The sequence below is a fragment of the Marmota flaviventris genome, chromosome 4 (assembly GCF_047511675.1).
Source record: "Marmota flaviventris isolate mMarFla1 chromosome 4, mMarFla1.hap1, whole genome shotgun sequence".
NCBI lineage: Eukaryota > Metazoa > Chordata > Mammalia > Rodentia > Sciuridae > Marmota > Marmota flaviventris.
In genome coordinates this window covers 83,196,111-84,349,543 of record NC_092501.1, presented here as the reverse complement: position 1 = coordinate 84,349,543, position 1,153,433 = coordinate 83,196,111, and the positions used below count along the sequence as shown (strand labels likewise).

The following is a 1,153,433-nucleotide window of genomic DNA, read 5'->3' as shown; positions in this document are numbered from 1 at the left end:
CAAGCCTGGCACCTCCCTTGAATCCCTCTTCTGCATGCACTGGTCAACAATCTGGCACACACTCCTGCCAAGTGATGCCATTTGCTATGAAGTCCTCACCAGAGCCAAGCACATACTGACAACATGCTCTCAGACCTCCAGAGCTAAAAAGCCTCTTTAAAAGTTCCCAGCACCCAGTATTTTGCTATAATACCACAAAACAATCTAATACACTTAGGCTCTTTTTACCACAACTTATTTCTTCAAAGACTTTATAGCAAGTTTCTTAGCATCTGTGAACTTTAGTTTCTTCACTGCCTCATTGAAGAGAGGTTGGGTTAAGTTATCTCAAAGTGCTTTCCATGTTAATTCAAGGAATAGAGAAGAAGAAGAGGGAGAAAAAGGGCTTGGAGGAAGGGGAGGGCAACAGAAAGGCTTCATCAACTTCCTGGCTCACTATCTGTGGTTCTACTGGTGTATATTTAATGCGATTATTTACTGTGACTAATCAGATCTCCCTTTGAAAGTATTTTTTCATCATGTTCTGCAGATAAATATAAATTTTCTTGGTATTCAAGAGAAGTGTAAGCATCTGTGGTGTGAACAAATCTATTTTAAGGGTGATATACTTCAAAACAATTTAGGCTTTAATTTTTATTTTTAAAAACAAAATGGCACAATCTTATTAGTAATCATATTGAGTCTCAAAATATTGTGGATTTGAACCTATTCAACATAAGAAGTGAAAACCTATCACCAAAACCAAAATAAACAAAAAACCAGGAAATAGCCTTTTAGAAAGACTCCAGTGACCTTAATTTGGCTGCTACCTAATGGTTACAGCAGATTAGCTGGCTTCAGGAGGGATGGCAGGCATGGAAGTTTTCCAAGTAAAGGGCTCAGAAATCAGATCAGAGCCAGAACAGCAAACACGCCTTTCAAAAGGCAGAGGCCCAAATTAAACAATAATTTTTCATTTGTTTACAAAGTGCGACAAAAAATATGGATCTCCCATTGGTCTTTCTCACAGCCTCCCCCAGTCCACACATACACATACAGACACACACACACACACACACACACACATATACACACATCACATCATGGTCATCACCATCAGTATAATTTCTAAAAATTGAAAAAGCCAGAAATGAAACTGATCCTGGAGAAATAACAGAATTCTTTTTAAATGCAAAGGAGCAACAAATTTTATTGACTGAATTAAACACAACAGTTAAAAATTAAACACAACAGTTAAGATGGCAGCATTGTATTTTCATTTTAAGATGGTTGAATGAAACAAGGAAAGTGCTATTAGTCCAAGCTTCTTACATTCATTGGAAGTGTGACTATCAAAAACAGCAACATGCACAATGGTATATATGCACAAAATGGAATTATATCAACAAATATACAAAATACCCAAAATAAAATATTTACAGGTTTAAAAATATAAACATTGATTCATCTATCCCATGAAACCACTGGAGTGGAGAAGGAAGAAAAGATCCTATTGCTATTTAGAATCCTTTTTTAAAACAAGTTTTGAAAACATAGAGTTAGTTCTAGGAGACAACTTTTGATGTTTTTCAGGGGATTAACATTCTATTATAAAAATAATATCTATAAACCTACTAACAATTTTCCTCCTGTGCACAAAAATAATACAGCCAACAGCTTGTCCTCAAAGACATGCCTGACTTTCAGGGAAACTAATTATAGAAATGGGGTCTCTCATTTAGGTTCTCTTTGTCACCATTTTCAAATAATCTGCTATTCCTTCTGTTACACTGAGATGCTTCATATAAACGAGTTGGGCAAAACCTGAAGTTCACAGTGAGCTTACTAGGTAGCTGGTGACAAGTAAAAACGACACAAATTTACTTTGCTTATAACATCAACACCATTTTCCCTGATATTCTTGATAGTTCTACCACTATCAGATCCTCCATGTTTAATTAAATTTATCCTGGAAGCAATAAAAATATTAAATAGTCTTTGTTGGAGTTTTTCCACCTTTATTTAGAAATAAGTGCCTAGAGAAGGAATAAATGGTTCTCACGTAGGTATTTGAGAAGGTTTGTTAATTCCTTCAGGCTAACTGGGGTCATGAAATGAAGTATTAAGTATTAACTGTGTATCTGCTCCATGCCCCATGTTACCTGACTGGATATTTTTAGTATTTCTGCTGTAGTTTATTAAGTGATCCAGGTCTGAAAGTATCTGAGAAAGTTTAATGTGCCTCAAATAATGGGAACCCAGGCTGCATTTTATTTAAAATGTGTCTTCTCACAAAGTTACTCTACCCAACTATTGAATAATTTCCAAAAATTGTCCCAGTTTTCAAATCAATAGAATAACCATTGTTGTTGAACTCTTCAACTGCATCTCATTAAGATCTAAAAGTCAGAAAAATTGGACCAAATGTAGGTAACTTGTATGTCAGTAAAATAATCTCATGAGTTGTGACAGCAGTGTAATTTCAAACTGATTTTCCCTAAATACAGAGAGAGGCATCTTAATAGAATCAGAGGGAAAGAAAACTCAGGTTGCAACCTGATGAATTCACTATGGAAATTACTTTGCTGGTTTTATTATTGTCAAAGTATCTATCAGATTTTAGACCAGTTAATATATAGCTCAAAAATAACTGGTGACTAGGGCCCAATTTTTTGGTGAGAAAAAAAGTCTGCTAGACTCTGAGATATACCTTTTAGACTTGTAGGTAATTTAGATTATTGAAAGGCCATCAACTAACATTTTAAAAACCAAGTTCACTTTTAACTAAAAGTAGTCATTGTTTTAATGAGGTGCACCATCATAAAAATCTTGTTTGACACTGGCAGTTCAAAACTTTGATCAATTTCTTATTTAAAACAAGTAATACAAAAATTGATTCTCATGGCTAAAAAATATTTACAGTTAAAGCATCAGCTGTAGAGTTAGATTTCTGGTTCAAATGCTGCCCCTATTACTTACTAAATGAATGACTTTGGTCAAGATGGTTTTTATCCTTTCCAAACATTATTTTCTTCCTCTGGAGAATGGAGTCAATATATACTTTACATGGTTCTTGTGAACAGTAAAGATAGCAATGTAAAATACAGCACAGAGCTCCACTCCTGGCACTGTAGTAAACACACAGCCCATGTTAGTTATTAGAATTAAATACAAAATACGTTCATGGTGATTGACTTAGAGGAGCTGAATGACTACTTGTTGAGCAAATTAATGAATCAGAAAATAAAGGTCAGTATTATTCAAAGGCCACAGACAGAACATAGGATGCACTATTTCTGAAAGAACCAGGTGCTTATATCTGGACTTCAGAACTGCATCAAGGCAAAGGATAACTCAATTGGCTACCATTTCAACAAACACCACAGATAATAAGTGTTGGTGAAGATGTGGAGAAAGTGGCCCTACTGTTGGCAGGAATGTCAACTGGTGCAGCGTCTGTGGAAAACTCAATGGAAAGTTCTCAGAAATTCAAAGATAAAATGACCATATGAGCCAGTGATCCCACTTCTGGATATTTAACAAAAAGAACTGAAATCAGGACCTTGAAGAAATATTATCATTCCTATGTTCATTCCAGCATTTTGCACAATAGCCATGATGTTGACAAAATGGATGCGTTATCTACATATAATGGAATATTATTCGGCTTTCAAAAAAGAAGGAAATCCTAGCATCTGACAACAGGGATAAATCTGGAGGACATGATACTCAGTGAAATAAGCCAGTCACAGAAAGACAAATGCTGCATGATTCCATTTACATGAGGTATCAAAATAGTCAGACTCCATAGGATCAGAGAGTAGAATGGTGGTTGCCAGGGACTGAGGGAGAGAGGAATGGGGGAGTTGCTGATCAATAGGGATAAAGTTTCAGTTACATCAAGATGAGTAAGTTCTAACAATCTGCTGTACAACAATGTGTCTGTAGTTAACAATACTGTATTATACACTTAAAAATTTCTAATAGGGTAGATCTTATGTTAAATGCTTACTATAATTAAAAAATAAATGAAATAAAAGCACGCAACAGCCAGAACAAGCCTAGATTGGGCTTAAGCAAACAAGTGAAGCGTGCTTGGAATTCGGAAATCCTACCAGGGAAGAAGTATTACTATGACAGCAGAAGAGCTCTCTGTCTGTACTTTCCTTGTTCATCCCTGAAAGGACAAGACAGCTCTGAAGGAAGGCCCATGTTCTCCTACTCACTAACGAAGCGTGGCAGGGATCCCTGTGAGTGACTGTGAGCACCATCATCTTAGACGTAAAGCTGCATGGACATGGGTGAGCTTTTCCTGGTGAAAGTGAACTGTTTAATGACTTCAGCAGTTCTTACTTAGCTCTTGTATTACCCTAGGACACTAAAGTATTTATAACCCTTGTCCCAGGAAGGAAAAAGAGAGACAGAGACACCGAAACAGAGAGTGACAGAGACAGGGACACAGAGCAGGACAGAGGTGGAAAGGGATTAGAAACAAACAAAAAGGATGAATTAAAGGTGTCATACTAGGAAGACAATGTTGCCTCTCCCCTATGGCCATAAGAGGACTAAGTAAATATTCATAAAGCTGCTATAAGTGCCTGGAGCATAGTAAGTAGTCAACACACATTATATTGTTATTACTGTTATTATTGTTAGAAGAATTTGCTTAACTCATCTCACTCTGCTCCATCCCACAAACTATAAGCAACAAACACAAATACAAAAAAAAAAGTATAATAAAAGAAAAGTCTTTTAATGAATATTAAGAAAATCCAATTACAGCAGAATGAATAAAACCCCAAATGGAAGGGGTTATTATTAAGTATTATATATGGTATCTGTCCCATAAATATGTGTTGCACTCAGTTCAAGTAAACACCAATCATAAAAACCGCCCATTTTCAGCTCTGGACGCTTAGTGACTACTTTCATCTTTCCTTTTTCAGTTTGAGCAGGAACTCTTTTCCATGATCATGAAACTAGCATTGGGAATCACCCGTTAAAAACATCTGCAGAAGGATAATTTATCCTTTCTAAGTGGCTCTCATTGCAACAGTCTGTCTCCTTTAAGCCATTATCACAGTGGAAAGGCTTCTAAGGAGCAATCTGTGACAGCCAGGAGAGGGTCTTCAGAGCCAGACAAGGGGCCAACTCCACTACCAACATGGGGGAGGAGCCACACCTCACAGATTCAGAGACAGTGGGGACTTCTCCTTTTTATGAAGTCAGCAAAGGCCTTTTGCTTTCCCACACCAGCTGTCTAAGACCTTGGTCTCCCCTAGTAGCCCTTTGGTCCTAACCTGTTTTATAAATATTTTGGGGTAATGGATTGAAAGTCTAAGTGTGACTTTGCACAAATAACCGAGTCATCCATTCCTTGCTCTGCCTGGAGGAGGAGAAAAAGAGAGGTGTGAGCTGAGGTACTTGGGTTTCTCTAATTCCATCCAGATGTTTAAAACAGCCATGCTGTTTAAAAGAAGAAGCAAATGGGGTGCCTTTTCCTCAATCATTTAAAGTTCTTGATTTCTTAGTAATGAAAAAAAAAAAAAAAAAAGAGCTGTATGAAGTGAAAAAAAAAGTACCTGTGAATGTACTAAGACATATCTCAGTACAAACAGGGAAGCCAAGTCCATCTATTTGTAATTCAAGACAGAAATTTAGAATAACTAAACCAAGAATGAGTTCCAACATGTTAACATGGTCCAGACATGCTAACTCAACGTCATGCAAAGTGCCCCGTTTCTGATAAGGGTACTAAACAACTATGGTGTGAACAAAGGGACAGACAAAATGCTACAGGAGTCAGTCTCTTTATACAGAACTCACAGTAAAGAGTCACCTAGGAAAATTAATCTGACAAAGAGGTAAATAATGGAAACTCTTAGAAGGTTCAGTAAAAGCAATGTTGACAACTGATATAATCTTTCTACCTTGATAATTGGTCAGGAAAGGGCTCTTGGCATATTCATCTAAATGCAAAACTTGAAAACTACTGTGATGAATGCATGAAACCTTTAAATTCTGTCAGCCATTATCTTCATAGATTAAAACCTGTATTTAAAGAGTCAGATAATTGATGGGAAGTGTATCCAAAGGAAGTCCTTAATGCTCTATATCCCATTGTTGTTATTAGGTGAAATGACAAAAATTTTCTTTCATCTTGTGATTATTTAAAATGCTGTAGTAAATAAAATTTCTCCCACTTGGTATTAATGGAAGGGTAAAAGCACCAACCATCAAATAGGATGTTTCAAGTCACATTGTAAGTATAATATAGATAATAAAAGTCAGGATGTCTTTGTGCCAAGCTATTAAACTGGTAAATTCCGTTCCAACGATTGATTTGTCTTTCCCCCCTCTAATTTGGGTAGCTCTTAGTCCAAAGGGCATTAATCCATAAGTATGTTTAAATCATACACCCCAGGAAAGGTGTTATTCACCCATATCTAACCTTTCCCTTTAAAAAAATCAACAACTATGGGCCTAAATAATCTTTACAGGGTTATTAGAAAGTGCATTAATAAAAATTGACATGGAATTCAAGAGAAAAATATTAAAAAATCATCTCCATTAATTCAAATGAGACAAAGTAGCCCTTGGCACAAGAAAGCAACTATGATTCCTCTCCTGTGGTTGGAAAAAGTTGGCCACCCATTCCTCCCACCACTGCAGTGATCCCCACCAAGTGATCGAGGCCATTTAATTCATTGCCCAAATCCTTCATTTGACTAGTGTGGGTGCAATTCGTAGAGATATCAGGTTTTAAAAGTTTTAAAAATATGGGGAAAATAACTTTTAAAATATTTTAAATCTTTTATAATCAATTGATTGACAGGAGAACTTAAAACTTTACTGTACATTGCAGAAATAAGTCCCCAAATTATAAAAACACAAATTGTTTCTTCTAATCTTTTAGAAATAGATTGACTTTACAATTTCTCGGTTCTTCAGGTACTGTTAACTTTTACTGCACAATTGAACAGATGAGGAAATAAAACTTGGCCCTGGAGTCATGCAAAGGACAATATAATTCTTGCCAGAAAATGCACAAGAAGGAAATAAAAACAGAGCCTTTGTTTTGCAGCTAGAAATAAAATTTATGTTTTCTCTGATTCACTGGGGGAAAATGAATGTATTTTGAGTCTAAATAGTACTATCAGCATTAAATCAAATTTAAAGCCCTTTCTCAAGAACAGAAATAATTTCCAAGATATTTCTAAAGCTAAATATTTCTAGATGTCTTTTGTCTGTTAGTTTGTACGCAGTTGAGTGTGCGAACACGTGCAGGATGCTTGTATGAATTTGTTGTAGTTTGTGTTCAGTACCCTGAAAGCTATGTCTGAAGGAAGATCCTTATCTAGAGATATAAGGATATTAAATATTAAAATACTGTTTTGAAATAACATTAAGGATCTGAAACAACACAATAATAGCCAGTAATAAATAAAGAAATTCAGCAAGCTTCTACCTCTTTTTCTAATTCAATCCTTCTGAATTTAAAATGGGAAACAAGCTGCTCACATCACTGACTCAGATTTGTTTTCTTTTGATTTCAATTTCATTTATCAAAATAGGTTTTCATATTTTAACTTGCCTTCTTTTTTCACAAAACAGAAAACAAATTTAAAAACAAAATAACAGTCCACTACTTAGTAATCTCTGGCAAATGAGAGTTATAGAAGCGTTCATGTCATTTACATGGTGGTTTTTCACTTGAATATGTATAATCCTCCTGATATGATGAATCACCTCCACTAGAAGTTCTGGCCTTTTGATTGAATACACTGAAGCACATTTCAAAATGATATTAATTTAGTCACTAGACACTAATAGCATTCTAGGAACTGCTTCACTTTATCTTTCAAATACCAAGGCATGTAATAATCCTTTCTGGAATAAAAGTCTTGGCTGAAATATTAGAAAACATACATATAATTAAACTGCTTCTCAAAAAAAATCTTAGAATAATGTGTTTATGATGCATAAGCTTGCCAATTTCATTCCAAACACACCTGTCTCAGCCATGATCTATAAAGCAAAAGTCAGATGGCAGGAAACACTACTTTCTATGGTTTTTTGTTGTGTCCTTCATTTTGGACTCACCACCATTGATGAAATGTTGGATTTAAAATTTTATAACTAAGATAAAATCTTTGAAAACAAGGGTTTGAGGTGAAAAACAAATGGACTCTTAATCAAGACAAGCTAAAACCATTCCTCTGGGACACCAACACAATAGATCTTTTTTTGAGGACCAGAGAGCCCTTATAAACCCAAACCAGCTCTGTTTCAGGTTACAGTACATAAAAGAACCTAATGGTTTGGGGATAGTCATCATATCCAGCTATAAGACCAGATTTTAAATTCTAGGGTATTGACAGATTATAAAATATTAACAGTGGGATGAGCTGTAAAATATGCATTATCTACATGAGAAGGTTAAATTTTAAATGCTAAAATACTGTATCTATTGGCATTTAGTGAAATCTTTCCCTGATCTGGATTTTTGTACTGGGTAGATAGGGGCAGGTGATCCCCCCCAAACAAACAAACAAAAAGTGAAAAACTACTCTGTAAGCCTTTTATTTCTCCCCAAATGATCTAAACCAACCAAACCAAAACTTTTCTTTATTTTCCAAGATATAAATCTATACCTATTGGCACACCTAGCCAACGAAAGTAGGGAAGTTTTCTGTCAACCAAAATCCCTTTTGATCAGGTAGAACTCCCTGGTTCTTTCAGCTTTGTTAGATGTTTTCCACACAGTGACACAGAAATGGGTCTTCCCCCCACCCATCTCTGAAAAGGAAAAGGAAAGAAAGAAAGGGAAGTGTCCTCTGGTCTGCAGTGACTCCTCCAGGCCCTCTGACTCTAGCACAGCCCAATATCCTGGCATGAGCTAACTTAGGTTTGGTTAAGTCTTGTTTTCTGCAAAGGCAAGTAAAGGTGACTTCCAAGGGTTCAGTGTATTAAAGAAAAAGGAACAAAAAATATTTTTTAAAGGTAAAAAAAGAAAAGAAAAAAAAGTACTTGAAAATAATTCTCAGGGACTTATCTTGAGAGGAGAATCCCAGGTGTAGCATCCCCCTCTCCGCTGTATCCTGCCCCTGTTCCCAGCACAAAGACCTAATAAGTCCAGGCTCCAGAGAAGGGGGCTGTACTAAATGACTTTCTTTAGGGGAAGCAAATATCCTTTAATGGTTTCCGGGGGGAAAGTTGTATTCCTTGATATGTGGCCCATCCACCTTGGCATCGGAGACCTCACAACTTTTTGGCACTATCGTGGCAAGCTGCTGCCCGGATGGTGGTTCCAGCCAAGCCCCGGTTGCTGACCCTGCGAACCAGCACTTTGGAGACCGGAATTTTTGTTCTGGGCATCTCACTCCTGGTTGGTTGCTGGTGCACAACTGGATGGCTGGATGGAAGGTTCGTGAGATGCTTGATGCTAATAGGGATTTTGGAGTCCTTCAGTAAACTGCCTGGTGTTCGCAGTGGACAGGTGATGGTTCCTGGAGACACAGGCTTTAACCGAGACAAGCAAGACGTCTCCTCGTTGGCAGGAGGGACTGCTGGGCTTCCATCCGGGTCAGCATAGAGATCATAGAGCGCATCACCACTGTAGCTATCCCGGGGGATGCCAGCCTTTTTACCACTGCTTGCGCTTTCTTCCTCTGGACCCGGAGTGGTCGAGTCCCAATAGCCCTCGTCACTGTTGGGGACGCCTTCTTGTTGCTCCTTCTCTTTCTCTGGGTGTTTGGGCTGTTCCTTCGGATGGGACTCAATGGGGATCCTGTTGAGCCTCCTGCGTTTGACCAAGGACACGTCCTTGGACGCTTCTACACTTCTGGCATCTTTGGAGGTCTCTGGCACCACTTTGGTCTCCAGTGCAGCTGCCACCTTAGCCGCTCCCTCTTGGGGCCCTTGTCCTTGATCCTCAGTCTGGGAGAGCATGTCCCAGAATTCCTGGAGATAGGTGTCGTCCACCTCATCCGGGCTGGCCATCTCTTCCCCTCCTCCTTGGTAGGCCACCACGCTGGGGTTCTTTTTAGAGAGAACTGGCTTGCCTGGCCCGGGGGCATGCTTGTCACAGCTGGGACCTGCCTCTTCCTCTTGGTCTGCAATAATATCTCCACAGCCTGTAAGAGAGTCAAAGCTTTTCAGTGAAGTCACGTCAGAAAACATCAAACAAATACGATCTGCCGATGGGTCTGAGGGTGGATCGACAGAGGAAGGGTCAGGGACGGCAGACGCCCGGCCGCTGCCACATTCAGAGTCGACAAGGGGGACAGTCTTTATCGGAACGTCACCTGTCCTGGAAGCATCCTCGGCAGTGTGGACCTCACCAGCTCCCGACTCAGGGGGTGCCCGGGGCTTCTCGGCGCGCCGATGCCCCGCGGCGTCCTCTCCCCGGGCGCTTTTGTCGTTAGGGCACCCGGGGCTCTCGGCCTCGCGGCAGGTCCGCGCTGGGGCGCGATCAGCGGAGGCAGGCACCTCCTCTCCCCCTCCGAGCTCACCTGCTGGGTCTCTAGGGGCGTCCTGGCTGGGGGTCTCCGGCTCGCACGCGGCTCTGGGCGTTTCCTCCTTGACGCACTCCAAGCTGGCGGTGAGCGAACCCGGCAAGATCAGGCTGCCCTGGCCGGCCGCGTGCGCCTCCTTCTCCTCCTCCTTGCCGCGTTTGTCCTTCTTGTGCCAGCGCATACTGCTGAAGATCCCTTTCAGCCCCCTCTTTTGTTTGCCGCCAGCCTTGCTCGCATCTGTAGGGTCTCCTTTGCCGTTTTCCGATCTCCCGTTCTTTTTCAAAAGGGAGAAGAAGCTGTGAGACTTAGCCACCGAGCTGTTGGCTAGGGAGCCCACGCCGGTCCCCGCGGCTCTGGGGGGCCCAGGGTTCGGCCGACCGCCGCCACGGCCCCCGCCACTGTCGCCCCCGGCGCGCGGCTCCTCCTTTTTGCTGCCCTCCAGCACCACCACCTCGGCTAATCCGTCGTGGGTCCTGCTCCTCACCATCCCCGTCGGACCTGAGCTTTTCCCATCCCCTTTGTTTTTGACCCCAAAAATGCTGGGCATGGTGCCACCCGATTTCCTCTTCTTGAATAATTTGAAAGCAGCTTTATTAATCTTCCCCGACGGCTGCTCGGCGGCCGGCGTTTCAGCGGCACAATCACAATGCAAGTCCATGTCTGCCGCGAGGGTCCCAGCCCCGGCCTCCTCCTTCCTCCTGCAGACCCCCGCGGACGCGCGATAGCAGCCGAGCTCCCTGACAGCCTCGCTGCTGCTGCCGCTGCCGCCGCTGCTCCTGCTCGTCTCCATGGAAACCGAGCGGGATAAGCAGCTTTCGTCAGTCGTGGGCTCGCGCCAGGCCACTGTCATCCGTATTCTAAATCAACCTGAGCCGCTCTTGCTGCTGCGCTACTGCTGCAGTAGCAGCAGCCGCAAAAGAGCACACATAAAAGACCATCTCCCCTCCCGCAAAGAGCTTATATAATATCCTAACCCACTTCCATCCCACTTGGCTTGCTTTTTTTTTTTTTTTTTTTTTTTTTTTTTGTAGCAAGAGCCTGCAACACAGCTTCCAGCCGATTGCAGAAATTAAAGTCGTAATTATGGAGTTCAGATATCATCGACCCTCTCTCCCCCCTTCAGATTGCTCCTCCAGACTTGCTTTCTGGAAGCCCAATCATGGATCAAGAAATGCCAATAAAAAGGCAAAGCAAGTAAGCCCAACCCAAAAATGCTTATTCTTTTTTTTTTTTCTTTTTAAATGTATACTAGACGGAGCATGCTTGTGTCTTTCCCAAGTCCTTCATGTCTGTCCTTAACATGTGAGTACTAAGCCCAGCAGGCATGAAATGTGTCTGTTTACATCTATGTCTAGTCCAAATGCTAAGTACAATTTCCAGGTCAGTGCTGCATCCTTATTATTGTGGTTCTGATTCTTGTTACGAAAGCACCAACCATCAGTTGAAGACCAATTAGCAGCTCTCAGCAATGAAAGTGCAACAGTTCCATTGGAGGGAGGTTGACCAGTCCATTGGGACAACCATGGGTTTTATCCCGGACTGAGCAATTGGGAGCTGAAGTCACAGAAGCCACTACTCAAACCACAGTTGGCAACAATAAATGAGGTGACAGAGAATATACTTTGGGATCCTCAGGTCCCCACCACAAGTGAGCCTTGAAGTTCTTTGATCTGCTCTTTACTTTTCCATTCAGCAGGGTGCTGGTGTTATTCCTGCTCCTTCTGCTGCCATTCCTGGCCCTGGTCCTTGAACTTCCCCAGGGCTAACCTGCAGCCTCTTTCCCCTCTAGGGCAGGAAAAGCCTGGCAGGAGTCTCTGAGTGCCCAGGGGCCTCTACAAATGCTCTGACTCACCTGATCTGGAGAAAAGGAAAAACCTCATCCCAGGGAATATCCCAGACAGGGGATATTTTCTGTGCTCTGACTTCAAAGGTGACTGCTAATATTGTAACCTTGATATGTGCTTTTATGATCCCAGCTGAGGGCTTATTTGCTTAAAGGCTTAAGCTCTACCCACCCACCTCCTTTTTTTTTCCTAAAAAAAAAAAAAAAGACATATATATGATTTATATTTTTCATTATTTAATTTATTCTATTTTAAAATATTATTTAATTATATGTAATATTTACATATATACACAAATATTCATCTCTTTCCTACTCATCTCATGCTTAATTTTCTTCTATGTGTTACCCAATTCAAGTTGGAGTTTTGCTAATAACATATATTGCCCATTACCACTTCTGTAGTTTTGAAATGTATTTCATTTACATTTAGGCCTTAATAATTGTATTTTGCTGTTTTCTGTTATTATTATTTTTTTTTTTTTGAAATACTGTTTGTAGAATTAAGAAATCAATGAGTTTAGGTTTATTCCCAGAATTCTAATCCCATCAGCTAATCCTACTATTGACCTGTATCTCTCCCTGAATAGGATGTAAAACTGAGACCAGAGAGGCTCTTCCCAATTCTAAATGACCTCTTGGCAAAATGAATCAAAGTCCTCATTGCTTTGCAGATAGACCAGTTATGAGGAACTATAAAGAGAAACTCATTTGTTATTTTTTCACAACCTTTTGGTTCTTTTTCAGACCCACATGGAGATGCTTAGATATGTGGGTTACTATATAAGTAACTGTGTCAGTCTGAAAGCTTTTGTAGCTTGGATCAGGGAAGAATGAAGCAGTCTATAATAAAAAAAAAAAAAACTCCCCTCCTCTGTCCCTGACCCTAAGGGTTAGGAGAAGGTAGATGCTTCCACTGGGTGCTCTCACCTGTCAGGCCAAATGCTCCTCTAATTTACATGAGAATCCTTGGGCCCCCTGGGAGAAAATTGGCAGAGAACTTTGGGATGGATATCATTCCTTTGGGACATAGATACTCAAACAAAGAGAAAGGGACAAAGCCATCTTTAGTCCCTTAAGTCAGAGAAAGGTGACCTAAAAGTAGAAGGATGCAAGGACATTCAACACCATCTACAGGCATTGGGCAAGTCCTTGTTATGGGACTCTCAGAAAAAGAAGAGTGAGGCCAGTTTACAAGGAACTTAACAGAAGAACCACAGGTGAAGACAGAGCCTGCAGTGGAAGGGGGTGTTGAACAGGATGGTTTGATGGTTAGAGTTGCAGTCAAACAGTTGGGTGGCAGATTGAAGTCAACAACCATTGTAATGAAACATCACAAAGACTTATCTAGACCTGAGATTGCTCTTCACAGTCAAGGGAGTGGGGAGGTAGATACAACATTTGCACAAAATGGAAACATTTCCCCACTCAATCCCAATTTAAAGAGTAAGCAGGAAATTAAAGTGGAAGGGAATAGAGAATGGGGCTGAGGGAAAGTGTTTCAGGACAAAGCAATTCCAAAGCAAGACAATGCTTCACAACTGTAAGCAGCCCATGGAAGATAGAAGATAAGTGTGCTAGAAGATAAGTGTGAGCGTTTCTTTTTGGAGTGTTTGTCATAGAGTCAAGACTTTTCTTTCTGAGCAGCAAGCGCCTCTAGAGGAGGATATGCAAAACAGGAAAAATGCAAGAGAAACACAAGGGCTTGATGACTTCATCATCATCATCATCATCATCATCATCATCATCATCATCATCATCATTTCCTATTTTGGAGTATCTCCTAAAAGCCGAGCCTCTGCCTCTGTCCTAAGCTTACCAAGTGGAATTTTCTACCTTCAATGAATCGCTCAAAACACAATGTGGGAAGGGCTGGGTGGGGAGCCTGCCTTGGAACTATTGTGTGGCTGCTTGCCATGGGACTCTCCAAGTCACAGCATCTCTGATTAAAGAGATCACTGGCTTTACTTTTTGACTTAAGTCTTTAAAGGGATAGTGTTTAATCAAGGAGATTTTGAAATGATACCTGAATTGGAACAAATACCTCCCATCTGCAGAGTACTTTCGTCATTCTAGACCCCAACCCAGTCTGAAATGTCTAGCTCCTTCCTTTTGTCTGTTCCCACCTGTGATTGTTTTTCCCCCAAGGTAAGCTCTAGAAGCTGTGATGCTAGTGAGGACTCTCAAGTGTACAGCCCAAAATCCTTATATAAGACTATCAGCAAAGGCCCTAGTTTGGGCAGCCTTGATCCTCCCCTGCTGTCAACTCTATATATATGAGGACTGCCCTTGCCCTCACATAAGCAGAGATCACAATATGAAGTGCCCAGGCGTCAGGAGAGAAACATGGGTGTTCCTTGCAGGAAGCCTGGCTCAAAGAAGGATGCAGCTGGCACTTTCCTGTGCCCTCCTTGCCTGAAAAGGGTACAGGCCAAGGCAGGCAGGATGGAGACTAGAGATGTTTGAGAGATTCCTGAACTACACAGAAACATTAATTATTATTATTATTATTATTATTAGTGCATAATAATTATAGGCTATAGTGGGTGTCATTGTGGCACACTTGTACATGAGCATATAGATTGAAGTTCTTATGTCTTTCTTAAGTGTATTTTGATTCCTGCTTTTTCCCCAAACTTCAGTTTTTACTGGGAATTCATAGCTGTTCTATATATATGTTTATTCAAAGGAGAAATTAATTTCTAATTAGTAACATGCAAGTGTAAAATCCCAGTGCAATTCATAATTTTCCACATTAACCTTGGTGTACAGTGGAGGTCATGGAGGAGAAAGTCCTCATCTCAGGGGAGACCTTATCCCATGCTGGCTCTGGAGTCATCAAGAGCCCAGGAAGTGAGGTGTTCTGGTTCATCAATGCCAGTTGGGTCCAGACCCCCTAGATTTGTATCTGAATCCTAGGCATAGAAGACAAAATAAAAGCAAAGTGAGCACTTCTTTGTAATGCTGGGAGGTCCCCAGAGTACACAAAGCATGCATCAACTGAGAGTGCTGGCACTTGGGGGAAGCACCATTGTATCATTTTCCTGGGCTGCTGTAACAAAGGTGCCTTAAAACAACAGAAATTTTATGTGTCATAGTTCTGGGACTGGAAGTTCAAGATGAAGAAGACAGCAGGGCTGGTTACTAGGATAGTCCCTGAGGGAGAATCTGTCCCATGCCTGTCTGCCAGCTTCTGGTTGTTGTCAACAAACCTTTGCATCCCTTGGCTTTCAGACACTTCTTTCCAGCAGCTGCCTCCATCTTCACAGGATATTCTCCCCTGTGCATTTCTCCATGTCCCTTATTTTTGTAAAAGGACACCAGTAATATTGGAATAAGGGTCCATCCTAATCTGTCCAATCTCATCTTCTATCTTAGTTGCATTTTCAATGAACCTATTTCCAAATAAATGCCAGGGATTAGGACTTCAATATATCTTTTGGAACACATAAGTCAACCCCCAGCCATCATTATCACCAGCAATGGTTACATGTCTCACCTTCAGTCCACAACATGGTCATCAGTGACTTTGACAGAGATCATGACTGTCCTTGGATTCAGACATCGGTGAGTTCTAAGAATATGGGCTGCTCCAGCAGGTATGGTCCCTTGGCAAATTTCAGGGTCATGGGTGGACCTTCCAGAGTTGTCAGAATGTGGGACAGAACCACTCTGCCAGCCAGAGGAAACAAATAGGAAAATGGTGTTGTCAGAGAAAAGCTGATATTAGTTTATGCCATGAGAACTTTGGGAATCCCAGACTATCCAGGAGGAATGTAAGAGAGGATCGGAGTTTGACATCATGGGGAGGGCAGAACAAGAGAAACTTTGTCTGTGACTCCTGCACCTAAGATGGAGTTGTCTGAGAAATACCTAATAGCACATCCACCAGTCTGCTCCTAACAATCATCCCCTTCATTCCCTCTCATTCATTTAGCTAGAACCACTCCTAGAAAATATTCTATCTCGATTGCAGAGTGGGATGGGGCCTCTTCAGCTGTCATCACCAACACAGGCCAAAAACAGGGCAGAATGAGGTCAAATAGCAGAGGGTGCGTGGACAGGATGCCAGGGCTTTGGGCATAGATAAATGTAGCATTAGAGGGCAGCCAAACTAGCAGTGGGAGTCATCTAATCCTGGCAGGGATGCAAGAGTGAAACAGGGTACAAGAGAAGGCCTTGTGGTGAGGTCCAGAAAAGGTCCAGGAATTCAAGTCTGTGAGGCTGGAAAGGGACTGCAGGATGGATCTATGTCACAGTGGAACATGCATCCAAAAGCTAAATTCCCACATCTTGGGCGTACTTTTGCTCATCTTAAAGAGCCTCTGCTCTGTATCTGCTTCTGATACAAAGTCAAACCTTGGTTCAGCCCACTGAGCAAATAAGTGCTATGCACAAACCACCCTGGGTAGCTAAGGAAGGCCCTTTGCCCAGGCTCCTCACCTCCTATTTCCAGCCATTGGATCAAGCTGTTTTCTATCATGATATTCCCTTATCACAACCTTGAGATAAGGATGCATGGTCCACTGTGACATAGATCCATCCTGTAGCCCCTTTCCAGCCTCACAGACTTGAATTCCTGGACCTTACCTCCTCACTCACAATCATGAGGCCTTCTCTTGTACCCTGCTTCACTCTTGCAACCTCCTACAATAACTGACCTCTGTCCCAGCTACTTTTATTTCTAAGAGACATGGAAATGTTGTCTTGCTTTCTCATGCCATTCTGAGTCTGCCCCTGTCCTTGTTGCAAGATCCTCTCCTGCTCCTGCCACATTGGCATGGGGGACACCCACAAGGGTTCCAGATAGTAACAGGGCCCTTTCTACTCCAACATCCCTAAGCTCATGGAAAGAGAGGTGTCTCCTGCTGACTCCTTTGTAGCTAAGCAGGGTAAAGGATACAGGGAGCATAGTCTCTTCCTAAGGACCCCCGTAAGTTCTCACTTTCTGTGTACCCGGTTCACTGCTCAGGAATCAATTCTAGGGGAGGACTGTAAACACTTCACCGAGACCATGCATCAGTATCAATCCACTTGCATGTGTGCTGTGAGACAGAACACTTACAGAGCAAATTAAGTGAAACAACTTTATTACTCACTTAATAAAGTTGCAGCCAGGGAAAACAGAAGCTTAGGATTTATGATGAGTCCATCCTCCAAGGCTCAGGAAAGCTGCCCAGGACAGGTAGAGTCTCATCTTTGTGTGTTTTCCATTGCATTAAAGTTGAAGGACACTGAAAGTGCAATGTACCCTGGGTTTTATACCCAGGAGCTAAAGGAATCACTGGACTAAAGCATTACTGGATATATGTTCTAGGAGGAACAAGAACAGAGGCTAGGATCTTCCAATTACTTACCTGAGATTATTGCACTACCAGCACCCTTTACAGTTATTTTTAGAACTATGAGTGAGAAATATGAGAACAGCTGGGTCACCGGGGCCATCTGGGGGACTTACGCACTCCTTAGGCACCCTTTTGGCCACCTTGTGAATAAAGTCTCTTTTGCAAAACTCCACTGAACTAAATACCTGACTGTGGTTATTGCCAGCTCCAGAGTATTTTAGGGAGGTCCATTCAATTCAGCAAGCACTTGTGGTGTCTATTCTGTACTAGGTGCTGCCAGGAATACAAGGTGATGCCTGCCCTTGACAGGGACGGGAATGCCCGTGTGAGACCTTCCAGCTCGTTAGGCTGTCGGTGCCTTTGTTCCTTCCCAGGGGCTAGGCCAATATGGTCAGGCCTCAGCAGCTTGGATGTTACTTTTTCCTCCTTTGAAAAAAAAAGAGAAAGAAAGAAATCTCTTGTTTTCCTTCATGATGGGTTAATCCCCAAATAGCCAGGCTTACTTCTGTCCCAGATCCTAACCACCTACTGGGTTTTCTTCGCAGGCTTTAAGGTTAAGACCCTGATCCGGCTTCACGTGGCTTCCATTTATGTTTCATTTGCCATCCACCCCAGCAAGGTTACTTTTTTTTTTTTTTTCAAGAGAGAAATCTCAGCAGATGTTTTCATTCTGGGATGTTTCCTGGACTCACACCAGTGAGCTCATTAGCCCAAGCTAACTATGGGTTTGGGGGCTTGAGGCTTTTTTTTTTTTTTTTTAATTTGTAGCAAAGAGCAGGATCATGTGATTTACCCCTAGCAGCTCTCATTCCTGTATGTTCATGGAGCAATGACTCAAATTACTCCCAAAAAGAAGGCTATGCTTTCTAAACATGCTTTCTTCTTATGAGTGTCTGCTTTCATTTAGCCTAAGACTGAAGCGCAAGCAGGAAATTTCTAGGTCAGCTATACTTTGCTCTAAGAAAAGAAAGTCTAGCCAAAAAGAACAGCAGAGCTATAGTCTCAGCTTCTTCGAGTGTCTTGTCTGATTACCCAATTATTACAGCTCAGATTAGGAAGGGATTAACCCCTGAGGTTGGACAGATGGGGAACACTATTAAAATACCCCATGTGGGGCTTCAGAGTGAGTAGCAGTGACCACCTGTCCCTGTTTCTTGGTCTGTCTTCATTTAGAGCCTAGAGTTGCTGTCATTGATGCCCATGTCTGGAGAAACTGCCCAGTATGGGAAGCAAGGGGGTAGCCCTGTCAGGCCCAGGACTTCTGCTCTTCTGGTTCTCTACCCATATTTTGTATCTTACTGAGACCGACGTGATAAAGAAACATTTGGTTGAATTGCAAGTAACTTTGGGGTTATCTTCTGGGCTCTTGGGAAAAGGCCTAGGAACATTTTTATGAGACCATAACAGACAGAAAGTTTCTAATTCCAAAACTTCTTTTTCTTCATTAACTACTAAAGAAATAGATAATGCCTCCTTTCTTGGGCCTCTGTAATTGGGGTACTGTATCAGAGATGATTCTTTGTGTTTTCAGAAGTTGTAAAGGAAGAGGTGGTCTCTGTGCCATTTCACCCCAACATTTTGCAGACTTGGGGCAGTCCTTGTATCACCTTGCTGAGCAGATAGTCTTGGTGTCACGAAAGGTCCTAAAAGTGATCTATTCAATAATTGCTAAGCCACAGGGTTCTTCTTCAAATCCTTTGTCTTTTATAAGTTATACTTCTGCCTTAAGCATCATGAATGCTCCTGAACACATTTTTCTTAAGAAAAATGTGTTCAGGAGCATTCATGATTGATGAAGAAACATTGTGGCAAACAAACTATGTTGGGTCATTGCAAAACTGTAATGCTTTAGCTGGATGAGCACTTCTTTCATATATATGACTTAAGTCAATTCAAGAAAAACATATTGAGTACATTGGGTATCTGCTCCATCACAGACATGGCCTCAGTGGCAGGGAAACATGGAATGCCAAAGTTGATGGGACTGTCGATCCCCAGTTTCACAAGCAGTAACCTATTCATGATTGGAGTGCTTCAAGGAAAGGAGACCTCTCAACATTCAAAGGCAGCTTACTCCATGTCTGCACAATTTTACTAGAATTTTTTTTAACTGAGCTTATCTTTTAAAATCTTCATAGCATCTATCCCTTAGTCCTAGTTGTACCCTGTATTGAGCAGTTTCTGTGGACCAGGTACTGTTCTAAGTGATTCTCCTGCATTCAGTTATTTAATCCCCATAATAATAACATGAGGCTGGGCCTCTCCATTTTACAGATCAGGAAATTTAGCATAAAGAAGTGAAATCATTTGCTCAAAATAAAATAGTTAAATGGTAAAGTAGTCTGACTCCATAGTCCACCTTCTTCTTTTTATTTGTTCTTTTTAGTTATACATGACAGTAGAAGGTATTTGGTTATATCAAACATACATGGAGTACAATTTCCCATTCTTCTGGTTGTATATGATGTGGAGTTATACGGGTTGTGTATTCACATAGGAACACAGGAAAGCTATGTCTGATTCATTCTACTATCTTTCCCAATCCCATCCCTTCGTCCTTCCCCCCATTCCCCCTTGTCCAATCTAGTGAACCTCCACTCCTCCTTCCCCGCAACCCTACCTATTGTGAGTCAGCATCCACATATCAGAGAGAATATTTGGGCTTTGGTTTTGGGGGATTGGCTTATTTCACTAAGCATGATATCTCTAGTTCTATCCATTTACAGGCAAATACCATAATTTCATTCTTCTTTGTGGCTGAGAAATATTCCTTTTGTATATATACCACATTTTTTATCCATTCATCTATTGAAGGGCATCTAGGTTGGTTCCACAGTTTAGCTATTGTGAACTGAGCTGCTATGAACATTGTCATGGCTGTGTCACTATAGTATGCTGATTTTAAGTCCTTTGGGTATAGTCCAAGGAGAGGGATAGCTGTGTCAAATGGTGGTTCCATTCAAAGTTTTCTGAGGAATCTCCACACTGCTTTCCAGAGTGGTTGCACCCATTTTCCGTCCTACCAGCAATGAATGAGTGTACCTTTTCCCCCACATCCTTAACAACATTTATTGACACTTTTATTCTTGATAATTGCCATTCTTCATAGAATTTAACTCAGGGACACTTGACCACTAAGCCACACACTCCCAGCCCTATTTTTATTTTATTTATAGATAGGATCTCACTGAGTTAGTTGTTTAGTGCCTTGCTGTTGCTGGGGCTGGCTTTGAACTTGAGATCCTCCTGTCTCCTTTCCTCCTGAGTTGCTAGGACTACAGGCATGTGCCACTGCACCTGGCTGGTTTGCTTCTTTATTGTTAAATTACACTTCTAAAATTTCATGGTTTAAAACAATGCATATAAGAGGATTGCAAGTTCAAAGCCAACATTAGCAATTTAGTGAGGCACTAAGCAACTCAGCAAGATCTTGTCTCTAAATTTTTTTTTTTTTTAATGCTGGGGACTGGCTTCGTGGTTAAGGGCCTCTGGTTTCAATCCCTAGTACCAAAAACAAAAAACAAAACAATAAAAACAATGCCTATTATGTGTCTCACAGTACTGGGGTCAGATACTTCAGCATGGCTCAGCTGGGAAGATCTGCTCCACACAACATCAAATGGGGTCTCTCATGGTAGCTAAGATTAGGATTCTCTGGGTGCCTTTACTCATACATCTAAACCATAGCAAGGACATCTGGAAGGTTCCATGGAGCTCTGACCAAAGGACCAACTTGAGCTTCTTTGCATGACAACTATACTCTTAAAAACAAGCATTCCAATCAGCAAAGGTCAATGGTGTATATCTGTTGAGACCTTCTCAGAAGCAATGCAGCATCTTATCCACCAAATACCATTGGTCAAAACAAGTCATGGGGCTATCTCAGATTCAAGGGAAGATAAATAAACTCCATGTCTTAACTGGAGAGCATCAAGGTCATAACAAAAAACTCATGAGATGAGCAATATTATGTGGCCATCTGTGGAAACACCATCTATTACCATACCTCTAGAAAACAAATTCAACACATTTCCAAATGACAACTCTCCAGATATTTGAAACTACCTATCAAGTATCTCTGAGTCTTTTGTTTCTCACATTACCTCTTCTTGCTTCAACTGTTCCTCATGAAATATGGAGCCACCCGATCCCACTTCCCTGATGAGCTCCAGAACTAAATGTCATATTTCATGGAGTACCAGGGCTGCTGTGGACCAGAAGGACCAATATCTCCTGTCTTCTAGAGGCAGAGATTGAATCAACAAGATTTTCTGCCTGCCACATAGTATCTCATCTGAAACTCATACCCCATCCTATATTTATGTAATAGGGTTGAGGGATCTTAGTTAAATTCTATTTTATGAAGTTAAGCTTAGCTCTCTTGGTCCATTTTCTGTTGTTCTAACATAAATACCTGAGACCAGGTAATTTATAAAGATCAGAAGTTTATTTGGCTCACAGATCTGGAAGCTGGGAGTTCATGAGGGTGGTGTCAAGCATCTGCTTGGCGTCTAGTGAGGTTTTTCTTGGGGCAGCATAACATGGTGAGAGAGACAGAGCAAACTGGCTAACTAGGGTCTCTCTTCCTCTTCTGAAAAAGCCACTAAGCCCACTCTCATGTTCTCATCTATTTCTAATTATCTCTCAAAGGCTCCATGATATAATACCATCAACATAAGATTTTGGGGTGTAAGTTTTAAACACATGAACTTTGGGAGTCATGCTCAAGCCACAGACACACTCTTGCTCATCCTCCTTTGCATTCACAGCCCCCTCAGCTCTCAGTCAGACCTACCCTGTTGAGAGCCACAGCCAAAGGGGCCCCAGCAAACTTCCAGCTGCTGGCTGATGATTGGCTCACAGCGGCCCCAGCAACATCTAGTTGATTGGCTCCTCTGCAGTGATGCTCATTGGGCTGTTTCCCTGCCCTTTCAGACCACGGAGCTGCTCATTGGGGGACTTTTTTGGCTCCGCCCACGTGACCCAGCCAATGGGCCTGAAGAGCAGGAGGATTGTGGGAGGTGGAGAGAGGCTGGTGTTGGAGGGAGAGGCTTGTGGGAAGCCGGTGGTGGCAGTTGGGGCTCTGAGGGTTTTTCCTGAGGAGCTGTTTTGTTTGGCCTGTGTGGTTCTAAAAATATAGTTAGTTTCTTTTCACAAGTGGCTCCTGATTGTGCCCAGCCAGACTGCAATTGGGAGGTTGAGAGGCTTGTGGGAAGCCGGTGGTGGCAGTTGGGCTCTGAAGGTTTTCCTGAGGAGCTGTTTTGTTTGGCGTGTGTGGTTCTAAAAATAAAGTTAGTTTCTTTTGACAAGTGGCTCCTGATTGTGCCCAGCCAGGCTGCGGCACTACCCTTGACTCATGACTTAAACTTCTCTGTCTACAACTTCTTCTAGAACCTGTAAAATCATTAGCCCATTCAGACACACAAAAGAAGCTCTGGGGAACACCACTTAAAACCTCTCTTCATATGAAAATTCAATTTATCCCATCCATCTGCCTCTTTTGCAGACTAATAGGGCAGAGTTTTTCGGACAGTTCTGGATCCACTAACTTGTCTGAACATCCAACCTACATTTTTACACCAATACTGTGCTAAAGTGTCCGAGGCTCCTGTTCTCTGTTTTTTCTCTATGTTCCACACCCATGATTCTAGCTGCAAAAGGAATTGGGCCAATGTGAAGGTTCTTCTTGAGCCCCTGTTGTCCCGGTGATGACAACTTCCTCTTTAGCACTCCATGGTAGAATCTCACCCCACCTCCAGTGTCTTCTGCTACAACCCTGTTCACTCCTTTCCAGCCTTCCCTGTTCTCCAGCATTCTACAGATACAGAGATGGGCTCCAGGGTGTCGACACTGAATCAATCACTGCACCTCTTTGAACTTGATCTTATGAATCTGGGTCAAGAGACACAAAGACAGAGCAGCAGGGACTCCCCACAATTTTCAATAAGCGTGGACTTCTGTCCCCTCCTCTAATATTGTACAGCAAGCCTAAAATGGCTCAGGCCTCCCTTCTAGCTGCTTACAGTAGAGTTTAAGGAATACTAGTATCCATGCTAGTATTGGGAACAAAAACAACATGTTCAGTACCGTTAGGAGGTGATAGCAAAAGTGAGACATTCCTTAAGGACTTATAGAAAAAGATTATTTCCACTGGGAAGATAACAAAAGGCTACTGGCAGATGGACTGGATCTTAGATAGCTGGGAGCAGGAACGGGGTTGCCGGTGAGGACACTGAGAAATGTCCTCAACCACAGGTGCCTGTAGGGCTCTATGCTCACAAACACTCTTCAGTACCACTAAGTGATCATGTAGCAAATTCCTTCAAAATGCTCCTGCCATTTGACCTCATGATTTCAAAGTTCAAGGAAATAATGCAAACACAAAGTTGTTCAAAGAGTTACTTAAATGATACTGGTGTTGAATGGCACCCTGAACAAACATCAAACCATGTTTGTGAATGTTGACCTGATAAGCTGAAGCACCCGAGAGGCCCTTCCCTTAGTCTCTCAGATGTCTGATTAACATGCCCTAATTCTCCACTCTACAATTTATGAAAAATGCAAATCTTCCTATTAATTTTGTATATTACTGAGAGCTTCCTTTCAAGGGCTTTTTCTGGCCAGCCCCTGCCCTGGGCTGCCTAATTCAGCTTCTGTTTCTCTCAAGTCTTTCATGACTTTGGTGATTTATTAAGGGCCTGGAATTGTGCACATCAGCTCCATCTCTAACTCACCCTCTCGCCCTCTCAGCTCTCTGGAGATACTGACAAATTGTTCTCCATGCTTCATCCCAGAGCTTTTTTTTCTCAAAAACAGCACATTTTCCCCTAAAAGGAATTCTTGTATCAGTTGCTAATAATATACATTTCCCCCTCACATTGTTGTATAAAGAATTTTCTGTGACATGGGAAAATGCTTATGATAACATAAGCTAAGGAGAACAAAAGCAAGACAGTCCTAAAACTCTACCCAACAGAGTCTCAACCATAAACAATATGCATCTAGGGAAATTCAATCAAACAGTAGTAGTGGCCAGACCTATTACTATTCTAGTAATAGGTCTCTGGGTGATTTTTGTTGTTCTATACAGACATAGCTATTTTCCAAGTCTTCAGAGATAATGTAAATATTTAGAGCCACTCTGCATTACTATTCAAAAAAATTTAAATATCGAGAAGTGGGGTGCAGCCAGTGTGGGAAAGCAAAGTGCAGGTTCCTTGCCCTTTCTAGGCGCGGGTAGCCTGCTTCCAGCTGACACTCCTGCCCTACTTGACTTGTGCTGATAACCCGCAGCCTCAAAGCAGAAGCTTGGCAGTTTTGAAGGCAGATAGATCTAGCTTTCTGAATTCTCCTTAACCTGCTGCCAGACTGCCTGCAGACACACTGACAAGATTTCTAGGAGGATAGGGGAGGCACATGCCGGTGAGTAGGAGAGGACCCTGTTGCTGGGGAATGCATGGAGGGTACGCCTTCTGATTTCAGGATGCTCTGAGCAGGTGGCCACTCACCTGCAGAGTGCTGCACCTTGAAATGCAGTTTGAAGTATAGAAGGGAGATGAGTGGAGGGTGGGAAGGGGATTGAGGAGGAGAGAGGAGGGACAGGAAAAGGGAGGAACTGCAAAATGAAATTGACAAAATTATGCTGTCACGGGAGAAGAGACGTCTCCAGAGAAGGGTCTGAGGAGTTCCCAGAGGAGAAGAAACTCAACTCAGTACCTGCAGGATTTCCGGTGTACATGATGGGAAAGAATTTCAGCACAAGCCAGACAGGGGTATAGACAAAGGTTTATTTAGGAAGGTAAAAACATATTCAAGGGAGAATGTGGGCTATCTCAAGAGTGAGAAGGCCTGCCTTGGGTTGGGGGCCCAATATTTAAAGAAGGGCTATTATCAGGGGGCCTGGCTGGAGGTGGATCCATGGTGGAGCTGCACAATTTCCGGACAGTTTTCCTGAGCTTATGTATATCTCTTATTTTACAAGGGCAGGGGCCAAAGGCCTGGGCCACATATGTTTTCTGCATCTCAGTACCTTGATTTTGCATTTCAATGGCTTAAGGATGTTTTCCTCTCTCTTTATCCATTGTTATGTGCATTTATGAATATACCATAGTGAATTCCACCTTTATGTATATCTATTAAGCACCAATTTTTTAAAAAATACAATAAATAAGTACAAGGAAGACTAGTAGGAAGGGGATCTGGGTAAAGGAGGAGGAGAGGGAGAGAGGAAGTACTGAGAATTGAAATGGAGCATATCATATTCCATGCATGTATGATTATGTCAAAATGAGGTCCAGTATTATGTATAACTATAATGCACTAATAAAGACATTTTTAAAAATATAAGTGTGTTCCCCTCTTAGGCTAAAAGAACTAAGGGAGTCAACTGGGAAATTGGTTCATCTTACTACCTCTGTTAAATATTTAATTTCTGACTAATTCAAAACCATTGCCCCAGATGTAAACAACACACGCTGTTGTGCACTTCTCAGGCCTGAATTCATAAGAGGGTGGAAGGTGTGCTAATTTTTCCACATGAAGCAATTTCCCTGAATTTTTATAGACATGTCTTGGAGTCATACAAAAACCTCAGTGATTTGGGTATCTCAGAAGCACACCAGTTTGTAGGAGGGTAGCACTTGAATGGGGCTCTTTCTTCTCTTCCTCCCTCCAGCAACATGAAGTGCTGGAAGAAAATGTTTTTCCCTGTTAATGATATGCAAGACATTTCTTGTAGGTGGTGTGTGCAGACATTTGTCTTTAAATCAGTGCTCTGTGTATGTTGGGATGAATTTCTTCTTGCACCTGTGAAAAACGACATTGTTCCTTCCCTCCAGCTGAATGGAATCCCCCTCATTCATGTGTCATGCATCTTATTCACATGGGTATAATCCCTCCAAGCCTCTCATTTTATGCACAGGAGGATGAAGACACAGACATCCTAAGTGCTATTTTCTGTTTCTCCCCATTCTGCTCTCAGGTAGGAACAAAGCCCAGGGAAGGGAGACAAGAGTTGAGGAAAGGTTTTCCTGAAAAAGAATGGGCCATGGATTCACTTAGACATGCATCTCCAGGGAGGAAGAGGGAGAAAGGCTGAGCGGGATCAAGGGATCTTAGAGTACAGAGCAGATGATGCAAAAGAGGGAAGAGGCAGGAGCAAGAGAGAGGATCTGCTGTCTGGCAGATTCCAAACCAAAGTAGAACCCAGAACGCATGGTCTTCACCTCCTTTCTAATTCTTCCCTGTAAACACACTCTAGGAGGGAACAAATGCCAGCAGCCAGGGTTCACATTAGCTTACTCTTCAGCAATCCCAAAGAAATCCCAACTTTTTGTACATTCAATTAAAATGCAGTGTTCTTAGAGTGCAAATACAGTGTCAAATCAATTATCCTAATCTTCCTTTCCAACCAGACTGACTCTGAGCTCTTCCTCTACGGAAATTCTAGAAGTTTCTAACAGAGAAGTGACCAGAACTGACTTACCTTTTAAGAATGCCAATGTGGAGATTGCAATTGGGGCACAAGATGGTCATGGGGAGACCATTTAGGTCTCCCATTTAGGGGACTGTTTTGGGAATCCAAGGAGAGCTCATGTTAGTTTGGACCAAGATGGTGATAACAAAGTCAGAGATGTGCTCATGGACCTAATTCTCAGACCCCACTGTTAGTCCCTCCTAAATCCTAAATCCCTCCTAAATCAGTGCTAAACACGATGTTGAGAGAGCTGCTTATCAAACTGAATATGAAATCTGTGATAGCACCATCTACATTTATTTATTAATATTCAAAACTGTTTATCAATCTCAGTAAAACAAAACAAGATACACACCCTAAGCTGGGTGTGGTGATATAGCCATGTGGGAGGTTAAGGTAGGAGGATCACCATCCAGGAGTCAGTCCAAGGTCAACCTGGTAAATACAGCAAGGTAAGAAAGGAAGGGAGGGAAGAAGGGAGGGAGGGAGGGAGGTAAAGGGAGGAAGAGGGAGGGAGAGGGAGGGAGAAGAAGGAGAGTATACTTTGAATATAGCCCTTACTGCTCTGCTACTGTAACTTATTTTTAAAACTTTATTTTCCTTCTCTCCCCCTGCTCCTCCCTAATCTCTCCCCATCCCTAATCTCAGGGGAAACAGGATTACCTTTCTTCCCCAGAATAGACAGAGTAAATATTTGTCCTTGAGCACTCACCCACGGTAACAATGAAGTAATCCAGACTTTGGGGATGGCATCAGATCTCAGAAATGACTATCTCCCAAATTAACAAGTGAATTACAACTCCAACAGAGAACAAGAACACGTGGAACATAGCCTTTGAATCTTCTTTTTAAAAGCTCGGGGTCCCTGCTAATGGGCAGAATTACAGCCTCTGGGACAGGAGTCCCATGTGTTTCTCATTTGCTAGCAAAGCAATAAACTTTCTTTTTCCTTTTTCTCAAAACCGTGTCCTCATTATGGGAATGGCATTGGGGATAAGGACTGAGCTTTCTGCAACAGGAGGAGGGAAAGAGAGAGGGAGGAAGTGAGGGAGGGAAGAAGAAAGAGGGAAAGGAAGGAAGAGAGGGAAAGGGAAGGATAGGGAAAAGGAAAAGGAAAGAAAGAAGGAAGGAGGCAGGGAGAAGGGGAGGAGAGAAAAAGAAAGGTAAATTATGTGTCCTATCCTCAAGTAGCTTATAAAATCTAGAATGGAAAGTTCTATCTATGAAAAAAGGGGACAAATGTCCTGTGAGAGATATAAAACAGAAGGGTTCAGCCCCTCCAAAGGGAGAAAATGACCACGGCCGGGGATGACCTACTGGTGCTTACAGGGAACAGGGCTCACTGTATTGGTCCATAAAGAACCAGCAGGTCTTGGTGAGCAAATGCGGGCTTCTAGGCTCAGGAGTGGCATGTAGGACAGAGCAGGGCAGCAGGAGGACAGGGACAAGAAGTGTACCATGTACCCTGAAGTTGTGAGTGCTGGTTTTAGCTGGAGGGGGGAGATTCACACAAAGTAGTAGTTCCTGGAAGGGAAAACTTGAAGGTTGATCAAGATAAGTGTATACAAAGATCCAAATGCTAGATTAAAGGGTTTGTTCATGGGTGGAGGGAAATGTTGAAGGGTTTTGAGCAAGAGAGGGTTGGAATTTAAGAGTGGTTACAACTGCCTGTATGCAGGTGGATTGAAGAGGACGAAACTGGGACTTGGAGGTGGGCCACCCATCTGGCACTAAACATGAAGACAGACTACATTCTAGAAATACCATAGGTACAGAGGCACATGTGAATGGTGAGGGGGAGAAAAAAGGGGAGCTAAAGGATACTGAAGCTTAGTGACTAGGAGAGTTTGGAGTTGCTTTTTATTTCTAATTAAATTTCAAAAGCATCTGGCACAAAGGGGGTAAATGTGCTCAGCAGGCACGTGGAGACACTCATCCAGCACTGAAGAAGACTCCTATCTCAGCCTTCTCCTTAAAGACAGCAGTCAGAGCGATGGGAGTGCATGAAATTGCCAAGAGACAATAATGAAGAACCCTAGAGGAGGGAGGGAAAGGCAGCAAAGGACTAATCTTGACAAAACCCCCAGCAAGGAGGCTAGAAGAAGACGAAGCAGGAAGATTGTCAAGGGAGTAGTTCATATCTGCTCTGCAGACCTTTAACTTTTAAAACCTGATGCCACCCTGACCCCATAGCTGGCTTGCAAATGTTCCAGATGACCTCTGGCTTGCTTGTCTGGACATTCTGTCTCTACTTCATTGGACACCATGAGGCACAAGTAACAGAACTTACTGCTGCCTTTTGACAGAATGTCTTTTGTAGAATCTGGTTTATGAGCGAGTGTTTCATCAGACCACTATTCTGTATTTTTAGGTTTCCAGAACTCTATAAATAGTATTTATGGATGAGTATCTCAAAGAAATTTTATGATATTCGAATCCTAAGCTGCTGTGCCTTTTGCTACGCTTTGCTTAGTAATAGTACATTTCCTTGTATAAAAAGACAATTCTTTTTATGAGCATGATAGTTATACATAGTAATTGGGTTCATTTTGACAAAATCACACGTGCATGGACTTTGGTTTTTTTTTTTTTTTTACTTTTTTTTATTGGTTGTTCAAAACATTACAAAACTCTTGACATATCATATTTCATACATTCGATTCAAGTGGGTTATGAACTCCCATTTTTACCCCAAATACAGATTGCAGAATCACATCAATTACACATCCACATTTTTACATAATGCCATATTAGTAACTGTTGTATTCTGCTACCTTTCCTATCCTCTACTATCCCCCCTCCCCTCCCCTCCCATCTTCTCTCTCTACCCCATCTGTTGTAATTTAATTCTTTCCCTTGTTTTTTTCCCTTCCCCCTCACAACCTCTTATATGTAATTTTGTATAACAATGAGGGTCTCCTTCCATTTCCATGGAATTTCCCTTTTCTCTCCCTTTCCCTCCCACCTCATGTCTCTGTTTAATGTTAATCTTTTCCTCCTGCTCTTCCTCCCTGCTCTGTTCTTAGTTGCTCTCATTATATCAAAGAAGACATTTGGCATTTGTTTTTTAGGGATTGGCTAGCTTCACTTAGCATAATCTGCTCTAATGCCATCCATTTCCCTGCAAATTCCATGATTTTGTCAATTTTTAGTGCTGCGTAATACTCCATTGTATATAAATGCCACATTTTTTTTATCCATTCATCTATTGAAGGGCATCTGGGTTGGTTCCACAGTCTAGCTATTGTGAATTGTGCTGCTATGAACATCGATGTGGCAGTATCCCTGTAGTACGCTCTTTTAAGGTCTTCAGGGAATAGTCCGAGAAGGGCAATAGCTGGGTCAAATGGTGGTTCCATTCCCAGGTTTCCCAGGAATCTCCATACTGCTTTCCAAATTGGCCACACCAATTTGCAGTCCCACCAGCAATGTACAAGAGTACTCTTTTCCCCACATCCTCTCCAGCACTTGTTGTTGTTTGACTTTATAATGGCTGCCAATCTTACTGGAGTGAGATGGTATCTTAGGGTGGTTTTGATTTGCATTTCTCTGACTGCTAGAGATGGTGAGCATTTTTTCATGTATTTGTTGATTGATTGTATGTCCTCCTCTGAGAAGTGTCTGTTCAGGTCTTTGGCCCATTTGTTGATTGGGTTATTTGTTATCTTATTGTTTAATTTTTTTGAGTTCTTTGTATACTCTGGATATTAGGGCTCCATCTGAAGTGTGAGGAGTAAAAATTTGTTCCCAGGATGTAGGCTCCCTATTTACCTCTCTTATTGTTTCTCTTGCTGAGAAAAAACTTTTTAGTTTAAGTAAGTCCCATTTGTTGATTCTTGTTTTTAACTCTTGTGCTATGGGTGTCCTATTAAGGAATTTGGAGCCCGACCCCACAATATGTAGATCGAAGCCAACTTTTTCTTCTATCAGGCGCAGAGTCTCTGATTTGATATCAAGCTCTTTGATCCATTTTGAGTTAACTTTTGTGCATGGCGAGAGAAAGGGATTCAGTTTCATTTTGTTGCATATGGATTTCCAGTTTTCCCAGCACCATTTGTTGAAGATGCTATCATTCCTCCATTGCATGCTTTTAACCCCTTTATCAAATATAAGAAAGTTGTAATTTTGTGGATTGGTCTCTGTGTCCTCTATTCTGTACCATTGGTCCACCCGCCTGTTTTGGAACCAGTACCATGCTGTTTTTGTTACTATTGCTCTGTACGTTCATGGACTTTGATTTCAATCCCCATCCCCCCACACTTTTTCCTCCCTAAACTTATTTCCTTCTACTCATTCTCCTTCTACTTATTTTCCTTTTTTTTCCCAGAATTTTGAATTTGTTCTAATTAGTTATACATGACAGTAGAATGCATTTGGATACATCATACATAAATGGAGAATAACTTTCATTCTTCTGGTTGTATATGATGTAGAATCACACCTGTCATATATGAACATAAGGTAATAATGTCCGATTCATTCTATTGTTCTTCTTACCCCTATACCCCTCCTCCTATTTCATTCCCCTCTACCTAATCCAAAGTACCTCTATTTTTCCCTAGCCCCCACCCTCTTATTGTGAATTAGTATCCACATATTAGAGAAAACATTCAGCCTTTGGTTTTGGGGTATTGGTTTATTTCACTTTGTATGATATTCTCCAGCTCCATCCATTTACTAGAAAATGCCATATTTCATTCTTCTTTAAGCCTGAGAAATATTCCATTACGCATATTTACCACATTTTCTTTATCCATTCATCTGCTGAAGGGCATCCAGGTTGGTTCCATAGTTTGGCTATTGCAAATTGTGCTGTATAAACATTGATATGGTTGCATCACTGTAGTATGCTGATTTTAAAGTCCTTTGGGAATAAACGAGGAGTGGGATAGCTGGGTCTAATGATGGTTCCATTCCAAGTTTCTTAGGAATCTCCATACTGCTTTCCATATTGGCTGCACCAATTTGCTGTCCCACCAGCAGTGAAGGAGTGTACTTTTTCCCCCTCATCCTCGCCAACATTTACTGTTGCTTGTATTCTTGATAATTGCCATTCTAACTGAAGTGAGATGAAATCTTAGAGTAGTTTTGGTTTGCATTTCTTTAACTGTAGAGATATTGAGCATTTTTTCATTTATTTGTTGCTGCTCTTCCTTTTTGATTGGTGTTTTCTACATATCCATAAAGGCGAAATTCTCTGTGATATGTTTTATATGCACACATGCATGTGATTTTATATACACATGATCTTGTTAAATTCATTTTGCATTTCCTTCCCTTTCCTGTCCTTCCTTCCTCCTTCTTGATCTCCTTTTTCTACTCCACTGATCTTCCCTATATCTTTATGATATTGTTTTAGTCAGCTTTTGCGCTGCTGTGACAAGGATCTTATCAGCACAACTGTAAGGGTGGAAAAGTTTATTTGAGGACTCATGGTTTCAGAGATCCAGAGAAGGCCGGCTCCATTCCTCAGGGCTCGAGGTGAGGATGAGCATCATGGTGGGAAAGTTGGTAGATGGAAGCAGCTCATATCAAGAAGCAGAGAGAGAGAGAGACTCCAGCTCCAGATACAAAATATATATACCACATAGTCATGCCCCCAGTTAACCACTCCCTCCAGCCACACCCCACCTGCCTCTAGTTACCACTCAGTTAATCTCATCAGGGATTAACTCACCGATTGGGTTAAGACTCCCACAATCCAATCATTTCTCCTTTGAACCTTCTTGCAGTGTCTCACACATGAGCTTTTGGGGGACACCTCATATCCAAACCAAAACAGCAATCCACAGACCCCCCCACAGCAGCCTTCTTTCCCTTATTTCTCTCTAGCTTCCACATATAAGAGCAAACATTAGATCTTTGACTGTCCTGAGTCTGGTTTATTTCAGCATGATGTTCTTCATTTCCATTTCTCCAATGCCATAATCTCATTCTTCCTTATGGCTGAGTAAAACTCCATTGTGAATATATATCACATTTCCTTGATCCACTTATATATTGACAGGCATCTGGGCCAATTCTATAATTTGACTACTGTAAATTGTGCTGCTATAAACATTGAAGTTAACTTCAATGTTTATAGCAGCATTATATATGTGTGTGTGCATATTGAAGTTATACATATATAATACATATAGAAGTTATATACATGCATATACATATTGAAGTTTTATATACAGTCTGCTGATTTACTTCTTTTGGATAAATATCAAAAGTAGGATGGCTGGGTCTTCTGGTGGTTGCATTCCTAGTTTTTTGAGGAGCCTATAAGTAGCTATTTCTACATAAATCATATTGTATTTATGTACATCCAGATAAGTAAATAGATCCTTTATCTGGTAAATAATCATTTCATTAACCATAGCTAGATGGAAATTATGGTTCAGACTGCAAAGCTGGGCTGGCTTCATGGCTTATGATGTCCGGTTTCACAAGGCTTAAGCTGGGCTAATGGCCCACTGTCATGTTTTGAAATTCTTTTTTTTTTTTAATACTTTTGAACAGGGAGTCTTGCATTTTTATTTTGCTTTAGACCCCGCAAATTATGTAGCTGGTCCCTGGAGCTTAACATATGTCCAAGTAATAACAGAAAAGGTCAGCAGGGTTTCTCCTGGAAATAACGTTTGAAGTGGCTCTGTAGGTCAACACAAGCTGGGACAGCAGGATGTGGCCCCATGGGCTTCCCACAGTCCTGATGGAGGTCAGCCTGGGGCGGGCTGGGGGCTTTCAGATGGCGGCACTACCTTTGAGGCCCACGTTGGGGCAACAGCTGCTCGCCCTGTTTGGCCAAAGAATTTAGCTGCAAAAATCTAATTTGGAGCTTCCTAATTAAGCTAATGAAGTAGATCATTTTAATCTGTCCTTGGTCAAGCTCTATATCTAATCCTAGAATAAATAGATAATTGCAACTTTGTGGCATATGTATCCCTTTTTTGGTATATATAAGCCTGGTAACATGTTTATATGATTTAAAAAAAAAACAACTCAGGAAAGGAACTGATTTTTCTTAGCCAAACTCAATGTTTGAAATAAGGCAAAATCCTAACACTTTTAAAATAAATAAATCATGCTCCCATTCTACAACCTTGCATTACCATAAACAAGTTATGCCTAATAGTTCCTTATTCCTGAAGGCCCTATTTGACTTTCAGATTTTTCATGTGTGTGTGTGTGTGTGTGTGTTTTGTTTTTGTACTGGGGATTGAACCCCAGGGTTCCCCAGCCTTTTTTTTTTAATTTTATTTAGAGATAGGGTCTCGCTGTGTTACTTAGGGCCTTGCTAAGTTGCTGAGGCTGGCCTTTGAACTCGAAATCCTCCTGCCTCAGCCTCCTGAGCCACTGGGATTTCAGGTGTGTGCCAGAATGCCTATATTAAAGAACACCTATGAATACAAAGTTTCTTTTTTTTTTCTTGTATTAAAGAACACCTATGAATACTAAGTTCTACCACACAGAGACGTCTCCTGGTATAGGCTGCAGTTTCCCAAGTACATGTCAAGTTGTGTCTCTCTCCTTTGTTCCCTCATCCTATAAATTAGGAAAAAATCACTAATTAACCTTTAAGCTATACTAAATTATTTCCTTGAAACTCATACATCTTCATAATGTTGGGAAAATTTATAAAATCCAAAGACTAAATGGATTATTCTGTTTGCTCCTTCCATCATCCTGCCAATTCAGGTTGTTCTTTATGAAAGATTTTCAGTCTTTTCAAAAACTAAAATGAAGTTGCCTTCCCCCTTGAAATTTATTGATTCATCACTAAATCTTAAAAATACTAATCCAAATATTAGGCTATTCTCTAGTATTATCTTCCCTTCTCTTTATGGGGCTTTGTTTCCACCTCCCCTCCTGTAATTTATTTTGTAAACATTTCTATAAATATTTACGAATATTACAGTTGGATAATAATATAATAGCTAATATTTAAAATGTTTAATTGACATTAGTAATGGTACATATTTGGAGGTACAGTGTGATGTTTCAATACATGTACACATTGTTAATGATCAATAATAGATCATGTTGATTGATGTCAGGCACCATGCAAATGCTTCATATGTATTATCATTTAATCCTCCCACCATCATAAGAAAAGGGGCTCCCACTAGTACATATGAGAATATCAAGGCACAGTCTGGCTTGGCTCTTACCAGGAGTGTTGGTCTGAGCACTTGGTCTCTACAACTACAGACAGAGCTCAGACGCTTTTGTATAGGGAAGATTTCTGCCCTACAGCCTCCAACTATACCCTTAGTTCAGCTAATTCCTAAATGTGAGGTTTTCATTTCAGAGCCATCACTCTGTGTGTGTGTGTGTGTGTGTGTGTGTGTGGTGTGGTCAGCACACTTCATCTTCACTACCAGAGGGAGAAGGGCTCTCCAACCATGGTTGAGCACCTGTTTCTTGTGGCAGGGATAGCTGCTCCATCCAGGGGCAAAATGCAGACCCTGCCCTCAGAGAACATGTGGACATTGTATAAATTCTCTTGATGGGTACATTCCCAACCATCCATGTTCACTGAGATTGAGGGTTTGCCAGGGCATGGGACTTTTAGTTTTAAAATCAGGAAAGTCCTTAGGAAATCAGAGTGGACTATCATTCTACTAACAGAAAAGTAAGTAGTACCATTGTGTATTTGAAGAAGTAAATACAGACAGTCCCCGGCTTAGGCTGGCTTAAACTACCACGTTTCAACTTTTGGATGGTGTGAAAACAATACATGTTCAGTAGACCTAGTGCTTGGAGTTTTGCTTTTGGTTTGTAGTGCTGCGGACCAGACAAGGTCTTGCAGTATGCTAGGCAAGTGCTCTCCACTGAGCTACACCCTCAGGCTCAAGGAAGTTGGAATTCAGCTCTTTCCTGAGGTCAGTGCTGTGAAGTCAGATTCTCTCTCAGGTTGCTGGGCAGTGACAGAGACCACAGCTCCCAGTCAGCCCATGATACCAGAAGAAATCCCGACAGGCACAGTGTGCCATGCTGCACAGCCAGGATACTCAGCAGATTAGGTGGATTACATATGTTTTCAACCTGAGGTAGATATTTCAACTTATTATGGGTTGATCAGGATGGAACCCCATGGTAAATTAAGAAGCATCTGTACATGCTTTACTGTCTGTGAGGCCTCCATCTGAACACACACATTTTTTTTTAATTGCTTTTATTTTTTAAATACATGTCAGCGGAATGCATTACAATTCTTATTACACATAGAGAACACAGTTTTTCATATCTCTGTTTGTATATAAAGTATGTTCACACCAATTCATGTCTTCATACATGTACTTTGGATAATGATGTCCATCACATTCCACCATCATTGCTAACCTCTGCCCCCTCCCTTCCCCTCCCACCCCTCTGCCCTATCTAGAGTTCCTCTATTCCTCCCATGCTCGCTCTCCCTACCCCACTATGAGTCAGTCACCTTATATCAGAGAAAACATTTGCCATTTTTGGGGGGGATTGGCTAACTTCACTTAGCATTACCTTCTCCAACTACATCCATTTACCTGAAAATGCCATGATTTTATTCTCTTTTATTGAACACACACATTTTGCTGACCCTTCTTGGAGGTGAAGTGAGTCATCTGTTTAAGCAAAGTGCTCAAGACTAACACCTTGATAACTGACATCTTAATAGTGAAACTTCTTATCTATGATCATAGGTTAAATTACCACTGATATACATTCTATTCATTTATTTATTTTTCCAGAAATCTGTATATGTTGTTATACTGATCTTTGTCAGATTCATATTTTTCCATCTGTTATGTCTTGGTTCTAGTAAGTGGTATTGTGCTTTATGTTTCAAATCCAAGTATTAATTTTTTATACAGAAATAAAATTGACTTGAATATTTAAAAAATTAACACCTTGACATTTATGAATCCATGATACCATCTTAGAGAACATCTTAGACCAGCTCTAAGGACCATTTCAGGGAAAAACAGTCTCTAAGAAAGAGTCTGTGGGTAGGAAGAGAGAACCTGTAACAGCCACCTGTATGGGTATGAGTGCTCTGAGAAAAGCCCTTGGGATCACCACTTGGGATCACCATTTGCCACTTCTCTCCTCTCTCTCTCTCTCAATTTGGACTGCCCTCCACCATCCCATAATATTCCCAATAACACTTGACTCAACAGCAAGTATCAGGGACCACAACTGTCCTTGATCTTCCACTGCAGCCATCCCTGAACCACACCAAATGTGGTGACCCAGCAGCAATGTCCTAAGAGTCTTGGGCCATCTATCTACATCCTTCTATTCCACATCTGGGGCAGGTGGTCAAAGCTCACTAGGACAGACATACTGGAGGGAGTATATTTTCTTCCAAGACAGACACTATGGCCCCTCTCCAGAGAAGCCTTCTCACACTGAGGTGGAAGACACTATAGGGGATGGAAGGGGAGAGTTTTCATGAAGCCCATGAAGGAATCCTGAGGGACTAGAAAGAACAGAGAAAAGAGAAACATTGTTTTTATTTTGATATTTGTTGTTGAACAGGTCCCTTGTTTATAATCCTTTGGGCATGTGTTCAGTACTCATGATGGTGCCCATGGCAGAGCCAAAATGTGAAATGAGACTCATTGTCCACCGCAGATGTGCTGCTGGGGACCGGGCGGGGCCACGGTGAATGAGGGAGGTACGTCAGCTGAGCTGCAACAATGCTACGCTGTGTGTGCTGTTTACCACCATCGTCACAATAGTCCAGATGGGAAGCCTTTCATTTGAGGTTTCAATCCCTCAATCTCTCTAGGGAGAGAAGAAGAGAAAGCAGTTGCATTTGGATAGATGAACTGGGTTTGAGTTCAAAGAGAGACACTTCACTGTCGTCAGCATCATTGGTCAGCAAGTACTTGCTGCTCCCGCTGTTAACATAAAACAGGGTCTCCGGGAGAAAACAGATACCCAAATCATATAAATCCTAAAGCTGATTTAAGTTTATCTTAGCTCGACGTATCACTAGAATGACATTTTTTACTTCTGTCTTAATTTTGAAGTTGAATTGGGAGCAATTGCAAAAACAAGCATGAATTTAAGTTCCCTACAATCTCTCATAAGAAACATGACATCAACATCAGCACTCACACTGAAGAGCTATTTAAAAACTTAAAAAAAAAAAAAATTCAGGCACTATGCTGTTACTTGTGTGGAATTAACATAGGAATCTCCCAGTAATTTACAAGGAATCTCCTAGTTAAATGAGCATTCCATTTCACTTTTATTCCCTATTTAGTCATCTGTACTTGTGACTTAACTGAAAATTTCAAGAGAGATCGAATCTGTCTGTATCACTTACAGTGCCCGACAAGCATAAAATAGCCGCTCAATAAATGTTTGGAATGTATGAATAAATGAATGAATATAATTTATATAAGATGGGATCTCTGCCCTTAAATTGTGCAGATAAAGCAAATAATTTCTTTAAAAAAATTTATACATGGAAGACTAAACTAACTGACAATAAATGTATCCACTTTCACTCTTTTATTCAATCAATAAGTCATCTTACAGTATGTATGGGGAATTGGTTTCAGTACCCACCTTAGACACCAAAATCTTTGGACTGAAGTCCCTTATAAAATGGCTTAGTATTCACATATAACCTACACACATCTTCCCATAGACTTTAATCTCTAGATGAGTTATAATACCAAATGCTATGTCAGCAGTTTTTTTGTTTGTTTGGTTTTGTTTTTACTGTATTGTTTAGGGACTAATGGCAAGAAAAAAGTCTGTATATGTTCATTACATGTGAATTTCTTTTTTAAAATATTTTTTTTAGTTGTAGTTGGACAAAATACCTTTATTTCACTTATTTATTTTTATGTCGTGCTGAGATCGAACCCAGGGTCTCGCACGTGTGAGGCGAGCACTCTACCGCTGATCCACAACACCAGCCCCAACAGGAGTAATTTCTTAAAAATATTTTTTATCTGCTGTTGGTTGAATCCGTGGATGCAGAACAAATACAGAGGACTATACTAGTTGAGAGCAATTCAGAGCAAAGCACTGTCATGGATGCTATGGATGGAACAACAAGGAGACCCTAAGTCTCCCTGCCTCTGCAGAGCTTCCATTCTGGTTGAGGAGGTGAACAGTGGCAAATAAATAAGGAGAACAGAGCATGTCGGGTCATGCCACAGGAAAAGAGAAACCAAAGAAGGGAAAAGGAGGTGCTGGGTAAAGACGGGAAGGGATGCCATTTTTAAGGGAGAGCTAGGTGTGGAGCAATTTGATCTTGGGTGGTTGGGGGAGGGCTAAGGAAGGTGAGTGCACTGGACGTTGCCATAAAGGGTAGTGGGGCTTGGGAATGGGGGTGGGGATATTGCATCATCTCTCCCTGTGGAAAAGTGGGCTCTAGTTGAAGCAGAGCGAGGCTACAGGGCAAGGGGGGTGTGCCTGGTAGGACTTACCTTCCTCTCTCTCCCCCATGACCTACAGTATGACTCCATCTTTTCCCAAGATCTTGGTCCCAGCAGTGTCTAGCCTGCCCTCTATCAGGCCCCTCACAGCCCCTGTCACCCACATTTCTTGTGAGTTTACATCAGGAATGGTGCCCAAGGAAGGACCCAGAAAGGAGAATAGTCATCGTGTTTCTACCTAGAAGGTGTTTGTGTGTCTCAGAGGGTCAGCAAGAGCAGCTCTCCAGCTAGGGCTCTCAGCAGTGGGAAGGCCAGGGGCAGTCCCACAACCAGAGCCCTTTCCACTGCCCATGACAACTGAACACTTCCTACCACGCAACCCGATTTCATGCACCACATTCTGCCACCATGGCACCCCCAGGAAATGCCAACCTCATGCTCTTATATTTCCTATATTCATTTGGAGAACTACACAATGGCACGACTCACAATAAAGATAAACTAATCAAGGCTTCGAGGTTGGCAAAGAACAGACATGTGTAGAGTAGACAGGCCAGAAATAGAGCCACATAAATACAGTCAACCGAGCTTTGACAAGGTAAAGGCAGCACAGTGAAACAAAGATAGTATTTTTACCAACTGGTGCTGGAATAAGTGGACACCCACTTGCAAAAAAAATTAGACACAGACTTTGTACCTTTCACAAAAAAATAACTCAACTCATGAAAATCAAAGGGAGATTAGTAGAAGAAACAGACCAAGAGGCAGGAGGTGGGGAAAGAGGGGGAAAAGGCTGGGGAGCGACATTGTGATATTGGCCAAATCACATTGTTACATTGTGTATTGTGTACATGTACAAATATGTTAACAACAAATCCCATCTGTGTGTACAACTATAATGCACTAATTTTTTAAATGAGAAAAAAAGGAAAAATAAAACTTAAAGTGAATCACAGATCTCAATGTAAAATTCTTAGAAAATAACAAAGTAGAAAATCTAAATAACCTTGACTATGATAGTGACTTTATAGGTACAATACTAAAGGCATGATTCATGAGAGAAAAAATTACTAAGTTGGACTTAATAATTAAAAGTCAAGCCACAGAAAATATGTGCAAAAGGCTATGTATATAGATCAGTGGTAGAGCATTTTTCTAGCATGTGCAAGGTCCTGGGTTTAATCTTCAACACACACACACACACACACACACACACACACACAGGCATATTCAATTAAGAACTATTATCTAAAACACAAAAACCTCTTAAAGCTGAAACAACCTAATTTTAAAAATGCCCCAAAGACCTTAATAGACCTCACTAAAGAAGACATATAGATGACAAATAATCATAAGAAAAGTTGCTGTACACCATATGTCATTAGGGAAATGCCAATTAAAACAACAATGAGATATCACTATATATTTATTAGAATGGTCAAAATCAAGAGCACTGATAATTCCAAGTGCTGTCAAGGAAGTAGAGCAACAGAAACTCTCATACATTGCTGGTGGGAATCCAAAACAGTACAGCTACTTTGGATGACAATCTTACAAAACTAGACACACTCTTACCATATGGTCCAGCAATTGCACTCCTTGGTTATTTACCCAATGAGCTGAAAACTCACAGCCACACAAAAACCTGAATATGAATATTTATGTAAACTTTATTCATAATTGCCCAAACTTGGAGACAACCAAGATATTCTTTGGGAGATGACTTCAGACAGTGGATATTATTCAGGGAAAACAAGAAATGAGCTCTCACACCATAAAAAGACATGGAAGATTCTTAAATCCATATTGCTAAGTGAAAGGAGCCAATCTGAACAGGCTGTATGATATTCTGGAAAAGTCAAAATTATGAAGACAATAAAAAGATCAGTAGTTGCCGGAGCATGGGGGTGGGGGAAGGATGAACGAACACAGGGAGCACAGAGGATTTTGTAGGGAAGTGAAACTGTTCTGTATGATACTAATGTAATAGTATTCACACATAATAGTAGATAATGCCATTAAAGATTTTTCCAAACACAGAGCATTTACACAATCAAAAACGAACCTTAAATTATTGGCTCTGGGGCTGGGGATGTGGCTCAAGCGGTAGCGCGCTCGCCTGGCATGTGTGCGGCCCGGGTTCGATCCTCAGCACCACATACAAACAAAGATGTTGTGTCTGCCAAAAACTAAAAAACTAAATATATATAAAAAAATAATTTAAAAAAAATTATTGGCTCTGGGTGACAATGATGTGTCAGTGTTGGTTCATCGACCAATGAATGTACCCCTTCCAGAGAGGGATATCCGGAATGAGGGAGGCTGTGGGTATGTGGAGAACTCTGTACCTTCTGCTCAATTTTTCTGAGCCTAAAAATGCTCTCAAAAATAAAGTCTATTTAAACAGTGCATAGAGGAAAGGAAGAGATTCATAAGTTCAGTTACACAAAAATTAATAATTTCTGATTAGACATTATTACCAAAAAGTAAAGTGAAATTTGTAAATTTAGTATTTTAAAATAAAATTACATTTTGGACATTTAAAAATTGAAATGTAATAAGATAACATTAGAACAAGTTGTGGGTGCCCCAAGCTCACCAGGACACCAACACAACTTTTTTCCAAACCACCACTGTCATCTGTCCCTCATATTCTGCAGAGACAGCAGCTAAGAAAACTCAGCAGGATTCACATTCTGCCCACGCTGTCTCCTCAACCCTGCAGAGCCTGATTACCCACAGGGTTTCCAATCCTCACTGGAAGGGCCTTTTACAAAATGCCTCCTTAGTCCTCCCGCACTTGTGAACTTTCTGGGCATTTCTTATTTTGAGACAACAGAGACAGGTGTAGCTTCTCACTGTAGATGACTAATGAGTTCACCTGCTTCCCGTCTGCCGTCATCACACTGAATCTGAACTTCTTACTGATGGAAAGACAGTCAGGAAATCCTAGGTTTTCCATGGGGAAGACAGCTTATTGGCTGTGGTTGCAGTGGATCAGTCAATAACCAGACGCTGGTTTACTTTCCTCCCCAGTTCTTTGTACCTGGGCTCCAGACTCCCAAAGCCATAACCCACCAGGAGCATGAGATTCAATCAGAACATCTTTGTTTTCATCCCTCCCTGGTTCATCAAAGCTCCCAGTTCCAACTACTCACAGACCCCTGGGGCTTGGTGAGCTCTACTCTCATTTCTTCCCCACAGGATGCCACCAAAGTTACCCATGCCTCCCACATGACAAACAGCCCTCTATCAGCAGCTCTGAAAGCTACAACTCCAGGGGTGCTTTCCAAGCCCACAGTCAGAAAATTGCATCCAGCTAAGGCAAAGATGAGATTCTGTCCAGCACTCAGAAACTTTTGGGCCACCAAATCAATCTATATTTCTCCAATTACTCCATTCTTTCTTATTCTTTGCACAGTTTATATCAAAGTAAACCACAAGTGCATCATTTCTTTGCATTGAAACTTTACTGCCCTTTGTCTTATGAAGGCGAAATGTTTTCCTGAATAAATATCTTTAATCTGGCCACTGGTCATTCTGCACTCTAAATTCCTGTTTCAAAGACCTATTGCTGCAGAAGATAGTCACCTAGAACAACACTTTATTATTTCTCATGGTGCTGTAGCCTGACAGGGCAACTTGTCTACTTGTCCTACCACAGGCTGCTTACACATACACATCCATCTGGGCCGTGGGCCACCCTTGGAGCCCCCTAACATTTCTTGCCTTCGATGTTCTTAAAGTATGGCAGCTGGGTTCCAAAAGCATATACATATAGCTTCAGGACTTTCCCAAAAATTGGTACAGTGATACTTTGGCTGCATTCTATCAGCCAATCAAGTCACAAGGTCATTGCAGAATCAAGGGGAGGGGAACTTGCTGTCACCTTTCAGCGAGGAGTGGCAAAGAATCTGTGGCCCTCCTTAAACTACCACAGTGTGCCATAGTCCTATCTTCAAACTTGCTAGCCTGGGGAGAATGGTAACCAATCCATCCCCTTTCCAGCACCCTGTATTTCTTCACCGCCCCCTCCTCTTGTTTCCTCATGCCCTTGTGTTCAGGTCGGTGGCAGCTCTAAGGACTAGGGTAGAGTTCACTGCATGGGTCTTCTTTACAGACCAGGGCAGAAGCATCTCGGTCCTGGTGAATTCCCAACTTTTTCCAAGGCTGATCTGGAGGCTGATTCCATTTGCTTCTTCAGGTGACTGACAAGTCCACTTTATTTAAGTCCCAGTTCACCTCCAGCTCAGACTTTCTTCAGCTCTGAGAAGCACTGGGTGTTATTATTTAGATATCAGGTGACCCCCAAAAGCTCATGTGTAAGTGAAAATGCAAGAAGGATTAGATATGAAATGATTTGGTTACAAGATGTTTAACGTAATCAGTGCATTAATCTCCTGGTGGAGATTAACTGGGTGGTGACTGTAAGCAGGTAGGATGTGGCCGATGGGGTGGGCCCTTGGGGTTTATATTTTATTTGTGCTGGGAAGCTGTCTCTCTTTTTCTGCATCCTGGTGCTGTGTTCCCAGCTGCTTTCCTGCACCACACTCTTCCACCATGATGTTCTGCCTCATACCAGGCTCCAATGATTAGAGTTGGCCGTCTATGAGTTAAAGCTCTGAAACTATGAGCCCCTAAATAAAATTTTTCTCCTTAAAATTGTTCTTGTTGGGTCTTTTTGGTCTTGGCAGCAAAAAAGCTGACTAAAACACTGGGTTAGTATTTGTTCCAGGTGTTCACAGGCAGTACAGTAATCTTCACTATGGATACCACTTTTAGTCTTTTGGCTGCCTCCTTGTTAGGAGAAGGTCTTTTGGTGGTTATATTTTATATGTCAGAACACAGAACACAGATACAGTCATCCCCCTTATCCAAGGTTTCGTTTTCCAAGGGTTCAGTTATCCTCCATTGACCATGGTCCAAAAATATTAAAAGGAAAATTCCAGTTTAAATCCTAAGTTTTAAAGTGTACCCCATTCTGAGTAATGTGATGAAATCTTCTAATATCCTATTCTATCCCACCTGAGATGTGAACCATTCCTTTGTCCAGTGTATCCACACTGTATATGCTACCTTCTTGCTAGTCACTTAGTAGCTATCTCTGAGCAGATCAACTGTTATAGTATCATAGGGGGTTGTGTTCAAGTAACCCTTACTTGACTTAATAATGGTTCCATAGCACAAGTGATACTGGCAATTTTATTACAGTATACTGTCATGATTTCCCTGTACTATTCATTTTTATTGTTATTAATCTTTTACTGTGCCTAATTTATGAGTTAAAATTTATCATAGGTATGTACAGGGGAAAACATAGTGTATCTGTAAGACTCAGTGTGATCCACAATTTCAGGCTTCCACAGAGTGTCTTGGAACTACATCTCCCCTGTATACAAAGGGGAACTACTGAATTTTGTCAAACACTGGTCTGAATGTTGTTCATCTTATAGATGAGTTTAACATTTATTTAGTATATTTTGCTGAAGCATATTACTCTTCATAATGTGGCTGGGCCTTATCTAATCAATGGAAGGCCTTAAGAGAAAACACTGAGGTTCCCTGAAGAGGAGAGAATTCTGCCAGCAATCTGCTTTCAGACTTGAGCTGTATTTTGTTGGCTTTTCATGGCTGTAACAAAAATATTCAATAAGAACTTAGAGGAGGGAACAGTTATTTGGAGCTCACAGTTTCAGAGGTCTCAGTCCATAGATGGCCAATTTCATTGCTCTAAGCCCAAGGTAAGGGGGCATATCATGGGGACAGAGCCCAGCAAAGGAAAACTGCTGAACTCATAGTGGGGTCAGGAATGAGGGAGAGAAGAGAGAGAGAGGGAGAGGGAGAGAAAGGGAGAGAAGAGAGAGAGGGAGAGAAAGGGAGAGAAGAGAGAGAGAGGGAGAGGGAGAGAGAGAGAGGGAGAGAAAGGGAGAGAGAGAGAGGGAGAGAGAGGGAGAGAAAGGGGGAGAGAGAGAGAGAGAGAGGAAGAAGAAGAAAGAGGAAGAGGAGGAGGGCTGGGGGGGAGGGGCTCCAGGGGCTTCAGTCCATTCAAACTAAGATGGGTGAATTAGGTTATAGCTCTCATAATCTAATCATTCTTACCTCAAGATATTCCAGCATTAAAAAGAGCCCTTGGGGGACACCTCATAACCAAATCATATCCAAAAGCCTGGGTGTTCTGCCTGCCTGCCTACCTGGCAAATTTTGAATTTGCCAGTCCCCACAGTCATATGAGCCAGCTTCTTAAAATAAATAAATATCTGCATCTATATGCAGGAGTGAAAAATAGTCCTGATGGGAAATAGTAATACATGTAGAGAAATGTGTAGAGATGTAGATGCTTTATCTGGGACGAGAAGCTAAGAGCTAAAAGGAGGGCAGATCCCAACTCTGTCTAGACTTCAGCCTCCCAGCCCACTCCTGCCCTGAACATTCTGCCTTCACCTCTCATTCAATGCTCAGAGGACCTATATGGACAAGAAGATAATTTTTTAAAGTGAAGAGAGTTTAGCAGAAGGAAGGAAGGAAAGGGAAGGGAAGGAGAAAGAGGGGGGGAAATAAAAAGGGAGGGAAGGAGAAAGGAAATTTTTGCATATCTGTCAAAATATGAAAATTGTGTGGGTAGAGAAAGAGCATAGTTTGGCATCCATACTCTGTGCTATTGTTGTTGTTAACTAAATGATGGGAAAGTTGTAGGAAATCAAAATGGAGTCACTGTGTCAAACCCTAACAAAAATAAATAAGTAGAGCTGGGAGGTCTCGAATGAGTGGAACTCATTTAAATGCATGGATATCTCGTAATAAGAACCATCACAAGAGACATTGTCAGAAGCATAACCTTGCACAACAGCTACTGTGACCTTACACCAAAAGTGTTTCTTCAAAAACATCTGCCCAGCAACAACCCTGACATGGTGCACCCTTGTTATTGACCCCTCTAGCCAAGGGGAATTATTTCAAAACAACTGGCATAACCCTCCTCGTTTTACCTTTAAAACCTCTTATCTCCCTTTGCCTCCCTAACCATACATACAATTTTTTATGGCATGAATATTTGTATTGAAATATTTACTTTCAAATAAATTCATTATCTTAGAAGAATACTCTGTGTTATTTATCTAGGTTAACAATATCACTGTTCATTTTTCTCACCATTAACCGCCAGGCACTGTTCTGCAACACCGACTTGTATCCGTGAGCTTTTGCTACAATAGTGCTTAGTAACAAACAAACGCAAACCTCAATAAACCACAATCAAAACCATGTCTCCCTCATAGCCCTGCTCCTTTTAAATGTAGTTCTCCATCTGAAAATATTTCTGGTACTCATAACTACACTACCTGCCTAGTGAACTCCCTTAATAAAAGCCAGGAATTTGGCTTCATTTTGTCATGTGAAGATCTGTTTCCCGAAGGTCATCTGACCAGCCATAGGCAGCAGCATCTCAAACCTCCAAATGAGTCCAGACATGTGGCCTTTTCTTACACTACCCAATGCAATCATGTGTTCTTTATTCCAAAGTGCTGGTTGCTAACCAGGAATTCTCAGGACAATAGTAGCAGCTCCTATGCTGGGTTTCTGTGCGATCACTGCAATTACCATTAATGACAGCCCTCTCATCTGAATGCCTGATGAGCTATCTCATATGGCTGTCTGCCCCACAATGTGGGTGTGCCGCAGTTCTACAGCATAGAACTTTTTGCGCATACACATGTGTTTCTACACTTCAGCATGTATACACGGCCAGCCCTTGGTCAGCTGTGCAATGGTTTGAGCCCCCATCTGGCCATCCTTTTTGAACCCCCTAGCCTGTACCCCAGACCTTGGTACCCCAGCATGGTCGGCCTCCCTTCTGCATCTCAGAGATGAAAACTATCCCTACTACCTATTGAGTGAACATGTGTCAGAAGGAGATTTCCATTTGTGAGCTCTCTTACCTCATTCTCATCATATAGCCCTTCAAGGCAGGTGTTCCTATTCTCATTTACAAATGAGAAAACCTGAGGCTACAATTTAATTTACTTGCCCAGAGCTAAATGTGGGAGTTAGGGCAGGTCCCGTGACTCTCATCAGCCTCAGAAAATAGAAGTGTTTTCTTCCATTTTAGTACAGTATCATTTCTGTAATTAAAAATGTCCAATTTCACATAATATTCAAAGCTCCAAATTCATTTAAAGTGAAATGCTTCTCCATACAGATTTGGCCTTTAAATACCATTTTCCTCTAAGAGGAACCAGGGCTCCTTGGAGAAATAACTGACATCTTATTTGGGACAGGAAATGTTATAAATGTATGAAAAGGCTAGGAGGTTGTCAGACCAGGGTACTTCTAATATAAAGCACCCTGAAGGTGCACTGGGGTCCTAAAGAGAGCACAATTTGAGCATCTTAAAAAGAAGATTGATGGCAATCAAATATATGAAAACTCAAGCATTTTATAATAACGCTAAATGGAACAAACAAAAACTCACTGCAAACTTACTAGGTAACTTTGGAGGTTGCTAGGACATCAAAACATTATTCTGAAATTGAATATGTCAAGGGGAAGAGTCTAGCACTATTCCACCAGTAAACGGGGGGGGGGGGGGGGGCAGATTCCTCTTAATAGAAGAATCCAGATAATTAATGGTGAAGTAATTATACTGATAGAAAAATCATAATTTTACAACCCCTGATGAAACAGTGGAACTTAACAGAAATTATCTGTGGCTGTTAAAAACCATCAGGAGAAAAAGAAAGAGCTACGAGAGGCTTTTGACCCGAATGGAAGGAAGGATCCTGTGTTGGTCCCAATTTGAAAGAATGCCTGGAAAATTCATTTTTAAGTCAAAGAGGAAAAATTGAACACGGACTACTTATTAGATAGTAGACATTATAGGAATAGTGTTAGTTTGGTTGGGCATGATAAGGGAATTGTAGTTTTATTTTGTTAGTGTTCTTATCTGTTAGAGACACAAACTAAAGTTCATACCAGTAAAATGATACAATGTCTAGGGTCTGCTCTAAAATACTCTGGGAAAAACAGTATTGGGGAGGAACAGATAAAGTATTAAAGGCAGAATACCCATAATTATTGAAAGCAGGGAGTGAGTGAATGGGGTTCATTATTGTATTTTTGTGCCTCTGTAGAATTTTCCACAATAACTAAAAAAAAATTTTTTTTCTTTTTTTAGTAAGTGAAAATGTCTCTCCAGCTTGGTTCTTCTTTGGGCTGGAAGATGTGAAGGGCAGAGAGGATTTACCATTTCTCCATGACTTCTCCTGCTCATTTTGTGATGTGGTGCCCTTCAGATGTCCAAAGCCAATTTTTCTACGAGGTGGGGTGGGTTTTATTTTGTAGAGACTTTTCTTTGCAGGGGCTCTCCCACCCACAGGTAACTCAATGTGGGCCATGTCACTGGTGGAGTATGTCACTTGTCAGACACTTGTCATAGGCCCAGGTTTCTAGCCATGCATCCCACCCTGCACACACACACAGACTCTCTGTTGCTGTCCCAATGTTCCTCTCTGCAGACTTCTCAAATGAAGTCCTTTTAAGATGGCTCCAGATGGTTCTCTTGCCCATGTTGCTATAGTTTGGATCTTGAATGTCTCAAAGGCCCACGTGTTAAAGGCTTCATCTCCAGGTTGGCACTGTTGGGAGGTGGTGGAGCCTAGTGGGAGGTCTTCAGTCACTGGGGGGTGTTCCCTTGAAGGGGATGGTGGGACTCCAGCTCCTCCTCTTCCTCTCTTTCACCTCCAGGTCATGAGGTGAGTGGGTTTTGTCCCACTGTGCCCTGCCTGTCCAGTGTGATGTGCTACCTTGCCAGAGGCCCAGAGAAATAGGGCCAACTTATCATGGCCTAAAACCTCCAAATCTGGGAGCCAAATTAAGCCTTTTCTCTTTATAAGTGGATTATGTCAAGTATTTGCCACAGTCCTAGAGAACTAACTCACACGTAGACCTCACCTCATCCCATCCCAATGACCCAGCAAAAGGACGGACGGACTTCTGGGTCTCTTTATTGTTTCCTTCTCAAAATTTTCCTGAGAGATACAAATCAGTACACTTGACTGAAGTAGCATCTGGCACAGGGGCAAAGAGAGCATCCCAGAGGACACCCCCCGGTAGTAGTACTATTTCGTGGCTAAAGTTATCAGTAAGGAAACCCGTCCATCACCCATCCATCCTTCCTGTTTGCCTTGAATGAAACAAGCTTCTCTAGACTCAATTCACCAATCTGGGCCTCTCCTAGAAGGTCCTAAGGAGACTTTGGTGTATGATACACAAGTCAGAGAGCTTTCATCGGCAAATAGCACATCTCTAAAAGTGGCTTAACAATGGGAGTTTATTATTACTTACAAGAAACACAGAGGAAGAAAATTCCACATTAATCTAATGGTTTCATGATATTGGGGCTCTGAGTCAGTTTCTCTGCTTTCTCTTGTTTTTTTTTTTTTTTTTTTTCCTTCTTGGTTATGAGGTGGCTGCCAGCAGTTTGGGGCATCACATATTCATACGATAATATTCAAAAGCAGAAGGAAAAGTCTTACCAGATCTCCCTGGCCCCTCCATTGGGCAATGCTGCCAACCTGTTTCACTGTTGACTTGACTTCCCCACTGGAAGCCTGGGTTCGCTCAACCCAGGTGGAGAGAACACAGCTAAGAACTAACATGGTTGTGGTACAAAACAGAACCAAGCCATGTTTAGGATATGTACAGGAGAGAACAGGAAGTGGGAAGAGGGCTGGGAAAGGCTGTGAAAATCAGCCAGAACAATGAGAGTAGTACCAGAACACAAGGTAGAAACAGCTGCTCCCATGGCCGTAGGAAAAGAATATGTCACCTTTACCCCCAGTGGAAGAGAAAAGGCAGAGTGAATGGAGGTGGAGAATAGGAGGGAAATAGGAGAATGGGGAAGGAGAGAGAAAAAAAGTCATTCCTGTGGGTATGAAGGTTAGCTTTAGCAATTGTACTTCTGTTTTCTGCTAGTTTCTGGGTTTTAGTTAACACTTTTATCAGGTTATTTTATCAGGTTTATTTTAATTGGTTTAAATACCCATGCTCTGGGCTTGGGGGTTAGTTTAATTTTTCACCACTGTAATAGGCGAATAAGATCCTCCTCTTGGGGAGTTCAAAGGTGAAATACAGAGAATTAGATAAAGTGGAAGCAAAGCTCAGGAGAATGCAGGCCACAGAGAGCAGAAGGCAGCAGAGCCTGAGAGAACCATGGGAGAAGAAGCAGTGGCCACAAGCATCCTTGGAAAATGAAGTTGTTCTCCAGTAGACATGGAGCCCTAATACTGGGGACTAGGGTGTCGTTCACAGGACACAGGCATCAGAGGAAGCTCCGCCAGTGCCTGCTACACTGGGGGAGGTGGGGGGTGGTGGGAGGAATGACACAGTACTGTCCTGGGGGTTGCTCTGCATTTAGAGAGAGGCACTCAATTTCCCACTCTATCCTTTTAAGGTCCAGACCATGTGACACATTCCTCACTTCTCTATTTCCTTATGTGTCCCTTTAAGCGGCTCTCCCTTACTTAAAGTCACCAGATAAGCCTCTTCTTTAGCACTAAAAGAGCTCATTAAGATCATCTTTGGGTACTTACTATTTGTTAACCTTCTTTGGTTTATCACGTCTCAGTTTTGATCCTGAATCAATACGAACGTGTTTCCAATGGTGAAATATGTTCCAATTCTCTATCCGTGAATGATGTGCCTGCTGGCATTTTGGTGTGTGTGGGTGGTGTGTGCCAAGCTGGTCAAAATGTATTCATTCATGAGTTGATTCATTCATGCACACACATTCAATATACACCAAGCACCAGGTGATGAGGTCCCAAAGATGAACGAGATGGCATTAAAGTGCTTCAGTTCTACCCAGGAAAGATCGTGAAAAACTGAAACTGAGGACAAGAAAACTGTGGAGGACAACAGACTAAAAAGATATTCTCTGACATAAGGGAGGAAGAAAGGAAACAGGAGCACAAGCCATTCTGTCTCCCACTGGGGACGAGAGGAAGATGGAGAGACCATCCAGGCATGCACAGTGAGTTCCCTCTGGCACACGACAGTGCCATCCCTCAATGCCACTTGGTCTTCTCCAGGCCTGCAACTTGTCCTTGGGGATGACACGATGAAACTCCCCTGCCAGCAACCCTGAATCAGAGGCCCCTTGGCTCTGGATGCTTCTGTCATCAGAGGTCAACCTGAGGCCCAGCTCTGTCTGCCCTGGGGGAGTCTAATGATGCATAAGCAGATCACTGTCCACACTCTGGACAACAGCCACTGTGTGTTTGGATTTTAAAACTGATAAATAATGAAGGTGTGTGAGGCCAAGTGTGACTATAACAGTGTTGCAAATGACTCATCCCAGTGAGCCATCTAGTTGTGTGAGCTTTTGTGGGTCAGGAATTCAGCTCATTTCCAGGGAGAGGAAACGGAACTTCCATGTCAGATGCCAGCTTTCCTCAAAGGAGTGAGTGAGCCAAAGCATTCGATGGGTGTATTTTGACCATCAAGGAGAAGGATCTGCTGCAGCTAATTGGCTGGCTGATTTGAGGCCAAAATCAAAGGCTGTATGCCAAGTTCATTGCGTGTCACTTAAATGTTTTTTAATTCACAAAGAAGCATCATGCAGAAGTCTAGTTGATTTGTGTGCCTTCTCAGAATCCTGTACATGACAGATGTATTCCAAATTTAACCGTGAATGGACTTAACGATGATTTTCCTACTTCCTGCAGAAGTAGCTGGACTTCACAATCAGAGAAATACTCTAAGGTCATAGTTACTATTTTCCTATTGCCAGTTGATGCTTGCTTGCTCATTGCGTGGGAACTGCTCAAAGACAGTGGCAAACCACTGGAATAATGTGTGAAATCCTTTATTCCACATTTCCCTCAACAACGCCCTTCATAGCACAAATGAAAACAATGACCCCAGATTGAACCTACCCATGAAGAAACAGCCCAGGTTAGAATAGTCCTGGTAAGAAACAGAGTCTCAACTTTTGACTCACAGGCCAAAGGTTTAGAAATAACACAGCCTAAAATCTTAATAAAATAAAGCCCCCCCCCCCAAAAAAAAGGAAAACTTTTGGATAAAGGCTTTGTGAAGTATTTTAACTTTCTATGCTGACAAAATGATCCCCACTCTGGCTGAGTTAACCCTTTATGTCCCCTCATCCTAAAGGTTGAACACCTATTTAAAAAAAAATTAAAAAATAAATATACCACTTATGGTCACTTTGAAATAAATAATGTTTTTAGGGTTCTATTCTTTTGAGAAAAAATAAGAGTATTTGAAAATAAATATATAGCATGCTTGAGCTTTAGGTTATGATTTCCAACCTATTTTAATGACCTGCGTCAATTTTGTTGGAATATTCACAGAATTGAAAACTTTTGAGGTTTATTGGGTTAACCTGACTCACACAAACTGCATAGCTTTGTTTCACTTCCTTCTAGAACATTGTGCATGTGGAAAAGGGTGCTTTGGGTGGGAAAACTGGCCTGCTCCTGTTTTTTTTTTTTTTATATATATTCTTTATGTTGACACCAGATAGTTCTGTCAGGTGGGAAAAGTTGTTGGTCTGCAGGGACAGCAGTCCCCTTTACCTCCCTGGAAGCTCTATCGATGCTCATGAGCACCTCACATAAGTCCTCAGCCATGTGTACACGGGGGGGTCATCAAGTTTCTGGAAAACAAGTTGCAGGAAAAGCAACCCACAGCCCACCAAACAGATATTCCAACTGATTCTACAAAAGCTTTTACCAGGCTTAGCTCCGTGGTAGAATGCTGCTGAGCATCAGCAAGGTCTTGGGTTCCATCCCCAGCACCACAAAACAATCAAACAAAAAACCTCTTGTCCTTTGCCTCACACCACCACCTCCCAGTGCATGGTCCAGAGAGCCTGGCCTCAGGAGGGACTCGGTAAGTGTTGAAAGAGAGACTGCCAACCACATGGCCTCATTCACAGGTGCCACCCTGGCCCATTTTTCCCTTCATCATCCACCTCTAAGGGAGACTAAAGTGCTACGGGCAGGGGGTGTCTCAGGACACTGGCCCATCTGCAGGAGTCATGGGAGAAGAAGGAAGAGAAGAGAGAGGAGTGGAAGAAGGAAGGCAGAGAGGAGAGCAGGAAGGGAGGAACGGGGAAAGAGGAATGGCCTGGAGGAGAGGCAAGGCTCCTCACTCCAAGGTGGGGCCCCTCTCCTACTCACTGACCACAGGTATCACAGGGAAGGCAGGGAAGCATTCACCATAAACAGCCTTCCACAGATAACTCATTTCATTACATCCCATCCCTATAAAGAAATAGTCATTTTAGGAATCTATCTCACAAAGCTGCACTGGTTTTACCATCTTAACAGCATTTTAACATTAGTCTGTTTCATTAAAAATGAATTTTCTCAAAGTCTCCCCACCAGAAGAGAGCCCTAGTATGCCAGCATTGTGTTACGCCTCTTAAAAAATCCATTTCTATAAGATCAATTGTTCCCACATACTGATGTATATCCTCTGACAGAGACTGAAACCCAGACCTATTGGAGCCTTTTTTTTTTTTTCCTGGTTTTTGTTGAGAGGCCACCTCCCACGTGGGCTGGCCAGGAACACAATCAGAATCTCCTGATTCAGTGCAAAGGGTAAAGGCTACAGAGAGTAAAACTATCTCCTGAGCCCTCATCAGGGGCCAGGCACCAGGAGAAGCAGAACATGTGGGTTGGAAGCTCTGGCGTCAGTGTTCTCCCCAGACCCACCCACACCCCCAAACCCCAGCTCTGTCCCTCCTAAAGCAAGACTCAGGCTGGGCACAGCAGCACACACCTGTAAACCCAGAGACTTGGGCAGCTGTGGCAGGAGGATGGCGAGTTCAAAACCAGCCCCAGCAATTAGCGAGGTGCTAAGCAACTGAAATCTTGTCTCAAAATAAAAAATGAAAAGGGCTGGGGATGTGGCTCAGAGGTTAAGCACACCTGGGTTCAATCCCTGGTACGAAAAAAAAAAAAAAAAAGGCTCTAATACTTGTTGCAGAAGGCAGCTACCAGGACAAGGTTCAGAGTGCCAGCCGAGTGCTTAGCCAAGGAGAAGCCTTCACTGGGTCTGAGTTCACCAAATGCTCACAGACCCAGGGGTGAGTATGAGCATGCGCGTGCTCATGTTTATTTGTTTCTTTGCTATCTTCATTGTACAGAGCAGGAAACTTAGGCTGTGGGGGGATTAGTAAACATCAGGTCCTCAGGGAGGTTAGGATTCTCACCAGATTCATTTGTCCTTTAAGCCTATGCTATCCCACACATTGTGATCTGGAAGGAGAAAAGAAAGCAGTGCGGGTCTGTATTTCCACACCAGGATTTTCTCAGCCCACATGGTGACTGGGGTATGAGGTGCCAGCAGAGCTCCTGGGCCAGACTCTCCCATAACCAGGTGGTGCTTCACTTTCTCCAGAAATTAGCATCAGCTCTATTGCTTCACACTTGGAGAACATTGTGTCATCTCTCTGAGCTTCTGACTCCTTACCTGTTAAGTGCTAGAAGTTCCCTTTAACTGTGGAGGATGCCTGCAGCTACAGATAGTACTGAATCCTGTACATCTTGGTTTTTTTTCCTGTACATACATATGATAAAGTTTAATTTATAAATTAGGTACGGTCAGAAATCAACAATGACTTACAATAAAAGAGAGTAATTATGATGATATACTGTAATAACATTCATTTAACTTATGAGTTGTTTATTTCTGGAATTTTCCATTTAGTATTTTCAGACCTCAGTCGACTATAGAAAGTGAAACCGTGGATAATAAGGGACTATTCCTCTACTCCCTGCTGTATATCATCTATAGTATTAAGGTGAAGATCAAAAGAGATAATAAATAGAAGAATCCCTTATAAAATTTGAGGTGTTGCACAAAGGAAGAGGAGCTTAGTTTTGCCCAGAAATCTCTCAGGATACTAGAAGAAGCATTTACACCCCTGATTGGCCATAGAATCTCGGATCAAATCCTCAGCACTTCCCAGGCTTCCTTCTGTATTTGGATCCTAGGCACAAGCACGCCCTCCCTGGGCTATCACAAGGGTTAAATGAGAAGGACTGTGAGGGGGTCTGTAAGCCAGAAAACTCTACCCAAATATAAGATGTTATTATTCCCTTTAAGAGGAAAGTGTTCAGTTTTTCTCCTTCATCTGACTCTTATTAGTTGACTCACTCTATGTCCTTAGGGCAGGATCTCTTATCCAGAGATCTCACATGAATTTCAGACTCTCTCTGACTTCCTCTCTCCCATGCACAAAGAAGGAAAGCAGTGGCTCTCAATGGAGTCTTAGTTGCACATCAAGCCCCTGGAATGCCTGTGTCCTATGTGATCGCACATATCACTCTGACTTCCTGAGAGCCCTTTTGGAGATAAAATATTTCTGATAAAATATTTCTGGAAGAGTGATTCTGAAATTTTTGATATAAAATAATATTTATGAAGTATTCTAGGCTTTTGGTTGAAAGTGAAACATGAAGGTCATAAATATACCATGGAGCTCATTAGGCAAGCAAGCCCCAGTCCTGGTGCCCACATCAAGTAGGTCTGTAGCTCTGGGCTCCATTCATCACACTGTCCTGTGATTATCGTGAAACCAGTGGAGAGTCCCTTTTGTGGGAGAGATGATTAAAGATGACATTTATAACTTGGAAGTACAGAAGTCCAGCCATGCTGTCAATACATAAAAAGAGCTGGGTGTATGAAAACTTAGAAAATGGTATATGACATGGGATAAAAACTATATTTGGAAAACATAGCATGTTGGCATCGGGTCCCACATTTACCATTTCCCCCAAATAAGCGGAGAAAAAGTCTTCTGCTTCCTCCATGTGAGTTGCTTGTCCTCAGGAGCCCCCAGCACTACAGAAAGGAAAGGCAGAGAGCAAAATTGATCCGGGTTTAGTCAGTTCAATCTGATGGAATCACCTCAGCATTACTACTAGTTATGTGCTCAGTTGAATTAAAATACTGGGTCTATCAGAGATGTCCTTTCTTCTGGACCTTTTCCAAGACAGAAAAAATGAGAGTATGTATTAGTCAGCTTTCCCTGACTGTAACAAAATATCTGAGATAATCAACCTAAAAGGAGGAAAGGATTATTTTTGGCTCATGGACTCAGAGGTTCGGTCCAAGGTTGGTTGGCTCCATTGCTTTTGGGCCCATGGCAAGGCAGAACACCATAGCAGGAGCATGATGAGAGTGAGCTGCTCACCACAAGGTGGTCTAGAAGCCAAAAAAAAAAAAAACAAAAACAAAAAACCAAAGTGGGGGAATGGGGTACTATTATCTCCTTCAAGGGCATAACTCCTATGACCTATCTTCCTCCTGCTAGGTCCTACCTCCTGAAGGTTCCACCACCTCCCAACAGGGCCATGGGCTGGTTTATCTGTTTTCAATAAAGGCCTTGAGAGACATTCCAGATCCAAAATATAGCAGGTGGCTTATGACAGCACGTGGTATTAGGGAACTCCATCTCCCCTGGTGTCTTCCAGAGACCCCCTTGGCCATGACAGTAGAGTGGCTGATCTGATCAGAGTTACTTCTGATTTGGTGAGAAATAAATGACCGGGCCTGGCTAGATTGGGGGTAACGGGAAGATGTGCCTTCTGCAGGATTCCTCATTATTGCCTTAGTCTCTGCCATCCATGTCCCCCCCCCCAAGTTATAAGGACATGTCTGGGTGCCCTGCACACAGCTGAGGGGCCAGCACTCCCCCAGGGATGCCGTAAGAAATCATATTTGGAATTGGTAAAAACACAAAAGAGCCTTCAAAAGACCCTTCAAAAAAGAGCATCTGTGTCTTAGCAACTGTGCTGGGGAGACTGATTAGAAAGATAACATCTACAACAGACAATATCTAATCAAAGGTAGTGCCACAAGATAAGCAATGGGTGCTGAGAAGCCCTGTCCCAAATCACATTTGTGGTCCCTTTCAATCACGAGAGAGATGAAACATGGATTTACCATCAAAGAACACAGCAAAATGAAGACACCAGATATCAGCTGCCATAATTTGTGTCTGAAATATCCCCCCATAGGCCCATGTGCTAAAAGCTTGGTCACCAGCCTCTGGTGCTATTGGAAGATGAAGGAACCTTTAGAATGCAGGACCCTAGTGAGAGGAAGATAGGTCATTAGGGGTATATCCTTGAAGGGGATGGGATCCCAGTTCCTTCCTGTGTCTCTCTTTATTTCCTGGACACCATGAGGTGAACAGGCCTCCTCTATCATGCACTCCTGCCTAGATATACTGTGCTGCAACAGGCCCAAAACAATGAGGCCAAAGGACCGAGGACTGAAACCTCTGAAACCAGAAGGCAAAAATAAACCTTTTCTCCTTTTAAGTTGATTTGCTTTTGGTATTTGTTACAGTGACAGAAAACTGACTAACACACCAGACCTTCTAGGAAGCTTTCCTCAGCAGGCTGTAGGAAGGCTCACTCCCTCCTCTCCACTTTCACAGCATTGCACTCATTCTTTTTTTTTTTTTTTTGTCTTTTTTTGTTTGTTCATTCTAATTAGTTATAATACATGACAATAGAATGCATTTTGACACACCATACATAAATAGAGTATAACTTCTCATTTGTCTGGTTGTACATGATGTATATAGTTACACAGGTTGTGTAATCATATATGTACATAGGGTAATAATGTCCAATTCATTCTATTATCCTTCCTACCCCCATACCCTCTTCCCTCCCTTTACTCCCCTGTCTAATCCAAAGTACCTCTATTCTTCCTTAGCTGTTCCCCCTCCCCATTGTGAATTAACATCTGTGTATCAGAGAAAACATTCGGCCTCTGGTTCTTTGGGATTGACTTATTTCACTTAGCATGATCTTCTCTAGCTCCATCCACTTACCAGAAAATGCCATAGTTTCATCCTTCTTTAAGGTTGAGTGATATTCCATTGTGTATATATACAATTTCTTTATCCATTCATCTATTGAAGAGAATCTAGGTTGGCTCCATATCTTAGCTTTTGTGAATTGTGCTCCTATAAACATTGATGTGTCTGTGTCACTGTAATATGCTGTTTTTAAGTCCTTTGGGTATAAACAGAGGAGTGGGATAATTGGGTCAATGGTGGTTCCACTCCAAGTTTTCTTAGGAATCTCCATACTGCTTTCCAGAGGGGTTGTACCAATTTGCCATCCCACCAGCAATGTATGAGTGTATACCTTTTTCCCTACCTCCTCACCAGCATTTATTGTTACTTGTATTATTGATAATTGCCATTCTGACTAGAGTGAGATGAAATCTTAGAGTAGTTTTTGATTTGCATTTCTCTAATTGCTAGAGATGTTGAACATGTTTTCATATATTTGTTGTTCAATTGTATTTCTTCTTCTGTGAAGTGTCTGTTCAGTTCCTTAGCCCATTTATTATTTAGGTTATTTGTTTTTTGGGTGTTGATATTTTTTAGTTCTTCATATATCCTGAAGATTAATGCTCTGAGTTGCGAGTGGTAAAGATTTTCTCCCATTCTTTAGGCTCTCTCTTCACATTATTGTTTCCTTTACTGTGAAGAAGCTTTTTAGTTTGATGCCATCCATTTATTGATTCTTGGGTTTTATTTCTTGCACTTTAGAAGTCTTGTTAAGGAAGTCAGTTCCTAAGCTGACCTGGTGACGATTTGGGCCTACTTTTGTTCTAATAGGCACAGTGTCTCTGGTTTAATTCCTAGGTCCTTGATTCAGTTTAAACTGGATTTTTGTGCATGGTGAGAGAGGGGTTTAATTTCATTTTGCTACATATGAATTTCCAGTTTTCCCAGCACCATTTGTTGAAAAGGCTATTTTTTCTCCAGTGTATGTTTTTGGTGCCTTTGGCTGGTATGAGATAACTTTACTTATGTGGGTTGTCTCTGTATCTTCTATTCTGTACCACTGGTCTACGAAACTATTTTGGTGCCAATACCGGGCTCGTTCTTTCAGTACCAATACTCATGTGCCCCCAGGCACCACATACCCAGCTAAAGCAGTTTATACAAGTGATCACTGTTATTACTTTATTGAAATTATAAATTATTTCTGAGTAGAGAATCCTCCCAGGACCAGAGGAAGGAAACCCACTCCCCCAGCAATTGCTGAGTCAGGGAACAGCCAGGCTAAGAGTTCTTGTCTACCCACTGCTGTTCATGCTGGCCACCTTCATGTCTTTCCTCTGGTTATCTATTGCAGTGTAAGCACAAAGACTTCCTCCTGGAGAGAATTTTAGTGACCTCCTCTAGGCCTTGTTTTTAGTGAGGCCTTGTCCTGGACTCTATCACTGGCCTGTCAATTATAGCAAAGCATTCTGCTAAGCTAGTTCTCCTTTTTTTTTTTCTTTTTACTTTTCTCTTTCTTTTTTCTTTTCTTTCTTTTTGTGCTAGAGATCAAACCCAGGGCCTCATGCATGCTAAATGTTGCAGTCTTTCACTGAGCTATATTCCTGCCCTTCTAAGCTACTTTATTGAGAATTTACTGTCTTTGATATACAATCAAGCTCCTTTTCCTCCTCACCTTGTTAGCCTTGTTAGCTAACCTAGTTTCTCTTGATAATTGCCCATTCATCCTATAGGTTGGCCATAAATCCCCACTTGTCCCTGCTGTATTCAAAATTAAGTTCAATCCCTCCACTCAATTTCAAGATCCTTGACCTCAAATCCAAGAACGTTAAATAAAGACTTTCTTGACATTTTTAACAAATGTCAGAATAATTTCTCCTTAACAGTTTCAAGACTATCCTGAAACTCAGTCACTGGAAACCACAGTTTGATTTTGCTCAGAGTTGCGAGGGGTCCAATGAGCAGTCTATCTCTGACTCATGGATGTCAGCTAGGAACTGGGACTAGAGGAGCCACTCCTACAATGGCCTCTTCCCTCCCAGGCTTCCCTGCCTATCCCTGTCTACCTGGCAGCTCACCTCAGGTCCTCTCCTTGTATTGGGGCTTCTGCAGCATGGTGGGCTCAGGCATTCTCTAAACTTCTTCCATGGCAGCTGGCATTTCTGAGTGAGTGACCCAGGAAAGCCTGAAGAAGCTATCGAGTTTCTAGTGACCTAGACCTGGAAGTTCCGCATGTCATTTCTGCCATATGCTATAGGTCAAGCAAGACACTAAGGTCAGCCCAGACTCAAGGAAATGAGATGAATGTACTCTGCTCTCAAAAGGGAAGCGGTTGGCTTGCCCAGGAAAGTAAGGGATTGATGGGAACATCGTAGGGACCAGCTACCCTGCCACTCTGAGAACCTTGCCTTCTTTCTGACTTACAGTCTAAACTTCACAGACATTTTATATTTTTTATAGTAGATGAATTTCTGTCTTAATCTGTTCAATATTGCTAAAACAAAATACCAGAGCCTCGGCAATTTATAAAAACAGAATTAGCTGAGCAACTGCATGCCTATAATCCCGGAACTCAGAAGGCTGAGGCAGGATGATCACAAATTTAAGTACAGCCCCAGCAACTTAGCAAGACCCTGTCTCAAAAAAAAAAAAAAAAAAAATGAGGATGTAGCTCTGTGGTAGAGTGCCCCAAGTTCAATCCCCAGTACCACAAAAGCCTGAAGAAGCTATCGAGTTTCATAATAAACACATAAATAAACACATTTATTTAGCTCATAGGTCTACTAGGAAGCCCAAGAGCACGGTACTAGGTTGCTGCATCACAACATGGCAGAAGGCATCCTATGGTGAGACAAAGCAAGCATGCCAGTTTATGGCTCTTCCATGACTTTTTAGGAAGCCACTAATGCCATCATAGGGGCCCCACTCTCATGACCTCATCTGGGATGGATTCAGTAACTTACCTACAAAAGGCAGAATTTGAAAAGGAGAGAAAAAGCAACTGAACAGTGGAGAAACCTGAGGAGCACTACCTCAGCCAGGTGATCAAGGTCCAAAAGCATAAGTCATGTTGATAGAGGTACTATTTGGGTTTTTTAAAATTATAAATAGACACAATACCTTTATTTTATTTGTTTATTTTTTTAATGTGGTGCTGAGGATCAAACCCAGTGCCTCACGTGTCCTAAACAAGCGCTCTACCGCTGAGCTACAACCCCAGCCCAGCATGTAGTTTTGACATGGTGAGAGGTCTTCCCCACAAGAACTCATAACCCCAGTTGTATCACAACACAAACATCAGACAAATCCAATGGAGAGAGAGTCTTCAAAATTCCTGACCAGTACTCCTCAAAGCTGTCAAGGTCATTTGAAGCAAGGAAAGATTGAGAAATACTCAGCCCAAAGGAGGACATGATGCTTACAAATGGGATCTTGGAATGGAAAAAGAACAGTAGTAAAAAACTAATGAGATGTGATTTAAAGTATATATTTTAGTTAATAACAGTGCACCAATGTTAGTTGTGACAAATGTGCCATAATAATGTAAGATGATAACAGTAAGGGAAATGAGGTATGAAGTATACGGAATTCTCTAAGGCATCTTTGCAACCCTTGGTAAACCTAACACTATTCTAGAATTTAAAAATTACTTAGAAGCAGGGAATATAGTTCAGTGGACTATATCCACTGAACACTTGTCTAGTATGGAGGATGCTCTGGGTCTCATGTTCAGCACCACTCCAAAAAAAAAAAAAAATTATCTAAAATGTCAGATAAGTCTAAGCTAAAACAATATTAAGTCATTTATAGAAGACTAACGAATAGAAAATGGGGGTGGGGTGGAGACTAAGCCTAATGACACCTGAATCTTAATGCTTCAAACAGCAGTTAAGATGACAAATGGAATCAAAAGCAGATAATGACTTTTACCAAATTGTAATTACCTCTGACTTGGGATTTAGGATTTTGAAATAATCAGTGACTATACTGGAGTCATTAATTATAAAAGATTAACTAGACAGTGATTCAATTTACATGTGGAGTTTCAAATTTTACTCCCTTTTCTTCTGGGTAATCCCAGTTGAATACGTTTCTGAATTGTAAATTGCATTGGCAATGATAGTAAAGGAGTTTGAATCAGATTGTCCTCCGGTACAACACCACATTCGTGAAAGGATGATAAGTCAGTAGAGTCTTCTGTTTTGCATTCGGGCTGCCTGATGAACCCACCGCCAGCAGCAACTAATCCCAGATGCTGAGAGCTTTGCAGGGGATTTAGAGTTCTAGAGCTTAACTCCCAATGTGCTGGTGAAGATGATGCTGATACTGGTGAGCAGCGGCCACATTTTCCCACAGCTGTTTCTCAGTGGAGATGGCCCTTGGAGGCTCACTTGACCTGGCAACGGGGTTGTCAGCTTCCAATTATGCTGCCATCTGAGTGGCAGCTCAGTGGGAAACCCAGAGGAGCACAATGCAGGCCCCCGTCTTCAAGGCCGACTCAGTAATAATTGTAGCTCTTTTCCCAGACCACGGGACGGGTACTGTGAAATGGCCCTTATTTCCTGCATCCTACTGTTTCATTTCCCATTGCTGTCCTTTTCAATAAGCCAGCATTCATACATGCAAAGTGGTAATGGCATGGTCTCGATGGCGTATTTGATTTTGTCTTTCTAAGGGAGACAAATGTCCCTTTCATCACATTCTAGTGCTACACTCGAGAAAGAAGCTGGCAAGGAAGGTTACATATGTGGTAAGGGGGTGAAGTTTTATTCTGAGGGCTCTGGGAAGTTGTTGAAAGGTGCAGCCATGCAAACAAAGACGGTGTGCTGGGGAATTCAAGAGACCTGCCTAGAATAGTGGGGGTAGGGGAAGGAGTTTAGTGCCTCTGTCAGTGCCCTCATAATTTTTAATGACATAGCCGAACACTGGGATCAAAAGAAACAATTTCCCAAAGTCTTGGTCTCCAAAGAAGGTTATTTTCTTGGGAATCCCACCATATGATGGAACTGAATTTGGGGCAGGAAATCTTGGACTTCTGAGACATGGGGAAGCGTTTTGTCATTTAATCAAATAATAAATATTTATTCTGTACTAGCAATGTGCTAGGTAGGCACTGTGCTGGGTACCAGGAGTCATATGATGAGTAAGAATCAGCCCCCACCCTCCAGACGCTTACAGCCCAATGCTGCAGAGAGGCAGTGGATAAATGGACACTGGCTAAGAAAATCAGCTGCAATTGCATAAGGCTTTTTGTAAGTTTTAAATACTCACCCCAAGTTTAAATATCAAAGAATTTGATACCAAGTTCTCTCTGGATTGAGATCTTTTCAACATCTGTAAAGTGTATATGATTTAAGAACTACTTTTTCTATTGACATGAATGAATTTACAAAGTTCAATTAACATCCACTCAGAGGCCTGAAAAGTTGGGACATTGACAAAGTTGCATTTGGTGGCCTCCTGCTCATCTTTCTATATCATTTCTGCTCATTAGAATTCCCAAATCACTCATTCTCTCTCTCCCACTCCATACTCTCAAGAAAGAATCTGAAACTTACCTACACTGAGATCTAAGGAACTAATGAATCTCAAAGTGTGTTCTGATGAGGGCAAGTTTCTGTCTTGGTTTTGGCCTAAGTACCACTATATTCCATTGTAGATTGTTTTAATATATATATATATATATAAGAATTCATGAGTCAGACACAGTGGCACATACATGTAATCTCAGCTACTCAGGAGGCTGAGGCAGAAGGATACCAAGTTCAAGGCCAGCACTAGTGATTCTGTGAGATCTTGCCTCAAAATAAAAAATAAAAAGGGTTGGAAATGTAGCTCACTGGTAGAGTACTTCTGGATTCAATCCCCAGTATCACCATAAATAAAGTAAGATTGCCCAAAGGAAAAGAACAAGTGGATTTAGGCAGACTGAACAGAAGCATTCTGCTACTGCAAGTTAAGTTCATTAAGTAATCAACAAACAAACTAAAAAAAAAGATATTATAATAACAAAAATGTAATATGGCATGCTCTCAGGAACAAGGATCATCCATTCTGAGAGGATACCTTGCAACCTGATCGCCTCACACTGGAACTCACTGCACTGTACTTCTTTTCATTTTACCAGAGACTGGGAGAGCTTTACCTTGACCTGAGGCCAACAGAGACTCACATGGACTACTGAGACATTGCGAAGCATTTTGTCATTTAATCAAATAATAAATATTTATTCTGTACTAGCAATCTGAAATCTGAACCATGGAGCTGGAAAGTTGACCCTAGTGACAGAAGCCCTCTCTCTTTCACTGGAAATATAGAAAGTGTGAGGTGGAAGCAATGGAACTTTGCATCTGTGTATGTGTTTCTCTTTTCTTCTCTGATCTGCAATGCCTGTTCCTATAAAGATAAGGACTATCAAACCCATAATCTCCTAGCTGCCTTTGCTCAGAAAGAGGGTGGTGGCACCTCTCTGTACTTTTTCCTTCCATTGCCTCATATGATGCATCTCTTGCCAGTGATCAATAAACTCTTGATTTCTTTTTTCAAAAAGGAACACTTAAAGGTCTTAAATTATTCAACTTGCACCAATTAACATTGACTCCTTAGGTAATTCTTTTCTCAGGCAACCCTTCAAACAGCATAAAGATTGTGCTGCAGGCTTCTTACTCACACATGCCCAACCCCATTCACACACCTGCTCTTCAGCCCTCCCAGACCCTCCATGGGTAGGTTTTGTGTGATACTTTCCAGAGTGGGGAAGAAGACAAAGGCACAGTCAATGGCAATAATAGTATTTTCTTACAGTTCCACCTCTTAATTATGAAAAGCTCATTGTTTCAGACCAAGTAAAATATGCAGCAGTTTGCTGATAGAGTAATAAGGGAGCAATTTTTTGATATTTGTCTTGAATTCACTTTGCTGATTATCAAATGAAATTCTTTTCCCATTGATTATCTGATGTTTTTTAGGTATACAAAAATATTGGACATTTTCATCTTTCAATTTCTTTTTTATTTTAAATAAATTGTTTCTTTTAAATAATTATGCTTTTTATTTCAAGTTGGCATTCAATTGCATCTTGTAGAACTTCCAGCCAACAGTAAATAGTAATAGTGATAGCAGACATCTTTGGGTTTTCCCTCCAATTTTATAGAACTACATCTATGATTTCACACTAAGTGATTTGTTTAATAGCATTATATATTTTGTTCCAAATGTGCACCTTCATATCCTTAGAATTTTAAAGATTTTTCTGATCCTGATAGTCTTGACAAGAGCCCTAAACTTCATAAATACCTCTTTAGGCTCTACTAAAATGAATTTTACACTTTTTATTAATTTGATCTGTTAACATATTTTAAACCAGTATTCTTACATTCCTGTAAAAGGTCCTACATGACTATAGTCAATTATTCTTTAAAAGTACTGTTAAGGGGCTGAGGTTGTGGCTCAGCTAGCACACACGAGGCCCCGGGTTCAATCCTCAGCACCACATAAAAATAAATAAATAAAGGTATTGTGTAAAAAAAAAAAAAAAAGTACTGTTAAATTTAAATTGTAACTTACATAAGATTTTACCTCTGTGTTAAATGATGAGGCTGAAGACAGTGTTCTATCCTAGAATTTTGTGGAAAAAAGTCTATCAAAAATTTAAAATTTGTTTATTACTTGTCTACTCAAGTTTCTCATGTCAGTTAATGTTTTTCTATTTATTAGCATTATTTGTTTTGTAATCTTTTAAAACTATTCTATACTTATTCATTTCTCCCTTTGTTCAATCAATATTGAGTGTGTTTGACTTTTTGGTTTCCACTCATAATAAAGTATCTGTATAGAAATGTCACATTTTAGGGGCTTAATCACTGTGCCTGGGGCTGATTTTGCTGCTGGCAGCAGAGTCATGAATATGGCTGGAAAAGTCCAATTCTAATAGAGTTTATTTACATCCTAGTTGTGGAGGGTGCCATAGAAGAAGTAAACAAATTGATTGTTAAAATTTAAATTGAGACCAGTGAGTGTGGCTGCCTGAGATGAGGTAGTCAGAGGTAAGTTCTCCAAGAAGACAAGAGCTGATCTTTGCAGGGAAACAGGCTGGCCATGATTGGGGACCAACATTCTCAGATTGGGAGAGCAGTCAGTGCCATTGCTCCAAAGCCAATGCAAGCATGGCAGGTTACAGAACAAAAAAGGCAGGAAGAAAGGGGAGGAAGGTGTCATGGTTTGGATATGAGGTGTATCCACAAAGTGCTGTGTTAATGCAAGAACTTTCAGAGGTGAAAGGACTGGATGAGAGTTGTAACCTTATTAGTGCATTCTAGTTTGACTGTACTAACTGTAGGTAGGTGAGACGTGGCTGGAGAAAGTAGGTCACTGGGGATGTGCACAGGAAAGAGGTTCATGTTCCCTGTGGTCCCTTTCTCTCTCCTTCCATCCTTCTCTCTCCCTCCCTCTCCTCCTTCTTTGCTACCATGAGGTGGGCACCTTTTTTTCCACCACACACTCACCATGATATTTTTGCCTTACTTCAGGCCCAAACCAATGGAACTGGCCAACCATGGGCTGAACCTCTGAAACTGTATGTTCTAATTAAACTTGTCTCCTCTAGTTGTTTTTGTCAGGTGTTTTGGTCACAGCAACACAAAGCTGACTTATACAGAATGCCATAAAGGAAACCAGGAAGGAAGGCACAAGAAAAATCACAAATGCCTTCAGGCTACGGTTAGATGCTGGGTGTTTTCAAAAGGTAATAGGAAAATACTGGAGAATTTTATGCAAGGAGAGGAAGGATCCAAAGTCCACTATATGTTGAGTCTGGCTACTACATGAAGTCTTAGTCCATTTGGGCTGCTAAACAGAGTACCTTAGATGGGTGATTTATAAACAAAAGAAATGTATTGCTCATAATTCTGGAGGCTGGGAAGACCAGTAGGTCTGATAAAGGTTTTTCTCCATGGATGGTGGTTTCCTTGTGTCTTCACATGGTGGCAGTGTTGGAACTCATTCAGGCCTCTTTTATAAGGGCACTAATCCCATTCATGGGGTTAGAGCCCACACGACATAATCACTTCTCAAAGGTAGCGCCTCTTAATACTGTCACAGCAGGTATTTGGTTCCATCATATAGCTCTGGAGGGGATATCAACACTCAGACCAGCAGGCAAGGAACAGGACAGGCAGCTGGGAGACTACTTTAAGAGGTTCTGTGGGGGCTGGGGATATGGCTCAAGCAGTAATGCGCTTGCCTGGCATGTGCAGGGCGCTGGGTTTGATCCTCAGCACCACATAAAAATAAAATAAAGATATTGTGTCCACCGAAAACTGAAAAATGAATATTAAAAAAATTCTCCTCTCTTTAAAGAAAAAAAAAAAAAAGAGGTTCTGTGGTCACCTGGGCAAGAGATGACAGTGCTGCCACATCACTTTTCTCATTTTGTTTCCATTGTCTTTCTCCCCATTGAGTAGGTACTCTGAAAGTTTGCCTATTTGATTAATTTTTATCTGAGAAACAGGTTTTGAGTTCTTGATTTATTCTTCTAATGTTTTTCTTGCAATAATTTAGTAGTGGTGTTTTACCTCTACAGTTACTTCCTGTCTATTCTTTGCTTTTTGTTGGTTATGCTTATTTCTGATTCTTTTTTTTAATACCTTTATTTATTTATTTATTTTTATGTGGTGTTGAGAATCGAACCCAGGGCCTTGTACATGCAAGGTGAGCGCTCTACCGTTGAGCCATAACCCCAGCTCCTAATTCTTTTTTTTAAGTATTTATTTTTCAGTTGTAGTTAGTGACAATAACTTTTTTTATTTATATGTGGTGATGAGGATCAAACCCAGGGTCTCGCATGTGCTAGGCGAGCACTGTACCACTGAGCACAACCCCAGCCCCTTATTTATGATTCTTATGTTTAGCCCATTTGTTTGATGCTTTCTTTAAAATAAAAATAATTAGATATCTTAATATATCCTATAAATCCGATAAGTAGCAAAACCTTAGTTTCACCAGACATCAACAGTTGGAGTGCTAATTGCCTCATACCAATGACCCAAATCTTGCTGAGTCCACCAGGTCCCACAGGGACAATTAAAATTCTTAAAAATCCTTTGTTTGAGGAACTTCCCACAATAAAAGCAGAACTTTCTTACCCTATGTTAAATGAAAATCTCAGATAATTTACCAACTCCCTTTGTGCTGGGTTATGGACCCTTGACCTTCAGTTAGAGGCCAGGGACAATAACAGCCAGTGGCCATCCACAATCCTCCTGGAACGGGAAGCAGAAGAGGGCCAAAGCTACACATAGTAGCAAAGGAGTTTGTAATACTTGGAGGTCAAAAGCAGAGAAAGTTCCACGAAAGAGGGGCAGCTACATATGTCACACTTTCTAAATTCCAGATAAGTGGAGCAATGAAAACTGGCCATAGGAAGTAACACAGGAAGAGGATGAAGGTGCTTTTTCCAATGGCATCTCTATCTTCTTAGTGGACAGTGAAAGAAGGCCATCACTTGGGAGGAAGGAGGCAGGAGGCAGGAGAGAGGTTGAAGGTTGGAGATAAAGAATGCCCACCAGCTACTGAGTCGGAGGCCTTTTGAGATTTCTTGAACATTTACAAACTTTTCCAACATTTAAAAAATTTTACAGCAGTAAAATCCTTGCATGCATATTTGTTTCAGAGAATGCAAGAATAAATGTTAGAAAAACTGCATCCTACTCTGGAGCCAGTAATAGCAGGTAGAAGACCTAGATGGCTGGAAAGAATCACCACAGCCCAGAGTCTGCAGAGTGAAATACAGGATTTGCTCAGGTAGACATGCTGAGCAGGTGACAAGTGCTGAGCATTGACAGTCCAGCAGGGATTGTGTGAACCTTGTATCTTATGTTCTCTGTGTGTGGCTTTATTTCTATGAGGAAAACTGGACTTAATGTTTGAAATTCACTAATGTGGGATATAGAGATATCTCTCCCCCCTCTACACACACACACACACACACACATCCTCCAATATATCCCTATAATTGCAAAAGACTACTGAACTAGTGGAGACTGTAATACTTTTGCTTTCACTGAATAAAACATGTCTTCTGCCTTCTGCCTAGTGAGTACATTTGTAGTGTTCTTCATCAGGGACCTCCACTTCACCCTGTGGTCTAAATGCTTATCTTTAATATACTCCTATTCTAGTGGGTGAATTGGAAGAAGTGCATAAATATTTGACATCGCTAAAAGCAGGCTTTTCCTGTCCAAACAACTGCACTTTACCACCAAAAATGAGTCTCAGACTCTAGAAAGCTTCCGTTTTAGCCAATACCTCCCTGACAACGGCTTTTTGATGACATTCACCTTTAAAAAAATGATGGGCTGGGGATGTGGCTCAAGCGGTAGCGCACTTGCCTGGCATGCGTGAGGCCTGGGTTCGATCCTCAGCACCACATACAAACAAAGATGTTGTGTCCGCCGAAAACTAAAAAAATAAATATTAAAAAAAATTCTCTCTCTCTAAAAAAAAAAAAAATGAGAGATCTTCCACACATGTTCTCTATGATACTAGGCAGAAAACTGATTGCAAAATGAATCTATCAAGATCCAATTACGAGTATAATTATGAATTAAGTTATAATTATGAAATATAAACAAAATCTAAAAAGTATAAATTGAATCTATAAATTAAAATCTACAAAAGTTATAAATTGAGTACTAAACACTACAACCCTAAATTAGAGAATCTGCATGCTATTTCTGTTTACAAAAGAATATTTGAGTATCCAGTCCTCATTTGTTTTCATGCCAATGTTCAAGATGAGTTATAGACCTATGAAGAAATAGACACGCTCAGTCCACATTCCAAGAGTGAAGGCTCTATTTGATTTGGGATGTGAAGCTACACTTCCAAGTGGGGATGTTTTCACTGGCTGCATTTGACCCCTGGAATAGGAATCTAAGATAATCCTCTGAATAGCTTGTTTTATCTATTTTCCAAAGACGCTAGTAAAACCACTGTGAAGAATAACCAAACCTTGTACAGGTCATACTTTGAAATCAGAAAAAAATAAAAGATAATAAAACAGATATTCAAATAATTAAGAATCAAGTATTTTGTTTTTGTGGTTTTTGCAATACTGGGGATTGAACCCAGGTGCACTCTACCTGAGCTACATCCCAGCCCTCATTATTTTTTACTTTGAGATAGCTTCTTTACTTCTTTATACAGTTACTCAGGCTGGCTTTGACCTTGTAATCCTCCTGCCTCAGCTTCCCAAGTCACTGGGATTACTGGTGTGCAACATGGCACCTGGTAGAATATTTATAGTTTTTAGTTTAATAGGTCTCATATAAACTCTGTGGGCAGAAGCCTGAAAATATAACCTTTCATAAGTAAATGAAGTGACCAGTGGAAGCTAAACCACTACACAGAAAATTCCATTACATAGAAAATTAACCTCCTATTCAGAAGTTGTCTTTTTTATAGTGACCTGTCACCATAGAGAGGTTCCCAAAGTTGCGGTTCTTTTAGGTGCTTATTTTCCTTTACATTTACATGGCAGATCATTCTTGTTCCCAGTCTTCCCTCTTAACTTCCTGTATTCTTGCATTTGTTCAACAGATCTTCATTGAGCATCTACTGTGCCCTAAGATAACGAGTTACATTATAGTATAACTATGTATCTCTTGTTTTCTTGGAGCATATGTTCAGGATAGATGGCTAGTAGTTTAAAAGGCTCACTTCTGACCTATTTTGGAAATAGACTAGAAAGGTGGATAAGAGAAAAGACACACAGAAGCCAGTGTCTCTCAGCCCACTCAGTTTCTCAGGCATTCCTGGCAGCTCCTGCCCTCCAGCCTTTCAACCCAATGCTAACTTCTCACTTCCTTCCTGTCTTTGCTCCCATATTACCCTCTCAGTTAGGCCACCATCACCTGCCGTCCTCCTAAGCCCTATTACTCTCATTTTTTTCATAATAACTAGCACTTTCTACCATTCAATATAAATTTATAACACAAGTATAAATTTAGTTTATTATCTGTCTTCTATTTCCCTTACAGCTCCTTCTGAGATTCTTCAGTGGCTCTTGTCCTACCCATAAATAAATTATAAACTCCCCTGAGTGTGTTAAGTTTGGTCTGGACCTGCCTCTGTACAGAATAAATTGTAACCAAACTTGATGTGTTACAGATGATAACCCATTCTGGAACAAGTAGCTGAGTCTCAGTCAATCACAAGAGACATTTAACTGTTCAGCCAATCACAAGTGATCAGCTGTTCAAACTATGTTCAAACAAGACAGCTAGGAGCTATAACCAACTGGGATGTCTGCTTCACTTCCATTTTCTATACATTACTTCCTATTCCCAGCTATAAATATATCCTGCCAATTTGATCATTCAGGCATTTTGGTCTAGGCTGCTGACCTATTCTAGAATCTTAATTAAAATCTGTAAAACTAGAGTTGTTGTAATTTTGTCTTTTAGTAGGTGTCACATTCAGTTCTTTTCAGCAATGATTATTATAATTCTATAGGCCACCAAGGCTATAACGAGTAACTAAGCCTCAATACCTCAAGGAGCTTATATTGTATTTGAGAAGGAAAATATCTTCAGTACTCTGTCCAATGCTATATTATTCAGTTTCTGTTGATGTGACAAAATGCTGGAGATAAACAACTTAAAAGGAGGAAAGGTTTATTTGGGCTCACAAAGTTTGAGGGTTTCATCCATGGTCAGTTGGCTCTGTGGTTTGGGGGCCTGTAATGAAGCAGAACATCATAATAAGGAGTACATAACAAAGAAGGTTACTCACTTCATGGCAACCAGGAAGCAAAGACAGAGACAGAGAGAGGGATGGGTATAGTACACTACAGACACACAGGCTTATTTGAATTCCTAGGAGTCTATCACAAATGGACTGCCCAGTTCTTACTGAGTATTCAGGTTAGTTCTCCTGAGTTCAAGTATTCATTGGCCTAAGATAAAACTTGAAGGATAAGTAAAAGTTGGCTAAAAGGAGGGACAAGGGGGATAGTTAAGGATATGGATAACACTGGAAAAGCTAATAAATTCCCCCAATGCCAGCAGGGCTCCTCAGTCTTCTAGTTCACACTGCTCTGTACCTTCTGATGGCTTCCCACTGCCCACAGAATAAAACCCAAGAACCTAACCTGTGAGCATGCTTGTGTGTCTGCCTCATCTTGCTGTTTGTACTGCTCTCAAAGGTGAAGATTTCAGTCTTCACTGTGAGATTTAACTCTCACAGGGAGGGATGAAGTCTGAAGTTAAATAAATGATTCAGAGAAGCTATGTTAATCAGCTTTTCATCACTATAACAAATACCTGGGATGATCAACTTATAAGTCAAAAAGATTTATTTTGACTCAGTTTTAGGAGTTCTAGTCCATGACCAGACAAACCCATTGCTTTTAGGTCTTTAGTGGTGGTGAGGTAGCACCTGATGACAGAAGCAATGGCAGAGCAAAACCACTCACTTCATAGTCAGGAAGTGAAAGAAAAAGAGATAGAGGTCCCGGTCCCACAATCTCCATCAAAAATATGTCCCAATCATCTAGACCGCCCACTACACCCTACCACCTCCCAATACAGGCCTTTAGGGGCTATTCAAGAACTAAACTATAGCAAAGGCAACCTGTACATACCTAAGAAGGTCCCAGTTGGGATCAAGGCCCAGTTTCCCAGATGTGATCTTAGTAACTCGCCCTTATATTGGGTTTTGCTCCTTCCTGAATGTTTATGAATCATAAAACTGCCAGGCATATAGCTTTTTTCTATACCTCTTGCACCCCTCCCTGCAAATATTAAATCCCCTCCACTTCTAAGCTGAGCATGTTCTATGTAGAACACCCAGGGCAGAGAGTCACATCCTTGAAACAAAAGCTTCAGTGGCTGAGTACATCAAAGGCACATGAAGTGCTCACTGCAAACAAGGTTAAGGGGTGCCAGACAAGGCACCAGAGGCAACTGATACTTGCTCAATCCAATTCATCCTCCTTCCTCTAATATATAAATCTGATTATGTAACATACACATACAATTTAAAATCCTCCAGCTCACCAAGACTTTCAACCCAAATAAAACAGAATAAAATCTGGAGGGTCTGGCCACCATCCCCTCCTGACCTGTGTTCCACACCACACCCATGGATGTGCTGGGCTCCTGCTCTATCCAAGAACCTGCAGCACCTGGTTTGGTCATAATTTATCTCATTCCTTTGTGCTTGACCATCTCTCCATCTTAAATGTTCCTTCTCCATCTTGAAACTGGTGAATTTCTACCCATTGTTTTAAAGCTCAACCTAACACTGCTTCTCCTATTTCCTACATGTTCCTACTTGGCCCATAGGAAAGAGCTAAATCTTGCATCCTGTGATCCTATGATGCTCATTACAAGCAAATGTTACAGGTGGAATAATGTACACAGTCTATCAATTTTCAAGTATTATATGCCTGTCTAGCATTATATGCCCCACTATCTTATGAGACTCTCCAAGTCAGGAACTACTATATCTGATTATATCTGTAGTGCCTTAAGCAATGTTTGACCCACAGATCATTTATTAAATATTTCTTGAAGGATAATAATGTGAATTGGTCACTTGGTTCATAAATTAGCCACTTTGCTATTAATTAATGCACATGTCACTTAACTGCAGAGAGAAACCAAAAATTTGTCCAAATAAAGTACACCTGAAACAAGCATGTAGTCAGGCAAAGGGGTTAAATGAAGAAAGAATCAGATATAAATTGCTGGATGTGTGTGTCTTTCCCGTCACCCCCTGTCCCGAAACCCCATGCTGGGGATGTAACCCAGGGCTTTGTGAACATGCACATGCTGCCAAGCACTCTACCAGTGACCTACCCCAGCCCCCCAGGTTCCATTCTTCTACCACTGATCCTTTTCTATCAAACAAAGCCTACTCTCTTTTCTTTTATGATTTACCCATTAAAATATAGACCTGGGAGGGCTACTGCCATCAATTTTATTAGTTCAAATCAAAATCCCCGGGAACTCAAAAATGAATGCTGAAATTGGAGAATTTAGAGTGAGAGGCATTGGGAAAGGGTAAATGGAGATAATGACAATGCAGAGTAGAAACTGGGTCACAACGTTCAGTGGGAATAATCAAGGAGAACAGAACCAAACACAAGGTCTTCCAAAGGGGAAATCACGGCTCTAGCAGCTGCATAGGAAGGAGACCCATCAAACATTTATTAACATTGTGCATTTTCAGAAACCATTTGGCAGAGTGCCACCTGGCCTGACTCCTGGAGCCTTGGCCCAAGCACCCCCACTCAGTGCTGGGAGACTGCTACAGAACACAGAGATTGCTAAAGTAGAATCTTTTCTGTTGAAGGACACAGAGGCCCTCAACAATGTTATGAATCCCCACTAAGGTCCTATGGTCTTATTATCTAGAATCGACAAATTTACAAATCCTAACTCACTTCCAACTCTAAAGGCCCCTAAAGTATTTAAATATGGAAGAGAAAGCATTGTATCAATATTTTAACATGGTTCTTTTAATTTCTCTTTTAACTTCACATGGTATTAGGAAAAAACAAATCCCTGAAAAGTATGGACCTATATATCCATCCATCCATCCAGTCTATCTATTAAGTTACTGCAAGGTACTAGGTATGTGCTAAACATTAAAAAAAAAAATTAAAAGCTTTCTGTCATCAAAAGATTTCTAGTTCAGGACAAAGGAAAAAAAAAAAAAACCTGTATATTTCTCTATCCATATGCAGGCTCCAGATATACTTATTCAGTTTTTCAAATTTAATGACCTTTAATTCCTTTTTTTTTTTTTTTTGGTAGCAGGGATAAACCCAGAGGAACTTAACCAGTGATCCAACATCCCCCACCTTTTTATTATTTTTGACAGGGCCTCACTAAGTTGCTGAGGTTGACTTTGAACTTGCAATCCTCCTGTCTTAGCCTCCTTAGGGTGCTGGGATTACAGGCATGAGCCACTGCACACCTGGCTTCATTATTTTAATGAAATAAAATAATTATAAAACTAAAATAATAGTTACTGGTCTTTATCAACAATTTTAGACACTCCATGAGCTTGGCTACAGACAGCCCTCTGATGTATGGGTCAAGATGCTAATGGTTACCTAAACAGTTTTTCAGGAACTTGGAGGCTGCTTCTGTTTATCTCAAGCCAGCTGAAACACATCCCTTCACTTGGGCCTGCCAGGTCTGATAGGTGACCTTTTGAGATCAGAGGGTTGAAAACTCTGCTCTCAGAACACGCTAGCACAGCCACTTTCTGAACAGGCATCCTATGAAGAGTCAGGAAGTTTGGTTATGCTCAGATCACCAATCACTTCCAGTCACCTTTCCTAACATCTCCCTGCTTCTTTGACTCATAAACACCCCTAAACCCAACCCTAAGGGAGATAGATTTGAGACTAAGTACTTCCGGCTCCTCATGTTTAGTTGCCTTATGAAGAAATTTTTGCACAGCAGGTAAAAAGGGCCTCATCCAATGACATTTCTACCTTCTTTAATATAACATCCAACCATCAACTCTTAGTACTCTCTAGTCACACCTTCATTATGACCACATTTTGAACTACTTAGAGTTCTACCCCAAAGTCATATACTCCTGTACTACTATTCCTTCATATATATCCTAACTGAATAACTTTCCACTTTTATTTACCTGGCTAAAGCCTACCCATTCATTCAAAGCTAACTTAGTCATACAAAAATAAAAAGGAAGCTTTTCATGAGCCTCCTCTAGCTGGCTTAGGACTTCCTTATGCCAGAACAGCAATAATTTTTCAGCCACCACAGCAGCGAAAAATGACAAAAAACAAAATATTTTATTGAAGATTGACCAGTCACAGTGGTTCTCAAACTGAAATATGCCTAAGAACTACCCAGGAACCTGCTGAAATGCTGAAATGCAGTACCTACTCCAATATTCAGATTCATGCAATTTGGAATTGGGCTCAAGAATCTACATTTTAACAAGTACACTAAGTGATTCTGACACACTTGATAGGGGAACTATCTTTTGTGAAACACTGAAGTACAGGCTCTCCTCCAAGCCCTGAATACACTGCTACCAAATTAACGTTCATGAAATAGCTCTCATAATTTTTCAATAACAAGTACTTGGCACCAAACATGATTCTGTGCTTCACACAAGACACCTAACTTGAATCCAGTAGGGCTGATATTATCTTCAGGCAAAGAAAGAGAAAATGATGGGGGTTAACTCTGTTAATTGCTAACAACAAAATTTAAACTTCAGCCTCCTTCCAGAAAACTATGTCCTGTGTCATTCTCTGCTCTACAAAGGCAATAACCAGAAGTTTCACTGGTATCTCCATGATGGTCAACTGGCTCAGATCCCTGATCTGGACTGAAAAGCTCTCAGCTTATTCCCCTACCTAATTTCCAATATACCCCCATGATCTGATAATTTTTTATTTATTACTCCATTTCCTCTTATATTTTAAATATCCCTCCTACCTAATGTTCCTGCCAGTGCTGTAGATACTTAGATCTTCATTTAATAAAATCATAAGCAACATTTCATCCAGTCAACAGCAACTTCTCCTCTCTCTCTTCCCATGTTACCAATTGATGGGGGAGTCAGATTTGAGCTCCTTTTTATCCCCAGGACTCTTTATCCATTAGGTATGCAATAAAGCTTTTTCTTGAAGCAAAAGCTCAGTCCCATAGGATTGGCTTCTACAGGGAAGCAGGCCCTTGCTCAATAACAGTTCCCCAACTTGATATTGACTAAAAATCATTGGATTGTACACTTAAAATGGGTGAGGTTTAAAAGATATAAATTATACCTCAATAAAGATTTTTTTTAAATAAAATCTTATCCTTAAACAATTGAACAATAAAGTTAGTCAGAAACAGACTCTAAGACTCAACAGAGAGCAGGGCATCATGGCAGTTTTCCTCAAGGGAAGATCACATGCCTTCTTCCCAGTTAGCTTCTTACTTGCTGGCCATTACAAGGTAAGCCTGCTGAGGACAAGGATATTTTGTATTTTGTTCTCTTTTATATCCCCAGCTCCTAGAATAATAACTGATAGTAGGCATAAAATAAATGTTAAATGAATTAATTTTAAAACTTCTATTTTTTTTTTTTTTTCCTATTCCCTCACTCTTCCACATAGAATCCAACTTCTTTCTCCAGGGAGGGGTTGGCCAACTTCCCAAAAGCCACAGATGCCTCAAAGCAGAGCTGACATTGGCTGGTCTCCAGAGTCTATACTCAACTACTCCTCAGTGCTGCTCCCCAAAGCACTGAACAAATGCTAGCTGGGATTACCATCAAATCTGCAAAGAGCTAGACTACATAGATCCTAAGAAACGGTCAAACTGATTTGTATAGTTTCTTCACTTAAAAAGAGGATGAGTAAATAAAAAAGACGGATTTTTGGGCTGGGGATGTGGCTCGAGTGGTAGCGCGCTCACCTGGCATGCGTGCGGCCTGGGTTCAATCCTCAGCACCACATACAAACAAAGATGTTATGTCCGCCGAAAACTGAAAAATAAATATTAAAAAAATTCTCTCTCTTAAAAGAAAAAAAAAAATGGCTTTTGAAACAGCAGGAAGAGTGCGGATTTTAGAATCCAAAAAGTTAAGTCTGAATTCAGATTCCTGGCTGTGTGACAGTGGGCACAATACCTAACTGCTCTGAGTTGGTTTCTTTACAAAAATAGCAAAATACTGTTATCCTTGTAGGGTTACTGTGAGACTTGATCAAAATGTCTGTTACATACCCACCTAGGCTGCATGAGACGCTCAATAAATGCCAAACAACTAAAAGAAATGGGAGGTCGAAACCAAAGTGGATAAAGCCATACAGGAAAGAACAAGTAGAAGATAGGAGGAGTAATACAAGGACAGAAAAAAAACAGGCAGAAAGGGGCTCAATGACATCTATGTAAAATTAAAACACACCCAAAGCACAGGTACTTCTAAGGGCATACATTCAATACATTAAATGAATGTTTTGGAAGGAGTAAAGGGGAATACAGACAAGGAAAGGGCTTGTGTGAGTTGCCACTGCTAATGGGAACACCTGAGATCCCAGACACTGGCCCTGCACCCCCACTCTCACTAACACACTCCTGCCTGTACTCAAGCAAGGACAGGCAAAGGGGAAGAAAGGCCAGCGTCTGTTTGTTCCCAAACTCCTTGATGTTTTGTTCTCCTATCTACCAACTGCTCAAAAAATCTACCCCCTGCTGGCTCCACTGAGCCTAAAATCCTGCACAATTCCCCTAGGTCCCCACCTGCCACAACTACTTTACCATCAGAGTTCTCCTTCCCCTCCTCAAATGCCAAGATGGCTTGCCAAGGACTCAGTTTTTGACAATCTGTCTAATGTCTGCTATCTCTAAAGAATACATTATTAGATAAATTAAAAATATTAGGATTTAAATTTTCTTATACGAACTGTACATAGTACACAGCTGGATTAGTTTTAAAAGAGCTCAAAAAAGTTGACAATGTCATCTGATAAGCTCAAAAATTGAAGTAAGGAACAGAGCTGGAAAGGTGAGGTCCAACTGCCTCCCCCCATGCTGCCCAGGAGCAGAGACACATGTACCTGTTGAGCACTTAAAGAGTGGTGACTCCAAATTGAGATGTGCTGTCAGTATAAAATATACCAGATTTTGAAGACCCACTACTAAAAACGAATATCACAAATAGTTTTATGTTGATAACTTGTGGGAATAATATTTTGGACATAATGTCTTAAGTAAAATTTACCATTAAAATCAATTTGACCAGTTTTCTTATACTTTTAAAATGTGGTTTTCAGAAAATTTTACACTGCAGATGTGGTTGCTTTATATTTCTATTAAAGAGAAAAATGGAGTAACTTTGGGCAAAGGGGAGGGAGGGTGGGGAGGGTGCATGGAGGCTGGAAAGACGGTGGAATGATATGGACATCATTATCCTAGATACATGTAATACTGCACATAGGGTGTGATGCTATATAGTGTACAGCCAGAGAAATGAAAAGTTGTGCTGCAATTGTGTACAATGGATCAAAATGCATTTTGCTGTCATATATACCTAATTAAATTAAAAAAAAAAATAGAGTACTGGTCTGGACTTTTTTAGTCAATGGCTTTATCACAGGAACATCCTCTGATGATATCTGATGATCTGGCAATCTTAATAAGTTTCTCACTCAGCTAGTTTCACACTCAAGTGAAACATATCTCCAACTTCATTTCTTTTATAATATTGCATGCTTGCTTTTGAATGGTAGAATGAGTCTAAAACTTCTCATAAAGCCTGTTTAAGTTTCAAACTTTTGGCAACCATATCAAAAGATGAATTGAAAATGAACTGAAAGGTAATGATTTAGTCAAGGAAGCCGAGAGCTTCCCCTTTTCCTTGCAGAAATGTCAGGTTTTCATGGTGGTCACCTCTCCTCCAGTTTGCCAACCTATAGCATGCCAACATGAAAGAATAGTAGGCCCAAACCAAACAAAGACATAAGAAAACTACAGATCAATATCCCTTTGGAATGCTACGCAAGAATCCTTAACAAAATTTAGCAAACTGAATTTAATAATACATTAAATGGACTACACACTATGATCAAGTGGGATTTAATCCTGAAATGCAAGGGTGATTCACATATGAAAATCAACTTTATATACCACATTAAAAGAAAGGACAGAAAAGAACTGCACTTGATCATCTCAATGTAGAAAAAGCATGTGACAAAATTCAATGTCCTTTCAAGATAAAAACATTCAGGGGCTGGGGCTGGGGCTCAGCGGTAGAGTGCTTGCCTAGCACATGCAAGGCACTGAGTTCGATCCTCAGGACCACATAAAATAAATAAATAAAATGAAGGTATTGTGTCCAACTACAACTAAAATATAAATATTAAAAAAAGATAAAAACATCCAACAAACTAAGCATAGAAGGAAACTACCTCAACATAATAAAGACCACATATGAAAACTCCATAGCTAACACCATGGTAAACGACTGATTAAGAACAAGACAAGGGAGCTGGGGTTATGGCTCAGTGGTAGAGCACTTGCCTAGCACAAGTGAGGCACTGGGTTCACCACATAAAAATAAATAAAGGTATTGTGTCTTATCTACAACTAAAAATTTTTTAAAAAATAAATTTTAAAAAAAGAACAAGGCAAGGATGCCCTACCCTCTTTTACCACTTTAATTTTATACTAGAAGATCTGGTAAGAGCAATTAATAAGCAAGAAGAGAAATAAAAGGTATCCAAACGAGAAAAAAAAAGTAAAATTATCTCTGTTCACAGATGATATGCTCTTATATACAGGAAATTTTAAAGGTTCTAAAACACTGTCATAGCTAATGCATTGAATTTAGCAAAGTTACAGGTACAAAATGAAAACAGAAAAATCAGTGGTGCATCTATAAACTAGAAATGGACAATCTGAAAAAGAAACTTAAAATTAAGAATTTCATTTTAAAAAGCATCAAAAAGAATACTTAAGAACAGATTTAATCAAGGGGACTAAAGATTTGTACACTAAATGCTACAAAATTTTGCTCAAAGACATTAAAAATGACACAAATGAAAGACACTGTATATTTGTGGAATGGAAGATAATTTAGTTAATATGTCAATACTAAAATGAATCCCTGGTGAAGAGGATGAAGAGGTAGAGTTAAGAAGCAGGGTGGAAGGGAAAGTAATAAAAGCAAGACATCTACATATAACTTTCTATGTACATTTGAATTTTGAACTGTGTAACTGTTTAACCTATTTAAGAAATGCACTAAATGAAAAAGAAAATAGGCAAATATTAAAATTGAAAACAAAATATGTTGCAAATCAATAATGTTAAAAAATTATTTAAGTAACTTTTGAATATAATATTCTAACTGCACTTCCTTATTTATGGTATATGTAAAGACAAGGAGAACTGCAAGGAAATATAAATTCTATCCTATTTCTATTATTAGTGATACTGATTGTAACTTTAAAACCATATTTTGTATGCTGAAAAACAAAGAAAACAATGTCAATGTTTCAGGCTATGAGAAACCAAGATTTTCAATATAAGGAAAAAGATAAAGCTCAAAGAATATACTGTGTTAATAATGTGAATTAATACTGCATAAACTTGTGATTTTTAAAAATATTATCGTCCCTAGCTCTATATATTGCAGACCTAGAAACCATGGCACCCCAATAGCAATGAGCACATTTAGTGCCCAGAGTTTGGTTTTCCAATAAAAGGAACTAAGTTTCCTTGGGAAAATGACTGATTCCGAAACCAGGCAGAAGAGTACAAGATGAATCTAAAACATCAGAAAACAGACATGCTCAAAACTAACATCAAGGGGCATATCAAAAAGTCATGAAATGAACTGAAGGGGATCTGTTGATCAGGATTAGAATACTTTGAGCACTAAGAGCATTTTCTGTAACTGATTATGAAAATCTCACTAAGTTTTTGAAGATGACTATGAGACCTCTTTACTCTGAAAATTAGTCATTCAAAAGGAAGAACTAAGCATTTGCCATGATTTTTTCAAGAGGAATTTTCCCAATTGACAAGTGAAAGCACTTAAAAAAAAAAAAAAAAAAAGGCTGGTGATGTAACACGGTAGTAAAGCATCCTAGGGTTCGATTCCCAGTGCCAAAAAAAAAAAAGACAAAATTAAAGAAACACTATTTTGTAATACCTCATGAAATAACTGATTATTAATGAATGCATTGTTAGGAAATGAGAATATTCAATTTGATGCCCCCAAATCACCTGACAGTATCTGCTAAGCACAAAGGGAAAAAATGTACCTTTATCGAGGAAAGATAATTCACATAATTAAATTGAGAATCACTCACAATGGAACAACTTAGCATTATACCCTCTTCCAATTCTTCAAGATCAAGTAGTCAGGAACTTTCCTAAAATACTTGATCTGAATCTAATGCCTCCTTGACAAAAGGCACAGCAGATAGAGGACCAAATTACACTATAAAGAAGCATCAGACAAATGTGGAAAGTATCTACGGCAGGTCTAGTTCAGTCAATGCAGAGGTGAAAAGGTGAGAGCACTGTCCAACAAAGGGACTGAAGGGTTATAAGCAAATGCAATACATGACCCTCAGCTGGACACCAATGCAAAATGGCAAGTCAAAAATCATTTGGGTGGGCACTGGGGTTGTGGCTCAGCAGCAGAATGCTCGCCTAGCACATGCGAGGCACTGAGTTCGATCCTCAGGACCACATAAAATAAATAAATAAAGTGAAGGTATTGTATCCAACTACAACTTAAAAAAAAAAACAACATGGGGGTGCTGGGATTGTGGCTCAGAGGTAGAACACTCGACTAGCATAAGTGAGGCACTGGGTTCGATCCTTAGCACTATACAAAAATAAAATAAAGGTATTGTGCCCACCTATAACTAAAAAATTAAAAATTGAAAAAAAATTGGGGAACCAGAAGTTACCCTTTTCTCAACTAGTCACTTTCTTCTTCATACTGACATCAGATCTGCCTTTGGAGACAGTTCAACTGGATGTGCTAACCCCTTCGATCTTGTTCATCTTTGAGAACAGGATGCCTATAGAGCAGATCCTCTTCCAGTGAGCCGCTGAAATTGATTGCATCTAAGATCGCTGCCAGAGTAACCCCCCAAAAAACCTCTGACTTCATTATAATCCATCTACATGCTATAGCGCCATGACAGTTGATATGACAGCACAAGAATGAACCATAAAAGGAACAAAAAGAGGTGGCATCTGAATTCCTGGAAAATCTCCACTTCTTCACAGAAAGACATGAATATTCCTACCTTTTATTGGCCTATCCTTCCCCTCATTTCTTTTACTCCATTAATACCCTCCCCAAACCCCAACAGATTGAGAAATTGATTTGAGAGTTTATCTCCTACTTCTCCTATTTTTGGCCAAGAATAAACAACCTTCCTTCTCTGCTCAGAGTTAGGCCTTATTATTGATTCCACAATTCCGAGCAGGGAAGAGAAGGGCCCAGTTTAGGGTCAAAACCTGGCAACAGAATGTTTGTACTCACTGGACCTTGCCTTCCATTAACAAGATGGTAATGGCATAATAGGTTCTAGTAAGACCGGCAAGTGACAGGAGACAAAGGAAAATTTTATAAGTTATTAACTCTTGTCTACTAAGTCTTTGAGCTCATTATGCCTCTTTTAAATATTGTGGGAATTACTTTTGTATATAACAGTAATTATTTACCTACAATCTTTTGGGAAATGAATTGCTAAAAATTTATACTGTTATATTACTATAATGTAAAGGACCATTTGCCTAGGTGAGAAAAAATACAAACACACACAACTTAATCCCACTTGTTTTTTCCAAAAGAAAAACATTCAAAGTAAAACATGGACATTTAATAACCTTTAAATAATACATGAAATAATTTACATGCTATATATTCCCAAATGCAATGAACATAAATCCAATTGTATAAGACATATACACAATCTACTTTTTGCCAACATATACCCTTATACTCAGGATGTTATCTGATTTCTCAGTCCATGTGTGAGTACACGTGTACACACACACACACACACACACACACACGTGTCTAAATTGAAAATTAAGATAATAAACCAAAGAGTGCAATATAAGAACTCTGCCCATGGAAGATTCTAAAACCATAATATGACTAGAACCAAGGCACAAAAGCTTCCCTTTGTGGTCATAAAGTTTCCTTTCCCAGTGCTTGCATATGTAAGTAGGATTGGTTAATCACATAAGTTATATTTCCGTTTAAAAACCAGTATTTTTCTTATACAGTATTACAGAACTACATTTGAAAAATAAACAGGATTAGATAAGCTCACATACAATAAAACTTTCTTTCACTTGAAAAAGATGCTTACATTCAAAGCTAACAATAGATATAGGTGTAATAAAAAGATGCATGAGGAATCCTATGCAAATTTCCTAGTACCCTTGAGTTGTATGTACCTCATGCCACCCAGGTAATTTAAATTTTTTATTTTAAAGCCAGATGTGTGATATTGCCAATGGCAATTGATTTGTTGTTGTTGTTGTTTGCTTGCTTATTAAAGATACGTACTAATACATAGAATAAACAGTTAACAAGGCAAAATGAAACACTTCCAGAGTTTTAGCTGCTTTTGTTAAATATTACCTAGGCTCCCCTTGGTGTCCCTTTTTTCCTTTAACATGGGGGGAAAAAAAAAGTTCCACATAGAAATGACTGTTTTAGAATTCATGCAGCCAAGCATAATCTAAAACTATCTGTCTACTTCCATTTTTACTTACCCCAAAGTTTTTGGGTACACTGAAAGTTAAATATTCTAGGAATAGCAACTCATTGGAAGGTAAGGCAGTTTAAAAAAATATATATATATGTGTACTATTCATTGTTTCTAAGAACAATTTTAGGGTTTAGCTCTTTACACTTACACAGTTATCAAAGGATTAAAGCCAACCACAAAATAAGAATCAATAGAATGCAGTAATCCATATATAAAAGACGGTAAAATGTGTTTGTATGTATTCAAGAAATCAATAATCTAAGCTACAAGTAATAAATCACCAAATGTAGCACTAAACAAATTACAATCAGTATAAGACCTTCAATTTCATTAATTTTGAATATGGAAATGGGACTGGCTAAACATGAATTAAACAGTACTTCTGCAACTGTTTATCAGGAGTATTGATGCATGCAACCCCTGCAGTAATGAGAGTGCAATTCTTTACAAACTAAATGAGGTTGATCAATAGAAAAACAAAGCAAACCCCATCTTGTTCTAGGCTATAAAACTTAAAGGTAAATAATAAACTGAGAATTTATTTTAAGGCTCTCTTAGAAATATTTTTCATGGCACTTCAATATTAAACACCACTAAAAGGCAGAATATGTAAATATTCATAGTTGCACAGTTACATAATTAAAAGTACATGCCATGTTAATTATTAAAGGATCATTTTGTTGAATTTTCTTACCTCACAGTTACAATTAAGGAAAGCTATTCATGTTTTGCTGTAATTAACATATAAACCATACAGAAATTTCAATTCACTAGTGTACAGTGCAAATTGTGTTTTGAGTAAATATGGCAAATACCACTCATTTCTTACAGAACTGAATGTCATTCCTTGCTAGAAATCCAATTAAACTGACTTATTTTTCTTACAAGAGCAGTTAATTTCCTTTCTTCCACCATTCATGTACTGTTAAACCCCATTCTAACTCCCCTTTGGTCATGGCACATAGACCATCCTCACCATAATTCATTTCTTGTTCTATGTTCAGTCCAGAAAAACACTTGGAAAGTCTAACAGGTCATTCTTGCCACACCATATTCTAAGCTGACCACACCAGGTTCCGATTTGGAAAACTCTTCTGTATAATCACTGTAACGATTATCTGCTGGGTTGCTGCCCTCTATAGTTCGAAGCGCATCATTCACTGGTAGTAGAGTCTGTTCTTTAAGACACAGAGAAGTTTTGAGGGTAGGTGATTCTGGATGAACGGAATGTAACAATTCCTTGGTGAGGATACCATCTGATTGCTTATTTTTACACTGCTTAATTTTCTAGAATAAATAAAATTTGAAAAAAAATTACACACCTCATGGTCAATATATGTTGGATAAAAAAACGTGCTTTTGCAAATGTTCTCCTTATATATAATACAAAATTACATCTTGAAAAATAAAATCTAGGGCACATGATACAACTTAAAATTCTGTTTACAATTTTTACTGTGGAAAATGCTTTTGTAAGTTTTTATATTTATTAAACAACAATCCAGCCACACTTGACTGCAGATCACTAGGCCTACATTTGAAAAAGACATATATTACCTAGAAAATATAACAAGTAAACATTTTATAATGAAAGAAATGTATATGAGACACTGTCTTTGAAATTGAAACTATATTAACAACCATACACTTATGACTAAAGGTCATACTGACTGTGAAAAATTTTTCTTACAGAGTCTTCCTACAATGGTTAGATGGGTGTACATGATAGGCTTTAGAATAGCAATAGAACTTATTATTTTAAATACAAAGGTGTCCTGTGGCAGAGTATTATGCTCTCTAAACCCTTGGGCTGATCTCCAGATAATCTTGTACTACCCATATTTTGGACTTCCTCTCTTTTCCATATTCTCCTACAATTTACTCAAGCAGTCACTACACCTTGTTATAAAAAAGATGACTAAGGGACATCTGCCTGAGAGGCAGATGAGACAGCCTTTCTAAGTTAAAAACAACTGTCTAGTATTTTTTAAAAATGCACATGCATTTTCTGATCCTTTCTGGTTATAAATGACAACAAAGAAAATATTAAAGGAAATTCTTAGAAGAGAGGGATTTCTTTTCTTTTTTTTTTTTTTGTCGAGGGTGGTAACAGGGATCGAAGCCAAGGGTTCAATCTTTATCACTGAACACATTTTCAGCCCTTTTTTATATTTTATTTAGAGACAGGGTCTCGCTGAGTTACTTAGAGCCTTGCTAAATTGCTGAGGCTGGCTTTGAACTCATGATCCTCCTGCCTTAGCCTTCCAAGCCGCTGGGTTTACAGGCATGTGACCCCCATGCCCAGCAAGAAGACAGGGATTTCTCAATACACACTCAAAAAACAAAATGTAAGGATCGATCAGTTTAACTAATATGAAAATCAAAACATCTAAATAAAACATACACTATATAAAGTAGAAAATATAAGAATAAGCTGAACAAAGCTGTTTGTTAACACACATTTGTATTATGCACAACCAGACAACTAGTGTCTTGTATGTAAAGAGCTCTTATAAATAAATCAATAAGAAAAAGGCAAATGAGCCAACAGAAAAATGTGCATAAGTTTGAACAGTTCATTCACAGAAAACAAAAACCAAATGAGTAATAAACACATGAAAAGTCACCCAACTTCATTTCTAATCATGGAAATTCAAAAGTGAAACAACTTAAACAGAGCAAGTTAACTAATTTTACATTTTAAATATATTATTTTAGACACTTCAGAATACTTACAGATTCTAGGTCTTGAATATCCTTCTCTAACTGCTTATTTTGTTCATTCATGTTCATAATTATATTGAATATAGACTGCCTCGGATGCAATGTTCGATCAAATTGGTGGTACATGTTTCTCCAAAACCTTTATGAAAAAATAAAGTTTTTACCAAAACTCAGAAAGAATAAGCTCTAGTGTTCTATAGTATAGCAGGGTGATAATACTTTATAATAACCTATTATAATATTTTATAATAACCTATTATTATTTATTATGAATAATTAGAAGAGAGAAGCTTGAAGGCTCTAAACCCAAAGTAATGATGAGAAGATACAAACATTAATTATTTGTTCAGTACACATTGCATCACATTGTACTTCATAAATATGTACAATTATTATATATATATATATATATATATTTTGGGGGGGGGTACTAGGGATTGAACTTAGGGGCACTTGACCACTGAGCCACATCCCTAGCCCTACACTGTATTTTATTTAGAGACACAGTCTCACTGAGTTGCTTAGTGCCTCGCTGTTGCTGAGGGTAGCTTTGAACTCCTGATCCTCCTGCCTCAGCCTCCTGAGCCACTGGGATCACAGGTGTGCGCTACTGTGCCCAGCCAATTATTATATGTTAATCAAAAAATTTAAAGTAATTGTTTAAAGACATGGAAATGCTTACTGTTCTGATTTGATCATTACACATGTATTATGCTATACTCCCTAAATATGTACACTTAGATAATAAATTAAAGAATTAAAATAAACTGTGTTTGAGAAAAAGTAAATATAAACACTTCAATGATGCGAACTTACTTAAAATTGAAAGATACTGTATTTGGTTCCAAAACTGTAAACCTCTGAGATTTGGAACTGTAGAGAGGATTTAAGTACTTCTTTTGGTCATCCAAAAGAAATGGCCACAGGGAGTAAGTTTTCTCCTTCAACCTTAAGGTAATAAGAAAAATATAAAGATCTTTCTTAGAGATGCAAATTATTACTGCTAATATCATTTTCATAAAGCAAATAATTGTTTCCAAAGTAGATTTAAGTTTTAGTTTTTCTATTCAGTGTGATGTCTTGTCTCTTTCATTCATAATCATGCAAATAAATCCATGTCTCTAAAACATAACACAGGTATACCATTTTCTCTATACTATACACTTTAAACAATTCCTCTCAAGTCACAACTTCGAAAACTTGGGTCTCTCTTATACCTATTTTAAATCTCTGCACACATATATGTGGAACAAGGCACTACTAGAGCTATCTGTTTGGCCTTATTCTCTTAATCCCATATCTAGACCCCACTGATGTCAGTGCAGAGAAATAGGCAAAATTATGACATTATGCAAGAGTTTTTAAAACCAGTTATATTGAAAATCTAAAGGAGATGGTAAAGGCAAAACAGTATACACTAGAATCCAGGAGGCAAAGGGAAAATCTTCTATTTTTCCATAAGAAGATGAGCCATAGGCATGTTCTTAAAGAAAGACTACTATTAAATATACCCTTTATTTCTATTTTTTCATTTCTGAATATGTTTGGTACTAATTGAGAATAGATATTTCCTAGCTTTGTACTCCAAGTCACCTGCTTCAAATTATGATTAACTCTTATGAATGACTATAACGCAGAGTGAAAGTCTTAATGTTTTTGACATGTTTGTCTCTGACATTTTATTTGTTATTGCCTTTATATATCTTTTTTAAAATTTATTTATTTATTTTTTTAAGAGAGAGAGAGAGAGGGAACTTTTTTTAATATTTATTTTTTTAGTTTTCGGCAGACACAACATCTTTGTTTGTATGTGGTGCTGAGGATCGAACCCGGGCCTCACGCATGCCAGGCAAGCACGCTACCGCTTGAGCCACATCCCCAGCCCGCCTTTATACATCTTTAGAATTTTCTACATCCTCAGTTCTGCCATCAACTGTATTAGGAGCATGTGGCTATCTTCAAACTATTACCAGATTTAGCTTCTCTAATATATCATTCAGATGTTCAAGAATCTAGAACTGTTCTTTACTGCTACTGAAAATAATGTAAATTCAGAAGCCAAACCTAAAAATATATATAGGACCTTTCGGTCTTACCCCAGATCTCACCTGCATCAAAATACCACCTGGTTGGGAAAGAACAGGTGAGTTAGGGTCATACAGTGTTTCAGAGGTTATGGGGGACCCCACACAGGAACAGACACACTACAGCCAACACAGGTAGACTTAATTTCTCCAAAGAACTATCTCTTCAGAAATGTGAGGAGAGCTATAAGGCTCCATATTATCTTAAAACAAACCAAATCTTAAACATTCTACCACACTTTTAAACTAGTGACCACTGTTTTGTGGAAAACAAATTAATCTAAAGACTTCTCTATTCTAAAATATATATTTGAACTAAAAAGGAGAATGAGGGAAGTTTCTAGGGTATAAGCAGTGTTTCTTTTTTTCTCAGTGCTGGATATATAGGCAAGTAAGATAAGATTTAATGAGCTGCACACTTAACGCTAAATGTACTTTTTTGTATCTACATTATACTTCAAAATATACTTAAAGATATATTTTAACTATTAACCTGGGGGGTGGGGACACTAGGAGGGTATTTAGCTTTAGAAATATAGACAATAAAATCTTCACAATAAAATTTAGTTCTATTTCATACTGTTGAGCCATTTAATTAAGTCCACCATAATTTATGGCTGTGTGACTTCAGCTGTGTAGGAAAAAAAAAAAGAGCCCATTTTCATGAAATCATCTTACTTGAGTTCTTCTCTTTCCTTCTGACAATTTCCAAGGAAGTTTCCAAATTGGCATGAATGAATGTGTTCATGGATCTGAAGAAGAAATGCTTCATTGAATTCAAATGCTTGTGGAAACTGTTCCGTCAAATGCCACACACACTCCAAGAATTGAGTAAACACTGGTGAAACTTCCTTTGGGTCACCATCCAAATGGCCACACCTAACCACCCCGACAAGAAAGCAAAAACTTTAAAAAATGCCTCTGAAAATAGTCCATTGTTCAAGTACCGTTAAACATACAAACTATAATTCTAAAATGCACATTAACACAAAAATTATCATTTTTTATTGAAACCATTTATATGTATGAGTTTTGTAACAACAATTTTAAAGGATGTGTTACCTTCAAAATACTACAATTCAGCCAAAAAGGAAGGTGATAGTCATGAAAATAACACAGATATTAGAATAAAAAGCAAAGACAAAAATTAAATCTGTCTTCAAATACAATACTATGTAAAACCATACCTCTCTCTCCTCCCACTAGACGTAAGTGTTAAACACAGAAACACTGTAGTACCCTATTTTACAAAAGACATAAATGTACAACTGCCACTCACCTCTCTGAAAATTTATGTCCAAATGAGATCCAATCTTTTTCTATTAAAACCTTAATGAGAAAAAGTAAAATATACTTTGTAACTATTTGTAACTTTTTTCAAAATGGTTTAAATTCTATTAGCTTAAAAACAGCATTTATACTTTTGGATTATGGTTGAGAACAGAACAACAACAACAACAACAAAAAAAATACTACAGGCAAAGATGTCTAGAACCTGCACTAGTGGTGGGATTAAAGAGTGAAAGTACATAAAATGAAAGGTCTCATGAAAAATTTGTTTATTATATTTTAAGTGAAAAGTGCATGTTATAAAACAATATTACACTTAAATTTTTGTATGTAGGAAGATGACATAGAAAAGGCTGGGAAGATCAGGCCGCAGGCCTATACTCCCATCTACTCGGTAAACTGAGGCAGGAAGAATACAATTTCAAGGCAAGCCTGGGCAATTTAGTGAGAACCTGTCTCAAAATAAAAAACAAAAAGGGCTGGGGATGTGGCTCAGTGGTAGAATGTCCCTGGATTCAATCGCCAGTACCAAAAAAAAAGTAAACTAAAATGCTAACAATGGTGAACTCTGGGTAGCAGACTGAGGTGTGAACATTAAACCTTTTGGGCTTACTTTTACATTACTTATAACAACTTTTTTGTGAGAAAAAATAAATGATCAAAAAGAGCAATGAAAATCACTGTTTAGAATCAAATCCAAATGTTAATATTTATCCTCCTGAATGGATTATCTTTATTTATCTTTCTTCTCTGTCATAGGCTTCTTTATTTATCAACTCCACTGAAATGCAGACTTCTAATGTTTTCAGTCTAATTTAAACATATCTTCTTAGTATTTACTATACCTTATAATTTCACTATATAATTGGCAAGCAAATTCTCTTCACAGTGTCAACATTGCCACTTTCACTTCTCCAATTTTGTCTTAAATCTATATCATTTAGGCAAAAGGCCATATGTCATAATAGTTAAGGATGAAGTTTCTGAAGTACAGGCTTGGGCTCAAACCCTGGTTTCACTACTTCTTCTCTTGTGTGACCTTGGGACAAGTTATCTTTGGGCTGGAATCACTGATTTCATTCTAGGTCCTCTGCATCCATTTAGACACATCCACACCTAAATCTTAACTAGATTATTTCACTGAACCTGTTCCTTTGTTATGTTCAGTGAGTAGCAGGAGAGGGGCACCACCCATGCTAGAAACCAGTTCAGGAGACTAAAGGAGGGCTCTTCTACCACACACTCAATTCTGATTCTAAGTCCTTTACATTTCTGAAACCCAGTGCCTCCCTATCCACTATGTGTTGCTACCTTAGTTCTGGTCCTTTTTTTTCTCTTCACTTATTTATCATGAATGGTTTCTACCCTGGACTCCCAGTCTCTATTTCTTCTCCCCTCTGCTTTCAAGACACCAAACCATCTTTCAAGAACATAAATCTAATCAAATTACTTGAAGTTACTGTTTTTTAAAGGCTAATGTTCAATGCCCAAAGAGGGAAAAGTCTGGGCTGGGGTTGTGGCTCAGTGGTAGAGTGCTTGCCTAGCATGCATGAGGCACTCGGTTCAATCTTCAGCACCACATAAAAATAAATAATAAAGACACTGAGTCCACCTAAAACTAAAAAATAAATATAAAAAAAAAGAGGGTAAAGTCCAACTCTAGCCCCTTTTCTTCTTCAGGACCCCACTCTAACACCCTAATCTCCATGTTTCAACATCATCTGCAGTCACCTAAAGGGGCAATGCTGTAGTTCACATTGCTCCTGTTCCGAGACACTCTCAGTACCCCGGTCGTTCATTACATTACTTCATTTGACGCCCAGCAAACAATTAAAGCCAAACATGCCAAAGAAAATATTCTTCATTTCTAGCAGGGTGCAATGGGTACAGTATACCCTGAAATTCCAGCTCCAGGAGGCTAAAACAAGAGCCTCAGCAACTTAATAAGACCCTGTCTCAAGAATAAAAAACAAGACAGGCACAGTGGCACATGCCTGTAATCCCAGCTGCTCAGAAGGCTGAGACAGGAGGATCACAAATTTAAAGCTTCAGCAATGGCAAGGTGCTGAGTAACTCAGTGAGACCCTGTTTCTAACTAAAACACAAAATAGGGCTGGGGATGTAGCTCAGTGGTTGAGTGCCCCTGAGTTCAATCCCTGGTTTCCGCAAATTAATAAATTTATTTAAAAATTTAAAAAAGAAAAGAACAGGGTTCCCCTGGGTTCAGTATCCAGTACTGGTAAAATAATTTTTTTTTTCCTTATTTCCATATGTCCTATCGCAGACTGAATATGTTAGCAGCACAAAACAATAGTGCTGAAAAGGGTTTGGTGATTTTAAATCTTTAAGATGTCACTATTAAAAATATCTATGGGGTTGGTGATACAGCTTAGTAGTAGAGCACTTGTCTAGCATGTGTAAGGCCCTAGGTTCAATCTCCAAAACCATTATCAAAAATAAATAAATAAAAAGTAAAAAATCTAGGGCTAGAAGCATAGCTCAGTAGTACAGCACCTGCCTAGCATGACTGAATCGTGGGTTCAATTTTTAGCACAGGGGGGAAAAAAATCTAAATTTATGAAAAATTTCTAGTATTTCTTCATTTATTAAATATACCAAAAGATGTGAAATTTGAAAGTTAATCTGATCATATATTAAAAAGCAAAAAACAAGGGCTGGGGTTGTGGCTCAGTGGTAGAGCACTTGCTTAGCATATGTGAAGCACTGGGTTTAATCCTCAGCACCACGTAAAAATAATGTTAAAAAAAAAAAAAAAAGCAAAAAACAAAAGTCCAGAGCCATTTTTTCAACCAGGGATTGAACTCAGGGGCACTCAATCACTGAGCCACATTCCCCAGCCCTATTTTGTGTTTTATTTAGAGACAGGGTCTCACTGAGTTGCTCAGTACCTTGCCATTGCTGAGGCTTTGAACTTTCGATATTCCTGGCTCAGCCTCCTGAGTTGTTGGGATTACAGGCGTGTGCCACCACGCCCACTAGTGCTTTATTTTCACAAGACATGAAATGTGTTCAATGGAAACTTAATCTTCACATATAAACATGCCTAATATGTTACTCACCTAACAAATAAAGGTGTTTTAAACAGAAAGTTTGCTTCAGAATCTAATTTTTAAGTATTTTTATATGTGCATTGTTTTACATTAATTTTTTAGACAAAATGTTACAATTTTATTTTCACTGTAACATTTAAGATGGGAAAACAAATCTCTAAATCTAAAGTTTTTGCCAAAGATATAGCATGAGTGGAAATCTGTCTAACTGGCTCGAGATTTCTCAACCTTAGCAGTATTGACATGGGGCCAGATAGTTCCTTGTTATGAATTTGTCCTGCATAAGGATATTTAACAATATTTCTGGCTTCTACCTGCTAGATACTTGCGCACCATTGCCTTTCCACACAAAACTGTCTTCTAACATTGCCACTGTTCCCTGGGGAGACAAAACCACTTCTATTTGAGAACCACTAACTGAATAAATCCTTACCATGAATCCTTTGATCGTCCTGTAGTAGGAATCCAATAAAAGTGAACCAAGGGAACACACCTGTGAAGTTCTATCCCACCCATCAGAACAATGTACTAATACACTTGCATTTTCGACCATTATTGCCTGAAAAGAAATATCACATACTTAGATTCTAGCAGAATGCCTTTTATATATATCTGAAGTTTATTTACTTGAAAACCATACTAGCAGCTATCACACTACAAAGGAGAGCTATATCTGCAATGATGTTGGCATAGCATACTTAAAAACAAAAACAAAGCAAATAAACAACAACAACAAAAAGAAATGTTGTCTCAAAGTATCTAGGGATTTATTTAAAGTATCTGTATTGAATGCTACATGATATTTTCAAAGCTCAAATTAAAGTGAACCTTATTAAAGAGCTAAGTAATAAAAAGTCACCTGACCAGACTACGTACCAGTACCTAATAGGATAAATCATCCTTCCTAACCATTATATATGCAAAGTTCAACATGAAAGATAATTACTTTGGCTAGGAAGATTGCGGCATCCATAACAGCTTTGATATGGCGAAGCCATCCTGAGCTTTCCAATCCAGAGTAGAAATCATTGACAGAAAGCCCTCTGGTACCATTGACTGAAAAAAAGGGAGAAATTTTTTTCAGTTAGAATGGAGCTAGAATTTCTACTGATCCTTCTAAAGATTTTTCTAGGTAAGTAAGTTGAAAAAGAAAGGACAAAATAAAAAATTAAAAGATTCAATTAGAACCTTAATAATACATTTTGAAATACATTTTTCTATCATTCCTGTACTTAAAAGAAATTGATACAAAATCCCTTTTAAATCTTTTTTAGGATCCAGGTGCGTGGTGCACACCTGTAATCCCAGTTGCTGGGGAGGCTGAGACAGAAGAACTGTGAGTTCAAAGCCAGCCTCAGCAACTGTGAGACGCTAGGCAAATTCAGTAAGACCCTGTCTCTAAATAAAATACAAAATAGGGCTGGGGATGTGGTTCAGTGGTCGAATACCCCTGAGTTTGATCCCTAGTACCAATAAATAAATAAATAACTAGATAGATAAATAAATAAATAGATAGATAGATAGATAGATAGATTTTTTAGGGCAGATGTTTAACTAAAACTAGTCTTCTATTTTAAATTTTAAAAACATCATGACTGGAAAGATCTTAATATTTAAAAGAAACAGTATCATAAATTAATCTTTATTGCACTGACTATTCAAAAATAACTATCTAACAATAGCAATTTTTGCAAAACCATTAAAATTATATTAACAGAGACACCACAACCCAGACAGGACTACTGAGTACTTGAAATGTGGCTAGTCCAAACATAGCTGTGTTCTATGTGTAAAATACACACTTGATTTCTAAGACTTAATATTTCATTACCAATTTTTATATCAACATTAAACAAGTTTTTAACATTAAGCAAATTTTTAAAATACTACTTGTTTCTTTTTACTTTAAATGTGACTAACAGAAAATTTTATAATACATGCAACTAGCATTATATTTTATCTATAAGCAAGAAAAATCATACCTTCCAATAATTTCTGAAGGCTGGACCTCATGACATGAATATTTTCTATTCCAACAAACTGAAATCTAATATTAGAATAGTTGTCTTCATTTTCATAACCTTTTCCAGCTGCTCTGTTGGCCATCGCATTCAGCTAAAATTTAAAATTTTAGAAATTTAAAAACAAATTACTTTTATCTTTTGATTTACTAAAATGTCATAAAAACATTAAATAAGTCATTATCTGGAAGAGATTTTGAAGGAACCCATCAAAACTAAATAAGCTATCATTTTTTGGTAAGCAAAATGTCACATTATCAACAATAAAGAATTGTTACTATAAAGTAACAATATATATGATTATCATATAAAGGAAAGGACTGAACAGGAAATACCCACAAGTTCATGAAGCCAATTCAGCTATCTGCAATACTTCAAAATTAAAAATAAAGGCATATTTCCTATCTAAATCTTAAATGACTGCAGAGCTAGCAAGCTTTTCTTTTACAGAATGAAACTGTGAGATTCACTTCAGAAGAAGCCTAGAGTAAATGATCATTCAGAAATCCACAAGGCTCATGAAAATCAGATCTGAAACATGCCTCCAACTTATTGGAGATCCTTCACATTAGAGATTACTGGAGACCCATACACTGTGTAATACAGCATCTGACCTGCTAGCCTGATACAGCTCTAAGAATTAGGCCCAAAATAAACTAGTCTCTAAAGAGAAAACAGACTGCCCATAGGTACATAAGCCTATGGTCTTTGGTTATTACAGCAAATGTTATCACAGGTACACTTAGGATTTGAATACTTACTTCTTTCAGACTAGGATTTCATATGAAATGTTACTTTACTATTCTTTGCTTATGAACTTGGATGAAAAGGAATCTAAAACGGAAGTAAAAGTAGCTTTTCATTGGGCCTCAGGGTGATAACAAGTATATTTAAATGACATCTACTGACTCGCTAATTATAAGTAAAATTAAGAGTTAGATGTTAAAAATGTTTCCATTATCACTCCTTGATTTTATTAAGTTTAACTAGCAAAGCAATTAAAGATATATTCTCTGTGTAGAAGACAATTATATAAATAAGAGCTATTAGAATTCTTGAATACAAAGTTAAGACATAAATCTTCAAAGTCTTTTTATATCTTAGATGTGAACTCCTTAGACTTTCTTAGTCTGTTTTTAACAAAATATTATCCAATTGCCAATTTCTAATACTTCCTAATTGACTCAAATTAATCTCATTTTCTGCATTCTCCATTATTTTTGCGAGACTGCATAAAGATGAGAATTACTCTAAAACAGCTAATGATTCCTTTTACAAAGCTGCCTAAAATTGCTTGTTTTATGTTGCTCACTCGCTGTTTCTCATCGCTTTCTCTTATTTTCTCATCATTCCAGACTTTTGAAGAAATTCTCACTATAATTCTGCCAATGTCCTTTTGTGTAGCCCACCAGCTCTGCATTCGATGCTATAATAAAAATTAAAAGTAAAGTTAGCTGTTACCACTGAAGAATTTAATTACTTTAATTTCAGGGTCCTATGTGAATTGGCTATTAAACTGAGCTCATAAAAAGAAAACTGGATTCTGACTCTATCCCAATGATAAAAATTTAGCCTCATACCATAGATGCCTAACAGAACAATAATTTCCTATTCACCATAATTCTCCAGTCAATGTTAAATTAACTCACTGTTTTTCCTTTTTTAAAAAAAAATTTCAGAATAAGGTTCACTATTTTAACAAAAAAGTGTTAATTAAAAATTTCAATATTAAATATAAATCCAGGATTAACTCCAGAAAAAAAAAAATTTCATAAAAACAAGTTAAGAATTTGTAACTTTTGATATGTTACACACTATTTAGTATTTCTTAACAATATAAGACCTATATACTACCAAGAACACTATAAAATTCAGCTTTCCTAAATTAATTAGTGTGTGTATATATATGTATCAGATGCATGTGTCACATATCAGAAGACATAAGAAATCACCATCCAGGTTACTGAGAACAATCCATCTAAGTTGATATTCCAAAAAAGAATTGATTTCCTTTGTATTATTAGCCTTGGTTAATTTAAAACCAGGACTCAGATATTTTAAATATGGACAATTTATTACCTCCCCCCATTAATTAAAGTAACAGAGATAAGTAAAGTAACAGATTGTACTGTATTTACGTTACATACTTTGGGCCGGGTATCCACAACATACATGTAGCGATTGACTGGATTGGCTTTACTAATTGCTTGAAGCAAATGTTCATCCTCAAGGCACCTGGCACTGAATCCTGACAGTGGTTGACTACATCGACAAATGGCAGCCTAATTTTAACAAGACAGAAAACAGATTATGCAAAAAAAAAAAAGCTTAAGAGAAAAAAACTCAAAAGTTAAAATCAAATATGCAATTGTTTAAAAGATTGATGTAATCGAATACATTAATGTTGAAATCCGATTTGAATTAAATATTCTTTCAACATCCCGATGTTCCCTAAGTTTTCCCAGTATTCTCCTAAGACAACTAAATGCTTCCTTAACTAGTCTAATAGAAACAAAACTTAGGTCTTAAGAAAAATCACTTAGTCAATTCTCTATAGAGTTAAGATATCTGCATCCTATGCTCTACTTTAATTATAGGATACTTTCAATTCCGGTTAAGTAAAGGAATAGTCAATTGTGTAAAACATGAATTTTTAAAGTAGAAACATTTAAACATTTGAAAGTCCCAAAGACTTTCAGAATCTCTAATTGAAACAGCAATCTTTTTATAAAGTGAGATATAAAATAACAAAAATGACATTCAATTCAAATTTGGATTAAAATATAGTTAAACTAGGAGGGCAAGAATATCTGTTGAGAACTAGGGAATGGCTGAATTCCCTATTAAATTTACTATATTTTAAAGTCCTGAATAAAATGTAAAATTTAGACACAGACACTTATTTTCCAATCTCATCCATTCCAACTCCAACTTAATTTTACCCAAATATTCTATATACAATCTCATTAAAGGAACAAAAGTAAACACAAAAATATATTTGTGCATATTTTAAATTCATATATAAAACAAAACCATGAAAACATAAAACAAAAAAATGAAGACTGTCTTATTTTTTCATATCTACTTTCTGATTTTATTAAGTTGGCCACTAAATATCTATTTTCAGCCCAGCTTTCCAATAAACAACATACGTAAACATAGGTATATCAAACAGGCCATATCCGGATAACCTCCTCACAATTTAATAATGAAAAGCAAATTAGAAACTTTTGTTTAAACATTTACCTTTATCTCTGCTCCCTTCCAAAATCCAATCAAAATTCTAAAAAAATAAGTTTAAGATTATAAAATCACAAGGACAAAAAGAATAGAAAAGGAAACAACAATAGAGATGTCAATAAAATTTGGGGAAATGAAGCCAGGTATGGTGGAGACTGAAGCAGGAGGATCACAAATTTTAGGCCAGCCAGAAAAACTCAGTTAAACACTGTCTTAAAATTTAAAAAAGGGTTGGGGGATGTAACTCCGTGGTAGAGTGCTTGCCTAACCATACATGAAGCCCTGAGTTCAATCTCCAATACTGAAAAAAGGGGTGATAGCAGATTGTCAAGTGATAAATGACTTGTGGCAGAAGAAAGCTGCTAACTCCCCTAGGTTGAAAAGAAACAAAGTATTTTGAGCATCAAAATCCCAGAAAAGCTCAGGGGCTGAGTTGGGGTATGACTAAACACAGGATAACTGGCTGAATTCCTATATAAGGACTAGTTAAGATTTCCAAAAATTTCCTTACCCTGAAGACAAAGTTAATTCTATATACAGGATTAACCTGAAGACTCTGGACAACAGGTACAGCTATGGATGGGAGTGAAGCCATATATCCCCCAAAACAGGAGAATGAAATAAAAGTCTTCACAAAAAATATGAGATCCTACCATCCCTGTTACCATAGTGTGGGTCACAGCCAGAGTTACTATACACACTGGCAAAACTTAAAGATTCCTCTTTAAGGATACCAATTAGATATCAAAAAGAAGCCAATGATATAGAACTTTATGTACACAGCTGAGAAACCAGTTAAAAATCCAGATGTATGAAAGACAAAAAAATTTAAAAAAAGAAACTCTGGGGAAAAGATAACTTACGTGGAAACACAACATTCTTTTTATTAAAAAAAAAATCCTTTTTCTCAGAGAACTAAGACACTATATCCAACAATAGAAAACTGAGTAAAAATTTTTGGAAAATAGGAAAAGAGCTCAAATATTCAAAAAAAGAGCTTCAATATTCAATACTGAAATATTAAAAAATGATCCATAAAAATAAAGAATCTAAGAGGCAGGCTAAAATAAAGATACGGCTGAGGAAATCTAGAAAATAGAGATTGAAGGAAAGAAGCCTAAGAAAAATGGAGATGCTAGAAAGCCCAATTGTCAATTAACATAAGTTAAAAAAAGATGAGGAGGAAGAAAACAGAGGAAAGAAAATTAAAATTACCAAACAAACAGAAAAAGCAACTTGCCAAAACTGAGATCTGAGCAATGAACAATTCCTATTACAGCAACCCATTATAAAGATACTTCCTCTACCTCTTCATTTTGCAAAATCCTTATGATTTGAAGAGTTTGCTATTAAAATGGAAGCCTTAAATGTCCTTGGTTCTCTTTCTTCTCTCAGTGGTTGTTGGCTTGTCAAAGTATCCTGTTTCCCCAAATAAGCAGAATTAAGAGAGAATAGCAAAAAGGAAAAACCTATCTGCTTACAAGTCACTGAATAGAAGGAAGAAAGGGATGGTAAAGGAGGATGACAGCTATGAAATTTTCTATATTGGGGGTAGTTGTAAAATTTAAAAATTTTAATTAAATGAAAAGCCAGCATTTTTCTATTATCAACATTATAATAATGGCCTTCTGAATTAAAAATTAGTGTTCTTTTGGATATTTAAACCTAAAGGGGAGTTATAAAATCTTAAAAAAAAAAAACAAAACAAAACCTTCTTACCTCCTTTTCTTCATGATAGTAGGAAAGAACTGGGAATCTTCCTTTGCTCCGGAACTTGGAACTACCAACAATTATTGGTTTGCTTGCTATCCGGGGAACATAAAGTTCTCTGGGGTAAGTTTCACAAATCTGTAAATATCAAACAAAACATAACTACTCTACTCACAATTCAAAAACCATAAGGTTAAAAATCCTTTAAAAACCTGCAATCTTATGAAATCAAAGAACAGCCATCAAACTGTAATACATTGAAAACTTGCTACTATGACACACTCTGCCCCTCTGGTACTAACATTTTCTGAAGTCCTCTAAAAGGTTGCTAAGTTACCTTGTATTCTCGGTTGGCATCAGATAACTGCCAGTGTGAATTTGGCACTCCCATCCTCTTATATTCCTCAGCAAGGTCAATGAGTTGCCAACCTTGTAATCGTTCTGAATCATTTTGTTTTGGATTATAAGAGAATGCATACAGATCTTCATATTTTGCTATAGAATATGAAATACAAAAATGTTAAGATGTAATTTGTAAGACTTAATACCCTTTAAATAAAAATTATTTTTCAGTCTTTTCCTTCATTTTTTTCTTTGAAATCTTCAAAAAGATGGCAATACATGAACATAACTGAACTTAATATATTTTTTTCAACTTCTGTAATGCAAATGACTATATCTAAAGGCACACATAAATTGGATCTAAGATTCAATTTATGTCTTTTATAAAAATTAATAACAACTATAGATTTTTAAAGTCAAATATAAAAAACACAAATAGATACTTCCTACTCATCACTTTTCCCAAATGACATGTAAAACAAAACTAATGTTGCAATGAAAAACTAGAGATGGCATGGAGACCTTGGAATTGCATTATATAGTCTTATAAAACAGTTGGACCAAAAATAACAACAGAGTTCAGGAGAGCACTTACTTCTGAATAATAAGCATGAAGTCACAGAACCACCTTTACTATAAGTTCTGGCTTACCTGGGGACAATGAATGTTACAGGTTCTATGTGCTGGGACAAATGAGTAAACATAGACCTGCTCCTAGTCACTAATCCAGGATGCTCAACTAAAACCCAGTTCAACATGTAATTGAAGTAATGTGGGGGAAGGAAGCCTCCAGATCCCTGGGGCATAGCAATGATACGATGTTTCTTTAGGGTCTATATTCCTCCCAATCTTAAAACTACTAAAGTAGGATTCACACTCTCATCCCTCTCTTTTGTCTTTTCTTCCATCCCAATATTAAGTATTTTAGACCAACTACTATTAGAAGACCTTGACCTTCCTTAACTTCTCATTTAGTAATACTGTCTTCAAGTAGGTCTTCTTGGTTGTGAAATACCCAATTTTAAAAATACAAAAGGTAGGGGCTGGGGATACAGCTAAATTGGTAGAGTGCTTACCTTGCATGCATAACGCCCTGGGTTCTATTCCCAGTACCACACACACACACACACACAAAAAAAAAAAAAAAAAACCGTAGCCAGGCACAATGGCACACGCCTATAATCCCAGCAACTTAGGAGGCTGAGGCAGGAGGATTGTTGAGTTCAAAACCAGCCTCAGCAACTTAGCAAGGCCCTAAGCAACCCAGAGAACCTGTCTCTAAATACAATATAAAAAAGGGCTAGGGATATGGTTCCGTGGTAAAGCACCCTTAGAGTCAATTCTCATTACCAAAACTATTTTTAAAAAATACAAAATGTGCTACCTGCTATGAAGAGACTTTATGTATGTGTGTGTGTGTGTGTGTGTGTGTGTGTGTGTGTGTGTGTGTGTATATATATATATATATATATATATATATATATATATCTTCTTCAGTTTATGCTATACACACTTTACTTTTTCCTCACTATTACCTCCTCTTTGAATTCCATTTTTGCAACTCACACCAGTTATTTCTAGACTATTTTGAGGAGTTAGCATGCATAAGTACCCAAATGATAAGAGTAACTCAAAAGTATTTAAAAAAAGAGAGAGAGATCCATTAAATTATCTTGGCTAAACCCATATTATGATTTGAATATAAGGTGTCCAAAAAGGCTCTTATGTTAATGCAGAAATGTTCAGAGGTGAAATGATTAGATTACAAATGCTGTGACCTGATCAGTGGATTAATCCATTTGATGGATTAATTTGAAAGGACTACTTTTACTGGGTGATAACTGTTTGGCAGATGGGGTGTGGCTAGAAGAAGTAGTTCCCTGGGGACATGCCCTTGGGGATTATACTTAGTCCCCCTGGCTTCTCCTTTACTCTTTCTCTGATTTCCAGCCACCATGAGCTGTGCCATTCTGCCATGATGCTCTGCCTCACCTCCAGAGTCAGCCAACCATAAATTGATTCTCTAAAATAAACTTTTTCTCCTTATGTTGTTTTGGTCAGGTATTTTTGTCACAGTGATGAAAAGCTGACTAACACAACCTATCTCAAATTGAGCATGTAAGCTTTGGTCTCTAAGAACAATACCTTGTTTTGATAGTTGTAGCAAAGAGTTATAAATATCATGGCAATCTCTTTCTCTGGGAACAATAAAATGCACGATCCTGAAGTTCTTGCACTGAATCACAAGTGGGCATCCAGAAGTAGTCAAGGCAAGTTTCTCTACTGAGGCAATATGGTGGTGTAATATCTATGGCATGAAAAAAGATTCAATTCATCAATACAGGAAACACTAAGTACTTATTCTCTTCCATAAATGTTAGGAATGTCCTTCTCAAATAAAATATCAAATATGCTACACATCAAACAAAATTTTAAAATGACTGAATACCCAAGTCAGGAATATATGTGTCTTCCTGATACCTTCTCATCTATCACAATAAATGTTTACTGAGTGAATGAATATAAGACCCACTATAAACTCAATACTTGATGGCATTTTGAACATATGATCATCATTCTCACCTGCAAACAATATTTTGTTTGCTTCTAAAAAGTCTTTTTTTCAATATCATTTCTATTAACTTAAAATATTTATAGAAAATCCTTCTGAAGAACAAAAGTCTTAAGTTCCAAAATTCAATTATGGCAAGAGATCAATTTATCCAAAATTATCAATTTATCCCAAAAAATTCCACCCTGTTTTTATGTGTGTATTACAAGGTAAAGGACAAAAAAATTATTTATATGTTTATTTACTAATTATTTATTAAATCTAAAGTTGACATGTAAGATTAAATGAATATAAGTAATCAAGAAAAGCCTAAGTATAAAAATTAAAACTACATATAGTAAGGGTTATTAATATATGTAGCCCATACTTGGAGCTAAGATTAAGCACATTAACATTTATATTATTATACGTTACTTGAAATGATCTAACAATAACAGAATCTAAACAGAAAATAAAGGAAAATAAACTTAATATCATACCACTATTATGACTGCAATAAAGATGCAAATGTATTTGCAGAATTATGAGGACCAGGCTCTACCACTATCTAGTTATGTAACTTTGAAAACAATCATCATCTGTAAAATGATAACAAGGAAAAAAGGCTGATAAGACTCCTTCTAGAATTAAAATAATCATTTACATGAATATAGCATACTAACAGACTTCACTTCAGAGAAACAGCATTTTTAAGACAATAGTAGAAAGAAAACAACAATCTTTTTGCTGCCCCCTAAACTACATTCCCAACATCTGAAGAAACAGCTGCAGGAACAACGTATCGATACTGTGTAGGAATTACCTTTCCATATTTCATTTATTTCTCTAGGAGATGGAGTACATATACAGAAGATATTGAGACAGGTGAATAAAGAGGAGGTAGAGTGGATAATATAAGAAATGATTTTACAAGGCTCTGTGAGGCAAAATTCCTGGCAGTTCTTGTTCAAGTAACAGGTAGGGAAGGGATCCAGTGCTTCTAGGGAATATAACTTCTCTGGGGTAAGCACCTTAACTTGATACAATCATATGTCAACTGGATGGCCTTCCTGGGAATATAAAGAATATATATAGAGAGAAGCCAACATGTGCTATAAGGGATGCACCCCAGGGCAACATGGTGCCCTGCACTGGGAGACAAAATCAGCCTCTAATCTTGATGCTATTGCTTAAAAAAATAAGAAAAGCAGCTACAATTTCCTGAGGCCCTTCTATGCTTTAGGCCAGAAGCTTTTCCTGTTTTCTCTCATACAAGATTCACAAAGCCCTACATGATATCTGATGGTATATCTATTTTATGGGGTATACTAAACTTGAAGTCACATTTTGGCAGATACTATGGGTCTGTCATTCCTCTCAACCAACCTTCCTTACTGGCAATACCCATCTTCCTCAGGAGATTAAAAATGCCAGAAATCTGTGTTCTCTACCTTCTATGCAAGCAGCACTCTCCAAGTGTTCCAATTTTCTAACAATTTGTTAGGAAAAGTCAGCAGGGGAGCATCCCTGGGGAGCAGGGGGGGAGAGCCCAGATAAAGGGAGGGGAAGGTACTGAGGAGTCTCCCTTCTGCTTTGAAAGGTTTGGTGCCACTTCAGCCTTACAGTCATGGACTTAAATAGAAACCCCTTGATATACTAACCCAAGCAGTAAGCAGTACAATTGAGATTTGAACCCAAAGTTCCCTGACTGCATTGCCTAAGTTCCATTTACAATTTTGAGTTGCCTATGTGACACTGAACAAATCACTGCTTCCCTGAGATTCTTCATTTATAAAATCGAGAGTTTAAAATCTGGCATAGCCATTGTGGCACAGAAACATACCCAAGTCTCTCCCTGTGAAGCACACAGACACAAAACCACACCTTATTTCTCTTTCTTTCTTATGTCTTGTTTAGTACTACTTATCACTATACATAGTACTTATTTATCCTATTTATTATTTGTTTCTCCCAATTAGAAAGTGAGCTCTTTCAGGACAGAATTTATATCTGTTATTACTGGCTATTCTTTCCATAATACCTAGAATAGTGATATAAAAACATATAGTAAGTGTTTAATAAATGTGTGCTAAATGAGTGAATAAATAAAGGGAAAAACAAAACAGTCATAACAAACATGGAGAATAGTTGAGAAGATGTGCTTTACTACATCTCAAAACTTATTATTAAGAAGCAAGTCAACAAACCAGTATGGTACTGGTATAGTTGTAGTCAATATGCCAAAAAAATAGAAGAGAACAAACCTTCACAGCTTTATTTATGACTGTTTACTTTAAAGACCAAGGGAAGGAAATGGTCAATAAATGATGTCAGTTGTTCATATGAAGAAATGAAAATCCCTATGTCATACCATAAACCAAAATATTTCCCAGATATACTACAACTTGTATGTAAAGTTTTTAGAAGAATTTAAGGCTGGGGTTGTGGCCTAGTGGTAGAGTACTATGAGGCACTGTGTTCGATTCTCAGAACCACATATGAATAAAATAAAGGTCCATCAACAATTAAAAAAATATTTTAAAAAAAGCTTTTAGAAGAAATTATTAAGGAATCTTTACAACCATTTAAAAAATGGAAAACCTGTAACATTCCAAATTGAAACTTTAATTCAAAGACATACACAAAAAAAAAAACACATAAAAGACAAGCCACACACTGGGAGAAGCTAAGGATGATGATTCATGTATCTGACAAAGCATTAAAATCCAGGACTCCTTTAAAATAAAAGACAAACAATCCAACAGAAAAAAAGAAAACCCAATGACCAAAATATTTGAAAAGATAATTTTTTCCAATCAGCAATTTAACATCACAATGGCATACCGAACAGGACAGGAAAAAATCTTTGAGTTGACAATATCAAATGTAGGATGCAGAAAATGTGTAATACTATACTGAGAATATAAACTGGAACAGCCATATTGAAGAGGTGACATTCTTAAATATGTGCTTATCCAAGATCCAGCAATGTTACTCCCAGGCAAATACCCCAAGGAAACTCTGGCACATATAAAAGGAAGAAATACACACAAGATGTTTGTACAGTTGACCCTTCAATAACACTGAAGTTGGGGGCACTGACACCCCCTTCCTAGTCAAAAGCCCATAATTAACTTTTGACTCCCCCCAAACTTTGCTAATAGCCTGCTGCTGACCAGAGCCTTACATACAACATAAAATGTTGACTAATACCTATTTATATATTATACATTATATACAGTAAAAACATGAGAACCATGAGAGATCAATAATATAATGCAATTTCCTAAAAAGAAACCACAACTGTTTATGATCAGTGTCCCAGAGTTTTAAGTGGATACTAACTACACTTGAGCAACAGGAGGTAGCTATGAAATTACTACAGTATTACGGTATACACCACCTTAATTTCATACAGTTATGATTTAATACTGAATCTTTATATTTTTCTTGAATGTAAGTGGTGCCATGTATGGCCTATAAGTGTTTGCAGTGTAAGTTTTGATAAGTGTTAACGTTTTGTAACAGAATTTGTGTTAAGAGAGAGAGACAGAGAATTTTTAAATATTTATTTTTTAGTTTTCGGTGGACACATCTTTATTTTATTTTTATGTGGCGCTGAGGATTGAACCCAGCGACCCAAGCATGCCAGGCAAGTGCGCTTCGGCTTGAGCCACATTCCCAGCCCCATTGTGTAATTATTTTTTTTCCTTGGGAATTGAATTCAGGGCCACTCTACCACTGAGCAACATCCCCAGCCCTTTTTAATATTTATTTTCAGTCAGAGTTGGGCTAAGTAGCCAAAGCTGGCCTTGAATTTGCAATCCACCTGCCTCAGCCTCTAGGATTATAGGTGTGTGCCACTGTGCCTGAAGAATTTGTGTATATTTGTAGTAGTAAATGACAGACTATTATCTACATATATTTTATGCATCCATGACATATCTAATTTTTCTTAATTTTTATGCTACATAGCTTGAATATTTTCTCAGAATGTTGCAAAAGGAAGAATAGGCATAGGAATGGACCTGCAAAGTTCAAACCCAACATGTTGTTCAAGGGTCAACTGCACATTATATGCATATACACATTTTCAAGTATATATTTTTTGAAAGTATACGTGCTACATATAAACATATACTTGAAAACGTACATACTTATATAAATATATGTATACTACAATATTTATACTAACAAAACAAAATTAAATACCCTAATTGTAATATGGTATAAAAATACTGTGGAATATACCTAATAATTCATTTGATCTGTTAACATATACATACATTATTTAGATTTTTTAAAATTAAAAGGAACAAATAGATATTTTAAAATTATTTATGGAGGTAGAGAGTTTGGTATTCTACAGATAAAATAGATACATGATATCTATATACCTGATATAGATAGGAGCATAGGATAAAAACACCAAAATTCCTGGTTAAGTAACCAATAATTAAAAATTATATGTATTCAAAACAACACAGTAATAGCCATAGTTCATGGTTCTTGCTGTGGTCCTTCTTACCCAGGTTTCTTTTTGATGAGAGTCTATAAATAATAGATGTGTGGCCGTAAGATAGAGTGTTCCTGTTAATGACTTGTTGCCGGTACTGAATCGATCAAGCAATTTTACTTGTTCAACCTAAAAAAAGAAAAGGATGTTATTTTCACATCAAAAAGTAGTATAGGGGCTGGGGATGTGGCTCAGCAGTACAGCACTTGCCTCAGCACCACATAAAAATAAATAAATAAACAAAATAAAGGTATTATGTCCATCTACAACTAAAAAATATATATTTTAAAAAGTAGTATAAATAATTTTTTTTGTTCCAGGGACTAACAAGCATCATTTTCAATTGTTTCCTCCTTCTGTCCAAAAACAAAAGAGTTCATTTAATATTAAGTTTCATCAATGTTAAGTTTCATCAATCTTTTGGAGGAAAACACATACACCACAAACCACATTAAGTATTATCTGGTTGCAAATGTAACCAACAGGGAATAGGTTATAAAAAAACATTAACATTTATATTGAGAGGAACAAGAAAAAGGAGTGCAGTATGAATAAGCAAGAATATTTTTCATAATCAAGGGTCCATTTTTATATGAAATAGAAAAAAATCAATCACGTAATAAGTATATAAAATATTATATCTAGAATTCTAGAAGTAAACTCATAGGGAAATTAAATCAGGAAACAATTAAATGTTTACAAACTCTAGCTTAGTCTCTCTGTTCCCCCCATACCAGAACAATGGTGGTTTTGTGTCCAGCTCTTAGTTTTTTACTCAGACTGTGTCCTTTCCTATATGGGTCTCCTCTTAGCTGAATACTAAGCATTATTCAAGGTTCACTGATACTGATGCTCTGCCTCCTAACAAGAGTTCTCCTTAAAAAACTAATGTGTTACTGATGTCTTAGCTTTTCTCCTTTATAGCTCTGAATTCCCTTGCACAGATTATGTCCTGTGCTGTGTCAGGCTCCTGTACTACCTAAGACAGTCAGGAATACAGTATGACAGTATGTCTTAAGTACACACATACAATTGTCACCATAGGGGAAAGTGGGATTAAGATAAGTTAGGAATTCTACAGGAGACTACTGCTGCTTTGAAATTTAAAGTTATCTACCCTTATGGGGAAAAAAAAGTGAAATAATCATTCAACTTAAAAACTTCAATCTATAGCTAAAGCAGTAGTTTATAGATATTCCTTTAAATTGTGTAGATCTTCAAAACCAGACAGTTAATCATTATCTCAAATGAAATTATTTATTTCCAAGGTAATCAATAACCAGCACTTAAAAGGCTAATTAGCTTCAGCCTTTCTTCCTTATTTCCAGAATTTTGTTTCCATGGAGAGCCTGCTTTAACAGCATTTGTTCAAATAAGTTAAAATTTAAACTTGAAGATTATTAAATTTGTTTTTGATGCAAAATTTTATTTACACAGTTAAGGTAATAAATTCAGTTTGAATATTCTCCTCTGAAAACTTAGATATATGATCTAATTTATAAAACTCAGGTCTGACAGTTGATTTGATATACAAAAACTGTCAACCTGATTTGATATACAAAAACTGTCAACCTGATTTGATATACAAAAACTGTCTAATTATTATACACTGATATTTAGGAAAACAGAAAGATCTGTCAAGTCCTGGGTTCAATCCCCAGAAATGCAAAAAAAAAAAAAGGGGGGGGGGGGCTGGGGTCGTGGCTTAGTGGTAGTGAGCTTGCCTTGCATGTGTGAGGCACTGGGTTCATTCAATTCTCAGTGCCACATATAAATAAATGAATAAAATAAAGGTCCATCAACACCTAAACATATATACATATTTTAATACAAAATTAAATTTTAAAAAATTTTTAAATAAAATAAATTTTTAAAAACTACAACAAAAAGGAAAGCTTCCTACTAACCTGAATAAAGATTTCTTCTCTTCGAGGTTAAGACTTATTTCATTGTTTAGGGACCATTTTTCCATAAAGTAAATATCTAACATCACTATGTCATATATTGTGAATCAAAACTTAAACATCTTTTAACACAAATGGGATCAACAACTATATGTTCTTCTCCAACTGTGCTAGACTTGGCTGGAAAGGGCACTTAGGCAAACAATAGCAATTATAATTCCACAACATAACTCTCAACCTTATTTCCTTAAGCTAAAAAAAAAAAAAAAAAAGTGTTATGGGCTATATAAAGGGAAATTATGAACAAACATGAAAATAACAGTTACCATAAAGTATTGACGCTCCTCAAGCTAACAATGTGTGCCAAGCATTTTTTAGCACTTCAAATAGGTACCCAACTTAGACAAAATAAAAAAGTATATTGGAGGGCTAGGGTTGTGGCTCAGTAGTAGAGTGCTTGCCTTGCATGTGAGACACTAGGTTCAATTCTCGGCACCACATTTAAATAAATGAATAAAATAAAGGTCCATCAACAACTAAAAAAATTTTTTTAAAGTATATTGGCAACTAGTTTTAAAAGGGATTTTACTAAAAATAAATAAATTTAAAAGAAAGTTTATTAATGAAACAGGAAAGTTTACTTTAAAAATAAATACATGTCGGGCTGGGGCTGAGGCTCAGAGGCAGAGCACTCACCTAGCATGCGTGAGGCACTAGGTTTGATCCTCAGCACCACATAAAGTAACATAAAGACATGTGTCCACCTATAACTAAAAAGTAAATATTGAAAAACCAAAAAAAGAAGTACATGTGAACCGGGCGCAGTGGTGCAGTGGCTGGAGAGGCTGAGGCAAGAGGATTCCAAGTTCAAAGCCAGTCTCGGCAATTTAGCAAGGCTCTAAGCAACTTGGTGAGACCCTGTCTCAAAATTTAAAAAAAAAAAAAGGGGCTGAGGATGTGGCTCAGTGGTTGAGCAAACCTGGGTTCAAATCCTGGTACAAAAAAAAAATCTATGTGAAGTTTTTCGTTTTTGGATTTTTTAAAAGACGATAACATTTCTCCAATCAGAAGCCTAAAATGGAAGACAATCATACTACTTTTCACCTGGATTTTTTAACCCTCCCTGTCCATTCCCTATTTATTACTATTTTCCCTCAATGATCATTCTCCATAATGTCACTGACATTATTTTAGCCATCTAGGAGTTAATGACTCCCAAACTATATGTCAAACTGATCTCTCCTGAATTTACGCTGTCTCCCTACACATGTAATAGCAATTCCTGACATTATTGAGAGCTTATTATGTGCCCAGAATCCTAATAGGAATTTCATGTACATTATTTCTTTTCTTTTTCACAAATTCTATGTGGTGGGTACCATTAGTACTCCCATTCAGCTAGTAGAAGCTAGGAACTGGGATAGCAATTACAACCTTGTGTAGTCTAATTCCTGAGCTGGACCGCCTTTCCTGGGGCTATACTGCCTCCACTTGGATGTCTCAAGAATAACATTAAACACACTAAAAACAGAACTGATTTCCCCTCTCACCCCTCAAAAATATGATCCTAATTCTGTATTTGGGTGTAAGTTATGTTACTCTATCCTTATCAAGTCACCCACACTGGAAATCTGGAAAGCATCCTGAGTTCTTGACTCATGATATTCACTAATTCCTACCAATTCCATCACCTAAATATTTCAAAATCAGCTCCTTCCACTACTATTAAAATAAGTGCTAAGTTAGAATGAAAGCATCTGTTCATAGGTCTGTCCTTCCCACTAAAAACTGTAATATATTACAGGGTGAGGACTGTCTCTTTCTTATTTCTAAATATCTCTTAATGGCTAGAATAGTGTTTGACATAGTAAGTGTTGAACCAAGATGAACTGCCTCAGAGGAAATATTTCCCAAAGGGAAAAAAAAATGGAAGGTACCCACAATTCAAGTGGTGCCCTTTGTTGAAGCCATTCATGGTATTCATTAAATAGGATTTTTCTTTATCCCACTGTACATTCCTTATTTCTCTCAGCTGCCATTTCCCTCCCTATAAAGTGGGTAAACAGCGGGTATTAATTCATGAATAAATGAACAAAAAATGTTTAAAAAGTAGAAAAACTATTAGTAGAACACAGTTATTATTCAACTTGCTTCATCTGCATAGTTATTTATTTTGGCAATACATGTTTGGGCTGTCAGTTCTATTCCTACCCTATCACCCAATTAGGGAAAAATCACTCTTCCTTTGAAATTGTATAGTATAATTGTATAGTACAGAGTTCTTTTCTACTGGATCTTTATCAAGATGGAAAATTCAGACAGAAAATATTATTTCCAACACTAACCCTATTTCCTGATTCCCTCTAGTTTTACATTAAATATTATCTGAAATCCCCTTTGTTAATTTTGATCCATTGTATTCAAGAGTCAAACCTCAACTGAATCATCTCCAAAACTTGGCAGAAGTGCAAATTCCAAGCCTCACTTGAACTCCATTCAGTCATCTGAGGAGACAGAGATAAAGACTCTGTATTTAAAAAGTTCACTTGCTCATTCTTTTTTCACAATACTGAGGATTGAACTAAGGGTCACTTGTCACTGAGCTACACTGCAACCTATTTATTTATGAAAAGGTCTTAATAAGTTGCTGAGGCTGATTTCAAACTTGCAATCCTCCTGCCTCAGCCTTCCAAGTAGCTGGGATTATAGGCATGCATCACTGTGCTCAGCTCTCATTCTTACAGAACTGATTCTTTTTTTTTTTTTAACATTTTTTTTAAATTTTTTATTTGTAGTTAGCACCACATAAAAATAAACAAATAAAGGTATTGTGTCCGAGGATCAAACTCAGGGTCTTGCACTTGTTAGGTGTGTGCTCTACTGCTGAGCCACAACGCCAGCCCCAGAACTGATTCTCCTTTAATTCCAAATTAATCCCTCATGCTCTGAACTCACATGAGCTACCTTCTCTCTCTAGGTTCTTTTTCCTAATATTTAAGGCCCTGACATGTCTAATTCTCTCACTTTTTAAAGGAACTTAATATAACTTGAAGGCTTAAAATATACAACTGCATTACATGCACACATACACTCACATTCACAAAATGGTGTGTGTGTGTGTGTGTGTAATACCAGTAAAGAAAGTTTACTAATTCACTCAATAAAAATTTACTGACTATCAACTAAAGGACAACTTGACTGGATCTCATGCTCACATCTGTAAAATATGGGCAATAAACTTTCCCTCAGAGGGCTGTAGTAAGGTTGGATAATAAATGTCTGATATTTTACCCTTATTTGTCTGATAAATATAAGCAATAAAATGCTCAAAGAAGTATCTGCAAAATTACTTCAGTTAGTAATCTGGTATGGTAGGTTGTACTATTCAGTTAGGTTTGAAAGGAGAAATGAAGGATGTGTATTTAAGTTTAAAAAGCAAATTCAATATTCCAATGTACTCTATAATTAGAAAAATAACTACTGTTTCCCTAATACAAATTGCTGAAAGCAAGAATCAACAATACTTCCTTTGGGGGGAAAGGAAGGACAGCAGAATGAAATAGACATTATTATTGCTGTATGTATATACGTGACTGCATGACCAATGTGATTCTGCAACCTGTACACTCAGAAAAATGAGAAATTATATCCCATCTGATTCAAATGTATGATATGTCAAGATCATTGTACTGTCATGTGTAACTAATTAAAACAAATTAAAAAATCAAAATTTAAAAAAATAAAATAAATTATATTCCATGCATATATGTTTATGTCAAAATGAACCCCAATTAAATGAACCCCAATATTATGTATAACTATAATGCACTAATAAAAAACAAAAAAATAAAAAATAAACAATACTTCCTTCACTAATAGAAACAGAAAGAAAATACAAAATTCTCAATAGAGATAAAGCATTTATATTTCAATATGTGAGGAATAGCATTTTACCTGATGAGCGAAAAGTATTAATGTAGAGCCTGTGCTGTAGATAAAAGGATACAAATAGAGGTCATTAAGCACTATACTACATGACAGATATGGGGTTTTTTTTTAATATTTATTTATTTATTTATTTTAGTTTTCGGCAACATCTTTGTTTGTATGTGGTGCTGAGGATCGAACCCGGGCCGCACGCATGCCAGGCGAGTGCGCTACCGCTTGAGCCACATCCCCAGCCCGACAGATATGGTTTTGAAAATCATTCCAGAATCACTGTGGAGAAAATGCTGGATTGGGTAGGCGTAACCAGGTAAGAGGTTAATGAAGCAATCTAGGGGTGGCTAGGAGAAATATTAGGGTTCTGGAGTAAGCTGTGACAAGAAAAGAACAGTCTCAGACTAATAATGTAACAAAACAAATGTGAAAAGGAGGAAGGAGATAAAGGAGAGATAAAGATATAAAGACTTTAAGCTTATCAGCTTGGTTACCATTCATTAATATCAGGCACAGAGAAATAAAAATAAGTCTGAGTGAAAAGTATATCTGACTAATAAGCTAAGGATTATTTATAACCTTACTAAATGCAAAATCAAACTCAAATTAATAAAATAGTAGAAATTCATTACATGTAACTGCTTCAGTATAGCAATAGGCAAATGGATGTTACAGATACTAAAATTAATCTGAAATTATTCCAAAACATTTATTTAGTATTTAAGTTCTGAAGAAAATAAGTTTTGAGAAAATATGCTAATTATTCTGCTATTTGCTGCAAACCCTCCTCCAAAAGAGAGAAACTTGGATCTTTTTCATTGCTAAAATATCAGCATACAAATTTCAGCCTATAGATTTAGTCAATTTTTAAAACAACTGCTTTTTTATATTTCTCCTTTTCACCAAAGAATGAAATGGAGGTCCTGGAATATGAATTAGAACAAGATATATTCCATGCTTGTGTAATTTGTCAAAATGGATTCTACTGTCATGTATAACTAAAGAAGAAACAATTAAAAAAAAAAAAAGGAAATGGGCTGGGGATGTGGCTCAAGCGGTAGCGCGCTCGCCTGGCATGCGTGCGGCCCGGGTTGGATCCTCAGCACCACATACAAACAAAGATGTTGTGTCCGCCGAAAACTAAAAAATAAATATTAAAAAATTCTCTCTCTCTCTCTGAAAAAAAAAAAAAAAAAAGGAAATGTATTTTACAGATGTGGCTGTAGATTTCCCCCAGGCTTTTCTTAGAAATGTTTTAAGGGACATGTTTAAGAAGCAACTACAATTCCTTCAGGTCACCACCACTGAGGCACTAGGAAAATAGTGTTAGGATCCTTAAAAAGGCAAAACATAAATGGGGAAGGTAGAAAAGACTTTTGGGGAAAGAGTAAATGAAAAACAATGGGGCAAGAAGAAAGATTTTATACTGGAACTGGAGGATGTGGTCACTTTAGTGAGGGATAATAAATGCCAACATGCATTACTTTAAGGATTACTTAGTTCAAACTATATAGGCTTTCACTAAAAGATCTTCACTGAATAGTCTATATAGGAACTTCAAATTTCAGCTGTTTACAAAGCTGGAAATAGAAAACATCTGAAATCATACATATACAAAATCACATCAAAAATTCAGATACCTGGTTATCTCTACTGGGACAGGAAGCGATCGATGGCTTTCTTTTATCTAACTTCTCTGATCAACAGCTGCTAACTCTACAACTACATGATATGTGGAGTGAATCCCAAGCAGAAAATACATCTTCACACCTTCTGATGCTTGTTGTACTTCTTCCTTATTGCCAGAACACCCACTTGAAATCTGTATACAGAATCAGTATTCCACACCGATATCCTACAAGAATTAGCTATTAAAAAGAAAGTAGCTGGGAGTGGCAGCACATGCCTGCAATCCCAGGGACTTGGAAGGCTGAGGCAGAAAGATCAAAAGTTCAAGGCCAGCCTGGGTTATTTAGTGAGACCCTGTCTCAAAACAAAAAATAAAAATAAAAGGTCTGGGGATGTAGCTCAGTAGTAGAGTGGCCCTGGGTTCAGCCTGGGTTCAATCCCCAGTATCAAAAAGAAAGAGTAAATCAAATTGGCATTTATGAAGTAGATGTTAAGTGGAGGGCAGAGATCATCTTTTTTTTTTCAATCATGTATCCCCAGTTCTTAGAATAATGTCTGACTGAATAAATTATCAATGAAACAGTTATGGACTTAAGAGAGGAAAGAATAACCTCAAATCACAAATCCAGTGGGAACTTTCTAGCTTACGTTGCCCTTCTGCAGTGTTAAAAACAGCTGACCCTCCATCAATGGCTTTCTAGCTCACAGTAAAAAGTAAGATTTTACATTGGCCTTCAAACGTCTACAGTAATGTACCCCTGATCTTCAACTTCAATCTTCTACTCAGCTTTTCCTCACTTACTCTGTTCAAGCCTTCTTGGTGGTCCTTAGCTTCAAGCATGCCTTACAAAGAGTTTCTGCCCCTGCTGTAGGACTCTCTCTCCTTTCCCTCAAGTGAGAATGGCACACTCCCTCACCAGTTTCAGATCTGAACTACCCAATTTACAACTGACATCCCTCTAACCCCACCTTGGTACTCTACAATCTTGCTGGCTTTATTTTTATCCACAGCATATTTTTATACCACCATACAACATCTTATCTACTTAACTTATTTTGTTAATAATTGTGTCTTCTCCAACTAGGAAATATGTTTTTATTAGGGCAGGACTTTTGTCTGACTTTCTCATCACCATTTTCCTAGTACCTAGAACAGTGACTGTTCCAAGAAGGATGAAGAAGTAAGAGCAGAGAAGGGCATGGAGAAGGAAATTAGAAGAGCAAAGATGGCTCCCTTCCCATCTGCAATTTCACCTCTTCCAATTTTATCTGTACTACTCTTTTGCAGTTGCCCCTTTTTAAGGGTTCCTAGGCCCTTACTTTCCCACTCTTCTCTACAGAATCTCCACATATTTTTGTATACACTCACCCACAGTGAAAAATTTTAATGATTACAGACAACTCACAAATCTGCTTGACCGTTTTCAGAGCTCCAGTCGCTCATAATCAGCTAATTACTAGAAAAAAAAAAAAATCTTACCTTTAGTTTTCACATTCCTCTCCATTCCTACTCACACTGCCCTATCTCACCACTCAAATCTCGACTAGGTAATTATTCTGTATGGTAGGAGAGTATAATGGTTAAAAATAGGCCTGATATCAGAAAGACCTGAATTTAAGAACCAAACTCCAGTAATCTCCCTGGCTAGCTAGCTCCCAGATAGCTATGTGAGCCAGGACAACTTATTTTATGTTATTCAATCTCTATAAACTTTCAGTTTTCTCACCTGTAAAATGAGATAATGTTAGTGACAGTCAAAATAGCACACCACTTGGAGAAATGTGTTCAGGTACTCCTCAAAACTTTTGCTCTTATTACAACAATAATTTAAATAATGATAGTTTTTCCTTATTTTAGTTTTGTATCTCCTTCACTCTTTGTAACAGATAACATATATTTCTACACATATACACGTATGCTCTCACATTCTAATGACAATAAGAAGGATCGAGCTAAAGAACAAGTTGGGCATTACTTTTGGAATTTGAGCCCCAGTAAGATCAGATTTGGAGGGACAAATCTGAATTCTATAACAAGCCCTACAAAGCCCTACTTTCATTGAGTTCTTATTCACAGACAGTATAATATCATTCAAAATCAATATATGTCAGCCAAAGTATTGGAGCCTAGCAGGCAAAGGATACCACCTTTGCATATTTTTCATTATGTATTAGCAGAACCACCTGATTACGGCAAAATTAGAGCTCAAAGCCAGTGACAGGCAGTAGCTACAGTGTTCCTAAGTATAACTTGGAAATGCCCTTTTGGAAATTCAAATTCAGGGACTTAACATATTTATTGACCTCATAAAATCAGTAAACTAAATTTGACCAAAACAGAATGATATATCTGTTCCTGAGAAAGCCATTTAATTAGTACTCAGCTAAAATACTAATCTCTAGTTAATGGTACATAAAAAATTGATTCTAAACAATAAAAAATAATATATAAATATTACTTATGATAAGAACAGATTTGGAAAAGAAAACTTTTAGAATTATAATCTGTATTTACTTCTAAATTAATACAAATTTAACAATTGGCTTCAAACTAAAGAGACAATAAAAAAAGCATACATAGTCTTTGGAGTTAACAAAATTTAGTTTAAAACTACTCCTCATGAGCTAATTGGGCAGGTTATGCAAACTCTCTAAGACTATTTCTTCCTCCTCTGTAAACGGAGATAATGAAATCCAATGGACAGGGTTATACGCTATCTAAACAAAATAAATTACTAAGTAGTTATATAGTACCACAGTTATAGTGACTAATCTATATAAGGATTTTTTTTTAAAAAAAAAAAAAAGCTAATAAACCTAATACAATCAATTTTTCATTGTGAAATACTTACAATTATTTTGCAGCAAATTAACTATGTCCATGTGGAGGCTATGCATAATGGAAACAAAAAGTTGGCTATGTTCAAATCAATTTTTAAGAACAAGTTATTTTCACAATAGGCTAATGATTTAAAAAAACAGTCTATACAATAGTTATCAGAACGTATTAGGAGGTCCAATCTATCTTGCTACTATATGTCCAGTATCTGTGCAGTGCCTGACACAAAATAGGTGTTTAACAAATATTTGTTTAATTGAAGTCTACCACGCCCACTTAATTCTACGGTAATAATCCAATGCTATAAAAATGATATAATGTAGGGCTGGGGTTATAGCTCAGTGGTAGAGTGCTTGCCCAGCATGTGTGAGGCACTGTGTTCAATCCTCAGCACCACGTATAAATAAATAACATAAAGGTCCATCAACAACTAAAAAATATATGTATTTATATATACATATATATACATAAATATATATAAATTTCTTAAATGGCACAATGTAGTAAAGGAATACATGAGAAGTAATTTTAATAGAAAATTAGTCAGAAATCTCTCCATATTTAAAAAACATAAAGGAGCTTTACTAAACTACCAGCATGGACACCCTGTGAAAAGATAAAACTAAATCAGAACATAAATTGGAGAACGGTCCATCAATGGTAAAAATGAAACATGAGGCTCAATGAAAGTCACTAGCAATAATCTTCAAGGAGATAATAAAACTGGTTATAGCAATACAAATAAAAACAGAGATATATATTCATCATAAATTGAAGGAGAAAAAAATTAAAAATAACAAAGGGTCCTAAAGATTTTTCAACAGTGTTTACTCTTATCATTCACTTAAAAGTAGGGTTTGTGGGCTGGGGATGTGGTTTAAGTGCTAGCGCGCTCGCTTGGCATGTGTGCGGCCCGGGTTTGATCCTCAGCACCACATACAAAGATATTGTGTCCGCCGGAAACTAAAAAATAAATATTAAAAAAATCTCTCTCTCTCTCTCTCTCAAAAAAAAAGTAGGGTTTGTTTTAGTTGATTAGACTCAGTTCACTTTGACTGGTTTTCTATTGTGTGCTATGCACTGTGGTAAGTATCTAAAACATGCAAAGAGGAGGTTCAAATTAGTGTAGAAAGAAGTCACATGCCAAAAGCCCACATTAGCTCACATCTGGAACCCTCTAACCAGGCAGGACAAGATCCTGATCCCATGTCTACTCTAATCCCCTTTTCCACGGGTACATCTTCTGTAAGTTTGGTTATTTACTCTGTCACCCTTCTACTTTCAAACTTTAACTGCCAGCAACTTGAATTTTTTAGCTACTATATCTTTCTTCTCTTTAAAAAAAATTTTTAAAATCTATGTGCACCTTTAAAAGGGCTGTGAAACATTTTAAAGATAAAGATCTCAAATTCTCCTTATCCCAGTAATGATAACACAGATTTACTTGTTCCTAAATGAGCTGTAACTTTTTAAGATGAGCAGCTACTGACTGATGATTTCTGCTCTGGCAAACATAGAGTCTGCTTTCACAAAAGGTCCTTCTAATAAATAATTTAAAAAATGACAGACTGCCCATGATCTTAATTTGTTACTCGGTTCTGATCTCAGTCTGTTTTTCCCCCTCCAGAAGCTGAAGTTTGCTTTAAATGTTGTTGAAAAAATGATTTGGTAATATTCTGATGCCATTTCCTTTCAGCTTTATTCTTGTAACAGAATCATAAAAATACTTACTCATGCACAAATCTCTTGCAAATAAAAATGAAGTATAGGATTTAATAAACAATAATCTCAATTGAAGAAAGTTCCATCCAACCTTTTGAAATATTATACAACACTTTAACCTTCTGTATAATTTCTCGTTAAACTGACTATTGACCCTAAATAAGAACAATGCCTACAATTTGAAGCAGACACAAAAACACTGGAGACAGACAAGAAAGTAAGGCGGAAAGCAGAGCTGATCTGGACTCTTCCAAACTTGCATCATGAATCTGTGACACGGGACAATGAAACGTTAAGGGCTATACCTTACAAAGCATAGTAATGTTAATTTGGGAACTCACCAGTTTTTCGGTACATAAGGGGGAGAATGGCTGAATACCCCAAAGTTAGAGCAGCCCCAATTTTGCCCAAGAAAATATAGAGCTAAGGGGGCGGCAACCAATTTTCCAGGACTTAGCCCCCCACCAAAACACCCGGAGCTCCTAAAAGATCCTGCGTCCAAAAGTACAGGCCTCCACGAAGCGCCCACTTAGCCGAAACTGACCCTGCAGTGGCAGACCAGGCCCCGCCAAGCCCTCCCGCCCAAGACAGGCCCCCCGCCCCTCCGGTCCCCAGCCCTGCTAGGGCCAACAGAGCCTTCGTCGCCTTCCGCCTCCGCTAAGTGAGACCTAGGCCAGTGGCTAATGGCTTTCCCGCGCCAGACTACCTTGGTCGTACGGATGTGCTCCATTCTGAGGAACGTCTGTCGGCAGCCGGCCTCACAGGCGTACCATGTAGCGGAAGGCACCGGACGGCAACAGAGACTCTGAGCCAGGAGGAACTCCCTCAACCGGCCAGCGCCTATGTCCGTCAGGCCGCCCCGAGAACGCCAACCGCGCAGGCGCAGTCGGCAAGCTCGGTCTCCTAGAAACACTTCCCAAACGCCGAGGCCACCGAGAGGGCACAGCGGGATGGGTAGAGCGTCCACCGACGGAGAGCAGCATCTTGGCCCTTCCTGGGCCGCTGTTAATTCCACAGCGCCCTCAGACAGTGGATGACACCAAGCCCTTTGGGGCAGTCCTTTGACAGGCAGCTAGACTAGAACCCGCAGGGTCTCAGCGCTGGGCGGTGAGAAGACTCATCTCGATTTAAAAATGGATCCTGAGTAAAGGGCACTTGGCGCGTGAGGTCACATGCTGGATGTCTATGAAGTTCTTCACCATGCCAGTGGACAGCGTCAGATTAAGATAATTTTACTTTAGTTTAGAAATTTATTCTAAAGAAATAAATTTACTGTAACCTTATTTAAAACAATTATATTCTCTAATACTACAGGATTCATTTGTAAAACATGGTGCATTCATTCAGTGTCAGGACATTACATAACAAAAATGTTGATGTTGTATTAGCGAGGGAAAAGAGGCAGCTATGGTATAGTAAGTTCAATGTGACACGTTTTATAATTTTTATTTATGTTAAGCAAAAAGTTTATATTTCTAGATGGTAGAATTAGAGGAGTTTTTGTAATTCCTTTAATGCAATAGTTGGTCTGGAGCATTTTCTCATTTTATCCCCGAGGATCTTGGTGAGATCTGAAGATATTTTTAGTTTTCCTGGCTATGGATAAGGAAAAATGCTACTAGTATCTAGTGGGTCCTGGTCAGATCTGCTGCTGAACATCCTACAATACCCCAGACCAGCCTACACAACAGAGGTATCTGCCCAAAATGTCAACAGTGCAGAGGCAAAGAATTTCTGCTCCATATTTTTTTAGTGTTCTGTTCTGAACAGCTTCACATTTGTAATTAGAAAAAAAAAAATTTAAGGTTAGGTAGGAGCTAGGGGTGTAACCCAATAGTAGAAATATGTGCCTAGCCTTGTGAAGCCCTTGTTCAATTCCCAGCATCAAAAGGGAAGGGGTTAGGGAGAAAAATAAACAATCTTTCTTACTGTAATTGGTACGATAAGAGCCTAACATCTAACTATTCTTTTCTAAGTAAAAATTTTGTTTTTTTTATTCAAGTTATCATGGTGATTTGAGTGCCTAGTATTTTTCAAATACATTGACAATGCAACAGAAATGCTTATTTTTCACAACAGTATTTGTGGTGGAGTTGCTGACCCCTGCAAGGTGAATCTGTAATAAGATCAAACCACCTAAACCAACCTTGGTATAGTTTCACATCCAAAACATGCACAATTCCTTCTCTGAAAAAAAAAAATGTTCGAAAACAATGTAGGTCTTTACACAAGATCATTTGAGAAAACAGAGGTAAATTATATCATATAACAAACAAGACTTTCTTAACATAACCACTTTTTATATCATTTTCCCTCAAAATCTTATCTCACCCTTTCCCTATTCCCATACAACTCATCCAACCCCTTCTCATTTCTTGACATTTGTCATTTCCTCTCTTACCAAATCTCACAGAGTGAAAATCATAAGGATGTTAGCTACCATTTACCAAGAGATGGTCTGGTGACACAGTACTAAAGGCTTTACCTATATTACAAGGAAAATAGTATTATTTGCCTCATTTCAAAGAAGAGAAAAATGAAACATGATGATGTAACCTACTCATTATCGCACAGCAGATAATAAATCTCGTTAATAAAGCCAGACAGTCTGACTCCAGAGTATGTATTCTTAACAACTATTTTATATCGATTCACTTTTCAAAATCCATATTAAAGTACCATTTATGGTAATATGATACAGTAGAAAATATCCTGATTTTTTAAAAAAATAATGAATATAAAATCAAATTCTATAAAGCATCAGGTAACTGGCAAGATAGTGAGAACTTAGAAATGCAAAATATAGAGAGCATGTGTCCCCAGAAAGGTAAGCAGAACACTGAAGTTAATGCTGCAAGAGGGCCACTGCAAAGTCAGACCAATTTTTATCTGTTTCATTGTCCTCTCAACACAAAGTTCAGAACGCAAAGCCTATAGCCCATTTCAGATGGGGAACCCAATGGGAGACATTCCCTACATAAATTCAGAGCCAGAAGGGAAAAAACAATCCAATCCCCAAGACTGTGAGAAAATTTGCTTTGATTTTGAGAAAAAAGTCCTGGAATTACTCACTGTCTTGGAAATATTATAGCCACGAGGAGGTCATTGGACATATCTATACCTTAGATTCATATCACCTATGTGATCCAAAAGCCTCTGGGAATATACTTTAAAGGGGTTGAAATTAGTAATGCCTGGAACTTTATTATTACAAACACAAAACCCTGGGAGGGGAGGGGGGATAGTAGAGGATAGGAAAGGCAGCAGAACACAACAGACACTAGTATGGCAATATGTAAATCAATGGATGTGTAACTGATGTGATTCTGCAAACTGTATATGGGGTAAAAATGGGAGCTCATAACCCACTTGAATCAAAGTGTGAAATATGATATATCAAGAACTATGTAATGTTTTGAACAGCCAACAATAAAAAATTAAAAAAAAAAAAAACACAAAACCCTTTAAGTAGATCATACTCCTATAATAGGCCCCAAACAATTCCCGCAATTAGTTTCCCATGGAAAATTAAAATAAAGTCACAATAAAAATAACTAGCACACAAAGAAATAATTGTCAAGATAGCTGGCAGGGACAATATAATGACAATCAGAGATTTTGTAATTATGAGATTTAATTTAGAAAACAACAATGTTCCTGGGCGCCGTGGCACATGTCTGTAATTCCAGCAGCACAGTAGGCTGAGGCAGGAGGATCGCAAATTCAAAGCCAGCCTCAGCAATTTAGCAACTCAACATATTCCCAATCAGTGTCCTAATAGGCCCAACAAATGTGTATACTATAGTGAGGGAAGTTAGCAGTTACATGTGTGTTATATTTGTCTGATAAGCTAATTCTATTGATTATAATTCTAATATATAGTTGAGGAAGAAAAGAAGGCAAGTTTTGTTGAAAGCAATATCAAGATTCATTATAAATATAATTTAGGTAGTATGTTACAAGGATAGGCAAATAGGCTTCCAGGAATGGGTTGATATATAAGAAATATCATATTTTGGATCAATGAGATGGGGATACTATTTTCAATAAATGGTGCTGAGACAATTTGTAATCTATGTGTGGAAAAAAATTAAATATGATCTTTACCCCCAACTATGCATTTCTATTTGAGAAAAGACCCAAATATGAAAAGTAGCACAATAAAAATTTTGGCAGATATGTGAGAATATACTTGTCACTATTCTAGAGAAGAATATTTAAAACAGGGCATAAAAATTAGAGATAGTAAATTGAATTTTAGGTCATAAGTTTCTGTCCCTCAAAAAAAAAAAGAATATAACAGTAAAGCAGTTATAAGGTAAAACATTTTTAGCATAAATAATATACAAACTATCCATTTCAGAATATATAAATTCCTATCTACCAATCAATTAGAAAAAGACAAAGACTCAACAGAAAAATAGGTAAAACACCCAAACAGGGGCTTCACAAAAAAAGATATCCAAAACTCCAATATATGTAATCTAAAAGTATTTAACTTTATTATGAATCAGGAAATTAAAAAAAAAAGTTTGACTGTAAGGGTATTGGCAAGGGTAAGTAACAATATGGACTACCAGACATTGCCATTGGGAGTATATACTGTTACAATGCCTTTAGAAAATTTATCATCATATAATAAAGTTGAACATGCACACAGCCTAAGAGCTAGCAACCCATTCATAAATGTGTATACTAGAGAATTTTACCCATATATGCAACAGAATACGTGTAAAAAAATGTACATAGCAGCCTTGCTTGGAATTGTCCAAAACAAAATATTAAATACCAGCTATAGAATGGATAGACCGTGATATTGATAAAGTGGAATATTATGCAGCAATGAAAATAAAAATCTTCAATTACATGTAACAACAGATAAACCTTATAAACATAATGCTAAGCAAAAGACACAAAACAGGGCTGAAGTTGTAGCTCAGGAGTAGAGTGCTCATCTCAGAAGTGGAAAGCACTGGGTTGGATCCTCAGCACCACATAAAAAATAAAGGTATTGGGTCTATCTCTGACTAAAAAAATATTTTTTTAAAAGACACAAAACAGTACATACAGCATGATTCTGTTTATATTGACTTCTGAATAATTCCATTTATAACATAAACAATATCATCCACCAACAAATCAACAAAAGATGTAGTTTCTTAACAGAAATCTCACACTATGAGAAACAAGTGGAAACAAATGGCTTACCAGAGAATTTAGAATCTGAATAATTTGCTTTATCCTTGGAAAATAGCAATTCACATAGAGTTCAAGTCCTATATCTGAGTAATAACTGGAAGATCTTTTGTAAACAGAATTTTCTATTTGTGCTACACTAGATAAGGAAGGTGAAGTCAAATTCCAGTGCCTTGGTTTTGCATGGCTGGGCAATTGGTTTTAGGCTAATTTTAAGCAGGCATGATACTCAGGTGATTGTTATACTACTGTCAAGTTTTCAGTTGACTAACCAAACAATTGAGCTTATTGAAACTGCTTTCTTGGAGTTGTGTTTCTGTAGCACATAAGAATGTAAAGTCTTGTCCTTGCTAACAAGTCAAACAGGGAAATGTATATGAAATAAGAAAGTGTCTTTGAGATCCAGTCTCACCTTTGGTGCAGCTAGAGGCATGTGGTAGACTGTAATATTGCTTATAATATATTCCAGTTTCTGTCTCTGCAGTGCTCCTCCCTGTGGGATTTAGGGGTCAATTGCTACTTTAGCATAACTTCACTCTGCCAAATACAAGACAGAAATACCATGCTAAAATTTTACTAAAATAAAGCTGAAAGAATGGTTTTTCAATTTAAATATCTTCCCCCAAAGCCCAAACTATTATCTTTTGAGTCGTATTTTCTTGCTTTAGTTCTATAAATTTATTTTAAAAGTTACAGATTTGCATCATTATTATAGAGTTCCCATACACCCACAGCCAGTTTTTCCTATTATGAATATTTTATGTTAGTCCCTACAATATTTTTACATGCTCTTTCCTTCTAGCTGTTATGTCTTGTTAATTAACATATTTCTTAAATGAGAAGCATTTTTCTCTTGCTAATTTTATGTAGGTATTCTTCAAAAGTTTTGGAAAGGATACATTAGAGAATTAAAAGACCTACAGAGATGTTTTCTGTCTTCCCACAAAAATAACCTGGATTTATCTTTTTAAAAATCTTCAGTCAAAAGGAAATATGTTAGATTTTACAACCGTTCTCTTCTGTATCATTCTACAGCCCTCACTGAAAACAGCATTCTTTAAATTGTCAGTTTTAAGCACACAATAATCTTTTATTTTCTCCTGTTCAGTAACTATGAATTTTTTCTTTATAACTGAAGTTCAACTGTGTCTCTTTCCTTTTTTATCATTCCCACTGTGACTTCAATAATGTTTAGTTTTATTTTTAATTATACAAACACATGTTGGCGTGTTCGTATGCCATTCTACTGTCAAGTTTTCAGTTGACTGACCAAACAATTGAGCTTATTAAAACTGCTTACTTGGAGTCGTGTTTCTGTAGCACATAAGAATATAAAGTCTATTTTCTACTTTTGCTACTCAAGATAAGGAAGGTCAAGTCAAATTCCAGTACCTTGGTTTTGCTAGGGTGGTTGAAAACAGACATTTATTTCTCAGTTCTGGAGGCTGGGAAGATCAAGGCTAAAGTGCTTGGAGATTGGGTTCCTGCTAGGGACCTTCTTGGCTTTCAGAAGGCTCCCTTTTGCTGTGTATTTATGTGGTGAAGAAAGGAGAGCAAGCTCTGTTTTGTCTTTTATAAGGGTACTAATCCCATCATGGGACCCGATTTGGTGATTTAATTTAAATTTAGTAACCTCCAAAGGACCCATAGGAGGCAGGACTTCAACATTTGAATTTGAAGGGGATAGGGCTTTAACATATGGATTTGGAGGAGGGTAGCGTTTCAACATATGAATTCGGAGGGGAGCATAAGGTTTCAACATATGAATCTTTGGGGTGTGTGTGGCATAATTCAGTTTTTAACAGATGGTAAATATCAAACTCAATGCTGCAGAAAGTGTTGAATTAAGGGTGGCTGTGAGACAAGAGGTTGGAAAGACTGGTCCTTTGGAGGACTTTGAGTGCCAGACTTAGAAGACACTGGGCTTTTGACCAAGGTACTGTCATGGTGAGAATTATGCTTTAGGAGAACAAATCCAAGGGGTGCTTTTGGGATTGATTTTTTTTTTCGGAAGAGACTGCAGTAGGCAAACCATTTGGAGGAGTAACAATACCTGGTGGAAAAATAAAGACCAATATTCTGATGGCTGCCTACACACGCACAACTGCCAGGAAATTTTCCTGATGCTCCCGCTGAAGGAGGATTTCATCTCTAATCCCACATATTTTGTATGCTGCTCAAGGAAGATTTTGCCTTATATGGTATTTGTTTCTGTACTTTTCTCATAGCTCCCATTCGGCAGTTCCTCTAGTATATTGCACCATACAGCCACGAAGCAGCTGTCTGGGAAGGACCCACACGCATTCCTACCCACTAGAACGCTGACATGATTATTGTTATTGTTGTTGTTATTACTTGGGTACCAGGATTGAACCCAGGAGCACTTAACCACTGAGGTCACAACCCTAGCCCCGTCACTCTTTAATTTTTTTTTTTTAAATTGTAGATGAACACAATGAAAGGAAAGCAGGAACGGGGAGACAGGCGACAGAGACAGAGACCAGGTAGAGCTACACAGGAGAGTAAGTCAGTTTACAAATTAAGGCACATCTCTCTATAGACGGAGAGAGACAAAGTAAGCTTGGAATTAGGGACTTTTATGGGTCAGGCTCAGGGATTGGGGGGGAGGGAGTCTAATGCAGGCGGTTAAGGGTGGAGTAGGTATGAGGGAGTGATGAACCTTTCTCATTTAATGCCCTTGGACGGGAAAGCGACATTTTTCTTAAAATGGTGGCTGTCACTTAAGATGGCAGTCCTTATGCTAGGCAAGGACATTACCCACAAGACCTTTATTTTATTTTTTTATTTTTGTGTGGTGCTGAGAATCCAACCCAATGCCTCACATATGCTAGGCAAGCGCTCTACACTGAGCTACTACCGCAGCCAGCCCCATCCCCAGCCCTTTGTTATTTTGAGACAAGGATTTGCTAAGTTGCTGAGGCTGGCTTTTAACTTGGGAACCTCCTGCCTCAGCCTCCGAAGCCGCTGGGATCCCAGGCATGCTTCACCGAGCCAGGCCGCAGACATTATTCTTCCACTTGCGCACACCACACAGGAGACCTGGGAGCTTGGCCAAGTCAGCCTGGGGGCTCCACTGGGCCGTTCAACCACCGAAGGCCCCTCGTCCCACCGACTTGGCCAAACGAACTCTGCATGGCCTGGAGCTCCCAGGTGGAGCTCTCGTCGGGGGACCAGTAAATTATTATAGTCTGATTTCTGAATCCTCGAGGAGCTGCTGCGCTGCCTTCCCTTCCTGGGATTGGGTCGGCTGCCTACCAAAGCCGGACTCCTCCTGTTTCTGTACGGGAGGTTTAGGGATGTTCACTAGAGCCCTCCCCACCTCTGGGGTTCTTGGCATGCTTTTTAGTGGGAGGTAGGATAGAAATTCATCAGTCACAAAGTACTGAAGGAGGAGAACTACAAAAGGAAGAAATGGTTGTTTAAAAACTCGGGGCCCCTACCCTTTTAAGAGAGTAGGCGGGGAGCCAACTCCACCGCGTTCCAGGGTGCCTTGCGCGGCACGTCGATCCCACTCCGGTCCCAGAGTTCCCTGCGCTACCGGTTCGCTTCCGGCGTGCTAGGAGCTCGCGGCGGCCGTTGGGCGTGCTTTGGTTTAGTGGCTCCATCCATTTTGGCCGTGGTTCGCGGTCGCCTCTAGGGCTTGAAGTGCCCGCCAAGTCGGAATTGGCCAAGAACAATGCTGCCCGGTCCACTTCGACTTTAAGGCTAGAGGAGGGTCTCCGACCTTTTTCTGGTTGCTGACAGCGTCCAGCCCGAGGCAGCCATGGCCACGGGCTTCTCCTTCGGGTCCGGGACGCTGGGTTCCACCACCGTGGCGGCCGGTGGGACCAGCACTGGCGGCGGTTTTTCTTTCGGGACTGGAGCATCTAGGTAATCACACTTCTTCGCTTTCGTGGTCCTATCTTTCCTCGCGACGCTCTTGGTGCCCCATCTTATCTCCCGCTGATTTCTTTCCGCTGGGCTTGGGGGAAAGCACCTGACCAGACACCAGCGACATGGACCTCCCGCTCGCTTCGGTGCCGGGGCCCTACCGGCGTCCTGGTAGGGAAAACGGGGGCGGAATATCCCTTTGCTGTGAGGTCTCGGATTTCACAGATGGTTCAGGTATTGTTACTGCCCAGCGGGGTCTGACTAGGTGAAGGGGCTTGGGGTTTCACTCCTAAAGTTTAATCTTGTGTTAATCTTAGGCATAGGTGAAAATCGAGCGAATGAATGAAATTACAGCTTCTTTAGGGCTTTAGAAAGGGACGAATAATAGAAGATGTTGAGGAGGACAATCATGGTTTCTCCTTGTTAATTAAGATTCCTTCGCAGCTTTACATACTAGCGGTGTTTTTATGATTTCGTGATTCTTTTTTTCTCGAGCCTTGCAGACCTTTGTGTCTCATGGGACCCAGTTTATTGGTAATAATTTTCTGTAGCATGTGCATATTAGTATCTCTCTGATAATAATGTAATTGTTCATTTTGTCGTTTACTAATTTACAAAACAACTTACTAGTTCAGGTGGAAACATAAAAAAAGGAAGTTCAGAAAGAATGGGAAGAGAATATAGAAAACTTTAATCTTTAGAACTCAGTATTAAGAAATGTGTACTCTGTTGACTTGACAAGCTGTGGATGTGAATGGCTTAAAGGACATGGTGGTAGATTGAAAAGGCAAAAACACCTTCAGCATTACCTGTATTTTAAAAAAGGAAGGAGAGGGCTGGGGTTGTAGCTTAGTGGTAAAGTGCTTCCCTAGTATGTGTCAGGCACTGGGATAGATTATCAGCAGTGCATATAAATAAATAAAGGTCCATCTGCAACTAAAATTTTTTTTAAAAATATATTTTCTAAGCTGTAGATGGATACAATATGTTCATTTATTTTTATGTGGTGCTGAGGATTGAACCCAGTGCCTCAGGCATGTGAGGCAGGCGCCTAACCACTGAGCCACAACCCCAGCCCTAAAAAAAAAAAAAAAAAAAAAAGGAAGGGGAGAGGAACCACATACTATACACGCAAGCCAGAAAAAATCTGGGAGCTTTTCTCCATACCTCTGCTACTCTATGCTTTTAATGTAAGTCCTGATAACTTTGCTTCTGCAGGTTTCATTTGTTTGCATTCCAGTGCACAAGCTATTATCCTTCATGGCACAGATACTTGTTAAACAAATTTTTGTGTTAGGATCTATTTTGGATGGTAAGACAAATAAGAGTTGTCTTTGGCGCTCAAATTCTAAATAAAAATTCCTGGTTCCTGTCAGGTTTTCAGCCAGCCCTCTTACTTGTGTTGATTGAGAACTGCTATCAGCTCCTGCATGGATTAGTTCAATGGAATCCCAATTGCTGTCCCCAAATCTCCTTTTACATCAGTGATTGGCTCCTCCTTTAGTTACTTCCCACTATCCCTAGAAGGAAGTAAACAAAAAAAAAAAAAAAGAGGAAAGAAAAGATATTCCTTTGGGTTTCAAGGCCCCAAATAATCTGCAATCTCTCCAGATTTCATCTTGGGCCCATTTTATCATTTCAGTGATCCAGACCCACTGTAGAAAAATAACATTTAAGTTATCACCCAGTATATTTGCACAAATAAGAAATTGAACATTTCATTGGAACTGTTCATATTTACTTATATTTCATGGGATGCATTTTGCTGTTTTCTATGCTAGTCCATTTCATTTTTTAGAATGTTGTGACCTGCAAAATTAATTTTTTAATTAATCTTTTCTAGTGGTCCTGATCTTAGTTTGAAGAATTCTGTCCTAGCAATACAGGCTTTTCTCAGTTCCTCAGAGGGATGAAGCTAAACATTCCTACTTCCAAGTAGTTCCCTCTATTTAGAGTGCCACAACTTCCTCTCTACCAAACCAATCCCTGTTTATCTTTTGGTACTGAAATGATCTTTTCCTAAGAGGCCTTTTCTGACATGTCAGTCTAAGGGAGATATCCATTTTCATAGTATTTTGTATGAGATATCCATTATCATACTATCTTAATATATTAAGTGTGTATATAAATCGTAATTGTTAATATTTATTATTTTGCTTGTAGTATGACCCCCACAGTAGATTGTAAGCTCTATGATGCTAGAGACCTTTTCATTCTGTTTTCTCAGCAGATACTGTACTTGGACCTCAACCCATATTTAGTAAATGAATGAACAGTTAGTATCTATGTCTCCCACTGTCGGGAAATTTCTTTCTTTCTTTCTTTATTTTTTTGTTGTAGATGGAAAAAATATGTTTATTTTATTTGTTTATTTTTAATGTGGTGCTGAGGATCGAACTCAGTGACTTACCAGTGTTAGGCAAATGCTCTACCACTGAGCCACAACCCTAGCCCACTGTCGCGAAATTTCTGAGGTCAGAGTCAGAGTATATGCCACTCTATCCTCAGTTCCTAGAACATACCTGGCATAGAAAAAGGTCTTTAATAAATCCTTATTGGGCTGGGGATGTGGCTCAAGCGGTAGCGCGCTCGCCTGGCATGCTTGCGGCCGGGTTCGATCCTCAGCACCACATACAAACAAAGATGTTGTGTCCGCCGATAACTAAAAAAAATAAAATATTAAAAATTCTCTCTCAGGATAGGAAAGGCAGCAGAATACAACAGACACTAGTATGGCAATATGTAAATCAATGGATGTGTAACTGATGTGATTCTGCAATCTGTATATGGGGTAAAAATGGGAGCTCATAACCCACTTGAATCAAATTGTGAAATATGATATATCAAGAACTATGTAATGTTTTGAACAGCCAACAATAAAAAATTAAAAAAAAAAAAAAGAAGTAGTACAGGTAAGAGATGATATACAAAAATGATCACATAATTAAAAAAATTAATTCCCCCCAAACATTGATATGCTTAGATATACTGTATTTTGAATATTTAAAATGTATATTTGTAACCCAAACTGGTATTTTGTAGAAAAGATAGACAAAGTAAACCACTTTAACATATATTTTCTTTGCTTAAATTTATGAAGCTACTTAATATTTACATGCACATTGAGTTCAAGTTTATGTATTTACTCTTTTTAATGCTTCAGACTCAATAAAGACTATCAGTGACCGAGAATTACATACAAACAAAACAGAAAAAAAAAAAAAATATTACTTAAAGCATTAAAGAATAAATATTCACCATAAAACCAAAAAAAAAAAAAAAAAATTCTCTCTCTCTCTCTCTCTCTCTCCCTCTCTCCCTCTCTCTTAAAAAAATAAATCCTTATTGAATTGGTAAATGAATTATTAGTAATAAATTAGAAAAATTTACTCAGATTTTAGAAAGATTAGGATAAAGTAATGAAAGACAGTCAGCGTGTCAGCCAAGATGTTGTTCAGGAGGCCTGACTTTTTTAGTATCACCTGGTGATTTGAAGTAAGTCATTTTTAGAGAGTTCCTACATAAGGAAAAGGGATATGATAGTATATTTATCTTGGAGATGTTAGTTGAAGCATGTCAGTTTAGCATCATATCTGGCACTTGCTAAATGCTTAGTAAATTAACTATTATGTTAGCTCCCAAATCTACTAGAGGCAGACTAAGAAGGTAAAATCACATGCCTGACTTGATGGAGGTTTTTTTTTTTTAAAGAGAGAACTTTTTAATATTTATTTTATAGTTTTTTTTTCCGGTGGACACAACATCTTTATTTTACTTTTATGTGGTGCTGAGGATCGAACCCAGTGCCCCGCCCACATATGCCAAGCAAGCGCGCTACCGCTTGAGCCACATCCCCAGCCCAATGGAGTTTTATTTTATCACAGCACATTCTATCAAGTCCTTGGCAGATAGCCCTGGATTGAGTCAATAATTTGTTGGATCTAGGGTAGATTTTGGTTTTTTTTTTTAAAGAAAATTTTTCTGCCACATGGAATTTTTTCTTTTAAGAAATTTTTCTTTTACTTCTTTTCTTTTAAGATTTTACTTTGATATGTTTCTATGGCAATATTTTTAATTTTAGTTATGTAACACTTGGTAGTACCTTCAGTTATCAAGAAATTTTACATATTTTGATTAATTTTTTGAAAACATTTTCACCATGCATCTATTACCACCACCACCCCACCCTCTGTGGTAATTAGGGATTGAACCCAAGGGCACTTTACTACTACATCCCCAATCCACCTTCTTTAAAATTCTATCTATTTATTTATTTATTTTTCAGGCAGGTCTAAGGTGGTGAGTGTCTAAGTTGCTGAGGCTAGTCTTGAACATGTGATCCTCCTGCCTTAGCTTCTTGAGTTATTGGGATTACAGGAGTATTCCGCAATGCCCAACTCCTTTTTATTTTTTATTTAAAACAAGAGTCTCACAAAGTTGCCCAGACTGTTTTTGACTTAAGATCCTCCTGCTTCTTTTTAAAAAAACTTCTGTGAATTTTCTAGCCCATGTTATATACACATAGTAGATCCAAAATAACAATATCATTAGACTACCATCAGTGAAACCATGTGTTCATGCATTCTTTTTAGTTGTACTTCCTATGCTTTCTGAATGTATAGTCATTGAATACTGTAATATCTTCTTTTTAACTTACACCTAGCTTTTTTGTTTGCATTTTTTAGTTTTTATTGTAGTCAATACTATTTCTTAAAATACTTTTCTTTTTTAATTTTTTTTTTAGTTACCAAAGGCTTTATTTATTTATATGTGGTGCTGAGAATCGAACCCAGTGCCTCACACATGCTAGGCAAGTGCTCTACCACTGAACCACAACCCCAGCCCTCTTAAAATACTTTTAAAATTCATTCAATAAGCGTTCAGAGATCTTTACAATTGTCACTGAATCATTGCAGCCTAATTTGGCCTCCTTCCTGCTCTTCAGACATCCAGGGGTGCATGTATGTATGGTAAACTAATACATAACAGGGTACTCTTTCTTTTTTCTTTTTTTTTTTTTTTTAATTGTAGATGGACACAATACCTTTATTTATTTATTTATTTTTAATGTGGTGCTGTGGATCGAACCCAGTGCCTCACACATGCTAGGCAAGCATTCTACCACTGAGCCACAACCCCAGCCCCCACTCCTCCTTTTTTCTACTGAGCATTGATGTCCTATCTCAAGGCCTAGCTCTTTAACAGGTTCCTCTGTCTCCATGCCCTATATACTGATAAGTCTTTTATCTCAAACTACTGCAATAATTTTTTTTGCCATAATTTGGCACTTGATTATAATCTGCTTTATTGAAGGTATATATTTCTACTGCTTGAATCATAACACTACCCTTTCACTAGGCCCCCTAATGTGTGCAGAAAACCAAATTAATTTTTGGGTAATTATGGAATTGGTGATGCCTGCACCTAAGTAACTTGGAGAACTGTTTTGACTTGGATTACAGTTATTTGTGTTATTTTATCCCCCTGAGGAACAACATGTTCTTTGAGTAGGAATTATCTTAGTTATCTTTGTATCCTTTGCAATTTCAGGCACACTATCTTGCACATAATGTTGTTTAGTTCAATTTATAAGCATTCCTAATGATAACAGTAACAACATTTATTGAAGTGAATTTGCCATGCACAATTTCTTAACCAGAATAAATAAACGTACTTAGTGGCTACTATTATGCCTGTTTTGCAGATGAAGAAGAAATAAAAGTTCAATGAAGTTAAGTGTTGTCACACAAATACCAGCACATGGGGAAGCTGGTATTGGAACCCAACCTCTACTGCCTCTCCTTACATTGAAACATCCTAAGGATATTAAGATTTTTTAGAAAGATAATGGGTTCTGTCATGGTGATTAGTCTTTATGGAGGAGCAGAGAGGGAAGTAGTAATAAAGATAAGTGGGATTTCCCATTATGCTATGCATGTTATAATCTATTAACTTTCCCACTTTGTTTTTGGTTCTGGGGATTGAAACCAGGGCCTTTTTCATGTTAAGCAAATACTTTACCACCCCTGCTCCTCCTACATAATTCTTGAAGTATCAAATTGTGAAACTTTCTTGCTTATTTTCATAATATGCTCTCCTACCTATAGATAGCAAATTTGCACCTCTGAGGCTTGATAATAGCAGTTGAAAAGTTGTAAATTTTGTTATACCATTTGTTTTTATCCTTTCTTTAAGCATTCAAGAAACTCACTAAAGAGAGCTTTTGCTGCTGAGCACATAATCTTGATAAATGTCAATTTAGCTTTGCATTTAATTTTTGGCAGGACATGCTCACTCCAGCACGCCTCCAGCCCCTAGTGTCTCAGTTTTGGTGACAAGATTCATTCCCCCCACCCCCATGAATATGTACTATAGCAATAGAGAGATGGCTAAGGTACCTTAGAATAACTTGTGTATTTTTCTTTGTGCTTTCTAATTTTTTTGATTCAATTTGGAAATGTGAACTCTATTTGAGTAGTTCCAAAGGAAAATAATACACATTTATAAGATTTATTATGGCCATTTTCAAATAAAAACTATTAAGTAGAATGTGTTCCTTGCTTATGATTATCTTGAGGTCTGAAATCCTGATTGCTCTACTGTGCTTTTCTTAAAAGCTTGGTATTATATTTTTGTAAGACTAATTTTACATTTGGAGAACAGAAGGATATTTGAACTTGGTTAAAGTTGAATTTATTAGTTTTCTTTTGAACATTAGGTGTATATTAGATGTATAATAAAAAAGAAAATAACCCAGAAGAATTAATTTTTATTTTTCTTAAGTAAACATTGACTGTAACAGATTTTTTTTTTTTTTAATTGTGTGTATGTTTTAATAAACAAGCAACCCTTCTGTGGGGCTCAATTTTGGAACTCTTGGAAGCACTGCAACTCCAGCAACTACGTCTACTTCTTCTGGTGGTTTTGGAACTGTACTCTTTGGATCTAAGCCTGCCACTGGGTTCACTCTAGGAGGAACAAACACAGGTAAGGAGGATTTTCATATTTTCAGGGAGTAAGCTTGGGATATTCCTTTTCCAATGGGATATTTATTTTTCAATTTTCATCTTCTGTCTCCGTTTAGAGGTTGTTATTGGTAGTGGAACTTAAAATAAGGCTAAATACCAAGATGAATATGGAATACAGGGATTTGGAAATAGGGTGATAGGCTGAGTTATTGGCTATGATTATAAGGAAGGCCTTCTCAAAAAATATAAGATTTCTTTAAATATAATGAACTAAGGTGATTTAAAATTTTATGTTAGATTATATAATACATATTTTTCCTTAATAAAGAGTATTGTTTAAGCCAAGTTTACCAGTTTGGAACATTAATTAACTTAGCATGTATGGGACGGCCAGCGTTGAAGAATGTTTTACTGGAGCTGACCATTTAAAAAGTTTTTGCATCCTTACTTACTTTCTCTGTCCTCAAAGCCTTTTGGTTTTCGCCACCTTTGTGTTGACCTTCAGACTTGGAGTGCAGCACATTTTACAGCCATACCCAGAAAATGAAAGGACAACTGGGGTACCAACCAGTGAGTTTCCTAAGATAGTTTTGTGTGCCTGCATTTTGTCTGGAGTAGTTTTTTTTTTCCCCTCTGTTTTATTTTGTTATAAGCAATAGTTTGCATTTTATAAACTTTATTTCCTTATTAATCAAATTATATAGCCTGTAATATGAAAACCAGTGCCATAGGAAAAATTCTTGTGTTAGTGGTTATGGTGGCAGATATCATGATCTATTAGTCTTAATAGACTAATGTATTTATTAGTCTATTATCTATTTGCCTCCATGGAGGCGACACCTGAGGGTTTTTTTCCCTTATGAATGCCATCTTCCTTGTTTAAATTTTATTTCTCTTTTTGTTCTCAGGAATAGCAACAACTATAACTACAGGACTAACTCTGGGTAAGAATTTTTGAGGAAAGATCTCAGATCTGTGGTTTCCTAAAAATTTAAATGAATTAAGTGATCTTTCTACTCTTTTATCTCACAGTACTGGGATATAGAAGAAAGTATGCAAAGAAAACCTTGAGTATAGATCCTAAGTACTCCTTTCAATATTTGAGTACTTAAAAAGTGATTTATACATGATTTTAAAAATTCAGGTAAATATTTTAAATACAGAATTGGTTTTTAACACAGAGTTTATTTTATATTACTTTTTCAGCATTTTGACTAAATATTAGGAAAAGAGCCAAGCTGCACACCAGAAGTCTTAATCTCTGGAGGCCTTAGACAGTCTTATAAAGTATGTAGTGACAAAGCTCTTAGCTGTCTATAAAATATTGTAGGGCTGGGGTGTAGCATAGTGGAAGATTGCTTCCCTAGCATGTATGGAGTCCTGGGTTTGGTCCCCAGTACTGAAAAAGAAAATAATAATGATACTGGACTAAAAAGTTCTTTGATTCCCTTGTCACTCAGAAACATAATAGTTTCTGTAGTGGTATGCTTACGAGAATGTAAATAACTAGGTTTCATCCTGCTTTGACTCTTAACCATTATTCACAATGGGTGACAGTAAAGTGAAAGGAAAAAATGAAAGGATGTTGAAAAGCTCTTAAATTGGTTAAGGATTGACTATTCACTTGAATGCTGTTAGCTTGTCATCAATGGAAAACACATCTGTTTGTCACCAGAGCTTTGGACAGGATTGGCTGAGGGCAAGTAATTGATTCCTCTTACTATCTGAGGTTATAAAACCCATCCATACATAATTTTGGAGTACTGTGCTCTCGCAGGAACTTGTAATCAGGGCAATCCAGAAGCATAGTTTCTGACTTCTTTTTTCTCAGTGGTTTCAGGAGAAGCCCAAATGTGGGTCATTTATGCATTTCTTGTTTGAATAGTTACTGTTTTCTGTGTGATTATGAGTATGCATGATGCCTTGAAAGTCAATATTAGCTTGTATTTGCAATGGTGTTGGTGAGAATGGTATTGATGGTGAAGTCAGGAAATTTGGGGTGTACATGCAAGACATTGATCTAATATGAGATGACAGGGGTAAGCAGGTATATAATATGGTCTTGTGTAATTTGATAAATATCTCATAGACATAGGACGATACAATGAAAGGAAAAGCAAGAAGAGAATAGGGTTATTTTGGGACAGAAAATATTCCAGACAGAAGTAGAATGCAGTGTTTGCTCAATCATAAAACTTATTCCATTGGAATAAGAAAAACATTTTGTTCATGGGGCTTAGGATTCAAAAGTGGAAATGGTAGGAAGAATTGAGATTTGAGAGCAGGTTGGAACCAGATTAGAAGGTCACTTATGTGCCTGATTTTTAGACTATTGTAGAACAATCTAGAGTTAATTGGAACCATAAGTTGGTAGGGTCACCAGGATGTTGTTTTTAAGGTAACTGGGATAATTCCAAAAATAGAGTTCAGAAGAGATTGGCAGAGAAATTAAGTCTGTTGTTGTAGTTCTTGAGAGGTGGTTTAATTTAAGATTTTTGAGAATGCCTGTAATCCAGGGATATTTCTGAAATAGAATTAGCAGGATTTATAGCCAGTGGAATTCAGAGGAAGGAAGGACTGTGAAAAAAAATCGTGGCTTTTTTGGCTTTAATAATTGAATTGACCTTGGTGGGCCTGGGGCTTTAGCAAAATTAGATTTATTTGGAGTTTTTTTGGAAAGGTAGAGCCAGCTAACGGGCATTCAGGTAGATGCACATTTTAGTCTCATGTACCCATAGTGGGTGACATTAAGGGAACCCTAGGGAATATCAAGACATCAACAGACGAAGGAAATCTACAAAAGAATATGGGAAAGGAATAGCACAGAAACTAGTAGTAAGATATCTGAGAGCTGACAGGACCCAGAAAGAAGAGTATTTTAAGGATTAGAGAATGTTTGCATAGTCTTGGAGGAGAGGGACTGTTTTTCTTTTGAGAGTAAAGGGGAAAAAGGATAAATACTGTTTTATATAAATCTAGGTATTGAATTTATTGATTACAATATTATATTGATTGGGGTGTTTTCACCTTTCTTAATCTAAAGGACCTTTTTCTTTTCTGAATTCACCATGATTTGGTTCTAACCTCTGTTTTAATTTTCATGCATACACATGTATTCTTATTCTGTTGACACAAAATAGGATCACAAACTTATAGGGATCCTGATTGAAACCAATATGATATGTATACACTTAAGGTAAAATTGGATTTTATCTATTAAAACAGGAACACCAGCCACTACATCTGCATCTACAACTGGCTTCAGTTTAGGATTCAATAAACCTGCAGCATCTGCCACACCATTTGCTCTTCCTATTACTTCTACCTCAGCAAGCGGTCTCACTCTTTCATCTGCTCTGACATCAACTCCAGCAGGTGAGTAGAGAACATAGATACCCACTTTTCCTTCTTTATTTATTTGGTACCTGGGATTGAACCCAGGGACACTTAATCACTGAGCCACATCCCAGTCCTTTTTTTTGTTTGTAAAGACAAGTCAGTGTTGGCCATTACTACAACAGGGAACGTCTTGGAATGTCTTCTTTATTTACAGAGTAGAGCAAAGGACAGGATTAGAAAGGTAAAATGTAAAGCTTTTAATATCTGCTTTGTTTTCAAGGAGCCATTTTATGACAAGGAAGGATAAAAATGTTATATAAACCTTACTTAGCTTAGAATTTGTTTAATTGTAAAAGTGGAATTGGAAGCCTGGGTTGGAAACACTTGTATGGAATCAGTTACCTGGTACTGTTCTAATATTACCTGAAGCCCTTATTTCTCTCAGTTTATGCTTTATAGCTACTATTCTTTTCTAAAGTGTATATAATTTTTATCTTTAGCGAGTAGATTTTGCAAAGAGCCAATTTTATCATGAAAATCAACTTAAAATTTTTTTACTTGTATTTTTCTATGGTGTACATAAGTAATGTTGCCATTTGAAGGCTTAGTATCTCATTTTTCATTAGCATCCACTGGATTTACTCTAAATAATCTGGGAGGAACAACAGCCACAACTACAGCTGCATCAACAGGCCTTTCTTTAGGGGGAGCCTTAGCTGGTTTGGGAGGTTCACTTTTCCAGAGTACAAACACAGCAGCATCAGGTAATTGATGATATTTACTCTACAGAATAGTAAGTATTTGTATTTAAATTATTTAATCTTTATTTTTGCCTTTTAACCAGTTTGCTTTTCCTCTTTAATCTGTATGTTTTCCTTTAATGTAAAATTGGTTTTCGTACATAATTGGACCTTTTAGTCATATTTAGAGATACATTTTTCTCTTTCTCAATATTGACAAATTAGATAAAGAAGCAAGCCTATTTAAGGAGTCAGAAAGCCAGGTGCATTTGCACATGCTTGTAATCCCAGTGGTTTTGGAGGCTGAGATAGGAGGATCGCAAGTTCAAAGCCAGCCTCAGCAACAGAGGGGCGCTAAGCAACTCAGGGAGACCCTATCTCTAAATACAACACAAAAGAAGGCTGGGGATTTGGCTCAGTGACCGAGTAACCCTGAGTTCAATCCCCATCCTTCTTTCCTCCACAAAAAAGGAGTCAGAAAACTTAAAATAAGTGGCATTTAAGTAGTTTGGGGTTAATTGGAGGTCTAGTTCAGTGGTAGAATTGCTTATCTAGCATGCACAAAGGCTTGGGTGGATTCCCAAGCTAGAAAAAAAAATTTGTTTTGAGTCATTTATAGCTTACTTCACTGTAAGGCAACTTGTAAAGTCTTAGTTCTAGGAATGACTTTCCATTATGGAATTTCAGGAAAGGGTATTAGAAAACCATGTGCCTCTTCTTTCTGTTATTTTTTTTTTTTTTTCATTTTACTTTTATATCAGTCTTTATGAGAGATGTTTAAATATTTATCCTGTAAAAATTGCATGTTACAGTCATCTCATGATTTGGATATTACAAGATATTGTGAATATCTACAAAATTAGACAATAACAAAAGATTAGTATTTGAGATATCAATACAAACTAGAACACTATAATTTTCTTTAGATTATTTTGACCATCCTTACCCTCCCATTCCACTGACCTGAAAATCCTCTTTATCAAATTGTTATCTGAAGAAAGGACAAAAAAGAAATAGTGTCTTTAATAGAAAAAGTCAAGTCATTTTCCTTTCTTTTCTCCTGTTCAACCAAGTGAAGTATTAGGCACATATTAGGGGCCCTGCAAAACTTCTGAAAGTGAAATAGTCATTATAAATCAAGTGTAACTGGAAATTCTGAGTTTGATAGATTAGCATTTCCTAATTTGTGCATTTTTAAACAGAAATTCTTTTTATTTTATTTTATTTTTCTTGTAGTTGAGGTCTCATTATGTTGCCCAGGTCTTGAACTTACAAACTCAAGTGATCTTCCTACCTTTGCCTCCCAAATAGCTGGGACTACAGGAGTGCTCTGCTACGCCTAGCTAAATAGAAATTCCTGATGTTACACTGCTATGTGAAATAATTATACAATTTCTTCAAATAATAGAAAAGCTTTTCTCACTCCCACAATGCCCTCATTGACTTTTCAAAATATTCATTTCTTTATACAGTCATTAGCTATAACCAATATTTAAAAGATCTATAGAGGGGCTGGGGCTGTAGCTCAGTGGTAGAGCGCCCGCCTCGCACGTGTGAGGCACTGGGTTTGATCCTCAGCACCACATAAAAATAAATAAAGATATTGTGTCCAACTACAACTAAAAAAAAAAAAACAAACTATAGAATCCTTAATATGAGGCAAATTTCATAATAAGCAAGAAAATAGAAATTAACCTGATATATAAAATACTAATTCAGTATTTTCTGCCACATGAATTGATATTTTAGTATTTTGCCAATGACTATGTTGAAATTATTTAATATCTGTGTAATAAGAGAGGGGTGGGGAGGTAGTACTCCATGACGGAGTGCTTCCTAGCATGCGTGAAACCTGGGGTTTGACTCCCAATAACCGCAAGTAGTAGTATGAGTAATAGTAGCAGAAGTAGTAGTAATAAGAGAGAGAGAGGGTTGTTTTATGTTTCTTACCCAGTTTTTAGATGTGCTTTGATTCTTCTCAAACTCTTAATATTTAATGCTTATACTTAATCTAAATGTGTTGTTGAATTTTTAAAAAATTATCATAGGTTAAGTATCCATTTTTTGAAATGTTTAGGCCAGAAGTGTTTCAGATTTTGGAATTTTTTGGATTTTAAAATATTTACATAGACTTCACCAGTCAAACATCAACACAATGCTCAAAAAGTTTTAGATTTTTAGAGCATTTCAGATTTTGAATTTTTGGATTAGGGATGCTTGTCTGGTATATAGTAATTCTTTGTTTAGCTGTTTTCTGACACATAGCCAGAATTTAAATCAAAATTTTAGTTATATTTATTAAATATTTTCTCTTTTTAAAAAATAGATGGTATTATCTTAGGAATGCATGGATTTTAGAAATATATGTTTATCAACACAGGACTTTTTTTAATAGTTATTTTTTAGAAGTAGCTGGACACAATGCCTTTATTATTTATTTATTTATTTTTTATGTGGTGCTGAGGATCGAACCCAGGACCTCGCATGTGCTAGACGAGCGCTCTACCGCTGAGCCACGATCCCAGTCCCTCAACATAGGACCTTTGAAATTTTGCTACTTGGCTCAAATATAAATTAATGACTTAGAATTAACTGTCGTCATTTTGATTCCTTTTGCCAGGTTTTCTAGTAGCTATATCAGTTAGCTTAGGAGCTATACTATTGGTGGAATTTAACCAGATGGAGAGTGATAGGAAACAGTAAAAAAAGAGGGGGAAGCCTGTAGTGGACTAGAATCAAGAAAGTCTTCTCTTTTGTAGAACTAATTGAAGGCTAGTATAGCCAGGTAAATTAAAGCATTTCTTTTTAAATAGGTAAATTAAAGCATTTCTTTTTAAAATAACTTTTCTGAAAAGAACTTGGAAGTATGCAGTTATACTTAATATATATTATGCTCAAAGTTTATAAATTAACACTGGATTATTTTTAAAGTGTGTAGTTCCAAAATATGTTTGGAAGATAGGACTGACTTCTCTGAAAATAATACAACTTAAACTGTTTTTGTAGAAAAGGTTCAAAAGTAACAAACATTGAATGCCCACATATATTGAATTAACACATATTCTGATCTTTTTAATAATGAAACATCACATTATCCAAACTACATATACCATCTTTGCCCAAAGCATGCTCCAGACTTGTTCCTTGATATTTTCCTAAATCAATTATTTTTTTAAATACTTATTTATTTATGTATCTTTAGTTTTTTTAGGTGGATACATTAGTTTGTTTTTATGTGGTGCCGAGGTTTGAACCCAGTTCCTCGTGCATGCTAGGCGCGCACTCTACCACTGAGCCACCACTCCAGCCCTCCTAAATCAATTATGAAAAAAATCTTAAAAGCATTTGAGTACTTTGGTTAGTAAGAGGAAATTCTGGTAAAGTCTTTCAGTAAAATTGTATGTAATATTTGGTTTATTTGTAGGACTTGGACAAAATGCTTTAGGCCTGACTTTGGGAACTACAGCAGCTACTTCAGCTGCAGGCAATGAAGGCCTTGGTGGTATAGATTTTAGTAGCTCATCAGATAAAAAGAGTAAGTAATGTTACTGTAATTTTGTCTTCTAACACTACTGTTAAGCAACTTCCACGTTATTCAAAATTCCTATGTCTGAAAAATCTCTACTTATGTATTCAGTAGTATAGTTTTTACTTTTAAGTTTGTTTTACATTAGCATTAGCATTGTGCAAATTTTGTGTATTGATTAAGGTTTAATTTTTGTAGATCACTTAAATGTATATGTGTATCTCTTATTTATCCAACTTAATATTTTTGTTAATTTTTTTTATATTGGCGTCATCATAGTATATATTTTGTAATATGTTGTTACTCATATCAAAAGCATTTGGCAGTGTAATTCAGCTAGGTGCTTTAGAGAGGAGTATGAGAAATATAAGGACTTAATTTCCCCTTTCTACCTCTATCCACACCATCCTGTACTCATAGTGTGCTTAAGCTTGAGTTGAGCAAAGAGAATACATAAAAATAAATGCATATGATCACATGTACCACATCTCAGTTCCCTTTAATCTGTTATATTGGTCAAAGGATTTTTTTGTTGTTGTTGTGCTAATCTACAGAATTTTTTCTTTTTCTAGTAGCTATATCAGTTAGCTTAGGAGCTCTACTATTGGTGGGATTTAACCAGATGGAGAGTGATAGGAAACAGTAATTGGTAAAGAGGGGGAGGCCTGGTGTGGACTAGAATCAAGAAAGTCTTCTCTTTTGAAGAACTAATTGAAGGCTAGTATAGCCAGAGAGCAGAAAGGTCAGATACCAGCTGTCTTGAAGAACTTTCTGTGCAACATTGAATTTTGTCACTATACTGATGACCACTAGACTCTACTAAAGGATATTGATGAGATTTGTATTTTAAGAGTAAGAGCATTCTGGCAGCCAAGTAGAAAATAATTGTAGGAAGGAGAGAGAAGCAGCATGGAGAAGTGTTGGGAAGTTATATAGTAGTCTGGGTATATTACTGAGGCAAAGCAAGGTAGACCAGTAAGGTGTCCTTGGCAGTCTAGAAATAGGCCCAAGTTCTAGTTTTTTGTATGTACATAAATAAAATGAAATACCAATGAAATAGCATATTAGTAGAAAATAATTGATGAATTATTTGGCAAAACAAAATTAAAGCCCTATTTTTATTACCATTATTAAGGCATTTATAGAAGAAATGTGCCAGTTTCAGAAATGTTAAAATGAAAAAATTTTTATAATTAATGAAATATTCCAAATATTTATGGAAAAATAAACTAGTCAGATGAAAGATGAAAAAAGTGAAATCTTGCATATAAAGATGAAAGGCAAATAATACATTAAAAATAAAATACTTGATTTTTAGATGCTTACTTTCTCACATTTTAATATCTGAAATTCAGATTGTTTATAGATTCAATTTTAGGAACATATAAATATTTGTGAGATAAATAATTAATATACTAAGTGTTGAAATAGCTCTTAGAAATTAATAAGAGAAATATCATAAGAGAAATGTGCAAAAAAATGAAGAATGTAGAAATTACACAGGTATGCAATTCACAAAAAATAAACCTGTCAGATGAAGATTTGAAAAATATATTATGTTTCACTAGTCTAAGAAATACAAGCTAAGATAAAAATAAATGGCACCATTTAGCTACATGATTAGCAAAGATTTAAAAAACTGATGTTCATTGTTTTTTGAGAGTGTGATCCAAAAAGTGCTCTCAATGTACTTGTTTTAAGGGATTGACAGATTGTTTTAAAGAATTGGAGAAATTCAGGATGCTAATCTGACTTAGTGTTCAATCCTGATAGGGCCTTAAAAAGTGTCAGATAAAGTTACCCAGAGTTAACTTGGTAGAGAATATAAACTATTCATACTGGATATTTTTTATGGAACAATTGAGAAAATTTTTAGTTGAGAAAAGAAAACTATGTCCTTGAAAGAAGCAGGTGCAGATCAGCTGTGGAACACGTTGGCTTTGTACACATCTCCTTGATAACACTGCGTTCATAACAAGTCATTTCATTGAGCAATGTTTAAGAGGCAAGCTAAGAAATGTTTCCATTTATATTTATACCTTAATTTGTGTTCATTTAAAACGTTTGGAATATGTTGTTACATTACCTATTTTTACATGAAGCTTCTTGAATTTTCTAGGTGACAAAACAGGAACAAGACCAGAGTAAGTTTATAATTTAAAATATTTTAATCAAGAGTTTTATTTATTAAATTTGTAGGCAGATGGTATAGTTGGAAATACATAGAACCAGGTACACATTTAGAAGGAAGAGACACTTTTAACAAGCATTCGTCAAAAATAAGATAATAAATGTATGTTCTAGAAAGATTGTGATAGGTCACATCACATCTTCAATTTTTAGTTATTAAAAAACTTTAAAACATTTCTTTTTAGAAAGGTGATTGACATTTTCCCCAGATAATGTAAATAAGCATATAAGTTTGTCAGTTTTTGTTGTTTTTGTTTCTGGTGCTGGGTTTTGAACCAAAGGCCTTGGTGCATGCTAATTAAGCACAAGCTTAATAGTATGTAATCTGCAGCCCTTAAAACATCTTGAACCATGGATTATATGGTGCAGCCCTTAAAACATCTTGCTTACATATGTAAATTATTATGCCAGGACTATTTTTTATTTATTGGTATCTTCATTAAAGAAAATAGTTTTCATATACATCATATATATATATATATACACACACACATACATACATACATTTGAAATATATATTTGAACTTGGTCATTATTTTTATTGCAAATTATGTTTTCTCACACAATTTGTATTAAATAAGCTATTTATAAATAAATGATCAAATTTGCTGTTCTACAAACTTCTTGTGTATATTTTAGCCTAATACAGATTGAGTATCCCTTATACAAAATGTTTAGGACAAGAAGTGTTTCAGATTTTGGACTTTTTCAGATGTGGGGATATTTGTATGGAATATACACATTGAGTGTCCCTAATCTCAAAATACAAAATGCTCTAGAATCTGAAACTTTAAAAAATTGAAATGAAGGAACAGACTGAGATCTGTCTAAGGTTATAAAATCTAACTCATGATTTCATTATAGCATGCCAAATTTTAGTTGTTCTGCCTTCATTAATTATTTGTATTTCCCTTAAACTGTCCCTTGCTTTTATTTTCCCATTTCAATGCATGTTGAAGAACAAACTGAAGTTATAATAAAGTATTTAGAGCATCTCATGAGAAGTTATATAGACTTTGTGTTATTATTGCTTTAATTATTCAAACTGAATAAAATGTCAGTCATAGAATCTTTTAGCCAGAGGGAATTTAGTTCAGCATCTCATCCAGTCATTAGTATTTTCTTTTTTCCTTAGAATTTAGTTAAAAGCTTTTAAGTATATTTATAGTAGCTGCCACTCTTCTTAATTAAGAAATGTCAATTTCAAATAAATTGCTGGAACTAGGTCAGGAAATTTTTTTTTTTATTTTGAAATCATCCAAGGAAGCTCTAAGTAGAGAACATTTGCAATATTTTCTTGAATCTTAACATATAGTATAGTAAAATTTAATGTCAACTTTCTAAAATCTGAATGGTATTAATACATTTGTGGCTTTTTTTCTTAGGGATAGTAAGGCACTGAAGGATGAAAATCTACCTCCTGTCATCTGCCAGGATGTTGAAAATCTCCAGTGAGTGTCAAATATATTTAAATAAATAATGCTCAAAGAATTCTAGAATACATTTTAGGGGGAACATCTTTTCTTTCTAAACATTTTAACTTGGCTTAAATTGTTAATGTTTTTAAAAGTAAGAGAAAGTTGAAAAGCAATTAAAATTAATGTAACTGCCATTCTATAAACTAGTGTGTAAATTATGGATGAATTTTTTACTTTTGTTTCTTTCTGACAAACTTATTTTTTAATTGATTAGTCTTTTAATTGGTGCATTATAATTTTACATATTGAATTAATTCATTGCAACATATTTGTACGTGCATATAATTTAATCAGTTTCATTCCCGGTACCTCCCCTTTCCAGCTTTACCTTCTGTTTTCATGAGATTTGCCCTCCTCCCTCCTTTTTCCCCCCTTTTTTCTCTGTAGCTTCCATGTATAAGAGAAAGCATAACAATCCTTGACTTTCTGAATCTGGCTTATTTTGCTTAACATAATGCTTTTACGTTCGTTCCATCCATCCATTTTCCTGCAGATGACAGAATTTCATTCTTTACAATCGAATAAAACTCCATTCCATGTGTATGCCACATTTTCTTTATCCATTCATCTCTTGATGGACACATAAGCTGGTTTCTTAACTTGGCTACTGTGAATTGCACTGTTAGCAACATAGGATGCATGTATTGCTGACTTTAATTATTTAGGATAAATACTGAGGCACGATATAGCTTGGTCATATGGTGAATCCATGTTTAGTCGGTGGAGGAATCTTTATACTGATTTCCAAAGTGGTTGTACTAATTTGCAGTTCTGCCAAGAGTGTATGAGTGTTCTTTTTCCACCAACATTCTTCGCAGTATTTATTATTTGTATTTTTGATGGTGATTGTTCTAACTGGAGTGAGATGAAATCTCAGAGTAGTTTTGATCTGCATTTCTCTGATTGCTAAAGAAGCTGAATACTTTTTATAAGTTTGTTGGTCATTTGTGTGTCTTCTTTGAGATATGTCTGTTTAGTTCAATTGTCCATTTATTGATTTTCTAAAATTTTTTGATTTCTTTATATTCTTGATATCAATACAATCAGAACAATGGCTGGAAAAGATTTTTCTCCCATTTTGTGGGTTTTCTCTTCATGCTCTTTTGTTTCCTTTGCTTGGCAGAAGCTTTTTAATTTGATGCCACTCTATTTGTTGATTCTTGGTATTATTTCCAGAGCTTTAGGGGTCCTTCTAAGGAAGTTTGTGTCTGTGCCTTTATGTTGGAGTGCCCCAGCATTTTTTTGTAGGGGTTGCAAAGTTTGTGGTCTAATTCCTAAATCTTTTTTTTTTTTTTTGTACCAGGCATTGAGCTAAGGGGCACTGGACCACTGAGCCACATCCCAGTCCTATTTTGTATTTTATTTAGAGACAGGGTCTCATTGTTTAGTGCTTCACTTTTGCTGAGGCTAGCTTTGAACTTGCAATCCTCCTGCCTCTTCCCGAACCACTGGGATTACAGGTGGATCTATTTTGAATTGACTTTTTTGTAGTATGAGAGAGATTTAGGTTCATTCTTCTACATATGCATATATAATTTTCCCAGCACCATTTGTTAAAAACCCTATATTTTCTCCAGTGTAAGTTTTTGGTGCCTTTGTCAAGGATCAAATGACTGTATTTCTATGGGTTTGTCTTTTTTTTGGGTCTTCTATTCCATTGATCCTAAGTGTTTTGTTTTTTTGCCAGTACCACAGTTTTTAAATTCTCAGTTTTATTTATTTATTTATCTATCTATTATTTATTTTTTGTAAAGGAAATTTGTGAAGGAACAAAAACAGGTCCAAGAAGAAATTAGTAGAATGTCTTCAAAAGCAATGCTTAAAGTACAAGAAGATATTAAAGCTCTGAAGCAACTTCTATCATTGGCTGCCAGTGGATTACAGAGAAACACTCTTAATATTGATAAATTGAAAGTAGAAACTGCTCAGGTATACTAAATTACAGCCATTTTACCATAGAATGTTTTGCTTTGTTTTTTTTCCAAAATGGAAATAATGATTTATTTAAAGTTGATACATACATACTGTGAGAAAACCAGGTAGATCATATTTTTTCTTTAAAAAATGTTTTTTTGTGATGCTAGAAATTGAACCCAGGGTCTCATGTTTGCCAAACTAGTGCTCTACTACTGAGAAATATCCCCAGCCTATCATATATTTTTAAATTACTTTAATAAATAATAGTAGTTACTAGTTTTTATTAATGCTCGCTCTATATAACACTGTATCCTAAGCAATTTATTGATATTTGTTAATCTGCTTTCATTTTCATGGTAGTCCTTTGAAGTAAGGTACTGTTATTATGTAAATAAGACAAGAGGCAGAGAACTTTGTTAATAAGTTGAACAGCCTGAATTCAGTTTGCTGATCTAGTTTGAGTTTATGCCCTTAACTAATTTGTTTACATAAGTGCCTGCTGACTAAATTGGTCTGTTCATAAGAGAAAGAATACCTAGTCAGAAAATGTTTTTAACATATCATTTATTAAATTAAAATTATATCATGCTTTATAGATTCATTTCACTGAACACTTGTTAGTCTTGGTTATATCTTAGTTAATAAAAATCATAATGAGGTTAGTATTTTCTGTCATTCTTGTCTAATTGCTTTTATCCCATGGCCTAATATATAATACATACTAAATAAAATATATAATTCTTTTCTATTGCAGTGAAGAAGAATGATGGTTGATGATTTACTTGGATTTTATATGTCATAATTATAAAACATACTTGATATCATTGTGGCAATCTGGACAACATTCCCTTTAAGTTGTTCCTATCTGTTGATAAACTGCATAGGATATGCCTTTACTGTGAGCTTATCAATGAGTGCTATGCTCATAGGTGATATTGTTTTTTGGTGGGGATACTGGGGATTGAGCTTAGTCACTTGACCACTAAGCCACTCTCCAGCCCTATTTTGTATTTTATTTAGAGACAGGGTCTCATTGATTTGCTTAGTGTCTCATTTTTGCTGAGGTTGGCTTTGAACTCTTGCCTCAGACTCCCAAGCCTCTGGGATTATAGGCATGTGCCATTGTGCCCGTCTAGTGATGTTGATATATGTAAAATTTTAAAACATGTCTTCAAGTCAACTATTAGAGAATACCTTTGCTTTTTAAATACCATGTTACTCAAGTAACTAAACTATTATGTTTAAAGAGAATTTTAAGACTTTTGTCTTTTCTCAGATTTCCTGGTCATTTGGAAAATCTCAGATTAAATGTTACATAAATTACATGAAATCATAAATTTTGTATGCAAAATATATGAAATCATGTAAGTTATAAGTAGAAAAATAATGGAACAAACGCAGAGTGAGATGGACTCTGATGGGACCCATTGTAATTCTAAAACTGGATAATTCCATTCACAAATATATGTGGGACACCTGTTATATAAGACTTGTTGATCATCTCTAGTAGTAAAAAGACAGTGGGGGATAAATGGAATGGTAAAAGATTTAAGAAGAGCAAAAAGGTTTGCAAAGAAAGATAGGAGTCAAAGTTTCCTTAAGGATAAATGAACTGAATTTAGAAAACGTAGGCTATATCAACGAAATTTGATTTATGATTACTATTATTTCCATTATAAAGGAACCTAGTACTCTATGCAGTGTCTAGAGATTTACCAGTTGAAAAACAGTGTTCTGAATCCCTCATGACGTAGTTATCAATCTTATTTAACCCCAAAACGTTTTCATCAAAGGCAGCCTTTTGGGTAATAGAAGCATTCTGTGGTTAGGCATGATGTGAACCAAAATCTTATGGAAGTGAATTCTTTTAATACCTCATTTTTTGGCAAATAACTTGAGTTTAAATAAATGGGGGGGGGGCATAGGGATATGAAAGACAGTGGAATGCAATGGTCATCAAATGGGTACCATTTAAGTCAAATTGCTGAGTTTAGCTGTCCAGTCACTTAGTGAATTTTTTTTTTTTTTTAAATCTGTGTGTGCCAAGCAGTGAGGATCAAGAGAACTGGGAGAGAATTAAATCAGTCATGTTTAAATAATAGGTATAGTTACAGAGGGCTTAAGTGGAGACCTTTATGTTGAGTCTTAAAATGTATGTATTTTACACGCTGGTAGGTAGGAATGAGCAAGGCCAAAGAGGCATGGCATAGGCATGTTTGATTATTTGCAAGCAGTTTAGTATTACAGATGTCTGGGCCTGACAAGAGTCAGTACTTAGAGAGGTGGGTAGGCGTCAGTCTTGAATGGTCCAGAACTGTCCAGGGCTTCTAGGAATAGTAGAAGGTAATACAAGAATTGTGCAGTGAATAACATTTAAAAGAATTGAGCTGCCAACATTCAGTTCTCAAGTGTCGTGGCCACATGGCATTGAACAAATTATGTCTCTAACTCCATTTCTGCATCTATAAAAAGAAAAGCATTTCCTACTTTTACTTTTTAAAAGTAACCAAGGTGGTATAAGTGAACCCTTCAGCATAGATTTTTGTACATAATAAGCATTGGATGTTAATTGTTGCCCATGTCAGCTTCAAATAGTAGTAGCCCAATCTTTTCACTACAGATGAATTTACGAATTGTTCAGAAACCTTAAAATAGATCAGTTCATTATAATCTTTTGTTTTTAAATTGTCTATCAGACAAAATCAGGTGGGACTGGATTTACCAGTGACATTTTTTTTAAATAGTTGTAGATGGATAGCATGCCTGTATTTATTTAGTTAGTTAGTTTTTTATACGGTGCCAAGGATTGGAACCCAGTGCCTCACACATGCTAGGCAAGTGCTCTTGCCACTGAGCTACAGCCCTAGCCCAGTTCACTATAATCTTATAAACCTTGTTAAGTTTAATTGTCTGCTCTCAAGAGGTTTTAGAATTTTCTTATAAAATAACTTCATCCGTGGTGTTATTAAAACATGAACTGGTATTATTTGAAATCTTAGCTCAGAAATAGTTCGTATTTTTAGCTTAACTCTAAAATGGCTTTTTTTGTTTTTTAAACCTTTGACATATTAGGAGTTAAAGAATGCTGAAATAGCTTTAAGAACCCAAAAAACACCACCTGGACTTCAGCATGAAAATACAGCTCCTGCTGAGTAAGTTATTGGTTTTTTAAAAAACAAATGTTTCCCATTTTAAGAAAGTGTATCAGTAGTAATAATATGATAAGCTAAGACCGTTTCATTTATTATGTGCATATACTGAGTTAATCAACACTTCACATGGACTTTTAAATTGATTTCTAATAACCTTTAAGAGGGTAGTTTAGTGTTTCCTTTTTACTTCAGGATGAGTGAAGGCTAAGATCTGAACTTTTAAACAGTTTTATGCAGTTATACTTTAATGTCATGGAATTTGTATTCTACTTTATTAAGTTTGCAGGTAAAAGAAATTTTAATTTTTTCTATTAGAACTTTTAAATTAAAATTAATTTTATGATAGTCCTATCCTTAAACAGGGCATAATAATTATACTTTAACTCTTTTACTTATTTGCATAAATTTTATTTATTTACATAGCTAATGACATTGAGGATGAAAAATTAGAAAACACAGATAAGTTAGAGAAAAAATTCCACTGCTAATTGAATCACTTCATGTTGTATATCCACCTAGTTCCATACATGTGGTATAGATTTTTGTCTCTATTTTTCTATCCTACTATGTTACTACAGATAATAGCTGATGCATACCAGGTGTCTCCTATTTGCCAAGCAGTGTGCTCAGCACTGTCTGTGCTTTATCTTATTTCTCACAAAACCTATTATAACTTTTTTACTCCAGTGAGGAGCCAGAGGTGAGTTTTCATTGGTAGTCTATTTGACTCCTGCTCTTCACTTTTTTTTTCTTCTAATTTTTATTATGGTATTATTTCAAACTTACAGAAAAATTTATAGAGTGGAGCAAAATTTCTTGTATACCTATAATCTAGGCCCCCCGCATCTCAACACTTTTGCCATATTGGATTTATTCCTCATTCTCTTGCTGTATATATGTTTTATTTCCTTGAACAGTTTGAGTTATTTGCAAACATAATACTCGTTTTGCAAAAATACTTTCGTGTATACTACTACTTTTTCTTTTAGTTGCTGATGGACTTTATTGTCTTATTTTTATGTGGTGCTGAGGATTGAACCCAGTGCCTCATACATGCTACCACTGAGCCACAACCCCAGCCCTCGTGTATACTTCTTAAAAATTAAGGATAGTCTTTTTTTTATTAGAGCATTATAGTTATACAAAATTGGATTTATTTTGAAAAAATCAGATATGCATGGAATTTGATATCAATCTCTGGATAATCTTCTGTACAATAGTATAATTATTAAAATCAGGAACCAATGACAATGTTACATCTGTTGTGTTACTCAGATTAGCATTGGGTATGCTTTCTTGCTGGACTTCTGATATTTTATCCCTCTATGCTGTTTTTCACACTGCTAATAGGGCTTATTTTGCAAAAAGTTTCATTATGGCCTTTTTTTTTTTTAATAGAAAAACATTCAGATTCCTTATATTACTATAATAGCTTTTAAGTACTGATTGTAAAGTCTGGTTGACAGTTCAGGTTTGGGATTTTTTGTTGTTGTTTTAAGAAATCTTTTTATTTTAAACTTGTAGAAAACTTGTGAAAATAGTATTGTAAATAATTTTCTTATATCTCTTATTTTGCTTCCTCTAATGTTAACCTACTATATATGTACTATTATCAACAATAGGGAAACTGGCATTGATACAGTATTATTTATAAAACCACAGAACATGTTGGAATTGTACTGTTTTTTTTCCCCCATTAAATGTAACTTTTTTTTTCAGGATCTTATTGGGAGTTCACATTGCATTTATTTGCAATTTCTCCTTAATTATTTTCTGTAATAGTTATTCAGTCTTGTCTTGTATGACCTTGTTACTTCTAAAGATCATTAACTTATTCCATAGGTGATTATTTGGATTTGTCTCCCCTAATTAGTAATGATACCTCGATAATTTACAGTTTTTGGGCATTTATTTTAGTGATTGTATCTGTGACATTATTAAACTAATTGAAGAAGTCCTGTTAAAAAGAGAACATTTATTTGGTATTTTAAATATAAAGAAAATAATTTTTAAAAATTTGATCTGTTTTAACACTTTTTTAATAGCTACTTCAGAATCTTGGTTCAGCAATTTGAGGTACAGCTCCAACAATACAGACAGCAGATTGAAGAACTAGAAAACCATCTTGCCACCCAAGCAAATAATTCACATATAACCCCTCAAGGTAAAATGCTTACTTTGGTGATTTTTTTTGACAGTACTATTACTTTATTTGTAGGAGAAGGAGTAAACCTTGGTTGTATAGTAGATAAACTACTAATAGTTATTTTAAAGGGCTGTAAGAAAATTTCCTTAAGTCATTAAATAGATCTTTATTCCTGCAAATATGAAAGACTTTATTATGAATTGTTACTGTGCTGACAAGGGCAGAAATCCTAGAGTCTTCCCACTTCAACTCACATTACTGATGTCCTTTCTTCAGTCTACTCAATTTGCTCTCCTCTCTAGCCATGGGATCATTGATGAACTTTTTTTTTCTTTAACACAGTAATTGTACCAAAAATTGGTCTCAAATAGTAGAAAAATAAAATTGATTGTTTTATTGTATGGTAACATAATTTTCTTTTATAGATTTGTCAATGGCTATGCAGAAAATTTATCAAACATTTGTAGCTTTAGCTGCACAACTTCAGTCTATTCATGAAAATGTAAAGGTAAGTTTTCAGTGCCAATTTATCTGTCCATATACCTAGATCCAAGTATTTATTCACTGGGAACACATGGCCATGCTTATTACAGAAATGGCTCAGGCTACATAAAATAACTATATACTAATATAATCATTGATGAAATCTGTTTACATTGATAAAAATCTTTCACCAGAGTCAATTATCCTCTTAACGTTTTTCAGCAATATATTGGAAATAATTATTAGTACACATATTTCCTCAAAATCATTTTTTGTAGTTATGTAGGTCATTGTATGTGCATTCTTTGTTTAACCCATTCTTGGTGATGGACATTTAGATTGTTCCATCTCTTTACCACTGTAAATAATACTATAGAAAGTAAACATTCTCAATAGAAAAATTATTTTACACTGACTTAATGTTATGTGTTTAAAAAAAATTTTTTTGCATTATTTCTCCTACTTACAGGGAACACTTTGTGTTTATTCAATAATATAAATAATTCATCAATGAATATCCCTCATGTAATGGTAATTTTTAAAATTTATTTAAGTGAAATATTAAATATGGGTGCACTTTTTCTCAGTAACCAATCCAAGTGTAATTAAATTCTTTAAGAGTCATACATAGTCCAAAAGTACCTTTAATATTCAAAGCATTGAAAGCTGAGTCTAAATAAATTGTGTACAAAAGTTTGAGATTACTAGTATTTTTATGCTTAATCTAATGTGTGGTAACAGAATGTTTTAAAAAGTTAATCCCTTAAATTATGTCATTTTTAAATGATAGCATCTTTAGACCCTTTCTCTTTAACATTTTAAACTAAATCAAAATTTTTACATGAAGAATTTTATCAAATTTTCTTGAAAATTTTATCAGTCTATAATGTTACTTTTAATCTTTTAAATTACTGAACATGATTCTATTTTGGCACTTTGAAGTCTCTGTTGTGCTGATTTTTTTAAGTACAGCCCAAATGTATACATGCATGTCTTTCTCCTCTCTAGTTTCAAAAACAAGCCTTTTTTGTAATGTGACTATAAACCAGTGAGAATGATATTTGCGTAAAATAGTCCACCTCATGTCGAATAAACTTAACATGAAAGTTTGAACTATTCTTCTTCTTTAATAATATATTTTTAATATATTACTAAGAACCAAAGACTGTTCTGTGAGCAGGCTTGGTATGTTAGCAGTTGTTTTTAGCTTAGTTTAGTGAGCTGGCTAACTATAAATTTGACTAGTTTATATCTTACAGAACTCTCCCAAGGCTTTTTTTTTCCTTCCTCTTTTTTATTAGATAATCTGTTGAAATCAAACGCAAACTGCTTTATCCAGCCAGGACTTAGAGGCATTAGCAAATTTGGAAGTTTTAGAAATTAGTTACATAACTCATGGCTGATGTCTGGTTTTTAAAAATTAATTGCCTTTTTCAGGTCTCCAAAGCAATCATTATATTATTATCTGAAGTAGAAGTAAAATTTATGTGATACTAATGCCATACTTTGGGAATTACCTGGAATTGCACAAGAAAAGGAAGGCTGGATTTGGGGGAGAACAATAATAATGTCTGTTTTTCTTATATTACACGTTCCGCTTCTGACTTCACATTTTGCCCAGTTGTTGGTTCTTAGCAGGTCCATTTTATAATCCATTATAAAGGTAGCAAAGTTTGGAACTGGAGTTTTAAGTACAGACTTCCACACAAAAGGATGATGATAATTTTTAAATACTATTAATAGCAATAAGATTTCAATATGTTGTAGCCTTTCAGTTATTTCTATTAAGAAAAGTAAGAAATGTGAAATTTCTGTCCAAAAAGTGGTAAATAACTATCTAAATTAGACTGTATCTTTAGTGATTTAATAATTCTCATGTAAATTAGAATTATTCCTATTAATGGTCTTAGTATTACTCTGGAGTTATGAACTGTAAGAACTTGAGTCAAGTTTGGATATATCAGCCATCATCATTGTATACTAGTCAAACAATATCGATAAAGTGGAAATCTTGGTTATACCTTCCAACATTTCTCTACTTGAGGTGTGACATCTTAGTATGTATCACTCAGGGCTTTTTAAAAAATGTACTTAAAAAGTACATATTTAGTGCTGGCTTTTAATAAAGGTTATGGAAAGGTTGGACATTTGAGGAAAAATTTTTATGAAAAATGATTAAAAATATTTATTTTGAGTGGGTATACTGGGGATTGTACTTAGGAGTGCTTCACCATTAACTCGACACCACCTCCCACCCCGTTTTTAAATTGTGAGACAGGGTCTTGCTAAATGGCTGAGGATCTCACTAAATTGCTCAGGCTGCCCTTGAATTTGTAATCCTTCTGCCTGAGCCTCCCAGGTTAATAAGATTACAAGTGTGCACCACCATTCTAGGCATTAATATTAATTTAAATATTATTCTGCTTACCTAAAATGTAGTAGATTCATTTCGAAATAACAGTCTGATGAAGCCAGAATGTTTTATGTGGCCTATTGTAAAAAGATATGGCAGTGTACAACCAGAGATATGAAAAATTGTACTCTGTGTAATATGAATTGTAACGCATTCTGTTGTCATATAACAAAATTTTTAAAAAATAAAGTAAAACAGCCTTCTTGCATTAAAAAAAAAAAAAAAAAGACATGGCAAAATGGGGAATAAAGTATTCAAAGGAAAAATAGAACCGAAATTCACCAATTCCCACATCAATGTGCATTACAGTTTAGGTGGAAATTATAGGCAGTTTCTTAGATCTTTAGTAACTTACTTTGTAGTTATAATCATTTACATATTATCATAGTCAACCTGGAACTTGATTATCCCCCCCTCCCCCATTTCTTTAGGTACTCAAAGAACAGTACCTTGGCTACAGAAAAATGTTCTTGGGAGATGCTGTAGATGTATTTGAAGCCAGGCGAGCAGAAGCTAAGAAGTGGCAGAATGCACCCAGAGTTACTACTGGACCAACCCCTTTCAGCACCATGCCAAATGCAGCAGCCGTTGCCATGGCTGCAACACTTACGCAGCAGCAACAGCCTGCTACAGGTCTGAATGCATTCAAGTTATAGCTTCTTACTGTTAAAATGCTGAACATTTATGTGCATTTTTATAAGTCTTCCTTTTGTGTGAGCCCTGAAAAAATTTCTATGAACAGCTGTTTCAGTACAGTCTAAAAATTGTGATCGACACAATTATAAACACACCTGACAAAAAATGCAGGGTAGTCTAGCAATAATTATACATCAGATATTGACTATTGTGAATTAACTCAATGTTATTTGCTGTATTGCTATAAATACCCTTTAGACTATGGTGTTTCACTACTGAATTACATTTAAGAATACCATTAGGTTCTAAAATCGTGATTGTATCATTTTTTGTTTCAAAGTCAGATATAATCCATCCATACGTTGCATTTTTCATGTATGATACTGATAGATGGTGCATTCTGACCTTTTTCATACATAATGATTGCAAAGTACCCACATTCAGGATGCAGTGTGATTTTATTGACTGAAGATGTGTTGAAGATCAGTAGATTTGCTTTATGTACTTTGACAAAAAACAGAATACAGGTCCTGTAAGCCAAATTTTGAAGACTATACATCCGAGAATTATTTGTTCCTTTTCAAAATAAGGGCTCATGGACATAAAAGAAAGTAGCAAGAACAGGAAGAGGACGTTTTGAGGTTTGGATTGCATGTTAAGTAGGAAGTGGGGAGTTGAGCAGATGAAAATAGTGAAATATTAGATCTTTTTAGTCCTTGGTTTAATTCCACTTCTAATCAGAGAAAAAATTTTGTGGTGTAGTTCTACAATGTTTCATTTGGTCCTTGGAAAGTAGGGAAACTTTCCTTATTCATTTTTGTCAGGCTTTAACTTAGGAAACTATACTCTTAATGGATATTGAATTTTTTTCTTTAATCATTAATTTTTGAGGCTTGTTTATTCTACAGCATGTGTCTTCTGAGAATTCCATATAATCTGGCAGTAAATTACAATACAAAAATAGTTTTAAAAATACATATTTAGGTTGCATTCAAGCTGCCTGTACCAGAGAAGCATTTTATGGTAACTTTTGGCAGTTTAACAAATTCTTCTTCACATTTGGAGAAAACAGATAATGACTAGATATCAGTAAAAAGTTGATGATGCATCTATGCCAAATCCTCCACATTCCATGGCTGGACACATGTGAATAGTGGCTCACATAGCACTATCTAGTAGCTCTCTAGCTGGCTGGAGTATAGGATTGTGTTCTCTCAAGTTATGGAGAGGAAAAATCATAATGGGATTGATTGCTTTGAAGAATCAACCCCCAAATTACAACCATTAGTTCTTAATGATTATTTAACCAGCTAATCAAATCAACCATAGTACCAGTTTACTTTTTAGAGCCAGTATTTAATTCTAAAGAAGATCAGATAAGCATGGCTGTGGTTAAGTATTCATTAAATATAATTGATTTCCAATATAATAAAGCTTGAGAAAAGTCAGTTATCTAAAATTACTGTATTCTATGGTAAATAAGTAAACTTGAAGCAAAATTACCTGTCGAGGTTGTTTTGGTTTTTTTTTTTTTTTTTTTTTACTTTTTTGAATGTAAACTAATTTAGAGGAATTGATAGGCTTTCACTCATACATTTTGGGTTCATGGACATAACATGTATGTTCATTCTATAAATATGAGTTCCTCCTATATGCTAGTTTTGGGGGACATAAAAGTAGATGTAGAAATACGATCTTTGCTCTCTGTGGTAGTAGAGAATAATAGCTTAATTTGGATTAATCATTCTGAGGAGCTTTTTGCTTTTATACTTAAATTTTATCTGTGAGTTTTGCCAAGTTGGTAAGTTTTTTTGTTTTTTCTTTTGCCAGGGGAAATCTTAAGACTTTAGTGTTCTTGCAATTTTAGAGCCTTTAGGAGCTTTCTGATAACGTGGCAGCAATCAGAATGTTTTAGCCTTAACAGTCTTACAGTATTATTACTTTTGAGTTGTTTGAATTTCTAGAACTGAAAATTTACAGAAGTGACAATAATCTTGTATTATGTCTTTCCCTTTTGTTTCTCTAAAGGTCTCCCGGGCTCTGTAGTTCATTCCTTTATACCTTCCCATTCAGAATGCCAGTGGTTTTAGTCACCAGTCATGTCATCCTGATTATGACATAAGCTCTGTTGGTTAAATAACAGTTTTATGAGTTACAGCCCACTTAGTAATGTCCCTGTTTATTGCATTTATATTTTGTGTCCAAGGAGTTATTCCTTGTGCCTTGATACTTTCATGAAATCTTTTAAGTGCCAATAACAAATTCTAGACCATCTAGATGAAGTGAGATAGAACTTGTGCACTGTTTTTATACATCACTGTTGATTAAGGTTTGAGTTATCAGAAGATTTGGTTTTATTTGCATATAGATTCTTGATTTCATTAGAAAGATGGCACAGAACAGATAGCTTTTCTTAAACTACTGGTTTCTGAATGTTTCTGTTGTCTTAGAGTCAGGGGTTGGACTTAAAATGACTTATTGATTCTTCAGCTTTTTTTTTTTTTTTTTAATGTTGTTGGGGATTATATTCAGGTTCTCATTCATATTAAACACACACTTTACCACTGAGCTACACTCCCAGAGTCCAATTTTTTTTTTTTTTTTAATGAAACAATGTACAATAGGACTTAGGCATGTGTGATTTATGGTGGTTTGTTCTGAAGCCTGAAGAAAATTGCTGAAAAACCAGCAGGCTATTTAAGTACGAAATGAGTATCCGTACATGAATAAGTTACATGTTGGCAGATCTTTAGTATACTTGTTCACAAATGCCTCAAGCCTCCTACAAAGACATTTACATTAGGCTGTTCAGTAAAATTTTAATTTAGGATGGATTTTTAAAGCATTGTACTAGGATTGGATTTTGCCATTGTGTTTTGACCAACGTTCTTGATGCTTACCTCATGATTTTTCTCATGTGACTTAACTGCTGTTTTTAAGGAGAGCTGAGACATTTATTAGAAATTCCTACTTTCTAGCTTTTAGTGACAGTCTGGATATTTAAGGTATAGTGTTAAATAGGGAACTTTAAGTATTTTATCCTAGTTTCTTGTGGTTTTGTGATTTTGTTGTATTTAATAACCAAAGGAATGTTCCCCATCAAATAAGTAAGTAAAGTTTTCAAACTGGGGAAAAGGCATTTTTGGTTTTTTTAAGAAAAATTATTATTTAAAAAAATGACTTAGGAATTAACTATACTAACTACGTTAGGTATTTTTAGTGACCATAGAAAATTATTAAAAAAAAAAAAAAGTTTTAGCACTTTAGTCCTTTTCCTGTGAATGCAGTTTTACTTTTAAGAAAGAAAGTAGAATTTATTCTGGAAAATATGAATGACAGTGCTAAATCTCATTTTGTTGTGTGTGAATATATCTTATGGTAACTTTTGTAAAATGTTACTCTACATAAAGATTTCACTTTGGGCAGTCATTGGTATATATTACTATTAACTTGGTTTTATTTATGGAACTAAGAGCCTCTCATTAAATGATTATTCAGATTTTAAAGCAGACTTGAATTGTTTACGTAACTTTTGCCTGAAAGATTTTGATTCTGCTTTCTAATAGTGAAACTAATATATATGGTGGCCAGAGTGTAATATATGCTAATACTTTGGCATGGGAGATATTTATGATGAGTTTTTACTATTAAAAAATGTTATACATTTGCCTACTAGTTTTATAAATGATGTTGCCTTCAAAATTTGTATGAAGGTCCAAAACTCAAACTATCATGTATCTGTTGTGCAATGGAAAGTCTTGTCATTGTTAGCTATATGAGTTCTTCATATCCTGAATATTGATGATTAGAGAAACTATGTTCTGTTGCTCTTAAAAACAGACCCACACACAACAACAAAAACATGCTATTTGAGTAACTCTTATGACTTATAAGGCTGAGGACTGTGGTGTGCATTGTTCTTTAGGGTCTTCCACCAGCAGTGCCTCCTTTTAACATGTGACACTTAAGTCTCTCTATGTTAAAGAAACTGGACATGTGTTTTCTACATATTATTTTTGTTAGGAATAAAAAAAGGTAATATGCTTCTTTTCTTTTTTCTATAGTAACATTTTACAAAAGAGCTGCTAGGCAGGTATTATATTCTCAAATTGATCTCAAACTGGATGTAAAAGCTTAAATCCTTTTTTATTTATTTTTTTAATAGTAGTATAAGAACTCTGGCCGCTATTAGTTATTAATCTTTATTTTCTGGATAGAAGCTATTTGAAAAGTCCAGTTTCTGTCCCAGTGTGTAGCAAAATGTAGTTCCTCATTTTTTTGTTTTGTTTTTTAATACTTTATAGTTTTACACTACCTTTTGAATATACAAACCTCATTCATCATTGAACAACTTGAAGGCTTTGATTTCTTTAAAAATTTAAATTTTAAGATGTATTACTTTGGCATTCCCTCAACTTTTGAGATGCACTGATCACTGTGCTTGAAAAAGACAAGACTGAAGATTGTACTATGAAATCTATTGAGTAATTTTCATAAATTATTTATCAAATGAGATTTTTAGATTTTTGTATTCTGCTTAGCTTAAAAAAAAAAATAGTAGTTAAAAAGAGAGGCTAGTAAGTTTGATGCTATTTTTGCCAGACAAACTCAGCCGAAATCTTTAAAGTAACAGATGGGAAAAGGATGACTAATCGTTCTGTATCTGAGTACATTTCCCAAAATGTTGGAAAGAAGCTTCTGAATTGAAATCTTGAATGTATTGAATTTGTCAAGGTACACAGCGGTGCCTTTGTAAATGTTCATTATCTTATTTAATCAGGTGATAAGTGGTGTAATGTAGCTGAGCTGAAGAATAGAACTCAATTATCACTTTTTGTGAACAAGTTGGAATTGTCATGTTACTGTGTAATTGGTTTGCTTTAAAATGAACAATAAATTTAATAAAATAAATCATTGTCTTGTTTTTTATCTACTTATTGTATATATCATTTATATCATAACAAATCATGCCTAGTTTTTTGGGTACTTTTATGAAGTAACATGATAGTTTTGCCATGTTAGTGTCAGTCTCTTTTGATCAATTGAGACTTGACTCTAACACTAAGGAACTTGTTTGAAAAAAAAAAAAGAATAAAAGCCTTTACTGATTACACCAGTTTTATCAGAGAACAAGTGGGGAGATCTAAAATAATTCTATAAGTAAATCTAAACTATAATTTATGATATATTAAAAACAAATTATTTCATCTATTAAACTAATATTTTTCATTTTGGTTAGCCTTTTAATAGTTATAGTTCCGAGCAGGTTAATTAAAAAGATTTTTTTTTTGATAGATAAATCACTTTGGACAGATAAGTTAGGTCAGAAAGACATCTTGAAAACAAAGTTTTAACAAATGGAATTGTTAAAAGTAATCACTGTTCAGTTTTAAAATAATTTCATAAAGGAACTTTAATCTTGAAAGAGTAAGGCAAATTTGTTTTCCCCCCCCATTTTTTTTTTTATACCAGGGCCACAGCCATCTCTGGGAGTTAGTTTTGGAACGCCATTCGGCTCAGGTATTGGCACTGGCTTGCAATCAAGTGGCTTAGGTTCTTCAAACCTTGGAGGTACACTTTAACTTTTCTAATATTTCATTGAAGTATTATACATTTGAATTTATACTAGCCTGTAAAATAGTTTCTAAGAAGATCCTCTGCTGTTTTGGAAGTTAAGTTTCCATCTGGCAAAAATGATTCTCCAAACATAATCATTGCTTTCTAGTATTAGATTTAGAACTTAAAAAATCATTCCATCTTCTGTGATTAGTAAATATTAAAAAGTATTAAAATTAAGTGGTAGGGATGTTTATATTTTCAAATCACTATGCTGATATGAACTTGACTTACTTAGTTTTAATTTTAAAATTTAAAAATTTGTCTTAATTTTTGGAATCCAATCAACTTCTAGATGTCATAACAGTCTCTAATCATTATCTTTTTTTCTGGAGCACTTTAAAAATGGGGAATTAATTTTATTATAAATTAAACAGCTTGACTTCTTCCATTTCTAAACAGTTTTGGCATACTTGTATACATACGCAGTTGAACTTATGGTAGTTTCATAAGTTAATTAGGTAAGTTCTCTGCAAAAGCATCATGCTGAATACAGATACATTCACAGTTCTTTGGATAATTGAAAGTTGATTGTATTTTGACAAAAGCATTGTAATGTAATGAATAAGGTTCCCTTATTTCCACTAAAATAGAACAGAGAAGACTTATAAATTATTTATTATTATTTAATATAGACTTTTCTATATTAGGAATTACTAGAATCATGATAGGCATCATAATTTATATGATTTATAATCCAGTTCGCTATTCTATTTCTTAAGATTCATAGGTAGTGATAACTGTCAGTCTCAGTAGTTTAGATAAGATATAGCGTAGCCTTAAAAGAATTTGAATTTTATTTACATAGAGCATCTGGGAAACTGTTCTTCAAATACATAGAATCTCTTCATGAACTTTGTGATAAGTTATTTTAAGTTTTGAAAACTATTAAGAGGAAAAATATGCTGCTCTCTCTTCCAGTTTCTCACTGTTAACATTGACAATAGATGGCACAAATCTGTTATGGAGTAGATTTAAAGTGATAGACTGTTATGTAGTTAGTTTTTCAATGTAAAGATTTTTTAATTAACCAAAAATGTTTGGTAAAGGGCTGAGTAAAATTATCTTGTGGTATACATTATTATGTATGTCATGAATATTTGTGAATTTAGTCAGTCCCCCCCCCCCCAAAAAAAAGTAACCCTCAAGTAGATATGTTCATAACTGTTTAAAAAATCATATTTGAATGATCGATAAAAATTTCTGGGACATTTAGAAGAAAAAATAATCTTTCTTAATAAAGCCATGTTTTTCAACGGTGTTTTTGATAGACCTTTGATAATTTTTGGTTTTATTGTGTGTAACCTTTAACCTGTGTTTTATGTACCATTGTATATTTCTCTATTACCCTTCCATTAGGATTTGGAACTAGCTCTGGTTTTGGATGCAGCACCACAGGGGCCTCCACATTTGGATTTGGAGCAACAAATAAACCCTCAGGAAGTCTTAGTGCAGGTTTGTGTGTTTCTACCTGAATTCCAGGTGAATTTAAAGGTAGAAATTATTTAACTTAAAAGTATAAGTGTTGTTATTTCCAGTAATCCAAAAAGATCCCTGATTCTTTTTTTTTTTACTCCCTGGATGAAGCATGCAAGCCTGACTAATTATGTAGCTGTCTTTTTTATGAACTAAAGGACAGGTATATGAAATATTTCTGACAAATCTTCATAGTTTGATTTATATATAAATGTATCTTCTTTACCTAAATATAGTTTCATGGTTAAGCAGTTTTCTTCATTATTGCAGAAATGAACCTATCAGTGTGAAAGTTTAACCTGGTTTTTGTTTTGTTTTTAATCATTGTTCATCTGGGAAAGCCATTTAGAATAAGAGTTGTTCTTTAGAATAAGAGTTTTTCTTTAAATCCCTCCAATTTTAAGAATGCCACAGTCTTACAAAAAGGATTAATTTTATTCTTTGTTTCTAAAATAGATAAAATCTTTTGACTTTTCCAGTGGAAAATTCCAAATTTCATCTATTTTACATTTACTCTTTATTTAAAAATAATGGCTTGTTTGAATGTGCAGTACTTGGGGATAAATATGTCCAAAATAATGACATAACACTGTTAAACACGTGTTTAATTTCAGGGAATTTGAAGGAAGTTCTGCTTATGTTAAGTAGTGTTTAAAATTAGTAGTTCCAGTTGTGTTAAGATGTATACGTCAGTGGTATTAAAACTGTAATCTAAATATTGTTTTAGTTAACTAGTTAGTAATAGTACTTGATCTCAATTATACAGGGTCTTGTCTAAAATGAAAACAATAAGTATTGCTCTTTGATGTGTCCTCTGTCTTGAACATTGTGAGTTGAGGCTTTCTTGGAGAGTTTGGGATTGCAGATGTTGCTCTACTTGATGACAAAGTGGTTTTGGTGGGGCCGAGGAGGAAGACGCCTTGACTTATTTATTAGTGGAAAAGTTTTTTGGCAGCTTGAAGTATTCTATAGATTTCAGTCATTCGTGCTAATGTTTCACCTTGGGCCTGTATCACTAAACCTCTGGCTTTCAAGATGCCACTTAGTTGTTAGCTAAGTTATTTTCCTATGAAATTCCATGTTAGAAATTCAGGGGCCTAAGATATTTGCTGTTCTTACAAATTATGTATTCTTTCAGATAGAAGTTTACTGCTCATCCCCAGTTTCTATATTTGTGTTTTATGATTTGACTTCTGATATGAATATTTTCTTCCCTAAACATAAGGCTTTGGCAGCTCAAGTACATCTGGGTTTAACTTCAGCAATCCTGGCATCACGGCATCAGCTGGTTTGACATTTGGGGTGTCCAATCCTGCCTCTGCAGGTTTTGGAACAGGAGGACAACTCCTTCAATTGAAGAAACCTCCAGCTGGAAACAAAAGAGGAAAAAGATAAACATATGGGTTGATGTATTAAGAGAATCCTCAGCAGCACCGTTCATTCTGAATCTATTTTTCTAATGTTGCATTAATTAAATTGCATCCCAGGAGATTTATAAAGTTTTGATATTTTTCCCTACTCTGGAATTTGAACTTTGTTTGCCATACTGAACATCTCTTTCTTGTGAATTTGAACTCCAGTTGTGGTGGGTTTTGTTTTGTTTTTTTGTCCCCCCTCCCCATTATTTTTGATTCTCCGTGTAAGAAATGTTGTGATTACATCACTAATAGTAGTTTTAAAAAATTAACCTAATGCCTATTATTTAACCTAGTATTAATAGCAATGTTTTTGTTGATAAGGTTTACATTATGTGAATATATGCACATTGGTTTCTTATACCGGTGGTATGAATTCTAGGGCCTATAATAGAAGTAGTTTGTTAAAGGCCTTTTGAACTACACTGCAGGGCATCTTGTGAATATGTATGTAAATATACAGAATAAAACACACAATTGTGTGTGCATATGAAATATATATTTACAGATCTACAACTTTTGCCTCAGACTGTTCCCCTTTTTTAAGGGTATTCAATTTTTCACCTAAAAGCTTCAAATCCTCACTGCTTATAGAATGATGAGCTACAGGTACCCTGTCATTTCATTTGTTTGCTTAAAGATTTATTAAATGGTTACTGATATAGTTTGACCAACTCAATTTCATTGTCCCAGTCTTATCCATTTTGTTTCCTCCTATCCTTTAGCAGCTACTCTGAATGAGGAATGCTGTAAGAATCATCAAACAAAATTTAACAATTTTTATTATCCTATAATAGTCTCATATTGCTTCTATGAGATCTTTTTTCATATAAGATGGACGGACCTTCAGGAGCATATTTGAACTCCAGACTAGTGTTCTGGGGGCAAAGAGCTATTAAGCCAAATTGACTCTATGCAGGTGAAGGATGCACTATTATTTTAATGAGAACTTTTCTAGCTATTCCAATACAGAGTTCTTTCTTATAGGGCTAATGATATTGACACCAAATGGAGTGGCTTTGTAGCCTCTTAATGTCTTAAGTAAGTGCTTAACTTGGAATAGAGAAACAATATATTTTAAGAAAGAAAAATATTCTTTATAGCAACTATATACAATCCCCAGTTTTAACAGTGAACACAGCTCCAGGTAATAATGCATAGGCATGTTAAGTTGCATCTGTGTAATACTGTCTATATTAGTATTAGTGGTGTCAAGTAGATAAAAAGAGAACATTGGAAAGAGAACTGCCTTAGCCATGATTTCAGAGAGAAAACATTAGGTAGACCTATTTATCTTTCAAGTACAGTTTTCAGATGGGCTGTAAACATGGAATTTCATTGAAAATAGTTTAATTTTTTATATAGAAGTTTTTGTACATAAATGTGCATCAGTGAATATTTTCAGAATCATTTTCACCAACGCACCTTTTTTCTAAAATAGTATTGCATATATAAATATATATATATACACACACACACACATATATATTTTAGTATAATGTTAGTTGGGTTTGATTATAAAACTGTTGTCAAATCTGTTTTATTTATCTGCATATAGCAATGATTAGCTTTTTTGAATTGATCTTTTATTTTTCTGTGTCTTGCATTAAAATTAGGAAAATTATTTTGTCTCTGAGCACTAAACATGTTTTTATTCTTGCATATTTCTCTATTATTGCAATCCCCAGATCCAGATCATGGGGGAGCTTAGGAAAAAAAGGTGTGATTTTGTTTGAATTACTGTCAGAGTTACATACAGTTCTCTGTAACTTTTTTTTTTTTAAGGACCTTGCATTGTGCTGCAAAAATCTGAATATTTATATTTCTTGGTTTTTTTCCTCATACATTTTACATTTTAATATGTGGAACCACTGGAAATTTGTAACAGAATAATTTGTGATGGCAGTTTTAAGTGTGTTGTCATTGTCTCCATTGTCTTCACTTTGTCTAGAGCCTATTATGGAAACAATAAAATTTATTGTGTCGGTTGCTTTGAATCTTTATAGGTGTCAATAATTGTTCTTACTATGTAATTTTATTATTTCTTTTTTAAGTAGTTTTTAGTATGTTTCTTATCATACACATCTCTCTTTAACAGGTCTAAACACAAGATAGTAAGTTCTTTTCACTTACTTTTGTCTTCTCAAAATTACAAAAACATTAACATTTTAGTTACATCGAAGAATATTAAGCAGCAAGGACTCCTTCCTGGTCCTTCCCCAGAATGTCAACTCTAAAGGTTTGGTGTATATCCTTGCAAATCCTTCTAAAAAAAATGCCTTTTTCAACATATATGTATAAACACTCTTTTCTCCTTTCTCCCCTTTTTAAAAGATTTTTTTTTTCTTATATTGTATCATTTTTTTTCAGATCCTCCTTTAATCAGTGGATTTAAAAAACCTATACATAGTCTGTGACTTGCTTGTTTCCCCTTAGTGGTGTATGATGAATATCTTTCCATGTCACCCATGTAGATTTATGTTTTACATACTATCCCACAGTGGATGTCCAATGATCTCTTCAGCTATTCCCTGTTATGGACAGTTAGGTTCTTTCCACTTTCACAGAAGTTGAAGTGAGTGTACTTGTTTGTGGCTTTTTGTGCTCATGTTAATGTTTCTTTGGGATGATTCTGAAAGAGGAATTGCTGAAAGAGCATATAAATTGTATGCTTTCATGTCAGACTGCCTTCCAAAGGTACTATATAAATATACACTGCTACCATTATGTATCCTAGCATTTGCAGTATTCCAAGTTCTCAATCCTATTAATATTTTCTAATCTAATAATCCTAATAAATACTTGTGAGGTTGAACTTTTAAATGTGTGTATATACATGTACATAAGCTAATTGCATGTTAATATAATTGCATATTATAGCCTTTGTCTAGGTTATTTAGGGATTTTTGTTTCTTAGTTATTCGTAGGAGTACTGTTAATGGATATTGTTATTTTTCCTGTGAGATATCTGCAGTCAGCTGGGTTCAGAACCCTCCCTTGTCCCCACATGATACTGGGCAAGTTTACTTTTTTAGTCAAACTTTAATATACCATTTTGTCAAGTTTGATTTTTCTTTAAAAATAATTTTGTGTAAATTCAATAAACGTTTATTGAATTTACACAAAATTATTATTATTATGATCTGGGGGAGAATTGACATTTTAGTATAACATATATGCACTAATGAAGCTTTTTATTCTTTTTTTTTTTTTTTTAAATATTCCTTCAGTAAGATTTTGCAGTTTTTCTAGATCCTTGGTTGGTTGTTTTCCCTGACACCTTGATTTCATTCGAGGTGGGTTTTTATCCTGCAGGAGGTACAACAAGTTATTTGAATTATAAGACCCTCTACCTCAGATTTTCTTGAACGCTTGCCTTGTATAGAGAGGGTCTTGTTACCTAATAATTAGCCTGTTTTGGTATACTTCAGAAAGTGCAGTGCAGCTCAGCTTAATGTCCTCCTAGTCTCAAGTGGTGTATTTTTGTTTTATTTTTTCAAGAAGTGAATTTAAATAGTAACTTTAGAAATATTATGTTGGGATATTTGTTTTGTGAAGCATTTGGTGTTAGTAGTCTAGCAGAAGGTATTTTGCTTTGACATCCTTTTTCCTGTATGCCTTTCCCTATAAGTAAGCCTGCCTGTACTGCACTATTGAGTTGGAGGTCCTAATTTCAATCTCATTCACAAAGTCTTCCTTGCCTTTTACAGCATATTCTCGTTATTCTGAATGCATAATCTGCTTTATTTATTTATTCTTAAATAAGTTTTAGTTGTCAGTGGATCTTTTGTTTATTTATATGTGGTGCTGAGGATCAAACCCAGGGCCTCACACATGCCCAGCAAGTGCTCTACCACTGAGCCACAACTCCAGCCCTAATCTCTGCTTTATACACTTGACCTTATTTAATCTCAACATTGCCTTATGTAGTTGAGGTCTCCAATTTATAGAAGAAGGAACCAAGGCTTAGATTAAGCAACTTATCAGATCATATATCTATTATGGAACCAGAGTTTGAACCCAGATTTATTTCATTTCAAAGCACAATATTATATTGCCCTTTTGTGGTCAGCCATAGCACACTGGTGTTTATGCCTAACCTCTGCAAAAGCACTGAGGGTATTGTCATCACACAATTTATATGTGAAATTACAGGTACATTGCAGATTACAGATGAGGCAAAATATGGTAAGTACTAAGGGTTATAGGTTTTTAAAGGAGGATGAATAATATTTGGGGTGTAAAGATTGTTAGGAAGAAGCAAGAGATGGATTATGCATCCCATCTCCTGACGTTTTTCCACTTTCCTATGAAGAACATGGAGAAAAACCATTTGTCCCAGCAAGCAGGTCTGGAGGGTCTGCTCACTTTGGAAAGGTTGATTATTTAAGTATTAAGAACTGTCAAAAAGAAATTAATGGGAAGCATTTCGAGATTCCTGTAACCCCAGAAGAATGCCCCTATGTGCCTTGACCAGCTAAGGCTAAGGTCTTTCACTTGCCTGTACAGAGAAAGAAAGATCAGTGGGACTTTAAGCAGCCCAAAGGACCATGAAAATTGGCAAGAATCTTTAGGTGCTACAAGAACAGCAAATACAGGGAAGAGTTAGGAATCCTAGAGAAATTGGTCCTGGTTCAGAATGGTTTTTGCCTTTTCCTACTCATTCACTCTGATGATTTTTTTTTTCTTCTTATTTGTCAATTAGAACAACCCTAGCAGGCTTACAAAGATCATAATGCTAAAGAGTGTTAAAATTTGGGAGAACTCCTTTCTTGCCATACTCATCCTCTTTGGTAGCAAAACTGTTGAATTCAGTAAACATTTCTTCATTTGCTGTGTGTGAAGCTCTGCTAGAAAGTTAGAGGAATATAAATATCAATTGGATATTGTATAATAAGTAATGTTAGCTAATCAGTAAGTTTTTGTTTTGTTTGTTTTTATGCCAGGAATTGAACCCAGGGGTGCTTAACCACTGATCCACTTCCCCTACCCTTATTTTTTATTTTGAGTAGAGTCTCCCTAAGTTACTTAGGGCCTTGCTAAGTTGCTGAGGCTGACTTTGAACTTGTGATCCTCCTGCCTCAGCCTCTTGAGCAGCTGGGATTACAGGTGCCTGCCACCATGCTCAACTCTATGGCTTACTCCTGAGAACTTTTCATATATTAATTCATTTGGTCCTAAATCCTATGACATCTATTATTCCCTTTTAACAGATGAGGAAATTGGGAAATTAAATGAGGAAATGAGAAGTTATTTAACTTATATCACTCAGCTCTCAGATGGATGGTCCACAATTCAAAATCACAGGTGTGCGCCACCAAGCCTGACTCTAACTTTCTTTGTATCGTGATAATTTTTTTTCAGTCTTTTCAATAGCTTAATAGCAGATCTGTCCATATTCTAACTAGTTCCTTTTGATGAATGTTTCAATTGTTTACATATATAAACAATTTATAATATATATGTTTATAAAATAAATTTTTATATTATATATATAAAATATATATTTGTTTATAATATATATATTTGCTATTAGAAGTAATTCTGCTAGGATAGATGATACTGGCATCTAGTTTTATTAACTTTTTTGGTGAGGGAGTTTCTCATGTGGGTATTGGCATCTTAATTACTTTTGAGAGTTCGAAATACAATTATTTTCTATCCATAGAAGATGTTTGAAAAGACTAACAGTTTTATACTCTTTAGTCTTGCACTTATGTGATCTTTTTCAATGAAAATTACATTCCATATAAAGTTGCTCAAAACATTTTTTTCTTTAAAAAAAGCTTTCAGTATATTTATTCTAAAAAATTAAATGGACATTATAATTGCACATATTTATGGGATACAATGTGATATTTCTTTTTTTTATTAAAACATTTTTAGTACTTGAGGTATTTATCTTTTGTGTTGCAAAATGTTTCACAGTTAATCCTTTACCTCCGTTTATGTTTTTTTTTTTTGTTTTGTTTTATGTAGAAGTTTTAATTTTTTTTTATGTAGTCAAAAATGTGTCTTTAAATGACTTGGGAATGAGTGAAAGCTTGATGGGAGGAGAAGAGAGTTAAGACATTTGAGGTTTTTACAGTTTGTAAAATGTTTTATATTTTTCATTAAAACTCCATAACTATGTGAGGAAATGCTTTTAAAAGGCTCAGCCAGGTGGCTAGGGACAGACTAATCAGAGTGGAGTGGCAAGACTTTACAAAAACATGCCACTTTACAGAGCCCTTGACAGTTGGAAAGGTTCCAGGAGCATCGGGTTAAAGCACCACAGTAACTCTAAGGTAGGTGGTGTGATCCTTTCCCCTATACAGATGAGTGAAGCAGCCAAGGAATTTGCCCAGAGTCGTGTAAGTACTAAGTGATGATGATAAAACACCCAGATCCCAGGTGATGTTCTCACAAAACATTTTTTTAAATCAGTTATCAAAATGGGTAACACGCTTTCCACTTGATGTGGTTTTCCACATTTAATAGCACCTTTTATGCAATTGTATTTTAAGAAGGCAGGGGCCCGGGATGTAGCTCAGTGGTAGAGCACTTGCCAAGCATGCCTGAGGCCCTGGGTTTCATCCCCATTACTGCAAAAATACAAAAAAAAATCTTGGCAGAAGAAAAATTATAGATTTAGATCTGGCCAATTAACCTTTTTTTCCCCCCCTCTTTTACAATTTTGATAGCATAGATAGATGTGATGATTAGATTCAAGGACACAAGATAAACAACATGAATAATAAATTCTGCTAATCTCATCTTAATTGGCTATAATCTATGGGTACTACTTTGAAAATGGAAATAAACTCTTCTTAAAAGTGAACCTTTTAGATCAGTCCTTGTTAGCTGTAATTTATAACTACTTTGCCCCCAAATTGATTTTAGTCCAGTAAATTTATTACTTTTGAAAACTAACAATTTATTTCCATTTTTTAAATTGAAGGTTAGTTTTAAATTTTTCTTTTTGTCGAAATTGCACTGGTTAAAGAGTCAAACAGTTCTATAAGATTTGTTTAAAAGGTAGCACTTTCATCCCTGTCCTTTCTATTTTGAAATGACTGTTTTCACCTCTTCAGGCTTTCAGTCCTGCCTTTATCCCTCCCTATTAGCAGACATACAAATGGCTTTCTCCTTAGGCTTAATATTTAGCTCTCTTGATCTGCTAAATTAGTTCCCTTTCCCTTCTGATTTCTTTGCTCTTTATTCATTTTTGTGGTTTTAAACCATATTTTGATACTTACACCTGTAATACTAGCGGCTCAGGAGGCTGACACAGGAGGATCCCAAATTCTCAGCCCGCCATAGCAAGTTAGTGAGATCCTGTCTCAAAAAAAGGCTGGGATGTGGCTCTGTGAGTGGTTAAGTGTCCCTGGGTTCAATACCTGGTAACAAAAAAATAAAACTTAAAACCTACACTTTGTTTTCTCTAAGCATATTCAACATATTTGTCATTGATGATTCCAGTATGTTAAAAGTGATCAAAGGTCCAATTTTGTTTAGGTTTGCTTTGCTTTGGTTTTGCTTTGCTTTGCTTTTGCTTCCCCTTCCCCTCCCCTTTCCTTTTCCCTCCCTCCCTCCCTCCCTCCCTTCCTCCCTTCCTCCCTTCCTTCCTTCCTTCCTTCCTTCCCATCTCTCTCTCCCCCTCCCTCCCTCCTTCCCACATTTATTCAGGGTGATTCAGGGTGTTTTCTGGTTATTGTTTGTAAATTTGTGTGTGTGTGTTGGAATTGAATCTGGTATGTGTGTGTATGTGTGTGTGTGTGTGACGGGATTGAATCTGGGGCCACCCTACCACTGAACTACATTCCCTGCCTTTTTTATTTTTCAATTGGAGACAGGGTCTTGATAAATTGCCGAAGCTGGTCTTGAATTTGTGATCCTCTTGCCTTAGCCTCTGGAGTTGCCGGGATTGTGGGCCCAGCAGTGCACCCAGCATGAGCTCATTTTATTAGGAACTTATCTTTAGAAATTCTTTGCATTAGAAGATATGTTCCTCCACAGAGAATTTGTATGTTTGTTTCAGGAACCTGAAAGCACTACCAACCCAGGACCATGTTAAAATAAAAATCAAGGGTTTTTTTTGGTAATGTGAATTCATTCCACAGCCTCTTTTGAGAGTCAGCTAAAAGTAATGACTTTACAGTGTGTAATTATCTTTCCCTTCAGAGTGCTAAGGCCACAATTGGCAAGTTTTCTTTGTGAGACACTATTTTTTTTTGGTAATGGTGTTGACAAAGGATTGGCAAACTATGGCCCATGAGTTAGATTGAGACCTTTTCCCTGTTTTTCTATGTATACTTTATTATAACTTAGCCATACCCATATGTTTATGTTATCTATGGTGCTTCTGCAAAGCAAATTAATAGTCTGAATTCAACAGCACTGAAATATCTTCTGTGGTAAAAGGGTTTCAAATTATGACAATACCCCAGGGGTTCCTGGAGTATTGCTAGGGTTTCTTAAAAAGAAGAAGAAGAAGAAAGGGTAGTCAATCGTAGGCGTGTTTGCTTTTTTGTCTGCACCATTGTTCCCAGACTCAGAGTACTTAAACGCATCACTGTTGCCTGGCTATGACAAAAAAATATTTGCTCAATCCTAGAGAAGACCTTTGGTATCCCTATTTTTTGGGGGTTCTTTATTACCTTGTATGGCTTAAATTATGTCAGATACAAAGCTGCTTCATTAAGAGATTCAAACAGTGCTTAAAGCAAGATCATTTATTTCTTTTCACATGATGATCCAAGAACAGTCCAGAGTTGATGTTGCTGCTCAGTGGAGTCAGGCCCAGACTCCTGATAGCATTTGTTCTGCCAATCTGAGGGCAATGCCCTTGTCTGAATGGTGGAGTGTATTTGCCTTCCAGCTCATGGGAAAAAGGAAAGAGTGAAGAAAACATCCTTCTTTCCTCTTCTTTTTATTTTAGACAGTGTTAAGTTGCCCAGGGTATCCTCAAACTTGGTATCCTTCAGCCTCAATTTTCCAAGTAACTGAGGTCATAGGCTTTTACTACCATGTTGGCCTCATCCCTTCAAGAGTATGGTCCAGAAGTTGCATACTTCACTTCTGCTCACATCCCATTGGCAAGAACCTCATCATACTCTGAGTGCCTTTGATAGGTTTCACACACTCAGCTAAATCTCCTCCCAGTAAAGCAGAAAAGACTTTTGGGGTGGGGGCGGATAATGCCAAGGTTGCCTAGGCCTTGGCTTGTCTCCTAAACAGCCACTAAAACCTTACTATTGGTGGCCACCAGTCTAGGTACGCTGCCTTCTTCACCTTTACTTCATTTTTGTCTTCCAACAGTTTACCTTATTCTTTTGCTAATTCAGCTGTGTGTTTAAAAGGTGTTTTTAAAGAATTAGAATCGTAATTTTCAGGTGCCTTGTGGTAAATCTGCATTTTAGGGTGTCTGATCTAAACAAAAGGCCTTATTTTATGACTTAAAATTCTATTATGATACTTATTTTTTGTGGTTTTTATGAGTTTGTTAATAAAGAGTGACTGAGGTCATGGTTTACATCTCTATTGGCTAAACAAAGAATTGACCTAGTTCTTTCAGATAATTTAGCAAAAAACAGCCTGTCGTTTTTTTTTTTAAATTCTGGACTCTTCCTTCTAGAAGTTTCTATATACTGTTTTATTTCCAATTGTTGAAAATTAGTGATTCTCTGCTTTTTGAGTTCTCTGCTCTCTGAAAATAATGGGTATAGTTAGTGGGCATCTATTATAAACTAACCAGGAGAGTTTGGCAAGTCATTCTTTCATGGGTGAAAAGTATACTATCTGCATTGTTTAAAATGGTAGCCACCAACCATATATATAGCTCCTGAGCATTGGAAATATGGCAAGTACAACTAGGAGCTGAACTTTTTATCTTTAATCAATTTAAATTTAAAACCATTCAGTTCAAATACTGGACAACATTTAAGTGTGTTTATTATAGTAGGTCACATTTTCAATTATAAATGTTATAAAATCTAAATGCAGATCAGTAGTTTCCAGGAAAATGGTGTTCAAATAAAAATTATTTAGTTATAAAATTCACATTGGATTTCACAGAAGTATGAAAAAAAGAATTCAAACACTTGTTAATATCTTTATGTTGATGTCACGTTGAATGGATACTATATTGGATTAAATAAAATTAAAATTAATTTCATATGTTTTAATGTTAGAGTAAAATTTAAAATTGTACAAGTGGATCACATTATATTTCTGTTGGATATTACTGCTTTAGATGGTACTAACCATGGTCCTATGGTTTAGGTACCTGAAAGAAAAATAAACTGTAGATTATTAAATTTGCTTTTTTTTTTAAAGAATCTCTTAGAACAATTGTTAAAACAGCCTCCAACCTGGAATCCCTGCTTTCAGTGTCTGTACCCTTATTCATCAGAGTTCTTAACAGTTGTTTTTCAAAACTCCTTAGCATAATATACAAGGCCCCTCACTGCCTGGTCTTTACTTCTTTTGCCAACACCTTCATCCGACACTCATACAAAGGCCATTTGGGAATACTGGACTCTTTCATACCACTTTGCAGTTCATTTTATATTACAGGTTTGCTCATTCTCCCCTCTCCTTTTTCTCCCTTTCTTTATCTCTTTATCTCCCAACATTCCCTCCTTTCTTTTTTAATATGTAGTCTTGCTATGATTTTCCCACCTCAGGTTTCCAAGTACTTGGGATTTTAGATGTGCACTACCATGTTTTCTTTTGTCTGAAATAAATGTGAATCCTTTCAGTACCATCTTTCCTTGTCCTCCAACTCCTCCAGAAAAGTTAGCTTGTATGTGCTTCCCTCCAGTTGGGCTTTGACCTTTGGGTACAGGCTTACCACATGATTTTTTTTTTTTAATTACTATTAGTGTACTTGCTTCCCACATTAAACTATCTAATCCCAGGAGCTCTGTCTTGATTTTATTTGGATTTGTTTTTGTATCATCAAAACTTAGCATCTAGTTGAATTCTGTATTTATTAATTGGATAATGCAGTAGCAAAGGGGTAATCTAGTGACACCCTGCTGACCTTTCTCCACAAATGCATTGGAACCAGGTTGCTGGGGTTAGAATCTCAGCTTCACCACTTGGTAGTTGTTTGACATTAGGCAGGTTATTTAACATCTTTGTGCCTCGTTAGCAAAATCCAGATAATATCAAAATGAGGTGTTTAAATTTAATGTTCCTGTGCAAACTAAGATGTAATAAATATTAACTTTTATGTCATAATGCATTCTAAACTATTTTTCTCTTTCTCTCAGGCCACAAATCACAGGTTTTAACTGGATTTCGAAAACCTAGTGTTACAGAAACCAATGAAGTAGGAAGAAAAATCCAGTTCTGAACAGTCATTGAATCACCAAATATCTACTTTTGCAAGGAACTTCTGACACTCATTTTGTGAATCTCATTGTTTAAGAAGAGTACTATAAGACTTAGAGTGAGTTTGGTCAAGCTGCTTAGAATTCAGGAAAGAAAACTTGACCTTGATATTTAAGTATCAAGTATTTAAGGATATGAATCTAATGGATCATATAACTAGATTCTGGGAGGGCTTAAAGAATTGAGAAGCAGGCCACTAGTTCAGTATGTGTAATGGATGGTAGAAAATTCACCAAGTATAGTGAATTCATAAAATAAAATTGACCAAATATAGTGAAATAAGTATTTGGTAATTTTAATTATGTAACTCACTCTCTTTAAAAACTTGCACTATAATTCTCATTTATAGTTCACTCATTTGAACTGTACAATTCAATGGTTTTTAGTGTATTCATGAAGTTGTTGAATATTGCCACAGTCTAGTTTTAGAACATTTTGTCACTATAAAAACAAAACCCCTTACATGTTAGCAATCATTCCCCATTCCTTACCACCACCACCCTAAGTCCTAGGTAACCATATATTTATTCTCTGCCTCTCTATATATGCGTATCCTGGATATTTCATATAACTATGACTGAATTCTTAGCATAATGGTTTTAAGAGTCACCCTTGTGGCATATGTCAGTACTTCATTTCTATTGTCAAATCTTCAGTTGTATGAGTATTACACATTTATCCATTCATCAGTTGATGCACATTGTGTTTCCTATTTTTGACTATGATGAGTAATGTTGCTCTGAAATTCATGTCCAGGTTTTTGGGTGGACAAATGATTTCAGTTTTCTTGAGGAATATACCTTGGAGTAGAATTGCTAGGTCAAATGATAACTATATTACGTTTTGAGGAACTGCCAAACTTTTCAAAAGTGTCTACACCATTTTACATTCTTACAGCAACGTATGAGGTTTCCAATTTCTCTATCTTGTTATCACTCTTTTTTATTATAGCTTTCTGCCTTGTGTGAAGTGATATTTCATTGTGGTTTTGATTTGCATTTTCCTGGTAAGTAATCACGTTGATCATCTTTTCATGTACTTATTGGTCATTTGCACATTAATGAAACTATATATACCATTCCTATGGTCATTTTATTAGTCAACAGACATTTGTTGAACAACTACTATGTGCCAGACACTTAGAAGTATTACAGAAGGTAAGTGAACACATCAAACCAAAATACCAGCCCTCATGGAACTTATATTCCACTTGGGGAACATAAAGTTAAATATTAGAATGTTAAGTGATAAGAAATGCAACAATAAAAAGAAAGTAAGGAAGAAAACTAGAAATGCTAGGAGTGAAATTTGCATATTTAAACAAAGTACTTAGGCCTTATAGAAGAAGATGATGTTCAGATGAAGACAGGCAATAAGAGAGGGAGACAAGGAGAAAAAAGGCTGAAGAAATAATCAGCTCAAAAGCTGCAAAGCAAGAGGATCCACTGTCCCATTCAAAGAGGATCAGTATGGCTGAAATGGAGAGAAGAGCAGAAAAGATAAGATTGTGTAGGTTCTTGTGGGCCATGATGAGGCTTTAATCCAAGATCCTAAAGTTCTAGAGGGTTTATATAAAGAAGTGACATGATCTGACCTCTATCTTAACAGGATGTTTAGAGATTCATGTGTGTGAGGGGGTATTGCCACAATGACTGGGGACCAGAAATACTAAATATTTCGCAGCACACAAAATGTTAGTAAAAGCCTATCTAGGAAACACTGGCAAAGAAAAATAGGCATGCCTTGGAGATAAATTTAAGTTGACCCCTGCAATAAAGCAAGTCACAAGAGTTTTTTCCCAGTGTATACAAAAGTAATGTTTATACTGTAGTCAATAAAGTATGCAGTAGGATATATAGCTGAGTGGTATATATAGCTGGCTTTGCTCAATATTTAAGGAACTGTGTTCAATATCCAGCACTAACAAAAACCAAACCAAAATAAAAAACTTCAGCTAAAGTGTGCACCAGCATTATATCTTAAAAAAAAAATGCACACCTTAATGAAAAATACTTCATTGCTTAAAAATGCTAATGGTCATATGAGGTTTCAGAAAGTCATCCTTTTTTGCTGGTGGAGGATCTTGATTTGAGATTGATGGCTATTGACTGATTGGGGTTGCTGAAGGGTGGGGTGGCTTTGGCAATTCAATATCCCAATAATAAATCACGAAGTTTGCTCTATCCATTGACTCTTCCTTTCATGAATGATTTCTCTGTAGTGTGTGATGCTGTTTTACCCACAGTAGTACTTCTTTCAAAACTGGAATCAGTTCTCTCAGACCCTAACACTGCTTTTCAACTAAGTTTATGTCATATTCTAAATCCCTTAGGATCGTTTCAACAATTTTCATAGCATCTGCACCAGGGGATGTTTTTGGCTCAAGAAACCATTTTCTCATCCATAAGAAGCAACTCATCATCCATTAAAGTTTTATCCAGAGATGGCAGCAATTCAGTCACATCTTTAGGCTTCACCTCCAACTCCAATGCTATTTCCACTGCATCTACAGTTACTTCCTCCACTGAAGTCTTGAACCCTTAAAGACATTTAATCAACTTCCAAACTCCTGTTAATACTGATATTGAGACAATCTCCCATGAATCATGAACATTCTTAATGGCATCTAGAATGATGAATCCTTACAAAAAGGTTTTTTATTTACTTTGCCCAGATCCACCTGAGGAATCATTATGAAGCTGTAGCCTTACAAAATGTATTTCTTAAATAAGACGATTTGGGAGTTGAAATTACTCCTTGATCTATATGGTAAAGAATGGATATTGTGTTAGCAGGCATGAAAACAACATTAATCTCGTTGGACATCTCCAACAGCTCTTGGGTGATCAGGTGCATTGTTAATCAGCAGTAATATTTTGAAATATTAATGAGCAGTATGTAAATTGGCTTAAAATATTCAGTTGTCATACAAGCCTTGTTATTGCATTTATAGGGCACTAACAAAGTAGGTTTAGTTTCACAGGACTCAAGGACCTAGAACTTTTAGAGCTAAATAAGCATTGACTTCATCTTAAAGTCACCAGGGGCATTATCTCTAACAAGACAGTCTGTGCTTCCAAGTTTTGAAGCCAAACACTGACTTCTCTCTTGCTATCCACATCCTAAATGGCATCTTCCAGTAGAAACTGGACAAATCTACATTGAAAAGATATAGTTTATAGAGTGGCTACCTCTATCAGTTCACCTTGCACTTTAATGCCATGGCTATTGCTTCTTTCCTCAACTCTCATCAGCTAACCTCTGCTGGTTGCAAACTTTTCTTTGACTTCTTCCTCACCTTTCTCAACCTTCATAGAATTAAGAGTTAGGTGGGCTGGGGATGTGGCTCAAGTGGTAGCGCGCTCGCCTGGCATGCGTGCGGCCCGGGTTCGATCCTCAGCACCACATACAGACAAAGATGTTGTGTCTGCCAATAAATAAATAAATAAATATTAAAATTCTCTCTCTCTCTCTCTCTCCCTCCCCCCCTCCCTGTCTCACTCTCTTTAAAAAAAAAAAAAAAAAAGAGTTAGGACCTTGCCCTGGATTAGATTTGGCTTAAGGGAATGTTATAACTGATTTGATCTTCTGTACAGACCACTAAAACTTTCTCCACATATCAGGGTTCTCTGCTTTTTTATCATTCATGTATTCACTGGAGTAGCATTTTTAGTTTCCTTCAGAACTTTCTCATTTCATTCACAACTTGGATAACTCTTGGTCCATAAGTACTAGATTTGGACCTGTCTCTGTTTTTGATGTCTTCCTCTCTGAGCTTAACCATTTATAGCCTTTGGTTCCAAATAGAAAAGATGTAACTTCATTTCATTTAGAGGCCATTATAGAGTTATTAATTGACCTAATTTCAATATTGTGCCTCAGGAAATTGGGAGACCTGAAAGATTAGTGGAGCTATCAGAACATGGCATTTATCAATTAAGTTAGCCATTTGATTTGGGAATGTTTTGTGATGCCTAAAACAATTAGTGATAACATGAAGAGTTATTGATCACAGATCACCATAACAAATATAATAACAGTGGAAAAGTTTGAAATATTGTGATAATTACTGAAACAACATAGACATTGGATGAATATGTGCTGTTAGAAAAATAGTACTGACGAACTTGCTGAATGCAGAGTTGCCCCAAACCTTCCATTTGTAAAAACCATGATATTTGTGAAGTACAATAAAGCCAAGCACAATAAACACAAAGTATGCCTGCAACAGACAAGTAGAGAGTATTCCTACAATCCAGGTGAGAAATACAGATGGCATGGATCAGGCAAGGGCAGTGTACAGAAATCAGAGGAATCTGGACATATTTTGAAGGTGAAATTGACAGGACTTTCTTACAAATGGAATGTAGGATAAGAATAGGAGAACTTTGGTCTGAGCATTGGGAAAAATGGAGCTGGAACTGATTGAAAAGGGAAGGACTGAAGGACACATCAGTGGGGAGAAGACTGCAGAATCATAGGAATAGACAAAAAAGTTTGAGGTGTGTTTAGACTCACAAGTGGGCATACTTAGTAGGCAATTGGAAGTACAATTGTGCAGTTCAGAAGAGAGACTTAAGTGGTGATTTAAACTTGGGACTCCCATCAGCCCAGATTCAACAAAGAATGATTTAGAACTAAGAGACAGGATCTAGGTTTTTCCAATAATAGGAAAACCGTAATGGGTAGGAAGGAGCAAGGAGATTTAGCATGTCCACTGAGATAGAAGGAGAAAGGATTAACTGTTAGGAGAAATCTCTGGTCACATTATGAAGCATAGTTGGGTGGAGCATTGAGGAGAAAGCCTGACTGGAATGGGATCACAGGGTAGAGGGAGTCTGGCTATTATGATTTATGTCTGCAATAATCCATCCTATTTGTTACAAACAAATCACAAAAACAATGACTTGAAGATTGTAAAAATTACAGAATGGAAGGCAGATTGGGGTAAGAAGTCAAAACTTGAAGAACACTGCAGGGGCCATTGCCCGGAGTTGTTTCCTCCAACCCTTGGTGTGTGTTTGTTTTATTTGTTTTTTATTTATTTTTTCTCCCTCAGTTTTTTGCCTCAGTGACTGACTGATACAATTTGATTGAAACTCCCATAGAAACTTTTCAGTCTTTCTTTCCAGAGGGCTGGGTAAAGGAGCCCTTCTGGACTAGAAAGTGTGTGTGTGTGTGTGTGTGTGTAGAAGACCTGAGGAGGGAAAATTACAGAAGGAAATTCAATAATTCTGTATATGAACCTGCTTAAGTCTCAGATTAACCAAACCATGCATTGTGCAGAGAAGACCCAAGTTAGGTAGCAAACACAAAAATGAACCTAAACAATGGATTAATTTATTCTAATTATACATGACAGTAGAATGCACTTTGATACATCATACATAAATGGAATATAATTTCTCATTCTGGTCATACATGAAGTAGAATCACACCGGTTGTGTAATCATGTATGTACACAGGTTAATAATGTCTGACTTATTCTATTATTCCTACCCAACCCCCTCCCTTCCATTCACTCCTCTCTACCTAATCCAAAGGAAACAATATTGTAAAGAGAGGGCCTAGAGAATGGGAGAAAAATCTTTACCACATGCACCTCAAATAGAGCATTAATGTCTAGGATATATAAAGAACTCAAAAACTAAATATTAAAAGCAAATAACACAATCAATAAACAGACTAGATGATAGATTCTTAGTCAAGTTCTACCAGAAGAGCTAATGCCAATACTCCTCAAAATTATTTCAAAAAATAGAAAAGGAAGAAACACTGCCAAATTCATTGTATGAACCCAGTATCACCCAGCTACCAAAACAAAGACATTAAGGAAAGAGAATTTCAGACCAATATCCAATATTAACATAGGAGAAAAAATTTTAAGAAATATTGGCCAACTGCATTTTGAAACACATTAAAAAGAGTGCACCACAATCAACTGGGTTTCATTCGAGGGATGCAAGTTTGGTTCAACATGGAAATCAAATATAATTAACCACATGGAGTTAAGAATCACATGATTAGGGACTGGGGATGTGGCTCAAGTGGTAGCATGCTCGCCTGGCATGCGTGTGGCCCGGGTTCAATCCTCAGCACCACATACAAACAAAGATGTTGTGTCCACCGAAAACTAAAAAAATAAATATTTAAAAATTCTCTCTCTCTCTCTCTCTCTCTCTCTCTCTCTCTCTCTCTCTCACTCTCTCTTAAAAAAAAAAGAATCACATGATTATTTTAATAGATGTAGAAAAACTATTTGACAAAGTACAGTACCCACCCATTCACATTTAAAACACTAGAAACTAGAGATAGATAGAACTTACCTCAACATTGTAAAGGCCACATATGAGAAACCCAAGATCAGCATAATACTGAGTGTGGGGGGAAGCATTTTCTCTAAAAACAGGAACAAAAAAAGGATGTCCATTTTCACCACTCCTATTCAACATAGTCCTTGAAACCCTAGTCAGAGCTGTAAAGCAAGACAAAAGAAAGGGATACATATAGGAAAAGAAGAAGTCCAATTTTCTTTGTTGTTGATATGATCTTATATTTAGAAGACCCAAAAACACACCAGAAGACTTCTAGAGCTGATAAACAAATTTAGGAAAATAGCAGAATACAAGAGCAACATACATAAATTCATCAATTTCCTGTATTCTGATAATGAATCCACTGAAAGAAATTAGGAAAACCATTCCATTCACAATAACCCCCCAAAATAAAACACTTGGGAATTAAGCTAACAAAGGAGGTGAAGGACCTCTACAAAATCTATAGAACATTAAAGAAATTAAAAAATAAGACCTTAGAAGATAAAAGGTTTGCCCCCAACACACACATACTCATGTTTTTGACTAGGCAGAATTAATATTGTCAGAATGGTTATACTACCAAAAGCAATATACAGATTTGATGCAATCCCCATCAAAATACCAATGACATTCATGGAAGTAGAAACAGCAAGATTCATTTGGAAAATCAAAAGACTCAGAATAGCCAAAACAATATTTCTGATCAAAATGAGTGATTCTGGAGTCATCACAATACCAGACCTCAAATTATACTACAAAGTTACAGTAACAAAAATAGCATGGTATGGCACCAAAACAGATATGAAGACCAATGGAATAGAATACAAGACATGGAGACAAACTCACATATTCAGTTATCTGATATTAGACAAAGGTGCCAAAAACATATTGGAGAAAAGGTAGCCTTTATAACAAATGGTGCTGGGAAACGTGGACATTCATATAAAAAAGAAGAAAACTTGACCCTTATCTCTCACTCTTTGCACAAAAGTCAAACTGGATCAAGACCTAGGAATTATACAGAAACTCTTCAACAGCTAGAAGAAAATGTAAGCCCAACACTCCAACACATTTTATTCCACAGAGTCAATTCAACAGGAATCAACTTCCTTAACAAGATTCCTAAGTACAAAAAATGAAACCAAAAATCAACAAATAGAATGGGAACAAATTAAAAAGCTGCTACACAGCAAGGGAAACGAGCATGAAGAGAGAGCCTACAGAGTTGGAGAAGATCTTTGCCACCTGCTTCTCGAGTAGAGCATTAATATTTTGCATACATAAAGAAATCAAAAAACAACAAAACAAATAATAATCCAATTAATAAATGGGCAAAAGAACTAAACAGATATTTGTTAAAAGAAGAAATAAAATAGATTGGGCTGAGGTTGCGGCTCCATGGTAGAGCACTTGCCTAGCAAGTGTGAGGCACTGAGTTTGATTCTCAGTACCACATATAAATAAATGAATAAAATAAAGGCCAATCAACAACTAAAAATGTATTTATATAAAATAATTTTTTAAAAAAGAATGCAACAGATCAACAAATATATGAAAAAATGTACATCTGTAGCAGATAGAGAAATGCAAATCAAAACCAAGTTTTAATCTCACTCCAGTCAGAATGACAATTATCAAGAAGACAAAAAAATAAATGTTGGCAAGGATGTAGGGGAAAATGGACATTCATGCATTGCTGGTGGAACAGCAATTTGGTGCCATCACCCTGGAAAGCAGTATGGAGATTCCTCAGAAAACTTGGAATGGAACCACCATTTGACCCAGCTATCCCACTCCTCAGTTTATACCCAACGGACTTAAAATCAGCATGTTATAGAGACATAGCCACATTAATATTTATAGCCACTCAACTCACAATTGCTAAACTATGGAACCAACCTAGAGGCCCTTCAACCGATGAATGAGTAAAAAAAATGTGATATATAACTGGAATATTTCTCAGTCTTAAAAAAATAATAAAATTATGGTATTTGCTGGTAAATGGATGGAGCTGGAAAATATAATGCTAAGTGAAATAAGCCAAACCCAAAAAACCAAAGTCCAAATGTTTTTTCTGATATGCAGATGCTAATTCACAATAAGGGTGGTGGGGGGGGTGACTAGAAAAGAAAAGAGTTACTTTAGATTAGGCAGAGGGGAGTGAAGTGAGGGAAGGGGGTATGGGAGTAGGGAGGATAGTAGAATGAATTAGACACTATTATTCTATGTACATATATGATCACATGACCAGTGGGAATCTACATCATATACAACCAAAAAAATGAGAAATTATACTCCATATATATTGATATATAATAGTGCAGTATACTATCATGTACAACTAATTAAACAAATAAGAAAAGAAAAATAAAAGGAACTATTATCTTTCACTTTAAATGCCCAGGTATGGGCTGGGGTTGTGGCTCAGTAGTAGAGCGCTTGCCTAGCACACGTGAGGCACTGGGTTTGATTCTCGGCACCATATATAAATAAATATATATAAAGGTCCATCAAGTCTAAGCTGGTCAAATTGCCTTGTTCCTATCGTGAAAAGTCAGCTGAGTTTCCTCAGGTATCACTCTTGGGAACTTGTGAGCAGCCTCTCTTCTGGAAGGATGGGTTAGGGTCTTGTTGACCATGTGGCTTCCCTTAGAAGCATCAGTGACATCTCCCTCTCCAATGACCCTCCATTTTGAAGCAGGTGCACTGGTCAGCTTTCTATTTTTTTAGGATCTCATTAATCCCCCTGATTGGGAGATCATGTGGCCCACAGTTGCAAAGCCCTTAAAGAAGTCACCTTGTTCCCTGGGTTTGAGCTGACCAAATATTGGCTATTTTCTTCTTGGCCCTTTTACTTCCTTAACTTTAGTCTCTAAGTTTTGGTTTTAAACATCTAGCAAGCCAGTTTCACCAGTCTTAAAGTAGGAGTACTGGGTTTTAACTTTAGCATCTATAACTTTACAGTCATTATCCCTTCCATTTAATTAGGGTCAGTATTAGTACTGAAAGTTAGCCTTATATCCTGTCTGTCCTGTGGGTGATGGCCTGTTATCTCAAATTAATTCAGGTTGTTATACTAGAAGTTGTACTTTTGTAAGGCACTAACAGACCATAGTTATAAAGTTTACAAGGAAAATACAAAATGAAATTAACAAGAGTAATAACATTTAGTTCATGTAATAACTATGAATCAAGAAATGTATTTTTTTTTTTTTGGTACCAAAGATTGAACTATTACCACTGAGCCATATCCCCAGCCCTTTTTAATTTATTTGGTTTTGGAACCAGAAATTGAAGACAGGGGCACTCAACCACTGAGCCACACCTCCAGCCCTTTTTGTATTTTATTTAGAGACAGGGTCTCACTGAGTTGCTTAGTGCCTTGCTGTAGATCAAAGGTTCAGGTGGCCACCTATCCTTAATGGCTATCAGATTTATTTCCAACATCACCATGTCTATGTCCTTCTTAGGATTTTGTGAAAGGAGATTTTTTCCAATGTATTTGAGAGCTAGCCTTTGAAAAATTGGCCTCTGAACAAAAACCTCTATATTTAGATAAAATAAGACTGATTAGAAAAACATATTAATTTACATGCACAGAATAAAATGTGAATTCAACCTAAAATCATAAGTTCAAAAATATAGAAATTTAGCCTGGTGTGTATGCCTGTAATCCCAGCGGCTCAGGAGGCTGAGACATCAGGATCACAAGTTCAAAACCAGCCTTAGCAATGGCAAGGCACTAAGCAAATCAGTGAGATCCTGTTTCTAAATAAAATACAAAATAGGGCTGGGGATGTGGCTCAGTGGTCAAATGCTCCTGAGTTCATTCCTCACACACACACACACACACAAAAAAAAAAAAAAAACAAGAGTTGTAAAAAATGATGCAGCCATAAATCATGCAGAACATCTCCATCGGATCAGAGTGCACTTTGGGGTCAGATTAGGCTCAGTCCAGATATTTAAAGAAATTGAGAGTCCTGAAATCTTCAGGTAAAGATTCTCAAGGTAAAGAAGACTTAAGTATATGAAATCATTCTATTTTTCCTCTCTGTGCTGTAGTGTTTACGGAGAAACTTGTTAAGAAAGCAGGTGGTAGAATGAAAACAGCAGATAAGCCATTTAGGTCCCATAGCAGCTTGAATTTAAAAGAGACACCTTTTTCCTTCCCTTTGGTCTCAAACTGATTTTGGATAATTGCCTCTGTAGCTTATATTTCAGATGCAAGTTTCGAAGAGAGAGAGAGAGATCTGGCAGAAGGCTAACAAGGAAAACTGCTGTTTTTGAGCATGAGAGGCAAAACCTCATGCATAGGGAATTTTAACCATTGTTTTATTTTGTAAAAATCAGTCTCTTAAGCTGTGGTGTTATAGTTTGTTTCCTCTGGAAACCATTTTCTATTCCCCCAGTCGGTAATGAGTCAGATTGGATGCATAAAATTCTCAGACATCTCTTTTTTTCTAATCATGATTATGTCATTTCCCAGACCTGGCAGCAGAAGAAAATTAGGTGCTTTATTGAGCATGTGGGGGTCAAACTTATCCCAGTTTTTCAGTATTCAGGCTAGTGGTGGACCTGGCATAATTGTTGAAAATGAAGCTTCCATTCTTTTTGTTAGGGACATCTCCCTAGATGAACTTCTGATGACCAGCAAACCCTTCTCTGACTACTTGGTTCTGCCAGATTTATTGCTATCTCACCAGGGACAATGAACAAGGTTCCTGATTGTCGAATGACAAAGATCCTCTAGGATTCAGGAGTGTTCTCCAGCACTGCTTTGATCAACCAGTCACTTAAGATACCCTATTAGGGCTGATGGGAGAGGTGGTGGCAGGGGAAAAACCTTTGAGATTCACTAAGGAGTCACCCAGGACAGAATGTTACAGTTGTTTTGATACTTTGTTCATCTTTCCAGAATCTCAAGGCAAACTGGGATTAGGAACACAATGTACTGATGCCAGACATGCTCTGAGCCTGGATAGAACAGTGAAAATGGCTTTGGCAAAACCCAACATGCCTGACCTGCAGGATGTGTAATTAGAAGCTGCCAAGACTGACAATCCCCTCAACCAAGTCTTGTAGAATGGCAGCTTGCACTAACTGCTTTTGATTAGCTGGCAGGTACCCATTATTGTCCTCCAGAATGAAATACACAGGAAGGTGCACCTCAGAAAGATATGAAGTGTGGAGGAGCTTACCTCCGTAATGTTCCTGGTTGAGCCCCAAGCTGATAATCTGTCTTGAAAATCAGGATCAGGTCTTCATTCCCCTGGTGTTTAAGATTAAACACACAAGAAATGCAAGCCAAGAACAAAAAGTAGATTTTATTGCAGCTGTTGGAGACTCATTGGAGACTCCAGAGTACTGTATGGCTTTATCTTTATAATTCCATTAGCAGGGAAGTGAGATCTTGACCAGTGGGCAGGGCCTCCCCACCCATAAGCTCCTCCTGATTTGGGGAGCAGAGATATGAAATTTCAGTCTATGCCAACTGATTGTTTTCGTTGGGTGTTTTAGTTTAATCCTTTTTTTTTTTTTTTTAGTATTAATGGTTTTTAATGTAACATAAAGTTACACTTTATCACTTTATGTCACAAACAACCCCTGCTCCTGTTACATCAGGTGGAGAACCAAATGAGAGAGTCCTCCAGAAAGAAAGGGACCCAGAACTGGTACCTATGGGAATGGCTTGCCCCTTTACAGATTTTAGGTTTAGTTTCTTCTCATGCCTACATGACCAAAAGGCAGGAAAAGAGCCTTCCAGAAAGCGATTGCTTGTGTTGGAAAGTGTCATCCTTCCCCTCCCCTTCACAGAGGTATTAGCAACAAGTTCCTGTTCTTTGATAATCAGCTATCTATCTTATGCCCCTATTTCAGTTAGTTGGGAGACTGGAAGGATAAATGGATGGATGGATGGGAGGATGTGAAATGTTTAGAGAACTGTGTGATACATATAATAAATTACAACTGTATACCTCAGTTGTCTTTAGAGCATTTAAATACAATATTTTCATATACTGAAACAATACTGTACATGGAATACTCTTTTTCTTATGATAGAAAAATTATAAACATTGTTTCACATGGGTTTTGTTTGAGCAGAGAAAAACACTGCAAATGCATTCTGCTCAAAATCTGCCATTTTATGTTACATTGCAAACCATTAATACTCAAAAAAAAAAAAAGATTAAGCTAAAGCACCCAACTAAAACAATCAGTTGACATGGACTGAAATTTCATATCTCTGCTCCCCAAATCAGGAGGAGCTGATGGGTGGGGAGGCCCTGCCCACTGGTCAAGATCTCACTTCCCTGCTAATGGAATTATAAAGATAAAGCCATACATTACTCTGGAGTCTCCAACAGCTGCAACCCACCCTCCTCACACACTTCACAGAGGGGCCTGAAGACAGGAAAAGTATTCCTTCTGGCTAAAGTGACCAGCTCAAAGTAAATCAAGTCTACACTGGCTCAAGGGGAGAATCTCCATCTGTACTACATCAGGAGGAGAAGTCCCCATCTACATTGGCTTAAGGCAAGTGAGTCCCCATCTACACTGGCTCAAAGTGAATATATACAGTGAGCAGGAGAGGGGAGCACAGTGGTCCAAGCCTTGGAAAGGATGGCTGCTGGGCTCTGGCCCTTGCCCTATGGCCTTCTTCTAAAAACAAAACCCTGATTTTTGTTCTTTAATCCTTGAAACATCAATTTTATTATACAATTTGTGGGGGGAAAAAGAACCTAAGAATAAATTTCTCCCAAAGCATGGGAGAAAGGACAAAGAGCAGAATAGGGGAAGTGTCCCAGGTAAAAGTCTCTATGATGTGTCTTTGCAGGTGGGGGCAGAGGAGACCCCTGGTGGATGCAGATGCGCTGCTGCCTGGAATCCATGCAGAGAAGTCGACACCCACACCACCATGTCAGTATCCACAGAGTTCAGGGTCTTCTGCCTGTCCATTAGTTCTCTCTGTTTGGGCTGGGCATTCCCAGTGGAGCCACTCTGTTTCTGGACACTGCCGACAGAAGCAGGGTATGCAGCATAGATGTCCAATACATTTGATGATCCTCCTCCTCAGCCTCTTCCAACCCCTGCTCCTGTGGGGGGGGATTGCCCTGTGGAGATACCTTGGAGGATGTGCTGCTGGGCATAGGGTCATGCAGGGAGGCTAGGCTGGGAGGGGGTGTGTCCAATGTGGAGGAAGCCGAGAGGGATGGAGGCATGTTGGCACTTCTAACACCCTTCTGCTGGGATTGCATGGCCTCCTCAGGCTGCGGCTGCTCACAGGACAAGGGAAGGGCAGGCTCACTGGAACACTTCTTGGGGTGGACCCTGGGAGGATCCACAGGGCCTGCTCCCTGGGCTCTCTGGTGCTCAAGGATGAGGTAGGTAGTCGTGGCATCGTCAAATCTTTGGCCACGGACACCCAGGTATTTATTACAGGGGTGGTAACCCATGTCGATCATGGTTTTTATAATGGGATCCAGGAGTTTGGGCAGTGCCTCACTAGAAGGACTGGGTGAAGCTTCCTCGCCCTGGCTCTGCCATGGATGTCCCATTACCTGCTCTATGGTGGGCCTCTGCGTGGGGTCCACAGTTAGCATCTCACTGATGGGGCTCTGTGTACCCTCGGAAACGTGGGGGAATGTCATACGTTCCCTGCGTGATCACCTTCTTCACCTGCTAATTGCTGATTGCCACAAATGGACATCTCTCTGTTAGCATAAAATAGAGAATGACACCCCCCCCCCAGGGCTCCAGCTGCCAGGGGCCCCTTGTATTACTTACCATGGACAACTTCAGGGGCAACATATAGGAGAGTACCCCAGAACCTGTTCAGCTTCTGCCCAGCTGTGAATCTGGTGCTCAGGCCAAAGTCGATGAGTTTGACGTTGCCGCTGGTATCCACCACCACATTCTATGGCTTCAGGTCTAGGTGCACGATACGCTGCTTGTGGCAGTACTGCATGGCTCTCACGATATGCCTGAAATCTGTTGGCCTCCTCCTCCTGCATGCCATCAGGTTGCGGGATAAGGTCCTATAGCTATCCCCCACATGCATGCTCCATGACAAGATAGATACATTCGATGGTCTCAATGACTTGGAAGACCTGGATCACATTTTGGTGGTCTAAGGCCACCATCATCTCTGGTTCAGAGAGGAAGGGGAAGTTCCAGTCCTATTTGGCCAAGACCTTCACCACAACCTCTGTCCTGGGGAGGAGATGGTAGCAAGCTTCACCTGGGCAAAGCCCACCTCCCCAATATCCTGCAGGACCTTATAATGGTCCATGAGGGCGGGCTCATTGCAGGAGCCTGGTTCTTGCAGCACTACACTGCTCTGACTACTCTCACTGCCAAACCACATCCTAAACCAGAACAAGGATGCTATCTAAAAATAAATAAATAAACCAAAACAAAACCCCAAAAAACAAAAGGAAAAAAACCCCCAAATCAAAGAACCAATATCCAAAGACTACAACCACCAGCCACCATCCACCAACCACCACCAAACATGCTAACTATCTGGGAGTCTGTCAGGTCACCGCCAAGAGCTTCCTGTACATACAGTCAAAAACCCAGCTATAGGCACTTGCTTATATACATACTGCTTGAAATTCCCTCACAATGGCAAGAAATAATTCAGTCTCATCTGGCCATAACCCCCAATGGGCATCTCACTTTTAGGCCTCCAGGACCTTTTCTACTTTTCTATAATAAGAAAGGACTCTGAAAGTTTTTTTGCTATGGTGGGTTTTGGACACTGATATTTATTTGTTTAGAAATGAAAATTTGTAGGATACATCAGTGGTCTTTTCATTTCAAGTCTGAAAATCTGCAATAACTTTGTGGCTCAAAGTTGTATATGTCATCATGTGTACACTCTAGTTTTCTACTTCTTTGCTGCCCTGAACTGAGCAGCTTTCCTCCACTGGGTCCTTCCTCCATGATGGAGTGTTTCACTTTGAGCAGAGCAATGGAGTCAGCTGTCTATGAATTGAGACTTCTGGAACTGTTAGCCCCAGAGAAGGTTTTCCTCCTCCAAGTTCTTTCTTTCTTTCTTTCTTTCTTTCTTTCTTTCTTTCTTTCTTTCTTTCTCTCTCTCTCTCTCTCTCTCTCTCTCTCTTTCTTTCTTTTTATGGTGCTGGGGATTGAACTGAGGGCCTTGTGCATGCAAGGAAAGCACTCTACCATCTACATCTGAGCTATATCCCCAGCCCCTTTAAATTGTTCTTGCTGAGTGTTTTGGTCATGGAGGCAAAAAACAAAACAAAACAAAAACCTAAAACTCAGCCATGATTCAATGCGTCCAGTTTCATATGTACTTGTGTATGTGTGTGTGTGTGGGGGGGGGCAGGGTGCAGTGCTGGGAACATAACCAGGTCCTTGCACATGCTGGAGAAGTTCTCTTAATGTGCATATCCCATCCCTGGGGCTGCAGATTCCTGGCCTAACCATATCTCAGTACTATTACATGGAGGCTTAACTGTCAATAGGAATTTGGTAGAGATACACACATTCAAACCACAGCATGGGGTAAACAAAAGCCCAGAGAATTGGTCCCCACTTAGATGTGCCTGTGTGAGGGGAGTCCTTCAGGTTGCACTGAAGGACATTAGATAGGAACTCAGATCTTTTTGAAGACAGAAAGATCTCTGGTAAAGCAAATTCATGAGAACTATAACAGCTAGTGCTACATTTGTTTTCAACAAGATGTAAGAGAATAAAATATCAAAACACCCCAATTTTATTCTATAGTATTGAATAAATTGCATATGTAACACTGTAACAACAGTAAATGAGGGGGAGGGGTTGGAGAGGTACAGCAGCCACATCTGTACACTACTGAAGTCATAGTCTGATTCACATCAGAGCAGCATCTCTTTCTCATGTTAAATGGAACCCCATGGGAATCACAAAGAAATACTTGTGAAGCATACCCAAAATGAGAGATAAGGGAATTAAAATGTTACACTACAATCATCAACTAAATAGGAGGAAAATAATCATATGAGGAAGAAAGTCACATTGAATCAAACTTGTGCTGCTCTCCTACATGAACACATGAACACAAGGCATGCTGAACCGCACCCTGATCTCCTTATAGGGACACAAAGCACACTGAACCAAAGGCCCCGGGTAAACATCAAAGTCTAGCATGTGTGAAAACTTCTGTACTATAAGCATTTCTCCTACCCTATGAACTATCTTAAGTGAGAATAGGGACTGGATCTTATTTAATTTTGAATGCCTAACACCTAGTACAGACTTAACACCTGGGAGTTTTTTTAATTGGTTTTTTGCTAATTGGCTGGAGAAATGGTGGATGGATGGACAAATAGAGGAATGGACAGATAAGCAAATAGTTGGAGGCATGGATGGATGGAAAGAAGGAAGGCTGAATAATTAGATGTATGGTCTTGAAAATCAGGATCGGGTCCTCATTCCCCTGGTGTTATAGATTAAACACTTGAGAAATGCTGAGGCAAGAGCAAAAATAAATTTTTATGTAAGAGACATTACAGAGAAAAGAGGGGATGGATAGAGAGAGAGAGAGATACTCCTCTGGAGAAAAGTCAGAACCAAGAGCTGGTGCCCATGGGTGTGGGGGTGTCTTGCCCCTTTATAGATTTTAGGTTTACCTTCTTCTCATGACTACATGCCCAAAAGGCAGGAAAAGACCAAAAGGCAAGAAAAGAGCCATGGGGGTGATTGCTTGTGTTGGAAATTGTGATCTTTCCCCATCCCCCGGAGGCTATTAGCAATTGGTTGAATGTAAAGTGCTATCTATCCATTACCTTTTCTTCGATAATCAGCTATCCTTTCCTTTGCCCCTTTTCACTATCAAAGGAAGAAAGTCAGTAGAGTATAGATAAGAGACTGAGGATACTGGGGACTTTCCTAAAGACTGTCCCTGTGTTGTAAAGGACAAGATTTACAATTGATAATGGATTGGAGATGTGATTAGATTGGTCCAGGTACAAAAGGATTATGGAGTGTGAATATGGAAAATGAGTGTACAATTGGGGATTATGGTGTTATTGGGTTTAACATAAAGGCAAAGGGCATAATTAGCCTAGTTCTGATGGTGTTAGGGCTGTGAAATTGAGTGGTAGGGTGTTGGGAATCTTGTCTGCAGCATGCAGAATTCTAGTGCCTCTTTGTAGGAACTGCTAATGAAGATCTGAGCCTGGGGCAAAGTTATTCTGGCTTCAAGGAAGTGGGGTTCCCTTGTGGGAACTTGGACCAAATCTACAGTTTCTTTCATTTAAAAAATAAATGGAGGAAAGAGCTGTAGTTTAATGGTAGAGCACTTGCCTAGAATGTATGAGGCCCTGGGTTTGATCTCTAGCACAACCCCCCTAAAAGTGTTATATGATATCGGATATGTATTAAAAAAGGAAGTATAAGTTATATGCGATAATAATAAAATAAGCACAGGCATACTGAGTAATTATAGCAAATATATACAATAAGAACCTTATAAGTATAAGAAATAAGTATAAGCATAATACAATAATTATAAATTATGAGGAATAATGATAAATACTTACGAAATCACTACTCAATTTAGAAGCTAAAACACGTATATTGTTGTTGAAGCTCCCTTTGCCTTCTTATCCAATCCCCTACCTCTGGCTCCCCACAGAAGTAGCCACTATCCTAAATTTTGTTCTCATCTTTTCTTTGTGTTTGAGTCATGTTTCTTGCTGCTGTCACCCAAACTCCTGATAAGAATAACGTAGAGAAAAAAAAGTTCTTTGGGCTCAAGAAAAGTTCATGGTCTCAGTTCATAGATGGCCTGATGGGTCTGGGTCCTGGGGTGAGGCATCATGAACATCATGGCAGAAGGGCATGGCAGAAGAAAGCTCTCAGGATGTGGCAATCAGGAAGAGAGAGAGCATTTCCTAGCTGTGCTCACCAGGGCAAAATATAAACCTCAAAGGCACACTCCCAGTAACCCATCTCCTTCAGTCACACCCTACCTGCCTACAGTTATAATCCATATCAGTGGATTAATAACTGATTAGGTCACACCTTTCATAATTTAATCATTTCACCTCTGAAAATCCTTGCATTGTCTATTTATGAGCTTTGGGGGACACCACATATCCAAACTATAACACCTTGCCATTTTAAAAATAGCTGTATCACATATGCATATTTCCCTAAACATTTCATTTTATTTGTTTTTTAGCCTTATAAAAATGATATATTAATGGGCTGGGATTGTGGCTCAGTGGTAGAGTGTTTGCCTCGCACATGTGAGGCACTGGGTTCAATCCTCAGCACCACATAAAAATAAATAAATAAATAAATAAATAAAAATATTGTGCCCATCTACAACTAAGAAAATATTTTTTTAAAATGGTATATTAGGGGCTGGGGTTGTGGCTCAGTGACAGAGTGCTTGCCTCTCACATGTGAGGCACTGGGTTCCATCCTCAGCACCACATAAAAATGAATAAACAAAATAAAGATATTATATCCATCTATGACTAAAAAATATTTTTTTAAATGGTATATTATACACAGTCTTTTTACATATTACCTATAGTCTCACTCAATATTATATTTTCAATATTCACCTATGCTGTTGTATATGTATAGCTCATTGATTTTCACTGCCATGTAAATCATCCATTATGTGAATACTTAATTATCCCTTCTCCCGAAGGTGGACACTATTGATTCTACATTGTTTTCTATTATGGACAAATAGTTGTCATGAACTTTTTTTTTTTTAAGAGAGAGAGAGAGAATTTTTTAATATTTATTTTTTAGTTCTCGGCGGACACAACATCTTTGTTTGTATGTGGTGCTGAGGATCGAACCCGGGCCGCACGCATGCCAGGGGAGCGCGCTACCACTTGAGCCACATCCCCAGCCTGTCATGAACATTTTTGCATGCGCTTCCTGACACATCATATAAGAAGTTCTTTTGGGAAAGGTTTTTTCAAAACGTCATTCACAATTCATAAGTAAGTCGTGAAAATAAAGTCAGTAAAAGGCATATAGATGTAACAGATGCAGAGGAGGTAGAAGAGGTAGAGGAGGGTGGGAGGGGGAGAGAGATTTCAACCAGACTAGTCATCACCAGAGTGGAGAAAAGAGACACTGTAGAGTTCCCTAGGCCTTTGTGGAAACATGGAACTGCTTCTTTAGCTGCATATTGGAAATCCACAAGTAGGACATTAAGGGAGTGAATATCATTCTGAAAGGAAGAATATGAATATGTCACATATGTTACTGTGGCAAAACTGCAAAGAATCTAGAATTTCAATCACCACACTGCCGAACCTGTTGGATCAAGGAGCTATTTGCCAAGAGAATTAGTGTCCAGTGGGAACTATCATGAACTGAGAACATAAGAACTAAAACATGAGGAAAAAAAATGATAGGAACAAAATGGAAGTCAAGAAAGAATGGTACCATGTAATTATTATAATTATATATAAAATTACAAATATTAACTCATATTAATCCTAACAATATTGGGTTTCACTGTGACATTTTCATACATGCATATATCACCCTACTACCCACTCTTCCCCTCCCCTCCCCTCCACCCAGTTCCCTTTCCCTTCCCTAATGGTCCTTCTTCTATTTTCAATTCATATTTCATTATTTTTTAGTTTCCACAGATGAGAGAAAACATGAAAATACTTATTTCACTTAACATGATGACCTTCAGTTTCATCTATTTTCCTGCAAATGACATGATTTCATTCTTCTTTATGGCTGATTAATATTCCATTGGTTATATATATCACATTTTCCTTATCCATTCATCTGTTGATAGGTACCTAGGCCAATTGCATTACTTACCTATTGTGAATAATGTCACAATAAAGATAGGTATGCAGGTATCTCTTTTGTATGCTATTTTAGTCAGCTTTGTGTTATTGTGACTAAAAGATGTGACAAAAACAACTTAGAGGAGAAAAAGTTTGTTTTGCCTCACAGTTTCAGAGGTTTAGTCCATGGTCTGCCAACTCCATAGTTCTACATCTGGGGTGAAGCAGAGCATCATGACAGAAGGATGTGGCAGAGGAGAGTTCAGGACAGCTAGGAAGTTCATGACAGCCAGGAAGCAGAAAGAGAGAGAGCTCTGTTCACCGGGGACAAAATATAAACCCTCAAAGGCACACCCCAGTGACCTACTTCCTTCAGCTAAACTTTACTTGCTTACAGTTACCACCCACTTATTCTACATCAGTGGATTAATCTACTGGTTAGGCCACACTCTCATGGTCTGATCATTTCACCCCTGAACTTTGCTGCATTGTCTCACATATAAGCTTTTGAGACAAGCTTATTGTCTCACATATAAGCATATCCAAATTATAACAATGACTTCATTTTCTTTGAATGTGGAGTGGCATTGCTGGGTCATATAGTTTTTTAAGGAACCTCCATACTGTTTTCCATAGTGGCTCACTAATTTACATCATAACCAACAGTAAATAAAGATTTCTTTTTCTCCAAACCATCACCAGCATTTTAAAAAAATAATAGCCATTCTGACTGGAATGAGGTGAAATTTGAATGTAGTTTTGATTTGCACTTCCCTGTAGCTGAAGATGTTCAGGATTTTTTTTCCTGTCTATTTGTTGGTCATTTGTACCTCTTTTGAAAGGTGTCTGTTCAAATCATTTGATCATTTTTTATCAGATTATTAGTTCTTTTGATATTAAGTTTTTAGAGTTCTTTATATATTCTAGATATTTATTCTCTGTCAGATGAATAATTAGCAAAGTTTTTTCCTTCTCTTTTGTAGGTTGCTTCTTTGTTCTGTTGATAGTTTCCTGGGCTATGCAGGAACTTTTTGATTTGATACAGTTCCATTTATCAATCCTTGATTTATTTTCTGAGCTATTAGAGACCTATTCAGGAAATCTTTGCCTGTGCCTATATCTTTTTTTAAAAAAAATATATTTTTTAGTTGTTGATGGACCTTTATTTTATTTATTTATATGTAATGCTGAGACTCGAATCCAGTGCCTCACACGCTAGGCGAGTGCTCTTCCACTGAGCTAAAACTGCAGCCTCTGTGCCTATATCTTGAAGTGTTTCCCTTACATTTTACTCTACTAATTTCAAGGCTATAGAACTTACATTAAGGTCTTTGATCAATTTTTTATTTAATTTTTGTACAGGATGAGAGATGGAGATCTAGTTTCAGTCTCCTATGTATGGTTACCTAGTTTTGCCAGCACCCTTTGCTGAAAAGGCTGTCTTTTCTCCAACGTGCTTTTTCTCCAATGGTACCTTTATTGAAAATCCGATGACTGTAGATGCATTGGGTTTATTTCTGGCTCCTCCTATCCTATCTTATTCATCCTATCCAATTCTGTGTCTGTTTTTATGCCAGTACCATGCTGATTGTATTCCTATAACTCTGTAGTTTTTTTTGTTGTTGTTTCATTTTGGTTTTGCAATATTGGGAACTGAACTCAGTTTTGCTTTACGTTGTTCTTTTGATTTTTTATTTTGAGACAGGATGTGGATATGTTGCAGAATTTAGACTTGAATTTGCCATTCTCCTGCATTGCTGGGATTATAGGAAGGTGACATTACACCTGGCAAAAGTAGTATATTTTGAAAGCAGTGTTGAGATATCTCCAGCATTGCCCTTCTTGTTCAGGACTGATTTGACTATACGGGGTCTTTTGTGATTCCAAATGAATTTTAAGGCTTTTTATCTTTTCCTAGTTCTGTGGAGAATGTCATTGGTATTTTGATGGGGATTGCTTTGAATCTGTAGATTGCTTTTGGTACTATGGCAATGTAACAAAATTAATTTTCCCAATTATTGAATATGGGAAGGTCTTTTCATCTTCTAGACTCTTCTTCAATTTCTTTCTTCAGTATTTTATAACTTTCATTGTAGTTATTTCACCTCCTTGGTTAGGTTTATTCCTAGGTATTTTATTTTATTTTGAAACTATTATGATTGGAATTATTTTTCTAATTTCTTTCACAGCGAGTTTTAGTGTATAGAAAAGCTACTGATATTCATATGTTGATTTTGCATCCTGCTACTTCGCTGAATTTGTTTATCAGTTTTAAGAGTCTTTTGGTAAAATCTTTAGGTTTTTGTTTTTGTTTTTGTTTTGTACTGAAGATGAATTCAGGGGTGCTTTACCACATACATTCCTGGCCCTTCTTTCTCCCCCGCCCCCTTTCTTTTTTTTTCCCTGAGGTAGAGTCTTATCAAGTTGCTTAGGGCCTCACTAAATTGCTGAGGCTGGCCTCAAATTTGCAATCCTTCCACCTTAGTCTCCCAGGATTATAGGCCTGCACCATCATGCCTGGCTCTTTAGGATCTTTTAAGTATAGAATCATATCATCTGCAAACAGTGACTTTCCCCCCCTATTTGTATCCCTTTAATTACTTTCTCTTGCCCAATTGCTCTAAAATTTACTATATTGAATAAGAGTAGTAAGAGTGGAGACCCTTGTCTCCTTTCTGACTTTAGAGGAAATGCTTTCAGTTTTTCTCCATTCAGTATGATGTTGGCTATAGGTTTGTCTTATATATCTTTTTTAATGTTCTATATCTAGTTTCTTCAGGACTTTTATCATGAAGGGATGTTGAATTTTATCAAAGGTTTTTAATGCATATATTGAGATGAGCATGTGATTTTTATCAGATTCTATTTATGTGCTATGTTTATTGATTTGTATATCATCATTTGTGGTCATCATAATGGTTTGTCTATTTTGCTTGTCTTTTCAAAAAAAGAAACTCTTTTTCCACTTTTTTTACTGGTGTATTATAGTTGTACATAATGATGGGATTTGTTGTTATGTATTTATACATGCACATAATATAACAATATAATTTGGCCAATATCACTCCCCAGCACTTCCCCCCTTCCTCCCTGCCTCCCATTCCCTGGTCTCTTTCCTCTATTGATTTCTATGAGAGCCACCACCACCTTTCTTTCCCTTTTTCCTTTCTAGTTTCTGCACATAAGAGAAATAACATAAGTCCCTTGACCTTCTGAGTTTGACTTATTTTGCTTAGCATATTGTTCTCTAGTTCCATCCATTTTCCTACAAATGACATAATTTCATTTTTCTTTATGGCTGAATATTGTGAATATATAACGCATTTTCTTTATCCATTTACCCATTGATGGTGACCTAGGCTGGTTCCATAGTTTGGCTATTGCGAATTGTGCTACTATAAACATAGGTATGCATGCATGTACCACTGTAGTATGAATACTTTAATTCTTCATTTTTATTTATTTATTTTTGGTACTAGAGAATGAACCCAGGACACTCAACCACTGAGACAAATCACTAGCCTCTATTTTTGTATTTTATTTAGAGACAGGGTCTTTAAATAAGTTGCTTAGGGCCTTGCTAAATTTCTGAGGCTGGCTTTAAACTCACGATATTTCTGCCTTAGCCTCCGGAACCACTGGGATTACAGGTGTGTGCCACCAGGCCTGGCAACTTTAATTCTTCAGGATAAATACTGAGGAGTGGTATAACTGGGTCATGTGGTGGTTCCATGCTATTCTTTTGAGGAGCCTCCATTCTGATTTCCACAGTGGTTGTTCTAATTTACTGTCCTGCCAACAGTGTAAAAGTGGTCCTTTCTTCTACAACCTCTCTAGCATTTATTATTATTTGTATTCTTGGTTTTTTTTTTTGGGGGGGGGGCAGGGTACCAGAGATTAAACTCAGGGGCCACATCCCCAGCCCTATTTTGTATTTTATTTACAGACAGGGTCTCACTGAGTTGCTTAGCACCTCCCTTTTGCTAAGGCTGGCTTTCAACTTGCAATCCTCCTGCCTCAGTCTCCCAAGCTACTGGGATTACAGGCATGCACCACCATGCCCAGTTTATTATTTGTATTCTTTGATACTCCCATTCTGACTGGTGTGAGATGAAATCTCAGTGTAGTTTTGATTTGCTTTTCCCTAATTGCTAATGATGTTGAACATTTTTTTCTTATATTTGTTGGCCATTTTTCATATATTTGTTGGCCATTTGTATTTCTTAAAAGAAGAAACTTTTGACTTTGTTGAACCTCTGTAATATATCTTTTATCCATTTAATTAATTTTTATCTTCATATTTATTATTTTCTATCTCTTTAAGGTTTATTCTGTTATTCTTTTCCTAATATCTAAAATGGACATTTATTTAATTATTTTGGGGGGTTTCTTTTTCTTTTTTTTTTCTAGCATAAACACAGGTCTTTACATTTACTTCCTTGTATCAATTTAGCATTATACCACTAGTTTTGATAATTACTTTTATTTTTTTAAGTTCTGAATGTTAATTTACATCATAATTTCTTCTTTGGTTCATGAGTTTAGAAAGGGAATCTCTACATTACCAACCATATTCTTTTTTTTTTTATATTTTTTAGTTCTCGGTGGACACAACATCTTTATTTTATTTTTATGTGGTGCTGGGGATCGAACCCAGTGCCCTGCGCATGCCAGGTGAGCGCGCTACTGCTTGAGCCACATCCCTAGCCCCCCAACCATATTCTTTAATTTCCTATATTTAATTTTGTTATTGATTTCTAACTTAGGTAAATTGTCTGAGAATATGTTCTATTACTTTTTAGAAGTTTTTGAGAGTTATTTTTTGATCAAGAACTTGTTCCATTTTTATAATGTGCTGTATATGCTTAAAAATCATAGTTATTCTCTAATTATTCAGCTTTAAAGAAGAATGAAATTATGGTTTGCAGGTAAATGGATGGAGCTGGAGAATGTCAGGCTAAGCAAAATAAGCCAAACCCAAAAAAGGCTGAATATTTTCTCTGAGAATCGGATGCTGATCTGTAATTGGAGGGAGGGGAGAGAAGAACTTTGGATTGGGCTGAGGAGAGTGAGGAGAGGGGAGAGGGTGTGGGGGTGGAAGGGATGGTGGAATGAGACGGGTATTATTACCCTATGTATACATACGATTACAAAACCGGTATGACTCTGCACCAGGTACAGCCAGAGGTGGGTGAAGTTGTGCTCCATTTGTGTACAATGTGTCAAAATGCATTCTACTGTCCTGTACAACTAATTAGAATAAATTATAAAAGTATATTTATTCTCTGTCGAGTGCATGTATTGATCCCTATTAAAACTCAAATTTGGAATGGGGTTGTGGTTCAGTGTTAGTGTTTTGTTTAACAAGGGCAAGATCCTGGGTTTGATCCTCAGCATTGCAAGGAAAAAAAAAAGACCAGCCCTCAGGAGGCTGAGGTAGGAGGATCAAGAGTTCATAGCCAGCCTCAGCAACTTAGCAAGGCCCTAAACAACTCAGTGAGACCCTGCTCTAAATCAAATACAAAAAAGGGCTGGGGATGTGGCTTGGTGGTTAAGTGCCCTTGAGTACCTCAAGTTTCAGTCTCTGGTACCAAAAAAAAAAAAAAAAAAAAAAAAGAGAGAGAGAGAGAAAAGGAAAGAAAGATAGAAAGAAATGCAAACTTTAAACTGTTTTGTTCAAATCATTTACATCTTCACCAGCTGAGTTTGGTTTGGTTTGGTTTTTGGTTCTCTTATCCTATCAACAATGAAATAGCTGACAGTTCTTTAGCACTTCCTATGTGTTCATTTCAGACTGTTTACATTAATTATTAGGTAATTATCATAACTATCGAATGAGGTGAATACTATGATTATCACTGTTTTTCAGATGAGAAATCAGAATGAATTAATCTTTCCAAGATCACAATGCAAGTAAGTAACAAAATAAAAACTTTTACCTGGCATTCTGTCTGCAGAGAAAAGGTCTTAACTGCTGCATTGTGCTGTCAATAATTGAGGCAGGTGCTTTGATACGATATTGATGTATCTGTCAATTTCATACGGAATTAATTTCAATTTTTAGTTTTACATATGAAGGCTAGTTAGTTAGCTGAACAAATCTTTTTTATCAATAGGGAAAACCCTATTTTTTCCTAGTACTACTTTTTATTTATTTTTGTCTCATTAACATAGTAGTTCCTGTTTTTTGTTGTTGTTGTTAATATCCGCATAGTATGACTTTTCCATTTTTTTTTTTTTTTTTGTACCAGGGATTGAACTCAGGGGCACTTGACAACTGAACCACATCCCTAGCCCTTTTTTATATTTTATTTAGAGACATAGTCTCACTGAGTTGCTTAGCACCTTGCTTTTTCCCCGAGGCTGGCTTTGAACTCATGAACCTCCTGCCTCAGCCTCCCGAGCCACCAGGATATTACAGGGGTGTGCTACTGGGCCCGGTGTGACTTTTCTATTCTTTTGCTTTTCATTTTTATAGCCTTATATTTTTGGTCTGTCTCATATATGACACTTGACTAGACAGTTTCTTTTAATTATTTCATTTTTATTGATACAATTATATAAGAATATAAATTTTAACATTATCTTTAAAAGTACCTCATAGATGTTTCATATTTTTTATTACTTTTATTCTTTAGAAGTCTTGTAATTTAAACAATTTTTTTCACCCAAAAGTTGTTAAATATAAAGTTTTAAATTTCTAAAGGAAGGGTCTTTTTAAAAATACAACCTGCCAAGACTTTTTAAAGAAGAAATACACACATGCACACTCACACACACACTTTCTCCCAAGCACACTATCTGATTGCAGTTTATTGGCTGTGCCAGGTTAGTTCAATTTCATGAAATTTCTTGATAAAGCTTTCAAAGGAAACACATTCATGTTTCGATCCCAGCAGGCCTGATGAATGTCATCTCCACAATTTCACTGAGATCTGATAATCAAACTGCCAGCTTGTTCTGTGGACTAGCCCAAAACAATGGAAAGATCTTTTTAGGGACTCATCAAGTTTTCAATGTAAATTAGAACATTGTGAGTGGCCGGCCATGCAAATTCTAAACTTCATAGACTTTAGTTTTAGTTTGAGTTCTGTTTTTCAGAATAAAATGTTCCTATACCTATAAAAAGTGTCTAACTCTTGATCATATCAAATCTATAATTTTCAATACGTATAAACTAGAATTTATAACTAATGATTGGGTATCCTCAATAAGCAAGCATGCATTCCATGATTTAATTTAATACTATTTACTTTCCTTTGGTGTTACAGATGAGGAAAAAGTTGAGCAATTGCCTCAGTTCACAGAGCTGATAAGGGGGTGGGGGGATCCTGTGCTTTTAACCTCTGTGCATTTGGCATCACAGGTAATAAAAAGATTCTCCTTGTGTATGTTAGCTTTCAGAGTCATTTTTAGTACTACAATTAAACTGCAGTGTTTTTCTTTTTAAAAAGTGTGTTACTGTGTTCATTGGCTTTCTATTACTGTGAAAAACAAACAGATAAAGCAGAGGAGGAAAGGTTTATTTTGGCTCATGGTTTCAGAGTTCTCAGTCCAAGGTTGCTTGGCTGCATTGCTTTGGGGCTGTGGTGAAGTAGTACATCACAGTCAGAATATGTGATGGACCAAAGCTGCTTACCTTGTAGCAGCCAGGAAGCAAAAAGAGAGAAGGGTCAGGGTTCCAATATCCCCATCAAGGGCATGCCTCCAAAGACCTACCTTCCTTCATATACTTCAGGTGTTGCCATTAACATTTACCATGATATTTATTTTAACCAAAATGTTATTTACATTAAATGCTTATTCTTAAAAATGAATGTATTGTTTTTAACCCATAAATACATAATTAGTCTATGCCCATATTTCAATAATACTGTAATATGGACTTCTTTTGGGAAGTACTTTTATTTTGTTATGCATTAAATAAACATACAAAAAGATTCTGTTACTGGCTTTTAAAATTTTACAACATCCTAATATAAATATTAAAAAGAAGACCTACCTTCCACTTAGGAGGCCTGACCTCCTAAAGACCACACCATCTCTTAATAGTGCCACTAGCTGGGAACTAACCCTTGAACACATGGACTTCTGGGGGTCACTTAAGATCCACATGATAGTATTAATAGTTTTTTTACATTGTGATCAGAATGTTGTTTTTAATATTTTGTGGAATTTACTGATGCTCTTGTGTTGTGTGTGGGAGTACTGAGGATTATTGAACCCTAGACTTGTGCATACTAGGCAAGTACTCTACCACTGAACTGCATTCCCAACCCTCTGATGCTTTCTTTGTTACCTAGTATGTGATCACTTTTTATGACTGTTGCATGAGTAGTTGAAAAGAAGGTATAGTCTTTATTTTCAATGTGTTAGGTCTACAAGTCCTACTTTACAATTATGGTCTTTAAATTCTTATTATCATTACTTTTTGTTCACTTTGAAAGGAAAGTGACCACAACACTCGGAGCGACCAAGAGATCTTTATTGCAGCAGTGAGAAAGAGGAGAAGAGAGAGAAGAGAGAGCAAGAGAGAGCAAAGCAAGAGAGGGAGAAAGAGAGAGCAAGAGAGGGGGGCCCGGCAGGAGGGGGTTTTTATAGCCAAAATCTAATGGGGTCTTTGGGCCGGCAAGCTGCCTTGTTGGCATACAGTGATTGGATCATACAGCAGTGTCATACAGGATCATACAGGGTGTCATCTTCTGCCTTCAGCAGACGGGGCAGGGGTCAGATGTGGCTTTCCGTTTGCACCAGACAGGTGGGGGTCAAGTGTTCAGCCTTGAGTGGGGTTGAATGTTCAGACTTGACGCAAACAGGTGATAAAGGACCAGACAGAGAGGGGTTTGAGTGCCCAGGTTATCCTGCAGCTAACATTCGTCTAGCTTGCGCTGCTGACAACTTAGTTCAGCTTGCCTGCACCTAACACACTTCACCTAACCTGTAGTAAGAATGGTATCTGAAAATCTATGATTAATGTGGTTGAATCTATATCCTGACATCTCCTATAGTTTTCTGCTTTATAAAGGTGATTAATGTTACCTGGTAGCTAATTTAATCTTCATTTCTGTTATGATTTTGTATTTTGCTCTAATTTCCCCTCATTTTAATAAAATTTTCATTTCATTTCTTTCTATTGGGGGTCATTTTGTAACTATTTTATTAAAGTTTTTTTTTAATACCTAAAGACTTATTTAAGGATATTTAATTTTGTTTGAAGTATAATATTAGAATTTTCTTCTGCTGCTTATTGAGGTGGGGGCAGTTCATCAAGTATCAGTTGAAATACTCTCTTATTTTCTATTTTTTAGGAGTTTTGTATAGAAGACTGTTTATGCATCTTATTTATTTACTTTTTATTTGTTCTAATTAGTTTGTTTATGAATTTTAAAGGCAGGGTTATTTGGTTATGGTGTGCTATCAGTTATCTATTTTAGTACAATAAACCATCATACAAATTATTGGCTTAAAACAAAAACTAGTGGCTTATACATGTGTTTTGGCTGGGTGGATGTTTAGTTGTCTTACCGGGATTCATCAATGCAGCTGTGTATAGCAGGCGGGTGGCTGGGAACTGGGCTACACTGGATTGCCCAGCTTGGCCTCTCATGGCTTCTTAGTCTAAATAGTCTTGCATGTTCAAGGTGGTGTCCTAGGAAGTGGAAACAGTGAGAACTGCTGTTTCACATCACACAGAATCACTTCCATTGCATATTATTAATCAAAGGAAATCATGTAATTAGTTCAAATTGAAGTGTAGGAAAGTGCTTAAATCACATTATTAGAGGGCATGTGCAGATGCTAAGAGGGACTGTTGTATCCATCTTTGTGAATGACCAAGTATAGAAGTTCTTAGTTCAAGAGAATACTCTGCTGTTGAAGTAGCACATGAATATGTAAGAAATGGTTGTCTTTTATTGGATGACTTTATTTTTTTTTACTTTATTTTTAAGGTTGAAAGGGAGGCTTGGGCCCTGTGTCAGCTGTTGGCTCTCCTTTGTCTTTAAGGATTCTAAGTTCCTTCTTTAGTTTATTTGTTCTTCATCACAAAGTCTCCACAAAGGACCTTGTTTGCCTTTTAAGCCTCTTTACTTCCAGCCCTCTCCCCAGAGCTGATGCTTTTCTGTGACTGTTACACATTTTTTTAAGAGAGAGAGAGAGAGAGAGAAAGAATTTTAATATTTATTTTTTAGTTTTCAGCGGACACAACATCTTTGTTTGTATGTGGTGCTGAGGATCGAACCTGGGCCGCACGCATGCCAGGCGAGCGCGCTACCACTTGAGCCACATCCCAGCCCACTGTTACACATTTTAAAATCTCTTTTCTACAGTCAGTACTCTGAGGCACTATGAGTGTTTTCTAGTATTCTCACTCTTGGGACAGAATTTTCTTTCTTATGGTGCTTTTAGGTAAATCCTAAGCCCTCTCTTCCTTTCTTTCCTCTTCCATGTAGACCTCCCTAGCTTCCCACAAAGGCTGGTCGTGGGAATTTGAGATATGTCTTTCCTGGAAATTGCCTATTATTTTTCTACATAGAGGTAATTCAAAGTTTATAAGATTCTGACTTATAGTTCAGCTGATAGAATAAGCTATTTTAATTGTCCTTGTTGAACTTCACCATTTGCTAAAGGACATGTAGGAGATTCAGCTGTAGGTGGCCACCATTGTCTAAGTCACCTGGAAGTCTACTCTTAGAATGATTATTCCCATAGCTCTCTGTGTTGTACTTCTGGATTTTTTTTTTTCAGATTTGTTCATGAATTATTTTTTTCAGGTGGAATTTCCTTTTATACTTCAATTATAATTTTCCCTTTGAGATTCTCTCTCATTGAGGAAGTTCAAAGTTTAATTCTTTTACTTTCTGTTGGGTTTCAGGAGGCAATGCTGCCTCCAGGGCAAAATCTATCTTACAACTTTGGTTGTTGCTTACTATTCCCATTTCAGCTCATTGTTCTTTTTTATTTTCTTCAATCTCTCTCCTGCCTACTCTACTCCAATTTTTTTTTTTTTCCAAAGCTGGGGATGGAACCTAGGGCTTACACATGCTGGACCAGTGAACTTTCACTGTGTTACATCCTTAGCACTTGCTCCACATTTCTATTTATTTATTTGTTTGTTTGTTTGTTTGTTTATAGTTGTAGATGGACACACAATATCTTTGTTTATTAATCTATTTTTTATGTGGTGCTGAGAATCGAACCCAATGCCTCACACATTCAAGGCAAGTGCGCCACCAGTGAGCCACAACCCCAGTCCATGCCCCACATTTTTTGATACCTTTTATGCTTCCTTGTGAATGCTAATACTTTAAAAGGTATGATGAGACCATTTACACAGTACCTAACTATTTCTTATGGAAGCCCTAAGTTCCCATGATTTATTTTTCATTGAATCTTCTTCAGTACCACCAGACATCTCCAATGTCTCTAGCCTGATCACATAATGATATTCAGAAGAGCAAAAGGAATTGATTGGGAAATATAGAATTATTTGAAGTAGCAAAAAGATATAATATAAGCATCACCTGTGACATAGTCTCCAACAGGGCTTTGAATTAGAACTAGAATAGACACTATGTGAAATTGTCTCTGAGGAAAGCAGCAAAGCTTAATTAACATTTCACATTAAAATCTGATCTGGGAACAACAAAGGGTTTTCTTTAATACATTCATTTGTTTTCCCAATAAGTAAGCCTGATGACAAGCATAAAGGCTCACCATCCATTTAAAACTTCTATTTAGCAGTGATTGTGACTTTTGTTGTTCCAACTCATAGGGCAAGAAGTTTTCAAATTCCTTTGAATTCTCACTCGAGGTCCCAGGAGCTTGTTCTTTGGACTTGAGCCATTTTGTTGAGTGATATTTATAAGCCGCCAGCTTCCTCCTGGGCTGCCTAAGTACCAAGTATTCTGATTTTCCATATTCCCAAGTCATGGTGAAAATAATTTTCCTTATACAGGGTCAGACAAATGCCCTTGACTTACAGTTTTACCCACTCTTTTGCGGACATAATTTGTCTTTTTAATACTATTATATCCATGATTTAAACCTTCCAATTTCCTTTTAGGGTGGAATGATTATCATCCTTGTTTGGATGAAGAAGAATTAAATGACTGGTCTCAGTTTGCATCTGGAAGGAGCCCTTCGAGGGAGATTCATACCTCTCACAATATTGCTCTAGTAGTGAGACTCACTGTCCTACCACACTGAAAAAACTAGAGAAATGTCTCAGGTGGGGCGTTTGTAATTGGCGGGGGGCTCCTCTTTTATAAATCTGTTTTTCCCAAAAGGTCTTTAGGTAATTTGGCTATCTGTGCCTTTGTAATGATTCTGAGGGTTTGCAAAAATCTATTTTCTGTGGTGTAGTGGGTAGAAGGGGGAAAAAGATCTTGAAAATGCAAAACAGGCTCCATTATAGAAATCATCCTAGTAAAAAGAACAACTGAAAATGCAGAATCAAAATTGTCAAGCTGCCCATGAAGCATTTTCATGCATATGGCCAACATGTAATGAATATTCCCTGCTTTCTATCTGCTTAACTAACCTCTAGCCAGAGGAGTATACATTTGGGTAAAAAATAGCACTTTGCGTGGAGTGAGTTGCCATAATTCATTCTGCAGTGGCAGCTGTCTTGTTGAGCTTGTCACTTCAGTCTTAGTTTAAGAATGAAAGAGGAAGTGTCAATGGTCTGTGCTGGATTATTTTCAAGGAAGGCCAGATGCATGGGCCCCTGAAAAGGCCAAACATTTCATTATTCCAGACAAGATCATGATTGCCATTGATAGATACCCAGGTGGTAAAGACAGATCTGGCTTTTCACTGAGTTCTTTTCAGTGGTTATATCAGGTCCCAAAGCACCTGACCTTATGTTAATTTGGTGGATCCATATCTACTCCCTGCAAACAGGGTGTTATTAAACACCACATCTTTATAGTACTCAGTTTGGCCTCTATGTTTATATAAATCCATAATATTTCTTTAGCATACTTCAGAACATTTTCAGGCATATTTTACTGGTCCTTGTTTCATTTGTCCTTTCAACATTCCTGGGAGAAAGGAGCAGCTCCCTTTTGCAAGTGGATTTATTTAATAAGTGAAGGAAAGTGTTCTAAATAATTTGTACACTAGTGACCTGGGTCCAGAATATGCATCATTATTTTTAGAAAGAGTAGTTATTCCCCAAAATTTCAATGAAGCATTTTACCCTCTCTTAGTTCCTGCTTATAAAGGAATTATATGCCTATTGTGAGGATTTGAAAAACACAAAAGAAAGTCCATCACTCAGAGATAGTACAATTAAAATATATTTTCCTCTATTTAATTCAGCATGGCAGATCTCTCTGCTTTCTGAATTATATTTAGAAAGATAACTAAATGAGATGCAAATGAATAATTAAGGTAAAATTTGGAAATTTATGCTACAAAATCCAAAGAATGTGTCAGACAAAATGTGATTTGATTATTTTGAAAAAGGATGTGGATCCAACAGACATTTTTTTTTAAATCTCTAGAGCACAGTACAGTCAGAAAAATATAAGACACATAAGAAATTTTAAGAGGGGATATAATATGGGAATTGATCACAGTATTAATCAGTTTTGTGTCATTGTGACAAAATACTTGAAATAAATAAACTTTTAAGTAATAAAGGTTTATTTTGGCTCATGTTTCAGAGGTTCCACTCTATGTTCACTTGGCCCTTCTGCTTTGGGTCTCTGGTGGCACAGTGCATCATGGTGGGAACACGTGGAGGCCTGTTCACCTCATGGCAGGTGGGAAGCAAAATACCCAATGATCTAACTTCCTTTCACGAGGCCCCACTTCTTAAAGGTTCTGTCTGCTCCCCATAGAACCAAACCTAGGACCAAGCCTTTCATACACAGGCATTTTAGGGACATTCCAGATCCAAACTATAGTAGTTACACAGGTGTTGAGGGCCAAAAGAGCAAAACCCAAAGTAGTAACTCAGGTAACTCTAGCTACTATGCCTAGATTAGGGAAGATCAAAAAACAGATTATTCTCATCAAACATAGGAACTTGTCAGAGGGCTCCAGTGCCCAGACCTCCAAGCAGGACACAGACAGCTGCAACTATATTTCAGGAACATGGAGATGAGAGTGAAGGAAAGTATAGTATCCATGTGCTTTTCTTGAAAAATTTACCTGTAAACCCAATTCAGTCAACTAAGAAATAAAACATGGGTCATGATCATGGTGAATTCTGGAATGTAATCATAAAACAATGAATTCAAGAACTTGAAAGGAAAAATGATAAAGTATATGCAAACAGGAGTTAGCAAAGACAAACACATGTATAGAGAATTATAAAATAAAACAAAAACAAAAGTAACACTTTGAGAAGAATTTGGAACTATCTGCTTAAGAACAATTTAAATCCTAGGTCTGGACCCTGGAAAAACTCTCAAAATATGCATTAAGAAGGATATAATGTTAATGTAACATTACAATGACAAATTCTGGAAAAATCCTGAATGCCCTTCACGATAAATGGGTAAATAGTAGCAGTATAATCACATAATGTCACATAGCATTTCCATCTATATGTGTCACTAGTTATAAATAAAAAAGCTACAAGGAGATACATTCCCACAAAGTACTCAGCCAGACAATTTCATGGATGCATTCTTAAACTTTCAGAACATAAACAAATAAGAGCAAATTCTTTGAAATCTTTATGAAAGCTTATGTGCTTTACGTGAATTCTCACAATAGTACTATGAAATCATATCATCATCATCGACATCATCATATTTTATAGATGAGGACGCAGTGGCACAAAATGCTTAATTTGTCTAATGTCACACCAATAGGAAGTAACAGATTTGGGTTCAAGTTCAGACAGTCTGCCTCTAAAGCCTGCACTTAAGCATTGCATCACCCTGCCTTATCCCTGTGCTATCAAACCCTTCCAAAACTGGCATTTTCCAAGTGTTTTTAAAGACATAAAAAATTTTAGTTAAAATAGCACTCAAAAATTGAACACAGAGGGCTGGGATTGTGGCTCAGTGGCAGAGCCCTTGCCTCACAAGAATGAGGCACTGGGTTCGATCCTCAGTACCACATGAAAATAAATAAATTAATTAAATAAAGATGAAAAAAAGAGAGAGAGAACACAGAACAGCGTCAACCATAACATTAGTGCAAATGTCCTAGTAAAATATTAGCAAATATAATTTGATATTTGTATGCATTCCATAGGAACATTCAATGGTGCAGATTATTCACTGTTAGAAAATCTATTTAACAATCTTATCAGATAAATAAATTAAAAGGACAAAACCAGACATGCTGCTTATTCCAGAATTTTTTCAGGTAATATAGAAAGACAATTCTAGTATAAACAATTTAATATAGAAAATACATGGAATAAAAAAGAAAACAAATGTCCCTCTTCTGCTTCTTTCCATTTTTAATTCCTTTCTCCTCTACAGAAGTAACACCTTTAATGAATATCATTTCAGAACTTACTTATTCACATAATTCCCTCTCTTTTCTTTTTCGCATTTACATAGAAGCACACTTGAACTTAATTAACTAATTAATTTTGGTACCAGGGGGGCTTAACCACATCCCCAGCTCTCTCCCTTTTAAAAATTTTTAAAAATTATTTTAAAAAATTTATTTATTTATTCTAATTTATTATACATGACAGCAGAATGCATTTCAATTCATAGTACACATTTAGAGCACAGTTTTTCTTTTTTTTTAATTTTTAGAAAATATTTCCAGGGCTGGGATTGTAGCTTAGTGGTAGAGCGTTTGCTTAGCACGTGTGAGGCACTGGGTTTGATCTTCAGCACCACATAAAGAAAATAAATAAAATAAAGATATTTTTTAAAAAAGTATTTCCACCTGTTAATTTTCTCTTCCTGGAACTCCTACTAATAATCACATTAATTTTCTAATTTTTAAAATTCTTTCTTATTTCCCTAAATGCCTGGCTGCCAGAATTTTTGCGCATTAACTAGTCTGGATGTGTGACTGACCTTTGTCTGAGTTCGTATCTATGTTTGTGTGTACATATGCATGCCTGTGCATGCACACGTGTGTACCCCATGTGTGCTTGTGTGTGTGCCATGCAGGTGCATGCCCCATGAATGTGTTTGTGTAGGCATTTGTGTGCATACACCTCTTGATTACTCAGGGTTCCACTGACTCCCCTGTTTGCAGTTCTTCTTCATCAATCCTCCCTGAGTGTCACATTGCTGAGCTGTGAACCTGCTTTGGGTTCTGGCAGGCAGTCAAGCTCTGTCCTTGACCTGTCTCTTCTCTGCTCCCCCAGAGGCAGCAGCTTCCTCCACCTTGAAGAGGAGACTTGTTCATAAAGGTCCACATTAAAGGTGACATTTCAAGTGAGGAAGAAATGAATAGTTCAATAAACAGTGTGAACTTCCCTGCTTGGCTTGGAGAAAACAATAAAATTGGACTCCTGCGTCTTTTTCTAAAACAAAATTGATTCCAGATGGGATAAAGATTCAGATGTGAAGTGGGAGAACACAAAAATGCCCAAGTAAATGGATCATTGTTTAAGAATGCAACCTTGAGACAAAAGAGGCTTTCCAACGCACCATGAAATCCAGAAAGGTTGAAGGTAAGGGTCAGAACCAACTGTACAGCCTCAACACTAGGCACCTGGTTGTTGGTGGGCTTTGCTCTCCAGCATCCTTTCTTGGGAAGCACATTACCTGTGATTATCTGTGTGAACTAGGCTTTTTCAATCCTCCCTACTCCTGTCACCTGCCCATGCAGGCTTGGCAGCTAACACAGTGTTGGCCACTCTGACTCTGTCCTAGAAGCGTGACTCTGGGGCACAGTCAGAGCAACTGTCTAGTACCTGCACTTTGGAATATCATAGGGCCTTCCCCTCCCCCGGCTCTGTTGTTCCATTTTGCCATTGGTTATCTGAGGGCCTGTGTGTCCTTTCATAAATTCCGTGACTGCCTAAGCTAGCCATAATCAGTGTCTGTTGCTTGTACTCATAGAATTATAATGAATAATCTGTACAGGGGAATAACAGCCCCTGCTTCTCCTCCAAGAAAAAAAAAAAACATTATAAACAAATTGAAAGAAAAAGAACAAAATGGAAAAACATTTACAGTAAGAAAAACAACTAAAAATTTCAGTGGCTAGTTAGCAAAAGAAAAATACTAACTATCAAATGAATGTATGAAATGATGCATAATCTTTTCTTCTTCCTTTCTTCCTTCCTTCATTTTTTCATACTAGAGATTGAACTCAGGGCACTTTATTACTGAGCTACATCCCCAGTCCTTTTTATTTTATGTTGAGACAGGCTCAGGCTGGCCTCAAACTTGTGATCCTCCTGCCTTCCAAGTAGCTGGGTTTATAGGTGTGTACCACTGTGTCCTGTGATATATAATCATTCAAACTAGAAAAGCTACCTATACCTTAAAAGATAGAAATTTAACACCTACTAATTTGCCGCATTGATATAGTGAGCCACAAGCTAGATTTTGCAAGATCCAGCTGTCAGCTCTCAGGAATTTTTCTCAGGTAAAGATCTCTTCTTTTAACCCTTCTGAACGTGCTGTTCTGTTTTCCAACTCCTATCATCAGGCCCTTCTGACTTCTCTGAGTTTCCTCTTATCTCTAAGTTGTGACATACTACACTGACAAGATCTACTGAAAGGCTGCACTGACCCTGAGTTGGGAACAATGTGTATCAGGGTAACTCTGGGATCACTGTGTCTGTGCTCTGGGTCCACAGGTCAGCAAGCCAGAAACCATCCCCATAGCTCCTCAGCACAGCAACACCAATCCTCAGCTGAGCCAGACACTTTGACCAGTCTACCTTCTAGAACCACAACCCTCCTCCTAGAGCTGCTGACACATGTTAACCTCTGAAACAATTGCCAGCTAGAGAGAAAGGGAGTTGGGGTTCAGGACCCTGCAGCCATTAGATGTTACAACAGGTAAGGGGCTAATTCCTAGAAGAAAAGTTTGTGTGTGCAGGTAGAGGTGTGCATTCTTCTATGCACATGTTTGTACACTCAAGGAGGAGAGTGTGGGTTTGCCAGGGAGTCCAGATGAGTGCAAGTAATGGCTGAGCTGGCCTGGGCATCCTTAGGGGATGCCTCTGTGGCAGTACAGAGACCCTGATTCCTATTGCAGTTGAAGAGAAAGGCAGAGGTGGGGTCAAGGGTCCTGCAGGATTGTTGACCAGAAGGGATAGTGCTTGGTGCCTTTGGCCTAACTGCTGCCATTTCATTCCTTCTCTTTTCCTTCCCTCCTCACTTGTTCTTTCTCTTCTGCATGGATCCTTCCATGTCTTCATTTCCTCTTCTGATTCAGACTGTTAGTGTAGGCAGGAAAAAGCTGGGTCACCACTACATGTATGCATAAGGACCCCAAGCCTGGTGACCTTGTAGAACACCAGGGAACTATTTCTGGGAAATTTTCCTGGAGAGACTATTGTAGCATGTATGGGGAGGTGCCTGCGGGGTGCCTCTCAGATCTGCAGACCTCTCATCAGTCTCTGATAACCTGGATAATGTCTACTTAGAATTAAGTTTCTATTTTTTGATTCATAAGATGGGCACTTCATTCTCCTTAATCTGGGGGGAGAGTTTTGCTAGGTGAATTTAATAGATTTGTTTTTTAAAATTCAATCATAAATGAAATGGTGTACATTGCCACTGTCCTTTAGGAGGACATAACTGGATTCATACTGGCAAATATTCAAATCTGTTAAGAAAACAGGGTTGCTCCAAATCACAGAGGTAGGTGTGGTTGTACTGTACCATGATCAGGGGACATGTGGCCTCCACTGGCTGAGGTACTGGTTCTTGGGAGGACTGTAGCCAGGCAGGGTGGATGGGCAGTGGAAAGAGCCAGATCATGCCTCACCTTAGGGAGCTTGGAGGGTGCTCTCTCTCCCAACTTTTCTCCTTGACCCTATCTAGAGAAGGACTGATGAGAACAGACTCCTGTCTCCTTCCTGAGTGGGCAGTATGCTAGGAACATCCTGAGTGCACTTTTGATACTCTGCCAAAATGTAACCTAAAGCATTTTGGTTGTTAAATAATTCAGGAGTAGCCTCATCTGAAATATTTCATCTCCCTTTGCTGCTGCTCTTAAAACTCAGAGGAAAGTAGATAGTGAGAAAGTAGAATAGTGAGAAAACGACATCGACAGTTCATGTTACAGGGGCATTAATGTGTCTAAAATATTTTTAGCCCATAGAATTGATGGAGCAGACAGCGAAACAAATATTAAATGTAAATTTCTCTAAATTTTGCCTTCAGGTTATGCTCTTTTATGTAATTATCCATATTCAGGAGCCAAGAGAGGGTGCTTTGGCTTATTTGAATTCCATTCCCTTTTGTGGGGGCCTCAAGGGTTGAAGAGGATGTGAGTGCAAGCCTTTATATTTTTCATAACATGCTGATTGTTTTCCTTCGGATTGCTCCATTAGGGAAGGGTGTCCAAACCTTATTTTTTTTTTCCCCAAGTGATGAGATACCTAAATAAAGCTCCAGGCTAGATAATGGAGAGAGGAGAGAGAACAGAGAAACCAGCTTAACTCCCAGCTTCAAGCTAAATCAACAAAGAGAAAGAACAAAACAAAACAAACAAAAAAACTTCTCCCCATTCCTTTCCTGTGTGCTGGACATCAGCCATCACTTTGACATTCTACTTTTAGAACAAAGAAGCAACAGCAACTCCTCTTTATGGACTCACCCCATCCCAGGACTTCTCTGACTTTGCATTGTCCTGCCCTTCTTGTCCAAAGCCCATATAGATTCAGTGTAGCAATTTATGTTTTTTCTCCCCACAAAGTTCATTAAAACACGCCCTGGCCCTTAGTTCCAGGGACATTTTTCTGACTGCTGTCTGGCTATGGTGCTTTCCACTTAACGGAATGTATCTCAGGACTGGTCCTTCTACCCTTTGGCTTGTATCTATATCAATTAGCCCTTCATTTCAGACACTTCTTAGTCTCAAAAGTTTGATTTGATTTTACACAAGTAAATAGTGTCTTTTGCATACTGTATATATCAGGGGTGCTATTTCAGTCCTTCATAGAATTGGCCCCCCTGTACTTTGGAACATGTGAACAAATAAGCATTCATCTTCATCAGTTAAAGAAGGGTCATTTAAATCCACTGGTTTTAGAAAAGAAATAATAATCTATCAATCATAAAGCTAAAGGTCCATCATTCATAACAAATAAGACAGTTTTAAAAATGGTTCTTGACTGCATGAATGAAGTCAGCCATGCCATGCTTCCCATGCAGTGGAAACTCCACCTGTCGGAGCCCCCCTGCCTTTCTTCTATTGTCTCTGGCACCTCAAGTCTGAGCTGGAGGAACTTCTACATGTGGCTACTCTGGTGGTGTCCAGTCAGGAGAGCAGGAGAGAGAGACCCTCACAGGATCAGGACACCTAGACCCTATCCCTAAAGCTTGTTATCTCTTGTTCCAGAAGGAATCTTCTGTCCCAGCTTCCAGGGTACATGGAGAGGGAAGAGATGCATATGGTTCTCAACACATGAGTAGGAGTGAAATTGTTTATGCAATAATAGTGCTCTATCACCTTTTTTTTTAAAGTTGGGAAAAAATACAATTGGCCCTTGGTATTCATGGGTTCTGAATCCATGGATGAAAAATATGTGGAAAAAATATATCTGTACTGATTTATGTACACTTTTAAAAATCTTTATTTCCTAAATAATATGGTATAATAATTTTACAAAGCATTTACATTGTTTTAGGTATGATAAGTTATCTAGGTATAATTTACCGAGGAGGCCCTGTATAGGTTCTATGTAAATGCTCTTTTATATAAGGGGCTTGAGAATCTATCAATTTTGTGGGGGTCTTAGAACCAATCATCTGAGAATACCATGTCTTACCATGCCACGTGGGCAACACAAGCTGGGGAACCCACTATGATGTAACAGTCTATGATCTGTTTTGAGTTCACTTCCAAATGAGAGATGGAAGAGTCTAAATTCACCTATTTTTTGCATACGGTTTCCAATTGTTCTAGCCTCATTTGCTAACAATTATTCTTTTAAAAAATGTGCAAAGTAAAAGCACTCATAATTACCGTCTGTATTTAGTACACAGCGTCCTTGCTCTGTTTGCACAACATGTCGCTCAAGCGGCATGCCATGCAGTCTCCTATGCACTCCAGGCATCCCCTGTTCTAGACAGGAGGGGTGGCCACACAGGCCTTCTTCCCTTGTTCATCTTAGACAAATTATGATAGAGTGCAGTCTATGAGCACCTGGTTATGGAAAGGTGCCGATTACATTCTCTAACCACAATGCCTCTCACAAAGTTAATAAGTTGCACTAAAACTGAGTGAAGATCAGGGAACAGCAGTTGCCTATGGGTGGAGTGAGTGATCAAAGTACAGATGAAGCTAGATACCTGAGGAATTTTCAGGAAGCAGGTTTATTTAGCAGCTGCAGCCCAGAGGGGCTAATGCCTAAAAATCTCTGGACCTTGAGTCTGGAAATTCTTTTAGATTTATACTCAGTGGGGTTGGTACATGTCAGTGGGTGGGTACAAAACAGTTGCTCTTTGTCCCACATTCTTAGGTTAGACAGAAGTTTCACAAGTTTAGTCTGCAAACCTGGCATTTACAAGAAAGAGGAAGTTACAAACCACAATTTCAGCCCTCTGCAGAAATTTTTCCTGATATCTTGTCAACACCCTTTGTAAAAATCTTAAGTTTAATTATGGCAAGGGTCTTTTTTTGGGGGGGGCGGGGACACCTGGTCTGCTTCAGTATGAGTAAACTGCCGATGTTTCTACAAACTCTGCATTAATTACCTAATTCACACCACTGTCCATCCAAGACATTGTCTCTTTTCTGCTGGACATTCAGGCTTTCCTTTGCATTCCATTGACTCGAAGTCAGAAAGGACATATTGTGCCAAAAATGCCTTCCCCCCATTCCCCTTTAACCAGAAATAAAAAGTTGTGCTGCAGTTGTGTACAATGATTCAAAATTCATTCGGCTGTCATATATACCTAATTTAAATAAATAAATAAAATGCCTTTCAGGTTGTGATTATAGGTAGAGGAGGAAAGATGGCCCAGGATGACAGCTTTATTTCCAAGTCAGAGAATGGGCATTCAAAACCAACTCCTAGGTGGTCACTGGGGCCTGAGGTCCTGGAATGAGTGCTCTATCCAAGCCAGCTTGCCTCCCTGCTCTGCCACCTCCCAGCTCATGAGAGGAATGCCATGCTTGAAGTGGGCCCAGGCTAAAGATGTCCCCAGTTCTTGTGCATACAATCACATCTTGCCCGTATCCCCACTTCCACATATAAACACACTTCTTTCTCTGGATCTCTACACATCTCGCCCAGGCGCCATTCTCTCAGAATCTTTCTATCTTCGCCCATAAGTGGCAATTCTAACTCTTGGGTGGTTGGACAGTGGCCATTGTTGGCCGTCCAATGCTCAGGGGGCCATTCTAGGTGGATCAATGACATGAAAGTTTCCTCTGCTTTCTATTTATATAAAATGTAGAAAGTAGGATTGACTCTAAAGTAGTTTTTTTTTTCAGAAGGAGGCATAGATCATACATATATAAATTTAAATTCATATATATATATTCATAAATATAAAATGCTTATAAGAGGCTGCGGTTGTGGCTCAGAGATAGAGCACTTGCCTACCACGTGCGTGGCGCTGAGTTCAATCCTCAGCACCATAATAAAAATAAATAAATAAAATAAAAGTATTGTGTCCAACTATAACTAAAAAAATTTTTTTAAATGCTTATAAAAATTCATATACAACTGGCTTATATAAATAAAGATTTATTGAATTAGGAGAGGATAGGAAGTGGGGTATCTGCAGTTCAATATTTAATTAGTGGCAAAATTTCCCTTACATGTGAAAGTCTGATATCTATTGGCTCAAGGGATGGCAAGGAAAGGTTTGGTGTATCCGTTCATGGTTGACTGCTGTTAATGCTATTGTGACACTACGTTTTTTTTTTTTTTTTTTCCTATGTACTGGGGATTGAATCCAGAATTGCTTAACCATTGAGTCACATCCCCAGTACTTTTTAATATTTTATTTAGAGACAGGGTCTCACTGAGTTGTTTAGGGCCTCACTAAGTTGCTGAGGCTGGCTTTGAATTTGCAATCCTCCTGCCTCAGCCTCCCCAGCTGCTGAGATTACAGGCATGCCCCACTGTGTCCAGCAATACTAGATATTTTATACCACATGGAATTTACTATCTTTTTTTATCATTGAATTTCAGAGCTTACAGGGATCTGCTTGCTAATTCATGTACAGGGAAAAGAAGGTCAGTAGACACAATATTGATTTGGTCAAAAAATTCCATTTCTTTGTTTCATGGTTTCTTTAATGAGATTTCCATTCAAACTACCCAAATGAGAACCCTAAGGGCAATAAACTTTTTACAATGACAGAGTGTAAGTCAGAGAAAGAGGGACTGAATGAAACTGAATAGAACAAGGGAGAGGGGAAAGAATTATATATCAGTTATCTTTCAAATTCATCTAAAAATGGAAGATCAACTTCCTCTGATGATAAGTAATATTCTAGGATTAATATAAATGCTGATGTAAAAATTTATCTATGAAAATTGTCTCCCATGGCATTGTAACCATGCTTAAGTTGTGTAATTTGTTACTAAGAGAACCAAGTATTTAAAAGTTTTTATAATTCTCTGAAATTCCTCCCTTAGATATTTTAAAATTTATAAGTGGAAGTCCACTGTTTATATTCTTAGAATCCTAAGCTTTCTCTAAGAAAAGAAAATAATTGAGAACACGTTTGAGGAATGGAAATTAGAAAGTAGTTTATTTCTGGAAAATTATGTAAATGAAAGGAAGACACTGATGGGGCAATTTTTGACTGATGGGCTCTGTATTCATCATGGTCTCAATTACTCTTCTAGCATCACATATATGGAAATAAGAAGGTACAAATAAATGTAGAATATAAGATTACAGATTTTTCTTTTTTTGTGATAGGACATGACAGCATGGTACCCTGGGAAGCTCTTTTTTAGAATGATCCTAATCTGTGCCCATTCAAGTAGATCAGTGTTTTCTGGGAATAAAGGTTTGAAAGCCGACATACCAGCTGAGCTCATGAGCACATGTTATTTTTGAAGTCAGCAGTGTTGAAAAACATTTTGAGAAGTAATGCTGTTGCTTCATTTTGATGGTGATATTCTTTCATCTACACACAGCACTTTTTTATAATAGCATGTTCCAGGTAAATTTGATGATAAAGAGGAGAAGAGGAGCAGAAAGGATGAAGAGACTTGTACTAGTCCACACTGTTTTGCTTACAAGTGATATAATAACTAGCATTTGCTCCTGGGAGTGGCTCAGGGATTTAGTTTCCATTCCCATTAATCTCCATTATCCCCAAACTGTGAAAGCAGTGCTTGCCACAGCTTTAAGATATGTTTTCTAGCTTTTTTCCTTCCCTAAGTCCTTTCTAGGTAAACATTCTAGAGTTATATATAATCTCAAGTAAAAAATGGAATTTATTCTGTCATAAAAAGTCCAGCAAGTAGCCTGAGCTTCAGAAATGGCTAGACTAACCAGAGCAAACAACGTGATCAGGAAATGAATCTTGTGGCTAGATAATAAGGTCTTTCCTGAATGATGCCAAGAGAGCTTCTGGAACCCCCTCAAATCACAGACTCCCTAGAGCTCAAGCTTGGGGTGTGTGGAGGGGGCTTATGTGACTGACTCTGCCTCTCTAAAGTCCTCTGGTTGCTTCTATTGAGATCACATGATCACTTCCAGATTTCTAGAGAGACTTGCCCTAATTGGTTGGGAAGCTCCCAGCCCACTCCTTGGATGAAGAGTTGTATTTGTGATATTGTTAGTTCTATTCCCCAAATCACAGAGAGTGAGGAGAGAACATTCATAAACCCTGAAAAAGCAACAGATGTTCAGTGACTAGAGGGTTGATGAGAAATTTCAGAATTTAGTAAAATATGAGTTTTTAATTCATTTTGTGTAGGAGAGTGCATGTGCTCATGTGGTCAAAATAGTAACTGCCTTTGTTGGTCTTTGGTCAGCAGAAGTGACAGACAATACAGATGCTCAATTAAAGCCCTTTACGCAGTTTATACAAAAGTCCGATTTTCGGTTTGTGCTACTGTCACTGTTGAGAAATACTTTTTATTTTTTATTTTTAACCTCTTCTCTGTTGAAAGACTTCTTTGGAGAAGGAGGGGAATGCAATAGTCACAACATCATGAGTGTGACCATGAGACACACTCTGACAAGAGCTTAATTCTATCTCCACTGACTACTTACCTGTTTGATCTTAAGCAAATTTGTAACTTCTCTAACTCCAAGCTGTTATCACCTACAGAACAGAGGTGATAATGTACTCGTCTTTGTATTATTTTGAAAAATTAAAAGGGAAAACCCAAGTAATTCATTTAGCTAGAGTAAATGACCAATGTATGCACTTAACATTCTAGCTGTGATAATCATTATTATTAAGCTAGTTAATTTGTCATCAAGTTGTGGTGTTAGCTATTGAATTACCCGGTGCTCTGCAGCTGTGTGGCATCTGCTACAGAGGTGCTTTACTCTTATTATCATGTCCCTTCTGTCCCCTGGGTTTGGCTTGGCAACTGTATTAACCCATTCTTTGTTGCTAATAACACATTACCACAGATCAGATAAATTACAAAGGAAAGAGAGTTCTAGTGGCTTACAACTCTGATCCAAGGTCAGAGGGCTGCATCCTGGTGATGGCCTTCTTGCTTGAAGGGCATGACATGGCAAGAGGTGGGACGTAAGCATGTGTTTCCTCTGTTGTCTCTTCTCTCTTTTTATAAAGCTACCAGCATTCAATCATGGGGGCTCTACCCTGATGACCTTTCTGATCCCAATCTCCTTAAGGTCCCATATCTAAAAACCATAGTTAGATTACATTTTCACCCTCTTAATATCAATGGGGATTAAATTCCAACAGGAGCAGAGGGAACAACCATATTCAAACCATAGCAGCAAGCAGAACTTACTTTGATCCTGCGCATTCATCCTAGAAACATGTTCAGCCCTGCTTTAGATGGAAGCCATAACTTTGGGCTGGTAGACTCACTGTACTTCCACACTTCATTTAAGAAGACACCATTTCTTTTTGTAAAAAGTTTGAAATATACTGAGAGGTATAAAAAAGAAAATAAAGACCACCATTCAGAGATGATTACGGTTAACTTTTTTTTTTTTTTTTTGGTACCAGGATTGAACCCAGGGGTGCTTAACCACTGGGTTACATCCCCAGCCCTTTTTATTTTTTATTTTGAGACAGGATCTCACTAAGTTGCTTAGGGCCTCGCTAAGTTGCTGAGGCTGATCCTGAACTTTCTATCCTCCTGTCTTAGCCTCCCGAGTTCCTGGGATTGCAGGTGTGTACCACCATTTCCAATTTACTGTTAGTATTTTAATACTTCATATACAGATATATGGTATATATCAATAAAGATAAATTGTACAGAATTTACTTAATTGTGATCTATTGAAAAATGGATTACAAAATACACACAGCTTTGCATTTGCACTTTCTTCATTATTAATCACTATAAATATTTTCTCTATTCATTAAATAGCCTTCCAAATTTGTTGATTTCAAGAGAATTAGGGGTTTTAAAGGAAAAATTTTTAACTTATTCTCATCTCATGGGCCTAATTTCCAGATTTTTTGCTATTATAAATAACATTATTGTATTGTAGTTCAAGCATTTTAAAAACTAATTTCCTATTAGCATTTTAAAAATTGAGTTTTAATTTCCAGTGAAATGTATAAATCTTAACTGTACAGTTTGATAGTCTTAACAAACATATACACCCAATATTCACTTCTTTGTCAAAAAATAGAAAATTTCCATCATCTCCAAAAGTGCCTTCGAATTCCTTCCCAGTAAATCTCTATAACCTAACTCATAGAGTTTATTTTTGCTTTTCCTTAAACCTCATTTCATTGAACCCTACTATATAAACTTTCATATTTTGCTTTTGCTAAGAGGGTGGAAATTTAATTCAACTATGGTCTTTAGAAGTAGACCCTTTGTCAGGAGATCAGGATTAGAAAAGGTCATCAGGATGTTGTGCACATGACAGAATACTGGTGGCTTTATAAGAAGAGAGAGAGACATACACACAAGTGTAGACACACATACACACAATGTGTACTTGTTAATTTGTTCCTTTTTATTGCTAAGTCATATTCCATTATAGGAATAGACCAGTTCGTTACCTGTTGATGGGTATTTGGATGGTTTCCAATTTGTGTCTATTATGAATAATGCAACTATTAACATTACATTTTGAATATTTTTATAGAATATGTGTTCATTTCTTTTGCGGAAATATCAGATGTGGAATTTATGAGTCATAGAGAAGGTGTATATTTAATTTTATGAGAAACTACAAGTTTAAAAAAATGTATACAGCAAGATGGGAATGGTGGTGCATGCCTGTAATCCCACAGACTCTGGAGGCTAATGCAGGAGACTGTAAGTTCAAGGCCAGCCTCAGCAACTTAGTGAGGTCCTAAGCAACTTAGCAAGACCCTGTCTCAAAATAAAATATAAAAAAATGCAGGGAATGTGGCTCAGTGGTTAAGCACATCTGGGTTCTATCCTCAGTACCAACAATTTACATTTCTACCAATAACATGAGTTCTGGTGTTCAATATCCTTTGTAATATTTGAGTCAATCTTTTTATTTTGACCTTCTAGTGAGTGTGTATAGAATATTGTTTTAATTTGCCTATTCATGACAACTAATGATTTTGAGCACTTTTTCATGTACTGGTTAAACTTTTGTATATCTCATCTATAATATGTTCCAGTTTTCTGACCACTTTTATTAAATTAGATGTCTTTTAATATTGAGTTGCAGGAATTATTTATATATTCTAAATATGGGTCCTTTGTCAGATGAATGTATTGTGAACATCTTCTCTCAGTCTGTGGCTTACCTATCTACTTTCTTGGTGGTCTCTTTTCTTGAATAGAAGTTTTTTTTTTGATGATGTCCAATTATATAAATGTTTTCTTTTATGGTTAGTGTTTTTTCTACGTCCTGTGTGAAATATATTCTCAATGCTTTCTTCCAGAAGATTTGCATGTTGCTTTTTTTTTCACTTGTAAGTTTATGATCCATTTTGAATTTTTTTTGTGGTTAGCGAGTCAAAGCTCCCCACCCCAACATGGTTATTAAGTTGTTATAGTATCACTTATTGAAAAGACTGTCTTCCTTATTGAATAGTCTTAGTGTCTCTGTCAAAATTAGCCAACCATATGTGCTTGGATATACTTTAAAAACCTCTCTATTATTTCAATAACCTACTTGTCTTGATTAGTATTAGTACTATAGAAAGATCTGGAATCAAATAGTATAAGTCCCTCAATTTTGTTCTCTAGGATCCCAAATGCCTTGTTTTCAGCATGTAGGTCTTGCACATCTTTCAAGAATTTCTCCATGACTACTACTTGATTATGATGTAATTATAAATAATATTTTATTAACATTAATCTTGCATGTTGCTAGTTCTGACAGACTGCAATTCCAAAAGTGGTTGCAACGATGTTTCCAACTCTGTGCTTTTCCAGAATCTTGCCACTTTTTCCATCAGAAAGTCAAGTCTACTTCTTCCTCCCTTGAACTGACAGGGCCTTTGTAACTGCCTTGACAAACAGGGTAAGGTGAAAGTGATGCTGCATACTTCCAAGGCCATGCTTTCCAATACCAGCTTCCACCTGATACTCTCTTGGGAACTCACACTTGAACTCCAACCAACATGTTGTAAGGAATCCCAGGTGGAGAGGCCATGTATAAGTACACCAGTTTCCAGCCCCATCTAAAATCCCAGCTGCCAGCCACCAAATGCCAGACATGACTGTGAATGAATGAATGAAATGATTGATAGAGGAGGAAGGATCTGGGACAATTGCCCTTTTTGTCATTGGGAAAACAGAGATTTACAGTTCTTCTGAATATTTCTTCTATGCACAGTTTGGGACACTGCTCTCTAATAACAATGTGTAAAAATGAGAAGAATTCAGAAAAGATTTAAGTAATCAAAATATATTTATATAACCCATTTTACCCCATCACCCCAGAAGTGAAATGCCTATAAAAATATAGTATATAATATAATTATATGATATAATTATATAATAATTATATTAATATTAGTATCAGTCAATAATATATAAGCTCTAGATTATGGTTTCCAACCTATTTTAATGCACCTATGTTAATTTTATTGAAATTGAAATAATTGCAGAATTTAAAACTTAGGACTTAATGGGTTAGTAAGAACCTCATAGAAAAAAGATTTCAACGAAATGGTCCACCTTGGACCCTTGCCTATTACTATCAGGATTGACTTTTAGTTCATTAGTCTGTAAATAATAACAAGGAAAGAAAAAAGACACTCAATGAAGAAAGGATAAAAGGAAGTTGGTCTGGGGAACAGAAAGAAAAGAAAGGGATTAGGGGAAGGTAAATAGTCTCCCATTGGGCCTGTACTGTAATGTTTCCTAAACTGGGGAGTGGATATATGGATGAGTAATATATTTTTAATATGCCAAATATATATGCCATTTTCTTTTAAAAGTGTGTATGTGTGTATATATATATATATATATATATATATATATATAAAGAAACACACAAATTTTTAAAAGAAACAGGGCTAGGACTAAGGTATAGTTCAGTAGTTGTGCCCTTGCATAGTAGAGTATGCCTGAGCCCCTGGGTTCAATCTCCAGAACTGCAGAAACTAACAGACAAAAGAAACAGAACTTTTTCAGTTTGAAGAAAGGGGGCTTAAGAAGTGGCTTGAAGCTTTTTTTATTCTTTTTTTAAATGCTGTTGTACTGGGGATTGAACCCAGGAGTGCTTTACTTGTGAACAATATACCCAACCCTTTTTATTTTTTATTTTGAGACAAGGTCTTGCTAAATTACTGAGACTAACCTTGAACTTGCAAGCCTCCTGCTTTAGCCTCCCCAGTTGCTAGGATTACAGACATGTGCCACTACAATCAGCTTCATTTGTGTAAAATAGCTTCTTGAAAGAAGGATCCCAGCTGATTGTTTTTAGGACCATGCAGCCAAAATAAGAAAGAATGGGCTCATGTTACTGATGTTCAAAGTGTGCCAACTGAACTGCCTTAAACTCCCACAAAGTTGTCAGGACAGTTTTTGTTATTTTTTTTGCAATATAAACATGGAAATAAAAGCAGTAATGGGGTTGTGTGAAATCAGGGTAGGACACTGGGTAGGTCTGTAAATGTTCTATATTTAACAACAAAAGTTTTCTACTGATCTTAAAGTTTGGGGCTGAAAAAATCTTATTCTTTCAAGTCCTTTTCAAAAATTTGCTTAGCCTTCAAGGGGTTATTATAAACGGAAAATGTGCTAAATCACTAGGGGCAAAGTTTTGACAAATTCAGTGCTAGGATTAACTCCAGCTTTACATTCTCAGCGGGTAGAAAAACTCAAAGAAAACACATCCACCCTGAAATTCAGCTGAATGCTTAAGAATTTTTATTTTTTGTCTTCAACTCTCCCTATAGATTAATTTATAATGGGAAACACTTTGAATAGACAGACAAGAAATCGAACTTGAAACTAAAATTTAGTCCAGTCTGTTGATAGCCTACACTTTTCAGTACAAGTTTCCCATCCCTTCTGGATTTTCCTAAGAAAAATCCTTAGCAGAGGCTAGACAGGAGGAGCTGGGGTGGGGGTGGGGGCGGCACTTAGTCTTGTCTATCCCTAGTATTATGGTTTAGATATGAGGTGTCCCGTAAAAGTGCGTGTGTGAGACAAGGCAAGAAAGTTTAGAGGTGAACTGATTGGGTTATGAGAGTCAACCTAATCAGTGCATTAATCCTCCGATAGGGATTAATTGAGTATTAACTAGGATGTGCCGTTGGAGTATATATATATATATATATATATTTTGTCCATGGTGAGGGCAATTTCTCTCTCTCTCGTTCCTTGTTCCAAGTCCTGGGCTGCTTTCCTCTACCACACCCTTCCACCATGATGCTCTGCCTTACCTGGGGCACAAAGCAATGGAGCTGGCTATCTGTGGACAGAAAGCCGTGAGCCACAATAAATTTTTCCTCTTCTAAAATTGTTCTTGTCAGGTCTTTTGGTGACAGCAGTGAAAAAGCTGACTGAAACAGCCATTGATTCTTTCTGAACTTTGTTCTCCTTGTCCGTCCCTGGTGTTTACTTTATGTAAAATGAAATGATCATATCGGTATACACATGATTAGACTCTTACCTGAATTTTTAACTTAGGTCAGAATTTCATCAGATATTCTCAATTTGCCCAGAGGACCAAGCAGTTTAAACATCCACTGACAAAAGAAAACAAAAATTGATCGAGTGACCTTGGACAAGTCACCTTACCTCTCAATAATTTTGTTTCTATGCAAGAAGGTGCTGGTGTGCGTGTGGTTAGGTGCACTATTCTTATAGCTCTAACATGCCACTATTTAGAATTCTAGACAGGCTGTGATGGGTGGGAGCCAGGGGGCTGCAGATCCAGGACTTCTCTGAGTTTCGAGGCCATACATCAGATATCTTGGAAATATCTGTTTCATGAAGAAACTACGCAGTTAACACCAGGCCAGACTCAGAAACTGCGAAAAAGTAGAAGGTCAGGAGTTACACTGCCTCCGCTTGCATCATATGGCAACTGACAAGCAGGCAAATAGGTAGCAAACAGGCTCAGACCCCGAGTCCCCCCGGGCTGCCACCTTCTAGAACAGCCTCCCTAAAGCACCAATCCAATCCCCCATCAGCTCACTGTACTGCATTCCCCGCCACCTGAAAGCCCCCGGTCCTGCGTAGTGCTGCGGTCCTTCCCAGCCTCCCCAGCCCGCTCCTCCTCCCGCGGGGTTCTCCGCAGCACTGCCGGTCCCCCACCCCCCGCGCCGCAGCCCGGGCCAGCGGGGCCCGCAGCGGTGGCGTTCGCGGGCGCTGCCGCATTGGCCGTTGCGGCACGAACCGCGCAGCCTCCGCGGCGGTGGGGCACGGGCGCCGGCGATCCCCGCCAGTCCGTAGCCCAGAGAGTCGCCGGCTCTCCCATGGCCCTCGCGCCGCGGCCCCTGTGCCCAGCCTTGCGCTCAGCCTTCTCCGCTCACCCGGGGCGGCCGAGTCAGCGACACGGGCGCGATGCTGAAGGGTGCAGGCCTGGACAAAGCTCTTAAGATGTCCCTGCAGCGGAGGGCGAGGATCGGCTCGTCTGTGGGTGAGCCGGGAGGGGCGCGGCGGGGAGGGTGGGCCCGGGCTGGGGGCGGGGGCGGCGCGCCCGCTGTTATGTGACACTGCCCCGCCCTGTGCTTGGCCCCCCTCCTCCCAGGGCTGCTGGGGCTGCAGGACCCGCTCACTCCACGCTCTTTCTGTACTGGGGATGGGGTGGCGCCAATGCACCTAGGAGGCTAAACGGACCAATGCTCGGGCAAAGGGGGCGGCGGGCGTCAGAGACCCCAGATCCGCCTGGTACAGGTGTGTGTGTATGTGTGTGTGTACGTGTGTGCGCATTGCGCGCATGCCCGTGCGCCCCACGCGTTGCTGCGACTGATGGACGTTACTAGAGCCGCAGTTGCCGGCAGTGTTCCCAGCGGCGGTGCGCGCGGTTGGTCGGCTCTGGGGACTTTTGGCCTAACCTGCTGGCGGCCGCGTCGCGTTGTGCAGTGTCTTTTGCAGAGTTCTAAGAGCCAGAGCAGTGGAGTGTTTTCTATCACCTGGGGCCCGGGTCCTCGCGCGCACAGTAGCGACGTATACTAGCTCACCATAACCGGTGCAAACACTGTGTCCAGAAGCTCACACAGATAAGACAGGCAGGCAGGCAGACAGACTCACATTCAGGCTCCACATATTGATTGCGACTGAAATCCTTGAAAACAGTAGCATTCTTGGGTACTTCAAATACAGCTTCCCCAACCACTCACCTGGTTTGAGTCCTTTGTTATGTTATATAACATATTTAGAAACCATGATCTTGTGGAATTGGCTGATCTGTGGTTATGACACATGATGGGTTAGCTAGACGCTAGGTAATGCAAGATTGAAAAAGGACCTTCTAAAGATTTGGTTTCTTACTGTTTCAGGACTCTCGGCAAGTGGGAGACAAGAGAAAGGTTCAGGGTTTAGAGCTGGGGTCACTTGCCCTCTTCCTGTTTTGAGAAAATAGGCATAGAAAAATAAGCGACTTTCATATTTCAGTAGTTGAGTAATGTGAGAGGGAAACAAGCTTCTTAGGTAATTTTGATGAAGGTTTGTTAAACTTGAGCAAAGTCAGGGCACTTTCAAATTCATTTTGGGGAGACCTCCCTCTTGAAAGGACCATCAGCTTCAGGGTCTAGACAAGGGAGAAAGAGTGGAAACAGGGAGACAATTGGGAGGGGCTGCAGTAATCTATTAGGGGTGTGTTGTACCAATGTGAAATCAGAGTGGGGAAAGGTGGGGACAACCTTTCTGTTTTGGAAGGTACAGCCAAGGGTATTTGCTTATGCTTTGGATGAGGGCCTTGTAAAGAGGGCGAATCAAAGGTGTCTCCAAGGCGATTGGTCTGAGAAGCTGCAAGAATACTGCCACTTGCTAAGATGAGGAGACTGCAGAGGAACAGGTTCTCCTTTGGAGGTGGGAGGGTTGGGGGAATTTGGTTTTGACCATATCACACCTGAGATGCCCATTAGAGAGTATAGTGGGTATGCTTAGTAGGTAGCTGGGTTTATAAATCTGGGGTGTAGGGGTGTGTTCAAGGTCAGAAATACAAATTCAACAATTGTCTTAGTAGGACTGGTTCCAGGCATTCTTGCTTGAAGATGGGCAGGGCCCAGCTCTTGGAAGAGCCTTGCACTTGCCTTAATGTTTTACTGCTGCTGTTTTGAATTCTTAATAATTTCTAAAGAAGGTACCCACAATTTATTTTGCACCGGGCCCTATAAATTACATAACCGTACCCAGATGTCAGTGTGTACAGATGTAGCTTGGAAAAGAAGCGTCCGAGGAGATTCTGAGCATTCCAGTGTTTCAAGGTTGGGGAAATTGGGGGCAACAGAGGTGTTTGAGAGAATGGCCAGAACGCTTGGAAGCCCAGAGAGGCAGGAATGCTACTGAGAGCTCAAGAAAGAGGAGGCTTGGGCACTGGTGCTTGATTTAGCCTTGTGGAGGTCACAGTTGACCTTGAAAGAGCTGCTGTTGTGTAATCATAGGAAAGAATGTCTGATAGAATAGGTGCGAGAGATAACAAGAGAACAAGAATTGGAAACAGCAAGTCCAGAAAACTCTTTTGGATACATTTTTTTCAGAAAAGCGAGTGGAGAGGAATCAAATTGAGTAGTAGCAGGAAGAAGATGTGAGTTCAAGAGAGCATGTTTTAAGACTGATCCTCTAGCAGGACAGTGTGATGGCACACATGTCAAATTAAGGGACTTTTGGTGGGGAACAGTGGTCCGAGAGCCACAGTGAGGAGCAGGGTCCTCAAAGCAGAGTAATTAAGGTAAGAGGGTTCAGGAGTATTTGGAGAGATGGGGGTCTGGGAATCTCATTATTGAGAGGTGGATATTCTAGAAGACAAATGAAAGATTTTATGGGATGGGGTCTATTTAGAGCATTTCTATGATAAATGTGCAAGAAGAGGACCTGAGTAGTATGGGCTTCCACGATTGACTCATAAAAACTTGGGTAAAGGGCCTGACAGTGTGTAATCCCATAAAAATATTAAAGATATGTGATTTTTCAGTGAAGTCTGCTGCTTCTCATTTTGTACAGTCTTTCCATAAGAGGATCACAGGTCACAGTCAGCTTCAAGTTCTGCTAAGCAGAGTACTATTTAGTAAAGCAATTCTGAGATGACTATCTCTTTGGAGACATCTTTGACTTCTCTCTTTATCTGGATTATTCTATTGCACTTCTATCAGTTCTATCTTTGCAAAGATCTATTTTGTGCTAGTGTGTCTTAGATATTTTGCTCAATGATAGGAATCCAAAGACTAGTAAGAACGGGGTTTTCTTGTCCTTATGGAGCTTGCAGTTGCTCAAGGTAGATCCTTTTAATCTAGTAAGGGAGACAGAATGGAAACAAAGCCATTGATTTCACAAATATATATTGATCATCTACTCTGTGCCAGGCACCATTCTGAGTGCTGGAGATGGAGCCGTGAATTGAGCAGGTGCGTACTCATAGAGCTCATGGTCTAGGGGTTGATTACAAGGCATGTGGTAAGGGCTGGCAACTCCTATCCAACCTTGAGTTTATGCTTGCCATAACCCGCACAGCTAACCCTAAAGACTGGCGAGGGGTGATGGGGGATTAATAAAGACTCACAAACATTTACAAAGAGAAAACTGGGACTGGGTGGGACACCGATCTCTGGGAGGAACAGTGACCCAGTGCTAGCACAGCATGTTTATTATATAGGTGTTATCATCCAAAAGTTATTTGTGGGAAAATTTCTCCAAAGTAGGCAGGCTTAAAGGTCTCAGCACTTGCAAGATATTGTGGTTATTTTGTTATGCTCAGAATTCTCTATCCCCAGCAGCTGATGTCTGAGCTCAAGGTCAAGACTGTTATGGTTCCATGCCTTTGCATGAAACACTCCGCATATTTGCTTGGAACTTCCTCAATCAGGGCACTGCCATAGCTCCTGGGAAATCACATCCTGTACCTTTGCACAGAATATTCCCTTGGCAAAGTGCAGCCACAGCTTTAAGTTAGTTAAAGACCATGGTCCAAATCACCGCTCTCCACATACACTCACAGGTGATACACACACGCATGAATAGGGAAGTTAGGCAAGTGTGTGGGGGCAGTGGGGAGTGGAAATAGGAAAGGAGAGTTGTTTTCTGTGGACTACAACTTCAGTACTGTCCAGGGCAGAAGTTTCCAACCTATCTTATTGAATTTCTGGATTTGGCTAAATAAAAGATTATCATAAAGAGCAGGTGGGCAGCAAGTGCACAGACCAAATACCAAACCCAATGATTGCAGATCTTCCAGAAACTGTCCTGGGAGTTCTGCTGTAAATCTCACACCTAATCTATCTCTCCTGCCCTCTCCTGGTCATGAAAGATGTCTTTTTTTAAAAACATGAATTCCTATATGGACTTTGCTTTCCCATAACATCTTGCCCCAAGTTTTGAGGAGAAGAATCAGGGCAGCTGAAAATACAAGGAGCTGTAATGTTATAACGTAAGAGCTGGAAGATATCCCAGAGATCATTTAATCCCTTCATTTCACAGGATGAAAAAAAAATACAGAGAAATTCTTTGCTTAGTGGTTAATCTCCAGCAGAACCAGCTAATTCCCAAGTCTAGTGAACATTCTGCAGTCTCCAATCAGCCTAGTTCTATATCACATGTGAGGTGAACAGAACGAATTCATTCATTCCACATTGTTTGCTCTTCCTTCATAAGAAATAAAGACAGACATGGGTCTAATTTCTCTGGGTTCCATTTTCTCCACCATCTAGAAACTACTCAATAAAGATTTGACTGAGTTGTGTCCTGGGTAATTTTTGGGCTTATTCTAAAGGTCTAGATTTTGTTTGGAAGTATATGTGTGTGGGGGTCAAGATGCCAAATTTTTGGGCTGGGGCTGTGGCTCAGCAGTAGGACACTTGCCTGAAATGTGTGAGGCCTTGAGTTCGATTCTCAGCACCACATATAAATAAATGAAATAAAGATCCATTGATAACTAAAAAAAAAAATTTTTAAAAATGCCAAATTTTAGGTTTGGAGGGAATTGGATTCAAGTTTTACACTTTTTGTTACCCTGATGGTTAAACATATTCTTTTACTTCTCTTATAGACAAGGATATTTTTGCCTCACAAGGTTTGTAGTGGTATGTGTGATGTGCACACAAATGCATGTGTTAATTATTTCATGTGTGATGAAGCTTATATAGGCAATATGTTATATTTCTAATGCTGTCATCAACTAAGACAAACTCCTTCACCTAGACATTTACCCTACAGAATAGCAGAAAAGGCAAGAACTTCAGTTGTCCCTTCCCCCTAAATCTAATGGTGGAGGCTTAACTAGGAAATAACTGCATAGTCATGATAGAGGAATTTGAGTGTTCTTTCAGCATCGTTATCCAGGCATATGTGATTGCAGAAATGAACACTCACCAGCCACTCTGATTTTTAGAATGTTCGTCCCCTGGTGCCTCTGAAGGTTATCACCTCCTGTTGGAAGTAGTATGCCTTGTGCCTCCAGGTGGCCAATATGCACCTCACTTGATAGCTTCAGTTGTTTAATAATTGATTTTACATTTACAACAGACGTTTTATCTTAAACCCTTATCTGAGAGAGGTGCCGGCTAGACAATTGGATTAAATTAAAATTATTCTCTAAAATGTTTTTAGACATTTATGAGAGGATGTGTGTACAGTGCCTCTAAGGATGGGTCTCTACCCTCACTCTTTGGATCTTTACAGTTACTAAATATGCGTCTCGTCAATATGACACTGATATAAGATGTTATTTACATCCTTTTAGTCCGGTAAAAACCCTCAGAGCAAATGTTAACAACCATTAAGAAAGGCTAAAAATAAAAGTGATGTCACATTCATAACCTGGGAGTTTCTCCTTATCATTGTCAAGGGCAAACAGAAAACAGGACCTGCTCCAGACCAGGAGAGGGCTCTTATGGGGATAGAGAGGCACTGAAGTGGGGAATAGTCATGTCCTCGTGGCTCTCTGGGTCTATGTGTCCATAGAATGTGTGTGAAGCCATGTGGGGTGCTTGTAGTCCCAGTTACTCTGGACCAGGCTGAGACAGAAGATCACTTGAGCCCAGGGGGTTCAGAACCAGCAACCAATTCTGTCAGTATAGTGAGACCCATCAAAAAAAAAATTAAAAACAAAATAAAAAAGAAAGAGAAAAAGAAGTGCATGCATAGGGATGATGTTTATTCACCAGCCATTGTTGGAGGACTTACTGCATCAACCTGTTACCATACATGTGTGTCTTATTTTTGTGCGTGTCTCTTGCTTTGATGGTTCATCTCTTACCTTCCTCCCACCTCTCTGTAAGAACCACCATCTGATATGTCATCATATTTCATCCTAAAAAGTGACCTAATCCTGCCCAATTCATGAATTGTTCTTTGCTCAAATAAACTCAGTTAAAATTTTTTAAAGTGGTCTCATTCTCATTCATTTTGATTCAGAGAGTTTGCATTTGGAAGTACGTTTTCCACCCTTGTGTAATCTTATGCCAGATTATCAGCATGTGTATATTTCATGTTTCAGAGATGTATTTGAGTGCACTTCCCCTTTTTGTATCTCCAGAGATTCTGTGTTAGCTGCACATAGCACCAAGGATCCCAGGATTACTGTAAATATTTTAAGCACATTACTGAGACTGATTATACGGGGAACTAGGGTAAGAAAACTACTCCATGGAATGAGGAATTCCCTATTCTGACATTGAAATCTCATTGCAAATACTAAGTTCAAAGACACCTTTTTTTTTTTTTTTTCATGGTCATGATGCCCTTGTAGAGTGGAGCAGATCATTTGTATTCAATGGAGAAAACAGTAGATTGCCTGCTGGTATATTCCCTTGGTATGCCAGGGGATCAGGCCTCTTACCAGCTATCTTTAGCTACATAATGATTATCTTTATTTAAGACTCTTTTCAATTTGCCCTTTCTTTTCCTCATTCTACTGTGTCAAGGAAGCATAACTTTGCCTTTAAAACTACAGAATTTTTGCTTTTAGAGCCCACAGCAGTTGTTACTGTATATATATAGCAAACAAGGTGATCCTCTTTCCTCAGGAATCTAAGGAGACTCGTTCAGCAGCTGGGGTTCAGCTGAACCTATTGCTAAGCTCTAAGAGAGTGTACTGTTTCTGTAGTATCCCCAGCCCCACATGCCACTTCCCCAAGTTGTCCTGCTTCTTGTGCATGCTGGAGAGAATAATAGAAATACACTTGCTGGGTCTACTCTAAGTTCATTTTCATGTTGCCCTTTCTGGATGTTTGGAAATATATTTCCTTAACTCTATTTAACTATTGTACCGTATGCTTTTCTGATGGGACTGGGCAGGTTTTCTGAAAGGGCAGATACCAACACTGGCAGGCCCCTGAGAAGGGTTCTCCAGTAACAAGAAATTGGGCTGGACACAAACTGAAAGGAAGATTGTAAATGAAGTGCAGAGTCAGGGCCTGTCATCATATATCAATTGGGAAATAATGAGGCTTGAATCAGGGCAACATCAGAGAAGAGAGAGGGCTTATGGGAAACAGCTGAGTTGAAATCTATACTCCATAGAGATGGAAACCAGGAAGTGAGAGATGAGGGAGGAACTCTCCTGATCGTGGGCAAGTAGAAAAGTGGTATTGTTTGTCTTTGGCGGAGCCTAAGATCTTTTATACAGAGTTGGCAAAACTTAACAAAGTTAGAGGTTATCAAAGTTGAAACGTAAATTTTATAGAACTGTGCCACCCAGTATAGTGGCCACTAGCCACATGTGGCTTGAGGAAAGGTGAGTCAGAACAGAGCTGTGCTGTTATTGTAAAATACACACTGGATTTCCAGGGCCTAGTAGTACAAAAGAGAAATTTAAAATATGTTATAAGGAATCAGTAATAGGTTTTACGTTTACTACATATTGAAAAAATATATTTTCGATATGTCAGGCAAAATAAAATGTTATTAAAATTATTTTCTGGATTTCTTTTTACTTTTTTCATGTGGCTACTAGAAAATTTTAAATTGTCACTATGTGGCTTGCAGTATATTTCTGTTAGAGAACAGTATTACAAATCATCTAGTCCAAACATCTTTTATCGACTATTCATGGAGTTTCAGGCTTTCAGAAATAAAATCATCGGACCACCAGCACTCCTATTTGTAGGTGGGGACACCAAAGACACAAAAGGGTTCCAGGGACTTGCCCAATGATCCAAGAACAGTGTCAGAGGGAAAGACCCTAGAGACAGTGTCTTTGGATTCCTGCAGTAGTCTTTTCAGGATTGTTTTGTCTTCCTCTTACCATGTTCAAAAACATGCCTTGGGCATAATCTAAGATTTTCACCTTAAATTAATTTTGAAAATGAACTGGGTCATAGTACAGTGAAATGCTATTATTTCTCTGAACATGATCTCTAATAAAATCCAGTTAGTTGAGTCTTTGACTGTTGACTGATGTTATCAGTCAATGTTTGAAGAGAAGATCTTTAAATATTATGCACTCTTCACTTATGAGTAAAGGAGCCCCTGCCTGTGTGTTGCCCAGTCTGGGGAGAACAGTGGCAAATCCCTGGAACTCCCACACCAGCAGCCTTCAAGACCAGAGGCATCTCAGCGTTTTTTTTTTTTTTTTCTCCTCAGAGACCAGTCACTAGAGTTGGATTTATTATTTTTTTCTTTTTCCCTCCCCATTCCCATCCTCCCTCCCTCCCCCTCATTCCCTTTTGTCTAGTCCAGTGAACTTCTAATCTTCCCCTCCCTTGTGGAGGGTTAGCATCCACATATCAGGGAGAACATTTCTGCCTTTGGTTTTTTGGAACTGGCTTATTTCACTTAGCATGATGTCCTCCAGTTAGAAATGTCTCCTTCACATGTATCTTCTCCATAATTTATTGCTTTCTCAAATAAGTTTGCCAGGAAAATGGAGGAAGTAAATACAGAAGAAAAAAAAAAGACTTTTCTAGGTGTCGTTTGCAAGGTTTGGTCCCCCACAGGTTCATGTCATGGAAGCTCATTCCTCCGTGTGTGTTTTAAGAGGTGGGGCCTAGTGGAGGCCTTTAGGTGACCTACTGGGGTTTGGCCCTCAGAAGGGATTATGGTAGTTCCTGTGGGACTCTGAGTTGTTTCTCTTAAGAGTGATTTTATAAAGGATCCAGCCTGGCCAGTCAAGTCACCATGGCTGGCTTCTGCTCTCACTATGTGATCTCTCTCCCTCACACACACTCCTACCATTGTGATGCTATCTAGCGTGAGATCCTCACCAGAACTGAGCTAATCCTGGCACTATGGCCTGGAACCCTCAGCACCATGAGATAAACAAACCTCTTCTCTTTATAAAGTTAGGCAGCTTCAGGTATTTCATTATGGCAGCAGAAAATGAACTATCATAGTATTCAAACACCATTGGGTTGTTAGCATCCCTGGGTCTTGCTGAGAAGACAAAGATAAATTTTATTTCTAGGAGATAATGTTAGACTTTTTTTTTTTTTTAATTGTTCAGGACTTTGAATTTTTAGGAATTTCTTTTAAACTGTACTGAAGAAATTATGTGCTGTGATAATAAATATAGTGATGATAACCAAGACAATGCTTGTGTGATTATTAGTAGTCTGATATCTTGTATCAATAGTATATGGTTAGGGTGCTTTGGCTCCCAATCTGTGAGTCTGTAAAATAAAGAGTTAAGCCTAGGATATTTTCCAAAGGAGATCTTGGCTTTATTTATTTATTTTGTGGTGCTGGGAATTGAACCAGGGCCTCACGCACTTTAGGCAGGTGCGGTACCATCGAGCTACACCCCCTCATCTGAGACCTTGGATTTGTGAACATGGGCATAGAGTATGACTGAAGGTACCCAGGGTAAGAGAGCTATTTCATAGGAGGCCCAAGTCCATCATCCGAGCTTTTATGCAGATGATACATTGATAAGATGTACCAGGGTAAGGCAGGCAGTACTGTGCTGAGGTGGTGGACGTGACATTTGGGGATGGTGAAGTCTGTGTTAACACTGAATTGAGCATGGAAGCATCACACCATAACATCAGCACCATGATGTCAGCACTGAAGTGTCATATGTTAATGTTAATGACATGTATCCTCCAGTGAAGTATCATACAGAATGGCTCCCCTGCCCTGAGAATCCCCTGTCCTTGCCCATTCATCCATCCCTAGAAACCACTGCTCCTTTTACTGTCTCTGTAGTTTTGTCTTCCCCAGAATGTCACGTAGTTGGAATCATGTACTCAAGATTCTTCCATGAATTTTCATGACTTGATAGCTCATTTCTTTCTATCCCTGTACCGTATCCATCATCTGGATATACCAGTTTATTTACCCAGTCACTTACTGAAGTACGTTTTGGTTGCTTCCAGTTTTAGGGAATTATGAATAAAGCTGCTTTAAACACTTGTGTGAAGGTTTTTTGGTGGACTTAAGTTTTCAACTTCTCTGGATAAATACCAAGGAGGGCAATTGCTGGACCATATGGTAAGAATATGTTTAGTTTTATAAGAGACTGCCAGACTGTGTAAAGTAGCTGTATAATTTTGTATTCCCATCAGCAGTGAGCGAGAGTTTCTGTTTCTCCACATCCTCACCAGCATTTGGTGTCATTATTTTGGATTTTAGACATTTAATAGGTGAGTAGTGGTATCTCGTTATTGTTGGAATTTGCAATTCTCTGATGACATATGATATGGAGCATCTTTTCATGCTTAATTGCCATCTGTATTCCTTCTTTGGTAAAACATCTGTCCAGATCTTTTACCCATTTATAAATTATTTATTTTCCTATTGTTGAATTTTAGGAGATCTTTGTATGTTTAGGGTTTTGGTCCGGTAGTTTGCCACTGTGCCCAAAAGACCTGATGAGAACAATTTTAAAGGAGGAAAAGTTTATTAGGGACTCAGAGATCACAGTACACTGGTGGCCTACACCATTGATCTGGGTCAGAGGTGAGGCAGAACATACTGGCAGAAGAGTGTGGTAGAGGAAAGTGTCTCAGGGCATGGCCACAGGAAGCAGATAGGGCTCTGGTTCACCAGAAACAAAATATATACTCCAAAGTCATGCTCCCTGTGACCTCTCTCCTCCAGCCACACTGTACCTGCCTACAATTACCACCCAGGTAATCCCTGTCAAGGGATTAATGCACTGATTAGGTTAAGGATCTCATGACTCACCATTTTTGCATTGTCTCACATATGAGCTTTGGGGGAATAGCTCATATCTAAATCATAAAATTTAGGATGGAAAGATACGTTTTCCAAACATTTTCTCCCAGTCCATGGCTTTTCTTTTCATTCACCTGACAGTGGTTTTTGCTGAGAAGTTTTAATTTTTGCAAAATGCAACATTTTTTCTTTCATGAATTATGCTTTCAGTGTTCAAGTTTTCTTCAACAATATTTTTTCTTAGCATTTTTAAGTTCATACACATACACTCATTCTTCCAGATGACACTTGTAAGTGATGAAGACACATATTTACTTATTTTTGTTCCTAATTATAGCTAGAGTTAATTAGCATATATCTCCTTTCTTGTCCACAGTGACCTCCCCCAAACAAAGAGAAGACAGAAAACTTCGCAAAGTCTTATTCCATGCTGTCTTATCCCCTTTCTTGTCAAAATCACCAGAGAGTAATTCATCCCACCACCCCACACAGTTAACAGGGATTTATGGATCTACTCACCAGTGCTTTCTTGAGTTTCATTCTTTTTGGTGAGCAGATCCCTGGGGATCTTTCAGTGAGCATCCGTGAGTGGTAAACAGTCGGATTATTTGTGTTCCTGAAAATGCATCCATAACATCATCCCAATTAAACAACCATGTGCTGAATATGGAATTCTAGGCCATATATTCCTTTCTGTCAGCCCTTTGTTATCTTTCGGTTGCCAGATTTGCTGATAAGAATCTGTTAATCTGATTCTTGTTCTTTTACAGCTTTTTTCATTTTGATTTTTTTTTTTTTACTGATGTAGTCATTCTTTTTTTTTAAGTTTTTTTGTTCTTTTTAGTTATATGTAACAGTAGAATATATTTTGATGTATTATACATACATGGAGTACACTTCCCATTCTTGTGGTTGTACCTGATGTGGAGTTACACTGGTGGTCATGTATTCATATATGAACATAGGAAAGTTACGTCTGATTCATTCTGCTATCTTTCCTATTCCCATTCCCTCTCCCTTCCCTTCCTTGCTCTTTGTCTAATCCAGTGAACTTCTATTCTTCCTCCTTCACCCTGCCTTATTGTGTGTTAGCATCTGTGTATCAGAGAGAACATTTGGCCTTATTTCATTTAGCATGATATTATCTCCAGTTCCATCCATTTACTGGCAAATGCCATAATTACACTTACACTCATCTTTATGGCTGAATAATATTCCATTGTGTGTATATATATACCACATTTTATTTATCCATTCATCTGTTGAAGGGCACCTAGGTTGATACTATACCTTAGCTATTGTGAATTGAGCTGCTGTAAACATTGATGTGGCCACATCACTATAGTCTTTTGGAAGTGGGATAACTGGGTCAAATGGTGGTTCCATTCTAAGCTTTCTGAGGAATTCCTACTGCTTTCCAGAGTGGTTGCACCAATTTGCAGTTGATATAGTCATTCTTGATGTTCTGAAATTTCAGCATAATGTGTTTTCCCCCACTAGTTATCTTCTCAGTGCTGGAAAGCCTTTTCAGTCTGAGACTTGTATCTTTCTCTCTCTCTCTCTCTCTCTCTCTCTCTCTCTCTCTCTCTCTCTCTCGGTACTGGGGATTGAACTCAGGGGTGCTCAACCACTGAGCCCCATCCCCAGCCCTATTTTGAAGTTTTTTTTTTTTGAGACAGGGTCTCACTGTGTTGCTTAGCCCCTCACTTTTGCTGAGGCTGGCTTTGAACTCATGATCCTTCTGCCTCAGCCTCCTGAGCTGCTGGGATTACAGGCATGCGCCACTGCACCCACCTCATTGGACTAGGAATTCTCACATCTTCATTCTTCAAGTCTGCTCTTCCCTGAGTCTCCCCATTCTTCATTCCACTTTAGAATTGTACTGCTCTCACTGCCTCTGTCTCTCCCCCAGCTTTCTGAATTTTTCTTTCACATTCTTAGTCCCCTTGTGCCCCATTTTGAACAAATTTCTTGGCTTTGTCTAATAGTTCAGTAATTCACTCTTCAGCTTTGATTTATTTTTTTCTCTTTCAGTTATTAGTATCTATTGAGTTTTTATTTCAACAGTTATATATATTTTTTATTTTAAAGACTTCTAATTCTTTTTTCTTCATAATAGTCTAGTATTGTCTCATGCATTGACAACTCATTTATTTCCTGGAGGATGTGAATTATAGTTACTTAAAAGACTTTTTCTGATTGCTTTAGTTTGTGAGTTCTGTTGTGCTTTGTCTTTTTTATCGCGTTAATATGTCTTAATTGCCCGTGATTTCAGAACTCTCTGTCTCTCTCTCTTTTTTTTACAGCTGGGCATCCATGGAAGGAGTAAAGAAAAGGGCCAGGGTTCATGCACTGTCTTTAGTGAGCTCAGGGTTGGATGGAATGTGCCACTCACTGGCCTACACTGAAAATGGCCAGTCATTGCTTGTCTTTCCTTCTGCATGATCAGCTCAATGTCCTGTGAACAGAGGAGAACCCTCTCCAAAAGAAAACTGTCAGGCTTTCCATTTCTAAAAGGCCAATGTTGTAGTGGTTTAGCCCTCACCCAGGGTGGTTTGGGACCATGTGAGCCATAGGATGCATTGATTTGCTCTCTCCTTTTTGTGTTGAAATGTGTACTTGCTGGTAGAGGAGGGCAAGCAAACAAGCTATGCTATTTTTGTGTGATTTAGGGTGCAGTTAGGCTGTATCCAATATCCTTTCTTTAGGAGAGGATATCTTCCAGACAACTCCAGATAGACTTGTTTTGAGTGTGACACTGACATTTACTACCTAGGTATCCACAGGGAAGTTACCTAATTCTCTCAGCTTCATTGTCTCTGTCTATAAAATTTGGCTCATAATACCTCCCCTCTGAATTATTGAGAAACTTAAACAAGATAACATATATAAAGCACAGAACATTACCTGAAACTTAATAAGTATTATTTATCATTATAAAATTAATTACTAAAGCAACAACTATTAATGTGACATAATTATTTCCAGAATAGTATACTAGGGATACAGGGACCTGGACTATCTCCATTTTATTTTGTCTTGTAACTAGATTGTTCACTTCTCTCCAGATCATTTGATCTTTATATGGAGATGATGTCTTGGAGGGTCTAATGACTACCATGATTAGCCTAATGTTTAAATAGCATTAGAAATGTCATTTGTGGAAACGTGCAAGAATTTCTCTTTTCTTGAGAAACAAAACCAGTTTTCTGTATGGTGATGGTGCTTTGTGAAACTTAGAGGAGGTCAGTGGTTATGCAGAGTCCTGTCGACCAACCTTGATGCTTCCACTCCTGAGTTGATATGGCCGTAGACTGAGATGACACCCATTGAAACTTGCACTTCAGCAAAACTGTGCGAAGGGATGTGGTGGGTGATCCGCGAGTAGGGATGGATGTTTTTTTGCTTTGGAAAATATCCTGTCCTTTCTTTTCTGAAGCAATTTAGTGATGTCATTTTTCCTTCTCCTCTGATTTCCCCTTAGAACACACCATTGAGGGACCTTCCTAACTGGTCCTGTAAATACAGGAATTAATTGCTGTCCTGGTCTGTTAAGGGGATAATTTCCCCTTCTTTTTTTTTTAATTATTCTAATTTGCTATATATGTCAGCAGAATGCATTTCAATTAATATTACACATATGTAGCACAGTTTCTCATATCTCTGGTTGTATACAACCTAGAGTTATACCATTCGTGTCTTTATACATGTACTTAGAGTAATGATGTCCATCTCATTCCACTGCCTTTCCTACTCCCATGCTCACTCTCTTCCCCTCCTTCCCCTTTTCCCTATCTAGAGTTCGTATGTTTCTCCCATCCCCATTATGAATCAGCCTCCTTATATCAGAGAAGACATTTGGCATTTGGTTTTTGGGGATTGGCTTACTTCACTTAGCATTATGTTCCAACTCCATCCATTTACCTGCAAATGCCATGATTTTATTCTATTTTATTGCTGAGTAATATTCTATTGTGTGTATATACCACAGTTTCTTTATCCATTCATCTACTTTGGGGCATCTAGGTTGGTTCCACAGTTTAGCTCTTGTGAATTGTGCTGCTATAAACATTGATGTGGCTGCAACCCTGTAGTATGCTGTTTTTAAGTCCTTTGGATATAGACCGAGGAGTGGGATAGCTGGGTAAAATCGTGGTTCCATTTCCAGTTTTCCAAGAAATCTCCATACTGCTTTTCATATTGGCTGCACCAATTTGCAGTCTTACCAGCAGTATAAGAGTGTGCCCTTTTCCCCCACATCCTGGCCAACACTTATGGTTGTTTGTATTCTTGATAGCTGCCATTCTGACTGGAGTGAGATGAAATCTTAGAATAGTTTTGATTTGTATTTTTCTAATTGCTAGAGATGTTGAACATTTTTTCATATATTTGTTGATTGATTGTTGATCATCTTCTGAGAAGTGTCTGTTCAGTTCCTTGGCCCATTTATTAATTGGGTTATTTGTTTTTTTTGGTGTTAAGATTTTTGAGTTCTCAATATATCTTAGAGATTAGTGCTCTGATACCCCACTTCTTTAGCTTTTGAAAAATAAAGAGAACAGGCTGATTCTGTGCTTGGAATTCTGCTCCTAAATGACCCGATAAATTTTGCTCAGGTGGCTGTGCTAGAGAGCAATTGAGGATTCCCAGGGCAGTGGTGACAGCCATGTGCCTCAGACCCCATGTATTAGCAGAAACTAAGATAGTGCAAATGGGTCTGAGCAGCGGGGTCTAAATGGACCTCTTTCCACGTTCCAAACTTTTGTCTCCTCTCATTTGTGTGTGCACATTGATCTCTAAACTCTTCCTCCAGCTTTTTAGGTCACTCTTGGGTGGCTGAGTCCTGGGCACATCCTGGGTCATTGTTAGCACATCCTAGTTATTGAAGGTGTTGGGCTTAACTCTTGGTGGTGTCTACCTACTTGAGCCCATGTTTAGTAGCAGTTTGCATCATCACTGGGATGTGCATAGCTACACGGCCTCGGATACCTCACTGGTCCCCCTTCATCAACTCACCTCAGTGTACCTCTAGAAAAATGGGAGAATGATTGAAGTCATTGAAACATTACCTAGAGCCATAACTTCCTAAAACTCAATGATAATTTTGTAATCTTAAGGGATTTTGATAGGTGTCTAAGCTTACAGTTTTATTCTTTAATCTGTAAATATATTTCTATCCATTAATTAAAACCTTTTATCTTTACTAATTGTGTTAGCTTTTTGTCACAATAAAAATATCTGAGATAATCAACTTATAAAGAGAAAAGGTTAAATTTGGGCTCGCACTATTGGAGGTTCCAGTCGGTGACTCGTTGGCCCCATTGTTTGGGTTTCTGCTGAGGCAGCACATCACGGTGGGGGCACGGCAGAGGAAGCCTTCTTATCTCATGGCCAGGAAGGAAAAAGAGAGAGGCAGTTGCGGCGTCCCACTGTCCCCTTCAAGGGCATACCCCTAATGTCAAAAAGACATCCCACCAGGCCTCACCACTGAGAGGTCCCACCAGCTCCCAATAGTTACCCTCGTGGGGGCCAAGCCTTCAACACATGGGCCTTTGAAGGACATTCAAGATTCAAACCATAGTACTGTTTTCAGACATTTTTGCTGTCAAGATTGTTTTTGTGGAGCTATTTTGTGATTTTTCTCATTTAGTGTCAGGATTAAGAAGGGAAGGCCAACCCACTTGAATCAAAGTGTGGAATATGATATGTCAAGAAATTTGTAATGTTTTGAACAACCCACAATAAAAATTTAAAAAAAAAAAAAAAAGAAGGGAAGGCCAGAAGGGGCGGGGGAAGGAAGAAAGGAGGGAAAGCAAGAAGGAATATTACTCAGCAATAAAAGAGAATAAGATCATGGCATTTGCAGGTAAATGGATGGGGTTGGAGAAGATAATGCTAAGTGGAGTTAGCCAATCCCCAAAAACCCAAATGCCAAATGTTTTCTCTGATATAAGGAGGCTGATTCATAGTGGGGTAGGGAGGGGGAGCATGGGAGGAATAGACGAACTCTAGATAGGGCAGAGGGGTTGGAGGGGAAGGGAGGGGCCATGGGGTTATTAATGATGGTGAAATGTGACCATCACATTTCACCATCATTATCCAAAGTACTTATATAAAGACACAAATTGGTGTGAATATACTTTGTATACAACCAGAGATATGAAAAATTGTTCTGCGTATCTGTAATATGAATTGTAATGTATACTGGTGTCATATAGAAATTTAAAAAATTAATAAAAATTTAAAAAATAGATTCACCAAAGAGGTTAAGAAACACCCAATAGGAAACCAACTAAAGGGCCTCAGGCACAGCTCTGTGATACACAAGGACCATCACTCTGCAGCTACGAGGGTGGGGGTGGTATTCTGTGAGCACAGGACAAACTGCTTGCTCCCTACCAGAGACTAATAAAGATTAAATTCCTCTTAGAAAGATGCAATAATGCTAGGCATGGTGGTGTATACTTGTAATCCCAGCAACTACAGGGGCCGAGACAGGAGAATTGCAAGTTTGAAACCAGCCTTAGCAGCTTCCAGAGACTCTGTCTTAAAACAACAAAAGAAAAACAAAGGTTGGTAGCCCAGTGGTAGAGAGCCCCTGGGTTTAATACCCAGTACAAAAAAAAATAAGTACAATAAGACAAACAAAAACTAAACAATAGCGGCACTTAATAAAATTTGGGGGAATACAGGGATGGAAGTAGCCATTGTTTTAGGAACTGAAAAGAGATGAGTTTGAAATTAAGAAAACCCAGCATTTTAGATGTAAAAAGGATAAAATAGAAATTGTTAGGCTTTATAATGTTAAAGCAGATATGTGATTTTATTGAGTCTGATAAATTCTTTCTATAATATTTCCCCCCCCCAAACTATGTTAAATGTGGCCAGTAATTATCTGCCAAGGAAACAGGACTGAGAGGGAGGGATCAGCGCAGTCCCAACACTTTCACTGAGGCATATTCAGCTGGTCCAGGGTTACTTGAAGTTCTTTAAAGTCAAATTATTATTTTTTCCCTTGTGGTATGGAGAATCACACCCAGGGGTTCTTTACCACTGAGTTACATCCCTAGCATCCCTCCTAGGCTTTTAAATTTTGAGACAGTGTCTCCCTAAGTTGCTGAGGCTGGCCTTAAACACAACCCTCCTGCTTCAGCCTTCCAAGTGGCTGGGATTATAAGCATGTGCTGCCAGAATAGGCTCATCTTTTATCTCATTGATAGATTAACCAGAGAAATGTATGATTTAGACATTTGGGCATTTGAGAAAAGTTGTGTTTTTGATTAATGGAGAAATGCACTTGTGAACCTGTTTATCATACTCAACTTTGCATTGAAACAGTATCCAAAATATCCTCACACAGTGAGTCTGATTCAAATCAATAAATATTTATGGGCCATCTCTCCTGTCTAATGTGTCGATCAGTGAGCTGGATACAGAAGGTGGATAAAGGATGTATTATACTATCCATTTTCTGTTTCCAAGGAATATACCATCTGGTTGGGGAGATAAGACCTGGACATGGGAAAAGGAAATAATAGAAAATAAATGTTATTCCAAGACAATTATAAAAGTGCCTGCAAAGCATAATTAATTGCTAAAGGAGTTATGAGGATGATAAACGAACATTTACCATCAGAAGGATAGATGAAAAGTTTGTCCAGGTGGCTTGTTCTGGGCATAGAGACCTTTTGTCTCTTCCTTCTCCATGGTTGGTCTTTCCTAGTTAATGGTATTTCATAACAACTGCATTCTTTGTAAGAGAACTTCAGAGGAAGTCTGTGTGCTTTGGGAGTGAAAAAGGATTCAGACAGGCTGCAGGTGAGGGAGGGAAGGTCAGAGATAAAAATTTGAGTTTTTTCCTTTTAATCCAATTCACTATACCCTGGAGTTTGGGGGTATTATTTTCTGAGCCCCAACAGTGAAATGAGAGAATGGAATGAGTCATGGAGATAATGTTCTGACTTTGACAGAACCTGTAAATCAGAGAGGAAGACTCTGATCTGAGGATTTATTTTAATTTTATTATGGAAAAATCCATATGAATAAATCCTGCCTCCTCCTTTACACTCCAGTGTGTGATAATTTCTCCCTACCTGAACTCTTATGTCCATCTCTTCATCTGCCCATTCATCCTGTATTTATACACCCATTCTTCCATCATCTATTTATTGGTTGAAGGCCTCTGGTGTGCTAGGCACTGAGCTATGATCAAGTTAAACAAATTAAAAGTCCTAATCCCTGTCCCTAAAAAGTTCTTTTGGGTCTTGTGGAAGGAATAGCAAGAAAGTTGATAATGAATGAAAGCAGTTGTCATATATGGTAATACCTACTTTACATTATTATTCACTTCCCATGTAGGTTCTGGGGGCAGGAATTTCACCTTGACTTGAATATCATTAAGATTTCAATGAGTGCAAATATCAGTCTGAGTTGAATCCCTTTACATACCTTTAGGCATTTGGGAAAGAAAAAACAATTCTTGTTAAGTATGCCTCTTGAAGTTCTTGCACTTGCAGGTTGCCATTCAGAGGTCATGGAGAAGGAATGTTGGTCATTGTGGGGACCGCTGCACAAGCTCTCTTAAGGGTATGCAGGGCTCAGGAGAAATGACAGCATGTAACAGTCATATTGTCCCAGTTGAGTGTTTGTTGTTAAGAAAATGGTTTGGAAAATACCAGCAGGCATCAATCTGTCATAATGTACAATAAGCAAGTATATGAATTTAAAAATAAAGCTATCAAATTCAATTGCACAAAGATGGATGGTCAAAGGTGGCCTGGATGTCCCTGGGTGCACCCCATTAGTGCTGAGCCCATGTAATATGAGTGCAGCATTCCTGGGTCCCCTCCCTGGTGAGTAAAGTGTTCATCTCTGACCTCACAGACTTGATGCAGGCCAGTAACTGAGAGTGAGCACCATCCTGGCAGGTTCTTGATACTGCAGTCAGAAGAAGATTCTACTTTTACTGCTTTTACACACACCATGCCTTTGCTTTGAACACTGCACATTTCCATCTTGGACCAATGTCCCTTCCTCTTTGGGACCTTCTATGGCTGATAAAGATGGAGGAGCTTTGCTTTCTTTGAGCACTGTGTGGCACTTGATCTGTACCACATTTTTGTTTGTGGTTACTTTTTTAAACTTATGAAAATTATTTATATAATTTTTAACACCTCTATTGAATTTCATTGTTTTGAGGGAAGAACCTGAGATTCATTTCATTGTACACATGTTAGTTGCTCAGTGCACAATTACTGACAATTTAAATAAGGTAACAAGGTTAATTGGTAGAAGTCCAGTCTTTTACATCAGGCAAACTAGGTTGCATTTCCAGATACTGGTTTTAGTTTTTTGGGAAAAAACTAAAAAAACTTCTCAAAGACTGTCCATCAACCTATAAAACAGGAATCATGGAGAGGAACTAGACAATCTGCAAACTTCCTAGATTTTGATAGTTCTTCCATAAATTCAGTTCTTTTTGCTTGGGTTGTTAAATAACTAAGGTGATCAGTATAACTATCACCACCTTATAAATGCATCTTAAAACCAGTTTGCAGAGGCTAAGGGTATAGCCCAAGAACAGCATGCACAGGGTCTTGGGATCAATTTCCAGCACAAAACAGACAAACACCTACCACCAGAATACAAAGGTTCTGATGGATAGTTTCTGTTTTCTAGGTCTGCTTCATGGGCTGTAGATGTATTGGGTTGTCCTTCATTGTGTGATTAAATATAATGTCTTCCTATTCTGACCTTCAGCAGGCCAAGATAGAGGTGGGACTATCCCAGGGAAAAGAAGAGCTCATTACAGGTCGTCAGTGATAAAGAGAAGTTGGACTCAGGCAGGAATAATCAAGGATGTTGCTTTAGGATGATTCATTAAGCCATACATTTGCTGTGTGGCTTTCCTTTCGTGTTTGCATTTTATTTTACAATAGAAAAAAAAAGTGAAAATAGAAAGAGTAAACTAAAACCCAAGACAAAAGAAAAATCCAGGTCTGATCAGAATGTAGCAAGCTTAATGCAAACCGTGCCCCCTGAGCCTGAGAAACAGCCAGTCAGAATAGGCAGGTAAAGAAAAGATGACCACTGGCCAGTCTGGTGATGCAGGTCAGGTCTAGGCTTGCCAGACATGTGAAGGGGACCAAAATACATCACTCTACAATATGCCTCTTTGACATGAAGATAATTTTGAACTGAAAGCAATTAAGAAACAGCAGACGCAGGAAAAAATGCTGCTCGCTATCTAGCTAAAAGCAGAACATAAATGTCCATTTGTAAAGATGCCTCCCTTTTGTATAGTGGAGAGGAGCCACTCTTAATCACCTGGGACAACTGTGGACTTTTATCAGCCCAGAGCACTGAGGGAGTCTGATGACAAACCTTACTAAACAGCCCTTATCTTCCATTGGTCTCCCCATATATTTACCATCCTACAGTTTACTTCTCCTAGAAATGCTCCCTTTCCCTTTGTCTAGTAGAAAGATCCTCAATCTATCTTTTTTATTGTTGTTGTTGTTGTTGAAATGGTGTATAACCTTTCTGGCATATGTGCTTTTGGGGGATCTTCTTTGTCTTATGTATATATGAAAGCCTCTGTGTAAAATTATTAACATCAGCTGTGTGTGGTGGTGCACGCCTGCAATCCCAGCAGGAGGATTGCAAGTTCAAAGTCAGCCTGAGCTACTTAGGGAGATCCTGCCTCAAAATAAATAAGAAGGGGCTGTGGATGTGGCTCACTGGTTGAGAGCCTCTTGGTCCATCCCTGGCCAAAAAAAAGTAACATCAAGTAAAATTTGCATTCTTTCCTTCTTTTAATTTGTCTTTTTTGTCAGTTTAGTTGGCAGGGCTCCAACTTGAACCTAGGACACTAGAGGAAAAGTCCTTGGCATTCTTCTGGTTGCCCTTCAGAAGGCCCCTGAGCCATCTGTGATGTGTCTGCTCCAGAAGCTTGTTACCAAAGCCAGGGACTTTGCCTTGGGTCTCTGAGGGGTGCAGTCTTTTAGGAAAAGGATCTTGGTGGTCTGCCTGGCAATCCTCACTTCTGGCTCTGTGACATTTGCCTCTAGTATCATGGGATAATTTGCTCTTGAGCCCAGGGAGCCTTCAATCATGCAGGTGCCTTGGACCCATTATTACTTTCATGTTTCCAATGTTTTACTCTTTTTTGTAGCTAAAAATTTGATGTTTTTAATACTGACTCTGAGCTGTAGGTGAAAGCCTGCCATTAGCAAATCTGCATTTCTTTTCCTTTCTACTTTCCATCTAGGTGACCTTGAAGTAGGTCCACTGTGTACCAGACTCTTGGGCAATGTTATGCACTTGGGCAATGTTATGCAGTGATACCAATCCATTTGTACCAGTTTGTTGAGATAATGATCACAAAGCAGGTTGAACAACAGCAACTTTATTACTCATGGATAGGCAGCAAGAGTCAATCGATGATGTCTGAGATCCAAGGTGAGCCAGTCCCCAAGGCTCAGGAACACTGCCTGGGCTAATGGGGTCTTGTCTGTACCTGTCCCCTTTGCACTAAAGCTGACAGATTATGAAAAGGTGCTGTACCCTGGGTTTTATACCCAGAGGCAACAGGGATCCCTGGGCAAAACATTGCTCAACATCCTATCTCAGGGTGGAGAAGAGAGCCTATCTTGTTCCAGGCAGTTCCTCCTTATCACTGGACATTGCATTCCCAACACTTTTTTTTTTTTTTTACTTTTTAATTTTTTTAGTTGTAGATGAACACAATTTATTTATTCATTTTTTAATTTATTTTTATGTGGTGCCTCACATATGTTAGACAAGCTTTCTACCACTGAGCTACAACCCTAGCACCCCAACACATTCTTATCTTTGAGAACTACCAGCCAGAAAGGGAAGAAGAGCTCATCTCCAAGGCTACCCAGAGATGTGTCCTGCAGTAACTTTGGAAATGGCTTGTTTCTTTCATACAAGACCTTATGGAAGCCCACTTAAGTTACCTAAACCACCAGGATCCTGATACTTTAGATGGGGTCCTAAAACCCATCCTATGGGTGGACAACATAACAATATGCAGAGGTCCCTTTTAGCTTGCCTGTTGTGCTGCCATTAAATGATAATTATGACTTCCTTATCAGGCATAGGAATGGGGGGCTCTCTCTGCTTCTCATGCATCTTGGCTCAGTACATGTTCACATGGCAGGGTTAGCAACTTGCAATATCCCACTTCTGGAAACATATATTTTTTTCATCAGGAATCTTTTTTATATAGCTTCCTGGAATTTTCCATTACAATTCACCATTACACTTCTCTGTGTACAATTACCTGATTGTTACCACTGTTGGGCATCAAGTGGATGAAGCAGCTCATGCACCCTCTGCCTTACTACTTGGCATCCAGTAGATGTTCAATAAACATTGCTGATTGAATGTCCTTTACTAAAATTCCCAGAGATACACATTTGAATGACACTTGCTTCCTGTCCTTAAAGAATTCAGGAGGGAAGAGTATGTTATATAATCACTTCTAGTACAATGTGATAAATTCTCTCAAAGGCTATGGATAAGGTTGAGAGGTGACAGGGAAGAGGAGATTTTCCATTCTGCTTGGGGTGGGAGTGACCACGAAATACACAAAAGCAAGTAATGCTATCTGTCATGAAATCATGGATCTGAAAAGAAATGACAGGTGACAGATATTATAAAACTTAAACTTTGTACATCACACACACACACACACACACAAATTACTTTTCTTAGTCTTTTATTTTGCTTGAAAAAGTTGCTGCAGTTCATAGCAGTGATCACCAAATGCCAATTTGCAGACTGACTGAGGCACAACCCTGGCATATGGGACCTGGGCATCTAATCTGCACATTTAACCAATTCCTTGGGGGATCTGATACAACACCTAGCATGGGGACTGATGGCTCACAGTGATGGAAGCTTAATAAATGCAGATGGCTGGGTTCCACCCTCAGGGGGTTCTAAGTCAAGGAAATCTGGGATGAGACTAAGGATTTGGATTATTAATAAATTCCCAGGTGCTTCTGCTGCTGCTGGCCTGCGACCACATTTTGAGTATCACTGGCATCTAAGAAAAACTCAATTGCCTGGCACTTCTGAGGAATGCAGTGTTCCACATAAATGACTTATTCAGATGAATGAAGCTTATCTCTCCAAATGTCAAACCTTTATTTCTTTAAATCATATTTAGAGAACCCTTTCTAGAATAAATGTTCCTTTCTTTGCCTTCTTAAACAGAGTATTCTGAACATCATTAAGCCCTTTCTTGATGACTCAGTATTATCATAATGAGCATCCATTATGGCTTCATATAGAAATGCACTTGGGGGTGATATTCAAACCCTTTAACCTCAGACAGTCTGAGGCCACAGCAGTCAGGCAGACTCCTCTTCTAAGGGAGCAGGAAGGTTCTGATGGCTCCTGTGCTTTGACAGGCATTAGCCTAGTATTTGCTGGCTTATGAGAAAGCCTTGGGGGTCCTGGGGAGGGGTCTGAGGAGACTGAGTCATGAAGGGCCACCAAAGTGCTTGGGACAGTGACTGTTTACTAGTTAATACAGAGGCATTTCAATACTTCAGCAATAGTAAAGCCATACTGTGTTAGCCAGGTTTTTGTTCCTGCAACAAAATACTTGAGGTGATCAACTTGTAAAGAAGAAAGTTCTCTTTTGGTTCACAATTTTGGAGACTGCAGTTCATGACCAAGTAGCCCTGTTGCTTTTGGGCCTACGTCGAGGCAGCATATCATGGTGGGAGTGTGTGGTAGAGCAAAGCTGTTCGCTTCATGGTGGCTGGGAAGTGAAAGAGAGGAAGAGACTAGAGTCCCATAGTCCCTTCAAGAGCACAACCTCAATGACCTAAAATTTCTGACTGGATTCCACTTCTTAAAGTTTCCACATTCTCCCAATAGTGCCAAGCTGGGAAGGAAGCCTTTAAACATGGGCCTTTGGGGAACGTTTTAGATCCCGACTATCGCACACACATTGGTTCTGAAACTGCTCAGCTGAATAACAGGTAGTTTTTGTTGTTTTGTAATTTCTTTCTTTCTCTTTAGAAAGCCCTGAGCTGTAATTTATTGTTAACTCTTATTAATCCATCAATTTACTGCCAGGCACTCTGGGCTTCCACAGAGGTGGAGCAGGCGTGCAGCAAGCCTGCTGGTCCACTGGGAAACTACGCAGGGCCCTTGACTTTGCTGAGACTCTACTCTCTTGTTCAAATCTGAATGCATTCTCGCCTTACAATATTATAGAATAGGGAGGATAGAAAGGACAAAGTATGCAAAAGCTCTTTACAGTCATCAAATGTTACACAAATGAAAGGGATTATTATTCTTTTTACTGAAAAGTGTTAAAAAGAAGTGACATTTTTCAAATATTTTCTTCATGGTATGTGATAAGAAATGCTTACTGCTAGTAAGTTTCAAATTCAACCTGAAGAAAGGGCCAGCGGCAATCCCAATAAATGCTTGCTCAGAACGTAGTTAGGTGGCTCTCCTTTCCTTGAAGTGGCAGACAAAAGCATTTTTTCCTACAAAAATAACCATTTTTCATTACTATTCTCTTGATTCAAGCTGTTCATTTTTTTTAAGGTAATGAATAAAATTTAGGTTAGATTGTGAGTGACAGAAAGGAGCTGAGAAGCAGTAATGAGAGCAAGGTGTCAGCCACAATTAGGCTTTGTGATCATTAGCCCTCTGTGTGTTAGAGAGCACATGTCTTTCTGCATGGATGAAAGGACAGAATCGATTCAAAGGTCCTTTAAAAATAACTTGTGTGCTGGTTTGCCCTGGCTCTGGCTCCTAGGTCAGCACCAGAATGTGTATATAACTTTTGGTTCTGTCTCTTTCTTTCTTTGCCTATTCAGTAGGGAGCAGCTGAGTCAGGCTGGTCGCCAATTAAAAAGACCCATGGGAAACACAGCAGCTATGGTGTGAATGTTTGTGTCCCTCCAAACTCAGGTTGAAGCTTAATCCCCGATGCAACAGTGTTAAGAAGTGGGCCCTATAGGAGGTAACGAAGTCATTAGGGTGGAGAGTTTACCATCTATCTCAGTGTCTTTAGGCTTCCATGACAGGGTAGTTGGTAAATGATTTCTCATAGTTCTGGAATCTGAGAAGTTCAAGATCAAGGTGCTAGAAGATTCCAATAGCCTATTTTCCTGCCAATTTGATTCCAGATATTTGTGGAACAATGATCAGGATAGCCTAGCCTCTTCCCCTGAGGGAGAGTAGAACCACCCAGTAACAGTTCTGGCAAAATAGTAAGGATCATGCGCTTGAGCAACATAGCCCAAGCCCACAGTGATTTCTAAAGAGAGGGCACAGATGCTTGTGACTAGCCATAGGAAACTGCAGTTGGAATATCAGGAAAAATCCCGGTAGTGCCCAAAGACATTTTAAATCCTGGGTTCTTCCCCCTTTCCTTCCTACTGCAGTGACTACCTAAAAATGTGTTATTGAGACACGACTCATTCATCCATTCACTCATTCACTCCCCCCCTCACCCCCCAAAAATTGAGGACTTAGCTTCCAGGACAAGACTTCACTAAGAAACCAAAGGTGAACTAAATGGGAGTTTGGTTCTGTGGGGACAGTATGGCATATGCTACAACAGAACCAGGTCCACACATCAGGTGAGCTCTAAAGAAGAACAAATACAACAAGGACAGAAAAGGCTCTCAGAGGAGGTAGCATTTGAGTCCAGCCTGTAATTGACTTTCTCTAAGGTGGTTAACAATGAGACCACAATGAGAATCTCCTTCTGTCTCTCCCATATTGTCTCCTCCTCTGAATTCATCTTGTTCTTCAGGGGCCAGGTTCTGCGGTAAAGAGTTCATGAACTAGTTTTGTCACCTTTCTCAGAAAATATACTATCTCTTCCAAGCATTATATATTTATTTAAACAATGCCATTGTATAGTTAATGCTTCAACTCAAGCAGTGACTTTAAGGGGAGGTCTGCCAGATGGTCATGCCATCAAGATGGTTACCCTCTCTATTGGCTCTGCTCTTTTGCCCCAGTTTCCAGATTCTGGCCACAGCCACAGCATTGTTATGAAAGGACACTTGCAAGATCCACCCACACCAGCCTTTCTGGGCCCAGGCACACAACGGGCTGGGTCCACCCCTTTCCTGGTGGGGCAAACATAGAGCCTAGCCTCTGACCAGTGGACTACCCAGGGAGCCGAGATCCGGCCCAGATGGCCCACACCAGCCCACGCGGGTTCCAGGCTCTCAGTAGCCCTGGTTCACCCCTCCCCTAGCAGGGCAGACACTGACAGAGCCTAGCCTCTGGTGCAGGACTGCCCCTTCTGACCAGCAGACTACCTCAGGAGGCCAAGCCCAGCGGCCCAGATCCACCCACTCCAACTTACGATGGTCCCAGATCCAAGATGCAGTAGCATCCATTGAGGGACACCAGCAGGGTCTGGAAGCCCAACATCAAGGTGAGGTACAGACAATCTGCACAGGTACTACAATAATACAGGGAAGAAACTGTAATATCTCAGATCCACACTGCAAGAAAGGGAGACACATAGACAACATGAAAAAACAAGGGAGGAAAGTGCCGCAAACACACCAGGACAGTATAATAATAGAACCCATGGACAGCAAAGTTGATGAAATGTCAGAGAAAAAGTTCAGAAGGTTCATAATTAAAATGATCTATGAATTAAAGAATGACATAAATGAGCAAATACAAGCAGAAATTGATCACTCCAACAATGAGATAAGAGAGCAAAAACAGGTAGCAAAAGATTACTTCAAGAGAGAGATAGACCCTGAAAAAAAAAAAGCAGTCAGAAATCCTTGAAATGAAAGATACAATAAATCAAATAAAAAAACTCCATAGAAAGCATAACCAACAGACTAGATCACTTGGAAGAAAGAACATCAGATAATGAAGAAAAAGTATACAATCTGGAAAATAAAGTTTATCACACAGTGAAGAAAGTTAGAAACCATGAACAGAACATCCAGGAATTATGGGACAGAATCAAAAGACCAAATCTAAGAGTTCTTGGGACGAGGAAGGCACAGAGTTTCATACCAAAGGAATGCACAATCTCTTCAATGAGATAATATCAGAAAATTTCCCAAACATGAAAAACAAATTGAAAAACCAAATACAAGAGACTTACAGGACAACAAATGTACAAAAAGCTCTGAAAGAAAATGGATGCCAACCAAGAATCTTATATCCAGCAAAATTAAGCTTTAGATTTGATGATGAAAGAAAAACCTTCCATGATAAACAAAAGTTAAAAGAATTTACAACTAGAAAGCCTGCATTACAGAACATCATCAGCAAAATATTCCAAGAAGAGGACATGAAAAAAAAAAAAGGATGAAAATATAGGAAAATATAATCAGTGGAGAAACCAAGTCACGTTAAATACCAAAAATAAACAAATATGCCTGGGAATACAAATCATGTCTCAATAATAACCCTGAATGTTAATGGCCTAAACTCACCAGTCAAAAGACATAGACTAGCCAATTGGTTAAAAAAAAAAAAAAAAGACCCAATAATATGCTGCCTTCAAGAGACTCATCTCATAGAAAAAGACATTCACAGACTGATGGTGAAAGGTTGGGAAAAATCAAACCACTCACATGGACTGCAGAAGCAAGCAGGGGTTTCCATCCTCATATCAAATAAAGTAGACTTCAAGCTAAAGTCAATCAAAAAGGATAAAGAAGGACACTACATACTGTTCAAGGGAACCATACAGCAACAAGACTTAACACTTATATGTGCCCCAAACAACGGAGCAGCTATGTTCATCAGACAAACTCTTCTCAAGTCCAACAGTCAAATAGACCACAACATAATAATTTTGGGTGATGTTAACACACCTCTTTCATCACTAGATAGATCTTCAAACAAAAGTTGAACAAAGAAACTATGGAACTCAATAATACAATCAATAACTTAGACTTAACTGACATATATAGAATATACCAACCTTCAATGAGAGAATATACTTTTTTCTCAGCAGAACATGGTTCCTTCTCTACACTTGATCTTAGCCAAAAGGCCGAGAAGCGATGGTTCCTTCTCTAAAGTAGACCATATACTATGCCACAAAGAAATTCTTAGCAAATATAAAAAAGTAGAGATACTACCCTGCATTCTATCAGATCATAATGGAATGAATTAGAAATCAAGATAAAATAAGAAATAAAAATCCACTCCAACACCTGGAGACTAAATAATATACTACCGAATGAACAATGGGTTAAAGAAAACATCAAGGAGGAGATTAAAAAGTTTTTAAAGGTGAATGAGAACACAAAAACAACATATCGAAATCTCTGGGATACTGTGAAAGCAGTTCTAAGAGGAAAGTTTGTTGCGTGGAGTTCATTCCTTAAAAGAAGAAAAAGTCAACAAATAAATGACTTAATACTACATCTCAAAGCCCTAGAAAAAGAAGAACAAATCAATACCAAAAGCAGCAGAAGACAGGTAATAATTAAAATCAGAGCTGAAATCAATGAAACTGAAACAAAAGAAAAAATTGAAAAAATTGACAGAACAAAAAGTTGGTTCTTTGAAAAAAAAAATAAAATTGACAAACCCTTAGCCATGCTAACAAAGAGAAGGAGAGAGAAAACTCAAATCACTAACATACATGATGAAAAAGAAAATATCACAACAGACACTACAGAAATACAGAAGATAATTAGAAATTATTTTGAAAACCTGTACTCCAATAAATAAAAAATATCGAAGGCATCAACAAATTTCTAGAGACATATAATTTACCCAAATTGAATCAGGATGATATACACAATTTAAACACATCAATTTCAAGTGACAAGATAGCAGACACCATCAAAAGTCTACCAACCAAGAAAAGCCCAGGATCGGAAAGATACATAGCCGAGTTCTACAAGACCTTTAAAGAATAACTAATACCAATACTCTATAATTTATTTCAGGAAATAGAAAAAGAGGCAGCACTTCCAAACTCATTCTATGAGGCCAATGTCACTCTGATTCCAAAACCAGGCAAAGACACATCAAAGAAAGAATACTTCAGACCAATATCTCTAATGAACATAGATGTAAAAATTCTCAATAAAATTCTGGCAAATCGAATACAAAAACATATCAAAAAGATCATGCACCATGATCAAGTGGGATTCATCCAGGGATGCAAGGTTGGCTCAACATATGGAAATCAATAAATGTAATTAATCACGCACGTCAATAGATTTAAAGATAAGAATCATATGATCATCTCAATAGACACAGAAAAAGCATTTGAGAAAATACAGCACCCTTTATATATAAGAAAAACTAGGGATAACAGGAACATATCACAACATAATAAAGGCTATCTATGCTAAGCCCCAGGCCACCATCATTCTAAATTGAGAAAAATTGAAAGCATTCCCTATAAAACCTGGAGAAAGACAGGAATGCCGTCTTTCAACACTTCTATTTAATATAGTTCTTTTTTTTTTTTGAGGGAGAGAGAGAGAGAGAGAGAGAGAGAGAGAAGGAGAGAATTTTTTTAATATTTATTTTTTAGTTTTCGGCGGACACAACATCTTTGCTTGTATGTGGTGCTGAGGACCGAACCAGGGCCGCACACATGCCAGGTGAGCGAGCTACCGCTTGAGCCACATCCCCAGCCTTTAATATAGTTCTTGAAACACTGGCCAGCGCAATTAGACAGACGAAAGAAATTAAAGAGATACACATAGGAAAAGAAAAACTCAAATTGGCACTATTTGCTGATGATATGATTCTATACCTGGAAGACCCTAAAAGTTCCACCAGAAAACTCCTAGAACTAGTAAATGAATTCAGCAAAGTAGCAGGATATAAAATCAGCACCCATAAATCAAAGGCATATCTGTATATCAGTGATAAATCCTCAGAAAGGGAAACAAGGAAAACTAACCCATTCTCAATAGCCTCAAACAAACAAACAAACAAAAAAAACAACACAAAAAACCTTGGGAATCAACCTAACAAAAGGTGAAAGATCTATATAATGAAAATTATAGAACCCTAAAGAAAGAAATCAAAGAAGACCTTAGAAGATGGAGAGATCTACCTTGCTCTTGGATAGGCAGAATTAATATTATCAAAATGACCAGAAATGACCATATTACCAAAAGCACTATATAGATTTAATGCAATTCCGATCAAAATTCCAATGACATTCCTCATAGAAATAGAAAAAGCAATTGTGAAATTCATCTGGAAAAATAAGAGACCCAGAATAGCTAAAGCAATCCTTAGCAGGAAGAGTGAATCAGGTGGCATCAATGTACCAGACCTTAAACTATACTACAGAGAAATAGTAACAAAAACAGCATGGTATTGGCAGCAAAACAGACTGGTAGACCAATGGTACAGAATAGAGGACACAGAGACTAACCCACAAAACTACAATTATCTTATATTAGACAAAGGTGCCAAGAACATGCACTGGAGAAAAGATAACCTCTTCAACAAATGGTGCTGGGAAAACTGGAAATCCATATGCAACAAAATGAGATTAAACCCCTATCTCTCACCATGCACAACCTCAACTCAAAATGGATCAAGGACCTAGGAATAAAACCAGAGACCCTGCATCTAACAGAAGAAAAAGTAGGCCATAATCTCCTTCATGTGGGATTAGGCCCCAACTTTCTTAATAAGACTCCTGTGGCACAAGAATTAAAATCAATAAATGGGATAGATTCAAACTAAAAAGTTTCTTCTTAGCAAAAACAAACAAACAAACAAACAAAAAAACAAACAAAAAAAAACCAATCTGTGAGGTGAATAGAGAGCCTACAACTTGAGAACAAATCTTTACCCCTCACACATCAGATAGAGCACTAATCTCTAGGGTGTATAAAGAACTCAAAAAGCTAAACCCCAAAAAGCAGATAACCCAATCAATAAATGGACCAGGGACCTGAAGAGACACTTCTCAGAAGATGAGGTACAATCAATCAATAAATACATGAAAAAATGTTCGTCATTACTAGTAATTAGAGAAATGCAAATCAAAGCCACTCTAAGATTTCATCTCACTCCAGTCAGAATGGCAGCTATCATGCATACAAACAACAATAAGTGTTGGCGAGGATGTGGGGAAAAGGTACACTCATACATTGCTGGTGAGACTGCAAATTGGTGCAGCCAATATGGAAAGCAGTATGGAGATTCCTTGGAAAATTGGGAATGGAACCACCATTTGACCCAGCTATCCCTCTATACCCAAAGGACTTAAAAACAGCATACTACAGGGACACAGCCACATGAATGTTTATAGCAGCACAATTCACAATAGCTAAACTGTGGAACCAACCTAGATGCCCTTCAGTGGATGAATGGATAAAAAAATGTGAGATATATATATATATATATATATATATATATATATATATATATATATATATATATATATATATATTTACACACACATACATACATATACATACATGCATACACACACAGGAATATTACTCAGCAATAAAAGAGAATAAAATCATGGCATTTGCAGGTAAATGGATGGAGTTAGAGAAGATAATGCTAAGTGAAGTTAGCCAATCCCAAAAAACCAAGTGTCAAATGTTTTCTTTGATATAAAGAGGCTGATTCATAGTGGGATAGGTAGTGGGAGCATGGGAGGAACAGATGAACTCTAGATAGGGCAGAGGGGTTGGAGGGAAAGGGAGTGGTCAGGCGTTATTAATGATGGTGGAATCTGATGATAATTATTATTTAAAGTACAGGTATGAAGACACGAATTGGTGTGAATATACTATGTATACAATCAGAGATATGAAAAATTGTGCTCTATATGTATAATAAGAATTGTAATGCATCCTGCTGTCATATATAAATAAAAAGAAAAAATAGAATGTCCAATTAAGTTATGAAGAGTAAGAGGAAAAGGATTTTAGGGCCACTTAAAGATGCCATATTGGGTTGGATTAGGATCTTCAAAAGGGACCCCATGAGTCTGTTTCATACTGATATTGTCAGTATCAAGGTAAGGTGACATTAAGAAAGATTGTATCACTTAAATCTAACTCAACTAAGAAAACTGATGATTTGAGAAGAGAATGGATGTCCCATCATCCTGGATGTATAATATTTTTTTACAAGGCAATCTAAAAGAAAAACAAAACTGGCCCGGTACAGTGGTGCACACCTGTAATCCTAGCACCTTGGGGAGGTGAGGCAAGAGGATCAGGAGTCCAAACCAGCCTCAGCAAAAGCGGGGTGCTAAGCAACTCAGTGAGACTCTGTCTCTAAATAAAATACAAAATAGGGCTTGGGATGTTGCTTAGTGGTTGAGTGCCCCTGAGTTCCATTCCTGTGACCCCCCCTAAAAAAGGAAAATAAAACTTACGTAACTCTTTCTGGAAGTCCTACTTCATTTAAAAGAAGGTTTCTTTTGAATTCTGATATAAGATTTTATTTCTAGACTGTATTTTGAACAAGTTAATTTCAATGAAATGAGAAAGAAGTTTCTGTAGAGAGTAATTTGTAAGCCATGGTATTTGCTCAGGCCTGTATGGATTCCAGAACATAAAGGCACACAGTAAATATGTGTTAAACAAATAAATGAGAGTGCATGAATAGAAGTTTCCCTATGATTGCATAATCAAGTTCAAAGTTACAGTGGCAGTAACAGTTCTCTGATTTTGAATTAAAAGCTGGGGACTGTCTTGCCCAGTCTGTACTTACAGAAGCACAAACAATAAAATCAAGCAGCATCTGCAGATTTCCCCTCTTAAATTCTAACTATTCTTAGATATAGTAGAATCTGTCTTTGGAGGTAAGATTTATAACTTTCATTACCTAGAACAATCCAGAAATCATACATCTTCAAGTAAATGAGTAATCCAGAGTATTTTTGTGCCTACCTACAGATGCAACTCAGGCTCTTTCCTGCAGACTTTATTTGCCTGGTTAATCCTAGGAAGAGAGAAAGCACCCTTTTTTTCCAAAGAGTTTTGCTGAGCTCTGATGGCCAAAGGCTAACATCATGATCAGGTGGTAGTGGAGGGGAGGGGATGGGGTTTATTCCATCATCCTTTTAGATCCAAGGTTCCCCATGGAACCTTGAAAGAATAGTCTCACTTCAGCAGAGATCAGTTGACTCTAAGTTGGAGGACTCTGGGATTGTGTCACTGATAAATACTTGGGGTTGCATGCAGGGGAAGGCAAAAAAGATGATTTCCTTAAGCCTTGATACTTTGCTTCTTTCCCAGTCTGTCCCCAGGATCTTGAGGAAGAAGAAGCCTAATTTGAGTTTATGTTTCCTAGGAAGACCCTTCCCATCATTACTAAGAGTTTAATCCCAGCTAACAAGGAAACATTTGTTAAAAGCCAAATCTTTCAACTGGAAAATACAATTTACTTTAGTTATGGTAATACTGAAACGATCTAAATGAGAAACTTGAATCCCGAATATCCAATGAAGTTATGAAGAGTAGGAGAAAAAGCTGTGTTATCACTGCCTATAGAATGTTCTTTTATATGGACACTAAGGAAATGGCTCTGTGCTGGCAAATTGGCAAATAGGACTTATTAATTTAATTGTTCTTTTTTTTTTAAAGAATTTAACCTTTATTTATTTGTTGTTGTTCATTTGTTTTTATGTGGTGCTGAGGATAGAACCCAGGGCCTCACCTGTTCTAGACAAGAGCTCTTCCACGGAGCCTCAACCCCAGCCCAGGACTTATTAGAGAAGGGTTATACAAGCACATTATGAGGAAAAAAGGAAGTAGCTCCTAAGGAGTTTCACAGGCCTGGGTGTAGCTCCATGGCAGAGAACTTGCCTATCAGGTGGGTGTGCAAGGCCCTGGGTCCATCTCCAGCACTGAGAATGAAGGAAAGAAAAAGAAATTTCACAGAGAGGAAATGATGGAAAATCCTAGAAGAAATGAGTTAAAATGAAAGAAGAGTGCCATCAAGAAAACTTCCTGCTTGGATTTTGCTGGAAAGTTCTACATAGGTTCCCAAAGGAGCTTGCAGCCTCTCTTCCTGGAAATAACATAAATGTCAGTCGACATGCAATGGCAGGTTGGAAGATAACACAGTGGTTCCAAGGGGCCCTAGGTGGATAGGACAGGGACTTTTACTCCATGACCTCTCAAAGTCATTCACTCAAGAGAATGAATAATTTTTTTTAACGGTTTTCAAAAATAAATGTGTTAAGGATACTCTACCTTCACACTTTGTAATTGGCCTGCTGACATTCACTAACATCAGTCTTCATTCCTCCTGGCCATTTACATCACCTTTTCCTGAACTCTTTGTCTCTGGAACCGAGACTTATACCAGTGTCTTCTTTTAAGTTTTTATTTTTTGTATTGGGGATTGAACCCAGAGGTGCTTCACCACTGAACTATATCCTCAGTCTTTTTTTTTTTTTTTTAATTTTGAGAAAGGGCCTTGTTAAGTTGCTTAGGACCTTACTGAAACTGGCCTCAAACTTGCAATCCTCTTGCCTCAGCCCCTCAAGTCCCCTGGAATCATAGGCATGCACCACTGTATCTGGCTCTATGTCTTCTTAAAAAAAAAGTCCCTACAGAGACAAAACCACATAAATACAGTTATTGCAAAGGTGCCAAAAATATACATTGGAGAAAAGATAGCCTCTTCAACAAATGGTTCTGGGAGAACTGGAAATCTATATGCAGCAAAGTGAAAATAAACCCCTCTCACCATGCACAAAACTCAACTCAAAGTGGATCAAGGACCTAGACCAGAGACCCTGTACCTAAATAGAGGAAAAAGTAGGCCCATCATGTCAGATTAGGCCCCAACTTCCTTAACAAGACTCCTAAAGTGCAAGAAATAAAATCAAGAATTAATAAAAGGAAAAGAAAACTTCTGCAGATCTTCTGTGATGACATATTTTTAAGTGACTGGCAATTAAATGGAATATAATGTCTTTCTATGGTAGAAGAGCTTAAATTTGGAGAATATATAATTTTAAAATTCATAAAACTGTCATGTTTTATAAGCTAAAAAAAAGAATTAATAAAAGGGATGGACTCAAACTAAAAAGTTTCTTCTCAGCAAAAGAAACAATGAGGTGAAGAGAGAGCCTATATCTTGGGCAAATTTTTGCCACATGCACATCAGATAGAGCACTAATCTCCAGGATATATAAAGAACTCAACAAACTTAACACCAAAAAACCAAACAACCCAATCAAAATGGGCTAAGGAGCTGAACAGACACTTTTCAGAAGAAGAAATACATTGATCAACAAATATATGAAAAAATGTTCAATATCTTTAGTAATTAGAGAAATGGAAATCAAAACTACTCTAAGATTTTATCTCATGCCAGTCAGAATGGCAGTTATTAAGAATACATACAACAATAAATGTGTGTTGGGGAAAGACACACTCATACATTCCTGGTGGGACTGCAAATTGGTGCAACCAATATGGAAAGCGGTATGGAGATTCCTTAGAAAACTTGGCAAAGAACCACCATTTGACCCATCTATCCCACTACTCAGTCTATACCCAAAGGACTTAAAAATAGCATACTACAGGGATGCAGCCATATCAATGTTTATAGCAGCACAATTCACAATAGCTAAACTGTGGAACCAACCTAGATGCCCTTCAGTAGATGAATGGATAAAGAAACTGTGGCATATATACACAATGGAATACTAGTCAGCATTAAAAGAGAATAAAATCATGGCATTTGCAGGTAAATGGATGGAGTTGGAGGATATCATGCTAAGAGAAGTTAGCCAATCCCCCCCAAAACAAAGGCTGAATATTCTCTAAGTGGATGCTGATCCATAATGGGGGTTACATGGGAAAAATGGAGGAGCTTTGATGGAGCAAAGGAGAGGGAGGGGTGGGTAGAAGCATGGGGGCAGGAAAGATGGTGGAATGAGATAGACATCTTTACCCTAGGTACATGTATGATTGCACATATGGTGCAATGCTGCATTGTATACAACCAGAGAAATTGAAAGTTGTGCTGCAATTGTGTACAATGAATCAAAATGCATTCTGCTGCCATATATATCTAATTATAATAAATAAATTAATTAATTAATTAAAAAAGAAAACAGCAGCGAGGGAAAAAAGTCTCCATTTTAGAGTATTTTAAAGTACACAACAAAATTGAGTAGAAAGTGCAGCCTACCCATCTCTTGCGTCCTAGTCTCCCTGACAATTAATATTCCAAACCAGAGTGGTACATATTTATTGCAAAGAACTGAGAATCTCATATTATCATCACTTGAGCCCCGTGGTTATCTCTTAGTTTTTGTACATTCTATGGCTTTTGACAAATGGAAGAGGTCATGTATCCACCATTACATCATATACAACAGTTTCACTGACCAAAAAATTGCCTGTGCTTCACCAATTCATTCCTTTTTCCCTTTCTATAAATCCCAACAACCACTGATTGTATTACTGTTTCCATAGTTTTGCCTTTTCTAGAAAGTCAGTGTTGGAATCCTACAGTTATCAGACTTTACAGATTGGTTTCTCTCACACAGAATAGACATTTAACGTTCCTCCATGTCTTCTCATGACTTAATGGCCCATTTCTTTTTAGTGTCATATAATATTCCAGTCCCTCTTTCAGACCCTTCTCAGCTCTCAGGTTGCCTTCTGGTACAGAGACAGAAGCACAGGAGATATAGTTGTCTGGAGGGCCAGTGTCCCCTGGGCACTGAATTTGAGAAAGGTCATCCATGAAAAGCCTGGTGTGGTGGTACACGCCTGTCATCTCAGCTACTTAGGATGCTGAGCAGTAGGATCACAATTTCGAGGCCAGCCTCAGCAACGTAGCAAGACCTGTCTCAAAATAAAAGATAAAAAGGGCTGGGAATGTAGCTCAGTAGTAGAGTACCCTGGTTTCAATCCCCTCTGAACTGAACAAAGAAAGAAAGAAAGAAAAAAATACCCATGTTAAAAAGGCCCATCCCTTTAAAACTTCGCCCATGAAGACATTTTAAAGTTTTTTTATCCTGTTATATATACTAGATAGATGAAAACCTACTTTATTTTCATGATAGATTGTCCTGCCTTTGAGACAGCCTGGAACAGTCTCCTGGTTTTAGACTGAACTCACAGAAGCAGAAGGACTTGAAATTATATACTCTCTTGCCTCTTCCCACAACTCCTCCTCTTGCTGGCCTCCGCTTTCTCTCATTGCTAGCATTCTCCTGTTGTCACTGCCACCGTCAGGCTCCCCATGATGTGGCCTCTGTCCCAGGAGCTATGCTCTTGGTTGGGGTGATGTGGGCAGGCATGGGTGTGGGCTGGTTTTGCAGCTGTTGGGCTGGTACAGTTGGTTTAATTTTATTGATGGGCAGCTGGTGTCCTTCCTGTCCAAAGCAAGAATGCTCCACTGAAGTGAGAGAGTCTTTCTCCTTCAAGGTTAACATCTTGACTCATGATCTCAAGTAAATTGGCTGTACCCTCTCAGGCTCCTGCGGGACAGGATGGAAGGCAGCCAGGACTTCTACATGGTTTGCTACTGCAGGGTCACCCACATTGACATATTCCTTTTGCTGAAAGGCATTTTTATTCTGTCTTCCATCACTGACCATCCACTAGGTTTTAATATAGCAAAGTAAAAATTTGCAAAACGTTGTATGAGTGTCTTATCAATAAGTGCTATTTATAGGTTATGTATAATAAACTATTGCCTTAAACGTTTTTCCTTTTCCCAAATAATCTTGACCTTATTTTAAAAAGCTGTTTAATTAGAGAATACTCCTATCACTTATGCTTTGGAAGTTCTCTCTTGATTCCTTGATTGGATAGTTCCAGGAAACTAATTTTATATCTAATAATTTAAATTTCTGATTATAGATGCAGAACAACACTATGATCCTCTTGGAATGCTGTAAAAAGATTAGCTTAAATGTAGGAATAATGAGCTTTCTGCAACTATGTGAAGAATTATAATAATACTTTGAGAAATAATTGTTATGATGCTTGATTTTAGTACCTTCAATTATAGGTTGCAAATTCATATATTGTTTCATGGAATCATAATTTGAAAGTCTTTCTTCTTTATTTCCCTGTACTAGTGTATGTCCTTTTCTATTTTGATCTTCCCATAAAGTTCTCTTTTTCTGCAAACAATTTCTGGAAATAACACTACTGGCTCGGCCAGCAGGCCAGCTTTCATCTCTTCTTGGCTGTGACACACACTATCTACTGAAGTGTTGACAAAGTTTGCAGGCTTAGTAATGATGTCTATTGTGTCTATTTACAGAAAAGGAATTTGCCGGGTCTCATTTCCTTTGGGCGGGGGAAGGGGATGATTATATATATGACCTTGAGCATATTTGTGTTGAAGCATGAAAAATATAAAACAAAAAGACAAGATCTGGGACATCCGGGACTCAAGATCTAAGATTGAAAATTCCAAATACCATAACAAATAGCCAAACTGAAATAAGAAAAATATGGTAAAATAGATAGTCTGGAAGGGTCTATGGAAAAATTGATTCAAGAGAATGATAATTCTCATTTCAGGTTCTTGAATGGATTCATCATGTGCTGCAGAGAGAAAATGTTATAATAGGCACCATGAAACTTGACCAAATATGGTCCCTTTCCTAAACAGAGAGGGTAACTGGGGAGAAAATGGGAAAAAATTAATGTACATCAATGAAATAGGATGTACTGTGTGGGCTCTCTCTAGTCTAGAGAGGAGGTCTACAGAACAGGGTAGAGGAGAGTGTGGCCGTGGAGTCGCTAATCAAGACCTCCGGAGACCAAGCAGGTAGCAGGTCTGATTTTTTTTAATATTCTTATTTTTTTGTAGTTGTACACATTAACATTTTTATTTATTTTTATGTGGTGCTGAGGATCGAACCCAGGGCCTTGCACATGTGAGGGGAGTGCTCTACCGCTGAGCCATAACCCCAGCCCCAGCAGGTCTGATTTTATTGCACAATTACCATGTATATATACTCAGGCAGTAGCTAGGCAAACTACAGGCAGCCACCAATACAATTTCTTGCTAACTGTCCTTGCAGCGACCAATCGAGGGGTGGGTTATGGAGCAAGCGCTGGGATTGCAACACACGGCCTCATGCCCAGGGCTGTGCCTCGGGGTTAAGTGGTCTGCTGCTCACATGCTTAGCATGAACGGAGTGGCCTGCCACTCAGATGCCCTTAACGTATACCATGTATGCAGTACTCCATGCATCTGTCCCCACAGTCCTGACTTACAGTCAGGAAGAACTATATGCCATATAAGTTTTGCCAACGGAGGTAACGGAATGTTTGCATGGTACCAACTGATAATTACTTTATGGCACACACAGATATTAAGATGTAGTCTGACTCCAGTTGGCCAAAGAGACTGGCCTCATTAGTACAGTGGTTTTCCAAAATAAATGGAATGCAATGTGGTCTCACCCTTTTGTGCAGCTCTTGCTATAGTAGTTTGGTTCACAACACAGGAACCATTAGCTTCTCCACTCAGCCAAGCCTCTTACAAGTGTAAATGAATTTGTGCAGCAGTTCTTGATGGGGGTTTTTCCCTTAGTGTAAATGATCTCCCTCTAGTTTCTGATTATTAAATTCATGTTTATCTTCAAGACCTTGGTCAAATGCTGTTTGATCTGTGAAGTTTTTCCTCATTGGTCCTGCAGAATGAATTTAACTTTTCCTAAAAGCCCTAAAGCACAGTTGTGTATATTTCTACATAGTGGCCAACTCATTGCCTTATATTATCACTCACCCTCCTCTTTCCCCTGGATTTTAAGTTATTTGAACTCAATGATTATATTTGATTCTTATTTGTCATCTCAGTGCTCAACAGTGGGACATACAAATTTGTCCTGAAGAAAGTAGAGACCTCTTGTGAGTAGAGCCCTGTAGGGTCAGATTTCCTGCTAAGCCCTTTAGGAAGGGATGGAAGGACATACCCAGTGCATTTCTTCATCTGTTAAGTGGGGTGGTGCTGGGTTGCTCTGAAGATCCAGGCACCTGTGGGTTTAATGTCTGATACAAGAGATAACCATTGTTGCCACTTGGGAATTCTCTCTGCAGTTGAATTGAGTTAGCATCATCCCAGCAATTCCACTTTGGGAATTTCTCTTAACTGGATCAACTCCCTTGTGGGCCTACAGCTTGCTTCCAAGTTCTCCTGGGTATTCCTTTCATCATTTCCCCTAGTCCTTGATACTAATACTTTCATCTATCCAATCCTACTGGATTCATCTAACTGTTCTGCTGAGTTCTTAGTGTCTCTGTTTACTGATTGTCCTCTAGAAATTCTGGGCTCTTCGACTCCCACTTAGGGTCTTCTCTTTTCCTTTCTCTCTAAAGAAATCCAATAAAACAACATTAGCAAAAAAGACTCTGGCTTAGATATAAAATGTCATCAAATTTATGTATGTTTACACCCTTTCTTATTAGTGTAACCTAGAGATATGCCATCAACTTCAAGAAGAACAATTTCTTTTGCAAAGACTTTAGTAGTTTCCCCTGGCGTAGCTTGTGCTACATCCTAGTCAGCTTAAAAGGAGTAGATCACATGTGTTTCCACATGGCCACTGGTTATGGGGAGGCTGCCAACAGTCTGAGAGAAGACCTGGATGAGGGTAGAGGAACTGGTGTCAGCCTTGTAGCCCCCACTCACCATGCACACAAGTGTTCACAAATTACTTCTCAGAGTTTTTCCTGTAAAGCAGAGTAAGAGTCCCTATCTATATCAGAAAATTGTTATCTGTCTTGTCAACAAAGATTTTCTATTCTGTTGTGAGTAGACCGAGAATAGTGGTTTAACAAATTAGATGTATCCATATAATGGAATGGCATACCTTGATATAGTTTAATTTATAAATTAGACACAGTTAGAGATTAACAACAACTAATAGTAAAGAATAACAATACACTTTATGATTGATTAGTGTGTTTAGGAAAAGCATAGCACACATAGAACTCAGTACTGTCTGCAGTTTCAGGCACCTATGGGGGTTCTTAGAATGCATCCCCTGTGCATAAAGAAGGGTGACTATATTAGAGCTGGAGGAACCTTGATAATCACGGAGTCTGATGTTCCCTCTCTAATTGGTAAACTGAGACCCAGAGAGATCAAATGCTTTGTTAAAAATCAGAGCTGTGTGGGAATGGAACCACTATTTGACTCAGCTATTCCCCTTCTCGGACTAAACCCAAAAGACCTAAAAAGAGCATACTAGAGGGACACAGCCACATCAATGTTTATAGCAACACAATTCACAGTAGCTAGACTGTGGAACCAACCTAGATGCCCTTCAATAGATGAATGGATTAAAAATGTGGCATTTATACACAATGGAATATTATTTGGCACTAAAAAATATCAAGATCATGGTATTTGCAGGGAAATGGATGGCATTAGAGCAGATTATGCTAAGTGAAGTCAGCCAATCCCTAAAAAACAAATGCCGAATGTCTTCTCTGATGTAAGGGGGTGGGTGACTCAAAATGGGATAAGGAGGAAGAGCATGAGAAGAAGATTACCACTAAATAGGGAAGAGAAGTGGGAAGGAAAAAGAGGGAGAAGGGGAGTTGCACGGAAGATGGCAGGAGAAGCTCATTGTTATACAGAATACATATATGAGGTTGTAATGAGAAAAAGAAAAAAAAGTATGTCACATTAGATTGGATAGAGAGAAAGGATGGGAGAGGAGGGGAGGAGTAGGGGGGATAGGAAGGGCAGCAGAATAGAACAGACAATATGATTGCTGTATGTATATAGGTGACTCTATGACCAGTGTGATTCTGCAATCTGTACAATTAGAAAAATGAGAAATTATACCCCAATGATTCAAATGTATGAATTGCCAAGATCATTGTAATGTCATAAATAGCTAATTAAAAAAATTAGAGCTGTGATTGGAACCTGACACTCTTAACTTTGTGACTATCTTACCAAAGAACTGTTTCTTTTTTTTTTTTTTAACTTTATTTATTTATATATGGTGCTGGGGATCGAATCCGAGGCCTTGCATGTGCTAGACCAGTGCTGTACCACTGAGCCACAACCCCAGCCCCACCAAAGAACTATTTCTAAACACATAGTGGTCAATGCAATAAAACAAGTTATCAGCTACTCTGGCTGTTCTTAACTCCAAGAAGCCAGTCCTTTGACTGGTCGTATGTACACCATTTCCCCATAAACTGAGGGCCTCCCTACCTAATTCAGCCTTCCCACATACCAATACCTAGTCATAATAGAATCTCAGAACACAAATGACACTGCATTTTATTGTTCAACTTGTGGCTCATGACCTAATGGATACTTGGTTCTAGAGAATTGCCCTGTTAACTGTTTTTACATTACCCTCCTCTTGTGCTCTCACCACTACACAGCTGTTATTTTGTGCCTTCTTCTTTAGTTCTTTATCAGTGGCTAAGTGGCCAGACTCCTGCAGCGCAGGGCTTGTGTAAATAATTAACTAGGAGAACAGACATATTTCAAATGTGTGCAGCAGAAGAACATGGCACTTATGTAGGTCAAAATGATGAAAAAGAGAGGTGGTTTCTGAGAAAACTGTCACTGTAGGCAAAGAAACTGTGTGATGATTTCTAAGCTTCTCATTAGATGTACATTTCCACCACTATAGACCCTATAGTGAAGAATGTTATTCCAGTTTATATATTTGACCGTGATTGTATTGGATTCAGTGGATGTCTCATGGATAGATTCAATTTACTTTATGTATTTTATGGATGGAACCCAGGGCTTTGTACATGCTAGGCAAGTGCTCTACCAGTGAGCCACATCTCCAGGGATATTGTAGATTTAGCATACACCCTTCTCCATGTGCCTTTTTTCTTGATAGATGGTATGACCATGCATCCCAGTGTGAAGCCCAACATCTCAGAGCAATGCTTGACTACCCTTCATCACACCCACATCTAGTCCATCTTTTCTATCTTTATTCATAGTGCTGACTCCACCTTTGAAATGTATCCCTGGTAGAACTGCATCTCAACACCTGCATAGCTAAGGCTCTGGGCCAAGGCACCATCATCAATCATCTGGGGTCTTTTCTGACCCTCTGACTCATTTTCTTCTACAAACACTTATTCTTTTTTTGGGAGGAGGGTACCAGGGATTGAACTCAGGGGCACTTGACCACTGAGCCACATCCCCAGCCTTATTTTTGTATTTTACTTAGAGACAGGGTCTCACTGAGTTGCTTAGCGCCTTGCTTTTGCTGAGGATGGCTTTGAACTCATGATCCTCCTGCCTCAGCTTCCTGAGCTGCTGGGATTAGAGGCATGGGCCACTGCACCTGGGCACTGCTCTTTAGCTTGCAGTGAGATTGCATCATTTATGATTTCATCAGATAAAATTGTACTCCTGCTCAAATTCTCAAGTTCTTTAGTCCCGCCAAGATATAATCCAAAGCTTGTCCTAGGTAAGGGGCCTTTGTGACCTGGGGCCTAATTGTCTTCTTCCTCCTACTCTCCTCCTCTTGAGATGTACCCCAGAATGCTGGCTTCCTGGCTGGTCTCACACACGCCAACCCACCTGTCTTGGCCCTTTCAGTGGTTTGCTGCCCCATCTTGAATGCCCCTCTCTCACTGGACTTCTTCAGTTTAGTCAATTATCAGTGTAAATGTTACCTCTTCAGAAAGGCCCCTTGGCCTCCCCATCTACCACTGAACTCCTCGGTCCCCCTCCCTCCCCTAGTCTTTATTTTTCTAATATCTATAATGCATGCATCTAATTTTTATGTGTCCTCTGACTAGATTCCAGGCTCCACGAGACAGGATTTGGTTCATTATTTTCTACTAGAGAAAACAAATATTTGTCAAAGGAATTGTTGGGATGATCTGAGAATGGTATTTCAGTGATTAAAATTCCTATGAAAGTCAAAAGACTTGCTGTGCAGGAGGACTGAAAGGGCCCTGGCTCCATGCAAAGGCACAGTTCTAGAACGTTCCACCCCATTGTCATTGGATATATGTGATGTCATTTCGTCCTTCCCCACATTATTTTATGAAATTGAATCTATAGATTTCGCGTGAAAAGTCTTTGGGAAAACTCTAGGGTGAGTCCTGGCGCCAGGGTGGGAAGGTGAAAGTTCTGTGGGTGTCTTACTGTTTTCAGACAGTGAGCTAGACAGTATGTGTTGATTCTGGGCAGCTTTGACTTCGTAGTGATTATCTCCTTTACAGAAATTAAAGAATCTATGTTACTCTCCCTTAGTCCTCTTAAAATATACAGATTCTTAAGCCCTCAGGAAACATTAGCTGTGGGCCGTTCCTGACGTTATTTGGTTGATTTTTTTGTATCACACAACCTATAAGTTGCTCAGGAGAAGCATAAATTGTCAATCGTTCTTCCAGAATGACTTTCTATATTAATATTTATGATATTATAATAGGTCTTTAATTGGTTTCTTTTATCTTGTCTATTTACATTCGTGAGAGATTACTAAAAGTAACTTTTCAGATTGAATATATTGATGCATGAACAAATCGAAGATATTTGAATAAAGCAATAAACTAAACTGTATTTTGTGCTTGTAACCTGTGCTCCTTGATGATGATGTGAGGACTTGTGGTCTTTGCTGTCTTGAGGTTTAAAACATGGATCACTATAGGGAAAAGATTAGGAAACTGGATTACAGGTTAGTAAAGCTATTCATCAGAACTTTAATCGTGAACTGTTAAGTTTTTGTTTCTTGTCTGAAGACTGTCTTTGCTTCCTGGGATCTTCTTTTATCTCCAGTTTTCCATAAACTCATGGCCTTTTGTGATGCTGGGTGTAGTTCAGTTTCCCCTCAGTTTAGGCTGAATCTGGCATTTCCTGCATCTTGTTGGTCTAACCATCTCCTTCCTTCACAAAGCTGTATCACAATAACTTTGACTACAATTTACACGATTTTTTTCCCTTTCTTCCTAATTATTGGCTCCTAAGTCCTGCCTCCTTGCTCTGGGCAAGACTTTATCACAATCCTCCCTCTCAGATCTTGGCCAGGTCACTTTTACCATTTGTTACTTAGTTTCTTCAACTACAAGAAGAGAGATTTGTTCTGGACATCTATAAGTACACATTCATTAGCCGACAAATATATATGGATTGCCATCTTCTCAGACACTGGATAACTTTCATTCATTGATTCGTATATTTTTATTTGTTTCAGAAATAATTTAAGGCAATATGATAATAATTGGTATTTGCTTTCATGAGCATACAAAGCACTTTCACATGTACCCATCCAATTATGTGAATCCCCTGAGGCAAGTAATATGGCTATTATTAACTCTATGATACAGAAGAGCTAGAAGCCCCTTCCAACACTTTCAAATAATGAAGAAGTTTTTCAGGTGGTGGATTGGGCTGAGGAGGAAAGATGATCAAAATCGCTTGTTGGGCTGTGTATATGTGCGTGTGCACATGTTGGAAAAACTCCCCACATCCTTGTTGATACAATATGACTGTTTAATGTGCAGTTGTTCAATTTAGATTAGTCAGTTTAATTATTCTACTTCAATGATTCTCAAACTTCAGAGCGTATTAATAAGACATTGGTTTAAAGTGCTGATTTCGGATTCACCGTATTTGGGGTGCAGTCTAAGAATCTGCATTTCTAACAAGCAATGGCAATGACTCAGATCAGGGGTCTGCTGACTGCATTTTGAGAAATGGTGCTTTCAGTGCTAACCCAGTGCTTGTAGTATAGATGTTCACCAAATATTTATTCTCTTAATTTATGGACAACAAATCTCAAGTCTGTAAAAGCCAATAGAAATAGAATGAAAACTTTTAAGCATAGAAAAATAAGTGATGGCCTATAGAGTAGATGCAGTGGGCAGTTTATTGTGGTGTCAGTTAATTGGCCCTTTGAGTGTGAAGGTAAAAATAGCTGGTGCTCTGTGAACTAGGTTCCCAGGTCTTCTTAATGCCCTAGGCCTTCAAATTTTACCTTCTAATACTGAGTAGCCACATCACTTCTCCGTTAACAGACTCTCTTTTTCCCTTAGATTGACTGCTTCAGGAAGCCCATGGTTCTTCCCCAGCAACTAGGGAGTCAAAAGTTTCCTTGCCAGGACATATCTGCCAGTGACTTCAAATCCTCAAATGTGCAACACTGGGGAACTGCATAAAATACCTCTGACATTTGCCCAGAACCAAGACAGGCTCTGTGTTAGGGCGACATCAAATGATGTTTCCTTAAAGTCTTTCAAAGTCTATGCATAAATGACAGTCGCTTTCAAAAATTGATGAACAGGGTTGTAAATTTTACAGCTGTCGGACTTCCCTGAGGAACTGTGGTCTCCTTGGGACCCAGGCAACGGTGCCAGTTCTTGATCTGGTACCATACCATGTTACAGAATAATTTTTATTAAGTTGAACTGAGGATGTAGTTCACTGGTAGCATTTACCTAGCATGCGTGAGGTCCTGGGTTTGATCTTCAGCACTGTAAAATGAAGAGAAAATTAAATCACGACTCTCATAGAGATGGTATTAAGAGGGAACTCTTAAGATGCTACCATCAGTTCATAGCAGAATTCAAAGAACAGAAACATTTATAGGTCATGAATATGGAAATGAATGTGCAGAGGCCAAGCTAACACCTTCCATAGTCTGGGGGACGGGGGTGATAAATGGAACTGAGCTCTGACCACATTTCCATGTCTACAGATAAGAATGATTTTGCTTTGCCTTCTGTTATCTTTAGCTCACAGAGCTTAAAGACAATTAAACACTAGAATCAAATAACACAGAAGGGTGTGAGCTCAACAAGTCATGTAGCAGGATCCCCTGTAGTGCTGTGTGTGTACGTGTGCACACCTATTACTGCTCTGAAGCATTAGGTTCCTACCTATCAGTCAATGTTGTGACTCCGGCCACTTGTCCCCAGAGACTTTAGTCTTGGTCAAAGACTTGCACCTCTTGGAGCTCTGGTCTTACTATCTCTCTCCAGATACCTTCATTGAAAACATGGAGAAAAATACGCCTAACTGTGGTAAAGCAAAAGATTTCTTTTCCTAACCTATCTCTAGGGTCATGGCTGAGGCCCCTATAAAAACAGACACATTTGCTTAATAAAAGTTTTTAGGACACAGGAGCCTTCGAAGATGAAGACCCAAAGAAACTGGTAAAGCTGCATGTTTTTATGCTAGATTTGATATAGTGTGATTGGTCGTAAGCTGGGGGACTTAGCAAGCCCTGTTTGTTCAGGTTCTTTTAGATGTCCCAGCATTTTCAGAGGTAAGGATGCTGCTTTTTTTCTGGGAATTAGGTAGGGCATCTCTCCCATGGGGGGAGAAGGGCAGGAGAAGGTCAGTGGCCTTCTTGTTCTCCTGTTTTCCCAAATGTTGAAGTACCATTTTTTTTTTTTTGAGATACCATGTTCTGTCCTCCACCACTATCTTATGAGGTTTGAGGATCAGCTCAGATAAAGTATGAGAAAACATTTCACATTATAACGTGCACCACATGTGTACAGTGTTCTTATTTTCATTAATGTGGGTTGCTGAGTTCCATCTGGACTGCCTTTGTCATTGCTATTGATTTTCGTCTTTCGTCTTATCTCTTCACTCTATGGAGGGGAGTCAGACATCACCATGCAAGAGATATACACTCCTTTCTACTAGCCATTTAGCTTGGACAGATGATGGAGCTTCAGGGATAAAAGTATTTCCCTCCTAGGATCTTGTAAAGCTTAAATGAGATGATGTGTGAAGTAGTTGGCACTCGGCAGGTCCCTCTCAAAGGTGGGTTTGCTTCCTTTCCATTGTCCATTTCTCCTGGGTCTACTGGCTTTCCGTTCATCTCTCATGGAGTTGGAGACTTAAGTGAGAGGCACATACAGCCAAATCACAAACCACCATAAAGTTGAACTAACTCCCAGTGCACCCTCTCCCTAAGCAATCTGTTCTAAGGAATAGAAGTGCTGTGATTTAAACAGGGAATGACAAGTAATGCTTTTGTTTGTTTGTATTATGTATAATGTATTTAGTCCACATATTAATCCTGTGCAAGTCTCGAGAGAATTATCAGATGTAATCCTTTGCTTTGGGAAACTTAACCCTTAATTGGAGATATAACATTAACAGGTAGGAAAGAGTAAATGGAAAAGTGAAATGTAATCGACTGCCGTGGAGAAGTGTAATGTGAAAAACGATAAATGCTGTGGGCAGGCAGGAAAGTGTGTTCTGTGAAGAGCCTTGGGCCTCTATTTCTATTTTCTAACAGTCTAAATAAAATAATCTTGACTGAATTTCTGCTGACCGTTAAAGGAGCAAAGAATTAAACAGGCATGAGGATAGTTCTAAAAGGACTCAAGGAAAAGGGTACGTGTGGGTCATGAGTAAACGATCTTTGCAGCTCTCTAGGTTTTTGTTTGTGTTTTAACTGAAGGGTGTGAGGAAAAACCATTCCTAGAAACATCCTTCTAACTGTGGAACGCCCTAGAATCTGATACCATTTTGAAGGATGGGAGAGGACTGAAGGAGAGTCCTCCTTTTCTTTCAAGACCACTCCTTTCTCTCTGAATTGTTGCATTTGTCTTTAAACCTATTTGAAAAGAACCCATTTGGAATTAATTAGCCTCAAGAGGTTGACTAGGGAGGAAGGTGGCACAGCGGGGCTGACTGGCAACAGAGACCAGAGGCAAGTGAAACTGGTGGCAGGAGGGGTTTCGCTGGAGCAGAGACACAGCCTTGGAAGAGGGTTGTGCCTCTCTGGTTAGCATTTTTAACCCTGTTTTTACAAAAATGTGACAGCCTTCAGTGATTACATTGTATGGAGAATATGCTTTTAGATGCAATCTTGGGAATACAAAATAAAATTTTTGGTGATAATCGAAATAGGCTTAGTTCAATGTTCTAACATAATTGCTGATAGTTTTCAGCAAATCTTGTGGAATACTGATGATGGGAATTGGTACATAAGCCGATGACTTGAGACACTTTAAATTGTCTTCTTGCAGTAATCCTTAAGCTTCAACTGACATTTAAGTTTTAAAATATAGCCAGCACAGGTATGAACAGCTTTTGCTGGCTGTGGTGGTGCACACCTGTAATCCCAGAGGCACAGAAGGCTGAAGCAGGAGGATCATGAGTTCAAAGCCAGCCTCAACAACTACCCTTGAGGCCCTAAGCAACTCAGCAAGACCCTGTCTCTAAATGAAATATATGTAAAAAAGGGCTGGGGATGTGGTTCAACGGTAAAACACCCCTGAGTTCAAGCCCTGGTACCAAAAAAACAACAATAGCAAAAAAACAAATCCCCAAACAAAAAACACCACTTGTTTATTTTTCATGGGATGCCTTCCAGTTCCAATCATGCCTTCCTTTATTTATAAAACTTTGATTCCAGTTCCAAGATTATTTATGAAATATTTAGTATTTTTTGTTGATTATGTAAAATGGGACACAACTGTAGATCAACAGAGAGCTCAGACTTTTTAGAAACATTATTATTAATCATGCTGGCATGGAAATGACAGATCACATGGAGTATTCCCTTAATGTTTCTGGCATTGTGGTGGATGACTAGATAATTACTTAAAAGTATATTTGGTTTTGGGGTCCCTCTAGGACTTGTTCTGTGTGTTTGAGACATAGCAACTGTCCTTTTTACACTTCTTTAAAACATGTTTCTCCATATCTGTGATCACTTTTCCTTCTAAGAGAGGAGACTATAGGGTACATAGTTTGAAAATTGCACAATTATTACTTTTTTACTTGAGCATGCCTGTAATCACAAGTTCAATGCCAGCCTGAGCAACTTAGCAGGCCCTAAGTAACTTAGTGAGACCCTGTCTCTAAATAAAATACACAAAAAAGTCTGGGGATGTGACTCAGTGGTTAAACGCCTCTGGGTTCAATCTCCAGTACCAAAAAAGGTGATGAAAACAGGTATATGACTCAACCTTTGAGTTCTGGTTTTCAGAAAGACAAAGCAATATTGCAATTGTCTATTTTGTTACTATAATGAACTACAATGAGGTAAGGTGAGGTACAAAGAAAGAGGTCTATTTAACTCATATTTTTGGAGGGTGAAAGTTTAAATAGCATGGGGCTAGCTCTAGGTAGGACTGCCCTGACTCTGTTACCTCATGGTAGATGGCATCATAATGGCAGGAAGATGTTCAAGAGTAATAGTTTACATGGTAAGGCAGGAAGCTGGAGAGACTAGGGTTCCATTGAGAAGTACATGAATCTCTTCCTTCCAAGGGCATGTTCCCAGACCTAATGACCTCTCACTAGACCCCGCTTCTTAAAGGTCTCACCCCCTCTCAACATCATCACACTGGGAATCGAGCTTCTAATATATAAACCTCTGGGGGACAAATCACATCCAACCATAGCAAATCTTGTTCTTTTACTATAGTATTACTTAAACTGACAAAACACTTATGAATTGAGAACATTGAGATAAAGAATTCCTTAAGGGCTTAATAAATACATACAGAGGCATATTGATCTCAGTAATGTATTTTGGCATAAGCATTTGCTTAGTAGAGTAAGTGATGTTTATTTTTAAAGCATTGACTTGGGCTGGGGGTGCAACTCAATGGTGGAGAGCTTGGTTCTATCCCTTGCACCGGAGGCCCTGGGTTCCATCCCCAGCGCCTCTAAATAAATTAATTAATTAATAAGCATATTGATTAATTTTACAAAAGCATTGACTTGTATGTAATGACTCACATGAAGGTATACACAACGTTTGGCAGTGCACACTTAGTAGGGTATACCAACTTGGCTCTAAGCCAATTTAAAAAAATATTTCCAGTGAGTTACAGTCCTCATTGTTACTGTAGCTCTCAGTCAATATACATTCTTGACTTTCCTGTTTTGCTGTTGGTATGATTTTTTTTAAATACTAAGAGAGACTTGAATATGTTGCTATAAAATTCCATTAGCGTTCATAAATAATATATATGTCTACTTATTTTTAAATGGTATAATATATTCCATAGTATGTATATACAAAGATAATGAAATGATTTCTCCATGGATAATCTTTTAGGATATTTAACTTTTACAATGCTTGCTTAGGGATCCTTAGATAGATGTGTTTTTTTTGTGTGTGTATATTTTAAAATATTTTCTGCATGATAGAGTCCTAAGGGTGGAATTGAGTTTTTAATTTTGTTGTATACTTCTATAAAATTTTTCTAAAGGTGGTACCAGTGTATATCTCTATGACAAACTGTGAGATTACTCATCTCCACTTAGTCGTAGCAAAACTGATACCATCAGTCTTAGGTTATTCCACTTAAAATATGTCATTCTCGTTATAGTTTGTGTATTACTGATACTATTAGAGCTCCTTTTTATATATTCATGGGCTGGTTGTGTTAGTGAGAGATCAGCTGTTTGGCATAGATATTTCCTTTCAGCAAGGTAGGTAATTTAAAGTCTACTGGTGGCTCACTTGCAAACAAGTTTTGATGCCCCAGGGTCCTTCTGAGGTTACTATATTTTTCTGCTTCAACTTGGAAGGGAGGAAGAGAAGCAGAATTGATGGCTTCAACCCACCTGAACACATGTCACTTCTCTTCACATACCCTTAGAAAGACCTTATCACACAACCTGCCAGCAAGCCTGGGAGACATCCCTAACTAGATAGCAGATGACAACTTCAGGATGAGGCGTAGGAAGAACAAAGTAGCTTTTTGTTTTGTTTTGCAGTACTGAGGATTAAACCCAGGGATGCTCTACCATTTGAGGCACATCCCCAGCCCTTTTCATTTTCAAACAGAGTTTTGCTAAGTTTCCTAGGCTGGCCTTACACTTGTGATCCCTGCCAAGTAGTTAGGATTACAGATGTTGCCACCATGGCCAGCTAGTGCAAGGTTGTTGGTAGACAGTGAGCTTTCCCTGCCAGACTAGGGTAAAAAGAGTGTTATAGCCTAGGGAAGGCATCTAGTGTACTCATTTTTGGGGAGGAGTCCCCCAAATCTGAGAAAATTTGCCCATTTGCGTTCCTTGAATATTTCTCTTATAGTGTATTAATTATTCAAGAAGGGAGGAACATTAATATATGCCAGACAACACGTGTGAAGCCCTGTGGTTGTGCAGGCATGCCATGTACTTAGGGACGCACACATTCTGCACATGCTTGGGTGAGGTTGTTATCTGATGAGATGGGAGATGTCACTTTGAGCTCAAACAGAAGGGCCTTGTTTGCTGAAGCATTATGTTTTCTTCTTGTCAATCAGAAGCCCAAGGTGTTCAGGGAGCATTCCAGGGCCTGGAGGGGTGAGTCAGGCCCTGAGTGAGGTGAGTGTTTGGGGAGGCAAGTGTGAGTAGGAGCCAGCCGGCCAGTGATGGTCCAGGCTGTGAGGACAAGGCCCTGAGGGAGAGGGATGGTTATGGGGACAATGAGGAGGGACCAGGTTCTGCAAGAGTTTGGAGCTGAAACCAGGAAGTCCTAGGAGGAACCTGTTCATCCCAGATGAGCAAAGTTAGTGATGGCTCTGACGATCATGGTTTAGATAGGTCAAAACACAAAGTTATCACATTGAGTTAAACTTAAGGATTGAGTTGGCTTTTGCTTGTGATTCTACTTGTGATTTTGTTCAGGCAACAAACACTTCATGTTCTGTTGAGCTGATCAGAGGAAGTTGGCTTTATTAACAGGAAAGAATGGAAGACAGCAAGAACAGACAAAAACAAAAACTAGATTGGTCGTTTTGAAGTTACTTTCCACAGACAGTTAAAACCAAGTGGACTTCCTTAGTAGGCTGACCTAAGTAGATTGCAGTCTCCTGTTTTGTTTTGGTGTTTTGAAAACTGTCCTGTTTTCAAAGTTTGTTTTACTCTGTGTGCAACATGAGTGATTCCATTCTGCTTTCATCTGATCTTCTGGGGCCTAGTGCAGAGGCCAAAGCAAAACAGTGGCCTCCCATAAACTCTGACAGAAAAGAAAAGCAGATCTGATGAGCAAAGGTAACAATTCAGTGATTGATTTAGAGAGTTGGAGAAGCTCGTAGGATGTCCAGGAAGAGAAGTCCAATAAAATGCTAAAAATGTGGGTCCATGTCCATGAGAAAGGGTCCAGGACCAGACCTAACTTGGGAAAAGAGGCTGTAACCTCAGGAAATGTGCAGCATGAGAAAGGAGTTGAAGCTCAGCTATGGGAATCTCCATGAGAGAGATGGAGAAGGGAACCTGTGTGAAAGAAAAGGAAGAAAATATCAGCCATAAGGAGAATTCCTAGACACACACATCAATCACATCACACACGTATATGGAGATTGTTGTAAGAATAGGGATGCTATACACTGCGGAGGGGTTTTGTAGGAATGGGAGTAGTTGTGCAGTGTTGAATTTGGTAAATACTTGTCATTGATTTTAGAAGACAGTAGCAGAAAATCATGGTGGTGAGTCAAGGAATGACTACTTGTCAGTCTTGAGGATGGTTTGAGATGTTGTGAGAGACAAACATGGTACTAGCTTGTGGTAGAGATTTGAGCATGCTTCTAGGTTAAAGGAAGGAGCCACTCAGTGTTGCCTCTCCTTACTGAAGTAGATATTCCTTCCTGAAATGTAATTTTTTTTTTTATACTGGGGATGGAACCCAGGGTCTCACACATGGTAGGCAAGCACTCTACCACTGAGTCACATTCCCAGCCCTGAAATGTGTTTTTAAAAGTAGGATACACACACACACGCACACACACACACACCACATGCATACACATACACGTTGCTGTACTTTGGATTTTGAATGTCTCTCAAGAGCCCATTTGTTAAAGGCTTGGTCCTCAGCTTGGTGTGGTTGGAAGTAGTAGAAACCTTTAAGAGGCAGGGCCTTTTGGGAGGTTTTAGATCACTGGGGGTGTGTCTTCAAAGGGAATTGTGGGACACCATTTTCCTTTTTTCCCTCTCTTTTCACACTCCATCCATGAGAGCATGGTTTCACTGTATGCTTCTGCCATGATGTGCTGCCTTGCCACAGGCCCAATCAGCAGGGTTAATTAATTATGAACTGAAAACTCTGAAACTGTGAGTGAAAATAAACCTTTCCTCTTTTTATTTTTCCCCCTCCCCATTACTGGGGGTGGAACCTAGGGGTGCTCTATCACTGAGCTACATTCTCAAGTTATTTCTTTTTCTTTCTTTCTCTTATTTTTGACATGACAAGACAGTAGCAGAAAATAAAATGGTGGTTCTCCATACTGCCTTTAAACTTGGGGTCCTACTGCCTCAACCTCCTGAATTGTTGGGATTTCAGGAATGTGCCCTTTCACCCAGCTAACCTTTCCTCTTTATAGGTTGACTATCTCAGGCATCTTGTTGTAGTTGCTAGAAGGTTGACTGTGTGTGTGTGTGTGTGTGTTCAGTAATCACTTTGGAGGCTGTAATGCACAAAAGAGCTGTATTTGGAATCTTAGGAAATGCAATTCAGGAGATACAGATTTGGGTAAAACCTTTAGTGTCTCTTGAAGAGAGAACAAAGAGCTTGAGTTTAAGAAGAAAAATCCTGCAATGATTGATGCAGGCAAGTGTCAAAGTCTATGAGTTTGTGGCTGATTGATCAGCCTAAGTTACAGCTCTGGTGTATCCATGGGTAGCTCTGAGTCAGCTTCAGTATGGCCTCTAGGATAATCTCTAGGCTTTGTTGTTGTCTCTGTGGCCAAAGTGATTCTATCCTAGGCATGATTTTCCATGATTTTATGGTATATAGTCTGTCTCCTGGATAGCTGGATAACATGCTTGTGGGATGGTCAGGGATCTTGGAGGAAGGAGCTGCTCAGAAGAAATGTGCCTCTGTGAGCAGGACTCTTGGGAACCTAGTTGATGTCTCCCAAAAGGCAGCCAGTGACCCACTTGCTTATTTTCTTCCTGTCAGCTTTTGCTGCAGATGACACGACCATGCTTACATTTCTCAAAAGGAAATACTCCCATCCCACTAGGCAGACTTCTGGGAAACTACATGTTCTTGGGTGGTTGAGATTCTTCCATGAAGTGTAGCTTTAAAAAAAATGTACACATTTTATTTCTTACTTTTTTTTTTCAATGTGCACATATATTTCTACTAGAACAGACTTCATGGCAGAGGCAACTTGCAACTGAGGCTTTTCAGCATTCGTGTTATTTAAAGAGACACAGGCAGACATGGGGTTTTCTTGCCTCACTGGAATAGTCAGCTTTTCAGTTAGGCTCCTTGGTACTTTTCCACAGTTTTGGGGAAAGCCAAGTTGGTCTGGGAATGACTTCTCTTTTTCCTTTTAATCTGATCTGTGGGGATGAGCTACTGGAAGGTCTGTCCGAGTTTCTAAATCTTGGCCCTTTGTCTTTCTGTGATCTTGGGGAAAGGTTGAGAGCCACATGTTCCTTCCTTGACTTGACTGAGAAGTGGGGGAAGAGAGGAGGAAGCAGAATGGACTTTCTCTGGAAATCTCAGGTGCATCCCACAGTTCACATGCATTCAGGTCTGTTTTCCCAGTGTTGTGTTTGTTTCTTGTGTTTGGACTGAAATGCTTCATTATAAACTGTGAGCTCGTCCACAGTGGAAGGGGAAGGTGACCAAACCTGTTGTGTGCAAGGACTTTGTTGAGATGGTTAAGGCGGGGGCCCTGGGTGCCCCTGGACTGCTTATGGGACACTTACCCATGGCATGTGGGTTATTCAGGATTCACTAGCTGATAGCTATGGTCTGGATGTAGTTTGTCCTTCAGAGGTTCATATCCTGGCAGCTTTGTCCCCAGCAGGCTGATGTTGAGGTGGTAGAACCTTTTGAAAGTGGGACCTAGTGGAAAGGACTGGGCCATTGGGAATGCTGCCATCACAGGGGATTAGTGTTCTTTTGGGACCCAGGTTATGTCTCACGAGAGAAGGTTGGTTATAAAGCAAGGGTACCCTATGTGGTTGGCCCTTATGCATATAGCCTTTTCCTTCCCTGCTTCTCTGTCATGTTGAAATGTAGCCACTTGGGTCCTCAAGAGCATCACCATATGGGGCCATCCAACCTTATACTTTCAGCCTCAAAACCTCTTTTTTTAAAGTACTCACCCTAGGCATTTTGTTAGAGAAACAGAAAATGGACTAATGTACTGTCCAAGTTGCGATAAGAACCCAAAGCATCTAGTCCCTTTCATTTTGTTGATGACTTGTCTCTCACTCTTATATCTTTTATTCCTTTACCAAAATCCTGCAGTACAGAAGGCAAAAAGTACACCTGGGCTTGCTGCTCATACATGTAATTTTGTCCAACATGGATGTGTTTTATTGGTATGGACGTGTCCCTGCATTGTTGATGCAAGGAGGGCTTGTGTAGCATTTTATGTCTCATCTCATCTCATCCCTGAATGATGATGGCAGATTAAGGAGAAGCAGTCACACAAACCTTTCTTGAACCATAACTATTCTTCTTGGGACCTATGCAGATGTTCCATGCTGGGCCACCTTGAATTCTTGTGTGCTCATCTGCCAAAGCCTGGTGGACAAGTATTGTTTCTTCAAAGTGAAAATTAAAGGACGACATTAGAACTGTAGGAGTTTCTCGGTATAGGGAATCTTTGATTCTACAATCAATTAAATAATGTGTGCTCTATCTATGGGGAGAGAAAACCAGTAAAGTTTAAGTTTTGTTGTTATCAACATAGTATTTGTAGGATCTTACTTCTGGAAGCACCTAGCCTCAAGCTTGGTGTAGCTCTTCTTTGGTGCTAGTGTCAATAAGTTGATATTCTGGAATCTTTATAATTGATGAGAAAGGTTGCTCCTTGTTTTTTTGTTGGGATAGACTTTCTGTTCCTTTTGAGCCTTATTTGCACAGTTAATGGACTTGTGGGTTCCTCACCACTGGAACATACACTTATTGTATCATATTGATTTGTATCTCTGTTCTTCTTTAAGAGGTCTGCATTAGGAAAATATAATGTAGACTATTAATTCTAGGAACTATCATTGAAAACAAGTATCTTATTTATTCTTCCCCTAAACTATAGGATAAAATGACTTCATGAAAACTCTTGCAGTAAAAAGAAAGAAAGAAAGCTTGGTGTGGGTGTGTGCATGAATTTTTGTGACTAACTCTAACATGTTGGTGATGTTTTATTGAGTTGTGTCCAAAAAACTTGATCTTAGTACTGGAGATTTCAAATTTGTTGTAAGTCAAGTTGTGGTAACTTTGCTTGAAAGGTGTACCTATAACTTTTCCAGTCAGGTTCAGAATTAGTTCACTGATGGATTCAGAACAATATTCGGATAGTCTTGACATAGTTGCTAATAACTGCCTCAACTTTAACAGAAACCTAGATGTTTACATATTTGTCTTCTCCCTACCCTGAGGATATGTCCATGCTAAGAAATCTGATGGCTTTTCAACAGATCAAAGCCTGATAAAATCAGTTGTCCAAGCTTGTGAAACAGTAGTACATTCAGGGAATTCATGAACATACACTCAATATAACTACTTTAAAATAGCTTAGTTTTTTTCCTGGTAATGTTGGAGATATAGTAAGCATTTTTAAAAGATTCTTGATGGTAAAAAACTTACAACCAAGCAGGATTGGAGAGACATGTTCCTTTTTTATTAAAGTCAGCATTACAAATGGAATTTAAAAAAAATACATAAGGGAAATTCTTCTTTTACCTGAAGTCCAAAAAATAAAAGGGTAAGAGAATGTGTACTCTGCTTTGGAGAGGCAATGTGATATGCTTTAGCCAATTTGCTATCCTGGAAGTTTCATAATTCCCAACAGGATTCTTTGCCATTGAGTGACCTCCAATTTGGATATAGAATACTGTATGATGATGATGATTAGACAATTGTACTTTAATAACCAAATAAGGAAGGAATTTTGTATAAAGTAAGATTAAATATAAAACACACTCCATCTTAGTCTTTTTCTAATAATGAAGTATGTTCATTTTAAAAACAATGAGAACAGGAGCAGGAATAAAGAAGAAATAAATCATTGATATTATTAATGCATCCACTCCTGATGAAGTAGCTACTATGGACATTTTATTCTATGTCCTCTTTAGAAGAAATGAAAATTTTCATTTTTTGTTTTTACCACTGTGCTCTATTTGTTATTTTTTGGAGTCACAATGTAGTTTCAGAAATCTCAAGTCAGTGATGGTCTTTAGGGCATTCTGAGATCCTTAGTTTTCTTTCAACTGTGGGATAATTTAACTTTGAGGACAGGGTGAAAAACGAGGGAGAGTTTGGGTAGGAAATTGACACCCTAGGAATGTCCAATAAATATCGAAGACAAGAGCTCACCTCTGATAACCACCTTCTCTTATTTTTTAAAGGGCTTTTCAGTGTGTTGTTGACCTTCATGATAATTTTCATAGAAGGGTTTTCACTTTCCCCAAATAATCAAAAACAGTAAAAGTGGGCTGGGGTTGTGTCTCAGCAGTAGAGCCTAGCATGTGTGAGGCCCTGGGTTCGATCTTCAGCATCACATAAAAATAAATAAATAAAGGTATTGTTTCCAACCACAACTAAAAAATAATTACTAAAAAAAAAACAGTGAAAGATGAAAATTAGAAAATACAATCTCTATCTTTCATTTCTGAACCAAACTTGCTGGCTAATCCAGCCTACTGTATGCCAGGTTTTTTTTTTTTCTATGTTGTTAATTATTTTTATTGTTTTATTCTAGTCCTTCTGGGGGAAGAATTATTTATCCCACAGGTCAATATGGCAAGGCATGTGACAAATGAAAGTGAGAAAATAGGGGTTAAGGGAAAATAGGAGCAAGGAAAAGTAAGACCAGATCAGAGGTCAAAGAAGAAAATATATTTGGCTCCGTCTTCAAGCCATCAGAGCCAAGAGAAGGCATGATCCGTCATGAGACTTAGTGTCCATTAGAGAAGAAGAAGTCTGCTCCAAGGTGCAGAGCTATTTCTGATACTGAATCCAGAATTGAATTTCTCCCTTAGCAATCCAAAAAAGGTGCTGTGATAGAGAACTACCCCCCACCCCACTACATCCCTGAAGTAAACATAATGACAGGTTGCCTGGGGGCGTGAGGGCAGTCAGCTCCCCAGCCCTCTTGGGCCATGCAGGGGCAATTCCAGGGCAATTCTGCAAACGTTTCCACTTGGGGGCTGCTGGAAAGGCTGTAGTCTGGGGACACTGTGAGGGTCCCAAAGAGGAAAGAGGCCTGAAATCTTCCCAGGAAGCAGGAGATGCTTCAGGATGGAAAAACTGACAAAAGGAACTCTGCTCACTTCTGTTGATCTTTCAAAGTATCTACAGGACTCTCTGAGGCCATATCATATAAGGAAGAGTCTTAATTATTTTGCCAGCATGTTCAAGGATAATGTTCGTCATCTCCTGCTACTGCAGGCTGTGAAAATGTCACATGATTCTAACTTTCTACAGCTTGTTTTTAGGTTTTCACCAGACATGTTTCCCACATATGGTCTTGTTAAATATATTGAGTTTGAAGAATTATATGTTTTCTGTATAAATGTCAACCCAAAATGATCACACTGAGATATCTTTGTAGTTCATGCAGCTTGACTATTAAAGTCCGAGGGCCATTTTATGAGAGAAGCTTAACAAGGGAGATGGTCTATGGGGTGCACGGGTCACCTGCTCTTGCCCCTTCTTAAATGATGTGATGCTGTTGCTTGCCTTTGGTGTAACCTGATTCTACACGAGGATGCAGTCAGAAGGTGCTCTATAGAGATTCTGGGGAAGCCTGGGTCTGGGTGGTGGTTCTCCCTCTAATTTGCTCATGGGTTCTAGGAATGAATCAATGACCTTAGTGGGAAACTAAGCAAGCTTAGGAAGGTTTCTCATTCATTTAGAAATTTTATCATGATATGCCAGACTATATCACTTGTGTTTTTCTTTTCCTTTGCTAATTTGGTAGGTAAAAGGTTTTGTTTTTATGTTTTTGTTAAAATAGCATAGTTGTCACCAGAGGCCAGGAAAGGGAGGGGAAAAGGGGCATCACTGATTTAAGATTTTAAAGCAATATTGGGATTCTGAAAAATAACGAACAGAGCACACTGGTGAAAACAAAAAATTAAAACTCATATTCCTTTCTAAGAGGACATATACCAAAAAGTTAATAATAGTTGCCTTTTATTAATAAGTTGACAGGAGGAATAAATCCTAATGTTCTGTAACTCAGTAGGGTGACTATAGGTTACAATTTATTAATGTTTATAAAGAACTAGAAGGAAGGAGTTTAAAGCTTCCTAACACAAAGAAATTATCAACATTTAAGGAGAGGGAAATGCTAATTATCTTGATTTGAACATTACACAGTGTGTCAAATTATCACACTGTACTCCACAAATATGTGCAATTATTATATGCCAATTAAAATATTGAATTCAGTTTTGAAAGTTGTTCCCTTTGATCCTGCATAACACTGGACCCTCCATCCTAAGTTTCTTGTGCTCAAGAACTGTTTTAGGCCAGGTGAATTAGAACAGGACAGTTACAGAGCGTGATATAATTCTCCCAGATTATTATGGGATCAACCTTGAGCCCTCCTAATACATAGAATCCTGGGAACATTCCATCTGCGTTTGTCCTCAGGTAAAGATGTAAAGGACTGAGAGCCAGGCCTCTCCACTGCGGCTGGAGAAGATGCTCTATAGGTAATGGACACAATATACATAGATTTAAAAACACACAGGTAGCCTCCGCCAGGCCTGGGGAAGCAGGATGATGAGAAAAGCAGAAGTGTTTGTGGCAGATGGTCAGCTGGTAGTGAACGATTCTTTCAGCTGTGGATTGTCGGTCCTAAAATGTAAAATGAAGCAAAAATAGCCTCGATGATTTATTTAGGGAATTCTTCATTTGTAAATTTTAGCCAGGTGTATTTTAAATATGTTGAAGCCCTTGAAATAGCATTTTGAATTAAAATTATGGAGATGATGATGAAGATGAATTACTTCCTGTGTAGAGAGTAAGAAATCTGGCAGTTATATGTGAAAATGGTTTAATAATAGTCTGTGGTCTTGAAATTGGTTATTTACCTGAGTGGTCACCAAAAGGAAAACCAGAAGGTTAGAATTATGAGCTCCTAGTTGGGAACATGATGATCATATTACTTTAAAATTACTTTTTCTTGGTGTTGGGGGGTATAGCTCAGACAGGAATGCTGGTCTGTCATGTGCATAGCCCTGGGTTTGATACCCAGCATACTGAAAATAATAATTATAATAATTAACTTTTTCTTCCTCCAAATTTGTTTTGCAACTGTTTCTTTTAATGAAATAGGATGTTGAATTATTGTTAGGTATTTAATCTGCTCTTGCAGTTTAGAACAGTGGTGTGATGGCTAAAATAGAAAAATCCAAAGAACATGAATTGACTGCCGGATTTCTGGGTATCTTTTAAGTGGTAAAAGTTATAAGTGATGAAAACTTAAGCAGGGGAATGACCTAAAGCATCATCAGAATAGATTACCTTTCGCAATTTGGTGATTTTTGTCCTTACCTTACAATTGGAAGAGCATTGTCAGGAACTTGAGCACAGAATAATCAACAATGATCTTTGCCACATCCATGTCAGGAGAGATTAGCTTGAGGAAGTCAACACAGCATATACATGAGATATTCAAGGAGATCGCCCTTTTAGCCTGCCTTCTCTGCCCTATTGATTCACTCAATCAACCTACGTATAACTTGGGACTCTAGGTTTCTGAATCTAACTATGATTCTTTCAGACAGATTTTTATAAGTATTATGGGATTACCAAGAAAATTGCCATAGTAAATAGTCAATACTATGATGTCCTGCTTTGTAGACATACTTTTTGTTCCCAGCAATGAGAGTAAGCTTGATCCCCCACCACAATTTTTAAAAATTCTAGTAAAATACACATAACATTTACTACCTTAGCCATTTTGAGTGTGCAATTCAGTGTTATTAAGTACATTCACAGTGTTGTGTAACCACCACCGTCTCCCATCTCCAGAACTTTTTTTTGTCTTGTGAACTTGACATTCTATATACTCATCACTTACTCGCCCCTCTTCCTTCAGCCTCTGGTAACCACCATTAATCTTCTGTCTATATGATTTTGATTATTCTAAGTACCTCATGTAAGTGAAATCATGTATTTTTCTTTGACTAACTTATTTCTTTTTTAAAATTTTTTTTAGTGGTAGATACCTTTATTTTGTTTATTTATTTTTATATTGTGTTGAGGATTGAACTCAGTGCCTCACATGTGCAAGGCAAGCACTCAACCACTAAGCCACAACCCCAGCCCCTAACTAGCTTATTTCACTAAGCATAATATCCTCAAGTTTTATCCACATTGCAGCAAGGGACAGAATGCTCTTCCTTTTTAAGGGTGCATAATATTCTATTATCACATTTTGCTTATCCATTCATTTATCAGTGGACACTTGAGTTGCTTCTATACTTTAGTTATTGTGAATTAGGCTGCTGTGAACACAGGTGTACAGTATCTCTTCAAGACCTTGCATTCTGTTCTTTTCGGTGTATACTTAGAGTGGAATTGCCAGATCATATGATAATCCATTTTTAATTTTTGAGGAACTGCCTTACTGTTTTCTAGAGCAGCTGATATGTTTTATATTCCCACCAACAGTTCACAAAATTTCCAGTTTTTCTACCTCCTTGCCAGCACTTGTTATTTTCTGTTTTTTTGATAGCAGAATTCCTAATGGGTTTGAGTAATTGCAGTTTTGGTATGCTGTGCCCTAATGATTAATGAGGGTGAATGTCTTTTCATATGCTTATTAGTCATTTGCATATCTTCTTTGGAGTCCTCTGCCCATTTTGAATTGTTTTTGTTGCTGTTGGGTTTTAGGAGTTCTCTGGATATTCTAAATAGTAATCCTTTATTAGGTATTTGATTTGCAAATATTTTCTCTCATTTTGTGGGTTGCCTTTTTGCTCAGTCAATAGTGTCTTTTAATGCACACAAATGTTTACTTTTCACAAAATCCAATTCGTCTATTTTTTCTTTTGTTGCCTGAGCCTTTGGTGTCATAGCCAAGAAATCATTGTGACTCTAGTAAACCAAGTTCAATTTTTTTTACAATTTAATTTTACCTTCTAACTGAGGTAGATATGCATTTTTCTTATGAAGTCCAGTGAATCAAAATTTAGTTTCAAGTTCTGACAACTATAATTGATCTTAACTTCAGATGAAATTTTATATATATTTTAATACAAAAGTCTTTTAGGAAGAAACACTGCCATTTCCTTAAGATATATTGAAAGGCAAATATAAGCTTTATTGGCTATCTTCCCCTTTGAGGACTTTATAGATAACAGAAGCTCTACCTTACGAAGTTAAAAAGAAAGAAAGAGTAAATTCTAACTAAAGGTAGTATAGAAGAATTAGCTGTTAGTTTTCATATGTCTTATGAATGAATCCTACTTCACAATGATCAAATGGAAATGCAATTTAAAAAACAAGCTATAGTTGAAATTCATTTTATGTGACTATCATGATTTCATTTAAACAGCAATTTATGAGGTGTTTTAGTCAACTTTTTTACTGCTGTGACTAAAAGACCTGTCAAGCACAATTTTAGAGGAGGAAGAGTTTATTTGGGGGCTCATAGTTTCAGAAGTCTCAGTCCCTAGACAGCCAGCTCTGTTCTTCAGGGCTCGAGGTGAGGCAGAACATCATGGCAGAAGAGTGTGGCTGAGGGAAGAGGCTCACATGCTCACATAATGATAAGGAAGCAGAGAGAGAGAGAGAGAGAGAGAGAGAGAGAGAGAGAGAGAGAGAGCGCTCTGCTCAACAAGGACAAAATATATACCCCAAAGGCACGCCCTTCAATGACCCACCTACTCCAAAGGCCCTACTTGCTTATAGTTACTACTCAGTTAATCTCTATCAGGGCATTAATTCACTGATTAAGGCTCTCATAACCCAATCATTTTACCTCCAAACCTTTTTGCATCATTTCACACATGAGCTTTTGGGGGACACCTAATATCTAAACCATAACAGTGGGGTCTGTGCTGAAATGGTAATCCACACTTGCCATCCCCATTTCCTTTTAAATTTTTTATTACCTTAGTTTTCTCCTTATAAAATGCTATGTAAATTATTAATTTCTTTTGTTTATTGTCTCTCTTTTCTCCCTGGAACATAAGCTCCAAGAGGGCAGGGACTTCTGTCCATTTTTCCCATTGCTATAGCTCTAGTGCCCAGAAGTGTGCCAGGCATATAGTAGATGACCAATCAATATCTGTTGGCTGATAGAATACTATAATTAAAATCAGCCACTAAAATGAGAGATGCATTTGGGATATTTTATTTTTTTTTTTTCATTTGGGATATTTTAAATTTAATATATTTTAATTTTGATATTCCCACGTAAAGCATACAAATCCAAAGTACAGAAGTCAACAAATTTTTATATAAATAACACCCAAATAAAAATTAGATTCTTTTCATCACCCTAGAAGATCCCTCATGCCCTTCCCACACCACCCCCTCCTTGACAGATGCAATCATTCTTCTGATTTGTATCACCTATAGATTGCTTTTGGGCTTCATATAAATGGAGTTTTTCTGTTCATATATTTTGGTCAGGCTCTGAGATCCAGCTGCACCCGCGCGGTGTTCTATTTATGATAAGATGATCATCTGTTCATCAACTCCCCTGTTGATGGACATCTGGGTTATTTCCCTGTTTTGCCATTATGAAAAAAATTTCTATGACTATTTTTGTGGACATAATTTGTAATTTGTCCAGAATAAAAGCTAGAAGTAGAATTAACTCAGTCATAGGATAGAATGTATACCTGATTCTTAGAAGCTGCCAAAATATTTTCTAAAATGGTTGAACTAATTTATATTCCACCAGCAATTGTTTCTTATTCTGGTGAATATAAGGAGGGCTGCCTACTTGTCTTCCTTTCCCCACCTTCTACCCATTCTTGTAGGAAATATAGTAATAACTGTAGGTATGTAGGAGGATTTCCTTGGTTTCAGTTTGCATTCCTCTGGTGAGTGGGGATGTTGAACATCTTTTTCTTGCTTATTGGACAGTTGGGTGTCTTCTTGTGAAATACCTATTGAAGTCTTCGGCTAATTTTAGTTGTACATTGAGTTATTGTTTCATATGCATTCTTTATTTGGGATGTAAGCCCTTTTTTCAGATATATGCATTGCAAATATCTTTTTTGCCAGTATATGATTTGCTGGGTCCTTTTTCTAACATCTTTCAATAATGAGTCATTCTTAATTTTAATGAAGTCAAATTTATTGAGTTTTTTTTTAAAGCCTATTGCTTTTTGTGTCCTGTTTTAGAAAACTTTGCCTATCTTGAAATGATTTTAAAGTCATGATAAAGCAATTAGCCTGATAAAATAAGATTGCATTAGATGCATGTGGAAGAAAAAAAGAGTCATGTTTAAATAACTGCAAAATTGAAACATTCTTCCTTTATTAAGGATAAGAGGAAAGGATAAGCCTCGTTTTCTACAACCTTTCGCATACATAGTTTTAAAATTTTTTTAAAGTGAAACTGTGTCTTTCTCAATGTTAAGAGAGAATATGATCTGTTGGCTACAGGAAGGAATAATGATTTGAGAGATAACAGGTCATTTAAGTTTGAGGTAGAAACTTTGCCCCCTTTCTCCTTCTTAAATTGCTGCACATTATGTCTCTCATCTGCCTTTGTGAGCTTTTTCTTCTAAGTTCTTGTTATAGAGTTTTCCCAATATAATAACTCAACAGCCAAAGCAAGTAGCAGCTGTAGTCTTATAAATCAAAGTGCATTGAATATTTGAATGTAGCACCTGTTGAGTTCTTGTAATAGACTGGAAAATGTGAGGTTCCTGAACATTGGAGTTATGTTAAAGCAGTTTCTCAAGCTGTGGATTTTTTAATTTTTAAGGGGTGTGGTAAGGAAGCTGCCTTGAAATTGGGCCAGTGCCCTTTCTGGGATGCATATTTCTCCTTTTAATGTGTTGTCAAGTGAATTATCTGCTATGAAGAGATTTTTGAACAGTCAGATGGGGAAAGCTGTTTTCCTAGGCAGTATTTTATTTTTATTTATTATGTTCAGGTACATAAAAAGAACTAGAATATAAAAGAACTAGCCCATTAGCATTTTTCTTCTTTTTATTATTTCTTTTTAGCCACTTTTCCTCCTGTATTCAAGTATTCAGGTACATGGAGTGCCAATAAATTTTTGGCTAGTTATTGTTGGTTTTCCATTTCTGTCATTGATTTTCCTTCGTGTCTTTTTCACTTTGCCCTGTTTAATTTGCTCTTCTTGCTTTAGTTTCTGAAGATAAAAGCTTAGCTCGTTTATTTTAGATCTGTGTTCTTTTGCAGGCATTTAAAGATATAAATGTCCCTCTGAGTAAGGACATATCCAGCAGCAGCCCTGTAACCCTGTTTTGCAAGCTCCTCTTGAACTACCTGGCTTCACACACCCTTTCCACAGTTGTTCTGCAACCCATATCTGTCCCCAGCTTCTCTATACAAATTCCTAAATGCAACACTGAGTCTTTTCCTCAAAGGCTTCACGGCAACTGCAAACTAGAAATGTCCCAAGATGAGACCTCTTCTCTCTCCAGTATCTCTTCTCCCTCAGCCCCACCCAAATGTCATCCTTTCTATTGTAGTTAATGGCGCTGCCATCTTTTGCTCATTCCCTAAGCCATAATATTGGTTCCCAACTCTGTTTTTTTTTTCTCTCTAGGGATTGCCCTGATTCCAGTGAATTAACATTTTTTTTCCCCAAAATTTTCTGCTTCTGCCCGTCCTGCCACCACCTAGAATGTAGGACACCGTCTCTCACCTGTCTCACCCCATGATGTTTTAAGCTGTCCATTGCCCTCATGGCTCCCCAGGCTTTACTCTTCTCTCTCTTTAATCCAACCAGTGAGACTGATCACATCTCTTTTTGACCTTCCCATTCTTCAGTGACTCTCAGATCGTTTACACAGTCTAGATTGCTTCCCATGTTCTATTCGTCACCCTCATCTTCTTTCACACAGGATGCATACCTAGTCTTCTAGCCACAAGCAGAATTTAATGTTGCAGATTCATTATTGCCTGAAGGACTTAGCATCCTTTACATGCATTATTGCTTTTATCCAGAATATAATTTTGCAGCCATTACATTTATTCTTTATTCTTAAAATAGGGGACTTGGCCATTTATCTCTTCTGGACATCCCCCTCCTTTTTTTTTTTCCTTTGGTATTGGGGATTGAACATAGGGGCTCTCTACCACCAAACTGCATCCCCAGCCCTTTTACTTTTCATTTTGAGTCAGGGTCTTGCTGAGTTGCTTATAGCCTTGCTAAATTGCTGAGGCTGGCCTTGAACTTCTGATCTTCCTGTCTTACCCTCAGGGGTTGCTGAGATTAAAGGTGTGTGCCACCATGCCCAGCCATCCCCTCTGACTGGCTTGGAGGCCACCCTTTGTGTCTTATGGACTTTAGTGCCAAACTCCTGGTAGCACTTGACATTCTTTTTGAACATTTCTTGTCTCCTTGTCTCCTTTACCCTTGCATGGGGGAACCCATGAAGGGCAACAGCCGTCTTATTCATCTTTGTCCTAAGTGCATAACTATTTCTGGCACAAAGTGGACGCTGGTTTTATTGACTGAATTGAGGTATGCTGACTTCAGTTAAGCATTGATTTTTTAATTTTAGCCAAAATCTACATCTTCATGTTCTGGTATAAACTCATACTCTGTTTCTTAAACAAAAACTGTATAAGCAAAAGACAATTTGAATTCTAAAGGGGCTGCATAGAAGGTGAGAGAGGACACACTGGTCTCAATCAATGAGTGAGATTCATGGAGAACGACTGGGCTGGATATGGGAGGAGCATGGGGCAGAGTTAGGAGCAGCAAAATAAAAGTGTAGATTAGTGGAGAGAAACTTGATGGGCAAGATTGTGTGTGCCTGGAGACGAGAACTCATTGATGGTCATTTTGTGAGATTACAAGATAAATAGTGATGGATGAGGAGCTTGGATTCTGCCTTCCTATCCCAACTCTCCCACTCTACACTTTGGTGTGAACTTGAACTATACAGTTAAGTTACAAGGTTCCCATCTGTAGAATGAAATTAACACATGCCTTGTGGGATTGCATAAATGAGAGAGAGAGAGAGAAGAGAAGGAGAGAGAAGAAGGAGGGGAGGAGAGGAGAGGGGAGGGAAGGGGGGAAGAGAAGCAGAAGGAGGGAGGAGGGGAGAGAGAGAAGAAGAGGAGGAGGAGGAGGAAGAAGAGGAAGAAGAAGAAGGAGGAGGAGGAGGAGGAAAGGAAGGAAGGAAGGAAGGAAGGAAAGAAGGAAGGAAGGAAGGAAGGAAGGAAGGAAGGAAGGAACATGTCCCTAGATCACAGGAAGTGTTCCATGATGGTGGCTGCTGTTCTTCCCACTGGGCTGCCCTCTTGGTCACTTTCCTCCCTTGTTCCTGTGTCCAGGCAAGTCTTTATCTTTTACACCCCACTCACGGGAACACCAGTTGTACTAGTTAAAAAGCACTGTGTGTAACTTTTGTGGCACTTGTGACTCAACACAGAATGTCCATTAATTGGTATTGTTCACCTTTCACTCCCATAACCCCAAGAAAAATGAGGGCAGAATTCATTTTAAATATCTATGTATCTACTCAGATCATTGTCTTGTTCTGTCTCCACCCCTAAATTAGAGCATTGCTTGACTAACTGCAGTTGCATTCAAATAAGTTAAGCAAGTGAATTTGTTACCTCTGTAAATGGTCAGAACAACATAGTTTTCTAGGGCTCTAAAGCCCAGAACCACATTAGGTGTTGTTTGTTCTGTTTTCTTTTAATGGAATAAATCACTCTGCAACCTCATGTCTTCTGAGGAGACTACAGTATTGAATGATTTGGTGTTTTTATGAAGTTTCTCATTGAGTGAAATATATATCATGGGAAGAACATTACAAATGCAAAATTTATCTAAAATTAATCTGACTAAAATTGAACAAATGTTTTTGCTAAACAGAAAAGAATAATAAAAATTGCCCCTTAGATGTGATGAAGAAATCTTAGAGGTTCATATAACATAAATTTTATTTTCTGGTTCTAAAGAACAGTGGGATGGTTAGAAAGTTCCTAGGTAGTTATATAAAATGTTAATTTCAAATTGCTTTTCCAAAAATTGAACAAACTAAAATTTTGATTTATTTTTTCTAAATAGCATCCTTCCTTCTTGTTAAAAATAGCAGGCATATTTAGATTTTAACAAGTAACAAACAATTTTTTTTTTAGATTAATCCAGTATTTGTTTTCTAGATCACCTTACCTTGTTAACTAAAAGGTATTTACTTTATAGGGCCTGGGGTTATGGCTCAGTGGTAGAGCGCTTTCCTTGCACGTGCAAGGCCCTGGGTTTGATCCTCAGCACCACAGAAAAATAAATAAATAAATAAAATAAAGTTATTAAAAAATACTTTTTAGAGAGAATTTTAGAGAGTCTTTTTCCCATTAAAAAACATGACACAGAGGGTTGAGATTGTGGTTCAGTGGTAGAATGCTTGCCTAGCATGTGTGAGGCACTCGGTTTGATTTTCAGCACCACATATAATAAATAAATAAAATAAAGTCGATTGACAACTAAAAAAATTTTTTTAAAAAATTGACACAGAAATTGTATATTTTTGGAGGGTACATCAATTCATGTATAGCGTATGTGATGATAAGATTGGGGTAATTGGCATATTATAGAAGGAAATTTGAAGTTTAGTTTCTGTTTGAAGGTCTTTGACTAACAGGTTAAAATGATTAGTTTTGCAATCTAAAAAGCATGTAAAGTCACAAGAGGAAAATTGGAGGATTCAGCATGTAAGGAAAACAAATCACTCCTAATACCTTGCTACCCAGTACCAGTGTGGGCCTTACCTCTTTCTGGTATTTAATCTACCTAAAATAACATTAGTTCAAAACTGGAGGAAAGGACATCATGATTTATAGCCTGCTTTGATTGTCTAATATATCTCAAATATTTTCCAGGTTACTACATAACCATTTGTAACAGTTTAAATAGCTCCATATTGGTCTCATGCAGACAAACATAATTGAAAGCATTCTCTCAGAATAATAACAGTAAAAAGTATGTTATGAACAATATTGTGTAAAGAAAAAATCCTTATGACTTTCATAATATAAATCTGTAAGCAAAGAATGTTGATCTTTTCACAGAATGAATTTTTACTTTAGTTTTCTCTATTGTTTGTCCCATTTCTTTTTTTTTTTTTGGTTGGGGGCAGGTACTGGGGATTGAACTCAGGGGCAGTCAACCACTGAGCCACATCCCCAGCCCTATTTTGTATTTTATTTAGAGACAGGGTCTCACTGAGTTGCTTAGCCTCTAGCTTTTGCTGAGGTTGGCTTTGAACTCACAATCCTCCTGCCTTAACCTCCCTGCTGCTAGGATTACAGGCGTGTGCCACGCACCTAGCTGTCCTCTCTTTCTTTTTATATTTATTTTTTAGTTGTAGTTGGGCACAATACCCTTATTTTATTTATTTATTTTTATGTGGTGCTGAGGATCGAACCCAGGGCCTCATGCGTGCTAGGCGAGTGCTCTACTGCTGAGCCACAACCTCAACCCTGTCCCATTTCTTTTTAATGGTTTTCTTTCTCATCTCTATTTTTCCACTTTTTACTCTACTTTGTGTTTAATTTGCTCTTTTCTAGTTTTTTTTTTTTTAAAGAAAGCCCACTTATTTTGGACCTTTCTCTTTTTCTAACATAAGCATTTAAACCATCAATTTCCCTCTTAATCAGCACCACACAAAATTTGATATTTATTTTTTATTTAGTTGAAAATATTCCCTGATTTCTTCTTTTACTCTACAGTTTAGAAATGCATTGTCTGATTTTCATTTATCTCTGGATTTCCAAAAAAGCTTTCCTTGATTGATTTCTAATTGTAGTCAGAGAATATATTTTACATCATTTCAATCCTTTTAAATGCATTCGGACTTATATGATATAGAAGATATTATTGTGTAATACAGGTTTATCTTGTTGAGTGGTGCATATGTATCTTTATTTGTGGGGTAGCTTGTTCTGTAAGTGTCAAGCTGTATCTAGTTGCTTTATGTATTCATGTCTTGTTCATTGCTATTGATTTTTTTCTCCTTGTGTTACTAACTGAGAAAGAAGAACAGTATCAAAGTCTCCAATTATAGCTGTGGCTTTGTGTATCTCTACTTGTGGATCTATTAGTTTTTTTTTTTCATGTATTTGTTAATAGATGCCAAAATATTTGGGGTTGTTAATTCCTTTTGGTAACACCTTTATCATTATGAAATGTACCTTTTTACTGTGGTTATATTTCTTATTCTAAAATTTAACTCTTCTAATGTTGCTTTATTTTCCAGCTTTCTTTTGGTAGCTTGTGTGGTGTTTTATAATTTTATTTTACTTTTAACTGACCCATATTTTATATTTAAGGTGGGTTTCTTGTAGATAGCTTGGGTCATACTTTTTAAAATCCAATCTGACAGTCTCTGCCTTTTATTTGGCATATTTGGACTGTTTATTATTAATGTGGCGTTATTAGTGTGGTTGGACTTAAATTACCATCTTACTGCTTGATTTCCACTTGTCCAGTCTATCCTTTTACCCTTTCTTTTTTTCTTGTCTTTTAAAAAGAACTAATTGTATATTTTAGGTGTCCTATTTTTTTTCCACCCTAGGTTTATTAACTGTAGCTTTTGCTGTTTTTTGTTCCTGCTTTCTTTTTTGTGGTTGTTCCAGGATTTCCTATGTGCATCTTTTCTTTTGTTTCTCTATGCCTTTATATACAGTACATCTAATTTAATGAATAGACATAGGATCTTATATCTATTATGAGAAACTTATTATAGTATTTTTTTATTCATTCCCCTTTTATTCTTTGCCCTATTCTTCTTACTTTCAGGTACTTTGTAAGTTTCATAGTATACTATTATATTAGCTTATCTTTTTAAATAAAATTTTAAAAATTTTTAAAGGAAATGTCTCATTTACTTACATATTTCCTATTGTAGGTATTCTTTATGGAGTGTATGTGCTCTAAGTTTCTATCTGATATTCTTTTCCTTCAGCCTGAAGCACTTCCATTAATTTCTCTTATAGTTCTCCTGTCAGCATTTGTGTGAAATGCAATCTTTACTTCACCTTAATTTTTGAAAGATATTATTATTGCTTGGTATAGAATTCTAAATGGACAGCATTTTCACAGTGTGTTAGAGATGTTGTTCCATTGTCTTACATAGATTTTGGTAATTCTGATATAGTTCTTTTTTATATTTGAAATTATTACAATTTTATTTTACATTTTAAAATTATTTCTCATATGTTTGAGTCATAGAATCTAAGTCATGAATATGAATACAAAGATGAATATAGGTGCTTTCACAACTGACAAAATCTGTAACAATATATATTTTCAAATCAAATTTCCTGTTTTTACAATATAGTGAAAAACTAAGTTCATAGAAAGATCACATAGGAAAATATAATAGTAAATGACTTCAGTATTCTCTTTACAAATGTATGGCTCTGAAGGTAGGTTAAAGTGTTCACTTGAAAAAATCCAGGCACTACATGGCGTATAGATTTAAACTAAGTATAGTCTTCCTTTTGTTAACAGTTTATTCAGTGTGACTCAGAAGGTCCATGAAGAGTCATCGCTTAAGAAACTATCCAGGTTAGAATCACAACCAAAATTTGAAAGCCTGGTTGAAGAAGCATGGAAACGCCTTGACACAATGAGTATAGCCAGATTCTGCAAGGTGGCACCACTTCTCTTAATTAAGCTCCTCAGTGACCTTGGGCTAAGTAGGACCTCCCTGATCAGAGAGAAGTCATTATTGCTCAGGACACTGGGTCTCTGGAGTGGATTTGGAAGACACACACAGAAGAGGGTGTGATTTCTTACAAGGTCCCTTTTCCAATTTGCTTGCAGGTTCTTTCCCTTCATTAACGTCTGTTTGAAGCCTTGACTCCAGCCTCTAACCTGAGAGAGCTGGGCGTGTTCCCGCTATTTTCACTTAAGGCTTCTTCAGCGTCAGCTGGGCTCCCTGCGAGCTTCACACATTTCTTCTTCTTTGGCTGCATATCTATGGGCAGAATTTTTGTGAGGAGAGACAGGGACCACAGGAGTGTTTGCAGATGCTGATTTTTCTAACTGCAAGTCACCTCCTGAATGGTTAGGGACAGGACTGTGTCTTCTCCTTCTGGGGTACCAATGTACAAATTCCTTCCCTGACAGCACAGCGGGCACATTCATCTCAGGGGTGGTTACATCCAGAGGTAGCACCTTCCGTCAGGCACTTCAGTTTTCTCTTCAGGTTCATACTTTAGCTTTAATTCATCTAACTCAGCTCTTAGTTTCATATGGTCACTTTCTGAAAGGTGAAGGCATCTTTCATTTGCAAAAAGATTTTTTCAAGTGAACACTTTAACCTACCTTCAGAGCCATATATTTGTAAAGAGAACACTGATACTTAATACTTAATATCCAGGGTCCGCTTTCAATCCCTGTATGGACAGTTTGCCTTTGCTGCTTTCATTTTCTTGGTCTAAGTTCTCAAGTTTTGCTGAAGTAAAGCTGTACTAATAATAGGTGTTATCTTTCAGAGCACCAGAGGGGGGCTGAAGGCTTTGAATCCATATTTTCATATAAACTCATAGATTTCCTCCAGATTTTTAATTTCACCTAAAAGATGTTTTGTTTCATCGTTCTTCTGCTCCAGCATGGCAAACAACTGTTCCTGCGGCTCACATTCAGTTTGAGGTTTTTCATCTGTAGCAATCTATAACTTCACTCTTTGCATTTGCTCTCTATTAAATGAATTTTGCTTTCTTTAGTGACTGATACTTGACTTTCGTACTGATAAGGCTGGCGTTCCATTGCTGCCCTTCCATCTTCTAACTCTGCAAACAAAAAGTTGCCCTTACTATTGGGATCCAAGGCTTGCTGAAGGGCCTGGCCCAACTGCACCTAGAGATCTTGATTTGGTACATGAGCTTTCTCTAAGGTATTATAGTAAGAAACTGCTTCTTTTCTCCTGCTCTAATTTATGAGAGAGGAGTTCCTTCTGGTGGTCTACTTTGTGCTTCAACTGCTTTTCACTAAGCCTTGCTTCATCTAACTCTGCTTTCAGTTCTTCTTTCTTGTTTTCTAGTTCTTTCACTTCCTGTCCATGGCTTCTGCTTAGTTGCTCTTCTAATTGTTCTAGCTGGATTTTTTGTTGTTGTTCAATAGCTTCACAGTCACTGCTCAAACTTTCTAACGTGACTCTTGAGATCAACTTCTCTCTGAAGAGTATATTTTTCTTGTTCATAATTCTCACTCATGGTCATCATTTCATTATGACATTTATCTAATTGATTTTGCAGTTCATCTTGGGTCTCTAGTAGCTGTAAACCATACTATACAGCTTTTAGTTGCTCTTTTTCCACCTCTTTGAGCTTACTTGGAAGATCTGCAGTATCTGCCTCCATGTGCTTTTCTTGTTTTTAGCTCACTGTATCTCCTTTCCCCAGCTGCAGTGGCTGGTGGCAAGAGCTGAGAGCTATCCCGGAGTCCAGATCCCTGATGTTAACTCCACCCTATCACAGAGTCCTCCTCCCATTCATTTACTTAGTCCTCCTGTAAGCCCCAGGGCTTTTTGAATGCAGTTCCCCAGATATAGTTCATTCCCCCACCCCCACCCCCGCCTTTTTATTTTTTTGGTACCTAGGATTGAACTCAGGGGCACTTGACCACTGAGCCACATCCACAACCCTATTTTGTATTTCATAAGAGACAGGGTCTCACTGAATTGCTTAGCGCCTAGCTTTTGTTGAGGTTGGCTTTGAACTTGAGATCCTCCTGCCTGGGATTACAGGTGTGTGCCACTGCGCCTGGCCAACACATTATTATTAACTATATTCACCATGTTGTGCAATAGACCACTAAAATTTATTCCTCCTAACTGAGAAGTCGATATAGTGCTTCTCTTTGTTCCTCAGTGTGTAATATGTCTTCTCTAGTTACTATTAAAATACTTTTATTTACTGCTGGTTTTGCCCATTGGAATATGATGTGACTTGATGTGTTTATATATTTTTAAAAATATTTTTTAGTTGTAGATGAACACAATATCTTTTTTTATTTATTTTTACGTGGTTCTGAGGATGGAACCCAGTACCTCACATGTGTGAGGCAAGCGCTCTACCACTGAGCTACACCCCCAGCCCAATGTGTTTATATTTATCCTGTTAGATGTTCATTGTATTTGTAGACATTTGAATTTGTAGTTTTCCTTATATCTGGAAATATTTTTCCATGTTACTTCTAAAATATTTATGTACTGTCCCCCCACCTTATATTTTCCCTATAATTCCAATAATATATACATTAGATCCCCTTTGAGATCATCTCATAGGTCCTTGGTACTTATTTTATATTTTCCCCCCATGTTTTTTTAAAAATATTTATTTTTTAGTTGTAATTGGACACAATACATTTATTTATTTATTTATTTGTTTATTTTTTATGTGGTGCTAAGGCTCGAACCCAGGACCTTACATGTGCTAGGTGAGTGTTCTACTGCTGAGCCATAATCCCAGCCCCCTCCCCATGTTTTATTTTGGATAATTTCTATGGTTATGTTTTCGAATTCACAAATCATCTTCTTTGCAGTGTGTAATCTACAATTAATTATATCCAGTGTCATTTTCATTTTAGATATTCTAGTTTTCTTTTTTTTTTAAATTTTTTATTGTTGGTTGTTCAAAACATTACAAATTTCTTTTTTTTTTTTTTTTTTTTTTTTAATTTTTTATTGTTGGCTGTTCAAAACATTACAAATTTCTTGACATATCATATTCCACACTTTGATTCAAGTGGGTTATGAACTCCCCCCTTCACCCCATACACAGATTGCAGAATCACATCAGTTACACATCCATTGATTTACATATTGCCATTCTAGTTTTCTTTCTAGAAATTTTGTTTCTTACATGTATCTCACCTATTTCTTCCTTACTATGTTCTTTTTTCTCCAAATCCTTGACCATATTGAATTAGCCTTTATTAGCTATTTTAATGTCCTTTTGGTGGTAATTTCACATTTCTTTCACTTATAAACCTATGCCTGTTGTAGAATTCTCTCCTAATTATGGATCATATGTTTCATATAGATTTTCTACTAATTTCCATGTCTAGTGACTTCTGATTGAATACTAGCCATTGTAAATTGAGTGCTGGATTTTGTTGATTTCTAATAGTCGTCTTGGACTTTGTTTTGACCTAGTTACTTGTAGATTAGTTGCAGCTAGTTCTTAAGCTATAATACAGTGGGTCTAGAGTAGTCGTCCATTTAGATCCATTTGTAGCTCCATAGCTAAGGTGTGATTCCAAATGAATACAAGGAGGTCTCTCTGCTCTGATTCATGAGAATTTCCTGGCTTTGTGTGATCCATAAAAATTGTTTCCTGGATAGTATCTTGATAATTATTCAATACCTGGCCTTGAGGAATATGCTGTATATATGTGGAGATTGAAATTTAGCCAAAAATGCAAGTAAACCTCTATAAAAATTCTGGAACTTCTGTTTTCATAGCTTCTTCATCTCCAGTTCTCTACTTTGTAAATCCTCAGCATTTTGGTCTCCCTAAATGGTGATCTCTATCTCTTTAATTCAGCAATACTGCTAGGCTTTTGTTTAGGTCCCTCTTCTATTGAACTTAGCCAAGAAACTGTTTTCAGATGGAAGGATGGTGTGCTCATAATTCTCATTTTGTTTCTTTTCTCTCAAAGATTACTTTCCTGCCGCAGTCTGGCTGGGCACAATCAGGAGCCACTTGTCAAAAGAAACTAACTTTATTTTTAGAACCAAACACGCCAAACAAACAGCCTCTCAGGAAAAACCCCTCAGAGCCTCAACTGCCACCACAGGCTTTCCACAAGCCTGTCTCTCCCCCCACCAGCTTCTCTCCACCTCCCACAATCCTCCTGCTCTTGAGGCCGATTGGCTGGGTCACGTGGGCAGAGCCAAAAAGTCCCCCAATGAGCAGCTCCGTGGTCTGAAAGGGCAGGGAAACAGTCCAATGAGCATCACCGCAGAGGAGCCAATCAGCTAGATGTTGCTGGGGCCGAGGAGCCAATCAGCTAGATGTTGCTGGGGCCGCTGTGAGCCAATCATCAGCCGGCAGCTGGATTGCTGGCAGCTGGAAGTTTGCTGGGGCCCCTTCGGCTGTGGCTCTCAACATCTCCCCCTCTCTGTTTAAACAACAAGCATGTGGCTTAGGGACCGTGCCTGTTAGGCAGTCCAATTCAACATATGGTCCTTACCCGTCATCGGATGAACTGACCTCTAGGCGTCAGCCTCCTGTCTTAGGTTGGTACCACTGCAATTGGATCATACCCGTCACTGACTACCGGTCCAGCATACAGCTATACTTGTGGATAGGCCTTTGCACCAGTGGGGGGGTGAGGTTCTTTGCCTCACCTCTGTTGGCCCCCAAATTTTAGACCATCACTAGTAGAGGAGGATGCAAAATGCCATGACATTAAGCCAATTGAGGGCTCCTTTGAAAAATTGTACCACCGGTGACATCATCAGCAAAAATACCCCAACACTACCACAAGTCGCTGCACCAACAGATAGTTCAAAATGCATACAGGTGAGCTCACAATGTGTCCAGGCAAGTTCTGCAAGCAGTTCAGTGATGGCTATTGTAGAAGGTGTAGATTGGTTTTATCTTTGACTTCACCAGCACTGGGATGAAGATAGGAATTCTGGCAATAATGGCTAAAGAAAAAATTATGTAACATTACAGAAGGCACTAAAAGAAAACAATTTTCTTAACAATTTACATTGTCTTCAAGAGAATTATTAAATATAATGAAAAGGAAAGGTGAAAGTAAACAAACAGATCTGTTAACCTTTTTTTTTGTTTACATATTAAAACAATCCTCAACAGTTGTTTACCCAATTTAAATTAAACCATATAAATCACGTGAAAAAAAAATATTTGGATCCATTTTATCATGAGCGCTCATCATATATGATATATGGACATTCAAACATATAACACAAAACACAAGTGTGCACACATAACATAATACATACAACACATAACATTATAGTAAAGGCCTTATAACTTTTTACAGGTGAAATCTCCATTGCAATGTTTAAAAACTCTATAGTCAAAAAATAGAACTGATCAGCAAAACATTAACCTAGGTCTGTATGAGCTCAAAAAACAAAATAGAACTTCATGATATGGCAAAGGGCAATAATAAAATAGATATTGAAAAAAGCATCCTGGTTCTGTTGCAGATGTAAGAATAGCCAAACTGGAGTTTTGGATATCAGTTGTTATGGATTTGAGCCAAATCATCTTCTTTTTGGTCTGTAGAAATCGCTTTAGTTAATCTTTCTGGAATCCAAATCGGCTGCTGTTCTCCCTGTGGAAACACATAAACAGACCCCCGACTCCAGACAATCACTGGGTCAGGACCTTGGTTAATCTCTCTGGAATCCAAATCGGCTGCTGTTCTCCCTGTGGAAACACACAAACAGACCCCCGACTCCAGACAATTACTGGGTCAGGACCTTTCCATTGTCCTGTTAGAATATCCTTCCAAAGTACCTTGGGCTTATGTACATTTTTTGGACACATATGCCTTTCCGCAGCACTAAGTCCTGATGAATCCAAATTTAAAAAGTTTAGAGTAAAAAGGGTTATTTTAAGTTTATCTTTGGGGAATATATACCCCTTCCCAATTCCTTCTTTTTGCTTTAATAAGTACATTTTAATAGTTTGATGAGCTCTTTCAACTATGCCTTGTCCCTGTGGATTGTATGGGATTCCTGTTATATGAGTAATGCCAAATGTTGAGCAAAATTGTTTAAAAGAGGTAGAAGTATAACCAGGGGCATTATCTGTTTTTAACTGTTTTGGAACACCCACAGTGGCAAAATTTTGTAAGCAATGAGCTATAACATCTTTAGTTTTTTCTCCGGCATGAAGGGAGCCCATCAAAAATCCAGAAGAAGTATCAACTGTAACATGCAAATATTTTAATTTTCCAAATTCTGGCAAGTGTGTGACGTCCATCTGCCAAATATGGTTAGGTATCAATCCTCTAGGATTGACTCCAAGATTAACTTGTGGTAAAAAGGTCACACAATTTTGACATTGTTTTATTATTTGTCTAGCTTGTTCCTTAGTTATTTTAAAACGCTTTTGTAAAGTATTAGCATTGACATGGAACTTTTTATGAAAATTTATAGCTTCTTCTAGTGTAGAGAAAATATGTATGTCATGTGTAGTTTTATCTGCTAAATCATTGCCCAAACTAAGGGCTCCAGGCAATCCTGTATGTGCCCTGATATGTCCTATAAAGAATGGATCTTTTCTGTCCCAGATTAGACTTTGTATAGTGGAAAGCAAAGAGAAAACAGTAGAAGAAGGGGAAATCCTACCAGCATCTTCAAGAGATACTATAGCATTAACTACATACTGACTATCAGAAAATAAATTAAATACAGAATCTTTAAACATCACAAAAGCTTGTAAAACTGCATTAAGCTCTACCTTTTGAGCTGATTGTTTGGGTACTAAAAATGTAAAAGTTTGATCAGGGGTAACTACTGCTGCTGTACCATTATTTGACCCATCAGTGAATATATTTGGAGCATTCATGATAGGTGTTTTTCTTGTCATTTTTGGAAAAATTACAGGATGCAATGCCCAAAAAGACAATAAAGGATTAGATGGTAAGTGGTTATCAAATGAAACATTAGATTTGCACATGATTATTGCCCAAGTATTTAACTCATTAGCTAACTCATCAATTTGATTCATAGTATATGGAGTAATAATTTTATTGGGAGAAATTCCAAACACTCCCTTTGCTGCTTTTATTCCTTTGAGTATTAATTGTCCTACAGCCTCAGGATACCTAGTAAGAATAGTGTTAGGAGAATAAGATAAATGTATCCATAATAATGGACCTTCTTGCCAAAATACTCCTGTAGGAATATTTTTTGTTGGTAGTACAATAAATAATAAAGGCAAACTTATATCAATTCTATCCAAATGCATATTTTCCATATATGTTTCAATGATTTTTAATGCCTTTCTTGCTTCAGGCGTTAACATTCGGGGTGAATTTGGATCTGATGGACCTTTTAGGATATCAAATAAAGGTCCCAACTCTCCTGTTGGTATACCTAAATAAGGCCTTATCCAATTTATGTCTCCTAATAACTTTTGAAAGTCATTAAGTGATTTGAGTTGATCTACTCGTATTTGAATTTTTGGTGGACGGACCATGGTTGAGGATAATAGAACTCCTAAATAATTAATTGGAAAATTTAATTGTACTTTATCTATTGCTATCTCTAGATTATAATTTTTTAATAAGTTTGTAAGTGTGGCATAACATTCTAGCAATGTGTTTTTATCTTTGTGTGCTAATAATACATCATCCATATAGTGAAATATTTGTAGTTCAGAATTTTGATTTCTAAGTGGCTGGATTGCTTTGTTAACATAAATTTGACACATAGTTGGGCTGTTAGCCATCCCTTGAGGGAGTACTTTCCATTCATATCTCTGATCAGGACCTTCATGATTCAGTGCAGGGATAGTAAATGCAAAACGTGGACTATCCTCAGGATGAATTGGAATTGAAAAAAAACAATCTTTAATATCTATAACTAAAACATACCAGGTTTTTGGCAAAGCAGACAATTGAGGAATCCCTGATTGAGCAGGTCCCATAATAACCATCTCATTATTAATGGCTCTTAAATCTTGCAATAATCTCCATTTACCAGATTTCTTTTTGATGACAAAAATGGGAGTATTATGGGGAGATACAGAAGGTTGTATATGTCCTTCTGCTAATTGTTGTTTGACCAGGTCATGGGCTGCTTGTATCTTTTCTTTAGTCAGGGGCCACTGAGGAACCCATACTGGTCTTTCTGATTTCCAAGTAATTTTTATTGTCTCAGTGGCCCTTTCTGAAAATCCAACCCATGTCTGTCTGTTCCTTGATCTATTTGTATTGGTGCTGCTATACCTTGTTCTTGTTTTTCTAATCTTTTTCCTTTCCTAAAACCTTGTCTAGTCATAATAGTGGGTGCATTTTGGTTGATGTTATTTGTTAATGTCAAACCTAATTGATCTAGGACATCTCGTCCCCATAAATTTACGGGAAGATGATCCAATACATATGGCTGTATAGTTCCTTCACATCCTTCAGGATCCTTCCAATCTAATACCATTGCACTTCTATGGGGATTAGTCGCCACTCCTAGGCCTCGAAGCGTTTGAGTGGCTTGTTGTAATGGCCAATGTTTTGGCCATTCTTGACGAGAGATGATGCTAAGATCTGCACCTGTATCCAGTAGCCCATTAAATTCATGTCCTTGAATATTTAGTTTTAGCATGGGGCGAGAATCTAAATTTAAAGAAAGCATAGCCCAATCTACACCTGTGGAACCTAATCCCTTGGAACCTCTTTCTACAGTACGACTGGAAAATTTATCATGTAGGCTGGGTATTATTAGTAACTGTGCTATTCTATCTCCTGGTGAAATTACTGATATACCCTTTGGAGAACTGGCTATAATTTTTATTTCACCTTCATAATCGGGATCAATTACCCCAGGACTTATCATAAGTCCTTTTAGAGTAGAAGAGCTGCGTCCCAATAATAAGCCTACTGTTCCTTTGGGAAGAGGTCCTTTCACCCCTGTGGGAATGATTTGAACTCCCATCTCTGGAGTTAGTACTGCTCTGGCGGAAGCGCAGATGTCCAACCCTGCGCTCCCTCTGGTTTGTCTGATGAGGGATCTGATGGACAATGTGTCCTGGGCACTACCCTGATGGGGTTGCTGGGTTCCTCCAGTGCTCCGTATATTTGTGGTTTTGGGCCCCGGAGCATTGGGCCCCCTTGTCCATTTTTTGGCAATGGAGCCTGATGCCTTTCTCCACGATATCGTGGATAAACACCTGGTCCTTGTTCGTTTTTTGATAATGGAGTACCCTCTATGGTGGTTTGAGAATGGCATTCATTAGCCCAATGTCTCCCTCTACGGCATCGTGGGCAAATACCTGGTATTCTACTCCTTGGATACCTAGTTTTGTTAAACCCTCCTCCAATGGGGCAATTCCTTTTAAAATGTCCTGTTTGTTCACAATTGTAGCATGTTCTTGGCCTGGCATCTAAAGCCTGTTTTACTGCAGCTGCCACAATTTGCCCTTGTTCATTAATGTCTCTGGCATCTAAAGCCTGTTTTACTGCAGCTGCCATGACTTGCTCTTGTTCATTAATGTCTCTACATAATTTAATATATGTGTTTAAATCTTCATGTTTCCATGGTCTAATGATATCTCTGCACCAACGATTCGCTTGCTCATAAGCCAGGTGTTTTAGTAATTGCATTGCTTGTTCTGTATTCCCAAAAACTCTGGTAGCTGTTTGAATAAGCCTATCTACAAATTCAGCATAAGGTTCATTAGCTCCTTGTATTACCTTAGATAATTGACCTTGTAAACCTCCATGTCCTTGTAAAGTCTTCCATGCCTTAATTGCATCTGCAGCAATTTGTGCGTATACGCCAGGATCATATGCAATTTGTTGCTGCTGATCCTCATAAGGTCCCTTTCCTAACAACATATCTAGATTTCTCTGAGGATAACCAGCTGCTGCATTTCGCCTAGCCGTCTCCTTGCAAAATTCCTCATTGGCAACCTTCCATAACAGGTATTGTCCTCCATTTAGCACAGCTTTACACATATTAGCCCAATCTGCTGGCGTCATGTTCAAGTTGTTAATGGATTCGACCAAGCTTACAGTGAAGGGTGCTTGAGGACCATAGGTTGTTACAGCCTCTTTTAGCTGCTTCACTGTTTTGAAATTTAAAACTTGGTAAAATCGCTGCCCTCCTGCCTCAAATACAGGGCATGTTAATATTTGAGATCTTGTCTCAGGATCCCAACTATCAACTGCGGGGGTTGGGGACCTCCCAGCATATGGAGGTGGCCTTGTTAGTTGGACACTTACGTCCTCTGGTGATAGAAAGGTGTTAGTAGCAGTCTCCTGTAGAGGTGGTGCTGTTGGTTGGACACTTACACCCTCTGGTGATAGAAAGGTGTTAGTAGCAATCTTCTGTTGTAACTTTCCCCCTGATGGCTTTTTCTGTTTTACACTTTCTTTCTCTGTCTGACTAACTTGAGAGGCCTTCTCTTTTACTTGAATCTTTTCCTCTGTCTGACTAACTTGAGAGACCTTCTTTTTTACTTGAATCTTTTCCTCTGTCTGACTAACTTGAGAGACCTTCTCTTTTACTTGAATCATTATGTCTTCTCCTTCCTCTACCATTGTCTGAACTGAAGGCTTTGGACTAAGCAAACAAGATACGAACGTCCACAATGGCAATGTGCCAACTGGCAGAGTCCCTGGGCTTTTCTTTTCTATTCTTTTTAAATCTTCACCATGATGGTTCCATTGTGATATATTTAACAACTCCTCCTTAAAAAGCCATGGGCTACATTTTTGTATTGTATCAACGTATGCCCTGACTGCTCTTGATTTTACTGGGATGCCTCCTTCCTCTAACAATTTACTTAACACTCTTTCAGTTTGTTTTTTACTAATTTCTGATCCCGTATTTCTACTATAATACAACCCAACAAGATGACGCCAAACAAAACAGAGACAGAATGAAATAAAAAGGGAACAACAAAAAGTCATTATAGCCTTTCTATCCTCCTGACATGTGCATCCGTCCTTTCTCCCTATCTGTTCCTCAGACGTAAATAGTTTTTCCTCAGATGTGAGCGGTTTTTCTTCCGTCTCACTCATCTCCAGGGACAGGCAACTTAAAACAAAAGTGAAACAAAATAACAAAAGAAGAATCTTAAAATGGCTACCCATCCTCTCGCCCTGCCCTCAGGGGCGAGCAGTTCACTTACCCTCAGTCGCTCCCCGTGCGAGCCACCAGATGCCGCAGTCTGGCTGGGCACAATCAGGAGCCACTTGTCAAAAGAAACTAACTTTATTTTTAGAACCAAACACGCCAAACAAACAGCCTCTCAGGAAAAACCCCTCAGAGCCTCAACTGCCACCACAGGCTTTCCACAAGCCTGTCTCTCCCCCCACCAGCTTCTCTCCACCTCCCACAATCCTCCTGCTCTTGAGGCCGATTGGCTGGGTCACGTGGGCAGAGCCAAAAAGTCCCCCAATGAGCAGCTCCGTGGTCTGAAAGGGCAGGGAAACAGTCCAATGAGCATCACCGCAGAGGAGCCAATCAGCTAGATGTTGCTGGGGCCGAGGAGCCAATCAGCTAGATGTTGCTGGGGCCGCTGTGAGCCAATCATCAGCCGGCAGCTGGATTGCTGGCAGCTGGAAGTTTGCTGGGGCCCCTTCGGCTGTGGCTCTCAACACTTTCCTACACTGCCTATTGTTTGGTGTGAGAAAATTTATTGTTTTCAAATATTTTGTCCAGCTTTTGTTATAGTGGAAGGACTAGTTGGGACCTCCTTATATCTTCATAATCAGAAACAGAAATCCCAATTAATGTCTTTTAAACTTTGTCACTTTGTAGGTTAAGATAACCTCATTTTAATTTACATTTCCTGGTTACTGATGCATATTTTTTTTCCTTTTAAATTAGGTTAGATTTTCTAGACTTATCCTGGTAAAGTTTGAGGGGACCAGTTGCTTGGATATCATCTAACTTGGGTTGTTTACACAGTAGTGGAAAATCACTCCATATCAAAACACCGGTATCATGCTGTGCTTTGTTTTCAAAATCTCAACGTAAAGTTTAAATCTTGGAGTGGTATCCCTTTCTGTAAGCAAATCTATTCCTCAAGAATTTAAAGAAGTTCACGAGCTTTAGTTAGAGAACTTAAGGGCAGTATTTCTCTCAATGTAGCTCAAATGTTAGCCACATGAGAGGCTCTTGTGACATAGGAATAGAAAATATACATTTCCCTCTGGCATCTTCCTCACCGTCAAGGGCTACCTGTACAATAAGTAGATGCTATATACAATTCTTTAGGTGTAAGTTTCATCTCAATCTTTACTTCACTAAAATAATTCTATAATTTTATTTGTGTGTTTTGCTTTCCTTATACATTTGTGACTGGTTTTTTTGTCCACAGGCTATTATGTTTTGTGTAAGTCATATGCCAATATAATGTGCTTGAGAAAGGTGCCATTAAAGATTGATATCCTATTTAAGTTTATATTGAGTATTTGGTTGTAATTTATTGGCTACAAGAGCATTTATAGACACAGATGTATTTAAGATACACTACTTTAAATTGTTTTATAGTTCCAGGAAGATTTCAAATATTTAAAACAGCAAATATCTTCTTTGGCTTGATCAATAGATATGAATTAGGTATGTAAAACTGATGCTCAAAAATGTAGTCTTGATAAATTAATCATTTCGTTTAGAAAATTTTGAATTAAAAACATCAGGTCCCTTAGGAAGGTATTATATGAACTTTTTTTTAGTGATTTAAAATCATTTTGTGAACATAAAGTGATTACATTGGGTCTAATTAGGGTTCTCTTTGTGGTTAAGGTTTTAGGGCCATGTACTGCCTCTAGCTTATGGCCCCAAGGGTAGCCGTGTTTGGCAAGCTTGTGTGTTTACTATTCAGTGACTGTTTTTACTATGAACTGTCATTTACAACTAGTGTGCCTCCCTGTAGCGTTTCCCCCCCCTCTATTTGCCCTGTTTATTCGTCTTACTAGAAACTAGAGTAAACTTAATACAGTGGTTCCTCCTTATCCATGGGGGATACAATTTAAAACCTCCAGTGGATTCCTGAAACTGCAATATATAATATGTTTTTTTTCTATTTATACAGACCTATTATAAGATTTAATTCACAAATCGGGCTCAATAAGGGATTAACAACAATAACAATAAAATAGAACAATTACAATAGTTTATTATAATAAAAGTTATTTAAGAATTTTGAATTGTTTATTGATGATATTTTCCATACAGTATTTTTAAACCATGGGTGACCACATATAACTGAAACCATGGAAAATGAAACCATGGAAAAGGGGGGCTGTTGCATGTGCTTACCTCTAAAGAAACACTAACATTCTAGAAGAAAAAGGTTTTGATTTTAGTGAAAACATTTCCAACATCAACTTGGATTTTTCTACAGGGTTTTTAATGCCTAAATCACAGATGAGTAGGGAGTTTGCCAAGGCTGTTACAGCTTGGTGAGGTACAGGCACTTAGCTTTAGGATGCAGTGAATTGGGTTCATTCAGTTTTATCTTCTCTGTCAGGGTTTCCTTAAGCTGGTAATGAAATTATTTCCTCCTTTAGATAAAAAAATGTAGGTTTGAGGAGTGGGGAAGCCTCTGGAAGGAAGAGATGGACTGATTTACAGTTGACATGTGAGAAGCAGATGAAGGGTAAGATAATTATTAATAATGAATTTGTAAGCCAGGCCTGGTCACACACACCTGTAATTTCAGCTGTTTGGTAGACTGAGGCACAGGATTGCAAGTTTGAGGCAGCCAGGGCAAATTAACCAGACCCTGTCTCAAAATAAGAGATAAAAGGACTGGGGTATGTAGCCCAGTGGAGAGCATCCTAGGTTCAGTCCCTAGTATGACACACATACACAAGCACACACAGACACACAGACACACACACACTTTGTAACTGCTACACTAGTGCAGATGAATAGAAATATAATGTGAGCATATTTTAAATTTGGTAGTATGTTTTATTTAAATCAATATATCTCCAATGTTATTTTGTATTGCAATCAATTTAAAACTTATTAAGTCATTTTACATTTTTATACTGTCTTCAAAGTCTAGTGTGTATTCTACATTTACAACATACTTAAATTTAGATTAGCCACATTCTACACGCTTAATAGTCACCGGTGGTTATTGGCTGCTACCATATTAGACAGTGTAGAGTTAGTCTATTACATAGTGTGATCAGTTTTTAAAATCTGATCAGCTTTATTCTTAATATTCAAAATCTACATATTAACACACAAATTGCATTATGAGTAATATGTTTATAGTCCACAATTACCCATTTTAATGCACTTTGGATGGCTAAAATGAAATGACATTTTACAAGTTTTGGCTTCTGATAACTCACAACTATGTTTCCAATACTCTAGGTATTTATAACTGGTTGGGTAATTGACACATAATCTTTGTGATTCAGTATCTTCTATTGATAAAAATTTAATGGCAACCTTAAATATAGTAAATATTTTCAACATGAACTGTGCATACACAACAGGAAAACAAGACTTTGTTGAGTTAATGTTATTTGAAAGTAAGATTTTGTGTGTATGCAAGAAAAATACAGGAGTCAATTTATAATCCTAAACAACAGGAGTATATTGCTACATACTAGAAGACAATGGTGCACATAGGGATGCCCCTTATAGCCTGACACACAAATTGAGGTTCATAAGTGGGCTGGGTAGAAAAATACTTTGTTGGAATACAAAGAAAACTGCACACAGAGAAATTCTTAGGAAAAATAACCCTGACAAAAAAAGATTATGTAAACTCTGGGGCAACGTGGTAGCTGAGTTGTAGATATTTAGCAAGTAACTTTATGGTATTATTATTTTTGCACTTGACAACTATAATCATATCAGTTATAAGTTTTAATTTTAAAACTTTGTACTTAAAAATATAACTTACGTAAATTCTGTAAGTTAGCTATTTTGATTTCCTCCCAGGGGTCAAGAGGATTAAGAAATTTATTCTTAGGTTCCCTCAAGTGGTAGGATTCTGACATTAGATTAGGCTTGAGTTTATTATAATGTCTAGTATAGTAGCTGTGATGAACTCATTGTGTATAACAATGTCAATGTCAGGTGTACAAACTTTTCCACAGAGTTTAGGACATTTATTGTAAGGCTGAGTTTTTAACCTACATGTGCAGCCATTTGGCAGATGTGTATCTTCCTAAAGAGGACTGTGAGAGAACTGAATTAGGCAAATGCATTACCTATCATTAGGTTTTATGGAAGATGAGTTGTTATACATGCCCTATAATTATAATTTATGTTGTCTTCAAGAAATTCCTTGGAGGAATTGGCTTTGGGTTCAGAGACCCAAACAATAAAGAACAGAGATGTGAAGTTGTAGAAGAAAGCCGTTCCAGCTGGGATTCCTGTAAGCAGGAGGAATAGTAAGAGCTAATGCTCTGAGGTGGGAAGGAGCTAAACCCTTATGAGGGTCAGAAGAGAAGGCAGTATGTCTAGAATAGGGCCTTGTAGCCCAGATGGTTTCAGTGTGTTCTCAAAGTTCATGTGTTGTTCAAGTTCAAGTTCATGTTGATTAAGTTCATGACTTAAGTGTTGAGGGTTAGGACCTTTGAGAGGTGATTAGGTTGAGGGCTCTGTCCTCATGAATGGATTGCAGGAGTGGGTTTGTTTTCCTGAGAGCAAGATCCTTGTAAAGGAGAGGTTTGGCCCCTCACTTATTCTCTTTTTTCCATGTGATGCCCTCTACCATGTTATGATATAATCAGAAGACCCTCACCAGATTCAGGTCCTTGTTCTTGAACTTCCTGGCCTCTAGAACTATGAGCCAAATACCTTTCTGTCCATTATAAATTGCCCAGTTCTCTGGTAATTCTACATCAGCATAAAACTTACCAAGACAATGGGGGTTAGCTCTCCACTCAAAGTGTAATGGAAAGCTGTGATTGCCAGTGAAGATGCTAAGTATCTCTAATAAAGGCCAATCATTATTGGGGAGGACTCCCCCATAGTATAAGAACAGTAATCTATTTGTTCAACTTCAGCACATAGTAAATACCTGGGATTGTAGGAAATGAGGGAGTTTTTTACTTCAAGGACCCTAGAAAAAGGAATTGTTGAAAGAAATTTAGTCAATCTGCCTAGTTGTGGGATGAAGAGAACACCAAAGCCAATAGATGAAAAATTTATAAAATGTAATATATAAAATAGATTAAAATATATTTTAATAGAAACGTTTTAATTGTACATGTTTATGGGATACAGTATAATATTTCAATGTGATATTTTATCTTATAAACATTGAAATTTCACATTGTATACTATAAAAATGTATAATTAATGTGTCAATTAAAATACAAATATATTAATATGTCAGGTAAAATATACACATATACACATAAAATGTTATGTAATAAACATATTACAATGTGATCAGATATGTAATGATCAGACGAGGTAGTTTGCAGTTCCTATCACCTCAGGCATTTATCATTTCTTTGCTCTGGGAACATTTTAAATTCTCTGTACTAGCTATTTTGAAATAAGCAATTGTTGTTAACCACGGTTTTCCTACTGTGTGATAAAACAGTAGAAATCATCCCTCCTATCCAACTGCATCTGGTGCACCGTTAGCCACCCTCTTTTTGTGCCCACTTCCCACCCACCTTGATGGAAAAATTTAACAGAGGAAAATACTCAGAGGGGTTGGAAAATAGGAACCATAGTAGGCGTTAATGATTTTGTGAATTTCTGTCCCTTATGTCCATAGAGTGAAGAATGAAGTTTTTTCATAGCTATCATCATCATTATCATCACCATCATTGTTACCTATTTGAATGATATGTCATCAAATAAGATATCACCCCAGCCCTGAATTACTATAGTTTGGATCTGGAATGTCCTCCAAAGGCCCATGTATTAAAGACTTGTTCTCCAAGATGGCACTACGGGCTGGCAGTGGAACCTTAAGAGGTGGTACCAAATAATAGGCCTGTTGGTCATTGAGATGTGCCTTGAAGGGGATTGTGGGATGCTGGTCTGTCCCTTTCTCTCTTTTTTCAATTCCTATATGAGATGAGAAGTTTTGTTCTATTATGTGTTACTATCATGTGTTGGAAACATTGCCAAGGGCCCAAAGCAGTGGGGCCAAAGCAATGGGTCATAGACTAAAACCTCCCAAACCCATAAGCCAAAACACCCCTTTTCTATTTATAAATTGATTATCTTGGGAATTTATTATAGCAACAAAAGCTGACTAACATAGTTGGAATAATCCTAAAGTTATCATATTCTAAGATTATCAACCCTAAGATTACCAGCGTGTGAGAGGCACTACCACCCACAGCAGGATTTCTGTATATAAGCTGCAGTCAAAGTGATGTTTCTAGTCATCTGAAAGGAGAGATGTTGAATCTAAATAATGCCTTACATATTCTGGGAGTTAATGATCTTTAAATAAACTGTCTCTACTTATGAAGATTTAGAGGCAACACATATAAAACCATGCGCTTGAAAAGCATTTGTACTTTATTTACATTTTGCTTAAAGAATGTGTCTTAACCAAATAAATTCAAATTATCTCATCCCTCACATTGTCAACCTACTTTGGTAATGTAGGTGGAGGAAGGGCACTGAATCCAATATGGGGATGTAGGTGGAGGAAGGGCATTGAACCAATCATGGGGATGTGTGGCAAGGGCAGGCGTCTTGGGGAGAGAAAACCCAAGCTGTGTCTTAAAGGATGAGTTGTAGGCAGGCAGAGAACAGGCGGGAAGGAAGGAGCTGCAGGTAGAAGGAAGCACTTCACATTCTATGCTGTGTGAGTTATTTCTGCACTGGTCTGTTTCCCACCAGATTATAAACTCTTCACATGCAAGGAAAGGATTTTTGACGTCTGCCTTGTGTACATAGAATGCCTGGAATTTCTGGTGAATGGATAACTTGACTTACTGATTTCTTCTGCCTGGTCTTGATTCTGGGAGAGTTTAAACTCTAGTGATGGGGATTTGGCTTTCCTGGTTTGAGCTTTGGGTATGCTTACCACTTCTACCATTCTTGCCTGAGATCCTGGAGTAGCCATTGGAATTTTTTCCTCTTCTATTCTTTTTTTTTTTTTTCTAATGCATAGACTTTGGAAATATACTTCTATTTTTAGAAAAAAATATCCAAAAGGACAAAGGATTCAGTTAGTCAACAGATATTTGTCTGTTTTAGGAAGCTTCTTGAGACCCTCCTCTCCTGAATTATTTATAACAATTATGTATATCACTCTTATATTAACAAAAAAAATTCAACTTGGATTTTGAGCTGGTTATTTAATTACTCTTTGTCTCATTTTTGTTATCTCTAAAATGAGGATGTTCCTCATATGACTGTCATAAGGATTAGATGGGCTATTACAAACAGAATGCTTAGGATACTAGTAGGTTCAAAGACAGATGGTCGTACTTCCCATAATTATTTAGGACCTGTAAAGTGATATGGCCAAGACAACTAATTGATCTGGAAGCACTGAATTGGTTGAGAATGTCAGGGATTCAACATGATTCTATTTGCATTCCCTTTGTAAAGATTTTTTTTTCCATATTTTAGATTTTTCTCACTTCTGTGTCTGAGAAGAAAATGTGATACACAAAATGTCAAATCAGCTAGAAAGTCAGGAAGAGCACTGTACTGGGAAAACTGTATTTCATCCCAATGGATTTAGGAATAAAGGTGAATGGATTGTCCTCTGCAATGAATTGCTTAAATCTGACTAACATATTTTGATGTTTATGTAAATATTGTTGATGGAAGCAGAATGTGGGTTCCTATGACCAGTGATGATAAGTAAACATGTCAGGCTGCTATGCATGTGAAACTGGGGTGGCAGTTGAAGCAAGTGAATGTGCCTTCCTCTTGTACAAAACATTTGACTCTCATAGGCTCAGACTTCCCACCTCCCTGGGAAAGATGAGAAGGGATGTCAAGAGAAATATCAAGGCATTTGCATTGGGTGCATTTCAAAAATAGCAGAAATAGGCAGGCTAGGCTTTTGTTTATGAGGAGACTGGATTAATTTCTCCGTCCTCCTTTCACCATATTTATAACAGAGCTTGGATGGCTTTGCTTCAGAGGTTTTTTTTTTTTTTTTTTTAAGCATTGTTTGGGATCTGGAAAGAGAGTGGTGCTAGGGAAGTACATTAAAAAGCTTGCCTCTGCTTTTGATCTTCAGGAGGTGAAAAGGAGAGGAGCAGGAGAGAAGAAAGCAATGTGGCATGTCTTGATTATTTTTTCTCTCTGGGGAAGATTTCCCCAACAAGATACAAGGCGTATGGGATAAGTGAGGATAATACTGAGGGACAACAGGTTTTGTTTTCCTAGACTTCCCACCTGTATCTTTTAGATAGTCTGGAAGCTGATTTGAAAGCCACTGGGCCTTCCAGAGGTCCACCCAGTAGGGCTCTGGGTGGATGGCTGACGATCAGGCAGATTGCACAGGCAGATATGGTCTCTGCACAGGTGAGGCAGGAGCCCGGGTGAAGCAGAGCCATTAAAGGAACACTAATGCCCTTTCATAAAGCCAAAGCAGAACAGGCACAGACTGTAGTCATGAATCCTGGCAGGGTCATCTGGAAGATCACTTTGTAGAAAAGAAGAGGCAGAAGGCATTTATATCAAGGACTCCAACTCTTCCCCTGTCACCATCCCTACCCTCCATTTCCCCAGCACCATTTAGAGGAGAGAAGCAAGAGGACGATGACGTGATCTGGGAGCTAAAGTATCCTTATTCAAGAGAGACTGAAAATCATATACATGAACTTTTTCAACAGAACTAAGTTCCAAGCAAAACTGGATATTTCTATTTTTCCCCCCAGGTACCTATTAGGTAATGCCTTAGGAGGTGGTTCAGATTAGTTGCAGATTAAATTTAGGGATTTGCTTCTTCCTCTGTCTACCTAAAGCAGAATGTGAAATTTTGTGTCCACTTGATTCATGCATTGAATTTAGTGCTTTCCACATTCTGTGCCCTGGGGATGCAGAGGTGGTTAATGTGAGCATAATCCCTGCGCTTTTGGAGCTTATGTTGAGTGTTGGAAGACATAAAATGAATAACAACAAAAGAAATCCATGGAGTGATAAATGTAATGAAAGAAAGGATGCACAATGTTAGGGAATAATTGAGGGGGATGCCTTAGATAGGTGGTGGTTAGGGGTGCTTTTGTGGAGAAGTGAGATTGAAGCTGGGGCCTGAGTGACAGGAAGGAGTTGGCAAAAGAAAGAGAAGGGAAGAGTACTCTGGGCAGAGAGAGGGAACAGAGGTGATGTCTTTGAGGAATGGAGAGAAGGCCATTAAAGGTGGAACTTCCAGAACAAGGGGGAAAGGCCAAATAATGACGCAGGGTATTCCGCCAGATGCCATGAGCCCATGTGTCATTGGACAGGGAATCATAGGTCTACAAAGTGCTTGAGATAGGCAAACCATAACTTCAGAAAACAAAAAACAAAACAAAACACCTGTACTGCTCATGGGATTAACTGTTAAAGAATGTATGGTCGGACCTCCATGTGCAATATGAACAGGTTTTACATCTCCAGATTCAAACCAATCCTGGACGGAAAATATTGGACAAAAGAAAGTAAATGATTATACAATGGTAAAAATCATAAAACAATATACTATAACTATTTACACACAATTTAGATTATATTAGGTATTATAAATAATTTAGTGATGATTTGAAGTTGATGGAGGATGTGTGCAAATGACACAATTTTATATGCAAGCAGATAAACCGTTTATTTGCAAATGCTACACCATTTTATATAAATTTTATATAAAGGACTTGAGCATTTGCAGATTTTGATATCTGCAGTGTGTTGGGGCATGTCCTAGTCCCCTGCAGATGATTGTATTCATACATATTATGTTAACAATGGGATTTTAATGATGGTATTCCCACCTTGAGCCCAGATTCAAGATCCTAGGGACAGTGGAGAATATCCATCCTCACAGAAAGAGCTGCTATGAGAAGTCACTGGACTTGTATTTTAAGCCTTGGCCAATCCCATCTATATTGAAAAGTCCTTGGATTTGAGTAATTGAAACACAGCTTTTATATTTTGTAGCTTTGGTTTTATATATGAAAAATATGTCCTTAAAAGCATCTTTGTTTTTACTTAATTTACATGATGAGCTTTAATATAAGGAATAGAAATGGGTTTCGAGGAACAGAAGTCCAGTCTATACAGCTGTACTTATTGGAAACAAGGCTTCAAATTACTATGGCTCAGCTTTCACCCAAAGTGCAGGAGCCAACTATATTTAAATAAAGTATCTCTGGCATGTGTCTCTGCTCACATACAGTTCTACCTGGAATATCCTACTCTTTCTCTGCACAGCCAAATCATATTCATTCTTAGAAGCCCAGTTCAAATCCTTCCTTCATGAAAGTGTCCTGTTTGATGGGCCCTTTCTGAAACAGGTAGTCATCCTGGTGCTTTGAATTTCCATATTTCTGGTCTCTCTTGTTATTGAAACATAGGCTGATACCTTCAACTATGTACCTCCCCTTTTACAGATGCTTTGTGTCTAGGAAGCATTTAATAACTGAATGAATTCAGATTAATAATAACTGAATTATATATTTTAAATAATAAATAGTCTGTGGCCTATTACTTTCTTTGCATCTTTTCTATCCCTGTTAAAAAAAAGAGAGAAACTAAGAGTTTATAAAAATAAGAAATCCTGACCCATCAGAGCCTTTTTTCCTTTGTGTCCCATTCTTTTGAATTCTTGGATAGAAGTGGATCACAGATGCTATATTTGGAAAGACGTGTTTTGTGCAATGTGAGGTCTTGAAAGGGCCTTCAAAACGTGTCTGCCAAGGCTAGAATGATCACATTTTGTGTTTGCACAGCATTTTCATTGTGTCTGTTTGATTAGGAGAAATAATCAGCCCAAGTGCTTCCCCAGCAGCTGGACTGCTTTTGATGTGTCTGTGTTCCGAACAATTATGAAACATCTTGTAAATATGGGGTAGAGGCCAGGGTTGAACTCTTTGAGGAGGGGAGTGTGTGTGTGTGTGTGTGTGTGTGTGTGTCTGTGCGTGTGCGCATGCGCACGTGTCCATGTGCATGCCTCTTGTTAAAAAGCTCTATAATTATTGCACTCTCCTCCTAGAGATATACCTGGAGGCAAAGAAAAAACAACCTTTACATACTTTTCAAGCACAGTACATAAAAAATGGGGGAAAAACATAACCAACTTCTTAACTCATGCAATAAAATTTTGAATACCTATGCATGCTAGGAAATGTAACCTAATTGAAATTTAAACTGTTATTTCTTTGAAGTGGGAGTTGGAACCAAATCAGATCATTAACTGTAAGAGAACTTTGTTTATATAAGGGCCCAGAAAACTCTAGCCTGAGGGCCAAGTCAGGCCTGTGAGGGAAGAAAGATGTGTTAGTCAGATTTCTGTCACTGTAACAAAATACCAGTTTAAAAGGAGGAAACATTTATTTTGGCTCACGGTTTTGGGTCACTTTTCCCTCTGGGCCTGTGGCAAGGCAGCACATCATAGTGGGAGTGTGTGATGGAGGAAATTGCTTATTTCATGACAGCCAGCAATCAAAGAGAGAGGGGAAGGAGCCAGGGTCTCAATAGCCCCTTCAAGTGAATGCTCCCAATAATTTTTTCCCCTGGGCTTCACCTTCTAAAGGTTCCATCACCTCCCAAAAGCACCATTGGCTGGCAACCAGCTTTCAACACAGGATCTTTGGACAGCATTTAAGATCCAAACCTCAGAAAAAGGTTTTTACATTTTTAAATATATTTATGTTAAGAAAGAAGGAGGAGGAGGATTTGGAGGAGGAAAAGAAGAGGATGAAGAAGGAGAGGGAGAAGATTATGAGACAGAGACCAGATGTGTCCCATGAAGCCTAAAATATTCACTAACTCACACTACAAAAAAATGTACCAGCCCTTGATATTAATAATGAAATCTGTTTTGTGGAAGAAGAAACCAAGGCTCAAATAGTAGCTGCTTATCTAAGTTCATAAGAATCAACCTGATCAAGTGCAGATGTGGCTTCTAATTTTTTTCCCATGAGCCAGTTAGTTCGGTGATTGTTAATAAGGTTTCCCTTTGACTCTGTCATTTAAGATTTCATAGAGTAATGTTTGCCATGTAATTTTAACACTAACTGGCCAAAGTCAGATCAATTTCGTAGAATGAGGACATAATCCTCCATTAGATTTCATTCCTTTCAGACGTCAGCCACAGACTCACCGATGGCCAGGTCATCTGTACTTCTGACCAACTGGAAATAAATTAGGAGTTCTCACTACCCCTCAGAGAGTTAAAAAAAAAAAAAAAGCTATACTTATAATTAGTTTTATTCTAAAGGGTTAATCAGGACCAACCAAATGAAAAGACACATATAACAAGGTCTGAGAGGGTCTCAAACATGCAGCTTCTATGACCTCAGGAGATGTCATCTTCTCAGCACATCAGTGTCACTCATCAACCTGGATAGCCCCCTGAGCTTTGGGGCCCATAGTTAGCCCCCTCACCCCCCACCCGTTCACTATGCAAGCATTATCAGTGGGATCATTGGCAACATAATTGAACTCAATCTCCAGCTGCCCTGATGTTGGGTTGGTTCACCTGATTCAAAGACCTGACATTCTAATCACATTGTTGTTTTTTTCCGGCAATTTCAAACCCCACCTGAAGATAGGTAGGGATGCACCATGAGTCACCTTTGCAGCATATACTCAGGTGGGGACCAAGATGCCCACCATGAATGACAAAGATGCTCCTGTGACTGCAGAAATTTCAAGGGCTTATTTAGAGGCTTTCTCCCAGGGGCCCAGGACAAGGAGCAGAGAAATTCTTTATTATACAATATCCAAGCAAGGTCTGACTTTACCTCTACTTCTCTTTCCATTGCTTAAGGAGCATAGAGCTAGTTATAGGCTCTTTTAGAACAGTCTGTCTGAGTTAGAAACAGTTAGAAACTCTCTGCTCCTTCATGCATTCTCTTATTCATGATCTCTACCATCTCTCTCTCTCATTACATTCTGTTCTTCCTCCAACTGTGACAGAAACTCCGAATGGAGGAGAACAGGTGTGCTTATTTCTTTAGCCATTCACCTTTCAGCCACTTCTAGGTTTTATCTCAACACACCAGCCCTGATGTTGCCATGGAGACTTTCCTCTGTGGGATCGAGCCTCTCTGGGTCTGGGTTGTGGCATCTGTTGCAACGGTGCCAGAGATATCTAAAACCTTGCTGCCCCAGCGTGATCTCTAAGTGAAGAGCAATTTGTCTCTTCTCTTTAATCTTACTTGCTCTTCTATCTTATAGGACAAAATAGGTTCTCTGTGTGCTCCTTTGTTGTGTTAATAGGAATAACTAATTCTAAGTGATTTACCCAATGATGAAGGGATGGTTCATTTAAACCAAAGACTCCAACACTGTTGGGGGTCAAGGAGGGGACTTGACTCTGGATCCAAAAGCTGTTGAGACTTTGTGAGTTTCTCCACAGCTGCTTCAAGTTATTTCAGAAGAAATTCTTCCTCTGCCTCCTGGTCTACTCTGTAAGAGGAAGAAGGTCCTCCACGGACCTGGAGAGTGTATGTTTATAGGTCAGCCACGTGCAGAGATGGTCCTAGAAGAGAGATTCTTAGTGAAACAACTTGAACCAAGAATCACTGCTGATCCAAGTAGCTGTGATGAGCAAGTGGGATTGCATAGTAAAGACCTGGATACTGGGCTCCCTGGCTTTTAGGTCAGAAAGAAAGAGTTCAGTAACTAGACAAGGGAGAATCCATTGGTCCAGCAGCTGGGTAATTACCTTCAAAAGGCACCTACTATGTTAGCTTTTTATTTATTCATTTGATATATACTTCCAGACTGCCTGTGGCATGCTAGTCATTATTCAATGTATAAGTGATAGAGCTGTGAGTAAGACAAAGTCCCTTCCCTTTCTCTCATGATCTTGGCCATCAACTCTCTTATTTGCATTTCCACTGTTATGATTTCCATCCTAAATGTCCCCTGAAGACTCATGTATAGAAGGCTTGGTCCCTAGGTATTTTAGTCAGTTTTTCTCACTGTGACCAGAAGACTTGACAAGAACAATGTAGAGGAGGGAAAGTTTACTTGGGGCTCATGGTTTTAGAGGCCTCAGTCTGCAGATGGCTGACTCCATTGCTGTGGGCCCAAGCGGAGGAAGGGCTGGTGGAGGAAAGTGGCTCAGGATATGGCAACAGGAAGCAAAATAACTTACCTCCTCTATCCCCTACAGCCTGCAGTTATCATCCAGTTAATTTGCATCAGTGAAATCACTCACTGATTAGGTTATACCTCTCATAATCTAACCATTTAACTTCTGAAAGTTTTTGCATTGTCTCACATATGAACTTTTGGGGGACATGGTTCTATTGGGAAGTGGTGGAAGCTTCAGGAGATGGGGTCTGGTTGGAGGAAGTATGTCATTGGGGCTATGCCCTTCAAGGGCATATTGGGACCCCCACCTCTTCTCTTCTTCTTTGTTTGCTGTCTGCCATGAGATGAACAGTTTCCTCTACTATGTGCTCCCTGCCATGATATTCTGCCTCAGCACAGCAGAAACAATGGAGCCAAATGACCATGAACCTCCGGAACTGTGAGCCAAAATTAAATTTTCTTCTGATAAGTTGATCTTTCTCAGGTATTGTATCACAGTGACAGAAATCTGACTAAAGCATCAACTCTGCAGGGAACAAACAGTATTTATTAGCCTACTCTTGTTCTCTTGATTCTTTCTCTTCACTTATTTCTCAACTAATAGATATTTATTGAACTCCCACTGTTTGCTGACACTGTGCCTATTTATATGGGGGAGTTGTAAGTACATACTCTTATTTTGTGTGGTGGTATTTGCAAAATGCATTAACTCAGGATTGTCTCATGAGTCTGAATTTGAAACCTTAGTCATTATGTACTTCTTTTCTGCACTTTTCCAATTTGGATCCTCAATACTGATTTTTTTTTAATTGGCCCCTGATACAATTTTGTCTATTTGACAAAATTTGCTTAAGCTCTCCTTGCCCTTATCTACAATGCCTTTCTCTTTACTAATACAAATCGTACCCATTCAGTAAGGCTCATATCTGTCAACAATGTCTGTTTTATCCACCTCTCCATCCCAAGCACAATGTTGTTGATGACCTATGATCCTCATTAGCACCTTTTAGCCAGCTCTCAGTTACTTGGTCATAAACTGTCACTCACTGGTAAACAGGTAATTGTGGTTATGACTTTGTGCCTTAAACTAGTTACCATTTTGGAGGGCAAGAGCTAGAACTCTTATTTTTGTGACCCTGGCAGCATTTGACAAGTGATTCTCAATTGTGGCTGCCCATTAGTATCACTTACAGAATATAAAAAACAAGAACAGGAAGAATCTGAACAGTAAGGAAGGCAGGAATCTGTGAAAGCTCCCTTGATGATACTGATGCACCCTGAGTTGGGAGCCACTGAGTAAATGCAATTCAGGCAATGAACTATTTTGGTTCAAACTAGTGTGTGTATCTGTGCATGTCCCTGCATCTCTGCTTGGGGAATTCAAAGGCACCCTTTATACAACTTGGATAAAAATGATTTATTCCACCAGCAAATATGAGTGTTCATTATGTGCCAGGCACTGTTGTGGGTGCTGAGGTCACTGCACTGAACAAAGCATGTCCTTGGTGTCCTGGAACTTATGCTCTGGGGCGCAGGAGAAGACCATAAATAAATAATGTCAGGTAATGGGGATAAAAAAGCTGTGGAGGAAAACAAAATAGGGTAAGTGGCAGAGAGAAAAACAGTGCTTTTACATGGGCTAGTTGCAAAAATATTCTCTATCCGTCTTAAATCAGTGAATGCTTTAAAACCCAGCCTGGGCTGGGAGGGTAACTCAGTGGTAGAGCACTAGCCTAGCAAGTGTGAAGCCCTGGGTTCAATCCCAGCACATGCATATACATACATAAAACAAAACCCTCAAACAAAGTCAAATCCCCCATACAAAACCTCGGCCTTCTCTGATTGAAGTCTAGGAGCCAGACCTGGTAGAGCAGCCAGTTTTGAAATACAGACTCTTGCTCTCTGCTGCCCCTTACTGATAATAAGGAGAGGGCCCAGCAGTGTCCAGTGGCACAAGGAAGGATCTCAGACAGAGGGAGGTCGGTGGGAAGGTGAGGGAATCAGTTCCTCACTGAAACAGCCAGGAGGCTATGGTCCCCTGCTAGACGATGGGAACAAAAATGGAGTGTACCTGATCTGTGACCAGGGACCCCACTCTGAGCCCCAAAGCCTGCATACCTGGTGGGTGCCTTAGTTCACTTCAGAATTAACCCTTACTTAGTATTCATTATATTATGTTAGCTCTCAATAACTTCATGTTTTGCCCCGTCTGTTAAGGATTACAATCCTTATGCTCACTTTAAAAGATAACTTTGCCAAAACTTTATTTTTCAAATTTTCTCCATGACAATAACAGCATTCTTTGTTGCTGGGAAGTGGAAATTTACTCCACTAAGATGAGCTTTAAAAATGATACCCAACATGCACGTCTGTGATATGGTGAACAGATGGCAGGTGTGAACATATATTTAAAGGAAACAATGTAAGGCTCCATCTGTAGGGCATTTATTTTTCCATGACCCTTTATCTCAGGCATTTCTCTCTAAAGGTTCATTCTCAAGGTGGGTGGCCCTTTCCCATGAGGGATACTGACTTGTAGTTGAAGTGGTAATGAATTCTCTCTCTCTCTCTCTCTCTCTCTCTCTGTGTGTGTGTGTGTGTGTGTTGTAAGGGTTTTATCCTTCTGTATACTCATAACTTACTCAAAGGAAGGTTAGTAGGGAGTTTAGCTCACCCGGGGAGGTTTGGCTATAGGACTGAAATAAAAATTTCAGTAGGGAATAAAATAAAATGAGATAAAAAAATTCAGTAGGGAGTCAGGCTGGTTCGTGTGGTAACCAGAGAAACAGTAACTTAAGCAATGAAATGCAAGCTCAAACTGAGGTCCATAGCTGGGGTTGGTAAAGCTACTGCCCTCAGGTGACTAGACACATACATGGAGGAAAGCAGCAGATCCTTTTCCATCGTAGACCATCTTGGGAGCAGGTCCTTCACACCGGGGTGCGGGACTTTCATTTTAGAGTGCAGAGGTGTGCTTTCACTATCCCCTTCCGTGGGGACTGCATCCAGGGACGTCTTTCCAGGCTGTTTGCCACCCAGTACCTAAGTAGCAACAAAGAAGCCCAGAAAATCCAGTTCCAAAGCGCAATCCTTGGGACGGCAGGTGGCTCTCAGCAAGAGAGTTTTGCCACCCGATCCCTCACCCCCATTGTCCTCACGATCCCGGTTGCAACCGGAAGAGGCGCGCCCCCACGGTGCACTCACACCCGGCTTCGCGGACTTTGCACGCGGCTGCTACGCTCCTCCCCGCCCAGCCTCAGGCGCGCCCCAGGCTGCCCAGGGAAGCGCTGGAGCCCTGGCTGCAGCCCCCGGGGAGGGCAGGCGTGGCTGGCTCCACAGCCCCTGGGGGTGGGGCGGAGGCAGGGGCGGGGCGGGGCCAGCCGCAGTGGCCGCGGCGGCGGCGGCGGCGGCGGCGTCTCCACCCGGAGCCAAGGTACATAGGCGGCCCTGGCCTTTCCAGAGCATCCTTTCCCTGCTGGCCCCGCGGGTCAGCCTGCAGCCGGTGCTGGCCGCCTCTCGCCTGGAGGCTGACTTCTTTGTTTGTTTTCTGCCCCCTGCCTCGTCTCTGCAGGACCTGTTCGTTCTTCTGCGGGCTATAAGAAAGCAGAGGATGAGATGTCCCGGACCACGTCTATTGGAGATCAGCTGGAGGCAACGGCCCGCACCATTTACCTCAACCAACCGCATCTCAACAAATTCTGCGACAACCAGATCAGGTAGGGGAAGGCGGCTGAGAGATGCCAGAGGCAGTGGATTTAGCTGGGGAGGGGCTCCCTTCCCGGTCGGTAGCTTTTCTCTCACCTAGCTGGACCTCCTCATCTGCTTCCTCCTGCACCTTGCTCCCCAATTCCCTCCACCCACCCAGAGCCTAGTGGTGTATACCGAAGGAGTCGTGTGAATACATCTTCAGCCTTCCTCCCCTTTGCTTCTATGCTGTGTCCAGCCTTTCTGCGGGCCCTGAGGAAGTTTTATTCTAATGTCACTCACAAAGTGAGGTCTCTTCTCTTTTCATCCCTGGGCTGCCTTTCAAGAATCCCCCATAATCTCTTTTTAACCTGATTAGTAGTTCTCTTTAGTAATTTGCAGATCTTAATGTAGGGAAATGCTTTATAAGGGAATCCCACAGATCTCAAAGATTCTTGGGTCTTCGTTAAGAGGTCTGTTTGCTGGGAAACTTTGCCCAGAGTTATCAGAAAGATGGATGGAAGGTAACATTTAAGTGCCTGCTTTTTGCTGGCTGCTGTGTTATATGCCTTAGCCATACTAGCTTCATGATTCTCCATCACCTCATGTGGCAGACATTATTACCTTCAGATCAGAAAATTGAAGTATAAAGATGCTAAGTAATGTACCTGTGGTTATGTAGCTACTAAATGGTAAAACTGGAAATTGAACCTGCTCCTCTGACTAGCAAACAGTTTCTTTCTGCTGTGCAAGGCTAGTTTTGTTTTGTTTTTTAGCATGGGTGTTAGTACATTTTCAAATTTAACTCAACTTTCAGGCTTAGAAAATTTTTGGTCTTGGAGTGACTTTAAGAGGATGTAGTTTTGTGAGCTGCTCAGAAAACCATCCTCAGGCATAGAGAACTTAAGTGATTGATCAGATTACACGTAGATTATTGACAAACCTGAATTTCAGTCCAGTGTTATTTCTCGAAAGTTTTGGCTTCAACTTTGTTGTTGTTATATGGTTAAGTATTCCACTGCTGTGGCAGTGCTTATACAGGGTGCTTAGCCTGACACCTTCATTTAGAAAGGTCTGGCTACTGGACATTATTGTAGCTTGATAGGATTTGGAGTAGAATAATAGTGCATATTATAGGAGGTGATATCTTCATTTATTAAGGGAGTATTAGGTTGTGCCAGACTTGTTTTGGGTATTAAGATTGAACATATTTTTATACGTATAAAAGTGCAACTTAAAAGAATAGCTGAGCTCTCATTCTAGAATGTATGGGCTTACTTTAAGACAACAAATCACCATTTCACAAACTAGAGTGAAATCAAAAAAGATAACAAGCATAGGCAAGGATGTAGAGAAAATGGAACCCTCATACATTGCTGATGAGAAGGAAAAATGGTGCAGTGGCTGTGGAGAGCAGGTTGGCAGTTCTTCAAAAGATTCCATGTAAAGTTACCATATGACCCAGCAATTCTGTTCCTAGGTATATACAACCAGGAGAAATGAAAACATATGTCCACATAAAAACTTATGTATAAACGTTCATAGCAGAATTATTTATAATGGCCAATAAGTGATCACAGTCAAATGTCTTTCAACTGATGAATGATGACTGAATAGATAAGTGTGGTATATCCATACAATGAAATATTATTTGGCTATCAAAAGGAATGAAATACACCTACTACACCATGGGTTAACTTTGGAAACATTATGCTAAGTGAAAGAAGCCAGTTATAAAAGACCTCATGTTGTCTGAGTTTATTTATATGAAATATCCAAAAGAGGCAATCTATAGAGACAGAGTGTTAGATCAATGTTTCCTAGGACAGGGGAAGGGGGAAGAGATTGGAGGAAACTACTATTAATGGGCATGGACTTTCATTTGTTAATGATGGTTGCACAAATCTTAATATACTTAAAACCATTTGGAATCTATCTAGCACTGCTAATATCGTTCCACTTTTCACACCTTCTCATACATTTCTATTTAATTGCTTTTATAAAGACAAAGATTATTTTTAAAAAGATAAATGCTCTATAAGGGTATGGAACTGAAGAATTACTTTTTTTCAAACTTTATAGTATGTTTTCAAAGGTATTTTACTTAATTCCTATTAATTTCTTTTATTTTTGTGTCTATTGTGCTTGTATGAAGCTGGGAGAATAAATCAGGAGTCTCGAGCTTGGTCTAAATTTCCTAGTTTCCATGGGAGGTGAGGATTTCTAAGAACTTAGGTAATGGACTCTCAATACTGTTCTGAAATGAAGATTGAAAACTGACTTTTGAGACTGATTTTATTATTAGATTCCAAGTGGCTACTTATTGTATGGTTTCATTTGTGCTTTTTTTATAAGGTAGCAGAGAAGACTAAGTATGGGAATGTAGAATGGGCTGGCTAGATGTAAAGTAAGCAGATAGCAACTATTCTATTTAAAAACCTCATATAAGTATATAATTGAACTTGTTAAAATATATCATGTTAAGTATGAAATTTTAAAAAAATTTCTGAGTGCATGGCTTATCCTGTGAGCATAAGTTTCTGAATGCACTGGGTGGTGTCTAAGAAATTAAAAAGTGATCTTTGAGATTCTATAAAATGGCCTTTGAGTATGTGATTCACCTCTACTCTGTGTTTAAATAGGAATCACTGATGGTTATCAGTAACTTGTAGTTCATTAGGAATTAATTACAAAACTTCTTAGCATTAGAGTTTAAGGATTTTACAAAACATGGGGCCATGATGTTTTAGCATTTTAAATTATGCTGAAATCCAGTTTAAAAAAATATTGATTTTTAAAAATAAGGATTTTTTTTTTTATCCTGGCCATGAATGTTTGCTGAAAGTTGATAAAGCTATCCAAGGGAATCTTTCTATAAAAGGAAATTGATAAAAGATTTCTTTTTTAAATATAATTTTTCATGAGAAAAGGTTACCAGTATTTTTTCTTAGAGGTAGGGCCATGAAAGTTTCATCTCAGTTTTCTGTGTGTGTATGTGTGTGTGTGTGTGTGTGTGTGTGTAGTTTTTTGCAGGGTTGGGGATTGAACCTAGGGCCTCATGCGTGCTAAGCACATGTTCTACCACTGAACTGTATCCTCCAGCCCTGTTTACTTCTATATTGAGGTTTTTGAAAAGAAGGGACATGTGGGACAGCTGAGGCTCACACTAGTATACTGGATCAGGGGTGTCTGATTATACACCTCAGGAATGCTCCGCTGTAGGACAGAGTTCTCTTATTTCCCTCCTCCCCAAGCCCTTTCTGGCATGGAACCTTACAGTCTTGGCAGATGCTCTGTGCTTGTCTCTGTGGGAAATTCATGTTTTGACTTCTAGACAGGGATGGGGCTCAGAATTTGATGCTAAGGGAGGGAGGTTGCTGTTGGGCATAGGGAAAGTAAGTGAGGGGTGATATACTTCAGGACAGGTATTATGTAGTCAAAGGTTAACATTTGGAACTGGTGTGATTCAACAGAGGCGGGGCCTGGGGAAAACTCTAAAGAGCAGAAGTGAATAGGTCACTTCTGGGGTTGACTGGCCTTGGTAACCCTGTAGGAGTGCACTCTATGGGAAGTCTAAATTCTGAGAAATTTCTTGAATTTCTGGGAGAGCTTGTACCTTGTATGTGGTTGTCCCTCCAAATCTTGGTCTTGTGCTTGACACTGAAAGTAACACCAGTGCCCGGTCTGAAGCCAATGACTTTGCATTACCTTCATGGTAGAGAATTATGATTGATCTTTTTCCTAGGCATTGATTCTCTAAGACTTTACGAGGATAGTAAATTCCTTTACCCCCAAAAAGAAATAGTAATTAATGGGTTATTTTCAGTGTGTGTGTGTGTGTGTGTGTGTGTGTGTGTGTATATATATATATATATATATATATATATATATATATATATATATATAATAATTGTATATGTGTCTACCTAACAAGGTCCCGTTTTCCCCCAAATACATAGTCCTGTTTCCTTTAAAATGTTTAAGTGCATAATTCAGCCACCTAAAGTTGTAATCATTGGTTTTTTAGTATATTCAGAGTTGTACAATTTTAGAATATTTTGACCACCTTGAGAAGAACTCCTTACCCTTTAAAAAGCTGTCATCCTCTTATCCTTGCTTCTCCCCAGACCCATGCAACCACTAATCTGCTTTATATCTCTATAAATTTCCCTATACTGGATATTTTATGTGAATGGCACCATATCCTTTCATGTGTTGTAAGTTACATATTAAATGCTTACAAAAAGTTTGCTGTGTAGAGGAATCTGGTAGGTCAATCTTTAATTTTGTATTTCTAAATGTTTAAAACCATTTAAAGTTAAAATGCTTCCCCCACCAAAATATACTTGAAGTAGTTGACTGATCAAAGGAATGAACAATATTTATGTCATCATGATCAGACATATGTAATCTTTCTATGTAATTATCAGCATGTCATTTGAAATAGTGAATTTCAAAGCTATAAGGAGGTTTTTTTTTCCAATTTTGAAATGAGATCTTCAGAGCAAGTTAGAAATGTTTATAGATATTCAGTTTTGAGTGACTCATTCATTTCAGGTGGGCGTTTTAGCTAGCAAAAAATCTTCATTAAAGCAATAACTTGAGCTTTGTTAAGTTACTGAATTTCTTTAGATTGTTTATCTTAAAAGGAAAATTGCTTTTTATAAATATTTTATTGACTTTTCCAAGGCAAGTTTAAAATAGAATATTACCTTTTAAGCAAAGGTAATTAAGCACTTTGCATTAAGTTTGTATAGGAATTGAGCACTGTGTGTTAAGTTTTATGCATGTTAAGCATCCCTAAAATCTGAAACTTTTTGAACCACACATGATGCCACAGGTAGAAAATTCCACACCTACTAGCATGTGGTGGATTGTAGTTATGCACATTAAAAATATTATATAAAATTACCTTTAGGCTGTGTGTATGAGATACATAGGTACAAGAAAATTCGATGTTTAGACTGGGATCCTCTTTCCAGGATGTTTTATTATGTGTCTGGAGACATTCCTAAGTCCAAAACCTAAACAAAACAAAAGCAAATGAAATTGGAAACACTTCTTATCCCAAGCATTTTGGTTAAGGGATATTCAACCTGTAATAATATGCTGGGATTCTAAAATAGGAGAATTTTTTTTTCTTAAAGAATGGAGAGAACAAAATAATCTTCACTAGCCTGTTTATATATGAATGTGGATAATAGGTGTATATGGTTCTAGATCCAATGTCTTTGAGTGATACAAAAATGAAGGAGTCTTTTCCAAATGTTTTAAAGCTACAGAATTTAGATGGGACCTTGTCTCAATGCATAAGCTGCTTATAATTTAACAAAGAAACAATACCAAGATTCTATCAAGAATCATTTTCTTTTGAGTCACAAAATGATCATTGTCTTAAAAAGTAAGATTTACATACGTCTGGTTTAAGACATCTGTCCTTGTCCAGTTTGGCAAAGGTAAGTATTTTTCTCATTCAGAGTTATTGCTGATGTTCAAAGCATTTTACCTTTCAGCCTTCAAACAGTCTCAAGATTTCCCTTCTGTCTATGCTATTTTTATATTAGAGGCAGATAGATATGTTTGGTTATACTCCAAACCAGGCACTGTGTTTTCTGACATGAATGTTACAATAGATCATGAGTCATTATTTCATAAATACCAATAACAATTAATGCCATAGAAGAGTCTGGTAATTAGAAGTGTTCTCCTGGATAGGTTTTTGAGGCATCCTGAAAATAAAACTGGAAATTGGGGGAGCCTTGGCACCATATATTTCAGTTGATCATTGAATCTGTGAGCTTTCTTGAACTCTATTTTTAGAAATAGAAAAGCATGTCAACCTTGAACCAGTTTTGTATTTGATGTTTCTAAGGAAACAGCAAATGTCTAGGAGAATAGACTTTCCTGGTGATTTTTCTTTGTCAAGTTGACCTTTGTGTGGGTGGATAATGAAACCCAGTTTGAATTTGACCAAAGAAACAACTTTGCCATTTGTGTTAGTTAGCTTTCCCTTGTTGTGACAAAATACTTGAGAAAATCAACTTAAGGGAGGAAAGGTTTATTTTGGCTCATGGTTTCAGAGGTTTCAGTCCATAGTTACTTTGCCCCATCACTGTGGACCTGTGGTGAGGTAGAACATCATAGAGGGATCACTTGGTGGAGCAAAATTGCTTACCTCATATGGCCTGGAAGCAAATAGAGAGGAGAAAAGGGGTTGGGGGACAAGATATACCTTTGAAAGGCACATCTGCTGTGATGTACTTCCTCCATCTATGCCTCATCTCCTAGGTTTCTACCACCTCCCAATAGCTTTACCAGCTTGGAACCAAGCCTTCAACAAAAGGGCCTTTGGGAGACATTCTAGATACAAGATGTAACACCGTTCTCATTTTTACAAATAAGTGAAGGCGTTTGGTTTAAGAATTTGGATCAGCAATTTATTTCCCTATGAACTCTTTTATTTTTATTTTTGTTGGTGCTGGGGATTGAACCTAGGCCCTTGTACATGCTAGGCAAATGCTCTACCACTGACTTATGTCCCCAGCCACACTGTTAACTCTTACTGCTTTCTGTGAACTTGGGTGCATTTCTGATTCTAAATAAATTAAACATCAAGGATTAATTAGTGAGATAGAAGTTAAAACTTAACCAAAATTAGAGAAAACTAAGGAGATAGGACAACTAAATGCCATGTGAGTCCCTAAATCAGATCCCAGAAAAGAAAAAGTACATTGGTTGAAAAATGCTGGTGAACCCTGAATAGAGTCAGTACTTGGGTTAGCTCTGTGCCAAGTGTTATTTTCTTAATTTTGATCATTGTATTAGGATGTAAGATGTTAACTGTACAGAGAAACTATGTGAAAGCTATATGGCAACTCTATTCTATTTTTGCAGCTCTCCTATAAATATATAGTTTTCTAAAGGCAAAAAAAAAAAAAAAATCTTAAAATTAACTACAAGTACCTGGGAGAGTAGGAAAATGCTAAACTCTCATCTTTTTTTTTTGATAAACATTGGATGTTTTATTGGAAACAGATATGATTTTGAAGGCATGGTGATTAGAGAGAAAAGAGTCAGTGTCCTTAGATGATTGTTGTGTTAAGATTTGAGAACATTCCATTCCTGGTGTCAAAGAAAATTCCCTAAACTCACCAGCAACACAGAGAGAATTTGTTTGCATGATAGCTAGTCCAGTTGTATAGAAATTTTAAGAGTTGGTAGTCATGTGACCTGCAGATAATCCTGTTTCTGCTCAGCATTCAGTCCTGGGAGCTTCTAGGTCACCATCTAGAAAGTAGGGTCTAAGTATTTGTTCCACCACTTATGACTGAGCCACTCAACAGAAGCAAAAGCTTACTCAGAAAAGCCAATCAGCAACTCTTTCAAGAGGGACAATGCTTAGAGAGAACAAAAGGAGAGGACCCACCATTGTTGGGATGCAGGATGTTTTACAAAGAAATTTCCAGAAATTCATGAGGTTGGGTTTGATCATTTAAATGCTGATCCATTCTTTTTTCTTAAATGAAAGCCAGCTCTTCAAAACTTAAATCAGAGGTTTTTAGCCACTCTTACTATTTTATGCTAGATGCAATTAAAAAGTGATTTGAAGTTGAGTTTGGGATATTGTTGGGCATTCTGTTAGATTATTCTGTGTGTTTTCGGTATTGGTTAGAGATACCATCACTTGAAAGGCTACTGGAGAGTGTTGATAGGTTTCAACTTTCAGGCCTGCTTGAGAAAGGACATCAGCCCAAGAATGGATGTGTTGCTCTTTTCCTTCCAAAAGTTTGATGATTTTAATCTGTGAAATAAACCTAGAGCAAACAAATTCACAGGGGGAAAAAAAACCATAACAAATACATTCAATTGTAGAAACATGGGGGCTATACACATAGCACAAGACTCAAGGGAGGGGCACAGATAACCAAGCCTTATATACAGCTGAACAAAGGGATAAGGACTTAAGGGTTCTTGGGGTAAGAGAGGTTGAGGGGAGGAGGTGTGTGGCCTGGAAAGGTTATCCTGTGATGCAGATGAAGTCTCCCAGGTAACTGCCAGCTGTGGTCATTCTTTCAGACCCCCAACCTCTTCTTCCTGTGAAAAGATCTTTCCTTGGCAAAAACTGGGTATCAGAGAAACCTGTTTATATATCATGCCTGCTGCTTACTTCACCAGTGTAAATTTCCTTTACAGATGTACATTTCTTTTACAAAAGGGCAGCCTCTCAGAGTTAATTCTGGCAGCAGTTTCTCAGAATACTCATCTTGAAATATGCCAAAGGAACAGATTAGGAGGGGCCATATTTTGGGGTCCGACATGTTCATCATTTAAGTTTTCTTTCTATGTCAGTGGTCTCCAAACTTTACAGATTGTATGTTCCTTCACTAAAACTTCTTAGCATAACCTTCAATATAGGCATTTAAATATCTGTAGACATAGTATCATCATTAGTTATTATCTAAAGATATACTATGCGTTCACCAATGTTCTCAGTTAAACTTTGTAGTTAAGTACATTTGTTAAAGATGTTCATTATTTTGAATATTTTTGGCTGATTCATCAGGTTTGGTTAGATTTTCCTAATGCTTAACCTAGTAAAATTGTTTTGAAGAACTTTTATTAGGAAAGGAAGAGATAATTCTGCTGCTTTATAAAATTTGCCTTTAGTTGCAATATTAACATAATTTTCAAAAAGGTATCATTCCAGATTCTAAAGCCACTTTTTCATTTGGGAGGGTTAGTTTAGTGAAATTAGATAAAGTAAACCAGAAATCCATTTAGCTGGGAGATATAAACTGAAACATATAGTAGTAATAAGCAGAGAGACAGACAGGGGAGGGTACCACTGTTACCATGTATTAGTCAGCCAGACTGTCATGGCAAAATGCCATAGTCTGGGCGGGTGGTTTAGACAGCAGAAATTTATTTTCACACCGTCCTGGAGTTTGGGAGTCCAAGATTAGGTTGATAATCAGAGTAGTCGGTTTCTGGTAGGATGGTAAAGTCACGCTTCCTGCCTTGCATAGAGAAAGAAGACCGAAAAAGCTCCACCAGAAAACTTCTAGAACTAGTAAATGAATTCAGGAAAGTAGCAGGATATAGAATCAACACCCATAAATTAAAGGCATTTCTGTATATCAGTGACAAATCCTCTGAGAAGGAAATGAAGAAAACTACCCCATTTACCATAACCTAAAAAAAAAAAAAAATACTTGTCAACTTAAAGAAAGAGGTGAAAAATCTATACAATGAAAACTACAGAACCCTAAAGAGAAAAATCAAAGAGGACCTTAGAAGATATAAAGATCTACCTTACTCTTGGATAGGCAGAATTAATATTATCAAAATGACCATACTACCAAAAGCACTATACAGATTTAATGCAATTCTGATCAAAATCCCAATGGCATTCCTCATAGAAATAGAAAAAGCAATCATGAAATTCATCTGGAAAAATAAGAGACCCAGAGTAGCTAAAGCAATCCTTAGCAGGAAGAGTGAAGCAGGTAGCATCAATATACCAGACTTTAAACTATACTACAGAGCAATAGTAACAAAAATAGCATGGTATTGGCAGCAAAACAGACTGGTAGACCAATGGTACAGAATAGAGGACACAGAGACTAACCCACAAAACTACAATTATCTTATATTAGACAAAGGTGCCAATAACATGCACTGGAGAAAAGATAGCCTCTTCAACAAATGGTGCTGGGAAAACTGGAAATCCATATGCAACAAAATGAGATTAAACCCCTATCTCTCACCATTTACAAAACTCAACTCAAAAGTGGATCAAGGACCTAGGAATTAAACCAGAGACTCTGCATCTAATAGAAGAAAAAGTAGGCCCTATTCTTCATCATGTGGGATTAGGCCCCAACTTTCTTAATAAGATTCCTGTAGCACAAGAATTAAAACCAAGAATCAATAAATGGGATGGACTCAAACTAAAAAGTTTTTTTCTCAGCAAAAGAAACAATCTGTGAGATGAACAGAGAGCCTACATACTGGAAGCAAATTTTTACCCCTCACACATCAGATAGAGCACTAATCTCTAGGGTATATAAAGAACTCAAAAAGCTAAGCACCAAAAAAACAAATAATCCAATCAACAAATGGGCCAAGGACCTGAACAGACACTTCACAGAAGAGGATATACAATCAATCAACAAATATATGAAAAAATGTTCATCATCTCTAGCAATTAGAGAAATGAAAATCAAAACTAATCTAAGATATCATCTCACTCCAGTCAGAATGGCAGCTATTATGAAGACAAACAACAATAAGTGTTGGCCAGGATGTGGGAAAAAGGTACACTCATACATTGCTGGTGGGACTGCAAATTGGTGCAGCCAATATGGAAAGCAGTATGGAGAATCCTTGGAAATCTGGGAATGGAACCACTATTTAATCCAGCTATCCCTCTCCTTGTTCTATACCCAAAGGACTTAAAAACAACATACTACAGATACAGCCACATAAATGTTTATAGCAGTACAATTCACAATAGCTAAAATATAGAGCCAGTCTAGATTCCCTTCAGTGGATGAATGGATTAAAAAAATGTGGTATATATACCCAATGGAATTTTACTCAGCAATAAAGAGAACAAAATTATGGCATTTGCAAGTAAATGGATGGCGTTGGAGAAGATAATGCTAAGTGAAGTTGGACGATCCCAAATAACCAAATGCCAAATGTTTTCTCTGATATTAGGAGGCTGACTCATAGTGGGGTAGGGAGGGGGAGCATGGGAGGAATAGATGAATTCTAGATAGGGAAGAGGGGTGGGAGGGACAGGAAGGGGGCAGGGGATTAGCAAGGATGGTGGAATGTGATAGATATCATTATCCAAAGTACATGTATGAAGACACGAATTAGTGTCAACATACTTTATATACAACCAGAGGTATGAAAAATTGTGCTGTATGCGTGTAATAAGAATTGTAATGCATTCTGCTGTCATTTATTTTTATTATTATTTTTTTTACAATTTTATTTTTATTTTTTTATTGGTTGTTCAAAACATTACAAAGCTCATTAGATTCAAGTGGGTTATGAACTCCCATTTTTACCCCAAATACAGATTGCAGAATCACATCGGTTACACATCCACATTTTTACATAATGCCATATTAGTAACTGTTGTATTCTGCTTGTCATTTATTTTTTAAAAATCAATGAAAAAAAAGAGAGAGAACGGGGTGGGGGAAGTGACAAAGAGAATAGTGGTATTTCACATAAGGTATCAGTCTTTAATAAGGGCACTAATCCCATCCTGAGAGCCTCCACCCTCATGACTTCATCTAATCCTTTCTTTTCCAAAGATCTTGATTCCAAATACCATCAGATTAGGGGTTAAGGCTTCTATGTATTAATTTGGGGATGATGATACTGTTCATTCCATAGCACACCCCCCTAACCCTCAAATCAGGGAACTTCCCCTCCAGGCACATTCCATAGGACCATGTGGGGGCACCGGTATCATTATATTCAATAAATGTTATCAAACCTTAATTTTTGGAAATACATGTAAATGTAAACTCTGGTAACTTTCTTTCATACCCCACTTTGGAGCTATGTCTGTAGATTCCTGTTGAGTGGGGCTCCTCCTTTTTCTTGGAGAAGATCAAGCTCAGTCTAACTTCTGCTTTTGACTTCAGCAACCCTGAGACTGGTCATAATGAGGAAAGTTAAGCCCAATTTGTAATCCTACATTTGGTATTTGCAAGGCAAGCATTTTAATCCCCCTCTATCATGGGGAATCTGGAGTGGTTTTTTTTTTTTTTTTTTGTAATGCTTCAGAGCTAGGACAGAACAGAGTTACAGTTGGGTTTGAAAGCTGAGTAGAAGTCAGTCTGAAAGCTCAGGTGGCGTTTGTGGAGGGAGGACATGCCAGCCATGGGGAAAAGCATATGCAAAGGTACAGAGGTACAGAGCCTTTTGCTTTCTGGAAAAGATGTGGAAGAAGGAGCAATGACAGCTGTGCTCAGAAAATCCCAGTTACTGACAAGGGGTCAGCTGTAGCCCAAAGAAGCTCTTACAGGGGCAAGTGACAAAGTTATCCTTGGGTTTGGGATGCTTTGGCTGTGGCATGTGTGTGAACCCACATGCTCTGTATTTTGAAATGCACTGGGATGCTGTCATTGCCCAGGGAGAGACGTGAGGCTTGGCTTTGGGGATAGATGGAAATAGGCTTGTAAGTAGGTGGAGGAATATACAAAGATGTTGCCAGAATTCCAGTTTTAGTTATATGGAAGGTATTTTGATACTTTCTCTTATGAGTTTTGTTTTATTTGGAACTACTTTAAACAGTGGATTGGGGGCAAGGTTATTGACCTCAGAATGGCAAAAACCCTGTCACCTAAGTGTTGGATCAACCCAAGGGGTCAGGTGCATGGGGTTACCTCCATCAGCTGTGTCACAAAGGAGATATCTTCCTGTGAACTGTCTCCAGCAAGGCGGGGATTTCACAAGCTTTACTAGGAGAGACATTCAGTGTTTCCCTACCTCTAGGTGTGCCTGATTTCAAGATATTCCACTTAGTGAATAGGAACTAGAGTAAGGTTATGCCTTATGGCATGCCCAAGAGTTAGAATAGTGTCTGTTACCCCATATGAAGAATTGGTCCTGTTGGTCTAAGAGAGCAAATGGTGCCTGCTCATCCATACTGTTGTCACTCTTTTTTGCCACTCATGTTGTTCTCTGTCTTCTCTTTGATAACCCAGACAGTCAGTTGATAAGCTGGGGGAGAAAAGCAAAGTGGAGTTGAGTAAGGTAATATAGGAGAATAAATATTCAGGCTAAAGAATAACAATAATCTTTGGGTGCTAGGATTATGTAAAGAAATAAAATTTAGCCTGAATTTGTGACATTACAGGCAGGCTGCATTGAGAGCATAAAGGCAGGTCTAAGATGTATTTAGTGTGTCTATGTGCATGGTTGTTAAATCAAGAAGTTGGTTCCTCCTTCTGATATTCTGAGAGAACAGAGAAGCACAAAAGGTCACATTAAATTCACTGTCACCTTCTCTTGCAAGCAAATACCAACTAAGATTCTTTACCAAAGAATGATTAAAATCTTAAACTAGGTACAAATGGAGAACTAGATTTGTATTGAATCATGAATATCAAGTCTTTCTCTTTCTCTTCCTCTCTCCTCACTTTTCCCCTTTATTTCTTACTTGGACCATTGGCTTTTTGACCACTTGCCTGTGCTTTGAGTCTTCCTGTGTACCTCGAAACTGTGCATCATATTTAACCTGAATACTTAATTGGAGGCTCAAATTATATAAGGAATGTTCTTTAAATTACTGAATAAAAATACTACACCTTTTTTTAATTTCAGTTAAGGGTAGAAGTTTTGAAAGTATTACTGGCTAGTATATGTGTTCCCAAGCTCTCATAATTTAAGAATAGAGCTCTTAATTTTAAAACAGCAAGGCTATTTGCTGAGTAGTATCATAAGTACCTCCCCAGTATTCTATCTTTGTTAGAACTGCCTCATGTTAATTTTTAATGATGTCTTTACAAATTAGAGTTCATTAATCATTCTAGAGTCAATGTACCATAGTAAGTTACATTATTTTGTAGAAGGAGGATGCCTCAGGGAGGCAGAAACATTAACTTCTCTCAATTTCACTGTTTTGCCTGACAGCTGTCTCGTGGTTTCATCTCCACACCTGTTTCAATAAAGACCTATTTCAATAATATTTTCTTCACTGTATAGGCTCAGACGTTGCAGGAAAAGCAAATTTCCGTCTTCATTTCTTTCCTCCTCCTCCTTCTACTTATTTTTTTTTTCAGTGTTACAGGTCAAGTACTCTACCACTGAACCACATCCTCAGCCCACAGAAATAATTTTTAAGTATAAGATGGAGAGGGGTGGGGAGGGAGAGGGAGAGGAAAGAGGAGAACCACTGTTATTCTGTATATATGGAGGTCTTGACATGGATTAGTCATATTTGTAAGCCAAACACTGTGAATGTTATAATAAGGGAACTCCAAAGTGTTGAGTAAATGTATATATGCATATGCACATGCTGTAGCTCTAACTTAATGCTTTTAATTCTTACAGCCTGTAATTCTTACATCTGTGTCCATGGGTGTATTAGTCAGATTTCATTGTTGTGACAAAATGACTGAGAAAAACAATTTAGAGGAGGAAACTTAGTTTCAAAGATTTCTGTCTGTGGTTGGCTCGCTCCAGCTTTGAGCCCAAGGTGAAGCAGAATGTCATAGTGGAAGGGCATGGTGGAGGATAGCTTCTCAGCTCACGGCAGACAGGAAGCAGAGAAGGGGAGCTGGGGGGAGAGAAGATATATCTTCAAGGGAACATCCTCAGGTACCCACATCCTTCAACTTGATCTTACCTCCAGTGGTTTCTAACACTATCCAATAGTCCATTCAGATTATGAATCCATCTGTGGATTAATCTGTTGATGAGGTCAGAGCCCTCACGATCCTATCATTTCCACCTGAACAATTAATTATTCCATCCTGAACAATGCTATACTGGGGATTAAATCTTCAACACATGGGCCTTTGGGGAACATTCCAGATCCAAAATCTAGCAACAGGGAACATTTTAATTCATTTGGCAAATTATTTTGGTCCATGGTTAGCTGGTTTTTCCTTAATGCTGAGGCTTCCTGTAGCTCCCAGACATTGGTTCTAGGTTGTGGCCTACACATAAAATGCAGGAGTTAGCCCATAGGCAACACAGATATTTTATATTTCTATAGCCAAATACTCGTTCTAATATCACATTTGAATTATGATTCATGAACTGTTATTTTAACAGTGCTCTTAATGTTCAGACCCATTTATAGAGACATTGTCTCAGAGAGGAAATGTGGGTTCCTCCAATGTTTGGTCTTGTAGCGCATCTTTGTGCTAAAGTAAGTTTTTTTATTTTCTTATTTCACCAAATTAATGAGTGGCTACTTACATTTACATTGCTCCTATACTCAACAAAAATTTAAAGAGGGATTGGAAGTGCTTCCAGATTTTTTATCCTTAAAATCATACCTCAAAACTCCAACTATGTTAACGTGTAAACTTTGAGGGAATGCCAACGAAGCTGCAGATTGTCACCTACTGACAGTAATTCATGTGCTTCTGTTTCACCTTCTGAGGGACATTTCTAATTTCACAGTCCTGGAAGTTATACAGGGCCACTGTCATCCTGTCCCCAGCTTGCTGCCCCATCTTCCCCACGTTTTCTTCCTCTGGTCTGGCTGCAGTCTTTAATCTTGGGATTACAATGCTATTTCCTTCCCTCTACAGTGTTTCCTCCTGGTGAACTCTGTATTTTAAGGCTCAGGTCACATATTTCTTAAGCATTTTCGTCCTTGTCCCATGTCCTCACTCTTTGCAGGCTGAGGTGCCTCCCTCTGTGCATCAGTGTTTTTCAGGCTTTTTTTTTTTTTTGCTGTGGATCCCAGCAGGTTGCCTTATGTCTATTTACATGTGTCTCTGACTCTCTTTGCTCTGCTGCGTCATTCTTGAGGATGAAGTCTGTTTCCCCTTGCATCTTCCCCAGCACGAAGCACCATTTCTGGTCAAAGAGAAGTGCAAACCCTTTGCTGTTCTACCAGCAAAGGTCAGAACTGTACAGAGAATGGGAATTGATTTCATGCATGTACATATTTGTCAAAATGAACCCAATTACTATGTGTAACTGGAATGCTCTAATTAAAAAAAAAAAAGGAAAGAAAATAGGAACTGGCTTAACACCTTGTTCTAAGATTTTTCTTCATATTTTATTGCTTACTGAACAAATTAGAACTCCCACAGTGAGATAGAGCTGCCCAAGCCTTGGAAATTGATGCATTTTGAGGTTTTGATGTTGCTTTCTTATATAAACTATTCCTAAAAGAGGGCTGCCAAGTTAAATGCTCTTAATGCCATTTCTTCAGACTTAGATTGATGTTTACCCTCAAATGAAAGTTTATTTGGGATTTAATGTGATAGTTGGCATCCTTAAGCCATTTATATAAGTTGAGATTTAGAATTTGTTCATTCAACAAATTTATTTTTAGTGTCAAGTATATGGCAGTACACATCAGTGATTGATGTTGGGGACATGGTGATGGAAAGAAAAAAAAGAGGCCTCACTCAACCTTGATAGTCCTGATCTACTCATTACCGATTAACTTTTTGGGTGGGTTTAAGTGAGGAAGATGAGACAGAACATGCACATTGGATCAGTCATTTCTGTTTGTTGCCCTCTGTTATGCTTTGGACGTGAGGTGTAATCTAATCTGTTTCTTCTAATTTGAATGGACTAACTGCAGGTGGGGCGTGGTTGGAGGATCACTGTGGGGTTGGATGCAGTGGGGATGTGGGAGGTGTGCCATTGGGGATTATATCTTGTTCTCCTGATTCCTTCCTCTCTTTGCTTCCTGACCATCATGAGCAGAGCAGCACCCCTCTATCATGGTGAGCTGCCTCACCTTAGGGACAGAGCAATGGAGTTGGCTGATCATGGACTGAACTGCTGAAACCGCGAGCCAAAATGAATGTTTTCTCCTCTAAATTGCTCTTGTCAGGTATTTTGGTTACAGTAATGAAAAGCTAATTAACCCCCCCTTTTTCCCCCTCTGTTCTTCTGGGGGGAGCAAACCACATATAGACCAGGACAGGGTTTCCACACCTATCCTCCGTCTTTAAGGAGCTATCTGAAGGAGGCAGAAGCACTCCCAACTTGTGTCCTCATTGCACAGATAAGGAAACACACCAGATAAAGTAATACAAGTAGCCCAAGTTCCCAGAACCCAAGGAGTACAAAAGGTAGTTGAGGGTGTTGGGGGAGCAATCCATTTGAAGTGCAGGCAAGAGGAGGGTACAAAAAATAAAGCCCGCTGAAAGTCCTTCTGTTCTATTATTCCCATACACCAGCAGTTCTGCATAATGTCAGCAATAAAATGTTCATCAAAAAGGTCTTCAATTGGATTAAATTCTAAACAGTTTCTGTGATTATTATTTACTATTAAAGACCGTATGTGTGTGTATATATAGTATGCGTGCAAAATAGACACACATCTATGCTTCCAGTTAGTACATTTTAGTTTCTTTCAAGTGAAAAGACTCCCTGGAATCCAATTAGGAGCACTCCTGGGTATTTTCCAGCCTGGGTGCCCATGACTGAGCTGTATGCATGCATTTTGAGGGCAAGGGTCTAAGAATTGGGCAGGGATGGAACTCATTTGCACAAGACCCAAGATACTGTATACTCCTGAGTTTAAACAGCAGTTATCAAACAAGTAGTAGCTCTGTAATATTTATAAATGCTAAGAAAATAGAACCTGTGCTATTTTAATTCTGTCATTATTCTTTTCTCCTGATGCTGGGGATGGAACCCAGGTCTTATGCATGCGAGACAATGCTCTACCACTGAGTTACACATAGCCTAAATTCTGTCATTTTATGAGCCTACTTGGCTGTTTTTCTGTTTAAAATTTAAAACATGGGAACAGTTTGATTTGTGAAGTACAATGTTTTTGTTTGGTAATTGCAAATTTTAGTTTACATAAAACTTTGTTAGATTTAATAATCTTTTGAAAATTGAAATTTATTGAGAAGTTATTATTTTAAAGTTGATGTCCAAATCAAGAAAATAAAATGTAACAGTAGTATGATTTATTAGTTGATCAAATTATACCCTTTGTAGACATTGCTTTTGTTAAAATTCAATTAGTGAACAATTATTGACATAAATATTCTATCAGTCCTAAACCAAAGATCAAAGTACAAATTATTACATGGATATAAAAACTGTTGAATAAATAGTGTTATTTTTTTCCCTTTTTTGTACTATAATAACTTTTTAAATTTTATTTACTGGCATCATATATAATTTAATAACAATAGTGTTTTGGGGATGTGTATGTGGGGGGACTGAACTTGGACACATGCTAGGTAAGTGATCTATCACTGAGCTATATCCCCAGCCCTAATAAAGATAATTTTTGTTTTCTGTTTCTTTTCTGGTGAATTTCATATTTTTATTTTATAATTGTTCTTGAAAAAATTTTGCCACATAGAGAAGGGACTTTTTTTTTTTTTAAATCTCTGGGTGGCAAAAACACTTGTTATGTTACCACCTGTGGCCACCATCTCAGAGGAGCTCAACCTGAGTCCCTAACCATTGAGGGCAGATCTCTGTAGATGCCTGCCTCTAGTAGGTAGTGCTTTATCTTTCAGGGTATCAGTTTCCTCCTGTGTAAGATGAACAGTGCAACTTATATTTTTCAAAGTTTCTCCCAGTTCTCAAATCCTCTGTTGAATGGTCCTGAGCCATGACTTGGCAGTGTGATCTGACATATGAACTATTGGTCAGCTGTTGCAGCGACTACCATTCCCGCTGGTCTGAGGCAAGTGAGACCCTTTGGAGTTTGCCTCCGGGTTCAATTGACAAACTCCAGGTTCTCTTGGCAAAACTGGGAGGTGGTTTGTGGTTATGGTTATCTCTTCTCTATAGCTTCAGTGACTGCAGTTAGGAACTTATTTCAGGTTTCCTGTTATAGTAGGGATGAAGGAGTATTCTTGACAGGCTTCAAAGTTCATTTGTTTGGATTTTTTATTTTTAATTTTGGAGACAGGGTGACCTTGAATTTCATCTACCGGCACCAGCCTCCCAAGTAGCTGTGTTCAGATTTTTTAATTACAATTTTTGAATCTATATTTTTAGTGTATTCAATTAGCCAGTTGGATAATAGCATTAGTCTCCTATTACAACTTTTTAGATAGTCCACTTGTGATTTTTATTTTACATGTTTTCATGTAAAATAATTTATTTCATATAGAATTTAATTTTGCATGAAATAGAATTTACCATAGAGGTGGTAATATAGCTACATTTTTTATTCTTACCTATGCTTATTTTGGCCTTAATTTAATTTTGGCCTTAAACTTGATGTTACTATTTTAGGCTCTATTTTCTTTTTGTTTATGTTTGTGTTACTTTTCTTATAAATTTGTTTCTATTTTTTTGAAGTTAAATTACAAAATCCCTTCAGAGATCCTTTTCCATTCCATAAGGGCACTTAGTCAATTTGTTGTCATAGCTTTTTGATAGTGTGATCTTTTGTTTTATGGTTTTTATTTTTACTTCCTTGCCTTTTCTCAACTCTTTGGCTTGATTGATGAAACTCATTGTGGGATTACTAAGGAAATAGGGGCAGGTGGAGGTGAAGACATCAGTTCTAGTCATGTAGACTTGTGGAGTCTGTGGGACACTCAGGTAGGTGTACCCTGTGAAGTTAGAACAATTATGTGCCACATAATGACATTTCAGCTAATGATGGACTGTACATACAATGACAGTCCCATGGCATCATAATGGAGCTCAAAAATCCCTATCATCTAGGGGCTGGGGTTGTGGCTCAGCGGTAGAGTGCTCACCTAGCATGTGCAGCACTGAGTTCGATCCTCAGCACTGCATAAAAATAAATTAATAAAAATAAAGGTATTGTGTCCAACTACAACTAAAAATATTTTTAAAATCCCTATCATCTAGTAATATCACAGTCCTCCTAACATTGTGTTTCAAAGCATTCTTCACGCATGTGTGATGATGCTGGTGTAAACAAACCCCTACTATCAGTCATATAAAAGTATATCACATGCAGGTATGTACATATCTTGTACATGTGTACATGTTCCTAGGTGACATCAGAAGATACACTTGGGCTGGGTACAGTGGCACATGCCTAATCCTGGCTACTCCGGAGGCCAAGGCAACAGGCTTGCAAATTCAAGGCCAGCCTGGCCAGTTTTGGGACAGCCTGGCCTGTCCCCAAATAAATAAATAAATAAATAAAATTAAAAAAAGGTTGGGGAAGTAGCTCAGTGGTAGAGCATCTTTGGATTCAATCCCCTGTACTGTAGGAAACACACACACACACACACGCGCGCATGGGTTAATACAAAAGACTTTAATTAGCCTTTTAATATGTGATAATAATAATAAATGGCTGTTATTGGATTATGCATTTGCTATAATGTACTTTTATTTTTACTTGAGAGGATATTCCTACTTAGGAAAAAAGTTTACTGTAAACAGTATGCCATGTTGTGTCAGTGACAGCCTCATGTATCTTGTGTTTACTGCTGTCTTGATTTAATCTTGTGTTGTGTTGTTCATAGCCCTAGGAAAAATCGGCTAAGATATTAAATACTATTGTGTATAGATAGCTGTCTTACACAGCCTAGGTGTGCAGTAGATTATCCAGGTTTATGTAAATGTACTTGATGATTTTTTCCCCCAAGATGAAATTGCCTAATGATGCATGTCTTAGGATGTGGCCCTGTCATTAAGTAACACATGATGGCATATTGATCCAGACAGAAGTGTGGTGTAGGGCAAGGCTGTGATTGGATATGATGACTACTTGATGAGCATGCTTGTGGCAGCTGGACTGATGAGTAGAAAAGATGGTTCAGTACAGTGAATAAAAATCAAGGGTGGAGCCTCAGGGATGATCCCCATTTGAAGGTCATGTAAAGGAACCTGCAGGGGAGATTATAGAGGAGCCATAGAGGTGGAGTGCCAACCAGGAAAGGAGGATTGCCAAAAATCAAAAATAGCCCTTTGAGGAGGGAAGTAAACAACAGCAGATACAGAAAGAATTGCTTTACTGTGGTTAGACAGGTAGCAGGAGGTTAAAAGGTAAATGAGCAGTGGGGAGGTAGGCACAGTAGAACTGTTCTCTTGAATGCAGTTGGCAGTGAAGGAGATGAAGAGAGGCAGGCAGGTCAGGGACTCCTGAGGACATTTATAGGCTGAGAGTAAAGCTGTGGAGAAGGGAGACGGACAGGTTAGGCACAGGGTAACAGAGGATCCTAGACCTGAACTCAGGTGCAGTTTATATACTTGGGCAGCACGAAGAGAGTCCTTTTTCTAAGATAGTGGGGGAAGAGCTTAGGACAGGCCCCTGGAACCAAAAAACTTCTGTTTACCCCAGAGCGCTTAAAGTGAGGTGTTGGAAGAGGGTGGAGGGTTTGAGGAGAGAGGAGGCTTGCAGCAGCCTGCATATTGCTTGAGGGAGGGAGCTGTCCAAGGTCTGTAGTGCAGACAACCTAGGTGATAACAGAAAACATGTGAATTGCTGCATATTCAGGGACCCACTTAACATTTCTGAGTTGAATAATATACCTTAGCTTCTTTAATACTTTGGTGATTAAAACAAAAAACAAACAGTCAAGAGATCAGCCTGGGTCTGCTGCATTTACTCTGGTGTGTAGTAGATAGAATCTCTAAGGGGTAGCTGGGAGGGTGGATGGTATTGAGGATAGCTTTGACCTTTCTATTACTGTGCAGGACTCTTGTTGCTAATATCAAAGCATTCATAAATATTTTATTAGGTTCCCTGGGAGCAAATCCGTGCTGCAAAGGGAAGGAAAGTGTTTGGCAGGGATGAATGTAAGGAGGATTATACGATGAGAGGAGACTGTAGGGAAGACAGCCTGTTTTTTTACTGTTATTTGTTTTGTCTTTTGACAGGGAAGGATCCTTGGTGTCTGCTTCCGTAGTTTAAAGGAGCTTTGCTATTTTTATATTTACAGGACCTTTATCTGTATTTAAAACAACTGAAAACATAAGCATAAAAATTTGTGTGAGGTTTTTGACATATTGTTTTCCAGCTCCATTAACACCATCTTCCTATTTATTGCTGTAGATGAGTTTAGTTTGAGACCTTCTTGTTGTGTTTGACATTGTAATTTTTTTTTTTTCACAGAGATGTCACATAATCAAGGGTTTAGTTCATATATTGCACCATGCTCTTCCAATTCCCCACAGGCCCTTCTGCATTTAGCACCTCTTAGATTACAGTCTTCTTTCTTTACTCAGCCCTTTTAACATTCTTCTTAAACTGTCTGAATTAGGTGAAATCTCTTTAGATTTCTCCTAGGCTACCTTTCTCTCAACCGGTACGGTGCCCACCTTTGGTGGGATTTGTGAGAATTTGAAGGAACACATTTGGGCAAACACAAGAATAGAAAGTTGAATATATACTCCAGTCATAATACTCCTCTTCTGCCCTTATGGGTGGGATTATCTAACTAATTTTACCCATCATTGTCAGGAAAGGCCAAAAAATGTCATCAGCTCATAAATGGCTTAAGATGTGGGAAGGAGATTTTAATTGGTCCTGAGAAACAGTGTGTTTTAGTCAGCTTTTTTGCCACTGTGACCAAAAGACCTGACAAGAACAATTATAGGAGGAAAAGTTTATTTGGGGGCTCACAGTTTCAGAGGTCTCAGTCCATAGATGGCTGATGCTATTGGTCTGGGCCCCAGATGAGGCAGAAGTGTGTGGTGGAGGAAAGCAGCTCAGGACATTACTAGGAAGCAGAGAGAGAGCCCCACTCCATGAGGACAAAATATATACCCCAAAGGGCATGTCCCCCATGCCCCTCCACCTCCAGCCACACCCTACCTGCCTATAATTACCATCTAGTTAATCCCTATCAGGGCATTAATGCACTGATTAGCTTAAGATTCTTATAACCTAATCATTTCACCTCTAAACTTTCCTGCATCGTCTGACACATGAGATTTTGGAGGACACTTCATATGTAAACGATGACAAAGTACAATTGGCTTTTGGAAGGGTGGATGAGTATAGGACTAGGTATGGGCGGAGTCTCAGTGTGGGGAGGAGCTGGGAAGATGGATGGGGCTGAGGGAGCCTTCCCTGTCTCCTCCTCCCGGCTCTTCTCATCCTGTTTTTATAGCTTGAAGTCATTTTTTTGTTTCCCATCACAGGTTTTAACACAGTTTCCTATGGAGTGTCCCTTAATCTGAGCTGCACAGCTCGAACCTCTTGGTTTGCGTGTGTTTTGTCTTCTCATCTTTGAACACGAGAGTACGATTCTTGTCCATTTTTACCTAGAAAATAATAGCTGAGCAGTTTATCCACCAGAACCCTGTTTGCCAGGGCTCATGCACATTTACCCTCAGTCTGATTGCCCCTATCATCAGGTGCTCTGTGAATTGCATTAACCTCTGTGAATCACCCAGGTTAACCTTGCTGCCTGGTTTGATTTCTTTGAAAAGTGCTACCCTGTGGAGGGAGTGAAGAGGTGGACTTTAACATTTTTAAAAATTAGGCTGATGTATCCAGTTATATTGTGGGGGGCAATCTTACAATTAATAATTTGTGTGATTAAAATGAACCATTGTTGAAGAGGAAACTGGGTGAGGGAAAAAGGACTGAAAGCATCTTGGACAGGGAAAGCAGCTGCTGCACATTCAAATACCCACCTCCTGGGTCTGCCCCTCATTTATTGCTTCTGCTTATTTTGAACTTCTGCATGAAATTTGCATTGAAGTGGGGTTTTTTTTTTTTTTTTTTTTTTTTTTACATGAACTCCTGACAGGGACAGTTTTTCGTTAAGGAGGATTAAAAAATGTAAATAGTGACCTAATCTCAATAGGCCTCAACTTCTCCATAGAGAAAATGAGGAATTAGATACCTCCTGGGAAGGGATATTTGAAGGCTAAATAAATGATGCAAAGAAAAGAAAAGCATATGCACAAGCACACACAGAGTGTGGTGCCTAAAAACTTTGGATTTTTCGGAAATGTTCTTATTATCAATAAGTGGGGAAGGGACTTGACTTGGCAATTGTCAGATGAAATGATCTCTAAAGTCTCTTTCCACAAAATTCTATTTTTGAGAAGCGTATTTCTCCTTAAAATAAACGAGATGAGGTTTAATAAGCCCCACTTTCCTTAGAGGAACAGTTTGTTCTCATAGGCAGGCATGGGTAGAGTTGAGCTTTGTAGGCAAGTTACTGTTGGATCATTTAAAAAGCATTTCTGTGCTTTTGTAACTGAATATTTAATATTCTCATTGGTTGCAGGCCCCTCAGATTCCCAAGTCAAGATGGCATTGTATATTACATAAAACCTATGCACATCCTTCTGTACATACAGTACCTAAATTACATTGCAGAGTCTAGATCTCTCGATCACCTATAACACCTAATACAATGTAAATGTTATACAAATAGTTGTTACAGTGTATTGCCTAGGGAATAATCACAACAAAAAAGTCTGTACATGTTCAGTTCCGATGAAATTTTTTTCCAAATATCTTTGATTTTTAGTTGGTTGTATTCAAGGATGCAGAACCCAAGGACAGAGAAGGTGGACTCTATTATAATCTGCTTGTGTGAATTGATGTGTTATTTTGTTCTTTGATATAAAAAACCTATCTGGAACATTGATTAAGTTTGGTTGGTGTGGTGTTGAGAGTGTAGTGTTAATGAGAACAAGGTGTAGGTCTGACCTCCCTATCCTCACTCCCTTAGCAAACTGTGGATCCCTCAGAGGGACTAGGCCCTTTCTGCAGGTGCATGTTCTGTATGAAAGGAAGGTGGAGATAATACATGATGGAGCAACAGAGAAGTTGCCTATTTTGAAGAATTCTTTGAAGATCCAGATAAACCAAAAACAAAAGAGATAGGGGGAAGATATTTATGTGATTTCCGTCATGGGAATAAATTTTATTTTCGTGAAGCTGTAGTCATCACATTTCACTTTAATAGTTATTTATTTTATTGATTAAAAAAATAAATGCCAGTGGAATGCATTATAATTCTTATTACATGTATATAGCTCAATTTTTCATATCTCTGGTTGTATATAAAATATGTTGACACCAATTCATGTCTTCATCCATGTACTTTCGGTGATGATGTAAACACATTATCCATTCTACCATCCTTGCTAATCCCCTGCCCCCTCCCTTTCCCTCCCACCCCTCTTCCCTATCTAGAATTCATCTATTCCTCCCATGCTTCCCCTCCCTACCCCACTATGAGTCAGCCTCCTTATATCAGAGAAAACATTTGGCATTTGTTTTTTTTGAGATTGGCTAACTTCACTTAGCATTAGGTAAAGGTACTAATTTAGGTTTGATTTAATCACTCAGAAGAATGGTTTGTTTTAGGATTAATCATTGCCTAATGAACATCCTAATTATTTTGGGAAATAAAAGGCTGGATATTGAATGAGAATTGAATTTGTAATATTAAATTATGTTAAGATAAAACATTTTTGGATTTGAGAGGAAAATAATGTTTTTTTGCATATGGATTCTTTTTAAAATTTAATTTAATTTAAATTTATTTGAATCTACAATGTTAGTTCACTTTTCCTTTACATGGGAGAATTTGTGGGTATGTTAAGCCAACAAGCAAATACCAGTAATTTAGACTATTGCTTTTTCCTAGTCTCCCTTTCCTCTTGAAGATAACAATATAAAAATAAAATTTCTATTCTCTAAGGCTTGTTCATCATAACTGATGCCCATTCTACCTTGTTCATGTGTTGTACACCCAGGCATATGAACACACGTACTGGATACAGGTAGATGATTTTGGGTGCCCACTGTCTGGCAGAAATCATGCTCTGTGTTGGATCCAGAGGTTAAAAAGGATTGGACGTACAGTGTGGGAAAGATAAACAGATGCTCATACTATGATGTGATGTATGTTTGGGAGAAAAGTATTAATGTCAAGGCAGCATGTGTAATAGTAGTATTTGTGCACCTGCCTGGGTTTTCAGATGGTGGGCTCTTGTTAATAAAATTGAAATTTTACCTTTAAAATTTCTCACTGAAGAAGGAAATCAGTTAGCTGTGCAGTTTGTAGAGGGACTCTAATTCTTCAGTGTTCACATATCCCAGGTGCTTTTTATAAATATGTGTCTATTTCTGGTTTTCACAGATTCTCTAGTGATAGGACAAATTCACTCTCCAATACAGGCTCTGCATTTTTGTGTACTCATGATGTACTTGACAGTTAAGCTTTCAGTTAAGCTGTAGTATTGATTGATGTGGCTAATCCTGGCTTTGTTAATACCATACCTTGGGCTTGGCTAAGCTCAGAGGATGATGTTAGGATCTAGTTTAAGTTTTTTTTTTTTCAATTAGCAATAATCGCGCCTCGGATAAACCTCATTGGCTACGATACTGCCACTGCGCAAAGCTAAGTTTTTTTTTTTTTTTAATCCTACTAATGTGTTGAGGTGAAAATTGGGAGCTGGAGGTGTAGTCTAGTGATAAAGAACTTATTTAGCATGTGTGAAGCCCTGGGTTTGATACCCAGTGCTGAAAAAAAAAGATGGAGTTTAAATAAAATTAGTAAGCACTAATGTTTACTGAGAATTTACTGTATCCCAACTGCCATTTGTAAGTCATTTTATTTTATTAATTCATGACTACCATTTTACAGATGTAGAAACTGTGGCACAGAGTGTTAAATAATTAGCCCAGTATCTTGGAGCCAAGCCAAAGTCTAGTTCCAGAGCTCAGCCACTGTATTGCATCTGTTAGTGGCATGATACTGAGTCCTGAACTCAGAGATGATTCAGTTACAGTGCTAAGTTCTATTCAAATTGACACTTAAGAGGAAATAACACTTTGCCTAAGGGAAACACGAGTAAGATGCCTGATGTTTGATGATAAAATAGAATCTCAACTTGGCAGGGATAACTGTCCCTCAAGATTCATTCCCTGTCCCTGTGCTATATGTTGACCTTGTATTTGACAGACTCTAATGTATAGTAAACTTCATTAGATTGAGTTTCCACATTTTACAAATTCTTGGCCAAGGTCAGTGTATTATAGTACAGAAACAAATGCAGAAGAATATGAATCTTGAATAAGCTTTATGAACCTACTAAAGTCATAGCTCCTAATTCTTAACCTGTGTCCAGGGGAATTGTTTAGAATATGATATTTGTAGCCAAATACACTTGGGTTTGAACCTTAGTTTAGCTAATATGAGCTATGTGGTCCCTGCAAGTCAGGTACCGTCTTTGGGAATATGTCTATCTTTGCAAGTTGGCAGCCTCTTAATAAACTTATTTCAAAGGTCAGTTGCCTGGCATGCATTATATATTAGATGGCAATAATCCCTTACCAAGGGCACCATCTTCTCCCCCACCCTACCATTGAGGAATTATATGACTATCTTCTCTGCCAAGAAACTCCTCTCCAGTGCATTCTTTGATTTAATATATGTTGAGAATGCACTTGAACTTCTGCTTTGGTTAGAAAGAATAGACAGTAAACTAAAGACCTAGGAAACTTCTGATTACAATAGGGCTATTGAGAAAATCACAGGAGACATAAGAAAAAATTCAGTCAGAGAAGATCTGCTTCTCTGTGGAATGCCTGTGTTAAGACATGAGAAATAGAAGGAGCCAGGTGTTCAGAGCAGGGAGGATATCAGGCAGAGAAAACAGCAAGGCAAGAGAACGTGACAGAAGAACCTGGTGGAAGTAGGCAGAGTGGGGAGCTGAGGATGGTTAAGGAAGCAGGGGCCAGACTTGGGCTCTCACCTGTAGCCTGCCTCCTTAGTTTTTAGGACCTATCCCTCAGAGGGACATCAGGGTTGTCAGGAATCTTCTGAGGTGACCTCAGGGGCTGTCACAGCTGTTCAGGGCAGCATGCTTACCCCTCAGCCCTGGGATAGAATCACTGACATTCCCAAACAAGAGAGTCCCACCATCCAGGAAGGTGTCATAGCGGGGAAGAGTCGATAACCTCCTCATAAATGCTTTACTTTAAAAATATCAGAGGGGCTGGGGATGTGGCTCAAGCAGTAACGCGCTCGCCTGGCATGCATGGGGCACTGGGTTTGATCCTCAGCACCACATAAAAATAAAAAAAATAAAATAAAGATGTTGTGTCCACTGAAAACTGAAAAATAAATATTAAAAATTCTCTCTCTCACTCTTCTCTCTCTCAATCTTAAAAAAAAAATCAGAGTGTTCTCAAAAAGGTACAGTCTAATCCTTTTTTAAACCCAAGTAGAGTGAAGATAAATAGGATTTCTGTTTCTCTGACTTTTTAAGGAAGGAGGGTATCATCCAGGGTGGATGAGATGCCACCCAAGTTATTAGAAGTTCCTAGGGACTGAATCTGAGGCCTTTGTTTGCCCCGGAGGATTCAAGTGAATTCAATTTTGTTGTGATAGAGCTTTTCCAAAGGTATACCTGAGATATTCCAGTGTAACATCAGCGGTCATGTATGTAAGATTTATCTCATTACTGCAAATTGGTGCAGCCAATATGGAAAGCAGTATGGAGATTCCTTGGAAAGCCGGGAATGGAACCACCATTTGACCCAGCTATTCCTCTTCTCGGTCTATACCCAAAGGACTTAAAAACAGCATACTGCAGGGACACAGCCACATCAATGTTTATAGCAGCACAATTCACAATAGCTAGACTGTGGAGCCAACCTAGATGCCCTTCAGTGGATGAATGGATAAAAAAAATGTGGCATTTATACACAATGGAATATTACTTAGCAATAAAAAAATAACAAGATCATGGCATTTGTAGGGAAATGTACGGCATTAGAGCAGATTATGCTAAGTGAAGTTAGCCAATCCCTAAAAAACAAATGCCGAATATCTTCTCTGATATAACGGGAGTGACTCAAAATGGGGTAGGGAGGAAGAGCATGAGAAGAAGATTACCACTAGATAGGGAAGAGAGGTAGGAGGGAAAGGGAGGGAGAAGGGGAATTGCATGGAAGATGGAAGGAGACCGTCATCGTTATACAGAATACATGTATGAAGATATGAGAAAAAAAAAAGAAGTGTGTCACATTAGATTTGGTAGAGAGAAGTGATGGGAGGGGAGGGAAGGGAAAGCGCGGAATGGAAGGACAGTAGAATAAAATAGACATTATTATTGCTGTGGGTATATATGTGACTTGAATGACCAATGTGATTTTGCAACCTGTATACTCAGAATAATGAGAAATTATATCCCATCTGATTCAAATGTATGATATGTCAAGGTCATTGTACTGTCATGTGTAACTAATTAAAACAAATTAAAAAAAGATGAGATATATAAATGTGTATTGAGATATATAAATGTACCCCCTGATTTTTTTATTTGTCTGTTTCATGTATTTACTTATTTCTGAAAAACTAAACCTTAATGTCTCTTTGCTTTGTTTATGTATTTCTTTGACATATTTGGTCACTCACTACTCTATGTATGACTCTGCATTCAAGTGTATCTGGGCAGAAGAGGAGTCATGAAGGAGATTGTGTAATGTACCTGCTATTTGTTTCAATCATGTGTGGTGAGACATGCAGACAAGGAATGACTGTCACCAAGGAAAACAATTTTTTATTCACATCTCCTTAGAAACAAGAGGCACCCTGCAGGGCTACTGGAAGCACCAGGTCAGCAGGGAGGCAGAGGGAGCCAGAGAAAGCTTGGATAACAACTTTTACTGTGATTTCCATTGAAAAAGCAAGACAAGGCTGGGTGAGCAAACTTAGGATTACTAGTTAAGTTATTAATAATGACTAATTATTAATTGCTTATTAAATTAGTGATTACTAATTGTTCACTAGTGTGTGAATAATTCCAGAGGGCTCAGGAGCATAAGGATTGCCCTTAGTTGCCTGCTGTCTGGTTCTGGAGTGATCAGGGCAGACCTAAGGTGTGGGAACTGGATAAAGGAGGTAGGCTTTGGATTGGTTGGTTTGCATATGAAAGACACTTCCAGGCAAAGTTGTTTTCTGTTTCTAGGAATTATCTAACCTGGAGGGCTCAGGTAGGTTTCAGATGCTAGAGCATCCAGGATACAGTAAACAAGAAATCATAGTTATTCTGTTGTGCAAAAGCTCTCAGTTAGCTGTAATACAGTTGAGGCAAACACACACACACACACACACACACACACACACATATATATATATATATATATATATATATATATATATATATATATGTAACTTGTAATGGAAGGTGGCTTAAGACTCAACAGGGAAGGGCTGCTTGTCCCCTGGGACTACAGTATGGTGGAACAGCCAAGGTTTTTCTAGAGGGGGACAAAAAGGGGGAGAAAGGAACATGGTGAATTCAGGGAACAAGGACCAAGTGTGTCTGAAGCTTGAACTGGAGAGGGGACAGTTTTAAGAAAAATGCCTGGGAACAGAATGTTGGACCTTTTAATCACAGGCTGGGAGCTCAGATAGGCAGTGCACGCTTATTAGTGGTGAAGTCCAGATCTGTGCCTAGATTTATTTTCTGATTCTGTTGCTCAAATAGAGCCTCTTGGGTTGGGGGTGCAGCTCGGTGGTAGAGTGCTTGCCTCACGTGTTCCAGGTCCTGGGTTCAATCCCCAGCTCTGTAGAACAAAACAAAACCAACCCTTTGATACAGATAATATTTGGTTGAGTGCCTAGCACATACTAAGTTTTCAAATTCTAGCTGTTATTTGGGTCATGGTATTTTTGAATATGACATGCTGCATGTCAAAAAAGTGATCAGGTGTCATTGAATGAGATCAATTCAGGGGTTGAATTAGGAGGTGTGTGGTGATAAGGACTTTCAGGAGGCCATGATGGCATTGGGATGGAAAGGGAAGAAATGTATGAGAGAATTGTCTGTAACTCTAGAGAAATCTTCAGCCTTTTGAGTCTCATTGTAATATTATCATAATGTGATTGGAAAAATGAATTTAATATCAAATATTGAAGCCAAGAATGCTTTCAATGGGCATTGTGTTAATTTTCCTGATTCTCAAAGGGGACTAGATCTCAACAAAGGCGATTCAGAGCCTGGGTGGAGCTGAGGTGAGCGGAAGCATGCCTATCTCACCAGCATTTTGGGTGACACTGGACAAGTTAACAATAGTTAACTTTTTAAGCTAACAATAGTGTTACTGCTGTTTACCAGTGACGAGTCCTTGCTTCCCCAAATGCTGAAGTATAACACCAGAGAAGCACGCCGAGGCAAGTGTAGAGTGAGAAGTGGAAGGCTATTAAAGGACAGCAGAAAAGACTTCTCCCCTGAGGAAGAAGGGGGGACCCAGGAAGAAGGGGACCCAAAGGTGGAATCCAATCTGTGGAAGAGGGAGGTCTTCCCTTTTTTATAGCTAAGGTCTTAGTCCTCCCGCATTCCTGGTCTTTGTTTCCCTCTATCCTGCAGTGATAGAATGTAGGTGGGAAGAAAGGTGGGAGATAGGTGGACTGGAGGAGTAATCTGGGCAGGAAGGGCCTGGGGTGGTTTGATTAGCACCTCCCTGTTTGCTGGGAGCTGCTTCATTAACAGTTCCTTGGGATGGGTTCCAGGCCTTGGGGACATTAACATTTCAATTTCCCCAAGTGCTGCTCTGGTTTCTTGGACTCCATTCTCCGATAATGGTCTTTATCTTGCTCCATAGAGTGACAACTTAATCCGATTTACCTAACTACACTAAGTACCTGTCTTTAAATCTGGCTTTAATAGAAGCTACGGATAGTAACAATTTATATTACTATCACGAGAGGGCAATTGGAATTCTGTGTGTGTGTATGTGTGTGTGTGTGTGTATGTGTGCATGTTCGAGCACCCACATACTCCTCTACCTTAGATGTTGACTAATTCAGTCCCACTTATCCTGTGGACTCAAACGTCACTTTCTCCAGGTTCATGTTGTATTGTATGCTTGTTGTGGTGGTAGCCCTGGTCATTGTATGGTGTAGCTGCCTGTCTGCAGCTCTCTAGACTCTACGTGTCTTGATATCAACGTCATGTGTGTTCTTGGCATCTAGCATGGTAGTGTGTGGAAACAGTGATATTTCATGGATTCGATTCTGCTATTACATTTAAGAGGCATTGTTGACAAGGTTTTTGTTTATTAGTTTGAGACTACCCAGGAAGACTTGACTGAACCTTTGGGCAGTGAGATGTTTCCAGGGGAGAGCACTGTCATGGAGGTATCCATGTGGGGACAGGACAATGTGATGGGATCCATATGCCTCTAGGTGGACGTGCCTCTCTGATAGTAGGTCTATAAGAGACATGAGATGCCATATGGCTCTTTACCCTACAACTCTGTGTATAGTTTAAATGGAGGATGTGACAGTTTTTGACGTAGCTCAACCAGACTCCAACTGGTTGCTGTGAGTCAGAAACCCCCTCTATGGAACTGAGCACTGGAGATGTGTCCAAGCAGAGTGCCCTCTTGGAAACTAAATGAAGTGCAAAATGACTTTATTGGATGAGTAATGTTGGAGAGGGGTCAGCATGGTGGTGAAGAATGAAGCTATGACGCAGTATTCATATAGAAGCCTTCCAGTTTTCAGAGTTGTGCTGAGGTGGAAATTTGCTTTTTGGCATTGGGACATTCAGAGGATTCACATCTATAGAAACTAAGCATCCTTTTGCACATGATTCAGGTCAAAGCCTCATTTGCTCTGTAGAAAGAAATAACTTCCTCTTGGAAGTAGTAACATGTTGAAAAAACAAACACTGAATAAATTCTCTTGTGAATCTTTCAGAATTTGAATATACATTATATACCCCAATGCTGAAAAGAATAGCAAGACTGTGAAGAAAATTAAGGTCTTTGGGTTACAAAAATAGGCCACAAGGATGAAGTCTGAATACAATAGTTAATTACAAGTTTAGAGTACAATGTAACTGTAAACCTGTTTCTAGGTTTCAGCAGACCATGGGCATGAAGATGTGCATGCCCACACATTGGGTGCAATGTAACAGTTCATAGTCAAATCTTTAAGATCTTTAAAAGAAGAAACTTCTTAAGTAGAATATTGAGATTGTCCCTTACTAATGATTACAAATGTTTAAAAGCACTATGAATATATGAATCCTTTTAGCTGTAAGACCATATGATTATATTGTATACATGAGTATATAATGTGCCCCAAAGCAGGTTAGAAGGAATCTGATGGGAATTTGCAATATACTTGCCTCTTCCTCATTCCAATGGAAAGTTGTTCATTGGTGGGTTTTGTATCTCTAACACACACACATACACCCATACCATGCCCCCATCAGGTTTTACACTGAATACTATCAGTAATGTGTATTAAAATGTATAATGATTAGATATTTTATATTGGTTGATTTTTTTTGTGGATTGTTATAAAAAGTAGAACTGAATGCCACCCTATGTTTAAAAAAATTCCTTATCTGACATCTATTCCATGTTTTTTTTTTTGAGTTATTGTTGCAAGGGATTATTTGTCTACAACTAATTTCTTTTTATTTTTTTTTCCTTTTCTTTTTAAAATATATGACATTCAGGCTGAGTCACTTTATAGTCTGAATGAAAAGGTCTTATATAATAACCTCTGCTTTCCTCATTAGTAGTTGCTTGCTCATAAACCCAACTATCGTTCTCATTACATCTCACATCCTTGCTAGGGGTTAGTGGACCTGAAGCCATCTGAAGCTATTAATCTCTCTATTGACCTATTGAGAAAATATATATATATGCATATATATAATTTATATATGATATAATATATAATTAAATATTTATTTTATATTATATATTACATATAAATATATGTTATATATAAATGAATATGGTATACACACACCTTTTCCTCCAGTTTCTTTTCTCAAAACCACATAAAGCTCCTTGATTTATTTTTTCTTACAAGGTCATTGTTTTCCTCCTTGATTTTTATATGATCTTAATGTCTGGCATTAGTAATAAAGTCTGAATAGGTGAAGCCATTGGTGTTTGTGTAACTGTTTATCCATGTTAAAAACACTTTCACACACACAGTTTTACCCTAGCCTCACAGACTTCTTAAAACACAATCTGATATCAATACCTTAATGTTTAATAGATTCACACCTCCTTATATTTTGTTGTTTTCAGTGTATCTGACGTAGTGACGCTTTATTTCCAACATATGCTTTCCTACTTTAGCTCTTGAGGTCTGGGGAAACACAGTGTTGAGAGCCTGCCTGCTTATGTCCCTTTGGATAGTGTTGCCAGGTTCCATGGCACTGGTGCTACATGGGTTAAATTAGTATTGTATATAATTTATTATATGTAATTTATGATAATGTTATTAAAGTGTCATTAAAGTATTATCATAATGCCAGACATATTCTTGTTTTTTTCATATTCTCCTGTACTGGCATTCTTTCTTGCCCTAGAATGATAAATGAGCATAACTTTGCAAGACCTGTGATACAGAAAAGAGAAAAAGTGGTCTGTGCTTACAAATGTAGAAATAGAGGCACAGGAAGTTCAGCTGGCTCTTACAATAGGAGCTAGGAATAGAAACAGGCTTTTAATTCTCCCTGATCAGGCCTTTTTCTCTTTTATTATTCCCTGGAAACTAGATCTACCAAATTCTCTGCTTAATATGAAGAACAATTACTTTTAGCATTGTTGAGACTTTAATTTTGTAGTGACGATGTCCAGGTTGTTTCTGCTGAATGTTGGTTATTTTCTAGCTCAGTGAAGCTCATGGGAGGGGCACTGGCAGAGCTCCCTGCCCTCCAATTTTAGGTATTTATTGTATGGATTCTTCTGTTCTTTCCTAATCTATGCAGTTCAACTGGGAGCCTCACTTCTCACTGACTCCCTCATGGACATGGACTGGGGCTACACACTACCTATGCTACCTCCCATACATAAAACAAGAGGCCATATCTAGGACATTGGTTACTTCAGAAAAAGGCATTAAGGCAGATACTGCTCACTAATTTTATTCCACCTGTGCTTAGTTCTAAACACTTGAAAGTAGAAGTGGCCATGAGATAGGATATGGTCAATGAGATGTGAGCTGGGGCTGCCTGGGGGAGCTCTACTTCTCCGATAGATGTGTGCAGTCTTCTGTTTTCCTTCCTCCTGTGTGGATCATGGTCATAACCTTGAAGGAGGAACAGCCATTCTAGAATAATAGTGTCGAAAAGCCCAATAGTAAGGCTGGTGGAGTAAAGGGAAGATGCCCAGGATATCACATTTGTGGCTCTGTGCATTAGTACTGGGTGGTCCATCTCTGCAAATCTCATTCTGAGTGAAAAATAATCCTCCAATGGGTTAGATGAGAGCTTTTTGTTGCTGTGACTAAATTTCTGAGAAAAATGACTTAAAGGAGAAAAGATTTATTTTGGCTCATAATTTCAGAGGTTTTATTCCATGGTTGCTGGGCCCCATTGCTGTGGGCTTGAGGTGGTGGAGCAAAGCTGTTCACCTGATGGTGCCCAGGAAGCAGAAAGAGAGAGAAAGTAAGAGAAAGGGGCCAGAGACAAGATATATACCCTTCCAGGGCATTTCCCCAGTGACCTACTTCCTCTAACCAGGCCCTACCTCTTACAGTTTCTACTGCCTCCCAGTAATGTCATCAAATTATGAATCCTTCAGTGGATTAATCCACTGATGAGGTCAGAGTTTTCATTATACAGTTACTTTCTTGAAGTTTCCACCTCTAAATACTGCTGTACTGGGGACCAAACTTTCAATACACAAACCTTTGGAGAACATTCCAGATCCAAACCATAACAGTGACTCCAGATAAGTTTGTTACAGGAAGACAATTCTATTTCTAATTAAGAACATTTTTTATTTGTTATTATTAGTTATACATGACAGTAAAATGCATTTTGACTTATAATACATAAATGGAGTATAACTTCTCATTCTTCTGGTTGTACATGATATAAAATTACATTGGTCATGTGATAATATGTGTACATAGGAAATCAATTCCCAATTCATTCTACTATCTTTCCTATTTCCATTCTCCCTCCCTTCCCTTCATTCCCTTTGTCTAGTCCAAAGTACTTCTGTTCTTCCATATCCCTGCCCCCTTATTGTGAGTTAGCATCCACATATTAGAGAGAACATTTGGCCTTTGGTTTTTTGGGATTGGTTTGTTTTGCTTAACATGATATTCTCCAGTAAGTGTCATAATTTCATTCTTCTTTATGGCTGAGTAATATTTCATTGTGTATATATACCATATTTTCTTTATACATTCATCTGTTAAAGGGCACCTAGATTGGTTTTATAGCTTAGCTATTATGGATTGAATATAAATATTGATGTGGCTGCATCACTGTATATGCTGATTTTAAGTCATTTGTGTATAAAGCTAGGAATGGGGATAACTGGGTCAAATGGTGGTTCCATTCCAAGATTTCTGAGGAATGTCCATACTGTTTTCCAGAGTGGTCCCAGCAATTTGCAGTTCCACTAGCAAGGTGTAATTGTAGCTTTTTCTCCACATCCTTGCCAACATTTATTGTTACTTGTATTTTTGATAATTGCCATTCTGACTGGAGAGAGATGGAATCTCAGTGCAGTTTTAGTTGCATTTCTCTAATAGCTAGAGATGTTGAACATTTTTTCATATATTTGTTATTCTATTGTATTTCTTCTTCTCTGAAGTATCTGTTCAGTTCCTTAGCCCATTTATCAACTGGGTTATTTGGTTTTTGGTATTAAGTTTTTTGAGTTTTTTTATATATCCTGGAGATTAATGGTCTATTTGAGGTGCAGGTGGCAAAGATTTCCTCCCATTCTGTAGGCTCTCTCTCATGTTATTGTTTCCTTTTCTGAGAAGGAGCTTTTAAGTTTGAATCCATCCAATTTATTGATTCTTGACTTTACTTATTGTGCGTTAGGAGTATTGTTAAGGAAGTCAGATGCTAAGCTGACATGGGAGAGATTTGGACCTACTTTTACTTTTATTAGGCGTAGAGGGTCTAGTGCTAGGTCCTTTGAGTATTGTGCAGGGTGAGAGATAGAGGTTTAATTTCATTTTGCTACATATGGATTTCCCATTTTCCTAGCACCATTTGTTGAGTGATGGGAAAAAAGAGGCTATCATTTTTCCAGTAAATGTTTTTGACACTTTTATTTAGTTTGAGACTGTATTTATGTGGGTTTGTCTCTGTGTCTTCTGTGCTGCACCATTGGCCTACAGGTCTATTTTGGTGCCAGTACCATGCTGTTTTTGTTACTATTGCTCTGTAGTGTAGTTTAAGGTTTGGTATAGTGATGTCACCTGCTTCACTCTTCTTGTTAAGGATTGCTTTAGCTATTCTGGGTCTCTTATTTTTCCAAATGAATTTCATGATTGCCTTTTCTATTTCTATGAAGAATATCATTGGGATTTTTATAGGAGTTACATTAACTCTATATAATGCTTTTGGTAGTATGGCCATTTTGACAATGTTAATTCTGCTTATTTGAGAGCATGAGAGATCTTTCCATCTTCTAAGGTCTCTTTCAATTTCCTTATTTAGTGTTCTATAATTTTCATTGTAAAGATCTTTCATTTCTTTTGTTAGGTTGATTCCTAAGGATTTTACTTTTTTGAGGCCATTGTACTTGAGGTAGTTTTCCTAATTTCTGTTTTAGCAGATTCATCACTGATGTATAGAAATGCATTTGATTTATGAGTGTTAATTTTGTATCCTGCTACTTTTCCAAATTCATTTATTAGTTCTAGAAGTTTCCTATGGAATTTTTTTGATCTTCTAAATATAGAATCATGTCATTGGCAAATAGTGATAGTTTGAGTTCTTCTTTTCCTATTCGTACTCCTTTAATTTCTTTCTTCTGTCTGATTGCTCTGGCTAGAATTTCAAGGACAATGTTGAATAAATGTTTGTGAAAGAGGCATCCTTGTCTTGTTCTAATTATTAGAGGGAATGCTTTCAATTTTTCTCTATTTAGAATGATGTTGGCCTTGAGTTTAGCATATATAGCTTTTACAATGTTGAGCTATGTTCCTGTTATCCCTAGTTTTTCCATTGATTTGAACATGAAGAAATGCAGTATTTTGTCAAATGCTTTTTCTGCATCTATTGAGTTAATCATATGATTCTTGTTTTTAAGTCTTATCGATGTGGTAAATTATGTGATAAATTATTGAATTCTATATGTTGAACCACCCTTTCATCCTTGGATGAACCCTTCTTGATCATTGTGCACTGTCTTTTATATATGTTTTTGTATGTGATTTGACAGAATTTTATTGAGAATTTTTGTGTCTATATTCATCAAGGATATTGATCTGAAGTTTTATTTCCTTGATGTGTCTTTTTTTGGGTATCAGAGTGATACTAGCTTCATAGAATGAGCTCCCTCCTTTTCTATTTCATGGAATAATTTGAGGGGTATGGGTGTTAATTTTTCTTTGAAGGTCTTGTAGAACTCAGCTGAGAATCTGGTCCTGGGCTTTTCTTAGTTGGTAGGCTTTTAATGGTACCTTTTATTTCATTGCTTGAAATTGATGTGTTTAAATTGTGTTTGTCCTTCAGTTTGGGTAGTTCATATGTCTGTAGCAATTTGTTGATATTTTCAAGATTTTCTATTTTATTGAAGTATACATTTTCAAAATATTTTCTGATTATCTTGTGTATTTTCAGTAGTGTCCATTGTGTGATATTTTCTTTTTCATCATAGAATTGTAGTAATTTGAGTTTTCTCTCACATTCTTTTTGTTAGTGTGGCTAAGGGTTTATCAATTTAATTTATTTTGAAAAGAACCAATTTTTTGTTTTGTTTTGTCAAATTTTGGATTTTTTTGTTTCAATTTTATTGATTTCAGCTTAATTATTTCCTGTCTTCTACTGCTTTTGGTGTTGATATGTTCTGTTTTTAGGGCTTTGTGATGTAATGTTAGGTCATTTACTCGTTGAATTTTATTCTTTTAATGAATTAGCTCAATGCAATGAATTATCCTGTTAGCACTGCCTTCATAGTGTCCCAGAGATTTTGATATGTTTTATCACTAGTCTCATTTACCTCTAAGTATTTTTTAATTTCCTCTCTGATTTCTTATGCTATCCATTCATCATTCAATAGTGTATTATTTAGTCTCAGATGTTAGAGTAACTTTTACTTTTTATTCTATCATTGATTTTTAATTTTATTTCTTTATAATCTGATAGAATGTAGGGTATTATCTCTATTTTTTTGTATTTGCTAAGAGTTGTTTTGTGGCATAAGATATGGTCTGTTTTAGAGGAGGATCTGTGTGTTGCTGAGAAGAAAGTGTATTCACTTATTGATGGATGAAATATTCTAATTTTGTCTGTTAAGTCTAAATTATCCATTGTATCATTTAGTTCTATAGTTTCTTTGCTTAGTTTTTGTTTGGAAGATCTATCCCGTGGTAAGAGAGGTGTGTTAAAGTCACCCAGTATTATTTTGTTGTGGCCTATTTGATTCTTGAAATCAAGAAGGGCTTGTTTAACGTGTGTAGATACGCCATTTTTTGGGACAAATATATATGATTGTTATGTTTTATTGATGTCTGATTTCCTTAAGTAGTATGAAATATATTTCTTTATCCCTTTTTTTGTTTGAAGTTCACTAATTTTATTTGAAGTTAAACTAATTTTGGTTTGAAGTTCACTTTGTCTGATATGAAGATGGAAATCTCTGCTTGTTTATGCAGTCCATGTGAGTGATATGTTTTTTCCCAACCTTTTATCATCAGTCTGTGGATGTCTTTTCCTAGGAGGTATCTTGAAGATAGCATATTCTTGGTCTTTTTTTTTTTTTTTTTTAACTCCATCTGCCAGTCTGTGTCTTTTGGTTGATGAGTTTCGTCTTCAAATCTGAAGCTTAGTTTTGCTGGATATAAAATCTTTAATTGGCATCTATTTTCTTTTAGCACTTAATATGTGTTATTCCAGGACCTCTTGGCATTAAAGGCCTGGGTTGAAAAATCAGCTGAAATTCAAATTGGTTTCCCCCTATATTTAATTTGACTTTTTTCTCTCGTAGCCTTTAAAATTCTATTCTTATTCTGTAAGTTAGTTACTCTCATTATAATATGCCATGGTGTGGGTCTATTATAATTTTGTATATTTGAGGTCCTGTAAGCCTCTTGTAGGTGATTTTCCATTTCATTCTTTATATTTGGGAAATTTTCTGATATTATGTCATTGAAAAGGTTGTGCATTCCTTTGGTTTATATCTCCATGCCTTCATCTATCCCAATAAAACTTAAATTTGGTCTTTTTATGTTATACCATATTTTTTGGAAGTTCTGTTCATGGTTTCTTACCATCTTCTCTGTGTGTGGATTTTATTTTCAAGAGTATATATTTTGTCTTCATTGCCTGACGTTCTGTCTTCTAAGTGTAGTCTAGTCTGTTGGTGATACTTTTCGTTGTATTTTTATTTTGGTTTATTGTTTCCTTCATTTTGAGGATTTCCTTTTTATAATCTCTGTCTCTTTACTGGGGTGATCTTTCACTTCCTGTATTTTCTCTTTGATACCATCCTTTATTTTGAAGATCAGCCTAACCATGTATCTTCTAAACTCCTTCTCTGACATTTCTTCTACTGTGTTGTCTGTGGATTCTTTTGTTGCAAGATCTTGGTTTATTTGAGGTGCTTTGTTCCCTTGTTTTTACATGTTGTTTATATAGTGTCCCTAAAGGTTTACAGTACTGTACCTCTAAGAGGAAGATCAATATCAACAGCACCCAATGCAAACAAAATACACCTTTAAACCAAATAGCTCCTATTAAGGCATCTACAGTTTTGTTGGAATAAACAGAAATGATGTGTTTGATTATTGTCTACAATATAAATAGTAAGTTTGCTAAAAGGGTTTACTATTTCAAATGATGGACAATGAGGGAATAGAAATAATATAAGATATGATGTTTATGAAGGAGAAGGAGAGAAGATAGAGGTAAAATGTAATCGTAAAATATAGCAAGGGAGGAATTAATAGAGGTTGGCTGTTACTATGAGAGAAATGAGAAAGAGAATCCAGAACCACTTTTTTTTTTTTTTTTTTTGTGGTGCTGGGGATTGAACCCAGGGCCATGTGCATGCGAGGCAAGCACTCTACCAACTGAGTAATAGATACTAGTATTGCTGTATATATATATATATGTGTGTCTATATAACCAATGTGATTCTGCAACCTGTACACTCAGAAAAATGATAAATTATACCCCATTTGATTCAAATGTATGATATGTCAAGATCATTGTATTGTCATGTGTAACTAATAAAAAAAAAAGAGAGAATCCAGGGAGGCAGATAGGTGAGAGAAAAAATATATGCAGATTAAAAAATATGAAAATACACAACAAAACTGTAATGCACTATTCAGACATCCCATTCCGCAATAAAGTGATGTATGAAAAATATTTAGATTCAAAGATAGTAGAAATGTGTGAGAGAAGGCAAAACAAAACAACAAAACAAAAAGGAAACTCTCAATGGAAAATTGAACAATTGCTTCTGTTGGATTTCAAAAATTTTGTCAACTTCCCTTTTCCACCAATAGGTGGGTTTCTCTAAGGTTTGATGGTAGCTCCAGTTTGGTGGGTGCTAGACCCGTTGGGTGGGCGAGTTGATAGCAAGATGCCCCCACACCCTCTTTCAGTCTTCCCACCTGTTGTAGCCTGCCCCTTGTGTCCCTGTGTATTTTAGGACTCACTGAGCTGGAGAGAGCCCAGTTTTCTCCTACTTGTAGCTCCCCTCAGGGAACTGCTCCCAGTCTCTGGCTTTCCATAGGATTACCAGACCCAGGCTGGCCCACGCAAACCCAGCTACAAGCTGATGGACCTGGGCTTCAGCTTCCCCAGGCTCTCCCCTTGCTGCAGTCCCAAGATGTCAATGCCGGTTCACCTTGCAAAGAGACCACCAGGGATACGCTCACACAAAGGAGCAACCCTGCAAAGAGGTAGCCAGATGGTGGCCACTAGCACAACCAGCAGAAGGACCTCAGGTGCAACTAGACCTTCAGGTACCTCAACAATATATCTCCAGGCCCCGGCCGGTGTCCCCAGACTAAAGTAGCCATGCCCTGAGATGGTGGTGGTGGCGGTATTTGCTCTGCTTGAATCCCAAGTCACAGAGTGACAAGGAATTCAGCCTCCCTCTAGATTGTCATCTTATATCAGGTTTGGGTCTTGTTTTTAATCCAATCTGCCAATCTATGTCTTTCGATTGCTGAGTTTCGGCCATTAACATTCAATGTTACTGTTGAGATATGATTTATATTGAGTTTATTTCTAATTTTTAATTTGACTTAGTTTGTCCTTTGATTGGCTATTCCTTTAGTGTAGTTCCTCCCTTTGCTGGTTTTCACTTTTTTTTTTTTTTTCATTTCATCTTCATGGGATATTTTGTTGAGAATGTTCTGTAGTGCAAGCTTTCTCATTGTGAATTCTTTTAACTTTTGTTTATAATGGAAGGTTTTGATTTCGTCTTCAAATTTGAAGCTTAATTTTGCTGGATAGAGGATTCTTGGTTGGCATCAATTTTCTTTCAGAGCTTGGTGTATGTTATTCTGGGACTTCCTAGCTTTGAGGGTCTGGATTGAGAAATAAACTGATATCTATACATGATCTGATATTTTTCTCTTGCAGGCTTTAAAATTCTATCCTTATTGTGTATGCCAGACATTTTCATTATAATGTGCCTTGATGTGGGTCTGTTGTAATTTTGTACATTTGGAGTCCTGTAAGCCTCTTGTATTTGATTTTCCATTTCATTCTTTAGATTTGGGAAATTTTCTGATATTATGTCATTGAATATTTTGTATTACATTGGTTTATATCTCCACACCTTCATCTATCCTAATAAATCTTAAATTTGGTCTTTCTATGTTATCCCATAAATCTTGGAAGTTCTGTTCATGGTTTTTAAACATCTTCTCTCTGTGGTCAACTCTATTTTCAAGAGTATATATTTTGTCTTCATTGCCTGAGGTTCTGTCTTCCAAGTGGTCTAGTCTGTTGGTGATGCTTTCTATTGAATTTTTAATTTGGTTTATTGTTTCTTTCATTTCAAGGATTTCTGCTTGTTTTTTTTTTTTTTCAGAATCTCTGCCTCTTTACTGAAGTGATCTTTCACTTCCTGTATTTTTTTCTCTGATTTCATTCCTATACTGTCCTTTACTTTGCTGATCAGTTTAACTATGCATACTCTAAACTCCTTCTCTGAATTTCTTCCACTATGGTGTTGATGGATGTTGTTATTGGAGTATCTTGGTTTGGGGTGATTGTTCCTTTGCTTTTTCATGTTATCTGTGTGTCTACCCATCTAACAGTATGGATCCGAGGCAGTAGAGTTTCTACCCTGTGGACTTCTAGTGTCCCTGAAGGTTTCTGGTACTTGTTTAGGGGGAGACAAATAATAACAACAACCAATGCAAGCAATATACAGCTTTAAACCAAATAGTTTCTACTATGATGTGTACAATTTTAATTATCACAATAAGCAGAAGTGATATGATCAGTTATTGTCTACAATAAAGACAGTAAGTTTGCCAAAGGGTTTACAGTTTCACATGGTGGACAGGTAAAAACAAATGATATTGGATGTGATGATTATGAGGGAGGAGGAGAGAAGACAGAAGTAAAAGATTAAAGGAAGAATGAAAGAAAAAAATAGAGATTGGCTGTTAATGGAAGAAAAGGGAGAATCAAGGGAAACAGGTAGGTAGGAGAATATATATATATATATATATATATATATATATATATATATATATATATGAAGTAAAAATCAAAAAAATAAAAAATAAAGTAAAATATGCAAATCAAACATCCTAGTTCACAAAAAACTAATCCGTGAAAAGAAACTGGCTTCAAAAATGCTAGAAATGAGAAAAAAATATGAAAATGTTTAAATGTCCATGTATCAAGATCACAATTAAACAGAGTAAAAGAATTAAAAAAAAAAAAAAAACCAGAAAAATCTTGATGAAAAGTTAAAGAATTCTTTTTGTTGGAATTAAAAATATTCTCAGCTTCTCTTCTTAGCAGTTTTAAGTGGCGTCATCTGGAGCATGATGCTCCACCTTTGGATTGCTGGAATGAGAGAGAGAATCCTGTAGGCCAATTCCTGGAGGCTTAGGTGGGTTCCAGGCTCTTTGCTGAATGCCAGTTGGGTTAGAGATTTTAAAGTGCTGTACCTTCAGCACCCAGTACTTGCTGGTCCACACTGGAAGACTGTACCCCAGGAATCTCCCCTGGGTTCCACTCGTGTGGTTAGTCCCCTACATCACCGCAGACCCCATGTTTCCTGGTCTTGGGTTCAGACTCCAGTCTCTCCTGCCCCACCCTTCTGAGTTCCTGGCCAGATGAGCCTCTCCAGGCTGATCCTGCATGCAGTTGGATTGGAGGGGGAGAGGTAGAGCTGGGTGGATTTCAGTGACCAGTTGTCCTCTGTGTTAACCTCTCTCAGCGTTTGATTTTCTCCTGGTCACTTGAGCACACTTTGTCATGCAGTGTATGTTTACTGGACCTTTATTTTGAGTCAAACTCGGGTTTGCCAGGGATCAGCTTCTTCAGTTGCGGCCCCTGTGCCACAACTGCAAAATGGTTCCTTCCTTTGTCCTCCGCCTGGTGCTTATAGAGTTGGTGGCTTCTTTTGCTGTTCATGAATATCGTTCAGCATGTCCTTCAGATTTGTTGGGCAATGTCCTTGGTCTCTAAATGCTCTGTACCCAGACATGCCTTGGGCCTTCCAAAATGTGAGTTTCTTTAATTCCTTTATCCCTTTACTATGCTCATGGAAGGACCTCTCTGGCTGGGACTTCTGCCCCTGCCAAGGCAGAGGCTGTGCTGCTGGGGAGTTTTTCCTTATTTTATTATATCCAACCTCCTATGTCCCTGGTCTGCTTTGAATGTCCAGTTTTAAATTTCAGTAAAGTTCTCCCCTTCTTTGGTTCATCCACCTTGTAGAGAAGCTGCCTGTCTGCTTTCTGGGTTTCACACCAGGGAGCAGCCAGGAACTCAGCCTCCTCTATTCTGCCATCTTGAAAATCTCCCTGATTTCTCTTTCAGTAGATTAATCACTGATGTATAGGAATACAATTGATTGTTGGGTGTTAATTTTATATCCTGCTACTTTGCTGAATTCATTTATGAGTTCTAGAAGTTTTCTGGTGGAGTTTTTGGGGTCCTGTAAATATAGAATCATGTTGTTGCAAATAGGGATAGTTTGTGTTCTTCTTTTCCACATGACTTACCTGAACTGAATCAGGTGATTTAAGCTGAGAAATAGAAGGCACCATCAAAAACCTACCAACTAAGAAAAGCCCAGGACCAGGCAGATTCTCAGCTGAGTTCTACCAGACCTTCAAAGAAGAATTAACACCCATACTCCTCAAATTATTCCATGAAATAGAAAAGAAGGGAACCCTTCCAAACTCATTCTATGAAACTAGTATCACCCTGATACCCCCCCACCCCCTGCCAAAAAAAAAGAAAAGAAAAAAAAAACACAAGGAAATGAAACTTCAGACCAATATCCCTGATGAACATAGGACACAAAAATTCTCAATAAAATTCTGGCAAATAATATGCAAAAACATTAAAAAGATAGTGCACCATGATCAAGTGGGTTCATCCCAGGGATGAAGGTTGGTTCAACATCAGTATATTTAAAGAAAAGAATCATATGATTATTTCAATAGGTGCAGAAAAAGCATTTGATAAAATACAGCACCTCTTTATGTTGAAAACACTAGAAAAACTAGGGATAATAGGAACATAGCTCAACACTGTAAAAGCTATATATGCTAAGCCTCAGGCCAACATCATTCTAAATGGAGAAAAATTGAAAGCAACTGGAACAAGACAAGGATGCCTTCTTTCACCACTTTTATTCAACATTGTCCTTGAAACTCTAGCCAGAACAATTAGGAGAAAGAAAGGAATATCATTGAGGACATTTAAAAAAAAATTCTATCTAGAATGTCTGGTCATTTGTCTAATTGACATATATTTTGAGTTGTTTGCTTTCAAAAAATATTTTTTTTTTGCAGCAGTTATATTCTAACTGGCTTTTAATCAGCAAGGAATTTCTTATTTATGACAACACTGTTTATGTTTCATTGGAAAATCTAGAATATTGAAAAATTGACCAAAAATGGTGTAAAAGTATTGTTGATCAGTTTTGTTTGAATGCCTCTGTCCCTCGCCTGCCTCCCCTTTGCTGGGAATGGACCTCAGGTTCTTGAGCAGGTTAGACAAGCAGTACCACTGTGCTGTACCTCCAGCCCCAATGACTTTTTGTTTTAAGTATTACCACAGCCACTTTGACACTACATTAAGATGTCTTATAATGTCAACCCCCCCAAAATATATTATGTTTTCAAAGCATTAGTAGTAATTAGTATTATTAATAATAATATAAAACATTCTAGAAGAATTGCAGGAGTAATTCCAATAATGATGACTTCACAGTTCATAAACCAGATCTTCATCTCAGAATTTATACATTAGTATAAACCATGTAGTGTATAATTTCAAAAAAACATCTTTAGAGGAACTTAGGATGGAACCACTTTTTCTGTATTATTTCATCAAGTGATCATGTCTGAATCTGAAATAGCTTTTTTTAGGTTTAGGAACTAATCTCTTCCTTTGGTATTCCTTTTTATTTGTGGTCTTAGTTTTCTGGGGAGAACTTGGGCTAAAATATACACACACATGCACACACACTTATACATAATACAACATGCAAAAGTTATCATAGATACAAACCTATAAACAAATAATGTATATATCTACATGAAAATTTTGGAAAAGAATAATATATATATAGAGAGAGGTGCTACCATACCAAGAATCAGAAGAAATATAAAGCTTCTAAGAACATTTTTTTTTGGATAGAAATTGACAAAGCTATCCATGGAACTAAATACATGCTAATATATTAACTCAGTTAAGTGGAATGAGTAATTGTTTATTAAACATTGTAGCTATCTGTCAGGATGAAGATAAAAATGGACTTCATCCTATAATATATGTGAAAATCTTTTAGCAGAGATTAAAAACCAATATCAAAAATATCTGTAAATCTTGGAGTTTATATATGTAATTGAGGGATGGGAGAGAATTTTGTAATACTAAATGAAGGTGCTTTAAGTTTTTTTTTTTAATATTTACATTGTCCAATACCTCTCTGTATGTCGAAAGTACCATTATAAAATACGTGTTCGAAGACTTCTTAATGCAAAATAGAATTAATAGACAATGCCAAGAGTTCTTGATATTGATTAAAAAAAAAAGCAGTGGGAAAATGTTTACAGTGTGCTAGAAGGCGATATTGCAGCAAAGCCATATGTCCCATGTGCATGACAATATGTCCAAGAAAACATGTTAATGTAACAGTGATGCATTATTTGACATAAGACTGGTCATTAACATCAATGACTGACATAAGTACCGATCATTAACATCAATGGCTTGCAGGGATTTGGATAATAAAGAATGTTCTTACTCATTGCTGGTAGAAATGGGAAGTTTAAAAATCCTTTTGGGAAGTTATCTACTATCTATTAAAATGATTCTCTTGGAAGAGAAAAAGACTTTAGGTGGAAACTTAGGAAAGAAGAATGAAGTGTGATTTTTAATACTTAACTAGTGTTCAAGGAAAGATGCTCATGGATGTTTATTGTGATAAGGAAATAAGTAAATGCTCTTGATGGAAGAATGGCTGAATAAATGGCCGAATATTATGTATAACAGCTGTTAAAAGAATGAATTAGAGGGGCTGGGGTGGTGGCTCAGTGGTAGAGTGCTTGCCTAGCATGCATGAGGCACTGGGTTCGATCCTCGGCACCATATAAAAACAAACTAATGTATCCACCTAAAACTAAAAAGATACATACATAAATAAATAAATATTTGAAAAAATGAATTAGAACTATATCATTGACATGTAAGGATTTTTTTGTACTATTGTTGAGTAAATAAGCTAAATTCAGAAAATGGCATACTGTCTCATGTTTATGGAATACTGGCAAATACGTATGTAAGTCTGTGTAAGATTATGCAAGTTTGGAAAAAAGAATGGGAGGGCATATAGGTTGATATTAAAATAACCATGTGTATATCACTGTGGGTTTTTAAAATTAGATTCTGCATATATTCCACAGAAGCAAATCTGTTTCAAACTAATGAAGCTTAAATTCAGGATATCTGCCATTCCAAGGTCTTAGGAGGGATGATGTAGTAAGTTTACATGGCCATCTCAGTGTAATTTATGTGGCTATAATAAAATACTACAGGCTGGGTAATTTGTAATGAATAGAGATTTCTTTGACTTGTGGTTCTGGAGACTGGGAAGTCCAGGATGGAGGGGCTACATCTATGAGGACTTTCTTGCTGTGTGATAACATGGTGGAAGGCATCGCTTACTACAGTAGTCTATCCATGAGGACAGAGCTCTCATGGCATAATCACCTCTTAATTGTCCATATCTCAACACTGTTGCTTTAGGGATCAAATTTCTAGCACATGAAATTTGGGGGGACACAGTCAAATCGTAGCAATGGCCAATTGTTTTTCTTCAGATTAATAGAGTTGAACCTGGATTGGGTAAGCATGTTGTCTCTGTTGATGTAGACTCACCTTCTATCAACTTTCTGGTCCTGTTAGGGGACTTGGGAGTGGTGCATTTTGGAGATTTGAGTAAGGAAAAGTTGAGTTGGATATAAGATTTAATTTGGATGTAGGGATGTTTTATGTAGTGTGCTCTTTTGTGAACAAGTACATCGTTAAATGTCCCAAGAGTAAGCAGCAGCAGTGCGCCTCCTTCCCACCAAACCTTGCCTAGAAATGTGATTCAAAGGTATAGTAGCATTGCTAGAAATCTCAGAACATCAGTGTGGCATCTTACACTGAAAGTATGTGAGTCATATTAGAGAAACAGTGTTGAAATGTATGGGACCAGAAGCTAGTCTGCAAAAAAACCTTCCATATTTTATGTTTCATTTATGAAAGAAATTTAAGAGACATTTCTCTGAATTTGACAGCTTTCATAAACATTTAAATGATATTTTTATTGACAAGTTGTGGAGCTGAAAGAAACTTTACCAAAAGATCAGTGAAAAATAATCTATCAATCATAGCTAGAGGAAAGAATGAATTTTCTATTTTTTTCAATAAAAACTTTACAAAATTGTCATTTAAGAAGCTACTTAAGCAAATAAAAGTGAAAATGCGTGTGTGTGTGTGTGTGTGTTGTAGGGGGAAGTATTATAGTTTATAAAAATATTGTTTTCTGGGGTTTGCAATGTGGTGTTTTTCAGCTTCATGAATTTGTCTTATGTTGTGATTTTTTTCATTCTAAATAAACACTCACTTTTGTGCCTAATTTTGCTTTTGTAATTCTATATTTTTCTCAAGGCCAGATTTTCAAATTTTATGCATATTTTAAGCAAATTACATCCAGTACCCTCAAATCTCAATATAACTTTGGATACACACACACACACACACACACACACACACACACATATACATACATACATACACCCACACACACCCCCACACACACATATAGAGAGTAGTAAATTAAAAGATCAAAAAACATTTTAGAATTTCTCCATATCATCTATAGTACTTTGTTTTCATATGAAATGACCACGAGTGAATATACAAGAAACAAGTGCAATAAAGCACCAAATTCTGTGCATGTTAGATTTCATTGGGATGAATATTTATATATTAATGAAATAAATATATAAATAAATAAGCACCAGTTCTCTGAGGATTTGTATTAAATAATTACTGAAGACCTTGTCCTGGCTCTGATACCTGAAGCTCCAATGTTGTTCACTTCGAAGAAAGCGCTGCTATTCTGTCTGGCCAGCAGAGGGCACTGTGCTGCTGATCTGGGGTGTGCAGTGAGTTTGAGAGAGTTAAAGAGAACAAATATTTGATGTGATCAGATTAGAGCTCAAAACTTTCTTTTGCAGTCTGTCTGATTCTCTGATTCTGCCTTCCTTTATGTCACACACACGCAAAGTTGAAATGGATGTACACTTCTGGCAGACATAAATAGGGAAAAGCTTGCTAGAGAAGATGACCCCTTGGGCTGTTGGCTCAAAAGAGGCGAAGGATGTGGTTTGAAGAAAGGAAGAAAGAGAAGTTCTAGGAATTTGGCGAAGGATAAAAGGAAGCCAGAGAACTTAATAAAAGGGACTACTCTTCAGAATACAGTGATTTCCATTTAAAGGGCAAGAGCTCTGCTCTCAATTTCCCTGTGGGTTGAGTTATAGGGCAAAGACTCCTGTGCTGAAAGCCATATTGCTCATCTCAAAGGAAAATCTCAAAGGAATTCATTAAAATTATGTACCCTGAGTGCTGTACTAACGTTGCTTCTTATTAGACTCTTACGGGGCAAATTAGAACTTTGCCTCCTTTTATCCACAACCTGGGACTCAGTTGTTTCTGTACAAAGAAAGTGATTGTGGGGAGTAACATCAGATATGGTAGTTACAAGATGTTTTTGTGGTGGGAAGTAGTGGAAGAACAAATTGGGTATTTAGCCTATATTTCATGTTCTAATAAACAGTTCCTTATGTGTAACCGCTCCTAAAATTAGCTAAAAGAACAGACTGTCCCTTAATAGTTATATTTGGATAGTAATTTTTATTTATAACATTAAATTATTATTAAAATAACTCATGTTGGTAGTTAAAATTTCAAGTATTTAGAAGGGCTTATTGTTAGAAATCAACAATCTGTAGCCCCGCCTCTCCCATCCTGGTCCTGTTCTCCAAAGGCAACCACTTTGAACTCTTTCTGTGTAACTTTTTAATCCCTCTCTTTGTTTTTTGTAGGAACATTTAATGGTTTGATGTTGATTCTCACATCGGTATTGTTAAGTCTCTTTTAATTTTTAGCTTTTTTTGTTTTGTTTTACTTTCTGTGAGTTTTTCTCACCTATATTTCCCATCCCTTTTATTGCCTTCTTTTAGTTAGGCGAGAATGCTTCAAATTCCCAGTAGCTCTGTTATTGTTTCTTTTAAGAAGTAGTGTATTGCGCTTGTTTTATATGATGTGTCATCGCCTTATAACTGAGGATATTAGCATTTTTAAAAGTATTCCAGAGGAAGGACTCATACACATGGGCATGTAGAGAGCTGTTTTCTGTCCTCCATGGGTTTGTGCATTTGCCCTTGGGAACACCCCACTCCCTGGGCGAGCAGCCTGGCGGGTGAGTTTCCCTGCAGCCAGCAGAAGGGGACCTGTGGGAGAGCTGCTGAGCTTCTTTTATTAGTCTTTTGCTTTTAGCCCTTTCTAGTTTGTCCCATGTAGTTTCTCCAGACTCTCCCCTGATCTCCTGGGTCAGCTCCCTATGTGTAGATTTTAAATACTTCCCTTATGCTTTCTGTCCTTGCCTGAGACTCTATCTATCTTGTCTCCAGTTTGAGGGTCTCCTCAGCTCTGTAGTCTGAGCCCCCCAGCCCCCATACTTATCCCTTACCCTCAGCACACTGAGATTGGCCCCTCCTCTGTCCTGCCTGATATGTGACTATGGTGGTTAATTTTATTTTTAAGATTTTATGTATTTATTTTTGTGGTGTGGGAAACAAACCTAGGGCCTGCATGCGAAGCAAGTACTCTATATCCCCAGAGTATAGGCTGGGCTATATCCCCAGCCCTACCTATTTATTTATTTTTGTGGTACTAGGGATGGAACCCAGGGCCTAGCGCATGCTAGCTCTACCTTGGAGCCACACCCCCTACCTCTGAGCTATCCACTCCCTACCTGTGAGTCATACCTTCAGCCTTGAGGTGGCTAATTTCATGGGTTAACCTGAATCATGGGGTTTCCAGATATCTGGTCAAACATTTTTCTTTGTTTCTCTGAGAATAATTCTGAATGAGATTAACATATGAAATGGTAGACATAGTGGGGCTGGGGTTGTGGCTCAGAGGCAGAGCGCTTGCCTACCATGCATGAGCACCACATAAAAATAAAGATATTGTGTCCACCTATAACTAAAAAATAAATATTAAAAAAATTAAGAAATGGTAGACATAGTAAGGCAAATCACCTTTTGCCCAAAGTCTGAGCAGAACAAAAAAGGCTGATCCTTCACCAAGTAAGAGAGAATTCCTCCTACCCATTAGCCTTCAAACTGGACTGCTGGTGTTTTTCCTGTCTTCACACTTCAACTGAAACTTTGGTTCTTCTGCATTTTGAGCCTGTTAGCCTTTGGACTAGAGCTGTACAGTTGAGTCTTCTAGGTCTATGGCTTGCTAGTTCATCCTGCAGGTGTTAGGACTTATCATGCTTTTTAACTGTGTGAGCCAATTCTTTATACTAAACCTCTTTGTGTGTTTCTCTTATAGACACATATACACACATACAAATAATCTATATATCATCCCTATATAGAATATATATGTGTGTGTATATATGAGGTGTGTGTATGTGTGTGTGTGTGTGTACGCGCGTGAGTGTGTGTGTGTGTGTGTGTGTGTGTGTACATATATGAACAGTTCCTATTGGTTCTATGTCTCTGGAGGACCCTGAACTAATACAATGATGCTCTTGTTAGAACTGAATTCCTCTTTTAAAGTGGATCAGCATATCTTCTCAGAAAACAGTTGTGAAGGTAGAGCTTGTTCTTCCTGATGGTCAGACTGTGGCTCCTTTTCAAGCTACAGCCCCTCTGTGAGCTCCTCTCCTGTCGCAGCCCACACTGAGACAGCATCTAGGAGGCATGCTCAATTTTTTTGGCAAAAAGCAGAAAGGAGTCTATTTTAGAAATAAAAAAAATCTCTTGCTGATAATTTCATTTCCAGCTTTTAAAACTGTGGCTATATGTTCTTACTTTCCTTTGTGCTATTTTCTGGTGTCCCAGTGGCCAGAAGTAGTAAATGTGTGTCATTTTGCAACCGTGAATCTTAGGCTAGCTGGACCTTTATGCCATCAGAATCCCACACGTAAAGACTTAGTTGCCTCATGTTTCTATGTTGACTTTCAGCTAGATGATTACACGGATATTTTTGCTTTATTAAATTTTGAGCTATGGGTTTTCCTATGCATTTTCCTATATTTGCATGATAAACTAACAGGAACACTTCAATTAGAACTATATACGTTTGAATGAAATTTGATTATTATGTGTGAAATTCAGAAAAATAAATAACAGCTTACCTCAGATTTTGCCATCTTTATAAACTCGTTTGACTCCTTGAAACATGGAGGACTCACAGATCTTGCTTTCTGCCTAGCCCTCAAGTAAACATTTGTGCTTTCCATACTGGATATCACTATGTGCCAGTCTCCTTCCCTCCTGCTCTCCTCCAACTTGTGTGCACCCCTTTCTTGCTTTTCCATCAGGATTTGTTCTGTGTTGCAGTCCCTTAACCCTGTATGCTTGGGAAGTGCCAGTTCTGGGTCACTAGTTCCCCTCCTCATAACTAGTGCTGCTCAACCTTTCTGACTGGGAGCAGAGAGGTATGGAGCCCTAGCAAGAGGTGAAAGCACTTCTGCTTCGATAACCAGTTTCAGAGTTCTGTCCCACCTTATCTGATTGGTAGCGTGTCAGCACCTATGACATCCTGAAACCATTCTTTCTGGTAGGATATACCTCTCTCTCCTTGGAAAGAATATATTAAAGTTTTGAATGAAGGGCCAAAGGTTATGTAATTAAATGCAGTATATCATGGTTCAGGTTGAGTATCCCTTATTCAAATGCTTGAGATGGAGTTGTTTCCAATTTCAAAGTTTTTTTGATTTTGGAATATTTGCATTAACTTTATCAGTTGTTTATCCCTGATCTAAAAATCTGAAATCCAAAATCCTTCAAAATCCAAAACTTTTTGAGGGTTATGTTGATGCTCAAAAAGTTTCAGATTTTGCAGCATTTCTGAATTTGGGTCTTCCTGTTAGGGATGCTCAATTTGTTAGGATTCGATCCCTTGGTCTGTTTGCTCTTTTTTTGACACATGGGCAAAATTGAGCCTGAACTGGGATGACCCTTGTCCTTGTTGACCTTTAGCCAGATATTTTTATAACAAATATATGTTGTTTCTTTTTTTTGAAAATAGATTCCTTATTGAAAACGATCCTCATTTGTAATGATCCTCTGAACCTGCAGAGCAAAATAAAGTAAATCTCATGACTCATTTCTATTCAATTTTATATCATAAAGTTCTCATTTTTCTTGTAAAGCATTTGAGTAAAACCCACTTTTCAGTGCTGTCACATTTAAAGATATTAGCTATAAATAGCCAACGTCTCGCATTTAGAATTGGTTATCCAAGACTTATCCACACTCTATTTGCCTGGCAGAATTCTCAGTGATCAAGATGTTATCTTCTTCTGAGCTCATATTTCTACAGAAGTGTTGAGGTAAAGCATTTCACATCCAGAGTTGTTTCTTGATTAATGCATTGAGTAATAGAACAGATTAGGAAATCAATTGCAACAGGGCACTCACACTATGTAACAGGAATTAGAGGGGTAATCTCTGCTTTAGGATCTTATGATCAAAGATGCATTTTAAGATAATTAATCAGTAATAAACCCCCTTTTTCTCAATGGATGTGTTTTATAATGAATAGACTAATGGAGCCTATGCGAGCTGTATTAAAGAGCTATAAAAATTTACAGAGTTTATAGTACTGGCCCTGGTTTAATTAGTACATTCTGGAAAACAGACTATGAGATAAGGCAGTAGCTGGCATTGTGTCCTACTGTGAACTAAGAAATAGGAATATAACAGGAGGGAGGAAGAAGGTGCTGGGGAGTGGCTTTGGCCAAATTATATTGCTAGATTGTGTACATGTATGTAACAACAGATCCCATTATTGTGTATAGCTACAATCACCAATAAAAAATGTGGGGAAAAAAAAGCCCACAGTTTTCTGGTTACTTGAACAACAACAACAACAACAAAAAGTTGGAAAATAAAATCTTAATGTTCTCAAATGAATTTATTGCCCTTTTATTTATAACTGATGAGATGTCAGGAGTTTAATTAAATCATGTGAAAATTTCTGGAATGGTGATCATATTCTAACATTCTAACATTGATGGACCCTGTTTATTGGTGGGAATTCGTATATTTGAAGAGATTTACAAAATATGATTTGGGAGGGATGTTTGCCAAAGGAGTCAGTGCTAGATGGGGAAGACCATGGACTTTTCTGTCCACTGAGATGTCCTCTTGGGTGACTCCCAGAGGTGCAGGTGACATTGTCATTCTTAGATGCGGCAGAGGAACACAGAGGAGGACCTTTGCTTTTAGCGGTCTTGCTCTCCTTCTCAATTGTGGTTTTGGTTTAATGCACTTCTAAGGGCTAAATGAATTAAGCTATTTATAAAGACATGAGCAACCTTCTTAGGATATTTAATGTAAATCTTCTTATCTTCAACTTGCAGCAATTCAAAATTCCTTGTAGAGTGAATATTTGAGAGGAGAAGAAGAATGGTATCTTAACAGGGACCTGGGAAGAATGCAGGCCTTCCAGAACATGAAGTCAGCATCTGTGGAGAGGCTTAAAAGGGTCATTTTGCTCTTTCAGCAAATATTGAATATTTCCTGTCTGTTGGGCAGATACAAGAAGTGTTCTTCTGCATGTAGCACAGGAGAATGGGGTGGGGGGTGGCTTCTGGCTGTATTCACATGCGGATGTGGATTTACTATTCACATTTTGAAGATAAGTATTAAGCCCGTTTAGTTCCGTGTTCCTGGATGCTTGTATTAAGGGGAACTTACACTTTGAGCAGTTACTAAAATCTAGATTTGCCTCTACTTGTTGCTGACAACAACAACTTCAGTTTTTCTCATTGCTGGAAAATCAGACTCCAGGATTATGGGTGGTTCTTGCTTTCTGCTGCATTCTGGAGTTCAGACTCCTGCAGTTCTTTGTGATTTGTGAAGTCGGGTAGGCCCAGACCCATATTTTTGCCAGGCCCTATTTTCTAATCAGTTGTTTCCCATACTTGCCAAATCCTGAGGGTTGCCAGGAGGAGCATGTGCAACATAGACATAAATGATCCAGCCCTGATGAGCAAGACCTCATGGGAGGGGTTTGCAGAATTGATGTAATTGCTAAATCTAGTCCTCTCCTTAGAACCTTCCAGAGGCTTACTGTGCCTGGAGGTAAAAAGGCTGCATGGGGACATGAGCTACTAGGACCTTTGTGTTGCCCTTGTCTCTTCAATTCCAGTGCTCTTCATGCTCTTCCACATGTGTTCACCTAAATTGGACCAGCCCTCCAACAGGAGGAACATGGGAACTCTCCCTTCTAAGCATTTGGGTACTTGCTGTTCCCTCCCTCTGCAAGCTCTTCCTTGCAACCATGTGGATCATTCCTGCTTCTTTGCCTCCCTCAGGGTTTAGCTCCAGGACACTTTCTCAGTGAAACTCCCTGATCAGGGTATTGAAAGTGCACCCTGGCCCCCAGCTATATTTTAATCCAAGCTGTGCTTCATTCCATGCTACTTATTGCTCTCTATCCTCTCCTGTGCTTTATTCATTTAAAAGAATCAACCTTCTCATTCCTGATGCAGTCTTACTAGGGTGTGATTTTTGACTACTCAGTTCCCTGTAGCATCTCAGAGTCCAACACAGTGCTTAGTGCACATTTGGGGCTCAGCATATATCTGCTGAATGGGGGCCTAGAGTGTAGCTCAGTGGAACAGCACTTGCCTAGTATGTTGAAGTCTTGGGTGCAGCCCCAGCATGCCTCTCCTCCAAAGCAAAAAAAAAAAAAAAAAAAATCTGTGGGATGGATGGATGGATGGGTAAATAGATGGGTTAATGGATTTGTGATGAGTACCACCATTCTTCCTGTCACCTGGTGGTCTAACAGACATTTAGGGGGAAACTGAGTAAACCACAGGAAGTGTTCTATTTCCACAGGGTCATTTCTCCCCAATTTCCAGGCCCTAGCACTTGCCCAATGCGTCGCCCTCACATGTAGCCGTGTGTTCCTTGCTGTGAATAGCTGTGCAGGAGTGAGGAGTCTGACTTGTGCATGGGTGGGAATGTTTTTGGGGGTGACTTATTAATGATTCATCAGGGTGAACAAACCAGCCTGGTAGGCAGCGCCTTCATTCTGCAGTTTAACACTCCCATCTTGTTACATTTCCCACCTTATTATCTCTTACAGTGTAAGATCTTGTAGTGTAAGATTCAACTGCTGTACTGAATTCAAACAGGAAATTTTTACCTCTCCAGGAACTGCTCTAAACTCTCAGTACTAAAACTGGGGTCCTTGCACCTTCAGCCTTGTCCTTGCTGGGGAGCTGGTTCATGGTATTCTGCAGAGGTTCCTAGAACCAACACCCTTCTGTATACTGAGGGACAAATGTATATTTGGGTAATTATTTTATTTTAATGCTACACAGTAACCCTCTCTTGCATGAGTTTTCTCTCAATTATATCTATACTTTTTAATTTTTAAAAATATAAAAAATATTTTTTGTAGTTATAGATGGACAGAATGCCTTTATGTTATTTGTTTATTTTTATGCAGTGCTAAGGAGTGAACCCAGTGCCTCACACATGCTAGGCAAGCACTCTGCCACTGAGCTACAGCCCCAGCCCTTCTCTCAATTATTGATCATGATGATTCTATCTCAGATGAAAACATTTTGTACTTCTAGTAGAGTGAAAGTAAGTGTGTACTTCCCTTCCCCACTTTTGTTTTCCTGTCTCTCCTTCCTCACCAGCTCTCCACCTTCATAATGTTCAGAGACATGTGGGTCTCTTAAGCATGCTGAGCCTTTGACTAAAGAGGAAAATGTTCACACCTAGAAGGAGCCATGTGCCAACTGTATGTGTGCATATAGGTGCACATGTTTGTGTGTGTGTGTGTGTGTGTGTGTGTGCTGTGCAAATGGAGTCTCAAGTTCAAGTGTTGTATTCAAATTATCTTGCAAAACACTTTCTGTTGTCTTATCTAAGAGTGTGTAAACTTTCCTGCTTCCTTTCCTGCTGATGTTAGTTGCTTTATTTCAATGGTCAGAATGGCCATCAAGAATGGAGGGTGTTCCATTTGACTTTGTCCTCTAAGTGTTAGTTAAGAAGACTTCCTGTACTGTGAGCTCTCTCATGTTTAGCATGTTTTCTCTACTCTTTGATGTGCATAATGTTAGCTAGTTTATTCTGTCTGGCAGAATTTTTCAGTAACATCCCAGTATACTGTTGGGAAGAGGGACTCCATCCATGTAAGCACTTATAGCTAATAAAGTGATATCTCTTTAAGGGTCGGATTTTTAAAGTTTGACTTGTTTTGAAAATGATCTTCATATATTTTATCATACATCTCGAGCACCTAGGCAGAAGGCCAACAATGATTTTTTTTTTTTAAGGACAACTGTGATCACTGTGAATCGTGAAATGCCAGGCAGTTGTATCATGGGAAGATCTTCTCTGAGGTGGTGGCATTAAATGTGACAGGAGGCCATTTCTTGATACATTATATGGCCTCAGGCGTTTGTGTTTCTTGAGTTGTCAGCTTTGGTTTTATTTTGTCTTTCTGGGACCAGTTGATGTCAGGTATTAATAATAGTACACGTGCCCCTGGTATATGCTGTCTCCTGAGCCCTTTGTCCTTCTCTTTTGATGCTTCTAATTTGTTGTGCATTTGGAACCTGCTAGATAATCTTGCTAGAATGTATTTCAATTAAGGATGGGCTCAGAGTCATGCTTTTAGACAGTGATCTAGGCATCAAATAAGTACTTGACTCTCTTTCTTTTAATTTTTAAGTAGGTACTTGAATAAACCTGTAGGTAGTTTATATACTTATGGTTTATTTTACCTCTTAGGGTCTCAGTTTATAACTTTGGTTTATTTCATTGTTTATTGACCGTATTGTGCTCTGTGTCAGGAACATATTGAGATGAAGTGAACATTCTTACTGTTTCCATAATCTGTTCTGGAGCTAGAGAAATAGATGTAGCCATTTCTCAGTATCTGTGGAGGATTGCTTTCAGGGTCCCCCTCAGATACCAATATCTGTGGATGTCTAAGTCCTTCATATAACATGGCATAGTATTTGCATTGAACCTACATAACATTTTCCCTTATACTTTAAATCATTTCTAGATGACTTATAATATCTAATACAATGAAAATGCTATGTAAATAACTGTTATACTGTAATATTTAGGGAACAATGACAAGGAAAAATGGCATGTTCTGTACAGATGTAACTTTCTTTTTTTTGGATGTTTTCAATCTGTGGTTGGTTGAATCCATGGATTCAGAACCCGAGGATGCAGAGGTGTACCTTATGAATCAAAGCAGACTTTACATGACAAAGGGATAAACACCATATTGTGGGCTTGAAGAATAAAGAGTCATTATGACTTTGGTCATATTTAAGGAGTATATAAGACATGGGAGGATAAGATGGGAAAGACTTTTTAACCATGGAGAGGCTTGTAAGGTGGAAGGGAGAGGATGGCTCAACTGAAGCAAAATGTGAGCAAAGGTGGACAACTAATGGGTGCATAGAAGGAATGGAATTTGTTTAGGTGTGGTTGCAGCACACAATATCAGTGGTGTGTATCCAGACAGACACGTTGAACTGTTAGGTACATGTGTGTACCTAACGTGGCTCATGGCTTCTAGATGAGGGGGGGCAGATGTCCCTGCTTATACTATGTGAAAACTAAACAAGCATGTATGTATCAAAGTTTGAACACAAAGATCACCTTGGGAAATTTTCTGATCAGGTGTCCCCTTCTATAAAATATAGGTCTGTAGGAGAACGTCTAAACTGCAACTTCCTTGTCCTGAGTTTTTTTTAAGCAGCAAAGAGGTGTTTATTGCGAGCTAGCTCGGTCCGCGTGCACACAGCAACTGGTGACGCTGAGAGGCCCCGAGCCCAGGGTTTGCAGCAGTTTTATACACTCTTTGGGGAAGGCAGGGACTTCACATACATCATAGCATCTCTTAGCAAATCATCACACACCGCAGGAAAATCAAACAACAACTCTAAAACATGATTAGAACTTTCACTGGCGGGAACAAGTTGGGGGGTGATTGGTTACTACAAGAGGGGGATTCGTTTGAACTGATTGGTTTAAGCCAAGTTTTGAAACATTATGTTTTTACAAACTGGTTGTAAAGTTTTAAAAACTTTTTGTTTTGTTCTTTTTTTAAAAGGCTTTTCATGTGTAACTAATGGTAGGATTTTTCTTTGCATTTACAGTACAGCCAAGTACAGCGTGTTGACATTTCTACCTCGATTCTTGTATGAGCAGATTAGAAGAGCTGCTAATGCCTTCTTCCTCTTCATTGCCTTATTGCAGGTAATGCCTTTTAAAAAGTACTTAAAATTTGCATACTTAATTACATGCAAAAAGGAGATTTTGATAACAGGTTCCTTAACTTGAAAAAGTGTTACAATAGTTGCCTATAGTTTGTTTCCCTAATCTAATCATTGATGGTATCAACAAATGTGATTTTTGTAGAAGGAGAGACTTCTTTTGGTATTGCCTTAAGGATAATTGAGTTAGTAAAAGAGGCATGGAAAAAATGGTTCTTGAGGGGATATATTTTTAACTCTTGTGTTTTAAACACATTAGCAATTGAGTAAAATTTAAAAAAAATATCCAAAATGCATAGCTAGTTTTAAAAATAAAGCAATCTTTTTTTTGTGTGTGTGTGTGTGTAACAGAAATGGAGTGGCACTGTGAAAGAGTGAGCTGTAAGTGCCATATTTTCTTTTATCATGGAGGATTTTAATGTGCTAACTTCCCTTTTGTGGTCTTTTACAGCAAATTCCAGATGTATCTCCAACAGGAAGATATACCACCCTGGTGCCATTTATCATTATTTTAACAATTGCCGGCATCAAAGAGATTGTAGAAGATTTTGTAAGTGTTTGCTTTTTGGATTACAACTGATAATGTATGTGCTGCTTTGGATGATATGTCCGATACAGGGAATTAGGCAATAGTTTAACCAGCCTTTAGACTGGTGATAGTATTTTTTGGGGAGATAACTTGTACTCAATGTCTTAGATACACAAAGTGATCCTGGAGCAGTTTCTAGACCGCTTTTGATGTTTATCACTATTGTTTCTTAACTCCTGCTTTAAAGCTTGTTAATTTGGATAGCAAAGAAAACGTTATAGTGTTGTTCAGGAAAGCAGCATTATGTTTGATACACCTGAGGGAATTTTACAAGAATCTTTCTTCTCACACTTTTAACCTGTGGCATCTCCAAGTTCCTTGGCTATAGCCATGTTTCTGTTCTCACTCTTTCTTCTTTTCTTTCTCTGTCTCCCTCTCTCTTCCTCACATGCTCACATGCACACACTTGGCCTCCTAGACACATGTACATCTTTTGAGGAATAGGTAAATCAATTAATGTAAATTGAGATTGAAACCAGCTGTCTGTTGTTGGGTTTATTTTATTGAATTGTTCTTCTAGTCTGTTTGCAAACAAATGAAAAGTAAGGAGCTTGTTGACTGTTAAGAACCAAAACATCATCATTTATACCAGAATAGACCACATCTAAATTTAGTAAATGATACTAGATCACAAAATAATTAAGCTGACTTTTATAGCATTAGAATTATTAGTTTCTGGGGGCAGTTAATTTCTTTGACTCCAGTTCCAAACCTCTTACTTTGCTCTTCTTTTTGTCCTTTGGAACATTAAACCCAGGGCCTCATACATGCTAGGCAAGTGTTCTACCTCTGAGCCACATCCCCAACCCTTTTTATTGTTTATTTTGAGACAAAGTCTCATTAAATTGCTTAGGGTCTCTCTAAGTTGCTGAGGCTGAACTGGGACTTGTGATCCTCCTGCTTCAGCCTCCTGAGTTGCTGGGATTACAAATATGTCCTGCCAGCTTGGCAACCAAAGCTGATCTTGAAATTGGGATCCTGCCTTAGCCTCCTAAGTACCTGGAATTACAGACATGCACCACTGCACCTGGTTCTGCCCTTATTGTTTGTTATTTCAGTTTTTCATTTAGAACTTTTGAATCTAAGAATCATTTGTTTCTTTCTGTAACAGAAACGACACAAGGCAGACAATGCAGTTAACAAGAAGAAAGCAATAGGTAAGATACCAGAGACTATCATTTTTTTCCTACATTGTTGTATGACTAAGACCTGCATTTAAGTAAGTAGTTAATGATACTGAGATAAATTAGAAAAATAATATTAGTCCTGATAATTAATATTTGAAAAGGACTGTGTATTTTAGGATTTTAGAAAAGGTTGTAATTATCATGAACTAGACTGTGTTTATATCCATTGAAGTATTCATGTCCCTGGTTTATACTCTCTCCCTACCTCCCTTTTTCTACTTTTTATTGTCTTGCTATTTTAGCTGCGGTTATTTTTATTGTTGTTGTAATTGTGTGTTTGACATCTGTTTTTTTCCTGCTTCTGGGAGGAATATAAGTAGATTTTTTTTTTTTTGGTGAGGAGTGAGGGTAGGTACCGGGGATTAAACCAGGGGTGCTTACCTACTGAGCCACATTCCTGGCCCATTTTTGTTTTGGAGACAGCTTCTCCCTAAGTTGCTCAGAACCTCACTAAGTTGTTGAGGCTGGCTTTGAACTTGCACTTTTCCTGCTTCAGCCTCCTGAGCTGCTGGAATTACAGGCATGTGCCACTGCACCTGGCATAAATAGATTTTACTTACATATAAACATAAATATTTATGTGTTTGCAGAAATGTATGTATGTTACAGAGTATATAGATTGGGGCTCCATTTTTGTGGATAATGATGTTATGTTTTTCTGTCAAAGGATACGATATGTTAGAATTAATAAATAGAAGTTTAAAAGGAGCCTTTTGGATTTTTAGGAATCTGCTTTTATTTGATTGTCACCAATCTTAACTGACTCAGTGTTTATTTTTTCTTTTCCAGTGCTAAGAAATGGTATGTGGCATACCATTGTATGGAAAGAGGTAAAAACTAATTTTAAAGATAATACTGGAAGGTGTTGATTTAGAGATTTGTAGTGAATTGTTCGTATTACACAATATAAAGTTTTCATTGAGGTCAGGTCATCTCCATTTTATATAAGTTTTTCCATTAGGTCTGCTGAGAGCTGATGAGGGTTTCCTCTGTTTCTGGCCACTTCTAGAATGTACTTGTGAACTTCATTTCTCAAATTTCAAAGCATTTCTAAACCCAATGTGAGAAACATTTTCTGTTGTTCTCTTGACCTAAATTCAGATGTTTAGAGTTGTTTTTTTTTTAAACTTTGAGATTCTCATTTCTAATAATTATTGGTGAAAGAGTTATCACTAAATACAGAGTTTGAGTAGGACATCCTGTGTTTTGGTTCTGAGGTGGGAGTAGATGAACATGAACAATAGTTGCTGCTCTTAACTTCATGGTAGCAAGAAATGATTTTTGACCATATTCCTGGAAGCATGACATGGGGAAGGTTCGAGAATGGTGGTCTTTGGTTGTTTGAAATAATGAACAGGAAATATAGAAGAAATCTGGTCTGTTATCTTGATATTTTGTAACTGATAAAATTAGCTTTTTAAGTGATAAAATTTAGCTTCTTAATGGATCAGAGATGTTTTTCAGGGATGCTTCTCATTAGTCCTCTCAATTAGTCTCATCAAAGCGGATGATTTCAAGAGAAAACAGCTTTTTAGAAGGGCAACTAAAAATAGTTTTTATTGCTAAACAATTAGCAAACAATGTTTTAAATATGTCCTATGGTCTTACGTATCTGAAAAGAGTGACCAGGATATGGTTATTGCAGCCTTCACTTTGGTTTTGTTTACTTTTGCTTACTTTTACAAGATCCACCACCTTTTAAAGAAATTTCCCCTTTATAGTGTTTTTCATAACACCTTAACCTTTATAGCCTATCTAGAGGTCCTGTGCTGCCCACATTCATTGGTCTCCCCGTCATGTGCAAGTGAAGTGTGGTAGTTCTTGGTCAAGACATTAGAAATTGTTGACTTTGGGGAGAGAAATGCTGCTAGTGCTTAGGAAGTCAAGGGTCCCCACGGCCCTGAGGAATTGCCCCTTTATTTTTCTTCCCCAGAAAAGGCTCTGTGTTAGTCAGCTTTCTATCACTGTGACCAAAGTACCTAACAAGAATAACTTAAAAGAGGAAACATTTATTTTAGCTCATGGTTTCAGAGATTTCAGTCCAGAGTTGGCTGAGTCCATTGCTCTGTGAGGCAGGACATCATGGCACAAAGAGTGTGGTGGAGGCCAGCTGCTCCATTCACCATAGCCAGAAATCAGAGAGAGGGAAGGGGTGAGGGGCTGCGTGGAAGAGGACTGTTCCAGGGCACAACCTCGGTGACCTACCTTCTCCAGACGTATCCCACCTGCCTACAATTACTACCCAGTTAGTTCATTTAAATTAGGGTGGATCGATTAGATTACAGCTGTCATGATCCAATCCTTTCACCTCTGAGCATTCCTTCATTAACGCAGGAGCTTTTGGGGGACACTTCATATACAAATCCTAACAGGGGCCAGAGTGAAGAGGAATTTGGATCTGGATTGTCTGATGTTACTTAAAACAGTGGGAGATGGAGTGATGGTCACAGATTTTTGGGTTCAGAAGTTGATGGCCTCAAAATTTCCTTAAAGCTCATTTCTATTTCCCCACATACTTTTGGGAGAAAAATACCAACAGCAACAACACACCTGTTGAATACCTTGCTACATGCATCTTTATTTTAAATTTAAAATGCATTTTATTTGTTTATAGATCCATTTGCCCAGGAAGAATAGAGCATGGCCCCTGCCCTTGTTGTGCAGTGGTCCACAACACTTGGCCAGCATTCCATCACCTCAAAATCTGATCAAACACAGATCTGGCCCCCCTCCAAGATTTTGTGATACACTAGGTTCTAGAATTTGCATTTTTAACAAGTTTATGGGAAGAGGTTGATGAGGATGAAGTGGGGTGCACACTCAAGAACTGGTATAGTGGAGAGACAGTTGGCATGCTGAATTCTCCAGGGCGTGTGCGGGTGCCTTGGGAACATCTTCAGGGGGCAGTTAATCTGGAGTGATTGGTTCTAGTCAGGCAAGGATTTTCTCAAGAGATGTTCAAGGAAGAGGGTGTGAAATTGAGTTGTTTGGGAGGACCAGGTACAGCTGTACAACTTAGTATAGTTCAGAGTGAGCACAGGGATATGGGAGAGAACAATGGTGTCCAAAGCAATAACTCTAATCCAAAATGTGTTGAGGCTCAAGCAGCAAGCTCCTGGGGTGGAACTGGACAGGCAGCCTTCAGCTATATCTCAACAGCTCTGGTCACTACTGAGAGCGTTTTTTGCCTCCTTCATCAGTAAGAGACTTGAAGAATCCTGTGAGGCTAGAATGAACTCAGGGGCCTGGAATGGTTTCTTTTCCACTGTGTTAATTCTTTTAGATAGTATCACATATGCAAGGGGCAATCATGTATAAGAATATCAAATAGAAAATCATTTTGAAGCAGATTCCCAGGTAAGTAGTTTCTCATGAACATGAAACTTCTCTCTCTCTCTTTTTTTTGTGGTGCTAGGGATTGAACCCATGGCCTTGTGCGTGCAAGGCAAGCACTCTACCAACTGAGCTAAATCCCCAGCCCTGAAACTTCTTAATACTTGATTACTAGAAAAAAAAATATATATATATCTATATTTAAATTTAGAAATAAAGGTGAGAGAAAGCCGTAATTTCCCTTGTCTTCCCCCTTTGAATTAGGGAAAAAAAAGTCTTTTTAAAAATTTTTTTTGAAATAAGGACTAATTTTTCTTTCTAGTGTTTTCTCAAGTTAATTGCTGCTTCTGATTTTTCTGTGTAATTAAACTGAATAGATTATTTTTAGTTTTAAATAGTACTTTAAATTTACATAAATATCCCTTGCTTTTTGTGCTGATGATTGTTAAAATAGCTCTGTAGCAGCGATTCTTTAACTTCTCTTTATCTTGGAATATACTTTAATTATATGCCTTTCTTTTGCCTTTAAGTTGAATACTAATTTATGTCTTTGAATTTGGTACTAACTGTAAATGCACAGGGTTCTAAAAATTAATTTTTACCATCCTTGTCTATGTTGAACCCAATTAGACTTCCCCCCACACTTTGATAGCAGTTCACAGCACTAATAGAATACCTTTCAGAAAACTGTTTCTTCTCTCAATAGTAGTTTTTGTTTTTGCAGTGTTTGGGATTACACCCAGTCTTTGTACAAGCTAGGAAAATGCTCTACCACTGTGTCACCCCCTACCTCCCTGAAAGAAAATAGAACGGGTACCTGCTAGTTTTTATAATCTAGTAATTTTTCACAAGTATTATATAAGTTTCTAAAAGAATAATGATATGGTTAGAATAGGAAACAGGAAACATTAAGTACCCATTTTGCATTTTGCAATTTTGTAATACTTGGTCTTCTTTTTAGATGTCATAGAGAATTCTAATTCCCTTGACTTTGTCACTGACGATGTCCATTCAGTGACACACATGCTGAGTAGGACTACACTCATATACCAATTTTGTGCCAGATGCTGTATATGCCACCTTAAGAGCCAGTGGTATTCTTTTCCCATTTTAGAAGTGAGGGTTCTGGAGCCCTGGGAGGTGAGGCAGCTTGTCACAATCATAGAACTAGTATGTGTCTCTGAATTTGGGACTTGCGCCTGTGCTTGCTTGATTGGAAAGCCCACAGTCTTTCTCAGTTGGTGCTTCTTCTGAAATTATTTAAGTGATTTTTAGACACTTACCCAGGAGGCTTTTGGAAGGCTATTATAGCCTATCCTGGAGTACTAGTTAACAAATAGATAATTGTAAGAAAATGTAATGTTCATAATTGTTCAGATGCACCTCTTTTCTCCATTTATTTTTTTCTTTTTCATGAAATGGTGATGCAAGTTGTCCCTCAGTATCCATGAGGATTGGTTCCAGGATGCCCCATAGATACCCCAATCCACTAATGCTTGAGTCTCTGATCTAAAATAGTATATCATTTGCATAAAACACAAGTACATCCTCCCATATACTTTAGATAAACCTCCCATATACATCTCTAGATGACCTAGTAGAATGTAAATGCTATGTAAATAGTGTTATACAGTACTGCTTAGGAGATAATGACAAGAAAAATGTATATATTAAGTACAGGCACCCCCCCCCCCCGCCAATTTTTGATCCTTAGTTGCTTGAATCTAGTGCTGCAGAACCCACAGACATGGAGGGCTGACTGTGTTCCAGGTTGTGTGGAAGCATTTTCCTTTTGCTGTTGCCAGACATGGTTTAGTTATATAATAACTTTCTTCTTCATTTATTTAACTACCCTGCTCACATTTGTGCTTTCTTTTCTTTTGTGCCTCTCTGTCCTTGTCCCTTTCTGTAGGTGGCAGTGGGAGACATCGTGAAGGTCCTCAATGGACAGTATCTTCCAGCAGACATGGTCCTGTTCTCCTCCAGGTCAGGTGTGCTAGTGGGCACATTTTTTTTGAAATGAATATTATCAACAATTAAATATAAAAAAAAAAAACAACTGTAGAACTCTTGAGCCATCTTTTCTGTTTCTACCCTGTGAATTACCAGAGTTACCATCCTATTCTCACTATCCTGTTCTCCAGTTAGTACTCTATTGGCTAACTGTAGTTTGAGATTTTGAAGCATTTTGGATTTCAAAATTTTGGATTAGGGATGCAGAATTGTTACAGTCACACAAACATTCCAAAATCCAAAATGATCCAAACTTGGAAAATCTGAAAATCCCAAACATTTTAGATAAAGGATACCCAACCTGTGCTTTTTTCAATTGCCTTCTCTTGCCTTGACCCTTGGTTTTGTTTCTGCCATTTGTCCTTTTAGGCTTTTTCTGAATTCTTTTTCTTACAGGTTTTGACTTCTTCTTGGCCTTTCTAGGGTATTCTCCTCATTGATAAGTACACTGATTCAAGGGCAGTGGAGTGATACATCCTAGCATGCAGGGGGCACTTATCAGACACTTCAGCACCAGTTTCCTGGTGGGTCAGACAGATAACAGTCTGCCCAGGCAGAACCCAGTTCTGCCCTTGAACAGGTGTTCACAGAAACACAGGCATTGTCTCAGTGTGGACATGACCTGAGGATGATACTTGCTCTTTATTCATCCACAATTCAAGCCCCATTTGCTCAAGTGGCATTACCTTGTTCTCCAGGTAGTTTTATGCTAGAAAGGTGTCATCACTCAGTGATATACATGATGGAACAGTGCAGCTCTTGGCTTGATGAATAAAAGTTCAGAGCAAACATCAGCCAAATACAGTGGTGGTTCTAGCACTTAGAAGTCTGAAGAAGGAGTATCCCTTGAGACTAGGAGTTTGAGAGCAGCCATGGCAACACAACAAGACTCTTTTTTTTAAAATTTCTTTTAGTATATAGCAAAGAAAGAAAGTCAAAATCAGCATAAGGATAAACTTCCATTCTTGATTTTAAGATTAAATTATGATATTAAAAACTGTGTCTTCTATATTAATGGGTGGCTAGACTCATAGATCCTCATGCTGTTTGCATTTTCTATGATTACAAACAGTGTTTCTTGTATTGGATTTGATCATTCTTTAAGTTCTGAGCCTTAGCATTCATTTTATGCTAGAGATGAAAAATTTAAAAATAGGGCCTGTGTCCTATGGAGGGAGGAAAACACTGTAAACAGGGGGATTCATGTTTGGCCTTATTCGTAGGAAACAGAGTAACTCTTTAGACATGTTAAAGCTTTGATCACTTGGTAGTTTGGGTTAGGAGTCTTGTCTGTGACCCTCAGATCACTTAGTTTTAATATGGGATGGTTTGTCTGAGCTGACATATCGTCAGGATACTCCATGTGCCTGAGTGTGCACTTTGTGCTGAGTAGCCTGCTCAACACAAAGTGTCATTTAATCTTCCCAACTACCCTGGATATCCTTCATTCATGCATGGGACAATCAAGACACAGAGAGATTAAACCACTTGCCAAGACCATATAGTTCCTCGAGGTAGCATTAGGGGACTTGAATTTAGCTAGTGAGTTGCAGGGTCCATTCTCTTTGCCATTAACTATGCCAACTAACCTAAATCAGAAGGTTAGAAGTAAGAGTTTTATCTGCCACACTTATTTTAATTCTTTGGATGCTGTCCTTAAAATTAGGTATGAAGAGGTGAATTTGGTGTCAACATACTTTATATACAAACAGAGATATGGTAAATTGTGGTATAAAGGTGTATTAGGAATTGTAATGTAAAAAAAAATAAGAGAGCTCATGTATAATGGCATAATTTGGCGTGAACATACTTTATATACTGAGTTACGAAAAATTGATGAATAAAAGTTCAGAGCAAAGATCAGCCAAATACAGTGGTATCCACAGTGCTGTGAATGGATAATTATGATTATAATGCATTCCACTATTTTCATGTATGTAAGAAAAATAAATAAATAAACAAAAAAATTAGGTATTGGATCAAATAGTTGCCTTTTGACCCAGTAGAAAGTACAGGGAAGCAAAAAGGTCTGTCAAGTTTATGCCTTGATTCCCTAACTTCTGTGACTGTCATTTTCCTCAAAAAGTGTGTTTGTTCTGGCCACATGTTTTGGTCAGGTGTAGGCCCAGCCTCAGCCTTTAAGGATTCCCCTAGCCCAGTGATTGGGTCTTACTTAGGGCATCATGTGTTTTTGATGTGACATCCTTTCCTTCTCATTGACTTTCAGTCATTTCTGTCTTCTTGAGGCCAGGGGGTCCTTATGTGGGGCCTGCGAGAGTGGATTATTTGGGCAAACAACTTTGTATTGCTGTTGAGCCCCAAAGATGGAGAGTGTGTCTTCCTTTATCACCAATCACTACTACTGATGTGGTTGTTTATAACAGTGTGTTTTGAAGGACTCATCAGCAGACATGGTTTTCATAATAGTTGATGAGCTATGAATCTAGGGAGATGATGTTACTAAATGTGGCCCTCTTTTTCCTTTTTCTCTCCTTAGTGAACCTCAGGCAATGTGTTATGTCGAAACAGCTAATCTAGATGGGGAGACGAACCTTAAAATACGTCAGGTAAAGTTACCTTTATAACTCATGTTATAGATGTTCAAGTTACAGTTGGTCCCAAATGTACCAGTCATTGTCTTTTGTGGAGAAGTTGTTCAGCCACCAAAGGACAGGCCTTAACCCTAATGAAATCTATGGAAATAATGTGTCTTTGATTATAAGGGGAATTTTTTGAGAGGGACCAAGAAAAAGTGGACTTTATTAAATTGTAGGTCATGGAGGGAGGGTATCATGTTTTCCTTTGTATCTTACTGGCCTCTCTATCTGTGATGCTGAAGAGAGGGGACATCCTCAGCCAGACTGATCTGGGTGATGGAAAGAACAGCAACTCTAGTGGACAAATGGAGTAGACAGACCCTGGGTATCTCAATTTACATTGTGTTGAAATTGAGATTCTAATTCTGGAGAGCGGTATATTATACCCCAAATTTTCATGCCTTAAATAAAATTATTCTCACCATACATTTTATTCTAACATGAGAAATAATATTTAATGTATTATTGACACTTTTTCTGCTGACTAAAGTTTAATTCAATAATTCTGTCTACAGATCTTTCTTTTCTCCGTAGATTTAGACATTTTCTTTTCTATTTGGAATTAATGAAGTTTATTATACTATTTTGTTTTTTATGTATGTTTGGAAATGTTCAGAATAAAATGTTTTAAAAATCAAAAAAGAATTAACAAGTTCTAGGCAGTGTAAAATATTGAAGGGATACTTTATTTTCTTGACCAGTGTTAGAACGCTTTCTAAAAGTCATTTCAATATGTTATTATTTAAGCATGGAATCTTCACCTTCTGCTAAACTGAAATCTTTTGCATGAGATTGTTGTGGTAAAAGCTGCCAGCTATCAGTAAGGATTTTGAGGGGCTGATATTTGCTTTATTCAATAATTGCATTGTAGATGGCTGGTTATATCCTTATGATTGACAGAATGCTGAATGTTGTCCCTTAAACATGGAAAAGAGTGTTCATTTTTGTCTTTTGATTTAAATTTTAGGGATTGAGTCAAACTGCTGACATGCAGACGAGGGAGGTGTTGATGAAATTGACAGGAACCATAGAATGTGAGGGGCCTAATCGTCACCTCTATGACTTCACCGGTACCTTGCACTTAGATGGGCAAAGGTGTCAACTTTCTTTATTATTATATTATTATTATTATTATTATCATTATTTTTTAATAATGTGACTAAGAGTTACTGAAGCTTTGGAAAAGTTGTTTGTTTCCTAGTCTCATAATATTTGAAAACTATAAGATTTCTCCATATTTAGCTTAATTCTTAGGCAAATTCTCTACCAAGTGAGCTACAACCCCAGCCCCAACTGAGCTTTTCTTGAAAAACTATTTCAACATCGGTTTAAAACTTCCCTTCCATTTAAACAAAAGTGATTTTTAAAAATAAATTTATTTATTTATTTATTTTTTATGTGGTGCTGAGGATCGAACCCAGCGCCTTGAATGTGGCCAGGCAAGTGCTCTATACTGAGCTACAACCCCATTCCCCAAGAAGTGATTTTTGACAAGAGCCCAAGGGCCTAAGATGAAGTTCATAGTAGGGGTCTGTTCTTCCTATGTCCCTGTGACCTGCTGAACAGAAGAAAAGGTTTTAGCTATAACAAACAGAAAAAGCAGGAGAGATACCTGAATTGTTTAACAGTCAATAAACTTGTACGAGAAATTTATCCTTTTTTTTTTTTTTTTTGCTAGCTCTCTTCTAAATGGAATTTGTTTGTATTTTATAATTTTTATTTTTGCAGTGCTGTGGATCACACCTAGGGCCTCCCACATGCTGAGGAAGTGCTCTACCTCTGAGCTAGGACCCCAATCCCCTTTTGTTTCTGGAAAGTTGAATAAGTAAATTGTTATTCTCCCTCTATAGATATTCAGTGCTGGATTGTCTATATTCTGTTGTCCTTGTCTCGTGGTATTTGTTTTATTGTCCGAGAGTCATCTTGGTCAGATGTTGGGGTGCAGTCTCTATCTGCTGCCCTTCCTTTATCTGCATGCTCCTTATTAGTGCCTCCACAGCCTGTCAGGTGCTCCTTTTTATTTCCAATAGACCCATGGCTGCGAAGGACCTGTTTATAGTAATCAACCCAAAGCAAATATGATAACTAAGTGCACTTGCTTGTTGATTGTCATTTAATATGTGTAGCCAGTGTACATAGCCCCCTTTTGAATTTTTAAATTATCACTCATATCTTTATTTGATGATTACATTATCTTTGACAAATTTGATATGATACATTTATTGCTTATTTTTTTTCTTATTATAGTCTATAAAATAAATTGGGTTTTCCAAATGAATAAGCGTCTGGTTGTTATTTTAGCTCTTTCTTTTCTAGGTATTTTGTTTCACAACAGGATTATAAGAGACATAATTCCCTTTAAAACTTCATAGGAAAAAATAACAGCCTCTTTCTCCATAGTGATGAGTGAATAAAATGGACATTTTCGTGGGTCTTTTTTTGGTAGATTAAGCCAAAGGTAACATTTATTGATCAAATTTGACTGAAGGGACCATTTGCTTTATTGTGGGTTTACATTTAAGGGGTAAGCTCAAGCTTGTCTTGTCAGACTATCATTAAATATCAATGTTGTTTCTTACTTTTAGCCCTGTTGCCCTTGGGCCTGACCAGATCTTATTAAGAGGTACACAGCTTAGAAATACTCAGTGGGTCTTTGGCGTAGTTGTTTATACCGGACACGACACCAAACTCATGCAGGTAAAATGTTTCTGTGCTGCAAAACAATAATAATTTTAGTTTGTCTTTGTTCTTACTTATTTCCCCCCACCCCTTTTTTTGTTTTGTTTTGTTTTCATTGAGTGGAAAGTTTGAAATTGTATTTAGGAAGCTCAAGTTTGTCTTTCAACCTAAATTAGGAAAGAGAGTGCCTTAGGTAGTTTCTTCTGGATTTTTATCTTAACAGATATTTGTTACCTCTTGCCTGAAATACAGATGGTCTTTGTTTTCTAGATTTAAGAGGGATGAATGATTCTAACTTACATTGTTTTCTGAACTTAAGTGGCGATTAGCTTTAACCTTTTTTTTTTATTTCTCAACTTCTTTTTATCCCAGTTAATTATATTTCACAGTAGATTTTTATTTAGCTGAATTAAAGAACTTATGCTTAGTCTTCATATACCAAAGGAAAATATTCATTTAAAAGAATTTGCTCTTTTTCCCTGTTAATTTTTTTTAAAAAATCTCATTGGTGAATTGATAGCACAAATTATATTATGACACATTTGATCAGGCAGCTTTTGAAATTCCACATCAGTTAGTGTCCCTCGTGTAATTTCTTACATTCCTTTGGTATCATTTGGGATTATTTTTTGCTAGTGGTAGCTGTTAATGAGAATTGACTTTTCCTCTTGTTTGCCCTTTTATGTAACTTATAAAGCACACATTCGGCTATGTTTCTTCATTAAAAAAAAAAAATGGTGACTACCGTGCACCAAGTCTTATGTTAAACCATATAGATACAATAATGAAAAGTCTAGTCTTACTCTCTGGGAACCAGGTAGAATAAGGAGTAGTATGGAATTATAAAAACGAGATGTTATAAAATATGTTGTTACAAAATCCTACAGTTTTTTTTGTATAAAAAAGGATCATATGCCCAGGTTTCAGGTGTCATTTGACTGGATACTACAAATAATTCTTGGGCAGAAACATGTTTTAAATAATGGGAAGGGAGACTGGTGTGTTGATCCATTCCTTGAGGTCAAATGATAGGATGAGAGCATTAAATATTAGAATAAATGGAATGATAGACCCAGAGCCACACCTGCTAATTGATCAGTGAAGACTGGGAAAGGAATTAGGATTAGAAAGGTGGAGACACTCACTGAAAGTTGAAGAGTATTGTTGGAGCTGTTGCCTGACAGATGGTTAAGTGTGTAGGATACTCATCTTTGAGTCTCTGAAGCTGAGTGTTTATGTGTGATGAGTCCTGGGGCTGAACCATGGAAATGGGAAGATTAAGCTAGAGCTGTAGATGGTCATTCAGTACTGAGCAGTAAAGGACTGAGAGGCTAAATTAATGGGTCGTTGGTGTTGCTGTGATTTTGAAGGTAGGATGACAGCAAGGTTGGGGCAGAATGGAATTCCATGAGCCAGGTGCGGAAATCCTCAGTGAGAAAGGGGGAGAGAGAGGTCAGTGGACCTGCTGCCGGAGAGGGCAGAATATAGGGCAGCCAACTGGTGTGAGTTTTACAAATGAATTTGTTAACGTGGCATTAGAGGAATAGAAATCCAGAAGCATTACAAGGTCTTCGATGTACATATAGTAAACTATCTCCAGATGCCAAGGGATGGAGTCTTTGCTGAAGTATCTATGCTGTGGAGGAGGCCCTAGTGAAGGTGTGTCCTCCACTGGGTAAGGCAAGGAGCAGGAGGAGATCTTGTGAAGCAGGAGGAGGACCTAGGGCAGTTTCAGTCACAGAAGGGTAGGGCACTAAGGCACAGTGGAATGCTTGCAGAGACTGTGTGTTGGATTCCATGGCAGGTAGAAAAAGAACAGTTGGCAACTGCTGGAAGACAGCTCTTGCTGGATCAAGATTGTTCCACCTATCTGAGATGTGTCCCATTTACTCCTCCTGCTCGGGCCTCATCTATCCACAGAGGCTGATTAGAAAGCTTTCTGAGCAGTCTGTACGCAAAGTCTTTAACTTGGTGAAGAGCTGATTGCTGTGCCACCAAGTGAGTGGCATTGAACTTCTGTAGCCCAATGACAGTGACCTTGGCGAGCACTTGGAACTCTAATAACCAAGATCACTATTCCTATTATTTTGTGATGAAGTGATAAAGAGATCATGGGTGGCAGGGCCCTGATTCTAGTTTTCAGCTTGTGCACATCACAAATCCAAGCACACTCCAGGCTTCCTTGAGTATTGGGTCACTTTGTAGGGTAAGGTACTGTTTTCTAGATCATATATTGGTGATACAGCTTTCTAGCTAAGGTCTAATAGTTATTTGTACTTTAAAACATTCTCACCATCTCTTTAGCTAGCAAGGTGTGCACCAGGTGAGCCCATGCAGTTTGTAGCCCATGAGTGGGAGAAGCGCTTTCCTTTCCCCTCAATGTGACAAACTTCTGGATGAGGCTTATTGCTCAAGTACAGAATGATGGAAAGCCCCAGAAACATCTGTGCTCCTCGTACTGTGCCTTTAGGGCTGAATCAACAAGTAAAAATAATGAGCTTTTAAAAGAATATGATATCACACACATAGCTGGAAGCCATCCTGTCTGTGTAATAACATTTTTTTGTCTGTACTTGTAGTACTTGACCACAGAGAGGAACTCAATTTCTTTAGGGTTCTTTTTTCTTTTTCTTCCTTCCTTCCTTTCTCTCTCCGCCCCCACTTTGTTGTTGCCTTTAAATTTTTAGGTCAATGCTTTCTACTGTTGAGGGTTCCCTCTGTTAATGCTTAGTGTAGTTCCATGTAGAAATCTTTCAATCTACCATTTCTGTTGGTTGATTTAATGGGAAAAAGAGAAATTATCACCTTAATTAGAGCAAAAATTAGTATCAACAAATCATGCATTACTCTAAACAATTCACACATATTAACTCATTTATTCTTCAGTATGAGGAAGGGAACTATCACTATTCTTATTTTATAGCTGATGAAACTGAGGCACATTGTATAAATACGTAACCCAAGCTTAGAGATGGAGTTGGGATTTAAATCCAAGCAGGCAAACTCTGAAGTCATTGTTTCAGCCAGTATTCTGTGGCCCACTTTCTTTAATAAGAAATAAAATATGTCTTAATCCAGCGTTTTCAAAATAGCATTTTGACCTGTTTCTACGTACAACTCCATTGCATCAAAGTAGCAGTATTTTTTAAAGAATTTTATAGAACTTGTGATTCCATTAGGAATTTAGCATTAAAAGTTCATCAATCCAAGAAGAGATGTTCAGGGTTTGGGGCTGAATGAGCAGAGCTTGGCTTTTCACAAAGTGCAGGTGTTGAAGCCTGATGTTTTGGGGTCATTTCTGTTGTGTTGGATATAAGATAAATTTTCCTAACCCTGTTAACTATCTGTAGTTCAACCATTGGAAAAGAAGAAAATAACTAATGGGGTCCTAGAAATGAGGTTAATTGTATTTTTTTCCTTCCTGTTCATTCAATGAATGTTTATTAAAAATGATAAGATCGTATTTAGTTTTTAAAAGATTAGGATAAACAGTCTTGGAATGGGCCTGCTGGCTTTTGCTGGGAGACCAGATGGGGATGTGTTGTACCAGTTGACCTTTATATGGTATTTGATTGATGATAAGTTGGCCTTTACTAATGGATTTCCATTTAGAGTCTAAAGGAATTTTTTGAAAAGCCTGTAAAGGACAAATAATTTAGAGAACTAAAGAGAAGAGGAAAAAAAAGTATAAATAGAAGAAATGCTGCTGTGTTATTTAGATTCCTAAAGGACTTAGCTTTTCAAAATCCCAAGTATAACAATCCCCGACTTCTACCACCAAAGAAAGCCATGGCGATAGCATTACAGTATTTCTAGGTTTGGTGGTAGAATTCAAATAGAGTTCAATGACATCATGGCATGAGATTCTCTCTGAATCTTAGGAGTGATTTGCCTCTTGTTTTCATCACAATTTTAGTTTTACATTGCAACTTCACTTATATTCTTTCTGAAGACATCTCCATCCTAGCTCTCTTTCAATGATCAGAGAAATTGAGGATATAGAAGACAGTGCTTACTTAAGTTTGATGCATTTCTGTGTTAGTTAATGCCTTATAAGCTTCCCTGTCACCCAGTCTTTGCAAATCAGTTTGGCTTGTGGAAAGCCAGGGCTTGAAACTCACGGAAGGAGACGTGCAGACTGAAGCTCCAGCACCCACCTCACACCATCCAGTTCGCGCCTTCTGATTTAATGCAGGAATTGCCTCACCTCCAGGAATGGATTATCATAATTAATTCCCACCTAGATTTACTTTCCTCCGTGTTTCCTCAACCATTTGTATTACTGTATTTTTTTTTTCCTATTGCGACTTAACAAATTCCCACAAATTTAGTGGCTTATAACCCCCCAAAGTTGCCATGTTTCAGTTCTGTAGGTGAGAAGTTGGATATAGGTCTTACTGGACTAGAGCTTAAGATATGGGCTGCTCTTCTCTGCAGGACCTGGTGGGTGTCTGCCCCTTACCTTTCAGCCTTTGGAGGTGCCTGTTTTCTTTGGCTTGTGATTCCTTCCCTCCATCTTCTAAGGCAGCGATATTGTAGCTCTCTGACCATCTGTTGTCACATCTCCCTCTGATCATGATCAGGAAAGGCTCTGCCTTCTGAGGACCCTTGTGATTATAGATTGAGCCCATTTAATTAATTCAGGACACACTCCCTCTCTCAAAGACTTTAATCATATGGGCAAAGGCCCTTTTGCAGCCATCACAGAGGCATGTGCCTACAATTCCAGTGGCTTGGAAGTCTGAGGCAGGAGGATCTCCAGTTCAAAGATAGCCTAAGCAAAAGCTAGAGGCTAAGCAACTCAGTGAGACCCTGTCTTTAAATGAAATACAAAACAGGGCTGAGGATGTGGCTCAGTGGTTGAGTGCCCCTGAGTTCAATCCCTAGTACCCCCCCACCCCCCCAAAAAAAGTCCCTTTTGCCATGTAATATAACATATACATGTCTAGGGATTAGGATGAGGGCATTACTTTCCCCACAACAACTACTTTCAGAAATCATCAAATAAAATGACTGCAGGTGTGTAACTATCTTGCTCAGGGTGTTTTATTGACTTTCCCACTGTAGAGGGGATTTAGTCTTAAAATTTCTACCTGAAATGCCATGATCCTTGACTCTAGCTTTAATCTCTCTTCCCACGCTCACCTCCCAACACTGGCATGGGCTCTAGCCTCATCAAGAATGTTTTACCTTCCTGTCTATGTTCTGCTTATGATTCGGGTATTCTCCTGTCCACAAGGCCCTTCCTAACTTTTCGTTCTCATTTCTTGTTCACAGTTCTCCAAGTGAAACTTTATCTATCCATTAATTTTTACACCCGTGAATATTTTATTTTGCATTATTGATGTAAATGTCTTTGCATATATCTTCTTTCCTCACATTTTTATCTAATGGAAGGAAAAATGTATCCTTTAAAAATGTCTCTCTGTATATTTATTGTGGAGCTGTGTTATTACTTTGAAGGTTTTCTCTAGATTTTTTATGGTATAGACTCTCTAAGTTTCTCTTGAATTTGCAGTATTATGATTTCTTCTAAACTGGACTTAAATTATTTAGAGTCTCTTGTGTTCCATGATAATGGAAGTGGCTAATTTCATGCTAAGATGTAGTCATTGTGAGTGTGGAATGAATCATGTGGAGTTAACTAGCTGTAAATTCAAGAGCATGATATGCTTTCAAATTTCATTGGTAATTGGAAATTCATTTGGAAAAGAAATTGTCTTTTATTTTTCAGGTGTTGAATTTGGTTGTTTTACTTTGTTTTCTCCCAAGTATGCCCCCAAGTCTGTTGTGTGACTCTTATTGACTTTAATGCTATTTTACAGAATTCCACCAAAGCACCTCTCAAAAGATCAAATGTTGAGAAAGTAACCAATGTGCAGATCCTGGTGTTGTTTGGCATCCTCTTAGTCATGGCCTTGGTGAGCTCAGTGGGGGCCCTGTACTGGAATGGGTCTCATGGTGCAAGTAACTGGTACATCAAAAAGATGGGTAAGTGTTGGGGTGGGTTGCTCATTGAAATAGGACAAAAGCACCTTTGTAAAGTCCTTCCAGACATGGTCAGTGTTTGTTGGCTGTGCCATCCTTCTGTTTCCTCTGGCTTGTGTAATGAAGTGAAGATGGGCACATTTGGGGTTTGTTTATACTCAAATGATTATTTTTAAACAATTTAAAAATTTATTTTCTTCGTAGTTGCTCTTGGAATTACAATGTATATCTTGATTTATTGTAATCCATTTTTTATTAGTACCAACTTAAGTAAATAAAGAAATGTCACTCCTACTACACCTTCATTTCTTCCCCTTCTTGTGCTATTATTATTACAGGTATATGTTACCAATCCAACAATACAATGTTATAATTATTGCTTTATATTACCTTATATCTCTTAAAGAAGCTAAAAGGAAAAAGAAAAAAATAATTTTATGGAGATGCTTTATATTAACTTACTTGCTTACCATTTCTGATATTGTTTTTTGTGTGTATTAGTTATTGGCAGGTTATCATTTCTTTATGAACTTTTATACTTTCATATGTATTATACCTGCATATAACACCAAGATTGCAGTTCTATAATGAAATTTTATCATTTTTTTAAATCCAGAAGAAATCATAAGTGTATGTAATTATAATCTTTTAGAAGTACCTATATAGTTTTCTTCACTGTCATTCATTGTTTCTTTATATGGATTTAATTTCTGTCATTTGTTTTGTTTTTTCATCCTAGAAAACTTCATTAAATATTTCCTTGAAAGTGGATTGGCAACAAATTACTCCAGTTTTAATTTTAGAATGCCTTACTTTCTTTATTTCTTGAAGGATAGTTTTGCTGGATATAGAATTCTTATAGAATTCCGATTGACATTGTTTTTTCCCTTTCAGTACTTTGAATATGACATCTCACTTTCTTCTAGCTTCCATTGAATTGATTAAAAGTCTGTTGTTAACTGTATTTCTGTGTTTGTGTGTGTGTGTGTGTGTGTGTGTATGATGTGAGTCTCTTTTGTTGCTTTTAAGATTCTGTCTTCTGTTTTCAATAGTTATGTGTTTATTCTGTTGTTTGAACTTTGTTGAGCTTTTTAGATGTGCAGATTGACTTTTTTCTTTAAATTTGAGAAGTTTTCAGGTATTATTCAATATTGCTCTGTCACATTCTCAGTCTTCTTTTCTGCTCCTGCCATTATGTGTATGTTGGTATCCTTGGTGTGTCCTATAGGTCTCTGAGGCTCTGTTGATTTTTCTTTTTCTTTTGTTTCTCAAATTAGATAATCTGTGTTAACTTCTCCTCACATTTACTTATTATTTCCTCAGCCAACTCAAGTCTACTGTTGAGTTCCACTAGTGATTTTTTTTCATTTCATTTATTGTATTTTTTTCATTCCAGAATATCCATTTGTTTTTTTTTTGTTTTTTTTTTTTTTTTTTAGAAATAACTTCCCTTTGTTAATATTCTTCATTTGAGAAGTTGTAATCATGCTTTTCTTTAATTCTTTAGCTTCTTTAGTTATTTGAATATATCTTTGTTTGGTCCATTATTTGAAGTCTCCTTAGTTTCTATTGCTCTTTTTTTTCTTCTTTATTTACAAGTTTCATATTTTTTTTTGTTTTTGAAAACTGGGTATTTTATTTTATTTTTATTTTTTATTTTTTTTAATTTTTTATTGTTGGCTGTTCAAAACATTACATAGTACTTGATATATCATATTTCACAATTTGATTCAAGTGGGTTATGAGCTCCCATTTTTACCCCATATACAGATTGCAGAGTCACATCAGTTACACATCCATTGATTTACATATTGCCATACTAGTGTCTGTTGTATTCTGCTGCCTTTCCTATCCTCTACTATCCCCCCTCCCCTCCCCTCCCCTCCCCTCTTCTCTCTCTGCCCCCTCTACTGACATTCGTTTGTCCCCCTTGTATTATTTTTCCCCTTCCCCTCACTTCCTCTTGTATGTACTTTTGTATAACTCTGGGGGTCTCCTTCCATTTCCATGCATTTTCCCTTCTCTCTCCCTTTCCCTCCCACCTCTCATCCCTGTTTAATGTTAATCTTCTTCTCATGCTCTTCGACCCTACTCTGTTCTTAGTTACTCTCCTTATATCAAAGAAGACATTTGGCATTTGTTTTTTAGGGATTGGCTAGCTTCACTTAGCATAATCTGCTCTAATGCCATCCATTTCCCTGTAAATTCTATGATTTTGTCATTTTTTAATGCAGAGTAATACTCCATTGTGTATAAATGCCACATTTTTTTTATCCATTCATCCATTGAAGGGCATCTAGGTTGGTTCCACAGTCTAGCTATTGTGAATTGTGCTGCTATGAACATCGATGTAGCAGTGTCCCTGTAGCATGCTCTATTTAGGTCTTTAGGGAATAGACCGAGAAGGGGAATAGCTGGGTCAAATGGTGGCTCCATTCCCAGCTTTTCAAGAAATCTCCATACTGCTTTCCAAATTGGCTGCACCAATTTGCAGTCCCACCAGCAATGTAAAAGTGTACCCTTTTCCCCACATCCTCGCCAGCACTTGTTGTTGTTTGACTTCATAATGGCTGCCAATCTAACTGGAGTGAGATGGTATCTTAGGGTGGTTTTGATTTGCATTTCTCTGACTGCTAGAGATGGTGAGCATTTTTTCATGTACTTGTTGATTGATTGTATGTCCTCCTCTGAGAAGTGTCTGTTCAGGTCCTTGGCCCATTTGTTGATTGGGTTGTTTGTTCTCTTATTGTCTAATTTTTTGAGTTCTTTGTATACTCTGGATATTAGGGCTCTATCTGAAGTGTGAGGAGTAAAGATTTGTTCCCAGGATGTAGGCTCTCTATTTACCTCTCTTATTGTATCTTTTGCTGAGAAAAAACTTTTTAGAAAACTGGGTATTTTAGATAAAATATTGTAGAAACTCTGGGTTCTGACTTCCTATTCTTTCCGGGGCCTGTTGTTGCTGGATTTTGTTTAGTTTTTAGTGACTTTTCTGAACTAATTCTGCAAAGTCTTTTTTCTCTTATAGTAGTAGTCACTGGAATTACTGCTCTATTTCATTTCTTTGATTTTAATTTTAAAATTATTTTTAAATATACATTGGATTCAAGTACATTCACAGATTTGTGCAACTCTCACTACTACCTAATCTTAGAATATTTTTGTTTCCTCAGAAAGGAAACCCATCCACATTAGGCAGTTCCTTACCTTATTTTAAAGTCTGGATTCTCTTGGGTCAGTAGGGCTTGCTGGTCAGCCAATGACTGGTTTTTAAGCCAGGAAGGAGTCTATCCTTTGTTGTTTGGTCTGTGGTTGGTTTAAGGTATATCTCTGACATTTGGGGAGATTAAAGTGCATCCTACTTTCATTTAGGGACTGGTAGCTCATGAGTGCCCTTTTTGGTTTCACATGAATAGATACAGCCTTGCACATGGATGTGACTTTTTACCTTATCAAGGAGAAATGTACTCTTAGGAAGGCTTCTTTGGCTATATTTTTCCCTGAATATCAATGCTAAGTTTCTAGCTGGTTTCCTGTTTTGTTTGTGAAGATATTTGCTTTTCTTGATTTGTCACTGAGATCTCTGTTGTTTTTGATAGTGCCCTGGACATGGCCTTTGTAATACTCTATTCAAATAACATCAATTCCTTGAGTGTGTTCCTGTTCTGATAGCCAACCCTACTTGGGGTAGCAGCCTGCTCTGCCCTGGGATAGAATTTCTGCAGCATGGAGCTCCCGCGTAGGGAAGATGGGCGCTGGTAGTCATCCTGGTCTATCCCTACCACCCAACTGGAACAGAATTTAAGCAACATGAATCTATAGCTCTGGGGGTGGAGTGGAGAAGTAGTTTTTTTGAGGGTTTATTGTTATTCCTATCTTTCAATATATTTAGTTTTTAACTGATTAAAACAATTTTAAAACTTTTCTAATTATTCACAAAGAAAACTCATACACATACACTTTTAACTTTCTGGGAGAACATTTGTTGCCACTTTACAAATGTGGGACATGTGACCGGAATTTCAGTTGTAGTTGGATCACAATCCCTTGGCATTGGTGCTTAAACTTTGGGTTTGGACCAAACTAGCCTCAAATGTGGAGACTGATACTATGTGTGCATATTAATTCCGCAAATGTCACAGTCTGGGTACATGTATAGCATTGACACCATCTTGGTATACAGGCTTTGTGTGGATTGAATGCCATTTACATTGCTTGAGTAATGTCAAACTTTAGCACTAGCTGCATTATTTACAGTGGAACAATGTTCTTTTTGTCATATTCATAATACTTTCTGTCTTGTTCTTATGATAGCATCTGAGTAACCCTGACAAAACCCAGCAGACTTAACATATTCATGGTCACTGTTGGAACTTTGACTTCAGTTCCTAATTGACTCTGCTCTTTCTTATCTTCTTTTGATGATTTTTTAATTTTTTTGGTTAAACTTTTTTTTTACATACAGGTGGGGGTTGTATTTTTTATGGAACTCTTCCATTTCATGACTTTGGACCAGAAGTTTTATGGTTTCTGGAGCTTTGAGTTTGGCTTTTTCCCTGAATACACTCTACTTTTGAACACTATGTATAATAATATTAAACATTTTGAGCTAGTGTTCAAAATCAGAAAATTTCAATTTCTTTAAAAAAATTAAAACAAAATTAATTTTAGGAAATTTTTAAAACTTTAAGAAATGATTTATTAATATGTAATCTTACTGGCAGACAGATATTCATTTCTAAGCAAATGCTATACTTTAGGGGCATCTGTGTGTTGGGACTTAGAGATCCTATTTGGTGAGTCCAAATTCTACATTTGAGGAAGAAAGGCTGTCAACTGGCTAAGTGGTGGTGAGGGTGGTGGGAGGGTGGGTCTGCTGGCCAGCTGGTGACTACTCATTTTATTCTTTCCTAGCACTTCTTTCCATCACAACCACCGTCCAGAACTCCATATCTTAATCAAACCACCATTTGATTTAATTTTTTGGTTCAAAGCTCAGTAACTGTGGTTTAGAGTTGTTACAAATTTCTAATCACTAGTCATCACCTTCTGCCTTTCCATTAAAAACCTGCTGTGTTGGTTCCTGGGGTGCTCCACAACCTCCTCTTTAACAGCTGTGTCCTGCTGCGTGGTCACGTGGAGGGGCATGCTGTCTCTGCTCCATCTATCCCCCACCACCTCCTAGGAGAAACCAGCTCATAGTGACAGAAATTGTGTATGACTTGTCTCTGTACTCACAATTCCTGCAATAGAAGATGCACAACAGCAAGCACTTTTAACTTGGATCTAAATAAACCAATAAGCAACTTTTTTGTCAACATCTTTTAGAAAAAATTCAAAATAACAAAAATGAAAAGAAACTGACTAGAGACTATAATTAAAGCTATGCAAATTCCTTGGTTTTCTTCCACAGAATCAAGCTCGGATAATTTTGGATACAACCTATTGACGTTCATCATCTTGTACAACAATCTTATTCCCATCAGTCTGCTGGTGACTCTTGAGGTTGTAAAATACACACAAGCCCTTTTTATAAACTGGGTGAGTATTAAGGTGGAGTTTGGGCTATTGGAGAAATGCCAACTACTGCTTTCTAATACTCTCTTGGGCCTTTGTCACTTAATTGAGCTCCTAGAAAAGGAAGAATGGAGTCCATTTATGACTAGGTCTGATGGTTAAGCCATCCAAATAGACAGCTGGTAAGGGTTCCCCTGAGAAATGGGGAGGACAGGGTGCCTACCCATTCACGGGGTTGTTGTAAAGACTAAGTGAGATAGTGGAGGCAGGATGCTCAGTGGGTGCTTGGTATCTGGCTGCAGCTGGTATAGATGCTTTTAAAGTCTCATTTAGTGCCAAGGAAATACACTCGTAAGTGTGTTTACTGTAGTATTCCTTATTCACCAAAATGCATTGTGAAAGTAAACTTGGACTTGATTGGAGGGATAGAGTTGTACATGTGTATGTGCTGGGAATAGACCCAGGACCTTGTGAATTCTAAGCATTGCTCTATCACTGAGTGATATCCCCAGCTCTAGAGTAGGGATTTTTTTTTTTTTTTTTTACTGGATTTTCATGGCCCTTAAGCACAGGACTTCAGCAGCCAATATTTGCAGATTAGTCACATTTATATGTACTTTTATTTGGTCTTCACAGGATTCCTGTGAATGAGGGACTAATCAAGCTCAGAATCATGAAGAGTTGGTCTAGGTCATGAAAAAACTAAACTTTCTGTATATAAAAGACCATATTTTCCTTCTTAAATTCCGAGGTTTCTGTATCTTAACAGTCACTGTTTTCACCTCAAAATTAAAAATCATACTTATATCAAAACAGACGGGTTTTAAGGTACCTGTTGGTAGCTTCTATGTTAATCTGAATAAAGAATTGATGGTACATATTTTCCAAAGTGTGCTTTCTCTCTCTTTCTCAGGACATAGATATGTATTATGTAGGAAATGACACTCCTGCAATGGCCAGGACATCAAACCTTAATGAAGAGCTTGGGCAGGTGAGAACCTCTTTGAGAACTTTGGGTGGTAGTGGTGGAATGAGCAGGAGAGGAGACAAGTGTTAGCAGAACAACTATGGAGAGGTTTTGTAGGAACAGTTACCTGTGACTGTGGCTAGGACGTCTGAAGAGTTCTATGGTATCTGAAAGTATTAACAAATACAAATTTCCCTTGCCTTTGACTTGTTTTTTCCCTATCTTTTGTCACATAGAAGTTACCTGCAAATAGAATAGTACAAAAACATGGTACAAAAATATATAAGAATAAAAATTTGAACTTTTTTAAAGTATTTGTTAGGAGCCAATGACAGGGAAAACAAGGATCATATAATCGGATACTGGGAAACCCCCATGAAATGTGTGGGAGCTATTTGAAGGTTATGTGTTCCTCACATGTTTACATTTTGTTTGGAATATTCCAGAGAATCAGTGTCTTTCTTGCCTTCACCTAGAACTCTTCTTTTCTCTACTGAGTTGTATTTTGAGTTATGTCTTTTGCTTACATTGAAATCACAGCAGTTGAAATTTGAATGCACTGCAATTAAAGATTATGATTTCGCTTTATACATTGTAAACTTCCCAACCACCCTATGAGGTGGGGGCTATCATTCTATAGATGAGAAAATGAACACCTTACTCCAGGATCCCTGGTTTAGTGAATGGCCTTATGCTTCCCTGCTCAGTGTACGATGTCTCCCACATACTTTGTGTCCAACTGGGAAGATGCAGGTGAGATGTCTCAGTCATGAGAAGGCTAGAAAAAGTCTTGAAGCCTTAGTTGGAGGTAGGCGTTCTTTCCCATTCTGCAATGGTTTTTATAGTTTTGTTTGTTTCCAGAAAGTCAAGGCTTAAATTTGTGGGCAAAATCTTGTGATAGATTAGAACTTTATAGACAAAAATTGAAAGTGTTTCTTTGATAATATATTTCAAATCTACTTGGAGATCATAGCAGATATTTCTACCTTTTCTTGAACTGTTCATATTCACATCCATGCTTTTAAATTCTTAGTATAACAGGGTGGGTTGTGATTTAAGGGAACCTCCCTGGCACAGAGCACAAATCCTCCCCAGCAAGCCAGTGTCTCTGGCTTCCCTCTGCCCACCTGTGTTCCACTCACACAGGTGAGGGATAGTACCCAGAATGGGTCTCTGGGTACTTTTTCTTTCTTTATTTCTTTTTTTGGTACACGAGATTGAACCCAGGGATGCTTAACCACTTAGATATATCTCTATCCCTTTTCATTTTGAGACAGAGTCTCGTTAAATTGCCTCGAACTTGCGATCCTCCTGCCTCAGCTTCTCAAGTCCCTGGAATTACAAGTGTAATCGTGCCACTGCAATTGACTCTGGATCTTGAATTTTCACTTTTTAAAAAAATTTGATACCTTATATACAATCAGAGATATGATAAATTGTAGTGTAAAGGTGTATTAAGAATTGTAATGCAATAAATAAAATAAATAAAATAAATAAATAAATAATAAATAAATAAATAACTATAAGTGAATTAAACTTACCAGTAAACAAACAAAAAAATTTGATACACACTTTTTTGTTGTTGTTGTTGATGGATCTTTATTTAATTTATTTTTATGTGGTGCCGAGAATTGAACCCAGTGCCTCACACATGCTAGGCAAGTGCTCTACCACTGAGGAACAAACCCAGCCCTCACTTTCTTTTTTTTTTTTTTTTTAAATCTTACATTCTTTCTTTCTAAACTAGGTTTGTCATTAGTAAAATCATACTTTGATAAGAATCTCTGTGTTTTTGGTACATATCAGACTACTTTTGTCTTCTTTTTGAACGCTTCTCCAGTTTGCTAGGCAAGAATCTGTCTTCTATGTTCTCATAACAGTCTTTCCCAATATAGTAATATAGTAATATAAGAGATATAGTAATATAAGAGATGTGATTAGTCATGTGGTATCTGTTTCTTTATGGAGACTTTTGAGGCCATTTGAGAATAGAGAATTGCCCTGTACAGTGGGCCCTCACATTCACAGGTTCTGTATCCAGGGATGGATCCAACCTCAGACTGAAAATGTAGTTGAGTCTATGATGGCTGTGTCTGTATCTAACATGTACAGACTATTTTTTCTTGTCATTATTCCCTAAACATACAGTATAACAATGATTTATAATAGCATTTCAACTATATTAAGAAAGTCATCTAGAGATGATACAGAAAGGAAGCATACTGGAGTGTGTGCATAGGTTTTATGCAGCATTGTACCATTTTTTATAAGGGACATCCCTGAATTTTGGTGGGGTTCCTGAGGATACCAAGGGATGACCATATGGTCTTTAGTTGCCTTTTTCAGTTTAACACAGTGTTCAGAATATAATTATTTTTGGGTTCCATAAAGAAGCTCTGAGAAATGGGAGGTTTTAAAGGACTCAAGACACCTAGGGTGATGGGGGGAAAGTTTGCATAGGGAAGAGTTTCTGAGTTGGAACTTTTAGTATCAGTTAAGACTCGATAGGGTGAGTGATAGCAAGTCTTGATTATTTCTTATTAGGAAATTTTCATTTTTAAATATTTTGATATTGCTTAATTCTTTTTAAAAAAGGCAGAATGCAGATCCTATTCTACTTCTATACCTCCAGACTTGATGTATATAAAGCTTATTTAAAACTTACTGTTTATATGAGCTAATAAAATATTAATTACCTGCATTTGGTCAATATGCATTGTATACATATATTGAAGTATCACACTCTATATCCCTAAATATGTATAGCTATGTATTAATAAAAAATTTAACAATGTTTAAGGAGACAGAAATGCCAAATACCCTGATTTGATCTCCTTGTACTTTGTGTACATGTATCAAATTACACATTGAACCTCATAAATGTGTTTCATTAAAATAATTAATAAATGTTAAAGAACTTACTCATGGATAAAGTATAAATTGCCCTTAGTGTAGTAATTTTATATTTGGACATAACATTTGACTATTTTAGGGAGATTAAATAATTTTTCTATCTTGAATGCCCTTTGGTTGCTTTAAGAAATAATTCTCAGTTTACTTGTTTGCTTTGTCATTAAGAAAAAGTATCTGAGTAAGTCCCATTTGTTGATTCTAGTTATTAACTTTTGTGCTATGGGTGTCCTATTGAGGAATTTGGAGCCCGACACCACCATATGTAGATCATAGCCAACTTTTTCTTCTGTCAGACGGCGTGTCTCTGATTTGATATCAAGCTCCTTGATCCATTTTGAATTCACTTTTGTGCATGGCGAGAGAAAGGGATTCAGTTTCATTTTGTTGCATATGGATTTCCAGTTTTCCCAGCACCATTTGTTGAAGATGCTATCCTTCCTCCATTGCATGCTTTTAGCCCCTTTATCAAATATAAGATAGTTGTAATTTTGTGGATTGGTTTCTGTGTCCTCTATTCTGTACCATTGGTCCACCTGCCTGTTTTGGTACCAGTACCATGCTGTTTTTGTTACTATTGCTCGGTAGTATAGTTTGAAGTCTGGTATCGCTATACCGCCTGATTCACACTTCCTGCTTAGCATTGTTTTTGCTATTCTGGGTCTTTTATTTTTCCATATGAATTTCATGATTGCTTTCTCTATTTCTACAAGAAATGCCGTTGGGATTTTGATTGGCATTGCATTAAACCTATAGAGAACTTTTGGTAATATCGCCATTTTGATGATGTTAGTTCTGCCTATCCATGAACAGGGTATATTTTTCCATCTTCTAAGATCTTCTTCTATTTCTCTCTTTAGGGTTCTGTAGTTTTCATTGTATAAGTCTTTCACCTCTTTTGTTAGGTTGATTCCCAAGTATTTTATTTTTTTTGAAGATATTGTGAATGGAGTGGTTGTCCTCATTTCCATTTCAGAGGATTTGTCGCTGATATACAGGAATGCCTTTGATTTATGCGTGTTGATTTTATATCCTGCCACTTTGCTGAATTCATTTATTAGCTCTAATAGTTTCTTTGTAGACCCTTTTGGGTCTGCTAGGTATAGAATCATGTGATCTGCAAATAGTGATAATGTAAGTTCTTCTTTTCCTATTTTTATGCCTTTAATTTCTTTTGTCTGTCTAATTGCTCTGGCCAGTGTTTCGAGAACTATGTTGAACAGAAGTGGAGAGAGAGGGCATCCCTGTCTTGCTCCAGATTTTAGAGGGAATGCCTTCAATTTTTCTCCAACTAAAAAGTTTTTTTCTCAGCAAAAGAAACAATAAGAGAGGTAAATAGGGAGCCTACATCCTGGGAACGAATCTTTACTCCTCACACTTCAGATAGAGCCCTAATATCCAGAATATACAAAGAACTCAAAAAATTAGACAATAAGATAACAAACAACCCAATCAACAAATGGGCCAAGGACCTGAACAGACACTTCTCAGAGGAGGACATACAGTCAATCAACAAGTACATGAAAAAATGCTCACCATCTCTAGCAGTCAGAGAAATGCAAATCAAAACCACCCTAAGATACCATCTCACTCCAGTAAGATTGGCATCCATTAGGAAGTCAAACAACAACAAGTGCTGGCGAGGATGTGGGGAAAAGGGTACACTTGTACATTGCTGGTGGGACTGCAAATTGGTGCAGCCAATTTGGAAAGCAGTATGGAGATTTCTTGGAAAGCTGGGAATGGAGCCACCATTTGACCCAGCTATTCCCCTTCTCGGTCTATTTCCTAAAGACCTAAAAAGAGCATGCTACAGGGACACTGCTACATTGATGTTCATAGCAGCACAATTCACAATAGCAAGACTGTGGAACCAACCTAGATGCCCTTCAATAGACGAATGGATAAAAAAAATGTGGCATTTATACACAATGGAGTATTACTCTGCATTAAAAAATGACAAAATCATAGAATTTGCAGGGAAATGGATGGCATTAGAGCAGATTATGCTAAGTGAAGCTAGCCAATCCCTAAAAAAACAAATGCCAAATGTCTTCTTTGATATAAGGAGAGTAACTAAGAACAGAGTAGGGACGAAGAGCAGGAGAAGAAGATTAACATTAAACAGGGATGAGAGGTGGGAGGGAAAGGGAGAGAGAAGGGAAATTGCATGGAAATGGAAGGAGACCCTCAGGGTTATACAAAAGTACATACAAGAGGAAGTGAGGGGAAAGGGAAAAATAATACAAGGGGGAGAAATGAATGACAGTAGAGGGGGTAGAGAGAGAAGAGGGGAGGGGAGGGGAGGGGAGGGGGGATAGTAGAGGATAGGAAAGGCAGCAGAACACAACAGACACTAGTATGGCAATATGTAAATCAATGGATGTGTAACTGATGTGACTCTGCAATCTGTATATGGGGTAAAAATGGGAGTTCATAACCCACTTGAATCAAAGTGTGAAATATGATATATCAAGAAATATGTAATGTTTTGAACAACCAACAATAAAAAATTAAAAATAAATAAATAAATAAATAAAAATTAAAAAAAGAAAAAAACATGGATACTTTAAAAAAAAAAAAAGAAAAGAAAAAGTATCTGGACTAGGTGTTTGAATTTCTGGGAGTTATCTAGCATCCAGAAACACTCTTGACCCCTTTATAGAAAACAACTGAGAGATCAGTTTCCCCTGGGGCCATCATGTTAGTCACCCATCCTCACCAATGCATAACATAATTCCCAGAATGACATGTAGAAGGATGTTGCAATCTCCTAGACAAAACTGGGATAAGGAGGATAAGGCGACTTCTCCATAGTCTACATGACTAGGTAGCACCCCAAACCTACCCTAAACTCTCATGTCTCATAGCCAAGAGTTCTTCCTGTCTTTCCTGTCACTAACCTGAAATAGCCTAACCAGCCTACCACATTTGCATTTGTAATTATCTCTTTCACATTAAGTTAATCTTGTGAACATGGCTGCATCTCATAGGTCTTGTTGACCTACTTAGTGATTTCCCTTTTCGCCTTTGTGTTTTGAGAACATCATGTATTTGAGTCTGTAAAACTTTCCATCTTGGAAGGTGATATAATCTAAGATGCATGCTGTCTTCTTCATCTGCATCTGAATTGTGATAGTGATTGAGAAACTGCAGATTTGTCTTATGCCTTCTTAATCCAATTGTAGGGTGGACTCTTCAGATCTGCATACTGTAATTAGGGTGTGGCATTATCTTCCAAGAGTGAAATGCATCATTGAGACACTGTGTGGCAGGACTTCAGATTGGTCTTTGTAGTGCCAGAGCTATTATTGAAGCTTCCTTTGCACATTTCTGTGCAATTTGACTATAGAATTAGTAACAGAAAAGGTTTGCAGTTGGTCTAAGCATTAAAGCTATTTTTTGTTATTAATTTACTTACTTTAAGGAAATCTACTTATTTAAATTTGATAAACCGTGTATGTAAGTATGTCAAATGGGTTCTACTGTCATGTATAACTAAAAAGAACCAATAAAAAAGTTTAATACAGATTTGAAAAGTATGGAAGAGAAGATTTCATTTATTGGTCTTTGCTTCTTATTACTCTCCTGATGTACATTTCTTTTATTCTTTGATTTAGGTAAAATATCTTTTCTCTGATAAAACTGGAACTCTTACATGTAATATCATGAACTTCAAGAAGTGTAGCATTGCTGGAGTAACCTACGGGTAAGTGTGTTTGAAATTTTATTTGTATTCTTCCAACAAAATAAATTTACCTCATCAAGTATCTTGACTTTCTGATATATAAGGAATTTAGATTTGTAGTTATTGTTAAATGTATCTAAAACTTGATGGATCCCAAATGGAACTTTTAAAATTTAAAAAATTGATTTATTTCTGTAAATATTTGCTTAGTAATGTTTTGGGAGATCGCTCAGAAAACACACAGAGTCTGAATTGAAACAAATTAGAGAGCTTTATTACCTGGCCAGGGCCTACATGGCCAGGGGCTGCCTTCCACAGAGACTGACTCTCTTATGGAGAACAGCAATTTCCTGGCCTGTGTCCTGAGGATTTAAGGATGAAAACCACAACTCAGGGACTTTCCTTAGCATCATACAAGCAAGCCAATCACAGAGCTAAAACAGCAGTTAGCAGAACCTGAGAGCCCCTAAGCAGAACTAAGGACTCCCTTGGGCAGGTGTATTGTTGGGTTTTAACACATTTAGGGTACAAACGGAACTTAAGAGCCCCTAAGCAGAACTAAAGACCCCCCAAGGCAGGAGTACAGTTTAGGTTTAAGTACATTTGCAGGGTACAAAGTACACAAAGCACAGCTCTTTTGGGGGACACAGCTTATGTGCTGATTTCCCAGAAATGGCCCTTGCTTACAGGAATAGTAATGGAGTCACTTTAGCAATGCTTACTTATGTTGGCCTATAGCAATTTCGACTTAATATGACTATTTCTTAACTATTTTTATCTTGTAACTTAACCTATATTATCTTAACATTTATTTATGACTATTGTTAACCTATGCACCCCCAATTATCAATTTTATTGTCTATATCTTATCATTAACATCTTTAAGTCTTATGTCTGTGTACTATATGAGACTATATGCTTATGTTTCTGTATTGTTATTTCTTAAAACTGAAACATGTTTAATTATCTTAACATTAACTCTTGTCTTTATTGTTTTATCTTATTAGTCTATATTTATTAGTCTATAGTTTATGGCTTATCTATAACCTATGACTTATCAATAATCTATAAAATCTCTTATAAAACTATACTGATTAATTTTGACTAAAACAGTAAGAAATTCAAGGGACTCTGTAAATTTATATATATAATCTAATAATTATAAATTTCTTGCTCATGTTTTGATCTGAATGCCTGTCTTTTGATCACAGTGTTGTGACTGCTCTATTTTCCCTCTCTCTGGCAGTCATTTCCCAGAATTGACAAGAGAAGCATCCTCAGATGATTTCTGGTAAGTAGATTCCAGCACTTCTTGATGCTGGAAAAGACTTTAGAATATTTTGATATTAACATTTATTATATGGACATTTTATATGTAAATAAGTTATATATATGTTATTTCAAAAATAAAAGTTATATGTATGTATGTATGTGTATATATATGTATATATATACATATGTATATATGTATATATATATTCAAAAAAGAACCTGATTAAGATTTAAACACAAATACCACTTTGAAAGTCCATATTTTCAGACCTTTTAACAAAAATATCCTGCCCTTGGCCCAGTACTTCCCATTTCATGGAGGTAGACAGCTTCAACTTTTTGACTTTTAAAAAATATCCCTATATTCAAAATAATATGTTCATACAATTTTTTAAACTTTTTAGACACTGTTGGACTTGCTAGCATGGAAGAAGTTTCAGCATCTGCTGCTCTGTGTGTGATCTGTCACTTGCTCTCTGGTCTCTCTTTCCTAGCCTTTGGAAGCACTTAGCAATTTCTGTATATCCTTAGCATATACAGAAAGGGTCTGTATATCAACCAGGACTAGGCTGGTTTTTCTTATTATGTTGAACTAACTAGGCTTGTTTTTTTTAATTATGCTGAACATTTAATGGGTGACTAGAGAACCATTTCTGTCTCTGTATTTTCTTTTATTAATTTTTGGTAAGTGTCCTTGCATTGTGTTTCTTTGATAATTTTCTTCCCCCTTGATCTTTCTGTTCCCTTGGGTTTCTTGTTAGGCAGATATTCAGACTCTGGGTTGATTTCCAATTGTATCATCTCGTCCTCTCATTTTCCTTTTTGTTGTTGTTGTTGTTTTATTTTCTGATTCTTTTTGCCTTCTATCCTTCATAGTAGTCTTCATGGGCTCTCACTTTCAGTTTTCAAGAGCACTCTTTTGTCCTTGGCCTCGCAGTGTCCATTTCCTCTGCTCTGTTCTCCTATGTCCAACCCCCACCACTTTTTGATTTCTTAATTTTGTTTTGCTTTCTTCAAAAGCCTGGAGATCGGGCTGGGGCTGTAGCTCAGTGGTAAAGCACTTGCCTCACATGTGTGAGGCACTGGGTTCGATCCTCAGCACCACATAAAAATAAATAAAGATACTGTGTGTTCATCTACAACTAATATATATATATAAAAACCTGGTGATCATTGGATGTGTGCTCATATATATTTTATTCTAAATATACAGAATATAAAATTGTCCATTTTCACTATTTTTAAGACCTCTTTTAAGGGGAGTTTTAATTTCAGAACAAAATTAAGAAGGCATAGAGATTTCCCATATGATTCCTGACCTCCCCTATTATCAAAAGCCCTCCCATCATAGTGGTACATGTATTGCCATTGGTGAACCTATATTAGCACCTTATAATCACCCAGAGTCCCTACTTCACATTAGGGTTTACTCTTGATGCTGTGGGTTTGGACAAATAAATTATGACATGTATTCATCATTATAGTATCATATAGAGTATTTTCATTGCCCTAAGAATTCTCTCTTCTCTGCCTATTCAGTCCTCCAACCCTCATCCCCCACAACCTCTGATCTTTTTTATTTTCTCAATAGCTTCACCTTTGCCAGAATGTTAAAGTTGGAACCATACACTACTCAGCCTGTTTAGATCAACTTAGTACTGTGCATTTAAGATGCCTTCATGTCTTTCATGGCTTGATAGCACTAATTCATTTTAGAAATGAATAATATTCCAGATTCAGGGCTTCTCTAAAGTGTGAACTTTTCATTTCTTTCTGGTTGCATTGTCTGACTACATGATGAAGGAAGGCTCTAGTATGCCGAGTTCCTCAAGCAGATTTAGAAGCATCCTGTCTTCTGCCCTCCCTGTACCTTTCAGGAACTCCGTACTGCCATTTTCTCACCCTTTATGGGTTTTTTCTGGGGGGTCAACTTGCATTTTAGATGATCTCTTTTGCAAACCGTTGGCTACTGTTTGCTGTATTAAAGTCTGATATCTATTTGTAGTTAAGATGGATATCAACAATGTTGTAGTCTCTTTTTTCATTGTTATTGTCTCAAAGAAAATGTTTTAGGATGGAATGGAGATGAATGAACCTACTGAACCTCTTACATAGACTTCACACACAGTATGATCACACACAGCCATCATTCAAGTTTCCTGTCTAGTAATTGTGTGCCTTTTTCTCTCTCCTACACATGAGCTTTGGCTGTAAATGCATACAACACAGTAATTCCTCTTGTTTTGTCTACTTTGAGCAGGCACTCTGGGGTGTTTTCCCTGGTAGAAGTTATGCAGAGATCAACTGAAATGACAGTCATAGTATTGATCCGTGGCTTCCGTTTCTTTTTTTCTAAATATGTTATTTATCATAACTTATAAAATATTTTGATTTATGGTAACATTAAGGATTTACCATCTTGAGGTTTGAAATAGAACACAGCATTCTAAATCTTTAAAAAGTTGACTATAAATCTGTGGGCATTTTAGGTGTGATTTTTCTAGAAGCCAGATTCTTACTAGGTTTGAGGTATCTTAATAGGAAGTTTTTAATTGAATGGGTATCTTTTGGTTCTCTCTTACAGTCGGATATCCTCAGCGCCTAGTGATTCATGTGACTTTAATGATCCCAGGCTGTTGAAGAATATTGAGGATAACCATGTGAGTCTGCCAGTTTACTTATAAGACATCAAATAGTTATGCTTCACTGTTATTTATATTTTATGTATGCAGTGTCTTGAAAGTTGCTACTTTGGAGCCTGGAAAGAGATGCAGTCTCAATTTTACTATGTTAAGACTTGGAGAATGTGATCTTAAACAAATACTTTGTGGTGAACACTGCATAAATTAGTGTAAAGCTGGGGCTGGGGTTGTGGCTCAGTGGTAGAGCACTTGCCTAATATGTGTGAGGCACTGGGTTCGATCCTCAGCACCACATAAAAATAAATAAATAAAATAAAGATTGTGTCCATCTACAACTAAAAAACTATTTAAAAAAAATTAGTGTAAAGCTGAATTTAAGTATGTGTTGAAGCAATCACACGAGGATGGAGTCTCACCACAGGATTCTATAATAGTTCAGATTTCTGTTGCTGCAAGAGAGAGCTGCAGTTTTCTTTCTTCACAGCTGTGAATCTAAGAGGCCACTGTCTTAGAAAGTAATTATATATTTTCTAGGATACTTTAGGAAACAAAGGTAAGAAATTATAACAGATAGTATTTATAACATTCTACTCTATGCCAGACACTTGATGATGTATTTCCTTTAGCATTTGAGTCCACCCTGAGAGGGGACAAGGAAGTCACATGGGAAGAGTTAGCCAAGAGTTACCCAGCAGATAAACATAGAAGTGAGCTTTAGAACCTAAATCTGTTTGGATCTTGTTCATTTATTTTTTATTTAAGATCTGGGTTCTTACTGTTTCCCAGGCTGGCCTCTAACTCCAGGGCTGAAGTGATCCTCTTGCCTCAGCATCCCTAGTAGTTGGGACTACATGCGTCGGCCACCATACTGGGTTCATGTTCAGTTCTTAACTAAGATTATCACAGTACCTTCAGCTATTGTAGCTAACCAGGATTAACTGTAGGATCATATCAATTTATTTTTGTTTTTAAGGGTACTTTAAAAAATTTTTGAACTTAGAAAAATATTCAATGATCAAAGCATTTTGGTGAACTGGGAAGGAATCCATGGAAGGGTGATGTGGAAGGTTAGGAAACTTGCTGCTGGTCTGGTTTCATAGGGTTTGTTTCTCAGCATTGATCAACAGATAAAAAAGGTAGCAGAGGGCAAGAGGGTACTGAGTACCTCAGAATCCCAGTGTCAGCTTAAATGAGAGAACCATTTATTTATCCATTGATTTAGCAGATAGTTTGAAGGCCTCATCTACATTAAATACCTTGCTCTAGGTACTAGGGGAAGAGATGAATACAAAATACTCAAGCAATCCTTGTTAACCAGTGAAAAAGAGACATAACATGTTAAGAGTCATCGTCACTTTTTCGGAACAGGTACGATGCAACTCTTGAGCAAGTGGTTTGTTTCGTGTAGGTGGAGGAGTCTCTCCCTTTTTGATGGATTTTTTTGGTTACCACAACTGCTGAGGTGTGGATGTAGTGCTCACCCACCTGTTCCAAGCGTTATTTTCACTGACCAAATGTGGACTGTCATGAAACTTAGAGGCTGGAATGAAACTCATCTGGAGAGGAGATCTTCTGCATGCTGCTGAGATTCTAATTCTTGACATCCTTCTATATTTAATTTATGATTCACACAGTTGTTGTCTCTAAATCTAGCCCCATGTGAGTGTGTGGTGGGCTTCTAAGGGGTCTGACAGTTCCTCACCTCTTTGTCCTGTGCCTGTCCTTCTGTGGATGTTTGAATGTAGACCTAGCACAAAGAGTGTCTCTGCTATTCTTTCCTGTAACTACCACCACTTACTGAGTTCTCCTCCAGGGCCATTGTCACTTCCTTCTCCTTCTAACCTTTCTGTGTTAGTCAGCTTTCTGTTACTAAAACAAATAGCTAGGATAAATCAAGCTAAAAAGAATAGAGGTTTATTTTGGAGAGTTTTGAAGGTTTCAGTCCATGATCAATTGGCCCTGTTGGTTTGGACCTGGGGCTGCAAATCATGACAAGAGCTTATGCCAGAGGAGGCATGTCCAACTCATGACCAGGAATGAGAGAGTGGAAGAGGTATCTGCTAAGATACTAATATTCCCTTCAAGGGTACACTCACAGTGATAAAACTTCCCCCCGAATAGGTCCCACCTCTTAAAAGTTTCCACCACTTTATAATAGCACCAACCTGAGGACCAAACCTGTAATACACAGGTTCTTTTGGGGACATTCCAGATCTGAACTGTAGGAACTCCTGAGCCAAATTTCCTTTTATTCTAATGGAAAGGTCAGTGAGAGAGGGTAAATGCAGCCCTCATGTCCTTGATAAGAAGACATTATCATGAGCATTGAAACACAGGGACAATTAAGGGTTTTTAAATAATCTATATGCTTATAATTCAGTAAAAGAATCATGAGGTCATTTATTTGGGAATTTATTTTCTATTTTCTAATAAAAGCCTACTTGCCTGTGTTAGCATTATTCTGCTTTTTTGGATCTTTGAAACCTTTTGAGGACTTCATCCGTGGTACTACATTCCTGAAGCTGTTTGATGTTTAACATCCACCTTCTCTATAAATGATGAAGACCATACCTCAATATTTGTCCTTAGGAAGGTATGGGATAGGATTCAGTATACTCAATGGACGTTTTTCAGCAGTTTTAATACAGGACCTGTGGATCACTTCATTTTGCCATAATGTGGTTGCAAAGAGAAAATAAGCATTTGAGAATTTTCTGCTATGGATACCTCACATTTCTTTTATGTTGTTTTAGGATCATTGATTAAAACTAAAATATTTGACCCAAGAAAATCCTTTTTTTTTTTTCCTCACAAGAGAGAACTTGCATCTACTTTGAAGTTTTCATTTTTCCTGGGTCATCATGTCTGACTGTCTGGGTCCTTCAGGACTGCTTCAAACTTTGTGTGGGCTGATGGCCGGGAGGGGATTTGACTCTTAGAGAATCAACCTATGGGAAATTTCAAAAGACAGTTCATGTAATTCCTTAAGTGCTTTGCTAACTGGTCCCTTCTGTTTGTGGGAGACACTCCCAACAATGGGCAGAGGAAGAGTACCCCACTTTCTTTTGACACAAAAAATCATTTGTATCTATATATTATTTGTAGATCCAATTGGGCATGCAAACAATTTTAGAATGTAAAATTTCGAGCTATTTGTAAGTTCATCAAATAGAAGATACTCATTTCTAAATGCCTGGCATTTTGTGCATATTAAAACTGTTAACCAAAGGACAGATATGATATGGTTTCATTTATGACGTATATGGGATAGGCAAATTCACAGAGGCAGAGAACAGGAGAGAGGTTACTAGGGGGTGGGAGAAAGAGAGAACAGAGAGTTAAGATTTAATGGCTACAGAGTTATTGTTGGGGATGGTTAAAAATGGATCATGGTGTGGGTACATGGAATTGTGAATGCACACTTAAAATGGTATTTACACGTGTATTTTATCACAATGGAAACCCTTAACTTTAGATAAATAAATAAATAAATAAGTGTACGTATATATGCATGCATATGTGGATATTTGTAATAAACCACTAATTCTTCAAATTATAAAAAAAATTTTTCTTTGTGGAAGTTACAGGAAAAAAATCTTTATTTTTAAACATGGAGCACTTGTCTGAAATACTTTACAGACATTTTTTCTATAGACTTCAGATTGATTTTGTCTCTTTAATTCATTGTAGAATACTAGGTTAGGTAGAAAAGTAAAGGTACGCTAATTTTGTCTCAGGATTTTTTGTTTTGTAAAAATCTTCAGAATTTTGCATGGCACATAACTCAAGGTAGAAACTCAATTTGTTGTTGTTAGGATTATTATTATGCTGTAGTGCTGGGGTGTCAAGTATGATAGGCAAGTAAGTGCTCTACCACTGAGCTACACCTGTAGCCCAAGACTCATCTTGATAAAACTCAGAAAGTATTTCACTATTAGGCTTATTTATTTGCTAGTAAGTCAGTGATCCCCTTTTTCTCTTTGTGGGACAAAGTTGTGTGCAGCGCTGGATGAGTCTCAGATGTGGGGAGACAATCTTGAAGTCTATTTCTCAAATTGAAGTGCTTTTGGGAGAAATTTCTTATCATTTTTGCAGTGTTGGCCTTAAGGGATTTGTAAATTATCTAATCTCATTTATCTGACTTCCATCAACTATAATTTAATGTGAATTTTCTTTTCATGTAGGCTGATAAGAAGCAGCAATGTGAATAGTTGTGATTTCCTTCCACAAACTTGCCCTTAAGTTATAATAAAAGGTCAGAGAAGAAATGAAAAACATTTTTTTGTGGCAGTCATCATCCATTTATGACTTAAAAAACCAACCTCCATGAAAAACAAGGAAGCAGCTTAAATGTAAAAACACACCTATCAGATGTATAGCCAGTGGCCTATAAATTAGAAGGGTCGCACTTGAAGACCTGGGCATGAAAATAACCTCAGTTAATGGAAGCTTGTTACCACCACTGCCTTTGAACATCATTCTTGAAGTGCTAGCTCATGCCAACAGTGGGGAACTGAGCAGGTTAATGTGTTGGAAGGAAAAGGGAAATCGTGTGATTTGTGGATGATAAAATTGTTTGCCTTGAAATCCCAGAGAGTGAACTAAAACTCAGCTAGTAAGAGCTCAGTTACAATTGGAGATCAAATTAATTTACTAAAAATCAATGTGTTTATTTACATCTCAATAATAAACTACTGTAAAAATATAGGGAAGTCAGATTCCATTCATAATATGAAAAGCAACTGATAAAATGCCTTAAATGGATATTAAAAGGAAAACTCCTTATACCAGTGAAATTTAGTAGTGTCTATTCAAGCAGAGGAAATACGGCACAACAAAGCAAATGAGTGACTCCAGAGTCAGGCAGCACCCAGAACCAGAGGTTCTGAGAAATCCACCTACCACTGTGATCTGACAGCATTTATACAAAAACAGAAGTGTGTCATCAAAAACAAGTGAATAGGCTAAGCTTAATCAACCAGATAGATGCAACTTGGCTGGTTACAGTTTAATTAGTTAATTGGCTATAGGACGTCCTGCAACCAACCACAGCTCAGTTACTGAGATTAAATTTGTTATTGGGTTTGTCTGTTGGTGCTTAGTACAGTTGCCCTTTTCAAATCCATCCCCCATTCTGACTTTATTGAAAACAATGCTTTGTATACAGTAGTCACTCAAGTATTTTTTGAGTAGACCAAAAATTTAATAAGATACAGGCCAGGTCCTGTGTTGAGAGGATTTAGATGCCTTTAATGAGTAGGAATACATAATGTATTCTTAGATGGGAAAGACTGTATTAAGGTGTCATTTTCCTTGTGATTATAAATGTGTGTAATCCCAATTTAACTTACAGTTTTTTTTCTTCTCAAGGAGGATGAGAGAAATGGATTTTTTAATGAGGAAAGGATGCACTGCCCTATAAGTGTTGAAATTATGTAGTTAAAAGATCAGACATGAGGGCCTTGGGTTCCATCCCCAACACCAACGCCACACACATACGCAAACCAAGATTAGGCATACTGTAGGACAGATGCCAGCACAGCAGGATGGAAAGTCAAGGAATGCACTTGTTTTGGTGATTCCATGTGTATTGGGAGTGACTTTCCTTTCCTGGGCACACTTCTGTGAGGAAGGCAGAGAGGACAGCCCCACTTGTCCCGGGATCTTAACGGAAGTGGGGAGAAGCCCATGTGCAGCTTGGGAAGTGTGAGATGTGAGTGGGACTGGGGCCCTGGGACTCACAGGAGCAGCTAGGCTGCCTTGATTCTCTTCTGATGGCATGGGCTGGCACTCCAGAGACTCGGAGACACTGAGAGAAGTGACTGCTGCCCAAAGCCTGAGGGGTGGGTGGACAGAAGAACCTCCTGAAAGCAGATGGAGGGCTATGGCAATGGGACACTCGGAGAGGATGTGCCTTATTTGAAGAACTAAAGGACATCAGATCACAGTGGCAGGAGGTGGACTAAATGGGGAACAGGTGTCAGGTCCCAGGGGGCCTGGGGTTCAGCTTAGTATATGGACCCTGTGCTAGAGGGAGAAGGGAATCATTACTGGATTTGAAGCAGGCAATGACATGCATCCAGCTGCAGCATATGGTAGCAGTACTATAACTGACAGGCTAACTTGGCCTCCTGTTTGAAGCCCACAGCCCCTGTTATACAGGAGTTCCTCACCCTGCTGGCTGTTTGCCACACTGTTGTTCCTGAGAAGGATGGAGATGAAATCATCTATCAGGCCTCTTCCCCAGGTGAGTGCTCTAGGTGGATGTGCCCTGCTGGCTCCTGTCCTCGAGATGGGTGTTTGCAATTATTTGTAACAGATGTGGTGATGTAGCTTGCCCCACAGAGACCCTGCTGTTTAGCTCTGGCCTCTTCAACATTTTCACGTCATGACTATTATCATGACTACAGGTATTACAACTCAAGAGAGCTGGTGCTGAGCTCTCCTGATTGCCATTACACTTTAAGTGCCAGGGAAGATCAGGGCCATCTTGTATTTCCTAGTAAAAGTTATGGAACTGGACAAAACTCTCAAGAGAGAACAGGGCTGGTTTTTTTTTTTGCTCATCTTCCCTTCCTTGTGGATTTTCCAACCATTGTGGAAGGTATATATTGGAGCAGTTACTCTTTGCCCACTTCCTGGTGCTCTAAATCCCACAGAACTACAACTAAAACACGACTTTGCTCAGAGGAGATATTTAGTCAGTGGAAATATTAGTTATGTCCATTTGAGAGAACTTGATCCTAACCAAGAAAAGCAGGAGTGCAAATCACTCTTCTGGTGAATTGGCTTTAGGTCCACATCTTTCCATCCTACGGAAGTGCCCATTTCAGGTCCCTGGTGGTAGCAAGAGTGAGTGCTCCTAGTCTGAATCCTTACTACCATGCAGGTAACACCAGGCCTCCCCAACCACGGTGGGTAATTTGAAAAATGGTACTTCCCAGAATTCTATCATGAAGGATTAGTCAGTATTTCACTGATTTCTTATTGACAGATGAAGCTGCTTTGGTGAAAGGAGCTAAGAAGCTGGGCTTTGTCTTCACAGCCAGAACCCCATACTCAGTCATCATAGAAGCGGTAAGGGACATAATTGGGCACATTCCAGTTCACTGCTTTTAAGATTTTCTACTTGAAATGGTATGTCTGTGGTGAATCTCATGGCTAAGTTTCTGTTTTTATTTTGATGAAAAATTAGACTTGAAATGCTCAGTTGAAACACTGAAGTGGTTATGTGATTGTATTTGCTTATCCCCTTTATTTTGTATTGCAGTAATTTCCCCCTCTTCTTCTCGAGAAGTCATTCATGAATTATTTTGAAATTGCTTGCAGGAAAGAACTTCTCAAGTCGTCTCTCTGTTTTCTAGAAGTTGGGAAAGTAACTTCAAGGCCTGGCTGTCCTTGAGGCAGACTTTACACCTCTCTGTAGCCCCAGTGCCTGAGAGTTCTTGCACAGTGGAGTCCTGAGTCCACTGGGCTTCCCTCTCCATAGCTGTGAGGGCTGCGAGTTAGAGGTTAACATCTCTTCTATCTATATGACTATTCCCTGAAGTCAAGGGGTTTATGTATTTTTTCTGATTTGAATTTTCTTTCCTGTGGGTTGCAGAGGGAAATTTAGCAATAGGAAAAGCTTTTTACAAGTCGAGTATCCCTTTTCCAAAATGCTTGGGACCATAGGGTTTTGGATTTTGGATGTTTCAGATTTTGGAATATTTGCATATCATGATAATTTGAAATGGAACCCAAATCTAAACTTGAAATTTATGTTTCATATAGACCTTATTCACACAGCCCGAGGTACTTTTGTATGACACCTGTGTTTTGACTGCAACCTGTCACATGAGGTCAGGTGTGGAATTTTCCATGGGTGATGTTATATTGGTGCTAAAAACATTTTCAGTTTTGGAGCCCTTTGGATTTTGGAATTAGGGATGTTTGACATTTATCAAGAATAAGATTAGGTACAAACACTCTGGGTGAGCAACAGATAAAAATGATGATTGGGACTGGCGAGGTGCTGGCGACGTTAGTGATGACCAGAGAGAAGGGCTGTACTACTCTCTGGATGTCACTGCCTTCCCTCACTTCTGCCCATCCCTCAATTTGGGGGAAATCTAATGGATTATTATAGATTTTGGCATAATGCATCCTTAAGTCCCAAGACTGCCTTAATGCACGTGAAGTTCACTTCCAAATAATATAATAAGTTGATATTGTTCCTGAGTTGGCAGTAGTTCATTTGTCTCTTTTACTTCTAAAATATAAAAATCTACAAAATACCCTACCTTATACAAAGTGCCTCTTTGGGGAGCATCTTCAGTTTCTTTTGGAATATAGAGATCAGATCATGTTTATTTTTATTTTGTTTCTTTTAATCCACAGAGGGAATTTAGTTTACAGAAATGTGCAGTCATTAAAAGTGAAGTACTGATTGAATACAGAATTTACTTTACAGTAACTTAAAATTAAACAAGGTCTTTCCCTTCAGTTTGAGAGAACTTTTAACTGTAATTGTAGTATTTTCTGTTGTGTGGGGACTCTTTCATGTTTCTTTCTGCATTGAGAAAACAGGATATGATGTGGTGGAGGGACATGGGAAGGGTGAGTGGGAATGGGAATGCAGGTAGAACAGCTGCTTCTGCCTGTGTCACAGTGCCAGATAAGCATGGGCAGTAGAGAGCCTGTGGCATGGTTATCATAGATGCTGTGTTGGTATTCCTTTGTTGTTGTTATTATTTTAATTTTTGATACAGAGGATTGAACCTAGGGGTGCTTAACCACTGAGCCATATCCCCAGCCCTTTTTAACTTTTTATTTTGAGATAGAGTCTTACTCAGGGCCTCACTAAGTTGTTGAGGCTGGCCTTGAACTTGCGATCCTTTCGCCTCAGCCTTCTGAACCACTGGGATTACAGGAGTGTGCCACCACCCCTGGCATCCTTTGTTATTTTACTGAGTTTTTTTCCACATGTTCTTTTTAGGTATACATGACAGTAGAGTCTGTTTTGACATATTTATACAAACATGGAGGATATCTTATTCTAATTAGGACCCCAGTCTTGTGGATGTACATGATGTTCAGATTCACTGTGGCATATTCATATATATATGTCAGACTAAGGTTGTATTTCTGGGAATAAAAAGACTGCCTGATTAGTTAGGTCTTATAAACAATAATCATCTAAAAAATTCTATTCAACCATTAGTTCTGAGATATTTGTGAGCCACAGATTCTCTAATTAGCCACCAGGTATTTACACAACATGTCCTTGCTGATCATCACTGTAACAGCTGAGCACATGGGTGGCATGTGGCAGTGGTTGGTGTTAACAGTGGTGCAGAGGAGGCAGTTCCTGGCAGAGAAACAGGATAGTGGCAGAGGGTGCCTTTGAGAATAGGGATCTGAGAGCATTGGGACAGGTTGAGGGGTGGGGGAGCTGGTGGATTTAGAGGGGTGAGTGAAGACTAATGAAGGTTAGATTAAGGAGGTAATTAGAATATTTTAGGATATAGCAAGACAGGCTGAGAATTGTGGTAGGAAGATGGCGATTACTCAGTCATGGACATGGAAATTTGTATGTCACTTCATTGACCATTTCCCTCAAGCCTAAGAAAAGAGTGTTGCCACTATTCACAAGAAATTCACTCACTTGGTGGCAGAAACTGGGTTCAAACTTACATCTGTTGGACTCCAAAGACCATACTGTTTCTACTGTGATGTGTTGGGGGAATAGAAGATTAGATGAAAAAATTGAAAATGGCAGTCATAAAATCTGCCCTTTTTTAGATGGAAAAAATTGTGAATTCTAACTTGAAAGAATCCAAAGGAAAAAGGCTATTTGAGCTGGGTGTGGTGGCACATGCCTATAATCCCAGTGGCTTGGGAGACTGAGGCAGGAGGATCCCAAGTTCAAAGCCAGCCCTAGCAACTTAGTGAGGCCCTAAGCAGGTCAGCAAGATCCTGTCTCTAAATAAAATATAAGAAATGGCTGGAGATGTGGCTCAGTTGTAAAGTGCCCCTTGGTTGTTCAATCACTAGTACCAAAAAAAAAAAAAAAGAAGAAGAAGAAGAAGAAGAAGAAGAAGAAAGAAAAAGGGTCTTTGATTAATTCCCTAAAACTAGGTACACACTGATAACCCCTTATCTGCAGGCTTAAATCTAAGAACACTGAAATTTTAAAGTTTTTCCCTAAGTTTTGGAAATAGTTGTTTGGCAGCAAAACCTATTCAGAACTGACATGAGCTTATTTAGGGTCTTCACGCCTCAGTATTAGTCATACATTTTGTAGCACAAAACAGATGTGTTTATGATAGGATGCTATCTCAGACCATGCTGCAGATGTTATGGTAAATGATCTAGGCACAGATTTTTATAAATGTGTAAAATCCTGAATTCAAAACTGGCCCCAAGGTGCTGTGCAGCTTGTCTTTTTTAGGCTGCACCAAGCTCACTGTGAAGCCAGTGAACTGCAGGATAATGAAGCTTCTTACCAGAAGAGGGAGCTATGACTCTGCCAGATTTCAGAGAAAACTGTGCAGATTGCAAAGGCTTTTGCAGGGGCTAGAGGATAGGGGAGTGTGTGTGTGTGTGTGAGAGAGAGAGAGAGAGAGAGAGAGAGAGAGGGAGAGGGAGAGGGAGAGGGAGAGGGAGAGGGAGAGGGAGAGGGAGAGGGAGAGGGAGAGAGAGAGAGAGAGAGATATTGGGGGACAATTGCTTTGAGATTTTAATACTTTGCAGTTAAGAGCCTTTTTTTTTTTTCTGTAGATGGGAGAGGAAAAGACATTTGAAATCCTTCATGTCCTAGAATTTTCCAGGTATGTCTGTCTTTCAGACACGTGAAATAAAATACTTATTATATATATTTGACAACCTCATCTACGTTTGCATGATTGTATGGTATGCTATTTTAACTATTTGATGTGGCAAATATACCTCCATGAACCCTCTTCCTCATGGAATCTGTGAGTTTCATTAAAGAAAATGAAGCTGATTTTTTTTTTTTTTGCTTTATTTTTATCCAAAAGAAATGTTATGCTTCCGTGTCCTCCTTTTTCTTGAGCTTTCCTGAGCCTGGTATTCTTGCACCAGCAGCTGCAGACATGTCTGCGTGTTTGGAGCAAGTGAAGAGAGTGTTATTTTCATTGGCGTTGCGCAGGTCCCATGAGGTCATACCTCTTGTTTCACTCCAGTACTCCTCCAGAGAGCTCAGAAACTGACAAATGGTGACAGATCAGATCAGATCAGTTCATCCCATCAGAGGCCTGGTCCAGGCAGGACCATTCTTCTGTACATATTCCAAAACATTCCTCCCCAGGGTAGCTTCTTTAAGACATAGGAATATTTTGTGGATTCTTTTGTTTACCTGGAACATTCATAGTTTGTTATGAGAAACCACATCTTTTTAAAATTGGCGCATTATAATTGTACATAATAGAGGGCTTCATTACTGCATATTCATATGAGCACACAATACAATAATATAGTTTGGTCAATTTAGTAGCCATATCTTAATGTTTGTCTCTTTCTCACTTTTTAATATTTAACTGTCAATACAAGAGCAAGGTTTTGTTGCTAATCTCAAAAGTGTCTTTTCCTTTTCTTGAAATTGATGGGTTTTTCAATAATCTTTGGTAAATGATTTACAAATTATTTGCCCTGTTTTCTTTATAAGCTATTGGATAAAGTTTGATTTTTTTTTATAGAAAATATTTTCCAGGCCTAGTCTTTAGTTTTAGGATGTCTAACTTGAATACTGGTGGGTCAGATATTGAATATGCAGTGGGAGAGATGAAGGATGGCTCATGATAGTCGTAGTTCATGTAAATGTGTGTGTGGAGGTTGGGGATGTACAAGAAGTCTCTCTAGACATTTTTGTGCCCCTGGAAGTTTCTTGTTGATAATGGTAAAGCTTTGTGGCTGCGTTAGCTAAGCCCAGCAGTTAATAGTAAGACAAGAGAAAAGAGGGTTAGATGAAAACAGGTAGATAGGGAAGGAGACATGAGGATCTATTTACGAGAGACTACAGGGGAGTAAGAGGAAACAGAGCATTTGTGGTTATACTTGTGGTTCTGTTTTTTTTTAATGGACTCATCTTTTTCCTGATGCCACTTAATTGTGTAATACTCCTTTGGAGTAACTGGTGGTAATCTGCTTTATATATTGAGAAACTGAAACACAAATTCGATAACTTTGCCAACAGTGCTCAACATGTAAGTAGCTGTGAGAGAATATAGATCTAGGTCAGAAAGAGACTGTTGATCAGAAATGTGGGACATTCACAGAGCTGAGGAGATGAAGTCCCAATTTTTTGGAGCTTAGATTCCAGTGGGAATCACCAAGTGGAAAGGCTGCAGAAATGGGTATCTGGGGCCCAGTTGGGGTGTATTTCAGAGGGATGGAGTGTTAGCAAGGGCTTGTACCAGACTGTACAGGAAGGAGTGTGGTGAGTCTTGTGGGCTTGGAGCCTGGTAGGTTACGAGAGGGTTAGTGGGAGATGAGGCAAGACTGCCAGGGTGGGTAGAGAGAAGAAAGAAGAGGAATTTAGGCAATGGAAGTATTGAAGCTAAGTGAGTGGGGATGGATCATGAGATGAGAGATGTGTAGGGAAGTATCCAGGCTTCAGTGAGAAGAAGGGAGAGAAAGAGTACTGTAGTGTCAAATCAGGAGCATTCTACAAATTTGTAATTTATTTGCATTTCTCTTAAAAAGAAGACACATTGAGAAGCTTTTGAATTAAGCTGATCTATATTGAACCTTCCACTTGGCTATTTACTAGGCTTACTTGATATTTTTGAACTGTAAAGTAGAAAAAGAATACTTTTAGAGAGTATTGTCAGAGACAGTTAGATGCACAGGATCCATGATCAAATTCTCCTTTTCTACCTCTCCTTCAAATAGCAGTGCTAGTGAATTTTCTCTGCATGACAGGAAATAGGTTTACATCCATTAGATTTAAATGAAAAGAGCAAGAGATATATAATGCAAGTCCTATTTTGAGGAAAAAAGCATGGAAAAATGGAGCTTGGTCAATTTTAGGGCTGCCAGCTTTTGTTTTGATTGGTGTTCAGTCATAGGACATAGGTCCTATAAAACAGGACAATGACAATCTTTTTTTTTTTTTTTTTAATTCTTAACAGTGACAGAAAAAGAATGTCTGTAATCGTCCGAACTCCATCAGGACAACTTCGACTCTACTGTAAAGGGGCTGTAAGTATTGCTGGTAAGGGTCTCAGATAGTGCATACTTGGTGGCCACTTAGTTAGTTGTGGCTTCTCACTGCTCTCCTCCTGATTTCTTGATTGCTTGCCCAGAGTTGAGAAACTCTTTTAGGTAAAGAACTTGACATAGTAGTAAAAGGTTGCTAAAGCAAATATGCTTCAAGGAGATGTTGCAAAAATGGCAAGTGAAAAGCTTGCTTTTAGCAGTAGTTGGTTTCAGAAATAGCAACTCAATGAGTGTACCATGCAAACATTCAATTCCAGTTTCACCACCATCATTTTGTGATTCTCTGAATATCATTTGTGTGATCTGTGAGAATCTTCAAGTACTCTGTTATATATTGGTTTTCTAGCATCTAGTCTTCTTAACCACTGTATTTTATTTTTTATTCATCATAGAGTGCTATGTAGGTACAGGGGCAGTGTCCATATCTGGCCACATTTTTATTGTTCCTTTTGGTCAGGTTCATAGATCAGTTTTTTTGTCCTGTCTCCCTTCCAGTAACCAGACTCAAAGGTGTTATCTCTAAGGAAAGATGTTATTGCTTTTGAGTTTTATTTGTAAAACTACACCCTGGTAAATGGTGGTCTTGTGGGTTGTGGGAAAGAATTGTTATGCTTATTTTTTAAAAAACTATGTTGAGAATATGATACTATACTAGGATTAGTGGTCTGTTGAAAATTTTTTATTTTATTTTTTTTTACCAACTGTGGGGCAAAAGGTGATTTTTATTTAAGTACACTATAACTAGAGCTCTTTAAGGATGAGTAATGCATGGTACTTCTTAAGGCATTATATCTGGAACCATAAAGAATTCTGCTTTTATAGAGCAGCAATTTAAGTTAAGGTCTTTGAGGCTATGTCCTTACAAAATATTCATTTTGGTTGTGGGGAGTTACTGGAGATTGAACCCAGGGTGCTCTACCAATACACCTCTAGCCCTTTTTATTTATTTATTAATTTTGAGACAGGGTCTCACTAAATTACATGAGGATGACTGAACTTTTAATCTTCCTGCCTCATCCTTCTAAGTCACTGATATTACAGGGCATGTCCCTGGCTATATGATATTCTTTTTAAACTTTGTTTATTTTTTGCTGTTGTATTCTTAGTACCCCAGCAAGTTCTTGGTCAATATGAGTTGGCAGGGAGGAAGGTATAAATACACAATAGTGTAAATATGAAAATGCTGCAAAGATTTATTTTCTTTTTATAGAATTTAATTCTTCCAAAACACTCCCCCAAACCAAACTAGTTTTAAAATAATGCATGCTGAGACTATATGCAATGAATAACATAGTTGATGGATTATTATGGTATTCAGGTCAGATGAGCTATGTCCAACCACGTGTTTCTCAGAACGGGGTTTAGTGCTTTGTGGGTTGTGCTTTCCCTGGTTAGGAGCATCTCTGTTGTCAGGAAGCAAGGTTGTACTTGGGTAACAGGCTGTGCATCGTTTCCATTTTTTAAAGGTATTACAGGCTGAGCGTCCCTCATCTGAAAACCCTGAATCGAAAATACTCTAATATCTAAAACTTTTTGAGCACTGATATGACACAAGTGGAAAATACCACACCTGACCTCATATCATGAGTCACAGACAAAACACAGGCACAGTAAAAGTACTGTATACAATTACCTTCAGGCTGTATGCGTAAGGTGTGTGTGTGTGGACACAAGTAAATTTCATCTTTAGAGTTGGGTCTCTTCCCTGAGATATCTCATGTATACACAAACATTCCAAAATCCCAAGTTCAAAATACTTCCAGTCTCAAGCCTTTGGGATCTTAATCTATATACACTTTAGGATGTGAGTTTTGCAGATGTGTGTAATAGTAGGTACTCTTATATCTTTGATTAGTCTCCTGGCTCCTAGGGTCCTCCATAATGTATTTTTGTTTGACTTTGAAGGTGCATAACAGATTTTGGTTTTTTTGGACACATCCATACCCAACATTTTCCCCCAAAGCTCATGCTCAAGCCCGGCCAAGAACTTTATTCTTACTTGCCCACTCAAGTATTTTTGTGCACATTAGATAAACACTAATAAAACCCAGCCATGTTTAGCATGTTGACTGAAAGACTTCCTGAACAAGAGTTTGCCAGTCACAATGAATGTTTCCCTATTTTATAGGATAATGTCATTTTTGAAAGACTTTCAGAAGACTCAGAATACATGGAAGAAACATTATGCCATCTGGAATATTTTGCCACAGAAGGTAAGCAAAATTTGGAAATGTTATTTTTTTACCACTGAAGCGGTACTCTAAAGCATTCGTGGCTGATGCTTGGATAAGCAGTCATATTCCAAACAGATGTCTTTTTTTGAGCAGTACTTGGGTTGCTTTACAGGAGGAGATTCTTCAGGTGCCTACCCCTGCCCTCTCATCTCCATATTCTGTGCCTATGGCAGCAACCAAATAAGTGGCAAAGTCCAAATTCAATTCTCTGCCAACTCGTAACTAGCAGTACACCAGGAGACACAGGCTAACTCACCTGTAGGATGGTCTTGTAGTTAGTCCCTTTTGAGGAAAACTCATGTGCTTCTTTCTCTGTCCTCTTCTTATACTTATGGCACTGGCTTATCTACAACTTCATGGAATAATTCACTGAAAACTTTTTTTTTTTTTTTTAATTTTGAGATGAGACAGGGTCTTGCTAAGTTGCTGAGACTGGCCTCGAACTTGCAATTCTCCTGCCTCAGCCTCCCAAGTCTCTGGGCTTATAGACATATGTCCCACACCTGGCACAAAGTTAGAAATGATTCTATAACCAACACACATACTGCAACCTAGGATAGTTATTTTTAGCCAGTTTCCTGCCTCTTTGCTTGCTGATTCTTGCCTCTGGAACCTGGATCATATACAGCTCCTGTGTCCCTCTGCTGTGGATAATTCATTCTTATTACTTCTTATGCACTCAAACTTATAGAATAGATGGTTTGCATTACAGTATAATAAAGTAGTTTTTAAATTTCTCTTTGAAGATGTGCAGATTTTTAAATTTGATTGGTTGTAAAAGAAGCTGATTTCTTTTATTTGGGAGGGCATGCTTATGTAAAAGGAAGTCACATGATGTCCCCTAGCAGATAAAAGACCCTTCTTGAGGTCTTCACCAGTGGCTGTTTTGCAGGCTTGCGGACTCTCTGTGTGGCCTATGCTGATCTCTCGGAGGATGATTATGAGGAGTGGCTGGAAGTCTATAAGGAAGCAAGCATCATATTGAAAGACAGAGCTCAGCGATTAGAAGAGTGTTACGAGATCATTGAAAAGGTAACCATATAGAGAACAGTCTTCATTTACCCAATGAAGGACTTAACTACTGTTGAACAAAGTCTTTGAAGCAGGAATCTTTTGCTATATTATGATTTTTTTCTTGTGTTTTAACCAACTGACAGCTTTTAATACTTTTTTCGTTTAAGAAGCAAAAGTAGCATTTAGTTTTCATGGGTTATCTCAAAGGCCTAGCCACCTCAGCTAAGTATTAGTGATATCTTAAGAAATACCAGGTCAAAAATAGCATTAATGACTTTCTGGGTTTGCCTAACATGAGGTTTAATGGATTAGCTCAACCTCTTGAGTTACATGAGCAATCATAGTGCTCTCTAGGCTGGTTATATGTTGTAAATGTGAACACATTTCACACTTCTTTGTTTTAATAACATTTATATTTTTTTGTTTCTACTCCATGCTCATGACTTTAATTTTTTGTTGTTGCTGTGTGTTTTTTTTCAGTTTATCCCAAGATATTAGATAATTTTTCTACTTATTTGGATTCACTTGGGAGCTAAGTTTCAACATTTTCTATGTTTGAGCAACCATTTGGGTCATCCATTTTCCAGTTTCTATGGCTTCGAAGGCATCACCTCTACTTTTTTCGTTCCTTTGTGGGTTTTAAAATTTTCCTTTGCTGTTTTATACTCAGCTTTTGAGTTTTATATTAAGCTGTTTACATTAAATTATTTTGTGGAATCTGAGTAGGACTAGAACTGAATTAAAGTATTCATTTGCCCTGGTGTACTGGTTCAAACAAATGAAGAAAATCTGAGCTGAATTAACTTTAACAAGGTTTACTAGAGCAGGAAAGAGTTCTAGCACAGAGCAGCACTACCAGAAGAGGATGGTTCAAAATGGACTACTCCATCCTATGTGTAGGTTGTATTTATCGCCAGAGGAAAGGAAATGACATACAGGATCAATCTGAGTGGCAGCATTTGGCAGTTGTCATTTGCTTTATATGATCATGTTTCAGCCCCTGATTGACTGGAGGTTCACCTTCTGTGATTGGCCGAGACTCAGTTGCTTGGTTATTAGGGTAATTTGCCTTTCATTATGTATTAAGGCTGCATTAGGCCAAGCTTTATCTAATCCAAACATGGAGAGAAGTTTAGGTCAAACATAATTTAATACTAGAAATATCTAAAATTACTTTTAGAATCAGAAAAAATGATTAAATAGGTTTCATGCCTCTATGGTATCAAACGTGGTAGATGTTCATGAGGTAGTAGACTTTCCATAGACTGGTTGAGGTGCTATATTATGGAGAGACTCACCAGAGGCAAGTAAGTGGTGAACAATAGATCACACAACCACACTCATACTCAGCGGGAGTTGATTCTTGAAGAGGACTATAGGGGACAGCAATCTTAAGATACTTTGATATTTTCTTCTCTAGCTGTTGAATTCTTAGTATTATAGGTTTCTTATTCTGGCACTTCCAACAAAGTATGCCATTTAGAATGGGTTCATCTCACATATTAAACCATGATACTTGGCACAGGAGCAGAGTGAGAATAGAGAACCTGTGAACTGTTAGTGTTTTCAGGGTGACTCGCCCATGTGCTTTGATGATTTCTTTTATAATGCCTATGTGCCGAGAAGTAAATGATAAGTGCTGGTTGCCTGTGTTGGAAATACCCCACACCTATATATCAGTGATCTACAAATATGGGTTTAGTGTAAAGGATTTAAGTAACTGTCTCTGAACATTTAGGTCACCTTTCTTTTGGCAGAGTTTTGTCACTAATGTTGCTCTTAAGCATGAAATAGTCTTTAATGAAGATGTTTTTCAACCTAGGATTTACTGTTACTTGGAGCCACAGCCATAGAAGATCGTCTTCAGGCCGGAGTTCCAGAGACCATAGCAACTCTGTTGAAGGCAGATATTAAAATATGGGTATTGACAGGAGACAAACAAGAAACTGCAATTAATATAGGTAATCAATTTAAAAAATAATTTTCCAATGCTGGTTTTTGGATTATGTTTTAGTGTTTTGTAGACATGTTTAAGTGTTTCTTTAATGCATTGATGGGTGATTTTTTAAAATAATTTTTAAAAATATTTATTTTTTTAGTTGTAGTCGGACACAATACCTTTATTCCACTCATTTATTTTTATGTGGTGCTGGGGATCCAGCCCAGGGCCCTGCATGTGTTAGGTGAGTGCTCTACTGTTGAGCCACAATCCCAGCCCCAGTGGATGATGTTTTCTAGAACTCTTTGTTTGCTGGGCCAGGGAAAGTTTACCCAAATCTAATGAAGTGTTTTTAGGAGTACTATCTACTTGTTATAAACATTTAAACTATTATAGCTTTCTGAAAAAATTAAACATACTCATATAGTTGAAAACTTTGAATTTCTTATTTCTTTCTTCACAAACTTTTAGACTGAGAGAGGTGGGTGTGGTGGCACATGCCTGTAATTCCAGTGACTCAGGAGGCTAAGACAGGAGGACCTCAACTTAGCCCCTGTCTCAAAATAAAAAATTAAGAGGGTTGTGGATGTAACTCAGTGGTAGAGTACCTCTCCCTGGGTTCCATCCCTAGCTCCTTAAAAAAGACAAAAACAAAAACACTAAGAGAACATGTTTTCACTAGATTTAAATATGCATTATTTTTATAATTATGACCAATTTTAAAGATTTTAACAGTCATTGGGTTTTTCTGTGGGCATTACAACTTTCTTTTCCCCATTTTGACTGGCATCCTCCTTGCTTGGTGAGCATCACAGAGATGAAAGTTGAAGACAGGTGGGTTAAGTCAGAATAGCTTTGTTAAAGAAGCACATTTTAAATTTGAAAAGAAGTTGAAGGGCTGGGGATGTGGCTCAAGCGGTAGTGCACTTGCCTGGCATGTGTGTGGCCTGGGTTCGATCCTCAGCACCACATACAAACAAAGATGTTGTGTCCGCTGAAAACTAAAAAATAAATCTTAAAATTCTCTCTCTCTCTGTCTTCTCTCTCTTTAAAAAAAAAGAAGATGAAGCTACTAGTTTCTTAAAAATTTAATTTTGATTATGTGAAATATATTTAAGTTATCTGATTATTTGGCCACCATTATGGTATAATAAGACCTGGTACATATGTGATAAAATAAATACATAATGATTATGTAACTTACACTGTCTTTATGGAAACAGATTGTATGTCATTGCTTAGTTTAGGAAAAAAAATTACTGAAACCTGTGAATGTATATAGCTGTAGTCCTTTACAGAGTAGTCTCCTTGGAATATTATCAACTTAATCCAGTGGTGACTCTTTCCTTAAAACCTGCTCTTTAGAATCAGAGTTCTCTCTCTCTCATAACCTTGTTTGTACACAATACCTGCCCTCTGGGATGAGTTTCATTTTTTTGTTTGTTTAAATAGATGTGTCATTTAATCATATCTTATGAAGGATCTTGCTAATAAAATGCAATTTAGGTTAGTAGACAACTGAAGTTAAGGTCACAAGAGAGTGATATGAAATTTATAAACAATCTTGGAAGCATCAGCTATAGACTTTATTCATGGGTTTGTGCTGGTTGTCATTCAAATGCATAATCTTGGACAAGAGCATGATAGTATTTCAGTACAGACCCATTGTTGCTACTAGAAAATACTTATTTGATGATGTGTCAGTAACATTTTCATAAGTGAAGGATGATGCGTTTGCTTTTTTGGCTTCTGTCTTTCTGAATGTGTATATAGATCTACTCTTCATGTATTATTTCCCACATAAATTTGTCCTAAAACATCTGCTATTGATCCATGGACCCTGTTGTTCATATATGACATGTCAATTTGACTGCTGCCCTGAAATACTTATGTTTTCTGTCTTCTTAGAGTAATATGAAAATGGTGGGTGTATTCTCTCAAGTTAAAATTGAGCAATAGTGATAAATTTTCTTAATTTCCCAGATCTTTATTTTTTGTGCTTGGTCAATGAACTGTATTTTCCCTTAGCTTCAGAGTTAAATTCCTTAAGCACTTCATTGTGTATGCTGTGAGAAGCTGGTGGTGCACCTGTCAGCCACTCTGTCCTTGGGGAGCACATGGGTCCTTTCCTTGCTTGTTTGTTTTGTTACACTCCAGCCTGTTTGGGTCTAGCTCAGTTTGGAATAAACATGATGAAAACAAAGGACTGAAAATCAGCCAGAAAATAAAACTTGATTATTACTTGCAAAGAAAAATTTTGCTTTTGCATGATGAGCATCTCTGAGCTTTATGAGATAATCAATACCCATTCAAACAACCTTTTAAAAGTAATAATTATTATTTTGTACTTTGCAAAGAAGTAACGTGTGTAACTGTTGGTACAAGAAGCAGTCACATTCATTAGATATTTCTTAATGGATCTTTCTTGGTGAATATTCCTATAGGCCACTAGAAGATAAAGTCTTCTACTTACAAGCAGATGACTTTGCCAAAGTCTTGTTTATCCTGGGAGTTTTCTGTGCTCATGTTTTATCTAGTGTATCAGTCACATTCAGACTCTTCTTTGAAGTTACTCAGTATGTTTCTAACAGCTAGGGAATTAGTGTTCTTTTAAAGAGCCGTGTCTGAATTATTCTTTATTCCACCTTCAAGACTCAAGTTTGTAACCCAAGGTGATGTTGAGGGATTAAGTGTCTTTTCTCATTTAGGATATCTGTTGAACCTACAAATGATGCAGAAGGCTCAAGAAAGTATGTACGTCTAGACATTTCATTAGACTATCAGTGTCAGACCACAGGTGGCAGCTATCAGCAGCATGAGGTCATGCTCCGGATGGAGGATGGGATTTAAGCCTGTTTTTTAGTCACATAGACCTTCAGCCTTTAGTAGTATGAATCATATTGATCCGTTTCCCATAACATTGCACATTTTAGTGCATCGAATGTGCCTTTTAGGGTGTCCATAAGGTAGTTGAGAAGAACAAGTATCTGACACTTCTATTTCCAGAACAACTTAGGGAAAGAGAGCAAAGTGGAAGAGTGCCTAGTGCTGTTCATGCTGCCTCAAGAGTTTCTGAAAACTCTGTTTTGTCTTTACATGTGAACAGTCACAGCTCACAGAAACAATTCAGTTTGTCAAGGTTATACTCTACTTAAAAACCAAACTAGTACATATTGAGCATCTCTTATCCCAAATGCTTGGAACCAAAAGTGTTTCAGATTTTTCTTTTTTCTTCTTCAGATTTTCGAATATTTGCATAAATGTTACCAGTTGAGGATCCTTAATCCAAAAATTTGACATCCAAAGTGCTCTAGAATCTGAACCTGATTAGATTTTGGAGATTTCAGATTTCAAAGTTTTAGAATAAGGTTGCCCAACCTTTACTAGATCTCAGGACTCATGATTTCTGGTGCAGGGCTTATTTAAAGGGCTTCATATAGCTTTTGCAAAAACTGTTTTCTGAACTTTGAGTTGGAAGACATACTTTATTTCATTCATTTTCATGTGCACATTGTTTTTACATTCTAGTGTCTCTGAAATTGGGATGTTTTGTGATTGTTGATGCTTAACCTTTTAATTGGCAGCATTTTCTTAGTAGCACATGTCCTAGAAGTTCATCTTTAGAACTGGTGACGCTTGTATAATAAGACAAGTTTGGTGTTTGGGGTTGTTGACCTTCTTTAGCATGCTTGTGTATATAAATCATAGTTAGATAAGTCATTTTTAAATTGTGACTTTTCCTTTGTACCTTGGAAATAAATATGATTAGTCCAATTAAGTTCCAGGATATTTGTGTCCCTAATGAGCCAATGAGTTTTATGTAGATAGACTGTCAGGCGACTATCATCTTGCCTGTGGGTTTTACTATTTGAAATTGGCGTGTCGCCAGAATCCTGCAGTGCTGTGCTTGAATTTATGCTAACTAGCTGTGTTTTGGGGGAGTTGGCAATTTTCTTTTTTAGCTTAAAAATTTGGCATCCCCTACTCTAAAGTGAATTTTCAGATGTGGCCTTTGTGAATCACATAGTTGTCATTTCCTTATTACCACTGGATAAGACATCTATTGAGGAGTCATACAATAGATGTGGAGTTTTCAGAGTCTATAACTTTTGTTTAATGGATGTGGGATGAATGAGAATGAATTCTTAGCATGAATTCCACTTTAAAGTCATTAAGTTGGAAATAGCTTTTGTCTCAAACCATTTCTTAGTTGGACCTCTGAGTTCTCCCAGTGTCTGTGCATTTCATTGCCTATTAATTGATACTTTTAAAACATTTCTTACGGTCTTACGTGTTTATATTTAAAAAAAATTTTGGAATAAATTTTATTATGAATGTATATAATTATGATGTTATGGTCTGCATGTAGATTGTTTTAGATGCTTACTTTTGAAAAGTGAGTAAATAGGGTGCTTACTCTGCCTGTTATTACCTTGCTTCTTAAAAGAAAGTCAAATCCCAATTCTCAGGTGAAACTTTAACACTAGCAGTGTTCTCAGTCTTACTATTATTCTGCACAGAAAATTCACACCTATATCTCTTGATTACTTATTGCAACATTGTTGTCAATATAGGCTTGGGGAATTTATTTACCCCATCTGGGGCATGAGTGAATTAGGAGACAAATTAGAGAATGAAATAGATGAGAAAATATTGTGTAGTTTGACTATTAAGCAAAACTGGTTTTTATAATAGGTACTAGTAGATGTTATCTATAATGTGCCAGATCCTGTTTCAAGTCCTTTACAGAAGACTCTGATTGAATGCCCATGGAGGTACACATTATTCTCTCTCTAAAGATCAAATTGAAGCACAGAGAAATGATGTAATTTAGAATAGGTCACATAGGTGTGAAGATGCTTAAAGTCAGAATACTTAACCATGGCATGCAAGATCCACTTCCCAGAATGAAAAATGTATGAGTTACAAAAGACCAGGGAAAGCTTCAGAGTTGAGACAATTTTAAAACTCAAGCCTTCAAAATTTTCTAAAAAAAAAAAAATAAATAAATAAACAAAAATTTTTAAAAAGCATAAAATGGGTAAGGATGGCTCAGTTTGGAGAGGAACGTGTGAGGTAGGATGGAGGCAGCGTGTTCTTTTTTTAAAGGGTTCTGAGAAGGGCCTGAGGGTCTGGAAGGAAGGTGTCAATGGATGTGGTTTTATTGATGAATCCTCAGCTTCCTGGCTTTCTGGATAATGGAGGACTCTGGACTGTATCTCCTTGACCCCATCTGGAGTAGACACCATCTATTCCTGGTGTCTGGCAATATTTTTATTCATTCACACTCAAATGTTGATTGACCAGATTTTCTGTGGAAACATTTAGAACCAACAACATACTTCGGGACTGTGAGCACCTTATTGAATCACAACAATGGATAGCCTGGTTGATTTGATCCCAGGATGCAGTTAGTAAGGGTAAATTATTCTATCCTTTTATCTATGATAAATTCATGTGTTATTCCTTCTCCACTTAGGCTATTCCTGCCAATTGGTGTCACAGAATATGACCCTTATCCTTTTCAAAAATGTCTCCAGAAAAATCTGGATTTAGAGATCTTGGACAATATGAGCTTATAGAAAATATATGAAGCTGGTTAAGAGATCTGGGAAATTTGGTTGGTAATATTTTCTGGTGTGCAGAATTATCTTATTGTCTTAAAATCATTCTTGCTCTAAGTACCATAGATTCTGTAATAATTTAATTTCTTTGAATGTTGATTATACTCAGGTAGTAGAAAAACGGAACCCTTTTGTAGTGTGCTGTTAATTTTAGCTGTGGTAAAAAGTGAAATCCCAAAGGTTCTCCTCTCAGTCATTTTATGGCCGTCTTGTTAGATTGTGAGATTAAAGAACTAGACTTCAATTTACAAGTGTGGATTGACTTTCCATATACCTGGCTCTTCTCCAAGAGTTGATCTCATTTTATCCAAAAACATTAGAAATCAAGCACACCAAACTTGGATTGACATAATTTGATTTGCTACATTGGTTAAGTCACAATTAACTGGGTTAAACTTCCATGGTCTGTCTAGGGCAAGTGTTCTATGTGATAATTCTCTAAGCAAAATCTTGATTCATTTTCCAATTTTTTTTTAAAAGGCTTAATCTGTTTCTTCTCAGAAGCCTTTAGCTTTGTATATTTGAATTCATGAAAGTGTCAGTAGTTTTATTTATTGCCCTCTTCCTACCATGGCTAGAAAAATACTTAGGGTTTTTCCATAATATCTTTGTGTAGCTTCAGTTGTCAAATGGCATTTTACTTAAATTGCAAAATATAAAATAAAGCAGAAAGCTAGAGCTTAAAAATTACAGCTCACTTCTGCAGCTGTTCTTCAAATAAAATACGACCAGTAAATCCTTTTGCATTAGTTATACTAAATTTGTAACAGTCAACATTGCATGAAGTTCCTAGAAGTCTCTGGGGATGAAGAGTAAGCCCAACATAGAGGAAAATGATTAAAGTTGCAATATCCCCTTTTGTTAGTGAAAATAAAAATGTAGCCCTCTCTTCTGGGCCTAATCTAAGAATTTATAGGAGTGAAAAATTTTAATGGGAAACAAAGAATTTGATTATTCCAGTCCTTCTATGTGAAACTGTGAATAGCATTCTGGGAGCAGCTTACTTTTACCCATAACTGTTATTAAAATTAACTTTAAAATGTACACAAAATTGCTTGTTATCCTCTGCCCTTTTTAAAACCTAATAGGTATTTGCCCATATAGTATTATGATTTGACTTTATTTGGTTAGTTTCAGTTTTAAAAATAGTATGTGGTAGTTTTTACAAGAGAAATAATCTCATTCCTTTGACATAGCTATTGTTAAACATCTTGAGCTCTATCTTTTCTAATGGCTTTAAAAAAGAATATTTAGATTAAAAGTCGTAATTTTGTGCTTTAAAACTTGTGTTCTGAGGTGCTTTACAAGATATTCCAAATGAGAGTCATGAGGGAAGGGACATTCTTTTTACATTCTGAAGTAAACAAACACAAGGTTTTATTATCTGCCCCCAAAACAAACAAATAAAATCCACAAAGGATTTTCTTGGTCTTAATTTTCATCTGCCTTGAATTTTGTTTTGTGCCTGCTATTGGTTTTCCTAGAGATGAAAAGAGACCTGGGGAACAGGAAGGGACACACATGCAGATCTCTGTTTCTTGTTCACTAGTTAAATGCCTGCCAGCTCTTCCCCTTCAATCAAGCACCTATGAGAATGGATGTTATAGGTGTTCTGCAAGAAGAATCCATGGTCTCCCACCCTTCAGCTCAGGATTGATTAAGGCTCATCTTGAAATCATAACATATTTAATTGAAGGTTAAAATTCTACACTTTGATGATTTATTTCATTTTTCTATAATCATCAATATATTATCTTGAGATGTTGAGGAAAAAAACTGGTTGTGAAGTCTGGTTTTCTAGGATTCTTAGGAGGATTCTTTGCTTGCTTTTTCTCAGTAAGCTGAATGGAAATGGGGGTTGGGAGCCCTGGGGGTCATTGTGGATCTTTGAGGTGGCTGGAGCCATTTCATTCCATTGAGTCTGTGAATTTGAGGGGAGTAATTAGGAGGTACTCCTGTCTTGATCTGCGAGTGACCACTGAGAAGGAAAGAGCTTCATAGAAAATATGCTCCTGTCCTGGTAGGAAAAACAGAAGAAAGTATCTCTCTTAAGCTATAGAGATAACTTTATTTAACAGTAAGATTGAAATTACTGATACTACTTAGGAATCCTTTTGTTTCAAACAAAACAATTTCTTTTCTTTTCTTTTTTTTTTTAAACTCAGATTTAATTCTTGAAATGGGAATTACTTTGAACTTCTGGTAGGAAAAGTGGATCCCTCAATATACAATAATATTCCTTTGAAACTTGAGAGAATTACTTACTTTTTACAAAGGAAACAAAGGAACTTGCTATTCCAGTAGGCATGTTTATGCTGATTTAGGAGCACCATTGGATAGCATTTGTCTTCCTAAAGTGTTTTCTGTTATTTTAGATAATCTACGGCTTATCCTAATGTTATACAAGGATAACAAGGATAAAGAAAAATCCACAGAAAATTGACAAGTATTTATTTTAGCCTTTAGTTAGAAAGACCTTCTTAGCCAGTTCTATTCACACTGTCTGCAGGAATCAAATTCAATTCAGGCTTATGGTTTCTTCATCCTTGCTTTAGTCCTCTGTGTTAACCAATAGGCTTAAAATGGTAATAAGGTAGACAAAAGAAGAGGAGTTGAATTCGGTCAGCCATTGAGAATTTAGGAACCCACAGGAGGAATGTTAAATTCACATGTTATTCCTTCTCCACTTAGGCTATTCCTGCCGATTGGTGTCACAGAATATGACCCTTATCCTAATGAAGGAGGACTCTTTGGATGTAAGTAGTTTTTTGAAAGTTGTATTTGATAAAAATTTTTAAAACTATTTTTTCTACTATGATTATTAATCAGAGATTGTTCTTTTTCTAGAAAAAGATGATAAAACCACTGCATCTATTTTCTGTTGTATTTATCAGCAGGTGTCATCAAGTGTTATTCTTAAAACATCAAGATAGTAAAGTTCTGATATTGCTTCCTGAAATATTAATTTCACTCACCTAGAATTGTGCATTTAAAATGAGAAAGTTCTAATCTGGTTTACCTTTAATTGTTAAATATGAAGTACGTCCATGAATGGATGAACCTGTTATGATTTACATTGTGGTGAACTCCAGTGTAGTTTACAAAAGAGATTTGTAGGATTTTTTTTCCAGTACAAACCTAAAAATAAATGCTCAAGTGTTAAGAGTTGTTTAAATTTTATAAAGGAGTAGGATACATAAGCACTTAATTGCCCAGTGCCACCAGCTCATGGAAGACCGAATAGCATGGTTTTCTGAGTATTTTATGGGCATGTTCCCACCTTGTCATGGCTTAAAACCACCAAGGAGACCAGGAATAGGAGCTGATCTGAAGGAAACCAGTAATCTGTGAAGTGATTTGATGTAAAAATAAGAGTTGAATATAAGATTCCATTTGTCAAGACTTAACAAGTTCCTGGTGGACACCCATAGACACCTTCCAGGTACCAGTAGGCCATGCATCCTTCTGTGAAGACCAAGACGCTGCCTACCCCTTCACAACCCTAAGGGCAGGAGTCAGGGAGAGCCCACAGTTCTGTGTGTCTCCAAGGCAACATCAGCAAGATACCGTCCTTGGCATGAGTGCTTCAGATTCATCTCACTGTGACCCTTATCCTTTTAATATCATTGCCTGAGTATTAGTCAGCTTCCTGTGAGTATAGCAAGATGATGGAGAAAATTAACTTGTAAAGAGAAAAAAGCCTGTTTTGATTCACAGTCTCAGAGGTTCTAGTCCATGATTGGTTGGTCCCATTGCTTTGGGCCTGTGGTGAGGAAGCACATCATGGCAGGAGTGTGTGGTGGAGTAAACTACCCACCTCATGGCCAGGAAGCAAAAGAGAGAAGAAGGGACTAGAGCCCCACAACCCTCTTTGGGGACATGCCCCCAGTGACCAAAATACCTCCCTCAGAGCCCAACCTCTCACAGGCTCTACCACCTCCCAATAACACAACCCTGTGAACCAACCATGGTTCTTTGGGGGATGTTCATCATCTAAACTACAACAGCCTGCAAGAATCCCAGAATCCCAGGTCATGCCTCATCATTAGGACTCTACTTCTCACATGCTCTGCAGTCTCCCAAGTGTTCCATCCTCCCCAGTATCACTTATTGCACTTGTCTCTGGTTTTTCTTGTAAAACATTTTAACACTGAAAATACTGTGTGTGTAAATTGTGGTAAAATACACTGTAATCATTTTAAGTGTACAAATCAGTGTTATTAAGTACATTCATATTGTCGTACAGCCATCTCCAGAAATTTTGCTTTCTTAAACTGAAATTCGGTAAGCAACGACTCTCCAACTCTACCTCCCACCATCACTGGAAACTTTCTGTCTCTATTAATCTGATAACTATAGTTACCTCATATTAATGAATCACACAGTATTTGTGATTGTTGTGATTGGCTTACTTTATTTAACATGATATCTTCAGGTTCATCCATGTTATGGAATATGACAGGCTTTCCTTTCTTTTAAAGTCTGAATAATATTCTGTTATATGTATGTACTACATTTATTGATTTATTCAATCATCATGTACTCTTGAGTTGCTTCTACCATATGGCTCTTGTGAATGATGCTGCTGTGAACATGGGTATACAGGTACCTCTTTAAGACCCTGCTTTCAATCCTTCTGGGTATATACCAGGAGTGGAGTTGCTGGATCATATGGTAATGATATGTTTCACTGTTTGAGGAATTGTACTGTTTACCAACAGTGGCTGTACCATTTTGCACTCCTACCAACAGTGGACAGAAATTCCAACTTCTCAATATTCTTGCTAACTCAAGCTTTGTTCTGTTTTTCTTTTTGATAATAACCATTCTCATACTAGGAGAGTCTCATTGCATTGTTGTTTTGATTTTATTTTCCCTCATGATTAGTGACATTAGCATTCTTTTCATGTGCTTATTGGCCATTTGTAAGTAGTTTTTGGGGAAATGTTTATTCATTTTTCAATCGGGGTTGTTTGGTGTTTTTTGCTATTGTGAACACTTTCCATTTTATCTGTCTCCCTCTACTGTCTTAGGATGTAAGGTCTAGGATAAAAATCTAATTTTCTTTTTATTTATTTATTGATTGATTTTTTTCCTCTCTACCTTCAAGACAGTGCTGCATTGCACATATAAGGAGCTCAGTAATGGAGGGAATAAATGAACAAACTTATGATAATTTTCCATCTCTCAGTAAGAACTTCTATTTAAAAGCCATGCTGATAAAGCAATGACTTGGGCAGCCAGATGGCCAAGGGCAGGATGATCTTACTAGGGAATAGAAGCTGGGTAAGATGAAATAGCACCTCTGTGGAAAGGAGAGTGGGCTGTGGGTGCAGAGAGATTCCTGTGACACTTGGTGTCTGCACAGCGTCTACACCTGTGCCTGTCTTGTTTCCTAATGACTTCCCAGTTCCAAGGAATCCACACTTTAAAACTAGGTATTCAGAGATGAGCCTGTATTTTCTCTCTATGTATGAAATTCTCTGGAATCCAAGAGATGGCCTTCAGCTCTAGATAACACCATTGGACTGATGGCACAGTTGGAGTTTTTTGGTCCACCTGATCAAAGAGTGATTGTGATATTGCAATGAGAAAAGTCTATAGGTGCATGCCTGATTTTCTTTAGTGCAACATCATTGTTTTAGTAGGGTTTTTTTGCTGCTGTGACTAAAGGACCAGATCAGCACTTATAGAGGAGGAAGAGTTTATTTGAGGGCTCACAGTTTCAGAGGTCTTAGTCCATAGAAGGCTGGCTTTATTTCTCAGGACTTGAGATGAGGCTGAACATTATGGTGGTGTGTTTGGCAGAGGAATGCACCTCAATACCCCATAGCCATGCCCCCAATGAACTACCTCCTCCAACCACACCCACCTGCCTCCAATAACCATCCAGCCAATCCCATCAGGGATAAATTCACTAATTAGATTAAGACTCTCCTAATCCAATCATTTCTCTTTTGAATCTTTTCGAATTGACTCACACATGAGCTTTTGGGGGACACCACAACTAAATTATAATATTCATCTTTTTGTATTGTATTAGTCAGGATTCTCTAGAGGAACAGGATCAATAGGAAATATAATTATAAAAAGGTGATTTATTAGGTTGCACTAATAAATGCAACTAGAAGGTGGATAGTCCACAATGGCTGTCTGCAAGCTGGAGAGCTGGAAGAACAAGTATCTGCACAGTCCAAGAGACTGAAGCTTCAGAACAAGGGTGCTACCCCAGCCTGAGACAGAGGCTTCTGGAGAATCACTGGCAGAGTCCACTTTGGAAGAGTGAAGAAGTGAGAATCCAATATTCTCAGTGATCACAGCAGCAATCAAGAACCCAGTCAAGAGGAATTGAGCTTGGATCTGCTGCTGCTTCCTTGTTCTTACAACTTTTATTCCACCCAAGCCATCATCCTATTGGATGGTGCTGCCCTCACTTAGCGAGAGTCTCCATTTCAATTGGCTATCCCACATGCCAATCATTCCTAGACACACTCTAATTGATATACCCATAAGCCTCCTAATCATCAGCTTCTCTTAATTCAATCAAGTCGACAATTCAAATTATCCGTTACAAGTATAATGACTTCAAAGTGTTCAGTATCTGCTGTGCAAAGAAACAGTTTCTACTATTTTATTTTTTGTTGTTCAATATTCCAAGGGTATTGAACACCTTATTGTCCACTCAGGAGTATTCTTTGTTTCCTTCTTCTTCCCCTCATTCTTTAGTTGGGTTGCAGGTATTCCTGTTCTCATTAAAATTTCATTTGATCAATGTAGAATAAAATCAGAGTCCTGGGGCAATGAATTAGATGGCAGATGCCTAGTGGAGCTCCCAAGTTGATGTTTAAGATCTCAGGGCTCTGATGATGAAGCACACAAGACAGGAGCAAAGGAGAGGGCCTGAGAATTTGTACTATGCTACCCTTACTTCATCTCTTGCATGCATGAGGGAATAAGAGGCTTTTCTCAAAACCCAGAGCTGGCATCCATCACCTTCACCTAACCAATAAGTATGCCCAAGCTAGGCCTCCAGATGCTATAAACAATTAGAATTTACCTGTGTTTTGAGCTTTTCAATTGCTGACAAAATAACATCTAAACTCTGTTACATAGTTGTCTTTGAAATAAGGATGAGTGATGATGTGCATTAGATGATATGTTAGTGTGCTGGAAAAGTGTTGAGATTTTCTTGCTTTTGGTTGAAATAAAAAGTACTGAGAAATTAGCTTTATCCATAATGCCTAAAGATTGCTACTGGCACCCCTAGTCCTTATTCCTGGCATACTGACTAGAAATGGGTCTAGGAGGAATGGTCCAAATAAGAAGGGTCATCCCTGGGGGCTTGTACTCTTGTGTGCTTTTGGCCCTTTGTGAGATGCTGCCACCTGTGTGTATGGGTTGAATGGATTTAGGAACTATGTTTAGTTTTGGTGAAACTGACTCTCAGAGATGCTGTTTTTTTAACCAGCTGTAAAAATAGCAGTCTGAGGATGACAAGAGTAGGACAAGCAGGAGCAATGTGACGGCGTTGCCTGATGTATGTGCTGGGTCAAGGTGTTCTTCACCTTCTGGATCAGTCCTAACAGTGATCATGTTGGATAGATTATACCAATGTCACACTGACCCACAAAGACTATTATCATTAACTATGAATCTTTCCCTAAATATATATGATTCCTTGAAATATATTAGCTGTTATTACATGGAATGATAAGGACACGTGAGACTTTTTAAACACTAAGAATCCTACATATAAAAAAAATCTGTGACTTTATCAGCATTTTATTAAAAACTATCAAACTGGAGTCTGTTACTCTCCAAAATTTCACAAAACCTACTGCTAGTCATCAAATGATACATGTCTTTTGATATTTGTTTGTAAAAGACAAAAAGCATCAACTCATTTGGGGAACATTTGTTTTTCCTGCTGTAATAATGTAGAAAACACAATGACTACATTGACTATGAATATAAGCCCTATGGAGAACCTTAGTAGAAATTTCTAAGGAAAAGGTCACTGAACAAATTATGACATATGTAAGATTTGTTACATATTTGGATAATAGTGTAGTTGTTTATAGTATGTATTAATTTATGAAATATACAAATGACTATCTCTTTATGAGCCACCAAAAGAAAGATATATTGGCAGAGATGTATTTGTTCTGAGTGAAGCATTAATCTAACAAAAAGTTTTTGAAATAAGTATGTAAGTCATTGATGGGATGGTTAATTAGGAATGAAAATAGAACTACATAAAATTCATTGATAACACCGATGGCAGAAACTGTTGTCCAGCATCCCTGTAACTGGGTGTAGTCATGGGGTGGAATTCTCTTAGTGGAATATGAGCAGAAGTGAGGGTGAAACTTCTGTCTTATCCATTGAGATAGAACCCCTTATTTGGTGGCTTCCTTGGCTCTTATATCTGCTGACTGAAGAAAGCACAGCTGGAGCCACTTTGAAAGCTGTGTTTTGAGAACAGCAGAACTTTTCGCCTTGCTTAGGCCTCTGGATGACTTTGAGAAGCAGAATCTGCAGATTTCCTGTGGTGAGAAGAAGTGATACAGCTCGAGATACTGCATGCAGGGAGGTCTTTTGGTTTATCCGCACCCTACACATGATATGTAAAGGAGCGTCAATCAGTGTAGTCCCTCCAAGCATTCAGCATGATTGGTGGCTGTTCTCAGAGAGGAGGAGGAGGGGGTTCTGCATTTGCCAGCAAAGGCAAACAAATGAGATTTGAAGGAAAGTGATTTGGTTTCTTTCAAATTGATACAGATGTCCCTGTTCCAGTTCCTAAGGACCTGCTCTTTCCCATCAGTGTCCTAACTTTCATGGAAGAGACCTGATGAGTTTGTGCCCACAGAATTATTTAAGCTGCATTTGTGCAGCTGTGAGAGTAGTAGTTCTCTTAGGCTGTCATAACTCCCCCTTGTCTTCTAACTTTATCTTGATCCCTGATTGTGGAATTTTCATTCATTAAGCTCCTAGTTGACAAGTGGCTAACTATACAATGCTGTGGTCTTGTATTCTTCCTGCCATAATTGTGTGTTTCAGCAGCTGCTTGACCTACCAAGACTTGGCTTTAATCAGCAGTTCTTACAATAGGCTGTGCTTTGAAGCTGGCCTCAAACTTGAGCTCCTCCTGCCTAAGCCTCCCAAGTCCCTGGGATTACAGGCATGTGCCATTGCACCCTGCTCAACATAATTACTTCAATATTTATCCATGTTGCTTTATTATTAGTTCATTACTTTTTACTGCTAAATATTTCATTGTATGGATACATCACAATTTGATCATTCACTTGTCAGTGGACATTTTAATTAATTCTAGTATGAGGCTATTAAAAGTTAAATGCTATGAACATTTTGTATATGCTTTGGTGGGCAAATGTTTTTGTTTCTTTTGGATAAATACCTAAGAGTAAAATTGTTGAGTTACAAGGGGGATAAAAGCTATAAGAAATTGCTACCCAGTTTCTACTTTATGACCTGGCTAGGAGTATCTGAGGGTTCTTATTGTTCCACAGCTTCATCAATATTTTACATTTTTTTTGATTTTCATTTTAGCCATTTAGTGGGTATGCTGTCACATTGTGGTTTTATTTGTATTACCCTCATGACGAATCATGCTCAGTAGCTTTTCCTTGTTCATTGGCCATTTAAAAGTCTTTCTTTGTTGAAGTCTTTGTCAAATTTGCCCATTTTTAAAATTTGGTTTTAGATTTTTCCTATTATTGAGTTCCAAAAGCACTTTGTAATTTTATTTTTAAGTTGATTTTAAATTAAATTTATTTTTAACTGATATATAATATAAAAATGTACATATCAAGGGGTACCATGTGTTATTTTGATACATAGTATTTAAATAAGGTTAAACATAGCTCCCCAAACATTTATCATTTCTCTATGGTGACTTTAAAAAATCCTTTTTCTAGCTTTTTGAAATATACAGCACATTATTGTTATCTATTGCATCCTAATGTATAATAGCAACCCAGAACTTCTTACTGCTGTTTAAATGTAATTTGTTACCCACTGATCAACCCTTACCCATATCTCTGGAGCTGTCCACTATCCTCCCCTATCGTTAGCAACCACCATTCTCCTCTCAACTTTTTTAGATTCCACACATAAATGAGATCATATGGTACTTGTCTTTCTTGCCTAATTTCGCTTAACATAATGATCTGCAGTTCCATTCATGATGTTGCAAATGACAGGACTCCATTCCTTTTTATGGAGGACTAGTATTTCATTTCTGTGTATAGACCACATTTTCTTGTTTGTCCTCTAACCACAAATTTTCTAGACTCTTATTCCATTCATGTGTACATTTCTCTTTACGCTCAATTGTCTTGATTATGGTAGCTTTGTAATGAGTCTCCAAATCTTCCAACTTTTCTTTCTCATGATTACTTTGGTTGTTCTAGGACATTTTCATTTCTGTGTACATTTTAGAATCAGGTTGTCAGTTTCCTGTTGGAATTTTTATGGAAATTATAGATTTATGCATTAAATCTATAAATTAACTTGGGGGCAATTTGCTATTTCACTGGCATTGAGGTTTCCATCTCATGAACATGGGATACTCTTATTTACTTAGGTCATCTTTAATTTTTCTCAGCAACATTTTGTGGTTTCAGTTCTACAATTTAGAAAGTACCTTTAATAAGAAAGCCTTAGCTATCATGTGGCTCATCTCATTAACATGCTATTTAGTGTCTCTAAACAACTATTTCATATACTTTTTTCCAGTTTTCTAGTTGTTTATGGTGTACCAGAATTAAAATTTGAGTAATCCACTTCTCCCTCTTGAAGACATTTTTGATAAATACTAACTTAAAGATTGTCATAAGTAACCATTTAAATAACTGTTTTGATACTATTTCTTGTGGACAACTAGTGTTTTTCTTCCACTGATGATAAGGTCACCAGTGCCATCAAACTAAACAAGTGAAATAGTCAATGCCAGTTTACCACCTTTGGACTGGTTTTTAGATCCACTTCTGATATCAACTATAGGAGGAATCTGAGTTCAGGGTGGGAAATGGTAACAAGTCAAGTTCTAATCAGGAGATAAAAGTTACATTAGTTATTTGGGCAGTGGTTTGAATGTAAAGAAGTATTAATGAAGTATAGTATGTGAAGGAGAGTTCTAGGGTAAGAGTTGGCATACTACAACCCTCAGGAAAAAACTGACCCAGCTCTTGTTTCTGGAAATGAAGTTGCATTGAACACAGCTATCCCCACTTGCAGTTTGAAAGAGTGACTCTGAAGGGAATTGCATGCAGACAGGAAGCCCACAGGAGGTCAACAGGAAGGAGCAGCTTTCTTTTTCTTCTGCAGATTTTCACCCTCTCTCCTTTTAAAACTCCCTCCACTCTTAGGATCCAGCAGGGAGTGAGGTGCTAGTGGGGAAAATAGTGTCACAAGGAACATAGGAGGGTAGGTTTGAAGTTGAAAGATGGTAACTCAGCAATTGGTAGGAGAACTAATATCAAATGCAAAGAAATTAAAGCAGGAAATTAGGTGTTTCCAAAATTATTGGAAAAGCTGAAGGAGAAGTCTGAAAGCCCTAGCTAGGCTTCAAGATCTTGCCTCTGCAGTTTCTTTTTTTATGGGGTCAGGATATTGTTGCTGCCACCCAGGAGCCTACAGGGAGTGTAACTTCCCTTCAGGGAGTTATAGCTTCCCTATAACTACACCTATGAAGTTGGAAGAGATGTTAGAATGTTGAATACTTCCCCTACATGAAGAGGAATGGCATTGTCTCCTTTGGGTCTCCTCAGTCTTGACGAAATGCATATTGTTGAGACAATTCACCCAGACTTCTAGTATCATAAGGGAGTCTGAGAAATGTGGTATCAAGCCTTTGCACTATAGGGAAGGAACATGAAAGAAGATGGAAAAAGATTGAGAGTCAACCAGTAAACAACATCTAGCAAGGGCTCATTTATAGGTAAAAAGTGGGAATCATATATATATAGAACAGTATATTTTATAGATTCAACCACTGAAGTGAGCTTTACTATAGAGTGGATTCTTTACAGTACTTTGAGTGATGAGTGAATTTCTGGACTACACAGAAGTTTATTATTTTTTTTTTTCCTATTGTTCCTTTCAAGGCAAAGAGCTTTACTAGTTGCCAGGTTTTAAGGTGAGGCATAAGGAAGAATAAGCATAGGATACTCTCCATCCTCAGAAAACTTTGACCCACAGTGAATTCTCATTGCAATTCACAATCAACTATGTTCAGTTTTACTTTTATAAAAGTCTAGTTTTTCCAATTTGAGCTTTTCTGTGATGAAAGATGGCTCCTTGGTAAGCTACCTAAAATACGTTAAAGTATGAACATGTGCATGTGAATAAGCATGCTGTCATTATTTCCTGCTTCAAGATTACATGGATGTTTTAATGTAATAGGAGGTTTTTTTTTTTTTTTTTTCAGGTTTAGAGAGACCACTTGTAAAGACACATTTAGAATTTCTTGCACTGTCATGTGGTTTTTATTGCAGGACATGCAGTCATAGATTTTAACCAGTATGCTAAGCAGCCTCTGCAGTGACACAAGCTCACTTGCAGAGTGCTTATTCATGAGTGCCCCCACATTACATGAGTTCTTTTAATTCTCCTAGCACCTGATCTTTTGGAGGGAGAGGTACTGGGGATTGAACCCAAAACCTTGCACATGCTAAGCACATGTTCCACTACTAAGCTATGCCCTCAGGCCCCCTCTTAGTAACTCTTTTTTTCGGGGTGGGTGCTGGGGATTGAACTCAGGGGTACTCAACCACTGGGCCACATTCCTATTTTGTAGTTTATTTAGAGACAGGATCTCACTGAGTTGCTTAGAGCCTCACTTTTGCTGAGGCTGGCTTCAAACTTGAGATTCTCCTGCCTCAGTCTCCTGAGCCACTGGGATTACAGGCATGTGCCACTGCCCCTGGCTCCCTTCTAGTAACTCTTAACAGTATGATATTTTATTTTTTCAAGGTTGTTGCTAAAATGTTTGTTAGAAAATGTGTATTTCCCCCCTACCATCTTTATAATAAATTTCTGGTGATATTTACCTACTTGGTAAGATCTCCTTTTAGCAAACTTTTTTTCTTTGTTATTTTCTCCCTTTTTTCTTTGCCAAAAAAATAAGGTATTTCTTTTTATAGATTACAATTGTATGCACAAATCTTTATACATTTTTTAAAAACAATTTTTGTAACACTTATGCATGAGATTACTGACTTAGAATAAGATTCTTCAGTCATTCTTTAAATAATTATCTTGCATCTGATTTAGACTGGATTTAGATCATATTTTCTTTTTTTAAAAATTTTTTTTAGATGTAGATGGACTCATTATCTTTATTTATTTATTTTACGTGGTGCTGAGGATCAAACCCAGTGCCTCACATGTGTGAGGCAGGCGCTCTACCACTGAGCTACGGCCCCAGCCCTAGACCAGATTTTCAAATACAAATGTGTAAGAGTTGATGTGAAAATGACAAAATCTGTCATAGAACTATTAAAATATTTGAAAATCTCTTTAATTTTGCTTATGTTTAATTTCAGTTATATTAATACATATTAGAGATTATAATATTTTTAAAAAGTGTTTTCAAAATTATGAAATAGAATATTATAATGACTTCCCATTACTTATTATCCAGATTACCCAAAAGGTAACATTTTACTTATTGTCTTTCTTCTATGTATATGTTCATTTGTGTATGTTTTTTTTTGTTGTTGTTTATTGATTCAGCCCATTTATGTGTAATTCTCAGGGATGATATTACTTGACCCTTAAATATTTCATTGCAAATTTTCTATAAAAAAAGACACTCCAAACATACATACAAATATTCATTGTAAACATCAATTAATTGTTAAGCAAACAGGACAGTTTATTTGAAAGTATGAAATATGTTCCTCAATTAGGTCTGTTTTGATGTTTCCTCAGTTTCTGATAGGTTCAGAGAAAGTCATTAATTTGAAAATTCACAAATTTAATAAATGAAAAATAGAAACCTCTGATAGTTTTTTTTCTTAAATAGCAATATTAAAACAACATTAAATATAAGAGAAACCATAATGGAAGCTTCCTTAAAAATGGGTGGGTCTTTCTGTCTGTTTTCTTGGAGATAAGCAAGGCCTCTTACATTGCTGAAGTCCATCGTTTTGCTCTTGCATCTTAGAAAGTTTGGTTTCAAAGGTTTCAGTTCACAGGTGGCTGACTCCATTGCTCTTGGCCCATTGTGAGGCAGAGGGCCATGACAGAAGCACCTCAGGTTATGAGAATCAGGAAGCAGAGCCAAATCTTTATACATTTCAATGAAAGCATTCAGACCTCATAAACATAAAAAAGATTCAGTATTTCTATAAGCAAAATTCAAATTTACAATAAAACCACAAAAAATTATTTTTGGACTATGTGGTTATTATTGTAGTGCCTTTAATTCCTTATCCAGAGTCCAAAGGATGTACACAAACACAAAAGTAATACAGAAACACCTACACATTACTCGTATCCATAATCTAGTTTGTGTAAAAATATTTTCAGTAGTTTCATAAGAATATTCCTTGGAAGAATGATCAGCACCAGAGGAATAATTTCCTTATTTTTTATCAGAATTTAGAAAATGCTTACAATGACTTCAGTGTAGAATATGAAATCTGGGAGCAGTGTGTGTGGAAGAAGCTAATGTTTAGAACCCAAACTTGTTTCTTAACCTCTCTTTGTGAGGGTAAGATTCGGGTATACTAGAAATGTTGCCTGAATATTTTTTTCCTAACTTATTTTTAGGAATAATTCTTACAGTATTTATAGTTAAAGGACAAAGATACTATTAAGAAACATTTTTTCCATATGTGTCAATAAGGTATTATTAGGGAATATAAAGCAAAATGAGGGGAACTCTGGTAGCAGGGAGTGTAGAGGTTACTAGTGGATGGCTGGGGAAGTCCTCTCTCATCATGATGCCGACATCTTGCAGGGAGTGAGCTCTGGGCTGTTAGTTTACATCTCTTTTCCTGGAATAATTTTAAGAGGACCCCTATTTATTTCCCAAAGTGCATTGATTTGGTTTGTAAATGATATTGTCATCTTGTGTCTGGAGAACTCATGTTTCAGGCACATGGTTCAGTGAGTGCAAAGGTCCAAGGCTAATGTTTCCTACTGCTTTGAGCTTCATGGGGCTGGAGTTTCATATGTGAAGGAGACAGTGACAGAGGGCGCCTGAGAACTAGCAGGGACTATATCCTTTACCCTGGTAGATTATTGTTATAAGTTGGCTTTTATCCTGAGTAAAATGGAAGTCATTGGTGGAATCTGAGCAGAGGTGTGATATGACCTGATGTACCGTTTAAGAGGGTATTTGGATGCTGGGGTAAGAATAGACTGTAGGGAGGCACAGATAGAGGCAGGGAGCCCAGTTACCAGGCTATTGTTCTCATTCAGGGAACAGATGATGGGGAAAGTTGGATCAGGGTGTTGGCAGTATTAGTATGAGAATAGGTGGTGAGATTCTGGGTATAGAGTATTTTCACAGAAAAAATTGATAGGTGTTACTGATAGATTGAATATGGCATGGGAAAAGGATAAGACTCTTAGGTTTGGATCCGAGCAGTTGGAAGAAGCAAGTGGCTATGCCTGAGATGAGGAAGACCATAGAACAGGCAGGCATGGTGGAGGAATTGAGAATCTCTTTGGGGCACTTTAGGAGGTTATTCTTAGACATCTCCAGGACAGTTGAACATTTGTGTCTGGAATAGACAGAAATACCTTGGAATGTTCAGCGAAGCATTTTAAAACACGAGAGGACTGAATAATACCATACGGCCAACTAGAGACAGCTATGGAATTCAGCTCTGGGTTAGGTAGAGAAATGAGAGGTTGACATTTTGGAAATCGACAAAGTTTCAAGAAGGAAGGAAGGAACAGCTATATTAAAGGATGCTTATGGGTCTAGTGAGATGAGGTCTGAGAAGTAGTTATTGGGTTTAACAAAGGTCATTAGAAACTTTGTGAAGAGCTGCTTGGGGACATTGTGGAGATGAATGCCTGTCTGGCAGGGGTTCAAAGGATCCAATGGAGAAGAATGGAGAAAACTAAGTTTTCAGTGAGTTTTGCTGAAACTTGTTGTTAAGTCTTAGGTTAGCACGTTAAATCGATTTTCTTATCCTGATGAGCAAACTAATGAGTAACTTTATTTTTCTCTAACTCATAGTGAACTATGATTTTTAAAATAATTTAACCAGTAAAGTGAATGTCCTTTAATTAATATTTTCTCTGTTTAATTGTGATAGATATTGCTAACAATCTTGAAATAATTAGTTAAACCAACCAGGACTTTATAAATTAATGCACCAGTCTCTTTATAATCTATTACATTTTTATTTCTACATTTCACAAAACAGAGGTAGATTCTACTTTCTTATTCTATTACTGTAGCTACAACATTATTCCCATACAGTGGGATTATTTACAAGAGATAATCAATATCTGTGTAGTCTGGCTTTGATGGGACAGGGACTCAGAAGTCTTTGTCTACCACTAATGCTAATGGTAGCCTTCGAAGCATCCAAATCATAGTGCTAGGCATGTGTAACCTGCAGGGAGCCTGACAACCTTTGACTTATCTTCCTAAGTGAAGAAAATCAGTAATTACATGGTATATCATAAAGGTATATCATGAAAAATGTTTAATGTTCACAGTGGTGATAAGTCTTAGGCTGAGATAACAACCTGCTTTTCTGTGACCATGGAGCCCCAGGGAACTGTAAGGGAAAAATTATTACATCAGAGGCTTAAGTCTGTGAAGTTCCTTCATCAGTGAAGTTTATTCTGTGGTCAGGTTTCCAAGCACTGTTGTTCCTATGTCAGGTGACTTCTGTAGACCTGGACATATTTTATTTGGAATGATTTTCAAGATGTACCTAAGACAGAGCCTTTGATGTAGTTCACTTGATTAATAGGATGAGAGCCACAAGCATTGTTCTGAGAATAATCTAGATTTTCTGGCAATCTAATAGTTTTAAACCTCATTTTACCCCCTTTTAAAAGGCACCAAATCCATTTCATGTTGTAAAAACAGGTATAAATGAGAAAACAGAAAATAAAAAGTAGTGTGAACCTAACTACCCAGAAACTACAATTAAAAATTTGGCTAAGTTTTGAAATTTTTTTTCTTGAGCAAGTGGAAGCATATAGTTGAAATTGCACACACACACACACACACACACACACATATGTACCACACATATAAACATATATATTGCTCTTTTGTTCCCTTTCATTCACCAACAGTATAATAACTGCCATGTATGTCCAGTGTATGTGTGTGTGCATGTGTACATGATGCATATGTACATATACAAAAGTGTATACGTGCATATATAGTTTTTTCAAAAATTGTATTATATATAGTAGATACTCTTGTTAACTTAATTTTTTCTCTTAAGCTGAATTCTGTTTCTAGATCAACAAATATGTAATTATAGCCCATTTTAGAAATCTACATAGATTCTATCATATAGTTTTCATAATTTATTTAATTCTTTATTATTGGACATTGAGGTTGTTTTTAACTTTTCATGTCTAAGAACATACTTTATTTTGTTTTCTGCTGTAAATTTCCAGGTCAAGAGCAATATACCTTCTTAGATAAAGATTCATCCATGTCCCCGTGTCCATACATACAAATGTGCACCTATGTACAGATATTGAATGACTGTGTGTGTGTGTGTTTAATCTTTAGTATGAGAACAATCTTAACCGTATGATTTAAAAACTGTTGAAGAAAAATAATCCGTAACAGATATAAAACAAAGCTTAATGTATAAGTTAGAATATGATTACTATCCCTTGAAGATTAACATTCTGCTCTGCTTTCAGTGGGGAAGTTCAAAGTTACCCGTGTTATAAGTTTGGATCTATAATGTTCCCCAAGGGCCCATGTATTGAAGCCTTGGTCCCAGCTGACAGTTCTATTGGGAGGTGATGTAAACTTTAGGAGGCAGGGCCCATTTGGAAGCAGTAGGTTCTTGGTGGTGTGTCCTTGAAAGCTATCTTGTCCTTGGGCCCCTTCGTACCTCTCTGTCTTTCTTTGCTTCCTGGCTGCCATGGGGTAAGCATCTCTGCTCCACTATGTGCTCTTTGCCATGTTTTCTTTTCAGTGCCCCAAAAGAGAGGGGTCAGGTGACCAGGGACTGAGACCTTTGAAACTATGAGCCAAAATAATCTTTCTCCTTTAATTTGATTTTCTTAGGTATTTTGTCACAGTGACAGAAAGCCGAATAATAGTCTCCTTCCTCCAGACAAACACTTTAGTTCTTCTATTTAAATTTCAATCATAAACCTGATGAAAAGTATCTTTATCCAACTTAGCATATTCATTTGGACTTAGCCTACTCTATTCAGGTATTTCCCCCTTTTCTTACCAGGAACTTGAATTTAAAAACAGTGTGAATTAGAACAAATTGTATTCCATGCTTTTATGATTATGTCAAGATGTATCCTAATGTTTTATATAACTAAAAATGATCAATTAAAAAAAGTAAAAAAAAAAAAGAATCTCCTATGTTTGAACAATAACAAAACAACAACAAAAACCCTAGCATGAAACAAAATGGTTGCTATATTGGGGTGGGGGGGAAGAACACACGTTTTCTATAAAGAGTTAGTGAGGGCCTGGTGCAGTGACACACATCTGTAATTCCAGTAGCTCAGGAGGCTGAGGCAGGAGGATCATAGGTTCAAAGGCAGCCTCAGTAACTTAGCAAGGCTCTAAGCAACTTAGTGAGACCCTGTCTCTTAATTTAAAAAGAAGGGCTTGGGATGTGGCTCAGTTGTTTAGTGCCCCTATGTTTAATTCCTGGTCCTAAAAAAAAAAAAAAGAGAGAGTTAGTGAGAAGTGGAAATGTTTTTCTATACTAACCATTGGAATAGTTGGTAGCCATGTGTGATTACTAATCACTGGAAACATAACCAGTTTGGATGAGGAACTATCAATTTAAAGTAACTTAAATAGCCATGTGCCTAGTAGTTATCATACTGGACAGCACAGTGTAGATAATTTTTAGGCCTAGTGTAGGAGTCCAGCCAGTGGACCAATTCTAGCTCTCCATCTATTATTGTAAATAAAGTTTTATTGAAACACAGCCATACATATTCATTTGTGTCTTGTCAACAATTGCTTTATTGCTACAACAGCAGAGTTAAGCTGTTGCAACACAGACCATATGGCCCACAAATTCTAAAATATTTACATCTTGTCCATATTTAAAGTTTGCTGGCCCCTACCTTGCCTGGTCAAATGGAAACTGGCTTAATTCTAGTCCCATTGTCGATTGTAGCTGCATTTATTTAAAAAGAAAAGAAAAGAAATACACACACACATACACACACATCTATACCTCTTGGGAGAAAAGGGATCTGATTGGATCTCTAGCTAATTCAGGGAGATGCAGAGTTATAAATAAATAATTGCTGCTGCTACAGGTTTTTCCTCATCTTAAATACTTTCTTGCACTGTTAATCTCACAGAAGTGGATACATAGGATATTTTGGTAACTTAACCTACTTGAGCATTAGCTTTATTGGTGGGTAACTCCCGTGATAAGGAACACAGATTAGAAATGGTGCTTTTAAAAATAGTGAGATTTCCTTTTATAAGATGATGGTAAAAGAAGAAACCTATGGAAGAGAATGCTTAGGCTAAGAAAACATAATGCATTTTTAAAAACAGCTGTGTAACTTTGACAATCAGCAGTTTTAATCTGCTGTGCATCTTTTTAAGAAATGGTTACATGGGTAACCAAAGTATAGAGCTTCTTTGTGAATCTTCTTCCTCATTCTGCTTTGCGGACAATCCCACATGGATATGGTGTGGGGCATTCTTTATTCCTTTGGCCCAGACAGCTTTGTTGAGCCTGCTATCTGTGGGCACGTCTGGCGTCCCCATCTTCTTCATAGCATATTTCTGGATCTCTTGGAGTACCCAGGGAGCAAGCTTCTGAAAACTCACTCTATGAATGTGCTTGTAACTGTAGATGGTGTATTCTCGGGTCAAAGGGAAGGTGGTAGATGGCAGAAAAGCCATTCTTGCCTTCTTTCCTTGTGGGAATTTTTCTTCTAGGCCTAAGTCCCAAAGGAGGAACATGAGAAATACACATACACACACACACACACACTATACTACACACACACACATTTATACACATATATGTACACATAAATATATACATATTTAATTTCTGAGTTTATACTAAATCAACAGATATTTGAGTGCTTTCAGTAGGTCAGACAGTTTGCCAGGATGATAGGCATAGCAATAAATGATAGCATATTCTTTGCTATTCTAAGCTGAATAATAGCCATTAATTTTTTTTATTTGTTGTATTTAGTTATACATGATAGCAGAATGCATCTTGATTTAAATTTTTTTTATGTAACAATTGCCACAAATAAAAAAGTACAGGATGCTTCATATATTTAATTATTACAATTAATATAATACATTAAAATTTAAAATACACTTATAAATAGCTCATCTGTCAAAGGAAAATCATACTGAAAAAACAGAACTGAATGATTAAAAAAATACTTTGCATCAAAATTCATGGGATATAAATATCCTGAAGAGGGGAATTCATAGCCTCACTGATTATATTGTAAAAGAAAAAAGGCTTAAAATAATGAGTTATAAATACAATTAAAGATGTTAGTAAATGGAACAAGAAGTGATCAACAAAACTAAAAGTGGAGTCTTCAAAAAGACGAATGAGATAAACCCTAAGTAAGCTGTAGCAACAAACAAAAAGATAAAAATAAACAATTTTGGTAATGAGATAAGAGAAATAGCTACAGATATAGCAGAGTAGAAAAATATGATAGTACAATGATCAACTTTAAGCTAACTTAAAGCTTAGCTGAAATGGGAAATTACATAGGAAAGACATAGAACTTTCAGAAACAGACTCAAAGTAAAAAACATCAATAAATTGTAGCCATTAAAGAAGTGGTGTCATTATTTGCAATTTTTCCTACAACGAGAAGTCAGGAACTATTGTGTTGCTTACAGTTTAGTTTTTTCAAGTACTAAAAGAATAGATAATTCGAAATTTTTACAAATTTTCCCAGAAAATTAGGAAAAAAAGTAGGAAAAAGTCAACACTTTCCAATGTAGTTTGATGCTAAATAGACCTTCAGACTAAAACCAGGACCAGTAGGATAACAAAGGAAACACACACACACACACACCACACACACACACACTCACAAACAAACAAACAAAAAAAGGCCAATCTCAAGTATGAACTAAGAGGGAAAACTCTTTAATAAAGGATTTTGGCAAACCAAATCCAATAATGTAAGAAAGCATATGTTATATAAACATGTATTTCTTAAGAAAAATCTATTAATATGCTTAAGTCTTATTAACAGATAAAGAAAAAGACCATGCAGTCATCTCATCTCATTAGATGCAACCAAAATTAGCACTCATTTATCATTACCACCACTATCAGTAAACACTGAATCCTGGAATAGGTGTGGACTTTCTTAAAACTGATGTTACATCTATGAAATCCTCTGTTGCTCATTGTAACACACCATACAGTGACAGTTATGTCCTTTTTTGAAAGTAAGGATGCAATAGACATGTTCCCTGTCATATTCCTCTTCACATTATTTTGAAAGTGTAGCTTCAGTGTGACAAAATACGGGAACAAATGATAAAAGTTAGAGGAGTAAAGCAGAAAAGAGCAAAGTATAATTAATAGTATGATAATATGATTGTTTACATGAAAGATACCTGAGAAGCAACAGATGAATCATAATTTGGAGTTAAGACAGATTGCAGGAGACTTTTTGAAAGAAGCAGTCCATTTTTTAATTGAAGTTCCCTTTGTTCTCTCTTTTGTCTCATTGCCTTTAAGAAATCCACTGACTTGTTTTTATGCCTTTATCATACATGAGTAGTGTGTGTATCTGTAAGCGACAAACTTGTTTGGGATTTTTCACTTTCATGTCAATGAGATTATATATTATATACCTTTGTGTGGTTTTCATCATTTATATAGCTACATTAATTCTAGATAATTGTACATTATTTAAATCTTGGCAGATTTTTTGGATTGTTATTTACTTTGTGTGTTTTCACAAGGGCTGCTCCTTGTGTACATATGTAGGAGTTTCCCAGGTGTGTGCCTAGAAACAGAAATTGAATCACTCAATAATAAGAACAAAGTTATAAGATATTGCCCAATTTCTGCCTGAAATGGATCTATCACTCTCATACTTTCTCCAAGAGTGTGTGCAAGTTTTCATTGCTCCAGATCACTCTTGGTCACAGAATGCAAAGTCCTTAATATAGCAGAAGGGAAAATATGTCAAAATTCTCTGCCATCCACCTGCCTCACCTTTTAATGTAACATAACAACACTGCTTCCTGGCCGCTCAGGGAAAGGGTTTGCAGCAGGTAACTTCACAAGTTACAAGTCTGTCTGGACTTGTAACTTGTGTTACAAGTGTGTTACAAGAGTGGTGTTATCGATACTTGAAATATAATATTCTTTTCAAGAATCTAGGACCCAGAGTGCCCTATATACCTTTTTGTTTGCCTGCCCAGTTTTTCTTTCTTTGTGAGTGAATTTTTTTCTAGATGGGTAGACATAAATTCTTTATTTCCATTTTTTTGGTGACCACTTAATGGAATCTAAATTTTAAGAGCAGTATTTGGATTAGCTTAGCTTGTGAGATTCCCCAGGTCCCCAATAGTTTTCTGTTTGGGGTTCTAAAGAGATGATAATACATCTAGGATGCTTTACCTCTGAAACATTTGTGTTTTGTGTCTGAATCGTGAGTACCAAGAATCACCCTTTGTCCTTTAAAAAAAATTTAGCAAAACATGATAGTTTAAGTTAGGTCATAGGGTACAAATTATTGTGGCAGACTAAGTACATGTGGCTCCCATTGAACATAATAACAACCCTTTGACATGTGTGGCAGCTGCTGCCAGAATCTCCAGCCAGGATCTGGGCTGAGGGTGGTGCAGGTGTAATTTAAGCAATAACATAGAGATTAAATATGTAATTGAAAATGATTTTGCAGAATAAAACTGAAGTCTGGTGTATCTTGAAAAGGAAATTATTGCAGACATATAAATAGCTTACTGTACAGTTTAATTAGAGTTTAGTAGTTGACAAGATTCAATTGATAAATTTCTACAAGGAGATTCAAGTAGGACTGAAAATCCTGCTGCATTTGAATGGAAATAACACAGGTTATAATGCCAAATTGAATGTGAAAATATTCACATTTTCATTTTCTTAAAGTTAATTGTTTTTACTATAATTATATGGAAAGTTATTATTTAATGACTATATACAAATTTTTATTTTTTATTACGTGGAAAATTATTATTTAATGACTATATACAAATTATTATTATTGTCTATTAGATTAAAATTTAAATGTTTTTCCTTATTATTCATGTTGCATTTACAGAAGTTATATATTAGATTTTGCTTCTGGCAGCTCATTATTTTTATAGATTAATTTATTTAAATTTTGGAAGTTTCAGTCTTTCCATTGAGAATTGACTGGATTGCTTTGCGAGTAGAAAATGATTTGAAGAGTTTGGCAGAATAAAACAAAAAAGTGACTTATCTGACAAAACTCTAAAGTTAGAGATGAGCACAGGATGTTCACCTTGCTGACCTGATTCTTTCTTGCTGTTCTCTTGACAAAGCTGCTTATTGTGGTTTTATTTATGAATTTATTAATTTTTGTCACAGTCCTATAATGAAATTTACTGAATTACTTATATTTGAAAGTTTCTCCCCATGGCTTTTCTTCCTTAATGCAGAACTGGAAAACTTGGAGTGGTTCTGAGGAAACTATTTTAAGAATCAACCTTTCTCCTTTGTTTTTCCTCTGAGGTTCTCCTCATCAGTCTTAATACCTTTAAAATTTGCACAATGGATAAGAATAGATATAGGGTGATAAGAGAGAAGGGTTCTTCTTATTATTATTATGCAAGATAGGAATTGGTGATGTGATGCATATGTACATTTAGAATTTAATAGACTAAATCTTTTCTAATTATCCACTGCTGCTACCTAATGAATTATTAATATTATCTAATCTATGAATCCCCGTGTTTTTAGTGTGAGTTTAGATAATAAAGAAATTGATTATTGGTCTCTAAATTTTGTATAATTTTCCAACATATTAATCATGTTAATTCATGAGAGGAGTGCTAAAAATTATCAGATGGGCTGGTTTCCCATCCTATAAAAACATGTTTAGGAGTTGAAAGACCATGTGGACATGGATGGATATTTAGGTGGCAACTTGAAATGAGATTTGTCAATATACTCAAGAACTTAAGATATTGATGGCATAAATCTTGTTTAATTTCACTTAGATTTCTGGTTTTGTTTCATTTTGGTATGTGGCATAACTAACACTGCTTTACAATTTGGAAGTGTTCAGTAATATTTTTATAATTTAAATCAGAACAGGAAGATTGATGACTGAGGTCACTGGAACAGGATTCTTTAGGAGCATTTGCTTGTGTACACCAAGAATGATCTAGTGAACTGCCTCTGGTGACTTGGGAAGGAAAGAAGTGGAAAAGTTATTGACATGTGTTGTTCTTCACTGAGGGTGTTGTCAATGCCACAAGACTGTCTTGTTGCCATCAGGAAAAATTTGTTGATTTGGGGGAGAAATGCTGGCATGGGGACCAAGCCCTGTGGACAGCATGCAATTGACCCTCTATGTCACTGTGTCTATGTCACTATGTCTAGCATGTCACTAGTCCTCCTTTGGCCTTCTAAACACCCATGTTAGGACACTTGAAAACAATTTCATTAGGTAGTCTGTTTTAACCTCTTGAACAATGAGGAATTACGTTAGGGCAGTAAAAATTGATTTAAAAAATGAAAACTGTCATTTTTTAGAAATTATAGGATTTAGGGCTCTATTAATAGTTAACACTTGCTTTTCCAGCAGGATCCCAGTGTGCTACAGGGAGATTTCATGTTGCTGGTAGAAAGACGATGCCTAGAGTAGTTCATCCATGCCTTAAGACTTCCTAGGGATGTATGCAAAAGCATATTCTTGGATGACATCTGTGTGTCTTTTATTGGGTTCTTGGATTATGAAAAGTGCTTGCTTTATTAGTTTCTCAGCATTGAAATGAAAAGAACTCCCAATTCTCTAAATGTTAACAACAATTAAAAGCTTAAACTTGGATTTCTGTTTCTAATAATGGTAGTCTAGGTTACATTCCTGCTGAAATTTAAGTGAGACTGCTGAATAAAATATTTAAAAATATATTTTTAATAGCATTGAAGAGAGTATGAGTAGAATAAAAGGAGAACTTAGAGCAGCAAGAAGTCTGATAAATACTGAAGTATTTTGTGTTGAGAGTAGCTGCTCACAGGTGTTTTTATTTTTTTATTTTTGGTACTGGAGATTGAACTCAGGGACCCTTGACCACTGAGCCACATCCCCAGCCCTGTTTTGTATTTTATTTAGAGACAGTGTCTCACTGAGCTGCCTAGTGCCTTGCTTTTGCTGAGACTGGCTTTGAACATGTAGTGCTCCTAGTGCTTTTCACTTTCCATTTTGACAGGTCTGCATTGGGAGGGGGACAAAAGTTATATACTAAGGAATTTCCTCAAAATAAGTTGGGGGCCTTAAAGGGTTTCACCCACAGGATAAGGTGAGCCAGCAGCAAAATGGGCTTCCTGAGAACACAAGGCCTGGGTTCTCCTCACCCACGTGGTCCAGTGACCCTTCAGTTGAACGCATCTGAGAAACTAATGCAGATGCTCTTGTACGGACACTTTAATTCTAAGTGCAAATAATGAGTTTGCTTTCACAAATAGTACAACACAAGAAAAAGACACCTCAAGCATTTAGCAGTATAAGAAAGACAGTAGAGGGCTGGGATTGTGGCTCAGTGATAGAGCACTTGCCTAGCATTTGTGAGGCATTGGGTTTGATTCTTAGCACCATATACAAATAAATGAAAAATAAAGGTCCATTGACAACTAAAAAATATTATAAAAAAGAAAAGACAGTAGAAATAAACTTCAAAGATAGACAATTCTAGAATTACCAGGTATTGAATATAAAAGAACCATACTGTGTTTAAAAATATAGACAGTAGACCTAGGAATATCTGTAGGGAACAGTAAATGACAAAATGCAGCATAGCAGAGGCAAGAGATGACTAAAGGGATTTTTATAAATGAAAAATACTGCAACAAATTAGAAATTCTAAGAAAGAGTTGAGTAGTATATTAGATAACATTTGAGAAAGAATTAGTGAAGCAGAAAATTAGAATGAAGAAATTATCTAGAATCGATGTCAACAAATACATTTTTCCAAAACAGTGAATATTTTAGGCTTTGTGGGCCACATGTGGTCTCTGTTGCATAATCATCCTTGTTTTTAAGTTTGTTTTTTAGAAACCTTTAAAAATGTGAAAAGTTCTTAGATGACAGGCCATATAAAAAACAGCCATGAGCTACATTTGGCCCATGGGCCACAATTTACTGACCCCAATCTGAATACATAGCATTGAGCAGAGAAAATATAGAAGAGGGATTGAGGCACACAAGGTAGAAAGAGAATATTTTCCCTGAGCTTTATCAGAGTCCTAGAAGGGAGAGGAGGTTAAAAAAAAAATTGGGGAGAGGATGGACAAAATTTCTAATGAAATAAAAGCTAGGAGTTTTCTCAAAGTGATAAAAAGATACCAATCTATAGATTTGAAAAGCCTAATAAATCCTAAACAGGATCAGTAAAAACATTCTTACCAGGTTTACCATAGTGAAACTTCAAGACACCAAATACAAAGAGAAGATTTTAAAAACAGGTGGAGAGGAGAGAGACAGGTGTAGATTACTTTCCCCAAGAAACAGGGGACATCTTGCCAGCAACAGTGGAGGCAGAACACAATAGAATGGCATCTTCAGTGTTGAAAGAAAATACCTGCCAACCTAGAGTTTTAAAGCAGAAAAGTCTTTGAAGAGTGATGTAAGGATCAAAACACAGAAACAAGAATTGGGAGCTTGCCACTAGCTCACTCTTAATAAAGGATACTTTGAAGGTTTCATGGTACACAGAGAGAAAATGATCTTGGATGGAGGATCCCAGCTGCTCAAGGGGATAAAAAGCAAAGAAAGTGGTACTACTACTAATAATAGGTTCTAAAACTTGATTAATATTGTATATATTCAATGATGTCTTGAGGGTTTAAAAATATTGACTTGAAATATGGGATAACAAAAACCTACAAGTTGAGAAGAATGGGAAATATTATGTCAAGTGCTTAAAATCCCCAGAAGGTCTTGGAAAATATTTTCAATCGCAATTTTATAATTGATAGACATCATAAGACAAAAAACTATATGCTCCATGTTTAATGGGCTAATGGAGAGAAATGTTAGAAGAAGAAATGATGGAGCATGTTGCTTAGTTCCAGTGATCCAGGGGAAAAATGGAAATCAATGAACCAATAGTGGTTATGCTACTTTTTTCTAGTAAAATTGAAGGAGAGACTTTCATGTGGAAACCCTCAACAAATTTATGATGGTGATGATGGAGAGTTATTTTGAGGAAAGTTGAGAAGTGGGCAGCGTCCCTGGGGATGAGACTAGAAGGCAATAATGCTGGGTTAGAGTCTTCTCTAATCCAACAGTCCATGGAACTCATCTCATCCCAGAGACCTTTGTGTCTACCTCCCATGCACAAGAAGTACCTTGCCATGCATCCAAAATCTTAATAATTAGGAAGGGAGCTCTTACAATTTGTTTTGTGAATTAATCAGTATGAAATGGATATAAGTCTTCCAACCTCAGATTGTTTTTTAATCCCCTGGGCTGAGTGTTGGTGGGACATTGAAGGGCAAATTAACTATAAGATTTCTCCTATACTCCATTGAGTCTATTCATCTTTCTATTTTATTTTCCTCAGCCTTTTCTGTAACTCTTGGGGTTTAAATCTGTGTTCTTCCCAGCCAGAGTTGTTGTATATATACAGAGATTTTCTGTTTCCTTTTCTTTCATTCCCCCCTTCCATCTCCCCACCCCCTTTACCTTTCTTAGGAGTGTCAGCCTGTAAGCCATCCTACCTTTCAAAAGCTCAGTTAATATTAACATTTACTAAACCCTGTTCTGATATAACTGAAAAAACTGGGTGGGGGTTGGGGGTGGAGTAGTATTGTTTACGAAACAATAGATTTCCCTCAAGGTTAGGATACCTGTTCTCTTTTGAAATATTGTAAGATCCCATTGTCAGAGTTAGAAATTTGTACTGAATCTCAAATTTGATGCCATAGATTCCAGAATTTCGTCCTGTGCATGCAACTCAGTCACGCCACGTATTACTTTTTTTTTTCCAAAGGGGGGGGGGAGAGAGAGAGAGAGAGAGAGAAAATTTTAATATTTATTTTTTAGTTTTCGGTGGATACAGCATCTTTGTTTTATTTTTTTTTATGTGGTGCTGAGGATCGAACCCAGCACCCCGCGCATGCCAGGCGAGCGCGTTACCGCTTGAGCCACATCCACAGCCCAATGTATTACTTTTATTAGTTAAAACATTCCAGGCATTTATATAGAGGTAAGTGGATTTTTGGCAACTGCCAAAATTCAGTTTGTTACAGAAAAAAAAAAAGGCAGGGGGGAATAGTAAGATTGAGATAAGCAACAATCTGTGGCATGATGCCACAAGTAGGTGGGAATGTTGAGATTTAAAATTATTACACTTTGAAGCCGAGAAAAGTAGTGGGTGCTATCCTTCCTTCTCTCTCCTTCCCTTCCATCCTTTGGAATAGGGTGAAGTCTGAAAGAGAAATGTACATAATATTGTCAGGTCACTCCATATATGTTGTCATATTAGTTTAAGTGAAAAATGGATTTTTGAAGATCTGATCATTTTAAAATTAGTGTTGAAGTCTGTTAGAAATCTTCTAAATTAAATATCTTGAATACTTAGCTATAAACTAAATTTTAAGTAACTGAATTTCAAATTTTTTTTAAGATATACCAACTCTTCAAAAGAAATTAAACTTGAACCAAAAAGCCAGGACTTTTTTTTTTTTTTTAAGATTTTTCTCAGGGTCAGCTCAGAAGTGATGAAAGCCCTGGCCTTATTTCTTAATTTTGGGGTGGGGGGGTGTGGTAGGAAAGGAAAGTGTAAATAGAAAATCCCTATGAATTCACTAAATATGTATTTGCTACATTAGTTTTTCTAGTTAATTCTTCTCATTTTCTGATTTAATTCTTATGGCAAATTTCTCTTTGTTTTGGATCTATTCTCTTCAAGAACATTGGAGATTTCCCCCTTTATGGTAATAAAACTGTACTGATCTTTCTTTATAGGAATCTTCCCCAAAGATAGTTTAAATCTTTATTTGCTTTTTCTATGAGATTTTGCTTAGTAGCGTTACTGAACAAACCCCTCCACGTCTCATCTATAGTGTGTTGTACATGCCCAGGTAGGACAAGTTCTGCATATACTCAAAGGATAAATTTTTTTCTTTGTAAGTTCTAGTCCCTGGTGCTCACTTCTAAATAGCCACAGTGTTGCTCATGTGAACTAGTGTTTCTTCCTGGCCTTTCCTGACTGCCCCATCTTTCAGACTAGATTTAGATTCCCATGTATTTCTTTTAAGGAGTATATTCTGCCCTTTGTCAATCATCTCTCTCTCTCTCTCTGCCTGTCTCTCTCTCTCTCTCTCTCTCTCTCTCTCTCTCTCTCTCTCTCTATATATATATATATATATATATATATATATATATATATATATAATTGATTCCATTTTTCTCTTTACTGGAATATAAGCTTGTTTCTTGATGGTGGAGGAGCCTATTGTATTTCATCGTGTGTGTGTGTGTGTGTGTTCACACACATGCACTGGAGATTGCACCCAGATTCTTTCACATACTAAGAATGCACTTTTATCATTGAGTTTCATCTCCCACCCCCATCCTTAAAATAGTTTGCGCCTAAGTAGTGTTTCAGGTATTTACTGAATTGAAATCCTCAAGAAGGGCATTTCTTAATAGAAAATTGTCTTGCTTTTACATTTATTTACTTATTTTCTGTTTGTCTAGTCAGCATACTTTGTCAAGACAATGACTATGGGCTTTTCTTTCCTTTTCTGGTCTGTACAAGTCACTGGTAATGGCATTTAGGACTATAGAGATACCATGGTTAAGTCAGGAACTAGAATTCCTCCATCACCTATCGATAGCTTGTAGTATTATTACAAATACAGAATAGGAAAAGGAGAAAAATTGGGAGGAAATTAGGTTACAGAATCTTCCTCAGGGTGACTGAGTTATAACCTTAACTCTCCAATTTTTATAACTGGGCACAAATTCTTTTACCTCTTTTATTTTCTCTTGTTATGATTTATATTTCACTAAATTATTAGGTGACTCAGTTAACCTAATAAGATCCTTAATTTAGTATTAAATAGTCTTCCTGTATATTTTCAATGGCACCTTATTTTGCCCAGTATTGAGTGAAGGTTGAATGGTGTACTTACCAAGCAAGCACAAATTACAGTATTTCTTAAATTTCATGTTCTAAAGGCAGTTGAGGTATGTACGCAATTATGTGTTTATCAAGTTAGTGATTTGCTATTAGTCGGGTAAGGACAAGTTGTGTGAATTACACTTGCCCAGGGGTGGTCTTGTCTCTGAGCTACTTTTCAGAAAAAATTGTCAGTTTACCCAAATAAAGTGATTAGTGCAATTTACTCCATGATTAGCCCTTAAGTTTTTTTACTTGTTTTTCAGCTCCTGTAAGTTTAACTAAGAATATCATTTTAAAAGAAATTCTTTCCTTCTGAGTAGTGGTTGCCCCTGCTATATTTGAGTCAGTTAAGATTGGCAAAGTTTTTGCATATTACCTCTAAATGCACTAAAAGTTTTGTTTTTTCTTTACTGGTATAAGGAAAAATTCATAGCAACAATAACTTTTGCATGATCAATTTTATATAGTCACAGTTTGGAGGAAAAGAACTTTAAGTAGGCAAGGTGGTTAAGAAGAAAATGTACATTTTGTGGTAGGAGGGAAAAAGAGATCATTAGTGGATCCTAAGGATTGTTCTTGGTTCCACAGATAGAATTGGAGGTACTCATCATCAAGGGTGACACACAAGTTTGAGTCTGGTAATCAAGAGGCATGAGAAGTTTTACCAGAGAAAGCCTTTTAGTGTCACATCCCTTTTTGAAGAAGAACAAATGCAGTCTTGAAAACATGAAGTGTTTATTTAGAAAAGGGTGCACAAATGCAGTAGTACAAATGTGCTTTAAAATACACAGCCCTTTACGGCCAAAGTTTCTACACAGCAGAGAGTAATTGTCTAAAATTACAAGTGCTACCATGGTGATTGAACTCTAGCTGCTAATTGAACCTTCAGGTTTAAAAATACACAGGCCTCAGCAATTCAAAGATTATTAAATTACACCTTCTTGTGGGAACCAGCATCAGTGTGTGGAGCAGTGAGCAGTGAAGGTCTTTGGGGAAGCAGGGTTGATGGGTGTCTTATTACAGCCTTTGCCTCTGTGAGGCTCTTGTGAGTTGCTAACACTTCATTCCATAGGATGCTTTAGAAAGTGGAGGTCTCTTGTATCACTTGACTGCTACTGAAAGTTTTGTGTTGATCTCTGAATAACTGCCATTTAAATAAAATTACTTTGGAACTAAAAGGCATACCTTGGTATACAAATCAGTGATTTTTATGAACTCTACAGTAGTCCACAATGGGATGGCCAGATCTCCATTTTATAGATTGTTCTATCAGGCTCAGAAATGACTTTCCTAAGGTCACACAAAAGTAGAATAGCTGAAGCTAGACCTCCTGGCTCCGAACCGAACTTAACTGAACTTCAGCTATTCTGATGGTCCAAATGTTCTATAGTCAAAATCAAATCTAAAGTGATTTTGATTTGCCTTTCCAAAGGGAGGGAGCAAAGATTGGTGCTAATTAAAAGGCAGTTTATTCTTTGGTTCCGCAGATGTTCTGAGGGCCCACTTGGCGGTAAGAATGATTTTGAGCAACTGAGAATACATGATTAGAAAGGATGTATAAGGTCCCTTAAGTAGAATTCACAGTTCAGTTGCAGGGAAATAAAAATAAACAAATGAACAAGATAATAGAAGTGCCTTGTTAAGACAAGGCACATGAAGGAGTGCCTTGGGTGGTAAAGAAGGGCATCTTTAGAGAGTGGTTGAGTCCTCTGTGACATATCTGCTTCCTCAGACTAACATGTAAGGACACAACAAGGAGTCAACTTTCTGCAAGCCAGGAAGGGAGCTTTTACCACTGAATTGCACTACAGAACTGTGGGGGGAAAAAAAAGTCTGTTGTTCAAGACACCCAGTTAGTGGCCTTTTATTATGGCAGACCAGGCTTGCAGATGATCTTGGTTGCTTGTGACTGAGAGTGTGTGTTTATCTGCTTTCCATCACTGTGATAAAATGCCTGAGATAAATAGCTTATAAAGAAGAAATATATATTTTGGCTCATGGTTTCAGGGATTTCAGTTCATGGTCACTTGCCCTTTTGCTTTGGACCTGTGGTGAGGCACAATGTCACAGCAGGGAGTGGTACAAAGCTGCTCTCCTCATGGTGTCAGGGAAGCAAAGAGAAGAACAGGAAGGGACTGGGACCCCAATGTCCCCTTCAAGGGCACACCCCCAATGATCTAACTTCCTCACATTAATTCCCACCTTATAAAAGTTTCTTAACCTCACAGTAGTGTCACAGATTGGTGACTGAACCTTTAACACGTGAGCTTTTGGGGGATATTTAAGATCCAAGCCCTAATAGATGGGGAAAGCTGGAGGAAACACATCTATCACTTAGCAAGGCTGGTCCGACTGACTGTTGGGTCCTCAATGTGCTGAAGACACTGTGTCCTGTTGGATTCAGACATGAGCCAACTCTTAGCATCAGAGCTCACTCATACTGTGAGCCAGGATGCAAGGATGTTATAAATCAATTACAATTACCAAATTGACAATGCAAGTTTTATCTGTCAAGTAGACCACATCTATGGATTGTGCTAACCACATTGTCTCAGGAGCTGTGTTATCTCAGAAGGTTTCTTGGTAAACTTGGACTCAGAGTAGAAGGACTTTTGTTCTACAATTTAAATATTTAAAGGCATCAGGTGTCTCTGTGACAGGCTGTTATATAACCTGGCTGGACCCTCAGAGACCACTCTCACTTTCACTGACTCAGGTACCCATGCCTCTAAAGATCTCGGTAGTTTTCATCTTAGACCACCCTTTTTCTGATCCATTTTTTTTTCTCCCTTAATGTTAGTTACTGTGGTTGAGTTATAGCTGAGGCCCACTGGCCCTGGGTTCATTCATTCTCTTTAAAATGATCTCACACAGCTTCACATTGATCTTTTGTGTTAATCTTGCTGCATTTCCAGGTTATGAAATATCTCTCTAACCTTCCAGTCTCTACACGGAGCCTCTATTTCTGCAGTGCACGCTTGCAAATGTACTGAAGCATTTGTAGACCTCACTGCCTTTGTTCATTCGGATCCCTTTGCCTAAATGCCCTTCCCTGCTTTTCTAATTCAGGCTGGGTAAAATTGCCTGCATTAGTTTGCTAGGGCTGCTGTGACAGAGTACTACAACTGAGTGGCTTAAATAACAGAAATTTATCATCTCATAGTCTGGAGTCTGGAAGAACAAGATCAAGGTGATGGCAGGATTGGTTCCTTCGGAGGGCATGAGGGAGAATCTGTTCAGGCTTCTTCCCCAGCTGCTGGAGACCTCAGGCACGTTTCTCTTGGAGATGGCCGTTATCTCCCCGTATCATCTCATTGTCTTCGCTCTTTATGGGACAAATTTCCCCATTTGTAAGGGGATGTCAGTCATATTGGAGGAGAGCCCATCCTAATGCCTTCATCTTATCTTGAATACCTCGGTAGCTAATCATATTAGAGGTTACGACTCTGTTTTGGTCAGTTTTTCTACCGCTGTGAACAAAAGACCTGACAATAACAATTTTAGAGGAGGAAAAGTTTATTTTGAGCTTATGGTTTCAGAGGTCTTGGTCCATAGAAGGCTGGCTGCTTTGCTCTGGGCCCAAGATAAGGCAGAACATCATGGTAGAAAAGTGTGGTGTGGAGCAAAGCAGCTCAGGACATGGTCAGGAAGAAGTAGAAAGAGTGCATTCTACTCACTAGGGATAAAATATACACCCCAAAGTCATATCCTCAGTGACCCTCTTCCTCCAGCCAACCACACCCTACCTGCCTTCAGTTACTACCTGGTTAATTCATATCAGTGGATTAATCCACTGATTAGGTTAAAGCTCTCATAATTAATTGTTTTATCTCTGAACCTTCTTTCATTGTCTCACATGCGAAATTTTGGGGGACATCTCATATCTAAACCATGACAGACTTCAACTTATCTTTTACTGTGGGACATAATTTAACCCATAACACTGTCCCCTTCTCTCATGACTCAGTGTGAACAGTGAATTGCAAACATCCTGAGCCCTTGCTTGATAGTTGGTGATGGATGGTCTCTCACACGAGAGCATAATTAGCCTTCTGTTAGACTAATAGGCCCATTAGTCACTCTTCCTATTAACTCTTTTGTCATATTTATCCCTCTGACTTGTCTTTCACTCTCATTAGCCCAGAATCTCCTTGAAGACAGGGATCAAGACTGGCTTTGTAGCCTAAGCACTTGGACAAGGTTCACAGAACACACACACAGGTGTTATCCAGTAAACACATTGACGCTAGCTTGTTATACCCTCTTTAGACATCATCTGACTCAACAAAATCTTTTTTAGAAACAGTAATTGAATATCAAATCATATAACTGAAAAGTATAAAGGTTTAATGAAAAATTTCTAAAAGTAAGCCTACTTGAAACGCCGTTCCATTAGGTCTATTTTCTTGGAATAACAGATAAAAAAGTGATTTCCTTTAATCAAATTTTCAGTCTTTTTCAAATATTCCTTTCAATCTTCTTTAGAATCACTCTTTCAGTTTTATAAATAATAGCCCCAAATTTACATGTATGAATATTTTTATTCCATTGGGTATTTGAAAAGTTGACAAAATATTTTGTTCTAGGTAACATGACTGTATAATAGATAGTATAAGCCAGGTAACAGGGCCAGCAGAATGTCATCTTCCCTTTTCTTTCCTTTCTCTTAATGGTTACCTCCCTCCCAACCACCCACCTATCAATCTACCTTTCTCTTGCTTTATCACTCTATTTAAACAGGTGTGGTTTCTATTTTCTAGCATATAAACCCTGATCTCAAAGGAAGATTAGAGGTTAAGACTCTGTTTTGGTCAGTTTTTAACATAAACTATTCCACTTTCTAAGGACATTATATTTTTATTATTTGAGAGAAGGCCTAAGATGTAGAAGAAAGGAGTAATACAATATTGCAGTTCATATGACAGCCACAATTTGTTTTTATGGCAAAATCAGTGACATCAGAAACTGCACTATAGGCAGTACTGAAAGCTTTGGGTTGGCAATTTCTTTCAAAGGAAGCGATTCTCGTTACTCTGTTATAGACGTGCACACCACCCTCATACAGTTGAAGACACTTTTGTTTTTCTTCCTCCCCCTGAGTAGGGGACTGGGAAAGGAAAGTCAAACCTAGGATTTTGTAAGCTTGCTTCTAATGTTTTATTTTTAAGTGAATTGAGAACATATGGTCAAAGAAACCCAAAAGCTAGGTGGTTGAGGGATTTAATTTTGTGACCTTGAAGTGTTTCTAGTTATGCTTGCAATTAGTGGGACACAATGCATTCATAGAACAATTTATAACTCACACAACCCATTGGCAATAAAAGTCCATTCCAGGTACTGTTGTGTGCCCAAGAGAAGCGGCAGCATTGATCTCCATAGAGATGACTAATTAGTTGGGACTAAGCCTTTTCCGTCTTTCATATGACAACATTTATTTGTTGTGACACTAATTTCACAGTGTCAATTTTCCCTGCCAATATACCCCTGCCCTAATCCTCATTTCACATGCATCTCTGTTCCTTCTCTCATTGATGAAACTTGGCTCGAGGCTAAAAATTTTAAGTGACAGAGCTGCAGTTTGCAACTAGCTGACGCTCAGGAACTCTTATGAATAGAAAGACCTTCCAGATCTTTCCTTGAGGGAATGGTTCCACAGGAAATCTTAAAACAGTCTTTATGTTGATACATGTGAAATATGCTTCTTAATAATACATGTTGGTGATAATCAGATAAATGAAGTGTTGAATGATAACTTAAGCAATTTGATTGGCTAATGAACAGGATGTTTATTCTCTCTTAATACTCTGGACATACCAAAGGTAACTGCATCATCTATTGAAAAAAAAAAGTGTACAGTCCTAGTTCTCATCCTTTGTTTTAATTTAGCAGAGCAGTAACTGCTTCTGGGACTGACTTGGAGAATTTTCTGGGGATTAAATTTGGTTCAAAGGCCTTTGGCTGTGCCGGAGGCCATGTGTGAAATAAATAAATACATGGTGCTTTCACTGTCATAGCTTAATTACAGTATTTGCATCTTGAGTTGTTGACCACGGATTTTCTAAGGTTTTGCATACACTAAGTGTGATTTGCTTTTCAGTTTCTTTCTAGCTCAGCAAGCAAATAACTTTTCTCAGGTAATTGCTAAATAGGGAAAACTAGAGCTGTAGTTTTTGCTGGAGCAGAAACTGGTCTTCAGAATTAATAATAGCACTGTCCAGCAGGACCTTCTGCGGTGATGGCAGCATTTGACTATGTTGGAAAAGACCTCTCTTGACATGTGGCTGGTGCAACTGCAGAACTGAATTTTTAATTTTATTTAATTTTAATTTAAATGCAATTAGCCACATGCAGCTGGTAGCTACCATACTGGATGGAATAGATTGAGAATATTTTTTTAAAGACCCAAGACAATTGTGCATAACAGTTCAGAATAAATTTAATATACTTAGGTTGATGCCAGGATAAATTTATATTTTTGGTTCTTAAGTTGATTTGAGAAGAGACTTATGTTTTTGAAGTCATATTAATTTTGTATTTATTAACATCATTTTGTCAAGTGCTGGATAATGATTATGTCTTCTCTAAAAGCCAATGCTTGCTACATACGTTTGTGAGGAGTGTGAAGAGTAACTTGGAGGGCACCTGCTTCATTCTCAGGCTGGAAAGGACCTATCATACACCTGCACTAGGCATTGTACTGGCTCAGACGATGCTAACCTACCTTTGGGACCCAGGGAACATTATTACAATGTTTGGCAGGGGGATTTCTAATCAAATGCTGCTACTGTCAAATAAAGATCATACTACCACTTCTTTCAGCTTTACATGTTCAGAGATACAGGCAAACACTGGTTTTTCCTGTTCTCACACACTCAATAGGACATTCCTGATAACAGTTATGTGGGGCTCCCCCACACCAGCAAGGAATCCTCCAGCAGCACATACTAACTGGGTATCCTGAGATTTAGCTTAATTCTGACACTATCTACCTGAAGTTAGAGTCATATCCCAAAGGTTAAGGGCTCCGCCTCACAAGATTGTCCTCCTCAGATGACAGTCACAAGCTCCAGATTGTGCCCTGTAATTCTGACTGATTAGCTATATAAAGCCAGGGGGTTCCCACAAGCCCCTCCTCTTCCAGTGACTTGCTGGAATGCCCATAGAACTCAGAGGTACCCTTTGCTTATGTTTACTTGTCTGTTATGAAGGATATTACAGAAGATACAGACGAATAGTCAAAGTACAGGAGAAGGGGTGTGGAGCCTCCATATCTTCTCTGGGTCACTACTTCCAGGAACCTCTCTAGGACCAGCTGTCCAGAGGTTTCTGAACCTGTCCTTTTGAGTTTTCTTGGAGGCCTGAGTGATTATACTATTGGCCAATGGTGATCAGCTCAACCTTCAGTCCCTCTCTTTTCCCCAGAGGTTGGGGTAGTGGGACTGAAAGTCCCAACCCTCTAATCCTGCCTTGGTCTGTCCTGAAGCTTCCTCAGGGTCCCCAGTCACTAGTCATCTCATTAGCGTGAGACCTAACAACTCCAGAGATGCCAAGGATTTAGGAACTGTATATAAGGAAATGAAGATGAAGACCAAATATTTATTTCCCAGTGTCACACACATTATGCTACAGCTTCCCTGCTGTTTACTGGATAGCTCTTTTCCTTCATCTCAGGCTTCCTATTACCTGGTTGACTCCTGGAGGCCTCAAATAAAATTCTAGTACAAGAGTAGCTTTTTGGCTGGGGTGTGCATCAGATGAAAGCAAAAAACCAGAGCTGCCATGTGGTTCAGCTCCATGGGGATTTACTTTAATTTGACAGAGGTTCAAAGTAAGATTGTAGGTGTGTTGAGGATGTCTTTTAATTACCTGACTAACTGGGAAGCTGCCCTTTTCCATGGGAGAGGTTGAGCTTTACACATCCTCTTAAGTTTTCCATCGCCTCCCCAGTGAAGGGACCCTGGAAGGCCTCAGAGCCATACAGTTGTTTAGTTCTGGTTGTTGGTTATGTTTTTATGCCATAGTGACAAACTGTAATTTAGTCTTAAGTAAACCTGCTGGTATTTGGTATGTTTGACCAAGTCCCAAAAGAAGGTCATATAGTTATGACTCTGTTTTATCCACGTGAGCAAAGAAAAATGAAGCAAGGTTTCTTGTGAACTTGGTGCATACCCTTTATAACAGTAACCTTTGGATATCATTATAGATCTGACCAAGTATGCATTTTACAAATAAAGTATGCACACCAGAGCTGGGCACAGTGGCACACTTCTGTAATCCCAGCGGCTGGGGAGGCTGAGACAGGAGGAACCAAGAGTTCAAAGCTGGCTTCAACAACAGCAAGGCACTAAGCAACTCAGTGAGACCCTGTCTCTAAATAAAATACAAAATAGGGCTGGGGACATAACTCAGTGGTTCAGTGCCCCTGAGTTCAATTCTTGGTACCTTAAAAAAAAAAAAAAAAAAAAAGTGTGCACACCTCTCAGAATGTCATGTCAAGAAATTTCTTTTCTTTCCGGAGTATTCATTCCACATGTACTACTGGCCAGTGTGCTTTTAGGGTGATTGATCTTATATAGTGGTATGATTTCTAAGACTATAAGGACAGATAATATACATCATAAGGTTTGAAAGAGCTTATTTGAATTTCAGTCTTGCCCTCCCTTCCAGAGAGAGCACATGAGCCAGTGAGAGTGAGCACACATATGAGGGTATGAGTGAGGGGAGTGCCTCTTTGGCCTTTTAGAAATCGTATGTGTGTACATTTAAATTAATTTAACATTTTATATTATGCTCATTTTATACTAGGCCATAAATTTGGCCTTAAACTAAGCTATTGTTTTAATCAAAATTGCATGTTTTGGGGGCTGGGGATGTGGCTCAAGCGGTAGCGCGCTCGCCTGGCATGCGTGCGGCCCGGGTTCAATCCTCAGCACCACATACAAACAAAGATGTTGTGTCTGCCGAAAACTGAAAAATAAATATTAAAAAAAATTCTCTCTCTCTCTCTCTCTCTCTCTCTCGCTTTCTTTAAAAAAATTGCATGTTTTAATCAAAATAATAATGATGACAAAAATAATAATTATGTCACTGTAGTCTGTCTATGGAAAACTCCTGGAATCCTGGGAATCTTTGTGTGAGACAAGTTACCTATAAAGTAATGTTAATTAAATCAAGATCATAAGGCAATAAAGGCTATTTTGCAATTTAAAAAAATTTTAAACTTCTTTTTAGTCATGTACAACACCAAGATACACCCTGACATAATCACAAAAGCATGGAGCACAACCCACTCAAATTCAGTTCCAGCACCTTCCCCATTCCCCACATCCCCTCCCTCCACTCAACCTATCCCTCTTCAATTCGTTTACAATTTGCTTTTTTTTTTTTTAGGGTCTTGTGTATGTACCCAATGCTGGGACCCACCATTGCAAATATTTTTGTTGTTGCAAATATTTTTGTTGATGGAAAAACCACCTAAATATTAAAAGTGATAAGATTAAAAAAAACCTTAAAGCTCAATCTGAAAATCCATGGAAAACCTTACCAGAAGATGAATGTATTTAAAGCAGATTGATGCTGCCAAGCTTGACACAGACACAAGCAGTCTGTACTTTCAGTTAACAGCTGTTTCAGCAGACAGCATCTCCAAGTGAGTTGTCAGAAAAGCCATCAGATTTTCTAGGGGGACTGAAGCTACAATTGGGAATTGTTCTCCTGATAGAGTAGGCATTAAATAAATTGGATCCATGAATATTGATAATTTCTAAAAATTAGATACACAAACTCTAAATCACTAGTCCTTTAAAATGGGGCCATTTGACTCTTATTTGCAGCGGGCACTATTAGGATGTGTTTCAAAGTCAGTCGCATGCAATGCTCATCCAGAAATAAAATTCCAATGTGCCATAAATTCGGCCTCAAACTAAGCTGTTGTTTTAATCAAAATTGCATGAATAATATTTTGTCTGCAAGTTTTTAAGTTATGATTTAAAGCTGGACATGGTGACACATATTTGTAATTCCAGTTACTCAGGAGGCTGAGGCAGGAAGATTGTAAGTTCAAGGCCTGCCGGGGCAACTCAGCAAAACCCTATCTCAAAATAAAAATAATAGAAGGGATGGGAAGTCGCTCCGTGGTAGAGTGCCCCTGGGTTCAATTCCTGGTACTGCTAGCAAGCTAATTATGTATGTATATATATACATACATGATTTCTTAAGGCTTTTCTAGCAAGTTTGAACTGATGAGGTGTTTTTTTGTTTTCTGTATCTTTTTTTTTTTTTTTTTTAATCAAAGAGTGGCATTGAAAGTTAGGCTGTGTCAGGATACAAAATCAACCTACAAAAACAACAGTTTTCCTTTATGGACTGTAGGAATAATAAAAAATTTGCTGACAAAGAAATCGGGGAAACAATGCCATTAACAATAGCTACAAAGCAGAAGAAAACAACAACAGCAACAACTTAGGAACAAATCTAATCAAGAAAGTGAAAGACCTCTGCAAGGAAAATTTTAAAACACTGAAGAAATTGAAGAAGTTGTTAGAAGATGGAAGGACCTCTCATGTTCATGGGTGGGCAGAATTAATATTGTTAAGATGGTCATATTACCAAAAGCACTCTACAGATTCAGTTCAATCTCCATCGAAATACTGGAGATATTTTTCATAGAACTAGAAAAAAGCAGTTTTAAAATTCATATGGAAGACTATAAGACTCAAAATAGCCAAAACTATTCTAAGCCCAAAAGCAATGCAAGGAGGTATCACAGTACCCAACTTTACATTATGCTATAGAGCTATGTAACAAATCTGCATGGTACTGCATAAAAACGGACCATTGACCGATGAAACAGAGTAGAAGACACAGAATCAAACCCACACAGATACTGCCATTGAATCCTTGACACAAGTGCCAAAAAATATATATTAGGAAAAAAGCCAGCCTTTTAAACAAATGGTGCTGGGAAAATTGAATATTCATATGCAGAAGGATGAAACTGAATCTCTCTCACCCTACACAAAAGCCAACTCGGAATAGATCAAAGACCTAGGAATTAGAACAGAAACTGTGCAACTGCTAGGATCAAAAAACATAGTGGCAACCAGTTTCTCAACAGTACTCGTCAGGCTCAGGAAATAAGACCATAAATTAACAAGTGGGATGGCATCAAATTAACTTCTGCGCAAGCAAAGGAAATAAGAGCATGAAGAGAGAATCATTGCTAGCTACTCTTCTGACAGAATGTTAATATTCAGCATACGTTAAGACCTCAAAAAAGCTTATCACCAGAAATTCAAATAACTCAGTCGAAAAATGGGCAAATGAAAACGTTTTCTCTGATATAAGGAGGCTTATTGATAGTCGGGAGTGGGAGCATGGAAGGAATAGATGAATTCTAGAGAGGGCAGAGGGGTGGGAGGAGAAGGGAGGGGGGTATGGGGTTACGAATGATGGTGGAATGTGATGGACATTATTACCCAAAGTACATGTATGAAGACATGAATTGGTGTGAATATATTATGTATACAACCAGAGATATGAAAAATTGTGCTCTATATGTGCAATAAGAATTGTAATGCATTCCTCAGTAATATATAAATAAAAAAATTAATTAAAAAATGGGCGAATGAGCCAAATAGGCATTTCTCAAAACAAGAAATACATATGGCCAAAAAATATATGAAAAAAATGTTCAACGTCTTTAGCAATTAGGGATGTGCAAATCAAATCTACATGGAGATTTCAACTCCAGTTAGAATGGCAGCCATCAAGAATACAAATAATAATGCTGGAGATGATGTGGAGAAAAGGAAACACTTTTACTCTGTTGGTGGGATTATAAAGTAGTACAACCACTATGGAAATCAGTATATTCACAAAGTTCAGACTGTGGAGAATGACCCACATAACGTTTTTAAAATGCAAGCTTACCCGCAGATGTAAAAGAGCACTTTTAGAAATAAAAAGGAATATAGGGCAGGATCATATTCAAAATAAGCCTGAAAAATGAATTGGAGAGAGAGTGTATGGGAAACAAAAGGCATGAAAAACCTTTCCTTGGGGGAAATTGCCTTAGTTTGGGGCATGTTCTGCTAAATCTTTTCTCTGCAGGTTGTGTAAATAGATGCTCCATGTGAAGGGGTAATTGTGGCTAAATATCAGAGTGTAACATATAGAAACCCCCTTTTGGAGATTCTCAAATCACATAAGTATATTAAACTCTCTGAGTTATCTTATGCCAAGAAACTCACTTAAATCAGTTTAATGCAGTTTTCTAAACTTCATTGAGCACGGAATCCTTATAGTATTCCACAGAACTAAATGGTTTGGGGAGCATAGTCTGTTTGCTAGAGGCGGAAGAGTGAATGAAGAGCTTGGCCAGGGCCAGGCTGCAGGAAGCCTTACAGGCCATGCTCAAATTTTGAAATTTTCTCTGTGTAAAAATTTTAGAGTCTTCATAATCCCCCACCAGAAATGAAATTGCAAATTTCATTAGAATGAGGCTTCCTGCAAAAGGAACCTGTGGACTCTGATCCTCAAGGGAATCACAGCTTACTGAGGAGACAGAAATGCAAACTACAGGGATATGTGAGATAGTTGTTTAAATTTAGTTTTTGCAGGATGATTCTACAGGGAGAACCAGCCCTATTGTGGGGACATTGTGAAACTTCAAGTCTGGATTTGCATGCTCAGAAGAAAGATGAGGGCTGTCTTGTGGAGGCTGAGGTGCCAGGATCCAGTACCATCAGGGGTGGTCCAGGTCTGTGGAGGCTGGCAAAAGAGATGTAGGAGGTGGAACCAAAAGGATTGGAGAAATAGATTTTGGTGGTAGAAAGGAATATTCTGGAATTCAGAAAGATTTTTATCCCAAATAACTTAATATTAGATCTTCTCCCTATGGGCAAGGCTTTAAAAAGAAAAAACAAAAACAAAAATAAGACACCCTATGGTGTCTCCACCTAGAGTCTTGCTCTGCATAGAGCAAACATTAAGAACTATGATTTGGCAGATTAAATTATATTTACAGTGTGTAAAGTCCTCACAGTGCTAACTGTTAGCCACTCTTTTAGTTCTATAAATGTTACAGCGTTTTATATTCATATAGAAAAGCTCACAACAGAATCCTGTGGTGAACTTTGTCATTGATAACCCTCAAATGACTCATAGGTTTGAATATTCTTCCTTCTAGAACCTAACTTGGGACTCTGTTACACTCTCTTTCTCTGTGCACTCTTATCTTGAAATTTGTGTATTATTTTCCCTAATATTCCCTGATCTTTAGAAACAGTTTTGTGTACATATTTTACTAAACAATATATTAGGTTTAGTTTTGCTTGCTTTTGAGCTTTTTAAAAAATTATATGTGATCTTCTGAGTTTTACTTATATTCACTCATTATTATGTTGGAAAATGCATCTGTATTTTAACATAGGTGTAGTTTCTCTTCCTTGCTGTGGATTGTTACATTGAAGGTCATGTTTTCTTCCTTTCACCTGATGACATCCATTTGGGTGGCTCCCCTTTTTGCTGTTAGGAACAGTGTCTTTGTGACATTCTGATTTGTGGCCCCTGATCTGTGAAAGATTCTCTAAAGCATGCACTTAGGGGTGGAATTGCTGAGTCATCAGGTTTGAGGATACAAGACTTTCAGAAGTGATGCTTGCTGCTTTTTAAAGTGCTTGTAGCATTTTAAATTTTTATTTATTTTTTGGTAATGATTGCTGTCCTAAGAGTTTCTGTTGCTCAGTGTTCTGTCCAGGCCTTGGTAAGTGGTCAAGATCCCTGAATGCTATCTACCTGTGTATCAATGGCACATTCTTATGGCTTCACTTGGATTTGGATCACCTTCCTTGTGAAGTATATGCTGATGTCTGTTGCTGGTTTTTCTGTTGAGCTGTTGGCTAATTTTCTTATTACTGTGTTGGAATTCTTAGTATATTCTTAATATTAAACTTATTAAGCCCCAAAGATAAGACAATTGGGCTTGTCTTTTCAATCTCTCTATAGTTTCTTGCATGAAAGAAAAATTGTGATTTTAATGCAGTAAGTTAATCAGTTGTTTTCCCTTTTATGGCTTGTGCTTTCTGAAGTTTCAGAAATGATTTTTGGTGCTTTTTGTCTTTTATGTCTAAGTCTTACATTGAATTTTATAGAGGTTGGGAAGTAGCAGTCTAGTTTTATTTTGTTCTGTGAGTATAAAGCATTGTGCCTGTCCTTGGTTGATTAGTTATCTGTGCTTTCCAGTGGCAACTTTATTATCAAATGCCCACAGGGGTGGGAGTGTTTCTGACATTTTTGTCCTTTTTCATGAGTAAGTTGCTGATCTCTAGAACTGTTGGGCATAATCTCAGTTGCAACAGCTTTGTTATAAATCTTGATGTTCTCCCTCACCTCTTCTTATAAAAATACTCTGTTGAGATTTTGAATATGATTGTATTAAACCTAGGGATCATTTTCTTAAAAATTGACACGGATATTAAATCATATAACCCATGATCATTCTTAATATCTGTCAGTACTTAATACACTCTTAATGTTTTTCAAATAAAGTTCTATAGTTCTTTCTTAAATATAGCACATATACTTTTAGATTTATATCTGGGGGAACCTTATGCTTTTTTATACTATGATAAGATTTCTTTTTAAAAATTAATTTTCTACCTACACATGGCTAGTATATCTAAATGGAATTTATTTTAGTGTAATGTTTTGTAAACTCTTTTGTAAACTATTTTGTAAGAACCTTGATAAACTCTTTCATTAATTTTCCATATGTAGATTTTTAAAATTTAAGGTATAAATAGTGATATTATTTCTGAATGACAGTTTCAATATATTTCCCATCCTCATGATTTATTTTCTTTCTTTCTTTTTTTTTTTTTTATACTGGAGATTGAACCCAGGGGTACTTAACCACTGAGCCATATCCCCAGCTGCCGCATCCGCCCCTCCTTCCACTTTTAAATGTTTTATTTAGACACTGTGTCTTACTAAGTTCCTTAGAGCCTCACTAAATTGCTGAGGCCGGCTTTGAACTTGTGATCCTCCTGAACCACTGGAATTACAGGTGTGTGCCACCACTTTTGGCTTCTTTTTCTTGATTTATGTTGCTGACTAGGAACTCCAGCACATTGCCAAACAGAGATAGTGATGGGGCTCCATTGATTTTGTTCTGCTCTGAGCTCTTGTGTTTTGCCTTTAAGGGTTATACTTATCGATTTTCTGTAAATACTTTTGTTGGGTTATCATGAATGGATGTGGAATTGGATCACATACTTTTTCTAGTTGTAGCATAATGATCTTGTGATTTTTGACACCTTTAAATCTTTAATTTATGAGCTACTTTTACTTGGTTTTCATTGTTAAAAACAGTCTAGCTTTCCTGAAAATTTTCAACTTGGTCATGATGTCTTCAAAATTCATTATTGGATTTGTTTGTAAATATATGGTTAGAATTTTATGTCTATATTTAAGTGCAATTTATTTACAGTTTTCACTTTTCTCATACCAGAGTTATGTTACCTACAATGAGTTAAGAAAGTATTCCCTTCCTTGTTTTCTCTCTTCTGTCTTAGTTTATGTAAAACTGAAATTATTTCTTCCTTGAATGCTTCATAGAACTCACTTGGAATTTTATTTGTGTTAAGACTTGAACTACCGAATTGATTTCTTTAAACATTATAAGGTTATTCAGTTTTCTCCAGAAGTCAGACTATTATGCTACATTTTTTTCTGGATACTTATTTATTCATTACATTTTCAAATTTATTGGCTTAAAGTTGTCCACAACCATTATCCTTTTATCTTTATAACTGTAGTATCTTCCATTTACATTCAGCTTGTTATTGCAGATCTCATTTACCAGAGCGATGTGATCAGGGGTATTAGACTTTCCAAGGAACAGATTTAGGCTTTGTTTAGTAGCCATTTTAGTTATATATATTGCTCATGTCCATTTCTCTAATATTTATTGTGGTTTTAGTATTTACCTTGTCATTTTCTTCTAAATTATATATTTTTATATTGAAGGTATTCATCTTTTAATTGATACCATAGTTATAAATTTCTCTCTGGTTTCTTTTTTCTTTTCTTTTTTTTTTTTTTTTTTGGTACCGGGGATTGAACTCAGGGGCACTCAACCACTGAGCTGCATCCCAAGCCCTATTTTGTATTTTATTTAAAGACAGGGTCTCAATGAGTTGCTTAGCACCTCTCTTTTGCTGAGGCTGGCTTTGAACTCATGATCCTTCTGCCTCAGCCTCCCAATACACTGGGATTGTAGGTGTGCACCGTGGCACCCGGTTTATCTCTGGTTTTCTTGATTTTAGTTATTTTCTTGTTTTGATCTGTGATTTCTTCCATTACTTTTAAACTTAAGAAAAATCTTTTAATTAGATATTAGAGATTTAAATTTCTCTTCTAATTTTATTTCTATCTCTAGATTCTAAATTAAACTCTCACCTAAAATAACCAGAATTTTATTCTGATCAATTATGGGAAATCAGACTCAAAAATTAATGATTCCAAATTTCAGCATCATGATAGAATCACCTCAGACTCTTTTTAAAGACCTTTGTCCAGTCTCCTTCCAGACTCACTGAGTCCTAGATTTAAGGTGGAGTGGAGAGACCTCAGAATGTTTCCTTTTGAAAAATATCACTGATAGTTCTTGTTGTGTAACCAGGGTTGATTTAAACATATTTATTTTCCCACTTTGCTACCTGATGTTTCTAGTACCATTTATTGAGCAGTCTCTTCTTCTCTGGTTTGAGAATCCTCCTCTCTGTGTGTTAAACCCCAGAGCTTGCTGGGAATACAGCTCCTTGACTCTATCAATAGTCTGTTCTTGGATTGATATCAGACATAATGGTTGTCCATTTATAATATGCTTTAATGTCTATTAAGGTTACTGGTCCCTCTTCCTTATTTTTATTTCTTTTTTAAAAAGTCTTAGCTTTATTGAAAAGTAAGATGTTTTTCCATTTAAACATGTCATTTGAAACATGGTCTGTTATACAGGATCACCCATTGCACATAATTTGCACTCCTTTTTTTTTTTTTTGTTAAGACTATTTCTTCTGTGCAGATTTGCACTGCTATGCAATTTTCTTTTTTCAGTTTGTGTTAGTGAAAAGGATGTCATTTCCTTGATTTTCTAACTGGCTAGTATTGGTGTAAAGGAAAACGGTTTACTTTCTTTAAGCAGAATTTGTAAAGCACACTCTACCCTTTGGCTCTGCTTCTTCTGTTCCTGGATTGTGTCACTCAGCCTTTTACTAATGGCTCAACTCTTACTTTTATCTGGAGTAGTCTCTATCACTCCCTCTACTCCCACTCCTACCTAATGATTCACTAAGCTTTAGCGTTCAGCTTTGATTCTTTATCTAGGTTATGACCTGCTATGTACTCCATAACCTAATTTACTTCTTCTATTCCTGTGCTTTATTTCAGTGTAATCACTCTTCTGTGCTAGATTGTAAACTCCTTAAATGGAGAGTGTGTGTGTGTGTGTGTGTGTGTGTTCTTTGCTGCTGTCTCCCTAACCAAAAGAGCAGGGTATTTAATGAAAACTCAATAAATCTGTGAAGTGAATTGGGCCCAAGGTAAGGCAGAGCATCATGGTGGAAACCATGGTGGAAAGGTATTGTGGAGGGAAGCTGTTACACTTGTGGTGGTCAGGAAGCGGGAGCCAGTGGGGAGGGTTCCCACAGGAACGATGAACCTTTCCAGGGCATGTTTCCAGGCCATGCCCCCAGTGACTCACCTCTTCCAGCCATGACCCACCTCCTACAGTCACTACCCATTTATTCCATTCAAACTAGGATGGACTGATTAGGTTACAGCTTTCATAATATTATAATTTTACCTCTGAACCTTTCTGCATTAATATAGAAGCTTTGGGGGGATGTCTTATATCCAAACCATTACAGAATACATGGGTTTTTGTTTTAGTAATATTGCTTTAGCAATATAGAAGTTGTGGTGGAATAGGAGATAGGATAGAGAAAAGATAAATGAAATCTTTTGAAGTTTTGCAGGCAGGATGGGGATGAGCATATGAATTAAAGTAGATTTATTCAGATTAGAGAATAGGGATTAGTTTTCAGAGTGAAGAGGTGTGTTTGGCATGACTTAGGTGTCACCAGGATGCTGGTGAAAGAGAGAATTGGGTGAATAGGAAACCTTAGATGAGGTGGCTTTGGAAAGAAAGGTATGTAGGGAAAAGGTGGTGACATTAGATTTTCTCCCTTCAATGCTCTGAAGTAAGGAATGAGGGAATACAGTGTAGGAATTGCTATTCGCCCCAAATTTAACAAAATTGTTTTTGGGTGTGAATGGAGAGCAGTTCTTTTTTGCCAATTCACACTCCTAGTGAATTGGTGCTAAGGACTGTAGCAGTTTTGAAAATGGTTGTTAAGATGTTAAGTCTCTCCATGGAATCCCTAGGCCATCCTTTGGACTTGTAAAACATAAAATGTGGGAGTTTTTCTGGTGGCTGGTGTGGGGTTTCCTCTTGGGTGAGCAGTCTCATAATTGGAGAGTTCATTTCTGTCCTTCATCTCCACCCTTGAACTGCAGCATAAGAAGGTCATCTCCCCTTGCCTTTCTGCCTTCTTTGACCTCAAGGAGAAAACACTCCCCCCTCAAGTCTCTTCATAGGTGTCATTGTGCAGGTGGTTCTCAATGAAATGCTCATCAGTGATGCATGTTTTATGATCTGTGATCCTGAGTTTTTTTTTCAATGGAAAAAATTTATTTATCCCCATTTGGGGATACATTTTTAGTTCCCTACTCTGTTTAAGAGATGTCTACAAAATTTGCACCAATTTAGAGTTGCTTTATGGTGCCTGTTTTACTGAGGGGTGATGTGAACACGTGGAAGAAATCTGTGTTAATCTCTCAGTGAACCTCAGTTTTGTAAAAGTGGGTCTGATAGTTGGAGGAATTGTAAGAGTTTTAGATCTACACTGATTAAATGACTCTCACCTATAGTGGATGGTGTAATTTCTGTTTTCCTCATGGAGCTTCTGATATCATTTAACACTATTATTGTTGCAGTGGAATACCATCTGGGAGTTAAACTAGAGATAGTAAGAGATAGTGATGATTCTCGTTTGTTGAAATGTTCCCGCAACTGTTATTGTCCCCTACAGTAGAAAAATCAAGACACTGGGGGAGTTGATGGGTAGAGCAGCTGTCATATGTCTCTAACTGAGAACAGAATCCTCAGATTCCTTAGACCTGGCCTGAAGCATCAGCATGTTGCTCCCCAGCTCATGGCCCCAAACTAAGTCTTTAAAGGAAACTTGCGGTATTCATTTGACTGTTTTCTATAGTTTAAATAAACAATTACTAAAACTTCATTGTAGTGAATGTGACGTGGACACCATGTAATTTATTTTACTTTAGAAATTTTGTGTGTAGAAGTTAAATTGTCTCTGTAGATAACGTGATCTTATATATAGAAAACTCCAAGGGTTATTTAAAAAAAATAAAACATTAAATTCAGTGAAGTTGCAAGGTACAAAATATCAGTAATGCTTCTATATACTAATAAAAATCTGCCTGAAAGAAATCAGGAAACCAATTACGTTACATTTACAATATCATCAAAAATACATAATATGAATAAATTTATCCTAAAAGGCAAAATATCATTACTCTAAAAATGCTAAAATATGAAAGAAATTGAAGAAAACACAATAAATGGAAAGATATCCTGAATTCATGGATTAGAGGAACTGGTATTGTTAAAATTCCCATGGTACCCAAAGAGATCTAGAGTCAGTGTAGTCCTATCAAACTTCCAATGATGTTTCTCACAGATTTTTAAAAATCCTAAAATTGATATAGAACCACAAAAAATCCTGAGTAGCCAAAGAAATCTTGAGCAACAAGAACAAAGCTGGAGGCATCCCTGTACTCAAAAATGTATACTGCAAAGCTATAGTAATCAAAACAGCCTGGTACTGGCACAAATACAGACATGTAGATGAGTGGAACAGAACTGAGAGCCAAAACCAGATCCATGCATTTATGGTCAACTGATCTTTGCAAAAGGTGCCAAGAACATACAACGGGGAAAAGAGTCTCTTCGATAAATATTGTTTGGAAAACTGAATATCCATATGCCAAAGAATGAAATTAGACCCACATCTCACATCATATATTTAAAATCCAACTCAAAAATTTATAAGTACCTAATGTAAGACCTGAAATGTAAAACTGCTAGAAGAAAACACAAGAAAAGCTTCATGGCCTCCGTATTGGCAAATAATTTTTGGATAAGACTTCAGGAACACAGATAACAAAAGCAAAAACAGATGAATGTGATGTCATCAAATTAAAAAAAAACCTCTGCCCAGCAGGGAATCAAAAGAGTGAAGATCCAGTCCACAGAATAGAACAAACATTTGTAAATTATAGATGTGAGAAGGCGGTCAGTACCTAAAATGTATGAAGAATGCAAATAATCAAGTGTAAGAAATTAAATAAACATTTAAAAATGGGTAAAGGACCTCAAAAGACACTTCTTTAAAGAAGTTATATACAGGGGCTGGGGCTATATAGCTCAGTGGTAGAGTGCTTGCCTCACACGTGTGAGGCACTAGGTTCCATCCTCAGAACCACATAAAACAAAATAAATGAAGATATTAAAAAAAATTATGGCACCAACTTAAAAAAAGAAGTTATATACATGGAAAAATGCTCAACATCATTAATCATTAAATTAAATAAGTTAAAACCAAAATGAAATATTAACTTATACGTGTTAGGATAGTTATCAGAAACAGAAGAGATAACAAGTGCTGGTGAAAATGTGGAGAGAACCCTTGTTACACTATTGGTAGAAATGTCAATTTGTATATTTATTATGGAAAATGATAGGAAGGTCCTTAAAAATTAAAAATAAAATTACCAATTCTGCCTCTGGGTATATATGCAAAGGAAATAAAATCAGCATTTCAAAGATATAGTTGCACTCCCACATCCATTGTAGCACTATTCATAATAGCCAAGATACAGAACCAACAGATGAATGATAGTGGAATGCATCTGACCTAACTTTCCTATGTACATATGTGAATATACTGTGGTGAATCTCACCATCATGTATTCCCACAAGACACTGATTAAAAAAAAAAACATAAGTAAATAGCAGAAAGATCAGTAGAGTAGATAGAGGGAAGGAGACTGGGAGGGAGGAGGAGAGGGAAAGGGAAAGTACTGGGGATTGATTACAACAAATTATATTCCATGCTTTCATAATTATATCAGAATGGATCCTAATGTTATATGTAACTAAAAAGAACCTATAAAAGGAAGAAACAGAGGAATGATAAAGAAAATGTGGTACATATGCACAATAGAATACTGTTCAGTCTTTTAGAAGAAAAAAGGAAATCCTGTCATTTCTGACAACATGGATGAACTTGGAGGACATTATGCTAAGTAAAATGAGCCAGGCACAGAAAGACACATGTTGCATGACCTTGCTCAGAGGTGGAACAAAAAACAGTTGAACTCACAGAAGTGGAGAGTAGAATGGTGGTTACCAGGAGCTAGGGTAGGAGAGGAGAAGTTGGGGAAATGTTTGAAGGCTACAAAATTTCAGTTAAATGGGAAAAAATGCATTCTGAAGATGTCTCTTACCACATGGTGATTCTATTTCATGACTTATTGTGTACTTGAAGACTGCTGAGAGTAGATTTTAAATGTTCTTGCAACAGACACAAAACCAAGTTTATGAGGTAAGAGATATATTAATAGCTTGATCTAGTCATTCCATAATATATATTCATATATATGTATTTCAGAACATTACATGTGCCATAAATATGTACATTTTTATTTGTTACTTTTTAAAAAAGAAATGTGTACAAATGAGCAGAATGAATAGGGATCTCAAACCACTTAGCCAGCTGGGCAGACATCCCTTGATTGCAACATGTAACCTGATAAACAGCTCTTTTTTCCAAATACAGCAGCCCTTGGTATTTCTAAGACTCTTTCAGCCAGTGGAGTAGGATCTCACAGGCAAGGTCTCATTGCTTATGCTGATTCTGACCCTGTCCTGTTCTAATCTGGGGCTGTACTTAAACTCCCCGTGCCTCGGTTCCCCTAAATATAAAATGGTGGTAACACTGGAACTCTATAGGCAAGTTGTAAGGACTTAATTTCATCATACCTGTGAAAGCACAGAACAGTAACTAATAAAGCATGAACACTGGAGTGGTGGCCTTCATCACCGAGAAGTAGTTATGCAAGTATAGCTTTCCTTGATGATCAGATTGCTAACTGAAATTAAGGGATTCTTAGTGAATTTACATTACTTCAAGTTTTCATTTTTTAATTAAATCCTCATTGGATTCAGATCACTATGATTGATGGTCTAGTATGAAAGTATGCTTTCCTCATTCAGGGTATGAATTGTCCAAGGGAGTTGGAAAAAAGCCTAGACATGGGAGCTGTACTTGCTTTTTAACTCTAGAAAGCCATATAAAATGATTGATCTTCAGTGTGCAGGTCAGGAAGCCAAAGTGTGAAACAGGAGGAGATGTCTGTGTCCTCCAAATGCTGCGTCCAGAGGCATGTGGAGCATTGAGAACAGTGAAGAACTAGAAGCAGCATGGTTAGGCTACTGGGCTACAGTGTGGGAGAATCCCTTTCCCCAGATCCAGAGAAGCTGACCTTTGCCTCTGTATCCTTTTTTATAAAGGGAGTTAAAAGCTCAGATGTCTGGAGGGGTGAGTAGACAGCACAAATGACTAGGTAGGCTAGATGGGGACTGTCCCCAATGGCAGAGCATGTTCCCCTTCAGGGCTAACCAGTTGTTTCCTATCAGAATTTAGGCCTTGTATTCCAAAAGTTCTGATTTTTTTTTTCAAGAAACAGAATTCTGGATTTTGATATACAATCTTCCAATTTTGATATGTTGAGAATTCATTCAAAATTTAAAGGGTACTACATAGCCCGGATACATCATATCTTTAGATTAGATCCAGGCTGAAAAACCAATAGTTTGCAATCTTTGCAATGAGAAGAAAATATTTATTATATTTAATAAATTCTCCCTTGGAAAAGTTATATCCCGAGTGAAGAAGAAAACATACTTTAATGTAATGTTGAAAATAGGCAAATAGTTTTACCAGAATTATCATGCCCACTCTCAGTTACCCAGAGCATACCTACTTCAAATTAACACAGAACATAATTCACATTTTCTTATTAGAGAGAGCAATTGATACTGGCCCACATTAACAAATTTCCATTTTGTAAAATATTTGGAATTTCCGTCCTTGTCTTGTAAGTTTTATTAATTCAATGATGGCTGCATTACTTTTGGTTCTTTTGTTCTATCTCATTTAATTGACAATATCACCTTCTAAAGAATGTTAATTCTGTGGATTGGAGTCTTGAATTCCAGTGGCTTGGTTGCATATATGATTGCTTTAATAAGTCATAGTTGATTGAATTACCAAATGAAGTCTCACCAGACAGATATTTGGCTTTTGCTGTATAGTTCCCTAAGTTGCACTACTTGAAAAACTTAAAGGATTTAAAATGTTTCTGTACAGGCAGGTCTGCATTTAGAATTGCCTGTTTCCAAACCACTGAAAGGACCAGACATCCTCCTTTCTGTCTGAGTGATTCTACTTCTTTGTCCATTAATAAGTTAGCTGCACTTTGGTCTTCCCACTTCTAGATAAAGTTATCTGGATACCCAATCAGAGTCGCCCCTACTTTTGACACCACCAACTCTAGAGCAAAACCATGCAACTTATGAACACCAAACCAGCCCAGATATGTAACAAGTTCCTCCTAACTTTTATTGCTTCTGAGCAATTTCTCATAGGCTTCAGGCTTCCTAATTGTGGAAAATAATAAATTTAACTTAGTTCTACTATAGCCTGCTCCCACTGACCTATGGATGAAAGAAGTATCGATGCCTTTACAAAATATCTGATCTTATTATGTTGTTGTGTACTTTCTAATATTTGTGAAAAAATTAAAGGTACCAGGGCCTATTGTAGGAGGCAAGTTTATAAATGAAGGATGATGGTAAAAACAGAATGATCCACTTAAGTATAAGCCATTGAGCAAATAGTCTCCCTTGGAAGGTTATGTTATCTACTGCCCCTTCAGTGTCTGGGAAAGCCAGTAAGTCAGCCTAGGCAGATTTGCAGGCATCCTTTGATTTGCGTTGCAGATAGGGGAAAGAGGTGACCCTTTGAAACCTACATAGAAAAAGTTCTTTCTAAAAGCTATCAATTGCACTGATTACAATCACAGCAGGTTTCAACCTGCTATCCAAGTCTGGAACTTTAGACAAGTTAAAATCAACAAGCATTCGGTGATCAAGTTTCATTTAATTAGAGTTTGCTGCCAAGTCATGGTTTTGAGGCCAACTTCCATGCCAGGTGCCTTTCAACGGTGGCCTGTCTGTACTGGGGAGAACCTGCAAGGATACTCTGCCCTTTGCCAATATTAATCTTAGACCCAATTTCGGAGTTTTACCCTGAGATAAACTATCTCTGTGCTTCTGGAGACAGAATGCTTTGTTGCTAATGCATGAAGGCAAAGCAAGGATAAAGACTGTGGAAGTAGGAAATCCAGTTTGTTAGGCTTTTCCCAAAGCAAGACAAAAGCATTTGTCCAGTCCTTCATCAGGATGGTGGGAGATGGGGGGGAGGGAGGGGAGAAGAAGCAGCATTTACTTTTTCAGGTCACTTTTCTAGGAAGCCTGCAAGAACCTCTCTCTCAGCGCTGCTGTCTCCCGTTGTAAGGCAAACCTGAAGCTTTTCTTTGCCCGCTTTATTATGTCATTGAATTAATAATGTTGTAAAGACTAGATCAGAAGTCAATTTGGCAGCTATGCCTTTGGGGAAATTTTTGGGAGAGTGACCTTCCATTTCTAATAAGCATATTATTACATTGAGAATTGAATTACGGAGAGCCAAGCCACTCTCTTAAATTTGCTATTATTCATTTTTCCCCTTTTATTTTTAATGAACTAGAATGAGTTGAAGCCAGTTGTTTCTAGCAATACACAGTAAGAAAGGAGCTCCAAATCTTTTATCATCAGCATAACTTTAGCTCTTCTAAATGTTAGAATATGTAAAATCTTCTGTGATATATCTATTATTTATTTATTTCTTTATACAAGTGGAATGGAAGAAACCATTACATTACATTTACCCTTTTTATATTTGGGTACCTCCTTATGCTTGAGTTTTCTCCCTCAAAGTAAAACCTGTCATCGTCATTGCAATCTTTTTGTGATTCTAAAATTCATGTGGGTCAGAAGGTCCTACAGCCCTGAGTCCTAACAATAGACCCTGGAAAGAGACCTTAACTCCTCTGTATTGGGATCCAATTGAAAACACTTAGCTTGAAGGTTCTGGGGTTGACTTAAATTATTAGAAACCTAGAGGGCAATTGAGAAATAATTAGCTAGAAAGTTGGATGTATTTTATTATCACACAGCACCTTCAAGTCAGACAGAACTTTTTATGAATGATATTGACATGGAAAGATGGCAATTTGGAGCCCAAAATTTGATTACCCACACCATTAGCTTAAAACAGATAAAAAGGGATATTCCATCTTAACTAAAAAATGACAAATTATTAAATTATAAAAAACATAATAGGAAAAAAGGACTATGTTTGTGTTTGAAACAATGAACCAACTCAGAAAGCTAAAAGTATTCCTTTATTTTAACAAGACCTCCTTGAGAGTTGGGCCTGCTGAGTAGTCTTTTGTTTTCTGGCATCTAACACACCTACTTAGTAAAATCCCACGCACTTGCTAACATAGGTTAATGAGTGCTATAAATGCAGATGCCAGTGTATGTGTCAGCATGTGCGGATGTGTAAAAGAATGTACAAATAAATAAATAAATAAATGTACTATAATTGTTATATTGTAAATATCTGCTTAGAAAAATCCTTTTTGCATGTTTTCATCACAGGTGGGGGAAACAACAAACTTACAACAAATGATTATGTATGCTTTCTAGCTTATTTAAAAATCTGTGACCCAGAAATAGATTACTTTTACACATTTTTAGGTTGATGATAATGATGTCATTATCACAATAGACCATGTTTGGTGAGTGCTTTTCATGTGCTAGATTTTTTTTTTTATCTAGTCCCAACTAATTTTTTTTTTTCTTAGAGCTTTATGGTTATACATAGTAGTTGGCTCCAATCTGACAAACTCTTGCATGGAAATCGTTTTCAGTTCATAATCTCCCCTTTTTCCTCCCCCTTTCCCTATTTAGGTGTTTTTTTTTTAAATAATAATTTTTAGTTCTTTTAGCAACCAAATGAGAAGTATTTGCATTACTTAAGTATATTTTAACAATGAATATGTAGTGATAGTTAATATGTGGCACACATAGATGGATTTGTGAGAAACAGGGTCAACTTTGTGTGTAGACATGGTGTTTAGAGTCTTCAACTGAAATGTGAATTTTGAGGATATTGTGATTCATAGGTTCTGTGTCTTAAGAACATAGCCTGGTCCACCTATTAGGGATTCACCATAGGAGCCATCTATTCTACTATTCCATGTCCAAAATACTTGCCATTCACTGCTAAAGGCTAATCCCACCAAGTCTAGGTATGTATATTAACTTATAAGAATGCATGGTATTAAAGGTCAAAATTATTTTTCTACTTGAAAATTTGTTGATTTTATTGATAATCATTCATTCATCTATTAGTATATTAACTGGTCTCTTAGTCCTGTTTAGGTTACACCATTATCTTTTTTTGTCTTGCTCATCAACTTGTGGTATCTCAATTTCACACTTAAACATAATGTTTTAAGAGTGACAGAATGATTATAAACTTAAAGAACAAACCAATTTGTTCTGGAGAAACCTTCTTTCCTTATATCACTTGGGTAAATAAAGCAAGCAAATGGCAAGGTAAAAGAATGTACAAAAATAAAAATAAACGTGCTAGAATAACTGTTGTAGATTACCTGCTTAGAAAAAAATTTTAGCATATTTTCATCTCAGTTGGGTGATGTGAGATCTAATATCTGATTCACAAAGGATGTGAACTGCCCACCGTGCCTATTTCTAACACCCCCATTGGCATTGAACTCTCATTCAACACATTCTTGTACAGTGATAAGTAAATTGTTGTTTATAGAAGGATATTTCAAAAATATGATATCAGATTTAAACATGAGCAGAAAGGATGAGATTCCAATTGAAGTGATTGTGTGAAACTGATTTGATGAAATTATTCATTTGGGGGATGTGTGGCAAGAACCAGTGAGAACAAAGAGGATCTCATGCATTGAGGATCTTTGTTTCCCAGAACTCTAGTGGCAGCATTAGGTAGTGATTAACTCAAGAGTTCAGAAGTCAGATTGCCTGAATTTGAATCCTAGTTGTACTACTTCCAAGCTCTCTGTCTTGGGGGTAGATTATAGTAGCTCTCTAGTCCTAGGATTCCCATCTATAAAATGGTGTTCATAATAACACCTATCTCGTGGATTGCCGTGAATACTAATGTAAGTTAACATGTTCCCACGTCTTAGCAGAGTGGATAGCAGATTGTCAGCATTGTTACACACATTTGCTCTCATTACTTACTGTGATTAATAGGCAAAAGCTAATGAAGCCACAGAAGAAGCTCACCAGACCAAAGATAAAATTATTTTGGGGGCTGACTCCTTAGCAAAGTTTTATAGACTCTCAAAGATGATTTCCCCATTTTTTAGAAAGAAAGAATTCATAAGCTAAGTAAGTAATTGATTTAAGCTTAAATGTCCACTGCTTCCCTGATTATTGTATTTTTACCTCATGAATTTTTTTTTCTTAATTTTATCAAGCACGGGAGAGTTCTTACTGATTTTTTGATTATTTGGTATACAAATAAGAATGTTCTTGAACTGTTCTGTGTGACTGACAAAAATCTGACAGGAAATTAGCCACTGCAGACTGAAACAATTATTCAGTGAAGCACAAGTTCACAATTACTGGGTCTGAAGTGAATTAGTGATTATTAGTGGTTAATCTGGGGAGAGGGGAAATCAGACCTTGGCCACAAACCTTACTCTGTGGGATACTGTGTTAAATGTCTTTAGGCTGCAAGTGGTCCTTGAAACTATTATCTGGTGGTTCTGAGAAGCTGCACCAAAAGGGTTAGGATTAGGGTCAGGTAAGAAGCCAGGAACTATGCAGAAGGTTTCTTTGGGTAAACTCTCATATTTGCATGTAGTGTCCTTTGATAACATAGAAGAAAATCCTTATGTGCAGATGTAAGCTCATTTCTAGCAATTACTAGCAATTTCTAGGAATTACTGTGGCAGAATAAGGGGAAGATACTCTGTAGTTTCATTAGAAACTATAGAAGTGAATAGATGAGTGGCAACATCCTGGATGTAAAGGAAAAGGGATGTTCTAGAACTTTAGTAGGAAAGGGATAAGGAAATGAACATTCAGTTCCCTGCCCCACGTAATGTGCTGGGTGCCTCGGTCATTATCTCAGTAAACATGCACAATCATCCAAATAGGATATCATGGCTCCATTTGGCGGATAGAGGACATTGAGGGGCAAAAAAGATAATAGTCGTGGTTAGGATCATGCATAGTAAATGGCAAAGCCAGGATTTAAATTTAGTTCTGAATAATTCTAAGCTGATGCAGCTCCTGAATGTGTAAGTTGAATAAAACTCAGCCTAATGCTCCTTAAAGTTAATTCAGTGTGGGAATGATTTTTGTATCAATATTAATTCATTTTTTTCTTAGAGGTTAATTCAAGTTCATTGTATCACTAAATGTTTAAACTCAACTTTTTATTCTATTACTGGGCAAGTTTAATTTATGAGTTTTCCCATGAGAGAGGTATTCTTGAATTTTGCTTTTGAAATGAAATTGAGTAATAGAGTAGTTTTAATTTAACCTTGCTACTTAATGGAATATTCAAATGGCCTCAGAATCTATCTTTTATGTTTCACTGAAGGTGAACTGGGCTACAGGCTTATATTCCACAGTCTCTGGAGTTGTATCCTACATTCTCTATTTCAAGGTTCTCAGACCAAGTGGATTTTCAAAACTGCAGTCCACTTTGTTCTAGACCTCTTATCTGGTGGTATGAAGACATAAAATATCTTTGACCCAATTAGTATCTTTGACCCAATTAGTACCTTGCAGTAAGACTTAAGCGTAACCCATAATATGCAGAACTGTACATTTTGCCTCTATTCTAGCCATTTGCTGAGAACAAACACACTTTTGGAGGTGTCCTTCTTAGGGATCTTTATTAACCATAAATAATTTAAAACCGTTGTCAAACCTGTACATCTTAGGAATTACTGTGGCAGAATAAGGGGAAGATACTCTGTAGTTCCATTAGAAACTATAGAAGTTAGAAGATGAATAATTATAGTAGTAACTTACTTTTCTTGTACATTGAGTAAAAGTCCTTAAGTACGGATTAGGTTGTAGGAGAGAATATGAGATCAGATAAAATGGTGGCATTATTTGAGATTTTATCATTGCTTTCCCACCCATGTCTTTTCTTCTTCCCGAGAGGGCTGTGGGTCATGTGACCCTGCCTTCCTCTCTTCACCAATTGCATCTTGGATGTCACCATCAGGAGGCGCTGTCTACAGGTCAGCCTATGGAGGTACTGCACATAGGCTTACAGACACTGTGCCAGTCAGAATGCCTGAGAAACTGTTGGAGACCCACAGAGCAGTTAGCATGAGGCAGTCATTGTTGGAGCTGGAAAGCCAAATAATGAAGTTTGGGTGAATTTGACTCTGATGGGTCATGTGAAGCCAAAACTGGGTAGACAGAGGAAGCTGTTTGATCAAGAATGTATTAAGTCAATGGATGTGCAACTGATGTGATTCTGCAATCTGTATATGGGGTAAAAATGGGAGCTCATAACCCACTTGAATCAAATTGTGAAATATGATATATCAAGAACTATGTAATGTTTTGAACAGCCAACAATAAAAAATTAAAAAAAAAAAAACTTCAAAAAAAAAAAAAAGAATGTATTAAGGATAATGAGAGACCCCCAGAGACAAATGGAGATGCCAAGAAAGACATGAAAGCTTCATTCACTTCCTTATTGCTACCACCAGTTAGTTATGGCTTCCTGGGACTTAGTTTTCTTCTGTGTATCTAGCAACTTTATGCCTTTTTCTTTGAGGTAGCAGGTGACATCCCTTGTCTTCTTGGATGCTAGAGATCATTAATTGGAAGAATGCCATTCAAAACAAAACAAAGCATCTATTGTGTATAGTCAAGAAGATCCATACTTGTGTCTAGAACATTGTTAGAATTAAGAAAACAATCTCCTATGGCATCAGCGAGATAAATGAAACCTTTGAGACCAGAAGCAGCCTGCCCAGATATTCTTCCAGAACTTGGATGTACAAGACAGCCAGGGGAGCCTGGGTGGGTGGAGGGCCTTGTGTGCAATGTGTTGCAGCAGTGAGCAAGCACTTTGCTCTCAGGGCAGGAGAAGTGTAGGCATTCAAGTTAATAACCATTTGATCAGGACGATGCTAACCTACCTAGAAATATTCAAATTTTTGTTGCATTTTAGATTATGTAAATTAGAACTGGAAATATATATATATATATATATTTTTTTTTTTTTCCAAGTATAGAGCAATTATGGGCAGATTTTCAGTCCCTAGTACATGACTCTCATTCTGGTCTTAGCGACATATGTGAAATGTAGCCAAGGATATGGGTCTGTGGGGAAGAATGCTAATATGTGTTTGTACATTTGTGTCTGTGCCAGGTAAGGGCTTAACCCAAATCAGTCAGTACTCCTGTCATTCAGTCTTAAATTCTGGAAACCATGGATATTTATGATAAGCATGTTGGCTAGGTTCTTAATCCAGATTCTGTTTGTTAAGGCTTATTATATTCATAAAATATGTGGTAGAAATGTTTAGATTAAGAATTCTGCTTCTCTCCTTTGGTTTTTATTGGCCAGTGGAAAGGACATCAGAGGATCTTAAGCCAAATTTATGAAATGTTTGCCCAGGCCAACACTGGTTTGCCTCCTTATATTAAAGTATTGTTATATAATGACATAGGGATTTAAACTTCAGGAGGAGCTGCTTCTTGCATTATTTTAATTGTTGAACCTTAAGAGCATTAGTTTTAAAATTAATGATTCCATGTTGAACTTTTCTTTCTAAAATATAGGCTAAAGACACAGGAAAAGAGAAAAACCTAGTTTCTTCTGTTATACTCTCACAACAGCCAACAAAAAATGCTTTACCTTTGTGTATTGGGATTTCTCTCCATCAGGAACAATCAATTCTGTAGCAGTACCAGCTGGATGTCCTCTTATTTAATTCATTTCTGATGGGTGTGTATGGGAGTAGTGTTTTATCCCACAGGTTGAGAGCTCAGTCCCACAACACTGCCTCCCACTTCAGATGCCAATCATGAGTCCCAGGCTGTCACCTGTGTTTCTGACAGGCTATAAATTAGGGTTCCCATGTCCCCACTCCTTGGGTTCAACTAACTTGCTAGAATTGCTCACAGAACTTAGGGAAACATATTTCCTGTTTTATTACAAAGGATACAGATAAATGGCCAGATGGGAGAGTTGCATAAGGTAAGGTAGAGAAGGGTACAGAGCGTCCATATCCTCTCTGGGTGTCCCACTCCACAATGACCTACAAGTGTTCAGATATCCAGAAGTTCTCTAAATTCAGTCTTTGGGTTTTTATGAAAGCCTCATTGTGTAGCTGTGGTTAATTAAATCATTGGCTATTGGTGATCAATTTGGCCTTCAGCCCCTCTCCCCTCCTCACACATTCAGATGGTGGGTGGGACTGAAAAGTCCCACTTTCTAATCCTGCTTTAGTCATTTGGAGACCATCCCTTATCCTAAAGCTACCTAGAGCTGCCAGCTACTCAGCAGTAACTAATTAGCATGCAAGAGGACATCACTTTGGGGATTCCAAGAATTTTAGGAGTTGTATGCCAGGAAACAAAATGAATACAAAATATACATTTCACAGTATCACATACAGGTTAAATATAATAATAATTATTTGATTTGAGGAAGGACTTAAAAGTAGGTATTTTGTGTGTCTCCTCCCTTTTGTTATATATGTTAATTTCTGATTCTCTTGAGGACACCAGTGGGCACTATGACAAACGGACATGCACTTAATTCTGTTTTCAGAGATATTAGGATCAGGAAGTAAAACTCCAAGACAGATTTGCAACCAATGAAGGTTTTCTAGATACAGGTAATCTAAGAGAATCCAAAACGACTACTTTCTGCATTTAGAAGGACTAATTTTATTTAGTCTCTTATAGGGAATAAGCTTTGTTTTCTTTTTCTTTTTTTCCCTTTTACCACTTGCAGGATGAAAACAAAATTAGAGGTAATTGCTTTTTTCCCTAGCTTTTTGGTATTGAGGTGAAATCCACGTAAAATAAAATTAACAGTTTTAAAATGAATGTTATTAATTAGTACATTCATGATGCTGTGCAACTACCACCTCTGTGATGTCACTTGGCAATTAGTTTTTGAAGGAAGATATTCCCATTTTATAGAAATATGAGCACTGATATTTTATTAAAACATACTATTATCAAGCAGATTTTTAGAACCTAAGACAGTTTTCCTACCTAAGGAAATTGAATCAGATGTTCTGTGCAGCAGCCCTATGTCCAGGCTGCAGGGCCTGGCTCGAGTATGGGGGAGTGTCCTAGTCACCTTTCCTCTTGCTGAAGGTATGTCTATGGACTCTCCTTGGCATCCCACCTGCATATTCACTGCGGCTTTGGGCCCTGAGCGGCTCCACCCTTCATGCCATTACTCAGTGTTCGACCCTGAATCAAGTTTTCAAAGAACTGCTTTGATATGGTCACTTAAACACACACACACACACACACACACACACACACACACCCTACACACACATTTTAATACCTTTAAAATGAAACCTCAACTTCTGGCACTCACCTTCAGTTCCATAGTCCATCTGGGTCTACATTTGCAGTCTCATTTCTCACCAATTCCCATTCTGTTCCTTTCTGTTCCCACTAAATTAAGTCAGCCACCTGGCCTTGGTATAAGGCAGAGGTCCTTATTCTGTGCTTTCCTTTTTTTCCAGTGTCCCCTTCATCACCTTCTTTTCATTTTGTATCTGTCGTCTATTTCTCAAAAGGTAGCCTAGATATCAGCTCTTTCAGTTCTAGGGTAGTAAGAAGGAAAATGCCCTGATTTTCTCATTACACAATGAATGTTTGTACATCACACAGCACCCCATAAATAGATACAGTTATTATGTGTCAATTGAAAGCAAAGTAAAACTTTAAAAATTCCTTTTATTTAACTTTACTTCTGTTTTAGGTGTTAACAATTTAGTTTCTTGAATTATAGATATTTTGGTACAAGTCCTTTTTCTTCTATTAGACTTTAAGATATATGCGGCTGGCATACATTGGCTCATTTCTGGATTCTCTGAATTTCTTGGCACAATGCCTACTATTTTAAATGTTTACTAATATTTGCCAAGTAAATGAGTACTTAAGTGTAGCTACATAAAATGAAAGCAGTTTATCATTTTTTAGAAATGCCTTTTTTTTTCCTTTGGCACACCAGTATTACTAACACAAACAAGATTTTATATTTGAATGAATTTATTGAGTCTGACTGGGAGAGCCCTTAGCTTGTTTTCCTTTGACTTCCTGGAAGGAAAACAGGTAGCAACACTTCATGTCTTAGAAGATGTTATTCCTGAAGCCTTAACTGGAAACTTCCAGATTTCCTTTCATCCAAGTATTTGCTTATATGCTTCATTTCATCTAAAGATTCCTCCTGGAGTTTATTTCATTTCCTACTGACAGTTCTGTTATGTGTCTCGCTGCCCCTGTGCTTGTGGTCCCTGGAAAGATAGGGCAGCAGGGTGCTGTTTTGCTCGGTGGGATATTGTGGCCACAGAATCCACCTTGCTTGGGTACTGACTTGGGAGCCAGTGCCTGCCTCTTGGTCTCTTATATACTTTTCTTTTCCTCCTGTTTCTTTGTATACTTTTGTCTTATTGGAAGACTCTGGTTTTTCCTACAGGGGCAATGCAAGATGCCCAGGGACATTCTGACTCCGTTCAAGCTTGTCCTTCCGAGCCACTGAAGAGAAGGTGTCTCAGGTCTTATTTTCAGCCTGTGGCATCATTGGCTTTTTTCTATAAAACTTCTTCTCTTGGCATCACAGCAGTGTGTTGTCACACTAGCAGAATCTTGCCATTTCTTCCGGGACAGGAAGTTATTCTTTTCAAACACCTTGGGTAAGGGGAGTTCAATTACAATCTCCAAGGAATGGGTCTTTCAAATATGTGCCTTCTTTTTTAAAACAAGAGGGCACTTACTCTTTCTCACTTTCCAAGTTCTAATTGGAGCCTCCCTTTTGTTTTCTTCCTTCTCTGAATTTATTTAGTCTGTAGCATTTCTAGAGCTGTCTCTTCTGGTGATCAGGTGCTGGCTTCACTTCTGTTGGAGTAGAGATGAATTTGATGCTAGAACAGGGTCAGAATCTGTATAGTACATTTTGAGCTCAGTTCTGGTTTTTTTTTTTTTTTTTTTTTGAGCTAATATATGCCATCTAATTTTCCTTGCATATGATAGCCATTAAAATATTTTAGGAGTGTGAACATGCTTATTTAAGACCAGAAGAGACTGGGTTACAGAGGAAGAAGGAGGCAATTACAGAGTGTGAGTGGAAGGGCTTGAGTGCTGTGGGAGACTTTGGGAGATGTGAATCACATAAGGTATTGGTGGGAAAGAGGCAAGGAACAGGCCCAAGACAAAAGTCTTTGTTCGGTTGGTAGTTTTTATGGTCAGTATTCCTTGGAAATAATCTCTGCAGCTTCCTTCTTCAGAATGTAACTATGAATAGTATATTTGATTGAAAAATGGCAGGATTACCTAGCTATGATGCTTCTCCACTCCACTCTTACATCTTTCCTGTGAGGGTGGAAGAGGAGAGGAGAGGAATAGAGGGACCCAATGCTGTCCTCACCTCTTGTTGTTCCTGTGGTTTTCAGACTACATTTTCAGCAGAGTTCTCTAGAAGTTGTAGCAGTGAATACTGATGATCTTCTGTAAAGTAATGTGGAATTCTACTTCATAATTCTTGTTTTAGATCACAAAGATCCTGGATAGGTTACAAGAAGATTACTAGGATGCGGCAAATGAGACCAACTGGTATAGTTAGGAGGCAAACTGATTTCAAGCTATCATGTGTGAAATTTGGTCTCCTTACTCCAGTCCTAGAATGTATAATACCAATGTGATTATAAGACTAGAAGCCAAAAATATTTTAACAAATATGATACTAAAAATCATGCAACCCTACAACTAATTTACCTTAAATTTATATTTTTCCAAATTGGCATTGATTCCTCCCTGTGTACCCTGCTTTGTTCCTCTGTTAAGCTTGTTTCTTTCTGTCCCAGATACAAATCTGATCACAGTCTTCCACATCTCATAGGAACAACTCTTGGTGAGTAGGGAAAATGGTTTAGGCTGATAAAAGATGATTCTCAGCAGTGGAAGGAAAAAGAAGGAAAGAAGGAAGGAAAGAAGGAATGGAGGGAGGACCAAGCAAGGAAGACATTGTGTTAACTTACAAAAAGGATCCACCAATTCAGAAGATATATTTATAATTGCGTTTGCCTGTGTGGTCCTAGTTACACTTGATTTCACATAGGGACAGGATGAAAGGAACACAATTTTAGGGGAAGTAAGTGAAAGATGGTACAGAATGTTTGGTGAAAATTAAATAGTCCATATGCTGCTTTGTCATCATTAAGCTAATGCTTTAAACAAGCTATTTTTTGTGGTTCAGCAGAGGAAACTCAGCTGCATGGTTGTGATTATGGAGTCCTGTTTGGTCTTGGGTCTGCCAGGACTGTATCCTGCCATAAGCATGAAACTTAGAAATGGTCTAGGAATTTTCATGGTGTTGATGTCTGCAGTTAAAAACCAGCCACGCAGGGATTTCTATTTTCTGGCCCAAAGTGATATTTCTGCACTCACAGAAGCCGCCAGACCTGCCCCTTTTTATGTTAGCATGAACACTTTCATCCTGGCCATAGTGCCCTTTCCAGACTCCTCTTGAGGGTACATGTGTGTGCCCACAAGAGACTAAATCTGTGCTGTGAGGACCCATCACATTCTCTTAGCTGCTTTTTATCTTGTCTTCTACTATGTGTGGGAGTAAGTGTGCAAATCAGGTCTTTTATAAATTATGCACCTTTATATAAATGTTGTTCCCTTTCCAGTCAGTTTCAGGCCCTCATATCTAATCATTTGAACTCTGGAATTGGTTGAGATGAGCTTGCCTTTAATATTTCTGATGCTTGTTGGCCATGTCCTTTAAAGAATGACAAAGTTAAAAGGGTTCCCTGTGAGGGGTCTTCTCCATTTCTGCTCCTCTGAGGATGTGTTGAAGTTGTTTACAGGATTAAGCCATATCCAGATTATTCTCTACTTGCCTCTGAAAGATCACTTTTCTGGTGAGCTTTGACCATATCAAGTTCACTGATCATATTTCTGAGTAGATTGAGAGCAAATTGCAGTTGTCGAATGAGTATGAGACTGTAATAGAAGGACAAATCCCTTGCTGGATTTTTCTGTCTTCTCTGTTTTGTGGGAGCATTCTGGATCCAATTAGGGGTAATTTTGCTTTTTCTCATTCCTTTCATCCCTAAATTCCAGGCATTTGCCTGAGTATATTGTCGGATTATTAGCATCAGTTTTGTAAAGGTGAATAGATGGACTAGGTGTGGTGGAGCCTTTAAGGTTTAACAGGACAAAATTTTTGGAATGGCAGCAATGCCATATCTATATTGTGGACTTTGTTCTTCAGATTTGCATTGGGTGATAGGTAGTATTTTCAAGCAAACAATTGGATTCCTGGGACAAATTGGAAAATTGGAATTTTCAATGAAGGAGTATGTTTCTAACTTGACTATATAAGCATGGGTATCTTTAAATGTCTGTAGTGTTTAAGTCTTTAAATGTCTGTAGTGTTCACAGGTATTTGAGTAAGCCTTATTGTTTTTTTATTCTATCTGGCTTATATATTTCTATGTTTGTTATACTAGGTAGCTCTCCTCTTGACTTGAGTTGTACTGGGAAGGTTTACACCTTTGTAAGAAGAGGAAGATGGTAAGGAAATAACTGGGACTCTGTAAAGAAGTGCAAGATCTAATCCCTTCAGAGAATCTGCCTCAGGATATTCTAGTCATTGTCTGGTAGCACATTTCATATCATAGTACCCTTCTATCTCTGCCAGCCGCTCCACACTTCATTGGAAATCTATGGTTTCATGTGCGCCTAAGTAAAAGGTTTGAGTTATCTGAAGTGGGAAGGAAAATATTGACCTCTTATTAAGTGATTATTTTACATTTTATATATTCTTTCTGAAAACTAAGTATTTTTGTGTATGACTTGATGAACGTGTAAACATTTTAGTAGGGGATCAAAATCTGTGGTTGGTACTTATTCAATATGAAATTCCCAATTTGATATGTTAAGACTTCCAAACAAAAAAAGTGTCCTGAGTTCTATAGTCTTGTTTTTTTTTTTTGAAGGGATTTAGCAAATGAACTCCTTTTTTTTCTTAGTCACTTAGTGATAGGGTAATTTTTTTCTTCTTTCCAGAAAAAGGGAATTCTCCTGCCCAGATCACTGCCAGAGTATCTATCTTCCCTTGCTTTACATCCTCCATGCTTTCTTTGGTCCTCCAGGATTTGACTCACTTTTGTAAAACTTTCTTTGTGGCATCAACTAGTCTAAAACTCTGCTGCCTGTTACAATCGCCACTAGCCACATGTGGCTATTTAAATTTACACTGATTATTCTTAGACTAAGATTTTAGTTCCTTAGTTGTACTAGCTGCTTTTCAAGTGTTCAGCAGACTCCTGTGGACAGTGCAGAACACTGCCACCATCATAGAAAGTTCTGTTGGACAACATGGATCTAGATAGACCCTTACTGGTTTCCTAATTACATCAGTCAGCTTTTCATCACTGTGACCAAAATACCTGACAAGAACAGCTCACAGGAGGAAATGTTTGTTTTGGCTCACAGTTTCAGAAGTTCAGTCCGTGGTTAGTTGACTCCATTGCTCTGGGCTCCAGGTGAGGCAGAACATAATGGCGCAAGGGTATGACAAATAAAGCTACTTAGCTCATGGTAGCCTGGAAGCAAAGAAAGAGAGCAAGGAGCCAGAAATAAAATATGATCTACAAAAAACATCCCCCCAGTAACTTACTTCCTCTAGGCATATCCCACCTATCTATAGTTACCACCTAGTAATTCATTCAGATTATTGATCCATCAAATGAATTAATCCACTGATTAGGTTACAACGCTCATAAGATAATTGTTTCATCTCTGAATATTCCTGCATTGTCTATCACATGAGCTTTTTTTGGGAGATACATTATATCCTGATCATAACCCAAACTTTTTAAGAATTCAAAGGTGAACTTTTTAGCTTGGCTTCTAATCCTCTTCAAATCTTGCTATCTATAGAGACTGAATATAATATTAAACAGGGGGGACATAGAAGGTGGTCAGAAAATCCATTGTATCTCATGCAGACTTAGGTAACTGAATAGGCATTCAGTTCCTTTTTGAAGAATGCATGGCATTTAGGCACAGCAAGGGGTGATAGAAGGTTGTTCAGGACAGCATGTGAATATGATCAGTTTAGGGAGTTTAGAAAATCTTGGTCTTGTGAAGTACAAGTTGGATAATGGGCAATGGGAGAAAGATAGGTGGCTTGAAGTCTCTTTTAGGTTTAGACAGGTAAGTGTCTTCTCTTGGTCTTCAGTCTGTATTTAAATTCAGACATCTTCTACTTTCTCTGTCCTCAAAAAGCGAACATGAAAGAATAGATTTGGTAATTGCAAGGAAGATGGGAACAAGACTATCAGTGGGAAGATCAGAGGTCAACACTGTGATGACGTAGTGCAAATGACAGAATTAAAAGAGTGGAGGGAGAAAGATAGAAAATTACAGAGGTTGTGAGACAAGTGATTCCTTTAGAAAAAGTCAAATTTTAAAGATTTTTAATGATTCCAAGAATGTACGAATTTCAGAAGTTTAAGATGAATGAAAGTTGTCTCATGATAGTTTCAGGATCCCAGAGGATACAGTAGATAGTGTAATGGAAGCACAAGTAGTTTCTGATGGCAAGAACTTAGCTTTCAACTTTCCCTAGCACCTGAGAAGCACTCCATGATTAATAGATTCCTACTGAACATTTGTTTCCCGTGGGCAGAGTTTGGGCTGATCAAGCTGAATAGTTATGGAGTTTGGTACATAACAGATTTCTATGCCTTGGGCAGGAATTTCAGCAACCGAATGAAAAAGACAGAGAGTAGCTGGGGAGAAAGGTGGAGGTACTTAGTGATTGTGCTGGCAGCAGGTGGAGGATGTGGCCAGGAGTATTGCTGAGTTTATGGAAGTCAAAAACCCTACTGGAGACCTGTTAAGTTGATTGAATTACCTGGACCCAAGGTGCCAAAGCAAATACTGCTGGGTTAGCTTCTGGCACTGCACTGCCAGTCTGGCGGGGCCCTGAGAGTAATGCCCAAGGGCAGGCCTCTAGGGCAGGAGGCCAGAGTTGGTGGAAATGAGCAGAGGAGCCGCCATGACTGTCATCTCTGGAAGATGTTGCCAAGGTTGCTTGCTTTTGAGCACACGTTTTATGCAAGCTTGGTATCTGGACTGTTCTTTGGGAAGATGACTTGGCAGCAGTATGGCTATGGAACTTTGCATTTGAAATTATACTTCTGCTACTCATTTGTTCTTGACCTTGGGCAAGTCACTTGTAACCTCTAAGACTGTTGCTTCTTCTACCTATCACTACAGTCTGATGTATGGATGCAAAGTTCTGTTTGTGAAAGCACTTTAATAAGCTGTTATATGGTATCAAAATGCAAGTTATTTGTAAGCTGAGTGGCAGTGGGTTTACATTTTCAGATAGATAACCCAGTGAAAATGTCTTTACAATACTTACCATGAATTGATGCAAACACTAATCAAGCCAATGGGAATGAAAAAATTAGGGAGAAAACAGAGAGAAGGGTTTCTAGTTAGGGTTTTAAAATGACATGTGGGTGGAAAGGCAGTGAGATGAAGTGAAGGAAGGGTTAGGAAAGATATCAGCTTTCTAAGTTCAAATGACTGAAAAATGGTGGTAAAATTGACTGAAGTGGGTATACAGGGAAAGATTAGCAATCAGGGTGATGGCCTTTGTTTTATTCTTTCTGAATTCCTGATGCTACTGGAACATCGGAGGAAACTATAGTTGTAAGCACAGAGAAAATACTGAGGCTAGAGTTGGGAGCCAACCACTCAAAATCTATTTGAGATTTTGAAATAGAATACAAAGACAAGACAAAAGTATAGCATCAGAAGAAGACTAGGAATAGACTCTTGGAGCATATGATGCAGTTTATTTTTGTTTGATGTCAAGTCTTCCTACATACATCCATAATTTCCTTAGCTGCTTCTCTCATGACCTGGGAACTTACCAGAGTTAGCAGTACATGTTTACTTGTTCATATTCCTGATACACTCTTAATTCTACCAGCACCAGGATCGTATTAATCATTTATATCCTGAAGCCCTGAATGTAAGTCAAATGCCTAGTGAGTATTCATCAAACATTCTTTGGAGTGAATGAGCGAAAGAATGATTTCTCAAGATAAAGTGGTCATTGTGTAGTAAGATGAGGAGACGGCTGGGTTAAGGTTACACCCAGTCAAGTGGAATTCGGATGAGACCACTGACATTGTTAATGTCTTTCTCCTTTGATGCTGTATAGATTGAGAATGTGAGTTGAGAACATAGATTATTGACTGTGGATTTGAAAAAATAGAAATCACAGAAAGTTAGGGGGATTAGGACAGTGTCAATATCTGTGAAATTCAGGACAGCTGTCCAGGGAGGTCAAACAGAACAACCTGACAGGAGGGCAAGTTGTCAGTGGCTTAGAGAATAAAACATATTTTCAGAACGGGACAGGTGATGTTGAAGGCAGACAGTGATGGAAGGAGTGGGAAGTTTCATGTGTAGCCTCTTGTGTGTGACTGTGCTGATTGCATAGTTTTTGCGAGTTGAATTATTCATGTCTCCCAAAAGATACGTTGAATTCCTAAGCCCTGGGACTTTAGGATGCAACATTGTTGGGAAATGGAGTCATTGCAGATTAGTTGGTATGAGGTCATGTTGGAATGAGATGAGCCTTAAATCCAGTGTCTGATGTCGTTATGAAAATTAGAGATGAAATGTAAACAGAGAGGGAGATGATTAGATGATGACAAGCAGAACGAAGATAGCAGCAGCTGCACACTAAGGAGTTGGTGGCACATCACCAGAAGTGGGGACAAGGCTAGGAAGGTTCTTGCCTTCATCTTTCAGAGGGAATGTGGCCCTGATGATACCTTGACTTCAGACTTCCAAACCCTCAACCCTCGAGAAGTCCCACTACTAAATACCTCTGTTCTTTTAGCCTTAGGATTCTCAAGTACTTGAGCCCATCATAGTTTAATAGAGATTAACTTTCTGTTCTTTAAATCCACCCAGTTTGTGTATGTGGTTATGGCAGCCCTGGCACACTGGCTGTGACTCAAGTAAAGACTGTCAAGACCAAAGTGATATGAGTCATGGACATAGCATGGGAGGTTCAGAGAATAATGGGGCAAGCTGGACACAAGAAAACGGAGGGGAGTATTCTGGAGCTTTCTCAGAGGCCTTTCTGTATCTCAGTCTCTTTACGAGTAAACTGAAGGGCTTCTGCTCTTGTTAGGGAGGTGCTTTCTACACTCACGGTAGTAGTTGTCTTAGCAGGCCATCCTGTTAGTTCCTGATAGTGGGTTTAGATTGCGCTTGGTGTGGGTGCTTATTTTCCTTGGGAGGAATTCTGAAAGCCAGGGGATGGAGTGTCCATCTTAACAGCACTGAGTGCTTCAGGTTAAATCAGTTCAATGAGCCACTACTCTCTGCCCCCAAAGAATTCTAAGTGCAGGCAACTCAATCAAACAGTACACTTCAGTATATTTTTTCTGAGGAGAGGGAAATAATTGGTATTGAAGTGACGAATTCCTTTTACAAGGTCCTCCAGGAAAACTGGAAATTCTAGACTGGCTTTCTGGAAAAAAAAAAAAAAGAGCCTTCTAGGTTGGGGAGCTGTTTGGAAAAGGAAAAAAAAATCTTTGTCCAAGAAGCCAGACTTAACAATACTAAGGATGTTGAGAGTGGCTCAGTCTCTGGCAATATTCATTACTTTCTCCCAGGACTCCAGAAGGCTTGGGTATGATGAAAATGAACATCTTCACATTTTATCCTGGAGCTGCTACATTTGAAAGTGAATTTTGGATAGGTGCTAATGTTTTAGAATGTTCCCATAGGAGTAACAAATTAAATCTTTGTGGACTCATCATTCTTGCAGAGGCTGACAGGTATGTTGGGTGACAGCATGATCTTTGTGCATTCCTGATTGTTCAGGGTGCAGGCCAGTGATCCCCGTTGTTCAGTCCACACAGGGAAGTGTGCAGCAGGGAGCCGTCCTGCACAGCTTTCCATGTAGCTTATGGGGATGGCATGATGGTGGGTCACTACTGCTGGAATAGAGAAAGAGCCAGAATGAACCTGTAGACAGGTTTTGTTTCCTCCTTCTTAAATATGAGTACTCAGCTCCTCTCTTTCTATCTTCCTCCACCCCTGCCAAAATAAAGCAGACAGCTCTTTAAAAATACCTCCAAAAGCTTTATTTGCCAAAGAGGCATGAAAACGATGATCTTAGACTTTAAAAAGGAAAGAAACCCCATTGGGTTGCTCCATTCTTATGTACCTTTAATAGTTGGGAACAGAGGGAGACTTTGGGCTGACTGCCTTGGATGTGGTCTGGTTTACCCTGTAACTGATAGAGAGGTGCGCTCCCGCTAAGCGTGTTGGGATATAATCCAGGTCAAAAAGAACACTCTAATCCTTGGCTGATGTGTACAAGAAAAACGAGTCAAGTAGAGGCAAAAAAAAAAAAAACACTGCATATCAATTTTTATGCACAACCATAGCTGAAGAAAAGCAAAATTAAAAAAATATTGGATCACCGTCCTTTATACCTTCATCTTTTTATTTAAAGTAAGGAGTTTTGGTCAGTGATGCTGCATTTCCAAGGACTGTCTTCTCAACTTGGTTCTATTCCTCTTTGATTTCCCTTGTTAACCGAATCCTTCCTCCAGCCTCCTCTGCAAACACCTTGTAGTTTTGAGGGATGCTAATCAGGAATAAGACCCTTTCCTGCATCTGGCTCAGGGACCCCCAACACCTTCCAGACTTCGAGACCAGAGCGGCCTGGCATGCTCTCTGGCTGCTGTTTTTCTTCATTGTATTGCTGCTTTAATTGGCCACAGTTCTCCTCGTCTTTCATGAACACCCTTAAAGCTCATGTGAGAGTAATTTCTTCCACCTTCCTCATTGTGGGTGATTTTCTCTTACACCGCTGGCTATCTGCTTAGCCCCTTCTACTCACTTTCTTCAGAATTCCATCATTTGGTGGGTTTCTGCAGCCCCATGATTGAGTTACAGCCTGAAGAATGTTGAGCCCAGTTCTCAGCTGCAGGATGTCTTTCCCCAAAGCCCTTGTTCTGCTAGGCCTGCCCTGAGGATTCACATGTGCATATTGGTTTACAGGAACATTAAAGGGTTATCCCCCCCAGTAGGTGGGTAAATTACTTTAGGACTATGAGGTAGTACTCTCCCGGGGCCTGCAGCTCTGAGTTGGCCTCTGGTACAAGCCAGTTCCCTTCTGGCTGGTTTCACATCTATTTATGACTTTCTTTTACACCTAATCGTCTTGTTTTAAGTTTTCAAGAAGAAATTCCTTGTACAATTAGAGAGAGATTCTGTGGTCTTTTGCCCCCAAAGGCTGAAAGCTCTACAGATGTAAAACATTAAACCAACCGAGCAAGTAAGTATGAAATGGACCTCTAAATGTTGTATTCAATAGGACATAAATAGTGAAAGACCATAAACAGAAAAATCATTTGCTAGAATTATAATTTGAATATTATGTATGTAATATCCAGCAATCAGTTGTCATGTGACAATATTGCATCATTTTAATGTTGGAATATAGAATGACATAGAGGAGGAAATAGCTTAGAAGGAGGTTTGTGTTAACACATTGCCCTGAGACATTATGCATGTGGCAGTGGCAACATCCAAGGGGAGGCTCTAGTTGAGCCTGTAGAAGAATGATTCTTATGTGGTCTCTCCATCAGCTCTGTCTCTGTGGGCTACAGTTGATCTTCTTGGTTGCAAGTTTTCTAGACACATATTTCTCAAAGTGCTTAGTATACTAGTAAAGTAATAGACTTCTATTGGATTTTATGTGTGTGGGTATATAACATCTGTAGGTTGATTCAGTGTTTCAGCCTACACATTTGTTTTTTATTCTAGGCATTAGAGCGTTGACATGATTGGAGATGTGAGTTCACATCTTACCTAAAGTGCCATTGCTTTCCTCTAACCTGGAGGAAGGTGAAAGGGACATGGAATTATAAATGGTGGCTTCTGTGAATTCATGTTGAAATGTTGTTTAGCTTTTTGAAAAAAATACTATATGAACCATCCTTTTCTCTCTTTTGAAAAGTCTCTGATCATGCTTGGTTTTATGGCAGATTAATCATCAGCAGATCACACTTTGCTTGCAATTCCGTTTTGCTTGGAGAGCACTGTGACTATTGTTAGGTGGGACAAGCACTTTGCAAGTGGCTACAGACCACACCACTCCTTAATGTCTCAATCATACCTTTATGACTGCCTGGTGTCCTGAGGTCATTTATCTCCAGGGTACCCTAAATACATTATTATATTTCTTTTCCAAATAGAAGCAAATAGATAATAAAGCAAGACTTCTATTTGATTTATATTTTGTTTCTCCACTTGTCTTATGATGATTTAAAAATGAGCAGTGAACTGCTCAAGATGCTTGAGAGGAAACAAAAATCTCCAAAGATGAAACTAAAATGGTGTAGGTCCAGGATACCGTGTTGTATCGTCATCCCAATGTCTATGACATTGCTCTTAATGGCCAAGTACAGCAGAATGGGAAGTTTGCATATTTCATATGTGTCGAGGGAACAGTCCAAATATTGAATGATCCTGTTCACCTTTTTCAGTTTTAGTGGAAACATTTTTTTTGCTTCTAGGTTTCCCTTATTGCCCAAACATTGCTGAATTAGCATGGGCCTTGAAAAGTCATCTCCCTTTTGCATACTTCTCTTATTTTTTCTGTTCAAAGTGTTGATCTCAAGACAAGCTGAAGTCTGAGACCAGTTGCACTGATGTGATTGATTCCACCGTGTGCTGGGCTCTGTGGCGAGGCCTTTCTTTCTGGAAAGACCATATCGAGTTCGTCCACTGTTATGAATGAAAATAATCAGTTGGTGAAAGCACAAAATTAGAAACCTCTTGGTATATTTATTTCGGTGTCTCAAGAATTCTGATTTAAAGCAGACTTTATTTCAAGTAATGTGAACAGTAGGTCGTTCAGGAGTCTCAGATGAATCAGTGTTTTCTTCCCTCCTCTCCAAGAAAATCTATTTAAAGCAAAGGTCAAATCTGTGCTGGATTTAGAGCCTATTAAATGTAAGTCTGGCGAACAGAGCCACTTCTTTTTTATTCTCTACATAGTTTGAAACACTGGGGACACTCTGGTCTTTTGCAAATCATCATTTTCCACATATTTCTGGCATTTGTGACTCTTCTTTTGTTCTGGAGCATGGTGTGAAACCTGTAATATATATAATACATGAATCTGAGCCCTTCTGGGTCTTTGGGCTTATTAAATTTAGGAATAATTTAAAGCTTGCAAATTTTCTCGGAAGAGTTTAGTGGGATTTGAATTATACCTAAGAAGGATATATTAATGTATGTATTAATGTGCCTCATTTAGTTAACATGCTCAAAGACTGAACTGGTCAAGCCTTCACTTCCCCTGCTGTCTCTCTCTCACCTCTCCTCACTCTGGCCTTCTCTGTCGCCATGAAGGTTGTCAAGTCATTTTCCAAGTCAGTAACCCCTGATATAGCTCCTCACAGGGCATGCATCTCACAGGCCACCCGCCTTGAGCTCTCTGCTCCAGTGAAGTCTTCAATCCTGCCTTTCCCTTAGTCCAGACCTGTGAGTGTAGGCATAGTCTCTCAACTTGATTCCCAGCTTCCCATTTCTGACTTCTTTAAGCCATCCTTTCATTTTGTAAAGATTCAGATATATTCCATAGCCAAGATCTGTGCTGGGCCATGAAGATGCACCAGTTAAAGAGTCAGCCAAGAAATCCCTGGTCCCCAGGAACTGATATTCTAGTGGGGAGGGCAGGCAGTGGGCAGAAGACATAAGGAAATGATATAGAAGGTGGAACATGGTAACTGCCCCCAGAGAAATAAAGGAGGAGGCAGAAATGAGGAGCTTGCATGGGCGAGTGTGATTTTACACAGTGAGAGGGCTTCCCTGAGAAGGTGACATCAAGGAAGAGGGTGTTGTAGTGGGCCAGGTCGGGAGGCAAGTGACTGTGTCCTGGTGAGATATAGTCAGGATCTGGATGCATTTCTAAGACATAGGTGACATGATTCACTGGTGGATTGAATATATGAGGTGTGAGAGAAAGGAAGAAGAATGACCTCAATATTTTTGGCATAAGTACCTGGAAGGATGGAGTTGTCCTGAATTAACAGGGAAAAAAGTGTCCACTGTCATGTCCTCATGGTTGATGTTCCCTAATCGTCCCAAGTAAGGGAGAGCAGGTGAGAGGGAGGGAACCAGGAGCTCAGTCTGAGACATCCTTTCTTGGGATGCCTCATTACACAACTATGCAGAGGGCGGGTTAGGTGGTTGGATGTTTGGGGCTGGAATTTGGGATGGTGCTTATACTCAGTCTTAACATATAGATGGTATTTAAGTCAGACCAGATGAGATCTGTAAAGACACAGAAGGGGAAGGTCTTTGGACTGAGAAACTTTTTTCTTATAGAATTTAGAAATGCAGATTTCTTACACCAGCATCTTTGCCTTGTGGCCCCAGCCTACATTTCCAGTGCTCTAGTGTTGCTTCCACATGTGTCCGGGGGCAAGCATGATCATCAAGCAGCAGTTGGAGAGCCATTTCCTTTGCTGGCAGGCCCTTTTGTGCATCCACATGACTCCACCACTTTCCTTGTGTTACTCCCTTTTAAAAGCAGACTCAGTTATAAACTAACCTCCGTCATGCTGGTAGTATCCTTCTGCTGCTGACTCCTCCCTGTTAGTATTCCTTTCTTTCATTTATATGGTTCTTCTTCTTCTTCTTCTTCTTCTTCTTCTTCTTTCTTCTTTCTTCTTTCTTCTTCTTTCCTTTATCATAGCACTTACCCTGCTTTAATTTTTGTGTCCCTGGTAGAAGGTGATACCCTTGAGGATGCAGGGTGGAGTGGCCAGAGGTTTATCTATCTTTACAGCCCAGATCTTGGAGTATCACCTACATGTAACAGCCTTATAAATGTTTGTGGGCCTGAGAAATTGTTTCCTAAGATTTACAAATGTGATTTTGGAGATACACACACACACACACACACACACATATTTTTGTGTGTGGTGCTGGGGATCAAACCCAGGGCCTTGTGCATGCAAGGCAAACACTCTACCAACTGAGTTATATCCCCAGCCCTGGATATATATATTTTTTTAAATAATATATTTATGTGTATAAATATATATATTTATATATATTTTTGTGTATATATACACACACAAGCATATGTATGAATGTATATATGTGAACACCTGGAGGGATAGATGAATATTAACCTTTCAGGTACTCATAACAATAATATCAAAGTCATTCTTCCTTTCTCTTGCACCTATATGTATTTCATATAGATAGCTGATAAGTATATTTTTATATATTTTATGAAAAGTATGTTTTCCCCAGAATAATTTTTCCTCTGGTCTCTCAAGCATTTTAGTACTGAGTCTTGGAAACCCAAAGATATGTATAGGAAGAAAGAAGTTTTCATAGGGACTCTAGAAGTCACTAATTCCTTTCAATTTATTTGCTATCCTAGTCAAAGTTTTAAATAGTAGAGTTCATACTTTATTTTTCCTTATAGAAATGCTGGCTATTTGGAAGTGTGTGTGTGTGTGTGTATTTTGAATGTGTTCATATGTGTTTGTGTGTACATATATTAGAAGATGGATTCTCTACACAAAGCAATTTTTAAAAGCTTATTCCTAGGAAGTCCTTATTCTTATGGATATGTATTGTGTGTATGTGTGTGTGTGCGCACATGCGTTACTGGGGATTAAATTCAGTGGTGCCCTCCCGCTGAACTATATCCCCAGCCCTTTTATTTTATTTAGACACAGTCTCACTAAGTTGTCTAGGCTGGCCTCAAACTTGTGATCCTGTCTCACCCTCTCAAGCGGCTAGGATTACAGGTGTGCTCCACCATGTGTGGTCCTTTTTTGTTTTTTTGTATAGAACATACAAAAATTTAAATTACTAGTTTAATTTTGGAGATTGAGCCTTCCATACACTAAGTGGAATAAAGAATCTGACACTGTGCCTGTGTTGGAAACAGCCCATGACAACCCTGAAGGAAAGCTGTGTAGAATCCTCGAGAGACCTGACTTTTAGATGACTTTCGTTCCAAGAGAGATTTAAAAATACAGTGCTCACAAGGTAAGCAGGTGCAGGAATACAATGACTTGTATCTCTAAACCCAAATCTACATCTGCCTTGATAGTATGTGTTCCACTTTTATTGGAGAAGCAGGTACAGAGGAACAAGCAACACATACCTAATAGCCAGTGAGACTTGGCGTCCCAGTATCAAGGAGGTGCTAGATGGGAGATGGGTGCACAACTATTTATTAGAGATGAGCAGACCATTGCCTTGTAGGCATGTGGACCCAGGACTCCCAGGTACTGTAATTTTTCAAAAGAAGCTGGCTATCAGAGTTTTCATGAGGAATCTCCTGCCTTTATATGACTATATTTGCAGGATTATATTTCCTAGCCACTGAAATGTTCAGAAAGTGCCTTTCATGCACCTCAGCATACGTATACTTTTGCCCTTGAGTCAGAATGAGCTGACCTCAGGGAGGCTCCTGCTTCCTAAACCCTACTTAAGTTTCCCCTGTGGCACTTACCGCTCATGGCATTATGTCCTGTATTAGTTTCATAGGATCCGTGTCCTCACTAACCTTGAGAGCAGGACCCTGAGATCAGGACCCTAATACATTGTATTAGGTATTATAAATCATCTAGAGATGATTTAAAGGATACAGGTGGATGTGCATAGGTTCTGTGTGAATAGTACTCCTTTGTATACCAGGGACATGGGCATCTGTGGGGGATTGGGGAGGGGACCCTGATCTAATCCCCTGAGTATACAATGAGATGACTTTATTTCTAATTTTAAATGTTGTGACCACATAAACATGAACTGCTTGTGTTCCCATGATCAGCATTCCATAACCATTTACTGAATATATAAGTGGACTCCCAAGCTGACGTCTCAAATACTTTTCAAAATTTCAATAGAAGGCCATTGTTACAACACAGACACAGAAGGAGAGGCCCAAGCAGAGGACAGCATGTGACCCATGGCTGCTGGAGCAGTTGCTCTGCCAATGGTGAGGAGTTCAGGAAGCAGCAGATTCTCCCCAAATAAGGGCTGGCAAGCGTTTTTTTCAGCTTGCGCTATTTGCTGGGTGATTTGTTTGTTTGCTTTTTTCACCTAGGGGGAGGGGTAAGGAAACAGCCGGAAATGGTTTCTTTTTCTTTTCTTCAGCCATCACTGATTAAGAGGTTATATAATCCACAAAGTGACAGCTGCTGGATATTTAGTTGGAATTTACAAATGTTGACCATGGGTGTGGAGGTCGCATAGCAGTGTCCCTAGAGAGCAGCCCCAGGCTCCAGGCCTTCCCAACCCCCACCCTTCCATTGGGCTTCCACCATCTTGCTAGGACAGAGTTTGCCACCAAGTTGAAATTCAGCATCCTCTGATCCCAATCACCTACTCCCCAGCTCTCCTCCGGTCCTCCTGTGTTCCTTTTCTAGTAATTGGCTTCCTTTATCCACCTGGCCAGGTGTTTACTACTTATCCCGTTTCCTCCCTTGTCCTCTGACCATTGCCCCAACACTGTTTATTTGTTTTCTTAAATATGTTTTCTGGGTTTTGTCTCTTACTACAACTGTCAGCATCAGAAGTGTTTTCAGCTGATCTGTGGTCTTATTTCACTCTGTCTTCTGCATTGTGAGTTGGACATCTGCAAATGAAAATCTTAGTATAGTATAATATATATATATATATATATATATATATATATATATATATATTGTGTGTATATATATATATTGTGTATATATATATATAGTATATATATATTGTGTATATATATATATATATAGTGTGTGTGTGTATATATATATATATATATATATATATATATATATATATATTGTGTGTGTATATATATATATTGTATATATATATTGTGTGTGTATAATATATATCTTTGCAGGTCCCCTGTAGGCTCTGGGATGAATCCACATGTTTCACCCTGGCCTGCCAGGATCCCCACCCTCTGGCACCTTCCTACCTCCAGCCTGTGATTCCATCTCCTTACAGACCTCAGATATTTGCTGCCTGACCATGCCAGACATGCAGTGATTTCCGGCTCTTCTGTACCTCTAGGTCTATGTCATTCTTTATCCCTGGGGCTCTCCAGGCCCTAACATTTTGTGCATATAATAGGCCCTTACTGGCTAAAGATTAATTCTAGGATTTTTTCCTCCTTGCTTTATAGTGTAAACTTCCATCTCCATGATCTTAATTCCTTGCCAGTCTGTGTGGAGAAAAGAATGTGAAGTGTTCCAGCCTGCCCCAAAGCCTGTCCTCACCTCCCCTGGTTAGTTATTGCTTCTGCACAACCAGGGGAGCCTCTGGCCAGGAATCTCTGTCTGGGGGACTCTGTCTTCACTTTGTCTTCAGTGCCAGGGTCTCCTGGAGAGATGGGACTTTCTCTATACCTTTTGTTTATTTATTTATTTATATTTTTTAAAAAAATTTCAAATAGTTTATATATAACAAGTTATGCTACTGCCTTTACCATCAGGAAACTTATTTGAAAAGTACAGTCATCTCCCTGTGTCTGCAGGATCCACATTTGAGGTTTCAGCAAACTATGGATTGAAAATATTTGGGGAAAAAATTGTGTCTGTACTGAACATGTACAGACTTTTTTTTCTTGTCATTATTCCCTAAACAATACAATATAGCAAGTGTTCCCATAGCATTTATATTGTATTAGCTGTTATAAATCATCTGGAGATGATTTAAAGTATACAGGGGGATGTGCATAGGTTTTGTGTGAATAGTACTCCATTCTATACCAGGAACATGGGCATCTGTGGGGAATCGGGGAGAGGGACCCTGATCTAATCCCCTGAGAATACAATAGGGTGACTTTGTTTCCAATTTTAAATGTGGTGACCACATAAACATGAGGTATTTTCCTAACATAGCCAAGGATTTGTGTCCAGTTGTTCTTTGTTCTCACATAACTCTCTCTGTACCCCAGCTCCTGCAGGTTCAAGAAACACTGAGGAGGTACCATTAGCAGGTGCTGCCTAGCACTGGGCCCATATCAGCTGGGCTGCAGCCTGGAAGCCTGTGGGTGGCAGCCTATCCACAGCCCTTTTTGTCCTGTGCCTCGGCCTCAGTAGATACCAAATGTGAGCCTTTGCTCCCACGTTCTCCATGTGGCTTTCATCTGTCCCTTCTCTGCCTGATTGCACAGCCTGCACCTGCCACACGTGCATTTGGAAAACTTTAATGATCTTCATTCACCATTTTGCTTTCAGAATTTTTTTGTAACCATTTCATTTGCTCTTTGCAGAAGGCTAAATGCAGTTGGGGCACATTATAATTCCTCTAGGAGCTGAGGAGCCTTTAGGAGTAGTGAATGCACTGGCTCTATCTTTGAAATATTAAAAAATGTTTTAATCCCCAAGGGTTAGGAAATTAAATAATTATGTTAAGGTACCCATTTCATTTTCTTTGATAGCATCAAAAAGTTAGCATGTTTTCTAAGAAACTGGTTCATCGTAAAGCAGAAAAGGGTGTTGAGCATTGAAATGACTGTGGACCTTATGATGTGCTGCTTGTGATGACATGGAAGATATTAACATTTGTCCTTGTGAGCCAAATGTAGATCTTAATGAGATTAGTAATGTTTTATTAAAGTTTACCTGACCTACTTAATCACCTACTTCATTAAAAGCACCCTGCAAACTGTAGTTGTCTAGAAATTAATCTTGGCAGTAGTTTCTCTTTTAATTAATAAATTCAATCCCTATTGTGTTTCCTTTGAGCCCTTGAAAATTCCTCTAAGAATCAAGGAGGCTTTAGAAATAGTGCAGTGACTGCATCATTGACATGTTGAGTTAAAAATTTTTAATCCTAAAAGGTTAGGAAATTAAGTAATTAGGCTTAAGTTCACAGTAAAATTATTCCTAGTAAATATGATGATACTAAATGAAGTAGTGATTCATTGTATCCCCAAAGTATACAGTGACTTCCAAACCCTGTCTGGGCAAACGTGTGACAAGCAACTGTTCCATGAAGTTAGGGAGGTCATTTATGTGTAGCTGAGTGATGGATCACAAGTGCTGATTTCACATTCCTTCTGAGGGAGGGACACTGAGAAATCATTTTCTTACACAAAAAGATTTCTCTAAGAAGAATTCCACATTTTGAAATGTTTCAAAAAGGACCCATAGTTGAGATTCAAATAGTAAAGGCTTCTTAAAGCATGTAAATTATTTTTGAGGTCTTAATATACATTGCTGTTCAAGAATATGTTTGTTTAGCCTGTGAAAGGATTCCTAGTACTAAAATAAAAATGTAGTTTTGAGGAAGAAAATAAATTAAACACATTAGGTTTGTTATTTGACAACTTTTGAGAAGTAAAAAGAGGTACATTTTTAGGATTTTTTTAACCTCAATAATTTGAGCTCTGTCAAAACTGCCAATCACAATTTCTTTCAATAAATTGTGGTGATTGATAGTTTTCAAACTCTCTAGTCTGTGAAGTACAAGCGAGTAAACAGTGATGCTTGCTCGTTAGCAGCCACTTCCTGAATCTATCCTCTCATACTGTCTGGGATGCCTCTTTAGGAAAATGTGGCTGTTTTGGAGATTTGAGATGTAAAAAAGAAGAAACTAAAAAATGAGGTATCCCAATCACCCTGTTCATGTGTACAATTGTTAATTTCCCCCACAAAACTAAAATTGTCCCCAGTGTACCACTTAAATGGTTTCTTAATTGAAATCCTAGCAAGTAGAAATTCACTTAATTCAGAACACATTAAAAGAAGTTCTGTAATACATGTGGTAATTAAATTAGCTTGATGTATACATTCTATAATATACATTATAGGTATGTATAACTATATGTATATGTATAATATACATATGTATTTCAAAACACCATGTACAATATACAATTTTGTACATTAAAATGGAAACCTGAAAAAATGTTCAACACTATTAGTCATTTAGAAAATGCATATTAAAGCCATTGACTCTAACCCTCCACACCTTCTAAGATGGCTAAAATACACTCTACTGTCATGTATATCAAAAAATAAAAATAAAAGAAAGCATACACATGAAATGAAGAATTCTCATGGATTGGAGGAAAGTAAACACCCTAGCATGAGGGTACCAGCTCTGCCTGCTACCAGCCAGTCCTGTAGAGGCCATGTGCAATTCCTTTGAGGTCAGTTTTGGCAGCCTGATAGCTGACAAGGAGTTTGCTGTGTAAGGGTTTTGGGTTAAGTTTTACAAACTTACATTGCACTCATTTAAGTCCCCAAAATGGAATGGCATAGACAATATTAATGCTATCAAGAAGTTGGTATGATGATACTAGAAGTGAAAATGATCATCAAAGAGAAAGAAAAAGTGGCAGGAATATGATGCATGCAGTTATCTGAGGTATGAGAAACTGGGCAATGGGAATTATCTGAAGAATGGGAGGGGGCCCATTGAGAGAAAAGATGCAAGGGACAGTCACCAAAGCACAGGAGTAATAGATGGGTAGAATGGGGGATGGGGAAGAAACACTAAAACTGAACCTGTGGTCTAGAGGACAGGCAGTCATTAGATACTCATTTGTACAAGGTTAATTCAGGAGCAGGGTATCTGCTCCTGAACTTGAAGGCTAAGCCTGGTTTGGTTGAAGTACTGCTAATGAAACTTGAACCAGCCTGGCTTTTGGCATGGTCAGCTCATAGCCCCTTGGAATTTGCAGAACATCAAAGTGAGGGCTGACGCAGCTGCTGCTACCCTGGCTTCTAAGAAATCCCTTAAGGCACTGCTTAGCTCACAGACAGTAAGGGCACCTGCCTTGACAGATTTCGGTGTTGCTAGAACTGTTTGATTTTGAAGAAAACTCCTGCCTTCTGCAAATTATTAGAAATGCATCCAGAAGTGTTCATCTCTTCTGTTTATGCTGTTTGTATAATTTTATTTCAAACATGGGAGATGCAAAGGCCAGCACTGACCTCATGATTAAAAATACAAGGTTTACTGTAGAACCCAACTAGGAAAAAGTAGACTTTGCTCAGCATAGTTAAGGGGACAGTCATAGGTTGCATTCACTCATGTTGGCACTAAATTGTGTGTGTTTTTAATTGCAAAGGAAAATTAAATTGTAGAACATGAATGAACAGCTGGAAATATATAGTTTAATATTAACACCTAGAAGCCAAATTCAAATTAAAAATGTTGGAATGTTTCTTATCTTTCTGGGAATGAAACCCCCAGCCCCAACTCCCTATTCCCCTCATAACAGCTAAGTCCATTGTAACTTTCAGTAATTGGTTTTTTATTAAAATAAGAGACTGCAGTATAAATTTTAGCAACTGGTCTAAATAGGCATTAACAGGCCCGGAGATCCAACCACAATTTGTAACATCGTTCCTCTGGGAAAATGGATTCTAAGTGCCCAATAACTACCTTACAAATAGACTTTTGAATCATAGTCCATTTGAGAATAAGGAACTGTTTGTGATAGTAATACCTTCCATTGGCTTGCTGGAGAACTGCACAGAAGGGACCTATATTCCTCCACACGTGTGTGGTGAACCTGGCTAGTCTGGGTTTGATCAAAGATTATTGCTGAGTGGGCATGGAAAGTGTAGGAATTAAAACCAAAGTAGAGGCTGGAGACAAGTCAAGGGTGGAGTTGGGAGGAGAGATCTGCAGAGGCTTCAGTGCTAGGAAAGGTTTTCAGTCTCTGAAGTAAAAGTGGGATTCTGAGCAGTTGAAGCCAAGACAGAACAGGATGAAAAGTAAGTTAGGAGTAGAGGAAGTTGAGGGCAAAAAGGCCAAGAGATGAGGAGTAAGAAGTGAGACTGATCAGTCATTTAAGGAAAATGTAATGCAGTAAATGCCAGGAAGGTGAAGTAGTTCATAAGGAAGTCAAAAGATGCCCTCAGGACCTATAAATGATTTTTCCTAGATATTACATGGCAATATTTAGAATCAAGACTTAGACACATCAATTCATGTGCAAGTTCAACACATTTATTGAGCACCTGCCGTGGGTTAACATGATTAGAGGTTGGCAAAAGGACTTTTCTTTTTCTTCTTCTTTTTTAAAATATTCTCTCTGTCTCTGTATTTTGTATTGGTGTGTTGTAGTTGTACATATGGTGGAATTTGTTGTTAATTTTTGCACATGCACATAGTATAGCAATATAATATGGCCAACATCACTCCCCAGCACTTGCCCCCTTTCCTCCTGGCCTCTCACTTGCTGGTCCATTTATTCAGACAAAGGGAGTTTCTGCCTTCATCGAATTTACAATTTAGTGTAATTCTAGCCAACCACAAAAATGAGCCAAAGCAGGCTAGGGTCTAATGGTGATGATAGATAGGAGATTATTATGTTTGCTTTATTTCATCCTTATTTTTGTGTGTTTGTCACATTGATTGTTCTGTTAGATTTTTAAGAGTAGACTACATGAGACCTGCATGCTTGGTATTTATTTTTTATCTTCACTGGAGCTTAGTAGCTACTCCAGTAACTATATCCTGGTTGGTGATTAAAATAGGTTTGACTCATGCAACTACTTAATTGAATTAGCATGTGACTGCTTATTAATTGTTTGCCTGAGAAAACTATTAGTGTACTGTGTGAGGAAATCACTGCTCAACAGAATGTAAATGTCAATTTTTTTTATTACTCTAGCATAACTTAGTAAAGTTTGACTTTCTATTTGCAAGTGGAGAGGGTGGCTGCTTCGTTATCTACACTTTGTGATTCAACTCAGCCAGGAGGTCAGAGGGATCATTCACTCTAACATGGATCCCAGCACCAGGAGGCCTTGTCCTGACCTTCTGTCCTCACTGCATTTGTGGCTGTGATGGTTTGGACGTGTCCTAAAGTTCCGTGTGTTGGTAACTTAGTCCTTAATGCAACAGTCTCAGGGGGTGAAGCCTAATGAGAGGTGATTAGGTTATGAGGGCTCCACACATTGATCCAATTATAAAAGAACTTGGGGCTCCACATTTGATCTCCTGCTCTCTCTTTGGCCTTCTGCCATGGGGTAATCCATCAAGAAGATCCTCATCAGTTGTGGCCCCCTGATCTTGAACATTCCAGCCTCCACAGCCATGAACTATGTTCTTTATAAATTTCCCAGTCTAAGGTAATCTGTGACAGCAGCACAAAAGGAACTAAGACAGTGACTTTATGCATATGTCTATAATGGCACTTACCATATTGTTCTAGAAGGCTCAGTCCAGACAGTAAACACTACTATCACACTGACTGTGTATCCTCCCACTGCTGTGATCCCAACTTGTGTCCTTTCTATGTACCCATGATAACAAAAATAGTGCTGCATTACCAGTGGGCTCAAGAGCTTGACTTTTTTTTTTTCTGAGCTCCAGCTATTACAGTGAAATTTCCAGGGACTCTGTGGCTTAACTGATGGAAATTTATTCTTCATGATTCTGAGGGCTTGGAAGTCAAGATCAAGGTGAGGTCATTTTTTGCAGATGACTGTCTTCTTGCTGTGTCTTGGTTGGGGAGAGAAGAAGACACCATAATCCCAGCATGAGGGCTCCACCCTTATGACCTAACCACCTCCTCATGACCCCTCCTCCTAAAATCATCTCATTGGGAATTGGGGATTTGATATAGGGATTTCAGGGGGACTAGAGTGCACTTTTTGTGGTTCAACCTGAAAATATCACACCTTGGTGTAGGACCCGTGGTTTCCTGGCTGTGGCTGGTTGTGAGATGGTAAAGGCTTTCAGGAAAAGTGGCTGGGTGGGTTTCTCTGTGTCTGTCCCTTCACCCCACTCAAGTTCCAGCTCTCTTTCAGTTCCTTCCCCTACACATTTGAGTGGTGGGTTGTACACCTCTCAGGAACATAGCTTTCTCAGTTACCATGTCTTTTTCTGTTTTGTATTACTGTTAACAGAAGACCACAGACCAGGTAAGTTACAAACAGTGAGGTTTATTTGATGAGTGGTTCTGGAAGCTGAGAAGACCAAGACTGAGGGACCACATCTAATGAGTGCTTTCTTGTTGTGTCATGCCATGGCAGAAAGGCAAAAGAAGGTGAGAGAATTAGATAGAGAGACAGAGAGACAGACAGAGAGACAGAGAGGGAGCACACACGTGTGCAGGAAAGGGCTAGACTAACTTTTATAACAAGCTCACTCTCACAATTATGATGATAGTCCATTTGTGAGGGATGAAGTCACAGCCCGTGAACTTTGAGAACACATCCGAGCTATAGCACCCTATCTCTGACAGTCATCTTCCCAGCACTCAGACTTGTTCTGGTGATGCCTACTGTTCTATCCCCATTCACTCATACGGGTGAGGGGCCAGTGGTTCACAGCTGGGGCTTCCCCACTCCACCTATAGCCAAGGAAGGAAGGCTACTGATGTCCACTGTGTCCTCAAGTGTGCTCCAGCAGTAACCCCAAGCATAAAAGGTGACTTTCTAATATGACTCTGTATGTCTCTGCTCATGCAGTCTCTAAAATAAGAGGGAGGGGGAGAGGGAGAAAGAGAGCTAGAGCGAGAGAGAGCACGTGTGCAAGAGTGAGCTGAAGGCAATGGTCTGTTCCTTGACTTCCCTGTTTGGATTCAGGTATAGGTCCATGGGGATGGCCAAAGAAGCAAAAAGCACTGGGCTGCCCTGGGATCTGCTTGCCTACAGGGTGACAAATCTGCCTACTGAGTTTCATTCCTTTGGTGACATATTTCTCAGGAGATTTTTCAGTCCTCCATGCATGGACCCCTGGCAGCACTGCCCAGACCTGTCCAAGTTCCCCAGTGAACACACCTAGGTGTCAAACTGGGATTTTCCTAAATGGAAGGAATTTTATTCCCCCTACAAAAATTCTAAAGAACAGGCTATTTTCATGGATTAAGAGAATATAGACATTTTCATGATGCTTACTGAGATCAGAAATGCATAATTATCAATGCAAATATACAGTTTTATCTTCATTTTTAATAAAAGTATAACTTTTACCTCATGGTGCATTATTCTGTTTATTATTTGTCTATAATTACATCATTAATGAAGCATTATCAATGATTGTATTTATTCAGTGTTGGAAATAGAATATGTATGTTTTACTTAATATAGGAAATTCTTAATGAATAAATATTAAGGAGAAAATGGGTTTTATTAAGTGTATACTATATACCAAGTCCAATTCCAGGTACTTATCACTGATTAGCTCATTTATTCATATCAAAAGTGCCATAATGTGTTCTTAACCCCATTTTATGCATGAGAAAGTTGCAGTTTAAAGAGGTTAAGTATCTTGCCCCCACCCAAGGCCACAGAAGTACTAAGTGGAAGGTTGGGACTAGATCTCAGGCTGCATGGGTGCAATGCAGGGCTCTAGAAAATGTCCTTCCAAAATACATCTTTCTTTTGGCCAAGTACAGAGGCTCATGCCTGTAATCCCAGTGACTGAGACAGGAGGATGGTGAGTTCAAAGCCAGCCTCAGCAACGGTGAGGTGCTAGGCAACTCAGTGAGACCCTATCTCTGAATAAAATGCAAAATAGGGCTGGGGTTATGGCTTAGAGGTTGAGTGCCCTGAGTTCAATCCCTGGTACAAAAAAAAAGTCTTTTGGGGAGAATGAACATTAAGACAATGGAAACTGTTTCTCACTTGGCAATAGCAGCTGATCCTCAACTGAACTGGAGGGAGCAAGATTCCTGTTTGTTAAACATATTTCTTTAAGATCATAATGCATGTCATTATTTGATAAATTGCATGTAAATGTAACTTAATAACCAAAAGACCATTGTTTAGACAATAATTTCACCAGACTTTTGTACTTCAATAAACTTCAAACTGCATTTTTAATATTTGAGGCAGCTATCCTATTCATAGTTACATATTCCTTGGGATGATCAGAATGTCTTTTTTTCCCAATATTAATAATGTTTCTATGCTTTAATTCCATGTGACAAGAAGCACCACACCAGGGTGCTTATTTTGGCTGGTAGTAATATTTTGTTAGGTTTTGGCAGTTTAATGTTATAGCATTTGCCATTTGAGTTCTAATAATGCTATCTTTTTCCCTAAAAACATGTTTGTTCATATAGTTTCCTATTCTAGAGGCACCAAAGATAACATGTGTGTAGTATAAAGAGAGAAAGGCAGTCCTTAAATCTTTAGTAATTAAAATTCCAGTGGAGAAGAGTTTGGATCCCTAGATCAGCTGTAGACCCCAAGTAGAGTGGATTACTGTAAATATCAAATGGGTCTCACTATGAGCAAGTTTTTGCTCATCCCTAGAGAGCATTCCAACAAATTTTAATATTAGGATTTCTGAACTGTTTCTATATTTTACATTAGAACGGGCATGTTCTCATTTCAAGGTCATTGCCTTTGAATTCTGTTTTGCCAATGCTAAATGCACAGTAACAATAATCCCCTCCATTCTTCTTTCAGGCCACGCGGGCAGCCATCACCCAACATTGCACAGACCTTGGAGATTTGCTGGGCAAGGAAAATGATGTGGCTCTAATCATCGATGGCCATACCCTCAAGTATGCCCTCTCCTTCGAAGTCCGGAGAAGCTTCCTCGATTTGGCGCTGTCTTGTAAAGCGGTCATATGCTGCAGGTGGGAATTTGCAGGCTGTGTCTAGTTTATGTCCTGACATGCCTGCATTCTGTGTGTCTGTAAAAGAAATTGGTGCAAGGGAGTTCTAGGTGTCAAGTTTTATATATATAAAAAAATAAGCAAAACAAAAATACAAGATTATCTTTAATTGTTGGTTCACAGGTTTTGCAGAAGGCAGTTAGTGTCTTTTATGTTTTTGTTTTCTTTATTGCCTTCTGAGAAGACAAAAGAAGAATCAGAGGTTTAGATCCTATTCACAATAAGGGGAAATATTGAAAACATCTGCCTCAAGCCAGCATGAGAAGTTACCAGGGTCCCACCTAGTTGGCTCCTTGTTCTGAATGTGTGAACTTAACTCCCAAGGCTTGTGGGGCTTTGATGCCTTTTTCCTAATATTCAGTAAGTATTTTTTTGGTCAATGAAGAACTCTGGTTGGGTTCATATGATACCAATTTTTGTGTTAAGATTCAACTCTGGTCTTTATTGGTCCTTCGTTTAGTCTGGGAAGGCTTTTTAGGGGGGACATTGTTACGTTCCATGACTACTGGCTGTGTGGAGATCCAGTTCTGATAGAGATTTGAAAGCCAGAATTATAAAGAAAATAAACTCCTAGAAAGATGAATGACCACCAAAGGCCAAGGACATGCAGATGGCAAGAAGGGTAGAGAGAGGTGATGGGAAACTTTTTTTTCCTTGGTTTTCCCTTTGTGTCTATGGCATGAAGTTGCTGGCAGGGGCAGGCACCTGATTTCTATGAATTCCTCAACACTGGAGGTTGTTACTGTGCTGACCCTAGAGTCACAAGTCCAGGTAAGTGGGTCACGTCTGCCTGCCAACCGCCATGTTGGTAAGGGAGCGGCTTGTCAGTGGCTAGAAATGAGCAGCAGCACCAGAAACAGCGAGAAACAGCGTGGAAAAGTCTGCTGACCTGTGACTTGAAGGCAAACATGCTAAAACCTTATAAAGGTTTTTTAAAGGGAAACCAGAATGCCGTCCGTTTGGATTCTCAGGGGAGAGCCAGGAAAGCCTTAAGGCTTTACGGGAACATGCTCTTTTCTTGCCAGGTGCTTGATACTAAAGAAAAACATCTTTTTCCCCTTCTTGCTTTAGCTGTTTTCACGGTCCTTTGTGTGTCCCATACGGCTGTATGCTTAAGGGTATTGCAGGAAGGAGTTCAAACTGCAATTGGCACAGAAAGGGGAAATTTCAAATTAAATACTGTGACAGTCTACAAAATAGAAGCCTTAATTGAAAAGGAGGAGAATCCAGGATGGTGCACTACTTTCCTGCTGTTGAGATATTTATTGGCTGATCTCACACTTCAGATTTAAAAAAAAAAAAGCCTTAAAGAAAGCACTTATATATTTCATGAGTACACATTCATCAAGAAGTTAAACCTAAGCTAATTTTAATATGTCACTTCAAACATGAGGTCAGTCTTAATTCTCCCTGTCTTTAAAATGTAGCCATGTAGGAGTTACCCCTTTCTCTAATTACAGAAGGAAAAAATGTTATTTTTTCAGAAAAGAGCTCTTCTGTAAAATAATTACACATTCTCTTAAATAGTCACTTTGGATTAGGCGGAAGGGAATGAAGGAAGGGGAGGGGATATGGAGGTAGAAGGATAGTAGAATGAATCAGACATTATTACCTTGTGTACATATATGACTACATGACTGGTGTGATTCTACATCATGTACAACCAGAAGAATGAGAAGTTACACTCCCTTTATATATGATATGTCAAAGTGTATTCTATTGTCATGTATAGCTAATTAGAACAAATTTAAAAATATTGATTCAGAGATTGGTGAATGTTATACAAAAATGGGTACGTACCTTTAAACTAAAACGATACTTTAATCAGTAGAAAAGGGACCAATGCAAGATTCTGTTAAGTAGTTTACTGAAATTTGAATCAAACATTTTTGCTAACTATATATTTCAGAACTTAAATATTTTCCATGTATATAAAATCCTATAAAAGTCATAATACAGTCAGTGGGGTAGTTACTGATCAGTAATCTTATACAGTTACCACTGTATAAGACAGCAATGTTACCCATTATTTGTTGAAGGGTAAACTGGTCAGTCAAAGAGGATTTTGATTGTGAACTTGATATTTGTGTTGCACATTCTGAATGTCATAGAAGAATAGGCAAGATCTGGTCTTTTCCCTTAAGTGCAAATAATGAATTAGAGATTATGGTATTGGCCTTCTTTGAATCTCATGTACACCCTTGTCTCTTAAAGTCTGACCCTCAGTGAGGCTAGCATGCTCCATCTTTCCATCTTGCCATATGCAATAGACTCTTTCGGTTCCTTTTGGCTTTTGCTATTGGTGGTTCTTCCCTCCAGGGAGTTTCTCCTCTTTCTGTGACACCTCTCTTCTCCCTTTTTATCTGTCTTCTTTACAACCTCTTTTTCTGGCAGCCTCTGATCCTCTCCTTTTCCTGCTCCATATGTGCATTCTATCTGTTCTTATGACATTATCTGCCTTACACATTAATGATTCTCAATACCGGCTTTATATAGAATCATCTGGAGAACCTTATAAAAAAACATTGTCCTCAAAAAGTTAAACATAAGGGCTGGGGATGTGGCTCAAGTGGTAGAGTGTTCGCCTGGCATGCGTGCGGCCCGGGTTCGATCCTCAGCACCACATACAAATAAAGATGTTGTGTCCGCCGAAAACTAAAAAAAAAAAAAAAAAATAAAAAAAAAAAATAAAAAAAAAAAGTTAAACATAAGAGTACCTTATGATCAAACAATTTCATTCCTAGGTATACACTCCAACTAATTAAAAATAGGCCCTTAAATAAATACTTGTATGTGCATATTCATAGTAGCAACTTTGTTTACACTACCCCCAAATTGGGAACAACCCAGATGTCCATGATTTCATGAATGGATAAACAAAAATGGTATATCCATGCAATGGAATATTATTATAAAAAGAATCGAAGTAGTGATACATACTACAGTATGGGTAAACCACAAAAGCATGCTTAGTGAAAGAAGCCAGTCTGTCTCACATGCACATGCATGCACACATACAAATACATACAAACACATACACACAAAGACCACATATTGTATGATTCCATTATATGAAATATTCAGAATAGGCAAATTCATAGAACCAGAGAGCAGGTTTGTAGTTGCTGGGGGCTTGGGGTGGGAGGAATGGAAATCATTGCTTAATTGGGCATAGGGTTTCCTTTTGAGAATGATGAGGTATGGCAGGATTAGATGTAGGTGATGGGTATACAGCATTGTAATTATGCTAAATGCCATTGAATTTCTATACTTTAAAATGTTTAATTTTATCTTATGTGAATTTTACCTCAATAAAAATATAATGAATAAAATAATTAATCTATTTAAATAAAAAGTATGTTGAGTAAAAAAATGTTCAAATGAAATGTTGGCTGAATGAAAATAAAAAGACTGACTGCCAGATGCTATCCCAGAGCAATAAAATCAGAACTCTAGGAATTTTACACACACCTGGTTGGTTCTGACTGGCATTCAAGATGGAGAGCAAGGACTTCTACAATCTGCTTATCCATTGTGGCCCCGTCTGAGTCTAGGACTTTTTCATACCCACATTCCGTGGGCACCGCAAATTCAAGACCTACCTATCAGCAGAATTAGCCATCATCCCCCCACCTGCACCTTCCCACTCCTTACCTTTACTAATCTTTGAAGTTCATTGTCCCCTTGATGGCTCCACTCTCTTTTGCGTTGCCAGAACCTTTCAATAGCATCAGTAGGCATGACTGTATTAAATCGACACCAGAAATTCCACTCTTTGTATTTGTTGATCCAAGATAAGCATTGTCTTTGTTTCTATAAATGAGGAATCAAAGGCCTCAGAAATTAAATTTTATTATCTTGCCCATGTCCTCAGCTCATAATGGAAGAAGTAGCATTTATCCTAGATCTGAACAGTGTCAGAACCTACTTGGCTGTGTGAGCTCATTCAGTCCCATAAATACTCACAATTTCATCTTAGAGTTTTTGCTTTTACCCTATTCTTCAGACTGTAGAAAATATTTAGACATATTCAGCATAAAGTCTCACAGGATTCGTCATTCTCTAAAAGGATAGAAGGCATTTAGAAAATGTGTAAACCATTCCCAATATGTTAAAAAAAAAAAAAAAAGAAAAAAAGTTTCTTTCCTCTTTCTCATTTTCCCTCTTTCTTTGGAGTCTTTATTTTTGTCAAAATGGAAATAAGTTTTGAAGCACAGACTACTAGAGGGGTGGACTTTGACCTCTTAAGAATATTCAGAAATCTTAAATGACTGTCTCATCAGGAAAAGGGTCATGAAAATATCATCAGTGGCCCCCATGTAAGAAAGTCAGTGATGGTCCCTCCACAGTGCCCTACAAGTACAGATGACTCTGTACTTGCCCCCAAGTGCTGCCTTGTTAGTGGATATGATTTACGGCTCCATGTCCCTGGACAGGAGAAGGAGTGGGAAGAAAACCCCACAGCAGGGACTTCCACTGCATGTGCAAATTAAGGGTTTCAGAAGGTATCATTTATTTTCTCGGATGTGTTTAGACTTCTGTCTCTCAGGATAGATTAAAAGATAAACATGCAAAAACATAGTGTGATACCAAAGAATAAAGATGGTTGAGAGAAAAAGGCAACAGCCTCATGAAATGTTTTTAAAAAACTTTTTTGGGTTTATTTTTTTTAACTCTTAAGAATGATTTATAACTCTTGCAAAAAAAAGGGGGGAGAAAATACAGATAAACAAGAAAAAAGAAATCAGCATTCACAATGTTGCAAACTAGTGATTTACTGTTAAGAATTTGTGCTAAAATCTAGACCTCCTCCTGTGAAAATATTTTATTGAAAGAGGGGTTATATATGCAATATGTGCATATTGAAAAGTTATAAACAATTTCTATGTCAAGTAGTAATATAAAATATTTTTTAAAAGCTGATGTTGTAGGAAAACAGTCGATCTATTTCTGGTTGATGGATATTCAGGATAATGACTTTTTTTTTTTTAAATCATAAAGAGTAGGTAAGTCTTTGCAAAGATACTTGATGATTTCCATAAAACAAGAATGGATTCATGGGTAAGCACCATAGAAATGTACAGTGGAGTTTGCTCTCGTCATCTGAGAAAAGTGAAGTTATTTGACTTAGAGTAGGAGAGAAATGGCCTGCAGTTCCATACCTGCATGCTTCCCTCTTTGAGGAGCTTAGCTGGACTCTGAGCCCCAGCTGTAGCTTGTTAGCCTCACCAAGAAAGGGGAGCAGTTGAGAGACTATTTTATGATAGAAAATATGTGTCTAGTACACCCTCCCTTGCAAAGTTAGCAGTACAGATTGTCCTCCTGAATAAAACGGCCCAGCATTGTTAACACCCTGACAGTGTCTCATTCCTATAGCTGGCTCAGTCTTCTACCCATGATCTGAACTCAAACCTCTCATGCAGTCTGCATCCAAAACCCTGTACATCTGTCCTACTTTAGACCACTTAGTGTAGACAAGAACTGGCTCTTCTGATTTAGTCTCTTCCCCATCTTAGCTCTTCATATTGATGAGGCATGATGGATAATAGGAATCAGAAGTTTGGGCATTTTATGTGTGGTATTGTTCAGCCTATGAATTATACACAGAATTATGTTAAAATAGAGTTCAGACAAGTAATTAGAATTGTACCACAGTGTGTTTTGGTTGGCCTCCATGTTGGTAGGGATCCAGTCACACACGTGAAAAAATAAAACTTTAGTTTCTTTCATTGTGATGTTTCAGCATCATGCATTTTCAGTGTAAGCCAGGTTCCTATGTTGACATTTTATTCCAGGGACCACTATTAAATTGTCGAGGCTGTAAGCCTTTCCTGGGTTATTTGTATTATGGCTTAGCATATATTTGCACATATGTTGATTAAATGCAATTACGGTAGGATTCATTTTCAGACAGATTTTTTTTCACTTGACTCTAAAAAGAATGCTATTATTTGAATGATTAAGGCAATTTTCTTTGGTCTTCACTGTCTTTCTCATTACTCTGTTGAGGATGAGTGCTCTCAAATGTAATGATTCTCCAGCAACATCTTGAATGAAAGCAATCTCTAAATTCTAAAAGTTTAAAAAAATGTATTTTCTACCTATAGGTTTTACCACTATTTCTCTAGAATGCAGATTATCTTGTTAAACATTTTTTTAGTATATTAAAAAAAGTAGCTCATTTGAACCATTGTAGGAGCCAGAATATATTGACACTTTGGAGTATTAATCTCAAGTAGGAAAAGGAAATTACTTATAAGCAATTATTTCTGGTTTAAAAAATGAACAATAATAAGAAAACTTTTTGAAATTAGAGGTAATTTTGATGGTGACGTTTTCAGAAATGAAGAGCTATTTTCATTGTAAATAACTCTTGCAGAAAATAATTTCTTCCAATCACCCAACAGATCAACTTTTAACTATTAAAAATTTCTGATGTTTTGATTACCCTCTAACTAAAAGTTATGGTTGTTTTATTGGTTTTGTTTGGTTTGGTTTTGTGGTACTGGGGATGAAACTCAGGTCCTTATGCATACTTGTCAAGTACTTCACCACTGAGTCATACTTCCAGCACTAAAAGTTGTGTATTATCACTATATATAATTCTTTCAGGTGAGAAATAGAAAAAATTAACCTGCCAACTTTTGTTGCTTATGTCCTGAACTGATAAAATTATTTGGTGAGGAGAGATATAGTTTATGGACAAATATTTACTGTAAGTCTGAAAATATAGGATATTTTTCTGTTAAAAAAATCTATGAGCAATCAAAATAAAAAGACTTACCTACCATGGGGCAGTTAATAATGAGGTTTGATCTATAATAATATCCTGCATGCAATTGGGAATACATTTCTTAGATTTTTGTTGTTGTTTATACAGTTGTTATATCACTTTTCCTCGAGAGCAGATCCCCTTTTCTCTGTGGTTCTAAAACATGATTTACATGACAGAAATTCCCTTCAATTGATTGTCAATTAGTCTCTCTGAACAGAAAGAAGCTCAGTTACAAACTGGGCTCTGGCCATAGCAAAGGTCTTCCCTCTTTGAAAGTACTCTAAGAATTGCTGTAACAGGGTCTGCTTGAGTTCCTGTTGGTCTTCTGTGCTGCTCTCAACACATTGGGACCTATGTGAGATGTCAGAAGAACTCACAGACACGTCACTTTTCAGGTTTTTTTCTTGTGTTTTTTCCCCCTCCCTGAATTCATGAATGATTAATTCATTGGTGCTTGTCATTCTTGACAATCCTGCTTGCCAAATGAAACAGGGTGATATGAGGCCAAACTGTGGTCCAAAACTCTGAAGCAGAAGCTCATAATATTTGGCATCTTTCCTACAAGTAAAACAAACCAGAAAAAAAAAATTTTTAAAAGTCAAGCACAGAGCTTAATTAAACATGTGGACTATGTCATGAATATTTATGCCCCCAGGTCTTGCCTTGTGATGGTATTTGTACTTAAAGTGCTTTTTCTTCTCTTTCCTGTGAAGTAGTTCAGAATGTGTTTCATTAATACAAGGAAGTGTTGTGTTAACTTTCATTAGGAAAAAAAAAAAAAAAAAAAACCCTTCTCCTGACAACGCGGACACCTTTCTGATTGAGAGGATGCAAAGTAGTTCATACATTAATTGGTCCCAGAGAAAATTATGTTTTCCATTTTCCTGTCTGTACATCTGACACTTTCCCTCATTTATCACCTCCTGAATTATCGATGCTTTCCTTTTCCTGGTTTTGACAGGCAGGGCTCCTCCTATGACTTTGAAAACTGCATGGCATACTCCATCCGGGAGCTTTGCCATCTTCCAGTTTGAAATGCATAGCTGGGTGCACTGCGCAAGAACCAGACCCTTGTCAGTTTTAAGCCTCTCTGATTCAATTTCTTACTTGTTTAAAGGCGAAACAAATGACAAGAGAGGAACATTTAAGTCTTTCATTTCCCAGAGTTCTTGAAACTCTATTTATTTTTGGTCCCATCTAGGGTCACAAGTAAATTGTCCACAGTTGCTACATCAGACTGATGCAGTTGACTAAAGTTGCCAGACTCTGGAAGCTTGTGCTGGATTTGAGTTTTATGATTGGCGATTTCTAAACTTTATTACCATTATCATCTGCAGAGCTATGCTGGGTCATCAGGGACTGAGAGGGTCTGCTGAATGATTTGGTTTCTGTTGTTTGTTAATCAATTGACTGAGCTGTGCCAGAGTTCCAGCGCGTTGTTGTCTCTAGTGGTTTAGTTCCTGACAGGCCTGCAGATGAGAGGGAGGCAGACAGACTGAGAGACAGACAGACACCCCCTACCCTCATCATCCTATCAAATTCTTGACACTTGGGTCATCCGAGAAAAACAGAGCAAGCATTTCTCCTCATTTTAAGCAAGTATTCATACTGGTGTCTTTCACCACTTGGACACACCAGTCTCTAAAGACCAAAGTAAATATACCAGCTTGAAGATAATCCTTTCACAAATATACAAGTGCCGAGTTAAAACCATCTGTCAATTGTTTGTGCATTTTTCCTTGCTCTAATTTGTTTTCATGGATGGGTGTTGTTTGAAGATGTTAGAGCTTGAGAAATTTCAAGTTCTGTGTTATCACAACATTGCCTTTTTTTAGATTCTTGAACCTTCATTTCCCTTTATAAAATCATGGTGAATACATATTGTTTTTTTCTGATACAGGAAATAACAGTAAGAAAATAGGACTTTCTATGTAGAAACATGAATATGTGAATATACATTTAAATTTAGTGTTTTTAAAATGCTGGTGCTTCATATCATTATATTCAAATTACTAAACCTCAGAATAATATAGTATTAAGGTTGAAAGGGATGAAATAGTTTTTTAAAGGAAAAAAAATTGTAAATGATGTTAACTTACTTTTCTCTTTTTTAGTTGACACATTATATTTGTACATGTTTGTGGAATATGGTACAATAATTTGATATATGTATACAATGTATAACAATCAAATGAGTGTAATTTGCATTTCTATCTCAAACATTTATCACTTCTATGTCTTGAGAACCTTTGGATGCTTCTTTTCTAGTTATTTTAGAATATATCATAAAATGTTACAGAATATAGGTACCTTACCATGCCATATAGTGGCAGAACTAAGAGCTGGGGATGTGGATCAATGGTAAAGTGCTTGCCTAATGTGTATGAGGCCCTGGGTTTGATCCCCTGCACCATATACACTCATAAATTTGCAAACAGAAAGGTAGAACTAATTATTCTTATCTAACTATATTTTGGTACCCTTTATCTACCCTTCTTAGTCTCTGGTGACCACTGTTCTATTCTATGTTTGACATTCCCAGCTTCTACAAATGTCGTTCTGTGCTTGGCTTATTTCACTTAACATGACGTTGCTGCAGATAACAGGATTTTAATCTTATTTATGGATGAATATACCATTTTGTTGTGTAAATATACTGTTATCTTTATTCACTCATCCATTGCTTCAGATTGTGTCAAGCTGAAATGTTCTTTGGTTCAGCATCACGTGTGTTTAGAGAATGTTGTGGAGAAGGAGAGGACTCCTAAACATCTTGGGGGCCTATTTCAGCTCTGTTTTGTCCTATGAAGTGTCTGATCATTAGTTTTTGAAAGGGCTTTGTTTCCTTGTGGTTGAACAGGTGTTTGCCTTGCCCCTACTCAGCCCCTAGAATTGACTGGGCCCAAGGGTAGAAGCCTATTGATAAAGGTTATTGATTAAGGACTACGGGCACAACCTTTGCTAGATGGGAGGTTCATCTGGTGAGAGGGGCAGTTAAGTTACATATGGTTACATAGTTCATAATATGAGGTCCCTGAATGGGGAGCCTGGCTAGGGCGCAGAGATTCAGCTATCTAGTGGGGAACACTGTTAATAAAGTGATGCTCACCCTCAGTCACTGTGATCAGATCCTCTGTAAACGCTGAGCATGTATCACCTCAGAATCCATAAACAGACTACAAAGAGATTTATACTTTAGAGAACTCAGGCACACAAGAGGAATGATATGACTCTAAGATCCTGTGCTATTGATAAATGATTTTGAGGTTTGAACCCAAGTGGTCTCTTCTGGTTTGGATATTAAATGTCCCCCAAAGGCACAGATGCTAAAGGCTTGGTCCCCAGCTGATGGCACTATTGGGAGATGGTGAAACTTTTAGGAGGTGAAGCCTAGTGGAATCACCAGCAGCTGCCAGGTGTTCAGTGCAGGTACAGGTAGGAATTGCTAAATCCATGTCCTCCCAGATATAGTCTGTCAGTCTGTATGCCTCCTTATTTATTTATTTTATATGTAGCACTTACGAAATGTCCATTGGTAGTCAGTGCACGCTGTTGCAGAAGAAAAAAAGAGAGAAACAAAGACTCAAGATTACAGTCTCAGTCCTGGGCCAACTTGTTTTACTTCAGTCAGATGAATCCAACAGACTGATGTTTACTTTTCAGTTTATGAGCCAAGGTTTTTCAAGCAACCAGTGTTGTTCCCCATTAGAGAAGGATTCTTCCACTACTCTCTCATTTGCACAGAAGCCCAAGCATCTTCCTCTACTACTAGGTGTTGAGATGATCTTCACTGGTTAGTGCCTCGGAACCTTGGGAAGCCTTGTAGGAAATCTCTCTGTGAGGTGCACACTCAGGACAGGGGAAAATGTCAAGGGAGGTGAAGGATTCTCCTATAACTCAGTCCCTCTGGGAAGGTAACTGATACGTAAGGCTTGGAATGAAGGCAGACTTTAAGCATTCTTGCCAAGTCATAGCCTATTTGGTGTAGGATCCATATGCTACTAATGGCAAGGCTGATCCTGTGGGTTTGCCAGAACTCTGAGGACTCTAAAGGACCAGATGATACATGAGAAGAATCTAATTGTTCCTGCTCTTGCTTAGGGAGATATAATGAAAGCAAGAGCAATACTAAGCTTAGGTTTCCATACTGCTCAGGCTAATTAATAAACATCCTCACTGAAGTTATTTTTATTAGCCAAAGTCATATTAAGAGCTCTGAGTCTGTGTATGTAAAAAGGTTGGAAGGTGTGGTTGGGATGATGAGTGGGGAGAATTTCATGAGTACGAGATAATAGCTTTTAAAATATGTCCTATAAAATATACCTGGAAATTCCTTGTTTAAAACCATGCCATTCCAGAAAAGATAAGTTATTTCATTTGATAAAAGCAGAAGTAAAGAATAATCTCATGGAACTGAAAATGGATTGCATTTAGTTTACTATGCCACATCTTCCATTAAGACTATCCTAAGATTAACTTGATTTATTTTGTCTTGAAATAAGTTTAGCAATTTAATCCTTAAAAATATAGATAGTGCTCATTGTGTTGAATCCCCCCCCCCTTTCTCAAAAATGATGTATGCTTCTCTTTTACTAAATTTTTGGCTTTGTTAGACCATTCCATATTTCAGTTTTGATATAAGTTTTAAAAAGCAGAAACTGCTTCTTCTGTTTCCAAGTTGAAATGCATTTTACAATTCTGTGTAACAAATTTCATCATTTTTACTATGTCTGTTGTTTCTGATAGGACTAAGAGGCAAGTTTATTGGCTTAGAAATTTTTGCCAGTTCATATGCATTATACCATCCAAATTTATTTTTATGGTTGTACCAAGGGATATTGATTTAGAACAAATTTATCTTAGCCTACTTTTCAAAATCTTAGACAGTCAGCATTATTCTTTGTTCTGCACCTTTTATGTAGAAACTATGAAGGAAAACGAAAAGTCTCTTGTGGCTCTGAACTGAGATTCTCAGTCAAGATTCTAGGGGAGTCCAGTCTGAAATCTAGTACCTGTTAGTGATTCCCAAGTTTTTCTTTTTATAACTTAGTACTTTTTCTGTGGCTATTTTGCAAATCCAGATGTCTCTCAAGGATTATTCAAATGTAGCTCATATTGTGTTTCTTAATGATTTTGAAATCTGTCTGTATATGTGCACAGTGAGTATTGAGGATATGTTCCACAAAGATGTATCCTGCTGAACACTGTGCCATGGGTCCTGGGGATACAGTGGGCACCATGGATGGCTAGAAGTGCATGTCCGGCCTCCATGGGGTCATGGTCTAGAAGAAGAATTGGACAGCAAAATTTATATGGATTGGGGGCTGGGAATGAGGATTAGTGGTAGAGTGCTTGCCTATCATGGGCAAGGCCCTGGGTTCCATCCCAGCACCACACACACACACACACAAGTTGCATGAATATACAATTATGAATTTGGTATTGACTCACTTGTATTTCAATATGTAAATACTTTTGACCTTGGGTACAATGAATTCTTAACAGTTAATAGCTTCTGTAATGCCATAGGTTGATGTAGATTTCTGTACCTCCCTTGATTATCTGCTTTAATTAGGCAAGATTTAGAAAAGTAGCTGTGTGCCTCTGCCAAAATCCCTGCTAGTGACTTTCTACCATTCTCTGAATGAAATTCGGAGGCCTAGTGGGATACTGCTTCCCCTCACTTTCCACACTCTTGGCCATGTCAGATTCCTCAAGCTTTTAGAGAAGGCTTCTTGCTCAACACCCTTTCAGGATTTTCCAGGTCACACATGGAAAACAGCCTTGATTTAGGTCCCTGCTCAAATGTTCCCTTCTCAGCAAGGCTGTTTTGAGGGCCTGGTGTACTTGTGTTCATCTCAGCTTTATTTTGCTTGAAAGCACTTCTCATCACCTAACATACTTTATTTTTGTTTAATGTTTGGTAATCTGTATCCATCCCAGATGTGATTTCATGAGAGCAGGAATTTTATCTCTTTTGTCCTCTGTTCTGTCCCCAGCAACTGAGATGACATCAAACACACAGTGAGCATTCAATCAATGTTTATGAATTAAGGGAGTGGGGTGGTACCTTACCCAAACCTTGATTTACCCGGAGTCACTCCCATCTCATGACAGTTGTTGAAGTTATGCAGACAGCAATGATGGTTATAAAGTTGAGAATAAAAATGTTTATCATGACAGGATCAACCTGTTTCTCCCTTTATTTATTTATTTTACAATTTAGGGTGTTTATTTAGCTGCTTTTATATTCATGCTCTGGGCCAATCACATGGGAGATCGACACCCATGTAAGAGAAAGAATAAGCCTTTGGAGGAACCAGAGAGCCTTTTGAATGTGAGTTAGAATGTAATTCTGAGTGTTAGGGTCTCCACTTGGACACTAAAGATAGGAAAAAAAATATTGACAGAAATTTGGTAAATGTTTCCTTGGAAATGTCTATATTTTATTCTTTTCTCCTTCTCATGATGCTTCTTAAGGGTGAAGTTGGTTTCATTTATAGCTAGTATCATTGACTTGTATTATAAATCAGATCATTTGGTTGCTTTTTATTGAGAAACTAGTATGTGTATGTGTTGTATTGGGAACAGTGATGTAAAAGGAGGCTGGAGAAGCAAGCTGGAGCCAAACTGCTTAGTTCTGCAAGCCTGGTTGAAATTTGCACTTGATCCTCAGCAAGCATAATATGAAACCTTTGAAAAAATTTAACCAAGGAATGATGGAGTCAGACATAATTATTTTTAAATAAGTTTTTTTATGGAGGTTAAGACTTTATCCTACTTTTTCCCTCACACATTTTATTGATGCATTATTGTTATAGAAAATGATGAGATTTGTTGTTACATATTCATACATTCATAAACCATATGATTCACACATTTGAATCATATTTAGTATATTGATAGAGTCATGCAGCTATTGCTGAGGTCTATTTTAAAATATTTTCATTTCCCCCCAAATACAAGACAACCACTAACTACTTTCTATCTTTATAGATTTTCCTATTCCAGACATTTCATATAACTGGAATTATATAATATATGGTCATTGTGATTGGCTTCTTTCATGTATTATATGGTTTTCAAGGGTTATTTATGTTATAGCATTTCTTTTTATTACCAAAAAGTAATACATTGTATGTGCATACCACATGCTATTTATCCATTTTGTGTTGTTTGCACTTTGGAGCTGTTATGAATAATTCTACTATGATCATCCATATACAAGTTTTTTGTGTGGATATATGTTTTAGCTATGTGCTAAGGAGTCGAATTTCTGGGGCATATGGTAACTCTGCCTAACCATTTGAGGTACTGCCAAATTGTTTTTCAAAGTGGCTACACCATTTTTACATTCTCACTAGCAATGTGTAAGTTTTCAGTTTCACCGCATCTGCCTTTTGTATGCTAACTGTCCATCTGAATGAATAAAAGTAATATGTCATTGTGGTTTTGATTTGCCTTTCTCTAATAATATTTATCAACATTTAAATATTATATTTAACAACACTTATAATTATAAACTGACTTTATAATTATATTTACCAACATTTCAAGTATTGCTACCATTCATATGTTGTCCTTGAGAAATATCTATTCAAATCTTTTGCCCATTTAAAAATGTTGTCTTTTTATTATTGAGTTTTTTTATTTAGTACAGATACAAGTGTTTTATTAAATACGTTTCACAAATGTTTTTTTCCCATTCAGTGGGTTGTCTTCTCACTTTTCCCACCCTTTGGTACCAGGAATTTAACCCAGGGGCACTTAACCACTGAGCCACGTCCCAGCCCTTTTTATGTTTTTTATTTTAAGGCAAGGTCTCACTAAGTTGCCTAGGGGCTTGATGCATTGCTGAGGCTGGCTTTGAACTTGTGTTCCTCCTGCCTCAGCCTCCTGAGCCACTGGGATTACCAGTGGGATTACAAACATAGGCCACTGTGCTTGGCTTCACTTTCTTGATGGTATTATATGCCTCACAAAAGTTTTTCATTTTAATGAAGCCCAATTTATCTACTTTTTCTTTTATTTTTATGCTTTTGGTGTCATATCTAAGAAGCCATTGCCTGGTTCAAGGTCTTGGAGCTTTACTCCATGTTTCCTTTCCTCCCCCCCCACCCCTTGATGGTGGAATAGAGGAGGTTGCTTTCCTGGCTGCTCCGTGAGATGAGACCAAGAAAGCAGACAGGCAGCTTCTTTTACTACATATTTCTGCTAAGAGTTTATAGTGTAGCTCTTACATATAAGTCTTTGATCCACTTTGAATTCATTTTTGTATAAGTGTGAAGTAAGGTTCTAACTTCATTTTTTTCCATTGAATATCCAGTACCATTTGTTGCAGAAATCATTGTTTGTTCATTGAATGGTTTTGGCCAAATGTATATTTTAAAAAAAATTATTCCAACTGCAATGTGGAGATGGGTTTAAGGGAGGGAAGAGTAGAAGAGGAAAAAGGAAATCCATTTGACAAGTATTTATTTAGCTCTTATGTGTTGAATATTATTCCAGGCACTAGAATTTAGTAATAAGAAGTTAGACCTAGCCTTATATTTTGGTACCAAGGACCAGAGGGATGTGAACCTAAGAGGAAAAAGACAAAAAGGAAATGAGATGATTATAAATTGTGAAAGAAAAAACCAGAGTGTTGTGCATAGTAAGTTCTGTGGATGTTGAATATGCACGGCATGAGTTGTAGACAAATGTAGACACATCTGCACCTGGGTTAAACATGCCAAGTTACACACAAGTTGGGCAGAATGTAGCTGGATGGGCTAATTGTCTCTTCCAGAAGCAAAGGTGTCTTTAAATGTTATTGCCTCATACACATCACTGTCATCTGCGAGCTTTCACTTGACACATGTATCTAACCCTGGCAGCATTTCCAAAGAGTGACAGACTGACAGAATGACCCCTCTTTCATTCATTGATTCATCTCATTCATCCGATCATTGTAGCTTAGATTAAGGAGGTAAAGGGAAATGAGCAGATGTGAGGGTGGTGCAGAGGCCTTTGCAGTTAAGTATGAAAGGGGAGAGTGAGGAAGATGGAGTGGTCAAGAACGAGATTGGGGGTTCAGGATTTTGATGGTAGTGATAGCCGTTGAGCACTGAGTATGGACTAGGCTTTTAGGTAGTGATCAAAACAGACAAACAAATAAACCTTCGAGGCAAGATACCAGCAAGATACCACCGCCATCAGACAAACCAGCTTCCAGAGAGAAGTCACTTATCTGAGGTCACGAAATTGTGAGACTTGATCAATATTGATGTAATGATGATGTGTTTTACTACTTTAGTGAACTCCTTTTACTTTGTTAGTTCTTTGCAGTGCCCAAAGATTGAATTAAAAAAAAAAAGACATTTAATGGTTCTAATCAAATGTCTAGCAAAGAAGTTTTAGAGGGAGAAAAAAACCAACAACAACAACCAGGTAAAATGAACTAACTTTCCCAGAGTCTCAGGCTGTGTGTGCTGAATGACTGTCTTCTGGTGGCTGGGCTTCCTTTGTGGGAGATGGGCCCTCACCTGACTGCTCCCCTGGGTACAGCAAATCCTGGTCTCCTGGCATGTGTTTGACTTCCAGTTCCTAATGGGGCAAGTGCCTGATGCACACAGGGTAATTTAAAAATTGAAGTTCAGCCTGCTTGCCATTGGCATTTTAATTTCCTTCCTCTTACTACATGATGTGTTTTTTATGGCAGTGCTTAAAAGTTCAGGGTAAGAAGGAGAAGGAAACAATATTGTACATAAGTGTCTAGGGGTTAAATGGAACAGATGGCAGGAGGGCTCTGGCCATGGTGTGTGCTGCCTATTCTGAAATTATGTCATGTGTACTCCAGCACTTTGTTCCCTTGATGTCGGCACTGGGTAGGTCATTGGGTTTTAATTGTGTGGTATTATGGTGTTTTAAGGGCAGGATAGTCACATTAGGAAAGTTGGGTTGAGATCACTTTTTTGTCATAATTTTAAAATGGAACAAATATTTCAAAAATAAGTTCCTTGAGTTGGAGCAAGTCTCTAATTATAAAATATATAAAGGAACATTTTAATATATCAGAGACTTTGTCAGAAAATAATTCAAGAGACTATATAAAATAATTCAAATGATTATATAAATACAGTTTTTCATTTACTACTCATTTTTTGATGTTATTTCCTTTTTATTGCTCTACTATTTTGAAGCTCTTGGTTCTTTTTTTTACCTGTTGATAATGTTTTTAGTTATGGATGTGAGTTGTTATTCAAAACAGAGAGAAGATGATATTTTTTGTTGCCATACTATTGTGTCTAGAAAAATATTGATTTTTTTCCCCAGGAGCTACAAAAGTCAATTTTGTACTGAAAAAAAAAAAATTGGAGATGCTAAAGAGCGAGCAAAAAATTGGGAAACATCTGCCAAAAACACCTCCTGAGACAGAATGTGAATCTGGGAAAAGAAACCAGACATTTTTAGCCAAGAATAATAAAGATTAAGACACCAGTAAATTGGTTTAAATCTATTTTTTTTTAATTTGTTAAAAGCAGAGACTTACAAATGTGTAGAATTCAATGACAAATGAAGTCTATTCTATTGTAATTGGCTTCTGGCAGTGATTAGAATTGAATAGACACACAGAGAGACAAAATGTGAAAGTTCATGTGTGAAAACATACCTGGGTGCTTGTGGACACCCAGTGACATTTTCTCGGCATTTCAGGATTTCAGAAGAGTTTTTGCCTGGTTTTGCCCTTCCTGGATTAGAGCTCCTGTGGAAGACTCTTAGGTCATCTTCTGGGGGCATTTCTCCCCCAGGGCTTCCTCAGCTAAGCACTTGGATCACATGAATCCGACTTAACATGGGAAAGACTTCACCACTGGGCTATAGACTTTTATTTGGAATTTCTTCCCATTTCCTTTCTGTAAAACTAAAACAGTTCCACAGCATTACAGCCTAGTGTTGCTTGGACAGCAGCTTTTTCTTCTTCAGAATCAGTTGATTTTGAATTTGAATCAGTTGATTTTCAGAGGAGAAGGAAAATCAGTTTATTTACTGCTTTGGCCCAACCAGCCTTCTCAAAGCCAGTGAATGGGTTTTTCTAAGGAGACGACTTCCTGGATCTGAGTGGGCAGTCAGTGAGAGAGGTGCCTTAGGTTGAAAAAACAAGTGGACTGTTGGATAGATGGTTGGGTGGGTGGATGGATGGGTGGGTGGATGGATGGATGGATGGATGGATGGATGGATGGGTCCATGAGTGGGTGGGTGGATAGAAGAATGGATGGAGGGGGTGGATGGGTGGATAAATGGGTAGATAATTTATTTTTTACCAAGAATTTGTGTTTACCTTACTGAATTTCAGGTATTATTATTAGGAGATGATGTGGCAGATTGAGTAGACTGAGTCACTGAACACCCATTATGATCTCTGTCCTATATCCCTTCCTGAACTGTAGACTATAGAAAGCGGAAAATCATATTTCTGGCAGTTGGCATTCTGTAAGTGATTAGTTAGCTAGTCAGATTCATTTGTGCAGGACTTGAATACAAAAAAGAATTAAGTGCAGAGGCAAATGGTCAAGATCTCTGTTTGTTGGCCCACCTGGCAGGTAAGCTATGCCTAGAGCCAGCTACAATTTGGGGTCTCCCTGGTGACCCTGTGTGCTGTGAGAGACATAATGAGGACAGGGCCTCCTTGGTGGCCCAGTTGTCTGAGATTGATGAAAGCAGAAGTTTATTTGCCAGCCTGTTCTGTGCTAGGGTTGGGGGTTCCAGGGGTCCCAGCTCACTGGCTGTTCATCTAGTCCTCTCACCCCAGATTCTTGTGTAAAGTTGATTTTGGTTAAAATATCCATCATGGTTTCTCTTATCTGCACCTGAATCCTGATAAGTACACACTTATATGGGACAAGTTTTCAGGAGCTGAGAAAAGAAATATACCCCTGTGCATGGACACTGGGAAGTTCCACGTGAGGTTTTTCTTTTTCTTCAGGTTGTCATCTTCTCATGGATGGTGTCCTCTTCCTTTACACAGGAAGGAAGCTTTAGAGTATTTGCTGATGACAGTTTCATTTTCCATCCCGTTCATTTCCACTTCTTCATTTTCTTGTCTCCCTTAACCATTTCCCATGATCAGTTTTTGCTTTTTGATGTTGTTTCTTTTAAATCTAACTTTCCACTCATTTTAAAGAAAATCGCACAGCATAGACACAATACCTTTAAGAACTTTATGCATCTTCTCTCTTTCTCTCTCTCTCTTTTTTTTTTTTTAAAGACAAGAGTCTTGGTATGCTGCCTAGGCTGCTCTTGAACTCTACTGGGCTCAAACAATCTTGCCTCATCTTCCCCAGTAGCTGGGACTACAGGTGTGTTTTCTCATGCCCAGATCTCCTCTTATTAAATGTTCATAAAAGTCCTATGGGTGTTGATTAGATGGTATATCTCCAGACTGGACCTAATGATTGAACTGGGGACAGAGGCCCTGACTTAGACTAATCCAAGCCATGGGCACCTTCTTATTTATATATTTAAAGAATAATAATAATACCTTATTGAGATACAATTCACATATTAAACAATTCCGCCATTTAGGTGTGCAACTCATTAGTACACAGACATATACAGCCATCATCACAATCAATTTTAGGACATTTTTATCACCTCAGAAAGAAACCATGTACACTTGTGCAGTCCAGCTGTCTCTATCAATTTTCCTATTCTGGTCATCTTACAGAAACAGAACCCTGTAACATATGGTCTTTTGTGTCTGGCTTTTTTCACTTAGCATAATGTTTTGAAGGTCCATTCATGACATATCGTTATCAGTACTTCATTCCTTCATAGGGATGGATAATAATTCATCATATGGACATGGCACATTTTGTTTATCCGTTCATCAAGTAGTGGGCTATTGGGTTGATCCACCTTCTCTTGGCTGTGATGAATAGTGCTTCCATGAACACCCATAAGCAAGTTTTTTTGTAGATGTGTCTTTTGCTTTCTGCCAGATGTATAGGGGTGGAACATCTGGCTCAGTGGAACCACTACACTGTTTTCCATAGTGGCTACCCCTTTTATATTTCCACCAGCAGTGTTCAGGGTTCTAATCTTACCATGTCCTCTCCCATGCTGGTTATCATGTGCCTTCATATTATGTCCTGTGACTGACTGGCTTTGGATATTGTGATGGACATGTGGTGGCATCTCACTGTGGGAGTCCTGGCCCTGAATCCTCTTACAGTGATGTCCTCTGTTCCTGAGTGACCTCCTCAGGTCAGTTTTCCCTTTGTTCTTGATGGCAGTATTTAGTCCTATTTGTTTTCAGGGCCTCTGTCAAAAGATGTCACCTCAAGATCCTTATTAAAGTACTGTTTGTCCTAGGACTTCTCTGACCAAAGCCCTTGGGAGGTCCCTTACATCCCATGGGAGTATCTGCATTTTTCTGGGATTACAGTCACTTCATTATTGGTCGCAACCTTGCACTCCATTTTTCTCTTTAGACTTTCTGACCAACAAGACTGGCATATTTTTGCACCCCCACACATTCTGTGTAGTTTGTCACTTCTGAGCCTTTATTTCCTGCAGTGCTTTCACAAGACCCTTTCTGCTTGTGCTAGCAGGAAGGGATTCTCCTGTGCTCTTAGAGTACTAATTATTAGTAACACACTAGGCATTAATACATTGTTTTTCATTAGTTAATTATCTATTTAAACTTTCTCCACACATGCAGACAAAACTATATATGACCCCGAAAACTCCAATGAAATAAATATTTCTTTCTCATTCCCTAATCAAGAAACCCAAACTTATTAAGGCTATTGAAGATCCCCGTGTGCCTAACATCATATCCTGAATCTGTCCCACAGAGGTAACTGTTCTCATTGAATTTTCTTCATAGTTTCTACCTGTCTGATCCATATTGATTTCCATTGTTCCATATTTAAATACACGTAAATGAAATTGTACCATTTTCTGCAACATGGCTTATTTTGTTCAAGGTTACTTGAGTTTAATCTATGTTAATTCATGTATCTGGAATGTATTCATTCTCACTGCTGCATAAAGTTTCATTGTATGAATATTACCATAACTTATTTTATTATTCTCCTGATAATAGACATTTGTCTCGTTGCCAGATTTGGACTACTACATACAGCGTAGCTACAAAAATAGTAAATGTCTCCTTGTGCAAATATTTTTCTAGCATATAATGCTTGGGAGTGGAATTGCTTAGTAGTGGAGAATGTGCACTTTAAACTTCACTAAATAATACAAAATTAATATCTTTAAGCGAATTGCCAGGAGTGTATAAAAGCTTTCCTAATCCATATCCTTGCCAGGACTTGTTTTTAAGGTGCTATAATTTTTACCAACCTTGCAAGTATGATATGGTATCTACTTATTGTAGTTTTATATTCTAGTATTTGCTAATGAGATAACATTCTTTATTGTTAGTAATGTGTTTTTGCCTTTAACTCTGTCTTAATTGGGCTACATTCAGTGTCTTCTATTTATTTATTTGCAGTGCTGGGGTTGGTATTGCTCATGCTAGGCAAGGGCTCTACCACTTAGCTACTCCCTAGCCCTTCTTTTAGTTAGCATTTGCCTGTAATATCTTTTTCCATTCTTTCCCTTTGGGTTTTTAAAAAAATATTCCCTTAATGCATCATCTAGCAGATTTTATTTATTATTATTGTTATTTTTAACTCCAGTGGAGGGTCTGTGTAGCTAGAGAATTCTCTCTATTTCTATGGATACTAAGGTGATTGTTGTTGTTTGGGCTGGATGAAGAAAGGGAGAGATGAGTTTGCTCATAGTCATGATCCTGGGTCAACTTCCAAGATGGCACCAGGATTAAACCCACTGGTAGATAACCTCTGCATAATCCTCTAGACTATGAGTATGATGCAATTTACCTAGATTAGATTCTATTATGTGGTACAGTTGACTTTAAGAAAGGGAGATTATCCGACCTATCATACAAGTCCTATGAATCTGGGTTGAGGGGACTGGGGATGTAACTCAGAGGTAGAGTGCAGGCTTAGCATGTGTAAGATTCCATACCCAGCACCACAAAATCATTCAATAATTGACCTGATTTGAGAGAACAGAGATTCTAAAAATAAGTAGGATTTGATTGCTTGTTTGAAGGAGGCGGCTACATGGGATGCAGGTGACCTCTAGGAACTGAGAGTGTCCCCAAATGGCATCCAGCATAAAAATGAAGAACTCAGTTCTGCAACTACAAGGAACTCAATTCTTCCACAGCCATATGAGCTGGGAAGAGGACCCTGGGGTGCAAATACCTTGGCCAATACCTTGATTTTAGCCCTGAGAGGCTTTAAGGAGGAAACTCAGCCATGTTGGACCTCTTCTGGCCTACATAACTGTGTAAGGTCACTAATAAATGGGTGCTGTTATAAGCTGCTAAGTTTATAATAATTTATTATGCATCCGCAGAAAATGAATACAGTTGTGCTGCATTCAAGAGGGCTCTGTGACAATATTCAGGCATTTCCAGAAGGTAATTGAATATAAATGCCAAACATTCAGGAGACAGCTATAGCCTGGGGATAGATTTGCAATGGCTGTTGCTGTATGAGCTGCAGAAATATAACCTGTGGATGAGTCAGTTAGAAAGAGGGTGAACTGGAAACCTGGGGCAACATTTCCTAATGTCAAATTGTGAACGAGAGCCTGAGGAGCCTAAAAGTATACTCAGGGCAACATAAGTTATGAAATCCATAAGTTTTTATTGTATACTAACTGCTTTCAAAAAGACCCAATGGCCCCATTTGCTGTTATTTCTCCATTTCTAAAGTTCACATTGACTTATGGTTCTTTGGTGTATAATGGCTGATGTCTAGATCTTAGGACATTTCCTGAGAGTAAGGAAGGGAACCAGATAGCTCTTGTATTCCCCTTCTAGTCGGAATATCCTGTGGGACTGGAAAAGTACGTGAAAATCAGTTCCATGCCCTTAAAATATTGTAGACCCATTGACAAGAGGTTGGGTCCATGAAGGTGTGGACAATCCAGTGTACACAATCAGTACAAGGTCCAGATTAATTTCATCCTATACTAGTTCAAGGCACCATTGGTCATCCCAGTTTCTAGGTGTCTTAAATAAACAAGTGTTCTCGGAATAAACAAGTGATTGAAGTACTTTTTTTCATATTTTTATTTTTGCATTATAATTATGCATAATGTGGGTTTTGTTGTTCTATATTCATCCATGCACACAAACTAAAAATATAATTTGGTCAGTTTCATTCCCAAGTATCCCCCCTTTCCTTTCCTTCTCCTTCTCCCTCCCCTAGTCCCTTTCCTCTGCTCTACTTATTACCTGGCAAGCCTTCTGCTGGGCTCTAGAGAGTAAATGTTATATGCTTTAGACCTTTTCCCTGCCCTCTAGAGCCTGCCATCTGTCAGAGAGTGTGACATTTGAAGACACTGTGATAAATGCTGATTTCTCTATTACTGTCACCTCTGAAGGCCATTGTCACCCTGGAGAAGTATTCCTTCTCCAGTGGAGATTCTTCCAGTTTTCATTAACTTTGCTTTCTATTTCCTGTCCCCTGGGGTCATGTGTCTGGGTAAGACATACAGAAAATTTCATCTTTAAACAGTGAGGATGGATACAGAGGTATGGGGCAAAGTCTGAGTGGCATGCAGATCAGGGTTAGTAATGGTGATGGTTGACCATGATGGAATTCAAGATCTTTGCCAGACTCTTGGCTAGCAGTCCATGCTGACTGTGACCCACTGAGGCAAGTGTTTCGAGGCCTCAGAGACTGAAGACCAGCAGCAAGCACGCCAGAGAGCACCTTTCATCAGGATGCTAGAGTGAAGAAAGTAATCCAGGATTGTCTTGGAGCTCTGGTCACTTCCTACTGTGGGTATTAAATTGGTTGAGGTGACTAGGCCACCAGGAAGGCTCTCAGATAAATCTGGCTGAGCAGGCCGGTGACTCCCCAATGTCTTCCATCAAACATCGCCAAATGGCACGGTGCTCTAACTGGCCTTAATGGTGAACATTTTGACCCTGTCCTGCTGGATGCTTTTCTGAGTTTATTCCTGGAACTTTGCACGCTCCCTCAGTTAGCTGTGGGACGTTGCTTGCAACATGACTTTTTGTTTGCCTCTTTCTGCCACTCTGATTTTGTTACAAACATTCATATAAGAACCGTTCCTCATTACTATTTCAGTCCCTGCACTATAGATTACTTTCTTGTTTCTGGTATCCAGCCATGACTCTTGATATTGATGTCATCTCATCAAAAGGAAACTAGCCAGTGGGGAAATGGGCATAAACATACATATGGTGAGACTAACAAGAAATCAGACTCATTTCTTTTCTGGCTTGCAGATCATTCTTGTGGCTTTTAAGTTATATCTCCTAAAGGACCATGAAAGATCAGTTTGATGGCCTTATGGCCAGATGTCATGTGCTGTGTGATAACACTATATATTAAACACTCACAATGTTCCAGGACTAACTAGGAGTTTTATGTGTCATTTTTTTTTTTCATTCATATAGTGGTGCCATTTTCTGGTTAAAAAAAACAACAACAGAAACTCAGAAAGGATGAATGACTTGACAAGGAAACACTGAATATATATTTATCTTTAGTATGTTGACAGGCATACATTAAGTAGAAAACTAGAGTAAAGCATTTCGGATTTGTTTATTTCAAATGTTTCAGTGATGTTGAGCATTTAAAGAAATTTCATTTAAGGAGGATTCTTTTGTAAAGTAATTTTCTAATTTGTATAAAGCAGTTTGTAATATTTTAAAATTCAGAAACTTAGGTACACTGTGGTAGAAGGTAGAAGGGACATACAGATGTCACTGTAACTAAGTGTGTAAAACACATGGAGGGGAGGAGGCAGGGGAAGGGTAGGTGAGACCTGGAATGGGGTGCACTGGATCCCTATTGCCATTGCAGCAAAGTACCACAAACATAGTGGTTTAAAACAGTATAATTATTCTCTTACTGGATACTCCCAGGAGAATCTGTTTTCCTTGTGCTTTTCAGCTTCTAGGGGATACTGAATTCTAAAGGTTCTTTTAAATTTTAAGTGTATTAGTATCCTTCCTCTTCAAAATGCATCTCTAGTCTCTGCTTGTCATCACAGAACCTTCCTTCTGTAGTAAAATACCCCTCTCTGGACACTTATGATTACATTTAGAGCCCACCCGAGTGATCCCAGGTAATCTGTTTACCAAGACCCTTAATTTTAGTATAGCTGCAAACATCTTTTTTGCTGTATAAGGTAACATTTACAGGTTCCAGGGACGTGGGCATCTTTGGGGATTTTATTCAGCCTACTATCAGTGGCTTGAAAGGACATAGGGATGATTCTATCAGTTTCAAGGAATTCTTCTCACTGGAAGAAAGATAGATTTAAAAGTGTCTGCAGAAAAAATAGCCTGCAATAGGACAGGAATGCTGGGAGAGACTCAGTAGGGAAAAGCAATTGAGAATCACCCCATGGAGAGGAGGGAATGGATGGGCACATACATTTATGTGGACATTTCAACTCCGTTTTCTTTGTCTTAATTTTCAGTGTAGTACCTGGTATCTTTGACATTGTATCCCCATCCTTCTCCAAATAGGGCACACACATCATGTAATGGAGAGCTGGGGTAAGCAAGCCACAGAACACCTGGCCCAGGTTTCCCTCTGTATTATTTTCCCTCAGATATCAGAGGAGAGCATTTATATGAAAACTGACCTAAGTATGGTATGACGGAGAAACCCCAAAACTTGATAAATATGTAAGCTTAAACCTATGTGACAAATACGGGTAGTCTGAGAAACATTGCTTAGTGTATTGGAAATTTTGAGCTTTTTTGGTGGTGTTTTGGGAAACTAAACATACCATTCCACAAAATGCTGTGGACAGTAAGTGATTTTGGCCACATTACTACATGTGTATTTTCTTTGGTCAAGGCCAAAGGAGCTGCCGCATGGTAGAGCTGTATTTGCAATTTTAAAAACCAAATATCACAGGCCTTTGGACAACATGATACACCCTCACATGCCCATGAGAACCTGTGTCTGAGATGATTGGAAATGCTCATGACTAAAGTCAGCCATTATCCACAATAAACTTCCCCAGAGGGGATTTTTCAGAGCCATGCTGCAGACCAGTAATAAAACACAAACTATAAAGTGTCCTCCTGCAACAAAAACACATGGGATGTTTTTCTATATTATATTTCACATTAAATGTAATTATAGATTAACTTTTATAGAGAAAATATTTATCCAGGCCAGATATGCTTAAATCCTTTCATTTCCTCAAGTATGACAAAGCACTGGGAATATACTCCCCTTTGTAATTTCCTATCCATTTGCCCCAGTTATGGACAAAACATTCACTCTGCTAAATCTATACATTTGGAGACTACCCCAGATGAAAATCTTAGACTGGCCAGAACCCTGAGCTCACACAGAAGTCATGTGACCGACTCACCTTCACCTTCAGGAATGCCCTGAGTTATCGTGGCTCAAGGGGGCAGTGAGGCTCTGGTCACCTACAAAGTTCCTTCCTGCTCTCAACTTTCATATGGCTCATCTTTCAAAGAACCACATACTGTGTCTGACTTAGTTAAAACTAAAACCTGTTTTCATAATTTTTATTGAATGTCAAAACTCAGAATACATTTTAACAGCATCTGAATTCCTGGTGTGAACAAACTCAGAAGCTGTAAGTGATGAAGGGAACTGGTTTTGAAGTGAAACACACCTGGCTTTGAATCTTGACTCCACTATTTAACAGCTTCGGGGGGGGGGGGGGTGGGGCTGGGGGGCTTTGTGGAGGAATTGACTGCAATCATTTGTTTTCTCATGGATGTTGAGGGGATGCCCCACAGACATGTCTTTGCAAGTGTGAGGTGCTTAGCACAATACCTGGCTAATATATTTCCTGCTTTAAAAATGGAGGTAAAAGTAGCAGTGATGTCTTGTCTGTTGTTTTATCTACATGAGCCCTGCATCTTGAATGGATGCCAGAAAAAAAAGTTTATATTACTTTTCAGGATTACTGGTGATATTTGATCCATTTGATGGGCAGATAAAATGTGTCTACCTTAGAGAGAAAGTGGACTTTTTTTTAGCAGGGATTGTAGCACACTATTGCTGACAGGCATTTGAGACTGCTGTGAGAAGGGGACCCTTGCTTGCAAATTACATGGCTAAACTGCAAACAGGACCAGCCAAAATCTTCTATGGGCTCTCTAATAAACATCCTCACTTCCTCCTGGGCATTGGGAGAATTTGGAATTAGCATATTTGTACATATGTAGACATGTGTGGCTGAAATTGTCATGTAGTTAGTACCCCTATGTGGTGTTCTTGGAAAGTGACTGAGATGAACATTAATTCTGAAAACCATTTTCCAGAGTGCAAATGTCACTCCCTTCTGGGTCGTATCAGATGGATGTTCTTCCTGTTGCATTGTAAAAGCTCAGGGATAACCTTAGAGACACTTTTTACCCCTCTCTCCCTTAGAAAGTGCATGGTTTCACTTGGTTTCTTGGGTTACCCTTACAAAACTATGCTTCTGAGTCACCTCAGTTGGTGACTGTTCCTCATCCCCCACCCCGTTTCTGTATTAGGAGCACAAACTAAGCATGTTTCATTATTACCTTGTAATGCAGAATTCAGAGCTCTTTTTCTTGTTGTTATTGGTTTTTTTTGTTGTTGTTTTTGATTTTGTACTGGAGATTGAATTCAGAGGCACTTAACCACTGAAACACATCTCCAGCCCTTTGTATTTTTTATTTTGATATGGGATCTTGCTAAGTTGCTTAGGTTTGGTTAAGTTTCTGAGTCTGGCTTTGAACTTGCGATCCTCTTGCCTCAGTCTTCCAAGCCCCTGGGATAAGAGGAGTGTGCCACTGTGCCTGGCTAGAAGTTCTTGCTCTTATTTCTGAGATTGTCTCTTATCCTTCCTGCCCTCCTTGATTCTCTGTTCTGCAGAGAACTAGGGAGGAATGGAACATAACTATGGCCAGGCACTGAGGTAGGTACTTTTGTATGTTGCCTCAGTTAATGCTAACCTTTGTAGCAAGCCTTAATGTTCCCATTTAACTGGAGTTTAAAGAAGTTGATTTGTTTGTCCAGTCTGTCACACTTGAGAATTTTATAACCAGGATTTGTGTCTGAATCCAATGATGTTGTCTTTTATTTGAACTCTGAGGTGATAACTACATCTTTCTGTGGATTTGATACTATTAAACAACAATAATAAATAATAACAATAGTTCCCGAACAAGGTTTGCATAAAGTTGGTCCTGTCCCCTCTTGCTGGTTTGTTTTATTTGATTTCTGTTTCCTCTTTTCTGTGACTTTGCTAAACTGGACAACAGCTAGAACTGGGGGTAACATAGAAGATCTGCATGAGACTTTGGTTCTCATCCACTTCATAAACTGCAGTCAATGGAAAATTGTTCAGGATGCTAATGGGAGTGTGAAAAGAAGAATTTCCCAGCGCAAATAAGTATATGCAGCTGCTAACATTGATCTTTTCCCCCTGAGTCTTTAATATGCTTATGTGAATCCTGCCACAGGGAATACAGTATATGGTCCTTCCCAAGTTTGTTTTTGTTCAAGGTGCATTTCATTTATTACACACAAGCATCACATGAAGACCGGTTGTCGTCAACGCCATCTAATTGACTTTAGTTTTGAGGAACAGAAGGGGACAAGTAGAGGTTGGCAGGCTCAGCTGTGTGGGGACTGGAGACTATTACACTGTTTCCTGCTGGTGTGTAAAATGCAATGAACATGTGAACAAGAGGTGGGATATTAGCTTCTGCCCCCCTTAGAGTTTATAGTCTCAAGTGGCATAATATCTGTCATATGCACAATTATTATATAAACCGTGCTGATTTGTCCTATGGGTTAAGCTTCTTTGTTTTAGTCTATATTCTTAGGTCAAGATTCTTGCTTTTTATGGTCCTTCATGCTTAATAGACCTAACATGAATGCTGTAAAGAAGTCCAAATATAGACTCTGCCCAATTTACTTGCTATGTAAGGAGCATTTAGGAGTTCTTGGATTTTTATTAATTGTTTAAAGGAAGGAATTAAAGTAAGTATTAAAAACAATAAGTTAATAGGGCTCTTGTGTCTGCAGTTTTTCCCATTTTCTTTCCAAGCACCTTTGGCAGTTTAAGATAAATGTCATCCAGTCTTGAATTTTCATTTTTCTGGATGAGGGTACTGTGTCCTCAATGCTCATATAAATGGCTAGGGTGAAGCAGCTGGTTAGTGAGATGTTCCTGTTGGCATAATCAAATTTGTAGAATATAACTCACTCTTTGGTTAAAAAGAGAAAAGTGAACTGGGCATGGTGGCACATGCTGTAATCCCAACAGCTCTGGAGGCTGAGGCAGGAGGATCGTGAGTTCAAAGCCAGCCTCAGCAACTTAGTGAGGCCCTAAGCAACTCAGGGAGACCCTGTCTATAAATAAAATATAAAAAGGGCTGGGGATGTGGCTCAGTGGTTAGGTGCCCCTGAGTTCAATCTCTGGTACTCCCCCCCCCAAAAAAGAAAGTGGTGGGACATATGGTAGAATGCAGCTAATAGGCACAAGAAATGGGGCACATGACGTGACTAATGCAAAGGTGTCACCCAAAACATGGAACGTGCATCGTCACTGTCACTGTGTATAGCAACAGGCTTGTTCCTTTTCTCAAAAGAAAGTTAGAGTCCACCACAGAACTTATGAACATTTGGAACTTTATTTCTGTTACATTTGAGGTTGTGAAAAGCTTAGATTCTGAAAAGGAAAGTAGTTGACTTGAGTGTGACAACCTAAAAATGGAATCATAGGGGGCAGTGTTTTCTCTCAGAACTCAGTCATCTTGAGTTTCAGGTTTCTCTGAATTACTAGTTTTTTCCTTCCTTGCCTCTTGACTTTGCCTCCTGTGCTTCTGCAAAGTGCTCCATCTCCTTTGCTTCAGTGAAAAACCAAGTTATTGTCTTCCTTGTCCAGAGAACTAGGCTTTTCCCTGCTCCAATCCTCATGTATAGGGAAAGGAGACAACATTCTTCCAAAGACGTTTGGAAGTTGGAGGCTGGTGATCTCTTCCAGGATGCCACTTGATGTCCTTTCTAGATTGTAGAAGGCCGGCTGGCTGCAGCAAAATAACGGGGGGGTGACGAATAACTTGTGTACGTTGATACAGCAGGAGTGGGAGCCGTTTATTGCAGGACAGGAGCAGTATTTATACATTCCACACAGCTTATCTAATTAGCATAAACTAGATACAGCAGTCAACCAATCAGGAATCTCCACACTTAATGGCTCGCTTTTGTTACTTTTTAAACCACTCCCTCTGGCATTTTGCCAGGCACCATCCAGACTTGTTTACGAACTCTAACATTCCCCTGGCAAAATGCCAGGTGTTATTTTGACTTGTTTACAGACTCTAACACTAGATGAGCAGCACCACAGACAGGAAGGAGCCTGTACCGGGATCCAGAAGATTCCCCACGAAGTGACTTAGTTGGTACCAGCTAACGATTCTTTGAGCAAACCTGTCAGGCTTTAGGCCTCCACTTCCTGTCTCTGAAAAAGAGACTACATGATCTTCAAGGTACCCTTTATTGTTGTACTAAAACTCTAAGTATTGCTTAAATTTTAATAGCTCACATAAGTAAGTGAACTGTCTCCTGCATTTATTTTTTAATATGTCCTTCCTGGCCAAGAATATTCACTGCTGTAAATGAATTTTTTTAAAGAAGTCATTTGTTTTGTGGGTTTGTACTTTATATTTTTGGTCTGTTGTGTCCTTTGTAGTATGTTTCAGCTTGTCTAAGAGCTGAATTGGTCTAACACACTAAGTAATAACAGAATAGATTCCATGTTTTATGAATCGATCAACCAGCTCTCAAAGGGATGACAAATCATATATACTTAAAAACATAGTTTAACCCAGTAAAAGAACTAGCCTGTTGCATTAAAAGAATGCATCATACCCTGTGTTATTGCTATTTTTGTCCCACAGGTGTGAATAAACCTGGAAAGCATAAACATTTGAAAGTTATTAAAAATTTATTGAAAATGTAGTACAAAATTCTCACCCTTTCTGGGTTCCCACCCCGGCAGACATATTATAGTTAGCTGGAATAAATTGAAAAAAAAAAATACATATATATACGTATTCTCAGTGGTGTAATTTCCAAACAAATAAGAAATTGAATGTGTAAACTCTAAGAATAATATGCTGTTCAACAGCGATTTTACATGCCTTTTTGATGCATTATAGAAGATTCTCATCTTGTTTCATGGAAGTCATCAATGCCTAATAAGAAAATAATCTGACTGCATGTTTTCTGATTAACAGAAAAGTTAGCATAATATTAATGACATGATAAAAATGACATGAAGGAGTATATTATCCAGAAAGATCTAGCCAGATTTTTTTTTTTTTTTTTTTGGAAAAGAGAGTTTTCCTTCCCTTGTTTTATGGTTTGGATAAGAGGCATCCCCCAAAAACTCATGTGTGAGGCAATGCAAGAAAGTTCAGAGGAGAAACAATTGGGTTGTAAGAGTTAACCCAATCAGTGAATTAACCCCTGATAGGTATTAACTGAGTGTTAACTGAAGTGGTAGGGTGTGGCTGGAGGAGGTGGGAATTGGGGCGTGGATTGGGGCTGCTTCCCTCTGCCACACTCTTCTGCCCTGAGGTTCTGCCTCACCTCGAGCCCTAAGGAACAGAGCTCGCCTTCTGTAGATTAAGTCCTCTGAAACCGTGAACCCTCAAATAAACTTTTCCTAATTGTTCTGGTCAGATCTTTTAGTCACTGCAGCAAAAAAAGCTGACTAAAACACCTTGTCTCTAATAATAATAAATGCTTTTTGTAGAATTTGGGGGCAAAAATGAAGAAAATAGATGTCACCAGTGGTGTCACCATCCTAAGGTTACTGCTGTTACTTCTTTTTTTAAAATTGTTTTTTTCAGATATAAATAATAGTAGAGTATATTTTGACCTATATACATGGAATGTAACTTATTCTAATTAGGATCCCATTGTTGTGGTTGTACATGATGAGGCGTTTCACTGGTGGCTTGTTCATACATCTATTGAAGGGCACCCAGGTTGGTTCCATAGTTTAGCTATTTTAAATTGTGCTGCTATAAACATTGATGTGGCTTTGTCACTTTAGTATGCTGACTTTAAGTCCTTTGTGTATCTACCAAGGAGTGAGATTGTATTTCTTCTTCTGTGAAGTGCCTATTCAGTTCCTTTGCCCATTTATTGATTGGGTTTCTTTTTTTCTTTATGGACCCTTTCTGTCTGCATATATCTATGTACACGTGTGTGTTCCATTTTTCATGGTGTGTTCTGCATGCATTGTGCATTTTCTAAAAGGTCATATAGGTCATATATACTGAGAGGACACTAGGAACCTCAGTTATCAGGATTCCAAGATTCCAGAGTTACATTCTTACAACTAGAGCCCCATTGCCTTTTTTTTTTTTTTTTTTTTTAGTATTTCTAGTTGTAGATGGACACAATTACTTTATTTTATTTATTTTTATGTGGTGTTGAGGATTGAACCCAGTGCCTCATATGTGCTAGGCAAAGCAAGTGCTCTACTACAGAGCTATAACCCTAGCCCCTTATTGCCTTTTAATTTGTGACAATTTTGTGGTCACCTCTCAGTTACTCTGTTCTTCATGTTGGTCAGCCATCTCATGTACTAGGTTTTAATAGTTTTTCCAAAGGAAATGATATACAGGAGTTGAAAGTTTTGAATCACTTTATCTATTTTATATATGGGCCCACATTTTTAAAAGTGATCATAGTCCAACGAGGTATCAATTCTATCTTCTTCCCTCAAGAACTGCCCAGGTCCTCTCAAGCAGTTTAAAGCCCTGCCTGGAAATAAGATTGTAAACCACGCATAGTATTCAGCACCCTTTGATGTCAGCAGTGTATTTCTTTTACCTAATTTTATACTTTTTGGCACAGAGTAACCCATATCCTTTTGATTTTTTCTTGGTTGGCAATGGAGAACAGCTGGTTACCTCTTTTGTAAAATAACCTTTTCCCAATATACAAAGAAGGTCAAATTACCCTTTAACTTCCCTTTATGTTACATTTCTTCATCCTCCTCTATTTTACCATAAAAAGCCTGTTATGAACACCATCAACATAGTGCCCAGCATGTGATATACAGGCAACAAATACGTTTGATTGACTAAACTTCAGTATGGGTTGTTAATTGCTGTGTAAATGAAGCATCGCCATTCTTCATAATATCCTTATCCTCACCTCCATTTATATCCTGCTTAGCACTGCCGGAAAGGCTCTTGTGTGCAGCTGAGAAAAGGAATTAGGTCCACCGCAGGGACTGTACTTGGAAGGGCCTCTTGTAAGGACTTGACCAAATCCTTGATCAGCAGCTGTTCCCATCATCAGCTTGTGTCTAGAGGCTAGTAGTAGGTAGTAAACTGGAACATTAAGTAGCATCTTTTAACTTACATTTCTGTAGTGCTTTGCAATTTACAAAGTACTTAGCAAGCATTTCTTGAGTACCCACTGTATACCACCCAGTAGGGAAAGTACTAGAGCTTCCAGGTTGCTTGAAGCAGCCCTGACCCTCAGGGAACTTTACAGCCTAGTAGAGGGGACAAAAAGTAACAAATAATTATGATGCAATTCTGACACACCTCAACACATCCCAACTACTTGGGATGCTAAAGCAGGAGGATCACAAGTCTGAGGCCAGCCTGGGTAACTTAGTGAGACCCTGTCTCAAAATAGAAGTGAAAAAAAGGTGGGTAGTTAGGCAAGTCTATTTATTTTTGGTAGAGTGCTTATCTAGCATGCGTGAGGCCCTGGGTTCAATTCCCAGTGCCACAAATCATCATCATCATCATCATCATCATCATCATCATCATCATCATGAATTGTGTGATAAGATTTCTAATAGAGGTAAAATCAAGGCAGTGGCAGAAAACAACAAGGGAACTATTCTATCTGATGGTCTGGAAGGACTCAAGAAAAGGAGATTGAACTTGAGTTCTGCATAGCATCTAAAGTCTAAATTATTTAATTTTTAACCTCTCTCAAAGTTTTTCATCTAAGAATTCCTCATGCAGGTTCGTGGGTACCAAGCAAGAAGAGATTTTAAGTACAACTGAAGAGTTGGTGTCCATATCTTGAAGGACACTGACAGAGAAGGAAGAGTTGGAAAATAACTGACAGTAAGGGAGAGTAAGTGAGAGGAAAGTGAGTCAGGAAGGAAAGGGACATAGGAGGCTCTTATGGTATTCCAAGAGAGAAAATATGGCAGCAGGAGGAAAGTTTGGAGAGGGAGAGGCATGGGGCACAGGGAGAGATTTAGGAAGTAGGAGCAGGATGGACCCAGGCTTTGTCCCAGATGCATATGGTAAAAGAAGTCTCTGTCTGGGATGAACCTTGTGCTCCTGGGTGAGAATCACATTTCCATTAACTCCAGATGTGGCACAAGAACAAGTTGACCATTTGTAAAATGTCCAGTGTCAAGACATTTTGGTGGGGCCTGAGAGACTAGGATCAGCAGGGTTACTTGGAGACACAAAAGCAAGCCGGTCTGCATTGAAAGCTCGCAAACTTTTTCTACAAAGTGTCAATTGGTAACTATCCTAGGCTTTGTGGTTTCTCTGCTACTAAACTTGTCATCCATTGCAAAAAGAAGGAATGAATGAACAAGTCTGTGTTCCAATAAAGCTTTATTTATAAAAACAGGCTGATGTCGTGATTTGACCCACTGGATATAATTTTTTGATTTCTGGTCTAAGATGATTATCAACAGACGGGATATAGTTGATCATGGAAGAGGATAAAATAATGTATTATGTGAATATAACTAAACAAACCAGCCAGGAGAAATGAGGTGACTGTCAGTCGGGAAGAGACAAAAGTGGGGGTGAGTTTTCAGCTTGGGACATGTATGTGTGTTGAAGTCAGCTATGGCAGAGGTAACCCAAATGTAGAGATAATGACTCTTTTGCTTGTGTCTGCCAGGCAGGAGGGGAGTTTTAGTGAGGAGGAAGGGACAAAAGTAGCTCACAAAGTGGCTAACAGGCAAGGAAGTGAAGACAGCGATTCTAGATCTTGTTTCACGTATGTCATGTCATTTAGAGCTCAAAACAACCCTGCAAGGGAAGAGGGCAGGGATTTTTATGGACCCTCACAAAGATAAATTACTCAAGCCTGAGCTAAAATTCAAACTCAAATGTTTGCATCTTGTGTTGGTGTTGTTTTATTGTTACTACTATTATTCTTTTTTTTTTTTTTAAACTATACTCACTTGGACCCCCTGATGATTATGGTAAGACTATAGGATCCAGGATGCCCTGGAGTTCAGTGGTGGGCTGGGAAGTCCCAAAGACTCCTCACAAACACTGACACTAATTGCAAATTCTGGGACATAGGTGTGAAATGTTTGCTTTTGCCTTGTTTGATCACTTTCTCTCTGCTACCTCTCATACCACCCCCTCCCTTTTTTTCTGGTAGTTGCTGAAGTTTGATCTTTAAGAAGCCTGTAGGGCTCTGGAATTTTGTTACATCCTGAATTCTCATTCTGAGGTCTACCACCGTAGCTGGGCATGTGAAGTCAGCCAGCAGTAAATGATAAAAATGTGTTGTGATGGGATGGAGAAAGGGAGGAGGGAGACAAGCAGGGGGGTGGAGAGTAGGAAGCAGGAAGGGATTTGTGGTGAAGGGTGGGAAGGGGCCTGGGCCTGGAGGCCCCACAAATGTGTCTGTGTACCCTAAACACTTATGTTTTCAGCTGGCTTGCTTCTGCTGACAGTTTCTCAATTTACATATGTAAGAACTGCAGGCAGAATGACTGGACTCAAGGGCACATGCCACTTGGATCTGTGCCAGCTTTTATTTCAGGCTGACAACTTCTGGGATGTAATACAAGATTTAGAGTTGTTTGTTTCTTCTAATGAGGTGGCAAGATAAGTCTGCATCTGTTGCAGCTGTTCAGCCTGGGATATCAGAATATTAATTTATTTTTTAAAAGAAACATGAAAACACCAAAACTTTCGAACTCTAAAAATCAGTGTACATTATTAAACTGGAAATTGGACTTGTCCTAAGGAAACCTTTCCTACTTTGTTGGTGAGTGCAGGATGGAGGACTGATTGGAATACATGGGTGTGTGGAACTGGTGAATAAAAGCCCTTTCTTCTGGAGCAGGAGAGTCACATCATGCATTTGAGAAGAGGAAGGAAATGTCTGGTATTTCTCTCAGGTGTCTGCAAGGTCTGATCTCAGCCATGGAGTGTGAGTGCTAGAGTATTAGACTTCAGTGGCACTTGCTAACACGGGTCCCAAGGCATCTTGGGGATGCTGGGGAGAGCCAAGAGAAGCCACCATTTGCTCCTCAGAGGCTTCAGATGTGTCCCAATTAGCCCCTTTTTTATCCTAAATGGAACTTCACCACCTTAGGCTCCTGTTTGCAGAAGAAATTTTTTTCTCCATCACCGAATCATACTGGAACAAAAGAGTGTGGAGCAGAAAGATTAAAAGAATGTGGGTTTTAATTGTTTGCTGTCGATGAAGAGATGAGCAGAGCCTTGATATAGCATAGACAGAGGTTTTCCTTTTCTTTATCTTTCTTTTTATTTTTATAGGAATTTTTGACTTGTTTTATTGCGAAATAAATTCAGCTTGGTTTGGAGAAGAGCCACACAGATGGAAAACAGTGTGAAAGCAGTAAATAAAATGTAACATAAATGACAGGGTAACCACTTGCAGCTTAGTCTTATGGGGGATTGTATGATGCATCACATTTTATTTAAGGAGGAATGAACTTTCATGAGGTTGGCAGATGATCCTGAATCAGGGCTGATTTCAAGAATCTGGAAGTATGGAAATATTATAATTATACCTTAAGGAGATTAAAATATAGGCAGGAAATAACAAAATGGGATACAGCTTGGAAAACGCACACCAATACAACTGGGGAAAATAATGTAAAATGCAGAACCCACGTGGACAGAAGAAATGTGCACCAAAATGCCAAAGAAGAGCATTTGGAAGTATCCATTGGACTGCAGCTTGCTGCAAGGGGCAGCCCATGAGGGGCCACCTACGTTGCTTATCCTCATCAGTGAAAGAGATGAATAATTTTTGTGGAAGGATGGCCAGCAGTGTCTATTTTAATTTTCAGTTCTACTGTTTAAGAGATAAAGTAGTTAAAAATTGGTTATTGGCAGAAATTGATGCAATGATAGGGAGGATGGGAATGTAACAGTAGGAATGATGAAGGTCTGAATTGAGATAGCCATCATGGGGTTACTCAAACAGATGGTCCTGAATTAAATGTGGGAGTCATCATCAACAGGGTGAAAATCCAAATAGGAGGAAGGAGAAATTGATTCCACTGTGGTGGCTTGATGGAGTGGGTGGTCACTGTCAGTACCCATGAGATGGATTATAGATGGGAATTCCGATTTGTCAGGAAAGATAATGAATTCCATATTGGTCGAGTTGCACAGGCTTTAGGGATCCAGCTGAAGGATTCTTGAGTGTATAAATGGACATTAAGGTCCAACTGGGTTAGTCCTAAACTAATTTGGTATGTTAGTGACTAATAGGAAATTTAAAGTAATTATGTTACATAAGCCTTTAATATTTTACCCCAAAGAGCTGAAGAATGTGGGAATATTACACATCTTGGCCACATGATGGAAGCCAATTATTTAAACATTCTTTTCTTTTCATAAGACTAGTCAACTTTTCTTAAATATAGGCTATTTTAATAATAAGTCACTTTAAAACATCTTTTAAGAACTACGATAAAAAAATGAATATTTTTAAGAGAGTTTACAATTTCTCATTGTGGGTGTGGGTGTGCATGTAGTGCTGAGGTTTAAACCCAGGACCTCACACGTGTGGGGCAAATGCTCTACCACTGAGCTATAGCCTCAGCTTCTCAAATTTAGTTTTATAAGAAAGAGCTTTGTCTTAAGAAATTAGTTTTAAAATCATTAATCAGTTCCAAAAAAATCTTGGAAATATTTTGAGTACTGGATATAAATCTAATATTCTAAGTGTGCTGATGATGTGCAAGGTCAAAATCAGATTGTTACTTAGTTTCTTAAGACATTGAAATTATCTTCCTACTTAGTAATTTGCAAATAATGAGTTTGGTACCCAGAGTATTCCTGAAGTAGCTGAAACAAATACTCAAGCAACATTTTAGTTATTAAATTTACAACCTAAGAAAAGTTGGCATTATTTGGTTTTCCATTAAAATGTAACCTTTTAAAAATGAGAATTTGACATCGTAGCATTTGGTAGGGAAAACTCTACCAAGAAATTGGGAGAACTGAGTTCTGGGGCCAGATCTGCTCCCTTTAATTGTGTGAGCATGGCAAGGCTCCTGAGGTGTCTGTGTCAATATCCCTGGTGCCTGGGGGCAGGTGCCATCCCTTCCTCTCATGGCGTCATTGTCATGAACTTTCAGGATGGGAGGAACAGATGTTTATTGATGAAAACCCCAGCAACACCCCTTGTAGGTATTTGTAAGAATCAAATGCTCAATCTGCACATAAGGAATAGGAGATAATGTACATGTGAAAAGTGTCTTGTTAATGTCAGCGAAGACCATCTGTCAACACAGACACTAAGTTAGTGTCCTATGACATCATAAGAAGGTGTTTTGACAAATTAGGGGCAAATTAGAAACTGATGCTCCATGATTCTCAAAATGTTTTGTGCTTTCTCCTCACTACCATTAAAGTGTCTCTCCTGTTTGTATTTATTTTCAGTTTTCAAAAGGGGGATATGTAGTATGCAGTAATTCCCAAACTTTTGTGACTTAACTGATCTCCCCGCTCTTCTCAGTGGTGAATCTAGGGGTCACTTATTCTGAGAAATATGTATTGGAAACTCAAAATGAGGGATTTCAGAGTAGATGGATAAAGCAGTGATTGGGAGGTGGCCTTGAAGGTCTAAGAGAAGGCAGATGGACCTTTTGGGTCTAGTGGATGCAGAATGTGGGACAATGTGCAATGCATGCCAGTGAAGAAGGGCTGCTGTCTAGCACAGGTCTTCTTCCCCAGGGAGCAGGTTGCAGCATGGGAGATGGGGGGTTCTTTGAGAAGTATTTCTCCCCCTCATCTGCAGCTTTGCTCTCTGTGGTTTGGGTACCTGAGCCCAACCTCAATCAGTACTGCACAATAGATATTTAGAGAGAGACCAATCACATTCATGTCACTTTTATTGTAGTATATTATTATAATTTCCCATCTTATTATTAATTGTTGTTAATCTCTTACTGTGCCTAATGTAGACAGTAAACTTCACCATAGGTATATATGCATAGGTAAAACAGTATAGATGCTCCTTACCTTATGACGGTGTTACCTCCCAATAGACGCATTATAGGTTGAGAATATTGTCAGCTACAAATGCAGATAATTTACCTAAGTTATCAAACATCGTAACTTAGCCTAGTCTGCCTTAATCATGCTCAGAACACTTCTTAGTCACTTTGTATGTCTTACCCAAAGATTATATTATTTATAATATTTATTTATTTATTTTATTTATTTTTTTATGTGGTGCTGAGGATTGAACCCAGGGCCTCAAATGTACTAGGCAAGTGCTGTACCACTGAGCCACAACCCCAACCCCCCCAAAGATTAAGTATTAAGAATTTTATTTTATTTATATTTAAATTTTCTTTTGTGGGTCTGGGAATCTGATTCAGGGCCCCACACATGCTAGACAAGTGTTTTGCCACTGAGCTACATTCCTAGTTCTCAAATTTAAAAGAGAATTTAACTATTCTGGTAACCTGAAATTACCCTAATATAGAATTTAAATCCCATAAAAAATTCTAAAATTTTCTTTGCATGTTACAGAAGGCCTAGGAAAGTAACAACATGAGAGGTGGTATTATGAAGAGAATTCTAGAATTCAAGCAGGGTGGTGATGCTCCAGTCAAGGAAAGGAAGGGCCTAAGGAGAAGTGTTCCATTGTGGGTGGTCATGAGACTCTTGGAGCACAGCTTCGCTTTTATACATGGAAATTACCAGTCACGTTTTTCATTTGTAATGGTAGATGTTGCATCAGGTGCTGGCATATGTTGGACAGGAAAAGCTTAAAGAAATCTTAGACAGATGTGTTCTGAGGTGTCGAGCAGCACCATTGAAAGAGCTCTGTGGTGATTTGTTATGAAGCTTTCAACAAGTTGATCAATTTCATCCACTTCACCTGTTGCTGAGTTTTTCTTAACCTTGGCAAGAATGCTAATTAGTTATGAAAACTTATATTGATGAATGAGGTGAAGGTCCTCTGCGGAACACCCATACTATCAGTTAACAGTTGACTTATTCATTGATGGACTGTCTGTGGAAAGAGTTCTTCAAGTTATAAGGAAAGTATTTTGAAATGTCATAGGAGGTAAATTAATCCTGGAACTACATTTATTACTTATGAAAGAAAAGTACATACTGTCATTTGGTGTAACATAAACATTTAAATCCAGTAATTGTATTAACGCCATGGATCTGGCTTAGTCATTTCTTACAGACTAGCATCTTCCAATAGGTACCTTGATCTTGTCAGAGAAGAAATTGAAATGGATTTACCCCGAGTGTGAATTTTCCTAGACAGTTGCCTGATTCTCTTTCAGTTTCTCAGCTTATAAACCAATGTAAATGCAGTAGATTCTACTTAACCCTGAAATAGTAAAATAAACTGATACTTGCACTCACCGTCTGGTACATTGCTTTCTATGAGTGAGTGGTTCAAACTGACCAAATATGAAAGTTTGTGGGTCTGAGATGATGTTGGGAAATGGGAAATAATATTTATTTTGCACATTTCATTTAGAATACAGTTTCCTTAGTCCTTCAAAAATACAAAAATGGGGTAAAGGAAAAGCTTAATTTTTATACATATGGCTCCATCTTTTGAAATGACATTTCTATTACATCAATGATATTAATAATTAGGCAGTAATAGTGGGGTAATAATTAGATTGGGAATCAAGATAATGCTATTGATCCTACTTGAGCTATGTCCTTATGTGATATTGGGTAAAAATCTCAAAAGCCATTATGGAGGACCAGAAGTGTAGTTCTATGGTAGAGTATATGCTTAGTATGCAAGGGCCTTAGGTGCAATCCCCCAACACCAAAAAAAAAAAAAAAAAAAAAAAAAAAGCAAGCCACTGTGGTGATAGTTCCCTGCCTCAGAGGGTGTTTGTAATAAAAAGGTCATTATGAGACATGTTACACAATTAAAATGCATTCATCCAGAGAGAAATATTGGAATTTCTTATTCTCAGACACTGTTTATATTTTGGAGAAAAGATATATCACTTAGATATATTTTCAGAAGCTATAGCCCCATGTCCTACAGGTAGTAAAAGGAAAATCAACACCTTTAGAGTGTTGCAAATGACAGTGTTGCATTATTTGACTGAAGTCAGTACAGGTGAGAACAGTAGATGGGGGCCCAGTTGTTCTGATTTGCCTTTGGAATTTGGGATGTGAGGTTGGGAACTAATGCTGTATCATTTACCTTTCCACTTCTTTGTCTGAAACTAACGTGAATGGTGAATGGCCATGTGCATTATGCTGCAAGCTGGTTAGTGTCAATGAGAAGTGACATCCTCAGCAGCAGGATGAGCCAGCCTAGAAGTTAAAATCAACTTATTATTAACTTATGTCTATATCCTGTTTGGTCCAAAACACTGGATATGAGTATTTGATTTGGTGTCATTTACAGGATTATCTCATGAATATTTCACTTGTTTGATCTACATCCATCAATGCTCTGGACTACATATCTACTCTATGACCAAGCATGTAATTTTCCTGGTCTTGTGGGGATGTGTTGGGGGTGTTTATGTATCCGGTAAATAGGAATTCAGCCAAATATAATTGATACAAAGAAAGGATAGTACTCCCAAGAAATGAAATTAATATTACATGAATGTAATAAGTCCTAATATTAATTTTAATGCTAGTAGACCTTTGATTGTTTATTGAAGTAATATTATTTTTAAGCAAGCAAACAAAAACACTTGAGTTGTTTTTAAAGCATTCTCTGTTTTCTTAGGAATATTGTATTTTTGTTGTTTTTGTTGGTGGTGGTAAAAGGGAATAGATCACCCCAGATCTGACAGAATGCTAGGCAGAATCCTAGCAACACTAAATCCTTCTGTTTGTACTCTATATTTTTATTTGTTTTACCCCACTCTAAATCTCTTACCCTTGCAGTTTGATTTCATAAAAATGCTCTTCAAAGCTGGGTGTGGTGGTACACATCTGTAATTCCAGTGACCTGGAGGCTGAGGCAGGAGGATTGCAAGTTGAAGGCCAGCCTCCTCAGCAACTTAATGAGACACTCAGCAATTTAGCTAGGACCTGTCCTAAAGTATAAAACAGAAAGAACCTGGGATGTAACTCAGTGGTAAGGCACCCTTGGGTTCAATCCCCAGTACTAAAACAAACAAGAACAAAACAACGCCAACAAAATGCTCTTTAATACTCAAGAGATTTGCCACTGCAAATAATGCTTTTCAGAAAGAATTTAAAGTCCAAGTAAATGCAATTCATTTAACTCTTCCAGCTGAAATTGGCATTCTCATTGACATTCTTAGTGTCAGTCTCAATGAACAAAGCAAACCCAATATAAAGAAAACCTAAAAGTAGACAAAAACTCTAGTGATAAGAAGGAAGGTTTCCCAGCAGCTTGGAGGCTGAGCCAGGAGGATCATGAGTTCAAAGCCAACCTCAGCAAAAGTGAAGCACTAAGCAACTCAGTGAGACTCTGTCTCCAAATAAAATACAAAATAGGGCTGGGGATGTAGCTCAGTGGTTGAGTACCCCTGAATTCAATACCCAATAAAAAAGAAGGAAGTCTTGTTCATAGCTTTCAAGCTGTCTGTAGGAATTTGGATGTTGATGTGAATGTAAAGCATTCTTTACATTCTGGGAATCTCACTGGGTCTGGGCATCTCACTGGGTATTTAATTTGGAAAATTAGGAGAGTGAACCTAGCATAGAGGTAAATAAAGTTATGCAAAATAAATCTGATTAAAGAATTTGAATTTGAACTTAAAAGGAAGTGTTTGGTCTTCTTGGTATAGAGAATTGTTTTTGTAGTAAAATATTTGAAGTCACTTTGTGTATTATAGGTATTCAAATGTTTGCATTTTAGTTAGAAAAAAATTACTCAAGTCAAGTCTGCTATGTTTCCTGCTCATTTGATGTTCAGGTACTGAAGGGAAGCTTTACCAGCACTTTCCCCCTGAACCAATGTTATTTATGCCCTAATAATACATTGCCTTAAGAGTTAAAAATCTGACAGTTGTAACTGAGGAGTGGAGAAAACTGCGTCAAACACAGAACCGTATAAACAGGTCAGAGTGAAAGCTGAATTTTACAGAGTCAAAATCAGTGTGGAATAATTCATAGGTCTTTCTTAATTTTTACTTTAAACATTGTGATAGCATCTCCAGCTTTTTGGCCTGTGCTTTCAAAATACCCCCGTGACTGGAACATCTCAGATAGAACACATTTTAGCTCTATTTTGTGGAATCACAGAGCCCTTTGAGGATCATGTTCATTCTCTGGAGTATTCCTACTTCCTCCGTAAGATGAGAGCCCTGCTTCCTTGTGTTTCCTGATCTCACCCAAGAGTTTTTAGATTATTTTTTAATGAGCATGGTGTCACCATCTTTGAAAAGACTTAAAATAGCAGAAGAAAAATGCAAAGTGGGAATCAGTACGAGCTTAGGTCTGCCTCATCCATAACCCATTTATTTTACCCATTTGTTGTACTAGGGGATTGGAGTCTGTCAGAACCGAGCTCTTGAGCAGGTAAATATGCCTATGTGTGTACTCTTTGGGCTCCTAGATCTTCATACAGGGGACAGAATGTGGGAAGGTCAATACAAGAGTCCATTTTCAGCTTTGCATTTCCAATCTTTTGTGGTCTTTCTATGAGAGCTTAGAATACACAGGGTTTCCATTTAATTGTTTGGAAAGGGTATCAGTTGTAGCAAAGGGTACCATAAAGATCCTTTTATTCATATGCTTTTTAGTATCTTCCACATACCTGATAACCCTTTGTTATGGTTTGAATATGTAGTGTCCCCCCAAGCTCCTGTGTTAATACAGGAATATTTATAGGTGAATAGATTTAATTGGGAGAGCTGTAATCTAATCGATTCATCCTAGCTTGAATAAATTGACTGGGTGATAACTATAACCAGGTGTGGCATGATTGGAGGAGGTGGGTCACTGGCTGGGGGCATACCCTGGAAGGATGCATCTTCCCTGTGGCCCCTTTTCCCTTTCTTTGCTTCCTGGCTGCCATTAATGGAGCAGCATTCCTTCCCTGGCTCTTCTACCCTGATGTTCTGTTTCACCCTGGGCGTGGAGCAATGGAGTTGGCCCAACATGGATTGAACCTCTGATACTATGAACCAAAATACACTTTCCCTCCTCTGAGTTGTTCTTGTCAAGTATTAGGTTTACAGCAATGCAAAGCTGACTAAGACATCCTTGCAGAACAATCTCTGCCCTATCTAGCTACTTGTGAAGTTACCTTTATGATACTGTATTATACTAGAACAGAGGTGATAAGGCTTAACATGGACGAGGAATCAGGCATATGCAGGACGCATACCAAGTAAGGGGAATGCTCTGCAAATAGTTTAGCATAGACTGGGGGTACTGTAGCTGCCTCTGATTTATAGTTTGACTTTCTACAGTTTCAGTTAATCATGGTCAACTGTGGTCCAAAAATATTAAGTGAAAAATTTTAGAAATAAACATAAGCCTTAAATTGTATGTGTTCTGAGTAGCATGATTAAATATCATGCCATCCTGCCTGGAAAATGAATCTTTCTTTTGTCCTGAGTATCCATGCAGTATATGTTACCTGCCTGTTAGCCACTTAGTAGCTGTCTCAGATTGACTGTCTCACTATCGTGGTGCTTATGTTCAAGTAATCCTTATTTTATTTATTAATAGTAGCAAAGCACAAGAGTTGTCATGTCAACAAGATGGATATGCCAAAAGAAGGCCAGTGCTTCCATTAAGGGAAAAGGTGAAAGCTTACAACTTGATAAGGAAAGAAAAAAATCATGCTGCAGTTGCTAAGGTCTATGGTTAAGAAAGAGTCTTTTATCTGTGAAATTGTGAAGAAGGAAAAAGACAGTTGAACGAGTTTTGCTATCAGACCCCAAACTGCAAAAGTTATAGTTACGTTACATGATAAGTGCTTAAGATAGGAAAGACATTATTAAATTATGTATGCTTATATAGGAAAATACATAACATCTATAGGGGTTGGTGCTATCTATGGTTTCAGGCATCCACTGGGGGATCTTGGAATATATCTACTACGGAGTGTAGGGAGAAGAATTTAATTTGGTAAAATTTGAGGATTTATACTTTATAGATAATATTTCATTTAATTGTAACAATTCTATAAATTATGTATCATCATCTCCAGTTTATGTATTAGGGCAGAGTAGTAGTGAGTTGCCCAAAAACATGCCAATATGTTGGTTAATAAAATATGGAATTACCTGAGAAATTTTCCTTCGGGACATGACTTTTCAATAAGCTGACATTTTTTAGCTGGCTTTGTCCTGATAATTTTCTACAAGTTTGAAATAAGTTTTGTTTTTGTTGCAAAGAGACTATTGGATTTTTATAAACTAATACAGCTAATCACCCAGAAATTCTATGAAGATTAACTGCGGGCATATTTGTAGTTCATTCCAGTTTGTGAAACACAAAATGATTAAATTTCAATTTGAAAAATGCTTACCACGTAGAGGTTTACTTGTATAACTATATTTGTTTTCACTCGGAGTTTTCAAAAACGAGACACATGGAGAGTACTGAACATTGTGAATGGGCTAAATAGCTTAAATTAGGAAGATGTCACTCACAGCAGAAAAGTTATTTTCCGATGGAGGGAGGTGATAAGATTTTTTTCCCCTATGCAATTTCATGTTGAAGGTATTTCAGCAAACTGGTCAGAGTTCTGCCAAACTGTTTTGAATGTTCTTTAGAACTGTTTGGAGTGACCTGATTTTTCTCCTCATGACACATCTGAAGTTCCTTTAGCTTTCTGGAACTTTTTTCTATTTTAAATGTTATATAAACTCTTTGGTTTGACCATTGAATGAAATGTTATGACATTCAAGGGGAAAAATCCTATAAGCATTAATCAATGTAAGATATTTGTTGCTTTTTCATTCGACCCCATCCAGCTTTCATCCTGATGTACACCACACTGGAGGCATCGGCCCCTTGTTTAATTGTTTAGTACGGAACATGGTTTGATGTCTTTCTTTTGCTTTCAGTACTGGTAAATTAATCAAAAGAAGTTACTGCTCTGCTGGGCATTAGCATGGGTTTAGAAGTTTCTGCTTCAGGGCCTGTTCATCAACTAAAATGCTTTTAAGCCCCAAGTAGAGAGTAAACAGTGTGGCTGCGGCTGCTTTGAGGTGAGCCATTACTTGTGACCCGGTTACAGTGGGGAAAGGGCCTGTTTGTATTAACAGTTATTCTGGCATGTGTGGTAGCGTTTTCAAAATGTTTTTTTCCCCCTTCTTTTTATTTAAATGTTTTTAGTATTTTTGAAGAGCCACCCCTACCACCACCACTGCATATACATACCAGAGGCATTTCAATAGCAATACATGAAAACTTAAAATAAATGAACATTTTATAAGTTAAATTGTATGTAGGAACCAATACTCATCATTGGAGTAAACTGAGGTTATAACACCAATTGAGATTTCAGTTATTAGAATAATTTTTACCAACATGACATTATGAGTCCTTAGGACCTTCCCATTTTTTAGTCTTCTGTTAAAGTTGACTCTTTTTTATTATTATTGGCACCATTGTGCTGTGCATTGAGATAGGCACTGTGGATACTAAAGAAGTTCCTTATGGAAATTTGTCCCTGGAGAAAGACAGCACATAGATGGTTGTTTTAGAGCCATAAGGTGAGGCTTCTGATATGGTTTTTAGGGAGCTTTGGAACTTACAGGACGATTTTGAGATTAGGCTGCCGAGTGGAGGAAGAGCCTGGGATGGGGGGGAAAGCAGTAGGGGACACCTCTCACATGAAAGAGGGGACATTGGAAGTAGTCTTCAAGATAGAGTAGAAGTTAGCTGAGAGGAGACAGGAAGCTAGTGAGTTGGAGGGGGATTCTGTCAGGAGAAGAAGCAGGCAGTGGGAATGGGGGTGAGTGGGGGATGTGGCAGTGGGTATTGTCAGAGATGGAAGCCATTGTGGTCTAGGTATTAGGTGTCTCCCAAAAGCTTACGTGTGAGACAATACAAAAACGTTTAGAGGTGAAATGATTGGGTTGTGAGAGCCTTACCCTAGTCAGTGCATTAATCCCAGGTTAGGGATCAACTGGGTGGTCACTACACATGGGTAAGGTGTGGCTGGAGGAGGTGGGCCATTGTGGGACAGCCTTTGGGTTATATATTTTGTCCTTGCTGAGCAGGGCTCTGCCTCCCTGCTTCCTGGCCCCTGCTTTCCTCCACCACATCCTTCTTGCCATGATGTTCTGCCTCATCTCTTTCCCCAGGGAATGGAGCCAGCCATCTATGGACTAGATCTTTGAAATTGTAAGCCCAGAAATAAACCTTTCCTCCTTAAAATTGTTCTTGTCGGGTCTTTTGGTCACGGCAGCAAAAAAAAGCTGACCGAAACAGACAGTGCAGAGAGAGAAATGAGCCAGGTCAGACAGGGTGTGGCCAGGAAGCCCCTGGAAGCTCTGAAATTTAGGATATGTCTGGAGGGGCCATTGAAAATTTTCGGAAAGAGGGTAGTGGCAGGTTGTCCTGATGAGTAGATCAAAACTACAGTGTAGATGAAGAAGTAGAACCCACTGTGTCCTTTCAGACAGTGGTTTATGACCCGGGCCTGGTGGCCTCCATTCCCCAATGGATTGCTTTCTGGAGCAGTCACTATGCTTTTCATGAAAACCCGGGTGATATTCTTGTTAAATCTAGATGTTCCTTGACATATGATGGGGTTACATCCCAGAAAACCCATAGTAAATTGAAAATGTCACATGTGGAAAATGCATTTAACACCTATTACCGACTAACCACCTAACCTAACCTAACCTCCTGACCATCATCACTTAGCCTGGCCTACCATGAACATGCTCAGAACACTTCCATTAGCTTACAGTGGGCAAAATCTGAAACAAAGCCTATTTTACAATGCAGTGTTGAACATCTCATGTAATTTATTGAATACTGTACTGAAAGTGAAAAACAGAATAGTTTTATGGGTATACTTGTGCACCATCATAAAATAAAAAATAAATCTTAATTCTAGCACCCACACAGCTCTGGTCAGAAAGGGCTCAACACTTTATTAAAAAAGTCAGCTTTGTGATAGATAGTTTTGCCTGACTGTAAGCTAATATAAGTGTCCTGAGCACATTTAAGGTAGGCTAGGCTAAGCATGATGTTTAGTGGGGGGGGGGGGTGTATTAAGTTCACTTTTTAATTAATTTTTTATTTGTTTTAATTAGTTATACCTGACAGTAGAATGCATTTATGCACTTTGATATATCATACATAGATGGGATATAATTTCTTATTTTTGTGAGTATACATGTTGCAGAATCATATTGGTCATGCAGTCACATATATACATAAAGTAATAATGTCTGTTTCATTCTACTATCTTCCCTATCCCCACATCCCGCCCCTTACCCTCCCATCACATCCCTCTACCTAATCTGAGGTAAGTATTCTTCTCTAGTGCCCCCAGTTTATTATGAATTCACATTCACATATTAGAGAAAACATTCAGTCTTTGGTTTTGTGGGATTGGCTTATTTCGCTTAGCGTGATATTCTCCAGTTGCATCCATTTACGGGTGAATGCTGTAATTTCACTCTTCTTTAAAGCTGAGTAATATTCCATTGAATATATATACCACATTTTTTATCCATTCATCTATTGAGGGACACCTAGGTTGGTTCCACAGTTTAGCTATTGTGAATGGAACTGTATAAACATTGACATGGTTGCATTACTGTAGTATACTGATTTAAAATCCTTTGGGTATAAACCGAGGAGTTGGATAGCTGGGTCAAATGGTGGTTCCATTTCAAGTTTTCTGAGGAATCTCCATACTGCTTTCCATAGTGATTGCATCAATTTGCAGTTTAAGATGTTTTTAGCTTACTCTGGGTTTATCAGGACCCCACGGTGTTTGAATGTCTGTGATACACAACTGTATGTTGCCTTATTAGAGTCAAACATATAACTATTCTCTCTGGTGCTCTTGCTGTCTGGAGTTCCTGCCCCCTTTGAACTGTGCCCAAGCTTCACTCCACACTTCAGTAACCCAAACAATTCTTCTAACATCTTCTCCACACTTATTTATTTATTTTGGTGCCAAGGATTAAACCCAGGCATGCTTAAGCCCTGGTCACATCCCCAGACCTTTTTATTTTTTATTTTGAGACAGGGTCTTGCTAAGTCCTCAGGGACTTGCTAAGTTGCTGAGGATGGCCTTGTGATCCTCTTGCCTCAGCCTCCTGAGTTGCTGAGATTACAGATGTGCACCACCGCACCCAGCTTCCTTCTTCACACTTTAAACTGCTTTGCTCAACTCCCATTCCCAAGCTGAGGTCGTTTCAATTTAGCATCAGGTGGGTATTTCCAGTTCGGTAGGACCCTTTTTACTGCCTTGTGATATGCTTTTAGAAATCAGTGCTTTCAAATAATAGAGAGGATGGGCTGGGAACTTGAGCTCCTGCCAATGGTCACTTCATTCTCATAGGTTGGCATCAGTTATGTGTGTGAACACAGAGGGATCAAAAATCTGGTGCAGAAAATCCTCTTTTGCTTTGTGTATGTAAATTTTGTATTTTGAAAGAGTATCTTGGTAGAAGAGATAGAAATCCCTTTGGAATTACATTGATGATTTGGTAAAGTATTCCTAATGGCAATGTATCTGTTTTCAAAACCTGAGAATTTGTCATTCCATGTGTCCAGGGTCTAAAATTTGAAGTGATTCTTTTTTATTGCATCACAGATTAACTACAAAGGCACCTGTGGGCTCACAGCTAGTTCCTCTGTCTTCAGGGTACAAAGGCCCCATTTTCCTGGGAAAATTGAGCTTACTATGTAAATGTGATTTATTTGGTGGTTTTCCTGATTTTCCTACAGCCTTCTCTATGGTTAGTTGAAAGTAGCTAAGTTAACCTCCCACTTTCTTGGCTTGTTTTGAATTCAACCTCATCAACAGATGTCTAGAAAAACTGTTCAGAAAAAAAAATTGCATCTATACTAAATATATATAGACTTCTTTTTTCTTGTAATTATTATCTAAGCAATGTAGCATACCAACTATTTTCAGAGTATTTTTATTGTATAAGGTATTATTAGTAATCTAGAGATGATTTCAAGTACAGTTATCCTTCAATATCCCTGGGGGATCGGATTCAGATACCAAGGGACAGCTGCATGTAAGAGTAGTATATAAGGTTGCCTGTTCATTCACTAATCTGCATTATATAGTTTTAGTCAATTTAGTTTCTGCCAAACACCATTCAAAGTGTTCCCTCCATGTAAGATGCTTTTCTTGTCACCTTTAGCCTCCCATCTCTATCCATGCTTTTGAAAAGTAGCTCAGAGAAAGGTTTTCATGATTTATTTATCTATTTTTAAACTCTCCTCTTTTGTCCTCATCTTCCTCCAATGTATCTCTCACTGAGCTGTTTTACAGCATCCTTCAGTTTTGACCTCGTGGAGTGATTTATGAACAGATCCTATCTCCTCCCTGATGGGAGCAGAGCACTGGGGGCCACCCCTGGATCTGGTTACAGTGGACTCTTGAGCCTCTTCCGTGGTGCCTTTTGTGAAGCTGCACCTTAAACTCATTTGCTGAGAGAAGGGACAGAAAATGCAGAGTGGAATAGTGAACCAGGGCACCTCTGCATGGAGGAAGTCTAGCCCAAAAGGCCAGCACATGTCCAAGTACACATATGAGAGGTAGGTAAATTCTTAGAAGTGGGAGCCCATAAATAGAGTGTGAACACTTGTGGGGTGTGGTCCCACAGCTGTACCTTGGCTCCACCCAAGCACATTTATAAAGCCATTTCTAGCTAATTTCCAGTCCTCAGTTCAGTGCTGATTCATATGAATGTTGGCCAGACGCTCTGGGCCATGTGGTTATTGGCTTCCTCTCTTCTCTGCATACAAGCCTCTGTTTGCCTTTCTGCAGATGCTAGTAATGCACAGCTCTAGGCCGGGAAAACTCTCTAGCACGGTGGGTTGGTGCACATATACTGAGTGACAGGTTTGTGCCAGGGATGGAGGTAGACATGGGAGCTATGCTGTGAAGATAGTGATCATGGTGTCAGCCTCTGGGGGCAATAGCCGGGAAAATGACCCTCAGGCTGGAGGAATCACTTCTCCTGTTCTATCACTCTGTTTCCTAGTTTTCCTCTTAGAGATTTTTTTATCATTGGAACTGGTGGCCACATGAGACATGATCAAGCCCCTGGATTGTGTGAAAGGTCTTCTTATCCCGGGTGCTTGGGTTGCATACAAAAGACAAACACCACCTGCATGAAAATTCAGAAAAAGTCAACTCCCCAGAGCTAAGGAAAAGTCCATTTCCTTCCCTAACTTAGCATCTGGAAGAAATAGAAATTGCCTGTTTCCTAATCACTGTTGAAGTGTATTAAGCCAACATTCCTGTATATTTTTTCTCTCCTTCATTTACTCAAGGACTTGAAAAGAAATTACTCCCTTTGTATAGCATCACGTCTGTGTGACTTACCCAGTAGGCGCTGGGCACTCTGCAGATTCCGCCTGCCTCAGTCAGGATGGGCAGCTGCCTTGCCAAGGTCAGCACCTTTGAGCAGTAGGGCAACTCCAGCTCAGCAGGTCACACTCAGTTGCCTGGTGCACTAATGTTGGTTGACTAGTCTGTTGCCATATGCTTAGCTGATTGTTTAATATATTTTCCTTTGTTCTACCAGTGACTTGAGCTTCATAGCACACAGATAAGGAGTCCTAAAATGTACAAAGGAGAGTCACAAAGAATGTCAGCTTCTTGTTAAACTAACTGGCCCTGGCTGCTGCTGGGCTCTGTCAGAACAGCAGTGAGCAAGTCAAAAAGAATGGGCTCATTATCTTGCTGGATGCCCTTCTTCTAAGAAGCAGGGCCTTTCTCTACTTGTCAGGAAAACATCACCTTTTAAGCATTTCTGATAGGAAAAAAAACCTATGTGATTTTTTTTTCTTTTCTCTCTCTCTCTCTTTTTTTTTTTTTTTTTTTACTTTTACTGATATGACTTAATGGACTACGGTGAGGTTCATGGAAGCCAGTCAAAACCATCTTTTGATAATGCTGGAAAGTCCTTTTCTTGGATTGAAAATTAATACTTTCAATTTTAGAACTTCAGTGATAGGTTTGTAGCTCAAATATTGCCCTATATAAATAAGAGGATCCTGATACAAAAATTAGGTAGCAGGGTCTTAGCTCCTAAAGATATTCAGATCAAATGTCAGGAATAAATTCAAGTTTTAAGTTAATTTCTTTACATATTAGATAGTAATCATTTCAGAGATGATGTGCTTTTTAAATTGTTTTTGCTTTAATTAGTTATGCAAGTCAGTAGAATGCATTTATGCACTTTGATATATCATACATAAATGGATATAATTTCTCATTTTTCTGAGTGTACACGTTGTAGAATCACATTGGTCATGCAGTCATATATATACACAGAGTAATAATATATATGTCTGTTTTGTTCTACTATCTTTCCTATCCCCCCATTCCTCTCCCGAACCCTCTCATTACTTCCCTCTACCTAATCTAAGGTAACTCTTTTCTTCTCTAGTGCTCCACCCCCTTATTGTAAATTAGCATCCGCATATTAGAGAAAATATCCAGTCTTTGGTTTTGTGGGACTGCTTATTTCGCTTAGCATGATATTCTCCAGCTCCATCCATTTATTGGTAAATGTCATAATTTTACTCTTTTAAAGCTGAGTAATATTCAATTGAATATATATATCACATTTTCTTTATCCATTCATCTATTGAGGGACACCTAGATTAGTTCCATAGTTTAGCTATTGTAAATTGAGCTGCTATAAACATTGACGGGGCTGCACTACTGTAGTATAATGATTTTAAGTCCTTTGGGTATAAACTGAGGAGTTGGATAGCTGGGTCAAATGGTGGTTCCATTTCAAGTTTTCTGAGGAATCTCCATACTGCTTCCATAGTGGTTGTCCCAATTTGCAGGCCCACAACCAGTGTATGAGTGTACCTTTTTTCCCACATCCTTGCCAACATTTATTGTTGCCTGTATTCTTGTTGATTGCCATTCTGACTGGAGTGAGATGAAATCTTAGAGTAGTTTTGATTTGCATTTCTCTAATTGCCAGAGATGTTGAACACTTTTTTATATATTTGTTGCCTGGTTGTATTTCTTCTTCTGTGAAGTGCCTGTTCAGTTCCTTAGCCCATTTATTGATTGGGTTATTTATTTATTTATTTATTTTAATGTTAAGTTTTTTGAGTTCTTTATATATCCTAGAGATTAATGCTTTATCAGAGGTGCATGTGGTAAAGATTTTCTCCCAATTTGTAGGCTCTTTCCTCACATTATTGGTTATTTCCTTTGCTGAGAAAAAGCTTTTTAATTTGAATCCATCCCATTCATTGATCCTTGATTTTACTTCTTTGCTTTAGGAGTCTTGTTAAGGAAATCAGATCCTAGGCTGACATAATGAAGATTTGGACCTACTTTTTCTTTTATTAGGTGCAGGGTCTGTGTTCTAGTGCCTAAGTCTTTAATCTATGTTGAGTTGATTTTTGTGCAGGTGAGAGATAGAGGTTTAATTTCATTTTGCTACATATGAATCTCCAGTTTTCCTAGCACCATTTGTTGAAGAGGCTATCTTTTCTCCAGTGAATGTTTTTAGAACCTTTATCTAGTATGAGATAGCTGTATTTATGTGGGTTTGTTATTATGTCTTCTATTCTATATCATTGGTCTACAAGTCTGTTTTGGTGCCAATACCATGCCATTTTTTGTTACTATAGCTCTATAGTATAGTTTTAGGTCTGTTATTGTGATACCACTTCCTTCACTTTTTTTCCTTTCACCTCTTTTGTTAGATTGATTCCCAGGTATTTTATTTTATTTGAGACTATTGTGAATGGGGTAGTTTTCCTAATTTGTTTTTCAGTGGATTCATTGCTGATGTATAGGAATGTAGAGGTTTGGGTATCAGGGTGATATTAGCCTCATAGAATGAATTTGGAAGGATTCCCTCCTTTTCTATTTCATGGAATACTTTGAGGAGTATTGGTATTAGTTTTTCTTTAAAAGTCTTATAGAATTCAGCTAAGAATCTGTCAGGTCCTAGGCTTTTGATGGTGTTTTCTAATTTTCATTCCTTGCAATTGATCTGTTTAAATCATGTATGACCTCCTCATTCAGTTTGGATAAGTCATATGTCTCTAGAAATTTCTATATTTTCTGTTGAACTGAAGTATAAAATTTCAAAGTAGTTTCTAGTTATCTTCCACATTTCAGACATGTCCATTATGATATTTCCTTCTTCATCTTGTATTTTAGTAATTTGAGTTTTCTCTCTTCTTCTCTTCATAGCATGGTATGGGGTTTTCTATTTTATTTATTTTTTCAAAGAACCAACTTTTTGTTTTGTCAATTTTTTCAATTGTTTTTTTTTTTGTTTGTTTTGAATTAATTGATTTCAGCTCTGATTTTAAGTATTTTCTTTCTTCCACTGCTTTTGGTGTTGATTTTTCTTCTTTTTCTAGGGCTTTGAGATGTAGTGTTAGTTCATTTATTTGTTGACTTTTTATTCTTTTAATGAATGAGCTCAGTGCAATAAACTTTCCTCTTAGTACTGCCTTCACAGAGTCCCAGAGATTTTGATATGTGTATCAGTGTTCTCATTTACCTCTAAGTTTTTTTATTTAATCCTTGATTTCTTCTACAATCCATTCATCATTCCATAGTGTATTATTTAGTCTCTATTTATTAGAGTAGCTTCTATTTTTTACTTTATTGTTGACTTCTAATTTCATTCTATTGTGTTCTGATAGGATGCAGGGTATTATCTCTGTTTTTTTGGTATTTACTAAGAGTTGCTTTGTGGCATAGATATGGTCTGTTTTAGAGAGGGAGCCATGTGCTACTGAGAAGGAAGTATATTTATTTCTTGATGGAAGAAATATTCTACATTGTCTGTTAAGTCTAAATTGTTGATTGTGTTATTTAGTTCTATAGTTTCTTTATTTAGGTTATGTTTAGAAGATCTGTTCAGTAGTGACAGAAATGTATTAAAGTCACCCAGTATTATTGTGTTGTAGTCTATTTGATTCTTGAAATTGAGAATGGTTTATTTGATGTATATAGATACTCCATTGTTCAGGGCATAAATATTTATAATTGTTATGTACTGCTGATATATACTTCCCTTAAGATGTATGGAATAGGGCTGAGGATTTAGCTCAGTTGGTAGAGTGCTTGCCTTGCATGCACAAGGCCCTGGGTTCAATTCTCAGTACCATTAAAAAAAAAAAAAGAAGAAGTATGGAACGTTCTGTGTCTCTCCTGATTAACTTTGGCTTGAAGTCTACTTTATCTAAAAGGAGGATGGAAATCCCTACTTGTTTACACAATTCATATGAGTGATATATTTTTTCCCATCCTTTCACCTTCAACCTGTGGATGTCTTTGCCCATGAGGTGAGTCTCTTGAAGACAGCATATTGTTGTGTCTTGCATTTTAATCTAATCTCCCAGTCTATGTCTTTTGATTGATGAATTTAGGCTGTTAACATTCAAGGTTATTATTGAGACATGATTTGTATTTCCTGTCATTTTGATTTATTCCTGGTTTTTATTTCACTTAGTTTCTCCTTTGGTTGTAGGTCCTCCCTTTGCTGATTTTCACTTTATCCTCATGGAGTATTTAGTTAAGAATATTCTATAGTATACACTTTCTAGTTGTGAAAGGTTTTGTTTATTTTGGAAGGCTTTAATTTCATCTTAAAATCTGAAACTTAATTTTGCTGGATATAACATTCTTGGTTGGCATCCATTTTCTTTTAGAGCTTGAAATATATAATTCCAGGACCTCCTACCTTTGAGGGTCTGGGTTGAGAAGTCCATTGAGATCCGAGTCCCCTATACGTAATTTGATTTCTTTCTCTTATGGCCTTTAAGATTTTATCTTTATTATCTGTGTTAGTCATTCTCATTATAATGTGTCTTGGTATGGGTCTGTTGTAATTTTATACATTTGAGATTCTTAAGCCTCTTGTATTTGACTTTCCATTCCATTCTTTAGGTATGGGAAATTTTCTGCTATTATATCATTGAAAAGATTGTACATTCCTTTTGTTTGTATCTCTGCTCCTTCATGTATTCTGATAACTCTTACATTTGGGCTTTTCATGTTATCCCATAATTCTTGGATGTTCTGTTCATGTTTTCTTACCATTTTTTTCTGCATGGTGAAATCTACTTTCAAGATTGTATATTTTATCTTCACTGTCTGAGGTTCCTCTGTCTTCCAAGTAGTCTAGTCTGTTGATGATGCTTTCTATGAACTTATAATTTGGTTTATTGATTCCCTCATTTTGAGGATTTCTGCTTGTTTGTTTGTTTTTTTTTTTTCTCTCACAATCTCTCTTTATTGAAGTGATCTTTCACTTATTGTATTTTTTTCTTTGATTTCACTCCTTATACTGTCCTTTAGTTCACAGATCAATTTAACTATGTACATTCTGAACTTTTTCTTGGACATTTCTTCTACTGTGTTATCAGTGGCTTCTGTTATTGGAGCATCTTGGTTTGTTTGGAGCTCTTTATTCCCTTGTTTTTTCATGTTGTTTGTGGGTTTTTTCACCTAGAAGTATGGGTCTAAAGCAGCACAGATTCTACCCTGTAGACCTATAGTGTCTCTGTGGTTTCCAGCACCTCACCTTTAAGGGTGAGACCAATATCAACAACACCCAGTGTTCACAATATATAGCCTTAAACCTAATAGCTCCCACTAAGGCGTCTACTGCTTTCTCACATTGAACCAAAATGATGAGTTCGATAACTATCTATAGTATTAACAGAAAATTTGCTAAAATGATTTACAATTTCAAATGATGGATGAGAGAACAGAAGTAGCGTAGTACACAATGTTCCCAAGGGAGGAAGAGAAAAATCTAGCGGCAAAGATTCACAGGAAGACTGGAAGAGGAGCCAACAGAGATTGGCTGTTGGTTGGAGAAAAGTTGGAAAGAGAATCAAAATAGACAAGTGATAGTCAGAATGCAAAGAGAAAAAATTAAAGATATAAAAATACAACAAAAATGCAAAACACCATTCATATCTCATTGTCCTCCACACACTGATGCATAAAAAACACCCTGATCCAATATGGTAGAGATGTTAGCAAACAGAAAAATAAAATAAAATCAATCTCGATGGAAAGTCAAACTATCTCTGTCAGCATTCACAAGTTTCTCAGCCCTGTCTCTGACATCTTATGAGATCACCAGGCCCAGATCTGCCCTCACAGACCCAGTTACTATCCCACTAATCTGGGCTTCAGATACCTCAGGCTTGGCTGTGCTGCAGTCCTAAGATCTCAGTGTTGCTCCTATTTGTAGAGACCACCAGGGATACGCTCAGGCGAAGGAGCAACCCTGAGATTCAGCAGCAAGACAGGGGCCACCAGCACTCCCAGCAGGAAGACCCCAGGTGCCCCAACACTGGATCTGTAGGTCCCAGCCAGAGTCCCCAGACAGATGCTGTTGTGGTGGTAAACCTGCTGGCACCCAAGCCCCAGGCCCTGTTTGGCGCCCCAAGATGGGTGCGGCCATGTGCAACCGAACCTGGAGTCTCTCCTGCAGCAGTCCTCTAGGCGGTGTTGGCAGCAATATTGGTGGTGGTTGGTAACAGTAGACAGTGGGTCAGTAGCAGCTCTACTGAAATAGTGTCTGCAGCAGTGGCTACAACTGCAGGTGTGGGGACAGTGTCACCCAGGCAACTTCTGGGGGCAGCGAGAAAAAAGAAGACCTCCAGGCGACCTCGGAGTGGCAACAGCAGTATCAGAGGCAGCGGCAATGGCGGTAATGGTATAGGTGTCAGCTGACTGGAGAAGAGACCTTGGGTGTCAGAGGCTGTGACCTCAGAGGTAGCTTAGAGTTAGCATCTGCAGTGCCCAGAGAAAAGACCACCTGGCTCAGCTGTGTCTGCAGTAGTAGTGTCTGTGGCGGCGATGGATGATGGGCTTTTTAAAAGTATCTGTTATTTTAAATATATCAGTAGAGCATCTATGATAAGAAAATAATTAAATTTCATTAGGGTTTTAGGCTAACCCAAATGGTCTTGCATTGAAGTTGATAGTTCTGCTGCCCACTTGTTTATTGTCTGGTATTGTTTTACATAGTTAGGCTCCTTTGAAATTTGTTCACATAATTCCTATCCTTTTTCTTAGAGGAAAAACTGGTTATAGATTTCCACTTAACTAATTGTATCCTGATTGGCTAATCTGCTATTTTGGATTTTTTTAGTTTATTGTTGTTATTGGAGGTTAAAGTGAGAGGGAAAACTCTTCCAGTAGCTGAATGGAAAAGAATCACTCTGCCGTGTCTGCTATTGCTGGAGGAGACAATGCGTGTCGCAGTTGCACATCTTCTGTATGTTTGTAATTCATTCTAGAACAGCTGACATTTTTTGGTAGGACATGAGGACAGATTGAGTTAATTATACCATTTTAATCATTCAAGAAAATCTATGATATTATTAACACTTCTAACTCTAGAGGCAAGCCATCCCTATGTTAGGTCCCAGCTTCACCCAGACAGAGACAAATCTACTGAAAGAGAAATGGACTGACGATAGCAATCTGATCTAGACAGGCAAAATCAGTAGTATTCACTGTGTATAAAAGAGTTTTGTTGGCTGTATGGGCAATTAAAAAAGGAAGACCTTATCTTTGCTCTGTAAGAAATCACAGTCTTATTGTATTTATTCATATTTAGTGTGTGAAAATATTACAGGATGAGTATCCTTCATCTAACATATTGGTACAAGAAGTGTTTTGGATTTCAGATTATTTCAGATTTGGAGGTTTTCTTTTTTTTTTTTAGATTTGGGGATATTCGATTATATATATGAGCTAGATTGGGGATGGGACTGAAGTCTAAATCTGAAATCCACTTACATTTTGTATGTACCTTATGCACATAGCCTGAAGGTAATTTTATACAATGTCTGTTATAATTTTGTGCATAAACTAGTTTCATAGTGTGGAATCTTTCACTTGGCATCCTGTTGGCACTTCCAGAGTTTTGAATCACTGATTTCAGGTTTTTAAATTAGGGATGTTCAACCCACGGTATGAGTGTGTAATGGGTTGGTATGCAGAGAAATTCTACATAAAATTATATGTGAAAATGATCTGATACATGACTTGAAGGAAAGAGAAATAAATTCAAGCAGGGACATGTATGGCAAGGCTTTCTTTTCTGCCTGGTTTTCATTCCGTCTCCCTTGAAAAGTCCTCGAGAGGCTAGTCACTCTGTGGGGAAAGACATTCCTAGCCAGGACTAGCTGGAAGCCTGAATGGATCCTCAACAGAGGTGAAGAATGGTGCTTGGGGATACTGTTCATTAGAGGTGCTTAATCCAGGAGTAGGGTAGAAATGTAGCATTGTTTTTCCTACCTTTCAAGTTACTTGTTCAGCTTTAGCATCTATTCAGTCTTCATGGCTGCCTTATGCAATAGACGGCAGTGACAACTCCATCGAGTCCCCATATTACAAGCAGAAAACTGAGAATCCGCGGAAAAGCTAACTGTTGGGTCTTACAGTGTTGGGAGTAGAAGCCCTTATGCCTGTGTTCTGCACCCCCAGCTGAGGCCCAGTTGCTCAGCAGAACTAGATAAAAGCTTCCAGATGTTCATTTCCACAGAAGCCAGGAATGTGGCAGCGTTGGTGGAGTGTGCAGACCCTGGAGCCAGACTGTTGTGTTTAGGTCTTGTCTTGGCCACTCATTAGGTTTGTGACCTTGGGCACACTGTGTCGACCTTTCAGAGCTGGTTTTTCTCCCCTGAAAAATAGAATAATTCACGGATTTCATAAAGTCAGAGTGAGGATTGAATTAGCCAGTGCATGGAAAGCACTTAGCCCAGTTTCTGGTGAATAAACAGAATGTGCTAAATCAGCACTTGCCACTGTTCCTATCATTATCATTGTTTTGTAAGGTTTTGCATTCTGTTTTAGTCAGATTTTTTTTTTCCTGCTGTGACCAAAATACCTGACAAGAATTATTCTAGAGGAGGAAAAGTTTATTTGAGGACTCCTAGGTTCAGAGGTCTTAGTCCATAACCAGCCAGCTCCATTCCTTGGGGCCTGAGATGAGTTTTGAACATCATGGAGAAGGGTGTGGTGGAGGAAAGCAGCTGGAAACATGGCACCAGGAAGTAGAGACAGAGTTAAAGTCAGGTCCCAAAGCTGCTCCAGGGACCCACCTCCTCCAGCCACACCCTACCTGCCTACAGTTACTTCCCAGTTAATCCCTATCAGGGGATCAATTCACTGATTAGGTTAAAACTCTCATAACCCAATCATTTCATCTCTAAACTTTCTTGCATAATCTCATACATGAGCTTTTGGGGGACACCTAATTTAAACCATAACATTTTCCATTGAAAAGCATAGGTTTTAAAACTCAAGGAACATTAGAAATCTTCCTTGTTGATCTCTCCACAGACGAGAAAAAAGGCCTAGGGAGGTGGCACATCCAGAGAAGCAGGGCTCAGTGTCCCTTTGTAGCCTGCACATGGTTCCTGCCCCTGAGTGCATACATTTGCTGGCTTCCTCCCATTTATTTGCTCACACATTGTCATCCCCTTGGCTTGTCCTCCCTTCTCTGCGGCTTGACAGCCAGTGCACTAAGGACCACCAGAACAGACTGACTCTCCAAGGGATGAAGTGGGGTAGGTGTGTGGAACTTTCTGAGCAGCCCATTGAACCACAAAGACCCTCCCCACATGCTGTTCATCATTGCCTTGAACCTTAGGTTCCAAAATCTTGTCTGGGCATTGCCCAGCACTGAAAGGATGACTATGTGGTAGAAAGAAAAACCATCAGTCCCCATAGTTCTGACAGATGCAGTGCATACTGTCATTCCCTTGACACCACTGGAGCCCAAAGAAGACCCACCATGAGCTTGCTATTGGAGCTTGGGAACTGGGCCACTCTAACCTAAGTGTGTGGATTATAGTTTCATTTTTTGGGGAAAAGGTTATAACACCAAAGCTGTTCCTACTTTAGATTGTCTATATACATGTTAGACTTACCAATGCCCTGTATCTTTGTGTGCATCTGGGTCTGCATGGTGCCACAGAAGGTGTGCTGGTACCTGCTTTCTTTGTCACATTTGCATAGTTGAGGCTCAGTTTGGTTGTTGACTCCTATTTTCAGCTGATAGGTGGGTGTAATCGTAAGTCATAGGCGTGGTATTTCAAGACTATTATGAGATGAGAAGTTAAAGCCTTTTCTCAATAAAGCTGGGAGCCCCTGCTGTCTGTGCTCCTAAGCTCTCCCTCCACCCCCATCAATTTCTCAAGTTTCTTGGCTGGAGCTTTCTTCATTCTAAAGCCCCACTCTGGAACCAGCCCTAATCCAGGCAGTTGTATGTCTGGTGAACTCTAGGCTTGATCTCCTTTCCAAGCTCAGTGACAAGCCTCTGCTCTGAAGGCAGCCTGTCTCCATGGCCCCTAGGCTGCAGCTGTCAGCCACAGTGAATGTGGCAGGTGTTGGCAACATCAGCCCCGCCCATTGAACCATGTCAATGGTAAACTTGGGTTTTAGGTGGTGGCTGTTACTTACAAAATGTGGTAACCTGAGAAATACAACTATTGGCATATTAATTTACTCTGAAAAGTGTAGCTATCAGGTGGACTCAAAGGTTGAGATTGGGCTTCTCCTCTGAACAGGGACTGTCATCAATTCAAAGCCTTCATCTTTCATTTTCTTTGATCAAAACTGCAAGATGATCATTATTCATTTGATGTCATAAGTGTGTTCTTAAACATGAAATGGAAACAACCATTAGAAAAAAAAAAAAGAAGACAGTTATGTTTTGAGTTCCACAAAATCATTACAAAAAAAAAAATCCTGGATACTTTGACAAACATTTGTTTGTTAGCTATTTTATTTGATTCTAAGGGATTTAAAGATGAATAAAATAAATTCTTAATAATGGAAACAGAAGGACACATTTCAGATCAGACTTGTCCCAGGAAGCATTATGACGGTGGTATTAATCAATTAGAGGAATAAGTTGCAAACTAAGCTTTGCAATAGGTTGCTGCCTACTATTACATTTAGGATTATGATTTCTTTCTTCTGTGGGTATGCAGCATTTGGGGCTCATGTCTTCTTTCGGTGTGCAGACCCTCATGTGGTTCATCACTATGACTGTATTTGTCCTACCCACCACCACCATGGCCTGCCTATTCATCCTTTTGTGTCATACTTTAGGACATTATCAAATACATAGATCCCTAGGGGTCATTTTCATATTCTGTTTTGGAATGGGTAAATAACATAGCTGTTTAAAAAAAACAGTTTTACTTACATGGTCATGAAAAAGAAAAGCACTATCATTCTCTGTTATTGAGATGGAGAATTAGTAGCTTATTAAAGAGAGGCTTTAGGTTTTAGAAGGTGTATATTTATATGATGCTTGGAAGAAAAAGATTTGTGAAACTTATCTCCATTCTCACCCAACAAATTCTACTCTAAAAGAAAGAAAAGGAAAGAAACAAAACTAAAGAAAGAAATGAAAAGCAAAGAAGAAGAAACATGTATTACTCTGGAAAATAGCTACCCCAAGTATGAGGCACATGTGGTATATTGACCGCTGCCATCCCTGTAGCTCTGAGGTCTTCTGATTGCTTGGGTTAGGCTTGAGTGAAAGTCAGAATTAGACAGGCTGCCCCACTTTTTCCAGAGTTCAGGTAGTTGCTGTTTAGCATGTGTATTGGACTGGGAATCAGATGACCTTTTGTTCCAGGCACAGGTGACGGGTGAAAGGCAGGTTTAATTAAAATCATTCTAAGTATCTCTGTTGTCATTAATTTTCAGTGGTCCATGAGCTCATGAAGCCTGGTCCTGCTGGAGCCATAAGCTTGCTCTGAAACATCAAATCTCAAACACTTCTCAGCTTTCCTCTCAGCTCTGTTTCCTATTCCCATCTTCCCCACAGCAGAGGTCAGGCACGCTGTTTTGAAATAGTAGTGAAGTTTGCAGCGGGGAACAATATGTGTATGTTAACTTCAAGGAAGGCAGACACTCCTGAGAGAGTGTTGGGGGCCTTCATAAAGCATTTCAAGGAAGCAGAGTATCAAATTAATGCTTTTTGTGCTAAAAACATTAAGGTATTTAAATGTGTTATTCTAATCCCTGTTTCAGCCTGGGAACAGAAGGATCTAATATCTTTTATTTAAATCCCAGCCTTCCTAAACCGCTCCACTGTTTTCAGCCTTATACAGGAAGAGGCAGACGGTAACCAGTTGCTTTCAACGAATGTAAACCCCATATGTAATTCACAACATACAGCCCATTCAATTCTTATATAAAGTGCGGTTGTCCAGATCTTAATCCATTCCAAATCATTTCGTGGACATGTTGAGTATTCAGAAGCTCAGCTCCTGTCTGAGTGTCCCTGTAATTGTTCCATTTCCTGGAGATGTGATAAAATCGTCATAGACATAAGGACAGATGCATAAATTCTGGAACTCCAAGCAGTGTATCTTTATTTCAGAGTGAGCCCTTTCTTGGTCATGGAGTAAACTGATCTTGAGCCGAGAGGGTGTCCTCCCTTTTCCTGAGAGCTCCTCTGCAGGTCTTGGCTACAGAGCCAGCTTTATAGCTATAGCACAGGATCGAGTTATAAGGGTTTTGTTCAGTTAATAAAGAATATCATGTTGCCCTGACTTCTCACAGCAGTGTGATGGTTGATCTGTAGCTCTTAAAAGAGAATGCTCACAGGATGTTGAAAGCAGCCACCAGTCATGTAATTAAGATCAGATAGATAGATAGAAAAGCAGTCAGACAGATGGCCTCATCTCTAAATCAGGTGTTAGGACTTCTTCCTTTAAAGATTTTTTTTATAAATTCTTTGGAGTTTTGAATCAGGATTTAAATTCTATATAAGGGTAATTTTGGGTTGCCAGAATGGCTACTATAGAAATTCTTTAAACTTGAGGGCTGGGGTGTAGTAGCTCAGTATTAAAGCACTTGTCTAGCATATGAGGCCCCAGCACCATAGAGTATAATACAAATAAAATAAAATTTTTAATATTTAATCTTTGGATAAGCCATCCAAAGTGAGAGGTACAGTATACTTTAAGACACTAGCAAAAACAAAAAGATTGGTACAGAGCCAAGACTTTGTATATGTGATTGTACACATAACATTGAAAAAAAAATCAAACTTTGTATTATTAAATATTAAACACTGAAAATGAGTTAAATGAACCTTTTTAACAATAAGAAAATCATTTGTGAATGTTAATATATTATTGCACTAGCATATTTATATGAAGAATTCGTTTTAAGGCTTGATGTGAAGGACAGCACAAATCCTGTTTTTGAAAATTTAGCTATATAGCTTAAAGAGTCTACTCTGGAATATGGAAACATTTTACTTAAGTATTTTTGAGAAATGGATACTTACACCCTGTTGAAAATAACCTTTGCACTTATAAGATGCCATAGGAATGTTAAGCTTTCTACAATTTGAATTTAATATATGCCCAAATATATGTGTTAAATTCCTAAAATTACCATAGAATTGTATTACCAAGATGGGGGGGAAAAGATACTTGCATAGCTGCCTGTGCCTTGCCTTTCATTTGCACAGACTCGACAGCAACCTTCAGTGTAATCCAGGGGAAAGGACCTCATGACTGACAATGGGGAAAATACAGGAAAAATTATAAAAACTTGGGTTACTATTATTTCACAAAGGTGGCTGGATCACATCAGCATTCAGAGTTATTTTGTGAAAATTCTTACCATCAATAATGTTGTAGATTCATTATCTTCAGTTCACAGATTAAATGCTTATTTTACTAGACACTGTGTTGAAAATTCATTAGGACTGAAGAGGTAGATACTGAATGAAGCATGAGAGAGTGATAGTATGTGTCATAGTATGTGATTCTAGGTGTAAATCACCATGTGGATCCAAGGTGAGGTACTTACATGTTAGACTTTGGATGGTTTGCATCACCCAACATGAATGAGAACATTTGTAAAGACTTGGTGATTGGTGTGCTGGTATCTATTAAGGTTTCCAAATGCTTATGCAAGATGATATGTGGGTGCTAACAGTCAGCTTATAATAGTCAAAGCATTATGACCTGAAGAGACAAGGGGAACAAAGACTAGGCTCGTGTGCTAGCCTTTCCCAGGACAGCCCTTTGTAAAGACAGAGATTGCTGCTACCCATTTGTCATCCAGAGCTGTTACAAAAAGCCTACAGTTTTTAAGGACATTAGTAGAAAATAGAATGAAGACCACTAGCATGCTGGTGAGGAAATTCGCAAATAATGTCTCTCCCTAGATCACTAGAAAAATGGGGTGTTTTGATCTGCCTTCCATGAATGATTAATTTGGATCTCACAGAGGGGCTCAGACTCTATTGTGTTCCTTTCTTTTTCTCCATCTGGGAGTGATCTTTCATGATTGCCCTCCAAAGCACGTTCCCAGGTCCATTAGTTGTGTGGAAGTTACATTTTTGTCTAAGTCAAACTGTACTTTTCATTATATATAGTTATGATAAGAAATGTAATTAGTCTTGGAATCATGATTGTGATAGTCATCATTTATTGAATATCCATTGTTTGAATCATTGAATTTAGATGAGAAAAGGAAAGGATAGGAAAGGAATAAAAAATTTCATCTCTGTTTTTTTGAATGTTAGACAAATATACTCCCCCAGAATGGATGGATATATAGTGACTTAATAGAGTGTGTAGAAATAAATAGACCAGATAAATAATTTTGCTGTCACTTTTTTGAAACGTTGGTAGTCCATGTTACCTGTATTCCATCATGCGTCAGTTTTCTTTTTTCTTTTTGGTGTGTGTGTGTGTGTGTAATTGATGGGGTTATGGAAAGAATAGAAATTATAGTCATAAGGAGTTTTTTAATATTCCTAATTAAGAATCAAATGTGATTTTCTTTTTCTTTTTTTAAGACTTTTATTTATTTTATTTTTTTAAAGAGAGAGAGAGAATTTTTTAATATTTATTTTTCATTTCTCGGTGGACACAACATCTTTGTTTTTTTTTGTATGTGGTGCTGAGGATCGAACCCAGGCCGCACGCATGCCAGGAGAGCACGCTACCGCTTGAGCCACATCCCCAGTCCTCAAATGTGATTTTCAAATTAAGGACTGAGAGGAGCCTTTCCATGAGACGAGATTCATTATACCTTAATCTTTATAGAGATACTGCTGGAATAAGCTAAAAAAAAATTGCTACTTAAGCAACCAAAGCTGGAAACTCTCATTCCTGGAAACCTGTGCATGAGGCTCATTTAATAATTGGGTATGTGGCGTTCACTCTTAAATGCACCATCTCATGGATTTTTCTTTTCTTGCAAGCACTTATCCTGATTTTTATAATGGGTCCTGTTCTAGCTTTAGCTCTCGTGAGGCACTGCATTCTTTGTAATGAAAACTGAACTGTTTCCACCTTTCATTAGCTATTGCATCTTTCTGAGGCACGGTCTCTTAGGGCTTCCTTATTTATAATGTAGCTTCTCTCCATATGCAAGTTTTTATAATAAGGGAGCCCTTTAAATCTACCTTAGAACTATTGAGTGGTTCCATTAAAAATTTACTTCTTGTTGCCTCCACATTTGCTAGTCCTCAGGTGCCTGTGGAGTTCACCTGGATCCATTCCCAAACCTCCTTACCCTACCCCCACCTCTGAAGTCTCACCTCTGCCATGAAGACCATTCCAAGCTGCCAAATGTATCTCCTTTCAGAAATTGGAGCTACAGTGAGATATACCAAAAACAGGGACATTGAGATTACATTTTGAGAGAGCAATACATTTGGGCTCAAAGCACAAAAATCGTGCATTCCAGAAGGTATGACTGTCCAGAAGACCTTTGTTTCAGTCTGCTATTTTGCTGTTACTTAAAGACCTGACATGAACAATTTTGGAGGAGGGAAAGTTCATTCATGGGTTCACAGTTACAGAAATCTTGTCCTTAGATAGCCAGTTCCATTCCTCAGGGCTTGAAGTGAGGCTGAACATCATGGCAGAAGAATGTGGTGGAGGAAAGCAGCTCACATGATGATCAGCAAGAGACTAAGCTCAGCTCATCAAGTGTAAACCCCAAAGGTACACCCCAAGGGACCCCCACCTCTTTCAGCCACACCTTACCTGCCTTTAGCTGCTGCTCAGTTAATCCCTATCAGGGGATTAATTCACTGATTGGATAAAGGCTCTCATAACCCAATCATTTCTCCTCTGAACCTTCTTGCCTTGTCTCACACATGAGCTTATGGAGGATACCTCATAACAACCTTGACAACTGATCTATTGTGTCCTGCATAAAGGTACCAAATGCATATAGGAAGGACTACAGCAGAGGGTTGGAGGACAACCAGGGAAGCCCTTCATAAATAGATAAGTGGGAAAGTCCAGCTGACTTTAGACTCATATATTATGTGTTTGTGTTTCTATAAAATGTGAGATTTTTAAAGGTATCACAATTTTTGTAACATTTAGGATAACTGCTATGAGAAAGAATATAAAATATTTTTAGAGTCCAAGAAAATTCCTTTTATGTGTATTTTCTTTAACAGGAAAGACATTTTTTCCAAATGAAATATGGTATATTAGCATCATTTTGTTTAATAGTTGCTATGTGTTTTAGGTTTGGTATAAATAAATTAGTTTCTGTATCATTACATATATTTATATTTTAAAAATCATGAAGTCCTACATGTTTTGTTTTGGTTAGTGTTTCCTCCTACTGTCTTCTTATGTGATCCATTCAGATTGAAAGAATATTTTATTTTATTTATTTATTTTTTTTAAAGAGAGAGAGAGAATTTTAATATTTATTTTTTAGTTCTCAGCGGACACAACATCTTTGTTTATATGTGGTGCTGAGGATCAAACCTGGGCTGCATGCATGCCAGGCGAGCGCACTACCACTTGAGCCACATCCCCAGCCCAAAAAAGAATATTTTAAATGAAATACATATTTACTAATTTTGGGTTTAAAAACAAAGAAGAACCTATACTTGAAAAAAGGTGATTTAGTGTTTCTGCTAGTTAATTACTGAATCACTATGACAGTTGAGTATGAATGTTCTGCTATAATTTCAGTTCTAAAACATTTGAACTAGAAAGAACTAGTGATATTGTCTAGGCCAGAGCTGGCTACTTCGGTGTGGTTTATACCAGCTGTGTCGGCACTGTGCCAAAGCTGGTTAGAAATGTACATCTATCTACATGCCCCAATCCTGGCATTCTGAATCAGAGTCTGTATTTTTTACAAGTTCTCTAGGTGATTCTGATGCTCATCTAACATTTGAGAATCATGGATCTAAGCAGGTGGTCTTCAGACTTCCTCTTAGTCTTTAGGACTGTCAAGAATAGAGACATTTGGAAGCCCAGTTAATGAAAGCATTTAGTGAATCTAGTTAATTAGTGAGTATTTGGGGTCTGGCTGACCTTCTTTGGGATGTTTCTGGGTAGAGTTTCTTGACATTCCTCTGGCTCAGGTGACCTCAGTATACAAATACATAAAATCTAGGTCCAGTCTCTCTTTGGCAAACTGGGCAGCTGGGCTTTGAGAAAGAAAGGAATTTACTTAAGCTTGCTCAAACTATATTATAAGATCAGAATTGGGAAACTCACTCTGAGACCAAGGTTTTTATAGGTCAGATTAAATTAATGAATGACCATTAATTCTACAAAAGCAGTTGCCCATGGTTTAATTTAAGTGCTACATTTGAAATAATTTTAGAAAGCTAGTTTTAAAATTTCAAGAATATAAATCCCGTAAAATGAGATACTCTAGGATATTGATTAAAAAAAAAAAATCTCAAAAGGGAAACTTCTTATTTTAGAATCTATTGTGTTAGCTTAGCCAAAAAAAGTGGTAGACATCTCTCCAGTTGATTGAATTCTTTGAGTATATGTTTTTATTCATAATGTACAAAAGTAGGTTATAAAATACCCTAAGCACCTTGCTCAGCTCAGAAGTAGTCTGGAGTTCTTATTTTATGGGATGAATGTATCATACCCTGGGAAAGCTTATTAAGTGTGGCTTGTGATTCCAGGTCACAAATTAAGATTAAAAAAAAGAGCTGGCTTGTGCTTCGTGGCAACTTGGCATACTAAAATACTGCATATGGCTGAAGTGTAATAGTGCCTGTTCAGTTCTGTAGAAATTACCTGTTTGACATCTGTTTTGAACCCCTAGTGTGTGCTAGAATTATGTTTTCTCAAGGCATTTCAGCTGAGGGCATAATAAATCCTTGATGAGAATTTCATGGTCCTAAAATGCTGGGATATGACTCGCGTTATATACCCTTTGCTGTTTGGAAAAAAGGCAGCTGTTGGATATTCATATTGTAAGGATGGAAAGCATGACTTGACTGACTGATTTGAGGTCCAAATCCCAGAGAGCAAGCCTAAGTGAGTTTACTTGTCTTGCAGCTCATCTCCAGTTGGTTAGCTTATCTCTAAATTCTCTGTGTTAATCAGCTTTCTGTTACTGTAACAAATTGTCTAAGATAATCAACTTATAAGGAAATAGGGTTTATTTTGGCTCATAAGTTTGGAGATCCAAGTCCTTGGTCATTTAGATCCATTGTTTTGAGTTTATGGCAAGGCAACATATCATGATAGCTAGAATGTGGCTGACCAAAGCTGTTCACCTCAGGACCAGGAAATGAAAAAAAGAAAGAGAAGGGTCTGGGGTCCCTGTTTACTTATGAGGGCTCATACCCCAGTGTTCTAAATACCCCCACTTAAAGACTTCACCACTTCCTAATAACTCCAAGCTGGAGAGTAAACCTTTAACACATAGGCTTTTAGGCAACACTTAAGACCCAAACTGTAGCATCTCCTAATAGAAAACCTACAACTTTAACCTCAAATAATACTATTGATCTGTTTAGCCACTTCCCTATTCTTCCACCGTTTTAATCAGCTGTTTCACTGCTGTGACTTAAAGACCCAACCAGAACAACTGTAGAGGAGGAAAAGTTTATTTAATGGGCTCACAGTTTCAGAGGTCTTAGTCCATAGAAGGCCAGCTCCATTCCTCAGGGCTTGAGGCAACAAAGAGCATCATGGCAGGAGAGTGTGGCAGAGGGAAGCAGCTCACATCATTTCAGGAAGCAGAGAGAGGTCTCCGTTCATCAGTTACAAATATATACCCAAAGCCACGCCCCAATTCCCACCTTCTCCAGCCATACCCTACCACTTCAGTTACCACTCAGTTAATCAGGGGATTAAATCACTGGTTGGGTTAAGACTCCTACAACCCAATCATTTCTCTTCTGAATCTCCTTGCATTGTCTCACATGTAAGTTTTTCAGGGACATCTCACATCCAAACCACCATGATTCTTCCATCCTCGCACAGTGTGAAGTGACCAAGCTTTCTTCTGCCATGGCTCCCTTTCTCTCCACACCACCTCAGATTTACTGACAAAAAGTCCAGCCTGTTTGATGACTTGGATAACACACAGTCTTGAGGAGTGGTAGCCTCAGGCCTGCCCAGGGATGCTTCAGTTTCTGTTCCTTGTCCTCTTGCCTTATCTTCATGGATGCAGAAATACAGTTCAAGATTACATGATGGCCTCATCAGACAAGGTTTCACCCCACAGGGAAATGATCATACTTAGGGTGATGAATGTAATCATGGAGAGAAGTGATTCATGCAGAGGCTCCCAGACTCTTTGGATGTGCAACATCCTTAATGATCCCTTTGCAAGTCCCTAGGCCAAAGGAAAAAAAATCAAACCATGTCTGACTGTTAAATAGGTAAGGTCAAATAATTTAAGAAGTACTTATGACTGAATAACTTAGCAGGTGTTTCAAACACTATTGCACATGCATTGGAAGAAATAATCTTTATTTCCTCCATCCTTAAATAATCATAATCACTTTCCAGTGGTACATGGTGGTGGGCCCACTGAGCACTACATAGCTTCTCCATCTTAGGGTGACAGCAGCTACCACCTCCTTCATTTCCTAGTCCACATTGATTTTCACAGCATATTTGCTGTCATTACAACCATAAAAACTCAGTTTCACAAAAATATATCATGAAAAGGAATATAGTATGATCTAATGTTGAAACTGTGCGGAGATACTTCCAGCTCTATTACCTGAGAGATATTGGTATATTTCCTTCAAATATTTAAAACATCCTGTGCAACACCTCCCGGGTACCTACACATACAGTTTGGGAACCCTATGTCAGATGACATGCAATTTTCACATGTTCATTTTTTCTCCCCAGCAACTGAGGTTTTGCAGATAACCCTGTGCTAGACGGAATAGGAGATAACACTTAATTCACACTTGTTGGTTAATGTAATGGTTTCACATTAATATATCATAACTATTTTATGAGGTGGGCAGTTCTCATTTCCTTCATTCCATTAGTGAAAAGACAGGAACTCACAGGATCCCTCTCCTGCTTGCATGGTTAGCATGGGCAGGGGAAAAGTTCATGCTTATTTAACTCTGACTCCCATAACTCTGCATAACACATTTGATTTCTGATTCTGTTGAGTTAAAAAATGGAATGAGAAATCAACTTTGTGTTGCAAATGAGAATTGTGGGATGTCCTGTCTCCCTCGGCTCCAAGTGGCAGTTGCACAAACTTGGAGGCAAAATATGCAGCTTTTTCCCCTCTGTGTGGAAATTGCTTAGGTTGACTAGAAGCTCAGTGATAAGCAATAATAAAGCTTCTGGGTACTTCATTTTAGGCTGCATTAAAGTCAGTTCAGTATTGTGCTCTCAGCTCCTAGAGGGTCATACTTATAAGGTGTTTTTAGATTCTGAAGCATGCTGTTAACTAAAAGTTGAAGAACCGAGAAAGTAGTTAGCAGAAGCTAAGCTTTGGGGGAAGAACATGATAGATGTCTGTATATTTCAGCCTTTCAGGTATATGAAAGAGGAGTTATACTTGGTCTGGTGTAGCTCACAGGACAGAATTAGCACATATGAGTTTGCTCAATAACAACAAAAAAGCAACAATAATTTTTAGTGATTGCATAGACTCCAGGAAGCAGTGAATTTCTACCATTGCAAACTCCTACAAAAATGAAAAAGGGGATATTGGACCATGTGGCATGTTTTCTAAAGCCCCTTCAACTCTAAAGTTCTGCTTTTCTACCTCTCTTATTTTTATATCTTAGTAACTGAGAGTATAGCAAAGGCTTCATGCTGCATTCAAATGCATTTCTTCCCAGACTGGTCAAATTAAATATAAGGTAACATTTTAGGTTTTCTGTTGGGAATGGATATCTTTGTGGATAGAGACCAACTGAGCAGTTGTAGTTGTACTAGGCAAGTCTTTGAGTGCCCATTCTAGTTTACATTACAGTCCACGTGTGAGTGTAGCAGTAGACCTCTGGGAACCTGGAAGTCATTTACTTTATGTTTATCGTGTGTATGCTTGTGTGTGTGTGTGTGTGTGTGTGTGTGTGTGTGTGTGTGAGAGAGAGAGAGAGAGAGAGAGAGAGAGAGAGAGAGAGAGAGCACATATGTGCATATGCCAGTGATTCAGGTGTTTATTTGTAAGTTTCCCCAAATATCAGTTTTTCAATCCCAAATTTCAAATAAATCAGTCCTGAGATACTAGTGATTTTTTTTAATACTGTTGGTTTGTGTGGTCTTATACTCTGATTAAATGCTTCATGATAATTAACATTGCTGTGCTTTAGAACCATAGATTTCTAGTAGGACTTCTTCCCAGATGACCTGAGGAATTATGAAAACTAGGCCACCTTCTTCCATCACTGGTATGACAACCTCTTTTAGGCAGGGGCTACTTTTCTCTTCCCCTTTTGGGCTGTGCTTCTGCAAAGTACAGGTATGATAGACCTTTACTCCTGAGATTGCTGGTTCTCAATACTGCCCTAGCTGCCCATCAAGCACTTGTCCATCTGTAGGTGGAGAGGAGCCAGTCTCTTTTCTTTTTTCTTTCTCTGGCCTTCTTTCTGCCCTTTCTTTTGCCCTGCCAATTTTCTTTGCCTTCTGTAAAAGCAGATTTTACAGAAAATTCCCTTGCCAGCCCTAGGTTATATATGCTGTGCAGCAAAGAACACATGGGGTCTGTGCTCGTGTTCTGATTTATTGGGAAGATGTTTCTGAAGACCTCTGTGACTAGTTTAACTGACTTCATTGTTCAGCAGGGCACAGGTTCCCTGAAGAGTTTGCTCTCGTGTGGTTCCAACTGAGCAGAGCAATTGCAGATAGGCTGGGTTTTAAGTTAGCTTCGGGTGGTGTATTTCATCTGTGAAGTTGGCAAACACTTGAAAGCCACAAGCTACTGTTTTGTGCAAGCTTCTTTGAACACAAGCATATAATGTATGTATTGGATTTGGAGATTGGCCAATAACTGCCCTTTTAATGCTGCTGAATGTAGATTACAGCTGTTTCCTCTAGAAAGACGCATGTTGTCATAATTTCTCTTTCTTCTCTCACAGAGTGTCTCCTCTGCAGAAGTCTGAAATAGTGGAAGTGGTGAAGAAGCGGGTGAATGCCATCACCCTGGCCATCGGGGATGGTGCCAATGATGTCGGGATGATCCAGACAGCCCACGTGGGTGTGGGGATCAGTGGCAATGAGGGCATGCAGGCCACCAACAACTCGGATTACGCTATTGCACAGGTTAGCCACATGGGTGACCAGTTGTCCTGTTATTCAGATTCCTCCATCACTTTGATCCTGTGCAGTTTGGAGGCCCCATTTCCTTTGTCAGAGTAGGGCTGGCCATCCAGGTGACCTGTCATTCCTTGCCATCCAGGTGACATGTCATTCCTGACAGATGAGCCCCTGATCTGTGAGTGATCGCCTCTCATGCTCCACTTTTTTTCTCCTGCGTGGGTTTCCTTGTATATGTCCCCCTGCTGGAGAATAACTGTGCTCATAACATCCATTTTCAGTGGCACCTCTCCTTTCAGAAGGTGCTGGCATGCACTACTCAGTATCTAAGCCAGGGAAAAGCAATGATTTACAGCCTCTCCCCTCTCTGCAGTCATGACAGGGTTGCTGCCCAGTACCACTTCTGTGAGATTAATTGCTGAGAGCGTGAGTCCGGGTTGGGCCATCGTGACCCATGCTCACCTGCATGTGACCACCTGCAGTCAGGCCAAGTTCATTCCATTCCTCTCTGAATTGAGAATTGCATGCAGAATTTCTGAGGTGTTTTGTGGTTACTGTATAGGTGGCTCAAGGATGAAAGAAATGTCTATTCCTTAATGACGTTGAAAAGTGAAGGAAAAGAACCAACCTCCTGACCCCTAGGGGACATGTCTAGATCATCTGGCCTACTAAATCATCCAGAAAATGTCATCATCCCAGGAACACAGAGCATTTCCTCCTGTCTCCAGATCACAATATGTTGTGACTATAGGCTCGTACACTGGTTAGCAAGAGCTCTCCCTGTTTTTGTGGTTAGACTTTTGAAGTATGTGTTAACCTTAATCACATGAACCTGAGGAAGAGTGGCTTCGAGCTGAAATCAGGGGGTTGCCTATAAAACATGAACAAACTTCCTGCAGCTCCAGGACTTGTGGGCTGGTCCTCTTCAGCTTTGGGGCTCCCCTTCCCCAAAGGAGGGCTGCCTTAGATCACTGCTCAGATTCCCTCCCAGTTCCAGGTTCTGCAGATGCAGGGAGGAATTACAAAATCCACGTGGCTCTGAAAAGAGCATGAAATCAATCTTGTTCCTTTGTTGATATCAAATAAATCCTCAGGATGATTCCTGGAGTGGTTAGGAGGAGAAATTCTGGTTTTACAGGTGGGAAAATTGAGGTTCCTTTGCATCAGGTGACCTGTTTCAGGTCTGAGGGCCTATCCAAGGTCAGAGAAGTGCAGACCCCGTGTGAAGTCGGGAGTTGCCCTGCACACCTGCCCGTTTACTTTCTCAGTCAACTGCTCAGAGGCCTGGGGGACTCAAGCTTCCTGTATGCTGTCAGCAACTGTGGATGTTATATACCCCAGCATTATTAAATACTTGAGTTATAAGATCATATGGCTGGAAGAGATCATAAGAGGTTTCCTAGGAGCTCCAGGAAAATATTTTTCTGTCTTTTTCTTTAAAATGTCCAGGGAAGGGAGATTCCATGACCTGCTATATTGAAACTGCATACTAATAGGATGTGGAATCTGGAACAATTGCTTTTATCAGATTAAAAGTGTCAAAGAAGGGTAGAGCAGGGGGCAGGGCTTTATAACTCCACTTGGGGGTTTTCTTGCCCTCTCAGGGTAATAGGCACCTCTGCCAAAGGAACTGATGGAGGCCACATGAGTCTCTGGGCCTTTGTTTCTCCTGTCCCTGGTCCTGTTCATGATTAGGCAGGGATGCTGTTATTTCAGGGCCAATTTCATGCTTAACTTTGCCTCATCTCCACCCAACATGATGTTCTTTGTACCTTAATTACTACACCAGAAATACCATGAGTGGGTGAATTCCTTTGTCCCTACTGAATGGATAAGCATCGCTGACTGACGTTCACATTGCTTTATCTGTTCACTTTAATTTGAGTGAACACTTTTTTGATTGTGTTTATAATGAAGTACCCTGTAAGGTGATGTAGAGAAGAAAAAATATATTTAGCTTAACGACTTACCCTTGGGAAACTTGTGAAGCAGACCGAGCTCTGGTTCCATTTCTTTTCCATCTGCCTCATGCACAGGGGCAGCTCCAGACAGACAACTGTCTTCTGTCTGCCTGGCTCTGGGTAGCCTAGACTGTAGGTATAAAACTTCACCTGGAGTCCTCAGCTTCCCATTCTCCTCTGGAGAGAATCATTCCTGCCCCCTACCTTCTTAATGTCTTTTGAATGACTTCATGAAGACAGCATTTTGATTTAGGATGTAATTTTTTTTCCTTTTTTTTCCCCCCTGAAAACAAATCATTGTAACGCTGAGGTTGAGGCCTTCGAGATGACTCAAGCAGATGTTCTCTGTGCCCATTGAAATTTAACACCGGGAGGTCCAGGTCAAATGCAAACTTCCTTTTTATTTGTTTAGCTAGTTATTTTATGATTCCCCATTCCCCTTTGGAATCCTTAATGAGCCTTTATGAGGAGTTTTATTTTTCCATATGCACCTACTTCTGCCATTTTGAAGTCGTCCTTTAGATTTTGATGAGTGGCCAGGAAGAACTCATTGAAATGTGACTTTGCCTACAATCTAGTGTCCTTCTTTAGTGCTAAAGGGAATTATTATGTAGTTTCCTCTTGAAGACATGTTTTTTAAAATATTTTAAGTAAGAGTCTTTCTTTTCTACAGATAGTTAAATTTAATTTCAAAAGTTATCTGAAATTGATAGGAAGTTTATAATAATAATAGAATTTCTAATGTTTTAGGGTATTCTCAGCACAGTCCAATTGTTTCTCCTAGTCGGGTTGTAGGGTTAAAGTCTTTGCATTGCCCGGGGTCAGGAACAGGGCCTCAGACACTATGACATAGAATGAATGAATTCAGATTTTCATTTAAGGCGATTGAATTAGTCTGTTCCTGTAACAAAATACTTAATAAAGAAAAGAGGTTCATCCCTTTCATAGTTTGGAGGTCCAGGAGCATGGTGCCAACATCTTCTGGCTCTGGTGTGGCCCTCTAGCTACATCACAGCATGGCGGCTGACATAATAATGGGAACTCACGTGAGAAAGAGAGATCACCATAATGAGGCAGGAAAGCAGAGATGGAGCGAGGCCTTCTTTTCTATAGCAATTCCTCTTATAGGAATTAACTGGGGGAATCCTTTCTGAATGCAAGGCCCCTAGTGTCCTAATCACCTCCCTCTTGACTTTTCCTCATAAGGCTCCCACTACCTCTCAGAGTGCCACACTGGTGTCATGACCCTGTGAGAGACAGACCACATCCAAAGCATAATACCAACCAGGATGGGGCACAACTGAATGTAAGAACACTGTGACCTTAAACAAGTTTTCCCCTAATAGTTTGTTCTTGCCAGAGCATGATGTAATCTACAAAGAAACAAATGAAAACAAACAAAACAAAAATAAAACAAACAATAACAAAAAAAAAAACCACCCTCATTACCCTCTCTCCAGTTCAAGGTTCACACTTTTTAGGTCATACTCCTGGACCCAGAAGGCAAAGCCAGGCTAATGGGAGACTGACAGACCCTTGCCTCAAAGAAGATGCATGGATTTCATTGGGATATTGTTGCTTCCCATCTCAACCTGCAGGAGCTTTTACATCACTCTCAGCTAGAATCACTCAACTGCTTTGACTATATAGCACTCTGATAAGGGGTGCTCTGGGCAAGTTAGAGTAAAAAGATGGACAAAATGGGTATAGAAGTAGAGGCATTGTGTCTGTATATGAATTTCTGTGTATCTGTGTGTTGGCGTTAATGTGTCTCTGACCGTGTGTCTATATGTGTGTTTGTGTACCTTTGTGTACTGGTATGTATAGCTCTGTGTGTGTATGTGTGTGTTTCTATATGTAATTGTTTGTAACTTGCAGCTGACAGTGGGAACAATTTGTGTGTTCAAGGGTATGTTCCTTTTTTAAGCAATACATTATTGCATAAGTTGTCCCTGTCCCTTTGCTCACTATAAAATCTATGACAGGATTATGTAGAGGAATCTGATTCATTGTACTTTTCTTCCAGTTCCAGTGGTCACCTTCTGGTAATAATTAAGACCCTTAAAAAGTCTTAGATTGAATAGAGTTCTGTTGCTGGTCATGGTGGCACACATCTGTAATCCCAGCTATTTGGGAGGCTGAAGCAGGAGGACTGCAAGTTCAAGGCCAGCCTCAACAACTTAGCAAGACCCTGTTTCAAAATAGAAAATTAAAAGGGCTGGAAATGTAGCTCAGTGGAAGAGTACCCCTGGGTTCAATCTCTAATACCAAAATAAGTAAATAACTAAACAGATTCTGTGAAAATCACAGTAAGAAGTCCAGAAGTACATTTGGGGAAGGTACTAATGAGATAGATTTGAGATTTTATTGTTCTCATGGAAAGCTCCACCTTGAGGGAATGGTCTTCTCAGGTTTTCTGCAAAATCTAGCTTCCTGTACCTATTTTATCTGTTTTCTGCTTATAAGCACATTTTGTGACATTTATTCCTGTGTCACAGGCTCTTCTGAACTTCGATGTTTTCCTTTTTCAGTTTTCTTACTTGGAGAAGCTCCTGCTTGTACATGGAGCCTGGAGCTACATCCGGGTGACCAAGTGCATATTATACTGCTTCTACAAGAATGTAGTCCTCTACATCATTGAGGTAAGAAAAGGGGATTTTTTTTTTCCCTTGAAGAGGAAACTGTTGAAAGTCCTTTCAAAAAAGGGTTTTGTTAATGTGAAGTCAAAGGAAAGATGCTGTTGGGACTTATTAAAACTCATATGGCAAATAGCCTCCCTGAAAATGGCCAGACCATCCAGGTCAAGGTTCTCGTGTTGAAGAAACAAAGCCAGGGGTCTTGAGCCTTCCTTCCCTGCCCAGCCATGTCTTCCTCCCCCACCCTACTCCCCCTCCTGATTCCTCTGTGTCTCCTTCCCTGCCTGTGCCTCAGTGTCCGTGGCTGGAGTAGGATGTTGCTGTCACTCACACCATCCTCTTCTGGACTGGTCTGAGCTGCAGTGGGCAGTGTTCCAGCACCAGAAGTTCTCACTTCTCTTGGTGGGCAATGAGTCATTCCTAGGTTTTTGTTTTTGTTTTCCTGCTGTATTCCTCTCCTGGATTGGTGTGGTTCCAGAGCCCCCATTCACTGCTCCTGGGATATTTGGATGCTAGTGCTTATGTGAGGAGGGTATGGGAGTAAGGGGAACAGAGGGGAGGAAACCAACAAGATAATTTCAAATATCACATGAGTTCATAGTCTGTTGTGCAGCAATTTTCTAGGGTACTTATTTGGTTACAAGTAAAATGAACGTGCTTGCTAGAGGACCAGGCCCCAGAAAAAGTGAAAAATGCACTTTCTTTTTTACTGTTGGTGGTACTGGTCACCTCATTCTTCCTCTTTAAGAATAGCTCTGCTAAAAAGATGTGGATTTTGAAGCCATCGTGACTAATAGAAAAGAGGGCATGCACAGTTGCTCTATAAAAGGAATAGGAAAGCAGTGTTAATTGTTCATGGTTTTTAATATCTCATTATATCATGATCTGATTTTTTTTCAACTCTTAGCTAAAATAATAACCACAGCAGAGATACACTTTTTCTGATGCAGTCTCTTAAAACAATAAGTTCAGGTAATTTTAAAAATGACTTTCTGATATTATGGGGACGGCTTCCTCAACAGCTTGCTTGTTTAATCTTTCGCAATGAATCATTCAAGTGAAATGTATAGGCAAACAAAACTACTGAAGAGTAACTTTCCTGAATTGTACATGTTGTTCACTGAATAAGACCACCCAGCCAAAGGTGTAAATTGGGCAGAAATGTAGCCTGTGCTTCTCCATCCCTCATGCTGCCTGAAGCCCACCTAGAAACAATCATGCATTTAAAAATATACACAAAGGGCAACCTCTTTGCTCACTTGTATCCCCACAGTGAAGTTACATCTGCAGAAAGAATAGCTGTCTAGCTCACACAAAATCTCCTTGAAGTTGGGGAGCAGCCCTGAGTCATAAAGAATGTTACGGGCAATCAAAATAGATCTGGTTAAAGTCCTGAAACCGGACCCATTCTTCATTTGAATCTTTTGTGTGAGATGTTTTGTCTGCTTATATTAATCAGATAAGGATTATTTCTCCAGGAAGAGAATATAATATAAGCAGGAACTTGAGAGACTTGGGAAATGCAATTCCCATTTTATTCAATATATGAGATTAAAAATCAATAATTTCAAAAATCATCCACAATTCATCTGCTCGTCCTGTGCTGTAACATTCAACTCCATCTGCTCCGGGTGAGAACATGAAACGTTAGTGTAATGGATTTTGTAGTCTTTATCTTCTTCCTGCTTTCATTTTTACAATTTCCTTTTGGTACTTAAAGACGTTTGTCGCCCTCCTCCTGCCACGTTTTTTGCATTCATGATAGGAGTCACTCTTAAATGTCACTTGGGTCATAGATAATAGTGTAAAGGAATACTGGAATCCTTTTCTACATACTGTCCTGGGTTTCCCAGCATTTTGTGCTCCTGTAACTGTTGGCTCCACAAGGTTTCTTGATAATCTGGTTTTCTTCACCACCAGCAGATTACAGATAGTCTAGACTTGTTATGGAGACATTCTGCATGCAGCTCCCAATCTTTTGGCTTTCCAGAGCACCCCTGGAGGGCCCTTCTTAGTCATTTACACCTACTATCTTGCTTTTTTCTTTTCTTTTTCTTTTTTAACTTCAAGTGGGCTGAGACTGAGAAGAATTCAATTTTAGTCTGTTTTAAAAGCTCCATTTGGAAGGAGGCCCTGAAAGTGCCATGTGAGTGCTGCGAATTAATTTTCGATCGTAGCCAAGCAGCCATTGTCAAACAGACTTCTGTGAATGGCCTTTGCAGATGTTTTCATACAGTTTAAAAATATATAAAGTCTCCACCACTGCTTGTCTGATTTGCTAGTTAGTATATCTAGGAAATATTAATTTGGCAACCAAGAAAAAAAAACCCTTGTCTGAGCCCATATGGTTAGAGCCTAGACCCAGGACGTTTTTACTGTGGCCAAATTATTTCCCTGGCCTCAGCATGCAATTCAAATATAATTTTGAAAATAGGAAGGTATTACTTGCATGCTATTTCAGTGTGTTTCAAATTGCAAGATCAAAGATTGCTGTGAATTGCTTTGCTCATTTGCAAAAAAAAAAAAATACTAAAAGTAAATATATAGTTAATGACTTAAGTGAGAATAAATTAAATATGTTCTTTAGCTCTCTTAAAGGGTTTTCTTGTGATTCAAGGAGAGACCCTTGGCAATAGCCAATATGTTCTCATCTTAAATATCCTCTGATATACGTAACTTCCAGTCATTTAAAACTACAGTCTAAAAGCAATTTGACAAATTAAAACACGTACACGCACAAGCACACTGTTCTCAACTGTTATTATGAGGACTGTTATATGATTTGAATTACCAATAAAGACTAGAAGGAAGAGCTGTAAGCTTGTGATATAATACAATCTCCTCACTTGGTATACTAACCTATAAAAGTGGTTTTTCTATACGAGAAACACATGGATGTATTCTCATTGCTGTATGGAATACAACCCAGAAGTTCCTTCTCCTTTCTCTTCTCTTCCTACCTCTTATATGTCATGATCTTCTTCTCTGCAGTTACTGAGAAAATATTTGTAAATACAAAATGTACATACAGAAACACATAGATGTTTTTAGATAAATGTCATTATGCTGTACAATACATTCCATAATTCCTGTTTCACTTGAGTGTATTTTGGAGACCATTCCTTGGTACTAAACGTGGACCCAGTGCATGACATTTTATTGTTTTATTTCCTGCAATCTCTTTGGCCACTTTCTGCACTGATAAACATTTATGCCATCTCCAGTTTTCGCTCAGAAGAAGCCTGTAGAATAACAGCTTTTCCTCTTCTCAAGCCAGATATCTTCTACCAAACTGATGCTGATCTAATTAGACCATTTTTTTTAACCACAGTACCTTGACGGTAACACGTGTTCAGTTTATGTATTTGTATCTGTACAACAGATTCTTTGTTGCTGACAGATTTTATTTAGTACTTCCTGAATGTGTCACATAAAATTTATTCGAGTCAAAATAACCAGTGGATGGGCTGGGGTTGTGGCTCAGCAGTAGGGCACTCACCTAGCACGTGCAAGGCCCTGGGTTCAATGCTCAGCACCATATAAAAATAAATAAATAATATAAAGGTATTATGTCCAATTATAACTTAAAATTAAATATAAAAAAATCAATGCAAGGACTGCAAATTGGTGCAGGCAATATGGAAAGCAGTTTGGAGAATCCTTGGAAAACTGGGAATGGAACCACCATTTGACCCAGCTATCCCTCTCCTCGGTCTATACCCTAAGGACTTAAAAACAGCATACTATAGGGACACAGCCACATCAATGTTTATAGCAGCACAATTCACAATAGCTAACTGTGGAACCAACCTAGATGCCCTCCAGTAGATGAATGAATTAAAAAATGTGAGATATATACACAATGGAATATTATTCAGCAATAAAAGAGAATAAAATCATGGCATTTGCAGATGAATGGATGCAGTTGGAGAAGACAATGCTAAGTGAAGTTAGCCAATCCAAAAAAAAATGGTGAAGGTTTTCTCTGATATAAGGTGACTGACTCATAGTGGGATAGGGAAAGAGGGAGCATGGGAGGAATAGATGAACTCTAGATAGGGTGGAGGGGTAGGAGGGGAAGGGAAGTGGCAGGGGGTTAGCAATGATGATGGAATGTGATGGACATCATTATCCAAAGTACATGTATGAAGACATGAATTGGTGTGAATATACTTTATATACAAACAGAGGTACGAGAGCTTGTGTTCTATATGTGTAATAAGAATTGTGATGCATTCTATTGTCAAGTATTTAAAAAATAAAAACAATTTAAAAATTTTTGATAGCGATATTACCAAAAAAAAATCAATCCTTCAAGTGATTTCAAAAGTAGGAGCAAAATGATGGTATCTGTGGTTTTATGGTGGCCCTGATAACAGGTAATACTAAAAACACACACCGCCTTTGCCTTCATCCCCTCTGCTGCTACCTTAAGTTAGTACTTTTTACCTGGAGAATTGCAAAAACTTCTGTTTGCACCCAAGCATCTCTAGTGTAACCAAGATAAGATTTAACTCTGACCAGTTAAAGTGGCTGGTACAGTGCCTGAAACAGAGGCACTCAAAAATGTCGGCAGTAACTGAGTGAGTAAATGCACTGCTCTCTTCAAACCCACCAGAGGTCCCCATGACTTCTGATGAAGTCCCAATCTCCCTTTCCTCACCTGCCCCTATGTAGTGTGGGTCCCAGTTGTTAGCAGCTTTATGCTCTCATGGTGCTCTCCTTCCTTCGTATTTAATCAGTGTCATTGAAGTATAGTTAACCTACAGCAAGCTACAGTCTTTTAAGCACACTGTTCTCTGAATTAAAATTGGATTTTCATTATTAGAAACAAACTGGCAATTTTCTGTCTCCTGCTCATAGATAATCACAAAAGTGTCACAAAGAGGCCTGGAGACAGATGGGGTGATGGTTGCACAGTGATGTGAAGGTACCAAACTGTTGTACAGTGTGAATCATTAGAACTAGACACTTAAAGTGGTTAAGATGGTAGATTTTGTGTTATGTATATTGTAGCACCATATAAGATGCTAAAAAGAAGGAGGGAAGGAGAGAAGAAAGGTAGGAAAGGAGGAAGAAAGGGAGGGATGGAGGGAGGGAGGGAGGAAAAAAATATCACAAGTACCTTGCTGCCTTGATCACCTTGAGGAAGATCAAATGTAAGAGCTTATGCTGTGGGAAGTTTACTGAAGGTTTGAAAAACAAATGTTACATTTAGTTTTGAATTAAACCAATCAAATTCTAAGTTTCGTGGTGGTCATTAGATGGATCATGTTTTTCAGAAGGTAGAGCCCCACTGGAGGCTAGAAGCCTCAGAGATTCTGAGCCTTGGAGGGCAGAGGGGGTTGCTGAAGTAGCTGGAGGGGAAGCCTTCCCTGCATTTCTGCACTGGGAGGTGGGAATGGGAGTAAAATTAGCAAAGACAAGTTAAAGCTGGATAGGATGTGTGAGTAGCCAAGGAACCTGATCTGAATAACTCAATAGGAGACTTCTTGACATTAGAAGCTGGAATTTCCCTTCTTATTTTAGAATAGGCAAGTTACATAGTAAAAGTGCCTTCCAAAAGTTTGTCAATATGTAGGATGGATGGTAAGAAGAGAACTTAAATATAATTTTGTAATTTTAAGACAAGGGCATTATTTATGACCATTGTATAACTATCTCTTATAATTTGCAAGTAGAAGGCAAGTATTATTTTTTTAAAATTCTTTGATTTTGACAATGGGAGGAATCCTGCCTTAAATGCAAATTTGGGGTATAAAGAGGTTAAGGAAGGATTCCTAAAAATTTTTGAAGTCCTGATATGATCCTTCTGTGGTATCTCCCAAACAGGAGATTGACAGTGAATTCCTTAAAGCTCCTACACTACTCAGCATAGTAGGAGTTAATTATTCAGAGTTTCTGAGTTGAATACGGCTTGAAAACACAGTGTCATCAGCATTTTAAGCATTTTCTAGGTTTGTATTTTTCCATGGACTTTTTTAACTCCTGGGAAATTTTGGGGGGGACAGATAAAAAATTTTAGGAAAAGTAAAATTTAAATAGAAAACTCATATGAACATTACTTGAATAATAATACTGTCTTGAATAATATATATTACAAAAATTATGATAGGGATCTCTCATAAACTTTGGTGTAACATAAAGAAGATACACCAAATTGTCTTTGAAACAGAGATAAGACTTTGAAATTATCATGGTGATTAGTGACCATAATGGTGATTATCACATTGATTACTTGGTGATTCCTAATACAGAGATAACCATAACTCTGAGTACTCATGCAAAAACATAGGAATTATATACTACTTGGAGTGTCTGCTTATTTTTGGCAACCTGTATATGAAATTTTAGTGTTTTCTTAGGGCCATTAAACTGGTATGGGATAAAGGCCAGGAAATGGGATGCATATTTAGCATGGAGGTCTGGAAATACTATTAGTGAGAAATTGTAAGTCAAACCTTAACAATTTGAGGACCCAATGAAACCTAACCAATAGAATTTAGTTGATAGCTAGTGAAAAGCTATCAATATCTGACAAGCCTAAAACAAGATTTAAAACCTCTTTATAATACTTGTAGAGAATGAGAAAAGGCTTACCAACATTTTGATTTTTGTGTCTTCAAATTTCAAAAACTGGATTATGGATTATTTATGTATAAATTATCATTCTAATCTTAAAAATTCTTAGTAGATATTGTATTTTGAATTTTTATTTTTTAATATACATATTCCTTTTAGCTGTTTTGTAGCTTTAAAAAGTCCCTGACTTTAGAGTTGATTTTACTTTAAATGTTAGAATTTATAGAGAATAGATATTTTAAAACCATAGTCAAAAATTCATCTAGTGATTTTTCCCCCTATCTTGGATATAATGCATGACTTAAATATACCTTGAAAAACATGTGTTTCATTATTCACTTGATCTTAGCCAAAAGGCCAAAAAGTGATGTTTCATACTCAAGAAATCTCATTGTGGTAGAATACAAAATTCCCCATTGCTGATATTTGTTCTTATTGCCTGTGCATCTGCCTTGGCAGAGGTGGCTTTGTGTTTTATGAAAGGATCTGAGGGTCTAGATTGGCAGGTGCAAGCTTAATGCTAACATGTTAATAGGTAAAAGGAAAATTTAAAAGCACAGTCAACATATGGGCCTTTCTGTGAATGCTATGGCTTCATCAATGTGCAAATCATCTATCTTGCATTAAAGGCTTTAATGGGTATTGGCCTCCTAGTCCACTGCAGATGGATTGCTAAGACCAGGGGTACTAAGACAGGTCCTCTATGATGGGGGTAGTGAGAGAGGTGAGTGTAGTGTAAGTGCCCCTCCTATGGTTGTATGTACAGGGAACTGTGTGAGCCCAGGCTTGATGCCAACCCCATCCCAAGAGCACACAGCTTACACAGCCCATGTACTGATAATTGCTGAGCATTAATTACAATTTTAAAATGTCACTGGGGAAACTAGTTAGAGAGACTTCCCCTTGGGCAATTGGAAAATTAACTTGAAATAGAAACATTCTGAATTCTACTTTTCTGGCCTCATTCTCAAGTCATACACTCTTGGGGATGAGTTGAACAAGATCCTTGCTCTTGGAATAGAGTGGAGAATGCAGATTAACACAAGTCCCACATTGAGTTATACAGCATGGTAGCTGCTGACTTGGCAGAAGAGAGCTTGCAATGAGAACTCTTAGAACTGGTGCATTACAGTGGTGGTGGGTTGGGGCCTCTGGGTCCCAGGATGAAAAGAGTTAAGACTTGAAGGATGAGTAGGAACTGATCAGGTGAAAAGGGCAGGAGGAGAGGGTCAGGTCAGTGTGCCAAAGAGAGGCCAGCACCTGTCTTTCCCATTCCACGCTCTCTGTTTATTCCAGTTCTGTGATAAATGTCACAAGCTAGCAGAGCCCTTAGTAAATAACAGGGTAGGGGGTTTTATATTTCTTTTGGAAGATGGCTGCAGAACTAGTTAGACATGAGCTTAGGAATGTTCTCTCAAAGGCCAATTGCTGCTAGTGAATAATGTTGGAAGTTTATTAGGAACAAGTAGAGAGGGGGTGGGGGACAGGGTGGAGATAGATATAAAGCCAGAGAAATACTAGCAGTCTGAAGGGATTCCCCTGCAAAAATCACAATCACTTTGAACTTTATAAAAATAGATTCTTACTGTCTTTTACATGTGACAGTGTATACTTTTTTTTTTAATGGTGTTTTTGCAGCTGCCTAGCTAAAAAAAAAAAAAAATCATTAGAAAAACCCAGAAATTTTTAATTTAGGCATTGAGTTTTTGTTGTTTAAAAAATTATTATTATTAAAAAATTATCTTTGAAATGCTGTAAAATGTCCTAATGTCTTTGAAATTAAAAAAATGTAAGCTTGGAAGTAAAGCCCATGGAAAAGACCTATGATCCTACATGAACTTAAGAGAGGTTGGCTCTGGGCTGGACGTGCTTTATCTCTGGGGTGCCTCTCTGCCTCCCTACCCAATTACTGCAATGGAAACAGTAAAACTCCAGCTCACTTCATCTCATGCATCAATGTTCATGTATTCCAACTCACTCCCCTTCCTATTTCATTGAAAGGCAATGCCTATGTAGCTTAGTACTGATTGCCTATAAGAGTTAGTGTTATTTTTATTTTCCAAATTGGCTATGACTTCCCTAAGGGCAGGGACCATTTTACTACTTTGCCCCCTGCAGGACTAGGTACACAGTGCTCTATAAACAGAAAAATCCACTGACTGCATTTCAGTAGAAGCAGACACATGAGTATAAACTGAAGATTTTGTGTTTTTTTTTTTAATTTTTTTTGTTCGTTTGTTTTTTATTTTATCTGTTTTTGTTGCTCTTTTGAATTTAATCTACAAGAGAAGATTACTTATAAGAGAATATTATTTGTCTTTCCTTTTAGGAAATCTTCCCTTTTTTTTTTTCCTTCTTTCTTCCAGAGATATGGGTTCATTTAGGGAAGTAGGTATACATTCAGGGGAGAATGTAGGTCATCCCAAGAGACAGACATTCTTTGGAGTAAATTAAGAAATACACATGCAAGGGAAAATATGAGCCATTTCAAGAGGGAGAGAGCTAGGAAATGCCTTTCTGGTCTTAAATATTTCCTGGTATAATGTTCATGTAGAGAACTGTACCATCCAAGTACTAGTAGATAAATTTATCTACCTTTTTTTTCACCTCATTTTTTAGGAGAAGAAGGAATAAATTTGATTACATTCTTTAAACATGTTCCTACCCACATCTTTTTATATTCAATGAAATTCTCAAATAGATACTCATTTTTATGAAGTTGACTTTACTGATTAAATTTTCTCCTTGTGGTTTTTCTTGACATTTTGGTTATTCATGTCATTCTCCTTTGTCTCTTCCTGTCCTTTTTTCTACTAGTAGAGATCTAGTTGCCCAAAACCTTTGATATCAGATTACCTCTATTTATAAAATTTATTATGTAGTAGTGTCTGAGCACCAATTCACTGGCCATGCCTGTCTATACAATTTATTTTATTTATATATGACAGCAGAATGTATTACAATTCATATTACACATATAGAGCACAATTGTTCATATCTCTGGTTATATACAAAGTATATTCACACCAATTCATGTCTTCATACATCTACTCTGGATAATGAGGACCATCACATTCACCATCATTTCTAACTCCATGCCCCTCCCTTCCCCTCACACCCCTCTGCCCTATCTAGAGTTCATCTATTCCTCCCATGCTCACCCTCCCTACCCCACTATGAATCAGCCTCCTTATATCAGAAAAAACATTCAGCATTTGATTTTTTGGGATTGGCTAACTTCACTTATCATTATCTTCTCCAGCTCCATCCATATACCTGCAAATGCCATGATTTTTATTTTCTTTTATTGCTGAGCAATGTTCCATTGTGTATAAATGCCACATTTTTTTTTATCCACTCATCCACTGAAGGGCATCTAGCTTGGTTCTACAGTTTAGCTAATGTGAATTGCACTGCTATAAACATTGATGTGGCTATGTCTCTGTAGTATGCTGTTTTTAAGTCCTTAGGGTATAGACCGAGGAGAGGGATAGCTGGGTCAAATGGTGGTTCCATTCCCAATTTTTCAAGGAATCTCCATACTGCTTTCCATATTGGCTGCACCAATTTGCAGTCCCACCAGCAATGTATTAGTGTGCCTTTTTCCCCACATTCTGGCCAATACTTATTGTTGTCTTCATAATAGCTGCCATTCTGACTGGAGTGAGATGAAATCTTAGAGTAGTTTTGATATGCATTTCTTTAGTTGCTAGAGATGATGCATTTTTTTCATATATTTGTTGATTGATTGTATAGCATCTTCTGAGAGGTGTCTGTTCAGCTCATTGGCCCATTTATTTATAGTTTTTTTATTTTTTATTTTTTTGGTGTTTAGCTTTTTGAGTTAGCTTTTTGAGTTCTTTATATATCCTAGAGATTAGTGCTCTATCTGATGTGCATGTTGTTAAAATTTGCTCCTGTAATGTAGAATCAGCTGGGTTTGAGTCCTGTGTTTTCTTGTAGAGGAGTTAAGATGCCTTCTCTTTTGCTCTTTTGCTCTAAACTGGTCATCCTGACTCAGGAACAACATATAGTTTTGAGCCCATAGTTTGAAACATCCGTATGTATGCAAGTAGAATATAATGATTCATGTTAATGCAGTTCATCTCCTTTTTTTTTTTTTTTGGACTTTGTTGCCTTTGACCTCTAGTTCAGCATCTATTTATGCATATCATATCAGGAGGCTCATCTTTCTCTAGTAAGCGTCTGTACTTTTAAGTGGTAAATAATCTCCACAGCATTCTGATGGATTTGCTTGAGCCTCTGGATTTGTTTCCCAGCAAATGATCTGGGCATTTAGAATGTCCTCCACCTCTCAAGTCCAAGGTCCTAGCAGTTTCAGTGGACTATTTAAAGAAGGATCAAGAATAGGAGTGATGTATATACTTTCTTAACTGGGTTTTTTTTTTCTTTCAAACCAAGGGGAGGCAAAGTAGACTTATCCTATTAAATGCTGCTTGTACCTCCAGAACATGCCAGTAAAATATTGATTAAAATATGGGCTTTTTTAATCCAGGGATTATAGGACAAAGTTTATTTCTGTTCCCTTAATTAAGCTGCATGCTATTCTGGTAATCATTTTGTCAGTCCCTTGCCAATTTGAAAGTTGCTTTTTCATAACTTAAGCTATTAACTAGAAGTCTTGATACCTCCTTATTAGCCTCACCTGAGAAATTTCCTTTATTCTTTTGAAGGTATTTATAGTATGGTGTACCACTTTCTTTCTTTATAAGGTACAATTTACAGGCAGTACAATTAACCCTTTTTAGTGCACAATTCTCTGAATCTTTCCAACTGTAAACAGCAGTCTTGTCACCATTGCATTCAGACTCAGAAGAGTGATATCATTTCATAAGTACCCCATAGCAGTGACTAGTTTGTTTTTTAACCCTGTAGTCCTGCTTTCTCAGAATGTCATAGGAAAGGAATCATATAGTATAAGGCCTTCTGATTCTGAATTCTTTCACTCATGATAGTGCATTTGATATTTTCTCCATGCTGTTGTGTCAGTAGTTTATCTTTCTTTTAATTGCTGAGTGGTATTTCATTAGACAGATGTACTGCAGTTCTTTTATCTATTCACCTATTGAAGGACATTTTGGCAGTTTCCCACTTTTGGGTAATTATGAAGAATACCTGAATACACACTCATTTTTTAAATTTTAGTATAAACACAAGTTTTTATTTCACTTGGTGAACACCTAGTAATGGGTATGTGTCTGTTTTATTTCCCTGTTGAGCAATAGTCCATGAACTCATTTGCTGTCTATCTTCTTTGATGATATGTCTGTTCAAATATTTTATACTATTGTTTCTTTTTCTTTCTTGAGACGGGGATCTCACTAGGCTGGCCTTAAACCCTAGCAGGGACTACAGGTGTGTGTTACCACATCCAGTTTATACTATTGCATATTTTTTGACAATGTATTCATTCATTAGCAAGTCCAGAATTTCCCCCAAGGTCAGTCAGTATTCCACACAATGTGTGATTTCCCCCCATTTAACCTTCCCAGAAGATTTGCTTTTGAAACCAAATTCTCCTTTGTAGTCAAACTCTTATTCCCACCCCCAGACTTTGGCAACCATCAGTTAGATATTAAATTAAATGAATATCTGTTTTCATTTCAGCAATGAAGAACGTAGTTTTGGATTTTGGAAAGTGTTCTTGTGGTCATAGTGGAGCTTTCTGAAACAACTAGGTCATCTTGGAAAACAGAATAAAGGGGCATCTGTTTCTTCCCTCCCCATCCGGTCCCCATCTCTATCACTTGGATTGCATGAAGGAAAAGTCTAGCATGAACTTTACCCTAAAGGCTTCTGGTTCCATGTCATAGTTGGCCAAACCTTTATGCTTCTTGGACATGAATTCCCATGGTTGGGGGGTTCTGGAAGCAAGCCCCCAGAGGGTTGTGAATCAGGGACCAAGAAGTTTCTGGACTCCAGTAGCTTAAGGAAGAGATTTAGTAAAATTGGACCAAAATAGCCATGATGATTATGGTATAGAGCATGCCCAACACTGGCCAGCCCTGGAGAAGAAATGCCCGGAGCCCATATTCTTGGCTTCTTCCCTTGGCAACCTCACTGGTGACTGCTGTGCATTGACAACAGCCTGGTCACAGGGCAATGCTATGCAGCCATACCACCTGGGGGACTGAGCTCCTTAAACCCCCAACACTCCTGTAACTTTGCCCTATTCCATCAACAGCAGGTAAATGAAACATGAAAAGTGATGTACTTGTCTCTTTAAAGCTCTAACCCCTAAACAATCCAGTCTTCCTGGAAGTTGCTGGAAGAAGCCCATGTGAAAGGGAATCCTCCATTCCCAGAACATGAGTCATGCTGGTTTCTTTCTAAGCGAAACCATCTTGTATTGAAAGAAACCCTGTCTCCAAGATGCATTAGGTCAAGGCATCTGCCTGCCCTCAAGACCAGTCTCAGAGCAGTGGTTTCAGAGAACTGACTGGCTGAAAACACAACTTCCTCTCTCCCTGAGGAGCTCTGGGTTGTCATTACGCATTAAAGAGGATATCAGTGCTTTCAGGTAAGAAAGTGTTGCTTTGATGGATCATCTTCTTTAACCAGGAACAACTGCTATGTTCCTTGGCTTGGAATGGGATTCTTCCCTGAAGAATCCATAAGTTGAACATGTCATGAGTGGAAAATACATTTAGTCTCCCTAGCCTATCAGACAATGCAGCTTAGCAGCACAGCACATTAGAGTGTTGGTTGTTTCCCCTGGTGATCATGGGGGCTGACCAGGAGCTGGGGTCACTGTCGCTGCCCAGCCTCATGAGAAGCAGACAGCATAATGCTCACGTGGGGAAAGATCAGCATTCAAAGTGAGTTCCTACTGAATGCCTATTGTACAAAATGTACCGTCATAAATTTGAAAAATTCTAAGTTGAATCACTGTAAGTCAGGAGCAGTCTGTATAAATACAAGGTGTCCAGTTCTATCAGCCACACCTCCCTTCAGGGTGCTCTTAAATCTAACCTACATTGGAACACATCACTATAAGAATAAGCAATGATGAGATATATCCTGGTCACTAGTATCTGTTAATATGAAAAAGAAAAATAAACTTTCCTGGACCTTTATTGCTGATCTCACGTCTGAGTATATTTTGACTTTGTAAAGCTGACTTCTTTTGATGGGTGAGGAATGGCAAGAGAAACATACCAAAAAAAGTGAACCTAGCTATTGTCTATTTGCATAAATGAAGCAAAACTCATTTTTTTTGTGTTATGGTTTAGATGTGAAGTGTCCCCCAAAAGTTTATGAGTGAGACAGTGCAAGAAGGCTTAAAGGTGAACTTATTGGATCATGAGAGCTTTAACCCAATTAGTGAATTAATCTCCTGATAGAGATTAACAGAGTAGTAACTGAAGGTAGGTAGGGAGTGGCTGCAGGAGGTGGGTCATTTTGGGTGTGCCTTGGGTACATATTCTTGAGCACTCTCTCTGCTTCATGGAGGCCATGTGTGAAGCCCCTTTGCTCCACCATGCCCTTCCACCATGATGTTCTACCTCACTTCAAACCCCGAGGAATGGAGCTGACCTTCTATGGACTAACACCTCTGAAACTAGAAGCTCCAAAATGAATTTTTTTCCTATAAAATTGTTCTTGTCAGATCTTTTGGTCACAGCAGCAGAAGATCTGACTAAAACATTTTGTGTTAATTGATATACCAGGACCAAATTGCTTAAACTAATAGCTTTTTAGGGCATTATCTAGGATTCTCTCCCTATCCATGACTAAAGCTAATAAGATCAAATTTAAGAACCAGAAAAGAAAATAAAATAAATTAGCCATCACCCTTGAGCTATAAAAACTAATCAAAAACTCATGTAACCATTGCACTTATATCAGACATTGATTGTTATCCAAATGTATTTACTATACAATTCAAGTATAAAAACCTTATGGCCTCCCAGATAATGAAAATAACAAAATATTTCCTGTTTATTTCCCCCGGCAACAGTTTTCATCAGCCATGTGCAATTGACATAGCAATTTAGCCAGAGAGAAGGCTTTCCACAGCTACTGATTGGTTTGACTGTGTCCCATCTGGCCTTTGCATGCACCTCTGTGTTAGCTACCATGTTCTTCAAGGTCCAGGTCAAGTGCTTTGACCTCCCTGAAGCCCACACTGACACTCTTTCCTTGATCTCTTTTTCTTTGGACTCTCAAGACCAGCAGAGTAAAATGTAGTACTTCTCTGAAACATTTCCAAAGTATTTCTTAATCCTTTTAACTAGATCATAAATTCTCCCAAGGCCAGAACTGCGTCTTTTAAACAAAAGATTGATTTTTCATTGATTTTGCTTCAAAGGAATCAGGAAAGTAGCAATTAGTAAATCATAATGTATTTCGTTGGTCTCTATTAATTGGTCTAATGGCTTACTGGCCTCTTTGAAAGTCTTTGGGAGAATGTGTTATCTCTTTAGTTAACCAGTCTTTGCCATACTATGTGGTGGCTCCTTAGAAACTACTGGGCTTACACAGGTGGAAACTACTGGAGCTATACAATTTTGAATATGTGTCACATTCAGGCAATTTCAGAACCTGGCCTGTGACTGTCTTGAGTTATTATTTGAAATCATCCCTGTTTCCTACATAAGAATGGATGATTTTTCCTAGTTGTCATCATACTTCTTGATACACCTCAGTTTTAATTGTTTTACATAATATTTCCTTATTCTATTCCCTGAAAGTCTTCAGAGTAAGTTTGGAGAATACTAAATGAATTTTATGTTAATTCAGGTCATCCCAAATATTTTACAGAGAAAATCTATTATTTCTAGATAATATGGTAATAACAGGAAAAAAATGTATGTATCACAATTAGGCAAAATCCTGGTGCACAATACTTTCAAATGTCTTAAGTTATTTGTATTTTGCCTTTATATTATGTGTTTATGCATATAAACCTTTGAATGTATGAATACATATACATGTGCACATGTGTGCAAACACACATACATTTGTATGTGTATACTGTACACATGCATACACACACATACAAATAAATATAACATTCACCCTCAGGTTTTTAGAAAAGAAACTTGGGTGTCCTTTTTTGAATTTTACTGGAAGCAATTTTTGTTGGTAATATAAAAATATTTTGTATTAACCATTAATGAGGCAATGCTGAGAACAAATCCTTTGCTATTTGTCAGGTCATAGTTAAGGCCACTGGTGTTTCTCCTAATCTTGATCTATTCATGGTATCATTATCTGATATAGAAAATATGCATTTGATTTAATAATTCTAACTAGGAATGTTAAAATTGACATTATATATATACTCCCAATATCTTATTACTTTAACCTTGAATGTATCTGAAAAGCTTGTGCCATATTCATGGAAGTTCTGTAACCACTATGGGTTTTTTCTTCCCTGCTGAGTGACACCAAGCAGATGGTGATTATTTTTGCACTAGTCTGCTGGGCCCATTTTTCTAGTCGTGCCTCCTGGAATAAGCACTGCAGTGTACTTGTGAGAGCCATGTAAATGCACATGATCTTGGGAGTTTATTTTCTTTTCACTCTGTTGGCATGATGTTGTAGAAATCTGCCTGTGATGGAAGTCCCTGGGAATGCCTCCCGCAGTCCTGCATCCTCTTGCCTTCATTGATTGTGGGCCCCCCTTCCTAGACAGCACTGGGGCTTTCCTGCTTTTAGCTGAATTCCTTGCAGTAGGAGTCTTGGTTGATAATTCTGCTTTTATTCTTTCCATTTCTTCTATAGCATTTTCCACAGCATGAATCCCACAAGTCAGAATCAAGAGTTGCTAATCAGTGGTTCTAAACAGTAAGCAGAAATGGGAAAAAACAAACCCCTAAATCCTATCTAAAACAAGTAATGTCTTCATTATTAGTAATCAGGTTGGTGTAATGAATTCTGAAGAATAAAATCAAAGTCATTTAAAATCAAGTTTTTCTGCCTATAAACACTGAGTTAGAAAAAACATTTAATTTAAATATTTATTTAAAAATATAACTTTAGTATGATTTAATTTACTAAAGGCATAATAAGAAAACTACCACTGTGAAAGTCAATTTGAATAAATAGAAGACCTACAATATTCTTGAGTGATGAGAAATATGCACATACATACATGTACCTATGCTTACACACATAAGCATTTATATGTATCATGCATCACAATAAAATCATCAAAAAGACTAATTAAACAAGAAAATGATGAAGTTCAAAAGAAAATTAAATATGAGGAATATCATGGAAATCTTAAAAAGCAAAGTGTTAAAAGGGATTTGACATAAGAGGTGTTCAACACAGGCTAAAGCTGTAATAATGTAAGCAATCTGGGACTGGTATATGGACAGATTAGTAGAACTGAATTGAGAATCCAAAGACAGATCCAAATACAACTGAGTCTTTGGTTTGTGATAAAGCTGGCATTTGAAATGAGTGGGTAAAAGATAATTTACATAAACAGCAATGTTGCAAGAGGGTCATTCAGGGAAAATATAGCATTGAGTTCCTGATTTCCACTTTACTCCATTCACCAAAATTAATTCCAAATGGATTTGAGGTTTGGATTTTGGGTGACTTTTTGTGTGTGGTTTGGTTTTTGCTTTTTTTAAAACTCCACATAAAGAGGTACTATGTTTACATGGCTCAAAACTTGAGCATGCCATTGATAGTTTAGTGTGGCAGGTTCTGGTCCTGTTTCTGACTCTGAAGCATGCCCTCTAGCCCTCATGTACAGGTATGGCTGGTGAGAGCGTCCCTCGTTGTGCCTTCCTTTCTTCATGGATGGTTGCACATTGCACACCTGTTCTGCATGTTACTTATTATGTGACATAACCACATAAGTTTTATAGTCTTTTCACATCAGTACTAGAGGGCCTCTTTACTCTTCCAATTGCAGAATTTTCAGTGAGGTAAGTGGTGCATTTAACCAGAGTTGTATTGATGGACATTTGAGTTTTTTTCCAACTTCAACATTTTCTTGTTACAAACTATGCTACAGTGCTGGCATAGCTTATTATACCTTCAGTAAATGACCAGAAGTGGGACTTCCATGTTAAATGGTAATTGCATGAATAATTTTGATAAATAATGCCCATTTTCTTCCTTTCCAGCTTTTAGAAATTTTTTATATTTGGGGGAAGTGAGTCCATAGGCAGTGACAAGAGTGACAAGCAATTTTTAGTACCCCATTATATTTATTATTATAGTAAAAGGTTGGGATTATCCTAAACTGTTTACTGTAGTTTGATCTCCCTGGGAAGGAGACTCTGGGATGGCAGTCAGTGTGTGTGAGAACCCTTATGATCAACAGCACTGGACGAGGGGAAAGGAGCATGAAGAATCTGTGGCTTGGGTAAAGCAATTGAAACCCTGGGCCTGACAGGTGGCTGGGAGGAGGACGAAGGTGCCTGCTCTTGGTGCAGCCCAGCTGCAAGCCATTTCCTCCAGGGAGAACATCAGAGCAGAAGTAATTTCATGAGTAGGAGTAAGCAGAGAAAAGGAAAAGAGGAAGACCTATCCAGGAAGAAGGTGTATAATGGAGTCTGGGAAATTGTGGGCAGCTCTGAACAGCAGGAAATTGGGGTATGAGAGAATTGTCTAGAAATGCAATGGGAGAGAAAACCAAGGTGACATCAGGCTTTGGGTGTGGCATATCAGCGTATGAGTCGTGGCATATCAAGCAAAGCAGCCATGATGTGATGCAGATATGCACTTCTGGAAGATCATTCCAGTACTGGTTCTTCTTGGTGGCTTATATTTTCCAAAGAGCACTTTACCAATTGGTAAGTTCCATGTTCTTCATGCAAAAGATGGATTCTCCTCCCACTGGGGTAGAGGTTGCTCTGTGCTCTCTGAGACCAGGTGGACCTTTGAAATAGATTTAAAGAATAGACACCCAGTGATTTCCAAGGTGGACATAAAAAAGACACCCACTTTTAGAACCCAGCTGTGCTGGTGTAGGAAGACCAGGCCACATGGAGAAGCCACAAGTTTTCTTGCCAACAGCCCTCTTGGATTTTGGGGTTTCAGCTTTCCACCATGAGTGAATTTCAGAGGACCCCAGCCCCAGCTTTCTAGCTGATGCTGACTGAAGCAGAGCAGAGTGACTCCTGTTGAGCCCTGACCAGTCTCACATATGTGAGGAACGCTATCATTATTATTGTTTGAGTCAGTAAGTTGGAGGCTGGGAGTGGTAACTTGTGGAACAGCCACAATCATTAGAACAAATAACTGTATTCAATTTTATTGTTTAAAAATAATCATCCAGTTGATGCAGTGGTGCACATCTGTAATCACAGCAGCTCAGGAGGCTGAGGCAGGAGGATTGCAATTCAAAGTCAGCCTCAGCAACTTAGTGAGGCCCTAAGCAACTAAGTAAGATCCTGGGTCAAAATAAAAATAAATAAATAAAGAAAAGGGCTGGAGATGTATCTCACTGGTTAGGTACCCCTGGATTCAATCCCTGGTACAAATATATATATATATATATATCATCCTATCAAGAGGAGCTTCTTTATCTATCAGTTCATGCCCCTTTGAGTGAATTGCTTCTGAGGATGCAAGGATGCAGAAGAGTGTTTTATAAAGTAACCTTTAGCTGTCAGGATCTTTGGCCATGAAAGTTAACAATCAGGTACCAGGTGAGCTGCCCAGTGCCTCAGCCCTGGTGTCCTGTTCACCTTGACCTGACTGTGACACTTAAATGATCAGCTTTCTGATAAAATATAAGTATTGGATTTTTCCTCTGTTCATATTAGGTAAACATTTTCTATTCTCTGGGCCATTTTTAGAAAATCCAAAATGATTATACAGAAAAAAGCAGGTTTTTCTTAGGTTACATGTATATACAGGTGGAAGCATTTTGAATTCTTTTTTTATTAATTTTTTTAAAAATTTAAATATGACTGCAGAATGCATTATTATTCTTATTACACATATAGAGCACAGTTTTTCATATCTCTGGTTATATACAAAGTATATTCACACTAATTCATGTCTTCATACATCTACTCTAGATAATGAGGACCATCACATTCCATCATCATTTCTAACCCATGCCCCCTCCCTTTCCCTCCCACCCCTCTGCCCTATCTAGAATTCATCTGTTCCTCCCATGCTCCCCCTCCCTACCCCACTATGAATCAGCCTCCTTATATCAGAGAAAACATTCCGCATTTGGTTTGGGGATTGGCTAACTTATCATTATCTTCTCCAGCTCCATCCATATACTTGCAAACGCCATGATTTTATTTTCTTTTATTGCTGAATAATATTCCATTGTGTATAAATGCCACATTTTTTTATCCACTCATCCACTGAAGGGCATCTATGTTGGTTCCACAGTTTAGCTATTATGAATTGTGTTGCTATAAACATTGATGTGGCTGTGTCTCTGTATTATGCTATTTTTAAGTCCTTTGGGTGTAGACCGAGGAGAGGGATAGCTGGGTCAAATGGTGGTTCCATTCCCAGTTTTCCAAGGAATCTCCAAACTGCTTTCCACATTGGCTGCACCAATTTGCAGTCCCACCAGCAATGTATGAGTGTGCCTTTTCCCCCACATCCTCTCCAACACTTATTGTTGTTTGTTGTGTTAAAAGGGATTTGACATAAGAGGTGTTCAACACAGGCTAAAGCTATAGTAATGTAAGAAATCTGCCATTCTGACTGGAGTGAGATGAAATCTTAGAGTGGTTTTGATTTGCACTTCTCTAATTGCTAGTGATAAACATTTTTTTCATGTATTTGTTGATTGATTGTACATTATCTTCTGAGAAGTGTCTGTTCAGGTCCTTGGCCCATTTATTGATTGGGTTATTTGGGTTTTTTGGAGTTTAGCTTTTTGAATCCTTTATATACCCCAGAGATTAGTGCTCTATCTTATGTGTGAGGGGTAAAAGTTTGCTCCCAAGATGTAGGCTCTCTATTCACCTCATATGGATTTCCAGTTTTCCCAGCACCATTTGTTAAAGAGGCTATCTTTTCTCCAATGCGTGTTTTTGGCGCCTTTGTGTAATATAAGATAATTGTAGTTTTGTGGGTTAGTCTCTGTGTCCTCTATTCTGCACCATTGGTCTACTTTGGTGTGTTTTGCTGCCAATACCATGCTGTTTTTGTTACTGTTGCTCTGTAGTATAGTTTAAGGTCTGGTATAGTGATGCCACCTGCTTCACTATTCCTGCTTTAGCTATTCTGGGTCTCTTATTTTTCCAGACGAATTTCATGATTGCTTTTTTCTATTTCTATGAGGAATGTCATTGGGATTTTGATCAGAATTGCATTAAATCTGTATAGTGTTTTTGTAAGTATGGTCATTTTGATAACATTAATTCTGCCTATCCAAGAGCAAGACAGATCTTTCCATCTTCTATGGTCCTCTTTGACTTCTTTCTTTAGGGTTCTGTAGTTTTCATTGTATAGATTTTTCACCTCTTTCGTTAAGTTGATTCCCAAGTATCTTTTTTTATTTTTTTGAGGATATTGTGAATGGGGTAGTTTTCCTCATTTCCATCTCAGAGGATTTGTCACTGATATACAGAAATGTCTTGGATTTATGGGTGTTGATTTTATATTTTGCTATGTTGCTGCATTCATTTAATAGTTCTAGAAGTTTGCTGGTGGAATTTTTTGGGTCTTCTAGGTATAGAATCTTATCCTCTGCAAATAGTGCTAAGTTGAGTTCTTCTTTTCCTATGTGTATCCCTTTAATTTCTTTCGTCTATCTAATTGCTCTGGCCAGTGTTTCAAGAATTATGTTAAACTGAAGTGATGAAAGAGGGCATTCCTGTCTTGTTCCAGTTTTTAGAGGGAATGCCTTCAATTTTTCTCCATTTAGAATGATGTTAGCAGGGGGGCTTAGCATAGATAGCCTTTATGATGTTGAGATATGTTCCTGTTATCTCTAATTTTTCTAGTGTTTTGAACATGAAGGAGTGCTGTATTTTGTCAAATGAGTTTTCTGCATCTATTGGGATGATCATATGATTCTTATCTTTAAGTCTATTGATGTGATGAATCACATTTACTCATTTCCGTATGTTGAGCCAACCCTGTATCCCTGGAATGAATCCCACATGATCATGATGCACTATCTTTTTGATATGTTTTTGTATTTGATTTGCTAGAATTTTATTGAGAATTTCTACATCTATGTTCATTAGAGATATTGGTCTGACATTTTCTTTTTTTGATGTGTCTTTGCTTGGTTTTGGAATCAGAGTGATATTGGCCTCATAGAATGAGTTTGGAAGTCTGCTGGTGGGAAGGGACAGTCCCATGCTGGAGGCTGGGCTCCAGTGGGTGTCTGCTGGTGGTGGGAAGGGCCAGGGCATACTGTGAGCCTGGGTCCCACGCAGGCTGGTGTCTTGAATTCTTTTCACTTTTAAAACAGCTCCATTCTGCTATTCTTCAAGTAAAATTGGCATTTGAAGACCTGTGTCCTCCTCTTCAACCACTTTCCTGTGGATCTTAGTGCCTGATTTGGGGAACTCAGACATGGAAGAAAAAGAGGTCATTCTTGTCCCCAGTGCTTTCAGACTCCCAGATGTGCTGGTTGGTTTGTTTTGGAGATGGGGAATCCTGCAGGGAGAGGACAGAGGAGACTCTTTTAGTAAGTCTGAAGAGGTATTCCCTTAACCATGTTTTCAATCAATAAGAAAAAAAGAGGTAGGATTTACATGAAGATACAGCCACCTTGATAAATAGCAGGCACTTTCATTTCACACACTTATCATACTATCTTTTGATCCCACTTTGAAAGCCTCAGCTCACATAAAGATCTGTAGCTGACTGAAGCTTTACAGTGGCTTTATTTCTAATCCATAAACTGAAAACACCTGGGTGTCCCTCCACCAAGAAAGGAGCTGGGTGGTACAGCTATACAATGGAATACAACTCAGCAAGAAAAAGCTGAAGTGTTTTGGTGTGTAAATGCATCATGCTAAATGAAAGAAGCCAGGCTCAAAACACTGACAAACTTTTTTATTGCTTTGTATAAATGTACCAGTTTGGAAATTGAGGGGCTGATAGAAAGATCTGATTTAAACCAAAATTTCCCCTCCCTCCCCCCTACCCCTTCCCCTATCTTGCATGTATATATATCCTCTCTATTTCTCAAAATCCCACACACTTTTTTATAATCATTTTAGTGAGATTTATGGATTGTTCCCAACTGGTACTCAAATGTCATCCTCCTTTGTCATCTTAGTGGTTAGGTCAGATGAGGGTGATTCATCCATCTGTGGCTGGGTTTTGATTCAAATAACAGGGCTATTATCAATATATTGATTCAATAACTTATAAACCAAGGGATCATTTAAAAAAAAAAGAAAGCTTAGTCTTCCTCAAAACAAGGTAAGCCCACAAACGTTATGCATGTACTTTATATATGCATATTGAATAATAGTTAGGGATTTTCTTCCATTCTGTTTCTTCATTCCTGAGAAGGTAGATGGCTCAGGGGTGTTGGTGCAGGAATTTCCTTTTGTACCACTGGGCCATGAAAGCTTCCTCTTCCTCATTATTTTTGAGTTGTAAGAAGATAATCGTTAAAATGTTCATGTTTGTATATATTTCCTTACTCTTTAAATACGACTATCATAGTAAATTATAGGCCACAATTCATAAATGCAAAGACCTTCTGTGTCCACATTTAGCATATTTAGTCAATTTCTTTTCCATATTCACTCAATGACAGCTGAAGAAATTTCTATAGGAGACAGACTGTCAGCATGTTGACATAGATTGTTTTAGAAGTATATTTTTAGTGGGAATGAATGATTTTTAAGTGAATTGTTCTCAGAAATATAATAAGGAGAAGAATTATTATTCCACATTTCAAACTTACACATATTTTTTCCATCTTGTATTATGGTCAAACTAATTAGTAATTATTAATGAGCATCTTACTAAATAAAAGGAAATTTTAAGTTTGCTGGAAGTAGTCTTGATATCAATTAAAATATATTTTTTAAATAGCAAATAAATTTATCTCAAATATTCTTGACCCAAGATAGAGGAAAATTTATTAGAATAGCCTAGAATATTTTCTTGTCTTTTATTGCATTTTTATTTGTTAAATAATCAGTCCCAAAGGACTGATCAAAACTTGCAGAAGGCATTTCTTTACATTTGTTTGTGAGATTTCAAACTACAATTTGGAATTCACAGGACAATATTCCTCTATTATAATTATTTTTAACATTGTGATCATTTTATGGGGTCCTGGTTTCTTAAGAATTCTTTTTCAGGAGTAGAGACTTTTTGTGTGGTTTTGAACTAGTTTACTGCTGAAAGTACTGGAAATCATCTGACATGGAGGTTCTGTGTGCTGTTTTCTACCTCTAAACTTTCATGACCATCTCTTCTGTGTAGAAGCTGTGAGGAGTAGAATTTGGAAGGGAGAGCTGGACACATTAAAGGTAACTTATACCTTTTTAATATGAGCAATGCCAAGCTGGTCCCTGGCAGGATGAAATTGGACAAGGACCTAGCTGGGAAGAACTGTTTCTTGAAAGGAGAGAATAGGCCTGTCTGCCTATTCTTCAGCATTGAAATCTTCAGCATTGGTCCAAAGCGATACATTTTTTTTCATAATCTTTCAAAATGGCCATTGTATTACCCAACAGTATTGCCTACTGGAACCCCTCCTCTGACTCCTTTTAAATGGCAAAGATTTGAAAGGTGAGATCTTTAAGGACAGGGAAGCCAGAGAGAAAAAGCACCATAAAATTGATGAAGAAGGTAATTTTTATGTAGAGGAGAATGCAGCTTTAAGTTTTCTCTGGTAAACAGTTAACAGCTGCCTCAATCATGAGCCCTTCAGCAACTACCTTCAAACAGGAGGGATTCTTTGGTGTGATCCTTGGCAGGGCTTTTCCAAGTGAATCCACAAACATCCTATGGGAATGGGGTTCTGGCCTTAAAGACCCTGACACTGGGTGGCAGAACACATTCCTCAGACACCAGGACTCATTACCTGTCCCCAGGGTCCTGATGGGCACCTGGTTGTCAAACAGGAGGCGTTGGCCTCCTCCTCAGTAGAAGGAGTCCTAGGGCATTATGGCCACATCAATGACAGAAATAAAAGAGGCTTGGAGTGAGAATTTTAAAACAACAACAAGAAAAGATTAATCTGAAGGAAGACAACAATAAAACGTCTAAAACAGAGTTTCATATTCAAGTGCAATCACAGCTTCTCTCCTGACCCCAGAACCGCACCCCTGATGTGCTGTACAGTTGGTCTCCCTTGCCTGTGTCAGAATCCTCCTTTTCAGCATCGAGCAAAATGTGGATGGGAAGCAGTTTGAACCTTTTTTTAATATATATTTACTTTTTAGTTGTAGTTGGACACAATACCTTTAGTTTATTTATTTTATTTTATGTGGTGCTAAGGATCAAACCCAGGGCCTCACACGGCTAGGTGAGCACTCTACTGCTGAGCCACAACCCCAGCCCCACAGTTTAAACCTTTATTTGCAGTTACTGAGCTACTGTGAATTTGTATGTAAAATTATGATTATTGAGCATTTTTAATGACCAAGAGAAAGCTTTGTTAATGTAAATAAAAATGATTTTATGCCATAGAAACTCAAGTGTGCAAATAATATATATGTATATATGTATGTAAATGTATATATGTACATATATGTGTGTATATATGTGTATGTGCAAATACATACATATATGTATGTTTATACACATATATATGTACATATACACACACATATATATTTATATGTAAAAAAAGACTAGGAGGACAAAAAAGAATATGTTACCATATTTATATTTGAATAGCACATTTACAAATAATATTTTCTGTGTTTTATAGATTTTTAAAGAATTCTAAAATGATACATTGACTTTTATAATTGGAAAATACATGCATATTAATAATTCATACATGTTTGTGAACAGATACTATAGAGAAAGGGGATAGAAGAAAGGCAATGGGAAATTATGACCGGCATGCATACTAAAAACAAAATAATCAACCTACAAGATGATAGAAGCTAAAATTGTCCATTGCAACAAAAAATAGGATTTATGTGAAAGATTATCACTTAAAGTATGAAAATATGTTTGTTGTCAAGGATACTTTTTTTATTTGTAAGTAATTATCACAATAAGAAAAATACTATTAAATAATTTTTCAAAATGATAGTCCACCTTAGCTGGGTTTCCCCAACTATTTCTTCACTGGTCTTTCGTGGACATTGGGTACTTTATACCTTTATATCGGTTGGATTTTAGATGTACCAGAATATAATACAAACCATGATGTAGGGTCAACAAAATAACTCTGTTGCATTATTCATTTAAATCACTAATTTCATTTGAACTTTTTTGAGTTTCAGGGGCTTAAAAAATATGGACACTGTCTAAGATCAGTTTAGTTCCCATTGCAGTCAGCTGTATCTTGAGTTCCTCTATATCAGTTAATAACTTTTTTGGTTTAAAAATGTGTTAACTCTGCTGGGGATATAGCTCAGTGGCAGAATACTTGCCTAGCATGGGTGGGCCCCTGGGCTCAAGCCCATGGGGGAACAGAAGTGTGTTTGACTATAGGTTTATACTTACATGGTAATTGGATAGTGAGTGACACACATTTAAGAGACAGTTTAGTCCAAATCAAGATTTACATTAAAGGAACTTCTTTATCTGCAACTAAATGGATGATTGAATCAGTCACATATGTACATTTTTCTAGGAATTTGATAGGTATTGTATTATCAGAGGTTTTTTGTTGTTGGTGTACATCCTATTTTCTACTGTATCTTTATGTTTTAGAAGGCTCAGGTTAGTTCTTTCAATGGTAGGATTGTTTATGAGTGGGGTCTTTTATGGCCTATGGGCTGTTTCAGTGCAAGGTCAATACCTATAATGGCAAAGTTTTGAAGTGTTAAGGTTTTGTTAAGCATTACATGTTGAATTAATAAAAACTGAAGGCCTTGCTATCTCATTATAACCAAAGAGTGGTGTAAGATTGACAGAATGATTCTGTTTGAAATATGAATGGTTATCCATGAGAAAGCTACCTTGGTTAAATCTAACCTATTTTGCAATATGTCAATCTTAGATACTTAGAAAATCTATGCAACTTGGATCTATATCCAGTAGGAATGAATCCCTTCTTGTATTCAGACTTATTCGAGGAATTATTTAATGCCCATGTTATTTTCCCTGTTTAGTTTTACAGAGGCTGTGACTGCCATAAGGTGAGGTCCTTTTGTCCTTGAGAGTCACCTGAGTTACTTATGACTACCATGTGCCACATAATGAGCTTCTAGGAAACAATAGTTATTCTATTACAAAGACACCTATAAAATTATCAGTGTCTCATGTAACTCTAGAAATCCCTCAGAGAAGCATCTATTACTTGTGAAAAAAGGCACCTGGTTCTCTAAGAACTGTTCTTTTTGTGTGAGAACAGGAACATTGTGATAGAGTACCTATGTTTGACATTTTGGGGTATACAACTGTCAGTTATTCACTTTGATATAATTATTTGATCTAATTGGCCTATTGAAAGTAAATATTTGTTTTTGTAAACTTTCTTTTTTCTTTGGAAACTCAGTGTCCCACTTCTGAATGGGGAAAGACTAAACAATTTTAAATGCTTAGTGAGAAAATAATATCAAATTGCTGTGCATGGAAGATAGTTTTTGAAATAAAGGGATATTATAAAAGTTGGTCTTTAAAAAGAATGGTCTGGGACTCAGGACTTTCATAGTACAAAGAGCATGATCTTTAGATTCAAGCTCAAGTTACATCTTTCTTCAATTCAGGGGCTAATCATAAAATGCAATGGAATTGACTTCCAAAGGGTGTTGGGGAAGACCAAGCTCTACCTTCATCCTCTAAGATTCTAGCTGGACCTGAGAATTAAACTGACACAAGACAGAGTAATAAGAGAAAGCATGAAAAGTTATTTAATAAATAAGTTTGACATGGCATGGAACCCTTATAAGGGAATGAAAGACCAAGGAAACATTAGTGTCAATCACTTATATACTGAACTGGACAAGGAATAGCAAGTTATAAAATGTGACAAGGCAAAGGTGCTTGGACTCGGAGAGTAAATTAGGGAGAGAAGTGAGTAGGAGATGAGGAGACGAGGGTTGATCCAACAAGGTTTGTCTGTACAGATTTCCCTCTGGCTTCTATTTTCCATCCTCGGCAATAAGAGTGTTACTTTCCTTCTGGGACAGGAAGGACATTTTTGATGGAATTTTGTCTCCTGCTTTCAGGAAACAGAAGGAAGGTCAGAGTGATTTTCTTGCACCTGCTGTTTTTGTAAGTGCCTCTCATTCAAAATAATCAGTATGGTATGGCAGCTTGTTTTGGGGTGTGTGTTAGCGTTAGGTCACTGTGACCAAAATATCTGAGAAAAACAACTCAAAGGAGAAAAGATATATTTTAGCTCATGGTATCAGAGGTTTTGTTGGCTCAGTTGCTTTGGACCTGAGGTGAGGCAGAACATCATGGCAGTAGGATGTGGTGGAAGACAGGTGCTCATCTTATGGCAGCCAGGAAACAGAGAGAGAAAAAGAGGGACAGATGTAAGGAAGGGATTGGGGACAAAAAATATCCTTCTAGTACATACCCATAGTGACCTGTCTCCTCCAACAGTTTCTACCACCTCCCAATAATGCCTTCCAGCTCTGAATCTCTCAGTATGTTAATGTATCATTGAGGTTAGAGCCCTCATGATTCAGTCAGGTCCCCAAATCCCTATCTCTGAATATTGCTGCATTAGAGACCAGTCTTTCAATAATGAGCCTTTGGGGGAACATTCCAGATCCAAACCATAAAAGGTGGCATAATTTTAACTCCTTAAGTGTCATTAATGTACAAGCTTCTACCAGAGTCTAAATGCCTATATACACTTCCTCTTCAGACCACAGTCATTTTGGGTCCTGGTAGGAGTCCATCACTTGAAAATATTGTCACATAAACTTGTCTCTTCACAGGACAGATGTGGGCTGGAGGGAAGCCTGGAGAGAGGAAATCTTCATGGCCTAGGTTCCAACCCCATCTGTGTTTGGAAGAACCAGCCCCTGCCACCCCAACTCCCAACCACCACCATCCTCCCTGCTTCCCTCCCTCAGTGTGTATTCTTAAGGCCTCCTCCTCTGGAAGCAGCCCTCAGATTCAGGCATTTTCAGTGCTCTTGCTGATGGCAGGTGAAGCTATTGCAAAGCAGAAGAATATTATTAAACAACAAATTACCACTTTTCTCTTTTGACCTAGGAGGTAAATCTGTGGCTCTTGAAACAAAATTATTTCCACAGAGCATCCAGGAAATAATTTTCTTCAGGAAAAATACCATATTTTTTAAGGACATTAAAAGGAGAAAGCTTTTCTGATGACTCAATATGTTCTATAACAATCTAACAACAATAGGAGCTGCATTTATTGAGCCTTTGTATGTACCATTCACTGTTTTAAGTGCTTCACATGTATTAATTTGTGCAATACCCACTGACCCCTAAGCTCCTGTAGATGGTCACTACCATTGTCCCCATTTTACATGGGGAAGTCAAGACACCCAGAGGGTTAAGAAACTTGGCCAAGCAAACATTTTAAATCAGACAACCTGATTGTAGGACACTGTCTGCAACTAAAATGAACATTACTGAGATTAGTGGGACCAAGAATGAGAAATCGGCACAGACCTGGCCAGAGCAACACTGAGGTCAGTTGTTTACTAAAGAGATGGAAAATAAATACAGTTGCAAACACAGTTACATATTTATAAAATTTCAAACTGAAGAACAGGTGAATCCTGAAATGTCAAGAAAAATGCTCAGACCTGAAATTATCATACAGTATCTTGAACTGGGGCCAGATGTTTAATATAAGCCTCTTTGCAGTGATTTTCGAGAATCTTTCATACAATTTAAGGTGCAGCAACTCATTTTACTTCAGAAGAGTTGTATGGCAGGTATTTGAACACCTGGAGGCACTCTATGAATTTTTACCTTAAAAAAAAAATCCCTAGAGAGGAGATTTCCTAAACTGAGAAACTGAACACCTCACGATGAATGCATATGTCTCAGGTTAAGACATAGTAACCCAGAGATCCCAGTTGTACTGAGAATTTTTCCACTTCCAAACCCTGCTTTAGCCTGCTTCTCTACCTAAATTCATGCTTGGAAAACTTAACCTTGCTATAATTTCCAATAAGCAACAGTGAGAATAGTCATAGGGTATTATTAGAAGATGGTTTCAGCAGCCAAAAGGGGCTTGTGATCATAAGTTCTTCCTTAAAAGCACTCAGTTACCCAGCTGTATATTAATCCTGAACTGAAGCAGCAGAAGGCACCTTTCAGGATCAAGAATTACCATGATCTTGACCTTCAGAATAGCTACCTTCACTTCAGCTACAGAACCCTTGTCTTATTCCAGATTGCCGAGGAAAACACTGGGCTATTGTGTAAACAACATACATCAATAATACAACCAGAAAAGAAATCAGCCTTGCAGAAAGAGAATTGATTTTTGAGGAGGTGAAGTTTATGCCTGTCTGGGTGCTCTACCTTCAAGCTGTAGGTGCTTTTCTAGGTTCATGTGGAGTCCATCCTCCCTCTTCTGGGATGGCTGTGGAGCCCAGAGCATCTCTTTCTATGGCTTTCTCCATGTCCCAGGGGCTGTCCAGGCACGCTCACCTGGAATGGGTTCATGTTTTGACACACACCCCACAAAATCCCTTTGTTTCTCAGCTTCAAGCCAAGTTCTCTAAGGCTTCAGTTTTTCCCCATACCTCTAACTTATTGGCCAAACACATGACTTTGGAAACTTGTACAGGCAAACTTGAACAAGCGCTGCTCTTAGAATTGGCCTCCCACATCCCTGTTTGTGGGTGGCACCCTCCTGAGGATGGCAAGAAGCTGCAGAATGATCGGAAAGGAATTGCTTCTGGATATTTGTCCTTCCACTTTCCAGATCATTTTTCTTTGTTATTGGGGGATTTAACAATATGCTTTGAACTGTGAAGATGGTGAAGTAGCTGGATGGGACTGTTTAAATATTAAAGATGTGATCTGCTTGGTAGCCTACATTAATTTAGAGATTGTTGTACGAATAACAGAACTTTAAAACCTTTTTGCCTTGTGGAAGAGATATCTCCCATTATTGTTAAGTATACGTCATCTCGGAACATGTCTTTACAAATATGAATAACTGCAGTGAAACAAATGAATATTAAGCGATTGAGGTACAACTTCTATGTGGAAGCCTGATGGAGTCCTCTAGGACTAGCAGCTATGGTGCCATTGTCTTTTATCCAAGGGGCTTGGGGGCCAGGGGACAAAAGCATGGAAAGAAGATGTGATTAATACCTGTTAAATAGTTGCCAACTTTTAAAAATGTTAACAAACTTTAGTATTCCAAGGTAAGAACTGGATGTTTTAATTAGAAAGTGCAGTGATCCTAATGAGCTTTTTTATTTTCTTACATAAAATATAGGGAGATAATAAGTGTTCGTTATGCCTGAGAACATGTTCTCCAAGTGAAGAAGAAAGTCATCCTGGGAAGCTCTAGGAACAGAATCCCCAGAATCTGTTATCAGTATGTGAGTTGGTTCTGATTTGCAGGAGTTATAAAATAGTGGGCATAGATGCTGGATATTAATTTAGCAATAGATAAGTCTGAAAATCTGTTTACCTTTAATTTCATCATAAAAGTAAACATCCTGCCTTCCACATTTCAACTTTTCACATCTCCTGTGGTTGTGAAAGAAGAAAATTAAGTCCTATTTCCCTTTCATTTCTTATGCTTCTTGAGTTGTTACCACCTCACTAGGAGCTATTAGAACCATGTGTTACATGCTATTACATAGAATGATGACATTACATAAAATGTTGAAAAAAAATTTAATGAAAAGTAATTTGTATGCTTTGGAAAGACTCAAAGGTAAGTTTTTGCTTTGGGTTTTTTTAAACTAATTGGATATGGGTAAGGCAATTGCGAAAAACTTTTTAAAAAATTTATGAAGATTAGCACTCAAAAAATAAAATGAAACTAGAAACATTTTGTAAACAAAATAGCATTGTTACATCATGGTACCTAATTGTGATGAAGAACGTGGAACTTCAATCAGGAACAGTTCTTGGCTATGGAATCAAGGTCTAATGAATGTACTTACATTGATCCCATTTAACTTAAATACAATATTTATATATCAGGTTTCACTACTTTTTTAAATAATGTACTGACTGCAGGTCTCAACTAAATCATGAGATGACAGGATTATAACAGATTGTGAAATGAGTTTAATATAAATGCTCAAAACTACACTCTCAGTGTTTGGGGTATAGTTAAATTCATAACCTACTAATTCAGTAGAAGTTCATGGTGTCAATTTAAATAATGTCTTATATTATACAAAAAGATGTATACACATGATTAAACATCATGTTCATAAAGACAAGGCCTAGATACAAACTTTATTTAGCTCATCATTTAATAAGTAATCATCACACAGATTCCAGGGCTGCCCTGTTCTCATGCTTTGACCCAGCTTGTGAATGCAAAATGCCACATCCCTTATCCCCATATCTTTTTTTTTTTTTTTTTTTGATACAGGGGATTAAACCCAGGGGTGCTTAAACACTGCACCACATCCTTAGCCCTTTTTCTTTTCTTTTACTTAGAGACAGGGTCTCGCTGAGTTGCTTAGGGCCTTGTTAAATTTCTTAGGCTGGCTTTGAATTTGCGATCCTCCTGCTTCAGCCTCCTGAGCTGCTGGGATTACAGGTGTATGCCACCACACCCAGCTCCCTATCCCCATATCTTAGTATTGAAATTTATCTTTCAAAAACTGGCCAGGTGTTATCTTTATTTAGAGGCCTTCTGGATTCTCTATGGGAAGTTGTGGTTTCCTTGCGAAATGTGTTTGTCAATAACATTGAATTATAACCAATGATGTCTGAGAGCTGAATCAGAACCTATATTTGTTTGTCAGTCCCCAGTACCAATCTCCAGATTTTTTCAAATGTCAGCACTTTGGAACACTGAAATAACATGAGCAGCACCAAGAACCTCACTTGCATACCAGGAGAGGTGACAAATGATTACCCACACCAAAGACAAAGAGATAAATTTTTAGAGAAGAAAGTATTATTTAATAATAATATTCTGCTGGTGAAGTGACTACTTATGCGTCTACTCTGTTATATACTTTGGCAAAACATCTCCTTTAAACTTAGAGAGACTTTTAGTTTTTGCCAGTATACATAAGAATGCTTGTCATGACTTTCAATCATTTTCGGGGGGCGGGGGCAGTGAGGAATGGCGCTTTTAATGACATGAATATACAGTGGATTCTTGGCTGGTAAGAAGTGTTATTAAATATTACTACTTATATTAAAAGTGTGAAGATAGAAATAAGAAGTGCCTACTTGAAAAACTATAAAATTTAGAAGCTTTTGCTCGGAAAGATGAATAAGCTAATTTTAACTCTGAAATGTAAACTTCATGTGTTTTGCCATTTAATTTTCCATGATACTGATTTCACACAATGAGTTTGGTAGCTTTGTAGGTATATTGATCTAACAAGTAAATAGAAATAATTTTCTCTACATTTATAGAGCTAGTGTATATGGCTATTTTCTTCATGTATGATTGGGTCACAAAAACTGTCAAGAGCTTTCTATAAACACATTCTAAATCTAAAAATGTCTCCTAAAATGAACTTTTCCCCTTTTCCTTTTAAGAAAGGGTTTCCACTAAGCTGACATCCGGTTTACCCTCATGGGGCTCCCTGGGGACATTTGCTCCTGAGCCTAACATGGCCTTACTGAGCAGCCTGCCTAGGCTGGACTGGGGGCCCTGCAAAATGACTTCTTGACTTGGTGGGTAGAAAAATGAATTCTGTGAACTTAAAACTCATAGCCTCTGCCCAAGGGAACTTCTGGCATTGAAGAAAATGCAGAACCTAGCTGAGCCTTAAGAGGTCTGCTTAGGAGAAAAATGAGGTGTTAAACAGTTAAACACTGCCAGCAGATTTTTAGCATTGTTTAATAGTTTTAAATGATCGAGGTCTTTGGTCAGAGTGTAACAGTTATCCAACTTACTGACTTTAAACATTCACCAGCTTCTGTTTTCTTGGTTGTTAATTTTCAGTCCATTCATTATAGGTGCTTTGCTGAGGTCCTTATTTGCATTCTCATTGCCTGCATATTTCTGTTTCTCCTTTAGAACCCACAAGAGATAGTATTAGCTTACTTTTTCCTATTGACCCTTATTTTAGGGTAATGAGAAAACATATCTTTTGTACAGTAATAAAGGCTGTAATATGTATAATTTACCCAGAAACAGAGGTTGGTTTTGAAATTGCTACATGCTTGAAGTCTAAATTTGTGCTCCTATCGCCTGTTGGTATCCCATAGTGAAAACTATACTGTCGTTCCAGGAATAAATACAAGGGAATATTTATAAAATGGAACACTTAATTTTGAAAGTGTAGAAATATTTAAATTATTGTCTTGATGAAAACTTATAGACCTAACTGCACTAAGTTTTTACATTGATTTGAAGGCATCGTAGATGCTAAATGGTTGCCAATATAGCTGTTGTTTTTGTGCACTTTAATTCACTGTAGGTATAGTAACAATTATAAGAATATGAAAACAAATACAAACACTTAAACTTCACAGTAATATTATGCACTTGCTATAATGGAGCATCTGTCACTCCCGAGGCAGTTGAGAAGATCAAGGTCATGGTGACAATATGGGAGGTCTTTGTTCATTTATTTGAAGATCAGTTTTATTTCAATTCCTGGAGATATGTAGGGCAAGTTCCCTGCTTAAAGTGAACCTTGGGATTTACAGTGGAAGGGGAACAACAATGTGAAGTGAAGGGAGAGGAAACACCAAAGACCCCGCAAAGAAAGTAGATGAGACAAGAGTGAGAGGAGGAGCCTTCAGATGGGGGCATCTAGAGAGAAACCTTGTTGGGTGTAAAGTGGCACCTTGATTTTAGAGTTAAAGTAGTGCACAGGGAGTTTTAGAACTGAGAAATTATCCAAGTGACCCTGTGATGAATGATATATGATATCATGATTTGTCCAACCCCACAGAACACAGAGTGTGCCCTAGTATAGAATGTAGGCTATATACTAAATAATAATGTGTTACTACTGATTTATCAATTTTAACAAATGTTAAAGGCAAGGTGTTAATAAGAAAAACCATTAATATGAAACTAAAATGGGGAGTGTATACAAGCTCTGTGCTTTCTGCTCCGTTTTTCTGTAAACCTGAAACTGCTCTAAAAAAGTCAAAATCTGTTAATTTTTAAACTGCAGTGATACATAAAAATGAAGATGTTCTGCAGCCTGAGTAATGAAGGGTCGATGTTAGAAATGCATTTGTAAAAATCATCTGTGTAGGGATGGGAGGACAGCTCGGTACTACATCACATACTTAACACGCAGGGCCCTGGGTTCAATCCCCAGCAACACTCCCACCCCCCAAAAAATCACCTATGTAAAGAGACTTTGGGGCCTGAGGAGTAGATGAGCTCTTCACAGGAAAGTGATAAAAGGGAACATGTGAAGACCTGCTCTGAGCTGCCAGTATTCCTAGAGACGGTGCCGACTCTCGACAGGGAGGGAGGACCAAAAAAGGAATAGCATTGAAAGGGTCGGAGGACAAGTGCCACATCACAGCACAGCAGCCAAGAGGAAGAGGAATTTAAAAGAGACTTGGTCAGTGCAGACGCTCCTCCAAATGGTGAAGTATAATTAAGAGTTAAAATTGCTACTTAATCTCAGAATGAGGTGGAGAGAGATTTGCTTGAGAGATACTTTGAATACTCTGGATGGCAGAATTAGGTTGTAGAGATTGACTCCAGTGCCATAGAAATGGAACCTAGAGGTGTCGATCCCTTTGAAGATGGAAATAGCCAGGCTTTTAGGGGGCTGAGCAATGAATGATCTTTCTTTCTTTCTTTTTTATTGTTTACTTTTTTATTTTTATTTTTTACTTATATTTTTATTAATTTAATTTTTTGGCACAAATGGAGCACAACTTTTCATTTCTCTGGTTGTACATGATGTAGAGTCACGCCATTCATGCAACCATGCCCATACACAGGGGTAATAATGTCCATCTCATTCTACCATCTTCCCCCCACACACTCCTCTCCTCTTCCCCCATCTGCTCCATCCAAAGTTCCTCCATTCTTCCCTTGCCCCCCCGCCAATCTATTATGGATCAGCATGCTCTTATCAGAGACAACATTTGGCCTTTGTTTTTTGGGGATGTCTTACATCGCTTAGCATATTTTCCAAATCCATTCATTTACCTGTAAATGCTATAATTTCATTCTTCCTTAAGGCTAAGTAGTATTCCACTGTGTATATATACCACAGTTTCTTTATCCATTCATCTATTGAAGGGCATTTAGGCTGTTTCCACAGTTTAGCTAATGTGAATTAAGCTTCTATAAACATTGAGATGGCTGTGGCATACTGCTTTTAAGTCCTTTGGGTACAGACCTAGGAGTGGGATAGCTGGGTGAAATGGTGGTTCCATTCCAAGTTTTATGGGAAATCTCCCAAACTCTTTCCAAAATGGTTGTACCATTTTGCAACTCCACCAGCAATGAATCAGTGTACCTTTTTCCCCACACCCTCACCAGCACATATTGTTTCTTAAATTTTTTTATAATTGCTATTCTGTCTGGAGTGAGATGAAATCTTAGAGTGGTTTTGATTTGCATTTCTCTAATTGTTAGAGATGTTGAACATTTTTTCATAAATTTGTTGGTTGATTGTATATCATCTTCTGAGAAGTGTCCAGTTCCTTGGCCCATTTATTGATTGGGTTATTTGTTTTTGTGGTGCTAAGTTTTTTGAGTTCTTTATATATCCTGGAGATTAGTGCTTTATCTGATATGTGTGTGGTAAAAATTTACTCCCATTCTGTAAGCTCTCTCTTAACTTCATTGTTTCTTTTACTGAAAAGAAGCTTTAGAGTTTGAATCCATCCCATTTATTGATTCTTGATTTTACTTCTCGTGCTTTACTCCTTGTTAAGAAAATCAGGGCCTAAGCCTGATTTTTTTTTCTATTAGGTGCCGAGTCTCTCACCTAATTCTTAAGTTCTTCATCCACTTTGAGTTGAATTTTGTGCAGGATGAGAGATAGAGGTTTAATTTCATTTTGCTGCCATAATAATATGGATTTCCAGTTTTCCCAACGCCATTTGTTGAAGCGGTTATCTTTTTCTCCAATGCATGTTTTTGGCACCTTTGTCTAATATGAGATAACTGTATTTATGTGGGTTGTCTCTGTGTCTTCTATTCTGTACCATTGGTCTACAAGTCTATTTTGATGCCAATGACATTCAGGTTTTGTTACTATAGCTCTGTAGTGTAGTTTAAGGTCCTGCTTCATGCTTCTTGCTAACAATTGCTTTGGCTATTCTGGGTCTCTTATTTTTCCAATTGAATTTCATGATTGCTTTTTCTATTTCTATGAGGAATGTCATTGGGATTTTGATTAGAAATGCATTAAATCTGTATAGTGCTTTTGGTAGTATGGTCATTTTGACAATATTAATTCTGCCTATCCAACAGCAAGGGGGATCTTTCTATCTTCTAAGGTCTTCTTAAATTTCTTTTTTTTTTTTTTTTTTAGTGTTCTGTAGTTTTCATTGTAGAGGTTTTACACCTCTTTTGTTAGGTTGATTCCCAAGTATTTTATTTATGTATTTTTTTCTTTGGCTATTTGTAAACGGGATAGATTTCCTAATTTCTCTTTCAAAAGATTCATCACTGATATACACAAATGCGTTTGATTTATGGATATTGATTTTATATCCTGCTACTTTGCTGAATTCATTTATTCTAGAAGTTTTCTGGTGGAAAATTTTTTCAGATCCTGTAAGTATAGAATCATGTCATCAGCAAATAGTGATAGTTTGAGTTCTACTTTTCCTATTTGTAAATTTCTTTCATCTGTCTAATTGCTCTGGCTGTAGTTTCCAGGACTATTTTGAATAGAAGTGGCAAAAGAGGGTATAACTATCTTGTTCCAGTTTTTAGAGGGAATGCAAAAGCGTTTTCTCCATTTAGAATGATGTTGGCCTGGGGCTTAGCATAGATAACTTTTACAATATTGAGATATGTTCCTGTTATCCCTAGTTTTTCTAGTGTTTTAAACATGAAGAGGTGTGGTATTTTGTCAGATGCTTTTTCTGCATCTATTGAGATGATCTTATCTTTAAGTCTATTGATGTGATGAATTACATTTATTGATTTCCATATGTTGAACCAGCCTTGCATCCCAGGGATGAACCCCACTTGATCATGGTGCACTATTTTTTAATGTTTTTGAATTCAATTAACCAGAATTTTATTGAGAATTTTTGCATCTATGTTCATTAGAAATATATGTCTGAAGTTTTCTTTCCTTGATGTGTCTTTGTCTGGTTTTGGTATCAGAGTAATATTGGCCTCCTAGAATGAACTTGGAAGGGTTCCCTCCTTTTCTATTTATTGGAACAACTTAGGAAGTATTAGTATTAGTTCTTCTTTGAAGGTATTGTAGAACGCGACTGCGAATCCCTCTGATCTGGGATTTTCTTTGTTGGTCGGCTTTTGATGGCAACTTCTATTTAATTGCTTGAAATTTCTCTATTTAAATTGTGTATATCCTCCTGATTCAGTTAGGGTATATCATATGACTCTAAAAATTTGTTGACGTCTTCCAGATTTTCTATTTTATTGGAATATTAATTTTCAGAATAGTTTCTGTTTATCTTCTGCATTTCAATAGTGTCCATTGTGTTATTTCGTTTTCATCACAAATTTTAGTAATTTGTCTTATTTTGCTTAGCATGATATTCTCCAACTCCATCCATTTGCCAGCAAATGCCATAATTTCATTCTTCTTTAAAACAAGTAATATTTCATTGAGTATATATACCACATTTTCTTTACCCATTCATCTATTGAAGGGCACCTAAGCTGGTTCCATAGTTTAGCTATTGTGAATTGAACTGCTATAAACATTGACATGATCCCATTGCTGTGGTGTGCTGTTTTCAGATTCATATTTTGTAAATATTTTCTTCAATTCTATGGGTGGTCTTTTTACCTCCTTTATGGCATCCTTTGAAGCATTCTAATTTTGTGACACTCAATTTATCTATTTTTTTCTCCTTTTGCTATTCTAAGAAATCATTGCCTAGCCCAAGATCATAAAAAGCTACTAATATATTTTCTTTTTTAAAAAAGTTTTTTTTATAGTTGTAGATGGACAGAATGCCTTCATTTTATTTGTTTATTTTTGTGTGGTGCTGAAGATCAAACCCAATGCCTGAATGCATGCTAGGCAAGCACTTTGCTGCTGTGCTACAGCCCCAGCCCTACTTCTATATTTTCTTGTAGCACTTTTATATGTTACTCTCTTAAATTTATAACTTTTATCCATTTGGGGTTAATTTTTGCCTGTGGCAAAAATTATATAGTGGATACCCAACTTCATCTTTTTGTATATGGATACTCACTTGTACCAGCAAAAGGCTGTTCTTTCCCCCATTAAATTGTCTTGGCACCCTTGTTGAAAATCAAATGACCATAAATGAATGGGTTTATTTCTGAATTTTCTTCCATTTCATTGATCTATATGTCTAGCCTCAAAATTCTTTCAATAAAAATGAATAGTGAACACCTTACTTAAGTACTTCACTAAAACTGTATGGAAAACAGAGAATGGAAAAGTATCTGTAATCCTGTCACTGTAAATGTCTTGCTCTATTTCCCTTGAGCAAGACTTAGACCCTTTAATTTCCTATGACCATTATTCCTACCTGTTTTTAAAGCCACAACCCTCCCACCCCCTGCATAATGTTGCTTATTTCTTTTCCTATGCATTGGACAAGACAGGAGGAGTCTGCAAAGCAGCTTGACTCTGAGATCATCTACCTCTCTCACAGGCACAAAGGAAGGGGAAGAGATAAATGTCCTTCTGTATTTTGTTGTTTGGTTTTTCTACCATAAGCCACTGATTTACTATGTGTAAAACTGAAGCTCTTCAATATCATTCCCTTTGTACACATTTAGAAATATTTTCATTAACACTTTGCCTTGATTTAAGGGCAAGAAAAGAGAACATTATGAACAAAACAAAAACATGTATTTTTTTTCCTTTGCTCCCCAAAGGCATTTTTACACCTGAAATATCTACTTAAAGTATATTTCTACTTAAGTTTTTTTTTTTTTTTCATCTTTCAGATACCTACACTCAACTTTTAGAAACCTCTGTGGCCATATAAACAGAGCACTTGAAAACCAAACTGGAAATCCATATTTTCAGAGAGTCAAGAGATTTTTTTTCTGAAGAGTTCAAAGAGATCTAGAAATACAAATCTCAGAAGGAAGGATTTTGTTCTACTTAAAAGCTAGACATGAAAAGCATATGTAATATTTTTTAAATTTATCGCCCCACTGAATATTCACATGCTACATTTTAAATTATCTGATTTTGACTATGACTTGGCTCATACATGAAATATCCACTTAACATTACCAGGCAGTGCGATAGTGCTTTTAAAAATGAACTCTTGTTAAGGAGAAAGCCTATATGGTTTTGCCCTTACAAATTTAAGAAGACTACAATGGAGGTGTTGATTTCCGCCCCCAAACCTACTGCTGCTCTGTCTTCCCCTGTCCTTTCCCCTCCCTTTTGTGATCTGCCCTCACAATCTTTCAACCTGTTTATATTACTCTCCCAATTATTGTGCTCCTGTCATGTGGCCCTCTTTACTGTTACCTGAAGGGATGAGTCTCCTCCTCTGTCTAGTTGCACCTCCAGTGCTCTGTCCACCTGTAAAAGGCTGGTTTGCCTCCCTTCCAACTCACAACACCCTGTTTATGTTCTTCAGAGCCCTGATAATCTTATTTGTGTTTCCTTCTGTACTGCTGGTACCACCAGTCTATCACCTTGGACCAAAGGATCTTTGTCTGGAGTGGAGCCTAGTCCGTAGTTGGTGCTCCATAAATATGTGCCTAATAAATTATCAAAGAGTATAACCAAGTCAAAGCCCTGGGGCATTGAGATGTGCATATGCGTTAAGCCATAATTATCTGTTCTTTTCCTAGGGAACTGACTTCTGGGAGCTCCAACTACTTGAACATGGTAGAGGAGAAAGTTGTTTCAGTTTTGCTTTGCTTTAGTTTTCCACTGTTTTGTTTGAGTTTTCCTCAGAAAACACATGACAGCTTTTCTTCTGCTTCTTTAGTCTGTGACCTTCATTCATCATTGACAACAGTGGCGAAAGCCTTTCTCTGAATGAGGCTTCTTTCTATTTCTGAGCTCATCCATGTTTTTAATCTTATTACTGATGAATTTTTACAAAAGTGTGTTCCTCTGGACAGCAAGGTGAAGGATGGCAATGTGGATGGAGAGTGCTGACGCTACCCCTCTCCTCATGTCTCAGCTGATGGTGGCCTTTCCTGGAGGAATCAGGCCCCTAGCACACTTCACTGTCCTTAGCATTTGTCACATTCAGTGTGAAAAAAACACCAACTGTCCAGTCTGTCATTAGTCCCAAATTCAATCCAAAAATCTTGAGATTTAAATATATATATATATATATATATATATATATATATATATATATATATATATATATATACACCAGTACTTGATGTAGTAAATGTTCAACACAAATAAATTGAGCTAATTAATCTTTTCCAGCTTTACAATGCCGGTACCCCTGATTCATGGATGCATTTCCCAGCAATAATATGTCTGTAATGTTAAATAAATTTCCAGAAAGCTCCATTAGTGTCTCTATGGGAGAAATAGGGTATTGAGAAAGAAAGAGAGGGAGTAGGCAGGGCAAATTAGAGTCAGCCTTCAGTTACAGGTCAGTCATTTGGTCTGGGGGTAGACCATTTGATTCTTTGAAGTTATTGATGTGGTGATTATGGTATATTAATTGATACCATTGGATGGTTGAACTTTGCTAGGATCTTTGGAAAGTAAATATTAAAGGATAGAAGTATGATCATGTTTGCATTTTATTTCATCATTTTGTGTTCAGCTCGCCCTATAAATTTTGTCCTTGATGTTTTGGTTAAGGATCTTAAAGAACTAATCTAATGCAGTTATACAACAATTTTGTCATTTACTTCCCTTAAAAGAAAAACATTGCCATAACTCTATTAAAAGAACCTGTCATCTTAATTAAGTGGCAGCTGTTTTCCTACAGTTTTTTTTTTTTACCTCTTAATTATATAAACTATGCTGAGTGGGATGTAATAACATGATTTAAAATTGATAATTAGAGTGTGGAATGCACTTGGCAGTGAAATACAGCAATATCAGTGGCATAACTTTGGCAATAGAGAAATACTAAATATGATCCAAATGTCAATGTAGAAATAAATAGTACCAGATAGTCAATGATTTATATAATATCTTTGTTTAAATATAATCAGTTACATTTAACTTTTCAAATCAAGATAAAACCTGTAGTTATATTTAAGTCATAGTACATGGAGGCATAGCATGTGTGTATGTATGTATGTACATTGTGTGTATTACTGGATTTATATATCATTAAAAAGGTAATCTTCTAGTCATAAACCCCAAAGGAAACCTTTTTGATGTTTCTTCTGAAAGTTATCTTGATACCACCAAATATTGTACTTGTTCTACTTCGTATCAATTTGTCCAATTTAGACATTATCTTTTGACTTCTTGTTTCAGTGAATGAGGATTTCCATCTCATACACTATTGCCTTTTCTCCCTGTCCTCTCCCTTCCAATGTAGTTTTATCTCTGCTTTTAATTAATTCAGGGATGCATGCAAGCTTCTTTAAAATTATATAAATAATGCTTACTGTAGAACTAAGAAGTATGATTATTTTTCCTATCTTATTCAGGTATCTGTTCTTCCTGCAGTTTCTAATTGCCTTTTTTGTCTCTTGCACTAACTGAATTGCACATATGTTTAATACCGTCCATATTTTCCATTATAATATGTATTTTTTCTTAAATCTTCCTTCTCTTACCTTTTGAAGCCCACTCTCCTCAAATTCCCACCTAGACTATTTTCTCTGTAGGCCTCTGCTTGCTGCTGAATTTTGCTTTTCTTTGATGCTTCCCAAGAAGACAGAGATTCTGTGATTCCTTGTTTTCCTTGATCTTAGTTTCCTCACACATGTTCATGAAGCACATATATTGATAGATTTGTAAGAAACATTACATGGGCAGTATGTTTCTGAGACAGTGGGTAATTAAAAATATCTTTTTTTCTGTGGCTATATTTGATTGATATATCAGCTGGATATAAAATTTTAGGCTGAAATCCTTTTTGCTCAGAATGCTATGCATCCTTTAGTATGTCTCTGGTTGGCAGGAGAGGCAATCAAGGCAATTCTGATTTCCAATGCTTTGTATTGAGACTCTGCAATGGTTTTCTGTGTTCTCTTTATACTTAATATTCTGAAGTTTACAAAAGATATATGTATTGGTGTGATTTTCCTTTCCTCAGTATGCTTTTTTAACCTAGAGACTCATTTTATTCAGTTTAGAAAATTTTCTCATTTTTTGATACAATTTATTTTCTATTTTTTTTTTGTAGTTGTACATGGTCAGAATGCCTTTATTTTATTTGTTTATTTTTATGTGGTGCTAAGATCAAACCCAGTGCCTTACACATGCTAGGCAAGCTGTCTGCTACTGAGCTACAGCCCCAGTCCTGTTTTCTATTTTATACATTTTGTCTTTCTACAATTTAGTCATATATTAAACTTTCTGGATTTGTATCCCAAATTACTTATGTTTTATCTAACTTAGATGTATCGTATTCTTTCACTGTCTTGGATATTTCCTTGATTCTCTAGCCCCTCTCTTGAGTTTTCTGTTTTCCTTTGATTAATACTGGTTTTTTCTTTTTCATATGTGTTTTTAAAATTTCTTCTTCACCACTTTTATGGTAACATTCTGATATTAGTTTATAGATGTAGCATCTTCTATATATATCTCCTTGAAATATGAAATAAAATTTATTTGAAGTTCTCTCAATTTATTTGAAGACTTTTATTCCTTCATTTAACAATTTATCTAGGTTACTTTTTCTGTTTTTGAAAGTTCCAAGAAGCACCAGTGGGTTTTCAGTCTTTCTTAATTGCAATGTTTAATATTCATCTAATAATGCAAACATTGAAATATTGATTAGTGTATACATTTCAGATACTAAAAAAATTAACATGTGCTCAAAGTAATTTGACCTTCTGATAAAAGGTGACAACTTTTCCATTGCTTATGACATTTATTTCCTTTTTTTTCTGAAAGAATTTCCAGAAAAGCCATGAAATAACAAAACAAACATTTTAGCAAATCTAGATAATGACAATCACTATGTCTATTCCTTCAAATCCTGTTGTGAATAGGGATCTTTACATTGTGCAATTATAAACAATACATTATTACAACTATATGTGTTCATACATATTTGAATATGTATCAAGCAGACATTATATGGAATTAATTCTGAACTTTTTCCAAGTGTTCATGATTGATTATGATTAGTATACTATAGTCAGGTTAATTATACATTAGTTTCTTTAGTGGAAGTCTCAGATACAAGTATCTGCAGCAAGAAACGATATTTTGAGAATTTAACTTCTTATAAAATGCATTCCATGCTGCAATTAGTGCCTTCAGCAGGTGCTGGTACCCTGCTACATTAGTATTCTTAGACCTTTCAGCAGGATTGAAAAATATTCCTGCTGGTTGTTAAGCTGCTTTTCTGAAATAATCAGTATATCGAGGCTTAAACTAGACAAGATGTTATATTGATGCCTTAAAATTATTTTCACTAAATTATGCCCTTTTCCAAATATTTAAAGGCCATAATTAAGCATAAAGCAGTGAAATAGCCATAATAGTATCTGGATTGATGGGAATTTATTATGGCATCCTTCTGAAAAGAAAAGCTGAAAGCCAAGAAAAAGAAGGAGAAAGGGAAAAGCATTAAAAAATGGTTTTCCCTGTGAAGCTCTGAGTAGAATTCACCAGTATCAGTCTGCCCCATATTGACAACATTCTAAGGCCTGGAATGGATCTGTGTTGTTGATTGAGATTAGTGATATCTCCCATTTTAATTCTTTCTGAAAATAGAGCTAAGCCTATGGAAGCAGATCACAGTTTGGGACCCATGATGAAGTTGATGCTTCTAAGTGTTAGAAAATAATACAGGTTGACTATCCATAATCTGAAATGTTCCAAATCCAAAACTTTTAGACCATCCACAGGGCATCACAAATGAAAAATTCCACACCTGAACTCATGTGACCAGACACAGCCACATTGCAGGTACGCTAAATATACTGTTCGAAATCACCTTTGGGATATGTGTCTTAGGCACCTATGAAACATAAGTGAATTTTATGTTTAGACTTGGGGCCAATCCCCAAGATATATCATTATGTATATGCAAATATTTCAAAATATGTAAACAATCCAAAACAGGTTGGTACCAAGCATTTCAGATAAGGGATGGTTAACCTATAGCTAGGATTGTGAGATGTGTCAGCTGGGATAAAAGAGGAGCAGGTGAGTGCTTTCACAGTCTATAGCAGGTTTAGCTTTTTGTCATGCATGTAGCTGTAAAATTTAAGTACCATTTATAAAAATTTACTGCAAAGTGCCTTTTTGTTGCTTCTATCTCTGACCCTTGACCTATAAATGTGGCTGTCACCCGAAGCCCACCATGACTTTCTTCTTGCCTTTTCTCATAGATCTCTCATTGGGTGACTTCTACTCTTGTTGATGTACTTATTGCTTCTTTTCTAATGTTACAAATATTTTTCCTAACTGAAACTCTCCTCTGAACATCAACCTTGCATTTTGAATTTTTACCTGGAGATATAGTTGATGAGCCTCCAAAGTAAATTCATCTTCCACTTGGCCATCTTACCACTGAACTTTACCTCTGGTTGTAATTATTATGGTCCTTCTAATCTCCCTTCAGAAGACTCTCAGAGTCAGCCTTTGCTGCCACCACCCTATGTTAGTTTCACTGATCAAGCTGTCAGAGAATCTCCCTCCAAAACAAATTGCAACTGGGATTCCTTACCCTCTAGTCAGCCTCCTACACTTTTCTGTTAGGTACACTTTCACAAAGGTCAGTGAAATCATGCCACCCCCTGCCCAAATGTGATTGCCCTGAGCTCACAGTTACTTGGAGTTCTATAGCATAAAGCATCCCTGGGGCAGGTGAATACTCTAGGGGAGTCCAGGCCCTTCACAGCCCTTCACTTCCATTGGCACTTCTGGCTCTTTTTCCCCACCTGCCTCTCCACAGTCAACAGTTAATGCTTTATAAAAGGAAGGGATATATCTCACCTCTTCAGAATCTTACTGTGGGGCCTGCTCCACAGTACAAAACTGTCTCAAGGACATGAACCAAAGAGACAACATTTAGTGAAAAAAATCAACACACCTCTCCCATTGCACACAGTGATCAAGGATACTTTACTTCTGAGGAAGAGTCCAGAGAGAACTTTGGTGAGAAATACGGGAGGCAACTGCCCATTATTTCTTTTTCTGCCCTTATTTCATGTAAACTCCAAATTCACATAGGTCAGTCTGAATCTACAAATGAAAGCTCAGAAGCAAAGTAGTCATCATATATATTATTATATAAGATATATAAATATATAATATATAATATATATATATATATATATATATATATATATATATATCCACATGTATTTTATGTGAAATCATAAATTTTTCTCTTAAAAAATAAAAACAAGTATTTCCTGTTAGGGTTCTGCAGATATTTTGCAAAATTTGAATGAAGTAAAAATCTGCAACTTTAGGGTTTAAAAGAATACTGAAGGCATATGTTATATACTCCAAAGAACCTTACAGAGAATACAGTGTGAACAACTATGTGGTGAAAGAATGATTTTATCAAGTGATAATGCAATATCAAAAGGATGTTCCTCAAAACTTTGAGTGCATTGGGTGAAAAAGATGCATTTAAAAGATGCATATTTAAATGGATAATTTAAAATCATCAGAAACTTTTCGGTACATACAGCCTTTGCATGTACTTCCCAGAAGTTAAAAAACATAATAAGCAATTCTCCTGAGTAGTTTAAAAATACCTTTGCAGGTCAATGGTTTCTGTTTCTTTACTTTCAGAAAGCTTTTAAAATGACCTAATCACCATGTCAGCAGATTGATGAGGTCGAATAACTTTAGCATTAGAGCACTAAATATTTTTGGCACATGGTACAGAAGAAGTCTAAAGTATTGATGGATCTTCTCTAGTGAAACTGAAATTGTTGTTCATTATGTGAACTAGATTTGTCAGGGCTTAGATCTGTAGAATGAACAATAGTAATGCAAATGATGCTGAAACCCTGTCTTAGTCTAGCGATTGATAAGTTCTGCCACAGTTACATGAACTAATGAGCCAAGAAGAATGATGCAGTTCTGTCTCATTGAGAGGCATTTCCAACAAAATCTTACTAATTGTTTAAAAATAATAAAATGTGTTATTTTTATCAGTTGTATACCACTAATAATTATAATGAAAACTTAATCCACAAGAACTTTTAACACTGAGAGCTGTATAGTCACAGAAATTTTAAAGAAAATGAATTTTATTTACTAATTTTTGTGATGGGTGATAGGTCAAAAAAGGTGCTCAAACAAAATTACATTAAATCAGGATACAGCTGCATAAGTCAAGTTGAATGGAAAGCAAATTCAAGGTAAAAGAAATGATATAAAACTTCTAACTGTTCAAGAAAATTCTGCTTATATTTCTTTAAAGTGGGTTATGGTGAGCATCTGTGGTATTTAGAATGTATTGACTGCATTAAAAATAATGTACATTTATTTTTAAAGTTTCAATATGTACAATATACCAGAAACTATCTCTTCTTCAGTTATTTAACTTTATCATTAAAAATTTGAAATGTTACTTTGAAATATTTACTGAGATCAAAGCTACTGGTAGATCCAATGAAATCTTCAAAATCCTAATGACATTTATTTTGCAGAAATAGAGAAATTCATCCTAAAATCTGAATCAACTCCCAATTAGGCAAAAAAAAAATTGAAAGGGATGAACAAAGTCGGGGGACCCACATTTCCTGATTTCAAAACTTACTGCATAGATACAGCAGTCAAAACAGTGTACTACTTCCATATAGACATATATGAAGACCACAGGAATAGAGAGACTAGAAAGAAATCCTCAAATAAATGGTAAAATGATTATCAACGAGGGAGCAATAATTGTCATTCAATGGGGAAAAGATGGTCTTTTCAGGAAACGATTCTGGTAAAACTGGACACCTGTATGAAAAGAATAAAGTTGGACCCTCCTAAAATTGTACAAAAATTAACTCAAAATAGACCAAAGACCTAAAACAATGAAAACTCTTGGAAGAAAACAAGGGAGAAGTTTCATGACATTGGATTTTTCTGGACATGGCATCAAAAGTACAGGTAACAAAAGAAAAAAATAGATAAATTAAACATTTTTGTACAGAGAATGCTATCAATGGAGTATAAAAAATATATGAATATACCACAGTGAATCTCACCAGCATGTATACCCACAAGATAACTAACTATTAAAACAAAAGAGCTAAAAGTAAATAGCAGAAAGATCAGTAGAGGGAAGGGGACAGGGAGAGGGAATGGGGGAGAGAAAGAGCAAGTCCTGGGGACTGAATCAGAACAAATTATTTTCCATTCTCTTATAATTATGTCAAAATGAATCCTAAAGTTATGTGTAACTAAAAAGAACCAATAGAAAAGTATTTAAAAAGGCAACTTATAGAATAGAAGAAAATACTAACAATCATATCTGATAAAGACATAAAATCCAGAATATACAAAGAACCACAATTCAATAACAAAAACCCAATCCAAAAATTGGGTAAAAAACTTGAATATACATTTCTCCAAAAAAGGTACATAAATGGCCATTAAGTATATGAAAACATACTGACTATCATTGATTATTTAAGGAAATATGATCAAAATTACAGGGAGGTCCCACTTCTCACCCATTGGAATAGATATCAAAAATATTATCAAGGCCAGATGCAGTAGCACATGTCTATAATTCCAGCAGCTTGGGAAGCTGAGGCAGGAGGATTGTGAGTTCAATGCCAGCGTCAGCAATGCTGAGGTGCTTAACAACTCAGTGAGACCCTGTCTCTAAATAAAATACAAAATAGGGCTGGGGATGTGGCTCAGTGGTTGAGTACCCCTGAGTTCAAACCCCAGTACCCCCCCATGTATGTATGTGTGTATATATATGTGTATATATATATATATATATATATATATATATACATATATACACACACACACACACATATCAAAAACATCACCAAAAATGACAAGCATTGGTAAAAATGTGGAGAAATTTGAATTCTTGTGCGTTGTTGAAGGGAAAGTGAAATGATAATAGCCACCATGGAAAACAGTATAGCTGTTCCTCAAAACATTAAATATAGAATTCACACGATCAGGAATTTTGTTTCTATACACAAAGAATTGAAAATCTGGAGCTTAAACAGATATTTTTGTACCAGTGCTTATAGCAACATTATTCCTAGTAGCCAAGAGGAAAAATAACCCAAGGTCCGTCTATGGATGAATGGATTAAAAAAAAGTGTGTTGCGTACATATAATGGCATATTATTCAACCTTAAAAATGAATGAAATTATAATACATATTACAACATGTGTGAATAAAACTAGAAGAGCCAAACTCATAAAGATAGAACATAGAATGGTGGTTACCAAGGACTAGAGAGAGAGGCTGGGTTACCAAGGACTAGAGAGAGAAGCTGTTGTTTAATGAGCTTGGAATTCCAGTTTGGGAGGATTCAGCGGTTGGGCAGTGATAATGGTTTCACATCAGTGTCGATGAACTTAAAGCCACTGAAAAAATGGTGGCTATACCATTTTCAGACTTGAAAATGGTTAAAATGGTAAATTCTATGTTGTGTGTATTTGAACACAGTAAAAAAACAAAATTTATTGAGATAGTTTTTTTTTCAGATTTGCAGATGCATATACAAATTTCTCTTAAGGAATATATGCACAGCTGTTCTCATATTTGGAGAACACCTGTTCATATCCTTCATGGTCTGAACCCTTCTCTCACTTCATTTTCCTTGTTCTAACCACCTGGCAATTCACACCTGCTACGCTGGTGTACAAGTTGCTCCCTTCGTTTTCAATGCCCTTTCTTCCCCACCCAATTGCATTAGACCTTTCAAGATGCAGCCCAAGAGCTCATCACCTTTGAAAAATGTGCTGACTCCTCCATATAGAACCTCTCTATAATGTCCCCAAAGAACTTTGTCATGCCTCTGATATAACCCATGCCTGTCCCCAACCAGACTGATTCTTTAAGGACAGAGATATCACACTCACCTGTACCTCCTACTTTTAGCATCGAGCATAGTTTGAAACAGGGTCTTAGCAGATAGTTCAATAATTGAATTTTTTAAAAAACATGTAATTCTTTCTTATAATCCTCCTCTGAGACAGACTTTCCCCTCTACTTTCCAGAATGAAAAAATAAAACCAAAGAAATTCTTCACCTTACCCAGGCTACAGGCTCACTGGGGCTGATGGGGGTGGAGGGACAGCATCAGAATTTTGCTTTCTTCTGACAATCCTGGTCTGTGGAGCCAGGTACTAAATCTTACTGTCAATAACTTAAGAGCATTGCTTTATTGGTTATAAAACACATGTTCTCAAATATGTGCCATAGGTTCTGCCCATAAATGAAATGATCTTATACATATTTCTGCTACCCCTTGCATAATAAGCCCCCCGCCACTGTTCCAACACCAGGAGGTTGGAAACAGCTGTGTCATTAATGAACGATAGCAGATCCTAACCAGTGACCTCCAGATGAAAGACTCATTATTTCCTTACTGGTCTCAGGAGCTATTTGGTCCCCTAACATGCCAGCACGGGATTTAGACTGAGGAGTCTAAGCCTTGAACTATAAAAAAGTTTACGTAGTCCTTGATACAATTTGGAGCGATTACATTCTATTGTGCCAAGAATTCCTTATTAAAAATCAATTTAATTGTACATACTCCATCTGGTGGGTATTATGGTCTTTTATGGGGGAGGGAGTGGACACGATTCTGTATTTACCTGATGTTTCATAGTATAAGCATGTAATTTTGCAGAAAAAGAGGTATTTTTGTAGTGCCGAGAAATGAGTAATTAAAGCAACTTTAAAAATGTTTACCAGACTTCTTTCACTAACTTTTGTGACTTAGAGCTGTGAGATTCAGCTTCTCACTTCTTTGAGATTTTAATGGGAAAGCATAACAACAAAAAACCCTAAATAAATTCATATATTCATAGCCTATGCTATGTAATAGTTTCTATTATATTTCATACTTTTCACATTGAAATTCTGGTCCTTTTAAATATAACCTAGCTTGTCCAATTAGTATTAATTTGGGTTTTTATGGTTTGTTTTCTTTTTCTTTTTCTTTTTCTTTTTTTTTTTTGCAGTGCTGGAGAACAAACCCAGAGCTTTGCAGGTGCTAGGCAAAGCACCTTACCATAAGTTACACCCTCACCCTCTATTTGTGTTTTAAATTCAAGAAATTTGGATAATGAATGATGATAAGTTTATTTTTGATTGTCTAATGTATTGATATTAACCATGGTTTTCAAAAGATTGCAATATGTGTGGTCACAATATTACAGGAAAATATTTCCAACTAGAGTGATTGTGCTTTATCATACAAAGTGGGGAAGATTTTGCAGTCTTTCTTAAAACAGTTTATACCCTAAAAAAGGACCCCAGGGTTGGAGGGTAGCTCAGAGGTAGAGTGTGTGTTTAGCATGTGCAGTGCCCTGGGATCAGTTCCTTTCACCACCAAAATAATAATAGTAGTAGTAGTAGTAGTAATAATAATAATAATAATAATAATAATAATAATAATAATAATAATAAAGGATCCCTTGGCTTTTTTAACATTTAAGAAGAAGATCTGGGCAATTGTCTTAAGGTTTTTGGTCTGCTTATATGCTTATTATTGTGAAATATTTTGTTCATGTTACAGACTTAAAATATCAACATAATAAATTAGCAATCATAAATATTGATTTGATTTGATTCTGAATTGCCTTTACTTAAATGTTTTAAAAATCACTTATTGGTTATGTAGAATTTGCTATTAATAGCTGATATCTGTTGAACATCTTTTTGATAGAAGCCACAGTGTCATTCATCTCTGTGCCCTGAATTCCTCATGTGTGAAACGAAACTAACCCTACTTTGTTAGGACTGTGATGAGGTTTAAGTGAGATAATCCATTGAGAGTGTTGTGAAGTTCTTGGAACAGAGTAAGCAATAAATATATGTGAGTTTTTATCATCATCAAAAATAACAGAAATAACAATTCAACAGAAATATTTTTCCCATTTGTTAAGTTAAAAAAATGAAGTTTAGGAAATAGTTAAGAGCCCAAACATACCTGTCCTGTGCTTACCCTTATGTGAGCTTTTATCTTTAACATTAAATATTAACATTCTGCATGCATTCTTTTATTAAGCACCTACTGTGTACCCATCTAGGTGCAATAGTGAGTATCCTATCCTGGTTATGCAATAGTGAGTGCAATTTATATGATCTCTAGCCGCATGGGGTAGACAGATAACAATGCAAGAAAAATTAGAGAATGTGACAGTTTGAGAGGAAAGTTAGCATGATGTATCAGCATGCTGCAGGGATAGAGAATGGCAAATTATTTCTTTCTACATGTTTTTCTTTAATATTAAAGTAATGCTTATTCTTTGTAATAGTAATACAATGAGTAAAGCAAAAATAATTTGCCCTGTCTACCTCCTTTTTGGCTCAGGGGTCAGTAGCAGCAGTCTGTCCAGCTTGCCATGCTTTTTTTTCCAGCTCCTACAAACATGTAACCATGTAACATGTTTTTTGTGTGGTCTTACAAAATAAGACTGCATATACATTGTTCTATGACTTTCCTTTTTTGTTTGCTTGCCTTTGGAAATCCTTAGAAACTTTACAGGTATGTAGTGTTTGCTTCTAGCATTTTACCTGTCCAAAATTGATCCAGCGAGACACAGCTTTGCACAGTTTATGGGTAGGGCTCTGCCTGTTCATTACAATATTTTATCTAGTCTCCATTTAATTCTAGTCACTCAGTTTCATAATTTATTGGATAAAAGGTTGTAGAAGCAGTTTCCAGTGAGTTACTACTACTGTTATTGTTAGTTCTTCTGGCAACTCTTGCTCTGTGATACATCTCTGATTGTTCCCCTTGGTTTCCTGTCTACCTATTCACCTTACCTCCCTATTTATTTATTTTGTCTTTTCTTTTGTCTCTCTTGTATTCTTAGGGGTTCCTTCATTTCAGTACATATAGATTTAACATTTTTAAAGGTTCTTAGTATTTTATAGATTCACCACAACCACCCCTTAATAAAGAACTTTGAGGTCTTTTTCTGTACCTTTTGTTTGGTCTTCTACTACCAACAGTATTGCAAAATGACATACACTTTTACCTACTAGTTCTTTAATTGATGAGAAATGGATTTCCAGAAGTAGAGTTTCTAGACAAAACATATGCTGGTTTTTTTCCCCTTAATACATATAGCCAGATTAAACTTAAAAAAAAAAAGGTTGTTGGACTTTGAAACAAATACCTTTAATGCCAATTATTCATCTCAGACCTAATGCACAAATTAGTAGATCATGATATTGCTGTTTCAGTGGAAACCTCATGGCTAATTTATTTAACTATCCTCTGTAGGGTACTTTTCCACTTCAACCCTCTACCAGGGATCCTAGAAGAACAGAGTTAATGGAGGAGCTGGCCATCCCTTCCCTAGATGAAACGGCCGTCTGTTAAGTGTGTCTGCTGTTAGTTGAGAACCTGAGAGCAGCAACAGGTACAACCCATCGAGGTTGTGCAATGGCAGCAGGACCTCCAGACAGGAGCCTGTGCAGTTAGCCAAGATGGTTACTGCATTTTTGGCACTCAGGCAGCAGTTAAAGCAAAGAAAGATCTTTTTCCAAGAAGGAAAAGCCATTTAATAAGTTTGGGTCAGTTTGCTCATAACAACACTACATTTGAGGACCAAAACCCCAGGAGCTTGGCAAGCTACAATGCTTGGCAGGTCTCCCCCACCAACCCACCAAGTCTGAGGCTGTCCTGCCAGAACCTGGCTCTCTGGGCTTGGACTGTATTCATTTAAGAGCATTCCTAGTTAACAAGAAAGTTAAGGCAGAGGAATCTTTCCTTCCATTAATCCGAAAGAGTAAAATTTAGTGGCTGTAAGCAAGCTGCCATGGAAGTAACTGCATGTCTGGGCGAGGGACAGGCCATCTGTTTGCATTGAGGACTGTGCGTTTGGTGTACGCAGCTGGGAACGTGTGGCCCACCGAAAATGACATTCATGTTCAGGAATTGGGTGGTGCTCTTTCTTGTACATGAATTAACATTTGTATATGACTAGCTAGTGTGAAAGTCTGATTTTATAGTGTGTCAGAGAGGCATCGCGTACCTGTCTCATGAATAAATAAAATAAGAACATTTGTATGGATGTTTAAAAATACAGTGCGTTCTCATACTTTTTCCGTTTCACCTATGGAAACCCTGCCAAAATGAAATCAAGATTGAGTGTTTACAGTGGAAGAAATAACCAGCTTGTGGATTTTGAAATTAGGAGGTGGGTTTTTTTTTTTTTTTAGTGTGTTTTGTTTATTTTCATTTTCTTTCTTCTTCTTCTTCTTTTTCTCTTCCAAAACATCATTACAATCAAATAAACAGATCTGATCATCTAATGATGGATGATTTGGACACAGACTGAAATTGAACTGGAAATGTTGAGAATATGCTTGTTTATACTTTTCGAAAAGCAGCAGCACCTGCAACCGATAAAAATTAATGAGAACATATCAAAAGATTTGGAAGAAACGTGGCCATGATAGTGCCAACGTGGTCAATATCAAAGCATCAGCTGCTTACAGGCAATATCCCAACACTTGACCCATCAAAAACATTAATCCAGAATGAAGAGTGAAAAGTTTTACATGGTTCAGGATTGTTTGGAACAATGTCAACAAGGTCAGTTTAGGGAAGGAGATACTAAATTTATTAACATTTGTTTTCCTCCTTATTGTATATTTTTAACAACTTGACTGTCTTGATTATGCAAAATCCACTCTAGGTCTTGAAAATAATTTCTGACTACTCATTTATAAAAAATAGACTGTTACTTCAGGATCTAAATTTGGGAAGTTACTAGATTCACTTCCAGTGCTGCTCTGGCCTCTTAAGAATAGGGCCTGTGGTTCTACATGTGAGGTCATGGTACAGGGGAATTATTCAGAAAAGGAACCACAGCCCCCTACACACAAACATAATCCCACCTTCATGCAACAGGCACAAAGTAAACACTATTACGACAAGCTTTCTAAGTGCTATCTGGCTGACCCAATACATTTTATCTTTAATCCAGTGTTTTTCTACAGTGGCACAATTGACATTTTGGATCAGATAATTCTTGTAGAGGGCTCTCTCAAGCAATGCAGGATGTTCAGGAGAATCTTTGTCTTCTACTAACTTGATGACAGTGGCGTGTCCCTTCAAGCTGTTATTATAAAAATGATCTCCAGGTATTGGGAAATGTCTCCTTGGAGGCAAAATTTCACTCTTACTCAAGAATAACTGCCTGAAACAGGTATATAAGTAACATGACCATTTTTTAAAAGTTCAAAAGAGGTGTAAGGGAATCTCCCTTTTTCCACCTAGAGAATATCTCTAACTACCTGGAGATGATGAATACTAAGATAGTCTTTTGTATGACCCAGAATGTTGTTGTCATGCACTTGTGTACATACATCTATTTTGCACAGTCAGGACCATTCAACGTATGCCTTAATTTTTTCCCATTTTAATTATATATCTGTGAACTTTTTGTATGACAATATATACAGATTTGTATCCCTCTATTTTTTTTATTGGTTGTTCAAAACATTACAAAGCTCTTGACATATCATATTTCATACATTAGATTCAAGTGGGTTATGAACTCCCATTTTTACCCCAAATACAGATTGCAGAATCACATCGGTCACACATCCACGTTTTTACATAATGCCATATTAGTAACTGTTGTATTCTGCTACCTTTCCTATCCTCTACTATCCCCCCTCCCCTCCCCTCCCATCTTCTCTCTCTACCCCATCTACTGTAATTCATTTCTCTCCTTGTTTATTTTCCCATTCCCCTCACAACCTCTTATATGTAATTTTGTATAACAATGAGGGTCTCCTTCCATTTCCATGCAATTTCCCTTTTCTCTCCCTTTCCCTCCCACCTCATGTCTGTTTAATGTTAATCTTTTCCTCCTGCTCTTCCTCCCTGCTCTGTTCTTAGTTGCTCTCATTATATCAAAGAAGACATTTGGCATTTGTTTTTTAGGGATTGGCTAGCTTCACTTAGCATAATCTGTTCTAGTGCCATCCATTTCCCTGCAAATTCCATGATTTTGTCATTTTTTAGTGCTGTGTAATACTCCATGGTGTATAAATGCCATATTTTTTATCCATTCATCTATTGAAGGACATCTGGGTTGGTTCCACAGTCTAGCTATTGTGAATTGTGCTGCTATGAACATCGATGTGGCAGTATCCCTGTATCCCTCTATTTAATGTCTGTAAAGAATTTCATTATATGGATGAATTCTAATTTTTTAACCAGCTGTCTGTGTACATGCCGTAACTAAGTTTTCATTTTTCCAAATGATGCCAAGTAAACATTCTCATGTTTTGATGTCAAATGCTACATGATTATAACTGTAAGATAAAAATTAAGAGTACATCTTTAAAAGTGGAATCACTGGGTCAAAGGAAAAGTACATTAAACATATTTGTAGACAGTGTTGTATTACCAGTTAATTGCCTTTTCTGCCTGAATATATTGAAGAGTTAATCTTATAAAATTTTAAAACTCAGACTGGAGATGTAGTTCAGAAGCTGAGCATGTGCATAGCATATGTGAAACCCTAGAAAACCCACAAAAACTTAAATTATAATTCAGTAATTCTCATAACGGGATATGCATGGGTATTGGTCTGTCTGTATCTGTTGTTTGCTTTCTTTCCTGAAACAAAGGATGCTCTCTTTTGGCTAATCAAGATTTTAGAATATTTCAGGAATTTTTCTTCTGTTTTATGTTTGAATATATTTTTTAATATATTTGTTCTTTTTTTGAGAAGTATACTTTCTTAGGAATTTTTTTATTATCTTTGAAAGATTCTTGTTTCTCTTAAAAAACAATATTAACACTTTGTTCTTTGCTTTAGCATTGTTTTCTTAAGACCAGCCTCCTATTCCTAATTTCAGCAATGTCAATTCTGATTTTTATTTCCTTCTCTATGGCTTTAATCTGTAACATTAAGCTTTCCTTATTTTCTTCCTTCTTTATCTCTTGTTTCAGAGAAAAATAATTTTCTTTAGCTTGTTTAGGCTCACAAAAGGTATTTGAAAATGTCTTCTGCTCCCATGACCTGGTTCTTCTGTAGAGATTATTTCATATGCACTTATCTTATTCTTATTTTTTCTGTATTATTATTATTTTTTTAGGAAGTCTAGAGGAGTAGGGTTTCAAAGTTGTGTTCAGAACACTTTCTCATCAAATTTTCTGTTTCTTCTCCACTGGTCATCTGTCACCTTGCAGTAATAAGTACCTCCCCCACTACCATTTTTTCCTCTTGGTAGAGGAACCTCTATGCTTCACAGGGAATTTATGTGTGTTATGAATTTTCTGTTGGATGATTTTGTAATTTGTCCTCATCAGTTTACCTTGATTAGTGTATGCCAAGTTGATTGTCATGTGTATTTCTACTATGTCCTTCCATTCTCCCTGCTTGATTCTTAAAAATCTTTTTAAAAATTATATATATATTGCCCTTTAAGTTCAATTTGCCTGCTGCACTAAATTTGTCCAGAGACCTCAGTCACTCCTTCTCTACTTCTATATTTTGTCCTCTAATTAAAAAAAAAAAAAAAGAGTTGGTTAGTTGGTTGTTTTTTTTTATTTCATGGAAATATTTTACTCTTAATCTATAGATTATGCTTGTTATTGACATTTTACCTTTTATTTGATCTAATCACATATTTATTAGTATCCATTCTATATCATATATGGTTTTAATTAAAGCAGTCTCATTGGTTAACTGAAAATGGTCTATCCTACTTTTTTCTTCTCAGTTTTATTTTTGTTGATTTGAGTTAATGGCAGGGGAGGAAAAGCCACTAGAAATATCACACCATACCCCCTTCACCAAGACAACTTAACTGACTAAGCAATATAATCAGATGCTTACTAGATATCCATAAGTGTTGGCTAATTATTTGAATGGAACTCAGAAGTATAGAACAGTCTTAGGAAAATTAATTGTAAACCTTTGAAATGGTTTACAGATATATTTGAATCAGATGTGTATCCAGGTACTTATTGCACTAAAAGTTTGATTCAAGTATTGATTGCCAATGTCTTGAGTGGTAAAAAGACAATAGATTGAAATTGTGGGTTTAGGGATGGGTGATATTTGAATCAGTATTATAAGAATATTCTGAGTGTAGATTATAGCATGAACCTTTGGTTCTCAGTTGTCCTCCAGTATTTCTTCATCAGGCCTCTTTGGGACTTCTTTGGATGATAGCAAAATTAAGAGCAAATTGGATTTTTTGAAAATCAACAAGCTTATCTTGGATGTAGGAGGGGGTCTCCTAGTGATCTTTTAAAACTTGGGTATGAGATGATGAAAGCTATGTTTAAGAAAGACATCATTTAGTGATTGAACCGAGACACTTAATTTTATCCCACTGGGTCTTGGTGAGTCCCTATTTATACCATGTGTCGTAGTGGATATGGGTATATATAAAGCAGCATAGGGAATGATTTCTGTCTCAAGAAGCTTGGACTGGTGGAGTTATGAAGCTGATTTTGAAAAATATTTGATTTAGTAAAATTTCAGGGCCAGAGTTGATTTCTACTCAGGTTATTATGGTGTAGTTATTCTGTTTTGAATCAGGTTCTACCAAAATAATGAATTTAGTCTACCATGAGTTAGCCCAAAAGTAGATTCCATGATGTTTTAATCAGCTATTTCACTGCTGTGACCAAAAGACCTGACAGGAACAATTTTAGAGGAAAAATTTATTTGGGGGCTCATGGTTTCAGAGGCCTCAGTCCATAGATGGCTGATTCTTTCCCTAAGGGCCCCAAGTGAGGCAGAACTCATGGTGGAGGGTATGGCAGAGGAAAGCATCTTAAAACATGGGACCAGGAACAGAGAAAGAGAGTGTGTGTTCTTTCACCAAAAACAAAATATATAACCCAAAGGCATGCCCCCAGGGACCCACCTCCTCCAGTGATACCCTATCTGCTTACAGTTACCACCCAGTTAATCCCTATAAGGGATTAATGCACTGATTAGGTTAAGGCTTTCATAACCCAATCATTTTACCTCTAAACTTTTTTGCATTATCTCACACATGAGCTTTTGGGGGATACCTAGTATCTAAACAATAACACATTATTTGTATAGGATTTTTAAAAGTCTACCCCCAAATCATTAATATCCTGTCATATCAAATTAGCTGCACAAGAATGTTTCCCCATATTTCTGTATTTGCTTCCTCTGAAGTCCAGTTTTTGCCCACCCTCCTGATGACTCACTCCTCTTCCACCCCACTCTTTCTGTCTCCATATCTTCTTCTGATCATACCTGAGAGATCTTTCCTTCTCTAAAATTATTGTATTTCCTTGTTTTGCAGCACTAATTAATCCCTGGCACTTTGTTCTGTATTTATTTTTATGTTAGTTTTGCCTAGTCAATCATAATTATAGACTAATTGAAGACATGAACAATATTCTAACGTTTTATTTATTTATACATTCAGTGTTGCTGCAAAAGATGATGAGAGCCTGTTTCTTTCATATTATTTGTTTTAATATTGGCCAAGGAAGAGAACATACAATTATGGAGGGTCAGTATTTTGTGAACTAAAAACACACACAACCAAGAGAGGAGTGTTTGCTGTTGTTTCTTATTTATGACTTTTATCTATTTGAAAGTCCTACAAATATAAATCTTATTTATCAAATCAACTTTACAGGAAAAAAGTAACATGAAGTTCAGACTCTTCCAGTCCATGAGAATGTGTTGACACAGACATAGTAAATATAAACCCAATTGTTTTGTTTTAAACTTATGCATATATCTTATAAAACCAATATGTCTTAAATATAAATTTTCCTTAAAATATTAATATTAGTGATATTGGGAATTTATATCCTATGAAAGAACAACTGCTATGGTCCTGGGGCTCATTATCCCTTAGCAGCTGTGTCCAGCTGGTGGTCCACATTCCCCACTACTTCTTCGGTGAATGGAAACGTTTAGGTCAATATTGATATAAAACTTCATGAACTTTCTTCTCTTTCAGCTTTGGTTCGCCTTTGTTAATGGATTTTCTGGGCAGATTTTATTTGAACGTTGGTGCATCGGCTTGTACAATGTGGTAAGCATTCTCCACCTCTCTCTGATAGCATGCAGGACTGCGGGACATTCCTTCACTGTTTATGTCTGGGAAGTGTATCTAAGTCAATCATCTGTGTACTTAGCAGGCAGCACAAATATATCTTTAGGGCCTTTGTTGCTTCAGCACATCCTGCAGAAGCCCAAACTCTCCACACATGGTTTCAATCATAGCAGATCATTCTTGAATAACCCATGAAGTTATTAACCCATATATCTTGATAATAGACCCTTGTTGCCCCCTTACTAAATAAATGCCTGCTCAACAATTCATGATTTTAGCTCAAGTTAAAATTTCTGAACTACATCTAAACTCACTTTACTTCATAATTTTACTTCTGAATTCTTAATCGTAGACACAAAAATATAGAATATGTGACCACTACTGTCCTTTCTGTCCTTCCAGAAAGAGTATCTTTCCTTGTAGAAGGACATTTTCTTCCACAGTTGGTGTTCAGATGATGAGTTCTGATTTCCAGCTGTCATGTCCAGCTTATTTGGTAATTTTCATGATTTTCAAGTACTTTTCATATTACTTGACTGTGATGAATTCAAAAGCTGGAAATTAATATAAACTATAAGCTAAAATGGCTCAGTAGCTGTTTGGCTTTCTTTCTTTTTCTTTTTTTTTTTTTTACTAGGAGGGAAAAAAAAACTGAGAGGCTTGTTTCTGAGTCCTTTAGAGACCCCAGAATGGCCCATCTCTTGAGTTGCTCTTCTTGCTCTGGACTCTAACCCTGGCATCCTGTGCCCCATGGGAGTTTCCCTTTTTGAAGCAGCTATCACAGATAGGTGTAGATGGAAGTTACCAGATGGGCAATAATATAACTTATGATGCTATAAATATTTATAGTGTGTGTATACTTCAGTGGCCAGATATTCATGCTGCCCATACATTCAGCCCTCATTTTTTTGAGTAGCACCCATGTGGAGTGCTGGGTAAAAAATGCTGAGTACAACAGTTTATCCTAATCCCATGTAACTCACAGGTTAAGGGGGTCAGAGGTGCACTTAGTCAGTGGTGAGGCTGGGTTCAGATCTTGAGTTGAATCGTGATGGCCCATTAGTGTCTGTGTTACTGGCTACAAAAATGCACTATGCTCTTGTGCTGATGCCCTAAAAGACAAAGACAACTGATAATGAGAGAAGAACTACGTTGACATGCTGGAAAACCTCCTTTAACAGCTTACTCCACAATTAGGGTCTCAAGGGCTTCCTTTCTATGTGCTAAAGGGAGACTAGAGATCATTAGCTTTGTAAGACTTGAAACTATTTTGAGTAGGTTAACCCATTTTGTCCCATTGTCCCAGATGCAGAACATCTGTGAAATCTTATGTATAGTATATAACATACAATATGATTATAGTAATAATAATATAATATTAATATAATAATGTATATAAGTCCTAGGTTATGATTTCCAACCTATTTTAATGTGTCTACATAATTTTGTTGAAATATAGGTAGAATTAAAAACTTAGGACTTAATAACTTAAAGTTATGCTGCGATTTTGGTGGGAGAACATGTGGGCTACTCTACATGGTTTAGCACCAAATGTCATAGAGTTGCTATCTTGTGCAAATCCATGCCACACACCTATTATTTTAGTCAATTAATTTAGGCACAGGGGATTAAACTGAAGGGTACTTTACTACTGAGCCACATTCCCTGCCCTTTTTATTTTTTATTTTGAGACAGGTTCTAGCTAGGTTGCTTAGGGCCTTGCTAAGTTGCTGAGGCATGCCTCAAACTTGCAAGCCTCCTGCCTCAGCCTCTCAAGTTGCTAGCTGGGCTAAGGATATAACCCAGTGGTAGAGTGCTTGCTTAGCATGCATGAGGTCCTAGGTTCAGTACCCATCACAGAAAGAGAGAGAGGGAGGGAGGGAGAAACAGCCCTAGGAGGCTCTGCTGTAGAGTTAAGGACAGGAGGACTGGATTGCATGATACCTGCTTATAAGATGAATGGATTTTAGCCCTGTTTTAATGATCACGGCATGGGGTTAGGTTCTTTTCTTCCATGAGGCCTTGGGCAATTCAAATGAATTCAACAAATTTTATTAGGTTCCTGTTCTACATAAAATGCTGATAAGCTGAGACACAGTATTGGTCAAATTAAGGCCCACCGAACAGTTGTGGAATAATAACCAGGGATTGTTTGGAAAGTACAGAGCCCTGAGCTCCACAGCAAGTTAACAAAGAGTGTCATAGAGATACTGCCTTTTTTATTATTATTATTATTTTAAAGAATGACCTTTTATAATTGTCAAAATGTGCTTGCTAATCATAGCAAACTGGAAATTACAAATAAGCAGAAAAGAGCAAACTAAATTTCATTCATAATTCTACTACACAGAAGTGACCAATATTATAATTTTGCTATGATTCTTTCCAGAAAAAATAAGATTACATGGCAATACTGGTCTGCTGCCTAATATTCCTATTAGATTATGTTGGGAATGAGATACTGCCTTTTAAATGCACTTTTCTGGTGATTATTATATACATGAAAGTTTAAAAAACATATTGAGTTTGAAGAATTGGAAATAGTTTTTTTTTTTTTTTTTTTTTTGCCTTTATGTGTCCCCTGAGCTATAGAGGAAAGGACATTATGACATAGTAGTGGATCACAAGGTGAAATGATCTTGGGTTACCTCAAAGCAGGCACTGAAATGAGCTGCTGCAAAGAGCTGGTAAGAAAAGTACTTCCAATTAGGACATCAAGGGATCTGTGACTGCCTCTCTCATTTGAGAACACAGCAGTGTCTTAGTCCACTTTCTGTTGCTATAACAAAGTATCTAAGACTGGGAACTTTATAAAGAAAATAGGTCTGTTTAGCCCACATTTGAGGAGCTGACAATCCAAGATTGGACAGCCCCATCTGCTCAGATTTAGTGAGGACCCCTTTGGCTGAATCACAACAGGACAGAAAAGTAGAAAGGAAAATGGCTACATGCAGAAGAGACCAAGTGTATAGGGTAGTCTCACTGTATAACAACCCATTCTCAACAGAACTAACTCATTCCTGCAAGAACTACATTAATCCCCCCTAAGAAGGAGGCCCCCCCTAACCTAATTACCTTCCACTGGGCTCACCACTCTGGGTACCAAGGCTCTAGCAAGTGAACCTTTGGAGGACACACTCAAACCGTACCCAAACTGAAGCAGGGAGTTTTGCCCTTTTTTCATGACTTGTATATGAAATAAATTGAAATGTAAAGAGAAATTGAAAAAAAGTATAAATAAATCACGATTTATTTATCAATCATTCACATCTTGCCCCCATTTTCATTGTTTCTTCACATACGTACACACATGCATACCACATATGCACACACACACACACACACACACACACATTTATTTCTGAAGCAGTTGAGTGTGTGTCAACAGACACCATGCCCTTTATTGCCTAACACTTCAGTGCATAATTACAAAGATCTTTTCTTTTGTAACCACAGTATAATGATCATCAGAAAATTTTAACGTATATACAATACATTGTTAATCTGTATTAGTCCATATTTCAATATTGCCATCATTGTTCTAGTAGCATCCTATTTACCAGGTTTTTTTTTTTTCTTGTCCACAATCATTCCAGAGATCCTAGTACAAGAAGTAGTTTGTGACATGTAAAGCAGTTTGCCAAGAATCTCTCTCCTGGGCTGGATTGCCCCTTGTCATTATATTTAAACAGTGTTTCTCTTCTACTTTTTCTTTAACTTATTTTTTATGTTTGACTCTTCAAACAAACTAGAGGAGCAAATCATTGTATCTCAATTTAATTCCCATAGCAAGTGAAAGAGTATTAAAACAGACTTGAAAATGATGCATCTCCCTCAGTACTGAGTTAGTACTGTCCCACTGAATTCTCATTACATTAGTCCTCTTCTCTGCAATTTCACTTTCTGCGGTTGCACTTACCCACATTCAGCTACAATCTGAAAATATTAAACACAAAATTCCTGATATAAATTAGTCATAAGATTTTTCTTTCTTTTTTTTCAATATCGGGGATTGAACCATGCATGCACTCATGCATGCTAGGCAAGCACTTCACCATTGAGCCATATCCCCAGTCCTTTTAGGGTCTTGCTGAATTGCCCATGCCTTGAACTTCCGATTTTCTTGCCTCCACCTCCTGAGTGGGTGGGATATAGACATGCACCATGGTTCCCAGCTAGTAATTCATAACTTTTATTGTGGCATATTTTTATAGTTGTTCTCTTTTATTAGTTTTTGTTGACTTCTTATTATGCCTAATTCTAAATTAAACTTTATCACAAATTTGTATAAATAAGAAAAACCACAGTATATGTAGGGTTTAGTATTCTGTGAGGTTTCAGGCATCCACTGGTGGTCTTGGAACTTATCCCCTGAGGAGAAGGAGTGCAATATACCCATAGTCCACTGTGTCATTTAATTTTGTGGGTAGGATGATAAAGGCCACTCAGGGACAAAAGCTACTAGGACCAGATGGGTTTCAACTAAATTTTATATACTTTTTAGTGATGAGATAACTATAATTTATTTAAACTGTAGTGGAAAATGTATCCTATTATTAAGCCAGTATAATTTGAAGAAGAAAATTATGAGAAGGCCTCACTTATAAATAAACACAAAAATTCTAACTAAAATATTAGCTAATAGAGTTCAACAGTGTCTTAAAATAATAAAGTATTTGACAAGTAGGACTAATTTCAGGAATACTGGAGGTTTGAAATTTAAAAATCTTTCTATTACTATGTCGACAAGGTGAAGAAAAACATCCCATCAGTAGATGCTACAAAAGCATTTGAAGCAATTCAGCTGCCATTCCTGAAATAGGAACTCTAAGTAAAATAGAAATAGAAAGAAGTCAATTAACTATATTTCAGACTATTCACAAAAATAGTGAATAGTAGCATGCTGCCGTAAATGGTAAAATCCTGAAACTATTTCATTTTGAATAAGAAATTAGTCAAGATACCTGCCATCACTGTATAATTCAGCATTGTTCTGGGTTTTTCAGCAATTGCCAAGATTAAATGACTGTTACAAATATTGGAAAAACAATGAATGATTTCTGTGGTTATACAGTATGCATACAAAAACATGGGCATGTACATATGTTGATATGTGACTGTTTATCTAGAAAACCCAAAAGATTACTAATAGAGAAATATTAGAATTATAAGAGAATTTGATAAGTTGACCAGAAAAATAATAAATATATAAAAATCAATAGCTTTTAAACATCCTAGCAATTAGTATCATTATTTATTTATTTACTTGCTCTGGCAATCTAAAAATGCAAAGAAAATAGTGGTTTTTTCAAAATTGCAGTTAAGCTGGGGATGTGACTCAGTAGTAGTGCATGTGCCTAGCATGTGTAAGGCCCTGGATTCACTCCCAGCACTGAAAAATTTTTTTAAAGTTGCAATTAAAATTATATATTGCATAGGTATAATTTTATAGTACCTTTATGAAAAAAAAAAAGTCTTACTGAAGGATACAAAACAAAATTTCAACAAATGGAAGGCATGATATTTTTCTACATGAGAAGACTTGGTATTATTAAAGAGTAAAGTCTTCTAAAATTAACATGTAAATTTAAATTTATGTAATTCCAAAGAGAGAAGCTGCATAAAACTATACATGGTGTGATGGAATTAATGAGTATTTTAGAATACATATGCAAAATAGGTTAGAAAAGATCATAGAGTAGACTTATCTTTACTAATATCAGGCTATACTCTAAAGTCAGCATAATCAAATCAGTATGTTACTGGCACAGAATTATACAAAGAAGTCAGAGATTCTAGAACTGGATTCCAGGTTTATGTTGTAGAATTATAATACATGAGAAATTAATAAGCCTTAGTGGTGATTTTTCAACTTAGGGGGAAAACTCTGGATTAATGTATTCTCACAACTTGTTCATTATCTGGGGAAAAAATGGACTTCTATCTTATATCAAAGACTTATATGTGAAAAATAAAACTGTAAAAATCCAGAAAATTACATGTAAGCTCCAGGGAAGAGATACTACTATAACACAGTTAGATACTCCAAAGTTATTCTCAACCATTTAAAAATTGAAAGCTTTTTGTTATGCAAAAAACCCATTAAAATTAACAGACAAAAATGCATTTAATTTTATAACATAAAACATTAGGTTTTATTATCTATTATACTCAAAGAATTCTTAGAAAAGGGCATAAGCCACAAATAGATAACAAAGGACCTGACTAGGTGTTTTACAGAGTTGCAAGTCCAGATGACCAACAAATATATGAAAACATGCTCCAACTAACTGATAGGGAAACGTAAATTTTTAAAAGTAACAGTTAATATCTTTAAATTTTTGGACTGGAGAATATTAAAAGATCGACATAACTGTTGCGGATAGAAAAACAGAGAAAAGATTACTGTTATCCTTTGCAAGGGTAGACATAAGTGATTGGAACCTGTTTTGAAAGCAACCTAGCAACATCTCCTAAAATTAAAAATACATGTGTCCTTTTACTCAGAAGACTTACTTCTGGGACTTCTTTCCATGGAAATAAAAGAAAAAGTGTATACGTTATAATATGATAGAAGTTATTGCATAATATTTGTGGTAACAAAAAGCTGGAAGCAAAATGAATGACTGTCAGTGTGCAAATGGCTTAAAGAGTATGGTGCATCCATGCTCTGACTGATTATGTGAGCATTTAAAAGACGCGTTAGTGTCAAACCCGAGGAACTTTGGAGGGCTTTCCATGATGTTTAGCAATAAAAGTATGATGAAGAAAAATGTATGCGGCATTCCCTTTTGTAAAACAAATCACAGTCTCCAACCAGTCTATGAACGTGAGTGCAGGGCATGCTAAGAAGGGTGAAAAATATGGTCAGGCCTATGGGCTGTTAGCCCAGTGATGAAGTGGGGAGGACTCGAAGTGGATGGAAGGAGGAAATCAAGTGAAGAGGGGAAAGAGAAAAGACTTGCATGTTAGCACAAGTAGGTGTCCATGCCAAACAGTGAGGTGAAGCTGTGTACTCAGAGAGTATGCAGAGCTTCTGAGATGTTTGATAGGAGCCCCTTCTTCTAGCCATAACATAGACAGCTTTTCTTACTTGGAGGGAAGCAGGTACCACCCTCCTCAATATCCTCCTTGAAGACTTTGTAGCACTTTGAAATCCCAGGCTGCTTTCCATCTGCTCTCTGCTGGAAGAGGAGAGCTGGGAGTTTGACCGGCCTTCCTCACTATACCTCTGATTGTTTGATCCTAATGGACTTGGGAAAGGCTTATTTCTCTAGCCACATACCCAAGTCTCCAAATAACTGATGTGAGCTCAGGATTCTCTCAGAGATGTACATCTGATTCCCACAGGCCAAAAAGCCTACTGGGTTGGTGGGCAGGGATTTGATCCACTTAGATGCTAAGCAGTGAGTGAGTCAGTGTTTTAGCCAGCTTTTCATCTCTGTGACCAAAAGACTTGACAAGAACAATTTTAGAAAAGGGAAAGTTTATTTGGGGGCTCATGGTTTCAGAGGTCTTAGTCCATTGACGGCCGTTCCTTTGCTCTGAACCTAAGGTATGGCAGAACATCCCTGTGAAAGAGTGTGGTGGGTTTAAGTGGCTCAGGACATGGGACCAGCAAGGAGGGAGGAAGGGAGGGAGGTAGAGAGGGAGAGGTAGAGGGAGGGAGGGGGGCGAGGGAGAGAGAGAGAGAGAGAAAGAGAGAGAGAGAGCCACCGAGCTAGGGTGAGCCACTAACATGTGCCCCAGAGGCACATTCCCAGTGACCCACCTCCTCCAGCCACACCCTACCTGCCTACAATTACCAGCCAGTTAATCCCTATCAGGGATTAATGCACTCCTAACCCTAACATTTCACCTCTTAACTTTCTTGCATTATTTCACATGAGCTTTTGAGGGACACCTCACATTCAAATTATAACCGTCAGTCTTTCTGAACTATGCCAGAACCAAATAAGATAATGACCCATGGGTGTTGGGAGCTGCCACATAGGAGCTGAGCACCCTTAGCCTTGAGCAATGGAGGTGTGAGACTGGTTTCCAGGAGGAAGCAGGTGGATCTCATCTCGGCTCAGCAGGGGAATGAAGCTCTGGGAGTGGGTGTCACCCAATGAGACTGGGCTACACTCCCCTGACACCCAATCTCTTGCCTCATTTGGGTGGAACTTTCTTGAGTGTCTTCCCTCAATAAATAGGGCTCTGGCATTCTCTCACCCTCTTTTGTCTGCCTCTCTTGCTTCCCTTGTGGGAGCCAGGGCCGACGAGCCATCGCTGAACCCCCAAGAAAAAGGTATTTTCTCTGTCTCTGTGTGATTATTCAGTGCCAACCCAGTTCACCTGGAGTGAACCTGACTGATTTATTCACGTGTCATGGCACATGGGGCCACAGCATATCCCAGACTGAAATGACATGTTTCCTCCAGATCCTTTCTTCAGCACATAGCTTTACCTTTCCACCACCTAGAGAGTACAGGTACAGGTGTCAGCATCTTAGAAGGCACCAGCTGCCCTAGAACTCGGGGTCCCAAGAGATTAAATGGTTTCCTCCCATCCTTGTACTGTGCACTCAGCCAGCCATCATCCTATGTGTCTTACAAGTTCCCCTCGAATGTGCTCATGGATGCTTTGGAGCTCTGTAAGGAGAATTCTTCTCAAGGGAGTGCTTTTTGTAGCATCCATCTGTATCCCTGAATATCCTGCGAAATTCTGTAGGTCCAATATGGTGAAGGTCAGAGGCTCTGATGCAAGAATCAATTCCTGACTTTTCCTTCTCCTCCATTTTCCCCCTGCCCCCTCTCCATCTCCATGAGTAATTTTGCAGAGCGCTGCATGTGTGTGTGTGTGTGTGTGTGTGTGTGTGTGTGTGTGTGTATCCCTGCTGCCCTGGTTCTTACCTCTGTAGTAGCCAGAGTTTCGAGAAATCTGCTTCCTCTTCTTTCATGTGTTTCTAAATCTCTGTATTCCTAGAGTGGCACAGTATCTGGGCCACAGTTCATTCACAATAAATATCTGTTGGATGAATAAATGTATGAAGTAGCTTGTGCTTCCTAAAATTTGAGGATAAAAGCAGGGTGGGAAGTTTTAAAAGTGTGCATCAGCTCAGCGCTAACAGAAAACATGACACTTCCTGGAGCTATGGTGTGATTCTCCATTGCTGTTCATTCTACAAAGAAGGGCCGTTGTAACAAGATTTCTTGGCACATCCACTATTTATAATGCTGTTTTTACTGTTGAATGTATCCATTTTACACAGATTAACAATAAAAAGTGGTCCTTTGTATGTTTTCTTTGTTTGGAGGGTGTCTGGGGAGTTGTGAATCATGGAGTCTCAGGTTTGGACTTGACTGAAAATTAAGTCATCATTCCAGAGAACTAGAACACTGCTCCTGTGTGGATCGGAAGGGCATCTCTTAATGGCTCATTGTCTTCACACAGATTTTCACCGCGTTGCCACCCTTTACCCTGGGAATCTTTGAGAGGTCTTGCAGTCAGGAGAGCATGCTCAGGTTTCCACAGCTCTACAAAATCACCCAGAATGCTGAAGGCTTCAACACAAAGGTAAACGTTGCATTTACAGAGCTGTCCCCTCAGAAGAGTGTAGCAGAGTGCAGCCTGCCTTCTGAGGTTCAGCTCCAGCCATCTTATATGTGACGCTTGAGAGAGAACATTTGAGAAGCAGTGAGACTATGACCCACAGCCATTTCATACAGCAAGCCCAGAGAACTCAAGATGCCTTTCTGAGGTGCTTCCCATGTCCTATGGAGCGCTTCTTTAAGTTCCAGGAGGCCAACCCATTTCCCTCCTCTCCACGTAGGTCCCTAATATCAGTGGGGCCTTAGCACTCATGTTCCCCTTCCTTCAGGATAAGCCTTACGTTTTCAAGAGCCCTGGAGTGAGGCTGACTGGGACCTTGCCTAGACATTGCTGGGGTTTTCATTTTAAAGAAAATACTTATTTAGCTAGAATGACTGGATACAAACACCTGGATCAAGTCAGTCATGAATTTTTGTTTGTAACTTTTGTATTCTGTTTGTTTTCTTCAGACTGTAGAAAAAGAAAGGATCTAGGCACAAGTTGAATATCCCTTAAAATACCCCTGAAATTCTTGGGATCAGAAGTGTTTTCAACTTTGGATTTTTGTATTGTGGAATATTTGTATGTACATAGTGACATATCTTAAGGATGAGATCCAGGTCTAAGTGAACAATTCACTCATGTTTTATATATACCTTATATACATAAACTGACAGTAATTTTATACAGTATTTTTAATAATTTTGGGCATGAAAACTGTTTCAGGGTGTGGAATTTTACACTGTGGCATCACATCAGGGCTCAAAAAGTTTTAGATTCAAGAACATTTTGAATTTTCGATTTTTGGATTAGGGATGCTTGGCCTATGTAGATATATCCTCAGAAGACCCAAGCAGGATCTGGCTTGGGTATGATAGGGACCAAAAAATCTTGTATGTCAAGGAGAGCCTGTTGCAGAGCCTGCAATCACACCAAGAGTGGGAGAGTGATTGAATGCTGCATGCCCAAAGGGAAGGCATGTACCTCACCTGGAGGAGGCAGGATGTGAGCACAGCTGCGTGGCCCCAGGTCTGTGCAGGACGGGATTAGGAAGCTGAAACAGCAGTCACTTGCCCAATTCCGTTGCAATACTGAGTACTGGCTGTGGTTGCAATCTGCACAGGTGGCACTGGGTCCTTGGTAGAAGGACTTGGTGAGCTCATTCTCCAAGCTCGGTAGTAGAACTGCCTCAAGAGGCCCTTCTTCTGAGCCAGATGTTACTCATAGTTGGCCTTCACAGCTGCTTATGCTTAGGCCAGTTTAACAGGCATAGCCAAGGCTGGAAAAAAATTAAATGGGATCCTATTAATTATACTGTCTTCCATACTCAGAGAGACTTGGGTGACTAATTTTATCAGTCTTTGTTTACTATGATTCTATTTATGGGAAAATAAGACCTATTTTCTCTGCATTTCTTACATAAATCAAATGTGTTTTTGATAGAGTTTGAATTAAAAAGCCTTTTAAGATGGGAAATAAATAGGGAATGAACCCACCTCCAAAATAGTGATACCGAGTATGCCCTGAGACATTTGCAGTCACTTTGCTTTGGAGTTTTTTATTTGTTTGTTTGGTTCCTTGATTTGGTTTTGCTTTGGGTTTTAGTTTTGGTTTTGTTTGGTAGAGAGGTCAGGCAAAAAGTGAAAACAAATATGAATATTTAAAATGGGGAGGTATTTTTATATAACAATATTTTTCTTTATTTTTCTGTTGTCCCACCACTACTTAGGATCAAACTATATGAGAGTTCCCAGAACAACTTTAGACCTTTAAATACATTTAATCTGACTCTAATTGTTCCACCATCTCAGTAGTTAAGAATGAGACTTAAGGAGTTAGGAGTATAGCTCTATGGTGAAGCACCAGCACCAAAGTCTGAATAGCATTAATGAAACTAGTTTAGAATAAACTTCCTGTTCCCTCAAATAAAACAGAATTTTTTTTAATGTGCATGTATTAGCCAAACCCAAAACTGAAAGAAAAAATTAAATGGCAAGGATTTTAAGCAGAAAAACAAGAGAGTGGCATGTGAGAATTTACATGTAAAATGCTTTTTAATGGTTTCAAAAAGGAAAGATTTGATCTCTTATTAGCAATTTTGACCTAATACCCTTTTTCCAGATGTTCCTAAAATGTTTGTCTTAAGATGCTAAAGAAAACTCACTGCAACTCACTTTTCAAATGTGGATGGATTGTGTATTGGTCTGTATATAGGTGGATATATCCTTAGGTCTTCTTAGTAAAATAGTATTATGTGGAGAGAGTTCAGTCATTTGCATGTTAATATGAGGAAATAGCTGTTTGGGGGGGCTTTTTAAAATTTGAGACTAGTGTCCTCCTCCTGGAGCCTTCACAGCCCGATGTTTGTTGAGAGCTGCACACAGAGGTAGAGAGTTCCGTCCACTCTGACTGTCTTGGTTTGTTTTTCTGCAGGTTTTCTGGGGTCACTGCATCAACGCCTTGGTCCACTCCCTCATCCTCTTCTGGTTTCCCATGAAAGCGCTGGAGCATGGTAACAGCTTTATGATTCAACTGTCAGCAAGTAGCTTTGCACCCCGTCTGCTGCCGGCATGTTCATGACTTTCTCCCTAGTTTTACACAATGAGATCACAAGAACACATTAGAGGAAAAAAAAAAAAAAAAAAAAAAAAAAAAAAAAAATATATATATATATATATATATATAATTTATATTTATAAAATATATAATTTTAAAATATATTTAAATTATATAATTTTTAAAATATATGTATATATACAAATATATATATACATATATGTGTGTATATATATATATTTGAACAATAACTCTTACCAAGTAGAATTCTAACTTAAGAGGTTTTATCAGGTCAACTTTGAGACTCCATTTTTTTCTAATTGACTGGATGATTTAAATACTAGGAATTCTAAACTCAGTTTGTAATAACTATTTGAGTCTGGCCTTGAAGAAGAATGCTATACTATCATGAAATCTCTTGCCCATGTGTTTGAAATTCTGTTAATTTCTTGAGCTTTCATTTTTCAAGCTTCTTATACCTCTGTACAGAATCACTCAAATCTTGTAAGAGTTTAGTCTTATTCCTACACCTTATGAAGCTATACTTTGAGAATGAATTCTCCAGATGGGTTTTAGTTCTTTGCCACAGCTAGAAGAGGATGAGTGAGAACTCTGACAGCCTCCCGGTTTATTCATACTTCTTAATGCCTCCAAAATGTGGCCTCCACGTCAGGAGGTGGACTCTGAGTCTCAGAAAATGAAAATGTATCATAAGAACACTGCTCTCTCATCCCTCTCAAATAATAATAATCCTCCTGGGAAAAATTACTCCAAACCTTGACTAGACAAGGCCTTTGATTGTTCAAAGAAGCAAAGAATATAAAGTTTCCAAGCGTCTTTGTTGCTGTGTCAGTGTGTTTTATGCTTCAAACAGAAATGATTCATCTTCACTGATATTCTTTAACCTATTAAATTCGGACAGAGAAAATGCATGCACAGAAATTTATTATGCCCTCTGACCTGTTCTTTCAATTTCATCAGAACTCCTTTTCTGTCCAGGGACCTTCAGTCTTTAGATCAGTAAATAGAATTTTCTGCTTCTAGACCTTCCCCGCAAAAGAACATCTTAGTGAATTCAATGTCTTTTACTTCTCAGGCTTTTCTGGGCTTCATCTTTACTCAGTGTTTTAAAATGGTTTTAGCAGTAAGGGTTTGCCAGTAGAAGAACATTAGGTATGATTTTGTTCCCAAAGCTGTGACATTTTGATGGTAGAAGTAGAAGCAGCCATTGTCATGCCACGATGGACCAGTGAACATTTTAGCAATTGTCCTTTTGTACCTGATCCCAGACTCATAGGAAGAGAGAGCAGATAGTATGGACTGGCCTCAGTGCTATCTCCAGACCCTTTGTTCTGAACTGGACACTGGAACTGTTTCCAAAAGTTTTTTTGCCTTTGGACTGTAAACCATTTTTATAAGACATTTATGGCCTGCTTTGACAGGAATTAATGTGGCTGCTCTACAGTAGGGAGAGTGGCTCTCTATTCCTGGAGTGAGGATCACGTGCTTGTAGCTGATGGTGGGATTGCTAGAGTTTCCCCAGATCCATTATGGAAATCCATTCACTCACCCAATGTGGTCTATGTTTAAAAGGCAGTAGACTCCTAGCAGTTGCCGATGTAACTAACAGAAATCATCAAGTGAATTTTAAGTTAGGTCCTGCCTCCCTTAACTATTTCTCCCAAATCTTTCTTTTGGCCTAACAGCCACACAAGAGAATTTTTTTCTGTTTTAATTATTGTTACCATCATCATCATCAATGTCACTATTTTATTGTATTTACTGATCCTTCAGCATAGGGTTTTCTTTTAGCTGTGCTTTAAACAACATGTAAATAAAAATGTTTAAGGTGAAATAAACTAAAAGTATTAAGTTCATTGGCGTAGAACTAATGGCATTGTTCTTGCCATTAGTTGACCCTCTCTGACAAATTGAATGAATATTTTAGAATTAATTTCTACCTTCCCTATATTAGTACAGAATAAAAGCATTACATTACTACTTACAGACCATGTTCATTCATGTAATATTTATGTCTAAAACACTGCAGTGGATTTCAAGGTGGTCGGTGAATGTATCAGTGTTGGTCTTATTAGTTTGTAGTCTGGTAAAGGAGATTAGATTTGCACATTGCTAGTACAATAGCTATCTCAAGGAAAATGCAGATGAAGTGTGATTAGATACCAGAAGGTTGGGAGATGCCTTTCATTTGGGATTTTTAATAGCTTCTTAGAGGAGGAAACATCTAGGTTTAGCTGTGAAGTCTACATGGGATTTAGATGTGTAGGACTGGCAGGAAGAGTCAAACTAGGAAAATGGACTGAATGTTTTCCTCTCCCACTAAATCTTACAGTGAAATCTCACCTCCAAGGTGATGGTATTAGGCGGTGAGGCCTTTGGGGGTGATTAGGTCAAGAGGGTGGCACCCACTGAATGGGATTAGTTCCCTTATATATTAATGCTCCAAGAGTCACTTTACACTTGAGCTAATGAGAACACAGCAAGAAGGTGCCCTCTAAAATGAATAGGCCCCCACCTCATACAGAGAAATTGCCAGTACCTTGATCTTGGACTTTCCAACCTCCAGAACTATGAGAAATAATTTTCTATTGGTTATAAGCTACCAGTCTATGGTATTTTGTTATAGCAACCTGAACAGACTAAGACAACGCCTCTCCACATTTCCCTACCCTTGTGGCAACTGTAAATCAAAACACGTCTGTATGCATTTCCACCATCCCCTGTGTGGTGGGTGGGAGCTATGGATGACTACAGCATAAAGGGGGAAGAGGATGGTAACTGCAGAGTTACATGATGGGATTTGAAGTTACATGAAGGGTAAGAGTGCTCTGTAAAGAAAAATATAGAATTTGTAAGATCATGGGTTGTTGAGAATTATGGCAGTGGAGTGGGGTGTGAGTTGGTGGTGGAAATCAAGGAAGAATGCAAGTTTGAGAGGATGATTGGATTACTTGTTTATGTGTGCTGATTTACTGTCCTGAATACAAGTGAGTTCTTATTACACTCTTAATTGCCATTTAGAAAGCTGTATCCACTCTCCTCCCAAGAGGCATAGGATAGGAACATGGCACCAATTTGAGGCAAATGGGGATAATTTTCAAAGAAGAAGGATCCTGGTGCAACACAAGAGCACCTCTGGGCCTCCCTCCACTGCCCCAGTGGTTTCTGAAGCCATCCCTTTCCCACCTGTTCACACCCACAACCATGAAGGAGGTATGCTCAACCCGGGGCCGAGTCCCTGGTCTAGCTCCACATCATCATGTGATATTAGGCGTATTTTGTCACAAAGACAGTGAGTTTTACTGTAAGATTCTCTGTCCACCATGAATGGAGAGAGGCTTAGGTACCAATCAGTGCTGTTCACTTTGTTCAAGGTCATATGGTTATCACTAAGAAATAAATATTCTTGGGAAGGTATACCCGGTTTTTCTCTCCCTAGAATGCTTCCAAGAATTTTTCCTTCACTTATTTTTGCATGGTTTGGGATAGACTTTTCAAAGCACTGTTTTGCTAATGGAGTTTGTGATGATTCATTTCAAGTTTCAAAATAAATTTTTCCACTCCAGCAGTTCAGTAAATCAGATTTCTCCCAACCATCACAACCTTATGCTCAAGCCACGGGCTGCCTGCAGCCCCATCCCCTTCTGTCTAAAAAGTGGCGCTAGGTGAAGACCATGCATATCACCTTCACAGACCCCCAAATTCATCAGGGGCCTTAGTGCCAGGCCACTCTTGGATTTTCCATTGGAATTTCCAGTCTGCATAGTTGAGCAACCTTCCTTGAAGTGGAATGTGGTTATTGGCAAAAGAACGTAAAATCAATTTTGATTTGAAAAAGAAATTTTCACATTTTTCCTGATGAAATTTGCAAGGGAGGTGATGGAAAAGAGAATGCACTTACCGGCTTTTAAAAAAAACTGATTCTGATTGATTCCTTAAAGTTCACAAATCCCTTGCATTTTAAGAAAGTGTGTCACATGGATATTTATATGTTGGCTTAATTACTAATTAAGCAACAGCATCTTTCAGCATTTTTAGAGAAGGCAATTTTATACTTTTTAATAAATGGGCTGCTGTAAGATCAGATGTGTCTTAAATAATAAAAAAGTAATAGTGCACATGTCTAAAATAAAACTCAGCATACCTCTTTGCCCATGGCATTGTTCAGTCATATTAGCTTAAAAGTATGTGTGACCTATACATTGTTGTGTAAACTTGGGTGTTTTGTATCTCCTTGATCCTGATGACTTGAATTGTTGCAATTCAGTTAAATTGGGGCAAGAACATAAAAAGTGTACATAACAGATGAATTCCCTGCCCTCATGGAACTTACACCTAGAGAAGGCAGACTTGAACAAGAAGTGTTACCAAAGGGTCCTTTGTATCCCAAGGAAACTTGAACTGAGCTGGACTTTAAGGACTGCTTCTTAGAGGATGTGGTAACAGATGAGTAGGAGGGAGTGAGAAAAAAGTAAACAGGAAGGTGCCTCAGCCTTGGGAATAGTGCAGGGGGGAGTGGCTCTGGGTAAAGGAAGGCACACGTGGGTGGGGGTTGAGGATAGGACTGTGAAACAAATTGCCTTGAGATGATGAGGATGGAAGCAGAAATGTCAGACTTCTCTGGACCTTTGAGAATATTGAGCCTTTCAGAGTGTAAGTGTAAGGGATGCCATGGACAGGTTTAGCAGGGAGCCATAGGATCTGATTTATTTTGACATAACTATACTGGCAAGGATATACTGGATATATATACTGGAATAAATATACTGGAGTCCATTTGGTTGGCCATTGCACAATCTTGTGTAGTAATAAATGTAGCAGAGAGGAGTAGGTGGATTGGAGGTAGAACTGGAAAGATCCAGAATTGCCCTAGTTAATGTTTTCCATCTCTACCAGATTATACTATGTCTTAAACCTGCAGGAAAATGTGCTATTGCAGCCACAAAGGCCAACAAAATACTAAGTCGGGTTCCTGAAGCAATGCACTGACATTTGTTCCCCTGTAAAAGTCACTGCCAATACTGTGTGCAGTTTAGAAAAGGTCTAAAATGAATGAAAAATTGAGAGGCAGACATTTGAGTGTTTAATGGGACAGAAAAGGGGAGCAGTAAGTCACTGTAGCCTCTGACATCTGGGAACACCTGCTGAGAGAACAGGGTGGGTGGAGGGTTATAAAATCCTGAGGCATGTAAATGCAATAAATGGAACTAAGAACTAGAAAGAATATTCTAGAAGTCTTAGATTTACACAAAGTACAACTTTTAAATCTAAGTAGCTTATTCATTTACTAACCCAGTCATAACACATTTAAAATATAACTAGGTTTCCAAATTGAAATGCAAATTTTTTTTTTCTCCATTTGAACTGCCACAGTAAAGCCCCAATGTCAGAGCCTACCTTTGTACATAATGTCAGTATTCCACCTCACACATCCAGAAATAGAAATGGGTTGGAAGGGCCTTTGTTTTCATTCAGCTGAATATTTCTTATGTTTCAGTATCTCTCAATAAACTTTCTGTTACATGTACAAACACATGGGTTTGGTGTAATAGTGTTAGGAACATGAACCAGAGTTCCCAGATATGACCCTTGTAGATTTAGCAAAAAGTAGAACTGGAGTATATTAGCTACCATGGGAATAGCTACTGCAACAACAATCCCCAAATCTCAGGGACTTGGCCCAGTGAGGGGTTCTCACCCATGTCACTCTCCAGTGGAGGAATGCATTATTTACAGGCATACTGACTACATTTTTCTGTATTCTTTGTGCTCTGGCATTTGGGGCCTAGATTCAGGAGAAACTTTTTCTCCCAGAGCTAACTGTTTCTTAAAATGACAAATGACTCCCCTGGAAGCATGTCTTTGATTACATAAACCAGCCTGAGATTGAGCCTAGTGCCTCTGCATGCAAAGCAAGTAGTTTCTCTGAATAACCAACTTGAACTATATTTTAGTACTTTATTTTTAACTCTTTTTTTTTTAATTTAGTGACAGAGTCTCACTAAATTATGGAAACTGGCCTCAAACTTGTGATCCTTCTGATTCAGCTTCCCAAGTAACTCATATTGCAGGTGTGCACCACTGCACCTGGCCAGCCATCTTTTTTATCAAACTCTAACATAGCATATCTATATTCCTCTGTCATAAATCACCTCAGGATCAATGTGCCACAACTAGAAACCATTCCTATGGCTGAGAGCCTGCTGAAATTATTTAGGTAACTAATCCTAAACGTATTCAGTGTGCCTCCCCTTCCCCAACCATTCCTTTCATCAAGAACCCCAGTAAAGGTTCTGGTCTATGCCTAGTCCTCCCTCCTCCTGCCTCCTAACCAGACTGAGGTTGGAGATTTCCTACATGGTCCTGCATGGCATATCTGGCCTCCTGTTTCTAGTCATATGGAAGTTTTAAAATTTGCCTTTTTCTCTCTGAAGGTTTAATAATTATAGTTTATCAAATGGACAACAGGAAAGAGAACATGCACATTTTATTTTGTGCCTAAGCTTGGGAGACACACACACACACACTCACATATATTCAGTATAGAACTCAAAGAGGTGCAAGATGACTGAACCTCACTTGGAGTTTAGCAGGGGGCTGGGGGCTCTTCATAGGAAGCCAGATCTTTGCTAGGCAGATAGTAGGATATCATGTAAAAAAGCATTGTCTGCATCTGCTGGTCACTAATATAAATTTAAATTTCTTTTTACACAATGGCTTCTCAGAGCCATTCCCGTGTTTATAGAGGTCTTTAGTTTCTCTGAATAGCCAACTTGTAATATAGTGAAAAAATGTATTTAGGGTGGGATATTTTACTCTCCCACAGAGCAATCTGTGATCATGAATGTCTTCCTTCATGACAGTTGTTTCTCTGTCCTCATGTCCTAGCACACCTGGCTAAAAAACAACCTGGTCCCGTTTTATACAACATTCTCTACTTAGTGACTGGCCCCTGATTTCACCCTCAACTTCAACACTGGAAAGGGAGAGAGAAGAAAGGTCACTTATGCTGATCTGTCTCTGGCAGGAAGGGAGCCATCACTTTGCTCACATCTGATTGGCAAGAACTAGTCACGGGACCCCACCCAGGTGTAGGAGACTGGGGAGTATCGAGTAGCCATTGACCCAGGAGTAAGAAACATGTTTGTGGTCTCACTAGGTGACTGGCATTGGCAACTAAGTATGTTTTCCCTCATTTTCACTTCCTTTTTAAACTCTATTTTTAGTAAACAAAAGTGAAAAAAAGAGATTGATATTTGAGTTTCACATCCTTAACTTCATCCAGCTGAAATGGCAATAAAGAGGAGAAAATCCAGCAAAGGCTTATATAACCAGGAACTTAACCCAACACTGGTCTTGAATGTAATTGTAATCGCTAACACTTGTGTAAACCCTCCATTTTATGAGCACTCTCCAAGATTTTATGCCACTCTTTACAAAGAAAGGAAAAGAAATATTCTCTTCATGAATACATAGTGTTGGGAGAAGAAATAATAGTGTTAATTAGAGTACAGACATGTAAACAGGTTAAGTTCTAAAAGTTTATTTTTAAATGAAATAATAACTGAAACTTGGACTACGTCTTCACCTTTGATGTACGTCTAGCAGAGGGTAGTTGGTTCTGTACCTCCTCTGAGCCTCTGCTGTCGTAAGAGACCCATAGAGGTAGGGGAACAGGGGCCCTGTTAGTATTCTGGAATCTGAGCTGCTCTGAAATTGTACAGCTGAAAGTTTCTTGAAGCAAAAGGATGAGGGAGGGAAGCAGAATCTTGGCATCTGATCCCTGACCAAAACGTCTTGGCAAAAGCTTTGATGTCAAAGGGAATCGTGCCACATCCTCCTGAATTCTCCCTACTGCGTCCCGTGGCACCAAGATGCCTGCCGTTGTCAACTCAGCTGTCGCCTGATTCTTACTCCATCAAAACTGCACATATGAATTCCCTCCATCTGTTTTTGTGATTATTAGACCTTGTCTTTTCTGACCATACAGAACTGTGTTAGAACTTTGTCTTTACATTTTGTCTTTTGTCAGAGCCATTCCTGAATGTGTTTTGTGGTTTTGCTGGGCAATGATGTAATGGTTTTAATGAGCATTTAATTGAAATGGCATCTTTATCAAATGTCATCAACCTAGGCCTTTGGTATATCCTGAAATAAGTTCCTTGATCGTTCTGTTTAGAAAATGAGACATAACTTTTCTTACAAATTGTGGTTTTTCCCACAAGTATTTTCAAAGCAGTTTTTGCATGCAACATTTTGGGGGCTGTTCCTACTAATGTGGAGGGCCTGTGTGGTTTTTGTCCCAATTGTTCACAACTGTCTGTTTTAGTGACTGTGTTTCCAGACCTCATTTGTCTAATCCTACATTATGTCGGTCCCCAAATTCAACCAAAAATTGCAAATAATTTAAGTCTGGAAGAACAGATTCAACCATTACCTTGGGTCAGTGCGTCCTGAAGTTGCAAGACCCTGTTTGTCTCTAGGAGAATCTTCTGCTCTTCAGGACAGTGTTTTCACCTTTCTCGTTTTTTCATGTATGTAATAGGCACCGTTGCACTGCTAGATTTCATCACGTGTAATCCTAAAATATTCTAAATGTGGACTCTGGATTTTATCAAGCCAAGTAGATGGGGAATTGGTCCTTCTCTCTTTCTTTGCCCCATGGAAATCATCCCCTGGAATTCTGGCATAGGCAATGCCCATCTTCTCAGCTCAGCCTTCCTCTGTAGGTGGATCTGACCCTAGATTTTCAGAATTTGCACTGATCCCAGGCAGGTTCAGTGAAGTGCCAGCTGTTCTGAGGCAGTGAGCAGGTTAATGCTTCTCACCTTTCCCCTGGCTCTTTTAAGCCATTGTGTACTAATGATGGGTTTCTGTTCGGAAGAGCTCAGCTCTGTGCTGGTTAGGACAGGAAAACAAAGGTTGAGTGAGATCACATGGTTCCACGTGCACTTTGGATGGACCTCTTTCATAGGGTCCTTTTCAGAGCCTTCCCTGTCTTGACCCCTGCTGACCTCCCTCTCTGGCCCTTCCCCCACATCGCTAGCTGGCCATTCAGCCCTGTATCCACCTCCCTGCCTGCTCATAGCAGATATCCCTTTTGCCAGAAATATCCTTTACCCTCTCACTGCTCCCACACCCCCAAAGATCCATCTATCCCACCTCCTGCTGCTTTCTCTGGAAAGGTGTCCTTACTATGGTTTACACAGATGGAGGAGAAATGATGTCCTGAAGGCCAACTTGGAGAATCCAACTAGTCACCTAAGTTTGGCAGATTTCCCCCCTTTCCAAGAAAAAAAATCACTTGAGAATTTAAATATCTGACTAAAATAAGGTCAGCAAAATGACAAGGAAGATGTTTTCCTGAGAGGATTGGTAGATTGGAACAGTGCTGTGAAGCCAAGTGGAAAGAAATATTTTGTCAGGAACCTGCATCAGAAATAAACTGGACAATGGAATTAGACTTTTTTGGTCTTGAATTGTCACCAAGCAATTAATCCATTCATCCACCAAAGCTTTCTTAGGACTTCTGTTTCTCAGGAGTAGCTTTTAACAAGGAATGGCATCTACAGGTGTTTGTCTCTAAAATGGTTGAAATATAACTATGCATTCCATGAGGATTTTCCCAAGGAGGTAGGTGTTCAGGGCGACGGCTATGGCTTCCTTAGACGATGCTGTCATTTCAGAGATACTTGGCAAGTCCCTGACTCTCAAGTTGGTTTGGGAGTTTTTTCCTCCAAGGGAGTCAATTATTTCCAGATGGTATTAGTTTTGACTGGGGAAAGAGATACTCTTTCCTAGGCTGAAAACTAAAATGCAGTGTCGAATTATCCCACCAAAATGATGAGCTGAAATATCAAATTTATCCTATCTTCACTAAAAGTTGAATGCTCAGATTACCTCAAGTGTAAACATTTTATTGAATTCCAGTAGCGTTCACTCATGACAGTTTAGAAATGAGTGCCGTGGAAATGCTGGATGCTCCATGGGAAACTGTCCCTCAGTTTTCCTATCTATTTTCTGTTTGTGCTGGATTGCCAGTGTCCTGTCTGTGTCTTCAGGTCCCTTTCTGTGGAGGCGCTAACTCTATAAGTCAGTGCTCAGCTCCAAGATAATCATGGAGTTTGTCCCCTTGTGAAGGCCTCACAGCTTTGTGAGTTCTTAGAGTGAACTCTCTGTGCATATTCCACTTCCTCTTTTTTCTTTCCTCTAATGCAGCGGCTCCCAACCATGGAAGAATTTGTCCCAGGGGACATTTGGCAATATTTGGATATAGTTTAGATTGTCACAGACCAGGGGCATCTAGTGAGTCTCAGAGGCCAGGGATGCTACCAGGCATCCTAACATGCACAGGGTGGCTCCCTGCCCCCACCCCACACCAGAGAATTATCTGGCAAACGCACAGAGATGAGGGGGTAGATCTGAGTGTGGAGTTGTCATTGATGGCGATTGGGAGGTAAGGGTTGGATTTGATTGGTGCATGCAGTAAGCGTGTGTTCAGGTGTCATGCTGAACCCCATTGATTATACAATTAGTACATGTTGATTGGGGACAAAATAAAACGTTAAAGGAAAAAAAATTTTAAAAAGATTTATCTGGCAAATGTTAATAGTGCCAAGGTCAAAAAACTCTTGACTAAGGAAATACTTCACACTAACTAACTCAGAAGAAAGTCTGGTCTCAAGAGGTTCCTGCTGTCCCCTGAATTGTTCCCTGTTTGTGTTTCCTTACATAGTAAGAATTTCTGTCATATGAATCTAATTTTGTGTCCACCTTGGTTCTTCTAGAAATTACCTTCACTTCAGGTGTTGGCCTCCCTCTCTTCCTTTCTTCCCTCTTCAGAAGGATCTCACTAAGTTGCCCAAGCTGTTCTTGAATTCCTGGGCTCAAGCGATCCTCCTGCCTCAGCTTCCCTAGTAGCTGGCTCTACAGGCACACCACCACACCCAGCTAGGTGTTGGTATTTCAAATTAGTGACTCTTGGTCTAATTGTTTTTCTCCTTGAAGTTGTCTCCTTTCATTTTGGGGGGGTCCAGTTTTCTAACTCAGTTAATGAAAACAAACTCTTGTTGACAGCAGTTAGATTCTCATCAAACCGTGTAACCTTGGACATGTTTTTTCACTTCCTTTTGTTGCACTACACTCCTTATATGAAGTTCACAGATCATTATGATATTTTCTCCAGTCCTTGAAGTATTGAAGAAGCAATATATGCAAAGCACTTAGAACTGTACCTGTCATATAGTAAATGCTTGCAGAAAATGTTTTCCAAACAGACTTTTTTACATGTACCACTTTAATGTTCATATATACGCATCTCCACAAAATATGAAACATGCTAAATATGGAACACATTCTAAGCCCTCTATATTAGACAAATGTCTTATATGTTTATTTATTTATTTATTTAGTCCATGATCCTACTAATATTGGAAATGTTGGTATTAAGGGGAAATTCAGGGTTGGAGGTATAGCTTAGTGGTAAAGCACTTGCCTAGCATGCACAAGGCCATGGTTTCTGTTCTCAGTACCACAAAAAAAAAAAAAAAAAGAAGAAGAAGAAGGAAGGGAGGGAGGGAAGAAATTTAAAACAATTTCAATTCATAAGTGCAAACTTTGATTTGCAGCTCAGTCTCCCACCGCTTCTCACTCTCCCATCTGATCAGAGTTCTCTCTAGGCTCCGTAGGGCTTGTGCAGGAAGAGTGTCAAGGCACGCAGATCCTTGTTCTTCTCAGTTACCAGGGCCCCACTCTCCGTTTATGGGCACACAGTGTGGGATTAACGCTAGGAAATATATCCTAAGTCAGATGAAGAGAAGGAGGATCTGAGAGTCTCATGTTCCTGCCACTAAATGCATGGGACTGATTTGGCAGCTAAGAACATCTTGGAATTTCCTATTTGAAAGGAACCTTGGAAATAGTTCAGTCATCATCATTTTTTGCCTCTCTGTTTTATAGTTGAGAATCTTGGGACTTAGAATCTAAAATTTAAAAAAGGAAAAAAATACACTAAATAACAACAGAGCTGGGATAAGAGAGAAGGGCTGAACAGAGTCTTCTAACTCTCATTACTGGGATTGTTTCCACTAACCCCAGTTTCTTCTCTCCACCTCATTTTCCTAAATTTCCTTTTTCTTCTCTTGCAATACAGCCATGCTTCATTGTTAGCTATTCTTCCTGTCATAAACTGGAAATTTTAAACACTTGGTACCAAGTCCTTACATGCTTTTTTTTTTTTAACCATTGCTGCTGTGTTACTACAACTAGAACCAGTGTTCTCCATCTCAAGTTGATGATTCCACTGTTGACCTCAGGGCTCATGCCAAAAATCTGGATATCACCCTTGATTCCTCACATTCTTTTCTACCCTACATCCAAATCATGAGCAAATACTATCATTTATAACTTTACAGTATAACAATTTCTATCATTCCTCGTCACCTTGGACATAGCCACTCCAACCCTGCATTGTCCAGTAGAACTTCCAACCTCAGTGAAAATTAAATGTTTTATACCTGTACCATCTGAACTTCACATGGCTATTGAGTGTTTGAAATGTGGCTAGTATGACTGAGGAACCCAATTTTTTATGATATTTTATTAAGATATAATTTATATCTATGCAAAGAGTATAATTTTCTTGTTTTTTGTTTTTTTAATATTTATTTATTTTTTTAGTTGTAGTTGCATACAATACCTTTTTTATATGTGGTGTTGAGGATCGAACCCAGAGCGTTGCACATGCTAGCCGAGCACTCTACTGCTGAGCCACAACCCCAGCCCCATCTGGTTTTTAATATATTCAGCATTGTGCAACCATCATCTTAATTAGCCACACGTTCATTGCCTCCAAAAGCTGTCATTCTGTATTTTCCCAAACACCTCCAGCTCACTGGTTTGCATTCTGTCTCTGAAGGTATGCCTGTTCTGGAATTCTATATGAATAGAATCATATAACATATGGCCTTTTGTATTTGGCTTCTTTCACATAGCATAAGTTTTTCAAGACTTCTCCATGTTGTAGCATGTGTCAGTACTTCATTATTTTTTATTGTTTAATAACATTCTATTGTACTGATACACCATTCACCAATTGATGGACATTTATTTGCTCATCCACTGGTTGATGGACATTTGGGTTATGAATAGGCCCTTGTGAATAATGAATAATGCTTTTCATTATTTTGGGCTGTGATGAGTAATTATGAATAATACTGCTATGGACACTCGTGTTCAAGTTTTTGTGTGTTTCATTTATATGTTTTCTTACTTCCTGGCTATGTACCTAGGACTAGAATTACTGGATCATGTATTAAATATGCATCATTTTTTGATGGGGCCAATTGATTTTTATTGCCATTAAATTCCACGTTAAAAGATGCATGTGCATTAAGTTTCGTATTTTAAAAGAGGTAGAGGTAGATGCATCTTGGACCTGTCTGAAGTCTTCATTTTTGAAGGTAAAAAAACACATATTCTAAGCAAAATTGTAATATGCATCATCGTTTGAGGAATTGCCCTTCAGTTTTCCAAAGTGTCTGCACAATTTTGATTTCCCACCTGCAGCATATGGATGATTTAATTTCTCCACCCCCTCACCAACCCTTGTTACTGTCTTTTATGTGACAGACATCTGGGTAGGTGTTAAGTGATATTTCATTGTTGTTTTAATTCTGTTTCCTTGATGCCTAATGATGTTGAGCTTCTCTTCATGCATTTACTAGCCATTTGTAGACCTTCTTTGCAAAAATGTCTATTCAGGTCCTTTGCCCATTTTTAAATTGAGCTGATTTTTCTTTTGTCTCTTTATTGTTGAGTTATAAGAGTTCTTTCTATATCTTGGATATAAGTTCCTTATCAGATGAATAATTTGTAAATATTTTCTTCCATGCTTCCAGTTTTTCCACTTTCTTGCTGGTACCATTTGAAGCATGGAAGTTTCTAATTTTGATCAAGTCTGTTTCATCTACTGTTTACTTTTGTCACAGTGCTTTTGATGTCACGTCTTAGAAATCACAGCCAAATCTGAGGCCAGATTTTCTGCTTTGTTTTATCCTAAGAGTTGTGTAGTTTGGTTCTATGATCCATTTTTTGTTTATTTTCTACCATGATTTTTAAAATATATATACTGGACTTTGCTGTTTCAAGTGTACAATTCAGAGGCATTAATTACATTGAGCATGTTGTGCAACATCATCAAACTGTAACTGTCCTCATTAAGCAATAACTCCTCATTCTCCCCCTCCTCTCTGGCCCTTGGGAGGAACTGATTTTTTAATTGTATTTTATTTGAATGAGTTTAAAGGTAAATGACTAAATGCAGCTAGTAGCTACCATATAGGACTGCTCTAACGTCCTCTCCTGGATGGATGGCTACCATTGTTGCCGGCTGGCACTGTGTTTATTATCCCATTCTCAGTCACCATGCTCTATTGTTCTATAAAAACTGCATCATTCCCTTAAGAGCCTAGCTCACACCTCTGTATTCCCAGCTCAGAATCCTCCTCTGAGCTGGGAATGGTGACCTGTCACCATTTACACAGAAGCCCAGACACTTCACCATGCCTGTGTTGATCTGTTCCTCAGCCTGATTATACTCTTTTTCCTTCTTTCAGTGTCTCTTGCCAGACTGGTCTCCATTTTGGTCTCTGAGCTCATCAAGGGCTGTCTGTGTTCAGACTCTTAGCAATTTCTCTTCTGTCTGCCTGGAACTCCCTTCTCTCAAAAGTCATTAACTCCCTCCTTCATGCCATTCTTGATGGTCATTTAACTTCCTTACAGCATTTTAATCTGCTTGGATGTTACCTCCCAATCTAAAATAGCCTCCCCCATCACTCTGTGTTCTATTACTCTGCCTTATGTTTCCTCATAGCACTTATTACACACAATAGTGTATTGTGTATCTATTTGTTTATCTATTTATGCCCTGTCTCCTTCATTATAATGTGAGCTCCATGAAGACAAGGACCTTCTCTCCCCAATTAGACTTAAAGTAAAAATTTGTTGAGAACATAAAATAATAAGGTTACTATTTTCAAAACTATAATCTCTGTTAGAATCAAAGAAATGATCCTCTGCCTAACCTCAAGTGTTTCGTTATTGAGGTATACCTTTAAAAGTATTTATTGCACTTTAGCCCTGTGTGGTGGCAAGCTCCTATAATCACAACACACCAGAGGCTGAGGTAGGACAATCCCTGGATCCAGGAGGTTGAGACCAGCCTGGGCAACATAGTGAGAACCTGACTCAACAAACAAACAAAATGTTTTGCACTTATTATTAAAATAATCTTAGAGCCAGTTACTGAAAAGCAAACCCCCACAGTTTTGAATAACTATTTGCAGATACGGGTTGAGTGTCCCTTATCTGAAATGCTTTGGACCAGAAGGGTTTCAGATTTGAGATTTTTTCAGATTTGGGGATCTTTGCTCAGAATTTACTTAGTTGAGCATCCCCAATACAAAATCTAAAATTTTGTATCCGGATTTTGGAGCACTTCAGATTAATGATGTTCAACTTATACATTGTTTGTTGTCTTCCTGAGATTAGTTTAGGCTCTCCTTCACTTTTTCAATTATTTCTGCTCCTCCTGTTCTGACGAAGTCTTATGTAAGCTTTCCTTCTTGCATTACCATGTCTCTCCTAAGCTTTGAGGTGGTTCCTTTTGTGGCTGCATCTCTCTCTGCTCTCCCAGTGCAATTCTTTTCCTTCCCCATAGGAACTTCTCCATTTAGGACTGTACTTCATGCAACCCCAATGCCACGCTAGTGGTTAACCTTCCCCTGTCCACATCAGGAGAAAGCATGTGCCCTAGAGCTGGATTCAGGGACCCACCATTTCCAGATGCCACCATGACTCAACTTGATGATTACACTGTTTTAAGAAAGGAAACAGATCTCGATTCCTTAACAAGGGTAGGATTTTTCATCAAGCAGATAATTAAATCAGCAAGCCCAAATAACATATGGATAGCAGCTACTGGATTGGAAATTTGAACACAAAACCCTGACCGTATACCTGACCACAAATCTGAATTTGAGTATAAGGGAGAATAAAAGGAGGTTTGTAGCGATATCCAAGGGAACCATTTCTGATCTTAAAATAGGCTTTTACTTCTCAGCATAAGAACCAATACTTCTCAGGACAGGGCTATCTTAGCTGACATGAATTAGACAATTCTAAGAGAGTTCTGACTTAGCAGTTGTTATATTCCTGGTAATAGCCATCAGAAAGGGAGGGAAGGGAAAGGAAGGGAAGAATGTATAAACTGGAAACATCTCTCACTTGTAATCCTCACAAATGCTAGACTCCAGTTCGTGTAGCTGCAAATGAGGACAGGAGCAATGGATATTCCCCCAGAATAGAGTTCAGTCATTACAGATTAATTTTGTATCTGTGTGGCTATCTTCTTTCATTGATGCACAATTCCAATTTAGCAAAACTTAACAATAAATAGTAAATGAAAACTTGAAAAATTTCCACCGCTGGAAAAATAGCCATGATAGATAGATCAACATGTTCTTATTTCTGTCCTTTAAAAAAATAATAAGCTGGGCAAAGAGAGATTGTAATCTTCATACAAATGTAAATTTTCATGCAGATCAAGACTTGTTTGTTTTGTTGGAAACGTGATTTTGTTTGCTTCATTTGGAGAGAATACAATATAAAAAATGGAGTCACAAAAAGAAAGAGCAGTAGAATCACAGAAGATTCAATTTTGAAATGCCCTCACATTTTGAGAGACGTTTCTAAAAATTCCATTTTTATATTGTGGATAAAATAGATTGCCATCTCAGATCTCAGAAGTTAATAGCAGCTTCTTTATTTTTCAGATACTCCATTCAGCAATGGTCATGCCACAGACTATTTATTTGTTGGAAATATTGTTTACACGGTAAGTTCTTCTCTTTTTATTGAGCCACTCCTAAAGGGCCCATATGTGGGGTATACTTATCTAATCCCTTAGGTAAGGCTTTTCTTATTGTCATATTTCAAATGTTTACATATTATAGATTCCTTAAGGTCAGAGGGGTTGAGAAATGCTTACATTATTGTTTAGCAGAGAGTATACTGAGTCGAAGTGTCTGGAGAAGTGATGAGCAGGATTCCCCATTCTTCAAAAGACCTTTTACATCTTTAAAAGCAAAGAGTACTAAGGAAGATGGTTTCTCCCAAATCCTCTAAGAAAGGACAGAGCAGTTATTTGTGGGAAGACACTGAGATGAGCACTTTCCTTGAAATAAAACTGTCTGCTCATTTCCTAAAGACATCCCCTAGCAACTTAGCTACCAAGATGGTAACTTCAAAATATGGTGGGTTAGAGGAACTGACTCTGGAGGGGAGATCTGGGATTTCTCCTAGAAAGTAAAAAGTAGTGTCCTTCATTTTTCCTAACTCCTCTTTCTTTTCACAGTACGTTGTGGTTACGGTTTGTCTGAAAGCTGGTTTGGAGACTACAGCTTGGACTAAAGTGAGTCCTCTCTGGAATTGCTCCTCCCCCTGAAGTATAGATAATCTTCATACTATGATTTCCTTTTAAGCATTGGGATAATTAATATCTAGCTATATTAAGTTTTGCATGTAAAAATTGTGGTTTGATCTTTTTCAGGGCAAATTTTCAATCCAGTGTTTCCTGGTGCCTCATTTGCTAATATAGCTCAAAGCTATCATTAGTCACCTTATTTCAAATGTATATGCTGGCTCACTGGAAACACATACATGCACAGAAAACACAAAAGAGAGAAAAATGAAACTTTACATATTTTCATATAATTTTACTACCAAGAGATAATCATGGGTAACATTTTATTCTGTGACCCTCCATACATTCTTCTGTCTGTGTGTTTTGAAATAGGATGTATTGTAGAACATAGAATTTTGTGATCTTTCTTAAAAATATATTAGGAACATTTTTATTCCTTAAAATATACTCCTACAAAAATCATTGTTCATGATTAAAGAAAATGACATTTCTATAGATATCCCATCTTTATTTAATCAGTTCCCTATTTTAGGTACTTTGGTTATTTCTAAGGTTTGGGGGTTATAACCAGTTTTTCATGTTTGTCACCCCTGGAGGGTCATGGCTAGCTGCAGCTTAAATAGACTCACCTGATGCTTTGCTAAGAAGGTGGGATGGGGTGGGTGGGAGATCAGTGTGGAGTCAGGGAATCTGTTAACACCTATTCCAGGGAGGGGATGGTGACAGCCTGGAATGTTGGAGCAGAAGGTAGTAAGTCGTGGGTAGATTCTGGAAGTACTTGTTTTAAGGGGAAAAAAAAAACAAAACAAAACCTTGCTGATGGATTGAATTGTGAGGTATAGAAGAAGAGGTCAAGGACCATAAGAGTACAAAGGAGACAAAAATAACCAACTCAGTAGATGCTTAAGGAGGTATTAAACTGTAATAGCCAGTTGATCTTGTAGAAACAAAGAGCAGAATAGTAGTTACCAGAGCCTGGGAAGAGTGGAGAGGGAAGGAGAGGAAGGAAAGAGAATGGTCAACAGGACAGGAATGCAGTTAAATAGGAGGAGTGATTTCTAAGTTCTACAGCAAGCAGTAATTGTGGTTAAAAAACAAAGATATATATTTCGAAACAAAAGATTTTGACTGTTCCCAACACAAAATAATGATAAGTATTTGAGGTGATGGTTATGCCATTTACCCTCATCTGATCACACACATTATATACATGTACTATAATATTACAATATACTCATAAACATGTTCAATTATTAATGTCAATTTAAAACTTAAAAATTTAAAAGAGGTAATATCATTTCAGGTGTCAAAAAAATCTCTTTTGCAAATGAATAGATCAAAGTCTCCTAATGATAAATAAAAACCTCTTGTTCATTTGTCTGTTCCACCATTCTCTCACTAGATTAATACCATCCCAAGGTGCAGCAGATACTTGAAATGAACTGAGCAAAGCCTGCTGTAACTAGGGGATGTCTCAGAGGATGGTCAGCTGTGACAGAAAAACACTTTGATCTTCAGGATAGCCACTAGTTAATTAAATTCATTGTTAAAAATTCTGAGACAAGGGAATAGAGTCCTCACAGTCTTTCCATCAGGAAAGGTGGCTTGGAGGGGGGAATTCTGCAGCAGGTGGGGTTGGGGTGGATCACCTGGCCAACAGAGGGACCATCTGAGCATCTTTCTCCTTTGCAGTTCAGTCACCTGGCTGTGTGGGGAAGCATGGTGATGTGGCTGTTGTTTTTTGTCGTCTACTCAACCATCTGGCCCACCATCCCCATTGCTCCAGACATGAGAGGGCAGGTCAGTACTATGAGCTATGAGTGTGCCTCCTATCTTACGTCAGCAGTGTTTTTATATATGTATGTGTGAGCAAGCGGTGTCTTGTGACAGTGAACTTCAGGAAGACCGTTGTTACCTGCTCCCATCAAAACTTATCAGAAGCACCAAATCAAGGCACCTGGGAGAGGATGTCCAGTCCACAGAACCAACATTTGAAATTATAAGTGATGAAATTTTAAGTCATCTGACTTGCCCCCCTGTTCACATTTCCATAATAAATTATGTGTTCATTACATAGTACTTTATGTCTATGGTTTGTAGCCCTTGGAAAAACCAGAGCTGTTTTGAGTTGTTCATAATCCAATGATTATTATCATAAGTTTAATGTTAACAACAGGATTAGCTGCTTAATTGGTAATTGGTCACCTGTGAAAGATAAATCTCTCTCCTAACCAGACTTTTAATGAGCCAGAATTTCTCATTTATCTCTTTGAACTAGGGAGGCTGAGATAGACAACTTATATTTGTTTGAATGGTTTTGAATTTTCTTTTGTATTATCTTTGTCCAGTATCTGAGATAGACCTGCCAACAGGGACAACTGGATCACAGAATCCCACAGTACTTACTGGGTGTGAAGAGGAAAGAGTTTAGCAATTCTTTGATACAAGATTCCTTAATTTACAGGCAAAGCTATGCAAGCCCAGGTCTCCCAGACCCACTCCACCATCTCCTCCTTGGGGTTGTCTTCAGCTAGTGCTACCCTTAGACCTCAACAAGGGACTATCCAAGTCCTGAGCTTTAGGAGACTTCTGGAGCAGGCCTCCATGGTTGGGTGTGTGCCTCTTTGTGGAGTTAAAAGCCATAGTGTGCAGAGCCAGCCCCCTCTTCAGGTCCATTCTCTGGGCTCCAGGACTCTGAGTTTCCTTCATGAATAGCCAGAAGACCACTGCCAAGCTCTCTGCCTGTGCCTCTCCCCAGATCCAGGCACTATGAGCATCAGTCAGTAATGAGATGGTCACTGTTTCTGGCTCAATCTCAAGCACTGGACAACTGTTGGCAAGGGATGTGCAATGAGTCAACCAGATATTTGCATCGGTCTATCCACACCTGGGTTTGCAGGAGCATGTTCATTCTGCTGTGGGACAACATCAAGAACTGTAGGTCAGGGGCTTCCATTTTGTTTTAGCCTCCAGAATACCTACTTTAGAGGAAGATTTGGATGCTACTTCTGCCTTACAGTAGATATGAACAAAAATGCCTGGGTCTACCAAAGTCTAGATACATGTTCTATTGATGTCTAAGATAGCCCAGGTGGCATTGCTTGCCTTTTTACTTGGTAAATCAACTAATAACCCATGGTTTCTGGTATCTCCATGAGTGTGGGAGGCAAGCAAGCTGGCCCTGTCCTGCAGGAGCAGGCTGCACATCCTCAGATGCATTTTTGCTTTCTGTAAGGAAGAGGACAAATGCAGCACTCTTTCACTCCTTTTCCAATTCCAAGCGGTAGAGGAAATTGCAGGGCATTGATTGAATGAACCCACAAGATTATTGTGAAGCAGAATGAGAATTTCCCAACAAAGATAGTTTGTTCACTTAAAGACATCAACTCTATTGCAAGGCATTGTGATTTGTCCCCCACAAAACAAACCCAGAAAAGAATCCAGTACTCATCATTTGGTAAGTCATGGAAACTTAGAATATCTGCTTTGTGTTCTCTCCTCCTGGGTAAGGGCGTGTCTACTCTGATTTCATTTGAAGAATTTTACAGAACAAAAGATGGGACTGTAGTGGATTGTTACAGACAGGCTTCTAAATTAGAGAAGAGTGACAGCTGACAGGATAAGATCAGTTGTGTGTGACTGGCGGGCAAAGCCATTCCTTTGAAAGCCCCTCTGTGTCTTCTACAGTGTTGTTCTAGCAAACCCCTCTGTGTACAATTGCTTCATGTCTCCAATTCCTATGTGCATGAATTAGGCTGGTTGTTGACTGGCTTCCATCAATCAGTTGACGAGCAAACTGCCCAGGGGCCAGGATTATCATGCAGCCATGTAAGGTGTCCACATTCTTACTGAACAAGTCACATGAACTTGCCAGTCTGGGTGGTTCCAAGGCTCAGCTTAAGGATGACATTTACATACACTCATGTGCTACATAATGACATTTCCACCAAAAACAGACCCTGTACTTTCATGGGTGATTCCACATGATTATATGACCTCGTGATATTATAGCCGTCTTAGTTTGTGTAAGTGCCTTCCATGATGTTCCAGTAATGGGGAAATTGACTACCAATGCATTTCTCAGAATGTATTTCCATCATTAAATGTCTTTGTGGACTTTCCAGTAACAATTTAGAGAGCTGTTCTATCATCCAAGAGCAAAGGAGTGATCTTATTATATTTCACTTTTGTTTAAAAACCCTTTTCCCCCCATTTAAACCATGAAATTTTTACCTTTTTGTGGGTTGATTGGTTGGCTTCAACGGGAAGCAAATGATGCTGTTTTGAGACAGACATACCTGGATGAGACTAAGGTTTCCATTAACATTGGACGAGAGGATAATTAGTTTCCATCATTTAAAGAGCTGTTTATCATCTGTAGTCTTCCTCCAGGGTGAGTGGAAAAATGGTGTCAGAAAACTATATATGACTTCCATGTCCTGACTGAATTTAGTATTTTTACCTTCTGTCTGCCACTCTATTTTGATTCAACAGCTTACTGATTCTTTGAAAAATGCAATAACTGTTAAACATTTTATAACTTTTTTGAAGAATTGCTTGAGTGGAGAGTGGCTAAAAGTAGTCTCAGGAAGGCTTCATGCCATTCTAGAAGGAATTGAATGGTGTTATAAAGCAAGCAAGCAACTGGCCTCTGGTTCATAAAAGGAATTAGCTGCTTTGGGAGAACTATATGGCCAAGCCATATCCATTCCTTGGGTTCTAGGTTGGTGAATGCTTAGAGTGAAGGGTATTCTTGGGCAAAGACTGCTTTTAAAAAATTACTATGTTAATAATGATTTTAGTGATTTTTTACAAGCCATTTTTTATTTGACTATGCAATGGGGTTTTAGCAAATGAAAGTGGTTCTTTGAAGCTCTAGAATTAAAAAGTATCTAAAGGCAAATGGCATTTTGTACCCAAGAGCCCCAGAGAGACTTGACACAAAAACATTCTGTCTATTCATAACATCTTCAACCTTGAAAAGATGCATTGTGTTCTGCCAGAGCTTCCTAAACTAATGTGATTAAATATTTCTTTGTCTAGTCCATTATATTTGGAGTTTTTCTCACATGGGGGAGAGTGCAGGTTTTCCCTTGAGGGCAAAGGAAAGGAAGGGCTGTAGAATTAAATATTTGTTCTCCACTCTCAAAGAGTTTCTATCTGCCCCAAGGCACCTCATGATATGGTATGTAAAGCCCCACCAGACAAAGAGCCAGGAAGTCCCAGTGGAAGTTTTTGAAATCAAAGAAGTCATGTGCACATTTCCTCTCCTAAAAATGTGCAGCATTTATGGGATTTTTAAGGGACACCCTGTTTTCCGTTTTTCTAAGCCCAGGCTTAGAGCTACAGTAAGTTAAAAACTCAGGTTATGTCCATCTTGGTTAATATAAAGGTCGTCAGCTATGGAAAAGAGAAGATGATGCTTTTCAATAGGGGACCATGTGGGTTTCTTTCCCCCAGGAGCATAACCATGCCCATGGGTTTCTCCTTAAGGGTATAAAATGTCTCAAAATGGAAAACAATAATGTGGTTGTTGGTGTATAGCTTTGAAATGGACAGATGAGGAGGACTGGATGGAAAACCAGATCAGGAAATGTGTGTGTGTGTGTGTGTGTGTATTTTTTTTTTTTTCATGCATTTCCCAGGGTTTCTGACTTCAGGAGTGTCTGAGGGGGTCCATCTGACTTGACCTCTGCTCTCAAAGGTCAGGAGGCCTGGCTTATGCCCCAGCCAGAGCCACACAGCCTTGGGCAATCGCTTAACCTGTGCTAATTTCCTAATCAACAAAGTCAGGATAAGATCACCCACCCTAATTACCTTAAAGAATTGCAAAGAAGATATCAAGAGATATCCCCTGGGAAGTGGGAAGTTGGAAAACTTTCATGTTCTTCTTTTTCTTGGGATGATGAATGCTTTTTGAACCTTTATATATAGGAATATATTGCTATGATTTAAACTCCCAATTTTCAGGGGCCAAAGAATTTTAACATTTTGAAAGTTCAAGATAAAATGTTTCTCAGTAAGGTCAATTGATCACCTATATTGTAATCACCTGGGCTGCTTGTTAAAATGAAATCTCCGCCTCCCCCCCAAAAAAGTGCATGCAATTCATATTCTCTCTCTCTCTCTCTCTCATACACACACTCATACCTTTGCCCCCCCACACACACACATATGTAGAATTAGATAGACTCTCTGGGCATGAAGCCCCAGCGCCTGAATTTTAATATATTTCTAGGTAATTCTTTAAATTTTGAGAACCACTGCTTTAAATATCTGTTATTCCATTACAACATTTTAGCTTATGCTGGATGTGATAGGAGGAAATGGTCCACTGAAAATATCCAAGGCTGATTGCATTCTCTGGGTTGGGGTTAGTGTAAGACATAGCCTGGTAGTGCCAGCGTAAGGCAGCTAGCTGTCTAAAGAGGGAATTACACCAAAGACATTACGTAGCTCACCATGGAAAAATACTCCTCACCCACTCTTGTGCCTTTCCTTTAAAGATTTTTTCATTGCTAGTAAAAGAGGAGGGGAGACTTTCACTTCAAAGCTTACAAACTGCTAACTATATCTTCTGTGCCAAGTTCCAGGCCCAGCCAGTTTCTGGAATATGACATGCTTCATTTTTTTTTTTTTATCCTAAATACAGGAATGAGTTTACTTTTGAGCTTTATATACACACTTGTAGATACACAGTGCAAATTCCAGTGGACTAAAAGTGAACAGGGAGGAATTGCAATGGGTTGCCAGTTTGCCATCCCCGAATCCAAGTGATTCAGGATTCTCCTTCCCTGAGAAATTGGGTCCCCTGGATTTCTCAGTCAATCTGTTTGCAGATCTGGGAATGTCCACATGAAACATGAACAGTGACACAGTGACGTTTGTTTCTAAGTGGCATGCATACTAGGAGGTCAGCTGAGGAGTAATTAAAAGAGCCATGTAGAAAACCCCTTTGCTCAGCTGCAGTTCTAGAATGTCTCCACAGGACAGGGGCATAAGGATTGGGTGAGGACTTGTCCTCAGGCGAATGCCCATAGCAAGGGGCATGGTGGGTTACCTCCAACATCCATCCTCCTTTGTCCTTTCCCAGGAGTGCCCAGTTTGTATCACTTATTGGTTGTGACTTGCTCAAGAGGCCCAGCACATTAGGGGAGCTGTTTCCACCCTGAAGTACAGAGGAGAGCTTATTCCCCTCCACTCAGCTGCGGTGGGTAATTCAGAAGCTTGAAGAGATGCAAGGAGATCATATGCTGGGGGCTTCTGGGATAGAAATGTGTTTGCTTCCAAAAGAAATCCATCAACGAGAAGGCCCTCTCTTCCAAATGGTGTGGCTGTTACCGTGACCCTGCTGTAGTTCAGATCTTGGATATGTCCCCCAAAGGCCCGTATGTTCAAGGCTTGGTCCCCAGCTTGGCACTATTGGGAGGTGGTAAAGCCTTTATGAGGTGGGTCCAGTGAGAGTCTGTAGATCATTGAGGGCAAGGCTTTGAAGAAGATGGTGGGTCCCCAGCCCCTTCCTCCTCCACCTCCTTCTCCTCCTCTCTTTTGCTTCCTGGCAATAAGATGAATGGTTTTGCTCCACCACACTCTTTTTCCATGATGTGCTTCATGGGGGCCAACTAATCATGGACTATAACCTCCAAAACAGTGAGCTAAAATAACCTTTTCTCTTTATAAGTTGATCTTGGATTTTTGTTATAGTGACAGAAAATTAACACAGACCTCAAGAATTATTCTACCACCAGGAAGAACATGCTCAGAATCCCACTGCTGGTGTGAAAGACTAGAAAGACAAAAATAAATAACCAAGACAAAAGTCCTCAGGGAAGTGTGGAGGTACCAAATGAAGCCCACTCAAAGCCCACCCCAGGTCAGGTGCTCTAGGAAGCAACCCAGGTGTGCATTGCTTGGCTTTTGTGTATAGATTGTGAGAAAAAAATATTTCTTCACATGACAGTATCAGTCAGATGTTATATTTATAAATATATGGTTGGTCAAGAAAATAAATTATTTTTAAACACGGGCTTAAGGCCTAGATCACATAGTTTACTATTTTGCTATACTCCACTATAACAAAAATCCAAATTGTAGATTGATATAGGAATTGGTAATGAATTGCTTTATTCATGTTTTTGGTAATAATATCCCAGAAACACCAAATGTGAATATCTGAAGCCCACTCACTGGAAGTTTCTTCAACACGGCATTATTGAATAGAATTCGTCTATTTTCCCCGAATACCATACTTCAGAAGCCTGTGTAGTGAGAAGTGGTCAGCCTCATATGTGTACAAAATCTTATCAGCAGAAATTTGCTTTTCATTTCAAAATAATGTCCTAGCATCTTTGAGTAGGTCTATCAAGTATTTGTTGTTGTAGAGCTTACATTTTGGCTTTTTATTTTCCTTGTGGTATTGGGGATTGAACCTGGGGCCTTGTGAATGCTAGACAATTGAACCTGGGGCCTTGCAAATGTTCTACTACTGAACTGCACCCCCCGGCCCACATTCTGACTTTTAAACTTGTACATTTTGTGGAATGGTGAGACTGGCTTACCAGAAGGAACACATCATATTTATAGATAACATTATTATCTAAAATAAATAGCAATACAAGCAAAATTAAGAGTACATAAAAGAGAGAAAAGGGAGGTACTAGGGAATGAAATTGATCGTATAAAGATGTTACAATGAATCCCACTAATATGTAGAATTGTAATGTACTGATAAAGATAAATAAATAAAAAAGAGTACATAGAGGTCCTTGTTTCTCACATGTCTGTGACTGTTGTCACCAGCATCCTGTCTCTCTGGCATGTGTTTGCCCTCCTTGAAGGCCCCAACACCTATCCTTGTCTGAGGCAAGCACTGGAACTGGAAAAATCAAATAAAATTATTACAGCAGCAAAAAAAAACTCTTCATCAATAATAAAAAGAAAAATCAGGAATGTTCACTTGAGCAGAGCTACCTAAGATGGGTTCTCCCAGACTGATAAATATTTGGGCTATGAAATTAGAAAATTCAGGCATCCATCCAACTGTTCTGTCAGAAATGGATCTCATAGGTGTTAACACGGAACAACAAGTTGCCTTTGTTTTTCTTCCCCTGGCTAAGAAACAAAGGGGAAAGTGTATTTTTTAAGAAGTTGGAACCTCCTTAAAGTGGTTTTTAGATTTTTCTGTGCAGACCTGCAGGAGCAGGAGTGTCTGTTTGGACTAAAGTGGCTGGAAACAGACTTCCTTCCTACTCGGTGCACATCCCAACTGTGAAAATGAGACTTGAGCTAAAGTAACCCAATGCCTGAGACATCCATAAAGCTAATTCTGTTGTTCACAACAGTCGATAACACAATAATACTTGTGCTATTTCTGAGTTCCAGTTTTTGTCAGGTATGTGAAAGCAATAGTATTTATCTTTGGATTTAATAGGGAAACTAAAGAAAATAAGACATGTAAATAAAAATAGTTAATGTTTGTTGAGCAGTTACCATTTGTCAGACAAAATTCAGCTGTTCCTCAGTGGAAGATTGGTTCCAGGACCCCCTACAGATACCAAATAAAAGAACACTCAAGTCCCTTATATAAAATGGAGTTATGTTTGCCCTGATTCTATCCCCGACACCAAAAATACAAAATAAATAAATAAAAATAAAAATACTCTATGCATTTCTTCCTATACACTATAAATCATCTCTAGATTACTTATAATAATACAATGTAAATGTGGTGGAAATAGTTATTATATTGTATTTTTTAGGGAATGAGAACATTTTCTGTCTGTGGTTAGTTGAATCTATAGCTGTGTAGCTTGCAGATATGGAATGCCAACTGTATACATCCATATAAATATACTATACATACACAGTCTAGGCAGCAGCTGATTCAGAAATCTGCAACCATCAGAGGAGAAGAGAAAAGGGTGGGTGCCATGGTCAGGCAGAGAGCAGAAGACCTAGGACTTCCCCTCAAGTCTGCTAGATGCCAGGGTATGTTTCCATACTTCATCACGACAGAAAGCATCCAGGATGATGACAAACCAGGTATCTAATAAATATCAATCATTTGTCCTTAAAATGTTGCTTTTATTAAGTTTTATATGAAGTGACTTACCGTACAATGTAATGGAATTTTAAACCCATGAATATTGAGTTAGAAAACATAAACAGACTTTGGTTTTGAATCACATTTCTGACTATGGCTCCAGTCTCTTCTGCAATAAAGTAAGTTTCAAACAATAGGATCTTTTTAAAAAGCACATTATGGGAAACCCTAATTCAGGGGGACCCAGTTCTCCCTTCCCCCACTATACAATTCTCTCCCTTTTGCCAGTTTATTTTATTTTGGCCTTTCGTTTCAAGGATGCCATGTGTTAATTAGAGGCCAGACGGCTTTGATTGTGAGTTATTTTTCTCTTCACTTAGAAGGATTGTTGTGGTGTTTCCATTTGTCATTCATTCTGATGTTAATTTTTAAAATATCTGTCAGCAAATTAAAGTACACATTACATGCTGATTTTGTTTGTTTGTAATATTTATGCTCAGTGGTCACAGAGTATTTTGATGTGGTTTTGAACTTTTTCTCGCGTGCAACATGTGGAAATGTGACTGCGAGCCACCCTCCTTCAGATTCCGTACAGGGGTCTGCTTCTCTGACATCTGCAGGAAGAAAAGCAGCCTTTCTCATGATGGGGACCATCTCCGCAGTTCTAGCCAGGTATAGTGGAGGTCTTTAGGTTTGCTCTACTTAAAAGGAATAGAGGTGCCTGAGAAAGGCCACCAAATCAAGGATGCATGACCAGAGAAAGTTAGGCTAGAGAAGGGAGAAAATGCAAGCATAGCATGCTATAAAGGGTGGATCAGGATTTTTCTGATTTGTATTAAAAAAAATGCAAAGCTATCAGTGACAGTAACTAAGAGGATCAATTTAGTGAACAGTCTTCAAGTGGGTGAGATTTTCAGTTACTGTGTTTGCTGTTGCTATCATAAAATATCAAATTGTCCCTGGGGGAAGTTGAATGATTTTGGAACCTAGATTAGCCAACTCCTATGCAGTTGGTGTATCTTTGGCTACAGACAGAGAAAGAGAAATCTCAGTTACCTGTGCCTCTGTTCATATGTGCACTTTAATTCATAACCTATGTATTTTAATAACTGTGAGCTGTTTTGATAGAAACTGAAGGAGACATATTTAAATGTGCAGATACTTTCAAGTGCAGAAGTGCTTGGAAGGCAGCCCCATGAACTGGCTCAGCAGCAGCACAAAGGGTGTGGTGGCATCTCACCATCTGCTGCCTGCCTACATCCATTCCTCCTTCTTCCGGTCACAGCCCCCAAACTCTTCCCCATTTACAGGATATGCTTTCAGATAGTGCTGATTCTACCATGTTCCACGTCTGAGGTCTAGATCTTTGGCCTAGGACTGGGCAACCAGACCTTTCATCTCATTGACAGCAGCAGTGGATTCAGAAATGGGTGTGGTGCCCCACACTGGGATGCTTAGAGATAATTCAAGGACATATATATGTGTGTGTGTGCACACACACACACATCAATTGCAGTGGGGAGGTCTTTTGGCACCAGGTTTGTTGTATGAGTCTGGAGCTGCCAGGTGCTGCTGCAGAGAAAGTTCCTATGGAAGGATAATTTGAGCATGGAGGAAAGCTGAACCAAGAGTTGATGGCCTTGAGTGTGCCCCAGTTGTGCCTGAAGCTGGAATCATCTCTGAACTTTTAGATAGCCACAAACCACTGTATTTCCTTTTTTGCATAAGATAATTCAGGTTGGATTTTTGTTATATCTGAGAAGAGTCTTAATTAATGGAACAATTAATCTCCCAAGTCACAGACATAAAATGTAAAATCAGGGGCTGGGGTTGTGGCTCAGTGGTAGAGCGCTTGCCTACCACGTTTGAGGCACTGGGTTCAATCCTCAGCACCACATAAAAATAAATACATTAAATAAAGGTATTATGTCCAACTACAACTAAAAAAATATATATATTAACAAAAAATAAAATGTAGAATGGTCTGGGTCAAGTTAAGATAGAGAAAACTCTGCTATCTCTTTTGGGAAATTAGAGTTTTCATTATATAGTAGAAAAGCAGTTTCTCTTGCTTACATCTACCAAGTTGGGGACTTTGCCTTTCTGTAGCCTTCAGTGAGTCCCTCTCCCAACTTTCTACCCACCCCACCCCCCACCAAAAAAAAAAAAAAAAGACAGGCCAGGGTAAAAGCTAATTGATTAAAATGGTCAGGACCTAGAAAAAATATGGAGCTTTTCTCTTTCTTCTGGCAGCCAATTTAAAATGGCTTAGAGTCAAATAGTCATGAGCAACACTGTCCAATAGAAATATAATGGGAGACATATGTATAATTTTAAATTTTCTAGTGGCTCCACTAGAAAAGGCAAAAAGAAATAAGTGAAATTAGTTTTATTAATGTGTTTAGCCCAACATTTCCAAAATTTTATGACTTCAAGATGCAATCAACATAAAAATAAATTTTTAACGAGGCATTTTGCATTCTTCTTTATTTGTTATGTCTCTGAAGCCCAGTGTGTGTGTCGCACATACAGCACTAGCCTCTAGCCAGGCTACATATCTTTCAAGGGTGCAGTAGCCACATCTGGCCAGTGGCTGCTGTGTTGAAAAGCCTAGCTCTTGACCAGCAGAGATTTGAAAGCACAAGTTCACTCCTCAGAGCTAAATTTAGCATAGGCAAGATCAAGATGTAGGTAGCCTGCCTGGGATAAGACGGGGTCTGGAAAAGCCTAATGCTCCAGGTTTCTCCCACATACTCAGAGTGTGCACTGCCTGACTTCTATTTTAGTCACCTTCCATTGAAAGGGCCTTGGCTCTGACACAAGACTTTCCCTAAAAATAAAATCTGGGGATAAGAGAGCTGTTAATCTATGGGCTCATTAATTGCTTTAAGCAGAGTTTATAAACCAAGATTTATAAAGTGTGGATCTAACTTCAAATATTTTTTTTTCCAAAATGAGCTAATATTCCAATGATTTTCTCCCAAATGTTAGAAGGAACAGGTCAGGACCTAGGACTTTGGTTACATTTATGTCATGCTGCAAGTGGCTGAGTAATGAAAATTCGCTACTGAAAATCAGTTAAATCTGTTCTTTCCAAATGGTTATTCTGTAAGTGGCCATTTCTAAGCAGGATTATTAGGTTGTATGAACCCCTTATCATTTTTGCCTTTTTGAGCTTCAGAACCTTTTTCCCCTCACTAGGCTGAATCCACATCCTGCCATTTCTTATCTCTTAAATGTGTCTCTTTCCTTCTGGTCATACTCCAATCCAGTTAGTTTGTGCTGCTCATTTCTTGCCTGGACCACTGCAGTAGCTTCATGACTAGTTCTTAGCATGCAGTCTGTGCAGATGAATTCCTCTAATGTATCCACAATGGTCTTTTAAAATACAAAACGATGTACTTGTTCCCTGGTATTCTGTTGCATCTGGATAAATTTAATGTCATTTGTCTTTCCCCTGAGACTCTTTTCCTATTATATTCTTTTATGAATATTTGTTTTTACAAGAACTGTACTCAAAAAAATATATTAACAACAACAACAACAACAAAAGCCAGTAGCACAAGTCAAGCCAGGCACAGTAGTTCAAGCATGTAGTAATCTCAACGGCTTGGGAGGCTGAGGCAGGAGGATCGCTAGTTCAAAGCCCATCTCAGCAACTTAGAAAGACCCTGTCTCAAAATAAAAAATAAAAGCACTAGAGATGTATTTGGTGGTAAAGCACCCCTGGGTTTAATTTCCTAGTATTAAAAAAATATAGCTGAACTGTTTAGGTTACCTGAATGACATCTGTGGTATAATATTCATTGATATTTGCATTTGGAGAGAATTAGTAGTCATGTTTCATTAATTGAATGGAAAATGTTTGGGAGTCGATATTAAAGAAAAGGCAAATATAGAAAGGGTGGGTTTTTTCCTAAACTTTTAATTCCAGAAGGCATGATGTAATCATTATCTAATAGTTTTATGAGAGGTAAAACTGAGAAAAATAGTTCATTGTTCCCCAACAGCACTAACACATTGGGCAGCATTTTTATTATGACATTCAAGGGATTGGCATAGTTGAAGTAATGAATATTAGCACATAGCTGGAGAGCTTTCCATCAAGAAAATGTCAGGCCTTCATGGAGTTTAGTGGCAGCTGGCCTCTGATAAACCCAGGATGATTTCCTCAGTAGATCAGGTGCTGGGGTCCCAGTTTACTGATTGCCTTGCAAGAAAGAGGCTTAAGGGGAGGAGTGATTCTGGCCCTGAGACCTGAATTGGTGCATAGGATTTTAGTGTCAAGTAAAGTGATACAGCAAGAGAAGCAAACACCTTTAGACTGAAAGTCTGCCCCCAACACGGCATCTTAATTAAAGAAAAGATAAGCAGAAATAACATGCTGTGCATCCAGTAAAGGAAGAAAAAATGTGGGGGGAAGGGAAAAGAAGGAAACTGGTTGATATCGAGGAGGACAAGGAGTGTGATGGAGAAGGCCAGGTGGGACTGTGAGCCCTGGAAAAAGAGGCTTGAAACATTGCACTGCAGGAAATCACTGGTTCATTGAGAAACTGGTGTCCTGGGTTTGACCTCAAGAAAGAATAAGAGTAACCATGAAAAAGGTCCTGTGAACTTACTCAAACTAAAAAGTTTTTTCTCAGCAAAAGATACAATAAGAGAGGTAAATAGAGAGCCTACATCCTGGGAACAAATCTTTACTCCTCACACCTCAGATAGAGCCCTAATATCCAGAGTATACAAAGAGCTCAAAAAATTAGACAATAAGAGAACAAACAACCCAATCAACAAATGGGCCAAGGACCTGAACAGACACTTCTCAGAGGAGGACATACAGTCAATCAACAAGTACATGAAAAAATGCTCACCATCTCTAGCAGTCAGAGAAATGCAAATCAAAACCACCCTAAGATACCATCTCACTCCAGTTAGATTGGCAGCCATTATGAAGTCAAACAACAACAAGTGCTGGCGAGGATGTGGGGAAAAGGGTACACTTGTACATTGCTGGTGGGACTGCAAATTGGTGCAGCCAATTTGGAAAGCAGTATGGAGATTTCTTGGAAAGCTGGGAATGGAGCCACCATTTGACCCAGCTATTCCCCTTCTCGGTCTATTCCCTAAAGACCTAAAAAGAGCATGCTACAGGGACACTGCTACATCGATGTTCATAGCAGCACAATTCACAATAGCTAGACTGTGGAACCAACCTAGATGCCCTTCAATGGATGAATGGATAAAAAAAATGTGGCATTTATACACAATGGAGTATTACTCTGCATTAAAAAATGACAAAATCATAGAATTTACAGGGAAATGGATGGCATTAGAGAAGATTATGCTAAGTGAAGCTAGCCAATCCCTAAAAAACAAATGTCAAATGTCTTCTTTGATATAAGGAGAGTAGCTAAGAACAGAGTAGGGTCGAAGAGCATGAGAAGAAGATTAACATTAAACAGGGATGAGAGGTGGGAGGGAAAGGGAGAGAGAAGGGAAAATGCATGGAAATGGAAGGAGACCCTCAGAGGTATACAAAAGTACATACAAGAGGAAGTGAGGGGAAGGGGAAAAAATAATACAAGGGGGACAAATGAATGTCAGTAAAGGGGGCAGAGAGAGAAGAGGGGAGGGGAGGGGAGGGGAGGGGAGGGGGGATAGTAGAGGATAGGAAAGACAGCAGAATACAACAGACACTAGTATGGCAATATGTAAATCAATGGATGTGTAACTGATGTGATTCTGCAATCTGTATATGGGGTAAAAATGGGAGCTCATAACCCACTTGAATCAAATTGTGAAATATGATATATCAAGAACTATGTAATGTTTTGAACAGCCAACAATAAAAAATTAAAAAAAAAGAAAAAGAAAAAGGTCCTGTGAAACAGCAAGTCAGAATTTTGCCTTTTGATGATTAATATAATGATTAAGTAATTCTTAGAAACAAAAAGAAATAAAGGGAATACATGTGTTATTTTGAGCTATCTTTCTGACTACTAGCTTTCTGTTTAAAATAAATGCAAAAACAAAAACAAAACAAAAAAGTTCCTGTCTGATCTATTTAAAAAGTGATAAATAATTTAAAAATCTGTTCTTTTCTCAGAATCAAATATTGCATTAGGGAAGTATGATAGTTTTTTTTGTAAAGTAAATTTAACCATCCTCAATTAAATTTTAAAAGTCTGAGAGGAGTATGATTTTGGAAAAAATAGCTTATTATTGCCAAAATAATTTGTTTTGAACAGAAAATGTAAGATCAACAAGTAACTATAAGTAGTTAACAAAGTTGTCGACTTGGGGACTTACTCATTTAGACAAAAGAAAACTCTCTACCATTCTCAGTGTTTTTAGTGGTTCAAATCTAGTGAAATAAACTTACTGAAACAGTATTCCCATATACAGCCAGCGTGAAACTGAATTCCATGGAAGCCTTTTACATGATCTTTCTAGCCTAGGTCATCTTATGAATAGATACAACCTACTAGAAGTCATCCTAGGCCACTTTGTCCCCAAAGCACTTTTCTTTTTTTTCTTTTCTTTTCTTTTCTTTTTTTTTTTTTTTAAGAAAAGTAGCTCTTCCTTATTCCTGGGTATCTTTTGTGTAAATGCTGGAGTTGGGAACTGTTCTGTGGTTTAGGTCCTTGTGGGCTACAGCACCCAGCTTTTTACTCTTTAAAACACTAAAAGGGTGAATGAGCTTCCAAAACTTAAACTTAACTTCAAACTTACGACCAAGCAAATAACAAGTCTGAAATGAAACTGTGTGATTGGTAAATTCTCCACATTGTTTAATTTTTTTTTTTTTTTGTATTTTTATTTATAGACAGCATCTCATTGAGTTGCTGAGGTTGGCTTTGAACTCACAATCCTCCTGCCTTACCTCTAGAGCCTCTGGGATTACAGGTGTGTGCCATCATGCCTAGTTTAATATATCCTCCTTGTGTGTGTGAGAAACAGAAATTTGTTAGGAACCTTCTCTACTATCCCAGAAACATGGGACAAAGGACAGAGCCAAGCGGAGCAGGGGGAAGTGACCCAGGAAAGTCTCTGATGTCTCTCCGAGGTGGAGGTGCCCACTTCTCTCCAGGTGGTCCATGCGCCCTCCTTCCTGGAATCCATGGGGAGGTACTCAAGGCAGTTTGCACACCTCCCTCCTACAGCTCCTCCACATAAGAGAGATCCTGTGGGATCTGTGGGGTTTTGTCTGACTCCACTGTCCACTTTCATTGAAACCACTTTGGGTCCGCAGGCAGAAACATGGCACACAGCAATGTAGTCTTAGAATATAGGTGGCATTTCTCCTAGTCACCCCCTTGCAGTCCTGATGGTTGTCACAGGAATAGTCTATGGGCCCACCATGGGGTTGTCCAGTGGAGGGGGAGTTTTCTTCTGACAGTGTACCCTGAGAGGACTTGCTGCTCTCTGCCTCCCACCCACTGCCACTCACAACAGGCTCAGGTTGGGCACAGGGACATACTGCCGAGCTATGCTGAGAGTGGAGATCCTTGCCTGCTGGCTGCAGTGGGCAATGGCAGATGCTCGGGCTCTTCTGCCACTGTTCTGTCCTAACTGCTTGTTCTCCTCCGCCAGCTGATGTTCAGAGAGCAAGAGGGGGAAGAGGAGGCTCACAGGCATTTCTTGTTGGGAGAGAGTAAAGGTGAAAGGATCTGAGGGGATGGGCAAGGCCCAGCCTGTAGATTGCAGCTTAACTTGGATTGTGCAGCCTGCCCCCAAATTGTCTGGTGCTAGAGCATCAGATTTGCCAATCGAATTTTCTGTTTACCGGAGATACCCAGGAATTGTATAGGTTGAAACACATGAGAGACAGGACCCTCGTTTTTGTGGGGTTTAAATGGTTAGGGAGTAACTCCCCAGAATGAGCAGGTGAATATTTGTCACTCTAGTTCAGCTACAGATACTCCATGATTTTGGCTAACAGGTGCCTCTGTGTGGGGTCCACAGTCAGAAACTGACTGGTTATGCTTCAAACTTCTGCAGAAACATGCAAGGGAATATTGTCCCTTGGGTACAGGATCTGCTCCTCAGCTGCACAAATGTGGTCCTTTTAAATGTGAGGCACCCTGTGACCATGAAATACAGAAGGACACCCAAGATCCAGAGATCCAACATGGGGCCATAATATTTTTTTACCCACCAGTAGAGTATGGGGCAAAGTAAGTGTCCAGCTGCTGCCTGAACACTCTCTGGGCCTCCTCCTCCTGCATGCCACTGCCCCCCAGGCTGTGACGCCATAGTGGTCCCCCACATTCATGCTCCATCACAAAGTAGATATTCTCAGTGGTTCCAATAACATGAAATAGCTCAATTTAGGTGTTCCATAGTCTCTGTTGTATCCAGTATGGATATAATGACAGGAAAGTTCTTTGGCAGGACTTTCACAGCCACTTCTGTCCCAGTGAGGAGATGGTGGTCCAGTTTCACACAGGCAGAGCTGCCCTGCCCAGTGTTCCTCAGAGCTCTATAATGTTCATGAGAGTATCTTCAAAGGAGGAGCTGGCTGGGAGACCCTGCTACAGTCATCTTCTCAGTCTCTCTCTCTACTCTCAATATACATCATTACGTATACCAACTAATGATGCTAGCTAAAATGAACCAAAACCTAAAGAACAAAACCAAAAAAGTTTTCCCTACACACAAAAAAAATTAAAACGACAACAACAAAACCGACCAAACTCACTATGAGTCTGACAGATTACCAACCAAGATCAGCCTGTGCTTATGGACAAAAAATTAGCCACAGTCAGGGACTTATACCGATGGTTCTTGAAATTCCTTTTCATTGGCTCTCTGTGAGGTCAGAATAAGAAATAGCCCAGGCACAGCTGGGCATAACACACAGTGGATTTCTAACTTTTGGGCCTCATGGGCCTTTAATAATAAGAAAAGACTCCAGAAGCTTTTGCTTCAGTAAGTTCAGAGACTGTATTTGCTTGTTTAGAAATTAAAACCTATGAGATGCTTCAATGGCCTTTCATTTTGAGTCTGAAAAGCTATAATAACTTTTGGTTTTTGAAGGCCTTCTCATATCTATACTCAAGGTATTCAATTCCTTTTTCTTTCAACTCAGAAAGATTGGCATCAAAATGTTGGTAGCCTTCATTCACATTATGATAGTATAGCACAATGTTCTGTTCCCTAAGATACTACATAGACACAACTTCTATTTTTAGATATTTTTTTAGTTGTAGTTGGACACATACTTTTATTTTATTCATTCATTTATTTTTTTTTATGTGGTGCTGAGGATTGAACCTAGCATCTCGCATGTGCTAGGCAAGCACTCTACCACTGAGCCACAACCCTAGCCCCTATATGGACACTATTAACACCTATGGGGCTGAGAGAGAGGAAGCTTCCATCGTAATTTCCCCATAAGGTCCTCATCAGATTTCTCATGAGGATCCCCGGAACCCAGAAAGCAATGAGTTGATGTATTCAAAATGATAAAGGACAAAACCTGACTGTAGAATCCTATGGCCAGAAGTGTCCTTCCCATAAGAGGAAGAAATAAATGGAGGCATTCCCAGATGCCTTGGTCCCTTTGAGCTACTTTAACAAAATGCCTTAGTCCTGGTAGTTTGTTAACCACAGAAATTGACTTCTCACAGTTCTAAAGGCTGGCAAATCCAAGGTCAACGTGCCAGGAGATTCAGTGTGTGATCAGAACTGGAGTTGTCTTTCTGTGTGGCACCTTGTTGCTGTGTCCTCACTTGGTGGAAAGGGCAGAAGGATTGGACTCACTGTCTCAAGCCCCTTTCTTTTTTATTTTCTTGGTGGTACTGGTGATTGAACCCAGGGCTGATCGCATGCAAGGCAAATGCTCTACCACTGAGCTGTATCCCCAGCCTTTTTACTTTATTTTGTGACAGGATCACACTAAGTTGCTTAGCCTGGCCTCAGATGTGTGATTCTCCTGCTTCTGTGTCACAAGTAACTAGAACTACTGGTGTAAGCCACTGCATCTGACTTAATAAATGCTCTTGTGTGTGTGCATGGTGCTGGGAATCGAACTAGGACTTCGTGCATGCTAGATTCTAAAGCTACACATCCCATCCATGAGGTTGGAGCCTCATGGTCCAGCCACCTCCTGAAGGCCCCACTGCTCTACACAGTTGAAGTTAAATTTGCATAGAACTTTTTGAAGGGACACATATTTTCAAACCACAGCACCAGATCAACAAGAGCTGAGGGAGTTGGTTGCCACTATATGTGCCCTGTGTGTTTTCAGGTTTGAAGTGAAGGTCACTCAGAGCCAAGGCACCCAAAGTTTTCTCCTTCAGACTTTAAGGACTTGCATGAGCATGTGGGTGACAGAGGGAAAGGTGACATTGATGATTGGTGTCTGGTTCACAGGCAGTCTCTGGTGCAGAAACTAAGTTACCTGTAGCTTCTACTGCTTCCTGCACTCCTGTTCCCCATATGTGTTCACCCCTGAGTTAATGGTGTAGCAAGATGTGGGATGTCATACTGGAGGAGCTTATAGGAGGCTTGGAGGCCCCAAGATGCTCCAGGAAATTGCTGCCTCTCTGCACCTGCTGGAAGCTAGGACTTCCAGGCAATGCCAGCCACAATGGCCATGCAGGGTACTGGGGTGCAGAACAGACAGCCATGGTAGGCAGGGTGGCAGCACCCTCAGGTCACCTGCAGGAGGCACTGTGTGGAGGAGGGCAGTTCCTCAGAAGGTCAGGAGGGATGGGGTGGGCAGAAGGAGCAGTGGTCCCACTTCTGCATGACTACTAAGACCAGGGCTTCACTACCACTGTCCAGAGCTCCATGGAGGGTGAAGCTCCCACCTTTCTCGGCCACTTACCACACCTATTTGACCCCAGTCCACCCAGTTTTAATATATTCTTTTGTGGAAACAAACCACAATGAAAACAGTATTCAGAGTCTCAACTCTTGAGTTTGCCTAAATTCTTATCCTCAATGCCAAATGCTCTCTCCTCTCTCCTACCATTTCAACATGCGCTTTGGGCCATGTACGATTGCAGACTGATGGCATGATACTATAAATGCTGTAACACGCGTACAGATAACACAGTTGTAAAAGTGAAAATTAACGACATTGGGTCACTGTCTGGATGAGCTGGTGTAGCAAGATGTGGGATGTCATACTGGAGCTTATGAGAAAGAAGAGTGGGGGAAATAGCTTAATGTTTGTGCCAGCGTGACTAAGGGGGTGATGGCGTTGATCATGGGGGAACGTGAGGGGGATGCATTAGGGTGAGAGAAAGACGGGGTATACTTTGGGTGTTCACTGTCTGAGGTATGAGGAGGCAGTTTGCATGGATGGATGATATGGAAATAATCAAAATGTTTAGATTCATTCAAGGGTTATTATCCCATTACATTAGTAACTAGTTTGGATACAAATTTTTTTAAAACTTTTTTTTAGTTTTTGATTGATCTTTATTTTATTTATTTATATGCAGTGCTGAGACTTGAACCCAGTGCCTCACACACATGCTAGGCAAGCTACAAAAATTTTAAAAATCACAAGTAACCCAGGATATCTGAAGGAGCCTGATGGCTAATGGTTGGGGACAGGGCTCCTTTTCCCACACCTTCCTTTCCACTTGGGTCATTCATTCCTTAAACACTTCTGCAATGTGTTCTTCAAGCAGCCCAGTAGTCTGCAAGAAGTTTCCTTTCTAAAAGGGGTTAACAGAAACCCCCTTTTTTCTCCTATGTCAAGTGGAAGTGATTGGTTAAACACTATTTCACAAATTAGTTATTTTCTTGAACGACTTCGAGACTGACATATGCCTTCAAGTTTTGAGGGTTCTCTTTCTGTATACAATGGGAGCTCTGTTAGGAAGTTGCTAGAAAAAAAAGAGCATTTCCCCTTTGTCAGCAATCGAAAGTAGTAAGTAATGTCCTTAATGAGTCCTTAATGAACAGAGCTACCTTCCAAGTGACGTCTGGAGGCTTTGGGGGCTTATAAAATGGCTTTAGAATCCATGGTGCTGGCGATTTTGGTAGTAAACAGCTTGAAAGGGGTCTCTTGGCAGAACTGGGGTCAACTAAAATTTTCAACTAAAATTGAAACTTAAGCCTCTGTGGCAATGTATGTAAGTCTCAATAGACGCCCACTTTAAAGAACAGGGGAGGAGATACCTGGAATGGGAACAAGAATGGAAGGAGAAATGGGGTGCCAAGGACAGAGGACATCGGAAGGTCAATCAAGACCTTCATTGACTATGCCAGTCAGGGTCCCTGTTTGCAATGGACAAAAAGAAAAAATATATATGGAAAGGCTGAAGAACCAGGTTCAAGAAGCTGGCTGAACCCAGAGGGGCTGCCTCAGCCACCCGGTCAAGACATGACCCAGCTCTGCCACAAGAGGTAGCCAGTGTAGACAGAAGCAGCTGATGGACAAGCCCAGGTCTCCTGCCAAGTCCCAGCTATTTCCCTTCTACCATGGCTCTTCTCACTGATTTATGTGAACCTGCCCAAATGCATTTTAGGGAGATCCCAGCAATGCCCACGTTCTCTTGCAAATAATAAGAAGAAAAATATCTTTTCCATTTGGCTTCCATAGGGGGAAAAGAGTTAGGGGGAACCTTCTAGACCTTTTTTGAGTTACTTCTCCCAATGAGAAGACAAAATTGCCAAGCTAAACAGGTTATTGAGGTAAGTTTGAGAGAGATGGTTTTTAAAAAATCAGTGAGGTACATAGACAAACAATAGTCACCCATGCGAGAAAGTTTAAATGAGAAGAACTAGAGGTTGGCAAGAAGCAGAGTAAAGCCTGGTATCATTTTTCAAAGTAGATATAAAGAGGAGGTGGCTTCCAAATGACTGTCAGGGAACATGGACCTGTCCCTGGGATGGCCTTTTGGGGGCAGAAGGATAATGGTAGATAATCAGATAATCCTAAGAATTAATTACATATGATTAGCTATAGTTTGTCAGTGTCTAAAGCAATTTGAATAACTATTTTCCTTTTACTTGTGCTTCAAGAAAATCCAGCAGTTTCTCCATAGAGTAACGATGGGTGCCTCTTGGCAGACTTGCTTTATTTGAAGTATCCAACTACTCCATCAGACTAAAAAATGTAATCTTTGTTTTCTCAGGATGCTGTCAAGGCAGGAGCAATCATAAAAAGAGGGGAAAAGTGTGATTAGCATCATTTCATTATATGAATGAAAACCAACACTGGTAGTTTCAATTTGAGCAAATGAGTTACCACAACCAAGTGAAGTTGCTCCTTAATCCAGAATCCTTACAGTGAGACCTTGAAAACAAAAGTTTGGGGATGAATTTTTTTTTTTTGCACCAGAATTTAGGCATTGTGAGGCTCTTTCTAGAACATATTTAGGTCTATTCATATAAATCTGCTGGAAGAACCTTAGCAATATGGAAATGGTATTGATAAGCTACCATTTTTCCATTCCTAGAAGCTGCTATTTATTATTATAAGTTATGTGCCCCTAAATGGAAAAGGCAGTCTCACCTATCTTTTCATGCCCCTACTATTCAGCATAAGTTAATCTTTTCAACAAAAGCAGCCAACTTTTACAGCAAAGGAATTTGCAGTCTTTGTGGTTTGGGTAAAAAGGTGGCTCATTTTACTGGTTTCTTGATGAAATATGTTTAATGATAAATTTAATCTTTCCTCAAAAAAATTCCTAAATCTATTTTTCTGTGCAATATTCAACATAAAAGCCTTCCCCCCCCCCATGGAAGCAGCCAAAGATTAAGTTTGTGTAGACCTATGCAAACAGTTTTGGGTCCAAGGTTAGGCTATTTATTGCTGGACGTAATACATGTGTTTGTATCCAGGAAGAACAAAATCCAACATATTGACACAGGTTTTCAAATATATTAATTTACTTTTTTTGTTTTAGAAGGGTTTCCCCCTTCCTGCCCTCTCTTTTTAATCTTTTTTCTACACATGGTAGAATGTGGAAGGATTTTTGCCAGGGATAACTAGCAAAGGTATACAATGTGTTAATACACAGGAGATCTGCTCATTTCATTGCCCAGACTTCTAAGAGAGTTGCCTGCACTCTGACTTTGGCATAGCATGCAGGAAATTCCTCATTGGTCTGCCCAATGCAATAAACAGACCTCCTGCATCTAACCACATCCACACTGAAGGTTCTCATGTGGGGCTACTTTAGCTTTTTGTGTAAAAGTTAAGGGTCCCAGCATTCCCATCCATACTTTCTTTAGCTCCTAGGCTTTGGAATTTGTGTAGGACTGTGTTTAGGGGGTTAATAGGATTTGTAGTTTAACTCTTCCTCATCCTTTATGCATATAGAAAATATAGACAAGGCAAACATATCCCCTGTACAGAATGAGAGAGAGATGCTGTTGATACACAGTTGCCCTCTGTGTCCCCGGATTGCACATCTAGGGATTCACCCAACCATGATATATCATAAATAGTTAGGAAAAAAAAATAAGTCTGCACCAAACAGCTACAGACATTTTTCTTGTCATTATTCCCTAAAAAATACAGTGTGTATATGGCATTTGCATTGTATTATAAATCATCTAGAGATGATTTAAAGTATATGGAAGGATTGTGCAGGTTCAATGCAAATCCTATTCCCTATTATATAAAGGAGCATCCAGGGATTTGGGTATCCATGAGGGTCCTAGGACCAATCACCTTGGTCAGATAAATCAGAAGTTGCCATTTGCCTTTTGGTTATTCATCAAACACATTACTTATGTTCTCTGCCCATTTACAAACTTATAGTTCTTCAGAAATCCCTGCTACTCAAAGTGTGGTCCTCAGACCAGCATCATCAGAGGCTTGTTAGAAATGCTCAAGTCCCAACCCAGAACTGTGGACTAGAATCTGCATTTGAACAAGAACCCAGGTGATTCATAGAACGTTAAAGGTAGAGAAGTCCAAAGTCACATGCTATGCTACCAGAATGTCTGAACCCTCTCCAAGAAGACTGCTATGGGAGAATGTGAGGGAGAAAGCTGGCCAGTCAGTAGGAGGTGTGGGAGTGGGGAGGGGCAGGGGGAGGAGAGCCAGGAAGGACATTGCCTGAGTTAAATTATACTCATTAATTCAATTTGAGGCAGGAATGTGTGTAAATAAATGCTGGCAGCTGTAGTGGCTCTGTTTCCTGCAGGCTCAAGGAGGAATTCTGGGGCCAATGGACGGGAAAACCTGACTCGGCATCCACATTGGGAGCACATTGGGAGATAGCTCTGCAGCCAGGAGATAATGACCACCAAGATAGTATTATCATTATCGTATTAGGGAGGTTTTAAATGCAGCATTAAGTGCCAAACCAAGTGGAACTGGAGAGGCTGCCCTAGCAGAGATAAAATCTTCATTATTTGAAAAGATTAAGCTTACTTGACCGCACCAGCCTCTTTTTTTAAAAAAAAAAGTCAATACAGATCGGATTTCCTAGCGGTTAAAATGCATAGGACAGTACCTTGGTCATCCGCAGCCTGGCAGCCTTTCCAAATAAATAATCTGTTCACATGTGGATGTCCCATATATGGAACTAAATGTAGGAGAAATAGAAAATTGAAGACTATAGGTAAAGAACAATTCTTTTGCAACATAAATTTGTAAAATGTTTATATGTTTAATTTTGGGCACTTCATGTTCATTAACTGTTTAGGGCACTCATCACCAGTTAATATTTTTTAGCAAATTTATTTATCTATTTATTATTTATATATAACAGAAGAATGCATTACAATTCTTATTACACATATAGAGCACAATTTTTCATATCTCTAGTTGTATACACAGTATATTCACACCAATTCGTGTCTTTATACCTGTACTTTGGATAATAATGATCATCGCACATTCCACCACGTGGCATGCTAGGGTTAGAAGATGGCTTCTTTCCATACCATCAGTTTCAGGCACTCATTGAATATTACTTAATGATCAACGACTGTAAACGGAAAGAGTCATGTATCTTTAGTTTTATCAATAAGTGTTTTCTTCGGTGCCTCTGTGCCTGGGGTGATGGCGATGATGATGATAGTGATGACTCTGATCACTAACCAGTGATTACACTGTCTCAAGGAGTGCTTTATGCATTTAATCTTCACTGTAATTTCTACTTTATACAAGAAGCTGAATCCCAGAAGTTTAGGAACCTGCTCATGATCACACAACCAGGCAGAGAGCTTGGGAGTAGCTTTCAGCTGCCTCCAGGGCCACCTCAGCAGCCAGCAATACCCAGCAATTCCTTCTCTTCAGTCTCTCCCTAACACTCCCTCCTCAGTATATCTCATACCTTCTCTTTGCTCTTGGAGCCTGCCACGTAATTTTCTTATGGGTTGTTAGAAATTTGAGAGTGGGACTGGCAGAGAGCAGGCTCTCAATGAACAATAATTCATCCCTCTTACTTGCTGGCAATCCAGTTCCTTCATCCCTGTGCCATGTGCAGGTCTTCTGGGAGAACCCAAGGGATGGCCTGTCTTTACCAACATGGAGTGGAAGTCTGGGGTAGAGTGGAGAATGCTTGTCACTTGCCCTTCTCTCAGCTTCTTCAAAAGGCTAGAGAAAGTCCTCCCCTACAGGTGCCTGCAGGTAGAACTAGAGAGACCATCAGCACCCCATGGTCTGCCAAATTGTATGGAATGCTCATTGACATTGATGTGGCTTTTAGGCATAAGTCATGGCAACATGGAGAAATATCTTGCTAGCCCCCAAAGCCTCGATGGACCTTCTTGATGGGCAAGCTTGCTGGTAGTTTAGGAGATACAGTGTAAAATCTGACTGAAGGTAACAGGAAGCAGAGCAAGGCATTTTTGGAAGAAAGGAAGTTCCTAAGGGTCAGAAAATGAGAAATGGCTTTCTTTAGATGCATCCATAACTAAGTCTACTACCCTCAATATTCCTCACTTGCAATGGCATCTCTGGAGAATGGGAGGACAGTGGGGCCTTTCACCACTATCTTCCTTGAAAGTCCACTCTCGGTGGGTCAGAGGCCTTCAGCAAACAGGAAAAGTTGAAGTAGTGTTGGTCTCTAATCCCTTTTTCATGGCAGCAGTGCTGCAAAGCATTCAGCAAATTCATGCCAATCCTTCAGGATTTAGGGCGATAGTTGTACCATATTGGAGGAAGGCAGCCATATATGCCCAACTCCCAAATATTTGGGGGCCAATTCATTTGTGGATTATGCATTTCCTCCCATCTTTGCACCCTCTCTCTATTCTTACTGGTGTCTTCCAGCTTCCTCTGCTCATTAGCAGGCTATCAGCAGGCAGGCTGTGGAAGGCAGCAAGATCATTCTAGAGTCTGAACCCGCTTTGGTTTGCACTTCTTGTTTACTTTGGGGAGATAAAGTACCCTGATCCTTGAGTGAGGTCAATGGTGAACTCTCTCTCTAGTAATTTTTCCTCCAACATAGGCAATCTTGGCTGCTGTGAGGTTTTTGTTTGTTTGGTTGGTTGGTTTTTGTTTTTCCTACCTTGGCCTGAGACTATCCTGAGCATCCTTTGAAAGGTAGTGTTGGAAAATGGAGCCTAAATCTGGGTGAGCATCTGGGTGAGCAGAATCTGACTTCCTTTCTACGACTAATTCTTGCTTACCCATGGGCCTCTGGCAGTTGGCCTCCTCCCTCAAGCTTTCCCAAATCCATCAGACCCTGCAATGGTTTGTAATGTTCCTATGTTTGGAAGCTTGGTCCCCAGTGTGGTGGTGTTAAGAGATGGTGGAACTTTAAAGAGATGAAGCCTATTGGAAAGTGACTGAGTCATTGGAGCACTGCTCTCAGAGAAATTAATGTAATTCTTGAGGGACCTTGCTTAGCTTTTGTGAGAGGATTGATATCACAGAGCAAGATCTGTTTTGCGATGTAATCTCTTCTGCATGTACTTCTGCCATTGTGATGTCATCTTCTGTGAAGCCCTTACCAGAGGCAAACAAATAGGGTGGCCTGATCTTAGACATGTGCCTCTGAAACTGCAAATTAAAGATATCTCTTTTCTTATGCTTTACCCAGCCTCAGGTATTTTGGTATAACAATGGAAAATGGACTAATACAGACCCTTCTTCATCACCTCCAATGTTGACTCTTGCCCCCTCTCTTTGTCTCTGTTGACTCTGTGGGGAGCAAGATAACACTCTACAGAAATGAAAGAGACCTGGTAGTGTGACCCTCACTTATGTGGCCTTCCTGGGACGTCACTTTATAGTAAGAACACATGATGTATGGGCCACACTCTCCTGTGCTTGGGTCTACTTCCTGATGTGCCAAGGAATTGCCTCCTCTCTCCAACCTAAGGTCCAGTCTCCTTTCTTCATTTGCCTCTTTTATTCCGTGTTCCTGTTTCTGATCCTGTCCCTTTCTCCTTCCATACCTCCACCTTGGATGACTGGCATGCTCCTTAAGCGGTGACCAGAAAGGCTCAATACTAGTTCTGGTAATTAAGGTATACATCTCTCCTTCTCCACTCATTGATAGAACAAGGGGTGGCTGGTGTTAGTGTCACCAGCAGCCTGAATAGATCAGTCCTGAGCCAGAGAAATCTCCATGTTCTACTGTTTCTGATTATGCCATTTTCTTCCCATTAATTCTATAGGCTTGTTTCCCTTAGAATTAAAACAATCACAAGCTGATATGAGGAATTCTATCAGAGCAGGATGTTTGTGGAGCCAGGGCATTTATCTTCTTAAAATTGGCCCTTTACACAGCCACAGGGGTTGTTTTCATGCATTATGCCTTAATGATGTGTTTATTTACCTAGGCTGACACAATTCTCTCTGGCCCTGGGTAATCTGATATTAACTTGTAATAACCAGAATTCCAATCAAAGAGAGGAACTTTTCAAAGAAAAACAAAGAGAATTACAGGTTGAAACTTCCAGTGAGAGACTGAATAAAACTCACCCAAAAAGGAGGTGGAAATGCCACTGAATCAGGAGAGTGCTTTCCTGGCGGGGATGTTGCTGGCTACCTCCATTGAAGCTTCATTGTTATCTAGTTTCATTTGATGGAAGAAAGTTTTTCTCCTTCAAGAATATTACAGGAGCTACTTCTAAAATTGGCAGGCAATGTTATAACAACTCTTAGATAAGGTGTTTAATTTTTTTTATATCTGTCACTAATTAATAATGACATTATTTTCCAAATTACCTAATATAGCACCTGTCTTACTCCACAAAAGAAAAGTTGGAATGTGGGGGTGGTGATGGTGGAATGAAGTACTTCTTCTGTGATTAGTTCATAAATCTAAATAAGCTCTTGTTCTGGAAGATTCTCACCATAAAACTGATGGCAAGGGGCTCTTCCTAGTCTTAACTGCATGTGTTTTGTGTGATTTTAGAATTGGAAGAAGCTTGTGTGCCTCTGCTTTGTGTGCATTGCCTTCTGTATGTTGCCATCCCTGCAGGCCTCTCTGTTTGGGGACCCTCCTGCAAATAGAGTCTGCATTTTGTAAACAGGTCACCGAATCCAGACTCAAGGCATGAAATGCAGCTGCCATCACACATGGCTTCACACACTCCATGCTGGATGCCAACAGCAAGTGAGGGGAAGCCTTAGAGGGCTCAAACTAATGGGGCAGAGCATCTCCCAGGGCCACTCCAAGTAGCAGCCCAGAGCCTCTGTGCCATCTGGTAGCTGTTCGGTGGCATATAGGAAAAACAATCTGAGACTTGGGCCCATCTCTAGGGAACTGCCAGAAATTTACTACCATGAGAGTGGAAAATTGTGAGAAAACATGAGGCTTCCAATCCCCAGTCCTTTATTATTTCATAGGCTTTACATGGCACTGCTGGTTGTTCCCTATAGAATATTTGCAAAGAAAAAAGGCAATCAGCTCAGACACATTGAACAGCGCATCAACCAGCAGACACAAAACACATTTCCTTACTTATGCCAGTTAGTGATATGTAGTGTCTGTGAATTCTCTATAAACATCCATGCTGTGTGATTCATTTGTATGAAGTTACCAAACTTGCAAAACTTATTGATATGTTAAAGGTCAAGATAGTAGTTATGCTTGGGTGGAAGGGGATGAGTAAGAAATGGAAAAGGCAGGAGGAAGCTTCTGCTAAGTCTCTGAGTTTTTGACCTGAGGCTACATCCATAGGAATTCATTTTGTGAAAAGGAAAAGTCATCTGAGATGCATATGTATGATTTTGGTACTTTGTATTTATAGTACTTTGATAAAAGTTTACATTAAGCCAGGGTCAATGGTACATGCCTGTAATCCCAGAGGCTCAGGATGCTGAGGCAGGAGGATTGCGAGTTCAAAGCCAGCCTCAGCAATTTAGTGAGGCCCTAAGCAACTCAGTGAGACCCTCTCTCTATGTCTCTAAATAAAATATAAAAAGGGCTGTGGATGTGGCTTGGTGGTTAAATACCCCTGAGTTCAATTCCTGGTACCAAAAAAAAAAAAGTTAATTATGTAAGGAAAAACTTCTTTCCTCAGTCCAACTTTTATTAGTCATAAATTCAGACAAGAGGAGGAAGATAAAGGCAAGGAATACCTACCATAAGTAGTGTCCTGAGATGGGAGCTTCCTTCACATCCACCCTGTGAGCTGGGTAGCTTTTAGTAACCCTTCTTAGGAAGTTTGGTTTTGTCTATTGGGAGTTTTAAGTTTAATTTTTTTAAAAGCAAACCAATAATAAACACATTGATATGATTCTAAATCCTAATGGAATACTTTTGAATTAATGCTTCACTTGGCTGCTCACAAAACAAGTAATTGAAAAATTCATTTCAACACACCGACTTGGAAATTACCACAATTTTGGATGATATTTAAGGTCCTGGAAGTAGATGGTTCTGCCCATGAAGAGTGGCTAAAGAGGGCCTGGGAGTGTGGCTCAGTAATAGAATACATTCCTAGCACGCCTGAGGCCCTGGGTTCAACCCCTAGCACCACAGACACACAGACACACACACATACACACACACACACACACACACACCAAAAAAAGAAAAAAAAAGTGGGCAAAGAAACAAGAAAGATTTACAAGGCGGATGAACAGCCTTCTGTGCATCAAAGGTAGCACAAGTTAACTTGACAGAGTCCATACTCCAGTGAAATCCGTAAGGTTGATTGAATAATTCAATCTTATTTTCTCTTTATGTAAGTAAAATGGCTTTGAGCTGTAGTGAAATTTCCTATCTGAAATTTCAGGATAGGACCAAGACAATGTCCTGATGGAGGATTCAGTAGCACCATGATTTTTTTTTTTCATTAAAGAACTTCTAAAAGATGTCAATAAATATTTTGTATAAAATTTCTTAAATTGGATAGTGCTGAGAATCAATCCTTCCTTCCTTTCTTTCCTTTCCTTTTCTTTTTCTTTCTTTCTATATAAAATTCAGAAAAGGCGAAAGAGGAAGCAGCAAGGTATGGGCACTGTGTATAGTAACTAACAGGAGAATTGATGTGGCTTGGAAACACGATGAGCTCTTATGTTTTGCAACTGGGTTGTTCCGCCTGGTGATGTGTAGAAGCGTATAGTGTTGTTCTTGGGGTCATTTTGCATAGATGGAAATTTTACTAGAATAGGTAAAATTTTTGACTTTTCAAGGACTGTGGCAGGAAGTAATTTTTACTATTTTCTTGTTGCTTCGGTCCTGATGCTTTTCCCATTTCCTAATAGAGACCAATGTCTATTAGTTGCTATTATATTATTTTGTTATCATTTGACATATATATGACTTAAATGATTTTAAACAAATAATAAAAGATTTATGATATCAGAAAATTGAAAATCCCTTTGGTGAAGGACTTTGCTAATAAGTTTTACTTAAATTATATTTTTCTTCATTTCTTGGCTAGAGGACTGTTTAAGGTACAATTCCACTGCTCTTAAGAACACTGTGACGTGTTCCGGTCATAACTCTGTTCACACTTACTTGAGGACCGATGGTGGATTAATGAGTATTCTTTAAGAAGGACTATTACTTAAGGTTTGATGTTGATTTTTATACAAACTTCAGCTCTTTTCCTGTTGGATGTTATCAATATCACCTCCACATCCTCTCTCCCCAATGCAGTGACCTCTTCTTTACCTTCATGGTAGATGATCTCCTGGCAGCACTGACTTTCCTAACCATCCTCCATTCCTTCTAGAAATTCTGTCTTTTCCTTAAGAAACATAATTCCTTTCTCTCTCTCTTGTCTCTTACTTGACCAGTGTTTCATTGGTTTATTCTACTCCATGTCCTGTACCGTAAATGTAATAGATCTGAATAATTCTTTCCTTAGGCATCTTAAAAAAAAAACCACTTTCTTTCTAGTTTATATCATCAAAAGCTTCAATTCTAGGTAAAAACCAAAAACTTCCAAACATATATCTTTAATACAATGTTTAAAGTTACCTACCACTCAATTTATGGTCATTTCTTCATATCCATATCCACAGGCCCCCCATCACACAGCCCCCCAACCACTTGGTGGAATAAAGGATGAATTGCATCTGTACTGTACAACTGTAGACTTTTTTTCTTGCCATTCTTACCTAAATAATATAGCAAAACAACAATTTATGAAGCATTTATATTAGGTTAGATATATTATAAGTCATTAAAAATGTACAAAAACTGGGACCAGTGGTGAATGCCTGTAATGACAGTTACTTGGGAGGCGGAGGCAAGAAGACCACTAGTTGGAGGTCAGCCTGGGCAACTTATCGAAACTCTATCTCAAATAAAACAAAAAGGGCTGGGAATGTAGCTCCGTGGTAAAGTGTTTGCCTAGCGTGCGCAAGGCCCTGGTCCAGTTCCCAGTACTGCAAAAAATAAATAAGCAAATAAATAAAATAAAAATTATGTATATGAGAAGATTGTGTAGGTTATATGCAAACACTGTGCCATTTAATACCAGGACTTGAGCATCTGCAGATTTTGGTATCCACAATGGGTCTGTAACCAATCCCTGAGGATGCTGGGTGATGATTGTCCTTTGCAAGTGGACACGCATTTTTTTTTCCATCTTTTGTATCTCTTTAAATACCTGATAGACTACGTGAATAATAAATATCAGGTAGATGAAAAACATGCTTTTCATCAGTTAAAGTTTCTTCGTAATTTCTATATTCTGCTTTAGGATTTTATTCTAATGAAATATCCTCTGGTGATATACTGGGAGAATGAATGTGTCCCTGATGATGTTTGTACTTTTGTGTTGATGATCGACCAACAGACCCCTGTCATGTTTGGTCCATTTTTAATTAAAGTCTCTATCAGACTTCTTGCAGAAATGCCATTCTACGGATTAAGAGTACAATTTATTAAACAATTATTTTCTTTATTCTTATGGGACAGACTGATTTTCAGCCTAAGTCTAGGGAATAGAAATGCTAAAACATTTGGGAATCCTCTTTTCCTATTAGGAACCTTTTATGGCCAGAAGTGAATATTCCATAGAGCTGAAAAAAAGACCTATGAAATTTAGCTTTTAAAAACGAAGCTGTGTTTAAGTTCTGTGGATGCCCAAGGTATTGCTTGAAAATGACATAGCAGATGTTATGAAATTTGTTTTAAAGCATTACTCTCAGGTTAAGTCATGTTTACCTTGTTACAACCTGGAACACATTTTTACAACTCAGCAGAGCTCTGAAATCAAGGGTCTGCTGTGACAAAGAACACAGGTTATGTGATGGGCCCTGAGCTCCCTTGTCCAGCTGGAGATGAAAAAAATGAGCCTCCTATGGTTTGAGAAGCATCCCACTTCTCTTCCTAAGTTGACTCAGTGAAGCCAGAGTAAAATTGAAAGCAGGCTATGCTGTCCTTGAGATTTACTGTTGTTTAATGAAAATGTGTTTTAACAGATACCATTCATATCTCTCACTTGGTTTTGGAGTTATCAGTAGTTTCCTCTGATGCATATCTGATGTTTCTTAAAGGCAAAGTTATGCTGCTTGAAAATGATCAGTTGAAAGTACATAGTATTCAGGATGGGGTAGAAATCAGGTTGCTGCTTAGATCTGAACCGTTTGATTCCCTTCTTCCTTGTTATGAGTGCAAAGTCTCTGTGCATGAGCAGGTATGTGAGGTGAGTTCTGACAAACATTGGAGGGAACGTGCTAGTTTCTGCCTGTGCACTTCCTGGTATCTGTTTTATCAGGGATGGCCAGAGTGTACAGCTTTGGAAAAAGGAAAAAAAAAAAAAAAAAGAGGTTTCTTTTATGTAACACATTAAATAAAGGAAAATCTCAAGGTAACAAATCTAACAGATTGATTGGACTGGGATTCCTTGTTGTTGTTTGCTTGATGTTGAGACTTCAGAGTCTTAAAGGAATGGAAGTATGTGACCTCCATAGTTTTTTTTTTTTCCCCTCATTTGCAAAAGTAGGGTGTGCCTCCCATGCAGAGCCTATCTTGGCACAGGGTGGCATCTCTTTGATTATGAGACATTCAGTTTGGCTTTAGGAATGGGATTTTCTTTATACCTATGAAAAATAAATTAAAAAGCAATTGAATGCTGGTTATGGTGCACATGCCTGTAATCCTAGTGGCTCCAGAGGCTGAGGAATGAAGATTGCAAGTTTGAAGCCAACCTCTGCAACTTAGCAAAGCTGTAAGCAACTTAGTGAGACCCTGTCTCCAATTAAAAATACCAAGGGCTGTGGATGTTGCTCAGTGGTTAAGGGGTCCTAGAGTCAATTCCTTGTACCTACAAAAAAAAAAAAAGGGCTGGGATTGTGGCTCAGTGGTAGAGCGCTCGCTCGCCTAGCATGTGCGGGGCCCTGGGTTTGATCCTCAGCACCACATAAAAATAAATGAATAAAGGTATTGTGTCCAACTACAACTAAAATTTTAAAAAAAGGAAGAAGAATAAGAAGAAGGAAACAGCAAACACACTCTCTCTCTCTCTCTCTCTCTCACACACACACACACACACACACACACACACCCTGGTAATATTCTGGGGAGACCTCTACATAAGAGCATAATGCTCTGTGTCATTCACGGCTGATAGTTCCTCCCTGTATCACCTTCTTCTGCTCTGGCCTTTTTGATAGCACAAGTGACTTGTGTACCGCCACAGGCTAAATGATCTTTGAAGCACAGGGGTTTCATTTTCTGTATATGATTGTTTTTGCATAAACATGAGGACTGGATGATTCAATGTCTCTTAATAGTTTTCTTCAAAGAATACAAAGGGCTAAAAGCATTTAAAGTTAGCACCAAGTATTAGGTAGTGGATAACATTAGACAGGCCTGAGTTTTGGACTGTTTCCATAAAACATATTGGACACGTCAGTCAGATGTTGTCTTAGCATAAGTCAGGGGAGGTTATTCCTGGCAAGCATAGATGCATGCTGGCCACAGTTTGCAGTCTGGACGCGGGATCTCCATAAAGCCAGGACAGCTCCTAATAGACCACTGATGTGCCCTTGTGATCCTGAATAAGGAGGGGCTGTCATTTCTGCCTCCTGTGGTATGCCACAACTTATCTAATGGGTATGCTTGACAAATGGAGGTCATAGGACCCGATCTATTAAGGGTTTGTCAGATAATTCACAAAGGTATCTGGTTTACACCCCTGATAGTTGCTTAGTAAATGGCACTTATGGGATTTTTTAAACTCATACTGTCATCCTATCATAAATTGGGAGTTTTTTTGTATTTGTTTTTGTTTAGCAAAACTTTGGTATATATTCATTAGATGTAAATGTATACATGTCCACAAGGTACAGACACTGTGCTAGGACTTAGGGACAAACCAGATAAGGACTAAGACTTCTTTTGTTATGGATCATCCATTCTAGAGAAGTCCCATAGATGCAGATGAGTAATATGCAAATGGGAAAAACAGAGAACAAAAGCAAATGACTGCCTTCTTCCTCAAGGTGGCATGGATATAGAGGCCTCACAAGGGGACTGCCATCCTGGCTGAGATCTGAGCAAGGAACAGAGCTTCTGGTGCTGAGGACATGGGGTGTTCTGTGTTCTGAATCCAGGGCAGTGGACAGTCAGGCAGGAGCTGGGGTGGGGAGGGTGGCAGAAAGACGAGAGAGCAAGGGGGTGGCTAGACTATGGAGGTCTTTTAAAGGACAGAGAAAAAACTTGGATTTTATTCCAAATGGTATAGATATTCTTTGGAGACTTTCAAATAGGAAAATTATCCAAATTAATGTATGTTTTAAAAGATCACCCTGCTGCTGTGTGAGGAGTAGATGGTACAGTGGGAAGAGTAGAAGCAGAGAGATCAGGTTAGAGAATGATGACGTGAGTGGAGTGTCAGGTGGAGGTGAGGGAAATGGTTAAATTCAGGATGGGTGGAGCTCATTCAGGGATTGAATTAGAAGCTTATGGAAAGAGAATAATCCGAGACACCATCTGGAATTTTGACTGAGCCAGGGGGATTTGGAAAATAGTAGAGCTCTTTGCAAAAATAGAAAACTATTGGAAAAAAAGAGGGTTTGTGGGAAAAATCAACTCCTCTGTTTCAGACATGTCTGTCAGTTGCTAGTATAGGAGGTACACAGAATAAACAAACATTATCTTTGTAAGGTTTGGATCTAGGTGGGAGAAAAGACTAACTCCCAATTTGATATGACAGTGTCTAAAGCATAACTTATCCTAGAATCTAATAGGTAGTTATCTTAATCCATTTTCTGTTGCAGTAATAAAATGCCCGAGACTGGGTAATTTGTAAAGAATAGAAGTTTATTTGGCTCATGGTTTTAAAAGACTGGAAGTACAAGAGTGCTCAGCATCTGTTGAGGACCTTTTTACTGCATCATAACACGGGCAGAGGGTATTACATGATGAGACACACCAGGCATGCCATCTCAGGTCTCTCTTCCTCTTCTTTTAAAGCCATTGTGGGGCCCCCATCTTCATGACTTCATCTAATCCTAATAACTTCCAGTTATTATGAGCTCCAGTAGCATTTATGATTAGGTAAAAGAAAAATTTTATGGGGTGCTTGGAATTAAGAAGTTTTGGAAGCATTTTGTGCTTTTAAAAGAATTAAATTTAAAAATTGGTAGAGGTGTATTTTAATATAAAATATATCATAATTATGAATATAAATTCATAATTGCATTATATGTACATCATTGAATTTATAATTTTTAAGAATAAATTAAATCAATTAGAAATGACAGCAAAGGTTTCAGTCTGCCTTTCCATTATTTTTATATAAAAATTTTAGAAGCAGAAGCAGAGTAGTTTCAGAGGTCAGTTTTAAAGAGGAATAAATAGTTTTTAAATTGGCATTAATAACAAAGAAACTGTCTATAGAGAAGCTGAGGTTTCCAAGTTAGATTATATTTCACTCTAGAGTTTATTAGCTAAGCTAATAAAGCCATGGAAGCTTCCTTCAAGCCTGTTGGCTAGGAAGTTATCTCCAAACAGAATGTGGTGATTATTCACCAGTGATCATTGCTTATTCTAATAGATCATCACTGGATGCTCAAGGGAAAGTCTCCTTTTAAGCAAATAGAGAAGGATAATTTGAATGAAATACATGCACAACGAAGAAATACTAGCTGACCTACCAAATTTGAAGATACTTAAGTAAAGCTAATTGACAATAATGTAGCTATAGTAACCTAGATTTGAGGTCCATTAAAGAACTAGCTCAGTAGTTATAGAAAAAAATTAGCCAAAAAAAAGAAGTTGGGGGCCACCAGATGGAATAAGATCATGGGATTTAGGTAAAAGAATGAAAACCTTTGCTGAGCAGGAGAAAAAATTAGAAGGTTACTCAGCAGATCTGTAGGAAATCATTCCCCTCATCATTGTCTCTGCATTTCACAAAGCAAAAGCAATTCCAGACATATTGCAGAATAATATGCTAGTGTGTGTGTGTGTGTGTGTGTGTGTGTGTGTGTCCTTTAACTCATAGAGTGAAGCTTCACTCATATTTCCTTGCCCCATGGGGGATATTGCACATTACTCTGTAAAAGCAGAGTGGTTTATTTGTACAAATGACTAGTATTTTTGAACTAGCTCATTCAGTGTCTATCCATAGGAAATACCACATTTAGTGGATGAAGAATAGAATATAAATGTTATATGTCTAATTTTTATACTTTGGAACATGAATTGTTAGAGTCTGTAAACATGTCAGGATGGCGCCTGGCATTTTGCCAGAGGGAGTGGTTTGTGAAGTAACACCAGCAAGCCATTAAGTGTGGTGATTCCTTATTGGTTGACTGCTGTATCGAGTTTATGTTAATTAGATAAGCTGTGTGGAATGTATAAATACCCCTCCTGTCCTACAATAAACGGCTTCCACTCCTGCTGTATCAACGTACACAAGTTGTTCGTCAATAATTAACCAATTGTATCTATTCATTCGGAAGCCTTGTTACATAACAACATCAATTTTAAAAAAAAAATAGAATAATCCAGTAATGTTCACTGCTTTGGTAGGTTTAGGTATTTTGCACTTTGCTGAAAAATAACTCCTTCATTTTCCCTTGAATGCTGATCTCCCAAACATGGGTCTTCAGCCTCCTGTGTCTCTGCTTTTGATCCATGTTCTTTATAGTGGCCACAGTTCCCCTGGCCCAGCCAGACTTCCTCCTGAAACTCAAGTCCAAGCTCATTAATGAATTTCCAGCTTTTTTCAACAGATCACGTTCTCCAAATTATCTAAGGTCTTTACGCCCTAAAAATCAATGTCAAAGTATTAACTAACTTTACACTTCCCCAGTGGACACATGCACACACATGTATATGCAGATGCAAATGCATACAGCTTGAGTGTAGGTATGAAATAGAGAGAAATGTGTTTCTCTCACTATAAATCCTGTCTTGGTTTCAAGTGACTCCTTCTTGACTTCTCCCTCCCCAACAAACCCTATATACAAACAAACATCTAGTATGGCCATATTGTGGGGCAAATGGGAATCCAAACCATAGCTTTCATACATGATAGGTAGTTATCTTTCATTGAGCTATATCCCCCAGCCCCCCAGTGTGGCCATTTTAATCCTGCCATTGCCTTCTGATCATTTCTTTGCTAGGTACTTCTCCTCATCCCTAGCAATTGCCTCCTGCCTAAGCTGGCTGCCACTCTGCTCTCCTTCCCTTCACCTCAATACCACCTGCAATAAGTATCCAGACTCTCCAGCTTCCCACTAATACCACCTGGTGTCCTTGCTCCTTCCTGGCCCCACTAAGTCTATTCTCAGCCAGAGTGATCTTTTTGGAACCCAAATGATTCATGTCAATCATTCCTCTATTCAGAAGCAAGCTGCGGCTTCCAGCCTCTTTGTGAGTATAAGTCTAAGGCCTTCCAGTGGCCAGACCATTCACGATCTCTGCGACTGCCCTCCCCATAGGTTCTTCTCTACCATACTGCTTGTTATTTAACGTCCCAAGGTAGATTCTGTCTTCAGGATCTTCATTTGCTACCAACCTTGTTATTGTTTGAATATGAAGTATTCCAACCACCCCACTCCTGCAAAAAAACAGCTGTGAGAAAATGCAGAGATGTTCAAAGGTGAAATGATTAGATTATGAAAGCTGAAACCTAATCAGTGAATTAATCCACTTGAATGTATTAACTGGGTGGTAGGCAAGGTAAGGTGTAGATAGAGGAAGTTGATCACTGGGGCAAGCCTTTGAGGTTTATATTTTGTCCCTGGTGAGTGGAACTCACTCTCTGCTTCCTAACTGTTATGTCCTGAGCTTCTTTTCCTCTGCCATGCCCTTCAGCCTGATGTTCTGTACCATCCTGGGCCCGTGAGCTAAAGAGTCAGCCAACCATGGACTGAACTTCTGAAACTTTGAGCCAAAATAAACTTTTCCTCCTCTAAATTGTTCTTCTCGGGTATTTTGGTCACAGCAATGCAAAACTGACTAAAAACAAACCTCTTCCTCAGAAATCCAAGCCCTGACCCTCTTACCTCCTCTCAGTTATTACTTAGATTCTCACCACTGACCTCCATGATCCTAATATCTTTAGATTATTCCTAAAGGCTAATGAGAGCATTGCTTTATCGTCAATATCTAGCAAATTATTAGATGTAGTTCTTAAAAACATGCACAATTACTATGTGTCAAAATTTTACACTATATATACATATGCTGTTATCCTCATTAAATCTACTTTTCTAACTAGTTTATCAAACCAAAGATTATCTTAATGATGTGAGATTCATTTTGTTGGGTTTTCTTGCATATTCAATAGCTAGATACCTGAATGTACATGTGTGTAAGAATGTGCACACATACCCCTAAGTGGGAGTGTGATCTAGTCCTGGTCCCTTGGTCTTGAAGAGAAGAATACATGTCACCTTCCTATGCAATAGAAAACCATAAAATTTTTCTCCTATCTAACTGTAACACATTGCACTTACTGGTCACCCTCACCCCATCCCCTTCACTGTTCCCAGTCTCTGGTAACTGCCAATCTGCTCTCAGCTTCTGTGGGATCAAATTTAACTTTTAAATATGGGTAAAATTGTGCAATATTTTTCCTCCTCTGCCTGGCTTATTTCATTTAACATGATGATCTCCAGTTCTATCCAGATTGTCCCAAATTACAAAATTTTATTCACTTTTATGATGACTGAATGATGTTACATTGTGTGTATGTATATACATATACATATATGTATGTGATATATATTATGATGTATAAGTTATACATAAATATATAAACTATATTATATATTATATGCATTATGTATAATATATATTATATGCATTATATAATATTATATGCATTATATAATATATATCATCTTATATGCATTATATAATATATAATATATTATATGCCTATATATAATATATAATATTTTATATATATGTGTGTGTGTGTGTGTGTGTATGGTGGGTTTCGTTGTGACAGTGATCTTACAGCTGTATCTCTAGATTTTCTCATCTGTGCAACAAAGGAGTTTATTGATTCAGCCAGTCAACAACTATTTCATGAATATCTATGATAGGTACTTATTGATCTTTAAAGGCCCTTTTATCTCTAAAATAGCAATGACATTTTCTGAACACAATCCAAAACCTTACTTGATTAGCAAATCTGTTGAGGATTGTATTTTTACCATTACAGGCTTTCTTTATACCCCCTCCACCCAAACTTCCCCTGTTTAATTAAATCAATCTTAACTCTTTATCTATTCCAAGTTTAATCCTCTGTACTTTTAGATGACAAACACCATACTGTCCTCTAGAATAAGCACAGTAGAATATAGAGTAAAAATATTTATTTAGAATTTTACAGACTGAAGCATGATATAATAGTCTGTTCTGTACAGAAGTAGAATTTTATTTATTTATTTTATTTATTTATTTATACTGCTAGAGATTAAACTCGGGGCCTCATGTTGTATTAAGCATGCCCTCTGCCACTGAGACCTACTCCGGGTCCCTAGAGTTAGAAGATTGAAGATTCTTTTCAGGAATTATACTATTCCAATCTATATCTTTTTCATTTTAACACTAACTTATTTCTGTTTCCTTGACAGAATAAAGAGTTGTGATGACAAATGAACTCTATGGTCTGTTATCTCTGGTTGTACACGATGTAGCATTGCAACATGTGCAATAGGTTTTTAGTGCAATGATTTCTATAGTTTCTCTAAGTCAACAATCAGTGTGTACAGCTCTAGTCTGAGCACTTGAGGTCTGTGGTCACAGTGACTTTGGTGTGTTGGACAGTTTCACCCATCCAGCCTGTCTTGTCTAGCTGGGGTTACAGAGAATTGAGAATTTCTCAATTAGTCAGTCCTTATGCTGACCTTGGATACTTTCATCTTTTCAACTTCTTGTCTTGCATGAAAGTAATGAAGCAGAGAATGTCCTCCCTATTTAGACTAGACAAGGGTGGCCTTGAGGCCTCAGGTCCCTCCTAGGTGTCTTGTAACAGCATTCCACAGCAGCTGTTCCGTTTTAAGGCTCAGTGCACTCAACACATTCCAGACGCCCCGTGGCTGCCACAGTTGCTGAAGAGTGACTTTAGGCTTCACTTGGTTCGGGCCTCCAGGGAGCTTGAGCCAAAGCTGACATGACTTACTGTTCAGGCGACAAGTTCCAGAGAGAACATTTCAAATACCAACAGACTGCTGCTTCCTTCAGAAGAAGTTGACTTCAGAGCAGGGACTCTTCCAGGCAATCATGATCCTGGCTCCAGTTACTTCAGCAGGATTTTAGTTTCCTAGCCTGTTTGTCATGAGGGTGGTTGACCCAGTGCTTTTGAATGATCATGATGAGTGATACTTAACTTTTAAAATTAAAGTAGAAAATATTATTGGGATAAAAGATAATAAAACAGCATTAAGGAGTAGTAAAAAAAAAAAAAAACCTAAATCATTTATGTCTGACTTTAAATTGAATTATGGTATTAAATTTCTAGATTTTGTGATATGTACTTTGAGGATTTTTATTTACAAGTAATATCCACATATTAAATCTTTATTTAAACTAGATTTATTTAAGCTGAATATGAAAGCTTTCCAACTATAGTTGGGGCTGTTGATTGATTGACTGGTTTTTCTTATGATTATTTACTTCCTTGAAAATTAAATCCTGAATATATATTTAAATTACTGTGGTAATAATTACATTATTCCAAGGTAGTAGTTTTATAAGTTTAATGGCATGAGTTCCCCCAAATTATGTGCCTGGTAAAATATATAACTATGACTGATTTTACCAATGTCATATTTAACATTAATTTTTAATCATCTTAACCATTTTTAAGTTTATAATTTAGTGGCATTAAGTAAACTCATATGCTGTATAACTGTCACTATCACCCATCTCCAGGAGTTTTTAATGATCCCAAACAGAAAATCTGAGCCCATTAAACAACTCCCCATTCATCCCCATTTTATTCTCTATTGTACTTATATAAATGGACTCACAATATTTTCCTTTGTATCTGGTTTATTTCACTTAGTATTCTGTTTTTAGGTACATCCATGTTGTAACATATAATAGAATCCCATTCCTTTTTAAAGCTGAATAATATTCCATCATACAACATACCACATCTTGATTTTGCATTCACCTATCAGTGGATATTTGTGTCGTTCCTGCCTTTTGACTCTCGTGAACTATGATGCTTATAAACAGGTATACACATTTCTGTTGTAGTGTTGATTTAAGTGTCCTTCATTATCTTTGTCTTACAATAGGAAACCCTTTTTGATGAGAAATATTAAATATTCTTTCAAAAATGGTGTGAAATTGGCCTTTTTTGCTCTTTTTCAGTAGGATAATACTTTCATGGATATAAGCCTCCTAGTTGAAGTCCTAAGTCAACTAGTTAGAGAATTCATGTCTCTCTATTAACTCCATCTTTAATAAGCCCATTCATAGCACCTATAAATGATTAAGTATATGTAAAGAGAAGATTAATTATCCCTCTATAGGTAAGGTTGGGAAGTTTGTGAAAGAGGTATTTGTGTGCTTGTGATGTTTTGCTGCTGGGTAAAAAAAGATTCTGCTGTTTTCCAGGAAGTTTATCTTTCAGACCCCTCAGTCATGAATTTTCTTGTATCTTCAGCACTTCAGGTATTGAGCCCAAGCTATGGTGCATTCAACCAAATGGCCCCCAGGAACATGCACACAGCTTCAGAAGTTACCTGCAAAGCTGTGGTCTTGTTGAGCTGGGCTGTTGTCTCTGGCCCCAGGTGTGAGCCTAGCTTGTCAGGTGGGAAGCAGGTGGGAGGAAACAACAGATTCTGTTTTTCCCCCTTAATTCCTGAATATGAAAAACATAGAGCAAAGGGTGTCTGCCATATTTAGCTTCTGCTTAGATCTGTGTTGGGACTTGAATAATGTGTTTTTGTTTTCCAGTTAGGAAAAATACTGTTTTGCTCACAAGGTTGAATGAAAGTGGTGATCTCTACTCAATATCATCAAATATGAATACATTAATAACAGTTGAGCTTATAATAAAGAATTGTGACCTCTCAAATGATCTGAGCTGTCTGCTGTATGTCACATTTTACCTTTTTGGAGAAGTGCTAATTCATGTTAAGTCCGCCTGAGAGATTTGTTTAATGAGCAGATTAAACGGATGATTATCCCTCTCTTAATTTTTTAAAGGAAGGGCTCCTTGTGATGGCCCTCTGCTATTTGGCACAGGAACACAGAAGGGTCTTTTTAAAATTACCCCTGCAGGGTCACTGGGACCCAAGCTGTTTGCTTCATTAAACCCTGGTGGCTTCTTCAGAGCCAGCCCCCTCCAATCCGCCCTGACACAATTGTATCTAAATTAGCATCTGACTGACCCCCCCCCCTTCCTTTCTCCCCTCTTTTCAAGCTTGGCTGACAGGGATTGGCAAAAGATGTTAATTGGTTGGGCCTGGCTCCGAACAATGGACTTGCCAAGTTGACAAAAGGACTAATGTTTCTTTCAATACGCATCCAGATTCACATAAGTACCTCTTTTAATTACCAGGAATTATTGTAATGCCTGGTCAATGGAATAATTGACCCTCAACAGCTAGTGCTCATTCCATAATAAATAATGGCACCGGCCTAGTCAGAGTAGCAGGTACTAGGGTGATTTGCGGAGACTAAAAAGCGATTTTCTCAGCGAGTGCTCTGTGATGTACCAAGGCTGCCCAGTGGGAGTGCAAGAGAGGGGACTAATTTGGGCTTGATGGGGAGAAATGTGCTGAGAGCCCTTAGAAGGTATCCTCGGAATCATAAAGGAGTTGCCTAAAGGAATGGATGAGGACTTTGAAAGGAATGAGTTGGTAGCCTGTCAGCTGGAAGCTCTGGTCATGATAAGGTAGGCCCAAGGGCCCTAGCACAGGTAAGAAACCTTCCAAAGTGTTTACTTCCATCTGGGAAAACACAAGGTTCACTTCCATCCCACACCACAGCTTCCTGTTTTCAAAAGGGTGAATTTCCATTTCAGATGTCAGATTACATAAGCCCCCAAACCTAGTCTGGACTGCCATACTTTATAACCAGTCATTAGATATCTTACAAATATTTTTGCTTGGTATGGAGGCTTTTGGAGAATTTGTTTTAAAAATTTGTGGAGAAAAGGGTACCTTTGTACACTATTGGTGGGAGTATCAGTTATTTTTTGAAAAAAAAAAAATTTATTGAATATATTTGAGGCTTACAACATACATGAGATACATTTGGATAGTAAAATAAATGGCTACTGTAGTGAAGTAGATTATCATCTTTCATCTCATAGTTGTTGGTTTTTTGGTAAAAAGAGAGCTAAAATCTACTTATTTAACAAAAATCCCTAATACGATACAGTTTTAACTTTTGTCCTCATATTATACATTAGATTTCCAGAATTGTTCTTCCTACAATCTCTTTCTTTTGGTTTTCAGTGCTGGGAGTAAATGGGGCCTTGTGCATGCTAGGCAAGCACTCAGTCACTAAGATACACCCTCATCACTACTTCTATTTTTGTATCATTTGCCCTGTAGCTGCCCTTATACTCACGCCCTACATGAAAGAGAAATCATGGGATGTTTTTCTTTCTCTCTGGCTTTCACTTAGCATGTGTTCCAGGATTGTTACCACGTGGAGGTTCAGGGAGGTCTCTCCAGAGGCCTCTTCCAGGTTCTTGAGCATGTCTCAGAAAAGAATTTACGGACTCATCAGGTTTTAGTAAAGAGAAGAGAGAGCTTTATTAGAAAATGAAAGGTGAAGGTAGGCACTCTCAGGGCAGATGGCAGTCTATCTAAAGAGCCAGCTACACCACGGGGGCTTAAGGATGATTTTTTATTAGGATACCTAATTAAGTAGAATATGGACAATGCAAAGGGACTGGATTTCCTTGAAATTGAGAAATATTAAGCAATACTCTGTTTTCCCAGTAGGAGGTCTGGTCTGGCATTGGGATTCAGCATCTCTGGCTGTTGAGTGGTCAATCAGATGATTGGGCCCAAAGGTCATGGTCCAATCAAATGCTAGCCCCTTGCCTCACAGGGTCAATGATCTCTTTCTATCCCTTAGGCTCCTTTGAGCAGCTCATGAGTTATTCTCAAGCTGGCCATTCAGCATTCTAACAGAGGCATTTCTCCTTTAATATACTCAGGGTTTTTTTTTTTTTTTCTTTGTATTTCTTAAATTTCTAGCTCAGAATCTAGATGTACCCTTTTTGAGGCTGAATAAGTGTGTGTGTGTGTGTGTGTGTGTGTGTGTGTGAGAGAGAGAGAGAGAGAGAGAGAGAGAGAGAGAGAGAGAGAGATTTTCTTTTTCCATTCCCTTGTCAGTGGACATTTAAGTGGTTGTCATATAGTAGCTATTGTGAATGATGCTGCAGTGAACATGGGTGTGCCAACATATTTGCAAGGTGGGAATTTGATCTTCTTTGAGTTTATATTCAAAAAGATTACTGGATCAAAAGATAGTTCAATTTTTTTATTTCTTTAGGATCTCCCTATGGTTTTCCATTTGATTATATGAATGTAAATTAATACAATCATTATAGAAAACCATGTGGAAAATCTTAAAAGAACTTAACATAGAATTGCTGTCTGATCTAGCCATCCCACTTCTGGGTAATTGACCCAAAAGATATGCAATCAATATGTTGAAGAGACAGATGTCTACACTTCCATGTTAATAACAGCACTATTCAAAAATAGGTAAGTCATGGAATTAATCTAATCACCAGTGGATAAATAAAGAAAACATGGTGTGATATTATGATTTAATATTCACACACACACACACACACACACAGGGATTTAGTTAGCCTTAAGGCATAATTTCTGTCATTTTCTTCAACATGGATGGAGAACAGTGTGTTAAGTAAAACGAGCCAGGTACACAAAGACAAATCCTGTATGTTCTCACTTATGTGTGGAATCTAAAATTCACAGAAGCAGAGCACAGTCATTACTGAGGTTGCAGGGTCGGGTGTGGGGAAGTGAGGGTCAAAGAATATAAAGCTTTAATTAGGAGGGATTTTTTCTTTCACATATATTGCTCAGTGTGATGAGATGAATATAGTAAATAGTAATGTGTTGTATATTTCAACCTTGATAAGAGAATAAATTTCAAATGTTCTTACCACAGAAACTGATCAGTATTTGAGGTGATGAATATATTAGCCTGATTTACTTATTTTTGTTGTATCATAAATAATATCACTTTGCACCCGTAAATACATATAAATTTAGTTGTATGCATTTCAATTTACAATTTAAAATATTTTTAAGTAAGATGTAAATATGGTATGGAATGCACTACATAGTAAAATCTTACTTTCAGGTTGAGTTTAAGTATAATCAAGGTTAGTATTTAAATCTAGTTCCCCCTTTCTCATTATAATAACGATCTGGTGCTCAATGGTGTATCTTATTTCATGTGGAGCATTTATTTAGTGATAGTAACACTACACTCTAGGCAGGAGATATTTGTGAAGCTACCAAAATCCTGTAGTGCTTTGGTTAACAGCATGGCCTTTGACATCAGACTTAGTTCTCCTTCCCAACTTAGAGACTTATAGGATTGAAAGCAAATCACCAAACTGCTTAAGCTTAAGTTTCTAATTTAACAAAAGGAAAAGAGTTTGAAATGGTTTGTCCTTCAAGGGTCCATGTGTTTAGAGATTGGTCCCAAGGGTTGAACTACTGGGAGGTGATGCAGCCTCTAAGAGGTGAACTCTAGCTCAGTGGGGTGGTACACGCCTGAATCCCAGTGGCTCTGGAAGCTGAGGCAGGAAGATCATGAGTTCAAAGCCAGCCTCAGCAAAAGTGAAGCACTAAGCAACTCAGTAAGACCCTGTCTCTAGATAAAATACAAAATAGGGCTGGGGATATGGCTCAGTCAGTGGTGGAGTGTCCCTGAATTCAATCCCCAGTTACCCCCCCACACACAAAGAGATGAGCTCCAATTCCATCCATTTACCTGAAAATACCATAATTTCATTTTTCTTTAAGGCTGAGTAATATTCCATTGTGTATATATACCACACTTTCTTTATCCATTCATTGTTGAAGGGCACCTAGGTTGGTTCCATAGCTTAGCTATTGTGAGTTGAGCTGCTATAAACATTAATGTGGCTGTATTACTGGAGCATGCTGATTTTAAGTCTCTTGGTTGTATACCAAGGAGTGGGATAAATGGGTTAAATGATGGTTCATTCCAAGTTTCCTGAGGAATCTCTATACTGCTTTCCAGAATTATTGCACAATTTGCAGTCCCACTATCAATATGAGTGTACCTATTCCCCCACATCCTCACCAACATTTGTTGTTACTTATATTCTTGATAATTGCCATTTTGACTGGAGTGAGATGGAATCTCATTGTCATTTTGATTGGCATTTCTCTAATTGCTAGAGATGTTGACATTTTTTTCACATATTTGTTGACCATTCGTATTTCTTCTTCTGTGAAGTGCGTGTTTAGTTCTTTTGCCCATTTATTGATTGAGTTTTTTGTTTTTTGGTGTTAAGCTTTTTGAGTTCTTTATATATTTCTCTCCAAAGAAGGAGAACATTTGGGCAAGGTATTAATTGTTCTCAAACTAGAGAAACATATAGAAAAAGTTATAGTTTATAAAGTAAAATGCAATGTTATATGTTAATGCCTAAACTTGGCATAAAGGATCTTTTGGGCATTGGTGTCTCAATCAGAACTTCATTTTGTGTTTATTTGAATGCTTGATCTGATGAGTTAATTTGGTCTATAAAAATTAAGTTCTTTCCAGGCACTGTGGTACACATCCATAATCTCAGCAGCTGAGGAGGCTAAGGCAGAAGGGTCACAAGTTTAAGGCCAGCTCAGTAAATTAGTGAAGCCCTAAGTAACTTAAGGAGGCTCTGCGTCAGAATGAAAAATAAAAAGGGACTGGGGATGTATCTCTGTGGTGATGTGCTCCTTAGTTCAATACCTACTAATCCACACCTCCCCACACAAAAAAAGGATTAAGTTATCTTAGGTTAATGTGAATCAACATAAAAACTGATGGATGGGAAAAGAGTTCAGTCCTATATGGCTTCCTTTTCCCTTTCTATGGCCATCTCTTCCATTCCTGTGCTTTGATGGAATGTGTTTGTGTTAGATATAGATATCTAGCCCTGCCCTCTTTCTTGAGTACCATTCTTGAATTCTTTGCAGTGAAGTATTTGCATGGTTGCCTAAGATTAAGCATATTCAAAAATCAAACCCATTGTCTACAGCCTGTGCTCTTATGAGCATCATTCATCTCAATGCTAAGACATGGAACATGAAGCTTTTCTTATACTCTTACTGCACCCTATTTCCATTTCCTTTCTTGCATCAATGTCTTATGAACCCACTCTGTCCACATTCCTGATGCTGCCATGTGGCTTGGGACCCTGTCACCTTCTGTTCAGCTATAGCATTTACTCCAAATGAATCCTATGCCAGAATCTTCTTGACCTCATGCTTCAGTTTACAACTTAGAAACTTGATCAGGGTCACAGCTACTTAGAGAAAAAATCATGGTCTCCTAGAAGGGTTTCCAAGTGCTCTGAGATGGGGCCTCTCCCTACCCAGCTCAACCCCACTTTGTTTAATTGCACCTGTGCTAGAATACCGCTGATCAGAAATGTGCTGTGTATCCTTATTGAATGCCCATCTTGTTAAGATTTGGCTCACTTTTTAAGCATCAAACCCTAACAAGATTTTCAAGGTGCTACTTTCTGTTTGGAATCTTCTCCAAACTTTCCAGTTAAATTCATGTTCCTCTCTCTGCCCACCCAAAGCTCTTAAGTATTTTTATTTCAACTGTTGGAAGAGCAGCTATCATACCATCTCATGGATTGGTTGTGTATCAATCTTGGTTGAACTAGAAATAGAGAAGCCAGGCTGGTTATTTAAAATATTGTACTTTAATTCAAGGAGTTAGTTGCAAAGCTGAAAAAGGGGGCTGAGAGAGAACCCAGAGGTGAATGCAACAGAAGTCACCACCATTTATTAGGCTGGGAGGACAAAGGCAGGGTGCGGTATTACTGGAGCCCAGCGACCAAGTTGCTCTGTGGAGGTGGAACCCTTGTGGGCCTGTCCAGCAGGAGAGGGAACCAGAGGCAAATAAATGGCTACTTCTAGAGACCTCCAGGCCTAGGGAAGGAATCCTGGCTTCTCCTTTCTTCCCTCCCTCTAATCTCTTGCCAGAGCCTCCCACTGGTAAAACTCAGTTGGAAACCACCAGAAAATGAAGGCTGCCTGCATGAGTTGGCCCCTGCAGGGATGGTGCCCAGAGGACTCTAGTGCAAAAAAGAACAAGTACAGACACAGGTTCTATCTGTTTCCTTAATGTATTTTGAGGTGCTTAAAAACAAGAACCTTCTTACTTGCCTTTGCAATCACAGTGCCAAGCACCAAGTAAGATCTAATAAACATTCAGTGAGTTGAAATGAACACTAAGATTTCCTTCCAAGACTAAAATTATGTTTTTCTCTACCAGCGCCTGGGCTCCATTTATCATAATGTTGAAACAAAAACATGAAACACTTTCATGAAATTTTTTCTTTATAAAAATCATAGATTTTGTGTAATTATTTACTTAAACCCATGCTTTAGTTCAGCCTCAACTATTCCTCTATTAATATTAAGCCAGTGCTATTTATCAGCTCTGGCTTAGTTTTGAAAACATTTTCTACCAACTGTGCATCAGATTAAATACAAGAAGGGAAATGGAGACATTGACTTAATAAATGCTAACAATGTGAGAGAAAAGGGGGAAATTATGTTGTGGGCAATTTTCACATAACTTATCCTAAATTTGCCTTTTAAAAGCTCTTTCCTTGCTATGTATCTAGATTGTCCTGTCCCCCTTAGAACAAACCTTCAGGACTGTAGTTGGCCCTGCTGTGGGCAGAGCACAGTGGATCCAGATAGAAGGTTGGGTCACCCATACCAGCCTTCCTTTCTAAGTTGTTTTCCCTTAAAGGGGACATTCCCAAGAAGAAAGATTGTCACCACTCATGGTGCGGGCTTCCAGCTGCATGTACTATCAAAGGTCACCCTCTTGCTTATAGTCAACTTTCTGCTTTATGCTTCTGACATCACCTGGCTGCTGCAAAATGCCACAGATTGCATCAGTCATACATAAGATTACAATTTGTTTTACAAAATGTGCCATGTGATCTAATGTTTGAGGCATGTGACCCAATGAAGTTGGATAAAACCTTAGTTCTTTGCCCATGAGGAAATTGAAACTCTGGAAAAAGTGACAGAGTGACTTATAGTCATAACCTGATAGCAGCACACCTGAGCTATAACCCAACTTATCCCTACCTATAGTCATTCTTGGTTTGTTTGTTTGTTTGTTTGTTTGTTTATTTTGGCATGGGGATTAAATTTAGGGGCTTTTGACCACTGAGCCACATCCCAGCCCTATTTTGTATTTTATTAGAGACAGGGTGTCACTGAGTTGCTTAGCACCTTGCTGTTGCTGAGACTGGTTTTGAATTTGCGATCCTCCTGCCTCAGCCCCCCAAGCCACTGGGATTACAGGTTTGCATTTTTCTGCACAGATTCCAGAAGTTGTTTTAAACCTTAACTTTGATCAGAGTTTTGCTGTGATGTTATTGTCCATGATTATAAATTAGTTTGCTTTTCTTCTTTGTATTTATCTCGTTTACCTCTAATTTGTTGGCACTAATTTTTTCTACCTATTTTAGTAGATTAGTTTAGGCTTGAATTTTAAAATCATATATTGGGCACTTATAAGTTCTAGACAGTATCCAGGTTCCATATTTAATTCTATTTTCCAGCACCTATATCATTCTAGTTGCTTTCACTCTAAAAGTTTAAATCTCCACAATTTGTCTCCTTAGTACATAAATAGATTCAAAAAGTGTGATTCTAGCTATCCACCCATGAGCAACCTCTGCAGTTTGACTGCACCTGGAGACTTTGAACTTATTCTCAGTGCTCCTCTTGGCAGGGAAGTGGCCCCCTCTCTCCTGGTCATCATGGACTGCCGCAGTCTGGCTGGGCACAAAATCACGAGCCACTCAAGCAGGAACAAAGTTTATTTTTTGAAACTGCCGCCAATGTCCGGTACCGCCCGGGAAGATTTTTTCCACCCACGCGGCCTCCTCCCGGACCCACAGAGAGCGCTCCTCCCCCGGAACTCCCTCCTACTGTACTTCCCCAACCAATGGGAACTCTCCAGGCGTCCCATAGCCGGCCTAGGTGAACAGCAGGAGTCCAATATCCATATGAATGCAAATCTTAACATAATCATATCATCTCAATGGCTAGCTGGCGTCACCTTTAGACCAAAAATGCCATGCATCATATACTTGGCTCTTAGCAATGGACAGTTATCAGAGTTGACCCTAAACATTAAGCATAGTGACATTATCCTAGTTTTCTTCTTCTTCACTTCCTTCTCCTTCCTTTCTTCCTTTGTTTCCATTCAATTACTTCCTAGGGCTTGGGCGTAGCTCAATGGATTGAGCGTGTGCTTTGCACAAACAAGGCCCTAGGTTTGATCCCCAGAACCAAAAACAAAATAAATAAATAATAAAGACTTTCTAAATCTACAGAGCATCAATTTTATCTTACTTTTGCAGGTCAGATCACTGGGTGTATAGCTCAAGCCAGATACTGCACTAGTGTTTTACATTGATTATATCTGCTCCTCATATTAACCCTGAAGGACCAGTTATCATTGTCTGCACTTACCGAAGAAATTGAGAAAGAAAGACATTAAATAATCCAGTGTTACATTGCTGTTTAGCTTCAAAAACCTGGAAGTTCAAAAACTAAAAGTCTGACTGATTTCAGACCTGCTGGCTATGCTGTTATTCACTGTGCTGTTAGGATAGACATAGTCAGCTGATGGCTATACCAACTAGAATTCACATAATAATTCCATATTACTCATAAAAGAATTATTAAAGAAAGCAAATTACTGCCTGAAGTTTGATACTCAGATGGAGGTTAATCCCTAATTAATATTGACACAAATAATGTAGTAGAAAATATATTGAAGTTTAAAAATAGAATGACTGTCACTATACCAATAAACACTTAAAAGACCTAAGTCTAGATCCTGGGGTCTTAGTGTTAGAACACTAGCCCAAGGATTATTTTCTCAGCACTGTAAAATAAAAGAAAAATACATGTCTTTATTTTTTTTTCCTGAAATATAAAATAGTTTCTTCATAATTTGATGTACTATTTTAAAATGCTAATAGCTATATCATAGACATAGACTGTAACAGAGTAAGAAACCTTACTTCATTCTATAATTTCAAAACACTTTTATTCTTTGAATAGTAGAAGCCCCAAAAGACTGCTGACCACAAAGAAAGAAGATGAGAGAAAATAAGAAAAAGTGGATGTTTAAAGAGAATAATTATCTGTAGAGGGACATATGCTTTCGGAGTCAGTGAATACATCTTCTATGAAATAGACATCCTGGCCAAACCACATAAATGGACTTGAATGAACTGCCAGATAAGGAGCATGTTCGAAGTAAAAGGGCAGTGGAGTGGTCTGCAGAGTAACTTTCCCAGAGCATTCCGATCAAAACAGAATGCTTCAAGATGCTAGAGGCGCTTTTGTGAGAGATAGGGGGTTTTCTAGGGAGAACATCAATTGCCAAAGTTGGAGGTAGGGAAATTTGTAACAGGAAATGAGCAAGCTAAGATGTCATAGTTGTTGATTAGACTGTATATGCTTCTAATTATGTGAGAATTCATTTACAAGGTTATACTATTTGCTGGTAGTGCTTTTTCACACAAAGAGCCAGATATGTGGCAAAACTCAGGAAAGGGACCAATGAGGCATAGAATATCCTACAATGTAAAAATTATCCATTACCTCTGCCACCAGAGAACCCCTTAATCCAACCAGACCCTTCATTAGAAAGGGCGTAAGCAAGGTTCATATGTTAAAAATATTATGATAGCTTATTTTAAAGAAAATTTGCTCTAATCTGTGAAACTTTCAGTGTCCCTCTCCAAATATGCATGAATAAGTACACAAAAAATTAGAATAGAGTGAAACCAAAGATAACATGATTTTTCTTTTTCTTTTTCTTTCTTTTTTTTTTTTTTTTTTTGGTACCAGAGATTGAACCTAGAGACTCTTAACTACTGAGCCACATCCCAACACTTTTTATATTTTCTTTAGAGATAGGGTCTCACTAAATTGCTTAGGGCCTCACTAAGTTTCCAAGGCTGGCTTTGAATTTACAATCCTCCTGCCTTAGCCTCCCAAGCAGCTGGGATTTTAGGTGTGCACCACTGCACCCAGCAAATATAATGTGATTTGGGTTCATTTGATTGGCATATGTCTCCCGTCCCTTCAGCAACCTATTGGAGACTCTGCCTGGGTTCTATGCAAATTCTCTCCCATTTTATTTCATTTCATTTTGGACCCCACTTGTAACATGATGTCAGGGGATTCCTATGTTATTTACTGCCATTAATCTTTAAATTAACCTTCTATATATTACTCATAAATGAATTATTAAAGAAAGCAAATTACTGCCTGAAGTTCCATACTCAGATGGAGGTTAAGCAGTAGGAAAAGAGGTTTAAAATACTATTCCTCTTTGGCAATTATACTAAAATAGAAGTCTACTAAAAATCAATATAAGCATTTGTGTTGCATGAAACTTTAAATATTTAATTAATTAGAAGTCAGAGCAGACCAAGATCATGATTAATGAAATTTTTTAAAACCTAAACTAAGAGCTGCCTAGAAAGTAACTGAAATTCATATTTAAAGAATGTATGTTTTTCCAGATATGAAGCCCTCTATGCTTTAATTTATTTCTTTCCAAAATTATACATTTTCCTTTTACGGAAGTGTTCAGGAGAGCTCATAAAGAAGACTTAGACATAAAGAAAAACAGCATACATTCACCTGGGAAAACACAAGCAAAATCTCAGCTGAAACCTTCAGCATATGGCGTTTGATCTATCCTTTTTTTCTACCTTGATCTCATTCCTTACACTTAAACCTTGAGCCAAGCCTGTATGGGGGAAGTGGGTGAATATTTTCAAGAGTAAACTACAGGATTTGAGACAATTACCTATCATGATATCTAACACTTGTTAAAAATTTTAGAAGTTATATTTGACTAATGCATCATATTTTTATGTGATTCACATATATATGATACACACACACACACAGTTGTTCCTCAGTGTCTGTATGGGGATTGGTTCCAGGACCCTCTGTGGATAACAGAGTCCTTGGAGGCTCAAATCTCTTGTATAAAATGGCATAGTATTTGCATAGACTCTGCACACATCTTCACAGATACTAAATTATCTCTAGATGACTTATCTAAAATAATGTAAATGCTATGTAAGTAGTTGTTAATATCATATTGTTTAGGGAATAATGACAAGAAAAAAATCTGTATGCTCGGTACAGATACATTAAAAAATACTGTTGATTCACAGTTGGTTGAATCCATGGATGTAGTACCCATGGATTTGGAAGACCAATTATATATTTGATGTGATTCTTTATATGTAAGAAAGATAGAGGAAAGCTAGTCTGTCTCCTGGGAATAGGAATGTCTTTACATATATTTATAAAAGGTGGTCACTCATGAGGTTGGCTTCCTGGACCCCCAGAACATCATGTTCCCTAGTCCACTGGAATGACACTTGAACAAGCTTGAGGGCTCACAGCTTTGGCCATAGTGTTTTTCTAAAATGCACTTCAACAAACATTTAGTGAGTGTCTACTTTCCACAAGTTTGTGTGCTGTGAGCTGATTATCCATACTGATGATTTACTTGGTTAGTGATTAGTTTTAAAATACAAAAGATTACCTGATTAGCATTATGACTTTTACCTTGAATTCAACCTTCTTTCTTTCTTTCTTTCTTTTTTTTTTTTAAAGAGAGAGTGAGAGATGGGGTGGGGGGGAGAAAGAGAATCCTTAATATCTATCTTCCAGTCTTCAGCGGACACAACATCTTCGTTTGTATGTGGTGCTGAGGATCGAACCCAGGCCGCATGCACGCCAGGCGAGCGCGCCACCGCTTGAGCCACATCCCCAGCCCTCAACCTTATTTCTATATTTAAAATTTTAATTTTAAAATGTTTTGAATACTCAATCATACTTTTTTCAATATGTAACTCATTTCACTTTACTATGTCAGGATAGACACATTCAATTGATGAATTAGAATTCATATAAATATAATTTCAGGAATCAATGTTGATATAAATAGTTTACTAGAAAACTATGTTTTGGTGAAGTTCAAAAGTAGTATATTATAAATCATATTATATATTACAGAAAGTCATCAATCGGAAGAAAAGCTTTAAACATTTAGGATTTCTTATCTCAGCATACCACCTCTTTTTTGATTGTATACAGATCATCATACCCAAGATATCCGAAGTAGTTAGGTTTGGTTTTTTTGTTTGTAGGACATAAAAGTATGTACTGCATTTGTAGAGGAGAACAGCATTGTTCAAGCCCTAAGCTGGCAGGAGGGCTGCAAGGTGGGTGGAGTAGCCTTTGGGATAATCTACCGCTGTTCTAGCCCCAGTCCTGAGAGACCCCACTGTCACTTTTAAGGGAGGTTTCCCCTTTTTCAACCCATGTGAGAGGACCTTAACCTGCTCAGCCCTTAACCCGACTGCTGCCCTCATCGTTCCTCCGAAACTAGTCTCATCTATGTGAACCACCAGTCCTTAATTCCAATTCTAGATTTTTCCTCACTGTCATTCTGTTCTGTTCTGAACTCGCTCCTTTGCTTCTTTGAAACCCTTCTCCAGTCAGCTCTTCTCCTTCCCCTCCCCACTTCTGTAAGGTGGTGTTCACCAACTTCTTCCCTTAGCCGTTGGTCCACACTTCCCTTGTGCACTAGTACCCGTGTGCTGATGACTTCTACCTCTAAACCTGTGAAAGATTAGGTTACCCATTTACATGCCAGACTCAGTGGCCCAGGGCCTTCCAGATTTCTCCACATGAATGATACATGCATCCACACACGTCCTCTGCCCAGCCTGTGCGACAGAGATGTCTCCATATTCCCCTGACAGTTTCCACCTCAGTAAATAGCTCCACCATCCATCAGCTAACAGAACCAGGAGCAACATCCTTCCCCCTAGACCAGTCATTAAGCCAAGTACCCCTACACATCCCACCAGCTCTGCCCACCTGGCTCTCGGAGTCTGTTTTGCATCTCTGTAGTATTGGCCTGGCACCCTCAAGTTCCCACACCCTTCCTTTGCCTTTCCTGAATATGCAAAATGTTTTCTTTCTTGTGCTCTGAGAAAAACTGTGAGCCTCCACTGGGCAGAAACTCTGTCTTCCTGCCTTACCTCCTAAGTGACAGACCTCTTTTCCTCAAGGACTCAAAAAGGAGGTGTAAGCAAAATTCAACAGCAAGGCCCAAAAACTTCCCACAGCACACTAAACCGGTATAAGAGTCAAAGAAAATATATTGTTGAATCTTTTCCTCCTTAAATTTTGTGTTAAAAAAAAAATCATTGGATAGTAGAAAAAGAAACTGGAAACAAGTTCATATTTATGTGGTGTATTTACTGTACTGACCCATAAAATCTTGTGCTGCTGTGAAAGATTTAAGTCTAAAAGTTGACCTGTACTATTTTGTTTGATTATATGATGTAGAACAGTACAATATTTATGGTTGAAAGTATAGTTTATGGTGTTTATTTGATTAAAAGTGCATAAAAACAAAATGTATTTCTAAACGAGAAGTAAGTAAATAATTTTTGAGGTGATGAATATTTTTTCTTCTATAGTTTATTTCTTAGACTTTTCTAAAATGTAAAAACAGTGACACTCTTGTTTTACAAACTTTAGGGAGTAAGCAATTTAGGAAAGTGAGAAATCAGAAGGGGGCAATCCTGGCATAGTGATTTCCTGTAACTGCATATAAAATAGGAGGAGGTGGAACTATACCACACCATCAATAACAGTTCTCCTGCCTCTGAAATTCTGCCAGTGGCCCTATCATCCTAATCAGTAACATGTAATTTAATGGAATTTCTGTGGTCAGTTCATTATGCTTGTTAAGAGTTTTTATTCTAGGGTTGGTGGTATAGCTCAATAGTAGAGTGCTTGCCTCAGTGTTTGAGGCCCTCAGTTTGATCCCCAGCACTACAAAAGAGAGAAAGAGAAGAGAGAGAAGTTTTTATTGTAAAGTAACTCAGAATTTAATCTGAGTGAGCCCTAGCAAGGCCCCTTTCTGATTTCTAGGTTTTTTTTTTTTTTTTTTTTAGAATAAAGGGATGAATTTACAAGAATGAGTATGGTTAGTCTTATTGCAACATTGTCTCAGGCATGAACTGTGGCTGATGACAAGATGATGAGATCTTTAGATCCTGAAATTTCAGTGAACCACAAATAGAAGGAAATAAGTTGACAACGATCGCTTTATGGAATTGCAACTATTTGCAAAGATGACAGAAAGGGACATCTGTTTCCAGTCAGTGGGCAGGGCAGTTGGTTTCCTGTAGGCAGCTGCCTGCTCCTTCCATGGAAGGCCACCAAGTGCTCAGAGGTTATAAATAAGCGATTATTGGAGCCCCTTCAGAGAGCACTAAGCAAAAGGGTTAGCAGGGTTCTCACATTCCTTTTTCGGCTCACTCTTAGAATTAGTAGCCCACATCTAATATGCCTGCATGTGTCCAAATATTCCACGCAGGGGTGAGGATTTCCAAAAAAAGGGGAGGTTTGGCAGGCCTCACACATTTGTTGCTCATCTGTTTGCATCTCTGGTGACTGTGAGCCAGCCGCGCTTTCCTACTGTGACAGCCTCTGACTCTAATCCTTGTAGCCTCATTCTTGTAATTATACCCAGAACGGTGCCTGCTAGGAAGCTTAGGGACACCTTATTTTATGGGGAACCAGTCTTTTGACTCTGTGTCATGTTGGTCCAGATTCCAAGGTGGACTCTGTTATCACCTCAAAGGAAGAAGGAAAAGTGAGGTTAAATGAAGCCAGACTGGGCCACCATGCTTGCTTCACAAAGCAAAGGGACAACTTCGAAACCTGGGTTGGTGGGAACAGAGAGTGAAAACATCACCCCCTTCTCACATTAGAGAAGATTCAGCAATTCTTCTATTTAGATGAACAGTAATAGAAAAATTTTCCCATAAGCAGATCCACCAGCATAGCCCTGCCAGAAGCAGCAGGGATGTACTTGCCAGTTCACAAAGTCTTTCTAAAATAGTCTTTTATTGAAGTCTTTTATTTCACTTTCAGCAAGCCTTGATTGTTTGTCTACCACAAGCCAACACTCCGCTAGGCCCAGGGAACGAGGGTAAGCATGGTCTGCAGCCCCAGAGGGCCAGCCTGAGTGTGCAAGAGCGTGCAATGCAGGAGGCATGAAATCTTTTTCTGCATTTTACTACCTTTTTCGACTTCAGAAAAATGACTCTCTTCATGTTGATATCCCTCCCAGCCAAGATTTATTTTTGCAAATTATCAAAACTGAAATTGTAGTGATCGAGTCCAGATTCCATCCTGCCATATACTTCCATGTTAGCCTGGGGATAACTCAACCTTTAGATGGGTTAATGTGGTGTGATGTGAAGTCCCCCATCACCTGCAAGTTATCAAAACAATGAATGAGGGAGTCCTGTGCAGTCTTTTCAGTAAAGAAGCTGCCTCCATCCAGGAGTATTTTGTGATAGCTCCGATTTTCATCTTTCTGTTGATATAGGGTTGACAATTTGAATCCTTTCTGGCTCTATTTTTCTTGCATTTTCTGTGATATTGCTCTCTGGCTGCATGAGAACTTACAGAAAAAATGATGGTATTGTTACAGACTCTGTTTTCTTACATGACAGACTTTTTCATGATTGAAAATAATTTTTTTCCAAGTGGCTGACCTGGATGGGAGAAACAAATGCTAGCCAGTAACCTGCCCTTCAACCTATTTGCCTTTGTCTCTCCACACACAAGCTGTGTTGGTATTATCTGACAGTGCCCGTCCTGTCAAACAATGCTCCCCCCGCCCACAGTTGTCTGTTGCACCTCTCCCACTTGAAGCAGAGCAATAGAAGGCTTGACAAGAGCAATTAAAGTATGGACAATAGACCCCCAATAAATATCTGGATTCATTTCCTAAGGCTCTGGTAGAAAGCACCACAGAGAGAGTGGCTTTTACAACAGATATTATTGTTTCACAGTACCAGGGTCTGGAAGTCCAAGACCAAGATGTTGGCTGGGCTGATTCCTGCTGAAGGGCCCACTGTCCTGGTACCTGGTGGCTTGATAGTCATCTTTGGTATTCCTTGGTTTATAGAAGCATCACCTTGTCTGCACATATTCATCCAAATTTCTCCTTTTTATAGGAATACCAGTCTGGATTAGGCTCACCCTTAGTGACCTCATTTAAGCTTAACTAATTATATGTCCAACAACTTTATTTCCAAAGAAGGTCATATTTTGAAATATAGAAAAATTATAACGTCAACATCTGAATTGTTGTTTGTTTTGTTGTTTGGTTGGGGGGTTTTGCGCTACCAGAAAGGAACTCAAGACCTCACACATGCCAGGCAAAAGCTCTACCGCTTAGCTACATCCCCAACCCAATATCTGAATTTTTAGGGGATGTAATTCATTCTATAATGATATCTTAATTCATGCTTTCATTGAGGTACTTGGGGGTTCCTACATATGTAACCCTTACTAGATACTAATCAGATAATACACTGGATTGTGCTTTTTTTCCTAATGGTAGAGTATTTTAATTTCACAGGATGGTAGAGTATTTAATTTCACAGATTTGGGGCAACACAGAACTTTCAAATCTTGCTGTCTTATTGAGCTCAGATTTAAAAAATATATTGAGTTGGTCTCCTTTCTTTAAGTTATTGAGCTATATTAGTCCTGGGAATATAAAATGAAATATTTAGTTGTTACTCTCAAGGAACTAGTGAAGGGAACAAACATATAGCACAATGTGTTTTGTGTAGTGATCAAGGTATTACTCAGATTGAAGTATAAACCTGTGTTTCTATGTAAAACACCTAAAGACATAGTCAGCTTTGGGGTGGAGGGGGTCAAGGAAACTGAAGATTTCCCAAACAGTAACACCCCACCCACCCTTCAGAAAGATCTTGGAGGAAAACAGAAATTTTTTTCCCCCTAATATCTAAGGAGAAGGACCACATTTCAGTAGGAGAAAACAACATACCCCAGGTCCAGAAGAGATGGGAAACAAGATGAGAAGGGAGTGGCTTGTGGCAAGAATAATTAATGGACATAGACGAGAAAGAGGTGCAATTGTGCAGGAAAAAAATGGTAGCTTTGAACAAGACAAGAAATAATCTCATTTGAGATTTAAAAAATTAATACAGTGAGCTGGTGATATAGCTCAGTGTTAGAGCACTTGTCTACGATGTACAAGATCCTGGGTTCCATCCAGCAGCATCATAATAATAACAAAATAGATGTATTAGTAAGTACATTTATTAAGTATAAAAATTTATATTTATAAAATTCATTATGGTTTAGATATGAGAAGTTCCACAAAAGCTCACGAGTGAGACAATGCAGGAATGTTCAGGGGTGAAATGGTTGGATTGTGAGAATTGTTACCTAAACAGTGAATGAATCTACTGATATAGATTAACTGGGTGGTAATTGGGCTGGTGGGGAGTGGCAGGAGGAGGTCACTGGCAGAGTGACTGTGGGGTTTATGTTCTGTCCCTGGTGAACAAGAGTCTCTCTCTATCCCTGGTTGCCATGTCCTGAGCTGCTTGCTCTGCCACACCCTCACCTCAGGCCCAAAGCTATGAAGTTGGTCAACCATGGACTAAACCTCTGAAATTATAAGCCAAAATAAAAATTTTCTCTTCTAGTTTGTTCTTATCTGGCATTTTGGTCACACTGATGAAAAAGCTAACTAAAACAGAAATTGGTACTAAGAGTGGGGTCCTTGCTTTTACTCACCTGACTGTGTGGTTAAGAAGCCATTGGAGCTGGTTTGCAGGAAAGGGATTTTGAAAAGTTTGGAAATGAAAACTAAAAAAGTCATAGAGCATTGTAAGAATAGTTTAGTGGGCAGTTCTCTTAGGAGTTCAGAAGACCAGAATGCCATTAGGATTGTGGGCAATAAAGACTGGACTCATGAGGTCTCAGAGGAAAACATCATTGGAAATTGAACTATGGCCCAGTCATATTATCTTCTGGCCATGCCCATGCCTTGAGGCTTTTTGTGAGGCTGAATTTTAAAATAATGGACTACTTGATCTGGTAGGAGTAATTTCAAGGCAACACAACATCCAGGAAGTGATGTGAATATTGCTGGAAGCTTTTAGCCAAGTTTACTGTGATAATCAGGAGAAGAAAGATTTAAAAAAATTGTAGCTTGACCAGAAAAATGCAAGAAAACTGGGATTAAGGAAGCTGTGATTGTTAGACACTGTAGCCTAGAAAAAGATGTTATGTACTTTGCACAGAGACAACAGGAGAGGTGGCTTAAGGGCATCTCAGGAATTGGCAAAACCACACCCTTCTCAGGCTCAAGGGTGTAAAAGTAAAAATTTATTTGAGGAGAGACCCTGGGGCACCCTGCTTGAGGGGGGAGGGGGTGTGCCAAGGAAGCTGTTTCACCGTGCTTGGTTCCCTAGGCACTCAGAGGCTGCTGCAACTGTGGTCCCAGAAGGCTTGGCACACCTTGGCAACAACCACTTGATACTGGTTCTGCAGGGTTGCAGGAAGCTGGAGTTATGGGGTCATGGAGGCTTCCACCAAGATCTAAAAGGAAGGCCTGTGTTTTAGTCAGCTTTTTCACTGCTGTGACCCAAAGACCCAACAAGAACAATTTTAGGGGAGGAAAAATTTATTTGGCACTCACCATTTCAGAGGTCTCAGTCCACAGATGTCTGACCCCGTTGTTCTGTGCCTGAGGTGTGAGAGAAAGCACCATAACAGAAGGGTTTAACACAGGAAAGCAACTCAGGACATGGCACCAGGAAGCAGAGAGAACTCTGCTCACCAAGAACAAAATATAAACCCCAAAGTCATGCCTCAGTGACCCACCTCTAGCCATATCCTACCTACCTACAGTTACCACCCAGTTAATCCCTAACAGTGGATTAATGCACTGATTAGATTAGGCTCTCATAACCCAATCATTTCACCTCGAGTTTCTTACAGTGTCTCATGCATGAGCTTTTGGGCAACACCTCATATCTAAACTATTAACAGCCTGAGAGCCCAGATATGGTATAGCAGGGTCAGAGTCCCTGTTGGCTAGCTCTGAGAGAGTGATGCATGAAGAGAAGGAAGCCAAGTGAGAAGGAAGCCAAAGTTTCAGTAGAGACCCCTGAGATTAAGAGATGTCAGTAGGGTGAAACATCTGCCCAGGAAAGCTGCAGGAATTGAACAGAGACAAGCCAAGAGAGACCATGCGGGCTACAACCAGCAAAGCCACAGGATCTGTCTGTCACTTGACAGCTCATGCTCATCTTCCAAGCTTTCAGGGTTCTTTCTGATTTTTCTCCACTTGTCTGCCAACCACCATCAACTCCAAGAGCACTCACCCTGTACTTTTCTTGGAATTTATTGTTTATTTATTATCCTTGTTTTCCAGTGAACAGGAAACCCTAGAGGGCAGGAACTGAGTCTCCCTTATGATCCAGCACACTTCCAACCTGCAGTACTATGTCTAGCATATTACTGGTAGTCCATGGATATTTTCCTAAAGAATGAATAAGATATACACAGCAGATGGATCATGCCCTAAAAATTAGCTTAAAGTTTGAAAATAAAAAGGAGTGATATTACCAGTCACAAGTAAGTTAAAATTTAAATTATTGCAGATTTATTTTATATTTAGTTCACTCTCAGAAATCTTTGAAAGAATAAACATTTGAGCTGAAAATGACTTGGGAGTAACTTCTCCTGATGCCAGGAGAGGACCACAGCAGTAACAGAAAAAGCACTTTTTCCAGGTTCTCCAGGGCTTTCCTCGTCTCCTTTTCCTCGCTCCCCTGCAAGCTGATTTTGTATTTCCTTTTACTCTTCATTCTGTCACCTTTTCCCCTCTCCTATGGCTCCTTGTTTCAGATGTAAAGTGCACAAATGCTAGCTCAACATTGGCCTCCCCACCCCACTGCACAACCACCCAGCTAGTCCCACTGCCATCATACCTCTCCTAAACCACCCAACACACCAGCAAAAGCATTTATGTAAAACATCAAGGACTGGGTATGTAGCTCAGTGGTACAGCACATGCAGAAGGCACTGGCCTTAATCCCAGCTCAAGGAAAAAAGGAAAATTAAGTCTGTGCTGGTCAAGCATCCCTTACCTGAAAATCTAAATTCTGAAGTACTCCAGAATCTGAAACTTTTCATAAAATGTTCTGGATTTCAGATTTTACTGTTTTCAGATTAGGGGTACTAAATCTGAAAGTCTAAGCAAGTAGTCTAAAATCTAGAAAAGAAAAAAAAAAAGCCAATTTGAGCACTTCTGTACCAGGCATTTTGGATAAGAGATACTTGACCTGTACTTTATCACCTTTATTGAACAACAAACAGTTCATGGCTTCTCCATTTCAGGAATGAGCTCAATATTTGATGATGTTTCTCTTAAAAAGCAAATCAGGTTTGACTCTTGGGAAGTCCCAGTCATCCTCAGTTCCAAAATAGGCTGTTGGCTGTCTATGTAAACATCCTGAATTTTTTTTTTTCTAATGCCAGTGAATTTTTCCACCACGGGGCTGCTGTTGGGCCAGAGAGTTTGAAAAGAGATAATAGGATGCATATTGTAGTGTTGAGAAATATGTGTCTCCATACTCGGAGGTTTAAAAGGTTTGAATATTCATAAGGTCTTATCTAAGCCCCTCACTGGTTATTAGTTCTTCACATTAGGTTAAAGATATGTAAATCCTCAGAGGTTCATGGTATATCCAGGCCAAATAAATCTGAACCTTTAAAATAGAATTGGCACACTGAATTTTCAGTAGATGTGTGCTCATTCTTCTCAAATAACAGCACTGCTCTTTCTCATTTCGTCTACTTTCCTAGGGGACAGCAAAAGCCCAGATAAAATTATGATCTTCAAAACTGTACTTGATTTAGCTGTGCGTTTATACCATTTATCTTCTTTTGCTTCAAACATTTTACATCGATGGAGACTGCTTTGAAAGCAGAACACCCACATTTGGTACCACTGCATTCATTTTTCTTATGTTTTGGCTTCAATTATGGTGCTTTTAATATTCATGAAGTTTGAAAAAATAAACATCCTAGACTATTTCCTCTGAATGGAAATGTTATGGTTTCAAACCCCAGAGAAAACAACTGGTGAGTTCTGCAAACCCACATTTTCTCCCTGTCAGTTAGAAAGGGGCTCCGGGTTGGCAGGGGGAACGACCTCTTGACACTTGTGCTTCCCGAAGCAGATGGCTGGGGGCCTGGGGCTGCTGTAAGGAGGAGGAAGTCAGCTGACATGCATATTTAAAGATTGCCTTTGGAATGAAAGATACTAGAATCCTTTCAGTTGACTCAAAATTACATTATTTCTGTCAGTGAAGAACACAGAAGCATTATTTATTTGGTTGGTTTCTCTATTATTAAGTGAACATTATTGGAAATTTTTCTCAGCTGTCCCTTCTTACTTGACATTGACCCTATATTGCTATTCATCCTCTCTAAAATTAGCTCAACCAGTCCCTTCAATATTTTAAGGAATATATATTTGCATTAGAACATCACACAAATTTAAAAGTGAGCCTTTCAAGAAAAATAAAATGATTATTCTGAATCACTTTTTAAACCCTTGGAATTTAAAAGCGGGGTTTCAATAACAGAATGTTTCTCTAGGATTCTTGGACTATGATACACCCCTATGGGTTACCCATCTTGTTGGCTTTCTCTTATTGTTGCCCAAGGTGATATTCCAAACTCACCAACTCTCTTCCCCTCCCCTTACCAAGGATGGGCCCTTGTTCCAGGCTCGTGAACAAAGCCACCTCATACGTATTCTCTTTCAAAATATCCCTCTATTATCTATATTTTTCAGGAACCATGTAATTTCTAACAACCTCTACATCTCCATGGCTGACTCAAAAGCTTCTGTGTCTGCTTCCTATCACTATAACTAAATACCTGAGTCAATTAACTTATAAAGAGAAAAGGTTTATCTTGGCTTGTGGTTTTGGAGATTCCAATCCATGATCAGTTGGCCCCATTTGTTTAGGATTGTGGCTAGGCAGCATATCATGACAAGAGTGTGTGGCAGAGCAAAATCATTCATATAATGGCCAGAAAGCAAAAGTCAGGGAGAAGATGTGGGAGCCCCACTATCCCCTTCAAAGGGGATGCCTCCAAAGATCTATGGACCTCCCACTAGTCCCCACTTCCTCAAGGTTCTACCACCTACCAATAGTTTACCCTGGGGACCAGTCCTTTAACAACAGACCTTTGGGGGACACATACACAAACCATAGCAGCTGCTGACAATGTCTTTCATTTCTACCACTTCCATTAGGGATTCTGAAAAGAATTATTGATGTCCTCAAGCTCCTTGTACCCATGAGTATCTATGTGAGCCCGAATTATCCAGTGAGCACTAAAGGAAGTCAGCTGGGGCTTCCACATGAATGGAGCTTGAGGGGCTCCCTTCTCTTCTTTCCTTGATGGCAGATGTAATGCATACTGCCACAACAGCCACCCCAGGACTGTGAGGCCACAAACAAGAGGAAAGCCAACACTGAGCATGGCAGTGCAAAGGGAGCAAGCAAGCCCGAGCACTGCACCAGAGGCAAATACCTACTTCCAGAATTATTTAGGGGGAAAGGATATTTTTGTTGTTGTTCTAGGGACTGTCAGTTGGATTTTTAGTTACGTACAGACAAACACAACCCAATTGGTGATATCCTCTCCATTCAATCCCAGATATAAAGATTTAAAGCCTTGCTAACCCTGGGCTTTATGGTACATGTTTAATTTCTCTCTCTCTGCTGGCTTTTTCCTTCACAAGGTGGAGAGTCCCTCACATGAGCTCTCAGTCATCTTGTCCTTGATTTTACCTGCCTTAAATTACTCTGCACTCATTTGCTGTCTTGGTCCCCGAGCCTGTTGGAAGAGCCTCCTAGCCTTGCTCCTCTGCCACCTTACATACCTGTACTCCTTGCATTGGACTCCAGTCACCGCTTAGCCTTTCTCCCACGAGCTGTTAATGTCTTTCTCGTCTTTGAGACCCAGGGTTCTCTGTCTTTCTGCCCCATTTGGTGTTGCTGTCTCCTCCTAGCACGTGGACATTCTCCCCTGCTTCTGGTTTCCTCCAGGCCCCGAGAGGTGAGGTTCACCATGATTCTGTCACACTTCTCTCTCCACTTCCTCCCTGGCTAACCCCATCAACTCTGTACCCAACATCAAATATTATTTCCATGTGAATAATCTCCAAGTCGGTTCCATTTCCGTTCAGTGTCAAAACTAGTCTCAGTTTCCAGTTGCTAGATTGGAGATCTCCGGGTCCTCTTTGAGTCTTCCTCAACCTCTGTGTTCAAGCATCAAATAGTGTAAGTTTTCCCTCAGCAGAATTCCCCATGCCCTTCCTGCAAGTCTTATTTCCTGTGCTGCCCCTCTGTGATAGCCCTAACCTTCTTACCTTAATAACCCCATTTCTTTTCCTATTTCAGTTTATTCTGTATAGACCACCACTCCAGCACCACCTCTCCCTAACTCCCATGCCCAATCCCTCACTAAGTTCTATTATTTATTAATTTCCCCTAGATCTCTCCCCATTCTGTTAGCTCTCATCCCACTGCCCTCACCCTACCACAAGCTGCTGCCTCCACTGTGTTTGCGGTTCCCTTCTTCTAGTCCTCCTGTGGTGTTTTCTATAGTGCATCTGGAATATTCTTTGAACAATGTGAATCAAGTTGTGTGCCTTCCCTTTTTCAAACCCTTCAATGAGTTTGAATTATGTTCTGAATCAGAGCCCTCCACATGGCCATAAGTCCTGACCCAACCCGGTGCTGCCATCCTGTCGGCGAGGGTCTTGGGAAGCACTCTCGAGCCACGTAGCTCATGCTCTGCTTCTCCACCTTCCCTAAGGCCTTTGCACTCAGAGCTTCACCTGTGCTGTTCCTTCTGTGCGCAGCACTCCAAACCCCTTGCCAATTCCTATGCCTTTTGGAGGACTCCTCTCAAATACTACTTCCTAAGCCCCGAGCGCTCTCTTTATTCTCCTTAATGGCACCAAAATGTTTTCCTTCCTCATCATTAATGATGAGAATATAGACTATTATTTGTTTCATTTTCCATTTCCCCTCCCCTAGTCTGTAAGCTTCTTGAGATAAGGAAACTCATATGGGTTTGTTTGTTTGTTTGTTTGTTTTCTTCCAGCAACCGACTCAATGTCTTATGCATAGCCTGGGCTCAAAACGACTTTGTAGATGAATAAGGCAGAAGTGTTCGCTGCAGTCTCAGGATTATCAAGTAGAATCTCAGCCTGTTGTTCAAGGGCCTCTAGGTCTGACTTCCGCTGACCTTGCCTGCCCCTTCCATCATAGCTCTCGTCTGTATTGTGTGGATGAGCTAGATTTAACTGTCCATTGTTGCTGCTTGTCTTCTACTTCTACTTCAAGTTCCCTTCTGTTGTTATCTTTTCATACCAAAACCCTACCCATTCTTTACAAGTTCAGCTCATGTCACTTTATGACATATGTTGGGTGTGTCCCCAACCAGAGATGACCTCTACCTTCCTTCCCATCTCCCTAGCACATTGCTCTGTCTTCATCATGGCTCGTGTCCAGTGCTATACAGCATAGGTCTTTTTCCTCTCTCCTGAACTAGCAAGTAAGATGCAGGAGAAGCAAGTGTGTTCAGTTGGTCTTAGCACCTCCCACACAGCTGAGCAGAGCCTTGTTGGATGGGCATGTCAGACCCCAGATGGGCCCAGGCAGCTGGTGTTCTCTGCGTGCTATTGAGGCTGGGGGAGAGGACTGAGCAACCTGTTCCAAACTCCTGAACCCAACTGAGGCAAATTAGAAAAAACCTTGAGTCAAGAGAAGAATCTTGAAGTTCATGGTCAACCTCAGAAAGGACATACTTGGTAAGATTTGTGAAGTGGCATCCAAGACAGGATAGAGCCAGAGAGTTGAGGTTTGAGGGCCTATCGTAAACTTACCGCAAGGGTAGGCCTGGCGTGATTTCATCCCCCTGAGGTAGGGAAAAAGTGGCACTAAAGTACCTTGGCTCAGCTGGCAGATTGGATAGCATACTAAATGTGAATGTCGAAGAGGATCAAACAGGAAGAAGGCCTCCAGTGTGGTCGTTGGGAAAGAGTGCCCACCTCAGTCTCCTGGGACAGGTCTAAGCAGGAACGACAGGGAGTCTTCTGCAGGGGGGATTCCATGGTGCCCGTTTTGTCCCAAGAAAGAAGCCTTTTCATCACTTGAGTGATCGCCATCTCCTCCCCACAAAGGAAAATAAACAGGAAAATTTCCCTTCGGGTCGACTCTGAGCATCAGCTGTGGCTGCTCTAGTGAGAGATCAAACCGGAATCCTTGCACCTTGTGGTCATCGTCATCAAAGGCTGCAGGTTTTCTTTCCACCCAATTTTAATATGCTTGTGAGCCTTGGGAGGCTTAATTAAAACTGCAGGGGAGCCAAAGTAAGCATATAAAGGACTGTTTTGATGCTTCAAAAACCCAAGCAAACAGAATCTGGATTATTCAATTAAGTATGCTTATGGGATTTGTCTTGGGTGTTCTGATTGCTCAAAGCCTGTGGGGAAGTCAGTCGTGGGGTTTAGACCTGAAAGAAGCCATAGTCAGTGCCCCCCTCCATTTCACTTTTATCTTATTGTTTAGGCTTCCCATTACCAGAGTGTTGTTATGAGCTGTACGTGAACTTTTACTACCACTTTTGTTTACTCAGCTTTTCCTTCCGCTGATACCAGATTACATAGCAGGGTTGCCCATCTCAATTTTTCTGCCTGGTTTGGTGGGCATGTTTCCGGATTCCCCTCTGACTTTTCCCAGGTGGTCTTTGCTGGAAAAGTCCCAGGATTGCCTGAGACAGTATTGCATGGTGGTTCAGAACACGGGAGCCCCCAGATAGATTGTTTCTTGTCAGCTTGTCCTTGGACACGTCACCTGATCTCTTTGTGCCTTGTGTGTCACCTGCAAAATTAAGAATGGTAGCAATTATGCCAACATCATAGAGTTCACTGTGTTATTTTAAAATTCGTATTCAATGCCTGGCTCAGGATGAATGTTCAGTAAATGGCAATAATGATCATGATTAACACAGAAAATAGGCCATCACAGTCAGCTGCAGCCAGTGGACCAGGGAAGACAGGGGCAATTGTGCACATAGCTTTCGCAAAGGCATAAAATAAATCCAGCTTCAATGCTGTGCACATGCCCAGTGCAGGGCAACCTCGAAGGGCATAAGACAGACTGGACACTCAAGCTGAGGTCAGCAGAGTGTCTACATAGGTGACTAGCTAACCACAGGCAGTTTAAATGATAGTTTCTTGTAGTAGGTTCGGTTGTAGTAAGTCATATATGCGAGTCTCTCTGAAGATGGAATTCGGAGTCAGATCTCCAGGGGAATTTATTTCTAGAATCATGACTATGGTAAGACCTACAGGCAATTGGTGATCAGCTGTATCTCCTGGCCACCTGCTCTGATTGTGAGCACATTATAGGCCCATCATGGAGTGTATACTTGCAACTAATCAGCTCAACACAGACATAGGTGCAGGGCTTAACCCAAAAGCCAAGAGGAAAACTTAACCTAATGCCAACTTGAAAATCCAAACAAAATTACTTGATGTAAGTTGAAAAAAGTTTATGAATTGGTGCTACCTGAGTGTTGCTCCAGCACTAGGCCTTAACTTCATTCTCAGATATTTATACCCCAATAAAACAGAAAATATAGAAGTTACAGTGTATGGGGGTGCCCTACATAGAAAACATTTTGCCCTTCTTTGTCTCTAGTGAATTTATGAATATCTGCTTGTGACGTACCAACCACTGAGGATATAGGGATATGTTGAACACATGCCTACTGTTAGGAGACTGTCTAATCAAATGAATAGACAAGCAAGCATGGCAGTGAGTATGATACAGAATCCCAGGGCACCGTGGCAAGAGCACATACTACAGAGTCTGTGGGCTTGAAGCAGATGGCACTTCTTACCCCTGGCCAGCAATGTGACCTTAGGAAAATTTACCTCTTTGAACCAGTCTGTTCTCATCTGTTAAATGGAGGATAATACTATTGTTGTAAAGTCATCTTTGTGTATTAAAGGAAGGGGAGGCAAGTTACCAACACTGTGCGTTACACATGGTCATTGTGCAGCAAATGGTATCTATAGAATTGTGATCATCACAGAGGAGCCAGGGAAGGAAGCATGCAATTCTGCCTGGAGAATTGTGGAGCAGGTAATATTTGAACTGAATCTTGAAGCAGAGAGAATTTTCAAAGTCTGAACAATGGTGGAATGGAAAACTGTCAGATGAGTGAAGAACAAGATGGACAAAGACACACACACATACACACATTTTACACACACACACATACATGTTGAGGATTTTAAGAAATTGAGACAATTCATCATGGTTATATTGCAGGCTGCTGGTGATCAAGGGTCATGAGTGGGGTCCTCATTGATCAGGGCTGATCTATGAGTGGCCTCAAACACCACTTCAGGGGGTTAGATTTTTCCAAAGTTTTCAAGAATGTACTAAAAATCCCAGCTACTGTTTAGTAAGTGCCAAGTACTCTACTGAACTATTTGTATATGCTATTTTCTGCTCAACAACCACCACATCAGGATAAGATGGCCCCAGTTTACTGATGGGTAATCTCATGCTCATTAGATTAAGATACTTAGTCATCAAACTCACCACATTAAATTATGGTGGATTAGAACAGCTGCTCACCCAAAGGACATATTGTCTCACTTGATATTTTATGTTAAATTTTGTTGCCTCATTTTTAAAATTCATATTCACTTTTTGTCATTGAATACATCTGGAAAAAAGCAATACAGCAAATAAATAAAACTGTCTCCACTGATATCCAACTTGAATGAGTTTGGTCACCCTCCCCTGCTGAGCTGTTGATTAGGTAGAGAAGCAGTTCATTATTGTAGTATAATTTGCTGACAGAAGGTTCACTTTACTTTGGGTCCTGTTGTTCTCCCCAAACAAATCAAGCACCATATTAAAAACTGCACACTATTTTTTCTTTTTCTTGATAGGTATTAGGCTTGAGTCCCAAATAAGGTAACATGGGAGTCACTATAAAATAATAAAATGCAAACTCATTTTAGATGGCTCTTCTTCAGTTGAAAGTTTGGATAAGTACCTGTGAGCATCAACCCTACAAATCTGGGCTGTATAGTGCCCCTGAATACCTGGAGTTCTGCAATCCAAACCACTGCTATCAACCTCGACCCCACAAAAATGCTCAATGCACTTTTCCTCTGGATGAGTTCTGAGCAGGTGTTTCCTCTGTGTCGCGAGTGGTCTAAGCTGGAGCAGCGCTTACATCCGGCCTGTTCAGCTGAAATCATAGGCCCTGCTGACACCCTGAGAGCCCGTTTGCTCATCTGACAGCCGGTTTTTGCTGATTCCCCCTTTGGTCAGCATGGACATAGAACAGATGTTGGGGATTGTAGGGAAGGATTGGGGGAGGCCATGGGCCTGAGTGTCTGCGGAAGTAATTCTTTGTGGTGACGCAGACAGGCCCTGCCGAACCTTCAGTGAGGACATCCAGGATATAAGCCTCAGTGGGCCTGCATATCAGGACTCAGAAACGATGTTTCCTGGTGTCCTTTAATTGGAAGAAAACTAGTAAAGCATTATCTTCATGTCAAGCCAAGTGAAGAAAGGGGAAAAAATCCCAACCCTTGAATTCTCTTTTGTCCTGAATAAGTAGTTAACAGGATCTTGATATTGAAGCATCAATCCTCTTGATAATTCCATGGTGAGTCATTGGAAGACTGCAGAATGTCAGAAGGTTCCCTATACCCCTGGGAAATTTACCTTAAGACTAGGTCCATTTCCCCTAACTTAACACAGAGTATTTTTTCTTGCTCCTATCGGGTTGTCCTGGAGTCCCTTCAGCTACTCTACCAGTGGTACTGTCTACCTCTCAGCTCACGGTCCAGGACATTAGCAGAGGTCTGAAGCCTACAACTCTGAAGATTAGGGTAGAGTTTTACAGTCTGCTCAGTATCCCACTTACAGGCTTCATTCAGCATTGCTCAGGTGAAAGCTAACCAGGTTTAGCTTCCTGTTTTCCCAAGTATTTCCACATACTACCCAACGTATGGGTTAATACATGTCAGTAAGTACTATTGGTTTAAATATCCAACTGAAGAATCACAAAGAAATAGATGATTGGATGAGAATGTTATTGACTGGTCATGATCACTAAAGATGAATTAATAAGAAGGCCAAGTATTTAAATGGGGATTCTAGGAGGAATAGAATTCAGAAAACATCTTTTCTCTTTCATCGATTCTATTGCCAGTGTATTTATAGCCAATTAAGGATTTCAGTAGGAAGAATGACAATCAAAGACATTCGGCCAGCTATGACTTCCTTAATTTTGATTTGATGTTTGAGAGAATGTATATATGTCTTTTTCTGCAGTAAGTATAAAAATATTTCTGCTAAGGAGAAAGGAAGTTGTAAATAAGGAGAACAAAGTAATTGACACTGGTTTACTAATGTTTTAAAAGAAAAGAAGATAAAGGAAACACAAAGTTGAGTATCCTTGGCATTAAATTTCATAGTTAGTAAGCAAGTAAAAATATGAGGAAAGCCAAGTTGTACCTTCGCAAAAAATACAAAATCTGAGTCAAAAATCTCAAGTGTGGTAGGATAATTAATTCATTCAACTAGCTAGGTGTTTTCTTTTTGCAGAGCCGGGAATCCCAGGTTCTTGCATATGCTAGGCAAACACTCTCCCACTAGGCTATATCCCCAACCCATTCCTTTTTAAAAATATTTATTTATTTGGAATAGCAACTCAAAGTAACCTCACTGGTTCTGTTTCTGAAAAAATGGAGGAAAAATCTAATTATTGTATTTTGCTTTTCTTTCTCTGAAAACATCTTCAATTCTCCAAGATTAATAGAGAAATAGAAGAGAACAATCCAATGAAAGCAAAAGAAATAGCTCAGAAGGGAGCAAAAGCATCAGAAGGATCTGGGTGATTTTATGAAGAGCACATGATGTCAACTATTATTTACATAAGACGGGGTATGCCACAAACAGAATGCTCTCTATAGAAGGAGCACTCAAAGTATTCATGTTTGATTGCATCTAAGAGAAGATATATGGAAAAGATAAATTGAAATAGACTGGAGAGGGAAATGTAGCTAAAGTGTTTCCATTAGGGTATGATGAAAAAAAAAAAGCGGATCTGTTTTATGTAAATTTTCAAGAGTGACCTGGTAAAGAAAGTCAAAAGTACATTAATTAAATTTACAGAGCCAGAAAAGGTGAAGACCCAAGAGGTTAGATGTAAAATATACAGATGGACTGAGAGAGATGAGAGGAAGTGAACAAACTTTTACAACATGATATTCCACTTGGAAATATGCACGCTAATACAATGGGGAATACTAGCCAAAAGACAGATAGCTGGTTTAAAGAAAAAGTTAATAACATGTTGAGTCTGAAAGACTGTACAGACCAAAGCCAGGAAATTGCAAAGTTATGGATCCCACAGTAACTGTAAATTAACCCCACCACACATATGTAGTCTTTCATATTACTGTCTGTGGTGTTAACTTTCACGCCTAAACATACATGTATATTTCGCCTGAATTACGGTTGTAATGGGAGCCAGGGCACAAACAGGATGTGAAATGGATTGCCTGCTCCTATGTCAGGTCACCCAGGAGCCTCCAAGTCCAGGCAGCTGCTGCACTTTGGAATACCGAGAGCGGGGAGACAGGCTTTGATTCAAGGTGAGATTGATCACTAAAGGAGCTAGGAAGATAAGGGCATTTCTTTATAATGGCAAAGAAGTCATGAGCGTCTCTAACACATTCCAGAGACAATTCATTGGATTGAAATGCATCTTTCTTTCTTTTGCTTGCCTCAGGTGAACTACTCTAGCTTTCACTAACATGATCTTTTTACCTGTATATATATATTTTTTACCCACTTATTATACCATCTTTCCTTCCCATAGACCCTATCTCTTAGTAGCTTCATTACTGGAACTCAAAAAGCATGTTTTCCTTTTAAAGCATTCAAGTCACTGGATCTGGATATTTCTAATCTGCTTTTTGTTCTTCTTTGTTATTAACATTCTTCAGTCAACTTTCCTACTATACGTCCCAATGCATCTCTTATTTTCAGACGTGGACCCAGGCTGCAGTAGTCCACAGAGCCCTTCCTGAATCATTACTCAGGCCTTCTCTCTTGTAGCTCATGGATCTGCTCATAGCACCCCTTGGGAGAGCACTGCACCAGTTTTCACTCTCCTTTCGTTGCCCCCATCACCAAGTATTTTTCTACTTATGGGGACAACTGCCCTGTTAGCATATCTGCATGATCCTTGGACCTCCCAAGCTCCTGTGAGGTCCCTTCTGCACAGCCACCTCCCATCCCCAGCAAGGCTACCCCTCCACACCTCAGTCACTGGCATCTGTGTCTTCTACAGGATCCTGCAGCTGATTCCCCTCAGCTCTGAATAGACCCTTTCCGCTGCCTCCTGGCCCTTGTTCCCACTGATCCTGCGCTTCCCCTTCACTATCATTATTAAGCTCTCGACCTTATAGAATACGAATATACTCTCACCAGTTCTTCCAGCATCGTCTTTCTTTTTACCACCAAGTCTCCACAATCAATCATTTAATAGATAATTCATTTTTGTCCATGTTTCTCTTGTCCTTTTTGGTTCTACCTTTTCATCCCCTGCCTTTGATTGCTTAGTTCTGTGCTCTTAGGCTGTGCTGTATTTTCATGGAAAATCCAAGGATTTGGACCCTGAACATATCCACCCATTCAAGCTGATTGACAACTCTTGTTTATCCCACTTCCTGTTCTCCAAGCACTAGTTTCAAAGGTCTCTGGCTTCTCTGCTCCTTTGCTCTGAACACATGATTTTACCTTCTACCTACCCACAGAGATCAAGATCACTCCCCATGGGTGTCTTCAACATCTCCCTCAATACCCAGATGTCATTTCAGAGAGTCACCTACTGATGTGATCTTCCTTCTGTCTCTTGATTTAAGAACTGGCCTTGAACTTCCATAGTCACCTCTTCCAACTTGGCTCCTGAAGCTACCACTGTCACCCACATTGGGGTCACTCTTCACTAGTCCCCTTTTGATTCTTTCTCTCTTCCTTCTTTCTCCTTCCCTTTTATCTTGTCTTTCTGGCAAACTCCCTCTTGCCTCTCCCCTGCATTTACATATTTGTTACATCCTATTTCTGTCCTCCCCCACTGTCCTCCCTAAAATTTCCCTTAACTTTCAAAATATAGCTCTAGCCTAGGTCTAAGACTCCCTGACTAAGACTGTGTTGAGGTATGACTCTTCTCTCTGTCTCTCTCTCTCTCTCAACCTCCCAATTCAGGTGTCACCCAGATTCTAGCCTCAAGCCTTTGCTTATTGTATATTCCCTTTCTTTGTGATCTTGGGTGTTTCTGCGCGTTCACATGTCTGCATGTGCAAACAGAATATAGTACCAGCCCACCTCTTGGAAGAAACTGAGAGCTTAAGTTCTGGGTTCAGATGACTAATTCCGATAGTGATTCTGTCCCATCTCAGCCATGTGACCTGCTAAACTACTTGACATTTCTTGACCAAGCTAACTTATTTGTGAAAGAGGAATTACAAATATGCCTATCTTCCAGGTTGTTAAGAAAATAAAGTGAGCTTACTCATTGACAGGACCGAGAGTGCAAGCACAGAACACATGTTCAGTAATGGTCCCCTTATCTGTGGTTTTGCTTTCTAAGGTTTTAGTGGTCCAAAAACACTAAATAGAAAATCCAGAAATCATTCGTTAGTTTTAACTTCTGTGCTTTTCTGAGTTGTGTGATGAAACCTCATACCATCCCACTCCACCACCCCTAAACCATGAATCTTCCCTTTGTTCAGTGTATCCATGCTATAGACAGTACCCACCCATTAGTCTCTTGGTTTTCATATCTACTGTTGCAGTATTGTAGTCTTTGTGTTCAAGTAACCCTCTTTAAGAGAGAGGAGAAACCACATTCTCATAACATTGTGTTTTTTGTTTTGTTTTGTTTTGTTTATCAAGGATTGAACCCAGGGGCACTCAACAGTGAGCCACATCCCCACCCTCTTTTATTGTTTATTTGGAGACAAGGTCTTTCTAACTTGCTGAGGCTGGTTTTGAACTTGTAATCTTCCTGCCTCGGCCTGCAGAGTGCTGGGATGACAGCATGTGCCTCACATGCCTTTTAGGATAGTATATTATTATAATCTATTTTATTGTTAGTTATTATTAATCTCTTATTATTCCTAATTTATAAATTAAAATTTACTGTGTGTGGATATAGGAAAAACCATAGTGTATGTGTGTGTGTGTGTGTGTGTGTGGTTTCAGGCATTCACTGGGGTCTTGGAGTATATCCCCTGCAGATAAGCAGGATGACTGAGCTCTTTACTTGCTTCACAGTCGGCCTCAGCAGCCTCATATTCACCGAAAACTCCAGACTCACCTTTTCTCACACTTTGCAAAACTAGAACCTCCTGATTTTCCAACAAATTCAGAGTTACCAGGTCTTCCAGCCCTGGTCCTCCCTCTCCCATCGCTGGCTTCTGCTTCCGCTGGAGCTCCATGCTCCCCACTTCCAGTCCGAGTTCACATGCGCCCCTCGGCTGTTTCAGAAGCCTCTCACTGAGCTCACAGATTCTGTCCTTGCTCAGACTGCTCATGTTCAGACTGGAACCTAATGAACCACACACAAGGGTCTCTCTTCTAGAATCTGTGTTACTCTGTTCTACCTCAAATGTATTTCTCTATTTCTCCTACCTTGACCCAAACCTGCTTCAGGACAAGCACTGTCCCTCTTATTTCCTGTGCAGTCCTGGTAGTGGCACCCACTGAACTATACCTTGGTGAGTCCACACTTGTGGGCCATCCCTTAAACCTAGCATCTCAGGGTTTGGGCTGTGGCGCAGTGATGGAGTACTTGCCTGGCATGCATGAGGCCCTTGGTCTCTTCCCCAGCACCACACAAAAAAAAGAAGCAAAAATAACCACAAAAAAAACTAGAATTTTGTGCTGGACTTCATACCACTGGGTCATGAACTGGGATCCAAGAAAGAAACTCACCAAAACCTATGACAAATTTCACACATAGAGACAAAGGCCATGCCACTTGCTTAATGTCTTTTGAAAATAAATGCAATATTAACCATATTGTGGAGTCCCCCTAGCTGCCTTCCTGATCTCTCTCCCCTTGACAGAGAAATATTCTCTTTAATGTTGACAGCTTTCCTGTATGTATTCTATGTGTATAAACCTGTAGAAAATGTAAGTAATACACTGTGTTGACTGTGCAGGGTTTTGAAACTTTATATGTATAAATTGAATCAATACCTTTCTCAATACTGGGTCGACTGTTTTTGAAGTTTATCTATAGTGATATAGTTGTAGTTCATTCATTTTAATCCATTTTCAGTTATATAAATATGCCCAAATTCATTTCTTCTATTGATAAACATTTAAAGTCTCTCTCTCTCTCTCTCTCTCTCTCTCTCTCTCTCTCTCTCTCTCTTTCTTTCCAGTAATTACCAAAAATGCTGCAGCAAACATTCCTAAACATATACGTTTATAGACCTGGATGAGTTTCCCAAGGGTATAGAATTGGGAATGGAATGCACATTGGCAATCTCTCAAATTATGGCTTTCATTTAGCTTCATTTGTGGTGTCTTTTGTATAAAAGATTTCCACTCTAATACTGTCAAAGTCATCACTTTCTTCCTGGGTTTTGCAGTTTGTATATTTTCTTAAAGCTAATCAAGGTAATAAATATATTCTCCTTTATTTTCTTCTAAAAACTTTTAACTCCAGTCAGCCCTGTGTTCCTAGGGGTTCTGCATCCATTTTTTTTAACCAACCATATTTTTCAAAAATGTTCAGAAAAAAAATCCCATCTATACAGAACATAGAGATGTTTTCTCTTATCGTTATTCCCTAAACAATACTGTATGGTAACAATTTAACATAGCTTTTACTTAGTACGAGGTAGTGTAAGTCATCTCAAAAGGGTTTGAAATACACAGGAGGATATGCATGGGTTCTAGGCAAATGCTATGACATTTTACACAAAGGACTTGAGCATTTGTGGATTTTGGCAATCTGCAGGAATCCTGGAACCAATCCCCACAAATAGCAAGTGATCACCATGAAATCTTTCATCTACCTGGAAGAGATGTCTGCCTATAAATATCAAAGAGAATCTAATGTGACATTTCCCACCTGGATGAGTAGTATCTCATTTTGAGTAGACTACCTTCCTGCCGACAGTGGCCAGGACACTGGACTGCTGGATATCAAACATTGCCAAGCAAACTTTTCACATCCAGGTTGTCCTGAGCATTGCATGTGAAGGAAGGGTCTAAGCAGAGGCCCCCATAATGCTCTGCTGGCTGCAGAGAGAGGAGCAAGAGCATTGGCCTCCAGAGGCTGAACCTGGAGAGTATCAAAATGGCCTGCAATCCAATCCCTGGGTGGGAGATTTGTCTCTAGGGAAATTCTCAGAAGAATCCTATCATCTCTAGGAGAGTTCAGTCTGAGCATTTACAAGTTTGAAATCCCTGGAGAAATGCTATGTTGTCACCTGGAGACTTGTTCTTCTTACTCAAGTGACTGTTCTTTTATAAAAATGATTATTTTGGAAACTGTTGATGCCCTCTGGGATGATTTGAAGACTAAGTGACCATTTTGCTTCATGAGTACCAACTTTCATGGGACTTGTCCTACTAGAAATAACAAGGAGCCATGAAAGCCAATCCAGTCCCTTAGCCTGTCCAGAGTTTCAGCCCTCTGTTAGTGGATGTGCCCCTCGGCATATGTTAACCAGGTCCAAGATGGAGCAGCTTTGGCTATGTTGAGTGATGATGCATGGCTGCTTGCTCAGCGTGCACAACGGCACTGCGGGGTCATAATGACAGTCTCTGCACACGGCCCAGTGATTAAAATCATCATTTTAAGATATTACATTTTAGGCAGAGTAGAAAATGGCCACTGTCAGAAATATAGTGAAAAGATGAATGAATATCTGTTATAGCTAGACTAGGATTTCTGGGCTAAAATGGAATCTGAATTATACATATCTAAAGGATTACGACTGATTAAAATAAAAGTTATTGAAATACTAGCAAATCGTACTACAGTAAGTGCTAGTAAAAGTTATGAGACAATAAAGTGGTTGCCTATTAAGAATATGGATCTTTGGCCAGGTGTGGTGGTGCACACCTGTAACCTCAGCAACTTGGGAGGCTAAGGCAAGAGGATGGAAAGTTTAGGCCAGCCTAGGCAACTTAATGAGACCTTGTCTCAAAATAAAAAATAAAAAGGATACGGGATATATCTCAGTAGTAGAGCATCCTGGGTTTAATCACCAGTACCATAAAACAAAACAAAGAAAATGGATCTGTGAAACGGTCTCTGAAATAGACACCGACCGTAGAATCTGAGAGACCCAGATTCTGGTCCTGACTCAGTCCCTTGCCCATGATCCTAGGTGAGATGCTCAATTACTGAGCCTCCTAAATCGTATCTCCCTTGCAGGATTTTTGTCTGAGGCTTATAAATAATACATATGGGAGTAGCCAGAGAAGAGAGATTTGATAGAAGAAAGTAGAAGCTGAAACCAAGGCCCATCTCTCACTTCTGCGTGAAACTGGTTGTGTCATTGACAGAAATAAGAAATGCTAAAGAAGTGTTGGAAGGAAGTGAGTGTTGGTTTTAGATAAATAATATCCATGTGTATTATTTGGGATGCTCTTCATGAGAGTTTGGAGTTATTGCAGGGCATACTGTATCCAGCAGTGTGTGTATATAGACAAACAACTAGTCTAATGACATGCACCATGTTCTGTCAAATGTGTGCAGATGACTGTGGGGGCAGAATGGGAGAATGAGCTTGCTTCGATTCTGTGTCTCTACTAAGTAACCGAGAGGGTGACACATCAGGAGTGTGCTCAAACAGTGCTGGCAGAAGGAAGGCTGTCGCTGTGAAGTTATTAGTTATTAGTCTCACAAAAGAAAGAAATGAACTTTAATCATAAGAAGGTTGTTTTGTTGTTGTTGTTGTTGTTGTTTTGTTGTTTTTTGTTTTATTTCATATATGTGTGTGCAATGCTGGGAATCAAACCCCGGTCCTTGCACATGCTGCACAAGCACCCTACCACTGACTACACCCTCAGCAGAGCTATTATTTTAATTCTTAATTTGGCATCCACAATGGATATTTTACAGTCTTCACTGGATTATCCTGAAATCTTTATTAAGTTCTTTTAGCCCCTCCCAAAACACTTTTCTTCTATTTAAAAAAAAAGAAACATTAACTTTGGTGTGGAGAAGTAGTAAAAATGGGTAAAAGAGAAAGACAGGGGTGAGGAGAAAAAGGGTTGGTGGGGGAGAGAGAGGGAAAGTATGTGGAAGAAACCCCCTAGGGGCCTACAAGCTGCTGCTAAATTTCAGTTGCAGTTGTCAGAGTTAAAGAAAACATTGGAGAAAATGTCTCATCGCAGGGTCCCCGGATTGTTCTGCTGCGGGCAGGCTGGCTGAGGGATGGATGGCAGCCAGCTGGCAGGGACTCAGACGCCTGGTACCGTTAGCCAGCCTCTGAGCTCATTTGCTCCAGCTAAGTCATTTTACAGTCGGAGCTGTCTCGAGATTACCATGAGGCACCCTACAGATGTTTGGGTTGGGGGGAGCAAGGTAGAGTTTGAGGAAGGAAGAAGTATGTGCTTATTTTTGAAGGGTTAGCCCCAGGGCTTCTTGGGATTCTGCTGAAATGGAATGTTCTGGAATAGGAACACAGCTAACTGTATACCAGGCATGACAGCCCTATGAGATGGGCACTGATGCTTTTGGTTTTACAAAGGGGGAGACTGAGGCACCGAGAGGTTAATTAGTCTGTTTAGGTGCTGCAGTCTAAGGCTTGGAGGTACAATTTCATCCTGGGTCCTTCTGAAACAGAAACCCTCACTCTCTACCACCATGCTCAGCTACTGAGACTGTCACTGAGAACCCTGTGACTCTGCTCTCTCAGTTCCTGTTCACTGTCACATAGTGAGGTGACTGAATGCAGTGGTTGTGTTCTCAAGAGCATGTCTCTCCCCTCCTGAGAGTCCTTCTCGTAGATCTCAACTGTGAGATATCAATTGAGACAAATTGAGAGGTACGGCCAGATGGAAGGGGAAAACAACTTTGATTCACAGTGACCAAGAGAGCCTAGATCTCAGAAAAATCATGATGGAAGCGTGGTTTATTCCTGGCCCTCTGTGTCCACCCCAGCATGCTCATCTTCTCCTGCTTACATGGTCCCAGGACGTCCTATGCCCACTGATAGGCCACCTAATGTCTTAAGTTATTTTCAATCCCAGATGGGCCTTCCTGACTCTTAGTTCCACCATCCTCAGACTTGTCTGTAGAGTGGATGCCTCCAACACTGGAGAGGAGAAGAAACACACCTGGGAGGTCTGGGTTCTACCTTGTGTCATTGCACCTCAAAAGTGATAGTTATTTCAAGATCCTAGTTTTAGGTAAAAAAGAAATCAATCAGGTGTAATGTGAAAATGTCATTGGTTGTAACAGAAATGACCTGTTTCCCAAATATGTGGGCAAGTCTGAAGATCCAGGAAGACATGTCTGGTTTGTCTTGTGATTTAATGTAATGACCAGGACATTGGAGTTCCAGTTCAGGATACATGAATCTCCAGATCATATTAGCTTCTTTTTTTAAAAAAAAAAAACTTTTTTAGTTGTTGATGGACACAATACCTTTTATTTTATTTATTTATTTTTTATGTGGTGCTGAGGATGAAACCCAGTGCCTCACAAGGGCTAGGCAAGTGCTCTACAAACTGAACTACAACCTCAGCTCCTAGATTATATTGGCTTTTTTAAGATGGTTGTGAATGCACAAAGGAGTGATTGATGGGGTCTTTTTAATGAGATAAAATGCCTCATATTTAGAGTACGTTTGTGTGTACATACATTCTATGAATTTTGTGATTTTCATCATCTACATCATCATTAATTCCAAGTAGAAAAGTAAGAGACTGGAGAGATTGTCCTTTCAGAGTCACCCCTATCAAGCCACGTGGGTGGCAGCTTGCTGGAGTATCTAGAAGGCCAGCTCTCAGAGTGGGAGAAGTCTCTGTCACCATCAGAGACAATTACTATCTGTCTTCAGCTATGGTTCCTGTCTGCAGAAAAGCCTGATGGTCCCCAGTTCTGAAATCCCTTTTGCATTCCATGATAAGGATAAGATAAGCAGATGGCAGAGAGCTGGATGTTCTACCAGAGTCTGACTCTGTAGGATGGAGGAGACCTCACTGACATCTCAGCCCAGTGGAAGCAGCTAAGGTTCTGGAACACAGCTCGCACTGAGAATGTCCCTTCTCTTCCTGAGCTCAGCACTATGTGCAGACTTTGGATGTGGAGCTACAGGGACGTTTTTCAAGAACAATTATCACTTCCTTTTTCTTTTTTATTTGGGAACAAAGTTGTTGGTACCATCTGAGTGTGTAGTCTGCATATTGTCCTACAGAGATAAGAAGTATTGCTTGGCATGCCACAGTGAGAGGACGTTCACCTTAGTTGTTTAACAAAAGCAGAAGGTAATGGATAGGCATTAGCACAGTGAGTAGTGCTTATACTTAAGTATAAAGAACAGATATCAGCCGGGCAGGGTGGCACATACCTCTAAACCTAGCAACTTGGGAGATTAAGGCAGGAGGATCACAAATTTAGGCCAGCCTTGGGGACTTAGCAAGTCCCTATCTCAAAATAAAAACTCATTGGTAGAGCTCCTCAGGGTGTAGCTCATGGGTAGAGCACTTGCCTAGCATGCGCAAGGTCCTGGGTTCAATACCTAGTACCATCAAAAAAATTAAAAAGCAGGTTTTAGCTTTCTATCTGCACACCATCAGTATCAACACGTTCTGTTTGTCAGTAATAAGCAAATTATTAGCAGTATCAATTTGGGAAATCTGAAGTAACATGTAACTTGACTCTTCCACCTGATAATATCAGTGAAAAACCTTCTCCTGACAAGTTGGAGCAGATCATAATCTTTTGGATCCAATTCCCAGTCAAAACTCACTCAGGAATCACTGTTAGCGTCCTTATAAGAAGGGACACGAGAGAGCTCACTGGCACTCTGTATATGAAGAAAACAGAAGTCATGTGAGCACACAGTGAGATGGGGTGTCTGCCAGCCAGAGCCAGCCTCTAAGGAACATGACCATGCTGGCACTCTGATCTCAGACTCCTGGCCTCCAGACCTCTGAGGAAATGAATATCAATTGCTTAAGTCACCCATTCTGTGACTTTTATTTTAATTTTTTATTTGTTAATTTTAGTTATACATGATGTAGCATGTATTTTGACATATCAAACATACATGGAATACAACTTCCCATTTTTGTGATTGTGCATGATGTGGAGTTACACTAGTCATGTATTCATATATGAACCAGGAAAGTTATGTCTGATTCATTCCACTGTCTTTCCTATTCCCATCCACGTCCCTTCCCTTCATTCCCCTTTGTTCAATCCAGTGAACGTCTATTCTTCCCTCTCCCCTGCCCCCAACTTACTGTGAGTTGACCATCCACATGTCAGAGAGAACATTCAGCCTTTAGTTTTTGAGAATTGGCTTATTTCACTTAGCATGATAGTTTCCGGTTCCATCCATTTACTGGCAAATGCCATAATTTTATTCTTCTTTAAGGCTGAGTAATATTCCATTGTGTATGTGTACCACATTTTCTTTATACATTCATCTGATGTAGGACACCTAGGTTGATTCCATAGCTTAGCTATTGAGAGTTGAGCTGCTATAAACACCGATGTGGCTGCCTCACTGTAGTATGCTGATTTTAAGTCCTTTTGGTATTTGCCAAGGAGTAGGAAAACTGGGTCAAATGGTGGTTTCATTCCAGGTTTTCTGAGGAATCTCCATATTGCTCTCTGGGGTGGTTGTACCAATCTGTAGTCCCACTAATGATGTATGTGTGTACCTTTTCCCCCACATCCTTACCAACATTTATTACTACTTGTATTCCTGATAATTGCCATTCTGACTGGAGTGAGATGGAATCTCAGTGTAGTTTTAATTTGCGTTTCTCTAATTGCTAGAGATGTTGAACATTTTTTCACATATTTGTTGACTAATTGAGTTTCTTTTTCTATGAAGTGTCTGTTCAATTCCTTGGCCCATTTATTGATTGGGGGTTTTTGTTTTTGGTTTTTTATTTGTATTTTTTTTTAGTTTAATATATATCCTGGAAATTAATACTCTGCCTGGGGTACAGGTGGCAAAGATTTTCTCCCAATTTGTAGGCTCTCTATTCCGTTCTGTGACATTTTGTTACAGTAGCCTAAGCAAATTCAAGACCAGGCAGTTCAGACCTTCACAGAGCACATTGCCCCTCAGCCTCTCCAGAAACACTTCTGGTCACTCTCTTTGTTCCTTTCTGATGCCCTTCCTCAGCTGTGCACTCACCAGGCTTTTTATTAGAGGTTGATTCCTCTCTGTGGAAGGAGGGGTGTGCAAATCACCTCCTTGCCTCACTTTGCGCATCTGGCGGATCTTCCGATTGTGCTGCCCAGGTGTGGTTCAAACACCACAGCTACCAGGGAACAAATGAAATGAAAGTGTCTATTCCAGGGCCCAAGTTCTGGGCAATGCGGGGAGGGCAAGAGATCAGTGCCCATCTCCCCTTCTCTCAGAGTTCAGATGGTGACAAGGAGAAATGGTCATCTGCCTCATTTTCACCAGTATCTATGTTAAATCTTGTGCTTTCATGTAGAATAGAATATTCCAGATTATCAGGGGCTTGGCCATTGTTAGCATCTCATTTTTCTCTTCAGGAAGGTAGATAGCTTTGCTGTGTCAGCACAGTGCCTTTCCTGGTTTTCAGTGAAACCACACAAGGATCGCAGCCTAGAAAAAAATGATAGTCAGAATTGCCTGTGAGCACACAATACACACGATACGCCACAGAAGCGCGGGGCCCAGCATAATTTCTGGAAGTCGCAGTCTCACCCCTGCCAGAGGAGATCACAGCTGATGCACAGGCTTGGCATCTGGACAGCTGCCCCCCCCCCCCACAGCAGGGGTGGTAGAGACCACAGTGTGTGTTCAGCAAACATGGCTCATTTTATGTCATTCCTGAAAGTAGAAGAGACTCCAGATTGCTTGTTTTAAAACCACCCAGGACCAGTTTTAAACCAGCCCATTTCACCTTAGAAATATAGCATCATATGGCCCCAGAGCAGCAATATGCATTTTCCCTGCCTTACCTTCCCCATACCACACCCTCTGCAGAATGGTGTTAAGAATTGCCCTGTCTTGATATCCAAATAGCCCTTCACATTCTTATCTGCAGGCTCTGCATCAGCAGACTCAAGCAATCCCAGATGAATATTTTTCTTGAGAAAAAAATTTATGTTCGTACTGAACACGCACAGACTCCTTTTCTTGTCACTATTTCCTAAAGAATACCCTAGTATAACAACTATTTCTAAAAAGCATTGATATTGTTTAAGTTATTATAAGTTACCTAAAGATGATTGAAAGTCTATAGGAGGATGCATGTAGGTTCTATGCAATTGAAATACCATTTTATGGAAAGGACTTGGTATCCTGGGCATCCTGGACCACCCCTGAAGATACTGAGGGAGGACTCTCATGGCTTAGCCAAGTTATTGGAAAACAAGCAAATACAAACAATACTGCCACTGGATTAGACCAACCGCTTGTTCTCTAAAATTAGATAAATCTGCTAAAGAGAAAAATGGAAAATTTAAATGACCACAAGTTACGAAAGGAAAATCAGTTAAGAATTTGAGGAACAGCCTGGTGTAGTGACACACACCTGTAATCCCAGTGACTCAGGAAGTTGAGGCAAGAGGAACACAAGTTGGAGGTCAGCCTTAGCAAAACTTAACAAGACCCTCCAGCTCAGTGGTAGAGTTCCCCTGTACCCACAATCCCGTAGTACCACACACACAACAAAAAAAGAAAAGAAAAAATGAGGTATTTTCTCACCTTTCTCTCTGACAAGCTGGTAAGTAGGCAAATTATAGTAATAGCAGTCTGCCTCTTCACACCCTGTTTGGGAAATGTTTTCTCACCAACCTAGTGAATACACAAGAGTCTAAACATTACCACTGAATTGAAAACAAAAGTGCACCCCATGTTATATTCCTGGGAGGAGTAGGGTCCTTGGTTCACCACAGGGTTTTCTTCCAGGAGCTAATAACTGTCTTGGGCTGGCCTGCCACTCAGTGGAGAGCAGCCCCCCTGCCCTGGGGGCTTCCTCTTAGGTAGCCCATGGGATGGTGGTAATGTTTCTCAGTGTAGTTTGCACACATGCATGATATCATTACCCCAGTGAACCACAAGAGTGGCTAAAGTAAAAAAGATGGCAGTATTGGACGTTGGCAAGGACTTGGAGCAACTGGAGTGCTCACACGTTTGCTTTGTTCAGTCAGCCACTTTGAGGAACTCTCTGGCTGTTTCTTAAAAAAATGAATCTTACACTTTCCATATGACAAAGCAGTCCCATTCCCAGGTGTTTACCTAAAAGAAATGGAAACATATGTCCACAAAAGAAGACTTGTACAAACATGTGCATAGCAGCCTTGTTCTCAATAATAGGCCCAAACTGGAAACAACCCAAATGTCCGTCAACAGGAGACTGAATAAACAAATTGTGGTATGTTCACACAATGGAATACTATCCAAAATTTAAAAAGAATGAATTACAGATCCATGCAACCAAATGGATCAATCCCAAAGGCATTATGCTGAGTGAAAGAAGCCAGGTTCAAAAGAATTCGTACTCTGTCATTCTAATTAACTGAAGTTCTAGCCAAACTTTGCTGCAGTGGCAGGAATCAGAACCAGTGATTGCCTCGTGAGGGTGGAGAGGACTCACTGGGGTAACGGAAATGTCCTATATCTTATTATGGGCAATTGTTACCCAAGTGTAGACAGTTGTCGAAAGTCTTCAGGCTAAATATTTAAGACTTGTGCATTTTAGTGTGTTTAAATTATAACCCTCAAAAAGCATTGCCTAACCTCTAGCAGGGTAGATATGATTGTCCCAAGCTTAGGGGAAGCCTGGGGATTTGGCTTGGTACCAGAGCACTTGCCTAGCCTGCTGCAGGCCCTGGGTTCTATCCTCAGCACCACACACAAAAAAATAGGGGATGCTTTTGAGAAACACTTATCACGTTATATCAAGGAATCACCCCTAACTTCAGAGGTTTCCCATTAGTAAGGTTCACTGATAAACTTCCTTATGCTGAAGTTAACAAAAAAAAAAAAAATAGAAAAGCCCCCAATGTCAAAAGGAGTGTACTTGTTATATCTTTGTTCATATGCTGCTTCGTTTGTAGCAATGATATGGTTAGATGGACATTTAATCTCTCCCCCCTTCAGCCACAGGTAATGGTGAGGCCACATTGGCAGATTTTTATACCTGAAGCTATGGGTTCAAATTTCCTTTGTGCAGGTGTGCTCTGACATGCCAGTGCAGTCTCCTCAGGATCAGGCAAGGGGGTAGTTTTTGAGAGGTTGTAGATATAAAGAGACTTATGGGATCGAGGGGCTGCTTGAAAATTCATCTGCATTCACGCAGGGCTTCGGAATCCTCTTCGGAGAATGTTGCCAAACATTGAACTGAGAGGTCTTTCCCCTTTGCAGTAAATCTAAGCTTAAAATTGGCACCAGGCAATAGGCAGTGAGTAAGGGGGAGGGTGGGTGTAAATGATTACAGGAAATGAAGAACTAGATTTCAGCCTGGGATTGCTTCCTCCCTCCTCCCTCCACATTAGCATGGTCGGTAACTGAGTACTTTTTCTGATCATGGTATTCTCTTTCTTGCTGCATCCAAAAGTTAACACTCAGCTGTCCTTCCTTCCACGTGTGCTGAGAATTTGCATTCTCAGCAGAGGACAGTGTGCAAGGCACACGCACTTCTGAGCCAAGCCTTTCAAGGGACCCACAAGTTCCACTCCTATGGACTGTTGCACAGCCATCCTGAGCAAATAGACTCATAGGGTACATTGCTACCCTTCCCAAAACAGCTCATAGTAAAAGGAGAAGAGGATTTACTCAGCTTTTGACATGCACATTCATAGAAAGCAAGGTTTTTAGAAAGCCAAACCTCAAAAACAAAACTGAAGCATTTTTGGCCTTTGAATGGAAAAGAATTTTAGGAGGGAAAGGTGAGAGAGAGGGGAGGAGTATTCTTACAAATCTGATTATTCTTAGGGTTCAGTCTTAATTTATTATTGTTTTTGTTGCTGAATAAGGATGGGTTGGAAATTTTTTCCTCCTTTTGTGCTTTAGTAACATCATAAGTTTTCCCAATTTCCTTTTACCTAAAATTTAAGGTTAGTGCAGGAGGTATTAAATGGAAGTTAAATGGCTACCAGGAGTACTGTGCTCTCTTTAAATTTAGACGCATTCTCTTCTCTCTTTTCTGGAGATACAGATGCAGGGAGGGGAGAGGGAAGTTCGTCCTTCCTCCCACTTAGGGGTGTGATTAGGGTCCAAGGACAGAGAGGCCTCAGTTTGGAACTGGATGACTCTACTCTCTGGTGGCAGTGCTTGAGGGAAACTGTAGACAGTGTTTTGTTTTTGTTTGTTTTTATTTCTGTAAAATGGGGCCTCTGGAGCATTGAGTGCAGTGCTTACCAGAAGTCTTGCCACATCATGATAATTCAGTGAATCTTAGTCTCCTTCTTCTTGTAGGCAAACTGTTGCCTTTTCTGTCTTTATCACATCTTTTCAAATTCACAACCTGACCTAGCTCCAGTCATTCTAGCCTCTTTTATAAAGTCTCTTCTAAGCTGCACCACCTTCATGGTCATGGCTGGTCCAGCAGTACTGTGGATAGGTGTGTCTATGAATCCCTGATGCCCAGGTTTGTGGTTGTCCCTGGTTTATGCCCCTGTCTAATCCAAGGCAGAGCTGCCCAGTTGATTGGCTTTGACATCAGACAAGACTCCAGTCTTGCATCTGGCTCTCACCAGCCTGGATCCTAATTTATTAAGTAATCCCACCCACCTTGAACCTCACTTCCTTATAACTTACTTTGTGGGTCCCACACATTTGGCGCCTAACTGGTTAGCAGCTGCTGGTTGAGTCATCTTAACTGAAGGTGCATTCTTCCCATTGGGACTGTTAGCACATCATAAGGATGTTTTTTAAAACCTCACTTAATAGCATTGAGGGGAGGGGGTATAGGGGCCATCTGTCACCTAACCCAGCTCAATAAACATTTTAAAGCTGTGGCCTTAGGAGGGTTTTAGGACTCCAAATCTCAATTTGTGAAAAATCAGGTCAGAAACCTTCCTGAGACACACCTTTAGATTAGTTATGTACACAATATATTCATAGCTCCTTGTTTTAAAAACTAACAACAGGAACCAAGGCATGATGATGCATGCCTGTAATCCAAGCTACTCAGGAAGCTGAGGCAAGAGGATGGCAAGTTTGAGGCCCACCTTGGAACCTTAGTGAGACCTTGCCTCAAAATAAAAAATAAAAAGGGCTAAAATGTAGTTCAGTGGTAGGGCACTTGCCCAGCAAGCAAAAGACCCTGGGTTCTGTCTCCATCATCTCGACTCATCCCCAAAGAGAACAACAATACTTTCAAATCTCCATTTAACTTTTGTTAGTTTGGGATGGGGTCTTCATGTTTCCAATAGGGGATTTTTTTTTTAAGTTCATTTTCCTTTTTTTCCTTACCAACTGAAGTTCCCTGGGTTTCAGAATCTATTTTAAATAATACTTTATTATTGTGTGACTGTATTCTTTGAGAAATATACCTAGCAGATGACCCTGCACATATCCTCACAAGTAGAACTTACACAGATTCCCCTTCCATGGGCTAGCCACCAGCTTGGGCATCTGTTGTGAGCACCAGTCCCCAAGTCCCACCAGGCTCCAGAGATGCTGTCTTCCAGTGGGAGACTATCCCATTCCTTCCTTGCAGTTTTCTTGGTTGTAGGGGAGGTGAATAAATAAGTAAAACTTATTTTCTATAAAAGAAACAGGAAGTGGAGACACAAAGTGATACGAGAATACAAATCACTAATGATGTCACCCAGACACTTGTTAGATTTACCATTCTGTTTCTCCAGAATATGTAAGCATGTAGCTACTCTCAAATCCATCAAGGGTGGGCCACCCCACTGTTTTTGAAGTCCCAGAATTATTTGTTTTTAAAGGCAAGAACATGCCAGAACAGGACTATAAAAATGATGGCATACACCAATGTGTTTTGACATATGTGTCATGCCTAACACTTAACTCAAAGATGCACTGACGTGGGTATAATGGGTGGAGACAGAGCGGATTTCTCCCCCTATCTTCATCAGACTAGAGTCTTTAAATATACTGACAATAATTGACAAGGGAAAGATTCACAGGAGGAAAAAAAAAACACATGTTTATTTATGGGCACAGGACATCACAGGAGGGCAAGTACCAAATAAGTCAATGAGGTCTAGAAGCTCATATACCCTCTTCATAGGGGAGAGGAAGTGGGGGAGGTGGGCAGTTTTTAAGAAAGAGGGGGACAGAATGAGGCCAAAGGGGCAAATTCCTCTTGGCTGTGGGTGTGGTATCTGATTTTCCATCACTTCCTCCATGCTATGAGTTTAATCGTCTTCTGTTAATGACATTTCAATAAGATGACTGAAAGCAATTATGCTCCTCCTAGGTGGATCTGTTCTTGGATAAGGGAACTTCAGAAAAAGAGAAAAGAAATATAATGTGACATCTCTATGTCAAACATACAATTATATGTCTCTTTAGTGGCTTCACGAAAGGGCATTGTATGTAGGTACCATAAAATGTTTAATAAATCCTCTCCTTAGATATTTATTTCTTATTTCTTTGCTAGTATAACACTCTTAGAAATATTCTTGTCTTGCTGCTTATTCATACATTTTATTCCTTTCTTAGGATGAGATGAGAGTTCTAATTCATATGGCAAAGATGTTCTCACATATTTTTAAGGTTTTAAATTTTTCTTTCAAAAACTGGTGTTCTCATTTTTAGAAAAGGAAAGCAAGTCTTCCCATGCCAGAGTTGGAATTGGGCTCTTTTACCCCAAACATTACTGCTTCTGAGCTGAATTGTCTTAAATGCCAAGAAATACCAGCCCAGTAACATATGGAGCTCAGAGGCAAAGAGCTGTGGTTAGGTATGGATTGGCCAGAAAGGCAAGCATGGGTATTCAGGGTTAAAGGTGGGGTTGCTCTGAGGGCACAGGGGTGGGGAGACCCACAGGGCACATGGAGCTACAGGATCTATAGCTTGTGTAGCTGTCTGTTTGGAGCAGAAAATGGAAATCAATGAGTGAGTTCATTCTCGGATGCCAGGCTGGGGCCAGAGTGAATCCAGCCTTCATTGTATAGCCTAGACAGAGCTGTCTTCCAAGCCCAGTGCCTGCAAGGGTCCCCAAGGTCACTCATTCTTGGCCTCTCCATTCTCACTTCCTCTATAAGCTTTGCCCCACTATGCAACAGTTTCTAACAAAACTCATTGGATGAAGTGACGGAGGTCTCCAGAAAAGAAAACTTTTGGAGCATGAACTCATAGTAACTCTGGATCCTTCCTCCTGCCCTGCTGAGCCAGCCTTCCAATTGCCTACCGGCTCCATGCTTCCATTCTTGGCTCACCCAAAACCAAAATTTAAGAATCTGTACTCTCCAGCCCCCCGCCCCCCACCCATTTGCAAGCAAGCTCCTCTCTCCCTCTGCTTCTGTCCAGAGTTTCTCACCTAACACTGAACTTAGCCCTGCAGCCCTGTCCCACAAAACCCTCTTTCCCCATTACCTCCCAGACCATCCCGGGCTCAGCCTGCCAGGAGCGAGGAGGTCCCATAGAAAGCTACTCTTCCCCATCTGTTGAATCCTGTTTATCTTTCCAGCGCATACCACATTCTGTCATCTTTAAGAAGTCTACCCAGAAACCACATAGGATATCTTTGTGGTACTTACCAAACTCTATGATGTTAACTTCCTGGATGCCAACCAATGAATCGGAGCCTATGAATTCTCCTCTTCTATTTGGGAAGAAATCATGAGGCCTTGCACCCCCGAGTATCTGTGACTTGGGCACTGGTCTGTGAATGAATGAGCAGGGAAAAAGAGTGAGCTGATAGGCAAATGAGTGAGAGGAGACTAATGAAGCAGAGTTTATTCCAAAGGAGCCTGTTGGCTCCAAGATTTCCCTCAAAGAAGGATCTAGACAACATTCTGCTCAGAAGGGGACTTGAAGCTCCTTATCAAGTAGAGAACAACACAGGTCCAACTAAAAGAAGAGAGGTGAAAACCCATGGAGATCCAGAGGGAAGACATCCTCTTCTGACCCTTTAACAGCCTTCCTGGGTTTTTGTCTTACCTTTCACAGGCTTTAATACTTCCTATTGGTGTTTTTGTGTTGCCGGAGGTTTTTATGTTGACTGAATTACATCTCACTGTTTTTGAAAGAAAACCTGTTAACATATGTGTGATCTGTTTCTTGTAGGCAACTATGGTCCTGAGTTCTGCATACTTCTGGTTGGGATTAATTCTGGTTCCTACTGCATGTTTGCTCGAAGATGTGGCATGGAGAGCGTAAGTAGAAAATGAAGTTGTAGACCTAAGTCTTGCTCACCTGTCCTTAACAGCATCTCTCACATGAGCCCTGTCACAGGATATTAAGGGCAATAGGAATTCTGAATAATAGATTTCCTGCCACCGCTCAGAGAAAAGGGTGATGGTGGTATTTTTGTTTTTGTTTTTGTTTTTAACTTGTGCTTCATCTTAAAATGAAAATTTAGAGACTCAAAGGAATCCCCAGAGAGTCTGTGTGAAGGTCAATAGAAATCTTTCCTTGTACTTGATCCTAAGGAAGAGTTTCTAAATACAAATTCATTTCATCAAGTTAAAGAAGACAGAGCTGCTCTTGGGTCTTCCAAGCCCAGTGCCTGCAAGGGTCCCCAAGGTTACTCATTCTTGGCGTCTCTGTTCTCACTTCCTCTATAAGCCTTATCCTGTTCCTCCCACACTCAAACTTTTTTCTGCTTATATCTTAAACTCGATGCTAAGTGATCACAAATATGGTCTGCCTTTAAATCCCCATGCTTAAAGGAAAATTGTGTAAATGTAAGTCATGGCAAATGAGAAAGATGAAGTTGTCTTCATTTTTCCAAACAATTTACAGTAAGAATCCTTCCAAAAAAATTCTTCTAGGGACTTAGTTTACAGATCTATGAGAAAATCAAATCACAAAAGTAAAATTATAAAGTAGGTTAAATAGGAAATAATTCAGGCTCAATTTTTGTTTCTATACTTTAAAATACATTGTTTCCAATTTTTAAAAAAAGTTCTCATGACATTGTTAAGCACTCTCCCCACCAAAGGAGGTTCCAGTGGAAGCTGGGAGCACGCAGTTTCCAATTTAAAAAAAAAAAAAAAATTCTCACTGTATGTCTTGTGTACAGTGTAGAAGAAGCAACTCAGTCCCAAGATAACATAAATTTTAATTTCATCCAGGAACGAAAGAGATCTTACTCCAAATAAGATGATACTGATTTTGGTGTGAATGAGCCCAGTGCCTCCTACAAACAGTTGCCAGCATCCCTGAAAATTGAAACTCCTACCTTGGCTTTCCTTTGGGCAAAGCATAATTATTTTGGAGCCCTGAGGTAGAGAATCGAGACTTTAATCCAAACGGTCCAGGAAAAGACATCAGATTGCATTTTTATACTCCTGTTCCTCCCACACTCAACGAGAATTATTCTTGCCTGACAGTTAAGGATGTCTTTTGAAAAAGTCTTCTTTTTGGCATTATCTTGACAACCCAGGATACCTAATGCAACAAGAGAAGGGTAAAGGAATTTTATAGCACCTAGTTTGTTTTTATTTTCTTTTGCTTATTAAGTTTTCCAGCTGTTAGTAAAAATTAAATAATTCTAACTTCCTAAATGTTTTGACTTACCCCTACTTTCATGTTAGATGTTAAAACTGTGTTCTGTAAATATCAGAATCAAAATTTTTGAAAATGAAATGTGGATTATGAGCAGAAAAGATACTTTCTTAATCTAAAAAAAAATAAGAAAATATTAGTTCTACTACTTGTTTTTTTTAACAGTAAATATGTAACTTTATTGAAGGAAAATCTTAAACTGCTTAAGACCATACTATCATGGTTTTTTTGATCTTCAATTAGTACCGTGTTTTCTAATACACCCTGCTTCTGATGCCAAAGATAAGGACAATTTATGATTAGAATGGAGATACGCAGGTAAAGAAAACTCCAATTTCGCATCCTACTATTCTTCTCAATCCACAGAGTACTTCTTGCTAATATCTACAGTATATAGTTGTAGTTGGAAATTTAACCTTGGCATAAACTCTGCCTATGTCTCTACTATCTAATATGGTAGTCATTAGCCACATGTGGCTACATAAATTTAAATTAATCAAAATTAAATTTTTGTTTTTTGAGGAGTATGCCCAGTGGTGGCACACAGTATGTTTATTCCCTAGCTGAATTTGCCCAATGTTGTAAGAGCGTCCATTTTAGATAAATACAGCATGGCAGCATGGCCTTAGCTACATCAGATGGGTTTTTCAATGTGAAGTGATTGAGAATTAATAACATGCCCATAAATTAGTCTCAGACTGTCTTATTTCTGCTATCTTAAAGTTGAGAATGTGTTTTTTGCGGTACTGGAGATTCATCCGAAGGGCCTTGTGCATGCTGGGTGAAGTACTCTACTATTGAGCTATGTCCCCAATCCAGCTATCCTAAATTAATGTTGTGAGAACTTTTTTTTTTTAATTGCTACTTTTGCCAAATGAGACTTTAGCAAAAGAATCTTTCTTCCACTCAAAGAGAGTATTTGTAGATTAAAACGTCTACATGCCTCCCTATCTGTTCTCTGGATCCTTTCCAGTGCATTCCAAATCCCCCCAACAGGACTTGTTTGGGGTTGTGTTTGTAGTACCCAGCACTATAAAATTAGCACTGTTTACATTTTAACAATGATAAGCCAAATGACACTGCTTCCAGCTCCACCATATGGAAAGAGTAAAGTGTCATTTCCTTTCCAAGGAGTTTGCCAGCTGGGTTTGAAGCAGGGACCAAGGCCCCGCAAAGGAGGTTCCAGTGGAAGCTGAGAGCAAGCATGGAAGGTTGGCCTTACAGGCTTATGTCCAGTCCTAGCATTGGCCCAAATACAACTTTTCCCAGGAGTGACAGCTCAGATTCTGGCTGAGCCAGAAAGGGCCCTACATACTTCCTGAAATGTGTTTTATCTCATTTTATTTGGGAAAATAGTCTTCTGGGGGCACTTGTCCAAAAAAATATTCCCAATTTGTATTTCTATTTAATGTCTAAACTACAGTTATCCCATCACCAAAAACAAGAATTTTGAGAATATATTTGGGCATTGTCCCTCTGATCATGAGGCCTGTATTATATCTCATACTCCAACTCTGAAATATTCGTGCAAGCAAATTAATTTGGAGGCTCATCCATCCCAAGGGGAGAAATCATATTATGAATGCTCACCTCTGGGGAGGCCATAGTGCTTACCTATGAACTGCACCTTTAGAAAACCTGTTCTGTTTTTATAGGATTTGTTCTCCCCTACCCCTTCCTACACACACAATGAAAAGGTTAATCCTGGTTGTCCACAAGCACCCATCAATTGGTTTCGTTTGTCAGATATTTATTGCTGTGATGCACCTTGAACCTCCAAAGAGTTTTAAATTAGTGAACATGAATTAATGAGCAGCTGGGTTCAAACCCACCCATGTGCTTCAACTCCCAGCTCTGCAGAACTTGGGTAATGGCTGGGCATGGCAATGGTAGGGATCTTCAGACAATACTGCTGGGTGTTCCAGTCTTGCCTTGGAATATTGAAATAATTATTTCTTTGGTCTTGAATTTTGTGGCAATGCTTGTCCACTCTTGTTCTTTTCTCTCTCCTTCCTTCCTTCCTTCCTTCCTTCCTCCCTCCCTCCCTCCCTCCCTCCCTTCCTTCCTTCCTTCCTTTCTTTTGAGATGAGGTCTCTCTTTGTGGCCCAGGCTGGCCCCAAACTCCTGGGCTCCAGCAATCCTACTGCCTCAGCCTCCAGAGTTCCTGGGGTTACAGGTGCGCACCATTTCACCTGGCGGGTTATGTTCTCTTTTGAAAGGGCTTTAAAATTCCAGCAAATGGCTGCTGCCTTATTCAAATAGACTTCTGTGAGCACCTAAGAAAGTGAGCGAGTTGCGCCATCTTTCCACATTTTCCCCCTCTCTTTGCCCAGTCTCTCACTTCCAATTCAGGACCTGGACTGTTAAGAAGAGAGAAACGGAATGAGGTAATTCAGTCATTTTTTTTTTCCATGAAGTCTGTCAACTTTCTGGATGAAGATCCATTATTAGACTATCTTTAGTCAGATTTGGATTGTCATAAATGCTGGCCCTATTATTCTGTTCACTAGAATTTTTATGAAGGACCAAACCAGCCTATCTTTTATTAAATAATTGGTTGATCACATGTGATATATGGCTAATGAGCAGTCCTATTAGAAGCATGAAGTGTAAATTGCCCAAAACTATTTTAACACCCTTTAGCTTACACTCTTCCAAATGTTTACCTATGACAGCATGCTTAGATAAGCTGCCACATACAGATTCTCATCTAGGAGAAATTTGTCAGTTTTGCTTTATAAAAATAATACAAGTTCAAGACCACTGAGCAGAGAGGAACCAGTTTCCTTTTCTTGAACTATATCTCCTGCCTTTTACCAGGCATCACACAATACATTCCCCAATTCCAGAATGACTTCATTTCCTTCTTATAATCCCAGATAGGCAGTTAAATGGCAATAAAAGGTAATAAGCAATATATATATATATATATATATATATATATATATATATATATATATATATAAATGGGCCTTGATTTTTTTAACATTCTAACTAAACTAGTTTCTCTTGAAGTACATTGTATTTCCATTTTCATCTACAGTTAGAATTTAACATTTCCTTCAGACTTGCTGTCTTTACACACAAAAAGAGAACAGAAAAACATTTCACAAAGATGAAAAGTTCAAGATCCTAAACCAAGCTATTTCTTTTAAGAGATACCCTTAGCTGTATCTGAAAGCTCAAAGGGACTCCCTGTCAGTAACCAGTCACCCTCACTCTGACCCTTCTGTGGTCTCTGGCGTCTTGAGTGGGGTGACAAACAGCAAGCCTTGGGACACTGGGGATAAGCCCTTTACAGATAATTGGGCTTATTCTCTGTCAAAGCTGCAATCCAGAACCTGGCTTACAATGAAACCTAAATTACACACCAGTGGCTAATACTTAGAAGTCTGCCTTAATAACCCGTAATTGAAATTTTTGTCTATTCATGTAGACTTTGACAACGAAGATTTCAGACTCATTTTTCTAATTCAACCTTATTAGGAAAAGGTGCTCCAGAAAATGGTTTCAAATTGCTAGCATCCTTCTTATCCAGGTGTTTACCTGCACAAAGAATAGCCTGATCATTCCCAGCATTGCAATACTGTGTTCCCAAATAGCAGTAGCATTTCCAGGCCAGCTCACAGGAGCCAGCCTAGTGGGTATATTATCAAATTACTGAGAGACACTTTGATACAGATGGTCCTGAAGTTAACAGTGGGGGCTGATCTAGAGGTTGACAGTCCTGTGCAGGAGGAAGATAGGATGATGGAGTGAGGATGGTCCTGAAAAAAGTGAGAACACATATTCATTCTTCAGGACTAGCCAGACATGAGTTCTGGAACCTATATATGTGGGATGACTCTGAATGGGGTGGGGACTCTGATAATAAGCTGCTCAGTTGGCTTGTTATCAATATAATCCCATAAGCCCAGGAGATAAAAGGTAAAGTTTGGGACCCAGCTATTCAGTAATATTGAACAGTACACATTTTAACATCCTTTGCAACTATCTCCTTTCCTGCAAGATGTTGGCTGTTTTCTCATTTATTGCTTAAATTAAAATTCCACAGAGTCTGCTTTGAACTGTGGTATTTTATCAATCCCGAGTCTTGGGACACTGTTTAAAGTATTTAAGGTATTATGTGTTAAAACCTGTGTGGTTTTTCTCTTGTTTACTTTGTGGGAAAGGATGACAGACGCATATACAGTGTCTTGGTGCTAATACACCATTATAGATTAACATGGAGTGTTAGATGACTCGGCCTTATCTTAACAGGCTTTCTGTCCTTGAAGGCAGAAGTCAGGTGCAGGAGAATGTGATTCTGCAGAAATAGCCCATATCGTCAGAATGTTCCCAGATCATGGTTTTCACTTCTGTACAGATGTGCTCAGTTGTTCTTTTTATATCTTGGAGTTCTCACCTTTATTTATATTGAAAAGAAACTAATGCAGCACTTTCCCTGGAAAGTATTGCTAATATATTAGGCCTTTCATTTTACCATGTTCCTTTTCCCTCATCTAGTCTACACCTTGTGAAATATCTTTTTTTTTTTCCCATCTATATCATTTCCGACCAGTAGCTCAATTTTAGCTTTGTTTAGGCTCAATTGTTTAAAAATTTCAGGGCACAGATGCAAGATTTATTTAACAAGGAAATAAAAGATAGTACTCTGGTATCATAAACCCCATTACTGCTATGACAGTGGCCCTTCTCACACTAAACAAGGAGGAGGCACTGCTAACCCCTGGGCTCTCTGATGGCTGTTGGGTAAGGATCAAGGAACCACAGAAAGAAGACTTAGAACATCTTCTGGAGTTTCTGCCTCGTCCAGAGGGCATCCAGGAGTGGTGGGCAGGAGGTGACCAGTCTTCCCAGATGTGTCAAGTTGACAGGCCATATTCTTCGTTTCTTTTCCTCCTGATACAGGGCCAAGCATACCTACAAAAAGACGTTGCTGGAGGAGGTACAGGAGCTGGAAACCAAGACCAGAGTGATGGGGAAAGCAATGCTGCGGGACAGTAATGGAAAGAGGTGGGTAGTTCCATCGGATTATGTAAAGGACATAGCGCTTTTGGCCCTCCTCCCTAGTCTCCTTCCTGTGTTTCTTCATCTCTGTTTCTGATGAGAGCAGCGTGCTCAGATTTAAGCTTTTGGGTTACTGTCTAAGAACGTCATCACAGTGAAATTTAGATTGTACCCTCTGACTTATCTGGCCCAGTCCCACGTATACGACTGGGGGTTTTATTGAGTTTGGACACTGTATTAGTCAGCTTTTTGTTGCTGTGATTAAAATACCCAACAACAGCTTAGAGGAGAAAATGTATATTTTGACTCATTGTGTCACAGTTCTCAGTCCACGGTCAACCATTGCTCTGGGTCTGAGGTGAAGTAGACCATCATGGCAAAAGCGTGGAGGGAAGCCACTCAGTTCATGGTAACCAGGAAGCAGAGAAAGAGACTGAGGCACTGGGGCCAAAGACACACTCCCAGGGACCAACTTTCTTCTCCCACACCCCACCTGCCTTTAGTTACCACCCACTTAGGCCATTTGAACCAGGATGGACTCATAGTTTCAGTTCTCATTATCTAATCATTGTACCGCCCACATTAGCATAGGAGCTTTTGGGGGATACCTTAAATACAAATTAAAACCGGCATGAACAAAAAAACTACATGCAGAGAATTGACATTGAAGCATGCTATTTCAAGGTGGAAGAGTGCATGTTTAGCAGTCTTACCAAAGAGGATCTTAAAGTCAGGCTTTTAATTTCAGACCCAACCATTGTACCCAAGGTTGAGCATCTGTCATGAAGTTGTGTATGCTGAATAAAGCATATTTTTACTTACTTGTGTAAGTCTGTTACAGACTACTTCAATTGTACCTGGGGTTGGGGGTTGTTTTGATGAATTACTCTTTTCTATTGAGTTGAAAAAGTTCCTGGGAACTATGACACAGAAGCTGCTGCTGGCTGTCCTTGCCTTTTGGAGGATCAGCCTGCTCTTTCCAGCACTTAGCAGTATGCTGTGTGAGTAGTATTTATTTCATCATATAGACTAAAATGTTGTTAATTGCATTTGTTTGAAAGCTGTATTACCGAAGCAGATTTCCTTGGGACTAGGAACATCTGAGTACTAGAAAGCCAATGCTATCTTGGGTATATGAAATGTCTAGAAAATTCTGTACCATTTTTCCTTTTAATTGCTTAAAAAGAAGTCTGTAGCTGTTAATGAAACAAAGATCTAGAAGATTAATAAATCTAGAGATTCCTGCTTTGTTTTGTTTTATATTGTACTTATTTGGATATTGTACTATCTTTTTAAAGAAATTAAGACAAAGCAGATTTTTTTTAAAAGAAGGAGAACAAATATTTTGAGAAGTTTTTAGGAATATTATTTCAAATAACTAGATGTTTTAGGAAAGAGATTTTAGAGGATATAGTTGAAGTTGTGGTTTGGGGTTTTATTTAAGGCTTGTTTTCTAATAAGTGAGTACTTTAAGCATTCATTGTGTGGTAGTCATGCTAATTACCATAAAAAATTACTAGACACCAAGACAAAAATTACTGTTTTCGATAAATTTAAAACTGTGAATATGTGGAGGCTGAGTTTACAGGGGGCTGAGTTTACAGCAAGCAGGTCTGCATGTAGCCACTGCGCAGTACAGCACCAGACTAAGGCATAGGCAGGGTGCTTTATCTGTCAGACAGTGGAGGCAGGAACGTGGTGCCTACCGGATTTTCAGGAACTTGCAGCATTCTTTTGAGACCTGAAAAAAAAAAAATTCCATTTGTAGGTTTCAAAGTTGAGCTAGGGGAACCACAGCAAATTGAAATTGGAAAATGTTTAAAAGCTCTATAAAATGTCTACCTGTCTCAATACCTGTTAAAAACTTAATAAGCACAATAAGTTTTATCATATTTGGAAGCAGTCTATAGGCCTTCTTGCACCTCGTGCATTCTTAAGCATAATAGGATTGCTAAACAAACATAAGTAATTTAATTTTTTTGTTTTGGTTTTGGTACTGGGTTTGGAACCCAGGGTTGCTTCACCACTGAGCCATATCCCCAGCCCTTTTTTTTAAATTTTTTTTTTATTTTGAGACAGGGTATCACTAAGTTGCCCAGGCTGGTCTTGAATTTGTGATCTGCCTGCCTCAGCCTCCCAAATAGCTCATATTACAGGTGCATGCATCACTGCACCTGGCTCAGGCATAAGTAATTTCTAAGTAAACTGGGAATTTCAAAGCAAAATTCTAAACTTTAAATCCTAAACTACATTTTGCAGGAAAGCATTGCCTATAATGCGGTAAGAGAATGTGCTTTCACAAGCTTGCTGTGATATGTTGCAGGGCTTTTGGAGTTCTGGACCTGGGGTCAATAATGAGGACATTCAGAAGAGTCAGCAACAGGCCATCTGCCTGGTGTTACCAAGAAAGAATTCATGTTGGAGATGGGATTGCCAGCAAGGCTTTGAGGAAGTGAAGGAATGAGTAGAGAGCAGCAATTAGAGTATATTTCAGCTAGAGAGGCATGAATGCAGAAGCACAAGCAAGACTGTGCAGAAACAAACCAACTCAGTTTAGAGGGAGATTTCTCAGTGATCTGGAGACGGCATTTGAATTCTGAGTCGCTTAGCTGTGTGACCTTGAGCAAGATGGTCATATGATGAGAATACTTTGGGTGGGTTGCCTAAGGCTTATGAGATAGTACACAACAACACAGCAGGCTGCCTGAGCCCTCACGGGGATGCAGCATGGCAGCTGTGAGTATCCAGTTTGGCCAGAGAGTGGTGATATTGAAGGGAATCCTGCCTGGGCTGTCAATCCTAAAAGAGAACATGAGCCCCATCTTTGCTTGTTGATAAAAAGAAAGTAATTATTTTGTATGTGTAGTGGTGCTGGCAAATCACACCAAAGGCCTCACAATTGCTGGGCAAGCTACATTCCCAACCCTCAAAACTTTTTTTTTTTTTACCCCTAGAATGTGGATTTATAACTTTATTTTTTCTGGTGCTTTAGTTTGTTTGTTTTTTTTTTAATTGGTTCATTATAATTATACACAATGGTGGGATTCACTGTTACATATTTGTATATACACGCAGTATAACAATATAATTTGGTCAATATCCTTCCCTAGTATTTACCCTTTCCCTCCCCTCCTCTCTCTCCCTGGTTCCCTTCCACTACTATACTGGTCTCCCTCTGAGAACATAATTTTAAAAATCTACCTATCCTTTTCAAAATTCACTTTTAAATGTTCCAGTGCATACCAGAAGACAGAATTAAATGGGGTTTCTTTTGAAAAAAATCTCTGTTCTGGTCCCTTGGTTATTTGCACAACTTTGTAGTTGATGTGATTGTGTGTGCATGCACATGTTGTGTATGAGGGTGTATATGTGTGTGGGCATGCACCCACATGGTTACAGCCTGATTCCTTTTCTCCTCCCTGTGCTGCACTGTGGGATTGCTGGCTACAATATAGCATGGGGACATGGCTATCGCCTCAGCACCCACCCTTTGTTTGTTTCCCTCCTAATTGCTCCAGATTTTCTGGGTGGTCCATCTGCAAACTAGATAATGGTGACATGCTGCTCTCTTCAAGAGGCGATTTGTCCTGCCTGGCCTCCTGAGAGCTACCCCACAATTGTTCTTTTATCACCTTCATTTGCTTTTATCACACCTGCTTGGATTCTGGGAGGGGTGAGTGGGAAGGGCAAGTGGGGGAGGTTGAGACTAGAGACCAGTTCAGTTCTTGTAAAAATTTTACAGACTCCCTCTTTGAGATTCCAAGTATTTTTGTCACTTCTTACCTTTCCCATTTCTTGCCTTTCCATTCCTTCTTCTCTTCCTCACCTAATTTTTCTTTTTACTCTAAAATTCCTGTCTGGTTGTTAGTCTGGCACATAGTGGATGCTCTGTAAATATTTGTTAACTGACCTGCTAAAAATGCAAAAGTCCATGGAAATGGCATCAATGAAAGAAAAGAGATCTGGTGCCTGAGGTGTCCAGCTCATTTTGGAAGTGGCCACAGAGAGAAGCTGAGAGAGTGCAGTCACTCAGCCTTGGGGGAGGGGCGGGTGTGCAGTTTATCTTATCACTTAAGAATAGAGCTAACATGGGGCTGGGGTTGTGGCTCAGTGGTAGAGCGCTTGCCTAGCATGTGTGAGACAATGGGTTCTATTCTCAGCACCACGTATAAAGAAGCAAATAAAATAAAGATCCATCTACAACTAATGAAAATATTTTTAAAAAGAATAGAGCTATCATAAAGTCACCAGTAGAGAGGCATTGTGCTACCCCTGCAAAGATGAACAGGCTAGGTAGGAGCTGGTCCTGCCCAGCTGCCCCAGCCCAGCCTCTGCACCCAGTGTCCTCAGCAGCACAACCACAAGAAGATAACTTCACTGAGTTCTGACAGCATCCCTCAGGGGCCCAATAAGGACATTCTGCCCCCTCACAGCATCCAGGTCCAACCCAAGGGCACACATTCTAATAGTTTTTCTTAGAAATGTATAGGAAATAGAACAAAAATTGTTATGTATTAATCTTTGAAAACCTTTCTCATATGCCAAATTGACAATTATAATTTTGAAATGGTGGCTGCGGATTCAGAGGTTCCATTTATGTCTTATCCATTCAAGAAAATAACCTAACATTTTAATATACCTTATCTGAGTTCCCAACTTTTGCCCTATTTTGAGAAATGTTAAATTCTCATTAACCTGCTTTTACACTTTCTCATTAGCAAATCTTGTCTTTCAAAAATTAACCTGTGGAATTTATGCATCCGTAAGCATGTTCTCATGACTTTAATAAGGTAAGCTGATAATGAGAAACACTGAGATCAGAGAATTAGATATGCACAGAAATACAGAAAAGAAAAAAATTGTTTCAGGTAAGGAATAAAAAGGTTTGTATTGATTTCAGTTTGTCCTTTTTGAAGGAGTGTTTTCCTTGATGTGTTCTTTCTTCAACTTATACACTTTAGACATTTGCTCAAGTTTGCGGCAGGTACAGAGAGCCACATTTGGACTGATAAGAATACTTTCTCCAAACCATCGTCCCCAGTTATCCTCACCCTCACCGAGGAAAAGCAGGGGGCCTGCTGCTGGGTGTAGAATGATCTACCCTGCATATTTTTATTTTTCGTGTGTTTAAGAAATGAAGAGCTAACTGACGAATTACTGATTTCAGGGATTTTGTAACATATTTATATTTCCCCTTATTTATTCCTAAAGTATAATTCATGAAAAAAAAATTTTCTAGTGGAAGAAAACCTAAGGGCTACTTACTTTATAGATGTAATATAAGCAAATGTCCAATATGTCCCGTAAGATATCAAACTTTTTTCCATTAATGTTTTTTTTTTTTTTTTAATTTGATATGGGGTACAGGTGTTCTGTAGTAATATTTTAGGTATTGTGACAAGATGGAATATTTTATGAAAACATCTAATTGTTGAGTTACATTTAATCTAAATAAACAACAAGAAGATCCTTGTTTCATTTTAGATCTTTCTCCCTGTTCGTCACAGTTGGTGGGAGTGAGTGGGCTTTGGGCTGATTTTCTCCAATTTCAAAGTCGGATGGTGCTGGTTGCTGTACCTACCTTTGCCAGGAAGGGGTGGATTCTCTTTCACTTAAGTGCTTTCCCCTGTGTGTGGCTCTCTCTGTCTGCCATAAAGGTCCTGATGTGGCTGGCCTTGAGCCTTCTGCTGGGCGATCACCTGTCTCCCTTTGGTTTTGTGTTCTCTGTGAACACTGATGCGTGGCTCTGTGACTGGGGATTGAGGCTGGTGGGCAGGATAACCAGACAGCCCAGGCCTCTTGGGACCTCAGGAGAGAAATCCGATTCCCTCCCCTGCCTGGGCGCTGCAGCCCTGTGCTCTCCTGCTGTCCTGCTCCATTTCATCCAGGCTGCTTCTAAACCTGCAGGGCCCTGGACAAGCCTCAGGCAACAATATGGACATCCTAATAGAGTGTTATCTGCTGAGAAATAGGGTACAGTGCCTGAAACACAGCAGCAAGATTTTTAAACAAGCCAAAGATTACTCCTCTGCTCCAGGCGGGACTTTCCTGGTGCTCTTTAAAACTGATTGTATTTTTTTAAAAAGCGGAAACTCTCCAACACATTCTTACTTCTCAATTCAAAACACCCATTATGCTGTGATCTTTAAACAGATAATTATTTATTTATTTATTCATTTATTTATTTTTTGGTACTTGGGACTGAACCCAAGGGGGCTTTACCACAGAGCCACATCCCCGGCGCTTTTTAATTTTTTGAGATAGGATCTCGCTAAACTGCTTAGAGCCTAAGTTGTTGAGGCTGGCCTTGAACTTGTGATCCTGCTGCCTCAGCCTCCCAAGTCACTGGGATTACAAGAGTGTACCACCTTGTAGAGCTCTTTTGATCTTTAATGTTCAATGGCTGGGGGTGTAGCTCAGTAGTAGAGTGGTTGCCTAGCATGTACAAGACCCTGGGTTCTATCCCCAGTGCTGCAAAATAAAGAATAAGTAAAATGATAACAGTAATGTTTAAGAAGTTGGTATTGTCATACCTCTAAGTCAAATTGGCATTTAAGTAAAGTCCGCTTATGAGATATAGCAGATTTTTTGCATGGTGTTGCTCCAGTTTTGACTTTATATCATTTCAGGAAAAAATACTTTTTTCTCAGAGTACTGGCTGTTAGCATCGCATGACTCTTTTTTCCCTTTCTCTCCTACTCCTCCTAAAATGTCTATTAGTTTTTCATTGGCTAAAAGGATAGGAAATTATGGCATCATTTCGGCAAACTTCTCTAGACCAGGTGGCAAATTTCTGCTTCCAACACCTGGTTAAGATTAATTTGCTTTCCAGCTGCATTTTATCCATGGCTGTGTCATGAAGCAGATCAATGAGCCCCTATTGGGAGACAGGCCAGGTTGGGCTTCAAGCCCTGCCACTTACTTATCTGTGTGACCTTGGCTGGGTTATTAACTTCTCTGAACTTTTGTATTCTCATCATAAATTTTCTTTGAGGGTTAAATGGAATAATACATATTAAATCTATAGCATATGTAGACATTCAGAAAGTGTTAACACCCATCTCATCTCCTAACTTAAAAGGTGCGCAAGTTAAATTTCAGTGGCCATTCTTAACAGCTGTGGGTTTGTCCCAGAGTATTGAGAGAAGAGGTGAACACAGCAGGTGCTATTTTGCATCCTGTTTCCCTAATCTGGGTTCAAATGCAGGAATCCAGCTGAATCCCAGGCACATCAGAGTAGTGTAGGCAGCCAGAGTGAATGAGTGAATTTTTATTGTTGTTTTTCCCTATGATGCTGTGGACGTAACCCAGATCTGCTCACATGCTAGGAAAGTGCTCTACCACTAAGCTACAAACCCAGCCTACAGAGTGAGTTTTGGTTGGAGAAACTGGGTGATCTAACAAGTTTAGAATTTTAGTGCTTTCCCAAATCACCCTTTGGATTACTGCTTCCACGAAATCCTCTTTGCATAGAAGAGGTATATCCTGCCCAGGCTGCTCTCACCTGCACTCCAGGCTCTTCTGCTGACTGCCACTGAGGTCCATTTGAAATGCAGTGTCCCTGGCCAGCACCCTGCAGGACCAGCCCTTCCTTCAGCATTCTGTGTTCTGTTTGGGATGAGTTGCTCCCCTACCACAGACTCCCTCTTGGCGGCCTCACTGTTCCCTCTTTATCTTTGCAAAGTTTAGAGAAACTGCCAGGTCTTTCCCTAAATGGTAGCCTTTCTGCCCTTTCAGCGAGGGCCCTGCCTCTGAGGCAGCACTCCCTGCACAGGTCCCCTTTACAGGTGTCTCTCTTCCCTGCAGCTAGCTTCCATGCAGCCACAGGCAGTTTCTGAAGCACAACCCTTCTGGTTCAAAGTTTGGATGGTCCCACCATCTTCTTTAGAAAACCACAGTTGCTTCATTTAGTCTCTTTTTTCCCTGATTATTTTCTTTGCTGAAGCAAATAAAGCAAATCCTCAGGATGCATCTCTAAATATTAGATTATATATTATAACATCTGTTAGGGTACATCTTCTGCTTTATGTTATTAAATGTAAATTTGCAACTCCAGTGTTCATAATCACTTCTAATAATCAGCAGTAATTTCTTGGTGTCAGTCAAATACTCAGTCTGTGAGCAGACTTTTTGGATGGCCCCTGCCTTTTCAGGACTGGGTCATTTATACTGGAATGTAGGCAAGATTCACACCAATATCTGGGTTTCTGGGTTTCTCAAGTCTCTCTTAATCTGGTGAAGCTCCTGCTTCCTTACTTTAAATGCTATGGACTTAAGAGACATTGTGTGTGGTCCCATTTTATCATGACATTGATTATCATGACATTGATCACTATGTGTTGCCAATGAAAACCAGGGAACCAAGCCTCCTCCAACCAAGAGGAGGAGTCACCTCTTCCCACTGTCACCCAACTAAAAAGAAAGACAAACCTCTTTTTATTGCAGGCCTCTTTGCACAAATTCAAGATACTAAGACTCACCTAAAGTTTTCCCTTGCTCTTTCATCTTTATTAGAAGGCCAGAAAGCCACAGAGCCCCCAGGGAGACCTGGAGGGATGCCACCCTGCCAGTGGGGTCTGATGAAAAAGGTCCAAGTCATTTGGCTTCACAAAACTGTTTGCAAAACTTGAAGGAAGTGAGGGGAGCACCTGCATGTCGTTCTTTTTGAAACCCTACCTGCAGGAGAAACATGGACCAAGCACAGAAATCATACCCTCCCCCCACAAAATGCAGAAGCAAAGACTCTTGAGGAGTTCAGAGCAAATAAAGGTGAAAGAGTTCCTGTTAACTGTTTTGTCACAGTTCAGAAAAGAGAAGACTTATTAAGGAAGATGATTTCTGTGCAGAATCCCCTCCATGGAGTCTAGTGTGGTGTCGAAAAGAAAGTGATTAAATGCTTTTAATCTTGTGGAGGGAAGAATTTTGGGCAAGACCTGAACATTTTAGTTCAGACAACAGGGTGAGTTCTTAGGAAAAAAGTCAGAATCAACAAAACTCCTGGGTAAGACCAGTTAAATCTCTAGCTTGGCTGACAAATACTCAGAATTGGTGAGGAAATACATTAGTAGAACAAAGGGAGTAAATGGTCCAGGAAATTACAGAAAAGCCGACTGGATTACCCAAATGGGGATTTCTGGGAACTACACGCTAGGCACAGGAAGGCCAGGAAGAGGAGGAAAATAAACTCTGAAGGAAGTAAAACACCTCATTAGCATTCAGTTAATGCCTAAGCTCCTCATGTCAACCAAAAATAATTGATTCTCTTGCTATTTTTATGGGTGTTAAATCCTAAGAGCCTTTGTTAGGGACTAATGTTTAATTTTTTTTGCTTAATTGTAAACACCAGTTGTCATTGATTATTGAAGCAAGAAAAGGACTTCCTGCTCACCTTTAAAATGGTGCATTAAATGTGTTAGAAATTGCATTGGGAGCTTAGTTACTGCCCAATGCTGTGATGTAGAAGTATAGCATCCTTATTAGGAAATGCCTCCAAAGAGAATGGGAGGGAAAGAGGCATCTCTCTCTCTGAGGTAGGTAGGGGAGCAGAGAGTGGAGGGTCAAAGTCAGACAAAGGTTTGAAAGGTTTGCTGGTAATATGGCCTCAGACTGTTTCCAGGGTGACTCAAGCACAATTTTTTTTTTTAAGCATGACCTAAGTTACTTTCATGTCCACTTTCTCTATTTGCTACAAGACTTCTTTTCAGGAATCAATGAAAGGGGCTGGGATATAGCTTAATATTAGAGTGCTTGCATAACCTGCATGAGGCTCTGGGTTCAGTCCCCAACCCTCCTGCCTCCAAATCATTTTTACTACTGAGTTTAATGTTAATCCCAGACTTAACTAGTGCTGATGGCTGTTGAGCCCTTTTCAAATAATTGATGGTATACTTTAATCCTTTTTTTAAAGTTGATTTTATTCAGCCCACTTGAGCAGCAGTAGAAAGGATTTTTGTTGTTGTGTTTTGTTTGTTTTTTTTAACTGTATAGATCATGTTGTTTGAATAGTGATGTTGTACATTCCAGGCAGGAATTAATTCTTCAGGTCTCCGAAGTCTCTGCTAATCACTTCTCTACTTCATTATCAGTAAGTTGTTTGCTTTTCCATTGGACTTCCCTTCCCTCCCTGTCTTCAACCCGTGATAGATCTCTTGAGAGTAAAACATTCCAGCCAGCTGAAATCAGATGGCCAGGCACACCATTCTGCAGCTGAGTTACAATCTGCATACCTGGGAATAGCCAGATTCAAGGGTTCATTTCTTGGTGCACCTCTCCCTAAATCCTCAGGGAAGCTGAGGAAAGAAGTGGAGACTCTGGCATCCTGGGAGTCAGGTTGAAATAACTTTTGTAATGATTTTAGGTGAATCTCTTGGAGGTATTGAACTATGGGAGGAATAAAGAAAATTAAGGAAAAGTGCTTGGCATTTGGGGTTTATATTTGAAGGCTACCTTCTCACCCCAGAATTCAGAAAATGTTTATCCAGACTCCAAGCATGGTCTCTGTGCTATGGTGAGGAAATTCCATCTCTATCTGGCACCTGGAAAGCCAGGTAAGGCCCAGCTTGGAAATAGCTGACTTTGTGGATGAGAACTTAGAGAATATGTAAAAGTTATCACTAAGAGACACAGTCCTTGTAGTAGGAATCAATGCATTAACAATAGATTTATTGGACCTTTGGAGAAATTTTTGTACCAATAGAAGCAGGAAAAACAAACAAACAAAAAAACCCATTTCTTGGGTGTAAAACACACTATCATGGGTCTCCTGTTTTGCAGATCAGGACACAGAATGTCTGCTTATCGTAGAGCATTGATTGTTAACTCTTGAGAGACCCAGTTAAATCTTCCCTTTCTAACAGGATAGTGAAAATGTGATTATTCAGTGTTTATTCTCTCTCTGGAAATTAGGATGGGCTCAAGGCACCTCAGGTGGTGGTAACTGGGAATTCACAGTTACTAATGAGTAAACATGCTGGCTTCATTGCAAATGGAACCGGTGATTGGCCTAATAGAGGGAAAGTCATTTATTGATCCATGTGATAGACATTTATCGAAAATTGAAGAAGTTGCAGGTCAGGGTGTGGCCCAGAACTGGAGAGACGGGTTCCAACTGTGTTAGGGTGACAATGCTAGTTGGAGTCACAACAGTGAAGGGCAAGAAAATAAGTGAGAGCTGTTCAGAGGACTGACCCAGTGAGTGAATGACTGGGCTGGAATGTTCTCCTTACCCACTGCAAGGTTCATGGCTGAGACCCTCCATAACAAAAGATAGATTAATAAGAGAATAGCACAACAACTTTATTTGTCTAAGTCTTACATGTCAGGAGAGACTTAAGTAATGAAGACCCAAGGATTCAGGAAGAACTTTTATTTTTACACATAGGTTCTATGAAGAATGGCCCAGTCATGTAGCAAAGCAGGTATGACCTAATGGTCATCAACTTGAGGGAACTCAGCAAGGCTTGTCTATTCAGATTCTTCTGGGCCTCTCTGTGTAGCACTCCTACCACCACCACCCCACCACGTAGACAGCACCCCTCTGGAATGAGGGTCTTATGATCTACTTTCAGGCAAGGTAGGCCAGAGAATTCCTTTATGACCATCTTTCACTCAGAAAAGGAAGGGAAGGTCAGAGTGACCTTCTTGCTCCTGAGACTTCCCAGTCTCTTTTGGTTCACAGTTCTTTGAGGTAGCATTTTCTGAGTCCCAGCAATATTTAACCTGAGTAATAAATAAACTGCAGCTAACCAGGGGCAAATCCGGGGAAGAAGCATTCCAGGCAGCAAAACAAGCTGGTGGGAAAGCCCTAGAGGGGAATGTGCTCCATCTGACCCAGTGCCTAAAAGTACTAGCAAAATCTTGTAAGAGACAGCAGGGACCAGACCATTCAGCGCTTTGCGAGTGAGGATGGGGATCTGGATACTAGGAAAAACGTCCACAGGAAGGGTTTACGCAGGGACATGCATAACCCAGTTTTCTAGAATTGGTGATTATCATACCATTTTAAAGCCATGGAATCCCATTCTCTAAGGTTGGGTAAAGTTCCAAAACCAGAAAACATTAATATGATTTTGTTATACATTTCAAATTAAGGCATTTATTTGTTTTAAAGTCAGGGGTACCTGTGAGGTGATTTTTCCTTTTTTAAGTTTTTGTTGTTGTTGTTGTTTTAGTTGTTGATGGACCTTTATTTTATTTATTTATTTTTACATGGTGATAAGAACTGAACCCAGTGCCTCACACATGTTAGGCAAGTGCTCTACCTTTAAGCTACCTCCCCAGCCCTTAAAGTTTTTATTGCATTATACATATTAGTGAGATTCATTGTTACACATTCATACTTGCACACAACTTGAAAGGTGATTTTCCAAAATGACAAAATTTGAAGTTAGCATTAGTGGAAGATAGGTTATCTTACTTCTGTTTACTTCTGTTTTCTTCTGGGCAAAATTGAGAAAAGCCCTGATATATGAAGGTTAGTTGCCAATTTTAATTGTTGTCATAGTCCACCTTGTAACCTCAGACTATTTCTCATTTCTTTCTTGACTGTATCTAACAGCTGCTTAAACCTCTTATCATAAAGAAACAATCAACCATTTGTGTAAGTGCTAACACTCTCAGAAATAGCATCATGTGATAATTGGTTCTGGTGGTACAACTCACTTACCTAGACAAGAACATGGGCCAAATAATGCCCTTTGAGCAGAACAGGCCAGTTGCCAGTTTTATTTTATATGAGTGTGCACTTAAGAATTTTTGAGAAACGGTAGCCTATAATTACAACCTTTCTAATCTATTTGTCAGATAAAAAACAAGAACTTTAAACTGATACCCTTATCAAAGCAAGTTAACTTGAAAATGTTTGTGGTTTTCATTATATTAAGATTCGATATGTATTATGTGAAACATATATATGTTCTTATTTTAGCTAAATATCTTTTATATATACACAAAATATAATTTAAAAATTAGTTGTGGAAGGAATAATAAATGGTACTATAACTCCAAGAGCATGTATTAACTGTATTTCAACTAGTCACAAAATTCACAGGGATAAATTCCTTAAAAAATTTGAAGTCTTTAATAAAAATACACATTTTAAAGAGAGTAAAATACATTTGGTTATTTTAATATTATTAGTACATTTAATTTAGGATCATAAAATGAATAAGTTTGGGGGATTTAAAATGTATAACTTAAACAAGAGTATTACATGTGCTCATTGAATTTACTGATAAATATATACTTTCCATTACTAGTGGAATCCAAAATTTTAATTCCTCCCAGCTCATGAGAGAGAGAGTTTAGATAGAAGAAATTTCGGATATTCAGGGTATTTTAGAATGTTTTGTTTATTAAAGCAGTGATCTGTCACCCAGACCTTTTGTATCCCTCTTTTTGTCCCACCTATTCAAAAAGCATTTGCTTTTAAGAAAGAGCTGTGGACAGGAACTTGCTGAAAACACTTTTGTCATATGGAACTTTGGGCTCATTGTCTAAGCTATCATCTTTTCACCATCCTCACAAATCTGTTGAAAATCGAAGGATTGTCTGAGTTGTCACAGCCTGGAGACAAAGCCCTTTTGCATGTTCCCAATTCATGCGCAGTGCCTTTCACATGCTGCAGAGGACAACAGGCACCAAACCACTCAAAAGCAAAGAGCTGTGGGGGCTGGATTCCGCCCAAGCATGCTGCCATTTTGCAGGACAAATTGCTTATGTTCAATGACCAAACATCTGCAGATATTCTGTATCCTGGAGCATCTGGGACACAAGCACTCTTCAGAATAAAATCCAAATAAGCTTTTATTTGATATCCCAGAGAAATTCTGCAGTCACACATTTCTGCCACATTTTGATCTCGGTTTCTTACACCAATAAACCTTGCAGTTAAAATGCAACCAGCTGAACACAGCATTTCTGCCATTCCTCAAGGTTTTCACTTTGGTTTCTTCAGTATTTGGAAATGAAAATATACTTATATCCTCCAAGATGATGGGTTTGTATCTGTGCTCTTTTGCAGAGAACCATCTACAAAGTACATTGTCCAATTCCAAATTGAGAGATTTGTTAAGGATCTTCAGGGGGCTCTTCCATTAGTCCTAGCAGACACCCTCATGTATACACTTCAGATCCTTAGTTCTTATTTTTCCATATAGTGTGACTTTTTTTGTCTCTTATGTAATATTCTCAAAGGACATAACCACACCATTCCATCAGGGTTACTTCATAGTTTGTATCACTGCTTTGTTCTTTGCATTTGTTTCTTGAGTACAGCAGCTTATACCATGTGTAGGTTTCACAACTTCTGACTTTTGTTCTTATTTAGCCTTGTTGGAACATATCCAACTTATATGACATCATTAGCAACATTGCACAGGCTCTGGGATGCACCTTCTGTCTGTCCATTTTGATTTTCTGTGCTGCTTACATGTATGAGCAGAAAATATTTTCACATTCCTAGCAACAGACACATCTTCAGCAGCCTTTCTCATCTACTTTTACCATTAACAAGAACAATAAATGGAAATGAAAGAGTAGCAAAAGGAAGACCTGAGTAGCAGTAAAATTTATCATTTGTTCTGCCAAAACTTTGTCCACCCGCTTGGGAGCAACACAAGCCATAACCCTCCCTTAATTATTTTTTCCTCTATAAACCATTACCCATGTACATCTTAATCCTTAAAAATGTTTGCCCCCGAACACTTACTGGACAAGTAACATTATGATTTTCCTATAAGTGGGACAATTCCTATTGTAGAAAGTTGCATTCTAAAATTAGATTTCTCTTACAGAAACTTCCTCAGAATTGTAATAGTACAGTTTTTGAGGATGTTCTGCACAGGGTTCCTTTTTGGTAGTTGCTTACTTTATTTATGTAGTGGTGCTGGGGATAAGACTCAGGGCCTTCTACATGCTAGGCTAGTACCCTGCCTCTGAGCTACTGCCCCGGCCCCTGTTGTCATCCTTTATAGTGATGCTAATCCAGACAGGTGCATGTGTCCATCCTTTAGAATATGCCATCGAGCATTGATCTGGACAACGAAAAAGTAGAAAAGGAGTACGGCAGTGGCAGTAGATGAATAGATGGAGAATGGAAATGGAATGTGAAAAGTGTTTTAAGAGCGTAATAGACTTTCAAGAGAGTCCAGGGAAAAAATCAGAAGTTCTAAGGAGGTAGTGAGGCAGAGGAGGGAGATCCCAGCTGCAGAGAATGACTCAGTAGACATGATGAGTTGTCTGGGAACGGCGATAGGGCTTCAGTATGATAGGGTTGACAATCCAGAAACATGGAAAGAAGTTAGGGTGGATACATAGGTGACAGCAAACTCATGACTTTGTGATGAAGTTGGGGATTTATTCTATAAACCACAAGGAGTCATTAGAAGTTTTGCTTATAAGAAATAACCAAAGAATGAGGTCTTGTGAGTATTCAGAAGAATCACTTGGCCTTTCCTTCATCAAGTCTCTACAGTTTGACCATGTGACAAGAAAGTTACATGTCACTAAGATTCCTCTCCCAAGCAGGGTTGTGTTAACACACACACATTGTATCTGAGAGTCACTCCTCTCTAAGAGCAATTTAGGTTACAGAAAGGTTTTCTTACAGTGGCTTCACACACTTTTAAGAAGAAAATTGTAGCTTACTAACTGCCTTGTACATAAGTACTAAGCAACCAAATGTGCAAATGTAGAAGGTGGCCTCTCTGGGCTGACCGTATACTATATTTGGGCACTTTGTGGGGTGTAGGTGTTAATAACATGGAGAGTCTAGGAAATATAAGTTATCATACAAGACTTAGTGAGTAACTGTTCATTTTAAAAAAATAATGTATACTGGTTCCAAGAATGGAAAAGATAATAAAAGCAAGATTACTTTTATGAATTGTATCTACAAAAGTACCCTGAAGGGCTAGGATTGTAGCTCAGTGGTAGAGCTCTTGCCTAGCACATGTGGGGCATGGGGTTCAATCCTTAGCACCACATTAAAAAATAATTAAATTAAATAAGGGTATTGTGTTCATTAACAATTAAAAAAATTTTAAGTACCCTTAAAATAATCATTAAGTATATCTCAAGGTCAGAAGATCAAGAAAAAATAGCTAAGTTCCAACTTTTTCTATCCCTTAACCTTTCCCTTCATTCTTCCTGCTCTTTCCCTTGAGCATACATACACTCTTTGGACCAGTGACTCTTAATTATTTTGGAATTGCTTTTGTGTCAGTAATGCTCTCAGTTGCAAGTAACAGAGACCCCACATCAAACTGACCTTCAAGATGTGAGAAGTACCTACCTCATTTTATTTGAACATCCTGTTGGAGGGCCATCATGGCTGATGGATCCCCATCAAAGACCCACCAGCCTCTTTCCATCTTTCCACTTTTCCCCAAGGCTTTAGTGTGTAAGAATCCTTCTTTATCTTAGAAGCAGAATGTACCTTACTCCTAGATTTCAGCACTCTCCAGGACTGTTTGTTCATTCAGAAAATTTATTATTCAGACTCTGAAGGTAAGTTGTGGTTTTAAGCTCTTATTTCATAGTTTTTATGGATGATCTAGAGAGAAGCCAAATAATGATATATGAATGACCGATTTCAAATGTTCAATTCATTCTTTTTAAAGATTTCATAGCTGAAGCCATCTCCATGGCACACGCCTGTAATCCCAGTGGCTTGGGAGGCCAGTTTGAACCCACTGTTCAGACCTTCACACCTTCAATTAAACACTATCTGTTCTTTTTTTGTTTGTTTGTTTTTGTTTTTGATGATGCAGACATTTTTTAAGGTTTCAAGGGAAGTTTTCAGATATTTAACTGAACTCTAACTACAGGGAACCAAGTCATAAAAGTATCCACCCGTGTCCAGGATTACAGAAAATGAAATTTTAGCTCTCACTACAAAGCAGCTCAGCCAGTTAAGGGAGACCTGGCACAGATTGGTGACTGTGAAGGGCCCAGCTGACACACTCGAGCTAGTGAGCATGGAGCTGTGCCTGGTTAGGGGTGTCTCCCTCAGCTGGTGGTGGTCACAAGGCTCAGATGTGATGACGCTAGGTGCCAGCACCTGCAAGGAGAGCTGTTAAAAGGCCTTGAACTGCGAGTGACGAAAGTGGCAGCCATGTGCTTTTTTATTCATTCAGCTCAGCCTCCCTTCTGCTGTAATTACGACACATGGGAATGTGTATGTCCGCACTACATCCTGGTTGGAATACATTCATTAAAAAGCAAGGGAAGCTCAGCTGCACACAAATTACTTTCTGCATGGCTTTTTCTGTGTCAACCTAGGGCTGCGTTGCACATACTGCCTCCTGCACCTGAGCTGAAGTGGGAGATGGATGACAGAACAGCGCTTCCAGATGTGTGTGTGCTGTGGCGCAGCCCGACTCCGGAGTGCACCATATCTCCAATTCATTCATCCTTCATGATGGCTTATTTACCTTATTCCAGAAAGGACTTCTGGCAGCTCAAGAACACAAAGAGTTAGACAATTTCTCAAAGTCCTCTGGCTCTCTCCATGGGCTAAGCTGAACTAGAGTGGCTCGCCCGTGGTCTGAAGTCCTATAAGACAGATTCCTTCAGCTGAGATCTGCAAAATGGCCTGTCTGGAATTCTTATGCAGACAGTTTATTGTATTCCCTGTCAATTGGGCTGTGTGTTCTCCCAGGAAAATGGCATGAAGCATCCACCGATCCTTTCCTCTTTGTGAGTCTTGCGATCCCTTTCCTCTTTGTGAGTCTTGGAGGGCTTGTCAGCCTGTTTGTGAACTCTGGCAGGACACGCAGGTCAGGCTGTGCCAAGCACCTTGAACCCTCATTATCTTTAATTAGTGTTTAGGAGGTTAATTGGTGGTGAAGCTCATCTTTTTTTAATTACTTCAACAATTGAGTCAGGAGGTCCTTGAGGCCAGCTTTGATTTATTCTGTTTGTTGAATTTGTAAAATCAGGTGTTTACTGTCCAGCCCTAGACCCTGTGTGCATCGAAGGGAGTGCTAGGAAAAGCAGAGAGACATATGCAGAAAGTTATTCATATTGCAATTAATTTGCAGCTTAACAGTACAACAAAATTTGCTATTTTAAGGTGATATAATAGTGTTGAGTGAGTAATCAACAGTTTCATACATGATCCAAATCTTCTTAAGCCCCAAGAAGCAAATTTGTTTTTTTGTGTTTTTTTTTTTCAAATAAGGGCAGGTTCACTTCAAAGAATCTATTTGATAAAAAAAAAAAAAAAAAATAGGGCTGGGAGTGTAGCTCAGTGGTACAGTATTTGTCTAACATACTTAAAGCCCTAGGTTTGTTCCCCAGCATTGAAAAAAAAAAATACTGCTAAGTTCTTATGCCAGATCTCTACCTTTCCATAGTAGGTTCTTTGTTAATTCATGTTCTTATTTTCAGTGTTTGACATGAGAAAGTTGTCAGGTGCACCCTCAGGAAATTGTATTATTGTTTTTTGGCCCAGTGTCTCTTGAGAGGCTGTCCGAAGTGTTTGACTGACATATCCCTCTTTATTTTCCTTTTCATCTATCTATCTATCTATCTATCTATCTATCTATCTATCTATCTATGTATTTATTGATGCTGAGGATGGAACCCAGAGCCTGCATTTTCTGTCTTTGAGCTATACCTCCAGCTTTCCCTCTGCTTCCTTGTACTCGTTCTCTCCTCCTCTTATTTTATTTTATTTCACTTATTCTTTGCACTCTTAGGGATTGAACCTGGGGTACTTACTCTACCACTATAACCTTTTTACTTTGACAGAGACTCTTGCTACCTTGCTGGCCTGGAACTTGCAATCTTTCTGAATAAGATAGGAGATAGGATTTCTCCTCCTCTTATCTGTGACCATCTTTCATTTCAAAGGTTATCTCTGCCTTTTTATAAAAACCCTTCCCACCTTTCGGAGTTCTTTTCTTGCCTCCTTCCACTTAAAGGAGGCCATTGTTCTCATGTTTGGGGAAGGGCGAACTTTGGATCTAGGCTAAAATCAGGAAGGTGGGGGGAGTCTCCCTCCAACTCATTGTTTGCAGGTCTGAGAAGTGACTATTCAGAAAACTTGACCATCCTATGGCCCCAGGAATTCCCTGTATTTAAAAAGAGGTTCCCATAGACTTGATCTTAGAAGGTCAGCAGGCCAGCTCCTTCCGACCTTCTGCAGGAGAAAGGTGAATCAAGGTTGTGATTTCAGGAGAAAGATGGAGGGCCTTGTAGCCTTGTGTTTTCCACCATTGTCTTTGCTTGCTTTTGTGCTTTGGCCCAGTCTACATTTTTTCCTTCATCCTTTCAATAAATAGTTGTCACTTACCTCTGCTGTGCTGGGGATGAAACCCAAATCTTGATCCTGAAGATCAAACCCAGGACCTTCCACATGCTAAGCTGTACCACTGAGCTGCATTTCCAGCCCAACAAGCGGTTCTTGAACACCTTCTATATGCCGGGTACTGTTTCTGGTGCTGGAGATGTTAACTGTAAAAACCAAACCAAACAAAAAATCCATGCCCTATAGAATTATTATTTTTTAATTGGGGAACATAGCAATAAATTCAAAGTATATAGTAGAAAATGTGATACAGAAAACAAAGCCAGGTATGAGTACAGAGAGGGGAAGTTACAGAGGAGGGTGGTCTGAGTGAATGGAAGAAGAGAGCCATGTCAGTGAAAAGAACATTCCAGGCAGAAAGCAAGTGCAAAGGCCCTGGTGTGGGAAAACATTGAGAGTTTCAGGATTTTCAGGAAAGGCTACACGGCTAGAGCAGAGACAGGGAAGGAAAGCAGAGGTGGAAATTTGAGCAAAAACTGGAGTCTTTGCATTTATGATTGTGTGATTTTGAGCAGTTAAGTGGCATGGTCCTATCTTTAGACATAGAGTTTTAAAAGAACCTTCAGCCTATGAAGCTTCATAGTGTTTCACCACAGTATTGTTTTGTGTTGTCCTTTCTCCCAAATTTCCCTATTGGTAAATGAACAGAGCCTAGACCGTTCCTCAGTCACCCATTCCTCCCAGGCCTCTTCCACCCGCCACACAGCATTTTGCCCGAGGCCTTTCTGGGTCAGCCAGGTGCCCTGCTAATTTATCTGTTCCTAGCAGCCCATGACTCCAAGCTGACCTCTTCTTGGGCTTGCCAACTGTACGGTAGAGCTACAGCTTATTTGAGAGAAGCCTCACTACCTCGCTGCAAGTCGTGGAATGAGGTAATGGTTTCCACATGTGCCGGGGCTGTCATTCAAACTCTCCTTTGGCTGCTCAGCTAATGAGGTCAGAATGGCTCCGCTGGGATGGTGGCCTGTCCCTCAGGTAGTGTGCCTACAGGATAGGTAGGTAGGCGACTGTCTCCCACCCCTTTAAACAGAGCTTGGCAAAACAGCATTCCTCAGCACTGCTTAGAAAGGGGGTGGGTGTCACTGTAGAGAAACTAAAATGCATAAGAAAGAAATGCATAAAAACAAGTGGGGATTTTTAAACTTTTTATTTGGAGATAATTGTAGCTTCACATCAAGTTAGAAGAAATAATACAGAGAAATTTCATGGATCCTTGACCTATTCCCCCCGCCCCCCCATGATAACATCTTGGAAATTGTAGTCCAATATCACAACCAGGAAATTGACATTGATACAGTCACCATGTGTTATGGTTTGGATTTTTTTCTTCTTTCTTTTCTTTTTTTTTTTCTTAAGCCTTCGTGTGGTGGTTCTGGGGATTGAACCCAGGACTTCCCATAAACTAGGCAAGCACTCCACCGCTGAATCCACAGTCCATGATCTGGATCTTAAATGTGCCCCCAAATCTCATTTATTGCAGCAGTGTTCATAGGTAGGAGTTCTGGGAATTGACTGGATGTGAAGGCTCTGATCTCATGAATGGATTAATCTGTTTATGGATTCATAGCTTAATGGGTTTAGGAGGAGGGTCTTTGTTATAGAAGCTAGCGCTCTGCTTCCTGGTTGCCATGAGTGGAGTAGTTTTGCTTTGCCTCACAATCCCCACCATGATGTTCCATCTGATCACAGGTCCAAGGCCATGGGTCCAAGCAACCATGGACTGAAACCTCTGAAACCGTGAGCCAAAATAAATTGTTCTACATTTTAAATTGTTTTTCTCAGGCATTTTGTCACAGCAACAGAAAAATGACTAATACACCAGGCAAACACATTTCCAACACCAAAAGGATCCCCTCAGATTGTTCTTTCATAACTATCTCCTTAATTCCAGGCAACCATTAATCTCTTCTCTATTTTTATAATTTTGTCATTTCAAGGATGGTATATGAATGGAATCATATAATATATAACCTTTTTGAGTGACTTTTTTCACTCAGCATTATTCTCCAGAGCTTCACCCATGTTGTTAAATAAATTGCTAATTTCTTCCCTCTTTACTACAGAGTAGTGTTCCGTGCTGTGGATTTAATACACGTTGTTCAACCAGTCACCTGGTGAAAGATGTTTGAGTTTCTGGTTTGGGGCTATTATAAAGCTCTTATAAATACTTGTTTACATATTTTTGAGAAAACATTGTCTAATTTCTCTGAAATAGATGTCCAAGATTACATTAACTGTCCAAGATTACATTAGCTGGTAGTTACATAATTTTTATTTTTAATAACAACCATCTAATTAGTTCATGATTCTGTGGGTTGGCAATTTGAGCTATGTATTAGCTCTAGTTTATCTGTTTTTTTTTTCTTTTTTTAGAGGTATAATTTTAACACAAACTTCACCATCTTAAAATGTATCATTCAATGGTTTTTAACATTTTCACAAGGTTGTAGTATATTTGATTTCAAAGAAATTGACAAGCGCTTTTTAGAGTGGCTATACCATGTTATATTCCCACTGGTGATATAGGAGTGAACCAGTTTCTTGCTAGCATTCTGTTGTTAATTTTTAAAACAAGTGGTTAGTGATCTCACATTGTGATTTTAATTTACATTTCCCTAAGGGCTCATGATATTGAACATCTTTTCATGTGTTTTTTTGATATATATATATATATATTTTTTTTTTTTCTCTCTCTGGCAAAATGTCTCCTCATGTCATTTAATCATTTTCTAACTGGAATCTTTATTTTGTATTGTGTTGAGTTTCAAGAGTCTTTATATATCTAGATATAGATATTGATTAGATATTAGTCCTCTGTCATATATGTGATTTACAAATGTTTTCTACCACCCTATAGCTTGTCCTTTTTGACCTCACAATAGGATCTTTCTCAAAAGAAAAGTTTCTAATTTTAGTGAAGTCCAAATTATCCATATTTCTTTATGAGTTTTGCTTCTGGTGTTAAGTCTAAGAGCTCATTATATAACGTTAGATCACAAAAATATTCTGTTATTTTTCTTCCTTAAAAGTTCTGTAGTTTTATATTTTATTTTCAATTCTGTGATCCATGTTAACATTTGCATAAGATATGAGACTTACAGATTTTTTTGTTATTGGTTGTTTAGTTTTTTTGCCTATATGTGTAAATTTCTTGTAGTTTCATTTGTTGAAAAGTTTTCTTCCTTTGAATTATTTTGCTTTTTTGTCAAAAATTAGACAAAGGGCTGGGGTATAGCTTAATGGTAGATTATTTGCTAAGCTTGCATAAGGCCTTGGGTTCAATCCCTAGCACTGAAAAAAGAAGAGAAAAACAAACAAAAAAAAATTAGATGGGAATGTTTGTGTCTGTTTCTGGATTCTTTATTTCTTTCCATTAACCTATGTGTTTATTCCTCCACTAATGCTATAGTAATATAATAAGTCTTTAAATCAGATAGACTGATTCCTCCATTGTACTATTCTTTTCCAGAATGGTTTTACTAATTATTCCTTTGCCTTTCCATATTTTTAAGGATAAATCTCATCTATAGCTATAAAAATGTTTCTGGGGTTTTAATAGCAATTGCAGTAGCCTAAACTAGATTAATTTGGGGGAGAATTAATATATTTACAATGTTGAGTCTTATAATGCTTGAAAATTACAAGTCCCTGCATTTATTACTTATTTTCTTTATTTGTTTTAAGTGTGTCCATAATTGCTTATTGAAACATTTTTATCACAGCTTCTTGTGTGTTTTACATAAAATGTCCAGGGTTGTCAGCTGAAAGAGTAGGAAGAGTATGTCTCTTCCATCTTTATGGACGCAGAAGTCTTTCTGGGTGGGAATTTTTAGATTTGGGCTTTGTTACTTTTCCAAATCAATGGTAGATGATAAGATAGCACTTAATTTATAATAGTCATTTTTATCAGTTTTACCTAGGTTGATGTTTAAGGCAAAAGGACAGTGTGATTGCAAGTGGTAGTTTATATTTCTTTTTAAACTTTCTTCCCAGCCTCACTGGTTTATTTAAGTTACCATTTCAGCTATTAGACACAATAGAAAAGGATTGCATGTGTCTGTTTTGCTTTGAAAGTTTGTGAGTGTCCCTTTTTTGTTGGGCTTCACAGGCTGTTCTGAGCTCTGACCAGAGGCCACTGCGGAGAGATACCATCTATTTTGAGGCTGCAAATCTGTTAGTTCCCCTTGCAGATTATTTTTGCCTAGGCATTTGGTACAACTTCTTGGATAAACTTTTTTTTTTTTTTTTTTGACAGAAAATCACCCAAACTACACTGTAAAAGAGTGAAATTACTTCCAACATCCCAAATCATCCTCCTTTCCCTGTTGTCCAAATCCTTAACTTTGAAGGAAAACAACGCTTTACTCATATCCTGATCCCAATTCTGGTAGTCCAGGAAGGACTGTGTTTTTTTTTGTTGTTGTTGTTGTTGTTGTTTGTTTGTTTTGTTTTGTTTGTTGTTGTTGTTGTTTTTGGAATGGGATTTATATGAAGGTGAGTTTACCTTGAACCCTTTTTGTGTCCTCAACCATGCTGGCCCCTGACTGGTCTATGTAATATAAATTCTTAAGAAAGTTAGTGTTCTAGCTCTACAAAGGCAGACACTCAAGGTATCTTCTAAGTTTGGAATGAAGTCTTCTCCCCTCTGTCATTTTTAAAAAATAATACAGAAGAATTTATCTTAGCCACTTAGCTCAGCTGTGTCAGCTCAGTGCTGGGCACCGAGGACAGACACAAAGATGATGGCATTGTGCTGTGGACACCCATCAGAAGAGCATAAGGAGTCACAGCACAAATCAGTAAATGTGAAGCACCACAATGCAATTTTTACATATTTAACCATGTCTGCTGTTCTCAGCCCCAGGTAGGTGTTGTGAAAAATGCTGAGAGAGCGTAGGACTTCTGTCCAGGCTGAGAGAATGAGCCCCGTAGCTGAGCAAACAGATGGTATGTTGGTGTTTCTCGGGAATCAGGTGGCATGGTACCTCCTCCTCTCTCTGCTTGCTCTTCATGGCTGTCTGCAAGTTCAGCAGTCCCAACATGACATGCCCAACTCAGATGCCATTGTCCCATGGGCTCCTGAATGCCTCCGAGGCCACTCGAAGGCCTCTGAAACTGGACTCGTTCCCACAAAACCTGTTCTTCCTCCAGCAATGAACTGATCCATGCATTTTTCAAGATGTAGCTTCAAAGTTAATTCCTCTGGAAGCCTTCCAGAACTTTCTTTGAGTTCTTTGCTCCATTCCACAACTGTTGAGCCTGACATAATCTCTACGAGGGCATGCATCACCTTTCATCATGATATTTATCTACATAGCAAGGTTCCTCAGAAACTGAGCCACATGAGGTCTGAGACTGTATCTTGGGTAACTCTGTTTCCCATGCTGGGTCTCACACACAATAGGGGCTGCATAAATGCTGAACAAATGAAAAGTCGGGAAGTCAGGTTTTAAAAATGGGATGTATATGGATTGGCAGAAAGAGAGAAGGAGAATAATTTCTACCATCTATTAGAATGGAATTTCTGAAGGGCTCCTAGCTCCAGGGTATTTAAATAGATATAACCCTTGCCTTATTAGAATCTTAGGCTGGAAAGCCTATTTGCGTTATTTTTGTTATTCCCCCATTACGTAAATGTGTTTAACTAAGGGAAGGCTTTTGATTCTATAGAGGCCTGGAGAGGTCCAGGATATCCTTGAGTCCAAAAGGTTCTCATTTCCTAATGTTCAAATTGTTATGAGTGAACAAGTTACCAGTTGAGGCTACGAAATGTCATTCTGTAAGGATCCTTAAAAGCAGTTTAGAATTTCAGCATCCTCAAGGACTGGTAGATGTTTTGCCTTAAACTAAAGCAAGGGAAATTTGGGCAAGCTTTGTTCTTGAGGGTCTGGTCACATCTATGCTTTGTTGCAGTTATTTTATTTTATTATGCAAGGGATCAAACACAGGACCTTATATATTTGACGCAAACACTATACCACTGAGCTACACCCCCAGTCCACATCTATGTTTTCAAAACTACCCAGTAACTAATTTTAAAATGAATTTTTAAAAATACTTATTTGGTTGTGATTTTGCTGCAGTGTGTGCTGTGATTCCTATCAGCTGTAGGAACTGCTGACATCTAAAACTCTGGCTAGATCTCCACCCTCCTGCTCTTCGGCAGTTAGGCATGTGTGAGTTTTGCAGGAATAGCTTCCTAACAGAAATGTGGACGTAAGAGTTTATTTTTCCCCAACATAACCCTTCTCAGCTCTCTGCTCCTTCCTGAGACTGCTCATTTTTCAGGACAGGAATATAACACCTTCTCTAGGGTATGTCAGCTTCTAAAAAGAGCCTGTTTATAAGGACTTGTGTTAGATTAGGTTTCACCATCATTATTGGGGAGGCACCAAGACTGCATGTACCTCTGGTGAATTTGTGTTTACCTAACACCTTTTCATGTCGGTAGATCCCAGCTAGCATACCTGCTTATGCCAGCGTAGGAAAAAATGTTTTCAAAAGCACTTTAATTCCAGCAGCTCCCACCACTAGAGAAATAAACTATGAAGATGGCATCATTGTCAGCAGTTCAGGTGGTGGGAGGAAATTTACCTAAACTTACCTTCTCCTTTCTTTTTAATTGAATTTTTTTTTAAATTGTGGGAAAATTCACATAACATAAAGTATATCATTTTTAAAGTGTACAGTTCAATGGCATTTAGTACATTCACAGTGTTGTAAAACTATCCCTACTGTCTAGTTTCAGAACATTTTCATTTCCCCAAAAGGGAACTCCATAATCTTTAAGCAGTTCCTCCCCTCTCTCTCCACCTACTCTCTGCTCTGCAGCCTCTGGCAACCACCAGTCTGCTTTCCGTCTACATATTTGCCCTTTCTGAACATTTCATATAATTATGTATGGCCTTTGGGGTTGGTTATAATGCTTTCAAAACTTATTCATGATGCAGTATGTATCTACTGAATTCCTTCATATGACTGATTAATATTCCATGGTATGGGTAGGCCATATTTTGTTTATACATTGATCAGTTGATGGGTATTTGAGTTGTTTCCATGTTTTTTGACTCCTGTGAATAATGCTTCTATGAATATGGTAGATCCCAGCTAGCACATCTGCTTATGCCAGCATAGAAAAAAATGTTTTCAAAAGCACTCTAATTCCCACAGCTCCCACCACTGGAGAGATAAACTATCAAGATAGCATCATTGTCAGCATTGATCAATTGATGGGCATTTGAGTTGTTTCCACTTTTTTGACTCCTGTGAATAATGCTGCTATGAATATGGTATAAAAGTATCCATCAGAGTCCCTTTTTATCATTTTGGGGATTTATTCAGGAGCTGAACTTTTGGATAGAGAATTTTGTATTTAACCTTTTGAGAAGCAAGGGCTGCACCATTTTATAGTCCCAGTGATGTGAGAGGGTTCCAGCTTTTCCACATCCTTTTCAACAATTTAAAAAATTTCCCCCATATTTTTTAATTAGCACATTATAGTTGTACATAGTGGTGGGATTTGTTGTTACACATTTGTACATGCACACAATGTGACAATGTCATTTGGCCTATGTCGTTCTCCAGTGTTTCCCCTTTCCCCGCCCCCCTTCATCCCCCATCTGTTTCCTCTGCTCTACTGATCCTCCTTTAATTTTCATGAGATCCCCCTCACACCATCCTTTCCTTTTCTCCCCCTCTAGCACATGAGATAAAACATGTGACTCTTCAATATTGGCTTATTTCACTTAACACAATGGTGTTAAGTTCCATCCATTTTTCTGAAAATGGCATTATTTCATTTTTCTTTATGGCTGAATGAAACTCCATTGTGTATATATACCACATTTTCTTTAACCTTCCATCTGTTTATGGACACCTAGGCTGCTTCCACAGTTTGGCTATTGTGAATTGTGCTGCTGTAAACATAAGTATACATGTATTGCTAGAGTATGATGACTTTAATTCTTTAGGATAAATACCCTGAGGAGTGGAATAGCTGGGTCATATGGTGGTTCCATGCCTTGTCTTTTGAGGAACCTGCATACTGATTTCCACAGTGGTTGTACTAAATTATAATCCCAACAAAAATGTAGAAGTGTTCCTTTTTCTCAAAATCCTCTCCAATATTTATTATTGTTTGTATTCTTGATGGATGCCATTTTGACTGGAATGAGATGAAATCTTAACTGCTAATGATACTGAACATTCTTTCACATATATGTTGGACATTTGTATTTCTTCTTTTGAGAAGTGTCTATTTAGTTCATTTGCCCATGTATTACTTGGGTTAATTGGGAGGGGGTTGGTGTTCAGTTTTTTGAGTTCTTTTCATTTTCTGGATATTAATCCTCTATCAAAATAGTAGCTAGCAAAGATTTTCTCCCATTCTGTAGGTTCCCTCTTTAAATTCTTATTTTTTTCCTTTGCTGTGCAGAAGCTTTTTAATTTGATGCCGTCTGATTTATTATTTCATGTCATTATTTTCTAAGCTTTAGGGGTCCTACTGAAAAAGTCAGTGCCTATGCCTACATGTTGGAATGTTGACCCTACATTTTCTTCTAGAAGTTGCTAATTTCTGGTCTAATTCTTAGATCTTTGATCCATTTTGGGTTAATTTTTGTGCAGGTGAGAGAGAGATAAGAGTTTGGTTTCATCCTTCCACATAAGGATAATCAGTTTTAGCAGCATCATTTGTTTCAAAAGGCTGTCTTTTCCCCCATGTATCTTTTTTGGCCCTTTGTCAAGGATCGGATGACTGTATCTGTATGGGTTTGTCTCTGTGTCTTCTATTCTGTTCCATTGGTCTATGTATCTACTTTTATGCCAGTACCATGCAGGTTTTGTTGCTATACTTCTGTTGTATAATTTGAAGTCAGGCTTTGTGATGCCTTCAGCATTGCTTTTTTGGCTTATGAATGCTTCAGCTATTCTGGGTCTTTTACTCTTCCAAATGAATTTTAGAACTGTTTTTTTTTTTTTCTTAGTTCTTTAAAGAACATCATTGGTATTTTGAATTACATTGAATCTGTATTTTACTTTTAGTAGTATGGCCATCTTGACAATATTAATTCTGTCTATCCATCTTCTTGTGTATTCTTTCTTTCTTGGGTGTTCTATATTTTTCATTGTAGATCCTTGATTAGAATTATTCCTAAGTTTTTGTGTGTTTTTGAGATATTCAACAATTTTAAAAAATTTTTTTGGTTTTATTTGCTTGTTGTGTTTTATAGTCTTCTTAGTAAGTATGAAATGCTGGGTCACCATGGTCTTGACATTCATTTCCCTAGTGATTAATGATGTTGAGCATCTTTTTCAGTACTTATTGGCCATTGTGTATCTTCTTTGCATAAATGTTTATTCAAATCTTTTGCCCATTTTTACACTGGATTAACAATTTATTAATTCTGTCTATCCATCTTTTTGTATATTCTTTCTTTCTGGATTGTTTATCTTTTTGCTGTTGAGTTGCAATTACTTATACATTCTGCATATGAGAACTGAATCAAATATGATCAGTAGATCTGCATTTTCCCCCTTTTGTGGTTATCTTTTCACTTTGTTGATCATCTCCTTTGAAGATCAAAAGTTTTTATTTTTATTTCAATTTTTATTTGTTCTTTGAGGGTCAGGCCTCACTGTATTGACCAGGCTGACCTCAATTTCCTGGGCTCAGGTGACCCTCCTACCTCAGTCTCCCAAGCACCTGGACTTCAAGTGTGTATCACTTCACCCATTTTAGAAGATTTTAATTTTAATTAAGTCTAATTTATCAATTTGTTCTTTTTGTACTTATATAGTTTAGGCATGAAAAATGAAGTAATTGAAGTTAAAGCACATTGGACAATTTCAAAGTAGATTAGAAAAAGCTGAAAGGAGTAAAGAAATGGAAAGCGTGGTGAAATTTACCGATGTGGAAAATAAAATTATATATGTGTGTACATGTACACATACCTAACACATTTTGTGTGTGTGTGTGTGTGTGTGTGTGTTAGGAACTTCAGGACAAGAAAAAATAGAGAATGGAAGCAGAATTCACAGTTTTTTCATGAAGATAAACAAATCTGAAGACCCAAGGAGCTTAGCAGGAAATAAAAAGAAACTTATCCTAGTCACACTAAGTGTTGTTTGAAACCACAGAACATCAAAGACAAACAGAATCGTCGTAAAAGTGACCAGGAGGAAAATACAGATTACTTGAAAAAAATGTCAATCAAATTAAGTTAGCTTCAGGGCTGAACACAGACAGTCAGGAAAAATCAGAATTGGATGTTCTAAAGCCTTTGCACCATCCCAGAAGCCAGTTATTATTTTCTGACTTTTGACTTTGTCAAATATTGGAGGTTAGTTTAAAATCTAAGAGTGATCACTCAAATTAATAAAATGCCTCTAAACCAGTAGGCAAAAAAATAAATAAGTAAGTAAATAAGGAAGGAGAGAAAAGAGCAAAGAAAAGCATGCTAAAAAGCAAGTATGATATAAATGATACCACTTGGATATTTTATAATTGTCTATTAATTATAAATACATATATATGGTGCAAATAAAATATGGACAGCAAGGTTATTTCCAAATTTTCTTATAGTAGCAAGAAGAATAGGACCAGGGAGGAGTATAAGGGCACTTTATATTTGAGATTTTATTATTTCATTAAAGTCTGAAGTAATGGGCTAAGGGTATGGCTCAGTGGTATAGCACATGCTTAGTATGCACAAGAGCCTGGATTCTAGCCCCAGCACCCCCAATTCTGAACTAGTTATCACAGCCAGACCCACTCCTGACATTTGCAGGCCTTGGTATATGGAGACTGCATACCACATCTAAGTATGTGAAAATTATAAACTGTCATCAAAGCTGTATGAACATGCTCCCTCTCAAAGTCTTACTGCACTATATTCATCCTTCTTGTGATGTGAGATAATATAAATGGTGAGAGGAAGGGAGATGAATGATGTGCTCAGAATGTACCCAATTTGAAACCTATGAATTGTCTATTTCTGGAATTCTCCATTTAAATGTTTCCATTGTGGTTGACCACATACCTGAAACTGTGGAAAGTGAAACACAGTATTGGGTTGAGGCTGCTGTAAATAATAGCCAATCTCTGGGAAAGTTCCATATTTCTTCACAGCAGTGGCACCTTGGAGGGAATATTCAGGAATGGCAGGGACAGTTCCTAATTCGTGACTTTTAGAAGAAAACTCATATAGATTTTTCATTGTGGTTCAAACTAAGCATTGGGGCTATGCAGCAAGAAGCCGCCGCCTCTGCCTGGAGCCCTGTGGCATGGGAGCGTTCTCTTCCTGCAGATGCCTGGGCTTCAGAAAGGGAAGGTGAGTGCAGGTGGGGGTGAAGCGTTAGGACTTTACTGTGGAAACACATCACTCCAGGTTCTGCCTGGAATGAAAAGGGCACTTGTAAGCACCCCTAAGTGAGGAGGGAGGCTCTGGAGGCCAACGGGACTTAAAAGAGGGAGCAGTGCACTCAACATGCCTAGATAGCATCTACTGTAAATAACCGGGCAGCTTGGGAAACTGAACCTTTTCCTTGATGTGGGAGGCTTTCTGCCACCCCAGTCAATCTGTCTGATCTTACAGCCTGAAGTTATTCACCTCACCGACTCCCTTGGAAACGTGTTGAGCTGACCTGGATCCTGACTGTGTTTGCTTTCCCTGCAGAATGAATGAGCGTGACCGCCTGATAAAGAGGCTCGGCAGGAAGACACCCCCGACCCTCTTCCTTGGTGGCTCTGTGAACCAGCAATGTGTCTCACGTGAGTACATGCTGTCATCCTAGACAGGGCAACGGGGACCTGGGTAGAGCCAGGAGGGCAGCAAGCTGCAGGAACTCCAAGTAGTGCTAATCAGCCAAAGGTGTGCTTTGGAAGTGCACATATTTGGCCCCAAGGCAAATACAAGCTTGAATGTTGGGAATTCCCTCAAACCCAATCAATTGCCTGAATGACAAAAACCTTAAACCTAAAATCCTGCTAAGGTGAAGATCCTTTTGTCAGCCTCCAAAGAGAATTTTTAAAAATTGAAGTGATATTAGTGTTCAATTACTGCCTTCACTGATAGCAATATGGATTGCTTTGCTTTTTGGTGTAATAATTGTAATGATAACAATTGGGCGGGAGGAATCTCTTCTTTTCCCATGAAGACTGACCCATGTCTAAGATTGCCATACCCCCCATCACCCCCAGACCCAGAGGAGTAGAGAGTGAGCTGTGATTGACCCCCCTCCCCAACACACACACACACACACACACACACACACACACACACAACTTATTTTGGACCTCTTAGGAGAGCTCCTCGGCTTCTTTTTAGCAATGCATCCATTCAGCTGCCAGCGAGAGAGCCCAGGCTGCCTTCCGCCAGGGGTCTGCGGACCAGCCTGTGCCTCTAGAGATCCTGCTTCCTTTTCCAGCCCACCTCCCCTCTCTTCTAATTGAGCACAGGTCATGTCTTTATCCCAGACCCCACTCCCTGCTTCCTGTCCCTCCCTGAAAAGTTTAGAAGGAAGCATCTGGTAAAAAAGAACACCTTGTGAAACACTGAAAACAGCCCAGGTGTCCATGGATTTGTGTGGGGTTCAGTTGCACTCCACCTGACCACAGGGATTCCCAGGCCTTCTCAATGGAAAGGGAAGGTGAGGCGCAGCACATGGCCACCTTGGAGTAATCCACTCCCTCTCTCCTCTTCTCCATGTGGAATATCCCTATGAGATATAGGGGCCTGACCTGTCTATGAATGTCCCTCCATGCCAAGGGTTAGGCACCAGCCCTGAGAGCACAAAGCAAGCTCAAATCAGGAGAGTAGTGGCCCAGTGAGGCCCTGTGGGATATAGGTCACAGCCACTAGTCTCTGACTGAGAGAGGTCAAGTTCAGAGGTTTGATGGGATCTTCCAAGGAGTGTACGCCAACTGAGTTCGGCTATCTGGGTTCCTTTCCCTGCTCTTCCATTTTTCTGTGACCTTGAGCAAGAAAAATTTCTGCATCTATAAGATGAGGATAATAGGAAAACCTGGCTGGGTGATCAAGAAGATTGTTTGAGATCATATACATAAATGCCTAGTGCTGTGCTGGACTATAGAGAGTTAGGTATGACTGTAATGATGACAATGATGATGCTGATGCCATTAGCTGAGAAACTGTGGGCAACTTACATATTTCTCTAAATTTCTTCTCTGGGAAAGAAAATAAAATTATAATAATATGCATGCAGCCTTATGCCTCTTCTCAGTGTGAAGTATCTTCTGTATGCCATACACAGAGAAAACACATACAAATTCCCTAAACCACAGTGTTCATGCTACAGAGCCACTCTGCTCCTCTAGTAAATGTCTCAAAGTAACCATAGGGAAAAAAAACATTTGCAGGATTAGGGGTATGGTTGGATGGTTACCTAGCAAGCACAAAAACCTGGGTTCTGTGCAGAAAAGCAAGAAAGGACATATACAATGTGTGTGTGTGTTTGTGTGTTGCAATCAAAGACCAAGCGGAGAGCCTTAAACAGTCTAAATGATTTTCTTAAGTCAACATTTTGAAGGCAAAAAAAAAAATCTACTGAACAAATATAAGAAATAAGTCAGCTTCTAGTATCATACCACATTTTAAAAATACTTGATGACTAATACGAAGGCCTCTTAGACAATTTAAGACACTCTGTCATTAATACTGAGAGAGGACCATTGAGTAGTCAGAACAATGGACTGTCCCCCTGCATGTGTCCATCTGCTGTTTCGGTCTCAGTCTCCTTAGGAAACTGGAAGACTTTAACTTGGTAGTAATTTTAGTTTCTGCTGTGATCTGGATTTGACCATGTGGTCTGGTTTGAACGTATCCCCCAAGGTTTATGTGTTGAAATTTAATCCCCGCTGTGAGGTATTACGATGATAGAAATTTAATCCAACTGTGTATTTAGACATGGAGTCTTTGGGAGTTGATTGGGATTAGATAAGGTCCTCAGGGTGGAGCTGCCATGACTGAATCCCAATGACTTTACAAGAAGACAGATGAGAAGAGACCCCCATGTGCTTCCTATCTCCTGTCATGTGATGCTGTCTGCTACCTTGAAACTCTGCTAGCAAGAAGGCCATCACCAGATGAGGCCCCTCAACCTTGCACCTCTAGAACTATAAGCCAAAATAAACCTCTTATCTTTCTAATGTTCACAGTAATCAGGTATTTCATTATAAGAACAAGAAAAACCAGACTAATATAGTGCCTTCCAACCACCAATGAACAATATTTACAACTGAGATCAAGTGTTTCCTACATAGTCTATCATCCCTGTGGTCTTCCCACTTCTGTGGCTGTTAGGAATCTTTGTCTAGACAGGAAACTGCTACTTTCATTAAGGAGCTATCAGATCTCTGATTTCAAGGAATGCTACTTAAGGGAAATCTTATTCCAAAATAAATGAAAAGAAAAAAAAACATGATTTTTATGAACTTCATCAAATGTTCTACCTGGACAAGACAAACAACTAAGAAATTTACCCTCTCCCCATTTTCTTCCACCTCCCCACCCCCTCCCCGAATTCTGGTGGAGGTTGATATTTAGGAATAGATGAATTAGGAAGCCAGCTAGGGAAAGTTCACAAGTTGGGTGAGTGGAGTGCTTCCTCCAGGGCCACTTCAGGATTTTCCAGCTGTCAGGCCTTCCTGAAAGACAAATGAAAGTGGGAAATGCAAATTGCTGAGGGCTTCCTCTGAGCTCCTAGTTACATACTCATTAGGCAGAACCTGCTGAGCAGATCATGCATCTTTGTCAGGCTATAGGTACAGGCTGGGCAGGTGGAGGCAGGTGAGTACTTCTAGGGCCTGTTGTTCCATTAAAACTTCGCCCACTACAACTTCAACATTCACCAGTCCCAGTTTCTAAAAGGAGAATATTTTACCTGAGCCAGGGAGGATCCACCCACTTCCTAGGGTTAAACTGTCAGACCATCCTCCCTCTACCCGCCTACCCCATGCCCTCCGTGCTGGGAATGGAAGCCATGGTCTCAGGCACACCAGGCCAGTGCTCTACCATTGATCTACATTCCCAGCTCTTTTCCTATATTTTATTTTATTTCTCTCTAAATATAAGTTGCCCAGGCTGGCCTCGAACTTGCCATTCTCCTACCTCAGCCTCCCAAGTCACTGGGATCACTAGCCCGCAGGATTCTGCCTGATCCTTCATTCATTCTTGAATTTCTGAGTTCTCTTTAAGTCTTAGTTGAGATTAATAATAAGAAAGTCTCAGTCCACAGCATTCTGGAACATGATGTTAGATCACAGCCAATGAGAACTGAGGGGAGGAGCATTTGACAGTGACCCTTGGGTGCTCTGCTCACCCCGGGAGAAGAGTTCTACAGCAGGATAAGGCATTTCTATCGGCCTGCTTCTTTGGAGGGAAATCTAGAAATCCTTCCCACCCCAGTGTGGCTAAGTCAGCCCCCAGCCAACCCACAGCAGGCCCACATGGCTGTGGTACTAATGTCAGTTGAGCAAGTCATAACAGCCATGAGCCAAAGACACTCCCAGAGTTGGGTGCCCACTAGGCAAGACCTGATGTGAATGAAAAACAGGATAAATGAATGACAAAGCTTTTGCTCCTTCCATACACAAGGAGTAGAGAATTTCAAAAGACAACTACCTTTCCCAAAAGGACAACCCCAGTATTTATTTTTAAAGTCTCAACAATTACCCTTCATTTCCTACCCTCCCCAGCCCCCCACCACCACACATAAAAGAAAGTAAATACAGACAGACCCCCCCAAAAAAAAGAATAGGAAGCAATTATTCTAACTGGACCCACTGTTGAGAGAGACTCCTTTCCTCTCTGACTTGGATCGAGAAGCCTCCCCACTGATGGAGAGTATAAATCAGTACTGAACAGGGAGAAGATTCTGCCTCCTGGGTATAGTTATCCAAGGAAGTATCCTGGAATTCATACAGAAGGCTGGAGCTGTGAGAGAACGTAGCCTTCATTGGCCTACGTCATTTATTTTACAGAAAAGTAAACCAAGACCAGAAAACCTAAAAAGTCCAAGATTGCCAAGCAAGGACTAGACACCTCGTAGGACCCAATACATCAGCTTCTTGGGCTTCCTGGGTCCAAGATGAAAGCAGAGTGGACAAATTGTCATCAGGGTGGGGATCTCAGTAGTCCCCTGCCTGCCACGGAAGTGTTTATAAAGAGCGTTTAGAATTACAGGAGGAGACCGGTTGTTGGTCGGAACAACCTTGGTCAGACTGAGAGCCTCTCCTGGCAGTGGAGCATGGCTACAGCCACATTTGGAGGCCGAATTGCCATTCCATGGCACATCCCATCCAGGGACAGCTGCCACATGGCCCCTCAGGGACACATCAGCCGTTTATTAGAAATGTTGATTTTTAAAAGACCAGAGAATGGAAGTTGCCAAGTAGACCACAGTACACAGTCTTGTTACCAGGGGACACTGTTACTGGCTAGATTTTGCTTTGAAACATCCCAGGGAAAGGCGTGTCCTCTTGGACTACACCAAGAATGCTTCACAAAGAACACCTTGTGCAGGGTTTAGGACAGGCTTGTGCCAGAGGGAGGCGGGAAGTGGGGAGCAGCCCCTCCCAAGCCAGCAGTGGCAGTTTCTTCCTCCTGATGAACTCTCGACTTGGTGAAAATCCAAAAGCTCTTAAGGGAATGGGCCTGAGAGGCAGCATTTCCTCATCAGGGCTCAGAAGCAGATCAGGCAAAGACTCTCCAGCCATGAGAAAGCAAAGACACCTGTGTGGAGAGTGCCCTAAGCAAGTTCAAGGGCTGTGGACTCTGGATGGAACAAGCAGAGCCTCCCGCTCCAGCTGGCTTCCAATTCAGAGAGATGCTGCCTTGTGCCCAGCTATGTAGGGGCTCACACTGATCTGAGGGCTGCTTGTGGGATTTTTTTGTGTGTGTTGCTTTGTTAGAAATAGTGGTGAACAAGTAGACAAAAGTCCCCTGTGGAGGATTCCTTTCTGTCCTTTGCGTTCACCCTCACTCGGCTGGGTCTGCCTTCACTGTGGCCCACTCATTCTCCTTTTTTCTTCCTCCTGTAGACTCCTGGTCCAGGCCCTGCTCCCTGCTACTTAGCTTCTGTGTCCTCAGTTGATCCCCAGGCCACCTCTGCAGTCCAGCGCTTTGCCTCCTGGGTGGCCCACCTGGGAGCCTTTGCGCTACTGGCAGGCATGCTCATCTGAAGAGTTAGGAGGCCAGACCAAGGACAAGGACTCTGGATTTATGGGCACACAGAGAAGTAAAAAAACAACTTGCAGGGGCAGCAGGGCTGGGGTTATAGCTCAGTTGGTAGAGTGCTTGCCTCGAATGCACAAGGCCCTGGGTTCAATCCCCAGCACCACAAAAAAAAAAAAAAAAAGGGCATTTTCTCCTTCCTCCTTGTCCTTTCCATCCTCACACGGTCTCTGAAACATTGCTATGGTCTATGGTATGTCTTTTTGCCCTGGCAACTTTCTTCTATGAGCTAAACATCTGAGGAAATTAACAAACAACCCAGGAGCTGATGCTGATTTCTTTTTCTCCTTTTGGAGTATGAAAATAAGTGAACATTTCCATTGTAGACATGCATGGATGTTTCTCATGATTGTTAGGCTCTGGACTATGGTGTTTTTTGTTGTTGTTTTTGTCAGGATATCTATGTGAGCTGAGGGACATTTCTGTCCCTCTGCCACAGAATGGTTGCTAATGCAGAAGGAATCGTATCAGATACTTTCTGTGAGAAGGACCAGTTGAAAGCAAAACACCCACTTAAGCTTCTGAACACCAAGCCTCTTTCAGAGCAGTAGATGCAAGAGGGTATAGCCCACAGCACACTGCTCAGGCCTGCTTCCCTATTCTGCCACTCACCTGGTCTGTGACTTTGGACAGGTCACAAAAATCTCTTTCCCAGCTGAAAAGTGGTAAGAATAGAATTACATATTTCTTAGGGTTTCTGGGATGATCAAATGAGCATTATGCAAATGGTATGTGGATCGATGTCTTGAACACATAGCACTTAAAAAGTGTTGGTGATTATTTACTATTATCATGTAAACTGATTGTGAGAACGAGTCATAGTGTGGCCATATGATGAGTCCGTGATGAGTCCGATCACTAAATTCCTCTTGATTTTATCATGGGTTCTTTCATTTTATTTACATAGAAATAAACCCATATCAGTTACTTATTACCAGTACAAATCAGTACAGTTCCCTAATAGTGTAGTGTGTGTTTTTCCTGATATGTTTACAGCTTCATAAATTAGTAGGCAGCCTGCAGCATTAGGTAGATGGAGGCATCTCTCTTGATGGGTAGTGGGAGAGTGACCCACTGTTTATGCTACCCACACTGAGCTTAGCTGAAGCACCTTAGGAATAGGAAAGCCACCTGCTCTGGTTCATCTACTATATATCCCTCCCAAAACTTGTGTTGGGATTTAATTACCATTGTGATGGCATTAAGAGATGGGACCTACCAGGCATGGTCACATGTACTGGTCATCCCAGCTTCTTGGAAGGCTAAGGCAGGGGGATCACTTGAGCCCTGCTATTCAAGGCAACATAGCAGGATGCTATCTCGAGAGAGGAGACAGAGAGAGAGAGACAGAGAGATGGGACCTTTACGAGGTGATTAGATCTTGAGGACTCTGCTCTCGTGAATGGATTAATATTGTCATCAAGGGACTTGGTTATTGGTTATCTCAGGAGTGGGTTGCCATTCAGTCACATTCTAACACAATAAGATGACCCTCACCAGCTGCATCCTGTCCATCTTAGACTTCCCAGCCTCCAGAACCATGAATTATAAACAATAAATTCCTATTGTTTATAATTTACCCAGTCTGTGGTATCTTTATTATAGCAGCAGAATACAGACTTAAGACCCTACCTGCTAAGAGGCAGTCCTACCCCAGCATCAGCAGCACTGTGCTGCCACAGGTCTACTTGCCCAGAGTCCCCTTCACAATCACAGGTTTCTCAGTCCTCTCCATTCAAGGCTAAAGAAGCCACAGGTTGCATTCCAGGTCAGCTGGAATCCTCAGAAAAGCAGCTTCTCTTAAACCCGGAGCACTCTCAGTTCTCCTGCTAACCACTTCCTCCTGCATGCTTCTCTTTCAGATGGGTACGCCTTTTCTCAAGAAGAACATGGAGCTGTTACTCAGGAAGAAATAGTTCGTTCTTATGATACCACCCAAAGGAAACAGAGGAAGAAATAAGACACAACTTCTCCTGATTGATCCGAGGGAAGAGATGTGGTTTGTTGCACCAGTGTTAACCCATCTTTGTTAGAAGAGACTGGCGTCAGCAGCCAAATCACCAGAAAACACATTTCTGTGGCCTTAGCCAACCAGTTTGTTAGTTGTTTATTCCCTCGCAAACCTGGAGTATAGACCGCAGGGGAAGCCATTTTTTTCCCTCCCGATTTGTCTGCAGTGCTTGGCCTAACTTCTGTTTACGTTGTTATAAAGCATTCAACTGTGCTCCGTGAGGTGTGAAATTAAAAACATTGTGTTCCACCAATATTTAAACATCAGTACTAGTTGTTCTGGGAGGAAGGGAAGGGAGTTTTATGTTGCGTGAGAGATCCATCTTGGTAATTGGAACAGGGCGCCCTTACTTCCTGTTTGGTTAACTCACAGATTGCATCCAACGTGGGCAGCATGCAAACTTCACTTTAGGCAGGTTGCTCACCCGCTTTCATTCCTATTTTGTTTGTATGAAGTTGGCATAAACTTCTTGATTGCAATGAAATCATAAAATGTCTATATCTGGGAGGTAAATTTAAGAACCTTTGTTTGAACCTCTTAGCCACATTCCCATCAGGACGAACCAGTCAGTGTACCATGGACTCTTCTACTCCCTTGCCAGGTGCCAGCTGACTGAGCCTACTATTGCTGTCCAGGTGTCCCTTATCCTCAGACCTTCTGCATAGCTGGCCACTGGGCTTGGTGCATGGCAGCTGGTGGGCAGCTGACCCTAATCAGTAATTTTCCTTGTTCCACTGCAGTTCTGACTTTTTGTTCTATAACTAAACAAAAACATAGCTATTCTGAATATATCTTAGATTTCTATCTGCCTCTTCCTGACAAGGGGGAATCCCACAGATCACAACGATGGTTAAACCCCTTGCCCTGGTCAGCCTCTGAGTACTCACTCATTTCCCAATTTCCAACCACCAAGCCTTTGGCAACTGCTTCAGTTAGAATCAATGCTCGTTTCCTTGAGAGTTCAGAGCACATTTTAGACTCACTGTTGGGAAACAAATGAGTTTATAAGACATCTGTACAGTGAAGGAACACACCTCTCACTCTGTAGCTGTAGAATCAAAGAATTCACAAACCCAGAGGGGTAGTATAGGACAGTGAAGGAGAGTAGTGAGGGAGACCCCACCTGTCCTCGGAAGGTGCTGAAGGGCATACTAATGTTGGAGGCAGACACAGTGGACATATCCACCAGATCTTTTCAGAACTCTGGAGTCACACCCTGAGGCCCCCACAGTTGTCAGGATCAGCCTCCCCTGTATGGGAGCTGAAGCATGACCTTGCCATTCAGTTTAATTTTTAAAAATTCCAAACATTTCAATTAAATACCTGTATTTGAAATATTGACATGATTTCCCTTTTTTGTTGTGGTGGTGCTAGGGAGTGAACCCAGGACCTTGTGCATGTGAGGCAAGCACTCTACCCACTGAGCTATATCCCTAGCCCATGATTTCCTTTTTTTATCCAATCAGTTTTAGACACAGGGGCCTTCCTAAATATAGTGCCCTGAATTCTAAGACAAGGAAGGGAAGGCTCAGTCACTGACTCCCCAACTGCAGTCCCACATCCTGAATTGGCATGAGACCTGGGTACCTCCAAGTATGTGTGTAAGAATATGGGAGCCCTCAACAAATGGCAGGCTTGGAGGCATGTTCTCTCTCTCCTCTTTGCTTTGGTTGCCAAACCAGATTTTAGGATGGCTTAAAGTAAATACTTCTGGGTAACTAGTACTGGTTAAAATGGCACCGTTCCTCTGGGGATGGTTGTAGTAACCTAGAAAATAAAACAATAATGCGCTTTTCTTTCTAACTATTACTGGAACATTCACAACTCACGAACATTGAAAAAACAGAATAAATTGCATTGATTAAGAAAACTAATCCTCCTTTATGAGATGACCAGAATACCGAGATGCATTTAACAGGGGAGGCTCAGAAAGTTACCATTCCTTACTTCCTAAGGTGAACAAAACATTTTTAAATACTAGAGCACCCAGCCAGTTGAATTTTTCAAGGACTGACCTGCAGGAACGACAGCAGGAAATTGGCTTCCAATTAACACAACGAACCAGGTGTATATCTTTATTGCACACCCAAAAAGATGGTAGCTGAAATACAGAAAAGGAAGGAAAGTTGGAATTCAATGTTCATTAGGCATCTTCACTATTTGGTTTCATTTGGGAACTAAACCCATTTGGAAAGATTGAGTTAAAATTCAATTTTTTGTCAAACACTTAGCCCTTTCTTGAACTTGAAGTCTTGTTTGTGTTTATAGGGTTTGAGGGGTTTTATTTAATTTTTTTACATTAAAGTACAGTCATATTTTCTGGGATTGAAGTTGCATTTCCTCCTTTTTTGAGAAGTAGACTAAACAATCTTTGCAATAATGAGGTATGCACACGGAAGAAAACATTTCTAGAAGGGATGCCTTTCTATTTATTCTCTGTGTGATTAAGCTTTCTTACAGCCGAATGACTAAATTGGGTTTCTAGGCAAGGCAGCTGTCAAGAGGTGTGACGTATAATATTTAGCTGGGGCCAACTCAGGGGCTGTGTCATTTGTCCTATCTTTAAATTGAGGTCAGAGTGTTACATACAACCCCTCTCCGGGGAGCCGAGTGAGCTGGACGAGGTTGCATATGCTGCCTGTCAGCTCAGTGGAAATGTCACATGGGACTTGTCACTCTCCACACAGTAAGTGACTCTCAGACTAGTAGGTCAAACTTGGTCAGCAACATAGGGCCTTGGGCTGAGCTGGCAGAACCCACTCAGGCCAACCCCTAGGCTAATGCTATACCCAGTGACTGTGTTGTTTGAGGCTATGTCCCGTTCTGGCTAACTCTGCAAACAAGTGAGACCAGCCATCCTCTAAAATGAGTTCTTGGTTCCACTGCATGGGCACACACTTGCAACAGTGGCTGTAGAAAAAACACATTGTAAAGGGAAGGGGAGAACAGAAAGAACCACCTAACTCTGCTTGGCATTCTGGATTCACTTGGCATGGCTAATGGAGTGGGCTTTGTAAGAATTGGGGGAGTGTAGCTAATGTCTGTCCTGACTCAATGTAGAGTATTCCAGACTTCTTGACCAGTATTATTTTCTTCCATCTCCCTATGTATATGTGCATACACTAAAACAAAAATGTGATGACTCTTTTGGATCAGTATCATATAAAACCTGTCCTTTGGAGAAAGGCGATGGTGTTTTGTGAAAATTTTTAGAGAAATGTCCTAAAAAGTGAATCTGTGGTTCAGCCGAGCTCGGCTGAGAACTCTGTTGACATTTCCTTTTTCCTTGCAAGGATTCAGGTCTGCTATAGGAATCTGACAGTGAAACTCAGTAATAACATTTAAAGAAGCAGTATATGATGGGGGGAAAAGTGAGTCTAGGTAACTAATGTCTGAAAATGCATATGGACATACAGATTATAGGCTTTAAAATTGAATTTTCTTAAAAATTGTCCTGGTCAGCTTCTGAGTACAAATGGAGTTATAATCTCCTTTTGTTATAACAATGACTCTCTACCTTTTTATAACCATAAGAGTGAGAATTTCTATCATCTCTCCATGTTCCTAGGGATTTATATCTTGAACCATAAGTCAAATAGAATGTTTGCAAGACTTTGCTGTAGGATAAGGTAGTCTTTAGTTTTGAACATGTGAAAGGACTACGCATATTTCAGCCAGGGTTTGAATTACTGCCTAGGGTCATTGTCCCAAAGTAATTCAAGGAGTGATTTAGCTTCAGCATTTGAAATGTAGCCTTCATCTCCTGGGATCCATAAAATATGTGAGCAGGGAAACCGGCTAAGCAGAACCTGAAATAATAACTTGGCAAAGGCCTGAGTTTATCAGGTCAAATCAAAAGACAGCATCCCCTCTCATCTCATAAATACTTTCTTTATGGAAATGTTTAAATTAGTGAACATGATAACAATGGAGAGAGCTAAAAGCCTCCTCCCCTCCAAAAAAGAGTGTGCATCAGTTGGCTTTGTTGGTGATTCTTTGTTGGTTCGAGGTAGTTATTATTAACTCATGCTAGCCATTTCCCACCTTGAAGGGCATGGACAGCAGCTAGGTGGGTTTCTGATGGATCATAGTAATGAGGGCCTAAAACCCCCACAATGACACTACCAGGAACATTCAATTTGATGTATTGTATCCTTCATTTATTCATTTTTTTCTCAGCATCTCAAGTTGTTCAGCAATACACATTTCCATTCCACTTACGTGAGTTTACATGAGCTCATTGGATATCAAACTTCTGACCAGTGCTTTGTTCAAAGCTCTCTGTCAGTTTGCTAGGTATGAGTGATTTCTTCAGTGGGAAGAAAAGGGTATGAAACTAACATAAATCTAAGTGGTCAGACATTACAAACAAATGGAAGCAGAAAAGAGGGGTGAGCTCACCAGTTACCCCACCCCCTGTATGATCCACAGCCATTAACCTTAGATGAACACCTCGGCTTTCCCGATGGAGGGGAGACAAAAGGGTGATTCTTTTTGCACACCAGTCTGGCTCCCTTTCAAATGACAATCTCTTGGTCTAGCTGCTTTTGAGATACCTACTCTGCTCTCTCTCCCAGGCGTCAGACCAAGAAAAACACTCTCAGAGATTAGCCCATAGGCGTTTCTTCTGACCTGGCTAAAGAAAGAAAGGAGACCTGTTTGTTTTAAAAGTCAGGAACAAAATGTCAGGTGGCTGTGATTTATGGCAGAAATAGAAGAAAGTTGAAATAATAGCACTATCCAAATAACCCTGCCCAGGAAACACAGGGGTCAAGAGAGCTTATCAAAAGCCTTATTTAGGTAAGCTCTTCCCTGCAAAAGCAAAAAAGACCGGAAGGTTCTGGACCCACTTGCCATAAGATTGGATCCACTTGTGTTCCTTGAGAAGCTTGGTATGTGGATACAGGTGAAACACCAACCACCAATAAGAAAATAGAAAACCTAGCCAGTCATGGAGTTTCTTTCCTTCCAACTAGAAGCCTGCACCATATCCCTTAAATATATACAATTATTATGTGTCAATTTTTTTTTTCAAAAAAGAGATTGCTTTGGGGCTAAGGGCATAGCTCAGAGGTAGAGGCCTTGCCTAGCATGAGTAAGACCCTGGGTTCCATCCCCAGCAGCACAAATAAAAAAAAATTAAAAAGTTTTTGCAATAGTAAAGACACGTTTGTTTTTTCACTAATAAAATGGATTAAGGACTGAATCCTCTGCTTGCCTCTCCTGTGTCTTCTCCCATGTTGTCAGTGATGGCCAAATCCAGTGGTGTGTCAGGATGCTTGTGTGTAGGCCTCCCTGTCCAGGTCAGTGTGGCAGCACGGACAGCTGCAGGGGTGGGACCATCGTTCCTCTAGCTCACAGAATTGCCATTTGAATGCAACATCTTTGTGGTCTTTCTCATGAGAGCAAAACCATGTGTTCTCCTGTCTCTTGTCACATCTGCGCTGAGATTGCTTAAATATTGTTGGCGATTGGGAGGTTTTAATCTGGTTATACAGAGGGAAGCGGGCTATGGGGGCACATTTAATTGGCTCCCAGCAGAGCAGTGAGTGCTTCCATGTTATGTGGGGGTTTTTGTTCCCTCTCTCTAGAAGTATAACCGTTTTGCCGTCCTATTAATGTCCCTGGTTGTTAAATTACAGCAGCGCATTGAGTGGAGCTGGGTTCCCTCCTGGAGTGAATACAAATGAAGGGCATCTACTTGTATGTTTAGAGGTGTTTGGAGAATTTAGTGATTTGTGGCTTTGATCAATCCTGTTGACTGGTGTATGTCTGCACAAACCTGTTTCAAATAAATCTTTTGTTAAAGTAAATGATTGGACCATGTTTTATTTTGGAATTTCCTTTTCCACTAATAAGCAGTTATAGTCTTAGGGACTTGGGACTATAACATAGGGTTTTGTCAGCAGATACAGACTTCATGGAGCTCAGGAACTGCTGAGCAGGGGACACTGTTCACTGGCAGGAGTACAGGGGAGTCTGAATTGCCGATGAACTTGAGCACAGGAATCAGAGGCCAGCCCTCTTCACAAGAGGGCCCAGGAAGTCCAGTTTGAATGTGGTGACTTAAAGGAAAGAATTGACCACAGAAAATCTTCTTCCCTCCATTACTTCCCTCCTCCTGATTCATCTCAGCATCTGGGCAAACCAAAATGGAGGCAGATCGAATTCTACCATCAAGCATGAAATCATGACATTGTTATTTTATCCATCTACCCCCAGAGCCTGCACATACTAGGCAAGCACTCTATTACTGAGCCACATACGCATCCTGATGTTATTTTAAAGAAAAAAAAATAACACCTTTGTCCTCTATAAATGCACGTAATATCTCTAATCCAAAAATCCCAAATTCAAATGCTCAAGAATCCAAAATTTTTGATTGGTGACATGATGGCACCAATGAAAAATTTCACACCATGAAACTTTATTTCATGCACAAAATCATTTAAAGTATTGCATAAAACTACCCTGAGGCAATGTGTATAAGGTATGTATGAAACAAATATATTTGGGGTTCAGACTTGGATCCCCTCCCCAAGATATCTCATTACGTATATACAAATATCCCAAAATTTGAAAAAAAAAAATCTGAAAAACTTCTGGTTCCAAATATTTTTGATAGGGGATATTTTTTTAGCCAGGTTTTTTTGCTGCTGTGGCTAAAGGAGCTGACCAGCACAATTATAGAGGATGAAGAGTTTATTTGAGGGCTTATATTTTCAGAGGTCTTAGTCCATAGAAGGCTGGCTCCATTTCTCAGGGTTCGAGATGAAGCTGAACATCATGGTGGAGTGTGTGGCAGAGGGAAGCAGCTCACATCATGGTGATCAAGAAGCCGAGAGAGACTCCGCTCTGCAGATACAAATATATACCCAAAGCCACACCCCAATTCCCACCTCCTCCAGCCAAACCCTTCCACTTCAGTTACCACTAAGTTAATCCTTATCAGAAGATTAAATCACTGATTGGGTTAAGAATCTTACAATCCAATCATTTCTCCTCTGAACCTTCTTACATTGTTTCACATGTGAGCTTTTGGTCCACACCTTACATCTAAACCATAACAGATACTGAGCATGTATTGCCAAGGAAGACAAAATCCCTTTGCCTACCAAAGCTACGAGTATCAAATACACCCAGTTCAACTCATAAACATTAAACTTTAACATTTTAAAAGTAGGCAGCACATGCAAATAAAGATTGACATGAAAGCTCTGCCTTCATTTGGAATCTCTTTGACTCAAGTGATAGGTATTTGAAGGAAGGGTGCACAGGCTATGCTGAGTCTTGGCCTGAGCTGTGAATAGGAATGGTCTGTTCCAGAAGTTTCTATATCATCATTATTAGAGTTATTTACAAAGTTTAGTGCTGCTAATATTCCTCTCCACACACTTTAAGAAAAATGTGTTTTTATTTGAAATATTCCAAGTTAATTGCAGAGAAATGCTTCCTGATTTTCCCCCAGTTTTCCAAACAGTGGTTGTGCATGCATTCCATGTGATTGAAAGCTCTTCTGCCAGGGCTGGGATGTGGCTCAGTGGTATAGTGCTTGCCTTAGCATGCTGGAGGCCTAGGGTCCCACCCCGGGTTGACCTAATTCATCTTGCCTATGATGGGGAGGTTGTTGCTGTTACTTCCCAAATAGCCTTAAATGGAGGGATCAGCTTGCATCCAAGAGCTGGAACAGGAGAGCCTATTAGTCACAAACAAAAAAGAGCTGTTTAACTCACTTGTTTTCCTTCCCAGGGTTTGATGCCTGCAAATACTTCCCAAAATGACTGCAGAAAAAGCCTTAGAATTTACTTCCAATTTATATTTTAAGATTGGATGGGGAGGGCTGGGGTTGTGGCTAAGTGTAGAGAACTTGCCTTGCATGTGTGGGGCACTGGGTTTAATCCTGAATACCACATTAAAAAAAAAAAAGATCCTGTGTCCATCTACAACTAAACATTTTTAAAAATTAAAATATTGGATGGGGAGCCTCTGAGCATATGTATTTGGCACAATAGCTGAAAGCAGTCCTACTTTTCAATTTCTCTGGTGAAAAACCCCAATATGGAGCCAAGAGCCCAAGGGATGCTACACAAAAGAATCTGCCCTTGTGTCTGAGGGAGAAATGCAGATGGGCAGGATGTGTTGTGATTGTGTGTACCTGATTTTAGATGTACATACCTGTCTGAGGGTCTTGCAAGAGAAAATGAAGTGACACAAACGTGCATGAATACAAAATTTTTAAAAAATGTGTTTTGGGCTGGGGCCACAGTTCAGCAGCAAAGCACATGCTTAATACATGTGGGAACCTGGGTTCACTCCCCAGAGCTCTGCAAAATTTCATGTTTTTCACCTTGGAAATTTGCCAAAGTAGTTCCTGTGGTGCCATGGAACATTTGTAAAGGGTTAGTACATTTCTTATTTTTGAAGACAAGAGAAAACCTACTCTGGCAACTGTGTGTGTACTACAGGGAAAGTACTCTAGGGCCTTTTCAGGTCCAACTGAGCAGACAGCCAGATATTATTTGTCTGAGAACCAGAGTCTTTTTGCTAACACTCTGAAGCTCCTGGTTCCAAGGAGAGGCCTCGATTGGCAGAGAGACTGTGAGCACTGGGATTTGCAATTAGAGCGTGCTCCTGTGCTGATGTTGGAAACAAGACTGCTAATGGTCTTGTGTTCCCCTGTCCCAGGGAGCTACAGTTTTGGGGGCTATCAGACACCTCTCCTGTTGCTGCTTGGAATACTAGTTGCCTCACCAACACTGGAGATGTCCTGGTGAACTCAGCAAAGTCCCTGCCCTCATGGAGCTCACATTCTAGAGGGAGAGATCAGATCAGATGAACATATATAGATAGTTCCTGACTTCCAACGGTTCAATTTAGGGGTTTTTGACTTTATGATGTTATGAAAGCAAAAGTCATTCAGGAGAAACCATACCTGGAATTTTGAACTTGGATTTTTTCCAGGGCTAGCATTGTGCAGTCTGTTTTCTCTTCTGATGCTGGATAGCAGCAATCACCACAGTTCCCAGTAAACCAGGAAATCAGGAAGCAAAATAACCAACACTACAGTGTGCTGCACTATAAGCCAAGACATGTAGTAGATTAGGTGTAGTCTGTGCATTTGCAAATTAACTACATTTTCAACCTCCAATGGGTTTATCCTGCCATTGTAATTTGAGGAGGATCTGCAACCTGACAGTGTCCAACAGCATGAATGGTAACCAGATCCCGCAGCTTCAGGTGGGGTGGTCCAGTCTTACTCAATGAATGCCATCTCCCTTCTCTTGTCAACAGAGCCTCTTAAAACTCCCTTCTAACTTGATTTGTCCCTGTTGACCATACAAGTAATGACTGTGTGAGGGGACATTACATTTTCTTTACTTTCCCATCTAGTGGCAGTCTCTAGACTGCCATTTTTCCACCCTAGCCAGACCCAGACTTTTCTAACATCTCAGTCCTGTCCTCTCCACCCAGTCTGCTCCTTATACTCCCTTCTTCTTGCCGATGCCTTAAATTCTTCCTGTTCTTAAAGGCTTGGGTCTAGTCAAACTAGTCCATGAACGATGCTCCCTTCTCTACCCTCTGATAGTTTTGCTGGCAGCATCTGGACACTGGGGCATCTTACACCCATGTGCTCCTTCTCTCTCCAAGAAGTTTATACACCTCCCCACAAGGACCTGTTGTTATTATTATTGCACGCACAATGCAGCTCGTGTAATGGAATGAACATTAGACTAAGAGAACACTTGGATTCAAACTTCGTGACATTGAAGAAATCTGTTAACTTCCCTGCATTGCATTTTCTTCACCTGCAGAAACAGATGTAGATCATCCTGACGGTCCTCATGAAGTGATGATAACAGGGTTGCCATGGTACACCCACACTGGTACAGCTGCACTACTTGTTAAAATATTGAAAGATAACTATACCAGTTGATCAGTAACCACCACCCTTATTCCACCACCACTGTAGGCCTTCCACAATCTAGCAGCTAAGAGGTAAGCTGGCCAGGCAAGACCCCCCAACCCAACAACTGAAGCCTTTGACTGCTATGATTGGTCTATGCCTGCTGTCCTTCAGTTTGAAAATTTGAGTTTTTTGTTGTTGTTGTTGTTGTGGTACTGAGGGTTAGACAGAGGGACGCTCTACCTCTGAGCTATATCCCCAGATGTTTTAAAATTTTGAGACAGGATATTGTTTTAAATTTTGAGACAAGGATCTGGGGTGTTCCAAATTTGTAATCCTCCTGCCTCAGCCTTCTGAGTAGCAGGGGTTACAGAGTGCGCCATCAGACCTGCCTGAAACACCCTTGGTTATGAGTATCCCCATTCACTCCTCATTACATAACTATTCCAGGCACTCAGTTGTGAACTAATAATATAGAAAAATAAGTCACCCAAAGAACTCAGTCCCATAGGGAGACAGACCTGTATATACACCAAAAACAGCTGAAGAGTGTTCAGTTATTAGGGAACAAACCACCTCAAAGACCCAGTGGCTTAAAATGGCAAGTTCTTCAAAATATTAAACAAAATTAACATATGATTCTTAAAAAGGAAGGAAATCCTGGTACATGCTACAATGGATGAAACTTGAAGACATTATACTAACTGAAATGAGCCAGACACCACAAGGTAATATTACAGAATTCCCACTTACGATGTACCTGGAGTAGTCAAAGGCATAGACAAGAAATAGTATGCTGGATGCCAGGGGCTGGGGCAGGAAGGAATGGGGTTTCCAAGTTTCAGCTTGGAAAGCTGAAAAAGTTCTGGAGAGAGATGACAGTGATGGTTACTCAGCAAGCAATGTGAATGTACTTAATGCCACCAAAATATACAGTTTATTTGGTGTTTAGGATTTGGGTGGTGATTAAGGTGATAAGGTCATCAGGGTGGAGCCCCATGATGGAATCCTGGTGGCTTTATAAGAAAAAGAAAAAGGACCAGAACACACACACACACACACACACACACACACACACACACACTCCCTGTCTCTCACTGTGCAGTGCTCTACACCCCTCAGGACTCTGCCAAAAAGACCATCACCAGGCAATGACCTCAATCTTGCACCTCCAGAACCATGAGCCAAAGTATACCTCCTTCCTTTATCACATACCCAGTTGGTGATATTGCCTTATTAGCAATAGAAAACAGACTAATACAGTATATTTTACCTCAAAATTTTTAAAAAATCATTTACTTTTCTTACAAATCTGCCATTGAGATAGGGCTCAGCAGGAAGGACCCATCCCTGCTCAATGATGTCTGAGACCTAAATTGACCCCAGATTTTCTCTGCTGAAATCCTAATCCCCAATATGATGGTATTTGGTGAAGTAATCAGATCATGATGGGATTAGTGCCCTTGTGAAAAGAGAGAAGGTCCCATCTGCAAACCAGGAAAAGGGCCTTTCCAGAACCCACCACAATGGCTCCCTGATCTTAGACTTCTGGGCTTCGGAGCAGTGAGAAATAAGTATTTATTGTTCAAACCACACACAGACTGTGGCATTCCGTTGCAGCAGCCTGGATATACACATAGGCTGTCTGGGCATCTTCATCTCTCATCTCTTTAATCTTAGATCCTCTCCTGATGGAGAGGTCTTTCTGCCATGGTGGCTTCAGGGGAACTGAATGGTGTAAGCAACAGTTGGGGGCAGGATGAAGAATCTTCCAAATTTTAATGCCTGGATCCAGAAAAAGGCATAGCATCACTTTCTAAAATTCTACCAGAGCAGAACCTCAAAACCTACCCAGGCTCAAGGGGAGAGGCCAACACCTCTACTTCTCCACAGAAGAGATTTCAAAAGGTTTGTGAGCATTTTTATTCTACCAAAATGTAATAAATGAAGGGTGTATAAAACACTCAGGTGGGAGAGACAAGAGGACTCTGGAGACCTCAATGAAAAGGGGAAAGTTGCCTCCAGGCTGAGGTAACAGATGGAAAAGGTCTTGTAAAGTTAAATCCTGAAATGTTTCACTGGTGCATTATCAATGATGGTGACAGTGAACATTAAATTAAGACCAGGTTTTGCAGCAGCTTCCCGATCCATAAGATGCAGGATGCAATAAAACACAGACCTCACTCGCACCCTATTAAATGCCTAAGGGACTCTGCTCTGTTGATCTGGGAGTGCATATAACCAAGCTGCCTGTAGCAGTGTGCCTGCATTTCAGAAACCAACTCTCCCTGTGGATGATGTCCATGGAGAGTACCTTGCTCTGTATTTTACTCTGAAAATCAAGTCTACACACACATATAGGACAGCATGGTATTCTAGTACACTCCAATGTGTCTTGTAGTTAAGAGGTTCCAAAATTGCCAACTCATTTTCTACAATTGTAGAGATGGACATGGGCCCAAATGCCACCAGTCAAGCAATTTTTCCTAACAACCACATTGGAGGAAACTTGTTGAACCTATGAGTTTTTGATGAGGTTCAATAAATGGTTGCTGAATGAATATTGATCTTAGATGCTCCACAAGGAGTCTCTCTGTTCTGATAAACTTGTAAGTAGCTATAAAATTTCTTAAAGCTACTATAAAAATATCATACTGGTCAAAAAGAGGAAAATGAAAACTCAATATTACAAGCTAGAAAAAAATCTACTCCAGATTATGCTTAGCTTTACAACTTCATATTGGGAGAAATCGGACTGCGGATGGTTCTGGTGATTTTAAACCTTCACAACCCTCACTTGGTTCTGTGAGTCGAAATGTTTACAGTCAACCAATGACTAAAACATAGTCAGAAGCAGCAAATATCATTTGCACAAAGGTCACCTGTGGGGGGCCACCCATGAGCTATAGAAAGCATCCTCTCTCAGCCTTGACCCAAGGGGTGTTGGTCTGGCTTTGTACGCTGTCTGGGCTGAGTGATGCGGTGGCCTCCACCTTGGGTTGGCAAAGATGTCTGCTTACTCACAGCTCTGGACCTGGGCGTTACCTGTTGGGGCTAGGTCAGCCCACCCCTGCCTTATTTGGTGAAGAACATTCTATGGAAAAAAACTTTTTTGATCCCCCTATAAATAAAGGGATTTCAGGTACACACTCTCTCTTTCCAGTGCTCCCTTTCCAATATGGAAGCTGACCCTTAAGGTCAAAGAGCCATCCTGCCCTCTATTTGAAAAACTTAGGTGTTGTGTAATTTTCGCCACCTACTTAGCTTAATGTTGCAGCCAGCCCATTTAAACCCAGTTTGACTCATCTGTGCAGGTCACGGACGAGAGTCACCTAGAAAGGGTCCCAGAATAAAGGATCGATAGGTTACTTGAAAATTTTTATAATCAAAGAAAAGCCTATGTGCTAGTCTATGCAATGCCTAGTAATATTGGATGCTATGCTTAAATAAATATTGTCTTGCATTGGCCTAAGAATTCCTTTTTAAAATTCCTTTTGAAATACTTAAAATCTTTGTGTCCAAATGTTTATTTCTACTTCCACAAATATTGAATGCCAGCAGGTACTAGAGGCTGAGGAATTGTTTAGAGAAGAAGATACCTTGATTTCTATCCTCAAGGCACATACCACTTAAGGGTAAAGATATACCATTAAATAAGTAAGGCAGAATGACATCAGGGCATCAACAGGTGCCATGGAAATGGGAACAAAGGGGGATAATACCAAATACATGTGAGAGAAGCAGAGAGCAGGGCTATCCCATCCATACTGCTTCTCAGTCCTGAAGGTTGATTTTTCTCCCACTGTTTCTAATTGCTTTTTAATACAAACTTGTATTATAAATAAAGATATCTGGTTGAATCTGTGCATAGATTAGAATGAGCTCTAAAAGCTCTGCAGACTGATTTCTAAGGATAGTTTCACATGAAAACAGAGTGTGTCAATCAGCTTTTAGTCAGTATAACAGAAACCTGAGCTAATCAGCTTATGAAGAGGAAAGGTTTATTTTGGCTCATTGTTTCAGAAGTTTCAGTCCATGGTTGGTAGGCTTGGTGCTTTGGGCCCTGTAGCCAGGTGGTACATGATGGTAGGGAGCAGGTGAAAAGGATATTGGGACCCCAGCCCTTCCTCTTTCTCTCTGTTTTCTGCCTTTTCATGGGCACACCCCCAGTGATCAGAAGACCTCCCACCAAGCCCTCCGTCTTAACGTTTCCACCAACAACACCAAGCTGGGGACTAAGCTTTTAACATATGGGCCTTTGAGTGACATTCTAGATCCAAACTGCAGGCAGAAGAACAATGGAGGGACCCTCCTAGAATGTGGCTAGTGAGATTTGAAAGATGCTTTAAAGTTTAATCAAACAAATCCCACCATTCACCTAAAAACAGAGTCCCTGGAAAGGAGCTTATAAAAACCATGCATATGAGGAGGACACTGTGGGGACAGGCACCATGCAACAAGCTCTCTGATTTGTACAACTCCGTGTAGGGGTGACTGTGAGTCCCATTTTAACCAAGTGAAGCTCAGAGAGGCCTCCTGAATGGTGACACACTTGTCACAGATGGAAGATGTATTTCAAGTCAACTCTTACGTCCTTCAAAGCCTGGGCTTTGTCCCCAGATGTCCTTCTAAAGTGGGCCTTGACAAAGGTGCCTGCACTACTGTGAAGCGCTGTCCAGGGACTGCTGTCAAACTTGTCCTGAAGGAATATTTAATTTTTATCTTGGCATTAAAATGAATGTATGAACAGCTCTGAGTTCAACCTCTGACCTTGTACACGCTTAAAAGTAAGGCAGTAAACACTCACGTAACACAAACATCAGAAAAATGAGGAAAAACCACTAGAACTCTTCAAGCACAGTCACCTCTTGAAGGGTGCCAGTTACTGGCTTCCAGCCCCTCCCACACACTCTGGGCTTTGAGCAGGGGATGGGACCTTGCAGTGCCTGGTCCCACTGTGCCTACTGGCTGCATAGTAGGCTCTGACCATAGGGGGCAGTAGAGAGAAGAGGAAGCCGGGTCTGCTCTTGCTGTGTTGGGTTAATGTGATTTGTGCTCAGTTTCAGCTTTCATCCTCATGACCCTTGGGCTGTGCCTGGCTGTCCTTCCTTTCTTCTCCCCCTCCCCTCTTCCTTCCTTCCCTCCCCACTTCCTTTCTTCCTCCCCCAGGACCCCCCCCCCCAGCTTTTTACAGAACTATCCTAAAAGTGTCCCCTTGATCACGGGTACCAGCCTTAGTCACCAGGCACTTCTCCCTCAAGGGGAGGGCCATTCTTTCAAGCTTCTACATTCTAATACCCTCAACCTCTCATGTTGCGAGTACTTTATCTGTGTCACCTCTTGCTACTTTAGTTCTCCAACACCAATTTTTTTTATGGGGTCTTCCTTTGGGGCCCAAGCTGTTCTTAAACTTCCTGGCTCAAGGGATTTTCCTGCCTCAACTTCTCATGTAGCTGGGACTACTAGAGTGAGCCACTCTGCCCATCGTAAACCAATCTCTTATACAAATTTTTGTGGAAACAACTGTGTGACTAATGGTCAAGTCTTCCAAGGCAAATATACATACATCCTATGACACAGAAAGTCCATTCTTGAAATGATACCTAAAAGAACCGAGTGTTTATGCTCACCTGGAGGTAGCTTTAAAGATGTACCTGATAACAAAAACAGAAAATAACCCAAGTCTATCAAGAGCAGAGTAGGCAGATAATTAGGGTAGAGTCCTGCACTGGAATACTGCACAGCAATGAAAAAGGAACAAGCCACTGCTCCATTCAACAATGGTCATAATGTGATGTGAAAGAAGCTGGACACAAGAGAATACCTACTGTTTGAACCCCAGGCAGAACTAATCTATGGAGGTGGAGCACATATCTTTGAAGGGAGCTGTCAACAGAATTTTTTCTCTTTCTTAACGTGAGTGATGATTTATTGATCTAGTTATCTAAGAGCATGTGCTTTAGCTGTATGTAGGTTGTAATGAATTGAGTAGAAAATTAAAATAAAATGATTCAGTGTCAATCAAAAAGTAAAATTAATTAAAAATAAAAAATAAAAATGGTGACTGTTTGTGTATGTACTAATAATTAATTTTTTCCCATTGTTGGAGATGAAGCTGATGGCCTTTCTCCTGCTAGGCAAGTGCTGTACCACTGAGCCACATCCACAGCCCTCAGTCTGTATTCTTGACTGAAACTTGATCAGGTCAGGGAGATGCCCAATGGCAGACTAGAGAGACTGTGGAGGAATAGCCAAGCATTCCAGAGACACAGGGACGAGAGAAACCCTGTGGATTTACAAAGTCACAGAAGTAAAGTGCAGAGAAAGCAAACAGGAACACTTGGAGCATCACCAAGAGGGATATTGATGCAAGGGACAGAAAAGGCCAATACTGTACAAGTCTCCTACGCACTTAAAAACAAGAAATTGAGACTAACCCAGGTAAAATAAAACACTTTAGATTTGTTATTGGAAGAAAAATAAGAAAAATCTCCTAAGCTAGTTCTAAGGCTGTACTTCTCTATACTGGATAAATTTTAAAATGCCTAAAAAATTAAATTATATGTTGATTGTAAAAACCCACTGGATGCTGCTAGCCCTGTGCTATCAAATATCCTTTGTCTGCACACCAACCCTTGGAGATGGGTGTTTGTTATTAGTCCCCTTTAACAGAAAACTCAGGTTCAGAGAACAAACCCTCATCTGAAGCCACACCACCACAAATGGTAGAAATGGGTTCTAACTTGGGTCCACTTAATCCAGAGGAGGTTCTATGGGAAAAAAAAAAAAAAAACTATTGCTAGAAAAACAAAGCTGAGCACTGACTGACTGCAAACAAACTCACAATCTTGAATGCGCTAGCCCCATATAATAAGTTTGTTCTGCTTTAAATTTCCCTGTGATCATTCTGCACATTTATGTATACACACACGTGGCAATTTTATATACAGGTTGCAGATGGCAATCAGTGGTCTGCAGCTGTTCAGTCTCCAGAGTAAATAATGCATTGTATAAGATATGATTTTTCTAAATGACCTACCCTTCAAGATGGTTGAAGTTAAAATGCAAGTTTTTATGTTTAAGATCAGTCTTAAGGCCACCATCGTAAACTTTTTACCCCCTTTATAATCTTTCATTTAGAAATGTAAAAGAGCACTAAGTTTTAACTTCTTGTCTTGATTTGGATCTAGGACCTTCAATTGTGGGTATAAATGTTGAAGACATTCTAAAGGTTTAATTGTAAGTGGCAGCATGACCCTCAGAACCAGATCCCTGCTCAAAACTTCATATGTTTATCTCAAAGTTATTCTGTCATGGTGGTGTAGGGTTATAAGTGGTATGCAAAAGTACCTCACATCTTTGCCTGGAGTAACTGAGGATTTTCCTAGGGTTTTACTCTTCTATTTTCCACTGTTAAATGATTCTATACAGAAGAACAGAGCAAAGGAGGCAAAAGAAAATCTACACACTAAAACAAATTCACCAAGTTTAATGCCATAATTTTCCAGAAAGGTGTTAACATCGTCTAATTGGTTGTTATCTTTTACTTAACCCTTAGAAGACACTTGAATCACAGTAACATCCTTTCTTTCAGTTAACTAAGAAAAAAATTTCAAAAGGCAAAGAAATGTTGATTGATTTCTGGTGGGGAGTAGGAATGGCAATGAATCAGACAATGTCCTCTGGCTCCACCATCGTAAGCAGAAGACAAGCACTGAGATGGAGCGAGGAGGAAGGGCGTTCTCCTGTGCACACCTGCTTCATTCCTCCTTGGACTATCAGAGGTGCCCCTTTTAAACATGCAAGGTGCTCTAAAAGTTGAACACCAGATTGTGCCTGACCAGTGGCCAGGCCCAGCCCCTCACCTGGGCCTTCCTGGCAGGACCCCAAGAGTCTTGATTCCCTGTTAGGTTTAGCATCACCATCCACTTCATGCCTTGAGATTCCTCCGTCCAAGACCAGTGATATGTGACTTCCTCAGAGGCTTTGATTGTTCTCTTGTTTTTTAAGCACAAAAGGGAAATGATCATGTTTTTTAAAAATGCATTGAGCCAATACTACAAACACATTATTTACTGAGCAGTAATCCAGGGAAGTCCTGTAGAGCTGGCAAAAGCATGCCTTGATTGTTTTCTTTCTGAATGACTGACAAGGTGAGTCTAATTTCTCTGCACCCTGTCACCTCTCCCCCCAAATACCAATAAGCTCCTCATGCATATGGCAGGCATAGAGATCTGCTCCATGTAGTAACATGGTAGTAAAATTACATTTTAATATTAAAATTACATATTTTAATGAAGACATTCTGACTAATCAGAAAAAAACAGACTAAGATAATGGAAATAGTAATTCTGAAGTCAATTAAATTTATTCCTTTTAGCATTTAGGAAGTTCAACCAACTAAAAGCAAACATGCTGTTTATTAACCTTTATTTACCTGCTAACCCATTTTAGTGAATCACTGAGAACAGTGTGGTAGGGATACTCGCACTAAAAGATCACTCTGCTATTACTAGGTAGGAGTCAGACTAAGAAAAGAACATATTATTTCAATTTCTTTTCTATCTCAATGTGTAGCAGCATGCAAACCTTCTCTGCAGGTCAGTCCATTTATGAACATCTGCTTTGACTGGTATCATGAACCTTTGTGTATATGTGTGGTATCAAACTCGGGGCCTCATGCATTCAGGCATGCCAGCCAAGTCCTCTGCCATGATCTACAGCTCCAACCCTGGCATCATAAACCTTGTTCTAACATTTAGTGTTTCCTCAGGAGATGATTCTGAAGGAAACGCACATCCTAGTTCATAACAGAACAAGGTAAGTATGGGTCACAGAACTCATGAAGTAAAACTGTGCAATCTTGAATGAATGAGCTCAAGATAAATTTAATAGACGAAACAGAATTAGTTAAGCTTATGGAAACTTAAGAACAGGAAGGTTATGGGAAGGGGCCTGTTGCAGAGTGAATATGCTAAACCATATTTGTCTTAGTGGTCTTCTCACCACTTGGCTGTTGACATCATTATTTAATTCATCTGGGCACAAAACCCAGGACCTCCAGCATATTGGACAAGTGCCACATCCTGGACACTGAGCCACATTCCCAGCTTGAGAGAGGGTATATTTTAATTTTCTTCTGCAGTAGCATAAATTATAGACTTGTAATTTCCACTCTTTAATAGACACAGGAGCTTCTTTCTTGCAATCAAAGATCTGATTTTTCTCTTTGAAAAACAGAGATTCCCCTGGAACTATTACGAACAAACAGTAAAGATTTAGATACCTCAGAAAATGTGCAGCAGCAAACTAGTTTTCCATAGACTGTAAAATATTTCTACTGAGTGGAAATTATACCTTGCAAGTTCAGATTTTTTATATTTCATGAGAGCAAGGAAGATACATTTAATCCAGGCATTTGAACACCTGTTTTGCCAAATTTCTGTAGTTCTTACTAAGATTGAACCAAAGTTCTGAGATTGCCTCTCATGGTGTTTTATGTTTGGAAAGACCCAGTAGCATTCACTGAGTGGAAAAAAAAAATCTCATTTCATTTATTAAAGTGCATTTTTACTTTAATTACCACCGCATAGGAAAAGGAGGAAAAAGTAACAATCTTGTAACAGAGTAGCAAGTACTGCCCACTCCTCTGTTTTAAAAAGCCTTTCAAACTGCACACAATGGTACATGCCTCTAATCCCAGCGGCCCAGGAAGCTGAGACAGGAGATCACAAGTTCAAGACCCACCTTAACAATTTAGCAAGGCCCTAAGCAATTTAGGGAGAACCTGTCTTAAAATAAAAAATTAAAAAGATCAGGGATGTGGCTCAGTGATTAAGCATCAATCTCCAACCCAAATTTAAAAATAATGAAAAATTTAAAAGCCTGTCAAGAACATCACAGAGGTGACTCCTTTATCTAGTAAGGAAAAGGCATCAGTTTAAAGACTAGCCACCTATATAGTCCATGGGCAAAATACAGCTCACTGACTGCTTTTTTAAAGCCCAGGAACTTAGAAGGGGTTTTACCTTTGGAAATGGTTGGGGAAATTTTTTATAAATTATCTTTATGACATATGACATAAATATATACTATATATAAATATAGTATATTCTATAAATTAAGTGTTATTGGAGTCCAGCCTTTCCTATTTACTTATGTATCATCTATAGCTATATTTGTGCTATTACTTTAGTTAAATGACCACAAAAAGCCTAATATATTTACTCTCTGGTTCTTCACTGAAAATGTTCATCAAGCCCTATGGTGAGTGATTTCTAAGGTCCCTTTCTTCTAAGAATTTTACTTCCTTAGGTAAGCAGAAATTCTCTGTCAAAAACAATATTGGGAATACAAGTTAGCTTGATGACATCATGATCCCAAAAGAACTGCGTCTTTTGTGTTCTCAACATGTCCCACAGAATATGTAAAATGATACTTACTGACTCACACACAGAACATGCAACCAAACCTCCTAGATATTGATTACTTTTAAAAGTAGTCTCTTGGTCTAGAAAGCAATATTTTATGATTTTTAGTAATTGTATTTTATTAACAGATTTACTAGAACATCTGAAAAATTACCAAGTATAATGAAAACTTAAAAAAAACCAACTCTCTTAGAAATTCACACCATAAAATATTTATTAATAAGCAATGTTTTTCCCCTGCCTTTGGTTATTAAAAATTATGATTGAGTATCTTTATTGATACCCGTTGCCAACAATGGCTTAACATTATTCAGTCATGAGATAGATGATAGAAGAACAGATGACAGGTAGCCACTGACATAAATGTGTAAAAGACCATATCTTACAATGATTTGTTTAATTACAAATCTTTGTTTTGCTAGCAGTTGAAAATTTACTTGCATATACTTAAAACTTTTAATAAGTAAGTAATACACAAATAAATCCACTTGATTGTGGTAATTCAAAACATTGGCAATGAATACAGTGCTTATTGAGGCCTGAAAAAGAATAAGAAGAACTGTGGGGGAACAAAGGCAATATCTCTTTGAAAAGTTTTTCTCTTGACTTAATTGTCCTTATTCCTTGAAAAATATGCTACTTTTGCTAACAAGAGTATAAAAGCCTTATGATTTGCAAAGTAATGCCATGTCTGAGGTTTAAATTTCACTCCATGTCTCAGGTTATAACTGAGAAGCTATACAAAACATTCCTTTGAATTTTTATGATTAAAACACAAAAAAATGTTTTATCAGATCTAGGTAGAAATACTGATATTCATTTATAACTATGCCCTCACTGCTACATAGACAAGGGGATCTGAAAATCAAGCAGAACAAAATGCCAAGCCATATGCATGGCAAAATTAAAAGCAACCCAGAGAAGTAGTAGGTGATGGTTTTATGATTTCAGTATTTTAAAAAATCCAATTACTTCTCAGACGTCCCAGTAAAGCCAGAATATTGAGATACCATCAAGAAAGAGATGAATGGTTTCATTACTAGACCACCCACTACTTCAAGATTAAAATAATCCCAGAGTTCTGAAATGTCCTCATTTGTTAAGGAACTACACAATTTCTTTCAGTCTCTTTATAATGTAGAAAATCATTTGGTAATAAGGTCTCTACACAAGGTAAAAAAAAAAAAAAGCACAAAATAGGGCAAAAAAGCACAAAAATAGACAAAATATATATATCTTTTTACAATGAAATAAGATGTGCCTATGGAATAGTGAGATTGATGACTAATCTCATAGAGTTCAAACTGGTTTCTTTTTATAATAACTGTGTTATTCATGTCTTCCCTTCACCTTAGATGCTTGTGAAAAAAAAAATGGCCCAGGTAAAAGGGAGGTGAGTATTCTATTCTTGTATAGTTAAAACCCAACAACAAAAAGAAATAATAATGATGACATAATAAATCCCTTAATTCATCAGTGTACAAAATTCTTCTGGTACCACACCTCAAGGGCACTTAAGGGCTCAAGCATTTGTCACATCAACAACACAGGTGGCAGCTCCAGTGGATGTTATTTGTCCATCATGAATCCATCCATACACTGGGATGAAACACATCCAGAAACGCTAATTCAGAGATGTTTCCTACAGTTTGGGGGCAAATGAAGCCACACAAAACAACTGTGCCATAAATACCATTGACATGCACAGGCTTCCATCTGAAGAATCCATCCCAGTTTTTCTCAGCCTTATAAGGGAATCCAGTGGGTGACTTGTGAGCTATACAGTCACCGCAGGGTACATCTTCTGTTCACTGCTAGTGTGGGGGAAGGAGGACTGAATCTGCCTGTAGCCAGGCTGTAGGCTATCCATGAAAGGGGGCACAGGTGTCATGGGCACAGAGTCATGTTGCACTGTGTACCCCACATATGGGGGATGTAGGTACTGCCCTTGATGTGGCACAATTTGGGTTGCCTGCTGACAGTTCAGCACGGAGAAATTTGTGGGCATGTTAACATACACATTGTTCATAGTCCCCTCAGGCAAGCAACAGTTGGTCTGTGACCTTGTTGGGGGTGCCCGGGCCCCTGAGTTGGCACTGGAGCTGGAACTGGCAGCTGTGCTGGACTGGCGGGAGGATGACCCCCGGGAAGTGCTGGCGCTGGGAATCATGGGGATAGTCTCCATCAAGCGGTTGGCCCCCGGGGCTCTGCTTTGCTGGGGCTCCTGCTTCGGCCGGAGACATCTGCAGCAACAGGCTGCCACAAAGGACCCCAAGATGATAAAGGCCACAAACACAGAGCCGACGATCAGGAATGGCACATAGATGGGCACTGGAGAAAAGGACAGAAACATTATGACTTACTATAAGAATGCAGTTAAAATGGGTGACTGGTGGAGGCAACAATAAATAAGCCACACTGATGTCCAGAATCAAAGGACCTAACCTGGACTGGTTAGTTCACATGTTAGCAGTACATAAGATGTACCATCTTTTATCAAGTATCGAGGAGAGGTGCCAGGACCTTATGGACATGCTAGATTGACTCTCAGAAGGGGAAGTGTTAATATTTACAGTTAAAGTCATCAATTATAATGATTGAGACATACCCAAGATGGCAAAACATGGGCTTAAAGTATTAAAATTGCTAGGATTCTAATCTTCCTATAATAATGGAACTACCTAAGTTTAAATCTGCCCTAGCAGATTTAGTAGGATGTATCAAATAATAATGAGTTTGAATTTCTTAAGTCTTTCTTTTTTTTTTTTTTCCAGGAAATTTTCTTACATTCCTTGAAAATGTCTTTTGCCATTTTTTTTTTTAGCAAGTTCTTTTTCCATAAGTAGATAAATAACAATTTAGGTCAGACTCTGAGCCACTATTATTTCCAAAAAAGAGTATAATGCATGAGAAATCAAGGAAGGGTTTAAAAGTCTCCACAAATCTAAAGAAGTTCATCTCACAGAAACTGAAAGTAGAATAGTAGTTTCCAGAGACTAGGGAGAGTAGCAGGAAGGGTCCGGGGGATGGAAAGACTGATCAATGGATACAAGTTTGTATTCAGATAGGAGGAATAAGCTCTGGTGAGCTATGTAGGGTGAGTACAATTTAAAAACAATGCACTTTATATCCCAAAACAGCTAGAAGAGGCAATTTTGAATGAATTCATCATAAAGAAATGATGTAAGTTTAAGGTGCTAGTTACCCTGAATTGATCCTTACCCAATTTTTACATGAATGAAACATCACCTTGTGCCCTATAAATATGTACAATGACTATGTGTCAGTCAAAAATAGCAGAAACTTCTACACACTCCTGTCTGTTGAAGGGGTGGGTCCTTGGGTGAGGCATCCTGCCCAGTGTGGGGCATCTAGTAATGAAACTGCGATGTAGAAGAAAAAGTATACTGAGAACAAATATCAGGAACAAAAATCCATTTGTTCTACAAAGGAGTTGCCCACCAAGGGCTAAGAAGGCATGCAGGAAGGATGAGGGTGCAGGGAGGATGCCTAGAGGTTCAGTTGCACCCAAGGTTGTATGCAAAGTCTGTAGAGGAGAACCATGGTATTCATCATTCTTAGCATTTATTTAGGTTTTATTCTTGAAAAATAAAACCATAAGATTTAAAAAAAAAAAACACTTTACTAAAACCAGTAGTGAATTCCATTTTTTAAATTATTTTCTTTTTTTTTAAAAAAAAAGTCTTTTGGGAGTCACAGAGATGACACTTTAGAAAGTAGGCTGGTGGGGACAGAAACAGGAAGGGGAAACCTGCAGAAGAAATCTGAGCCACTTCCATAGAATTCCGCTCCATGCTTTAGAACCTGGTATGTTTTTGATATGTTCCTGTCCCATCTCCCTGGCTTCTTCTTCTTCTTCTTCTTTTTTATTTTTTATTTTTTTGCAGGTACTAGGGACAGAACCCAGGGCCTTGAGCATGCTAAGCAAGCATTCTACCTCTAGCTGCATCCCCCGACCTCCCTATTTGATTGAAAAATACACTGGATCTTGCCTTGGCAAACCACAGTGCCAGCACAAGATCAGATGGGCAGCATTTTAGGAAGAAGCCCATACCTCTGAGGTCAGATCTGCAAATACCCTTTGACTGTCCCTTAGTGCAGTGGGCTTTTTAATTATTCTCCTTTGACTGTTGTATTCCTGGAATCGGTGTTTTTAGAATCCAGCATCACCTGGAATCATTGAGAAGTAATACCTTATAAGTAAAACCTACTTTTGAGTAATTTAGCCAAAGGCTGACAATGAAAGATCTCCCTGAATTTCACTGCTGAGCAGAGCCAGTTCTATATATAGTGTCCATTCTGGCAGGCAGAGTATTGCTACAGTGTGCAGCACAGCCGCCCAAGGAAGCAGTATTATTCTGATTACACTATCACTGCAGGCTAACTATGAAGGGCTAGAGCAGTGGATGCCCAACTTTTTCCTACACATACTATAAACATTTCATTCTCTACATTAAGACACCAGTCCCAAATATGTTATCAAGAGGAAAAAAAATAGTAAAAGAGAAAAATAATAATTTACCACCAACACTAGAGCAAAAACTAGCTCAAACCAGTCTCAGTCTACATAATGAGTTTTGGGGAGAAATAACTGTTCTCTTTCCAGGATTTTTAATTGGAAGTGTAAATAATTACACAGGGGTAAAGAATGCAGGGCTACTATAAGCCCCACTCCCCCCACCCCCCACAGGCTTAATTAGGCAGGTCGTCCTTCCTCACCGCTGAGGCTATGTGAAAGAAACAGGATTTAAGGAAATAGATTTAAAAGAGGAATGAAGAAGGCACCCATGCAACACAAGCATCAGGACTAGTGTGATGCCTGCTGATCTGTCCAAAGCCATCCCAACTTTTAGAGATCATTAATGGGCCCAACTTAACAGACACCTTTTTGTAGCAGTTTGGGCTTTGGCTCATTTCTCCAGGCTTTACTCCGAGGCCACACACTTTGCAAGGCTGGGCTTGCATTTTAACATGGCACCTTTTCTAGAATTACCCTCAGTTCTCCTCTCTTCAGATTCAAGGCAGAGCATCAAGGAGTAGTATGATAATAAAATGTTTAATTACAGAGAATGACACTGAAAAGAGCTGTCTCTTACCAGGCCAAGACAGAACCTACTTGGTGTCAATGTCCAGGCAGTTCTACCACTGGGTGCTGGTATAAAGTCAGTTAATTAATACAACTACAGAAAAATGAGACACCATCTCTGAGACATGCTTGCCATTTGACTCTACCCCTCTCCAATCCCAAACTACCCGCTCTTTCTCTTGCAAATAAGTGCAGACTTTCCAGGGAGGCAGTCTGGGAAGGCTTCCAAAGAGTGGAGGAAATGTAACCTATCAAATTCTTCTGTAGGTTTGTTTATTTCCAAATCTGGCTTTGGCAATTAAAAAAATCTATACACACACACACACGTGTGTGTGTATGTTTGTACATATACACATATATGGGTGCGCGTGTGTATATATGTGTGTCTGTATGTATTTATGATCATATATATAATTTTATATACATAATTTTTAAAAAAATCTTAAGACACAAAGAGCAATGTCACACCTACCAAGTCCATGTGGTAAGGAGAGGCCCGGCCAGGGCAGGAGGGAGAGGTGCAGACGGTTTGAATTCCCTGAGGTCTGATAAAGTGTACATCACCCACTCCAAAAACCCCAGGAACTGCCTTCCTTCGGAGAAGCCTTCAAGGAAGTGCTCACCATGTCCTTGTGTATCCCCAAGATATTAAGTCCTACGCAGACAGGTCACACGGGAGGGGCAGAGGACCCTGGACAGAAGAAATTTGGGAGCTGTGCGTGGCCACATTGCGGTAGGTGTGTGATTTGTTTCGGAAAATCTAAGCCTTGCCACCCCACCCCTATGGGGAAACTGAGGCCAAGGGCAACGAATTGGTGCCCTACTTCGCACAAATTAATGGATGGGAAAGAATGTAGGCTCCACCTCCTGGTCCTAATCCCTTTCCTGAAATCTCAGTGCTCCTACCTCCTTCTCCTTCTCCAAGTTCTCAGATCAGTGCCCTCCATACAAGTCCAACTGCTCTCCCCTTGCGCACTGGGCCCCAGGTAACCCTACCTGCCGAGCCGTCGGGGCTGTCTTTGTCCGCCCGACCAGGCTCACCCGCGCCCTGCTGGCGGTCGTTGTCACAGCCGCCCTGGTCCAGACGCGCCTCGGCGCTAGAACAGCAGTAGCGCAACGCGCAGCTGCCGCAGCAGATGGTGGCATCGCCGGCGTCGAAACGCTCGGGGCACTGGAAGCCTATCCGCCAGACGCCCTGCGCGTCCAGCCAGCCGTGGCAGTACTCGCCGCTGGCCCGCGCCCCCGCCGCCAGCAGCGCAGCCAGCAGCAGCTGCAAGAGGGAAGCGGTGTTCAGGGAGGAGGCGGCGGATGAGCGGCGTCCGCCCCACATGGCACCACCCTGGGCGCAGGCGAAGAGCCTCCGGAGAACACAGAGTATTCTCGGAGAATTGTGCCCCGTGAATACCGGGACTCTTCGCTGACTATCGCTTCGGCGGCGTTTTCCACAAAAGCCACTCCCCTCTGCCGCGACCTCGGGAGCCGTCGACGCCAGGCTATAAGGCTAGGGCTCCTAAGTCATTCCCTTCGAAAGCTGGGAGACCAGGTCCCTTCCAGGACTTGCCGTCCCAATGGCACTAGCTGTTTGGGAATCTCGAGGTGCAGAGTCAGAGGGCGTCCGGGGCTGCTGTCCTTCAATCCCTGGAGGCTTCACCCGCAACCAGACCCTCCCCGTGCATCCCCGAGGGGACGCTCACTGGAGCCGATGACTGCTGGGCACTCCGCTGCAGATCTGAAGCCAGGTCACTGCCCCGGGGTTTAAGCGTGGGAGTCCCGTACGCGAGTGGGGTGCATCTCCCCTTCTTTATTCATTTCGCGGGCAGCCAGAAACCGCAAAGAAAGCGGGCAGCGCGCGCAGGGTTCCGAGCAGCAAGTGCAGCGGCCGGCAGCGCTCAGTCTCCTCAGATCCGAACTCCGTCCACATGGCTTCGGCCACGCCGCCCGGGCAGTCCTCGGCGTTGCGGCTCCCACGCTCCCCTTACCGGTCAATCCTCCCAACGCATGCCGCCCCGGGAGCGTCCAGGACACCGGAGAGGGCCCGGCGTACCTCCCGCTACAGCCCCGAGGGTCTGCCCAGCTGGCGGCCGCCGCGGCTGCTGCTGCTGGGCGCGGGTCCAAGCGAACTGCTGGTCCTGGCTCCTCGATTGTAGCGCGATTCCCCGGGCGCCAGGCAGCCTCCGTCCGGCTTTCCGTCTCCCCCTCGCTGGTGCGCCCTCAGGAGGTGAGCGCCGATAGGAGCCTCCCACGGAAGTTTCAGTCCTCGAGGCTAAGGGAGAAGCCGAGCTCCGCGGACGTCTGCACACTCTCTGCGCGCGGCGCCAGGCCAGCTCCGACTCGACTTGGTGCGGCGCTGCGCTGTGCTCTTATGAGAGGCCGGGGACTCCCTGGCGCGCATGCGTGCTGCGCGGGCTTCCCTCCTCCCCTGGACGTCCAGAGGCGCCCAGCAGCCCTTCACTTTCGGACACCGAAAGGTGTGGCCATGGGCAGGCAGAGGCTGGCTGGAATAGGCGCGGGAGAAAACAATTTAAGCAATCCAAGCCTTGCTAGCACAATAACAACAGTGGTGATAACAGAAGCAACCCAAACGTGCTTAGTGAAGATATTTGGTTCTCAAAACTTCCCAAAGGATTATAATCTCTTTCAGTTTTGCAGATGATGAAATCGCCCTTCAAATGACCTGTACTTCTCACCTTCCAGCCGCTGATATCCTGGCCCGCCGAAGGAAACACTCGGTTGTTCGTGGCAGCGTTGTCCCTCCTGGGCTGTGTTGGTTTCCACCATAAGGAGCGTGGACGAACTAAGAGACATCCCAAATTTGGCTCCCGACTGAATGAGTTGTGTCACTTTATTTTATTTTATTTTTTCTGTATCTGGGTGTGGCGATTGAACAGATTTCAGCAGAAAGGTGCCTCCGTCCAGCATTCGGTCTCAGTGGTTTAGACAGCTGCAGCCTGGGCGAAAACGAAGCTCAGACACACCAGAAATTCGGCTTTGATGAAAGAGAAATTAATAGCTTCTGTCTTTCGGAAGCTGGAAGAACAGGTGCTGACGCTATTAAAGCAACCGCGCTTATTTTTAAAGGAACTAGTTCCCCTTCCTACAAGGTAGGGTAGTCAGAGGATCTTGAATTTTAGACCCAGCCCTACCAGTAAAGAATTCTCAAGTGTTGCTGTTCTCAGTCTACGAAGTGGAGCAGAGGAGGTGATGAAAATTAAGGTCCCTTCCAAGTCTACAACCACAGAATACAAAGCAGTTTTATTCATAGCAAAGATGCTCTGGTTTAAACAACCATTGGACACTTAATGGGAAGCCTCAAACGTTAGTCACTGTTCACCCCAACAAAGTCAAATAAAGAATAAATTCTACTCCACGTTCCCCCTCCCTCCCTAACACCTTATTCTTTTCTCTAAATCTTTCTCCAAGTACTGCACTTTATTTCTTGCAGGTCATTTGTTTATTTTTTAGCTACATAAAATTATGAATTTAAATATACTATTTACTAACTTAAACTAATAAGTTAACAAAATTTCAGTGTCGATGTATTATTAATCCAACACATGCAAAGCACTGTCAATGTACTTTGCTTTGTGTTGGGTACTAGGGAGTCACCAAAGTGTCAGATATTATTGCCTTCCCTCAAACAAGCCAAAGGTATCTGGGGTAAAACAAATAAATTGGACAAAGAATTGAATAAGCAAACATGAGTATGATAAAATCTATGAGCAGTGATGTTTAAGGCCCATGTAAGGGGTTAGTGTGAGGGAGAGACCAGAAAAACCACCAGAGGACTGGGACTTAAAATTAGGCCAGGAGAAGCCAAGGGGAGACTTCATTTTTCAGATGTGTCACTTTCTTAGAAGATACTATTAGCTCTCATTTATTGAGAGCTTACTGTGTTCCAGGCATTGTGCCAAGAGTTTCACATGCACGATTTCATTAAATCTTTACAGCTACCCCATAAAGAAGACATAATTACTATTCTCATTTTACTACTAGGCTGACTTTCCCCATCCATATGGATAGAATGTCAATTTGCCTGAACTTACCTACCTAACCCCAAAGCCTGCCCACCATACTGCTAGTAGCTCTGGGGTCCACTGAAGGAAGCCTATGATTGTCTGAGCTGAGCATCAATCTCCACATGGTTAGATACCATTTTTCCATGACAGCTTACATTGATTTATGTGTTATTCTATTATTATGTGTTATTTTAAATGTTTTATTTAAAAACAAATGATGCAGATGATTTGTATTTAGTACAGGCAGTACTTAGTATAGGCAGTACCTACCACACCCTCCATCCACTCTCCATTTATCCCTTTCTCCAAAACACCCACAATTTGTCAAGAGTTTGCTTATGAAGAAAAAAATGATGGGGCCGGGCTGTAGCTCAGTGGTAGAGGGCTTGCCTAGCATGTGTGAGGCACTAGGTTCAACCCTCAGCACCACATAAAAATAAATAACGATATTGTGTTCATCTACAACTAAAAAAAAAATTTTAAAGAAAAAAATGATTGAGCATTTCATATTGGAATTGATTGGGTAACCTGGTAGTGCTGTTGTGTTTTTTTTTCACCCCAAAGTCTACTTCATAGTTGGTGAACTATGGAACTTAAGCAAATTCATCCTCTTTTTTTAAATTGTTATGTCTTTTATTCCTTAAAAGTTAAGGAAAGATGACCTATTTCATTGCTACATCATATGGTAAATGTCTCTAGTACTCAGAGTTCCCTTACATGGCTCTGCCTCTTCCCCTAACTTATTTTTCTTTTTCTTTGTGTACTTAGTATGTTGCACTGAAATTTTTCAAAATAAGTTGACAATTACTTATGAACTTCTCTATGGGACTTGCTCCTGGGAGATATTAAGATGGTTTTGTTCCCTGCAGAGGAAATAAAAAGAAATTTCCTCACTGTCCTTAACAGACAGTCTAAACTATTTTACTAGTCTCTTCTGAGAAACTATAATACTCATAACACACAGGTAGTGGCAATAATAATCTATTACAATCAAAACTAAATGTCATCTATCAAAATATATTTAAACACATATGAAAGTGTGTTTCTACTTCTCTTTTAAGAAGTTGAATTCTCTAGACTTTAAAAGTTGCATTTTCAGCATTTGCCTTTCAGTGTGTTGGTATATATATGAATAAAATATAATTGATGATTTAAAAAACAGTCCTCTACATCTATCTTTACTAGAGCAAGTTGAAAATTGTATAGCTAAAGAACTGTAGTCATAACTTTGCTAACTGAAGTTGGTACACATCATATGGAGGTAATCAGATTTCATTCGGCTGGCAGTTCTAAAAGCTGCAAGCTCTACTTTGTTTTTCTTCAATTTTCAGCAAGATTAGAAGGTGCTTGCTATCTGTACCCCCATCAGCAGTCTGTTTAGGGAGAATGGCTTTCACTAGGTTCATTCATATTTTTCCTTTCTTTTTTTTCATAAATACAAGCATATTGAGAATTCACATTTGGTTTACTAAAAGTTCTTTTAAGTGCAAGTATATGTGTTACCAAAAGGGACCTCAAACCTAAAAAAATATGCTAATTTAAATTTCTTGTAATTTTGTCTCATGATTGCTTAACCTGCATATGAATATCAAATTTGCATAATAATTTTTTTGGAAAAATATCTTTTTTTGCTTTAAATTTTCCATCCTCTTTCATCTTCCATCTTTTTTTGTAATGAATACACTGATTTCCAGAAAAATAATTTCCATATTTTGAATTCTTTTTTTCTCATAGACCATTAACTTCAGACATTTAAGAAAATTCTCTCCCTTTATCCTCCCTACATCTTACCCCATTGTTTTACTGAATTCCTATTTTGATGTTTATTATTGTCATCTTTTCTTTTGGAAATATGGAGTGAAAGAACATTCAGGACTGTTAATAATGCCTTCATGTAAGGGGGCGGGGCTAAGCAAAATCATCATGTGACAACACAAAGATGATAGCAAATATTTGCAAATCATATACATTCATATATTTTTCTAGTATCCAGAATATATACAAACTCTTATAACCCAAGAACAAAAAGACAACCCAATTTACAAATGGCTTAAAAAGTTATTTCTCCAAAGAAAAGCTGATGATCCCATGAAAAGATGTTCATTTTTACCACTAGTCTTTAGTGAAATACAAATCAAAACCACAAGATACCACTTTGCTCCCACTAGGATGGAAAAAATAATAGAAAATAGTGTTGGTCAGGAAGTAGAGAAATTGGCACTCTCAGACATTGCTAGCAGAAATGCAAAAATGGTTCAACCTGTGCAAAGCAGATATTCCCTCAAAAAGTTGGAAATAGAGTATTATAAAACCCTGAAATTCCACTGGTGTTTATAACTCCTCAGATGTGTATGAGTTATTCCCCCTACACCAAACAAATGGTGTCCTCTGCTTCAATTCAATTCCGAGACTACCTATAGATGGAATCAGATCCCACATACAAATCTACGAAAATTTAGTTAATAAATTAGGCACAGTAAGAGATTAACACTAATAATAAAATAGAACAGTGATGACAATATATTGTAATAAATAAAAGCATCACTACTTTTGTGCTGTGGGATAAAAGAAAATAGGACTTCTTGGACATAAGCACTGTAGTAGCATGACAATTGACGTGATTACCAAGATGGCTACAAGGTGACTAATGGCTAGGTAGGGAGATGCTGGACAAAGGAGTTCTGCCCTAGACAGAAAGGGATAGTGTGAGATTTCATCATGCCACTCAGAATGACATGCAATTTCAAACATATGAATTTTGGAGTTATGGAATTTTCCATTTAATATGTTCAGACCAGAGTTGGTTTCCAGTAACTGAAACCAATGAGAATCGGAGACTGCCATACAGTTTTCCATGGCCCCATCCCCACAGACTTATATTTAAGACTTAAGGTGTGATAAGAGAAAAATTCTGAGATGTCCTCAATTTAATTACAAAGGGCTGGAAGAGGAGGAAAGGTGGGAGAAATTAACCAACTCCAGGCAGAAAAAAAGATTGCTTCATAGTCCTGAATATGTTAAAGCAACTCAGATTCCATCACAAATGCCTTAGATGCCACTGCATCCTGCTTGCAACCCCAACCAACCCAGAAGCAAAAAGTACTTCTCCTTATAGATGCTCATCTTATTCCAAAGCCCTTCCCCAGATTTTCATTACAAAGAATGTTCTTAGCTCTGGTCTAGTAGACATTTTTCCAACTGCTACCTATCTCTGATGCTGGGGACCTAAGTAAGAACTTGTCCCAAGAATGTTTTTTTTTTTTCTTTCTGGCCAGCATCTGTAATGGCTCCATAAATCCTTTATTTCAGAAATCTCTCAATCTCACGAGTTTAGATATAGCAGATGATAGAGATCTGCAATGAAAAAAGAAAAAGAAACTAGCTACTTGAGAAAGTGACTGGTGCCAGCTTCACGCATGAAGGCCCCTCGCATATGGTAGTCTTCACTTTGGGGACCTAGTATTGGTGTGCAATTTCATGGCCAATGCCATCCATGTCATCTGGGGTTCTGCCCTCTGGAAAGGAGGAACCCTTAAGAGGTAGAGCCAGGACAAGGAAACTGCTCAGTTTGGTGGTCACTAGGAAGATGTCTTTGAGAAACCTGGGGGTACTTCCCAGGACTGAGAAGAATTTCTGGGTATGGTGGGGCTTGTCCCTGAAAGCAAGAGGTAGAGAAATGTTTAATGCTTGTATAGTGTGAAGCCATGCTGTTTAACATCCAGGCTGAAAAACTAGATTGCTTAAAGATAATTTCATATTTTTTTTTATTAAAACAATTCAGAAGACACTTTCGGATCCTAGGTTCCTTGAGATTTCTCAGAATTAAAAAAAAAAAAGAAAAAAAGGAAGTTCCCTTTATCCTGATGTTTAGATTTGATATAAATAAAAAATTTCCATTATCAAAGCTGTCTCACCAGTCTTCGGGTAAAAATATAAAAAGATAAAAGAACCATTGTGCTTCTTACATTAGCAGGAAAGGGAATGATGGAATTCACAGTGTAGCCTCACAGTGGTAGTAATTATTCCCATCCAAACACATTAACTTTTCCAAACCAAGTGCAACCCCTTCTCCAGTTTTACGGTCTCAACCATAGTTTTGTACCTTTTGGATTAGTAAAAGATTTTCTTTGGCTTTTGCAAGAAGGCAATCTCTCAGGAAACAATTGAATTAAACTCTGTTTGTTTAAAGAGACCTTGGATAGTAACTCACATCTGCATTTCCTCAAAATGGAGAAATAAAAGGAGAATGTTCTGCATTGTGTGATATTCAAATAAATGGGAAAATATTTAACAAATTCCATGTCCTAAAAATGCTAGTGTCCCAATAATACTTTAAGATTTGATAAGTCTTTAAGATTATTTTGCAGCTTTACAGTATCCAGGACACTTGCTTCATATTGTAAATTCTTATATAACAGTTATCTGGAGAGCCTCCAACTAGCCAGCATTCATTTCCTAATTAGAAGGAAAGTTTTATGTTTTTTTTTTTTTAATGTTAGAAAATATACTTGAATAGGCTGAAGCTCAATCAGTTAATAACTGCTATTTATTAAGCATCTGGCAGGTCCTGGGCATTGTGCTAAATTCTTTGCCATCATTATAATGTCTCTTCTAATAAGTACATTATTAAATAGGTTAAAAACTGTTCAAATTTATTCCCTTTCTAAAATTTCCTAATGATCTAAAATGAAATGCCCAACCTGTGCAGAATGTCATCCAAGTAACTTTAACACGAGAATTGCTAGTATGCCTTTCCCAGTTATTTTTAATGAATTGTTCTCTAATGTTACACAAATGAGATGATATGTCTTATCAGAAAAGATAAACAAGTCATTGGTATTCTTAATTTCTCTAAACAATTTCCTTTTCAGTGGGTAGCAGTTTGATTTAATAAGGCACACATACTTTTAGTTATTTTATTCCTGGAAGTGGGTCAATTTATTTTGGAAACATGAGGACCTGAAGAAAATATTGGAAAAATGGAAAGCAGAAAAGTATAGAAGGATTTAAGATGATTATCACTGGGCATGAAGAAAATAAAGTTGACAGGAAGGGAGAAGGCTGCTTCCAAACTATCTTCAACAGTATGAAGAAGTGGGTGAGGTAGGGTAGCTCAGTGGTAGAGCACTTGTCTGTCATACACATGCACAGGCCTCTTGAATTGGATCCCTCATTCCTCAAAATCCAAAAAACAAAAAAACAAACAAACAAAAAACTTGCCAATTAACTTCTAGTTTTGGAGAGTGAGGGGTAGCCATGCCAGTTGATAGGACCAGGACTAGTTAAACACTTGAGATTAGAAATCAATTATTCCTCAAATCATACTACAAAACATAATTTTTTCAGGTTTGTGATAAAGAAAACAACAAATATGTCCAATACTGGTTCTTTTAACCTTGGGCAAAGTTGGTGACTTTCTTCAAGTAAAACATTTTTAATCAAGACAAAATTGTGACTTCTACTAAATGTATCGGGTAATTTCCAATAGTATTTTTAACAAAAACTCTAGAATAACATCTACCTTTAATACTTTGTTTTTCTTGCAGCGCTGGGGATTGAACCCAGAACCTAATGTATTTCAGGCAAATGCTTTACCACTAAGTTACACCCGCAACCCTGCACTTTTAGTACTTCTGAGAGTGAGAAGAAAGGTTGAACGAAAGAATAACTTATTGCCTAAGGGCTATAGGAGACCTGGTCGCTCTTACATCTGTAGAAGTCATATAATTCTAATTCCTGAACACTCTAAAGCCATCCAGAGTTAGTTTTAGATGTAGGCAATTTACATTTATAGACGGGGTCAAGCAAATTGGACAGTTTAAGTAAGCCCTCAATGAATGGGAACATAAATATGTTAGGTCCAATAAATGGTCATATTTATGGAGTGTAGTAAAACCTCTATCTCTCTACACTTGGAGAAGTCTTGCCAACTGGACTGAATGCAGTGATCATGATATTGAGTGCAGAAACTACAGGAGAGACAAAGTTGAAATTGAACTTACAATTTCTGTAGTTCTTTTTTAGATGCACTTGAATATTCAATATCCCCATGGTAGAAAATGGATAATAGATGCTAAGAAACAAAGAAAAAAATAAGAAAAAAAAATCCCAGAAAACAAACCACTTCCTTTTGAACTCATCCATACATTTCCAGAATCTATATGTGGCTGCCAAATTCAATCTAATTTTTAAGAAAATATTAGCCATGTGCAGATTGATAGGAAGAGAAGGATTACACCAGACTCTGAAGTAATAAAAAAATGGGTAAGCAGCACCACAGAACAGTTCTGAATGCTGTTTTATTCTTTGTGATAAGTCCTTGTCTTAGAAGTGAGGTTAAAGATCTGGGCTTGGTTTACTTTGAAGACCAAGTATGAACTAGGCTTGGTAGCATGAACTTGGAATTCCAGCTATTTGGGAGGCTGAGGCAGGACGATTGCCCAGAAGTTCAAGGCCAGCCTGGGCAACATGGAAAGACTGTAAAACAGAGAGGAGAGGGAGAGGGGAGTAGGGGAGGGAGGGAAAGGGAGGGAGACAGACAAAGGAAGGAAAAAAAAGAAGATAAGCTCTGAGTGTTGGACTAAATCTATTTAGTCTACAAATTTCAGAAAGCTTGACCTCCAGTTCAAGAAACAGTAGTGACACAGGCTGGCAATTCAGTGACTGAGTTCAGGAACAGGAGCAAGCTCTAACCCAGGTGATATCACAATAAGTGAAATGTGACTTCCCTATGAAAATATTTTGACATTGTCATGTCTTTAATTCATTGGATATTCAAAGATACCCAAAGATACCTAGGATAAAGAAAATTTATCCATGAAAACTAGGTAGTTCATGAACATCAACTCTTCATAATTTCTTATTTAATGACAATTGCATTTAATTTCACAGTCAGCTATAGATCTCAGCAAACTTCAACTTTCACTGTATTTTTCCCCCTAAGAAGTAGGGTAAGGGCTCTAGTTTCTGACAATAATAAAATCACATTATGTCTGATTGACCAAAACAAAGAAATCTGTTTTTTCTTAAGTGTTTTTTTTTCCCCCCCAATACTGAGGATTAAACCTTGGGCCTCACACATGCAAGGCAAACACCCTACCACTGAGCTACATCATCAGTCTTTGTTTTATTTTTTTATTTGAAAATGACTTCAAATTTAAGGGAAAAGTTGTAAGAATAAGTAGAGTACGAAGAAATCCTATAGACCTCTTTATCAGACTCACCAATTGTCAACATTTGGGACAATCTGTTTTATGTCTGTACAGTGACTCATAGAAATGTATTAACCCTGCTCCTTCTAATTTGGGACTGTCATATAGAAATGTAGACAAGAGCACCAACATTGCTGGCTACATATTTGTTGGCAGAATAGAATTAAACCCATTCTCTTACACTAGTCATTGATTTATGCTTTTTCCCTCTTTTCAACAAATTATTAAATCTGAATCATATACTTGTAAGAACATTACTTGGATAACCCACTCCCAACAGCTTGGTTAACTTTATATATATTACAAGGCTAAACTTTGGCTTTAAGTATTAAATTGAAAAATAAAATCCCAGTCTTTTCAGTACAGAGAAAAATATTTGAAAGTCATAATCTTCCCCAGATTTCTTAGCTTTGGCTCTTGCACTCCCTCTTCTGGCTAAAAGTTGGCAATGGAACAGTTCAATAAAACATGTGGATCTTAAAACTAGTTTTATAACACAGAGTCTCCAGATTAGAACTATAGTTTTAAACAAAAGGAAGGCACTGAGATGATACCAGTGAAAAAGAAATTTAAAAGATTAGTAAAAAGATGACTTCAATGTGGAAATGGCATCCTCTGCTTACCTTTGGAATGTCAAACTGAGAAGCCAAGTTTTCATGGCCAGTGGCAGAGTCAGGAAAGGAAGAAGTGGGGGTAAAGTTGGGGATCAGACTGTTATGGTCTAAAATAAGCAATATAGTTTCATAAGAGACAAGTCATAGATTATTAATAAGTCATACTGATAAATCATCGGCTATAGATTAATAGATATGAATCAATAAATAGAAAATAATAAAAATAAAGTTAATGTTAAGATAGTTAAATATGTTTTAAGCTTTAAGATAAAAAAATAACAATATATTAGTATAAACATATAGCCTTTATAGTACCTAGACATAAGACTTAAAGATGTTAGTGATAAGGTATAGATAATAAAAGTTATAAGTATGTGTGTGTGTGTGTATGGGACCACAGGTTAACTATAGTCATAGGCAATTATTAAGATGATATATCTTAAGTTACAAGATAGAAATAATTAAGACATAATCATATTAAGGCAAAAATTGTTGTAGGCCAACATTAATAAGCATGGCTAATGTGACTCCATTGCTATTCCTGTAGGCAAGAGCCATTTCTGGGAAATCAGCGTCTGAGCTGTCTTTCCCAAAAGAGTTGAGTTTACTGTACTTTGTACTCTGCAAATGTACTAAAACCCAAACTGTACACCCACCTTAGAGGGTCTTTAGTTCTGCTTAGGGGCTCTTAAGTTCCCCTAACTTCTGTTTTAGCATCTGTTATTGGCTGGCTTGCATGCTAGGGACTTCCCAAGGCTTGTGGTTTTCATTCTTAAATTCCCAACACACAGGCCAGGAAATGACTGTTCTCCCACAGAGCTTCAGTCTCTATGGGTAGGTGACAGTCTCTGGCCAGGTAAGTAAAGCTCTCTTTGATTTGAATTCAGACTTAGAATGTTTTCTGAAGCAGCTCCTCATAATGAGACACAGGGAACAATGATCTGATTACCATGGTTTTACTTTCCTCTTAGGAAACCTTTCTCTAAGTCACTACCCCTGAGATCTAGGCTCCTGGAAGGCAAGAACCCAGCCTAATTTGTTTTTGTATCATTCATAAATTGTGCATTATCTTATTGAATGAATTAAGAATGGGAAACTACAACATGAGGACTATAGAAAATAAAATTTTACTCTCAGTGGGATTCATGCAAAATGAGTAGATTTTAAATGTTCTTACCATAAAAATCCAAAGATGGGTAATTATGTGAGAAGATGGGTATGTTAATTTGTTCATTATAGCAACCTTTAAACTATCTGTATGCATCTTATAATATTATGTTTTATATCTTAAAAATACATAATAAATTTTATTTTTTAAAAGGAGATAGCCAAGAAGAAGTGGGGAAAAAGAGAATGGGCAACTAATGAATCTGCTTTTGTTTAATGTGTGTAGCCCTGCTGCTCAAGTTTAATCTGAAATGAAAATATTAAAGTAATAAATTTCCATAGTTCATAAATAGTAAAATATCTAGGAACTATTAGGTTTTCAGTAGACAAACTTAAACACATCTCTCTGAATTGTCACATTTTTCAATTTGATCCTGAAATCCAACTAATTTGCAGAAATTAATAATTCATTTAGAACCCTAATAATCAAGCTGGAATAGGCCATAATGGCAATCCACTTGATACCCCAAACCTACAGTTATCCATTTGGTTTTTAAATATCATCCTAAATAATTCTACAGAGTCCATACTTTTGGGGAAACTGTTCTGGGTTTAATCATATCTCTAACACTCCAATAAGTGAAATAATTGTCACCATGTCCTGGTACTGAGAGCTGCAATAGGGTGAAAAGCTGAGGCATCAAGGCAGGGAGGCAGCCTTCTATACGAAATTAAATTCAAATCTCTAAGGGACCAGTTTCTTTTTTTCATAGCTATTCCCTGTCTTTACATCCTTTTCTCTGCTGGGACTCAAGAAACCTTTCTATTAAGCCTTTATGACAATGTAATATTATAACTAATTCTGACCAAAGGCAAAAATAGCAAAAAGTGCTGGGCATGGTGGTGCACATCTGTAATCCCAGCAGCTTGAAAGGCTGAGGCAGGAGAATTGTGGGTTCAAAGCTAGCCTTAGTGAGGCCCTAAGCAATTTAGCGAGACCCTGTCTCAAAATAAAATAAAAAAGAAGGGTTGGGGATGTGGTTCAGTGGTTAAGCACCTCTGGGTTCAATCCCTGGCACCAAAAAAAAAAAAAAAAAGTAATACCTATCATTTGTCAAAGATCTATTGTATGCCACATATTATCTATATCCATTGCCTTATTTAATATTCTAAATACCATAGGGATCATAGAGACACACAGCTCAACTTTGGTCTGGCTGTAATCCCCAAATCCTGCCATTTGCCTTTGGCTTCAGCTTTGGAATCTGGATTTAATGGTATTTCTGGCATTCCTGAACTTGTGTATGATGGAAGTGTGCTTGGATTGGTCTCCATTGTATCTGGTCATTATGGCATCATCAGTAAGAAAACATTCAAATTTGTTGTTAATATTGAAATACATACATTGTAACTTTTAAATAAAGGCAAGCATTCTACATGAAACTCAGAGTAAAAAAAAAAAATTCCCTTCTGTGTTTAGTGGTTGGAATGCTATGGATCCATTGGCATATGAATTTATTTTTATTATCACAAGTCAGTGTAAAAGTTATTAATTTTATGCAAAAGAAAGCATGTTAGCTTTAGGATACATATCCTTCTAGTCAACAAATGTTCATGCAAATTTAAATTAACATACATACAAGAATAATAAAGATTTATAGATTGAATTATAATTCAGGACTTTGCAGAATTGTTTTGGAGACAGTTCTTGACAGTTAAGTGACATTTTGAAAGTATTTACTTTTTTATTTTTTAAATTCTATTTAAGCCATGATCTTCTTAAGGAAAATGATTGCTTGGAAATTCTTCAATATTTTTTATGGTTGCTTTAAAATATGCAAGTTCACTTAGAATTTCACAAGGAGGAAAAACTTCTAAATCATTCTCCAACAAGGTCCATGATAAATCATATTGAAATCAGAAATAATAAAGACTACAGGAAAAAGAGAAGAATATTTGTTTTTAAATGAGCTCCTCCAATATCTTGCTTTTCTACCAATCATAGTTGAAAATGGGCCCTATTTGTTAATATGTAGGTAGCTACCATAGAAGAAATCCAGCAGCTGACAGTGGAGAAACTACTGTTTCTTCCCCATCATATCAAACTTATAACATTTGATTCATTCATTTTTGTTTTGATGGTAGTGATCAAACTCAGGGTCTTGCACATGCTAAGCACACACTCCATCACTGAGTGAACATCCCTAGCTGTGACCAATAAAACTTGAATGATAAAAGCATGTTAATGTGATAGTTTGACCAAAAATGGCTCTAATTCTCAACTCCTCTATGGTCTCGCAACTTTGAATCTGACCTTGGAACCCCTTCTATCAAGAGATGAATCTATTTCCCCGTGCTTTGAGTCTGGGCACGTTTGTCATTTACTTTAGCTAACAGAATACAACCCATGTGACTGAAACAAGTCCTCAAGAAGCCTTGCACATGTCCTCCTCGCTTTTGGCTTCTCATGCCATAATAGCAAGCTCAGTTATCTGCTGGCAGCTGAGAGATCACATGGAGCTGACATGATCTCCACATCATAGAACAGAACATTCTATACCATCAGTCCCCAGCCTACCTGCCAAGTGACTGTAGCCACAGAAGCTGAACAAGCCTAGAGGAGGTCCATGGGTTGTGGTCCAGATAATCAGAATCACTCAGCTGACCCATAGGATGGTGAAAAATAAAAATAAATATTTATTATTAAATACCATTGAAGTTTTGTGGTTACTAGTAATGTAGCATTGTGTGGTAAGAGGTAACTAATGTAATTAATGACTACTTTTTCAATAACAATATTATGCTTATTCTTGTGATTAGAATATTCCTTTTTGGAGTGGGAGGGTAATACTAAGAATCAGGTTTATTCTTTTATTCCAGAAATCTATGTCATGATGGGGATATTTGACTTTGGCCTCAGTAAGTTTAGCACTTGGCCATCAAGAATTCAGCTAAAGCGTGAATGTGGTGCATGTCTAGGAAGTAGGAATCATTATCTTCAATTTATAATCATTTATACACACACAAGATGCTCATGAGAGTTTGGAGCTTTCTCAGGTCTATCTCACTCTAGAACTATGTTCTTCTTTTTATTTTTATTTTTTACAGTGCTGGGGATGAACCCACAGCCTCACATCTGCTAGGCAAATACTCTACCACTGAGTAGCACCCTCAGCTCTAAGAACTGTGTGCTTAACACTAAGCTATATCCTCTCTCAGTAGGGCATTTATCTAGTGCTTGAGGCACTAGGTTCAATCTCACACACACACTCACACACCACAAATATCATATGGATAAATACTCAAGTGAAAAAAAGCAATTGATTGTATGTCTGAAAGAATGGTTCCCAAGACAGTTGCAGCAGCAGTAGCACCAGGAAACTTGAAATGAAGATTCTCTGGCCTTACTCCAGTTACATTCAGAACTCTGAAGTCTGGTGTTTATTTGTTTGTGTGGTAGGAATTGAATTCAAGGCCTTATACATCTTGAGCACATGCTCTGCATACTGTGCCACTGAGCTATAGTCCCACACCCTTTATATGATTCTGGTGTTTGCTAAAATCCGGGAGCCACTAGGCAAGAAGAAAGGTGCCATCAGAGGACTTTTTTTTTCTTTATTCACTTTTAGTTCTTGGTCTCTGATCAGAAAGGTGAAACCAGGCAGCTCTTGCCTTCCTAGATCTCTGCTCCCAGAGGTTCCTGGAGAAGTAGATTTCCTTGTTCCTTGGCTCAGAAAGTAGGGAGAGGAAAGAAGGCCAAGAGCAGGATAGGGTAGCTAGCAACAGCTTGGCCTGCCTGCAACTGCCTTACCCTCCTTTAAGTCTTCATGGCAGGTCAGCAGCCTTTTCTGCTCCTTCAGAGCTCTGGCTGCTCTCACAAGGTCAAAGTACCCTCTACACATGTCATGTGCAAAATATTTCAAGGAAAGTGCTTTGCTTCCAGCTGTGAAATTGATTAGTGGCCTTAAATCCCCAAAGAGTGTCTAACAGCAGCTGGAGTTGCTATTTTAAAACTGGACAAGAGAGGGGAAGGGGAATTATTATGTATTGTATAGGAAAAAAAAAATCTAAAAAAATATTTTTTTTTCTCCAAGTCGGGGAGATCGGCACACACAGGGGAAGAAATGTGCAAGGAAGTGTGATATAATTTTACTTCCTACATTAGAATTTTTTGTTTGGATAGCCTGAACTGTAGTTCATTGCTTCTTCTGAAATTAGTATCAAGAAATTTAGCTTTCAGGCATTTAAGAAATTGCAGAGTTGGGAGATGAAATCAGTGCTTACAGCCTCTTTGGACGTTGTGTTCTTTGCTAATTGCTTGACCTGGGTGAACTGTCTTACTTGTATTCAGGAACACTCTCTGAAAGAGCAGATGGAGATCAAAAGTGCCTTGTAGAATAGACATGGTGGATTCTAGAGACTACTAGGTCTGGATTTTTTTTTTTTTTCTACCAGATTTGTTGCTCTCCATAAGAAAGAATTTTAAAGGTCCAGTTAAAACTTGCCAATCATTCATTGCCCAGGGACACTGAATCTACAGAATAGCTCAGCCATGGCTCAATCTGTTAATGCAACCAAAACTTTATCAGGCAAACATTTATTTTGCACCTCCTATGGGGTAGACAATGTGCTAACCACTGGGGATATAAAAGTAAAAAGACAGTGTACAGGAAGCAGACAAATGAGATAAACGAAGATTTCAATAAGGTATGTAGAGGTGGAAAGATGTGATCCCTTTCCTCCCCATCTTAAGGGTCACGGTCAACACTCCCATAACAAAACACAGGTTAACAAGAGAGAAACATAACAAATACATTGAACCAAAGTTTTACATGACACAAGAGCTTCAGACATACAGATCCAGGGAAAATTATCCATTTTTATGCTTAGGTTAGGTAAAGAATGAACAGCTGTGTGGGAATGTAATTGGACAAAAGTATTTGAGAAAACAGTAATAGACTGAGTAGGGAAACCCAGCAAGGCCTGTATGTTCAGATTCTTCTTGGTCTTTCTGTGTAGCATCCCTTCTTCCTGCTATGGACAAGATCCTCAGAGGGTATTTAAAAAAAGGTGAAGGAAAAGGGGAGAATGCAATCTTTCTAGATTTTATGGCTTGCTTTGGAGGAAAAGAGGAGGGAGAGATTCTAGCTTCCATGACCCACCTTGGGGAAGAGGAATTCTTGTTTCTCTGACAGCTTTGAGGGAGACAGAGGTACAGGAGACTAGAAGACAGAAGAAGGTTCAAGAGACTTTGCTTCTAAGTGCCTTCCAACCTCCTTTAGTTTAAAGCACTCAGAACACCAAAGCACCAAACTCAGTAAACTGGTTCCTTCGTCATAGCTATCCATGCATGCAGCGCAGCTAGCTCTTGACCTCTAAAGAGCTGGGAAACTCTTAACTAGGAAACACAAGGAGATGTGACCAGTTGGTGGCTCTATGTTGGAATCCCCTGCGTGTGCGCTCGGCTTTACGAATTAAAACTCAAAGATAGTGTGCGCGGTGGCAGACCTGTGCGACCTACTGGTGTGCATCCAAACCACCTGGAGAACTTGCTAATAAAAAGACTTATGGGGCGGGGTTATGCCAGTTTCTGATTCTGTAGGTCTGGGGTGATTTGATTCTGTAGGTTTTTAACCACTTGCCTGATAGTGTAGATGGGTCCAGTCCACAGAGAAGCGCTTCCATGGGGCACGGGGCTTTTGAGGGACTCAAAAGTGAGAAGGAAGAAAGCTGAAAGCTCATTGTGTCAAGAATATTCTCCTCGGCTCTTAATCTCCCTTTCAGTTCTCTCCCTACCCCTTTCAATTCTGCAGGAAACCTCTGAGCAAAATTGACCCATCCCTGGGAACGCTGGACCAGAGAACACTGGGTCTCTCTGCGCCCCGCCCCTCGCTACAACTCACTCCCCTCAGCTCCCCTCCTCCCGCCCTGCCTCCGCCCTCTGCGCCCCGCCCCTCGCTACGCCCCGCCCTCGCCCCGCCTCTCTCCTCCAAGCTCGTCCCTGGTCTCTGCTCCCCGCCCCAGTTCCAACTCTTGGCCGCCGGCAAACCAGAACTTGCCGGGAGCCCGAAGGGTGGAAGGAGTCAGTAATGAGGAACGTGGACCGTGAACTTGGATGGTGTGGGGGAACTGGAGCGGGGAATGGTGTGCGGGGGTTCAACCGGGCCTGGATTGGGGGGCGCTTGAAGATACGTGTTTCCTGCGCTCTGAGCGCAGCGTTGGGCAGCTCTGGCCAACGGATGTTTAACTCGAGGGCAGGAATCAGGGTATCCTGAAGGAAGCGTCAGCACCCAGGAAATGTCCCCGACTCAGCAGCACGTCAAGGACCGCTTTCCTCCTACCTCCAGCTTCCCTTCTCCTACCCCTGGTGCGTGTTCTTGGGGAGAAGAAAAGAAGGGTGAAATCGCCCTGTGATTGCAAAGATAGAAAAGGCCAGATCATCAAGAGCTATATGAAGGCATTTGAATTTAATCCTAAATGCAGTCATGGAGATTTTTAAGCAGAACAGGGCTAATCTATATCGGATAAAAATTTAATCTTTTGGAATTCTCATGGCTTATCTAAAAAGTTCCCTAATGGCGGCTTTAGTGCCCACTTAACCAAATTATTTCCTTAGGATAAACAATTGAAAATGGAGTTAATGGAGCAAATGTTATATCCACCCTTAAAACATAATATGTGTGTATGGATATAATTTAACTAATTTAAATTGTTTAACCCTTTATGAAATTATTGGCTAGGAACAGGTGGTTTTATTTTGCTATAGTTTTAACCTCTGAGAGACTTCCCTGCCCCATTAAAACCATTTATTTATCCTTTTGTCTATTTATTTATTTATGCTGGGGATGGGTCGGATCACCCAGAACCTCATGCGTGCTAGGCAAGCACACTACCACTGAAAAGTACACCCAATCTTTTGTTTTTATAATTTTAAAATAAGAACTTTTGAAAACTAGACAATAAGTTTCCTCTAAGACGTTCAGTTTGTGTCAGACAAATCTTTATCTTTCAGAAAGGAATACAAAATATCTTTCATAGGGGAATTCAAAGTATATGAGAAATATTAGATGTGGATATGAATGTTAGACGTGATAATATTTCATTGTGTCCAAACACAAAGAAACCTTTTCTCAAAATTCTGTTTTTAATTGGTGCTTTATAGTTATAATAGTGTTGTTTCATGTTTGTACATGAACACAATATAACAATATAATTTGGTTGGTTTTGTTCCCCACTACCTCCCCTTTCAATGAAAACTTTTAAATGGGGAGTACAGATTGTAATACTTTTACCTCAGCATGTAGCCATGTCAAGATATGAGTTAAGAATGAAGTTTGCTGTCAGTAAGTCAAATCTGAGAAATAGTGGATTACCCAAATTAATAATTTTATGATACTCAGGCCAAGACTGAAATATTTCAGAAGGTCATCAAGAATTGGTATCTTTTTACTTATTGATGTATGGGATATGTTTGTTGCCTCACAGAATATGGTTGCTTCACTTCCAGTATCAGGTCCATGTAAATAAGAAGAGGGTGAGGGATGTAATTCAGTAGTAGAGTACTTGCCTAGCATGCACAAGACAAAGCCCTTCAATCCCAGCACTGCAAACAAACAAACAAACAAAAATCCTGTAGGAAATAAGAAAAATAGGAAAAGTTAACATGCCCACCATGTTAACAACTTAGTGTAATCCTCTTTTATCATTCAGCATCAAGGGTGTCATATGGGCATCTTATCTGCAAGGGAAGCTTTGAAACTATAATGAACATAACATATTCTCTAATTCAATCAGACTGTCAACAGGAAAGACAAGGAGAATGGATGTTGGGTAGACAAATGAGCTTTCAACACCCTAGAAGTGAGGAAGATTGTGGAGTGACATGAGTCACATGGATGAGAAAAGCAAATAAAAATTTAGGTCTACAAATAATAAGGATATTTTTAATAGTGATCTATCACTGTGTAGCAGTTTATTCTAAATATTAGAGACTTAAGAGTAACAAACATTTACTATCTCACAGAGTCTCTGGGGCAGGAATCCAGATATGTACTAGCTGGGTCCCCTGAATCAAGGTGTCTCACGAGGCTGTAATCAAGGTGGGAATTGGATAGGGTTATAGTTCCATCTGAAGGCTCAGGTGGAGGAGAGCCCAGCTCCCAGTTCAGTTATGTGGTTGTCATCAAGATTGAGTTCCTCACAAGCCAGTTGGCTGAGGGCCTCAGTTCCTTACTGGTAATTAGCTAGAGTTCTTTCTTAGTTTCTTGCCAAATGATCTTCCTCATACAGTAGCTTCCTACATGGCATCTGGCTTTAATCAGAGTGAACAAGTGAGAGATCCAGAAAGATCACAAATGGAATCCTGAATATTTTTTTATAACTTAATTTTGTGAGTGACATCCCACCCTTTGGCCATATTCTAAGTACTAGAATCAACTTGGCAAATGCAGTCTACATTTGGGCAAACAGAATATACAAGGGCATGAGCATGAAACCTGGATTTAGGAGTGACTGGACACCATTTTAGAAGCTGCCTACCAAATGTCTGTCAAAAGTATTCTGCTATATACTAGGTTGAGTGGGCTCCATCTTCTTGCGAAGCTCAGAGGCAGTTGCTCAAGGCTAAGAACAGTTTGGGCTTATCTTGCCTAATGACTGCTGGAGTTGAGCATTTCCTTTGAACACACACACAGGTGTGCTCACACACATATACACCAACTCAATCATTTCAATTTTTAATGAATATATTATTGTTATTAATATTCTCAGTTACTGCCATAACTATTTTTAGACCTTTAATTTTACTTTATTTATTCATGTATTTATTTATTGTGCTGGGGACTGAACCCAGGGCCCAGCACATGCTAGGCAAGCACTGTATTACCAAGATATCTCCCCATTACCTGTCATAACTTTAAATTATATTTTAAACTTCTGTTTCTGTTTCATCAACTTTAGACTCTGACTCTTACTATATATATATATATATTATCTATTTTCCTCCTTCGGATCTATTCTTTCATTCTTTAATTGCCCTAGTGAGGACTGAACCCAGGGGCACCCTACTATTTAGCTACATCCCCATCCCTTTTTATTTTATTTTGACACAGCGTCTCACTAAGTTGCCCAGGCTGCCTTGGAATTCAAGATCCTCCTGCCTCAGCCTCCTGAGTAGCTGGGATTATAGGCATGTTACCACCACACTTGGCTCTAATCTGTTCTGTTACTCATTGTTTTACATTCCAAGGCTGTTAAAATTTTTATTCTGGATTTTTTATGCTTTGTTATAAACCAGGTCTCTATCCTGAAAACTAATGAATGATATTTACATTCTTTTTATTATGTATTTTTCCTGCTTGGCCAAGTAGTATCTTAAATTATCTTCCCTACAATTTTCTGTATTTAATTTTATTGTCTTCCTTAGTTAAACTATGACAAGCTTTGAAGACAAATATATTCTCTTTCTGTACCATGAACATTATACAACATTTTATTTCCTTCTTTTGGTCTTCTTACAAGATCATAATGGGGCGGGGGGGGGGCGGCGATTGAGGTTTCCTGTGATTTCTAATTTCCTTTTCCCCATGTTAATAAAGAAATCTTCGCCCTATCTTTAATGTATTTCCTATTGATCATGTTACCTATTATATGAAATCTTCTGAATTCCTTAAGATATTATTTTCAGGACATTAACACCTTCTGCTTTAATCTGGATTGGCTTTCCGTGGCAAAACCAAAGCTGGTACACTTGCCACACTGCTTTTCTTTGGCACACACAAAGATGGTACCTCCTAGCATTCTTACGTCTAGGTGATATCATGTGATTAATTTTAGCCTGTAGAATATGAACAGAAATGATGGATATCACTTCTGCCTCTAGTCTGTGAGAAATGTCCCACATATGATCTCTAGTATTTATGTAATAGGTTTGTATCCTTGAGAAGCCACATAAGAAAAGCCACCCAGGATCATGTATTTGAACTCTGGGAGTAATGAATGTTTTGGTTTTAGGAAGCTTTTAGTTATAGCAGTTAGTTAATTCTAATAAGTTTCAAAATTAATACTGTAAATCGTACTGCAAACTAATACATGTAGCATTGCCATATCTTGCAAAATATTGCAAGAAATAGGAGTCCTCAGAGAGACATGACTAATTTGGATAAGCAGAAATAAAACAGAAGAGAGAATCCAAAGAGTCAGAGTCTTCATGGACTAAAACTGCTTACCTCAAAGTGATGAGAGATGGGATTTAAAAGGCTTTGATTGAAAGCACTTGGTGAGATTTCTCAATTGCATGTAATGGGTAAACCTCATAACCATGAGCAGATTAACAGTGTGGTTTTCCCACTTAAACACAGATAATTTCATATTAGCCACCCTAAAGAAGAGAGGCATGGGAGCTGGAATACAAAAAACAAAAAACAAACAACCCCCCCCCCCCAAAAAAAAACCCATAAAACTGAAGCAGGTGTAAAATTCTCTCTCTAGGAGAGAATTTAGGTGTTCTTAAGAATTTAGAGAATTGGGCTGGGGATGTGGCTCAAGCGGTAATGTGCTCACCTGGCATGCGCGGGGCGCTGGGTTCGATCCTCAGCACCACATAAAAATAAAATAAAGATGTTGTGTCTACCGAAAAACTGAAAAATAAATATTAAAAAAATTCTCTCTCTCTCTCTCTCTCTCTCTCTCTCTCTCTCTCTCTCTCTCTCTCACCCCCTCTCTTAAAAAAAAAAGAATTTGGAGAATTGAGTTGTTTTGGAAAATAAAGTATGAAGAATTTATCCTGAGAAGTAGAGAAAAATGCTCCAGGAAAATAGTAAAGCTGAGTTAGAGACAAGAAATGGGAAGATAAAATTAGCTGCATTTACTGTTAGGAAGCTTAGTACCCAAGTAGGTGACTAAATAAAAGATTATGTTAACAGCAAAAGTCAAAGGATTTACAATAATAAAATCACAAACCATTTTAAATTTCTGGTTTTACTGGATATAATATGGGCTATGAGATTGATTTCAGCTGATCTAATTGATCTGTTTTTAAAAAGTGCCTGATCAAAGCTTGAACTGTACTGATTAATGGTGTTTCTTTGTAACTGTGGGTTTGTGCCTGCTTGCCAGTTATGTTTATTGGCAATAGTAAGAGCGGCTATTTAAACCTTGTCTGGGTGAGACATCCCCAGAACCCTGGAACCCTCTGCCATTGGGATTAGTTATGTACTAGAGTGTGTCTACGAGAACCAGCAGGGCATTTTGGACTCCCTGGTTCTGAGGTGTTCCATGCTCAAGATGGTGACTCCTGTGTGCCCACATAGCCCTTCCAGAGGGCTGTGGCCTCTATGGACCTGCAGGTGTGAAGCAGTCTTTGAAAGTGAAAATGATGCACACCCTTACTTTAATGCAGTTGCTATAGTGTGTTCTTTTCCAGCAATGAACTGTAACTTTGTAAGCATTGCCATTTTGAGTTCTGTGCCTCATCAGCAATTGAACTCTAAGTGCTATCTATATTTAAGATGGCCAACTCATTCCAGGTTGCCTAAGAGGTTTTTGTTTGTTTGTTTGTTTTGATTTAGCAACAAAAGTTTCACATTCCAGAAAATACCTTAGTTCTAGGCAAAATGGGACAGCTGTCTTCTTACCATTTGTACAAATAGAATTTGCCTTCTTACTCTCCCATTTTTCTCAAATATTCAGTAAAAGTTGACTATTATAATTGTTTTGTGTTAGTGGGGTCTAAGGAAATCAAAGGAAAAAAGGTGTGCTCCAAGCTGAGGTTAAGTGACAATGGAGAAAAGGAAATAGCGGTAAGAGACAAGATGAAAAAGATCAAGGATTTAGGTCAGGTAGGAAACTGGAGCTGAGATGAACATGAGAAATGGAAGAGCTGAGACTCCTCACAATAATTGGAGGAGGATGGGTGGATTTCCCACCATATTTTCTGTGGATTCTGGAAACTTTTTAGGTAAATATCAGAGGATGAAATGAGTGTGCAGCTGGAGGAGGTAAGAACACCCAGGATTACAACCAGGGAGCAGAGAAATTAGTACAGACCCTTCACTCTAAGGGCAGAATACACTCTTGTGGACCTCCAATGAGCAGAAAAGATTTATAACATGGTGGGTCTCTCTTGAGAGACATAGATGCTTGGGCATTACTGAGTCCTGTTGCTGGTGCCGAGGATGGATTTAGAAGGGCAGGAGCAGGTGAACCAGCATCTGGTGCTTCTTCCCCACCTGGCTTGGTGTAGGATATATTCCCCTTGTTTGTCATTTACAAAGGAGATTACAACTTGCTAAATATAAAATGACACATATGAGGAGGAAAGACTCATTTTTCTCAGAGATTTCAGTATTGTTTCATATAAAGGCAAACAAACAAAAACAGTTATCGAGTTGACTTTTCAAAATCCTTTCTGGGTTTATTATTCTATAAACTTGTTGGGGGTACAATGTCTTATTTTTCAACTTGGAAATCCAATAAACTTTATAGTCCATAAAGGGAAAGTTAAAGATGTTTAGTAACTGGGGATTCCTTGATTCTTGTCCCTTTTCAGTAAATTTTGACTAAAATAATATATTTTCCAAAAGTGAGTTGCAAAAATATAAAAAGGACTGGCTATTAAATAAAGCCACTATTCATATAAAACTAACACTAATCAAGATGTTGAACAAGATGGCACAGTGGTACACATCTGTAACCCCAGTGCTCAGGAGGTTGAGGCAGGAGGATTACAAGTTCAAAGTCAGCCTCAGTACTGAGTTGGATCGCCAGCACCACATAATAATGCACAAATGAAATAAATGTATTGTGTCTATCTACAACTAAAAAAAAAAAAAAGTCAGCCTCAGCAACTTAGCAAGGCCCTAAGCAACTTATGGTGACCCTGTCTTCAAATAAAAAATTTACAAAAGAGGAGCCACTGGGGATATGGCTCAGTGGTTAAGCACCCTGTAACCAAAAAATGAAAGAAAGAAAGATGGGTGGGAAGGAAGGAAGGAAGGAAGGAAGGAAGGAAGGAAGGAAGGAAGGAAGGAAGGAAGGAAGGAAGGAGGGAGGGAGGGAGGGAGGGAAGGAAGGGGAAGAAAATAGTTTAGCATTTCTAAAAATGCTCACTAGTTAAATGCCATGTGACATAATGGCATGTAACTTGACAATATGGCAGATGGAAAGTAAATAGTCCGCTCCTGAAAACATATTTTTTCAGTGAAAAACAACCCATCTGGGTACATTATACTTCCTTGGTAAGTCTTTAGATCAATCAGTGACAACTGACACGGAAATATTGTTACCACAGTGGCATAAGTTTCCTCCCTAGGGAGGGGAGGAAGAGGCTAGGCCATAAGGCTTTCTGCTCTGAAATATTCAAATTGGTAGAAGAAGGGGTAAAAAGCCAGATTTGAAGGAAGACAGAAGAAATTTCTTTATTTCAAAAGTTCCATTTCTGAAATACCTGAAAATTAGCAGAATTTTTAAAGAGGGGAGGCAGGGGAGAAGAGGCAGCTGCAGATTATTAAGAAAAGATGGTACATGTACATCTTCAGATTTACATGTCCCACTGCACAGGGCAGGGCAGGGGTGCATCAGGACAAAAGGCTGAAAGGAGTTTCATAGGCTTTGCCTCCTTCCTGGAGCCTCCTTATCACTTAAAAAGGAGTTGAGACTTCTTGGACCCGTATTTTCCTAATTTGCAAGGGGATTGAAGCAGGGTCCAAATCCAGCCAGTTTTCAGTGATAAAGGGAAGTATATCATTTGTGCCTCTCAAAATAAATTTCAATATCAGTAACTATCATCAGTCCAGTGATTTTTTTGTGGCTGGCAAAAGATTCAACTTGACCTTAAAAAAAAAAAGATTTGTGGGGCTGGGGACGTAACTCAGTGTATTATGCTTTCCTGGCATGTATGAGGTCCTGGATTCAATCCCTGACACTGAAGAAATACTTACTATTGAAATACCCATAAAAGTACCTTACCAAAGTTGGAAATCATATTTAACATGTAGGAAATATGGAAAGTATAAAAACAATGCTTAAATTTTCAGCATCCCAATATAATTATTGTCAACATCTCAAGGTATATTATTTCAGTCTTCTCTGATGTATTTATGGGTGTGTTAGGGAACAGACAGATGAAGATGGTAAAAACATGAGGTTAAGAGAATAATTCTATAAAATAGGCTCACTATGCTGACCCCCACATTCTTTCTTTTCCAAGAAGCCATTTATCTGCATCCCTGCCCAGCCTAAGTGGACAGGATGTTATATTCCTCAGCAAACTACCCATTAACTTCAGGAGAAATGCAGACCCAAGATAATGTCAATTGGAGGAACCCAGGAGTATTTTGTGACCAGATCCTGAAACTCTGGGAGATAAGGATAGGTCTTCCCAACCATAAAATCTGTAAGAATTACAATCAGTCAACATGGGCCAATGTGACCCACAGTTACTTTGACAGTGGGGACTTGAAAGTGAGATGTCACCTTTATGTCAGTCAAAAGCCAAGAGGTGGACTCTCTGAAAATTTCTCTGGGATCCCCAATAAAACTGGTGTACAAGAGAGGCACATTGTCCCTCTTCTCTCTGAGAGAATCCACTCTCTTCCTTGAGAGTGTCCCTTTTCCCTTTTTCTATCCCTCCGATTAACTTTTCCTGTTATTCTGAGCAACATGTCTAAACTCTTTCTGACTTGATCGCAAGAATCAGGGTTTGAAGAGGGGGTCTTCATGCTGCCTCAGTTTCTCAGAAGATCCCAGCTCCATAAACAAAAACAAACCAATGGCCTTGCATATACAAGGCAAGTACTCTACCACTAAGCCACAACCCCAACCCGTACTGAATTTTTTTTTCTACCAAGGTTTTCCGTATTACTTTATTTTCCTTCAAACAGGTGTCAGGCTTTTTGGTTCATTTCCTTAGAGATGTCATTTTGGCAACACAAAAAGTAAAGGTAGCCTTCAACAACTTTTAAAAAGCAAAATAGGGTCTTGTAGAGAGGGCTGTACCTGGACTAGAAAAGGGATTTGTGAGACATCTCTTCATTCTTTGGAGATGCCCTAGGAAAATGATGCATTCCAGGAGCAGAATGTCTTTCCCAGGCATGTGAGAAAGACCACGGGCATGGGGATTTCTAGTCTACTCAAAGGTTTCAGTTCCTCATATCTACCACAGAAGCTTCCCAGAACTTCCAGGCCCATAGGGACCTTGTATCTATGTGATGACCAATGTGAGCTGATGACAGAAGGCAGAGGGTGTCCTAAAGCTCGGTACCATGTGAGACCCTGAATGATTGGTACAGCCAAAGGCAGAGCTCCAAGAATTATTGAAGTTGAATTTCCTACTAGTCCTGTTGGATGGGAGAATTATAACGAGGATTATATATGAACCCAATGATTTGTAGAAAATAATGGAATATCTAGTAGATTCTCATACACATGATTTTGAGGCCTGAGACTTTGTGTGCATTTATTGAAATAAAAAATGTTGGGCAAATTTATACCAATAAAATGCAATGAAAGTGACAGGAAATATTTTATGCGTTGCTCCATGCCTTTAATGTGTGATTTCAACATATGAAGTTTCTGCATGGCTCCATATTTATTAGGCACAATAGCTTTGCTAGGCAACATGACATCTTCTACTCTCCCCACCCCCAACTTATACAAAGTTTAAATTTTGTTAAAATGTAATATGTTTAATTTTATACTTTAGACTAAACTTGATAAATTATCTCACAGTCACAGAAAATAATAAACATGTTGGGTAAAATATTGAAGAAAAATGAAGAAAAGCAACTAAGGCCTCCCCATTACTTATTCCCATGAATCAGTCAATATAAATAACAAATAAATAACAAACTCTAGTTTGGAATAGGAGTGCCAATTCACTCTGTCAGCTTCAGGGAAGGTTATGAGCACACAAAACACAATGATCTTGGTCTTACTCAGAAAATTTCAGAAAAATCAGAACTTCTCTTTGAGATTCTTGAGTTTTCCATTTTAGCTGTGTCATAAGCACGAACTAGTTCTTCCTGAGTGACCACTGCTCCTTCTGTTTGGGAAAATGCATACCCATCTGGAAGGCAAAGACAGGAGAACCCTTCAGGAACATTAATGGCTGGTGAACATTCTGATGACAGACATTGAAACTCCAACTGGACTAGCAAGTCTCCACATTAGACAGAAAAGTGACCCATAGGATGAGGGTCTGATGACTGAGCAGCTTGCAAACCCAGCTGTATAACAACTTAGGAAGCCCTTGAAGCAATATCCCTTTCTGGGTCCATAGTTGATCTGGAAATGGGGCTGGATGTGTGTGTGTGTGTGTGTGTGTGTGTGTGTGTGTGTGTGTTTACCTAAGGATAGAACCCAGAACCTCATATATGATAGGCAAGTGCTGTACCAGTAAGACACATCTCCAGCCCCCTTAGTGTGGCTTTTGAAAGATTTCCCAAGGTTTCTGATATGTACAGATATTATTATTTCTGATATGTTCTGATATTATGATATCTACATAGCAACTGCTATTCTATAGGAAATGACCTGACCATGGCTATGTCACTCTTGCCATTTTAACCATCTATATCACTTGCTGAGGAGTGATTGCCACTTACATGGCTGAGACTAGACTGAACAACTCAAACAGTGGCCTCCTGGGTCCCCGATTCCCTTTTTCCATTGGCATTCAAGAGGAGAGGCCCTGCAAATGTCTGAATCTTGAGGAGGACACTTGCAACTGAAACCTAGAAAAGTAATTGATGAAGCTAAAATCATGCTGGAAAACCACATATGATGTTAATATTAAATTTAGTAAAGAATCCATCGTGCTGGACACATCCCTGTCTTAAAATTTGGCTGATTTAAATAAGTTTTCAAAGTGGTTTAATTAAGTTTAAATAAATAATGTCATTAGTAGAAATTCCCAGAAGAATTGATTCACTTAACAACACTATATTTCTTGGAGGACCAGTCTTATAATCATTTCTGAAAGTTAAGCTGGTACTCAATATAGAGAGCTAACAAGTATTACTGTCCTTCACTAACTCTTGACCTTGATAGGGTAGATAGTAGATCTGTCACACAATACTGCATTCAGATTAAAAGACACAGAGCCCAGCAATCACTATTTCTATCCACATGTATCTAAGGCTTATCAGGTTGCTAATTAATGACAATGGATTTACTAGTGAGAATTCATGATCTGTGAAAGAAAAATAAACTATAAATGGAACTTACATTACCTACTAATCAGCAGGATTTTAAATGAAATGTCTCTGTGTGCAAGTAAGGGCAAATGGCTCACAACCTTCTCTGTACATTAGAATCACCCAGGGAGCCAAGAAAACTGCATGTATTCTGCCTAAACATTAGACCAGTGGTTCTCTGCCTTGTATGCATACCAAAATTTGCCAGGTAATGCCTGGTTCCATCTCCAGAGGTCTGATTTAGTGAGTCTGTGTGAGGACCAGGAACTGGCATTTCTAACAACTTCACAGGGGACACTTCTATTGCTGTTTTCAGGACTATTAAGTTTGGCGTACAGCTGCTTCCATACATTTTGTGTTTGCCTGAAAAGTTCTTACTTAGGAAACTTCAACCTAACTTGATGTGTATAGACTGTAACCTATTCTTGTAACATGTACCAAAGTCTCAGCCAGTTTCAAGCAGCCAACTATTCAAACCAAGTTCAAATAAGACAGAGTTGTAACCAATTGGGCAGCTCTGATACTCTTCCATTTTCTGTTTGTCACTTCCTTTACTTTGGCTATAAATATAACCTGCCCAAGTGGTGAAAGAGGCATTCTGAAACATTTTTGGTTCTGACTGATGTGCTATTCTGGAATCTCAAATAAAGACAACTAAATTCTGCAAAGATTTAAGATTTGTTGGAGAACTACTGCTTTAGGTCAGTGTAATCACCATCTCTGGTTGGATATTGGTATTAATGTTTCCCAAACCCTGAGGATTCCCTCCCTCCTTCTTTCCTTTCTTTCTCCTTTCCCATTTCAGGAAAATTCAATTACAATCTTCAGGTAGAAATTTGGAGTTGTAAAAAAAACCCATACTGGTGCTTCCTGTATAACCATGGATAATTAACTTGCCTAACATCCCATGGCCAGTTGAGTGGCAGAACATCTATATGATTTCCATGTCTCAGCTCTAGAATTTAACATATTCCACTCTGAATTCTACCAGTTGTTAGTTTTAGAATCTAGGGCCAATGACTTAACCTTGCTTAGCCACCATATCCTCCTCTGGAAATGCAGTTTCAGTCAGTTATTTTGTCATTCAACAAGTATCTGACAATCACCTTCACATAGTGGTTCCCAAGATATAATGCAATGGCCAAGTGTTCAACAGAAGGCCAAGTGCACAGTAAGTGCTTAATAAGTATTAATTCCATTTTACCATATTTACAGTTTACATTGTAGAGAGAGAGAGAGAGAGATGGAATGGGTTTCTGTTAGTATGTATAATTCAGCTATTAATTAATTGACCTATTAATTAATAAATTATTTCATTTATTCAACAAAACTTTTGTTAAGCATCTACTGCGTACCAGGTGTCCTTCTACTTGCTTGGAGTAAACCAGTGAAGAAAACAAAGATTCTTGCTCTCATGAAGCTTACATTTTGTCAATAAAGACAGATAATAAGCCAGGACATATTAAAAAAAAGTTAATCATGTGGTACCCAAAAGGGTAATAAAGAGCTATTAACTAAACAGAAGATAAACTGGAAACATGGTCGGGTTGGGTGGCAATAGAGTGGTCAGGGTAGGCTTCATTGAGAAGGTAATATTTAGGCAAAGACTTGAAGAATGTGAAGGGGTGAGTGTGCAGGTATATAAGGGATTAGCAGCGGAGGCACAGGGAATAGCTAGTGCCAGGGCTCTCGAGCAGGAGTATACCTGGTGTGCCACAAGAAGACCACAAAGGCCAGAGTGAATGAGGGAGGAAGAAGAAAAGGTGACGATAACACCAGGAAAGTAACAGGGCCCAAATCAAGTAAACCTTTGTTGATCATTTTAAGGATTTGGACTTTGATATGGTCTGGAGATGAGGTGTCACCCAAAAGCTCCTGTGTTAAAGCAGAAATGTTCAGAGGTGAAGTGATTGGATTGTGGGAGCTGTAACATTATCAGGCCATCCTAGTTTAAATAGACTGGGTAGTAACTGTAGGCAGGTGGGGGCTTGGCTGGAGGAGGGGGGTCACTGAGGACATGACCTGAAAGGGTTCACTTTCCCTATGGCCCATTTCCCCTTCTCTCTCTGTTTCCTGACCCCACCATAAGATGAGCAGCTTTCCTCCACTGGGCCCTTCCGCCTATGTGCTGCCTCACTTTGGGCCCAAAGTAATGGAGTCAACCATCTGAGAGAAAAAGAAAAATTAAAAATGGCATCAAGGGGTTTTGCCTGAGCAACGGGAAGTGTGAAGTTACCATCAACTGAGATGGGCAAATCTTAGATGGAACAATCTTGGTGGAAGAGGAAACCAGGAGTTCACTTTAGACATGTGAAGTTTGAAATATCTATTAGATAACCAAATGGGTATGTTGAATGGATAGTTGGATATTTGAATTTGGGATTTGGGGGAACAATGTGCACTGGACATATAGATTTGGGAGTTACCAACATATAGATGGCATTTAAATGCTGAGATGAGATTAGATCATCAGTTGAGTGAATATAGACAGAGAAAAACTTAAGAATTGAACCATGGAACATCCAAATATTTAGAGACTGGAGAGAAAAGGAAGAAACCAATCACAACAAAAAGGAGCATCCTACAAGGTAGGAGGAAACCTAAAGGGTATAGTATACTAGAAACCGTGTAAAGAAATAGTCCAAGGAGGGTCAAGCAGCCTATGGTACCACCGGCTTCTTTTCAGCTTGAGGAGTGAGAATGGACTACAAAAGGTTCAGTGGTGGCCTAAACCAGAGCACTATCAGTTGAGTGGCAGGAATGAAATTCTGAGAAGAATGGGTGTAAGAGAGAAAGAGAGAAGAGAAATTTGATGCAATGGCTACAGATCATTTTTATTAAAAACTTTGTTGCAGTGGAATGCCATGAAATGAAACCAAAGCTAATGGTTAACATGTGGCAAAGAGAACATTCTACTTTGTAAGAAAATCTACTGTGTGTGCTGGTGAGAATCTGTGGAAACAGATGGGATGGCCAACCAGGCGCATGGATACAGCTGGCAAGTAAGGTGTGATGAGAGCCCAGGGAAGGTGACCTCATCCTATGTAGAAATCAAGGTCCTCAGTTGGGAATGAAGATGGGAGAGACATTAACTCCAGTCCTTCAAATGTCTACTCTGGTATATGTTTTCTTATCCTGGTTCATTTCTATGTCCCATTATTGCTCAGCTTCCCCCTGCCCCCCAGATCTCTAGTGAGAGGCAGGAAAGCAAAGGGGTGGGCATGGGATAGGCTGAAGAAGTAGTGTGTGAGCATGTGTGAGCTTGCATGTGTCCTGAATCATCCAAGAGGCAAACAATAGAAATTAAAAAAAAAAAATACAATAAGAGAACCTAGAATTTTAAAATTTCAGTGAATGCCTTTGTCCAAAAAGGGGCAATTTGGTCTCATTCCCAACAAATACCACAACTTGTTTCCTTCTTGTTACTTTTGTTTGATTTGTTTTTGTTCCCAGTATAGCATTCAGCATTAATATTGCAAAATGAAGGTCACATAGGATCCAAATCTTCCATTCAGGCAACTTTGGGTGGATTTCTTATTAAGAGAAGGAGAAGTGAAATAACTTCAAAGTTGTTTTCATGCCTAATGGAGCTGTGCTAACTCTGTACCAATGAAGGGTATGTAAAGTTTCTTTGGGTAAAAATTATTAGGCACTACCACCAGTTTTATCTTTAAAATGGTATAATGGGAATCTGTCGGAGAATCTTGAAAACTTTAGGATTTACATTTAAGGATTTTATGTTTTAGGAACAAGAAATCTGGAATAATCTTTTTTCAACTTGCTCATGACTTAGGCTAAACACATTAACTTCTGAAATCCAATTGAGCTCTCTTTTCCTGTAAGAACTATTTTTGAAAAAAAAGATAATAATATAGGCAGTTTCCATTTATTTCTTATAATTGTGATAAATACACATAACATAAAGTTTACCATCTTAACCATTCCTAAATGCATAGTTCTGTGGCATTATGTACATTCACATTGCTGTAAACCATCATTACCATCTGTCCCCAGAACTATTTTCACTTTGAAACTCTGTGCCTGTTAGGTACTGACTCCCCATTCCTACTCATCACTCCCTGACAACCTTCATTCTACTTTCTGTCTCTATGAATTTGATGATTCAAGGTGCCTCATAAGGGGATTCATACAGCATTTTGGCCTTTTGTATTATGCTTATTTCACATAGCACAATGTCCTCAAGTAGAATGAATTTTTAATTTTTAATTCCTCACCCCTCTCGTGGACAGACAGTTTCAGACCATGATCCATTTTACGGTGAGTTACTTACGTGGGGCACTTAGATCAACAGAATCATCCCGGAAGAAAATCTCACAGGGCTGTGTACTAAAGGACACTGTGAGACTTGCTGCTGTCGTCCTGGGAGTAAATCAAACACAGCCTGGCATTAATTTATTAGAACAGGTCTCAAAGGAATTGACTGGGAAAGATCAAGTTGTAAGTGAAAGTAAGAAACTATACCACATTTTGGTTATGTATCTAAAATAAAACGGTATTATCTACACACACTCAGCAAGATGCTATTTCTAAAATAGTGTTTTGCTGTGAGCATTTCTTAGATAAAACTCTCCTAACTGTCCTTTCCAAATAGTTGAATTGAACCATAAGTGTTTTGCATTCTTCTGGTTTGTCAGAGCACCTTAGAGATACATGAGGTGTACCTTAACAACATTTGTCTCAACTTCCTTTCTTAATGGCAAAGAATAATAAATGAGTTTGGTTCAAGACTCTTGGCAGTGGTAGAAAGCATTGGCATAAACATGAGGGGGACCTTCTTCTTTAGCCCCCAGAACTTGTTATGGGACCAACAGTGAAAAATCCAAGGGTAGGACTTTCTAAGTTCCAAAAGGTGGGATCACTTTATGAATTTTCCCCCTCTAAGGAGCATAATTAATGTAGTTTATGCTTTATTTATTTATTTATTTAAATTTTTTCCTATAGTTGAAAGATGGGGTTAAAATACCCATATGGTCAAGCCTACATTGTTTTCCTATATACTGGATATTAACAAACCACAAGAGTCTTCTGCTATGTTGGATTTACTGTGTGCATTGATATCTCCAGTTGAGGGGTTTTAAGTTTGTACAACAAGTTACAGTGGCTTTCAGCAACCACAACAACACCTTTACACGTGGTGTCCAATTTCCCTTATGTGACTCCAGTTCTGTTCCTAAGGCTGACCATTGAGAATCAGGAACCCCTGCCTCCTGTCAAGATGGGAATCGGCCCTTCCAGCTCAGAGGAGGGTTTCTAGGGACTGTCTAAAGAGGAGAGAGAATGGTTGAACTAGGCAGGTAGCAAGAGAGCGGCCTTTATTTACTTTCTTTTTAGATATTTATAATGATGCACCTATTTCACCATGACAAACTTAAGAAAGAGGTTGAAATGTTCCAAAGTAATTAAAACAATCAGATAATGATTCTAGATTTTGCTCCGATACCCAGAAGCATTTGTTTCCGGGCTTTCCGAAATCCCTTTGTACTATAATCCCAGGCCAGAGACCCAACTCTGAGGATCCCACTAAATCAGTTCTGGCCAATTTCCCCCCCACACCCCCCAAAAAAACAAATGGTAAAAGTAATGATGAGAAGCAGGAAAGGAACTTTAATCAAAATAGTCATATTGAAAAGACAAGTGAGATCAAGTGTCTCAGCCCTGTCTTCAGGGTGTTGACATGAGCTTTAGATTTAAATAGAGAAAGAATTGGGGCAGGGGGCAAAGGTGTGCATAATTGAGCAGCCTTGGTCAAACTGGTCTGGTTGTTCATTATCTTAGTTCTGGTTCTGTGTGAGGTTACTCTGGAGAAGTCCTTATTATCACTTGAGAAAACACTTCCCATTTGCTTTGCAGGGTATTTATTTTTCAGACCTGTGATCCTAGAAGTGGGTAATTCAGGTACCCTGAGATGACTGCTCCCGATGGGGAGGCAGTCTTATCATGGGGTGATCTGCTTGCCAGTTTCTTTGTTCTGGAAGGTGTAGGGCAATGACTGGAGACTTACAGGTGCTGCTCCAGAGGTCTGGAACAGGACATTGTGAAAGCTGGCAGTTGAATGTCCCTGTCAGGACTTCTTTAAAAAGGCAGCATCTTTAAGCCTCTGTTATATGTTTACCCATTTATATATCCTCTTTTCCCTCTTTCTTTGTCAGGGTGAAATAGGTGCATCATTATAAATATCTAAAAAGAAAGTAAATAAAGGCCCCTCTCCTGCTCCCTGCCTTGTTCATCATTTCATTCCTTCCTGGTAAATCCCTATTATTAGTTTCTTGGGTAATTTTGCAGAGGTGCTTTATCAGTAAGAGTGATTATGTTTTTTTGTACCACAGATTGGACCCAGGGGGCTCTTAACCACTGAATCACATCCCCAGCCCTTTCTATATTTTATTTTGAGACAGGGTCTTGCTTAAGTTGCTTAGGGTCTCACTAAGTTGCTAAGGTTGGCTTTGAACTTATGGTCCTCTGTCCTCAGCCTCTTGAGCCAGTGGGATCACAGGCATGCACAATGGTGCCCAGTGTGATTACGTATTTTGATTATCTATGTTTTTTACAAAGAATTTGCATATTGTACACAGTGTTCTGCATTGATTATTCCTGTTAATTTATCTCAGGGACATTTCCATCACAGTATATAGATGTATCACAAGGTATTATTGTCTGAAATATTTGCTATTCCAAATATTACTCCAGTACTTGAGATATCTGCAGATATTTCTAGGGCAAAGAAGAGGGGTAAATTCCCAGAAATGGAATGACTGAGTCCAGGCTAAATGCATTTGTATTTTTGATAAATTTTGCCAAATTAATGGCTCTAAATCTTTCTTTTCCCATGTCATCACCAACCAAAGGTAAGAAATTCTGATAAATGAAGAACATTCTTCCCATGTACTTACCAGTTTTAATATCTTATGAAGTTGAGTGCTGGGAGCCATTAGCCAAGTAGGTATGACAATTTCCTTGCCAGCGTACCCCATGTTGCAGTGACATTGAATGTAGGTGACCTTGCTCAAGGACCAGGGCGGATTAGGGTGTTCCCGGTTTAGGATAATCGGGTTTAGGGCGTTCCAGGTTTAAGATTATTCCTGCTGGGAATAGGGCGTATCCTGCTGCCTGAGTTCCCCTTGAGTTCTCAGGGGATTCAGACAGTATTTTTTGGGAGATAGAAGCCCAGTGGAGGTGGATTTGGGCAGAGAACGTGGATTTCCCCAGAACGTGATTGTAGAGTGCCGGTGTGAGTTCGGGAATAAAGAGTTGCTGTTTGAATCTACAAGGTGTGTGGTGGCTCGTGATTGTGTGCCCAGCCAGACTGCGGCATTTGTGCCCAGCCAGACTGCGGCAGTTGAGGGTACATTTGTATGTTTAAGGGCCATTGTATTTCTTTCTCTATGAACTGTTTATTATTATATTTTACCTGTTTTTCTATTGCTTTGTGGGCTTTTTCAACTTTTTTTTTTCTGATTTCTGGAAATATCCCAAATTTTCACTTTGCTCATTTGAGAGATTAACCCTTTGCTATGAAATCTTTATTTTTGCACATTTATACTGTGTTTATATTTTTCCTGCTAAGTCCATTTCATCTATGTTAAAATTCATAGTTCAGTATCATGAGTTTTGACAAAGGTATTTACTATATACTTGTTTTTTCAAATTTCCAAATAAATTTCCTATATATCTGAAATCTCCTTAAAACTTTCCAGTCAAAACCTCAATGGAAAGCCATTGCTTTGATTGACATAAATGTGCATAATGTGTCCTGTGTCCTCCTGTGCAGGGAAACAGGGACTGAGCTGCAGGGCATGTGCAGGTCAAAATGCCGTTTGGCATGTACTTAATGAACTTGGGGAGTAAGGGGGAGACTGAACATTCCTGGGAAGGAAAGATGTGAGAAAGAATAAGGAGAAGGTGTTCTTAACAAAAACCATAATGAAGAGAACAGACTCACCTCTTTTCAAAAATCTCACTATGTTCCAATATTCTATCTTTTCTGCTTTCCAGCTCCTGAATTTCTTCTAGAAGCCCTCTTTTGTAGGTATTTTTAATCCTATAGCATGTGGAAAGATAAAAAGAACATAGCATATGAGCTTTACTTGCTTGAGCAACTCTTCCTTGCCCTCTTAGATGGCAGGCTGGGCATCCTCTAATGATTGGTGATATGAAGAAACATGGTATGACACCACATCAGCAGCCTCCATGTGCAACCAGGCTGTTTCCTAGCACCTGAAAAGCATTACCAGAGGGGCTCAGGGTAGTGTATGTTAGCAGCTGGCAGCCCCCAAACTTCTCACTTTCCATGAAGGCTGCAACTCTGTTGGATGCATGTCCAGGCTATAGAAGTACTCTGACTATGGAGGGTAGATCTTTCCTGTGTTAGTCACAAAGAGCACTGAAGATTCATAGGACTGAGACGTGACTACTTATACCCTTTACTGCTGTGAAAACTGCTTGAGAATCTTGACGCTCAGGTTCTTATTCAGCTGTGTCCTTTTTCTGTACGTAAATCAAAGAACACTAGGGCTAGCTGTGCCGTTTTTAGCAATTATAATGGCAGACAGGAAGTCTGTAGTTACTGTAGCAGAGATCAATACATTTGATCTCAAATATACAGGTGACTCAAAGAGATGCTTTCCCTTTCTTTGTCAACTTGTTTGCAATGGGGCATTGTCAATAGTTGGGCATTCATCATTTATCCACTCATGGGTTCTTAAATATACTTCGTGAGTTATAATTAGATATCATCCTACTCCTCGTAAAGGAAAGGTGGCTGCTGACTTACACTGCCCAGCTCTGCCCTGCACCCCTCTGATAATGGTTCTAAGCTTCTAGAAAAACAGTATCTGGGTGGCACACAGAGCTGCGCACGTTACCTTCTCATAAAGATAAGGGACTTAGCTGGTGCAGTGACTCTTTGGGGGCTGAGGTAGAAGGTTGTCAAAGATATCAGTAAAAGTTCCTCTGAGGAAGTGAGTGGAACTGGTGTCTAGAGGAGATGGAGCAAGTAACTAAGGGAGAGGGGAAGAATATTCCAGATAGAAGGAATATACCCGGAAGCCCAGCAGTGGCAAAGTGTAGCTAGAGGAGATGGAAGACATGGGCACAAAATAGGCCATCGATGGCCCTTATAAAGATTTGGCCTTGTGGGCTGGGATTGTGGCTCAGCAGTAGAGCACTTGCCTAGCATGCGCAGGGCCCTGGGTTCGATCCTCAGCACCACATAAAAATAAATGAATGGAATAAAGGTAATGTGTCCAACTATAACTAAAACAATAAAAAAGAAACAAACAAACAAAAAAAGATTTGGCCTTGTCCCTGAAAGGAAGCCCAGCAGAGGCATCTATCAGGAATAGCTCACGAGCTACTGTATCAGCCATGGTTGTCTTTACCTCCAACCAAGTCTCATGGGAAAGTGCAAGAGACTTTAGGATATCAGTAAAACTTGGTGGCTTATAAATTTTGGTCTGGCCAACATGGGAAAGGATGGGAAGAAAAAAGAGGACTGATGGATTCGGAGAAATTAGAGATCAATGGTCAAGTTTTGGTACAAAAAAAGTTAAAAAATGTGATACCAGACTTAACAAGATAACATTATGCAAAAAATTAACAAACCTAAATGCTAATGTATACCTGAGGGAAAACGCTGTTTGCTGTGTATCTAAGAGGTGTGCTTCCATTTAAGGAATTTTCTAAGACACTTCTTAGAAAATGAAGCTATCATTCAACCCTCCCTCCAAAAACAATAATTTCCCTAATATTCTGATTCCAAAGCCTATGTCACTCTGCTCTCATTTTATTTTATCTTTTGTATTCCTTTCTGATCAAAGTAAAATAATGAATAAAATATAAACATACAGTTACTCTACCATGCTCCTCTCACAATTGACCCTGAGGGCTTATCTATTATTAAGAGTTGCCTGGGAATTACTTATGGAAGCAAGGAAGGAAAAATATTTAACAAAATGTGGCTTAGGTTTTGGAAAAGAGATATAAGACCATATTAAAGTTCATGGTTATTCATTATGAAAGAGCTCTACTTATTAGATGTTTATCTAAGGACATTTTTGGCCATCACAACCTGAAGAAAGGACAATAACAACAAAGGAGAGCTTTTGTAAGGCAGTTAAAGTAGAGGCACAGAATATATTTGCTGTGTATCTAAAATGAGTGACTTTGGGTTATGGAAGGAAAATATGGACATCTTCTAATACCTTGGAATGGATTCTATCAAATGGGGTATATTTCATTTATTCTTTTCCACAGAATAATGAACCAAATTATAGGCTTTCTGCATGAAAAATAGATAGACAACACTATGTGGAATGAAATTTCTTAACACTTTATATATCTATTATCTGAGTTAGAGTTCTATGTGATAAAGTGCTTTCATTTAATATGTAGATTTCTACATTAATATCAGATTTTTAAAGTGTATCATTTTATATGAAAAAGATATTAAAATGACATTGAACCACATTAGTTTCCACTATCATGTGTATTTGACACTTCTCAAACTCAGAACCACCCCTCACTGTAAATCATATAAATAGCTGAAAATTGGCTATTGTGGCTCAGAAAGCAACACCCCAAAATTTATCATTTTAGATGTCACATTGAGCAGCAAACCCAAGAAGGGCTTTCTCCCAAGTTCCCTTCTGCACCTAAAGATGAGATCTGCCTATAAGAAACAAAATTGCCTTAAAATCTTCATACTGAAATGTCATTAACCAAGGAGAATTAAAGCTCATAGCACAAAGGAAGAGACTGAAAATCAAACACCCTACCCAGAGTCCAAGGTACTTTGTCCCAAGTCTCTGTCTATTCTCTAGGCTCACTTTCTTCCTTAAAAACAATTTATTGACCCTCGAAAATTTCCTACAGCACCCCACTGACCTCTTTCCTAAGAAGGGCATTGTTTTAAGTTTCAACCATCCAGCCCTTCTTTGAACTTCATATTTTGTATGGCTCATATGAATATGTGCACACGTTAGTAAGTTTGTGTACCTTACCTTGTCTTAATCTGCCTATTATCAGTTTGTTTCAGTAGGCCAAATTACCAGCTTTCAGAGAAAAAGTCTGAATTTCTATATGCTGTACAGGAAGGACCTCTCAGATGATAGGTATCCCTCCGGCCACCACAATGTCTTCAGACTGCAGGAAGCTGCACCCCTGTGCAGCAGTTGGGAGACTATTCACAATGATAACTAGCATATATATAAGGCCTCTATAATTTGGTTCTTTATTCTGTGGAAAAGAATAATGGGACGATAGTTCTCTCAGCAGTTCCTGAGAAGCAGGGTCTGAAATCTCATCTCAAACAGAAAGAACAATGTCTGACCCACGTATTTTTTAGCCTTTCACTTTCAGCACAAGCGTCTTGCTTTTTCAAGTTCTCCCCATTGCACCACCTCCTCAGCAACCAGCTTTTCTTCTGTGACCTCTTGGGCTGGGCTCTAGATGGGGAGAGGTGTGTTTCAAGCACTTGTGCATTTCTTAATTGCTGAAAGAAATACTGCTCATTTTCAACAGTAATGATTCCTTTATCTCTCCACTGAAATTATATTTCATCTATATTACCAAATAAATAGGCATTTGTGGCCTTGACTAACAAGAAAACAACAACATAAAGACCACTGCTGTTTCTGTTTCTTTAAGAAAATGTCTCCTCAATAATATTTCATAAGAATATATTTATAATGGCAATATTGCAATGTGTAGAATTTAATGGTTCTAAGAAGTTAAACATAGCTTCAAAATGTTCCAAGATTCAAAAACTCATGGTTCAAGATTGACAGTGATATCCTTATTTTGTCTGTGTGTTTGTGTATGTGTGTGTGTATTTGAAGTTAATCAATACTTGATTCATCTAGCACCTAATGATAGCATCTAGCACCTAATCAATTACTTTGTTTACTTTGTTCCTCACCAATTATTTCTGGGAATCAAATTAAAAAGTTTTCAGATAGGATGCAGGTAAGGAGACAGGAAATACTACATGTTTTCCAAAGTTAAATTTTAACTGGACATTAAAATTGCCCTGGGTCAAGTTCTTAACAGTAAGCTTTCTTTTCCCTGAAAAAGAAGACACTTCAGACTAAATAATTAACTAATGCTTATTTTAACTTGTGAGTCTTCTGCATATTCTAGTTCCATATACACTCTACCTCTCCAGCACTCTAGCTCTGCTTCCAGGAACACTTTGGTATTCCTGGAATACCAAATTTGATGAATTATACCTCCAGGTGATGAATTTTTAGCACCTAGATTGAAAGTGTCTGAATAATGGGAGATGATTTATTTGGGAGTTTTTTTTTTTTTTTTCCCCTGTGCGAGGATGAAACCCAGGGCTGAAGCATGAGAGGTAAGTGCTTATCCCAGGCTCTGGGTAGTTTGTGGTTATTTATTTTGATACTGGGGATTGAACCCAGGGACACTTTACCATTGAACCATATCCCAGCCCTTTCAATTTTGAGATAGGGTCTTGCTAAGTTGCTTAGGACCTGTCTAAGTTGATGAGGACTGGCCTGGAACTTGTGATCCTCCTGCCTCAAACTTTCAAGCCATTGGGATTACAGGCATGTGCCACCTTGTGATTATTTTTAATAAACAAGATCACAGATCTATTAATACAAAGAAAGGTCCATAAGTGTTCATTAAATTAGAAACTTTATCTCTTCACATGGCAAAGTTTATCAAAATGTTTATATTTCAAAAAAGGAATGAGACTTGGGCCATGGAGATATTCCAGGAATTGTAAATCCACAGACATTTGTTTTGTTCTCATCCCTGAAGACTTGTATTTACATTCAAGGGGTTAGGACCCACAATCTTTCCCTGTCATATTTCAAGGAAAATTTGTTGACATTAAGGAGCAAAGTTTCCCTCCTCTCTCTCTCGAGGGGCTGGAGGATGGATGCCCCTCTCCAACACAAACTCCCAGATTCCTATTTTTGGCTTTCTCTCCATGGTATGAACTTGGTACTTTCAGGCTATTCCACCCATTCCTTACTGCATTACCCAGAAGGGTGAAAATCAGGGCCAGGAGAACTAATGTGGCTACCTACTGCTGTGGGTAAGTAATGAGTGTCCATTGCTGCCCCTGAAACTTCATGTCCACTTTCAGGATAATACCAATGTATCAGTACCTTTGCCCCACTCCCATAGCTAACTTTGGTTAATACTAATATGAAGGGAGTTCTTCAAATGTTTCTTAGACTCTCAGGCAAGATAATTCTTTTTGAAGGTGGAATGAATGAAGAGATCATATATGGACACACAGTGAGAGAAGAAGGGTGGGAAGGAGAGGAGAGCAAGGCAAGTAGAAGGGAGAGGGGAGAAGGAGAGAGGGAAGAAAACATGGTATATATTTTCTGGAAATGCTGGGAAAGATTCAGTTCTCCACTTTGGGCTCCACAAATAATTCTGTATTTCCTGATACATAGAGAAATTCAGGAAGAATTAAATGTTAAAAAACAAAATTAATATTATTCCATTCAGTATATGCCTCATTAATGAGTTTGAAATTTGTTTTAGAATTTTGTTGTTCATGTTACAGAATATGTGTAATAATTCATATTATAAACAAACTGCTTCTGTTTTAAAGCTGTGTAATTCCATAAATCCTTTACCTTAATATTAGGGATTATATATAGTTTAAAGTGCCTTCCACCTCTGCCACCCCAGCCCTTAATGGACTTGGTTGAAATAAATTGAGAAACTCTAAACCAACATTTAAATATTTGGGGGAAACTATATTTGAGAGGGTTTTACTCCATTTTTTTTCAAAGTAAAGAATGTTTTTCCATTGAGTATTTACCTCTTACTATTATTTTTAGTTTTTAATCTGTGATCCTCTGATTTGGTTTTGACTCCAATAAATTAGATAAAATTGAAGTCACACTTCAAAAGAGAAAAGAAATGGGTCAGTGTTTGGAAAAAAATCGTGAGTGCGGTAATATCACCACAAATTTCATATTCCCTCCTGTGCACTTTCCTTCCATGTTTTTTCCCATTTAAATTGATTGCCAGTAAATCTCCAGTGGCAAGAAAGCAGAAGACAATTTCTTTCTTAAAAACCTTGTGACATTTCATATGCATAAAGGGATACTCAGTGTGGTTTGAAAGATATATACATAATTGAAAAAGGGTAGTTGAGCATGCCAATAAACTTTTTGGCTACTACTTCTTTTTTCAACTTACAATTTCCAGAAAAAATTTTGAATCAGGCAGGTAGTAGGGACTAACAAAAAACCCATCCAGAAGTGTGGAAAACTCAGAACCATATTGATCTGCAAAGAAACAGAAATAAAGAATGATTAAAGAAGAATCTTTGCCTTTGTCAACACTGAGTGCCTGTACAGCTATCCATTTCCTCCCCTCCACCACAACTGTCAATGCCAGAAAAGATATGGAGGCAGTTGTAAGAAACTGAGAACTGCTAAATCAACACAGATGTGTAAAAACTAAAGATGGTATTAACAAATTTATTTCAATGTGTTCTAAAATCAAGCAATCAAATAAATATTTTGACCAAGTAGGTTTCTATCCCAGGTATGTGAGGATGGGTCAGTATTATCTTACTAAGCAATACAACTTTAACTGCTATGTTATATGTAAAACAATTTTGCCATTGTATTCCCTGAGAGAATTCACTCTTCCTTTTGCCTAGCACATTAAATGGTTGTTGACTGATTATGTTAGTTCAATTAGAGACTATGTGAGTTGAGACTCAGTAAGGCTCTCTCTATCTCTCTGTCCCTCGTTTGCCTTTTGACTTGCCAAGGTTTTTTTTTTTCAACTGAGTACCTGCTGTTGCAAGTCTCAGTCTCTAATATTTGTCTCCTGATTTTTCTCAGTACTCTGTTATTCTCATGTGTTAGTTTCCTACCTTATGCTGTCCCAGAATTTGCCAAATGGACAGAAGGGGAAGCTGAGTGCCTGAGGTCTCCCAATCATCTGTCAGAACATCTTCAGGGTCTGTGGTTCTATCAGTTTTGGTATTTGCTATTTCTTGTGGATTTTTTTCAATTTATATTTATTGTTATGTAGAGTTGCTCACAAAATCCTCTTAACACATTTGCAATATTCGTATTAATTTGGTTTAACCAAGAGAAAGACACCATGACAGGTTTACAGGAACAAGATTTTCATTGGCAGAGAAGACCTTCAGACCATATTGCCAGACGGACACCTATGGAAGGAGAGAGGCTAGGAGAAGGTAGAGAAGGAGAACCTGGGATTTTAGCAGTGTCAAGAAATGTTTAGTTAGCCTGATAGGGACAGAGTCACCAAGGAGACCCATCTTAGTATCCCCATGTCTCAGTCATTGCCTAGGAACATCCTGTGGGGATGCTGGCCTTGATATGAATATGGTGTGACTCCAGAGGGACAGGAGCTAGGGCCAGCAGTCAGGAATACTGACATTGATACACTGACCATTGGTAATGGTGTTTTCTCTTATTCTTTCTTAAGAGCCTTGTTTAGAGGGTCATCAATTTTATGAATCTTTTCAAAGCATCAAATCTGGTCTTTGTTGATTCTGCATTGGTTTCCTATTCATTGATCTCTTGTCTTTATTTCCTGTTTTTAGTTTTCTGAGGTTTGATTCTTTTTTTTTTTGATCCAGGGATTGAGCTCAGGGGCACTCAACCACTAAGCCACATCCCCAGCCCTCTTTTGTATTTTATTAGAGACAGGGTCTCACTGAGTTGCTTAGCACCTCACTGTTGCTGAGGCTGGTTTTGAACTTGTGATCCTCCTTAGTCTCCTGAGCCACTAGGATTATAGGTATGCACCACCACACCTGGCTGGAGGTTTGATTCTTTTTTCTAGCTCTTGGAGTTGGAAGCTTAAGTTGATTTTTTTCAGGCTTTCTTTTAATATATGCATTTCATACTACAATTTTCCCTATTAGAAATGATTCAGCCAGATAATACCAGTTGATTACATATTTTTCTTTAAATAACTTCTTTTTGGTTCTTTGTCAAATGTATCTGTATTTTCTCCTTCAGTGTCTTTTAAAATTTGCATATTTTCCTTTTAAATTACTTTAATTATCATTTTCAGATGGCATTTTAATTTCTCATTCTTAATCTACTGTGCTATAATCTGACTTTTTAAAGAATCTTTATATCTTCAGTAGGGTAATTTTTCTTTTGTAAGAGTATATTGTACCTGGAAAAGTACAATATACTGTGAATGGCTTTATAATTACTTTTTGGGAGGAATTCAAGACATTTCCCCAAAACCCACATGAATTTTCATTTGATTGTATTGGTTTGGGATTCTTCAGCTGGGAGGAAGGTGTCTTTTTCTTATAAAGACTTACAGCCCAGGAACCAAACAGATGACAAATATTATTACTTTTTGTCTTTGAATTTTCTTGTCTCCTTTCAAGAAGGGGCAACACTTTGTGGCTCCTGAATTACTGTAGAGTCTCTCTTTTATAACCCCGATAGGCCCCCCAAACACTACATCCTATCCCAATGAGATTGTTGAAATAGAGTGTTCTGTCTCCCAGTCTTACATCAGTATTTAATACACCCTGGACAGTCAATGTCACCTCAAGTTTCTGCTCTGTCTTTGAGTCTGAGAAGGACTAGTCAGAGGATTGGATGAGTCATGAGGAATACCAAAAATCCTAAGAAAACAGGGCTAGGGCAGTGTGGAATTGAGAAAGTAGAAATTCAAGCTGCGAGATCCAGTTCTCAATGGATTTGATTGTAAGTGATTCATTGTAACTTTTGCAAAATCAATTTTAGAAAAATGATAAAGGCAAAACCAAATTTTAATGATTTAGGTGAAAATATTCAGGTAAGAGAAGGAAATTAAAGGGATACAAATAGGAAAAGAAGAGCTCAAATTATCTCTGTTTGCTAATGGCAGGATTCTATATTTAGAAGATGCAAAAAACTCCACTAGAAGACTTCTAAAATTCTTCACCAAAGTAGGAGGGTACAAGATCAGCACGCAAATCAATTGTGTTCCTATACTCCAATAAAGAATCTCCTGAAAAAAGAAATTAGGAAAACTATCCCATTCACAATAGTCTCAAAAATATACTCTAACAAAGGAGGTAAAGGATATCTACAATGAAATGATAGAACTCTAAAGAAAGAAATTGAAGAAAACCTTAGAAGATGGAAAGACCTCCCATGTTCTTAGAGAGGCAGACCTAACATTGTCAAAATGTCCATACTACCACAAGTTCTATATAGATTCAGTGCAATTACCATCAAAATTCCAATGACATTATTCACAGAAATAGAAAAAGCAGTTCTGAAATTCATTGGGAAAAATAAGAGACCCAGAATAGCCAAATAATCATTATCAAAAAAGAGCAAAGCTGAAGGCATCACCATACCAGACCTCAAAATATACTGAAGAGTTATAATAAAAAAAAAACAGCATGGTACTGGCACCAAAACATAAGAAGACCACTGGAATAGAATAGAAGAAACAGAGACAAACTCACATAAATACAGTTATCTAATACTAAACAAAGAGAAATGTATGTTTACATTTTTAACAAATGGTCTTGGGAAAACTGGAAATCCATATGAAGAAGAATTAAATATGATCCCTATCTCTCACTCTGCATAAAACTCAACTCAAGGTGTATCAAAAATCTAGGAATTAGCTGGGCGTGGTGGCACATGCCTGCAATCCCAACTGCTCAGGAGGCTGAGACTGGAGGATCGCAAGTTCAAAGCCAGCCTTATGAAAAGCAAGGTGCTAAGCAACTCATTGAGACCCTGTCTCTAAATAAAATACAAAATAGGGCTGGGAATGTGGCTCAGTGGTCAAGTGCCCCTGAGTTCAATTCTCAGTACAAAAAAAATCTAGGAATTAGAACAGAAACCCTGCAATTACATGTTGGCACAGGAACCGATCTCCTTAACACAAGTCCTAAAGTACAAGAAATAAAATAAAAAAGTAATAAGTGGGATGGTATCAAATTAAAAAATTTCCACACAAGTGAAGGAAACAAGAGCATGAGAACATGGGAGAATATCTTTGCCACCTGCTTCTCAGATAAGGGTATTAAGAACCTGGATATACAAAGAACTCAAAAAACAAAAAAACAAAGCAAAACTAAACTAAACAGATACTTCTCAAAAGAAGAAACACAAATGGCAAACAAATTGTTCAACATCTCTAGCAATTAGAGAAATGCAAATTAAAACTACATTGAAATTTCATATTACTCCAGACAGAATGACAATTATCAAGAAGACAAATAATGAATGTTGGTGAGGATGTGGGGGGAAAGGTACACTCATATATTTTTGGTGGGACTTTAAATTAGAGCAATACTCTGGAAAATAGTAAGGATATTCCTCAAAAATTTAGGAATAGAACCACTATATGACCTAGTTATCCCACTCCTCAGTATATAACCAAAAGACTTAAAATCAGCCTGTTATGACACAGCCACATCAATCTTTATAGCAGCACAATCCACAGTAGCCAAACTATGGAACCAGTCTAGGTGTCCTTCAACAGGTGAATGATGAACAAAATATGGTATATACACACACAATGGAATTTGCTCATCCATAAATAAGAATGAAATCATGGCATTTTCTGCTAAATAGATGGAACTGGAGACTATCATGCTAAGTGAAATAAGCCAGTCCCATAAAGTCAAAGGTTGAAAGTTTTTTTCTGATATGTGAAAACTAATCTTAAATAAAGGGTTGGTGGGGGAGGGGAAAGAAAGAGAGACAGTAAAAAAAAGGAGAGGCAATTTCATCAAAATAAAGATCAGTGGAGTAGACAAAGAGGGTGGAGAAAGGGGAAGGAGGAATGGGGGAAAAGAAAGAACAGTGGAATGAATCTAACCAAACTTTCATATGTACATATATGAATATAGAATAGTGAATCCCAGCATCAAGTATGTCCTCAAGACAGTAATTTAAAAAAATCTATATATAAATTACAGAAAGATCAGTGGAAAGAGGGAAGGGAACAGGAGAAGGGAGAGAGGAGAAGGGGGGAAGTTCTGTGGAGTGAATTAAAGAAAATTATATTCTATGCATTTGTGATTATGTCAAAATGTATCATAATGTTATACAGAATTTAAAAAACTAGAGCAAATATCCTTGAAATCATTATCCCAATCAAGAACATATCTACCATCCCCATAACTTCCCTTATGCTCCTGATTAAATGCCAGTTCTTGCCAAACCTATACAATTTGTTTCTTCTTTCTTCTTTCTCTTCTTTCTTCCTTCTCTTTCTTTTTATTTCTTTCTTGGGCTACTTTATTTCTCTCAAAATCATTATTTTGAGATTCATCAATGATGTTAGATGTGTCAATAATTTCTTCCTTTTTATCTCTGAATAATATTCTATGGTATGGTATGTGATTATTCATTCACCCATTTATGGACATATGGGTTGTTTCCAGTTTGTATCAAGTTCACCTATAATTCCCATATCATGGAATTCTGTGATTCACTTTATAATAATGTGGTCTAATCCCTATGCCTACAAGAGGCATAAACACAGTAGAATTTAAAAATATATAAAAAAGCATAACATTTTTAGAATATGCTCTGAAGTTTCATATAAGTAAAATAACAGCTTCCATGTAGGTTTAAAATATTTAGAAGTTTAGACTATGTATTCTATTTTGAGAACTGAAGAATGGCTATTCTAAATATTTTAAATAATAATAATTTCCTAATTCCATGCATGTGCTACCAAGTACAAATAATTTGAGCACGTAGCATATTACATGAGAAATATAATTACAATATTAGCTATTTTAGATGATTCAGCCATTACTATCGCTTATATACACAAAAAAACACAAATTTGGGGAAAAGTGGTTGATTTGGATAGTTTAAAATAATAAGATTTTGGATATAATATTTTTTTATAAGTAATTCAGAATTTAGTTGAATCAGTAACTACTTCTCATTACACTTATTTTTATCTTTTTTTCCTAAATAATTTTGGAAGTTGTTAGCATCAGTTCACATTGTTAGTGAGGATCAATTTTCATGCAGAATATAAAGACACTCACAGTTGGTAGGACTAACCTGTCCTGTCATTTCAGGAGCAACAGAGAAGATGGGCCAGAAGAAAGAATAAACTGAGAAAAACAGCATCCAGCTTATTATGCTTCCCCAAATTGCCACATGACTAAACTGCAGAAAGAAGAGAACCACAGAGGCATGAGTTTTTCTATTTAAAATGGGGGAGGGTGGTAATTATATCAACTAACAAAATACATTTGTTCATCTCAGATGTTTTCATGAGAAAATATCAATAATCGTTCAATTACTTAAAATTTGGGGTTTTGTTTCTCACATTCTTTTCAGAATATTTTGCTGCAGAAACAAGGAACCACTGGTTAATGTATCTTAAACAATGGTACCCCAGTTACCTAAGCCAAGTGACATTCTGTGTCTTCAGTGAAAACGGCCAACTCTCAGTCCATACAAGTGATGGGTGACTTATTGAGGCTATCTGCTTTTGTCTATTTTTAATACAGAGCTTTTCCAGTAAAGGTAAAATATTTGAACAGAAATCAGGAAGAGATCTTTTAAAAATGACCAAATCATTCTTGTTCTGTACAAGTAGCTCTGAGACAATGACAGACATTGTGACATTGACTGAATGATGCACATTAGCCTCATAGAGATAACTGGATGAAAGATCACTGCCAATGTCTGGGTCTGGGAACTTGTGCCAAATTCTATAATGGGCTCAAGTGCTCTCATCCTGTTAGGTAGTGCTTGTTGCTTAATTATGTTCAAACAACAAATGTAACAGTGGAAAAGACCAGTCTGCTGGTTCTCAGAGTGTTGGTTGCTATGTGTTTGTAAGTTATCTTCAAAATCAACTTTTCACATTCTTTTAAAAGGTAACCTATTAGTTAAATGATTCCTCTCTCTGGTTAAAGTAAACAGAACTGGTCTCCAGAAAGGGTCTTCCTGTGATCATAAAGATGATTAAAGATGATTTCCACATAAAGATGGTGGAAAAGAGGATCAGGCGAAAACTGGGAACTTTGAAACTTAAAAAACAGCAATGCAGGGGCTGGGGTTATGGCTCAATGGTAGAGTGCTTGCCTAGCATGTGTGAGGCACTGGGTTTGATCCCGAGCACCGCATAAAGATAAATAAATAAAATGAAGGTATTGTATCCATCTACAACTAAAATAAATAAATACATACATACAACAATGCATCTTCATAATGGTTCCCTTGTAATTGACACAATGCATTAGTTGTAGTGATAGGCACTTCGGTATGGTTTAGTATGGGTTCCTGATGGGACGCGGGAGTGGTCGCAAGCCACCATGTTGCTCTTGAGAGGCATTTTGCTACTTCTCTGCCCTGCTTAGTTCTTGCACCTAAATGTGACTTCCAGTATCCTCCTCTTCCCCAACAAGAAGCCCCAGAACACCTACTCCATCATCTCCACAGGGTAGGCAACCAATGCCTTCTCTTCTTTTTTTCTTTACCACACTCCTTCTTAACCTCAATGGGAGGTAGAGAGCAGGAACATGGGGCAACACAGGCGACAAGAAAGTCCCCCCTTTTTTGCTACTTTTGCTATGGACTTTAAATAAACAAGTAAACAAAGAAATATTTATGAATAAAAAAAGTGAGATTCAGTATGTACAGACATAAGTGATCCTAAACCTAGAAAACATTCTTTATTGGAGAGGATTTGACAATTAGAACGAGAAATAGAAAATAATTGTTTCTATATTTACATAATGGTTAAGGTGGTATAATAACATGCATTTGTATGTTTTATGAGCTGCTAATGTAATATGTTTTTTCATAACCGAATGTCAAGATCCAGTTGGAAATACTGTTGTGGTCAGAACTCCAGATTGATTACATCAGAGAATGTGTGATACACTACATCATCTTAGCTCTTAAAAGGTGACAAGCTAGCTGGGTACAGGGGCGCATGCCTGCAATCCCAGTGGCTCAAGAGACTGAGACTGGAGGATCATGAATTCAAAGTCAGTCTCAGCAATGGTGAGGCGCTAAGCAACTCAGTGAGACCCTGTCTCTAAATTTTAAAAAAATACAAAATAGGGCTAGGGATGTGGCTTGGTCGAGTGCCCCTGAGTTTAATCCTTGGTACAAAAAAAAAAAAAAAAAAGTTACAAGCTAATATAAATTCATTTCCTCTCAAAAAATCTTTGTTTATGTTTTTTTTTTTTTTTTTCAGTACTGGGGACCAAACCCAGGGCCTGAGCATCTATGCAAGTGTTCTATGACTGAGTACATCTTCCAGCCCCTTCTGTAAATGTTTTGAGTATTAGTTGGAAAAGAACTCATTCATAGCTAGCAGATTAAATAGATGGAAAAATGTTAACTATTATTAAGTGAAAAAAGTAAATTACAAAACCTTAGCTACATTATAATCTTTTTTTAAAAATTTTTGATATTGGGAATTGAACCCAGGGGCACTTTACCAGTAACCTACACCCCAGTCCTTTTTCTTTTCTATTTTGAGAGAGGGTCTTACGAAGTTGACTAGGGTCTAAGTAGCCTGGGCTGGCCTCAAACTCCTTCCTCAGCTTCCTGAGTCTCTGGGATTACACATGTGCTCTGGCCTAGCTATTATTTTATTCTTGTTTTAAAAAGTTAACATACATAGAACAAAGACTGAAAGAATAGAAACCAAACTGTCAATAATAGCATTCACATTGAAAGGCATGGAAAATATGTATTTACTTAAATTTCTGTATTAGCTAAATTTTCTGTTTTAATCCTGAACTTGGATAATAATAGTAAATGAAGTATCTTAGTTATAGTATGCTAAATTGAATCTATTTCAAATGTAAAACAGGAAAACAAATATCTTAAAGACATTAGATGAATAATACGCCTTCATCCAGTTTAAATCATTATTTGAATATGCAAAATCAAATAGAGTATGGAGAACAAACAAAAGCTTATTATTTTTCTAAAGATTAAAAGTAAGTCAGCACATAGCAACAACAATGGATTTAGAAAAACTCCTGAAGTATACTTACTCTATTCCAAGATGTTGTCTCCAGCCCAGCTTTCAGACAAACAGTAACAACTACATACTGTGAGAGGTGAGATGGGAAGGCAAAGACAATAAAATAAAAAATGTAAAAAAAATTTCCATTAGAATTCATGTCTCCTGCTCCTTTCCTGACACCCTCCCGCCCCGTTCATCCTCACATCTGGTGGACTATAATGTCATTAAGTTGATAAACGTTCTCCTGGGTTTTAGCTCTAAGGAGGATGTAGTGTTTTCTAATACATGCACGTGTTTAGGAACTCTTTAGCATACGACTCAAATCAATACTTATGTTATAAGCTCTTATATTTACTTTTTTTTTTATAAATACCATGGAAGACTTGATTCTACCTAGAAATCTGAGTGCTATTAATAAAAAAAATACAGTTGAGCAGGGTAAATTGAAACCACTATAAATCAAAAGAGTATCTTCTGTGGATTTTTGTATTTACCTAAGAGTTGCTTTGTGTCATAAGATATTATCTATTTTAGAGAAGGAGCCATATGCTGCTGAGAAGAAAGTATATTTGCTCATTGATGGGTAAAATATTCTTTTTTATGTAAATTTTAAAATTTATATATGATAGAAGAATGCATTACAATTTTATTACATATATAGAGCATAATTTTTCATATCTATGGTTGTATACATAGCATATTCACACCAATTTATGTCTTCATACATGTAATTTGGATAATAATGATCATCACATTCCACCATCATTAATTACCCCATGCCCCCTCCCTTCCCCTCCAATCCCTCTGCCCTATCTAGAGTTCATCTATTCCTCCCATGTTCCCGCTCCCTATCCCACTATGAATTAGCTTTCTTATATCAAAGAAAACATTCAGCATTTGGTTTTTTGGGATTGGCTAACTTCACTTAGCATTATCTTCTTTAACTCCAACCATTTACCTGCAAATGCCATGATTTTATTCTCTTTTATTGCTGAGTAATATTCCATTATGTATATATGCCACATTTTTTTTATCCATTCATCTATTGAAGGGCATCTAGGTTGGTTCCACAGCTATTGTGAATTGTGCTGCTATAAACATTGATGTGGTTGTGTCTCTGTAGTATGCTGTTTTTAAATCCTTTGGGTATAGACCGAGGAGAGGGACAGCTGGGTCAAATGGTGGTTCCATTCCTAATTTTCCAAGAAATCTCCATACTGCTTTTCATATTGACTGCACCAATTTGCAGTCCCACCAGCAATGTATGCGTGTACCCTTTTCCCCACATCCTCACCAACACTTATTGTTGTTTGATGCATAATAGCTGCCATTCTGACTGGAGTGAGAGGAAATCTTAGAGTGATTTTAATTTGCTTTCTCTAATTGCTAGCAATGATGAACATTTTTTCATGTATTTGTTAATTGATTGTACATCATCCTCTGAGAAGTGTCTGTTCAGGTCCTTGGCCCATTTATCGATTGGGTTATTTGTTTTTTTGGTGTTTAGCTTTTTGAGTTCTTTATATACCCTAGTGATTAGTGCTCTATCTGATGCGTGAGACATAAAGGATTGCTCCCAAGATATAGGCTCTTTATTCATCTCACAGATTGTTTCTTTTGTTGAGAAGAAGCTTTTTAGTTTGATTCCATCCCATTTATTAATTCTTGATTTTAATTCTTGTGCCACAGAAGTCTTATTAAGGAAATTGGGGCCTAATCCCACATGATGGAGATTATGGCCTACTTTTTCTTCTCTTAGACGCAGGGTCTCTGGTTGATTCCTAAGTCCTTGATCCATTTTGAGTTTTGTGCATGGTGAGAGATAGGGGTTTAATTTCATTTTGTTGCATATGGATTTCCAGTTTTCCCAGCACCATTTTGTTGAAGAGGCTGTCTTTTCTCCAATGCATGTTCTTGGCACCTTTGTCTAATATAAGATAATTGTATTTTTGTGGGTTATTCTCTGTGTCCTATATTATGTACCATTGGTTTATCAAGTCTGTTTTGGTGCCAATACCATGCTGTTTTTGTTACTATTCCTCTGTAGTATAGTTTAAAGTCTGGTATAGTGATGCCACCTGATTCACTCTTCCTGCTAAGGATTGCTTTAGCTATTCTGAGTCACTTATTTTTTCCAGATGAATTTCATGATTGCTTTTCTTATTTGTATGAGGAATGCCATTGGGATTTTGATAGGAATTGCATTAAATCTGTATAGTGCTTTTGGAAGTATGGTCATTTTGATAATATTAATTTGTCCTATAAAAGAGCAAGGTAAATCTTTCCATCTTCTAAGGTCTTCTTTGATTTCTTTAGGGTTCTGTAATTTTCTTTATATAGATCTTTTACCTCTTTCATTAAGTTGATACCCAAGTATTTTAATTTTTTTGAGGCTATTGAGAATGGGGTAGTTTTCCTCATTTCCCTTTCTGAGGATTTGTCACTGGTATACAGAAATGCCTTTGATTTATGGGTGTTGATTTATATATCCTGCTACTTTGCTGAATTTATTTACTAGTTCTAGGAGTTTTCTGATGGAACTTTTAGGGTCTTCCAAGTATAGAATCATAGCTGATGGGTGAAATATTCTATATATGTCTGTTAGAACAGACACTTCACAGAAGAAGAAATACAATTGATCAACAAATATATGAAAAAGTGTTCAACATCTCTAGTAATTAGAGAGATGCAAATCAAATCTACTCTAAGATTTCATCTCATTCCAGTCAGAATGGCAATCATCAAGAATACAGGCAACAATAAATGTTGGCAAGGATGTGGGGGAAAAGGTACACTCATACATTGCTGATGGGAATGCAAATTGGTGCAACTGCTATGGAAAGTAGTATGGATATTCCTCAGAAAACTTGGAATGGAACCACCATTTGACCCAGCTGTCCCACTCCTTGATATATACCCAGAAGACTTAAAGTCAGCATACTATAGTGATGCGGCCACATCAATGTTTACAGCAGCTCAATTCACAATAGCTAAGCTATGGAACCAACCTAGGTTTCCCTCAATAGATGAACGGTATGTACGTATAGGTACACAATAACAAGAAAAAAAAATGACATCCCAATAGAACTAAATACAACAACAAGCAGTTCATGGAAAGAAAAAAAAGGAATTGATTTATAATCACACAAATATGATTGCTCTCAAAGCAAAAACTGCAATAGGCTATCATTTTTGGATGAAAAAGTGTGATAAGATCACTGCCCATGGGACTCAGGGAAATTGATGTTCTTATTACTAAATTCGTGTACTCTTTGGGGGAATATTTGGTAATGTCTTTCAAAATTCATGCTACCATCTGATATAGCAATTAAGCTCTTAGAAATTTATCCTACAGATATACTTACTTCTGGCACATACGAATAGTCTTTGCAGTATTGTTCATAATGTCAACGGACCAAAAATAACAGTAATGTCCACTAATAGCAGACTAGCTAAATTGATAAGGGCAAGTTACTCATACAAGCAACCCTAAAAGGATGATGTAAATATTTATGGGTTGATTTGAAATCAGCAAGGCATGCTATATAGTGGGAAAAATGAGACATTGAGAAGCATTCCCTACTTATAAAAAAAAGGAGGGAGGGAGGTAACATATATTTGTAATAAAGTTTATATTTCTAGAAATATATGTAAGCAACTGCTATAATAGTTTCTTCTTGGAAAAGACATTAGAGTGAGAGAATCTTAAAATTCATAGGATACTGCCTTATAACATTTGATAAAGTGATTTATTTGTTTTAATTTTAAATAAGTGATTTAATGCACAAGAGTAATCTTACCGTATAAATAAAATTTCCAAGAAATAAATAGTCTGTGGTGTAACCATGTCGCAAAATCATATCTGAAAAGTGAAAAAAATCATGTTTTAATCTTTATAGAGTCTGTAATATAGATTTTGAATTTATTTTTACCAAAGAAACCCATAGTGGACCCCCCAAAATATTCATTGATTATTGGTCATATTTCTAAATTGCTTTAAATGACAAAAATTTTGCATCTATTATCTGTGATAATTGTGACTTTTTCTTACTTTTTAGTCTCTCCAAGGATATATCAAGCAACAGATGAAAAAACAAAGCATAAGGAGTATGTGACTGTTGTTGTAAACCTAGCTTTATTTGCATTAAACCATCTGACAGAACCCATAAATTAAAAGTACAAATATCCCATAAATGATGCTAGGTTATGAGAAATTGTAATAATTTTGTCATCATATTTTTAATACTATTTCCTTTTCTAAGGTTACTAAAATAACAAACAATAGACAATTTGAAATAATGATAGAATTTCCCAATTCTTTACAATTATTGCTATATCTGCTATAAAACTTTATGAAAGCCCCAGACTATCTCAAGATTAGGATACTCTCTTCAGATCTTCTTGACATGTTTTAAAATTCTCTAATACATATTTGTGGTCTTTGGTTCATTACATTTGATATGTAATTTTCAAGTGCCAACTCCTGACCTTTATACCAATTCAGATAGTATACTTATGTACTTAGGCTCATTTATTGTTGTTGTTTTATGTTTGTTTGTTTGTTTCTGAGTTATAATCCACTAAAATTTTCAAGGCTTATTCTTTTCCCTAAAACTACAGGCAATGAAACATTTAGGGAATCCAAATGAAGAAAAGTGGATAAGTATGTGGACCAAATTACAACCACCAGGAGAATGACAATCATGATTCTAGAATGTGCACTGACCTACACTTTGTGAGCTGGAGTGGGATGATAGTAGAGATGAGAACAATATAACTGAATAGAAAAGAGAAGATAGCTACTTCACAGGAACATAATATTGGATTATATTGTTTAGATATGCACTCATAAAGGGAATAGAAAAATTAGAAGCTACATTGGGAGGAAGAAAAACTTCCAGTATTCCAACATTCTGGTGTGAAGCAGAAATTACTTTCCTTCTGAATATTACACAAAATTAATAATGAAAACTGCCACAAAGTCAATGTCAGGGAAACAAGGAGACAAAAAAAATCCATAGACTCAGAAAACTAACAAAGGCTTCCAAGGAACTGAGGCCAGCACAGAAGCTGAGCTTGCTACATGTAGTAAGAACTCTCTGATGTGAATACCAACTCAGTCTAGAGCATCAGATCTCAAAAAACATCTGCAAAAATACACTTTTCTTCTCTCTGGGACAGAAACTTTAATCCCATGAAGAATTAAAAAAAAAAAAAAGAAAGAAAGAAAGAAACAGACACAGTACCCATAAAATGACTATTTTATGAGTTTTGGTCATTCTTTATTATGCTATATATTTGTCCCTGATTATGAAATATGTTTTTAAATGAATTGAATCAAATGAGTGGAAAAGGACAGCAAAATTTATCACAGATGAAGAATGTTCACTAGGGATTTTTACATAAGACCCAGTTTACCCAGCCAAAAACCTAATGAATAATCAGAACAAAAAGACCTGTGTGCATTTGAAAGATTTAATAAATCAAAATATATTTATATACATCTAATACGTTGAAGAAATAAGACTATAAAAGCAAAAACAAATGTGGTGTTAAAATGATTAGCTGTAATTATCACATGCCCATATGATAAGGAAATGATACCTGAATACATGAAGGTACTGGTGAAATAAATGGAAAACATCAAGTTTGCAGATGGTCTCATCAAGTCAACAAAAGACATTCAAAGCAAACAGAAAGTATTTAACTGGAAGCATACTTAAGAGCATGAAGGTATGTCATATGCAAGATAATGGGGTGCTGGAGGAACAGAAAGAAAGAAGGAAGAAAAAATGCAATAATTTTATCATTATTCATACGAGGAAATGATTTCTCTAAAGAAATAGTCAATAAAAAATTGACTATAAGAACAAAAATTCAAACCTTTCTCAGTATCAGAAATCTATACAAATAAGCAAGGAAACCCAAAGAAATGATTAAAGATTAGAAAAATAAATTTAGGAAGGAAATGCAAAATCATAAGAACATCTCAAAAAAATCTATTTTTTAAAAAATGAATTTCAGATTGAATCTCAAATTAGATTTTATGCTGCAAGAACTACACCTTAAAAAAACAACTCATATAGTTGAAAAATGAAGGATGATCAAGGATGAGACATAATAGTAACTGTAACCTAGAAGAAATTGACACTAAAAAGACTTACACAAGACAAGGAAGGGTACCTTGTAAAGCCAAACATAAAAATTTCAATGAATATGAAATAGACTATTGGCATGACAAATAATATTTTAAAACATAAATTGAGAGCAAAAAGGAGAAACAAATATGATAGTAGTAGATTTTCACTCACCTTTCTCAGTTCATAATAGATAAAGTGACAACAAATAAATGAATAGGCAAAATATTTCTGGCTATAATCTATTAGAAAATTGGATTAAATATAAAATGACTACCTTCAGACATTAGGTAAGAGACCAAACAGAAAACTTTAATTCCTGAAGAAAGGGTAAAACATTAGATGAGCCTTGTCCCTACTCACACCTCGAGGCAGTTTCTAAACTACTGTGCAGGGAAAGAGATTCAACATTGTTTGCTGAATTAATGAGACACTGACAGGACGAAGTTGTTCAAATTTGCAGAATGGAATATGGGAATTATGGAAAGAATTATCTTAAGAAATTCCTATGGGGTCCTCATAAGCCCTTGATTGAATGCTAATCTGCAATGTGTGCCAAGAAATCCCACAAGGCAGTAAAGAACAACTTCCATGGAAAAACAAATTACTACATAAGGGCAAGTTTTAAAAAATTCCAGATTTAATATAGGAATTGCTCAAATTCCTATAGGCTAAAGTGAAAAGAACTTTTTTGATAAGCATTCAGCAGAGACCCCAGAGGGAGTATATAACTTTAGTAGAGAAATTAAATTCATTTTAAAGGATTATTTGACTGAACTTCAAAAAATATGAAAATAAGTATCAAAAGAGTAAAATTGAATCACAATAACTAAGTTATTGTGCTAAAACAAAGTCCAAGTATTTAAAAATAAAAATGAACTATTCAGCAACATATCATTTATAATGTTCAACATCCATTATAAAATTACAATGTGAATAAATGGGGGAAAATGATGAATAACCAGAAGAAAATTGGTACTAGAAACAATTCAGAAATAACAGAGATGTTGGAAATAGCAGAGAAGTCTGTAGCTATTATAAATATTTTAAATATGCTCAAGGATTTGTAGGAAAATATGAACATGATAAGGAAAGAAATTAAAGACACGAACAAAATAAAATTTCTAGAGATGAAAATATTAACACTGATAAATCAGTAACACAACTAAATAAAATATTAGTACACTTAAAAGCATAGAAAAACAAACTAAAAATGAACTTAAAAGAGAGAACAAAAATATTATAAATGGACACAGATGGGGAAAACATTAAGGGTCTGACATATGTGTAGTTAGAGTCATGGAAGAAGAAGAAAGAGAGACAAAAGAAATGGTAAGGAAAATTTTTACACTTTGTTGAACACTATAAAACAATAGATGCAAAAACTTTGAGCAGGAAAATAGATAAACATAACTTAAACTTTATCATGTCATATCAAAACCAATTGCTGTGAATCAGTGATAAAGAAAATAAGTCTTAGGATCACAAAGACAACACACTACATAAAGAAGAATTATCATAGGCTTTTCAACAAAATAATGCAAACCACAAGTCAATGGTCTTTAAAGAAGTTGAAGAAAAGGAACTATCAACATAAAATTGCTTTTACAAAAGGAAAATAAAATAGAGACTTTTTGGATAAATAAAATCTTAAAGAACATTCATTTGTTTTAAATTTCAAAAGAATAAATTTGCTTTAAAGCAAAGTTATTGTGCTAAAACTTTCTAGAAGAAAGCTAGAAAATGAAATATTTAATTTTCCAACTTTAAAAACTAATTTTTTCAGAAGCAAAGAAGTAGATATTTCCCAACTTAAGAAACAAGTATTATGCTAATTTGAAATCCAGATAAATTTTGAGTTTCTTTATATATTCCAGAGATTAATGTTCTATGTGAGGTGCTGGTGGCAAAGCTTTTCTCCCATTATGTAGGATCTCTCTTCACATTCCTGATTGTTTCCTTTGCTATGAAGAAGCTTTTTAGTTTGATACCATCCTATTTATTGATTGTTGATTTTACTTCTTGTGCTTTAGGAGTCTTGTTGAGACTACCAGGCTAAGTGAAATGAGCCAATTCCAAAAAACCAAAAGCTGAATGTTCTTTTTGATATGCAGATGCCAATACATAATGCAGGGAGGGAATAGAAGTTCTGTAGATTAGACAAAGAGGAATGAAGGGAAGGGAGGAGAATGGGAATAGAAAAGACAGTAGAATGAACTGGACATAATTTTCCTATGTTCACATATGAATACATGACCAATGTAACTCCACATCATGTACAACGATGAGAACAGGATCCTACTAGAATAAGTTATACTTCATGTATGTACAGTATGTCAAAAAAACACTCTACTGTCATGTATGTCTAAAAAGAACAAATTTAAAAAATGTAAAAAACAAACAAAAATACAGATAAAGAATATTATAAGAAAGAGCAATCAATACCCATCATGAACATAGAGGCAAAAATCCTTAGCAAATCAAATTTAGCATATATAAAAAAGATAATACATGATAAACAAGGGATTATTCAAGGATATGATGCTAGTTTATATTTTAAAATTAATGAATCCAATTCATCATAGTAGCAGAACAAAAAAGAAAAATGTTATCACCTTAATAGATGGATAAGAAAAAACATAAACCAAATCCAATTTATGGCTCAGTAGTAAAGCACTTGCCTGGCACGTGTAAGGCACTGGGTTCAATACTCAGCACCACATAAAAATAAAAAATAAAATAAAGATATTGTGTCCATCTATAAATATAAACAAACAAATAAATAAATATCTTCAACCAACTAGAACTGAAGAAAACTTTCTTATTGTAATAATGGGCATCTATGAAAAAAATCTAATATCTTAAATAATAGTAGAAAGATGCATTCTTTCCTCATAAGATTAGGAAGAATGTGAACATGTCCAAATTTACTGCTTCTGTTTAACATTGTCCTGGAGATCCCAGCCTGTGCCTTAATGAAAGAGAAATAAATAAAAGGCATATGTAATGAAAAGGGAAGAATTTGTCATAGATAAATTTACACCTGGTCCCTGAGATTATGTATGACACATTCAGGCAAAATGGATGAAGTAGGGACATGGAAACCTTGGTTGTCACTTCATATAGCTGCACAATGATGAGTGATATTTTGTACTTATGTAGTTTGCTTGTCCAATATGTAAAAAATACTTTAAACTAAATTTAAACATGTATGAAATCTTTCAGTGCCTAAACATTGTACCAGATAATTTGGGCAGCTACATAATTCATTCTCATAAATATCAAAGCAAATTTGCACACAGTTAATTTCAGTTGGTACCCACCTCATACACACCACCCAGTAAGCACAAATAACATTATTTATTCTTTATAGAGAATCTGAGGATGTTGTCTATGTGTGCATATGTGTTGTGGGATATTTTAAATGTTAGAAGACTAAAAATTTTAATGAATCTTAGGAGGAAAAACCAAAAATGAGTATTCTAAGAATTAGTTTATCATATGCATTACATTTAACAACATAAATTCTGTAAACTACTGCATTGATAAAATCATGGTATTTATAATTCCAGATTTGGGTTTATTATTACACTACAATTCTTATATTTGAAGATAACCTATGATTTTTTAATAGATTCTATCTATGTTTTTAATCACTATACTGAACCTTCTTTTCTAGATATATTACAAAGGTGAGACAGCATTATTTTTTGCTCTTACTGCTTCTACTTTTGGATTCATAAAAAAAAAAAAAAAAGAAAAAGGAAAAAATCACCCCCCAAGATGAATGCCAGGAAATTTTTCCATTTTCCCTTGTTTTCTTTTAGTAGCTTCACAGTTTGGGGGTCTTATATGTAAGTCTTTGATACATTTTGAGTTAATTTTGTAAATGAATGTGTAGATTTGAATTTTCACCTGGGTTTACTTGTTTAAAATTCCTTCAGTATTTCTTGAATAGTAAACATTTTAGAAACAAAGGATATCATGTTTTGTTAATCTTGGAATTTTTTATTTCAACTTCACTTTTGAAAGATTGTTTTACTGGGCTTAAGATTCTTCATTAATAGTTTTTGTTTTCTTTCTCAGCACTTTAGTTTTTCACTACCTTCTGGCTTCCATTTTTCTGGTAAGAACTTTGCTATTGATCTTCCTAACTCAAATATTTACTAGAAATTAACAATAAATGGTCTTTCATGTCATCATCTTTTTTTTTTCAAAATTGTATCATTGTGTTTGGCTCTCAACATTTTTACTACAATGTGTGTATGTGAATGTTTTTACATATAATTGGAGTTCATTGATTTTCTGATGTCTAGTTAATGTTTTCAACTAATTTGGTGACTTTTCAGTTATAATTTTCTTGAAGATTTATTTTGCTCCATTATTTTTCTCCTCTTGTTCTGGTCCTCCTATTATATACATTTTTTTTTAAGATTTACCACATTTTTTTGAGCCTCTGTGCAACTTTTTTTATTCTATTTTTTTCTCTGTTCTTCAGAGTACATATTCTATATTTATATAACCTCAAGTTCACTAATTCTTTTTCCAGCTCAAATATACTATTGAGTTCTGCTAAAAAAAAGGGGGGGGGCTCCATTTTGGTATTGTACTTTTCCTTTAGTTCTTTATTATAATTTTGATTTTCGTTCCAATAATCTCTATTTAATGAGCCATTGTCTTCATATCTTTCATCATGGTTTCTTAAACATATTTATAACGATTGCTTTGAACTCTTTGTTTAATCTGAAATCTGGGTCTTCTTATAGAGTAGCCTCTCTTTCTTACCTGTTTTCCTGTATATGAGTCACATTTTCCTCATTATTTGAATGTTGTTGTTGAAATGGGATGTTTTATATAACATATTACAGCAAAGTTGGATACTGATTCCCTTCCTTCCTTTTTTGGGGGGGAGTGGGGGTGGGACAAGGGATTGATCCCAGGGGTGCTTGACCACTGATCCTCTTCCCCAGCCCTTTTTATTTTTTAAGACAGGGTCTCACTGAGTTACTTAGGGCCTAATTTGCTGAGGCTGGCTTTGAACTTGTGATCCTCCTACCTCAGTCTTGTGAGCCGCTAGGAATACAGGCATGCGACACCTCGCCCGGCCCTTCTCTCCTTTTTAAGGTTTGTGCTTGTTGTTGATGCTTATTTCTTGTGAGACTTGGCTAGGCCACTTTAGTGAAGTTTATTTCTCCCCACAGTGTAAAACCTTGGTGTTCTCCTCAGAAGGCACAGCCTTGGGTAAAATTACAGACACTTAGGATAGCAGTGGTTTAAGCTTGAGCTTTCCTTGAGTTTAACCCTGGGCTGTCTTTTCCCCTAACTTCTCTGTCAAGTTATCTCATTCATTTGATGGTAAACCAGGTATTTGGCTCCACAAATTGCTGGAAATTTTCTCTATTATTTTCAACTAGGTCCCGAGACAAAAATTTCTCAGTATCCTGCTCCAGTTAAATTCAGGCAGGAAGAGTTTGTTCTCCCCTTACAAGGGATCTTGTGAACTCCTTCCCTGGTTCTCTGATAAATTCACTAGCCTGTAATTTATCTTGGTGCTGTTCCTTAAGAGGAGCTATTATTTTTGAGAGCATACATGTACTTGAAATTCTATATTCTGTTTCAAATAAAGTCACTTGTTGTGGAGAGGAGGGCTGAAGAGGACAAGAAATTCTGGTGGTCCGCGTCTCCTGGTGAGATATGGTAACCCTGATTGAGAGGCAAAGTGAAAACCCCATGTCCTTGACCATGTGTTTGACATGGAGCTTCCATTGAGCTAAGCTCTGAGGTGGGGAGGAACTAGGTCATGATTCAAATGATAAAAACTCTTGTTCTCACCAAGTTAAAATAAACTTTCTTGAATAGACATGTCTTCATTGGTTTTTAGGACAATTTACAGAGAATCTATAGGCTTTTCTTCTTCGCAGCCAGCTTTGCTTGTGGGGGTCTTCACATAATCATCCTGTGGATGACGTCAGTGGAACTGAGTCTTCATAAACTTCACGAAATTTTGACTTTATTGTTGTTATTGCCTGGTTTTGCTTAATTTTGCAATGAGCAATATAATGCAGATTCAGACAGCTTTTAAATTTAAATATATCCAAGCCAAAGAACATGTTGCTAGAAATATCCAATAAAAAGTAAGTCTGGTTATGTAAAGTAATAACATTTCAAACCTTAATTTAAGGTATGTGATCTCACTGAACACCAAAAACATACTTCATAAATATATCTCCTAGTTTTGGGATGTCTTAGACCTAAGCAAGTTCGGAGAAAAATTTCACAGATAAAGTTACTTGGAATATCATATGGTAGGAAAAAGAGACTTGATCAAATAATAAGGTATAAGTTTAAGTTTCAATACAATCTTACCAGACTTGTATTACTAAGTTGAAGCATAAAGTTTTGTGAATGATAGTATACATAAATTCAAACTTACAAGAGCCATCTTTGATTCATTAGAAATGTCTTGTTTTCCATCAGACTTCCTGACTCAAATATTTACTAGAAATTAACAATAAATGGTCTGGAACTCAATTTATACATGTCAAAACAAAGAGAATGGGTTCTAAAGGTCAGTTGTTAAATGTTCAAACTGTAATCTATTAGCCAAAGGAATGTCTAATACTAGATTTAGGTGAGTTTTTTTTTTTTTTTTTTCTGAATTCTATTTTTGTGTCCTCCAGTTCTTTCTATGGATATACACATCACATGAAAACATTAATTTCAGCAAGAGTTACAGACTCTGCTGAATATTTGAAATAATGAAGCTATTACCATGCTCCAGCATTTTTGTGGGAAACCAGAAGAGAATGAAGGAGTGGATCAAAGCATTTATACATTGAATCCAAAACACCTAAAAGAAAACAAAGCAAGAAAGTCAAGATGGTAACCCTCATCGTTATACAAAATTGCATATAAGAGGAGGTGAAGGGAAAGGGGGAAAAAAAAAACAAGGGAGAGAAATGAAGTACAGAAGATGGGGTAGAGAGAGAAGATGGGAGGGGAGGGAAGGGGGGATAGTAGAGGATAGGAAGGACAGCAGAATACAACAGACACTAGTATGGCAGTATGTAAAAACGTGGATGTGTAACTGATGTGATTCTGCAATCTGTATACGGGGGGAAAAATGTGAGTTCATAACCCACTTGAATCAAATGTATGAAATATGATATGTCAAGAGCTATGTAATGTTTTGAACAACTAATAAAAAAAAGATGGTAGTTTGGTCTAAATCTAAAAATATATGACATTGTGAAGTATATTTGCTCTGTATAATACAGTCATAAAGCTGAAAAATTTTTCTGTAAATTGAAAAATGTATTATTTATTTATTTATTTTTAAAAGAAATAATTTCAAAATTATAGGAACATTATCTGATATGTTATGTAAAATTATAGAATAATATAAATTAAAATTATAGGATATTATTGAAATCATTTAAGATTTAGGATATCATTATTATTATATTACACATTATTCTATTAAAATCTATTAGATAAAAATATATAAAATAAGATATATTTGTCACAAAAATTATGAAGGTTTATTATACCCAATGAAACAAAACCAAAAGTAATTTTCAAAAGAAAAAAATTTTGCTCAGTTTTAAAGTTTTGAGTTTAAATGTAATTTGAAACTAAACACGATATACTCTGATCTTTTACATCTATACTCTGACCCTCATCAAAATAATTTTTAACACACCATGTACAAGTTTCTTAAAGGAAATCTCAATAATACTGAATCTCTGGGTTCCATCAAACAAGGGTACACATTAGTTAAATGATAAAAAATGTATATTGTTCTTCCAATTTTAAATATACCAATTATTTTTATACTTGCCAGGAAGTATTAAAAATAAGAACCAGAAAACATTTTCTGGAAGAGATTGGATTATCGTAGGGTTTGGAACTGTGTCATCTGTGTTGCACCCACTCAGTCACCTCTGTCACACATGATATGTAATTGAGTAGGCATGGCTATGTACCAATGAAACTTATAAAACCAGGTAGGGGACTGGATTTGGCCCATAGGTGATGGTCTTAACACACAGATCCAAGAAGCTCAATAAACTCCCATAATTCCGAGACACACAATAAACATGAGGAAATATGATAAAATGCTTATATCCAATAATAAAGAAAAAATTTTTAAAACCAAAAAGAGAAGAAAGACACATTTTACATAAGGATGAAGATGACAGCAATTTCACATCAAAACAATGCAAACAACAAAAAAATGAAAAATATTGAAAGAAAACTATCAATCTCAAATTTTAAAGAAATAAAACCATTAACCAAGTGCTATAGTTTGAATACTGGTAGTGTATCCCAAAGGTCCTTGATCTCAGGGGTGGCTTTACTGGGAAGTACTGTGGACTTTTAGGAGGTAGACTTTGTGGGAAGTCTTTAGGTCATTGTAAGGAGGATGCCCTTGAAGGGGGTGGTTCTAGGACCCTGTACCATTCTCTCTCCTTCTCTCTGCTTCCTGGCTCAAGATGTAAGCACTGTGCTCTGACATGTGCTTCCTGTCATTGTCATCCAGTTGCTATAGCAGTGCCTAAAGCTTTGGTGTACTCAATCTTGGACCTGGAACCTTCAGAATCATAAACTAAATACATATTTCATCTTTATAATTTCCTCAGGTATTATATTATATTATTATAGTAATACAAAGTTAATAGACCAAATAAAAACAACTTCAAACATGAATTGAAGGAAGGATTTTTCATACATACAAAAGCTGAGTTAAGGGGCTGGGGTTATCACTCAGTGGTAGAGCGTTTGCCCAGCATATGTGAGTCACTGGGTTCGATCCTCAGCACCACATGAAAATAAATAAATAAAAGTATTGTGTCCATCTACAACTAAAAATAACTAACAAGCAAAAAGCTGAGTTATTGTCAATAGATTTGCTCTACAAGAAATGTTAAAAGCAAGTCTTCAGACAGAAAGAAAATCATAACAGATAATATGATTCTACACAAAAGACAGAAAATCACTGAAAATGATAATTGCCTGGGTAAGATAAGAGATTTTTCTATTTAAATTTTTAAAAATAATGATCGTTTAAGCAAGATATGAATAATATCATAAAGAACTTATAAAATAAGTAAAATTAACATGTATGTGAAGAATATTCCAAAACTTAGGAGGAAAGAGATGAAAATATACTATTTTTTAATAATATATGTGAAGTAGTATATCACTTCAAAGTAAATTATAACCTAATAACAAATATTATACATTCAAATGGAACTTCTAAAATAAGAAAACAAATATTTATAACAAATAAGTGAGCAAAGAAAATAAAATAGGACTCATGAAAATTAATTAATCCAGAAGAAGACAGGAAAAGAAGAATGAAAAAATCATACATAAGACAAAATAGAAAATGGCAAGATGGTGGGCTTGAACCTAATCAAATAAAAATGTACATTCAATATAAATGATCTAAACATCCAGTTAAAAGGCACACATCAGTTTGGATAATAAAGCAAGTTTTTAAGCTCTCTCCAATAAACATTGAAATATAAATAAACAACAATATAAAAAGTAAAAGAAGTTGAAATAATTATATTGCTAGCAACATGGATTTTAGGGCAAAGAATACTATCAGAAATAATAAGTCATTTCATAAAGACAAAGGGGTCTTTCAAGAGAATATGATAGCCTCCAACAGGATTATGCCTAACATCAGCTTCAAAATACATAAAACTACTAGAACTTCAAAGGGAAATAGATAAATCTACAATACGGTTGGAGATTTTAATACCTCTCAATAGAACAAGTGGACAGAAAAGTCTGTAAAGACAGAAAAGTTTTGAATGACATTATATACTTTACCTCATCAATTCATTTTTTAAGAGAAGATGAAAGATAAGACTATTTTGAGCCAAAACCAAGTCTTAAATGCTTTGGCTCATAGTAGCCAAACTCTCATCTTTTTTTAAAGGCTTATACTAGGTTCTAGGTTTTTGGTTTTTTAGCTTCACTAATTATTGAGATGTACAGTTATGTTTACTCAAAATTGATAAAAGTGTGTGACATTCCTCTTGCAGCCTAGAAACATCCCTTTAACACCCCTCCCACTCCCACTTCCCCACACTGAATCTCAACTTCTATGATCCCAGGAAGTGATCTCTTGGAGTCACCAGGTCCTCTTCCATCCTTTCCATCACTCAGCATGCCTCCTGAACGTGGTGCAAAATCTGTGAGACCACACACATGGTACCTTGCTTGTTTTTCACATGACTTTCTTTTTTGTTTCTGTTTTCCATTTCTCATTTACTGTTATTTCTGTTGTTTCAAAGTTAGCTCTCTAAACTAGCAGGAAGATGACACCAAATGCAACATTCTTGTGTTTTAAATAATTTTCCCCCTAAAGCATCAGAAAGGGAAGAGGATCAAAGGTATGTTTGGAGTCAGGTTGAGATGGAAAACCTGTAATAAATTTTTCTTTACCTTTGTGTTGAACATTTCCCCTGTCTGAAAAACTGTGTAGAGTTGTGGATACTCCAGGAGGCTCTTTTGACTGCAACATTTCTCAAAGATTCCCAGAGTTAAAGGTGGTAATGAAGTGAAAATCTACATAGATAATAAGGATTTGTTAAAAATAACTTTTAGTCTATAAGTGAGTTTATCAATATCAACATCTTTGCTTTGACAATATGTTTTATGATTATTAAGATTTCATCTTGGGGGAAGCTGGGTGAATGATATACAGAACTTTCAACTATTGTGCAACTTTTGATATGTCTTAAATTGCATAAAAAGAAGTTATTTACAAAGGAGCTATTATTGAGTCACATAAATTCAAATGGGTCTATCAAAAACTATGACATAATTTTTCAGATTGATTCAATGCTTTGATTCAATACATTATAATTAGGCACACTGTGCTTTATGCACACAAAATTTACACATTTTGCCATGTTTATGAGAATAAAATGAATGAATCAAGTATCTAGCTATTTAAATAACAGCCAAAATGGCTACAAAAATCTAGTAATAATGTCATCTAACTCCTACATGAGAACTAGCTATTCACTTACCAGGACTTTGCAAATAGACTGGACTAAACAAAAAATAATTTTACAAGAATTCTTTATCTTGATTGTTATCAGAAATAAAAAGAGGTTTCCCATTCATTTTATCTTTTAATATTTACTATTATTCTAGGAACTATATTAAATTAAATAGAAAGCATTATATTATATGGAAAGTGGGGAAGGAGAGAGAGAAAAGGGAGTAAAGAGGACAAAAATGAGAGAAGGAAAGAAAAATGTGTTAAAAAAATGGAAGTACATGAGCCATATTCACTCTCTGGTTTTTGTTTTTGGTACTGGAGATTGACTCCAGGGGTGCTCTACCACTGAGTGACAGGCCTAGTCCTTTTTTATGTTTATTTTGAGACAAGGTCTTGCTAAATTGCTGAGGCTGGTCTTGAATTTGCAATCTTCCTGCCTTGGCCTCCTGAAGTCCCTGGGATTACAGGCAGGGCCTCTGCACCTAGTTGAACTATGTTTTTTAAATTCTTGTTTTCTGTAATACCTTTCTGGTTTTGGCAGCAAGGTAAAGCTACATCATAAGTGAGTTGGGTTGTTTCCTCCTCTTTTCTGGAAAACTTTTGTCTAAATTTGTTAATATTTCTGGAATTATTTTTGTTTAAATAGGAAGATTTTTAACTTCAAAAATTTTCACAGGCATGGATCATTTTGTTCTTCAGTGATATTTAGTAGTTTGCATCCTTGAAGGAATTTATCCAGTGGGTTGGGGCTATAGTTCAGTTGGTAGGGTGTTTGCCTTTGATCTCTAGCACCAAAAATAAAGGGGGGGGGGGAGTTTATCCATTTAATCAAGAAATGTGTTAATTTCACCTAATACGTCATAATAATTTGTTAAAATATTTGCTTACTTTGTATTTATTATCTGTAAAGTCTATAGTAAAAACTCTTCTTTCGTATGTGTTACTGTTAATTGGTATCTTTTTAAATTTATTTTATTTTTATTTGATTCATTTGGTCAGTTTGTCTAGGGATTTATCAGTCTTAATGACCTTTTCTAGCAGTCAGTTTGGTTTTCTGTCTTGTTTGTCTGCCTTATTTTTATTTGACTCAGGCATTTTCTTTGTTACTTATTTTGCTGTGCTTATTTTGGGCTTCATTTATTCTTCTTTTTCTAGTTTCTTTAGGATGATTCTTGGTTCACTGATTTTAGGCCCTTGTTTTCAATATAAGCTTTAAAAAATGTATATACTCCTCTATGCATTCATTGCTTTAGCAATATCTTGTACAAATTGAAAATCTGTGTGTTCTTTTTTTTTCTGTTTAAAATATCTTCTAATTTCTCCAGTGATTTCTTCTGTGATCTATGGTGCATTTAGAAGGGTGTTCTTTAATTTTTTAGGTATATGGGTATTTTATAATATATTGCTGCTTTTGATTTCTACTTTAAATCCATTGTGGTCAAAGAACATATTAACTCTTATTGCCCAGTATGTGATTTATTTGGTGAATCTTTCACCAAAGTAATTCACTATGTTAACAGATTCAAAAGGAAGAAGCACACAGTTATTCCACTAGGTGAACAATGTGAAAGAGCTTCCTCAAAAATACTGCAGCTGATATATTTTAATGGTAAAATGATAATGAAAGTGTGCCCTTAAGATCAGAAGCAAAATAAGAGTGTGTGATATTACCTCTTGGAAAAAAATACAGATTCTGCTATTGTGGTTGGGTGTTTTCTATAAATGTCAATTTGGTCAAGTTAGTTATAATATTGTTCAAAACCTCTGTGCACTTTCTGAAGTTTTATATATAGTTTCTATCAATTAAAAAAGGAGTTTTAAATCTCCAACTGTATGTGTGAATTTATTTAATTTTCTATTTAATTATATCAGTTTCTTAATTTCTAGTAAGTTGCTAATATGCTACTTTAATAGTGATTACATATTTAGAATTATTTTAATCCTTTTGTCATTAAGAAATGTGCATCTTTATCATTAGACCATTTCTTGTTCTACAGTCCGCTATTCTATAATTTCTACAGCTACTCTAGTTATTATAGTTTGGATATGAAGTGTCCCCCAGAGACCCATGTGTTTTCCAATGTAAGAGTGAGTGGATTTCCAATGGGAAGTGAGTGGATCATGAGTGCTCTGACCACATTAGTGAGTTAATCCATTCATAGCTGAATGGACTCTTAGGAGGTAGTAGAAATTGTGGAAAGGGACCTGGTTGAAGGGAGTGGGTCCTTGGGGCATGCCCTTGGGGACTACATCCTGACCCTTGCCTCTTCCCCCACCGCTCTCTGCTTCCTGGCTGCCATGAGCTAAGCAGCTGCTCTCGTTTGCTATGTCCTTCTATAATGATGTTCTGCTTAATCTCAGGTCCAAAGTGCTGGAGCATGACCATGAGCCAATATCAATCTTTCCTCCTTTAAGTTGTTTATTCCAGATATTTTGGTCATAGACGGACGACTAATGTACCAGATTTCTTTTATTAGTATTTACATAGTAAAATTTTTTTTTCAATTTTTTCCCTTTTGTGTCTTATGTTTGAAGGTTTCTTGTAGAAATCATATAGTTTTGTATTAATTTTAAATCCAATATGACAGTCCCCTTTTTAATTAGCATGTTTAGGCCACTTGTGATTATAAATATGTTGGATTTTAAATCTATTTGTTTTGTGTTTGTTGCATTCATTCTTTTACCTCATTTCCTGAATTCTTCTTCATTAATCATTTTTAATTTTTATCTCCATTACAGTCTTATTATCTATACCTTTTATTAGGTATCCATTAAGGTTTACATTATACATGAGGAATATATCACAAAATTCAAATACTATTGTACTTTAACTCCTCACTTGTTCACTTTGCTATACTTGTCATGTATTTTAACTCTATATAATTGATAAGCTCTAAATTATTACTTGGGTTTTAAACAAACCATTTAATCAATTAAAGAGATTGAGAGTACCAAAATTTCCCACATTTCCCACCATAATCAATATTTTCTGATGCACTTCAATTCTTTGTAGAAATCCAAATTTTTGTATATTTTTCCTCTTGCTTAAATAACTTAATATTTAAGGCATACAGGGTCTTCTGGTGATGAATTCCCTATTTTCTGAGTGTGTATAGATTTTAATTTCACCTTAATTTTCTAAAGACATTTTTGCTGGGTATAGAATTCTAGATTAATATAGATTAATCAGAACTTTAAAGTTATTCTATTGTTTTATGCATAGTCTATGAGGTTGCTAATGTGAGATCTGCTTTTATTTTTACATTTGTACTCTATATGTAGTGTTTGTTTTTTTATCTGGCTGCTTTTTATAATATTCTTGCAGTCACTGGTTTTCAGCAATTTGATTGTGAAGAACATACATGTGCTTTTTGTTTAGGCTTATTCTTTGTGAAATTTGTTGATATTCTTACATCTCTGTGTTTATAATGTTCACAAAATTATGACATGTTCAACCAATATTTCTTGAAACATTTTTCTGCACCCTCTTTTGAAGCTCTAAATATAAGAAGGTCAAGAGTTCCTGACATTCTTCCTGAGCACAATATGTTTCTGATCACATTTTTTCCATATCTTTTACTCTGTCCTTCCTATTGACATGTCTTCATATTTATTGATCATGTTCTGAGGTTTATAATCTAATATTAATTTTTCCATATATATTTTTTCATTTTAGATAGTGTATCTTTCATCTCATGAAATTCTATTTGGTTCTTTTCTATATCTTTTATCTTTCTCATTATATTCATGTTTTCCTTTATATCCTTGAACATGTTTATAAAATTTATAGTAATTGTTTTAAGGTTTCTGCCTACTAATTCCACTTCTGAATTAATCTTTATTGATGTATTTTTCACCTAATTATTGAATGCTGAATATTACAAACATGTTGTTGGGAGCTGAAGTGCTGGTGTTGACTGTCATCTAAATACTGTGTCTGTGTTCTTTTTCTTCTGGTTGTTGTTGTTGTTGTTGTTTGGTTGTTATTTAAACCAGGAATTAAACCCAGAGGTGCTTAACTACTAAGCATCATCCACAGCTCTTTTTTATTATATATTTATTTTGAGACGTTGTCTCACTAAATTGTTTAGGGCCTCATTAAGTTGCTGAGATTGGCCTTAAACTTGCTACCCTCTAGCCTCAGCCTCCTGAGGCACTGGGATTATAGTTACATGTCACCACCCCCAGCTCTTTTGCCTGTGTTCTGAAATATAGGGGACTGATTATATGTTGTAAAATATGTAAGTTTTGTAATTGTAGGTTCAGAATAATTTCTATAATAGGACGAATTCACCCTTACGATTCAAAGTGGCCTGTATGAGGAATTTACCGAAGATCCTTTGTAAAAGGAGGTCTTCCCATTCTGGCTGATAAGAATACAGATTATTCCCAGCCCTGAATGAGCTCCAAGAACTATTTTGGCCTTTCTGGTAGTTCTTTCCCCAACTTTGCATAGACTTTTTTCAGTGCATGTATGAACCACTCCTACACCGAAGGGGATCCTCTGCGGTTCTTCAGACACATTCTCTCTTCTCTCTCTCTCTCTCTAGTTTTCTTTTTCTTTTTTTAATTGTCAATGGATCTTTTTATTTATTCATTTATATGTGGTGCTGAGGATCCAACCCAGGGTCTTGCACATGCCAGGCAAGCACTCTACCACTGGGCAACAACCCCAGCCCCTCTAGTTTTCTTTTTTCTGTCATTCTACCAGGTAAATCTTAGCTACCTTGGCCTGCTGAACTTCAACCTTTGTGTCTTCATTCAGGAGGACACCTGGACTTTCTTTTCTTTCATTTTGCTTTGGGTTTGTCTTCCTTCACTGTGTCTGGGAAGTAAGAGTTCTCCCAGAGACGACACCATCAGTCAGCCTGTTGCCCAAAGTCTGAAAATTTTGTTTTATACATTTTATCTGATATGCTAATTTTTTGTTTGTTTTATTTTTTCTGATAATAGATAGTTCTTGTAATAGTTGGTCATACATGGGTAGAAGTAATACATGACCTCTAGAAATAGTATGACAATTGATGTAATTATAAAATAAGCAAACAGAGTCTATCTCTGGCACTGTGGTCTTGAGCTTTGTTTTTATCCTATCTGTAAAGTGAATGTGAATTGGGATGAGACTTAGGAAGTCAATGGATATTCATGTCATCCACTTACTGCTTGATAAAACCAAATTAATAAACAAAAAATTACATCTATGTTTCCTATTATAAAAATATAAGATTCCATTGATCAGTATCAGAGGCTTGTACACTGATAGTGATTTTTCTAGGAAAGAGGAGAGATTCTGTCACTCTCTTCACCACTATGGAACCTTTAAAGAAGGTTGATTCATATTATCCTCTGTAATCAAGAGTCTAATAAAGACAACTGTGTGTATAGCCTCATTGCTGCTGTACTCTTGCCAAATCCATCTATCTATGAGCATCAACACAAATTAATTATTCACAGAGCTAGACTTTTTTATATTATTGGACAGTCAATGTCTTCTGTCCAGTGACATCTGCCTGTGCTGTTTCTGAATTCAAGCTCCTAGAAGACAGAATTTCAGAGGTTATAGCACATAATACACAGTGATTGCTATAATTCCATACAAGAGAGGCATCATGTTATCCTTGCTGGAAACCTAATTTCTAATCCTCAAAGTCTTACGATGAAATAACAATACAAAAAGAAAAAAGGGAAAAGGTAATGTAGCTACTTTTGACTTCCAAATGATTTAAGTGACTCAAAGGATTCTTTTTTAAATTTTAGAAAATTTGATTATAACAGAAAATATATACTATAAAACAAGATAAAATTTATTATTTAGTACAAACACGTGATATATTTTTCATATCAGTTTTTAACCAGTTTGTTTAAAAGGACATGGAATTACAATATAAACATACACATACACACAAATGCAAATGTAGGTAAACCTAAACTTTATGCATTAAATGGAATGGGTATAGATAAAGTTTAGTAATTTTCACTTGGCTTAAAAGCATGAAAACTTTGCTTAGGTATAGAGTAAAAAAGTTGCATATATTTTATGTAATAATAACACATTTGGTACACATTTCACATACTTACTCTAAAATGATCTGCCGTGATTGAAAGCACATGTGAAGAGTTTGAACTTCTGTATGATTTGTCATGGTAATGAAGGCCCTAAAGATATATTTGTCCTGAGTGCTAAGTACCCAGATGACTGACTTAGAAATTCTTGAAGTTATGCATGCTATCAGAGAGAGGAAGAGGATGCTTACCACATTGTACAAGCTGATGCACCAATGCTCAAATATAATCTGCCCAGAGAATCCATTAACAAAGGAGAACCAAAGCTGGAAGAGAGGGAAGCTAACTGAAGCATTTCATCAGTATTGACCTAAATATATCCATATATTGAAAAGAAGTGATACAGAAGAGGGACACTTTCTCTGGCACAGCTGCTAGAGGACAATCACTCAGGGGACCATACAGATGTCCTTTCATAAACTATGAATTGTAAACACCAATCCTTAATGATGTTAAAAATATTGATGTATTTGGTAACTAATGGCATACATCTTTATACTAAAATACAAACTTCTTGCAAAAGTCCAGATTTTTATTACAGAAAATCTTAAATCAAGTAACAAAGTTTACTTTGTAACAAGTAATAAATTTTATGCCTTCTATGGGAATAGTTACAAAAAATATACTCTGTAAATCTTAGTATGTCAATAGTAATAACAAGAATACATGGGATTTTAATAAAGCAAACATTGCGATGTTACTTCAAATGCACAGTCATATTTAATCCTCATAGCAATACTGTAAAGTTGTTGTTGTTGTTATTATTATTATTGTCAATTTAAGAATTTTGAAAAGTGAGGTTAGGGAGATTAGATTGTTTACTCAGGTTACACAGCTAGTAAGTGGCAAAGATGGGACTGAAATGCAGATCCATATAACTCATGCTCATTCTCTTAAAAGCAACATTAGGGGTGATTTGTTAAAATGTATCAGGAGTCTTAAGACTATATAATTACCATCATACATTAGAAAAAATTCTTCTTTGGTCACATTTCTTTGTTTGATTTAATAAAAACCAAGCCCAATTCCCTCTTTTCAATGATAAGAGGTGGTCTTTACATTCATGGAATTTATTTTATTATTGACTGACAAAATAATTGTACATATTTATGGAGTACAATGTGATGTTCTGATACAGGTATACACTGTAAAATTAACAAAACAAGGTTTTTTGCTTTTTTTCCCTCAAGATGGAGGTCACTTTCTTGGCTTCTTTGTGACATGAAAAAAAAGGGGTGGGGGGACTTTACCAGGATTTAATACTAGACATTCAAAGCAGATCAGGGACTCAGGAGGTTGGATAAAATAAAATAAGGAAGAAATCCCCAGCACCACAGCTGCTTCTATAGTTGGAGGCATGAGCCAAAGAAGTCCCTCCATGAGCAAAGTGGAGGGATAAGGGAATTAAAGGAACCTGCATTTTTAGGAGGGCTGTGGGGTGTGCAAGTACAGAGATCAAAGACACTGACCAACTAAACTGAAAGATGTGCTGCACAATATCCTTGTGCAGGAAAGAAGCCATGCCTCTCCAGGCTGCCGCAGAGGACAGAGTCAGAAACCATTTTGCAGTCACAGCTCAGGGGCTGGCATCTAGGGGAGCCAATTCCTGGCAAACATGAGTATGGCCCAAAATACAGGCCCGGAAAACTCACACTGCAAGACATGGAGTGGGCCTAAGTGACCAGGAGAAAATCAAACGTGGAGAGGGGTTTACACAGGGATTACACAGGAATACAGATTGTATAGATCCCCCTGTTCCCCCCACCCACCCCACTCATCCCCACCCCACCTCCAATCCAGCCACTTGTAGGACCAGTTGGAAGAGACATATCTGGCTGGGAATTCAAAAGGGGGTGGGGCAGAAGAGTTTGGAGGCTTAACTTAAGACCAGGAAAGGGGAGGGGTTCCTGCAGGGGATGAAGGAGACTAAGAATTGCCTCTACCACTGCAGGAATAGAACCCAGAGGGGAATCGCTGGGGTGCACTCTTCCAGGATGGACTGGCAAATGCTGGGCCCTGGAGGTGAGCTGATTTAAAATTTTCAGACCAATCATCATTCAACAAAAACCCTGGAGCCTACCTAAGCCTAAACCCTACCTCTAGGAGCACCACCTAGGGATTTCCTCTCAAACTCTAGCAACCCCACCCTGAGGGTTTAGCAAGCATCACACTCCAGCCCACCTAACCTAATACTGCTGAGAAGGGAAGCTGAGAATCTTTTTAACTCCAGTAGAAACAATTCTTTTTCATTGAGATTTTTTTTTTCATTTTTATTTATTCTTTTTTTCTCTGTTTAATTGTTACCTGAATGGTTCAGGGACAAACACACACACACACACACACACACACACACACACATACTTGTTTTTATGTTTTGTGTTTTTCCTCCTCATTTCTAGCATTTTCAAAGCCAGTTATTTTTCATGGATCAGTATTTTTAGGACTAGGATATTTGGTTAGTATATTTTGGTTTTGTTTTACATTCTTTTATATTAATTTTTAAATTTTTACTTTATACATATTTTTTCTCACTTATATGTTTCCCTCAATTGTATTTTTCTCTTCTGCTAATAGCCAATCTCTGTTGTTCTCTCTTTTATTCTTCCTTTAATTTTTTACTTCTATTCTCTCTCCTCCTCCCTCATAATCATTACTTCCTACATCATTTTTGTTCTCTTCTTGTCCATTCAAAATCCTAAACCTATTTGCAAACTTACTGTTTTTACTGTGGGCAATAACTGATCATATAATTTCTGTTTATTTTGACAATTAGAATTAAAGATGTCACAGCATGAAATATTTGATGTACTGCTGTGTATTGTTTGCATTGGTTGTTGTTATTATTTGTCTCCCCCTAAACAGTGAGGTTTTAGAAACTTTCAGGGACACTTTAAGTCCACAGGGTAAAAACTCTACTGCCTCAGATCCATACTGTTAGATGGATGGGCACACAAATAAGATGAAAAAGCAAGGGAATAAATCAATCCAAACAAACCAAGATACTTCAATAATAGAACCCATGTATACCACAATGGAAGAAATGTCAGAGAAGGAGTTTAGAATGTTCAGAGTTAAATTGATCTGTGAGGTAAAGGATGATATAGAGTGAAATCAGAGAGAAAATACACAAAGTGACAAATCACTTCAATAAAGAGATAGAGGTTCTGAAAAATAAAATCAAGCAGAAATCCTGGAAATGAAGGAATCAATAAACCAAATTAAAAATTCAATGAAAAGGATCACCAGCAGACTATACCACTTGAAAAACAAAGTTTTTAGGCAATAAAGACAAGATATATATTTTAAAAATGAACTTGACCATGGCAAAAATTTCTTAAGAGATCATGAGTAGAAATTCTAAGCAATATGGGATTATATAAAAAGACCAAATATAGGATTTGTTGGGACAGATGAAGGCTCAGAGATACAAATTAAAGGAATGCAGAATCTTTTCAATGAAATAATATCAGAAAATTTCCCAAATCTAAAGAATGAAATGGAAAATTCAATACAAGAGACTTACAGGACCCCCAATGTACAAAATTACAACAGACCCACATCAAGCCACATTATAATGAAAATGCCTAGTATACAGAACAAAGATAGAATTTTCAAATCTGTGAGAGAAAAGTATTAGATTACAAGGGGAAATCAATTCAGATCTCAGTTGATTTCTCAACCCAGACCCTCAAAACTAGGAGGTCCTGGAATAACATATACCAAGCTCTGAAAGAAAATGGATGCCAACCCAGAATCCTATATCCAGCAAAATTAAGCTTCAGATTTGATGATGAAATAAAAATCTTCCATGATAAACAAAAGTTAAAAGAATTCACAACAGAAAGCCTGCACTACAGAATATTTTCAACAAAATATTCCATGAAGATGAAGTTAAAAAAAAAAAAAGTGAAAACCAGCAAAGGGAGGAACTGCACTAAAGGAATAGTCAATCAAAGGAGAAACCAATTCAAATTAAAAATTAGATATAAACCAAAATGGGAATACAAATCATATCTCAATAATTACCTTGAATGTTAACAGCCTAAACTCATCAATCAAATGACACAGACTGGTATACTGGATTAAAAACAAGACCCAACAATATGCTATCTCAAAGAGATTCACCTCATAGTCAAAGACATCCACAGACAGAAGATGAAAGGATGGGAAAAAACATATAACTCACATGGATTATGTAAGCAAGCAGGAATTTCTTCCTCATATCAGATAAAGTAGACTTCAAGCCAAAGTTAATCAGAAGGGACAAAGAAGGTCATTTTGTATTGCTTAAGGGAATTATACATCAAAAAGACAAAAACAATCATAAATATTTATTCCCCAAACAGTGAAGCATCTATGTACATCAGACAAGCCCTTCTCAATTTTAAGAACCAAACAGGCCACAACACAATACTGGGTGACTTTAACACATGTCTCTCACTATTGAATAGATCCTCAAAACAAATAAACAAACAAACAAAAAAAAACTATAGAACTAAATCATACAATCAATAATTTAGACTTAACAGACATAAATAGAATATTTCATCCATCAATGAGCAAATATACTTTCTTCTCAGAAGCACATGGGTCCTTCTCTAAAATAGATCATATCTTATGCCACAAACCAACTCTTAGCAAATACAAAAAAACCAGATATTAGATATTAAACCATATAGATATAGATATTACTCTGCATTCTATCAGATCATAATGGAATGAAATTAGAAATCAATGATAGAATAAAATGTAGAAGGTACTCTAACACCTGGAGACTAAATAATACTCTATTGAATAATGAATGATGTTAAGAAACCATGAACAGAACTTCCAAGAATTATGGGATAACATAAAAAGACCAAATTTGAGATATATAAGGACAGATGAAGGTATATAGAGAGAGACCAAAGTAATACACAATATTTTCAATGAAATAAAATCAGGAAATTTCCCAAATCTAAAGAATGAGATGGAAAATCAAATACAGGAGGCTTACAGGATCCCAAATATACAAAACTATAACATACCCACACCAAGACACATTATTATAAAAATGCCTCCCTTACAGAATAAGATAGAATTTTAAAGGCTGCCAGAGAAAAACAACAAATCACATTTTATAGAAACCAATCCAGATCTCAACAGATTTCTCAAACCAAACCCAAAAAGCTAGGAGGTATTGGAATAATATAAACCAAACTCTGAAAGAAAATGGATGCCATCCAAGAATACTGTGTTCAGCAAAATTAAGCTTCAGAATTGACAACGAACTATAACCCTTCCATAATAATAATAAAAAAGCTACAAAAATTCACAACTAGAAAGCCTGCACTTTAAAACATACTCAATAAAATATTCCATGGAGAAGGAATAAAAAATACAGTGAAAACCAGCTAAGGGAGGAACTACACTAGAAGAATAGTCAATCAAAGGAGAAACTAATTCAAATTAAAAACCAGAAATAAATTACACTGTCAGGGAATAAAAATCATTTCTCAACCATAATATTGAGTATAAATGGCTTAAACTCATCGATCAAAAGACTCGCAGATTGGATTTAAAAACAGGACCCAGCAATATGTTATCTCCAAGAGACTCACTTCATAGGCAAAGATGTCCACAAACTGAAGTTAAAAGGATGGGGAAAAACATATCATCCACATGGATCTCATAAACAAGCAGGGGTCTCTATTCTCATATCAGATAAAGTGGAGTTTAAGCCAAAGTTAATCAGAAGAGATAAAGAAGGTCATTTCATACTACTTACGGGAATCATTACATCAACAAGACATAAAATTATAAATATTTATGCCCTAAACAATGGAGCATCTATGTACATCAAATAAATCTGTCTCAATTTCAAGAATCAAATAGGCCACAACACAATAATACTTTAACACACCTCTCCATCACTGGATAGATCCTCCAAATAAAATCTAAATAAAGAAGTTACAGAACTAAAAAATACAATTAATAATTTAGACTTAACAGACATATATAGAATATTTCATCCAATATGAAATACACTTTCTTCTCAGCAGCACAGTGATCCTTCTCTAAAAGAGAAGATATCTTAAGCCACAAAGCATCACTTAGAAAATACAAAAAAAAAATGGAGATTATATCTTGCATTCTATCAGATCATAATAGGATGAAATTTGAAACCAATGATAAAATAAAACATAGAAGCTACTCTAACACCTAGAGATTACATAATATGCTATTAAATGACAAAACTGATTAGAAGAACAAATCAAGAATGAAATTTAAAAAGTACTTAGAGGTAAATAAGAATAGCAACACAACATATCAAAATCTCTGAGACATTATGAAGGCAGTGCTATGAGGAAAGTTCATTGTATTGAGATCATTCATTAAAAGAATAGAAAGACACTCAATAAATGACCTAACATTACATCTCAAAGCCTAGAAAAAAACCAAAAGAACAAATCAACACAAAAAGCAGTAGAAGACAGGAAATTATTAAAATCAGAGCCAAAATAATGAAATTGGAACAAAACAAAACAAAATTCAAAAAATCAATGAAATAAAAAGTTGTTTCTTTAAAAAAAAATAACAATATTGATAAATCCTTTGCTAACCTAATGAAGAGAAAGAGAAAAAACTATAATTACTAATATTCATGATGAAAAAGAAAAACACTAGCATAGACATTGCTGAAATACAAATGATAATCAGAAACCATTTTGGAAATTTATATTCCAATAAAATAGAAAATTTTGAAGACACTGACAAATTTCTAGAGACATATGACCTACCCATATTGAAACAAAATGACATAGAATATTTAAACATAAATTTCAAACTATGAAATTAAAGATGCCATCAAAAGCCTACCAACAAAGAAAGCCCAGGACAAGATGGATTCTCAGCAGAGTTTACCAGGACCTTCAAAGAAGAACTAATACCAATCCTCCTGAAATTATTCCATGAAATAGAAAAAAAGGGAAACTTTCCAAACCCATTCTATGAAGCCAGTATTACTCTGATGGCACAACCAAAGACATGTCAGGGAAAGAAAATTTCAGACCAATATACCTAATGAGCACAGATGCAAAAATAATTAATAAAATACTGGCAAATCACATACAGAAACATATTAAAGAGATAGTGCACCATAATCAAGTGGGGATCATTCCAGGGATGCAAGTTTGTTTCAACATGCAGAAGTCAATCAATGTAATTCACATCAATAGACTTAAAAACAAGAATCACATGATTATCTCAATAGATATAGAAAAAGCATTTGACAAAATTAAGCATCCATTTATACTCACAACACTAGAAAAACTAGAGAGAGTAGGAACATACCTCAATATTGTAAAAGCTGTATATGCCAAACCCCAGGACAATATCATTCTAAATTGATTTAATTCTAATTCCTTTAAAACAGGAACAACACAGGATGCCCTCTTTTGCCACTTCTAGTCCAAATATTCCTTGAAACTTTAGCCAGAGTAATTAGGCAAAAGAAAGAAATTTTAGGGATAAGAATAGAAAAAGAAGAACTTAAAATATCCCTTTTTGCTGATGACATGATTCTATATTTAGAAGACCCAAAACTCCACCAGAAAATTAGAACTCATAAACAAATTCAGCAAAGTATCAGGATATAAAATTAACATCCCCAAATCAATTGTGTTCCTATATACCAATTATGTTTTATTCTTTAAAGTATATGAAAAAATGCAGCTAAATATATGTAAAACTGGGAAAGCCAGAGTCTAGCAAGAGGTAACTCAAATTTGATGAATTGGAAGAAAATTTTTCAAGTGGTGCTGGCTTGCCAAGTGCCTCAGATTCTCTCAGAGAATTATTTATAAAAAATCTGACCAACATTACTACTGTTTTTTTCTTCTTGGAAAGGGAAACTTATTCACTGTACTTGTCACTTGACTGCCAAAAATGCAATAGCAGTATCAGTAAAATCCTCAGTGAAATATTATCATGACAAATCTATCAATGTATCAAAAGAATTATGTACTATAACAAAGTAGATTTTACTCCAGGGATTCAAAGCTGGTCTGATATTTAAAAACTAATCCACATAATCATATATGCTCAATTTAAATAAGAAAAGATTATATTATTTGATACAGAAAAAAAATTTGACAAAATGCAACAAAATTTTATTATAAAGATGCTCAGCAATCTAGGAACAGTGTGATTTTATCAATTTGATAAAGGATATCTTCAAAGAAACAAACAAAAACAACCATACAGCTAATACAATATTAAATAATGAGAAATAAGATTTCCTCCTTATGATCAGGGCAAGGATGTCCCCTCACACTATTCTTATGTAAGATAGTTGAATATAATTAGAAAAGAAGAAATAAAGTGTCCCTCTTTACAGATGACAGACTAACTGGATAAAATTAAAAGGAATACAGAAAAAAATTAAATATACACTCGTGACAAATATGTGAATTCTACAAGATCTCAGGATGCAAGATCAACATAAAATCTAATCACATTTATATATAGTAGCAATGAACACATGGACACTGACATTAGAAACCCAAAGTCATTAATAATTGCACCAAAGAAAATGAAATAAGTTGTCTCTCTATGGTTGGCTGAACCCAAGGATATGGACCCCCGAAGGGAGGACCAATTGTATTTAAGTATAATCTGAAAAAAGCATGTATAGGATTTATATACTGAAAAATACAAAATTTTGATAAAAGAAACCAAAAGAAGGCTAAAATAAATGAAGAATTAGTCTCTGTTAATGGATTTGAAGCTAATCAGAGTAAAGATATAAATGCTCCCCAAACTGATATATAGGTTTAACCCAATTCTTACCAAAATTCCACCAAGGTTTTTTGTGGACATAGATATACTTATTTTAAAATTGAAGAGATAACACAGTTTTGCTAACACAATTTTAAAAAACAAAAATAAAGTGAGAGAAATCACTCTACCCAATGTTAAAGCTGACTACAGGGTATCAGCACAGGGATATTCATATTCATCAACGGGTCAGATTAGAGAATCCATAAGGAGATCTACACAAATATACTGAACCAGTTTTTAAGCTTTTATTTTTTAATGTAGTAATATTGTGAAGAGGGCACCTTGGGGTTCTCTCCTCAAGTGAATGTCTTTGAAGTGAATTCACACTTTTGCACCTTTCAGCCTGCAATGGGTGGGGTATCCTGATTCCTGAAATATGGTCAAAGTATCTTTCCTATTTTCCTGGTGCAAAGTACTTGGCTTCTTTTTAATACCACTCATCTCTACATGCTGCTTTTCTGCATCTTTAAACACACTTCTTTTCTTGCAAACTTTGAATTTTTCAAATCTTTCCATTCTGACTTTTGCCCCTAATTTTCACTGTAAATTTCCATCCTGTAGCCTGAACTATGTGTTGCCTTAACTTGTCTATCACCTTTAAATTGGTCCTCTTACAAAGTCTCAGGGCATAGACCAAAAAAAAAAAAAAAAAATCAAAATTCTTTGCCACATGTAATATGGACAGCCTGTAATTCAATTGCAAATACAATCTTCATTCCTATGTGAAACCTACTCGTGTTGGCCTTTATTATCTGCATTTCTATCAACAGTTTGGTCTTTTGAGCCCTTACCAGAATTGTCCATTAAACTTTTCTTATAGCACTCTAGACTTCTCTACCTTTTCCCTCAAACTTCCAAACTCCTTATGCAAATCAACTGCAAAGTCTTTTCCACATTTTCTAAGGTGCAGTCACAGCAATGGCCATATTGTTCAGTACCAAATTTTTGTGTTAGCTTTCTGTCACTGTGACAAAAATACCTTAGATGATCAATTTAAAGTGAATTCTTTTTTGTTTATTTGTTATGGGGATTGGACCAAAGGGCACTTTACTCCTGAGTTACATGCCCAGTCCTTTTTATCTTTTTTTTTTTTTTTTTAAGTTTTGAGACAGGGTCTTACTAAATTGCCAAGGTTGGCCTCAAACTTGCAATCCTCCTGCTTCAGTCTCCTGAACTGTTGAAATTACAGACATGCATCATCGTGCCCAGTGATAAGCAAATAAAGGAGAGAAAAAGATAGATTTCAGTTCATGGTTTCTGAGGCTTCAGCTTGTCTTTGTGCTTTGGGTCTGTGGCGTCACAGTGTATCACAGTGAGGACCTGACAGAGTCCTGCTCATCTCATGGTGGATGGGAAGCAAAGAGAGAAAGAAAGGGACCAAGATCCCTGTACCCCTTTAAGGCATGTCTCTAATATTCTAATATCTTCCCACCAGACTCCATCTCTGAAAGGTATCACTGCCTCCCGATAGTGTCACAGTTGGGGACCAAGCATTTAACACAAGGGCCTTTGGAGTACGTTCATGATCCAAGCTATAGCAGGTAAAATTAACATCTTAACAACATTAATTCTTCCAACTGATAAACATAAAATGTCTTTACATTTATTTATGCTTTCTTCAATTTCTTTCAGCAATATTTTTTTAGTTTTCATATATGTGTCTTGATTAAGTTTTTTCCCAAGTATTTCATTTTACTTTTTATTGTAAATGGGATTGTTACCTTAATTTCCTTTTTGAATTGTTCAATGTTAGTGTATAGAAACACAGCTGATTTTTGTATTTTGCAACTTTGCTGAATTCATTTATTAGTTCTAATATCTTGTGTGAAATATTTAAGTTTTCTACATATACAAGCATATCATATGTTAATAGAGATAATTTTATTTCTTTTTAAATATTTGAATGCATTTTGTTTCCTTTTCTTGCCTAATTGCTCAAGTTAGAACTTCCAATACTATGTTGAATAGAAGTAGTTAGCATGGGCATCCTTGTCTTGGTTCTGATCTTAGAAGGTTTTCAGTGTTTTACCATTGACTACAATGTTAGCTGGGGGATTTTTACATGTGGCCTTTATTATTCTGAGGTAGTTTCTTTCTCTTCCTAATTTGTTAAGTGTTTTATCAAATAAGGGATGTTAAATTGTGTTGAAATGCTTTTTCAGCATCAACTGAAGTAATCATGTGATTTTCCATCTTTAATTATGTTAATGTAGGGTGTTATATTGGTTGATTTTTTGCATGTGAAAACATTCTTGCATTCCAGAAATAAATCTGTTGGGGAAGGCCAGTTAGGCTTCCTTGCAGAGGCTTCCAGCAGGCTATGTTATGTTTTATGTTATGTTTTTATCATGTAGACAAGGCCATGACTAGTGTGTAGTCAAGGTCAGAAACACTGATTCAGTGTGCATACTCAAGGTCACAAACATTTGCTTGTGAGCATGTGAGCACTGGTGTAAGCTGTTGGCAGTGTGCCTTCTTTGTTTAGACTGTATTCAAAAGTGGGCTAAATGGAACTGATGGGAGCAAAATGGAACTGGGTGGGTCTAAAGCTGAAACTGGCTGAGGCTGTTTCCACCTCTGAATAAAGGCTGACTCAACCATGTCTTGCATCTTCTTTCACCTGCCAGGATTCCAAATGTTTCCTGGGTCTGAGCCCTTGCATAACAAAATCTCTTTGGTTTTAGAATAGGATAAATTTAATATGCTCTTGAATTTGAGTTGTTAGTATTTTGTTTATGATTTTTCATTAACATTCATCAAGAACATTGGTCTATAGTTTTCTTATAGTGTGTTTTGCCTTGCTCTTAGGGTAATTCTGACCTTGTAGAATGAGTCCTCTTCAAGTTTTAGATAAGCTGAGAAAATGATGTTACCTCTTTGAGTGATTGGAAGAACTTTTTAGTGAAGCTATCTACTGCTGCACTTTGTTGGGTGGGGGGGTTAATTATTGAGTCAATCTCTCCTTATTACTTGTAAGTCTCTTCATATTTTTTCTATTTCTCTATTATTTTCCCAACTGACTTCTGACAAAGGTGCAAAAGTGATTTAATTGAGGAGGGAGAGCCTTTTCATCAAATGTCACTAAAGCAATTTGACATCCATAGGCAAAAGAAAGACAAGCAAAACCTCACATCTTATACTGCAAATGGACCATGAAATTAAATATGACATACAGAGCTTTTAAAAAATATATACAGGAAAATATTTGGAACCTAAAGCTAGAAAAAACTTTTTTTTTGATATGATGCTACAAGATGCTACAAGCATACGAGGAAAAACTAGATAAACTGGACCTAATCAAAATTAAAAATGTTTATTCTGTGAAAGACCCTGTTAAGACAATGAGGTAACAAGTTGCAGACTGAAAGAAAATACTTGCAAATTATATACCTGGCAAAGAAATAATAATTAGAATATGTGAAAACGTTTCATAATAGTAAAACAACAACAACAAAACAACCCTAATGATATAATTATAAAATGGACAGAAGATATGGGGACACATTTCCAAAATATATACATAAATGGCAAATAAATATATAAAAAGATATTCAACATCAATAGCCGGTAAGAAAATCTAATTTTAATCTAAAATAGATATTTCTACACATCAAAAAAGTTAAAAAAGACATAGTAATGATATCTCAGACTGGCAAATATCTGGAGAAACAGGATAATTGTTTCATTATTGGTAGAAATTTTAAGATGGTAAAACCACTCTGGAAAATAGTTTGGAAGTTTCTTGTAAAATTGCATGCACTTACCATATGACTCAATAATTGTGCACTTCTCACACAAACCTAAACACAAATGTTCACACAAATTTTATTTTTATTAGCACCAAACTAAAAACAAATGTTTTTCCACATGTCCATGGTAAATAAATTGTGTAAGTATAACACACCAATAAAAAAACAACAAACTACTAAAAATAAAAAAGAATAAACTACTGATGCACACAATGACTTGGATAAATCTGAAGGGAATTATACTGAGTAAAAAAAAAATCTCATCTGAAAAGATGACATATTATTTGGTTGAAATTTTATAGAACATTGTAAAATTAGAGAATAGATTAGCCATTGCCAGTGGTTAGAGATGGGTAGGGATGTAAAAAGGTAGCATGAAGAAAATCCCCCTGTAGTGATGTAATAGTTATGTATCTTGATGTATCTTGATTACTATAGTGGGTGGTTACATGAATCTACACATGGATAAAAGTGCAAGAACACAGTGCACATATTCATGCACACATCAATGCATCTAAAATTGATGACATCTGCACAAGCTCTGTGGTGGTAACACTGAAAATTCCAGGCTCATTCCTATCCTTTAGTGGAAGGAAGCACAAAGATATCTGGTATGTTTAATCACTGGAAGAATCTAGAGCTAACAGACCTAACTGTGTTTGGGTGAGTAGGTGTCTGGTGTCTGTCATCATGATATTATAAGATGTTTAATTGACACTTTTTATTTATTTATTTATTTATTTATTTATTTATTTATTTATTTTTAAATTTTTATTGTGGGTTGTTCAAAACATTACAAATTTCTTGACATATCATATTCCACACTTTGATTCAAGTGGGTTATGAACTCCCACCTTCACCCCATACACAGATTGCAGAATCACATCAGTTTCACATCCATTGATTTACAAATTGCCATACTAGTGTCTGTTGTGCTCCGCTGCCTTTCCCATCCTCCACCCTCCCCCCTCCCCACCTCTCCCCTCCCCTCCCCACCTCTCCCCTCCCCTCCCCTCCTCTCTCTCTACCTCCTCCACTGTATAACCCTGAGGGTCTCCTTCCATTACCATGCAATTTCCCTTCTCTCTCCCTTTCCCTCCCACCTCTCATCCCTGTTAAATGTTAATCTTCTTCTCCTGCTCTTCGTCCCTACTCTGTTCTTAGTTACTCTCCTCATATCAAAGAAGACATTTGGCATTTGTTTTTTAGGGATTGGCTAGCTTCACTTAGCATAATCTACTCTAATGCCATCCATTTCCCTGTAAATTCTATGATTTTGTCATTTTTTAATGCACAGTAATACTCCATTGTGTATAAATGCCACATTTTTTTTATCCATTCGTCTATTGAAGGGCATCTAGGTTGGTTCCACAGTCTTGCTATTGTGAACTGTGCTGCTATGAACATCGATGTAGCAGTGTCCCTGTAGCATGCTCTTTTTAGGTCTTTAGGGAATAGACCAAGAAGGGGAATAGCTGGGTCAAATGGTGGCTCCATTCCCAGCTTTCCAAGAAATCTCCATACTGCTTTCCAAATTGGCTGCACCAATTTGCAGTCCCACCAGCAATGTACAAGTGTACCCTTTTCCCCACATCCTCGCCAGCACTTGTTGTTGTTTGACTTCCTAATGGCTGCCAATCTTACTGGAGTGAGATGGTATCTTAGGGTGGTTTTGATTTGCATTTCTCTGACAGCTAGAGATGGTGAGCATTTTTTCATGTACTTGTTGATTGACTGTATGTCCTCCTCTGAGAAGTGTCTGTTCAGGTCCTTGGCCCATTTGTTGATTGGGTTGTTTGTTCTCTTATTGTCTAATTTTTTGAGTTCTTTGTATACTCTGGATATTAGGGCTCTATCTGAAGTGTGAGGAGTAAAGATTTGTTCCCAGGGTGTAGGCTCCCTATTTACCTCTCTTATTGTTTCTTTTGATGAGAAAAAACTTTTTAGTTTGAGTAAGTCCCATTTGTTGATTCTAGTTATTAACTTTTGTGCTATGGGTGTCCTATTGAGGAATTTGGAGCCCGACCCCACCGACTGTAGATCGTAGCCAACTTTTTCTTCTATCAGACGGCGCGTCTCTGATTTGATATCAAGCTCCTTGATCCATTTTGAATTCACTTTTGTGCATGGCGAGAGAAAGGGATTCAGTTTCATTTTGTTGCATATGGATTTCCAGTTTTCCCAGCACCATTTGTTGAAGATGCTATCCTTCCTCCATTGCATGCTTTTAGCCCCTTTATCAAATATAAGATAGTTGTAGTTTTGTGGATTGGTTTCTGTGTCCTCTATTCTGTACCATTGGTCCACCCGCCTGTTTTGGTACCAGTACCATGCTGTTTTTGTTACTATTGCTCTGTAGTATAGTTTGAAGTCTGGTATCGCTATACCGCCTGATTCACACTTCCTGCTTAGCATTGTTTTTGCTATTCTGGGTCTTTTATTTTTCCATATGAATTTCATGATTGCTTTCTCTATTTCTACAAGAAATGCCGTTGGGATTTTGATTGGCATTGCATTAAACCTATAGAGAACTTTTGGTAATATCGCCATTCTGATGATGTTAGTTCTGCCTATCCATGAACAGGGTATATTTTTCCATCTTCTAAGATCTTCTTCTATTTCTCTCTTTAGGGTTCTGTAGTTTTCATTGTATAAGTCTTTCACCTCTTTTGTTAGGTTGATTCCCAAGTATTTTATTTTTTTTGAAGATATTTTGAATGGAGTGGTTGTCCTCATTTCCATTTCAGAGGATTTGTCGCTGATATACAGGAATGCCTTTGATTTATGCGTGTTGATTTTATATCCTGCCACTTTGCTGAATTCATTTATTAGCTCTAATAGTTTCTTTGTAGAGCCTTTTGGGTCTGCTAGGTATAGAATCATATCATCTGCAAATAGTGATAATTTAAGTTCTTCTTTTCCTATTTTGATGCCTTTAATTTCTTTCGTCTGTCTAATTGCTCTGGCCAGTGTTTCGAGAACTATGTTGAACAGAAGTGGAGAGAGAGGGCATCCCTGTCTAGTTCCAGATTTTAGAGGGAATGCCTTCAGTTTTTCTCCATTCAGAATGATGCTAGCCTGAGGCTTAGCATAGATTGCTTTTACAATATTGAGGTATGTTCCTGTTATCCCTAGTTTTTCTAGAGTTTTGAACATAAAGGGATGCTGTACTTTGTCAAATGCTTTTTCCGCATCTATCGAGATGATCATATGGTTCTTATTTTTAAGTCTATTGATGTGGTGAATAACATTTATTGATTTCCGTATATTGAACCAGCCTTGCATCCCTGGGATGAATCCTACTTGATCATGGTGTACAATTTTTTTGATATGTTTTTGTATCCGATTCGCCAGAATTTTATTGAGGATTTTTGCATCTAGGTTCATTAGAGATATTGGTCTGTAGTTTTCTTTCTTTGAAGTGTCTTTGTCTGGTTTAGGTATCAGGGTGATGTTGGCCTCATAGAATGAATTTGGAAGTTCTCCCTCCTTTTCTATTTCCTGAAGTAGCTTGAAAAGTATTGGTATTAGTTCTTCTTTAAAGGTTTTGTAAAATTCTGCTGTATACCCATCTGGACCTGGGCTTTTCTTAGTTGGAAGTCTTTTTATGGTTTCTTCTATTTCCTCAATTGATATTGGTCTGTTTAGGTTTTCTATATCCTCCTGACTCAATCTGGGCAGATCATATGACTTAAGAAATTTATCTATGCCTTCACTATCTTCTAGTTTGTTGGAGTATAAGGATTCAAAATAGTTTTTGATTATCTTCTGTATTTCTGAAGTGTCTGTTGTGATATTGCCTTTTTCATCCCGTATGCTAGTAATTTGAGTTCTCTCTCTTCTTCTCTTCGCTAGCATTGCTAAGGGTCTGTCGATTTTGTTTATTTTTTCAAAGAACCAACTTTTAGTTTTGTCAATTTTTTCAATTGTTTCTTTTGTTTCGATTTCATTAATTTCAGCTCTGATTTTAATTATTTCTTGCCTTCTACTTCTTTTGCTGTTGTTTTGCTCTTCTTTTTCAAGGATTTTGAGATGAAGTATGAGATCATTTATTTGTTGTTTTTTTCTTTTTTTAAGGAATGAACTCCAAGCAATGAATTTTCCTCTTAGAACTGCTTTCAATGTGTCCCATAGATTCCGATATGTTGTGTCTGTGTTTTCATTTATCTCTAAGAATTTTTTAATTTCCTTCTTGATATCTTCTATAACCCATTGATCATTCAGTAACCTATTGTTCATTCTCCAAGTGATGTATGCTTTTTCCTTCCTTCTTTTATCGTTGATTTTCAGTTTCATTCCATTATGATCAGATAAGATGCATGGTATTATCTCTACTCCTTTATATTGTCTAAGAGTTGCCCTGTGACATAATATATGATCTATTTTTGAGAAGGATCCATGTGCTGCTGAGAAAAAAGTGTAACTGCTTGATGTTGGGTGGTATATTCTATATATGTCAATTAGGTCTAGGTTATTAATAGTGTTATTGAGTTCTATAGTTTCCTTATTCAACTTTTGTTTGGAAGATCTGTCCAGTGGCGAGAGAGGTGTGTTGAAGTCTCCCATGATTATGGTATGGTGATCTATTAGACTCTTGAACTTGAGAAGAGTTTGTTTGACGAACATAGCTGCACCATTGTTTGGGGCATAAATATTTATGATTGTTATGTCTTGTTGGTGTATGGTTCCCTTAAGCAGTATGTAGTGTCCCTCTTTATTTCTTTTGATTAACTTTGGCTTGAAATCTATTTTATTTGATATGAGTATGGACACTCCTGCTTGTTTCCGAAGTCCATATGAGTGATATGATTTTTCCCAACCTTTCACCTTCAGCCTATGTATGTCTTTTCCTATCAAATGCGTCTCCTGTAGGCAGCATATTGTTGGGTCTTGTTTTGTGATCCATTCTACTAGCCTGTGTCTCTTAATTGGTGAGTTTAAGCCATTAACATTTAGGGTTATTATTGAGATATGGGTTGTTCTTCCAGCCATATTTGTTTATTTCTGTTACTAAACATGGTTTGTTTTCCACTTTGATTATTCCCCCCCCCTTTACTGTCCTACCTCCCACTGTTGGTTTTCATTGTTATTTTCCATTTCCTCTTCCTGTAATGCTTTGGCGAGGATGTTTTGAAGAGATGGTTTTCTAGCTGCGAATTCTTTAAACTTTTGTTTATCGTGGAAGGTTTTAATTTCATCCTCCATCCTGAAGCTTAATTTCGCTGGATACACAATTCTTGGTTGGAACCCATTTTCTTTCAGTGTTTGAAATATGTTATTCCAGGATCTTCTAGCTTTCAGAGTCTGTGTTGACAGATCAGCTGTTATCCTGATTGGCTTACCCCTAAATGTAATCTGCTTCCTTTCTCTTGTAGCTTTTAAAATTCTCTCCTTATTCTGTATGTTGGGCATCTTCATTATAATGTGTCTAGGTGTGGATCTCTTATGATTTTGCACATTCGGCGTCCTGTAGGCTTCTAGGATTTGGGGTTCTGTCTCATTCTTCAAGTCTGGGAAGTTTTCTTGTATTATTTCATTGAATAGACTTCTCATTCCTTTGGTTTGGAGCTCTGTACCTTCCTGTATCCCAATGACTCTTAAGTTTGGTCTCTTAATGTTATCCCATATTTCTTGGATGTTCTGCTCATGGTTTCTTAACAGTCTTGCTGAGCTGTCTATGTTCTTTTCCAGTTGAAATACTTTGTCTTCATTGTCTGATGTTCTATCTTCTAAGTGTTCTACTCTGCTGGTAGTATTCTCCATTGAGTTTTTAAGTTGGTTTATTGCTTCCTGCATTTCTAGGATTTCTGTTTGTTTGTTTTTTATAACCTCTATCTCCCTGTATAGTTGATCCTTTGCTTCCTGGATTTGTTTGCGTATTTCGTTGTCGAAGTGATCTTTCATTGTCTGATTTTGCTGTTTAATGTCTTCCTTGATACTCCAGATCATCTGAAGCATGTATATCCTGAATTCTTTATCTGACATTCCATCTGCTGCAGCTGTTACCTCTTCTAAAGTTGCGTTGACCTGCATTGCTTGTGGTCCTTTCTTTCCTTGTCTTTTCATACTGCTTGCGTATCTTTCCTGCAGGTGCGGGCGGCGGCTCTGCTCTCTCCTTATTCCAATTGGGGTGTCGTGGCTACCACGCCGGCAGGTCACTGGGCCTGTTCTGGGAGCTGGCGGCGGCTCTGTTCTGCCCCTACTCCAATTGGGGTGACGAGTGTACCACGCCGGCAGGCCTCCGGGCCTGATCCGCAGGTCGGTTGCAGGTTTGCCTACCCTGCAGGCTCGGGCGGCGGCTCTACTCTGCCCCTACTGCAAATGGGGTGACGTGTCTGTCGTACCGGCAGGCCACTGGGCCTGTCCCGCTGGTCGGTCGCAGATCTGCCCACCTTTCGGGCACGGGTGGAGGCTCTGCTCTGCCCCTACTCCAATTAGGGTGTCATGGCTACCCCGCCTGCAGGATGCTGGGCCTGTTCCTGGCACGGGCGGCGACTCTGCTCTGCCACTACTCCAATTAGGGTGGTGTTTGTACCACGCCGGCAGGCTCCTGGGCCTGATCCGCCGGTCTGTTGTAGGTCTGCCTACCTTGGAGGCGCGGGCGGCGGATCTGCCCTGCCCCTCCTACCACGCCTGTGGACCCCTGGGCCTGATCTGCAGGTTGATCACTGGTCTGCTCACCCTGCGGGCACGGGTGGCAGTTCCGCTCCGCCCCCACTCCAATTGGGGTCACGTGACCACCACACCGGCAGGGCCTGATCCGGGCGTGGGAGAAGGATCTGCTCTGCCCCTACTCCAGTTGGGGTGACGTGTGTACCACACTGGCAGGCCACTGGGCCTGACCCGCCAGGCTGACACAGGTCTGTTTACCTTGCAAGCTCGAACCGCGGCTCTGCCCTGCCCCTCCTACCACGCCCATGTACCACTGGGTCGCGGGTCTGCCCACCTTGCGGGTGCGGGTGGCGGCTCCGCTCCGCCCCCTCTCCAATTGGGGTCACGCGGTCACCACGCTGGCGAGCCGCTGGGCCTGCTCCGGGCGCTGGCGGCGGCCCGACTCCTTCCCTCTGGCTCGACGACAAATTGAGGAGACTCGGGTGACTGTGCCTCACCCCCCCTACCAGGAGACCAACTGCTTATGTCGCCACTGGTATTGATGAAGTTCCCTCCTCCGCCGCTTTCTACAGACGTCAGATCTCTGCCATGTTGGTATCCTATGCGAATGGCAGCATTTCGTTTCCCTTGCCGGGCAACCAAAGCACCGGGTGAGTCCTGACTGGCCCTCAGCAGGACCCGGACCGAGAAGCAGTTTCCGCGGGCTCCTAGCCCCGGGCCAGGGAAGTTCCAGGAGCCGGAACTCGGCCACTCCGTGCTCGGTGTAAGCTCCTATAAATGTAAGCTCCAAGAAGCAGTCTCCGCGGGCTCAGTTCCGGGAGCCGGAACTCGGCCGCCCCGCGCTCGGTATTCACTCTGATAAGATCAGGTTCTAAGAAGCACCCAGGCGCTGAGCCCTAGCAATCTGTCTGCAAGCCGCAGGCGAATTGCAGCCTGAAATTACCTGTTCTATGGCTGAATGAGCTGCGGTCAGTCAAAAACAGGAGTGGTGACGTCAGTTTACCAACATGGTGGCTGCTGGCCTCCTCTGTGGTCTGACCGGTGTGGAGAACCGAGATGGACCGCTTCCTTCCCCCGTCTCGAACCCAGAATTCAGCCCTGAGTACGGTGCTTGCGCGGCTGGCAGAAACTGCAGCGCTGTAACCCTGCGTCTCTATCCCAGACTTTAGCCGCGGGGCGATTTGCTGAATAAGCAGTGTTACCCTCCGTGCGACAAACCTCTCGCATTTGAGTCCCCGTAGCCGATCCTCGTGCTATGGAAATCCTTCCTCCAGGTTCCGGAGCACCCCACTATTGCTGGAAATTCCTAACAAAATATCCTTTAGCCGTCCTGACTTGTCATACTCCCACACAGTGAAGCAGCACACGGGGACAATGCACTCCCCTCGCCGCCATCTTCCTTCCCTCGACACTTTTTATTTAGTCACTTCTATAGGCAAAAACTTGAAGCAGGATTTTGTTAACAGCACTGTTAAATAAAATCTGTGGGGATCCATGGATTTAGAACAGGCACCTGTAATGGGCCCAGCAGTCCAAACCAGAATAGAGTTGAATCACAGTACCTGAGCTTTGGTTGGTTGCAGGAGGAATTGTAGACAATTAACTAATTAAGCTGTAAGCAATTAATTAGTTTAGTTGTAACCCATTGACTGATTATTCAAGGTGTTGTTAAATTGTTTTCTAGGTCTCACTTCTGTTTTTCATCAATGCTATCAGATCACATTGTTGGTTAGAATTCTCATAACTTGCTCTAGTTTTGGGGGTTAGTAAAGAATCAGAACATAATCAAGAAACAATTTTTTTTGGTCTTGATTTGCTCAAGTAAACTGCTAAATTTAGTTATAAGGAATTTTCTTTTGATAATACTTTAATATGAAAAAAGTTTTAATTACCAAGTCTAAATCACAGAAAAGACCTAATTCCTTGAAGAAAGAAAATGAAATGCATCTCCTTTCTTACCCCAATAATGTATAGCACTACATTCTTGTAGAAAGAATACAATATGCATTTGGTCACTCGAAAATAGTTCCAAGTTCCATGAACCAACAGAAGCTTCTCCAAGTATCTAAACTGAAAAGAAACAATAGTCAACAAAAGTTCAAATGAAACTACCATTTAGTGTGAAAACCCACAAAGTATTATGTTCCCAGTATTTCATAATTTAGCAGTTCCCCCTTTAGCAAATGTAATGTAGAAGAGGAGAGAATGAACATTAGTCCTAAAGCAATCTGACATGGCACTTGGCTATAATGACCTTTTAAAGAATTCTCTTGTTTCAACAGTAACATCAAAAATAAACCATTAAATATCATTTTTTGTCCAGCAAATGGTGCTTTGTTATTAATAATAACAGGTATGGATTTTTCAAAATAATATTTGTTTTTTGTGCCTGGGTCTTAACTAAATACACGTCTAGGATCTTAATCATAAGAACGAGTCAGAATTATTTAATAAAAAAAAACATCATATTGGAAACAGGAAACTCAGATTCAATCACTGAGTGTTTTGTCTGATTAGGTTGAAGTAATAATGTCTTGTAGGAATCAGTTCCCTGTTTCCTATAATAAATAAAAAATATAAACAAAAAATGTAACAAGGACAAAAGGGCAGGACTCTGGGACACTCCTGAATCTCTCACCCCCATCTTCTTTTTGCTTTTCTTCCAGTGTAAGACGTACTGGATTTATTCATTGCAATGTAAGCTGCATATGGACATGAGTTAGCTTTCTATTGCTGTGACCAAATACCTGAGACAATCAACTTGTACAGAGAAAAGATCTGTTTTGCCTCATGGTTTTAGTGGTTTGGGGCCACAGTCAGTTGGCACCTTTTATTTGGGCCTGTGACGAGGCAGCATATCATGGTGAGAGTATGTGAAGATGGAAGTTGTTCACCACATGGTGGTCAGAAGGCAAAGACAAAGAAATGAAGGCATAGGGTTCCCAATATTCCCTTCAAGGACCTGTTCCCAAAGAACTGACTTTTTCCCACGAGGCCCCACTTCCTAGAGGCTTCACCCCTTCCCAATAGTGCCATAGGCTGGGGGCCAAACCTTTAACAAGTGGGCCTTTGGGAAACATTTCTAAACCTTAGGAGGGCAGGACTCATTGTTTACTTTGTTCATTGACCAATCCAGCATACCTAGCAACATACCCAGAATGTGGCAGGGTCTCAATAAACATGTTTTAAATGAATGTATATTCACGAGTTATTCTACAAAATGAGGCAATTCATGGTAATTTAGTTAAGTCCTTAATTTAAACAGTGACTTCAAAGTGACAGAAGTTGGTACATATACCAAAAAAAAAATTAACCTTTAAAACAAATATTAACAGTGGAACATGAAAGGGCAGGATAGGGAGGGAGATGTTTAATCATAAGATGCATAACTATACCAAAAATAAGTAAATTTGAAAAGAACATTTGAAACCCAGAACCAGATAATAAACTTGAGTCACTATACACAACATTTCTATTCCTATCAGTTTTTAGTTTTGCAATGATTTATCTCCAGGGGTGAAAAAAAAATTCTAAATCAAAGCTCTCTATTTATTAGGATAGTTTTAAAATAGTAAGACATTTGGGGAGGAAATAGCAAATAATGGATTCTCATCAGAGAGTTTTGAACGGAATATTATACTGATGTGCTCTGGGCAGGGGAAAGTTGTACCCAAGAGGTCATAAGGCAAAATGATGGTTGGTTGTTGACCTAACACTGAAACTCAGATAAGGGTAAAATGAAGATAGGGCAGAAATAGACAAATTTCCACCACAATACGGGGGGTAAGCATCATTCTGGGGGAAAGTAGTATCACACATTATGGTAGCACTATTCTTTCTAGCTCCAATATAAGTTGCTGTTGCTTAAAATAAAGTGGGAAAGCAAATTTATGTGACTTAAAGTGCTTCTATAAATCTGAAATAACTTTTTAATAGGGGCCAAAGCATGAATCAAACCAATACACTACATTAGGGACTGCTTGGTGTGTCAACTTTGGGACATCCAGGAGGAGGAAAAGAAAGCCTAAAAAGTTGTACTGTCTGCCTAACCACAAATGCAGCTGTGATGAGGGAGTCCAGAACAAAGGTCAAAGAGGATTCAGATGGCAGGTGCTCGAGAGTGTAAAGTGCCCTGCATGAGGACAAATGCTGATCTCCTAGAACAAAAGCTCACAAAAATCCTACCTCCCTTCTGGATTTTTCTTTAACTCCAAAGAGAACAACCTCATAATTTTAAATCCCATTAAGACTTTGGTTTTAAAAGGAAAGGCTGTAGTCTCTTTCTTAGACATACATAAGAAAATGGCAAACAACTATTCCTTTAAGACTCCAATGTAGCTGATCCCTGACAGTGTTGTGCATTTATGGTGTTTAAAAATTCAAGGCTATATCATATATAATTGCTGAGACTATGAGAAGCATGTGTCTCAATGGTAGTTGGTGCTTAAGGAAAAGATATGAGGGAATTTGGTGCGACCATTTCCTGTCTATAGACAGATGCTATGATCATAAGCAAATAGCATGCTTCTCAACTCAGACCTCCTAACACACAGGAGCCACAGTTTACCTCTCTATACAACAGCACATTTAATCCATGCATATGTAGGTTAGAACTGATCTGATTCAAATATGGACCTCTAAGAATGTTTGCTGTACAGCTGGGGACATAGCTTGGTGGTAAAGTGTATGCTTCACTTATGCAAGGCCCTGGGTTTGATAACAAGCACCATATTTTTTTTTTTAAAAAAAAAAAAAGGAGGAGAAGAGGAGAAAAGTATGATGTCACCATTTTAGCTTCAGGTATCTACTAACCTGTGAGTGGATTAAAAAATCATATAGCTTCTCAGAGAGAGGCTACAATAACAACTGCCCCAAATAAGGATAACCTACCCAGAGTCCTGTGGGTATTTCTAGGGAGATTTTCAAAGATTACATGAAGCTTCTGAATTCAGCAAGACTGAAAAGTGTTGCTGCTAATTGGTAGAATGTGATGAAAATATTGTAGTCATTAAAAGTCAATATTAAATTATTAAATAAAAATTATATCCTTCAAAAGTCAAAATACTAAAGTGTAAAAACAGGAAAATGTTTTTGTTAAGTAGTAAAGGATATTGTGTGGTGCTATCTCTATGATTCTGGTGAATGTTAGCCCATAGTTTTAATTGGTTCTATGCCTCTAGTCCCCATAATCGTGAGGTTGGCCGCTTCCATATGAAAACATCAATCAAGAAATGGCTATTGCTATGGTTTAGATGTTGTCTGATCTCCAAGGATCCATGTGTTGGAAGTTTTGTCCCCAGAGTAGCAATATTGGCACCTGGTGTGGGGCCTTCAAGATGTGGAGCCTAAGGGGAGATATGTAGGTGATTGGGGCCTTGCCCTCAGAAGAAATTAAGGCAACTGTCATGGGACCCTTTGGGAGCACACTTGAGAGGCTTATTATAAAGGCCTGAGCTTGGCCTCAGCCAGGCTTCTTTGGCTTTTTGTACCAAGATGTAATCATGTATTCCCACATATGCTTCTACCATTGCTATCCACCATGTTGTTAGACAGCTAGAGGGTCCTCACTAGAAGTCAACCAATGTAGGCACCATGTCCTTGAATTTCCTAAACAGAGCTAAATAAACCTTTTTCTTCATAGTAGCCTGCCTTAGGTAATTTTTTATAGCAGCAAAAACTTGACACATACAGACATTAAAGGGAATTTCCTTTAACAAGATTGTGATTATTCTGCCTGGGGAAGTTGGAATATCACTTAGATGATACTGCTTTATAAATCAATAAAAGATAACAATGTTTTGGTGAGCAAACTTGCTTGTTCCCAGCTTCAGGGTCATTGGCCAAATAATGGCCACTTCACCCAGGAATTCAGCTATTGATCCCTATGTTAAAAAATACAGAATTATTTACAACTGGTCCCTATGTAAAAAATGCAGTTATAAATCATGAGTATACACTGTTCTTAAATATCTACTTTTGGAAATAATTTGTCAGTTTCTTACAAAACAAAACATTTATAACACAATCCAGAAATCCCACTCCTTGATATTTACTCAAAGGAATTGAAAACTTGTGTTCATCCATGCAAAAATTCACAAATGGATATTTATGGACACTTTAAGTCCAATGGCCAAAAGTTGAAATAAACCAAGATGAATTTTAGTAGGGGAATGGATAAACAAATTGGCAATCTAGAATATGAAATATTATTTGGTGCTAAAAATAAATAAGCTGTTTAATCATGAAAAGACATGGGGGAAATTACATGCATATCAAGTATAAGAAGTCAGTCAAAAAGGCTATATGCTGCATGATTCCAAATACATAACATTCTGGAAAACTATGGTAATAGAAAATGATCAGTAGTAGTCAGGAGGTAGATGGGTGGAAGAATAAACTGATAGAGCACAGAGGATTTTTAGGGAAACTACTCTGTATGATATTATAATGGTGAATACCTATCATTTTACATTTATTCAAATCCATAGAACATACAACATCAAGAGTGAACCATAATGTAAACTTTGGACTTTTGGTGATTAAGATACATGGATGTAGGATTACAGTTGTAACAGCTATACCACTTCGGGCGTGGGGTTGTTGACAGTGCATGGGAAATCTCTGTACCTTCTGCTCAGTTTTTCTGTGAATCCAAAGCTGCTTTAAACAATATTTTTTTAAAAAAAACTGCCAATAAAAAAGGAAATTAAGAGATTATATGTCTTTAATAAATCTTTGTCACAAGATACCACAAAGCAAAATACACATTTTGAGGAGACTGAGGATTTAGAGATTATATTAACAGGACTATAAATTCTTAGTGGCATTAGTTTGACCTATCTGCAGAGCTGATCAATGAAACTCCAAAGTGTATAAGGATAAAAACTTTAAGAACTCCAAATGTGTGGTAATTTTCCTTACGAGGCAGCTTAGAGAGGTTAGGTACACCTCAGGGGCAGATGGAACTCATCAACATCTCCCATGACCAGCTGGTGTCCCACAGCACTGACCTGAGCAATGGAGTAATCTGAGTTGTTGGTGGCCTGCATGCCCTCATTCCCACTGATCCCCACTCCCACATGGGCCATCCGGATCATCCCCACATCGTTGGCACCATCCCCAACAGCAAGAGTGATGGCCTCTTCATGCTTCTTCACCAAGTCCACTATTTCAGCTTTCTGGAGGGGAGATAGCCTGAAAAGGAAGATAGACAGAACCACTTTTAAAGGTTGTGTTTAGGTTCATTTTACTTCACACTATTCTAAAAGTTTTTACAAAAAAAGTCAACGATAATCAGCACATAACTACATTTAAATGGAAGATACTAAGTTTTCCAATTCTTTTTTAAAATATTTTTTTTAGTTATACATGGACACAGTATCTTTATTTCGTTTATTCATTTTTATGTGGTGCTGAGGATTGAACCCAGTGCCTCACACATGCGAGGCAGGCGCTCTGCCACTGAGCCACAACCCCAGCTTCAGTCAATAAAACCACATAAAGCTATGTTCCATGTGCAGGCATAAGTTTTCCAATTCTTTAATGAAACTTTTGTCATATACAAAAATGTTCTCATCACTTCCACCAATAAATAAATAAATAACATAGTAACTTCTTCAACATTGCAAAATAAATTCTTATAGTTTCCCAGTTTACATGTAGAGAGATCCCCCACTCACTCTTGTGTGACTCAAACCTGCATATTAATTTACATTAGCTACCTACATGAGAGAAAGACAGATATCTCCTATTTATGACACTATTTAAAAGTCTTTACCCTAAGTGTGGATATGAAGTAGCCTTTGAAAATCAAATTACACCCCTTTGAACTTGAATTCATTCAAGGAGATTTATATATATAAATTTATTTATTTATTTTAAATAGAGTCAAAGTTGGGCTCTGGTAACTAACAACAAACACAAGTGATGTAACAGCATGAAATCTTGTTTCCTTCTCACAGATTAGAATATTATCATTGATTTTTTTTTCCTGAGACAATCTACAAAAACAAATTTAATAATCCTAAATAATTTCAGGCTAGCAGGTCCTGTCTGTGCATGAAATATTTTCAAAGATTCAAAGGAAGAAGCAGCAAAATGCTTTTTTCCTATTTATCACTCATTGTTTCATTTACTCAATAATTTGACTTATAGCTCTATCAAAAAATGATGGCTACACAAAGATTTTATTTTTATTTTCTAGTAAGTGAATGACCTCACCATTCCTTTTTCTCAAAAAAAGCTCCTAAAAACTAATTTAAATTAAATTAGATGAGTTTATTAAAAACTAAGGAGATAGTTGGTTTCCTTGATTAGAATGCTGTTATGGTTTAGGTATGAGGTGACCCCCAAAGCTCAAGTGTGAGATAAGGCAAGAAAGATTAGAAGTGAAACCATTGGGTTGTGAGAGACTTAACCTAATCAGTACATTAATCCCCTGATAGGGATTAACTGGGTGTTAACTGTAGGTAGGTGGGGTACAGCTCAAGGAGGTGGGACACTGAGAGCATGCCTTTGGGGTTTATATTTTATTTGTTGTTGGGAGAACTCTCTCTGCTTCCTGGTGCCATGTTCTGGTCTGCTTTCCTCCGTGACACTCTTCTGCCATGATGTTCTCCCTCTCCTTGGACCCTGAGGACTCTATGGACTGAGATCTCCAAAATGTGAGCGCTGACAAACTCTTGCTTCTTTAAAATTGTTGTTAGGTCTTTCATTCAGAATGGTGAAAAAGCTGACTAAAACAAATGTGTTAGAACTTTTGTTTCATAATCAAGAGAACATAATGAATTAAAATCACCACCTTGTGAAACAGAGTGGAAAAGAGTGAACATTTTCTGAAGTAGATGTTAGAAATCAGGTATGTGTTCCCACCAAGACACTGGTGCTTTTACTAGAAAACTTCCAATGTTAATAACTTTACCATCTGGTCGGACAACCACTTTCACACTCAGACTACCATATCTGTGAGAAATGCAAATGTATGTACGTACGTAACACACACACACACACACAAACTTGTATCGATCCCAAATCTGACTTCATATTTTCAAACCTTAATTCCATTCCCTGGGCCAATCAGAGCTCTATAAATACAGTAGGAGAGTGATTGGGACCTTTAAGCCCTCCTTCTGCTTAACATCAAGTTGCTATTAATTTCACGAGGTAGTTCTGAGTCTTTCATTAAAACTCCAAATTAGTCCTTACCAGATAAGGATAAAAATGGAATCTCACCCTTTTGGATTTTTACACCTACCTTACCAAATTTGTGAAAATAAAATCTAAAATGACATTTACCTTAATATTAAGCTTCAGTCAATAAAACCACATAAAGCTATGTTCCATGTGCAGGCACGAAGCCATATCTCACAAGTTCTATGGTTGTACCAATATTGATGTCATTCCATCCATTAAATGGTCTTTGCATTCATATCTGGCAAAGTTTGTCTTGTAATTTTGTTGGCTGAAACAGCACAAAATTCCCATAGTGGTCCCATTCAGGAAAACGGAAATAAGGATTGGGGCAATTTATGCAAGATAGTAAGGGCATAGATTAAAAACAAACTCAGTTTTTCCTAATCTGTACTCAACACACAACACTGAATGCTTCTGAGCACTAATGAGCAGACCAAACGTGACTCTTCTGGTTTGGATGTGAGGTGTCCCCCAGAAGCTCATGTGTGAGATAATACAAGAAGGTTTGGAAGAGAATGATTGGGTCATAGCCTTAGTCTAATCAATGAATTAATCCCTGATGGGATTAACCGAATGGTAACTGGAGGCAGGAGGGGTGTGGCTGGAGAAGGTAGGAATTGGGGCCTGGCTTTGGGTTATATACTTTGTATTTAGCAAGTGGAGTCTCTCTTTCTTTGCTTTCTGATCACCATGTGAGCTGCTTCCCTCTGCCACACTCTTCCGCCATGATGTCCTGCCTCACCTTGAGCCCTTAGGAATGGAGCCTGCTATCTATGGATTGAGACCTCTAAAACTGTGAACTACCAAATAAACTTTTCCTCCTCTACAGTTGTTCTGGTCGGATCTTTTAGTCACAGCAGTGAAATGGCTAACTAATACAGTGACCAAATGTGGTTGGGGGTATTTCTCCACACACCAAGCAACCAATCAGTTCTCCAGTGGACATCAAAAGGGTGTCATCTAATACAATTCAATTCTGAAGCTATCATACTGGATGTAGTGTCAGATGCTACAGGTTAGGGGCTCAGTGCCCAAAACCACCCTCACCCCACTTCTAACAAATGTTCCACAACCTCCTCCACAGGTTTGACTCATTTGCTAGAGTGGCTTCAGAACTCAGGGAAGTTTTTACTAACACTTTTTTTGTTATTGCTGTTGTTGTTTGTTGCAAAGGGTGCTGATGAAGAGATGCATGGAGAAAGGGTATGAAGCCTCCATGCTTTCTCCCACCCTCCAGGCACCTCTACATTTTGGCTATCTGGAAACTTTCTAAAGCTAGCACTTTGGATGCCTATAGGAAGCTACATTATGTTGCATAATTGATTATTGGCCATTGGTGATCAATTTAAACTTATGCCCCTTTTGCTCCCAAGAGGTGAGGGATAGGGTTGAAAAGTTCCAAATCTTTAATCCTGTTTTGGTCTTTCTTATGATCTCTTCCTGTCCTGAAGCTATCTAGAGTTTCCAACCACCAGACATCTTGTTAGCATGCAAAAGAAATTCTGTGACCTTTGTTATTATAGCAGATTTCTTCCAACTTATCATTCATTAATAAGCAATTTACATTTGAAAAAATTTTAACTGCTTTCCTGTAAATCTTAATCCTGACAATTAGAATTCAATACAGACTTTTGCATTTCTGTTTGAGAATGCATTTTCCCAATAAGAAATGTTGTCTCTAAAGAAATTTACATTTTCAGTTCTAGATTTTCTTCATATACTGTACTGTTAATACAGTAGTAAGTACAACAGAGAAAAAAATGAAGAATGAATATTCTTACCTACAACATAATACTGCTCTACATGAAAGGGCCAAATCTAGGAACTTCTTCTGAATTTCAAACCTTAAGGCATACTTCAATGTTTCACCATCAATAATTAGGGCCAAGTCGTTCTCTTTACCTAATAAATTTCCAAGATCTCCACAGTTATGGTTAATTGCTTGTTGTGCTGCCTAAAACAGGAGGAAAGCATAACTTTGTATTTCTCATATAAACAAAAAGACATCTGAATCAAGATGGAGGATTGAGGTACATTTTTTTTTTTTAGTTGTTGTTGGGACACATGCCTTTATTTTATTTATTTTTATGTGGTGCTGAGGATAGAACCCAGCACCTCGCACTTGCTAGGCAAGTGCTCTACCACTGAGCCACAACCCCAGCCCCAGTGGTACATGTTTACTTCATTCTTTGCTTCAAAAAATTTCACTGATGGGGTGGGGATGTGGCTCCCTGGTGAGCATCTTCTCTGCGAGTATAAGGTACTAGGTTCAATCCCCAAGAAAAAGAAAAAAAATGAGATGAAAAAGTAAATAAATATCATAAAAAGATGCTTGATATAATTAACCATTAGGAAAATTCAAATTGAAAGCATAGCAGAGTACCACTTATACCTGCTTACATGGCTACAATAGAAAATAAATAATAGTCCTTAGCAGGAAAAATGAAGCAGGTGGCATCACTATACTAGACCTTAGACTATACTACAGAGCAATAGCAACAAAAACAGGATGGTATTGGCACCAAAACAGACTGGTAGACCAATGGTACAGAATAGAGGACACAGAGACTAACCCACAAAATTACAATTATCTTATATTAGACAAAGGTGCCAAAAACATACACTGAAGAAAGGATAGCATCTTCAACAAATGGTGCTGGGAAAAACTGTAAATCCATATGCAACAAAATGTGTGAGGCCTTGAGTTCCAACACCAGCACCACACACACACACACACACACACACGTGTGCACACACATGTGTTTACACACATGAAAGGTAGATGGATAGTTAAGTGTACAAAGATATTTATGGGTTGTATCTCCATTTTGTTTCTATGACTATTTAAAGTCAATGCCATAAAAGCACCATATTTAAAAGGTCATTATTTAATTATTTCTCTTAACTATAATTTGCAGTCATATTTAGTGACCTATGGAAAGTAGACACAGTTTTCTATGATCTCTGCTTTCCTTAAACATATGAATAGACGAAATTCTAATTTCATCTAATTCATATGCCACATGGGAGAAAAGCCCAACTGATGTCAAGCACCAAAAACTGTAATGAAGTAACAGTTTTTTTCTCATCACTATTTTTCTCAAAAAGTCTTCCTTATTCATCATGCAAATGAAGTAACTGTGTTTCCTGTAATAAAAGAGTGGTTTATTAATAGTTGAATTACTAGGGCATTTATGTAAATAAGAAGGCCTAATAACATAGAATTCAATCACTTGAAAATTTTACTCCGCACCATGTAGGAACTATTACGTGTAATATAATCCATATATTACTTTAAGCATTTCCACTTCTACTTTTTCCACACAGCTGACTGATTATTTCTTCATTGTTTTCAAGAGACTGCAAGTGTTCTGTCCCTGAAAAAGGATCTGACAAAACTGTTTTCCTTGACTTTAATACTTGGCATGTTTCATTTGATTACTTAACTCAAAACTTGATGCAATTCTAATTATTATATTATCTTTAATCTAATTATCTTTAAACTAATTTTCTTTCATTCCTAAATTTTCTACTTGTTTCTCCCTACCAGTGCTTCTGCTGACAATGTTAATGAAAGTTAAGACAATTCTTCTAATACGGTTCATCTAGAATGTTGCTAACCTGAGCGATTTGCTGAAGTTAACTGTGCAAAATTCAGTGACATGTTTTAAAAGTGATAGAGCTTTGCTAACTTGCAGCACATTATATGGAAAATTACATGTGTGCTTCCATTATGTAAAAAAAATGTGTCCACCATTAAATAATGATTATTTAGAAATGAGTTTTGAAAATAAAAAGGTTTAAAGTTTATAGAAACTTAGAAAAATTTAGAGAGATAAAGTACCAGAGTCATTGTATGAAACACAATATTTAAGTAAAATAGTGCTTTCCAAAGTAAGATGCACCAGAGCAAGACTAGATTCTAGAAAATTCTATTTCATATAACTCATTGTTGTTACTTATGCAATGGAAACCAAGCTTTGTAAACATGAATTTAAACATGTTTTAGTTTCCTTTGGTGTGTATAATTTGGAGAAGTTAAAAACTACAATTCAGCCTTTATCTATTATTTAGTATTGGAGGGGGCTTTATAAATAATATAAGATTCCATTTCATATTATATTCTTAAGATCTTTCTAATATTATAAATTCTCCACACAAAATATATGCAAACTAAATTGGAAGATAAAGAAAAATGATAAAAGAGATATCACCACTATTCTATACTGTGAGGAGTTAAGATTTGAATTAAGTACTCCTTAAACATAATGAGATATTTCTTTGTAAATGTTTATGCTGAATATTGAGAGATAATAGGCAGTGAAACACACAAATTGAAAAGAACAATTAATGATTCTTTAAATATATATACACCTATCTAATTATCAACCAGATAAATATATAGAACATTTACAGGACTTTAGATGTTTCTGCATGTAAACACCTGCACCTAGAAGTGACCACCTGTCTGATTTCTGTGTCTCTTGTTTTGTCTTCTCTGTTTGTGATCTACATGTAAATCAAATAATTAGAATGTACTTTTGTGTTTGGATTTCTTCATTCAACATACCTTTTTACAGATTCATCTGGGCTGCTATATAATATATTGACAATAGTTCTTTTTAATTGCTTTATGGTATTCCATTATACCAATCTGTCCCCTATTGACAGACACTGATGTAGTTTGTAATCTGGTAAAATTGTTATACTTCAGTATTACAGCATCTGGAGCCCTACAATACAGCATTCACAATGTTCATGATTCAATCTCAAATTACTCAACGTAAGAAGAAACAGGAGAAGCTCATCCTGCACTATGGGAAAAGACAAGAAACAAATGCTAACTGTAAAATTAACATAGTTACCAGACACTTTAAAGAAGCCATCATAATTATGCTCATAGAGAATTAAAAAACTGGAAATCTCAGCAAAGAAATAGAAAATGTAAGCTTTACAACTAAAAAATAGCTGAGATAAAAATAATCAACAAATGGGCTTACTGGCAAAATGAGCCAGTGAACTTAAGGTAGACAAATAAGACTGTCCAATACAAATATGGAAAGACAAAAGATAGGAAAAGATGGAAAGAGAAACAGGAATCTATGAGAGGAAAAAAAATCCCATGACTTACCTACAGGTAATTGAAGTTCCAGAAAAAAAAATTACTTGAAGAAACAATGACCAGAAATTTAGTGAAAACCATAGATTTAGTAATTTAATAAGCTTAGTGGAGTCCAAAAGAATAGTTAGGAAAAAAATGCCTAGGTATATCTCAAACTGGCTTAAACCAAACAACAAAGAGAAATATTTGAAAACAGAGAATAATACTCATTACATCAAGGGGAGTAACTACCAAAATGATGCAGACTTTCTTCAGAGATCATAGAAACCAGAAGACAACTGAACAATAAATTTAAAGAGATAAAGTAAAAATTCAAACAAGAATTCTGTACCCAGTGAAACTATTTTTTAAGGGTAAAGGAAAGTAAGGGTTGGCGTGTGTAGCTCAGTGGTAGACAGCTTGCCTATTATATCTAAGGCCCTGGGTTCAATCCCCAGCACTGCAAAACAAACAAACAAACAAACAAACAACAACACATTTCTCAAGAGTGAATGAAAAGGCAGGTATTTCCAAATAAAGAAAAACTAAATATACTGTCAGCAGTCTACAAAAAATGCTAAATAAAATTCATCACCTGAGCCAAGTATGCTGTTGCACACCTATAATCCCAGCAGCTGGGGAGGCTGAGGCAGGAGGATCATAAGTTCAAAGCCAGCCTCAGCAATTTAGCAAGGCTCTAAGCAACTTTGTGAGACCTTGTGTCAAAAAAAAGGGGGTAGGGTGGGGTTGGAGGTATAGCTCAGTGGTAAAGTGTCCCTGGGTTAAAACCCCGATCAAAAAAATAATAATTCATCACCTGAAAGGACATGATGCTAGAAAGCTTGGATCTTCAGGAATAAATGAAGAGCATCAGAAATCATAAATCTCTAAGTCAAGTATAATACACTACTTTATCTAATTTTTTTTCAAACATGTATAACCGCATAAGGCAAAAGTTGTGTTCATGATTTGTGGGAATTATGACATTTAGATAAATAAAAATAAAACAATAACAAAAAGGTCAGTAAGCAATGTGCAATAAATTTATATGATTATACGCTTTCTACTTTTATATAAAGAGTTACTATATTAATTTTAACTATAACATGAAAAGGTAAGGATCTATGTTACCATCTCTAAAGCAGCCATGAAGAATAATAATGAAAAACATTTGACTAAAAGTTAATAGATGGGTAAAAATAGAATTCTAAAAACTATTCAAATCAACTGCCTCTTCTCCCAAAAAACATCGGGAAGAGAAGAACAGAGAAAGAGGAAGAGGGAAGACAAACAGAAAACAAGTAATAACTTATTAGTACTAAATCTGATGCAATTAATAGTTACTCTAATAACAGGTTATCTATTATAAGTTAAGGGCAGTGACTGTCAGAACTTGAATCAAAAAAGTAATATCAAAGTTCATGTTTCCATAATCAGATACATTTAACGCATTATATCTCAGTGTTCTATATAGGGTACTTGTAAAAACTTAAATTGAGCAATAAGTTACCATAGGTGGTATATTTGTTGTTAAACTTAAGTTTGTTTGTTTTAGTTGTAGATGGACACAATACCTTTTATTTTATTTATTTATTTTTATGTGGTGCTGAGGATCAAACCCAGTGCCTCCTACATGCAAGGCAAACACTCTGCCACTGAGCCACAATCCCAGCTCTGCAAAACTTAAGTTTTTATAGATGTCCTATATATGGTATGCTGGAACATCATAAACAGAACACAAAAAAGATAAGGTAAAGGTAAATATACAGAAAAATATAAATAGTGCAAACAGTAAGCATTATAAAGCTTGAGTAGGTTGATTCATATCAAATACAATAGGCCTATAGACAAAAAGCATTGCCTAAAACAAACAGGGATATATCATAAAAATAAAGGCCAATTTCTAAGGAAGATTTGACAATTATTATATATGTGACTAATAAAAACAAAATCCAAGAAACTCTTAAGATGCATAAAGCAATAACTGGCATAATTTAAAATAGAAATATTAAATTCAAAAATCACAGAAAGAAGGTCGGGGGATGTAGCTAAGTTTGTTAAGGGTAAAAGGTTGAGCGCTTGCCTCGCTTGCATGAGGCACTGGGTTCGATCCTCAGTGCCATAGTAAATAAATAAATAAAATAAAGATATTGTACCCATCTACATTTAATTTAAAAAATTTTAAAAAACATCACAGAAAGATGAGCTTGGAGATGTAACTCTGTGGTAGAGTACCTTCTTAGCATGCATAAGGCCCTGATTTTAGTCCCCAGCGCTACACGCGCGCGCACACACACACACACACACACACACAATCACGAAAAGAAATTTAAATGGTCTTCTCAAAAATTGAAAGAATGGCTAGAAAAACAAGCAGTAAGGACACAGTTAATTACAACAGTTCTCTCAACCACCTTGACATGATTGATATTTGCTGTACACAATGACTAGAAAATACACATTACATTCAAGTGTACATGTTATGTTCACTGAGACAGACAATATAATGGATTACTAAACAAATTTCAGTGAATTTCAAAGGACTAAAAGCAACCAGAGTATTTGACTTTTATCTGAAATGAAATAAAATTAAAAGAAAGACATCTAGGAAAAATGACAATTTTGTGGAAATTAATTAGCACACTTTTTAATAAGGCATAAGTAAAGAAGAAATAATAATAGAAATTGAGAAATAGTTTGAAATGATGGTAATGAAATTACAACATATCAATATTGGTGCAATACAAACAAAGCAATATTTAGAGGAAAATGATAGATTTAATGTTTAAATTTTTAAAAAACAGATGAAAAACAATGACCTAAGATTCCATCTGGTGGAAGGCAGGATCCTAAAATTCTCACCTACAAATGTGCCCGTCCCGTATATAGTAATCCTCCCTTCTCCTTGATGGATATTTTCCAAGACCCCCCAGTGGATCTTTTGGTCTTTTCCAAGACCCCCAGTGGTTGGTTGAAACCATGGATAGAACCTAATCCCATATACTATGGTTTTCCTTATACATATATATCTATGATAAAATTAAATTTATAAATCAAGTACAGTAAAAATTAATAAAAATAACTAATAACAAAATAGAAAAATTACAATAATATACTATAAAAAACATGCAAACATTGTTTCTCTCTATCTCTCTCTCATCAGAAAAATAAATATCGATGTTTTTGAACCCTAATTTACTATGGATAACTGAAACCATGGAAAGAAAAACTGTGGATATAGGTGAGACTACTATAATGCATTCCCCTTGAGTTTGAGTGGGCCGAACCTAATCAGGTGGGCCCCTTTAAAAAGAGTTTAAAAGTAAAGAGGCAAGAAGTCAGACATTTGCAGCTACAGCATATGTCCTTTTGTTGCCTTTAAGAAAAGGAACTGCTTTGCTGTGAAGAAGGCCACGTGCAAAGACCTGAGAGTGAACTTGCTGACAACAGTCTCTGACTGGCAGCAAGAGGATGGGACCTCAGTCACATAGCTACCAGTAAATTCTGTCAACCAACTGAGACAGCCTAAAAGTAGATCTTTTCTTGAAACTCCAAATGAAGATGTAGGCTGCCTGACCAGTTGATTTCAGCCTTATTCTAGTAAGCTTTGCATCACTGTGACCAAATACCTGACAAGAAAATTTAGAGAATGGAAAGTTTATTTTGGCTCATGGTTTCAGAAATTCAGTCCATGGTTGGCTGACTCCATAGCTCTGGGTCTAAGGTGAGACAGAACATCATGGTGGAAGGGCATGGTGGAAGAAAGAAGCTCAGGACATGACAGCTAGAAAGGAGAGAGAGAGAGAGAGAGAGAGAGAGAGAGAGCGCGCGAGAGCGCTCCTCTCACCAAAGACAAGACACTAATCTCAAAGGCACAACTGCAATGACTTACTTCCTCCAGCTATACACTACCTGATTAATTCATTTCAGTGGATTAATCCACTGATTATGTTATACCTCTCATAATTTAATCACTTCAGCTCTAAAAATTCTAGCATTTTCTTGCTCATGAACTTTTGGAGAACATCACATATCTAAACCATAAAAGCCTTGTGAGACACTTGGCAGTGGAACTAGATAAAATATGCCAAATTCCTCACTCATGAAAACTGTTAGATAATAAATTTAAGATGCCTTAAGCTGCTACATTAGTGTTATTATTTTTAATGCAGCAATAAAATAAATAAACTGTTCTAAAAATAGAGTACATTAACATTAACTGTGCAAAATTCAATGACGTGAGTTAAAAGTTTGGTAACTTGCAGCACATTATATGGAAAATTAAATGTGTGCTTCCATTATGTAAAAAAAAAGTGTCCACCATTAAATAATGATTATTTAGAAATGAGCTTTGAAAATAAAAAGGTTTAAAGTTTATAGAAACTTAAGGAAAGTTTAGAGAGAGAAAGTACCAGAGTCATTGTATGAAACACAATATTTAAGTGAAATAGTGCTTTCCAAAGTACATGCACCAGAGCAAGACTAGTGTTCTGTCATATAGCTCCTGAAACCCTTGGACTCTCCACAGTGCTAAGACTGTCTTTTTGTACACTAATGAGATACCTGGTGGCAGGAGGCAGGAAGGTAGCATTAGAGTGGGAGATGATCATCTGAAAGACCGAGGCATGATCAAGAGGGTTGGGACTTTCAGCACTGTCCTGACAACCTCTGGGGAGGGAAGAAAGGTTGATGGTTAAGTTGATGGCCAATGGCCAGTATTTAATCAAGCATATATATGATGAAATTTCCACAAATACCTCCAAAAAATTGATTTCAGAGAGCTTTCAGGTAGTTGGACATCTGAGAGTTCCCAGAGAGTGATGCTACTGGGAGAGGGCATGGAACATTAAACATTCCTAGACAGATAAAACTTCAAGTTAAGGGTCTTAGCTTCTGTTCCTATTGCCAGATATATCATGTTCAGCTTTTAACAAGGCATTTTAAAAGGCTAGGAAGAACACTCTCTGAGAGACAGAGCAAGCGGAAGAATCAGACTGAAATTAATGAACATTCTGAAAATATCAGGCAGTGAATTTCAAACAACTATAATTAATATGCTAATAACTAATCAAAAAAGTAGAAAACATAAAATAACAGATGGGCAAAATAAGCAGAGAGAATTCTTTCTCTAAGAAAGAATAAGAAGGAAATGCTAGAAATTAAAAGACTCTGTAACAGAAATAAAGATTTTCTTTAACCAGCTCAACATTAAACAGGACACAGACAAGGAAAGAATTACTAAGTTTGCATATATGTCAATGGAAATCCCCAAAACTGAAATACAAAGAGGAAAAATAAATGTAAAGAGAGGTAAAGAAACAAATAAATATCCAAGAATTGTGAGATAATTTTTCAAAGTTGTAATACAGGTAATTGAAATAAAAGAGAACAGAAAACAGAAGAGAAGAAAAGTTTAAGTAGTAATAGTCAAGAATTTTCCAAAGTTAATGGCAGACCAAAACCATAGACCAAGAACTTCGGATAAATATCCAAAATATCCACACCTATTCTGTAACAAATCCACACTGCAGAGAACCAAAGATAAAAGAAAGTCTTGAAAGAAATTAGAAGGAAAAAAATCTTATCTAAGGAAAAACAAACATAAGAATTATAACAGACTCTATATATAACTCTCTTCTCATCAGAAGAGAGTGAAGTAAAGCATTTAAAGTATTGAATGAACAAGAATCACCAACCTAGAATTCTATATCTAGTGAAATTATCCTTAAAAATGAAATAGAAATCAAGATTTTCTCAAACAAAAACTGAAGGAATTTATCACCAGCATATTTGCAATATGAGAAATATTTTAAAAGTTTTTCTACAGAAAAGAAAAATTATGTCAGAAAATTCAGAGCTACATTTGTTTTAAAAACTGTTAGAGAAGGAATAAATGAAGTCTACTTAAAATTCTTCAAAAGTCAATTTAAGCACATTATATGGCAAAAAAAATGTCTATCAGAAAATATCTGACTATAGAGATTTTAACTTTTAAGGGCAAAGATGTTTAATATTTCATTCCAAATTAATTTTATTCTTGCAATATAAATGTCATCTATTGACTCCAACTTCCAACAAAGATGGCTAGATACATGAATTTTTTTATTTTTTATTTTTAAAATCAAGGATCTGAGTCTTGGATTTGTTGTGGCCTCAGGGTGGTGATAAAAGACCAGTCTCAAGCAAAGTAGGCCATATGTACTCAGCAGAAGGAAGAATAAGCAGGAATCAGAGATGACCTATAGCAAAAATACAGTAAGATTTGCAGATTCTTGGAAAAAAAATCTTGGGTAAAACCAGGACTTTCCAATGGAGCTCTTAGCTCTATTGTTAAAGGGAATGAAAGGCAACCTCAAGTAGATTTGGAGGAGGTAGATAAAACCCCTAGTAACAAATGGGTTGCATTCATATTACATATATATTTTTTTAAAAAAATCACTTACCTCAAATGAATCTGCATTCAAATAAATACGAGGTGTGGTACTTGATATCAGTTTGCAGGAAAATGCTACAAAAACAGAGAAATAAAGATATATTTGAAGATCCAATGCCTTCAATGAGCATTGAAAACAAACCGTTTATATTCTTCCTTCATCATTCCCTCTGCTTCACGAGTATTTCAAAGCCTAATAATCTATCACAAAAACTGAGCAAGATGTTATAGAGGGGAAGAGAATTAAAATATTGGTTCATTTTAGTGTTAGCATTCAACTTACATAGAAATGATTTAGAAGATGAATACAACCAATAGCTAAATCTGCATTTAAAAATTTCTGTCATTTAAGTTAGTATTGTCTTTCTAGACCTGAGCTTAGGTTCATGCTTTATAATTCCAAGTCTGCAGAAATTAAATTCTGATTTTATCAACAGATTGGGGCTAAAAAGCCTCAGTGTGGCTAAAAGAAACAAACTTATACAATTCTTCCAATAGTGTTTTGTTGTTGTTGTTGTTTGTTTGTTTTGTTTGTCTTGAAAAGAGGTTTATTTAGTTCATGGTTTTGGAGGCTGAAAGTCCAAGTTTAGGCAACCCTGTTTGGTTCAGTCTCTGGTGAGGATCTAACATTAAATGGTCCTTCCTGAGGCTGAACTTTTTTCTGTTTTGTTCTCATGATCCAGGCACAAGGAACTACCGTTCCTCAAATATGATAAGCCTTGTGCTCACTGTTCTCTGTGCCTGGAATGCTCTATGAGCCCTAAGATACATCAATAAACTTAAAAAAAAAAAAAAAAAAACGATATTGAAGAGAGGAAGTAACATAGAAAACTTGAGGGGGAAAAATACCAACTGGATATTGTCACCAATAATTAAATGTTTATGAGTAATATATATGACATACCCAGCTATCCTACTCCACGGTATGTATCCAAAATATTAAAATCAACATACTACAGTGACATAGCCACATCAATGTTTATAGCAGCAAAATTCACAATAGCCAAGCTATGAAGCCAATCTATGTGCCCTTCAACAGATGAATGGATAAAGAAAATGCTATATATATTTATATTTTTTCAAGTATTACTCAGCCATAAAGAAGAATGACTTTATGGCATTTGCCAGTAAATGGATGGAATTGGAGACTATCATGCTAAATGAAATAAAGCCATTCCCCAAAAGTCAAACGTCAAAAATGTTTTCTCTAATATGCAGAAGCTAATCCAAAATGGCTGGCAGGGTGAAGAAGAAGAAGAAGGAGGAGGAGGAGGAGGAGAAAGAGGAGGAGGAGGGGGAGGAGGAGGAAGAGGAGAAGAAAAAAAGAGAAGAAGAGGAGGAGGAGGAGGAAGAAGAGGGGAGGAGGAGGAGGAAGGAGGAGGAAGAGGAGAAAGGTCAGTGGAATAAACCAAGGAAGAGGAGGAGGAATGAGATAAGGAAAGACAGTGGAATTAATCGGACCTAACTTTCCTATGTGAATATCACCAGCACTTACATCTACAAGACACTGATTAAAAAACAACAACAACAACAACTAAAACTAAAATAGCACAAATTATCAGTAGAGAGAAAGGAAAAGGAGGAAGGAGGAGGGGAGGCAAAGAAAAAGTACTGAGGACTGAATTAGAACAAAATATAGTCCATGCTCTTATAATTATATCAAAATGAATAGTCCTAGAATGTACATAAAGTTTTTATAAAAATTTCTTTACATGTGTTACCTATGTTAACTGCAGTTTCTTGTTTATCTCCTGTCAAGACCCATATTTTTATGTTTGCTTTCAGTAGAGTTGATATAGTTTCTGGAACATTTGCTTGAAGACGATCTTCTATGGCTGTGGCTCCAAGCAGCAGAAATTCCTAAATGTTTGTTGAAAGAGATTTTTTTATTACTAATTAAATATTAAAATTTTTAAGATGGGGGTCTGGGGATGTGGCTCAAACGGTAGAGTGCTCGCCTGGCATGCGAGGGGCACTGGGTTTGATCCTCAACACCACATAGAAATAAAATAAAGATATTGTGTCCACCAAAAACTAAAAAATAAATATCTAAAAAAAATTTAAGATGGAAAAAGGGAAAAAATTGGGGCAAAATATATGCAGGCTAACAATTAATTAAGCCAAGTTCCAGACATTTTGGCCTACTTTTCCCATTGTTCTATTTAAGCACACCATGAGGCAGTGCAAAATAATGGTTAAGAACACAGGCTCCTGGATTTGTGTCTTAACTGTGTAAGTTACTATGTAAATGATCATAAGAAAATCACTAAATTTTCTGTGACTCAGTTTCCTCATATATAAGATGCGGACATGGGAGGAAACTCTATTATTCAAGGAATTTTTATGAGTTAACATTTGTAAAGATTGAAATAATGTCTAGTAGTTTATAAATAGATAATAACTATACCAATTATCTTAATTATTATTGCTTTAAGATAAATCTTTGGTACTAGAGATTGAACCCAGAGGCCCTTTACTGCTGAGCCACATCCCCAACCCATTTTATTTTTTATTATGAACCAGAGTCTGACTAAGTTCCTTAGGGCCTTGCTAATTTGCTGAGGTTGGCTTTGAATTTGTGATCCTCCTGCCTCAGCCTCCTGAATCACTGGGATTACAGGCGTGTGCCACCACACCTGGCTAAAATAAATTTTGATGTTCAGTCAGGTAAATTTCTTCCTTATACTATTATTCTCCAAAAATAATCTTGATAATTCTAAAGCTACTCTGATGTTTATATCAATTTTAGGACAAGCTGGTTAAGTTCTGTGAAAATCCTGTTGGAAGTTTAATGTATTCCTGCATTGCAAAGTTTCACCTGTATTATTCTAGGTTTTTCTCCATATTATGTATACTTACCTTTTTATTTTGGTGCTTTGTTTTGTCTTTAAGTAAAAACTTATCAGTTTTTAAATAAGTTATTTCTCATTAAATGTTTTGGTTCAGTTTAAATTTTAATGATTTTTTAATATTTTTGCTCCTATTTGAATTATTTCCTTATCACTGGAGAGAGTCAGAGATTTGATGGCAGACAAAACACAGGAAATAGACCAGATAACCTAAGATAGTCTGAGGTATGTTTCTCAGAAGCCAGAGCAGTCTATGAGTTTAAGAGTATATAATATTGCTATCAGTAGCTAAAGTCAAATTAAGATATATGACAAGCTTATTCTATGCTGATAATCAGATCTGAAATAATTTGATTGAAACATTCACATGTATAAACAATAAGTTGAAACTTTAACTTAGTCTTATTGACAAGTTGAATTTTATAAATGCTAAATACTCAAATTAATCCTACTAGACATCTATGTGTATTATTTTATTTTTGTGCCCTTTCTGCCACTATATTTTCACAATGTTTATATATTAAAACTTTGAATTTTAATGTAAAATGTCCAACAATTGGCAGGAGGTATTTTCAGAAATGATTTATTATTCCAGGTATAGAACATACATTTTAAAAGAATGCTTGAACTATTTTCTTGATAAAACCACTTAACAAACTAGAAACAGGATGGAACTTCCTTAACTTTATAGCCACAGTTATCATCATACTTAATAGAGAAGAATTAAATGCTTTCCCCTTAAGATCATGAACAAAATGAGGATGTCTGCATGTCTATCCTCAAAAACTCTATTCACATCTTCTTAGAAGTTCTAGCCAAGACAATTAGATAAGAAATAAAGGAATCCAAAATGGATAGTTAGGAGATAACTATCTCTATTCACAGATGACTTACTCTATTTAGAAAACTGTGAAGAATCCTCTAGAAGAAGTAATCAAAACAGTGTGGTACTGGCATAAAAAAAGACATAGCTCAATGGAATGAAAGCAAGAGTACAAAAATAAACCTCTGAGACTATGAGCAACTGATTTCAATAAGGATGTCAAAACAATTCAACGTGCAAATAGTTTCCTCAAAAAATAATATTAGGAAACTGGATATCTACAAACAGAAAATAAAATTCAACTATTACCTTACACCACATGTAAAAATCAACTAAAATATACCAACTACGTAAAAATAAGAGCTTAAAATATAAAATTCTTAGAAGGAAAATATAGAAATTTTTTTTTGATATTCGTCTAGAAAGAGTCTTCTTAGATGACACTATAACACAAGCAACACAATAAAAATCTCATCAAAATTTAATAGCTTCATCCATATCAAAGGACATCATCAAGAAAGTGAAAAGCTAAACAATTGTACAAAATATTTGAAAATTACATTTTGATAAAGGTCTTGAATTCATAACATATAAAGAACTCTTGCAACTCAACAATGAACACATATCTGAGAAAGAATTTGTAACTAAAATATACAAAGAACATTTCAAACACAGTAGTAAGAAAACAACACAATTTGAAAATAGGCAAAATACCTGAGTGGGCATCTCTCCAAAGAACACATAAGATGTTAAATAAGTATATAAAAATATGCTTAATATCATATCCCATTTGGGAGTTATAAATTTAAATGAGACACTGTTAAATACTATTACAATGGCTAAAATCCCAAATGCTGACAATACCAGATATTGACAAGCAATGGAGCAACAGAAACTTTCATTCATCGCTGATGAAATACAAAATGGTAAAGCCACTTTGGAAAAAAATGTGGTGGATTCTTACAAGGCTAAATTCTCATCAAATAATCTAGAAACTATACTTCAGTTTTCACTCAAATGAATTGAAAACATATGTCCCTATAAAAATCTGCACTCAAATGTTTCCAGAGTTTTATTCATATTATCAAAACTTAGACACTAATAAAAGATACTCCAACACCTGGAGACTAAATAATATGCTACTGAATGAACAATGGGTTGCAAAAGATATCAAGAAGGAGATTAAAAAATTCTTAGAGGTAAATGAGAACACTGATAATACATATCGAAATCTCTGGGACACTACGAAGGCAGTTCTAAGAGGAAACTTCATTGCATGGAGTTCATTCCTTCAAAAAAGAAAAGTCAATAAATAAATGATCTAAAATTACATCTCAAAGCCCTGAAAAAGAAGAACAAATGTACACCAAAAGCAGTAGGAGAGAGGAAATAATTAAAATCAGAGCTGAAATCAATGAAACTGAAATAAAAGAAACAATTGGAAAAGTTGACAAACAAAAAATTGGTTCTTTGAAAAAAATAAATGAAATTGACAAACCCTTAGCCATGCTAATGAAGAGAAAGAGAGAGAAAACTCAAATTACTAACATCTGTGATGAAAAAGAAAATATTATGACTGACATTACAGAAATACAGAAGATAATTAGAAATTATTTTGAAAATTTGTACTCCAATAAAAGAGAAAATATCAAAGGCATAGGCAAATTTCTAGAGGCATATGATATGCCCAAACTAAATCAGGATGATATACACGATTTAAACAGATCAATTTCAAGCAAGGAAATAGAGGACACCATCAGAAACCTACCAACCAAGAAAAGCACAGGACTGGATGTATACACAGCTGAGTTCTACAAGACCTTTAAAGAAGAATTAACACCAATACTTCTCCATCTATTTCATAAATAGAAAAAGAGGGAACACTTCCAAACACATTCTATGAGGTCAATATCACCCTGATTCCAAAACCAGACAAAGACACCTCAAAAAAAGAAAACTTCAGAACAATATCTCTAATGAGTATAGATGCAAAAATTTTCAATAAAATTCTGGCAAATCGAATACAAAAACATATCCAAAAGATAGTGCACCATGATCAAGTAGACTTCATCTCAGGGATGCAAAATTGGTTCAACATACAGAAATCAATAAATGTAATTCATCACATCAATAGACTCAAAGATAAAAATCATATGATCATCTCAATATATGCTGAGAAAGCATTTGATAAAATACAGCATCCCTTCATGTTCAATACGCTAGAAAAACTAGGGATATCAGGAACATACCTCAACATTGTAAAGGCTATCTATGCTAAGCCCCAGGCCAACATCATTCTAAATGGAGAAAAATTGAAAGCATTTCCTCTAAAAACTGGAACAAGATAGGGATGCCCTCTGTAACCACTTCTATTTATCGTAGTTCTTGAAACTTTAGCCAGAGCAATCAGACAGACAAAAGAAATAAAGAGATATGGATAGGAAAAGAAGAACTCAAATTATCACTATTTGTAGAAGATATGATTCTATATCTAGAAGACCCAAAACATTCCACCAAAAATTTCCTAGAACTAATAAATGAATACGGCAAAGTAGTTGGATATAAAATCAATACCCATAAATCAAAGGCATTTCTGTATCCTCAGAAAGAGAAATAGGAAAACCACCCCATTTACAATAGCCTCAAAAAAATAAAATAGAATACTTGGGAATAAACTTGAATAAAATTGTAATGCATTCCACTGTCATATATAAATAAAAATAAATAAAAATTAAAAATAAAGAATAGAAAAAGCAATCTTGAAATGCATCTTGAAAAATAACAGACTCAGAATAGCCAAAGCAATGCGTAGCAAGAAGAGTGACGCAGGTGGCATCACAATACCAAACCTTAAACTATACTACAGGGCAATAGTAACAAAAACAGCATGGTATTGGCACCAAAATAGACCTATAGACCAGTGGTACAGAATAGAGGACACAGAGACTAACCCACATAACTACAGTTATCTTATATTGGACAAAAACGCACATTGGAGAAAAGATAGCCTCTTCAACAAATGGTGCTGGGAAAACTGGAAATACACATGTAACAAAATGAAATTAAACATCTCTCTCTCACCATGCCCAAAACTCAACTCAAAGTGGATCAAGGACCTAGGAGCTAAGCCAGAGACTTTGCACCTAATGGAATAAAAAATAGGCCCAAATCTTCATCATTTGATGAAGGCCCAAACTTCTTTAATAAGACTCCCATAATGCAAGAATTAAAACCAAGAATCAATAAATGGGATGAATTCGAACTAAAAAGCTTCTTCTCAGCAAAAGAAACAATCTGTGAGGTGAATAGAGAGCCTAAAGAATGGGAGCAAATCTTTACCACAAACACATCAGATAGAGCACTAATCTTTAGGATATACAAAGCACTCAAAAACCTTAACAACAAAAATCAAATAACCCAATCAATAAATGGGCCAAGGAACTGAACAGATACTTCTCAGAAGAGGATATACAATCAATCAACAAACAATGTTCAACATCTCTAGCAATTAGAGAAATGCAAATCAAAACTACTGTAAGATTACATCTCACTCCTGTCAGAATGGTAGCTATTAAGAATATAAACAACAATAGGTGTTGGCAAGGATGTGGGGAAAAAGGCACTCTTTGCTGGTGGGATTGCAAATTGGAGCAGCTAATCTGGAAAGCAGTATGGAGATTCCTTGGAAAACTTGTAATAGAACCACCATTTGACCCAGCTATCCCACTCCTCAGTTTATACCCAAAGGACTTAAAAACAGCATACTACAGGGACACAGCCATATCAATGTTTATAGCAGCACAATTCACAATAGCTAAATTGTGGAACCAACCCAGATGCCCTTCAGTAGATAAATGGATAGGGAAACTTTGATATATATACACAATGGAACATTACTCAGCATTAAAAGAGAATAAAATCATGGCATTTGCAGGTAAATGGATGGAGTTGGGAGAATATAATGCTAAGTAAAGTAAGCAAATCCTAAAAAAACCAAAGGCTGAATGTTTTCTTTGATATGAGGATGCTGACTTATAATGGCGATGGAGGGGGAGAATGGGAGGAATGGAGGAACTTTGATAGGGCAAAGGGGAGGGAGAGGATAGGAAAGGGCAAGGGGGTAGGAATGATGGTGGAATGAGTTAGACATCATTACCCTAAGTACATATATGAAGACATAAATGATGTGAAAATACTTAGTGTACAACCAGTGACTTCAAAATTGTACTCTGTATGTATAAATATGAAATGAATTGCATTCTGCCATCATGTATAACAAATTAGAATAAATAAATAATAACAATAAAATAAAATTGTTCTTATCAGGTCTTTTGGTCACAGTGGCAGGGAAAAAAAACCTTAAAAGCTACAAAGATGTCTTTTAGTAGATGCGTGGATAAACTGTGATATACTCATATGATGGAATATAATTCAGTGCTAAAAAGAAATGAGCTGTCCTGTCATAAAAAGACATGGGAGAAACTTAAAAAGCATATTACTAAGTGAAAGAAGTCTAAAGACAAAAAAAAGATTCAGGGATTCAGGAGAAGGAAGAAATATAGGTGATGCACAGAGTTTGTAGGACAGTAAAACTATTTTGCAAGGTATTGGAGAAATGGATACATATTACGAATTTTCAAAAGCCATGGTTTTAGTCAGCTTTTTTGCTGCTGTGACTGAAAGATCTGACCAGAACAATTTTAAGGGAGGAAAACTTTATTTGAGTGCTCATGGTTTCAGAGTCTTAGTCCATAGAAGGCCGACTCCATTTCTCAGGGCTCAAGGTGAGGTAGAATATCATGGCAGAGTGTGTGGCAGAGGGAAGCAGCTCACATGGTGATCAGTAAGCAGAGAGAGAGAGAGACTCTACTCTACAAATACAAAATATATACCTCATAGCCATGCCCCCAATGTACCACTTCCTCTAGCTATACCCCACATGCTTCCAGTTACCATTCAGTTAATCCCATCAGGAATTAATTCACTGATTAGGTTAAGGCTATGCCCCAATCATTTCTCCTCCAAATCTTCTTGCATTGTCTCACACATGAGCTTCTGGGGTACATCTCACATCCAAACCATAATACCCATAAAACTCTACAACACAGAGAATGAACTCCAATATAAACTATGAACTATAGTAACAATTGATATTGATTCATCAATTATAACAAAATGTACCACAATGATGCAATGTAAATAGGGAAAATTGATAAGTGAGAAGGAGCATATGTAAACTCTCTACATTCTGCTCTATTTTTCCTGTAAGCTTAAAACTGCTCTAAAAATAAATCTATTGATTAAAAAAGGTTCAAAAGTTTTGAATAGCTAGGCTTGGTGGCACATGGCTATAATTCCAGTGGCTTGGGAGGTTGAGGCAAGAAGACCACAAGTTAAAAGCCAGCCTCGGCAACTTAGTGAGGTTTTAAGCAACTCAGTGAGACCCTTTCCCTAAATAAAATGTTTTTAAAAGGGCTGGGGATGTGGTTCAGTGGTTAGTGCCCCTGGGCTCAATCCCCAGTACCAAAAAAAAAAAAGGATTTGAATAGATATTTCTCCACAGACGATATATCAATAAAGATATGAAAAGATGATCCTTAAAGAAATGCAAATAGAAACCACAATGAGATATCACTTCATAGCCATGGGATGGTTATAACCAATGATGGAGAATATCAAGTATTGATGAAGATGGGGAAAATGTAAAACTCATAAACTGGGAGTGAGAATATAGAATAGTGCAATCACTTTGAAAAATAGTCTGGCTGCCCCTGAAATGGTTATAAATAGAGTTACCATATGACCTGGCAATTCTACTCCTAGGTATCTACCCAAGATAATGGAAGTCTGTGTCCAAGTTAAAGACTGCAGCTGAGCACTCAGCAGAATTGTTCATAATGTTCACCAGTGGAAACCACCCAAATGTCTATGACAGATGAATGGATAAGTAAATTGCGCACCCATACAATGGAATATTATTCAGAACTGAAACATGCCATGAGGTGGATGCATGAAAGCACTATGCCAAATGAAAGAAGGGAAGTCACTAAAGACCACGTATCATACAATTCCATTTATATGAAATGTCCAGAAGAGGCAAATCTGTAGAGATAGAAAGCAGATTAGTGGTTCTGTCTGGGGGAGAAAACTGGGGACAGAGTGAATGGATGGAGTTTGGGGAATAGGTTGAAATGTTCTGTTTTCATTTTTTGATAGTTATACAACTCTGTGAATATATTAAAAACCATAGAATTATGTGCTTTAAATGAGTGCCTTGTATAGTATATTAATTATATACCAATAAAGCTATTATGTTTTTGAAATGAATATTTCAAAGGAATTATAAAGCCAGAGGGTCTCAGAATAAAGTCTCTTTTAATCAATCAATCAATTGATAACCAACAGAAAAATCTTGGCAAGTTGATAGTTAATTCCTTTAGCCATTATGATCTAAGTTGTACATTCAAAGACTACTGATTCAAATATAGAAATTTTATTTGTTTATTTGGGTAAAATTTATTTTACCCAACAAGAAAATAAATATCTTATGATTTCCTAACTGAAAAATGTTTAAGAAGCCAAGAAGGGCTGCTGGCTTCAAGAGCTAGAAAGAGGGCCAGAAAATACCTCTGATGTCTGAAAATAAGAAGGACCCTAACAATAGGCATGGAATTGTCTATAACAGACCAAAACAATCATGTCTCAGAGAGTGGCCATATAACTAATATACCATCATCTAGAATTGTTGAAATTAGCACAAGTCATAAGGTAATAAGAGGATCTACTGGCTAATATAAAATAAAGACAACAAAAGAACAAGACTTTTGGCTATTCTAGATGAGGTAAAGTTATTCCAGACCTAGAAAACTAGAATTGACAGCATAGATTTAAAAAAAAAAAAACACCACCACCAAGAATCATTGTTTTTTGTTATTGTTTTGAGGCTATGATTGCTAAAAAGATATGTTATCTTATGAAAATCCAGGTCCATCCAAGCAAAATCTATGTACACTAAGCAGCCCTCTCATCTATTTTTGTCTCTTGTATGTGTCCATTTTATGAAGTCCCTTCAATGAGCATTCTTCTTTCTTTCTTTCTTCTTCTTCTTCTTCTTCTTCTTCTTCTTCTTCTTCTTCTTCTCCTTCTCCTCCTCCTCCTCCTCCTCCTCCTCCTCCTCCTCCTCCTCCTCCTCCTCCTCCTCCTCCTCCTCCTCCCCCCCCTTCTCCTTCTTCTTCTTCTTTTTTTTTTTTGATATGGGGGATTGAACTCAGGGGCACTGAACCACTGAGCCACATCCCCAGCCCTATTTTGTACTTTATTTAGATATGGGGTCTCACTGAGCTGCTTAGTGCCTTGCCATTGCTGAGGCTAGCTTTGAACTCACAATCCTCCTGCCTCAGTCTCCTGAGCCACTGAAATTATAGCCGTGTGCCACAGCGCCTGGCAATGAATAATCCCTCTAGTTCTCAGAGTAAGCCTCCCATGGCAGAGTTGTAATGAATAGCAAGATCCAGCTCCCAGCCCCACAGAAGTCTAGCTTGCATGACTCAACCCTCAGGAACTCATCACTTCTGAGGGAAATGAAAAATATCAAGTCAGGAAAGTGAAGAAATAGTGGTCAATACACTTGATGATTATCAATGTGATTTTAGCATCACAGAGTCTGATAACTTGTCTTCTGTCAGACAGGCTAAATAGTAATGGAATGTTTGAGAACTGATGCTACCCTATATTTTTTAAATCATATAGTCATTGAGAAATAGAACTTTTTTAAGTAGTGTGATTTTGCTTTGTTAAACTGTCTAAAATTGATCAGATTTCCACTCTGACCTTTTAAAGGCTTGTTAATCCTAACAACAGCATCGTATCATACTCATTGTTACTACAGGTATTCAAGTACATCGGAAATATAAAAATGTGACTTTTACCCAGGCCAGATAACCACACAAGACCAGATGGGAGAAAACTGGCTCGACATGGGCCGCCTGCTTTTTATTATTTAAGGAAGAGAATGTGCCCTGGAAATCAATACCAAGCCTTTCCTTATACATGACTATTTTTCCTTGAATAGCAGAGAAACTTGCAGTTTTCAACCCCAATATTCATTCATCCATTCACCTAACGTTCCTGAACACTCCCTGCAGCCAGGCACTGTGTGAGAGCTCAAGCTGTACTGGCAAACCCTAACATTCAAAATCACTCCTCTTCCCAGTTTTACCATCGGCATTACATATGCTAGGAAAAGCAAACCTACTTCTTATTTTCTTTATCCTATGACTTTATTACTCATCTTTACTCTTTTCCCAATAAATCCCCTGCCCTATATTTTAAGTAAAAATTAAAATATAACCATTTAATTGAAAAATTATTGCCATAATACTTGTACTCTGTTCCAGAAGATCATTTTCCAGATTTCTTCTCAGTATGTAGGAGAAATGAATGACCTGTGGTAAAAATTGGGAATGCGCCACCGGAGACTCCAAAATGGAACCATAAGGAAGAAATAGATTACACACTCACCAGTCCCCTTCATTACAATCTATCTGCAGAAGCTGACTAATTACTTAGGAGGGATAGTTTAGAGTCCATACACTTGGTGTGAAGCTGGATTAGATGGCAACTCTTTCTTTTTTTTTATTGGTTGTTCAAAACATTACAAAGCCCTTGACATATCATATTTCATACATTAGATTCAAGTGGGTTATGAACTCCCATTTTTACCCCATATACAGATTGCAGAATCACATCGGTTACACATCCACATTTTTACATAATGCCATATTAGTAACTGTTGTATTCTGACCTAATCATCTTCTAGCCAAACTTCTCCAGAAATGCAATGCCGAGTTCACAGGGCCAAAGGACAAAAGAATTCCAAGCCAAAAAACTGAAATAAAGGTTGGCCCACGACCTGTGAAATCCCTGAGGCCTTAACTGAAGCAGATTCACAATGATCCTGGATGGACGCTCTCCAATCCTGGGCACATGATGTTTCCCTGAAGAAAAGAAACCACCAGACAGTAGAGCTCACAACATACAAGAATATTCAATGAGGGCTGGGGATATAGCTCAGTTGGTAGAGTGTTTGTCTTACATGCACAAGGCCCTGGGTTCAATCCCCAGCACCACAAAAAAAAAAAAAAAGAATATTGAATGATGTGGAAAAACATTCCCAATTTATTACGTGAAAAATTCATGACTCAAGTAGAACATACAGGATGTGCTAATATTCATGGGAAAAACTTGTGTTTGTATATGTGTATGTTAAATATATATAATACAAAGCTATATAAAGAAAAGGAAGAGACTGGAAGCTTATATACCAGAGCTTATTTATTAGCCCAACATAAGTGATTATTTATTATTTTTGCTTGTTTTTCTACAATGAATATGTGTTTCTTTTGAAATAGGAAAAGGTATAAAAAGGGTTACAAAACTGAAGTGATTAGGCTATGATGCAGAAGAGACAGAAATATTTTAAGACATATTTTATGAATTTCAGCATAGAACAGGTTTATATTTTTAAAGAAAAACCCTCATATATAATTATGTGTGAAATAATTAACCTATAAAATGTATAACACATTTTAAAAAGTACAACAAGATATGAAAACACTGACAAATGGATTTCTATAATATATATTAATATTTTTTAGTTGTAGGTGGACACAATATCTTTATTTTATTTATTTATTTTTATGTGGTGCTGAGGATTGAACCCAGTGCCTCTCACATGCGAGGCAAGTGCTCTACCATTGAGCTACAACCCCAGCCCTCCATCATATATTTATCTTGGCATGCAGAGTGCATGTGGGTTACATTACCTTTTCAATAATCTCATAGCATTCTTCCAGTCTTTGAATTCTGTTTTGTGAAATTGCACTAGCTTTTTTATACTCCTGCAACCAATCTTGGTAATCTGTCTCAGTTAAATCAGTATAGGCAATACAGAGAGTCCTCAGACCTGCAAGCAAGAACGTGATCAGCAGCCAGCCATCAGGCACAAGTGGAGCATTAAGAAATAATATTCAAAAGCCTTTTAGATGTGCCTCACATGGACCTACCAGTCTGCTCCTGGCTCCCTTTGCTGTCTTTCCTCTGCTCCTCCTTACTCACAGTAACATCCTTGCTGGTCCTTTTACTTTCAGAGTCTTCCACTTTCTCTGGAAGCCACTTCATTTTCCCTTCCTTCCTTCAGTCTGGGCCTAAATCACCCGATAAACAGTGCCCTGCGTCCTTCCCTGCTTCCCTTTTCCTGTTTTTTCTTCGTAGAACTTGGAATCACCTGACATTATCTACTTGTAAATTCCTTCAGAGCTTGAGCTCCACTATTATCCTAGATGTTTAGGAGAGTATATGGCACTTAATAGATGTTCATAAATGAATGAATAAATAAATAAATAAATGCTGAATAAATGAATGAATGAACAAAGGTTCAAGTTTTCAGTTACTGTCAAATAATCTCCAAAACAACAGAAAATTGACTTAAATCCCATTTTGTGGGGATATTTAAATTTTTTTAAAACCATACTATAATATTTTGCCAAGGCTATCTTGGCATCTATATACTTTAGGATTCCCTACAAACTGACTCTACAGAACACAGAAGTTGTTTCTCTGTTTTGTGTTCAATTATAATAGAGCTCCCATATGGTTGTATGTGGTACAGTCTGCCTACAACACTTCTATATTTTAATAGCAATAAAAGGTCCAATGTACAACTTTGCAAACTACATCCATACTTTCAGGATGGACATATGCTTGGCTATATGAAGCAGCAGCTTATAAACTAAAAGGACAAAGTTAGCCTCAGCTTGCCAGATATTAGTAGCTTTACTCTTAAATGATATTTCATCTTGCTCTTCAAAGTCTTTGCCAAGCTTTAAGTGAATGTTGTCCTTGGTTGAAATTCACTCATGGAATTATATTTCCTTAAAAGATGATAAGTCAACATGAGAAAGACATTGGGAAAAATGATAGAAAAATGTCAGTGAGGTTGGCTTTTGAGTTATACATAGAAATAATTAACTACAAAATGTATAACACATATTGGAAAAGCCTGTGTTTTTCTCCATCTATGGGCCAAGTTCCTAATATAACCAGCTAAAAGGCAACACAGCTTGCAGAAATAGATAATGATGAGCTAAACATAATGAAATACATAGTAAGAACACACATTTTACTGTTTGCTCATAAGCACAAAAGTATTACAAGGAGAAAAAGGGGGGAAATAATAATGGTATCTTAGGATTACTTGGAGAAACCATTTACTTTCAAGAAAGCAGAAGGCATTATAAAGTCACAAACATAAAAGAGCTCTGCATGCCACCTGTGTGCCTAACAAGCATCAGTGACATGCATTCAGGTTATAATCACAACCTTTAAGAACAACATTTTCAAAAGTAAATGGATTCTAAACAACCTCACTTACCTTCTGTGGCAAAAAGTTCCAAATGTTTTAATGTGTCCTCCACAAATAGGGAATCTTTTGAAAGTCTCTCATAAATCACTGTGTCCTACAAAAAATGATTCCCTGTAATTAACATCGAATATAAGATTTTAAGTCAACATTCTAAATAGTGCCTTATAATTTTATTGCTGAATCTAGTAGGTGTAAAGGAGTTTAAGCAGCCACAATTCCAAAAATAAGTCTTAAAGAGCATCTCTCTTCACTTTGGATAAAACTAAGTCTGACCTACACATTGGAGAAGACAACAGGGAGAGTAATGAAAAAAAAATATCATTGTCTTACAAATCCTCAAATTTATCAAAGAAATTTTAACAATCTAAAAAAAAGCACACCTACCCGAAATAATGAGAAGAGTCAAATGCCACACTCTGCATGATTTGAATGCAAACTATTTCTCTAAACCTATAAAAGCAGCCCAAGAGGGTCTCTGTTCAACATACACCCCAAGTGATTAAAAACCAAGTATAGAATAATTATTTCAGGTAGAATTTAGTGATTCAGAGATCTTCCCTGTAATGTTCTAAGACTGAGAAAAACAATAAAAACATCTATTTTGTTTACTTACATATTAAAAGAAAATTCTTAACAAATAGAAAGTAGATCATTAGAAACATATAACAAAATGGTGAATATTTTATTCATCAACTTACTTGAATGGGAAGACTGTAAGTGATTGGAAGAATTACTTTCATGGAAAGAGAGGGGGAAGGCTGAGGAACATTAGGTATCAATGGACTGATCAGCTTCCATATGAATGGATTATATTTCTAGCCAATTATTTATATTTAAGAGATAATCAACTTTAAACAAAATTAATAACAATGTGGTGTGAGGTTTATAATATTTGTAAAATCAAAATGTCAACCACAATAGCACAGAGATTGAAAGCAAACTGAATTATAGTATTGTAAGGTTCTTATAACTAAAGTAATATAATATCACCTGTAGGTAAAATATAATGAATTTAATATGCCTAGTATAAACTAATAATTTTTTAAAGAAGAGAAATTATAACACAAAATATTCAAGTAATCCCAAAAAAAAGTCAGAAAAAAATCAGAATAAGGGGGAAAAATAGATGGAACAGCTAGGAAATAAATGTCCACATGATACATTGAAACCTAACCATATCAATAAGTACAGTCTAAAGATGATCTATATACCTCAGTTAAAAGGCAGAAAATTCCAGAATGACTCAAAACTACAAGAACCGACTACCTGCTCCCCAAAAGAAACACGCTGAAGCATACTCATGTAAATTATTTAAGTGAAAAGAAAAAGATATACCATACTAAAACTAATCAAATGTGGGGCATTTATATTAATATCAAACAAGAGATTTCAGAATAAAAAATATTAAAAAGGATAAAGAATCATTTCACAATGTCAAAGAGATCAATTCATCAAAATGAAATAACAATCCCAAAAGTTTATGTACCTAATAAGAGCAAGTATAAAACGATTATAGTTTGGAATTTTGATATTCCCCTCTCAATTTGTTGACAGAACAAATAGTTAAAGCCAGTAAGTGTATGTATGTATGTATGTATATGAGTGTGTGTATATGTATATGTGTGTGTTTATGTGCATGCGCCAACCAACTGTATCTAAATCCATAGCTACAAAACACCACATACCAAAACAGTCCAATACCTATTATTTTAAAGGGCACACCAAACATTTGACAACACAGACCAAAACCTGACCCATAAAACAACTCTCAATAAAATTTAAAAGATTCAAGTCATACCAAGAATGTTCTAAGAATACAATGGAATTAAATTATAAGTCAATCCAAGAAATATCTCCAGGAAATTCCTAAATATGTGAAGACAAAACACTTCTTCTAGTAATGACCTCAGCTACTTGGGTGTCTGAGGCAAGAGGATCACAAGTTTTGAGGCCAGCCCTGACTCAAAATAAAATAAAAAGGGATGGGGATATAGCTCAGTGGTAGAGCACTTGAATAGTATAAGTGAGGTCCTGGGTTTAAACCTCAGTATCACAAAAACGAAAAGCAGAAACAAAACAAAAAGCACTTAAAAATAACTCATGAGTTAAAGAAGAAACCAAAGAAAAATTAAAATATTTTGAGTTGAATGAAAGTGTAATATATCAAAATTTGTGAGCTGCTACTCAAGCAGTAGGTTTATAGAGGAGGTTTATAGCACTGAACATTTACATTAGAAAAGAAGACTCCCAAATCAAGTTGTACTTTAGAAAGCTAGAAAAAAGAAGAGAAAATGAAACAAAAATTAGACAAATTTATGGAAAAAAATAAAGAGTAGAAATCAGTGAAATAGAAAGTAAGAAAGCTTTCAAGAAAAATCAATAAGGTTAAAATCAGTTTCTTTGAGGAAAATCAATATATCTAATAAACTGTCTAGCCAGCCAATCAGGAAAAAGAGAGAAGATAAAAAATATCAAATGTATAGGTATGCCTGAACAAAATAGACCAATTTCTTGAAAGATGCAATCTGCCAAAACTCACACATGAAGAAATAGACAATCTGAATAGTCCTACATATATTAGAGAAATTGAACCAATAATCAATCTTCCAAAAGAGAAGCACTAGACATAAATTAATGTACTGGTAAATTCTACCAATTACTTATGTTCTTTATGATCACTTTCAAAGAATATAAGCTGAGGGAATATTACCTCCAAAAAATTAAGTTTTTTTTAACCAAGGGAGATCAAATATTTAAGAAGACTGTTCACCAAAGAAATAAGTTGATGGTATGCAAGAAAGTTAACATATTAGGTTCGAGACTGTTATCCTCAGAAACACCTTCTTATAAGATTGGCCCTTGGCTGGCATCTAGGAACTTGGCTGGTATACAATTCACTAAACTGATATAAACTTTCCCTTTGTGACTCCATGGAAATTGATTCCTCCAGACTCCACCTATGTCTTTCCCCTTAAGATCTGTCTGTGCATTCTTACTGTGCTACTATTATAAATCTCAGCCATGAGGAAACTATATGATGAGTCTGATGATTCCTGCTAGTAAATCTCCATAGGAATGGTCTTGGAGACACCCAATACAGATGACAAATAAACCCCAGAAAAGAAGCTCAGTATCCCATCACAGTATGTAAATGTAAATAAAAGCCACAGTAAAATAAACAATTAAAAATAAAAAGGCTACAATTAAAAAGACTAACAACACAAAGTATTGACAAGGATTGCTGGTAGGAGTGTAACCACAGTTTAGTTAAACATATACCTGCCATGTGATCCCGTCATTTTACTCCTAGGTATATACATCCAATAAAAATAAAACCAATGAAACTTGCACACAAATGCTGATAGGACTATTATTTGTAGTAGTCAAAACTGCAAACAAAATATCCACCAACAGGTGAATGGATAAGCAGACTATGATACAGCCATCAAATGAAAATAACACTCAGCATCACAAAGAAGTGAACTACTGGTATAAGTTACAGTGTGGACAAATCTCAGTATGATTAAGAATGCAAGAAGCCCAACAAACAGGCACACACACACATCCTTGTTTCATGGATGTAATATTTTAGTGAATGTAAATATATGATGACAGAAAACAAATCAGGATCAAAACTTAACAATTTGTGCACTTTAAATATACAGTTTATTTTACTTCAGTAAACTTTAAACTTTAATCATACCTCAGTAAACTTATATGGTGGTAAATAAACATATAAATACTTTTTAAAAAAGATTTACAAAGGTTAAAAGAAATTCATGACATGTACCAAATCCAAATACTTTGAAGTGAAACTGGGATCAAAATTCCTATGACAAATTCTTGGCACAAACAATCTTATCATTAGTTCTCAATAAAAAAACCAAATGACAGCTAACATATCACTGACGTTAAGCTTAACAAGCATTCTGGTGTCTCACATCAGAACTCTGGCTGTGAGAAAGTTCTTTGGCTACCATGCAATGAAGTTTTAGTCTGTTGACAACCAAAAGCAACCGCAGAGAGAAAACACCATTTAAAGATATTGTTAAGTTGTGAACAACTTTCTACAAGTTGGTGGAGCAGGGACAGAAAAAGTTCATGTGAATTATGAATCCCAACACTTACCGCCCCTTTGCAGTATAGCCGAAGATGTCCTGCAGGAGTCCGTACAATTATCGACATCCTTTTTCTATTGCTAAAACGATATGAAAATTATCATTATTTTCTTTAGTACATAACACAACTAAAGTCAAAAGAATTCCATAGAGTCCCCAGCTGACAATTGATGAAAAAATCAACATGTTTCTTCAATTGCCAGTCTCCATTTCCTTTTCTTTACCTAGTTCCTTAAACTAGGATCCTAACTGTAAATCTCTCCAACCTTCTACTACTACTACTACCACTCAGAAGTTACTCTTCATCTGCACCTCAGACCATTAATCTCCAGGATATATTTAAAAATTCAAAAAACTTAACACCAAAAAAACAAATAACCCAATCAAAAATGGGCAAAGGAACTAAATAGACCATTTCACAGAAGAAGAAATACAATTGGTCAAAAAATGTATATATAAAAAAGTTCAACATCTCTGCAATTAGAGTGGAAATTAAAACTACACTGAAATTTCATCTCACTCCAGTCAGAATGGCAATTATCAAGAATATAAGTAATAATAAATGTTGATGAGGATGTGGGGAAAAGGTATACTCATACACTGCTAATGGGACTGCAAATTGGTGCAACCACTATAGAAAGCAGTATGGAGATTCTTCAGAAAACTTGGAATGGTACCACCATTTGACCCAGTTATCCCACTCCTCGATATATACCCAGAAGACTTAAAGTCCGCATATTATAGTGATGCGTACACATCAATGTTTACAGCAGTTCAATTCACAAAAGCTAAGCTATGGAACCAACCTAGATGCCCTTCAACAGAATGAATGGATAAATAAAATGTGGTACATACACACAATGGAATATTATTCAGCCTGAAAGACAAATAAAATTATGGCATTTGCTGATAAATGTAACTGGAGTTTATCATGCTAAGTGAAATAAGCCAACACCCCAAACCAAAGACCTAATGTTCTACCTGATATGCAGATGTTGACTCACAATAGGTGCGGGGAGGGAGGAATGGAGGTTCACTGAATTGGACAGGGGGGAGTAACAGGAAGGGAGGGAGAATGAAAATGGGAAAAACAGTAGAATGAATCAGACATGATATTCCTATGTTCAAATATGAATACACAACTAGTATATCATGTAAAACCACAATAAAGGGGAGTTATATTCTCTGTATGTATGCTATTCTGCTGTCATGTATAACTAAAACACATTTACTGTCATGTATTACTAAAATGAACAAATACAAAATTTAAAAAAAAAATAAACTGATGAAGGAAGAACAAACCTGCCCTGGGCTTCATGTATTATTCCATCCTCACAACTCTTTGGTAGATCTTCCTGTCCCATTTTGCTGCCCTACCCTCACTGTCAACTTGTAGTATCCCTAGGTTCTGACAGGGCCACTACAAGTTCACAGGGTAGAGACTCTGCTGTTGAACTAAACTCAACCAAAAGACAGTGCATCTTGCTTTATACACAAATCAATAACAATCTTCGGCTGTACTTTAATACAAATAATAGAAGAGACAAAAAACAAAATTAACAACCAAGCCTCAAGTAGAAACAGATAGAGGTGGGCCCCCAGGTCCCACCTGTGGTCATTTACTATTACAGCAAAAACAGACAATTAACATAAAAGCTGTCTATACCACACCTACAAAGGAATCTCAATCTAGATCACTCTAGCAAGTGAATACTGTGTCCAGAAAAGGCCCACACAATATCTCCCAGACTCAACATAGAAATATGAAAAATTCAAGATAACACAACACCTCCTCTGGTTTATAATTTACCAGCAATTGACTCCAAAGATATTGAAGTGGATTAAATATCAGATGAAGAATTCAAAAGAATCATTATAAAAATAATCAATGGATTCCAAGAGACCAAAGAAAAACAACTGAATGAATTAAGGAAGTCAGTATAGGATATGAATGAGAAATTCCATAAAAAAGATAGAAATATTGAAAAAGAACCAAACATAATCTTGGAAATTAAAGACAAAATAAATCAAATATATGTTCAGCTGAAAGTCTCTGAAAGTAATCCATTTTGAAGACAGAATCTCAGAGTTGGACAACAAAATGGCTAGCCTTAATGGTTGAGTTTAGTTCAACAGCAGAGTCTCTACCTTGTGAACTTGTAGTGGCCCTGTCGGTATCCAGGGATATCACAAGTTGACAGGGTAGGGCAGCAAAATGGGGACAGGAAGATCTACTTGAAGGAGTTGTGAGGATGGAATAATACATGAAGCCCAGGGCAGGTTTCTTCTTCCTTCATCAGTTTCCAGGATAAGTGCAAACTAAAAGAATTCATGACAACTGAACTAGCTCTATAGAACTTACTTATTGAAATACTCCACACAGAAGAAATTTTAAAAAACCCTCAGAGTTCATAAATGAAAAAAATCTCATTTTAAGAGTAGCTAAGTAAATGAGAAATAGGACAAAATTAAACATAAATAAATCAAAATGGCAGGAATTAATAAACATCTCAGGAATTAATAAACATCTCCTGGTAATAACTTTGAATGTAAATGGTCTCAATTCTCCAACTAAAAGATATAGGCTAACAGAATGAGTTTAAAAAGCAATCCTCAACAATATGCTATTTGTAAGAAATTCACCTTATAGGCAAGGACAGCCACATGATGAAAGTAAAAAGATGGAAATTGATGTATCATGCAAATGGAGCCCCAAAATAGGGAGGAGTAGCTACTCTCTTATCTTACAAAGTAGACTACAAACAAAAATTAATCAAAAGAGACAAATAAGGTCACTTCATACTGGTAAAGAAAAATACTGGTGTATATATATGTATATATATATATATATATATATATATATACACACACACACACACACACACACACACATACACACACACATACACACACACACACTCAAATGAAAAATCAATATACTAACAGAATTCACAAAAAATATTTAAACAATGTAAATTTCACATAGAAAATCATAGTACATCTCTCAAAGTTTCGATGATTTTAACTCTAGGAATAGCTCACTTAAACTGTGTACTTTCTATGTGCCAGACACTAATCCCAGTCACTCTCTATGTATTAACTCATCTAATCTTCACAAACCCTGCATAAATGCACAATAATAAGACAAGACAAACTTAGAGAAGCGAAAGAAGGTCCCTGAGGCCAATGTTTGGAAAGGGGTGAGATAAAGAGGAAATCCCAGAATCTTCAGGATTTCTACTCTGAACCATGGTACACCTGTACTTCTATTGAAAATCAGGAGTCTGTAAAACATTCAAAAGTATTCAGTGTCATACTCACAACTTCTATGGTGACAGAATAAGGTGTTCTTGTGGTGAAAACAAAGCCAAGTTTTTTTGCTCCTTTCACTAAAGCAGCTTCATCTGTCAATAAATAGTCCATATTAATAGGCATAAAGCAATATTCATACCAAATTTAATTTAATACAGATTTGAATTCTGCAATACTAAAATACTTTGACATATTTTAAAGTTGACTTTTTTGATCCAAGTGTATTTATCTGTCCTTCTAGGTACTAGTGCTCATGAAGAAGAAATCTGGTTAAATAGGGCCTTTTTCTGGACTAAGATGAATTTACCCAGCTAACAGCACTTCTACACATAATGATTTTGCTTCTTCTCAATGACATTAATAGTACCCTCATAAAATATTGCAGGGCCTTAAATTCACCTCTGTTTTATTCCTGGTTATGACCAAAACACTGCTCAGCTCTCCAGGCCCAAGAGCCCATCTTGGCCTCTTTACAACAATCTTTGAAATGAGAGACAAGGAGCCCCAGGGTTGTAGAATGGCTCTGAGCTGCTCTGTTCTGTGTATCCCCACTAGTGAGAATTTCAGGGAAAGAAGAGGTAGGAATAATGGATATCAGCAGCAGCAGCAACTTCTCCTGAAGCCTCATTACCCACTAGGCACAATGAGGTGCACACTTTCTTTGCACATGACACCTACCTGGGGAGGAAGCCTGGTAGAGTATATCATTTCCACATCTCTCAGGAATAACTGTATGGCACACACATAAGAGGGTAAGGAATTCCTTAATGTATTCTGATGAGGGCTAGAAAAAGATGCAGAGATAATGAGTCTCCTAAATGCCAGCCATGTGGAAATTATACAGAATCTGCAATATTGTACCAACTGAGGTATGGTGCCTGAGGTTTAAACCTCAGGAACACACAAGGCAGGCCCCAGCCAAGAAACATCATGGATTCAAAAAGTGTTTGTGGGTGGCTACCGAGTCAGGGACAGTAGAGGAGGCTAGGGAGACATCAGAATGGCCCTGCCCTCTTAGAGCTTCTGTCCTCCTGGAGGAGATAGAATTTCTTGAAGCTGGAGGGAAAAAAACAGGGCCTGTGACAGAAGAAGAGGAGTCTATTTCAGACAGGTGGCCAGGGAATCTAAGGAGACAGTTAAATTAATATCCAAACAAAAAAGGTTTATTCACTGTTTGTATAGTTGTCACTTGTGGTGGCCTGTACCTGACATAGGACACAGCAAGTTCAGAGGACCTGAAGCAGAAAGCTTCAGCTTTGTGTGATTGTGGAGCCTCCAGACAAGTGTGACCTTTAGCACCTTGAGCAAAAGACGGTGCCAAAGAATGAGGTTGGAGAGAAGACCATGGTCATGAGTTTGGATTTTATCCTTAGTGCAGTGCCAGTATTCAGAGGGTATTTAAGCAAAGAATAAACAGGTATGGATGTATGCTTTAAAAGATCACTTTTTTATAGAAGATCAAGATTTCAAATCTAGTATATCAGTATGTTGGAATAATGAAGATATTGATGGCATGCAATACAAAGAAGATAGTTGAAAAATAGATAACTACATAGTAAAAGGTCTTGTATGATGTTTAAATGCACACACAATAAAGTCAGTGTTTAGCTCATTATATTGGTGCAAAAAATTCCTTTGCACCAGAAATTCTTGGTTGATAGATCATTTTTTTCCCAAGACTCTCTCCTACTGGGTTCAGAAAATTATATTTCTTTTAGGAAATTATATGTAAGTTTTAAAGTTATACAGCATTATCATGTCCATTTTGAAGGGAAAAATAGCAGACTTACATGACCATCCTCAAAGTTCTCCAATAATTTAGGGTCATTAAATTCACAGAAAGATGCTCTACTATGAGGAAGAATACAGAAGATTACTTTTGACCAGAAGTCCCTAATAGCACCAGCCAATACTCAAAAGGAGAAGGATCTACACAGAGTCTATAGAGCTGTAGTAAATATCTAAAATTCAGTTAAATGATACATCTTCCCAGACATCAAGTGCAAAATGGCATTAGAAATACCTACACTTGTACTGAAAACTGTATGCAAGTTGAACATCCCTAATTAAAAATTAAATCTAAAATCTGAAATGCTATAAAATCCAAATTTTTTTGACAACCAATGTGATAAAACAAATGGAAAATTACAAACCATGAAACCTTTCTTCATGAACAAAATTATCAAAAATATTGCATAAAAATTACAATTAAGCCTGTTATGGTGGCACACACTTGTAATGCCAGCAATTTAGGTGTCTGAGGCAGGAGGATTGCAACTTTGAGGCCAGCTTCAACAATTTAGTGAGGCCCGAAGCAATTATGCAAGAACCTGTCTCAAAATAAAAAATAAAAAGGGCTTGTGATGTAGCTCAATGTTTAAGTGCCCCTGGGTTAAATCCCCAGTACTGGAAAAAATATATATAGTTAAGAGGATTAATTTCTAGTGTTTTATTTCATAGTAGGGTGACAATAGCTAACAATCATTTATTGTATATTTCAAAATAGCTAAAAGAATATTTTGAACATTCTCAACACACACCCACAAAATAAATGAAATGATGGTTATATAAATTACTTTGATTTGATCAATGTACATTGTACACAGGTATGAAAATATCACACTATAACCCATAAACATGTATAATTATTATATGTCAATTGAAATCTAAAAATCTGTATAAAATCACCTTCAGGCTATGAGTATAAGTTGTATATAGATATCTCATTACATATACTCAAATATTGAAAAACATCCAAAATCCCAAACATTCCTGGTCCCAAGCATTTCAGGAAAGGGATACTCAATCTGTTAGTTAAAAATAATTTGAGACAAATTAAATTGAGACAAAGTAACTTCAAAAGCAGTAAATTAAAGGATAAATTCTAAGTTTTTTGAATATGATATGGGAGAGATCTACCCAGAGAGCTTTCTGGAAGCTGCCATTTGAGGTCTGGACAAGAGGAAGGTGATACAAATCAATACTCTATTATTCATAAAAGTTGACTTCAGGGAAAAGGAACAAAGGCAAAGTAGGAAAGAAAAATGTTCATACCTGAGGTTTTCATTACCATCATTAGTATTGTCTGAATGATTTCTAAGAGAAAATGAAGGAGGAAATATACATGTTACAAGACTATCGGTATAAAACTCTTCAAAAATTCCAACCATGTATAAAAGCAAATATAAACCATATTTTTAAATAACCACAAGCTTTCATTCAGGCTCTATTAAGTTTCAGCATCATTCAGATACAACTATACTATTAGAAATTCAGATAAGTCTTAGAATAAATAAAAGCTAACTCATTTTAAGAAAAAAATGATAAGAAGAAAATGGTGGGTAACAGCCTCCTGCATAATTCATGCCCCCTGCTTGGATATACACAATGGAATATTACTCAGCATTAAAAGAGAATAAAATCATGGCATTTGCAGGTAAATGGATGGAGCTGGAGAACATCATGCTAAGTGAAGTAAGCCAATCCCAAAAAATCAAAGCCAAATGTTTTCTCCAATAAGTGTATGCTGATCCATTAATGGGGGTAGGGAGGGAGCATGGGAGGAAAAGAGGAACTTTGATTAGGGCAAAGGGGAGGGAGGGGAAGGGAGAGGGTATGGCGTAGGAAAGATGGTGGAATGAGATGGACATCATTACCTTAGGTAACATGTATGAAGACACGAATGGTGTGACTCTACTTTGTGTACAACCAGAGATATGAAAAATTGTGCTCCACTTGTATACTATGAACCCAAATGCATTCTGCTGTCATGTATAACAAATTAGAACAAATAAATTTAAAAATAAAATAAATTCTTGTTGAGCTGCTGGAAGATGAATTGGATCCCAACAAAGAGAAAACGGTCAGCAGGAGTGGAGGAATATCGTGAGTTTTTGTTATTTGTTTCTGTTTGGGTTTTTTTTTGTGGTTTTATTGTTTGTTTTAGAAAAATTACAGTTTTTTTTTTTTTTTTTTAAGTGGAGTATTCTACAACAATTCAGGGCATGCCTGGCTGCTTAGTGGGGGAGGGGAGAACCCTTTTCAAGTGCTGAAAGCAAAATGGCAAAGGGAGGGAGGGGACCATATGGATCACAAGAATTTTTTACATCACCATCATATAGATATGCTGTTTGAACATAAAGGAGATTTAAATGCAGTGCAACAAACTGGGGTGACTCGGGATCAGAGCTGCTGGAGAAAAATGAGAGCTGGAGAAAGTGAGAGCTGGGACCAGGATCCATCTTAAAAGGGCAACTTTGTGCACGGAAGAGCAGGGATCACCACACTTTTTCTACACTGTTTTCAACATCCACAAGATCCAACATAGACTCCATGAGTCTCCATCTTTTTTCTTCTTTCTCACTGCAAAGGTAGGTTCTGAGCCCAAAAATCAGTCCAGGAACAGGTCTGTGGAAGAGCCCTATTGGGAGTTCTGACTGAAAGGCTGAATCATTGGGTGGCCTAGTGCCAGACAATTCCTAAAAACAGAAGCCACAGTCTGGCAGTTTGGAAGGTTCAGAGTTTTTGAGGGGGAAATCTATCGGAGCCACGTTTGCTACTCAGGCAGACAGCAAGAGCTGCTGTCGAGGCAGAGCTGCAGGCATGCACCTGCAAACCAGTTCATAGTGTGGCATTTTTAGAGCTGCCTACCTGGGATATCTACTAATAGTCCAGCCCAGGCAATACACCACAGCCAATATCCTGGGACTGACCCTTAGAGACTCTCAGACCCATTCTAATGCCCTGTAGCAAGAAAGAAAAGCAAGCCCTAATTGTGAAAAATTATCATGGGGTTAACAAGGACTTATCAGCTAGTGAGCACACCTGCTGGGATTTACAGACTCTCTGGGTCACCCAAGGTCCCATCTTTTCTCCAGTTGATGGCAGGGGGCTCTCATTTAAACTGGGCAGGTGGATCTCTCAGACCAGCAGAACCACTACCATTAAAAAGAGAAGGAATAGTTATTTTCAGCTAGTCCCTGGGACAAGGTGTTTACTCAGAACACAAACTGCTCTTCCAGCCTGGGAAAGAGCAGGCCACAAGGCTGAAGACACTCAAAAGTTTCCATCCAACAATCCTACCGGCTTTTAGATGATCCATTAAAGCTCTGTAACCACATAAGCTCATACCAAAGGCAGACAAATGGACACCAGCATAGAAAAATGCAAGAACTTGAGTGCAGGGAAGCCTTTGAATCAAAAGTCTGATGTAGAAAGATCTAATAATCTAAGATCTAATAATAAACATACAGGTGAGTCACTCTGAGGTTCCACTATAAACTTCTATATCTACTACACCTCCCGATAGCAGACAGTCCAAACCAGGAGGTCTCACTAAGAATTACCTTTATCTCAGAAACATCAGCAAGGAATAAATTTTGATTCCTTGCTGTTAGTCTTTATTAGACTGGTATCATTTTATGTATTAATTTAATGGATTCCCTGACTCTATTGGAAATTGTATTACTTAATCCATAATCTTATGCATTTTTATTGATAATGTAATAATGCATTAATTGGACAGATCCATACTACCAGGATTTTTTGTTGGTTTGTTTATTTTTTGTACCAGGGTTTGAACCCAGGGGCACTTAACCACTGTGCTACATCCCCAGCCCTTTTTAATTTTTGAGCCAGGATCTTACTAAGTTGCTTAGGGCCTCACTAAGTTGCTGAGGCTGACATTGGACTCACCATCCTCCTGCCTTAGCTTCTGGGGTCACTGGGATTACAGATGTGAGCAACAGTGCCTGGTTGTTTTTTATTTTTAATTATACTCTACTCATTTTTTCTTTTTCTCTCCATTCTATTACCTCTCTTGCCTACCCTCTTTCCCCACTTCTTCTTTTTTTAAAATTTATTCTGCTGTTGTTACATGATAATTGATTGTATTTTGCTTAATTTTGGCACAAGGCCTCTGAGCTGCATCCCCAAATCCCTTTGCTTTTAGTGTTGAGAAATATTCCATTCAAGGAGAGTTTTCCTAGGTAGCTGGAATGGTCCTTTGCCTTGTAATCAAACTGCCTTGGCCCTCTGGACAGCTAGGGTTCCAGAGGGGTGTCTTTACCCATGGCTGTTTTTTTAAATTTATGTAAAATTTTGTACTAATTGGACCTATTCATTTTGTTTCTCTTCTTACTCACTTCAACATTTATCTTATACTGTCACCCTTTCTTTTCTCTCTCATCGCTTCTCCATTTTTTGCCTCTATCCTTGTACTTTCCATACCTGACTTATTTTCAAATTTTATATTTTTTTGTTCATGTATATGAATGTATGTTATTTTTATTTTTTGAGGGTGTGTTGGGATGGGTTCTGCTTTTGGGTCAGGTTTTTCTTCTGTTGGTTTAGTTCTTTAGTTTTTCTGTTTTTGTTTTGTTTTAGTTTTTTTTATTCTTTATATTTTTGTATTTACTTATTTTTTACACTGCTTTGTTCTCTATATTCTAGTTTTCCTTTTTGTTAGGTTAACATCAGTGATTTTGGGTGTTTACTTTTTAATGGGAGGTTGCTTGTCATTATTTTTTCTGGGTAATGTATTAATTAAATTTATATAATACATTTTACATCTGTTTTCTACACTGACAGCCTCTCTTTTTTCATATACTCACATTTTAATTTTCTGCCTTTCTTCCTTCCCCCTTCCTATTATTTTTCTCTGTTTCTCCTTTCTTTTTCCTTTTATCCAGTCACTTTTTTTCTCTTTCATTTTCATGCCCTATGTAGTATAATAACAATCCCATTTATTTAATAAAATTCTTTCAACCTATTAGCATACTATCCCCATCCAACCACTTTAGATGTAGTGGAGTTATAGAAAACTCTTTAACAAGTTTAAAGACTTATTAGTAGATGATTTGCTCTTTTGTATTTGCAATTACAGGCAATAGTAAGCTCCCCAAATGTTTGGAAAGTTATGGATCAAAATACTGAAAACATACTGACTGGACTCTTGGAATACACAGTAAAGTGAACGCAGCCTACTGAAGAATATTCCATTCAAGGAGAGTGGCAAATCTCAACACAGAAATACAGAAAACATGGGAAAGCAAGTAAATAAAATGCCTCCAAAAGTCTTTAACCCCCAAACAACGGAATCATCATTGAAATGAATGAAATGCCAAAGAATTTTAAAATTTGATGAATAAAATGATCAAGGAAAAAGAAGATTCAAGAAATGAACTAAGAGATAATATAGGTTATCATATGGAAAATCATTTCAATAAAGCCATAGATAGTCTGGAATAAAACAAATAGGTATGCTAAAAATAAAATAATAAATCAAATTAGATTAGATCATACAGGAGGCAGATTTTCGAGCCTCAAAGAAAAGGTATATAATCTTTAAAATTTGGCAATAAAAGTGATAAAAGATCATGACAAGAATATTCAGGATTAGACAGCATGAACAGATCAAATATGAGAATCACTAGCACTGAGGAAGGAAGCGAGATCCAACTAACGGTGTGCAAAGCCTTTTCGGTGAAATAATTTCAGGAAAGATTCCAAATCTTGGAAATGGCATGGCTTTGGAAACCCTAAATAGACAAGATCAAAAATAATCCTAAGACACATTATAATTAAAATGTCTAATATAAAGAACAAGAAGAGAATTTTAAAAGCTTCAAAAGGAAAACAGCATGTTTTAGTCAGCTTTTTCACTGTTTTAAGCAAAAAGCCTGACAAGAACAATTAAAGGAGCAAAAGTTTATTTGGGAGCTCACAGTTTCAGAGGTCTCAGTGCATAGATGACTAATTCCATTGCTCTGGACTCAAGGCAAGGTAAAACATCATGGTGGAAGAGTGTGGTAGAGGAAAGTGGCTCAGGATATCACACCAGGAAGACTCCTCTTGCCAAGGACAAAATATATACGCTAATGTCATGCCCCCAGTGACCTACCTCCTGCACTCACACCCTACCTGTGTTCAGTTACTAATCAGTTAATCACTAGCTGGGGATTAATTCACTGATTTGATTAACTTTCATGACTCAATCATTTCATCTCTAAACATTCTTGCATTGTCACACACATGAACTTTTGGGGGACACCTCATATGTAAACCATAACACAGTAGGTTGCATTTAGAGGCAAACAATGGGAATTAGCACTGATCTCTTTGGCCCAGATTTTAAAAGCCAGGAGAGTTTGAATAACATATCACAAGTTTTGAAAGATAATGATTGCCAACCAAGACTGCTTTATTCAGTAAAGCTATCCTTTGGATTTGATGAAATAACGACCTTTCATGAAAACAGAAAATAAAAGAATTCATGACTACTAAATCAACTTTACAGCAAATATATATTTCATGCAAAGGAAATGCAAAACTAACTCAAAGAAAGCAAATAAGTGAATCTTAGTAGAAGAAGAGTTTAGTAAAGGGAAGCTTGAATAAAACATTTAAATAAAGATGACAAGAGGTAATAATCACCTCTCTATAACAACTGAATGTAAATGTCCTCAAGACTTTAATTAAAGACATAGATTGACAGAAGAGATTAAAAAACAGGACTAAACCATATTTTGAGAGACTCACCTGCCAGGCAAAGACACCCACAGGATGAAGGTGAAAGGTTGAAGAAAGATATACCATGCAAATAGAGACTAAAAACAAGTGAGACTCTCATATCTGACAAAGTAGACTTAAAGTTAAAATTAATCAGAAGAGACAAGGAAGTTTGTTCCATCCAACAAAAGGATGTAAGAATTATAAATATTCATGTCCCAAATGCTGGTGCATCTACATACACACACACACACACACACACACACACACACTCACACACAAAATTACTATCAATCAACTGGACCTAACAAACATCTATAAAATATTTCACTGAAATGAATTCACTTCATCTCAGCATCAAATGGAATCTGCATCAAAATGGCCCATGTTTTAGGACACAAAATAACATTTAGCAAATAGAAAAAATAGAGATAATTCTTGCATTTTATCAGATCATAATGGAATTAAATTAGAAATTGATAACAAGATAAAAACAGAAACAATTTTAACACATGGAGATTGAGTAATGCACATTTGAATGAGCAATGGATTGGAGAAAAAAATCAGGGCAGAAACAAAGTTCTTGGAAACAAACAAGAACAGATATACAACATAGCAAAATCTCTGGGACAATATGAAGGCAGTTTGTTGAGAGCCACAGCCGAAGGGGCCCCAGCAAACTTCCAGCTGCCAGCAAACTTCCAGCTGCCGGCTGATGATTGGCTCACAGCGGCCCCAGCAACATCTAGCTGATTGGCTCCTCTGCGGTGATGCTCATTGGGCTGTTTCCCTGCCCTTTCAGACCACGGAGCTGCTCATTGGGGGACTTTTTTGGCTCCGCCCATGTGACCCAGCCAATCGGCCTCAAGAGCAGGAGGATTGTGGGAGGTGGAGAGAAGCTTGTGTGGGAGAGAGAGGCTTGTGGAAAGCCGGTGGTGGCAGTTGAGGCTCTGAGGGTTTTTCCTGAGAGGCTGTTTTGTTTGGCGTGTGTGGTTCTAAAAATAAAGTTAGTTTCTTTTGACAAGTGGCTCCTGATTGTGCCCAGCCAGACTGCGGCAGCAGTTCTAAAAGGAAAGTTGAATCACTACACTAAAAAAAAAAAAAAAAAGATCTTACAATAATAATCTATCATTACACCTCCAAGCCCCAGGAAAGGAAGAAAACACTAATTCCAAAATCAGTAGTAAACAAGAAATAATTAGACTCAAAGCTGAAATAAATAAAATTGAAAATAAAAAACAATATAAAGGAACAATGCAACAGAGTTGGTTCTTTGAAAGCAAGATTGATAAATCCAAAAGAAAGAGAATATCCAAATCAAAGTTACTGACACTTTTGATATCCAGAGCATCATTAGAAACTGTTTTGACAATTCATACTCCAATAAACTGGAAAATCTATATGATATTGACAAATGTTTAGAAACATATGACTGACCCAAATTAAAACATGCAGGTATAGAAAACAAAAACAGACTCATATCAAGCAATGATACTGAAACAATGTTTTAGCCAGATTTTCATCACTGTGAACAACAGACCTGACAAGAACAACATAGAGGAGGAAAGCTTATTTAGGGCTCACAGTTTCAGAGGTCTCAGTTCTTGTTCCAAGGTGAGGCAGAACTTTAATGCAGAAGAACATGTGAGAGGAAAGCAGCTGAAAACATGGCAATACAGAAGCAAAGAAAAATCTCTGCTCTCTAAGGACAAAATATAAACCCCAAAGCCACACCTTGTCTCTTCCAGCCACACCCTACATGCCTATAGTTATTGCCCTATTAATCCATAGCAATGGATTAATGCACTGGTTAGGTTAAAGCTCTCATAACCCAATCATTTCACCTCTAAACTTTCTTTTTAAAAATTTTTTTTTAGTTGTAGATGGACACAATACCTTTGTTTTATTTTTATATGGTGCTAAGGATCAAACCAGTACCTTCCACATGCAAAGTGAGCACTCTACCACTAAGCTACAACCCCAGCCCTCACCTCTTAAGCTTTCTTGCATTATCTTACACATGATCTTTGGGGAGACACATCATATCTAAACCATAGAAAACAGCAACAAATAAAAGCCTAGGACCAGATGGATTCTCAACTGAGTTCTACCAAACCTTCAAAGAAGAACTAACAACAATCCTCCTCAAATTATTTCATGAAATAGGAAGGGAGGGAACATTCCCAAATTTATTCTATGAAGCCAGTATCACCCTGATACCAAAACCAGACAGACACATAAGAAAGCTAAAGATCAACATCTCTGATGAACATAGACACAAAATTCCTTCATAAAATATTGGCAAACTGCATTCAAAAACACATTAAGCAGAAAGTACACCATGGCCCACTGAGTTTTATCCTAGGGATGCAAGATTGTTTTAATATACAGAAATAAATAAATGTAATTAATCACATAAACAGAATTAAGAACAAAAACACAAGATCATCTCAATACATGCAGAAAAAACCTTTGACAAAATCCAGCACCCATTTATGTTTAAAATGCTGGAGAAACCAGAGATAGAAGAAACTTTCTCAATCTTATAAAGGCTATATGAAAAACTCAAGGCCAACATCATTCTGAATGGAGGAAAAAATGAAAATATTTCCTCTAAATTCAGGAAAAAGACAAGAATGTTCATTCTCTCCATTTCTATTTGGTATTTTTAAAACTCTAGCCAGAGCAATCAGTTAAGAAAAGGAAATTAAAGGGATAGAAATATGAAAAGAAGAAGCTAAATTATCTGTTTGCTGATGACATGATCCTATTCCTAGAACCACCCCCCTCAAAAAAACCCACCAGAAGACTTCTGTTGCTGATAAAAAAAATTCACCAAAGTAGCAGGCTACAAGATCAGTATACAAAAATGATAGCTTTCTTATACTCCAGTGAATCTGTTGAGAAACAAATCAAGAAAACTTCTGCATTCACAATATTCTCAAAAAAGTAATACTTGAGAATAAATCTAACTAAAAGAGGTGAAAGACCTCTACAATGAAAACTATAGAAAACCAAAGAAAGAAATTGTTTAAGACCTTTGAAGATGGAAATACCTCCTATATTCTCGGGTATTCAGAATTAATAATGTCAGAATGATCATACTACCAAAATGTTACACAGATTTAATGCAATCCCCATCAAAACATCAGTGACAGCCAGACGTGGTGGTTCATGGCTGTAATCCCAGTGGCTGGGGTGGGAGGCGGGCTGAGGCAGGAGGATCACAAGTTCAAAGCTAGCCTAAGCAAAAGCAAGGCACTAAGCAACTCAGTGAGATCCTATCTCTAAAATACAAAATAGGGCTGGGGGCGTGGCTCAGTGGTTCAGTGCCCCTGAGTTCAATCCCTGGTACCAAACAAACAAACAAACAAAACACCAATGCCATTCTTCAAATAACCAGAAAAAATAATCCCAAAATTCATATGGATGAATAACAAATTATATACATCTCAGATTAGCCAAAACAATACTGAGTAAGAACAGCAGTGCTGAAGACATCAAAATACCAGATCTCTTTTGTGACCAAAGCTGTGGTTACAAAAATAGCATTGTATTGGCATCAAAACAGGCATGAAGACATAGAGACATATCCACAAAGACACAGGAAAGACAATAGTGCAAAAAAACATGCTGGAGGAAAGAAAATGACCTTTTAAACAAATGATGCCAGGAAAACTGGATATCCATATGTAGAAGAATGGAACTGTAGATCTCTTGTTTCTTACCTTGCACAAAAATCAGCTCAAAGAGATCCAAGACCTAACAATTAAACTAGAAACAATGAAACTGCTAGAAGAAAATATAAGGTAGGCACTCCACATACAGGAACTTTCTTAATAAGACTCCTAAAGCACAAAAAATAAAACCAAGAATCAACAAGTGGAATAGCTTCAAATTAAAATGTTTTCGAATAGTGAAGGAAACACGAGTATGAAGAAACAGCCTACAGAATGGAACAAATTTGCCAGCTACTCCCCCAACAGAGGATTAATATTCAGAATATATATAGAATATATACAGAATATATATAGAATATATATAGAACTCAAAAAAACTTAGCACAAAAAAGCACCAAATAACCCATTCAAAAAATAGGCAAACTAAAAAGACATTTCTCCAAAGAAGAAATAAATATAATTTATAATATACAAATATATAATATATACAATATAATATGTATAACATAAATATACAAATATATTTTAAAATGTTGAACATGTCTATCAATCAGGGAAATACCATATCAAAACCACACTGAGATTTTATTTTACCCCAGTTAGAATGGTAGTCATCAAAAATATAAATAATAAATGCTAGTAAGGATGTAGGGGAGTATACTCATATATTTTTGGTGGAACCATAAATTATATAACCACTTTGGAAAGCAATATGGAGATTCCTCAAAAAACTATGAATGGAACCACCATATGACCCATCTATCCCACTCCTTGATATTTATCCAAAAGAACCAAAATCAGTACCCTATATGCAACCAAATTTTATAGTAACACAGTTCACAATAGAACCAGCCCAGATGCCTATCAATAGACAAATGGATAAAGAAAATGTAATATGCACAATGGAGTTTTAGTCATCCATAAAGAATAATGAAATCATGCACTTGCTGGTAAAATGGACCTAGAGAACATCATACTGAGTGAAATAAGCCAGACACTGAAAGTCAAGGGTCAAATATTTTCTGTTATATATTGAAACTACAGAGAAATAAAAATTTTTAAATGTGTGTGTGTGGGGGGGGGGGGTTCTCATAAAAATAGAAGGGAAAATGGTGGAGTACTGGAAGAGGAACAAAGAGGAGGAGGAGGTATGTGAAATAGGAAGAACAGCAGAATGAAATTAATCAAATTAGGTCATGTGCATGTATGAACATACCACAGTGATTTTTGCTTTTATATATAACTGCAGTGCACCAATTTACAACAGAGTATGACAATAAAAACACTTACCCATAAATTATGCCTGCAATGGTACACTTCTTAAATGCCATTGTATTGCAAGTGAGGGTTCCTGTTTTATCAGAAAATAAATATTTTACCTAAACAAAAAGTGAACATGAAAAATCACATGTTTAAAATGTATTTACATATCAAAGACAAGTACTTTCTTTCTAAATTCTTAAAATATGTAAATTTTTTAGAAAGCAAGAAATGCAGTCCATAAGAATTCTACCTTAATATTTATATTGATTTTGAAAGTTATGCTCTTTGTTTTACACTTGAGGTAAAATTGAATGGTTATATGCAAAACAAACTTTAAGCATCAAACCAAAGAAAACCAGAAGCCAAGTTCATTTTCTTACCACAGAAATTTCATCAAAAGAATCTAGAAAACATTAAATAGATGAAAATGAAATACAAACTCTATGTCATTTTAATCATGGTCACAACTACAATGCTCATTTCTAAGAAGAAATGAAAATTCTGTTGAACTCTATATTCTCCTCTCCATCCAGTCCCTAGAAACCACTATTCAATTGTCTGTCTCTATGAATTTGACCTCAGACTTATAAATAGAATCATATAATCTCCTTTTTATGGCATATTTTACTTAGCATAACGTCCTCAAGATTCATCTATGAGAGGCTAAGGATGTATTTCAGTGGTAGAAAAATTGCCTAGCATGCGCAAAGCCATAGGTTCGATCCCCAGCACCAAACACACAAACCCGAAATCAGCCTTGTAGCAACATTTTATTCTTTTCAGGAGCTGAATAATACCCCATTGTATGGGTATACCACTTTGTTTATCCTTTCATCCATTGATGATCATTTTAGTTGTTTTCACCTTTTTGCTATTACAAATAATGATTTTATAAACATTGTTATACAATATATTTTCAAGCCCCTGCTTCCAAGATTTTTTGTACATACTCAAAAGTGGAATTTCTAGGTCATATGGTAATTCTATTCTTAGTATTTTGAGGATCAATCATACTGTTTTCCATCTTAGAAGTTGTACCATTTTACTGTTTTTCCAGCAAGGCACAGGTTTGCAAAATTTCCACACCTCATCAGTATCTGTTCTTTATTGTTTTTCATTTTAATAGAATAATAGCCATAATAATGGTTATAAATAATATCTCATTGTGATTTTGATTTGCATTTACCTAAAAATTAATGATATTGAGTATCTTTTCAAGAGTCTATTGGCCATTTATATATCTTCTTTGGAGAAAGATCTATTCAAATCCTTTGTGCTTTTTTGAATTAGTTTATTTGTATTTTTACTGTTGAGTTGTAGAAGTTTTTGTGTATCCTGAATATTAAGTTCTCTATTGCCCTTCTGTTTTCAATTTCATCATTTTTGCTCTTTTCATTATGTTTTACCTACATAAATAATATGATTATTTTCAAAGCTTGAGTCCTAAAGCTTTATTTTATTAATGTTTTATTTAATTACTCTAAAAGACTGACATCAATTTTTATTAATGTTATATTTAATTATTACTCTAAAAGACTAGGCAAGATTGATGAAATGGTACTTTTCAGACTGCCAATTAAAAACACACTCTAAAATAAATAATCTGATATTTATGAGGAGAAAAGATGCTAGAGGAGTTAATTATTGCAGACTCCTTCATTTTTAATTCTTCAATGTAAAAAATAAATAAAAGGATATTGGTGTAGTTCTCTGCACAGGCATTTCCAAGAGCCAAAATGCTTTTTAAATAAATATTTACCGACAACTCATTATTCAAATGATACCACACAATGTGATTATGAATTAAAAATTATATTTACCAAGTACTGTTTAATATGACTAGCATAAATTAAGTTCCTACCACACTCCAGGGACTATGCTGAGTGCCTTATATGCACATTATCCTATTCAGTTATTGAAATCTTATGACAAAGATGCTCTTATTACTCATTTTACATATTAGGAATCAAGACCGGGAAAGTCACACAAGAAGCCCAAATTACTCAGCTGATAGATGGTAGAGCCAGAATTCACACCCTTGAAGCTTAACATCCTCAATTAATTGAAATATGGGAAATTTCAATCTAGTAAAAACATATTAAGAAAAAAAGGGTATTTAGAAAAATCAGAACTATAAGTCTTATTTCTTTTAGCTACAACAATGGGAGCTTACTTTTTAATTTACAGATATATATAAATAAGGAAGCTATGAACAGATGTATGGGTGTGGCAAGTGTAGAATTTTGTAGCAACCTCTAAAATTTTATAGCAACTTTTGGCTGCTTTTTGTGGGTCATCTGCCTCATGAAGGGAGGGGAAGAAGGCGAGAGCTCTCCTCTGCAAGTTCCTGACTTTGAAAGCTAACTGCTGTTAGCCCACCTGAGAGCTAACATCAGCCTTCCCTTTCTTCCCTTCTAGCTTTTCACTCTTTCATAAACACATAATAACCTGTACTGGGTTTGTTCTCCTTCGACATGATGCAGTATATTTAAACATGATGTAGAACTATCAATATTTTGAACAAAATATGCCTACTCCTATTCCTGACTCCACATGTCAATTTGAACTGTACCCTGTTCTCACTGTGGCATTGAGATTTGCAAAAGCTCTCCCTAGAGTCTTCTATGAAGCTCCTATCACATTGCTCATTCCCTGAAAAGTCTCTCACCTGCCCAAGCTCTTCATTGAGGTTGGATGTTCTGGCCATCGCATAAAGATTATTTTGTTCGTAATGCATATCTTCATCCTGCAAAAAAATGAAAAATACAGTCCAAACCAGAATTAGAATGAGGCTCAAAATTTCTTGTAGAAGGCTGACCCTGACATTGGTATTTCTATGTGACTAACATTTAAAAATAACCCATAATGGACAGTGTAGAATACTTAGATTAACCCAATAGGTTATCTTCTCTCATACAACAGGAGAATCAATTTAGGAAAAGCAGAGGCACCTGTGTTGGTGAATAGGGATCAAAAGACTTGGCTTTCAAATTCTTGGCTCTGCCTCAGCCAACCTGCGTAAGTTAGTTAGCATGTCTGTCTCTCATCTCACAGCACTCTACAAAATTAAATGAGAATACACCTGGAAGCACTTTGTCTCACTTCTTGGCAGTTAAAATATTACTGTCTGGCTGGGGGTGTGTAGCTCAGTGGTGGAACCCTTACCTAGCATGATGAGATCCTGGGTTTGATGCCAGCACCACCAAAAGATAACATCAACAACAACAACAACAACAACAACAAAATGTTCTCCTGCAAATGATTGCCATCCAATGGCACAGTAAGAAAAAATTTTAATATGCAACATTTAGAAATAATTTTATTTCAAAGACAAATACCTAAAGGTAATAATTAAAAATTATACCCCCATTCAAACTGTTTAAATTAGTTTAGTCTCCAATTCATTAAATATTAATGTCAATACATGACTGACAACCTAAAAAACTTTTAATTAATTTGAAGTGATTCTGGAATGATTGCCCAGAATCTATCATTCTGGCCATGATCTGTAAGCCTCTTTCACTGTTGAGTATTTTGAATTTTATTGGATCAACTATCTTTCCATACTTGCTACTATCTCATAAACCTTTTTCAACAGTTAGAAAAAAAAAATGTATGAAAAAATGATGTCCTCAAGATTAACACAAAGGTCCCAGCATTACTGAGCCAGGTTGACACCAGTGCTTGTCTTTCTGTTGAAAGCGTCCCTGGCCCAGTGGCTATACTAGCCCTGTCACAAGGACTCAATGACATTAGTTCTTTGATATCAAATAAAAGCCATGGCTCAAGAGAGAATTTTTGTTTAGATTTCTGATTTTAATACTCACCCAGTTTATAAACTGGGCCTGAATGAATTTCACAGTTTCCAGAGTTAACAGCAGACTGATGGGAACAAGGTTATGGTACAAGATAATGAATACCAGTATATCAAACACATGGTTGTGGGGGGTGATACCTGTGGAGAAAATCAGCAGAACTATGTCACAGCTTCAGACAATGGTTTCATTTATCCTCATTTGAATTACCACTTTATTAGAATTGTGGAATTTTTCCATGAAAATCATGATTAAAAGTGGACCCCAAAATGAATATTTTTATGAAAATTAATCAAATAGCAGCCATGCATGAGGAGTATGGGAAGCACCGAGATTCAAGATCCCCCTGCTCTCAGGGAGTTCAGGATGAGGCCTGAGGAAAAAAGCCGGGTCAGTGAAGATGGTGTGAGGAATTCCATGGTGGCACAGAAAATTGAGCATGGTGACAATGACATAAAGAAAAGGGCCAGCATCTCAGACAGGAACCTCTCAGAAAAGGAGATGAGCGGAGTTTGAAGGAGAAGGAAGTTTGCTAAAGGCAAGAGATACGAGGAAGGGAATGAGGAGGACATTGCAGCTGGAAGTAACAGTGGGTGTGAAGTCAGAGACAGACTTCACTTTAGTTAAGGAAACTAAAACATGTGCGTATAAATAGGTACCTTATATTATACTTTTTAAAATTCAACAAAAGTAGTGAAGGCCAAAAAAGAGGTAAATGGGAGGCTTTGTAAAATCTATACATATACTCATATTTCGAAGAGACGTTTGTGTGTTTGAGACAGTAATTTTCCAATAAGAAATTCAACCTAATTTCAAAGAAAGTGACTTTAAAATATTTAGAAGGTGTTCAGGGGATATGTACACACTGAATTATATATATGTTTTTCTGAAAACTTGAATCTCAATCTTATATTTTGTTTATATATCTGTGTTACATGGGGTATGGGGTATAACTGAAAAGAGATAGCCAAATCATTTTGTAGAAGTGTTACATTTTGCTGAACACAAATTCATATAAGTGAATAAAACTAAATAATTATTTTAACTTGTAAGTTAAAAATCTTGTATTCTTTTTTTTTTTCTTTTAGAGAAACATACTGGTAATGTAGGACAATTGGAGCAAAATCTAGATTTCTAAATTACATCAACTTGAAAGTAAGTCACATCTTTTCAAACTCTATGACCTCAAGTTTACTAACATTTCCTTATTTGCCATGATTATACTGTTATATTTACCTTAGATTTGTAAATCAGTCATTTAAGAAAACTAGAGGTAGATATTTTACTGTGACCATTTTATGGACAGAGAAACCAAGACAAAACTTTCAGTGTTTTGCCAAGTTTATTAATTATTGAAAATGCAGTTATAATTTTAATCCAACAAGTGTCCTCTTCTTTTGAACTAGAGTATCCTGGGCATATTGATATAGTCTGGAACCAATTCCAGGTTCTTTTTCCAAATATGCCACTCACTACATCTGTACTTTTTGGTTGCCATATGGAATCTCAGTTTCGCAGCAGTAAGTCAAGAAATTGGACTAGAACATTATAAAGTTCTATGTCAACTCAAAAATTATTTCTTATCGTTATTCAATTAATTATTGAGTCTCTGTTATAAAAAAAAAATGTTCTTGAAGTTAAGGGTACAATGATTCCTGTCCTCAAAAATGCATAATCTAGGGCTGAGGCTGTGGCTCACCGGTAGCACACTTGCCTGGAATGTGTGAGGCACTGGGTTCGATCCTCAGCACCACATATAAGTAAATTAAAAAAAAAAAAAAAGTCCATTGATAACTAAAAAAAAATATTTTTAAAAAATTGCATAATCTAGAGAGAAGATGGCAGAGCAAATCTAGGCAGCAACTCTTGATCTGGCCATAGCCCAGAAAAACATGTAGTGAAAGACCAACTGATAAGAATGATGAGCAACAGAGTAAACACTCTAAAACTCAATATTGGACATCTTGATATTTGGAGGGACTTGGAATTTGGTTACCAGAGCAGAAAATAAGGATAGAAGTCCTTGACCCAAAGAGACAAAGAAGAAAAGGAAAAGCCCATAAATTTACTTCCTTAACAAAGTTGGAAAGAAAATGAAACCAAGTCAAAATGGGACAGAAGCAGCAAAGAGTGAAGGGGATCACAGAGTGTGAGCTAAAAGTTGTGCTGGGGCAGGGCAATCATTCTGTAAAGTCCACAGCTAGCCAATCTCCCTAGAAGAAAGTAAACCAATACAGCTTCTCCTCACCTACAAATAAAACCACAGGGAAAGTTTCTGAATGGTCTTGTCTGAGTAATCCATCTGGAAGTGCAGAGAGATCTTTATTAGTTGAATGCTGCCCAAACCCCTCCCCTTCACTGTGGACAAGGGAAGTGGAGTGGAACTGACCTGACAACAAATCACACCCAGGGAGTGCTAAACCCAACCCAGTGCTCCCCAACAGCCTCCACAGGAGTTGAGGCAAAGATGGGCTGACACCCTAACCCCATCACACTGATAGGTAAAATGCCAGTGATCTGCCTCAGTCGTGGTGGAAGCTTCCACGCCAGTATGTCCACAGAAAGTCCGCACCCAAAGGATCCACATTGCAGACAATTGCCAAGTGCTTGGCTATAGCCACTGCAAAAAAAGTCCAAGCAGAGGGGAGTGGGCACTCAGCAAATCCAAAACTGCCAGCCATGTAGGAGTTCAGAAAAATGACGGTCAACTGTCACTCTCCCCAAGTCACAGGAAAGGTATCCCAGTGATCTCCATCATCCAAGTGGAGGCTTTTAACCCACAGGCCACCTACAGAGAGCCTTCATTCACAGGCCCCACAATTGTAGTCAGAACCCCACCCCCGTTGTGTGTTAGCTTCCATATATCAGAGAGAACATTTGACCTTTATTTTTGTGAGACTGGCTTATTTCACTTAGCATGATAGGCTCCAGATCCAACCATTTACTGGCAAAATGACATAAAGTCATTCTTATTTATGGCTGAGTAATATTCTCTAGAGTATATATACCCAGTTTTCTTTACCCACTCATCTGTTGAAAGACACCTAGTTTAGTTCCATAGCTTAGCTATTGTTACTTGAGCTGCTATAAACATTGATGTAGCTGCATCACTGTAGTATACATGTATACCTTCAGATTTATACCAAGGAGTGATAAAACCAAGGTCAAATGGTGGTTTCATATTTAATTTTTTGAGGAATCTCCATTTTGCTTTCCAGAGTGGTCCCACCAATTTCAGTCCCACCAGCAATGTGAGAGTGTGCCCTTTTTTCCACATCCTCATCAACATTTATTGTTGTATTCTTGATTGTTGTCATTCAGACTGGAATCAGATGAAATCTCACTTAATTTGCATTTTCAAATTGAACATTCTTTCATATATTTGTTGAGCATTTGTATCTCCCCTTCTGTGAAGTGTCTGTTCAGGAGAGGCACTTGGGTCTGAATTAGAACAAGATATATTCCATGCTTATATAATTATGTCAAAATGTATTCTACTGTCTTGTATAAATAAAAAGAACCAATAAAATAAATAAATGGAACAAAAAGTGTGGGGATTTCTATGAAAAAAAGAAGAGCAAACTATGGAGTAAAAAAAGATTGAGGTGAAGGGAGAAGGAATGGGGAAAGGGGGCACAGTGGAATGAAATTGACCAAATTATGCTATGTACATTGAATATAACACAGTGGATTTCATCATTGTGTATATCTATAAAGCATTAATTAAAAAACAATAAATTGGGCTGGAGCACTCAGTGGTAGAGTGCTCAGTGGTGGAGCACTTGCCTAGCATGTGTGAGGCTCTGAGTTCGATTCTCAGCACCACATATAAATACATACATAAAATAATGGTATATCAACAACTAAACATATATTTTAAAAAATAAATAACTAGGAGAAAGATCAGGAGCATAGAGGAAGGGAAACAGGAAGAGTAAAGAGGGCAGTGAAGAGAGACTACTAGGGACTAAAATAAAGCAAATTATATTCCATGCATGTTTAGCTACGTCAAAATGAACCTCACTATTGTGTATGACTATAATGTACTAATGAAAACATTTTTAAAAGACATACATAAAAATCCACAATCTAGGGTTGGGGGGCAAATAAACAATAATCATGAAACATGGAAATGGAATGAATTCTATTATGTATATTATAATAGAACCAAATAGAACTCCTAAGTAAAAAGTCTGGGAGAAGTAAGTCATGAAATGCCACAGGAGAAGATACTGCCTCATCTTGGCCTAATTGAGCAGTGTTAGGTGTTTAGGTGAAAGGGACCAGAGGTGAATTTGAGGCCCAAAGGAGCATTGGACAAAAGGCCTAGAGGTATCAACAGCCAGTTAATGTAAGGTTCCTGCAAGATACCAAAAAGCAAGCAGTACTTTGTTAATGGAGATTAGGTCCTGAGGAGGAAGTAGGAGTATATTATACCATAGGAATGGATGAGGTAATAAAGGTCCTGGTATTGGCATAATGGAGGAGGCTTAACTTGACCCTGTATGCCAGGAAGCAGGAAATATTTTTAGTAACAGCTACAGGATCTCCTTTGCAACTACTCAGCTCTGCCACTGTGACATTAAAACAGCCTCAGACAACACAAAAACAAGTAGGCATGGCTATGTCAATAAAACCACTCACAAGTACAAGCAGTGGGCCATTAAGCAGTGATATGCCAATCCAGTGTAGGCAATAGAATGCCACTGAAGTAAGTGTCACGTGTGCATAACTACTTTTTATATGGACACTATAGTGACCAGGAAATAGAAACAATAAGAGTCCTCTCCTCTTTCAAGAAGTCTGCAGAGGGCTGGGGCTGTAGCTCAGTGGTAGAGTGCCTGACTTGCACATATGAGGCACTAGGTTCGATCCTCAGAACCACATAAAAATAAATAAAGATATCGTGTCCACCTACAACTAAAAAAATGTATTATGAAAACAAACAAACAAAAAGAAGTCTGACAGAAAAGGGAAGAGGAGGTTATTTATATGGCATACCAACCTTGACAAATTTTATAGAAACCAAAATATCAGTAACTTTTGTTCAGTTTGAACATAAACTTATTTTTTTATGTCCAAAATAAGATGATGTCATAGTTTGGATGTAGCGTGTCCACCAAAAGCCCATATGTTAAAGGCCTAAGGGTGAACTTTTTGGTTAATGGTGGAAACATTAAAGGTGGGGGGTACTGACAGGAAGTTCTTAGGTCATTGGATACATACCTCCAAGGGGAACTGTGGGACCCCTAGTCCCCTCCATCATCTCTTTGCTCCCTGTCTCTGAATGTAAGCAGCTTTGCTCTACCATGAAATGCTACCTTAAAACAACAAAGCCAACTGGAACCACTAAATTATCTGTATTAGTCAGCTTTCCATTACAGTAATGGAAAGCTGACTAATACAGATAATATTAACACTCTTGTGTTAGAGCAAATTGAAGAAGGAAATTTAAATCCAGATTGCCTTTTGAAAGTAATCTAAAATCTACAACACTGAAAAGCAAAACTGGACAGGGAACATCTGGAAATCCCCATGGCATAAGAATAAACCTGTCTCAGGTTTTGATGCTATCTACAGAGATTATAACAGTTTATTTATTCCTAAAATGCTCCCAAACAGGTCTACATAAGGGAGGTTAAAATAGTTCAAGATCCTCAAAGACAGATTATAAAAGCCAGAAAGTATATAATGCTTTACTCTGAAACATAGAAATACATTAATTTTTAAAAATGCTGAACTTTTAATGCCATATACTAGTTCATTTTAAGACTGTAGAACGAATCAGACGCGCTTTTCCTATGTTCATATATGAATACATGACCAGTGTAACTCCACATCATGTACAACCACAAGCATGAGTACTCCATGTATGTATGATATGTCAAAATACATTCTACTGTCATGTATAACTAAAAAGAACAAATTTAAAAATTTTAAAAATACTTTACTTACAGCAAATTGATTTAATAAATGAATCCCCCCCCCATTCAATGCCCACTGTCCTCATTTTCTCATCAATGTACATCACACACAAAACTGTATTAACCTGATGAGGTAGGTATCATTCCCAATTTCAAATGAGGGAAGCAAGGCCTAGTGAAGGAAAAGCCTCATCAAAATTCTTATAGTCACCAAGTGTTAGAGCTAAAGACTTGGACCCTTGTGTGTCTGGCTCACATTCTTGTGCTTCTTCCCTGAGTCCTGTCTCTCTCCTGTATTTTGGAATGCCATAACTATGTGTAATTGTCATAATAATTTTTAAACAATCTTAAGCCATATGTCCCATAATTGACTAATATTGACAATATATAGAGAATTCAAAAACCCAACAGCAAGAAAGCAACCCAATTAAAAAATGGACAAAGGCCATAAACAGACATTTCTCAAAAGAAGACATAAGTATGTGAAAAAATGCTCAATATCACTAATGATCAGGAAAATGTAAATTAAAACCACAATGAGTTTGCATACTACATCTGGTAGAATGACTTTTATAAAAGAATAGCAAGTAGTATCAAGGAATGATAGAAAAGGGAACCCTTGTACACCATTAGGGGGTATGTAAATCAGCACAACCATTTTGGAAAATACTATGGTGTTTCCTCAAAATATTAAAACTAGAGCTATCATATGATCAAACAGTTCCTCCACTGGGTATATATTCAAAGGAAAGGAATTAATGTGTGAAAGAGATAAGGCACTCTTGCGTTTTTTGCAGTAGAGTTACAAAAGCCAGGGTACAGCATCAACCTAAGTGTCCTTCAAGCAAAGAATTGATAAAGAAAATATGAGACACACACACACACACACACACACACACACACACACACACACACACACCCCGCACAGGAGAAATACTATTTGGCCTTAAAATATAAAGCAATATTGTCATTTGTAAAAACATTGATGAAATTGAAGGCTATTGTGTTAAGTGAAATAAGTCAATCACAAAAGGGCAAATACTGCAGCACTCTTATGTTTAGAATCTAAAATGTCAGTCATTGACATAGAGAGTAGAATGGTGGTTTCCAGGGTCTGGGAGATAGGGAGAATGACATAATGGAGGTCTGTGTTAAAGAGTATAAAGTTTCAGTTAAACAGGAGAAACAAGTTCTAGATATTGATTGTACAGTGATGACTATCATTAATACTAATGCACTGTGTATTTGAAAATTGCCAAAAGAGAAGCTTTTAAATGTTTTCAGAATAAGAAAATAGTATGTGAGGTTAAGGATATAAAAGTTAGCTTAATTACATTATTCTACAATGTATACATATCAAAAATCATATTGCACTGCATATATAAAGGCAATTATTTCTCAATTAAAAGTAAAGCTTTAAAAAATAAATAAAGATTTAAAATTTTTAAGAAGGGAACATTGTTTCTAGTACTAATTTACAATCACTTTCTCAAAAAAAAAAAAAAAAATGACACCAGCCAAAATTGTTAGAATAAGTATCCTCCCTTTTAAACAAAAGCAGGGAAACAAGTCTTTAAAGTCCCTATTTTAAAAGCATAACTTCCCAAAGTGGCAGCTTCTTGAACTCTTAAACACTTACCACTAATTCCCATGTACCAAATGTTTTCCAGGTACATTTTGTTCCAAATTGTGGCTCCCACACAGCTCACTGCAGATATCACAAAGAGTAGTAGCAACAAAATGAGGATCTGCATGTTGGTTACTTTCTCAACCTGTGATCTCTTGAGAGGTGATTTGACGGAATTCTGCACAATAGCACATTTATTCATGTTCACACAGCATGCACACATGCACATATATCCAAAGAACAAAATACACACACATACACAAACACAAACATACACACACATACAGAATTGTACTGTAAAAACAAGATAATTGCAATTTGGTAATAAATATCTGGTAAGAAATAATTTTGAAAAGCTGAAGAAATATCTAAAATGAGAGGTATAATATGAACCTGCCTTTAAATTTCAGAGTAATAAAGAGGAATGAGCCTCCTGAATTCAAAAGATATATACTAAACTCCCTCACTTAATATAATCAGAAGGAAACATCCAGAATCAGAAAATTTGTCATCACAGACTATTTTACCTGCATCAATTTGGTTTCAAATCCAGTGTAAATGACTACACCAATGATCCACTGTGTATTTTTCAGCTGTGTACCTCTCAGCAACATCTGGTCAGGACCAACTGAAATAGGACTAAAAATAAGAAAGAACATTTATAAAGTACCAAAGAAGTCCTTTTCTCACAGTGTGATAAAAAAGCATAGGCCTTGTTATGGTTTGGATAGAAGGTGTTCCCCCAAAGCTCCTATGTTAATGCAGGAATGTTCAGAGGTGAAATTATTGGATCATGAGAATTGTAGCCTGATCCATCTGAATTTGAATAGACTGGGTAGTAACTGTTGTTGGGTGGGGTATGGTTGGATGTAGGTATTCTGACCATGGAAATAGACAGGGGAGCATTCCCCCAGTGAGCAAACTCCCAGGGAGTAACTGGAGCCCTGATTCCCAGGATTGGAATGCCCAGCCTCCTCCCTGTGAGGTAATAAGACAATTATGCAGGCACTACCTGGTTTCCTTAACCATGTCCTTGGAGAGAAGGGGCTCTGTGTTTGTATTAACCTGGACCTTATCTCAGTTAGCTGGCACTCGGGTTAAAGAAACACTAATTAGAACATAGTCATGGTAACAGGAGGTATGTGTTCTTTGAGTTCACTTCTGCACTTCTTCTTCACCACTTCACTCCTCTCTGCTCCTCCTGTCTGTCTGCTGTGTCTGTCTGTTCTTTTGTGCTCCTCCTCACAGGTTTTCTCCACAGGTGATCCTTTACAGTTGGAGAAGGTGGGTCACTGAAGGTGTACCCCAAAAGGGCTCATCTTCCCTGTGGTCGGTCTCTCTCTCTCTCTCTCTCTCTCTCTCTTTCTCTCTCTCTCTCTCTCCCCTTCCTGACCATGCCATGAACTGAGATGCTTTCCTGCCCTAGGACCTCACCCTGTGATGCACAGCTTCACCTTAGGCCCCAAGCAATGGAGTTGGCCATATTTGAACTGAGGCCTTTGAAACCATAAACCCCCAACAAACTTTCCTTCCTCTAAATTGTTCTTGACTGATATCTGGCTTCAGTGACACAGAATTTAAAACCAGCCTCCACCTTACATATATTTCTTTTTGGCAACTTCAACTCTGGAAGCAAATGACAATAAAATAGATGTTTCTTTATATAGTCACCTATTTCTAAAAGAGCATGAAAATAATTTTTCTTTGGTGTCTACCGCTCACCATTCCAAAGTCATGATGATCATAAATTTTAGATAGAGACTATCTCTTATGCCTAGAGTGCTTATAAAATTTGGAAAAATAACAGACCCAGAACAGCTAAAGCAATTCTAAGCAGGAAGAATGAAACAGGTGGTATCACTATACTAGACCTTAAACTATACTACAGAGAAATAGTAACAAAAAGAGCAAGGTACTGGCACCAAAACAGGTTGGTAGACCAATGGTACAGAATAGAGGACACAGAGACTAACCCACAAAATTACAACTATCTTATATTAGACAAAGGTGCTGAAAGCATGCACTGGAGAAAGAATAGCATCTTCAACAAATGGTACTGCGGAAACCTGGAAATCCATATGCAACAAAATGAAACTGAATCCCCATTTCTCACCATGCACAAAAGTTAACTCAAAATGGGTCAAGGACCTAGGAATTAAACCAGAGACTCTGCATCTAATAGAAGAAAAAGTAGGCCCTAATCTTCATCATGTGGGGTTAGGCCCCAACTTCCTTAATAAGACTCCTATAGCGCAAGAATTAAAACCAAGCATCAACTAATGGGATGGATGCAAACTAAAAAGTTTCTTCTCAGCAAAAGAAATAATCTGTGAGGTGAACAGAGAGCCTACATCCTGGGAACAAATTTTTACCCCTCACACATCAGACAGAGCTCTAATATCTAGGGTATATAAAGAGCTCAACAAGATAAGCACCAAAAAAAGCAAATAATCCAATCAATAAATGGGCCTGAGACCTGAACAGACACTTCTCAGAGGAGGATATACAATCATTCAACAAATACACGAAAAAATACTCATCATCTCTAGCAATCAGAGAAATACAAATCAAAACTACTCTAATATATCATCTCACCCAAGTAAGAATGGCAGCCATTATGAAGACAAACAACAACAGGAATTGGCAAGGATGTGGGGAAAAAAGGTACACTCATACATTGCTGGTGGGAGTGCAAATTAGTGCAGCCAATTTGGAAAGCAGTATGGAGATTCCTTACTGATAAGCTGGGAATGGAACCACCATTTGACCCAGCTATTCCTCTTCTTGCACTATACCCAAGGGACCTAAAAACAGCATACTACAGTGACACAGCCACATCAATGTTTATAGCAGCACAATTCACAATAGCTAAACTGTGGAGCCAACCTAGATGTCCTTCAGTGGATGAATGGATAAAAAAAATGTGGCATTTATACACAATGGAATATTACTCTGCACTAAAAATGAATAAGATCATGGCATTTGCGGGGAAATGAATGGCATTAGAGAAGATTATGCTAAGTGAAGTTAGCCAATCCCAAAAAAATGCTGAATGTTTTCTCTGATATGGGGGGGGGTGACTCAAAGTGGGGTAGGGAGGGACAGCATGGGTGAAAATTACCTCTAGATAGGGAATAGGGGTGGGAAGGAAAGGGAGGGAGAAGGGGATAGTGGAAAAAGACGATCATCATTATACAAAATTCATGTATGAAGATGTGAATTTGATGTCAACATATCATATATACAAACAGAGATTTGATAAATTGTGGTATAAAGGTGTATTAAGAATTGTAATGCAAAAAAATTATGAATGTAATGTACTCCACTATTGTCATGTAAGAAATAATAAAAAAAAATCAGCTTAAAAAAAAAATTGTCCGAGAACGTTTTGTAGACCAATGCCTGTGTATCAATTTAGTAACCTATAGAAGGGATTGCATGGGGTAATTCAGAGCACAGAAAACAGGTTCAGCCTGCTATATTTACTTGTCCTCCTTACCTCCGGCACTAGATTGACCCGCCATATAAAATATGTTCCTAAAAAGTCTACGAAGTGCATAGGCCTGGAGCAACAGTAAAGAAGACCTCTCCGTTATGATCAAACCAAGTCCATTTGGCTTATCCTTGGTCACTTTCAAAACCATGTTCTTCTCACTGATTTACTCCATGTGATAATGCTCAGTGCTTATAGTCAAAGATAACTTGGAGTTGATTTCTCTATCCATAGCATTTATTGGTTGCTATTGTTTAAATATGAATAATGTTCCCCAAATGACCACGTGTTAAAGCCTTGATCCTCAGGGTGGTGCTATTGGGAGATGTTGGAACCTATAGAAAGTGGGGGTTGGTGGAAAGTCTTTAAGTCACTGGAGGCTTATGGAAGCAATAGTGGAAACTTAACTCTTCCTAACCTTGTTCTCTGTTTCCTGGCTCATGACATAAGCAATTTTCTCTGCCATTCACTCCCTCCATGATATGTCACCCTTGCCAGAGACCAAAAGTCTACCCAATCTTGGGCTAGAACTATGAGCCATAATAAACTTTTTCTTTTTTACAGTTAATTGTTTCAGGTATTTTATTACAGTAACATGAAATTGACTAACACAGGTATCCTGATTAAGAAAATGCTGTATCGTTTCCTTATTTTCAATATTTTCACAGGAGCTTCAGGGTATTTCAAAGTCAAGGAAAATGTAAATAAGTATAATGCTTTCAAATGTTATTAGTGGACAGAACAGAAACTGCAACAAACTGTGCTCCAGAAGAGGGAGAAAAAATACTTGAGAAGAGAAAAATGATACCTTTTACCCCTTAAATACAAGGTTCCAACAAAGTTATTAAACTGACGATCAGGTTCTTCACATTCAATTTTTCCATCTAGGTTTACCAATTGTCCTTCCTTTATTATTCCAGCAACTTCTAATGATGCCTATTTTTAAAAAACAGAATGAGAAAAATAAAAATAAAAGTTTTATATACTGGCAAAGCTTCAAGTCTCCAATAGTTAGTAAAAGATGATGATGAAAGTCAACTAAGAATGTTAAAATACCCAACCAAATTTTAATATAGACTTTTCTAGAAGACTTTGACAAAGTGAAATTTTACAAATAATTTTAATAAAATTGAAATGGGTGGAAAGTCAAATTTTATTCTCTACTGAAAACTTCACTTTTTAAAGTTCAACCATCATAATCTAACACCATATAATGTCTGGTACATTTATGTATGTAGCTGATGATGCTTGTTATGGTTTAAATATGAGTTGTCTCCCCAAAACACACATGTGAAACAACATAAGAATTTTCAGAGGTGAAATGATCAGATTATGAGAATTATAACCTAATCAGTGAATTAATCCACTGATGTTAATTAACAGGGCAATAACAATAGGTAGGGTGTGGCTAAGGAAGTAGGTCACTGGGAGTGTGTGCCTTGGGGTTTATGTTTTGTCCTTTGTGAGAAGACTTCTTTCTGCTTCCTGGTTGCCTGTCCTGAGCTGTTTTTTCTCCGCCCCACCCTTCCTCCATGATGTTTTGCCTTACCTTGGGCCTGGAACTATGGAGTTGGTTGACCATAAACTGAAACTCTTGAAACCTTGAGCCAACATAAACTATTCCTCTTCTAAATGGTTCTTGTTAGGTCTTTTGATCAACAAAAAGCTAACTAAAACAATGCTAAATTATGGATCATATTTTGAATAACAAGAATATAGAACAGGGGTTCAAAACTTTTGTATGCATCAGATTCATCCTATGACATCTGATGAAAATAAAGTTTGCTGAATTCATCCCCAGAGTATTTTTATTTAGTGGGTCTAAGGTTGAGTGGCACAATTTGGATTTCTAACAGATCCTAGAGGATGATGATACTTCTGGTCCCGAGTTAGGACTTGGAGAATCATTGAACTTTATCCCCAAAATATCTCAACCTTCCATAGAGAAAAGAATAAAATCAACATCAAGAGATAGAATCAACTCAATAAAATCCTGGCGAATCGAATACAAAAGCATATCAAAAAAATTGTGCATCATGATCAAGTAGGATTCATCCCTAGGATGCAAGGCTGGTTCAATATACGGAAATCAATAAATGTAATCCACCACATCAATAGACTTAAAGACAAGAACCATATGATCATCTCGATAGATGCAGAAAAAGCATTCGACAAAGTACAGCATCCCTTTATGTTCAAAACACTAGAAAAACTAGGTATAACAGGAACTTACCTCAACATGGTAAAAGCTATATATGCTAAACCTCAGGCTAGCATCATCCTAAATGGAGAAAAACTGAAGGCATTCCCTTTAAATCTGGAACAAGACAGGGATGCCCTCTATCACCACTTCTTTTCAATTTAGTTCTTGAAATACTAGCCAGAGCAATTAGACAGACAAAAGAAATTAAAGACATAAAAATAGGAAAAGAAGAATTTAAATTATCGCTATTTGCGGATGACATGATAATATATTTAACAGACCCAAAAGGGTCTACAAAGAAACTGCTAGAGTTAATAAATGAATTCAGCAAAGTGGCAGGATATAAAATCAACACGCATAAATCAAAGGCATTCCTGTATATCAGCAACAAAACTTCTGAAATGTAAATGAGGAAAACCACTCCATTCACAATATCCTCAAAGAAAATAAGATACTTGGGAATCAACCTAACAAAAGAGGTGAAAGATTTATACAATGAAAACTACAGAACCCTAAAGAGAGAGATAGAAAAAGATCTTAGAAGATGGAAAAATGTACCCTGTTCATGGATAGGCAGAACTAACATCATCAAAATGGCGATATTACCCAAAGTTCTCTACAGGTTTAATGCGATGCCAATCAAAATCCCAACGGCATTTCTTGTAGAAATAGATAAAGCAATCATGAAATTCATATGGAAAAACAAAAGACCCAGAATAGCAAAAACAATGCTAAGCAGGAAGTGTGAATCTGGAGGTATAGCGATACCAGAGTTCAAACTGTACTACAAAGCAATAGTAACAAAAACAGCATGGTACTGGTACCAAAACAGGAAGGTGGACCAATGGTACAGAATAGAGGACACAGAAACCAATCCACAAAACTACAACTATCTTATATTTGATAAAGGGGCTAAAAGCATGCAATGGAGGAAGGATAGCATCTTCAACAAATGGTGCTGGGAAAATTGGAAATCCATATGCAACAAAATGAAACTGAATCCCTTTCTCTCGCCATGCACAAAAGTTAACTCAAAATGGATCAAGGAGCTTGATATCAAATCAGAGACACTGCGTCTGATAGAAGAAAAAGTTGGCTACAATCTACATACTGTGGGGTCGGGCTCCAAATTCCTTAATAGGACACCCATAGCCCAAGAGTTAATAACAAGAATAAACAAATGGGACTTACTTAAACTAAAAAGTTTTTTCTCAGCAAGAGAAACAATAAGAGAGGTAAATAGAGAGCCTACATCCTGGGAACAAATATTTACCCCTCACACTTCAGATAGAGCCCTAATATCCAGAATATACAAAGAACTCAAAAAATTAAACAATAAGATAACAAATAACCCAATCAACAAATGGGCCAAGGACCTGAACAGACACTTCACAGAGGAGGACATACAATCAATCAATAAGTACATGAAAAAATGCTCAACATCTCTAGCAGTCAGAGAAATGCAAATCAAAACCACCCTAAGATACCATCTCACTCCAGTAAGATTGGCAGCCATTATGAAGTCAAACAACAATAAGTGTTGGCGAGGATGTGGGCAAAAGGGTACACTTGTACACTACTGGTGGGACTGCAAATTGGTGAGGCCAATTTGGAAAGCAGTATGGAGATTCCTGGGAAAGCTGGGAATGGATACACCATTTGACCCAGCTATCGCCCTTCTCGGACTATTCCCTGAGGATCTTAAAAGAGCGTACTATAGGGATACTGCCACATCAATGATCATAGCGGCACAATTCACAATAGCTAGACTGTGGAACCAACCCAGATGCCCTTCAATAGATGAATGGATAAAAAAAATGTGGCATCTATACACAATGGAGTATTACGCAGCACTAAAAAATGACAAAATCATAGAATTTGCAGGGAAATGGATGGCATTAGAGCAGATTATGCTAAGCGAAGCTAGCCAATCCTTAAAAAACAAATGCCAAATGTCTTCTTTGATATAAAGAGAGCAACTAAGAACAGAACAGGGAGGAAGAGCATGAGGAAAAGATTAACATTAAACAGAGACGAGTGGGGGGAGAGAAAGGGAGAGAGAAGGGAAAGCATATGGAAATGGTAGGAGACCCTCAATGTTACACAAAATTACATATAAGAGGTTGTGAGGGGAAAGGGGGGGGGGAACAAGGGAGATAATTAAACAACAGCAGATGAGGTAGAGAGGGAAGATGAGAGGGAAGGGGAGGGGGGATAGTAGGGGATAGGAAAGGCAGCAGAATACAACAGTCACTAATATGGCATTATGTAAAAATTGTGAATGTGTAACTGATGTGATTCTGCAATTTGTATTTGGGGTAAAAATGGGAGTTCATAACTCACTTGAATCAAATGTATGAAAGATGATATGTCATGAGCTTTGTAATGTTTTGAACAACCAATAAAAAAAAAAAGAAGAAGGAAAAAAAAGAGAGAGAATCAAACTGTCATCCATCTTGTCAACAGAATTGAAAGATACAAGAAGACAGCTGATAAATTAACTATTTAAAATGAAAGACTTTTAATTCTAAATGTTATAATTTTCCAAATGTCAAACAAATGTAAAATGTAATACAAATATTTTGAGGCATATACACATGATATAAACCCACATTGAAATATTTTGGGATGAATTTCTGTTTATCAGGAGACACCTTAAAGAATGTTTCGGAACAAGTTAACAACTAGAAGAAGACATATGTAATATGTATAATTGACAAAGAATAAATATGAAAAATAAAGAAATTCTATAAATATCCCAATAGAAAAAAGAACAAAAACATTAACAAACAGTTCCCAGAAGCGAAAAACATGTACTTCCCGAAAATTCAAAAACAGATTCTCAAGCATACAATTAATGAATTATATTAGAAAGGGTTATCATCCCATTGATAGATGCTAAAAAATTAGTAAAAACTTTAACATGGATTGTAGAAAAAGTTTCTTAGTAATCTTCGAGTTAAAGCATCTTCCCCATGATGGTAGAGGATATCTACCAAAGCATGAAAGCAACTACCATGCATGACTATGAAATGATAGAATTTCATTAGTCAGAAGAAATAAGAAGTCACCAGTATTAACATGAAATTTATTTTTAATTGTCTGGACTTTTAGGCAATGAAATGAAATGGGGGGGGGAGTGATGAGGAATTTTTATTGGAAAGGAAATGTCAAAAATGACTCCACATTTTTTTAAAAAAGGAAATAGTAATAGAATTTACAAGGTGGTAAATTTTATGTTAAATTTCTAGAAAGCATTAAAACCTCAAACTCTATTCTAATACTCTCCTTTCTACTGTGTAAATACGTAAAACTGATGAAAAAAATGATCACCCTACTTTTAGAAAAATAATTGACTATTAGAAAAGCCTACACATTATATTTTAAGATCATAAAAATATGAGAGTTTAATAAGTTGATGGTAAGATCAATATGCAAAAATAAGTATCAATGTGTCACAATTAGTTTAACCATTCACATATAAGAGAACATGTGGCTATTGCAGATAAAACTGCTATAAATATTTGTACATAGCTTTTTTCGTGGATGTGAGCTTTCATTTCCCTGGGATAAATCCCCGGAAGTGCAATTGCTGAGTCATATGCTAGGTACATTTCTAACTCCATATCAAACTTAGAAATTGTTTCCCAAAGTAGCTGTACCATTATATATTCCCCACCAGCAATGAATGAATGGTATAGTTTTATGCATCCTCACCAGTGTTTAACATCACAACTATTTTTTTATTTTGGTTGTTCTGATGGGTATTTCACTGTTGTTTCAATCGTATTTTCTTAAAGACTAGCTAATGTTATAGAAAATATTTTCATGGACTTATTTGCCATTTGTATATCCTGTTTAGTTAAATGTCTCCTCATGTCTTTCACCTAGTTTCTATATGCTTTGATTTTTGTTCGATTTTGAGATTATTTACATATTATAGATAACAATAATTTGTCAGATATGTGGTTTGCAAATATTTTTTCCAAGTCCGTAGCTTGTTTTTGTTTTAAAGAAAAAATGTATATGTATGTATTCTCTTGATTTCTCTTAACATATATATAGTCTTTTTATTAGAGCATTATAGTTACACATAGTATTGGGGTTCATTTTGACAAAATCATATATACCTGGAGTTTGATTTACTCCATTTCAGGACTGATTCCCTTCCCTTATTCCTCCCCTCATCCCTTTCCCTATTCTCCTTCCTCTCTACTCTATGGATCTGCCTTTTATTTGTTTATTTATTTATTTATTATTGGTGCTTTCTACATGCACATAAAAATGAAATTCCCCTGTGATATATTTATATATGTACATATGTGATTTTGTTAAATTCATTTTACTTTTCCTCCCCTTTCCCTTCCTTCCTCTCTCCCTCTTAATTTCCTTCTTATACTCCACTGATCTTCCCTATATCTTTATGATATCTAATAAAGATACCCTCTTTCTCTTATTTTTCTCTAGCTTTTACATGTGAGAGAATGGAATTTTTGAGTCTGTCTTATTTCACTTAGCATGATACAATTTCATTATTCTTTGTGGAGAAGTAAAACTCATTGTGTATATATATATACCTATTTTCTTTATTCATCTATATATTAATAGGCATCTGGACTGTTTTCATAACTTGGCTGTTGTGATTGTGCTGCTATAAACACTGAAGTGACTTGTCACTACTATCTGCTGATTTCAGTTCTTTTGGATAAATGCCAAGGAGTCGGGATAGCTGGGTCATATGATAGTTCCACTCTTAGTCTTCTAAGGAATCACCATACAACTTTCCAGAGTGGTTGTACTAATTTGCAGCCTCACCAAGAGTGTATGAGTGTATCTTTCCTCTCTCATCCTCTCTAGTACTTATTTTTATTTGTATTCTTGATAATTGCCATTCTGAATAAAGTGAGATGAAATCTTTGTGTAGTTTTAATTTTCATTTCTCTTTGCTAAAAATGTTCAATTTTTTGTATATTTGTTGGACATTTTAATTTCTTCTTTTGAGGAATGTAATTTTAGTTCTTTTGCCTACTTATTAATTGGACTGTTTGTTTTGTTTTGGGGTATTAAGTTTTTTGAATTATTTATATAGTGTGCATATTAATACCTCGTCAGAGGAGAAGCTGGCAGAGATTTTCTTCCATTCTGTAGGCTCTTCCTTCATGCTCTTAATTTTTTCCTTTGCTGCACAGAAACTTTTAAACTTGATGCCATCCCACTTATCTATCTTGATTTTATTTCTTGAATTTAGGTCAGTGCCTGCACCTATATGATGAAGTGTTGGCCCTATATTTTCTTCTAGCATTTGCAAACTTTCCTATCTAATTATTAAGTCTTTGATTCACTTTGATTGAACTTTTGTGTAGGTTGATAGGTCATTCCTATATATATATGGATATCCACTTTTTCCAGCACCAAACACATATATTCTTATCTCTTAACACATATATATTTAATTTCTCTTAACACATATCATTCTCTTAATTTCTTTAAAATATACATGCTTGGATTTTTAAACAATTTTTAAAAAATTTATTATGGCATTATAGTTATAAAAAACAATAGAGTTCATATCTGATATATTTATAAATGCATATGGCATCGTTTGCTCTTTCAATCCCCAGTAAATCTTCTTTCTCTCCCCTCTCTTCATTTCCCCTGATCTCCTTCTACTTTATTTGTTTTCCTTCTATTTATTTTTTAAATTGGTGCATTATAGTTTTATAAAAAATTGGAATGCATTGGGATATATTCATACAAGCACATAGGATAATTTGGTCAGCTTCATTCCCCAGTTCTTCCTTTTTTCCTTCCCTTCTGTCCTTTGTCTTGGTCTCCACTCCTACTCTACTGATCTTCCTTCTATTTTCATGAAAACTCATTTTATTCCTTTTTTCTCTCTAGCTTCCACATCTAAGAGAAAATATGCAACCCTTGACTTTCTGGGACTGACGTTTCACTTAGCACAATATTTTCCACTTCTATCTATTTACCAGCAAATGCCACAATTTCATTTTTCTTTTTAAATGAGTAAAAGTCTATTGTGTATATTACTACATTTTCTTTACCCATTCATCTATCAATGGGCATCTGGGCTGGTTTCATAACTTCATTATTGTGGATTGTGCTGCCATAAACCTAGAAGTGATTGTATCACTATAGTATGCTGATTTTAATTCTTTCAGATAAATACTAAAGAGTGAGATAGCTAGGTCATATGGCTTTTTGTTTTGTTTTGTTTTATTTTAGGAATCTGCTTTCCAAAGTGGTTGTACTAATTTGCAGATCCACCAACAATGTATAAGAGTATATTTTCCCCCCACATTTCACCAGCAATTATCATCATCATCATTCATATTCTTGATGATTGCTATTCTAACTGGGGTAAAATGAAATCTTAGTATAGTTTTGATTTGCATCTCCCTGATTGCTAAGGAAGCTGAACTTAGGCATCTGTGAATTACTTGAGGGTCTTCACTTCTTATGGAGCCATGGAGATTTGGGTTCTTCCTTGGGAACTATCCGGGCTCCTCATCCGTGTGCAATGGATTGTTGCCCAAGGCACATGACCTCTATCTCCATTCTACTAGGAAGACCAATCTCATAGCTCCAGAGTTGGGCATAACTAGATTCCCACCTCTCACCCTGTTCAAAAATCAATTCAAAGTGGATCCAAGACCTAGGAATTAGGCCAGAAACAGTGAAATTCCTAGAAGAAAACACAGAGTCAACACTCCCCATACTGGCACAGGAACCAACTTCTTATTTATTTTAGTTTTTATTTGTTCTTTCTAGATATTCACTAGAGTAGATATTCACAGCCCACCTCCTACCTTATTTGGCAAACAACACTTCATGGAAAACCTTTGATGTTCCCCCGATATAAATAAAGCAAGCACAAGCTCCATTTTGCTCTTTTTAGTGTGCAAGAGCAATCTGTAAGATATCAGCTGGCCTGTCCTGCTTTTAAAATTACTTTCTGTGTCCATTGTTTTTTTCACTGCCCTACCTTTCTTAGCTTTTATTCCGCAGGCAGCCCATTCCACCAAGAGGAACTCCATTCCCATTACCTATGCGGGATGTGGGCAGGAAATGTTGGTCATTTGTGTTTCTTCTTTTGAAAAATATCTCTTTAAAATTTTTTGCTCATTTATTGGTGGTGTGGTGTTTTTGTTTTGTTTTGGTTTTTGGAGCTAAGTTTTTTAAGAACCCACCCCCAGACCATAGAATTGAAGTTCTATTTATTTATTTATTTTGTTATTTTGTTATTTTGAGATAGGTTCTCAGTAAGTTCTTAGGGCCTTCCTAATTTACTGAAGCTGGCCTTGAACTTGTGATTTTCCTGCTTCAGTCTCCTGAGTCACTGGGATTACAGCATGTGCCATCATGTCCAACTTGGAGATATAAATAAATAGATAGATATAGATCTACTTATATCTACATATATCCCAGTTATTAGTCCCCTGTCAAAGGAGTAGCTGGCAAAGATTTTGGTCCCATTCTGTAGGATATCTTCACACTTCTGTTTTCTTGACTGTTCAGAAGCTTTTTAACTTAATGCCATCCCACTTATTGATTTTTTTGTTTGTTTCTTGAGTTTTAGGTGTCTTATTAAAGAAGTCAGCTCCTTACAACCACAGAATGAGAAGTTATACTCCATATATGTATAATTTGTCAAAATACACTCTACTCTCTTGAATATCTAAAAAGAACAAATAAAAACTAAAATAAATAAGAAGTTGGTTCCTGTGCCAGTATGGGGAGTGTTGACTCTGTGTTTTCTTCTAGGATTTTCACTGTTTCTGGCCTAATTCCTAGGTCTTGGATCCACTTTGAATTGATTTTTGAACAGGGTAAGAGGTGGGAATCTAGTTTCATTCTCCTACATGTGGATATCCATCCAGTTTTCCTGGCATCATTTCTTAAAAAGATTATCAAGTATTAGATGACAGTTTCTAAGTGGATTTGTCTCTGTGTCTTCCACTCTATTCCATTGGTCTTCATGTCTGTTTTGATACCAATACCATGCTGTTTTGGTTACCATGGCTCTGTAGTAAAATGTGAGATCAGGTATTCTGATGCCTTCAGTCTCACTTTTGTTACACAGGATTGTTTTGATTATTCTGGATCTTTTATTTTTCCATATAAATTTTAGAATTTTTCTAGTACTGTGAAGAATATCATTGGTATTTTGATGGAGATTGCATTAAATCTGTAGATTGCTTTTGTTAATACCTATTCATGAACATGTGAACACGATAAGTCTTTCCATCTTCTAAGATCTATTTTTCTTCAGTGTTCTATAGTTTTCATTGTAGAGGTCTTTTAGCTCAGTTAGACTTATTCCTAAGCTTTTTTGCTTTTCTTTCTTTCTTTCTTTTTTTAGGTTATTATGAATGAGGTAGTTTGGAAGATTTTTATTGGAATAGAAGAAAGCTATTAAATTTTGTATGTTGATCTTGTATTGTGCTACTTTGTTGACTTGTTTCTCAGATCTTGAAGTCTTCTGTTGTTTTTTTTCTGAGTCCTTATGGTATAGTATCGTGTCATTAACAAAAAGAGATAGTTTGACTTCTTCTTTTCTATTTGTGTCTTTTTAATTTCCTTCTCTTCTCTAGCTAGAATTTCAAGAACTACATTGAATAGAAGTACTGAGAGTGGACATCCTTTTTTTATTCCTGATTTTATAAGGAAATAATTTCAGTATGATGTTGGCTTTGGGTTTGTCATGTATAGCCTTTATGACGTTGAGATACATTCCTTCCCTCCCTAGTTTCTTCAGTGGTTTTTTAATAACATGAATGGGTCCTGAATGTTACCAAAGGTCTTCTACATCTATTGAGATGATCAAGTGATTTTTTTGTCTTTGATTCTATTTATGCAATGAATTACATTTATTGATTTAGGTATTTATTGAAATGAGATCTTTATATTTCAAGCATTTGTAGATTTTCCTGTTATTGTTCTGTTACTGATTTTTTTTTAAATTTTTTATTGTGGGTTGTTCAAAACATTACAAATTTCTTGACATATCATATTCCACACTTTGATTCAAGTGGGTTATGAACTCCCACCTTCACCCCATACACAGATTGCAGAATCACATCAGTTATACATCCATTGATTTACATATTGCCATACTAGTGTCTGTTGTGCTCCGCTGCCTTTCCCATCCTCCACCCTCCCCCCTCCCCACCTCTCCCCTCCCCTCCCCTCTTCTCTCTCTACCCCCTCCACTGTATAACCCTGAGGGTCTCCTTCCATTACCATGCAATTTCCCTTCTCTCTCCCTTTCCCTCCCACCTCTCATCCCTGTTAAATGTTAATCTTCTTCTCCTGCTCTTCGTCCCTACTCTGATCTTAGTTACTCTCCTTATATCAAAGAAGACATTTGGCATTTGTTTTTTAGGGATTGGCTAGCTTCACTTAGCATAATCTGCTCTAATGCCATCCATTTCCCTGTAAATTCTATGATTTTGTCATTTTTTAATGCAGAGTAATACTCCATTGTGTATAAGTGCCACATTTTTTTTTATCCATTCATCTATTGAAGGGCATCTAGGTTGGTTCCACAGTCTTGCTATTGTGAACTGTGCTGCTATGAACATCGATGTAGCAGTGTCCCTGTAGCATGCTCTTTTTAGGTCTTTAGGGAATAGACCAAGAAGGGGAATAGCTGGGTCAAATGGTGGCTCCATTCCCAGCTTTCCAAGAAATCTCCATACTGCTTTCCAAATTGGCTGCACCAATCTGCAGTCCCACCAGCAATGTACAAGTGTACCCTTTTCCCCACATCCTCGCCAGCACTTGTTGTTGTTTGACTTCCTAATGGCTGCCAATCTTACTGGAGTGAGATGGTATCTTAGGGTGGTTTTGATTTGCATTTCTCTGACAGCTAGAGATGGTGAGCATTTTTTCATGTACTTGTTGATTGACTGTATGTCCTCCTCTGAGAAGTGTCTGTTCAGGTCCTTGGCCCATTTGTTGATTGGGTTGTTTGTTCTCTTATTGTCTAATTTTTTGAGTTCTTTGTATACTCTGGATATTAGGGCTCTATCTGAAGTGTGAGGAGTAAAGATTTGTTCCCAGGGTGTAGGCTCCCTATTTACCTCTCTTATTGTTTCTTTTGATGAGAAAAAACTTTTTAGTTTGAGTAAGTCCCATTTGTTGATTCTAGTTATTAACTTTTGTGCTATGGGTGTCCTATTGAGGAATTTGGAGCCCGACCCCACCGACTGTAGATCGTAGCCAACTTTTTCTTCTATCAGACGGCGCGTCTCTGATTTGATATCAAGCTCCTTGATCCATTTTGAATTAACTTTTGTGCATGGCCGGGTGCAGGCAGCCGACAGTCGCCGAGTCGCGCGGGCAGCGGCTGGCGGGTCTGGACCTCTGTGCTGCGTGGCGGAGATTCACTCGTCTAGGGCAAACTGTCACCTCCAAAAATCCTTCCAATTCCGGGCCGGTCTCTCTTTAGTGGAATTTTGCTAGGAGTTTCTCAGCAGGTCGAATCTGAGCGTATCCATGCGTCTCTCTGACCTCGTTGTTGAGGAGGTACTGAAAGCGCTGCCTCCCCACTCGCCGCCATGTTGGATCCCCTGATGTCAGTTGTTTTTGGTGTGACTTCCTTTGCTTCTTTGCTCTGGATAAAGTACTGATGAATAATGAATCAATATTTTTTGGGGAGCAAGGAAAGGCAAGACTAAAATCATTACTCCTCAATTTTTTCCTCCCTCCCTGGTACTTTTGTATGTCACATTTCCTAAATGATTCTTCTGATCCTATTAAAACAACAAAGACACACAATTGCCTAAATATTATTTGAGGTGGCAGAAAAGTAAGAAAAACAGAGACCCAGAAAGAACTGAAATACTAAAACCTCTCAAGAGCAATCCTGTGTCAATATAGGCTTTTCCCTTAAGGAATCTGCCATACCCTGAATACCTTGAACTACAATTTTGTGGAGCCTAGGGAATAGGAGAGACAAGGAACAGAATCCGGGGAATCTTCCATGAGGAGATTCTGACAGGTGATTCCCTAACTAGGAAGAGGATTTTTAACACGGGTGAGCTCTAGTGAGGTCAAGTTAACTCAAGCCTTTCTGGTGGGTCTTTCAGAGAGCTATCAAACTGAACAAATAATGGCTTTTTGGAAGTGAAACTCTGAAAGAGCTCCAGTCTGTTTTACTCCCTCAGTACCAGGAATGTGAGTCATTGTTCTTCAAGTTACCATTGAGCTAGAAATCAGGTGATGGGACTTGGGCAAGTCAAAACATCACAAAGTTCCTTTTCACTTATTTATTTTTTAGCCAAGATTTAGCAATCTTTCTTGTATAAAATATTTCTGGCTTGCTTTAAGCCTTTGGCTGCTTTTTCAGAGTTCTGAAAAGGTTAATTCTGAAAAATTTTTGCCAGTTTTTAAATTTTTTGTGCAGAGGACAGGGACTTTAGAGGTTTTTACTCTGTCACATCTCTGGTATCCTTAAGGAAGCTACATTTTTAATGTTAGACTGTATTATTAATTATTTTTGGCGGTCATCAGTCACCCTTATTCATATCCAGAGGTTACATTCCAAGACATGCAATGGGTGCCTGAAACTTCAGATAGTACTGAACCCTATTTGTACTGTTATTTTTCTATACATGTATACCTAAGGCAAAATTTAATTCTATAAATTAGGCCCAGCAGAAGATTAACAACTATAACTAATAATAAAATAGGGCAATAATAAAAATAAGCCATAACAAAAATTATGTGAATGTGGTCTCTCTTCCAAAAGATCTTGTACATCACCTCTCATGATGATGTGGTAAGATGCAGTGCCTGCATGATGAGATGAAGTTAGGTGAGTGATGTAGGCGTTGTGACATAGCATTAGGTTTTGTAAGGATTACTTGACCACAGGCACAGCAATACTGTGACAGTTGATCTAATAAGCTAAATGGCTATTAATGGTTGAGTAGTGTATATAGTGTGGATGTGCTGGACAAAGGGCTGATTCACATCCCAGACAAGACTGAGCAGGATGGAGAAGGTGGGGCAGTGGTTTTATCATGCTTCTCAGAACAGTGACAGTTTACTTTTTGAATTGTTTATTTCTGAAATTTTTCATTTAATATCTTGAGATTGCAGGAAACTGAAACCACAGAAAGCAAACCACAGATAAGGGAGAAGCTACCGTAATGGTCTTGGCTAGTTAAACCAGCACAGTTTATTTTAAAACTGATATTTGAATGAGATACAACAAAAGATGATATATTCAGATTCTAAGACTTAATATTAACTTAAGTGGAACATTTTTGTTATTCTTTGTGGCTTTTCCTTCAAAATTATTAGTTTTCAAAAGTTGAGTTGGCATGGGACATGGGATAAAATATGGCAAGGCAAATGTCTGTTAGTTCAAAGCCTTGGTTTCCTGGCTGTGGAGGTTAAATAGTAACAAGCCTTAAATGTAATTTTAGTCTCAACACTCCCAAATCTGTACATACTTGTCTGGAAAATGTAACTTCATTCTAAAGGTCATCAAGCTTGAGTCTTTGGGAATTGTGATGGACTCATTTTAGAAAATGACAGAATTTTAGATTTGACCTCAGATATGACTGTTCTGAACTATATAACATTTGTTCATCCTCAGCAATTTCTCTTTGTGAGGTTAAAGAGCAGTCATGCAAGACTGTAAGGATAAGATCTTTTATACTGAGCCATTCTACAAGATGAATTGCAGGCTGGTGGGAGCAGTCTGCTAATATTTTCTGGAAACAGCTACTTGTAGTTCTTTCAGTGGGTAAAATTTCATAACTTTCAATTACTAGGAAAACAATTTAATGAAGAGACATTAATTCAGTAACATTTGTTTTACTTTTCTTAGTGAACCTCAGTCAATGTGTTATGTTGCAACAGCCAATCTGGATGGAGAAACAAATCTAAAGATACGGCAGGTAAAGGCACTTTTTCTTAACTAATTTTATATCTGAGCCCACAATGTCATGTTTTGCCAGTAGATGTTGTCTTTTCCACAAAGAAAACACCCTCACCACTACTGAGTGGATGCAATTTATCCACATCAGGTTATTCAAAGGATTTTTAATCATTATTAGCATTATTACTAACTATAGTGTATTAGTATTAGTCATACTATTGTTATCAGGAATCTACATGGATGTGTATTGTTGTTAGGAAAAAAGTATGTGCTATGAAATTCATATGCATATTGCTTTGAACTATTTCTATTAGTACTTTGGTGATAAAACTAACGTGTGGCTAACTATGGTAAGTAGATTAAAGTAGGGTTTAAGAGCTTGTATTCTTGCATACCACTCTTTTAAAAAGCATCTTCATAGAAACATGATTATGAATGTAAGGAGATGGTTTTACAATTAATTTGTCATGGGAAAAAGACATTAAATTTTAAGCCAACTCATTCTCTGTTCTATTTGTTTAGTAAGGAAGCTGTTGGTCTTACATTTGTCTGTTCACATGTTTGTGTGCTATTTTTTTGGGAAAATTTAATTAAAAATGGAAAAAATAGAAATTAAAGTAATACATAATTTTTGTAAAAAATAATAAAAACAATACAGAAATGTATGTAGTCTATTCAACCCTCTTCCCTGTTTAAATTCCACTTTTATTTCCAATGGTAATCATTAATAATAGTTTAGTGATACTTTCTAGATTTTAAAAGTTTCAATTATGAGCTTTTGTTTCTGGGAAGGTGGAGTATATATACCTTTGCTGTTAAGTACAAATAACAATATTGGGCTTTATATTGAAAACAAACCTAAGATGACTCTGAAAGGCTGGGGGAAGGTGGCGATAGAGAACAACATGGTGGTGGGGTTCTTGGATTTTTCTTTTACTTTATAAATCTCAGGCTTGTAACTGAAGAACAATGAACACAGACAATAAACAAACAAACAAACAAATCCTTAGCAAAAGCCTGCTATTTCTAGTCAAAAGACCAGGAAAGGGACAGCCTACCAAGATAGAATCTTGATATCTGGACTATAGTGAAGCAGCCCAATTTCCCCATGAGAGTGGGATCCAAGAAGCCAAATAGGAAGCCATGACTTTCATTCCCCTTGGTGGTAATGAGGGCCTTCCTGATTTTTAGTGGAAGTGGAGAGAAAGACCAAGTGGACAGCAATAACAAGGCACTCCAAACCCTTCAAGTCAGGGAGGTGACAGAGAAGGCATGCATGAGTCTTGACTGGCTATAATGGAAAGGCCCCCTTCACCTATCAACAGAGGCCAGTACTTTCTCTTCCACTTTGTAATATTGAGGCTGTACCTGTTTCATGTGCTGGAGTAGTGTCAAGCAAAGATAACCAAAACAGGTTTAAGTAAGTTCCAGAGTTGTATTATATCATATCCTAAATTTCCAGGTTATTATTTTTAAAAATCACCATTGTACCTCAAACCAGGAAGTTCTGAAACTGAATAGGAAAAAAAGATGCCAACATCAAGACAATGGATGTATTAAAATTATCTGATAGAGAGTTTAAATCATCCATCATAAAAAGTTTTAATGAGTGATTACAAACATGCTTGAAACAAATAAAAACATAAAAACTCTCCAGCTAAGAAACAAATTCTCAGCAAAGAAATAGAAGGTTTAAAGAACCAAATGGAAATCTTAGAAATTAGAAATACAATAACTAAAATTAAAAACAAACCATAAGAGATGGGCTTAACAGCAGAATGGAAGGAATAGAAGAAAGAATCAGTAAACTGAAAGATAAAACAATAGACATTACCCAATTTGAGCAGCAGAGAAAAAATACACTGCATAAAGTAAGCATGGCTTCAGGGGCTTCTGGGAATTTAATTAAACAGCTAACTCTCATGTCACCAGAGCCTTGGAAGGAGGAGGAAAAAATGAATGGGAAGAAAATTTTGCCAAAAATTTTGCCCAAAGATACAAACTACAGATTAAATAAGTTTACTGAACCAAAAAAGGCCCAAATGAATCTACATCAAAACACATTATAGTCAAACTTCTGAAAACAAAGAAAAATCTTGAAAGTAGTGAGGGAAAAATGACACTTTACCTCTACAGGAAAGACAGTTTGATTAACAGCAGGTTTCTCACTAGAAAACCATCGAGACTGGAAGACAGTGGCACACATTTTTCAAGGCTTAAAGAGAAATGTCATCCCAGAATTATAGCCAGCAGAAGTATCTTTAAAGAACAGGGGAGAGACTGGAGGGACGCTAAAACCTTTTCAAATGAAGAGAAACTAAGATCTCTTTTAAAATAATGGTTAAAGAAAGATTTCAATTTAAAAACAATTTAAAGGAAGGTAAACAATTTAAAAAGTAACATAAGTATGGAATAAGGAAGAAAGAAAATCGCAAGTAAAAATAAGGTTAAATGTAATTGGCTTTATTTTTCTTGACTTTTCTAAATTGTTTGATAAATGAATGAAAAACTATAAAACTGATGTTCTAAATATATTTATGATATGTACCATATTGGGATAAAGTAAAAGGTTGTAAAAGGAAGCAAAACTTTTATGTTTTATTCATACTTGTAAAATTATGATACAAATAGACTTTGAGAAGTTATATGTAAATTATGTGATATTTAAAAAAATCACTAAAAGAGCTATATGAAAAGATACACTAAAAATGCTATTTAAAAATCAAAATGGAATTCTAAAAACATTCAAGTAACACATAGGAAGTAAAGAAAAACAGAAAAGTAAAAAATGGAGGAAACAAAAAATCAATAAGTATATTAAATGTAAATCATCTAATTAACCAATTAATCAACTAATTAATCTAATTAAAAGACACAGGCTAGCATAGTGGACAATGGTATGTTGTCTATGAGAAATCACTTTAAATATAATGGAATAGGCAGTTTAAGAGCAAAATAATGGAAAAAATATATAAAGCAAAATTTGATAGAAATCAGGAATGACTATATTCATATCAGATAAGGTAGTTTTTCTGATAAAAGAAAATTACCAGAGAAGTTCATTATATAACGATAAATGGATCACCCCACAAATAATACATATGATTCTAATTTTTATGCATCAGAAATACAAAGTTGTGGGCTAAGGTTGTGGCTCATCAATAGAGCACTCGCCTAGCATACATGAGGCACATAAAAAAAATAAATAAATAAAGGTTTGTGTCCAATTACAACTAAAAAAAAAATTTAACAAAATATAAAGTTGCAAAATTTGTGAGGCTAAACATTAATAAAAATTAAGATAATTATATAAGTCCACAATTGTAGATTTCAATAACTCTCTTTCTCATCAACTGACAGAAAAAAAGAGAATCCTTGATTATATACAAGAACTCAACACCATAAAGTAAAAAGATCTACTGATAATTATGAAACAGTCACTAACAGAGTGTTTTAGAAATATACCCAACAACAGAAGGATATATGTTATTTTCAGGTGGCCAAGAAACACCAAAATAGACAATATTTGAGTCATAAATATCATAAGACAAAAATAATTAAAATCATACAGACTGTGTTTTCCAACCACAATGAGTAAAATTAAAAATCAGTAACAGAACAATAACAGGAAAATCTACAAATGCTTGAAATATAAAGATCTCATTTCAATAAATACCTAAATCAATAAATGTAATTCATTGCATAAATAGAATCAAAGACAAAAAAATCACTTGATCATCTCAATAGATGTAGAAGACCTTTGGTAACATTCAGGACCCATTCATGTTATTAAAAAACCACTGAAGAAACTAGGGAGGGAAGGAATGTATCTCAACGTCATAAAGGCTATACATGACAAACCCAAAGCCAACATCATACTGAAATTATTTCCTTATAAAATCAGGAATAAAAAAAGGATGTCCACTCTCAGTACTTCTATTCAATGTAGTTCTTGAAATTCTAGCTAGAGAAGAGAAGGAAATTAAAAAGACACAAATAGAAAAGAAGAAGTCAAACTATCTCTTTTTGTTAATGACACGATACTATACCATAAGGACTCAGAAAAAAAACAACAGAAGACTTCAAGATCTGAGAAACAAGTCAACAAAGTAGCACAATACAAGATCAACATACAAAATTTAATAGCTTTCTTCTATTCCAATAAAAATCTTCCAAACTACCTCATTCATAATAACCTAAAAAAAGAAAGAAAGAAAGAAAAGCAAAAAAGCTTAGGAATAAGTCTAACTGAGCTAAAAGACCTCTACAATGAAAACTATAGAACACTGAAGAAAAATAGATCTTAGAAGATGGAAAGACTTATCGTGTTCACATGTTCATGAATAGGTATTAACAAAAGCAATCTACAGATTTAATGCAATCTCCATCAAAATACCAATGATATTCTTCACAGTACTAGAAAAATTCTAAAATTTATATGGAAAAATAAAAGATCCAGAATAATCAAAACAATCCTGTGTAACAAAAGTGAGACTGAAGGCATCAGAATACCTGATCTCACATTTTACTACAGAGCCATGGTAACCAAAACAGCATGGTATTGGTATCAAAACAGACATGAAGACCAATGGAATAGAGTGGAAGACACAGAGACAAATCCACTTAGAAACTGTCATCTAATACTTGATAATCTTTTTAAGAAATGATGCCAGGAAAACTGGATGGATATCCACATGTAGGAGAATGAAACTAGATTCCCACCTCTTACCCTGTTCAAAAATCAATTCAAAGTGGATCCAAGACCTAGGAATTAGGCCAGAAACAGTGAAAATCCTAGAAGAAAACACAGAGTCAACACTCCCCATACTGGCACAGGAACCAACTTCTTATTTATTTTAGTTTTTATTTGTTCTTTTTAGATATTCAAGAGAGTAGAGTGTATTTTGACAAATTATACATATATGGAGTATAACTTCTCATTCTGTGGTTGTAAGGAGCTGACTTCTTTAATAAGACACCTAAAACTCAAGAAACAAACAAAAAAATCAATAAGTGGGATGGCATTAAGTTAAAAAGCTTCTGAACAGTCAAGAAAACAGAAGTGTGAAGATATCCTACAGAATGGGACCAAAATCTTTGCCAGCTACTCCTTTGACAGGGGACTAATAACTGGGATATATGTAGATATAAGTAGATCTATATCTATCTATTTATTTATATCTCCAAGTTGGACATGATGGCACATGCTGTAATCCCAGTGACTCAGGAGACTGAAGCAGGAAAATCACAAGTTCAAGGCCAGCTTCAGTAAATTAGGAAGGCCCTAAGAACTTACTGAGAACCTATCTCAAAATAACAAAATAACAAAATAAATAAATAAATAGAACTTCAATTCTATGGTCTGGGGGTGGGTTCTTAAAAAACTTAGCTCCAAAAACCAAAACAAAACAAAAACACCACACCACCAATAAATGAGCAAAAAATTTTAAAGAGATATTTTTCAAAAGAAGAAACACAAATGACCAACATTTCCTGCCCACATCCCGCATAGGTAATGGGAATGGAGTTCCTCTTGGTGGAATGGGCTGCCTGCGGAATAAAAGCTAAGAAAGGTAGGGCAGTGAAAAAAACAATGGACACAGAAAGTAATTTTAAAAGCAGGACAGGCCAGCTGATATCTTACAGATTGCTCTTGCACACTAAAAAGAGCAAAATGGAGCTTGTGCTTGCTTTATTTATATCGGGGGAACATCAAAGGTTTTCCATGAAGTGTTGTTTGCCAAATAAGGTAGGAGGTGGGCTGTGAATATCTACTCTAGTGAATATCTAGAAAGAACAAATAAAAACTAAAATAAATAAGAAGTTGGTTCCTGTGCCAGTATGGGGAGTGTTGACTCTGTGTTTTCTTCTAGGAATTTCACTGTTTCTGGCCTAATTCCTAGGTCTTGGATCCACTTTGAATTGATTTTTGAACAGGGTGAGAGGTGGGAATCTAGTTATGCCCAACTCTGGAGCTATGAGATTGGTCTTCCTAGTAGAATGGAGATAGAGGTCATGTGCCTTGGGCAACAATCCATTGCACACGGATGAGGAGCCCGGATAGTTCCCAAGGAAGAACCCAAATCTCCATGGCTCCATAAGAAGTGAAGACCCTCAAGTAATTCACAGATGCCTAAGTTCAGCTTCCTTAGCAATCAGGGAGATGCAAATCAAAACTATACTAAGATTTCATTTTACCCCAGTTAGAATAGCAATCATCAAGAATATGAATGATGATGATGATAATTGCTGGTGAAATGTGGGGGGAAAATATACTCTTATACATTGTTGGTGGATCTGCAAATTAGTACAACCACTTTGGAAAGCAGATTCCTAAAATAAAACAAAACAAAACAAAAAGCCATATGACCTAGCTATCTCACTCTTTAGTATTTATCTGAAAGAATTAAAATCAGCATACTATAGTGATACAATCACTTCTAGGTTTATGGCAGCACAATCCACAATAATGAAGTTATGAAACCAGCCCAGATGCCCATTGATAGATGAATGGGTAAAGAAAATGTAGTAATATACACAATAGACTTTTACTCATTTAAAAAGAAAAATGAAATTGTGGCATTTGCTGGTAAATAGATAGAAGTGGAAAATATTGTGCTAAGTGAAACGTCAGTCCCAGAAAGTCAAGGGTTGCATATTTTCTCTTAGATGTGGAAGCTAGAGAGAAAAAAGGAATAAAATGAGTTTTCATGAAAATAGAAGGAAGATCAGTAGAGTAGGAGTGGAGACCAAGACAAAGGACAGAAGGGAAGGAAAAAAGGAAGAACTGGGGAATGAAGCTGACCAAATTATCCTATGTGCTTGTATGAATATATCCCAATGCATTCCAATTTTTTATAAAACTATAATGCACCAATTTAAAAAATAAATAGAAGGAAAACAAATAAAGTAGAAGGAGATCAGGGGAAATGAAGAGAGGGGAGAGAAAGAAGATTTACTGGGGATTGAAAGAGCAAACGATGCCATATGCATTTATAAATATATCAGATATGAACTCTATTGTTTTTTATAACTATAATGCCATAATAAATTTTTTAAAAATTGTTTAAAAATCCAAGCATGTATATTTTAAAGAAATTAAGAGAATGATATGTGTTAAGAGAAATTAAATATATATGTGTTAAGAGATAAGAATATATGTGTTTGGTGCTGGAAAAAGTGGATATCCATATATATATAGGAATGACCTATCAACCTACACAAAAGTTCAATCAAAGTGAATCAAAGACTTAATAATTAGATAGGAAAGTTTGCAAATGCTAGAAGAAAATATAGGGCCAACACTTCATCATATAGGTGCAGGCACTGACCTAAATTCAAGAAATAAAATCAAGATAGATAAGTGGGATGGCATCAAGTTTAAAAGTTTCTGTGCAGCAAAGGAAAAAATTAAGAGCATGAAGGAAGAGCCTACAGAATGGAAGAAAATCTCTGCCAGCTTCTCCTCTGACGAGGTATTAATATGCACACTATATAAATAATTCAAAAAACTTAATACCCCAAAACAAAACAAACAGTCCAATTAATAAGTAGGCAAAAGAACTAAAATTACATTCCTCAAAAGAAGAAATTAAAATGTCCAACAAATATACAAAAAATTGAACATTTTTAGCAAAGAGAAATGAAAATTAAAACTACACAAAGATTTCATCTCACTTTATTCAGAATGGCAATTATCAAGAATACAAATAAAAATAAGTACTAGAGAGGATGAGAGAGGAAAGATACACTCATACACTCTTGGTGAGGCTGCAAATTAGTACAACCACTCTGGAAAGTTGTATGGTGATTCTTTAGAAGACTAAGAGTGGAACTATCATATGACCCAGCTATCCCGACTCCTTGGCATTTATCCAAAAGAACTGAAATCAGCAGATAGTAGTGACAAGTCACTTCAGTGTTTATAGCAGCACAATCACAACAGCCAAGTTATGAAAACAGCCCAGATGCCTATTAATATATAGATGAATAAAGAAAATAGGTATATATATATACACAATGAGTTTTACTTCTCCACAAAGAATAATGAAATTGTATCATGCTAAGTGAAATAAGACAGACTCAAAAATTCCATTCTCTCACATGTAAAAGCTAGAGAAAAATAAGAGAAAGAGGGTATCTTTATTAGATATCATAAAGATATAGGGAAGATCAGTGGAGTATAAGAAGGAAATTAAGAGGGAGAGAGGAAGGAAGGGAAAGGGGAGGAAAAGTGAAATGAATTTAACAAAATCACATATGTACATATATAAATATATCACAGGGGAATTTCATTTTTATGTGCATGTAGAAAGCACCAATAATAAATAAATAAATAAATAAACAAATAAAAGGCAGATCCATAGAGTAGAGAGGAAGGAGAATAGGGAAAGGGATGAGGGGAGGAATAAGGGAAGGGAATCAGTCCTGAAATGGAGTAAATCAAACTCCAGGTATATATGATTTTGTCAAAATGAACCCCAATACTATGTGTAACTATAATGCTCTAATAAAAAGACTATATATATGTTAAGAGAAATCAAGAGAATACATACATATACATTTTTTCTTTAAAACAAAAACAAGCTACGGACTTGGAAAAAATATTTGCAAACCACATATCTGACAAATTATTGTTATCTATAATATGTAAATAATCTCAAAATCGAACAAAAATCAAAGCATATAGAAACTAGGTGAAAGACATGAGGAGACATTTAACTAAACAGGATATACAAATGGCAAATAAGTCCATGAAAATATTTTCTATAACATTAGCTAGTCTTTAAGAAAATACGATTGAAACAACAGTGAAATACCCATCAGAACAACCAAAATAAAAAAATAGTTGTGATGTTAAACACTGGTGAGGATGCATAAAACTATACCATTCATTCATTGCTGGTGGGGAATATATAATGGTACAGCTACTTTGGGAAACAATTTCTAAGTTTGATATGGAGTTAGAAATGTACCTAGCATATGACTCAGCAATTGCACTTCCGGGGATTTATCCCAGGGAAATGAAAGCTCACATCCACGAAAAAAGCTATGTACAAATATTTATAGCAGTTTTACCTGCAATAGCCACATGTTCTCTTATATGTGAATGGTTAAACTAATTGTGACACATTGATACTTATTTTTGCATATTGATCTTACCATCAACTTATTAAACTCTCATATTTTTATGATCTTAAAATATAATGTGTAGGCTTTTCTAATAGTCAATTATTTTTCTGAAAGTAGGGTGATCATTTTTTTCATCAGTTTTACGTATTTACACAGTAGAAAGGAGAGTATTAGAATAGAGTTTGAGGTTTTAATGCTTTCTAGAAATTTAACATAAAATTTACCACCTTGTAAATTCTATTACTACTTCCTTTTTTAAAAAAATGAGGAGTCATTTTTGACATTTCCTTTCCAATAAAAATTCCTCATCACTTCCCCCACCCCATTTCATTTCATTGCCTAAAAGTCCAGACAATTAAAAATAAATTTCATGTTAATACTGGTGACTTCTTATTTCTTCTGACTAATGAAATTCTATCATTTCATAGTCATGCATGGTAGTTGCTTTCATGCTTTGGTAGATATCCTCTACCATCATGGGGAAGATGCTTTAACTCGAAGATTACTAAGAAACTTTTTCTACAATCCATGTTAAAGTTTTTACTAATTTTTTAGCATCTATCAATGGGATGATAACCCTTTCTTATATAATTCATTAATTGTATGCTTGAGAATCTGTTTTTGAATTTTCAGGAAGTACATGTTTTTCGCTTCTGGGAACTGTTTGTTAATGTTTTTGTTCCTTTTTCTATTGGGATATTTATAGAATTTCTTTATTTTTCATATTTATTCTTTGTCAATTATACATATTACATATGTCTTCTTCTAGTTGTTAACTTGTTCCGAAACATTCTTTAAGGTGTCTCCTGATAAACAGAAATTCATCCCAAAATATTTCAATGTGGGTTTATATCATGTGTATATGCCTCAAAATATTTGTATTACATTTTACATTTGTTTGACATTTGGAAAATTATAACATTTAGAATTAAAAGTCTTTCATTTTAAATAGTTAATTTATCAGCTGTCTTCTTGTATCTTTCAATTCTGTTGACAAGATGGATGACAGTTTGATTCTCTCTCTTTTTTTTCCTTCTTCTTTTTTTTTTATTGGTTGTTCAAAACATTACAAAGCTCATGACATATCATCTTTCATACATTTGATTCAAGTGAGTTATGAACTCCCATTTTTACCCCAAATACAAATTGCAGAATCACATCAGTTACACATTCACAATTTTTACATAATGCCATATTAGAATTTGCAGGGAAATGGATGGCACTAGAGCAGATTATGCTAAGTGAAGCTAGCCAATCCCTAAAAAACAAATGCCAAACGTCTTCTTTGATATAAGGAGAGTAACTAAGAACAGAGTAGGGTCGAAGAGCATGAGAAGAAGATTAACATTAAACAGAGATGAGAGGTGGGAGGGAAAGGGAGAGAAAAGGGAAATTGCACGGAAATGGAAGGAGACCCTCAGGGTTATACAAAAGAACATACAAGAGGAAATGGGGGAAAGGGAAAAATAATACAAGGGGGAGAAATGAAGGTCTGTAGAGGGGGTAGAGAGAGAAGAGGGGAGGGGAGGGGAGGGGAGGGGGGATAGTAGAGGATAGGAAAGGTAGCAGAACACGACAGTCACTAGTATGGCAATATGTAAATCAATGGATGTGTAATTGATGTGATTCTGCAATCTGTATATGGGCTAAAAATGGGAGTTCATAACCCACTTGAAGCAAAGTGTGAAAGATGATATATCAAGAACTATGTAATGTTTTGAACAACCAACAATAAAAAAAATAAAAATAAAAAACTGACATAGATGAAATAAAAACAAACCCTCTTGTGGCCTCCTGGATCAACCCCATTCTCTGAGGCAAATCCAAGTGGGAAACAGACATCAGTAACAGTTAAATTACTTTCTCAACTTTGTTAACGCATTGTTTGCAAAAGAACAAAGTGCAACTGACAGCAAGAAGAGTTTGTGTAGGCATTAACTGGTTTTCTAGAAGTTTAGCGAATGGATCCAGAATTAATCTCTCTTCTCAAGAATTTCATGCTCCAAGATAATGTGTATTCAGAAGGTTGGAAACATTTTTTGGATCCCTTTGAGATGATTGTGACTTATTCTGAGGATCCCAGACTGCCAAACATGTTAAATGTGGCCGTGTTCATTACTGTGGTTACTCTCACCCACAGTCACCCAGTCCACCACATAGTCTTACTATGTACATGAGGGATGGGCACCTGGATTCCCCAGGGTATCCACCACAGGAGAAAACATGGAGCTAGTAAAATAGGACCAAATGGAAAGGAGTGTCTTTCTAAAGTTTCCTCCCAAACAGCTGCCAAATAAAGCAGTATAGTTCTATAAAAGGAGTAGACACTGTTTTAAAACTTGGGCTTAACACAAACCCACACAGTGATCCTGAGTAAATAACTTAATTTCTATGTGAGGCAGCATGCTTTTAGAAAGAGAATACCTCACAATTGCCATGATACTGAAATAAGTCAACATGACTTTTTTTTTTTAGTTTAGTCAAATGTCCATAGAAATTATAGAAGGGATGAAATCAATCTAAGCAGTAGAACAGAAGAAAATATATTCAGGGAAATTAAAGGTAAATAAATTATCAATCATGGGTGAACAAAATATGATGCACAGTCTACACGTAGCCCCTGACTATTTTTATAAATAGGTTCTATTGTAAACCTGGTGGCTTACATCGCCTATGTTACAACATTGCCTGATGTTACAAAGGGAGATTCAAGAGACTGTGTGGCCCACAAAACTGAACATGTTTATTATATGTTCCTTTCCAGAAAAAGTTTGATGCCACTGGTTTATCATAAGGTTAAAAGAATAAAGTAGGGGAAAGTATCCTCTGCCCTTGTTTTCTTAAAATTTACAATTCAGAATAACAGTTCCTTAAATGCCTTTAACAGAACTAACCTGGAAGAAATCAGGATCATGTCTGCAGGAAGGAACTCCTCATTCAAAGTCTTCACAATGTCACCCACATTTACCTTTTTAAGCCAGGAGAGAGAAGAGGGGAGGGTGAAATTTAAAAGCACACATAAAATATGTTAAATGTCCTCAAGAAAAAGTACAATATAAGACTCATTTAGTCATCCTAATAAATTTTGGCTACATTAGAACAATTTTATTTACTAATGAATCCATTCATCTAAAACAGTTGTTCTTAACCAAGGGTGAGTCTGCCCCCCTGCACCACCACCACCCCCATCCCCGTCAAACTGGAGACAGTTGGCAATGGCTGGAGACTATTTTTATTGTCACAACTGTGGGAGTAAGGGAGATGAAGCTACTAGTATCTAGTGAATAGAGGCCAGGGATGTTGTTAAACATTCCACAATGCCCAGGAAGCCCCACCACAAAGAATGATCCAGTGTCAATTGTGAGTAGTGCTGCAGTTGACCAATCTTGCTCTACAATGAAATGTTAAAAGAGATACAAAAGGAAAGAGATACTGTCTCTACAATGATGTGGTATTCATACCAAATCACACTGTAATGCCTTGCTTATGGCCTGCTTTCCTCAGCTGTTCTATGACAGCAGAGAAAATCTCTTATATAAATTGTAGGGTATTTGCAAAGAACCTATGCACATCCTCCCATAGACTTTATATCATCACTAGATGATTTATAATATATTATACAATGTAATGTTATGGAAATAGTTGTTACATGACATTGTTTAGAAAAGTGACATATTCAGAATAGATGAAATTTTCTTTTAGAATATTTTCCATCTATGGCTGGTTGAATCTTTGGAAGTGAAACCTGCAGATGTGGAGGTTCAAGTGAGGAAAGCCTTAAAAGCTACATTGTGTCTTTAAAATTTAGGGGACAAGTTCAACCTTAGAGGAAAAATAAAGATCAACAATAAAACATCCATTGATCATAAAATGGGTTCTAAATAAAATATATTTATATTAAAAAAAATAATAAAACATCCATATCATATATAAATTTCACATTGCAGTGAATAATATAGTATTTATAACATAAACAGCTTACAAGGTCTAAAAAATACTGAAATGAGACAAGTTGCAATTAAAACTAGATTTTCCCACAAAAACAATATCTATGTAGAAAAATATGTACCCTAGGACATGACAGCAGACCTGTTGAAAGTCATTAGCATCACAACTCTTACAAACTTTTTTCTTCTTTGTCCACAGTAACCAGGTTAATTACCTCTTCCTTTTTTAAACACCTCATGTTTAAAGTGCTTCGCTTGATTATGGCACCATGCAGATGGTATAGAAAGTATTCAGAGGAACAAGAATTCTGAGTTCCTGGCTTTGGCTTCTTGACTTGACGTGCCAGTGCAAGACATTGGGGATAAATTAGATCTCAACTGTATCCTCATTGTCTTAGTCCATTTTATATTGCTATGACAAAATACCTGAGGCTGGATACTTTATTAAAAAAAGGTTTATTTAGTCACAGTCCTAGAGAGATTCAAGAGCATGATGCCAGTATCTGCTCAGTTCTGATGAGGGCCTACTGGCTACATCAAAATACAAAAGATAGCATCATGTCAAGAATATGTGGAAGAGATCACATGTTAAGACAGTAAGGCAGAGGGCTTGAGGAGCCAGGCTTACTCTTTTGTAACAAGTCACTCTCACATGAAATAACCAGGATCTCACAAGAACTACATTAATCCCTTCCAAGTCCCTAATGACCCAACCCTTTTCTATTAGGCCCAGCCTCCTCTTTTCCTTAACACTAGTGCTCTAGGAAACAAGCTTCCAGAAAATGATTCTTTAGGAGACAAACCACAGCCAGACCATAGAAGTCACCTTTTGCTCAGCAGGAAGCCCACCCTGCAGCCTCACTAGCTTCCTGTTGGCAGGAATCAGACTGCCATTCACTATCCAGCTCTACTAAGACTATCCCTAGAAATGGAGTGTGACCTTTCAGTGGCTTATTTCTCTGAGTCCCAATGAGAGGAACAAAATTCAGTCATTATTGGGTTACCTGTTTTACCTCACTCAAGGAAAGAAATATTGATGATACTTTAAAAATCAAAACATTCTTAAAGTTAGCTATCCAAAGACTTTTACATCGGTCATCAACAAATTACCAATGAGGACAAAATCAACATCTGGCCTCCAAAACAGTCAGTATGCCTTTAACTTGGATCTTGCTATGATTTGAATGTTTGTGTCTGCCATAATTTATTATGCTGAGATTCTAATCCCCAATGTGAATGCATTAAAAGGCAGGGCCTTTGGGAGGGGATTACAACACAAAGGTGAATCCTTCATGATTGGATTAGTGCTCTATGAAGGAGGCCTCACGAGCTGTTTCACTCCCTCCACTATATAAGGAGGTGGCTAGACATATGTGGGGAAGCGGGCCCTTACCAGACACGGCCAGTACCTTGATCTTAGACTTCCAGACTCCAGAACTGAGAGAAATTATTTTTTTTATTATTTACAGTCCACCAAATCTAGGTATTTTATTATGGCAGGACAAATATTCATAGCATAGCATTCCCTGAGATACTTACCATACAAAATCTGACTTGTCCTACACACAATAGTTTTAAAGTATTAGCTTTAAATATTCCATGCAATGACACAGATAATGCCAAGATACATTAGAAAGTGTTTGACTTCCAACTAGACAGACTTGAGTTCAAGTTCCATTTTCTCCACTTATTAGCTGTGGGACCTGAGCAAGATACTTATTCTCTATGGTCCTCTATTTTCTCACCTATAAATTGGGGATAATATGGTTCTTGAAGATGTGCTTCACAGATAAAGATCTGTGAATTTTAAATTCAAGATCTTGTAATTTTAAATACAAGGTAGTACTTTATTGCTAAGTTTAAACACATTCTTACCTCATGCCACTTAATCACGTGCCATGAATTCTGTCTGAACACTGAAAAAGAAATAGATATTTATTAATTATAATTATTGCACTAGGGCAAGTCCACCCAAAATTAATTTAAAATGCCTTTTTCCCAAAACTAAAAGGTGTTCTCTATAAAGTTTTATCTCTGTTAATTTAACCTTACATGTACTGCAAGAATATGTAAGTTGTACTGAAATGTGTAATACTAAAATGCAATAATATATATTACATATTGATATAGTGATAGAGGGACAAATAGAGGTTATATTAGGTCACTTTCATTCCTAAAGGGGAAAAAAAAACTTTGTCATTACATGCTAACATACTGGTTTATATCCGAAAAGCAACATAATATATCTCTAATCCATTATAAAGACAGCACATATAAAATACTGAAACTAGGAGAGAATATATCCCATCCAAATCTTTATGTCCTGACTACTATATTTGCCCCATATTTTTCTTACATTTTATTATAAATTAATGTAACTATTGATTCTAATATATGGAAATTGTGCTTCCTTCTGATTGTTGTTCTTTTTTCTTTTCTTTAAATATCTTATAAAACATTTATCTTGATTATAATAAAGTATTTCAGGTATCTTCTTGGCAAATTGGATATTTTTCATCATAGTAGGAGATGAGTAAAGTATCCATTCAATGTGTTACTGTCATACCCAGGGTTGTCTGGAGAAACAGAACCAATAGTATATGTGCATAAAGTAATTGGCTCACATGATTATAGATTTGCACATGCCAAAATTGACAGAGTGAGTTGGCAAGGTGGAGACACAGGAAATTCCACTCTGAAGATTGTATATTTGAGACCCAAAAAGAGTCAATATTTCAGTTTCAGTTTGTAGGCAGAAAAAAATAAAAGCCAATGTTCCAATTTAGAGGCTATCTGGCAAGAAGAACTCCCTTACTTAAAAGAAGATCAGCCTTTTTGTTCTATTTGGGTCTTCATTTGGGTTGGATGAAGATTGACAATTTTATTGAAGGTATTGAAGGCTACCAGCTTTGCTCAGTTAGTGATTCAAATATTAACCTCATACAAAAAAATCCTTATGCCAGGTGCCGCACACCTCTAATCCCAGTGGCTCAGGAGCCTGAGGCAGGAGGATCAAGAGTTCAAAGCCAGTTTCAGTAAAAGCAAGGTGCTAAGCAACTTAATGAAATCCTGTCTCTAAATAAAATACAAAATAGGGCTGAGGATGTGACTCGGTAGTTGAGTGCCCCTGAGTTCAATTGCTGGTACCCCCCCAAAAAAAAAAAATCCTCACAAAAAACACCCAGAATAATTTTTTATCAGATGCCTGGGAACCACAGTCCAGTCAAATTGTCCCATAAAATTAGCCACGACAAGTCCATTCTATGCCAACCTGGCACTCATATGCATCTCCTTAAATCAAACTGAAACTCAAACACAACAAAGTCAAAATTCTACCTTACATGATACAATATCTTACATACAACTAAAAAGACACTAACTGCTTCTCTAGCAGTTCAGTTCCTTGAATGTTTACTCTTCTCCCTGTAATTATAGAACTTAAGTTCTTTGATGGAAAGTTAACAATAATTAAATACTGATATAGAGTCAGCACAGCTTATGCTACATGATAAGGAAATAAGAGAGGGAAAAAAACAAAGATTACATACACATACACCCACATAGTCATAACAAAGTAAGGAGGAACTATTCAGGACGATTACAGTCCTCGTTTCTGTTACTGGCCATGTGTCCATAACTGGTATTTATAACTACTGTTGTTCACTACACATTCTGTATTTGTTTGCCTTTGGGAAACATCTAAGCTAGTTGTGGTTCATTTTCTGGTGGGGTGACTCAAACCTTCATTCCTAATGTATCCATCTGGGTCATTAGTAGTCCTGCCTGAGTCAAGTTATGGTAGTTTCCCATTGACCTTAATCACAGGACATGAATATTAGGAAAAGCCCTAAGGTATCTCCTCTATTCCAGACACTCTTAGTTCCCTCCATTGTGGAAGAATAGTCCAATTCTCCCTTGGTTGTCAGGATCTGTCACCCCAAAGTAACTTCCTCTTTTGCCTGTTGATTCAAGGCCATGAGGAGCCCAAAGTGGACAGGTGGCTCTCTTAACTTCCAATTCGATAGAATTATTTTTGTGCCTCTGGGTGTCACTCATTATTTCTCCAACTCTTGGGTTCTTTTTCCCCAGAGCAGAGCCAGTAATGACACTGGAGAACAATTAAACAGAATGAAAGTCTTTGTTCAATGGCCAGTCAAGGGGGGAACAGGAGTCTTTTCTGCCACAGAATTTTCCAACTCAATCCAAGCAAGAAAAAGAATGAAATTATATAGATTTGGAAGGTAGGAAGGGACCAGGGGACAGATAAATAGGGGAACATTAATCATTTCCAGGAAAGACCACTTTTGCCTCCAGGAACTCTGTCTCCCCACACCCCTCCTCCACATAACTGACCACATTTTGCCAGTTCTTGGGATTGCTGAACTAGTAAACAGTCATGCCACTAACAGGTGGGAGAGTTACTATGGAAATGCATTAAAATGAAGCTTGGAGGGCAAACACAGGTCAAGATGGCATCCAAACCAGCTCACACCTGTTTTACCTCACATATCTGACATAGATCAGGCATCAGTACATGTGCTGATCACACAGGGGTGCTTGAGGGGGAAAAAAAGGGAAATAGATAGTGAGACACATGATATGAAACAGGATGGGTTCATAAGGGGCTTGGTAACATGGTAAGCATTCCTCCCTTTAAAACTATGTTCTTTAGGTCAAGAGAGTATAAGCTTGCAGGAACAAGAAGCAGAATTTTTTCTAAAAGGTCCCTACAAATAATGAGTGGTACCACTCCCATTTTCATCACTTGAACCCTGCCTATGAAAAAAATGATTCCATATATTGGACACTGATTCAAAGTATATACTAGAGAAATTTGCGCTACCCCACAAGGCATTCCCACCTAACTGTTGTTATAACTGAGTTTTCAAAAGACCACTTCAATAAAACTAATTGTATTTCAGGATAGTAGGGAACATGGCAAGACCAATGCAATAGGTACCACCTCCTAATTAAGCTTTCCTAAGATGTCATTCTCCATCTTTCTTCTTTACAGACCAAATCGGAGAGTTATATGAGGATATGGTAGAAATACCCACCCTTGCATCTTTCATATCCTAGATGGTTACAGTAATATCTGCTATTCCTTAGGAATACAATATTGCTCTGTGTTTACTATTTTCCTAGAGAGAGACAATTCTAGTGACCTTCACTTAGCCTTTCCCATCATAATAGCCTCACTCTAGAGGTCAGGGAACCAGTTTGAGGATTCTACCAGCTGCTTGAGTATACCCATCCCAATGTGCATTTCAGAACTGGAGAAATAACCACAGGGTGAGTTGGGGACCCATTGGGCCAATTATGAGGTAGACCTGAGCAAAAACTCCTTTGATAAGTGACCTCCATTAATCCCTTGCTCTAACTGGTGGAATGCAGTGACATTTGGGGTCTCCTGGAATCAGGGTCAATTCAAAACAAATGTCTAATAATACCCAAAAGGTATTTTTATTCTTTTCCTCCAATGCACAGTTCCCTGGAAAAGACCATAGGTCTCTTTGGGGAAAGATTAGTGGTATAAATTTTTGGCAGTGTACCCTCGAGGGGATACAGCCTCCTATTCATGTGTTTCTGGCATATAAACTGGCTGAAGTCTGGAAATTGACTGAGGGGCCATGATTCTCTGTTCTTATAATTCAAGTTAGACTTTTGTTCATTTGGCTTAGAACCTGTCTGCTTATACAAATCAAGTAAGAAATTAATAGGCCTCCTATCAGTTTTCACTTCTAGGAACACCAAAAGCCAATGCCATAAGTTTCTATAAGTAAATCTATTTTGATTGCCGCTTTGATTCTGCTGTCCATTATGATAACCATACTTACCTTGCCTTAGTGGCTGATTACTGCCACTGTACTCTGGCTACCCTGTAACCCGGTGATTCCCATTGTGTTATGGTTAAATGTTCCCTCAAAGGCCCATATGCTAAAGGTTGGTCTCCAGACTATGGTGCAGTTTCACTACAAGTCCAAACTAATGGGGCCAAGTGATCATAGACTTAAACTTATAAAACCATGTGCCAAATAAATTTTTCCTCCTTTTAAGTTTTTTACCTCAGGTTTGTCACATTGACAAAAACCTGATTAGCAAACATTGAATTTAGGTTTCCTAATTTAATGGCTGTAGTTTCTACTATAAGGTGTGGCCTTCAGAGAAGAGTGACAACAGAGCTCTTCAGAGATGCTAAGACTTTTCTCACAATTTTGGTAAAAGGTATGTCTTCTGGGCTATCCCAGGGTGAGTGAGTAGGTCTTAAATGACAAATCCATTATAACATTCCAATCACTGAAAGTCCTTGAATTCCTTCTTCTACATTAAACCAAGGCACTTCTGACATTTCTAACTCACTGGATCACAGTTTGGACCATGTTTCAGACAATGAGCAAAGACCAAATCCTTTCTAATTCCTTGAGATTCTGCAACATTACATGCTAATCTCTGCTTACTGCACCCATACCACTAAATTCAACCTGATACAACTTTATATACTTCCCATGATGATCCCATGCCCTTAATATCCATTTGCATATATTTTCCCCAGATTTCTGTCTAGGAAAGTACAAGTTAGAAAATCTAAGTAGTGCTTCTGGAGTGCAGCACCTTCCTCTTCAGTCACACATTGTACTTCACCTGTAGGAGCCTACTGTGACTTCAGTCTAGTTATGATAGAAGCAAAGATGGGGGATTTCTCAAGATGGCGGGCCAGAGGGAGAAAGCATTCTGTGTTACTCTTTGATCCAGATCTCGTCTAGTTGGAATACTGCATCTTCTCTGAGAATATTAGACGACCCATATACAGCTGCTCTCCACAGAAATCACCAGCACTGTGACCACATGCAGAGCTCCGGGCCTCAGTGTTGGAGTAGGATGCCGGTGTTCAAGCAGGACCCAAAGCCCAAAGTTCTAGCCCACCCAAGGCTCAGTGAGCATCTTAGCAGAATCACCTATCAACACATCTGCAGATCGCCAAGATTTCACTCAGCTACCATGCAGGTCACTCAGCTGCTACCTACCCACAGCACAACGCCATCGCCCAGTTACCCCCACCTCACCAAACACCCCAGCTCTGAGAGCAGACTGCCGCCATCTTGGCTCAACATTCTCACCATATTAGGTGGGGGCAGTTCCCAGATTGGATCTCCAGCAGACAGGTACCAGGTTTCCAACCATCCCCCCTCCCCAGCCGCGGTAACCCAACACAGTAGCTACCCAACACATGTGTGCAGTGCAACCAGACAGCCACCCCCGGGGGCCCCAAGGTGAGAGTTTCCTCCAGGATCTGCTAGGACAGAGGGAGATGGGGCTAAAGTTTGGAGCCTAGCAGAGAGACCAGGAACTGGGAAATCTCTGGGCAAGAGAGGGAGATAGTACCAGGTGCTCAAGTCATACGAGTGGTTCCAAAAAGAGACCTGTGAGGTGCAGTCTCCCTGAAGAGACTCGGGGGTTCCACTCCCCCCACCCAGGCACCCTGTGCCAGGACCACCCTGGTTACTTCCACCATCTGGAGGGCAGAGATACCAGATTACAACAGATGACCCCACCTATTGGATGAGAAGAAAAGCAGGAAAGATACAGATCTCTAAAACTAGCTACAACCCTGGTTTCTTCCTTTGAGCTTTTTTGTTTATTTGCTTGTTTCTCTTCTACCCCTCTATCCTCCGGCCCTCACATCCCAACATATGTGAAACCAAGAACTTTGCATGAAATAGGACTTTGAGGACTGAGTCATCTGACTAATATAATATAAGATGTTGTATATTCCCTTTTTTTCTTTTCCTTTTTCTTCTTTCATTTTTCTTCCCCCCTCCAAATTTTAATGTTTTAATATCTGTATTTTTCTAAATACTTATATCTGTTTGTTTTATGTACTCTACTGTCATCCCACGTACTTGCCTACCCTAAATTACTTCCTGTCTATCCTCTTGCTACTAACCCTCTTTATTAGATTTCTCCTTCACATTTCCTAAGATACATTAACTCTATATCCTCACATCCTACCTCCTTAGCACATCATCCTACACCCCACCCCCAGTTTATTGTCCACCGACAGAAATTATAAACCTTTTTATAAAACTACTGATTATAGTTTAGATAATAATTGAATCCAACATTTCTGTACATTGAGACTAAACTGTAAACATAAATGTAAACTGTAAACAACAAATTGTTCATAGAGGGTATATTGTTAATATTGGGATCTGTTAGCATTGTCTTTCCCCACGAAGGAGAAGTCTTGGAATGCTACAAGAGCACTATAAATCTATAGGGTAAAAATAATAACAATCTATACCCACAGAGCTGGAAAGGAAGACACACGAGCAACATGAAAAGACAAAGGAAGAAAGTGCCCCAAACAAATGAAGACACCACATCATTAGAATCATTGGCAGCCACAGCAGAAGAAATGACAGAGAAGGAGTTTAGGACGTACATGGTTAAAATCTTCTGTGAACTCAAGGAAGATATAAGAGAGCAAACACAGGCAGTGAAAGATCACTTCAACAAGGAGCTACATAAACAAATACAGGAAACAAAAGATCACCTCTACAGGGAGATAGAGGTGCTTAAAAAAACAGAAATCCTTGAAATGAAAGAAACCATAAACAAAATTAAAAGCTCAAATGAAAGCATCACTTGGAAGATAAGACATCACAAAATGAAGACAAAATATATAATCTTGAAAAGAACATAGACCGCACAGTGATAAAGGTAAGAAACCACAAGCAGAACATTCAAGAAATATGGGATAGCATAAAAAGACCAAATTTAAGAGTTATTGGGATAGAGGAAGGCATAGAGGTCCAAACCAAAGGAATGAACAACATATTCAATGAAATAATATCAAAAAACTTTCCAAATATGAAGAATGAATTGGAAATCCAAATTCAAGAAGCCTACAGGATGACAAATGTACAAAATCAAAACAGTTCCACACCAAGACACATTATAATGAAAATGCCCAACATATAGAATAAGGAGAGAATTTTAAAAGTCACAAGAGAAAGGAATCAGTTTACGTATAAGGGAAAACCAATTAGGATAACAGCAGATTTTTCAACACAGACCCTGAAAGTTAGAAGATCCTGGAAAACATATATCAAGCTCTGAAAGATAATAGGTGCCAAGAATCTTGTATCCAGCAAAATTAAGCTTTAGATTTGAAAATGAAATAAAAACTTTTCATGACAAACAAAAGTTGAAAGAATTTATAGCTAAAAAACTGACACTACAAAACATCTTTGGAAAAATATTCCGTGAAGAGGAAATAAAAAACAACAATGAAAATTAGCCAAAGGAGGTAGTACACGAAAGGAAAAACTAATCAAAGAAGAAAATCAAGTCAAGTTAAATAACAAAAATAAACAAATATGTCTGGGAATACAAACCATGTCTCAATAGTAACCCTAAATGTTAATGTTTAAACTCACCAATCAAAATATATAGGCTAACATATTGGATTAAAAAAAAAGATCCAACAATATGCTGCCTCCAGGAGACTCATCTGATAGGAAAAGACATACACAGACTGAAGGTGAAAGGTTGGGAAAAATCATACCACTCACATGGATTGTGGAAGAAAGCAGGGGTTTCCATCCTCATATCAAATAAAGTAGACTTCAAGCCACAGTTAAATCAAAAGGGATAAAGAGAGAAATTGCATACTGCTCAAGAGAACCATACACCAACAAGACATAACAATCATAAATACATATGCCCCAAACAATGGTGCAGCTATGTTCATCAAATAAATTCTTCTTAAGTTCAAGAGTCAAATTGATCACAACACAATAATCTTGAGTGATTTTAAACACCTCTCTCACCACTGGATAGATCTTCCAAACAAAGGTTGAATAAAGAAACTATAGAACTCAATAATACAATCAATAACTTAGACTTAACTGACATATATAGAATATTTCAATCTGCATCAAACGAATACACTTTCTTCTCAGCAGCACATGGATGCTTCTCTAAAATAGACCATATATTATGCCACAAAGGAACTCTTAACAAATATAAAAAAGTAGAGATACATCCATGCATTTTATCAGATCATAATGGAAAAAAATTGGAAATTAACAACAAAATAAATAATAAAAATTACTCCAACACCTAGGGACTAAACAATATGCCACAGAATGAAAATGGGTTGCACAAGACATCAAAGGGGAGATTAAAAAATTCTTAGAGGTAAATGAGAACATAGACACCACATATCAAAATCTCTGGGACACTATGGAAGCAGTTCTAAGATAAAAGTTCACTGCATGGAGTTTATTCCTTAAAAGAAGAAAAAGTCAACAAATAAATGACCTCACACTACATCTCAAAGCCCTAGAAAAAGAAGAACAAATCAGCAGCAAAAGCAGTAGAAGGCAAGAAATAATTAAAATTAAAGCTGAAATCAATGAAAACAAAAGAAACAATTTTTAAAAACTGACAAAACAAAAAGTTGGTTCTTTGAAAAAATAAATTAAATTGACAGACCCTCAGCTATGCTAACAAAGAGAAGGATAGAGAGAACTCAAATTACCAGCATATGTGATGAAAAGGTAATATCATAATAGACACTACAGAAATACAGAGGGTAATTAGAAATTATTTTGAAAACTTATGCACCAATAAAATAGAAGATATTGAAGGCATCGATAAGTTTCTTAAGTCATGCAACTTGCCCAGATTGAATTAGGGTGATATATACAATTTAAACAGAAAAATATCATGTGATGAAATAGAAGATGCCATCAGAAGCCGACCAACAAAGAAAAGCCCAGGAACGGATGGATACACAGCAGAGTTCTACAAGACCTTTAAAGAAAAACTAATACCAATACTCTTCAATTTATTTCAGGAAATAGAAAAAGAGGCAGTGCTTCCAATATCACCATGATTACAAAACAAGGCAGACACATCAAAGAAAGAAAACTTTAGAACAATATCTCTAATGAATAGATGCAAAAATTCTCAATAAAATTCTGGCAAATCAAATACAAAAACATGTCAAAAAGATAGTGCATCATGATCAAGTGGGATTCATCCCAGGGATGCAAGGTTGGTTCAACATAAGGAAATCAATAAACGTAATTCATCACATCAATAGACTTAAAGATAAGAATCATATGATCATCGCAATAGATGCAGAAAGAGCATTTGACAAAATACAGTACCCCTTCATGTTCAAAACACTAGAAAAACTAGGGATAACAGGAACATATCTCAACACTGTAAACGCTATCTATGCGAAGCCCCAGGCCAACATCATTCATAATGGAGAAAAATTGAAAGCATTCCCTATAAAAACTAGAACAAGACAGGAATGCCCTCTTTCACCACTTCTATTTAACATAGTTCTTGAAACATTGGCCAGAGCAATTAGACAGATGAAAGAGATTAAAGTATACACATAGAAAAAGAAGAACTGAAATTAGCACTATTTGCTGATGATATGATTCTATACCTAGAAGACCCCCCAAAAATTCCACCAGCAAACTTCTAGAATTAGTAAATGAACTCAATGAATTCAGCAAAGTAGCAGGATATAAAATCAACACCATAAATCAAAGGCATTTCTGTGTATCAGTGACAAATCCTCTGAAAGGGAAATGAGGAAAACTGTCCCATTTACAATAGCCTTAAAAAAAATAAAATACTTGGGAATCAACTTAATGAAAGAGTTGAAAGATCTATACAATGAAAACTAAAGAACCCCAAAATAAGAAATTAAAAAAGACCTTAAAAGATGGAAAGATCTACCTTGCTCTTGGATAGAACAAATTAATATTATCAAAATGACCATACTACCAAAAGCACTGTACAGATTTAATGCATTTTCAATCAAAACCCTATGGCATTCCTCACATAAATAAAAAAAAAAGCAGTCATGAAATTCATCTGGAAAAATAAGAGACCCAGAATAGCTAAAACAATCCTTAGCAGGAAGAGTGAAGCAGGTGGCATCACTATACCAGACCTCAAACTATACTACAGAGCAATAGTAACAAAAACAGCATTGTATTGGCACCAAAACAGACTGGTAGACCAACGGTACAGAATAAAGGACACAGAGACTAACCCACAAAATTACAATTATCTTATATTGGACAAAGGAGCCAAAAACATGCACTGGAGAAAAGATAGCCTCTTCAACAAATGATGCTGGGAAAACTGGAAATTTATATGCAACAAAATGAAATTAAACCCTATCTCTCACCATGCACAAAACTCAACTCAAAGTGTATCAAGAATGTAGGAATTAAACCGGAGACTCTCTGTCTAATAGAAGAAAAAGTAGGCCCTAATCTTCATCATGTGGGTTTGGGCCCCAACTTCCTTAATAAGACTCCTATAGCACAAGAACTAAAACCAAGAATCAATAAATGGGATGGACTCAAACTAAGAAGTTTTTTCTCAGCAAAAGAAACAATCTGTGAGGTGAACAGAGAGCCCACATCCTGGGAGCAAATTTATACCCCTCACACATCAGATAGATCAGATAGAGCACTAATCTCTAGGGTATATAAAGAACTCAAAAAGCTAAGCACCAAAAAAACAATAACCCAATCAATAAATGGGCCAAGGACCTGAACAAATACTTCTCAGAAGAGGATACACAATCAATCAACAAATATATGAAAAAATGCTCATCGTCTCTAGCAATCAAAGAAATACAAATCAAAACTACTCTAAGATATCATCTCGATACAGTCAGAATGGCAGCTATTATGAAAACAAACAACAATAGTGTTGGCAAGCATGTGGACGAAAAGGCATACTCATACATTGCTGGTGGGACTGCAAATTGGTGCAGCCAAAATGGAAAGCAGTATGGAGATTCCTTGGAAAACTGGGAATGGAACCATCATTTGACCCAGCTATCCCTCTCCTTGGTCTATACACAAAGGACTTAAAAACAGCATACTTCAGGGACACAGCCACATCAATGTTTATAGCAGCACAATTCACAATAGCTAAACTGTGGAACCAACCTAGATACCCTTCAGTAGATGAATGGATTAAAAAATGTTGCATATATACACAATGGAATATTACTCAGAAATAAAAGTGAATAAAATCATGGCATTTTCAGGTAAATGGATGGAGTTGGAGAAGATAATTCTAAGGGAAGTTAGCCAACCCCCCCCCCAAAAAAAAACAAATGGTGAATGTTTTCTCTGATATAAGGAGGCTAACTCATAGTGGGGTAGGGAGAGGGACCATGGGAGGAATAGATGAATTCTAGATAGGGCAGAAGGGAGACAGGGAAAAGGAGGGGGCAGGGATTTAGCAATGATGGTGGAATGTGATGGACATCATTATCCAAAGTACATGTATGAAGACATGTGTGTGTGAGAGAGAGAGAGAAACAAGCAGAATTCACAGATCCAAGATCAGCAGGGTGACTTAACAAGGTCTCCAGAGATTCAGGAGAGTATCTGGTGTAATTCCAGTCTAAAAACCAGCAGACTTGAGACCAGGAAGAACCAACCTTTCAGTTTCAATGTAAAAGCAGGAAAAAGCTGATGTTCTGTTTTAAAGTCAATCAGATAGAAAGAATTCCCTCGGGAGATGGTCAACCTTTTAGTTTTATTCAGGTCTTCAGCCCACTCTTATTATGGAGAGTAGTATTCTTTATTCATTCTACCTTATTAAAGATCAACCTCATCAGCATTCTGTAATCCAATCAAGTTAACACATGAAATTAACAATCACACTTACCTGAAGTGGTCTTTGAGTTAACTACTTTGTCTGCCATATACCATTTCTGTTATGGGGAAAAAATTGTTACATGTAAAGTTCAAAATGAAAAATGCAACTCATAGTAGAAGACACAGTAGTTTTAAGAAAGAATAAAGGCAGCTAACCTAATTGTAAAATCTTCTTTGGCTGTAATTGATTTCAATTTCATTTTGCCCTTTCATGATTCCCTAAGCTGTGATGTGGCCAACGGAAGGGAGTATAGCAAAGTGGTTAAGTATGTGGACAACCCATATCTGCCTGTCGCTGATGCAGCAGAACCTGTATGTGCCTCAAGTGAGTACCCTCCCACACACACATACACACACAACACAAACACACAGACATATTCCTCCATGTATCTTGTAAAAGTAAGTACTGCTAGGAATGCTAGCACATTAATATATAGCTTATAATGACTATATTGGGTTAAACATGTAATTTACAATGCTGGATTGTTCTCTCTCTCTCTCTCTCTCTCTCTCTCTCTCTCTCTCTCTCTCTCTCTCTCTCTTTTGACCCAACTTAACCTAGGCCTTCTGATTATTCTTTATATCAAACACCAAGCAAAAGAACCAAAGGACAGATTCTGCTGATGGCATATCTTCATAGGAGGATAGGAATCAGGCAGAGGCATGTGAATAATAATGGCCAGTAATTTGGGGAAACAAGCATTAGGATTGTAAGAGTAAAAGAAGGAGACCAGTCAGAGTAAAAGAGCAAGCAGAAAAAACAATATTAAACAATCTACTGTGACAAAGCTAAAGGAGAAATGAAGACTCCGCACAATTCATGCACACATCTCTTTTAGCTGTGTAAGACTTTTGCCTTCAATGGGATTATATCTCCAAAGATACTGTCATAATTCTTCTCATGACAACTCCTAGGTGCTATTAGTTCCTCAAAGGCACAACCAAAAAGTTTATTATCTTAAATTTAAACCCTCAGAATCTTAGTTTACTCTTCACACCAACTGTAGATTTCAAAGAATCACATCAGTTCCAACCAACTGTCTGGAAAGAAGAAGAGAAAGAGGAGAAAGAAGGAAAAGGAGGATGAGGAAGAAGAAATAAAGGGGAAGAGGAGAGGAGGAAGAAGAGGAGGGGGAGGGGAAGAGGAGGAGGAGGAAAAAAGAATTGGAGCAGCAAAGAATGCCTTAAGAGTCAGGGCAGAGTTTTGAGAGCATTTCATCATCTAACAGAGAACTTACATAATCTTCTACAACCTCTTTGACGCCTGAAATTGCAAGAATAACCAGCAAAGGCAAAAGAGTTGTATATTGTCCTATTGGAGAAACACCTGGAATTTGCTGCAAAACAATCAGAATAACATGATTAATTTGATAAATGCTTTCTATATCTTGACCAGTCACATGACCCAGGACATAAATACAGTAGACAAATTTTATAGTTTGGATCCTTCTTCCCCTTCCCCTTTCTTATTCTCCTCCTCCCTCCCCCTCCTCCTCCTCTCTTCTCCTCTCCCCTTTTCTTTTTTCTTTTCTCTTCTTTCTCTCCTTCTCTCTCCTCCATCCTCTCTCCTCCCTCTCTGCTCTCTCCTCTCTCCTCTCCTCTCTCCTCTCTCCTGTCTCTCACTCCCTCCTTCCTTCTTGGCATCCATAAGGTGACCAGCCTTCTCAAACACATGCTCCCACTACAATGATGTTCTGCTTTATCTCAGGTAAAAAGCAAGGGAGCCAGCCAAACTTATACTGAAACCTCTGAAATCATGATACAAAATAAATCTTTCTTCCTTTAAGTTGATTTTCTCAGGTATTTTTTGTCACCATGGCAGAAAACTAACACATCATGTTAAATAAAAGGGGAAGGAAGAAAATTCATACCATATCAAAACTATCCCTTGAGTGTAACAGTATTACCCTATGGAGTCTTCAGAGCAACTGATCAACATCTCAGTCAGTATGTCACTTTCTTCATAGGATAATCCTGTTTCCAAAGAAATAATTCAAAACCTAAATGTTACCTTAAAATAGCATTTTTCAAAACAGAATCAGATGGTTTGGCTACTTTAACTGAACATTATTTCTGAGGCAGAGGAGAAAAATTTTGGAGGCATGGGAGAGTGATGCTACCTACATACAAATCAATTGCTGTCTGTGCTCCAGGGCTACCCCCACTATTTAAACAATGATAAATAAAGCAATGAAAACTGAGGGTGTGGTGGTTTCCCAAAGGATGCAGGTAAAGTACTGGGTATGACCCCTTAGCATTCTAGATTTCGACAAGTTCTTAGGCCTGTATATCCAGGCTTGGGTCTATGTGTGATCCCTCTTATGCCTTATTATTTCTTTCTTGCTTATCATTTCTTTGACATTTAGCAATACAGAATCTATTTTGAACTCCTGAAAGTTCTTATAACAACTTTAAAAGGAATTTGTTTTGGTTTGGATCTGGGGTGCTCCCCAGAAAATGCATGTGTTAAAAACATGATCCCCAATACAGCAAAGTTCAGAAGCAAGGATTTTAGGCAATGATTAGGGTTCTGATCTTATCAGTGCACTAATCCACTTTTCTGGATTAATCCAGTGGTAGCTGAGTGGACTACTGAGTGGTAACTATAGGCAGGGAGAACATAACTGGAGGAAGTAGGTCACTTAGGGTTTGGCCTTGGACTATGTCTATTCCTGCCATGTATGTGTCTCTCTTTTTCTCTCCACCCCTCCTTCTCTCTCTCTCTCTCCCTCCTTCTTTCCAGGCTGCCATGAGCTGAGCAGCTTTTCTCTGCCATGTCTTTGCACCATGATTTTCCACCTCACCTCAGACCCAGAGCAAGAGAGTCAACTGACCATGGACTAAAACCTCTGAAACCATGAACTCAAAATAAACTTTTCCTTGCCTAAGTTGTTCTTGTCAGGTAATTTGGTCACAGAGATGAAAAGCTGACTAATAAAGTTTGAGCAATAGATGAAGAAAAGAAAGAAACTTTGGATTGCTTGAGGTCTGAGTTAATTTTGCCTTTGCAATATTTCTCGAATCTCTCCCTCTTCTGAGATTCAGCTCCAAGTGGGGCATTTTGCCTAAGACTCCACCCTGTCTTGTTCCCTTAACCTTTTGATAACTTGGCCTTGGCTAATGTTTTTAGTGTCTTTTCTACTTCATCAATCCTATGTACCAAAAATCAAATTTTTATTTTTTCTGGAATATTCTATACACTCAGGAAAAATTTAACACTTTCAATTTGTATTTTATTTAATTTTAACAGATAACACATTTACATGTTTTACAATTCAAAACAAAATTCTTCACAGTGAAAATTCTACTCTTCTCCTTGTCTCTTTGCTTCCTATCACTGTGGTTTGAATGTGTGTCACCTAAATGTTCATATGTGAAGGCTTCGTCCTCAGAATGGCAGAATTGGGAGATGCTTTAAAAGGTGATGTCAAGTGGGAGGTCCTTAAATCATTAAAGCTTGCCTTAAAAGGTATTATGGGACCGCCTTCATATTCATTCTTTCTCTCTCTCTCTCTCTCTCTCTCTCTCTCTCTCTCCCCTCCAGTTTGATATGTTGCCACTCTCTCTGATGTTCACTCCCTCCATTGCTATCCATTACCCTCAGCAGAAGCCAAACCAACAGGGCTCACCTTGAACTTTGAACCTCCAAACTGTGAGCTAAGTAAACAGTTTCTCTCTTTTTTTAAATTTGTTTTTATTAGTTACACATGACAGTACAATGATCTTGACATATCATACATTTGAATCAGATGGGATATAATTTCTCATTTTTCTGAGTGTATAGGTTGCAGAATTACATTGGTCATGCAGTCATGTATATACCCACAGCAATAATAATGCCTATTTTCTAAAGTCAGTTGCTTCAGATACTTCACTGTAGTAATGCAAAGTTGACTAATACAGTGATTTTCCTCCTGAAATGCAACCAATGCTTCCAGGTTTTTTGTGTTTTGCTATGTCCTGTGCCCAAAGGCTACAGACTTAACATCAGATTCCTCCTCCTCTAACACTAGGGGTCAAAGTCTGGAAATAGAAAAAAAACCAGAAAATTATGAAGAGATTATTTTGATTGCGGGCTTCATAAGTAAACAGGAATGAACCAGATTATGGAAAACTTTGAATTTAACTCTTTTGAACAGATGCTATTTAAAATTATTGTTTTGTTTTCCTTTCAGTTGTTCCTTTCAAAATATGATAAAATGATTCTATTATAAAGGAGGCATACATGACGAAAGTTGCATCCATGTGTTTTTCAGCCCAAAAATTGAGTTTCAGTGTCTCACTGAATGACTTAAACATTGTAAGATTCTCTTCTTACAGTATTTCAATTTATTGTCTATGGAAACCTTTATTTTAGCTAAATGAGCTTTTACAAGGGTTTTCTTAGATCTCTTAAGAATCTTAGTTTAATAACATGTACAAAAATATTACCTGCAATATGGTAATGAACAAAAAAAATGCATTAGCAGCTTTGCTAAACTGCAGATACAAATATCGAGGGAGAAATGACCACTTGCTGTACTTAGTTGTGCTGTAGGTGAAAAGAAAAAAAAAAATGACATTATCAGCAGATATTCTAAACTCCGAAAACATTAATGGAAAACTGAAAAATTGCTTATAAATCAAAAGTGTGTTAAACCCAAAATATGTGTATAAAACACTGGCCTTTTTCTAAAGGTATTTTGCCTTTCATTTAATGCTATTGTAATTTTTATACATTTATTTATTTTTATGTGGATTGAACAGAGTGCCACATACATACCAGGCAAGCACTCTACCACTGAGCTATAACCACAGTCCCTATTTTGCCTTTTTTGAGAGTATTCACGATTACCTGAAATAATCTCCGAATAAAGGAAGAATGATTTCCCCCATTTTAGGAACTAAGTGCCATTAATATAAGAAATATGGTAAACCAAGGATCAAAAACCAGGGAGTATCATTCTGTCTAAATACATTAAAAGTAAAAGATGAACAGCACCATGTTGATTTCACCGATTTACATCAATGATTCATTTATTAACTGTAAAACATTTATTGAGTAATTACTGTGTGTCAGATGCTATTCTGTTTCAGATACATCATGAAAAACATAAATATTCCTGCTCACCTTCTGATGGAGCAAGACAAACAGTAACAAATAAACATGCTAAATAAGTTAGAAATAAATACATGCTAAAATGATATGCAAAACTTACTCCATGTATTGTGTATGTGTGTGTATAGGTGTGTATGTGTGTGTATGCGTGTATGTGTGTGTATGCGTGTGTATATGTATGTGTGTGTGTGTGTGTATGTCTGAGTTCAATAAAACCTTTAATGTGTCTTGGGCAGAAGATGCTCTATATTTTCTAATGGCCTATAACACTATGACAAAACTCCTAATCAACCTCTATCTTGTAGGAGTAACGAGAGCCATCAGTTTTTCTCCATTCCTTCTCTAATATTTCATCATTAAAATATATCTAAATCCATTTGCACCAAATGTCTAGGAAATGTCATAGAGAAGATTGTGTATAATAAAAGAAAAGCATCACAAATTAGTTGGGGATAAAATGACTGGTCAGCCAACTGGAAAATTAGGATGGGTCTCTACCTCATTCCTTACACCAAAAGAAAGTCCATCCAGATTAAAGATTTAAAGCTAACATAAAAAGAATTACCTAGGAGGGGAATACTTGGGGAAATGGGAAGTGGCCTATGTTCTGCGCCCTGGCCAAAACCTATTACTTCTCTTGTGATCCTGTATGGCATGTGGAGACCTCCTAAGACATGTGTATACAATAAACTGTTTCCTGAGTCTATTTTATGCCTCCTCTTATGGCTGCATATGATTGATCATCTCATAAAATAATGCAGAACATTGATTGCATCAGGACAGAACTACTGTCAAAATAAGACCTATCCATTGAGGCATATTTTTCCTCAGAAAAGAGAATACCTCTTCCTAGGAAGAATTCTACTTCTCTCCAAAGTCCAACAGCTTATATTATATTTAACTTAAAAAATAAGTTCACTATTTTGGTAAAACCAAATATTAATTTGAGACAAAATTAAACAAAATAAGATTAAAGCCCATAGAAGTTGTAATACAAACCAACAAAAACATTTTTGGAAATGAAGAGCTATGAGACCCTCCTCTCTGACCTGCATGGGAGCTCGGGCCTAGGGTAGGCCTGAGCTCACCCCGCCACTGGAAGACACCCGCTGGAGCTCAGGCTTGGCCCAGGACCATCTCACTGACCTGCCAGGAATCCAGGGCCCAGGGTAGGCCTGGGTCCGCCCCACACATACCACCACCTGGGAGCCCAGGTCTAACCCACTTTCATCTTGAGACACTGCAGCCATCCCCATATAGTAGCCTCTACCTTGGGATAAAAACAGGGCCTAGAAGCAGCTGCATCTTGGAGAAGGCATCCCAAATCCAGTAAGACCCACCCTTTCAGCCCCATCTCTGAAAGATGTTGCATCCATCTTGTGGCACTTCCACTGCCACCTCCAGTTACCTCCTGCTATTGCTCCCACCACCTATAGTTGCAGTAACATCCTTCCTGGGACATGGGCAGGGTCTAGAAGCTGAACAACAAGGTAAGGTACAGATAATCTGCACAGATACTACAAGATTATAGGGTAGAAACTGTAATACCTCATATCCACACTTCAAGAAAGGAAATCACATAGACAACATGATAAAACAAGGGAGGAATATATATATCATAGTTTACAAACCAGTATACTACAATAACAGAACCCATGGATAGAGAAGTTGATGAAATGTCAGAGAAAGAGTTCAGAAGGTTCATAATTAAAATGTATGTGAATTAAAGAATGACCTAAATGAGCAACTACAGGCAAAAATTGATCAGTCCAACAAAGAGATAAGAGAGCAAATACAGGCAACCATTGATGACACAAATAAACAAATAAGGGAGCAAATACAGGCATCCATTGATCATACCAACAAAGAGCTAAAGGAGCAAATACAGGTAGCAAAAGATTACTGCAAGAAAGAGAGATTCTAAAAAAAAAATCAGAAATCCTTGAAATGAAGGAAACAATAAACCAAATTTAAAACTCAATAGAATGCTCACCAACAGACTAGATCACTTGGAAGACAGAACATCAGATAATGAAAACAAAGTATACAATCTGGAAAATAAAGTTGACCACACAGTAAAGATGGTAAGAAACCATGAGCAGAACATCCAAGAATTATGGGATAGCATCAAAAGACCAAATCTAAGAGTTATTGGGATAGAGGAAGGCACAGAGCTTCAAACCAAAGGAATGCACAATCTCTTCATTGAGATAATATCAGAAAATTTCCCAAACATGAAGAATGAATTGGAAAATCAAATACAAGAGGCTTACAGGACACCAAATTTACAAAATTACAACAGATCTACACCAAGGTACATTATGCCTAACATACAGAATAAGGATAGAATCTTAAAGGCCACAAGAGAGAGGAATCAGATCACATATAGGGGGAGACCAGTTTGTATCTCAGCAGATTTTTCAACCCAGACCCTCAAAGCCAGGAGATCCTGGAACAACATATAACAAGCTGTGAAACAAAATGAATCCCAACCAAGAATCTTGTATCTAGAAAAATTAAGCTCTAGATTTGATGATGAAATAAAAACCTTCCATAATAAACAAAAGTTAAAAGAATTTCCAACTAGAAAGCCTGCACTAAGAACATCCTCAGCAAAATATTCCATGAAGTGGAATTGAAAAACAACAATAAAAATCAGCAAAGAGATTTTTACACTAAAGGGAAAACTAATCAGAGGGAAAACCAAGTCAAGTTGAATACTAAAAATAAACAATTCATGAAATATAAATCATGTCTCAATAATAACCCTGAATGTTAATGGCCTAAACTCACCAATCAAAAGACTGGAGATTGGACTTTAAAAAAAAAAAAAAAGACCCAACAATATGCTGCCTCCAAGAGACTCATCACATAGGAAAAGTCATCCACAGTCTGAAGGTGAAAGGTTGGGAAAAATCATACCACTCACATCAATTGCAGAAGCAAGCAGGGGTGTCCATCCTCATAAATAAAGTAGACTTCAAGCCAAAGTTAATCGAAAGGGATAAAGAAGGATATTTCACACTGCTTAAGGGAACCATTCATCAACAAGATATAACAATAATAAATATATATACTCCAAACAATGGAGCATCTACATTTATCAAACAAACTCTTCTCAAGTTCAAGAGTCAAATAGACAACAACAAATAATTTTGGGTGGCTTTAACACAACATTTTCACCACTGGATAGATCTTCCAAACAAAAGCTGAACAAAGAAACTATGGAACTCAATAATATAATCAATAACTTAGAATTAACTGACATATATAGACTATTTCATCCATCAATGAGAGAATTTGCTTTCTTCTCAGCAGCATATGGATCCTTCTCTAAAATAGATCATATATTATGCCACAAAGCAACTCTTAGCAAATATAAAAAAGTAGAGATACTACCCTGCATTCTATCAGATCATAATGGAATGAAATTAGAAATCAATGATAAAATAAGAAATAAAAGCTACTCCAACAACTGGAGACTAAATAATATGCTACTGAATAAACAATGGGTTGCAAAAGACATCAAGGAGGAAATTTAAAAATTCTTAGAGGTGAATGAGGATGAGAACATAGAGACAACATATCAAAATCACTAGGACACTATGAAGGCAATTCTAAGAGGAAAGTTCATTGCATGGAATTCATTCCTTAAAAGAAGAAAAAAGCCAACAAATAAATGATCTAAAATTACATCTCAAAGCCCTAGAAAAAGAAGAACAAATCAACACAAAAAAATAGTAGAAGACAGGAAATAATTAAAATCAGAGCTGAAATCAATGAAATTGAAACAAAAAAATGACAAAACAAAAAGTTGGTTCTTTAAAAAAAATAATAAAATTGACAAACCCCTAGCCATGCTAATGAACAAAAGGAGAGGGAAAACTCAAACTACTTACATATGTGATAAAAAAGGAAATATCACAACAGACATAACAGAAATACAGAAGATAATTAGAAATTATTTTGAAAACTTGTTTTACAATAAAATAGAAAATATCAAAGGCATCAACAGATTTCTGTAGTCATATGATTTACCCAAATTGAACAGGATGATAAACACAATTTAAACAGATCAATGCCAAGCAATGAAACAGAAGATGCCATAAGAAGTCTACCAACTAAGAAAAGCCCAGGACTGGATGAATACATAGCCAAGTTATACAAGACCTTTGAAGAAGAACTAATACCAATACTCTTCAATTTATTTCAGGAAACAGCAAAGGAGGCAGCACTTCCAAACTCATTCTATGAGACCAATATCACCCTGATTCCAAAACCAAAGACACATTTAAGAAAGAAAACTTCAGACCAATATCTCTAATGAATATAGATGTAAAAATTCTCGATAAATTTCTGGCAAGTTTCATACAAAAACACATTAAAAAGTGCACCACAATCAAGTGGGGTTCATCCCATGGATACAAGGTTGGTTCGGCATATGGAAATCACATCAATAGACTTAAAGATAAGAATCATATAATCATCTCAATAGATGCAGAAAGAGCATTTGACAAAATACAATACCCCTTCATGTTCAAAACACTAGAAAAACTAGGGATAACAGGAACATATCTCAACATTGTAAACGCTATCTATGCTAATCCCCAGGCCAACATCATTCATGATGGAGAAAAATTGAAAGTATTCCCTATAAAAACTAGAACAAGACAGGAATGCCCTCTTTAACCACTTCTATTTAACAGTTCTTGAAACATTGGCCAGAGAAATTAGACAGATGAAAGAAATTAAAGGGATACACATAGGAAAAGAAGAACTCAAATTGGCACTATTTGCTGATGATATGATTCTGTACCTTGAAGACCCAAAAAATTCCACCAGAAAACTTCTAGAACTAGTAAATGAATTCAGTAAAGTAGCAGGATATAAAATCAACACCCATAAATCAAAAGCATTTCTGTGTATCAGTGACAAACCCTCTGAAAGGGAAAAGAGGAAAACTACCCATTTACAATAGCCTCAAAAAAATAAATAAAATACTTGGGAATCAACTTAATAAAAGAGGTAAAAGACCTCTACAATGAAAACTAGAGAACCCTAAAGAAAGAAATTAAAGAAGATCTTAAAGATGGAAAGATCTATCTTATTTTTGGACAGGTAGAATCAATTTTGTCAAAATGACCATACTACCAAAAAATCTACACAGATTTAATGTAATTCCAATGAAAATCCCAATTATATTCCTCACAGAAATAGAAAAAGCAATCATGAAATTCATCTGGAAAAATAAGAGACTCAGAATAGCCAAAGCAATCCTTAGAGTGAAGTAGGTAGCATCACTATACCAGACCTTAAACTATAGTACAGAGCAATAGTAACAAAAACAGCATGATGTTAGCACCAAAATAGATCTATAGACCAATGGTACAGAATAGAGGACACAGAGACTAACCCACAAAATTACATTTATCTTATATTAGACAAAGGCGCCAAAAATGTACATTGGAGAAAAGATAGCCTCTTCAACAAATGATGCTCAGAAAACTGGAAATCCATATGCAACAAAATGAAATTAAACCCCTATCTCTCACCATGCCAAAACTCAACTCAAAGCGGATCAAGGATCTAGGAATTAAGCCACAGACACTACATCTACTAGAAGAAAAATCAGGCCCAAATCCCCATCATGTCGGATTAGGCCCCAACTTCCTTAATAAGATTCCTATAGCGCAAGAACTAATATCAAGAATCAATAAATGGGATGGATTTAAACTAAAAAACTTCTTCTCAGCAAAAGAAAAAAACATCATCAGTGAGATGAATAGAGAGCTCCAATTTGGGAACAAATTTTTACCACATGCACATCAGACCACTAATCTTTAGGGTATATAAAGTACTCAAAAATCTTAACACCAAAAAAATAAATAACCCAGTCAATAAATAGGCCAGGGAACTCAACAGACACTTCTCAGAAGATATACAACCAATCAACAAATACACGAAAATACATATTCAACATTTCTAGCAATTAGAGAAATGCAAATCAAAACTAATATCATCTCACTACAGTCAGAATAGCAGCTATTATGAAGACAAACAACAATAAGTGTTGGCGAGGATGTGGGGGAAAGGCACATTCATACATTGCTGGTGGGACTGTAAATTGGTGCAGCCAATATGGAAAGCAGTATGGAGATCCTTGGAAAACTTGGAATGGAACCATCATTTGACCCAGCTATCCCTTCTCCTCGGTCTATACACAAAGGACTTAAAAACAGCATACCAAAGGGACACAGCCACATCAATGTTTATAGCAGCACAATTCACAATAGCTAAACTGTGGAACCAACCTAGATGCCCTTCAGTAGATGAATGGATTAAAAAATGTGGCATATATTCACAATGGAATATTATTCAGCAATAAAAGAGAATAAAATCATGGCATTTGCAGGTAAATGGATGGAGTTGGAGAAGATAATGCTAAGTGAAGTTAGCCAATCCCCAAAAAACAAATGCTTAATGTTTTCTCTGATTTAAGAATGCTGATTCATAATGTGGTTGGTGTGGGGGGTAGGACATGGGTAGATTAGATGAACTCTAGATAGGGCAAAGGAGAGGAAGAGGAAGGGAAGGGGCAGGAAAGTCAGTGAAATGAGATGGACATCATTTCCCTAAGTATATTGTATGAAGACAAGAATCATGTGACTCTACTTTGTGTACAACCAGAGATATGAAAAATTGTGCCCTATATGTGTAATATGAATTATAATGCATTCTGCTATCATATGTAACAAATTAAAATTTTAAAAAATATTAATTTGAAAAAAAAATCATGAGGGATTGGGGTTGTAGCTCAGTGATAGAGCGCTTGCCTAGCATGTGTGAGGCCCTGGGTTTGATCCTTTGCACCACATAAAAATAAATAAACAAAATAAAGGTATAAAAAAAATCATAGGGCTGGGGCTGTAGCTCAGTGGCAGAGCACTTGCCTAGCATGTGTGAGGCACTGGATTTGATCCTTTGCACCACATAAAAATGAAACAAATAAAATAAAGGCATGCTGTCCATCTACCAAAAAAAAAAACCTTTTTAAATCATGAAAGTTTGTTTCATCCCTGATTATAATATTTACATCCCGTATTACATTGATTTAAGCTAAAAAGAAACTTTACCAATAAGTTAATTTTTAAATTACTTTTTATTGTGGAGACTTTCAAATATGCACAAAGATGGAGAGACCAGGCAATGAATCCCTATATATATATTCCAGCTTTAGCAAGTATCAACTTGTGGCCAATTTTGTTTTGTTCATTCCCCCACTTCCTCACTTCTCCCTTGCATTACTTTGAAACAAATCCCATACATCATGCAATTTCATCTGTAAAATAAATTCAGAATAAATTTATGGATAACTTTTATTAAACTATTTTTTCATATATGTAACCAGAAGTTTTTAATATCTAAAAATGAACATATTGGCAAATTCCCTAAATAAATTTCAGAAAGGTAAGTCATAAGAATAACTATTTAGACGTCTGAATTTGCATCACTATCTTTGATACCCAGGCCACATCCATCCCTTCACCTCTCAACACATCCACTTCTTTGTGTTTCTTCTGTTCTAATCATGTGAGATCCCTCTTGCATTTTAATCTGACCTTGCCACTAAATAAATGGCTAGGTGCCCAAAAACAAATGATATACTTTTTTCCTGATTTGGTTTCATCTACTATTAAATGGGTTGATTATCTCCCCTGGAAAAAATAATATGAAGGTAGCTACAGTAGTTGTCATAAAAAATGTGCTGCTGCAAATAATTCACAGGAAAAAGATACTAAACATTTCATTTGAATGTTTTAATCTGAAAGAAGAAACTTAAGCTTTATTTATATTTATACACAGGTTGATACTGGAGCCTTCACATGTTCTGTATGCCATGTAATTAGAAATGAATTTCTTTTCATTTATCATCTTGAGATTTTTGTTCCTGAATTTTAGGATTCATATCTCTCATTTGTTCTGGGAAAGCTTGGGCCATGATTTCTTTGAATAATGAAAAATAATGTCTATATCATTCCCTTAAACTCCCATTTTGGAACTCTAACACAGACTAGTGCTGCTTACTCTGCCATTTATGTGTCTGAACTAGTCCTTAATATTTTCCAATTCTTCATCTTTCTATATTGCAAGAGTAACATATCTATATCAGGAGCATTTTCTCCTATATATTTAATAGTATATATTAAGTCTACTTTTGGTTGTATCTCCCCACTTCCTCTTTTTACCTCATTCACTGAGATTTTTTTCAAAATAGATTATCATATTTTTATTTCTAGGTTCTATTTGTTTCTTTTCTAGAACTACTCAGGTCTTTTTTAAAGTAGTCTTTATACTTTCAATATTCTCTTTATTCCTTTAATCATATTATGCTATTGTGTTTAGTAGAAAACATTCTAATTTTATAGTCTGTACACGATACTTCTACTACTTGAAGTCTTTATAGTGTCTGCTTGTTTTTATTTGTTTCATTCTTTATGTTTCCTCTCACTAGTGAGACCTTGCTTTTTCATGCGTTGGTAGCTTTTTAGCTCATATTTGATCAAACTTGATTTCTGGGAAATTTTTCAGGCCCATACCAATGAATATTCCTCCTTATTCCTTGGGATACTAGCAACATGACACCATTTTAAAATATATTGTAAGTTAGAGTTTTTCTGGATTGCACAAATACCAACTTAGGGATCAAAACCATGAGAAGGTGGTCAATGAGTGCTAATAATTCTTAAAAGAATTTTTTTTTTTTCCTAAACTGGGCCAATTTTAAAGGAGCGTGTTTTCTCACTGTGTCTCTTCTTGCAAGACAGATTTTAATTTTTATTCTCTCTTCATTTAGGGTGTAGCCCTCTGATGTCCTGATTTTACAAAGACAGGGTCTTTAATTCTTTAGTCCACCATGTATGAACTCAGATCATTCCTCTTCCACAACTGAGTGTTACAACTGAAACACCAGGTCAATAGAACTAGGTAGAGTCTCCTAAGCAAAATGCACCTCAGTGTTCCCTACCTCTTAGTATCCCTGATGTGCCCTCATTTGGGGCCCCCAGGGATATATCCCTTTTCTTGCCATATCAACGACAGATTTTTAAGCTATATGATTAGTTCATAACCGAAAACCTTAAAGATTATTAAGTTAGTATATCCAACACCTGGCCTTAGTTCCTGGTTAAAAAAAGAGAGGGGAAAATCACTCGAAAAGTGGTTTCAATTGGCTTAAGAAGGAGCTCAGTGATAGAGCATTTGCCTAGCATGTGTGAGGCCCTGAATTCAATCCTTAAAAAGAAACAAACAAACAAAAAAGTAGTTTCCTTTCAAGTTTTCATCTAATTCTGCCTCTGAAGTAAATATGAAACTCAACAAATGCCTCATGAAATAGAAGCCTGGTGATTCTCAATTAAAAGTATAAGGTATTGGTGGGGAGTCCAGCGGATCTAGGAGGGTTCTTTTGATAGCACTTTGCCTCACATTTAAAACTATTGCTAAAGAGCACTATCAGCTGTCAGTGATCTGCATGGTAAGAGCTGTGAACCAGAACAGTGCTAGCACAGGCTGTTCAGAACAGGGAAGGTGAGGGGCCTATAAGGGGAGCCCAGAGCCAATCCTTGTTTCAAAGTGAACGTGAGAATTTAGTTTTTTCAAGGTTTGGGGAAAAAAACACTGTAACCAGATACAAAGAATCACATGATTTGATTTATACAAAGTATTGCATTTTGGAAGGAAACTCACATTTTCTTCCACCCTTCTCCCCTCCAAAGCACATAGACTCTTCTCACCTGATGCTATTTGTGCAGAAAGTGTTCTTAAGGGGGTCATTGATGTAAATGGTGCGGACTTTTAACACTTCTGAGCTTTGCAGAGATTGTTGGCAGCCCATCCTTTTCTCCACCTTCTGATTACCCAAGGAAAAATGAGTAGATCCTGCAGCAAGAAGAAACAGGGACATAATGCAGAAATGCCAAGGCAGATACACTCATGCCTTCAGTTCTGTAATGTTTAAGCACAGGATCTATGAAAAAGTAATACAGCTCTTTGCCCAAAATATGAGAGACAAAGGACAAAGGAAATTGCTTTCACACTTCAAAACAAATTACAAAGCAGCTAAAAAATAATGGAAATAAGACATTTCCTTTAAAAGAAATTAAATATAGGCATTGTTGGCATTATTAAATGAGAGCTCAAGAAAGACTCATTTTTTAAGTTGATAATAAAACTGGAGAAAGGCTTTTTAAATGATCTGAAAGAGCTATGAAAAGAAATGAACAATACAAATACTTCAAGAAAAGGAAAACCACATAAGATGCAACTCAAATAGTAGACAGATAAAAAGAGGAATGTGTTGCATAGACTATAGAAAACTAAGTAAGATAATATGAAAAAAGCAAAGAAGATTGGAGAACAATTATAGGTGTAGGACAAAGGATATCCAATCGGTGCATGTTTGTTGTCCTTGAAGAAGAAACAAACAAAAAATTCAAAGACATGGTAGAATAAATTTTTCATTAAAGGAAGACGTTTTTATGAGAACAATGTAACTCAGGAAAACGGGATTTAAAACAATCAATGCTAAGGCCCTTGTTAGTAAAGTTATTAAATTTTAATAATGAAAAAAATTCTTAATCAGGAAACCATTGAAGTTCTTACAGAAATTGGAGGGAGAGTGAATATAAAAGCCACACTGAGACTGTACCACAAACTTTCAAGCTACAGGTAAGAAATCAAATATCTTACCAAGAGATGAATGAAATGAGTCTGGTAGAAAACTGATTTTTTTTAAATACAAAAACTAAACTTTAGATCATGAGTGAGCATTAGGACCAATCTTTCTACTGAAATGACTTTAAATGCTATGTTTTAAACACTTTTAAAATCCTTGAATAGTCAAGATAGTATCTACCATCAAGCCAAGATTTATTCAGAAGTAAAAATCTAGAGAAGCAGGCTCATCCTAAGTGGCTGTCACACACCATATTTGAGAACCTGGATGGACTCACATCTGCAAGCTTGGGCAGGCTAGACCATCTGTCCATTGGCTCAGTTAAGGCACTCAGCAGTTCCCTGGACCTGCCACTGCTATCCTGAGTTCCATATCTGTTTAAATAGACAGTTTGTGAAGGATGGGCTCAGCTGCTTCCTGCACAGAACAGAAGAGCTTGGTCCCACACCACCAGCCATGGACAGCTCACCTTCTTATATATGAAGCAGATTAGGAACAGCAAGGCACAGGCATATGCAAACTTCAGTACATACAACAGGTTGCTCCTCTCAGAGAGAGAGATGACTCCTACCAGCAGAGGGCTCTGGGCAGCTCCTACAGACCCAGAGATTGCATGAGAGTTCCCTTTCAGACGCTTATGAGTCCCCAGGTTGGCAGAGAGGATGGTGGTGATTAGTACCTTCAGCCCCCTGCCCAGGCCCCTGCTAAACACCAGAATGGCTACAGTGTCTTCTAGGCCCATCTTGCTGATGATGGAGTGAAGATCCTGGCCACACTGAACAAAATGGAGAGCTCTCCTGCTTTTTTGACATTAAGGTGATCTACGCTGGTGATGTACGACGGAAGCCAAAAGAGGAAAGTGAAGCTGACCTGCTCAGCAAACAGCACAGAGAGAACTCCCACACCAGGGATTCTCAAAGGCCCAAGTGAAGCTGATGAGGGCCAGGAAGTTGCTGCTGTCACCAGGGAAAACAACCACATAACTTGGGCATATGGGACTCTTCCCCTAGGACAGTAGTAAGCACTGCATCTCTGGGTCCAGGAGCCTGTTCCTTTCACTGTGTAAGGTTGGCTTCTAGAGTCCACATCTGTTTGTTAGATTCTCATAGCCTTTTGAAAGTGTAGACAGGGAGGAGGAGCATCTGATGTCTTTCAGATGTTGGATGAGAAATAGAAAGCACACTATTCCCATGGCTGCCATGATGGCCCCAGGCACAATGAAAGACAGGTCCCAGCACAGGAACACCCAGTAGCCAGCAATCAAGGAGTCCAGAATATTGCCCGCCTAGGTGTGGCATTCCATGAGCTCACCTTCCTTTTCCAGACCTGCTGCTGAGGCAGGTGAGGAGCCTGGTGGTCTGCACCAGTGGATTAATGATCTGAGTTACCACATAAAATCCACAACTATGGATATTGTAGAAATACCCCAATACAAACAGGGTGGTTAAGGGCCTGGCCAGCATCTCAAACATCAGATAACACCTAATCAACAGGCAGTTCCCCTATTATGCTGCTCAGGTACATCCCAACAACATCAGCACACAAGGGGGATTAATCCAAGGCACCAAGCAACTGCTGATAGTTCTTCTCAAATGGGGGCCAGCCATGGCGAAGGGAACTGCATGATGCTCTTGGTTGGGCCACTGAATCTGCCTCATCCCTAGCAGCACCCTTAACTATGCTGACTCACTTTCAAGATAAGTGAAAACTTTCATACACTGGGGGGGAAAACAATCAAAATGAAAATGAAGATTCTGTAGCCCAGATCCCTGGAGGAGACAATGAAGCGGATGCCAGGGAGGAGTTGAGCCATTTACTTGGAACTTCAGTCATAAAATAAGATGCTTCATCTTATTATGGATTATTGTTATTTTTTTTCTTCTGAAGGTTTATTTTGGATAAAATAGTTGAAGACAGATTACAATGATATATTGTACAAAAAGACTATAAAATAATTTAAGAGAGAATTTTAAACATAGGGTTCTAACACACTCATAAGTGGATATGCCTCCTATCCTGCAGGGGAGGGCTGGTAGCCTCTGTCTACGCCCAACAAGCAGAGTGCTTCTTCACAAAAAGGGCTCTTCAGGTGTGATGATCCAACTCTCCCTCTTGCAAAAGTGTTTTCTCCATCAAAACAACCAAGTAACACCAATACTTCTACTTCTGCAAATCTTCCCTAGCAGTTTGTTGAAAGTCTATTATCTATTAAGTCAGCTACAAGGGATGGCTTTATCAAGTTTTTACTTTATTAGGCCATACTTTGTTTCTTTGTGATTTTGTTGTTGAAAACTTGACATCTGAAGCTTATATGGTGACTCTGAAGCAAACACTCCGTTAAATGCAGAAATACCATCTACTCAAAATTATAGTATCATGAAGTGATTAAAATTCCCCACACCTATATATGGTTATCCAGTTTTCAGGAAAGAAAGAAAGAACTTTAGTTACTTCCACTGTCTTTTCAGTTACTAGATCATGATTCCAATTTCATGAAACCAAACCAAGAATCAAACAGTAACACTCTAGGCAACCATGTCAACTAAAAAGGATGCTATCTCCTGTCCTTTTTACCAGCTTTCCTCTTTCCAGAGAGTAAGTGCTTGGGCTTTATATCAAACACATGTCTATCTGCCTCCCCTTTCTTCCCCAAGCGATTCATCTTCTTCTGAGCATTCTTCATCATAGTCTTGGTTTTCTTCACCATCTTGACATCCCGAAGACCAGAAACATCACGTGGAGGTCGAGAGCAGCTCCTACTCCAGGCTACAGAAGAGAGAGGAACAGATTCTTCCCGCTTTCTCTTCCTAGTGACACTCCGAGATTTTCTTGCCTGGACTGCATAGTGGGCATTGTCTTTATCATTCATGTCAACACCAAGACTACGCATCTCATTTTCCAAAACTGTCCCCTGAACCTTCTTAGCAGTTTGAGGCATCCTGGGTCCCTGTGTATCCTTTTCCTTTGATTGTAGGATTTTCAGCTTCTTTTTTTCTCTAATTTGTTTTGCTAGCTGTCTGATTTCCATCATTTCCTCAGATTCACTTTCAGATTCACTATCATACTCCCCCACAGCTGTTCTTAGCTCTTCTTCTTTTCCTAACTCTTCCAATTTCTTCATGATGGCAGGATCAATATAATCAGCTACATTATGGCCTTCCCAGATCTCTGGTATCTTATCATATTTTTCAGATGAATTCATTAAATCCCAGTATTTTTGAAGATCCAAAATATAATCGTCTCCCATTTCCAGCTCAAGATCCCGTTCCCTTTTCTTCTTGGGCTCCCCAATTTCCATTCCCCTCTTGCGTGCCACTACTCCTTCTGGGATGAAAGGGGGCCTCTCCTTATCATCTCTCTTGTTAGGCACAGCTAAATGCAACCTGTTCAGCACATCATTCACTTTGTTTCCTTTCATTTTTGTTTCCACTCGGTGTGCCAAAAGCCTGTCACGAGCCTCTGTTTTAACTTTAATAACACCTTCCTCAGTCAGGGTACTGGTCTCTATTACAGGGAATCCTTCGGCTTGCAAGTCTACAAATATTTTCTGATCATCTTCAGAAAGTTCAGCTATTCGTTTCACATCACATTTGTTTGCTACAATTATAAGAGGCTTATTGATAAAGAGAGGTCTGATATTCTGGAAAAGTTCTAATTGCTCTTTCAGCCCGTGTCTACACTGTTCAGGCAAGTCCATCACATACAGAACCGCAGCTCCTCGAAGGTGCGCCAGGGCCGTGATAGCCTGCATTTCGATGGTGTTCGGATCCTCCAAAGGATGATCCAAAATCCCTGGAGTATCTACAACCTGCCAACGCAGATACTTATAATCCATGTGCCCAACAAACAGAGACTTGGTGGTAAATGCATAGGGCTGAACATCCACATCTGCTCTCGTCACCTTATTAATGAAGCTGGATTTCCCAACATTTGGGTACCCACACAAAAGCAGAGTCCTTGTATTTGGGTCAATGGTTGGCAAGCGGGATAAATTTAAATGCTGACGCACTTGTTCCAGATATTCCAAACTCTGCCTCTGCCGCTTGATAATGGTGCACATTCGCCCAAGGGCAGCACGCTTCAGCTGCTTACAGCGGTAGAGAGAATCACCGTACTTCATAAGCCATACATAATCTTTAGCAACATTGTCCACTAAATTTTTGGCAATATTAATCTGTCCTAGAGCCAACTTGTAATGATCCTTGTCATACAGAATATTCATCAAATCAGCATAAAATGGATGGATATCATCCAATTTGGGAAAATCTGTTACAATCTGTGAGAGTCTGTCATGGTAATTCTGCTGAGTAAATTTGACTTTTCTCATATAAAAATGTCTAATGCGATGAATTTGGTAATGTTTATGAATCACTGTTGGAGTCTTTCGTTGAGTCTTCGATAATGTCAGGTCGATAAAGTCCTTGGCAGACGGCACCACCGTAATCTTCTTGAAGTTGTAGTGCGCCATGCTGGCGGCGGGTTGCACGAGGAGGATTATTGTTATTTTTATCATCTTATTATGGTTATGGATCCTGGCTCAGGCCCTGTCTCCACCGACACCACCTGGAAGCCACAGGGCCAGTATGCCTCTTGATCAGGTCCCCATCAGTTCTGGCACAGGGCCTTGATCTCACTGGGGAGGCTCACGCACCACTCACACTCCGCAGGCAGCAACTCCAAGCTCAGAGGTTCCACAACCCTTTCACTTTTCTGGTGTTCAGAGTGCTGGGGGCCCAAAAGCATCCCTCTTCCCCACAAGGGCACAGAGTTTTGAGATGATGAAAAAGTTCTTGCAGTAGACAGTGATGACAGTTACATTAGTGAATGGGCTTAATGTCAATGAACTGTATACTTAAAAATGTAAAATGGAAATTTTTTTATATATTTTACCCCAATAAAAAATATTATGAGATATTAAACAGTGTTTAGGGACAGAAAAATAAACCAAGGGAAAGCAAGAAATATGCAGTATATATACCTAGATCAGGTAAGCCATGAGTGGCATTTCAAAATAATAGGAAAAGAATGTGTCATTCTGCAAATGATGCTGGAATAGTGGGTTAGCACTATGGAAAAATTTGGAAAACACTACTCACAAAAATACATTCCAAATAGGTCAAAGTTCTGAAAACAAAAAGCAAGACCTTAAATATTGAAAACAAAATAGTGAAATCTGTATGTCAAAATATAGGAAATATTTTTTCAAGAAGGTTCAAAAACTACAAACCATAAAATAAAACATCAATCTGACTTCATTAAAATGAAGAAACTTCTGTGTACTAAAATAGTAAAATAAATTTTTAAAGCAAGTCATGTACTTCTAGAATATATTTTTAGTGCAGAATACTGATAATGGTTATCCACTAAAAAAAAAAAATTTTAAACATCAGCAAAAGATATGAATAGGCAATTGATTTAGAACAGAAAAAGAGAAGTGGTCCATAATTATATGTAAATATGTTCAAATTCAGTCAGGCTGAAGCTAAAAATTAAAGAACATGACAAAGTCAAATATTGGCAAGGACTTGGGGAAGTATAAACAGAAATAGTACAAGTAGGAGTAAAAATTGACAGGCATTTTAGAGAGAGCAAATTTGGATAGCACATGCCCTACAATTCAGTACTTCCACTTGAAGTTATAAATTTCAAAAATTCCTAGACTGTTCAAGCAGATGTAAACAAAGATGTTTTACATCTTTGCATCAACTTTAGCTGTTGTTACAAATACCCATCAACAGAAGAATAGTTAAATAAAACCCACATTCTTCATAAGCTGATATGTTGCTACCAGACAGTGACTCATCATCAATAAATAGATAATGAAAATGATGTAGATGATAGATCTCAAAAACTTAAGTGCTGTGAAAGATGTGTCCTCTATTAAGTCACTTTTAAAAGCATGTCTACAGTATTTTGTCTCATTTGTGGATTTATAGATGTAGTTTTAAATCTAAAACCAAATACAACACATTCATAATCGAAGTTGCAGGGGTCAAGGACAGGAGGAATGAGCCTGGAGATAATGGTTAAAAGGTGATTTTTTGCTCTCCTTCAATGACTTGTTTCTTTAAAAGAAAAAAAAAGGATAGAGAAAATCCTGACAGCAAAATATTAAAGATTGTTTACTCTGAATGGTAAAAATATGAGTGTTTGTTGAATTTTACTTACTCCACCCTCCCCCCAACCCACACACAATCAAATAGATTGTATTGCCACCACCAGTTAGAGTTCAGACTACTTGAATAGTTTTAAGCAGTGAGTAAAGATGATTTGTAATCTCAATTTGTTATTTCTATGGCCATTTAGGATATAGCACAATGATTACACCTTGGGAATGCCTGTCTCACAGGGTTTTGAGGGCAAGAACCTGGAATGAAAGAAGAGGAGTCAGACTGCTGGAGTGAGCCTGGGTCGTTGAGAAGTTCAGTTATAGTAACTGTTGCAGAGCAGCTGCCAATTTAAACAAACTACTCACCAGGCTCAGTCTGGACAGACCACTTGGGACTAGAAATGTGATCTTTTAGGGTGAATATCCTGAATGCTAGAACACAGCAGATTACTGTAGCCCCTGGTGTTCTCCTGGAGTGAGAGAAAACCTTGCCAGCTTGCCTCTGGAAGTTCTGACAGTTGGGGGCTCTGCACCTCCCCCTCCAGCCTGCACTTCTGAGCCAGGATTACCAGGCTTCCAACACTTAAGCTCTCACAGGCTGTGCTACCAGTGCCCTTGGTACCTCTGTTCTTTCCACTCAGCATAGAAGGATAAAAGAGACCTGCCATACTTTCTTCCAAGTGGTGGAAAGAAAGTATACAGTGTAGTTTACCCAAGAGCATATGCATATGTTTATTAGCTTGATTTAGCCATTCTACAATATATGCATATTTCAAAATAGCATGTTGTGTATAATGAATATGGACAATTTTTATCATTTTAAAAAGATGGAAAAAAATACAATCAGCTTTGTGTTAAAAAAAAGTGGGGAGGGGAGAATTCCTCACTTGAAACAACCTCATAAACAACGTAAATTTAATAATTGACAATTTTGCAATTGCAAATTGTTGTCTAAGTCACTGGTTGCAAATTTTATGTTCTCAGGAATCTTTCATTCTCTTAAAAAGTATTGAAGAGATTTTGTTTTATATGGGCTATATCTATTTATATTTACCTTGTTAGAAATCATAACGGATGGGGGAAATTAATATTTTTATTAATCTATTTTTAAAATAATAAAGCCATTATGTTAACATAAATGCTTTTTTGAAAAATTGCTGTATTTTTCCAAAATAAATAATTAAGTGAATAAATGACATTGTTTTGGGGTTTTGCATTTCTCTTTTTTTCTTTTTATTGGTTCTTTTTAGTTATATGAGATACTACAATCCATTTTGGTATAATTACACAAGTGTGGAATATGTCTTATCTAATTAGAATCCCATTCTGTGGATGTACACAATAGTGGGATTCACTGTGGTGTATTCATATATGCACATAGGAAAATTATATCAGATTTATTCCACTGTATTTTCCCTTTTCTATACCCCCATTCTTCCCTTCATTCCCCTTTGATGAGTTTCTATCCCCCCCCCCATTGTGGATTAGCTTCTACATATCAGAAAAAAAATTCAACCTTTGATTTTGGGGGACTGACTTATTTCATTTAGCATGATGGTCTCCAGATCCATCCGTTTACTGGCAAATTTTATAAAGTCATTCTTATTAATGGCTGAGTAGTACTCCATTATATATATAAACCACATTTCCTTCATCCATTCATCTGGTGAAGGACACCTAGGTTGGCTACATGGTTTAGCTATTGTGAATTGAGCTGCTATAAACATTGATGTTGCTACATCACTGTACTATGCTGATTTTAAATCCTTTGGATAAATGCCAAGAAGTAGGTAGCTGGGTCAAATGGTGTTTCAATTCCAAGTTTTCTGAGAAATCTCCATACTTCTATCCAGAGTGGTTGTACCAATTTTCAGTCTCACCAGCAATGTATGAGTGTACCTTTTCCCCCACATCCTCACCAGCATATATTGTTACTGGTATTCTTGATAATTGCCTTTCTGACTAGACTGGGTGAAATTTCAGTGTAGTTTATTTTTATTTTTATTTTTTTTAGTTGTAGTTGTACACAATACCTTTATTTTATTTATTCATTTTTATGTGGTGCTAAGTATCGAACCCAGGCCTTCACATATGCTAGGTGAGCACTCTAATGCTGAGCCACAACCTCAGCCCCTCAGTGTAGTTTTAATTTGCATTTCTCTAATTGCTAGAAATGGTGAACATTTTTTCATATATTTGTCAACAATTCATATTTATTCTATTGAGAAGTGTCTTTTCAGTTTCTTTGCCCTATTTATTGATTTTTTTTTTTTTTTGGTGTTAAGTTTTTTGAGTTCTTTATATATCCTGGGAATAAACACCCTATCTGAGGTGCAGGAGGAGAAGATTTTCTCCCACTCTGTAGGCTCTCTTTTCATACTCTTGGTTTTTTCCTTTTAGTTTGATGCCATCCCATTTATTAATTATTGATTTTACTCCTTCTGCTTTGGGAGTCTTGTTAAGAAAGTCAGTTCCTAAGCTGAAATGATGGTGATTTGGGCCAACATTTTCTTCAAGTATGTGCAGTGTTTGTGGTCTAAATCTAAGTCTTTGATCTACTTTGAGTTGATATTTATGCAAGGTGAGAGAGAGGGGTTAAATTTCATTCTAATACATATGAATTTCTAGTTTTCCCAGAACCATTTGTTGAAAGAGCTATCTTTTCTCCAATGTATGTTTTTGGCACCTTTGTCTAGTATAAGGTAACTATAATTTTGTGGGTTTATTTCTGTGTCTTCTATTCTGTTCCATTGGTCTTCTTGCCTGTTTTGATGCCAGTACCATGATGTGTTTGTTACTATAGCTCTGTAGTATAATTTAAGATCTGGTATTGTGATGCCTCCTGCTTTACTATTCTTGCTAAGTACCTTTTTTTGGTCACTTTTTAGAATTGTTTCTTTTGTTTTAATTTCATTGATTCTAGCTCTGATTTTAATTATTTCCTGTCTTCTACTGTTTTGGCACTGGTCTTCTTTTTCTAGGGCTTTGAGATGTAATGTTAGGTCATTTATTCATTGACTTTCTATTCTTTTAATGAATGAGGTCAATGCAATGAATTTTCCTCTTACTACTGCCTTCAGAGTGTCCCAGAGATTTTGATATGTTGTATCACTATTCTCATTTACCTCAAAGTATTTTTTTTATTTCATCTCTGATTTCTTCTACTATACATTCATCATTATTTAGTCCCCAGGTGCTAGAGTAGCTTCTACTTTTAATTCTATCATTGATTTCTAATTTCATTCCATTATGATCTGATAAAATGCAGGATACTATCTCTATTTTTTTTGTATTTGCTAAGAGTTGGTTTGTGACATAGATATGGTCTCTTTTAGAGAAGGATCCATGTGCTGCTGAGAAGAAAGCAAATTCTCTCATTGATGGATGAAATAGTCTATATATGTCCACCAAGACTAAATTATGGATTGTATTATTTAGTTCTGTAGTTTCTTTGTTCAGTTTTTGTTTGGAGAATCTAGGCAGTAGTGAGAGAGGTGTGTTAAAGTCTCCCAGTATTATTGTGTTGTGGTCTATTTGATTCTTGAAATTGAGAAGGGTTTTTTTGATGTACATATATACTCCATTGTTTGGGGCATAAATACTTATGATTGTTATGTCTTATTGATATATGATTCCCTTAAGTAGTACAAAATGCACTTCTTTATCCTATTTAACTTTGGCTTGAAATTCACTTTATCTGATATGATGATAGAAACCCCTGCTTGTTTATGTGATCCACGTGAGTGATGTTTGTTTTTTTGTTTTTTTTTTCCCATTCTTTCATCTTCAGTCTGGGAAGTCTTTGCCTATGAGATGAGTCTCTTGGAGACAGCATTTTGTTGGGTCTTGTTTTTTAATCCAATCTGCCAGTCTATGTCCTTTGACTGATGAGTTTAGGCCATTAATGTTCAAGGTTATGATTGAGATATGATTTGTATTCCTGGTCATTATGGTTTATTTCTAACTTTTAATTTGAATTACTTTCTCCTTTGATTGACAATTCCTTTAGTGTAGCTCCTCCCTTCACTGGTTTTCACTTTTTTGTTTTTCATTTACTCCTCATGGAATGTTTTGTTGAGAATGTTCTGTAGTGTAGGCTTTCTAGTTGCAAATTCTTTAAACTTTTGTTTATCGTGGAAAGTTTTATTTCATCTTCAAATCTGAAGCTTAATTTCGTTAGATACAGGATTCTTGGTTGGCATCCATTTTTTTTTCAGAGCTTGGTATATGTTATTCCAGGATCTCCAAGCTTTGAGGGTCTGGGTTGAAAAATCAGCTGAGATTTTAATTGGTTTCCCCTATATGTATTCTGATATATTTTTCTGGCAGCCTTTAAATTTTTGTCCTTAATCTGTATGCTAGGCATTTTCATTATAATGTGACTTGTTGTGGGTCCATTGTAATTTTGCACATTTAGGGTCCTATATGCCTCTTGTATTTGATTTTCCACTTCATTTTTTAGCTTTGGAAAATTTTCTGATATTATTTCATTGAAAAGATTGTGTGTTCCATTGGTTTATATCTCTACACCTTCATCTATCCCAATAAATCTTAAATTTGGTCTTTTCACATTATTCCATAACTCCTAGAAGTTCTGTTCATGGTTTCTTAACATCTTCTCTCTGTGGTCAACTCTATTTTTAAGATTATATATTTTGTTTTCATTGCCTGAGGTTGTGTCTTTCAAGTGGTCTAGTCTTTTGGTGATGTTTTCTATTGAAGTTTTAATTTGGTTTATTGTTTCTTTCATTTCAAGGATTTCTGCTTGATTTTTTTTTTCAGAGTCACTGCCTCTTTATTGAAGTGATCTTTCACTTTCTATATTTTCTTTCTGATTTCATTACTTATACTTTCCTTTACTGATCAGTTTAACTATGTTCATTTGAAAATCCTTCTCTGACATTTCTTCCACTGTGGTGTCCATGAATTCTATTATTGGAGTATCTTGGTTTTCTTGGGGTGATTTGTTCCCTTGATTTTTCATGGTGTTTGGGTACTTACCCATCTACTGTATGGATCTGAGGCAGTAGAGTTTCTACCCTGTGGACTTACAGTGTCCCTGAAGGTTACCAGTACCTCACTGTTTAGGGGGAGACAAATATGTACAACAATCAATGCAAGCAATATATAGTATTAAATCAAATAGTTCCTACTATGACATCTATGATTTTAATTATCATAATAAACAGAAATTATATGATCAGTTATGCCTATATTAAAAACAAAGTTTGCAAAAGGGTTTACAATTTCAAATGTTGGACAGCAAGAGAACAGAAGTGATATAGGATGTGATGATTATGAAGGAGGAGGAGAGAAGACAGAAGTAAAAGATTAAAGGAAGAATGAAAGAGAAAACAATTGAGATTGGCTGTTAGTGGAAGAAAAGAGAGAATCAAGGAAAACAGGTAGGAGAAAAAATATATACATCTAAAGTAAAAAATTTTTAAAAAAATTAAAAATAAAATAAAAGAATACAAAACAAAAGTAAAATATACTAATCAAACATCCAAGATCCCAAAAAACTAATTCATGAAAAATAACTGGCTTCAAAATGCTAGAAATGAGGGGGAAAAAAACAAACATGAAAATGTTTAAATGTCCATGTACCATCAGGGTAACAATTAAACAGAGAAAAAAAAATTTAAAAAGAAAAGAACAGGGGGCTGGGGTTGTGGCTCAGCGGTAGAGTGCTCACCTAGCACATGTGCAACCCTGGGTTCAATCCTCAGCACCACATATAAATAAATAAAAATAAACATATTTTTTTTAAAAAGAATTGTCTATGTTAAAAAAAAAAACAGGAAAAAAATCTTGATGTAAAGTTAAAGAATTCTTTCCATTGAAGCTTAAAGTATTCTCAACTTCTTTTTTTAAAATAGTTTTTAGTCATTGATGGACCTTTATTTATTTATATGTGGTGCTGAGAATTGAACCCAGGGCCTCACATGTGCCAGTCAAGCACTCTACCTCTGAGTCACCACCCCAGCCCCATTTCTCAACTACATAGCAGTTGGAACATTGGTGCTCCACCCTCTGGATTGCTGGAGTAAGAAAGGTAATCCCATAGGTGGAAATCCTGGAGGCAGAGTTTAGGCTTAGGTTGGCTTCAGGCTGTATTTTGAATGCCAGTTGGTCTGGAGATTTTAAATCAGTGCACCCCCAGCACCCAGTACCTGCTGATCTCCCCTGGGTTCCACTCGTGTGGTGGGGAACGCAATTCTTAGTCCCCTCCATCACCTATGGATCCCACATTTACTGGTCTTGGGTTCAGTCTCCAAACAATCTGTCCTACCCCTGCCCTTCCTAGTTGCCAGCCAGATGCATCTCTCCCAGCAGGTTCTGCAAGCAGTCAGTTTGGAGGGGGAGTGTAGAGCCAGATGGGTTTCTGCCACTGGTTGTCCCCTGTGTAAACCTCTTTCCATGTTTGATTTTCTCCTGATCACTCAAGCACACTCTATGTTGTACAGTGTATGTCTACTGGGCCAGTATTTTGGACCAAACTCAGGTTTGCCAGAAATCAGCTGCCAGCCCCCACACTGTGGCTGCAAAATGTTTCCTTCCTTTGTCCTCTGCATGCACTTGGAGATATGGCAGCTTCTTTCCCCACACATGGATATTGTGCAGCATGTCTTTCAGGTTTTGGGGGCAATATCCTTGGTCTCTAAATGCTCCATACACAGACAGACCTCAGGCCTCCCCAAACTGTGGGTCTCCTTTATTCCTTTATCCCTCTACTATACTCACAGAGGTACTGCTCTGGCTGGTATTTCCAACCCAGCCAAGGCAATGGCTGTGCCCCTGGGGATTTTTTCCTTATTTTATCATCCAAACTCCTTGGTCCACAGTCTGCTTTGAATGTCCAGTTTTAAATTCCAGTAAAGCCCTCCCTCCCTTTTTCAATTTTTTGTTTACCCACCTTGCAGAGAAGCTGCCTGTCTGCTTTCTTGGTTTCATGCCACAGAGCAGCCAGGAACGTGACATCCTCTATTCTACCACCTTGGTTCTCTCTCCATATTTCTTGAAAATACTGTTCATGGTCTCTTAACATCTTTTCTCCATGATTAAATTTATTTTCAGGATTATATATTTTATCTTCATTGCCTGAATCTCTGTCTTCAAAGTGGTATAGTCTATTGATGATGCTTTCTATTGGATTTTTAATTTGATTTATTGATTTCTTCATGTTGAGGATTTCCAATTGATTCTTCTTCAGGATCTCTATCTCCTTATTGAAGTAATCTTTCGATTCTTGTATTTTCTAATTTCACTCCTTACAAATCATCTTATACATCATAGATCAGTTTAACTATGAACTTTGTAAATTCCTTCTCTGACATTTCCTCCACTGTGGTGTCGAGGGAGTCTGCTGTTGAAGCATTCTGGGTTACTTGGGATGGTTTGTTATCTTAATTTTTCATATTATTTGTGTGTCTAACCAAATGGTGGTTAGTAAAATAGGTGGGTAGTAAAGGGTTTGCAATTTCAAAAAAATTTCTATCCAAATGGATCTGAAACAGCAGAGTTTCTACCCTACCAACTTATAGTGCCCCTGTAAGTTTCCAGTACCTCACTGATTTGGGGGAGCCCAATAATAACAACAATCTTTGAAAACAATATATAGCGATAAACTAAGTACTTGGTTCCTATTATGACATCTACAATGTTAATTGGTACAATAAACAGAATTGGTAGGATCAGCAATTTCCATTGGTAAAAATAGTAAGTAATTATGTATTATATCTGTCACAAAATCAAACTATAGGTGTTGTCTTTGTCTTCCATAAGATTATTACTACAGCATTAATGGTGGGGGCTGGTGTTATATAAACTATTTAGTGCTAAGAGATGTTAAGAATATAGTTAACTAAGTGGAAAAAGAAGAAACAGGTGGGTAGTAAAGGGTTTGCAATTTCAAAAGGTGAAATGCAAAATCAACATAGGATATGATAGTTATGGGGGGAGGAGAAAATAGAAGTAAAAAAATTAAAGGAAGCATAAAAAATAGAACAATAGAATTTGTGTTAGTAAGGGAAAAGAGAAAAAGAAACAAGGGAAACAGAATAGTGAAGAAAACAATACAAAATAAAATATACTAATAAAAATCCTTAAGCCTCAAAAGACAGAGCAAGGGAAAATAACAACCTTCAAAAAATGCTATAAATGAGAAAACAGAGACAAACATGTTATACACACACACACACACACACACACACACACCTGGATTCTGTGAGATGCGTTCCTGTAGGTGGGTCTAGGACAGGGCTTAGGTCTAGTGAGGCCCCAGGTACTTTATGGCTAGTTATATGAAGATATTAAATCAATGCACTTTTAGAGCTTGTCAGATGCCAATCTACTCTGAGAGACTGTACCATAGGAGTCTCCCCGGGTTCCACTCCTGGAACTGGAAAGCCAGTCCTTTGCTGATTCTGTTGCTCACAGATACAGCCCTTCCCAGCCTCCCAGGTTAGTCTCTGAGCACAGACACACCCACCCATTCAGATTCCTACCAGCTGCAGCTGGTCCTGGGAGCTATTGGACTAATAGCCAACAGGACCCAGGTCCTCCCCAACCTCCCCAACTTGTACTCCCATAGGCAAAATACTTTCCATACCTAATTTTCTCCAGTTTTGTTAGGCATAGTGTTGGTCACATGGTTGGTGTCTGCCTGGACCTATATCAGAGCCAACCCAGTACTCCTAGATCAAAGTTCTTGTTTCTTGTATCCACTGGCCACTGCAGCAGTCTGCTCAAGATGGCTCCTCCCTCTGCTCTCCATGGACAATTGGTAAATGTGGGACATCTTTCATACCCCAGTTTATTGTGCTAAACAGCTTCTAGATCAGCCTAGGTCAGGCTGGCCCTCCGATCTCAGGATTTTCCATGCTAAGACTGTCTGTAGTGTTTTTGGACATTTTCTGTCCTTGTGTGCTAATACCCCCTGTACCTGCAAGCAGCTTAGCTCTAATTTTGTTCCTTTTCCTTGTTTAAGGTATCCAACATTTTTAAGTCTCTAAGTCTGGCTGTCCAGTATAGAGTTTTAATAAAATCCCTCTTTAACCTACCTCACAGAGAAGCAGTATTCCCACTGTTTGAATCCTGGGTCACAAGAAATGCCATTTCCCTTTAGTCAGCCATTTTCCTCTAGTCAGCCATCTTCACAATACATTGCTAACCTTCTATAAAGGAAATGTTATGGAAATCGCGCTCAGCAAGAGACCAAGCACCCCTGGGAGGGATGGAGAACACAGGTTTATTTATGCTGGTGGACCCAGATGAGCTAGTGCTCTGAAGTTCTAGGCCCTGAGCTGGGTTGTGGGGAAGGTTATAGAAAATTTGACATCATTCCTTAACCATTACAACATTGGTGGTTTAGAATTCTTTACTTCATAACCAAGGACCACGTACAGAAATTCTACAATAAACAGTTCACAGGTACAGAATAAAGACAGTAAAACACTTGAGAGTGTTATCTTAAAGTGTCTGTTTTCCAGGCAGCATAACTTAGATGGTAATTTTTAGATCTCATATTTAAGCAAGACCTTACAGTATTTGTCTTTCTATATCTGGCATATTTCACTTTCACTTAGCATAATGTCCTCTGCTTTCATCCATATTGTCACAAATGACATAATTTCTTTTTTAAAAAATACTGATTAGTTTTCTGTAAAGGAACACCTGTGTGGGGAGAATTGTGGGGGAGGCGTACAAAGAACAGACACAGACACACAGGGCAGGTGCAAGACAGACAGAAGGATGGCAGGCAAAAGGAATGCCTACCCCTCTCTGCTGTCATCTTTAGTAACCCAAAAAGTTACATATTACGCACCACCAGTGACTACACTTTGACCAGTATTTCTTTTTCAGGGTATTCTCTATTACCCTGAGTAATAGCTAACTGAGATAAGGTCCAGGTTAATGCAAACACAGAGCCTCTCTCCTTCAAAGGATGTCACTATGTAAACCAGGTAGTGTATCCACATAGTTATCTTAATAACCTCAGCAGGGAATAGCTGGGCATTCCAATCATGGGCATCAGGGCGCCAGTTACCCCCCAGGAGTTTGCTCATCAGGGGAACATTCCCTATCTATTTCCACTGTCAGAATACTCACAGTATTCCATTGTATATGTTGTTACGTAGAAAAAGCACATGCTAGTATTAATCCCCAGGAGGAGAACATTACACCAGTTATTTGTCTCAGAGAAGGTCTCTAAACATATCACTAATTTCTGCACATATTCCCAGCTCTGGCTGGAAACTTTTCAAAAACCCAGCTTCCAGAGTTCGCAGAGCCTCAGAGGAGACCCAGCTGCTGCAATAGTCATACCTTCACCACTGACATTCTTAGGTCTAATCCAGTAAACCAGAATATTTGCAAGAGCCAAGAAATGCAAATTTATTACTCTCAGACTTACAGAAGCCAAGGATCTTGGTGAGCTGGCCTTATGGGATGGGTGGAATCTCATCTATGTGTGTGACACTTCATGCCACAGCTGAGGTACCCTAAAACATTAAGCTCTGAGTTTTATACACCAGGGGAACATAGGGTCACTGAGAACAAGAATTGCAAGAAATCCTGTTTAGGAAGGATGAGGACCAAGTCTGGGCTATTCCAGACAGTTCTTCCTTATCTCAAGACACTGCATTCACAGCACCTTCTTCAGTTATCCTGAGAGCTACAAGTGTGAGTAGGAACATCTGCATGGGTCAAGGCCTTTCAGGGATTAGTCTTCTTGTTTTCCATCCCCCTGTTTTAGTCAGCTTTTTCACTGCTGTGACTGAAAGGCCCAACCAGGACAACTGTAGAGGAGAAAAGGTTTATTAAGAGGCTCATGGTTTCAGAGGTCCCAATCCATAGACAGCAGGCTCCATTCCTTGGGGCTCCAGGTGAAACAGGTGAGACAGAACATCCTGGCAGAATAGTGTAGAAAAGGGAAGTAGCTCACATAATAATCAGAAAGCAAAGAGAGGTTTCCACTTGCCAGATACAAATATATACCCTAAAGCCACACCCCCAATTCCCACCTCCTCCAGTCACACCCTATGACTTCATTTACCACTGAATTAATCCCTATCAGGGAATTAATTCACTGATTGGGTTAAGACTCTCACAATCCAATCATTTCTCCTCTGAACCTTCTTGCATTATCTCACACATGAGCTTTTGGGGGACACCTCACATCCAAATCATAACACACATGTGATATGGCAAAGCTAGGCATATCACATGCCCACCAATCTCCCTGGATCTGGAGGCAATTTGTCTCTTCAGATTGATGCATCCCTTTGATTGACAATCTCCATGCATTATTGATCCACAGCCCGAATACACTTCCTAGGCTCAGGAGGACCATTGTCACAAGTAGGACAGCCAGGCCTGCCTGAAGCTATGATCTGACCCAAGATCCATCAATCCAGGTAAGAAGTTACAAAAGAGGCGAAAGAAAGATCCTGCACATGGCCTTACTATCTGCACCCAGTGAGCTGTTTCCAGATCTCTTCCATTTATATTGCTACAATACCTGGGATATTTATCCAAGTATGGCAGGAATATTGGCAATAACAAAATACCACCCTATTCTGCCAGTAGATAATCAAGAGCTATTCAGTGATCCATCACCACCTTGGCTAGTGAGTTCAGTGAATCCTACTTGGATCCTAAATAGTTCTGATGGCAATGTTAGGTAGCTCTTCCAGTTAGTGACAAGTCATGTATTCCCATGCTGGATATGAGAACACAGGCAGAAGAATGAAATTGGCTGTCATTTTGTCTTCCTGGCAGTGTGTCTCAGGCAACTCTGCAATGTGTTACAAGTATGTGACCCTTCCAGTTTGGAATGACACTTTGCACAAATTCCTGAGAACCCCAGATTCCCAAACATCATGCTTCATTTAAAGGTGATAGGCACTCCATAGCCCAGTATGCCCCACACAGGAACATATAACCTAGGGAGCAATGTCAGGCCAGCCAGGGAGCAGTGATCCATCACCACCTAATCCAATTATACAAAGCCTGGGTCTGGTTTAGCCACGTGTTAGGTGGCAGGGTAAGGCTGCATGATGTATGGACCATCTGAAACCATCAAAATATTTAAAGTCTGTCTCTAATTTTGTCTTTGTTCTAGGTAACCCATAAAAATCTCTAATCAGTCTCCCACTGATTAGAATCATTGGCACCCCCACTGAATTGGTGATAGACCAGACATGAACTATTTATATTTGTGGGTAAGGGCTCCAAATATTCAGATGCCAGATCCAGCAATATTTCAAATCACTACCTGCTGTTATTGCTGTACTGATCTTCATCAGTGGGTTCATACCACTGGGTATTCTGAAGAAACAAGGGGGAGTTAGTTTGCCCACTCCATACCCACTTCCCATACTTTCTTGGGTCAGTATTCTATCACTTGGGTTTCTGGCTATCCAGGTATTATAACCCAAGATATCTGTCCCAGTTCTAAAGCTTTCACATCTTGCCCTTGTTCTTTCTGCTTCAGTCATCCAGTCCAGGAAAATAAGTCATGTCCTGTACAAACTTGACATGTGATAACATTGTTCACCCACTGGAAGGATCAGATGCCCTACCACCACTAGTGAAACACTAGCATTATGATACTCCTTGTTCCCACCCCTCACCCGTGTGGAATCTCATAGAAGAGAGCATTCTGGTGAAGCATCATCTCCAGATTTGAGTCAGAGAGCCCTACCTAGGGTACCATAATGGTCTGAGCCATGGACCACTCCCAAAACATACACTCTAAGGGGAAAAATGAAAGAAAAAATTGTTGGGAATCACTGAGCTTGGGATTTGACAGACACAGCCTTATCAGGTTGCTGCCTGGTACTGCCATTTATCCTTCAATAGTTCACTCAGTTGCCATTCTCCTGACTAGATGGCTGTGCTATTGTCAACAACTCATGACTCAGTGAAATTGAAGTGGGGGGGCCACTGTAAATAGTTTGGTCCATTGGGCCAAATGTCCATGATCAGTCTTAGTCAAAACATGGCCAACCATTGACCAGATGGTATATGCAGCTTAGTGGACCCCATCTATGTTTAGTTTCACAAAGCTGTCAATAAACCATGCCATGGTAGGCATGATTCTGAATCTTTGGTTCCAGATAGCCACAATTCTTTGAATTTGGGGGCTCTTGCCTATAGGGAGAGATCTCAAACAAAGGGGACCCCTCTTAGTACCAACCTTCATTAGGTGATGCAGATAAAGTGCTTCCTATACTTTTCTGTGTGGCCATCTTCAGTTTTGGGGCCTGTTATGGTTTAGATGTATTATTGGGTTATGAGACCCTTAACCTAATCAGTAAATTAATCCCCTAATGGGGATTAACTGAGTGGTAATTTAAGGATGGTAAGGTGTGGCTAGAGGAAGTGGGTCCCTGGGGGTATGGCTTTGGTATATATATTTTGTATCTGGCAAGTGGAGTCTCTCACTCCGCTTCCTGATCATCATGTTGTTATGGAAGGCACAAGAATTATAGACCACCACGCTAACTGAGCCAAATTGAAAGGGAAAAAAGGTCCTTTAATGAGCAAGCCAGGCAAGCAATTGGGAGCAGGCTAGTGCCTCAAAGATCTCCCAGCATTTAATTTTGGAAGTACAGAGTTAGAAAGGCCAAAACTACAAAAACCACAAGGATGGAGATCATAAAAGACCTTGTTGAGACAGATATTTTGATTACATGAGAGAATTGTTTTGATTATATATTTCAGAGTCATTTTTGTTATACATCAGGGCCATAGTCAGGGACACAGGAAGGTCCTACTGTACTGTCAACATAGATACAGGTGTCAGGAGACTGAAAAGAAAAGATTTTAAGCAAGCATAAAATGGAGTCAGGTCAGAATAAAATGGCATTACTTTGGTTCTTTTACAATTCAGTATGAGCTGTTCCCTCTGCCACACTCTTCTGCCACGATGTTCTGCCTCACCTTGAGCCCCAAGGAATGGAGCTGGCTACCTACGGACTGAGACCTCTGAAACCATGAGCTCCCAAATCAATTTCTCCAATCTTTTAATCATAGCAGCAAAAAAAGTGACTACAACAGTGCCCCCACTGGGTTGCTGCAACTTCTTAAATATACTCTGGAACTCTCAGAGCTACTTTCACTTGCGGGTAGTTGTTAAATTATTGTTTTGTGGGGAAAAGAGCTGGTACCTCCTATTTAGCCATCTTGATGATTTCACTCCTCTTTGATTCTCAGTAATAGATTTTGAGATGTTTTGTTCTTGACCCAATATCTAATCAAAGATCAAACACTATAGTTAAGTCTCCTTTAATCTAAAACACAGTTTTACCATTTTTTAAAAAATCTTCAGGACATTGACATTTTTGAAGAGTTTGGACATTGTTTTAAGGAATGCCCTTTAATTTGGGCATTTATTTATTTTAATTTGGGTTTGTTTAATTTGCTTTCTCAAATTCGATTCAGATTAGACATTTTTGGCAAAACACCATGTAGAACAGTTTGTGTCCTCCTCAATGCATCACATTAGGGGCATAAATATCAGAGCATTCTATTATTGATGATGGTAAATTATTCATCTATTTAAAACAGTGTCCTCCAAATTCTCCATTGTAATGGCACCTTTTTCCATTTGTAGTTAATAAGTAAGCTGCTATTTTTGGAAAGTTGGACTATGGTACACAACTTAGTATCCCATAGAACCCATGAACAGATCTAAAAAAAGACCTTGAATAGAAAAAGGAATGCAACTCTTTGTACCCATGAGTTTTGAATTGTGTCTTGCCTGCACAATTTTCTTGCCTGACATTTGTTATACAACCAAAGTAGAGAAATACAATGAATTGTGAAGGTGTTTTTATTCAATGTGAGGAGAATTTAAAGCAATTCTACTTTGTCTTTCTTCCTTTTCCTACCTTGCCTAGGTATTTTGAAGTATTTGTGTATATTTTCTAGTGAATGTGTTATGAGAAAGGATGAAGGATAGAGACTCTTATTTACTTACGATCATTTGTCTCCCTGACTGTATCCATAACAGACTATGAGCAACTTGAAGATAAGGCTAACTTAGAATATAAAACCTATTAAGTTTTGAAGAAGTAGAACTGAGAAGTTTAAAGTTAAATAGTTGGTCATGTAGTAAGAAATGTTTGGACTAATAAATAATAGCAATTATTGATTTTTTACCTGCAAAAGTAGCAGCTTACTAAACAATTCCATAGTTGATTATATGTTGTGCTACACTTTTCATTCCTACGTCTCACAGCAGGTGTAGCTGGTTTGCTGGAAACTCACACATGGATCTATCTATAATATATTCCTGGAACTATATTAGGATCAGTCTCTCCACTTCATCCCCTGAATAAAGACACTTCAAAATGTATTCAAACTGTTCAAACACTAAACTATTCAAGTCAAAAATGCATGCTATTTTATAGAAATTTTGCTCTAAAGTCTTCAAGGCTTAAAAATCAGCAGGGTACATCCCACTACCCAAATTACAATAATATAATCATCTTCAAAAGATTAAAATAGGTAAGCCTTGACACACCATATTAATTATTTTCCCTTCATTAAATATTGATCATGACGTGACAGATATGAACACTCAGTTTTTAATCAATTTGTTGTTTTGTGTTTTGTTTCTTTTTCTCAGTACTGGGATTTAAATCTAGGGGTGCTTTACCACTGAGCTACATCCCAGGCCTTTTTAAATTTTTGAAACAGGGTCTCATTAAGTTGCCCAAGCTGGTCTCCAACCTTGCAGTCCTCCTGCCTCAGCCTTTCCAAGTTGCTGGGATTACAGGCAAGTACCACTGCATGAGGGAGTTTTCAGACACTTTGATGCAGATGTTTCAATTTTTCCTGATTCATTTTGACAGCAAAAGATCAGTATCTATAATTTTTAAAGATATTCCAGCCTAAAAGAATGCTTCACCTTACAATTTCTGTGAACACAAATAACATAGAGCGTGAATGTGGCACCCATAATCACATGGGCCACAAATGGTAAATGCTGGAATCCTGCAGAAGGCAGGCAATCCAAAGCAAATGTCTTACCAGATCTCTACCAGTAGAGGACAGTCTTCTTCCTCCAAACCACGGAGTGAGCTCCAAAGTGCACATAAAGAAAATATTTTTAAAGTTTTATTTTTAAATAAATAATAGTTTTATCCTCCCCTGCTCTTGAAAAATTTGCTGTCTAGTAAACTGAGATATTAAGTAAACACAAAATACATGCCCTGAAATGGTACACCATGTAAAGTGCCAAGGTCAATAAAGTTCTGGAAGATAAGTGAAAGTCTCTGGACGTTTAAGCTTTAATCTAAAGGATAAGAAGGAGTTGGCAGAGAGGAGCAAATTTTTAGTCATGCAATCCGTGCAAGAGTTAGCCAAGACAGGGAAGGGCTTGCTTCCTGAGGAAATGCAAAAGGTCTGTAAGACTGGAGCCTTCTAGAGGAGAGATAAAGGCTGGGTGGACTTAGAAGACCATGGAGACACATACAAGGCTGAAGACAGGTAAGGATTTTAGATTTTATCCTAAAATGTAATAGCAAAGCCAGTCACTGGTTTGAATCAGGAGTAAGAACTCAAGTCATTTACCATTTCAATTTTTCATTAGCCTTGATAGCCTAAAAATGTATCCTAATGATATACACACTGCAAAGGAAGATTTCAGCTGAGCATGATGGATTCCACCTGTAATCCCTGAGACTCGGGAGGGTGAAGCAGAAGGATCCTAAATTCGAGGCCAGCCTGGCAGTTTAGCGTGGTTCTAGGCAACTTAGAGAGACCATATCTCAAATGAAAAGATCTGGGGATGTTGCTCAGTGGCGAAGCGCCTGTGGGTTCAATCTCCAGTGCCAATTTTAAAAAGGGTGGGGGGGGGCGAGATTTCAAAAGCAGATTTTAAAAGGAAAGTAAGCAGTCACAACATTTCTGGATTTCTGGGATTCTTGACAGATCTGGAGTGTTGTGTTTGAAAGGCCAGTGTGTGAGTGTGGTTTTGAGCAGTTAAAAATCCAGGTGTCACAGCAAGCGGTCGCGGTTGTCAGCCAGGTGGTCGCAGCGATCGCGAAGCGCTGGTTTTGTAGAAAAGCTGGAGAGCGTGACGTGCTGAGAAGATCCACGTGGCATCAGGCCCATCAGCCAGGTGCGGCTCAGCAGCCAGCTGGGCTGAGTGCCCAGTGCCGCACCCCGGGCTCAGGGGCCAGCCAGGCAAGCTACAGTGGGAGATTTGCCTCCAAGAAAAGGTTTACTCACCTACGCAGACTCGCGCTTGCGCACGCGCACTGCTGTCGGACACCTGGGGCCCTGCCTCAAGATTGGTCCTCTTGGGCCGCCGTCGCCCACCCGGCAGTAGCGTATATAGATGCCTTTCTTGCAAGGTTGGAATAAGACGTTAAAGGTGTTGATTTCTGATTTGGAGGACGCGAAAGCAACAGAGATCCTCCCCGCTCTCCTTTCGCCCACTGACCCCCGACCTTCGCTCAGACACTTTGCAAGAGCCCCAGCCCGGCATGAATCTTCCGGCGCGGCAGTCCCAGAGCCCACTTGCAGCCATCCTCCTTGGTTGCTTCTAGGCCTGGCTGCGAGGAGTGGGACTCCCAACCTTTGTTGGGAGACAAAGAACAAGAAAAGGGAGCCTGGAAAATTAACTGGCACAGAGGGTAAGATTTAGACAAGGCTGATGGCTTTAGGGATTGCGGAGTGTCCCGTGTAGCTGCGCTGCAAGAGTGCTCTAATGTGCCATAAACATGATGTCTCGATTTTCTAGACTTCAGGTTAATTTCTCACGCCTAGCTGTCACATACAACCCACCCTTCCCTGCTCCCATTGATGCACTGATTAAAAAGAAGAAAATAAAATGATCCCCACCCATTGTACCAGACCAAATTCTGGAAGTTTATTCAGTGACTTGATGGGTACATTAGTGACTAAGTAACTTATTCAAGGTAACATTGACAACAGGTGGCAAAGTCAGAATCTGAACTCAGATCTCGTGGACTCTAGGGGCTGTGCTATGAACCAAGATGCTAGAGGACTCTCAGAAATGTTTAGTCCCAGCCCTAATTGAAGCCAGCTTAGACCACAGTGCTGAAGAATAAAGCATACCAGATGCTAAGAGTCAAAAAAATAGAACCAGAAGTCAGTAAATTATTTAAAGTAAGACTCCATGGGTATCTGGGTTTTAGTTTCCTTATCTGGATGAAACAGAATTGGACCTGCTGAAGTCCAAGATCTCTCCCAGCCCTAATAGTCTAGGAATTCTAGAGAATATAATTGGTAATTTGCTGGTTGCCATCTAGAATATCACAACATTGTCTTCTGGGTGATGAAGACTTTTAGATTGATAAACATAGATGAAGCAGCACCAAGGTGAACTGGCCTCACCATTGCTGATTTGAAACTAGGTTCTAAACTGGTTGGTGCACAAGGACAGAGAGAAATGCTGATGGTTGCCTGGTAGATGACTGTGAAATAATCCCCCTTTTCATTCTCCCCTCAACCCCCTTCTGCCAGACAAAACTTAATTGTGTCACATTGGAAGAAAAACAGACTCTTGAGACAGGAGTAAATCTGTAGTCAAAAAGCTACAAACCACTTTGTAAAGAGCCCTCACAACACATCTGGCCGACTAGCTACTTCTGGAATTACTAAGAATCCAATGAAATTTACATTTCACCTTTCAAAACAAATGTAACCAAACAAGGAGGACATTACAGCCCCTGCTTAAGGAACATTTGCTGACTTCTTTTAAACCAGAGGCAGATGACAGAAGTGCAGAACAAGGGGAGTTTTAAGCAAAAGCTGCAACTATTTTTTTCCGCTCTGGAACTTTACAATAGACAGATCAGAATAGGTTACTGAAGAGGGTTCTGGTTGTGAGTAAATTGGCTTTTAGACTCAAAGGCCTTCACTCCCCTGAAATAGGATGGGACTTTCTTCAATTTGAGATATAATAAAAATGCTTCCCATTATGACAGACCCTTAGATGAAAGTATGCATCTTTGCCTCAAACACTCAAAATCACATGAGGGGCTTGGTTTGGACATAAGCTCAGTTTGTGCTGGAATAACCTTCAGTAGCTGTTATTTGTTTACATTTCATATGTTCATGTGAAATTTTATATGTTATGTCAATAGGAAGACAAAGAATTTCCATTTAAGGCAATTTGACCCATCTTATGGAAACTCTCCCTGTTTTCACTTCAGATATCCTTTTGTAGAATGCAGCAGAGGAGGGGGCAGGTTGAAATTAATTTAACTCCTTGCCAGTATGCTTGGCTTATGGAGCTCTAGACTGAGTTCTAGATGAATAACATTCATTCATTTTCATCTTTAAGCTCCTTGGAGATACGATTTCACAATCTACTGGATAGACCACACATTAAATAACCCCTTACCTTTGGAATTGTTTTCATGGCCCTAATCTAATCTTTCCTCCATTATATAATCTTAGATCTGGAAAATAAAGGTAAATGTATAGATGCTTCCCAACTAACAATGGAGTTACATTCTAATAAACCCATCATAAATTTAAAATATTCTAAGTGGAAAATGTATTTAATGCACCTACCCTACTGAACATCCTAGCTTAACAACATAGCACATTGTAGAGAATCAGTTTTCCCCTGTGATCACAGGGCCGACTGGGAGTTGAAGCTCACTGAAGCTGCTCAGCATCTCCAGAGAGGATCAGGCCACATATCAGTAGCCCAGGAAAAGATCCAAATTCAATATTCAGAGAGAGGTTTCTACTGAATGCATACTGCTTTCCCACCATTATAAAGTTGAAAAACAGTGAGTTGATCCATCCTAATTTGAAGACTATCTGTATTAGTTTTCCACAAATTTGATGAATTAAAACAGATTAACTTACAGTTTTGTACACAAGAAATCCAAAACAGTCACAGGACTAAAATTAAGGTGTTGACAGTGCAGTGTTCCTTTCTGGAAGCTGTGGGAGTGGGCCTTTTGCTTACCTTTTATTTTAGAGGCTGACCACATTCCTTGGTTTATCGCCCCCTATCTCCATGTTCAAAACCAGCAGTGTTGCATCTCTGACCATTTACTCTGAACCAGTAAAGTTCACTGATTTTAAGGACATGTGATTAGATTAGGCCCACTGTTTTGGTTTTTGTTTTTGGAAGGAAAAATAGAAACGTACCACACCGGCAGATACTTACTGTGAACAAACCAAGAACAAACGTTACCTCAAGGCTAAAGCCAATGATCCCAAAATTGGACATGAATCAGCAACAAAAGTCTTTTACTAATAAAACTCCTGACTGGATGAAGTGCTTATAATACTTTATGTTGATATTTATGAAGCACTTTAAAAAAAATTTCTTTTAGTTGTAGATGGAAACAATACCTTTAATTTATATTTATGTGGTGTTGAGGATTGAACCCAGTGCCTCACACATGCCAGATGAGTGCGCTACCACTGAGCCACAACCCTAGCCCCTTATGAAGCACTTAAAACAATGTGCCAGGGACATTTAGTGTATGTGTGCACTACTTGGTAGGTGCTATTGTTCATATTTTACGAATGAGACTGATGGCCAGAAAATTAAAGTTTTTCTTGGTTGTGGAGGGTACCAGGGGATTGAACTCAGGGGCACTCAACCACTGAACCACATCCTCGGCCCTATTTTGTATTTTTTAAAAATATTTTTTAGTTGTCAATGGACCTTTTTTTTTATTTATTTATATGTGGTACTGAGAATCGAACCCAATGCCTCACACATGCTAGACAAGCGCTCTAACACTGAGCCACAATCCCAGCCCCTATTTTGTATTTTTATTTAGAGACAGGGTTTCACTGAGTTGCTTAGCACTTTGCTTTTGCTAAGGCTGGTTTTGAACTCGTGGTCCTCCTGTCTCAACCTCCCAAGCTGCTGGGATTACAGGCATGTGCCACCTCACCCAGCTAAAATTAAGGTTTTTGCATGAGGCCCCCTGACCCATTATGTGGCAAATTTGGAATATGAGCTGACATCTGTCACCAAAGTCTGTGTTTTTAATCATTATAATTATCTCTCAGAGCATTCTGCTCACATGGAGTGCTGGTTGCAGATCTGGCTTTGGCCAAAGGGTTTGCAAACCTTAAGAGGATTCAAAGGCCAGCAGTGAAGAAATAGGATTTAACCTGAAGAAGAAAACACTGAAATGCAGCCAGGTGCAATGGTGCATGCCTGTATTCCCAGAGACTCAGGAGACTGAGGCAGGAGGATCACAATTGAGACAGCCTCAGCAATTTAGGGAGGCCTTAAACAACTTAGCAAGACCCTGTCTCAAATTTAAAACAATAAATAAATGAAAAAAAAAGGACTGGGAATGTAGCTCAGTGGTGAAGTGTTCTTTGTAATAATACACATGTATCTATGTGCATGTGTTACATTTCATAATTTATAACTTCTCTACCTATAAACACCTGTATATTTGGAGTATTTTTTAAAATAACTTGTTACTGGAAGTAATGTGCAATCAAAATAGTTTAAAGGCTATGTTTCTAAATTTGTTTCCTCTAGGCCAATCTATGAACTTGCATTTCTCAAAATCAAAGGTCTATAATCACATCTCTGAAAAGTTCCTTCCTCCCTTATATTCAATATACATTTAGAGAACATCCACTATGTCCCAGCTCCTGCTAGGATTTGAAAATACAAAAAAGAAGCCAGGCATGGTGGCACACACCTGTAATCCCAGTGATTTTGGAGGCTGAGGCAGTAGATAACAAGTTCAATGATAGCCTCAGCAATTTATTGAGATGCTGTCTCAAAATAAAAAAATAAAAAGGTCTGAAGATGTAGCTCAGTGGTAAAACACCCCTGGGTTCAATTCCCAGTACCAAAAACTAAAAAGTTGAGATGCAAATCACAGCAATCTTAGCTTATCTGATGGCAATTAGGATCAAGGAATAGAAGATTCAGAGTATACCAAAATTGAATTGAGATTCTTCTAGAAGTACAGGCTGCTAAATATGGGTGGCAGTTATGAAGGCACACTACTTAAAAGAGCATAATGGACTAGTAGACTTCAGTTGCCACACTATTGCATCAGCCTCAGTACTCAAACCCAAACTTCCCTGCCCCTTAGCCAGGGATGAAGCATGTAGGTAGTCCTGGAACTGGGCCATTTCTGCCCAGAGAACTCCTTTGTCAGTCTGAAGGACTCCCTACCTGAGCCTCTCAGAACTCACTCCAGGCAAAAGCTTTTCCTATCTAAGCCTCCTTCCTTCCCTTTCTTCTCTCAAACATGTCAGATCTACATGATGACCTGGAGGTCCTTATCTACTCCTGCTCCCTCCCCATTTATCCTTAAATATCCAGTGTTTCCACAATCTATCTCTTGAATGTATAATTCTGTCTTGGTGCTGCTTCTCAGAGACCTAAATTGACACAAATATTGAGTGTGTGATGAAAAGGAAATAACAGCTTTGGTCTTCATAAGCAGGCTTAGCAATTAACTGAATGAGAATTTTTAAGTGCTGGTTCCTGAGAATCTAAGAGGATGTGCTTTTCAGACAGTCCATCTTTTACACCTGAGTCTAGGAGTCCAAGTTTACTTTAGTGTTTAAATATAACAGGTTAAATGTTCCTAGTTTATTTTAGTGTTTTAAGTCACTGTAATAAGGGCCTAAGAAATATGGCCTGAAGGTATTCATCTGATGGAAAATGAGAAATGCCTGAAATGGCATACTTACCACCCCTGCCATCATCTCTGATCTGCAACCTGCACTGCTATGACATTGGCAATTAAAATTACTTCAGGAGCCTGCATCTTCCCAAGCCAGCTGTGGGAGTGTTCTCAGAGACCAATGATGAATCAGCTCAAACTTCTCCAAAGCCCTAAAAAACCAGATAGCTCATGGCTCATAATATTTGTCCTAAATACATTAGAAGCTTTTTGCTATATTGATCTTGAATCATTAGCCTTGTAAGACCAACAATTATACATCTTCTGGCAATGAACACACGGAGTCAGAATTTTGAAAAAAAATTTTGTAGATAATAAAGACATTAAAAACAAAATACAACATTATTTTGCCTTGCTTCTAAACAGCAAGGTTATGACCTTAGGTAAATTATTTAAGTTCTCTAGGTAATTCTGAGAATTGTTGGTGTTGAGACTTAACATTATACAATCACTGAAATTGTAATCCTCAGTTAAGGGGTCAAAGTTATTCTTCGTTTCTCAGGAGGACTGGTCTAGTTCAGAAAATACCTTTCCATAGGGATATGGTACACTTTCCTTAGGTGCCTGTGGTAATTGTCCCTCTCAGTATATTTGGTCAAGATAGTGAAGTGAACAAACTGTTTGAAGAGCTCCATGGTGATGTCATGTTGAATAAGGTGTTTGCTAATACCAGCACACAAACAACTTTGCTATCACTCACAGGATGAACACTCTTTAAAATTAAATCTAAATCCTCTTTCTTTGCCAAACAAAAGTCAGAACACAGTTAATGGTGAGACACATCCACTATTATTCTGTAATGGGTTAACAAGGCCCTGGCAGTCACCAGGCCCCTTTCCCAATCTTGCTTTCTCCCCACACATGGTTAGCCTGGCTGTAGGTCCTTTAGCACAGAGTGGGAAGGTTCCTCCCCCACTGGCTGGAAACTTAGCAAAGAGATTAGATGGAATCAATGAGAGACAAGACAGATCACACACAACCAAAGCCACTGTTTGCCAGGCAGAGAGGCCAGAGTCAGAGATTTCAACCTTGGTATACCCGTGGTGGCAGGTAGACACAATGTGTTTAGTAGGAGGATAAAGACAGGCAAATTTGAAATTGGAAAAAGGCAAGCTTCACAGTCTCAAGCACTCTCATTCAAGATAAACTCTTAAATTATTTCTTCAGGCCAGGCGCATTGGTACATGCCTGTAATCCCAGTGACTCAGGAAACTGAGATGGGAGGATCAGAAGTTCAAGGCCAACCTCAGCAACTTAGCAAAGCCCTTTGTAACTTATGAAAACCCTGTCTCAAAACAGAAAAAAGACTGGGGATGTAGCTCAGCTGTAAAGCACCCTTGGGTTCAATCCCCAGTATAAAACAAAAACAAAAACAACAAAAAAAAGATGTATTTCTCAAATTTTACATCATTCTATTTGTTAATTTGTAGGACTATTAGATTTTTCTGCTTTTGCTGAACTTGAATAGTGTTTACATAACCTTGTGGGTTATACAAATTTTTGTGGGCTGGTCTGGGAGATTTTCCTCTATTACCTCAAACCACAGGCATGGTATTATTTCTATTATAACAGGTTGAATGTTCCTAGTTTATTTTAGTGTTTCAAGTCACTGTAATAAAGGCCTTAAAAACGCATTCTTACAAAAAAAATCTTACAAGGTTCTAATGTATAAGCTAGCTGTAAGCAGAGTCTACATATATACTGAAACTCCTATGCATTTACTCATTAAAAGTATATTTTGTGACCTAGTAATGTACATAGCATTGTGGTGAGGATAACTTCAAAGAATTCACAGTTTCTTGTAGAAGACAAAGTAAGACAAAATTCATATGGGGACACTGGGGGACCACAGTGTGATTTTCATGACCCTCAATACTTTTGAGTCCTTTTCCCCTTAAAAAATATTAAAAATTATATATTACAACTGTGCCTATATTCAGATAAATAGAATCCAAGCTGTATTATATTCTCTTTAGATATGTAACTAGTTTTAAAAGAAATTAAAACATTTCATGGACCCTCTATGTATTATAGGCTCTGGGTACTACACCTACTATGCCCAATAGATAAGTCGACCCTGGAGATGAGGATTTGCAGAAGTGATACTTGAGAAAAGGATTATTACCAGAAAAGAGGGGAAAGATCATTTTTAGGAAGAGAAGGCATGGACAAAATCTTAAACTTATGAATGTTAAGGTAAGAGGTCCCATGAGGGACCCTAATTGGTAAAAATGAGTTTGGAAAAGGTAGGCAGAAGCCAAAATATGAAGAATCTTGTCTGCTATTCTAAGAACAATGAGGAATTGATAGAGATATCTGTGGAGTGACATGTCCAAATCTGTCTTACAGAGAGATTACACTGGAGCCACTGGAAAGAGGATGTAGGTGCTTAAGAGACAAAGGCGGGCTGGGGCTGTGACTCAGTGGTAGAGCACTTGCCTAGCATATGTGAGGCACTGGGTTTGATTCTCAGCACCACATAAAAATAAATAAAATAAAGGTCAAGCTAAAAAATTTTTTTTAAATTTTAAAAAAGAGAGACAATGGCAAGAATTTATATAATGATGACAGCCTTAAATCAGACAGTGTTAACAAAAATGATAAAAATTCCAAAGGACACAGGTGATCAATGAGATAAGGAGGAAGGAGGCAGAAGCCTGGGTTCTAGTACTTGACTACCCATCCAATATACAACAAATCATCCAACTCAGATATGGGAAGCAGCTACTGTCTGCAATATTTCTCCAGATCATTCTCATATTCATCCCATTAGACCAATTCTTCCAGACCTTTTGATCTCACCTTTAATCCCTCCTGTCCTGATATCCTATTTAAATTCATTTTTCCCCTTTTAAGGCTTATCAGTGTTTGGTCACAATTTTGTATTTGACCTTTGACTCTGCACTTAGTCATGAATATGAAGAACTCCTGTTGCTTATTCCGGCCCCTGGAACCTAGCCAATCCTACTTGACCTCCACATAGGTTGGGGGCAGTGTAGTTAAGTCCTTTCTGCTGTGAACTGGTGAATTTAGTAAAGGTACTGGCTGAGAGGGAAAAAGAAGGTGAGAAGCAGTTTGGAGGAAGATAGTTATTTCAATTCTGCATATATTAAATCCAAGCTTCTACAGGTATAGCCTAGACATTAACCAAAGCAATCACAATATGGTCCTAGAATTTAGGAGAATGCTCTGAGCTAGGAAGAGAGATGTGTGTAGCTAAAAAAAAATTTACATAGCAAGCTTTACCCTAGGCTTTGAAAGGCCTGCTTGCGAGGTTGGTCCTTGGCTGGCACATAGGAACTTTGGGGGAGTGTTTCCACCACTCCCCAACTTTTAAGTAGGTCCACTGTACCTAAACAGTGCAAACAATATGGTTTATGCTGACCACCTGCTTTCAGGGAGTCTGGAATTTTGGTACTTGCTAAGCAGAGGGTACCTTTGTGACTAGCCTCCAATAAAAAGCCTTGGGCACCAAGTCTGCAATGAGCTTTTCTAGTTGAGAACACTTCTTCTATATTGTCACAATTTGTGCTAGAGGAATTAAGTATGTCAAACTTGACTTTGTTGGGACGGGACTCTAGGAAGTTTGCCAGGCTTCCTCTAGACTTATTTTCATGAACCATTCCCCTTTGCTGATTATGCTTATATCCTTTCCCTGTAATAAATCCCAGCTATAAGTACAATGACACATGGATTCCTGAGTTCTAATAAATCTAATAAATCATCCAACCTGGGGGTAGTCTTAGAAACTCACAAAATGGAGATTTTGATTCTAATCAATTAGTTTTGGTAAAATCCATAAAAGACTAATCAATCTCATACTAACAGCAGGAACACCTACAACTCGGTGCTGGGAATAAAAATGTAATTGAACCTTTGCCAAGTTGCATGGTTGCAGTAGGCCGGCCAGATAACCTGATTCCAATTTGCTAAGAGTAAAAATATCATTTTACCTGACCCTATAGACAAAAGTGAAGATTCCTAATTCCTATTGCAAAGTGCACTGTTCTGAAATCCAGTCAAAGAACAAAGGTGACAGTCAAGGGAAGAGTAAAAAAATGCTCCTAACTATGACAGAAGCAAAATCTACTTAATTAAGAGTTAGTATGGTAGAAAGATATTCCCTTAAAAAAAAAAAAAAACACGACAGCAGTTGCAACAAAGATGTTGTGAGGACCATGACTATTCTTTTACCAAATTAAGAACAGTACAAAATTTCTGGTGTTGGATATAAGACCCCAAATAAAATTTCTAGAGAACGAATGTTGTATGCTGTACAAAGGGCTTATGATTGATTGTTCAACAGTATGGCAGATCCTACAGCAAGCACTAACATCAACACTATAAGATGAAATCATTCACTAGCATCCCCTTGAAAGACTTCCCACTGTCGCTACCACCAGCATCAATAGGGAAACCTTCCCTTAGTGTCTTTCTGAAGGTAGCTCTAACTCAGGTACTAAGTCAGACAGGTTGGCTGGCCAAGCAATTTACTCTACATGCAGATAAGTTTGTCAAAGAGAGAATGCTTATGAGACTCACTATTTCTATTATTCATCTTGCTAAACTTGCTCAGCAACATATGATATTCATTCAATACCAGTAATCAGTGATCGCACTTCTTTCTCTTTTTTTGGTTTGATTCTTATTTCACATCACTAGTTCAGGTAGATAGAAACTTTTTTATTATTTATACCATAAATTGCAGGATGGTGAGGAATCATAATTAAACCTGACCAAATCCAAGCTAATAGAAGAATGGATGCCACCCAAAGAATCTGGACTCAAGAATGGCTAAATCATGCCACTTCACAACACAGATTTGCATTGTTTCTTGCTGGGAAAATGCAAACATGTTTGAAATTATACAAAAGACAGTTGGATTAGAATTAAACAGAGCATTTTACATTTAAATGTATGAGAAGGAGCAGTGTATAACATATCGGGCAGCTAAGAGGTTACTCTATCTTCAAATGATTTTCCAAAGGAAATGGGATAATACTACAAAAAAAATTGGGGCCAATTCAATTTTCATATATTTAATACTCAAAGCAAAACTTGCTTAAAAATAATTATGAACCCACAATTATCATAAGGGCAAATATACTCAGGGACTAACATGTATACTGAGAACTCACAATCTGTCTCAACAGACTGAGGAAAAATCACCATTGATATTCTTCACCATGTCCTTTGAAACACAGAATGATGTTCTCAATGATCTGGCTTCCTAGGAAATATTTTTTTTTTTTTTTTTTGGCACCAGGAATTGAATCCAAGGAATGCCCTACCACTGAATTACATCCACAGGCCTTTTTGTTCGTTTCAGACAGGATGTCACTGAATTGCTGAGGCTGATCTCAAACTTGCAATCCTCTTGCTTCAGCCTTCCCAGATGCTGGGATTACAGGTGTGTGCCACAATGCCGGGCTAGGAAATTATTTTCTAACAGATGCTCACCAATTCTATACAAGATAAGGGAAAGATCTCAAATGAGCCTGCTGCCATTGCAAAAGAATACCTATTACCTCCTTCATGCAAAGGGCTGTTTCTACAGTTTTCTACTCCCCTGGCCAGAGATTATTCAAATGGAGAAATGTGACATTAAAAGTTTTATTCGGGAGTAAAATGCATTTAAAAAAAAAAGTCTCAGACTCATCTTATTAACTTAACACAGCATCTTTACAGGCCCCATTCCATCTCCTTTCTGGATACATCTTTATGATCCAGATTCTGTTTTATACCTTTCAGAAGTAATATTTCTCTCTTCTTTTATGAATAAGACAGGATTATTTGCTTATGGAAATCAGAGTAATTACAGAGATATGATATAACAAAGTTATAAAATTAGAAAGGAATCTTTAGGAAGAAGTAAATGAGAATGAAAATTTCCCGAGGCATTTCTGCTTCTCCAGAATGCCATGTAGTGGGAAAAGCACTAGCTTTGCAGGTAAATGATTGTGTGATAACTGTTTCTCTTTAAGTGTGCTAGTTACTATACTAACTGGCAATAACACTTCAAGGATATCTTGGGAGGTTATGAATTCATGCTAGGTCCTAACAATGCTAGCTGAAAATAGAAAAATCTGGAAAACAAGAAAATAGGGTAAAAGGATGTACTTCCTTGGGAGAGCAGCTGAGAAGCTGGTAATCTCAAAATAGGAGTTTGCAAGACAGACACACTATAAAGAACAAGTTCTATGGACCCGACATGGAACATAATATATTCAAATGATGCATTTCAAACCATTTGTTCACTTCTATATTAGAACCACAAAGAATACAATCATTGCTAAATAGAAGCTACGAATAGATGAATGGGCCTTTGTATTTACAGCCTTGGTTTATTGGGAAACGAATGAATGTATTAAAGAGAACCCTTCTTTTTCACAACTGGAATACCAATTTACTGATGCTTTAAGGTAATTTTTCCATATAGTACACTTCCTAGTTGTTTCAAGTGCATGTTTGAGACATCTTATCATGCTAGCAGCACTATTATATCTTCCTCTCCGACCGCCCCCCCTTCCTTATAGAGCTAAGGATCAAAACCAAGACTTCGTGCATGCTTTACCACTGAGCTACATCCCCCGTTCTACTGTATCATTTCTTGCAAAAGACTATGTCAAACAAAGAATAAATGTGTTTTTTTCCTTTATCCCTACTTTTTTTCATTGTCCAAGGAATACTCCATAGAACAATAAATGCTGGATTTAGGCTTCCATCATATTAGGTACACTGAAATTTGTGAGAGTGTATGAATTATTTACATATTTTTCTTAAAAAAAAATGAGACAGGGTTTTTTTTGGGGGACAGGGTCTCACTATGTTGCCCAGGCTGGTCTTCAGCTCATATGCTTAAACCACACTCCTGTCAACCTCCCAAGTAGCTGGCACCACAAGTATACACCACCACACCTCTTAAACTGGCATACTTTGCAACTGATTTATATCATTGCCTTCTCCTCCACTCAGGTGGTTCTCTCTTCCTCTGTGAATATGATTATCTCTTCATACTACAGTAGGGATCAAATGCCTTTTTCCAAGAACATTTTCATACCCTTCTCTTTTCTTTCAGTTTCCACTGTCATCACCCTGTTAGGTAACTGATAATGATGACGACAACTGGTAATAAAAATGATAATGATGTCTTATTGCAATAGTTCTTTTATTGGTTTCTTTGCTTCTCATTTCTCTCCATTCCATTGTGTTCTATTTGCTGTAATAGAGCAATTCCTTCTGAAACATGAAAATGATCTCATCATTTGCCACTACAATCATCAAGGGACAAGTATAACCATCTAACACATTGTTCATAAGCAAACATGAAAGTAAGAACAGTAATTTATGTTATCAATTGATCTTTGACTTCTAAGAGCAAATACATCTTTTCCATGAAGACAGGGACTTCTGGCCATCTAGCACCTGAAGAATCCACAACACCTGCTTGGCACCCAGTAAGAAATAAATATTTGGAGGGTGAATAAGCTACAGTGAAGCATAGGAAAAAAATAATTCACATGCAGTCTTTGTTTTAATATTTATTGGTAGAAATAGATCTTCAATGCATACTTTGTGTTTATAGAAATTATACATTCTCTTAAGGTTTCTTCTTGTTTTCTTTGGAGTTTTTTGACCTCCAAGTGAACTTAACATTTTATCTATGCATTTTAAAATCTAAATTTGAAAAAACCATGCATCTTGTATACCTTATACTTAATCCAAAGAATTATTTGCACTTCCAAAAAAGTCACAAAAAAGGCTGAACTCAAGTTAAATAATCTATATGACCTAAATTTTCCATGTCCCATTCCTGAATAAAAAATACTTGTTCAGTATTACATATTGCTTGCTATCTAGTAAGTCAGATTGTCAGAGACGCTTCAGTAAATTATCTTTACTTCAGAATTATATCTTAATCTTCTCAGAGATGATCTTGTCAATAGTAAACATTGTGCCATATGTAGTATTAGTCCAAAAAGCTTAAATAAGAATCAAACTTGTAGTTTTTAGACTGGACATTTTAATCTTAAAATTATATATCTATCTATATATATATACACACAAGGTATACTGTGTATTAAATTATCATTTCAAGTAACTTAAATATTTATATTTAGCAAACATTCAGCCAAACATTCTTTCAAAGGCTTAGACACCAATGTCTTGACTTAGCACTAAGCCTATGAAACTTGAAAATCCAAGAAATGTCTGCTGTAGTATTAACAATGACTGATTTTCAACTTACTGAATTGTGCAGATACAAAAGTGCTTAGCATGACAAAATTACCAAAATAAAAACATTTTAAAGGTTATTTGGTTCTAGCAATATTAACTATTCTGGACTTTTGGATAATTTAACATTTGCATTTTAAATTTCATATAAATTTCCTCTTTTTAACAAGTTAAAAAAGCACACAAAAAATAGTTTAAACTATAATCTGTTATTTTTCATCCTGGTTAGCTCATCACAAATAACTCAACAAAAGAATGCTTCAATAGTCATCTCTATTAAAATACAATATTTGAATAGATCCCATCATTTCACCCATTATTTGCTATGCCGGATCCTAAAACAGGCTGCCGACAGATTGGACAAGTGCAATTCTCTGAGAGCCATCGGTCAATACAATGAATGTGAAATTCATGCATGCAAGGTAATTGCCTGAGCTTGTTTCCAGTTACATAGTCACTGATACAAACACTACAGATTTTACCTAGTTCACTATCAATACCATTATGCTCATAGTTCCGGGTGGAAAGATTGTCTATCTGCTCTTTGGTTAAACCACGTATTCGATCATCATCATCACCTTCGTTTAGTAAAAAGAAATGAGCAAGGCGAAGAATAGGTAGTGTTCCAGTTTCAACTAAATTGTTTGAATTTCGCAACTGCCTGCCTCCTCTACTGTCACTGTTTTGAGTCTGAGGCTGGGTGGTCTCATTTTCAGCTTGCATTTCAGTGCTGTCTTCTTGGGCTTCTCTGGCTTGAGAGGAACCTTCACTGAGCTGGCTGTTTTCATTAACTGTACCTAAGTTACTCAGTTCTGAATGCATCTCTGGTAAATGCTGACCATTTCTCTGAATCTCTGACTCAGACTCAGCCTCCATTAAAGAACTCAATTCTCCAAACCCAGTCATGATCTGCCTTAAAATAGACCGAAGAGCCACTGAGGATGGCTCAACAAGCTCATTCTCAGAAATCCTCCGAAGAGGAACTGTTATGGTACTAACATAGGTTCGAATACCTGACCGCTCTAAACGAGAAATAGTTCGGCGAAAGCCCCCACTATTGCTTTCAACAGTGACTGTATTTTCTGCTAGCCCTACTCTAGAGCGGGTTCTATTTGCAATGCTATCCCTATCTCTATTTTCTCCAGGACGAATTCTCCTCACTTGAAGATCCAGTGTGATTGTTGGATGTCGTCGTACAGCAGTTGAGGATCTGCTGGATTCTTCTCCTTCTTCTACTGTTATTCTTGACACAAGTCTTGAATTAGAGAATGGGGCACTTACAGTACCTCTGCGTTCTCTATCTTGCTCTACAAAGACCCGAGTTATACCTCTCCTCCTCACAGACCTTCTAACTGTTTGCTGCAAAGGTCTACTTTCCCTTTGGGAATTATGATAAGCAGTGCCACTCTGTCTCTGAATTGGTGAACGGCTTCGACTGCTGAAAGCAGACCGTAATCTTATTGGCTCTAATCTTTGGTTTGTATTTCTCACTGTGACATTAGTTCTAGCTCCATTTTCCCAAATATGTGCTGCTCCAAATCTTTGCCCCTCCCTTTGCCTGAGTTCACTACCACCTGATTGGTTTGTGTGATTACTAAAATTAGCACGCGAAGCACTAGTTCTAGGAATGCCAACTGCCTGCCCAATTCTATTCCTTAACCTTCCCAGTGTTGAAAGTGATCCTTCAACTAAATTCTGCTCCCTTGAACCAAGCCTTGTCCTTGTAATGGTGGCACTATTACCACTGAAATCCATGGAGGTTTGGCTTCTTGTTCGCCTAGCCACAGGACTAGTTGATCTTTCTTGCCTATTGCTAGTACGATCCCTGCTAATATCTGAAAGTGGAATGCCTGAATGATCTTCTCCATTAATTTCAAATCCTCTATTCTCATGATTTATGTGGATTTCCAGACTAAACCGAAACTCTCCACTGTTTGGGTTTGTTCGACTCACAGCTCTCCAAGTTTGGTTCCCATTTTGTCCACTTCGAGTTGCATTTCCTGTGCGACGAAAGGTGTTCAACCATTCTAGCAGAGAATCTTCATTTGAACTTTCTCGAGGGACTTCTGAGTCTGGAAAGCAAATCAAATCAACTTCAGATCCAACTCCTAAAATCTGTCCTTAGAACTTTTTTAAAAGCTTATAAGAAAATTAGTTTGTACTGAAGAACATCTGTGAGTTTTAATGAAAGAAAAATGGCCAAAAAACAAAAACTATGAACTTCCTAAAAGTATATACTATAAGCATATTATAAAAATAGTAATACTGGGGGTGGGGTTGTGGCTCAGTGGTAGAGCACTTGCCTCACACAGGTGAGGCACTGGGTTCTATCCTCAGCACCACATAAAAACAAATAAAATAAAGGTATTGTGTACATCTACAGCTAAAAACATTTTTAAAAATAGTAATACTATTTATGTAATTACAAAACTTCAAATACTATTTATTCAAAGTTGGAGAAATTCCCATACCTGCTTTCTGTTTGTGGCAAAATATTCAAATGAGAAATATATCCAATACCAAAAGTGTACATTTAAACTTTTTTACTTCATGTACTAATATTAATAAAATACATTGGCAAACTTTATGTAAAACTCATCCTGTTATCTGTGAAATCTTTCTTTTAAAGCCAACTAAATCAACATTTTTGCAACTAAATCAACATTTTTGCAACTAAGTATTTTTGTAGCCTTAGGAATTTTATATCTCAGGAAGTGCCAAAAAACATACATTCAAGAAGAAATCTAGCTTTCCAAACATAATATTAGAACCACATTAGTTGTCTTTGTGTGAAACTGGAAGACTGTAGCAAATTACTGAAGTTCTCTATGGATGTATTCTTGTCTATAAATTAGAACTAATAATAGTATCAATCTCATGAGGTTATCATTAGGATAAAAATATATATTTTATTAGGATAAAAATATATATTTTATTATATACAATGTATATAAAATTATTAGTATAATACCTGGCATACAAGAAGCACTCAATAAATGTCAGCTGTTATACATAATAAAATGCATTCTCGGGCTGGGGTTGTGGCTCAGTGGTAGAGCGCTCGCCTAGCATGCATGAGGCACTGGGTTCGATCCTCAGCACCACATAAATGTAAAATAAAGATATTGTGTCCACCTAAAACTAAAAAATAAATATAAAATAAAATGCATTCTCTATTCATTTAGAATGTAAGCTTCATGAAGATGAAGATTTTTTACTTATTTTAGTTACTGTTAAATCCTCAGCCTCCACAATAGTATGTGGTACCAAACTCCTAATTAATATTATTGAATAAATCAATTTAGAAATCATTGTGTCCCAGATAAGCTTTTTTGACAATAATATAGTCACTGTGCCACACTTACTTTTCCATTTGTTACCAGTAAATTATATAAAGCATAAAACTCAATGGCACACATTACCTTTACAGATTTCAACTTTAAAGTTTGTTCTACTAAAAAGTAGCTGTTAAATGAGATTTCTTAGGTTTATTTCATTACTTCAGTCTCTTTCATAAACATTTTTTAAATGTTGAAGCTAGAGGTATTAATAAACTGTTGGAGACAATAAAATAACTGGTAATCTTGGGCATATTCTAAAGATGATGAAGTATTTTACATTGAATGAGTATAGTTTTGAATAAAACATATTCAAAAGGCCAATATTAAAATTTCTATCAATGTAGTACTACTTACATATTAAATACAAAGGAGAAAATGGGTTAATATAAAATTTTCATTTCAGTCTGGAAAAGGATGTAATTAAAGGCAAGCAAACATTAATCATTCTAAATGTTACCTCCTTCTCTGATTAACTAGAATGTGTTAATGACAACATGTGTGGAAGAGGTCGCTAATTATCTACTAACTCTATCCTACTCTTCTTACATTGTAAACACATTGTGAATGGGCATATGACAGTCTGGCACTTAAGTGCCAGAGAAACTTAGCTGTGGTTGTGACTTAGCATGATCATACAAATGAAATCCTGGATTAGCAGGATACATCTTTCTGCAATAATGGAAACTTTCTGTATTTCTGCTGTCCAATACAGAAACCAGTAGCTGGTTTCTATGGGACTACAGAGTACAAAAATATGACTGAGGAACTTTATTTTAAATTTCATTTGATTTTAATTAATTTAAACTTAAATAGTCACATGTAGCTAGTTGTTACTGCACTGGATAGCAGAATTATAGAACAACTCAGCTAGCTGTGTGGGTCACAGGAAGATTTGTGGAGCAAAGTTTATCTTCATTCCTTGGGCTATTAGCATAAAAAAGAAACTACTATCTATTGAGCCATTCATTGCATTTTAAGGTTTTTGAATTTGTGGGGGTTTTTTACTAACTATAACTAATACAATGATTTTGGCATATGTGAAATTACTAACAATGAATACCTCTGGGGAGGGAAGTAAGAAATCAGGGTGTGCTTTTAATTCTATATGCTTGTCTTTAGTTTTTCTTTTTTTTTTTTTCTTTCTATCAGAACTTTTTTTTTATAAGAAGTTTTTATATTGTGGCTTAGTGTTTACTCAATAAAACAAAACAAACCAACAAATGAAATGAAAAAAGGTTTCCTAACTCTCAGAATTTCTGTATTATTCTGTACACTAGTTTTTAGAAGCTAAGCTTAGTTACATCACCATAGAAAAGGTAGTGTGTATGTTCTAATATTAAAAAGAACTGTGCTGGTAATTAATTGTATATTATTTCATATATATATAAATTGCCTGAAGGCAATCTGTGTAAAACATCTTTTATTAATCTTCTGTCCCATACTGCCTAACCAGTCTTCTCTGCATGTAATACATAAATATTACCTGAATGAGTATCACATTAAAACTGAAAAATATTAAAAATAAACATATTATCCAGGATACAGTATTTTCATTTTGGCAACTACTCCAATCAAGCCTGTTATTTATGGAAAGAACTCCACAGTACCTCTGTTATTTGTCCCATGTCTCAAATCAGGCTGCGATGCTAGTTGTTCCTTCATTCCATCTAATCGTTGTTGTAGTTCTTCTGATGTTATTTCTCCTGAAACAATTAAAATTTGCTTTTTAAGAATTTTAAATTACCAGTTTTTATGAAAACTCATGCAGGTTAAGACCAATTTTTAGCAACCTCTAAAGACAATGTTCTATAAATTGAAAACAGTTAAAATTTTCAACTGACACAAATATATACCAATTTGGCTGTGTCTCATTTATTACTATTTTATTAAATTTTTTAAACTAAGATTTAATTTGAATAGTTAGTACTCAATTGATATATATACAAGAACCTATAAGCTATAATTAAGTACATTTTTTTCCAGAGTTAAAAAGAAATTAAGAAAGGAGAGGTTCTCTAGAAAAAACTTCAAGTCTGTTTACTTGAATGTTACCCCAATACTTCATTATATGGGCTATCAACAATAAGCATACATCATATAAATATATAAATTTCAGTTAGTTTATTTGTAAAAAATGTATGGACTTTTGGGGGGTTATCAATCTAGCTGAATACATAAATTATAACACCCCAAATGAGTTCAAATTGTATTTTAAATATTTTACTTGCATAAATATTACTTAAAATAAATAGGACTACATATGTTTTAAATTTTGCATTTGTATAATATGTCCAATATATCCAATAATCTCACCTACTTAAAAATACAGAAGCCACTGATTTTCTACTTTGTTATATTAAAAAGTTCTTAAAACTAACAAAAAATAAATAAAACAGTACACAATGTTTTGGGAGAAGAAAGTATAGAGGAGGAAAAAAAAAAAAAACCTCTTCTTAGTTTGAAATTCCTCTTTCCAATGATGAAAATGGTGTCTCCTCTTTTACTCATTCCTTACCAGGAGTGCCTAAAAGATTATGATCTCTCATTAGTCGATAATCTTCGTCATTGAGTTCATTAATAAATTGATAATAGGCTTCTTCTCTATGGAGACGCTCTTGCTGCCATCTTCTCTCATTTTCACGATGATTATGGTCTTGAGATGAGGTTTCTTCACCACCGTCACCTGATCTGGATCTAGACTGATTCATCCTGAGAGTCCTGGCTTCCTGTTCAAATAATATATACAAAATTCAAGGTGTTAGTTATAGACTACATATAGCCTTGCATTTTAAACTTACAGTTTTTTTATTTTTAAATTTTACCCCCTACTCAAATACTTCATTTGCCAAACCTTGCAGAAGGAACTTACATAAAAAATGAAAAACAATTGTTATAAGATAGTACACAACTGAACCTACCACTAAACTAAAGCCATTGTTTAGTCAGACAGAATTTGAGTTCAGCACATATTTCTCATTTCTCATATCTGAATACAAAAGTGATGAATTTTTTTATCTCTTTAATTCTCTAATAAAGTTGGTCTAAAAGCCCCATTTATGTTCTAAATATCTGAGTAAAATTCGTGTTAACACACAAATTTTAGGTTTGAATTATGCATGTTCTTTACTTAATAAGCAAAATTTTAGGTTTGAACTATGCATGTTCTTTACTTAATAAGCAAAGGCATTTGGGAGGGGTATAGCTTACATTTATTTCGAACAAAGTGTTCCTTCCAAAGTAAGATTCATAAATGTAATATTACTCTCACCATCGTCACTGACATTTGTTGAGGTAAAAATAATTTAGCCTAATGTATCTACTGAACAGACTTGGAGTTGATCTCCCTTTCAAAACTAACAGGAAGACTCTAAAACCAAACAGGAAATAATATACCATGCATAGTTCTGAGGACCGTGAAGAGTGCAACAGAGCCTCTGTTTCCCCATATCCAGTCTCATCCCTCAGCCTGTAATGGTTAGTCCTTGGGATTTTTGAGTGCCAATTAAACTTCCAGGCTTTGCCTAAAAAAAAATGCTATTTTTGGATTACATTTAATGTCATTCCTAAGAAACTTACTTTTAAACTATAAGGAAATTAAGGGAGAAAACTGTCTCATAAATATTTCATGATTTCTTAAGCATATCAATTTAGTAAATCAGTTATATAAAAGTTATCAGACTCACTTGAAGAAATTTTTAAAAATCCAGATGCCCAGATCTCATCCCCAATCCTTGATTAGAATTTTCCAAGGTAGGGCCTAGGTATATCATTAAGAGCCAATCTGAGTGTTCTGTGCATGAAAAAACTATTCCTTGACAATTACTGCTAGGTCACTAAGGAGTATGTAATGCAGCACCTGACCCAATACAGGCTTAAGCTTAAATGGCTAGGCTGCCAGGGAAACAACTGTTGCAATTTGACCTCTCAAAATGTAGCAGGTATTTATTAATAAGCAGGTTGCTTTAAGTTAGCCTACAAGTCTAAACTGCTGTAAGAGTTAACAACCATCTGATTTCACATGTATCTGTATATTAAATTACAAATTCAAGACTTTTTTTTTTTACAGATGTAATGGTTATTACATCATCATCTAAATGAAAAATATGTTAGCACTATACAGTCAAATGCTAATTAACCACTAAAAACTCAGAATTTTCCAGTTCCAGAATTAACAGGATCATAACAGCAAAGAGAGAATCGTAGGTATTGCAATAAGATGAATTTTGTAATGAGCAATTTAAAAAGTTGAAACCTAACATAAAATCAAGCCACACTATTATTATTCAAAACCTAAGAGCTTCTCCTCAAAGATAATATTCTGGTACAATTAACCACAATTAAAGTGAATACCTTATTTTTCTTTCAACATGCTTTTAATATATGCAATGGTATCCATCCTTCAGCTGTTTGTGTCTTTTTTGAGAGCTGCCCATCTGAAGCAATAAAAAGAGAGTTGAATTATTCAGTAAGTTGTCCCTCTGAAGGCCAGGAACACCTGGTAGTTATCTCCCAACTCTGCCGCAAAGCTAAAGCAAATTCTCCAGTGGATTCTGTTATACAATCATCTAGAAAATTGGATCCCCATACAATTAGGTCATAAAAAAATCTCTCTCAAGGCCCTTTTTGCCCCACAACAAAATTTAGGCCTAGATTCCTACACTGTCACTGCTCCTGGGATTAGTCTCCTCCTCTCTCAAAGGCCTTCCTTCCAATCACGTTCCCATTCAGAGACAGCCAGGGTTAAGTGACTGCAGTTTACTTCTAAACCTTCACTTTCTTTCCACCCCCACCTTCAGTCCCGCTACTGGTTCTTTTCCTGGCCGTTGCAATGGAAGCTCGCGCCGGGGGACCGTCTCCACTAGAATAAACAAACTGGGCTCCGGGGCCCAACCAACCTCTTCTCAACCGAGCCTCAAGTAACGCTTCCCTTAGCGACCTAGATTCCCACAGGGAAGCAGGTGACAGACGGTGCATCTGAACCAATCACCAGCTAGAGAAGTTCATTGACAGACCATTAACCAATCGGGGAATAGGTGGGTGGCCCCAAGAATGGCCTGCTTCCCGCGGCGTCTCCAGGAAGTAGTGGTGGAATCCAGAGTATTCCCCCCAAGCCCACCTTTCTACGAACTGGGCGGCCGGTCTCCGGCCCAGAGAAAATTTTGCAATGGGTGGCTGTCTTCTCGAGAGTCAGAGGCCGTAGCTGGGAGCGGGAGGGACTGCCGCCGCGCCTCCAGAGGCCTCTGTGCTCTCTAATGGTCCACTGAGAGACGCCGGAAGTACGTCCCGCAGCTCGGGGTCGTCCAGCCGAAGGGGAAAATATGAAGAACGGTCGGTTTCAAGTCTTTTCACAGTCTCCAACCACCAGGCTGCCCACTCAGCGGAAGGGAGCAGCTCAGCTGCCGGGCCGCACGCAGCTCGCCGGTGCGTCTAGAAACTGTGTCCGGCGGGAGCCAACGTGCCTACGTATTGCGTTCCGCCCTTAACGCCGTTGTCACGGGACGTCTTTCCCGAGTCTGAATACCCGGCTGCTCTGCGCTCGTGGCATCGGCAGTAGCGCAATTACACAGCCTTCTTTTCACATTTGGGAAGTAACAGCCCTTCCTTTGAGCTTTGATGTCACTCATCTGCTGAGCCTGGCAAGAAAGTTGCAACCAACCATCTGTTCCTATTTCATTACTGTCCGGGGGTAATGTACTATAACCATCCTGGACCTTTCCCTGATTGCTCTCTAGGACCTGGAAATTACAAATCCTAATAAATTCTAAAGTGTTTGTATTTGGACTTTGTTTTGAAACTTCCAGCATTCTTCTGTCTCCACCGCCGCCCCCGCCTCCAAGATGTGACACTTGCCAAATTTACCATTAGTTAAGATCCTGACTAGGTCTCTGCCCAGGCTAGTATAGGGCCCATTCCTGACACCCCCACTATCCAATTACTTAATCACTTGACTTGCTCACACTACTGTTATTCGTCATTCTTTCATTCGGTTCATTATTGCGTTAGCTTTTGGGGAACTACAATGTCCCCATCATTATTCTGGATCCCTGAGTAACAACAAGCAATTCTTAACATTAGGGAGCTATCATTGTAATAGGGGTAAATGGACAAGTTTTTTTTTTCTTCTTCTTCCTTTCTTTTCTTTTAATCAGCATATTGATGTAGATAACAACAACAAAAAAAAGTATAGGTAAAGTAACCTACGAGGCTCTTCAAGATTTCTGTGCTGTATACTCCTACCAATGATATCTTGGCACTCCCCAACTACTTGAAGTTCCTCAATAAGATATAGGAACTATTGAACAACCCCCTACCTTTTACCTAACTAATTTCCTCCATCTCCCAGAACTCAGCTCAAACCTCATCTTTAAAGAAAGTTTCCTGATACGCCAGAAGTGTTCCCTTCACCTCACTGTAGTGCAATAGCCACACAAAAGCTTATGTTCCTTTTGTGAGCTCCCCACCCCCCACCCCATCTCCATGCCTCTCTCCCTCTCCCTACTCCACACTCTCTCTGTCTCTCTTTCTCCTCTCTATAGGAGAAAACGCAGGCCATGATTCATGCTAGACAAGAGCTCTACTACTGAGCTACACCCCCAACCCTGTAAATATTTCTTTTAAAGCATTGACATTTATTTAACAAATACCGAGTCTTACTATATATTAGTGCTGGTGAAAACAGCAGTAAATCAAACAAAAATATCCTCCTGGAACAAGGTCTTTGCTCCTTTTTTCAACGGAAAAAGACAGCCATTGAGCAAGTACTTAGAGTGATTTCTTGTTAATTTATAGGTCTTTTCCACCTAGAACCCAAGCTCCTTAAAGATAAACAAATTATTTTACTTATTTTTATAGTTCCAAAACTTAGCATGGCACCTGGCAGATAGTCTCCTCACCTACTGGGTAGATAAGCAGAGAAATGACAACAGAATTAATGAATGTTAATCCTGTGAGTGAACCATGTGATATATCCAAAATTGGCAAAAATCATTTTAAATATGAGTTTTAAAGCATGCAGTACTTCATCAAGTGCAAGTACTTTTTAAATGTTAAATGGAAAAGACTCTCCTAAAAGCCAACAAGTGCAAAAATATGGTCAAGTGATTTATCAGGTAGGAAGCTACATGTTTTGGAGAGTAGAGTCAAGCAATAAGTAATTTGAATTCAACACTTTGTTTCCATTTTTGTAGTCTGAAACAGTGTGACTACTAAAGAGAACTAGAAGGAAAGTTGGCATAGAGACATGAATCATTTGGATGCCTATTTCCAGGTCTCAAAACCTGCTAAAACCTCTAATCTAAATAATCTCAGTTTACTGGATTGGTATCTGGCCTTTTTAGTGTGTATGTATCTCAATTCAAGGACTTTTTGGCAGGGGTACTGGAGATTGAACTCGGGGGTGCTTTACCACTGAGCTATATTCCCAGACCCATTTATGTATTTTGAGATAAGGTCTCTTTAAGTTGCTTAAGGCCCTGCTAAATTTCTGAGGCTAACCTCAAACTTGTAGTCCTCCTGCCTCAACCTCCTGAGTTGCTGGGATTATAGGTGTGTACTCTACACACAGCTAATTACACAACTTAATAATTACAAATAAAGAGATGTAAAAGAAATAAAACCATAAAATTAAAGGATTCTGTGTATATTTGGTATAATATGTATGATGCTTAAGAGATTTGAGTTCATAGAATAACAGTCTTATGATGATAAAGGAGTGAATGACAGTCAGGCAATAAAAGAGGTCTGTCCCAGGCCATGGGCCCAACCAGTGGTTATTTTCCTGGAGAATGCAAAAAGGTAGCAGTTTGGCAGAATCTTCACATTGATTCCATGGGCTATGGAGCAATGGCTATTGCAGTAGGAAAATCCAAGTAAGTGATATTGTCCAAATTATATTGTTATATTGTGTACATGTATGAATATGTAACAAGTCCCACCCTTATGTACAACTATAATGCATCAATAAAAATATAGAAAAAAAGGAAAGTTAAAATAGCAATCTTAGAATTTGCCCCTCTTTTACCAAGATAGCCAGTTTTAAAAAACTAAAACACTATTACAGTCTGGGATAATGGCAGATCAGCACCATTCTCAAATATTAAAGAATGTTGGTATGATGTTCTTTATTATAGTTCTGTTTAATTTGCCACTCTGGCCCCTACAAAAACTGGTGGATGATAGTGTGTGGCAGTGGGCTATTAAATATTGACCCCATTGCAGCTGCTTTGCTAGATCTGGTATCTCTTTTAGAGCACATTAATACAGACTTGGAACATGTATTACTGATTTACAAATGTGTTTTAAATAAGTTTTTCCCAAAATAAAGCATATACCCAGCAATATTTATAGTAGCTTATTAAATATATATTCAAACAGAAGCCAACCTAAATGTTCATCAACAGAATTGGCAAATAATTATGGAAGAGTAAAACACTATACAACAATTAAAATGAACAAAATGCAGACAAATAATTACATTTTTATGAAGTGCAAAAGAAGGCAAAATAATCTACAATGATATCTCATAGTAGTAGTTATCACTGGAGAGTATTTACTGGCCTGGAACTTTCTAGAATGCTGAAAATGTTCTGTGTATTGAGATGGTGGTAGCTTGGGAGTATGTATATGTTTAAATAATTGATAAATGATAAACATTCACTTTTGTATGTAAGTTATGTATCCATTTAAAAACGTAAAAAGAAAGTGCAAAAATCTCAAATTTATCAAATGGACAAATTTGTGTGAGAGTGAGATTTCAACATGTTATTTTGTTTAACTATCAGGAATGAGGATCAGAAACACGTTGCACCCACATGGCATGGATATGGTATACACTTGCCGCACGGCAATGTTAATTATTCTGCTCTCTCTCTCGTAATACAATCCAAAGGGACTTGAAAAACCTGGACATCCAGCAGAACATTACATCGGTCTGCTATATGGATGCCATCATGTTAATTAAAACTTAGGAGCCAAAATTGAAAACTACTTTGTACAACTTAGTAAGATACTCTAGAGAGTGGGACATAAAGTTACCAAGATTCAGGAGGTTGTCACATCGGTGAAGTTTTTAATGGTCCAATAATCTGGAGCATTTTGGAACATCCCCTCTAAAGTACAAGACAAAGTCTTGTACCTTGACTTCCTATCACAAAGGAAAAAAAGGAGCATATATGGTAGGCCTCCTTGGGTTTTGAAGATAGCATATTCACACTGCTTGGCAACGCATTTATTAGGTGACTTGGAAAAGTTACTAGCTTTTAGTGAATCTCAGGGCAATAAAGGGCTCTGTAGTAGGTATATCCTTTGGTACAAGCAGACCTATCATTTGGACCATATGAGTCAGCAGATCCCACGGTACTAGAGAAAGATGTCATTGGTACTCCTGGCAAGCCCTAATAGGTGAGTCACTGTATAGACCACAGGGTTCTGAAGCAAGGCCATGCCATCTGTTATACAGAACTATTACTCTTGTCATGATTCTGGGCCCTAGTAAAAACTGAAAATCTAGCCATAGGATATCAAGTAACTATTAGACACCAAGAAATCACAAATTAGCTACTCTCAAATTTATTCTGTCATAAGGTTAGGCAGTTGCAGTAGCAATCTACTGCAAGGAATCCAATATGTCTGCAATTAGGTTCAAACAGGTTTAGAGAATACGAGTGAGTAGACACAAACTGGTGGTTGATGCTCCCAAATCATCTATCACTGTTATGCCAATGCTTCTCTCTGAACTCATAGCTATGGTCTCAGGGGTGGTTCCCTATGACCAGTTGACAAAGAAATTTTTAAAAATCATGCTTTTTTCATGAATGGTTCTGTTTGGAAGAGATGCAAGCTGAGAATATCTGCTGTTACTCTGTTGCTCCACTCAGGGATGGTTTTGAGATTCAGAAGGGAAATCTTTTTAGTTGTCAGATCTTCAGGCAGTGTATTTAGTCATGGCAGAGCTTCAGGCAGTGAATTTAGGCAGAAGTGGCCAAGGTAAGAACATACTCATGGACAATGACAGATGTTTGTCTAGCTTATTGTTCAGGAGTCTGGAAGACTAAAGATTGTAAAAGGTGGAGAATACTATGGAGGGACAGATGAGAATACTAGGGAGGGGGCACATAGTGTGAGAATATTTTATAGCACATAATGTCCATTAGGTAATTCCTATGCAGAAGGGACATTAATTAATTAAGTAGACAAAATGACTAGACCAGTAGTTGCCAAGCAGCCTGTGTTATTGCTAACTTAGTTCTTGCACATGGACTTATGGCTAGAGTATCCATGGTGGTAAAGATGGAGGCTATGTGTGGGCCCAACAGTTTGGACTCACTCCAAAGCTGATATAACAGCTGCTTCTATTCCATATCTAACCTGTCATCAGCAGAGGCCAACACTGGTCTCTCAAAGAGACCAAACAGCTATTGGGTGACATATCAATTACATTGGGCCCCATCCAAACTGGAAAAGAGTAACATTTCATCATGACTAGGTTTGACATGTGTGGGGTTGCCTTTTCTCCCTATAGTGCTTTAGCCAGCACCACTATCCCAAATGTTTGAAATTCTGACACAGAATTTCACACTAAGGAACTCTCTTTCCAGCAAGAAGGTGTGCTGACAGATACTTGACCAGAGGATCTACTGGACATTCTACACCATTTGGAAGCTATCAAATTGACAGACTAAAGAAATGGCCTGTTAAAGGCATAGCTGAGACTCCACCTTAGAAATAGCACTTCATGTTTGAACTCCTTAGACCAATGGCCATTATACAGTGCTATGTCCCTAGTTGGTAGAACAAATGAGCCCTTACAGGAAAAAAAAAATAGGAATGGCTTGCTTACCATCACTCCCAGTGATGCATTTGGATCCTTGTGTTTCCTGCCGGCAACTCTAGGCTTTACTAGCCCAGAGGTTATTCAGAGGTGCAATGCTTCCATCAGAGGACACAGTGAGCGTCCCATTACACTTAGGGCTATGGCTCCTCTCTGGTGATCATGGGTTCTTAATGCCAGATGGCCAACAAGAAAATGACCAGAAGGATGTGGAGGCTCCTGCTTCATAAGGTGGACAGAGAGGATTATATTGGGTAATTAGAAGAGATCCTCTATATGCATTTCTTGGTATTTCCATGTCCAGTTGTAAATATAAATGGAAAAGTACAGCAACCACAACCTGAAAGCATGATAAACAGGGTCTTATTCTCCTTGAAGGTGAGTGCCTTGTTCAATCTGTCTGTCAAGACACCCATGACAGCAAAGGGCTAGCTGAGGTGGAAGGGAATCTAGAAAGGGTAGTGGAAGAGGGAAATGATGAGTATCAGTGATGGCCTTGGGACCAATTGCAGCAGTGGTGACTTCTGCTCATCTTGTTACTCTACTCTTGTAAAAAGTTTCCTAGACATTGTAACTAATAAGAATTCTGGAAAATTTCTTGATGGAGTAAATAATGTGAGAAGTGATCTAAGCAATATAGTGAACCAAAGCGAATGTTTTTTGCACCCTGTCCAAATCTACTTTATACACCTGTGCATCTTTATTCCAGTTGCTGTGAGTGTTAAATAACAGTTTCAGCTGGCTCCTTCTCTAGAGAATTTCCATTGAATAAAACAGGAGCCACCTCAACCATGAGGCTTTGATGATCTCCTCCTGCTTCTCACCCAGAGACAGACTGGTATGCAGGTACAAAAAGCTGAACTTCATGGGCAACACAAAGTGTTGACTTATGGAGGATAAATGGAGTCTCGTTCTTGTATCCCTGTCTTCCTTACCATTCTTGCTCCCTCACTCTCCTTTTCCAGAGAGCCCTCCCCTATTGAAACTTAAACAAGAAACTTAAACTTGGTCCCTGTTTCTAAACAACCTGACCCAAAATAGTCTCTGAACTAAAGAAGACCCTAGTTATCAGGAATGTCTTTGAGGATGGTTTTATATACTTAAAATGACTATTTAGAAGTTTTCCTTGAGGAACAAAGTACTGAGACATGCTATAATATGACCCTTAAAAACCTTCTACTAAGTAAAAGAAGCCAGACACAGAAGACCACATAGTGCATAATTCTATTTGTTTGAAATGTTCAGAATAGAAAAAGCCAAAGACTGAAGGTAGATTAGTAATTACCAGGTGCAGGGGTCAGATGAGAGGAGAAGAAATTGGGATAACTGCTAATGAATTAATTAGATATTTGGGTTCCAGATTCAATGCCCTAGTTATATTTTAGCCTTTACACTTATTTTACAGCTCTTATTATTTATATTAACATGTATAATAAACTTTCATAATCATTTGGAGTTTGTTTCATTAACTCTCAATTTTATTCACATAATTAACCATCTTCAAAAATTTTACACTGTATTTGTAAATTTAATATTTCATTTTGTCCAAATATTGGTTTAACTCTTTCCTGAATCCCTTAAAAATACTTTCTAAATTAACAATAAAATTTAATTAACTGTTAAATAACAGTTTCAGCTGGCTCCTTCTCTAGAGAATTTCCATTGAAGAGCTAGATTTATCTCAGCTTTTCTGATGCCATCCATACACTAAGATTTCAACTTAAACTTAGAAGTCTAAATATTGCATTTTAAGTTTTAATCAAGACTAAGCTTCTCTTTCAGTCAATTGGTTCTGAGTTTGGGAAATGACTCATCTGAAAACTGGACAAGAGATCATAATTTTCCATCTGGCCCTTGCCTTCTGCTAACCCATGATTAATCCTGAGTTATCTTTTATTTATATACATTTAGCACCATTCTTTCTGACTGCCCATCTTTCTCGTTCCTAAAACACAATACCTATTAGTCCTCTCCATGGGTCCTCAAAGGTTGATTATCCCTAACCAACATTCTGATCTGGCTGCACATTATAGTAATTAAGTGGTTCTAATGATTAAGTGCTGTCACCTGGCCTCTGCTTTTCTGGAATACTTTAATCCTCTCTACTACCAGGAAACCTAGCT

General features: G+C 38.0%; 7 protein-coding genes, 1 long non-coding RNA gene, 1 other non-coding gene and 4 pseudogenes across 16 annotated transcripts; 3 read left to right on the top strand and 10 right to left on the bottom strand.

Annotated features, from left to right (window-relative positions):
• Positions 1-9,240: 9,240 nt before the first annotated feature.
• Positions 9,241-11,286, bottom strand: Amer2 (APC membrane recruitment protein 2). Of its 2 annotated transcripts, XM_071610766.1 has the most exons (2): positions 10,494-11,286; positions 9,241-10,115 (listed from the first exon to the last, which is right to left on the bottom strand). In XM_071610766.1, exons 1-2 carry the CDS (start codon positions 11,284-11,286, stop codon positions 9,241-9,243), a joined length of 1,668 nt encoding a protein of 555 aa, XP_071466867.1. The 2 variants fall into 2 exon arrangements, with proteins under 2 accessions (XP_071466867.1, XP_071466866.1); XM_071610765.1 differs by having other exon boundaries at positions 9,241-11,286.
• A 60,738-nt stretch (positions 11,287-72,024) lies between these two features.
• On the bottom strand, positions 72,025-78,760 carry LOC139705443 (uncharacterized). Its single transcript, XR_011707355.1, has 2 exons — positions 77,826-78,760; positions 72,025-72,104 (listed from the first exon to the last, which is right to left on the bottom strand). It is a non-coding gene; the product is annotated as an uncharacterized lncRNA (long non-coding RNA).
• Positions 78,761-83,736: 4,976 nt separating this feature from the next.
• Mtmr6 (myotubularin related protein 6) lies at positions 83,737-121,115 on the bottom strand. 2 transcript variants are annotated; one of them, XM_071611317.1, is made up of 15 exons: positions 120,950-121,115; positions 108,223-108,339; positions 103,289-103,451; positions 101,139-101,296; positions 100,811-100,939; positions 97,999-98,133; positions 97,164-97,277; positions 95,813-95,945; positions 94,777-94,886; positions 94,264-94,389; positions 90,749-90,798; positions 90,148-90,348; positions 88,202-88,333; positions 87,398-87,524; positions 83,737-85,948 (listed from the first exon to the last, which is right to left on the bottom strand). In XM_071611317.1, exons 1-15 carry the CDS (start codon positions 120,971-120,973, stop codon positions 85,688-85,690), a joined length of 1,980 nt encoding a protein of 659 aa, XP_071467418.1. In that variant the 5' UTR covers positions 120,974-121,115; the 3' UTR covers positions 83,737-85,687. The 2 variants fall into 2 exon arrangements, with proteins under 2 accessions (XP_071467418.1, XP_027797389.2); XM_027941588.2 differs by lacking the exon at positions 97,164-97,277.
• A 7,834-nt stretch (positions 121,116-128,949) lies between these two features.
• On the top strand, positions 128,950-181,120 carry Nup58 (nucleoporin 58). Of its 3 annotated transcripts, none has more exons than XM_027941537.3 (16): positions 128,950-129,330; positions 136,175-136,317; positions 137,207-137,242; positions 139,524-139,673; positions 140,264-140,401; positions 143,802-143,912; positions 146,023-146,047; positions 147,479-147,544; positions 149,326-149,500; positions 152,561-152,640; positions 154,686-154,804; positions 155,212-155,294; positions 158,114-158,315; positions 163,791-163,889; positions 165,294-165,389; positions 178,084-181,120. In XM_027941537.3, the coding sequence occupies exons 1-16, from the start codon at positions 129,224-129,226 to the stop codon at positions 178,164-178,166; spliced, it is 1,713 nt and encodes a 570-aa protein (XP_027797338.2). In that variant the 5' UTR covers positions 128,950-129,223; the 3' UTR covers positions 178,167-181,120. The 3 variants fall into 3 exon arrangements, with proteins under 3 accessions (XP_027797338.2, XP_027797336.2, XP_027797337.2); XM_027941535.3 differs by lacking the exon at positions 178,084-181,120 and adding an exon at positions 166,636-168,826; XM_027941536.3 differs by lacking the exons at positions 137,207-137,242; positions 178,084-181,120 and adding an exon at positions 166,636-168,826.
• Positions 181,121-230,538: 49,418 nt separating this feature from the next.
• On the top strand, positions 230,539-850,037 carry Atp8a2 (ATPase phospholipid transporting 8A2). Of its 2 annotated transcripts, XM_027941579.2 has the most exons (37): positions 230,539-230,614; positions 332,714-332,858; positions 392,564-392,663; positions 393,132-393,230; positions 394,381-394,426; positions 395,246-395,286; positions 399,702-399,775; positions 402,300-402,369; positions 403,367-403,494; positions 404,985-405,096; positions 410,904-411,069; positions 416,480-416,607; positions 417,497-417,574; positions 424,081-424,169; positions 425,395-425,439; positions 428,005-428,080; positions 434,204-434,309; positions 435,057-435,139; positions 438,824-438,873; positions 441,196-441,265; positions 443,412-443,496; positions 444,410-444,549; positions 446,354-446,492; positions 454,786-454,850; positions 542,756-542,928; positions 616,559-616,742; positions 621,229-621,339; positions 681,459-681,533; positions 690,990-691,112; positions 693,561-693,639; positions 710,537-710,598; positions 711,118-711,174; positions 712,879-712,986; positions 804,796-804,884; positions 811,150-811,254; positions 842,236-842,330; positions 849,675-850,037. In XM_027941579.2, exons 1-37 carry the CDS (start codon positions 230,539-230,541, stop codon positions 849,770-849,772), a joined length of 3,570 nt encoding a protein of 1,189 aa, XP_027797380.2. In that variant the 3' UTR covers positions 849,773-850,037. The 2 variants fall into 2 exon arrangements, with proteins under 2 accessions (XP_027797380.2, XP_071466865.1); XM_071610764.1 differs by lacking the exon at positions 681,459-681,533.
• On the bottom strand, positions 303,994-305,485 carry LOC114097621 (protein Spindly-like; annotated as a pseudogene).
• Positions 358,754-358,837, bottom strand: LOC114097667 (U4 spliceosomal RNA; annotated as a pseudogene).
• Positions 850,038-871,934: 21,897 nt separating the features above from the next.
• Positions 871,935-876,594, bottom strand: Shisa2 (shisa family member 2). The gene is made up of 2 exons (XM_027941527.2): positions 876,261-876,594; positions 871,935-872,488 (listed from the first exon to the last, which is right to left on the bottom strand). Exons 1-2 carry the CDS (start codon positions 876,592-876,594, stop codon positions 871,935-871,937), a joined length of 888 nt encoding a protein of 295 aa, XP_027797328.2.
• A 17,701-nt stretch (positions 876,595-894,295) lies between these two features.
• Positions 894,296-1,049,730, bottom strand: LOC114097622 (phospholipid-transporting ATPase IB-like). The gene is given in 29 exon segments (XM_071611730.1): positions 894,296-894,483; positions 909,696-909,784; positions 913,365-913,463; positions 919,613-919,701; positions 925,462-925,569; positions 928,428-928,484; positions 932,200-932,261; positions 941,308-941,386; positions 944,998-945,120; positions 951,817-951,891; positions 972,766-972,876; positions 977,817-978,000; positions 981,780-981,948; positions 991,539-991,607; positions 993,254-993,392; positions 1,005,029-1,005,168; positions 1,006,636-1,006,720; positions 1,010,755-1,010,821; positions 1,010,911-1,010,975; positions 1,014,069-1,014,148; positions 1,014,735-1,014,840; positions 1,015,847-1,015,907; positions 1,027,535-1,027,623; positions 1,030,176-1,030,253; positions 1,031,335-1,031,462; positions 1,038,886-1,039,051; positions 1,039,401-1,039,512; positions 1,043,175-1,043,302; positions 1,049,674-1,049,730. Coding segments are annotated over 29 exon segments (3,003 nt in total).
• Trnav-uac (transfer RNA valine (anticodon UAC)) lies at positions 1,004,262-1,004,335 on the top strand. Its single transcript has one exon. It is a non-coding gene; the product is annotated as a tRNA-Val (tRNA).
• A 50,788-nt stretch (positions 1,049,731-1,100,518) lies between the features above and the next one.
• LOC114097624 (glucose-6-phosphate exchanger SLC37A1 pseudogene) lies at positions 1,100,519-1,101,925 on the bottom strand (annotated as a pseudogene).
• Positions 1,101,926-1,102,651: 726 nt separating this feature from the next.
• On the bottom strand, positions 1,102,652-1,104,590 carry LOC114097631 (GTP-binding protein 4 pseudogene; annotated as a pseudogene).
• Positions 1,104,591-1,136,057: 31,467 nt separating this feature from the next.
• On the bottom strand, positions 1,136,058-1,145,912 carry Rnf6 (ring finger protein 6). Of its 3 annotated transcripts, none has more exons than XM_027941610.3 (5): positions 1,145,599-1,145,912; positions 1,144,833-1,144,915; positions 1,142,998-1,143,208; positions 1,142,090-1,142,185; positions 1,136,058-1,139,213 (listed from the first exon to the last, which is right to left on the bottom strand). In XM_027941610.3, the coding sequence occupies exons 3-5, from the start codon at positions 1,143,188-1,143,190 to the stop codon at positions 1,137,451-1,137,453; spliced, it is 2,052 nt and encodes a 683-aa protein (XP_027797411.1). In that variant the 5' UTR covers positions 1,143,191-1,143,208; positions 1,144,833-1,144,915; positions 1,145,599-1,145,912; the 3' UTR covers positions 1,136,058-1,137,450. The 3 variants fall into 3 exon arrangements, with proteins under 3 accessions (XP_027797411.1, XP_071467415.1, XP_071467416.1); XM_071611314.1 differs by lacking the exon at positions 1,145,599-1,145,912 and adding an exon at positions 1,145,378-1,145,430; XM_071611315.1 differs by lacking the exon at positions 1,145,599-1,145,912 and adding an exon at positions 1,145,273-1,145,370.
• Between the last annotated feature and the right edge of the window lie 7,521 nt (positions 1,145,913-1,153,433).

Coding starts and splice junctions, on each gene's coding strand:
- Shisa2 (XM_027941527.2), bottom strand. CDS start 876,594: ATGTGGGGCGGACGCCGCTCATCCGCCGCCTCCTCCCTGAACACCGCT. Junction 872,489..876,260: donor CAGCCCCGACGGCTCGGCAG/GTAGGGTTACCT, acceptor CCTTTTCTCCAG/TGCCCATCTATGTGCCATTC.
- Amer2 (XM_071610765.1), bottom strand. CDS start 11,286: ATGGAGACGAGCAGGAGCAGCGGCGGCAGCGGCAGCAGCAGCGAGGCT.
- Mtmr6 (XM_071611317.1), bottom strand. CDS start 120,973: ATGGAGCACATCCGTACGACCAAG. Junction 108,340..120,949: donor AGCACATCCGTACGACCAAG/GTAGTCTGGCGC, acceptor TTCTTTTTTTAG/GTTGAACAAGTAAAATTGCT. Junction 95,946..97,163: donor AAAGCGATGAGAAACAGCGA/GTGAGCAACATA, acceptor TTTAAATTTTAG/CTGAATGCGATGGCCAACAG.
- Rnf6 (XM_027941610.3), bottom strand. CDS start 1,143,190: ATGAATCAGTCTAGATCCAGATCAGGTGACGGTGGTGAAGAAACCTCA. Junction 1,142,186..1,142,997: donor TAATCTTTTAGGCACTCCTG/GTAAGGAATGAG, acceptor TAATTGTTTCAG/GAGAAATAACATCAGAAGAA. Junction 1,139,214..1,142,089: donor ACATGGGACAAATAACAGAG/GTACTGTGGAGT, acceptor TTTGCTTTCCAG/ACTCAGAAGTCCCTCGAGAA.
- Nup58 (XM_027941535.3), top strand. CDS start 129,224: ATGGCCACGGGCTTCTCCTTCGGGTCCGGGACGCTGGGTTCCACCACC. Junction 140,402..143,801: donor TACAAACACAGCAGCATCAG/GTAATTGATGAT, acceptor GTTTATTTGTAG/GACTTGGACAAAATGCTTTA. Junction 158,316..163,790: donor GCAGCAACAGCCTGCTACAG/GTCTGAATGCAT, acceptor TTTTTATACCAG/GGCCACAGCCATCTCTGGGA.
- Atp8a2 (XM_027941579.2), top strand. CDS start 230,539: ATGCTGAAGGGTGCAGGCCTGGACAAAGCTCTTAAGATGTCCCTGCAG. Junction 681,534..690,989: donor GCATCGGCTTGTACAATGTG/GTAAGCATTCTC, acceptor GTCTTCACACAG/ATTTTCACCGCGTTGCCACC. Junction 712,987..804,795: donor CTCCAGACATGAGAGGGCAG/GTCAGTACTATG, acceptor TGTTTCTTGTAG/GCAACTATGGTCCTGAGTTC.